A 1,153,433-nucleotide genomic window follows, 5' to 3' on the forward strand; every position below is an offset into this window, starting at 1 on the left:
CTTGTTCTTCTTCATTATCTTTAAACTGTATAGCAGCTTGCATTATCGAGATACCCTTTTCTCTTTTATTCCTCTTCGCTAATTTAATTTCTTTCTGTTTGGCTTCCTTTCGCCATAGGTGGAAAGAGTCAAACATCGCCGGCCGGGCTTTCTTCTTAAAAAGTCTAACCTCTAGGTTATCTAAAACTTCTGTGTCAAAACTGCCATATTGGGGCCATTTGAGGGCACCGTCCTTCCTTGTGTAACGAATCCACACTTCATTATACGTGATGGGGCCCACGCCATGTTTCACATAGAGCTCATAGGTTGGAGTTCCAATCGGAGGAACCGGACACGAGTCCTCCAATCGGGAATCCCTATTACGACCACAACAAAATATTCTTCCACGTCTGCTAAGACCAGGCATCTTCGCTCACTAGTCTAGCTTCAAACTTCAAGGGAGTATCGAATACGATAGTCTCGTGAATACACAAGTCCCTCGGCTTTGGAGCTTGCAAGTTCCAAATCAAAGATCCCAAGGGATACCCAAAAACTAAGGACTGGGAGACGCTCCACTCATACTTAACTGAAGTATCGATGACGTCGCCAGAAGATCCGTCTATCGTTTCGCTCTACAAATCATCAAAGGCTCGAAGACAGGGCGACAGTCAGGGCAGCAGTCCTTTGTAGCCGTCGGAAACTGGGAAACCTCGCAGCAAAGACTTTCGGACCACGATGACATACAGGGGTCAATGAAGTGGCAGGCCTTCCTCCAGAATTTTCATACGAAGCTCCTCACGATCTTCAGGCTTGGACCGGTACCGCTGAAGTCGCCCCACGTTGGGCGCCAAATGAAGAACCGGGTTATTTAAGACCCGGCGGCGTCAGAGGACACGCCCAAAGTCTTGCCGACTTCCCTTACCTACATTGTTCCAACATGCCAAAGGCTGTTCACCTTGGAGACCTGCAGCGGATATGGGCGCGAGATTTACACCATCTCCCCTGGATTTTCAAGGGCCAGCGAGAGCTCACCAGACGCCGCCTGAAATGAAGAACTGGGTTATTTAAGACCCGGCGGCGTCAGGGGACACGCCCAAAGTCTTCGGGTATCACCTGTCTTCAAACACAGAGACACGGAATCTTCTTGGTGACGTCAAAGATCGAATTTATTGGCTGCAGCCAGTAACAGAAGTCCTAGAAGTCAACACGGTATGAGTTCTCAGGAGACTGCTCCATTTTACACAGCAAGTCATCCCTTTTATGGCAAAAATCGCATTCCAGACAAATACCTTACATTTACAAACTGTCCAATCACATACATCCAGATCAGAGGTATCACATGACGGTAAAACCCACTTTTTAGTTGCCCAGCCCATGATCAATTACTGGTCACACCCAACATTCTTCATCAGACAGGTCGATCAAACCCATAATAAAAACGGGCACATCCCCATCGTAAACAGGCCATAAAGAAAGGAGCAGAGACAGGTGTGAGTAAGATAAGACATAGTTGTGTGCAATAAAGGTTTTATGATCCCCGGTGCCTTGATCCTCAATCTCGATCAGCTACTGGGAAAGGAACTGGCCTAACAAGTTTGGCTTCAGGCAAGAGGGTCGTTCGCTCAGGTCATTCAGAAGTCAGTTAAAGTGTACGTGTGCTAAAGACTCGTTCGGCCGTAGTCATCGGCCTATGTGAGGGCAACCACAAAATGGCTGCCATACACAAAATGGAACCCAAAGGTTCAGAACGAGTCCCTAAATACGTAGTGAATACATCGGTGTAACGTGACGAAAACACTCATGCTTGTCGTACTAACTGGTTACGGTTTGCTAATACCAAATTCGTTACGAAACCATGACCTTTATGAAACGGGTTCAGGATTCACGGAACCTCAGAACCGTAACACTTTCCATGTCTCAGGCCCCTCTCTTGGGGTAAACCCATTCCCGTGCGCCCTGCCCTTCACAAAGAAAAGAGAACTCTCCCCGAGGATCCCGCCGGCTTCTCCGGGATCATTTGCGTTACCGCACTGGATGCCGTGAGGGCGCCCGTCTCTGCCACTCCGGGGATCTGAACCCAACTCCCTTTCGATCGCCGAGGGTAACGGAGGCCATTGCCAGTCCCTTCCGAACGGCGCTCGCCCATCTCTTAGGACTGACTGACCCATGTTCAACTGCTGTTCACATGGAACCCTTCTCCACTTCGGCCTTCAAAGTTCTTGTTTGAATATTTGCTACTACCACCAAGATCTGCACCTGCGGTGGCTCCACCCAGGCCCTCACCCCAGGCTTCCATGCGCACTGCAGCGTCCTCCTACTCATCATGGCTTAGCCTCCGCGGCTCTCAGCGCCAGCAACGGCCAGGTATGGGCCCGACACTCCAGTGCCATCCATTTTCAGGGCTAGTTGATTCGGGAGGTGAGTTGTTACACACTCCTTAGCGGATTCCGACTCCCATGGCCACTGTCCTGCTGTCTATATCTACCAACACATTTTCTGGGGTCTGAGGAGTGTCGGCATCAGGCTCCTTAACCCGGCGTTCGGTTCATCAGGCATCGCCAGTTCTGCTTACCAAAAGTGGCCCACTAGGCACTCGCATTCCATGCCCGGCTCCACGCCAGCGAGCCGGGCTTCTTACCCATTTAAAGTTTGAGACTAGGTTGAGATCGTTTCGGCCCCAAGACCTCTGATCATTCACTTTACCAGATAAAACTGGGGGCTCCGAGCGCCAGCTATCCTGAGAGAAATTTCGGAGGGAACCAGCTACTAGATTAGTTTAATTCAGCTGGTTGCCAGCTCTGATCTGAGGTCGTAGTCAGAAGAAAAACATCGAAGTGTGGGGGGGGGCTGCCTGGGGAGACCGGGCCCCTGATGGAGCAGAGGCCTGGCATCCCAGCAGCGAGCACAGGCTCTTTCCCCGGATCGGATCTGGAGGCGGTTCGCCCTCCCGGCAACCCAGCCACAGATGCGGGTGCCCGAGACACATGCGTGCTGGCAGCCAGGTGCCCCGAGACGGGCCCGGGTTGGACCTGTAACCAAGCGCCTTCTCATGGCAAGGGACGCCAGCGGTGTACCTCCGCGGCAGGACAGGGTGAGAGACCCTGTCACGGGCAATCGAGGGGTCTGACCTTCTGGGGGGACAAAGGGAAGCAGAGCTAACCCTGCGACGGCCCCAGGCGCATCCTAGGGAAGCCCTGGGGCGATTGACAATTGAACGACCCTCAGACAGGCATAGCCCCGGGAGGAACCCGGGACCGCAAGATGCGTTCGAAGTGTCGACTATCAATGTGTCCTGCAATTCACACTAATTCTCTCAGCTACCTGCATTCTTTATCGAAAAGCGAGCCAAGTGATCCACTGCCAAGAGTCACAGGCAACTTTTGGAAAATGTTCGCCCACCTGCGGTCACAGGAGAGGCGGGAGGAAGGTGACGCCGTCCATCCACCGCCTGCGCAGCGAGACCGCCCGGGCGCCCCGTTCAAGGCTTCCCCTCTGGGAGTCAGACTGCACCCTTGGGAGAAAAAAAACATTACCAGGCGCTTGGCCTGGGAGTCGCAATTGGGCGAGAAAGGGGCTCCCAGTGCGACAGAAGGAGGCAGGCCCGCAGCTTCCGGTCCCTCCTGGAGTAACCGGCAGGGACCACGCAAGTCTTCAAACTCCTCGGTCGGGCACCGGGTCGAACCGGGTACCTGGCAACGAACGAGGGTCGCTCCATCTGCATGTCAGCCATCTGTCACCGGGTGGCCCTGAGCCATGCCTGCGGGCTGGCTTGTTCAGCCCACCCCACCCTTGCCCGGGTTGGAGGCACTAGAAGGGAAGAGCCAGGGGGCTCCTCATCCCACACGCCTCCCCTCACAGGCCCTCGGCCCCTTCTCTTCCGGGTCACCCTGCTACGAAAGAAGGGCCACTCCTCAGTCACCTGGATCCCGTCAGGCTAGGACATAGGCGCCGGAGGGCCCAGCCAGCAGCAGGGCCTTTTGAGGGGGCAGGTACCAGCCTGATGATGCACTGCCCTTCGGTTTCCTCCCCCACCACGGGTGTCATGCCGGTGGAGCTGGGGTTCTATCTCAGGAGGGCCTACTGCTGTGACCCTCCCAGAGAGGGACAGGGGACGGGGCCCACCCCCATCCCCGGTCCTTTGCGTGTCGGTTGGGTCCTCCCCGGTCAAAGAGGCCCGCCGATGGCCCGGTCCTCACCCGAGCACCACATGCGGCCACAGACTTCTCCACCGGCCGGGGCATGCCAGGGCAGAGCCAGGCCCTGTGCTGTGGTTCTGAAAAATCTGGATTCATATTATAGTATTGGACTCGAGAATAAAAAACTTCGTCGAAATAGGACGAATTTGGTATCAAAAGACCGGAAATGACGAGTACATCAAGTACATGTATTTTCGGTATATTCGAGTGACAATTTCACCTCGAAATCGTCATTTACCTTCTGAACCCTTAGTTGCATGTTGCCCTCTAAATAGGCCTTAATCCAGTCGAATTTGATTCCACAAGGACACATACTCCTTAATCGACTTCTTCCTGACCCCAGTACAAGTTAGAACCATTGCCCCAGGCCGCGCTCGTTAGGTCAGTTCCCTCCCAGTGGCCAAGCAAGATAATATCTAGGCCCAACCGGCCATAAAGCCATTTCAGCACGCACACCTGCCATATCTCGCTCACATCTTTCTTCACTCCTTTTTCTCTCTTATTTTATGGTGGGGAGGTGACCATTTTTATTAGGGGTCCAGCGATATCTGATGAAATGTTGGGCCTTGCCGGATGATTTGTTACGGGCAGCACGACGTGAAATATGTACATGTCATCATGACTCTGCTTTCTTTTTGTAATCAGTAACCATAAATGAAATACCACGCACCCAAGGAATGTTTCGCCAAAGGGTAAATATTGTGTATAAGAAGAGAAGCCTAACTTTGTGAAAGTGTGCAGTCTCCTGAATATACTTGTATCGTACTTCTAGGACCCTGTCACCTTGGTTGCAGCCAATAAACGAATCTTTGACTTCACCTGGAAGACTCTGAAGTTTCTGTGGGTCTGACTCAGGAGAACCCGAGGTCTTTGGTGTGTTGATCCCCTGGCACCGCTGGGTTACCGGTTCGGTACCGGTTCCTAAAAACCCAGTACCTCATTTGGCGCCCAGCGTTGGGGCGATTCCAGTGGTACCAATCAGCCTGAAGATCGTGAGGAGCTTCGTGTGAAAATTCCGGAGGAGGGCCCACCACCTCATCGACCCCTGCATGTCGATGTGGTCCGAAGGTCTTTACTGCGAGGTTCCCCGCTTCTCGACGGCTACAAGGACTGCTGCCCTGGCTATCGCCCTGATGTTGGACCCTTGAAATTTTCGGTAGAGCGAAACGCTGAGACGAGTCTTCTGGTGAAGCCATCGATAATTTTCAGTTAAGTATAAGTGGAGCGTCTCCTAGTCCTTAGTTGGACTTACTTTGTGATATCTTAGAGATACATAAAGGTTTTTATTGGTTCTTGCAAGCACCATAACCGAAGGACTCGTGTTTTCACGAGCAATATCGTAATCGATAACTCCTTTGAAGTTTTGGAACTAGACTAGAGAAGAAGGATGCCTAGTCTTAGACTCGGAAATTTGTTTTGTCTTGGTAGTAATAATAGGGACTCCCGATTGGAGGACTCATGTCCGGTTCCTCCAGTTGGAACTCCGACTTACGAGCTGTACGCTAAACATGGGGTAGGCCCCATCGTTTACAACGAGGTATGGATTAAATACACTAGGAAAGACGGTGTTTTGAAATGGCCCCAATATGGTAGCTTTGATTCTGAAATCTTAGACAACCTTGAAGTTAAACTCTTCAAAAAGAAAGCCCGGCCGGCGATGTTTGACTCTTTCCGCATATGGCGCAAAGAAGCCAAACAAAAAGAAATTAAATTAGCTAAGAAAAATAAGAGAGAAGAGGGACTTTCAGTAATGCAAGCTGCCGTACAGTTTAAAGATAATGAGGAAGAGCAGATAAATGAACAATTGCACAGGCAACGTAAAATGGCAATAGATAAGTGCTATCCAGTTTTGCCGTCTCTTCAGCAAGGGACAGCAAAAGAGCGTGAAAAAGACCAATTAATGTCGCAATTGTTAACTTCACCACCGCCTTATGCGCAGAATGCTACAGCACCCCCGCAACCTTTAGTTGCACAAGCTGCGCCTCTGGCTCTTCCACAGCACCCACCAGCTGTTCTTCAGCTGGCTCCTACTTCTTCGGTGCAGCCTCCTCCAGGCCCACCGACCACTTCTGTTGCCCCTGTGTTTTCTACGATCTTGCCTACTGTACTTTCTACAAATGCCCCTTCTATGATTTTGCCTAGTACCACATCTATTATTCCTCATACCTCTTCTGCCATCTCTGCACCCGCTTTACCTCACCCCGTTCTTTCATCTGTTTGTTCTTCCGTTTCACCTTCCTTTCGGCAGAAAATGGCCAGTACTGTTACTAATCTTCTTTTACCACTTTTCGGGTCGCCTGCTACGACCCCTAACATAGGAAGAAGACAGTTGCGAAGTCAACTGCCTGATTATCAGGAGAGAGATTCCCTGAATAGTTTAGCTCGGAAATGGGTCTTGGACACTGCAAAATATGATTTACAGTCTGTCATGGAAGTTTTCCATCAATGGGAAACAGCGACACAGAGATATGTGTTCGAACAGATGTGTGTTTTTCTTTGCGAGGATTTAGAAGACAATGATCAGGATTGCCTCCCACAAGAGATGTGTCGTATAAGGTTTAAGTTTAGTCTGGGTATGATTGTAGGTCCCGATGTAGAAGAAGCAATTGAAATGCTATTATCACATCGAAGTAAGGGAAGTAGTTCTGGGTCACCATCAGAATCTAGTGCATCTAGTAGGAAAAAGGCACGACAATACCCTATGAGAGAAGTTCCCCCACAATGGAGAGAGGGTGACGCGACAGCTGTCCCACCTGTCCTGCCCCACTTCCACCGAGTATGGGTACATGTTCCATGGAAGCGAGCAGAAGTTTTAGCACTCAAACAAACACTACCAGACCCGCGTAAAAATCCTGCAGGCTACTATAAAGAATTGTCGCAAACTGCTGGATCATGTATTATGAATTTAGCCGATATCGATATGTTATTCGGGAACGTCGTTCCACAGCCTTTATGGGGAAAAATTCGTCATGAAGATCATGACCAGGAATTAGGTGACACGTGGGCTAATATTACTGTTGCAGACGCACGACAAGTTGGTGGTGCCAAGCCTGAGCCCCTGATAGCGGAACTACCTGGTAGGATAGTAGATTACATGAAGACAATAATGCCTGCGATACGTGTAAATTGGGATAAGTTATCTGCATGCAAGCAAAAGAAAGAAGAAACTGTGTCAGATTTCTTCACCAGATTTGAAGAAACATTCATTGACCACAGCGGTCAAGATATGACCACAGAAGGTGGCCAGAGATTGTTTGTCGATAAATTTGTGCACAATCTGCTTCCAGACTTGTGTAGAAAATTGAAAGATTCAGAAAGCTCTTGGGCAGTCTCATCTTCAGCCCAGATATTAGCTACCGCACAGTACTACGAGAATAGAGACAAGGATGAGAAAGATAAAGTAGAGAAGAAAACTAGAGAACTCAAAACGAAGGTTTTGCTACAGCAAGCCTATCCTCCACGTGGTGGTGGTAATAAAAATAATAATGGTCCGAATCACTACCGGAACACTTTTCAGCAGCCTCAGAGAAACTTGCAGAGATTCGATTACAATCAAAACCGCGTAGGTCCCAATCAGTGTTTATACTGCAAACAAGAAGGTCATTACAAATATGACTGTCCTGCCCTGCCACAACGAACAAACGAATTTTCTGGTGTAAGAGGTCGTGGTAGTCAGTAAGCGCCTAGAGGTAGAGGGCGTGGAAACACCCCTCAGGACGCACGTCCCCTTCCACCACAAAACTCTATGAACAGGTTTGACCAGCAAAATAACGTATCTGACAGGACAGCTCAATACTACGTCGATGAGTATTACACAGAAAATGAGCAGTGGGAGAATAACGATTGCTAGGACAGCCTTAGACGAAGAGAGGGAGTTGTTTCAGTTCCAGTAGATCAGAGTGGACCTTACGTTGAGGTGATTACATCGGGTGTGTCAGAACCTTTTCTGTTGGATACTGGTGCTACAAAGAGTTCTATTATGCACTCCAAACTCCCTGGCGCACCTTTGTCTGGCGAAATGAACGTTTCCGTAGGTTTTTCTGGCGCCCCGGTTAGAAATCCGATTTCTGACCCTTTATCTCTTTCTGTTGGTCCTTGTGAATTCGAAGCACCCCTTATTTTGACAACAGGTTGTGGTGAAAATTTGCTAGGATTAGATTTGCTAAAAAGATTGTATGCGACTTTGTACTGTTCTCCCTCAGGAGTACAACTGACTTTGGGAAAGAAAGTGGTTTCTCCCATGTATTTGTCGAGAAATACGCTTCCAACAGAATTGGTACTTCTTCCGGATATTCTTTGGGCTACTGGTCCAAATGATGTAGGTCTTTTAGAAATTCCACCATATGTTGTAACATTGAAGCCGAATGTCAAAATGCCACGAATTCCCCAATACAGAATATCCAATGAGGGCGAAAAAGCTTTGCTAGCGATTGTTTACGAGTTAATTGAGAAAGACGTAATTGAAGAAACACGAGGCAATGTTTGCAATAGTCCTGTTCTGCCTGTTTTAAAACGAACTGACCTTTCTCAGCCACCTGTGTATAGATTTGTGATTGATCTTAGGGAAGTAAATAAGATAGTGGTGCCACAATTCCCAGTTGTCCCCGACATTACAACATTATTGACTATGATTCCAGCATCCGCATCCTGGTTTTCGGTGATTGACCTGAAGAATGCTTTCTTCAGTATCCCGATTGCTGAGGAAAGCAGGGATATTTTTTCCTTTAGTTTAGGTGGTCGCAGTTTCCGCTTTAAACGCGCTCCTCAAGGCTACTGTGAGAGCCCCTCAATATACAGTCAAGCTCTGAAAAGTCAGCTTGACGCAATGGTTCTGCCCAAAGGTGCCACTCTCGTACAGTACGTGGACGATTTGCTCATAGCCGCGGATACTGAGAAAATATGTAAAATGGCCACATTGGCACTACTGCGTCATCTATGTGATCTACATCACAAGGTGTCACTTTCCAAGCTCCAATATTGCCGACAAGAAGTGACCTACTTAGGTCATCTCTTATCGAAGGAGGGAAGGAAACTGACCCCAGAAAGAATTCAGGCAATAGCGAAATTAAATGTGCCAAGAACGCAGAGAGAAGTACGCGCTTTCTTGGGCATTACATCGTACTGTAGACAGTGGATTCCAAATTTTTCGTTATTAGCCAAACCCTTGGTGGCATTAACGTGTACAAATACATCCAATCCCATTCCTTGGTCCGATGAGTGTCAGAAAAGTTTTCTCGAATTACGCACAGCATTATGTTCGGCCCCTGTGTTAGGTAACCCCAACTACAGTAAGCCTTTCACATTATATGTCCACGAGAAGGAGGGCTGTGCATTGTCTGTGCTGACTCAGTTATACGGAGATAGACAACGGCCATGCGCCTATTTTTCGTCAACTTTGGATCCGGTAGCACGAGCATTGCCAAGTTGTCTAAGGGCCACAGCAGCAGCAGCTGTTTCTATTCGACAGTCTGCAGGTCTAGTAATGAATAATACACTAATCGTGATGGTTCCGCATGCAGTAGACACATTGTTAAATAGGACCAAGACACAGCACTTAACTAGTGCTCGACTGTCCAGTTATGAATTGACGCTACTAGCAAGCCATGTGCACATCAAAAGATGCAGTACTCTGAACATAGCCACATTGTTACCAATTGCTGAGGAATCGGATGTTTCAGAACAGCACGATTGTTTCCTCAGAACGGAGGAGGAAACCAAAGGGAGAGTTGATCTATTCGATACTCCTCTCGCTGAATGTGATGGTACATTATGGGTGGATGGGTCATGCTTTAAACTCCCAAATGGTAACGTGACTACAGTATATGCTGTCACAACTCTGCACACAATCGTTGAAACTGCGCGAATACCACATGGTTCGGCTCAAGCCGCCGAACTCGTGGCGTTAACAAGAGCATGTGTGTTATCGAAAGGAATGAAAGTGACTGTCTATACCGACAGTCAGTATGCTTTTGGAGTGGCTCATAGTTTTGGTCGATTATGGAGAGAGCGTGGGTTCCTGACTTCGCATGGAGCTAAAATTCAGCATGGTCAGTTGGTGAATGAGCTTCTTGAATCACTGACGTTGCCCCTGAAAGTAGCAGTTGTAAAATGTAGTGCACACAAGAAAGTGATCGATGATGTTGGTCGTGGAAATGCATTTGCTGATGAAACTGCTAAAGAAACGGCAAAGAATGTGATGAGCCGAATGTATGTTGCGAGCCCAGAAAGATGGACTGGTGATGTTGGAATATGTGAAGACACAATAGAAAGTGTGAAGTCCATCCAAGCTGAGGCCACGGAGAAAGAGTTAAGCATGTGGAAAGAAAGTACAGGGAGAATGGATGCAAATGGTTGTTGGATTGAATCTACAGAACAACAAAGATGGATGTTACCCGATGCATATGTGCCTGCAGTGGTTACAATGGCTCATGGGATGGCCCATATCAGCGCGAAAGGGATTTGCGAGTTGTTGGCCCCAGTGTGGACGAATTCAGGGATTCCCAAGTGTGCAGAGAATGTTGTCAAGAATTGCATGGTATGTCTGAAACACAATCCTGGTAGGGGAACCCCAACTCCAGCTGGTCATTTCGCACCTCCTACGTATCCGTTCGAGGTTTTGCAGCTAGATTTCATACACATGGAGAGGTGCAACAACTTAAAATATGTGCTCGTGGTTGTTTGCGCCTTCTCAAGGTGGGTAGAAGCCTATCCCCTAAGGGACAATACTGCCTTGTCCACAGCGAAAGCCCTTGTGAAAGAGTTCTTCCCCAGATTCGGAATGCCTAGAATGGTCTGGTCGGACAACGGAAGTGAATTTGTGGGTTGTGTGATGAAACGAGTGTGTGAAGGGCTAGGCATTAGTCAGAAGTTCCACGCTGCAAATCACCCCCAATCAGCTGGATTAGTGGAATGTTACAATGGCACGCTTAAACTTAAATTGGCCAAAATCCAAGCGAGCACGGGTCTTAAATGGCCCGACGCTCTACCCTTAGCACTCCTATCCACCAGAATGACTGTGCATTCGCGAATGAAACTCAGCCCCTATGAAATAATCTTTGGTCGGCCAGCCAACATATGGGGAGTGCCTAGGCCCACGAAGTTTAGCGAGCTGCAACACCCCATTTTGCTCGACTATCTGTATGAATTGACGGCTAAATTGCGTGTTTTATATCAACAGGTCCACAACACCTTGCCTCCGGTTTCCGAGACACCGGGTCACTCCATTGACCCTGGCTCCTGGGTTCTGGTCAAGAATTTCCAGAGGACAAGAAACGACCAGCCCAGATGGACCGGACCGCACCTCGTCCTCCTGTCTACAAGGTCGACTGTTAAAGTGGAGGGAAAGGCCAATTGGGTCCACGGGATCCACTGTAAGAGAATACCTTTCCCTCTGCCACATGACCAATGGGTCCGGACAGGAGGCACTGACTCAAAGCGTACAACTGATGAACGTGTCAAAGAAGTTTAACGTGATTGTGACAGTAAGGACATTTTTCAAGAAACTACGCCGCCATCAGAACAATTGAACTCTGTGGAACCTGAGCTACTATTTCCGGACCAGACAGCACCCGGAAAAAGACGCTATAATTTCCGACCGAGAAAAACAGACTAAAGTAAAAGTGATTTATTTTTTTGATCCGAGAGAAAAACCTGTGGACTAATAAAATAATAAGTTTTTCCTTCCAAAATGCTATTTTGAAAATGCAGATTCTCCCATCTAGGTAACTTGCTTATTTTTGTTTTTTCGAACCGCCATCCGGGTTCAGCTGCTAGGGTCGCGGTTGATTAAAGACTTTTGGGTGCAGCTGACAACAATAGGTTGCTGGTTCCAGTTGGTCGAAGGGAGCCACCCTAGACTGACGGAAGCATCCTTTAGCAGAAACAACCTACCGCCGCGGGCAGCACCTTAGAGAGGATGGAGTTTCCTGATGTGGAGAGAGCTGCCAAACAAATGAACTTTAAGCAGAGACTTTTGAAAGCAATGAGAAAGAAAATTTTTATAATAATGTGTATTTTTATGCTATTTAGCGTAATGGTGTTTTTGATAAGCTATGTTTTATTCTCTTCTCATATGACATTCACGCCTACTACATCGCCCATACCTCCCCCTACTGTTTCCTCTCATTCTTTCCACTCTTTGCCTGACCACGAATCAAATAGGAGATTAGAGTTCATTAATAACTCCTTCGTTCAGCTATTACACCAACACCAACTTGTAATGAACACAACCAACTGTTGGGTGTGTGGTCTCATGCCCCACACCACGGACAGAGGTATCCCCTATTTGGTCCTGCCATTTAGTCGCAATGGGTCAGTATGGGCATATAGGACAATGTTCATATATGCACGAGAAATCCAACCCCTACGTTCTGTAAAAGACAACCTCAAGACTAGCGCCCTAGTGAAGGGTATAGTTGACATGATCAAGGAAGTGACTTCTTACGAAGATACCCCAGATGATGAGATACTTGCATATGTAGGTTGGAATGTGACCGGATATGGCGCTACATTGAGTGAGAAACAGCAAGCCAAGAGATCGTCCCCTATCTGGATCGTACCCCATCAAGGTCACCTGTGTCTGCAAGGTATTGGTAGGAATACCAGAGCTCAGCTAGGGAAGAGTGTCTGCACAGAAACGTATGTTTTTGGATCTCAGACTTCCCCTGCCTTCTTAGCCGCAAAGGGTACTTATTTCATCTGCCACGATAGAGCCTATACATGGTTGCTCCCTGACTTCTCGGGCTCATGTTTTGTTTCATTCCTGTTACCCCCCACCTACACAGCAGCGGCGGATTACCATCGGACAAGGGTAGTTAGAGGTGTTTTGAGTAAAGAAGACACTGCGGGTCAAGAATTTGGTGACTTTGCAATGGGTATTCTGCCATTCTGGGGAGCCATGGTTAACAGCAGAAACATAAGGCAATTGACAAGGGTAGTTGAATCCACCGTGATTGAAACTGCCGGTGCCCTTAGTAACCTGACTGCTGAGCTCCAGTCGGATCGACTGATGACCCTTCAGAACCGGGTCGCTTTGGATGTAATACTTGCGGACCGGGGTGGAGTATGCAAATTGATCCAGTCCAGTTGTTTATTTTTATTCCAGATAATGCTCCAACAGTGTACAGGGCCATCTCCAAACTACATAAGATTTCCGAATCTATCCATGTGGACAAAGGAGATTGGTCATTAATGGGATGGTTCTGGGGGCTGATATCTGCCTGGGGATGGAAAATTCTGATGGTCATTGGGATGGTCTTAGCCATTCTTTTCCTGTTCTGTCTATGCATACAGTGTGCTCCTGCAATATGTGGCCTCTGTGTTACATCATGTGTAAGGAAGCCTGTGTCAAGACATGAGCTCAGCACTAGAATGATGTTGCAGCAACATCTCAATGACTTTAGGAATATAGATCTGGACTCAGATTGACATGAGGATAGATTAATTGCCTATGTAAGGGCAAAAGGAGGGTCTGTGGTTCTGAAAAATCTGGATTCATATTATAGTATTGGACTCGAGAATAAAAAACTTCGTCGAAATAGGACGAATTTGGTATCAAAAGACCGGAAATGACGAGTACATCAAGTACATGTATTTTCGGTATATTCGAGTGACAATTTCACCTCGAAATTGTCATTTACCTTCTGAACCCTTAGTTGCATGTTGCCCTCTACATAGGCCTTAATCCAGTCGAATTTGATTCCACAAGGACACACACTCCTTAATCGACTTCTTCCTGACCCCAGTACAAGTTAGAACCATTGCCCCAGGCCGAGCTCGTTAGGTCAGTTCCCTCCCAGTGGCCAAGCAAGATAATATCTAGGCCCAACCGGCCATAAAGCCATTTCAGCACGCACACCTGCCATATCTCGCTCACATCTTTCTTCACTCCTTTTTCTCTCTTATTTTATGGTGGGGAGGTGACCATTTTTATTAGGGGTCCAGCGATATCTGATGAAATGTTGGGCCTTGCCGGATGATTTGTTACGGGCAGCACGACGTGAAATATGTACATGTCATCATGACTCTGCTTTCTTTTTGTAATCAGTAACCATAAATGAAATACCACGCACCCAAGGAATGTTTCGCCAAAGGGTAAATATTGTGTATAAGAAGAGAAACCTAACTTTGTGAAAGTGTGCAGTCTCCTGAATATACTTGTATCGTACTTCTAGGACCCTGTCACCTTGGTTGCAGCCAATAAACGAATCTTTGACTTCACCTGGAAGACTCTGAAGTTTCTGTGGGTCTGACTCAGGAGAACCCGAGGTCTTTGGTGTGTTGATCCCCTGGCACCGCTGGGTTACCGGTTCGGTACCGGTTCCTAAAAACCCAGTACCTCAGTGCCTACAGTGTGTGCTTGCAGGAGACAGCTGAGGGCTTCGGGCTGGTGCCGTCGGTCACTTAGGCTGCTCATGAGCCTTGTGCAGGTCCACCTATAGAAACCTTGTTACAACGTTTACTCTAGATAGTCAAGTTTGATCGTCTTCTCGATGCTCCGCCAGGGCTGTTGCCGACCCCGGCGAGGCCGATCACAGGACCTCACTAAACCATCTAATCGGTAGTAGCGACGGGCGGTGTGTACAAAGGGCAGGGACTTAATCAACGCAAGCTTATGACCCGTACTTACTGGGAATTCCTCGTTCATGGGAAATAATTGTATTCCCCAATCCCTATCACAAACGGGGTTCAGCAGGTTACCCCCACCTGTCGGCGAAGGGTAGACACACTCTGATCCGTTCAGTGTAGCGCGTGCAGCCCCGGACATCTAAGCTCATCACATACCTGTTCTTGCTTGATCTCGTGTGGCTGAATGCCACTTGTCCCTCTAAGTAGCTGGATGGTTAGCATGGAGGAGTCTCATTCGTTATCTGAATTAACCAGACAAATCACTACAACAACTAAGAACGGCCATGCACCACCACCCACAGAATTGAGAAAGAGCTATCAATCTGTCAATCCTTTCCGTTTCCGGGCCGGGTGAGGTTTCCCGTGTTGAGTCAAATTAAGCCGCAGGCTCCATTCCTGGTGGTGCCCTTCCGTCAATTCCTTTAAGTTTCAGCTTTGCAACCATACTCCCCCCGCAACCCAAAAACTTTGGTTTCCCGGAAGCTGCTCGGCGGGCCATGGGAATAACGCCATCGGATCGCTAGTCGGCATCGTTTATGGTCGGAACTACAACGGTATCTGATCGTCTTCGAACCTCCGACTTTCGTTCTTGATTTAATGAAAACATTCTTGGCAAATGCTTTTGCTTTGGTTCGTCTTGCACCGGTCCAAGAATTTCACCTGTAGCGGCACAATATGAATGCCCCCGGCCGTCCCTCTTAATCGTGGCCCCAGTTCCGAAAACCAACAAAATAGAAGTGGAGTCCTATTCCATTATGCCTAGCTGCAGTATTCAGGCAACCGGCCTGCTTGGAACACACTAATTTTTTCAAAGTAAACGCTTTGGGCCCCCAGGACACCCAGTCAAGAGCATCAAGGGGGTGCCGAGAGGCGGAGGCTGCAACAGGCAGTAGCTCGCCTTGCAGCGGACTGCCAGCTCGATCCCAAGATCCAACTACGAGCTTTTTAACTGCAGCATTTTTAATATAGGCTATTGGAGCTGGAATTACAGCGGCTGCTGGCAACAGACTTTCCCTCCAATGGATCCTCGTTAAAGGATTTAAAGTGTACTCATTCCAATTACAGGGCCTCGAAAGAGTTCTGTATTGTTATTTTTTGTCACTACCTCCCCGAGTCGGGAGTGGGTAATTTGCACGCCTGCTGCCTTCCTTGGATGTGGTAGCCGTTTCTCAGGCTTCCTCTCCAGAATCGAACCCTGAATCCCCTTTCCCGTGGTCACCATGGTAGGCACAGAAAGTACCATCGAAAGTTGATAGGGCAGACATCGAATGTATCGTCGCAGTCACGGGGACGTGTGATCGGCCCGAGGTAGTCTAGAGTCACCAAAGTGGCCGGGCGAGCCCGGATTGGTCTTGGTCCAGGAGGTCAGCGCTCGTCGACATGTATTAGCTCTAGAATTACCAGAGTTATCCAAGTCACAGAAGGAGCGATCAAAGGAACCATAACTGATTTAATGAGCCATTCACAGTTTTACTGTACCGGCCGTGTGTACTTACACATGCATGTCTTAAGCATTGAGACAAGCACATGCTACTGGCAGGATCAACCAGGTAGCCGCACCTGCTGACAGGGTGGGTTCAGGGAAGCCAGGTGCCCATCTCCACCACCGGCAAACCTTCGCCCACCCTTCCCTCTCGGGAGCCTGCTGGGACAAGGAGCCCGACCGCCTGGACAGGAGGGCTCGCTGGAGGGTTGTGAAGAGGTGTGGTTGCATGGGCACCGGCGGGCCCAGCCGTCTCCCCCGGGAGGGAGAGGCGGGCCTAGGCGCAGTCTGAGTGAGACGCAGGGGTGCTGGGGCCTGGCGGTGGCACCCCTCGGAACGGTCATTCCGAGCTGCTGTGGAAATGTGCTGGGCAGAGAGGGGTGACAGAGTGGCGCAAGGGACCTATGGACCTGCTGGCGGCAGCATCCGAGGGCCTGGTGCCACCCGACCCCTTCCGCTCGGGTTGGATCGCTGGGGGGCATGAGCTGCCACAGCCGCTCGGCCTTCGCTCTGCTGGGTAGGGTGGAGGGCCTCCCACTAGGCGGCAGGCCCTCGAGTCGGATGGTCTATGCGGGGTGGAAGCTCTTTGCTTGAAACAACAGCTGAGGCTGGCCAAGCAGTCCATCCCTGAATGGACCGGGCCACCCCTGGCAGGCCGCCCTGCGCAGGGGATGCCGACTTCATGTCTCTGCCTGCTTCCGGGGGCAAGCAGGCTTGGAGGAAAGGCCCTTTGGAAAGGGGCTGAGCGGCAGGCACAGACCCAGGCCCCTGGGGCCCCAGCAGATGGGCCCAGGTGCTCCCTTCCCCGATCTTGGAATAGCCAGACCTCGCGGAGGTCTGACTGATCAGGCTCGGAGGAAAAGGACCACCAGGAAGGGGCCGAGAGGCAGGTGCATACCGGGGCCCCTGTGGGCCCCGCAGGCAGGCCCAGGTTCTGCCTTCCCCTATCACGGAATCCCCTGACCTTATGGAGGTCTGACTGACCCTCTCCCTAGTAATCTGGAGGAAAATTACCCCCCTTGCTTGTAATTCGTGCACAGGAGGTGACAGAGGGGACCAAAGGTGCAAATGTGCCCGACCTCCTGGAGCCCTTGCTGGGATCGGGGAGGCAAATGAGCCCTCATTGGGACTTCCATGGAAGCCCGGCCATCTGGTCGCACGTAATGCTTTCCTATAAGGGGATAGGTGCGACCAGATGGCCGAGGGGAAAGGTGCGCCAGATGGCCGGGCTCGAAAGGGAAGCCATCTGGTTGCTCTGTGCCCCAACGAAAAAGTGAGCGGGGGTCGGGCATGGGGGACCGGAGGCCCAGGGTCCCGGCTGGGCCCCAGCCATGGAGGCTATGAGGGAGACCCGATGGATCCTCTGACCCGGGGCCCGTGGACACCTTGACAAGCAGGGGAGGCCTGCACAGGACCAACGGACCCTGTCCTGGTCCCTTGGTAGAGCGGCAGGCCGGGGGACGGAACTCAGGGCTGGAGCACCCGACACGGGGCCCGGCAGAGCCCCTGGACCCAGCCGGGTCTCCCAGGCTCAGAGGCGCAGGGAAAGCCTCTCCGGGCCCACCGGACACCATCCTGGGCACCCTGCCTCGGAGCAGGACCAAGGACAGACCCCGGGTGTGGAGGCCACCCTCCCTGGGGCCCTCAGGGGCCCTGGCCAGAGCTCCTGAGCCCCGCCAAGCAAGGGGAGGCTCCACTGGCATAACGGCCCTTGGCAGAGCAGCAGTCTTGGGGACGGGGCCAGAGCACCCGACCCGGGGCCCCTGGACCCACCTGGGGCTCCCAGGCCCAGAGGCACAGGGGAAGCCTCCCCGGGCATGCCGAACACCATCCCAGGCACCCTGCCAAGCAGCAGGACCGTGGACAGAGCCCGGGGTGGAGAGGCTACCCTGAGGGCCCCGGCCGGAGCTCTTGAACCCAGCCAAGCCAGGGGAGGCTCCCCGGGTACAACAGAACCCCGTCCTGGGCCTTTGGCAGAGCGGCAGGCCGGGGGATGGGGCGCAGGGCCGGAGCACCGCCGGGGCTCCCAAGCACAGAGAGGCAGGAATGCCTCCCCGGGCCCACCGGACACCATCCCGGGCACCCTGCCATGCAGCAGGACCGAGGACAGAGCCTGGGGTGGGGAGGCCACCCTCCCTAAGGCCCTCAGGGGCCCCAGCCGGAACTCCTGAACCCAGCCATGCAAGGGGAGGCTCCCTGGGCACAACGGAACCCCGTCCTGGGCCTTTTGCAGAGCGGCAGGCTGGGAGATGGGGCCCAGGGCCGGTGCACCCGACCTGGGGCCCAGCGGGCCCTTGGACCCAGATGGGGCTCCCAGGCCCAGAGGTGCAGAGGAAGCCTCCCTGGGCCCACCGGACACCATCCCAGGCACCCTGCCATGAGGCAGGACCAAGGACAGAGCCGGGTGGGGAGGTCGCCCTCCCCAGGGCCCCTGAGAGCCTCTGAACCCAGCCAAGCAGGGGGGCTCCCCGTCCACAATGTTAATGTTAATGTGAGTCAGCATTTATTGAGCGCTCGTACGCCCGGAGGCTTCATGGCGCTATAGCAAGGAACCAGGCGCGACAGTCAGTTAGTAGAGCTGGAGCAGCTCAGTAGTGTGCTTGAGAGAAGAGCCAGGTTTTCAAAGAATGTCTAAAGCTGAGGATGCTATCACTCAGCTTTAGGTGAAGGGGAAGAGAGTTCCAGAGGACAGCTGCAAGGTGGTCAAAGCAGCTGCCTCCGAGACGCTTCCTTTTGTACGGAGGTACAGTCAAAAGTGATTTATAGGTGGACCGGAGATGGCGGGAGGGACTGTATCTTTTAAATAAGTCTCTAATGAATAACGGGCCAGTGTCATTTAGAGACCTAAATACGATGCACCCGGCTTTGAAGGCCACGCGTTGCTCAACCGGCAACCAGTGTAGCTGCTTCAGGCCAAGTCTGACTGATTGCCTCCTAGGTATGTTCAGAAGGAGCCTGGCTGCTTGGTTCTGAACCAGCTGGAGGCGTTTGAGCTCTCCAGTTTGGAGCCCAAGATAGAGACTGTTAGAAAAGTCCAGTCTGGACAGAACCAAGGAGATGACAATCTGTGTGAGGGCTGCTGAGGAGAAGAAACGGGCGATTTTTTTTATTTTCTTCAACTGAAAAAAACTGGAGGATACGACTGCTCCAACCTGTTTTTTTAACGAGAGATCCTCACTAATGAAGATACCTAGGCTCTTAACCGAGGGTGACTTAGATGGAGGAGCGCCCATGCTGGAGGGCCAAAAGCTGGGGTTCCAACTAAGTGTACTCTGTCCAGGCAAGACCAATTCGGTCTTGCCTGGGTTGAGTTTCAGATGATTGCAGCTCATCCAACTCAGAATGTGGGACATGGTTCTTTGAAATTCTACCACCGAGTCCTTGGTGTTCAAGGGAAAGATGAGCTGCAAATCATCAGCGTAGTTGAAAATGGTTGCCTTTGCATTCCGAAGGGAGTACAGAAGGGGGCGTAGGTACAAATTAAAAAGTAGGGGAGATAACGAGGAGCCCTGTGGTACCCCGCAGGTAGTGGGTATAGTAGGAGCCGAGAAGGAGCCCAGTCTGACCGATTGTGTTCGGCCAGTGATGAATGAGCGTATCCAGCTCAGTGCAGGGCCCCTAAGACCTGCCTGCTCGACACGGTCGACCAAGATGGTGTGGTCGACCGTGTCGAACGCAGCAGAGAGGTCCAGTAGCACCAGAGCCTGATGGATCCCTGCATCCGTGTTCCGCCTCAGAGTGTTCTGCACCGAAAGAATGACCGCCTCGGTAGAGTGGCAAGGGCGGAAGCCAGCCTGATTAGGTGCCAGATACTCAGACTTTTCCAGAAAGGTGGAAATGCTGTCACAAACATGGGACTCCAAAAGTTTGGCGCAGTATGGCAGCAACGATATAGGTCTATAGTTGAGCGGATCTAGCGGGTTGGCTCCTGCCTTTTTTATGAGGGGGATGAGGAGGGCTTTTTTTAAATTGTTTGGGACTTTGCCCTGTATAAGTGATCCATTCAACATGGAAAGTAAGCACCCGGGGAGGCTGGTGCCCACTTCTTTCAAGATGTGGGGGGGGGGGCAGATGTCATCGGGGGAACCAGATTTGACTTTTGTAAGGAGTTTGAATAGATTAACATTTTCCAGAAGGGGATAGGAGTCCAGGGTGACTAAATTATAAAAAGTGTCTGCAAAAAGAAGAGGGGGCTGAGTGGTAGGGATACTTTGTTTAATGGTACAGATTTTATCGAAGAAAAAGGAATTTAGTGAGTTGCAGAGCTCCTGGGTGGGGACCATCGGGAGAGAGGTTCTATCACTGGTGCTGAGGTTTTCCACAATATTAAACAATTCTCTTGATTTATTTTGAGCCTTGAGAATTTTTTCCGAAAAGTAATCGGTTTTATATTTCAGAATAAGCTTTTGGTAGTCCTTGCGAGCCTTACAGTAGTTGGCTCTGTCTTGTCCTGAGTAGGCTGTTCGCCACTTTCGCTCCATTTGACGAACCTTGAGTTTGAGGGTTTTCAAATGGGATGTAAACCACCTATGAGCGTCGTTGGGGCGAGAGCGTGAGAAGTTGGTACAAGGAGCATGGGCATCAGCTGCCTGAAGTAGCCACTCAGAAAAGGCTTCTTCTGTTTCTTCTATATCCTGATTGAGAGAGGGAGGGGAAGAGGATAAAGATCCAATAAAAGCGGGGATATCAACATTCTTCCACATTCTAGTCTTACCTCCTAGCTGGGACAAGGGCCTTCTACTTTTTTCAATGGTCATGGTGAAATTGATCAAAAAATGATCCGACCAAATACAGGGCGTGATGGACTTGATAGCCAGGGAGATGTTTTGAGACCAAATTTGGTCTAGGCTATGCCCTTTCTCATGAGTAGAAAGGTGAATGTGTTGGATGAGATTCAAATCTAGAAAGGTCTCTTTCAGCATAGCTGCCTGAGAGTCAGACTCGACCGAGTCCAGCCAGAGGTTGAAGTCTCCCAGCAGCACAATTTTATTGTGGGAAATTATCAAGGGGGCGAGTTGTTCTGCTAGGGATGCAGTGAAAGTGGGCATATTTTGAGGGGGGCGATATATGAGGATCAAAAGTAGTGATCCAGTGTTCATATCCATTTTAAGAATCAAGTTGTCTGATCCTATTAAATCAAGAGATGGTAAGAAAGAGACTTTGTGGGTGTTACGAATAATCGCAGCAACCCCTCCGCCCCTTTTACCAGCTGGCCTATCGACGTGCAGTATGTAGTAATTCGAGGGAGCTGCAGCCAGAATGTCAGGTAGGGATCCCTCATTAAGCCGAGTCTCAGATAAACATAAAAGATCTGGTTGTTCGGCCTGGAGCAGGAGAAAGATGTCCAAGTAGTGTTTAACCATGGACCTGGTATTTAAATATAGACATTTGAGGGTAGTCTCAGAGTCATAAGGAGTCGAGGGAGGAAACAGGGATATAGGCTTAGAAGCTTTGTCAAGCAAGAATTCAGGCTTCAAAATACCATAAGTGGCGGCTCGCTTTAGAATGTGGGCGGGTGGGGAGAGACCAGCGCTGTCAGGGGGTCTTAATGACAGCAGCGAAGCAGAGGAGTATTTGTAGTTTAGACCAGGGGTTCTGGCCCCAGGCCCCGGTCTGCCGCGGACGGGCGCAGACGGGCTTGACTTGTGCGCGACTTCGGCGCGCATTCGTCGCGCCCGCTGCGCTCGTCCGCTGCGCTCCTGGATACACATTGTTTATATGGCCTGCCTCCCGGGATAACTAGACCGCTAGGTCCGGTCCAGCTACACCCAAGATGGCGGCACGCCTCACCCTCCACACAAACGGCACCAGCCGCGATGGAACGGGGCGGGCAACAGAAAAATCAACAGTGCAATCGGTAGGTGATAATAACACAATGCTTTTTATGATTTAAAAGAGGATTAAAATTTTCAGTCGCGCTGGCGCTTAAATCGCGCTAGAGCAACAACAGTATCTGCAAAGTGACTGCGCTTTCAAAGAAATGATCAGCAGGGTTCGCGAGGGCCAGGCTGCTGCCACCAGCCAAGCGTTCTCGAGTGGCCCTGAACCAGAAAATGTTTTATGGCCTGCCTCCCGGGATAACTAGACCGCTAGGTCCGGTCCAGCTACACCCAAGATGGCGGCACGCCTCACCCTCCACACAAACGGCACCAGCCGCGATGGAACGGGGCGGGCAACAGAAAAATCAACAGTGCAATCGGTAGGTGATAATAACACAATGCTTTTTATGATTTAAAAGAGGATTAAAATTTTCAGTCGCGCTGGCGCTTAAATCGCGCTAGAGCAACAACAGTATCTGCAAAGTGACTGCGCTTTCAAAGAAATGATCAGCAGGGTTCGCGAGGGCCAGGCTGCTGCCACCAGCCAAGCGTTCTCAATGGAACCCCATCCTGTGCCTTTGGCGGAGCGGCAGCCCGGGGGACGAGGCCCAGGGCTGGAGCACCCGACCAGGGGCACAGCAGGGCCCATGGACCCAGCAAGGCTCCCAGGCCCAGAGGCGCAGGGGAAGCCTCCCCGGGCCAGCGGGACCCCATCCCAGGCACCCTGCCATGCAGCAGGACCGACAACAGAGCCCAGGGTGCAGAGGCCCCTGGGATCGCCGGAACTCAGCCAAGCAAGGGGAGGTTCCCTGTGCCCACAGGACCCAATCCGCAGCAGCATGCCACGCGGCAGGCCCAAGGATGGACTCCAGGCTGGGGCGGCATCCTGGCACATCCAGCTGCCGGCTGAGGACCACTAGGCCAAGAGGGGTACCCTGTCCCTAGTAATCTGGAGGAAGGCTACCCCCCTTTCTGGTAACCGGTGCGCACGGTGAGACTTAGGGGACCCTAGGTGCAGACGCGCCCGAACTTCTGGAGCCCTGGCTGGAATCGGGGAGGCAAATGAGCCCTCATCGGGACTTCCAGGGCAGCCCAGCCATCTGGTCGCCCCAATGAATAGCATTGCGTGCGACCAGATGGCCGAGGGGAAAGGTGCGACCAGATGGCTGGGACCGAAGGACTCCAATCTGCCCGCCCGAGCCGTGCCATAGCGGTAGGGCTCCTGCCTGCCCTTGCAGGGCTTGGGGGCTCCGCTTCCCGGGGGCTCGGGGACACCGGCTGGGCCTCAGGCACGGGGAGGACCACCGGAGCTCTTGGGCCCGGAAGCCCGGGAGAGGACTGCCCAGGACCCATGGGCCCGTCCTGGGCACTTTGCCACACCGTGGGCCAGCGGAGGGAGTCTCTGGATGGAGGGAAGGTGTTGTCCGGGCATAGCCCATCTGGTCACCGGCAAAGAATCGCCTGCCCGGGAGGGGTGTTCCGGCATACCCTGCCCCGAGTAATCCGGAGGAAATCTATCCCTCTTTCTGGGAACCCGTGCGCACCGAGTTATGGACGGGACCCAGGGCGCGGAGGCGCCCAAGCTCCTAGAGCCCTGGCTGGGATCGGGGAGCCAAATGAGCCCCCATCTGGAATTCCAGGGCAGCCCGGCCATCTGGTCGCCCCATTGGAAAGCATTGCGTGCGACCAGATGGCAAGAGGAAAGGTGCGACCAGATGGCCAGGACATAAAAGACTCCCATTTGCCCGCCCGAGGCGTGCCATAGCTGTAGGGCTCCCACATGCCCTTGCAGGGCTCTGGGTATTTGCTTCCTGGGGGCTCGGGACCCCGGCTGGGCCTCAGGCACAGGGAGGACAGCTGGAGCTCTTTGGGTCAGACGCCCCGGGGGGGACTGCTCAGGACCCATGGAGCCCATCCTGGACACTTTGCCACGCCATAGGTCAGAGGAGGGTGCCCCCGGACAGAGGAGAGGTGTTGTCCGGGCATAGCCCAGCTGGTCCCCGGCAGAGAACCGCCAGCCCGGGAGGGGTGTTCCGGCATACCCTGCCCTAGTAATCAGCAGGAAAGCTACCCCTCTTTCTGGGAACCCGTGCGCACTGAGTGACAGACTGGACCCAGGGCGTGGAGGCGTCCAACCTCCTGGAGCCCTGGCTGGGATCGGGAAGCCAAATGAGCCCCCATCTGGAATTCCAGGGCAGCCCGGCCTTTTGGTTGCCCCATTGGAAAGCATGGCGTGCGACCAGATGGCGAGAGGAAAGGTGCGACCAGATGACCGGGACAGAAAAGACTCCCATCTGCCTGCCCGAGTCGAGCCATAGCTGTAGGGCTCCCATCTGCCTTTGCAGGGCTCTGGGTCTCTGCTTCCTGGGGGCTCGGGGACCCCGGCTGGGCCTCAGGCACGGGGAGGACAGCCGGAGCTCTTTGGGTTGGACGCCCCGGGGGGGGACTGCCCAGGACCCATGGAGCCCGTCCCGGACACTTTGCCACGCCGTAGGTCAGAGGAGGGAGCCCCCGGACAGAGGAGAGGTATTGTCCGGGCATAGCCCATCTGGTCCCCGGCAGAGAACTGCCAGCCCATGAGGGTTGTTCCAGCATACCCTGCACCTAGTAATCAGCAGGAAATCTACCGTACTTTCTGGGAACCTGTGGGCACTGAGTGAAGGAGGGGACCCTAGGACCGAACGCGCCCGAGCTCCTGGAGCCCTGGCTGGGACCGGAAAGGCAAATGAGCCTCCATCTGGACTTCCAGGGCAGCCCGGCCATCTGGTCACCTCATTGGAAAGCCGAGGGGGAAAAGGTACGACCAGATGGCCGGGACCGACAGGACACCTGCCTGAGCCTTTATGGTAGGGCTCCCGCCTGCCCTTGCAGGGCTCGGGGCTCCGTTTACTGGGGGATCAGGGACCCTGGCTGGGCCTCAGGCAAGGGGAGGACAGATGGAGCTCTCTGGCTTGGACGCCTGAGGGTTGTCTGCCTAGGACCCAGGGAGCCCGTCCCGGGCACTTTGCTATGCCGTGGGCCAGAGGAGGGAGCCCCCGGCCGGAGGGGAGGTGTTGTTCAGGCATAGCCCATATGGTCACCAGCAAAGAACCGCCAGCCCGGAAGGTGTGTTCCGGCATACCCTGCCCATAGTAATGTCGAGGAAAGCTATCCCGAGCCATAGAGGTAGGGCTCCCGGTTGCCCTCACAGGGCTCGGGGCTCCGCTTCCCTGGGGCTCGGGTACCCCGGCTGGGCCTCGGCATGGAGAGGACAGCCAGAGCTATCTGGGTCGGACGCCTGGGGGGGACTGCCCAGGACCCATAGAGCCCATCCCAGGCACTTTGCCATGCCGTGGGCGGGAGGAAGGAGCCCCCGGCCAGAGGGGAGGTGTTGTCCGGGCATAGCCCATCTGGTCACCAGCAAAGATCCGCCAGCCGGAAGGTGTGTTCTGGCATACCCTGCCCCTGTAATGCGGAGGAAAGCTATCCCTCTTTCTGGGACCCGGGCGCCCCGAATGACGGAGGGGACCCAGGGCGCGGAGGCACCCGACCTCCTGGAGCACTGGCTGGGATTAGGGAGCCAAATAAGCCCCCATCGGGACTTCCTGGACAGCCCGGCCATCGGGTTGCCCCATTGGAAAGCATTGCGTTCAACCAGATGGCCAAGGGGAAAAGGTGCAACCAGATAGCCGGGACCGAAAGGATGCCCATCTGCCTGCCCCGAGCCGAGCCATAGCGGTAGGGCTTCGCCTGCCCTTGCAGGGCTCCATGGCTCTCCACCAAGGACCCTTGTCCCCGGCAGATGGCCCCTTGGCAGACCTCAGGATGCAATGACCGAAACCCAGGCCCCAGGGCTGGTCCTTGCTTCTCAAACCAGCCAGGCCGTGGTGATTGGGGAGCCTGCCCAGGCACGGGGGACCCCTGTCCTGGGCACATGGACCCTCGGCTGGCCACAGGACATCTGCTCGTTTTCCACACATTTTTTCCATCATCCCACATAGTGACCTAACGTCAATTCTGCCCAGCCATAACCAAACTCCTTCCACACAGCAGAAAAGACTTAGCCAGCCACACCCCCACCTGGCCCGGTCCCTGCCTCTGATCCCAGCCAAGTCGGGGGAGCCTCCCGTGGCCCGATGGACCGCGTCACAGGCACCCGGAAACTCACCAGGCCGCAGGACGGGGGCTCCCGCACCAGAGGGCCGTATAGGGGTGGGCAGAGAACTCCGCTCTGCCAGCAGAGCGGATAAAGCCAGCCACCCCCACTCCCCAGCCGAGTCCCTGCTTCTGAAAGCAGCCAGGCCGGGGGTAGCCTCCCCAGCCCCGGGCCCGGTCCCAGCTTCCGAACCCTAGCCAGGCCTAGGAAGCCTCCCTGGGCCCCGGTGGACCCTCATCCCCAGCGCCCAGACCTCGGCTGGCTTGCAGGACGGGGGGCACCCGCACCCAGGGGCCCGCCGGATGGAGCACAAGGCCCGGGCCCGGTCCCATCTTCCGAACTCTAGCCAACCCGGGGAGAGCCTCCCTGGGCCCTGGTGGACCCCTGTCCAAAGCGCTCAGACGCTTGGCTGGCTTGTAAGACGGGGGCTCCGCACCCTGGGACGTATCATGAGCCCCGGGCCCGGTCCTAGCTTCCAAACCCTAGCCATGCCAGGGAGAGCTTCCCAGGGCCTCGGTGGATCCCGTCCCCAGCGCCCGGGTCTTCAGCTGGCTTGTAGGACAGAGAGCTCCTGCACCCCGGGCCTCGCTGGACAGAGCACAAGCCCTGTGCCCGGTCCCAGCTTCCGGACCCTAGCCAGACCAGGGAGAGCCTTCCCGGGCCCCGGTGGAACCCGGTCCCCAGCACCCGGACCCTCGGCTGGCTTGCAGGACATGGTGCTCCCGCAACCCGGGGCCCGCTGGATGGGACACAAGCCCCGGGCCCAGTCCCAGCTTCCGAACCCTAGCCAGGCCAGGGAGAGCCTCCCTGGGCCCTGTTGGACCCCGGTCACCAGCGCCCGGACCCTCGGCTGGCTTGCAGGATGGGGGGCTCCCTCACCCTGGGACCCAGGGACTGAGCACGAGCCCCGGGCCTGGTCCCAGCTCCTGAACCCTAGCCAGGCAAGGGAGCCTCCCTGGGCCCCCGTGGACCCCTGTCCAAAGCGCTCTGACCCTTGGCTGGCTTGCAGGACAGGGGGCTCCGCACCCTGGGACAGAGCACGAGCCCTGTGCCCGGTCCCAGCTTCCGAAACCTAGCCAGACCGGGCAGAGCCTCTGCGGGCCTCTATGGACCCCCGTCCCCAGCGCCCGGCACCTCGGCTGGCTTGCAGGATGGAGGGGTCCCACCTCCCTCACCCTAGGACCGAGCACGCGCCTCGGGCCCGGTCCCAGTCCCAGCTTCCGAACCCTAGCCGGGCCGGGAAGAGCCTCCTCGGGCCCCGGTGGACCCCCGTCACCAGCGCCTAGAGCCTCGGCTGGCTTGCAGGATGGGGGGGCTCCCGGGCCCGGTCCCAGCTTCCGAACACCAGCCAGGCCAGGGAGAGCCTCCCCGGGCCACAGTGGACCCCCGTCACTAGCGCCCCGACCCTTGGCTGGCTTGCAGGGCAGGTGGCTCCCGCACCCTGGGACCATGGGACTGAGAATATGCCCCGGGCCTGGTCCCAGCTTCCAAATCCTAGCCAGGCCGGGGAGAGCCTCCCTGGGCCCTGGTGGACCCCTGTCCAAAATGCTCAGACCCTTTTCTGGCTTGCAGGACGGGGGCTCCGCACCCTGGGATGGATCACGAGCCCCGGGCCCGGTCCTAGCTTCCAAACCCTAGCCATGCCAAGGAGAGCCTCCCCGGGCCCCGGTGGATCGCGTCCCCAGCGCCCGGACTTTCGGCTGACTTGCAGGACGGAGGGCTCCCGCACCCTGAGATGGACCACAAGCCCGTTCCCAGCTTCTGAACTCTAGCCAGGCCGAGGAGAGCCTCCCTGGCCCCTGGTGGACCCCCATTCCCAGCGCTCAGACCCTCAGCTGTGTTGCAGGATGGGGGGCTCCCACACCACGGGGCTCGCCGGCATGTGGTGGAGGCGGCATCCCATGGGCCCACATTACCCCCTCCATGTCCCTCCCGCTGGCCTGGTGGCAGAGGGACCCACCCCTGGGTGTGGTAGAGGAGGGCATCCGCGGGCACCCACGCACGGAGAGACAAAAGCTTGGCTCAAAGGATGACTTTCAATAGATCGCAGGAGCTAGCTGCTCTGCTACTTACGAAACCCTGACCCAGAACCAGGTCGTCTCAGAATGATTTAGCACCGGGTGCCCCACGAACTTGTGGTGCACTAAGGGCGAAGGAAGCAGTCCCCTTCCGTCCGCGCTCCGGTTCCCAAGTGAGCTGCTCTATGCACCGGTCCCCCCAAGAGAGGCCGGCTATCCCAGGCAAACCAAGGCTCCATGGCACTGTGGTATCTTTACGGTTTAGGGGGGATTCTGACTTAGAGGCGTTCAGTCATAATACCACAGATGGTAGCTTCGCCCCATTGGCTCCTCAGCCAAGCACATACACCAAATGTCTGAACCTGCAGTTCCTTCCTTACTGAGCAGGATTACTAATGCAACAACACATCATCAGTAGAGTAAAATTAACCTGTCTCACGACGGTCTAAACCCAGCTCACGTTCCCTATTAGTGGGTGAACAATCCAACACTTGGGGAATTCTGCTTCACAATGATAGGAAGAACCAACATCGAAGAATCAAAAAGTGAGTTCGCTATGAATCCTTGGCCGTCATAAGCCAGTTATCCCTGTGGTAACTTTTCTGACACCTCCTGCTTGAAACCAAAAAATTCAGAAGGATTGTGAGGCCCCGCTTTCACGGTCTGTATTCAAACTGGAAATCGAGATCAAGAAAGCTTTTGCCCTTCTGCTCCGCGTGAGGTTTCTGTCCTCCTTGAGCTCGCCTTAGGACACCTGCGTTATCGTTTGATAGGTGTCCCGCCCCAGTCAAACTCCCCACCTTCCACTGTCCCCGGAGCGGAGCCAGAAGCCAGAGCCCCACAGGGCTCACCCCCCCCGCCTCACCGGGTAACTGAAAAACGATAAGAGTAGTGGTATTTCACCGGCGGGCCGAGGGCCTCCTTCTTATCCTACACCTCTCATGTCTCTTCACAGTGCCACACTAGAGTCAAGCTCAACTGGGACTTCTTTCCCCGTCGATTCTGCCAAGCCCGTTCTCTTGGCTGTGGTTTTACTAGATAGTAGGCTTGGACAGTGGCAATCTTGTTCATCCATTCATGCGCGTCACTAATTAGATGACAAGTCATTTGGTTATTTCTCTTAGGAGAGGCATAGTTACTCCCGCCGTTTACCCGCGCTACATTGAATTTCTTCACTTTGACATTCAGAGCACTGGGCAGAAAATCACATTGTGTCAACTCCAACCTCTGGCCTTCGCGATGCATTGTTTTAATTAAAGAGTCAGATTCCCCTGGTCTGCACCAGTTCTAAGTCAGCTGCTAGGCTCTGGCCGAGGCAGAACACCAGCCCGTGCCCCCGGGGAAGGTGCACGGGGAGAGGTGACCACCACAGCGTTGCGATCCACAGGAAGGGCCCGGCTCACGTCCAGAGTCGTCCAGCCCCAGCGCACGCCCAGCCCCGCTTCGCGCCCCAGCCCGACCACCCCATCCCAACCGCTCCAGCCCTTAGAGCCAATCCTTATCCCGAAGTTACAGATCTGACTTGCCGACTTCCCTTACCTACATTGTTCCAACATGCCAGAGGCTGTTCACCTTGGAGGCCTGCCGCGGATATGGATACTGCCCGGCGCAAGATTTACTCCATCTCCCCTGGATTTTCAGGGACCAGCGAGAGCTCACCGGATACTACCGGAACCGCATTGCTTTCCATGGCTCGGGCCCCTCTCTCGGGGCGAACCCATTCCAGGGCGCCCTGACTTTCACAAAGAAAAGAGAACTCTCCCAGGGGCTCTTGCCGGCTTCTCAGGGATCATTTGCGTTACCGCCCGTCTCCGCCACTCTGGGTCCGGGGATCTGAACCTGACACCCTTTCGATCGGCCGAGGGCAACGTAGGCCTTCGCCCGTCCCTTCCGAATGGCTCTCGCCCATCTCTTAGGACCGACTGACCGATGTTAAACTGCTGTTCACATGGAACCTGTTAGACCTGGCACCATTGGCGTTGGGTCTCCCTTCCATTTTTTGCTGTTGCCTCCTCTGTTTTTGATATGTTTTTGCTGGTTTATATGCTTAGGGCACTGTGATACTGCTATCCAGTGCCACAGTGCAAGTTCTCCCTATGGTATATTGATGTTTGAATTAGTGACTCCATGATTGGCCGATTGGTTTACTTGTCAGACCCTAGTATAGCGCACTACGTGTGCCTAGGGCTTGTAAATCCAATGCTGCTGGTGGACTTGCAGCACTGGTTGTGCCACCCACAGAAGCAGCCTGTAAAATGTGTCTTAGGCCTGCCACTGCAGAGCCTGTGTGCAGTCTGGTACTGCCATGTCGACTTGGCAAGTGCACCCACTTGCCAGTCCCTAAACCTTCCCTTTCCTGCATATTAGTCACCCCTATGGTAGGCCCAAGGGCAGGGTACATTACAGGTATAATGTAGGACATGCCCTAGTGTGTGTGGCATGTCCTAATAGTGAATTATAGCCATTTTTGTTTTTCACTATTGCAAGGCTACCTTTTCCCCATAAGCCAGAATGGGCAGTTTGATTATAACATCTTATAATCCTAATTGACGCCGGGGAACATGGTAGAAAAACTAATTTAGTATGCCTGAACTCAGAATGATAAAATACATCTTTTAGTGAAGTTGGTTTTAACATTCTGTGTTTGGAAATGCCACCTTTAGAAAGTAGGTATTTTCTTGCCTAAACCTTCCAGTGTGCTCTGCTGTTTTGTGTATTAGCTGTCTAGTTTTGGAGTGACAGGAGCAGGGTGAGTCAGCAGTGGGCTGAATAGGAGGGTCTGCACGTGAAGTAGGGGGAGGAGTTTTCCTTTCACTCCCCTGAGCCAGACAGAATATAGAATATGGGGAGGAGTTGCACCTGGGACCTGAATAGGGCTGTGCCTTCCCTCCACAATGCTGGCTCCGGCCCCTGCAGTGTGTCTAATGGAACACCCCACTCACTGACAAAGGAGAGGAGCAACCTTGTCAACAAAGTGCTCCAGGACTGCACAGAACTGGTTTGGACTGGGCACAGGCCCCTCTGCCCTCAGAGGACAAAGGATTTTGGGTATAAGTATTGGGACCCTGATCCCAAGAATTTAGATCACTTCTGGAATTTCAAGACAAACCTCCGTAGCGGAGAGTAACCAAAGAAGCTGAAGAAACTTGACTGCCCTGAGCCAGTGTGCTATTTTATGGAGTGAGCCTGCAGTGGTTACTGATTGCCAAAGAGAGGGGAAAGGAACTTTGTGTGTACTTTCATACCACTTGAAGAAGAATCTCCACAGGCCCGAAGAGAGCTGGCCTCCTGTCATTGGAAACTCAGGGCTACAAAAGTTTCCTTGCAACATCTTTCAAGCTGCTGTGAACCAGGGCCCAGCTGGTGTCTGTCACGGAGGCTGATTTATCTGCACCTAAGCAACCCCACGAATCGCTCCAATGGTTCGGTGTGCGTGTCGGCGCACAGCTGTTGTCTGCTGTGAGGTCTACAGTGCCAGCTGACTGAGATTCACCGCCGCCGGCCTTTGGTCTAGACAGCGCTGCGTGTGTCCCTACTGCAGAGTTTGTGTCGAGAAGTGACGACGCACTCTAATAAATTATTGCCGATCACCGCTCCGGCCCGAGTTCCAAGAAGAAGACCGCGTCACAAAGGAAGCCGTGCCGTTGCTAAGTGACCGAGGACGCCTCAGCGAGGGAGCACCATCAATGTGTAACCCCCCCAGCAGGACGTCGACAACCGGAAGAGGAGCTGCGTGGAAAGCCGGAAAGGCTGTCCCGACCCCTCCGTGAGGCGCAGTTGAGGGAGGAGAAATCCCATCTGCCGATCGCCCCGGCGGGGACCGCAGGACCAGAACAGTTCCCCAGGTAAAGAACTTACACCCGCGTTGCCGCTTCGCATTTCCTAAGCGGGGTGGAAGTTGGCGCGTCTGCAGAGGGGGAGCTCGTATGCGCAGGGATTGTGATGAAAACTTATTTTAACTGCGGTTCAGCCTAGGATCGTGCCAGCATTCCGCTAAAGCAAGCACCACGGCCTGTCCCTCTTGCTGGCATTTGGTTTCTTCCCTACTTTGGGGTCGAATTCACCGTGCACCAATAGCCCGTATCTGAGGGCTTGGGCTTGTGCCTTTGTGTTTACACAGCTGAAACAGTCTTCCCAAGAATAACCTTGACTCACAGAGTACCGTATTCCTGATAAGATCATTTTTGCTTATGTTACTGGCCCCATACATCTGGGACAGTTGTTCATTGTGCACAAGGAATACAGAAGCCTGCAAGTTTGTTTTAATAAGGATTTTACTAAAGAAGAAGATTTGTGTATGTGGAATTTTTGTCGTTGGTCTTGTGATGAGTCTATATAAAAATACTTAGTTTTCATGCAACCTGTGCGGTGTCCATCTGCAGTGTTTTAACTGTGTTACTGTGTATGTTCACAAATGCTTTACACACCTCCTCTGAGATAAGCCTGTCTGCTCATGCTACGTTACCACAGGATGAGCAGGGGTTATCCAGGAGTGTAACTCCCTTGTCCTGACTAGAAGCAAGGGTCCCTATTTGGACAAAGGTGCAAACCATTGCCAACTAGAGATCCCCAGTTTTAATAGAACCCTTCTCCACTTTGACCTTCAAAGTTCTCGTTTGAATATTTGCTACTACCACCAAGATCTGCACCTGCGGCGGCTCCACCCGGGCCTTCACCCTGGGCTTCCGTGTGCAACGCAACGGCCCTCCTACTTGTCGCAGCTTAGCCCCCGCGACTCTCAGTGCCGGCCACGGCCGGGTATGGGCCCGAACCTCCAGTGCCATCCATTTTCAGGGCTAGTTAATTCGGCAGGTAAGTTGTTACACACTCCTTAGCGGATTCCGACTACCATGGCCACCGTCCTGCTGTCTATATCAACCAACACCTTTTCTGGGTTCTGATGAGCATCAGCATTGGGTGCCTTTACCCGGCAATTGGTTCATCCCGCAGCGCCAGTTCTGCTTACCAAAAGGGGCCCACTAGGCACTCACATTCCATGCCCAGCTCCACGCCAGCAAGCCGGGCTTTTTACCCATTTAAAGTTTGAGAATAGGTTGAGATCGTTTCGGCCCCAAGACATCTAATCATTTACTTTACTAGATAAAACTGGGGGCTCCGAGCACCAGCTATCCTGAGGAAACTTCGGAGGGAATCAGCTACTAGATTGTTCGATTGGTCTTTAGCCCCTATACCCAGGTCGGACGACCGATTCGCACGTCAGGACGGCTACGGACCTCCACCAGAGTTTCCTCTGGCTTCGCCCTAATATTAATAATACTGTAATTTATAGAGCGCGAACAGCTACCTCCTAGGAAGTGTCCCGGCGCTATAGCAACAGGTGGCTTGCAGGATGACCTGTGATCAGCAGAGAGTCCAGCAGGTTAGTCCAGATTAAAAAGCCAGGTCTTAATTGATTTCCTAAAAATGGTTTCAGAAATGATTTGTCGCATGGCGTTGGGCAGAGTATTCCAAAGCATGGCAGCCCTAACCGTAAAGGATCTGCCCCCCAGTCGAGCTTTCCTAACTCGGGGTGCATAGCAGGTTCTGGGAGCTAGATCTAAGTAAGCGAGGCTGTTTGTACACTCCAAGCCTCTGCTTCAGTTAGTTGGGGCAGGATCCATGGAATGCCCGAAAGGCTAAGGTTAGGGACTTAAACTTTTTTCTATTGGTGACCGGCAGCCAGTGTAATTCTTTGAGGTGCGGAGAGATATGTTGCTTGAATGGGACATGTTTGAGCAATCTTGCAGCCGCATTCTGGGCCAACTGCAGTTTCTTTATCTGGTACGCTGGAAGGCCTAAATATAGGCCATTCGCGTAATCCAGGCGGGAGGTTACTGTGGCATGAACCACTGAGCCACGGCAGTTTTCTGGGAAGAGGTGTAAGACTTTGCACAGGTTCTTCAAACTACCAACCAAGCGCCTGTCCCCTGTTTAATTTGGTCCGAGAATGATAGACCCGCCTGCCATTTTACACCCAGGTTTTTTGCACAGCATGCAGGGGTGGGGGGACAACCCATTTCCTCCGGCCACCAGAGGTCTGCGGCGGGAGGTTGGCTATTACCGAAGAACAGCACCTCTGGTTTTTTTCGGCATTCAGCTTGAGTTTGTTGTTGTTCATCCATTGTGCTATGTCTTTTAAGCAACTCTTAAAATTCAAAAAAGAGGCACTCAACAGATCTTTGAAAGAAAATACCAGCTGGGTATCGTCGGGATCACCTTCACCCTCCAGTTGGCAATCAATGGAAATATTAGCGCCAAATAGATGTTAAAAAGCAGTGGGATCAAGGCCGACCCTTGAGGGACCCCACACCATAGGAGCTTGCATTTGGACTGATGGGGTTGAAGCGCCACCCTCTGCGTGCGTCCAGAGAGAAAATATTTAAACCACCGCAGGGCTGTGTCCTCAATCCCCAGATCCTGAAGGCGCTGGGCCAGGATGGAGTGGTCCACCGTATCAACTGCTGCAGAGAGATCCAGGAGCACCAGCATAGCTGATGCCCCTGAATCCAACTCCATCCTGACTGAGTCCGCCACCTCCATTACCGCGGTTTCCGTGCTAAATCCTGCGCGGAACCCCGATTGCGTGTCATGCAGAATGCTGTGGCTCTCAATAAAGTAGGACAGCTGTTTCTGCACTATTTTTTCAAGCATTGTGGCTGGTGCAGACAATAGAGAAATCGGTCTGTAGTTATTGAGATCACCTGAATCAACATTGGATTTCTTCTTAAGAGGAGGAGCATTGCATGCTTCCATAAATCCGGAAAAATGCCTGCAGTCAGGGAGGTGTTCCAAATTTCAGTCAGCGCCTGAAAGGAGGAGTTAGCCAGCACCTTTCACAATTTTGGAGGGCATGGGTCCTCCGGTGATCCTGACTTGCAGCTCAAAATGGCCACCAGAGCTTCCTTCTGCGTTATCAGCGTGAAATTAGAGAGGAGAGGTCTAGGATTTTTCCCTATCAATGTGTCAGGTTTAACCGTTTCAACTGTGAGGTTGAAGAAAGGAATTAACAACCTTAAAAATGGCTTTATCAGGTTTATCAGCCTCCTCAATGAGGTTAGCTATATGATCTTTCCTGGCTTTCTTCATAGATTTGTGAATTTCTTTGAATGATTTTTTGTATGCATCTTTAGCTGAGCTATCGTAATTCACTCTCCAGTGTCTCTCCAGCTGCTTACATCTACTTTTCAGGTTTCTCAGCTTCTCTGAAAACCAGGGGGCAGAAGGCGATTTCCTGAAGGATTTCATTATTTTTGCTGGGGCAGTGACCTCCACTGCCTCCGCGATCCACTTATGAAGGGTCACGGAGTCAGCGTTGGGGTCCCTAGAGAATGCATGTTGGCTGGCCAGCAGCACTGGGTCAAAATATTCAGCTGTCAACTTTTTCAATTTCTTTTCACAGAGTAGCGGGAGCTGTCTGGGGGATGGGATTTAGCCAGATTAAAGGAGAAAGGGACGAGGAAGTGGTCGGACCACACCAACTGTCTCGGGGCTTTGCGTTTTAGGGACGGTATATTAGAGAAAACAAGGTCTAGGGTATGCCCTGCTTTGTGTGTTGTTGGACTTGAGCCTTCTGGCAGGTTCACCCCTGAACTTTTTGCCTTGAAGTGTAGTGATTTCTGGTCTTTGCGCACCTTGACACTGTGGCGCAGTGTAAAGTGCGTGCGCTCCCTGAGTGCGTGGAGTGAGACTGGCCTGCCCTCCCATAGGAATGCATGGGGAATGTCTGTGTCCCTGGTAGTTCCTGATGCGTGAGGCGTGCATGCTTAAGTTTGGTATGGGCGAACTCGTGAGAGTGAATGCTGCGCAACGGTATGTGCGGCGTGTATGTGTCTTGTGCGGAAGCGCCACTTCTAGGAGTTGGCATATTAGTGTAAAATATGCCTGCCGTGTGATTGGCTGGAGCTGGCTGGGATGCCAGGCTCCAGGAAGTCTGTGTGGGTCTGCCCCGGTGGTGAGTGGGAGATTAGCATGAGTGATGTGTGGGAGGAGTGTACCTGTGTCCTGGATGGGCTGGGTTTTCCCCACACAATGCTGGCTCCGCCCCCCTGTGGTGTGACTGATGACCCTAGCCCTGCCTGTGAATAGAATGGGTGGTTGGGCCATCAACAGTACTCCCAGACCAGCTGCGACTGGTTCTGCCCCCACCCTGCACCTAAAGACAAAGAGAAAGGTGTATAAAAGAGGGGCTGTGACCCCATGAAAATGTTCTTGTTTGCTGCTTGAATCTGCCAGGGGCGTGCTGCTGCTTGGGCCCAGGGGGAAGGCTTGCCTCCCCTGGGCCCTGCCCAGCCCCTGGACTTCTGAAGAGCTTTGCTGGACTTTGGTCCCTTATAGCGCTTGGGAGCGCTGTTTATTCCCCTCTAGCGCTGTGCTTGGACTTTTGCTGGACTTGTGTTCCCCTGAGGCGCCTGGAGGCCCTTTGTCCTGTCTAGTGGTGCTGGGAGCGCTTGACTGGTGGCTTCTAGCGCCTGGAAGCGCTTGTGTGCTGTCCCTAGCGCATTGGAGCGCTTTGTGTCCTGCTAGCGCTGTGAGCGTTTTATTTTTCATGCCTGGGCAGAGCGCTGTCGTTTTCCCTCTGAGGGAAGCGCTCCTGCCCCTCTGGTGCCCCAGAGTGCTTCGTTGCACTTTCTTCTTAAATACGGGTGCCACCCCGTTTATTTAATTAATTGGCGAGTGCCCACCTCGCTGTGTTGGTTTTTATTAATCTCGAGGGTGCCACCCCTCGCTATGCCCCGAGAAATCACCGCCGCAGCCGCGGGCAAAACCGGAAGTCAGGCGGCATCGCGCCTGACTGTAGGCGGGACTTCCGGGTTGCTGAAGGAAGTCCCGCCCGCCGCCATGCTCTGATTGGCCAGGGCGCCCGGCCGGAGAAGAGGAGCCCGGAGCCTTGAGGGCTCCACTTTCCAAGTCCCGGTCCCGTGATGGGGGACCGGGTGAAGATGCGCCCCTCCCCTCCTGGAGCCGGATGTTGCGTGTTGGGGCTCCCAGGAGTGAGGGGAGCCCCAGAGGCGAAGTCCTGCGCTGCCCCCGGTGAGGGGACACAGAGAGAAGGGACGCCCAGAGCCCGGTAAGGGGGGGGCCTCGGGACTGTCCTGGTTGTTCTTCGAGCGGCCCCACATGATAGCGGGCCGCTCCAACGATATGGCCATACCTGTTTCCAGGGCACCATAGTAGTGTCACCTCCCTGAGCGGCCCCGAATGGCAGCGGGCCGCTCCCACGTTCCCAGAGCCCAGATGGCTCCCGTTCCTTGGGCAAGTGTCCTTCGAGCCTGAGAGGCTCCACCAGTGCGGGGGCATTATTATATTTTAGGAGCCAGAGTGCTCCAATGGGACCAGTTGTTTCTCGAGCCCTGAGAGGCTCCACCTTTTGCATATTTGTTTGCACAGCCTGTGAAGGGCTCCAACGTTTTGGGCGCAGTGTTCCTGAGGGGCTAGAGAGAGCCCCTGGCGATATTTGTTTCCAGCTGCCCAGCAATGGTATTTTGCTTTTAGGGACATGTACTTTGGGTTTTAGGAGTGAGGCGCACTCCTTCATCCCTGGCCTTTCCCCAGCTGCGCAGCACTTAGTGCCAGCTGCAGCGTTTAGGCCCCCTGTCCTGCCCCTCAGCTGCCCAGCAAGTAGTGGGCAGCTGCTACGTTTAGGTCTTGGCGCAGTGGCGCAACCTGGACCCTGGACTTTGATGTAAGTTCATGTTACTGTGATTTCTGCAAAGTGCTCTTTGCTGCACCTCTGAATGTGTTGTGGATACATTATGTGCCCTGTTCCTTACACCGCTGAATGTAGGTTCTGCATCATGTGTTTTGTCCCCAGGTCTATGCCCCTATGTGTATTGTGATACTGAGGTGGTTGTCTTGCTAGTGCAGGTGGTGCTAGTAAGGTCCTGGTTCCCTGCGTGACCTGTTCCTAGGGTGGTTAGGATTGCGTAGGGGGGACTTACCAGTTACCAGTGGGTACTGGTTTTGTGCTTTATGTCCTATTTTGTGTTACAGTGATCTTCTGTTATAAGTGATCCCAAGGGCTTGATACTAAGCTTGCCCCCTGACCAGAGTCCCAGGACCAGTGGACTCTATGGTGCCTTCCCTGCCAAATTGATGGGACTTGTCTGATCTCCCTGGGCCCCTGGGGCCTCGCTGAAGTGTGCCTCGCTCGTTCCCCTCGGCAGCTCGTGCCGGCAGCCCGTCCAAGCCTCGAGCAGCGCCGCTCTCCCCTGAGCCGCGCCGCTTCGCTGGGTCGCCCGCATCCTGCCTCCCCCTCCTCTCCTGAGCCGCACACATTGGTCGCCCCAGAGAAACGCTTGTACCGTGCCGGCAGCCCGTCCAAGCCTCGAGCAGCGCCGCTCTCCCCTGAGCCGCGCCGCTTCGCTGGGTCGCCCGCTCAAGCTTACTAAGGAGGTCACTCGCATTATCCCGTGCAACCAGGACGGAAGGTACTGTCTGATAGGCTATGTTCTAAGTTCTAGGCCTACAAGTATTGTATTGTTACTTCTAAAAGTGCTGATTCCTGACAGTGGTCCAGGTGGCCCTGTCTTGTAAATAATCCCTTGTAAATTCTGCCCGTGCCTCGGGCACATTGTAAAGTATGTGTTTTATCTAATGTGTTTTGGTGTAATACAAAGGCTATTTTTATATAACCTTGTGTGGAGTTTCCTTTGTGGTGGGCCTTTGGGTGTTGTTGCTGGGGTGCGTGCGCAAATACTTAACTTACATCGCCTCCAAGTTTAGCCTTGCTGCTCGCGCCACGTTACCTAGAGGGTGAGTAGGGGTTATCTTGGCGTGTAACTCCCTTGCCCTGACTTGGGTGTGGTGGTCTCTGACTGACTTTGGCGAAAGCCTTGGCCAGCCAGAGATCCCATTTCCAACATTGGCGGCAAGCGGTGGGATAAGGATTTGTGTTTGCGTTGTACCTTAGTAGCAGCTGGCTGCACCACAAAACTCTGCATTTTAGATAAAAACATTTTGGGGATTATTGTATGGAGTTTGCTAAAAATGTCATTTCTGTGGAAATGTGTTTCTTGTGCACTTTGAGTTAGGTGTCCCTAGCTCGGGAGGGTAGATCATCCCCCTAAGTGTAGTGTGTTTTCTGGATTCACCAGAAGGGTGGGATCCAGTGGTGGCAGCATAAGTGTGTCCAGTGCATGTGTCCCCCGTCCCTGCCCTGGAGTAATGGTACCTGTGTCAAGTGTGGTCAGGTTGAGAAGTCAGGGGTGGTAGAAACTGCCTTACCAGTCTGGGGAGGGGTGTGTGTGGATGAATGGTGTGTGGCACTGGACGTGTTTGTGAGTTCTCTGGATGGGGAGCTTGCTGAATGCTAGTTTTGCTCAGATATTTAAGTCCTGTGTGTTGAACTTTTCCCAAGAACGTCTGCGGACAGTGGAGCCTGCTTTTTGATTTCTGTGGTCTGTTGAGAGACAGAATTTTGGAGTTGGTAATGTTCTGGGAGGAGAGAGGCATAGGGGATGGAGTGATTCCAAAAGGAGTGTCTGAGGTGTCTTCCAGCCCAGCGTGGTGGAAGAGGTTCAGTGTAGCCCAGCTAGGTCTCGGTGTAGGGGCTCACGTCCTGTCTCAAGAGGAGAAGGAGTGGGTGGGACTGCATGTCTCCAGGTGCCCGAAACCCAGTGTCAGGGCCTGGAGTGTTTCTGAAGGGAACATCAGGTCGGGGGCCTAGGCTGTACCAATAGGTCATTTGAGGAGGATCTTCCAGAGTGTCTGGAGAACGTGGAACCTCTGTAACCAGGGTTCCAGTAGTTCTGGTGTCTGGCAGTACCGCTCCAGTTGGGAGGGTGCAGAAGTCCAGATGGAGGGGTGCGAGGGGGATAGGTTCCCCAGTGGAAGAACCAGTGGGTCAGGGGCCAACCAGAAGGGTTGTGTCGCCAGGGAGTGACCATGGTGATGCCACTTCTGTCCTGAGTGTCAGGCAGACTTGTACACGACACATTAGTTGTGTCACCCTCAAGGAAGTCCTGGTGCGCCAGGCATCTGACCAAAGGGTACGTCCCTCGGTTGGGGAGCCAGTAGCCGGTGTTTCCGGATCTGGACGTCAGGGCAACTGTATGTAGTGTCCTGAAGTTACAAGAGGGAACTCCTGCCTGATGAGAAGGAACCGGGTAAGCTGTATGGGTGATTGACCTGCAGTGGTTGCCTTGCTGCTGAAGGAGGAGAGAAAGTCTTAGATTTTTGTTTTCAACTTGTGGAAGTCCTGGTGCGCCAGGCATCTAACCAAAGGGTAGCGTCCCTAGGTTAGGGAGCCAGGTTCAGGTGTTGCCTGTCCTGGACGGCAGGGCGACTGTAGCCAGTGTCCTGGCCGGTTTGTCTTCTAGGGGTACCCCTGTGAACACAGGTGGGGCTCATCTTAAGTGAAGAGACCCTGTGTTTCCCAGAAGGGGTGGTACAGGCCTAGCAGGGATCTTTAGGGTTCTTGGCTGAGTGTTGTGGTACTACCCTGAGAGCAGGTGGGGCCTACCTTAAGTGGAGGGACCCTGTTCTACAATGGGAGGGTGCAGAACTCTGGAAGGGGGTCAGAGGGAGTCTGACCCCTGTGCATCCGGTGAATGTGAATCCCAGGTGGTAAACCAGTTAAGGGAGCTGTGACTCTGTCATGACCAGCCTGGTGTCCTGTAGGCCCCGCACTAAGCCGCGTCTGCCTTCGGCCGCGCAGTCTATGCCGCTCGCCGTCCCCGTCTCGACGCGGTCCGCGAGCCGCCGCCTGTGCCGCATCTGGCAACCCGCAAAGTGCAACGCCTTACTACACCGATCTTGTGCTGGTCTGACTGTGGTCACTGCTGCTGAGGAAGTCAGGTCCTAAACTGGTGGGAGAGTTGTGTTCTGGAGGGTGCTTCAGAAGTAGAGGTAGGGTGGGGCATTCTTGCCCGTGACCTCTGGTCAGCCTGAGGGTGCGGACCCTAGGTTGAAGGATCAGTGGTAGTTTGGAACTACACTGAGAAAGGGAGTGGAGAATGGCTAGTGCAGGCCAGGGGTTACTACCCCCCACTCTGTGTATTGGCAAGGACCAGTGGTATCTAGGTGGCCTAGGGCCTGGTCCTAGCCGTGGACAGCTAAGGAGTACCAGTGGGGTAGCCTAGTTGGGCCTGTGTTTTTTTTAAGGATGTGCTTGTCTTATGGATTAACTTGGCGTAGAACCGGAGGGTGTCCCTGCAGTGCGGGCCCGCGTCCGTGTTCTATCGCCCCAAGCAGGGAAGTCCATCACGGTGGTGATTGGTCTCCCCTGCGTTTTGGCTGGAAGGGGGTCGTGTTGGACTTGGGCCTTCTGGCAGGTTCACCCCTGAACTTTTTGCCTTGAAGTGTAGTGATTTCTGGTCTTTGCGCACCTTGACACTGTGGCGCAGTGTAAAGTGCGTGCGCTCCCTGAGTGCGTGGAGTGAGACTGGCCTGCCCTCCCATAGGAATGCATGGGGAATGTCTGTGTCCCTGGTAGTTCCTGATGCGTGAGGCGTGCATGCTTAAGTTTGGTATGGGCGAACTCGTGAGAGTGAATGCTGCGCAACGGTATGTGCGGCGTGTATGTGTCTTGTGCGGAAGCGCCACTTCTAGGAGTTGGCATATTAGTGTAAAATATGCCTGGCGTGTGATTGGCTGGAGCTGGCTGGGATGCCAGGCTCCAGGAAGTCTGTGTGGGTCTGCCCCGGTGGTGAGTGGGAGATTAGCATGAGTGATGTGTGGGAGGAGTGTACCTGTGTCCTGGATGGGCTGGGTTTTCCCCACACAATGCTGGCTCCGCCCCCCTGTGGTGTGACTGATGACCCTAGCCCTGCCTGTGAATAGAATGGGTGGTTGGGCCATCAACAGTACTCCCAGACCAGCTGCGACTGGTTCTGCCCCCACCCTGCACCTAAAGACAAAGAGAAAGGTGTATAAAAGAGGGGCTGTGACCCCATGAAAATGTTCTTGTTTGCTGCTTGAATCTGCCAGGGGCGTGCTGCTGCTTGGGCCCAGGGGGAAGGCTTGCCTCCCCTGGGCCCTGCCCAGCCCCTGGACTTCTGAAGAGCTTTGCTGGACTTTGGTCCCTTATAGCGCTTGGGAGCGCTGTTTATTCCCCTCTAGCGCTGTGCTTGGACTTTTGCTGGACTTGTGTTCCCCTGAGGCGCCTGGAGGCCCTTTGTCCTGTCTAGTGGTGCTGGGAGCGCTTGACTGGTGGCTTCTAGCGCCTGGAAGCGCTTGTGTGCTGTCCCTAGCGCATTGGAGCGCTTTGTGTCCTGCTAGCGCTGTGAGCGTTTTATTTTTCATGCCTGGGCAGAGCGCTGTCGTTTTCCCTCTGAGGGAAGCGCTCCTGCCCCTCTGGTGCCCCAGAGTGCTTCGTTGCACTTTCTTCTTAAATACGGGTGCCACCCCGTTTATTTAATTAATTGGCGAGTGCCCACCTCGCTGTGTTGGTTTTTATTAATCTCGAGGGTGCCACCCCTCGCTATGCCCCGAGAAATCACCGCCGCAGCCGCGGGCAAAACCGGAAGTCAGGCGGCATCGCGCCTGACTGTAGGCGGGACTTCCGGGTTGCTGAAGGAAGTCCCGCCCGCCGCCATGCTCTGATTGGCCAGGGCGCCCGGCCGGAGAAGAGGAGCCCGGAGCCTTGAGGGCTCCACTTTCCAAGTCCCGGTCCCGTGATGGGGGACCGGGTGAAGATGCGCCCCTCCCCTCCTGGAGCCGGATGTTGCGTGTTGGGGCTCCCAGGAGTGAGGGGAGCCCCAGAGGCGAAGTCCTGCGCTGCCCCCGGTGAGGGGACACAGAGAGAAGGGACGCCCAGAGCCCGGTAAGGGGGGGGCCTCGGGACTGTCCTGGTTGTTCTTCGAGCGGCCCCACATGATAGCGGGCCGCTCCAACGATATGGCCATACCTGTTTCCAGGGCACCATAGTAGTGTCACCTCCCTGAGCGGCCCCGAATGGCAGCGGGCCGCTCCCACGTTCCCAGAGCCCAGATGGCTCCCGTTCCTTGGGCAAGTGTCCTTCGAGCCTGAGAGGCTCCACCAGTGCGGGGGCATTATTATATTTTAGGAGCCAGAGTGCTCCAATGGGACCAGTTGTTTCTCGAGCCCTGAGAGGCTCCACCTTTTGCATATTTGTTTGCACAGCCTGTGAAGGGCTCCAACGTTTTGGGCGCAGTGTTCCTGAGGGGCTAGAGAGAGCCCCTGGCGATATTTGTTTCCAGCTGCCCAGCAATGGTATTTTGCTTTTAGGGACATGTACTTTGGGTTTTAGGAGTGAGGCGCACTCCTTCATCCCTGGCCTTTCCCCAGCTGCGCAGCACTTAGTGCCAGCTGCAGCGTTTAGGCCCCCTGTCCTGCCCCTCAGCTGCCCAGCAAGTAGTGGGCAGCTGCTACGTTTAGGTCTTGGCGCAGTGGCGCAACCTGGACCCTGGACTTTGATGTAAGTTCATGTTACTGTGATTTCTGCAAAGTGCTCTTTGCTGCACCTCTGAATGTGTTGTGGATACATTATGTGCCCTGTTCCTTACACCGCTGAATGTAGGTTCTGCATCATGTGTTTTGTCCCCAGGTCTATGCCCCTATGTGTATTGTGATACTGAGGTGGTTGTCTTGCTAGTGCAGGTGGTGCTAGTAAGGTCCTGGTTCCCTGCGTGACCTGTTCCTAGGGTGGTTAGGATTGCGTAGGGGGGACTTACCAGTTACCAGTGGGTACTGGTTTTGTGCTTTATGTCCTATTTTGTGTTACAGTGATCTTCTGTTATAAGTGATCCCAAGGGCTTGATACTAAGCTTGCCCCCTGACCAGAGTCCCAGGACCAGTGGACTCTATGGTGCCTTCCCTGCCAAATTGATGGGACTTGTCTGATCTCCCTGGGCCCCTGGGGCCTCGCTGAAGTGTGCCTCGCTCGTTCCCCTCGGCAGCTCGTGCCGGCAGCCCGTCCAAGCCTCGAGCAGCGCCGCTCTCCCCTGAGCCGCGCCGCTTCGCTGGGTCGCCCGCATCCTGCCTCCCCCTCCTCTCCTGAGCCGCACACATTGGTCGCCCCAGAGAAACGCTTGTACCGTGCCGGCAGCCCGTCCAAGCCTCGAGCAGCGCCGCTCTCCCCTGAGCCGCGCCGCTTCGCTGGGTCGCCCGCTCAAGCTTACTAAGGAGGTCACTCGCATTATCCCGTGCAACCAGGACGGAAGGTACTGTCTGATAGGCTATGTTCTAAGTTCTAGGCCTACAAGTATTGTATTGTTACTTCTAAAAGTGCTGATTCCTGACAGTGGTCCAGGTGGCCCTGTCTTGTAAATAATCCCTTGTAAATTCTGCCCGTGCCTCGGGCACATTGTAAAGTATGTGTTTTATCTAATGTGTTTTGGTGTAATACAAAGGCTATTTTTATATAACCTTGTGTGGAGTTTCCTTTGTGGTGGGCCTTTGGGTGTTGTTGCTGGGGTGCGTGCGCAAATACTTAACTTACATCGCCTCCAAGTTTAGCCTTGCTGCTCGCGCCACGTTACCTAGAGGGTGAGTAGGGGTTATCTTGGCGTGTAACTCCCTTGCCCTGACTTGGGTGTGGTGGTCTCTGACTGACTTTGGCGAAAGCCTTGGCCAGCCAGAGATCCCATTTCCAACATGTGTCAGGAGGTTAGTAGATAAGGAAAGATTGTCCCCTTCAAGGAGGGAAACTACCTGCTTGGCTTGTGTGCAGAAGGGGTCATCTACATGAAGATTGAAATTCCCCAGTGCCATGAAGTTGGAGAATAAAAGAGATTTCTGCGTGATGTATTTGCAGAGTTCTTCGTGAATAGGAGTTAGGCAGTCAGAGAGGTCTGTATATTAACAGGCCTGCAAAGGAAATTGTAGGGTATGTCTTAATACAAAAATTAAGGCCTTCAACCCCACTCATATTCTCTAATGCAGAGCATGCTATCTCCCAGGTGTCTTTCAAGATAATCGCTACTCCGCCTGCTCTTTTTCTCCTTGTCTATTTGCACAGCAAATTTTAAAGCCTGCCGGGATGGCGAGTGCAACGGCTGTGAGGGCATCATCTTTCAACCATGTTTCTGTGAGAAACAAGATCTCATACTCCCCCTCAGCCAGAAGAAGCCAGAGATCCTCTGCGTGTTTAGACAGGGATCTACAGTTTATTAATCCTGCCCTAATGTTATCCCTAGAGTCGCTCTGCGCTCTTGCAGTATTTATTGGATCGCTAAGGGCTCCGGTCTCACCAATCACACCCGGCACCCAATTGCACTCCAGACACGGGTTTATAGGCTGATCAAGGATCAAATTACACTTATGAGCTGTGGTACAAGGTTTAAACTTCAAAGCCATTAGCTTGTGCCTTGACCATGGAATTACCTTTGTTTTGTTAGTCACACGGGCAGCATGGCTGTCGCTGGGTGCAGTCCGGCCGTGGACGGGCGCAGACGGGCTTGCCTTTGGCGCTCCTATGGCATGCCCGCTGCGCAGCCGTACACACATGCTAACTAAGAGCTGCATCCAACCGGAAGTGTTGGTGGTGGGGGGCCCTCCACACAAACAGCACTCAGCTGCGGTGGAACGGTGACCGGCCCAGTGAAAGTGCGGGAGCAGGTAGGACCCACGTTTAAAACAATTATGCCAAAGTAAAAACACAGTTAAAATTGCAAGTGCGGAGTTAAATCATTTTTTAAATAAGCAGGAGCACCTCTGCTGTAGCATCGAGCCTCCTAGGAGAACTCGGGTAACTTTGCCTATCGGCGCGCTGCCACCAGTCGCAGTGCGCCCATGCACACCTACCAACAAAATGCAGCCCCCAACTGGAAGTGTTGGTGTTGGGGGGCCGAGCCTTGTTCCTCCACACAAACAGCACTCAGCTGCGGTGGAACGGGGACCGGCCCGGTGAAAGTGCGGGAGCAGGTAGGACCCACGTTTAAAACAATTATGCCAAAGTAAAAACACAGTTAAAATTGCAAGTGCGGAGTTAAATCACTTTTTAAATAAGCAGGAGCACCTCTGCTGTAGCATCGAGCCTCCTAGGAGAACTCTGGTAACTTTGCCTATCGGCGCGCTGCCACCAGTCGCTATGCGCCTGAGCACACCTACCAACTAAATGAAGCCCTCAACCGGAAGTGTTGGTGTTGGGGGGCGGAGCCTCGCCCCTCCACACAAACAGCACTCAGCTGTGGTGGAACGAGGACCGGCCCGGTGAAAGTGAGCGAGCAGGTAGGACCCACTTTTAAAACAATTATCCCAAAGTAAAAACACAGTTAAAATTGCACGTGCGGAGTGCAATCATTTTAAAAATAAGCAGGAGCACCTCTGCTGTAGCATCGAGCCTCCTAGGAGAACTCGGGTAACTTTGCCTATCGGCGCGCTGCCACCAGTCGCTATGCACCCGAGCACACCTACCAACTAAATGCAGCCCCCAACCGGAAGTGTTGGTGTTGGGGAGCGGAGCCTCGTCCCTCCACACAAACAGCACTCAGCTGCGGTGGAATGGAGACCGGCCCGGTGAAAGTGCGGGAGCAGGTAGGACCCACGTTTAAAACAATTATACCAAAGTAAAAACACAGTTAAAATTGCAAGTGCGGAGTGAAATAATTTTTAAAATAAGCAGGAGCACCTCTGCTGTAGCATCGAGCCTCCTAAGAGAACTCGGGTAACTTTGCCAATCGGCACGCTGCATCCAGTCGCTATGCGCTCGAGCACCGCTACCAACTAAATGCAGCCCCCAACCGGAAGTGTTGGTGTTGGGGGGCGGAGCTTCGTCCCTCCACACAAACAGCACTCCGCTGCGGTGGAACGTGGACCGGCCCGGTTAGAGTGCAGGAACACTCGGCTCGCGTGTCGATGAAGAACGTGCGGGAGCAGGTAGCCCTACCCAGGCATAGTTCACCATCTTTCGGGTCCTATCAGACACACTCATGCTCCACCTCCCCGACAGAGCGGGTGAGACGGGCCAGTGGTGGACCCGCCGCTGGAAGCGCGGTGGGATCCCACCTCAGCCGGCGCACACCAGCCCTCACCTTCATTGCACCACAGGGTGTTGCTCGGCCCTCCGACTCGCGCACGTGTTAGACTCCTTGGTCAATGTTTCAAGACGGGTCGGGTGAGTAACCGACATTGCCGCAGACCCCTGATGCCCGGTGTGGGCCTCCCCGCCCGGCGGCATTACCCGGTCAAGGCGCACTGAGAACATTCACCCCGAAGCCTTCCCAGCCTGTAGTGTAGCTCCTATTTTCCCAATAGGCTCTGCGCATTGGAATAGTACCTACAGCAGTAAAGGCCTAGGCCAGACGTTAACTAGGTCTACTACTGTCGAAACTAGACTTAATTTTTGGGTTTGCCAGCTAAGCTCAGAGTTCGCTAGAAACTTTCTCGAATGTTCAAGGAAGGATGAACTCCCCTGATTAGACAAGAAGGGATTTAGTTTCTGACAACCATAGAACATGACAACTTTGCTCTCATCTAATCAAGAGTCAATCTCGAGAGTCGTGTGAGCACAAGGCAATTATTTTACTCAGTCAGTACGTGCATTCTTAGTCTCATCAGAATGTAGAGAAAAGGAAGAGACGGGCGTGTTCAATAAAAGATGTTATTTATTGATCAGTCTCTTTTCTCGTACAAGAGAAATGGATCGATATTATTGCAATACTTATAGTTAAGTAAAGTGCATACATTAGAAGCAATAGTATAAAATAATACTGTAAAAACATTGATATGGTTTCTGAGCCATATGATGTTTAAAATGATTAAAATATATTTACATACACATATACATTTGACTAAACGTACTCAACTGGTGTTTCTAAATACGCCTACCCCGTGTACCTGACCTAAGTCTAATGCGTGGGCGGGAATAGAAAGTTACAGTTTAAGTTAAGTTTGTTTTTGCCAAGTGAATAACTAAAGAATTCTCTAGGAGGGGTTATTCAGTTCTGTACCTGGAATTTAGGATGAATGAGGAATGGTATCTCTTTCTCTGCTCTCGATATTCCAGGCTGCCTGCGAGGGCTGCCCAGAAGCGCCGGTGCTGGGTCTCTCGGCTTGAGATAGCAGCGCGTCTCTCAGCGCGTCAGGAAGGCGGGGCTGCTGCCGGCGGGGTCTGCTTCTGCTCTCGGCTTCGGCAAGTATGGCTGCTCCGTCTTGTCACCACGCGTGTGTTTGCATAGGGCAAGGTCGGCAATATTTATACCTTAAAGGTGCCGAGATTGACGTAAGGATGGACATAGGTACGTCAATAAAGATGTCATACGACTTGCTCGTTAGCACATTCTTTACTAAAGTTCTCTGTGAAATCAAAACAATGGCCGCACGGATTATCCAGGTTGTCATAGGTTTGATTTGTTATGAGAACGTCGTATGCCTTATCAGGGGCTGGAGGAATATCGCTTGTCTAATTAGATCTCAAGCGTTATGACCTAATCAGATAACACGTTCCTGTGCCGTAGTGTGACTGCGTCAGATAACGGTATCTGCATCATGGGGGATTTCTTGCCTCATGGGCTGACTGTTAGTTAACTAGCTAGTAAGTTTAACCAGAATAGGGTCAGGAATAGGGGGATCGAATCAGAACCTATAGAAATACACGACACCCACTCCACGCTAACTATGGTCATATCTACTAATCTATGCATAGTATAACATAGTACAACATACTATAGAGTATAGTGTATACCTTACCACCCCAAAATACATAAATGCATTTCGAAATTTTCAAATATACTGAAAAATTGCAGTCATATATATTGTATGCACTTAAGCTATGAATTAGATGCAAAAGTGAACACGCATTGTTATGCATTATTGATTGTTGGTATATGAGAAATACACATGAAATGGCTCTTAATATGGCTATACAGAAAAAAAGTCGAAACCATTTCATCACATAAAATCTATTGCGAACATACCAGCGGGCAGCTAAAGTCTATAAAGTCTATAAAGTATCTAAAATAGAAATCTTAGTTCTCTAGGAATAGTCTCTTACTTTAAGCAGAAAATCAGTGTCCCGGGAAAAAATATATAGAAAAATATTTTAGGGGCTTGCTGAAAAAAGTTGCTGTCCGTGAACTGGATTGTAATTGTTCATGTGACTTTATTTTTAAAGTTGAAGGCCGAATTCAGGGAACGCCGTGTGCGAGTTTACTCAAAAGTCTCTATTTCTGTTCCGGAGAGAACATCATATCATTCAGGCTTTCGAAAAAACTGTCAACAGCTTCATGGGAAAGTTCCACTAAGTCGGAAATAGGGGTAACCATGCATTCATGCGCATGATTGTCTCCATTGACATTCTGATTTGCATTGCTGACAGAAGGTCGTACCTGTTCGATGCTGCTTTCATCTTGAACTTCACTACTCTTCAATCGCAGTGGTGAAGATTCCAGGAATGCCGTCATCAGAATTGGCAGCCTTTGAGGGCAGCACAGTGCGTGAACCTTGGTAGGAACCAACAGTGTATCTGCATCCACCGGCGCATCCGATTGTAGCGTCAGACAGGTGTCTAACACGCATTCTTCTCCGCATAGCAGACACCTTAGTACAGGTAAAACACACCTTTGCCACATTGGTCGAAATGATAGAAACCAAGTCATGTTTAGGTCTCTAAGCCGGGATAGTCCCAGGATTTTTGATATCCGGTCCCGGTATCCAATGGCTAGGATCGTATCTTCCATTGTCGCGAGAGTTTGATCTGTGACATGGGTTGCCATAACGAAAAATAAGGACTAGGAATAGGATTCCTGCAATTAGTCCTAGGATCAGGGGAAGTCCGCCAAAAATCGAATGGACGAAGTCTGGAAAAATACCCAGTATGGCTTTGAATGGTGTTAATGCCATCGAAAATACTGTCTTAAATACCTTTGAGACCCCTGTGGTATCAGAAATATTTAAGATTTCGCTCAGGATTTCCGCGAAATGTACGGGGGAATTAGTTGATAATAATGTATGTATCTCTGCAGTCGTCCTTGCGACTTGTAGATCATACGTTTCTTTAGATGACGTGAGCCTTGTAGGCGTCTGAAGAAGCACTGTTTTCATTCTGCTTAAAGTGTCTATTCGAATAGAAGTAATTTTCAAACTGGGCCATGCCCTCGCCTCCCTGTCTGGAAAGGAGCTGGGGAACAGAGAACGTCCACAGCACTTGACCTTCGCCGTCATAGTGACGAGATAAGGAGTCCCGGGCATAAGACTACAGCATCTGCGGTCTACAATAAGAATGTAACTCCCATTATAGAGTCTTTGAAAGAATGGTTCTATTTCAGTTGCAGGTGCGCCTTGCTGGTGACATGAAAGGTTGTATGAATTCCCTTCACAGGCTCCGTGCAAACTAATACCGTTACACAGAAGCGTGCCGCTTAGTGACATAGCACAATTGTTGCCACTAAGAAACACTTTCTGTCCTTTGTTACTGACACATGCATGTGAATAGGGCAGGTTCCATGTTGTTTTAAGGTACCCCTTTCCCAATTTCTCGTACATGCCAGCCTGTATATATTTTTGGCAGTATTGAAACCTGAAGGTTGAGATTGGAATATTTATGATTCCGTGGATTATCCATTCACTGACAGGTCGTTCTGACATTGTCAACGGTAATCTTTCTAGTTTTTCAATGCTCAAGATTGTATAATCAGCACCCTTCTGCGCCATACCGATTTGTCTATCAGTAAGGTTAAAGATTTGAAATAGTGACGTTGTGTTGATTAAACGCCAAGGCACATAGCCTGAACGCAGATTTTGTAACGTCCAGCCAAGCTGTACAATAGAACGCAATTGTGACTGACCATGTTGTAATAACAGTAAGTCTTGCGATAATATATCGATTGCTGAAGACACAATGCTGTCCAATGAAAAAATTCTGGAGGACAGAGTCATTAACCCATTGTCCACTACAGAAAGTGATTTTTCCAAATTAATACGGTCAATTTCCCGTATTCTTTCTGCTGTCTCAATTTGAGTAACCTTCCAGGCCTCATTGTATGCTGCATATACAGAGGCTGCTATGAAACGCTTTTGACGCTGTTTGCGTGGTCCCATTATGAAATCACGCAAGTCAGCACCATCAGTAAGTAAAGTTAGGTGTTGCTTAATTTCAGGCAGTGTGGAAGTTTGTAGCCATTGAAGGCATATTTTGCCCACACTGTAGGTTGTTATTATCCCTGGGTGATGTCTTTGGGGATATCTAGGGTCTGGCCTGTTCATTTTGAAACCCTGTGTTTTATTCAGGAATCTATCTTGACAGTTATTTGTATCTGTGGGCCAGATCAACCATTGTTTCCAATCAGGATGTGTTCTGTTTTGGTTAAGTATATGGTTTATGTCTATTTCTTCATCTGTTTCAGAGTTATTGCTAAACATTGTTGGCTTTGGAATAGACAGGTTATTTAAATCTTTGATTTTGGCTAAGCCAAGACAGGTGGTTTGTTGAACGGTGTCATTTAAAAATATCATTTGTTCTGGGATCATGCAGGCTCTAAACAAAGCTTCTATACCCTGTACTTGCCATTCTTTTGTACCCCAAACACTTTTCAAATCAACATGTTTGTCCCAATAATCAAATCCAAAAGTATTCATTTTTTCAAAGAAAGAATCTGAATATATCAATTTTGTGTTGGTTATCATGGTTTTCATCCCTGTCTTGTTTGACAATTTGTAATAAAATGTTTCAGCATTAGTTATGTTAAAACCTGAAAAATATGAATATTTGCCATACACGGTTCTAGAGCTCCCTTTTGGAGGTGTAGCACAATGTTCCCATTGATTAAAATTTAAAACATTTCTAGGTTGTGCAGATTTATGCAAGAAATGGTTACCATAATGGTTATAGCAGTACATGCTGTCATAATTTGTAGAACCCTGCAAATAATCATGTTTTGTAAATTTAGCAGACATTACTAAGTCAGACATCATATTGTTTATACTTTCAAAGTCCCAATCATCAGCAAATGAGTTTGGTTTTGCAAAGTCACTCAAGGAGATCTTGATTTGGTGTGGATATTTCAGGATCTCGACCGGACCATAAATTTCATAGTCAGTGTTGTCCCAGGCTACCCCACCAGATATTGGAATTGCTGTGAAGTTGGCTGAAGAAAGTTCTGAAGAAAGTTCTCTTTTCTCGACGTGTGAAGATGTGTGTGGTTTGAGGACCAAGTTGATGTTCTGACTTGCTGTGTCCATTTTAGCATATTTTCCCTCAATGAAGCGTCCCAAGGTAAATACCATGATGAGCCAAAGTGTGAGGATAAATGCACCAAAACCCACCCAAAATTCAATCCATGGAGAAACCAGATATGTTTCTTTCAGTTGTTTCAAAAGTTCCTTCGCTTTGTCTTTAAAGGATTTTGATGATGGCTGTGTCTTTTGTTCGCTGAAGCCTTCAGAGGAATCATCGAAGTTGATGAAGTAACCGGATGCAGTTCTGTCAATTGTTCCAATTGGTTCAGGATTTTTGTTTCTCGCATTTTCACTTGGTACTTCTGTATAGATTGGTGTGTCTGCTAAATGTCTTTATTTGGGTTTTCAGAGGTCTAAGTTCTATTGCATTGTTGCATAGTCCTTGTTGTTCTTCTGTAGGCGTTTCGAATGTGATGAGCCTCTTTGATAGGACCTCTGTACTGGTAGCAAACCTTGGTGTTCTGCTACTTATTGGGAGTCCACTTGGCCTACTGTTGGTTATCGGCCAGTTGTTGTATTTTTACCAGGTCGATGGATACAACTCGGTTCTCCTTTTTTCCAGCAAGTGGCGGTAGTACAACTGATCTTGTCCCGTTGACAGACAATACAGGAACTGCTTTTCTGTAAGAAGGCCCAAATTCCTTCTTTACCGCGATCTTCTCCCTGACTAGATCCCCGACTTTTGGAATCCAGACAGGTCTTGCTGGGACAGGTGGTGATTCTTCAGTGGTCGTTGGCTGTTCTTTCAACTGTATGTTGCTCAGGTCTTTTCTTGTTTTGTTTAAGTCCTGCAAAATAGCCAAACGGTCTTTGACATCAAAGCTTTTTTCTGTTACCACTGAAGTCTGACTATCAAGGTCAGAGATCAACATCCTAGTTCCGAATAATAATTCGTACGGACTGAATCCCTTCAGAGAATTTCTTGGCAAGTTATTTAGACTACGTTGGACACTTATTAGATGTTTGACCCACCCAGCTCCCGAACCTAATGTCCTTTCCATTATAGATTGCTTTCTGCCTTGGTTTTTTCTTTACACCATCCCATACCCTCAGGAAGGAAGTGAGAAGATTCCCGCTGGGCTGTGCTCATTTGGCCATTCTTTCCCCCCCCAGGCTGGTTTGCCTGAGTGAAAAAAAAAAATGGTCGAACGTAGCATGCTCTTAGCGTATATGCCTTTTAGACTCGCAAATCTTGTATAACAGTCCGGACGTCAGCCGAGTGCTGTGGATCTACATTATAAGTGGAACTAGCCTGTGTATGTTAATCGCAAGCCATTCTTTTTGTTGGTAATATTATCTGCCTTGATACGACGAGGTATTAAACTGCTTCTCTCCCCACTGCGATCTCTGTTGCAGTTTGGGCAGTTTTTTACAAACATGGTGTAGTGCAGGCTCATGCCTGGCCACCAGTACCGTGATTGTAATTCTTCCAGAGAATCTTTTAATTTAAGGTGTCTGAGACCCTCGCCCATGTGTGCGTCTGCGATTAACAAGTTTCTCCTGTCCATGTTTGGAATCACTCTATCCCCCACTCCAGGGATTCGAGCAAAAGGGACGGAGTTTGCATCGATTATGTATGTATAATTGAGTGGATAGTTGATCGGTAACGCTGAGCAGTCGCCTTTTGATGACGTTTTCACCGCCAGCAATGTTTCGCCGTCAATGTATTTTAATGTACGCTTTTTTCGATCTACGGGAGCCGGTTTACTGGCTGCCGCTGCGGCTGTTTCAGCCAATGAATTCCCTACAACGTGAACGCCATCACGCTGGTGACTCAGTGAGTGTGTCACGTGAGTCTTTGGTAGTTCTTTTTTCAAAAGAGCTACCTGTTCCCAGAGCAGTCTCTGCTTTATTGGTGCATCCGTGTCATCTTTGTAATCGTTCTGAATCCAGGTCTGCAAATCCTTGTTATATGCTTTGACGCAGAAATATGAATCTGACACTATAAGTGTCGGGAATTCGCGATCCGCATTATCTAGCGCCATTTTCAAAGCTAATATTTCAGTTTGTAGTTCTGAATTAGTTTCTACTGAGTGTGATTTTGTTAATAGAGGTCTTAGTTTACCTCCGTGCCACACTTCTTTTGTAATCTCACATGTGGGATTGTATGCATGTTCTCCCCAAACGGAGGGTTGAGCATGTCCGTCTGTATAGATTACACAGGCGTAATGTCGTAGAGGCAGAATGTCGATTGGCAGAGGATACGTTTTTTCATATTTTAGATTTTTTAATTCTTCTAGTTCTGGATCAAAGAAGTAATATACTTTGTCCGTTGTGATTGAATTTACCCATTGTAACCATTCTGGATCCAATGTTGTTGTTGGTAAATTACACGGTGTTGTTAATGCCTCAAAGGCTGATTCTGCTGTTCTGACTGTGATATGTCTACCGTCAGCTATGTCTTTTTCTCTAGCTATTGCGGTTTGAACTGCTTGAACAATTTTTCCTTTGTTGCTGAATCTCTGTTCAGCTTTTGTGTACAAATGTGATTTGAATGCAATTGGTACCTTATCTCCCTCATTAGAGGTTAGGTATGTGAATCCGCATCTCCCTGGGATGACTCGGATCACAAGGTTGCGTGTATTATCACGGGTTTCTAATTTTGTTTTAATTAGCATGTCTGTTTGTAAGGATCTCAAAATTTCTGTGTGTGCTTGAGTCCAACTGGATCTTTTAAAGTCTGGTTTAATTAGATCGTAAAGGGGTTTGACCCTTTCTGCGTAATTTGCAATGTAAGTTCTTCCGAAATTTAGGAAGCCTAGAATTGACTGTAGGTTTTTTAGTGTTTTAGGAGCTTGGATCACGGCACATTTCTCTAGGAAATTGTCTGCCAGGCTTTTGCCTTCACTTGATAACTCATATCCTAAGAATAGGACCGTCAGATGGGCAATTCTGGACTTTTTGAAGTTGAATTTGTAACCCTCTGCAGCGAAACCAAGTATTATGGTGTTCACTCTTTTCAAGTGAGTTTCCAAGTCATCATCTGTTAAGTAAATGTCATCGACATAAGATAATGCTTCATCATCATATAGTTGTAGTAATTCTGTTACTCTCGCTGAGAATACCCCCGGGCTGTTCTTGTACCCCTGGGCTAACCGACAGAATTGTTTTTGAGTGCCATTTACTGAGAAAGCTGTTAAATATCTGCTCTCTGGTGCTATGTTTTGACAAAAGAATCCGTTGGAGATGTCCAAGGTTGTTTTGTATTTTTTGCGCACTATGTTATTCATTAGTGCAGCACTGTGTGAGTTTTGCACTGCAAAAGTTTTGCAACATGTGTTAAGGTGTCGGTAATCCAAAACTAGACGGTACGAATTGTCTGGTTTGGAGACCGGAAACAAAGGATTGTTCATTTGTGAGGTGCAAGTTTCAATCACCCCCTGGTATTCTAGCTGATCTAGTATTTCATTTACTTGTTTTTTTGCTTCTTGCTTAATTGGGTACTGCCTTTGTGCAGTAGGTTGTGATTTTAACTGGACTTTGTGAGGAGGAGAATCCTCATCCCATCCTACGTGATTTTTATATAAAGCAGGTGCTAAGGCCACTGCCCACTTTCTAGCAAGTGTGTATTTTTTATGAATCGGTATTTGATTCGAGAAGGCAGGCATAATTACTTCTTCGCCATGAGGGCACTCCCTGACAAACTCCGGTGGCCAGTCTTTTTCAGCTAGAAGGATGTCATAGCCCTTGGATAGGTTATCCCAAAATAGTCCCCTTATTTTCCTAGTCTTATCTCCCTCTATACGTAATGTTATCTCGTATATTTTGTGGGGCTTGCTAACTCTGGTATCTGCAGTTTCCACTTGAAGGTATTCATTCGTGTCCACTGTCTCCAGATGATTCATAAGGACTTTGCGAGCTATGCTCACCTCTGCTGCGCTGTCTAGCATTGTCTGAGCCCATTCTCCGTTTTTCAGTTGTGTCCTCAGTATTCTCGGCATTGTTAACTACCTTGATACTGGCTACCTTCTTTTTTGGAAATTGTGATTTCTTTTTCAGTTGAGCAGGTTCCTTGTCTTTGGACTTGGCGTGCTCTTCTGATCGTCCTCTTCTTTCCGATTTCTGCGAGGAATTCTGAAAAGATTGAGACGGACGTGTATCAATGTCTTGATATCTATCAGGTTTTTTAATATTATCCCTATTTCTAAGGTTATATCTATTCCCAGAGGGTTCACTCTGAGGTGACCTTTGTCTCGGGTTTGGAGATTTCTCTCTTCGCCTAGGAGACCTTCCTCTGGACTGGAATTTCTTTTCTTTAGGATTGGATTGTTTATTTCCATCCCAGTTCTTTTTTGGTGAATTATTATTAAAAAATATTTTTTCTGGACTTGTAGTCAGTTGCGGTTTTACTGGTATTCCACCTAGACTATCTCTGCCTAGTTCTTCATAGGATTTTTCTATGATTCTGGCAATTTCAGCTGGTTGGTCTGCTATATCTGTCTCTTTTAACCTCTGGCGGATCGCCACGTTTGCTGCTTCACCCTTTATGTTGGCTAGTAATATAGCCGAGACCTGCTTGAAGTCTTTCAGTAATTTCATACCAAGAGTTAAAGCAGGTTCTGGACCGTATTCATCTTGAATTTGTTTTAGCACATCTGGTATTACCGAAATGGATGGAACACCGTGCGTTTTTGTGTAGATTGAAGCAAAGACCGTACCCCAAGTGTCACAGTCCTCAATGTGTGGTGCGATTCCCATTGGGAGACATATAGTCAGAATCCTGTGCTTTTCTAATGGGGTGGTGTCAGGAAACACCGCCTCTATTTGGGTGATTTTCTGTGCCAACCAGAATGGTATCTGTTCCCGTTTAGCTGGAACTTTACCTAGGCAGGATTGGATGTTCTGTGGTGTGATTTTATTTGTGTTCCCCTGGTGAGGGGTCAGCTGTGGAATTTTAATCGCTGGCTGAATTGTTGAAGTCCGCATTACATACTGAACTAATTGTCTGTGAATTTTTAGTAGTTGTTTTAGCTGTATTAATAGCTCTGGTGCAGTCATCTCGTCGATGTCTGGATGTGGTGTGTATCCGGCTAAGACCGGCCACGTTGCTCCTGGTCTTCCTAAAGGACCGAGCCTTGTAATGTGATTGTTATGTTTTAGGGCGCCATCAAATAAGAGCAAATGCTCTTGGAATTTGAGTGGTACTTCCACCTCCTCGAAAGGAGTGTACGTTTCAGGAGGTTCCTCTACTTTGTAATAGTGGAAGTACTTTGTTACAGCATTTGCTGCTGGAAAATGTATCCATGTATAGTATACCTCTGTCTGCCGATATTCGTGTGCCTCAATTACGAATATGACTGTGCCACCTCTAGGTGTCAGTCCATTTTCTATAAGTTTTAAGGTTATAGATCTCCTTTTGATGACCGGAATGAGTATTATATCCGCGTCTGCTGCTTGCATGGTAGCATCAGCATCTGCTATTTCAGTAGCTAATCTAATTGCCTCTCTTTCTCCATCACTGTCTCCCATTTTACTGACAGGATGGTATTATTTTTATTTGCAGATCAGGTTTCTTTATGGAACAAAGATTAGATGCACAATATTTTGGAACGGTGTATCCTTCAACGTTGACTAGACCAAGAACCATACATAGGAGTTCCCTCCTGCGAGGTTTTGGAGGATATTATAACCTTTCACCCACTCCAGACGTCTTTGGAGTATTTGGGAAAAGGGGTCTGAGTGAGAAAGCACGACTGAGTTACTCTAAATGTCTTACGTTAGTTTTATCGCCCTTTCCAAACGCGTTGGGCGCCATGTAGTGTAGCTCCTATTTTCCCAATAGGCTCTGCGCATTGGAATAGTACCTACAGCAGTAAAGGCCTAGGCCAGACGTTAACTAGGTCTACTACTGTCGAAACTAGACTTAATTTTTGGGTTTGCCAGCTAAGCTCAGAGTTCGCTAGAAACTTTCTCGAATGTTCAAGGAAGGATGAACTCCCCTGATTAGACAAGAAGGGATTTAGTTTCTGACAACCATAGAACATGACAACTTTGCTCTCCCCTAATCAAGAGTCAATCTCGAGAGTCGTGTGAGCACAAGGCAATTATTTTACTCAGTCAGTACGTGCATTCTTAGTCTCATCAGAATGTAGAGAAAAGGAAGAGACGGGCGTGTTCAATAAAAGATGTTATTTATTGATCAGTCTCTTTTCTCGTTCAAGAGAAATGGATCGATATTATTGCAATACTTATAGTTAAGTAAAGTGCATACATTAGAAGCAATAGTATAAAATAATACTGTAAAAACATTGATATGGTTTCTGAGCCATATGATGTTTAAAATGATTAAAATATATTTACATACACATATACATTTGACTAAACGTACTCAACTGGTGTTTCTAAATACGCCTACCCCGTGTACCTGACCTAAGTCTAATGCGTGGGCGGGAATAGAAAGTTACAGTTTAAGTTAAGTTTGTTTTTGCCAAGTGAATAACTAAAGAATTCTCTAGGAGGGGTTATTCAGTTCTGTACCTGGAATTTAGGATGAATGAGGAATGGTATCTCTTTCTCTGCTCTCGATATTCCAGGCTGCCTGCGAGGGCTGCCCAGAAGCGCCGGTGCTGGGTCTCTCGGCTTGAGATAGCAGCGCGTCTCTCAGCGCGTCAGGAAGGCGGGGCTGCTGCCTGCGGGGTCTGCTTCTGCTCTCGGCTTCGGCAAGTATGGCTGCTCCGTCTTGTCACCACGCGTGTGTTTGCATAGGGCAAGGTCGGCAATATTTATACCTTAAAGGTGCCGAGATTGACGTAAGGATGGACATAGGTACGTCAATAAAGATGTCATACGACTTGCTCGTTAGCACATTCTTTACTAAAGTTCTCTGTGAAATCAAAACAATGGCCGCACGGATTATCCAGGTTGTCATAGGTTTGATTTGTTATGAGAACGTCGTATGCCTTATCAGGGGCTGGAGGAATATCGCTTGTCTAATTAGATCTCAAGCGTTATGACCTAATCAGATAACACGTTCCTGTGCCGTAGTGTGACTGCGTCAGATAACGGTATCTGCATCATGGGGGATTTCTTGCCTCATGGGCTGACTGTTAGTTAACTAGCTAGTAAGTTTAACCAGAATAGGGTCAGGAATAGGGGGATCGAATCAGAACCTATAGAAATACACGACACCCACTCCACGCTAACTATGGTCATATCTACTAATCTATGCATAGTATAACATAGTACAACATACTATAGAGTATAGTGTATACCTTACCACCCCAAAATACATAAATGCATTTCGAAATTTTCAAATATACTGAAAAATTGCAGTCATATATATTGTATGCACTTAAGCTATGAATTAGATGCAAAAGTGAACACGCATTGTTATGCATTATTGATTGTTGGTATATGAGAAATACACATGAAATGGCTCTTAATATGGCTATACAGAAAAAAAGTCGAAACCATTTCATCACATAAAATCTATTGCGAACATACCAGCGGGCAGCTAAAGTCTATAAAGTCTATAAAGTATCTAAAATAGAAATCTTAGTTCTCTAGGAATAGTCTCTTACTTTAAGCAGAAAATCAGTGTCCCGGGAAAAAATATATAGAAAAATATTTTAGGGGCTTGCTGAAAAAAGTTGCTGTCCGTGAACTGGATTGTAATTGTTCATGTGACTTTATTTTTAAAGTTGAAGGCCGAATTCAGGGAACGCCGTGTGCGAGTTTACTCAAAAGTCTCTATTTCTGTTCCGGAGAGAACATCATATCATTCAGGCTTTCGAAAAAACTGTCAACAGCTTCATGGGAAAGTTCCACTAAGTCGGAAATAGGGGTAACCATGCATTCATGCGCATGATTGTCTCCATTGACATTCTGATTTGCATTGCTGACAGAAGGTCGTACCTGTTCGATGCTGCTTTCATCTTGAACTTCACTACTCTTCAATCGCAGTGGTGAAGATTCCAGGAATGCCGTCATCAGAATTGGCAGCCTTTGAGGGCAGCACAGTGCGTGAACCTTGGTAGGAACCAACAGTGTATCTGCATCCACCGGCGCATCCGATTGTAGCGTCAGACAGGTGTCTAACACGCATTCTTCTCCGCATAGCAGACACCTTAGTACAGGTAAAACACACCTTTGCCACATTGGTCGAAATGATAGAAACCAAGTCATGTTTAGGTCTCTAAGCCGGGATAGTCCCAGGATTTTTGATATCCGGTCCCGGTATCCAATGGCTAGGATCGTATCTTCCATTGTCGCGAGAGTTTGATCTGTGACATGGGTTGCCATAACGAAAAATAAGGACTAGGAATAGGATTCCTGCAATTAGTCCTAGGATCAGGGGAAGTCCGCCAAAAATCGAATGGACGAAGTCTGGAAAAATACCCAGTATGGCTTTGAATGGTGTTAATGCCATCGAAAATACTGTCTTAAATACCTTTGAGACCCCTGTGGTATCAGAAATATTTAAGATTTCGCTCAGGATTTCCGCGAAATGTACGGGGGAATTAGTTGATAATAATGTATGTATCTCTGCAGTCGTCCTTGCGACTTGTAGATCATACGTTTCTTTAGATGACGTGAGCCTTGTAGGCGTCTGAAGAAGCACTGTTTTCATTCTGCTTAAAGTGTCTATTCGAATAGAAGTAATTTTCAAACTGGGCCATGCCCTCGCCTCCCTGTCTGGAAAGGAGCTGGGGAACAGAGAACGTCCACAGCACTTGACCTTCGCCGTCGTAGTGACGAGATAAGGAGTCCCGGGCATAAGACTACAGCATCTGCGGTCTACAATAAGAATGTAACTCCCATTATAGAGTCTTTGAAAGAATGGTTCTATTTCAGTTGCAGGTGCGCCTTGCTGGTGACATGAAAGGTTGTATGAATTCCCTTCACAGGCTCCGTGCAAACTAATACCGTTACACAGAAGCGTGCCGCTTAGTGACATAGCACAATTGTTGCCACTAAGAAACACTTTCTGTCCTTTGTTACTGACACATGCATGTGAATAGGGCAGGTTCCATGTTGTTTTAAGGTACCCCTTTCCCAATTTCTCGTACATGCCAGCCTGTATATATTTTTGGCAGTATTGAAACCTGAAGGTTGAGATTGGAATATTTATGATTCCGTGGATTATCCATTCACTGACAGGTCGTTCTGACATTGTCAACGGTAATCTTTCTAGTTTTTCAATGCTCAAGATTGTATAATCAGCACCCTTCTGCGCCATACCGATTTGTCTATCAGTAAGGTTAAAGATTTGAAATAGTGACGTTGTGTTGATTAAACGCCAAGGCACATAGCCTGAACGCAGATTTTGTAACGTCCAGCCAAGCTGTACAATAGAACGCAATTGTGACTGACCATGTTGTAATAACAGTAAGTCTTGCGATAATATATCGATTGCTGAAGACACAATGCTGTCCAATGAAAAAATTCTGGAGGACAGAGTCATTAACCCATTGTCCACTACAGAAAGTGATTTTTCCAAATTAATACGGTCAATTTCCCGTATTCTTTCTGCTGTCTCAATTTGAGTAACCTTCCAGGCCTCATTGTATGCTGCATATACAGAGGCTGCTATGAAACGCTTTTGACGCTGTTTGCGTGGTCCCATTATGAAATCACGCAAGTCAGCACCATCAGTAAGTAAAGTTAGGTGTTGCTTAATTTCAGGCAGTGTGGAAGTTTGTAGCCATTGAAGGCATAATTTGCCCACACTGTAGGTTGTTATTATCCCTGGGTGATGTCTTTGGGGATATCTAGGGTCTGGCCTGTTCATTTTGAAACCCTGTGTTTTATTCAGGAATCTATCTTGACAGTTATTTGTATCTGTGGGCCAGATCAACCATTGTTTCCAATCAGGATGTGTTCTGTTTTGGTTAAGTATATGGTTTATGTCTATTTCTTCATCTGTTTCAGAGTTATTGCTAAACATTGTTGGCTTTGGAATAGACAGGTTATTTAAATCTTTGATTTTGGCTAAGCCAAGACAGGTGGTTTGTTGAACGGTGTCATTTAAAAATATCATTTGTTCTGGGATCATGCAGGCTCTAAACAAAGCTTCTATACCCTGTACTTGCCATTCTTTTGTACCCCAAACACTTTTCAAATCAACATGTTTGTCCCAATAATCAAATCCAAAAGTATTCATTTTTTCAAAGAAAGAATCTGAATATATCAATTTTGTGTTGGTTATCATGGTTTTCATCCCTGTCTTGTTTGACAATTTGTAATAAAATGTTTCAGCATTAGTTATGTTAAAACCTGAAAAATATGAATATTTGCCATACACGGTTCTAGAGCTCCCTTTTGGAGGTGTAGCACAATGTTCCCATTGATTAAAATTTAAAACATTTCTAGGTTGTGCAGATTTATGCAAGAAATGGTTACCATAATGGTTATAGCAGTACATGCTGTCATAATTTGTAGAACCCTGCAAATAATCATGTTTTGTAAATTTAGCAGACATTACTAAGTCAGACATCATATTGTTTATACTTTCAAAGTCCCAATCATCAGCAAATGAGTTTGGTTTTGCAAAGTCACTCAAGGAGATCTTGATTTGGTGTGGATATTTCAGGATCTCGACCGGACCATAAATTTCATAGTCAGTGTTGTCCCAGGCTACCCCACCAGATATTGGAATTGCTGTGAAGTTGGCTGAAGAAAGTTCTGAAGAAAGTTCTCTTTTCTCGACGTGTGAAGATGTGTGTGGTTTGAGGACCAAGTTGATGTTCTGACTTGCTGTGTCCATTTTAGCATATTTTCCCTCAATGAAGCGTCCCAAGGTAAATACCATGATGAGCCAAAGTGTGAGGATAAATGCACCAAAACCCACCCAAAATTCAATCCATGGAGAAACCAGATATGTTTCTTTCAGTTGTTTCAAAAGTTCCTTCGCTTTGTCTTTAAAGGATTTTGATGATGGCTGTGTCTTTTGTTCGCTGAAGCCTTCAGAGGAATCATCGAAGTTGATGAAGTAACCGGATGCAGTTCTGTCAATTGTTCCAATTGGTTCAGGATTTTTGTTTCTCGCATTTTCACTTGGTACTTCTGTATAGATTGGTGTGTCTCTGCTATATGTCTTTATTTGGGTTTTCAGAGGTCTAAGTTCTATTGCATTGTTGCATAGTCCTTGTTGTTCTTCTGTAGGCGTTTCGAATGTGATGAGCCTCTTTGATAGGACCTCTGTACTGGTAGCAAACCTTGGTGTTCTGCTACTTATTGGGAGTCCACTTGGCCTACTGTTGGTTATCGGCCAGTTGTTGTATTTTTACCAGGTCGATGGATACAACTCGGTTCTCCTTTTTTCCAGCAAGTGGCGGTAGTACAACTGATCTTGTCCCGTTGACAGACAATACAGGAACTGCTTTTCTGTAAGAAGGCCCAAATTCCTTCTTTACCGCGATCTTCTCCCTGACTAGATCCCCGACTTTTGGAATCCAGACAGGTCTTGCTGGGACAGGTGGTGATTCTTCAGTGGTCGTTGGCTGTTCTTTCAACTGTATGTTGCTCAGGTCTTTTCTTGTTTTGTTTAAGTCCTGCAAAATAGCCAAACGGTCTTTGACATCAAAGCTTTTTTCTGTTACCACTGAAGTCTGACTATCAAGGTCAGAGATCAACATCCTAGTTCCGAATAATAATTCGTACGGACTGAATCCCTTCAGAGAATTTCTTGGCAAGTTATTTAGACTACGTTGGACACTTATTAGATGTTTGACCCACCCAGCTCCCGAACCTAATGTCCTTTCCATTATAGATTGCTTTCTGCCTTGGTTTTTTCTTTACACCATCCCATACCCTCAGGAAGGAAGTGAGAAGATTCCCGCTGGGCTGTGCTCATTTGGCCATTCTTTCCCCCCCCAGGCTGGTTTGCCTGAGTGAAAAAAAAAGTGGTCGAACGTAGCATGCTCTTAGCGTATATGCCTTTTAGACTCGCAAATCTTGTATAACAGTCCGGACGTCAGCCGAGTGCTGTGGATCTACATTATAAGTGGAACTAGCCTGTGTATGTTAATCGCAAGCCATTCTTTTTGTTGGTAATATTATCTGCCTTGATACGACGAGGTATTAAACTGCTTCTCTCCCCACTGCGATCTCTGTTGCAGTTTGGGCAGTTTTTTACAAACATGGTGTAGTGCAGGCTCATGCCTGGCCACCAGTACCGTGATTGTAATTCTTCCAGAGAATCTTTTAATTTAAGGTGTCTGAGACCCTCGCCCATGTGTGCGTCTGCGATTAACAAGTTTCTCCTGTCCATGTTTGGAATCACTCTATCCCCCACTCCAGGGATTCGAGCAAAAGGGACGGAGTTTGCATCGATTATGTATGTATAATTGAGTGGATAGTTGATCAGTAACGCTGAGCAGTCGCCTTTTGATGACGTTTTCACCGCCAGCAATGTTTCGCCGTCAATGTATTTTAATGTACGCTTTTTTCGATCTACGGGAGCCGGTTTACTGGCTGCCGCTGCGGCTGTTTCAGCCAATGAATTCCCTACAACGTGAACGCCATCACGCTGGTGACTCAGTGAGTGTGTCACGTGAGTCTTTGGTAGTTCTTTTTTCAAAAGAGCTACCTGTTCCCAGAGCAGTCTCTGCTTTATTGGTGCATCCGTGTCATCTTTGTAATCGTTCTGAATCCAGGTCTGCAAATCCTTGTTATATGCTTTGACGCAGAAATATGAATCTGACACTATAAGTGTCGGGAATTCGCGATCCGCATTATCTAGCGCCATTTTCAAAGCTAATATTTCAGTTTGTAGTTCTGAATTAGTTTCTACTGAGTGTGATTTTGTTAATAGAGGTCTTAGTTTACCTCCGTGCCACACTTCTTTTGTAATCTCACATGTGGGATTGTATGCATGTTCTCCCCAAACGGAGGGTTGAGCATGTCCGTCTGTATAGATTACACAGGCGTAATGTCGTAGAGGCAGAATGTCGATTGGCAGAGGATACGTTTTTTCATATTTTAGATTTTTTAATTCTTCTAGTTCTGGATCAAAGAAGTAATATACTTTGTCCGTTGTGATTGAATTTACCCATTGTAACCATTCTGGATCCAATGTTGTTGTTGGTAAATTACACGGTGTTGTTAATGCCTCAAAGGCTGATTCTGCTGTTCTGACTGTGATATGTCTACCGTCAGCTATGTCTTTTTCTCTAGCTATTGCGGTTTGAACTGCTTGAACAATTTTTCCTTTGTTGCTGAATCTCTGTTCAGCTTTTGTGTACAAATGTGATTTGAATGCAATTGGTACCTTATCTCCCTCATTAGAGGTTAGGTATGTGAATCCGCATCTCCCTGGGATGACTCGGATCACAAGGTTGCGTGTATTATCACGGGTTTCTAATTTTGTTTTAATTAGCATGTCTGTTTGTAAGGATCTCAAAATTTCTGTGTGTGCTTGAGTCCAACTGGATCTTTTAAAGTCTGGTTTAATTAGATCGTAAAGGGGTTTGACCCTTTCTGCGTAATTTGCAATGTAAGTTCTTCCGAAATTTAGGAAGCCTAGAATTGACTGTAGGTTTTTTAGTGTTTTAGGAGCTTGGATCACGGCACATTTCTCTAGGAAATTGTCTGCCAGGCTTTTGCCTTCACTTGATAACTCATATCCTAAGAATAGGACCGTCAGATGGGCAATTCTGGACTTTTTGAAGTTGAATTTGTAACCCTCTGCAGCGAAACCAAGTATTATGGTGTTCACTCTTTTCAAGTGAGTTTCCAAGTCATCATCTGTTAAGTAAATGTCATCGACATAAGATAATGCTTCATCATCATATAGTTGTAGTAATTCTGTTACTCTCGCTGAGAATACCCCCGGGCTGTTCTTGTACCCCTGGGCTAACCGACAGAATTGTTTTTGAGTGCCATTTACTGAGAAAGCTGTTAAATATCTGCTCTCTGGTGCTATGTTTTGACAAAAGAATCCGTTGGAGATGTCCAAGGTTGTTTTGTATTTTTTGCGCACTATGTTATTCATTAGTGCAGCACTGTGTGAGTTTTGCACTGCAAAAGTTTTGCAACATGTGTTAAGGTGTCGGTAATCCAAAACTAGACGGTACGAATTGTCTGGTTTGGAGACCGGAAACAAAGGATTGTTCATTTGTGAGGTGCAAGTTTCAATCACCCCCTGGTATTCTAGCTGATCTAGTATTTCATTTACTTGTTTTTTTGCTTCTTGCTTAATTGGGTACTGCCTTTGTGCAGTAGGTTGTGATTTTAACTGGACTTTGTGAGGAGGAGAATCCTCATCCCATCCTACGTGATTTTTATATAAAGCAGGTGCTAAGGCCACTGCCCACTTTCTAGCAAGTGTGTATTTTTTATGAATCGGTATTTGATTCGAGAAGGCAGGCATAATTACTTCTTCGCCATGAGGGCACTCCCTGACAAACTCCGGTGGCCAGTCTTTTTCAGCTAGAAGGATGTCATAGCCCTTGGATAGGTTATCCCAAAATAGTCCCCTTATTTTCCTAGTCTTATCTCCCTCTATACGTAATGTTATCTCGTATATTTTGTGGGGCTTGCTAACTCTGGTATCTGCAGTTTCCACTTGAAGGTATTCATTCGTGTCCACTGTCTCCAGATGATTCATAAGGACTTTGCGAGCTATGCTCACCTCTGCTGCGCTGTCTAGCATTGTCTGAGCCCATTCTCCGTTTTTCAGTTGTGTCCTCAGTATTCTCGGCATTGTTAACTACCTTGATACTGGCTACCTTCTTTTTTGGAAATTGTGATTTCTTTTTCAGTTGAGCAGGTTCCTTGTCTTTGGACTTGGCGTGCTCTTCTGATCGTCCTCTTCTTTCCGATTTCTGCGAGGAATTCTGAAAAGATTGAGACGGACGTGTATCAATGTCTTGATATCTATCAGGTTTTTTAATATTATCCCTATTTCTAAGGTTATATCTATTCCCAGAGGGTTCACTCTGAGGTGACCTTTGTCTCGGGTTTGGAGATTTCTCTCTTCGCCTAGGAGACCTTCCTCTGGACTGGAATTTCTTTTCTTTAGGATTGGATTGTTTATTTCCATCCCAGTTCTTTTTTGGTGAATTATTATTAAAAAATATTTTTTCTGGACTTGTAGTCAGTTGCGGTTTTACTGGTATTCCACCTAGACTATCTCTGCCTAGTTCTTCATAGGATTTTTCTATGATTCTGGCAATTTCAGCTGGTTGGTCTGCTATATCTGTCTCTTTTAACCTCTGGCGGATCGCCACGTTTGCTGCTTCACCCTTTATGTTGGCTAGTAATATAGCCGAGACCTGCTTGAAGTCTTTCAGTAATTTCATACCAAGAGTTAAAGCAGGTTCTGGACCGTATTCATCTTGAATTTGTTTTAGCACATCTGGTATTACCGAAATGGATGGAACACCGTGCGTTTTTGTGTAGATTGAAGCAAAGACCGTACCCCAAGTGTCACAGTCCTCAATGTGTGGTGCGATTCCCATTGGGAGACATATAGTCAGAATCCTGTGCTTTTCTAATGGGGTGGTGTCAGGAAACACCGCCTCTATTTGGGTGATTTTCTGTGCCAACCAGAATGGTATCTGTTCCCGTTTAGCTGGAACTTTACCTAGGCAGGATTGGATGTTCTGTGGTGTGATTTTATTTGTGTTCCCCTGGTGAGGGGTCAGCTGTGGAATTTTAATCGCTGGCTGAATTGTTGAAGTCCGCATTACATACTGAACTAATTGTCTGTGAATTTTTAGTAGTTGTTTTAGCTGTATTAATAGCTCTGGTGCAGTCATCTCGTCGATGTCTGGATGTGGTGTGTATCCGGCTAAGACCGGCCACGTTGCTCCTGGTCTTCCTAAAGGACCGAGCCTTGTAATGTGATTGTTATGTTTTAGGGCGCCATCAAATAAGAGCAAATGCTCTTGGAATTTGAGTGGTACTTCCACCTCCTCGAAAGGAGTGTACGTTTCAGGAGGTTCCTCTACTTTGTAATAGTGGAAGTACTTTGTTACAGCATTTGCTGCTGGAAAATGTATCCATGTATAGTATACCTCTGTCTGCCGATATTCGTGTGCCTCAATTACGAATATGACTGTGCCACCTCTAGGTGTCAGTCCATTTTCTATAAGTTTTAAGGTTATAGATCTCCTTTTGATGACCGGAATGAGTATTATATCCGCGTCTGCTGCTTGCATGGTAGCATCAGCATCTGCTATTTCAGTAGCTAATCTAATTGCCTCTCTTTCTCCATCACTGTCTCCCATTTTACTGACAGGATGGTATTATTTTTATTTGCAGATCAGGTTTCTTTATGGAACAAAGATTAGATGCACAATATTTTGGAACGGTGTATCCTTCAACGTTGACTAGACCAAGAACCATACATAGGAGTTCCCTCCTGCGAGGTTTTGGAGGATATTATAACCTTTCACCCACTCCAGACGTCTTTGGAGTATTTGGGAAAAGGGGTCTGAGTGAGAAAGCACGACTGAGTTACTCTAAATGTCTTACGTTAGTTTTATCGCCCTTTCCAAACGCGTTGGGCGCCATGTAGTGTAGCTCCTATTTTCCCAATAGGCTCTGCGCATTGGAATAGTACCTACAGCAGTAAAGGCCTAGGCCAGACGTTAACTAGGTCTACTACTGTCGAAACTAGACTTAATTTTTGGGTTTGCCAGCTAAGCTCAGAGTTCGCTAGAAACTTTCTCGAATGTTCAAGGAAGGATGAACTCCCCTGATTAGACAAGAAGGGATTTAGTTTCTGACAACCATAGAACATGACAACTTTGCTCTCCCCTAATCAAGAGTCAATCTCGAGAGTCGTGTGAGCACAAGGCAATTATTTTACTCAGTCAGTACGTGCATTCTTAGTCTCATCAGAATGTAGAGAAAAGGAAGAGACGGGCGTGTTCAATAAAAGATGTTATTTATTGATCAGTCTCTTTTCTCGTACAAGAGAAATGGATCGATATTATTGCAATACTTATAGTTAAGTAAAGTGCATACATTAGAAGCAATAGTATAAAATAATACTGTAAAAACATTGATATGGTTTCTGAGCCATATGATGTTTAAAATGATTAAAATATATTTACATACACATATACATTTGACTAAACGTACTCAACTGGTGTTTCTAAATACGCCTACCCCGTGTACCTGACCTAAGTCTAATGCGTGGGCGGGAATAGAAAGTTACAGTTTAAGTTAAGTTTGTTTTTGCCAAGTGAATAACTAAAGAATTCTCTAGGAGGGGTTATTCAGTTCTGTACCTGGAATTTAGGATGAATGAGGAATGGTATCTCTTTCTCTGCTCTCGATATTCCAGGCTGCCTGCGAGGGCTGCCCAGAAGCGCCGGTGCTGGGTCTCTCGGCTTGAGATAGCAGCGCGTCTCTCAGCGCGTCAGGAAGGCGGGGCTGCTGCCTGCGGGGTCTGCTTCTGCTCTCGGCTTCGGCAAGTATGGCTGCTCCGTCTTGTCACCACGCGTGTGTTTGCATAGGGCAAGGTCGGCAATATTTATACCTTAAAGGTGCCGAGATTGACGTAAGGATGGACATAGGTACGTCAATAAAGATGTCATACGACTTGCTCGTTAGCACATTCTTTACTAAAGTTCTCTGTGAAATCAAAACAATGGCCGCACGGATTATCCAGGTTGTCATAGGTTTGATTTGTTATGAGAACGTCGTATGCCTTATCAGGGGCTGGAGGAATATCGCTTGTCTAATTAGATCTCAAGCGTTATGACCTAATCAGATAACACGTTCCTGTGCCGTAGTGTGACTGCGTCAGATAACGGTATCTGCATCATGGGGGATTTCTTGCCTCATGGGCTGACTGTTAGTTAACTAGCTAGTAAGTTTAACCAGAATAGGGTCAGGAATAGGGGGATCGAATCAGAACCTATAGAAATACACGACAAGCCGACTGGGAGCCAGTAGCGGCGCACTGCTTCAGAGGAAATGCGCCCTGCAGGGGCCGGGTAGGGCCCGGGTAGGGCCCGGGTGCCGGTCCCTCGGAGGGGACCCGGAACTCCCGGGCCACAGACCTTCCCATCATGTTGAATCCTCTGGGCGGACTGCACGGAGCCCACCCGTTTACCTCTCGACGGTTTCACGGCTTCTTGAACTCTCTCTTCAAAGTTCTTTTCTCGCGCCCATATTTAGCCTTAGATGGAGTTTACCACCTGTTTTAGGCTGCATTCCCAAGCATCCCAACTTCGAGAAGACCCGTTCCTCGCGTGCCGGGGGTTGCTATCAGCCTAACACCGTCCGCGTGGTGAGCCTCGATCAGACAGACTTGGGCCCCCTGAGTGACGCCAGGGAGTCGGTTTTCTGTATGCCACATTTCCCGCGCCCGCCGCCGGGCGGGGATTCAGCACTGGGCTCTTCCCTCTTCACTCGCCGTTACTGGGGAAATCCTGGTTAGTTCTTTTCCTTAGCTTAGTAATATGCTTAAATTCAGCAGGTCGCCACGTCTGATCTGAGGTCGTAGTCGGAAGAAAAATGCTGAAAAATCGGGGGAAGCCGCCGGGGGAGGCCGGGCCCCTGCCGAAGCTGGGGCCTGGCATCCCGGCAGGGCGCGTACCATCTTTCCCTGGATCGGATCTGAAGGGGGTTTGCCCTCCCCGAGAAGCTGGCCGCAGAAGTGGGCGCCCGAGGCGCGTGCGGGCAGGCAGCCGGTGGGATACCACAGACAGCCACGCATGGCATGCAGCCAGGCACCCAGGGACGGGCCTGGGCGGACCGGTCGCCAGGCCCCTTCTCAGGGCTCGGTACAGCAGGCCCCGGTGAGGAACCCTGTCACAGCCAATCGGGGGGTCTGACCTTGTGGGGGGACAAAGGGAAGCGGAGCTAACCCTGCGACGGCCCCAACCGCGTCCCAGGGAAGTCCTTGGGCGATTGATAATCGAGCGACCATCAGAAAAGCATATCCCCGGGGCCGCAAGCTGTGTTTGAAGTGTCGATGATCAATGTGTCCTGCAATTCACACTAATTCTCACAGCTAGCTGCGTTCTTCATCGACTCGCGAGCCGAGTGTTCCACCGCCAAGAATCACAGGCAACTTTTCTAAAACTTTCACCCACCTGCGGGCGCAGGAGAGGGGGGAGGAAGTGCGGCGAGACAACCTGCGTGCCTCGTTCAATGCTTCCTCTCTGGGAGTCAGACTGACTGTTGGGGGAAATAAATATTACTAGGCGCTCGGCCTGGGAGTCCCCCCACCCACTCACCTGTGGGAGAGGAAGGGAGCTCCCAGTGCGACAGGAGCAGGCAGCCCCGCAGCCACGTGAGTCTTCAAAACCCTCGGCCAGGCTGCACAGGACCGGGTCAAACTGGGTACCTGGCAACGAGGGAGGATCGCTCCATCTGCACGTCATCCGTCCATCTCTGGGTGGCCCTGAGCTATGCCGGCGGGCCGGCTTGTTCAGCCCACCCCACCCTTGCCCGGGTTGGAGGCGCCGTGATAAGCGTGGCTCAAATCCACCTGAGTGACTTACCACACTCACCTATAGTTACCTAATAATAAGTCAGCCGGACAGTGGAGAAGAATAAACAAGCAATTTTATTAGGCCACAAACTCCCATATGAGAGGGCCCTGTCTGACCTCACTCCCCAAGAGTGTGCCGAGAGGACTGACTCATATCATCACAGTAACACATTATAATACAAAAAGGCAGAGTAAAACACGCCCATACTGGAAAAGTACTGGACCCCGGAGAGGATAAACAATGGCCTCATACAAGAGGCATCTCCACCTGGAATTGCAACATTCTCTCATCTGACTCCAAGGACACGGAGCCAGGCCTTAGCATCTCCAGCACATGAGAACAGAGTGATAAGGGGTTTCGCTAGTAGTTTCAGTCACAGTGAGCCGAGAGACAAAACTGCTGACATGTGGAATATTCCTATTCCTACGGGAGGGGGATGAGCAAGTGCAACTCGCACGCAGAGAGAAATGCTTCAAAAATGGTGGCACACAGGCCAAGCTAAGAAAACTGAAATAATGTCACACGCATAAATGAATAACTAATAGAAGAATATAAACGTAAATACATAAATGAATATATCAGTAGTTAGACACATTCTGCTATATATGTATATATATATATATATCTATATGCAAAGTGATCCTTCAGCCCTCTGGACGCGCTCAGCAGTGTGTGCTCTGCCTAGGGGTCGGATCCTGACCCAAGTAAATTTTTGGAAAACAAAGGAGGCGGCACAATCAGGATGTCTTTGTTAAGCCTTATTTATTTCAAGACTTTGGGGTGAAAGTCTTGAAATAAATAAGGCTTAACAAAGACATCCTGATTGTGCCGCCTCCTTTGTTTTCCAAAAATATATATATATATATATATATATATATATATATATATATATACATACATAAGCATAATGTATGCAGTGGGTGGGGCATGGAGAAATGAAACCTATCAGACCCTCCTTTTAGCAGACTGTGGCTAACTTTATTAACTAAAAGGAGAGCCTTTACATCAAATTCTAAGGGCCAAGACACTATACTGATCAAAAATATCATCATCAAAAAGCATTAACCAGTGAATTTCATGAAGTTCAACAGCATTGGAAACAGGATGTTGTCTTGGTGGCCTTCTGGAAACTCGTATATTGCTGGCACACATGGAGCAACAAGGGGGATGGCAATAAACACAGAGGCAGCAAGTCAGTAATACACCTACATTTCCTACAACCCAGTCGGGAGTCAGGAAATCAGGCTGTTGAAAGAATTTCACCCTACCAATCAAAGTGTACCAGCCCACGCAGCTATTCACAGGTGTCAAGGGAAGTGCCAGTAACCTGTCCTTCTTATATGCAGCGGAAAGGAGTAATCCACAGACCCAGCCATCTGTCACATTACACAGCATGGTCATGGTCACAGAAGTAGTGCAGCATACTATAGGGCAGGAAATACAGAGGCAACAAGTAAAAGAACAACCCCTGCAATACCTACTAAGACAATAATTATTCTCTGGGTGTGAGGCACCCTCCTTTTTGACTAATCTAAATACATCACACTTTAAGTCATGAGCAGGAATTAATGCAAATAAGATCAAACTGTCATCATCAAGGAAAACACCCTATTGAATCCAATACTGAGGGCTCACTTGCATTATCAGCTAGGACCTATATCTAACATCCTTGGAGTAAATATTTTATCAGGCTGAGAAATGTGTTTTACTAAACCACTCAAAGTATACTAACCTTCACAGCTACTTCCATAGGGCAAGAATACAAGCAACAATTTTCCACTCATGTGTGTGTGTATGAAGGCAATGACCCACACACCCAATAATTGTTTTGCTGTTCTATGAATAACATGTGTCAGGTGCAACATTTGAATACTACATCATCCTAATGAACTTCCCAGTGCTCCTCTTTGTGAGGATCTAGAGTACCAATGACATTCTCAGGTGGCGTTGAAATAATACTCATGAAGGTATGTGTCAAGCAACAAGAAACTAATTCTCTAAAGAGAAATATGAAAGCAACAGTTAGCATACAAACAAACTCAATATTAAATTTGTAGACCATGAGAACCAAAATTATCAGGGACATCTGGACAAGGAGCCCCAGGGGCTGCTCCTCCTTGGGAATAGGAACATTCAAAAGCACTCGTTGTCCTAGCTAAAATGTCCAAATTAAAGTAAAGGAAACAATCTGCCACACAGCCAGCCAGAGGGGGGGGGTCTTCTCCCTGTGTCCGTCTGAGCCTCACAGGCAGGCTCGTATTATCCATCAAAAATTCAAAAATCATCTGCGTTGGAGCTGCACTTGCTAGCAACTCAAATGGAGAACAATCTTGGCCAATGATGCAAAGTCTTTCTTGCAGAATTTTAGCAACCACCAATCCAGGTAGTGCCCTCTACAAATTCTGTCCAGTGTCTCGCTCAGTACACCAGATATGAATCTAACAGATACTAAGAGCACTGTATCTGTACCCTAAGACTAAAGTCTCTCCCTACCTCCTACTTTTCTTCTCCTGGTGCACCGCTCTTCTGTCGAGGCCATAGATTGTATAAAGTGTGAGCAGGTACCTTAGCAGACAAAACTGTACATTCCAAAACAGATGGGGAACAGGGAAACCTGAAGCATAACCACTGGAGAACTGGTGGCAGCCTTTTGCACAGACAGAACTGCCCCTCTCAAGTATTTCTGAGAAACCAACCACTGGAGAACTGGCGCAAAAGCGAAGAGTGAGTCCTCCATTTCGGTCAGGCCTGCCCTTTTCTTACCCAGGAATCACACACCTACAGCAGCTTCAGTGGTACCTTGGCTCTAAGCTAAACTTCCATTGATAACGACTTTTCAGTTTCAGTATTGCCAAAAGTATATACCAGCAGGCCTGTATGAAAGGTTGTATAAAGGATACATCAAGTCAACCTGGAATTTACCTTCTACACATAGATGTTATAGTGAAGGGAAAAAAAGAGGTATTTCTTAGTGGTAACAACTGTAAAAATTCACTAAGCTGTACACTTCAGTGTCAAGGTATCAACTTGCATGGAGCCTGCGAAGGTTCATGAAATAACCTTTCATGTCACCTGCACGGCACCCCTGCAACACAGATAGAGCCTTTTTTCAGACAGCTTTCCAATGGCAGCTACGTTATAGTAAGTGACCACAGCTGTTGTGGCATGGTGCCAGGAAAAGCCTATCTCATGAGCGTTACTTCCAGGGTCATTTGCTGTATGCAAGTATTGTATCCAAACAGCAAACCAGACAAGGAGGCAACAATATGGCCTTCTCTGAAAATCTCTTCTATTCGAATTGATACTTTAAGCAGAATGAAGTCTATTCTTTTACAGACAACTGTGCCTTTAACCTCATCCAAAGAGACGTATGATCTGCAAGTTGCAAGGACAGCGGCAGAGATACATACACTATTATCGACAAATTGCCCTGTGCATTTCGTAGAAATGTTAGGTCAAATCTTAAACATGTCTGATACCAGTGGCATCGCACATGTATTTAAGACAATTTTTTTCGGGACTATTAGCACCCTTTAAAGCAGTCCTGAACATCTTCCCGAATTTCGCGCACTCTGTGTTCGGTGGCCTGCTCTTCTCTTGGGACTCGTAGCAGGAATTTTATTTTTGTTCCTTCTGCTCCGATATGGCAGGTCAAGTCACAGACAAAACCCAGGCAACAATGGAAGAAACGATCCTAGCGATGAGATACCGAGAAAGGATTACTAAGGTCCTCGGCTTGGCGAAGCTAAGAGATCTGAATACTACCTGGTTTCTTTCATTCAGACCAATCTGGCAAGATTGCATCTTACCTGTTCTACGATGCCTGCTATGCGGAGAAGAATGCGTGTTGGACGTCTGTCTTACACCACCATCAGCAGTACCAATGGATATCGATACTTTGCTTGGTTCGGTAACGGCTCATGCAAAGTGTTGTCCCCAGCGGCTAACTATTCTGATGACGGCATTCATTGAGACCTCACCATTACGATTAGGTGGCGGTGAGGTACGAGATGGAAGCGGCACACAGGTACAACCTTCTGTGAACATTGCTGATCCAGACATCGATGATGGCAATGAATCTCACATCTGCACTATTTCGACTTTTTCGGACTTGGTCCAACTTTCACCTACTGTTGTAGACGAATTCTTTGCCAGCCTATCTGAACTTATGTTCTCCCCTAACAACGAGAATAACTTTTAAAACAAAACATGAGCACACAGCGTTCCCTGAACTCTGAATTCGGCCTTCAGTTTTGATAAACAACACTTCTGAAAACATTGGAACTATTTTTCTCTCTTCCCCTGAAAGCAAAACTATTTTTCCGTTCCCAAAATATTTACTTTTTTTTTGTTGGCACATGGTACTCTGCTTAAAGTAGAACTATTCTTAGAGAACAAGATTTCTATTTTTGAAGCTCTAAAAACAATATTTTGACTTAGCCTCTAGCACATGTACAATCTTGAATAAATATGTGATGAAATGGTCTCGACCTTCTCTTCTGTATTAAGAGCCATTTCATAAATGTAATTTTCGCAAATTCATTCAGCAAATATTTTAAACTTACTATATGCATTATCTGAATGATACCACTGCTTGAAAAACGTACAGTATAATGCTCATTTTTTGTGTATATACCATTTCAAATGCATTTTATGTATTTTGGGGTGGGTTGGAAAACACATGCATCGTTATATGTTTAGTATTGCTTAGTATTTAGTAATGATGGATATTATACGTGGAGTGGGTGTTGTGAACGTATCTAGGACCCTATTTAAATATTCCCGATTCATGCCCTTATGTGGTTATAACAAATCATATCCTTATAAAGGCATAAGAATCATATCCAAATTTAGTCATAGCCAATGCAGTCCAAATACGGCAAGGCTACTTCCATAGACTCCTAGAAAGTACAACGCGTTCTTTAAACAAACCAACCTACAGCAGCCCGGGAATTCCCCCTGCTTCTGTTTTGATTTGTCCAAGAAATCCTGGAGTCCTGAAAGAACTGCGAGTTCTTAGTGACGTCTTATGTCCAACCTTACGTCAAACTCGGCACCTTCCAGGTATAAATATACCAGCATCTGCCTTAGCAAACACACGGTGGTTTGGAGCAGATCGGCTATCTACTTACCCGACGCCCTGCTGGAAAACGAGTGCCGAAGGAAGCCGACCCTCCCATTGACGCACTGTGAGAGACGCTGTCTTTTCTCCTGCCGAGAAATTCAGCTCCAGTGTTTCCAGTCACCCTTGCGGGTTACTGGGAGATCGAGTCCTGAGAGAGAGATACAAGACCTCCTTCATTCTATAACCAAGGTACGGAGCTGATTAGATCCTTTTTTTTATTGAGAGTACGTGTATTCATATCACAAAAAAATATATATACATTTCATTCAGATGTAAACATACAATAGACCGAAACTAGCAAACATAAACAGATTATGAACATGTATGGATATATAGAGAATCAGGAAATATAAAGGGAGAAGATCTTTCATAGTTAGATTACTTTAACTCTTAGCCATTCTTTTATTCAGTGTCTCTGGTAACAGCATACTAGGGTGAGAGAAATTATAGAGAAAAGAGACTAAAAGGGAGAAACAAAACACCATTAACTCCCGTTCCCCTGGCCCCTCATCCTTATAGTTCTCCATCTAGCCACTGGTGCCCACAGCCGTAGCCCCATCTCTCTTGTTTTTAAGCCCTTAAGTTCATATAGAGCACCCTCGATGTTGTGGATACCCAGCAGCCTACATAGCCACATTTGAAATGTTGGAGCCTCTACATCTTTCCAGGCGGCTGATATTAATAACCGGAGTACTGCTACTGCTATAAAAATTAGAGCTTCCTCCTCAATCCTTAATTTTAGATTGATATCACATCCAATAATCAATAGTGTTGGGGATAGAGTTATTTTAACTTCTAGGAGCCCCTCTAAGAAAGCTGTTATCTCCGTTTTAATTAGTTTCAGTTTCTCGCACCCATGAAACATATGTACAATATCTGCAGGTCCTTTGCCACATCTGGGGCAATCGCTATCAACCCTCATCCCCCAGTCAAACAGTTTGGATGGGGTATAATACAAATTAAATAGAGTTTTAAAATGCTGAGCTCTAAGATTGGAGGAACGCAGAAATCTCTTATCAAAAGTAAGAGCTCTATCCAGATCAGTCTCTGGGTCCCCCAATTTTACGGCCCAGGCTGCCTCGGTCTTAAGCATGTCATCTGGAGAACTTTCCATAAGGATTTTGTAAAGTCCATTAATTTTGCGCCCGCCTCCCTTCAAATAATCCAGGAGATTACTCCTTTTTCCCAAATTAATTCGGGGTCTTACTGATCTGATTGTATTTACCACCTGAAGATATGTATATTCTTGCCCTTCCTGTAGTGAATATCGCAGCCTTAGATCAATCAATGATCTGCATGCATCGTTCACTATTATTTGTCCAAATGTTACAATACCTTGCTGCTCCCAATGTCTCCAGGATCCATCCATACACAAGTTTGGGAAAAGTCCAGAACTCCATAAAGGAGTATGGTGGTTATACCTTGATATTCCCATTACTTTCTGCACAGATGCCCAGACCCCAGCTATACCTTCAAGTATTTTGTACCGTGATTTCTTATAGTACCTCCTTTCCGTTTTTCTCAAGAGTATCCCAAATGCTTCCTCACCCAGTGCCAGTTGAAATATCGATGGAATATCATCAGGGCCCCCTTCCTGTGCCGCCCCCTCCTGGTCAAAGAGTATTGCCATTTCTGTAAGGAGGCAAGACCAGTGGTAATTCCTAATATTAGGCATACCTAACCCTCCCCTCTCCTGAGATAAAGACATATACCTATTTGATCTTCTGATCTTGCCATATTTCCAAAGAAATTTCATAAAGATTGCTTCGATTTCCTTTATCAATTTATCCTCTATTTTAAATGGGATAGATCTTAGTTTATACAAAATCTTGGGGAACATAGTCATTTTGATAACGTTAGCCCTGCCTATTATTGAAAAATGAAGTGTATTCAACCTCTTTAGCTCTTGTTCCATTGATTTCAAAAGGGGTGTAAAATTATCTCCAATTATATTCCCTGGTTGTGAATTAAGTGATATGCCAAGATACACCACAGAATTGACATACCTAGCGTCCTGTTTAATTATATTCTTGGAGCACAAAATTTGGGTCTTAGCTTCGTTCAATCGATATCCTGAGCATTTCCCAAACAAATTTGTCATGCTCACAATTTCCCTCATAGCGGATTCCGGATCTTTCGTGATAACAGCTAGGTCATCCGCATATGCGAGCAATTTTGTTTGAAATCCTTTTATAATTACTGGTTTTATCGCCATGTTAGACAATATCTGTATAATTAATGGGTCTATGTACAGGGCAAATAGGATAGGAGAGCAGGGGCAGCCCTGCCGAGTACCTCTCGTTATACTAATTTTTCCAGAGCTCCCACCCATCAACTGGATCTTGGCTGAGGGAGTAGAGTACATTGCCTGTATGGCCTGTCGGAACCTTGGTCCAAACCCCCTCTCCTCTAACACTCTCCATAGAAAGGACCACCTCACCCGGTCAAATGCCTTTTCCGCATCGAGGAGGACCATCGCGGCCCCCTCCCCCCCGGCAGCGCAGATGTCAAATACGGTAATCGCTCTTTTAATATGATCCGTCGTGCCTCTTCCTGGGATGAACCCATGCTGCCAGGGTGAGACCAGGGTCGCGATGATCCTCCCGAAACGGGTAGCCAATATCTTGGCATACAGCTTATTATCGGCATTGACCAGGGAGATAGGCCTATCGGACCCTGGATTTTCTTTGGGCTTGCCCTTTTTATGGAACACCACGATATTGGTGCTCCTCCATGACTCAGGTATCTTACCAGTAATCATAATCCCGTTAAATAAGTCTAAGAGAAGAGGGGATATTTCCTCCCGCAAGCATTTATATATTTCAAGTGGTAACCCATCCGGGCCCACTGCCTTACCTGCTGCCAGACTTTGCAATCCTCCTATTACCTCCTCGATGGTTATAGCCTGTTCCAAATCCTCCCTCTCCTGTTGACCTAGTTTTTGACCTATACTTTCCCAGCTGTTAATTGGGGCATCTGTCACCACCTCCTCCTGGTATAGATCTTGATAAAACCTTCTGAAGACCTCCAAAATTTCGGCAGGCTCCTCATATACTCTCCCTTGTTCCTCTATTTTTGTAATTATATTTTTTGACGTAACTTGTTTGATACGCAGCGCTAATGCCCTTCCAGCCTGTTCCCCTATCTCATAGAGCCTAGTTCTATTTGTATGGTATTCCGCCGCTCATTTTTTGGCCAGTTGGATCTGTAATCCCGCTTTTATAGTATTAATCCTCTCAAGAGTTTCCAATCCTTGCCGCCCCTGACATATATCCCTTTGATGCTGCATTTCTGCATTACTCAGGCTTTCCAGTAATTGCTCCCTTTCCAACTTGGTTCTTTTCCATTGTCTAGTAGTATAGCTAATGGTCTCCCCTCTTAACCCTGCCTTAAAGCTGTCCCACACTATCCCCCGGGAAGCACTATATCTATTGGCATCAAAGAAGGCCTTTGACCAATTTTTAATATATTCAATATAAACACTGTCAGTTAATAGTTTCCTATCGAAAGTCCATGGTCTTGGTCCTTTTGTAGGTCGATTAACATCCATTATCATTACCAAGGGGTTATGATCAGACATTATCATTGGAAGTTTAGAGATTTTAACCTTATTCATTTCTGAGGCTGATACAAAAAAGTAATCTAATTTACAATATTTATTAAAAGGATGTGAAAAGTAAGTAAACCCAGTACCCAGTGGTTCCTTATTGCCCCAAACATCTCTCAACCCATGTGACAGCAGGAGGGCGGATATGGCTCTATATACCCTGGGTTTACGTCCAGTGTATGGGATATCGTTAGTAAAATCTGCCGAAATATTATAGTCTCCACAGACTATTAATGGAGCTGGCCAATCTATTAATTCTTTCTCAATAAGATCAAAGGTATCAGGATCATCCGAATTAGCTCCATAGATTGAACAGATAGTACATCCGAGGTTCATTTCACATACAGCCCACCTGCCGAGGGCATCTGCCTTACAACGCTTAATTCCACCCAGGCCCGCCTTCCCAATAATGGCCACACCCCTTGTGGTAGACGTTTGAGAGGAGCAAGACAGGATCTCAAACCCTTTTAACTTAAGCCAGTGCTTATTTTTCCATGGCAGATGAGTCTCTTGTATTGCCAAAATATCTATATCTATTATTTTAAGGTATTCCTCAAATCTACACCTCTTCTTCCAGTCGTTCAAACCGTTATTGTTTATGGAGCCAATCTTAAGCTTAGGCATCTTCCTGCACCAAACATTGCCAACTTCTCATACAACAAGGTAACATTTTAGAAATAAAATTACAACATCTCGGAGGAGCTTCGCGCGATACCAAGATGGACGCGTGAGCTAAGGGCTCCCGATACCCCTTCCGCCTCCCGCGACTATCCTGTGCAAGATCCTGATTTTGACGATGGGTGCTCTTTATTGAAGCCCTGCTGATGCCAGCGTTCTTTTCAGAAATCGATTTGGCCGTCGGATACTGGACCTGCTGCGCTTTGAACTTTGAGTCCTATATCGTATGCCAGCCGGGGGCTTGAGTCCCCGAGGTACCCAGGTGGCAATCGAACAACAACGGCGGATAAGCCACGCCCGCTGCCCCTGGTGTACTTTCGGTTTCGTTTCTTCTCTTTGTTGTGAACGCTCACTTCCAGATCCGAGTTCCGATTCTGCTATCGCTGCCAGCCTGCTGCTTATGCTGCGCCCTTATCCACTCGCAGTTCAGAGCCTGCCACAACGGAGTTCGCTTTGCCTTGATTCTACAATTCCCGTTGGAGCTCCTTCCACGACATGACGGGCAGAACAGTCGTTGAGAGGCGCGGCAAAAGAGGCTCGTCCCGAGGGGGGGTCACCCAATCTCAGACCATTGATCGATTTACTCGACCACGGGGCTCCCCGGGCGGATTGAGTGGTGCCCTGGAAGAAGCTGGGGATGGTGCTCCTGATGACGAGGAGCCAACGTTGAAGGACGTTATGGGCGCTATTGCGAGTGTCCAATCCGCCATGGGTCAGCAATATGAAACACTAGCGGCTAAGATTGATACGGTGGCGATTGATGTCACCCTCATCAGAGCGGACCTTGGGAAAACGAATGAGCGTGTCAAATCTCTCGATCTCAAGACTGCTAGTTTGACCACGGATGTCTCGGACCTTCAGACCACGGTCCGCCATCTTAGGACTACTTGTGACCTGTTTGCCAATCGGTTGGAAGATTTCGAGGGCCGGGCCAGGCGCAATAACGTCCGCATTGTGGGTGTCCCGGAGACTTCTGCCGACATGCCTGTTGATATCCTGGTGGAGGACCTCGTGTTGAAGCATCTGGTGCCGAAAGGCCTCAGTAAATTCTTCGCTGTGGAGCGCGCCCACCGTGTTCCGGGTGGCAAGCCAAAGTCGGGAGCCGCTCCGCGGCCCATAATTGCTAGACTTTTCAACTTTCGTGATAGGGACGCTATCCTGCAAGCTTCGCGCACCAATGGGCCCACTAAATTTGAGAACGTTTCAATTAGTTTTTACCCTGACTTTACTCAGGCAGTTCAGAAACAGAGGATGGGCTTTACGGGTGTGAAAAGACGACTCAGGGACCTGGGACTGAAATATGCTATGCTCTTCCCGGCCCGCCTGAGAATCGAACATGCTGATCGTGCATTCTTCTTTGACCGCCCTGAGGTGGTTAGTGACTGGTTAGACACTTTGTCGACGCATCATGAGGGCCCGGAGGACTCGAGAGGAGCTGAGGGAGGCGTGGAGGGCCAGGAGCAGTGAGTCTACATCGGCGAGCCATCATCCGCTGCAGTGGCTTAGAGACTTTGTTTCAAGCATTGTGTGAATGCCCGGGGGTGGGGGGGTTCGGGGATCTTCCTCCTCTGGGGACTTTTTATCTCTTTCTGTAGGTTAGTTCAATGGGGCGACAGGCACACTGCAAGTTGGGGTGGCTATTAGGTCTACCGCAGGGGTGCAGGGAGGGGGGTTTGAATTTGATGGGTTCCTTGGGGGTGGTGGTGGGGTTCTTTTCTCTTTGTTGGTTTCGAGGCTGTGCTTTGCTTTACAATTGCTTTCATGTGTCTGTCTCGGGATGGGAGGGGCGGTCGGTCTTCTTCCGGGATGGGGGGTAGGGGACTCAGGGTGTTGAGCTGGAATGTTAACGGTCTTGGGGACAGGATAAAACGTGGGATTGTGCTACAATATTTGAAGAGACACACCCCAGATGTGGTCTTGCTTCAGGAGACCCATTTGGTGGGCAATACATGTCATGCATTGGACAGAAGAGGCTATCGTTTGGTGGCACATTCCGGCTTTACTTTGGGATCAAGAGGGGTTGGTATCCTGGTCAGGAATTCCCTTCCCCTGGAGATAGATAGCACGGTGCTGGATGACAGGGGCCGCTATGCTGGCATTACGGGGAGATGGGAGGGGAAATTGATTTCCATACTGTCTATTTATGTCCCGCCTGTGCTGCAATCTACCACATTCACCGACTTGGGTGAGGTTGTCCTTGGTTTGCCTGATGGCTTACTGGTGTTGGGTGGGGACTTTAACTCTGTGGCGAATGGAGAGAGTGATCGTAGCCCCCCCAGGCTCCTCCCTGCCTCGCAGTTATGGTTGGGGAAATTCTTGGATGCCTTTGGTTTGGCCGACTGCTGGAGGCAGCTGCACCCTGGCCGGCTTCAGTACACTTTCCACTCGGGGGCTCATGGCAGTCTCTCGAGAATTTACTATTTCCTCGTGCCGGTGGTGCAGTTGCTCTCTGTGCGTGAAATTAAACACTTGGCTAGAGGGATCTCAGACCACTCCCCGATATGGCTCCACTTGGATATCTGTTTGGGGAATGGGGGCCGAATTGCCCCGATAAATCCATGGCATTTTCAGGACCCTAAGATCAGAGCAGAGGTGGTCAAATGCATGAATTTTTATTTTGCTGAAAATGAGGGATCGGTGTCTTCCCCAGTCTCCTTATGGGAGGCCTATAAAACTGTTATCCGTGGTCAGACTTTATCCCTAATTGCTGACAAGAAGCGGCGCACACAAGAAGAGGTGGTGAGATTGGAGTCTGAGATTACTGTGTTGGAGGAGCGGTTGGAAGCTGAGGTTACGCCTGAGACGCTGCATGTTTTGGCTCTTAAGCAATCTGATTACAGAGCCTTGGTTACTACCTCGGCTGAGGCACTGCATCGTATGCAACAGGGGCGTCTGTACGACGTGGGTGACAAAGCGGGGAAGTTGATCGCATGGCTGGATAAGCGAGACAGACTGAATCGTGTGGTGCCTGTGGTTGAGAGAGTTGATGGAGTGCGAGTCGTGGACCCGGTTGAGATAGTTGAGGTGTTTGCCCAGCACTTTCGGGTTGTGTATGCGCCGGTTTCGGGCTTGCCGGAGGAGGACTCGCGCTTGCTACTTCGTGATCTTGAGCTGCCCAGTCTTGCGGAATCAGACGGGGTTTTAATGGAGGCTGATTTCTCCATCGATGAGGTCGCGCTCGCTATTCGCTCTCTTCGTTCAGGAAAGGCTTCGGGCCCTAACGGCATACCGGTCGAGCTGTATAAGCTATGCCCGGATAAAATGGCGCCGTATCTGCTGCGTATGTTTGCGGCGTCGCGTGACCTCGGCTGTCTTCCTAGAGACCAGAGGCTGGCCTCTATTGTGGTCATTCATAAAGACGGCAAACCCCGTGAGTGCTGTTCCTCGTATCGCCCGATTTCGCTTTTGAACGCGGAACCCAAGATATTGGCGAAACTACTGGCAAACCGACTAGCCACGGTGATTAGCAGACTGGTTCACCCTGATCAGTCCGGTTTTATCCCCCAGCGTAATACTGCACTCAATCTTCGTCGACTGCATGGCGTCATAGCGAGGGCGGGATCTCTTGGTGATCCGGCCATCTTGGTTTCTCTTGATGCTTCGATGGCTTTTGATACGGTTGAGTGGCCATATTTGTGGGCTACTCTCGCCAAGTTTGGTTTTGGCCCGAAATTTATTGCATGGGTTAAACTCCTGTATGAGCAACCGTTGGCGCAGGAGGTGGTAAATGGTAGAGCTTCAAGGCCCTTCACTCTTGGGTGAGGCACGAGGCAGGGATGTCCTTTGTCACCGCTGTTGTTCGCCCTCGCGCTCGAGCCGCTGGCCGCCTGGCTCCGGTGGGAACCCTCCTTGAAGGGTATTCGGTGGTCCCCTGATTTTGAAGACCGTGTTTCATTATATGCCGACGACATTTTGTTGTATTTGACGTCCCCCCGTAAGTCATTGGGAGTCCTCTTTGATGTCCTGCGTTCCTTTGGACGTAACTCCGGGTTGGTTATCAATTGGTCCAAATCCTGTATTTTCCCGCTTACCGGTGACCCTCTCTCTTTGCCCCGAGTGTGCCCGATCCCGGTCCGCACCGAGGGTTTTAAGTATTTGGGTATTTATATTTCACTTGACCCTGTGTTGCGCTATGATCGGAATCTGTTGCCTCCACTCGCCCGACTTCGGTCGGACGTCGCGGCTTGGTGTAATCTGCCCTTATCCCCCCTGGGACGGGCGGCCCTGTTTAAAATGATGTCTCTTCCCCGGTTCTTATATGCTGTGCAAAATACACTTGATCTAGTGCCGGCTAGCTATTTCCGCGAAATTGAGGGCCTCCAAAGGAAGCTGGTATGGGCTGGCCGGCCTCGTATTGCGTTGGCTAAGCTCACGTTACCCTGGTACGATGGGGGCATTGCGTTACCTGATATACGACGGTAATATTGGGCATCTCAACTGAGTGCTGTGAATCATGCTATGTATGGTCCAGTTCCGAATCCTGCTTACGAAATGGACCGGTGGCTCTTGCCCGGGGGAAATTATTACAGGGCGTTCTATTCTCGGGGTGCTAGGAAGAACTTGACGGGACCCACTGGAGTGGCGGTGCGGGTATGGGGCAGCGCGACCGCGGCTACCGGATGGACAGATAGGCTGACCAGAGCGACCCCTCTATTTGCCGCGGAGAGGCTGGGTGAGTTGTGGACCTCAAAAGGGTTTGATAGATGGGACCTCATCGGGATCAGTAAGTTGGATGACCTCTGGGTTAAGGACAGGGTTAAGTCCTTTGCTGAATTGCAACAGGAATATGGTTTGACTGATTCAGAGTTTTTCCGGTACCTTCAGGTTCGTCATGCCATTGGGTCGGTTTTTCCGGCTGGGTCTGCCATCCCGGAGAGCTCCCCCCTGGAAGACAGGGTGCTGGACGGACATGTGCCGGACAGCACTATCTCTCTTATATATAAGAAGCTTATTAATACTCGGTCGGATTTGCTTCTTCATCTGCGTACTTCCTGGACTGATGACGGACTGGAGCTGGATGATGAGGATTGGCAGGCCGCGATATCCTCTCCTAAGGAGGTTGCGATTCCGGCGCGTCTGCGACTCGTTCAGCTGAAAATTCTACACCGGGTCTATGTCACGGGTCCCAGACTGATGCATATGGGTTTTTCAGAGGATGGATTGTGTCGGCGGGGCTGTGGTATGCTTGCTACCTTCCTCCATATTATATGGGAGTGTCCGGAGGTTGTATCTTTTTGGAATGGAGTGTATGCGGTGATGAGTGAAGTTACGCATGTTCAGTTGCTGCCTGAAGCCCGGCGTTGTCTCTTGAATGTATGGGAGCCGACTGATTGTAATGTTGCTCAGACTCAATGGGTGACGCTGGGGAACATGGTTGCAAAGAGGGACATTGCACAATTGTGGGGATCTCAGAGGGCTCCATCAGTCTCCGGGTGGGAAGATAGTATGGACTGGTGCATGTTCAAGGAAAAGATTGTGTATGTCTCCCGTGGCAGGCCCAAAAAATGGGGTAGGATATGGGGCCAATGGAACTCGTTCCGTGGGGATGTCTGCGACCCCCCTTTCACTGATCCCCCTGATACTCCTTGTTCCCCTTAGCTGTGTGTTTCGGCTCTTTCCCGTGCTGTATTTTTGTTAGACCACTGGCGCTGGGTCCCCCCTCTCCCCCCCTCCCTTTTTCTTTTATCCTCTGAAGATTCTCCTGTCTTTCCCTATTGTTCTAGGTGTGACTCGCCCCGCATCTTATGAAACGGACGTAACAACTCGGGCATAGCCTTGTCTTTTTCTTCTTTGTTTGTTTAGTTGTTTTAAAAAATGAAACCTCTTTATATCCTGTCGTTTTGTGATTGATCGATGTCATGCACCATGGCTGCCGGACCCCTGGTTGTCGGCTGATGAGCTGTGTACCTTAACGTTGTTTTGAGATGCTGCACCGGCCGGCCCAGAGGGTTGTAGGCACATCTTTGTTTCTATTTGTCTCTTGCAAATAAAGGTTTAAAAAAAAAAAAAAAAAAATTACAACATCTCTTTTTTTGTCCTTTTCGAATTGAATTTATATGTATAATAATAACACGTACTCTCTTTTCTTTTTTGTTTCCTCCCACACACCCCAAACCTCCCCCCTCCCACTCCGCCCATACACCCCCCCCCTCCCTTACTGGCCCCCTGGCCACTCACCCACCTCTGTGGGGTGCTCAGACTAAGTCTGTGCATGTGATCGGAGCAGCGTTGCAGCGAGGACTCAGTGCATACTGCTTAGTGGCCTGGATGGCCTTGACCGCAGAGCTCATATTTACTACATCCAGACACAGATTACCGTGGCATAGAGAGATACCTAGGTTGACAATTCACTTCATTGCCTAGACCTTAAAAAGCATCCTTGCGATACCGCCATCCTTTAGTATGCGTTATCAATAACATCTCCCTTCGTTTCTAGGCATCTGCTAATACATTCTAATAGCTGTCAATCTAACCACCCAGCGCACTACTGCAAAAGGCAATGGATCCGCAGACTGAAATCTATATAGAGTTTAGAAATTCTTTGGCCTTAATTTCTGATGGAAAATATAAAGTCTTTCCTTGATGAATTATTTTGAGTTGAGCTGGGATAATGAGATAGACTTGAACTTTTTTGTCCTGAAAGGGTTTGATCAATTGTCGTAACCTCCAGCGCCTTTCCACCGTCACGTGGCAGAAGTCGGGTCTAACAAAAAATGAAAACCCCTCAAATGTTCTCTTAGCGTCTGGTCTAGCCTTCTCCGCTATAGACTGACGCAAAAGGAAGTTCCCCAGAAAAATCAAGATTGCCCTGGGTTTATCTCCTTCCCTGAAATTTCGATTCATTTTGAACGGGGTTCTATGTGCTCGCTGAATCTCTGACTCCCAAGACCAGCTGCCCAATTCAGGAAATACTTTAGCAAATACTTTCACGATGAAGGCTCTTGCATCCCCCCCCTCCAAACCTTCCGGAATCCCCAAGACCCTAAGATTATTTCTCCTAAGCCTATTTTCAAGGTCCTCGAGCTTTCACTGTATGTCCTGGGCTTGTGCCCCATACGATTCTACCTTGCTGGTGGCAGCAGCAGATTCAGCCTCAGTGGAGACCACTCTTTCTTCAAGATTTGAACTCTGTTGTCCACTGTCGCACATGCCTTTGAAAGTTTCCTCACAACAGTCTTAATCTTCCTCATGGCCGCTTGAGATTTGCGATTATCCTGCCTTGTCTCTTCTCGATGCGCAATTATTTCCTGGTGGATTGCCTCTAACATGGACCGTTGGGTGGATTCAAAATCCTGAGTTTGATTCGGTGACCCCTGGAGCAGAGTAGTCGGTGAGTGGTCCCAAGCTAACCCCTTCTGCTCGTTCTTTTTGAGGGAGACTCCTGGTTTCACTGCAGTTGTAGGGGTATCCTCCTCTGGATCAGTGTCTGAATCTAAGTTACTGCCATCTATATCTGAGCTGTTCCCCCCCTCATCTTCCGACCAATCTGCCTCTTCGACCACCGAATGGAAGCACTCACTAGAAGTCTTCTCACTTTCAGTGTTACTCGTTGCCTCCATCCCCTCAATAGGAATATTGGCAGTAATCGTGGTGCTAACTACAGCTGGAATATCCTCAATTCCATCTTGCATTTTGCTGGCGCTGTTTTCCATGACCTCCTGTTGTTCCATTGCTGTTACCTGCTTTGAGCCACTAATAACCGTAGGAATGACTGCCTGCGTGTTACTTTTATCCGGAGGGAGTTCTGTGAGCAGGTCGGATGGGCCCCCAGCTATAGCCATTATTGCGTCTGTGACAATAGAATCCGTGGCGATATCTGCCTGAGTACTAGCCTTGTCCAAATGGACATCTGGAGACGTCTCAGATGCATCCGCCGCCATAGCCATTGTTACCTTTGTTGTGTTTATGCCAAAGGGACCCATTGCACCTGGCCCATTAATACATTCCTGATCTATTGATCTGACTTCCTTGCCCTCGGGGTCGTCTTGGGCGCCCTGCATTGTATTCCCCCCAGGCACACCCCCTGGTACTCTGGGTACATCAGCTGCAACTGCTGCTGTATCTCTTGGTCTTAGTTCCTTGCCCTCGGGGCTGTCTTGGGTGCCCTGCATTGTCTTGCCCCCAGGTGCTCCCCCCGGTACTCCAGGTACATCATCTGCTGCTGTATCCAAGTTAGCAGACACTTTCCCCCCTTTCTCCTTACCGCCTCGGAGCATCTCTACTATGCTGATGTTTGCGGTAATGGCGGTGTTCTGGCGAGTCCTAGCTGCTGCAGACTTGGTCTCCTTCACCGGGAGTTGAACTCGCCCTGGTGTTGAGCCCTTTGTTGTTGCTGTCGGGTTTTGAGCCCGTCCCGAGCTGCAGTCGATAATTTCCGCGGGTGCACCCGCATTTTCACCCGTATTCTTCTTCCTGGAACCCTTCCCAGCAGTATTCGTTTTAGGGGCCATCTCCCCACGCCGATATGCAGTCCTGAAGCAGAGCGCCTTCACCCGTCTGACTCTTGCGGGTCGACACGGCGTCCCTCTTCCACCGAGGACGACCATGAATGCGCTGGGTTCGCTCCGCCCACTGCCTCCGCGAACTCCGCAGGTAGCTGACTCCAGCTCCGATTCCAGGCAGACTGAAGCACCCGTCGCTGCAAGCTGTCGGAGCACAGCGGGAGTCAGCAACAATCGGTAAACAAGCATTTACCCCCCGTCAGTGCTAAAGATTGTTATGCGGAAGGTCTGGTCTCTGGGGCAGCTCCATTGTCAATCCATGTCCTCGCTCACACTCCGCTGCTGCTCAGCCGCGCTTCGCGGCCGCCATCTTTCCCCCACGGAGCTGATTAGATCCTTAGAGAATTCTTGATTCAGATTCTTGGCAAAAACTATCTTAAATCAAACTATATCTCAATTACTCCTTCCCACGTACTAGGCTTAGGTTAGGTACACCGGGGGAGGCGTATTTTAGAAACACCAGTTGAGTACGTTTAGTCAACTTTTATCATTGTGTGTATTTTATCCGTTTTAAGTATCTTATGGCTTAGAAACCATATAAATGCTTTTACAGTATTATTTCATATTACTCCTTTTACTGTACGCACTTTACTTTATGACATGTATTGCAATTGTGGCAATTCACTTCTCTTGCATGAGAAAGAAGACTGCTCAATAAACAACCACTTTTATTGAAAACGCCTGTCTCTCTATTTCTCTGCACTCCTGGTGAAACCTAGCATGCACGATTGACTGAGTGAAATAGCTGTCTATTGTTTCCGCGACTCGGGAGATATACTCCTTATTCTGGAGGGAGCAAAGTTGTCATGTTTATGCGGTTGTCAGAAACGAATCCCTTCTTGTCTATTCAGGAAAGTTAACACCTTCCTGTTTACTCGAGAAAGTTTCTAGTGACCTCTGAGTTAGCTGGCATTTCATAATTAAGTCTAACATATTCAGTAGAGACCCAGTCGACCTCAGTCCTACGTCTAAACTATCGTTTATGTTATTCCAATGCACAGAGCCTATTGGGAATATAGGAACTACACTACAGAACCGCCAGCCTGGGAGGAGTGTTCCGGCATACCCTGCCCCTAGTAATCCGGAGGAAAGCTACCCCTCTTTCTGGGAACCGGTGCGCACCGGGTGATGGAGAGGACCCAGGGCGCGGACGCGCCCGATCTCCTGGAGCCCTGGCTGGGATTAGGGAGGCAAATAAGCCCCCATCTGGACTTCCAGGGCAGCCCTGCCATCTGCTCGTCCCATTGGAAAGCATTGCGTGCAACCAGATGGCCGAGGGGGGAAAGGTGTGACCAGATGGCCAGGACCGAAAGGACGCCCATCTGCCCACCCCGAGCCTAGCCATAGCGGTAGGGCTCCCGCCTGCCCTTGCAGGGCTCCAGGGTTCTGCACCAGGGGCCCTTGTCCCGGGCAGATGGACCCTTGGCAGGCCGCAGGACGGTGGCTCCCACACCCAGGCCCTGACCGAAATCCAGGTCCCGGGCCAGTCCCTGTTTCTCAACCCAGCCTAGCCGGGAGATCGTGGAGCCTGCCCAGGCACGATGGACCCCTGGCCGCAGGACGTGCGCTTGTTTTCCACGCATTTTTACGATAATTGTGTGTAGTGGCATTTCGCTAATTCTGCCCAGCCCTAATTCCTATAGATATCCTGGCCAGGTTTTTTTCTTTCAATTCTGGGACCTGTAGACCTGCTTTATAACGGAATAAACTAGCTACAAGTCCCAGAATTCAAAGAAAAAGAACCTGGACTGGAGCAGCATATCACACATGACTTGTTCTAGTTTTGGATGCCTGTTTACGATTTTTATTTTATATTATTGCTTAACTTCCTCGGCTTCGTATGTGAAATTCACTTTTTGCCCTGAATTTTTTATCTCGAATTTTTGCTATTTGTCCGGAAATATAATTGTCACTGTGCCCAGATTTGTCTCCAAGTCAGGCGCTCACCCTTTTATCTTGATTAAATGTATAGTTAGTTATGCTTCAGATGGCTGGGAAATCGGGGAAGGAAGGGAAAAAAATAGCGTGCAAAGAAGGGGCTTCCTTCTTTGCATTACAATGTAAACATGCAGATATTTGGGGCTTTTAAAATCAAGAATCTTTATCTCCTAAATTGAGAGCGTGTCATGTATGCTACGGACGCTATGTTGATGCTCATGAAGCAGTGCACTCTCGCAGCTCTTGGCGTCTGCAAATTATGCGAACATCTCCAGTGATCTAACGCATTTTTACGCTGTCAGAGCGCGGGTTAGGTTAGTCTTTTGCAGACACTCCCTTCTTTCACGGAGTTGATATTTGGCAGAGAGTCCCTACTGCAGTGGGTGTGGTTTGCCAGTAATATATTGTAACATAATAACCGGCAGAAGGAAGAAAGAACCCCCGCCCCATCTGGAGAACTCTTTGGTCGAACAAGTGTGAAATCAGCGGGTGCGTGTTCGGAGAGCTTTACCAGGTGAGAATCAGATACACACAGTAGGTTTATTTCGGCTAGAGGAGGAGGTAAAAGGCAGAGATGAGTCTAGGAATGTCTGTGTGTGTGTCATGTATGTATCTATGTGTATTTGACCAGGTACGCAACTATTTCTTTTTGTAGTAGTTTTATATAGCGCGAACTCGACCCGAAGGTGTTGGAGCACTTTACATGAGCACCAAGTACATTACACAAAGACACATTCGTTTGTGGTAGGCAGGGTCTTTAACTGAATTGACCAGAAGCACAGGATGTGGAGCCCACGCGGAGACTCGCCCCTAGCGTATCTGCTCCAAAGTCGGCAGCTCTGGCAGTTATGCCAATGGAATAAGGAAACTTGAGCGACCTCACCCGCCCCCCCCTCACCTCAAACCTCACCTCATCCCTATCTACCCACTACCCCTCCCCTCTCTACCCTCCCCCCCCACTATCTCTAAAGTACATGGAGCAGCTCTCATGTCAGGATAATGTGCTGAGGGGGGCCCAGGGAGACCCCAGTGAACGGTAACTACAGGGTATCCATTTCCGGACTTTCGTTTAAATCGTTTAAATCTCTCTCTCTCTCTCTCTCTCTCTCTCTCTCTTTCTCTTTCTCTTTCTCTTTCTCTTTCTCTTTCTCTTTCTCTTTCTCTTTCTCTTTCTCTTTCTCTTTCTCTCTCTCTTTCTCTTTCTCTTTCTCTTTCTCTTTCTCTTTCTCTCTCTCTCTCTCTCTCTCTCTCTCTCTCTCTCTCTCTTATATTTATTTATATATATATATATATATTCATACTCCCAAGCCCATACAGCAAATGCGTGCCTTAAGCGTCTTATCCCCGCATGTATGGCAGTTTCATGTGTACACCACCCCATTGTCTTTGTTTTCCTTATCCTCCTATATGGATTACTGGTGTACTAGAAGTCCCCATCCTACCCTTGCATCTTGTAACTCTCCGCCTTTATTCTTTGGATTCTCCTTTCCTTTCTCTGTCGTTCCTGGTCTTTCCCCCCCCATCCTTGTTAACATTATCTGCTGACTTGACTGTTTCCACCTCTGCTCTATCTTAGTCTTTTATATATTTTTCTCATGACTCAAACTATGTTTTTTGAAATTCTCCAGCAGATACTTTTATCACCAAAGTTTTCTTGACACTTTTTGTTTCTGGATCTACAAGGAACTTTACAGTGCTTTTAGAACAGTACGGTCAGTCTGGCCTTGGTCCTGAGTGGCTTTGCCAGCGTGTGCTTTCCTTGGAGTTTATAGGTTCTTTCCGTAGACTTGTGGATACTGCGCAGCAACACTAACCACTTTGGATTATATATGCAGCCCTATGTTGTGAGGAAAAAGTAAAACGGGTCCTATCATGAATAATGCAGTGCTGGTTTAAAAAAGAGAAAGACTAGAGCAAGTCATTTCTTAAAGTGGGATCTTTTGACTGTCATGTTGTAAGGTGTTCTATGCTTTCTGTATGAATCCTGGTAGGGTTATCTAGGTTGCGGAGTGCGTTCCTTACGTTTTTTAGTTGGTCTCTGTGGTGGAAGTTGCTACCTATAAGGGACTACGTGCAGCAAGTGTGATGCTAGGCAGGGTTCTGAAGTTTAATGAGCGAGTATCTTATCCAGTGCAGATTTTAGATCTAGCTACAGATGGCTTAGGAGTACAGTAAAACCTTTAATGCCAAATATTTAAAATGTACAGTGTGCTTTGGATCTTCATCCTATTGGTTATTTGGTGTATCATTTCACCTCCCACTGATTGCTTACAATGCAATGTACGAAACATTTTAAATCTAAAAAAGACACTTAATAATCAAACATTGATTTTTCTCTGTCTCATATACATACATGCATACACCCACACACCACAATTACCACCAAGATTATCATTACCATGACGACTAGCATTACCACCACTTTTAACATGAATGATATTACCACCACTATTATGTTTGCTTTCAATAACTAAGCCAATATTGTCAAAGCAAGTTGCTGAGGCTTTACGTTGGGTGCTGTTTGACGACCCACCATTCATGTTTTTTAGCCTTACATAGCTGCTTGCAGGTGTGCATGAGTTATAAGTTGCATAAGGTGTTCGGAGAAGGAATGAGGGATGTCCAAGATCGAAGTGGAAAAGGAGAATAAAATACTAGGACACGAGGAAGGGAAAGAATGAAAAATACCACCTCAATCAATTTTCCACAGTTGGCTTTGTGTAAATACTTTGTGACGCAGTACACTTTTTTGTCGAGATTAAGGGTTCCAGAATACTACTAACCATGAACTGTGTGTTTGTCCTATAGACCACTACTGTGTCACACGCTAAGTGCTGCATTCCATAACACTGCAATCACACCTTGGTGGTCAGAATATGGAAACACTTCCCACTTAGGATAAGAACCAGAACAACTCCCTTCCAGGCACACACCCTACATAGTGTAATATCTACCCATATGGGCAAGTGCTTCGGAGTAGAAGAGGGTAGTAAGCGCTACATTATATAACAGTACAAAATACTCCAGGAAAGAAGGTGGTGCTATAGGTAGCTGCCTTGGTTGTACACATTGGCAAAGCCAATAGATCTCGCCTATGTGAGAGCTCTTGACTTTTCCAATATCTTAGCTGTATTGCAGAGCACCACGACTGCTGTGCTGCATGGGTTTAAGTAAACATTTTTCTTTTTTTTAGCACTGTCCCCGTGATGTAGCCAGCGCTGGCTGCATCATAGCACTTTTTAGGTCTCGACCTCTGCCAATGCGCTTGCGCATTGCAGATGTCGAGATTTATAGTAGGCGAAACAAAGTCTTGAAACCAGCGAGGATTGTCCCCAATGCATGTGAGGTACTCGAGCGCGACGCATCCCCAGCGGGCACTTGGCCTCCCTTCTCAATCACACCCCATATGGTGTTCCCTCCCACTCGCTCGCACATCAAAGGCTGCTGCTCCCCCGCCAATGCGCTCCCGCCCCCCCATAGCAATGCCAGGAGCTTGTTTTTTTTATTGCCGCGCGGCGTCACTTTTACAGTCGCGCGGCGGCTGTAAAAGTTGTTTTTATAGAACTGCATATGTAACTTAGAGCTTTTTTATCTACCACAGTTGTAAATTTGTGCTGTGAAAATAAATTGTTTGGCACAGTATTTGCAAAGGTGTATTAGTGCACTAAAGGGCTTCTAGTAGACCTATTTCCCTGGGCCGCTTTCATCTCCCAGCCCGGCCCCCTCAGCCTGCAGGCTGCAATAGGCTCACACCGGCTGCCCTAGCCCTCTAACTCTTCCCTCGTGTTATACAGAACCCTATGACCATTAGGCCCTACAGTTCTCATACTTTCCTAACTCTGTCTAAAGACCTCTTTCTACCTTCCCCTGAAATCACTCTACCACTTCACCCTGCTCACTTTATACACTCGAAAACGTGTCCCTTAACCCAGCTCTCTATAGACCACTCCAGCTCCTCGGTTACAACTCACTTCCTACCCCCGTACCATCTCCCTTCCACTGCTCACGACTATACCCGCAGACCCCATTTTTCTCAACATACACATGCACAACATACTAGACCCTCAAAAACATCTCTCGTGCCCGGGTGCCCCTCGCCCTGAGAGTTACCCGAGAGACACGCCCCTCACACTAGATTCCCACAGCAACCCTTACCTGCCGCCATCCCGGAAACGTCACTTTTCCGTATCTCACATGGAGGCCCGTCCCTCCGCCCGACAGTTCGCTCTTCATTGGTCAGACTGTGTAAAGCCTTTCCCCTCTCACAGGCTGGAAACATTATGTGCCGAGAATCGCGCACGCGGATTGGCTACAGTTTATCAATTCGGGGAGTTGGGGGCGTGGTCTCGCTTAAAAGTAAGATTGTATTGCGATTGCATTTATCTAGCGCTTACTATCCCGCGTGAGGCTTTGAGACACTTGAAATGTTTAACAAGTGTTAGAAACAACATCCAACGCTCATACAACTTAGTAGAATGCTAGAAGACAGAAGAAAGACTAAGCTTGTGAATCCAGACACAGACTGCTGTCAATACACACACACACGTATGTTAACATAGACATAAAAGGCTAAAAGTCAATATAATCGTAGAAGAAAGACTAGAAGGCTGAGGAAGAAAGACTGTCAACATTGTATAGTTTTTTAGCATTATAGACTTGGAATTGATTTTTAGAATTTCTTTCATACAAAATTAAAGTAGAATATTAGTAAATACATGAACCAAAGATTACATTGTTACTAGGGAAAGAGAACATAGATCATACATGCCAATAGACCTAAGGCAGCAACTCCGAATTTTTAAACCAAAAGATGGCTTTATTTTAGCTATCTCCCGCCTAAAATTGCCTTTGGTTTAATGTTAGTCAATGGAGAAAATAAATTCCCCTAATTTTCCCCACTATCTCCTTCTTTCCTGTTTAGAAATGTTGACATGTATGGCAGATCTGTCACTAACTATAATATCCATACACATGTAGAAAAAAAAACACCCTAGCCATCCAAACATAGCTGACAACTTATGATTAGTGTACCATCTATTTTTGGTGTGGCGATGTGACATTTCAGTGCCATATGCGTTACACTTCATCATAGCTCCCAAGTCTCCCACGTCCATTTGTTATGACTAGCTTCTCAAATCCAGTTTTTCTTTGAATTCTGAGACTTGTAGTCCTGGTTTTATAATAGAGTAGACAACACTACCCAGAATTCAGAGAAAAAACCAGGGACTGGAGAAGCTAGTAACGAAGAAGCATGGGAAATCTTGCACGTTTTCTTCATTGTAAGTAGAACAAAGCAAGTCTGTCCATGTAGTGAGATAAGTATTAGGAAAAGCCCCCTTTGTGTTTTTCGATGGTCTAGGAACTGCTATGTCCAGCCCATCTAAACACCTTTGTGATAAAGACTCTTTAATGAGGACAGGGCTTTATCGAGCATTGTGAATGTTTGGATGAACTTTGACAGGTCATGGACTAATGCGTCACAAATAGGTTGCACATAGCTTCTGTGCATGCTCTAAAGAGGCACGTTCCACAAGTTTTTGGTCACGCTGTAACAAGAATCAGTGTATACCTTCAGTATATAAAGAGCATTGTGCATTTCCCAGGAAGCATGTGGTTCCTGAAAGAATCCCTGGGTCAAACCATTCTTCCTAATTAATAGCCCCAGCCATCTCCATTTCCTTATCTAACAAGCCCATGATGTAGGGATATTACCCTGGTCTCCATTTTAAGTGCTACTGATGAAGCAGTGTTATTCCGGTTAGGATTTTGTTGCTCGACAACTGGACTTGGTCAACATGTAAATCCAATATCAAATAAGATTACAGAATTAAATGTAAAGCACATTAGGCTTCTCAATAAAGACCGACACAAATTAGAATGAATATCATGAAGGTTTATTAAAAGTTTGAAGGCATTACGTAAAGGAAAATCAATGGCAAAGATCTAGTCAGTTAATCCTTTCATAAAAAAGCCTCAAGCTCAGAATAAAGTGCAAATCATGAAATAGCAGAATAAACAGTCTAATAAAGTTCAGTAAACAGGTCATAAATCATAGAGAGTGATGAATGCTAACAATCAGGGGAAAGAGAGCATCACTCTCAGTAAAATATCTCGAATTCACTAGATTAATCATACTTTGTTAATGAATGTATGTATTTTCTCTAAAACAGCTGCACCAATACCTCCTTTATTGATTTTTTAAAAATCATTACAACGCCACTTCATCCTTTACGTTCCTTTTCATGACCGGTTTCTCTGATTTCAGCTTATTGAATTTGGCTTCTTCCAATTCTTTTATCTCATCAAAAAGCTTAGATTGAACTCCATACATTTCAAGGTTGCCCCTTTTCGTTTTAATTCCGCTCATTGCTGACAGCTTATTAGTATTTCCACAGCTCACCCATCCTTTCATCATAAGACTTTTAACACCCTATATGAACATTAAAATGATTATTATATGGGTTTGTATCCATCTTAGTATGTCCTAGCCTGGGTTACCAACCATTCAAAACTTTAGAAAATATTTTTCTAATTCCACCAAACCCCATACCAACTGTTTCCAAGCACCAGTTTCTCCAAGAGCGTTTATCTCAGGCGTGATGTCAATAACATATTTGTTAATCTGATTGTAAGGCACATACATGCAGCACTGGTGAACCTTTAACTTGACCATGTGACAGTCTTCGCCCTATTTTGCTAATAATATATCTAAATCTAACCTGTTTTGTATAACCATAGCTCATACGTACATCCATGAGCTCCTTATCAATGCTTGTTAAAACACCCGCTCAGTTAATAGCCAACCTTTTCATCAATGTAGACAATTTTCTAATATTCAAATCATTTAGTTATTACAAATGAAGGAATAATGTCACCAAATATCGCCTCACTCAGTTGACCAGCACTATCTCTCTCTCCTCAAAATTGTATTATTATTTTCATATATATAATCTGCTTAATAAACCAGAGGAAACACTAAGCCTAAATAGCAGCCACCCACCCAGTCACGGGGAAATTGAAATAGACGGCTCTCCCACAAACATAATAGATCCCCTTAATAATGGGCTCTCGTCCAGGCAGAATCATTTTGTTTGCCACATAATGACTTCCCTTATATTTGCTCCGACCTACTACTTCTGGAGTTTAATTTTGTCTCCTTTCCTGTACCTTATACATTTTCTCTTCTTAGTCTTACAACAGTAAGTTTGGGATGCACCTTCAAGTTTCCATCCTTAGCTTCATCCTTTTCTAACTTAACTCTTTTCTCTTTTTCAACCTTCTCACCAAATCTCACCTTCCGCTCATTGAGCTCTTCTGCAAACTCCATCGCACCTTTTCATAAACAAAATGTATATTTATTCACACCATTGTTGAGTTTGGTAATTTAGGGGCCCGCTGTAGGTGGCTCATTACCGGTCGGTAAACCCGAAATTCGGTAAATTTCAGGCTTACCGACCAGTATTGAGCCATTTCCCCCTCAAAACCCCCTCACCCTCACACCCCCTCACCCTCACACCCCCTCACATCCCCTCACCCTCACATCCCCTCACCCTCACATCCCCTCACCCTCCCATCCCCTCACCCTCACCCTTCCATCCCCTCACCCTCACCCTTCCATCCCCTCACCCTCCCTCACACCCACAACCCCACCCTCGCATCCCCTCACCCTCACACACCTTCACTCACCCTCACACCCCCTCACCCTCACACACCTTCACTCACCCTCACCCCCCTCACCCTCACACACCCTCACCCTCACACCTCCTCACACCTCCTCACCCTCTCACCCCCTCACACCCTCACCCGCACTCACCCTCACCCACCCTCACACACCCTCACACACCTTCACTCACCCTCACTCACCCTCACACCCCCTCACACCCTCACTCACACCCTCACACACCCTCACTCACCCCCCTCACCCCCTCTCACCCCCTCACCCTCACACACCCTCACACTCACACCCTCACATCCCCTCACCTCCCTCTCACTCTCACCCTCACACCCCCTCACCCCCCTCACCCTCACACACACCCTTACACACCCCTCACCCACCCTCTCACCCACCCTTACCCACCCTCTCACCCTCACACACCCTCTCACCCTCATCCTTACACCCCCTCTCACCCACCCTCACTCACCCTCACACCCCCAAACCCCCACACCCTCACACACCCACACCCTCACACACCCCCTCACCCTCACACCCTCACACCATCACATCCCCTCACCATACCCACCATTTCCACCTTCTCACAACCCCTTCGAGTACTGTTGTCTTAACGTTTGTGTTTCTCTCTGTCTTATGTCTGCCCTGCCACCATTTACTTCGGACCCTCACACACCCTCACCCTCACACCTCCTCACCTCACACCCTCACTCACCCTCTCACCCTCACTCACCCTCTCACCCTCACTCACCCTCACACCCCCTCACTCACCCTCACACCCCCTCACTCACCCTTACACCCCTACACTCACACCCTCACACACCCTCACACACCCTCACCCTCACACCCTGCATCTAATCGGAGAGCATCCTGGAAGCATATATGTAGTCTCGTATTGTTAACCCCTTGAATGCTCATGACGAGCTCAGCTCGTCATGAGCAACGGCGCTCCGGTGCTCATGACGAGCTGAGCCCGTCATGACCGCACCCGTTCTGTGGAACGCTCGCATGCTGGGCTGATTCCCCTGCAGTGCTGAGCGTTCCATTGGAACGGGTGTGGCCATGACGAGCTCAGCTCGTCATGAGCACCGGAGCGCTGTAGCTCATGACGAGCTGACCTCGTCATGAGCACCGGGGCGGTGTACGCGCCCCCCGCCCCCCAGCACAGCGGGGGAAACAGCCCCGCACGGAAGGGGTTAAACTTTGCAAATGCATGCACACATTTCTATACTGGAGCCACTGTCAGTAGTGCAGTCTGAACTTACAACAATTCCTTACAGAACTCACCCTAATGATAAAGGTTTTGTATTAATGAACCATAAATAAAAGTTCGAACAGCATTAATCTATGGACACCAATCTTACCTTGACTGCAGACAGTGCCCTTCCCTGATCTATAATGTGGTACTGTAATCTAGCAGCCAAAGGGTTTGGCTGCAGGGGTTGGGCCCGCTTGTCCCAAGGACAACATAAGCATGAAAACTTGTTGTCCTTGACCTCCAAACAATATGTCCTGGGCATCCGTTTATAGGACTTTCACATACCTGAACTCCATGGGTGGGAAATATGTTAAGTCATACAGCAACAAGTCCAAGCCATATGTCAGGATGAGTGGGTAAGTAACGGGCCCTGATGTATTTAAAATATTATAGGATCAAGTGAGCTTCAGTCGTTTCTTTGAAGATTGGTGATTTTGTTACTGAAACCTTTTAGAAGGTTTACTTCTCTTCAGATTTCTTCCCCTTACAGGTATTCAAACCTCCCAGCTATTGATGCATGCAGTTGCTGCTCAAATGTTCATTGTGTTGAAACCTTTTCTATTCCTTAATTTATTTAATGCAAGTGTTGTCTTCACGTGCAATGTTCTAATGTAAATTCTATTGCTCATTATTGGTTCTTAATGTCATTGTTTTGCTGGAATAAGTTTTTATGGGTGTATATATCTTTGTTACTGTATAAAGAGGGAGATGTGTGTCATCCTGTCTACAGTCACTGTGGATTGGCGACAGATAAGTCGTTTCAGAGACAATAAAAATACAGTTTGTTCCCCCAGGAGAATATGTAGCTATAGTCTGGGGAATGGGTGAAGGACATGCTTGACCTTGAGAGACATCTTCACCATGTAGTAGGAATGCTCACTGCTGGTATTTTCCAAATACTAAGTGCTAAAATAGTTTTAGGCTGATTTGTATGTGTCTAGCCCACCCAATACTGTGGGACCATTGGCAAGGAACAACGAAGTAATTGACAGCCTGTGCATGGTCCGTCTGGATTGTAGCCCCTCCATCATTTGTTAACCAATTTGGTAGTTGTTAGCTTCCAAATGCAAGTGTACATCTGGAGACCCCAAGACCATGATGTAAATAAAAGGGAGACTGTTGTGAGGTGGATCTACTATGATATTCCAAAACAGGGGTAAAGCAGGGAGGGCACCTTGAGCTCCCAACCTAGAGGAACAGAGCTGAAAAACGAGAAGGGGCAGTCATTGCTTGAGAGATAGCACGCAAAGATGATTTCTATATGTCCTGGTTACTTCTGAATCCATCACAAGAGCCCTGACAGCTGTGAAAACTAAGTCTGGAGCAAACAATGTAAGGTGCAGTGTGAGAGATCAGCTTCATTAAACAAGGGTAGTTTCAGAAAAGGTGCATGCTCACCGATGATTAGTTGCAGAACAAACAGAACTAGTACATGCGGGTGCCCTGAAACCAGTGAGTCCTCTGTGTAACCACAGCCCCCTGGGCCCACCACAGAAAGTTGTGACACTGTGTACTTCTGTTAGGGTACAATTTAGCCTTTGTATAGCAGCCTGTAACCTTTCATTTTTGCGTTGATATATTGTACTCCTTGATGTGCTCAGAAAGCCCCTAGATTCCATGGATCTTTGTATGGACGAAAAGGAATTTATTTTTTAGAACTGCATTATCTTTAGTAGCTGGTACGTTAAACAAAATTACCTGTGAGTCATTAGAGTTCGAATGGAGAAGTTCTTGAGAAAATGAGAAGCCCGGAAGAGCTGCTTTCTCTTCGTCACTTAATACCTAATGTTTTAACTCTGCAACGTCAGGTGCTACAGTTTCCAAGTGTGCCCGGCACTCCCTCCTCTGGCCTTTCTCACTCCTTTCCCTTGAGATAGCCCTCTGCCCTTATCCCTCTCCCATGCTTGATGAGAGATAGCTGCCTGCCGACTCAGACAGATAATCTGCTTCTCATTCGTTTCATAGATCGATTTGCATCTGCCATGGATTCTGCTTGTCAATGTGGACTCCTGACTGCCTCCAAGACTCCAGGTAGGACCATCGGCCCTGTTTTCTGACACAGGGTCGGGGAGGGGTATTCTCTCCCTCTGTGTCTCCCACTCCCTTCCTCTCTCCCCCTCCCCTCCTCCCCTCCTCTCTCCCCCTCCCCAAAGCTTCAATTACTGTTCTGTGCATAATGTGTATATTTACTTGAATTGGCTCTCCCAGGTGCTGCTTGACAAGGTGTGTTGGAGAAAGAACAGGCTGAACTGCATTCTTGTCTCTTAACTCGCAGGCTGAATTAATATTGCTCCAGGGCTGTTAGATTACTTATGAAGTGTTTGACGTTTGAGTGACTGGAAAGGGGTGGAAGCAGCAAGTAAAACATATATTATTCTAGCAGGATCTCCAATGCTTACACACCCAGTCTCGGTACAGAAATCCTCAAAGTGTTTCTGTAAATCACAGTCTTACAACTTTAACTTTCGTTGATTCAAATTCTCTTGCCAGATAGGGCTCTCCTCTTTTTTTTTATCCCTCTTTCTTGATAGTGTGCACGTTCTATGTATTGAACAGCAGTGGTATTTGTGCAAGGAAAGCTGTCCATAGTAAACCAATGGCACACAAGGTCATGGTGAGCGGAGTGATTACATAAGGGGAGGGGTATACGGAGAATGGCGGAGTTAGACAAGTCGGTTAAGGTATGATTCACAGTTGCGGAGGTGAGCTTGAAAGTGAATTTGAAGGCATGCATGTAGGCAAGGCATAGACCTTTAGATGGAGTGCACAGGCATTCCAGTGATTCAGGCTGTGAAGGTGAAAAAAAGAAATGCCCCGGTTACTAACTGGTAATCTTCATTACTCGGAGTATAGTCTTCCTCGCCACATGACTAACGAAGTGAGCTTCAGCTCCACACCAGAACCCTCCAGAGCAAAAGTTAGCCTCCCATGCTTCCCATCCCTTCCCAATATGGCCGACCCATATACCCGATGACCACTATAAGAAGCGGGCCTGCCCAACCCTTCAGCCTCAAACTACCAAACCCCAAACATGAAACCGATAGCCAGGCAGGGAGGGAGGGACGGGAACTCATGTGGCGAGGAAGACTATACTCTGAGTAATGAAGATTACCGGTACGTAACCGGGGCATTAACTCCTTGTAAGTCTTCCTTGCCACATGACTAACGAAGTGAGCACATGCCCATGCCAAAAGGCTTCATGGTACACAAGAAACCACAACCAAGGCAGAATATGGTAACCAAACACATCTTTAATCCATCGTATAAAGAAATAACAGAATAAAACACAGCCCAGCCAAGGGACCAATCAAGGGACGACAGACCCTGCACTCAAAACAGCCCCCGTAACACCACCATGTAGGAGAGCCACCCAGGACCACCCGGTAGTGCTCCATGAACATGTGAGGAGACGACCAAGTCGCCACCCTGCAGATCTCTTCAGTGGACATACCTTAAAAGGGATCACTGACATAATATAGAATGACAAAATATAGACTTACCAAAATATAGTTGCCAAAATATAGAATGCAAAAATATCGAATTCCTATCTACAAACAGGTAAGTACAAAAATATCGAATCCAAAATATAGTCTGTAAAAAATATAGTCAGTCAAAATATCGATTTATTTTTTTATTTTTTAAATGTCTTAAAAGTAATTTAAAATTATTGAAATAATAAATATAATTAACTAAAACATACTTAAAAATACTCAACCTTAAAATTAAGATATAATTAATTTAAGTTATTAATAAAAAATGTACAATATTTTACCGTAGGATAGCAGGAGGGTAAAATTTAATATTACCACTCCAGGGAGTGCAACAGTAGGGAAAGCGTTGGATAGCGTAGGGGTAAAAAATACTATTCCCACTCCAGTGAGTGCAACAGTAGGGAAAGCGTTGGATAGCGCAGGGGTAAAAAATACTATTCCCACTCCAGAGAGTGCAACAGTAGGGAAAGTGTTGGATAGCGTAGGGGTAAAAATTACTATTCCCACTACAGAGAGTGCAACAGTAGGGAAAGCATTGGATAGCGTAGGGGTAAAAAATACTATTCCCACTCCAGTGAGTGCAACAGTAGGGAAAGCGTTGGATAGCATAAGGGTAAACATTACTATTCCCACTGCAGAGAGTGCAACAGTAGGGAAAGCATTGGATAGCGGGAGGGTAAGAATTACTATTCCAACTCCAATGAGTGCAACAGTAGGGAAAGCTTTGGATAGCGCAGTGGTAACAATTACTATTCCCACTCCAGTGAGTTTAACAGTAGGGAAAGTAATGATTTAATATATTATTAAAAATAAATTAAATATCAATACCAATAAAACATTAATTGAAAGTAATAACCAATTTAATATTATGTAATAATTAATTAGGAATACAAATACATATTAGTTATTAAAAATTAATAAACTATTCATAATTATTTAACAACTAATTATTTTTCAATAACAAAAACTAATTAATAAAAATTAATACCAATTAATAATTAACAGTAAATTAATTATCAATACACAAAAAGTATTTGTATTATGTAATTAATTACAATTACATTACTTCCCACCCTATTCCCCTATAAACTCACATCCCACTACAGAAAATACATTAATGCAATTATCAAATATTTAATTAATACAAAATAATTACCAATTATTAAAACTTAATTGCCAATTAATAGAAATTAATTACCAATTAAAAAATAATTACCAATAAAAATATTTACTTAATTACAATTAAATTACTTCCCACCCTATTCCCCTATAAACCCACAACCCGCTACAGAAAATAAATTTAGAAAATTAACATAATTAACAATTAATCAATTAATAAAAATTAATTGCCAATAAAAATAATTACCAATTAAAAATTAACAATAAAATCAAAATGAATACTAATAAATAAAAATATTTAATTAATTACAATTAAATTACTTCCCACACTATTCCCTTATAAACCCACAACCCGCTACAGAATTAAATTACGTAAAAATTAAATACCATAAAATTAATTACCTAAAATAAATTAAACATACATTACAAAAATGAATATACACTTTTCACACATATACTAACATACAAAAAACTTTAAAAAAATGTATATTATTAAAAATTCTATATATTTAATGCCTATATTGTATACTTCGATATTTTGACTTCTATGTTTTGAAAATCGATATTACTTACCTTCAATTCGATATTTTTAACCACTATATTGTGTCCATTCGATATTTTGTCCATTCTATATTTTTACTTCGATATTATGTCCATTCTATATTTTGGAATCGATATTATGACTGTTTACCCCTTAAAAGAGGCCCATGACACTGAAACGCTCTGGGTGGAACGACCCTGAACATCCCCCGGGAGGTCAAAACCCTGGGACTCGTAGGGCAGCAGGATGGCCTGCTTCAGTCTGCGACTCAAAGTGAACACAGAGGTCTTGTGCCCAGAACGAACTAGCCTAAAGGTCATGAATAAACTGTCACATTGACAAAACGAGGATGTGCGGTCCAGGTAAACCTCCTCCGCATAACGGACATCCAGCAAGGACAGGGAGGCATCCACCTCAGGGGAAAAGGAAGGCAAGGACACCTCACAGGAAAGACAGAGCATCCACCCTCCAAACCGCCGGACACGGATGGAAAGAGCAGAAGCAAGGCAGGAGAGCATTGCCCATCTCAATGAACATGTCCCCTCAGGGAAGGCCAAACAGGTCCACCAGACGCCGAAAGACCGAAGGCTTTAGGGAGAAGGCAGACAACGGAGGGAGCACCCAACTGAGATGGTCCGTCACCACATTCTCCGACCCCGGGAGATAAACTGCCCTGAGAGACAAAACCGTCTCCTCTGCCCAGGACAACAGATCCCGGGACAGCAACCACAGGGAGTGCACCCGGCAACCCCGCTGGTGGTTGATATAACCCCTCACCACCTGGTTGCCTGTCCGAACCAAGACGTGTTGACACTAGAGAGAGGGAGCAAACTCCTGGCAGGCCAGTAGGACCGCCTTCATCTCACTGAAGTTGGAGGAGCAGTGAGACAGAAGAGGACCCCAACGACCCTGAACCGACCAGGACCCCAAGGTTGCCCCCCCAGCCGAGGCGACTGGCATCGGTCGTGACCACCCGGGAAGGGGAGACTAGAAAAGGGAGACCCTCCAAAAGGTGGGAGTCCACCAACCACCAGCCCAGGTCGGACCGAATCTGAAGGGACACCAGGACTGAAACCTCATAGTCCCCGGAGCAGGCATTCCAGAGAGACAGAAGGTGATTCACCAAGGGGTACAGGTGGAGGCGGGCCCAGGGGAGAACATTGATGGTGGCAGACATTAACCCCTGAACTCGCAACCACAGACTCACAGGAGCAGACTCCTGCCCCAGAAGAGCCCCCAGATCCCGCCACAAGAAGTTGCGGCGTTCCAGGGGCAAGAACACCTTCCACAAGAGCATGTCCAAATGGCCCCCTATGAAGACCAAGTCCCAGGTGGGAGACAGGTGGGACTTCCTCAGGTTGATCAGGAAGCCGTAGGTAGAGAGAACCTTGCAGACTCCCGACGTGGAGCGTCCCCTTTGAGAAAGAAGAGGCAGATATTAACCAGTCATCCAACTACGGAAACACCCTGATCCCCTCCCGGTGGAGAATGACCACCAAGGGTGCCAGAATCTTGGTGAACACCCTCTGGGCAGATGATAAACCAAAAGGAAGTACCTGGAACTGGTAGTGGCTGTCCCCCACGCAGAACCAGAGAAAAGGCTGAGTTGGACCGGCACATGGAGGTACGCATCTAACGGGTCCAGCGAAGCAACCACCTCCCTCTGGACCAGCAGCGGCAGAATGTCCCGCAGAGAAAGCATCTTGAACTTAGTGTGAGGAATGAAAGAATTCACCCGCGTCCAAGACAGGCCGAAATTCCGCAGACACTTTCCTTACCATGAACAGGATGGAATAGACACCGCAACCCCTCTGAGACAGTGGAACAGGCCGGATGGCCTACTTGACTAGGAGATTCTGGATGCCGGTGAGCAAGGTAACCCGTTTTACCGAAGAGGAAGGCAACGGGGTAGCGCAGAAGACATCCGGAGGAGGGGAGCTGAAGGTGATGCACAGACCCTCCCTCACGATCCGAAGTGCCCAAAGGTCCGAGACAGAGGATTCCCACACCGGAAGGAAGTGGCGGGGCCGTCCGCCGACCGGGAAACCACCCAGCGGGGTCTGAAGATACTTAAGACCTGGGCGCGGAGGTGGAAGCAGCAGGCTGAGACCGGAACTTGGTGAAGAAAGGGGTGCCCTGCTGCGACCCCTTCTTCGAAAGGGCCCACTGCCCCTAGCTGTGGACGAGGTGGAAAACGCCCTCTTGGGGCCCGGGAAGCGGCCCTTGGAAGACCTGAGGGGAGCCAGCAGCTTCTGGTCCTCAGCCGACTTCTTCACCATGTCCTCTAAAGAGGACCCGCACAGCTTTGTCCCAGAGAAGGGTATCTTCAGCAGCAATGCTTTCTGGGCAGCCTCTGCCTTCCAGTGGCGTAACCAGATCTGCCCCGGGCCTGAATAGCGGCACCACCAGCTGCGGCAGAGGCCCCCAAGGTGTCGAAGGAAATGTCGGACTGGAGCAGAGTCTCCTGCTCCATCAGAGCCAGGGTAGGAACCACATCCGCCCCCTGATCCAGTAGCACCACCAAGGACTGAAAATCCTTTCACAAGGACTGCACGGTGTAAGACAAGTAGGCAGAGGCCCGAATGGAAAAATTGGCCGCCGGGTAGGCTTGCTTGGCCGCGGCCTTCACCCACCTGTCAACCGAGTCAGACGGTGAGGCGTCATCGGAAATAATGGATCCCTGCAAGAACAGCCCCGCCATGAGAGAGTCCACCTTCACAGAGGGAGGGAAATCCTTGGCAAAGTCCTGGATGGTGTAGCGTTTCGCCAGGTACCTCAGGAAGGCTTGTTTATCTATCTCCATCCATTCCCCCTCGATCACCTTCTTAACGGAGGAATGAAGAGGAAGTGACTGCAGCTCCTTGCGTTGGTACTGTAAGAAGAAGTCCTCTGAGAGCTCCTCTGCTGCTGGCACCGGAAAAGCCAAGTTCTGCTTGATGTGTAGGAGCACATCCCGCAACTCCTGACCCTGGACATAGCACCCCCGGAGATCCTCCTTCTCTTCATTAACCAGTCATCCAAGTACGGAAACACCCTGATCCCCTCCCGGTGGAGACCCATTAGCATGGATGTCATATTCTTAGTGTGATTATTCACTCCTATGACATAGCGACTGTGCGTTATGAGGTTTGAAACGAACCGTTGCTATGTTATAAAGGAATTCCAGGATGCTCTGATTGGGCTCTGGGTAAGCCTGTCAGAGCAGCGCTGGCATTTAGTGACCTTCTGAAGGAGAGGGAAGGCACAGAGTGGTGGAGGTGGGTGACTGAGGTCAGTTTATTTATTCATTTCATTTTTAGGTCGAGTCTAGAACAGCTCATGCGCTGCTTGCTCGGCTTTAGTAAGGGGCTTTACAAAGTGCTACCCGCCGGCCACCAGCTTGCAGTTACGTGCACAAGCACAGGCGGCTCGCTCCGCCTCTCCAATCATTGATGCGCGCGCATCCCTCGCGTGCTTAGCACAGAGCGCGTCATCGCGATCACTTACGTTTTCACCGCAATCGGCGTTGTAGTTGTAAATGGTTATTCCATATTATTAGAAGTTTACAGGTAGTCTTGGCTCTGTCACTATTTCTATATTATGACTCATGCTGGTTAGGCATGAGATAGCCTTCCTGTCTCGTGGAATCCATTGCTGTTTACATTCTTACTTTACTGCTTGTTATTGTATATTCCGGAATGCATCCTTCTTTGGCAGTTGGAGCAGCTGTGCTACCGGGACAGGATCTTCAACTGTGGCCTCTCAATACATTAGTACCTTGGCAACAAGGTACTAATGCCTTCTACTTTCATGGACATCAGAATATATTATCAGTGCTTAATGCTGTGATTTCCGGCAGAGATCTGAGGTACACTTGATACACTTGCCTGTTGTACGCAGAAGGTGCCGCATTCTGCAGCAGAGCCTACGCTGGCTGTGCGCTTTTTAGGTCACATGATCAAGTAAGTGTCGTGAAGCCTCGTCTGTCTCTGGAGAGGGCAAATAGTATTCCTTTGTTCTATCATATCAAGACCTTAGTGAAGAAACTGAGTTGTCCCGAAATGTTTGCATCTCCTAATAGGCTCGTTAAGAGGTCAAGAATCATTTTTTGTCAATCATGTCTGTGGCGAGAGAAGCAAGAGAGGCCACTAAACCCACTTTACAGATCTATATATTATCAAAACATGTTCCTCTGTAGAACCCTATCTAGTTGAGACCACAAAACCCTACCATTGCTTCCTTCTAACCAGGTTTAGATGTAATCGCCTACATTGGTTACTTGCCGTTCCACAGGGGGCGGCACAAAGTGGATGAATTGGGTCCCTGTACTTCTGACAGCTTCTCACCCCATGACACAAATAATTTCATGATGTTTTGTGACTATTATCATTCACTGCGACAACACTACATAGTTCTGTTATTGAGAGGGAAAGGCTTTCTGGAAGTGAGACTGGCCCTAATTTATCTCCAGGTGTTACCCAGTCCTCAGGAATGTTTTAGTGTTGAAAGTTTTTTAGCCGCTTCACTTAAAAACAGGAAGTGGCGTGTTGTGTAATTGTGGGTTATTGAATGTTATGCCTGATTTGTTTCTGGGGGAACCGCAGTGATTAGCAGTGACCCAAGCTCGCCCAAATCGTATTGTCTGCCCCTGCCATTTTGTTTGTTTGTGACTCGGAGCAAGCCCCTCCTCTCCGCCCCGCACCCGCCTCCCCAGCTGCTCCTCCCTTCCAAGATTGACCACCACTGCCCCGTAGATCAAAGCGCTGTGACCTCCCTTACACTGTAAGAGGCGGCCGCTCACTCGCGCTCTGCGAGTTCCCTCAGCGCCATCCTGACGAAATCCTGCTGGCTGGTATCGTAGCGCTTTGAGCACTCACAGCACTGCAATTGATTCATTACCTGCAACGCAGCGCTTTTGCTCCGTGTATCCGCCCGCATAGAAGCAGCATTATTTGCATATCTCTGCTCGCACTGCGCTCGCTTTGCTGAACTTGTGCCGTTTTGACTGCTGCTGATTAATCTGTGCCTTCTCCCCTTTATTTCATACTTTTGTGGCCCCAAGCTCGCCCAAATCGTATTGTCTGCCCCTGCCATTTTGTTTGTTTGTGACTCGGAGCAAGCCCCTCCTCTCCGCCCCGCACCCGCCTCCCCAGCTGCTCCTCCCTTCCTCCGCCCCCCTCCACTCTCCATTTATGTCTGATGTACCCACGCGCAGCGTCCACGCGCTTCGGCCACGCCGAAGGTGCGCCAAAGGTAAGCCCGTCCGCGCCTGGACCGCACCCAGCGCCATACCCCCTGCCCCTCGCGCTGCCCAGCCCCACCGCATTACCTACGATGCTGCCACCCTCCTAGCCCTTAACCCCGGTCGCGCCCCCAACTGCGTCCAAGCCGCTCCTGGACGCACCCATGGACCGTTCTCCTGCCTCTCCTGCAAATTCATCGTCACCGCCAACATCTCCGCTACGACCACTCCACAGATTCCCGACCCCAACCACCTAGAATGCATCCTTCTCAACACCCGCTCGGTCCACAGGCACGCCATCGACCTTTGGAACCTACTAGACACCATCTCTCCTGACGTCGCCTTCCTAACGGAAACATGGATGAACGCTTCCTCCGCCCCTGACATCGCAATTGCCATACCTGATGACTATAAGATCACACGCAAGGACCATACAGGAGGTGGAATCGCTATCGTCCATAAGAAATCAATCCGCATCTCAACCAACTCTGACGCCAACCTCGCTAACTCCGAACACCTTCACTTCCAGATCCACATCGACCCCAAGACCACACTCAGAGGCACCCTCCTCTACAGACCACCAGGACCCCGCGCAAAATTCAGTGAAGACATCACGGACTTCATCACCCCACACGCTCTCCCCTCCAAAGACTACATCCTTCTGGGAGACCTCAACTTTCACCTGGAAAAGATCAACGACCGCAACACCGCCACCCTCTTAGACAACCTCGCCAACCTCGGACTTAAACAACTGGTCACTTCCCCCACCCACATCGCAGGTCACACACTCGACCCCATCTTCACCTCCAGCAACCATGTCTCCTTCAACCACACTACGGATCTCCTCTGGACTGACCACAGCTGCGTTCACTTCACCTACAACAAACCGAAACCCATCGTCCACCTCCAACCAACTCTTCAAAGAAACTGGAACAAAATCACCACGGAGCAGATCTCCACATCGCTCCTTCAAACCTCCCCAGCCCTCTCTTCTAACGCCAACGAAGCCGCATCTAACCTCACCCTTTGGTTATCCAACACCGCCGACACCTTAGCACCACTGAAAAAACGCCAACACAAACTCGGCATCAAGAAGGCCTCATGGTTCAACGATGACCTCAAGAAGTCCAAGAAACTGTGCCGCTCCCGTGAAAAGGCCTGGAAAAAAGACCCATCCACCAGTAACAAGGACGCCTTCAAAAGCGCCATCCGTACTCACCACCAACTGATCCGAATAGCCAAGAAAACAGCATTCAAAGATCGACTGGACAACAACGCCCACAACAGCAAGGAACTTTTCAACATCGTCAAGGAATTTTCCAACCCCTCGGCCAACTCCAACGACATCACCCCCTCTCAAACCCTCTGCGACTCCCTAGCCTCTTTTTTCCACAACAAGATTGCTGACATCCACAACAGCTTCGACAACCAACCCGGAAGCCAACCCACCCTACCATCAGCTGACCATCTGCCCCCCGTTCACACCCTTAACGCCTGGAACCCCATCTCCACTGAGGACACCATCCGCCTGATGAATTCCATCCACTCTGGATCCCCCACAGACCCATGCCCTCACCACATCTTCAACAAAGCAGACTCCGTCATAGCTCCTCACCTCCGAGACGTCATCAACTGTTCCTTCAACTCCGCTACCTTCCCAGAAGATTGGAAACACGCTGAACTCACCGCCCTTCTGAAAAAACCAACAGCAGACCCCACCGAACTCAAAAACTACCGCCCCATCTCACTTCTTCCATTCCCGGCCAAAGTCATCGAGAAAGCTGTCAACAACCAGCTCGCCGCCTTCCTCGAAGCCAACAATTCACTCGACCCTTCACAATCTGGCTTCCGAGCCAAACACAGTACTGAGACCGCCCTCATCGCAGCAACAGACGACATTCGAACTCTATTGGACAATGGAGACACAGTCGCCCTCATCCTCCTCGACCTCTCTGCAGCCTTCGACACAGTCTGCCACAGCACCCTTTTACAACGCCTCAGAAACATCGGAATCCAAGGAAAGGCACTGGAATGGATAACCTCGTTCCTCACCGGAAGAACCCAGAGAGTCCGCCTCCCACCATTCAAGTCCGAGGCCTCTGAAATCATCTGCGGCGTACCGCAAGGATCCTCACTCAGTCCCACCCTCTTCAACGTATACATGAGCCCCCTCGCGGCCATCGCCCGCCAACACAACCTCAACATCATCTCTTACGCGGATGACACTCAACTGATCCTATCTCTCACCAAGGACCCCAGCACCGCCAAAACTAACCTTCACGAAGGAATGAAAGAAGTCGCCGAATGGATGAAACAAAGCCGACTGAAACTGAATTCAGACAAAACAGAAGTCCTCATCTTAGGTAAATCCCCCTCTGCTTGGGACAACTCCTGGTGGCCGGAAGCCCTCGGAAATGCACCCATCCCGACGGACCACGCACGGAACCTTGGTGTCATCCTGGATTCCTCACTATCAATGAACAGACAAGTCAACGCAGTATCCTCTTCCTGCTTTAACATTCTTCGCATGCTCAGAAAAACATTTCGCTGGATCCCCACAGAAACAAGGAAAACAGTCACCCACGCTCTGGTCACGAGCCGACTGGACTACGGAAACACCCTCTACGCAGGTACCACCGCTAAACTCCAGAAGAAACTACAACGAATCCAAAACGCCTCAGCCAGGCTCATATTAGACATCCCACGCAACGAACACATCTCTGGTCACCTTAAAGATCTCCACTGGCTACCCGTCAATAAGAGGATTACTTTCCGACTGCTCACCCACGCACACAAATCACTCTACGACATCGGACCAGATTGCCTCAACTCTCGACTGTCCTTCTACTCCCCCTCCCGCCAACTTCGCTCTTCCAGCCAGGCCTTCGCCACTGTACCTCGCATCAACAAGACCACCATGGGAGGCAGATCCTTCTCTTACCTGGCTGCCAAAACATGGAACTCACTCCCCGCTTACCTTCGCCTCACCCTGAATCACCTAGCGTTCAGAAAGCAGCTTAAAACGTGGATATTTGACAAATAATCCTCCTCCCCTCCCTAAGCGCCTTGAAACCCTCTGGGTATGTAGTGCGCTATATAAATCCTATGACTTGACTTGACTAGACATTACTGTCACACTGTAATATTTTATTGTGCTTGTTTTGGGGATGGTTTTTAAATTGGTTTTATACGTAAATTGCTATTATGTGTATCCCGATTTTACTGTGTGCTTTTATGGGTTTCATTAAGTAAATAAAGTATATTCTGATCTGACTAAGCAGGTTTTGACAAACTTCCTTGGGAGGCAGAAAACGTGAATTTTATATTTAACAACCTTCATCACGAGCCCAGCCATATAACACCTTAACAAATTTCTTGATCCAAGTTAAACAATAATAACTGAGGAAAACAAACTTATCTAAAACAAAAAACCAAAATAAAACTCAGAATATGAATTCAAGATGGATCATCTAAATATAGTCTTCAGTATTTTCTGCATTTCAAAGCAGTTTCATAATTGTCCGGTTGTTGACTTTATATTTACAACTAATAGTACATTATAGTGGAGTGGTGTGGCTCACTGGTTAGAGGCGGCAGACCCGAGAGCAGAGAACGGGCTGGGACCAGGGTTCGATTCCCGACATTGCAGGGTCTTGGAACAGGATCAGCTGACTCGATAATTCTCGCCTCTGTGCCTACTCTATCCAGGGACCACACTCGGTAACTCTGGGCATTAAGCTTGCCTCATCTCCACAACGGCCCCTCACAAACGTCAGGGATGCCTGGTTTCACCTTGGAGACTCCCAGGAGGAACTATCTCACAGGGAAAGCCAGGACGGGTTCCCCAGCGGTCTATAGCGCTACGAGGCCTGCGGTGCGGGTAGCAGTGCGCTTTACAAGACACACTTCATTTCATTTCATTATATTTATACTAAGCCCATTGCACCACAATATTTTGAGCCGAATAACCGGATAATTCTATTTTACGATGGCAAAATGCACCTGCTGTTGAAAGCTGCTTAACAAATGATGCCATTGCAAATAATCAATTGAGCGCCAAAACACGTTTGCGCTCAACATAGAGACCACATTCATCAACACTTACCACACAGACTTAACACCCTGAGGTATTTTTGATCAAGATGCTGATGTCTTCAAAAGCATTCCAGAGGACTAAGATTTACAATATCAACAAGCCAATAGGTCTTGCCTTTGGGATCTTGCAAGTGTTTAACCATGCAACAGTTAATGAATGTTGTTGCCCCAAGGGTATTGTGCTGCATAACTAAATACATATAAGGTCCCAAAAGCGAAACCTATTGGCTATGCCAATGCTTGTTTTATTTGGTACAGAAAGGAGAGGCATGTTATGTGTGACTCCCCCATTCCCCCTTTTGCATAGCAATTGGAAGCAGGTGTAGAATATTTGGGGAGCGCACGCCCTACATAATAAAAGATTATACATGTGTAAAAAGCAAAATACGGGGAGGTTTTTCACCTTGGGGGTTCTGAGTGACATTATAGACAACTGAAGCTTCATTCTCGTCTATTTCATCTTTCTCCGAACCCCTCGTGAAAATCAAACTCAGAATTCACTGTTACCCATCTATAATTCTTTGTTCTGTAATGCACTAGTTGAGAGCCACTAGCATGAAAAACTAGATTCAAATGCAGTAACTCACTGCTAGCAGTCCCCCCCCCCCCTCCCCTCCCCCCCCCCCACTCCCCTCCCCCCCACTCCCCTAAGGAGTTTTATATAGCACAAACTTTACCTGTAGGTATCTGAGCGCTTAACATGAGCACCGGTTGCGTTACTAAGGACACTCATTTTTAGGTCGAGCCTATGACATTCCGAAGGAATGTAAATAGGGGAGAATTCAAGTGGCCAAAAAAGTTCTCAAACCATCGGAGAATTTCAGGCGGTTATCCAACAGTTCACGCAAAGACAAGCACACAAGCACGCGCATTTCCCCACAGGCTTCCCCATTGCATCACCACATCAAAGCCAGCCATCTGTTGTTTCCCCAGCGTGGTGCCGCCAGCAGCTTCACTTCAGGCATCCACTCCCCCGCCCCCTACTTCACACTTCTCACGGCCGCCCGTTTTCCCCCTCCCTCCTGTTTATGCTTCCCCCATCCCTTTACTGCTCTGCCATCTGCAGGCAGTTTTCGCCGTCTGATCAGCACTCTCTACTGAGTGCCGGGCCCTGGCATTGCCTTCACTCCGTCGAGGCCTGCGTACCTCACAGACAGCCCTGGCCAGTTTGACAATGTCCTTACACCCCGATCACTTTAATAAGTAGAACCTTATTATGTGCGATGCCCACATATCACCCGATACTGCTGAGCATTTTTTAACCTGGAGTTTTTCGCCACATTAAAACTCCTTACGGCGCTTCATTCTCTGGTATGTTTTGCTTTCCCATCGAAAAGTTAGGGCTCACACAATAACAGACAGCACACCCTATCTGCGTACCTTTTTTAGATTAATTACATACCGCAGGACACTGCTGAGCTTTTTGTGGTGCCGCATATTAGTTCACCGGACACTGCTGAACTATTCGCAGTGCTATGTTCTCCATGATCCCCGTGCTGTGCCCTGGGACTGTGCATCTACCCCTGCAGAGAGCAAAGCTTGAGCTGCCGGTCACAGCTCCACGGGGTGGGGGCTCAGTGGTGCATCCCGGCGTCCAGCACAGGACGTCCTCTGGGCCTCCCCTTCCAGCAGGCAGTGTGTCTAACAACCCCAATAACGCATACATGCACACACAGGCACGCTGCATGCTCGTGTTTTTTGTCTCTGTCAATATTTTAACAGCTGTGACTTTTACACACTTTCCCATGAGGCCCTGATCGCAGTAGGCACAACTGCGCATCATTCTTTGGGTTCGACAAAGAGGCCAAGGACTCGATGAGCCGGTAGTGTGAATGCCTTTATTACAGTGACTGGCAATGTAAGACACTTGACCACTTTTAAGTTCAACTCCAGAGCTCGCTCTCTATGTGCGGGCCCCCATGCACAGTGCGAACTGATGCAGGCGCCCTGCGGCCTCCTCTGACTTGAATTACTTTCAGGATTCCTTGCCGTTTGTTTATTATTGCTTTCCCCCCTCCTGCTTCGCGTTTAGAGCCACCCCCACCCACTGAGCACAAACACAGCGTTTCCCTCCCCGCACCCCCTTCCTTTCTGTGTGCATCAAGTGAGGCAGCAAAAGGCCTGGGTACCTGGTCAGCCACGGATAACTTTAACACTGCTCAGCCGCTCTCTGGGATGACCTTCGTTTGCACCAAGTCACTACACCATTCTGGTGCTCAGGAGGTTGTGCGCCTCTGTGCTGCTGCAGAGCACAGAACTGCTGTAGCAGGGTGGTCAACTGAGGAGTCTGGGAAGCTGGAGTCTGGCTGCATTTTTACATGTGCAGCCAGGAAATCTGCCGGACCAAGCAGCCCGGTGGCAGAGGGCTAGTGCGCGATAGCTGGAGCGCTGCTGCAATCTTTTTTTAACTATTGTCCTGCTGATTAAGAGCAGTGACAGTTACTTTTTCGACCTTTGTCCTGCTGACTACGAGCAGCGACAATAATTTTAAAACACCCTAACTATCGTCCTGCTGACTACTAGCAGTGACACTCACCTTTTTAATTTGGTCTTCACCCTCCTAGAAGCCAAGCCGCCTGCTGTGGGCTGACCGCTTAACGGGCTTCCCAGCGGCCGCGGCCGCCATCTTGGGTTGGGTTGGTTGGCGAGTCAGAGCTTCGCCACACCCCCCTCGTCATCCTCCTATTTAGGAGTAATTCCTTCCCCTCTCAAGTGATCGCAAGCAGCCCGGTGGCAGAGGGCTAGTGCACGATAGCTGGAGCGCTGCTGCAATCTTTTTTTAACTATTGTCCTGCTGATTAAGAGCAGTGACAGTTACTTTTTCGACCTTTGTCCTGCTGACTACGAGCAGCGACAATAATTTTAAAACACCCTAACTATCGTCCTGCTGACTACTAGCAGTGACACTCACCTTTTTAATTTGGTCTTCACCCTCCTAGAAGCCAAGCCGCCTGCTGTGGGCTGACCGCTTAACGGGCTTCCCAGCGGCCGCGGGCGCCATCTTGGGTTGGGTTGGTTGGCGAGTCAGAGCTTCGCCACACCCCCCTCGTCATCCTTCTATTTAAACGCCCACCATGTGTCAGCGCAGCGGACGAGCGCAGCGGGCGCGTCGTTGGCGCGCCGGAGTTGCGCCTGAGTTAAGCCCGTCTGCGCCCGTCCGCGGCCGGCCGGGGCAAGGGGCATGCCACTCTGCCTCTTTCCTCACATATTCCCGCTCCTCCCTTATTATGTGTCACAACCCTGCACTCCCTCCACCTGAGTCATCCCCTAGGCTCGCCTCACTTGGCCTGTTCACGGCCCGAAAATCTTTTTCAGAGATTATTCCCCCCTCACCCACCGCCAGGTCTCCAGCTTTGGGGCCCAGGTCCTGCACCTCTCCACCGGTAAGAGCTTTAAAATCTTCTCTGTCAGTGATCTACCTCAATACCCGGTCCCTGGTCAGCCACCAGTCAGATATCTTTTATCTCCTGGGGTCGGAACAGCCGGACATCCTGTTCCTGACCGAGACCTGGCTTACAGATGATTCCTCCCCTGATATCCTGCCGGCCATCCCCCCTGGATACTATATACTGCAAGTCAACCGCGCCTCTGGCAAAGCTGGAGGGGGGGTTGCTGCCATCATTAAGCAACTGATTTGTTTCTCCCTAGTGCCCACTACCAGTATTCCCATGACCGACTGCCTGGTACTTAGACTGGAACAGCCAGCGCCATCCCTCATATGCGTCTTGGTCTATTGCCCCCCTCAACCTATGCCCAATTTTTCGGCCCAGTTTGGCGATCTTATCTCCCAGCTCACTATCAACAATGCCAATGTTTTGGTTCTGGGAGACTTCAATTACTGGCCGTCGGATGCCCTTGAAACTCCAGGCTCATTGGCTTTCTCAGACCTCATGCTAGGTCTAAACTGCACTCCGCACATTCACTCACCTACGCATGTCAAGGGTCACACTCTACACCAGGTGTGGACATCCTGCCTGGATATCTCCGCTCCCCTTATTCTCCCCTGCTTTTGGTCAGACCATTTTTTAATTACTTTTACCTTAGCTATGCCCTCCCCTGCTACCAAGGTCCGAGAAACTAATTTCCTGGCTCGCAACTGGAACAGGGTAGACTTAAACGATTTTACCTCTCTTCTTAGCTCATCTGTTCCACCCACCACTGGATCATCTGTCTCTATCGATTCCCAGACACAGAGCCTCACTCATTGGCTTACATCTGCTGCTGATGTAGTAGCACCCTTAAAATTAGTTAGAGTGAGACGATGTCATGACGCCCAGAGGTGGTTTACCGAGGACCTGAGAGTCCTAAAACTTGGCCTCCGCCAGGCAGAACGCCGCTGGCGCCGGGGATACTCCCTCGAGACCAAAGAGATATTTTCCTCCCTGCTCAAAAAATATAAATTAGCCATAGCATCTGCCAAATCTCTCTATTTCTCCAACAGAATTTTGGATTCCTCAAATAAATCTAAGGACATATTCTCAATTGTGGAGGAACTGTCTAACCCGGCGAGAGTCACTATTGCGCCCCTCCCCTCCCAATCCCTGTGCGACTCTTTGAACCAATTCTTTGCGGAAAAAATTGCTAAAATTAAATCTAGTATTTCTGTCCAAGCCCCGCTAGCCCCCTCCCCGCTCACTGACCCCACCAGCTATTTCAATTCCCACATCTTAACCCAGATCCCCCCCATCTCGACAGCCAACTTTCTCTCACTCTTGCACAAAGTCTCTTCCGGTTCTCCTCGCGACTGTTGCCCTCCCTCGGCCCTTCGGGAAGCTTTCACTTCCTGCTCTGAACCCCCCCTGGCCCTCTTAAACAACTCTTTGGCCACCGAGGAGGTCCCCTGTTCCTTTAAACAGGCCGAGGTGGTCGCCATCTTGAAAAAACCTTCGGCAGACCCCTCCATCATGAGCAACTATCGCCCCATATCCCTTCTCCCTTTCCTTAGCAAAGTCTTGGAGTCGCATGTAACCCACACCCTCAGCACTTTCGTCGTAGACTCATGCGTCCTGGACTCCCAACAGGCCGGGTTCAGACCTGCGCACTCTACAGAGGCAGTCATCCTCTCCGTGATGGATGAATTGCGCAGAGGGGCCGACGCCAATATCCGTCAGGCCCTGGTCCTCTTGGATTTATCAGCCGCCTTTGACACGGTCGACCATGGTATTTTGGTCGACCGTGTCAGAGAGGCTGGTATCCATGGTACCGCCCTGGACTGGTGAGGTGCCGGGTTTTTAGGAACCCGGTGGTGCCAGGGGATAACACCCGAAGACCTCTGAGTTCTCCCTGTTCCGGACCACAGAAACACAGAGTCTTCCAGTTGAAGTCAGAGATCGAGTTTTATTGGGTGCAGCCAAGTAACCTGTGTCCTAGAAGCACAACAACACGGGTCGTGTATTCTCAGGAGACTGTTCGTTTTTACAGAACCAGCCTTCTCCTTATATACAGAAATAATAGCTGCAGGCAAGAATTCTTGAGTTTATGATATGGCGATACACATATTTCTACAATAATACAAAGAGCGAAGTCATGTAGGCCAACCCATATTTTAGACGTCCAGTTCGTGATAGATTACCCGGCCAGGCCCGGAACTCCCATCGGATATCGATGAAACCCCAATAAAGCAGGGCACCTCCTAGTCATAAAACGGGCCATAAACAAGGAACATGGACAGGTGTGTGTGTGTAGAAAACATGGTCGGTACGTAGTGAATGGTTTGTGGCATGTTATGCATTGATGCTATCTTATTCGGCCACTGGGCGAGGAGCTGCCCAAACAGGTTCGGCTGGAGGCAATGGAGTCAGTTGGGACAGGTCAGGGGGAAGTCAGGGAAGGTGGACGTGTCCTTTTAGATCAAGCTCGACCTTACTCAATTGACTTATATGAGGGCAAGACACAAGATGGATGCTGTTCACAAAATGGAGTCTAAGGGTTCGGAACGGAAACTACGATTTAAGGGTGTTGGCATCCCTCAATCATGACGCAAATGCATAGGGATGATGTCCTAATCATTACCGGTCTGTCGACACCAAATTCGTCATGGTACGTTGATATTTTGTGGCACGGGTATTGGACCTCGATACCGGGATAACAGCAGGGTCCAGAATTTCAGAACCACAGACCCACCTTTTGCCCTCATATTAGGCAATAACTCATGTTAATCTGAGTCCAAATCTGTATAAATGAATTCGTGGAGATGCTGCTGTAGCATCATTCTGTTGCTCAGTTCGTCCCTTGACACAGGCTTCCTTACACATGGAGTAGCACAGAGGCCACATAGTGCAGGAGCGCACTGCATACACAGGCAGAACATAAACAGAAGCGCTAAAATCATCCCAATGAAGATCAGTGTTTTCCATCCCCAGGCAGTGATCAGTTCCCAGAACCACCCTAGCAGGGACCAATCCCCTTTTTCCACGTGAAGGGAACCAGATATTTCGTGTAGTTTGGAGATGGCCTGGTACACTGTTGGTGCATTATCAGGGATGAAAATGCAGCAACTGGATTGGATCACTCTACATACACCACCACGGTCTGCAAGTATGATATCTAGGGCAACCCGGTTCTGAAGGGTCATAAGTCGATCCGACTGAAGCTTAGCTGTTAAGTTGCCAAGGGCTCCGGCCGTTTCGGTCACGGCGGATTCAACTATCCTCGATAACTGGCGAATGTTCCTGCTGTTCACCATAGGCCCCCAAAATGGCAGAAAACCCTTTGCGAAGTCTGCAAATTCCTGACCCGCAGTGTCGTCTTGACTCACGACACCCCTAGCTGTTCTTGTCCGATGGTAATCTGCCCTGGCCGTGTAGGTGGGTGGCAGCAGAAATGAGTTGAAACACGTGCCCGAGAAGTCAGGGGGCAACCATGTATAGGCTTTGTCATAGCAGACGAAGTAGGTGCCTTTAGCTGCCAAGAATAGAGGTGAAGTTCGGGAAGCGAATACATACGTTTCCGTGCATACGCTCTTCCCTATTTGTGCTTTGGGATCCCTGCCGATACCTTGCAGACATAAGTGACCTCGGTGGGGCACTATCCAAACTGGGCGGGAGTTCTTTGCTGTCTGGCCCTTACTCAAGGAAACCCCATATTTAGTTACGTTCCAACGACTGTATGGAGTGAGTTCATCTTTAGGAATCGCCTGATATGTGTCCATATCCCTACTCATATTTCTTATCCCTGCCACTAGTGCCTTGTTGCTGGAATCACTCTCAGTGGAACGGGCGGGTATGGTTCTAGGGCGAACAGGAACATGGTCTGGAAAGCCCACAGAGAACCATAATAATTGAATGGCAGGATGAAGTATGGGATACCCTTATCAGTTGTGTGCGGCATGAGTCCGCATATCCAACAGTTCGATGTGTTCATTATGGACTGGTGTTGGTGTAGGAGTTGGATGAATGAGTTATTTATAAATTCGAGTCTTCTGGCAGACTCGTGTTCAGGTAGAGGGAGAAAGGAGTGCGGAGAGATAGTAGGAGGAGGTGTGGGCCGAGTGTCGTTTGCAAAGGTAACTTGAAATGTGAATAGAGTATAGCCAATCAAGAACATCGTTATGCTACACAACATTAAAATACATATTATCAGAAACCTTTTTCTGGCCAGTACTGTGCATAATTGCCGTTCAAAGTTCGTGAATCTGGCAGGTCTCTCTACCCTCGGAAACTCCATCCTCTAGTTGCTGCCCGCGGTGGGAGATTGATTCTGCCAGGGAGTGCGCTCTGTTCAGTCCGGGGTAACTCCCTTGGACCAACCAGAACCGTTGACCTAAACGTCCCCAGCTGCACTCCCCAGACTTCAACCGCGACCCTAGCAGCAGAACCGGATGGCGGTTCGAAAATCAAAAAATTAGCAAGTTCCCTGGGCGAGAGAGCTGAAAAATCAAAAATAGTTCTTGGGGGAAAGGAAAATCGCATTAATTTGCTTTTTTTTTTTTATTAGTCTCTTTGTCTCGACCTTAGATTATATCGTTGTTTCCCAGGTACTGTTTGGTCTTCAAACAATGTCTCAGGTTCTGTAGTGTCCAACTGTATTGACGGTGGCACAAGTCCTTGTAAAATACGATCACTCTCCTTTTCGGTACCAGTTCCTTTCAAACGTGCATCGCTGAAAAGGACGAAGCGAGATATGGACTCTGTCTCGGAGTCGGCAATTCCTTCCTTGACCCACCGGTCGTATGGAAGGGGCAGAGGGACCCGTTTACAATGGGTCCCGTGGATCCAGTTCTTCTTTCCTTCCACCCGAACGGCTGATCTCGTGGAAAGAAGGACAAGGTATGGTCCGGTCCACCTGGGCTGTCCGTTGTTCGTGCGCTGAAAATTCCGCACCAGCACCCAGGTGCCGGGTTCGATGGAGTGACCTGGATCATCAGAGGCTGGTGGAGAGGAACTGTGAACCTGTTGGTGTAAAACACGCAATTTAGTTGTTAATTCGCACAAATAGTCAAGCAGTACAGGGTGCTCTATTTCGCTGAGTTTCTTTGGCCTTGGCACGCCCCAGACGTTGGCTGGGCGGCCAAACACTATTTCATGGGGGCTAAGTCCTAATCTGGAATGGACAGTCATTCTGGTAGACAGGAGTGCTAGAGGCAAGGCGTCAGGCCATTTAAGACCTGTACTGGCTTGGATCTTGGCTAGTTTGAGTTTTAACGTGCCATTGTAGCATTCCACTAATCCAGCTGATTGGGGGTGATTTGCAGCGTGGAATTTCTGGTGTATGCCTAGACACTCACACACTCTCCTCATCACTCGTCCCACGAACTCACTTCCATTATCACTCCAGACGATTCTAGGCATACCAAACCTAGGGAAGAATTCCTTGACAAGGGCTTTGGCAGTTGACAAGGCGGTGTTGTCCTTAAGGGGATACGCTTCCACCCACCTGGAGAAGGCGCAAACAACAACGAGCACATATTTCATATTGTTGCACCTCTCCATGTGGATGAAATCGAGCTGCAAAACCTCGAACGGATACGTTGGAGGCGCAAAATGACCAGCTGGAGTTGGGGTTCCCCTACCGGGATTGTGCTTCAAACACACCATACAGTTTCTGACCACATTCTCTGCACATTTTGGGATATTACTATTCTGCCATACTGGGGCCAATAGTTTACAGATTCCTTTCGTACTGATGTGCGCAATTCCATGGGTCATTGTTACCACTGCAAGTACATATGCGTTAGGTAATAGCCATCGCTGGTGTTCTGACAATTCGACCCAACAACCATTCGCATCTAATCTACCCTTGCTTTCTCTCCATTCATTCACCTCTTTCTCAGTGGCCTCAGCTTGCATAGTTTTCACGCTTTCAATGGTGTCCTCACACATACCCACATCGGTAATCCATCTAGCGGGACCTACAACATACATCCGACTCATTGTGTTCCTTGCAGTCTCTTTCGCAACCTCGTCTGCAAATGCATTCCCACGGCCAACATCATCTTGAATCTTTCTGTGTGCACTGCATTTCACAATTGCAACTTGTAGTGGCCAGGTCAGTGACTCGAGGAGCTCATTAACTAGCTGACCATGTTGTATCTTTGCACCATGCGATGTCAGGAACCCACGTTCACGCCACAATCTCCCAAAACTGTGAGCCACGCCAAAGGCGTATTGGCTGTCAGTGTACACATTCACTCGCTTTCCTTTTGCCAACACACATGCTCTTGTAAGTGCGATTAGCTCTGCGGCTTGCGCGGAGTTGTGGGAAATGCGCGCGGTCTCTATAATGGTGTGTAATGTCGTTACGGCATATTCTGCAGTCGTATCACCATTCGGCAACTTGAAACATGAACCATCAACCCATAAAGTATCATTGCATTCAGGAAGGGGAGTGTCCTGTAAGTCTACTCTCCCTTTGGTTTCTTCTTCTGTCCTAAAGCAGCAGTCATGTTTTTCAACCTCGTCTGTCTCTGCCGGGATGGGTAGTAGCGTAGCGGGGTTGAGTGTATCACACCTCTTTATGTGAATGTGACTCGCTAACAGTGTTAGTTCGTAACTGGACAGTCGAGCGCTAGTAAGATGTTGTGTCTTCGTCCTGTTTAGCAAAATGTCTACTGCATGCGGGACCATAACGATCAGAGTGTTATTCATGACTAACCCAGCGGACTGCCGAATGCAGACAGCCGCTGCGGCGGTGGCCCTCAGACAACTTGGTAGTGCCTTAGCCACAGGATCTAGAGTCGCTGAAAAATACGCGCATGGGCGCTGTTTGTCCCCAAAGTATTGTGTTAGGACTGATAATGCACAACCTTCCTTCTCATGGACATATAATGTAAAAGGCTTACTGTAGTTGGGGTTTCCCAACACAGGAGCCGAGCACAATGCATCACGCAACTCGTGGAAACTTGTCTGACAATCTTCAGACCAGGGCATAGGATTGGGCGTGTCTTTACAGAGTAGTGCCAGCAAGGGTTTAGCCAGTAGTGAGAAATTCTGTATCCATTGTCTACAGTACGATGTAATGCCCAAGAAGGCCCAAACCTCTCTCTGTGTCCTCGGGGCACTCAGTTCTGCAATTGCCTGTATTCTTTCTGGTGTCAGTCTCCTTCCCTCCTTCGATAAGATGTGACCTAGGTAGGTCACTTCTTGTCGACAGAATTGCAGTTTTGAAAGAGAGACTTTGTGCTTCATGTCACATAAGTGACTCAATAACGACAATGTAGCTCGCTTGCAAATTTCTTCAGTGTCTGCAGCGATCAGCAGATCGTCGACATACTGAATCAGAGTTGAACCATCAGGTAGAACAATCGTGTCTAGTTGTGTTTTCAGGGCCTGACTGAATATTGATGGGCTTTCGCAGTAGCCTTGAGGAGTGCGCTTGAAGCGGAAGCTTCGTCCTCCTAAATTGAAGCCAAAAATATCTCTACTCTCCTCAGCAATCGGGATGCTGAAGAAAGCGTTCTTCAGGTCAATCACCGAAAACCAAGTGGCAGAGGCTGGAACCATTGTCAATAAGGCAGTAATGTCGGGGACAACTGGAAACTGTGGGATAACCACCTTATTCACTTCTCTAAGGTCAATCACAAACCTGTACACAGGGGGCTGTGAAGGATCGGTACGCTTTAAGACAGGCAAAACAGGACTGTTACAAACGTTGCCTGTTGTTTCTTCGATGACATCTTTCTCGATCAGATCATAAATAATCGTCAACAACGCCTTTTCGCATTCGCTAGATATTTTGTATTGGGGAATACGTGGCAACCTAACGTTGGCTTTCAATGTTATGACATACGGTGCTATCTCCAAACGGCCTACATCATTGGAACCATTAGCCCATAGTATATCCGGAAGAGATGACAATTCAGTTGGAATATTTTCCTTTGACAAATACATTGGAGAAATGACTTTCTTACCTAAGGTAAGTTGTACTCCCAAGGGAGAACAGTACAAAGTCGCATATAACCTCTTTAGTAAATCCAAACCTAACAAATTTTCACCGCAACCTGTTGTAAGAATGAGGGGTGCTTCTAATTCGGATGGGCCAACAGAAAGGGACATGGGACTAGAGATCGGGTTTCTAACAGGGGCGCCAGAGAAACCTACTGAAACATTCATTTCGCCAGACAAAGGTGCACCAGGAAGTTTCGAGTGCATAATAGAACTTTTTGTAGCACCAGTATCCAGCAGAAATGGCTCTGACACTCCTGAGGTAATCACCTCGACATAAGGTCCATTCTGATCTACTGGAACTGAAACGACTCCCTCTCTTTGTCCGTGGCTGTCCTAGCAATTATTACCCTCATTCTCGTTTTCGGTGTAATAGTCGTCAGCATAGTACTGAGCTGACCTAGACGATGCATTATTCTGTTGGTCAAAGCTGTTCATGGAATTCTGAGGCAGAAAAGAAGTTGTATTCTGGGGGAAATTTCCACGGCCCCTACCCCTAGGAGCATGTTGAACACCTCTACCCCTTATACCTGAAACACCGTTTAAACGTCGCGCAAGAGCCGGACAATTACCTTTAAAGTGACCCTCTTCCTTGCAATATGCACACTGATTCGGGCCATACGGAAGACGCTGATGGGACAACTCGTTTCCTTGCGCGTTTCTCGAGTACTGCTGTGGTTGTTGATAATTGGGCTGACTAGCCGTGCGAGGCGGATATGCCTGCTGGAGAAGAACTTTAGTTTTTAAGTCTTTCGTCTTTTTGTCTACCTTATCTAGCTCGTCTTTGTGCCTATTTTCATAGTACTGGGCTGTAGCTAAAATCTGCGCTGACGTAGAGACAGCCCAAGCACTTTCTGAATCTTTCAGTTTATTACATAGTTCAGGAAGCATATTATGTATAAATTTGTCTACAAACAATCTTTGACCACCCTCGGTAGCCATTTCCTGGCCGCTATGATCGGTGAAAGTCTCCTCAAATCTCGTGAAAAAGTCACACATTCTCATCTTTCTTCTGCTTGCACGCAGACAGCTTGTCCCAATTTACGCGTAATTCAGGCATTAATGTTTTCATGTACGCGATAATCCTACCGGGAAGTTCGGCTATTAACGGCTCAGGTTTAGAACCACCGACTTGTCTAGCATCTGTAGCGGTAATATTAGCCCATGAGTCACCTAGTTCTTGATCATGATCTGTATGACGAATTTTACTCCATAAAGGATGCGGAACAACATTCCCAAACAACATGTCTACGTCCGCTAAATTCATTATACATGAGCTGGCAGTCTGCGATAACTCCTTATAATACCCAGTCGGATTTTTACGGGGATCAGGTAGTGTCTGCTTGAGTGCTAAAACTTCGGATCTTTTCCAGGGGACATGTACCCATACACGCTGAAAATGTGGCAGAATTGGTGGATTTACATTCGCATCACCTTCCCTCCAAACTGGAGGAACCTCTCTCATGGGGTACTGTCTCGCTTTTTTCCTACCTGATACGTCGTCTTCGTACAATGATCTAGAGACGTTTCCCTTACTCCTATAAGAAAACAATAAATCTATCGCTTTCTTAACATCGGCACCTATAATCATACCTTCATGGAACTTAAAACGCATATGCCATAATTCGTTCATTTTGCGTTTGGGATCATTTGTCTCCAAATCTTCACACAGATATACACACATCTCTTCGAATACGTATCTCTGAGTGGGTGCATCCCATTGACGGAAAACTTCCATAACAGACTAAACATCATATCTAACAGTGTCCGTAATCCATTTGCGTGCTAGCTCATTCAGCACTTCTCTTTCCTCGTAATCAGGCAGCTGACTACGTAACTGTCTACGTTCTGTTTTAGGGGTCGTTCTAGGCGACCCAAAGAAAGGTGAAAACAGACCAGTGACAGTACTTGTCACTCTCTGACTAATAGAAGGAGAAGCTTGCGGAGGGGCAGATGCGTCAGAAAAGACAGGCTGATGCAAAGAAGAAGTCGAAGCAATAGCAGAGGAAGTTGAAGCAGTGGCAGACGTAGTATCATAGGGAGCAGTTGGAGCTGTAGGCAAAGTGGTAGAAGTAGATGGAGTATGTAGCAAAGGCGGCGGCCCTTGAGAAGGCTGCGCCGGAGAAGTAGAAACCAGCTGAAGAGGAGCTGGCATTTGTGCAAGAGCTGTGTTTCGTGCGCCGGGGCGCGGTATAATAAAATGCTTTGGGGTTGCGGTAGCGTCTAACGCATACGGTGGCGGTGAGCTTAATAAGTGGGACATTAATGGATCTTTCTCGGATGTTCCTTTTGGACCTTGTCCCTTATCTGGTAACATTGGGTAGCATTTATCCACTGCTAGTTTCTTGCTCCTAAGCACTTGTTCGCTTTCCTGCTCTTCCTCGTTATCCCTGTATGCAACGGCAGCTTGTACCATCGACATCCCTCTTTTATTCCTTTTTGCTAATTTTATTTCTTTCTGTTTGGCTTCTTTGCGCCATAAGCGAAAAGAGTCAAACATCACCGGCCGGGCTTTTTTCTTGAACAATTTGACCTCGAAGTTATCTAAGATTTCTGAGTCAAAACTACCATGTTGGGGCCATTTTAGAACACCATCCTTGCGGGTGTATTTTATCCACACTTCATTATATGTGATAGGACCTACGCCATGTTTTACGTATAACTCATATGTTGGAGTTCCAATTGGAGGAACCGGACAGGAATCCTCTAATCGGGAGTCCTTACTACAACCAAGACAAAACAAGTTTCCAAGTCTGCTAAAACCAGGCATCTTTGCTCACTAGTCTAGCTTCAAACTTCAAAGGATTTATCGATTACGATATTTCTCGTGAATACACGAGTCCTTCGGCTTTGGGGCTTGCAAGTACCAAATCAAAAGCGTATCTCAAGGATACCAAAAAAGCTAAGGATCAAACTAAGGTCTGGGAGACGCTCCACTTATACTTAACTGAAGTATTTGAAGATAGGTGACATCACTAGAAGACTCGTCTATCGTTTCGCTCTACCAAGGATCACTGGGTCCAAAACAGGGCGATAGTCAGGGCAGCAGTCCTTCGTAGCCGTCGGGACGTAGGGAACCTCGCAGCAAAGACCTTCGGAACCACGTCGACATACAGGGGTCGCTGAAGTGGCTGGCCGTCCTCTGGAATTTTCACACGAAGCTCCTCACGAACATCTGGCTTGGACCGTCGCCGCTTGATACCGCCTTGAGTTGGGCGCCAACTGAGGTGCCGGGTTTTTAGGAACCCGGTGGTGCCAGGGGATAACACCCGAAGACCTCTGAGTTCTCCCTGTTCCGGACCACAGAAACACAGAGTCTTCCAGTTGAAGTCAGAGATCGAGTTTTATTGGGTGCAACCAAGTAACATGTGTCCTAGAAGCACAACAACACGGGTCGTGTATTCTCAGGAGACTGTTCGTTTTTACAGAACCAGCCTTCTCCTTATATACAGAAATAATAGCTGCAGGCAAGAATTCTTGAGTTTATGATATGGCGATACACATATTTCTACAATAATACAAAGAGCGAAGTCGTGTAGGCCAACCCATATTTTAGACGTCCAGTTCATGATAGATTACCCGGCCAGGCCCGGAACTCCCATCAGATATCGATGAAACCCCAATAAAGCAGGGCACCTCCTAGTCATAAAACGGGCCATAAACAAGGAACATGGACAGGTGTGTGTGTGTAGAAAACATGGTCGGTACGTAGTGAATGGTTTGTGGCATGTTATGCATTGATGCTATCTTATTCGGCCACTGGGCGAGGAGCTGCCCAAACAGGTTCGGCTGGAGGCAATGGAGTCAGTTGGGACAGGTCAGGGGGAAGTCAGGGAAGGTGGACGTGTCCTTTTAGATCAAGCTCGACCTTACTCAATTGACTTATATGAGGGCAAGACACAAGATGGATGCTGTTCACAAAATGGAGTCTAAGGGTTCGGAACGGAAACTACGATTTAAGGGTGTTGGCATCCCTCAATCATGACGCAAATGCATAGGGATGATGTCCTAATCATTACCGGTCTGTCGACACCAAATTCGTCATGGTACGTTGATATTTTGTGGCACGGGTATTGGGCCTCGATACCGGGATAACAGCAGGGTCCAGAATTTCAGAACCACACTGGGTTCAGTCTTTCTTGACTGAACGCCGACAAGCCGCCAGGTTGTCCCAGTTCTCGGCTACCCAGGTCGGGCTGACCTGTGGTGTCCCGCAGGGCTCCTCTTTGTCTCCCCTCCGTTTTAATTTGTACCTGGCCCCTCTACTTCGTTCCCTTCGTGGGTTGAGTGTCACCGCGTTTAACTACGCGGATGACATTCAACTGGTCTTTACCATCGATTCCTCTGATGATTCCATCACTACCTTCCAAAATACGCTCTGCTTTATCAGCAGTTGGATGAGCTCAAACCATCTGAAGCTCAACCCCGACAAGACCGAACTGATTCTTGTCTGGGGACCCTCCAATCCTTGGCAGCCTTCCTTTTGGCCTGCAAGTCTGGGTAGCCCTCCTCCCCCAGTTAATTCAGCCAAAAGCCTGGGTGTTGTCATTAGCAACGATCTCTCTATGACACCCCAGATCAGCGCAGTAGTATCCGCCAGCCATTTTCAACTCAGGAAAATCCGAAAAATCTCTCGCCTACTCACCACCGAAGCTCTTACTTTGGCTCTGCTTGCGTTAGTCATTTCGAGGCTTGACTACGCAAATGCACTGTATGTAGGCATCCCTGATTATCAACTGAAGAGACTCCAGTTGATCCAAAATCAAGCTGCTCGCCTGATTTACCACCAACCCAGAGATCAACATGTCCGTCCTCTCCTAAAAAGTCTCCACTGGCTCCCGGTATCTGCTCGCTGTAAGTTTAAGCTAGGCTGCATTATCTCAAAATCCCTTGCAGGCCAAGGTCCTCTTTTTATCTCCTCTCTTCTCCACCCGTATGTTCCTCCTCGTAATGTCCGGTCATCCCAGATGGCCTTGCTATCAGTCCCTAGATTTAAGAGGAAGAAACATGGTGGCCTCAGGTTTTCATTTTTAGCTCCATCTTTCTGGAATTCCCTTCCCCCTTCTCTTAGGTTGTCTTCTTCATACCCCGGGTTCAGATCACTCCTTAAAACCCTCCTCTTCACTGAGTCCTATATTTAGACCCTGTTTCACGTTTTCCTCACCGCTCGCCCAGCATAAGCGCCAAGAAACCTAATGGTGTTAGTCGCGCTCAATAAATTTTTTAACATAACATAACCAAATTGGGCATTCTACCCACATAGGTGTGGTTCTCTTAACTAGAGGGCAGGTGGGGCACTTTGAGAAGCTGACACTCGAGTCAAAAATGAATCTGCATCACCCAAACTGTCCATGGGGCTGGCCGTTGGTAATCTAGATGGGAAGCAAATTCCGCAATGGTGAAAACGTCTTGTACCCGTTGTTGCCGTTGACAGCCACACAGTCAGCAAGCATTGGAGTGTTGAGGGGCCGTTTCGGTGGGCGCAGCAGCAGGAAATACAGTTTGCTGCCAGACAGTGCTAATCAACAATACAGGCCCTGAAAACAATAGAAGGCACCTCGTCCATGAGAGTTAGAGTTTGCAGCCTGCCTGTGTGTTATTTTGTTTTGTGGTGCTCCAATATCCTCGTGGCCTGCTGAGCTGGCCTGGCTTCAGCTTTGTCAATGAATGCCCGTGAAAACAACCGCCACTAGGAGCTGCCCACACCGAGAGCTCATTATTGCATATAGCAGGCCAAGGCTTGGTGGCTACGTGCTCTTGTGAGCCCTAAGGGTCCATCCGGAAGTTTCATCATAATCTTATGCCGCCTGATGGAGATGGGCTCGTGCTGGAACGTAAGACAGCTTCGGGGCCTCTCTTGTCTGCTGCACCATTACTGATACTCTGCCGCTCTTTGCTGTGCTCCAGTGAAAGTAATGCGATCTTCACTTTCACCCTTTTGCTGCTCAACCATGCCTATTGCAGTTCCTTTTCTCTTGCCCAAGCTGCTTTACTCCAGTTTTGCCTTTGGTTAATTGCTCCTTCACACACCTTCCTGTCCTAAATTCTGCCGACTCTTTCTTAATTCCTTCCCTTAGTTAGCATTGCCTTTTTAGCCCCAACGTAGCTCCTTCCGTGGTTTATCCCATGGCAATCCAATGCAGTGCCTCGCGCCAGCCAGCATGGCCCTTATCAGCGTCCATTTAATTGTCAGAGTACTTGCATTGCATGGCGGCTAGTTAGGGATACATCAATAGTCACAATATGGAAGTTCATTCGAATTTGGAATAGCTGCAATGGAAATTGACAAAATACCTCCAAATATTGGGTTTCAATGTATAATGAAATCCTCATGTGCAGAGATCACAAGTTGTCCCTTGTGAAGTGCAATAGGGAATTTAGTTCTGTTAACTTTCTTCCTTCTCATTTTAGGACTTGTTGGGCGAGTGTCCTTTAAGTGTTTGTGTTTTTTTTAAACATTTATTTATTTAAACCATGTTGTACAGCAGCGCAAATGCAGTGCAGCTTGGCTAAAATTACAAGCACTGGCGTTGCCAATAGGTCTCGCAGTAGGAAAGTTGGAGCTATTGGTTTTGTAAATGACAAAGCCCTTTATGTTTTTAAAATGAAAACAAAAATAAAAGGCATTGTTATTTGCAATTGTAATAGCTCCAACTTTCCTACTGCGAGACCTATTGGCAACGCCAGTGCTTGTTTTTTTTGTTAGGCATGGGGAGATAAAATGATTTACCCAGAATCCCGAGGGCCATTGCAGAGACTCGAACCTGGTTCCCCAGATTTGAGGTTGGCCGCCCTAGCCATTAGGCCACATCTTTTGCTACATCATAAAGGATGATGAGATGCGGGGTGTTTGTCAGAACAATGGATATAAAAAACAAAGGTTAAAGGAATGTTATAATTAGGGGAAAATATCAGTTATACTTTACTGTTTCAAACTAACGAAAACCTGGAAATTCACCCCTTGTAGTCTTGTCAAGTAACTGTAACTTGTGCCCTAAAGTAAGTATAACCTTCGCCATGCTATTAAAGTGTTTTAAAGATTTCTATTTTTGTGCATCATTATCAATGTGCAGTATGCATTTTCCAACATAATTTTATGGCAACAGACTGATATAATGGAATTGCCTCTCACAGACATTTTTTGTAATGAAAAGAAGTGTATTTAATTCTGTGAAGGTGCCATCTTGAACAAGATGGAAGTAAACTCTGTCCCTCATTTGTGAGCCCCCTTCTTGTGAACATCCTCTCTCCACAGCATACCGTCAAGCTGAGGTCATATTCGTTTCTTTTAATTGGTGTATTGTTTTGCTTACAATGAACTATCCATGGAGCTGGTAAAATAGTTATTTATAACTATATTTTCTGTTTCTACACTGGACCTGTTCCCTGAAAGAAAGTCTTATTGTCAATGTGTCAAATTTTGTTCGAACATTTCTAGATGACATTAGCATAAAGGGTGCTAAATAATTGTCATTATGGATGTTATCAAGACAGTCATTTAACATGTCATGAGTTATGTAATATGCAAGGTTAGAAGCAGCGCATGGGGAATGCACAAATTATAATTACTTTTGTGCGCAAGTTATAGTTACTTCAGATAGCATAGAGGGCACTGAATAATTATTATTAAAATGCGTTTGTTCTTAGTTGCTAAGGCAATATGCCATTTTTCTCTGTGCTCTGATTTGCTGAAGAAATTATACATTTGCTCAAACTGCAATAAAACTATAAAACTGTTGATTAAATATGCAAGAAATATAAAAGTTATTTGATTTTGGGGGTGAGCTTTCCTATGTTGCTAGGGATGCTTTCCAATTTTCTAATGATTTTGCTACCCCTTGAGACTTGGTATATTTTCTGTCTTTGGTATACTCTGTATAACTTGGCATCTGAGTGCTTTAATAGCATCAACGTTGTACCACATATTTTTGAATTTTTGTAATTAAACCCTTCAACTTTTAATTGACCTAGAAATCAGTTATTGAGTGGGGGTCCATTCAATCTGCTTACTGCATTATTTAATTGTTTTACTCTTCTGATTGGATGTTTGGGGATGCACCTTAACGCAGTAACACATTGCCTCATGAAATTGAGTTCTAACACCACCTCTGTTCCAATAAATGTGGGAGGTTTGATACAGGTACATTTTTGGGGGGTTTGAATTTTGGGGTGCAATTTTTCTCCGACAATGCATAGTTAACAATAATGTAATTGTAGATGTTATTATGGATCTTATCACTGCAATCAGCGAACATGTTATGAGTTATGTAATATTCAAGGGTAGAAGCAGTGCATCGCGAGTAAAAGTGACTTTAGGGAACAAGTTATCTCCCCCCCCCCCCCCCCCCAAAGAAAGCATAGGGGGTCAGGGTAACCATACCTGGCCCACGTATATGTTATTCTGTTTTATTTTTAGGACTCTGGAACCAAGTTCCCGATTCCAAAGATGGCGGCAGCACCTTTTCCTTTAGGTTTCAGCCAGGCCAGTGCTTAAATTGAGCTAGTGGTTTCGGGAGCTCGGCACTGGCACTTAATCATCAACACTGTTGCTTACAGCGTGAACTAGATCCAAAGGTATTGAAGCTCTTTTCATGAGCACCAGTTAAGGACACATACATTTTTTGTAGGCACTGGGAGATTAAGGGATTTTCCCACAATCGTAGGATGTTGAGCCTATGCCGAGACTCAAACTTGGTTCCCCAGCTCCAAAGTCGGCAGCTCTGGCCGTTATGCCACATCCGCTCCCCAAGTGAATGGTTTCATGGTTTGAAGTCAGTTATGTTACAGACTCCGCTAATAGGAGCAATGGGCTGGTGCAAGCTGCCTCCTGATGAAAGCCCCAGCACTTATTTTTTCACAAATTAACCATGGCAGCTTGCCAGTAGCAACACATGGTTGAGCTTGCGGATCCTCTTTGGTGTGAAATATATATAATTTTATGCCTTAATTCCTCAAAACCATTTAACAAATTTACATCAAATCACAAACCAAAACGCTTTATGGATCAATATCCAGCTTTCTGCCAAATTTTGTGTAATGCCGGGCAGCCGTTTATGCTATAGCTGTGTCTAAATATACCTATGGAAAATTGCCTGCAGAAAATGAGATTTGGGAGCCCCTCACCCCTTTTACTCTGTCCCCACTTGATAGAACACCGTGAAACTTTAGAGGAAGAAGTTGAGGTGGATGAGACTTTTGGGGGAATGTTTTGTGAACATTTGTCAAACAGGCACCAAAGGTATTAGCAAACCAAAAAATCTAGTTCCTATGAAAACGTGAGCCTAACTATAACTTGCAAGGGTAATGTGTATTTGCATTTTGGACACTGAATAGAGGTTATGTTATATATGGCTCCCCCATTAGTTCTCTGCTCCTGCATAGTAGTTGAAACAAGGGAAAGATTATTTTGGGCGTCATACTTCACATAAAATTATAGAGGGGTAAGATGTGAATTATGGTAATGTTTTGTACCTCAGGGTTCTGACTGAGATCATAGACCACTCGAGCTTCGTTCTTATCTATTTGATGTCACTCAAAACCCTTTGCTAAAAAACGTTCCTGTAAGTCACTCTTACCCATCTATAATTCTAAATGTTATGCATGGCTTCCACAGTAAGTCTCTGTCATCTACACCAGATTCTTAATCTGGTAACTCACTGCTGTGAAGTATCAATGGCTGATGACAGAGCTCATCACCCACTGTTGCTACATCATAAAGGCTTCACTCTTGTTGTTTATTTAATGTCACTCAAAACCCCTTGGTGAATAAACATCCCCATAATTCACTGTTACCCATCTCTATTTCTGTATGTTTTGAAGCTAAATTACATGCAAGGAACCTCCTTCACCAAACCTCACCAACCAGCCTGGCAGCATCAGTCTCTTCTGTACATTAAAGTGGTTGGAAATGTTGTTCTTTTTTTGTTTGTTTTTCTGGATGCCTAGGTTACCTTCTCCTACCATTCTCTCTCATTACATCCGTGCTTGTATGACCCTCCACCAGCAGCTTCCTGTCCACTAGCTTAATTTCACAATTCCTGGCTTGCTGCAGATTTCCAAGTTCAAGGGATGCTATAGCTAAAGTTGCCTTTTTCTTGACTATACTATGGATTTGAAGTGCTTGTGTGATTTCATTTGTGCATAGACCAATAAAATGTATTTTAGGGCACAAGATGTCTTGTTCTGCTTTAGTAGGTCTGTATCCAACAGTAATGTGGAAACTGCAAGGAGAAAGACCAGTAAACTTGTTTATTTAGGCACTTCAAGGGTTGTGTTCTTCTTTGATGAGCTATCATTGGTGCAATTTGAGGGGACTCTATCTACTGCAGTACCAGGAGCTCTGACAAGATACCTACCGATGGCAGGGTTCTCCACTAATATAACCCCACCGCATAACAAAAATAACCGATCTTGTTCTGAGGTTCTCATGTTGTCTACTCTCACTACTGCACACTCTTGAGGTGCCATATTTACCTAAAGATACAGAATCCTCTTCTGAGATAAGACACTATTGCTGAAAATGCTTCTGAATTGTCAGTATGATCTTATAGTACTATAACATTATTTGGAATATCAAGTGGGCAAATATAAATGCTACTTTCTTGGAATTCATTCACTTACTAGCATGTCTGGAGAGTCATGTGGAAAAGACAGAATAGGTCTAAAGGTGAGCATGGAGGTAGGTGCATGGGTGGTGTCCAGTCCACTTGCAGTGCCAGTGTCGAAGATGGTTAGAAAGGTGTAGGGGAGAGGAAGGTGTACAAGTCAGCAGACACACAATTAAAAAACATTGATACTGGAAATGCAGATGGGTGTCCCATTATTAGTCCAACTTATTGATGACCTACTCCAAAAAGTTAATGGAAGAAGGCCCAATCATTTTCCACCCCCTTCTGTGTCCATAAGACATAATATGTCTGTTGCATCTTGTTCACCATTTGACACTTCAGTGCAACACAGGGATCATTCAGGCTCATTCTCTAGAGACCTCAATCGGTAAATCAATAAATGCTACGGACAAGGTTGCATGCTAGGAGAAGATCAAAGCAGCTGAACCATTCTGCCGTGTTAGAAATGGTGGTCTCTAATTGGTAGTGGCTTGCACCCTGTATACGTAGTGACCCTTATTCTAGTCAGGGTAAAGGAGTTACACGCCCTAGATAACCTCTGCTCACCCCCTGGGGAGCAGTCAAGCTTATCTCAGAGGCAATGTGTAAAGCATTTGTACAAAAACACACAGTAACACTGTGAAAATGCTACAAATGCAAATCACAGCAGTTTAGAACAGTAACCAATCTTTATATAAATAGAACAAGACCAAAATGACAACATACACAAGCAAAGGTATCACTTTTAAAAGTTAAACAGTTCAGTTCATAGAAATCTATGGATGCGTCACTTTTATCACAAAGTACCTGAGATGCATAAAAATCAAAGACTAAAACTAAAGATTGGTGAGGTTCCAGAAAAACAAATGTTGTGTTAGTTCCTCATTTCCAGGGAAGGTGATGGAGTAGGTTCCTTACTGCCAGGGGAGGTGATGTGTCTGTTCCTTACTGTAGCGCAGAGGAGGTGATGTGTCGGTTCCTTCCTGTCAGGGGAGGTGATGAGATGGTTCCTTACTGTGAGGGGAGGTGATGCGTCGAAATCTGGACACGAGTCCTTGGTTCCTTACTGATGGGTAACATCGATGCAGAAGTTGGTGCACAGGTGCGATGCGTAGAAAATCCGGGCATGCTGGGGTCGATGAGGTGACGAAACAGAATATTTTGTATTCTAGTTGCAAGCAGGTGATGGGTCGATTTTTCTTCAGCCGCACAGGAGGACCTGCGTCGAAATAGAAGTGGATGTCTCAGATGTAGGAGACACGGTGCACAGAACTCTGGCTGCAGCGATCTTTTTAGCCACACAGCAGGCGCTGCTTTGATTCTTTGGCCACGGCTTTGCGATGGATTTTCAGCCATATAGCAGTGCTGGGTCAGGAAAAACAGCAGCTGAATGTCGATGCGTGGATTTTCAGGTTTCTTTGCAGCAAAGCCATCTCCTAGGGCCTAGAACTAGGCTTGGCACCACTTAGCAGGTCAGAGTTCACAGTACAGGAGCTCAGGGGCTGCATTTGAAGTCTTTGATGGCCCGACACTTCTTAACATGAGGCAAGCACACACAAGCCCTTGGAGAACTTTGGCAAGCAGGATTCAGAAAGCAAAGTACAGTCCTTTCACTCTCCAAGACAGAAGCAGCAAGCCAGCCAAACACAGAAACAAGCTGAGTGGCAGCTCTCCTGCTACAGCTGCTTCAGCTCTTCTTCTTGGCAGAATCTTCTCATAGTTCAGAAGTGTTGTGAAGTTAAGGTGTCACAGTACTTATGCTAGTTTCTGCCTCTAAAGCAGTGGCTAATTTGAAAAAGAAATAAGAAATAAGGCTCTCATCAGGAGGCAGCTTGCACAAGCCTATTTCTCCTGTTAGCGCTGCCTAAAATAGCACCACTACAGAACCTTAAAAGTGGGGAGAGGATGCTGTGTAATGGCCAGAGATAGTGATTTCGGGCTGGGGAATCAGGTTTCAGTCTCGGTGTCAGCTAAACATCCTTTGATTCTGGGCAAATCACTTAATCTCCACATAAATGAATGTGTCTTTTCCTGGTGCTGGGATGAGGACTAGAACCCCCTGGCTCAAATTAAGCATGCTTCGAAGTAGGCAAACATCAAAGAAAAGTTTTTGTAGTGCACAAGACCCTGCTTTTCCCTGACCTGGCTCCAGGCACACCACAGGGGGTGGAGACGGCTTTGTGTGAGGAAAGGCACAGCCCTATTCAGGTGTTGGAGACAACTCCTTCCACCACTCTAGCTCAAGAAGACCTATCAGCCTGGTGATGGCCCTTCAGGATATGCAGGGCACACCTCAGCCCCCTTTGTGTGGCTGTTTAGAGTGAATGCACAAACAGCACCACTGTCACCCTCCCTCAGACTTGGATTTCACAGGCAGGCAGAGGCACAGAATAGTAAAGCTAGACAAATCCCTCTTTCTAAAAGTTACAATTTCAAACACACAATTTAAAGACTAACTTCACTAAAAGAGGTATTTTAAAATTGTGAGTTCAGGGACCCCAATCTCCACATCTTTATCTCTTCCCAATTGGAAGTTACACTTGTAAAAGGTTACAATGCAGCTCCAGTAATAACCTAGGGGAGAGATAGTCCTTACAATACTAAAAAACGAAATTCGCAGTATTTTGCGATCAGGACAAGTAACACTCACCAGCGCATGTCCTCCTTTTGAAATACATTGCACCCTGCCCATGGGGATACCCTGGGCCTACCTTAGGGGTGCCTTACATGTAATAAAAGATAAGGTTTGGGCCTTGCAAGTGAAGGCACTTGCCAGGTCGACATGGCAGTTTACAATTTGAATTACAGGCCCTTATAGTTCCGGAGATTTATTTACCTTTCACAATAGGAAAGTGCCCACAACCAACCACCTATCGCATGAGCTGGCTACTTTGAGTAAGATGCAGTTGTCTACTTTTTATTGATACATGACCCAATAAAGGACTAATCGCAAGATCTGATTGACCAATAAAATCCCTGTGTTTCTGTTGTCCACAGCCTGTTGGTCTTGTGGTCTCCTCCAAGACAACATCTCCAAAATGCACTACACTACTGACCTCCTCATTACCACTGGGCAAAGATACCACCCAGCTCACCCAAACGATGGGCCGTCATTTATTTTGTCTGCACCACCTTGCACTCAGCGAATTCCAAGACCGTATTCGGACACAGAAGAAGACCTAAATGCGCATGTGATTTAAGGGATAGGAACTCGCAAAGAGCATGGCACCCTATAACCTGTGTGATGATGCATTTATATGGAAGACCTTTTAGTTGGAGCAGTCCTTGTCAACAAGAACACCCGATTGTAGTTCTGTGGCAATCTTGATGTTATTCCCAGGAGCCGTCATAATGTTACCCTTCCTTATTACCTTCAGATTCACAGGATTAGTCTGAGGGCTGTGGTTAATGTGGAACACTGTACAGACTGTCTACACAGGGACAGCAAGTCAGGATGGATGGAGATATGGCCTATTTTTACTAGTCTGTAATACTGAAATCCTACTTTTATCTTGTTTACAAGCTGAAAACTTTTAAATCAGTTGCAAAAACTGCTTGGGGAGCATTACAACTGTGCATCGAAGCTATTTTCAGTGGGTATTGTTCACACCCTCAACGAATGGCCCTGTCAGAATAAGGGACGCGCTGTTTTAGATGGAGTGACAATGGCACTTTTTACCACCTTTTGATTCTAGCAGCCTTTTTCTTGCCAGAAAGGGTGATCCTTAATTCCCCCATGAATTATTGTTGTATCACTCAGTTACTTTAAATTTGTGGTAGTGCAAAATATTTACTGTAATAGCTATACTGTGCTTTTTTTGTTGCCATCGTTGCTCTTTACATGAACCTGAAGAAAGTGGTCATGACACTCCACATGTGTAGAATAATTGATAGTCAAATGCAAGCCTTAAACAAGCATTTGCAATGCAATAGGTCTCGCATTATTAAAGTTTGAGCTATTGGCATTGCTAAATAATGCAACACCAATAGCTCAAACTTTAATAATGCGAGACCTAGTGCATTGCAAATGCTTGTTTGGAAAGTGGGTAATGTGGCCAGGAAATAAAGCTTTTCTTCTGAAGGGGTGAGGAGCGGCGTGTAACAGAGTCATAAGAGGTAACAAAGTACAAAAGAAAGAGAACTACAATTGAATGAAAGTAAAAGAGCAGGGAGGTAACAATATGAGGCGCTTGTACCTACATGTTTGGAGCAGTAGAGTGTTGAACAGGGTGGGTGTATCAGAGTTAAGTTACAGTGGAACAGAGTGATTCTTTAAGGCACATCGCTTAGGAATGAGGTTAGAGAAGCAGCACTCGTTGGAAGGAGCCACATAAAAGAAAGGAACAGATACGGTATAGTCACGTGATATGAGAGAAAGGAGAAACATGAGCTGGGTGTTTAGCGCAGGCCACGCAAAACAATCAATGGATGACTTCATTTCACTTTGCAGGATAAGAACTATCGAAGAAAAGGCCCAAGACAACAGAAGGCTCCACGGCCAAGCTGTCTCGAACCTAGGGGCTTAGAGTCAACTTCGACTGTGGGAAACGCAGAGCGAAATTGTTGTGAAGGCTAGTTATGGTAGTCTATTTTGTCAAACATTTTTCTGGCATACCGGGAAGCATGTTTCCAATACTTTGAAAATGCAACTAAGCCTCATTTGCACCAATGGGCAGTCTGTTATGGAGAGCGGCATAGAGGTTAGTTGAGAAGCACTCACTTATGCACGTGCGTTTGTGACCGTGGAACCAAGATAGATGCTTTCTAATCCCGACTCCCTGCCTCACCTGCCACACAGGTAGCACATAGTAACAGAAACAATGCTGTCACGTAAAACAGGTCCAGATAATAAAATATGATCTAGTTTATCTCAGCCACCGGTAAGGGGCGCATTCCAATCCATAGATTGTTTTAATCCACAACCCAGATCCACACACAGAACGATTCGCCAAACAGTATGAGGTGAGAGGAATACTCCCGTCAATGTGTACTGTTAAAACAATTGGTAATAGGTACCAGACAGCTGTGCTGTCAAGCCAGACCCGAAAAGATCGTCAATCGTCAGTTCGTTGCCAAGAGCCTCGGACCCGGAAATGCCTGTTGCAAGAAATATGGGTATGGTGGTGGATGACAATCAAATCCTCCCCTCACCCTCCTCCCCTGAATGATTTGCCTAATACAATGGAAAATCATTAGCTCCTCTTTTATGGTAGGCCGCTGTGGTAATAAGTACATACTGTAGCTTGCATATTTGATTCCTACGTAGCCTAACGTCTACTTCCCAAATCGCTAAAACCTGTCTGCATAATTATCAATCGAGAAATCTCGTCTTTATAACTTGACCTAAATGTGTTCTAAGGGTTCCTGTGAGGTAGTTTCCAGGGCGGAGCATGTCAACCGCATTCCGTGTTTAGGTTTCTGCGTTTGTTGCTTCCCTGTTCACGACAATAACGCCCCCTAGTGGTAGCTAGAAAATGTGCATTGTATACACAATGTTTTTGAACACATTAAAAAACTGCATTTTGTTAAATAGGCACAATTAGAATTTCCTGGAATGGAAACTTCCCATACGCATTGTACCCATTTGTCAGAGGTCATGCAGGGAATCCATTCACAAGATCCTTTAATCCCTGAACTTCAGAGTCATGGCGACCACGGGGAGGGGCAGAGAGCCGTGCCTGCCTCCACTCCACGCCCCGGGACAAGGCGGTGAGCTATAACGAATGGCCACTAGGGAGCTGCCCTGTCAATGTCCCCCTGCGTGAGACACGGGCAGCAGCATTCCTCCTATGCTTGTGGTGTGTACCCTGCTTATAGCCAGATCACCTGCAACGACTCTTACCCTTAAATATCACTTCACGTCATGCGCAAAATAAAGGGCTAGTGATGTGAAAACAGTTTAGAGGAAGGAAAGGTAGGAGCTGAAGCAAAAATGTAAAAAACAAAAAAACACCCACGAGTGGGGCGCGCGCGCACCACAGCGAGCAATATGTTTTCAATTATCGCGCCGTGTCTGGGCACGATAATTGAAACCACATGGGCTTTGGTGCGCGTAACAGACACCAATAGGCCATGGACGGAGCAATGCGCCCGCCTTTGGCCTATTGCGTGCTCTGTTTAAAAGCAGCCAGAATCCCTCCAAATGCATTGCCTAGTATCTCAGCACAACTGTAAAATGAGTGCCGCTGCCCATTGAAATTAACCACTGAGCATGCTATCTTTTTATTGATGATGACTTTCATTGTTATCCTTTTTGCAAAATAGTTCTATGGTGCTTCTTTGTTCTTGCCACATTTCTTTTAACTGTATCTTATTTGTTGGTGTTCGATTTCCCTGTGCTAATGGTTTCTGGTTATTGGTTGTTTTAAGGAAGCACTCAAGGATAATTGGTTGAAATGGTTGACGATTATTACCATACTTACCAACGCTACCAATTTAGGCAGTAGGCTTCCGCTTTTGAGGCAGTTTTACCTCCATTTGATTTGTAATGTGCACCCTATGTCTTTTCATAAGTCCACAATATCCCGCAGCCCTGCTTCCCATGTAGAAGCAAGCATTGGAAGTGCAAACAGTCTCGCATTTGTTTGAGCTAGAACTTTTGGCATTTTTTTATTTGCATTGTCTTTAACCTCTGTGTGATGGAGTGTATGTATGTGGTGTGTAGTGGAATTATGTGGGTTGGTTTGGATTAGTTGTGTAATTGTGTGCTGTAGATTTATGTATTGGAAATATGTGGCCTGGTGTGCTGTGGAATTATGTGGATAGTAATTATGTGGTATTGAGTGTAGCGGAATTATGTGGAGTGGGATTGTGTGTTATGAGTTTAAATATCTGGAATGGTATTTTGTGTTGTTGAGTGGTATTTAGCGGAGTTTAATTATGTGGTCTGTTTTTTGTTGTTTTTGTGGCACGGTGTGAATGTATGTGGTGTGTTGTGTAATTGTGGTGAGTTGTATTATGTGGTTTGGTGTCAAATTATGTGGTGTGGATTGGAAATGTGTGGAGTTGAATTGTGTGGCTTGGAACTGTGTGGATGGCTTTACCGTTTTGATGATGAAAAAGGACTAATAGGTAGGAGCTAAGCTCCAGATCTATGTGTTTGGGTGTTAAAAAGAAAATGAAAGTTAGAGATATTGGCGCTGTAAATGTCTCTTACCTATGTGTTATGGATTGGAGTGGATGTATGTGGTGTGTGGGAGCACAGAGCATTTAGGAGGGATGGGGAAGAGGACGCTGAAGATGCAGTACGCAGATGGGAGGAGGGAAGGCATCAGATGCAGCAAGCAGAGAGAGGCAGCACGTGGGGGGTGACAGAGGGAATGATATTTCGATGGCTACATGAATTGATATTCCATTTGCTCATAAGTGCCCCATTACTACTCTGCAGACCCTAGTGTTGAGGTGACTTCCACACCAACCAATGGTAACCTATTTGCAGGAATAGCAAATAGAAAAGCAGCCAGGTTTCATGAAATTGTGATTTAATAGATCACTTGGCCAGCTATTTCAAGAAATAATACTTTAAGAAAGCATGCACAGCTCACCCGACTAAAAATACCACTGGTGTTTATGTCACGGTTCTAGTAGAATCTGCCGAAGTACACAGCTGAAAAGAAGGTAGCTGCATTTCTTAACATCAGGGAAATGAAATAACCAACACACTATGCAAAGAGGTCTCGGACTCTTTTCTGGGATATTGCCACCATACGTGTCAAAAGACAGAATACTTTCACGCCCTAGTTTTATTCAGGTAAAATGTAAGTCACATTTAGATTGTGGAGGGCCCTGTTTGTTGTGAAGTTAGCAGGCTAGTGGTTGTGGGTGGAGCCCAGGGGGTGGACAGGAAGAGGAGGGGACGGACGAGGGAGAGGCAGTTAGAGTAGGGACAGGAGAGAGGCTGGTGGCAGTATAATAAAGCTCCAGTAATAATAAGAAATGTGTCTGTAGTTATTTGTAGCAGGATGCTACAACTGGCGACGAGGGTGGGATGACCAAACCCACTGCCTGCAGAACCAGACTGAGACACCCTGTCCCAGGCGACGTAGAAAGAAAAATGCTGCCGAGTATTTGCGAGCTGCTGCTGCCTAAGGAGAAGAAGCCAGCAGCAGGTGACCCTGCCCCCCCCCCCCTAAGGACCGTGAGGGAGCTGAGAGGGGCTGTGAACTCGAGCGCTAAACTGCTCGAACAGAAGGAAACCGATCGCGCTGAAACGTGACTCCGCCAGAAGCGTGTGCTGGGAGTGAGTCCTGGCAGTGCAGAGATCGGGAGCCTACTCCGACCCTGCTGCGCACCCCAGATTGAGGGAGAAGTGCCCCAGCGTCGAGGACGACGTCCACGAAGACCGTCCAGCGAGAGCGACTGAGCGCCGGGAGGTCCGGGCCTGAATCCCCGCCGACGGTGAAGATCTCACGCTTGATGCGTGCGAATTGGCAAGCCGCCGCGGAGAAAGTGCGGGAACGTGAAAAGTAAGGCGGGAGCCCACCCCAACCTCACCTGGTTGCTGTGGTGATCAGGGAAGAGTGAATCCTGAAGCGCGCTGCCCCGAAGTTGCTGGCCGGTGAGTCTGGAGTGACTGAATCAGGAGAGAAAGCCTCGTGTGACTGCAGTGACGGCGGCCATCTTGGAGTAAGGCACTCGTCAGGACAGACCCTTTGGTTTTCATAGAGCGGCCATTTTGAAGTCAGGCACCGGGCAAAGAAATAAGCATTGGCAAAGAAACACGCATTGGTGCCGGAAAATAAACCAGCATTGGCAAAGAAACAAGCATTGGTGCCAGAAAATAAACAAGCATTGGCAAAGAAACAAGCATTGGCAACGGAAAACAAACAAACATTGGCGAGTAAACAAACAAGCATTGGCACCAGAAAATAAACAAGCATTGGTGAGACCAAGTGAGTTTGACAAAGACACAAACAAGCACTGCATAGAGGCAAATAGGAAGCGGGAGACACATACTGCAAAATGGTGTCCGATGATGATAGCAATCCACCGCCACTGGCTGATGTTAAGCCTAAGGTTCCAGGTGGGTCGCACCTGCGAGCACCCGAACCTCTCAAAGTGACCACTGGGGGAAGCATGGGTCCCAGATGGCAAGAATGGCTAGAAGAATTTGAAGATTACATCGAAGGATCAGAAGTGGTCTTGGACAAAAAGAAGTTGATTGCCCTGCGCAACTTGGCGGGGCGGGAGATAGTCAAGATCATCAAGGACCTTCCTGCTGCTGAGGCGGATACCTATGACAAAGTGCGTGATGCCTTAAACAAAAGATTTCTTCACAAAAAGAACGTAGACTACGAACGCCATACCTTCCACTCGGCTCGTCAAGGGAAGGAGGAACCCATGAGTGCTTTCATGATGCGCCTGCGGAGACTAGCTAGGCATTGTGCATTTGATAATTTCTCAACGGATGCTGCAATAAAGTCACAAATAATAGATGGGTGTCACTCCGACCAACTGAGGAGGCGATTGTTGAGAAAAGAACATAGCCTATACGACATAGAGGAAATGACACGAGTGTACGATCAAGCAGAGGAGTATGCAGCGGACATCGAAACAGAGCACAAAGGAAGTCGCGAACAAGTGCGACGTGTGCACGCCAGAAGTGACGATAGGAAGAGTTGGAGGGACAGACATTGGAGGTCACGCCCATCCTCTCGTCGAGAACAGTCAAAATATCAGCGGCGAGAACCATGGAAGAAGGAGAAAAAACCTGAGTGTGAGGAAATGTTTCAGATGTGGATATGATTACCCCCATGTAGACAGCTGCCCTGCCATGGGCCAGAGATGTCGGAAGTGCGGTCGAACTAATCATTTTGAAGTGATGTGTGGGGAATACAACAAGGAGAGACGAGGTGGTGTCACGAGGGCAACCCAGTCTGACACACGAAGAGGTACCCCAAGAATGTCCCGGTCTGACACCCGAAGACACTACGCACGAGCTGTCCAAGACCAAACTGAGCAGTCTTCGGGGTCGTCACACTCTAGCCGACAGTCACGTCGGTTCAGGTGGGAACGGAGGTCACCATCCAAGGAATCTAGGCCGTCATCCAGAGATTCAACATATACCATTGAATACCTGAACCTAGCCGCAGATCCAGACCAACTCAAGACATATCCTCGGCTAGACATCAAAGTTGGCAATCATGATACAAAGTTTGTATTGATTCAGGTGCATCCCTGAACTATATTCCAGTCACCATATATGAAAGAATGAGTCCGCGTCCTCCTCTGACCTTTGCACCAGTCAGAGTCTTCACGTGGATGGCTAAGAAGCCACTTCCCTGCCTTGGGAAGTTTTCGACGACTCTTAAACATGACGACACAACCATATCAGCGGTCATCCATGTTATCAAGGGCCCAGAAGCGGACTGTCTGCTGAGCCTACCGACAGCTGAACGTCTTCACCTAGTGGAAATCCTTTTCAAAGTCAGCGGCAACCAAGATGTGACCCGTCAGTTTCCCAGACTATTTCAAGGACTAGGCAAATTGAAAAACTGTCAAGTGCGATTACATATTAATGAACAAATCAGACCCGTCGCCCAACACCCTAGACGGGTACCGTTCCATCTCCAGACCGCTGTTGAGGAAGAACTCCAGGATCTGCTAGCTGCTGATATCATCGAGCGCACAGATGGTCCAACACCATGGGTGTCCCCAGTGGTTATCGTTCCCAAGAAGGGCACGGCCAACAAAGTCAGACTCTGTGTGGACATGCGCCTGCCCAACACTGCAATCGAAAGAGAACGACATCCGGGACCGCATTTGAGCGACATGATCTCAGCTCTCAATGGGGCGAAGGTATTTTCCAAGTTGGACTTAAATAAAGGATACCACCAGCTTGAACTAGATGTAAGGGCAAGATACATCACCACATTCGCAACCCATCTGGGGTTGTTCAGATATAAGAGACTCAGTTTTGGAGTTTCCTCAGCAGCCGAAATATTTCAAGAAGCAATTCGGCAAGTCATCCAAAACATTCCCAACACGCTCAACTATAGTGATGGCATCCTTGTATATGGTTCTGACTTACGAGAACACGATATCGCACTCAATCGTGTCTGCCATGCACTAGTGGAGGCAAACCTGACTCTGAACAGAGAGAAGTGCGAGTTCCACCAAGACACACTGAAATTCTTTGGTCATATTTTCTCGGGCGCTGGCATGAAACCTGATCCTGACAAGAATGGGACTCTGAACAACACCAAGAGTCCCCAGGATGTCAGTGAGCTCAGATCATTTCTTGGAATGGCCAGTTATTGTGCTCGCTATATCAGGGACTACGCAACACTCAGTCATCCCCTCCGCATCTTGACCAAACAAGGCCCACCGTTTGAGTGGACTCCCCAATGCGAGCAATCATTCAAGGAGATCAAGAGGGCGGTGGAATCTGCGGATCACCTGTCATATTTCAACCCAAAGAGGAAGACTGAGATAACTGTGGATGCCAGCCCATCGGGCTTGGGGCCATCTTGGCACAGTATGACAACGACTCAGATCCACGTCGAATCATTGCATATGCGAGTCGTAGCCTGACTGATCCGGAGCGGGCGTACTCGCAGCCCGAGAAAGAAAGTCTTGCCGTAGTTTGGGCATGTGAACATTTTCATGTTTTCATATATGGCAAACATTTTACTTTAATCACAGACCACGTTGTGCATGGAAATGCACAACATGGCAATTTGGCATTGCCGCGTATTTGGCATACAGCAGCACCCGTCGCAATGTTTAACTGTGGAATGCGACCGCCAGGGTGGGGATCGCATCCTAATTCGTGGTGCTGGACCGCTGTATGTCTGGCAGCCTGTCCTGTGTGTCCTAGGGGCTGCACTGAGTCCGAGTCCTAAAGTAAACTGCACTGGGTAGCTCTAAGCCTCAGCTCGCTGTCACCCGGGCCGTGATGGTGACCCTGGTGCCAGTACACTGTAACTGTGTCACGCAATTGAAACGGGGCATGTGGTGATCGGTTGTTAGGTCAACATCTGAACAGCATTGGGCAAAACTAACCTGTCTGAGAGGCTGCAGGGAACTGAGGAAATGAGCAGGTAAGATTTTAATTAAAATATTTCATATAGCCATCCTGGGCTGCGCCACACTTTCTCAGTTTCCAGCTTGTCTACCAAGTGCCTGCAAGTGACTGTCATGGCAGGCCGTACAGGAAAAAGCATTCATATGTGAGCTTTGTTTATTTAAATACCACAGTGCTGGGATAGTTTTAGCATGGTCCTTGTGTGCACAGCCTGAGTTACGGCTGACATCCTTAAGCTGCTTCAAAACCATGTCTGGTATGCGAATGGGTGGGCAGGGTTTACTATCAACATACTGGACTCAAGACTAGTTGCACCCTGGGGTCTCACCTGTGACTTTTGAAGGTGCCAGCAACTGCCGCTATGACTTCCCATGTGCAGGCAAGGCTGCGGGCAGATGCCACGGTTCAGGATGCGATGACTCGTGCAGGCTGTCTGCTAAACATGAAGTAGCACCACTCCCACGGTTTGGGTCGGGTTGCGGGCGGCCATAGGCCTATTAGGGCCGCGCGGGTCGGCACAACAATGCGCGGTTCCCACTGCCAAATGTAAACTGCAGGGCGTCTATAGCTAGGTGCCTAATTGGTCTCAGTCTATCTTACATTGGGTGCAGGGTAAATCAAGCAGACACTGATTCGCTCGCGTTGTCATGCGATGTCAGTGAAGCTGAATGCTTTGACAGACCACTATGGGTGAAGTTGTTACACTGTAGCCTCTAAAGCCAGCCCAAAGCTAGCTGAGCCAACCACCAATTCTGCGTAAGCAGGGCTGACCACGCTGTGCCAGCTTTCTATAAGTGGTGCTAATTACCAGCTGGTACTGGGCTTGACATTGTAGGAGGATTTATAAATGCGTGACTTTGCATTTCAGTGCGGTGATGCAGACCACCACACTAAAATGCGTTAGACTAAGCCTGATGCGTGGTACTTGGAGGGCTGCAAAAGGCATGCAAGAAATGCAGCAGGAGATAAAACTCATAGAAGGAATGTTCTGTGGTTGGCTAAGGATAGGATACTACAATGCATTTTTACAGATTCCATTGTGGTGCAATCTTGAATACCACAGACACCTCTCAGGAATTTAGCATTCTCATTTGACACTTGATAGTAAGGGACACATTGTTACATTAAAAGACTTTTAATGGAGAATATACTTTTGAATACTGTATCCTTTTTATGTTTGTATGTTGCAAACCTGCCTTAATACCCTTCATGTGGTGCTGTATGTGTAGAAATACACTGTCTTTTCACTTTATTAAGCACATGTTTGAGTGATATTTGCACTGATATTTGTCGCTGCACCCACTCACGCGGTTGGGTTCTTGACGCACATAGCCTTATCTGCAGCACACTGAGACCTTATACTGCTGCACACAAAGAAAAATAATTAGAGGGAACATTGCCGGTGACCCCTCCGAAGCTCGCTTCAGAAGGGTGGAATCATACCTCCCACACCAGTGTGGGAGGTATGATTCCAAGGTGATTGATACCAAACATGATATGTTTCTATGCAGCCGTTTTTAAGATAGCATTTACTGCGAGGTTATAATGCACCCCTACTTATGCGTCCAGCTGAGTCACCGACAACGCAGGATAATGGTCTCCGAAGGCTGCAGAGAGGCTCTGCTCATGCAGGGGCACCCTCTAACATAAAATCCAGCACCCAGCCTGATCCCAGCCAGACTAGTAAAAAAACAGCAAAACACCAGAAAAAAAAAAAGTGGGGGTAATAAGGCAGTCAGATGCTACCTTCATACAGATGGTAACAATCAGTTAGGCATCCTTAAGATGGAGGCGAGCAAGCCAGTCTCTCAGTTGCAAGATGTCTCTCAGAAGGTAAATGCCTTCCATCTTGAAGTGGTGGTATACCAGCCACTCATTGAACTCCTGGAGAGATATCACCTGCCAAATTCCTTGTCCCTTATCCCCACAAGGAAGATGTTGCTGTTGAACCAGTTGGTTTGAAGAGCGGACCTGACTATGGCTCTCTTGGCCAGAAGGTTGGCAACCTCCTGATCTATGGGTTGTGCTTGGGCCTCTGATAAAACGAGCCTACAACAGACGCCATCTTGTACTGAGGATCCGTAGAACTCTATGTAAAAGCTCCTTACTGTTTGCGATAGCCAGGCATCTGAGGTCAGATAAAATCAGTTGTGAAAAAACTGCTGACTCCTGCCTCTTACTTCCACAGATTGTGGGGATGTCGCTCTTACCTGAGTAGGTATTGGCTGCAGCTCTACCCCTTCTGGTGCCTATGTGGAAATGACCTATTTTGGAGCCTCTGGAATCGAAGTACTTAAACCTAGATTTGTCCTGATAGACTCCTTTTCTGGAACACTATCTTTTTTGGGAGGTCTTGTATGAGCTGTCCGCCGAGCGCCTCCTACTCTGCCGTCCCTGGGGAAAACTATGTTGAGGAAAAGCTTTTTCAATAATTGCCTGCACCTTATCTAGGGAGGTGAACGTAGGTACAAACCTCCCCAGCTCCTTGGTGAAGGGGTCCCCGAACAGTCCCACTAGAGCCTCCAGACTCTTCTCTGTGGTGGCAAGATCCATAAATCTATGGTCTACTTTAATTAGATGGGAGTGGCATATATCAGTAAAGCGTGCACAATTGGTAGTCCCTAGGAAGCCTATGGCACTTTGCACCAGCCTGGATTGGGTCTGTGGGGAAATGATGGTGCCTGATTGCTTGGCATCTTTCGCCATATCAAGTATCCTGGTCAAGGGACCCGCTAGATCCAGAAGTTTATGCTGACAAGACCGTAAGGATTGGTAGATGCTCTTCTTGGAATCTTTGACATATTTGCAGCTTTGGCCCCCGCCTTAAAGCTGCAAATATGGGTGTGTTGAAGTCCCCTACCAGAACTATGTTACCCGGCTTGCGAGGCAAAGTCATACCATTTGTTACAAATGACCATAAGCGAGTGACATTACACGCCTCTGGGAAAATAGAAGTGGCATTATATAAATTCGAGTTAGACTGTGGAGCCCTGAGGAAAAGGATAACGCCTGGAGACACAGATTATCCGTGTTCAATGCCACAAAATCTCTTCATAAGCTAAGAGACACATAGACTGCAAGTGCCCCTTTTGAACGTCCCGCCCTCGAGTGAGTTGCATGGATGTTAAAAAGTTTGAAGCCCTCCAAAAAGTAAGTATTGTCAATAGTCTACGTTTCTTGGAGAGAGATAATGACGTATTTTTTGTTGAAGGCCAGCCACCCCGGACCTGCAAACTTGGTTGCCAAACTGGCTATGTTCCAAGAGATGATGTTAAGAGTTGCTACCCCTCTGGTGGCTGCAGTGATTCTCCTGGGTTGGTTGATCCTTTAGGTCCGTTTGTAGGAGCACAGTGGGTTTTCCTTGGACCCGGTCCACCAAGTCAGTCACAGTAACCTGGTTGACCCAGGGGCTCAAATGAGTTGATTAGAGGGACAGGAGGTGGTTGTTGAGACCATCCCGATGGGGTCGGGGTCACTAATTTCCTTGGATGCAGTACCATAGGTGCAGGTGGGTAGAAATAACCCTGGGGCAGTGCTCTTATGTAGGAAGGAAGGCCTGTTCCTTTACAGTGGTTAGCGGCATGGAGAATCCTTTCTGCCAGATGTGGTCTGTTAAAAGTGATGATTATACAGTCACCATCACAACTCTTATTCGAACCTCCTATCTAGGCCACCCTCCTAAGGGTTCAGCATGTTATATCTATGTAATCTGAGTGATTTCTGACTGTGCGCCTGAAAGAGCTGTGCAGCCTGTGAATGTCTTGGAGGTTCAGAGCCTCTAATATCTGTGTGAATTGAGGGATACCTTAGTTGCATAGCACAACACTGTAACTTCTCCCTGATGTGAGTGAGGATATACTTTCTATATGAAGTTTCAGTTTGTATCCAGATTGTAACTACAGGATAGAACCAGGCAGCCTGAGGTACTGTACTGGTATCCACTGTACCAGCCTGTGAAATTCTATGTAATATTCCTTGACAAATAGCTTTCGTCTCTTTTAAGACCAATTGGTTGCTTAGCTGTGTGCAGCTGGAGTATGATGTAGGTCCCATATCAGATGATGTAATTATCGTTGATGTCATCATTAGGTTAAAACGCATCTAACATAATTTCATGTGACTGTCATTATGCTAATCGTGACTTTAAAACCTGACAAAACGACCTCCTTTTCATGCCAGATTGTTAATAGCTGTGTATTATTTTAACATGTCTAGGTTGGTGTTCTTTGTACTTGAGAGGTCGCTCTTGTTTAGATCAGAGGTTTAATGTCTTAGTATTACTCGCCTGCCTGTTTGAAAAAATACAGGAAATGGGTGGTTGCCAACCAGGAAGTGATCCAGGGGGAGGTGCTTATTTACCTGTTTGTGATGAAAACGACAACGGTTTTACCTTTGGAGTGACGGAATATGTTTTTATAATGTTCTCTTTATTATGAGAAGTAAATAATGATCCATAGATTCTTCAGAATCTGTACTGAAGACATCCGAGCTCCATCTGATATAAAAGTGGACAGCTGTTGTGATTGTCCGTACATCCGTATACAGCGCGGGGACACTCCGGTTGGAGTAACCATTGCGCTTTACAAGCTCACTAATAATAATAAGTACAGACATTGAGTAAAAAAAATATAGAAAGTTGCCCAAGGCACATACATGGGAAATCAATACGTGAGTAGAGAGGCAACATGAAAGTTCAATGGAAAATTGTGTCTTGTACATCCTGAAGAATAATTTCTGAATATTTTCCATGTTGCCTCTACACTCTTTTATTGATCTCTGAGATTCAATATTTTGGATTTGTACAAAACATAAAAATTTAATGACTAAAAGTATGTTGCCACTGAGTTTCTGTTCTTTCAACAGGTTCATCTTCCTTTCGAAGTTATGGAAAACCTCCATCTATACCAGTAGTCTCGTAATTGGGAACTTTGTCTTGCGTTCAGTTTATAAAGTAGTCATTCACATCTTTATTCAAAGTGTCTTCTATACTTCTAAATAGGTTGCCATTTGATACTTCAAGGAGAATGAATGTGCAGAAACTGCATGCCGGTGATTGATGCCTCATGGATCAATCAATGCCCATTGTAAAGTGTGACTAGGATACTTTCATGGAAACAATGGAAACTGCACGATTAGCTAAAATCACTGTACTTGATTAATCACTTACCTTGGTCTCCTAAGGAGTACCATGCAGCCCACTTATAAAGCATTTCAGTGCCTCCTCAAGGGTAGTGCTATGTAACTCACTAAACCAAACCACTGCCTTCCTGTAGTTCACTTAATTGTATAGTTGTTCATTTTCTTGTAAACCCCTCTTCTTTTTTATTTTTTAAAGACAATTTACGTATTCCAAACTTATTTTGAACGACCTATTGTAATGGTGTACATGTATTTTGTGTACTGTGACTTTAATATGTTGGAACACTTCTCTCCGTGATTCCAATCTCGTGGAGATTCTGGAATACGCGGGGTTGGAAAAGCAGTTGAGAACTAGATCTGTGGCTGAGGATTTAATTAAAGCTTGCTCTCAGAATACTCTTCTTCTTTCCAGTCTGATTATTTAATTAACAGACACTACATTTATTGGCGACGATCGGGTGATCATCCATCACATCTGGTGAAAATAGAAAATGAAATGATAAACTTTAAATTTGATTCATTGATTGATGAAAATGTATATAAAAAGCATTTTGAGGGTAAAGTAAAACTGATGAGAACAGATTTAAGACCACTTGGATATAGTGACAAACCAATTAAGATGGTTGGTTGTTTTATGGCTGAGATAGAACTTGGGAATAAGATTATAGTTGGTAAGATTTATGTTGCAAAGAAAGGCGATATATTATTGGGTTGGGTACATCAAGGTCAACTTGGAGTAAGTTTAGATCCGAATGCTAATCCCCAAGTCCAAATTCATCAAGTGAATGTAAATGAGAAGAAAGTAGATGAAATAGATTTGGGAGGAGTATTAGCAAGAAAATATCCAAAGGTTTTCAGAGAGAATTTAGGATGTTTGAAGGGATATAAGCATCACATCAGATTGAGAGATAATGCTGTCCCTGTTATAGCGAAAGTAAGGAGAATACCCCTGGGGGAACAAGAGAAAGTAAAGGAAGAGATTGATAGGTTGTTAAAAAACGGTGTGATTGAGCAGGTAGAAGCTACTGAATGGTTGGCTCCAGTAGTCGTTGTAAAAAAACCTACGGGTGAGATTAGACTTTGTGTTGATCTCAGATCATTAAATAAAGAGGTAATAGTGGACAGATTTCCACTACCAAATATTGATGAGATGGTGAGTACACTAGAGGGGGCCAAGTTTTTCACTACTCTTGATCTAGCTTCCCCTTACCATCAGGTGGAGCTGGATGAGTCTTCCCAAGATATGACAGCATTTATCACCCCCATGGGCACTTATAAATATAAAAGGATGCCTTTTGGTCTCGTATCTGCGGCCTCTGTATTTCAAAGGATAATGGCGAGAGTTCTAAGAGGTATGACTGGTGTGAGATGTTATCAAGATGACCTACTGATTTATGGAAATAGTTTAGATGAACACTTTAGTAGAGTATGTGCGGTTCTGAAGCGTATAGAAGATGCAGGAATGACACTTAAGAGAAGTAAATGCAAATTTGGTGTGCAAGAAGTGAATTACTTGGGACATAGGATAACTGGGGAAGGAATTTATCCAAAGAAAGAACTAGTAGACACAATTATTAAAGTGAAAAAACCTGAGAACAAGGAGGAATTGGTTTCTTTTCTTGGTATGGTAGAGTTCTATGGTAAATTTATTTGTAACTTTGCTGATAAAACTCAGTGTATGAGGAGGTTAACTTCTAAGAATGTCATGTTTGAATGGTCGGATGACTGTAAAAAAGAATTTGAATGCATTAAATCTGAATTGAATAGAGCGCCCTCTCTTCAGGCATTTGTTCCGGGTTTACCTACAATTTTGTTTACAGATGCGAGTGAAAAAGGACTTGGCGCTGTCTTAGTTAAAAAAAAGTATGGTAAAGATTATTTAATATGTTGTTCTTCAAGGTGCTTAAGAGGATCTGAATTGAATTATTCTGTTGTAGAAAAGGAATCCCTGGCTATCTACTGGGCTTTGAGAAAACTAAAGAACTTGATTTGGGGCACGAAAGTACTTATATTCTCAGATCATAAACCATTGAAAGAGATTTTTGATAAAAAGGGTTTGGATGCAATCTCGTCAAGGATTAGGAGATGGATAGTTTCTTTGCAAGAGTTTGATTTTGTGGTCGATTACATTCCTGGTGTGTCAAACAAATCAGCAGATTGTTTTTCGAGAATGGTAGGTAAGGAGAATTTTGATGATGAAGAAGATTTTGATGAAGGTGATGAAAGTATAAGTGTATGTGAGATTACGGAGGGGGCAATTGAAGAGAAAGAGTGGAGAGATGAGTTGGAGAAGGATGAGGAAATAAAAAAAAAGTAATGTTGTCTTTAAGTAATAATTCTCGTTTGGAGAAACCTTGGTTATTAATTTCTGATGAGCTTTCAACGAATTGTGGGTTTTTGACTCGTGGAACAAAAATGGTTCCACCTTTAGGAATTAGAAAGAAATTGTTGAGTCATGCACATTCAGGACATCTTGGAATTGTTAAAACTAAGGAGATTTTACGTATGCGATTTTGGTGGCCTGGAATGGATCTAGAGATTGAGAGATTAGTGAGAGATTGTCCTGAGTGCTGTGCAAGTGACAAGATTTTAAAAACAAAGCAAATGCCAAAGGTGAAAAGAGTATTACCAAGACATCCTTGGGATGAGGTAGCAATAGATATAGTTGGTCCGTTATCAGGTGTCTCTGATACGCCTTATCTTTTAGTGTTAATTGACTTATATTCAAGGTGGATAGAGGTCTCTGCTGTTAGGGAGATTACCTCGGAGGAGGTGATTAAATTTCTTGATTCCCTTTTTAGCAAGGAGAGTTTTCCCAACAGTCTTCTTTCAGACAATGGCCCTCAATTTTGTTCGAGGGTTTTTGAGGAGTTTTTGAGTAAGTGTGGTGTGGTACATAAGCGATGTTCGTTGTACCATCCTGAATCAAATGGAGCAGTTGAGAGAGTCAACAAAACTCTGAAGGAGTCAATACAGTTAGCTAGATCATCAGGCTTGAATTGGAAGTCTGTTCTTAAGGAGAGAATTGATGCTTATCGCTTTGCACCACATTCAACAACTGGGAGAGCTCCATTTGAGTTGTTTAAAGGGAGAGCTCCCAACACCTGGTTATGTACTGGGTGGATGAAAATTGATAAGGGCTTGGTGGATAATGGGATTGGTGAATGGCGGTGCAAGGAAGAAAGAAAACTGGATAAAAGGAAACAGTATTTTGATAAAAGAAATTGTGTGAATGTGCAAAAGATCTCAGTGGGAGACCTTGTGAGAATAAAAGCTCCTGTTGGTTGTAGATCTTGGTCGAAGTATACTGATGTAAGGTCTGTGGTGAAAGTTTTCAGAAATGCAATTAAAACGGAAGATGGGAGGATATGGAATAAGAGTAGAGTAGTTGTAGTTAGGTCAAGAATTCCTTCTCAAGAGTTGCATCATTTATCTTCTTCTCATTTTGTTAATGATTCTAATGTTACTTCATCTTCTCTTAGAAGTCAAAGAGTACGTAGACTTCCTGTTTATTTAAGAGATTATATAATGTAAGTCTTTTCTCTATTTTCCTTTGTTTTGTAAAGCTCACTATTTGATGCTTCTGTTTAGTGGGGAGATGTGTAATGGTGTACATGTATTTTGTTTACTGTGACTTTAATATGTTGGAACACTTCTCTCCGTGATTCCAATCTCGTGGAGATTCTGGAATACGCGGGGTTGGAAAAGCAGTTGAGAACTAGATATGTGGCTGAGGATTTAATTAAAGCTTGCTCTCAGAATACTCTCCTTCTTTCCAGTCTGATTATTTAATTAACAGACACTACACCTATGAAGCAGCATTTTACAGAGAACATTTTCATGACAGGTGCATCTTGAACGTGCATTACATGTTTGTATTACAGAGGAGACCACAATACACCAAGGCTGTGGTCATGAGGGGTGGTAGGAATGATTTGCCACTACTCAAGCACACTGTACGTTTGTGTTTTCAAACCTATTCAACAACATGACCCGCTCCGTGATTCACATTGGCCTAAGTGGTCTCTTATTTTTTGTAGGCACATGTTTTCATGGCTCTTGTAAGTATGGACTGCTGTTGTATTTTGTCTTTATCACATACACTGTTGGAGAGCTCAGAGGTTTGTGGATCCGTTCCGAGTTTAGCTAATTTTTTGTCTGCTCCATTTGCACAACAGGCCACCGGTTTCTTTAGGAGTAAGTCTATTATTTGTTCCTATAATCCAGAGAAAAATATATTTTCAGCTGATAGGTCACTCCTATCCTTACCGCTTGCCATTTTGAACCCAAACACGTGAATACAGACCATTAGCAATGTATTATTTTTTTCATGTCTTTCTAGTTTTGTAAAAACACCTTCCTACCTTATTTTGTTATTCTGCATTCCCATACTTCGGACTTGACAACAGTTCCCATTGGTCGTTCTGTGTTTGCCCTCTGCCACTCCTCTGTCTGGAGGGCTATTCAGTCTTCCAATACCCACACTATACTCATGCGGTGCCCGTCGGAGTTTTCCAACATACTTGCTCTAGTACTCTCCTGCCGCAAGATGTCTTCTATTCACAATGGTTAAGTCTATTTGCGTTGATAGTGTTTAGACACTCTTTAAATATGTATCTAAATTATGTCTAGAGGCCATCCTGCATTTACAGAGGAACTTACAATCGACAAACTGGATATCGCTAAACAGGTACAACCAAATAAGTACGGAAACCCCTTTTTTGCATATAGTAAATGCCAATCAATAGGAGGTGAACTAATGCATACTTATCCCAGAATAGAGCAGAAATCACCTTCACCAAAATATGAGGATTAAATCCTTTTGTTGGCTGCAAGAAATGGAAATTGTAGTGATCTGTGGATACTCTCCAAACAAATGAATTTAAAATTAATGACTATGTGAAGAAATTGACTTAACTAACTACAGGACAAAACGTGTGATTTACAGTTTATGTTGCCCTTCATCAGAGGGTTGCTTTCTCTTTTAATTCTGATAGCAGATCTAGGCTAAATTATCTGGTTTGTGAGTCGCTGTTAGGAAGGGGCATGCCAAGGGCATCCTTTCCAAATAGTGAGTCGCATTGGTATGTTGAAAAGTTTTGCGACCATGAATGCGGTCGCTAAACATCCACAGTTTGCCACCAATTTCAAATTTGTGGTTAGCCATCCCCCAAAAGGAAGGAGTCCCCAAAGGACCCCTTCCCCTTTGCGAATGGGGGTGCCAACATTTTTCCAGAGCAGGCAGTGGTTCCACGAGCCACTACCCCTCTAAAAAAAAAATATGAAAATGAATCTTTACATTTTTATTTTTAAAAAGCATCACGTTTTCCTTTAAGGAAAACGAGCTGCATTAAAAAACAAGCATTTACAATGCAACGGTATCGCCTTTGCAAAAGTTAGAGCTATTGGCATTGTAAATGACAAACTTTTTATTTATGTGTTGGTCTTGAAAACAGATAAATAAATGGCATTGTCATTTACAATGCCAATAGAGTGAGTAGTAGTGAGTAGTGCAGTGAGTAGTAGTGAGTAGTAGAGAGTGAGTAGTAGAGAGTGAGTAGTAGAGAGTGAGTAGTAGAGAGTGAGTAGTAGAGAGTAGTAGAGAGTGAGTAATAGAGATTAGTAGAGAGTGAGTAGTGTCTGGGGGCACCTTGAAGTAATTCAATGTACAATCCGCTAAACCAAAATGTCACTTATATATAATTAAAAAGCAAATAATGTTGATTAACTTGTAACAACAATCAATCAAACGGTGGATAGGACACTTGTAACCACGTTACACGGAGGTATGTTAGATAACCCTCATAAGCGCTGTGTATTGGTCGTGCGGTTTATATCTTTTCTCCGCCCCACACTTGCGTTGTGGCATTTGTCATCGGGTTAACTAACGTGCTTCATGCCCGCCTCGACCAGAGGCATTCTCTAGTGTTGCGTGGCAGTATCCAGAGAATCTCTGTGTTTTTTGCCCTCACATGAAAGTTATAGTTAAAAAACGTATTAGTCTCCAAACAACCGGTAGACTTTTTATTTTGTTGGATGGATGACTGGTTAAAAAATATAGTGGGTATGCTAGACAGACCGCGTAACTAGGTCTGTTGCATATCACTTAAACATACATAAAACGTCGACATGTTTCAGCTCCTTATGGCCCAGCCTGGTCTGTGGAGCCTTCGTCAGGACAGAAAAAAGGTTTTAAAATTACTTACACGATTTGTGCAGTATATCTGGGTTTATTGAATTTCTTACCCAATTGTTTTCAAGGGTATTGTTCACCTGGAAAATAGATGATTTTAAGAACATTGTTGTGATTAAGGGGTATAGTGTGGCTAGAAAGAAACATGATTATGTTTATATACACATATTGTTATGTTTACACGGTATTTTATACTCTTGGAGGTGTGTGTGGCGAATTACAGTAGGGAGCAACATAATTGTTTCACATATTTCACATATTGTTATTGGGAGGTCTTCTTCACATTTATCGAAACGAGAGGGTTAAGTATCTAATGTGTCCCATCATTAAGAGACAGGTCGCAGTTTGTTTTTAGCATGTTTTTGGCACCTGACCAAACAATGCGTTTTGTTCGTATCTAGCTAATGACCACAAGTGTATTCATACTTCAAAATGCACGATCTAGGGGACACGAGACGAAAAACATTTAAAGCATATGATGGCAATTGATTCCACATACTGAAGGGTTAGGCTATTTTTGTAGCTCACTTATAATCAATGTATATCGTACTTGGATAAGAAAGAGTGACGATTCCTTTACCTTATATTATGGTGACCTCTCCTGGAAAACGCTGTATTGGGTAAAGAAGAGGGTGGGGGGCACAAAAAGGCAAATAAACTCGGCATAGGCATTTAAAAAATTACCGATTAAATGTTACAAAACCACTTAATTTTCCGAGTCTGGATTTCCTTAATGTCTCAATCAACAGTCGTCATCAGGGGGAAAAGGACTTCTACGTCCCAGGCTACATTTAAAACAAAGATAAGAGGAGGCTTAATCCTTACTTGATACAAACGCCACGGAGATATTATGCACTGGGCGCCATTCTTACCCGCGAGGAAGGCGGATTCCGCGTCTGGTGCTGGCTCTGCCCCCTGGACGCGGAATCGGCAAATCCCGCGGTGTTTTCTAAACATCCGAACTGCGGAAATAGAGAGAGGACTTAAGACTGTTACAACCACAACGTTAGCGCATATCCTACGTTGCTGGTGTGTAGTTATATTCAAATGTAGAACGGGGTGTATTAACAAAAAGATTCCAAAGGTATCTATGTACACAGGCATTTCGGGAATCGTGCCTTATAAAACAGTAATAGGATATTTCTCGAGGATTAGTAAGCCAGTGCATTTGAGGGATGTCATTACTAGTGGTGTTAGGGGTTAATGTTAAACTTGGGATCGTTAGGTCATTTAAGGACTTGGGTTATCGTGAGAAGTGATGCCAAGAAATGTCATCATTCAGACCATGTTGATTTGTTTTTAATCTGTCCACCCAACGTTGTTCTTTTTCATACAGGATTTTTTCTGCATTTGGTGTCCCATCTTGTAGCTTTTCAATGACAGTCCATTTGAGTTCCTCAATGCTGTGGCCTGACTCTATGAAGTGGGAGCATAATTTTGTGGAGCTCTTTTTTTAGTCCGACATTACTCTTGTGCTCTCCAATTCGTAGCTTTACCTTTCTGCAGGTCATCCCTATGTACTGCTTCCCACAGGGACATGTTATCATGTATATGACCTGTGATGAATTACAGTTAGTATGCTGTTTTTGGGTCCAGTTCAAAGTTGGTGTTAATTGTAGGCTTTTAGATGTGGTTGTCGATTTACACACCATACAAGTGCCGCATGGATAATGCCCTGTCACTGGCATCATATTTAGGTCTCTTATCTGTCCTGTCAGAGTTCGGTGTTGTGGACGTGTATGGACCAACATGTCACGGAGGTTTTTTGTGCGTCTGTTTGCAAAACGTGGTTTCGGCCAGTCGAATTTGCCTGTTTTCAGAATATGCCAATTTTTTGTTGATCAATTTGTTGACATTATACGTTGCAGGGCAAAATGTCGTGACGCATGTCATTAGATCTTTGTTAGGTACCTTAGGATGCGTTTCCAGGAGACATTCTCTGGGCTGATTTTTCGCTCTTTTGCGGCATTTCGATATGGTAGATGGTTTATAGTCACGTCTTAAAAGTCTCTCACTGAGTTCTTTTGATTGTTCACAGTAATCACTCCCTTGGCTACAGTTTCGTTTCAGTCTTAAAAATTGACTGTATGGCAGATTGTCTCTTAAGGGTTTTGGATGGTAACTCTTATATGATAATAGACTGTTCTTTGCCGTTGGTTATAACTTGTAACAACAACATTGGCCACATATACTATGTACATAACAAATATACTCCTTGCCTCACTTATGGCGACGTCCACAGGGCATACGTATATTCGTGAATGCTTATAAGTTCATGTTCAGAAATGATTACTTTCAAAAAATGGCACATACTACAGACGTATAATCTAATGCACATAAATGAAAGGTTAAAGAAACTGTTGTAATTTCAAAGAGTCTTCATCATACTTTTAGAGGGAGCGCTCTGGTTTTAAACAAATGGCGCAATCAGAGCTGTCCATTGTGAAGCGCCGCCGCCAGGGACACTTGGCACTTTGTTTACCGCCGTGATACCTGAACCTGCAGCCCGGGAGCAATGGGGAGCCCCGCCCCAGCCCAGCAGGCAGCACACACAGCGCCTCTTTCTCCAGTGACTGGGAGGAGGGGACGACCACAGGTACATTAAAAGGGGGTCCAGACACCTTGGTAGAGGCGGGAAGCGCCCCCTCATACAGTGTGTCAACTCCAAAAAATGAAAGCAGTCGCGTTCGTTAAGTATATCCCGCAAGGGCATGATTCCCCCCTGCAGAGAGACGCTGGCTTGGGAAGTCTCAAGAAACTCCGGAAAGTAGAAAGTTCGCTCTTCACACTTCCCTACAGACACAAACCAAACCAAACAAGCCCCCCCCCTCTTTCCCCGCTCAGTTGTTATGTTAAAAGCGCCTCATGCCCCGAAGCGGCGACTGTAGTGATCATTGAGAACAGAGGCGCCCGGCTTCAGAAAACACGGAATTCCGCCTCCCTTCTGTTCTCCATACGGAGACATTGATTGTCTCGTCATTGCTTGACAAAGGCAACCCCCCTCGGAGCTGCCTTTTCACCCCACTGTGTGTGTGCGTCTACTCTAGTGCTCAGACAGGCATCAGTAATGTGGGGTGTCTTCTTTAAGGAGATGGCGTGTTGAAGGAGGGGGTCAGTAGGCAGCTGTAGGGAGGGAACTGTGTGAGAGGGCTGCGTGTGGGAGTGATCTAGATCGAATGTGTAAAGCTTGGGGACTCCCCGTTAGAGCCATGTCTATGTTCCTGTTGAGTCTCTTAGAGGGGTAGAACACGGTGATACCAGGAGCTGTGTGAGGAGGGGGCCTGAAGACAGGATTTCAGGTATGGGCACTTCTTGTTGTCGAGGTATCTATGTTTATGAGGAAGCCTCTTTCTTAGAGGTGGTATAGGGGAGCTGTGTGTGGAGGTGGTATGGAGGCAAACTATGGTGCCAGCCTAGTTCTCAAGGAACCTATTCTTAGGTTGGTTGGGAGCCTCTTCTAGATGAAGAATAGGGTGGTACCTAGGGCGGTGGAGGTGGGGAGGGAGAGAGGAGGCACTCCTAGTTGGAGAGATGTCTTGCCTGTGTCTATAGTGAGCATCTTACACACGTAGAACGGGGTGGTGGGGGGCGCAATGTGCGACTCTTACCTATGTGAGACATTGACACGGTGGCGTTGCCCGCCTTGGACTCATTGTAAATGACCATGGCGGCTGCGTTCCTGCGGGCGGCGTTGAAAACCTTTTCCTTAAAAGTGCAGCCCCCCCTGGTCCACCAGCTTGATCCATTAGCCGACGACACCCTCCTCTCCTTCGCCGGGTGGATGGGGCCAGGCGGCAGCGGCGTCGGGGGTCGCCTCGGGGGCCAGCGCGGCCCGCGGGACCCCCACCAGGCCCTGCTTGCTCTCCTTGGGTGAGCTGTCCCCGTAGCGGCCGCTCTCCGTGCTCCCCAGCACCGTCTGGTTGCTGAGTGGGTCTCTGTAGGCCGTGTTCACCAGTGCCGTGTACCACTCCAGGGAGCGGCCCAAGCAGGGCGCCGAGCAGCCCTGCACCAGCAGCACGGCGGCCAGGGGGGCCCGCACCACCGCCATGGCCCTCGGTGAAGGGCCGGGGTGAAGAGGAGCTGCGAGGCGGGTACAAGGCAGACGACGGTGGGAGGAAGGCACCGGACCCGGAAGTGTGAGAGGAGAACAGGTCAAAGCGGGAGGAAGGGAGCAGGAGACACAGCCGAGCACTGCAGGAGCCGGGCAACGGCAGCCCAAACTGAAAGCCCGAACAGGAAGCATCCTGCTGTCAGAACAAACACAGCACGCAGGGGGAGGAGACGTGAAGAGGGGAAGGCCTGGGAGCAGGCATGCACGGGCTGAGATGGAGGGGGAGCACGGGGAGGAGGCATGCAAGGGGGGCCTGAACCTTTTCACTGATAACTACAACAAGTTGTGCACTATCTGGCAGATGGGGACATTTAAGGCACACAGAAAATAGACCTAAACAAAACAGGGTCTACAATAATCGAACATTGAAGAAACAATGCCTTAACCAAGTTCATCACACGCATAGCTTGCTTTGCATGTAAATTATACAGGGCACAAGTCCTAAACAAGTGCTCGCCATTTGTCACTAAGCCCTGTCCTTTTCGGATTGGGGGGCGTGTTTTTTAGTTTTTCTCCCCTCTTCTCCATTGGCTGGAATGTAAACAACGGGCGTGTTTTAGACTTGTTGTTTACATTCCAGCCAATGGAAAGAGGAGAGAAAGAAACGAAAAAAACACGCCCCCCAATCCGAAAAGGACGGGGCTTACAGCGAGAGAATGACGGCACTGAGACCTCTTCTCCAATGGCTGGCTGCCGTTTAGGAGGCCAACCAATGGAGAGAGGGGCTGGGTTTACCCTCGCTACTCGGTCATTAAGTCTCGCTGGCGAGACTGCGCATGTGCGCAGCCTACGCCAGTCTCGACCTAAAAACTGCTTTATTTAAAAAGCAGTCAGACATGGTGATCAGCTGACCCCAGCAGGCCACAATCCCTGTGAGAGCTGGCCTTTCCCAATAGGTCGCAAAATTGTGACCTACCATATGAATATTAATGAGGCAGGTGTCTTGGGACCCATTTGGGAATCTCAAACAGTGTCTCAGACACTGTTGTACATCAGGTTTTGTGACTCACAAGCTGCGAGTCACAAAAAAATTGCAATTTGCAATTCACAAACCCTAATAGTTGTACATTTGGCCAGACATGATTTGATGGAAAGACTGCTGTTAAAACAACAGAAATGCATCTCCTAGACACAAGCTTATATTTTCAATCTATTAGAGCAGATCATTGTATACAGTGTAGTGATTGAACGCTCTATACATGGCATGAACCTAAAAATCCCATTCCCTTCCCTCCACTCTGACTCATCCCACACTTTCTCTCTACTATGGACTCCCAGATATGCAATTAATACCGCTGACATCTTACCTTTATTAATCAACTTAATTGATCAACCCCTATTCAAAACACTAGAGTAAATGTATGAGATCTCAAAAGCACAAACTTACCAATCTTAACACAATTCTACTAGGAAAAGGAAGCACATATTACTCCACTATTACCTGTTTACCTCTAACCTTGGAACAAAGAGTGGGGTTCTATTCAACAAAAAGAAGTTCAATGCCTCATATGGGGTAGTAAGCGCTATATGAATTCAAATGACAATATAATGTGTGAGTTCATAAGTATTGAAAAGGTGGGGTTCAAGTTATAGTTAGCTCAGTAAACTAACTGGTGGATTTCAGAGTTTTTCTAAACATTTTCTTATTCTAACTATGATATCAATTACAACACACACACACACACACCTACACACCTACACACACCTACACACACCTACACACCCACCTCTGCAGAGTTTTATCATCAGTAATTTAATTGTGAATGTTGCATGGCCAATCGGAGTGCTCGCTCCCGGGGTAGTGAATTGGCCCAAGGGGATATAAAAACTTACTGGACAAATCCAATCCAAAATCCATTACGAAATTGGATGTTATTCTTGTGAAGAAGGCTTTTATTTCCTCTAGGTACTTAGACAGGGAGGCCGGTGAAATAAGGAAAGGAAGTGTACGCAAACATGTGCTATTAAAAACAACCCTGCTCATGGAACCGTACTTGTCATGGCCAATGACAAGCTATGATCGCTTCCTGCTGACAAGATTTAGGCTGGATTTATTTCATTTATTGCTGGCCGTGCCAAAGGGAGCCCACCGTGGACAAGTGTTGCCGGCTTGCGGCTGCGACGAAAAGTCTCCGCAAGACCTGGCACACTTTTTATTCTTTTGTCCATTTTACATTATACCACGGAGGTTATATTTAAAACCCTGTCTTAAAAAACTGAATTTTTCTCAATTTAGACCAGCACTTTGTTATCTTCAGATGTTAGGCTGGGATTGTACCTTATTTGTGTGTAGTTTTTTAAAATTAGCACTCAAATTTAGGAAAAGTATGGAAGGCTAACTGTGCTTGTAACAGACATATTTTAGAAAAATATTAATTCTCTTATGTCTGCCGAATAACCCTTTTTTAACATTTGAGCGTACATCTTGCCTGTAACTTTTTTGTAATCATTTATAATCAATTTAACCAAGTCATTTTTAACTTTTTTATGTAAATATGAATCAATATACGTTTTGTGTTTAATGCTTTTATGGTTGTTATTTTAAATAACCGAATAAAGTTATTTGACTTGACTTGACTACTGGACAAATCAGAATGCTCTAAAAAATAAATGGGTTTGAGGAAATCTCCTGAGATTCCCTCGGACCCAACTGTCCAGATATACAAATATTTTTAAATCTACAAGTCATAAAATTATATATGTAAATACATATATGCACACCAAATGCCATTTGTTGACTGCTGAACTCCATAAAATAGGTGCCTCCGTACGTGTAAATGGCCCCATGTTGCTCTAATCGAGACAAGGTTTCAAAAAGAAACAGGAGCACTCTGCGGGTTGCTTTATATTCGGCAGTCAAGAAATGGCATTTGGTTTATGTGTTTGATACTGCTAGAACTGCTGCAAAAATGGGACATTACCAAATAGAATGGTGAAGGCTACTATAACCGCATCTTCGGACATTTGATACTAATTGGCAAGTGTGGCATGTTCTAACTAATGCCTTAAGCAAGATCACTCTCTGTTATACATCTAATATGCATACAGCCAGCATTTTGTAACATGGGTACATTGTGCTGTGTAGATCTTTTTGGAGGAAATATGAACAAAAGTTGTTATAATCGGGGGCGTGGCTTGCAGCTGTGGAGAATGGCTGCTGCCTATACGAGCTCCTTTCCTTTTGCTGACATTTCGAGCTATCCTAAGCCATCCAAGTTTGTGTGCTGCAGTGGGATGGTGGGGGTTTGACTCCTGACCGCCCGTGCCGCCTTTTGGAGCCCCAGCCGTAGCGTCTTCCTCTGAGAAAGGATCCGGATTGTGTGGTGCTCCAGCCGGGGAAATGGTGGACCCGAGATGCGACCTGTGCTGAGTGGCGGCCCTGGGGCGTGACGCCGGTCTTGCCCCGAGAGATTTGCTGCCTGCAGTTGGGTGCGGCGATTGACGGCAGCAGCGCGAGACCTGGGCTGGTGAGTCCGCGTCACCCTACTCTGTACGGGAGGAGAGAGGGTGACGATCCGACGGATGCCCTGAAAATGGAGGCCCCGGCTTTGCGACCTATGCGGTGAGAGAGGCTGGGCAGAGGCCGACGGATCAGTGGGGGTGCCCTGCGGGGGTCCGGGGAGTTATACGGAGGTCGCAAGTAGTGGCAGCGGTGGGCCTCGACAGATACACAGGCCCTATTGGTTCTGTGTATGGGCGGAGAGGGCCCGGGAATGCAGGACTTAGTGGCGGCTGAAAGTTGGACTGTTCGGTAGCTGCTACGGCCTTCGGAATGTGGCCCACTGCAGCGTGCATCTGGAGGTGGTGGCGCTTGAACTCCCAAAGGAGGCCCGACACTATACTGGTGGTGGGGGAGCTGCCTGGCTTCAAGTGGTGAACTAGAGGAGCGCTGGCTGTTACCCACTACATGGAAGGGGTGCAGCCCGTTAATGGGACTCTGTGCAGGGCCTAGGCGGAAGAGAAGTGTGGAGAGTGGTGTGTCGACCATTGCCTCAGGAGGCAGGATAGGCGACTGTGTTCAGCGTGCTTGGATCCCGGGGAGTACGTGGGGCTCTGCGGGCTGGAGCCTGATGGGACTGATGTGCAGGCGCTGTCCTGCTTAATATTCCTTAAGGCTGTGGCCTCCCAAGTGGTCCAGCACCTGGGGGCAATATATCAAGAAAGCTGGGAGAAGGGAGTTCTGCCGCCTGACCAGCGTCTAGCCAGTATAGTTCATATCCATAAGGCCGGAAAGCCGGTGGACAACTGTCGCTCATATAGGCCGATTTCACTGATTAACATTGAGGCAAAGGTCTTGGCAAAAGTCCTCGCCACGCGGCTGGGAACGGTGATCTCCGCTCTGGTGCACCCGGACCAGTCCGGCTTCATGCCTCGGAGAAACACTGACCGTAACATCCACGACTCCATAATGTAATGGCGCATCGGGAATATCTGGAGGAAGATGCAGACATATTGTCACTTGATGCATCCATGGCCTTTGATTAGATCAAATGGCTATATCTTTTTGAGGTTCTGGTGAGAGCTGTGTTGGGTCCTAAGTTTATACGGTGGATGAGGTTGCTAAATACGGACATCCAGGGACAGGTCAGAGTCAACAACTATACGTCCCGAAAGTTCACCATGAGGAGAGGCACCAGACAGGGGTGCCCTCTGTCACCACTGTTGTTTTCCCTCATGTTGGAGCCCTTGGCGGCCTGGATCCGCCGAGACGCAATGGTGCGGGGTTTTAGATGGTCAGATGAATGTGAAGATAGAATATCTCTATATGCCGATGACATATTGTTATATCTTGCCTCTCCGTACAAATCAATCCATACTTAACATTTTCACAAACTTCGGGAAGTATTCAGGATACGCAATCAACTGGAATAAGTCCGTGTTGTATGTGCTACATGGGCAGACCCCCCCGTCTCCCTAAGGACTGTGCGGTGATGGTCTCAACAGATGGATTTAAATACCTCGGAGTCTTCATAACACCAGATCCGGCTCTCTTTTACAGCTGTAATTTGGCACCCCCATTGGCCAGGCTGCGCTCGGATGTTAAACATTGGAGGTCGCTGCCTCTGTCGCTGGTGGGCCGCTCTGCTCTTTTTAAAATGCTGGCCCTTCCAAGATTTTTGTACATTCTCCAGAACTGCCCGCACAAGATTTCAGATACATATTTTGTAGCGGTGGAGGGGGAGATTCGCACATTGTTATGGGATGGTAGGGCCCTGAGGATTGCGCTTCAGAAATTGATGAAAGGGTGGTATGATGGGAGCATTGCGCTCCCCGATGTAAGGTTGTATTACTGGGCCTCCCACTTGGTGGTTGTGAATAGATGGCTATACGCCCCACCAGATGACTCGGCATGTGCCCTGGAAAAGTATCAGATGGATAGGTCGGGCTATCTCGGGGCTCTGTATTCCCACACTAAGAAGCAAAGATATATTGGCCTCACTCTGCATACGGTACAGATCTGGCGGTTAGCTAACTTACGTCTGGGCTGGGCAGGGGTGCTCACTACGGCAACGTCATTGTGGGCTTCACAGAGGCTCAGCATGCTTTATCACCCAGGGTTTGACAGATGGGATGTCATTGGTATCTCGACAGTCAAAGACCTGGTTAAAAGAGGAGCGATTCTCAAATTTGAGGCGTTACAAAAGACCTACCAGTTGGCCCGGGGAGAGGTTTTTAGGTATCTGCAAAATAGAAACGCTTTGCAAGCGGCCTTCCCTAGCTGCGAGGATATACCGGAATCGTCACCCCTTGAGGGCCGCCTGTTAGATTGGCTGTTGCAATCCAAGGCGATCTAGTGTATGTAGGTGTTTTAACTGTATTCTAAGTGTCTTTCAGCATTGCACTGGCTCCAGGCCTGGTTAGGCAGAGCCCAGGGTCAGTCAGAGTCAGCTACCACCAGTACCAGTCAACAAAAAATTAGGGGGTGCCCAGGGCACAGTATGACTTTACAACAAGGCCTCTTTCTGCACCTCTGTTGGTTCTTTCTGAATATCTCTTGCTTCTTTCTGCACCTTTCTGCACATGTCCTACCACTGTAGGCATAGTTAGGAATTAGCATTTAAAAAGCCTTAGAAAGTCACATAAACACAGGTTTCAGGAATGGTATAGTTAGAAATTTTCTTTTAAAAAACCTTTGAAATCAACTGGAAAAAAACCATAGGTTTCCGGGCTGTTATAGTTAGAAATTAGCATTGATAAAACCTTAAAAATTCACTGGAAAAAAACAGGTTTTAGAGAAGTTTTAGTTAGTTGGACATTTCACTCGTACAAAACCAGAGAAATGTAGCTGTTATAGTTAGTTGAGCTAACTATGACTCGCGCACCCGCAATGCACTGCTGATGACGTTAAATATTGCATAATTCATGACCTGGTCAGTGACAACACATTTTTCAGTGAATTTATATATTTGTTTAAATGCTACTTTCTAACTTATATATATATATATATATATATATATATATATATATATATATATATATATTACCTACTGGCGGTCGCCAGTAGGTATATATACTTAGGATTTTTTCTCTATGGGATTTTTGAAAATTCTATGTCTAATAACTTTGGCGTTTGTGGACGGAATTGGCTGAAATTTTCAGGAAAATGGAACATTTTGTTTCTGAGCAGCAACTGAAAATTTGGGGGGGTTTGTCAAGCGGGGGCTGAGAAAAAAGGGGGGTCCCAAAACGTGTTTTTCCCATGTTAATTTCCATAGGGCGGTTGGCCTCACTTTTAGCCCGAACGGCTGAATGGATTTCCACGAAACTTGGCAAAATTGTAGATATTGTTTGCCCGATGTGCCTTTGCTAGGTCTCAAGATATGTGCTCCTGTGAATTTTGAGTAAATTAGGTTTAAAAAAAGATATATATCTAGAGCCGCGCCCCGGTGCGCGTACCGGGGAGCGCTCCGGGCGCGCCACGCGACTTGCGCACGGCAAGCTGATTGGTTCTCGGGTGTCTGTAAACATTCGAAACAGTCCGCAGCGGCCGCCATCTTGTGTCTCGGTAGGATTGAGACACAAGAGGTGGCAAAAATCAAAGGGGGAAATGAGCAAAAGGGGGCAGGGTACACCCCCCTGACTCCCTAGTTTTGATGTGGGGGCCATAAAAGGGTCCCGCGGGTAAAAAAAAAAAAAAAAAAAAAAAAATCGATTTTCGCGGGGGGAGCGCCGGGTACGTGCACCGGGGAGCGTTCGGGGGAGCGTACCATGGAGATAAAAAATGACAGACTTTTTTTTTGTAAAAAAAAATAATTTTTTTTTTATAAATTGGAGGTAGTTCTGAAAAGAACTTTTTTTTGTTTTTGTTGTTTTATATTTTTTTAGACTTTTTAAAACGATTTTATTTTTTTTGGGGATTTTTGTCAGGGGAAAAACAAAAACAGGGATTCCAAAACTGCTCAACAGGAGCAAAAAAATGTGAAAATTTAGGGACTGGCAGGGCAGCGGTGTTGCTGTTTCTTTATGGCAATGAGTTCAACACTCTGCTCCCCATAGCAGAGCAGTTCGTCACACTCCGTGCACAGAAATTTGATGCCTGCAAACACCGGCTGAATGTTAGGGACCATTCTTCCACGGGGTGGTCCCGAAGGTGTTGCTCCACCAGTGGAGGTGCTGCCGCCATCTGTGGGTAAATTCCGTGCCAGCTCTCTGACACTCTCCCTGGCAAAGTTGTTAGGGTGTCTTCTTTTCACATGCCTGATTAAATTAGCATTTCCAAAACTATATTTTTTCAGAGGATTGCCTCTGGATAAACTACTACCACATATTTTGCAGGTTACTTTTGGAGCGTTGACTTTTTTTGGTCCTTCAGGGATGTCATAGAATTTCCAGATGAAATGTTTTTTTTTCTTCTGCTGAGGAGGGTCCTCATCTAAAAATCCGTCTGAATCACTGCTGGATGACTCTCTTGCAGCCATTGCTGTAGATCAGAAAAGTAGGAGATGAACACAGTACACAGAACAGCTCTTGCTCTCTCCAAGTACAAAGCAATAGTGAGAGAAATGGGTGGGTTTCACACAATTTGGAAAAAAAAAGTTCTGAACCAATGAAAAGTGTTATTTTAAAGTCACATGGTTTGACGCGCTTACGCTACGCGCCCCATGGCGCGTCCCGGGGCGTGTTTCGTAAGCGCATCAGGGCGTTTACGTTGCGCGATCGTATGCGCTTCCGGGTGCGCTTACGCGGTGCGTCGTAAGACGCATCTCGCGGCTACGCGATACGTGTCTTATGACGCAAGGCGTGGCGGCTACGCAATACGTCACGATGTTGTTTTCGTTCGCGGCAATAGCGCTATCGGGACGCTCATCAGTACGCGCCCCGGGGCGCACCGCAAGATTGCGCTTACCCGTGCGTTCACCGGTCCGCGCCCCGGGAGCGCACCAAAAAGAATTTTTAAAAAAAGACAGAATTATACAATATAAAATTCGATTTAAAATGTATTATTTTTTAAAACTATAAAGATTTGCTATTAAAAACCTATGAAATTCACTGAAAAAACCATAGGTTATAGACCATATATAGTTAGGAATTAGCATTTACAAAACCTTGAAAATTCACTGAAAAAACCATAGGTTATAGACCATATATAGTTAGGAATTAGCATTTACAAAACCTTGAAAATTCACTGAAAAAACCATAGGTTATAGACCATATATAGTTAGGAATTAGCATTTACAAAACCTTATTTTACTCACACAAAACCATTGAAATTCCATATATAGTTAGTTGCACTAACTATATATCGCGCACCCGCAATCCACTGCTGATGATGTCACATATTACATCATTCATGACATGGTCAGTGACATCACTGATGACATCACTGATGACATCTCAAATGACATCACTGATGACATCTCATTTGACATTACTGATCACATCACTGATGACATCATTCATGTGATGATACGATGAACCTCTTCAGACTCTAATATAACCTTAGATACACTCAGTGTAAACAGACACTCACAGACTGTCACTCAACCATGGAGTTACTCACACACCTAGTCAGTCTTGCAAAGAATCAATCACACCTCCATTTCCTCAACTATATAGTTATACACACCTTACTTATTGAAACATATAATAACACATATTTACTCTGTTATACAATCCCTGATACAAGTTCACAATAATCCATACAGCCACTCACACATTCACTGGCTCTTATGCACAGTTATTTATATATGTCAACTCTGATACAAGTTCACAATAATCCATACAGCCACTCACACATTCACTGGCTCTTATGCACAGTTATTTATATATGTCAACTATCACATGTACTGTGTTTTACATATGTACTTACTTTGACATGTAGCACTGAGATATCCATTCACTCACCAATACACTCATGCACACAGTCAACCGCCCATACAGCTGTTTCCACATGCACTTTTGAACCCATACATCTAGTGAATCAACTGCTCACACATCTATGCACAGAGTCATACACCTCCCAGACACCCACACACACACTCAGTCTCCCATACAAATACTTGGGCAACTAATCAATAACCCATATAGTTAGTCATATAGCTAATGATCAACACATGCATCAGATTACAAAACAACAGACCCAATGATGCACAATTTAAAACAGTTTAGTCACTAACCCATGCACTCAGTGAGACACATTTAATCACTCACTTATACAGTCAGTCATGCACCTACTAAATCCTTCATCCAGACACTTATACATCCACTCATTCTTCAATATGTAAGACATATTTTAACTTTACAGAAACATACAGTCACTGGATGTTGTCATCAGTGATGTCATTTGAGATGTCATCAGTGATGTCATCAGTGATGTCACTGACCATGTCATGAATGATGTAATATGTGACATCATCAGCAGTGGATTGCGGGTGCGCGATATATAGTTAGTGCAACTAACTATATATGGAATTTCAATGGTTTTGTGTGAGTAAAATAAGGTTTTTTAAATGCTAATTCCTAACTATATATGGTCTATAACCTATGGTTTTTTCAGTGAATATATATATATATATATATCTCCTCTGGGATTCAGAGCTGTGTGCATAATCTGCAGTACTTTGATTTGAACCCTGGCAGAGATTTATAAAACAAGTCCAATTAAGTTGGGTTGTAATTAACTCTAATTATTAAAAGCTCTGGGACGAATAATTATGTGCTCTGTGCGTGATCAGTAGAATTGCATAGCCCTAGTGTTACACACACAATTAACAATTTGATTTGGGAGAATTATGTGTCCAACCTAAAGAGACTATGAAACTTAAGTAAGACTGCAATGTGATATTTTTATTGGTTTGTACTGAGTCCATAAGGATTCAATGATCTTTGTGAATAAGGGAAATAAGGGGAGGCTAAAGGCAGCTACATGCTCCAGAGGGAGCATTCAGTGGACTTTCTCTGAAGATCTGGGACCATATTGCTTACAGGGTGCACTTTTCCTGTTGCGCAACGGTACACCTTTAAAAAGGTGTACCGTGGTCAAGCAAGGAAAGGGACCGCTATTATGATGGGTGCGCTCAAAATCAAGCTGCACTGGGAGCAGTTCATTCAAGTGAAATATGGAGGTGCTGTTTACAATCTGCTCCGTGTTCCACTGTACAGGTGGCAATCCGCCTGCAGTTTCAAGGGTGGAGAGAGATCCCTTTTGAGGCGGGTGCAGTGAGTGACTGCACCAGCATACTAGGAGATGTCTGGGGGTTTCATGTGGAAACCCCCCCCCCCCCCCACTGAAGACTGCCTTTTAGGGGCGCACTGACAATGTGCCAACATTTTGTGGCACACTCATAGTGCGCGTCTGACAGTTTCTTCGTCTTTGCGGCTGCGCCCATAATATGGTACGAGCGCAGAGGCAGAGAGATGCTCATTTGCATGGGGCCACGCTCCCATACAATTAAAGGCACGCCACATAGGCGCCAGAGCTATCAGTATTGCAGAATGGGCTGCATAAATATCTACGGTTCCTTCTGTAATACCAAAGTGCCCTGGGGTGCACAAAGCAGGTGCACTCTCCTATTTCGCCTATTTCGGTCATAAACCATTCCATATGCTTTGCTTAATCACTTTGGGGGAGTCCTAATTTAAACAATTGATTTTGCATTGTAGTTTTTAAAAGTCCTTATTTTCTTTTCCATTTCTTACATGGCCTCTGTCTTCCAGTGTTTGACTTGCCTTGTCTCAGCTCTTCCTAGTATCTTTTCAGTGAATCCTGACCTCCCCATCTCTATATTTAGTTAAAGTTACAAGGTTTTGTAGCAGATATTCCTATTCAATTTGTATTTGCTGATATGAATTTCTCTTTTTCTCCAGTCCCTCTTAAGAATATCTCAGTAGATGTCCAGGTGAAAGGATTTGTGGCTGATGTTTCCGCTACATTGAAGTACAAGAACGAGGAGCAGAACCCATTGGAGGCTGTCTTCGTTTTCCCCATAGATGAAGATTCTGCTGTCTACAACTTCGAAGCTGTCGTGGATGGAAAGACGATCATAGCAGAGATTCAGGAGAAAAAGCAGGTAAAAGAGATTAGTATCTTAATTGCACTCTTGGGTTTATTTTATTTTTAGATACAGAACATTGATCACTTAAACATAAGCACCATCCATTTTGGGCATAGGGATAGCGATGTACATTTTTTAAACCTTTGTTTCGTCTCCTTTTATCAGCAGTGCACAGGTGTGACAGTTGACTACACACCACCAGTATCTGAGTGCAATTCCCTTCCTTGTGTGTTTTATCTCTTCCCCTGCAAATGTCTTTGTTCCACTCCTATGTTTTTTTAAAATTATTTTCATTTTTTAGGAAATGCGTGCAAGCAGGGCTCAACAATTACCCAGAGAATATAGGAACAACAAGAGGGCTTATACATGTTAATGCTTTATGCAAGCTCAGCTTGTTTCTGCTATACATACATTAAGGTCACAGTGCAGTTCCATAGTCTCTTTTTATTAAAGTCTTGATACTACAAGATAAGACACATCCACAATCGTAAGTGTAATTATACAGCTCATGAGAGGCACAGATTCAGGAGTACGCTACCCCACAGGTTAAGGTCATTCATACATTTGTGGCACTCCAGGACGTCCTTGGGGCCCACCTACCCCTCCTGTTACCTACAGTAAGTCCCACACAGCAGGATTGCTGAAAGGTTATCAGAGGCCATGCACCATTTCTCCACCACTCTGCAAACGCGCCTCCTAGAGCACTACTAGTAGGGGGATGAAGTCTCCTTGGCTACTGAGGGTCCTTGAGGGCCAACTAGCCCTCCTGTTACCTCCGATAAGACTCACAAAGCTGGATTGCTGAGAGGTCGTACGAGGCCGCGCACATCTTTCTCCACCACTGTGCAAATGCACTTCCTGGTGCACTTCTGGTTGGGGAAGAAGTCCACTTAGTCCTGAGGCCAGGAGACGCATTTGCAGAGTGGTGGAGAAAGGGCTCTTCACCTCCAAATCCTCTGTAATCCTGCTATCTGGCAGTTAATGGAGGTAACAGAAGGGGTTCCTGGACCCCGTGGACCATAAACATCATAAGGGTCTTCGTCCCCCAACCACCATTGTGCCTGAAGCACATTTGCTGAGTGAGGGTGAAGGGGACATGACCGCTGGCAAATATATTTTTGAATGGAGCGGGGCTGCATGGCCCCCCTTCAATGGGCCATTTGCACCACTCCCGGGCCACTTGAAAAAATATATATATATTTTTAGCAACAAGGGCAGAGTGTGCCTCCCCCCCCTTAAGGGCCATTTTCAAATCCTCTGGAGCCTGCCCCCTTTTCTATATTTAAAAAGAAAGAAATGGAAGGGAGGGGCCTCGTGGCCCCCCTCCCTTGCTGATGTTGCCCCCTGGAACCCCATCCAACAGGCCTGGCCGGTAGTGTGGGTGCCCAGGGCACCCACATTTTACACTTTTTTAATAATTAACCCTGGGGAGGTGGTGGTCCCCGCGGCACAGGGGTTTGTCGCTTAGGCACCCACTGCAATACTACATAAACTGACCCAGGAGCTGAACCACCAAGAGGGCTTTATTTAACGAAGCAAGGTAGACGAGCTTCACTTTTAAAAATATATTTAGTCGGGAATCGCTGACCCAGCGCAACTCCAGCCAATTTAAAAAAAAATGCTTTTTGCCCCCCCCCCCCCAATAGGCCTAGGGGGTCAGGGTGTTCTTACCTTTCCCCCTTTTCTTTTATTTAAATGTTTTTTCTTGTAACTCTACCGAGTCACAAGCTGGCTGCCAACACTTCCTGGTTTTATTTAAATGTTTAAATTGTGTTAAACTCAGGTGTTTGCTATGGCACGATCTTGATGAGCCATTTTCTCTTCTAGTCCTATTTTTCCTGCCGCTCTACGTTCTGCCCCCTAGTGTAGTCTCAGCTCAGTAAATTGATCTATGGCATTTCCTACCAGGGTGCAGTATTATGTCTTCATCAGCCTCTCTATAATTTATGTAGCCTCTAATGGTCAAATTCTAGTGGAGCCAATAAGAAAGGCTGGTATTTTTCTAGTGCACGTCTTGGTTGTAGGTAATAATAAAACTGTGACTTATGACAAGTTGAATTCCTCCATGTTTAATTGTGTAAAGAATTTGATCTTACCTTGTAGCAAACAATGCTTTATTTGGTGATCCCTTTATTGTATTGTATTGTAATTGCATTTATATTACGCTTACTACACCTGATGAGGCACCTAAGCGCTTTTTCGGCGAGTAGCACCCTACTCTGCAACCTATAAAGGATTAATGTTGAATTAGTATAGTGAAATATGAAAGTAATTTGAGTGGTGGATAGGTTTGTCAGTTATTTGGATTCAGAAGGATAGCGGAGAGATAGAAGAGGAAAAAAGGTTTGCATTTATATAGCGCTTGTTACCCCTGATGGGGCATTGAAGCACTTTCTTGATGAGTAGCAAGGTACTCCGGAACCCATAAGGATTAGTGGTGAATTAGTATAGTGAAATATGAAAGTAATTTGAGTGGTGGACATTAGTCAGTTATTTGGGTTGAGAAGGTTAGCAGATGGATAGAAGAGGAAAAAAGGTTTGCATTTATATTGTGCTTGCTACCCCTGATGAGGTGTTGAAATGCTTTTAGAATTAGTGATGAATTAGTATATTGAAATATGAAATTTGAGAAGTGGACATGTTAGTCTGTTATTTTGATTGAAAAGGATAGTCGAGGGATTGAAGAGTAAATGATGTAGACTTTTTTTGGGGGGGAGGTCATAGCAGCAGTGAGAGCCTTGGGATGAGTAAAAAGGGATGTGGAGGGGAAGAGTCCGAGGGAAGAGTTTAGAAAGGCTTGTTTTGGGGTATCATTCTAGTAAAAAAAGGTGTCAGATGGTGCAAGGAAGGGTAGAGTAGGGGAGAATCTAGAAAGGGCTATCTTGGGGATCATAGTAGTGGTATGGGGTTTGAGATGAATGAGAGAGTTGATGTAGAGGATACGTAAATAGAGATATTGGGTGAGAAATAGAGTAGTGCATTGAATATGCTGAACTAGAAGAAAGTCATTAACATATAGATCCATAAATACAAGGAAAGTTTATAGATGCATAAAGGAAGTAAGTATATGTAGATTAAAGATATTGATAGAGGTATAGGGGGAGAAATAGGATAGTGTATTGAATATGCTTTTTTGGAGAGGAAAGTAATAAATATAAATATATCCAAGTACATGGAAGGTATATAGATGCATAAAGGAAGTAAGTATAAGTAGATTAAAGATGCATTCGATAAACTTTGGTTTTCAAGTGTTGTAGTTGTAGTAAAAAATAAAAACATAATTATTCTACATGTTTATACAAAGCAATACACATATATAGGTACATATCTATAGTTCAAATAAATGCTTATATACAGAGGGATATGATGTATATTTCTTGCGTATGGTGCTTATGTGGGGATGAGCAAATTCTTGAGTAGTTTCCGGACGATAAGGTGGTTGTCGGTGGATCTTATGTTGGGGGGTAGAGTTCCATATTTTGGCTGCTTGAACAGAGAAGAATGTGCCACCCATGGTTTTTTCTTGTAACTTGGGATTTTGAGGCGAGGTGCCCCGCTAGAGCTAAGGTTCCTATGATGAATGTGTTTGCTGATTTTATTCCTGATGAAGAGTGGTCCCATTCCATACATCGCTTCGTGGGTGATACAAAGCAGCTTGAACGTGGATCTTCTGCCAACTGGCAACCAATGCAGGGCTTTCAAGGCAGATGTGGTCTCGATGTTTGATATGCAAGAGTAGTCTGACACCCGAGTTCTGAATATTTTGTAGTCTTTTCATAGTTTGAATTTGAATTTAAAAACATTTATACAGCGCACTTTTACCCAGCGGTTTCATGGCGCTATTTAGGTTGCGATGGACGGCAGCAGTTAGAGGGGGTTTAGACGGGGTAGGCTTGCGCAAATAAGAGGGTTTTGAGTTCCCTCCGAAACTGAGTGTAGGAGGGCGTTGTGCGAAGGTCAACAGGAAGAGAGTTCCAGAATGCTGGAGCCAGGACAGCGAACCTCGCTCCACCTGCCTTCTGTTTTTTAAAGCGGGGGGTGACTAGGAGGGCCGAGTGGGAGGAACGTAATTCTCTGCCTGGAAGGTAGGGCACAATGGCAGAGCAAAGAAATTCAGGGGCGGTGCCTGACCTAGCCTGAAAAGTGAGACAGCCAAGCTTGAAAAGGGCACGCTCTCGCACCGGCAGCCAGTGTAAAGCTTTAAGTAGTGGGCTGGCCCGATGGTATTTAGGGAGGCCATGAATCAGGCGGGCAGCCTGATTCTGCACCAGCTGCAGACGATGGATCGCGTAAGCTGGGGCCCCATTGTATATAACATTGCCATAATGAATACGGGACAGTACCATGGCCATGACAATCATTTTCAAAGCCGGGAGGGAGAAAAAGCGGGAGACTTTCCTAATTGTTCTTAGGGAGAAGAAGCAAGAAGAGACAACCGAACCAATGTGTGAATGGATAGAAAGTTGTGAATCCAAGAAAATCCCTAGGGTTTTCACTTTGGAAACGGGAAGTGGAGTTGTTAAAGGTGATCCAAGGAAGAGGCTATTGGTGTAATCAAGTTTGGACAGAACAAGGGAGATGGTAGCTTGGACCTCGTGTGGAAATCCTAAATGGGGGTAGATTTGTTTAAGAGTTTGTATAGTAACAAAGCGTGATCTTGCTAGTTTGTCCACTTGGGCATTCATCAATAGCTTGGAGTCCATGGTCATTCTGAGGTTTCTTACTTCCTTCAATACTTTAGGCAGTGATCCCAGTTCATCAGACCAGGCGGCAAGCGGGTCATACTGTTTACAATCGCCACACGTGCGTATTACCGTTTTGGAAGCATTCAATTTGAGATGGCTCCAAGTCATCCAGTGATCCACGGCTCTGAGACAACTGAAAATTGGCGTGTTTCCGATGTCTTTGGGGCATTCCATTTGAAGGAGTATTTGTGTGTCCTCTGCATAGTTATAGCATATGAGGTGAAATTGATTGATCAGTATCGGTAATGACTTCATATTGATGTTGAAAAGCATGGACAAGATGATAGAGCCTTGAGGGACCCCAGGTTTTGTGGAGTATATTTTGGACGAGAAAGGTGGGGGTATGGATGATATTAGATCTGTTTTACACGTAGGAACTGATTCAGTCTAAAGAAGTCCCCTCTATGCTGTCTTCGTAGATTCTTTGTATCAGAGTGTCATGGTCAACCGTGTCAAAGGCAGCCAAGAGGTCCTAGAGGAGTAGCGCAGCAAAACGCTTGTGGTCAGATGTGTTCTTCAGGTCATCCCAGATGGCAAGGAGGGCAGATTTTGTGCCTGTTTCTGGACGGAGTCCTGTTTGGAAGTTTGAAAATATGTCATTGTCTTCAATTAATTGTGAAATCATTTTAAACAAAACCACTACACCCAAAAGATTAGTAGGCAGAGTGTTCCTTCCCCAGCAGTCCCATTGCAACCTTTTAACAGGGCACCATGTTGGAATTTCCAAAATAGCATGGGGTTACTTGAGGTGTTTACACTTAAGTATTCATAACTTTGATTGATCATGCAGCTTTGATTGTCAAGCAGTCGCTAAGTCAGCCCTGGATTAAACAACTGTAGATTTGTCCCAGTTGGCCACCAAGCGCAATGCTTCCATATAAATATTTACTACATATACCAGTCTCTGGCATGTCCAACTGGGATAACTTAAACAAGCAGTGGCAAAGCCAATAGGTCTTGCCTATCTATGCAACATCTTTGCCCATGTTTTTTAGCTATTTTACAAACGGTTAATCAACCTGAAAGAAAGCAAGTAACTAGTGTTTCCTTCAGATAACTTTTGGGCTGCCTCCATTTTTTAAGACATTTTGCAACAAACGTAAAATATGAAAAGTCTCTTCAAAATTTTTAAAAATCTATTTTATTCACATGCAAAGCAGTTTCATCTTAGAAGTAGTAGTACATCAGAATAAATCAGTGCAAGTTTTTTTTTAAAGGAATAGTTTTCAAACATGAATTTTAAAACATTCATGCTTTCACCCATCCTGACAATGCCAATAGTGAACTAAAAGGCATGTCAGTTATGTGCATACTTTGGATGGCATGGGTTGCTATTCGACATGGACAACATTTTAGTCAAATTACATTTTGGAAATGTTTCCATACAGCACACATCCTGAAGGTATGTATTTTAAGATCGTATTATATGTAATACTGAACAAGCATTGGCAAAGCCAGTAAGTTTCGCCCATTCGAAATCTATTGTCTTTGTCAGTGTTTTTTGTGCATGTTGAAGATGACTATAATATAGACGTGAAATAACGGAAAGAGCTGCCAACTTGGGGAACTGGGTTCTAGTCTCCGCATCGGCTGAACATCCTCAAATCTTGGCCAAATCCTGTAATTTCCCCAGTGCCATAAAAATGTGTCTTTAGTCAATATAACTGGTGCTCTTATAAAGTGCTGACTTTATACAACTTGTATGTGCTTTTTATAAAAGACACCTATGCTGTGAAAAAAGGTGATCCATTCACTTTTAAGGTCTGCTATTGCCCTAGATGAGGAGAAGATGAAGCCTGAGAGGGAGGAAGCCTGTTAGGAGATAGAGGAAGGGTAAGTAGTGTGCCCACAGAAAGCACTAGGACGGCAGACGGTCGGCAGGGAGCAGGGAGATATCGGCCAGAGCTGGTTCTGAATTAGGAGCAGTAGTAAAATATAGCAATAATTGGTATTCAGTGGGTTTCCTAGACCTTTTGGCCCATGTGCCACTGCACCTGCTGCACCACTCAAATATTGGCCCTAGTGCCTGTAAGTTAATTGCACTTGTGACTGCTTGTTTAGTAGTAAAATGTAGCAATAATCGGTATTCAGCAGGTTTCCTAGACCTTTTGGCCCCGGTGCCTCTGCACAGTTCAAATCCTGACCCTAGTGCTTGCATGGGAATTGGACTGGTGACTGCTTGTTTAGTTGTAAAATGTAGCAATAATCGGTATTTAGTTTGTTTCCTGAAGTTTTTGGCCCATGTGCAACTGCACCTGCTGCACCATTGAAATCGCAAACCTAGTGCGTGCAAGGTAATTGCACTTGCCAGCTTGTATAGTTGTAAAATATAGCTATCATATGTGTTCATTAAGTTTCCTAGATCTCCTGGCCCCTGTGCCACTGCAGCTACTGTACCATTCAATCATGACCCGAGGGCCTGCAAGGTAATTGCACCGGTGACTGCTTGTTTAGCAGTAAAATATAGCAATAATCTGTGTTCAATGGGTTTCCTAGACCTTTTGGCCCCCGTGGCATCACCTGCTGCACCATCCAAATCATGACCCCAGAGCCTGCAAAGAAAAATGAGGAAATCCTCTATATTAAGAAATGTATGTGTTCCAAGAAAGACACAGTTGCAGATGGAATACATAATTATTGTGTAGCTAAACATAAGCACGAAAGCTTTTGTAAAATGTGCCTTTAAACTTCTCCAACTCTTCAAAGCAAGTTGCCACAGATGTCATAAATAAAGCATATGCTTTACACATAAAAGTAAAAAACATGCATTGTTAAATTATGTCACAATGGGGCTGGCTGTTTCCTGTGAGAAGATCTTCTTGTATGTTTGACAGTGAATGGGCCATTAAGAGTGTACATTGCCAAAGATCACCATATGTTAGGCTGACGCGGAGACTGAAATACGGTTTTATGCAGTTTACCAAATTAAATAGACTCGCCAAAGAAGAGGAATTTCGCAAAAATGTGTTCAATAGGAAAAAGTCTCAGCAAAAATGCAAAAAATGTATATTCTCACATTGATTCATTTTATAGTACTAAGACAAGACTAGAAAATCCGGCCCGCAAGCGCTCTCCTGATCTTTGCATGTGGCCTCCTTTTACAACAGGCAAGCATTTATTTACAAGTTAATTGACATCAAAGAAAGCAAGTAACTAGTACATCATACAAAGTCAGTTTTTTTGTAAGTAATAGTTTTCAAACATGAGTTTAGAAACGTTCATGTTTCCACCCAACCTGACAATGCCAATTGTGAAATTCATGCCCCACAAATTAAAGGCAAATGTTTTGTGCAGCTGAAGAACAAGATACCTTTTGAGATGGCGATGTCTAAAATACATTTTAAAAAAGAGGCACAAGCAGGTTTCATGGAGAAAGCTCGCTACATTCCTCTTTCCTCAAAGTGCTCTCACTTTGAATTCACCCAAAAGCAAAATAAACACCAAGCTCCCTCAAAGACACAGCTTAACATTTGACCTTGGTCTTTGAATGCCCAGCAAATGTGATGAGATAAGAACAAGATTTACAGACCTGTTAGTTACAGAAAATTAGTTTGTGGAAGACTACTGTAAACATGGCTTTGGCACAGGGAGGTACAAACTCGAGTGGTACAGCCTAAGTCAAATAAAGCCAGGAAATAGAAAGCCAGAGAACTTGAGTTACAAACCACAAAGCCAATAGCAAACAAAGGGTGGAATGCCTTCCCAGGTCAACTTTCTGAAACTCCCCAAGATGTCTTTTCAATCATTCAAACAGAACATTTGTATGGCGCACTACTCACCTGTGAGGGTCTTAAGGCACTGGGTTGGGGGGTGCTACTACTGCCGAAAAGCCGGGCCTTGAGGAGTCTTCTGAAGGCTAGCAGGTCCTGGGTCTGCCGTAGGAGGATGGGGAGGGTGTTCCAGGTCTTGGCGGCGAGGTGGGAGAACGATCTGCCGCCGGAGGTCGCTCTTCGGATGCGGGGTACGGTGGCGAGGGTGAGGTCGGCGGAGCGGAGCTGGCGGTGTACAAGCTGAGTCGTCTGTTGGGGTATGCTGGTCCGTTGTTGTGGAGTGCCTTGTGTGCGTGGGTGAGGAGCTTGAAGGTGATCCTCTTGTTGACGGGGAGCCACTGCAGGTCTCAGGTGGGGTGTGATGTGGCTGCGGTGAGGGATGTCGAGGAGCAGGCGTTTTGAATGTGTTGAAGTCGTTTCAGGAGTTTGGCTGAGTCTCCTGCATAGAGGGCGTTTCCCTACTCCAGCCTGCTGGTGACGAGGGCCTTGGTGACCGTCCTTCTTGTTTCGGTGGGGATCCACCTGTAGATCTTGCGGAGCATGCGGAGGAGGGTGTGGAAGCAGAAGACGGCGTGGACCTGCTTTGTCATGGAGAGAGTCGAGGATGAACCCCAGGTTGCGTGCATGGTCCGTGGGGTGGAGCCAAGGATGAGGACTTAGGGTCTTGTCTGAGTTTAGCTTCAGTCAGCTGTTCTTCATCCACTCGGTGACGGCTTTCATTCCTACGCTGTCTGGTAGGCTGCGACCTAAAAAGAAAAATTTGGGCCGCTTATAGATAATGCGCCTTCAATGTCATTCTCTCATTCAGAGCCTCGTACAAAGGCATCTCGACATATCAAGACTGCGAGAGACTCAATGTCCAGTGCAAATAGCAAGAGTGAATCCTAGCACCCCCAAATCATTGCCCCTTTGAAGAAGAAAGGGAGTGGCCATGACACTGTCAACCTTAATCAGTTTGTGAGCACCCTGGCAAGTATTTTGATATCATTGTTAATTCAGCAATAATCCAGAGATTGTCCAGAATTCAGCTGAACCAAAATGGTGGCCATCTAGAGAACCTTGGACCAAAAAACCCCTATGCAGTGCTTATGCATAGGCGATCTAGCTCTTTATTATCGTCATCACTGAGTGTTGGAGTCCGCAACTCCCGATTCAGGGGCTGCTTCATGAATGGTCTGCTGACTAAGTGCATAGTGGAATTACTGTTTTTATTCCCCTACGGTATGTAAAGTGACTTAATTTAACTTGCTATTTCTCCGTGTTCGATCATTATTTGAGACCACATAGATCAGAAGTCTAGGCACGCCTGTTCACTGTTTCTAAGCTGTTCTGTCTGAAAATCAAGCTCTAGATCAAATATCGAGTTAAAATAATAATCCACTTTACACACTGCAGGCACATAAATACATGGGCTCAGCTCTGCGCCAGTGGAGCCTATCATAATCCGGAACCTTGTGAGCTTCATCGTCACTGCTTGTCATTGAGCGAGCAGCTTATAGGTACCTGTAGTAATGAGGCAGTCCAGCAGCTATTTTATGTTATCTTGGTACTGACTAATCCATTGGAGCTCACAGTGACAGAGCTACCTTGGTTGCCATGTGTCGGTTAGCAAGCAAGTTTAGTAGTTTGCCAACTTTGTCTCCTGTTTCATAGACCTGTCTCTGCTATGCCATCACTGCTTGTGGAACCATGGCCAGCTGACCGAGGGCTAACATAGTTGATGCCAGTTGTTAAAGTAACGCCTGGCCCTGAGCGGTTTAATGCCAAAATATTTTAATTTTGAGACTTCCTGCAATTTTTGTCTGAGTTAGGAAAGGGCAAACCCCCTTTTGCAATTTGTGCCATAAGCACTCTCATTCAAGCTCATGGGTCGATACATTGCCATGTATCTAATTCCATGGTACCATGCCATAATTTATTATCAAGCTTGTATGCAGTTTATTGTAAATACATTATTTTGAGAAAGAAGCTGGTTTTATGATGAGTCTGGACTGGACCAAAGCCGAGATATATCAAGGTATCCCTCAATGCAGCAAATAAAGCTGGTAGGGAGATATGTAACCAGGAATGAGGCCTAGAAAGCAATTCTCTTAATGTTTACATCTGTTGTGCGGATGTACAGAACCATATCACCAATGTGAACATTGATAGGAAACATAACTTTTTTTCAGCCGATGAGTAAATTATTTTACAGAGCATATTAAGAATTATACAGATAGAGCGAAAATGATGGGAGCATTACAGCAAATAAATCCTTCATGTAGGGGCAAGTCTTCCCTTCCTCTGATGCCAAGCATGACACTACATCACAATACAGTAACAGTACACTTTAGCTCCCAGAATCCAGCTGCATTTGACTGTATACTTCCCTTTGACCCTGTACAGTGCTCCTCCGGCTTGTGACTAGGTTTGTGTTAATCAAATATCACATATATACATACCGGTCACAGAGTATTTCCATCCACAGTTGCATCGGCCTACAGGTTAGGCTGGTAAACAGCCTGGCATCAGAGCACTCCTAAAGAGAGGTTGTCTTTTCGCGAAAGAGGACATTGATGAGGCAGCGGTTATGGTGCCTCCAAACAGTGGCCAGGCCTCCTTAACCCCTCTCCTCCTCCGTTACACACTAAAAGCCCTGTGGCTGTCTCATCACAAGTGCCTGAAACAAATCGGTGATGTTAACTATCCGTTATTGCATCGATTTTCTGTGAAAATCAATAAATCACAAAGAAATCAGTAAACATAAGAAAATACCAGATTTAGTGAGTTACAGGCTCTTCTGAGAAAAGAAAAAAAAGGTTGCCATCGAGGAAGAGTTTTGTGAGGGTAAACAATGAGTCCTCCTTCCTAGGAAAGTGACACCCAAAGACTTACATTAGTGTGCCAGCCACTTAAATGGCGCATTCAAGCTGAGGGTGTCAGCTTTACATTTCCTAATTCTCGTCTGAGTTAACGCTTATTTCACGTACCCGACATCACATGCACTGGAAATACTTTCAATCTTGTGATTTTTGGGACACCATTTTCTATTCTTTGTGCTGAAGTTCTGCATAAGGTATTTACAACGATTTTGTTGGTACTGATATCGCATGTAAGACACACACTCCTACTCTGTTCATGCGCATAAGTGAGTGACTTTGCTGAATATGAATGAACCACTCTTTATGTTGTTCTGCTCTGTCAACTTGCAAAAGATCTGTCCATCGCCTACACAATGAAGAACGTTTCTGGAAGTGGAGATTAACAATCAGAAGCAGTAGCAAACCCAACGACTCGGATTTCCCATCTCAGAACGAGCTTCATCTTAACTATGTGTCACAATGTCTGATGGTCAGAAAGGTGACCAAACCTTTGGAAATCATTGCATCATTTGTTATCACAATGGATGCTTCACATGAGATCCGTGTATGAAGGGTTTGCTAGTCAGTGGTCAGGAAGTACAAGGGACTGGGAGGATGGCGCAGTTGTAACACGAAATAGAAGAGGTGTATATGCTATTCATTGGACAGGTCTTCGCTTGTTGGCGGGCAGACCGTTCATAGATTCTGATTTGATCATAGATTTGGGATCATGTGTAGTAGATCGTTAGATCAAAGGCCAGTTGACCACAGCCATAAGCTTCCTCCACATCAGTGCCCTGGAGTTAACAGCAACCTTAGCCTTGAAGACTTTCAGACTCTCACATACTCGGCAGGGTAGTGTGCGTTTTGATAAGCAACATCAGTACATTGTTTTACGGAACAAGTAGAGAGGGACAAAGACAATTTTTCTGACCCATCATGGCTTTACAGCGTGACATTTGGTTAACCAGAAATAATGTGTTCGAGGCATATGGGCTGCAGATGGTACATTTATGAATAGATCGCCATCTGGTGTTGGGCTCGGATGATTGCACTTGTTTTTCTCTTGGAGAAGTCTTTGTCGTCACGGGATCGATGACTCCTCCTTTGGGTGTTAGTGCGCATGGGCATCGGCTCCATCCTTAGATTGTTTATTTCCGCCATCGGGTTCGGATGAGGATCGAAGCGCTCCAGATCGACTTCGACAAAGAAAGTTATATTCGGCGCGTATTCCCTTCCAATTCGACGGTATTGTTGTCGAACGCGGCTACACTTTCATTTCGACGCGTTTCGACGTCAACAACAACATTTCTAACTGCTACGTCGACGAGACCAAGAGGCCCATCTCGACGTAGTCCATGGAAAGGACTCCATTCAGAAAATGTCCAACGTGTGGTGCTAAGTTTCCACACAAGGACCTACACGAGGTGTGCAACCTCTGCTTGTCCCCTGAACACGAATCCAGGGACTGTGAAGCCTGCGCGGCATTCTCCTCCAAGTCGACGATTAGAAACTGTCGAGCCCGACGACACGAGGTATCGAGAATGCAGTCACAGGCAATCCCGGAGCTGTTCGAGGACCAGCGCCCCGAAGAGGAGGAAGAAGAGGAGGACGAGGCGGTGTCAGAAGCGGACGAGTCCAACGTCGAGGAAATCAACGTCCATCAAACCGTGAGTGACGACGTCCCTTTACCAAAGAACAGACCCCGCACGGTGTCGACCCCGCCTTCGAGCCCGGTCAGACAACCGAAAAAAGTTTCAGACGCCTCGCCTTCGGGCCCGGCAACGAAACCGAAACCGAAACACTCGGTCTCCCACCATGGTGGATCCGAAAAACGGCCCACCTCGACATCGACACCGAAGCTCCATACAAAGGAAAGCTCGAAGTCGAAACAGTCCATATCGAAACCGAAACATGCTTCGACGTCGAAGACAACCTCGACACCGAAGACATCCTCGACACCGAAAACATCGGATTCGAATAAACTTTCGGTGCCGAAAACACAAATGGACAGTCAGAAGAAAAAGCACCTTTCGGAACCAAAAACTTCGGTACCGACACAGGAGCATCAAACCGATCACAAACAAAAGACTTTGTTTATTGATTCACAAACTGGCAAGGTAGTGACAGAACTACTTAAAAAGAGGAAGAATGAACAGTCGGACGACAAAACGCCTCCTCCTAAGAAGAGAACAATGGGGACGAATACAACTTCTCCCCTTTCTCCACAACCTAGAGACACACCCTCTTCTCCTCTTCCTCACACTAGGCCAACTACTCCTTTCACACCACGCCCATCTACACATATAACAGATGTAGAAAGTGACACAGGAGAGGGAGAACATCCTAGGGAGGATGAAGACACGATCCCAGAGGATGCAGACCCATGGGAAGATTATAATGTAGGGTCAGATAATGATAACGACCCTGAACTCTATCCCTCAAAACCTTCACCACCTGATGATAATACAGGTTTTGTACAACTAATTAATAGGGCAGCAAAATACCACAAGGTAGAGCTACATGCAGAACCTCAAATAGAGGATTTCCTGTTAGAAACACTACCTGCTGCACAAAGAACATCAGGAACACTACCAATGCTTAAGGGTCTCCTCAATCACACATCAGAAATATTCAAAGACCCGGTGAGGGCTAGGGTATTAAACCCAAGAATTGATAAAAAATATAAGGCAGCTCCAAAAGACCCAATATTTATCAAGGGACAAATTCCTCTAGACTCACTAGTGGTCACAAATGCTCGTAAGAGAGCAAACTCTTTAACTACAGGAGAAGCTCCGCCTCCTGACAAAGAGTCTACGCTAATAGATGCCTCCGGCAAGAGAGTAGCATCCCAAGCGGCAAACAGCTGGCGCATAGCTAATACGCAAGCGCTACTTGCACGGTATGGCAGAGCTCATTATGATGAATTAGAAAAACTCATCACGCATCTCCCTAAAGAACATCAAAAGAAGGCAGATCAACTCATACAAGAGGGAAAGATAATAACTAATACTTCCATTAAGTGCGCACTAGACGGAGCAGACACTGCAGCAAGATCCATAAACACAAGCATCATGCTAAGAAGACATGCATGGCTCAGAGTTTCAGGGTTCAAACAAGAGGTACAAACATCATTATTGAACCAACCTTTTGATGAGAAAACACTTTTCGGCTCAGGGACAGATGAGGCCTTAGAAAAGATGAAAAAAGATACGGAAACGGCTAAATCAATGGGAGCATTGCAACAGCCAACACAAAGAGGTTCCTTTCGTAGATCCACCTATAGAGGAGGATCCAAAAATACAGGTACAAGCCAGCAACCAACCTCTTTTACACCGACATCACCCAGAGGTAATTCTAGAGGCAGTTACAGAGGTAACAACAACAAGGGTAGAGGTCGAGGAAACAACAACAACCGCAACTCTCCATCCCCAAAGCAGTGACTTCATACAGCTCCCCCCAGACCATATAACACCGGTCGGGGGACGCCTATCACAGTTCCTACCTGTCTGGGGAAAACATCACATCAGACTGGTGGGTGAGACAAATTATCCAACATGGTTGTTGCCTGGAACTCACGGATACCCCACCAAACATCCCCCCCAAACAGCGTCCAATGAGACAAGATCACCTAACACTGTTAAAACAAGAAGTACTATCCCTGCTAGAAAAGAATACCATAGAGAAGGTTCCACAACACCAACAAGGAACAGGAGTATACTCCCTATACTTCCTGATCCCCAAAAAAGACGGGTCTCTAAGGCCAATACTAGACCTCAGACCTCTCAATGCATACATAAATTCGGAACATTTCCACATGGTCACGCTCCAACAAGTACTTCCTTTACTGAAGAAAGAGGACTTTCTTTCTACACTGGATCTAAAAGACGCTTACTTTCATATCCCCATTCACAAAGCCCACAGAAAATACCTCCGGTTTGTGGTAGAAGGACAACATTATCAGTTCAAAGTCCTTCCGTTTGGTGTCACAACGGCACCAAGGGTGTTCACAAAATGCCTAGCAGTGGTTGCAGCTCACCTAAGAAGACAACAAATACATGTCTTCCCTTACTTGGACGACTGGCTAATAAAGGCCAAGTCACAAGAAGAATGTCTTCAGAACACACAAAAGACAATTCAGCTGCTGCACCAGCTAGGGTTTACAGTGAACTACACAAAGTCCCACCTACAACCAAACAAAGTTCAACAATATCTAGGGGCTACTATAGACACAGAAAAAGCCAAAGTATACCCCAATCCAGCCAGGATCCAAACAATGCTCACAGTCATTCAAAAGTTTCAACCTCAACACTCACTAACAGCGCGAGTGTTCATGCAGTTATTAGGGATGATGTCATCCTGCATATTGCTAATACCATATGCCAAACTACAAATGCGTCCGCTACAAGAATGCTTAGCGACACAGTGGAATCAGGCTCAAGGACAGATTACAAATCTGGTGTTGGTAGACGACCGCACACACCGCTCTCTGAAGTGGTGGAACACAACAAACATTGCCAAGGGGCGGTCGTTCCTAGAACCAATTCCACAGGTGATAATAACAGCGGATGCATCGCTCACCGGATGGGGAGCGCAAATGGAGAAATATACAGTACAGGGAAGATGGATTGTACAGGAAAAAAGACTGCACATCAATCATCTAGAACTACTAGTAGTGTTTCTAGCATTGAAAGCCTTTCAGATGCACGTTATCAACAAAGCAGTCCTGATCAGAACAGACAACATGACAGCAATGTATTATATTCAAAAACAGGGGGGGACGCACTCTCTCCAACTATCCAGACTAGCGCAGGAAATTTGGAGATGGGCCATTCCTCAAAACATCTATCTATTAGCCGAACACCTACCAGGAGTTCAAAATCAGATAGCAGACATCTTAAGCAGACAGTCAGAACAAATACACGAATGGGAACTGCACCACCAAATACTGCAGCCATTCTTCCAAAGATGGGGACAACCAGAGATAGATCTCTTTGCCACTCATCAGAACGCAAAATGCCAAAGCTTCGCATCCAGGTACCCACACCACCTGTCACAGGGCAATGCGTTATGGATAAATTGGTCCAACAAATTTGCATACGCTTTTCCCCCTCTCCCACTAATCCCATTAGTGGTCCGAAAGCTGCAACAACACTCAATGACCATGATACTAGTAGCACCCACGTGGGCACGACAGCCGTGGTTCACCACGCTCCTGCAACTCTCACAGGTGCCACACCAAAAGCTAAGAATTTTACCCATGCACCTTACACAGAACCATGGAGAAATAATGCACCCAGATCCCAAACAACTGAACCTAGCGATCTGGCTCCTGAAATCTTAGAATTTGGATACTTAGATCTACCCCCAAACTGTATGGAGATCATTAAGCAGGCGAGACGTCCCACCACCAGAGCATGCTACGCAGCGAAGTGGAAAAGGTTTGCTGTATACTGCACCAGTAATAACATCAACCCTCTGGACGCATCAACAAAAGATATTATTTGCTATTTACTACACTTACAGCAATGTAATCTTGCGTACACATCTATCAGAGTACATCTAGCAGCTATAGCAGTGTACCTACAAAACAGGCAACACCTATCCCTGTTTAGAGTGCCAGCAATAAAAGCCTTCATGGAAGGCCTTAAAAGAGTCATTCCACCAAGATTGCCACCTTCCCCAGTCTGGAACCTCAACATAGTACTCACCAGACTAATGGGACCACCTTTTGAACCTATGCATAGGTGTGAAATACAATTCCTTACATGGACGGTGGCCTTCCTTATAGCCATTACCTCCCTCAGGAGAGTAAGTGAATTACAGGCATTGACAATACAAGAACCATTCCTACAGTTGCACCAGAATAAGGTGGTTCTTAGAACAAACCCAAAGTTCTTGCCTAAAGTAATTTCAGCATTTCACATCAATCAACCTGTGGAACTACCAGTCTTTTTCCCAAAACCACAGACGGTAGCAGAAAGGGCCCTACATACTTTAGATGTCAAAAGGGCAATATTGTACTACATAGAAAGGACACAAGATTTCAGGAAAACTAAACAACTATTTGTAGCGTTTTCCCCAACACATAAGGGCAATCCTATCTCTAAAGCAGGCATTGCCAGATGGATTGTAAGATGTATACAAATATGTTACATAAAAGCAAAGAGAACACTAGCTGTTCCTCCTAGAGCTCATTCTACACGTAAGCTAGGAGCATCTATGGCATTCTTAGGAAACATCCCACTAGATGACATATGCAGAGCAGCAACTTGGTCTACACCACACACCTTCACAAAACACTACTGTGTTGATGTGCAGGCTACACAACAAGCCAGAGTGGGCCAAGCTGTATTAAAAACTCTATTTCAAACGGTTGCGACAGACACGGGTGACCACCGCTAGGGAGGTAACTGCTGTATAATCTATTCATAAATGTACCATCTGCAGCCCATATGCCTCGAACGGAATATGCTACTTACCAGTATGCATCTGTTCTTGGCATAGAGGGCTGCAGAGTGGTACATGCCCTCCCTGCCTCCCCGGAAACCTGTGTCTGTCCCAACATTATCTTATTTAGATACACTTACATGGGCATCTCTTTCTGTATTCTATTACACTACTCCATCTAACCCTACTAAGGCAAAACAATCTAAGGATGGAGCCGATGCCCATGCGCACTAACACCCAAAGGAGGAGTCATCGATCCCGTGACGACAAAGACTTCTCCAAGAGAAAAACAAGTGCAATCATCCGAGCCCAACACCAGATGGCGATCTATTCATAAATGTACCACTCTGCAGCCCTCTATGCCAAGAACAGATGCATACTGGTAAGTAGCATATTCCTTATTCAGTCACTCAACATGTACCAGAAGAGCGCAAAAAAGGATCATAGGGACTCAACGGGGAGCTAGATGACATTCACAATTGTTAGTGGCCATTTCATCCTTTACAAGATGTTTATTGTATAGGACTTTAGAAAACTTTTCTATTGACTGCAAGAGAAACCAAAATAAATCTCCCATTAGCCCTGAAAGAAATACAGTTGGTAAGGCCTTGTAGATCATCCTGTGCTAGATGTTTGACTGCCCTTTCACCCAACACTACAACTTGTCAGTATGGACACCACACTCGCCAACTTCACATGCATTTGGAGAAAAAGAGTTGTGGACAGATAGTTTTAGTATTCCCACATAGTGAACATGCATACAAGAAATTGTCAGTACATCCAAATCTTTGAAGCAATGCACTAAGGTTCCGTTCGTCACAGCACCCTCAAGTGATTTAGCTCTTGAAATCCTACAGTTTAGGTACTTGAATATTTTGCAGAGACGCATATATAGTACAACAGACATTAGGCAAGCAGCTAAGATTAGCTTTTATGCAGCAGAGTGGACGCTGTTTGAAGCATGTTTTTACCAGATAGAAAGGTACCATTTACAGCTTCCACCTATGGCATTTTTCTAATTTTTTTGAAGGAGTACCAGTCTTGCACTTTAACACTACTTTTTATAGGGATTCAGAGTATTCTCCCTGACGTCACTTAGCCGTAGGAAGGTAAGCACTGTACTCCCTCCCCTGATATCACCGCACTTTGAGTCTTTGTATAACTGTTCGCTCAAGCACCTAACTTAGAAAGTGGTTTTGAGATGGTGTACTCCAGTATTGTTCCTTTGAAGCCAAGGCAAAGACAATATAATTTCTAAATCTAGTATTGCGTTCAAGTTTGTTCAAATGCATTAATTTGTGGTATTCATTACTTAATAAGGCGTTACCACAAATACTATCTTTAGCTTTTATTGTTCCACTTAAGGAAATTAGGAGTGCTTGTATGCGGTGTGTCATGCGACTATTTCCATCTCAGAATATTTGGACAGCGCAGGCAGTGAGGGCCCTTTTATCTTGGATGTGTGTTGAACTTTTGCAGTTTGAGTAACAAGTGCATGTACTTCTGCAGCTTTGTGTGGAGCTGCTTATTAGCGCTCACCAAATCCAAGGATTTTAGCTTACCTGCCTCTACAGCTTAGCACATCTGTAACGAGGGGCGCAACTAGACCCGAATTGCGGGGGGGGCTAACACTCCCAGCCAGGGCTGGCCCTACTACTGGTCGCACCACGTGCAACAGTCTTTTTTTGGTGGATGGTTTAGAAGGCTGAGGACAGGTACAGAAGGAACAGGAGACACAGAACGTTTTGATCAAGGGCTCTCAAGGTGTCATCAACAATGTGCATTAGTGCTGTTTCAGTAGTGTGCCCTGATCTGAAACCTGACTGATGGGAATCAAGGAGTTGAAATTTCTCAATGTGGTTGCAGAGCTGCAAATGGACGCATTTTTCAAGCAATTTAGCTAGAGTCATACTGCTGGTTATGGGTCGGAAGTTGTTTTATGCAGTCTGGAATCTTTCCCTGTAAGAGGGATTCATGAATGATCCTGGAACAAAGAGGGAGAATGACTGATTTTAAATCTTTATATAACTTAGCGGGTAAAGGTCACCAAAATGTTTGGAGCGTTTAAGGGATGCCATGATGTGAAGGAGCTCTGTGTGATCTGGGAGGAGAAAAGAGTTTAACGAGGCATTGTTTTGAGCGAACAGCCCAAAGGCGAGGATACTGTTGAGGATTCTGTCAATTCCTCTGATCCTGCGGGAAGTTTCTTTGGTGATAGATTTGGGGTGACTAGTAGTAGCTCCAACTCCATTTTCCTTATTTTTTTCCAAGAAGTGAGCTGTGAAGTCCTCAACACTAGGGAGCAGGGGTATCTAAATAGAGATCTGGTTGGAAGATTGGTTAGATTGTTCCACAATGATTTCAAAGAGTTTTTTGTTCCTATTTTTGGCTCCATCCAATTGAGTTCTGAAGTGGTCTGTTTTAGCCAGGCGGATGTGTTTGTTGTAGGAGCTTCTCACTTTTCTAAGTTGAGTGAGATTTGTGGTGGAGGGCGAGTTTCTCCAGGGTCTCTCAGACAGTCTTGCGTTGTTCATCATTTAGGGAGCCATTAAACCACGGTTTGGGAAATTTGATGGGAATCCTTTTGAGCTGCTTTGGTGCTATAGAATCAAGAATGTAAGACAACGTGTTAGTGTAATGGTCCAAGAGATCGTCAAGGTTGGTCATATTAGGGGGGGCAGTAGACTATTTTTGATGATTGAGGGTAGCATATTGATGTTGAGGTCTCTCATATTGCAAGTCGTTTGTTTCTCTTTAAGGGGTTGGCCCTGTCTACCCAAGCCCCTTTCTAGGATGCAGAAGGGAATTTGAAATGGATCAGACCAGTCGCAGGGTATGATGTCTCCTATTTGTATGATTTTGTCTTTGTCAATGATAAGGTCGAGAGTGGCACCCATATTGTGTGTAGGACCTTTACAAAGCTGTGAGATGTTTAAGGTCAGAGAGGAACATTTTAAATGAACATATAATAGGATCATTTGTGTCATTCCAATGAAGGTTAAAGTCTCCAAGGAATATGTGGCAGATTTGATCCGAGCTTGAACTAATGACTTCCATTATTTGAAGACCAGATTGTCACCAGAGGGTGATAGAGTGCAGCACACATATCTTCTTTCCTTTATTCCAGATTTCAGTGACTAGCTGTTCACAGGAGGATAACACAGCACACAGAGATTGTTTTACTGAGAGGTTAAAGCGATGAATACAAGCAGTGCCCCCACCAGCTTTCAGGGGGGATTAAGATGTCAAGAACTGGGAAAGAGGTATCATTGAGCCACGTTTCAGTGATGATCAGAAGGTCCAAGTTTTGGGTAGTGATAAGTTCTGAAATATCAGCTGCATGTTTCACAGCTGATCTACAATTGAGTAGCATCAAGTTGACGTGCAGATTGGAAGTGACTACTTCTTGAAGAGAGGTGGTTATGTGCAGTAGGTTTTCTTTGTTCACCGTTCTGTGCTTAAGACTCTGTTCCCTGTCAGGGTCTGCAATGATGTAGGGGATGTTAAGAGAAGAATTGGAGGAGGAGACTGTCCTCGCGTCAGTGTAGGAGAAAAGAAGGGCCAGCATTTCCTCTTCAGATAGCTGAGGTAAGGGTCTGTGGGGTCTAGAGTGATGATTAGGTAAAGGCCTAGAGCTCCACTAGAACTAAGAGAGGAGCAGAAAGCAGGATGGTCTGAATAGGACAGATTCTGTGATCTGTAAATATCATTCCTCTGAGCAGTGGGTGAGATCCAGCGCTTCTCCATCTTCAAGGAGAACTGAATTATGCTTTGCACCATCTCTTTGACAACCGCAAGATCATGCTTGAGGTCCGCAATCTTCTCATCAAGACAGGGATTGTTCATGCACTGATTCGCAGAACTAGCAAGCAACGGTGTGCGTGGTTCAGCAGTGAGAGTGGTAATAGAGGGTTGCAAAGGATCATTGGCACAGTTATACAGGGAGATAAGATCATGCTCGAGACAGGACTCGGAGCCTAGAGTGGGAATGGGGAAAGGCAGAGTGGAGTTAGGAGAGGTAGAGGGTGCAATTAAAAACTCTGCAGGGCTTTCGTTTAACCCCGCTTCCATCCCCAGTCCTGAAGGCTGAGCTGCCTATCTCCCTTTACAATCATGCTTACTAGGTTTATTATACCAGACCGATCAGGATTCATACCTGGGAGATCTATACATATCTATATGTCTATACATTGGTACAGTTTTTGCCTTGATCCACCTTTTAGACTCAAAGATGAATGCAGTTGGGCATTTTCAGTGCCACCAGGGCGATCGTTTTGAAAAAAAAACAGAGACCTCTCTTTTCATTAATTGATCGTGTTGCCTTTGGGAGCCATTTGACAACTGGATTAGACTCCTATGGTATGTTGCGGGATTCCTTTCAGGTGGTAATTAATGGCAACCGCACCTCTAAGCAATCAGGGATACTGAAAGATGTCATAGGCACATTTGCAGACTGGAGGGTGAGATACACAATTTGGAAGGGGCACGCTGTAGTTCATGGGAAGGTAAAATGCTTGCCAGTCCCAAAAAATAGAGTTGAGGAGTACGGGTTTGTTGAGGGGAAGGTTACGTTTCTGTCTATGATTTGGCCCTGTCCCATGCAATTGACAAATGAACTGACAGTGGCATCCTTCTGTATGCCTGGAGACCCCAGATTGCTTTTCCTCATACTATTTGTGCTCGCTACAGAACTCATTGCTGCCAGGTTTAGCCAATACCACTCTGATAGAGACACCTCAGCTTCACCACTAGTCGCTGCATTGTGTCATTGCACGCTGACGACATCACGCTATTCGTCAAAGACTGCGTTCCTACGATACCACCTATAATTCTAGAATTTATCAGACTTCTATAAAAGGTATCCCTATCAACTAGCCCAAAATTATACATATTCTTCTCACTCTGTCGACACCTGAGTGCCCTCTTCGAATTCCCTTTGAAATTGTGCAACATGTCAGTCAATTACCTTGGGATCTGCATAAGCAGAGACATTGACACTGTTGTGAGAGAAAACTGTGGTAGATCTGTTGCTAATTTATAGGCAAAATGGTTGTCCTCCTGAGGTTCTTGTTGTTCTGGAATATACCCATTTCTATCACACAGCACTTCTTCACCCTATTGTGCTTTATTGGGCTGGGAAAGAACCACAGGTTAAGTGGGAAACATTTATCCTTCCCTTTGATTTAGGTAGACTATCCGTTCCAGATACGAGCTGCACTATTTGTGTGCTCAGGCTCACTATGTGCATTTCTGGTTATACCCTGTACCCTTCCAGCCAATTGTCACCAAAGGTCCAATGTATTATCTGGCCTTGGGACAGACTCCAGTGTAGAACTCACCCAACCAGCGGTATGCCCCGTGAATCCCACTATCTTTAGAACCCAGATTTCCCCTCACCTGCAAACCCAAGACAATTAAGCAACTCGCGCATGTAGGGCTGCGTACTGTTGGTGATCTTTATCCAACAGATAACTTTATCTCTGTTGCCTACATATGGGAATTATCCATGGCTATACTCCGCTCAAAACGTTCCTATGTTACAGACTCCGAGAAACTCCAATTTCCCTATCCTTCCCCTGCATTTGCACCTCTGGCAATGGTAATAGGTACTCCGTCCCTCAGGCACTTGGGATCCCTACTATACTCCACTATTCCGAGAGACGCTCCTGTGTATTTTCTGAACACTGGAGAGAAATGGTCTGCAGATCTAGAGGCATCACTTAGCAATGAGCAGTGGAGGTTTTGATGCTCCCAGGCTGGTGCCCTCTGACTCAATCACAAGCTGAGACTGAGCCATGTCGATTGTTTGCATAAAATATACTATGCCTTTCCTTCATGCATTACCTCGGCCTTCGAGACGCCACTGTGTGTTTATGATGCTCTGACCAGGATGCAGACTTCCTCCACCCTCTGTGGATATGTCAGGCGGTTGCAGGTTATCGATCTGAGGAGACTCGGTCAGATATGATCAAAATTACTGTGCCAAGAAACCTCCACTCATAGCTTTGATGGGCTGTGCCAAGGACATTCCATTGCATGTCAGGAAGTACACTGCTTTGCTACTTCTGCTGGCTAAAAGGAGAGTGACAATTCATTGGAGGCAAGGACCTCATCTCAAATGTGCAGACTAGTTGAAGGATGTATTCCTCTTTTGGGAATTGATTCCGTCCTAGGCTAGACCTAAGGACATATGGGGGCTCTCAGGGCATACCTCGTTTGGCATTCTGAGCATGATTTGAGAGTACTTTAACACTGCATTTGGACAGACTACAAGCTTTCTGCATGAACTTGTGAGGCTTGCCTTAAATGTTGTCTGTAACAATGACTGTCATTGCTGCATCTTTCATAAATGCAGTACCTCTGGAGGTAAATGTGGAACTTATTAGTGTGTAAAGCATCGAGAAAACACTGAAAGAGCTGTTGGCACAGGCACTCATGCCCGCCCACGGAGATGGGTCCTCAACTTTGTTCCACAGAGACTGTGGCTCTGAACTCAATCACTAAGGGTATCCAGTCTGCTGGCAGAGGTCTCAATCTTGCTAATACAGCTGCTGTGTGTGAGAAGTTGGCCTGGTATATGATGTCCACAGTTCTGTGGGCACCTTGTATCAGTCCAAACAATCCCTTATGGTGGTGGTTGTAAGTCAACCTTAAAGACAAGCTATCCTAGAGGTAGCATGGACTAAGCAGCCTAAAGGCTTAACTCAAGAGGACATGTGAAGCCAGCTGTTTTACCATATGCAATCCTGTAATATCAAATGAAAGGACACCACACAAGTTATATATTATAAAAATATATGTATTTATTCTCAGAATAATGCCCACTACTCTTTATGAGCAATGAAGCACAGGCGTTTAAACAATAGCACAGTATTACATATAAAAGTTGCACAGTTATGGATAGGGCCGGTGGCCACTCAAACCATATATCAATAAAGTGGTATAACAATCACTAATCGATCAGGGGTAAGGCCTAGGGCCTTGTGAATCGCTGGGACTACACTGGACTAACAGCAGTTAGGACGGGAGTAGCCCGCGGGATTCGGGTGCAGTGCAGAAAGCACACGCATGCACCAATGCAAAGTCAATGGTGCGTAAAAGTTATCGAGTTACAGTCTTCCGACTGGACTAGAAGGACAAAACTTTAGACTTAGACACTAGAGGTGTAAACCACTACAGGAGCACCGGCGTTCAAGAGTTACCTCACCCACAGGAAGCGGGTGCACAGGTGCAAAGATGTGTCGGGTTTCGTCACGCAGTTCTATGGTGCCTGAAGATGAAAATGCTGCAGGCGTCCAGAAGAGAAGTGTCTGGTGTGATCCAAGGGTGGATCGAAGATGTAGAGTACCTGAAAGCAGAGGCGACAGAGTCTGGGTCACTAGCCAGTGACCAGGGAGGAACCAGGAAGGAACCAGGCGATGTCAGGCGCAATCAGGTTGGTATCGTGAAGCTTGTCTCCGCTGCCACGTGGACTCTGGGGCACCGAGGATGTCCTGGAGTGGATCACGAACTGTCCCACGAAGGCTCTCGCTGTCGGCGGTGTCGGCTTCCGGATCGGAGTCAACAAGCCTTGGCAAAGGCAACCCACGCAGGATTCGAAGATCGCTTCTTGACCGGACCAGGAAGGTAAGATCGGGTGCTCCTTTTCAGGGGAGCGAGGGCCAGTCTGGAGCAACCAGACTAGCAGAGCAAATTCAAAGGTTCGTCGGTACTGGGGCCACTAGCCAACGGGCAAGCGACCGGACCAACGCGTCGAGCAGGAAAATGCAAAAGGGCCCCACGCAGCTCTCGTTGAGGGTGGAGGGGTGAGCTTCGGTGCAAAAGCTGCTCGGGGCTGGAGCTTCTCAAACTCCAATGCACAGCTTTGAGGGAGCCTCGGATGCTGCACGGTCAGCGCTTCGTAGTTTTTCCAAGATGGCCGGCCCCACGCTTCAGGTCGCCTCCACGGGTCTCAGCTCGGCAGGGACTGTGGATCGGGCTGTTAGAAGGCAGGCATGCTAGGTCTTGTCGATCTCTGTCGCTCGAGTTCCGGCGGGAACTGCAACAAAGCAAACGTCGAGGTGCTGGATGGTGCCTGTTTGCACAGGGTGGTCACTCCTTGACCACAAGGGAGATTCTTCAGTCTTCTACGTCGAGTAGGATGTCGAAGGGTCCAGAGTTTCGTTTCATAAGTTTCAGTCAGGATAATCTGATGTGCATCTGCACAGCTCCTACCTTTATTCCAAATCAAGGGGCTGGATTACCTGCTAGGTCCCTCCTATGGGTGGGACCCAGGAAGGGGGTGGTTACACCCCTTTCCCCTTGTCCAGTTTCACGCCAGAGCTGGGGCTGGAGTGCCCCAGAACCGGTTTGACTGGATTTTGCATGGGACACCTTCTGTGCCCCAGGCAGTGTCTAGTTTCTTTCATAAGGTGATCCAGTACCCAAATGGTGATGTACCTAAAGTACATGGTGTTGAATTTAGAGAGAGAACAGCAGGCTGTGGGTCTGATTAGCAGGCCCACAGCCACATTATGTCGAAAACCAGTGAAGCAAAAAGCAAAAATTGGGGTGACCATAGGAAAACAGACCCTACTCTCCTACATAACCCCCCCCCCCAAACGCAGGGACATTAAACTTAACCTTGACCAGATAAGTCTTCATGTTCTAAGTGGAAGTACCTGAAGAGACCATCTGCATTGCCATGGTCAGTCCCTGGTCTGTGCTCCACTGTAAAGTCCATCCCCTGTAGGGAAATGGACCACCTGAGCAGTTTGGATTCTCACCATTCATTTGATTTAGCCACAAGAGGGGCTTATGGTCGGTCTGAATCTTGAAGTGAGTGCCAAATAAGTATGGTCTCAACTTCTTCAGGGCCCAAACCACAGCAAAGGCCTCCCTCTCAATGGCTGACCAACGTTTCTCTCTAGGGGTCAGCCTTCTGCTAATAAAAGCAATGGGCTGGTATTGACCATCTACATTAAGTTGTGAAAGCACAGCTCCCACCCCCAACTCAGAAGCATCTGTTTGGACAATGAACTCTTTGGAGTAGCCAGGACTCTTTAGGATAGGTGCAGAGCACATGGCCTTCTTCAGGTCATCAAATGCCTTTTGACAGCTAACTGTCCACTGAACCTTTTTAGGCATCTTCTTGGATGTCAGATCATTCAATGGTGTCACAATTGACCCATAGTTCTTTACAAATTTCCTGTAGTACCCAGTCAGGCCCAAGAAGGCTCTTACTTGTGCCTGGGTAGTTGGAGGAGCCCAGTCCAGTATGGCCTGTATCTTGCTCTCCAATGGTTGAACCTGACCCCACCTACTAGGTAGCCCAGGTACACAACCTTGCTCTGCCCTATCTGGCACTTGGTAGCCTTGATAGTCAGGCCTGCCTTTTGCGGGGCCTCCAGAACTTTCTTCAGGTGGATCAGGTGATCCTCCCAGGTGGAGCTGAAGACAGCAATATCATCTAGATATGCTGCACAAAAGTCATCCAACCCAGCAAGGACTTGATTCACCAACCTTTGGAAAGTGGCAGGTGCATTCTTCAAACCAAAGGGCATTACCACAAATTGATAATGTCCACTGGGGGTTGAGAATGCTGTTTTGGCCTTAGACTCCTCAGCTAACCTGATTTGCCAATAGCCAGCTGTCAGATCAAATGTGGTCAGAAATTTGGCAGAAGCCAATTTATCTATGAGCTCATCTGCCCTTGGAATAGGATGAGCATCTGTCCTAGTGACAGCATTGAGACCTCTATAGTCCACACACAATCTCATTTCTCTCTTTCCATCTTTTGGTATGAGGTTTTGGCACAAGGACTACTGGGCTGGCCCAGGGGCTCTCTGATGGCTCAATTACTCCCAAGTTCAAGCATTTTCTGCACCTCAGCCTTTGTACAATCCCTGACATGGTCAGGTTGCCTGTAGAATGTATTACTCACAAGCAGACTGTCACCAGTGTGCACCTCATGGGTGCACCAGTTAGTTTGACTGGGTGTAAGAGAAAACATATGCCTGTGAGTCTGCAGCACTTGTCTACAGTCCTCTTGCTGCTGGTCAGAGAGGCTGCCTGCCAAGGCTACTCCAACCACTGAACCATCATCAGGGTTTTGGGATAACAGGTCTGGGAGAGGGTCACTCTCTTCCTCCTGGTCCCCATCTGTTGCCATGAGCAAGCACATGTCTGCCCTGTCCACATATGCTTTCAATCGGTTTACATGGATCACCCTGTGGGGGCTCCTAGGGGTGCCAAGGTCCCCCAAGTAGGTGACCTCTCCCTTTTTCTCAAGTATAGTGTGGGTTCCAGACCATTTGTCTTGGAGGGCTGATGGGGCCACTGGCTCCAACACCCACACCTTCTGCCCTGGCTGGTACTCCGTCAGAACGGCCTTTTGGTCATGCCAAGCTTTCTGTAATTCTTGGCTGGCCTCCAGGTTTTTGGTTGCCTTCTCCATGTATTCAGCCATCCTGGAGCGGAGACCAAGGACATAGTCCACAACATCAAGTTTAGGCTTTTTGAGAGGTGTCTCCCATCCTTCCTTCACAAGACACAATGGACCCCTGACAGGGTGGCCAAACAAAATTTCAAAAGGGCTGTAGCCAACCCCCTTCTGTGGGACCTCTCTGTAAGCAAAGAGCAGGCAGGGTAAAAGGATGTCCCATCTTCGCCTAAGCTTTTCAGGTAACCCTTTTATCATCCCCCTTAGGGTCTTGTTGAACCTTTCAACGTCTATCCCATCTCTCTCAAAGGGCACCCCCACCACAGGTAGTGGTATCGGGGGGGGCTTTGTGATGCCACCTGTCTTGCCACTGGCTTGACAGGTGTCACAGGAGCAACAAAACTCCTTTGTATTCTCTGACATGTGAGGCCAGTGAAAGTGAGGGACAAGTCTTTCCCAAGTCTTAGTCTGGCCTAAGTGTCCTGCTAGGGGAATTTCATGGGCCAAGGTGATAAGGAAGCCCCTAAATTGCAGAGGAATAACCAACCTCCTAGTAGCACCAGGCTTGGGGTCTCTAGCCTCTGAATAAAGGATCCCATCATCCCAATACACTCTATGGGTACCTTGAGCATTCCCAGCAGCCTCAGCAGCAGCTTGCTGTCTGAGGGGTTCAAGAGAAGGACAAGTTAACTGAGCCTGCCCCAGATCTGCTCTTGAGGGTCCCCCTGTCCCAAAAAACTCAACCTGATCAGGTTCAAGCTCTTCTAGGACAGTCTCCTCTTGGATCACAGAATCATCCTCCTGTGAGGTCTGATCCTCAACCTGGGGCAAGGTGGAAGGCACTGCCTTAACCCTCTTGCTCTTTCTCTTGGATTGTGGTTGGTCTATTGTTTCAAGATCCACCACAGGTTCGGGTAGGCACTTCTTGGCCTGGGACCTGGTTACAGCAAGGACATGTGCTGAAATACCTAACATCTCTGCATGAGTCCTATACTCCACTTCTGACCATAAGGAGTTCTCTAGATCATTGCCCAACAGACAGTCTACTGGGAGGTCTGCACTCACAACAACTTTCTTGAGGCCATTTACCCCTCCCCAGGAGAAGTTAACAACAGCCACACTATGTGTAGTAGTGGCATTGCTAGCATTGGTCACTAGGTAGTTCTCACCTAGTACAATTTGTCCAGGGTCCACAAAGTTAGGTGTCACCATAGTGACACTGGCACATGTGTCCCTGTAGGCCTAAGCCATTTTCTCATTGATTAAAGGCGTCTGCCTATACTTGCCCAAAGTATTGGGACTCACAGTAGGGGACATATCCATGTCCACATCATAGAGCAGAACTGCCTGAGTAGGGACTCTGACTAGGCCAGACTCCATCTCAGTACCCAGGGTTAACCCCACTATAGCCTTGGGTTGTGCACTACCACTGCCAACTGTACTAGGGGGTGCAGGTGCCTTAGGGGCTGCAGTGGTAGGGACTGTTCCTTTCTTGGTGCATTCACTACCCCAGTGTGACACTGATTTACAGTTATTGCACCAAGGTTTCTTTGGGCCTTCAACCTTCTTCTTTTTGTTTCCATTTTGGAACCCACCCTCCTTATGAGTATTTTGGGGGCCTGAAGAAGACTTCTGGTCTTTTTGTTTCTGTTCTCCCCCCTTCTGGTCTGCCTTCTTTTGATCACCTCCATGGTTTGGGGTTTCAGCTTAACCCTGGTTCTGACCCATTTGTCTGCCTTCTTACCCAATTCTTGGGGAGAGGTCAGATCTGAGTCAATCAGGTGTTGATGCAACAACTGGTTCTGGCAATTATTAAGGATCTGTTCTCTCATTATTAGATTGTACAATCCTGTATAGTCTGTAACTTTACTTCCCAGTAACCAACCTTCCAGAGCCTTAGTGGCACAATCAACAAAATCAGTCCAGTCCTGAGTCTGAGCTTTTTGGGTATCTCTGAACAACAACCTGTATTGCTCAGTGGTTAGGCCAAACCCGTCAATAAGAGCACTCTTCAGGGCAGAGTAGTTTTTAGCATCCTCAGGTCTAACAATGAGGAGCTTGTCTCTCCCTTTCTCAGAAAAGGAGTACCATAAGATAGCTGCCCACTGATCTTGAGGAACCTGCTGTACCATGCAGGCTCTCTCCAGAGCAGTCATCCATTTGTGGATGTCATCCCCTTCCTTATAGGTGGGCACAATCTTTGTCAGGTTTCTATTATCATAGGACCTGTCTTTCTCTTTAGGAATATTGCTGCCACCAGTGGGTATTTCCCCACTCAATCTTTGTTCCCTTGCTAAAGCAAGTTTAGCTTGGGCCAGGGCTATCTCTTCCCTCTCTATCTGGAGTCTGACAGCTCTCATCCTGGCCTTATGCTCTTTTCTCTGGGGGGAAGCCATTCCCCTTTGAGAGTTCCTTGAGGCATTAGAAAGGTGAGAGTCCCTGGAAAGGGATCTATTTCTTCTATTGCCTGGGAGTATTCTGCTGTTGAGTCTGCGGAGGTGATTACCCTCTCCATTCTCATGTAGGCTCAAGTTAGCATGGCTAAGCCTCCTAACTTGGACCTGGTCATCCCCCTGATCCTCTGAGCCGGAGTCTGAATCTGAATCTTGACCATTTTCACTCACCACCACCTCTGGGGTAATGGGATCTGTTTCTGGGGGGTTTACCTCATCTCCTGGATTTCCTGTGGGGGCTGCTGCAGCCTTAGCAAGATCATCTGCCTCTAGGGCACTTATCAGGATTGAGATAGTAGGGTTGTGACCCTTTTTCAGCCCCCTTGAGGTGCACAAGCCACTCAAGTCCTTGAAGCTGAGTTTCCCATATCTGGACGGTGCCTTGGTAAGGTCACCTGTCACAGGCAGAGCATTGCTTGCCTCACCTGTGCCAGACCTGATTTCTAGTGAGGTGTAAGTGGTGCACTTACCTACACTATGTGTTTTCCTACTGGAACCTTGCTAGTGAGTTGTAGTCAGGGTGTGCTAAGCCCTTTAGTCTACAACTACTAAGTTCAGTAGAACTTAAGTATGTAAGCTTTGTTTATACGTACCTATAGTACTTAATGTGATCTTTCAAATGATATAAAGATTGCAATGGTAAAACAACAGCAAGCTCAAATCCCAACTGCTGCACACCAATGTGAGAAGTTGGCCTGATGTATGATGTTCACTATTCTAGTGAGCACCTTGTATCAGTCCAAACAATCTTTTATGGTGGTGGTTGTAAGTCAACCTTATAGACAAGCTATCCTAATGGTAGCATGGACTAAGCAGTCTTAGGCTTAACTCAAGAGGGCATGTGAAGCCAGTTGTTTTACCATATGCAATCCTGTAATATCAAATGAAAGGACACCACACAAGTTATATATTATACAAATATATGTATTTATTACTAGAATAATCCTCTGTACTCTTTGAGTTCAGAGGCACAAGCGTTTAAACAAAAGCACAGTTAAACATACACAAGTTGCACAATTATGGATAGGGCCGGTGGCCACTCAAACCATATACTAAATAAGTGGTATAAGTATCACCTTACGAACAGTGGTAAGGCCTAGGGCCTTGGGAATCGCTGGGACTACACTGGACTAACAGCAGTTAGGACGGGAGTAGCCCGTGGGAATCGGGTGCAGAGCTACAAGCACACGCATGCACCAATGCAAAGTCAATGGTGCGTAAAAGTTACATAGTTACTGTTTTAGAAGTCTTCTGACTGGACTAGAACTTAGCCACTTAAAACTAGGACACTAGAGGTGTAAACCACTACAGGAGCACCGGCGTTCAATCGTTACCTCACCCACAGGAAGCAGGTGCATAGGTGCCAAAGTGTGTCGGGTTTCGTCGCGAAGTTCTATGGAGCCTGGAGATGAAGATGCTGCAGGCGGCCAGGAGAGAAGAGTCCAGTTGGATCCAAGGGTGGATCGAAGATGTAGAGTACCTGAAAGCAGAGGGGACAGAGTCTGGGTCACTAGCCAGTGACCAGGATGGAACCAGGCGATGTCGGGCGCAATCAGGTGGTTGACGGGAAGCTTGACTCCGCTGCCACGTGGACTCTGGGGCATCGAGGATCTCCAGGAGTGGATCACGAGCTGTCCCATGAAGACTCTCGCTGTCGGCGGTGTCGGTTTCCGGATCGGAGTCAACAGGCCTTGGCAAAGGCAACCCACGCAGGATTGGAAGATCGCTTCTTACTCGAACCAGCAAGGTCAGAGAGGTTGCTCCTTTTCAGGGGAGCGAGGGCCAGTCTGGAGCAACCAGACTAGCAGAGTAAATTCAAAGGTTCGTTGGTACTGGGGCCACTAGCCAACGGGAAAGCGACCGGACCAACGCATCGAGTAGGAAAATGCAAAAAGACCCCACGCAGCACTCGGTGAGTGTAGAGGGGTGATCTTCAGTGCACGAACTGCCCGGGGCTGGGGCTCCTTCAGACCCCAATGCACAGCTTCGAGGATGCCTCGGGAGCCGCACGGTCAGCACTTCGCAGTCTTTTCAAGATGGCCGGCCCCACGCTTCACGTCGCCTCCATGGGTCTCAGATTCGCTGGGACTGTGGATCGGGCTGTTAGAAGTCAGGGAAGCTGGGTCTTGTCGATCTCTGTCACTCGAGTTCCGGCGGGAACTGCAACAAAGCAAACCGTTGGGCGCTGGATGGTACCTGTTTGCACAGGGTGGTCACTCCTTGACCACAAGGGAGATTCTTCAGTCTTCCACGTCCAGTGGGATGTCGAAGGGTCCAGAGTTCTGTATCAAAGTTTCAGTCAGGATAAATCTAATGCTCATGGGCGCAGCTCCTACCTTTATTCTAAATCAAGAGGCTGGTTTACCTGCTAGGTCCCTCCTATGGGTGGGACCAGGGAAGGGGGTGGTTACACCCCTTTCCCTTTGTCCAGTTTCGCGCCAGAGCTGGGGCTGGAGTGCCCCAGAACCGGTTTGACTGGGTTTTGCCTGGGACACCTTGTGTGCCCCAGGCAGTGTCTAGTTTCATTCAGCACTCCCTGCCCCAATCCACTATCTCCTGTCTGGGGTGGTGTAGCACCTCCCTGTGACAGGAAACCCTTTGTCCAAGCCTCCCCTGCCAGGTTTCGGTCAGCAGCAGGAGGCCAGACTTGTGTTGGTGGTAGCAGCATCCATTTTGTGATGCTGAGGCTCTGGTTAGTTTTAACCGCGTTTACTGTTACCCACATGTCTTAGCCCTCTAGAAGGGTGGAATGCTACCCCTGTCGCCAGAACTGGCGAGGGGGTAGTATTCCAAAGTGTATGACACCTTACACGACATGTTTTGATAAAGCCAAACCAAAGTTAGCAATAACCGCGAGGATTATAATGCACTTAAGAGTATATGGTATGGCAGTATCCTAGAACAGCTATAAGGAAATGGTTCCGAAAGCTGTAGACAGGCTCCGCTCATGCCAGAGCACCATCTCACATAAAACCAAGCACTCTGCCTCCAAGATTGTTAAGGCCTGCCATATGAGTGACTTATAGGTATATATGTGTCCAGATATAGGTTTGGATATAGGTATACTATATCTAAGCAAGGGGTGATTACACCACCTTGCCCCAGCTGAGTGATCAGCCAGTTGTCAGTTTGGATGGCCAGCCAGGGGTGGCAAAAGATATGCTGCAGCCCCTGTTAGGCCTTGGATGCACCTATGCCCTGGGTACCTATAGTACACTGTACAGGGGCTCAGAAGGTGATCCAATACCCAAATGGTGATGTACCTAAAGTACATGGTGTTGAATTTAGAGAGAGAACAGCAGGCTGTGGGTCTGATTAGCAGGCCCACAGCCACATTATGTCAAAAACCAGTGAAGCAAAAAGCAAAAATTGGAGTGACCATAGGAAATCAGACCCTACTCTCCTACAGGGCAGGTCATTCACTGTCTTAGCGCCGAAACGGAATCATCTTTGGCATTGGGGACTTTTGATGAAATCTGTAAAAGGGCCTCGGTGCAATTACTGTCATACAAACAAACACTACCAGGTCAAAAGACACAAAAAATGGTTTGATAAGACATGCCCCCGGGCATTCAGAACCCTTACACAAGGCCTCAGTACCTTTCTTAGGGACCTGGTAGAAACAAGGAAACTTAGAAAGTTCTAAAAAAAGATGCTGTAAACTCAAGAAAGGTAGAGGTGAAGAGAGAGACATGGGAGCAGTTGGCGACTGCTTTTGTAACCAAAAATGCATCGCAGTTCTGGAAGAGAGGTAACACCCCTGGTTTTCTATAATAGCGCCACTAAAAGTATAGATGTGGCTAATCATTAGCAGCTTTGGGTTTAGCACTTCATTAAACTATACGAGTTCAATGAGCAGACACATCCCATGCATTATGCCATAGGCACCGTCAAGCTCAGATGAAGAGGGAGAATCAGTAGTTTCTTTTGGTGATGTAATTTCTGCCATGAAAAGATGCCCCGGTAATAAAGCACTGCGACTGGATTGGGTCCCAGTTGACCTCTCTTTAGATAATCCGCCATTATGGGCTCCAATACTGGTGAATGCACTTCAAAGTGCAGTCTGTGCTGTCCATCCCCCACATCTTGGTCCAGGGCTATTATAGTACCAATTTTTAACAAGCATTTGCAATGCAATAGGTCTCGCATATACACAAGTTTAAGCTATTGACATTGTAAATGAAAATGCCTTTTATTTTTGTTTTAGTTTATAAACCATAAATAAAAGGCATTGTCATTTACAATGCCAATAGCATAAACTCTTGTAAATGCGAGACCTATTGCATTGCAAATGCTTGTTCTTTCTTTGTTTCTTAGGTATTCCACCTTTTCCAAAACGTTAATGAAACGGAGGAGAGATTAAAACAGGACCAAAGCCTCTGCTAGTGTCATGAGGAACAGGAGATGAAAGAATCCCTTCAATTCTTATGACGGGGTGGGTTGTCGGCTGGTGTTCCAATCTCATCCAGGCGCGCAACGCCCATCGGGCTCAAAGGGTTTTCCTGGGTGTTTGTATACAATCCTAATGTGAAAGGCCTAACGTATAGGGCGGTAGACCTTGAATCTGGGAACCGGGTTCGAGTTTCAGCAATGACGCTGAACATCCTGTGATTATGGGCAAATCACTTAATCTCCCGGTGCCTAACCAAAAAATATATATAATTTGTCGTCCTGTAACGCAACTGGTGCTCTGTAAAGCGCTCTGATACATTCGAGTCAAGTTCGCGCTATATAAAACACAGTAAAAAAAAAATCGTGAGAACGTACAACATACATTCGATTGAGGTAAAAATATCAATGTTTTCAATGCATCCAAGTGCAGATGGAGTTTTTGAGTCTTTCAATGAGGAATACTATAGCTCAAAGGCCTCCACATGCAACATGCTTTATTGGTGGGTGGCACCTCCACAGTGAACAAGAAAACAAAATCGATCAGCAGCGATGGTGTGCAACTGTGGAGTGGGTACCATACCTTTGATTCTCGGCAGTGTTGTCTTGGACTTTTATTCTTCCGAAGCAGATAAGTGTAAGTGGGTAAGCAGAGTCGGCTATGTTTATGTGCGGACAATCAAACGTTTGGTGCTATTATTCTCTTTATTGCTTCATGCCTGAGATCCGCAGCCCCTTGAGGGATCCGAGCCGTAGCCCCCCCGTCGCCAGCTGTGAGTGACAGATGTGAATGGAGCACCCCAGCGGCTGCCTGGAATCTTCCGGACACACTGAGCCATGGCAGCTGCTCCGCATGAAAAGCCACTCTATATTAATAACTTCCTGCAGAAGGAAGCAAAAGGCTGAGAGGGTATGGACTCCTAGCAGCCCGGGCGTGTTGGGGCCCGGCTGCACGATGCTGAAGTGCTTTTAGCGTTCATCTGGGCCAGTGTACGGCCAGTGTACAGCCATACGGCTGGCTCCCCTCTTCGGAAGACCTTACTTTAATTTCCGCTCTGGACTGTCGTGGCCGCATAGCCCACCACCTCACTGGATCGGCTTAGTCGCAGTGTACCGTAGAAGGCCTCGATGAATGGCACGTGCTCACGTGCAGATGTGCACAGTCTAAGAGTAATCCTCAGCACACAGAGCCTAGCGTAAACACCTCAAGAGAACAACTTGAGCCCAGACCGCCAGAAATGACACTGCAAGCGAATGCCTACAGTTCCTACTAGGCCGTCAGAAAAGAACACAGAAATAAACACACATTTTCAAACATAAAAACCCGACCTCACACAAAAAACCTCACATTCATACAATACTTTAAAAAGTCTACCATACGTATCCCTAGCTCCGTTGAGTTGCTATCAGACCGCACAAATAAGCATGCTTACGGGCCGCACAAATAAGCATGCTAAAAATTAACAAACATATGCTTAGAAATTAGAAGATGGCTACATATTAGACAAAAGCAAATTTACGTGTTATTTTAACAAAGCTTACCGCTCCGTATGGAGACGGGCCATTAAAAAAACAGATAGAAGAAAAAAATACATCAATACCAAGTTACAAAATAACATCATAGCTATTACAACTATTGAAGCTACCGCTATGTTAAACAACTAGACACAAATGGTTAAAAAAAAAAGTGCTCACCTAGGAATTAAAAGACCCCGTCAAACGCCGCAAGTAAAAGATCTAGTCCGGGGGGCGGGGCCAAAATGAGACAGGGTGGTAACAAGGAGGGGATAAGAAGCCTCCTTTACAATAGAAAGACAGCGTTTAGCATGCACAATGACGCAAACCAATTAAAAGAAGGGGCGGGACTTAATCACCATTTTTTAAATCTCCTCGATTACAAGAGGCCTCTCAGTGCGAGCAACGCATGTGCGCTGCAACGCCAGGTGAGACTTAAAAAGGGCACAATGCTATCGCCTAATACCTTTAATTGACTCTACAGCAAAGGTTTTGGGCAGAGTTTTGTTGGATCACCTCGAAACATGGGCAAATCAGAAGTGTATTTTAACAACTGCTCAGTATAAATTGAGAATAAGCCTAGGCACTGTTGAACAGTGCTTAAACCTGCATTTAATTCTTAACAAATATGTGGCCGTCAAAGAGGGATGGATGTATGTTCCTGCCATTTATGGACCTGACTGCAGCCTTCAACAACGTCATTATGGTGAAGCTTTGGATTGGAACATACAAACTGATAAAGGTGCCAATCCTAAAATTATTCACCTTCTGTCTCAGCTGCACGCAGATGTAGAAGGAAGCATCAGGTACAGTCCTAATGGGGAATGTATCCATACATAAAAGTTAGGAAGGAGTCAGACAAGGTTGTGTACTGGTCCCTTTCGTTTTTAGTCTTTATATTAATGATCTGGATAGTGTCCTGATAGGTGCTGCAGCAGATCCTCCTAGGGTAGGGTCTCGGCAATTACCTGTACTCATGTACGCAGATGACTGCGTGCTTAGGTCAACAATGGGCCAAGGTCTGCTGAAGCCTTTACACACCTATGTAGCTTTTAGGACTGAATTAGGCCTCTCCACAAACAAAACTAAATCTTTTATGGCGGCCCTAGGAGCAGGATAACTTTTTTTCACATCAGTGGTATGGCCCTCAAATGCGTATCCACATTTACCTATTTAGGGTGCCCATTGGACAGTTTGAGCACAAAGAAACATCTGAGAGCCGTGAGAGTTTCCCAATTTGAACAAGCCACAGCTTTCAAACTTTCAGTTTAAGTTTTCCGCAAAGTTCGGCTCTATGCCTTTAGACTCCCATCACCACCATTTACAAAGCCACACCCATACCTTATAGCCACCTATGATGCAAGGGTGTGGGGTTATGCTGACCACTCCCAACTCTAAATTAGTGAAAATAAATGTTTGCACATGTTATCACTCCCGCGTCGTGTTCCTACTCTGGTAGCCCACACGGAATGGGGGCTATGGTATTTTGGAAATGTTGTAAGGTTAGCACCAACTATGGGCCTCATTACGACGTCATTCGGAAAGCATTCCGACCAACTCTGTTTCGGAATGGTTTGGGACCGACTCTGATTTGGGTTGTCCGACCAACTGATTACGATGTCTCTGAACACCGTTTGGTCGACTCCCATTGACTTCAATGGGAGCCTGTGTTCCGACCAACAACACCGGCTCACATTGCAAAACGGGGTGGTTTCGTAAAGCCTTGCACCTTGTGGCGGGCAGCCCATGGTGCCTGCCACACCATGCATGATTGGAAAGAGGGGACCCATGGGTACGTCCATGGGCCACAACCGGAGGACTCTGGGTGAAGGGGTTACTACGGACCCCCAAAGTTGGTTTCTGACAGCTGATCCATGTCCGACAAATTGAGTTGGAAAGGCTGTCCGAATCCGACATCATAATACGTTGGTCGAAAACGCGGTCTGTAGAGCTGTACGAGTCAGCTCCAACTGACTGTTTCTCTGAATGCCGGTCAGAACTGAGTCGAAAGGACCGAACGGTTACCTACTATCGTAATGGTCGATCAGAAATGTTTTCGAGTCAGTCGGAAATGCTGGTTCCAACATGGATTCGAACAAACCGATTGCCGTTCTGAGCTTTTTCGACCTACATTGTAATGAGGCCCTAAGTTGTGGTTATCAGTCTGGTCCAGACTCTAAGCAGTGCTAACACAGTCATTACTGACTGTATAAATCTGTCAGAAGTACATACATTTAATTGGCTATCATGTTAAAAATGAGCTGCAAGTCATCAATAGAATCGATTAGCAGTGAAAGACGAACTCCTATGATATATAGCAGTGAAGAGGAAAGAGGGCGAGCTCAAGAAGAGGTTGGTGGCGTTTCATCTCCCATTATGCACAACACCTGACATTGAGCCATACTTGCTTAGGATGTCACGCCCCCAAAGATTTTATCTTTTAAGATTCAGACTGGGTTCTGGCTTATTTCCTGGTGTTTTACCCCTCCAATGCGTACGCCGATAAAGATATGATGATGTGCTCATGTAACTCAATTGTCCATCCATCACAAATGCATATGGTGTTCTTTTGTGATTTGTATAAAGACCAAAGATCTCGGATATTAAGTCTGTTACTGCAGTATTTAAGTATTAGGAAATCGAAAGAGGCAATGGAATATTTACAGTTATCGCAAACTGGTGACATATGTCTCACAATCTATAAATGTATTTCTTCTGCTGTAAAAGTCAGGAGCATCATTGGGAAGTAGAGGAAGTGCTATGGTCGGCTTTGTCTTTTGTAAAAATTCTCCCTTTTAAAACTAGGATTTAATAAATTGCAGTCTGTAATTTTAAAGATGTTTATACACTCTATTTGCTGATGTTAAATCTGTTTTGTTTGATTTTTGTGTTTTATCAAAACTTTACATGTTTACATTTCTATGATGCGCTTTTATGTTTTGTTTATAAATCGATAAAAGCTCTTATTGAATCAGCATTTGAGTGATTTATTGCTCTGAAGCTACCAATTGCCTTTCTGTTGTAATTGAGACGTTGAGCTTGACCTCCTTGCTTTCTGTATAGGGTAGGTCACCTTTATTAACTTTGGAAACTTTATAATTAAAGCACAAAACAAATGATTTCCAATCTGATAAAATATCATATTGGGTTCATTTTCTGACCTCTTGTCTTGCATTTTGCAAGAACTTCCACATGAACATTGTGAGTGACAAATATAATTATAACTCTTAACCTCTTGTTAGTACATTTTGATTTGGGGTTTGTCTATAACAAAGCCTGTAACATCTAAAAAAAAAAAGTAAACATTTCAAATTCCCAAAATCTCCCCCACCAAACGCAATCCCCACCTGCAAGAAAAGTCTTCTTTGCTTCTGGTGATGTCCTTAGTAAGCCATTGTCCAGGCGCTGTTGTTCAGTTGAGGAACACAGTCCAGCTGGTCCAGGGAACGCTTAAGGGCCTACCCGGTCCCTATGGCTACTGCATACCAGTTCACGCTATGTTTCTGTAGGGTGCCTTTACAGGGGTCTCAGCATGAACTGGATTTCGTGGAGGTTCAGTGGTGGTGGGGTACAACATAGCACTAATCGCCAATCACCAGCAATTAAAACAAGCATTAGCAAAAGCGAATAAGTCTCACCCATGTGAGATCTATTGGCATTGTCAGCATGGCTGTGTTGATTGTGTCATAGTGCTTTTTTATGCAATATTGCACAGAATATGTTACTAAAATAAAAGTGGGAGGGGAGAGGAAGCAATACAAGGTGGGGAGGGGTAGTAAACTGCATAATGGACTGCAGGGAGGATGGTTGTATGAGGAAAACAAAATGAGGGGAAGGGTGTGGGAGGAGCGAGGGAGTACCAGACTGGGGGCAGTGGAAGTGGGAGAGATGGGAAGAAGAAATAGTACCTCAATCACAGTGCAGGCAGCAAATGGGCACTAATTAAGTTGAATCAGAATGTGACTGGTCCATGCTTCACAGAAAGAAATGGAAGTGATTCACGGCCTGTGCTGGCCAGTCAGGCTGCTGTAAAGAAGAGTGTCACTGAAGCCAACAAATGGTAAGCAATGGAAGGGCTCTTAGCCTTTTATTGTATATAGTAGTTCCTTGTAAGTAAGAGCTCGTGTGATGTCGCAGGCTTGACCTAAGAAAGGGGACACTGACTATCTGGCATTCGTTATGGAAGCATAGGGGCTAGAGTAATGATTCACACTGTTCGGGGTGCAGGATGATCTCATCTAACTATCAGAACCGGACACACATGGATGTGTGCATATTGAGTGTCTGTCAGTCTCTTTGGAGGTTGACAAAAGGTAGTAAAAGTGGTCTAAGAGGAGTATGCAGATCAGTTTGATGTCAGTTGATAATCACTGAAACTTGTCTGACACTTTATGGAGCAAGGACTGGATCTCATGTAAAATCTGTAAAAAGTAGTATACAGTAGAATAATTACTATCTGAAGAGGTCCTCACAAGAAGCATGCCTTTAATTCCGGAGTTGGTGCTTCTTAGGGGGACTTTCGGTGCAATCATTTGTTAACCGTAAAGTTGTTGCTACTAGAAGAAACCTTTGCAATTAACCCCTTATGTGTGGGTTGCTATTGGCCAACACTGGTGAGGGTTAGAAAGGCCCCTCTGGCTCTTTGCACCAGAGGGTTTCCCTTTTAATCCCAGAGGCTCGGGCTGCTTGGGAAGAGGTTTCTGAGCGGCCTGAGCCCTTTTTAGGTCTTGCCTGGCGTTGCAGCGTGCAGGCGTTGCTCGCTATGTGAGGGCTTCTTGGAATCAATACGGTTTCAGAAGTCGTGTGTCTGCTCTGGCTGTAATTTGTATTGGTGTGCGTCTTTTGGCGTATAAGTTATGCTTAACGGAGTGTGATGATTGTAATGGAGGCTTTTTAGTCCCTCCTGGTTGCCACCCTGTCCTCTTTTGGCCCCATTTTCATTGTCTCACTCTCAGTGAAAAGTGATTATTGTGTCTTTCTTTGGGTATTTCAGCGTGCTTGTCCCCTTTAATGGCGATTTGATTGTGTGTGATAGAAGTTGTGTTAATTCTCCTTACTCCGTTAGGGAGTATATCATCCTTTCCATTCTTTTGATTCGAAAGTGTTGGCGTGTTTCACTTTATTTGGAGGTTGGTAGGCTGTTTTGCCCTCACGAGAATGTTTCAGTTTCAAAACAATACCATCTGGAATTCAGGATGCCTAGAAACTGCATGAAGCGCTATACAAAAAGCAGACATCAATATTGCGACCTTCTGTGCTAGATAATTACGCCGCTTCATCCTCTCTGATGGCTAATTTTAATACTTTGCTTTCTCATTAAAAGTTTCAAGACTTTACTTCATGTCACCAGCACAGTATTTTCACGCCTTGGATTTCCTGTTACAGATTTTTCCCCCAAGCGAGTTAGTCTAAATGGTTGAAATTAATTAAACTAAGATTACAAGGCACATAATGCACCGATTTGTTAATGGACGCCTGGACTAATTGTCACCTGACTTAAACTCACCTGACAGACCTATCCCTGCTGAATGGTTTGTTGGCTCCTTAGTTACTCACCGACTATTTCTGCGCCTCACCTCCTGTGTTTTAGAATTTCTTTAGCGCTACCTCTACCTCTACCACTAGCTATGGTCTCAAAGCGCTGTAGCAGGGAGGTTCCATTTACGTCTTACTGACTCCATGTCCTGAAGCATCAGTCAGCTACGCTCTGCATTCTGTACTTTTAAGTTTTGCGTTTTCCATGACAAGTTTGAGCATCGAAGGCTCGCCACGGACATTTCTATTGGCTTGAAAGAGAATTGGCTGCACTTGTAGGGGTTATCACATATCCTCCCTGCACTTAGGTAGGACGTCTGTTGTGCAAAGAAGGCTGGTTTCAGATGCCTGCTTTCCGGCAGAGATGCCTGTACCGTTCATGACTTACTTCCCGTTGGTAAGATTCCTTCACCCCCCCTCCTCCTTTGGGTGTAGTGTAACTTGCCCTCACTAGGTTTAATTCAGTGCTTGTGTGTATCCCGCGTGTATCCTTGTTTGTGTGCATGTGTGTGTTGTAAATGCATGTATATGTGTGTGTTCCCCTCTATTCGGTTGTATGGACACGGCTGTGCATGTTGTAGATGTCCGAGTATTCGTATGCATGTCGTGTCTTTATATGAGTGGATGCCAGTTGGGTATTTTAATGATTACAGCACTGTTTTCGTGCCTATGAGTATGTGTGTATCTCTGGGTACCTGTGCCCCAATGCACCAGTCCGCTCGTGCTTCTTAATCTTGGTATTCTTAGTGTGGACATTGACTGTGTCCTCAATTGCGTGTGATGTATGTCAAAATAAACAACCACCATTAGCTAAACAACACCAACGCAGTGCCACCAACAACACAACACTACCAACAAAAGTACCTCCATATGCCTCATACTACTCTCATCCACACTCACAACCATTCTAGCACACACCGCTCTTCTCCTCAACACTCCCCCTCCTTCTGCCTACTACTGCTCCTATTGTCTTCACTCTCAGTCCTTCTGCATCACACTGCTCTTCTCCTCCTCCTACATTCTCCTTAACACTGCTCTTCGACACCGATCTACTTCCTTATTCCTAATACTAAGCAAATACTCTTACCTTCCTGCTCACACTACTCTTCTACTTCTCACACTCCTTTTATATCTCTCCTACTACTCTTCTACGCCTCTCTCCTTCATTATGCCTCATACTGCTCTCCACACTTTCCCTCATTCAAAAATACTCTAATCTACTCCAGGCGTTCTTCCTTCTCCCTCACAGTACTCTCCCCACTCCCCTTTCTTATGCCTCATGCTACTCTCATTCTCACTATACTTCATTACCCTCATGCTTTGGGATCTCCACAGGAGAGCGACCCCCAAACAGGGATCCACCCACCAGGGAGAGGGGGAGCAGACCCTTGGGCAAGGCTTGTACTCCCCCCCCCCCCCTTTGTAGTTTTTTATTTGAGTGTTTCTGACTCCCTAGGGGCAGATGGGGGAAATAAAAATAGGGTTGGGGGATGCCCATCATGGGCATGGCCTTTCCCTCAAACCAAATGAGTGGGCACACAGTCTTTGTACCCACCCCGGGGATACTTAGGAGTAATTACTCCCGATCTGCCTCTTGGTTGGGGGGGACAGAGTGCCCGCTAAACACCAGGGAATTATTTTGAAAAAAGGCGTGGGGGCTGCTCCCTTTGGGCATGAACATGCCTCTCCCCAAATAAATGGGGACACAGTCTTGCTCCTCCCTCTTGGTGGCAAATGGGGGGGTAATTTACCCCGATCTGCCCCCTAAGGAGGCAGAGAACCCACTACATGGCAGTAAAAAAAAAAAGGAGGGTTGGGAGCTGTCCACCATGGGCATGGCCATGTTCAAACCACAAATCAATGGGGATACACACCCATTTGCCACCCCTGGGGGCAGAAAGACTACCCCCAATCTGCCCATCAGGAAAGGCAGAAAGCCCACTGGATGCCACAGAATATATATGTATATATTTATTATTTTTTGAAAGAGGGGTGGGTGCTGCCCATCATAGGCAAGGACATATTCACACCCCAAATAAATGGGGACGGTGTTTCTGACACCCTGGGGGGCAAGTACTGATCTGTCCCCCCTGGGGAAGAAAATCACACAATAATCCAGGGAATTATTTGTTAAAAAAAGAGGGGTGGGGTCTGCCCATCATAGGCAATCCCCCACCCCAAATAAATAGGGGACACCGTCTTTCGGCCAGCTTAGGGACACATGGGGGTTATTTCCCCTCGTCAACACACCCCCAAGGGGCACAAAACCCACTAGACGCCGGGGATATTTTTTATAAAAAATTAGGGGTGGGGGCTGTCCACCATGAACATGGCCTTGCCTCCACCCCAAATAAATGGGGACAGTCTTCCCCCCCGGGGGCAGATAGGGGTATTCACCCCCTGATCTACCCCGCTGGGGTAGAAAGCCCACAAGATGCCAGGGAATTATTTTTTTAATAAAAAGAGGGGAGGGGACTGCCCACCAGCGGTTTCTCCTCTGCTAAGGGGAAGGAGCATCCCCCCACTGCTTCAACTGCAAGCTGAAACAAAAAAGAAAATGATAATAATGTTCAGTTATTATCATTTTGTTTTTTGTATTCAGCTTGCAGTTGAAATCAGGCGGGCGGGACTGGGCACTTCGTGTCACAGGCGTAGGGGTGATGGCAGCACCTTCTGTGAGGTAAAATGTTATGTTTGGGGGTTTGCAAAGAGCTTGGTTTCTCCATATGGAATGTCCCTGAGCTAGGATTTCATCCCTAAGACCTGTTGTCCTGTTTAAGTTGTGTTCATATACTGGGGCCTACAACACTACTTACTTTTGCTTTAACCTCTTCAGCGCGGTGCGAATTCTCGCGCTGTGCTGAAGGTTCTATTGGGCCTATGGACCCATGACGGAACGGTTCCGTCATGAGCACAGGCCAACCGACGCTCATGACGGAACCGTTCCGTCATGAGCACCGAAGGGGCTAATAGCCAGGTCTTTTGATTTTTCCGGAACAAAATTTTGGATGGCTCTACTCTCAGATCTAATTGCATAGAGTTCTAGAGTTTGGCAGCAAGTAATCTGAAAAAGCTGCCCGCAAAGCGCATGTCGGTAATTTTGGGGACCAGTCAGCGCAGCCCCAGAGCACCTGAGATGCGTGTTAAGAATGTAAGCTTTGATCAGAGGACAAAGATATCTTGGGCCTCTCTGGTTGAGTATTCTTTGAACAAAGCAGAGCGCTTTCAAATAGACTCTGTGCTTGAGAGGGAGCCAGTTTAGTTGGGCAAGTCCTGAGCTTATAGAAGAGTGTTTAGGAAATTTTAATAACATACAAGCCGCATAATTTTGCACCCTTTGAAACATTCACAGCCTGCCTTTGGAGACTCCCAAGTAAAGTACATTACAATAATCTAGACCGGATACCAACAGGGCCTGGAGTACCATCTTCTTGGTTGACTTTGGTAGGAGCCCCAAATTCTTTTGGAGCATCTTTAGTGCACCAAACCAGGTGCCGACAGTGGCAGAAATCTGACTAACAAAGGATAGGGAAGAGTCAAACGTGAAAAACAGATTTTTAACTTTAGGTTGGGTAATTGAAGGGGGCCCAGTTCACTAGGCCACCAGGTGGAGGACCATATTGTGGGGCTGTTTCTCAATCACCTAAACTTCTGTTTTGCCTGCATTTAGTCACAGGCAGCTGGAGTCCATCCAAGCCGTGAAGTCCACCAGATGGGTCTTGAAATTAGCTGCGGCATACCATCATGCGCCAGTGTAATGATCAACGGAGTATCCTCACCATAGTACACGATCTTCACACCATGGCATTTGATCATGTCTGCCAAGGGACGCAGATCCAGGTTAAACAGGGTTGGACTCCAAGCCAAACCCTGTGGCACTCCCTGCTTCAATTAGATGATGTACGAGGTGCTGGCGTCTGAATCACCGAAAAGGAGCGATTTTGCAGAAAAACAGTGAACCATTCAAGGGCTCGACACCCAGTACCCTGTTTCCACAGCAATTTGAAAAGAAGGCCGTGGGACACGGTGTCAAAAGCCGTGCTTAAGTCTAGCACCACTAGAGCAGCAGTCTTGTCTTTATCCGCCAAGATGCGTAAAGTCTCTGAGGCAAGCAGGAGGGTGGATTCTATGGTGTAATGCAGTCTGACACCTGACTGGGTCTCATCAAGGAGTTTTTTCTCATCAATAAACTTCATTAATTGTTGATTTACATGTTTTTGGTAACTTTAGCAAAGAATAGTAACATTGAAATTGGTCGAAAGTTCTCTGGCTTAGAGGGGTCCAGTGAGGGCTTCTTAAGGATGGGAACTACCATGGACTGTTTCCATGGCCTGGTATTTGTACAGTGTTCAAGACAGGTTGAGCAGTGTACATAATGTTAGGACTATAGCAGTAAGCACTCATTCCAACATTGCTGGTGAGGCTGGGTCCCGTGGGGATCCCGATTTAATTATAGCAGCGAGGGAGCAAGTTTCCCCTACCGAAATGTTCTCTATACTAAAGGGCATTCCAGTGTGGAATAGGGTGATGTTCCAGGAGGAGGGAAACTGTAGTTCTTGACTTTTTCTGTAAAGGAGGTTTAGAAGAAGGAGATTTTTCCATAGAAAAAATTAGCAATCTGATTACAGTTGTCGATGGCAGGGGTCCTAACCACTGACACACGTTCTAAGAACGTAAGCGATTTGACTCTTCAATCTCAAGAGCTGAGTTTTTCGCCCCCACTATCTTTTGAGCAAAGATTTGAGTCTGAGATAGTCTGATCTGCCTATGGGCACTCTTTGAGCACATGCAAGGAAATGTGTGTATCTGGAATCTGGTAGCTCTTGCGCCATTTACCTTCCAGACTCTTACATGCCTTTTTTCTCAGTAAGAGATTCACCGTAAAAAATTCTGCAGAAGGTCTAGAGCGGGTGATGTTATATGTTTTCAGGGTGGCTATGGAATCTAAGGCCTCATTAATCCATGCGGTATTCTGCTGGTTGTGTTACAGGAAACAAATGATGGATGGAATGCTGACAATACAAACATTCTCCCCCAGTTAGAGATCTGGCTTAGATCCATCGTTCTTTTGCCCACTACGCCACCCCAGTTTGAACCCAGCCATATGCAAATCAGTCTTGACCCTGTGCCCCATGGGAAAAGTCCAGACTGAACTCCCAGGTCAGATCCTCCCTGGACCGGAAATAAGCATCCTGGGGACTGGTATCTAGGCGTAAGGGTCTGCAATTCAGAGCTAGTGGAAAGGTAGCTGGTGTGATCAATAACTGTTTGCGTGCTTTGATTGGGTGTGCTGGTGGCAGTTCAGTCGTGGGGAGCGTGGCAAAGATCTGAAAAGGTATAGAAAAATGGTCTGACCACGCGCTGGGAATCTGAGGGGGGCTACCTTGACATGGGGTGGGTTGTCAAATATGAGATCAAGAATATGACTCTGGATAGGAGTAGAGTCCCACACTAAGTGTTGGAGATGGAGCAACCCTAAATCCTCAATAAGGCTTGTGGCTGTGCGGCAGGTTGATTCGTCAAAGTCAACTAGGATTAGAAAGATGGAAATGCGCATATCGTATGATGGAATGGTGTCTAACAGGGCAGTGGTAAATAAGGAAGCTGGCCCAGGAGGCCGAAATATCAAAAGACCTGTGAGAGAGCAGTGGCTTATCACAGGCAATGAAAAAAACGCTGCCTCAGAGCCATTTATCTGGACTTCTGTGCGACTGTAGCCAAGATGTTATTTATAGACCACACTTGAACAATGTGGACGAGCCCACTGTGTGTGTCTAATTAATTTAATTGAATTAAGTCACAGTTTGTAGCATGTGCTTGGACCCATTAGGTGTTGTTAAAAGACCCCTCACACACCAACCTGGTTGTTGTCATGCTTCATCAGTGGGGTCCCAACCGGGCGGCCGTGTTCCCCCCGGTTGGGCTACGATGCCTGATTACAGCGGAGCTGGTGTTGGTGCGTAAGTGTGATGTGATGTGATATTGTCCAGTTAAAAATACCTCTGAGAAACCTTGCCTTTATTTTTAATGTTGGCGGCTCAGGATATGTTAAAAATATGTGTGGTGCAACTATTTCAGGATGTATTACCTTTAAGTTGGCTTTTGTGTGGAGGTCTACATGTTTCAGCCCCCGTAGTGTGATTAATGGGGCTTTGTACGTGATAAGTGAGTTGCGAAAGGTTAAAGGTGCCACGTGAAAAAACCAGTGCGGTACCTACACACGTGCTAAGGTGTGTGGTTGAAAAAATGTTGGCGTACTCACTGACACTTTAAAATAGAAAAAAATTCCTGTGGGAGAAAAGACGACAAAACACAACATATAGGGTTCGCATCATAAAATGCATTCTTATTGGTTATATTTATAGCTATTTAGTTGTCCTTTAGGAAGGCTACTACAGTGACTGATATGTTTGCTCATGCAGGTCGCGGCATGCGTGGATTCTGTGATGCATGCTACATAGACTTGAAAGTGAGCAACAGGATTCTGTGGATACAGAAATGCAGATTATTTTTGCACAAGTGAAAACACTGGGCGCTGTCTATAAATATGGTAAATGTGGCACTATATCGTGCGTGGGGGCCACTAAGGAGAGTGCCTAGAGGTCCAAGGCGCACAAAGTGCACTACTGTGATAGGATCATGCACTCGAGTTTTATTTATTTATTTATTTTTATGCACTCAAGAGTTTTAGTGCACCCATTTATGGCCCGAGTAGGGGACATCATTACGAGAAATGTACAACAAAGTAAGATATAATGTAATTGTTAAAAACATGCACAAGGTGGTTCTATAGTTACAATGCTAATGAGTTTAAAGCAGAGATCGAGGCTCGAGGGTGGAAGCTCATCCCAGATCCAATCTGAAAGTAAAGGTAAACTCTGAAAGTAAAGGTAAACAGCATTGCGGTAAGCCTTCTCGTATAGATCGGCTTACAGTGGAAGCAGCATTTGGAGCATGCATAGCCTTACTTGGTGAAGACGAGTCATCCGCTGCAAACCTAGTATGGTCCCTCGTAGTCCCGGCTGGTGCAGGGAGAGCCGGAGAGCGCAGCTTAAGTAGTGTGTGACTAGGCTCCAGTACGTCCAAGGGTGCATGTCTGGGTCGGATCATGACTAAGATTTCTGGAATGGTGCGCATGCGCAATGGCGCTAGTTTCGATGTTGATTCTGGTGGCCATATTGGAAAGGGGTGATGCAGGGCAAAGACTATGGGTGCAATGTATTGCCGCAAATAGGTCTGTTGGTGACCATCCAAAGTGTGCCAAAGGCTAAGCATACACACATGTATGTCGAGTAAAGTTCTACTGCAATTAGGATTGGTGATAACCATCCAGAGTATGATAGGAGGGTTCCCAATAGCGTGCTAATGCGCTTTTGCACTAGTCCAAGTCAATACTGGGGCCATTAGTAGCGTAAAAATCATGGGCTTAAATGTAGGGCTTACTGTTAAATTGAGAGTGTGGTTATCGCAACCAGACTGGTCAGGCTGTGGAGCCCTAAGTGGTCATGCAGAGTATGATTGTTGTTCTTTAGTGGTATTAGGGAGTAGCTGTGCAGCCCGAGTGGTAAGGGTGGCTGGTAGTTCAGATTTGCCTAAATTGTGTAGCCTATGTGGCTGCTGTTGGATTCTCATTTTTTAAAGGGATTCAGTGGGTGAGTCATCTTGCAGGTTCCTGGTTCAGGAAGTGAGCTGGGGACATACCGGGTCATGTTGTAGGCGTGATGATAGGGATGCCGATGAATCATGTAGCAGACTAATGTATCAGAAAGATTGCGTGGGACATACTGGATCAGTGTTAGTAATGATGTCAGTCCCATGTGCTCATTGCCTACTGAGACTGTTCCAAGGAATGTTATAATTTAAGCCAAACTTGTGGCTGGAAAGGCGGTAAATCCATCTTTGTTCTTTCAATAGTAGTTGTTGTTGAATATGAAGCATGTTGGGGTTCAGGGCTTCTATGATGACCCAACTCATGTCGTTGGTTGTGTGTCCAGTTTCCAGGAAGTGATTGGTCATCTTAGTTATGTTCTTTTTACATCGTAGGGTACTCCGATGCTCACATATTCGGTCTTCACTTTTCTGTTTGTCATTCCGATGTAGGTTAAGTTGCAGGGACACACAATGCGGTATATCACATGTGCAGTGTTGCAAATTATGTGATTACGCAACTCCCACGTCTTGCCAGGCTCTAGGTGTAACGTTTTGGTAGTAGTAGTCAGATGGCATACGCTGCAATTGCCATAAGCAAAATGGCCAGTGATTTTCGGGAGGCCCCAGGCATTCAAGACATTATAGACCACAGACAGCCCCCCTCCCCTGCCGTTGGGACTATCTAGTCTTAGGATTGCATAGCCAATAGGGGTAGCCTCCAAGATGTGCAGACTGTGCGTTGGGCCAGGTTCCAAGAATAAAAAGCGCAGTGGATTGCTGCGAATACAAAACGTCTACGGTTTCGAGTTTGTGTTTGGGGAGAGAGTGGCAGTTTAGGAGAAAACATTGAGCAGCCTTGGGCTACTGTGATCACTCCCCATCTCGCTTTGCTGAGTACATCCTTGAAAACTAAAAGGGGGACTTTACCACATGCCTTCTGACCTGAGAGCACATTTACAGAGTGACAGCAATTCTCTTTGATTCCTACATCAAGAGATCAAACTTCTGCTGCCGAATAATGTACGGTGTCCGAGGTGAACCTGCCAGGAGGCCTGGCCCCTGGCACAATCCAGGCATGAATGGGCACAGACTGACTTGCCTTAGGTGCACCTTCGGGGTACCAGGGGCATGCCCGTTCCGCGTGTCCACGCAGTTGCCATGTGTTTATAGCCTGCCTCCACAGACGGAGTGGCTAAAATGCTGATGAAAATGGAGGGCAAAAAAACACCAACTGGAGCCCTGACGCTCCGCTCCAACCTAGTAGGCTCCCCTCCGAGATGGATCTACCAGGGACTAAAATACAAATAAAAATAAAAATGTGAGAAAATACTAGTGAAAAAGAAATACATAAACTCAATTAAAAAGCCGGCAGAGCCGAACTAAGATAGCCTCCGGCGGGGACGGGAGCCAGGCACCTCTCAGCACTTAGTGCGCGTACAAGGAAAGTAACAATCTATTAATCCACACCACTCCATGAAGAAGCAGCAGGTAGGCATCACAAGCGTACAGACAGTAAAGCATTCTTGGAATCTGCAGGGAGCCGCACATTTCCTATCACAAAGCATTCCCCCAAGCCTCCCGATAAAAATAGTACCTAACTTATGTGGGTGGACCAAGAGACCTTTACACAAAATGCCCTCAAGTGGTAAGTGGAGATATCAAGCAAACTTCCTGAACCTGCAGGAATCCTCAAAATTCCTACTTTTCAGCATTGCTTCACATGTGCCGATAAAAATGCTGCCCCACTTGTGTGGCTGGGCCTAATGCAATCAACAGGAACTGATCAAACCAAGGTCACCCCACTCAAAGGCTCCTATTGACCTTGGTTGAATCATTCCGGTCTCGGGCCCTAGGCCCAGTCCCACAAGCAGGGCAGCGCTTTTATCAACACGAATAAGGTAATGCTGGGTGGTAGGAATTTTGTGGATTCCTGCAGGTTCTGGAAGTTTTCATCACAGAATTGTACGAAATCTGCCTCTTATCCCCCGAAGTATCAGGTTTGCAAGGGATTATGGGTAAAACAACCTGATGAGAGCCACACTAGTCACTCCATCCTGGATTCCCCATCTGTGTATAGTTTCAAATCTGTACAGGTTCGCTATGTTTCCCTAGGTGCTGGCTGAGCTAGGTCCTAAAATCCATAGCTACCTGCTTTGCAAAAAGGAGGTCAGTTTTGAGTGGAAAAATGTGATGCATTTATTTTGCATTTTGGCCCTTTCCTGTTGTGTGCACTAGGTCTAACCACACAAGTGAGGTACCATTTTCATCTGAAGACTTGGAGTAATGCTGAGTGGTAGGAAGTTTGTGGCTCCCTGCAGATTACAGACCTTTCCATCTCAGAAAGATAAGGAAATTATTTTATTTTTTTGTCTAAGTTTGTAAGGGATTTAAGTAAAACAACCCGTGAGAGCCACGCAAGTCAACCCATCCTGGATTTCCCAAGAAGTCTAGTTTTCAAAAAAATGTACGTTTGCTAGGTTTCCCTAGTTGCCGGCTGAGGTAGGGCCCAAAATCCACACCTATGTACTTTGCACGAAAATCGGATCAGTTTTGAATGGAAAAATGTGAGGTATCCATGTTGCGTTTAGGGTCGTTTCATGTTGCGGGCGCTAGACCTATCCACACAAGTGAGGTAACATTTTTATGAGGGAGCATACAATAGTAGGATATTTGTTAGTACCAATTGGAAGTTGCTGCATTTGTGCCTTCCAAATGTAAGGCAGTGTGAAAGAAATTAGACATTTTGGAAAGTGCCCTCTTAATCATATGGACTATGGGTACCTACAAATTCAAAGATGTAAAAATAAATACTGTGCATGAATTCAATATCTTGTGCCCATTTCAGAAGTATCTTGATACTTATGTTCCACTCTACATATTTCACCATATGAATTAGTCTATACTCAGTACACAATGAAAAACCTTTGAACGGTGCAGGTAAGTTGTTGGATCTGGGTACCTCTGGTTCATGGAGAACCTACAAACCCTATACATCCCCACAACTGAAAGGGTCTAGCGACGTAATGGTCCATTACGTTTGTATATTTGTCATTGTGAGAAAAAGTTTCAGATGAAAACGTCACAAATGGCTGTTTTTCTCCTACTAGTTTTCAAAAAATGTTTTAGTTCAATACTCAGTTTCTTTGGTAAAGCTTTGAGGAATCTACACTTGCTGACTTCAGAAGGTTGTCCTATTTTCCTAAATATTTAGCTTTCCTGGATAACCCTTGGGTTTTACACTGGTTTCCACCACAAATTGCAAGTAGGTTAAAAGCACAAACAGTAGGAAAAATGGGCTACCTCTTTGAAAAATGCCAAAACTGTGGTAAAACAAATTTGATTCAGCTCTGCATGTTCCTGAAAGCCCGGAAGAAGGTCGCTTTAGCACAGCAAGATATTCCTTGATGCCATTTTTATGAAACAATCAGACCCTTTCATTCAGAGCACTTTTCCCCTATTTTTCCCCAAAACTCAAAATGTTGCTATATTTCAACTGCTGTCTCGGTCTCCTCCATTTGAATCTGCAAACCTTGGTACCTTTATAATCTCCAGAAAGTTGGAAAAAAGGGAGACAAATTTGGATTGAATACCTAATGTGGACAAAAAGTTATGGAGGTCTAAGCACCGACTACCCCAAATAGCCTAAAAAGAGCTCCGCACTGGTTGGGGGTGGCGCTGGGTGTTGGAATGGTTGGGTAGGTCCTGCAGTTAAGGGGTTCATACATTATTTGTAAATTACATTTTTGGCCAGGCAGCAGGTGACCAAGGAGGGCTCTGAATTAGCTAAAGCCTCAGTGAGAAGGTATGTTACCATAAGTGTGTCTACACAGCTAAAGCCCTACCTGTCTTTAGGTTCCAATGTACAACATCGCTTGTCATAACAAGATTCCGATTGAACCAGGTGCCTTGGATTTTAGCTTTTCCTAAGGAATATTCAATGCCAGGTACACTAAAGTGAAAAGTTAAAGTTAAATAAAGGGCTCGTAGACCAGACGGTTCCTTGGCGCTGAGGACAGGAGTATGTGGGGGGCAAGGGAGCAGCCTACTCGGCTAAAGCTTGCAAGAAGAGCTGGGTCTTCAGAGCCCTACGGAAGTCCATATAAGAAGCAGTGGTCCTAATGCTAAGGGGTAGGGAATTCCAAAAGGAGGGGGCTAAAAAGGAGAAACTCATGCCGCCATGTTTCTTCCTTCTACAACGGGGAATGCACAGGAGGTATTTAGAAGAAGACCGAAGGTCACGGGTGGGAACGTAAGCCTTAAGTTTGGCGGCTATAAAAGCAGGAGCTGTGCCGGCTAGAGCCTTAAAGGTCAAACAGCCGAGTTTAAAAAAAAGAGCGTTCAAAAAGAGGTAACCGATGTAATGCTTTTAAAAGTGGGGTAACATGGTAGAGTCTGGGAATTTGTAGACCAACCTGGCAGCCTGGTTCTGGATTAGTTGGAGACGGCGAAGCTCGTATGCCAGAAAACCGACGTACAGAGCATTTCCGTAATCCAGACGTGGTATGACCATGGCTAGCAAGATAAGTTTGAGTGCCGCATTAGAAAAGAAACTAGAGATTTTACGTATGATACGTAAATTAAGAAAGCAAGATGAGACCACCGCACTGATTTGGGAGTGCATGGAGAGATCACTACTAACTCTAATACCAAGACTTTTAACAGAAACTAAAGCCGTGCCCTTGTGACAGTTTCTCGGAACAAGATACTTTGCATTTTTTTTGTGTGAATTCTATTCCCCCATTGTAAAAAATGTATACTGCCACTATTGAGAGAGGCCAACTGCAGCTCACAAAAGGCCTGTAATCATACTGCATGGGGTGAGTAGGGGGGCAAAAAGCACCACCCTCCAGCCCAGGTCCCAGAGATAGCACAACCACGAATTGGGTATATAGAGTACACCCACCAGACATGCCTCAACATACCTAAATATAGTATCCCTCAATGTCAAAGGGGTCCACCACCCCATCAAAAGCAGGAAGACCATCTTAGACTACTAAGCGAAAACTAAAGGAGATGTAATCCTATTACAAGAGACCAAACTATCCATGGAGGAAACCAGGCTAGTGAAAGGCAGATGGATCTCATAGATGGCCGCTCACCTGCCGAAAGGAAGAAGCGAGGGGTTATCACTTTGTTATCCAAAAAATCCAACCTAACACTAGAATCGCAGTACCATGATGAAGAGGGTACACTTTTGATAACTCATTTGAGAAGGGGAGAGGAGCTAATCCACATGGCTAACATATACGGACCAAACTCCTTATGTCATTATGCTCCATTGCCTAGCCCATTCCTCGTTCACCCAGGTTTTTAAATGATCTGTTATGTGTGCACTATTTGATTCAATGCCTATTAGATTCCCCATGGTAGACTCCTGTTTTGATTTGTTACCTTCCTTTCCCTCAAATTGTAAAGGTGTCTGATATCCTTCGGGATCAAGTTTGCGCTATGTAAAACTTTGAATAAAATAAAAATGTAAGTACATTTTTTTCCCGCTTTCATCTCAGGCCCAGGAAACCTACGAAGATGCCATCAGTCAAGGTCAGGAGGCCTTCTTACTGGAACAAGACATCAGCTCTGGAGACATCTTCTCCTGTAGTGTAGGAAACCTTCCCCCCGGCCAAGAAGCATCTGTCACATTTTCGTTTGTGCGGGAATTGGCATTGGAAGCTGATGGAGCTGTTCGCTTTGTGTTACCAGCTGTGCTAAATCCACGATACACACCACAAGGTGAGAAGTTTTGAAGAAGAAAGTAAAGTGAGAATAGTTTGGGGACAGTTGGGTACATAAAAGCTCCAGTGTGGTTCTTATTTTCAAATATGTTTAAATTAATACTACTCTTTATTTTAAAATGTATTCACTGTTTCATATACATATGTCATGATATTCATAAAGTAATAACTACATTCATGATATGTGCTAGGAGAAAAGTCAATATGTAACATTTAACTTGACCAGAGCAAATCCTTTCACAGGAAGTAAGGGCAAACTATAAAAAAAAATGATAACCAGTGGAAAAAGCTGAAGTATAAAGGGTTTTTTCTAAGACTCAATGGACCTCAATCCTGGTATAGTGAATACCCCGTAGCACAATCTAAGAAATATATGAAAACATACAGATGACTCATCTTTTTGTAAGGCCAAATCTCTAAATAAAAACAATAAGTAGGTCTCTGACCATTTAGGAATAGTTGTCCTTTACAAATTAAATGAAATCTGGAAGCTAGAGAAAGCTATCTACAGTGCTAATACCAACCTTTACCATAATCTGTATATAGACACGACCATGCAAATTCTACTATAACCTAATACCATAGATTAGTGTTACTGTGTACCCTACTCCCTTTTTACTTGATGTTGGTTAGTATTGCACACTTTGTTTGCCTCTTTATAGGTATCAGCTGTCAATGGTTTGAATACCAGGGAGCTATATCATTTCAGTATTTCCTACACATTGCAACTAAGCGTTTTGTCATTAGTGATGCTAGGTCTACAAACTAACACCTAAGTCAGTCTTTCTTAGGGTGGGTCATCATACCTAATAGATATTCTTCAGGCTTAAATAGGTTCATCTTTCCTTATTACCCTGCTCATCATTGTTTCACTCAACCCCAATATTCTTTCTTTACTAGACAGTCCTATACCATACATAAAGAAAATCATCTTGCTTAACATCTAGTACTGTGTGGAAAGGCATTGATGTAGAATGTCCCTATACTTTTAGAAGTTAGTTGCATTCTATGCAGGTAATTATTTTGTAATCATTTTTGCATTGTTTTTGTGGAGATTTTCTCCCGATAACCTCATACTCTGCACCGTTCTGTGTCTTATAGTTCTCCTGCCCATATTTTCACAAGTTTAATCAGATCACATTTGAACATGTCTAGAAGTGCACAGGACAGTAAGATTATCAATTTCCTTTCTTTCCTGAAAGAAGTTTTAAATGTAAGACCACATGTATTCCTTCTTCATTAGTCTTGCAACTCCCATTTCCTCCTATTCTCATGGCTTTCTTTCCTTGTGTCTGCAGATCTGTGTCCAGTAAAGGAAGTGTCGCATACTTCCTGTTCATAGGATCATGGCTTGTACACTAAATGTTCTACCCAGTGTCTTGGCCACTTTCCTAAATTTTGGCATACATCACAGTCCTAAGTCTGGAACATTAAACTTTGTACTTCTCATTCTCCTTATTCTTCTAGCAAGGCCTGGCTGTACACACAGTACCAGGTCTCTTGACACTGTTCCTTCATCTTACTCCAATAGCAACTGATAAACTCAAATACCAACCTCCCTTTCTGCCCATGTCAAAGATATTACCTCTTCCTTGTTGTCTTCACCATCCACCCAGCTATCCACTGGAGTTGGGCCCTCCAGGCAATAATGTTTCAAAGTTTGGAGAACCCAAAACTACTGTTGAGGCAGCCTTAATTTCCATAGGGACACACTTTTCTCCATCCATCATCCGAAATCAGGATTCCTAACTAGTGAATTCAGCTCCCTGAACAGTGTTGAGGGAAGTAACATTGGGAGTGTGGATGAGTAGTTACGCAGTCAGGGTAACCACACTCATCTTGAACAATGTAACACTTGCCATCAATACTGGGAACACACAACTCTTCCCAATATCAATGGGAGTAGCTTCTTCTAGACTATACCAGTTCTCAGTGCTGTTGTAAATAACCATGTATCAGGGTTAATTATATCTCGGTTTAAGTTTTACATCTAGGTTTCTGAAGGTAACTTTTAGTTCGAGGCATGTGGGCTGCTGAATTCATATCTATAGCATAGATCGCCGCCTAGTGTTGGGTCCGGATGATTGCACATTGTTGTCCTGGAAGAGTCTTCGAAGTATCACGAGATAGGTGGCTCCTCCCCTGGACTACAGTGCGCATGGGCATCGACTCCATCCCCAGATTGTTTTTTTCCCGCCATTGGGTTCGGATGTATATTCGACATCTCCAGTTCGGAATCGATATAGACTTTTCTTAAGGCCCGAAGGCCTTATCCTTTACCGTCGGTATAGTTTGCGTTCGGTCCCAGCTCTGTTCCGGCTCAGTTTCCGAGTCGGACGTCCAGAGGAGTCGCGTTGCTCTTCGGTACTCGGGGCCCAGTCGACGCAGCAAGACTTTCGGCAACATCATGGAACGGAGTCCGTTCAAGAAATGTCCCGTGTGCGGATCTAAGTACCCGCACATCGACGTCCACCCTGTGTGCAACAAGTGCCTGTCGCCGGACCACGATGAAGCCCAACTGTATGGCTTGTTCTAGGTTTCGTTCGAAGAAAACGATTAGACTTCGGCGCGCCAGGGGGCCCGGCAGTCGGCCCCGGCACCGGTGGACATCTTCGACAGAGAAGAAGCAGGCGAGCAAGGAGTTCATCTGCAAGTTTCCCCTCCGGCGGAGGAGGTCGACTACGGATACGACGCGGACGTCGAGGTGGTCGAGGCAGGAGAAGTCGTCGACGAGGTAGGAGACGGCAATGAGGCCTACGGGGCCACGGAAGATAGCTCGTGTGAAGAGCTAAGCCCCGTACGAACAATTACTACGGCTCAGGTCGAGGGATCGCCACACGGCCTTACCCAAGACCTTCCACCCAGATCCACGGCCTCGCCTACGGGCCCGGCTACGGACACTTCTGCGGAGCCGACGTTGGTCAAAACGAAACCGAAACCTTCGGTGTCGACAAAAGCGAAAGTAATTGAGACGCCATCGAAACAGAAGACGTCTGTCCCTCCGGCCGCCTCCTCGTCTTCAGACACGTCGGGGCAGCCGAAACCGAAGAAGGCTGTCGACCCGGGGAAGTCTAACAAGGGCGCCGATCCAAAGTCGGTCAAGGGCGCCGAGTCAAAGTCCGTCAAGGCCGTCGACCCAAAATCGGCAAAGGGCGTCGAACCGAAGACTGGGGCCCCGCACCCTGTAGTCAAGGCCACCGGCACAAAACCGTCGGCGCAGAAGGCCGTCGGCACGGAAGGAGGACACAGCGCGCCGAAAAAGACTGATCCTGTACCGGATAAAAACAAGGCATCGACGCTCGAGTCTTCACTCGCTGGTGGACTGAAGACGTCTGTCGGATCGACGAAACCGTCCGCTTCCTTTACAAAGCAGGTGTCGGATTCTCTTCAACGCATCAGGAACAAGGCTTCCGCGTCTGCACCGAAGGATGCTTCCACCGCGAAGCCAGCTGCCACAACGCCAAAGTCTTCGACGCCACTCCTGTTTACGTTGCCGCCGAAGGTAGCACCAAAGGCCTTCGCACCACGGTCGGTCACCGAAGCGCCCGTACCTGTGTCTACGGCGCCGAAGCCTTCTCAGCCGCTTGGGAGCTTGAAACCTCGACAACCCTCGATGGAGGAGCAGTCGGAACACTATATCGACGCCGACACCGGGAAACTCACCCTCTACAAGAGGAAGATCACGGCAACCCAGCCTTTGGAGTCCTACACGATTCCTTTGAAGCGCAAAAAGCCTGCTACGGAATCCCCAGTTCTGGTGGAGCCTCTTGCTCCGCGGACTCCACGAGTGGCTACACCCTCACCGACTTATTCGGATGTGGAGGGTGGAGATGGTGATGACGAGGAGTATAGCTTTCCTGCCAACACTGATCCTGGGGATCACCACAACTCATGGGCAGATGCAGGTGACCCAGGGGATCAGCAAACTGCCCAGGACCCTCAGGTGTACGCTGTCAAGACCTCTCCTACTGAGGATTCGGCTGCGTTTAATGCTCTAATTGAGAGGGCGGCAAAAAACCACGACGTGGAGCTCCACACTGACCCTATCGAAGTGGACTTCCTTTTTGATACCTTTTCCACAGCAGAAAAGACTGTCAAGACTCTCCCCATGCTGAAAGGGGTTCTCAAACATGCTGCAGACATTTTTAAGGAACCCACACAGGCCAGGGTGGTCAACCCTAGGATTGAGAAAAAATATAGGCCGGCGCCCGGCGACCCCACCTACATCAAAGGCCAGTTGCCATTGGACTCTCTGGTCGTTTCTAATGCCCGGAAGAGGGCGAACTCGCAGACCACTGGTGATGCTCCTCCCCCAAACAAGGAATCTAAAGTGCTGGAGGCATCAGGGAAGAGGGTGGCGGCTCAAGCGGCCAATATCTGGCGTATCTCTAACACTCAGGCGCTCCTGGCCAGATATGACAGGGCCCACTATGACACACTAGAGACCCTGTTACAACATCTTCCAGATCAGTATAAAGAGGCAGCTGAGATGCTTATTCAGGAAGGGAAGCTTATCTCCAACGCTTCGATTAAGTGTGCACTGGACGTGGCGGACACCGCGGCCAGGGCCATTAACACCAGTGTCATGTTGAGACGTCAGGCCTGGCTCAGAATCTCCGGTTTCAAGCCGGAGATACAAACTACCATCCTCAATCAGCTAGTAAACCCAGACAGGTTATTTGGTCCTGAGGTGGATACCAACTTAGAAAAGATAAAAAAGGATACCGAAACTGCAAAATCCATGGGGGCTCTCCAGTCCCAGCAGTTTCGGGGGAGCACTTTTCGTCGCTCAAGCAATAGAGGTGTTTCCAGAGGCCAGATGTCCCAGCAAACGCAATACAATACAGGTGGGGCGCAGTCCTCTTACACCAAGCAGAGTAGAGGCGGCTATCGGGGCAACAGCACCAAGGGCAGAGGTCGTGGAAACAACAACTCCCGCTCCTCCACCACCAGTAAACAGTGACGCCCTGTCACTGCCCCCCGACCATACTACACCTGTCGGGGGGAGACTCCAGCAGTTCCTGCCCATCTGGAAATCCATCACCACAGACAGGTGGGTCAGGAAACTTATCCAGTTCGGTTATTGTCTGGAGTTAACATCCACTCCACCCAACATGCCACCAAAACACCGTCCTATGTCCACAGAGCATTTGCACTTATTGCAGCAGGAGGTACTACTCATGCTGCAAAAAGGGGCAATCGAGCTCGTGCCAGTGGAGGAAGAAGGCACGGGAGAGTACTCCCTGTACTTCTTAATCCCAAAAAAGGACGGACGCCTCAGACCCATACTGGACCTCAGACCCCTGAATCAGTACATTCTATCGGAACACTTTCATATGCTCACACTGCAGCAGGTTCTCCCGTTGCTCAATCAGGGAGACTTCCTCGCAACCTTGGATCTCAAGGATGCCTATTTCCACATTCCACTGCATCCATCACACAGAAAATACCTCAGGTTCACTATTCAGGGTCGGCGTTATCAGTTCAAGGTCTTGCCTTTCGGGGTGACCACAGCGCCCAGGGTGTTCACAAAATGTCTGGCGACAGTAGCTGCGCACCTCAGGAGGCAGAACGTTCACGTTTACCCTTATCTGGACGACTGGCTTGTCCAAGCAAAGTCGGCCCAGCAGTGCGCCGCCAGCATGTCCCACACCATTCACCTCCTTCACGATCTGGGATTCTCACTGAATTATCCCAAGTCGCACCTTCAGCCAGCCCATGTGCGGCAATATCTGGGTGCGACGATCGATACTCTAGCAGCCACAGCTCAGCCGAATTCTGTGAGGGTCGACCGCATTCAGTCACTGATCCAAAAGTTCAGACCGCAACACTCGCTTCCGGCAAGAGTGTTCATGCAGTTGATAGGCATGATGGCCTCCTGCATCTTCATAGTCCCGCACGCGAGGCTACATATGCGTCCGCTCCAAGAATGCTTGGCTCATCAGTGGACTCAGGCTCAAGGACAGTTGAACGACCTAGTGTTGGTGACCGGTCAGGCATACAGCTCTCTGCATTGGTGGAATCCACACAACCTTTGCAACGGCCGACCGTTCCAGGAGCCTGTGCCACAGATTATCCTGACGACAGACGCATCTCTCCAGGGATGGGGAGCTCATGTACTCCACTACACGGCGCAGGGACTATGGACAACGCAGCAGAAGAAGATGCACATCAACTACCTAGAACTGATGGCAATCTTCATAGCATTGAAGGCATTCAAAGTACATCTGTGCAACAAAGTCGTGTTGATCCGGACGGACAACATGACGGCCATGTACTACATTCAAAAGCAGGGAGGTACACACTCTCCGCAGTTGTCTCATCTGGCTCCGAGCATGTGGAAGTGGGCCATTCAGAGGAACATCTTCCTCATGGCGGAACACCTCCCGGGCAAGGACAATCAAATGGCGGATCTGCTCAGCAGGTACAGCCATCAGATGCACGAGTGGGAGATACATCCATCAGTACTCCGCCCGTACTTCCAGCAGTGGGGTCATCCAGAGATAGACCTGTTTGCCACAAGGGAAAACGCAAAATGCCAAAACTTTGCCGCCAGGTTCCCTCACCCACAGTCGCAGGGCAATGCGATATGGATGAACTGGTCAGGCAGATTTGCGTACGCTTTTCCCCCAGCACCTCTCATACCGCTGGTGGCACGAAAGCTAAAGCAACACTCGATGACACTCATCCTGGTTGCTCCAACGTGGGCACGCCAACCATGGTACACCACGTTTCTAGAACTCTCCGTGGTACCGCATCAAAGGCTGCACCTCACACCCAGGCTTTTGACGCAGAGCCGTGGCGATATTCAGCATCCAGACCCGCAACAGCTCAAACTGGCGATATGGCTCCTGAAGTCTTAGAGTTTGGCTACCTTGACTTGCCTCCTGAATGCATGGATATCATACGGGAGGCTAGAAAGCCCACCACCAGGGCCTGCTATGCAGCGAAATGGAAGCGGTTTGTAATTTACTGTACTGAACACAAAATCAACCCGCTAGATGCATCCATTCCCAACATCATCTGTTATTTGTTACATCTTTACAAATGCAATCTAGCATATGCTTCCATTCGGATACACTTATCCGCCATAGCGGCTTATCTCCAAAACAGGCAGCATTTCTCCGTTTTCAGAGTGCCTGCCATTAAAGCCTTCCTAGAAGGACTTAAACGGGTCATCCCTCCCAGGACCCCTCCGGCTCCTGTATGGAACCTCAATGTGGTCCTCACCAGGTTGATGGGCCCACCTTTTGAGCCTCTACATTCCTGTGAGATTCAGTTCTTAACATGGAAAGTGGCGTTTCTCATTGCCATTACGTCTCTGCGACGTGTTAGTGAGCTACAAGCGCTCACTGTACAAGAGCCATTCATACAAATTCACTCCAACAGGGTGGTGCGGCGCACTAACCCTAAATTTCTTCCTAAAGTGGTTACGCAGTTCCATGTCAATCAGACCATTGAGCTGCCCGCGTTCTTTCAAAACCCAGAGACAGTGGCAGAAAGAATGCTCCACACTCTTGATGTCAAACGAGCTTTGATGTACTACATCGATAGGACAAAGGATTTTAGGAAGACACAACAACTCTTTGTTGCCTTTTCAGCCCAGCACAAAGGCAACCCCATTTCCAAAGCAGGTATAGCCAGGTGGATCGTTAAGTGTATTCAGATTTGCTATCACAAGGCTAAGCGCACTTTAACGGCCCCCCCCAGAGCCCACTCCACCCGCAAGTTGGGGTCCTCCATGGCTTTCCTTGGTAATATCCCTTTCGAAGACATTTGTAGAGCAGCCACATGGTCTACCCCACACACATTTACTAAACACTACTGTGTAGATGTGCACTCCAAGCAGCTGTAGGGCAGGCTGTTCTAAAGACACTTTTTCAGACATCTGCAGCTGGCACAGGCGGCCGCCGTTAATGGAGGGACTGCTATTTATTCTATGCTATAGATATGAATTCAGCAGCCACATGCCTCGAACTGAATATGCTACTTACCAGTATGCATCTGTTCTTGGCATGTAGGGCTGCGGACATTCATATCGCCCGCCCTCCTCCCCGGCGCCTGTAGCGGTTGCAGACTTTACACTTATTCTTAGCATGGTCATCGCTCACACTGTTACACTCCATCTTCGCCACAATGGCTAAAAACAATCTGGGGATGGAGTCGATGCCCATGTGCACTGTAGTCCAGGGGAGGAGCCACCTATCTCGTGATACTTCGAAGACTCTTCCAGGACAACAATGTGCAATCATCCGGACCCAACACTAGGCGGCGATCTATGCTATAGATATGAATGTCAGCAGCCCTACATGCCAAGAACAGATGCATACTGGTAAGTAACATATTCAACTTGATGCGTGCAACCTGGTGACCCTACATCTGCAGAAGTTATCTGCACTGCCGGAAACAAACTTGTCTTATTTATTTATTTTGAAAGTTTTATAGAGCGCGAACCAGACACTTGCGGATATCTGAGCACTTTACAATAAATATTATTCTTTTGACATCAATAACAGGCTAGTTAAAACACATATAGAGACAGTTTGTAAAGGCACAGTGGTAAGGTAATTTACAGTAAATACAGTTCTCGTGACATCAATAAAAGGTTAGTTAAAACATTTATACAAACAATTTGTAAAGGCACGGTGGTAAGGTACAGCTAGAAATTATCCCCTTGCATTGGATAAAAGGAATATAAAATGTCTAGATTGCTTAGATGGTCCTTGTCGTCGTGAGGTAATATTGAGGGTACATTAGGTCGCGAAATATCTTTGACCTTAACTCAGGTGAATGAGAATAGATTTTACCTCCTTTTTAAAGGAAGCAGTTGAGGGGTTCAGTCTGGTTTCTGAGGGTAAAGCATTCCAAATTCTGGGTGCCAAACCTGAAAAAGTTTGGTTATATGTTTTCTTCTTCTTGAATCTGTGGTTTCTAAGCATGGGCGGATTTTGCGAATTGGCAATCCGCGAACTTGCGTATTTACGGATTCGCAATCCGCAAAATCCGCAAACTCTCGCGAATTCGTGGATTTTTTTTTTTGTGTTCGCAGGGGTTTCTGCCAGTTCGCGAGGGTTGTGTACCAGTTCGCAATTGCGAACTTACTTGTCGGCTCGCAACGGCCGCGACTATGTTGTTTCTAGGTCTGGTTCATCATCACAGGTTCACAGCACCCTCAGTTTCACCACTGCCACTCTCTGGTACACCCATGCCACCCTCTGGTACATCACTGCCACCCTCTGGTTGGTTTATCACTGTAGATTATGGGGGTGAAAAAAAGCAAACACACCTGCCCTGCTTCAAATTACATGAATTAATTTGGGGTTGATTAATGTGTCACTGAATTTAAACTTCCAGTCTGGCTGGCACCTGCTTCCTTATCTGTAATTTGCTTTCTGTTGCAGTGCAATTTTTATTCACAAGACCTTTGTGGCCTACTTGTAGCTATTCTCTGAGCCTGCTGTGAGGGTCAGAGCAGGGTCATAGAATAGTTGCAAGTAGGCAACTGAACTCTGAAGGGGCCCCTCAGGAAGCATTACAGGGAATGGTTACTAATGATAAGAGTGAACTTTTGCACCTGCTGAGTGCTTTCAGTTTTGTCTGTAATTGCTTTCTGTTGCAGTGTAATTTTTTTAACAGGACCTTTGTTGTATACTTGTAGCTATTCTCTGAGCCTGCTGTGAGGGTCAGAGCAGGGTCATAGAATAGTTGCAAGTAGGCAAATGAACTCTGAAGGGGCCCCTCAGGAAGCACTACAGGGAATGGTTACTAATGATAAGATTGAACTTTTGCACATGCTGAGTGCTTTCAGTTTTGCAAAAATCCAAATATCCAGCAGCATCCACAAAAAGTAATCCTTCCAGGTTAAGATCCAAATCAAAGTGACCAGCACATGAAGAAAGCACTGGGAGGAGCCTGCTGGACAGGAACAGGAAGTTGGAGACTGTGGGGCACTTCCTTCCTCCCACCCCCCCCAAAATGGACTCCTTGCAAAGAAAAAGTGCAGGCAAATGTCAACCTGAGGAGTTATTCTGATAAAAATCATAATTTTCAAGGTTTATGCTGCCTGCTGGTGGATTTCTTGTGCGAAATTGCAAATTTTGCAATCTCGCAATTGCGAGATTGTCGCTGCCCGCCGCATCTACGTGTTCGCAAGTGTTTACTCCCGCGAAATTGTATAGTATTCTAGTTGGCAAGTGCGACCAAGCAAAAAATCCGCTTCGCACGGATTTTACGAATTTTCGACAAGTTCGCTAGAGTTCGCGGATTGCGAATTTGCCGAAAATCCGCAAAATCCGCGAGTGGAACGGATTTTACGCCCATGCTTAGTGGTTTCAGTAATAGGGTTTCCGCACTTCTTGAAGATCTGATCCCACCAGAGATCGTCCGTTTCTGTGCTAGATAGCTGGGAGCTTTAGGATGCAGGGTTTTATGCGTCATACATGCTGTTTTCCAATTAATTCCTGCTTCCAGAGGTAGCCAACATAAAGACTAGACATCTTACTAAAGTCATGAAGTGCTTACATCACTGGACGATCATCAATATGCGTATCTCTTAAATAAAGGAGTGCATTGTCCACATATGATATTGAGTGGCTCCCACCTGCTATTTGTGTACCCCTGTCTCCTGAGCAAACGGGAGTGGGGACGAGGCATCCCTGTCTCTACCCCTCCCACTTTTACAGGATTTGAATACCTCCCTTCCAGTAAAAATGAGGTCCCTTGTATTACCGTATAAAAGGTCAATCCAGGCCATTAGCTCTTCCTCAATCACAGATTTTCTGAGGACTGCAAGTACATTCAATCTAGCGTATCAGACTTCTTTTCTATCTGTTGAAACAACCATGGGGATACCAGTTGATTCTGCAATTTACTCAAGGAGGTCAAACAATCACCATATGTTGATCGACGTGTTCTGAAATGGAAATGGACTGTGGTCACAATGGATCAAATCTGGCAGTAGGGGCATCAGCTGTGTCACTAATATGTTATTTACGATCTTATCAATCTTAAGGATCAACAACTGGTGATATGATTTCATATCTGGCAAGTTCTGTTGCAGTTCAGGAAGGGGCTCTAGCACTGCCTTTCTAGATGTAAGAAGCAGTTCCTGAAACATCTTCGACCTCTATAAATCTTATCTAGTGTCTGGCTGAAAATATTAACATAAGAAGAATAGAATTTGGCCAGGAGACTGTTTGATCTAGGGGCCTTTCCAGCAGCTTGGTCAGACATGGCTCCCCTAATTTCTAGTACAGTTCCATGGATTTCGAGTATCATTCCACGTTCTGGGGAAATCCGCTTCAGAGAGAGGTTGCCACTTAATCTGCTAATGCCGAGGTACCCACCTGACCATGCCCAGCATACAGATCAGAATAGTATTTGGCCAAGATATAGTTCTTATCTTTTTGGTAATGTACTAGAGCAGTGCTTCCTAAACACATTGGAACCAGGACCCACTTTTTAGGTCTCGCTGCTAAAAGCGCGCGAAAGCGCGCTCTCGCAGAGAGAACTATAGCTGTCGTCTCAGCCGACAACGAGTTGGAATGTGTATACACGAACTGGCCGCGCGTGCAGCGTTGTCCCATAGGATAACATTGCGCGTGTAAACTTCTGCTGCTTTCTGGGAATGGGATCGCGTCGCGCGCCTCGTGAGCAGTTCCTTTGGAATGCAGGGGGAGTCTGCAGAGGGGCGCGCGGCGCTGTTCACGAGGCGCGCGGCGCTGATAAGCAGGCTGGTTCTTTGTGTGAGCATTCCACAAGAATGCATGTTCTTGTTAAATATCTTCGTCAGACCAGCACTTTTTAAAAAGCTTATTTGTCTTCGTTTGGGGCTGTGCTGTTAAGAGTATATGCTCCTGTCACGTCTCATCTTTCAATGCGACAGGTGATTTTTTTATTTTATTTTTAGAGCCAGCTGCAGCAACAATCTTGCAAATTGCTTCATTTCGTCACAGCAGCTTCTCGTAGCTATAACTGTTGCTTCCTCACCGGTAGGCAGCCTTTGCATCCGTGATAGTACCCGTGCGTCCGCCGCCAGACTGACAACACCTCTAATCCATCCAATCAGCTTATCCGCTGCTCCCGGAGCGCGATGTCTCGTTGCAGCCACAGAAATAGCGCAGACGTCAGTATTACACAATGGAGTAACACGACCCCCCGCCCGGAGATCCGAGCACCGTGGAAGGAACGGTGAACAAACACACAAACCTGCCAAATGCTTCCCTTCAGAGGCCTGTTCTGACTCTCCACTCCGCCCATGCCGATAAATATGTGTGTCGTAGAAAGGCAAGGAGTCCAAGGGCCAAACAACTGCACCTGAGCCCTCATAGCTCCTCCACAGAAATGGGAGGCATAACCCCCCCCCCGCTCACCCACTTCGAGGCGCGCAGGGTTTCACACACTCACATTCCAAGAAAGCAAGCCGATATCATGTTATTTGGCTGCCGTTGTGTTTATCTATCCTTTGCCCGTTAGTCGCTTTGCGGATTGACGTTGTAACACAGCGGGGTGGGCGTTCCCTTCTAACGTTTACTGTAGTCTGTGACCACGTGAATAGAACACGGACATTAACCTCGTTCACCTACATAATGCTTCTATTCCAGATCTCAGTGTAACTGGAGCTTGCAGTGATGTAGACGCCCACATGTGGTTTAAGACAGAAAAAGACCTTTAAAAAATGCACCGCAATATAGGTTTTAGGTTACCATTATTTTCTGTAAAATAGTTATGCCTCAGACCATGGACTCCATAGCTTGTGAAATCTCTCAGTTGAGCAGTGGGAGTTCTACAGTGACGGATGTCTCCGGGAATGTATGTGTACGGAGGTAATTTAGTGGGAGGAAAAGAGTCTGCATTATGTGGCACATTCTGGTAGTGCATACAGCGAGGGTTTGAACGCTCAAATTAATCAGCCACTGGTACTTACTATGAGCTGCATTACATCCATTCTTCTTAAATTTTGCCTACGGACAGCTTTTAGCTGCCTGTTGACGTAGAACTATTGTGGTCAGGCCGTTGCTTACCATTGCTTGTCTCTCTTGTTCTCACAATCTCTTTCTCCATGCTTCTCGTTCTGTCTCCCTCTCTCATACTCGTACCCATTTCTCTCTTTCTCTTTCCCTCTCACTCAATCTCTTTCTTTCACTCTCTTCCGCGCTATTTTTCTCTTTACTTCTCGCTTTATCTCTCTCTCTTTCACCCTTCTTCTCTCTCTTTCTCATTCTATCTTTCTCCACATTTCTGGCACATTCCAATGGTCGCGGAATATGGAAAGGGATATCCTGCTGCACCGGCCTCTTCCTTCACAATGTTATTTTTTTTTTAACTTCCTTCACAAAGTCACTCCGGCGGCGCTTCCTGTTCTCACACTCGCGCAGAGCAGAGGCACTTGAACTCCTCAAAACCGTGGCCTTCTATTGGCTGTCGTCTCTCGGGGTGTCTGACTTCCGCAGCTCCAGGTTGTCCTAGTCTCTTAGGGTGTCTTACTCTTCCGTAGCTCCAGACTGTCCTCGTCTCTCAGGTGTCTGACTTCTGTAGCTCCAGGCTGTCTCTGTCCTCCCTCTGTAGCTCCAGGCTGTCCTCGTCCCTCGGGATGTCTGACTTTCAAAGCTCATGGCTGTCCTCGTCCCTCGGGGTGTCTGACTTCTGAAGCTCTAGACTATCCTCGTCCCTCCGGGTGTCTGACTTCAATCAATCAATCAATCAATCAAAGACATTTATAGAGCGCACTACTTACCCGTAGGGTCTCAAGGCGCTGGGGGGAGGGGGGTGCCGTTACTGCTCGAACAGCCAGGTCTTCAGCTTCTTCCTGAAGGAGAGGTGGTCTTGGGTCAGGCGCAGGTCGGTCGGGAGGGAGTTCCAGGTCTTGGCGGCCAGGTAGGAGAAGGACCTTCCTCCTGTTGTCGCTCTTCGGATGCGGGGGACGGCGGCGAGGGCGTGGTAAGCTGAACGGAGGTGGCGTTTGGGAGCGTAGAAGTTGATTCGGTTGTTGAGGTAGCTCGGGCCTTGGTCGTGTAGGGCTTTGTGTGCGTGGGTGAGGAGGCGGAAGGTGATTCTTTTATTGACGGGGAGCCAATGCAGGTCTCTCAGATGTCCGGAGATGTGGCTGGTCCGTGGGATGTCGAGGATGAATCTGGCTGAGGCGTTCTGGATCCGCTGGAGTCTCTTCTGGAGCTTGGCGGTGGTGCCGGCGTAGAGGGCGTTGCCGTAGTCCAGTCGGCTGGTGACGAGGGCCTGGGTGACGGTCTTCCTGGTCTCGGTGGGGATCCACCAGAAGATCTTCCGTAGCATGCGTAGGATGTTGAAGCATGCCGAGGAGACGTTGTTGACTTGCCTGGTCATGGAGAGGGAGGAGTCCAGGATGAAGCCCAGGTTGCGTGCGTGGTCTGTCGGTTTGGGTGCGGTGCCCAGGGTGGGAGGCCACCAGGAGTCGTCCCAGGCGGAGGGCGAAGAGCCCAGGATGAGGACCTCCGTCTTGTCTGAGTTCAGTTTCAGGCGGCTGGTCGTCATCCACTCGGCTACCTCTTTCATCCCTTCGTGCAGGTTGGCTCTGGCAGCGGCGGGGTCGTTGGTCAGGGAGAGGATCAGCTGGGTGTCGTCGGCGTAGGAGATTATGTTGAGGTTGTGTTGGCGTGCGATGGCCGCGAGGGGGCTCATGTAGACGTTGAAGAGGGTGGGGCTCAGCGAGGATCCTTGAGGGACGCCGCAGATGACTTCGGTGGCCTCTGACTTGTACGGTGGTATTTATTATTTTTATTTTTACTTATTTTTTGATTTGTAAAGCGCTACAGCTACCCAAAAGGGTTTCCCGGCGCTGGTAGAGAGATTGAGTGCAGAAAAGAAGGAGGGAGATGAATAGCCAGGTCAGGTTTACTGGTTGAACAGCCAAGTTTTCAGAGATCTACGGAAAGTAGCGAGATTAGTTTCAATGCGCAATTCCAGGGGGAGTGAATTCCATAACCTAGGACCTAGGTAGGAAAAGGACCTGCCGCCCATTCTGGAGAGCCGGACTTTAGGCAGGACTCTGGTAGGCGGACTCTCTGTGTTCTTCCGTCGAGGAAGGAGATGATCCATTCCAGAGCCTTCTCCTGGATTCCGATGTTGCTGAGGCGCTGTACTAGGGTGCGGTGGCAGACAGTGTCGAATGCCGCGGAGAGGTCTAGGAGGATGAGGGCCGCTGTTTCTCCGTTGTCCATCAGGGCTCGGATGTCATCGGTGGCGGCGATGAGGGCGGTCTCGGTGCTGTGGTTGGCTCGGAAGCCAGACTGTGAGGGGTCGAGGGATCCGTTCGTCTCAAGGAAGGCGGCCAGCTGCTTGTTGACGGTCTTCTCGATGACTTTGGCTGGAAACGGGAGGAGCGAGATGGGGCGGTAATTCTTGAGTTCGGTGGGGTCCGCTGTGGGTTTCTTGAGTAGAGCGCTGAGTTCGGCGTGCTTCCAGCTCTCAGGGAAGGTGGCGGTGTCGAAGGAGGTGTTGATGATGTCTCGCAGGTGGGGTGCGATGACAGCGTCGGCCTTGTTGAAGACGTGGTGAGGGCAGGGGTCGGTCGAAGATCCGGAGTGGACGGAGTTCATCGTGCGGACGGTGTCTTCGGTGCTGATCGGAGTCCAGGCGCGGAGGGTGGTGGTGGGGGGTGGTGGTTCGGTCGTGGTGTGCGTTGGTTGGTTGTTGAAGCTGTTGTGTATGTCCGCGGTCTTGTTGTGGAAGTATGAGGCGAGGGAGTTGCAGAGGTCTTGCGATGGGGTGATGTTGTTGTTTCCTGCGCTGGGGTTGGATAGCTCTTTCACAATGTTGAAGAGTTCCTTGCAGTTGTGTGCGTTGTTGTCCAGCCGGTTCTTGAATGCAGTTTTCTTGGTGGCGCGGATCAGTTGGTGGTGCTTCCGGGTGGCAAGCTTGAGGGTGGTCATGTTGTCCGGTGTTGGTTCCCTTCTCCAGACTTTCTCGAGGGCTCGGCAGTTCTTCTTGGAGCTCTTGAGTTCGTCGGTGAACCATGGGGCTTTCTTGCTGCCGGGTCTGCTGGGCGGGGTCCTCAGCGGGGCTTGCTGATCCACTTCGTGAGGTTGTCGGCGGCCTGGCTGGGGTTCGCTGAGCTGGCAGGAGGGTGCTGGCTCAGGGAGGTGGCGAGCTGGTCGGCTGTGATCTTGTTCCAGCTTCTGCGGGCAGCCTGTTGCTGGTGGTGGTGGGTCGTCGTTCTTTTGAAGGTGAAGTGGACGCAGCTGTGGTCCGTCCATTGAAGCTCTGTGGTGTGGCTGAAGGTGATGTCTGTGCTGGATGAGAAGACTGCGTCGAGTGTGTGTCCGGCGAGGTGGGTGGGGGTGGACACCAGCTGCTTGAGTCCAAGATTGGCGAGGTTGTCGAGCAGGGTGCTGGTGTTGCGGTCGTTGTTGTTCTCCAGGTGGAAGTTGAGGTCTCCCAGGAGGATGTAGTCGGCGGAGGGGAGGGCATGCGGGCTGACGAAGTCGGCGATGTCCTCGCTGAATTGGGTGCGTGGTCCCGGAGGTCGGTAGATCAGGGTGCCTCTGAGGGTGGTCTTCGGGTCGGTGTGGATCTGGAAGTGCAGGTGTTCGGCGGTGGTGAGGGTGTTGTCGGTGCTGGTCGTGATACGGATGGTGTTCCTGTGGATGATGGCGATGCCTCCTCCCATCTGGTTGGTGGTGCGGTCCCTCCGGGTGATCTTGTAGCCCTCTGGGATGGCGATGGCGATGTCGGGAGCTGAAGAGGCGTTCATCCAGGTCTCCGTGAGGAAGGCAACGTCAGGGGCTGTGGTGTCGAGGAGGTTCCAGAGTTCGATGGCGTGTCTGTGGACGGAGCGGGTGTTGAGCAGGATGCACTTGAGGTGGGTGCTGCTGGTGTTCGACTTGGCGGGTGCTGGTGCGATGCAGGTCCGGATGCAGGTGAACTTGCAGGCGCGGCAGCTGAAGGGTCCGTGGGTGCGTCGTGGTGTGGCGTGGTAGCACCCTGGGAGTCGACCGGAGTTGAGTGCGCTGAGGTTGGCGGCGGTGTACGTCAGGCGGGTCGGCCGGGCTCGTCGGGGGCCAGGGGTCCTGGCGCTGGGCGCGGTCCAGGCGCGGACGGGCGCAGACGGGCTTACCTTTGGCGCGCCTTCGGCGCACAATCGGCGCGCCCGCTGCGCGTTCGCACGGTCGCCATATATGGCGAAGTGCGCGGGGGGGCGGAGCAGCTGGGAGGCGGGAGCGGGGAGGGTACAGAAGGCAAAAGGGGCGGGGTTAGCGGCGGTGGCGGGAAGCGGGGAGGGGGGACGAAGGGGCTAACGCTGCAAGTAGAACAGAAGGCTAAACACGGCAATTTACAGGGAGACAGGCAACAAGAGACAAAATACAGTAAATACAGTCAGAAAACAGCAATAATGACGGGGGCAGGTCGCGGACCACGCCGCTAGAAGGCAGGGGGCGTGGTCACGCGGCGGAGCTCGGCTGGCGAGGCAGAAGGCAGGGAACACGCACGCAGCAGCTGGTGGCCGTGCGGCGCGGGGGTGTCCTAGAGCTAGGTCACACTCACCTGCGTCGCACGGTCGCCATATATGGCCAAGTGCGCGGGGGGGCGGAGCAGCTGGGAGGCGGGAGCGGGGAGGGTACAGAAGGCAAAAGGGGCGGGGTTAGCGGCGGTGGCGGGAAGCGGGGAGCGGGGAGGGGGGACGAAGGGGCTAACGCTGCAAGTAGAACAGAAGGCTAAACACGGCAATTTACAGGGAGACAGGCAACAAGAGACAAAATACAGTAAATACAGTCAGAAAACAGCAATAATGACGGGGGCAGGTCGCGGACCACGCCGCTAGAAGGCAGGGGGCGTGGTCACGCGGCGGAGCTCGGCTGGCGAGGCAGAAGGCAGGGAACACGCACGCAGCAGCTGGTGGCCGTGCGGCGCGGGGGTGTCCTAGAGCTAGGTCACACTCACCTGCGTCGCACGGTCGCCATATATGGCCAAGTGCGCGGGGGGGCGGAGCAGCTGGGAGGCGGGAGCGGGGAGGGTACAGAAGGCAAAAGGGGCGGGGTTAGCGGCGGTGGCGGGGAGGGGGGACGAAGGGGCTAACGCTGCAAGTAGAACAGAAGGCTAAACACGGCAATTTACAGGGAGACAGGCAACAAGAGACAAAATACAGTAAATACAGTCAGAAAACAGCAATAATGACGGGGGCAGGTCGCGGACCACGCCGCTAGAAGGCAGGGGGCGTGGTCACGCGGCGGAGCTCGGCTGGCGAGGCAGAAGGCAGGGAACACGCACGCAGCAGCTGGTGGCCGTGCGGCGCGGGGGTGTCCTAGAGCTAACTCCAGGCTGTCCTTGGTTCTCAGGGTGTCTGACTTCCGTAGCTCCAGGCTGTCCTCATCCCTCGGGGTGTCTGGCTTCTGTAGCTCCTGGCTGTTTTTATCTCTAGAGGTGTTTGACGCTTCCGTAGCTCCAGGCTGTCCTCGTCTCTCGGGGTGTCTAACTTCCGTAGCTCTTCGCCCATTAAAAGTATTGTACGTTCCACTCTTTGTTAGCCACTGAATTTAGAGAAATCACCTGCCCGAAATATCTCCGTCTATTACGGCTTACTACACCTAATGGGAAGGACCCCTGAATGGACCCCACATAGGTGGTCCCTCCTTGATGGGGAAAAGGTGAAAAGGAGTGGGATTAGTCTGAGCACTGAACGGAGGGAGGGGGATGGGAGGGGATGGGAATAGGGGGTTTAGGGGGAGTTTTTTTTTAGAGGGAGTTGTTTTCCTTTTTGCAGCACTGCCTATACCAGCTTCATATTATTGATTGGATTACTCTTGGACTGTCATCAGGAGGGCCTCTGCGCCGTACGCGGGCCTCTGCCCTTTGCAAATCCATTTCATCTATGCAATGTATGTTTTGGTTGTTTGTGCTGCTTCAATAAAAATGATTTAAACCTAAAAGTATTGTACAAATACTGAGAAGTGCTAGTTCTCTCCCATTAAACATATTCCACTAGTATTGAAAAACTTGGGGACTTGCATTGTACCAGTACTTTGAAGTGCTGCCACTCCCATTAAAAGTGTTATTCCAGTACTGGGAACCGCTAGTACACATATTGCACTGGTACTGAGAAGTGCTGATACATGTATTGCACCAGTAACTGGAAGGTTTAGAACCATCCCATTAAAAGTATTGCACTCGTGCTGTTGTACTCTCCCATTAAAAGTGTTGCACCCCCGCTGAGAAGCGCTGGTACTCTCCCATTAAAAATGTTGCACCCCTGCTGAGAAGTGCTGGTACTCTCCCATTAAAAGTATTGCACCCCTGCTGAGAAGCACAGGTACACTCCCATTAAAAGTATTACACCCATGCTGAGAAGCGCTGGTTCTCTCCCATTAAAACGTAAGTATTAATTATTTTTTTTTTAAAAGCCATTGTTATTTGTAATGTCAATACATGTAACTCACGTAAATACAACACATATTGCATTACTAATGCTATAGGTGTCACATTTGCGAAAGTTAGAACTATTGGCATTGTAATTGACAGAGCAATTAATTTTGCTTTTTTCAAAACCAACAAATAAATAAAAAAATTGTCATTTACAATACCAATAGCTCAAACTTTCCTAATGCGAGACCTATTGCACTGCAAATGCTTGTTAGAACAGCAAACGTTTGAGCCCCACCTAGCTTTAAAGGCATGACACAGGAGTGATTCGTTTCTTAATTTACTAAGAGCCATACTTTCAAAATGCGGTGAAATCACCTAAATATCATACTCTTCACAATTTTTTGCGTTCCTCTCCAACAGCAGTTGTTTATTAATGTCACGACCTTGGCCATGCCCTTCGATATGTTTTAATTGGACTGTGGACAAGACATTGATCTCCCCATACACGGAGTGGGATGCTGGTCTGTGGCATCTGTTCAATAAAGCAAAAGACACACAATTGATGGCCGGAATGCAGAACAAATCAAAACATTCACCCTCAGTCAAGAGATCTGGGCTAAATCTATCATTCTTTTGCTCCCCATGCCACCCCAGTTTAGACCTGGCCATATGCAATTCAGTCGTGAGTCGTGAGTCCCGTGCTCTCCATGTCACTGTAATCAAGCTATCCTGTCTGATGAGGGCTTAAAGCCCGAAACTGGTCCTAGGATGCTTGTTTCCAGTCCAGGGAGGACCTGGCTTGGCAGTTAGGGCTGGACTGTTTCCATCGGGCACAGGGTCAAGACTGATTTGCATATGGCTGGGTTCAAACTGGAACGGCACCGTGAGCAAAAAAACGATGGATTTACGCACAGATCTCTGTACTGGGGTGAATGTATGACATTGTTCTGCATTCTGTCCATCAACTGTTGATTTTGCATCTGTTCAATAAAAGCACAAGGCTTCTGAAGAATCTTGGAGTTGATACCAGTGATTCTTGCACATTTGTAAAACCCTGCAGCAGAATATCCATTTTTGTGTTAAAACGAGACCCATGCGAGCATTGTAGACTTCCATATATACATGTATATATGTTGGAATGGTTTACTTGAGCACCAGATTGCACTGCATGAGGTCACATTCATTTTGATTTAATCATGGGAGACTAAGTGATTTGCCCAGAGCCAACACCAGACTCGAACCTGGTTCCTCAAATCCCCAATGTCTGCTGTTCTGCCCATTAGGCCACATCCATATTTCTCAATTATTGTGCGAAATTCATACACAAATAGGATGAGTGTGTATGATCACGTATAGTGGGTGCATTCTCTGTTAAAATGGCTTTGTGAAATAAAACAAATCTTCAAAAAATACTGGAAGGTTCATACAGAAATGGGAATACTTGCAGGGGTTTCTTTTAACCCCGTGTTTGCCGAGTACGGCTTGGTGCCATCCGCACACACGGTGGGCGTGTTCTGAGGATGACTTGGAGTCGTCCTCGCACCCAACTATGGGGGAAGTGCTGGCGCTCCCACATGGGCCACCCCTTTAAAGCCCCCCACCAGGGATGGCAGCGGAAGCCCTTCTGCCTCCACCCCCAACCCCTCCACTCCCTCAGTGATTGCGGCAACGTCATCAGAGCAGGCCGGGGAAATGCTGGCAGCTATTTGCATCCACCTCGTCAAGAAGATTCTTTCTATCGGGAATTTAAAACAAAAAAAAAGACAGACACAGCGGGAAAGGAAAGAGTTTTTTCCTTCCTTCTGTTCCTGGTTGGAGTGGATTCCTGCACCACGATCGCCAGTGGGGCCAGGCTCATGGATCAGGACACCGTCCTCCCTCAGTATATTGCCCGTCTATAGGCTGATCTGCCTTCTGGGGGGGGGGAGGCGGGTGAAATCGGTAATAATTTGCTTTTGGGGAGTGGCCCCTTTGGCAAGGGTCACTCCCCTTTTAGTAGGGTCATATTTTGCCCATTTCTGCCTGCCTTGGGGGCAGATCGGCCATATTTTTAGACCTGTCTGCCTCTAAGAGATTCAGAAACCCACTGGACGCCAGGGATAATTGTTTGCGCATCTTCTGGAGCAGGCCCTTTGGCAAGGGTCACTCTCCTGTTATTTGGGCACATATTTTTGGAAGTTCTGCCCCCAAGGGAGGTCAGAAAGCCACTAGACACCAGGGAAAAATTCATGGGCACACCGGGAAGCAGCCCCATGGGCAAGGGCTGCCCCCTTTATTGGGGCAATATTTTGGTGTTTTTTACTTTTAACCATCAGTGCATACTCTCTCTGTAGTAAACACTTTCTGGGCAACACATCTTTTTGGAAACTGATCAATAAGGGAGTAATATGTGGTATGTTTTTTGCGTGGATCCCCCTATCTTTACTTACCCAGAAGCTCTTGTAAATTTAATTAATGGACGAAAACATATTTTTTTCTCACATTTCTACGTGGGACAGTTGTGGGATAACAAAGTTCATAGCACCCAGCGTGTCCCCAAGTCGCCTGAGGAAAAACTGAGCTTCACTTGTGTGGGTGGGCCAAGTGTCCGTGACAGGAAAGGATCCAAAAATTATCTATCACAAAACACTGTTTATATTAACCATGGGAGACTTGTGGGAACACTGGATGGGAGGAAATTTGTGGCTTTCTGCAGATTCCAGAACATATCCTCACAGAAATGCAAGGAAAATGTGTTTTTTTAGCTAAGGTTTGAGCTCTGTCGGGAAGTCTGGGTAAAAAAACACATGGTGAGAGCCACGCAAGTCACCCCACTCTCGACTCCCCCAAGTGCCTTGTTTTAAAAAATGTGCTAGTTAAGTAGGTTTCCGTAGGTGCCGGCTGAGCTGGGGCCCAAAACCCATAGCTACCCACATTGCAAAAAGCACTTTGTTTTTCAGCAGAAAATTGTGATGTTTCTACCTTGTATTTGGTGCCCTGTCATTTTACGGGCACTTGGCCTACCCACACCAATGATGCACTGTTTGTCTCGGAAGACTTTAGGGAATGCTGGATGGCAGAACATTTGTGGCTGCCTGCAGATTCCAAGACTTTTCCGCACAGAAATGCAAGAAAAATTTGTTTTTTTAGCTAAAGTTTGAGCTCTGCCAGGGAGTCTGGGTAAACAAACTTGGTGAGCCACTCAGGTGATCTCACTCTGGACTTCCCCGAGTGTCTAGTTTAAAAAAATGTGCTGTTTTGGTAGGTTTCCCTAAGTACCCGCTGAGCTGCGGCCCAAAATCCACTGCTAGCCACCTTGTAAAAAAACGTGCATTCTGCTGGGCGAAATATGATGTCTCCTAGTTCTCGTTTTGGAGTGTTTTGTGTTGCAGGTGCAAGGCCCAGCCACATAAGTTGGGTACCATTTTTATCGGGAGACACGTGGGAATGCAGAATAGTAGAACATTTGTTATCACCAATTGAATATATCTACGTTTGTGTCTTTCAAATGTAAGCAAATGTGTAGCACAGAAGACCTCTTACAAAATGCCTTCTGAAACACATGCCAGTATGGGTATCTATAAATTACGAGATGTACAAACTACTGCTCCTAAACTCAGAATCTGGTGTAAATTTCAGAAATACGGAGTTTTCCTTGATACCCTTTTTCCATTCTTTATGACTTACCATATGAATTGCTGTATAGTCTGTACACAATAAAAAACCATTGTAAAGGGCAGCTCGGTTGTTAGTTCTGAGTACCTCTGGTTCTTGGAGAACCTACAAGCCCTATATATCCCCACAACCAGAAAAGTCCAGCAAACGTCACAATATATTGATTTTAGAAAATCTGCTATAGTAAGAAGTTACAGATGAAAACGTAAACACAATGGCTTTTTTTTCCAACTCAATTTCAATATGTTTTTATTTCAACTGTAACTTTTTATAGGGCAATCTTGAAGGATCTAAAAAAGTGACCCTTTACTGAATTCAGATTTTTGGCTATAATGCAGAAATGTATAGCTGTCCAGGATCCACCATGGCTTTCACACCTGTCTCCACCACAAACTGGAAGGAGGTTGAAAGCACAACAAATGGGAAACATGGGCTATTTCCCAGTAAAATGCCAAAACTGTGTTGAAAATTTTAGTTTTATGATTCAAGTCTGCCTGTTGCTGAAAGTTGAGAGATAGTGATTTTAACATTGCAAACCCTTCGTTGATGCCATTTTCTGGAAAAAAAACAGATGCTTTCTTCTGCAGCACTTTCCCCCCATTTTTCCCAATCCCCTCCCCAAATTTAGCTGTTTTTTGGCTAATTTCTTGGTCCCCTCTAGGGGAATCCACAAACCCTGGGTACCTGATACCTTTATGTGGACTAAATGTTATGGAGGCCTAGCGCAAATTACCCCCGGAAAGGGGAGGGGGGGTTGGGAGACCTAGCATTGAAGAGATTAAAACTGAACTTGGGGACATGGTTCAATGCCTTTGCATTATCAGTGTTGGGAAAATTGTCAAAGGGGGGGAGCTGACATCAATGTTACAACACTGAAGTCACAAGGATTGAAAAAAATCCTAGTTTCACACAAAGTGTAGCAATGCACTCAACAGGTGAGTGGTATGTTATGTTATGTTATTCGTGATTTATATAGCGCACGGGCACCCAGAGGTTTCATGGCGCTAGAGAAGAGGAAAGATGGTAAACAGTATCCTAGCCGAGTGCTTGTTTGAATAACCAGGTCTTCAGTACACCCCTGAATTCCATTAGATTAGTGCAACTCCGAAGTGATAAGGGAAACGAATTCCAGATCTTTGGGGCCAAATAAGCAAATCGGCATCCACCGAGGCGTTTCTTTTTGAAAAGGGGCAAGGTAAGGAGGGACTGGTGGGCAGAGCGGAGATTACGAGTAGGTTCGTGTTTATTTATAAGATGGTTTATAAACTTGGGGCTTTTTCCATGAAGCGCCTTGAAGGCCAGGCAGCCTACCTTGAAGTTAACCCGTTGGGCTATAGGTAGCCAATGAAGTGTGGCCAGCAGTGGTTTCGCCGAGCTCCTACCATTGCATTTAAATATTAGTCTGGCCGCTTGATTTTGCACAATCTGCAAACGATTGGAGAGAGCCAGGGGGATGCCCAGATAAATGGAGTTGGAGAAGACTAAGCGGGAGAGGACCAAGGCAATTACCACCTGGATGAGGGCGGAATGCGAGAGCAAATGAGCAAGGTAAGGGTTTAGTATGTAGCTGATGGTGCATTTAGGAGTACAGTGTCACCAATATATTTCTAAAGTATTGTATGGTAGTGCACTGTCATTTATTTACAGACAGCACATTTATTATTGAAATAGCCACTGAATTTGCTCAGATATGCAGTTGTATTAATAAAACTATATAGCACACAAATGCTGCAGCCAGACTGCTTATGAATATTCCTAAGGGCCGCCCTACGTTGGATGCCATTAGGTCCTTACATTGGCTTCCGGTACACCAGCGGGTCGATTTTAAGTCCTTCTGTTTTGTACATAAGTCTCTCCACGGAGGAATCTCCGAGGAGATACAGAAACTGTTTTCTAGGTATTCACCTACTAGAAAATTCAGATCCACTATGCTGGGTCTTGTCTGCGTTCCAAAATCCGGAAGGTAAGGTGGGCGGGCGCTCCCTGTCCTTCTGTGCGGCCAAGCTATGGAACAAGATGCCGTCCACACTTGGACTCCAGCCTAACTCTCTATGTTTAGGAAAGAGCTGAAAACGTGGCTATTTTCTAGGATCTAAAATTCTTTTATGACGTTCTGTTTTGTGTACCACAACCAGCACCAAGACGCCTCGGCATTCGAGCGCTTAACAAAAAATTATTCAAATTCAAACACAAATGATAACGTTTGGAAATCAGGTTACAGTGAATATTTATCATTTGTGCATGACCAAGTAAAGTGTCTTGGTTTGTTTTGAGCCTATTAAAGTAATTATTTCTATCAAGCTTCAGAATTACAAAAAACAGTGCTTTTTTCCTTTCATTACTGCGATTTTATTTTCTCAAATAAGGTTGCAGTTCATTTACAGATTTTGTAGTGTGTTACAAAAAAAATTACATCTTACAGCCTTTCCTTTCACATCCGAAGTATTGTTACGTACTTCACTTAAAAAACTCCTTTCAATTTGCAGCCCTAGTAAGAAAAGTAAACACCATTTCCCATGTTAAAATGAGAAGGAATAAAAAATTTCCTAGCTATCGTAACGGAAAATTTCCAATTCTATTAAGGACTTGGAGGCAAGGATTATGCCTTCTTTCTTAGCTTTATTATTACAGCAGCCTTAGAAACAATAACCAGACTACATTTCCGTTGAACCTTTAGGAAAAAATGTAGTCAACCTAGATATGTCCAATAGGAATAGTCCTTCCTCATCCAATCAGGTCACTCTGCCTCCCACATAGTGTGCTCTCACTGGCCCTTCCTCCTCTTTCTTTGCGCGAAGCGAAGACAGTCAGTGACCAATCTTTAAACGTCCTGTTTACCCACATCTGAACCTAGGAGGACAAGGAGATCATCAGTCCATATAAAAGAACCAATGAGACTAAATACTACATTATGAGGCAATCTATCACAGCATTATGAAGAAACAGAACAGTGTGAGGCTGAGTCTATGAACTCAAGCAAGTAGAACAGCAATATTGGCATTGCAAGGCAAAAGTCATCAATACAAGGAAGCATAAACCAGTTTACTTTCTACAATACAGGTGGGAACTCCTCTTAGCAATCCCTAGGGCGGGATAATCCTCGCCTCTGAGTCCTTAATAGAATTGAAAAGTTCTGTTACTATAGCTAGGAAATGTTGCATTCTATGTCAGGACTGGAGGCGAGGATTATGCTAGTCCAAAGCTTGCTCACCACGAGGTGAGCCATGTCCAGCACTGGCTTGAAATAAAACCTCTTAAAGGTCGAATCCGAAGACCAATCGGCTGCGTTGAGGATATCCTCCAAACGGGCACCTAAGCCAAACGCTTTAGAAGCCATCGCTTCTTGAGCCGAGTGAGCGCTAAAATCCTTGAGGCTGATGCCTGCTTCCTGCATGACCCACCTAACCCAACGGGCTATGGAGAGTAGACCACTTTAAAGGGCTTGCGGAGTGAAAGGAGCAGTTGGCGTTCCCCCGGAGGCCTGAACTCCTCCGTCATCTCCTCAAAGGCTTTCAAGCAATGAACGACACACAACTTCGGAGAATCTGGAAACTTCGGATAAGAGATAACTCTGGTATGGCACTTAATGTGCCTATGTAATGTAAAAGTGACCCCAGACGGGGAAAACATTCTGGAAGTGATGTCCAGAGCCCGGACATCAGACACACAGCAGCAAGAAATGAGACACAATAACATTGCCAGTTTCGTTGACAGCTGCTTACGTGTCAAGAACCGGTTGGATTGCCAGGATAAAAACAAGTTGAAGACATGGTTCACATCCCAGAGTGCTGAATATTGTGGTTCCAGGGGAAAGGAAAGCTGAATGCCTCGGAGGAGTTTGCAGATAAGGGGATGCTCTCCAACTGGCGAATTATCCAGTGGCACATGCCCCGCTGATATGGCTGAACGAAAGGTATTAATAGACCTGTAGGCCAAACCCTTAGAAGCCAAATGGGCCCAGAAATTTAGGATATATACCACACCCGAGTCCACAGGATTGATATGCCGCCACATACACCAACGGGACCATCTGCCCCAAGCGGATCTGTAATGTTTGACTGTACTGTCTGCCCATGCTCGCGACATGAATTCCTCAGCTGTTGCCGAAAGGCCTAGGATTTCCCAGCGTCGCCGGTAATCCTCCACGCTACCAGTCGCAACGAGTTCTGCAGGACTAGAGGATGAGGAACTCCGTTGGGACTTAGGAGAAGATTCAGAAAGAGGGGGAGTAGGATTGGAGGATCCCAAGAAAGTTCCAGAAGAACCGGAAAGCACACTTGAGACCGCCAAAGGGGGGACAGGAGTACTATGTCTGCCCCTTGTCTCCTGACCTGAGTACTCACCCGAGTGAGCATCGCAAAGGGGGGAAATGCATACCCCCTCTCCAGGCTCCAGTCCTGTAGGAAGGCATCCGTCGCCTCCCTCATGGGGTCCGGTCCCCAGCTGAAGAACCAGGAAAGTTGGTAGTCCAGCCTGGAGGCAAAAAGGTCTACTAAAAACTGGCCCCACAACGTGACTAATGTCTGAAAAACCTCCTATCCAGTTTCCACAGGCTGGAGTCCCTGAAATTGCGAGATTGGAAATCTGCAACCAGGTTCTACCTCCCTGGAAGGTACTCTGCTGTCACTGATAACGTGCTGATCCAGGCAGTACTGCCAAAAGCTGGCGGCGAGATCGGAGAGGGCTTTGGACCTTGTTCCTCCCAGGTGGTTGATGTAACGGACTGCTGAGACGTTGTCAAATTTTTTTTTTTTAAGTGTTTATTAAATATAACATTGGCCATTATGACAGTAATTACATATTCACGTTACATTCGAACAAGAAGGATTGGGCAACCAAATATTTCGCATCATAGCATATATATGTGGATATTAAAAACTCAGGCAGTACATCAAACCTCAAGACAGCAGCTACATCATATGATTCATGTCTAGCTAAGCATGTCCTCTGGCGCACTGCATCTCTACATTTCCCCTTCGTCATCATCTGAACTATCTAGCTCTTCCTCTGGCAGCAACTCACATAGGTCCCCTCTGAAAGTGTTCCAAGGTGCCCAAATGTTATTCCATTTACGCGGACTTCCCCTGGTTTCATACACTGTGCGCTCTGTTACCATGATTAAGTCCATATTCCTACACCACAACGCTAACGAGGGGGCGTCTGTCGCGCCCCATCTCTGCACTATGTCTCGCTTTGCAACCATGAAGCCCAGTGTACCCCAGGTTTGACCGTATCGAGTGAGGTCAGTTGGGTCCCATACATTCAGAACACATTTTCTTGGTTCGGGTAGGAGGGAAATCTCTAGCGTCTGTGAAATAGTGCGCAGGACCTGCCGCCAGTATTCTACTATAATCGGGCAGTCTCATAGGGTATGGTAAAGTGTGCCTTCCTCCCCACACCCCCTGAGGCAGAATGGGTGCGCCGCGTGGTTTATTTTGTGTAAGGTGGTTCTGGTGTAGTACACACGATGTATTATTTTTAGTTGCACCAGCCGGAACTTGGCTGATATTCCCACCTCCTTAGGGGACGCCAGGGTCGCCAACCAATCCGAGTCGTCCATGTCTCCCACATCTGCCACCCATTGGTCCCGGAGTTTAAGTGTAGGGTCGGGAATATTGTTAAGGAGCTTTCGATATGTGAGAGACGTTGCGCGCTGTTGCATGAAATCTGTGAGTAGACGGTCTTCCAATGGTGAGGCCTCAGGATGTCAGTGTCTGCGGGGATTGCCGTTAATAAGGCATGCCTAATTTGCACAAAGACGTTGTCAATTTTTAACTGAACTGAGGACTGTATGGATTCTCTCGTCCTACAGCACACTGCGAAGGAGCCTGCCATGAGTTCCAGACAATTGATATGTAATCTGCGCTCGTCTAGAGACCATAACCCTCCTGTCGAACAATTGCCACGCCTGGCTCCCCAACCCAGCGTGCTGGTGTCCGATTCTATGACTAAACCGGGAGCAGAAGCGAAGATAGCCCGACCGTTCCAGGCTTCCATGGTGTTGGAGCCACCATTGAATCTCCTCCCGGGCGTCTTCTGACAGGGTCACTTTGTGTGAATAAGGCCACCCCTTTCGAAGGTGGCAAGCCTTAAGACGTTGCAAAGCACGGCAGTGGAGGGGTCCCGTAAAAATCGCATGGATAGAGGCTGACAGCAGACCCACTATCCGCACCATGTCCCGGAGGGATACCTGGTGCTTGGAAAGCCTCCGCCGAAGTTCGTGGCGGATTTTTGTTATCTTCCTCGGAGGGAGGCTTAAAATGGAGGACCTTGAGTCGATCACGAAGCCTAGAAACGTTATACACTGAGAGGGGGAGATCATCGACTTTGTTTCATTGTTGATGAAACTTATACTCTGAATCAGATCCACTGCCATCTGAAGATAAAGGTGAAGTCGCCGAAGACAGGTATCCATAAAGAGATCGTCGAGGTAGACGATCATCCGAATGCCCCGAGCTCTCAGCCATTCCACCGCAGGCTTAAGGACCTTGGTAAAACACCAAGGGGCCTTTGACAGGCCGAACGGTAGGGAGACAAACTCGTAATTCTGGTCTTACCAAACAAACTGGAGAAAGCGCCGGTGAGGAGGAAAAATGGGGACCACCAGATAAGCGTTCTTGAGGTCTAGACGAGCCATCCAGTCTGCCAGATGTAAAACATCCCTGAGGAGGTGCATACCCTCCATCTTGAAGTGGCGGTAGACGAGCCACTCGTTGAACTCGTTTAGATTGAACACGGGGCATTTGCCCCCATCCGTCTTGTCTACCAGGAACAGATTGCTGACAAAACCGTCTGGGTGGAGGGAGGTAGGGAGGATTGCCCATTTGTGCAGGAGGGCGGCTACTTCCTAGTTCACCCTTGCCGAATCCTTTTGAGAAAACACTATGGGACGGGGCCTGTTCTGCTGATGGGGAACTCTGTGAAAACCCAGAACCGTTTGCAGAACCCACGGGTCCCCCATGACAAGTCCATGCCTGGAAAAAATTCCCCAGCCTCCCGCCTATCTTTAAGTGAGAAGAAGGTAGTATACTCACCAGAGGAAGAGGCTGCTGCTCCTCTGTAACCTCGTCCTCTGCCTCAACGACCCTTGGTGGGGTAGAAATTGCCAAACCAATTTTGGTCCTGGTATTGACCTCTGTTGAAGCCTTGTCCTCGGGATGCTGGTTGGAGCCTCGGCCGGTCGAGAATCCCCTACCTCGACCATGCCTCTGAAAACCCTAGGGAAAACCTTTTTAATGGTTCTCTGCTCCTTATCCAGAGATGTAAAGGTATTTAAAAATGTGCCTAGTTCTTTAACAAACAGGTTGCCAAAAAGACTTCCCTGGGCAACCGCTCTGGCCTCTGAGTCCGCGAAATCCCCAAGCTTGGGGTCGACCTTAATGAGCAAAGAGCGGCGACACTCTGTGGACAAGACTGTGAAACAAGGAAGGAACTGGATCCTACATCTACCCAGCCCGGATCTCAACAATAGGGAAAACAGAGCAAGTTGGCTGGTCAGGATCATTGACAGAACGAATGTGAGCACACGCAGTCAGTATATACTACGTGATCAATGAAAATGTATTTCAAGAAGATTTATTTACATTCAGCATCGCTCAAGAATTAACAATAAAAATCTCACGGCACCCCTGGTTTCCCATTTTCTGCAACAAAAACACTCCTCCCTCGATATCAGATGGACTGTGCTGGCAGTTATAAGAGGGGGCAGTGGAGACCCTGATCTGCGCCTTTCCCAAAAAGAGGCGTACCTCATACTGAAATTCGACACATCCAATACTGGTCTTAATGAAATGTCTGAAATTGCCAGCCTATGAACTACTTTTTTCGTACTATTGAAGTTTATTCTGCCCTTTCTGGTTGAGCTGTGCCCCCCACTGTGCTGCTCCTGTTACTATATCTATATTTCTTTCATTGCCTGGTCTCGTTATCTTAAAACCTGTCACAGGGTTATAATACCGTCTATGGGACTAGTCATCCATGTTGTCGCTTTGTGTGTTCGACATACACCTGAAACATGCTTCAGAATAATTGTCTTATTTATGCCTGTTATAATACCACCCATGGGAATATCTATCCACGTTGTAGTTGTGTTTGTTTGTTATATGCACTAGATACATGCTCCTGACTCTTTGAGTAATTGTTGTACTTATGCCTGTATAACATCACACCTTGACTCTTTTTTGTGCTTTACAAGGCATTTATTACCACCATTATTACTTTCCAACTATGAATTGTCGTTTCGAACAATTGTCATGTCTTGTATTCGAGAGAATGTATGCCATTGTTTCATGTAAGACCACTCGACATTTTTTAAAAAACTATGTTTGTTTTTGATTTGTTACATCTCAGTCACACTGCTTTGCCAAACACCACCCAGTCAGCTTTTTGCTAGGTACTCTCCTTTCTAACGGACTCCATTGAGCTTGTAACTGAGTCACATGCTATCTCAAATACACGGGTCTCTGATAGCGACGCACACACTTAAGCGGGTTTTGCCGCCTGCTCCGGCCCTTGCACACGCCATCCGCCTCTGGGCAGCAATTAGTCCCCAAGAGTATGCCTTCCACGTAAGGATCAGACCTATCAGGTTGTGCGCAGACTACAATTACCAGCATGCTTCAGTCAGGGACGAAGTCCTACCTCGATTTCGATGCCTTCCACCACCCGGACTTGCATTCAATTCAAATACACCGCGGCGATGTCCGCGTCTGCCCCACTGATTCAGGTCCTTTGGAGCGGCTAATTGATTTCGCCTACACGAGTAAGTGCTACGGCGTCGCTGCCTAAACCATGCCCCTTTGTAGCGCGAATTTCGCAAATAAACTCCTTTACTGACATGGTTTTCCCTTGTATGTCAATTTCAGCGGGTCCCTGTTGAATTGTTCCCGCTCGCTGTATTGATTACTGTGGCCAGCGGCACCCCATGTTTCCACTCTCGTCCTAATACAGGTAGGAGCTTGTTGGGACCCTCGTGTTAGGGTAGTGTTGGTCCTCTGCATGACCTGTTTTTTCCAAACACTCACTGGCGTTTTTTCGCCTTTACCCTCCACAGCCCACCATTCTGGCCCCAAATTTGTGAACTGCCCTTCGATCTGGGCGTGCACCGCGGTGCGGGCACTGTGCCCCCAGAGTTCGACGGTATGACGGACAGGTAGGCATTGCCTTCACACAGGCCACTTGTCTCTTTATTCTGCCTGTCACCACGGTGTGTGACCACCCTGTGCAATGTTTCACTTTCTTGTAGACCTCCATTTTTGCTTCTGCGACATACCTACACCACGGCAACCCTCGTGCCTACTGTGCAGGTAACATTTTCTTTTCCATTGCTCAGAGTCAGAGGTGACCCATACAATTGTTGTGGTTAATATCTGACACCAATCCCTAATTTCCTTACAGATAAAATCGTTCCCAGTCCCCGTCCTGAGGAGAACCTTTTACTTCTAAGGTTCGAACGCGTCGACATCCCCAACCTGTGGCAAGATTAAAGGGTGCAGCCAGGGTGAAAATTATTCCATTCCATTGGGCCCTAGCAATGCAATCCTAAAAAACATCCGACCACAGGCTGTGTAAGACAGGCAGGCACCTTTTTCCATCCCTGTTCCGCCTGTCCAGTGGTTGTTAGGTCTAAGGACTGGTTTTTCCTGTGTTAATTTTTTTCACGCACAAACAATGTTTGATCTCTATTAGCACTTGTACTTTGCAATTTGGTTGGAATAGTACTGTTTTTTGGTGTGTCAATATGTTTTTTGCACGACTCCTTCACCTTAGCTGTCTGTAGATTTGTAAAATTGTAGATTTGTAGATATTGTATACATGATTGTATGTCGTTGAACCAACTGTACTGACAGTTTTCCGTTTATGTCTGTTGACGTTGAAATTTATGAATCCTCATTTTGAATGTAAATAAATCTTCTTGAAATACATTTTCATTGATCACGTAGTATATACTGACTGCGTGTGCTCACATTCGTTCTGTCAATGATCCTGACCAGCCAACTTGCTCTGTTTTCCCACTCTGTGGACAAGGCACAGTTTGCATTGCCTAAGAACACTATCGCTCTCTGCGCCCATCCGGAAAGTGAGTCTAAAGATATGAGAGAACCCGAAAGCTTGGCTTCCTCCGGCATGTCCAGGATTTTGGTTAAAGGGCCCAGGACGTCTAGGAGCTTGTCCTGACAAGTCTTCCACGAACGATCTATCCCCTTTTTGGGGTCTCTCATAAACTTCGGAAGAAAGGTCGCCATGCGCGGGTCAATTTCGGGCGTAAGGGCAATTTTACCTTCCAAGAAAGGACGATGACACTCTGCCCGGAGGCAGTTAAGAGCGTCCTTCTCCAAAGGTTTGCGAATGTGCTTGGCCACATATTTCGCCACTTTATCCCCTGGAGCCCAATCCAATGAGCGCGGGTGGACAATCTCGTCGGGATCAAACATGTCTAAGGCTGGCCCTGCTGGAGGAGGAAAAGGGGGTCCGGACGGACCTGGTTCCCCTTCGTCGGTACCTGAAGCGACTTGGGGCAAAGATAGGGAGTCTTCTGGAGGCAGCTGAGGCTGGGTTGCCAAAAAGGCCTGTTTTAGGCGATCAAATGCACTGGTGTCCATCCCAGCATCGCTTTCTCATTTGGTTGGAGGAGGTGAGGCATCTGGGACCGCACTTTGCAGTACAGGGGCCAAAGGAAGGCTTGCTAGGCGTGCCAAGGCTTGATCAATTTTTCGTGTGAGCCTGTCTTCTAATGGGGTCATGGCTTCCCCCACTGCTCTATAAATTAATGCATCTACAGCGCCATAAAACTCGCCGTCCCACTGGAGGTCGGTCAGGGCATTATCACCTCCCTGGGAGGCATCCTCGTAATCATAATCCATAATGAAGGGAAAAAAGAGGATGCAAATGATGAGTATGTACATTTAAAGCCTGGGTGGCAGACAATGCATAGAAAATGATCAGCTTATAATGGGCTGGGTGTCAGCCTAAAAATAGGTGAGGGACTCGCAATATTGAAGGGGGTAAACCCTGGGCACAAATGTCTGGTGCTCAAAAACGATACAAAGCAATTCAAGTAACTGGCCTGGGACCGTGTGCCTGAGCGGGATCGCGCTCAATACAGCCCAGAAAAGCGTGTGGAAAAACAGGTACAGACTCTGCTGAAGTGCCCAACAGAGCGTGGACGCATATCGGCCTGAATACAATACGGCAGCCTGATTGCGCTCATATGACACCAACGAGGCGGATTTCCACAGGCCAGTGGCTCACAAACTACTGCGCGCCGCACAAGCCCTTAATTGTTTGAATGTGTTCGCCACAACAGATGCCCTCACACGCCCCCTGCGGGCGGGAGGCCGTGAGCGCACCAGACGAGTCGCGTAGGAGCGGAAGCACTCCCGCGGCTCCACAAACCACAACTAGGTAACAATGAGCAAAGCACAAAAGCGAAGCAAATGGCAATATAGAACCATAGAAAGACAACCTGAAAAATACAGTGCAATGAGGGAACGCACTTATCCCTGCTGCGCAGCAGCGAAGAAAGTGGAGGAAGGGCTAGTGAGAGCAGACTATGTGGGAGGCCGAGTGATCTGATTGGATGAGGAAGGACTATTCCTATTGGACATTTGTTGACCACATTTTTCCCTAAGGTTCTTGGGAAATGTAGTATGGTTATTGTTTCTAAGTCTGCTGTAATAATAAAGCGAATAGAGAAGGCATAATCCTCGCCTCCAGTCCTGACATAGAATCTGTAGAAGGCATAGACTGAGATTTGACCTGTTATTAAAGCACAGCAAATGTGATAAGAAAATACAAAATATAAAACCATCTTAATTTAGATCTCCTTCATGACCCACAAGAAATCGGCTGGTGAGCCACCAGTGGGTCATGACCCACAATTTGTGAAACTCTGTATTAGAGTATGAAGGTCCCCTTTCAGTATGTTCATTGCTGTGCTTTTTGAAGGGGAGTTAGCACGTCATAGGTGGTCCCTAGACTTGAGCTTCTTTTTGAGGTACATTAGTGTTTCATGGTGCAGGGCTTTGTATGTCATGCATGTTATCTTCAGCTGGATTCTTGCTTCGACTTGTAGACAGTTGAGACTTTAATACCGGGAACTAGACGCTTCAGTCAAATCACACCCGCTCTACTCAAGCCACTGTATTGATGGTCACCTTGAGTGCTGTGGTGCTTGATTTTTGTAAACCCATTAGGGATGCGCATCCATATTCCAGTCTACGAATGACTAGGGAGCCCGAGCTCATCACCTCCATGCCAGCCTTCCTCCCACCAGGACCAGGAGGCCAGGACTTTGCAGCCCCAGGATGCACCGCGCAACCAGCGTCACCAGCAGACCCGGAAGGGGCGAGATAAGAGCCGTCACGGGCTCCTGCAGCACGGGACGTGCGCGGGCGAAGAAAGGGCCAAGGTTTGGCCCGTCCTTGCAGGCAGAGGCTGGACTGGGACACCCCCCTAACATCTCCAGCTTAAGGACCTGGGTTGTGATCTTCAAAGGAACTGTTTGACATCTTGATCCCCATCTATTAATCGCCCCATATTTGTGTTGCTTTTGATCCCGTATTACCCCTACAGATCTGACCTGCTGATCTTTAGCCTCCTCTACTGCCTAGCCGCCATGTGGAAAAGGAAGAGGGTTGAGGCCGGGCTGGGTGGTGCAACTAAAAAGAGATCTAAGAAACAGTCCAAGCCTCCAGGGCATTAAACTGGGAAAGGGGTGTTTGGGGAGAAAGTGTTAGACCGTATTGAGACCATTGTTGCTGATTGCAAGGGGTTGCTCACGTCACCTGCTCTAGCTATAGACACCCGTACCCCTGAAACCACCCCCAAGCCTTCCCCCCCCTACACTCGTCGATTGGGTCTAATAATTATGGGAATGGGAACATTCCCACCTTATTCAGGAAAGTAGCTAATAAAACATTGCCAACACTGATTCCAATGCCAGCTCTAGAAATTCCAACAGATCATAACCTTTTGTGTCCCTCGAGTGAAGTGAGTGAGGTGTGTCCTTCCATGATTGCTACATTGGCCGACCTCCCCCTGAGCAATTTTTGCCCTTCTTGCAGATAATACGGCCACAAGCGATTCACATATTGATAAGGATCTGGACGATACAAGCATATCCGATACGAGGCTAAATATGCATCCATCTCAGGGATCAAAGGAGGCTGCCAATGAATCCACATCTTCCTATTCTAATCTCCAAAGGGAAATAGCTGCCTTAAAAAGTTCCATTGAGACCTTGACTACTCTAGTGTCAAAAATCTTTCTCAAATTAAAAGAATATAACAGACCTCAGCCCCCCCCCACTTGTGCCAACCGCACTCAACCACGCCAAATTGAGGATGGGGTCTGTATTGTCTCTCCCTAAGTAAACTGGCCACAATGCCCCGATTAAAAACACTGCCCCCCAGTTTGGCCTATTCGATTGTAACGACAGGTCCCCTGACAATCCACCATTTGTCAATTGTAGGCCTCAGGAGGACCAGGGTGGGAACTTCGGGGTGCATCTAGGGACCTCTGAGCATTTTTTCCCCCTAGCACACACTTATCATGAGGGCCCCTCTCAAGACATCGTGAACACGTCCTCAAATTTACTGACAGTCCTAGATATTGTCACAGTGCCAGGGTCGAGTGACCATGTGCAGGCTAGTTGTCCAGTCACACCTAGCTATTCTCTAATTAAACCGATTCATCAAAATATCCCACTACCTCCTCAGGTTCACTATTCAACGTCTAATGGTAGGACACTGAAAATAGCAACATGGAATGTTCACGAGATCTGCCTTCTGCAGAAAACATGGAGCCAGACCCCCACATACATTCCTGGGTTTATGACTTTTCATAGACCAGCCATTCCATCCAAACATGGCTGGGCATCAAGTGGGCTGCTCATCCTGCTTAACATCACATTATACCGTGTTGTTAAGGAATTGGACACCAACAGTCCAGATATTCTAGGGATTAGGATCAATAGTCACAAGGGCAAGTACATTGATATCTACAACGTGTATGCTAGAAGCATTAGAGGAGACAGCTCCCCAACTCTTCACGCCCTGGATAACCTTTTGCAAGCCAGGCATGACGGCAATCCCCTAATAGTTGGTGGCGATTTCAATGTCACCTTCGAGCCACTTGATTGGGTTGAGTCTTACGATGTGAGCGAGGAGGATAATGCGTGGATGGTACCACCTCTGGAGCTCCGCCCCTTTAAAAAATGGTTGCAAGCAGCCTTGCTGCTGAATGCTATATCTCTGGAACATAGGCTAAGGGTTGCCAATGGGAGAACCAGCTCCGAAAAAATAGGGGGATGACCTTTTGTGGACCGACAGGGCTAGTAGGATAGACTATTTACTGGTGGACCTGACCTTAAGGCCTCTGGTACGGGATATGATCATCATTCCGTCTTGTGAAAGCAACCATAACCCCCTTAGCCTGACCATCTAACACCCATGGGCGAAAGGGGGAGGGTCACTCTGATCCCACTGAGTACTAAGGAGGTAATCCCTACTAATGACAAACACCAGCTCAAATGGCCTGCTATTATGGCAGATGAACCCAAGACTAAACTAATTAAAAATGATTTAGAAAAGCATCTGGAGAATTTGTCTGCAGCAACTGATGACACGACTACACAGAATAGCTGCAGTATCCGGCATAGTGACTATTTTGACCATGTGGCCCGTTATTTTTATGTTCACGAACACAAGAGCAGGCCAAAACAGGGGAGACCATTAGGTTCAAACTTGTGGTTCAATAGGGAATGCAGGATGCTGAGAGGGAGACTCTCGGCAGCTATTAGAAATAGGGACACACTCCGGATACGAGAAGTTAGAAAGTAATATAAACAGGCTCAATCGAAAGCGAAGAGAGAATAGGATGAAAGGCGATAGGAAGAACTAGGGAAGGCCATCCTGCATCCTGATGGCAGGATGTTCTGGTCCCTTCTATCTAACGGCAACTTTGAAAGATCGCCCCCTTTGACTAATAACATCCCAGCTGTTGAGTGCCACAAGCACTTTAGTGACCTGCATTCTCTTATCAACACTCATGATAGACCCCAGTTGTTCTATGATATAGGTCACCCAGTAGGTAACCTTTCTGTTACCAAAGAGGAAATTTTTCTTCTATGGACGCTATTATACCTGAGAAAGCCCCAGGTCCGGGTGGTATCACTGGCGACCTTTTCCGTGAGGATGGGGACACTTGCAAATTACATTGCTGGCGGGGGGAGGATTCCAGATTCATGGAAAGGGGACGAAGTAATACCTATCTTTAAGAAAGGGGATAGGTCAATGGTCTCCAACTACCGTCCGATCAGCTTAATCGATTGTGCCCAAAAGGTCTTATACCGCTCCCTCCTGGCTAAGATCGAGGACTGGATGGATGAGATTGATTTTATCTCCACTCCAGGCAGGATTTCGGCAGAAGACTGGCACAATCGATCAAGTATTTTGTCTTGTTACGTTATACTGGAATGTAGTTGTGTTGGGCAAGGGTAGCTTGTACCTTGCCTTTATAGATTTAAGAACAGCCCTCGACCTCGTGCCCAGGGATTTACTTTGGCGGGTGCTTAGGGACATGGGAAGGCCCCTGGCAATCCTGGAATTCTTGGGTTGCATGGAGAAAGTTTTGCCCGGGTGAGATGAGGGGAACCAGGGACAGAACACTGAACCTTTTATGATCCAGCAGGGGGTCCATCAGCGATGTGTTTTAGCCCCAACCCTTTTCTCCATGTATGTCAACCAGGTAGCTGACCTCCTGTGCTCCACACCTGCTGATGCCCCATCCTTGGCGAACCACAAAATTCCCACTCTTATTATTCACCGACAATACCCTACTGATCTCCAAATCTCCCATGGGCCTCCAGAAATGACTAAACCAATGTAATGCCTTTTGTGACGAGAGGGGCTTGGTCATTAACACCACTAAAACCAAGCTAATGATGCTGAACTCTCACAAATCCTTCAAGGGTACCTTGTTGTTGGACTACGTTCAGCTTGAGAGGGTCAGTTAATTCGACTATTTGGGTATCAAGCTGTCTGAGGGAATGACTTGGAAGATTCATCTAGGAAAGGCTTTTTGGAAATTCTAACAGCTAACCTTGGCTCTGAGGCGGGAGCATTGCCTATCATATACCAAGCCAGTGGCTCCTGCTCTCAAATTGTACATCTGTAAGGCTGTGAGCATTGCTCTTTATGGGGCAGAGTTGTGGGGCACAGTAACTACAAACGACTTCGCAGTTGTGGAAAATAAGTTCCTCAGGAATGTGGTATTCCTTCCTCAAAGAACTCCTCTCGAGCTTAATCTGGGTATCAAGTCCATCAGTGAACTTGCGAGGCTTCGCCCACTGTTGTTTTGGCACAAACTGGTCACCACACCTGATCTGGCACCTTATGCTGCAGCCCTAAGTGAGGTCTCAAACCTGGATACCACCAAATTGGCTGGATTAAACATGTAGATGTTCTCTTGTCCAGCAATGGTTTGCCAAATCGGGCTATTGGCCACCCACCACCCTATTCCAGGGGTCATTTAAAACTTATGTATTGGGCTTGAGTTGACCAGAAAATCTTCAGAAAAGACAACACGTCAGCCTAACAGATGCATTCATTCATTTGAAAACTAATCGTTACTTGGAGAGCTATCTTGACATCATCAAGGTGCCAGCTGACCGGAAAATGTATACACAGTTTAGGCACGGTAGCATACCAATTAACGCCTTTACTAAATCTTGGCAGATTAACAAATCCCAACCTAAGGGCTGTCCTTCCTGCTCATGTCCAAAGTAATCTATAGGTCAGGTCTTTTTTTGCCTGCACAGCCTATGCAAAACCAAGGAGTAAATGGTTAACTCCTGTTTGCAGGCTATTAGGGACCCGAAGTTCCAAAGACGCCTTACGCATACTAAAGTCAGATGCTAGACCCCTTTTCGCCCTGTGCCACCACGAAATTCTTGGGACATTTTTGGGCGATTAGAAGGAGGGCGCAGCTATCAACGTTGTCTGTCCCTGTTTGAAAATTGGAGACTGTATTGACCAGACAAGTGCATCTTCATCCCCAAAAAGAAATGTTCTATATTGTAAATAGCGGATTTTACTTCTATATTCTATGTATTTTAAATTCTGTCTATTGTCAATTCCGAAAGAGGGCATTATCCAGGTATAAGGGGTAACTAACCCTACTTGTTCAATGTATGGGCTGTAATTCTGGTAATTGACTTGTACAATATTTGCTAATGCACCAGCACTTTAACTTTAGCTTTTTAACTACTGTGGTCTATAGCCCTGGATCGCTTTGTCAGAGTGTTCTTAACTATGTATTATCCGGGAAATTAATTATTCTTGCCTTTCTACGCTGGTTAATATTGTCAATTTGTACTATTTTTCTATTTATTTATGGCCCATTTGTCCCCTGAATGCTCTTTTTAACCCAGTATGTTCTAATTGTGAACTGTGTGGTTGTTTCTTTTATGGTTTTACCAACCGAAATAAAGAATTTGACGATGATGATGATGACTAGGGATTGCTAAACGGTCTTGAAATCTGATGTCAGGATGAAGGGTTTTACCATCTCCAGGAGGTTAATTTGGCGAAAAGAACGGTCTGTGGATGTGCTGGTCTGGTGTGTGCTTGCATGGTCACGTAGTTACCCAGGGTTTTCCCATGGGATTTTGTTGCTTCTGTGCTTACGGGTGTGCTAGTAGCAATTCAGTTTTTGTGGCATTTAGATTCAGGTGGTTTCGCGACAGCCAGGTCTAGGTTTTCATAAGAGTGTTAAGTCAAGAGAAATTGTCCATTGAGGAGTCTTCTACAGCTAATTGTCATCTGTATACACATGGTATGCTAGGATTGATAGCTTTAGGATCTCTGACAGCATTTCCGCATATAGGTTGGAAGTGTTGATGTATTCTTGACTTACTCCCATACGAACCGAGTATGCTTTAGATAGGGATCCACCTAATTTGATTCATTGTTGGCTGTTATGAAGAAAAGATGTGAACCATTTTAGTATGTTTCTAAAATGCCCCATTCTATGTTCAAGTAACTCCAAGTAGTTGTGTTTGACTGTGTTGAACGCTGACTATAGGCTGAGTAAGATATAGAGGGACGAGTCATTCTGGTCCAGTATGTTAAGAGCCTCATCCATGATGTGTAGGACGGCTGATTCAGATTGGAACTTTTCTAATAGCTTCAACTGCTCAATGTGTTTATCTAATTGGTTATGCAAACATTTCTCCAACAGTCTCATTATCAAGGGCAATTTCAACACTAGATGGGAATTGTTTAGATCTGTCTTACGCGCACAAGTACGAGCGCTGTTGCAAGTTTCTTGCAATGCGCGCAGCTCCAATACAACACACGCATGTGCTTACACAGAAACACACACACAAGGGCACACGCACGCACATACATACAGAGACACCCCCCCCACACATACACACACGCACGCACACACACACAAGTGCACCGAGCCGCCCCTCCCACCCGTCACCGTCACCGTCGCACACATACATACACACACGAGCATACACACACACACAAGTGCACCAAGCCCCCCCAGCCCTTTTAAACTTACCGGGCCAGTGTTGGGCGACTCCGCTCTCAGCACGTGGCGCGCAACCTCCTGCTGGCGGGCCCAGGGCTCTCCACTGCTCACAGGAGCCCCGGGCCGCGAGACGCATTGACTCCGCCTGCCTCCTCTTCCGGTCCGGACGAGGCCCCGCCCCCGTCACAGGCGACCTTGCCTGACTTCCGGTGCAGCCGCGGCGGGATTCCGGGGGCATTTTCTGCACAAACCTTGTTCGAACAGTGAGCTTGGAGTCCACCAGTAGTTGATTTAATTGTCCCTCTCATGTGATTGCTCCTTAGTAGTATATTGCTGTCTAGCAGTGACGTTTCCGCCGGAATCGCCCACCCCCGGTAGTATATTGCAGGCGTATGTCTCGGTGTGGGCATAGATCCTCGGAGGCTTATTCGGGAAGAGGGGTAACTGCTGCCACAGTGCAACATCACTGCATTGTGCCTGGTGCCACGGTTCAACATCACTGCCTCGTGCCTTCTGCACCTCAGTTTAACATCACTCCTTCATGCCTCCTGCCATAGTGCTACATCGCTCCCTCGTGCCTACTGCCACAGTTTAACCCCACTCCCTCATGCCTGCTTCCACAGTGCAACCCCACTCCCTCATGCCTGCTTCCACAGTGCAACCCCACTCCCTCATGCCTGCTTCCACAGTGCAACCCCACTCCCTCATGCATGTGTGTCTCCAGAAAGCAGCCCCCCTGCATGCGCGATGCTCACGGCTCAAACAGAAAGGTGAGTGGGTTAAGGCACAATCTTATCATGGAGGTTACGCTACCACTGAACCAGTAGGGCTGATAATAAAGTCATGGCATGAAATATACTATGGAAGGTGAAGTTAGTACTATGAAAGCAGAGGGTAAGTGGCAGCGTTCCACTTCCTGTCCAAGTGAAAGCAAATGTCTCTTCCCCCTGCTCTGTTAGTGAAAGGTTTGCGCGCTGGAGGATCTCCGTCTCTGTCACCACATGTGGGAAACAGACTAACATCAACTTAAGAAACGATGGTCTTGTATTAATATATGAGCGGAGCCAGGTGCACGTGATGTCCCGACGGTCCAAGCCCAGTAATGACAGGATAGTTGGCCCGTGAAAGGACTCCCTATGACGTCACACAGAGAGCGGTGCCATGTCCATGAAGGTCGAGGTGCAAAGGTCAAAAGGTCAAAAGACGGCGTGAACAGGTTGGAATGGGGGCGGGGGGGGCTAGGATAAAGATGGGAAGTAAAGAACAAGGCGCAGCGGGGGGATGGAGGCAGTTGAATCACTAGAGACTCCAGCATGAACAATATTAAGGGGAAACGAGCACTGTCCTTCACTAAAAATAAATATATATTTATTACATCTAACATCACCACCTACTGACTGCGATTCTAGATGCTGAGACTCAAACGTGCAAGGAATAAGCATATTCCGCCTTTACTCAGTCAGATAACTCAGTGGATGTTCTGTATCTTCTGCGGATTCCTTTGACTGATCTTTATTTCACATGTGTGAATCCCAGTGTGCCTAACTCGGCATTTTATCCTTCACAAGCTTACTAAATAGAGTACTTAGTCTATAATGTAATAGTAGTTCTGTTATAAACTCTGCAAAACACCAAGGCACTTTGGAGGGAATCATGCACACTACACACACATGACTATAATTATTATTACTCTCTAAAAATATTATCGTGTGTTTCCTTGTCTAAGTTTGCACAATTCAGTTGCCTTGTTGTGCTCGCTTTACTGACCCCCACCCCCCTATTGCCTCGTTGTGCTCTCTTTTATGCCCCAACCCCTGTTGCCTCGTTGTGCTCGCTTTTCTGCCCCCACCCCCTGTTTCCTCATTGTGCTTGCTTTTCTGCCCCCACCCCCGTTGCCTTGTTGTGCTCGCTTTTCTGACCCCCCACCACCCTGTTCCTCGTTGTGCTCGCTTTTCTACTCCCCCACCCCCCTGTTCCTTGTGCTCGCTTTTCTGCCCCCCCCCACTCCTCTGTTGCCTCGTTGTGCTCGCTTTTCTGCTAGTTGTGTGTGTGTGGCTCTGTGTGAGTGTGTGGGGGCGTTGTATGTGGTGGGCTCTGTGTGTGTGGTGAGCTCTGTGTGTGTGTGGTGAGCTCTGTGTGTGTGTGGGGCTCTGTGTGTGGGTGGCTCTGTGTGTGGGTGGCTCTGTGTGTGTGTTTGGGTGGCTCTGTGTGTGTGGGGGGGCTCTGTGTGTGTGTGTGTGGGGGGGGGCTCTGTGTGTGTGTATGGCTCTGTGTCAGCGAATACTCTCTAATGCTCACCTATTGCCATTGTAAATGACAATACCATTTATTTAGGTTTAAAAAAAAAGGGAAAAAAATGAGCAATGCTAATAGCTCTACTTTTAATAATGCCGAGACCATTGCATTGTAAATGCTTGTTTTTTCAGGGGAAGTGTCACTTGGCCTATCATCAAACAGTCTGATGTGGATCCATGAATTAATTATGAGTTTACTATTTTAGTCCAGAGTGGAGAGACCAATTGAATAAGGGATTTTATTATTGACTAGGGGATTGGATCATTCAAATATGATGTTGGTTTCATAGATGATTAAATCTACCTGATCTCATCTTCATTAAGGGTTCGAACTCGCTCCATGTGGCCTCATTCTTGAATCCAGTTAAATGGAGGTGGGTTCATCTGTGATCGTGGTTTCTCAATGATCATGGAGTATGTTGGTAGTCTGGTCTCGTACCCTTTCATTATCTGTAGTGATTGCTTTTTATATGTTCAGTAAATTCTCCTTGAAGAAGGTCGCAAAGGCTACGCAGTTTACTTGGCAGGTGTTCTTGATCATTATGGGAATGTAGGCCCCTGCTTGTTTCTTGACAATTTCAAAGAGTTTTCCTGGCCTACTTTAGGCTCTGTCTAGTTGGGATGTGATAGAAGATGTTTTTGAATTCCATATGGTCTTTTTATAGGTGTGTCTTAGCCCCTGTAGCTGTTTTAGATCCCATGTGAGGGTTGGTGCCTCCATAATTTCTCTGCATTTTTGAGACTCCTTGTCTTTTCATTTGCTTTGGTTGAACCAAGGGAGCGAGAAATTGTTTTTGTCTCTTTTGAGGTGGAGTGGGGCTACCACTTCGGTGGTATCTGGCATTTTTTGGTTGTAGTGCTCAGTAAGCTCTTGTACACTCCTTAGTTCATTTGGTGGTGGGAGGTTTCTCTGGTATAGGGAAGCCAAGAAATCGCAGTTCATGTTTCTAATGTTTCTTTCACTATTTTGGTTTGAATGGTTGGCCTCTTACTTCCTCTGTGTGTGAGGTTATGTGGAATATGATTTGATGATGTTCTGACCAGTCAGTTATGATGATGGAGTTGATGGTAATGGCACCTCCCTTTGTTACGATTAGATCAAGCGTAGCCACTTTGGTGGGTGTTGCACTTGTGTGTATTAGTACGAGGTTATGATCTGTAGGGAAATTTTTTAAAGTAGCGACCTTTGTCTTTCTTGTCATTCCAGTGGAGGTTGAAGTCTCCTAGAAAGACGGGGTTCAGGTGTAATGGAGAGTGTACTGTAATTGTTTCCAATATTATTTGAAGAACACTATGGTGTCCGCTGGTGGGTGATAGAGAAGATGTCGTTTTGCTGTGGATCGGTCTACTGCATGCATTTCAACTCCCTTGTATTTGCAGAAGGAGGATTTTTTTATGGTATGGCTGTTGTGCAGGGAGGGGAAACATCCTTTACAACGAAACTTTTGCAACGCAGTGCTTTTACAAAGCAGGTTTTACAACGAAAACCATTACACCGCATTGCGCTTGGGGGCGCTCTAGGATAGGGAATAGATTTAATTTACTATCCAACACCTTCCCTAGTGTCCACGGGGACTGGAGTTGGAATAGTAAATTAAACTATTCACTATCCAGCACCCCAAAGCGCTATGCGTTGTAAAGGTTTGCGTTGTAATACTTGCGTTGTAACAGCATGCGTGGTAAAAGCATGCGTTGTAACGTCATACATCCGCATGGAGTTACAGTTAATCACTGCGAAACCCTTCGCAGTGATGAACCCCTTCGCCCTGCCATTGTGGACGATCAAGGCATTTGTTGATGAAATTAGGCGGTGCAAGAATATCCATCAAAGGGGTGCATGACTGATTTAGCCAAGCATTGCGTCTCCGACAATTGTCTTTGAGGCCTCTTGGTAGGGTTGTAATAGGTCTATAATGTCCACCTCGGATAGATGTCGAAGTGCTCTCGTCTCGGTTTATGAGCTAGCAGTATGGCTGACCGTGGTACCATAAGGGTGTGTTGCGGTAGCAGTATGTGGGCTGCATTCGCATTTATATCTCTTGTATGGTTTGTGAGGTCATATTTAAGTTAGTAATGAGGCTAACTGTTGCCTCCTCATATATATTTAACTGCTGTTGTGTATAGTGGTCTGCTCCTTGCGTGTAAGCTTTTGACCAGGTTTTTTCAAACAGTGGGTTGCGAGCTGATTTGTTGGGGGTCATGAAAGAGCAATACATTAAGTTGCCTTTATATTTTGGATTTATCTCGTCACATTTTCCTGCTACAAAGACAGAGGTCAAATGTCAGGTTATGTCCACTAACAAATTGCTCCTCATTCTTATAATGCAAGGAGTGGAGTTTACTGTTCTTTCCCTGACTGCAAAGAGAGATGAGTTTTTTTTTTAAACTTTATTTTTGGTTATACAACATGTATAAGAACATTCCCCCTGCAAATGGCATCAAATAAAAGACTTGCATACAGTTCGATGACCTCATTATGGCACTAAAGGGTACAGTTATCACAGGTCAAGCTGAGTCCATGTGGAATGAGAGAAGCATAATATAAACAGGAGATGAATATGAACATGAGGAAGCAGCCGAACTCTACACAATATCCAATTCTAGCAGTCCCTCTCCCCCTCCCCATCAGTCCCCGACCCCTCCGGCGTGAATAGGTCCTCACTAGTCCCCTCCGAATCACTCAGGGGCAGCTCCGTATTACACATGACCCGCCAGGCAAGTAGGTCGTCTTGCAGCTTCTCGTCCCTACGCGTACGCTGCATATGGGTCTCCTCTGCCAGGGACCACTCCCGGACATCTCTAAGCCATACAGGTATCTCAGGAGCCCTCCGCCCCATCCAGGTAATCGCCACCCTACGTCGCGCCAGGACCAACATTAGCTGCAGTAGTTTATAAGAAAGGTTCATTTTCTTAGGCTTAGGGACCAGCACCAGCAGACAGTGGAGCGGGTTCAGGTCTATCCGAAGGCCGGTAGTGGCGGTTATACGTATCACCACGTCCGACCAGAAGCTCCTAACTAATGCGCAGTCCCAGGCCAGGTGTAAGAACCCCGCCCCCTCCACCCCACATCTGGGGCAGGTGTCCTCCCTATCCCCTGAAATACGCTGCAAGGAAACCGGAGTCAGATAGGTGCGGTGCATAAAGTCAAAGTGTTTGAGCTTGAACCAAGTGAGATGAGTTTTTAAAGTGAACTATGTGACAATATTGCTGGTTCCAGGGAGAGTGAAAGGAAAGTCTTTTTGGTGTCATTTTTTTAACACACAACAAAATGTAATATTTGTAAATGTACTGTGTGTGTATTTCAGAATATTTCATCATTTATGTAAGATATAAGCTCTGATGTGTGATATAAAAAATTGCAATAAGATCAAAATAAATCAAGATACTTTTAATTGGTGATGCGCAAATTTCAAATATTCACTGAAACCAAATCTGCACACATTATTTGTATGCTGTATAGTTTTTTATCAGTAAATCTATGTCTGTGCAAATGTAAAGTCCATTTCAATGGAAATGATGCTGTTTATAAATGACAGTGCGCTACTCTACAATGGTTTAGTAATATATTTGCAACAGTGTGCTTCAAAATGCAACACCAGCTACATACTAGACCCTTACCACTGCCTTGCTGAATACATTAGCTGCACTTAGTGTGAAACTAGGATCTTTTTTTATGATCCCCATGACTTCAGTGATGTAACATTGATGTCAAAACCCCCACTCTGAAAATTGTTGTTGTTGTTGTTGCTGTATACGCTTTATTCGACAGAAAATGTCATAAAAGCTACAAATAAAAACACATTATTTTCTTGAAAATGGAAATAGAAACGTGCAACAATTTCAGTCTGCATAAGCAGGCAGTACAGCAAAGTAGTCAATTAAGCCCTTGCTTGTAATAATACACCTATCATATTCAAATTGTTAAAAAGCAATATAACAGTAACAAATGCACAATTTAGTTAGTCAAATACGAATCTAAGATAAAACAGGATAACAGTCAATATTTCGTCATAATAATGAATCATTAATATACTGAGAGATTATAAGTTTTCCCTGACATAGCAGCAAAGGTTTAGAAAGTAAAGTGCTTGTACATAAAAAATTAATACGAGTTTAATGTTTTGGCGTGTGATTATCACTATCCTATTTGGATTAAAACTACGCCATTCTTGAAAGAGCTTTCACCTCATGAGCAATACTTGTCCCAAAAACTTTGCTATGCACAATCCAAAAAGCAGCTTAGAGTCGGACCTGAGGATACGCAGTGCTGTGTGATGGTCCCGTGTGCCCTGTTGCTGGCAAATCAATTTTAGCCATTTAGTCCGTGATTAAATATATGCCGGGCAAGCAGGTATTACATAGGCAATGCTTTCTGTCGGGGCTTTACAGCAAGGGCAGTCTTTTCCATTGCTTGTGCACCATTTTGGTGTCGCCTCACGAACAGGGAGAGTTCCAAACCTAAAATGTATGTACAACATTCTGTCCCTCTGTACCTGAATTATATCGAGGAAGGGCTCGAGATGCCTAATTTGTTTATGAGAGTAGAATTCTGTTGTTTGCCCACGTTATGTTTGCAATTCTACCGTTGGTCCACCCATTCCCAATATAAGCATATACTTTCTTCTCTCCATGGGGGTTCCTCGCTATCCTAGCAGGCTCGGAGTCCATTGGCTATCAGCGTTTTTTTAATATTGGAAATCCATTCTATTTTGCAGCGAGTGTCTAGGCGTATAATCTCAGTAAGGGCTTCGACGTAGGAAAGAAGCTCAGGAGTCCGCCTAATACGTGCCCAAAAGAGTACTGGGCATAGCCTGGCTACGTTGCCTATTGACCGCCTGCCCATGTCCAACAATAAGGGGGAACATATTTGGGGACCATAACCAGAACTCTTAAAAATTTGTGTTCCGATCTGCAGAGTTCATCAAGCTTATCAAAACCTCAAACTTCTGCTCCGTAGAGAGCAGAGGTAACTGCTTTGGCATTATATACTTGATGGGTGGGAGCTATCGGCCTAGTGTGTGAAAGGCGGTGTTCTTTCCCTATTACTCCAGCCACTCGCTTATGTCCCATCAGCATCTTTGATAAGTGGGGTCTCCAGGACATTTTATCGGAGAGTCTTACGCCTAGGTAATCAAAAGTATCTACCTTTTCGAGGAGTACCCCACCCAGCAAAGGGCCATTCATATATGACCTGTGCCAGTTAAAGGCCATAAATTTGGTATTTGAACTGTTCATGACCAGTCCGCGATTAACGCAGAAGAGTTGGAATCTATCAATAAGGCGTTGCAGCCCCACTAGGGTCATAGATATCGGCAGGGTGTCATCTGCAAACAACAAGGTTGGTATCTTATTGCCCCCCAGAGTGGGCGAGTCTGCGGGCACCTCCTGGAGAAAATCAACTACCTCATTCACATATAGGGAGAACAAAGTTGGGCTAGAACACAGCCCTGTCGGACTCCTCTGTTGACAGGGATGTGCTCTGTTAATTGCCCCTGCTCCCCCCACTTAACCTGGGCAAAGTTTCTCTCATGGAGCCTGATCAATAATTTAAGGATGAAAGAGGGGATGCCCATCCCATCCAAGCGTCATCCACAACTTGGATCTGGGGACCAAGTCAAAGGCAGTCTTCAAATTGATGAATGCGAGATAGAGACTGCCCTTGTCTAGCACCACTACCTTCAAATAGATGAGGAGGAGTCTAAACATTTGATCCATTGTCCCTGTCTTTGGCCTAAATCTGCCCTGATACTGGGAAAGGATGGCTTCATCCTCATTCCATGACTGTATCCTGCGCAGAAGTACCCGACCGAAGACCTTCTATACAGCAACAATCGGGCTGATTGGTCTATAATTGGAAGGGTCATCCCTAGCACCCTTCCACCCTTCGAGCTGGAGAACAATGCGAAGCATTGTCCAGCTCGACAACTATAGTTGCCCGTCTCCTGCGAATCTGAGACAGGGGTCGGGCACGCGCATCGACTTCACCTTGTGGGCGCGCACGCCCAGCCCGGCGCCGTGCACATCCTCTGCCTCAGATTCCCACCTAAACACGCAGGCAGGCAGGCACACACACAGACGCAGGCACATACACACACGCACCCCCCCCACGGGCTCACGCGCACACACACGCACACACACACAGACACATTCGTACACACACCCCCACCACACTCACCGGGCTCATTCCGTGTCGTACGTGTCCCTCTCTCCCTCGGCAGCCATTGGGTCTGTCTCGGCATGGGAGCTCCACAGCGCTGGTCTTCACCAGGCCCCCTCCTGGCAATCGGGACTTCAGCTGCCGGACTTCGTTCTCCATAGCAAAGAGTGCGCATGCGCGGGCAGCCCCCGCCCTCTCACTCTCAGCCCAGGCTGCTTTCGGTTTTGCTGTCTTCCGTGTTCGCTGAGGGTTTACATTCGTGTTTCACTACGAAGGGGCACCAGTGTCTTCAGGGAAGGAAGGCTGCGTCTTTCACTCCATCCTGTCTAGAAGATACGGTAACTTCACAATTCACATAATCTAATGCCATGTTATGCGTTTCGCGTCGCTAGGCAGTATTGCTGTTGTCTGTTTTTACAAATTACGAGGCATGCGTGTAATCTTCTGTCAGTGGTATACGGTGACACCAGTTTGGTATTTTTGAATTTCCCACTTTGAATGTGCTGCCCTGTCCGCCTGGGATCCGTTTCCTCCCAGACTGATGCGTGTGCCAGTTTACAGAGGGAACAAAACAAACTAGCATGAGGGACTGAGGCAGCTGACCTTTGACTGAGATAATGACAGCACTGTTTCTGTACATGGTCTGCTTGCATACCATTGCCCCTCCCCCCAACTGCAGTACTTCAAGCCTAGTCCACTAAAAAGGGTAAACTATGTGAGAAGTTGGCCTGGTATATGATGCTCACTAGTTCTAGTGATCACCTTGTACCATGCCAAGCAACCCTTATGATGATTGGTTGTAAAGTCAACCTTATAGACAAGCTATCCTAGGGGTAGCATGGACTAAGCAGTCTTAGGCTAAACTCTGTAAAGGCATGTGAAGCAAGCTGTTTTACCATACACAATCCCCTTGAATACCAAATGAAAGGACACCACACAGATATATATTGAAAATATATATAGATTTATTTCTACAAATATCCCCTATACTCTTTATGAGCACAGAAGCAAATGCGTTAAAACAAAACACAGTTTAAATATACAAAAGTTGCACAATATGGATGAGCCCTAGGGGCCACCTAAACCATATACTAAAATAGTGGTAAAAGAACCACTATGGGGAAAGGAATGAGGCCTAGGGCCTGGGGAATCGCTGGAGCTGTTCGGGACTAACAGTGATGAAGTCGGGAAAGGCCAGCGGGACTTGGGTGCAGTGCTCAAAGTGTACGCATGCACCAATGTTAAGTCAATGGTGCGTAAAAGTTACAAAGTTAGTGTTTAAGGAACCTTCCGATGGACCTACAAGGATAAAACTTTAGACACAGGCACTAGAGGTGTATACCAGTGTGGGAACACCGGCGTTGCTGAGTTACCTCACCCACAGGAAGCGGGTGCACAGGTGCGAAGTAGTGTCGGGTTTCGTCACGCAGGTCGATGGTGCTTGGAGCTGAAGATGCTGCAGGCGGGTCGCCGAGGAGGGTTCCGGTGGATCCAAGGGTGGATCTGAAGAGGTGAAGACCTGAAAGCAGAGGGGACAATGTTCAAAGTCACTAGCCAGTGACTACCGTGGAACCAGGATGGAACCAGGCAATGTCGGGTGCAAACAGGTGATTAAGTGAAGATTGTCTCTGCAGCCACGTGGACACGAAGAGGTCAAGGACGTCCAGGAGTCGATCACGAGCTGTCCCACGCAGGCTCTCGCTGATGGCGGTGTCGGCAACTTGATTGGAGCAAACAGGCCTTGGCTAAAGCAAGCCACGCAGGAATCGATGCAAGCTTCTCACTCGGACCAGCAAGGTCAGAGCAGGTGCTCCTTTTCAGGGGAGCAAGGGCCAGTCTGGGGCAACCAGACCAGCGGTGTAAGTCGTAGTTTTCGTCACCAAGATGGCCGCTAGCCGCGTGGCAAGTGGCCGGGATGGCGCGTCGAGTGGCAAAGTGCAAAAGGGCCTCATGCAGATCGTGGAGATGCTGGGGGGCTGATCTTCGGTGCAAATGCTGCGCGGTATAGGGGCTTCTCAAACCCCAAAGCACAGCGTTGAGGGTGCCTTGGGTGCTGCGCAGTCAGCTCTTCGGGGGTCTTCCAAGAGGTCCGGTCCCACGTCTCTCGGTGCCTCCACGGGTCTCTTCTTTTCAGGGACTGTGGATCGGGCTCTGAGATGTCTGGGAGTCTGGGTCTTGTCAGGCTCTGGGCTCGGGCTCCGGCAGGAGGCGGCGGCAAAGCAGACGTCGAGTTGCTGGTTGGTGCCTGTATTCACAGGGTGGTCACTCCTTGGCCACAAGGGAGATTCTCTTCAGTCTTCTGTGCAGCAGAATGTCGAAGTCCAGTCTTCTTATTATTTTCAAGTCAAGTTCAGGATGATCTGAAGTCTTAGGACACAGCTCCTACTGTTATTCCAAATCTGGGGGCTGGATCACCTACTAGGTCCCTCCTCTGGGTGGGACCAGGAAGAGGGGTGGTTACACCCCCTTTCCCTTGTCCAGCTTCGCGCCAAGACTGGGGCTGGAAAGCCCCAGCACCGGTTTGAACTGGCATATGCACAGGGACACCTTGTGTGCCCCAGGCATGTCTGATTCTATTCAGCCCTGTCCTACCCAATACACAAAATCCTGTCTGGGGTGGTGCTAGTACCTCCCAAGGCAGGAAACCCTCTGTCCAAGCCGCCCTCGCTGGAAGGACTCCCAGCAGCAGGAGGTCAGACTTGTGTCTGTGGTGGCAGCATCCATTTTGTGATGCTGAGGCTCTGTTTAACTTTAACCGGGGTTCAGGTTATGTACATGTCGTGTCCCTCTAGAAGGGTGGAATGCTACCCCCGTCGCCAGAACTGGCGAGGGGGTAGTATTCCAATTCGTATGACACCTTACTCGACATGTTTTGATAAAGCCAAACCAAAGATAGCATTTAACCGCAAGGATTATAATGCACTTAAGAGTATATGGTATGGCAGTATCATGGAACAGCTAAGGGAATTGGTTCTGAAAGCTGCAGACAGGCTCAGCTCATGCCAGAGCACCATCTCACATATTTCCAAGCACTCTGCCTCCAGGATTGATGAGGCCTTCCATAGGAGTGGCTGATAGGAACATATGTGTCCATTTTGGGTTAGGTATAGGCATACTACACCTAAGTAAGGGGTAATTACACCGACTTACCCCAGCTGAGTGATCAGCCAGTTGTGTCAAATATGGAGGCCAGGCCAGGGGTGGCACAATACGTGCTGCAGCCCCTGGTAGGCCTTGGAAGCACCTACGCCCTGGGTACCTGGGGTACACTGTTACAGGGGCCAATAAGGTGAACCAGTTCCAATTTCGTAATGCACCTAATGTGCATTGGCATTAATTTAGGGAGAGAACAGCAGGCTGTGGGTCTGATTAGCAGCCGGAGTGTCATGAGATGGCAGCAGCCATGTCGAGCTATATGTGTAAAGGGCGGCAGCTACATGCTACAAGTAAGTGACTAAGTAATTAAATAGGAGCATTCCTTTTCAGCATGAATTTAAATGTTTTCCATTGTGGTTGGTACTTTTGTGAGCTCCGTGATAATCTACGATATGGTATGTCTGAGCTGCTTTGTATGTGTTCTGAGGAATGTTAATTTTTAGCTTCTGCAGTGTTAATGTTCACGAGGACTTCTAAGAAACATTGGCATCTCTGCAACTGCATGTCCTAATGTAGCTCCGGAGAGTGTGTATGTTAATTTCTTTATTCGCAGTTTTATGTAGTGTGAACTCGACCCGAAGGTACTGGGGTGCTTTACATGAGGAACAGTTATGGTACACAAGGACACATTCATTTTTGGTAGGCATGTGGGGATTAAGTGATTTTTGTGCCTTTCTGCCCTCTGTTAGACTCATTTTTTGTGTGCCTTTCTGCCCTCTGTTAGACTCGTTTTCCCCTTTTTTTCTGCCCGTATGCCCCTGTTAGACTCGTTTTTTGTGCCTTTCTGCCCTCTGCATCACCACAACATCACTCAGCGCTACCCCAGCATCACTCAGCACCACCACATTATCACTCAGCACCACCACAGCACCACTCTGCACCACCACAGCACCATTCATCACCACCACATTCTCACTCAGTACCACCACATTCTCACTCAGTACCACCACGTTCTCACTCAGCACCAACACAGCACCACTCAGCACCACCACAGCATCACTCAGCACCACCACAGCACCACTCAGCACCACTCAGCACCACCACAGCACCACCACAGCACCACTCAGCGCAACCACAGCATCACTCAGCACAACCACAGCATCACTCAGCACAACCACAGCATCACTCAGCACAACCACAGCATCACTCAGCACAACCACAGCATCACTCAGCACAACCACAGCATCACTCAGCACAACCACAGCATCACTCAGCACAACCACAGCATCACTCAGCACAACCACAGCATCACTCAGCACAACCACAGCATCACTCAGCACAACCACAGCATCACTCAGCACAACCACAGCATCACTCAGCACAACCACAGCATCACTCAGCACAACCACAGCATCACTCGGCACAACCACAGCATCACTCAGCACCACCACAGCACCACTCAGCACCACCACAGCACCACTCAGCACCACCACAGCACCACTCAGCGCAACCACAGCACCACTCAGCGCAACCACAGCATCACTCAGCGCAACCACAGCACCACTCAGCGCAACCACAGCATCACTCAGCGCAACCACAGCATCACTCAGCGCAACCACAGCATCACTCAGCGCAACCACAGCATCACTCAGCGCAACCACAACATCACTAGTTCAAATATGTTTTCGTCACAATAAAATACACTGAACATAATTTTCACCACAGCACCACTCAGAGCAACCACAGCATCACTCAGCACAACCACATCATCACTCAGCGCTACCCCAGCATCACTCAGCACAACCACATTATCACTCAGCACCACCATATTATCACTCAGCACCACTACAGAATCACTCAGCACAACCACAGCATCACTCAGCACCACCACAGCACCACTCTGCACCACCACAGCACCATTCATCACCACCACATTCTCACTCAGCACCACCACATTCTCACTCAGCACCACCACATTATCACTCAGCACCACCACATTATCACTCAGCACAACCACAGCATCACTCAGCACAACCACAGCATCACTCAGCACAACCACAGCATCACTCAGCACAACCACAGCATCACTCAGCACCACCACAGCATCCCTCAGCACCACCACAGCACCACTCAGCACCACCCCATTATCACTCAGCACCACCCCATTATCACTCAGCACCACCACAGCACGACCACAGCACCACCCAGCACCACTCAGCACCACCACAGCACCACTCAACACCACCACAGCACAACTCAACACCACCACAGCACCACCACAGCACCACCACAGCACCACTGAGCACCACCACAGCACCACTCAGCACAACCACAGCACCACTCAGCGCAACCACAGCACCACTCAGCGCAACCACAGCATCACTCAGCGCAACCACAGCATCACTCAGCGCAACCACAGCATCACTCTGCGCAACCACAGCATCACTCTGCGCAACCACAGCATCACTCTGCGCAACCACAGCATCACTCTGCGCAACCACAGCATCACTCTGCGCAACCACAGCATCACTCTGCGCAACCACAGCATCACTCTGCGCAACCACAGCATCACTCTGCGCAACCACAGCATCACTCTGCGCAACCACAGCATCACTCTGCGCAACCACAGCATCACTCTGCGCAACCACAGCATCACTCTGCGCAACCACAGCATCACTCTGCGCAACCACAGCATCACTCTGCGCAACCACAGCATCACTCTGCGCAACCACAGCATCACTCTGCGCAACCACAGCATCACTCTGCGCAACCACAGCATCACTCTGCGCAACCACAGCATCACTCTGCGCGATCCACAGCATCACTCAGCGCGATCCACAGCATCACTCAGCGCAACCACAGCATCACTCAGCGCAACCACAGCATCACTCAGCGCAACCACAGCTTCACTCAGCGCAACCACAGCATCACTGGTTCAAATATGTTCTCTCAATGTTTCAAGCTTTATTACAAATGTCACAAAAAAGTTAATATTACACTTCTGTTCTTGGATTTTCGTCACAATAAAATACACTGAACATAATTTTCACAAAAGTTATTTACAAAAGTTTAAGCTATTGCCATTATAAATTACAATCACTTTTATTTAAGTATTAATTATTTTAAAAAATTAAAAGCCATTGTTATTTGTAATATCAATACATCTAAGTCACGCATGGGTGCTTGTATTCCTGCCTGCACACAGTTAACGGACGCCTTATTTGCCTGAGGGATTCCTGTGACACCGGGACTGCTGCCTACGACGCTGCTCCACCGCTGCCTGTCATCCCCCCGCCGCAGCCTCACTCCAACAGCGCTGCCGCAGTGTGGGGGAGACACAGAGTAAAACCACAACTCCCAGCGGCCTCCGCGACCGGAAGTCGCGTTGAGGCGGAGCGCGCCAGGAGGCGCTATAAAACGGCACTCACCTGCTGAGGAGCCGGTGCTTGTATTCCTGCCTGCACACAGTTAACGGACGCCTTATTTGCCTGAGGGATTCCTGTGACACCGGGACTGCTGCCTACGACGCTGCTCCACCGCTGCCTGTCATCCCCCCGCCGCAGCCTCACTCCAACAGCGCTGCCGCAGTGTGGGGGAGACACAGAGTAAAACCACAACTCCCAGCGGCCTCCACGACCGGAAGTCGCGTTGAGGCGGAGCGCGCCAGGAGGCGCTATAAAACGGCACTTACCTCCCGCGTTGCGGGAGCGCGCGGGACTGCGCCGGGCTAAGCCCGGGCAAAGGGTGGGCCCTCTGTGGCCCTCAGGGGACCGAGGAGGACGGGGCGGGCCACCCCCTTGATACCTTGTGCCGTAAAAACCAACCAAGGTGATCCTTTGTACGTTTCTCATCCCAGTTTTTGTTAAGGGGTAAATTATTATTGTCAGACTTAAAAAATCAAGTCAAGATGTTTAAAACTAGAAAGACCCCTGTGACCACGAGATCTGCAACTAGAATAAAAAATGTCTCTAATACCCCTCTTCCCACAATAACTGCTATCGATCTAATGCTACAGAAAACGATCAATGTAGTGGCAGATGCCATCCATGATTCAGAAAGACGCCTCTCACTAACTCCAGATCTGTGTTTTCCGGACCTCTCTTTACATACTACCGAAAACGTCAACACTATGGACAATACAATGAATTCTCAAGAGTCCATTTTAATGTTGTCATTTACAGGGCTTCCTAGTCCCCAAACCAGAGACAACACACCAATAGCCCTGTCTATACCCTCTATAGGCAATAGTAGGGACAATAGTCTTATGCTGCTTAGCGACAATGGTACCAACACATGTTTGTCGCCCATAGCCCATCTAGAACCAGGGGCCCCACCTGCGGGAGGTTTAACATCTATAACAACAAAACCTGCCCCTGGATTAAGTCATGCGATAAAAAATACAACTAGGTGTCGTGGAACACGAAGTAAAAAAACATCTTTAGTCAAAAAAATGCCTCGGCTTAAGGCCAAACAACACTACTCAGCCAAGGACATCTGGTCTACTTTTAGACTGGCTAATCTTGCCTCTAAAGTAGTGATCCCATGTCCATTTACAACCAGTCCAGATCCAGGTCCGCTTTTGAGTAAAGAGCAGACCGTCCTTACAAACACGTCTATACACCACACAGATCAGACAGATCACACACTGATAAATAATAAATTACTTTTGGGTGAACTAGAAACCCTAGTTAAGTCTCTCTTGTTGCCTATTAGTGAGAGAGTTATCAACATTGAGAAGGCATTAGGGAAATTTGAAAGGGTCCAAAATGATGCATCTTCCACCTTGCTCAAAATATTGAACGCACCTCAATAAACTTCTACTTTTGTACCAGCTAGTAGTTCCCTCGCTTCAACCAGCAATAAAAATGCACGGGCAAAGAAAGCCACACATAATACTGCCAACAAACAAAATTTGCCAACTTGCCAGGAAAAAAACCCTCCTACCAAACCTGTAATAAACTTAGACGGAGGAGTTAATCCACCCCACATAGTGGCCGCAACCTTGAGTAATGCCCAAACTTTACCTGACACTGAAATTGAGGAATGTGAATGGGCCGCCGAGAGCTCCCCGGTCAAACTAGCACCAACCCATATAGAACCATTGAGTCATATTAAAACATCTAACCAGAGTATACCTACAAACCAAACAGGAGATAAATTGTTAAAACCGGTGGTAGCTAAAAGACCACATCATATAAATCTTCCACCTGAATCCAGTCTGTATACCATCGTAATGATTGGTGTACCCAAACTAGCGGGTGAGAGGACAGAATCTCAAGTGGAATTAAAAAATAAGGTGAGCCATTGGTTGACAACCCACAGACCGATTCCCCAACATATAAATGGTCATATTTCACATGTGAGAAGGGTAGACTGGGTGGGAACCAGATTTAAATCGACTGAGGGTGATTGTATCGTGGTAACCTTTGGTGACAGTCGTGCAGCTAGTTTTATTAGCAGTTGGAAAAGCGGTGTGACAAATAGTCTGATCCGCACTATGGACTTGAGCTATTTTTACCCTTCTAATAACCCTAGCCAAAATATAACACAATTACAGCCAACCTATGGTCAGGGGGGGTTGCTTGAGCCAACAGCCCATTATCAACCCAGGGAAACCGCATGGCCTCACGGCCCGACCACCTTAACGGACTTCACTAATTATAGGCAGGAACCCCCACGGCCGAGTAGGCTAAATAGCTATCCCATAAGACAACAAGAGAGAAGGGAGTTTTTATCCCGCCCACAACAGCAGTACTATTCATACCCACATCAACTAAATATGCAATACGGGGTTCCCATTTCAAACAGATTTGACGCTTTCTATGCTCCAGACTATCTGGATGAGATTGATTGACAAATCGTACTTTCGTCCCCTCATTCTACCCCTCCTGAGTCCCCAAATAGGGAAACATTTTCCCACAAAATAGTGAGCACTACTTTAGAGTGTACATATATCTCTATTCAAGAGTCAGGCGAAACATCTAAGGCAGTTCCACCAGTACACCAATCAGAGAGCATGCTGATTCCAAATGGGCGCAGTCTCTCACATTCTTCCACTCAAGTCTATTGCACAGTCCCTAGTGACGCAAACCCTTTACTTACCACCAATGAAACGCAAGCAGACACAATGACTGATCGAGGGGATCAAGTGATATCTCCATCCATAAACAAGGCCCAGGTAGTAGGTCTAGGCCATACATTACCATGCATCATAAAACTCTTATCCTGGAATGTAGCCGGTCTGGCTGCCAAGGTAAATGACCCAATATGGGTGGCATATATAAAAAACTATACCGTTCTGTGTTTCCAAGAAACATGGCTGGAAGATGTAAATGTACATATTGAGGGCTTCCAAAGTTTTTTCCAACCGGCAGCCCTGTCGAACAGCGGAAGATCTAAGGGGGGCTTGGCAATTTACATCAGCCTCGCACTTATCTGCCAGATTTCAAATAGAGCATCTGATAACAGACATATCCAAGCCCTGGTTCTTAGGAGTGGTAAAAGGGCACTCACCCTCATTAATTTCTATAATGCTGTACTTCCAAACAGGGAGTGTAACATCCTCTATCTACACAACTTCTTAAAAGCTAAAGCAGCAAGTCTGCCTCGAAGCACCCTCATTGCTGGAGACTTCAATGCGCATCCATGTGGCAATCCTGTAATGACACCTATTGGCCTCCTAGGATGTAACAAGAGGTCTGGTTTCCATTTTGACCATTCGACGCGTGGCACCCACGTCAACAACTTAACTGATGACAGGAACTTAACTGTTGCAATGTCCATGTCGGAGGATTCTCACATCTTTGATGTCCCCACGTACAAAGGCTTTGGAAACGGTTCTTATATAGATCACATTCTTCTTTCTAGAGATATTGTCGATTTAGTCACCGATTTTGAAATTCAAACAAGTATCTTCAGTGACCATAATCCTCTTTCTATTCAAATTGGAGGAGGCATTTTTGAACACCGGAAGCCACGGAATGATTGTGGCTCTCTAAAACCAATAAACGGAAATCGACGTTTGAAATGGTCAAAGGTTAATAGTAATACTTTGTACAGCTCAATTAATACCAGCTGTGGCAAAGAATTAGGCCTTTGTGTCTCTCCTACCACCTTGCCTGAAGCGACCTTAATCGCCTTTTCCGTTGTGGTTGATAGAGTTGGACAATTGCTAACCATACCAGCGAAGGGTCATTATGAACACCAACCAAGATGGTTTGACCAAGCATGCTCTAAGGCCGGACGAAACCTAAAAAAAGCACTTAAGGCTATCCCAAGAGATCCTGTTCTTATAAAGACATTGAGAACCAAATATAAGACAGCCTTGGCAGCTCGGAAAAAAGAAGTGAAAGCAGGCATTTGGGAATCTTTGTGTGACCCTGCAATCCTGGGTAACAGTTCTAAGTTTTGGAACATCATAAACAAGCCTCTGTTTGATGACCCCAGCAATCCTACGCTTGGGACTAACATACCCGAGGAAGAGTGGATATCACATTATAGTACAATTTTTAAAAGTGACGAGCCACAAGCGGATTTTGTTTTTAAAACTTCTGATGAAGAATTGTTGTGCTTTACAGCGGGGCAGGTAGAAAAGGGGATTCAGGGTTTAACCAGCAACAAAGCACCTGGTCCTGATGGCATTCCTCCCGATTTATTTCAATCAAATATTCATTTATGGGCCCCAGTTCTTACTGCAGTAATAAATGCCGGAATCTCAATTGGCTGCCCAAAGTCCTGGTGGTCTTCGACCATAGTGCCTGTATTCAAGAAGGGCGACCGTAGTAGTGCAACATGTTACAGACCTATATCGCTGATTAATTCAGTTGCCAAAGTGGTGGGGGGTATAATTTTAAATAGGCTGATAGCATGGGCCAACGAAAACAACATATTGTCGCCAATACAATACGGGTTCAGACCAGGTCATTCTACGATAACTCAATGTCTGAACCTGTATTTAATAAACGGCAAATATACCATGGCAAGAAAAGGGACCATTTATATGGCCTTTGTGGATTTATCGTCCGCTTTTGATTGCGTTGACAGAGGCAGGCTTTGGGAGGTCCTGCAAAAAATGGGAGTGGAACAAAACCTCATTTATTTTCTAGCTGATCTCCACTCGGACACAAGAGCAAACGTTCGTTATACCCAAGATATGAAAGTAATCAGGGATTTTAGGATAAATCTGGGTGTTAGGCAGGGGTGCATCTTAGCCCCGTTTCTTTTTAATCTTTACATCAATGAACTGGAGGAGCATTTATTAAAAACTGGTACAGACTATCCATATATAGGAAGGCAGGGCGTGCCCGTCCTGCTATACGCGGACGACGCCGTCCTAATCTCCAGAACGGCGATCGGTCTTCAAACCTTGTTAGACTCATTTTTTGCATTTATGAATTCCCGAGGCCTGAGCATCAATAATTCGAAATCCTTTACAATGATGACAGGTTTAGGTCCAAAAAAATAAACCCCCACTCTGTAAATGGCGAAAAAATACCGACAACTAAGACTTTTTCGTATCTTGGTGTCCTTTTCGACCATAAATTAACATGGGCACCAGCAATACAAAAGAAAAAGGGTGAGGTAGCGCGTGCAAACGCAGCAATAATGGACTTTGCAAAGAAAATGGGTAATAGCCCGGTGGCTGCTGTTTTGAAGCTATACCAAGCCAAAAGCACCGCAGTCGCGTGCTATGGGAGTGAAATATGGGGGTCTGAATCCTTAGATGCCCTTGAGGTCACTGAAAATAACTTTTTAAAGCAAGTTTTAAGGCTACCTAGGGGTACGGCAAACTTCTCTGTTCACGAGGAACTTGGTATGCCCTACCTAAGTGATAGGTTAGCTGTAAATCCCTTGCTGTGCTGGCTGAATAGCTGGTTAAACATAGATATCCCCCTCACTAGAAACATCTTGCAAGAGGCACTAGAGTGGGAAGGGAGGTTTAAGATCCCGTGGATAAAATACGTTAGAAGATGTCTCCTTGAACTAGGTCAGCTGGACCTTTTTCTAGCCCCTGAGAAAATAACTAAAACTGATGTAATATATGTGAAGAACACCTTTATGTCATCCAGGCATTTGGCGAGGGAGGAGAGCGAGTATAAGAAAAACAGTGTGAGATTGCATGCTCTCACAAAAACGTGTTCACATATGGAACCCTACCTAGCTTGGCCTTTGTCGGGATATGATCGCTTCTTGTTGACAAGATTTCGATTCGATATGATTCATCTATTGTTAGCTGTACCAAGTGGGGCACATAGAGGACAAGTGTTGCCAGCTTGCGGCTGCGACAATAAGTCTCCACAAGATCTGGCACACTTTTTATTTCTCTGCCCGTATTACACAGTTCCCCGTAATCTGTTTGTAAAACCTCTACTTAAACAGCTGTATTTTGCACAAATCAGACCAGCACTTTATTACCTCCAAATGTTAAACAGTGAATGTACCATGTTTGTATGTAGCTTTTTAAAACTAGCACTTAAACATAGAAAAAGCATGGAAGGTTAACTAATTTTGCTACTGATAGGAATATCTTTTTAACTCAAATTGTATTTTTATCTCTTTTAACTATAACTTTGTAATCCCGCTTGTGTTCGTGTTCATGTGGTAACACTCTTCTTATAATTTTTATTGTGTGTTTAAATGTCTATGAAATGTACTTTTATGATTGTTCTATGTAAACAATCGAATAAAGATATTTTATTTATTTAAGTCACGCAAATACAAAACATGTTGCATTACAAATGTTATAGGTGTCACATTTGCGAAAGTTATAACTATTGGCATTGTAAATGACAAAGCTATTAATTTAGCTATTTTCAAAAACAACACATAAATAAAATAAAAAATTCATTTACAAGACCAATAGCTCAAACTTTCCTAATGCGAGACCTATTGCATTGCAAATGCTTGTTGTGTAAATGGGGACAAATTCGGCGGCCCTCCATGTCTCAGGAACCGGTGCTTCGCTGGCTATTGCATTTGCTAGTAATAGGATGTAGCATGCCCAATGGGGGGATCAGCCAAGAAAAGATCTCCTGGCAAGCCATCAGGACCCGCTGCTTTAGAAGGAACAATTTTGCCTATTGCAGCCTCTATCTCCAGTATGTCAAAACGCTCCTCTTCCACCGGGGGCCCGTTTGACCATCCAATTCCTCTGCTGCAATCTCCTCTGGCGTTGAATAAAGCCCTTTAAAGTGGTCATGCCAAGCCTGACCAGTGATGTGATTTGGAGGTGAACATGTGCCTGACTTACTTCCCCAGGTGGCCAATTTCCAAAACAGATTGGTGTCTTTAGATGAGCATGCTTCCTTAAGTTGCTGCCAGCGGGATTCATCCCATTCTATCTTTGCCTCCCGCTGGGCTGCTTTATGGGAATTTCTAGCGGTTTTTATGAGCAGCTGGGTTTTCTCTTTAATGGCTGCAGCCAGGATTGATCTTTTTTGCCTGCAGTCTTTGGTGTACTATGAATATGGGTCCTTGATAGTATTACTGGTTTTTTTTGCTCAAGTTTGGAGCTTGAAAGTATATGTTGATTTGGGTGACAGTATGCTTACGGGCCCTGGAAATGTCCACTAATCTTGTTGCACTGTGGGCCGCGACTTGGAGCTCAAATGTGCCTGCGATTAGCTCATGTTTAATACCAGCAATCTTTGCGTCATTCAAAGCTACCTTTTTCCATTTCAGGAACTTTTGCAGTTTGATGGAACTACATCCCTAGTGGCTATCAGGGGTAGGTTGTTCAACTGGTGTAAGGTGCTTCCCATAAGGGATTCAAAGTTAGGCATAAGGGATTGTGGCCACTCTCTGTGGTCGAGCCCGCTATCATGTCGACCAGATTCCCACACAGTTTCACATCAAGGAGGATGTAATCAATGCGGGATCAGCAGCTGGCTCTTTTGTAGGTGTTGATTCAGAAAAGGGGGTGGTGATGAACAGAGTGTCTGAATTAAGCAGACCACTCTTACCCAGTCCAAAGATCAGGGCTTGATCCATCACCGTTATTTAGCTCACTGCCCCATCCCAGCTCAGAACCTGGCTATATGCAAATTAGTCTGTCCCTGGCCCAGTGCATCATGGGAACAGGGCAGACCAAACTACCAAGCCAATTCTTCACCAGAAAGGAGACAAGCTTCCGGGGACCGGTTTCTGCCATTTCAGGCGTCTTCGGCCCGGCTTGCTTGAATCCTGATGGAGCAGTGAGCAAGGGACTCTGTCCATCACCACCCCTTGTTGTAAATTATTTTGTCCACCCTAAGCGTGGAAGGGTATACTCAGATGTGAGTCCCTTGCTCATTGCACCATCAGGATTCAAGCAAGCCGGGCCGAAGACGGCTGAAATGCCAGAAACCGGTCCCCGGAAGCTTGTTTCCTTCCCAGTGTAAGAATTGGCTTTTGTAGTCTGGTCTGCCCTGTTCCCATGATGCACTGGGCCAGGGACAGACTAATTTGCATACAGTCAGGTTCTGAAACTGGGATGGTGCAATGAGCTAAAAAACGGTGTTGGATCTAGCCCTGATCTCTTGACTGGGTGAGAGTACTCTGCTTAATTCAGAGACTCTGTCCATCACCACCCCTTGTTGTAAATTCTTTTGTAGGTGTTAGCTCCTTGCTTATCTGATGGCGACTTGCCATTAACTGCCCTCAGCCCATACTCCATAGTAATAGCATTAAGTTGGAGTACCTGTTGTGTCCATCTTTTTACTAGGGGGAGGTCGAGCTGAGGGACTACCTGTCTATTGCCTTGTTCTTCCATTTCCGTTAGTCCATGGCCAAGGGTTCAAAGGTGCAGTTTGTCTCCTGCGACTACCACTCTTGCATGGGGTGAACAATTAACTAGGCATTCATCCAATGCTGGGATGGTGGGTGAGGGCCTGCCTTCTTTTGACCCTCTTGCGTGACATTTGAAAGTTCGATTATGGGTCCACCCCTTGGCCCCCTGATGCTTAACCGCAGGATATCTGGGCTTGGGGTTGTTTGGAGAGTGATTCAGCAGTCAAGGGCAATGTTTATCCAGACAATCAAGTCCCCGGACGGGCGCCCTCTCCCTATGGAGGTTGCGGGTGAGTGAAAACAAGTGTAACCAGCTTTATATAATGGGACCGGACTCTGCGTCTCCTGAAAAATGCAAACATCAAAGCCCTCCACTAGTTGGTTCTAATGAGGGAGTGGGATTTTACTATTTAAACCCGCCTTATTCCATGACACAATCTTCAGCTGTTGATGGAGTATGGGACCAGAGGCGACACTTTATGTGGGTATTGGTTAGTGAATAAGTTGATGTTTGCAAGGCTGAATATGTGAGGGTGCCAGAGGCTATCTCTTTTTCTACAGGGATGGAGGGTCTGCTTAAGCTAGCCTGGCGCTGGGAACCCTTGATACGGTTTAATATGTTAAGAGGAGTCGGGTGGCAAGGGGTCTAGCTAAGTGGTTGGGGCTGGGTGTTATGATAGGTAAGTCAAAGTGGTGAGGAGCTGGATCCTATAGTCAGTCGTTAACCTTGAGCAAGGAGGTGCCTGCCAGATGTAGTAGTGGCTGTAAAACAGGTTTCCTGCCTTGCTCGTATGTTGAAGTGTGCCTTAGTTGAATGGAAGACCCACCAGGGGGCAAGTGCGAAATCCTAGAGCAAGGAGGTTTTCCGCCATCTCAGTTTCCTTTAAAGTAATCTCAATGTTATCCAGCTGATGGGTTGGAGAGGTACACCTCCGTGCTCTAAGAATATCGTCTCTGATCACTGATCAGAAACCCCTGACATGAAGGATCCAAAGGGTCACTTTGTTGATCAAGGAGTCCTCGCTCTCGTAGGAATTCTTGGTATTGATTTTTGGGACATTGGTCATATAGATTTTTCGGTTTGCTACGAGTTTTTGATGGCTGGAGTAGCTAGAGGAAGCAACTGATCCCGGTTTCCGTGGGTAAGGGGTTGGGCATGCCGTGGCTGTGCAGCCCTTGTTTAGGGGTTTTGTGGGGCTGCTATCCTCTTAAGCTTGTCTTGGATGGTGATGCCGGAACTGTTTACTCTCCCAGCTAAAGAATCAATTGAAGCTTGTCTGCAGATGGGAGTGGAGAGAGTGGCCAGTTGATGTGGAGTGGGGCCGTAAGGAATACAGCCTTTACTAGGAAAGGCTGGCTCTTTTGGCACCAAATCACTGTGTATAGAATGTGAAAACTAACTACAGAGGTATCTTACTGTGTGCAAAATGGATCTGTCTTCAATAATGTTTTGACTAGGGTGGCCTTCTAGCATAGTTTTCATAACACTATCTCTGCTATAAGTGCGTTGATGTTGAGGTAAGTGTCCAGAGGCTCTATTTTGTTTTCTGTGCTGGTCATAGGAGTGGCAGGAAATTGCGGTAAGGACACAATGTCATTGTGTTCATCGTTAAGGTCCTGAAGAGGTAAGAACCTATTTGTGCAATGAATTACCGGTTCGAGCTGAGGAGTGCTAATGCCAGTGCTAACTTTGGAGATAGTAGAGGGTTGGGGTGTATCCTGAGTGGTCAATGCTAACTTTTTTGGTTCTGTGGGTGCCCTCTTGGGGGGTTGTCTTTGGAACTTTATTGGAATGCCAGGGGGCAGTTTGGGCTTGGACTTTGGCTTAAAGGACATCTACCGGCTGGGTCCCCTGGAATTGCGGGCACAGTCTGGTTGTCCACTAGAATGTCCTCACACTCGTTGATCAAGGTGTCTATCCGGTCGAGAACACAGTTACTGCCCGAATGCTTAACTATCGTCCTACCCCTTTTCCCTTTTACTACTCGATTTCCCCCACCTCTTACTGTGCCTTCCATAGTTTTCCTCTTCCCCATGATGCATGCTCAGGAGACCACCAATGCCAAGGATAATCAGTATACTAACAGAAAATAAGCCGATACCCTCTGAAAACAAATACGAACAGTCTAAACAGTCAAAATAAGTAAATAATCCCCGGCGGCCAGAAGAAAAGAGAACCAAGAAAGTCAATGGAGTAGTCCCACTTAATGGTTACATATTGGCAACAGGTGGGGAAAAAATAAAGCAAGACGCACAGTACTTTGCAAAGCAGTCTTCAATAGCCAGCACAATCCTGAAAGCAAATATAAAAGGGGTGACCCTGCCTCTTCCTGGCAAGGACGGGACCGCCCTTGGCCAGGGTGTGGCCCTGGCACGCCTGCGCACATCCCGCTCCGCGGGAGCCCTGGTCGGCTTAAGAGCGCCTCCTGGCCTGATTCTGGATTGATGACGGCATGTGTACCCCAAGGCTACCTGGGAGCTGTAGTTCCTGCTCCCAGGTGGGGGAGGAAAGCTGGCAGTTCCTGGCCCCGCGGTCGACGTGAGTGTGATGGCGGGTTCGAGAGTGCTCTTGCTCCCCGCTGGCAGATAGCAAGAGGTGCTGTGTGCTGATACGGGCTCTGAAAATTGTTCTAGCACTGAGTGCAAAGGTGCTCATCTATGTTTCTAAGTCAAGTTTTAAAATAAACCCTTGCAAGGATTCCAAAGCAGGGCTCTGGGTGAACCTACCAGGAGTTTTTTCTGTTCTTTTTTTGACTTCGCAAAGCCATTTCAGAAAATAATGTGCTCGCTATATGCAATCACACACAATTATTCCACTTGTGTAGAACTTTGAACATAAATTGAAATATATGGATTTGAAATGTATGGATTTGGCCTAACAGCAAGAGCTAGAGACTTTGGATCAGGGCAACCAGGTTCGAGTTCACTTAATCTCCTCGTTAAAACCAAATGAATATAACTTTAAGTAACATAATCTGGTGCTCATGTAAAGCACGCCAATGCCATTTGGCATTGTTCACGCTATAATAAAATTGCAATGTGTATATGGAGTCCAAAATGCTCCACTGAGTCTCGTTTTAACACAAAAATTCATATGATGCCTTGCCCTATACTGCAGAAGGGGTTTTTCAAATTTTATTAAATCACTGGTATCAACACGAAAAATGTTCGAGAAGCCTTGTGATTTTAGTGAACAATTGAGATTAGAAAGAAACGCAGAAAAATGTTGAGTAGAAAGACAACTTTAGACTTTGAGGCGCAAGCTGTTGGTCTTCTCTGTCGCATGAGTGTCAGTCTAGTTAATGTCTGGTGGGCTATGCAGCGAAAATTGTGTGAGTGGTCATTGGACCTCCATGTGCATGAGTCAGGTGTGTTCTAGGAGGAGAGAGTCCATCTGCTGGGAGAGAGTGTGGATGACTTTGCTGTGGCAAGGTGCAGAGTGGGTGTCTGTTCCTTCTTTAACCTTCTGGTAGATCTGAGTTTCTGGGGTAACTGGCTTCTGTGGTGGACGGGGGCTGGTGTACCTCTTCCCTGCTTTAGCTCGAAATGGGAGTGTATGTGGTTGAGTTGGTAGTCTACCTCAGTGGCAAGAAGTAGTTCATGTTGATGAGTGTCTTTAAGTCTTGTAAGGGTTCTCGGTTTAGGGTCTTTGTCAGTCTGTCTTCCAACTGAAACTGACTGTGGCTTCCTGGGGCTGAGGTTTTGAGGCTTCTTGTGTCATGCAGGAGGTCACTTTTCTCACCTGTCTTGGTTGTATTTCTGTTGACTGGGATTGGTGTGATAGGGTTGGGTGATGGTTGTTGATGTGTGGCTTTGGTGCAGCAAAACATGGTTTTGGAAGAATTGTGTGATAGTCGGTGAATCACCGCGAGTGGTTGAGTCTTCAGACGTGGGGTAGGCTTTTAACATGTAGAAGAACTGTTCAAACATATCAAGATTCGGATCAGAGGCTTAAACAAGAATATTACCAGTTCTATAGATTGAAAAATGGGAATTGCAAGATGGTTATTTGAGACCTTGAGGTATTTTAGCTGCCATTGATATTTGAAGGGGTGCATTCAGTGACCCTCTCCATGGGGCTGGGTGATTTGTGAAAAAGATATGCCCAGATTTTAGGGCTCCTTTGTTCATGCAGTAGTATGTGTTGGAAATGGATGTTGCAGCTAGCACTTTCAGCAGTCTGCTTGAAATTATTTGCTGCATTCGTATAGCAGTTAGGTTAGCCTGTTTCTTACAGTCTTTTTCAGGGATGGGATGGTCCTGTTCATTCATTATTAATGTCCTGTATGCTCCATTACTTGTACCCCCGCCCTCCATCTAACTGGACCTTTCACTCTGTTTCTTCCTCTGTAGAAGCAGGGACTGAAAGCGTAACCACAGGTCTTCCTCGTGCACCTGTAGGAAAACTGCTTTACACTCTTGAAATGAATACCACAGTCCAGTCCTCCTATGGTGTCTCTCGCATCGAATCCAACTGTGGCTTGAGCCCCCTGCAGTACTTAGCTGAAGACAAGACTGCTGCCCAGGTAAGGAAACTGTACCATGTTCTACTCTTCATGAACCATTATGGTAATTATTCATTGAATGCAAGCTGAGGTGCTGGATCATTTTTCTAATTTACACTAATGTTCTGGTAATAGCATGAATGGGACTGATAGTCCACTATGATATTGCTCCATTACATGGATGGTGCTGGTGCACTTTGACCCTAATCAACAGATGGTCTTAGTTCCAGTCAATATTGTTTTTCTTGGTTATCTGTAAATACCTCAAAGTCTGAAAGTTGAGTAAGGACGTCACAGTTCACAACACCCTGCTAGGGGACAAAGGTAACATTGCATATTTGATCCATGTATCTGGAGTACTTGTGGGGATACCCAAAATGAAGCAATCAGATTGTCCTCCATTTTCATAAAAGGCTGTGCATCTGTGGGAAAATGGTCCATGGACCAGAGGGTTATTTGGAATTTCTCCAGACACAGAGGCTTGTCTGACATTCATGGCTAGAATGAGCTATTCACCTTGCTGGTTAATTCTCTGTGCCCACTAATCCAAACTCTAACCATGCCTATCACATTTATAGGATTTTTCTTATTTGTTTGGTATTTTTTAAACATTTTATTATTTCCTAAAACAGAAAGCTTAAATGAAAACAGTTAAAATGCATGAGTGATGATACATTATCTACGATTAACATTTCATCTACAAGGTGTAGGAGCTATCTCCAGCAATACAGAACAAACCATTTAGGGCACGAATCATAAAGGCAATCTAAGACAAAAGTCTAACTTTACGACTTTTGGTATTCACAAGGTCATTTATGAGTTCTATCTTTACGTACGCAGTTGGGTTGTACTCTCCTGCTCGGGCCGTACACTTCCCCCTCGGCCCGTATGAAGTGTAATCAATGGACCGGATAGCAATGTTTACAAAAAAGAACATTGGGAACATGAGATAAATGATAGAGGAGGTCATGAAAATCAGTTTGGGCAGGGAGAAGGGTGTGGCTAGACATTGCCTCACATCCCAGAGAAGTTTGCTCCTTTGCATTATGGCATTTATCTCACGTTCCTAATGTTCCTTTTTGTAAAAATTGTGTTCCAGCCCATTGATTATACTTCATCCAGCCCGAGCGCAGATTCCGGCCCGGGTGCGGAAAGTATGACCTGAGCCTGATAGTACTGCCTGAGATGGAGATTCCGGCCCCACTGTGAACATAAAGATACGACTCATAAATGACCACTGTGAAAAACAAAAGTCGTAAAGGTAGACTTTTGTCTCAGATTGCCTTTGTGAATCGGGCCTTTTAGATCTGGGGGTCTCTAGTTGGCAATGGTTATCCCCTTTGTTCAAATAGGGACCCTTACTTCTAAGTCAGGATAAGGGGATTACACTCCTTAATAACCCCTGCTCACCCACTTGGTAGCTTGGCACGAGCAGACAGGCTTATCTCAGAGGCACTGTGTTAAGCATTTGTGAATATACACTGTAATACAGTGAAAACACTACAGATGGACACAACACAGGTTTTATAAAAATAAGTATTCTTTATATAGACTTGAACACAAGACCACAAACGACAAAAATCCACAATACTATGCTTAAGATTACTTAAAAGATGATTAAAGTCTCTTAGATCAAGTTGCTGTTAAATGCGTCACAATTCTCAACAAAGTACCTGGATGCGTAACGCAAAGTGAACAAAAGGCTTGCAAAAGGGGAGATGTGTTGGTTCCGTGATCCGGGGGAACGGTTGCGTCCTGCCTCAATGCTTGCGCAGAGTAGGGGACTCGTCGTGAGCCTTAACGGCGGAGGTGATGTGTAGATTCTCGGCTTGTGGGACCGTTGCCATGCGCAAGATGGCGCCTCGATGCGATGATCCAGTTACGATGTGAGAAGATGGCGCCCTTGATGCGGCGATGCGATGACGACGCGATGATGCCCTGTCGGCCTTGCGACGACTCTGTACTTTGGAGCTGCGTCAGGCCCTGCGACACGCTTCTCCGGTGATGCGATGGTGACTCTCACGATGGCGTCACGCTTCTCCGGTGATGCGACAGCAGACAGCTTCGATGAACACAAGCTTCCAGGGAGATGCGACGAAGGCTCGCTTCTCTGGCGTTGCGAGGATTTCAGCTGTGGCGGTGACGCGCTTCCTCTCGATGCGTCGCGCTTCCAGCTTCCAGCGGCACGCAAGTGACTTGAGTCAGAATTCCCAGCAAGGAAATTCAGGAGGGAGCTGGAGGTGAAGTCTTTTGTCCCTGAGACTTCAGCAGGAGGCAAGCACAGTTCAAGCCCTTGGAGAATATTCTGTAGATGAAAGTCCTTACAACGTTCCTTCTCCTTTCCCTTGGCAATGAAGCAACCACTGCAGGCCAACCCAGCAAACAGCACACTGGCAGAGGGGCAGTCCAAACTCCTGGAGCTTCCTTGGTTCTTCTGGTTGGCAGAAAGGTTTCTTGTTCCAGAAGTGATCTAAAGTCTGTGGGACTGGGTCCCAATATTTATACCCCAAAATCCTTTGGTCTCTGAAGGCCCTCTCTGCCTAGTTCAAACCAGTTCCTGAGCACTTTGTTGACATGACTCTTCTCTTCCTTTCACTGTGCAGGGCAGAGACATCAGATGCCCCACAGGAGGTGGAGCCAGCACTGGGGGGGATAGATCCAGCTCTGGAGCACTCTGTTGACAGGATTCCTCTTCTCCTTTCACTGTGCAGGGCAGAGACATCAGCCAAGCCACAGGGGGTGGAACCAGCATTGTAGAGGGAAGGCTCAGCCCTATTCAGGTCCCAGGTGCACTCCCTTTCCCCCCTCCCCCCACCCCACCCCCTCCCTCCAATCTGGTTGTAAATCTCTCTATTCACAACTGGGCTGTCCCAGAATGTCTCCTGGAATTTCCCTAGCCCTGTCACACACAAACCCAGACAAGGAATACACAAACCAGCAGAGGCAGGCTCAAATGGTTAGGCAAGCAAATACCTGCTTTCTAAAAAGTGGTATTTGCAAACACAGAATATTAAAATAAACTTTACTAAAAGATGTATTTTATTATTCCGAGTTCAGGCATACTAAATTCGAATTTCTACCATGTTCCCTGAGTCAGTTAGGATTATAAGAATGTAATAATCTTCACTGCCCATTCTGGCCTATGAGAACAGATAGCCTTCAATAGTGAAAAACGAAATTGGCTGTAATTCACTATTAGAACATGCTACACACATCAGAGCATGTCCGTCCTACCTTATACTTACAATGCACCCTGCCCTTGGGCCTACTATAGGGGGGTCTAATATGAAGCAAAGGGAAGGTTTAGGGACTGGCAAGTGGGTGCACTTGGCCAAGTTGACATGGCAGTGCTAGACTGCACACAGGCCTTGCAATGGCAGGCCTGAGACACACTTTACAAGCTGCTTCTGTGGGTGGCACAATCAGTGCTGCAAGCCCACCAGCAGCATTTGATTTACAAGCCCTGGGCACACATGGTGCACTATACTAGGGGCTGACAGATACATCAAATAACCCAATCATGGAATCCACTTGAGTATATCAATTTAACATAGGGAGCACTTGCACTGTGGCACTGATTAGCAGTGGCACAGTGCCCAATGCATAAATCCAGCAAAAGCATATCAAAACAGAGGAGGCAATCTGTCAAAAATGGAAGGGAGACTCACGCCAATGATGTCAGGTCTAACAGGGCACTTACTGTCTATCAGTTCTTGGCTTGCTATTTACTTGAAGTACAAGCTTCCTTCCAGTTGGAGGGATCCCACACATCGTTCTCCGTAAGTCCAAGTTCTTTGTATCAGTCCAGACTTTTCATACGTATTTTTTCCACAACAGTCCGTTCACTCATGTGCTTACACCATAGGTTGGGCTCAGGCTCCCTGCCTCCCTGTTTAGACACTGAAATGCAGGTCTTCTTTTTGCTAAGAGCACTGCCAGTGCTTCCAGATTGAAATTAATGGTCCCTTTCTCAGGTTTAGGATGAAACGCCAGAATATTCTGTCTGGGGGTTAGAGCAATCACATTTCCAGCCATTCTCCCACGTTGGACAGGTATTCATTACGAGAACTCTGCAACCACCATATTTTTCCGCCCCATAAGAAGCATGTCTGCATCTTTATCCATAAGGTTTTGTAATGCATTTTCTGGGGGTCTTGGCACAGTGACTAATTACTGTGCTATATCGTGTATGGGGGCTGTGGTTTACCACTGGTCCCCCCGGCACTATTGTACTGGTGTACTCCAATTGTATAGTCAGTTTGCTACGTTGAGGTACTTGTCTACCTAGGGGTTGCAAGGGAAATTAGTCCAGGCTTATCATAAGGAGTGGAGGGGATTAGAAACTCAGACTCAGTATGACACATTAAGTAACACTTAGTCATTTTCATTGCTTTATTTTATAACTGAAAACCAGAAGGGTATGGATTAGATAAAACCTCCTTAGCCTTGTGCACTAGTTTTCTGTTAACATTGACCCTTTGGGTAAGACTATCCTGTAGGACTCGATCTAGCCAATTTCATGCTCTTATGGAGCATTCATGTCTATAATTCTTAACAGAACGTAAACATCTATAAAGGACTTGGGAGGTGGATAACGAATACAGATGTGTAAACTTTGGGCTCAAATGTGTACTCTCTTTACCACTGGAGTGCCAAGGGGTGAACAAAAGGCATTACCCCAAATATAGTCCAATAGCTTAGTAAGATGGATAGTTAGGGTATGGAAGTTATGGTCACAGAATGGTCCTTCACAGAAGAGCACCAGTAGAGAGTCTTCCATTCTTTCCACAGGAAAGCAGCAACCACATTCCTAGTCCGGGTAAAGCAGAAGCAAACCCCAAATGAATCTGTGCTCAATGCTCTGGTACCTTGGCACGGAGCAGTCAGGCAATTTCTTAAGTATTTGTGCAACACTTCAAAAAGTAAAACAGTGCAAACACCACACCAGGTTAGAAAAATAGAGCAGAATCTGATAAGCAAAACAAGACCAAACCAACATGAGTCCAATCAGTAGAACTGGAGTTATGAATTTTTAAAGAATAAACTGCAATATAGCGCCTTAAAGCCATAAAGCGCCAATCTGGTTGAGCTGGACCGGGTCCAAGTCAAAAGTTCAAGCCCACCGCGATCGAACGTTGGTCGGATACAGTCCGAGATTAGTCCGGCTATCGTTTTACCTTCTCAAGTTTTGTGCCAAGAGTCCCTTTTGTGTTGGAGGGGTTCGCAAGGAGATTGTTGCGGGAGGCGATTGTTTTGGCACGAAGAGCATGCCAGATGTCATGGATCGGTGGGGTGATGCTTCATGCTAATGTTCTACCGCACGGGGTTGATGCTGCAGTGTAAAGAGACGGGCTGGCGGCAGATTGCGCTGATATTTAGTGTGAGTAGTGTGGTTCCAATGTGAACGGGCTTGTTTGTAGTTGCGAAGAGCCCACAAGCTTACATTTAAGAGCTCGAGAGCCACACCAAGTGTCCAGGATCTGAGAGACACCTCTTGGGTTCAGGACTTCACTGAAGACGAGCCCAAGAGCCTAAGTGTAGCCTGTCATGTCCCTGAGGCACAGATCAGGAGGCAAGCAGACCAACCCTTTGAGTCACTCAGGGTTCAAGATGGATTGCAGGTCCAGTTCTTCTTCCCCAGGCAAGAGGTCAGCGGGTCAGCACAGTTAGGCAGCAGCTCTTTCAGAGTAATGTCCAGCAGAGTGACAGTCCATTCAACAGCACAGCAGTTCTTCTTCCTGGCAGAATATTCACAGGTCCGGAAGTCTACTGACGTGGCCCTGATTCTGAAACATGGTAGAAGCTTCTAGACACTGTTTTAGAAGTGCATGGAATTCCCTGCCGCCAAGCTGGCTCAATTGACAATGCAGGTTAAGCCCTTTGTGTGGAGACAGCACATTGCCTGCTCATGTGTAAATGAGGTTGGCCCCGGCTCCTCCCTACCATCTAGCTAGTGATGGCCCATCCATTCACACCTACCCTCCCATTGTTTGGGGCTGTCTAGGGGAATACACAAAGCCCTAGTGTCAACTACACCCAGTCATGTGACCAGAGACAGGCTGCTGGCAAAAAACTCTCTAAAAGTGGCATTTTTAGAATTGTAATTAAAAATCAGACTTCACCATAAATTATGATTTTTAGAAACACCAAACATGAACCAGTGATCTCTTCCTATTTGAGAAGTACATTTATAAAATTGTACAAAGGCAACCCCAATGTAAGTCTATGGAAGAGATAGGCCTTGCAGTAGTGAAAAATGAATGTGAGAGTTTTTCACTATCAGTGCATGTAAAAGTACATGTCCTACCTTTTATGTTTACATTTGTTTTTATTGTTGGAACAAGAAGCATGTACAATATGTACGTCATGCCATATCAATACTGGAATACATCTACGTCGAGCCTCATTGGCAACTTTTTCATTTAACAACTCCACATCTTCCAAAACCCTCCCCCCTCCCCCACCCCAGGTGCTCATACAGACTCTTTATTTCTAACAAAAGTAGATCATTGTGGCCGATCCCCCATCTCTTTGATTAGCAAATGCTGGCTTCACTTTCTCTTCATATATTTAACGCTACCCAGGAGCATGGCCCAAGTACTGCCCATGCCCGGTGGCCTTCCACTGCTCGCAGGTTTTTTTCTCTTTTTACTGGCTCCACTACCATCCTCCACCCACCCGTATTGTTGCTTGCCCTGCCCCACCCTCCTCCTACGTCGTCCGATTTGACCCTCCCCTGTTGTTGCTTGCCCCATCTTCCCACCCTCTACACCTTCCCTCTTAGTTGCTTGCCCTTCTCTCTTCGTTGCTTGCCCCCTTTTGTCCTGCCAGAAAAAAGCAACCAAAAGTCGCACTAACCAGTGTCACAATGCTACAAAGATGCAAACTGCACTACACTTCCTGCTCTGCATGGCCTTTTTGGCAGTGTGTGGCCAAAATTGTGACCTCCAGCTCGGACGTAAGATACTTAAACTTTTTTTGTGAAGGCAGAGAATATTCCCTTACCAAGAAAACAGAACAGGACCCCTCGTGGTCAGCGTTGGGGCATCATAGCACTTTGTTTCTAACTTTCAGCCATGTGCTACTGTGTCACATAGCTAAAATAAATTGACCAAGCCAAAAGCTCTCCCATAGACCTGACCTATTGGTTTTGCCATTGCTTGTTCCTATTGTCTGTGCACAATTCTTTGAGAATTGTAAGTAGCTATTCTTACACTGGTCTCCCTTTTTAGGTGAAGCGTGGGCAGCGCATGCGCTGCTACGAGGCATCCAGTAGTGGAGTTTGGCTTTCAAGCCCCGTCCACTCTCCACCCATATATTTAATCGGCTTGTGTTATTGTCCTTCTAAACGCTGGCTTCCCAGTCATTCTTAGTCTTGTTAGTTCCTCCTTGGTACCGCCTTGTCTGCATTTGTTACCTCCCATAACGACTGGACCTTTTACTGCTGTTGTTGCATGGTCTGCTTTATAAGTTGGAGAGCACTTTTTTATTTAATGCTCTTCCCCTATTCCACCTACTACCTCGGAGTATGCAGCCCGCTTTTATTTTCATTTGTACTAATGGCGCTCCACCTTAACAATAGCGGCTGTGTTTATTTATTTATTTTAGCAGTGTGGTCCGCATTTAGCGTTCGCGCTTATTAATTTATTTTGATTAATAATTTCCATGCGACGCTTTCAAATTCATAGAGGCCGCGCCCCTTTCTTTACACAAATCGCGTCTAAAGAAAGGTAATTATAGTGAAAGCGCGGCATGGGTGCTTTTACCCCAAAAAAAACCCATCTGTTTGTCAAAAAAACACATCTATTTGTCAAGATGACAAAGCCCCCATGCCGCGGTTTCATTTTAACATTTTAATGTCGAACACAACCCACTCTTTAGACTTACCTTGTCAAAAGAAAGGGGCGCAGCCTTCTTGAATGTGAAAGCGCCGCATGGGTGCTAGTAAAAAAACAACAAATGTTTGCAATGCAATACGCCTCGCATTTGCGAGAGTTTAAGCTATTGTATTGCCAATAGCTACAAACTCTCGTTGATGGAATACCTATTGCGTTTCAGTTGCAGATGATTGTTAATATTCCCTTTGTCTTCAGCAGTTAATGCCAAGATATCAAGCTTGGTCTTTTCTTCAAATTTTGGGCCTGATTCCGATCTTGGCGGATGGGATACTCCGTCACAAACATTATGTATATTCCTTTCTTCGTATTCCAAGTTCCATAGGCTATAATGGAACTTGTAATACAGCGGACGTCACTTTTGTGATGGAGTATCCCATCAGCCAAGATGTTTAATCAGACCCTTCCTTTGTTTGGGAAACATGCTCTCGAGCAAGTTGCCCAAAATGGTCAAATCCTTAAAGCGACGGGGGTGGTGTACAACTCGTAATTGCTCTTGTCCTGAACACATTCTCTGAGGGCACGCCAACATACCCAAGATTGCACGAGTGGCATTTTTAAGGAAGGGCTACCTGTACCATCCTAGATGCATTCTACAGTTACTATGCTCTAGAAACTGTTTTCTTCACCAACATATTGAGGCATTATCAATGTTTTACATTTTTTTTATGGAATCATCCAGATCTATCACTGAGTGTGGGTATTTTAGTGTTCTCCACCATAGGATAATTATCAGGATCAGGGTTGCCTACCATTATTCCTTCGCGACTGCTCCCTGCCATATTTCTAGGATATGCACTTAATGCATAAATTACTGGCATTCAGTTAATTATATGTCCATGTTCTGATGTGAATATCCTGAACGTTGGGGATGGACCAATCACCCCAAGGACCTGCACTTGAGAAGCCTATCTAAGGTCCTCCTGCGCTATTTTATATGGTTTAGCTCTCACATCCATGTCTGCCCCTAGAGACTCTTCGTTAGCCCGTGCTATTTTGCGGGAAGCATTGATAACTCATCTGCAATGTGGTGTTCCCACATGCCTTTTATGTTGATTTTCATAGTATGTCCAGTGAGTTAAAGATAAAATCTCAATCCATAAAACATAGTAGGGGAGTGGCTGTCCTTACACTGTTACACATTATATGCACTTAAAGTGTTCCATCAGCACTGTGAACATTTTTTAATTGGATTAGTTAAATTTCTGTGGAGGCTGAATTTATTCTGTTTTGCCCTCACTTTCTGCAGCTCACTCCATGTTTGAGATCACTTTACTTTTCTCTGCATTCTTTCTTTTTTCTGGGATTCTTCTACGTGATGCTTCTCTTTCTACACCCTCGTTTATAATGTTATGTACCCCTTTAATATTTAATATGCCTGTTTTACGTTCCACTTTGAGTTCAGTTTAACTTTGTATCAGCCCCTACTTAAGGGCTATCTCTCCTTTCTATTTTTGTCTTCCTCCTATATGTGTCTGTCTCTCCTCCATCTCGGTTTCACATCCCATTTCCTTCATGTTGTTCTTCTCACCCTTATTTTTCCATACACCTTTGTCTGCGAGTCCTATTCCAAGTCTGCTCAGACTGTTTCTATACTTAGTTTGTTCCTCCCACGCTTCATCCTTCTCTTCCCTCATTGACCATCTCACTTTCTGTGTCACATGCTTTTCTCCCCTCTCCAGGTATCTTTGACTGAAGGACACCAGTTTGATCGAGATGTGGAGCTCCTGATTTATTATAATGAGGTGAACAAGCCCAGTGTCACTGTGGAGGCGGGCCTACCAAGCGCCCCACCAGGTTAGCTTATTAAACACCATTCTGTGTTACTCATTGTTTTATGGTTTGGGACTCGACCTCTTCTTCTTTTGCCTTTCATTTCCACAGCCCCATTTATTCATCTGCACAATTCGGGAGGAGTGAGCAAAGACATTGGCTCAAAAGAATGGCAAAGCTAGCACTAATTGTTGTTTTTTGTGGGTTTATGGCTATGTGATAATTAGATTACTTTAAAATGGTGTCCTTTTCCCTAATGTGTTTCTTATCAAGCCTTGTACTTTCACCAACTACTTTATCCCCCATTTTCGAAGTGCATCTCTGTACGCTCATGCTCTCCTCCTGTCTAACCTACTGGTAAGAGAGAATGCTGTCTTTTTTTGTTTTCAAATCTGTCCTTTGCTCTTTATTTACACTTCAATTTATGTAAGTTAAAATACTTAATACACTTTTATCTCCACGATATCCCCACTCAGTTTTCTTTAAATATTAGCACAGAATAGTTTTAATCCCTCCAGACTGGCATTTCTTTTATTCAGTTTCGGTAAGGTTGTATTTTTGGGCGGAGCATTTGATTTATTTGTCACTTATAATTCCTCTCACTCCCTCAGCTTTATTTTTGTTCGTGACTCATTCCTCTCTCCATTGGCATATCATATAACTAGCCACTCCTGGTGCCCAGTATTCCTTACCAAAACAAAGCGAGGTAAGTCTCATCACCCCACTTTAGTTGCTGATTGCACTGTGAGTCTTCTGTCCAAGGAACGTTGACTAAAGATGGAGGTAGCCTACATCTCCTCCATTCTGCGTGTACGCTTTAGGCAGGTTTTTTCATTAGACTCAGTCTTTTTTTCTGTTTCTTAAAGGTTCCTTGATGGCAGAAGTTGCTGTGATGCTGAATTTTTACCCCAATATCCCAGAGAGTGGGGAACAGTCGAGTTGTGGTGAATTCATTTTCATCGTCGATCGTTCTGGAAGCATGGACTGTGGTATGAGCAATGAGATGAACTCTCCTCAACGTATTGACAGTGCAAAGGTGAGATCCTTGATGACCTGCTCTTCAAATGAGTCTCACAGCCTAAATGAAGTACTGTGCTTTTATCGAGGCAAACTTGATGTCATTTTTGCTGGGGGGGGGAGCGTATTATGTTTTTGCTCCCTCATTATTTTACCTCTGCAAGCATCCACCCCATTTGTCAAAAGAGGGTCAGATGTACAGAATTGTGAAGGAGTTTTGCTGGTCTTTTGTGCTCTGTGTCCCCGCCACTGATCTGTGAGGGACCTGGTAGAGATGCTTGTCTGTTTTAATTAGTCACACTGTAATGCGTCCATTACTTAAGGATAATGGCATTACTCCTAGATCTACTCCCTCGGCTTCCTTCTTAACATGTGAGACCCTCCGCCTCCCTTCGAACCCACCCCCAGCCTATAAAAACACAGCCCCCCACCTCCTCCTGTACTTAAACAGAGCCTAGAACTCAGTTGGACCGTACCAGGAAGGCGGAAGGGTCCTAGAAGGAAGGCGAGGGAGTAGGACTAGGAGTAATGCCATTATCCTTAAGTAATGGATACATACCTCCTGACCCTCCCTCGCCTTCCTTCTTAACAAGTGAGGACATAGCAAGCAAAAACAGAGACTGACAACTGAGTTAAAAAGAGCACAAATTTAATAAAGTGCCAAAATCACAGCACAAAAATCCCATCCATCTTCAAAGAGGACAATATCCTGTGGCACAGGACAGTATCCAAACTTTCTAGACCACCAATCCGATAGTGTTGGACAAAAGTGAAAGGGGAAGACCAGGTCGCAGACCTACAGATCTCCACCACTGAAGTACCCTGCAAATAAGCCACCCTAGCCGCCATACTGCGTGTAGAATACCCCTGCACCCCAACAGGAGGATCCACAACTTTCACCCTGAAGCTAAAAGGACCATGGACCGAATCCAACGACTCAAAGTAGCCGTGGACGGCTTCTCACCTGTCTTAGCCAGACTAAAGTCCACCAACAAAGCATCCCCCTTCTGGAAGGACTCTATCATATGCAAATACCACAACAAAGTCCGCCGCATATCCAAACAGTGCAAACGACACTCCTCAGCCGAGGAAGGATCAAGACAAAACTCAGGCAAAATCACCTCCTGACTGAGATGAAAAGCCGAATTAACCTTAGGGACAAAGGACGACACCAGCACCACCTGGTCTGAAAACACCTTGCAGAAGGGATACTTGCAGGGCAAAGCCCCCAACTCACCCAACCCTCTAGGCGAAGTGATGGCAACCAGAAAACAAGCCTTAAAAGTCAAGAGTTTCAACTCGAGCCCCTCGAGGGGTTCAAAAGAAGGGCACAAAAGAAGATCCAAGACGAGCTGTAAATTCCAACATGGAATGGAACGAACAGGCTGGGGGAAAAAGGTTCAAAAGACCCGGAAAAAACCGAGGCATCAGGCACCCGTTATCCTGCAAATTCTGCCAGGAGCCACTAAAAGTCTGAATGGCCACCCACTGCACCCGCAGTGAAGCCACTGATAAACCCACATGGGCACCATCCTGCAGGAACTGCATAACCAAAAAGAGGTCAGTCACAGTAGTATCAACCTCCTTACCAGTACACCACGCTAAAAAGCCCTCTGTCTAGCATAAGAGAGAAGCGTAGAGGACCTACAAGTAGCCTGCAATGTCCTAGCCAGATGGTCAGGGACCCCCAACCCCGCTAAGCCCCGCCGTTTAACCGCCCGGCCATCAAGTGTAACTTCCTTAAGGTGCCGGGGGAGAGCTGGAAAAACCAATGGAGACGGACCACGGGAAGGACCCACTCCAGGTGGCAACTCAACAGGCCGAGGGGAGGTAGTCAATTCGCACAAGGCCACTGGGGTGCAATCAACACCATCTGTGCCAGTTCCTTCCGCACATGTACCAGAAAGGCCTGGACCAGCAGAAATGGAGGGAAAGCATAAAGAAGACCCGGAGGCTATGGGCAAGTCAAGCCCTCGATGCCCAACGCCCTGGCACACCGATCCAGGGAACAAAACAGTGCCACTTTGGCATTTCCCGAGTCCGCAAACAGGTCCACTACTGGGAGGCCCCAACAAACCACCAACTGGCTGAACAAGCTGGAAAGTAGGGAGAAATCCTTGAACGATGGAATGTCCCTGCTCAAACGATCGGCACAAACATTCTCCACCCCCGAATGTAAAGAGCAGACAGTCCCAGAACCCAGACTTGAGCCCATTGAAAAATGTCGTAAGCCACCAAGTTTATGGACGTGGACCTGTATCCCCCCTGTCTGTTGGCATAGGACTTTGCCTCCAGACTGTCTGGGTGAACTACCACCATCTGACCCCGAAGAGAGTCCTAAAAATGGAGCAGAGCGAGCCAAATTGCCCTCAACTCCCTTCAGTTTGATGACATCCGAGATTCCCTTGAGACCAGCACCCCTGAACCTGTTCCAACCCCAGCCCAGCACCCCAACCGGAACGGCTGGCATCCGAAGTCACAACCAGCAGAGCCGGGGATGACAACAAGACCCTGGTCATAAGATGACACCGGCAAAGCCACCAGGAGTGACGCTCCCTGGTCTGGTCCGTCATCAGCAGAGGAGACAACAGACTCTGGGCCCCTGGAGACCACCCCGCCAGAATCAAGTTGGCCTGGCAAAGAAGGTGAAGCCAGGCCCAGGGCACCAGAAACACCACAGAAGCCAAATGTCCCTGAACCCTGAACCACTCCACCGGCGGTGGAGCATCCAGGGACCTCAAGTCCAAAACGTGCGTCTGTAAGGATACCAGCCAATGGTCGGACAAAGTCACAAGGCCCTCCAGAGTCCGAAAATGAGCCCCGAAGAAGAACATGTCCCGAGAGGGGGCCAAAGAAGATTTTCCCCAGTTCACCAAAAACCTGTGACCCTGAAGAACCTCCAAGACCCTCTCGACTTGAGTGAGAAACGGAGATTGCTCTGCTGCATGAAGCAAAAGATCGTCTAAATAGGGATGAACGAACACCCTTTCCGCATGAAGGAGAGCCATGAGGAGCGCAAGGAGAGGACTTGAGGCCGAAGGGGAGAACACAAAACTGAAAATGGGCGTCTCCTATCACAAATCTGAGGAAAAGCTGAGAAGAGGTGGTGACCGGGACGTGAATATAAGCGTCCTCGAGATCCAAGGAGGCAAAAGAATCTCCTGGCCTGACCAGAGGAATGATTTCTTGAATAGTCAACATGCAGAAGTGAACAGCGCGAACCCAGGAGTTGACCCACTGCAGATCCAGCACAGGCCGAAAACATTCTGTGACCTTCTGCAGCAAAAACACAATGGAGTAGGCCCCTGTGCAGACTTATGACACCAGCACCCTGCAAATGGCCTTCTTGGCAAGCAAATCCCTGACTCTTTCCAATAGTGCCACCTTTGCAGACTGGCGATTGGAGTCAGCCACACACCCGTATACAGAAGAACCTGCAAAAAAATCGATCTCGTAATCATGTTCCACAGTGTACAGGACCCAGCGATCCAAAATTTCCAGATTCCAAACTGGAAGGAAATGTCTGAACCGGCCTCCGACTGGTAGGTAACCCTCCCGACTGTTATTGTCAGGGCCCCGTCTTTGCAGAACCTTTAGAAGTAGAAGCAGCGTGATTGCGAGAAAAACGCGCCTGGAAGCGCCTCTTACGGGAAGACTGACTGGACTTGCGCTTCGGGGAAGACCTGGAGGACCTATTCCAAGGTTTACCAGATGACGAAGCACCCTCTTTATAAGGCAAGGCATGCTTCCGCTCCCTGAAAGCCTTAGTAATCATGGCCGGCAACTGATCTCCAAAAAGCGCCTGTCCCTCAAAGGGCAATTTCAGCAAAGTCACTTTCTCCCCAGGATCTGCCTTCCATTGTCCCAGCCACAAGCAACACCTGTCTGCCACCAAGACCCCAGTGGACATAGCCGAAGCCCTAATAATATCAGAAGAAATGTTGGCCAATAGCTTTGTCTGCTGTTCCATGGCGGCCAGGAGCTCAGAACACTCTGAACCATCCTGCACAGCCATGGCCAACTTATCAAAATCCTGCACCAAGGACTGGGTGGAATAAACAAAAGAAAGGCTCTTCTTCAGAGCAAAGTTATCACTAGCAAAAGCTTTTTTAAGGCCAGAGTGCACCTTATCCGTAGCATTGGTCGGGGTACAACCCTCCAGCTGAACAGCAGTTTTAACGATCAGAGTAGCCAGAATCGAGTCCATCCGCACATGGTGGGGCAACAGGTCATCCCCTCCAACAAATACAGTTTCTTGAGGAAATCAGGGACCTGAATCTTGTCCACCTCACGCCGTTTCCTGCATCACCATCTCCCGAACCGGGCCCTGAAAAGGCCTGCCCAGCCGGGAGGGTTTCACATACTGCGGAAAAAGGGACCAAACAGTCTTCACCTAGCTGAAAAGGAGGAAACCCCAAATTGTCCTGCACATGAGCCAAAATGTCCCACATCTCATTCCTGGAAACATACTTTCTGCCAAAGGAGGTTGAAGGCCCCTCCCCATCCGAAGGGGACAACTCAGCAACTGAATCAACCGTCCAAGGCCAGGACGGGCCAACCGACAAAGGACGAGCCTGGAGGGCTTTGGAGACAGCCGCATCAATCATGCTCTGAACTTCCTCCCTGGACATGAGCGGAACGTCACCCTGATCACGGCCCTGCACCCTAGACCTCTCAGGGGAACCGGAGACTCATTAGAAGAGGAAGAGGACACCACGTTGCTCCTCTTAACCCTTTCACTGAGGCGGCTATTCCGCCGCAGTGCTAAGGGGCGGGGGGGGCGCGCGGCGCTCCCGCGCTTGTGACGGAACCGCTCCGTCACGCCCCTCGGGGGAGCTGTGCTTGTGACGGAACGGTTCAGTTACGGCCCGGCCCGCTCAATAGAACGCTCAGCGCAGGCGCGGAATTCGCGGAATTTCTTTCTCACACACACACACACACAGGCACACATGCATGCTCTCTCGCACTCGCACACACGCATACTCACACATGCAGGCTCTCTGCTCTCTTTCTCTCTTCCCCTCTCTCACACACATGCATGCACACATGTACGCTCTCTCACACACACACACACACGCACACATGCACATACTCTCACTCACACACGCACAAACACATGTACTCTCTCTCTCACACACACACAAAGGCACATTCTCTCTCTCACACACACCCACAAACACATGCACTCTCTCTCTCTCTCTCTCTTTCACAGACACCCACGCACGGACAGATGCGCGCTCTTGCTCTCTCACACGCATGCACGCACATGCACACGCTTTCTCTCTCGCCCTCGCGCACACACACAGGCACTCACGCACACATGCATTCTCTCTCTTTCTTTGGTGTGTAGTGCCGAAGCACCATTGATTCCTGCTACGCACGGTAAGTCATTCTTTGGTGTTTTTATTATGATACAAGGACCTCTTGCTTCCTGCCAGGTCTCCAGCACTGGTGGCGTGGTGGGGGTAGTGCGTGGTGTGCAGTGCCGAAGCACCATTGACTCCTGCTGTTTACAGTAAGACCTTCACTGGTGCTTTTAGCTTGACTGTGGTATGATACAAGGACCCCTTTGCTCCCTTTCAGGCCTCCAGCACTGGTGGGGTGGTGGTGGCAGTGTGCAGTGCAGAAGCACTTTTGACTTCTGCTATGCATGGTAAGGCATTCACGAGCGTGGCAGTGCCTAATCTGAACACCTTCACTGCTGTCTCATGGAGTACCGAAACACTGCTGTGAATAGTCACAATATGTTCTTGAGTACAACCACATACACACACACAACCACACACACACACCATCACACACACACAACCGCACACACACACGTAGAACCGCACACACACACGCAGAACCGCACACACACAACCACACACAACCACACGCAACCACACACACACACAACCACAAGCACACACGCAACCACACACAACCACAAACACAACACACACACACACCCACACACAACCACACACAACCACACACACACAACCACACACACACAACCACACACAACCACATACATAACCACACACACAACCACACACACACACAACCACAAACAGACACACACAACCACACAAACACAAACACACACAACCACACAACCACACACCCACAACCACACACAACCACAACCACACACAACCACACACACAATCACACACACCCAGCCACACACACACACACCATCACACACACATAACCACAGCCACACACACAATCACACACAGCCACACCTTCAGTGCACACTTTCACCAGGCACAGACACCATCAGTCGTCAGTGAACGCTTTCACCAGGCACAAACACCACCAGCCGTCAGTGCACACTTTCACTGGGCACAAACACCACCAGCCGTCAGTGCACGCTTTCACCAGGCACACACGCACCACCAGCCATCCGTGCATGCTTTCACCAGACACACACACACCACCAGCCGTCAGTGCACTCTTTCACCAGGCACACACACCACCAGCTGTCAGTGCACGCTTTCACCAGGGAAACACCACCAGCCGTTGGTTCACACTTCTACCAGGCACACACACCACCAGCCGTCAGTGCACGCTTCCACCAGGCACACACACCACCAGCCGGCAGTGCACACTTCCACCAGGCACACACACCACCATCCATCAGTGCATAATTTCTACAGGCACACACACCACACGCCATCAGTGCACACATCAATTGTTAACGCATCCACAATTAACTATTGTAGCAATCGCCGTATGGCGCTCTTTACTTTTAAACAGATTCATCTAAAGCGCAGCATGCCACCATTGCTACAAAAATAATTTCACATTTTTTTGGCCTACAATTTATAGAATTTTATTGCAATTGGTGTTGCAATATTTAGCAATGCCAATAGCTCAAACGTAATTAATGCGAGACCTGTTGCATTGCAAATGCTTGTTTTTAATCCATCCAGCTGCTTTGGTAAGAGGACAGTCACCGCAACTATCTCGGTGTCCGTTGTCCCCCCTTATTTTTGCAGGGAGCCTCTGGCTGCTCGATTAAGTAAGCACCATGTGCACTGCCGCCTAGCATTTTTTCCTAGAGAAGTTCTGGGGTCTCTGTTTGCAGACTATGTGACCCTATGTGTCCAGCAACCGGCTCAAAATCTAGATTCCCTGATCGTGGAAGTCACACGATTTGGCAGTTTATCGGGGTTAGCAATAAACAAGGAGAAATCGGTTATCTTCCCTTTAAACACATTCACGGAACACCCGCTTTGCTGGACGGGAGCCTCAGTGAAATACCTGGGAATTTGGCTCTGATGTATTTTCGAGGAGCTCTGGCAATACAACTACAGGAGACTTATGGACTGGTTTGAAAGCCTTCTGAGCTGTTGGAATGCTCTACCACTGTCCCTGGCGGGACGAATAGCAATAGATAAGATGGAAGTGCTCCCCAAGTTTCTTCATGTATTTGTTAACTTTCCACTCCACCTAAACACAAACTTGAGGCACAGATTACGCTGGAACTTGATATCCCTTGCCTGGGCTGGTAAACAACCCAGGGGCTCCTGGGAGACCTTGACGCTTCCTTACAAACAGGGGGGGCTGGGGGCCCCAGGCATGGAGCTCTACTACAATTGCACGCAAGTCCAGTTTGGGTTTTACTGGATCCTCCCGATTCAATTCATGGTGCATACCGCGCCAGAACGCGACAAAGCAGCCCTGACATTGTTCCACAGGGCCCTTTATAGACTGCAGACTAGGCGCGCTCGCCGGTCAATACATTCAGAGCACGGTTTGGGCATGGCAAGAGCTGAGATGGTGGGTGTGGCTGAAGACGCTGTTTGCCGCCTGGTGCCACTGCTGCAGCACCCAACTTTGCCATTCTCTGAAGACACAGGAGTATGTCAGGAACGTGGCCAGCACCATCTACAAACAATTGTGATGCGTTCCCTGACGGGGTCACTCATACCGCCTGACAGCGCTTGCGGGGGAGAACACAGGCTTACTTGACAGAATGACATATCAGTTCCGCGCCGCATTGCGCGAAGATATTGCTTAGTTTCCGATAGTGCCCTCTGTGTTTCAGGTCTTGGAAGATTTCCTAGGCAACCCGTCACCAAACTCATTACCCGCATATAAACAGGCAGCGCATTGTGCCAATGAGCGTCCCTGAGGCGCAGCCAGGATGGGAGGCGCTGTTAGGATAAATGGGTGTACTGCTGTGCGCAGGCTAGGGAGTTATCCCCGAACTACAGACTGAGGCTGATCCACTTTAAGTTCATACATAGACTATATGGTTTCACAAAGCAGGCTTGATTGAGCATACGAACTGCCTGAGGTGCCGAGCCCAGGATGCAACGTTCTTGCTTCTGGCCTGGACCTGCCAGGGCCTTGAGAGATATTAGGTAAATATATAATATGCTGGAGAAGTGGTTGGCCTACAAGATAGAGCGCTCCCCCCTGACAGCGCTGCTTGGATACGTGCATACAGCGGTGGCAACAGTTAGGAAACTAACCGCTATGCTCTTATTGCTGGCCCATTGGCGAATAGCAATGTGCTGTGGCCGTCGCAGAAGGCCCCGCACCACAGATTGGCTCAAGGACGTGGCATTCTGCCATGGCCAGCTGTCAGAATATTGGGAGTTGATGCCCGTACAGGCTCTCCATAGGGACATTTGGGAACCGCTGCAAAGTTATCTTCACTCCTACCCCCAGGATCAGAATGGGCTCCCGCTGTCAGCCTAGTGGGTTGGTATACTGAGGGCAGGAACCACCTGCGCTCAGGTAATGCGAGAATGTGCAGCCTACAAACACACTCTTTTCGGAGGCCAGGCACTACCTCTTTTATTCCCCCCACCCCACTACCACCTCTGTAGTCCTTACTCTGTTTCCCTTGACCTTCCCCCGGACTCTGTAGCGGGGAGCACAATTTTAAAATTGGACACTAGAGCAAACCTCGTAGATAAACGATTGAAACCTAGCGCTATTGATAATTGGAAGTTTAGGTTACTTTCATGTATCCTAATAACTGTCCCAATGTAAGCGTATTTGCAAGTGTTGCACTGTGTTATTGTTTGTACCTAATAAAAAGAAAATGTAAAAAAAGAATACTTGATGAATCTTGAATTTGTGGCCCAATTTGCCCCTTGTAATTCTTTGTTCAGCAGTCCAAATCTTCATGTGAAAGTAACAGATCTTTGGTCTCATAACTCCAATGGTGCTGGAACTGCTATTACCGTCTCCATCTGAATTAAATGGACCTATATAATTAGAGTCTTTGTGCATTTCATTCGCATCCTCCAACAAGAACACGGGTGCCTTGGGAAAAAAATCAGTATGCACATGCTGGACTAGTGCACACCTAATGTGTTACATTCTCTGTGTTTATAGACGGTTCGGAGTACTCTTCACCAATGCTAAGAGATAATTTATTTAACATTGTCACTCTGATCTCTGTCTATGTGGTCTTATCTTCCTTACTCCAGTGACAGCTCTTTGATCCTGATGTTTTCTTCCTGGTCATGAACCCCTAATACCAGCATGGTCTTTCTGAGCCCACCAACGGTTCTTAAATCATGTAACTCTGTTTCCCTGCTTCTCTCTTAGGAAACACTGCTGCTTCTGCTCAAAAGTTTGCCTCTTGGCTGTTTCTTCAATATTTTCGGATTCGGCTCACATTTTGAATCTTTCTTCCCGTGAGTATCTTGTTTGAGGAAGTAGTGAATCTGCTGAATTATTGCATGCATTTCGGTAAAAGTAGTAGGGTTTTAGAGGGAAAACCATTCATGGAAACTTTTGTCTTCCTATTTTGTTAGAAAAGGACTATAAATACTATTAGCGACGAGAGTATAATTCCCTTCAATGCAAGCGTTCTTGTGAGGGCACACACTAATATTAAATAACTAATTGCTAGCTTTTTATGAGTGGGACTGGGATTATTATAAGGAAATATTGTTGACTCCATGTGTGGGTTGGAGCAGTTTAAAATAAAGTGAGATGAAGGCCTATGAGGGGAAACGGCCATTACAACGCGGCCGTTTCCACGAATACATTAACCACGCATGCATTACAACGCATGCGTGGTTAACACGAAAGCCTTTACCACGCATACTTTTACTACGAGGTGTGTAGTAAAGGCATATGTGGTAAAGGTTCAAAATAATCATGGGGGGCTTGGGGGGGTCTCCCCCCCAAATAAAAACCTCACCTGAAATCGTCGTTGTTTAAGAGGAAACGGAAAGAAACTTCCGTTTCTTCTTAAGGACTACGACGTCGCCACGCATGAATTAGAGGAAAACGTTATGAGTTGATAAACCATTCCGTTGTAACGCATGCGTGGTAAAGGCATGCGTTGCAACGGAATTCGTTTTAAGAACATATAACCCCTATGAGTATTGCTGAGTAAGGAGTACAGAAAACCATACCCGATCTCAAACCATGAGGCAGCGCCATCCTATGTGAGTTGTTGACTGCAGCTGAATCCTTCTCTCATGCCTGCCCCCAGAGGCTCCTACTTCAGATGGTGGTCTGGTGAGGTGTGTGTCCAAGTGGCAGGATGGCCATCGACAAAGGCTCTTTGAGTGTTGTGGCCTTGCACCCCTGATACATGCCTGTGCTATGTGGTATGTCCGTACACCTTTTCCAGCTGCACGGAGAAACGAAAAGTAAGTGTTACTTGTGGAGAAAAGCACTTATGCCGCCTGTCAATGCGCTGTGCACAGACTTAGCAGAGAAGGCAGCATCTACATCTGGCACAGAGAAGGCTGTGAAATGGAAGCTTGCAAGCCTGTTGAACAGAATCGTTAGTGGGGAGGTGGAGTGGAAACAAATGCTGGGCATTCTTTTTGTATGTGTAATGGCTGTAAAAGAAAGTGTGTGAAGCAATGTCGGAGCTACGTTTGTTCAAGAATTCTGCTTTTGAGGGCATCACAATGCCTGACGCAAACATTGAGTGCATTGCCAATCTGAGCACTTTGAGTTCCCTCACTGATCCAAATAGAATTTCTGATAGCGGAGATGAAGACATTCGTGAGAGACATGTTGGCGATTTGAAGGAGGAAGCAGAAAGGCCTGTGAGGATAATGGTGGCCTCCACAGAAGATGACGCAGAGAGGCGGCACAGTAGTGGTCCTCCTGATGTTCGCAGACTGCAGGGATAGACACTTGAAGGCTGCAGTCAAGAGGAAAATTGTGGTGTTCCACTAGCTCCTGCTTTTTCCTTACTTGAGCCGCAAGAATTTCAGTTGATAAACTAGCGTAGATAGAGGCAAAAAAATCTCCAGGTGGGGAAGGGCATTGCTGCAATTGTGAATTTCTCAGTGAGGCTGATGGTTGATTTCTAGGGTAAGTGCTACAGGTTCTTGCAAGTAGATTATGTCTGGTATGTTTTGTGGATAACTCGCTATTGACACTTGGTGGTTGAATGTGGTCTCTACTAGCTTAACTAGCCTCGGGTTGCCCTGGGTTCAAGTGACTTGGAATTATTGAACTAGTGGGCTGGCAGTCCTTCTCCAGAGCAGGAGCAGAGTTACAGAAATAATGGTTTGCTAGTGATTGTATTTTTGCTTTTTTTCTGCTACTGTTCCTTCTTCTTTAAGTCAAAGACACCTATTGAGCCCTATGCTGTGAATTATGTTGTGTGAATACCTATTGTGCAGTTGTTTGTATTCTTATAGATTAAAGGTTCTTTTCAGTGAAAGGTGTGTACATATTAAGACAATATTATTTTTTACTGGGATGGTGAGAGTTGGGATTTGCACAGATTTTATGACGTTACTATATTTTTGCTTTCTTAATCGTGAATAAAAACAATTAAACAGGAGACCCAGTGGTGGCAACGGGATTGTGCTAGATACTTAGTGACACTCTTATGAGAGTGAGTGAGTGAGTGAGTGAGTGATCTTATGTACAAGAATGGCTAGATTTGGCCAACCTTGAAAAAAATAGTGATGTATGCAAATTTGTGAGGAGGAGTAGTAATCAAAGCTGAAATGCTAGTTAGCGAATGCCTGCTAATATGTTGGAGACAGTTGGTTTATATTGATGAAATGTACATGAATGCCTCGGGAATCCTGTGACTCAGCAATTGTGCTAATGTGGGGGAACGGTGTGGTAATGTAGTTTGTGAGATACTGCCAGATTTCTATTATCTGGCTTGCCTGTATTTGATGCAGTGTTTATGCAATGCACAAGATCGTGTAACTGGACAGTGTTGGACTACTCATGGTTGAGTGCACCAAGGTGTAAATGTAAGGTGAAGGGAATACCCAATATGACTGAGCCCTGGGGTATGAAGGGATTCTAGAGTTATAAAGTGGGGGGCGGGGAATCTATCCCTGTGTGAGTGAGGCATGCATGATCTATTACTCTTTCGTAAAACAGGGGCTGTGTCGCTTAATAATCGGAACAGAACTCATAACTAGTGTGAAGGAAGCACAGCAGTGATTTTACACTGCAGGTGTAGGGACGGATGTATATGTATGTAACAAATACAGGTGCCTGTTCATTGGAATGTGTAAGGATTCTTTAGATCTGAATGTTAGTCAGCTGAAGTAGAATGGTGGTAGTTGGAAGGACAAAGACAAGAGCATGAGCGATGGTGAACCATACAATTTGCGGGTTAAGTAAAATACTTTTGTATTAAGCAGACAGCCATAGTACTGGTAAATGGCAAATTGTCCATGTATACTCGTGACTATAATATTGGAAGAAGGGAGCGTGAGTACACTTAGAAATAGTACTACAGGACTGTAATACTGGTGTATACAGGATATCAAAATTTGGCTGAAAGCCTGGTAGTAAAACCTAGGGTGCTGCTGGGACATCAAGGTGCAAGTGAGTCTCTAGGCTTGAAAAAAAACCTTGGATGTTGAGGATGCCACAGTTTGTGGGAGGCAGTGGACTAGTTAACTGCAGAATAGTGGAGTTTCCCCATTTGTGATACGGTTCAGTCAACCATCATCCAGAAGTCAATACAAAGATTATTCTCAGTGAGGCACCTACACTTGCTTATAAAAAAGGATTCTTGGCACTCGACCTGCAGTTACAGACACTGCTTTCAGGAAAAGGTTCGACATACTACTCTTTTTCACTTGGTGACATTTCTGGCACCTCTTTGAGGGTTTTCCTTAACAATATGAAACAAACACACGACTAATTCAACTAAATATAATCATAAATACGAACTGATTTAAACAACAGAAAACAGTTGGTAGTGCTCAAAGATGACTCCAGTATTAGCAATTGATACACAACAATTCCTGTGATATTTTGAGGGATGTTTTCCACTCCATGCAATTAAAAATGTTCTGTCATTTGTTTTTATTTATTTAGTATTTATTTTTATTTTGTATTCAGCAGTTTAATATTTGTTTTCATATTTCACAATTTCTTTTGGAACTTGTGACAGTGTTCTACCGTACCCTGCTTGGGAAACACTGTATTAGTGATTAAGAGACACCAGAGCCAAGAGGCTAGAAGGTGAAAGGCTAATGTGTCTAGGTTAGATCCTAGAAGTTACAAAATGGATATTGGCGGTTAAACCAGTAATGCCTTTTTCACTCCTTTGCACTCTATGTGGTCTATTTTCTTCGTGTATTTCTTTACAGTGAGAGTGTGGAGTACACGCAGGAATCCATGGACTCTGCAGTGGAGAAAGTGAAATCTATGGCAGCTGATTTTGGGGGCACTGAGATTCTAGAGCCTCTGAAGCATATTTACAACCAAGCTGGAAAATCTGGACACCCTCGTCAGGTAAAAGCACTGAAGTGAACTAAAGTATGCAAGCAGGGAGAGCTAAGATGCGGTGTAGTGAGTGTGTAGTTGAGTGATGCTGAGCTGCACTTGGGCAAGAGAGACTCCAGGAAAAAACAAGGGATCTCAAGAGTGAAGTGGGAGCAAGGGGATGCAGAGCCTGGGGAGAGTCTACAACAGTGAATGTAGTGGAGAGTGGGAAATCACAGAAGATCAAAAGAAGGACAGAGTTAAGATAATTTTGCAGAAATTGATAACTGGTCAAAAGAGAGCGGCGAAGGAGTAAGAATAGAGTAAACTCTGTTGCTGGGAGATAAATGCATGACTGTTAAAAATTAGGAAAGACATCCTAGTCAACAAGAACTTGACATGACGTATAAAGGAATAGGAAAGGCATGCATCGGTGAATTAAGCTATAGGTAGGAGAGGGTGAGTGTATTGGTTGAAAAGGTTCATAGGTTCCGAGAAAAAGGCAAAGAGAAGACAAAAAACTGTTGATTAGAATGAGCATAGCATAAAGACAGGAAGAACAAAGAAAGGGAAGTTTAAGAAGGGCTCTTTCCTACAAAATGTAATATTTGATGCTTATGAGCTTTTACAACAAGCAAGATTGCATAAAGCAAATGCAAGAAAAATGTATGCAGTGGGTCAGAGGTTGTAAAGAAGATATATGTTCGAGGCATATGGGCTGCAGATGGTACATTTATGAATAGATCGCCATCTGGTGTTGGGCTCGGATGATTGCACTTGTTTTTCTTCTGGAGAAGTCTTTGTCGTCATAGATGACTCCTCCTCTTGGTGTTAGTGCGCATGGGCATCGGCTCCATCCTTAGATTGTTTTTTTCCGCCATCGGGTTCGGATGAGGATCGAAGCGCTCCAGACCGACTTCGATAAAGAAGGTTATATTCGGCGCGTAACCCTTTCCAATTCGACGGTATTGTTATCGAACGCGACTTCACTTCCATACCGACGCGTTTCGAAGGACGACGACTACGAGAAACTCGAAGTAGTCCAGCCCGGGGTCCATGGAAAGGACTCCATTCAAAAAATGTCCAACGTGTGGTGCTAAGTTCCCACACAAGGACCTACACGAGGTGTGCAACCTCTGCTTGTCCCCTGAACACGAATCCAGGGACTGTGAGGCCTGTGCAGCGTTCTCTTCAAAATCGACGATTAGAAACCGTCGAGCCCGAAGACACGAGGTATCGAGAATGCAGTCACAAGCAATCCCGGAGCTGTTCGAGGACCAGCACCCAGAAGAGGAGGAAGAAGAGGCCGACGAGGCGGGGTCTGAAGTGGACGAGTCCGACGTCGAGGAAATCGACGTCCAACAAACCGTGAGTGACGACGTCCCTTTACCAAAGAACAGACCCCGCACGGTGTCGACCCCGCCCTCGAGCCCGGTCAGACAACCGAAAAAAGTTTCCGACGCCCCGCCTTCGAGCCCGGCAACGAAACCGAAACCGAAACACTCGGTCTCCCATCATGGTGGTTCCGATAAACGGACCACATCGACACCGAAGCTCCAAGTCAAGGAAAGCTCGAAGTCGAAGCAGTCCATGTCGACACCGAAACACGTTTCGACGTCGAAAACACCCTCGACACCGGGGACATCTTAGATACCGAAGACATCGGATCCGAATAAAATCTCGGTGCCGAAAATACAAATGGACAGTCAGAAGAAAAAACACCTTTCGGAACCGAAAACTGCGGTACCGACACAGGAATACAAGACAGATCCTAAACAAAAGACTCTGTTTATTGATCCAAAAACTGGCAAGGTAGTCACAGAACTACCTAAAAAGAGGAAGAATGAACATTCGGACGACAAAACTCATCCGAAGAAGAGAACAATGGGGACAAATACAACTCCTCCCCCTTCTCCAAAACCTAGACACACACCATCTTCTCCTCTTCCTCACAATAGACCAAATATTCCTCCCACACGACCATCTACACCTACAACAGATGTAGAGAGTGACACAGGGGAGGGGGAACATCCTGGGGATGATGAAGACACAATCCCAGAGGAGGCAGACCCATGGGAAGAGTACAATGTAGGGTCAGATAACGATAACGACCCTGAAATGTATCCTTCAAAACCTTCACCTCCTGATGATAATACTGGGTTTGCGCAACTCATTAATAGAGCAGCAACATATCACAAGGTAGAACTACATGCAGAACCTCAAATAGAGGATTTCTTATTAGAAACACTACCTACTGCACAAAGAACATCAGGAACACTACCAATGCTTAAGGGCCTTCTCAGTCATACATCAGAGATATTCAAAGACCCAGTGAGGGCTAGGGTACTGAACCCAAGAATCGATAAGAAATATAGGGCAGCTCCAAAAGACCCAATATACATTAAAGGGCAAATTCCTCTAGACTCACTGGTGGTCACAAACGCTCGTAAGAGAGCAAACTCTTTATCTACAGGAGAAGCTCCACCTCCTGACAAAGAGTCTAAACTAATAGATGACTCTGGCAAGAGAGTAGCATCCCAAGCGGCAAACAGCTGGCGCATAGCTAATACGCAAGCACTACTTGCAAGGTATGACAGAGCGCATTATGATGAATTAGAAAAACTCATCACACATCTCCCTAAAGAACATCAAAAGAGGGCAGATCAACTCATACAAGAAGGGAAGTTAATTACTAACACTTCCATAAAGTGCGCCCTAGACGCAGCAGACACTGCGGCAAGATCTACAAACACAAGCATCATGTTAAGGAGACATGCATGGCTCAGGGTATCAGGGTTCAAACAAGAGGTACAAACATCGTTACTGAACCAACCTTTTGATGGGAAAACACTTTTCGGCACAGGGACAGATGAGGCCTTAGAAAAGATGAAAAAGGATACGGAAACGGCTAAATCAATGGGAGCATTGCAACAGCCGACACAAAGAGGTTCCTTTCGTAGGTCCACCTATAGAGGAGGATCCAAAAATACAGGTACAAGCCAGCAACAAACCTCTTTTACACCTACATCACCCAGAGGTAATTCTAGAGGTAGTTACAGAGGTAACAACAACAAGGGTAGAGGTCATGGAAACAACAACAACCGCAACTCTCCAACCCCAAAGCAGTGACTTCATACAGCTCCCCCCAGACCATATAACACCGGTCGGGGGACGCCTATCACAGTTCCTACCTGTCTGGGAAAACATCACATCAGACAGGTGGGTGAGACAAATTATCCAACATGGTTATTGCCTGGAACTCACATCTACCCCACCAAACATCCCCCCCAAACAGCGTCCAATGAAACAAGATCACCTGACACTGTTAAAGCAGGAAGTACTATCCCTGCTAGGAAAGCATGCCATAGAGAAGGTTTCACAGCACCAACAAGGAACAGGAGTATACTCCCTATACTTCCTAATTCCCAAAAAGGATGGGTCTCTAAGACCGATACTGGACCTAAGACCTCTCAACGCATACATAAATTCGGAACATTTCCACATGGTCACGCTCCAACAGGTACTTCCTTTACTGAAGAAAGGGGACTTTCTTTCTACACTGGATCTAAAAGACGCTTACTTTCATATCCCGATTCACAAAGCCCACAGGAAATACCTCAGGTTTGTGGTAGAAGGACAACATTATCAGTTCAAAGTCCTTCCGTTTGGTGTCACAACGGCACCAAGGGTGTTCACAAAATGCCTGGCAGTGGTGGCAGCTCACCTAAGAAGACAACAAATACATGTCTTCCCATACTTGGACGACTGGCTAATAAAGGCCAAGTCACAAGAGGAATGTCTTCAAAACACACAAAAGACAATTCAGCTACTACACCAGCTAGGGTTCACGGTGAACTACACAAAGTCACACCTACAACCAAGCAAGGTTCAACAATATCTGGGGGCTACTATAGACACAGAAAAAGCCAAAGTATACCCCAATCCAGTCAGGATCCAAACAATGCTTACAATCATTCAAAGATTCCAGCCACAACACTCACTACCAGCAAGAGTGTTCATGCAGCTATTAGGGATGATGTCATCCTGCATACTGCTAATACCATATGCCAAACTACAAATGCGTCCGCTACAAGAATGCTTAGCGACACAGTGGAATCAGGCTCAAGGACAGATTACAGATCTGGTGTTGGTAGACGACCGCACACACCGCTCTCTGAAGTGGTGGAACACAACAAACATTGCCAAGGGGCGGTCGTTCCTAGAACCAATTCCACAGGTGACAATAACAGCGGACGCATCGCTCACAGGATGGGGAGCACATATGGAGAAATACACAGTACAAGGAAGGTGGAGTGTGCGGGGAAAAAAGACTGCACATCAATTACCTAGAACTACTAGCGGTGTTTCTAGCATTGAAAGCCTTCCAAATACAGGTTACCAACAAAGCAGTCCTGATCAGAACAGACAACATGACAGCAATGTATTATATTCAAAAACAGGGGGGGACGCACTCTCTCCAACTATCCAGACTAGCACAGGAAATCTGGAGATGGGCCATTCCTCAAAACATCTATCTGTTAGCCGAACACCTACCAGGAGTCCAAAACCAGATAGCAGACATCTTAAGCAGACAGTCGGAACAAATACACGAATGGGAACTGCACCAACAAATACTGCAGCCATTCTTCCAAAGATGGGGACAGCCAGAGATAGACCTCTTTGCCACTCATCAGAACGCAAAATGCCAAAGCTTCGCGTCCAGGTACCCGCACCACCTGTCGCAGGGCAATGCGTTATGGATAAATTGGTCAAACAAATTTGCATACGCTTTTCCCCCTCTCCCACTAATCCCATTAGTGGTCAGAAAACTACAACAACACTCAATGACCATGATACTAGTAGCACCCACGTGGGCAAGACAACCGTGGTTCACCACGCTCCTGCAACTCTCACAAGTGCCACATCAAAAGCTACGAATTCTACCCATGCACCTTACACAGAACCATGGAGAAATAATGCACCCAGATCCCACACAATTGAACCTAGCGATCTGGCTCCTGAAATCCTAGAATTTGGGTACTTAGATCTACCCCCAAATTGCATGGAGATAATTAAACAAGCGAGACGTCCCACCACCAGAGCATGCTATGCAGCTAAGTGGAAGAGGTTTGCTATACACTGTGCTAATAACAATATCAACCCTCTGGACGTATCAACAAAGGAGATTATTTGCTACTTATTACACTTACAGCAATGTAATCTAGCGTACACATCTATCAGGGTACACCTAGCAGCTATAGCAGCGTACCTACAAAACAGGCAGCACATATCACTGTTCAGAGTACCAGCGGTAAAAGCCTTCATGGAAGGCCTTAAAAGAGTCATTCCACCAAGATTACCACCTTCCCCAGTCTGGAACCTCAACGTAGTACTCACCAGACTAATGGGGCCACCTTTCGAACCTATGCATAGGTGCGAAATACAATTCCTTACATGGAAGGTGGCTTTCCTTATAGCCATTACCTCACTCAGGAGAGTAAGTGAATTACAGGCATTGACAATACAAGAACCATTCCTACAGTTACACCAGAATAAAGTGGTTCTTAGAACAAACCCAAAGTTCTTGCCTAAAGTAATTTCAGCATTTCACATCAACCAGCCAGTGGAACTACCAGTCTTCTTTCCAAAGCCACAGACGGTAGCAGAAAGGGCTCTACATACACTAGATGTCAAAAGAGCCATTTTGTACTACATAGAAAGAACACAAAACTTCAGGAAAACTAAACAACTATTTGTAGCATTTTCCCCAACACATAAGGGCAATCCTATCTCTAAAGCAGGCATCGCTAGATGGATTGTAAGATGTATACAAATATGTTACATTAAAGCAAAGAGAACATTAACTGTTCCTCCTAGAGCTCATTCTACACGAAAACTAGGAGCATCTATGGCATTCTTAGGGAACATTCCCCTAGATGACATATGTAGAGCAGCAACTTGGTCTACACCACATACATTCACAAAGCACTACTGTGTTGATGTACAGGCTGCACAACAAGCCAGAGTGGGCCAAGCTGTATTAAAAACTCTATTTCAAACAGTTGCGACAGACACTGGTGACCACCGCTAGGGAGGTAACTGCTGTACAATCTATTCATAAATGTACCATCTGCAGCCCATATGCCTCGAACGGAATATGCTACTTACCAGTATGCATCTGTTCTTGGCATAGAGGGCTGCAGAGTGGTACATGCCCTCCCTGCCTCCCCGGAAACCTGTGTCTGTCCCAACATTATCTTATTTAGATACACTTACATGGGCATATCTTTATGTATTATACTACACTACTCCATCTAACCCTACTATGGCAAAACAATCTAAGGATGGAGCCGATGCCCATGCGCACTAACACCAAGAGGAGGAGTCATCTATGACGACAAAGACTTCTCCAGAAGAAAAACAAGTGCAATCATCCGAGCCCAACACCAGATGGCGATCTATTCATAAATGTACCACTCTGCAGCCCTCTATGCCAAGAACAGATGCATACTGGTAAGTAGCATATTCCTTGTAAGGGTAATGAAAAATGTACAAAGGAGGCATGTAATTTCTTAAGGAGTATGTAAAAGTGTAAATAAGCTGCATACAAAAGTGTGTGTAAGCATTCAGAGCGCACAGAGAGAACACAGAAAATAGTAACTATGTAGGCTAGTCATTACAGGCGATACTTTGAAAAAATAGAACCTAGAGACACAGAGGGATGCAGTGAAAGAGCCCCCTCTATGGTGAATGAGGGCGAGCATATAGTGTTGTGTGCACAGACCAAGGGTACAGAGTGTTCAAGAGAACCCATGCATATTGGGACGATACTTGGGTAAGAGCTATTGTGAAACATTAAGGTCAATTGGGGCAAAAACTGAGAAAGATACTGTTTGGAAGACCTTTGAGAGAGGACTCAGCAAGGTTAGATAGTAAGAAGTCTAATGGAAATGAGGAGAGATTGTACATGAGGTTATGGAGATGGCACAGGAAGTTAAGAGAGTTCATCATAGCATAAGAGGAATGGATGGGAGTAGGGTCAAATAAAATAAGCTTAGAACATCTTGGGGAGAGAAGCCACAGGTGGGTGGATGGAGCTCTTGGTGGCGAGGAGGTGGTGTTCAGAAGTCGACACTGGTAAGTTGAGTGGAGGAGCCAGTGGTACTAGAGAGAGACAGCCATAGGATCATGGGGTTAGACAGTTGACTGGGAGAAAGAAGCAGGATATGCGGAGTGGGCATGAATGTGCTATGGAGGGAAAGATGAGGCAAGTACAATAACGTTTTGAGATGTATTCCTATAGCATTTTCGAGGGAGCAGATGTAGCAGAACAATAGAAATGTGCATACCCACATACTCAAGTTAGTTCAGGATGGAGATAAAATACTGGAAGGCAGCAGAAGTACTCACGGCACACTGCATGTTGAACAGCTTTTAAAAAAAAAAAATTATTAATCCATGATGGGTCCAAAAAAAACAACTCATTATAGTTTATTAACACAAATTGTTCAATGGACTTAAAAACAAAGAAAGGCAGAGAAACAATAGGACCATGTTACACAGAGAGAAAAAGGAGAGGGAAAAAAAATCGTCCAAGGAATACATGATTTTACATATTTGGTCTTGGTGTATGAAGATTCCCTATAGTGAAGAGTGTAGAGGGTCATAGAACATCCCCACCTAATCAACTCAATCATCCATATAGGAGACCCCTGGTCCCCAAATCTCCAAACCTAGCTTCTTTTTCTGAGTACCTTTCAAAGCATATAAACTATATTCTATATTAAACATAGATAAAAATCTAGCCCTCCATAATTCAAGCGTTGGTGCGTCCTTCTGAAGCCACATTGAGGCAATACATAACCTAGCAATAGCTGTGGCTAGGAAGATCAAATACCGAAATTTATAAAGCAAATGATCAGATCCTTCTTCCCTCAGCATCCCCCAGCAATACATGAGCAGCTGACAGTCTGACTGGTCCCCCCAAGATTTCTGCTAAAAAAAATTCTATATGACCAAGAAAGCTGGTTAAATGCCTACATGTATAAAAGATGTGCACAATGTCGGCATCCTCTGTCCCACAATGAAAGCATTTTCTATCGTTTAACCCCCCCCCCCGCCCCATTTAGACAGTTTGGCTGGGGTATAATAAAGGTTGAACACCGTCTTGTAATGCTGTATCCGAAGATTAGCAGATATTAGCAGCCTCCCCGCCAATTCAATAAAGGTTTCTTCACGGGTGCCAAGGCACCCTAGCATGTTGTCCCATTTGTTATTTAGAATCTCCAAATCACCACCCTTAGTATCTAATAGTAAATTATACAGTGTACCTATACGTGCATTCTTCCTCACAGCTTCAATAACTGGATTTACATCCATATTCCATTGGTGCTTACATAGATAGTCGCGGATTTGCAAGTATTTAAAGAATTCAAACCTGGGAAGGTGATATTTATCGGTTAGCATTTCAAAAGACACCATTACTATCTAAATCCCTGATATATTGTATCCCTTTAAGCTACCACCTTTCTATGATCCTGTCCCAAAATATCGGTGGGAAGAGTGCTGTGGCTGTTAGCGGGGTGTACCGAGATACCTTCTCTAGTCTAAAATACTTTTTCACTGCTTTCCATACTCTATAGGCAGCATTTAGGACCTTAAACCTAGTTTTCTTGTAGTTGCTCATCTCGAGATTGATAAACAGCCGATTTTTGGCATCACTGCCCAACAGCATTTGATATATCGATGGAGCTTCAGCCAAGCTAATTGGTTCTACCCCGGTTAATATTATATTCATATGCTGTAGAATGCATACAAAATAGTATAAGGTGAAATCAGGCACAGCTCAACCACCTTTCTCTCGAGGGAGAGTCATATATTGCATGGCCCTCCGGGATTCACCCTGAGCCCACAAAAATCTAGCTCATCTTAACTGTAACATTGCCAACTGGGGGCAAGGGTTCTCCAGTGGTACAGATCTAAAAAAATATAAAATTTTAGGGAGTATAAGCATTTTAAGGACATTGCATCGTCCTACAAATGAGAGATGTAAACATTCGCACCGGTACAATTGCTTTCGCACATCATTTAAAATATTACACTAATTAACTTCCACCAATGACTTTAAACACAACCTCAACGTGATCCCTAGATATGTTACCTCACTCAAGACCCTCTGATCGTCAAATGGAGTTATATTAGAACATAAAATTTGTGTCTTTGCAACATTGAGTTTATATCCAGAAGCACCGCCAAACTCTAAAGCCAGTTGCTCTATTTCTGGCAAGGCTATAACAGGGTTCGACTTTATCTCTGCCACATCATCTGCGTATGCAAACACATGATAGTGCTCTTGCCTCCACATTACCGACTCTATCCTTGAGCTTTGTTCTAACATTTTTAAAAATGGATCTATATACAGGGAAAATAGCAGGGGAGAGCAGGGACATCCCTGCCTTGTCCCCCATGTAATATGTAGTGGGGTAGATTCTAAGCCCATAATACAAATCCTAGCTGTTGGGTGTCGATATAGGGCTTGTATAGCGGTAATATAGTTCTGTTTAAAACCCAGAGATCGTAGTGTAGCCCATAAAAATTCCCAAGTGACCCGGTCGAAATCCTTTTCAACATCTAACAAAATCAAACTGAGTTCGCTCCCCGTGGTACTGGCTATATCTAACAGAGTTACCACTCTGCTGATATGATTGGTTGTCCCCCTCTCGGTGATGAAGCCATGCTGACGAATTGATACCAACGGGGTTATTACTTCTGCCAACCGGGTCGCAAGGATTTTGGCATACATTTTGCCATCTGCGTTTAAAAGTGATATGGGGCGATATGAGTCGGGTTGCTCAGCGGGTTTGTCCTTTTTTTAAAGACTATAATACTGGCCTCATCCCATGTTAGAGGGGGAGCTCCTGTCTGGGCCTGTTGAAAAGTGGCGAGCATATCAGTTTTTAATATTTCGAAAAAAGTTTTGTAAATTTCAAGTGGAAGTTTATCGGGTCCAGCGGCTTTACCCCGTGCTAAGCTATTAATAGCTCTTTCCAACTCCTCAATAGTAATAGGGGCCTCTAATAGTTCTATATCTTGCATATCCAAATTTCTATCTTTATACTTCTGTAGCAGGGATTCTCCAACTTGCGGGTCATACCCCTCCCCGTATACAGTGCCTCATAGAAATCATGAAATACATTTAAAATCCCGACATCAGTTTCTACGGGATTGCCCCCGGAGTCTACCACTGAGCTAATCCTCTGAGCCGCCGCTTTAGATCTAAGCTTCTGTGCCAGGCACCGTCCGCTCGCCTCCCCGTATTCATAGTTTAACTTCTTAGTGATAGAATACTTTTTAGCTATCTCTTTACTCCAGTGGAGATGTATTCTGGCCTTGCCCCGGGTTACTTCGGTTTGAAGAGCAGTAATCTCCTGACCACAATGTATGCCTTACACAAGTTTTTCTCTGCTACAGTTTAACTAGCATATAATTCCTGCAGCACTGCTCGCATTTGTGTTTGTTTATACAAACCAAAGCTGAGGGTCTCCCCCCTGAAAGCCGCTTTAAAAGTGTCCCATACACACCCAATCCCAGCACTGTTCCGGTCTATAAAAAACTGCTCAACCCATGTCTTCATCGTTGGACAGCTTAGTGTCCTGGACGAAGGGTTGGTCTTGGAAGCAAGTAAGTGGGCAGGAAAGAGAACACATAAGTTGTGAGCAAAAGTATGTATGCTAGGAATGGGCCACAATGAGTTCACTCAAGGTGCCCATGTCTAGATTAAACAACTTAAAATAAATCCTATTTACAGAATGACTTGATTAACTGTGTTTAAGATCTTGTATTTGAAATACTGACCTTTGTAGTGGACTTTATGGACAATATTGATTAATTATGAGGAGATCGATAGATGTTTTATCTTGCAACACTATGGTTATGCATGCATTATCTGATGTATATGGTATGAATATTAGAAGGAATTGTTATGGTATTAATCAACTTTTAACAATACATTTTGTTGACTCATGCCAGTAAGCCCTATTTGTGCCTTCTCCTCACTTGATAAGTTCTCCATTTCTTCTTCAGATTTTTATTTTCACGGATGGTGAAGTTGGAAATACAGCTGAGGTGATAAGTTTAGTTCAACGCAACAACAGCCAACATCGGTTAGTGTTTAAAAATCTTAGTGTTTCCTATTTATAACCAATTTGTTTTGCTCATTCCTTATTTACACATCTTATGTTCATTGTCGGAATACAACAACCAGGAAATATCACACTTTGTATTTGTTGTCTGCACAAAGCTACTGGAGCTATATTTATGTGTTATCAAGAGTCAGGCTCTAATAGCCCATTAGTAACACCAGGTGAATGTGGCATCCTATTCACATATGAAGGGAGTGCAAGTGTTTGAGTTAGCCTCTCTGTCGCGGGCTGCTGTAATTAAGTTGGAGAACGTTTTCAGAGTGATTATAACTGCTAATGTCTCCTAAACCTGTTCAGAATATTAGAAGACCAACACAAAAAACAGTACTTATGTAAGAGTTTCTGTTACATAGCAGTCCTCTTCTCAGCCAACACAAATTCCATACAATATACAATTGCATATACCAATATCAATACAATTGCATATACACATTTCCCTTGGCATTAACTAATTGCAATAGATGTATGTGCAGGGTATTCACTGTCACCTTGTCTGATATAGATGCAAGCTGCAATCTTGGTTCATAACACCAGTCTGGTTTTCAATTTAAAAGAGGTATGTTAAAAATCTACTCTGTTATGCAGGCAACTAGGTAATATTCAGGGGCATTGGGTTCCATTTTATGATGTAGCATCTTGGCTATTTGGGTGAGGATATTTGTGGTGTTACAACTTAAATCAAACATTCATAGGTCTAGTGAAGGGGCAGTTTCTACCCAAGGTTTGGTCATTGTACTCAGTTGCATGTCTGTTTATACCAGGTGCTTTATCAGCCCACAATATCGGTCAGTGGTAGGAGCAATATAGTCTTTCAGGCCCACCAGAATCCAGTAAAATATGGTTTCTTCCTGTAGTACATCTGCTACCATACCTCACCAGTCATGGTAAACCCTCACCAATCTCTCACTAGGTTGAATCTGCCCCATTGAGAGGTCAAAATCTTCTCTGATTTAATGTTTTTTCAACCACAGTGAGAATTGCCTTACTTTGTTCTGATCTCGGAGACCAGCCATATCTCTTAATTTAATCCTGCATGAGTGGGATGGAACCTGCAGCCTTGTTCATATGAACGCTACAAAAGGGAGACCAGGAACTCTCAGCCTCTTAAGGCAGTTGCACTCCTAGGACTGTTCACAGCTCATAGGCCAGTGGCTCAATTGCTAATGCAGAAAGAATATATAAAAAAGGCAAACCAACTTTGTATATTAGTTTAATTTTCAGTTTGATGATGGCATCCACGTATTCTAATTCTGTATGAATGATCAGCATACACTGATTTACTTCAGTGTTAAGTGCTCCCAACTTGGACAGTCAAATCCATATGTGATGTGCTGTGATATGATGTGATCTTTTCAAATAACTGAGGTAATGTCACCTGGGAAGAATCCCAAGTTTTCTTGTGGCACCTTGCTAAAAAGCATACGTTAGTCCTTGAGTTTGAATTGTGATTGGCCTTTGAAGTTTTTCTGTAGTTGATGCTTCTCAAAATAATGAATTCTTGCTACTTAATAAGCCAAACTATATAATGTTAGTTTAGTGTATATAATCTGCAGTATTAATGACTCTCCAGGTCAATCAAGATAACCTTTGAGCATGCCCTTGGAAGTCTATGGTCTGGGGTTTTTCAAGGATTGCCAGGCATTGCCATATAAAACCTCGCGACGAAGCTGTTTTTTTTATTTTATTCTTTTCATGACCACCCTAGTTTGTTCCTCAGTTCATCTTTAATTGAAGTCAGTATCCCTCACGAATGCTTCACTTTCCCTTTTCATGATCAAATTCGATGAGCTCCCTCTTTCCCACCGCCATAAAAAACCTATCTCCTTTTCTGCTCACAAATATCAGGGCAATATTAAACCCTGGCAGCTTCATGCATCTACACAGGGTGTTCTTTGGCTCCTTAAAATAAGCCAGATTTTAGTCTGCTTTTGGGGTGTATGTACACACTCTGACCCTACTTTATTCTATTCACTGTTATCCACAGTGTTAACTAATGAAGCTTGCCAAGCTTAGTGCATCATTTTGCCCAGAGGCATATCATCCGTCCCTAGAAACTCCAGGTTTCAGACATAGGGCCTTATTACGAGCACTGCAGTCCTGGGACTGCCGTACTCGCAGTGGCGTTCCAACCATCACCACAGGTCCACTCGCCATATTATGATGATAGCGGTGGGACCTCCATAAGTAGTGTGGAGTAGTGTGTTGCCGGTGGCAGAGGCAGCCCCCTTCACTTAGCGCTGCTAACTGCTGTTCTGTGTTCTACACTGTGCGCGCTGTTGTAACAGCGAATGTTTTTAAAGTAGCAACTGAGGCTATTGTTTTTTAAAACGTTCTGTGTGGGTGAATCACTGTGCACTTTTCATTGCTGTTTAGTTACTCTCCCACTCCCGCCCCGGTCCGCCGCGTCCAATCATGGACGTTTGATGCGGAGGGCGAGGAGGAGTCTTGCACATCCGGGCTCTGGGAGCAGAGGTCAGCGCTCTAGCGACGCTGAAGGAAACGAGGGTATTTAAATCAGCTGTGTTAACGCGCGCGCTGTGGAGTAGTGTGTTGCCGGTGGCAGAGGCAGCCCCCTTCACTTAGCGCTGCTAACTGCTGTTCTGTGTTCTACACTGTGCGCGCTGTTGTAACAGCGAATGTTTTTAAAGTAGCAACTGAGGCTATTGTTTTTTAAAACGTTCTGTGTGGGTGAATCACTGTGCACTTTTCATTGCTGTTTAGTTACTCTCCCACTCCCGCCCCGGTCCGCCGCGTCCAATCATGGACGTTTGATGCGGAGGGCGAGGAGGAGTCTTGCACATCCGGGCTCTGGGAGCAGAGGTCAGCGCTCTAGCGACCCCTCCCTCCATTATAAATGTGCTTAGGGCAGCGACCGCGCAGCAGACGCGTGCAGCGGGCGCGCCGGAAGCGCGCCGAAGTCGAGCCAAAGTCCAGCCCGTCTGCGCCCGTCCGCGGCCGGACGGGGCGCGGGGCCATAGACCCTGGTAGACTGACTCTAACTTCCATAAGGTATGATAGACATGCTTTACTTGCATTACAACCCGACACGCATGCAACCTGCAAGCACACCATGCTGGCCCAGTCACTCACAAAATGCGGGAGGTGTAGCTTTGATCCCCGCCCCCAAGCCCCAGATACCAGCCCCGAGCCTATCATCAAAGCAGCTTTACTGAATTGTAGATCACTGCGCAAACATGCGCTGGAAATCTACCACTTGATTGACGAGCTGAATCTTAACATCCTTTTCTTAACGGAAACCTGGTTGGATGAATACTCGGATCCGGACATTATTCAGGCTTTACCTAACGGATACTCTATATCCAGGTTAGATAGAAAGGACGGTAGAGGTGGTGGCATCGCCATCATTACTAGAGCACCTCTCGTCTGCTCCCTTGCACTCATACAGGTTGATCATAGTGAAGCTGGCATCTTTACTATCAACACTGGTCCCAATCACTCGATCTCTGGTATCCTGATATATCGACCACCGGGTAGATTATATGACTTCACTTCCACCCTCATGGAGGCGGTCACCCATCTGGCATTAAGGAAATCTAAACTGTTAGTTCTGGGAGATCTTAATGCTCACTTTGAGGATCATCTAGATAAAGATGCAGCTGACATTCGTATGGAACTGCAATCGGTTCAATTTGACCTTAAAAATAAAGAACCCTCACACCAACTAGGACATTTGTTAGACCCCGTCTTTGGTAACTGGCTGGGAGTGCATACTACCGATCCTATACCCATACCCTGGTCGGATCACTATATTATCCCCATTTCAGTCCAAATTGACAAAACGGAGCTTTTTCGTCAGCAATCTCTGCGTTACAAACGCAGCAAATGGAAGAATTATACTTTAGACTCCTTCATTCAAATTGTCCAAGATGAAGGTCCTCCGAAAGGAGCGGACTGTGAGGCTGCCAATGAAAATTTAAACAATATCGTCACTAAGGCTCTGGACATCACAGCCCCTAGCCGCACCATGTCCAATGCTAGGAGGCCTAAGAAAACTGCTCCTTGGTTCGGACAAGAACTACAGACCCTGAAAACGACCTGTAAGAAACTTGAGAGAGCCTGGCGCCATAATTTCTGTGCAGACATAAAAATACAATATAAAACAGCACAGAAAGAATACAACAAAGCTGTTCGCCTGGCAAAAGCTGAGCATTTTCACATTCGTATCACGGAAGCAGCCAACTCCTCTAGGGAACTGTTTCAAAGATATCCATAGTGGAGATGTCCTCCTCCACCCAAAATGACTCAGTGGAATCGTGCAATAACATTGCTCAGTATTTTGCTGGTAAAATTAGTAAAATCTATACCAGTTTCTCTAAACAGGGAGCCCCGGCCGCAGATTTTGCTGAAAATGAGAAAATTGTAAACACGCCGGTCTGTCTCAAAGCTTTTGAAGTTCCCTCCCAGGAGACGCTGTCCAAGATGTGCAACAAGATCAAATCAGGATCGCCCCGAGACCCGGCTCCACCAAAAATTTTAGCTGAAGCTTTTTCAGTACTGGAACCTCACCTGAGGCACCTGCTACTAACTTCTTTCTCAACCTCTTGTCTCCCGGAGGAATGGAAACAGGCAATAGTGCTACCCATTAAGAAAAAGCCCAACATCAGTTTGGACGTAATGGATAATTTACGACCTATATCCCTGCTACCGTATGTGGCTAAGTTGGCGGAGAAAATCGCTAACACCCAACTGATGGAACATCTTGAGACCCATAATGTTCTCCATAAATCCCAGTCGGGTTTTAGATCAGGTTTCTCAACGGAGTCAGCTCTCCTGAGGGCCACAGAAACCCTACGTGAGGGAGCAGATGAGGGAAAGACAATGGCCCTCATCATGCTTGATCTCAGTGCCGCTTTTGACACTGTAGCACACTCCATCTTGCTACAGTGTCTAAACAAAGCGGGAGTCACCAATAAGGCACTGGGATGGCTGAAGGCTTTTTTGCTTAACAGAAGCTTTCAAGTCCAAAGGGGGAGTTTTCTCTCCGATAGGGTGAGGCTTGAGCAGGGGGTTCCTCAGGGCTCTGCCCTGAGTCCCACCCTGTTTAATCTATATATGGCCCCACTGGCAGAGGTAGTGCAGTCGTTCGGCGTGGAGCTTGTCTCCTACGCCGACGACACGCAACTTCTCATATCTCTGACCCAAGCTCCTTCTAAGGAAGCTGATAACTTCAATGCCTGCATGACCAAACTTGCCACATGGATGAACGACCACTGTCTGAAACTTAACGGGACTAAGACAGAGGTCCTCATCATGGGAGGCAATGAGGCTAAATGGACGACTGAGTGGTGGCCCAGTTGCCTTGGTCCTTTGCCCTCCCCCTCTCGAGAGGCGAAGAATTTGGGTGTGTGGGTGGACAATAAATTGTCCTTTGATAGCCACATAAGAAAAACTGTGGGCAAATGCTTTGGGGTGATGAAAACTCTGAACCGCACCCTTGACCTGTTACCCATCAATTCCAGGCGTACCATGACGCAAGCACTGATAACGTCCCGTATTGATTACGGAAACGTGCTGCTCATGGGCACATCTGAGAAAAATATTAAAAAGCTACAGGTGTTACAGAATTCGGCAGCTCGCCTGGTCCTAAGGCTCCCTCGCCGAGCTCCATCACGCCCCTCCCTCGTAGCCCTCCACTGGCTGCCTATCAGGAAGAGGATTGATTTTAAAGCTATGCTTTGGTGCCATAAAATAATTCATCACAGAGCACCGGCTTACATGTCGGACTTGGCCTCTGTCTATGAACCTAGCAGGTCGCTTAGATCTAAAGGTATGAGTCTGCTCAGAACTACATGCCCCAAAAAAGCTAGAATGGGAGGCAGATCTTTCCGGACTTTAGCTGCCAGGAAATGGAACCTTCTTCCTTTGGATATCAGGATGGAGAATAATGAAATCCTGTTTAGGAAGAAATTGAAAACCTGCCTCTTTACTCGGTGATGGGTTTTTTCCTCTACACCTTTTTACACTCTCTCCACAGCGCGGGGACACGCCAGGAGGCGTCACCAGGCGCTTTACAAACTCCTTTAAATTAAATTAAATTAAATAAGACCGCTGCCTCTGCCAGGATCCCACAGCGATGGCAGTGAGTAAAGGGGCCTGATTATGCTGGCGGTGCTGATGCTGGCCCCGCCGAGCCTATTACGACCTGCATATCCACAGCCCTTTTCATGGTCGACCCTGCCATGAAAAGGGTGGCGGACATGCAGGTTAGGTGGCCACACTGTGCAAGAACGCGCTGCAGACACTCTCATGGTGGTGGTATGCTGTTAAGGCTTTCCTATGAGCCTAACACAGCCGTGGCCATGAGACCTCGGCTGCACTGCTCTCCATGGATTAAATTCATAATCTGGCGGGTGGGCTCACCACAGCTTTGACGGTCTTCCTGGGACCGCCGAGGTGGCGGGCCCATTGGAAAACCGCCAAAGTCGTAATAAGGCCCATAGTATTCTTCCTGTATGCTGTGTGGCTTCTGTGCTGTCGATGTAGCCTCTCCTCTTCAGGTGGTCAGTGGGCTACACAAGCAGCAGACATGCTGTCTTTGACTTCTCCACTTCATCACATCTACTGCAACAACTTAGCCGGCAACCCTGTTCAGACCAGTCATACTGTGTAGGCCCTCAAGGTTCCCTACCTACTGAAACTGTCTGGCTGATAGAGAGAGGAACTTTGTTAGGTTAGATGGCTGGTCACTTGTGTTGAGCCCAGACTTTGCAAGTAGTTTTTCTTGAGGAAGTCTTTTACTGTCAACTTTGTGCATAGTTTCTCCTCCTGCTCAAGGTAATGTGCATGTTTAACAGCTCTTTTGTTAGTTAATTTTTTTGCGTCCATCGGGCAGCTGCATCGGGGCTCTGTACAGCTCCGACGCACTTGCTGTCAACAGACGCCTACCGGCTCAAACGAATCCTTACTCAATAACGACAACATACACGTAGCTCCCATCTGAGATTCCAACGAAAGGACTGAGTTCACCTGACTTCAACACTATAGCCTTCCAAAAACCTATTGAGAATGTTCATCTCCGGGTAATGGAGGGTAACAAGTACAGGCTTTTTTGAAAATGCCCTTGTGCGGAGCAAAATACACTCATTCCGACACCCACAAGCATAAAGAACAGGACTGTGCTGTGTGCAACCTATTAAAAAATAAAAAGACCTTAAGAAGCAGACAGGACCGCAGACTGGCCCATACCATGGAGATGGCAGTGGAGGCGGAGTTCTCCCCAGAAGACGCCCACCAGCTCCGAACCATCGAGGGTGAGGTAGATGCCGAAGTGGCAGGTGGTGAGGGCTACAACATTGCCAGCCCTCACTACATCACCTCTGACGAATCCAGTGAGGGATAGAATCAGATGTACAGGTCCAGGACACTACGCCCAAGGCTCCACTGCCAGGGTCGGGGCCCACGTTGAAGACAACACCGCAAGTCGTGAGTACAGTTGAACCACCCACACTAAGAAGACATTATGTAAACCTCCTCCACCACTCCAAGGTGCACCACAGCCCTCTGGAGGTGGCCGAGAGTGTGCCTGGGAGCTGAGACAGGATAAAAACAAATCTCGATTAGACATTAAAGGCATAAGGATAATCATGAAGCCGACACCAGGTTGATATCAATGCCAAAACAACCATCAATCCCTGCACAAACATCGGCGTCAGCAAAACCTCCACACTACGCTTTGGCACTGGGCAAACATTCAGAGCCACACAGGTGACCGGTGTTGAGCCAGACAGAGCCAAAACACTCCCGGACTCCAACGAAGAGGAAAGAGCATGGCCACTCCTCAGTGCAGAAGAAGACCTCACCTCCTATGATGCCAAAAACAAAGGTGACTTCCTCTGCAACAAAAACGGTGACTGAGAAGCACGCGAAAACACCAGCAAACCTATACTTCCCGAAGAAGGCAGTGCCTTTGAAGGCTTTCAAGACTTCATGCTGAAACGCTGTCAGGCAGCAGCAGACAGCAGTCACGAGAAAACCTCCAAACGACAAATCCAAGGCTTAGGTATCCCACAGCCGTTGCCAAAAAAGGGTGGCAACGGAGAATAGAGCCAAAAGCTCCATACCACAAAGGTGCCCAATGTCACCACCCACTAAGCGACCCTCGCCCATTCATGGAGCAGAGGAAGTTATACAGCCCTGACCATGAGAGTTACAACTCAGATTCACAGGGAGAAACTCCACAAAGCCCGGACCTATTGGATGACTATGATGTGGTCCTTCCAGACACGGACATAGAGCTACCTATCCCAGCCAAGGCATCTTCACTCGATGGCACCCCTACGTATTACAGTGTTATACACCGCGCATCAGAGTTAGCATTAATTACCACTGCACAGTACAGGAGAGGAATGTCCTGGTCGAGACGCTCTCCAGGACAGAATGCAGAATGCAATACTTACCAATGATAGGATCAATGAGTACAGTTTCAAAGGAACTTTTCCAAAACCCAGTGAAATCAAGGGTACTCACACCTAGAATTGAGAGAAAATACAGTCCTTCGTCTTCGGGCCCTCTCTACATCAGAGATCACCCAACTGCCGACTCCCTTGTGGTAACTAGGGTGTGCAAAAGAGCAGCATCACAAAGAACTGGGCATGTTTCACCTCCCGGCAAGGAAAGTAAGCTCTTTGACGCAGCTGGCAAAGAGGATGCTACAGATCATGCCATTCATTGGAGGATTTCAGACTCAGTGGGCCTCCTATTGTACAACAGAGCTATATTAGACAAAATGGAAAAACTCTTACAGCATCTCCCTGAGCAATATAAAAAGAAAGGGGAAGATTTAGTTGCAGAGGGCAGACAAATATCCAATGCAACAATCTGCTGTGCTCCAGACAATGCTGGAATCGGGATTAATTGATCAGTGCTCACAGACCAGCATGGCTTTGCATCTCAGAATTTAAACCGGAAGTGCAACAACACATCTTAAACGTGCCATTCGATGGAGAGCACCTCTTTGGTCCTGACGTGGACACACAGAGTCAAGAAGGACACTGAGACCGCAAAACCAATGGAAGCCTTGCAGTCTTCAGTTCAGAAACACCAGCCCATTCATAGGTACCAAGGAAGAGGGGCCTAAAAAGACCAACACCCTAGAGACCCCAAATTATTAGCATCAACAGCAACTGTACCACCAACAATCGGAGAAAGGATACTACAGAAGTGGTTTCAAACCAAGAGGTAAAGGTAGAGGAAAAACTGCAAAGGGAGCCTCTACCTACAGACAGTGACTTACCAACCATTTCCCCCGATCACAGATCACCTATCTGGGGAAGGCTAAAGCAATTCCTTCAGTTGTGGCCAGAAGAAACATCAGATCAGTGGGTGCAAGACCTTATCAGCCAGGGGTATTCCCTATAACTGAAAAGTCAACCACCAATTATCCCACTGCGCAAACATACCCTTAGGCGCTCTTCAAAACGGGGTCATAGACCTGTCCCATTCAAACACCAAAGAAAGGGAGTATACTCCTTATACTTCCTAATACCCAAAAAGGATGGAATGTTCCATTCCATGAGACCTCTGTCCACTAAATTTTCACATCCTGTCCAAACACTTACACATGGTGACACTACAGGATGTAATACCACTACTTCAGGAAGGTGACTTCATGACAGCATTAGATCTGAAGGACGTATATTTTCATATACTTATCCACCCCGCACATCGCTGGTACCGCTGGTGTGTGGTAAGTGGACGTCATTATCAGTTCAAGGTGCTGCCATTTGGGATAAACATCTGCACCACATGCGTTCACCATCTAGCTGTAGTGGCTGCAAGTCTGACAAGGGAAAACATTCATGTCTTCCCCAACCTGGACAATTGGCTGATCAAGAGTTCCAGCCAAAAGAAATGTCTACAGGACACACAGACCACTATTAACCTTTTACACAAATTGGGATTCACAATAAATGCACCAAAATCCCACTTACTGCTGCTCCAAATACAGCCTTTTCTTGTCTTGGAGCCATACTCAGTTCGGCCATGGCAAAGGCTTACCACAATCCGCCAAATGGTTCTCAACCTCCAGATACAGCGGACTCTTTTTCAGCAACATTTTTGCTTGCAAGTCAGGATGGTGATGAGCCTGATAGGAATAATGGTATCTTGCATTGGAATAGTTTCATATGCAAGGCTACATATGCGACCCCTTCAGGAGTCTCTATCATCTCAGTAATCACAGGCGGGGAACAACTTGGAGGATCTAGTGGGTGTTGGTTTCACCCAGGGTCTATCTGGCACTGAAGTGGTGAAATGCACGGACCACACTAAAGGTAGAGCCTTCAGTGCCTCAGTCCCACAAGTGACAGTCAGTACAAATGCATCTCTTATGGGATGGGGTGCTCACATGGAGGACATTATGTTACAGGGTTACTGGTCTGCACATCAGCAGATGTTTCACATCAAGGTTATAGAGCTACTAGCCATACAGCTGGCGCTCAAAGCTTTTCTACCCACCATAACTGTGAAAAATGTCCTTCTATGGGCAGACATTATGACAACAATGCACTACATCCAAAAACAGGGAGAAACCCATTACAGCTGTGTCAACTTGCACAACAACTATGGAGATGGGCCATCAATCACAGAATCCACCTCCTGGTAGAACACCTACCAAGAGTGGCCAACTCAGTAGCAGACCTACTAAGCAGTACGCAAGAAGTCCACAAATGGGAAGTTCACACTCAAGTCCTACATACATACTTTCAACGGTGGGTAACACCAACAACAGATCTCTTCTCCACAGCAGAAAACGCAAAATGCATAAACTTTGCATCCAGGCACCCACATCCACGGTCCAAGGGCAATGCTCTATGGATGGACTGGTCAGGTTTATCTGCATATGGTTTTCCTCCTCTCCCACTCATTCAATATCTGGTCAGGAAACTCAGGCAAATGTCACTCAAAATTATCCTCGTAGCGTCAGCATGATCATGACAGACTTGGTACACAGCGCTGCTAGAGCTGTACCTAGTATATCACAAGAAGGTTCCCAACATTCCAGATCTTCACACTCAGAGCAAGGGCAGAACCAGGCACCCAAACGCACAGCAACTTAACCTTGCAGTCTGGCTCCTGAGGTCGTAGAGTTTGGCTACTTGATCTTACCACCCAAATGAATGAGCATTCTAAAAGAAGCCTGACGACCAACCACAAGAGTGTGTTATGTGGCAAAATGGAAATGCGCAGCACACAACATAGACCCTTGCGCTCCATCAGGACAACATCTAGTATGTTACTTGTTACATCTTCAAAAATCACATCAGGCTAGTATTTCTATAAGACTGCATCTAGCAGCACATGCAGCGTATCTTCAAAACAGAGGACGTCCATCTCTTTTTCGAATACCAGTAAATAAAAGCTTTTATTGAGGTACTAAAAAGAGAAATTTCACCACGTACACCACCTGTACCATCATGGAACCTAAACATAGTGTTAACACCGCTAATGGCCACACCTTTTGAACCTAGGCATGCATACACATTGCCATTTCTTTTAGGGAAAGTGCGTTCCTCGTCGCTATTACATTGCTGAGGAGAGTTGGCTAAATTCATGCCCTAACTATAGATGAGCAATCAATCAATCAATCAATAGATTTGAGGAGCGCGCTACTCACCCGTGAGGGTATCAAGGCGCTGGGCCTTACTTCCAGCTTCTCAACGGCAAAGCTCAACTACGCACAAACCCAAGGTTTCTGCCAAAAGTAATTTCACCTATTCACTTAAATCAGACACTAGATCTACCGGTTTTCTTCCCAAATCCAGAAACAGTGGCAGACGTTGGTAAAGCTGCTGCTTTGGAAAACCCACACCCATTCCCCAAACACCACTGTGTGAATGTGCACGCCAGACAACAATCTCTAGTGGGACAAACAGATCTCGTACATTATTTTAAGCAAATACACCATCTAGTGCCTAAAACCACTGTGAAAGGAGTACTGCTATACAGTCTATACATAGCATGTGCATCTGCAGCCAACACATTCTATGAAAGGCATATGTTGCTTACCCTGTAAGCATCTATTTGTAGCGTGTAGTGCTGGAGATTCACATGCAACCTCCTGCCTCCCTGGCAGATATAAGATGGTGTCAACAATATACAAAATTGAATGTTCAACTGAAAACACTAACCTAACAGACTATATCCTTACTCTCTGCATGGCAGGGAAAAATACAATCTAACAAAGGAGCTTTTGTACCTTGTCTATGTAAGGAAAAAAAACAATAAAAATATATTTAGAACATGCACATTACCTTGAGGAGGAGGAGACATGACGCACAACGTCGGCAGTAAAAGACTTCCTCGAGAAAAACAACTTGCAAAGTCTGGGCCCAACACTAGATGGCAGGAGTGTGCATAGCATGTGACTCTGCAACACTGCATGCTCCGAATAGATGCTTACAGGGTAAGTGATGTACCCCTTTCTTTGCATGAACCAGTCTATCCACTGGATGTTGGCTGCCCAGCACTCACGTGCAATAATGGGTAGCAAGCATATGTGGGACAGCACTGCATCTGTCACGGGCTGATGGGAAGTCAGTACTCAAGAGATTGTCTCTCCTCTCGCTCACTGAGATCAGGCTATATGGGCCTTTTTAGGGCTCGGCCTACGTCACCACGAAGTGGGGCGGAGCTCCGAGCTCCTATTGTTAAAGAAAAAAAAAAAAAGTATCTTTAGGGCTCGGGCCAGAAACATTCCTTAGTGCGCGAACTTTTTTTATGACATCTGCATAGTGATTCGTCTTCGCTGTGCTGTCTTTTTAGTAGCCTTGACGCGATAGGCTATATGTAATTTTCGTCCGCCATTGTTGGCATTTTCTCTGTGGTTACGCGCACGGCAGTCCATTAATTTTAATTAGGAGCTGTCAGGGTGCTCCTCCAAATGCAATCCAGATGGTGGGAGCGCGTTCACCATTCAGCATTTGTAGGAGAGTAGGGTCTGCAATCCTATGATCACCCAGATTTTTGCTTTTTGCTGCACTGGTTTACGACTTTCCCTGGCTGTGGGCCTGCTAATCAGACCCCCAGCCTAGCTGTTCTCTCTATCCAAATTGTACTCAGGTACTGAATTGGCACTGGGCCCTCTCCAAGTCCCTGTACCCAGGGCTGAGGTGTACCCAGAAGTCTCCCAGGGGCTGAAGCATGTATTATGCCACCCCTGGGCTGACTAACTAAACTGACACAACTGGCTGCACGACAGCTGGGGCAAGGTGGTGTACTCACCCTTTGCTTTAGATATAGTATACCTATATCTAACCCTAAAATGGACACACAGATCTCCTATCAGTCACTCCTATGGCAGGCCTTAACAATCCTGAAGGCAGAGTGCTTGGAATCGTGTGAGATGGTGCTCTGGCATGAGCTGAGCCTGTCTGCGGCTTTCGGGATCCATCCCTTAGCCGTTTCCATGATATCGCATACCATATACTCTTAGGTGCATTATAATCCTCGCGGTTATATGCCAACTCTGGTATCGCTTTATCAAAACATGTCGAGTAAGGTGTCATACGAATTGGAATACTAACCCCTCGCCAATTCTGGCGACGGGGTTAGCATTCCACCCTTCTAGAGGGACACGACATGTATGTAACCCCTAACCCCGGTTAAAGTCAAACAGAGCCTCAGCTCCACAAAATGGATGCTGCCACCGAGACACAAGTCTGCCCTCCTGCTGCTGGGAGTCCTCCCAGAGCAGGAGATAAGGACAAAGGGTTTCCTGCCAGGGGCGGTGCCAGCACCGTCCCAGACAGGATTTTGTGTATCCTAGGTAGGCAGGGCTTCAGAGGAAGGTGACTGCAAGTGGCACCCCGGTGCTCACTATGCATAGGCCGGCTTGAACCAGTTCCAGGGACACTCCAGACCCTGAGCTGGGGAAAAGCCCGCCAAGGAAGTGGGTGTAACCACCCCCCTCCTGGTCCCACCCATAGGGCAGGACTTAGTCACGTGCCAGCCCCCTTTTCCCAGATAAAGGTAGGAGCAGGCCCCCTTCCAAATTAGATCATCTTTGGAATCAAGACACGACTTTCTGCGAAAGGACTTCAAGATTTCCTTCTTCAAGATTCTCCCTTGTGACTAAGGAGTAGTCACCCTGCATCCGCAGGCACTAACGCAAGAACACTGCGGTCTGCTGTAAGTCCTTCCTCCGGAATCCGACTGCCCAGCTCGACAAGACCCGGCTTCCCTGGCACCTCCGACCTCTACTCACCTCTACAGCCAAGCTGAGAACCGTGAGTGCGACGAGACCTCAAGGGACCGACTATTGCCAAGACTGCACGACTTCTGCACAGCAAGCCCGCCGAGTAATTTCCTGGTGAGTGCTTTGGGGTCCGAGAAGCCCCAACCCTGAGAAGCTCCAGCACCGAAGAGCAGCCCCCCAGCATCTCCACGATCGGCGTGGGGCCCTTCTGCTTTTTGCTGCTCACCGCGTTGTTTGGCTACTAGCCCGCTGGCTTGTGGCCTTCTGAACGACGCCCGACGACATCACTGCTGCTGGTCTGGTTGCTCCAGACTGGCTCTTGCTCTCTTCCAGAAGAGGAGCACCCCGGACCCTCCTGGTCCACTCAAGACGCCATTTTGAGTCCACCGCGTGGGCTTGAATTAGCCAAGGCTTTGTTGCCCAATCCTGGGTTCTTCGACGCCGACAGCTTCATCCATCGTGGGACAGCTCGCCTCTCCATCCTGGTCGCCGACAACGCCTCCTGGTCCGTGAGATCTGCAGAGCCAGCGTCGCCCACTCACCTAGTCGAGGTGACTACCATCCGGTGACCTCCTGGTGCCCACTGACTACTGGCTAGTAGTCACGAACTTGGTCCCCTCTGCTTTCAGGTGTCATCCATCTTCCAGATCCAGGCTTGGATCAACTCGAACTATCTTCACTGGTCGCCTGCCAGCATCTTTCTTCCAGGCTCCTGGTCCGGCAACGAGGATTCCCGACGTCTTTTGAGACATATGCAGCTGCAGCCCCTGGGCTAGGTAACTTCGGCATTTCGGTGCCCCAGCATAGCCTCACTATCCAAGGGTCAGGATCCACTGTCGTTTTCTCCCTACCAGGTCGGGTTCGCCCGTGAACACTAACTTTAACTTTACTAGCTTCCATAGACTTTGTCCCGCATCCCGCGTGAGAGTGCACACTCTGCACCCGAGTCCCCTGGGTCTCCTAGAAGTAATCTAACGATTCTATAGTCAAGTCCTAGCGATTCCAAAGCCTATTAGTACTGTACTTACCTGCTAGTAATTTCGCATTCCACTTTTAGAGTATATGGTTTTTCGTGCCCCTCGGGCATTTGTATATACTGTGCTAACTTAAGTATTTTCGTAAGAGTTTTGTTGTGTGCCTAGCACCCTGTCCTCATAAAGAGTACAGGGTTGTTGTGATTCTAATAAATACACTGTTTATTTTCATAACACTTGTGTGGTGTCCTTTCACTGGGTGTTCAAGGGGTAATGTGATGGTAAAACAGCTGGCTTAACACGCCCTCTAGAGTCTTAGCCTTAGACTGCTCGTATCCATGCTACTAGGATAGCTGGTCTATAAGGTTGACTTACAACCAATCATCAATAAGGGTTGTTTGGACTGATATATAGTGATCACTAGAATAGTGAACACTGCACATCAGGCCAACTTCTCACATTGGTGGCAGCGGTGGGATTTGAGCTTGCTGTTGTTTTACCACACATGCCCTAAGAATATCTTGTGAAAGATCACATAGGTACTAAAGGTACATATAACTTAGCTTAGAATACTCTGAGTTCTACTGAACCAGCTGTTGTAGCTCCTAGGGCCTAGCACACCCTAAACTACAACTCTAGCAAGGGATCAGTAGGCAAACACATAGTGTAGGTAAGTGCACCACTTACACCTCACTAGAAAAGCATGTCTAACCATGGAGAGTCCACTGAGACTCCCCTGGTAAGTGTTGACCCTCCACAGGTCACTTCCAGATATGCAGCTCTCAGTTTCCAGGAGATGAGACAAGTCTGTACCTCCAGGAAACTGAAGCAGGGGTCTAACTCCACCATTCCCTTTCTGATAGGTCTCTTAGAGACATATGATGCCAGAAAGATTTCTCAGTTACATGAGAACATGCCAGCCTTAGAGGGAACCTCTGGGGATCCAGACCTCCCCAACACTGCTACTGCAGTTGGGGAGGAGGAGGATCAGGAGGAACTCTCTGGGGATGAGGTAGACAAAGGTCTTGAGGTAGTCAGAAGGCTAACCAGGGCCAACTTAGACTTACTTGGGCTAGGATCTGGGGGACCCCCAGTACTCACCCGAAGTGGGCCTAACCTTGGAGTTAGGAGAGATAGATCTCTTTCTAGGGACTCCAATAGATCTCTGCACTCTAATGCCTCTTCCCAGAGGAGGAGGAACTCCCCACAGAGGAGAGTGACTTCCCCTCAGAGAATAGAGCATGAAGCTAGGATGAGACAGGCTGCTCTGAGGATTGAAAGGGAAGAACTTGCCCTGGCCAAAGAAAAGCTTGCCTTTGCTAGAGAGCAGCAGATGAGTGGGCTAGCTCCCACTGGTGGCAGCAATCTCCCAAGAGATAGAGAGAAGGGTTTAGATACTAAACACCTGACTAAAATAGTGCCCCCCTTTAAGCAAGGGGATGATATCCAGAAATGGATGGCTGCTTTGGAGAGGGCCTGCACTGTGCAGTGCATTCCCCGAAGTCAGTGGGCAGCTATACTGTGGCTCTCCTTTGATGGTAAAGGTAGAGATAAGCTCCTCACTACAAGAGTGGAGGATGCTAATGATTACCAGGTCCTGAAAAATGCACTGATTGATGGGTTTGGTTTAACCACTGAACAGTACAGGTTGCTGTTCAGAGACACCCAGAAAACTCAGTCTCAGGACTGGTCTGACTTTGTGGATAGTGCCACTAAGGCTTTGGAGGGCTGGTTGCTGGGTAGCAAGGTTATAGATTACACAGGATTGTATAATCTTATGATGAGAGAACACATTTTAAACAATTGTCAGAACCAGTTGTTGCCACCAGCACCTTGTTGATTCAGATCTGACCTCTCCCCAAGAATTGGGAAAGAAGGCAGACAAATGGGTCAGGACAAGGATCAAGCAGAACCAGAACCAGGGTGGTCAGAAGAAAGCAGACCAGAAGGGTAATGTTAAGAGTGAACAAAATGACCAGAAGTCTTCACCAGGTCCCCAACAAACCAAAGAGGGTGGGGGTCAGGCTTCCCAGAAGAAGAAGACTCAAGAAGGCCAGTCAAAGAGGTGGTGCCAGTACTGCAAAAGTAAGTCTCACTGGTTTAGTGAGTGCACCAAAAGAGGAGGACAAACTCCTGCCACTACAGCCCCTAAGGCAACTGCACCCCCTAGTACAGTCAGTAGTGGTAGTGTACCTCCCAAGGCATTAGTTGGGTTAACCTTGGGTACTGAGGGGTCTGACAACTTAGTTGGCACACTCACTCAGGCTGTCCTTGTCTGTACAGGGGATATGGATATGTCCCCTGATATAAGTCCCAATACTTTGGGCAAATACAGGCAGACACCTTTGATAAATGGCAAAATGGCTCAGGCCTATAGGGACACTTGTGCCAGTGTCACCATGGTGACACCTAACTTTGTGGACCCTGGACAGATCATGCCAGGTACTGATTTCCTGGTGACCAATGCCAGCAATGTCACTACTAGTCATAGTGTGGCAATTGTGGCTTTCTCCTGGGGTGGAGTGAAGGGACAAAAGAAAGTTGTAGTCAGTTCAGACCTCCCAGTTGATTGTTTGTTGGGCAATGATTTGGAGTCATCACAATGGTCAGAAGTGGAGCAGAGGACTCACATGGAAATGTTAGGCTTGCCAGCACATGTGCTTGCTGTGACTAGGTCACAGGCCAGGAGATGCCCCACTGAACAGGTGCTGGATCCTGAAATTATGGACCAGACACCTTCCAAGAAGAAGAGCAGTAAGGGTAAGGCTTTGCCTTCCCCCTTGCCCCAGGTTGAGGATCAAGTCTCTGAGGAGGCTGATCTGAGAGAGCTGAGGGAAACTGAGCCTAAAGAGCTTGAACTTGATCAAGTTGAGTTTCTGGGCTCAGGGGGACCCTCCAGAGGAGACCTGGGGAAGGCACAGTTAGACTGCCCTTCCCTTGAACCCCTCGGACAGCAGGCTGCTGCTGAGGCTGCAGGGAATGCCACAGGTGCCCACAGGGTATACTGGGAAGATGGACTCCTGTACTCTGAGTCAAGAGACCCCAAGCCTGGTGCAACCAGGAGGCTGGTCATCCCCTTGTCTCTGAGAGGTTTTTCTTCTCACCTTGGCCCATGAGATTCCCCTTGCAGGTGATTTAGGTCAGACAAAGACGTGGGACAGGCTTGTCTCACACTTTCACTGGCCCCACATGAATGAGAATACCAAGGAGTTTTGTCGCTCCTGTGTCACTTGCCAAGCCAGTGGTAAGTCAGGTGGCACAACAAAGGCCCCCCTCATACCACTACCTGTGGTGGGGGTTCCCTTTGAAAGAGTGGGGATTGACATTGTTGGTCCAATGGAACCCCAGACAGCATCAGGGCACAAGTTTATACTGGTGGTAGTGGATCATGCCACCAGGTATCCTGAAGCTATTCCACTTAGGACCACTACAGCACCTGTAGTGGCAAGGGCCCTAGTTGGAGTGTTCTCCAGAGTGGGCTTCCCTAAGGAGGTTGTTTCTGACAGAGGTACAAACTTCATGTCAGGATATCTGACTGCAATGTGGAAGGAGTGTGGTGTGAACTACAAGTTCACCACACCCTACCACCCACAATGCAATGGGCTTGTTGAGAGATTCAACAGGACCCTCAAAGGGATGATTCATGGGCTACCTGAAACTCTTAGGAGAAGATGGGATGTCCTGATCCCCTGCCTCTTGTTTGCTTACAGAGAGGTCCCACAGAAGGGGGTTGGCTACAGCCCTTTTGAGCTTCTGTATGGGCATCCTGTAAGAGGACCCCTGTGTTTGGTGAAGGAAGGATGGGAGAGACCTCTCAAAAAGCCTGCAACCAACATAGTGGACTATGTACTTGGTCTCCGCTCCAGGATGGCTGAGTATATGGAAAAGGCATCTAAAAACCTGGAGGCCAGCCAAGAACTTCAAAAAGCTTGGCATGACCAAAAGGCTGTTCTGACTGTGTACCAGCCAGGACAGAAGGTGTGGGTGCTGGAGCCAGTGGCCCCAGCAGCTCTGAAAGACAAATGGTCTGGGCCCCACACCATCATTGAGCAAAAGGGAGAGGTTACCTACTTGGTGGACCTTGGAACTCCCAGGAGCACTCTCAGAGTGCTCCATGTTAACAGGCTCAAGGCATATGTTGACAGGAAGGACATGAGCTTGCTCATGGCCACAGATGAGGGACAGGAGGAAGAGAGTGACCCTCTCCCAGACCTGCTCAATGATGGTGTGGGGCCCAGACCATTTGTCTTTCAGAGCTGCTGGGGCCACTGGCTCCAGCACCCACACCTTCTGTCCTGGCTGGTACACAATCAGAACAGCCTTTTGGTCATGCCAAGCTTTTTGAAGTTCTTGGCTGGCCTCCAGGTTTTTAGATGCCTTTTCCATATACTCAACCATCCTGGAGCGGAGACCAAGTACATAGTCCACTATGTTGGTTGCAGGCTTTTTGAGAGGTCTCTCCCATCCTTCCTTCACCAAACACAGGGGTTCTCTTACAGGATGCCCATACAGAAGCTCAAAAGGGCTGTAGCCAACCCCCTTCTGTGGGACCTCGCTGTAAGCAAACAAGAGGCAGGGGATCAGGACATCCCATCTTCTCCTAAGAGTTTCAGGTAGCCCATGAATCATCCCTTTGAGGGTCCTGTTGAATCTCTCAACAAGCCCATTGCATTGTGGGTGGTAGGGTGTGGTGAACTTGTAGTTCACACCACACTCCTTCCACATTGCAGTCAGATATCCTGACATGAAGTTTGTACCTCTGTCAGAAACAACCTCCTTAGGGAAGCCCACTCTGGAGAACACTCCAACTAGGGCCCTTGCCACTACAGGTGCTGTAGTGGTCCTAAGTGGAATAGCTTCAGGATACCTGGTGGCATGATCCACTACCACCAGTATAAACTTGTGCCCTGATGCTGTCTGGGGTTCCATTGGACCAACAATGTCAATCCCCACTCTTTCAAAGGGAACCCCCACCACAGGTAGTGGTATGAGGGGGGCCTTTGTTGTGCCACCTGACTTACCACTGGCTTGGCAAGTGACACAGGAGCGACAAAACTCCTTGGTATTCTCATTCATGTGGGGCCAGTGAAAGTGTGAGACAAGTTTCACATCAAGGTTATAGAGCTACTAGCCATACAGCTGGCGCTCAAAGCTTTTCTACCCACCATAACTGTGAAAAATGTCCTTCTATGGGCAGACATTATGACAACAATGCACTACATCCAAAAACAGGGAGAAACCCATTACAGCTGTGTCAACTGGCACAACAACTATGGAGATGGGCCATCTATCACAGAATCCACCTCCTGGTAGAACACCTACCAAGAGTGGCCAACTCAGTAGCAGACCTACTAAGCAGTACGCAACAAGTCCACAAATGGGAAGTTCGCACTCAAGTCCTACATACATACTTTCAACGGTGGGTAACACCAACAACAGATCTCTTCTCCACAGCAGAAAACGCAAAATGCATAAACTTTGCATCCAGGCACCCACATCCACGGTCCAAGGGCAATGCTCTATGGATGGACTGGTCAGGTTTATCTGCATATGGTTTTCCTCCTCTCCCACTCATTCAATATCTGGTCAGGAAACTCAGGCAAATGTCACTCAAAATTATCCTCGTAGCGTCAGCATGATCATGACAGACTTGGTACACAGCGCTGCTAGAGCTGTACCTAGTATATCACAAGAAGGTTCCCAACATTCCAGATCTTCACACTCAGAGCAAGGGCAGAACCAGCCACCCAAACGCACAGCAACTTAACCTTGCAGTCTGGCTCCTGAGGTCGTAGAGTTTGGCTACTTGATCTTACCACCCAAATGAATGAGCATTCTAAAAGAAGCCTGACGACCAACCACAAGAGTGTGTTATGTGGCAAAATGGAAATGCGCAGCACACAACATAGACCCTTGCGCTCCATCAGGACAACATCTAGTATGTTACTTGTTACATCTTCAAAAATCACATCAGGCTAGTATTTCTATAAGACTGCATCTAGCAGCACATGCAGCGTATCTTCAAAACAGAGGACGTCCATCTCTTTTTCGAATACCAGTAAATAAAAGCTTTTATTGAGGTACTAAAAAGAGAAATTTCACCACGTACACCACCTGTACCATCATGGAACCTAAACATAGTGTTAACACCGCTAATGGCCACACCTTTTGAACCTAGGCATGCATACACATTGCCATTTCTTTTAGGGAAAGTGCGTTCCTCGTCGCTATTACATTGCTGAGGAGAGTTGGCTAAATTCATGCCCTAACTATAGATGAGCAATCAATCAATCGATCAATAGATTTGAGGAGCGCGCTACTCACCCGTGAGGGTATCAAGGCGCTGGGCCTTACTTCCAGCTTCTCAACGGCAAAGCTCAACTACGCACAAACCCAAGGTTTCTGCCAAAAGTAATTTCACCTATTCACTTAAATCAGACACTAGATCTACCGGTTTTCTTCCCAAATCCAGAAACAGTGGCAGACGTTGGTAAAGCTGCTGCTTTGGAAAACCCACACCCATTCCCCAAACACCACTGTGTGAATGTGCACGCCAGACAACAATCTCTAGTGGGACAAACAGATCTCGTACATTATTTTAAGCAAATACACCATCTAGTGCCTAAAACCACTGTGAAAGGAGTACTGCTATACAGTCTATACATAGCATGTGCATCTGCAGCCAACACATTCTATGAAAGGCATATGTTGCTTACCCTGTAAGCATCTATTTGTAGCGTGTAGTGCTGGAGATTCACATGCAACCTCCTGCCTCCCTGGCAGATATAAGATGGTGTCAACAATATACAAAATTGAATGTTCAACTGAAAACACTAACCTAACAGACTATATCCTTACTCTCTGCATGGCAGGGAAAAATACAATCTAACAAAGGAGCTTTTGTACCTTGTCTATGTAAGGAAAAAAAACAATAAAAATATATTTAGAACATGCACATTACCTTGAGGAGGAGGAGACATGACGCACAACGTCGGCAGTAAAAGACTTCCTCGAGAAAAACAACTTGCAAAGTCTGGGCCCAACACTAGATGGCAGGAGTGTGCATAGCATGTGACTCTGCAACACTGCATGCTCCGAATAGATGCTTACAGGGTAAGTGATGTACCCCTTTCTTTGCATGAACCAGTCTATCCACTGGATGTTGGCTGCCCAGCACTCACGTGCAATAATGGGTAGCAAGCATATGTGGGACAGCACTGCATCTGTCACGGGCTGATGGGAAGTCAGTACTCAAGAGATTGTCTCTCCTCTCGCTCACTGAGATCAGGCTATATGGGCCTTTTTAGGGCTCGGCCTACGTCACCACGAAGTGGGGCGGAGCTCCGAGCTCCTATTGTTAAAGAAAAAAAAAAAAGTATCTTTAGGGCTCGGGCCAGAAACATTCCTTAGTGCGCGAACTTTTTTTATGGCATCTGCATAGTGATTCGTCTTCGCTGTGCTGTCTTTTTAGTAGCCTTGACGCGATAGGCTATATGTAATTTTCGTCCGCCATTGTTGGCATTTTCTCTGTGGTTACGCGCACGGCAGTCCATTAATTTTAATTAGGAGCTGTCAGGGTGCTCCTCCAAATGCAATCCAGATGGTGGGAGCGCGTTCACCATTCAGCATTGCATTGCATGTATCAGGCGCGCGTTCGTCTGATTTAGGAGCTGTCAGAGTGCCCGTGTAATGCAATCCAGATGGTCTGAGCGGTGAGCGCGTTCAATGTAAAATGACGAGAGGAGAGGCAGCAGGCGAGGCTCACAGATGACTCATACGTGCTCGTCTACACTGTAGTTCTTGTGTTTCCTGAATACTCTCACTTCCAAAGGGCGCCATTTCCTTATTTTCCTCGCACGCTGCGCTGCACTATTTTTGTGTGTGGTTTCAAAAACGGGGTTTAAAGCCGTTTTATTATAAAACATTTGGATTCTTGTTCTGTAAGCTTTGTTTTCCGAATTGTAATAAGTGCTGACATGCAGACTACTGGTTGAATAAATGATGAGAGTTAAAAGTGACCTTCGTGACACGTGGGTAGTTTCCAGTTATGTTTATGTCCTTTTTTTTTTGCCAACTGTTGCTAGCGCTAATGGTGGGAAAACCCACATTTTGCAGTGTAAATAATTCTATGGGAAGAGACTGTTCCTTCCTCAGCAGAGTTTGCCTAAAGCACAGCATGACAAACCGCTTTGCTCTGCTGATGTAAAATGCTCGCTTATTTGTTTGTAACTTTACTTTACAAGGACCACCCGTGAAGGCAACATGCTGTCCATTAATGATTTATTAACAGTAAATAACTGTCTCCGTATTGTCACTACTTCCTGCGTCTACAGAGAGCCACTTAAATGTCTAAACATTTTCGAGGACTGTGTGGGGGACTCGTTATGTGTAGAGTGATCTAGGATTTGAGTATGCCTTTTATCTCAGCCAACAGAAATGCTTATTGCCTGCAGAGTCCAGTGAGTAGTGAGCAGAGAGTGCAGAGTAGTGAGTAGTGAAGTGAGTAGTGAAGTGAGTAGTGAGTGCAGAGTAGTGAGTGCAGAGTGAGTGTGCAGAGTAGTGAGTAGTGAGTGTGCAGAGTGAGTGTGCAGAGTAGTGAGTGCAGAGTAGTGAGTGCAGAGTAGTGAGTGCAGAGTAGTGAGTGCAGAGTAGTGAGTGCAGAGTAGTGAGTGCAGAGTAGTGAGTAGTGAGTGCAGAGTAGTGAGTAGTGAGTGCAGAGTAGTGAGTAGTGAGTGCAGAGTAGTGAGTGCAGAGTAGTGAGTGCAGAGTAGTGAGTGCAGAGTAGTGAGTGCAGAGTAGTGAGTAGAGTAGTGAGTGCAAAGTAGTGAGTGCAGAGATGTGAGTAGAGTAGTGAGTGCAGAGATGTGAGTGCAGAGTAGTGAGTAGTGAGTAGAGTAGTGAGTGCAGAGTAGTGAGTAGTGAGTGCAGAGTAGTGAGTAGTGAGTGCAGAGTAGTGAGTAGAGTAGTGAGTAGAGTAGTGAGTAGAGTAGTGAGTAGAGTAGTGAGTAGAGTAGTGAGTAGAGTAGTTAGTAGAGTAGTGAGTGCAAAGTAGTGAGTGCAAAGTAGTGAGTAGTGAGTAGAGTAGTGAGTGCAAAGTAGTGAATAGTGAGTAGAGTAGTGAGTGCAAAGTAGTGAATAGTGAGTGCAGAGTAGTGAGTGCAGAGTAGTGAGTAGAGTAGTGAGTGCAGAGTAGTGAGTAGAGTAGTGAGTAGAGTAGTGAGTAGAGTAGTGAGTAGAGAGTAGAGTAGTGAGTAGAGTAGTGAGTAGTGAGTAGAGTAGTGAGTGCAGAGTAGTGAGTGTAGAGTAGTGAGTAGAGTAGTGAGTAGTGAGTGCAGAGTAGTGAGTGCAAAGTAGTGAGTGCAGAGTAGTGAGTTGTGAGTAGAGTAGTGAGTGCAGAGTAGTGAGTGCAGAGTAGTGAGTAGAGTAGTGAGTAGAGTAGTGAGTAGAGTAGTGAGTAGTGAGTGCAGAGTAGTGAGTAGAGTAGTGAGTAGAGTAGTGAGTAGAGTAGTGAGTAGTGAGTGCAGAGTAGTGAGTAGAGTAGTGAGTAGAGTAGTGAGTAGAGTAGAGTAGTGAGTAGAGTAGTGAGTGTAGAGTAGTGAGTAGAGTAGTGAGTAGTGAGTGCAGAGTAGTGAGTTGTGAGTAGAGTAGTGAGTGCAGAGTAGTGAGTGCAGAGTAGTGAGTAGTGAGTGCAGAGTAGTGAGTAGAGTAGTGAGTAGAGTAGTGAGTAGAGTAGTGAGTAGAGTAGTGAGTAGAGTAGTTAGTAGAGTAGTGAGTGCAAAGTAGTGAGTGCAAAGTAGTGAGTAGTGAGTAGAGTAGTGAGTGCAAAGTAGTGAATAGTGAGTAGAGTAGTGAGTGCAAAGTAGTGAATAGTGAGTGCAGAGTAGTGAGTGCAGAGTAGTGAGTAGAGTAGTGAGTGCAGAGTAGTGAGTAGAGTAGTGAGTAGAGTAGTGAGTAGAGTAGTGAGTAGAGTAGTGAGTAGAGAGTAGAGTAGTGAGTAGAGTAGTGAGTAGTGAGTAGAGTAGTGAGTGCAGAGTAGTGAGTGTAGAGTAGTGAGTAGTGAGTGCAGAGTAGTGAGTGCAAAGTAGTGAGTGCAGAGTAGTGAGTTGTGAGTAGAGTAGTGAGTGCAGAGTAGTGAGTGCAGAGTAGTGAGTAGAGTAGAGTAGTGAGTAGAGTAGTGAGTAGAGTAGTGAGTAGTGAGTGCAGAGTAGTGAGTAGAGTAGTGAGTAGAGTAGTGAGTAGAGTAGAGTAGTGAGTAGAGTAGTGAGTGTAGAGTAGTGAGTAGAGTAGTGAGTAGTGAGTGCAGAGTAGTGAGTGCAGAGTAGTGAGTAGTGAGTAGTGAGTGCACAGTAGTGAGTAGTGAGTGCAGAGTAGTGAGTTGTGAGTAGAGTAGTGAGTGCAGAGTAGTGAGTGCAGAGTAGTGAGTAGTGAGTAGTGAGTGCAGAGTAGTGAGTAGTGAGTGCAGAGTAGTGAGTGCAGAGTAGTGAGTGCAGAGTAGTGAGTGCAGAGTAGTGAGTAGTGAGTAGAGAGTAGTGAGTGCAGAGTAGTGAGTGCAGAGTAGTGAGTGCAAAGTAGTGAGTGCAAAGTAGTGAGTGCAGAGTAGTGAGTGCAGAGTAGTGAGTGCAGAGTAGTGAGTGCAGAGTAGTGAGTGCAGAGTAGTGAGTGCAGAGTAGTGAGTGCAGAGTAGTGAGTGCAGAGTAGTGAGTGCAGAGTAGTGAGTGCAGAGTAGTGAGTGCAGAGTAGTGAGTGCAGAGTAGTGAGTGCAGAGTAGTGAGTGCAGAGTAGTGAGTAGAGTAGTGAGTAGTGAGTAGAGTAGTGAGTGCAGAGTAGTGAGTAGTGAGTAGAGTAGTGAGTGCAGAGTAGTGAGTAGTGAGTGCAGAGTAGTGAATAGAGTAGTGAGTAGTGAGTGCAGAGTAGTGAGTGGTGAGTGCAGAGTAGTGAATAGAGTAGTGAGTAGTGAGTGCAGAGTAGTGAGTGCAAAGTAGTGAGTGCAGAGTAGTGAGTTGTGAGTAGAGTAGTGAGTGCAGAGTAGTGAGTAGAGTAGTGAGTAGAGTAGTGAGTAGAGTAGTGAGTAGAGTAGTGAGTAGAGTAGTGAGTAGAGTAGTGAGTGCAGAGTAGTGAGTAGTGAGTAGAGTAGTGAGTAGAGTAGTGAGTGCAGAGTAGTGAGTAGTGAGTAGAGTAGTGGGTGCAGAGTAGTGAGTAGAGTAGTGAGTAGAGTAGTGAGTAGAGTAGTGAGTAGTGAGTGCAGAGTAGTGAGTGCAGAGTAGTGAGTTGTGAGTAGAGTTGTGAGTAGAGTTGTGAGTAGAGTAGTGAGTGCAGAGTAGTGAGTAGAGTAGTGAGTAGAGTAGTGAGTAGTGAGTAGTGAGTTGAGTAGAGTAGTGAGTGCAGAGTAGTGAGTAGTGAGTGCAGAGTAGTGAGTAGTGAGTGCAGAGTAGTGAGTAGAGTAGTGAGTAGAGTAGTGAGTAGAGTAGTGAGTAGAGTAGTTAGTAGAGTAGTGAGTGCAAAGTAGTGAGTGCAAAGTAGTGAGTAGTGAGTAGAGTAGTGAGTGCAAAGTAGTGAATAGTGAGTAGAGTAGTGAGTGCAGAGTAGTGAGTAGAGTAGTGAGTGCAGAGTAGTGAGTGCTGAGTAGAGTAGTGAGTAGAGTAGTGAGTGCAGAGTAGTGAGTGCAGAGTAGTGAGTAGTGAGTAGTGAGTGCAGAGTAGTGAGTAGAGTAGTGAGTAGAGTAGTGAGTAGAGTAGTGAGTAGAGTAGTGAGTAGAGTAGTTAGTAGAGTAGTGAGTGCAAAGTAGTGAGTGCAAAGTAGTGAGTAGTGAGTAGAGTAGTGAGTGCAAAGTAGTGAATAGTGAGTAGAGTAGTGAGTGCAGAGTAGTGAGTAGAGTAGTGAGTGCAGAGTAGTGAGTGCTGAGTAGAGTAGTGAGTAGAGTAGTGAGTGCAGAGTAGTGAGTGCAGAGTAGTGAGTAGTGAGTAGTGAGTGCAGAGTAGTGAGTGCAGAGTAGTGAGTGCAGAGTAGTGAGTGCAGAGTAGTGAGTAGTGAGTGCAGAGTAGTGAGTGCAAAGTAGTGAGTGCAAAGTAGTGAGTAGTGAGTAGAGTAGTGAGTGCAGAGTAGTGAGTTGTGAGTAGTGAGAGCAGAGTAGTGAGTTGTGAGTAGTGAGTGCAGAGTAGTGAGTTGTGAGTAGAGTAGTGAGTGCAGAGTAGTGAGTGCAGAGTAGTGAGTGCAGAGTAGTGAGTAGTGAGTAGAGTAGTGAGTGCAGAGTAGTGAGTGTAGAGTAGTGAGTAGAGTAGTGAGTAGTGAGTGCAGAGTAGTGAGTGCAAAGTAGTGAGTGCAGAGTAGTGAGTTGTGAGTAGAGTTGTGAGTAGAGTAGTGAGTAGAGTAGTGAGTAGAGTAGTGAGTAGAGTAGTGAGTAGAGTAGTGAGTAGAGTAGTGAGTAGAGTAGTGAGTGTAGAGTAGTGAGTGTAGAGTAGTGAGTAGTGAGTGTAGAGTAGTGAGTAGTGAGTAGTGAGTAGTGAGTGCAGAGTAGTGAGTAGTGAGTGCAGAGTAGTGAGTAGTGAGTGCAGAGTAGTGAGTGCAGAGTAGTGAGTGCAGAGTAGTGAGTGCAGAGTAGTGAGTGCAAAGTAGTGAGTAGAGTAGTGAGTAGTGAGTAGTGAGTAGAGTAGTGAGTAGAGTAGTGAGTAGAGTAGTGAGTAGAGTAGTGAGTAGAGAGTAGTGAGTAGTGAGGTGAGTAGAGTAGTGAGTAGAGAGTAGTGAGTAGTGAGGTGAGTAGTGAGGTGAGTAGAGTAGTGAGTAGAGAGTAGTGAGTAGTGAGGTGAGTAGTGAGTAGTGAGTAGTGAGTGCAAAGTAGTGAGTGCAAAGTAGTGAGTGCAAAGTAGTGAGTAGAGTAGTGAGTGCAGAGTAGTGAGTAGTGAGTAGAGTAGTGAGTAGTGAGTAGAGTAGTGAGTAGTGAGTAGAGTAGTGAGTGCAGAGTAGTGAGTAGTGAGTGCAGAGTAGTGAGTAGTGAGTAGAGTAGTGAGTAGAGTAGTGAGTAGAGTAGTGAGTAGTGAGTAGTGAGTAGAGTAGTGAGTGCAGAGTAGTGAGTGCAGAGTAGTGAGTGCAGAGTAGTGAGTGCAGAGTAGTGAGTGCAGAGTAGTGAGTGCAGAGTAGTGAGTGCAGAGTAGTGAGTGCAGAGTAGTGAGTGCAGAGTAGTGAGTAGTGAGTAGAGTAGTGAGTAGAGTAGTGAGTAGAGTAGTGAGTAGAGTAGTGAGTAGAGTAGTGAGTAGAGTAGTGAGTGCAGAGTAGTGAGTAGAGTAGTGAGTAGAGTAGAGAGTAGAGTAGTGAGTAGAGTAGTGAGTAGAGAGTAGTGAGGTGAGTAGTGAGTAGTGAGTGCAGAGTAGTGAGTGCAAAGTAGTGAGTGCAAAGTAGTGAGTAGTGAGTAGAGTAGTGAGTGCAGAGTAGTGAGTAGAGTAGTGAGTAGTGAGTAGAGTAGTGAGTGCAGAGTAGTGAGTAGTGAGTAGAGTAGTGAGTAGTGAGTAGAGTAGTGAGTGCAGAGTAGTGAGTGCAGAGTAGTGAGTGCAGAGTAGTGAGTGCAGAGTAGTGAGTGCAGAGTAGTGAGTGCAGAGTAGTGAGTGCAGAGTAGTGAGTGCAGAGTAGTGAGTGCAGAGTAGTGAGTGCAGAGTAGTGAGTAGAGTAGAGTAGTGAGTGCAGAGTAGTGAGTAGAGCAGTGAGTAGTGAGTGTAGAGTAGTGAGTAGTGAGTGTAGAGTAGTGAGTAGTGAGTAGAGTAGTGAGTGCAGAGTAGTGAGTAGAGTAGTGAGGTGAGTAGAGTAGAGTAGTGAGTGCAGAGTAGTGAGTAGAGTAGTGAGGTGAGTAGAGTAGAGTAGTGAGTGCAGAGTAGTGAGTAGAGTAGTGAGGTGAGTAGAGTAGTGAGTAAAGTAGTGAGTGCAGAGTAGTGAGTAGTGAGTAGAGTAGTGAGTGCAGAGTAGTGAGTGGTGAGTAGAGTAGTGAGTAGAGTAGTGAGTAGAGTAGTGAGTAGTGAGTAGAGTAGTGAGTAGAGTGGTGAGTAGTGAGTAGAGTAGTGAGTAGAGTAGTGAGTGCAGAGTAGTGAGTAGAGTAGTGAGTAGAGTAGTGAGTGCAGAGTAATAAGTAGTGAGTAGAGTAGTGAGTGCAGAGTAGTGAGTAGTGAGTAGTGAGTAGAGTGGTGAGTAGAGTGGTGAGTAGAGTGGTGAGTAGTGAGTAGAGTAGTGAGTAGAGTAGTGAGTGCAGAGTAGTGAGTAGAGTAGTGAGTGCAGAGTAGTGAGTAGTGAGTAGAGTAGTGAGTAGAGTAGTGAGTGCAGAGTAGTGAGTAGTGAGTAGAGTAGTGAGTGCAGAGTAGTGAGTAGTGAGTTGAGTAGTGAGTAGAGTAGTGAGTGTAGAGTAGTGAGTAGTGAGTGCAGAGTAGTGAGTAGTGAGTAGAGTAGTGAGTAGTGAGGGCAGAGTAGTGAGGGCAGAGTAGTGAGTAGAGTAGTGAGTAGAGTAGAGTAGTGAGTAAAGTAGTGAGTAGAGTAGTGAGTAGAGTAGTGAGTAGTGAGCAGAGTAGTGAGTGCAGAGTAGTGAGTGCAGAGTAGTGAGTGCAGAGTAGTGAGTGCAGAGTAGTGAGTGCAGAGTAGTGAGTGCAGAGTAGTGAGTGCAGAGTAGTGAGTGCAGAGTAGTGAGTGCAGAGTAGTGAGTAGAGTAGAGAGTAGAGTAGTGAGTAGTGAGTAGTGAGTAGATTAGTGAGTAGAGTAGTGAGTAGTGAGTAGTGAGTAGTGAGTAGTGAGTAGAGTAGTGAGTAGAGTAGAGTAGTGAGTAGTGAGTAGAGTAGTGAGTAGTGAGTAGTGAGTAGATTAGTGAGTAGAGTAGTGAGTAGTGAGTAGAGTAGTGAGTAGTGAGGTGAGTAGAGTAGTGAGTAGTGAGTAGTGAGTGCAGAGTAGTGAGTAGTGAGTAGAGTAGTGAGTGCAGAGTAGTGAGTAGTGAGTAGAGTAGAGTAGTGAGTAGAGAGTAGAGTAGTGAGTAGAGAGTAGAGTAGTGAGTAGTGAGTAGTGAGTAGATTAGTGAGTAGAGTAGTGAGTAGAGTAGTGAGTAGTGAGTAGAGTAGTGAGTAGAGTAGTGAGTAGAGTAGTGAGTTGAGTAGAGTAGTGAGTAGTGAGTAGTGAGTAGTGAGTGCAGAGTAGTGAGTAGTGAGTAGAGTAGTGAGTGCAGAGTAGTGAGTAGTGAGTAGAGTAGAGTAGTGAGTAGAGAGTAGAGTAGTGAGTAGAGAGTAGAGTAGTGAGTAGTGAGTAGTGAGTAGAGTAGTGAGTAGAGTAGTGAGTAGAGTAGTGAGTAGTGAGTAGAGTAGTGAGTAGAGTAGTGAGTAGAGTAGTGAGTAGAGTAGAGTAGTGAGTAGTGAGTAGTGAGTAGTGAGTGCAGAGTAGTGAGTAGTGAGTAGTGAGTAGAGTAGTGAGTGCAGAGTAGTGAGTAGTGAGTAGAGAGTAGAGTAGTGAGTAGAGAGTAGAGTAGTGAGTAGAGAGTAGAGTAGTGAGTAGTGAGTAGATTAGTGAGTAGAGTAGTGAGTAGAGTAGTGAGTAGTGAGTAGAGTAGTGAGTAGAGTAGTGAGTAGAGTAGTGAGTAGAGTAGTGAGTAGAGTAGTGAGTAGAGAGTTGAGTAGAGTAGTGAGTCGTGAGTAGAGTAGTGAGTAGTGAGTAGAGTAGTGAGTCGTGAGTAGAGTAGTGAGTAGTGAGTAGAGTAGTGAGTAGTGAGTAGAGTAGTGAGTAGAGTAGTGAGTAGGACATCACAGGCAGCAGCTGTGCAAGCTTCTTACACTCACAAGGAGACCACAGGCAGCTGAGGTGCAAGCTTCTCCCACTCACAAGAAGGACATCACAAACAGCAGTGGTGCAAGCTTCTCACACTCACAAGAAGGACATCACAGGCAGCAGCGCAAACTTCTCACACTCACAGGGACGACATCGCAGGCAGCAGCAGTGCAAGCTTCTTACACTCACAAGGAGACCACAGGCAGCAGAGGTGCAAGCTTCTCACACTGGCAAGAACGACATCACAGGCAGCAGTGGTGCAAGCTTCCCTCACACACTCACAGCAGGTACTGTGCCAAGGCAGCAGCAGCAACAGAGCAAGAGTCCCTTACAAAGAACAGGCACAGCACAGAGATGCACAATGCAATCTTCTCATACTCACAGGCAGCAGCGGTGCAAGCTTCTCACACTCACAAGAAGGACATCACAGGCAGCAGCTGTGCAAGCTTCTTACACTCACAAGGAGACCACAGGCAGCTGAGGTGCAAGCTTCTCCCACTCACAAGAAGGACATCACAAGCAGCAGCGGTGCAAGCTTCTCACACTCACAAGAACGACATCACAGGCAGCAGCAGTGCAAGCTTCTTACACTCACAAGGAGACCACAGGCAGCAGAGGTGCAAGCTTCTCACACTCGCAAGAACGACATCACAAGCAGCAGTGGTGCAAGCTTCCCTCACACACTCACAGCAGGTACTGTGCCAAGGCAGCAGTAGCAACAGAGCAAGAGTCCCTTACAAAGAACAGGAACAGCACAGAGATGCACAATGCAATCTTCTCATACTCACAGGCAGCAGCGGTGCAAGCTTCTCACACTCACAAGAAGGACATCACAGGCAGCAGCTGTGGAAGCTTCTTACACTCACAAGGAGACCACAGGCAGCTGAGGTGCAAGCTTCTCCCACTCACAAGGACATCACAAGCAGCAGCGGTGCAAGCTTCTCACACTCACAATAACGACATCACAGGCAGCAGCAGTGCAAGCTTCTTACACTCACAAGGAGACCACAGGCAGCAGAGGTGCAAGCTTCTCACACTCGCAAGAACGACATCACAAGCAGCAGTGGTGCAAGCTTCCCTTACACGCTCTCAGCAGGTACTGTGCCAAGGCAGCAGCAGCAACAGAGCAAGAGTCCCTTACAAAGAACAGGCACAGCACAGAGATGCACAATGCAATCTTCTCATACTCACAGGCAGCAGCGGTGCAAGCTTCTCACACTCACATGAAGGACATCACAGGCAGCAGCTGTGCAAGCTTCTTACACTCACAAGGAGACCACAGGCAGCTGTGGTGCAAGCTTCTCCCACTCACAAGAAGGACATCACAAGCAGCAGCGGTGCAAGCTTCTCACACTCACAAGAACGACATCACAGGCAGCAGCAGTGCAAGCTTCTTACACTCACAAGGAGACCACAGGCAGCAGAGGTGCAAGCTTCTCACACTCGCAAGAACGACATCACAAGCAGCAGTGGTGCAAGCTTCCCTTACACGCTCTCAGCAGGTACTGTGCCAAGGCAGCAGCAGCAACAGAGCAAGAGTCCCTTACAAAGAACAGGCACAGCACAGAGATGCACAATGCAATCTTCTCATACTCACAGGCAGCAGCGGTGCAAGCTTCTCACACTCACATGAAGGACATCACAGGCAGCAGCTGTGCAAGCTTCTTACACTCACAAGGAGACCACAGGCAGCTGTGGTGCAAGCTTCTCCCACTCACAAGAAGGACATCACAAGCAGCAGCGGTGCAAGCTTCTCACACTCACAAGAACGACATCACAGGCAGCAGCAGTGCAAGCTTCTTACACTCACAAGGAGACCACAGGCAGCAGAGGTGCAAGCTTCTCACACTCACAAGAAGGACATCACAGGCAGTAACGGTGCAATATTCTCACACTCACAGTACACACCACATGAACACACTCCATAACACATAGCAACAATACATTGGCATTTACAATGCCATTAGCTCAAACACAAATAAATCCGAGCCCGATTGCATTTCTAATGCTTGTTATTTCACGCATTTGGCTCCAGCAGCATTAACGCTTAAAGATGAGAAATCACCACAGGAAGAAGACAAAGCCCAGGGAAGACCAAAAGGGAGCAGCTGATAAATAGCTGAAGGACAAAATAGATATTGGGGGGTGGGGTGGCTTAACCATATGCCCATTGTGTCTTTCCTTTTTCTCCAACTTCCTGTACCTCAGTGCCAGGGTTGAGATAAAATTGATTGACGTTGGTAAGTCTCAGGACAGGTGGGTCTTAACTCCATGTTGTTCCACTTTAGTTCTGATTGGTTCATAATTACCTCATCGTTGGGTACATGCCATTCTTTTCCAACCACCTTTCCGAATCTGTGATTGTTAGTCTAAGTGTAGGCCATAATTCACAAAGATAAGTCTTTTATTCTCAGGCTCTGAATAATGGTGCCACAACAAATGTTATTTTGTAAAGTCTCATAGAAAGTTTAAAAGCTTGGTGCAGAATCTTATTTCCATTCCATGGGAAAATAGGCATGTAAAAAAGTTAAGATAAAACATAATGCTGGAAAAGGTTTTACCTTTACCTTTAGTAAGTCTCTGGAGTGTCTGCTGAGTATCAAAGATACCTATCCAAAGCAGATGCCCATGTTTCAGGCCAATTGCATTGCCTTATTAGAAACGCTAAACTTGAGAGAAGCAGTCAACTGTAAGCATGAGAAATTGCCCATTAATTGAATGGATCCCAACATGTGTGCATTGAGTCCCTTATACTGTGAAGAAGTAATAGGCCAATTCAAGTGATCCGATTTAAAGGTAAATCTTCAAGTCAAACTTTGGCAGTTGGCACCATTCATCCTTGTTGATCCAAAATGTTTGCCAAGGCTCCCCAGCTCCTTCTGATCATTAAGCCACCTGCTTATCATGCTGTGACACAATGCAATGTAAAATGACCTCCTAGATGGAGAAATAATGGAGCTTTCTGAAATGCCATCCCAATCTGTTCTAAGCCTGTGGTCTCAGCTGCACAGAGTGTACCTTTCAAGTTCCCTGGCATAAGATGCAATTGATGGCAAGGGGGACCGAGGATGGTCATGGCATCTTGCTAGAAGTAAGGTTGACCGAGGTACAATAGTAGTTGCCCTCATCCATATCCGGGGAGGTGAGAGTTTGAATGCTAGGAATTGTATCCTTATTAGTTCTGTTTACATTATACCATGATAACTCGCAAAGCATTAATCCCGCACTTAATGTAATGCTCATGAACTTGATATTACATATGCAGTTACAAATGTAAACAATCTTACAGATGTGATTACATATCACGGTATAGTAATACACATTGTAAGAGACAACTATGAAAGTAACATTATGTTTGTGGCATGTGTAGTTATAGATACACATGATCTGTATACTCCTGCCATCTAGTTTGGGCTCAGACATGTGCAACTTGTTAATCTTTCGAAGAAGTTCAAATCACAAGGCATAGTGACTCCTTCTATGACTGGTAATGGGAATGGACATCAGCTCCATTGTTAGATTGGGTCAATACTTCATGCTGTTCGTCGCTCTCAGTACATTCACCCTACTTAACAGAAGCAATCGTCCTTCTGCTTCATTTTTGATTGCAGGAACCTCTGTTGGCCTCTACTACCAAGTTCTTCTGTTCCCCATCTCAGGGCACTTGCTCCCTCAGGGGGGCTTTTTGTCCTCGTCTTCCATCAAGAATAGAACCCCCATGGTGGAAACGGCCCCTTTCCGGTACTGTCCACAGAGCCTTTCAAAATACCTCTGGACAGATCCCCATCAGGTCTGTCTTTTTTGTCTTTTACCGGGGCACGACAACCCCTCCTGAAGCCTGCCTTGTGTTAAACAAAAGGTGCAGTACCAACTGGATTGGCATCTTACTCAGCGTACAATGTCCCAACACCATGAAGAAGGGACAATGACCTTTTTGGAAACCAAGATGTCGAGTTGGAACCAGAGACCCTTTACTTCAACCTGGGACAGGACACGCACTCCAGATCTGAGACACCCATCCAACAGAAGATGTTGAGAGTGAGTACAACAACACATCCACCTCCACCATCACCCCAGCATCGATAAGCCGAGCTCTGCCCTTGAGGGTCTTGGGCATTGCCCCACAAAGCCCAGACACAAACTTCCGGATTGACAATCATGTAAGGCCATGGTCGGTACAGAATGAAGGCCTTGGAGCGCAGTATGAGACTAGCACCAGAACTGAAGTAGCTGCTCCAGACCCGCCCACCAGCACCAGCAACACCTTTAAAGCAGACATCAAAACCCAGTTCAACTCCCAAGGTTCCTTTGGTGCTGAAAAGCCATTCAGAGTTGGGGTTTACAATAAATGCCACCAAGGCGCACCTACAGCCCCAACATATTAAACCTTTCCTAGAGTTGATTCTCTATGCCATTGCTGGCAGGGCCCATCCCAACCAACACAGGGGGCAGGCATTTCAGCCTTGTTTTCAGGCAGCTTGTCTTTTTCCAGTGAGAAACATTATGTACCTTTTAGGGTTGAAGGCACCCTGCATTGTCATGGTTCCCCATTTTAGACTCCACATGCAGCCATTACATGCATACCTTTAAGCCCAGTGGTCACAAGCGAAGGTTCATCTATAATATCTAGTGTTGGTAAGTTTCCAGTCTCATCCCTTCTGCAGTGTTTGAAAGGCAACAACCTTGCAGGGCAGGCTCTTCAAGCACCATATCTACACAAGATATCAGCCAAGAAGCAAGAGTACCACATCAACTACCTGGAATTCCATGCCGTTCAGCTAGCCCTAAAGACTTTCTTTGAGAGCGGTCAGGGCAAGTTAGTACTCATAAAGATAGACAATATGACACACATGCATTATCTCCATAAATAAGGCAGCATCCATTTGTAGAATTTGTTGACACTAGTACAGAAGATTTGGCATTGAGCAATTCATCATCAGATACACCTCTTAGCGAAGTATCAACCCAGAGAGAACAAATACTTTGTGAACCTGCTCAGCAGGACGCATCAACAAGTCCACGAGTGAGAACCCCACTCATTAATCTAACTACCCTGCTTCCAATGTTGGGGATGTCTACAGATAGACTTATTCGCTACTCATGAAAACGCATAATGCTATAACTTCGCCTTCAGATTCCCCCACCCACAGCCCATGGGCAGTGCTCTATGGATGAACTGGTGTGAGAAAGTGCCCTCTGTCTGCATGGTTGCCCCCACTTTTTTGCTGAATTGCTGATGTGCTTAGACTGAGTGTGCCCTGGGCTCCTGCTAATCAGGTACCTAAGGCCTATGTTCTTTCCCTAAAACAGCATTGAAGCCTAAACCCAATTGGCATCTCTGGCCACAGGTCAGCACCTGGTAAATGGTACCACGGGTACCCAGGGCACTGTGACCAGAGAAGGCCTCTAAGGGCTGCAGCACTTATTGTGCTACCCTTAGAGGTCCTGTACCCTTACACACACATACACACACTGCCTTTGCAGGCTGCATGTTTTGGTGCAGAACAAAGTGAAGAGTCGACATGGCACACATCTTTGTGTGCCATGCCTACAAACCACTGCCCTGGCATAGATCATTCACCCCTCTAGCTGGGTGCACTATACCAGAGGTGAGGGTACGGGTGCATGAGCCCTGTACCCCTACCGTGTCGAAGTCCATTCTTAGACATTTTAAGTGCAGTGCTGCCATTTAGAGTATATGGTGCTGGGAGTTTGTCATTACGAACTCCACAGCACCATAATGGCTACACTGAAAACTGAGAAGTTTGGTATCAAACTCCTCAGTACATTAAACCCACACTGATGCCAGTGTGGGATTTAATGAAAAAGTGCACACAGAGGGCATTTTAGAGATGCCCCCTGAAAACTAACCTACCACTAGTGTCCAGGCTTAGTGGCTGCTTTCAGCTGCTCCAGCAGACTTGTTTCTGGACCCCTGGGTCGAGAGCCTGCTGCTCTCTGGGGCCTGAAACAATGTACCTCCTGGGACAAGGTGCCAAGCCTCCTCCCCCAGGATGGACAGGGTTCACGAAGGGGAAGCTTCAAAGGCTTGCCGCCTTTGTGACCTTCCCCAAGCCACTTGCTGCTCTCAGCAACTGGTTCTCACTGGTGCTGACCCCCACTTTGGACGGGAGAACCAGTGGGAGAAACAAGTGAGGAAGAGAGGTGTGGCCACCTCTACTCACTCCACCCCTCAGGTGGTGGAGGCGAGGTGAAGCACAACTCTCAGTCCACGCAATCTTGAAGATGGGGGGACTCAGCCAACCAGGGATAGGCTCATGCCCTCCTCCCACTGGAGGGTGGCATAATAGGGGGGTGTACTCACCCCATCGAAGGGGCCCATGGGTCCCTGCCTTTTACCTACTTGTGATGCCCTTAAATCTAGTATTTAGGGGCACACCTGAACTTTGCTTCCTCAGACAAGAACCTTCAACAAGAGAAGAACAAGAAGGACCGAACAGCATGCCGAAGCTAACAAGAAGACGACGCCCACTGACTTGGCCCCCAGCCCTACCCTCCTGTCTCCACCTCGAACCTACCCCATCGAAATCCCAGTGTGTCCTGCAGCAAGCAACCTCGAAAACCCCAGAGGACCTGCCTGCCTTGAAACCACACTGTGAGACTTTGTCTCCTGTGAACACCAGATTTGTTCATCTGCAACCTCTTGCTCCAGCCAGACACAGCCAATCTGCCCCACTCTGCACCCACCATCCACAGCCCAAGCTCGAGTGAGCAAACACCACGAGGAGGTCACCCCGGCGATCCTGACCCGAGATCCGACGACCCATCAATCCTCCAGCCGACACCTGCAGCCTAAATCCAGAAGGCCCCCCTAACCGTGACCAGGAGCTGGTAAGAAGATCCGACCCCAAATGGCACCCCTGCACCCGACGCCCCACGGCTTTGTGTGCCCAAACCAACGGTGCCTAAACAACCCCTAACTTCCCAACTTACCTCTCAAAGTGGTGGTTGCACCCAGAAGACCTTCGTCCCCGAGCCTGAAGTGTCTTTGCAAATCGGAGGTTCCCCATTGAAACCAACAGGGCTCCTGATGTCAAAACAGCACCCTGCACCCGGCCGCCCTAGTGCCACTGAGGTTTGCATATTTGGTGCTACTTTGTTTCCCCATTTGCCCTGAGATAAAGTCCAGGAGCTTTGCTCCCATAACCCAGTGGCCTGCTTGCCAGCAGCCACCAACCAGAGGCCCCCTATCTCCCATTGAATAACATTGGGCATCAGCACTCTGCACCCAGCTGCCCTAGTGCCGCTGAGGGTGTAACGAGAGTGCATCCTTGACCCTGGGGGAACCCTTGTTCTAACTCCAGAAGCTCCAATCCAAAGACCGATTACTTACCTTGTAACCATTAACTTAATTTCTCTCCATAGAAACCTATTGACTGTTTTTCTCTGAAAAATGTTCCAAGTGTGAAGTTGAGTTGATTTGTATGGAAACCTGAAAAATAACAATTGTGCAAAACTGATTTTACTTACCTTTTCTCTAGGAACTGTCCCAATGTGATATCTAGGTATATATCACACTGAGTAGAAAAAGTAATCTTAAAAGTAATCTCAAAAGTAAAGTAAAAGTAACTTACCTGTAATTTCCATTGCAAAGTCGATACAAAGTATATGTACAGCATTTCACAGTATTGCATTACCAGTAATTCAGACTGTACCCATTTCAAAGTACATTTTACAATTGCATTTCAAACTGTATATTTACTGCAAAGTATTTATTAACTTACCTGTGCCAGGCTTGCTTGGTTCTAGAAAATAAAAGAACTAAAATAATATTTTATACAAAAACAATTGGTCTGAAGTTTAGTCTTTCGGTGTGTGAATTCATATGCTGACTGAGTGTGTACAATAAATGCTTAACACTGTCCTCTGATACTGCCTTACTGCTCGACCACACTACCACAAATAGAGAGCGAGGTGTTATCTAACTTTACCTTTGGCTACCTTTGGGGATCCATTGAACTCTGTGCACACTATACCTCACTTTGGTATAGTATATACAGAGCCAGCTTCCTACAACTTGTCACCGATATTTGCGCACAGTTTCCTCCTCTCCCACTCCTTCTATACAGGGGACAAACAACCATGGTTATCAACCCTCCTAGAAATGTCTCTCAGTACTCACAAAAGGCTACCCAATAGGCCAGACCTTCTCATGCAGGAATACTGTAGGATCAGACACACAGACCCCAGAAAACGGAATATAGCAATTTGACACTTAAGGTCTTAGAATTCAGTTACTTGGGACTTCCACAGAAGGTTATTGATCCTCTTAAGGAAGGCCACAGACCCACCGCTAGAACTTATTATGCAGCAAAGTAGAAACTGTTTTTCCACTACTGCATTTATAAAACCATTGACCCCCTTACATTGGATCTTTTCAGGATGGTGTTATTTACTCCACCTACAAACATCAGGATTAGTGTACACTTCCATACGTCTACACCTGGGGCCTATCCCTGCAAGCATGGAAAATAGGTTACATTGATCTCTGCTCAGAATTCCAGTCATCAATGTCTTCATGGAGGCCTCAAAAGGGTTATTCCACCAAGAGTCCCACCTATCCCTCTTGGGATCTCAAAATAATACAAGATTCATTGGTCACCTCCATATGAGCCATTGCAATCCTGTCCCATGCAATTACTTCACTAAGGTGTACAAGTGAGTGACAAGCCCTCACTTTACAAAAACCTTTCATTCAATATCATACAGATAGTGTTGTACTACGGACTGACCATAAATCCCTCCTTGAAAGTTATCGCTCCCTTTCACTTTAATCAAACATTTGAACAAACAGTTTTTTTCCCTCACCCAGACTCAGTTGCAGAAAGGGCACTTCACACACTGGGCTCTAATGTACTACATCAATATAAATAAACCCAAAGTGGATGGGGCATGTTGTCCTTCATCCTGCTCACCATCAGATGCACAGGAGAGGACCCTCTTTTTACAAAATCTGCCATGGTTGCCCCATTTGCCAACAATAACCTCAGTTGGCCAGGGCCAACATCTTGCCATGGGTGCCTCTATATGACACTGGTACCCAAGTATGCCAAAAACTACATATAATATGCCATTCACTGAATTTGACTACTAATGTCATCCATGTACCCTTCTATCAAAATTTACCTCTAGTATGATTGGGTCAGCATTTTATGTTTGTCCACCTATACGCCACACCTGTCCTCCAGGAATCACCTCCAGCATGCTAGCGCTAGGATTTTGACATGGGTGTTCCATAACAAGAATTACCTCAATCATGCCTGCACCAGCTATTTGCTGTGGATGCCCTATATGTCCAGTATTATCTCTAATATGCCAGGTCCCAGTCTGCAAATATTTCCCTCGAACATGCCAACACCAGTATCTTGCCAGGACTAAAAGCAGACTTGTAAGCATAACACCACATGCTCACTCATGCTAATTTACATTCAATAACTCACACTCATTGTCAGCTACTCACTCCTACTCGATCATTTTCACTCACTTGCACTCATATTTACACTCGCACAGTGTTGCTCATTCTTACACTAATTCACTCACACCTAGTCATACTGACTTGCGCTCATTCTTACTTGCGCTCACTCCTACTGTCACTCTATCAGTCCCATTCACCATCACTCACTCGTACTCATTTATTGACTTTCAATCTCATTTTTGCCACTCCCATTTCTGGCTGTCACTTTCAATCATACGCAAATTTTCACATACACACACGTTTACACATAAACACACCCTTTTTGCGCAAAATCTCGATCACCACCATGCACACAAAACACTTTTAAAAACATTGTTTACTTGCCTGATGTTCCAGTTTTTATTGCTCCGAAAGTGAATAATATACAATTATTCGCTATTACTTTAATTAAAAATGAAGTGAATGGATTGTGAGGCCGCTCCTGTCTTCTTGGCCCTGATTTTGTCACCTCTGAGGCCAGGTGTTGCAAAATTGATGCCAGGGGTTGCATGGAGCAGGCCAGGGGTCGCAGCTGCAATCCTTAAATGACATCTATGCACTCTACCTTCCAGATCACTACTTTGTCTAGGTGTCTGCCACTGCATGTAATTTGTGCTTGTCTTACAAGTCTAATTGGATGCCTATTAACTCACTCTACGGACTATCATTCACGGGTGAACTCTTCCCCTGTCTTGTACCTCTGCAGGTGCTTTGCCTTTGGAATTGGAGAAGGGGCTTCCACAGCTCTTATTAAAGGCATCACCCGAGCTGCCAATGGCACTTGTGAGTTTATAACTGGAAAAGAAAGGATGCAGCCCAAGGTGAGAATCTGTCCACCTACAGATAGTGAGATCCATTTTTATCATTGCCTGTCATACTTTAAAAAATAAATATACCTTTATTAGTAGTTTGTTTTCATTGCTTTAACAAGAACACCTTTGTTCACATGTACAGACAGTCACATGGTGTATACAGTGTTACCAATTAGAAATGCATTATATCAATTACATTTTCATTTGGGTCAATTATTCACCATAAAAAGCAATGTGTCTAAAAGACAAATTCACTTATACCTGGAGTATTTACTTAAAGTCCTGCTTGCTCGAAGGAGTTTATCATAACGATCTGCAAAGATATACATTTAATTACATTAAACCTATCACATCCAATACCTACTATTAACCATTTTGGTGGTGTGTCTCCCGGTGTCGTCCCACCATGTGTTTGTCTAATATGTTTGTCAGGGGATATGAGCTGGTCCAGTTTAAAAGTCATATCAAATATATGCGTTATTAGGGTATCGTTAGGGGTGCATGGAGGGCGCATGTGGGGGGAAGCCAGTCCAACGCAGGAGGGTGTCAGCTCAGTTATGGTTCACTCCCTATTCTCACTTCAGTTCTGCTAGTCTTTTGATCCTGTTTACCCAGTATTACTTTCTTGTTAGTCTAATACCTCATCTTCTTCTGCATCAAGTTCATATCTTGTCTCCGCTTGCCTCTCGTACTTAATTAATTTTTCTTAGTCTGTCCCTTGCTACATACTCTATTTTAACCTGCATAGGAGTGTGTGAAATCCATGTACTCCTACTCAAATATGATAATTGCTTCCTATTTCTTTAGTATTTTTTCATCCTCACAACACAGACACAACTTCATATGCATGCCTCTAACCACCCAACATCCTCAAACTACCACATGCACAATGCCACTAATGCTTGTAAATGCAGTTTCTGCAGTACTCCAATCTCTAGCAATGAAATACCTCATCACCTGTCAAACTCTACACTCCTCACGGAAACATGGCTCTGTCCCATATTCTCGTAGAGCTAGGCATTCTTGTTCCCCCAGGCTATAGCATCCAAAAGGTGGATCACAGATATAAAAAGGGAGCATTGTTTCCATCATCCATGGTCCTGCATCTTAGGCAAGCACGACACACTCCACTCCATGGAGCTCCTTGTATGACAAGTTTCACTTTCCTCCGCTCATTCAGCCACTTTCTGCATTATTTACAGGCCTCTTGTTCGTAATAAAGACTTGATTAACTAATTCTCAGATCTCACCACTTAATCTGAGATTCCCAAACTGCCCCAATGGATGACTTCAACCTCCCATACATAAGCATTAAAAATAATTTAAGCATAATAGACATAAGCGTGAAAAGAAACACAAGACAGGCCTTCTCAACTTCACCAATATTCTCTATGTGGCACAGCATGTCACTCAGTCAGTAAACTCAAAGCCACAGCCTCAGCCTTGTCTTCACAACATCACCAACCACTGAATACATATATCACATACACCCAGACAGACAACCTTGCCTTTTCCATATTCCTGCTATGTACCATGCCAACACACTGGGGGCATCCCAAAAGAGCATTACAAGCCTCTAGATCGTTCATAGACTTCTCCACCTACAGCCAAAAGCTTACACGTCTCTTGCACTGCCACCTGAACTTCAGTATCAACACCCTTCTAAATTACTTAAATGGTTTTCTGAAAAATCATGTGAACACCCACCCTCCAATGAAAACATGCAGGAGCAAGCTAGACCTTCACACCCTAGTGCTCCAAGGTCTTCACTGACTACAAATGCTCCATCTGCATACAGGAAACAAAATTGAAGAAAAACAGAACCTCCAGTGACCTTACGGCACTGAATGCACTCCACTCAAAACATAAGGAACTCCTTACATCAATCAAAGCAGAGTACAATGCTGTATCATCAGTGGAGCTGCCATAAAAAGTAGAACATTCTTCAAAACAATCAAGCACTGCATCACCCCTCCACCTTCCTGACACTCCTTCCTATCATCCACCGACACATACACCACAATCAGCCTCTTCTGTGATAAAATACAGAAGATTTGATGTGCATAACAACATCAAGTCTGCTTTTCTTAGACCCAGCACTTTGGTTAACAACATGCAATGGTCATCCTTCAAATCCTTGTCTCCGATCTTGTTCTTATATTCAACTGCCTTCAAAGACACCTCATATGAAGTTGATAATGTACCCTCATTCTTCATCAAAGCCCTCCTTTGAGAAGCTTTCTCACTCTTAGTCACCATTGCAATGTCTACCGTACTCAAAGCACCTTCCCAGTAGCTTTCAAGGCCAGCAGGATTATCCCACTCCTGAAGAAATTCAATCTATACAGCGGTGACCTTGCCAGTTACCGGCCCATCACTCACCTACCCTTCACCGGCAAGTTAATTGAACAAGCAGTCTACGCTCAATTCCCAAGATCACTAATGTCAACCACCTACTGCACAACTATCAACTTGGCTTCGGATTACACTATACCACAGGGACAACTATGTTACAGACTGCAGATGACTGCGACCTGACAAAGATGAAGGGGACCATGGATTGTGATGCTTTTGGACTCTCAGCTGCTCTCGATACCATAAACTATCTTTCTCTCATTCACACCCTGAAATCTTGAATGGAATTCACTGTCAACAACATTGACTGGTTTTCTTTTTACCTATGCAACTGAGACCAGTTTATTCACATGGGCATTGCCATGTCCCAGAAGATCTCCATCATCCACAGAGTCCTTTTTGTTTACACCTTGTCCCTTGTAATCTTCAACCTCTTCTTAGAGCCCCTTGGCGCTGTACCCACCACCATCACAAAAATCTATTTGAAAGTCTCCTATGCTTAGACATCCTATTTGTCAAACTCCCTCTATTCCTCATCCAGACCTACATGTCCACACCTACCTGAGGTTCAACCTCATCAAGGCAGAATTCCTGTTGTATGCCAAGGACAACATGCAACAACTAGTTGAGACCTGGTACAATGGCATGGACCTGGACCAAGTCAAACCCCAATGTTCCCTAATGCAAACTCATTTAGATTCAGCCTGGATACTAACATAAACCTAAAGTAAAACATAGCAAGAAAACATGGGTAGTATGGTACCAATTCTCTCTACCAAAGAAAGTGAAACCGCACCTCCCTAAAGCGACTTCAGGACTACTGTTTGGACTCTTGCATCTGAATGGTAGCATGCTGTGCTCCATGTCCTCCCAGATGCTATACTGACCTCCCTTATAGGCATCCAGCATGTCTCATCCATTCCTGAAGAAATGTGATCACATCATTCCCATCCTGATGGAACTCAACTGGTTTCACTTGCCGAACCTTGCCATATTTAAAACAAGCTGCATGAAATACAAGGCTACCATTCTCCCCTATATTTGGCTGATAAGCTCACCTTCTCAAGTGATTCTCTGCTCCAAGTTAGGAAAGAACTCAAAAGTCACCCCCTTAAAGAACACTACATCATGGTGCAGTAACAATCTACTTCAGCCCCTAAACCCTGCTACCTGTCCATATACTTGTTGATTCTGTTTGGCAGTGTATAGCACTCGGCTGCCATTTGACTACATTTGCCTTCTTTAAGTGCCATATACATAGAGACGTATTCAGGTGTTATCACCTTTATTCCTTCAAGTGTCTTTCACAGAATCTCTTGCACTACACCCATCCTCTATCTCTGCACTTTTCAACATGTCCAGGTGATATCATAGGCTATTCACCCTCATGGACTGAAAGTTTGCTGCTTCCCCAAATCTTTATTTCTTCAGTTCCTCTCCTCTCCTGGTGAATATCACCCCTGCCACATACAGCATTCTTGTTTGTGGCTGACCAATCCAGTCACTAATGAGCCTGCATGATTGATTGTGTACTTTTGCATCCTGGTGAAGGTTGTATGCTGTAGATGAACATCCTCATTTTGCAGCTCTTGGTTCTTCTGTGGTCTTCTATGCATTGCCATCTAGCATTACCCGTGTGGCCTAGATTTAGCAGCACCCCCCTGTACTTTACCGAAGTGCGCTTGTTCAAAAAAGTGACACTTAAAGCCATACCCCTGACTGCTGTACTGGCAACTGCCAAGTTTTATTAAAAAATAAAGTGTGTTTTTATTGATTTTATAATAAAGAAAGATGCATACTTAACTGGCTAAGCATGCTATCATTTGGTTATAGTTTCCCATATAGCTTTCCTCTATAAAAGAGCCCCTTTAATAGGATATCCCCACCCACCCCATGTGCCTGTTCACCAGAGCTACTAACGCCTCAGCCCCTTGTAGATCAAAGCTTTTCACAGAGGGACTAGTTTCACTTCATACAGTTGCTGTCCAAGCCTTCCACCCTTTCTCCACCATTCTAATAATCCTAGCCAATAATGTGAGTAGACTACGCAAACAAATGATGGACGGAATGCTGAATAAATTATACATTCACCCCCAGTCAAGAGATCTGGGTTAAATCCATCGTTCTTTTGCTCGCCATGCCACCCCAGTTTAGAATCGGCCATATGCAAATCAGTTTTGACCCTGTGCCTCTGGAAACAGTCCAGACCGAACTGCCAAGCCAGGTCCTCCCTGGACTGGAAACAAGCGTCCTGAGACCGGTTTCTGGTTATTACCCTTCATCAGCCAGGCTAGCTTGAATCCAGTGGCACAGTGAGCAAGAGACCAACGTCTGGGCATACCCATCCCACTTACGGTGAAAAGTGCTATGCAAACAAATGATGTACGGAATGCTGAATAAATCATATATTCACCCCCAGTCAAGAGATCAGGGTGAAATCCATTGTTCTTTTGCTCACCATGCCACCCCAGTTTAGACCCAGCCATATGCAAAGCAGTCTTGACCCTGTGCCTCATGGGAACAGTTCAGACCAAACGGCCAAGCCAGGTCCTCCCTGGAATGGCATGGTGAGCAGAAAAACGATGGATTTAGGCCCAGACCTCTGTACTGGGGTGAATGTATGACATTGTTCTGCATTCTGTCCATAATTTGTACTTTTTGCATTTGTTACCCCGAGTGGGACGGGTATGCCCAGACGTGGGTCCCATACTCTCAATGCCACTGGAGTCAATCTATCCTGGCTGATGAGGGCTGAAAGCTCGAAACTGGTCCTAGGATGCTTGTTTCCAGTCCAGGGAGGACCTGGCCTGGCAGTTCGGGCCGGACTGTTCCCATCCTCGCACCCGGAAGAAGACGGCAAGAGACCGCTGGGAGCCCGTTCTCGTCAAATCCTCGATTTACCCGGCTGTAGCGTTCGACCTGTTACTCTCTTGAGTCAGCGCCCGTGTGAACGTCTATCGTGCATTAATACCTTATTGAAGACATCTCAGATAAAAATTAGTTGCAATTTTTGATCCAAAGACCCCTTTTACCTCGTTCAAGTCTGTGTGTCCTTTTCGACCTGCCGGCCCTAGGTGCTTATACATGTTTATTCTGTAACTTCGAAGCATCCTGTTTTCAGTTGATGTTTCGATCCTACGTTCTTTCTACCTCAGCTCGCCCTTTTAATTAGTTCTTGGCTCCTTGTAAGAGAAACGCTATGTTTTGCAGTATGTTGCCCAGCAAAAACTGAAATGGAAAAGTAATTAACATCACCTGCGCCCTGATGAAGGAATTCTTAACGCTGGCACTTTTTCCGAAACGCGCGTCGGCGCTTTTCCTTGTCTGTTGGTCTCCAATGTGTTTCTATTCTTCGTTTGGGATGTATATGATGATGGCTGAATGTGTGAGTGCCTGAGAGTATGAGTGTTTTTTGTATTTAATGTTTTATTGTCTTTGTGCTGGGCTTGTATCATATTATGTTGTTAAAGATTATAATATACTCTTTATGCTTATTTGAACAAATTAATGTTTTTTTACTAAGAAATATATAAAAAATAAAATGAGTTGACACCGCACAGCGTTTTTGTGGGCAATCGTAATTATTTTAATGTTCTAGTCTTGGGAACTTCCCGTTCATGTTCTTATTATTGAACTCCCTGGTTGGGCTGTTCCCCTTTATCCTTGTTTAGATTCAGGGTCCCTTTCTTGTTTATTAAACCCATCGGGCGCAGGGTCAAGACTGATTTGCATATGGCTGGGTCCAAACTGGAATGGCATGGTGAGCAAAAAATATGAAGGATTTAGGCCCAGATCTATCTCTGTACTGGGGTAAATGTATGACATTGTTCTGCATTCTGTCCATCATTTGTTCTTTTTGCATAAATGTTGGTGGGCAGGGTAGGGCCACTTAGCTCCCAGGTCATGCATCTAAGGGCGATTTTCACTCAACTTCGAAATTTAAGGGCCCACTTTTTGTAATACTAAATAGCCTCTCAATATCTGATATGTCCTATGATTGCCAGTGCCACTGTGTCATGTAGGGAGATTCCTTTTTTCTTTCAGCTAATGAAACTGACATTTGTTATGGGTTCATGGCGGCTTCTAATGCCACAGCTTGGCTTACAGCAGGCAGGTTGTTGTTACTTCCTCGTGTCAGTTTTATGCTTACTGTTTTGCCATAGCAATAAGTAGCTGCATGTTGATAATCATGAAAGCTACTCCTAGGAGTGGTGTGTCCTGGCACTCCGCACAGGCCAAAAGTGAAAATAGGTCCAGTCGTTTTAATCCTGCACAAAAAGTCAGTTTTTCTGCCTTTTTTTAAACACTGCAGCGTTGCTTACAGCGCAGAGTTTAAGAGGGAGCTCATTCCAAGCTGTAGGTCCAAGATGGACCAGTAATCTACCTGCTGCCCTAGCACGCCGAATTCTAGGAGTCGCTTCTAGTAGTTTGTCAGACCTCACGTTTCTTGATGGAAATCGGAAACTCAACCTTGTTCTGAGGTAGACCGCACCGGTCTGATACTGTGCTCCATGAACAAGCACATGTGCTTTGAACAGGATTCTTTTCCTGATAGAAAGCCAGTGACGAATGCGCAGATGAGGGGACATATGTATTCTAATTGGCAATTTCAAAAGAAAACGAGCGGTCGCATTTTGGACCTGATGCTTCCCCAGGAGGTACTGTGGCAAACCAAAATAGAGGTATTACCATAGTCCAACATCGAGGTTATCAAGCCTGCATAACCATTTTTTTTTTTTGTAGTGAAGGACAAGTAGCGTAAGAACTTTTTCAGGGAATAGAGCACACTAAAGCAAGTGCCAACCACTGACTTACTTTGTGGCGTAAAAGACAGGCTGTAATCAAATTTGACATGTTATATCTGGGGGTCTCTAGTTGGCAATGGTATTCACCTTTGTCCAAATAGGGACCCTCACTTCTAAGTCAGGATAAGGGGATTACACTCCTTGATAACCCCTGCTCACCCCCTTGGTAGCTTGGCACGAGCAGACAGGCTTATCCCAGAGGCAGTGTGTTAAGCATTTGTGAATATACACAGTAATACAGTGATAACACTACAGATGGACACGACACAGGTTTTATAAAAATAAGTGTTCGAGGCATGTGGTCTGCTGAATTCATATCTATTGCATAGATCACCGCCTAGTGTTTGGTCCGGATGATTGCACATTGTTGTCCTGGAAGAGTCTTCGAAGTATCACGAGATAGGTGGCTCCTCCCCTGGACTACAGTGCGCATGGGCATCGACTCCATCCCCAGATTGTTTTTTTCCGCCATTGGGTTCGGATGCATATTTGTTCCCACAAGTTCGGAATATATATAAAACTTTCTTTTTGGCCAAAAGGCCTTTAGTATATCGTCAGTATTGTCTTGCGATCGGTGCCCAGTTCTGTTTCAACTCAGTTCCCGAGTCGAACATCCAGAGGAGTCGCGTGACTTCTCGGCACTGAAGGCCCAGTCGACGCCAGAGGCTTATAGATGACACATCATGGAACGGAGCCCGTTCAAGAGGTGCCCCGTATGTAATTCGAAATATTCTCATATCGACCTCCACCCGGTGAGCAACAAGTGCCTGTCGCCGGATCACGATGAAGCAAGCTGTATGGCTCGTTCTCGTTTCCGATCCAAGAAGACGATTCGACTTCGGCGCGCAGCGCGCCAGGAGGCCCAGCAGACGGCACCTGACCCGGTGAACATTTTCGATACCGAGGACGATGAGGGAGTCGAGCATGAAGTTCAAAGGATCCTGGCGGATCACGCATCGGTGGTCGACTCCAGCTACGATGCTGATGTTGATATGGTCGATACTGAAGACGTCGTTGACGAGGTAGGAGACAACGATGGGGCCTATGGGGCCGTAGAAGATAGCTCAGGCGAGGTGCTAGGCCCAAACGTCGATACGGGGGCCGAAAGACTTAATAAGGCTCAGGTCGAGGGATCGCCACATGGCCTTACCCAAGATCTTACAATGGGTTCCACAGCCTCGCCTCAAGGCCTGGCTTCGGACACTTCTAAGGAGCCACAAGTTGGGAAATCTAAACCGAAAGAGAAAGCATCTGTGCCTACGCAATGGAAAGCACTGGAGGCGGCATCGAAACCGAAAGTGCGTATTGCGTTGGTCGGCTCGAAGTCCTCGGAACTATCGGCGCCGAAGAAGCTTAAAGGTGTCATCGACCCAGTGAGCTCGCTAACGGGTGTCGACCCAAAGACTGTAACACTAAAAAACGAGAAAATCGGTGCCGAAAAGCGTCGACACAGACAAAGGACTCGGACCGCAGAAGGTTCTCGATCCTACACGTCGGACGGACAAGGCCAAAACCGCTACAACCCTCGAGTTCACGCCTGGCGTTGGATCGAAGGAACCTGTCAAGTCGACGCAGCCGTCCGCCTCCTTCTCGAAGCAGGTGTCGGAGTCGTTGAAGCGAATTAAGGAGAAGGCTTCCACTGTCGGTCCGAAGGATACTTCTCCATCGACGACGACCGCTAAACCTCAAAAGTCGCCGGCGCACATCAAGTTCACGCTGCCGCCGAAAGTGGTGCCTAAGGCCTTCGCCCCTAAGACGACCATCGAAGGGTCTAAGCAGGCGTCAGCGGGACAGAAGACCGGGCCTGGGTTACTGGTCGCAAAGAATCGACAACCCCCGCTTCAAGAGCAGCCGGAACAGTTCATTGACGCCACACTGGTAGACTTTCAATTTACAAACGAAAGATCACCCCGGAACAGCCTATGGAGTCCTATAGAATCCCATTAAAAAAGAAGGATTCCACAACTTCACCCGTTCTTGTCGAACCGATATCTCCACGTGGCCAAGACACTGCTCCTATCTCGCCCACTTATTCAGATGTGGAGACAGGGGGAGGTGACGATGAGGAGTACAACTACCCTATAGACACTGATCCTGAGGATCACAATGAACCCTGGGCAGACGCTGCTGACCCAGGAGATCCACACACTGCCACAGACAGTCAGGTGTGTGCTGTAAAAACCTCGCCTACTGAAGACTCGGCGGCATTTAATGCGCTTATTGAACAGGCAGCCAAAAATCATGATGTCCAGCTCCATGCTGACCCGATTGAAGTGGATTTTCTGTTTGACACCTTTTCCACCTCTGAAAAAACTGTCAAGACTCTTCCAATGCTAAAGGGTGTCTTAAAACATGCTGGTGACATCTTCAAGGAGGCCACGAGGGCCAGGGTTTTAAACCCCAGAATTGAGAAGAAGTACAAACCGGTGCCTAGGGACCCTACATACATCAAGGGCCAGTTGCCGTTGGACTCTCTAGTTGTTTCCAATGCCCGGAAGAGGGCAAATTCACAAACAACGGGTGATGCTCCTCCCCCTGACAAAGAATCGAAAGTGCTAGAAGCATCAGGGAAAAGGGTAGCAGCTCAAGCGGCCAATGTCTGGCGCATTTCAAACACTCAGGCGCTCTTAGCCAGATATGACAGGGCCCATTACGACACACTTGAGACCCTGTTACAACACTTGCCAGATGAATATAAGGAGACAGCAGAGATGCTCATACAGGAAGGGATGCTCATTTCCAATGCTTCTATCAAGTGTGCATTGGACGCAGCGGACACCGCTGCCAGAGCCATTAATACAAGTGTGATGTTACGGCGACATGCCTGGCTGAGAATCTCCGGGTTCAAGCCAGAGATACAAACCACCATACTAAATCAGCCTGTAAACCCTGATCACTTATTTGGACCTGAGGTGGACACCACCTTAGAAAAAATCAAAAAAGACACAAACTGCGAAATCTATGGGAGCTCTCCAGTCGCAGCAGTTCAGGGGTGGTTCTTTTCGTCGCTCACACAATAGAGGAGTTTCCAGAGGCCAGCTGTCCCAGCAAACACAGAACAATAAAGGTGGCGCGCAAAGCACATACACCAAACAAAGTCGAGGTGGATATCGTGGGAACAGCGCCAAGGGCAGAGGTCGTGAAAACAACAGCTCCCGATCCTCCGCCGCTACCAAACAGTGACGCCTTGTCACTGCCCCCCGACCATACAACACCGGTCGGGGGGAGACTCCAACACTTCCTGCCGGTCTGGAAGTCCATCACCACAGACAGGTGAGTCACAAAGCTTATCCAGTACGGTTATTGTCTAGAGTTAATATCCACTCCACCCAACATACCCCCAAGACACCGTCCTATGTCCACCGAGCATTTGCACTTATTGCAGCAGGAGGTACTCGTCATGCAGCAAAAAGGGGCAATCGAGCTCGTGCCTATGGAGGAAAGGTGCACAGGAGTGTACTCACTGTACTTTTTGATCCCAAAAAAGGACGGGTCCCTCAGACCCATACTGGACTTAAGACCCCTAAACCAGTACATTCAATCGGAACACTTTCACATGCTAACATTGCAGCAGGTTCTGCCGTTGCTCAGTCAGGGAGATTTCCTCGCAACATTAGATCTGAAGGATGCATACTTTCATATTCCGCTACACCCGTCACACAAAAAATACCTCGGGTTCACCATTCAGGATCAACATTACCAATTCAAAGTCCTCCCTTTCGGAGTGACGACAGCACCCAGGGTGTTTACAAAATGCCTGGCAACAGTGGCTGCACACCTACGGAGACCAAACATTCACGTATACCCTTATCTGGACGACTGGCTTATCCAAGCAAAGTCGGCCCAGCAGTGTGCCGCACACATGTCCCACACCATTCACCTTCTTCACGATCTGGGATTCTCACTGAATTACCCAAAGTCCCACCTTCAGCCCGCCCACATACGGCAGTATCTGGGCGCGACAATAGACACTCTGGCATCCAAAGCACAGCCAAGTTCAGTGAGGATCAACAGCATTCAATTGCTACTAAAAAAATTCAGACCGCAACACTCGCTTCCGGCAAGAGTGTTCATGCAGTTGATAGGCATGATGGCCTCCTGCATCTTCATAGTCCCGCACGCGAGACTACATATGCGTCCGCTTCAGGAGTGCTTAGCACGTCAGTGGAATCAGGCTCACGGACAGTTAAAAGACCTAGTGTTGGTGACCGGTCGTGCATACAACTCTCTGCATTGGTGGAATCCACAAAACCTTTGCAAGGGCCGACCGTTCCAGGAGCCTGTGCCACAGATTATTCTGACAACGGACGCATCTCTCCAGGGATGGGGAGCTCATGTACTCCACTACACAGTGCAGGGACTATGGACGACGCAGCAATAGAAGATGCACATCAACCTCCTAGAACTGATGGCTATCTTCATGGCTATGAAAGCATTCAAAGTACATCTGTGCAACAAGGTCGTGTTGATCCGGACGGACAACATGACGGCCATGTACTACATTCAGAAGCAGGGAGGTACACACTCTCCACAGTTGTCTCATCTAGCTCAGAGCATGTGGAAGTGGGCCATTCAAAGGAACATCTTCCTCATGGCGGAACACCTCCCGGGCAAGGACAATCAGATGGCGGACCTGCTCAGCAGGTACAGCCACCAGATGCACGAGTGGGAGATATATCCATCAGTACTCCACCCGTACTTTCAGCAGTGGGGTCATCCAGAGATAGACCTCTTCGCCGCAAAGGAAAATGCCAAATGCCAAAGCTTTGCCGCCAGGTTTCCACACCCACAATCGCAGGGCAATGCGATATGGATGAACTGGTCAGGCATATTTGCATACGCTTTTCCCCCAGCACCTCTAATACCGCTGGTGGCAGGCAAGCTGAAGCAACACTCGATGACACTCATCCTAGTTGCTCCAACATGGGCACGCCAACCATGGTACACCACGTTTCTAGAACTATCCGTGGTACCGCATCAAAAGCTGCACCTCACACCCAGGCTTTTGACGCAGAGTCATGGCGACATTCAGCATCCAGATCCGCAACAGCTCAACCTGGCGATCTGGCTCCTGAGGTCTTAGAATTTGGCTACCTCAACTTGCCTCCCGAATGTATGAATATCATAAAGGAGGCAAGGAAGCCCACCACCAGAGCATGTTATGCGGCAAAATGGAAGCGGTTTGTCATTTATTGCGCAGACCACAACATCAACCCGCTAGACGCATCTACTCACAACATCATTTGTTATGTTACATCTATACAAATGCAATCTGGCCTATGCTTCCATTCGTATACACTTGTCCGCAATAGCAGCTTATCTACAAAACAGGCAGCATCTCTCACTCTTCAGGGTGCCTGCCATTAATGCTTTTCTGGAGAGACTCAAACGAGTTATTCCTCCCCGGACCCCACCAGCTCCTGAATGGAACCTTAATATGGTCCTCACCAGGCTGATGGGTCCACCTTTTGAGCCTCTGCACTCATGCAAGATTCAGTTCCTAACGTGGAAGGTGGCTTTTCTAATAGCGATGACATCGCTGCGACGCGTTAGTGAACTCCAGGCACTAACTATCCAAGAGCCATTCATACAAATTCACTCCAACAGGGTGGTGTTTCGCACCAACCCTAAGTTTCTTCCTAAAGTGGTTTCACAGTTCCATATCAATCAAACTATAGAACTGCCTGTGTTCTTCCAAAATCCTGAGTCAGTGGCGGAGAGAATGCTCCACACACTAGACGTCAAGAGAGCTCTAATGTACTACATAGATAGGACCAAAGATTTTCGGAAAACAAAACAACTGTTTGTTGCCTTTCGCCACAGCACAAGGGCAACCCCATTTCAAAAGCAGGTATAGCCAGGTAGATCGTTAAGTGCATTCAGATTTGCTATCAAAAAGCCAAGCGCACATTAACGGTTCGTCCAAGGGCCCACTCCACGCGAAAGTTGGGGGCCTCCATGGCTTTCCTTGGAAATATTCCTTTAGAAGACATATGTAGAGCAGCCACATGGTCTATCACACACACATTTACTAAACACCACTGTGTAGATGTGCACTCCAAACAGCAGGCAGCTGTAGGGCAGGCTGTTCTAAAAACACTTTTTCAAACTGCTGCAGCTGGCACAGGCGGTCGCCGATAATGGAGGGACTGTTATGTATTCTATGCAATAGATATGAATTCAGCAGCCCACATGCCTCGAACCGAATATGCTACTTACCAGTATGCATCTGTTCTTGGCATGTAGGGCTGCTGACATTCATATCGCCCACCCTCCTCCCCGGCGCCTGTAGCGGCTGCAGCGCTTGCATTTACTCTTAGCATGGTCATCACTCACAGCGTTACACTCCATCTTTGCCACAATGGCTAAAAACAATCTGGGGATGGAGTCTATGCCCATGCGCACTGTAGTCCAGGGGAGGAGCCTCCTATCTCGTGATACTTCGAAGACTCTTCCAGGACAACAATGTGCAATCATCCGGACCCAACACTAGGCGGCGATCTATGCAATAGATATGAATGTCAGCAGCCCTACATGCCAAGAACAGATGCATACTGGTAAGTAGCATATTCGATGCTTTACATAGACTTAAACACAAGACCACAAACGACAAAAATCCACAATACTACTCTTAAGATTACTTAAAATATGATTAAAGTCTCTTAGATCAAGTTGCTGTTAAATGAGATAAAGTTATCAACAAAGTACCTGGATGCGTAACACAAAGTGAACAAAAGGCTCGCAAAAGGGGAGATGCGTTGGTTCCAAGATCCGGGGGAACGGTTGCGTCCTGCCTCAATGATTGCGCAGAGTAGGGGACTGAGCGTGAGCCTTACCGGCGGAGGTGATGCGTAGATTCTCGGCTTGCGGGCCCGTTGCGATGCGCAAGAGGGCGCCTTGATGCGATGCGATGATCCAGTTGCGATGCGGGAAGATGGCGCCCTTGATGCGGCGATGCCCTGGCAGCCTTGCATCGACTCTGTACTTTGGAGCCGCAACAGGCCCTGCGACACGCTTCTCTGGTGATGCAATGACGACTCTCACGATGGCGGCACGCTTCTCCGGTGATGCGACAGCAGACCGCTTCGATATGAACACGCTTCCAGGGAGATGCGGCGAAGGCTCACTTCTCCGGCGTTGCGATGATTTCAGCTGCAGCGGCGACACGCTTCTTCTCGATGCGTCGCGCTTCCAGCTCCCACCGGCACGCAAGTGTCTGGAGTCAGAATTCCCAGCAAGGAAATTCAGGAGGGAGCTGGAGGTGAAGCTTTTTGTCCCTAAGACTTCAGCAGGAGGCAAGCACAGTTCAAGCCCTTGGAGAATATTCTGTAGATGAAAGTCCTTACAAAGTTCCTTCTCCTTTCCCTTGACAATGAAGCAACCAATGCAGGCCAACCCAGCAAACAGCACACTGGCAGAGGGGCAGTCCAAACTCCTGCAGCTTCCTTGGTTCTTCTCCTTGGCAGAAAGGTTTCCTGTACCAGAAGTGATCTAATTTCTTGGGAGCAGGGTCCCAATATTTATACCCCAAAATCCTTTGTTGTCTGAAGGCAGAGAGGCCTCTGCCTAGTTCAAACCAGTTTCTGAGCACTTTGTTGAAATTACTCTTCTCTTCCTTTCACTGTGCAGGGCAGAGACATCAGCCGCCCCACAGGAGATGGAGCCAACACCGGGGTGCGGGGGGGGGGGGGGGAGAATCAGGTCTGGAGCACTCTGTTGACAGGATTCCTCTTCTCCTTTCACTGTGCAGGGCAGAGACATCAGATAAGCCACAGGGGGTGGAGCCAGCATTGTAGAGGGAAGGCCCAGCCCTATTCAGGTCCCAGGCGCACTCCTCCCTCCCATCTGGATGTAAATCTCTTTATTCACCACTGGGCGGTCCCAGCCTGTCTCCTGGAATTTCCCCAGCCCTGTCACACACAAACCCAGACAAGGAATACACAACCCAGCAGAGGCAGGCTCAAATGGTTAGGCAAGCAAATACCTGCTTTCTAAAAGTGGTATTTGCAAACACAGAATATTAAAATAAACTTTACTAAAAGATGTATTTTATTATTCTGAGTTCAGACATACTAAATTCGAATTTCTACCATGTTCCCTGAGTCAGTTAGGATTATAAGAATGTAAAAATCTAACTGCCAATTCTGGCCTAAGAGAACAGCCTTCAATAGTGAAAAACTAAAATGGCTGTAATTCACGATTAGAACATGCTACACACATCAGAGCATGTCCTACCTTATACTTACAATGCACCCTGCCATCGGGCCTACCATAGGGGTGTCTAATATGAAGCAAAGGGAAGGTTTAGGCACTGGCAAGTGGGTGCACTTGGCCGAGTCGACATGGCAGTGCTAGACTGCACATAGGCCTTGCAATGGCAGGCCTGAGACACACTTTACAAGCTGCTTCTGTGGGTGGCACAACCAGTGCTGCAAGCCCACCAGCAGCATTTGACTTACAAGCCCTGGGCACACATGGTGCACTGTACTAGGGGCTGACAGATTAATCAAATAACCCAATCATGGAATAACCAATTAGTACATTAATTTAACATGGGAAGCACTTGCACTGTGGCACTGATTAGCAGTGGCACAGTGCCCCAAGCATAAATCCAGCAAAAACATATCAAAACAGAGGAGGCAATCCATCAAAAACGGAAGGGTGACTCACGCCAATGATGTCAGGTCTAACATGACCCCTAAGTAAACTTTAATACTTTCTGGTGCTGTATAAGAGGGTTATGCTGTCATCTCTCTAAAGACACGCTGACCTGCTAGCAACTCTCCTGAGATTTAATAGAAGCTATGGTCGCTTGCCTCGTATAGTCTTAATGGAATTTGCTCTTGGAGATGAAGATTTGGCCCACGCTGTTGCAGTTTATGGGTCACTGAACAACAGTTTCTTAACATTGCAATATGCTCTCTGCACTTCTGCATTTGCAGGGATTGCTTCTCAATCACTTGTTTAATGCTGTTCCGGCAGTAGATGGCACCATGTTGTTCATTTCGCCACCATTTTTTCTTGCTTTCTTGAAATATTTCCCTCTTGTCAGCTCATTCTCGTCGTAGTGCTCTTTTCTTTACTTATGAAGGATGAGCCTTTTCCCTACAATCTCTGTCATGCCCTCTAATATCTAACCCTTCTCTCTCTTTTTAAATCAGGTTCTCAGGACACTCAAGTGTTCCCTGCAGCCAGTGGTGAAAAATGTGTCTCTGAATTGGACCCTTCCCTCTGGACTGGAATCAACCTTATTAAGCCAGGTTCCTACTTCTATCTTCCGGGGTCAGAGGACCATAGTCTATGCTCAGATAAAGGGAAAGGTGAGTTTGATGTTTTTTCTTTTTTGGAGCTAAATGGACTGGCTCTCTCTTATCTCCTATTTATACTGTTAAAACGTGCGAAAACGTGATTGAGTACAAGTTCTGAATAGCATACAAAGCTTGCTTTTTGTCTGCCACAAGTTTTGGAAATTATATGTATATGTATATGTATGTATATATATATGTATTCACTGAAAAAACCATAGGTTATAGACCATATATAGTTAGGAATTAGCATTTAAAAAACCTTATTTTACTCACACAAAACCATTGAAATTCCATATATAGTTAGTTGCACTAACTATATATCGCGCACCCGCAATCCACTGCTGATGATGTCACATATTACATCATTCATGACATGGTCAGTGACATCACTGATGACATCACTGATGACATCTCAAATGACATCACTGATGACATCACTGATGACATCTCATTTGATATCAATGACCACATCACTGATGATATCATTCATGTGACAATACAATGCATCTCCTCACATTTTAATATAACCTCTGTTACACTCAGTGTTAAATACAGAGTATAATTTTTGAAACCATTGACACACCAATACTAGTTACTACATACGCACTCACTGATTGCTACGTCTACACACACCTTCACTCATTCACCCATACAATCATTCATACATACAATCACTCATCTTTACAACACTATCATATGCACTCATACACCTATACAGACACTCACAGTCTGCCACTCATCCATGGAGTTACTTACACACCTAGTCAGTCCTGTAAAGAATCAATGAGACTTCCATTTTCTTGTCCATACAGTTAAACATAGAGCACCTTACATTTTCAAACATGTACTAACACATACTTACTTTCTTATACAATCATTGATACAAGTACAGATTGATCTGCACAGAGTCACACACCTCCCAGCTAGCCACACACACATTCAGTCTCCCATACAAATATTTGGGCAATCAATCAATAACCCATATAGTTACTCATATAGCTACTGATCAACACATGCAGCAGTTTACAGAACAACAGACATAATGATGCACAAATTAAGACAGTTTAGTCACTAACCCATGCACTCAGTGAGACACATTTAATCAGTCACTCATACATTCAGTCATGCACCTACTAAATCCTTCGTCCAGACACTTACACATCCACTCATTCTTCAATATGTAAGACATATTTAAACTTTATAGAAACAAAAAATCACTGGATGTTGTTATCAGTGATGTCATCAGTGATGTCATTTGAGATGTCATCAGTGATGTCATCAGTGATGTCACTGACCATGTCATGAATGATGTAATATGTGACATCATCAGCAGTGGATTGCGGGTGCGCGATATATAGTTAGTGCAACTAACTATATATGGAATTTCAATGGTTTTGTGTGAGTAAAATAAGGTTTTTTAAATGCTAATTCCTAACTATATATGGTCTATAACCTATGGTTTTTTCAGTGAATTTTCAAGGTTTTGTAAATGCTAATTCCTAACTATATATGGTCTATAACCTATGGTTTTTTCAGTGAATTTTCAAGGTTTTGTAAATGCTAATTCCTAACTATATATGGTCCATAACCTATGGTTTTTTCTGTGAATTTCATTGGTTTTTTAACAGCTAATATCTGTAGCTGTAAAATGTATTCTTCTTTAAATCCAAAAATATATTTTATATGTTTATGAATAATTTTTTTTTTAAATATTTTTTTTCTTCGTTCCCGCTTCGCAAATCGGGAAGCTTCCCGTTAGCTGACCTTGATGCCGCGAAATAGACCGCGAGCCGGTAAACGTTTCTTTACCGCAAGTGCCGCGTTACAAAACAACATCGTGACGCCTCCCGTCCGCATGACGTTTCACGTTGTCGCGTGATACGTCATATGACGTACTACGTTAGCGAACTGGTACGCGAAGCGAGTCGCAAAGCGCAGGTTTCTGGAAGCAAACCGGGAGGCCCTGCAAAGCGCTTAACGTAAACACAGCAAGTCATGTGACTTGGTAATAACACTTTTCATTGGTTCATTTCACTTTTGGTTTCCTAATGATGTAAGACTAGGTCATATAATCTAAAATGAACACTTTTGATTGGTTGAGAACTCTTGTTTTTCCCAAATGATGAAAATCCCTCCTTCTTTCCTCACTCTGACTTTCATCATTGTGAGAGAAAGACCCTTTGTGATCACTGAGCAATGGCTTCTTTAGTAGCTTCAGCTGGTGCTTCCCCACCACCTCCACCACATCCAAGGAAGAGTGGACCACCTGCTCAAGTTGTAATTCAACAAGAAGAAGAAGAAGAGGAACAGGAGGACGAGCACGAAGAGAGGCAGTTTTTGCCTGAGCAGCCCAGGACGTCTCACCGGAAAGAAAACTTCATTTGGCAATTTTTTAAAATTCCCAAAGGTCAGAAAAAAGTAAATGCAAGATACGTAACTTGCCTTATATGTCAAGATAGACTGTCCAGAGGGACCGACAAAAAATACAGTTTCGGAAACTACACAATGCATCGCCATATGACTAGGTGGCATCCTAACAACTACAGTGCTGCACAGTTTCGGAACGACCTAGATAATCTCCCTATTATGGCCAGAAGATCTGTTGTACCGGAAGTAACGGGACCAGAGGGCAGGGAGATGGTGCCAAATATACAAATGAGATTTGGTGATGTAAAACACATCTGCGCATTTTGCGATGGATTCATTTCCTACGGAGAAAAAAGCATCACTCTGATCAACAGAGCTATTGACTATCATATGCAAGTTTGTCCGAAACGCCCAAAATAATAAATACTTCTTTTTTTTGTTTTGTTGCTCCTGTTGAGCCCTTTACAATGAATCGTTTTCATTGCCCCCTCCAAGAAAAACCCAAAAAAATATAAAACTGTTCCGAAAAATTCAAAAACAGTAAAAAAATGTTCAGAAAAATAAAAAAAAAAGTTCTTTTCAGAACTACCTCCCCGTTATTAAAAAATTGGTACAATATTTGGAACTGTGCCAACCTCTATTTCTCTTAGTTCGCTTCCCAGTTCGCGAACCGGAAGCGAACCAAAAACAGTAAGTATAAGGGAAGGAAACAGACACTTATGTTAAAAGAAAGACAGCTATAAGGGAGTAAACTAGAGATACCATTACCCGTAATCCACTGCTGATGATGTCACATATTACATCATTCATGACATGCTCAGTGACATCATCAGCAGAGGATTGCGGGTTTTTTGGCAACATGCCTTATCCACGGTTTAATAACGCTGCCTTTTGCTTTATATAAGTTTTCAAATTGTATGAAATATATACCAATAGGTCGTTATGAACCTTTAGGTAGTGCTTTTCTTCATGAGGTCTGGTCGCTTCCATACACATACAGATGTTTCAAAGATGATCAAGAAGTTTATCTGAATGGAGAGGAATGCACTGAGACGCCAGATCATTCACTAATGTGTAGGCACATACAGTTACACGGTTCATGCAACAAACACCGACCAAATATGGCTTGCGTGTTGCAAGGCACGCCAGTTCCTGCTATCATCCCCACGTTCAAGTTGTTGGAAAATGGTAGTTATTTGATGCTCAATAATGAAGATTGTTCTGAGTTAATTAAAAGTATTCCTTTTATCGTAACAGTAAGTGAACGGGTTATTTGCTGCAGAAATGTTCTATTTCCTCCCACACATGAACATAGGGAGTTTTCAATCTGGCCACAAATACCAACCTTGGGACACGTTTCAACGGCATGGCAAGAATAAGAGCTCTTTTGTCTCAGAGAGAGGTGGCCTTGAGTTCGGCCCGTGAAACTTTCGTACTTCACATAGCGAACACCCGTACAGAGGTGCACACCCTTTTCAATTAAGATTTGCCTTTCAATTTCAGCAACATGTTTCCGACTATCTTTAACGCATCCTCCACAAAGTCCCTGGCACACTTTTTTAAAGTTGTTACCAGTGGTCTCGTGACTTCATTTGAGAAAATCTTTGGAGTCATCCCTGCTTCCTTTCATTGTATTTTCTGCACTCTGGTTCGTGGATTGGCATTTTTACTTGCATTACCAGCGGACGCTCTTGTGCTTTTTTACATTTTTAAATATGGATGTCCCTCCTATGCAACCTCCGACCCTGCAGCTGCTGACACTGTTCCGCAATCGCATGCTAGAATATTATGGCACAATGCCGTTGGCGATATTAAGCACGGCATATGGATTATCTTTTCGGTTCTCCTACTTCACCTGTGTCCAGCCTGTATTTCACTGCCTGACCTGTGATTTCGATTGGGCCATTGATTTGTGTCTCTGCGGACCGGTTTCTCCTGACGTCGACTTTAATCAGCTGATGACTCCTATCATTACTCACGAGTTGGTTTGTCCTGGCGAAAGGATTATGGCTGTGGCATTGATGCATGGACTACTTGGACTACATGCACTCACCTTACCTTGTTAGCCTTGCCCTTCTCAACTGTAGATCCGCTTGCAAACACTCCCTAGAAATTAAAATCTTAATCCAAGATACCAATCTGGACATACTTTTCCTTACGGAAACCTGGTTTACACCCCATTCAGAAGCTGACATGGTGAATATGTTACCAAATGGTTACCTTATACAACATCTTAATAGACCAAAGGGAAAAGGAGGCGGTATAGCGATTGTTTACCGTAACTCCTTTAATTGCAGGATACAAGAAGGAGGAATCGATGACTGCGAAAGCGCCCTCTTTTCCCTCCAAATTACTCCTAACAAATCCCTCTCGGGTACCCTCGTATACCGTCCACCTGGCAACTTAGGAAATTTTGCTGGGTCACTTCTTGACTTCACGACCTCATCCTGCACCACATCCTCCAATTTTATCTTGCTGGGAGACCTTAATCTCCACTTTGAGGACAGATCAGACAGCACCGTTAAGGACATTATCTCTGAACTAAAATCACTGGACTTACACCTCTTAAATTCGGAGGTAACCCACACCAAGGGCCATCTGCTAGACCCTATCTTCTCCAACCTGTCTAAAATAGAAACACGACCAATCCTCCCATTACCATGGTCGGATCATTTCCTCATCCCTTTTATTTGGCAAATTGACCCTAACACCCCCCTAACGTCATCAGTAAGAGAACACGACAGAATTTGGTCCAAACTCTCACTTGAGCGCTGGACCCAAGAATTGATAAGCTCGGCCCCCTCTGCTCTCCCTGACCCCATAAAAGCAGACGAAAATTTCACCAAATGGCTCACATCTACTCTGGATACAGTTGCTCCCAAAAAAAATATAACTAAAAAAAATACCACCTTCAAATCCCCATGGTACTCCCAAGAATTGAAGAACCTTAGGAAAATATGTAAGATCAAAGAACGAAACTGGAGGAAAAATTGGGACCCCATCATTAAAGATGAATATAAAAAAGCAATGAGAACTTACAAATTAGCACGAAAATCAGCACAATCATCCTTCTTTAATGAAAAAATAAAAAATGCTTCCAACTCATCCAGAGAGACCTATAAAATCTTCAAAGAGCTACTCAAAATCCCTAATCCACCCTCCTCTGAGCAACCCACAATTTCCAGATGCAATCAAATTGCATCCTTTTTTCAGAACAAAATCATCAATATTTTACAAACCCTCCCACCCATAACGAACAATGAACCCTCTGAGGAACAGGTGCCTTTCACAACTGGCCCGACCTTAGATAGCTTTCACCAACTGTCCAACGAAGACTTCCTAAAAACTCTTTCAGGCATGAAAAGTGGCTCACCCATCGATCCTGCCCCTATCCGTATCCTTAAACAAATTGGCCCTGTCATTTCACACCTAGCAACAAATCTTATTAATGCCTCCCTTACTCAAGGAGTAGTCCCCCCAAACTGGAAACATGCGATCGTCAAAGCCCTTCAAAAAAAGCCAGGCCAGGACCCCTTAGACTTCTCGAACCTGCGCCCAATCTCTCTCTTACCAGGTATGAGTAAGATTGCAGAGAAACTAGTTAACCAGCAACTATCTAACTTTCTTGAAAGTAATAATCTCCTACGCCCATCACAAACAGGTTTTCGCCCCGGGCAGGGGACAGAGACCGCCCTGGTAAAGGTAGTCGAGGAAGCCAGATGCATCTTGGATTCAGGGGGATCGGTGTTACTGATCCTCCTGGATCTAAGCGCTGCATTTGACACGGTGGACCATAAGATCTTGATCCAGCGACTGCTCAACCTGGGAGTGAGAGACAAGGCACTCAGCTGGCTTTCATCGTTCCTGAAGGACAGAACCTTCCAGGTCTGTGAAGGGAATATAAGATCAGACCCATTCCACCTCCAGTGTGGGGTTCCACAGGGCTCTTCATTGAGCCCCACACTATTTAACACCTACATGGCCCCCCTGGAGGATGTGGTAATTCCCTTTGGGATAACAGCTGTAACATACGCCGACGACACCCAAATGGTTGTGTCTTTTTCCCTTGAAGGTGAAAAAATAAAAAACCTCCATGATTGCCTTGAGGGAATCTACAAGTGGATGTCTAAATCAAGGCTGAAACTCAATGGCTCCAAGACCGAGCTCATGTTGCTGGGTCACCAATTATCACCTCTCCCGTCCGCCATGTGGCCCTCTTGCCTAGGTCCCCTTCCTCAGCCTAAGACGGAACTCAAGAGCTTAGGCTTCTGGATAGAACAGGATTTATCCATGAAGACACAGGCCAAAAAAACTGCCGGCACTTGTGTCGGCCTACTCCGCTCAGCCAGGAAGATTCTCCCTTTGCTCCCCGCACAATCTCAAAAACTGCTGATACAGGGACTAATACTATCGAGGTTAGATTATAGTAACGCCCTCTTCCTGGCAGCCCCAGAAGCTACCTTTAATGTTCTCCAAAGGACACAGAATGCCGCTGCTCGGATTCTGACAGGAACACCCCGGAGACTCTCTGCCAAACCAGCACTTAAGGCACTCCATTGGCTGCCGATTCGAGAAAGAGTCATATTCAAGGCCCTATGCACCACCCATAGGGCCCTGCAAAACCTAGGGCCACCAATGCTTAAGACCATGATCTACCCCTACAAACCCAATAGGCCCCTCCGCTCCTCTCAAAGGAACCTGGCTACGGTCCACAGAGCAAAGAAAGCCCGCACTGGAGGACGCCGCTTCTCGGTCACAGCCGCTACTCTTTGGAACGCGCTTCCAACACAGCTCCGGGCCGAACCCAACTACATGAAGTTCCGAAAACTACTCAAAACGCACCTCTTCCCACAATAATCTCCTTTCCCTTCTTTTACCCTTGTCCCCCCCCTCTTCCTCCCCTCAGCTGTATATGCAATCTCAGCGCTGGGACGCTCTCGGGCAGCCATGCGCTATACAAATCCTGCTTTCATTTCATTTCATTTCACTTGGTCCCTGGAATTTACTGGCGGCAGCACAGTCTTTCTTGGAACAGAGCTTTCTTGAAAACCCACCGAGCTGTCCTCTGATGGTGATAGAGGATCCGGTGCTGGGAGAGCACGTATGTTCTTTTCCGCTTTTAAATTGGATGGCTGAACTGTTTTCGGATGAAGACGGTGACTTCTTATTGGAGGCTGTTGCAGCTTATTTTGCATACACAGTTATGTCATAGACCTTTTTCATGTTTGATATGCTGAGTACTAGCATTTCATTGACAATTCATTGACTTATTTGTCAAGTTTTTATTATTTACCTTGCCTATTGGCTTAAGACTCGATAAAGTACTTGGCTGTTTTATTTTTCTTTAGCATTAAATTTTCCTAGTTTTTAATGCTTTACCTTGCGGACCGTCCACATATAAACTTGCAATCTACTCTCATGAGATGGCACTTCTATTATCTTATTCAGTTCGTTTCCGGATCATGAGGAGGTGTCATCTAGGTCCTGGATATCTTTACACCGTGTTAAGTTAGCATGGGCTCATTACCGGTTTAAACGCCATTTTTCCTTTTTTGCAACTTCTGCACACGACACTTAGTTGTTGCTTTAGCTTTCCACCTAGTAGTTCTTGGTCTACTATCTGCTTTACTTGTTAAACTATATCTGTACAGCGAGTGCTAAAGTTTCAAGAACAACACGATACAGAATTGTTATGAGGTCTGATCTCCACGACTTCATACTCATAACATAAGTGCAACTTCTGCCAATTCTGGGCATGAGGCGGGTTTTATATTGCTTTGCCGAACACACATACACAACAGTTGATGCGGTTCACATGAAGAGAGAGCTGGTGTATGCTGATGTGATTCCTTCAAATCTAAGACACTAAAGTATAGGCACGCCCTAAACCAACACAAAGAGACCTTCTTAGCAAATAATATAATATGTGTATTAGGGAGGGTGAGATATAAGCAGCCGCGGGCCGTGGAGGGAGTTACGATGGGGCAGGGAGGCGGGGAGGGGGAGAAGCAGGGTGGAGCCCTCTCTACCTTGCCCCTCCCCCTCCCCGCCTCCCTGCCCCACCGTAACTCCCTCCACGGCCCGCGGCTGCTTATAAGTGTTTATAAGTGTTGCTAACTCTTATTCATTTACAGCATGTTAACATACTGTCACCATTCGCTTTTTATGTACTAGTAACTATGCTGGTAATTTTGCTACTGATAATATGTGTACTTGTATTCTCCACCCTGCTTCTCCCCCTCCCCGCCTCCCTGCCTCACCGTAACTCCCTCCACGGCCCGCGGCTGCTTATAAGTGTTGCTAACTCTTATTCATTTACAGCATGTTAACATACTATCACCATTCACTTTTTATGTACTAGTAACTATGCTGGTAATTTTGCTACTGATAATATGTGTACTTTTATTATCTAAGGTACTACGCCTGAGAAGACGGCATTAGTAAATAAACATTTCAAATACACATCTGTTCTTCTTAACTCCATGTTCTGGTTTCTAAGAAATCTATAACGACCGACTGTTCATGAGTTCCACGTATCCTGAGGTACTAGAAGTTCATATTCTGGATTGTCTAAACATTGAGAGTTTGTTATATCCAATGTGACACTGTACCTAGCTTGCTAAGGAGTTTTTGATTACTAACGTGAGTTTTGGGACACCCTAATTCGCCGAGGTTCCAATCCTCTGTCCACAGTTCTGTGTGAGAACAGAAACCCTGCGACAGGGGCACCCCCGACCCTTGCTGGAGCTTCATCACACTTGCGATACAACTCCAGCAATGCATTCGCCGAGGTTCCAATCCTCTGTCCACAGTTCTGTGTGAGAACAGAAACCCTGCGACAGGGGCACCCCCGACCCTTGCTGGAGCTTCATCACACTTGCGATACAACTCCAGCAATGCGCCACCTTTACGGCACAGATACATCACGCATCTGTGCTGTTTTTGCCCCATGATGCGCCGCATTGTAAATGCAGCACACCATAGGTGACGGAACAGCGGCACAGAATGACTAACACATCCCTGGTGATGCGCCAGTCATCATAAATGTATCCCTATGCTTCTTATCTTGTTAGAGATGAACCGCCATATGTATCATCAAAGTTTTTTGCATTTCCTAAATAGCGAACTTTAAGGAATAAATAGCGATTCTTTACCATTCCTAGTTTGCGATGAGCTATTTGCTAATTAGCCGAATGTAGCCCAATGAAGCCCAATGTAGCCCAATGTAGCCCAAAGATGGCCGCCAGACACACAAAAAAACAAATGTAGCCCAAATATCAGCCAGATGTAGCCCAACTATAGCCCAGTGACAGAATGACCAATCAGCTTCGCAAACCTCCGTTACGCGAAGCGGAGCGCTGTTACAGATATATATCTTTTTTTGAACGTTAATTTCTCAAAATCCACTGGAGCACATATATTGAGACCTAGCAAAGGCACATCGGGCTACCAGTCCCTAATATTTTGCCAAGTTTCGTGCAAATCCATTCAGCCGTTTTATTATTATTATTTTTTTTTTTTGCCCCGCGGGGCCCTTTTAAAACCTCCACATCAAACCTAGGGGGTCAGCGAGGATCTACTATGCCCCCTTATAGTTATTTCCCCCTTTGTTTTGACCTCCTCTTGTCTCTCGATCCTACCGAGAGACAAGATGGCGGCCGCTACGGACTGTTTGGAATGTTGACAGACGCCGGAGAACCAATCAGCTTCGCTTCACAAAGCTCCGTTGCGCGAAAAGTCCGCGAACCAGAGCGCTGCCCGGTCCGCTGTTACAGATATATATATTTTTTTAAACGTTAATTTCTCAAAATCCACTGGAGCACATATATTGAGACCTACAAAAGGCACATCGGGCTACCAGTCCCTACAATTTTGCCAAGTTTCGTGCAAATCCATTCAGCCGTTCGGGCTAAAAGTGAGGCCAACCGCCCTATGGAAATTAACATGGGAAAAACGCGTTTTGGGACCCCCCTTTTTTCTCGGCCCCCCCTTGACGAACCCCCCCAAAATTTTCAGGGGCTGCTCAGAAACAAAATGTGCCATTTTCCTGAAAATTTCAGCCAATTCCGTCCACAAACGCCAAAGTTATTAGACATAGAATTTTCAAAAAACCCATAGAGAAAAAATCCTAACTATATATACCTACTGGCGACCGCCAGTAGGTAATATATATATGTATATATATATATATATATATATATATAATAAGTGAATCAAACAGATGGACTTGCTCAGGTACTACAAGATATATATTATTCACAGAAAAAAGCATAGGTTTCAGGGGTGTTATAGTTAGCTGGCCATTTCACTCGAACAAAACCATAGAAATTCCTCTGTTACAGTTGGTTCGGCTAACTATAACTTGCGCGCCCGCAATGCACTGCTGATGATGTCACATATTGCGTCATTCATGACATGGTCAGTGACATCACTGATGACATCATCCACTGTAAAATACAGAGTACCATATTTAAAACCATTGACACACCAATGCCAGTTACTGCATACCCACTCACTGATTCTTAAGTTTACACACACATCCATTCAACAACAGAATAATTTATACATGCAGTCAGTAATTAATAGAACACTATCAAATGCACTTATACACATAGACATGGCCAGCTAACTATAACACCCCTAAAACCATGGTTATTTCTGTGAATTTCTAAGGTTTTTTAAATGCTAATTTCTAACTATAACGTCTCTGAAACCTATGGTTTTTTCAGTGAATTTAAAAAGTTTTATAAATGCTAATTTTTAAGTGTGATAGTAGTTATACTGATTTTCTACAGTTTTTTAACTGTTTATTTATAAATATTTTATTCATTAAACAACATTATATATTTTTCTGAAAATTGCAAAAAAAATTTTAAAAAAATCCAGACTGAAATATTGATTCTTTTTTTTGTTTTCATTTTTATTTTAATATATTCATATTATTTTTCATTTTTTTTTTTAATGCACATTTTTTTCGGAGTTGCGCGCCCAAAACGTACACATCACGGCGGGTGCGTGGATTCTAGCCGCCATTTTAGAAAAGTCGTGAAGGATCCGCGTACGGTGTGCGACAGCTGCGTGTTTTTCAGTTACATCATATAGATTTAATATTACGTGATGTGCGCGATTGGTATGCGGCCAGTCCGCGACTCCTGCGCATTTGCGACACATGCGCATTACAAAAAACAGCAATGCCCTCGCACACAACAAACAAAGTGTATCAACCGTGGTTACGAAATAAACAACGTTCAATGCATAGAGCCATTCATGAAGACAATTGCAATCCTGTTCAGTTTCTTGGGAATGGATATAAGTTTATTGGTTCCACAACCAGCCGACACGTGTTTCGTCGCGTGGGAACAATTCACTGCGACTCCTCAGGGCTGGGAAAAAAGCATAATAATAGTATAGATATAGAACACTTAATCAAATTCAGTGCAAATATATACATTAGTAATTTGTGCATGCACTGTGTACAGTGGTGGGTGAATGGCGTGTTGTAGTAGAGAAGCAAGAAGAAAAAAGGATCCCACAAGCCATGATTATGAAAATCCAACAACCGTGAAGGAAGTGGCGGTATGGAGAACACAGATATTGGTGGTGAACAAAAGCTATTCTCACAAAACATTGAATTCTCCATTAAAAACACAATGGTCAAGAATAGCACTGTGGGATGTTGTCGAGTTGCGTACTCCAACAGATGAAGAAATCCACTACATAAACGAGAAAGGAGCACCACAAAAGGCCTAGTTAGGAGGCGTGACATGCACCATTTGAAATACATTTAAACGTTTCTTTTATAAAGTGAGTGCATGCACGCCCACTGTGCAAAACCCATTTTAAAGGAATAAATAGCACATTAAAAACTCGCATACCTTAAGACACAACCTATAATCCTATAGGTAAGGAGTGATGTGTCTGTACAGTCTTTGATTGCTGTAGTAGAGAAGAAAATTTCAAGAGAGCAGGGATTAATTGGGGTGTTGGCAAAAAGGGAAAAGATAAACTAGGGAAAGCATATGTTATTGTTTGCCCACAGTCATCATATGTCTGTGGAGTCACCGACATCATTCGAGTAAAGACTAGATGTCTAACAAAATTCGTGTAGACATGTGTGTGCCAAATGACCTCTCACCGTGTAAAATCGGTAACCATACCCGTCTCAGCCGGGTCCGTGTGGAGTAGGAAAAGGAGAAGAAGAAATGCTTGAAGCGTCTAGGGAGGTTCCAGGTGTGGTGGTACCCTCCTGTATAAGATAAAAGGGGGGGCATGTATATGTCAGAGAGGACTTCTCTTTTGTATTATTTTTTGAGTGCCACTAATTCGTGCCTGGCATGGTAGTGCCTCAAAGTCGCCACTCACCGTCAATCTGAGTGGTAACCGAAGTAAGATTATTTGAATCTTCACGTGGTGGTCGTCCCACGTAGATCAGAGTTCATGAGCACACGGATTGAGGGTGCTCCGTAGGCCGTGCTAAGGGCGAAAGAATGCACGTGTTTCAAGATTACCGTGTGTCCTGTTGTTTATATTGTTCTGAGAATCAATAGATGGTCAGCAATAACTAGAGTTCAAAAAATTGATTCGGGTACCTTAGTGAGTGTGCACATCAAGCCCAAACCGAGTCCTTTCAAGAGGCAGTGAAAAAAATACTCTTGTGGCACTGCTTCTATGTAGAAGCATCTCCGGACCACACATCCTCGCAATCTTGCTCGGGAGGAAATATGGCGAGCTGCTTTGAACCCCTCACCTGCTGTGGCAAGTACATCTGGAGCGTCCTCAGGAACACCTGCAATGGACATTAGGCCAGAATTCGCCTTTCTCGAGCAACACTGCGTGATGTGTAAGAAACACATGCTTCGGTGAGCAGTTGGTGGATGCAGTTTGTGCTGCGCAATGCAACCATCGTTGTTAATTTTTGTTTTTGGAATGTTAAGTAATTCCAAAAGTTTCCTGTTTTATTCATTCTTTTTGTTCATTTTTAAAAAAAAATGTAAAATTGTTTAAAAAAAAGGAAAATACAAAAGAAAAAAGAAAAAAAGTACTTATCAGAACTACCTTATCTGGTTAAAGAAATAACTATATTTGCAAGGTAATGTGTGAAAGTTTGGTTGAATATATGTATACAGCATGATTGACTGAAAGAGTGCATTAGTAGTTCATTGTAAATTTATAGGTGAAGGTTTATGAGGAAGTACTGCAGCGTGACACTGCAAGCTCTTTAGCTGCACTTCACTGTGGCACTTCCGAAGCACAGAGATGTGACATATGTACATGAATATGTTGCAACTCTGTGCTTCACTCTGCACTGCTGCACAAACTGCAGCCATGTGGTGACACAGGCACCCTTGCACCATGGTGGAAGAATGTCTGTGTCATGCGGAGATTGTTTTTGTGCAGGAAGGGACACCTTCCTGCACAAAAACAATCAGTAAAGGCATTTTCCTCTTTCAATGTATACTGTGGAATGCAGCATGCATTGAAAGAGGAAAAAATGAGGAGAAATTAAAACAATTCTCTTTGTTGCGCCTTGCTACACCAACTCTAGGATGACGCAGCATTCACACACATCTCCAGATTTACGATTGCTTATAAATCTGGAGATGTGTCTTGTTGGGTGTTGCTTGGGAACACCCACAGCAACACCTATGGAACGCCCCTTCAACGCAAAGTTCTGTGTATGAAGGGGTCGTATTTACAAGGAGAGGAAAAACCACGCAGGGTGGCTTTTCCTCTCCTTGTAAATATGAAGGAGTGCCTGGCGCCATCACTACGTTACAAAAAGTGACGTACTGGTGGTGCATGGTGCTTGTAAATCTGCCCCATAAGTGCTTCGGTATTGGCAGGCTGATACAATAAGAACATAGTGCTGGATGGGTGATTGAAGAATTTCATGAGACTGACAGGAGCTATCCTACGCTGCATGGGTGCTAGTTCAGTATTTAATGGAGTGGACCAATGGTATGTATCTGCTTAGAGATTTGTAGGGATTATGCACAGAATATTTTATGTGTACTTGTGTTGGTGCCTAGGTCATTTTATAAGAATACCACAAGTAACTGGAATGAAGACAGTGCTGCAAACTGAGTGAATGCTTAATTTATAAGTGCTTACGTTTTAGTGGAGTGATAGGATAAGTAGATAGTGGTAGATAAATGATTAAAGAAGTGCATGGGACAGACTGGGTGATTCCTACACTGCATGAGTACTAACTAGGTATTTAGAAGAGTGTACCAATAGTATGTAGCTAGTTAGAGGTCTACTTGGATAGTGCACAAAATGTTATAGCTGTACTTGTGTGAGTAGCTAGGCCATTCCATAAGTTCATGACTAGTAACTAGAATAATTACAGTATTACAAACAGAGTGTTTAGTGAATTTATAAGTGCTTAAGTATTGGTGGAGTAATAGGATAAGTAGATAGTTCTGTATGGGTGATTGGAGAAATGCATGGGACAGACAGGAGGATTCCTACACTGCATAGGTACTAATTGGGTATTTAGAAGAGCGTATCAATAGTTTGTAGCTGGTTAGAGGTGTGCATGCATAGTGTACAAAATATTGTACCTGCACTTGTGTTAGTGACTACACCATTCCTTAAGTATACGACTAATAACTGGAGTAATTTCAGTGTTGCAAAGAATGTGTGTGCTGAATTTATAAGTGCTTAGGTATTGGTGGAGTGATAGGATACGTAGATAGTGCTGGATGGGTGAATGGAGAAGTGCATGGGACAGACAGAATGATTCCTAGACTGCATAGGTACTAACTGGGTATTTAGAAGAGCGTATCAATAGTATGTAGCTGGTTAGAGGTCGGCATACATAGTGTACAAAATATTGTACCTGCACTTGTGTTAGTGGCTAGGCCATTCCTTAAGTATATGACTAATAACTGGAGTAATTTCAGTGCTGCAATAGAGTGCATGCTAAATTTATTAGTGCTTAGGTATTGGCAGAGTGATAGGATACGTAGATAGTGCTGGATGGTTGAATGGAGAAGTGCATGGGACAGACCGAAGGATTCCTAGACTGCATAAGTACTAACTGAGTATTTAAAAGACTGTAACAATGCTATGTAGCTCATTAGAGGTCTGCATGCATAGTGCACAGAATATTGTAGCTGTACTAGTTTTACTGGCTTGGTCATTCCATAGGTACATGACTAGTAACTAGAATAATTTCAGTGCTGCAAAGAGAGTGCATGTTGAATTTATATGTGCTTAGGTATTGCGGAGTGATAGGATACATAGATAGTGCTGGATGGGTGATTGCAGAAGTGTATGGGACAGACAGGAGGATTTCTAGGTTGCATGGGTAGTACTTTACTAAGTAGCTGGTTAGAGGTTTATATATATATATAGTGCACAGCTGAATGTAGCTGTGCATTGATAGTGTTTGGATTACTTAATCTTACCTTGACAGTAGTACATATCAAAAAATGCTAAACATTGTTTTTGTTATTATAAGTGCTTAGGTATTGGTGGAATAAAAGGATAAGTAGCTAGTGCTGGATGGGTGATTGGAGAAATGCATTGGACAGACAGGAGGATTCTTACACTGCATAGGTACTTACTGGATATTTAGAATAGCGTATCATTAGTATGTAGATGGTTAAAGGTCGGCATGCATAGTATGCAAAATACTGTACCTGCACTTGTATTAGTGGCTAGGCCATTCTTTAAGTATATGACTAATAAGTGAAGTAATTTCAGTGCTGCAAAGAGAATGCATGCTCAATTTATAAGTGCTTAGGTATTGGCGGAGTGATAGGATACGTACATAGGACAGACAGGAGGATTCCTAGACTGCATAGGTACTAACCGAATATTTAAAAGACTATCAATGCTGTATAACTGATTAGAGGTCTGCTTGCATAGTGCACAGAATACTGTGTTGGTGTGTCTATGGTTTCGAGAATGGTAGTCTGTATTTTAGGGTGTGAGGAGGTGCATCAGATGATCAGGTGGATGATGTCTTCAGTGATGGCATTTGAGATGTCATCAGTGATGTCACTGACCATGTCATGAGTGATGTAATATGTGACGTCATCAGCAGTGCATTGTGGGTACGCAAGTTATAGTTAGCACAACTAACTATAACGGCCGAATTTCTCTTGTTCTGTACGAGTTAAATGTCCAACTAACTATGACACCCATGAAACGTGTTTTTTTCAGTGAATTTCTGAGGTTTATTAAATGGTAATTTCTAACTATATTGTCCCTGAAACTTGTGTTTTTTCAGTGAATTTTATATATATGTATTTCATCTCCTCTCACTCTTACAAGGAAGGAATCAGCACTCAGGTTGTAGTTTGGAAGTATTTAATCAGCAAAGGATGTGATCCACGCGTTTCGGCTCGTCCAAACCTTAATAACGATACAAGACGTCATTGTAGCATCCTTATTTAAATGTACAAATGCCTCCAGTTGCCAACATTAACAAAGGACTACATATTACTTTAATCCAAAAAGCTGGCGGTCATATTGGCCTGGTCACGATATGAAAATTCAGGAATTGATACACTAGAGAAAAGAAAACAAGTGTTAATATGCACACAATGTAATTTCAGCATATCTTGCCCCGTGTCCGCCATACCTGTATGTTCGTCAACGTGACTTATTCATAATAAACATACTTAGGATTGCAAAGATAAATATAGACAATGAACTACACATTACTTTAAAGTGAAAGGCTATCGGCCATATTAATCTTGGCACGTTGCGTATTATAATGGCTCTTACACGAAAGAAAAGAAAAAAAAGGGGGTGTTAATACACACACACTATCCCTAAATAAAGTTCTAGCCATTCACAGCTCATTTGAGATGTCACGAGTGATGTCATGAGTGATGTAACTGACCAGGTCATGAATGATGTAATGTCTGAGGTCATCAGCAGTACATTGCAGGAGCGTAAGTTATAGTTAGCTCAGGTAACTATAACTGCTGAATTTAACTGGTTGTGGATGAGTGAAATCTGAGTCTTACTATACCGTCCCTTTAATCTTTGTTTTTTTCAGCAAATTTCTAGTTTTTTTTTAACGTTAAATAAGATGCATATCACAATGGATGGTGGGGGGTTGGAAGCAGGGCCTGGCATTGTGCTGCTCCCACCCAAGCTTGCTGTTCCTGCCTTCCCTCCTCCTAGCCATCCATTGTCCAAGTCCATGTCCCTGCTCCCTATTCCAGCCCTGTGTGGCCGTTCTGCCACTGGCCTTTCCGCCTTCTCTGAACAGTTAGTATGTATGTATGTATTGCGACTTATATAGCGCACGTATCACCCAAAGGCATCAAGGCGCTTGCCTTGGGAACCCGTCCTGGCTTTTTCCCTGTGAGATAACCCCTACTGGGTATCCCCAGGGTGAAATCCAGGCATCCCGCAGCGGGTGGGCCGCCGTAGTGGAGATTAAGCAACTATTGCCCAGAGTTGCAGCGTGGGACCCCATGATTAGAACAGGCACCGAGGCGAGAATTATCGAGTCCGTGGACATTTTGGGCTCAGGACCCTGCCGTGTCGGGAATTGAACCCTGGTCCCGGGCCAGACCTCTGCTTCAGGGTCTGCCGCTCTAATCAGTGAGCCACACTCCTCCACAGTTAGCTTGCTGCCCCAACCACCTCCTCCCTATCCTTTGTGGTCTGAATCCATGGACTAGCCTCCTCCCTCCTGCCATGCATGGTCTGATGTGCTGCCACTGCCCTCCATTTATCATGATGTAACTGTCCACTCCTCCTGCCCTCCGTTGCTCAATTCTATGCCCCATCATTGTCCTCCTGCTTAGCCTCTGTGCTTAGCTTGCTGCCCCTATTCTCCTTCCCCCTGCCCTCCGATGTCTGTGTGCATGCCCCTGCTCCAACCTTTTTGCCCAACATGTTCCATGGGCCTGCCACTGCTATCTACTCTGAGTGTTCTGTCGAGCTGCCACTCCCCTCCCACCTGCCTAGCATTGTCAGATGACTGTAACCTGTCCCTACCACCTCCACCAAACCTAAATATCGAATTTCAGATTGTGGTCTCCGATGGCTCCATATCAAACTCCGTACACAGAACTGAAGAGAATACCATTCTATATGTATGAGTACCTGTACTGCAATTTATGGTGAAAGACACCTGGTGTGATCCCCACCAAGGTGCGGAGCCTTATTTGTTTGTTACAGTGAGCAGCATAAATGTGAGAATCTAGACCTTTGCTATATTTGGAGTCTAAAACACTAATTTGTACATAGTTGAAAGAAGGTATGTTGGGAATTCTGTTAATCTAGGGGAGATGGGTGACATTGGGTTTTTGGATGGGATTGGTTTCCTTTTCTTTATTTTTAGATATGTCTTTCTGTTCTTTCTATTTCTTACATAAAGCTCTACATTGTAGGTGACTAAACTAATGTGAGGCAACACCTTTCTATCTTAAATGTGGAAATTAACTAAATGCCTCTCCAAGTTTCGTAGTCTTGTAATACATGTAGAGTGCTCACTAAACAAATAAAACAGCAGAATTAATATTGTGAAAAAAAGTTTGTAAATACTAATAATAGAATGGACCGAAGAAGATACAACATCTTGTTAGGGATGCTCATTTTTATGATGTTGACTTAGCCTAAAATACCAATTGGCAAACAATGGCATTCTAAGGAATAATACTTCTAACTGCAAATTCCTCACCTTGAGAATAATCCCTAGATATCAGACTGGATCTGGAAACTTTAAAGCAATAATCCTGCGTGCCAGTTGATGGCATAGAATGGTTTCGCACTGACCTCGATCGGAGCTGATCTGGAGTCTGGTTCCTAGGTATCCCAAATTTTCTGGTCAGTTGGCGACATTTCAGCAAATAGAGGCCTTCAGGGAGGCCGTGCTGTGCATTTTCTGCACCTTACCGGTTTCCTCTGATACTACTACTCTGTTCCCAAGTATCTGCTGGTGCCTCCATTCGAGGTTCCACCGGCAGGTCTGCTGCTAGTGTCACTTGAACCTACATCAGGTTGAGCACTGGCTCTAGTGTCGACTTCAGTCCAGCCGCCACCCCTTCCCTTTGCCCAAGCCGGAGGAGCATTTGCAGCCTATTGTGTTAACTGGCTCTGAGCACAATCCACCTCTACCTAGGTACCGCCCAGCTCCTACTAGAGCTCTCTCAACAGGCAATTCTTCTGATTCTGACACTGTGCCCTTACCGCGGGTTGGGCCCAAACTCTACTTAATCTTTTTGCACTGACTCGAACAATGACAGTTGTGATGAAAGGGATAATTATCTCCCCTAATATGATGAGGAAAACTGTTATGAAGAACTCCATGATGCCAGTTGCCTGGATACATCCCCAGATACTGGCCTTGAGTCTCTTCCTTTTCCTGCTACTGAGGAAAGCCCCTCCTTTACTGTCATTGGAGCAGCAGAAGTATTAGACCTACAACTTCTAACTATTGAGGTGAAGACTTATGTTCCGACAGAGGTCCTCCGGGCTGGTCAAGCTCCCTACAGAACTTCTACTACAATTTAATGTGGCCCTCACAGACATCTTTTTGGGCACTTGGGTGAAACTATGTTTAAGACCACCTGTTATTAGACCGGTCACTCAGTGGCATCGTGCAGCACCATTTGAACCAGCAACATTTGTGATCCACTCTGGCTTGGACAAGACCAACTGCCATGGTCAGGTGATGAGTACGAGTGTGGCATTGCGGCATCACACTCCAATGAGGTCTACTGGCTGCTCCCGGGATGTCCATGCATCCCTAATGTACATGCCAGTTGGTGTTTCTCACCTCTTTGGCGACAAGTAGATTCGGCACTAAAACAGTTTAAGAAAAGCAGGAAATAAAGCAGGGGCACAGCAGGTTCCTTGTGTCTTTCTGCCCCAACAGACCATTCCACCAGCAGTTTTACCCTCTCCATGGTTGTTGTCATGGTTTTCAGCTTCACCAACGTCAAACCCCCTCCACCAGATCAGCAGGCCTTTCAGCAATTTCATGTACAAGATCACGGTTCACAAAGACACTACCCAGGACAGCAGGGATAACATGCAGCTCAGACTCCTGGCCTACCTGCATTTTCAACTGCAAAAGTAGTTGGCCAAAAGGGCTATTGGGAGCTGGGTGTTGCTCCAGTTAATTCCTTGTGCTGAAGAATGACGGAGGTCTTCACCCTCTAAATTCAAGATGCTCATGCTATCCCAGGTTCTGTCTGCCCTAGAGACTTATGGTGCTTTCTACCATCGGGGCACATATGTTCATATTGCTATCCTGGACACAGGTTCTACCTGAGGTTCATGGTGAGCCAGGAGCATTTTCAGTTCGCAGTGCTCTTTTTGGCCACACCAGTGCCCCTCAGGTGTTCACTCAAGTGATGGTGGTGACTGCAGCACATCTTCAGAGATCAGGGTAGCAATCTCCCCCTACCTGGATGACTGGCTGCTAAAGGTGCAAATACAACATTGAAATATCTTAGAACATTAAGACCAAACATATTTTCAAAAGTTATGAATATTAGGGCAATAATATATTAAATGAAGTAGTGTGCCATTAGTGGAAAGACATGACAAGCAGAGAGGTGAGGTGGAAGGATTTATTTTATGGATAAAAATGGGTGTATGAACGACTCTGTTGTATAAGAAAAATAGGGATTGAGTGATACTGGAAGCTTTGGCGGTAGTAAAAATGTTATGCCATAGTTTATCCTATTGCTGAGTCGAGAGGGTCGTCGAGAGATCTTGCTCCTATGCTGTTTCAATTGAAGATTTTAGTCTATCGGAAATAGGAGCGGATAAAAGTTTATATATGAGAGAGGCTTTAGGATTAGAATCAGAAGAGATATTATTCAGGGGAGTCAAGGGGGAAAACATATTAGTATCAGCAGGAAAGTTTCTGACTAATAAAAATGATTGAAGTTCTTATGATAATTGGTAGTATTGGGTTAAGAAAGAAGAAGGTATATCATAGCGTTCTTGTAATGTAATGAAGTATTTTGAGATACTAGTTGGTAAACATATAGGATATCCTTTTCTTTCCAGTGCTTGAAGTAGAATGATTTATGGCGAAACTTAATGAATTTATTGTACCAGACAGAGGAAGCAAGAAAAGCTTGATAGAAGTTAGAGCTGAACGTGAACAATGAATGCAATAGATGTTGGGAATAGTTTAAGGTAGGGTGTTTGGATATAAAAGTACAATTGGTAATAAAGCTAATATGATAAAAAGAAAATTCATTTATTATAGAGCGTCCATCTGGGTATGGGGGAGTCTTGATATTGTCTATAGAAAAAATGTCTGATTAAAAAAGCAGTATGATATAGCTTAAAATTTGGAAAGCCTTCCTCCCCCCTCTTCATTTTTTAGTTTAATTAATTTGAATAGGTCAATACAGGCAGGTTTATTGTTCCAGAGAAATTTGGTTAAAATAATAGTTAGGGATTTTAAAAGGTAACATAGAAAGCAAAAAAAGAATAAGAGGTACAGTCATCATTTTAACAGTATCCAGTCTACCCCACCAGGATAAGTTGAGATGAAAGCGAATTTTGAATATTTATTTTTCGTTCACTAAAATTATGGGCAAGAGTTTGAGGGACGGTAGCTGGAAACCAGACACCTAGTAATTTATTCTTAGATGGACACCACATAAAATTAGTATCAGAGAACAAAAATTGATAACAGAGGGAATTTATCAGTTAAATCTCAATTTTAGAAAAACTCAATTTATAATCAGATATTTTAGAATATAAATCGATCTCCTGTAAAAAGGGTGGTAGGGAGGTTAAGGGATTTGAGAGATATACAAGAATATCATCTGCATAAGCAGATAATTTAGTTTCATAGGAATTATGTTTGAAACATGCTATCAAAGAGTTACGGCAAATGTGTTCAAGAAAATGTTTGAGACGGAGAAGAAATAAAAGAGGAGAGAGGGGACAACATTCTCTAGTACCTCTATACAAGGTAAAATAAGTGGATAAAAATCCATTGACAGAAACACAAGCACGTGGTTTGGAATACAATAGCTTGATCAACTAAATGAATTAGGGGCCAAAACCAAACAAATGAAGTGTTTTGAACATAAATTGCCAATTTATACGGTCAAATGCTTTTTCAGCATCAATAGATAGTGCAGATAGAGGATCAGGATATCTTCCCCCTAATATAAGAATATTGGAGAACATCCTAGCATTTTCTGAGGTGAGCCTCCATTAATGACACCAGATTGGTCGGGTTTAATAAGAAGGGGTATAATGTCATCTAATCTAGAGGCAAGACTTTTTGCAAATATTTTACAGTCATTGTTAATGAATTAGGATGATAGTTCTGACACAAAGTTTGATCTTTACCAGGTTTGGGAATGATTACAATGTGTGCATCTAAAAAAGAGCCTTCGAGCTTAGAACGCGATAGGAAAGACATGAAGAGCTCAAGTAAATGTGGTGCAAAAGTAGAAGAAAAAGAAGAAATATGTCAATGGAAAACCCATCAGGTCCAGGGGTTTTAGCCACTTCAGAAATGTGATAGCATCCAAGATCTCCTGAATAGTTATATATTTTTCAAGGAGAATTATAGCTTCTGGTGAGGAGGGAGGAGAAGGAAGACCATAAAAAATGCCTGGGTATGATGTTCAGAGATATGGGTCTCTTCTGTGTATAGTTGAAATAGGATTGAAAAGCATTAACAATGTCTGAATCAGAATTTAATACGTTATTAGTAAGGTCATTATGAATAGGTCCTATAGTTTTCTTTTCTGATTTGCCTTTTCAATAGTTTTTTTTTTTTAAACCTTTATTGTACAGTTCAATAAAATTACAAGCACGGGCCAACAACCGCAGGGGCCGGCCGCAACACAAGAATAAGACCCACTATATTATCAAATGACACAGCTCTTTAGCCGACAGCCCTGAGGTCCGGCAGCGAATCAGGATAAACACGTTACAGGATAAGACGAAGGTTTCATTTTATGTTTAACCCTCCTCCCCCCAACCTAAAAAGCAAGGAAAAAGAAACAGACATATCTGGTGCCATACATTCAAACACTATGATAAAGTGAGCAGGTACAAAAATAGAATAATCATAGATCAATTTAGAGGGAACGACCGAGACGCCTGTGCTAGCAAGCACAAAACAGGATGCACGACAAAGCAATCTATAACCCAACGCAGTCGCCCGCACACAGACCCCGCCCACCCATTGACGCCAGGATAGAAAAAAAGTACAGTTACCAGATACTGGAATACATACGAAATCAGGATAATACCCCAACGTTATGAAAGGAGAGCGAAAGGAAAGCGTGAGATAAAGAAACCATAAAGACTAAACTAACTAACAAAACTATAGACCCATCCCCCCACCCTGCACCCCTGCATGTGGCTTTCGCCTAACCCCAACTAGCAGCGTGCCTGTCGCCCCGACTAACTAAACTACAAAAAGTAAAAGAAGAATGGAGGAGGAGAATGTCATACAAACTCCCGGTCACCATTCCCCCCCGCCTGAAATGAACAACCCCTGTCCTAAGACCACAGAGTACTCAAAAAATATTATAGACAGAGCCAGACAGGGGAGACGTTGAACACCGCCCAACCTCCCGCAAGCATTACGTTAGCGAATCCCTTGTCCTTTAAAGCCCCAAAATCAGACCCAGACCAACAGTCTCATCCTTGACCCCTCCGATCTTTCATGCGGACTCTGTCCGGTAACACCATCACCGCCCCAGGAGAGTCGAAGTTCGTAGGAAGTTCAGTTAAGATTAATATGAGACCAGTCGAACACATTGAGTCTCTGCAAGCATCCGCCACCGGTAGGATCTCCCTCACCGACATGCAGTCCAGATATCCTTTCCTCCGTAGATGTAAAAAAAACACAAGGCCGGAAGGGACGGTAGTGACTTTCGGTTTTTGCTAGTCGTAGTCTCAAGGAGTGAAGAACCAGGTAGCTCCACAATAATCGGCTGCGATAGTGAATGCAGCGATACCCCCAGAGAAACAATTCCGCAAGTATTCTGCAAACAGGTCAATGGCGTCAAAACTTTATCGCGCACGGGGTCACCATCCTCCTTTACTACGGGCATCGTGGGAGAATCAGTTAGTTGAAAGTCATGCAATAGAACAGAGCCCAGACTCGGTCACCCAGTTTCGATGTCACCAGCGATCATTTTATGGACAATGGTCTCCAGATGTAATTGAAGTCTGAGTGATGCTGGGGTAGCGCTGAGTGATGATGTGGTGATGCAGAGGGCAGAAAGGCACAAAAAGCAGTCTAACAGAGGACAGAAGGGCAGAAAAACAAGGGAAAAACGAGTCTAACAGAGGGCAGAAGGGCACAAAAACAAGGGAATAACAGAGGGCAGAAGGGCACAAAAACGAGTCTAACAGAGGGCAGAAGGGCAGAAAAAAAGGGAAAAATGAGTCTAACAGAGGGCCGAAGAGCACAAAAACAAGGGAAAAACGAGTCTAACAGAGGGCAGAAGGGCACAAAAAACAAGTCTAACAGGGGGCAGAAGGAATCCCGCCCTGCGTGTTTGTCCACGAAGATGCCACCTTTTTGTGCATTACCTCTACTCAACTGAAGTACTTTCTACTGTCTAATCAGTAAGTGCTCCCTCGTTGGCTAAATGTATAGGGGCAGATTTACAATAACTGGCGCATCCCCAGGGATGCGCCAGTTATTGTGCGCCGCAGCTCCGCCACCTATGGTGCGCCGCATTTACAATGCGGCGCACCATGTGGCAAAAACGGCACAGATGCGTGACGCATCTGTGCCGTAAAAGCAGCGCATTGCTGGAACTGCGTCACGCTTGCAACGCAGCTCCAGCAATGCTCTGGGGGTCCCTATCTCCCCAATGCTGCATCAAACCTTGCGCCTGCTTCAAGCAGGCGCAGGGTTTTGACGCAGCATTGGCCTAAAAGTGACTGAGTGAAATCTTGTAGATTTCACTCAGCCACTTTTAGGAGGCGTTCCTGCGCAGAAACGCCCTCCCCTGCACCGGAACGCCTCCTGATGGCGCAAGGCTTTACGTGACGCATCTCTCAGATGTGTCACGTTGTTAATACCCAGCACCATGGGGCATCTTTTGTGCTGCTGCTGTGTCACAAAAGGTCTCGGTAGAGGGTGGCAGTGGTGAACCAGAGGGTGGCAGTGATGAACCAGAGGGTGGCAGTGATGAACCAGAGGGTGGCAGTGGTGAACCAGAGGGTGGCAGTGCTGAACCAGAGGGTGGCAGTGCTGAACCAGAGGGTGGCAGTGCTGAACCAGAGGGTGGCAGTGCTGAACCAGAGGGTGGCAGTGGTGAACCAGTGGGTGGCAGTGGTGAACCACCAGTGGGTGACAGTGGTTAACCAGAGGGTGGCAGTGGTGAACCAGAGGTGCTGTGATGAACCAGAGGGTGGCAGTCGTGAGCCAGAGGGTGGCAGTGGTGAACCAGAGGGTGACAGTGCTGAACCAGAGGGTGGCAGGGGTGAACCAGAGGATGCTGTGATGAACCAAGGGTGGCAGTGGTGAACCAGAGGGGGGCAGGGGTGAACCAGTGGGTGGCAGTGGTGAACCAGAGGGTGGCAGTGCTGAACCAGAGGGTGAAAGTGGTTAACCAGAGGGTAGCAGTGGTGAACCAGAGGTGCTGTGATGAACCAGAGGGTGGCAGTCGTGAACTAGAGGGTGGCAGTGCTGAACCAGAGGGTGGCAGTGCTGAACCAGAGGGTGGCAGTGCTGAACCAGAGGGTGGCAGTGCTGAACCAGAGGGTGGCAGGGGTGAACCAGAGGGTGGCAGTGGTGAACCAGAGGGTGGCAGTCGTGAACCATAGGGTGCTGTGCCCATACACGACCGCATGGTTAACTTCGCCATGCAAGCGGCCCGCGAACACGCAAAATTTTTATTGTTATTTTTGATTTGTAGCGCGCTCAATCACCTACAGGCCTCTAAGCGCTCGGGAATCGATGGTAAACAACAACTTTGACAGTACAGAGGGCATCCACTGGCCTACGTGGCTCACAGGACTCTCCTGAACAACAGCGTTTTCAGCCCCTTTCTGAAACGTAGGAGGTTTCCTTCCTTTCGTAGCGGCTCAGGTAGTGTGTTCCATAAATGCGGAACCAGCACCGAAAAGGCTCTACCGCCCTTGGTGGCAAGTTTGTACCGAGGGCAGACTAATAGCTGAGAGTCTGAGGACCTAAGAGCTCTCTTTGGGCTATACATTACCAGGCGATCTTTGATGTAAGCAGGTGCCATGCCATAGATGGCTTTATGGGCGATGCACAGATTTTTAAATTCCACTCGCTCCTTAATAGGGAGCCAGTGGAGGCTTTGTAGCAGGGGGGATGCTTTAGTGTGTCTTGGCTGTCTGAAGATAAGACGAGCGGCATCATTCATCACCACCTGTAGCCTATTTATCAAGGTTTTTGGTAGGCCAAGGTAGAGGGCATTTCCATAATCTATGCGTGAAATCACAGTAGCTGCGACGATGGAACGTAGCATAGATTGGGAAATGATAGGCACTAATTTCCGTAGCTGTCGGATGATATTAGTACAGCTGCCCACCACTGAAGAGATTTGGCTGACCATAGAGAGGTCACAATCCAGTTTGATCCCCAGGCTCTTCACGTTCAAACTGGGTTTTGGGGCTGGACCTAACTCTGCGGGCCAGTAGAGGTCACACCATGGTGAGGTGGTAGATGAAATAACCAAGACCTCAGTCTTGTCTGGATTGATTTTTAGGAGGTTTCCTGTCATCCACTGGACCGTGTGTCTCAAAATATTCTGAGTGTGGAGTTGGGCGGTGTTTGTATTGTCAACACTCAGCAGCAGCTGCGTGTCGTCTGCATAGTTATATACTGTGCAGCCCATACTCGCCAGGGAGGCAATCAGAGGCTGCAGATATAGGTTAAACAGCAGTGGGGATAGGGCCGAGCCCTGAGGTACCCCACATTCTATTTCTCCCACGGCGGAGATTTCTTCTCCGAGTTGTATTCTTTGTGTCCTTCCTGACAGGAAGGACTGCAACCACTCGAAAGCCCGGCCTTTGATGCCAAAGTCATTCAGCCTTTCCAGTAGCAGCGCATGACTGACGGTATCGAACGCCGCTGAAAGGTCTAATAAAATCAGGGCGCTCGTTTTTTTACCGTCAGCCAAGCCTCTCAATTCATCCAGCACCGAGAGCAAAAAACCCCGCGAACACGAAAAAAACCCTGCGAACACGCAAAAAACCACGCGAACATGCAAAAAACCAAAAATCTGCAAATTTGCACGAATTCGCAGATTTTGCGGATTGCGCATTCGATTTCGCGCGAATTCGCGGAACGCGAATTCGCAAATTTCGCCCATACGACTAAGACTTCATTGCCCAAGAAAACGTGCGCCAGGAGGCACAATTGCAGAGTGGTGCAAAAAGGGTGTGTGGACTCTGATGACCTCTCAGCAATCCAGTAGTGTGGGGCTTACTGAAGGTAACAGGAGGGCTAGTTGGCCCCCAGGGACCCTCAAGAGGCAAGGGGAATTCATCCCCCAACCCAGAATGCACCAGGAAGTGAGTTTGGAGAGTGGTGGAGAAAGGGGGCATGGGATGCTATGAGAACTTAGCAATCCTGCTGTGTGGGACTTACTGAAGATAATAGGAGGGGTAGATGCCCCCCAAGGATTTCCTGGGGGCCAACTACCCCATCAATTACCTCGAGTAAGTCACACACAGTGGGATTATTAAGAGATCTTCGGAGGCCACCTCCTGTTTGTCCACCACTCTGCAAATGCGCTTCTTGGCACACTACTGGTTGGGGATGAAGTCCACTTTACTCCTGAAGGACTTTGGGGGCAAGAAGGAGTCCTGGTACCTCTTGTAAGTCAAATGCAGTAGAAATCCTGAGTGCTGGTCGGCGGCCCAGCTCCCTTTCTCAACCACTCTGCAAATGTGACTACTAGTTAAAGAAGCATTTGCAATACAATAGGTGTCTCATTTGTGAGAGTACAGCTATTGGCGTTGTAAATGTATATGTTTTTACTAATGTTTTTGGAGTGGATTGGATGTACGAATTATGGGTTTTTAAAAATATTTTTTATTGACAGTTCAACTCAAAGTACAATGTGCAAATACAGGGTAAAGTGCAAAGTGCATTGGTGCTCGAAATGGATTCTGATTGGCAGCATGGCAAGAATATATGAATATGTCAATCTAAAAAATACAACAGTTAGAATTCTTAAAAACACAGATTATTCCTACAGAATAATATATTGCACAATTCCTCAGCTAGCAAAAGACACGTGCCAAAATAAGATGCATAGGTTTCTCAGACAACAATCTTTTTACCCAGATCCCAGACTAATTTCCTATAGAGCTCAAATTTCTCAAATTTCCTAAACAATCCTGATTTTTGGGTAGACCCAGACAACATGAGACCAAGTGCCTCCTCCTTCAATAGCACTACAAAAGCACATACCCTCAGTTTGGGGATATATATTATGTAGAAAAGATGGAGTCCTATAAACTAACCATTTTGCATAAAATAGCATACGTCAAAATTAGCACCTCTGATTACTGTGGCGTTACGTTTTTTAATTCTGCTCCAAGTTATTCTTGGGATCTGAAAACCTTATTTTTTCCATTTATCTCGTATTTTTTCGTAAATGGTGACGGCTTTATTATCATAACCTCTTTCTGCACCTCTATTGTTTCTTTCTGCACTTCTATTGCTTCTTTCTACATATCTGTTGCTTTTTGCTGTACTTCTCTTGCCTCTCTCTGTACCCCTCCTGCCTCTTTCTGCACCACTGTTGATTCTTTCTACACTTCTCTTGCTTCTTCTACATATCTGTTGCTTTTTGCTGTACTTCTCTTGCCTCTTTCTGCACCCCTCTTGCCTCTTTCTGCACCACTGTGGATTCTTTCTGCACTTCTCCTGCTTCTTTCAGCACCTTTCTCACTTCTTTCTGCAACCCTCTTTCACCTTTCTACATCCTCTTCCCCCATACTGCACATCTCTTGCCTCTTTCTGCACCTCTCTTGCCTACTTCTGCACCCCAGTTCTCTCTTTCTGTACATCTCTTGCCTGTTTCTGCACCTCTCTTGCCTCTTTCTGCATTTCTCTTGCCTCTTCTACATAACTGTTTCTTCTTGTTGCACTTCTCTTGCCTTTTTCTGCACCACTGTTGATTCTTTCTGCACTTCTCTTACTTCTTTCTACATATCTGTTGCTTCTTGCTACACTTATCCTGCTTCTTTCTGTACCCCTCTTGCCTCTTTCTGCATCACTGTTGATTCTTTCTGCACTTTTCCTGCTTCTTTCAGCACCTCTCTTAATTCTTTCTGCTACCCTCCTGCCCCTTTCTATATCCTCTTTCCTCTTTCTGCACATCGATTGCCTCTTTCTACACCTCTCTAGCCTCTTTTTGCACCCCAGGTACATCTTTCTGCACCTCTCTTGTCTCTTTCTTCAGTTCTCTTGCCTCCTTCTGCACCTCTGTTGCTTTTTTCGGCACCCTGGTTACCTCTTTCTGCACCTCTCTTACCTGTTTCTGTACTTCTCTTGCCTTTTTTGTACATCTATTGTTTCTTTCTGCACTTCTCTTTCTTCTTTTGGCACCTCTCTTACTTCTTTCTTCAACCCTCTAATCCCTTTCTGCATCCTCTTCCCTCTTTCTGCACATCTCTTGCCTTTTTCTGTACCTCTCTTGCCTCCTTCTGTACCCCGTTCCCTCTTTTTAAACATCTCTTGCCTGTTTCTGCACCTCTCTTGCCTCTTTCTGCACTTCCCCTGCCTCTTTCTTCACCTCTATCGCTTCTTTCTGTACTTTTCTTGCTTCTTTCTACATATTTGTTGCTTCTTGCTGCACATCTCTTGCCTCTTTCTGCACCCCGCTTGATTCTTTCTGCACTTCTCCTGCTTCTTTTGGCACCTCGCTTACTTCTTTCTGCAACCCTCTTGCCCCTTTCTACATCCTCTTACCTCTTTCTGCACATCTCTTGCCTCTTTCTGCACCTCTCTTGCCTACTTCTGGACCCCGGTTCTCTCTTTCTTCATATCTCTTGCCTCTTTATGCACCTCTCTTGCCTCTTTCTGCACCTCTATTGTTTTTTTCTGCACGTCTCTTGCTTCTTTCTACATGTTTGTTGCTTTTTGCTGCACTTCGCTTGCCTCTTTCTGTACCCCTCTTGCCTCTTTCTGCACCATTGTTGATTCTTTCTGGACTTCTCATGCTTCTTTCAGCACCTCTCTTACTTCTTTCTGCAGCCCTCTTGCCCCTTTCTACACCCTTTTTCCTCTTTTTGTACATCTCCTGCCTCCTTTGGCACCCTGGTTACCTCTTTCTGCACCCCTCTTACCTGTTTCTGTACCTCTCTTGCCTCTTTCTGCACTTCTCTTGCCTCTTTCTGCACCTTTATTGTTTGTTTCTGCACTTCACTTGCATCTTTCTACATATCTGTTGCTGCTTGCTGCACTTCTCTTGCCTCTTTCTGCACCCTTCTTACCTCATTCTGCACCACTGTTGATTCTTTCTGCATTTCTCCTGTTTCTTACAACACCTCTCTTACTTCTTTCTGCAACTCACTTGTCTCTTTCTACACCCTCTTCCCTCTTTCTGCACATCTCTTGCCTCTGTCTACAGCTCTCGTGCCTCCTTCTGTACCATAGTTCCCTCTTTCTGCACATCCCTTGCCTCTTTCTGCACCTCTATTGTTTCTTTCTGCACTTCTTGTGCTTCTTTCTAAATATCTATTGCTTCTTGCTGCAATTCTCTTACCTCTTTCTGCACCCCTCTTGCGTCTTTCTGTACCACTGTTGATTCTTTCTGCACTTCTCCTGCTTCTTTCAGCACCTCTCTTACTTCTTTCTGTAACCCTCTTGCCCATTTCTAATCCCTCTTCCCTCTTTCTGCACACTTGCCTCTTTTTCTGTGCCTCATGCTGCACCCCGGTTACCTTTTTCTGCACCTCTCTAACCTGTTTCTGCACCTCTCTTTCATCTTCATGTAATCATTTTCCCTCTTTCTGCACCTCTATTGTTTCTTTCTACACTTCTCTTGCTTCTTTCTACATATCTGTTGCTTCTTGCTGCACTTCTCTTGCCTCTTTCTGCACACCTCTTGCTTCTTTCTGCACCACTGTTGATTATTTCTGCACTTCTCCTGCTTCTTTATGCACCTTTCTTATTTCTTTCTGCAACCCTCTTTTTCCTTTCTATACCCTCTTCCTGCACATCTCTTGCTTTTTTCTGTACCTCTCTTGCCTCCATCTGTACCCGGTTCCCTCTTTCTGCACATCTCTTGTCTGTTTCTGCACCTCTTTTGCCTCTTTCTGCACTTCTCCTGCACTTCTCCTGCTTCTTTCTTCACCTCTATCGCTTCTTTCAATAATTTTCTTGCTTCTTTCTACATATCTGTTGCTTCTTGCTGAACTTTTTTGCCTCTTTCTGCACCCCTCTTGCATGTTTCCGCACCACTGTTGATTCTTTCTGCACTTCTCCTGCTTCTCTCAGCACCTCTCTTAATTCTTTCTGGAACCCTCTTGTCCCTTTCTATATCCTTTTCCCTATTTCTGCACATCTCTTGCCTCTTTCTTCACCTCTCTTGCCTCCTTCCTCACCTCTCTTGCCTCCTTCTGTATCCCAGTTTCCTCTTTCTGCATACCTTTTGCCTGTTTCTGTACCTCTCGTGCCTCTTTCTGCACCTCTATTGTTTGTTTCTGCACTTCTCTTGCTTCTTTCTACATATCTGTTGCTTCTTGTTGAACTTATCTTGCCACAACGCAAGAGGGGAGGCGTGACTGGAGGTTCCCTAGGTAACCTTACGGAAGAGTGAAGCCGCGCTGAGAGACCGGAGGAGGCCGGGAACAGCTCCAAAGAGCCCCGGTGAGTGGGGGCTGAGACGTGAGCTGTTGGTCGAGGCCAATTGTCGGTGCCTGGAGCCGTGTTGGTGCTGCTGAGGCACGTGTAGTACCAGTGCATTACTGATCTTCACAGTTCTGGGCAGCTGCAACATTTGGGCAAGTTGATGAAATTTCCTAAACAATCCTGATTTTTGGGTAGACCCAGACAACATGAGACCAAGTGCCTCCTCCTTCATTAGCACTACAAAAGCACATACCCTCAGTTTGGGGGTATATATTATGTAGAAAAGATGGAGTCCTATAAACTAACCATTTTGCATAAAATAGCATACGTCAAAATTAGCACCTCTGATTACTGTGGCGTTACGTTTTTTAATTCTGCTCCAAGTTATTCTTGGGATCTGAAAACCTTATTTTTTCCATTTATCTCGTATTTTTTCGTAAATGGTGACGGCTTTATTATCATAACCTCTTTCTGCACCTCTATTGTTTCTTTCTGCACTTCTATTGCTTCTTTCTACATATCTGTTGCTTTTTGCTGTACTTCTCTTGCCTCTCTCTGTACCCCTCCTGCCTCTTTCTGCACCACTGTTGATTCTTTCTACACTTCTCTTGCTTCTTCTACATATCTGTTGCTTTTTGCTGTACTTCTCTTGCCTCTTTCTGCACCCCTCTTGCCTCTTTCTGCACCACTGTGGATTCTTTCTGCACTTCTCCTGCTTCTTTCAGCACCTTTCTCACTTCTTTCTGCAACCCTCTTTCACCTTTCTACATCCTCTTCCCCCATACTGCACATCTCTTGCCTCTTTCTGCACCTCTCTTGCCTACTTCTGCACCCCAGTTCTCTCTTTCTGTACATCTCTTGCCTGTTTCTGCACCTCTCTTGCCTCTTTCTGCATTTCTCTTGCCTCTTCTACATAACTGTTTCTTCTTGTTGCACTTCTCTTGCCTTTTTCTGCACCACTGTTGATTCTTTCTGCACTTCTCTTACTTCTTTCTACATATCTGTTGCTTCTTGCTACACTTATCCTGCTTCTTTCTGTACCCCTCTTGCCTCTTTCTGCATCACTGTTGATTCTTTCTGCACTTCTCCTGCTTCTCTCAGCACCTCTCTTAATTCTTTCTGGAACCCTCTTGTCCCTTTCTATATCCTTTTCCCTATTTCTGCACATCTCTTGCCTCTTTCTTCACCTCTCTTGCCTCCTTCCTCACCTCTCTTGCCTCCTTCTGTATCCCAGTTTCCTCTTTCTGCATATCTTTTGCCTGTTTCTGTACCTCTCGTGCCTCTTTCTGCACCTCTATTGTTTGTTTCTGCACTTCTCTTGCTTCTTTCTACATATCTGTTGCTTCTTGTTGAACTTATCTTGCCACAACGCAAGAGGGGAGGCGTGACTGGAGGTTCCCTAGGTAACCTTACGGAAGAGTGAAGCCGCGCTGAGAGACCGGAGGAGGCCGGGAACAGCTCCAAAGAGCCCCGGTGAGTGGGGGCTGAGACGTGAGCTGTTGGTCGAGGCACATTGTCGGTGCCTGGAGCCGTGTTGGTGCTGCTGAGGCACGTGTAGTACCAGTGCATTACTGATCTTCACAGTTCTGGGCAGCTGCAACATTTGGGCAAGTTGATGATAAGAGTCCCGCAGTGGGGCTCCAGTGGCACCATTGGTGCCAGTGCTAATTTTTTGCCACAGCTGCAGCTGCAGAGCGGGCAGCTGCAACGACGGGACATATTATTTTTAGTGCCAGGAAGGGGTGAGCCCCCAGCGCATTTGCGCACTGTGATTTTGCTGCAATGGCAGCTACGCCCTGACTTTCTGAACATAGGGCATTGGAGCCCTAGTGAAAGGCCAGTTGGCCTGGGGTCATTTCAGTGTTTAGGCCAAATGTCATACTGTGTTTTAGGCTAAGGTGATTTATGCCCAGCGTGTTCATGCTTCTGGTATTGAGGATAATGTGTTTATGCTGGTGATTTATTGCCTAATGTGGTTTATTCCAAATATGTTTTGTGCCTAAAGTGATGCAGACATAATGCGTTTGTTGCCCATGCTAATGCTGAGTACAGTCTTTTGCCAGTACTTACTGGTTGTGTTTTACATTTGCTACTAGTACTGTCTAAGGGTTCTGACAGTGGCCCGATTGGCCCTGTTCTGTGCACATAGTCACCTGTAAATGTTGCCTTGTGCCAGTTGGCACAGTGTATATTGTGGGATTATAATCTGATGTGTTGTGGATAATACAAAGGCTATTTTTATATAACCTTGTGTGGAGTTTCTTTTGTGGTGTGCCTAGTGTGTTGCTGCTGTGTGAGTGTGTTGCGCAAACGCTTTACACATTGCCTCTGGGATAAGCTTGACTGCTCATGCCAAGCTCCCAAGGGTGTGAGCAGGAGTTCTCTTCAGAGTGTAACTCCCTTGCCCTGACTAGATTGGTGGTTTCTGCCTGGTTTAGGCGCATGCCCTAGCCATCCAGAAGTCCCATTTTTAACATTGACCTTGTGCAGAAATAACCGGATCCATTGTACAAAGCTTGTTTAAGTTTTCTGGATTTTTGGTAACGTTTCCTGTGATAACTTTAGGACTTATTTTGCCAAGTAGGTTGTGCTGTGTTGTCATTTAGTGAACTGGTAAGAGCGTTTAAAACTCATTAAAAAAACAATAAAATATATCCGTTTCTCCTGGTCTTTCTGCTGTGTCTCTCACTTTCTTCCTTGTTACTAAACCAGGTGAATCCGCTCTACCAAATATCTCCTGCCCACATCCTCTTTGATCTTTTCATCCCACTTCACCAATTGTTTTCTGCCCCTTTCTCCCTGTGTAGCTCAATTCTCTTTTTTTCTGTGTAGAGTGACGATGTGACAGATGCTGAGGTGTCCCTTAGTTACACATTTAAGGATGAGATCTTCAAGAACACGCTACAGTTCCCTCTTCAAACAAAGAATGATAGCAGGTGATCCCTCAGTCATCCAAGTAATACCCACTTATTAGTGGCTTTCACTTCTGTGTGATGTTTTGCCTCTTTGGCCAATTAAGTAATTTATTATGTATGTTTCACTCCAGACTCACAATTCACCGACTGGCAGCAAAGAATGTACTAAGGGACATAGATCAACGAGATGAGAGTGCCTCTGAAGAAGTGAAGAAGAAAATCCTAGAGACCAGCCTTCAGTCTGGAGTTGTTTCGTCCCTTACTGCTTTTATTGCTGTCAATAAGGACCTAAAGCAGCCCATGCAGGGTCCCTTGACACAAAGAAACATCCCAGTGCCGTGTAAGGAGGAGTCTGGGGCATGCAGTTATTTTTCAAGCAGGGTGGTTTCTGGATGGAGCATGATTTTCATTATAAATGTGGATGGGTTTGCATGCCATCAAGTGAGTAAGGATGAGAGCGAGCACAGAAGAATGGCATGTTTAGGGTACTGTTCAAGCAGATGTCTGGGTGAGAGTAAGAGTATTGATGGGTTTTTGGTAGAGTAAGGCTTCCATGACATGAGGCACATGGCTGCTGTTCAGTTGCAGACTGGTACATCCATCGGACAGCTGTTTAAGAGGAAAGCATGCATTTAGCACATATTTTCAGCTTTTCACCAGTCCCAGTACCTTCTTGAAATGCTCGTGGTCTCCTTTTCAGCCCATATTCACCGTATCCAGTAGCCACCTGGAACATATTACCCATTCCTTTGTTACATCTCTGCTAGGAATCATCAGTCCTGTTTTTTTACCTATGTCTGACTTCAGTGGAGCATGTGTGCTAAGAGTTTTCAGGGGAAGCTATAGCTATAGCTGTAGCTATAGGGACTTCAAAGGAGGATTATCTATTCTGCTGATTTCTCCCGAAGGTGACCTACCTCGAAAGCCATGCCTGTGAGATTAGATCAAAGCCAGATGGCTCATCTCTTCAACAGGAGGCCATAGGTGATCAGAAACTCCTTATTCACCCTGCTCGTAAACCATAACCATAGTCACCTAAAAGGCATGAAAAAGTAAAAAAGAAAATCTTGTTTTGTGCGAAGCTTTACTTAAGTGTCTTTCTCTTTGCTGTTTTCAGATATCCAGTCAATGATGCCACGTTTTCACATGTCAGGCTTTCCAGTAGCGATGTGCTGTTCTGCGATGCCGTCTATGCCAATGATGCAATACGACACTTGTTGTAGTATAGGTAATGTGAAGGATATTTTGTGTGATGAACACTTCATGCTTTGGAATCTGTTGTTAGATGGCAAAGTTTGGCAACTAGTTTCATCTAGTATGTTTGGTGTCCTGCTTCTGCGGAACTGCATACCGTCTGGGGTTTACCGCTTTTCTGTTACTTTTTCTCTTGATGCTTTGCCAGAACAAAAATTAGAACTAAAAGTCTGCAAGCATAAACGCAGGTGATTTGTGTGTGCCTTACATGTCCCTGACCTTCACTTAAAATCAACTTGAGGTGTAGGAGACAAGTGGCTTTCTGTCTTCATAGTAAACTGCAAGTGATCTTCATTGCTGCATTACTACACATGCCTCTGGATTGTGCTATTACTAGTACACAGTTTGAATAGGCAACCTTTGAAACCATTAATGGCTACACAGTCTGTATGCAGAACTATGGAGTAGTGTCTTTGTAATACTTTAATAAACTAACACTTGTCCTGCCTTTTTTCTTACTAACGCTCCAGTGCTTCTGATGTCTCTCTCTAATAGCACAGGAGAATGTCACATTGGGGCACACCAGGAGGTGAGGGGGGGGGGAAGCACTGACACAGACACCAAAGTTAGTGTGATAAAGGCCGCTTTATTGGACTCGGGTGCACCTAAACAACAACCCACCTGGCCTTTGCCGAACAAAACTACTGCTCACTAAATAACAACTGCCTGACAGCCCCCCACCCCCACCCCTAAAAATAACCCCAACATTGCAACTTGAAATGCAAACATCCGCTCAGCCACCTACCCCCTACCCACCGACTGAATGACCACAGTCACCTCAATGACCTCAACCCCCGCCTACCAATACAGCCCCAGGCCTCCATCAAATATCCCCCTATTCCTTAGGAAAGCGCCAACACATAACAGCACCTGTTCCAGCGACACCACAACTCTGAAAACCTATCTCCAGTGCACCATCGCCCAACAAAACTCCACGCAGCCCCGTAGGAAAAAAACTCTTAAGCAAAAAACCCCGGGACCCCCCTTCCCGGGAACCCCACCCCCCCCTAGGGAAAAAGACAGAGGGAGGGAGGGCGGGACAACAATTTTACAGGGAAGCACACGACTGCTGTGTCACTGCACCACAAACGTGTGCAGTGACACAAAATGGCCGCTTATATGCCCCCCAGCCCAAAAGAAGCCCAACCAGCCCAACCAGCCCAGCTACGGCAACCCCCGTGGCACAAACTTCCTCCCCCCACCCTCTCCTGCTGCCCCAAACATCCCCGTGGGGGCAAGCCTCCCGCTGGTCGGCTGCCCCCCCAAATCCCCATTGGGGCACACCAGGAGGTGAGGGGGGGGGGAAGCACTGACACAGACGCCAAAATTAGTGTGATAAAGGCCGCTTTTCCCCCTATTCCTTAGGAAAGCGCCACTCGGAAGTCGCTTACGACTTTCGAACCCCCCCCCCCCTAGGACTCCAGCCTCCTGGGATACCTGAGCACCCCCAACGCCCCATCCAACGCCTCTTTCAACTGCACTATGTACAATTCCATGCCATACCTAAATAGGTGGACCCCATCCTCCCTGAAAAAGTACACTGCACCGTAGTGCAAGTCCGGGTGCTCCATCCTCCCCACCCCCTCCCTGGCACAAAAGTCTCTCATTTCCCGGTTAATCTTTCTCCGAGCCCTGTCTATAGCTCCTGGGCGCTCAGCTCCCCTCCACACCCTCCTGGGGATAAACTCGGACCAGATCACATAACAGCCTGCCCATTGCCGTTTTATTTCCTTCAGGTCCCTTATCATTTGTTTTACCAAAGCCAGCCCCTTGCACTGCACCAAGTCGTTTTCCCCCAGATGAATCACTACTACATCCGGGCAAACGCCCCCCCTGACCACCGTATTCAACAAAGGCAACAGCTCATGCCAACGTCTACCCCCTTTTCCCCTCCAGTGACAACGATACAGTCCTGCATCCAATCCCAAATTGAGTGAATGATGTCTTTCCCACTCTGCCTGCTCAGCCCGCTTGATAAAAGTGTCCCACAATATATAAATTCAAAACAGCCACCTCCGGCCCCGCCACAGCACCTGCAAAGAGACACATATTAAAAGTCGGAATTCAAATCGACGACACCCCATCCGCCTCCCGCAGCCTCACGTACGTCCGATAGCAATCCGACTTCCACCTTCCCAGCCTCTGTATCTCCTCCTTCCCCCAGCCTCTACGCGCCGCCTCCGTTGCCGCCCCGATCCGGAAGGAATGCGTCCCGAAAGCTAGGGGGTCCTCACCCATGTACCGGAGGGCGTGCCGCAGAACACACAACGACTGAGCCGCCGTCACCCTGTCACCCCCGACCAAACACCTCCCCCTCCTTCTCGCACCGGTTCGTCATCAGCCGCCTTCCCCACGCTGCGGGACACACACACTCCCGACCGCCCGGGCCCAACACCACCCAAGTTCCGACCCCCCGTTGGTCCGTTTTTGAGCGACGCAGCCACACCGCCACCTCCCGAGCTCGCAACTCCACATCGTCCCACACCACCCCCCGCTCCCCCTTCGTGCCCAGCAACTCCGACCATCGAAACGCTCCAAAAAACAGCCAGGCCATCAGGGTGGAGAACCGCACCGTCTCACCCCCGTCCCTGCACACCTCCGGCAGCGCGCCAATGATTCGTGCCCAACAGCGCCACCGTGATGGGGCGTCGCAACCGCACCTTCGCTCCCCTCTCCCTCGCCCACCCTTCCAGCAACCGGGTCCCCAGTTCCCCCGCCGACGGAGAGTAACCCCACCACAACTTCCCCATAAAAGCCACCGCCGACAACTTGTCCGCAATAGTCACCCGCGACACTTCCATGTAGACACCGCCACTGACTTCTTCACCAGCTGAAAGACCCTGGCTCGCCCACCGACCACATCTCTCTCGGCACCGGCGTCCTGACCTCCTCCGCCACCGTGGCTAGCCCATGGAACCTCTCCCACTGTGAATGAGACAAAGCATCCGCAATGTCATTGTCCACACCTGGAACATGGCGCGCCTGAAACAGGATGTCATTCTCCAAACAACGTAACACAAACACCCTCATCAACTTCAGCACCTGCGGGTCCCGGGCCGATTGCCGATTCACCACCTGCACGACCGCCATGTTGTCCACCCGAAACAACACCCGCTTGTGCGCCAGTTCACCCGACCACACTGTGACCGCCACCACCAACGGGAACAACTCCAAAAACGCAATGCTCCGCCCTCCCGCTTCCCATGGCGCTGGCCACTGCTCCGCGCACCATTTCCCATTCCAGTACAGGCCGAAACCGCCGCCGCCCGCCGCATCCGAGTACATGGTGACGTCCCACTCCCAATCCTCCGCCGGCGCCATAGGCACTCCATTTAACGTTTCCAGGAATGCCCGCCACATGCACAGATCCTCCTTCATCCCTGCCGACAAGCGCAAATGGTGATGAGGCAATGACAAATCGGACAACGCCAAACCCAACCGCCGGCAGAACGTTAGACCCGCCCGCACCACGCGACAAGCAAAATTCAAATGCCCCAACAGCACCTGCACGTCCCGCACCATCACTCTCTTTGCCAACATGCCCTCCACCAAAACCAGCATGGCCGACTTCTTGTCATCCGGTAGGCGTGCTTCCATGGCGTCCGAGTCGAGCTCAATACCGAGAAAGGACAACACCGTACTGGGACCGTACGTATTCTCTGGTGCCAGGGGAACACCGAAATCCCCCATCAACCCGGCCAAACCGTCCAGCAGCCGCTGGCAGTCCGCCGTTCCGGGCCGCCCCACCAGGAAAAAGTCATCCAGGTAGTGCGTCACTGACTCCGAGTCTGTGCGCCTGGAAAAAACCCACTGCAGGAAGGAACTGAAACGCTCAAATAGCGAGCATGAAATGGAACACCCCATCGGCAGCGCCTTGTCCACAAAAATGAGTCCCTCAAACTGAATCCCCAGCAACTGGTGATCCGCCGGGTGGACCGGAAGGAGTCGAAATGCCGACTTGACATCGCATTTTGCCATCAGAGCGCCTCTCCCTGCCGCCGTAACGAGCCTCCGCGCGACGTCCACCGAGGAGTAGGTCACCGACGCCAATTCCGCCGAGATGTAGGCATTGACCGACTCCCCCTCCGGCCACGACAGATGTTGTATCAGCCGGAATTGCCCTTCCTCCTTCTTGGGCACCACCCCAATGGGGGAGATAATCAAGCCAGGCAGCGGCGGCTCCATGAACGGGCCCGCCATCCTCCCTTCCTTGACCTCCTTGAACAACTTCTCCCTCACAATACCCTTGTGTGCGTTCACAGACTTCAGATTGTCCGCCCAGTGAGCAATCCGGGGGCCCTCATAGCCCAGCCGAAACCCCTCCCGAAAACCTCGACGCAGCACCTCAGCATCCTCCGCCCGCGGATATGCCGCCAGCCATGGCTCCATCTGCCCCAACCTAACCGGCGTATGAGCCTTTGCCCAGAGCACCGGCTCCCGCCCCCCCCCCCCCCCCCCTCCACCCTCCCTTCCTCCAACCTGTTCCCCCCGGACCGGGGCCCCCCTTGCGCGGTCTGCCGTCCCGGTGGGCCTCCAAGCCCTCAGCAGCGCAGCACTGGGTGCCACCGCCCGCATGTCGAGCACTCGTGCCGGAAACGGCATGCCGCCCTGCCGCACGCTCCTCTATTAAAGTCCCAGCAGGCCCCGACCCCGGGCTGGCTGCCAGATTCCCCCTGCCCCACCCCCCCACGGGTGGAGTGGGCTGCAAAGGGGGGCGGCACCAGCGGAAGCCCGCTGGCCGTGTATATGGTCCGGCCAAACATGGCCCCGCCCATCGTCTGCTGGTACGAATCCGAATCCAGCTCTCCCCATTGCGCCTCCTGGTCCGCGGCCATGCGCGCCCGGAATTCCTCATAATGTGACCACGCGAACCCGCTGTACGTCATCTGCGCTCGCCGCACCACGTCCATGTATTTGAAAAGCGCGACGGACCGGTCCGGGAACTTCTCGCAATAAACGCTCGCGTATATTAGGAAAGCTGCAGACCAGTTATCTAGCGTCAGCGGCACCTTCGGGCGCCTAGCCAACTCGTGCTCTTCCTCCTTCGACCCCTCCTTAGACGTCAACTCCCTGTGGAGAAGCTTCAAGATGTCAATGTACTCCCCCTTCCATATCTTTTCCTTCGTCGCCATCGAAAGGTGCGCCCCCAGCGGCTTAGTCAGCCCCATGTACGGTAACTTACGCACCGGCACCACACAACTCTCCTTCCCTCCACCCGCAGGGTCCGTCCCACTGACCGCCGCCGACCCGCCATGCTCGCCTGGCCCGTCGCCACCCGCCGCCGCGCCGTCAGTGCCACACCCGCGTCCTGCACATACCGTCCCCGCCGCCACCCATCGTCCCCCCCCCACCCCCACCGAAACCTGCACACAGCGCCGCTTGCCACTCCCCGCTCCGATGAAATGCTCTGTTGTACGGTCAGCTTATTTATCTCACAGGTTTTCTCGCTGTAACATAACCCGCATATTTAACATAGGAGTCCTCCTATATAATGTGACTGCAACTGACTCTGAAGCACTTTCAGTAACACACAGGCAGTCCCAAGTATCTTAGGCATTCTCTTCTCTGCTATATTACGTGTATTTCACATTTAAGCATTGTCAGTCTTAGATGGTGTCTGTAATACTCAAAGAGTCTGACGTTCTTGCAGCTGTTCCAAGAGACCGCGAAGAAGAGCATGCCAGAGTCTTGACGTGTTCGGAGGAGGGGGGGCCACTTGCTGAATGACAGACATTGTTGGACAGCTTGCTGAGCTCATGGCTTGGGGTCTCCAGCTTGGATTCTTCTGGCGTGTACAGGGTTGCGGTCACCACAAGAGGTGTCCCAGGGACAATTCGGGGCCCGGGACATAAAGTGTGGTGGTGGCACTGCATAATTCAGTGTGGCGTAAAAAGATGCCATACTTAAATGACGGACTCGTTTGTCAGTCTTTGACATGCTCTCCAAACATATGTCACTAAGGATTTGATTTGGCAGACCTAGGCTTTCGTAACTCAAACTAATGCATTCAGGAAGCTGTAGTTCTGGTTCAGACCATTGAATCCAATGGACTCCTACCCCTGAACAAATGATTGTAAAGACAAATTCCGGAACGAGATAATTCCGTCCTTGGTGACAAGGTGGCATCTGGTAACCTTGAACTCGTAGAATGAAAATGTTGAACTCTAGATCCACCCTGCTCACACAGAGTCAGTGTGGAATGTTTTGTTTATCACAGTTAATGAGTGCAGGGCGAGCAGGGGCCCGTCTGTGTACATTGCAGGGGGGGCCCCTTAAAGATTCGTTACGCCACTGGCAGTGCAGTATGTTAAAAGGGAGAGGTGTGGCGCAGCGGCCAAGCCGGCTGACTCCAGAGCACAGGGCACACAGTTTGATCCCCGGCTCCGGCGGCATCTCAGCCCAGCACCATGTGACTTTGGACAATAGCTCGCTTAATCTCCCCGACGACGCCAGCGCCTTGAGACCCTTAGGGGTAATTAGTAAGCGCTTTACAAATACCGGGCTAGTTAGTTTAGTTAGTTAAAATCACACTGAACATGCCTTGTGACTGTTAGCAGAGTTGACCCTCCGAGTGAAACCAATGCAGCATGCAATCTTTGAGGCAGTAAACAATGTCCTTCCCATGTCATGTCTCATGCACTACTATTGATCACATGCTATCTACACCCCTGTCATTTAGAGTTGTGCTTATACCATTACAAGTAGTGGTGTGTGAAATCCAAAATAATTGGTTTTCACAAAAGTACGCCAATACAAGGAAAATTGCATAAAACGATATGTAATTACATGAAATGCAAACCCAGCTCTTAGTGGTATATTTTAGCTAAAAATGCATTGATGTATCCATTTTGGATTTTAGAATGGATTTTGCGCCAAAAAATAGCGCTACAAATGCTGCAATAACATTCACTCAAGTTCTGGTCATTCGTGTTGTTCCCACTCTACAACTTTCCTACGAGCATGATGTAATTGCACAGCGTGGCGTAATGGCATTGCGGGTGCGCAAAAAACCCAATGAAATCTCATTTCAGTGGCATGCCCAGATGTTGGGAGGATCGGGATGGTGTTACCTGCAAATCATGAGGCAATTTGTCCCAAGAGGCAAGTTCAAACAGCATTTCAAAATGCAGCCACTAAGAAAGGTACTGGCCAAAAAGAGCGAGTTCTACAGCAGAATTTATAAAAATGATGACGTTTTGTTAAATAATTGAAGTGCAATACAGTAATTAGAAAAATGCAAATGCATAAAGTACATAGAAATCATTTGCCATGAAGGCTCTCAGTAATGGAAAATACAAAATAATTGCCAAAATCAGAAATAGACTAAGTTTTAAATCAATGAAAAACCATACAGCATCCTTCGATGCTCAGGAAATGTCTTCTGGCTCCTCCGCAAACAGCCCACAACAACGCTGCGCGGCGAGCGAGGAGCGGGGAGACCACAAGACCCAGGATACCTAGCGGCGGAAGCCGCCTCCGCCCTCACCGCGCCCGGAGGCGCATAAATCACAGCTGAGCCCTGCGTCGCGGGATCACGCGCGGGTCGCGCCGGGTTAAGCCCGGGACAAGGGCGGGGCCGTCGCAGGCCAGAGGAGGCCACCCCCTTAACGTGTATTGAATTGCAGGCGTATCTGTATGTGTAGGACGTAAACATGGTATGTTTGCTTCACTGTTGGTATTCGTCTTGTGTTTATCAAGTAACCTTAGATTTAATAATCATGGCACCTCGCCTTGAGAAGGGGAGGAAGATTGTGCCGAACAACGTAGGGGGTAGCGTTACCAGGACACTAGACAACTTCATAACCAGAGCAGCGGTTGTCTTAGAATGTGAAATAGCCCTTACCAAAAAGCGACTATCACTAGAACTACTTAGCTCAAAGCGGTCATCATTGGGTAACATCAAGAACGCTGTAACTCCAGAGCATTTAGATAGCCAGAGATCTGTAGGATGCGCTCTAGTCTATGAGCGTGAACGCGATGACGCGTCACGCCATAGACAGGAGCGCGAAGGGCGCGCATGCGCAGTAGGCGCCAGTTTGGAGGCGCGAAAGCGGGGATAACGGAGCTGGCGACCGGAGCAGTCGTGTTAGACGCTCGGCGCCCTCTTGCTTGAGATTTACCTATATATATATAATTGAAATAAAGACAAGTAACTCACCACCTGGACTCTGTGCATATGTGGGGAACAGGATAACATTACATTGGCGACGAGGCTGGGACCACGAACACCAGGCACTTCAGGGTCAGGAGCTGACCCCCCAGGACAGCCCCATATTTACAACAGCAGGACACAGCAACAGAAAATCCAGGAATAAATGAGCAGAGGGCGTGGCAGCAGCTGAAACAACCACGGAAATCCACCTGAGCCTGCTCCAACAACCAGGTCAGTGCTGGGCTAGGAAAAGGGAGCATAGCCAGCACCCTGGCAGCCAAGGGCATTGACCCCAAGTCAGAGGAAGGGGCGCAAACGGACGACCCCACACAGACCAGAAGGGATAGCACGCCGGGCAGTCCCAGAGGGCAAGGGAACACGGCAGAGAGTGCGGGAGCATCCGGTGGACTCAGTCAACACAGTGCCCAGGGGGTAGACCCCAGAGGTGAAGCCAGAATGGCAAATCAAGCGTCTGCTCTGATGGCCCCAGTCCCATTCCTGCCTAGACCGGGCGAACCGCAGTTAAAATGGGAGGACTGGAAGGATTATTTTCAAAACTATATAGAGGCACTCGAAGATGAGAATGAAGGGGAATTCACCTCGGAAAGGAAGAAGAGACTACTGCTCCACAACCTGGGCCCGGAAGGGGTGAGAGTGTTCAAGAATCTGGTGCCCAAGGAGAGGGGAGTGAATGAGACAGATGTCTTCAAAAACGCCCTGGATGACCTGGACAGCCACTACCGCCCAGCGGTTTGTGTCTCCATAGACAGGTATAATTTCCAGCAGCGGAAGCAGGAGGCTGGTGAGTCGATTGATGATTACGTGGCGGCGCTCCGACGCCTGGCCATCACGTGCCAGTATGGAGGGCTTCAGGAAGAATATATAAAAGACCAAATTGTTATGCACACCACGTGCAGGTCGGTCCAGGACAAACTGTGGGCGCAGAGCGAGACGTCCCTTAAAGAAGTGGTGGCGATGGTCAAAAAGGCTGAAATGTCACGACGCGGTGCGGAGGCAGCAAAACGGGAGAACGCGCCGAGGCAAATGGTGAACAAGATAGAAGATGCACCCCAGCCTGGGAGAGCCAAGGGAGGATATGGAGATCAGAGGAAGGACTTGAGATGGACAGGGAAGCAGGCAGGCCGCCCTAGTACAGACAACAAGTTTGCGTGTTATAGATGTGGCAGCACGGCACATTCGGCGCAGGATAAACGCTGTCCCGCGTTTCGCGCCAGATACTCATTTTGCGGCCTGGTCGGCCATTTTGAGAAAGTCTGCCGCAAAAAGGGGAAGAAATCCACGGTCAAGTGCGTCGAAGCGGCAGCAGCCGACGTCAGCGAGGAGGACGATTTGGATGACGACGACTTGGTGTTGTGCATCGAGGACCAGGTACTTGAGGTGACGGGGAAGCGAAGAGACAAGCCTCGCACGGACATGCTGATAGGGGGAGTGAAGGTACACGTGGCCGTCGACTCAGGATCTCCTTGGACCATCGTGCAAAGGTCCATATGGGAGGAAGACTTTGTGCCTGTAGTGGGGCCAGACCTATGGCCACCGGACATCAGACCCATCTCGTACACGGAAAATGCCATTCCTTTGGTGGGGTGTCGAGACTTCAACTTCGAATTTAGAGGGAGGTCAGCCACGTGCACCCTGTATATAGCGGAGAGAGGACCTTCAGTGCTGGGGTGGAGAGATGCAGGCGATCTGGGGATCATACTCAACCCGGGAGGTAAGGAACAGATTCTCTTGACAGACGAGTGGCCCCTCACGAGAGAGGAAGATTGGAAGTCGGCATACCCCAAAGTTTTCGACGGATCAGTGGGAAAACTGGACAAGTTTGTTCACAAAATGGTCCTCAAGGAGGGTGCAGTACCGGTGGTGCATAAAGTCAGGAACATTCCCATATCCACCAGCGGAGCAGTACAACAGGAACTCCGGAGGCTAGAAGAGCAAGGTGTCATAGAGCCGGTGGATAGTGCAGAGTGGCTATCCCCCTTGGTCGTGGTCAAGAAGCCAAATGGGCAGGTACGGCTCTGCGTTGACCTCCGCGAGCTCAACAAAAGTCTCATCGTGGAAAAGTTTCCCCTTCCCAGAATCGAGGAGATGCTCGCCAAGACCAAAGGTGTGACGCACTTTTCCACCATCGATCTCACGTCTGCGTACTACCAGATAGAGCTGCATCCCTCGAGCAAGAAGTACACCGCTTTCATCACTCCATTTGGGTGCTACCAGTTCCGGAGGATGCCCTTTGGCCTGGCATCCGCAGCGGCTGTTTTTCAGAAGCTGATGCACCGCTTGTTCAAGGACATTCCTGGAGTACAATACTTTCAGGATGACATCTTGGTGATGGGCTCGTCAAAAGGTGATCACGACAGGAAGTTGCGGAGCGTGCTGGAAGTGTTGCAGAACAGAGGGCTAACGGCGGAATGGAGTAAGTGCAAGATAGGGACCCATTCGGTGACATACTTGGGGCATGAGATCAGCACGAGCGGAATTTCACCCAAGGAACGAAATGTGACGGCCATAAAGGAGGCGAAGGCACCCAGCTCCAAGGAGGAGGTGAGGTCGTTCCTGGGAATGGCCGAGTATTATAGTAAATTCGTGAGACACTTTGCCACCCGGACATACAGAATGCGACAACTCATCAGAGACAAGACCAAGTTTGAGTGGGACGCAGAGGCGCAAGAGGAGTTTGACACCATCAAGACCTGCATTAGTCAAGCTATTCCGTTGCAAGGGTTCGTTCCATCGGGCCAGACCGTGGTAACCACCGATGCCAGTGACAAGGGCTTGGGGGCGGTCTTGGCTCAAGTGAGAGATGATGGGGCCACTGAGACGATCTGCTTCGCGTCCCGTGCGCTGTCTCCGACGGAGCAACGATACAGCGTAATCGAGAAAGAGATGTTGGCAGTCACCTGGGCCTTAGGTAGATTCAGACAGTTCGTTTGGGGTACGAGATTCAAACTGCAAACGGACCATAAACCCCTCATCAAGGTCTTGACTTCCTCGGGGCATGAGACGGCGACCCCGAGAATAGCCAAAATGACTCTGAAGTTACTCGATTATACCTACGATGTCGAATATCTGCCGGGAACACAGAACAGGGTAGCGGATTATCTCAGCAGGGCTGCCGCGATGGAAGTGGCGCCAGAGGAAGCCCTGGATAAGGAAGAGATGGTGGCAAGCATGGAGGACTATGAGAGTTCGATAAGTGCCCAAGAATGGGAGTCCGCCTATGATGAGGACATGGAAAAAGGGGAGATTAAGAGATACTTAACATCGGGCTGGCCTGACAAAAGGAAGCTCACTGATGGAGTACGAAGGTTCTATGAAATTAGGGAAGAACTGTCCCTGAGTGACTCTGGGGTGTTTATCTATCGGGGCGAAAGAGTTGTGCCGCCGGATTCACTGATACCCAGATTACTAACTCTACTACATGAGGGCCACCTAGGTATTGTAAAGACCAAGGCACGCGTCAAGCAGATGTATTGGTGGCCAGGCATGGACGTTCACATTGAAAGGCAAGTGAGGGAGTGTGGCCAATGCCAGGGCGCTGACAAAGTGCTGAGGCCTCTCCGACCGGCCATGGGGAAGTTCGACACGCCACAGGGACCTTGGGAGAATGTGGCAATCGACATATTGGGACCGGTCCTGGACAGCAAAGGTGTGAACAAGTACTTGTGTGTGGTGATGGATAAGTACTCAAAATGGCCTGAGGTGGACATTCAAGAATCCATGGACACTGACACGATTTTGAGATTCCTGACTTCAGTTTTCTTAAGGGAAGGCATTCCCAAAACCATCCTTAGTGACAATGGCCCGCAGTTTGTCTCGGACAAATGGACTAGGTTCATGAGAAGGAATGGTATCGAATCCAGACACACGGCAGTGTATCATCCCGCATGCAATGGCCAGGTGGAGCGGTTCAACCGCGTGCTGATGGGCTCCATACAGGCGGCCATCATGCAGGGAAAGGATTGGGAGGTTGAAGTAATGAGCATGCTGTGGTCTTACAGGATCACCCCCACGGCTGTGGGGTACAGTCCATTTCAAGTGTTGAGAGGACGGCATCCGTTCACACGAGACAATGTTGTGTGGCGGGAAAAGACCATTACCAGTAAATGGTCCCCTGCGGTGGTCCAACACAACTTGGAAAAAGCCCAGAAGATTTATGCTGCGAATTTCGACAAACGTCGGAATGTGAAAGGAACAGAGCTGGAGGAAGGAGAGTGGGTTAGGGTCAAACTCCCTACCCTTCAAAAGAAAGGCGACAGCAAATATAGTCAGCCTCTACAAGTCAAGGAGGTGAGAGGTAGAGCAGCTCTCCTCAGCGATGGCAGAGTGTGGTCCCAAGACCGCATGGCTAGAGTAAACAGGATTGTTGTATGGCCCAAGCTGGAAGAGACAGAGGCACAGAAGGACTTCCACGAGAGCACGCCGCGACTGGAGCAAGCTGATGAAGTGTTGCCCGAGGAAACAGGAGACAACAGTGAGATGGACATTCCCGGCGCAGGGCGCGCAGTCAGAGAGGTCACTCCGGCTGGAGTAACTCAGAGTGGAGATTGGAGAGATGGTGCGAGACCAGGCGGAGACAGAGAGGTGGAAGAGAGCATGCCGGTAAGACACACCCGTAGTGGCCGGGCAGTTACAGTGCCCTCAAGATATAGAGACTATGAAATGGGTGGACATTAATGATAGTTGGCAACCTGGCCGCCAGCCAGAGAACATTGGGACACTTTGTGCTACTTTGTGGTGGTTGAATAGTTAAATGTGTTTACTGTTAAAAAGGGGAGATATGTAGGATGCGCTCTAGTCTATGAGCGTGAACGCGATGACGCGTCACGCCATAGACAGGAGCGCGAAGGGCGCGCATGCGCAGTAGGCGCCAGTTTGGAGGCGCGAAAGCGGGGATAACGGAGCTGGCGACCGGAGCAGTCGTGTTAGACGCTCGGCGCCCTCTTGCTTGAGATTTACCTATATATATATAATTGAAATAAAGACAAGTAACTCACCACCTGGACTCTGTGCATATGTGGGGAACAGGATAACATTACAAGATCCAGTGGGACCAGTTTGCCAGAAGTGAGCAAAGGTACATCTGAGCATAACACTGTTTCCTCTGCGAATATTACATTAAGTAGCAGCTTATCATCTGAAGAAAGTGAGCACACAGAAAAATGTCCAATAAAGGCCCGAATCGACCCTTCATTAAATATTCCATCTACAAGCCCCAAACAACTCGGGAAAAGAAAGGGGGGGACGACAAAAGGGCAGACGTCCAAAGGTATCCAAAACAGCCAATATTGAGGTAAAATTACCCCCTCTGTAAATTTTTCAGCTGCTAATGCCCCCAATGTCCAGCAGAGTGTACTCTCAAAAGCTATCCCCAATGCCACCCTACAGCCACTTAAACGCTCTATACCTGTATCATATACTGACGAAGGACTTGTTAATCAAATGGAGCAGTTATTAAAGTCATTTATGCTCCCACTTGTAGAGAGACTCAAGGTAATAAACGAGATCCTAGGAAAGCTACAATAGGCTACCCTAGATAACACCCATAAACTGGAAAGCCTGTCAACTTGCATGAATATCAGCGGCCCTGTCTCATATCCCAGAAAACTTACAGAGTCTAATAAAAGTCCACCCCCTATGCCCCACACATTTCCAATTAGCGTAGATGAGGAGCAAGGCAACTCAACTAACCGGAAACATAGCACAGGTGTTAAGAGACACAAAACACCGGGAGATATTGGAAAAGATCGTGCTGAGGGGTTCAACAAAAAATACGGGAAAGATAATACTACATCACACACACAGGTTGAGGGAAATCTAAATATAGACAAGACTACTGGCTGGGTGGGAAACCTCCCCGTTATCGACCTACCCCCTCAATCTACCCCATTGGTGATTGTACTGGGAAATGTACCACCCCTTCCTGAGGGAGTCAAAGAGGAATATAGTCAACTCAAAAACAAGGTAACCCATTGGTTGTCTCGTAATACAGTTAAGGGACACATGGCTGCGCACAATGTAATCATGGCTCGTCGAGTCTCATGGTTGGGTAGTTCTAGAAAATCGAGAAATGGAGACTGCATAGTGATAAACATTAACAGTCCTGCGCCAGTAGAAAGGATATTCAGGGAGGTGAAGTTGGGAACAGTATTCAGGGCCCAAGGTATAGAGGTATTACCATTGGGTTTCTTTTATAGGACAGTGACCCGAGGCAACTTGGATAACCGGAATGGGGGTCAGCATGTTAGGCCACTCTACTACAGAGGTCAACCCAGGACGGGTCCCCTATTCCTGAGGCAACATGGGGACCACACAGGGGGTGGATACGGCTACTCTCCGCTTCCAGCGGGCCCAAATAGATATGCTGCTCTCTCTGACCTTAATGACTGCGATTGACTGCGAGGGAAACAAGACATTTTAGCCCCACAAAATTGTAGTAATTTACCCTCTGACTGGCACTTCTCTGAAGAAAGTCCAGTGTCAGAGTTGCCACTTGTGGAGCCAAATTTGGAAACACTTGCTTCCACCTTAAAAGTAGGGCACGGGGAAGATAATTGCACTGAAAATATATTGGCTGTTCCCCCTGGGGAGCATCTAGATGATCCCTTGAGCATAAAGGAGTATACCATGGAGCACAACATACTATCCTGGAATATCGCGGGGTTGGCGGGGAAGGTTCTGGACCCCTTATGGGTGCAGTTTGTCAGCCACTTCTCGATAATAAGTCTCCGGAGACGTGGCTTGTCAACTGCAACATTTCTCTGGTGGGGTATAGAGCTTTCTTTGTCCCAGTGATTCGAGCAAGTAGCGGTAGAGCGTCGGGAGATCTGGATATTTTTACCTCGCTGGCTTTAAGATGCAGCATCAGGGCTATACCTTCCAACAACAGAAATATACAGGCTATCTCTTTGGGGCAAAAAGACAGTAGCCTTTATGTGATAAACTTTTATAACACCACCCATACTAAAGAGGGGTGTGAGATCACCAAGTTGAATCACTTTGTTGATCAGAGCTGTGGCCCTCTTAGGAAGAACCTGATGATTGCAGGAGACTTTAACGTGCATTTGTGCGGCGACCCCAAGTCTAATGCCATAGGGACATTGGGTTGTCCGTTGATATTGGGACTTCACTTTGAGCATACTAAACAGGGAAACGTTCTTAACAACATGCTTAATGAGCATGACCTGTCCTCCGCGATGAGTTATGCTCCCCCGTTAAGTAAACATAAGGATCCAACATTTAAAGGTGGAGGACAGGGATCTTTTATAGATCATATACTGCTCTCCAGAACTACTTTATCCCTTCTCCAGGGTTTCTCAATAGTCCCAAGTATTCACAGTGATCACAACCCAGTCTGTTTGACCCTGGTGGGAGCATTCTGAAGAAAAAGGGTTTAGTGTCAGGTACCAACACGTTGCAGCCAACTGATGGTGGGCGGCGGATAAAATGGAACCAAGTAATCCCGTCCCTTTTTCACGAAGAACTTTCTTGTTGCCTCCATAAAGAATCAACTGCCACTGGAATTCTTAAAGCCTTCGAAGGGATTGCCTACAAAGTAGGACGTTTGTTATCTGCCCAAGGGAGACCTAGGGTGGCTAGTAACCCCAAATGGTTTTGTCATTTATGCTCCAAAGCCACAAGAGATCTTAAGGCAGGCTTGAAAGAAACACCTAGGGACAGATTCAAGATCGGCATACTTTGGAAAAATTACAAAAAAGTCCTGGCCACCCGGAAATCGGAAATGAAAGAAGCGATATGGAGGGAGCTTTTACACCTGCTGACCCTCTCTAGGAGCTCCAGATTCTGAAGCGTTATTAATCGATCACCTTTCCTAACGGGAGAGGCTAAAGAAGTGGGCACCAACATAACAGAGGACGAATGGGTGTCTCACTTTTCTAACATTTTTAAAAGCACATCCACCCTGTCACACCTACCTTGTGGATCTTCAGGCAAGGATGTAGTCGTGTTTTCAGTGAACGAAATGGAGGAGGGCATCAATAATCTAACAAATAAGAAGGCCCAGACGGTATCCCACCGGACCTTTTTAAATCAAGCCCCTCTTTCTGGGCCCGGATCCTGGCTGCGGTGGGTAACACAGCGGCCAAAGATGGATGCCCACTAACTTGGGGAGTCTCAACAATTGTGCCAGTATTTAAAAAGGGAGACCGTAATTGCACTATGAATTACAGGCCAATATCCTTGATTGACTCAGTTGTAAAGGTTATAGGGGGTGTCATATTAAGGAGATTGATTGCATGGGCGGAGGAGAATATGATCATCTCGGATATCCAGTATGGGTTCCGCCCTGGCCACTCGACTATGGCGCAATGCCTAAATCTCTATCTAATCCTAGGAAAGTACACCATTGCTCGCTCACGTACCATCTACATGGCCTTCATGGATCTTTCATCCGCCTTTGACTGCGTCAATCGGGGAAAGTTGTGGCAATCCATGGGGGCCATGGGAGTAGAGCAAATGTTGGTGGACTTTTTGATGGATTTGCATAGAGAAACTAAGGCAAATATCAGATACACAATAGACCTCAAGGTAACTAGGAATTTTAACACTGAAAGGGGGGTCCGACAGGGGTGCATCTTGGCACTGTTCCTTTTTAACCTTTATATAAATGACCTAGAAGGATCACTGTTAGAAACTGGGGCTGACTACCCATACATGGGCCGGCAGGGTCTGCCCGTTCTGCTATATGCAGACGATGCAGTCCTCCTGGCCCGTACCCAAAAGGGGTTACAAAACCTACTTGATACTTTCCATGGGTTTATGGCTAGTCGAGAGCTGTCTGTAAACAATTCTAAATGTTATGTGATGCAGGTCGGGTTGCGCCCACAAAGACAGTATTCCTTCAGGGTGAATGGAGTTAGTGTGCCTACATGCACAACCTTTTCTTATCTGGGTGTCCTATTAGATCACCGGCTCAACTGAGCTGCTCTCTTAAACAAGAAAAAGGGAGAGGCCACCAGTGCCAATGCTGCGCTATTTTGCTTTGCCGCCAAAATGGGTAATCGCCCTGTGGCCGCGATGCTAAAGATCTACCGAGCCAAGAGTATCTCTATAGCCAGTTACGGGAGTGATTTGTGGGGATACTCTGAGGGACTTCAGGTCATAGAAAACAATTTTTCAAAACAGTTATTGAGTGTCCCAAAGGGGACTGCAAACCTACTAGTGCATGAAGAAAGTGGTACGCCTTTTATCTGTGACACTTTGGCTTTGCGTCCCCTAACCTTCTGGCTACAATGTTGGCTTAACAAGCATCTTGGTCTCACACACAGTCTTCTGAAAGAGATCATGAGTTTAGATTATATGACTAACATTCCTTGGTTGAAATATCTTAAAACATGTTTTAGTGAGTTGGGTCGTTTGGACTTGTTCCTAAAACCTGATTGTATCACTAAAAAAGATGTGGCGCTCGTCAAATACTCCTTTACCCAACGTAAAATGTTGGAAAGAGAGGAGAAAGAACTGCTGAAGCCCAGTGTCCGTAAATATATGATGTTTAAAACATCCTTAGACCTGGAAGCATATCTATTATGGCCGTTATCAGCTTACAAGCGATTTTTACTAATCCGGTTCAGAATGGATTTCTTCCATCTTTTATTAGCAGTCCTGTTAAACCTGACACCCTTGGCGTGGCTTTCCCCTATCTTTTTGCCTCTGCCTCCTGTATTTTTGATGCTGTGCTGGATTTCGTTTTTGCTGGTTTAGATGCTTTGGACACTCTGCCACTGCTGATCAGTGCCAGAGTGTAAGTGCTCCCTATGTAAATTATCATATTGATTGGGTATACCTGATTGGCATATTTGTATCACCATGAAGTCCCTAGTAAAGTGCACTGTGCGTGCCAGGGCTGGTGATGACAGATGCTACTAGTGGGCCTGCAGCGCTGATTGCACCATCCACATAAGTAGCCCTAAAATGGTATCTCAGGCCTGCCACCGCAGTGCCTGTGTGCAGTCAGTGAACTGCCATGTCCTCCTGGCCAGTGTCCCAGCTGGCTGGGCCTAACCCTTCCCTTTATGTACACATTGGTCACCCCTATGAAAGGCTCAAGGTACCCCCTGGACAGGGTGCAGTGTATAGGAAAGGTAGAGCATGTACTAGTGCAGGTAACATGCTCTGGTAGTGAGCAGCAGCCATTTTGTGTGCTCACTGCTGCAAGGTTATCTTGCTCCATAGACTAACATGGGGGAGGCTGGTCCCAATGGATACCAGCCTATCTTCTCATAGGAACAAGATGGGACATAAGTGATTGATATCCCTGAACTCAGAATTTAATAACACATCTTTTAGGAAAGGTTGTTTTTAAATTCTGTGTTTGAGAACAGTACTTTTAGAAAGTGGCTGTTCTCTTGTCTAACCCTTCTGTGTGCCTGGGCCTGCTTGTGGATTGATTGTCTGGTTTGAGGGTGACAGGGGCTGGGGAGCCCCCGGGGGGTTGTCTGAGTCAGCCCGTGCTTGAATGACTGCATCTGCAACTAGAGTGGTGGGAGGAGATGGCACCTGGGAGTGACTAGGGCTGTGCCTGCCTGCCACAATGCTGGCTCCACCTCCCACTGGGTGACTGTCACCTCTGCCCCTCACACTGAAAGGAAGAAGGAAGCCAGGAAGCCCCAGTGCTCCAGCAACACCCAGAACTGGTTTAGACCGGGCTCAGGGCCCACTTGCACAAAGACTTCAAAGACTTTTAGGGGTATAAGAGAAGGACCCCTGACAACAAAAAATCAGATTCTACAATCAAGAGGAACCTCTGCCAGAAGAAGGACTGCTGAAGGAAGACTGCCTTGCTGTGTGCTCTAAGGGCTGACCTATCCTGCTATCCAACTGAAGGAGAGAAGAAGGGCTTTGCTGTGTGCTGTGCCCCTACCTGCTTGACCTGCAAAGACTTTGCTGTGTGCTGTGTCTTCTAACTGAATCTCCAAGGGCCTGAGAAGAGCTGGCCTCCTGTCCTGGAACCCAGGGTTAAAAGGTTCCCAAGCATTGCCAAATTGCTGTGAAGATCGCGCCGTGTTTGCCCTCAGCGCGTGTTCCTAACTGCTGGCCGTGGGAGAAGATCGATGTGCTCATCGACACATATTCGAGGGTGATCGGAGGCTCGTGGTGCCTCCCTGCGTCAAGAATCATCCCCAGCGAGCTGGTGGCCTTGTGGGCGGTCTAGTCACGACCTGTGGCCCAAAAATCACTTGCCGCCTTTTCATCGCCGCTGCCCGGGGCCAGAAACATCCCGAGAAGTTCGCCTTCCCTGGCCGGAGCCACGGCGACGGAGATCGAAGCCGCCGCGCTCCCATTGGCTAAAGGAAACGAGCCCCTCAGTGAACGCCGCGCTGGGATAGGCCCAGCGCCGCCGCATCATCGCCGAGGCCGCACACTGATTGGCTGCCGGCTCAGCATCATCTGGGGCTTGTCCCGGGAGCCGCGCTGCCATTGGCTGACTCCCGGGTGTCTGCAGGGGCTCGTCTGTGGAGCCGTGACCTCATTGGTCTGTCCCCCTGAAGCCTCGCGGAACGGAGCCGCGCTTGAGGCGGAAGAGTGACCTGTCCTAACCGAGAGAGCAACGCGAGTATTTAACGCCCCCGGCCTGCCGTCCCAGCATCGAAGTGCCAGGTTAGCTCCCCGCCGCTCGCTGGATTGTCGAGAGCGGGCGGAGAGCTGACTGGACCGGCCGGGGCATTGTAGAAGGCTCCTCCCCCGCCGAGGCTGTCCCTAAACGAAGCAACACGGTGAGGCGCCCTAGTAGGGCTTGTGGAAAGCCAGCGAAGAGCTGACTTTGGGCCTACAACACAGCGTTATTATTTTAGTGATAATTTTAAGAGACTGAGACTGCTTTTTCAAATGCGTGGAACCTTCCTAGAAGTGAGATAAATATCAGAGAGATATTAAGAGAAACCAATAGAACGTGCAATCATACTGTAACTGCCTTATTATTGCTGAAACTAGATAAAGCTATATTGTTTGATATACTTACCTGTGTGGTCTACCTTTGTGGAGTACTGTGTAATTATCGTGGTGATTGAGTGCAAATACTTTAACACATTGCCTTGGGGGTAAGCCTGTCTGCTCGTGCCAAGCTACCTAGGGGGAGAGCAGGGGTTATCTACTGTGTGTATCCTTCTACCCTGACTAGAAGTGAGGGTCCCTACTTGGTCAAAGGTACTTACCTCTGCCAATTAGAGACCCCCAGTTCGAACATTGTTGGACAGCGGTGAGGATTTTGAACTAAGTATTTGCACTTGACCTGCAGTGATTTTGTGTACACCACTAGTCTAGTTCTGCAGCCACAGTTTGCACCTAATTTCTTTTTCTGGTGAGACCTATTTTTGGAAGGCCTAGGAAGCATCATGTCTCAGCAAGCAGCAAGCGAAGGAGTAGAATTGGAATTTGAAATTCAGGAGTTGCTCACATATAAGAAGGAGCAGCTGAAGCAATTCTGCAAACAGCTTGGATGCCCAGTGAAGGGCAGCGCAAACAAGGAAGAGCTACAGAAAGCTCTAAGGGCCTGGTGGGAGGCCAAACATGTTGATTCAGAGGATGTTACTGGAGAGAGGGATGCACAGGTGATGGGTTTTGAATCCCAGGATTTACCAGTGAATAGGCCAGCTTCTAGGGCTGGCAGCAACCATTCCAGTAGGGGTCTTTCTCCAGAGGAGCTGGAGGAAAATCAGAGGGCTAGGGCCCATGAGATTGAGCTTTTTAAACTCAAGACCCAAGCAGAAGAGAGAAAGTTTCGCCTTGACAGTGGGAAGAAGGCGGAGGAGAGAAGAAATGCTCTCGCTTTGGAGGAGAAGAAACTCCAGTTGGCTCATGAGTTGAGTCTGAGGGAGCTGGACCTTAAAGCTAAACAAGGGGAGTCCAGTTCTAATGGTGGCAGCGTACAGCCAGTGCAGGCGGGTAAGGTAGACATACCCAAAGATTTGGTGCAGAATTATCAGAGGGGTGAGGATATCTATGCGTGGTTTAGATCCTATGAGCTTGCCTTAAAGATGAATGAAGTGCCTGAGAAGAGTTGGGGGGCAGGTTTGTGGAAGCATTTTGAGGCCTCTGGGAGGGATGTCTTGGCACCCTTAGAAGCAGCAGGTACCTTAACCTACCCCACTATGAAGGAGGCTTTATGCCTCAGGTATGGGCTTACTCCAGAACAGTACCGCCAGAAGTTTAGGAACTTCAAGAAACTTGATTCTAGTACTTAGGTGGAGTGTGTGAGTATGTACACGCGTGCACTGGAAGGTTGGATAAAGGGCAGCAAAGTAACTGATTATGTGGGGTTGTGTCACTTGATTAGTTGGGAGCACTTGAGTAGTCTATGTGTTCCAGAGCTGCGCCAGCATCTTTTAGACAGTAAGTTAACTGATCCCAGTGAGCTTGCTAAGGAGGCAGACCGCTGGACTAGCACCAGGGTCCACAGGGGGGTGGTAAGTACCACAGCCAAGGGTGGACAGGGTCCCCAGCAGAAGGGTGGGGAAGACAAGGGTAACAGTAAGGAGTCCTCTAAAGGGCCCCAAACTAGTTCCAATGAGGAGTCCCAACCCCCAAGCCTAAAAAGCCTTGGCCCCATAAGGGCAGGCAGGACAACAGAGCTCAGCCTACTTGCTATGCATGTAGAGAGGTGGGGCACATTGCCCCTAAATGTCCCAACAAACCTCCAGCACCCACTGGTGCTCCAACCCCAGGGTTAGCCAGTGTAGTTTTGGGAGGTGATTTGGTTTCCAGTGGGGAGGAGGGGTTAGCAGTGATGACCCTTGTCTCTTTAGGGGACCAAGAGATGGTCCAGGAAACCTTGCTGCCCGCTAACACTAAAAAATACGGGCAGAAGGTGACCATCAATGGAAAAGAGATAGAGGCTCTGAGAGACTCAAGGGCCAGCGTGACAACTGTCAGGTGTCAGTGGATGTCTGAAGAGCAGATCATTCCCAATGTACTCCGTCCTGTGATGGCAGCTGACAGTTCAGTGCGCCTCTGCAAGTTGGCACGTGTTCCCTTTGAATGGGAGGGAGTCTCCGGTCTTTTGGAGGTGGTTGTCAGTGATGCCTTGCCTGTAGACTGTCTATTAGGTAACAACCTGGAGCGCTCTCCATGGAAGGATGTGGAGCACAGAACTCATTTGGAGATGTTGGGCTTGCCTGCGTGGATCTGTGTGACCACACGTGCAATGGCAGCTAGTAGGGGTGATCAGCAGAACTGGAGCCTGGAACAATGGCCCAGGGACCTGCCAAGAGAGGAAGGGGCAGAGGACGCGGGAAACCAACCCCCGCCGTTCCCACGGTCCAGGAGGAAGCAGAACCTGAGGGGGATGCCCTGGAACCTACAGGGGAGCAGGTGGCCGAACTGGGGGAATTGCCTGAGCTGACCCATTGGCAGCAAGAGGGTGGTCCCTCCAGGGCTGAGTTCTGCCAAGCTCAGGAGTGCCCTTCTCTCATTGGTGTGCGGCAGCAGGCTGCGGACCAGGCAGCAGGCCTAGGGTTCAAAGAACATTTGATTTACTGGGAGGATGATTTACTTTATAGTGAGCCTAAGTTCGCTGAGCCCGGTGCAGCCCGTGTGCTGGTGGTACCCGAGCGCTTCAGGAACTTCCTACTGGGTCTGGCTCATGACGTGCCTCTCGCAGGACATCTGGGGCAAGACAAGACCTATCACAGGCTTGTCACCCACTTTTACTGGCCCCAGATGAAGAAGCACGTCGGTGCCTTTTGAAAGACTTGGCAGGCCAGTGGAAAGAGCGGAGGGAAGTGTGTGGCACCCCTCCAACCCTTTCCTGTGGTGAGCACCCCTTTTGAGCGGGTGGGCATCGACATCGTGGGTCCCCTGGACCCCAAGACCGCCTTAGGCAACAGGTTTATCCTAGTCTTGGTGGACCATGCCACCCGGAAGCAATCTCTCTCAGGACAATCACAGCCCCCGTGGTGGGCCGTGCATTGATGGGGATCTTTTCCCGAGTGGGGTTCCCCAGAGAGGTGGTCTCCGACCGGGGGAGAAACTTCATCTCTAGGTACATGATGTCTCTGTGGGAGGAGTGTGGGGTGACATACAAGTTCACCACTCCTTACCACCCTCAAGGAACTGGGTTGGTTGAAAGGTTCAACCGCACCCTAAAATGCATGATTATGGGCCTAGAAGAACCAATGAGACGGAAGTTGGACGTCTTGTTACCATGCCTGTTGTTTGCCTACAGGGAGGCGACTCAGAAATCCTTAGGGTTCAGTCCCTTTGAGTTACTGTATGGCCACCCAGTCAGAGGACCTCTCACTCTGGTGAAAGAGGGGTGGGAGAAATCCCGTGGGAAAACCCCCCAGGATGTGTTCAGCTATGTGCTGGCCATCCGCAACCAGACAAAGCGCTTCAGGAAGCTCGCTCAAGAGAACCTGGAGGCTAGCCAGGAGGAGATGAAAAGATGGTACGACCAGAATACCACTCTGGTTGAGTTCCACCCTGGTCAGAAAGTGTGGGTGATGGCACCGGTGGAGCCTTGTGCGCTCCGTGACAAGTGGACCGGGCCATATGAGGTGGTAGAGCGCAAGAGCGAAGTTACCTACCTGGTTAACATGAAGACTCCCAGGCAGCCCCTGAGAGTGTTGCACGTGAACCGCCTCAAACCCCAATTTGAGAGGTCTGAAGTGACTATGCTCATGGCTACAGATGCTGGAGGGGGAAGAGGATAGTGAGCCTCTCCCTGACCTCCTGGCAGCCAAGGAGCAAGATGGGTCAGTGGATGGTGTGGTCCTCTCTCCCACCCTGACCCCAGAGCAGCAGAGGGACTGTCGCCAGGTCTTGGGTCAGTTCGCCTCCCTGTTCTCCCTGACCCCAGGTGTCACCAACTGGTGCGTTCACGATGTGGACACTGGAGATAGTCTGCCTGTGAAGCAAAAGTGTTACAGGGTGGCTGACAAGGTCAGAGTCAGCATCAAGAAAGACGTTTCCAAGATGTTGGCGCTAGGGGTAATTGAGCCCTCCAGCAGCCCCTGGGATAGCCCAGTGGTCTTAGTGCCTAAGAAAGCTGATACGCCCGGTGGCCCTCCAGAACTCCGTTTCTGCGTGGATTACCGGGGGCTCAATGCGGTCACCAAAACTGACGCACACCCCATCCCCAGAGCTGATGAGCTTGTGGATCGGTTGGGAGCTGCCCGGTACCTCAGCAGCTTTGATTTGACTTCAGGGTACTGGCTGATTGCCTTAACTGAGGGGGCCAAGGAGAGGTCAGCATTTTCAACGCCAGAGGGGCACTTCCAGTTCCACGTCATGCCCTTTGGGTTGAAAAATGCCCCTGCCACATTCCAGAGACTGGTCAACCAGGTACTAGCCGGGCTGGAGCAATTCAGCGCTGCATACCTGGATGACATTGCTGTGTTCAGCTCCACTTGGGAGGAACACCTGCAACACCTCTGTGAAGTGTTGAAGGCCCTGCAGAAGGCAGGCCTCACTATCAAGGCCAGTAAGTGCCAGGTAGCGCAGGGATCTGTAGTGTACTTGGGACACCAGGTGGGGAGCGGCCAGGTGGCGCCCCTACAGGCAAAGATTGATACCATTCTGGCTTGGGAACCCCCCAAGACCCAGACAGAGGTGAGAGCCTTCTTGGGCCTCACCGGGTATTACAGACGGTTCGTCAAAGGATATGGCACCATTGTTGCCCCTTTGACAGAGCTAACCTCTAGAAATCAGCCCAGGAAAATGAATTGGACCGAGGCCTGTCAAACTGCTTTTGATGCCCTAAAAACTGCCATGTGCACAGCACCGGTGCTTAAGGCACCTGACTTTTCCAGTGAGTTTGTTGTGCAGACGGACGCTTCAGAGCAAGGCGTGGGAGCAGTACTCTCACAGATCAATGACGAGGGCGGAGACCAACCTGTAGCTTTCATTAGTAGGAGGCTACTCCCCAGGGAACAGAGATGGAGTGCAATTGAAAGGGAAGCTTTTCCTGTGGTCTGGGCTCTGAAGAAGTTGAGGCCCTACCTGTTTGGAATTCACTTCCGTGTTCAGACCGACCACAGACCCCTCAGATGGTTAATGCAGATGAGGGGTGAGAACCCAAAACTGTTGAGGAGGTCCATCTCCCTACAGGGAATGGACTTTACGGTGGAACACCGCCCTGGCACAGAACACGCCAACGCTGATGGTCTGTCCAGATTCTTCCGCCTTAGTGAAGAGGACTCCCAAGAGGTTGGGTAGTTCTCCCCACTTTCAGCTGGAGGGGACACGTGTTAGACCTGACACCCTTGGCGTGGCTTTCCCCTATCTTTTTGCCTCTGCCTCCTGTATTTTTGATGCTGTGCTGGATTTCGTTTTTGCTGGTTTAGATGCTTTGGACACTCTGCCACTGCTGATCAGTGCCAGAGTGTAAGTGCTCCCTATGTAAATTATCATATTGATAGGGTATACCTGATTGGCATATTTGTATCACCATGAAGTCCCTAGTAAAGTGCACTGTGTGTGCCAGGGCTGGTGATGACAGATGCTACTAGTGGGCCTGCATCGCTGATTGCGCCATCCACATAAGTAGCCCTAAAATGGTGTCTCAGGCCTGCCACCGCAGTGCCTGTGTGCAGTCAGTGAACTGCCATGTCCTCCTGGCCAGTGTCCCAACTGGCTGGGCCTAACCCTTCCCTTTATGTACACATTGGTCACCCCTATGGAAGGCTCAAGGTACCCCTGGACAGGGTGCAGTGTATAGGAAAGGTAGAGCATGTACTAGTGCAGGTAGCATGCTCTGGTAGTGAGCAGCAGCCATTTTGTGTGCTCACTGCTGCAAGGTTATCTTGCTCCATAGACTAACATGGGGGAGGCTGGTCCCAATGGATACCAGCCTATCTTCTCATAGGAACAAGATGGGACATAAGTGATTGATATCCCTTAACTCAGAATTTAATAACACATCTTTTAGGAAAGGTTGTTTTTAAATTCTGTGTTAGAGAACAGTACTTTTAGAAAGTGGCTGTTCTCTTGTCTAACCCTTCTGTGTCCCTGGGCCTGCTTGTGGATTGACTGTCTGGTTTGAGGGTGACCGGGGCTGGGGAGCCCCCGGGGGGTTGTCTGAGTCAGCCCGTGCTTGAATGACTGCATCTGCAACTAGAGTGGTGGGAGGAGATAGCACCTGGGAGTGAATAGGGCTGTGCATGCCTGCCACAATGCTGGCTCCACCTCCCGCTGGGCGACTGTCACCTCTGCCCCTCACGCTGAAAGGAAGAAGGAAGCCAGGAAGCCCCAGTGCTCCAGCAACACCCAGAACTGGTTTAGACCGGGCTCAGGGCCCACTTGCACAAAGACTTCAAAGACTTTTAGGGGTATAAGAGAAGGACCCCATACAACAGAACATCAGATTCTACAATCAAGAGGAACCTCTGCCAGAAGAAGGACTGCTGAAGGAACTGAAGGAAGACTGCCTTGCTGTGTGCTCTAAGGGCTGACCTATCCTGCTATCCAACTGAAGGAGAGAAGAAGAAGGGCTTTGCTGTGTGCTGTGCCCCTACCTGCTTGACCTACAAAGACTTTGCTGTGTCTTCTAACTGAATCTCCAAGGGCCTGAGAAGAGCTGGCCTCCTGTCCTGGAACCCAGGGTAAAAAGGTTCCCAAGCATTGCCAAATTGCTGTGAAGATCGCGCTGTGTTTTGCCCTCGGCACATATTCGAGGGTGATCGGAGGCTCGTGGTGCCTCCCTGCGTCAAGAATCATCCCCAGCGAACTGGTGGCCTTGTGGGCGGTCTAGTCACGACCTGTGGCCCAAAAATCACTTGCCGCCTTTTCATCGCCGCTGCCCGGGGCTAGAAACATCCCGAGAAGTTCGCCGTCCCTGGCCGGAGCCGCGGCGGCGGAGATCGAAGCCGCCGCGCTCCCTTTGGCTAAAGGAAATGAGCCCCCTCAGTAAACGCCGCTCTGGGATTGGCCCAGCGCCGCCGCGTCATCGCCGAGGCCGCGCACTGATTGGCTGCCGGCTCAGCATCATCAGGGGCTTGTCCCGGGAGCCGCGCTGCCATTAGCTGACTCCCGGGTGTCTGCAGGGGCTCGTCTGTGGAGCCGCGACCTCATTGGTCTGTCCCCCTGAAGCCTCGCCGAACGACGTCGGAGCTGCGCTTGAGGCGGAAGAGTGACCTGTCCTCGCCGAGGGAGCAACGCGAGTATTTACCGCCCCCGGCCTGCCGTCCCAGCATCGAAGTGCCAGGATACTCAACGCCGCTCGCTGGATTGTCGAGAGCGGGCGGAGAGCTGACGGGACCGGCCGGGGCATTGTAGAAGGCTCCTCCCCCGCCGAGGCTGTCCCTAAACGAAGCAACACGGTGAGGCGCCCTAGTAGGGCTTGTGGAAAGCCAGCGAAGAGCTGACTTTGGGCCTACAACACAGCGGCATTATTTTAGTGATAATTTTAAGAGACTGAGACTGCTTTTTCAAATGCCTGGAACCTTCCTAGAAGTGAGATAAATATGAGAGAGATATTAAGAGAAACCAATAGAACGTGCAATCATACTGTAACTGCCTTATTATTGCTGAAACTAGATAAAGCTATATTTTTTGATATACTTACCTGTGTGGTCTACCTTTGTGGAGTACTGTGTAATTATTGTGGTGATTGAGTGCAAATACTTTAACACATTGCCTTGGGGGTAAGCCTGTCTGCTCGTGCCAAGCTACCTAGGGGGTGAGCAGGGGTTATCTACTGTGTGTATCCTTCTACCCTGACTAGAAGTGAGGGTCCCTACTTGGTCAAAGGTACTTACCTCTGCCAATTAGAGACCCCCAGTTCTAACAATTCCCAAGGGGATGTCATAAAGGGAAAGTGCTAGCACCCTGTGGCTGCGACAATTTGTCTCCTCAGGATCTGCTGCACTTTGTTTTTTTGCAAATTTTATAAAATACCCAAGACCTTTTATCTAAAACCGATTTAAAAAAAGTTAAATTTTATGCAAGTACGACCCGCTCTCTATTATTTGCTATTGTTATAACCTGAATGTATTCGTTTTGTGGCCGGGTTCCTGAAATGTTCATTGAAGCATAGAAAAAGCCTGGATCTTTAAATGGATTGGATAAAGCACTTTATGGTCCCTCTCTTATAATTCACATCATTTATTGGAAATCCTTTGTTGCCCTCTTTATCTCGTAAATCCTGAAGTTAAACTTTCATTACTGCTTTTAATCCGGGGAAAATGTACATCCTTGTTTGTATCTGTATATCGTATATTTTAAACCTGTGATTTTAACATATTTTTCGTGTTTTGTAACTTTTATGGTTTCATATAAAGTTAACCGAATAAAGCAGTTTGACTTTGAATCGGCCTCTTCTGACCTAATGTCCCCAGAGGTGCCAGACAAACGAACTTAACAGAAAGATGTGTGAATACATACAATACAGTGTGCTAGCAGGAAGATCCATGGAGATAGTTGCAAAGGTTTTCTTCCAGCCAGTTAGCCAGTTCATCGAGTACAATATTGGCATACAAAATAAACTGTGCACTTTTGCTGCATATAGTGCCGGGCGGGAATATAAACAGAGACTGAACATCATAATACAACATTGATCTTAATTGATAAATGGCGTTGGGGCCCAACTGAGGCCTACTTAATTTACTCCAGAAAAAACACACTAAATTACATCATAATGAATTTGTTTTGATTGCAACAACTACATATCAATGCAAATATAAATTAAAATGTTATGCAGCCAGTATTAATGTGCAATTTTGCTCAAATATTCGAAGCTCCGTCCGCATAATGGTTTAGCTTTGGGAATACCGCATAACAAGTATTGTCTGACATTGCTAAAATTCTGTCAATTACACTAGCATAATTAACATTTTGCCTAGGCCTAATTGAAAGCTGTTTTTGTTTGAAAACAACAAAGCCACCCCCCCTGCATTCCGTAGTGCATAAGGACACCGACTTCACCCCAGATGCTTTAAGTGTTTCAGTGTCCGCAGCATCTCAAGACATCTTTCAATGCTGAAGGAATCAGAAACCAGGGACAGTGGCATTGAGCACTCCTTTTCAACCCGATCACTTTGAGATCATCTTTAATAGCCTTGAAGTTTAAGGGCAAAGTATCAAAAATATTCACTTTACATTTTGCCCCACTTGAAATAGCAAGTTTCCGAGATCTGCAACTGCTGCCTCCCGAGGGATCACGATGAAGCACCGGTTCGAGTAGCGCTTTCTACCGCAAAAGAGCGCCAGGCACAACCAGACCGAAGGAGAGCGCACAGTGCAGCCATGCTGTGCCGGGGTTGTACCCCGCCTACATCTGACTTGGAGGTGACCAGTTCAGATGAAATCGGTGCTTTCCCCATTCCAAACAAAAGGAGATCTGAGCCAGCACACCATGGTCCATCCTTTCAGATTCGGATGGTTCCACTGCGACATCTGGCATGACTGCTGGGTGGATCCAAGGAGGATCCGTCACCAGAACCGTGCCCTGTGAAAGGTCCTCCGCGCACACAGTTCTAGTGAGGGGCGAAGCACAGCACACCCCTACGGCATGCGAAGAGGAGGAGTAAGGTGTCATCAAAGAGAAGCTATGACTAAGAGGAGCATCCAGAACTTATCCTGGGTAAAACAATGCCCGAGTTCTCTCCAAGTCCCCTTGTTCACTTGAGGACTGTTGTAAATAGGATGGTGATAGATGACAGGATACTTCTGGTTGATTACATGTAAATTTATTGTAGGACACAGCTGAGTACAAAACCTCGCCAGCTGACCAGACCATCAACTGACACTGATAGAACACTCTGGTACAAGTTAGAACACTCACAGGTATTCTGGTAGACTAAGGAGGTAAGAACACTAAGGAAGGGCTAAAGACTACTGTCAGCCATATTACAAGAAGAATCAATATACAACACATCTTCCTCCTTTACAGAAAAGAAATGAAACAAACATAAAAAATAAAGCTTGATGCATGGGAGACAACAACAATAATATTAAAGACAGATAGGAGGCCTAAGACTACTTGAACTCATTTTAGTTCAAGAAGGCAAAAGAGCATTTTGGGGCAAAGAGTGTAAAAGTGAAGTGTGAGGTGAGACACATTACTCAAAACAACTAATAGGCATCACCACTACCTACTCCCCTTAGATTGACAAACCAAGAAAAGATAGTCCACTCTCTCCAATCCGTCTTTGACCAGCAAAACAGGAAGAGACAGTGAACTCCCTCAAATCTGTTTCCGTCCATCAACACTTTACGCTCTGAGTTGAAGATAGACAGTTCAACATATGCCTTCGTGCTTTACAAATACCACAGTCTTAGATACAATTTGAAGATTCCAAAAATGTACTCTTCAAAATTACTAAGTGCAGTATCACAAGCGATGTAAAGAGATTCATTTTTCTTTTTGCTTGAAGCTTTCACTTCAAAAGATGGATACATAGTCCTAGATGTGACTAGCTTAGACGCAATCTGGACCACTGTCCATCCTCGGTGTTAATCCTGGAACCTTTGTCCCAAATTCAGGCTTTCCGACTTTGCCTCCGTTGTGGACATACTGTCCAAAGTCTGACCTGGGACCTTTGTCCCCGTTGTTGACTTTCTGACCAGACTCTCACCTGGGACCTTTGTCCCCGTTGTGGACTTACTGTCCAGACTCGCACCTGGGACCTTTGTCCCCGTTGTGGACTTACTGTCCACAGTCCCACCTGGGACCTTTGTCCCCGTTGTGGACTTTCCATCCAGACTTCATCCTGGAACCTTCGCCCTGCGTTTTTGACTTTCCGTCAAGACTTGGTCATGGGACATTTGTCCCCGTTGTTGAACTTTCTGTCCATCTTGATACTAGGACGTTCCACTCCTTAATCCAGGCTGACCATGTCTCCTCTTGCATAACCATAGTCCATACTTTGTATTTAGAATGACCTTTGTCCAGTCCTGTTTCTTTTTACCTCTGTCCCCTCTTTTCTTCGGCTCAGTTATGGACTAAATTTTGTCCTGCTCTTTGGCTCTCTGAAGGTTCCGTGCACCGTTAGTTATTGGTATTCTGTCCTTTTGAAGCGCTGTGAAAAAGGAAGAAACCGAGTGGACTATCTTTTCTTGTTTTGTCAATCTAAGGGGAGTAGGTAGTGGTGATGCCTATTAGTTGTTTTGAGTAATGTGTCTCACCTCACACTTCACTTTTACACTCTTTGCCCCAAAATGCTCTTTTGCCTTCTTGAACTAAAATTAGTTCAAGTAGTCTTAGGCCTCCTATCTGTCTTTAATATTATTGTTGTTGTCTCCCATACATCAAGCTTTATTTTTATGCTTGTTTCATTTCTTTTCTGTAAAGGAGGAAGATGTGTTGTATATTGATTCTTCATGTAATATGGCTGACAGTAGTCTGTAGCCCTTCCTTAGTGTTCTTACCTCCTTAGTCTCCCAGAATACCTGTGAGTGTTCTAACTTGTACCAGAGTGTTCTATCAGTGTCAGTTGATGGTCTGGTCAGATGGCGAGGTTTTGTACTCAGCTGTGTCCTACAATAAATTTACATGTAATCAACCAGAAGTATCCTGTCATCTATCACCATCCTATTTACAACAAGGACCGTCCTAACCCCCCATTCACTGTTGGTGCACGTGACAAGGGAAACCGTGCTCATTTCGGCACTGGGGAGGGCACATCCCATGACAAGGAAGGTTAGAAAGTTGATACCGCAAGAAAGTGAATAGTGCTGGGAGTGGGAATGCAGTGGGGTATTGCCTGTTCCTGGGCACAGTTTGCCAGCTATGACAGGCACCACTCGAAAGAGCTGGAAGAACTATTGCAACGTCTCCCTGATTTGCTCTGGAAAAGGGCAGAGGAGAATATAGAGGAGAGCAAAATAATTTCAATGCTAAAAAATATAATAAAGGACACCTGTACAGCCAAAGCCATGGATGTCCTCCAACACCAACAACTAAAGCGGAGTCTAATTGCCCAGTTGTGGGCCTGGCAGCACAATTACTCTCTTCTTTTAGAGATGTTGATTCACTTACACAAAAAGCTACTGCTGCACCCATACTTGTTCAGTTAGCATCGAGGTCGGTTACTACACCCCAAGTTTAGGTCGTTCAACCTGGTGATTTGGCATTGTTTTTTTTGTAGCTCCCTGAAGAATGAATCGAATTCCTGAAATAAGCTAAGCAACCTAGGGGTAGATGTATCAAGATTCCATTTTGCGATTTCTAAATAGCGATTTGTAAGGAATCGCTATTTAAAAATCGCAAAATGGAATGTATGTAGAAGATCGCTATTTTTTAGCGATTTCTTAGTCTTCCTTATTTGCGAATTCGAAATTAAGGAATAATTTCCCATGCATTCCTATGGACCTGGAGGCCCATAGGAATGATTGTGAAATAATTCTCAATTTGCGATTCGCAATTTGCTAATCGCAAATTGAGAATAATTTCAAGGGTGCAGGGGTGTCTCACAGACACCCTGCTGCACCCCTGAAATTTACATGTGTGTGCATATGGCGCACATACATGCCCTATGGGCATGTATGTGAGTCATATGCCACCTTCACAAATGCCAAAAGGGCCTTTTTAAAAGAAATCGCAAATTACCACCAACTACAAGTTGGTGGTAATTTGCGATTTCTTGACCCAAATTCGCAATTTCTAAAACCTACATACATCGCATTTAAGGGATCGCAACATTTGCGATTCCTGAAATTCTTAAGCAAAATAAGGAATCGCAAATTTATCCGATTCCTTATTTTGCGATTTTCTGATACATATCAAAAAATGCAAAAAAGCCTTTTGGGATTCGCAAAGGCCGGAATTAGCAGAATTCCGGCCTTTGCGAATCGCAAAAGGCTTGATACATCTACATCCTAGTGCATACTCATGTTGTGTAGATAAACGGAATATATTTAAGTTACTATACTAATCACAGGCTACAACCCTTAGTACCCACAGCTGAAGACATTGTTTGCTACTGCTACATCTGCAAAAGTTGGTCAGCTTACATTTCATACTGGTGCATCTAGCAGCAATATTTACTACCTGCAGAACAGAGCACACCAATCCCCCTGTCATTAAGCACTTTATAGCTGTCATAAAAGAGTAATCAGTCTTAGAATGTCAAAGTCCCTTAATATTGTCCCCACCAGGCTTACGGGGGCACATTTGGTTCCACTCCATTTGTGTTGCGTGCATTTCCTCTCCTGGATAGTCGTTTTCATTGTGGCTTAACCTCTCTTCTGAGTAAGCGAACATCAGGTTTTGTCAGTCAAAGAACACTTAATGCACTTACCTAAAATTGGAGTGTGACTGGGCAACTACGTATGACAACAAAGGGAGTGGAGGGGTGTCATACCGGACATGATGAGGTACTTTAAAGTGACACCACTGGGAATAAGATAGAGACTTGATGCCTGAGACCTCTAACATGAGATGCTTCTTTATGGTGAAGGCCATAGTGACACACTCCTCACAGGGAGTTGTTTGGATGTGCAAAACGTTCAGACCATGCTCGGTGCCCGTTAACACGATCACTAAATTATGCATACACACTTGGGATGAGGTTATAAATAAGGAGGAGGGCCGTCCCATTTACCCAACACTCTTTTTGCCAGGCCGTATGAATTCATTATTTGGACCGCCAGGCGATGGGATAACTTTCGCCAGCTGGGATAGTGGTGGCTGTGGAATGATAGTGTTCTATCCTGGCTTTGATGTTATTCATGCAATCTCTTGCTCTGCCAGTGAAATGTTCATCCAGTGTTACAGAATGTTGGGAGGCAGAGATGTCAGTTGAGAAGGGCTGAGCAGTATGGTGGCTGCTCCTGGTGGGGTCTTGTATTGAATTTAACTGGATGACTTGTAACTTATTACTAAACATCTAAAGATCCTCTACACGTCTGGACTCAGTTACTACAGAAAGCCTACTTCTTTGAGAAGGTGAATATTATGTCATTTGAGGCATGCAAAAGGGAGTTCAAAGTGACAGAAGCTACCACAATGTAGAATGTTCAAACTATGGCACTGGATCCAACAGCCAGATATTACATAAGGAGTGACAAGGACACTGGCAGAGTTTGAGGAGCGGTATAGGTGCATTACTAGCACCAAGGATTCAATTAAAAAGGATTCAATTGAAAAAAGTTTAGGATGTGGTTCCCATAATCAGTACTCCGATATGGGGAAACATGGTGCGAAGAATAGTGGAGAGAAATCTTGATGAAGGAATGGGAAATGTTGCACCACAGGATATTACTTTTAACTATGGTTTCCTCACCTTGTGAGTACCCTCAGGAGCCAGACTGGATAAGGAGTTTTTTCACAGCATTACTCCTGCATTCCAGCAGGTATTGTCTTGTATCTCTGCATCAACTCCATCCTGACTCTGAAGTGATGCTGATCCCCACAAATGAGCGCCACCCCTGCACAATGATGTCAGTTCCTTTCTTAGTGCGCCTTCATATGTGGATCCAGCTTGCTAGCTCTGCCTTTTCCTCACCGGTTAACAAGTCTTTTATCTTTAAAGTTATTTCTCCAGTATGCAAAGCAAACATCACCTCCAAAAGCTTTAAACCTTGTAGGGATTGTCACAAACAAATGTCTGCAACGGATCCCTAGTAGATGTACCTCTCATGTCTAGGGTTGGGCCACGACTTCAAGTTGTGTGTGGAGTGTTCCCTGATGAATTCGAAAGTGATTTGTGATTGTGAAGCCAAGTTGTATGTGACGAACATCATTGACAGTCATGAAAAAAATCACTCCTATTGGAAGTAAAGGACTCCGACCCGTTTCCTCTCTCGAGGCCAGTTTCGTACCAGATGTTCGATGCACTCCATATCTTTGGGTAAGTCCAAATAGGACAGAAACACAAAAAGTCCATGTGGGCCTTGTCCCAGTTTCGCCACTCTCCTTCAGAAGGATGTCAAGATGCCTTGCTCCATGTCCCCTGCAGAGTGCAGATTCTGTGACTGATTCCAGTGCACCCCGAGTTTCCAGGTCCTTCAGAGACGGGCGGCACAATGAGACGGTTAGCATTGCCATGCTTCACATCTTCAGCCCCTTGCTGGTTCCCTCTGGACGCTTTCGGGCCCCACAGATGCCTCCAGCTGGGTGTCCTGCCAATGGCTCTGCCCTTAGTGTCAGCTATACATTCTGAACCCATTTCGGTTTCACGTCCAACTCCAGAGCTGATCCCACTCCCAGCGCCACGATGCACATCTGTTCCTGCCACGTTGATGTTGGCACTGACACCACTGATGACAGCGGGGGAAGTCATGGCCATAGTTCTGGCTGACTCTGACCTGAATCGGTCCTGACCTCGAACTAAGCCGCGTGTGAGTTCAGTTACCATGTGTCCGGGTCACATTCCATCTTATTCGGACAAGAAAATGCTTTTGCCAAGAGGTCTCCCTCCAGTACGTTCAACAACTCTTTGGGTCAACCACTTCGCAGAACCAACCTGTATTTGATGATAATGGTGATGGTGGGAATTCATTTTCCCCGCAAAACGATGCTGACACTCTCTATATGGACCTACAAGAGGCCAGTGAGTTAGACACGTCCCCTGATCCTGCAGAACAGTCGACAGCCTTCACCCTTAATAGAAGGGCATTCCTGGATCTGCAACTACCTTAAAATTCCTTAAAATAAACACTAGAGGTCCTGCAACTACATCAGAACCTCTGTTAACTTTAATGAGGCTCTTACTGACACTCTTGTGGGCACTTGGGCAAAATCTTGTTCGTGCCTACCAGAGAATAGACCAGTAGAACATGCCATAAGCCAGTTGCAGGTTACCCTGCTTTCCTTGTACAGTACCCCTCTCTGGAGTGCCTGATGGTACAGCTCTCCACCAGCAAAGTCCAAACCAGTTCTTTTCCCTATGGCCCTGCCATATTGGGATTAGAAAAGGTTGGTGACATCAAAAAAGAGGACGTTCTCCTTGGCCAGCCTAGCACTTAGCTCTTTCAGTGGCAGCTGCTCAATGGAATGCTACTCCCATGCATAATCGGACATTGTGCTAGAACTTTTGGTGGCAGTTCTAGAAGAGTTCATGGCCAGTTTGACTCAGATGTTATGTTATGTTATTTCGATTTATATAGCGCCAAATCACCTACAGGTCTCTTAGCGCTTGCTTTGGGAACCCGTCCTGGCTTTCCCTGCGAGATAACCCCTACTGGGCATCCCCAAGGTGAAGACCAGGCATCCCATCACAGTGGGCCCGTAGTGGAGATTAAGCAAGCTATTGCCCAGAGTTGCAGAGTGTGAACCCATGATTCGAGAAGGCACCGAGGCGAGAATTATCGAGTCCGTGGACATTTTGAGCTCAAGACCCTGCCGCGTCGGGAATTGAACCCTGGTCCCGGGTCTGACCTCTGCATCGGAGTCTGCCTCCTCTAACCAGTAAGCCACACTTCTCCATCATTCAGATGACCAGGACGCAGAGAAGTATGACATACGCTCTGGGTGGGACACCACTGACTGCTTGAGCAGAGTAGTCCTTACAAGTGTGGTGCTTCAGTGCCACTCATGGATTAGATGCACTGGCTTCTTGGGTGATGTGAGAAGTTGGCCTGATAGGTGATGTTTCCAATTCTGGAACCACCTTTTATCAGACCAAACAATCCCTTCTGGTGTCTGGTTGTAAGTCAACCTTATTAGACAAGCTATCCTAGGGGTAGCATGGACTAAGCAGCCATAAAGGCTTAACTCAAGAGGTCGTGTTAAGCGAGCTGTTTTACCAATCACAATCCTGTAATATCAAATGAAAGGACACCACACAAGTATATATTATAAAAATATATGTATTTATTACTCACAATAATCCCCAGTACTCTTTATGAATAAAGGGGCACAAGCGTTAAATCAAAAGCACAGTATAACATACAAAGTTGCACAAATATGGATGAGGGCGAGGGGCCACTCAGACCATATACTAAACAAGTGGTATAAGAGATACCAATCGAACAGTGGTTAGGCCTAGGGAATCGCTGGGAGCAGTCGGGACAAGCAATGCTGAAGTCGGGAAAAGCCCGCGGGATTCGGGTGCAGCGCTGAAAGCGCACGCATGCACCAATGTTAGTCAATGGTGCGTAAAAGTTACACCAATAGAGTTCAAGGACACTTCCGCTGAACCTAGAGGGACAAAACTTAAGACACAGACCCTAGAGGTGTGTACCAGTGTGGGAACACTGGCGTTGCAATGTTACCTCACCCACAGGAAGCGGGTGCACAGGGTCGAAGTAGTGTCGGGTTTCGTCATGCTGATTCTTGGTGCTTGAAGCTGAAGAGGCTGCAGGCGCTGTGAAGGAGCAGTGTCCGGTGGGATCCAAGGGTGGATCGAAGTCGAAAAGTACCTGAAAGCAGAGGGGACAGAGTCTGGGTCACTCAGCAGTGACCAGGGTGGAACCAGGACGGAACCAGGCAATGTCGGGCGCAATCAGGTGGTTGTCGAGGAGCTTCTCTCCGCTGTCACATGGGCTCTGGGGCATCTACGAAGTCCAGGAGCAGGTCACGATCTGTCCCACGCAGGCTCTCGCCGTCGGCGCTGTCGGCTTCAAGATTGGAGCAAACAACACTTGGCAAAAGCAATCCACGCGGAACCAGAAGATTGCTTCTCACTCGGACCAGGAGGGTCAGAGTGGGGGCTCCTTTTCAGGGGAGCTGGTGCAAATCTGGAGCAACCAGAATCGCAAGTCGTTTTTCAAGTTTCGTCGGCACAGGGGCCACAAGCCAGCTGGCAAGGGACCGGGCCAACGCGTTAAGCCAAAAAAAGCAGAAGGGCCCCACGCGGCACTCGTCGAGTGTGGAGGGCTGAACTTCGGTGCAAGAGTGGCTCAGGGTTGGGGCTTCTCAAACCTTGGTGTACAGCTTCGAGGGTCACTCGTGGGCTGCACGGTCAGCGTCTCGTGGTCTTTCCAAGATGGCGTGCCCCACGCTTCCGGTCGCCTCCACGGGTCTCAGCTCTGCAGGGACTGTGGATCGGGCTGTTAGAAGGCAGGCAAGCTTGATCTCGTCAATCTCTGTCGCTCGAGTTCCGGCGGGAACTGCAACAAAGCAGACGTCGAGGGCTGGATGGTGCCTGTTTGCACAGGGTGGTCACTCCTTGACCACAAGGGAGATTCTTCAGTCTTCTATGTTGAGTAGGATGTCGAAGGGTCCAGAGTTTCGTTTCTTATGTTTCATCAGGATAATTTGAAGTGCTTTGGCACTGCTCCCAGTCTTATACTAATTTTGGGGGCTGGATTACCTGCTAGGTCCACTCCTATGGGTGGGACCCAGGAAGTGGGTGGATACACCCCCTTCCTTTGATCCAGGCCGCCCTGGCACGAGGGCTGGAGTGCCCCAGAACCGATTTGGCCGGATTATGCAAGGGGCAGCCTTGTGCTCCCCATGCAGTGTCTAGTTTCTTTCAAACCTCCCTGCTACAATCCACTATCTCCTGTCTGGGGGGGTGTAACACCTCCCTGCGACAGGAAACCCTTTGTCCAGGCCCCTTTGGCTGAGTTTCGGTCAGCTTCAGGGGGTCAGACTCGTGTCTGTGGCAGAGGCATCCATTTTGTGGATCCAAGGTCTTTTTAGAGATTAACCGCATTTAAGTAAAGTAACATGTCTTACCCCTCTAGAGGGGTGGAATGCTATCCCCGTCGCCAGAACTGGCGAGGGGATAGTATTCCAAATCGTATGACACCTTACACGACATGTTTTGATGAAGCCAAACCAAAGTTGCTGTATAACCGCGAGGATTATAATGCACTTAATAGTATATGGTATGGCATTATCCTGAAACAGCTTAGGGAGTTGTTCCCGACAGCTGCAGACAGGCTCAGCTCATGCTAGAGCTCCATCTCACATTAAACCACGCACTCTGCCTCCAGGATTGATGAGGCCTTCCATAGGAGTGGCTCACAGGTTTATATGTGTCCAGATATAGGTTTAGATATAGGTATACTATATCTAAGTAAGGGGTGATTACACCACCTTACCCCAGCTGAGTGATCAGCCAGTTGTGTCAATTTAAGAACCAGTCAGGGGTGGCAAAAGATATGCTGCAGCCCCTGGTAGGCCTTGGTGGCACCTATGCCCTGAGCACCTATAGTGCATGGTACAGGGGCTGACAAGGAGTCAATTTCCAATTGTGGTATGTACCTAGGGTACATGGAATCCATTTTACAGAGAGAGCAGACAGCCTGGGGCCCTGATTAGCAGGGAACCAGGCCAACTAAGTCAAAAACCAGCTAAACACAAGGCAAAAAATCTGGGGTAACCATAGTCAGGTAGCCGCCTTCCTACAGGTGATGATTAGGTATCACTAATGGGCAATCTATTTGTTTGCTTCGTCTCTTCAGAGATGAAGCAGAATCTGCCCTGGAGTGCTTCAAGGAAAGCACTGCACCCTCTACCTTTCTGCACCAATGCAGTAGTATCCTCAATAGTTTTACTCCTTCTAAGGCTTTGGAAAAGGCTTAGCTCCCAGATGACACTAAGGCCCACTACACAGGAACAGACCCTCCTAGTCCATTTGAGGCCAGAATCTAGAATCCAACCACCAATATCCAGGCCCTCAAGGGCTGCACACTTCAGCACCCCTCTCCCTACCTCTACCAAACAACTTTAGCTTGCCCTCAGCGAGACATGCCCATCCAGTTGGAGGGACAATAAAGTATTACCTCTGCAGGTGGCAGAGCATTACATCTGACAAGTAGCTGCGCCAGATAGTTTAGCAAGGATATGTCATACCATTTCTCTCTGACCTGCCTTATATTCCACCTATATTTGAGCAACTACCGGAGGACCATTTGGCCATTTTGTGCCTGGAGGTCCAGACTATTTTGAACAAAAGATGGTCCTGGCATCGGGAAAACAGACTGGATGCTACTCCTGTCAGTCAATCAGAATAACATTATTTCGCCAACACAATGTGGGCATAAAAAGTACACTACAATTAAAAAAAAGTTTCACAGAATTACAGAAAGGTTAAGATATATAAAAATTATTGCATTAAAATATAAATTCATATTTATTTACACAGTACAATAAAATCAATTCATTGTTCAGGATATAATTTTAGTCGATTGTACCTCTCTTTTCTAAAGCGGATAACAAAAATGACGCCTGAGAAAAACAGGGGAAAGGGTCAGGTAATAATTACAGGTAATAAAGGGCTACAGTACATTGTTTGAAGTTCATTTTAAGCATAATGGGAATGATAAATCACAATAAAATTTACAGAAGGACAAAAAATGTATATCATTCTGTACAGATCGCTGATCACAGGAACAAAATGGGAGGTCAGAAGCAACATAAACGTTACGGGGAGAACCCAACATAGGAGGAATATAATTTAAACGAAATCTCACCAAGATGTACCTGTGCTGTAAATTAGTGACCAAGGATAAGTATATTGCATTTTTGACCATTTGCGTTACACTCGGAGAAGCCAAGAATGTTTTTACTGTAGACAGATTAATAATTTTAGCCTACCTTCTTAACTGTCTATTAAAAAGCAGTTGCGCTTTTAGGTCATTTTTAGGGATAGAACAACAAGTAGTAGGATCCAAAAAAATGCGATGTAGCCCAACTGTTTTCAATGTGGTTTCAACATAAGTTAACCAGGGGAGCTCTTTGCCCTAGCTGTTTGTGCTGACTCTGCCTCTTTGCTAACAAACTCGGACTGCCTTCCACAACCTCGCGGCTCAGCACTTTGCGACCAGCACAGCCTGGTGGGATTAGCTGTCCCAGGCTGCACCGGCTTGTCACCAGCAGAATTGCTCCCAGCTGCCGCAGGGGGAGGAGTGGTGACCGCGCTATAAAACGCTTCCTCTACCCCCGGGGCGCGGGATACTCCAGGGGAGCCCTTTGCCCTACCTGTTTGTGCTGACTCTGCCTCTTTGCCAACAAACTCGGGCTGCCTTCCACAACCTTCCGGCTCCGCACTTTGCGACCAGCACAGCCTGGTGGGACTCGCTGTCCCAGGCTGCACCGGCTTGTCACCAGCAGAATTGCTCCCAGCTGCCGCAGGGTGAGGAGTGGTGATCGCGCTATAAAGCGCTGCCTCTACCCCGCGGCGCGGGATATTCCAGGGGAGCTCTTTGCCCTACTTCTTGTGCTGACTCTGCCTCTTTGCCAACAAACTCGGGCTGCCTTCCACGACCTCGCGGCGCCGCACTTTGCGACCAGCACAGCCTGGTGGGACTCGCTGTCCCAGGCTGCACCGGCTTGTCACCAACAGAATTGCTCCCAGCTGCCGCAGGGGGGGGCGTGGTAACTGCACTATAAAGCGCTGCCTCTACCCCCTCGGCACGGGATACTCCAGGGGAGCTCTTTGCCCTACCTGTTTGTGCTGACTCTGCCTCTTTGCCAACAAACTCGGGCTACCTTCCACAACCTTGCGGCTCTGCACTTTGTGACCAGCACAGCCTGGTGGGACTCGCTGTCCCAGGCTGCACCGGCTTGTCACCAGCAGAATTGCTCCCAGCTGCCGCAGGGGGAGGCGTGGTGACCGCACTATAAAGCGCTGCCTCTACCCCCGCGGCGCGGGATACCCAGGGGAGCTCTTTGCCCTACCTGTTTGTGCTGACTCTGCCTCTTTGCTAACAAACTAGGGCTGCCTTCCACAACCTTGCGGCTCCGCACTTTGAAACCAGCACAGCCTGGTGGAACTCGCTGTCCCAGGCTGCACCGGCTTGTCACCAGCAGAATTGCTCCCAGCTGCCGCAGGGGGAGGCGTGGTGACTGCACTATAAAGCGCTGCCTCTACCCCCGCGGCGCGGGATAACCCAGGGGAGCTCTTTGCCCTACCTGTTTGTGCTGACTCTGCCTCTTTGCTAACAAACTAGGGCTGCCTTCCACAACCTTGCGGCTCCGCACTTTGCAACCAGCACAGCCTGGTGGGACTCGCTGTCCCAGGCTGCACCGGCTTGTCATCAGCAGAACTGCTCCCAGCTGCCGCAGGGGGGGGGTGGTGATCGCGCTATAAAGCGATGCCTCTACCTCCGCGGTGCAGGACACGCGGGCGAAGCCCGGGCCCGTCCTAGCACGTGAGTGCCAGGAAGAGGCTGAGCTGGGCCACCCCTCTTACTTCTAGACTGTATGGACTCCTGTGCAGGTGTTGAATGATAGCTTAGTGAGCATCTGGCCTGGTAACGTGTCATTCACCAGTTCAAGGAGTGAGTGAGTTCCTGTATACTCTCATTGTGATCTTGTTGAGCTTGGTAGTAGTCTTTTTGTTTTAAAAAATGGGGATATGCTCCTCTACTGTGATTGGATTGAATTTTATAAATGTATATTCTAGAGTTTTTAGGTCATAGTGCACTGTTGAGAACCTAACGAGTTACAGCCCGGGACTTACAAACATTGCCTTGAGGAATATTTTAAAACTGTATATTGAAGTGTTTTATCTAATTTCCTTTTCTTTGATGCATATAGTTTAACGCTGCACCAGTTATTTTAATTATTGATGCTAATTTGCACTGTTTACAGGAGCTGACCTCTTGCTTCCTAATTACCTACAAGTACCCAAAAAATAAAAATAAAAATGAGTAGGCGGACCTTGAAAAACGACGGGGGCTCTTCTGCACTTCTCCCTACCTGCTCCCTGGTGCAGGCAGCATCGCGGTCTTCCGGTGGGCTTGCTGGTGTTCTCTCCCCCCCTTCCGCCGCCGCAGACACAGCTATCGCGGCCGCAGTGCGGAGGTGGGGACTACATACCCCAGGCTGCTCAGCGGCACAGCGGCGGAAACCGCCAACGATACTTCCGCGCACGGAGGCGGATATAATCCGAAGATAACCCCGGCAGAGCGGGCGGACCTTGAAAAACGACGGGGGCTCTTCTGCACTTCTCCCTACCTGCTCCCTGGTGCAGGCAGCATCGCGGTCTTCCGGTGGGCTTGCTGGTGTTCTCTCCTCCCCTCCCGCCGCCGCAGACACAGCTATCGCGGCCGCAGTGCGGAGGTAGGGACTACATACCCCAGGCTGCTCAGCGGCACAGCGGCGGAAACCGCCAACGATACTTCCGCGCACGGAGGCGCATATAATCCGAGGATAACCCCGGCAGAGCGGGCGGACCTTGAAAAACGACGGGGGCTCTTCTGCACTTCTCCCTACCTGCTCCCTGGTGCAGGCAGCGTCGCGGTCTTCCGGTGGGCTTGCTGGTGTTCTCTCCCCCCCCTCCAGCCGCCGCAGACACAGCTATCGCGGCCGCAGTGCGGAGGTGGGGACTACATACCCCAGGCTGCTCAGCGGCACAGCGGCGGAAACCGCCAACGATACTTCCGCGCACGGAGGCGCATATAATCCGAGGATAACCCCGGCAGAGCGGGCGGACCTTGAAAAACGACGGGGGCTCTTCTGCACTTCTCCCTACCTGCTCCCTGGTGCAGGCAGCATCGCGGTCTTCCGGTGGGCTTGCTGGTGTTCTCTCCCCCCCCCCTCCCGCCGCCGCAGACACAGCTATCGCGGCCGCAGTGCGGAGGTGGGGACTACATACCCCAGGCTGCTCAGCGGCACAGCGGCGGAAACCGCCAACGATACTTCCGCGCACGGAGCCGCATATAATCCGAGGATAACCCCGGCAGAGCGGGCGGACCTTGAAAAACGACGGGGCTCTTCTGCACTTCTCCCTACCTGCTCCCTGGTGCAGGCAGCATCGCGGTCTTCCGGTGGGCTTGCTGGTGTTCTCTCCCCCCCCCTCCTGCCGCCGCAGACACAGCTATCGCGGCCGCAGTGCGGAGGTGGGGACTACATACCCCAGGCTGCTCAGCGGCACAGCGGCGGAAACCGCCAACGATACTTCCGCGCACGGAGGCGCATATAATCCGAGGATAACCCCGGCAGAGCGGGCGGACCTTGAAAAACGACGGGGGCTCTTCTGCACTTCTCCCTACCTGCTCCCTGGTGCAGGCAGCATTGCGGTCTTCCGGTGGGCTTGCTGGTGTTCTCTCCCCCCCTCCCGCCGCCGCAGACACAGCTATCGCGGCCGCAGTGCGGAGGTGGGGACTACATACCCCAGGCTGCTCAGCGGCACAGCGGCGGAAACCGCCAACGATACTTCCGCGCACGGAGGCGCATATAATCCGAGGATAACCCCCGCGACGCGGGACCGCGCGCGGGACTAGCCGGGCTAAGCCCGGACAAAGGGCAGGCCCTCTGTGGCCCTCAGAGGACTGAGGAGGACGGGACGGGCCACCCCCCTTTGGCTCAAAAATCGAAGGTAAACCCCTTGTTTGGAAATTCTCCAACCAAGCCATGTCTAAGCCCCAAACAGAGGTTACGTTTAATATAACCCCTGTGTATACAACTAGCCAACTGTTTCCCTTGTTTAGAGATGTGGGTAAAAATGCACCTTGCCATTCTACGATTAGTTCACCCCGTGAAGATCCAATCCAACATCTACCATCTAGTTTCTCATGGTTGGAAGAATTAAATAGCCTGTGTAAGGCAAACTATGCTTCAGCAGAGTCTTCCCCCACGTTAAAAAGCAGTAACCTACCACTTTGTCCAAGGGAGCTGGAACCCTTCCCTGAAACACATAAAGTTAACACCCATAGCGCTACACCTCACAGGGCTACCCCTGTCAAAAGGAAACATGATGGGGATGATCAAAATGGGAGCTTAGCCAAAACTCAAACATTAGATAAACCATCTTTAAGTCCCACACCACTCGTAAACAAGTCTCCTTTTACTCCGGCAATTGTCGAAAATTTGGACGACTTATTACCATCATCCCGGCAGGCCCTACTGCCCATGATCGAACATCTGATCAAATCCCTACTACATCCTTTGATTGACAAAATTACCATGTTGGGGGATAGGCTGACGGGGTTGGAGAATTCAATCAAATCTCACCTGAAATCTTCCACACATGCTGTAATACCTCACTGCCCTCCGATAACTGCTTCCTCAAATCCGCCCAAACGGATTACATCTCATGAAGCGGTGCTTACCCAATTATCAGTCCCCACCTCCATGCCTCCAATCATTCCTAAAGTCCGTCCCAACCCAACGACAGCGCGTCACATTCCTCCCAAACTTGAGCGCACCACTCACATACATTTACCACCAGAGGCAGCCCCTTTTGTAACTGTTCTCTCGGGAGTCCCTGAACTAACACAAGGTAAAGCTGAGAGACAATATGAGCTGATGAATAAGGTCAAGTTCTGGTTAGCTAAAAACAGACCTCTGCCCCATCACTTTGATGGTAGAATAATAAGCGTCCGGAGGGTGGGCTGGCTTGGTCCCCTCAAAAAAGACATCTCGGGCGATCTGATCCTGATACGATTTAGGAGCAGACACATCGTGCCATATTTGCAAACTTGGTTACCTCAAAAAGGTGATGGACTTATTTGCACCTGGAACCTACATGACTTCTACCCAAATACGTCCTACATGCTTTCCCCCAGATCCCAGGCTATGGATTACAACTTAGTGGGTAGAGGAAGTCATGTAATTAACGGCGGTAGTTTTCCTGTGGTTTTTAACCGCCTTAAACCGTCATCCAACAGTTTTATGTACCGTAGCTATTACATTTTTGGTTTTTTTCAGAACACTGTTACCACTAATGATGTCTAAAGTACGTTATTACCAAAGATTGTTATGCTCAAAGGGAGGGCTATAGTCTTTTTAACCTTTTAACTGTGTAATTTAAAATCTATTTGTGGTTCATGTATGCACGTTTCCTTTTATAATGCAATGTATTTTTTCATCTGTATGCTTTTATGATTTTAACTTAAAATCGAATAAAGCTTTCTTGATTTGATTTGATTTGAGTAGGCGAAAATTAAATGCTGGGAAAGGCGTAGTTGGAACTTTAGACGTATTTTTAACGAGGGCTGAATCAGTCCTTAATAACGAAATTTTACTTACGGAGCAAAGGTTATCCTTGGATCCTGGTAGCTCTCTCTTACCCCTTCTTTTCCGGATGTTTTATCTGTCCTAATCAGGAGACGCTGTTAGAGCAGCGGAGTCAATTATCAATCACTGACACAATTCAATCGAATTACCTAGTTTCCCCCATAATCCTGGAGCATGAACCCAGTCCAGTTAATTCAAAACTGAGACCAAGAGTGAAGAAAAAAAAATTAAAACCTACCCAATCTAACAACCTCCCCATTGCAACCAGAAAGAATCGGGGAGCTAGGCAACCAAAGAAACCCGTAATGGGCAGCACAGGGAGGACCGAGGTAGAAGTACCCTCAATGGGTGTTACCAGTGAGGGAATTTAACTACCCTGAACCAGGATAGGACAGGGACTCCATTTGCCGGCTTATTGTAGGGGGACTTTTTGGGGAGACTAGAAACTATGTTGACCACCCTAACAGACCCTATACTTCAAAAAATAAGTTCGGTTGAAGACAGGTTGTCAAATTTAGAAAGGCTGGTGGCGAATACCCCCGGGATAGTGTAACAGCAAGCTCTCACAAGTCCAACACCGATGTTACCATTGAAAGAGGAAGAGTGGGGAGGGACAGAGTTGGGGGAGCCGCCACTGTGGGGTTAACATCTAATAGTAGGACTCCAGTCAAGAGCCGTTCAAGTAGCCGTAAGCCCACAAGTACAGACACACTAGTCCCTGGACAGTGTTCACCCATTAGAACAGGATCCCGAATGTTGCAGAAGGACAAGAGTTCAGAGACTAGGGGTCCTAACTCAATTAGTCTTCCTACTGTTGATCTCCCTCCTGAATCTACCCCCTATGTAGCGATCTTGGGGCACGTTCCTGCCCTATCCCCCAGGGAAGAGTGAAAACTTTAGGCAGTTACAAAATAAAATATACCACTGGTTTACTCAGAATACAACAGTGGGCGCCAATATATCCAGTAACATAATCATGGCACGTAGGGTCAACTGGATTGGGAGCTCCTGCAAACAAGGGACCGGTGTTTGTATCATCATTAACTTTGATAACCCCCACATTGTAGGCTGTATTTTCTCTATGGTCTACAGCCTGTCTCTGCTAGTGGGTTCTGTTATTAAAATACTACCCTTGGGTTTTTTCTACAGGCCGTTTAGCAGCAGAGATATGGCAACAGTTGCCCATAGGGAATACCCCCAGGGGGGTCCACTCATAAGACCACACACTAATAATCACTCTATTTCCCTGGTGCAACCCCAGCCAGCTATGGACAGGTACTTTGGTACCGACCATAGCTTGGCCATAAACAACAGATTTGATACTTTTACTGGTATGGAGGAATGTGACTGACTGCAGGGCCCTGTATTTGCAGGGTCAGAATAGGTCGCACCACCCCAGGATCTTAGGGTTGTTGTGGCAGCGCCCACAAGGCCGAGTTCTAATAATTTTGTATCCTGGAACGTAGCGGGTTAGGCTGCAAAGCTGAAGGATTATAGATGGATAACCTATGTCAAGCAATGTTTGGTAATTAGCTTACAGGAAACCTGGTCGGTAGAATGTGACCTCTTCCTGGAAGGCTATAAGGCTTTCTTTGTCCCAGCCTGACCCTCTCTGAGGGGGAGACCAAAGGGTGGTTTGGTGACCTATGTATCTGTGGCTATTGCCTGCAAAGTGCAGATAATGCCTAATACACACCCAGGAATCTTAGCCTTAACAGTATGAAAGGGGGCTATCAGTTGGGGACTTGTCCATTTTTACAATTCTAATTTTTCTTTGCCTGAGCCCAATAATTTAACTGCCCTGAGTGTAACTATAAATCAATCTCTGGGCCAAAGCCTACACAGTCTTGTGGTCGGCGGTGACTTTAATATAAACCCTTGTTGTGAGCCGCTAACGTCATGTATCTCTGACCTCGGCTGTCCCGCATGCATGGTTTCCATTTTGAACATACTGTCCAGGGGGAGCTGTTAAATGATTTAATTACTGAATTAGACTTGGTGTCTAAAATGGTTCTAATGGACCCAAGCACTAAGTTCTTGGTGCCTACGTTCAAGGGACATGAGAGCGGGTTTTTTATTGATTAGATTTTGATATCATCCTCCTTACAATCCTCAGTGAATTCTTTTAAAATTTCAGAGCGCGAATTTAGCGATCACAACCCCCTAATGCTTCAACTGACAGGATCTCTGTTAGGGAAAATTGGGGCTGCCCCAAAGTCGGGTTTACTGCGACCAACTGATGGAATGCGTAGATTAAAATGGTCGCTAGTAACCCCTGAAATATTTTTTGATGAAATTAAATTAGTCTGTGTCAACGAATTATCTCTCTGTACAATGGAACGGTCCTCGCCAGAAGCAATTTTAGGAGTCTTTAAAACTATCTCAGATCAGGTGGCAGGGCTGTTATCTGCTCCAACAAAAGGGCAAGTTTCAGTAGGCCCCAGGTGGTTTGATTCACATTGCTCCAAAGCGGCTAAGAGGGTGAGGGAAGCCCTGTCAATCAAACCTAGAATACAGGCCGATGTCTCCACCTGTCGCAGGGAATATAAGACTGTCCTTGCTAAACGTAAGGGGGCACTGAAGGGTGAAGCATGGAGGGAGTTGCTTGATCCAAGCACTCTAAAAAACAGTTCGAAGTTTTGGAGTGTGGTTAATAAACCTTTGTTTACTCAGGATGGGGGGGCCTTGATTCCCATATAACTGAGGAGGCGTGGGTGTCATATTTTGAACATATGTTTGACTGCTTGCCCGAGAAAAATGATAGGAAGCCGCAAGAAGATCAGGCAGTAGCAAGAAGATTTGAGAGGGGAGAGATACTGGAAGGTATAATAGGATTAACTTCAGGAAAAACACCTGGCCCTGATGGGATCCCTTCAGATCTCTTTAATTCAGACCTACCCTTTTGTGCACCAATACTGGAGTCCGTTCTTAATGCGGCGGCACAGTATGGCTTTCCTCAGTCATGGGCAACCTCCACTATAGTTCCTGTTTTTAAAAAAGGTGATAGAAGCAGCCCTCACTGCTGTAGGCCCATCTCGCTTATAGATTCAGTTGTAAAAGTAGTGGGCCGGGTTCTCCTTCAGACACTATCATCTTGGGCAGAGGACAACACGATTCTGTCGGAAGTTCAGTATGGATTTCGACAGGGACGGTCTACTGTTGCTCAGTGTCTTAACTTATTTCTGATACTGAGCAAATACACTGTTGCTCGCCTTGGGACCATTCACCTTGCCTTCATGGACTTGTCATTGGCTTTCGAATGTGTTAACAGGAATAAGCTACGGCAGTCCATGAGGGCAATGGGAGAGCAGTATCGTAAATTTTTTAGAAGACCTACATCAGTCCACCAATTCCAACGTGAGGTTTTCCCAGGATTTGCGTGTTACAAGAGATTTTAATATTAAGAAGGTAGTCCGGCATGGTTGTATTCTGGCTCCCTTCCTATTTAATTTTTATATTAACGACTTGGATAGCGAACTAAGGGCAATTGGGGCGGACTGCCCTAGGGTAGGACGGCAAGGGATCCCCGTCCTGTTATATGCGGACGATGCCGTCCTCATATCCAGGACTGAAAAGGGTTTACAATCACTTCTATCCGCCTTCTCTGAATTTATTGCAGATAGGGATCTGACTAACAATAATTCTAAATCTTATGTTATGCAATCTTATGTTATGCAAGTGGGGCACCCTACCAAGAAGAATTTCCAATTTAGAGTGGGAGATTCAATCATACCCCGCACAACCATGTTTTCATATCTAGGGGTCCTCTTTGACAACAAGCTCAATTGGGGTCCCCTATTATTGAAAAAAAAAGGGGACATTTCCAGGGTGAATGCAGCAATTTTTAACTTTGCTTCTAAATTAGGGAAGAAACCCACCGGAGCGAAATATGGGGATACAACGGGGGAGAATCCCTTCAAATAGTGGAAAATGACTTCTTGAAACGCCTATTATGTGTCCCACGTGGCACACCTAATTTAGCTGTTCATGAGAAGTTGGGGGTCCCCTATGTAAATGATGTACTTTCTTTGCGACCACTGATTTGCTGGGTAAATTATTGGATGAACCCAGATCTTCCTCTGACCCATATGATTATAAAAGATTGTATGTCCCTTGATTACTCAGCGCGTATTTCGTGGCTGAGGTACGTTAAGACCAGTCTGGGCAGGTTAGGGCGGGAGGACCTTTTTATTAATCCCAAATGTATTACAAAGAGGGATATGGAGGAAATTAAAATTACCTTTCTGGAGGAAAGGAACATGGATAGAGAGGCTAAGGAGGTACAGAAACCAAGTGTGCGGGCGTACATATTGCTCAAAACAACCCCAAGAGCAGAACCATATCTCATGGGGTCGTTGTCCTCGCATGAGAAATTCCTAACCAGGTTCCGTCTCAACCTCTTCCACCTCCTGCTCGCCAGACCCAAATGTTTTATTAAAAATAAAACTGCAGCTCCCTGCGGCTGCGACGGAAAGTCTCCGCAGGATATGCTGCATTTTATGTTTTTATGTAAACTGTATGAATCGAAATTTGCCTAGCTAACGTAACGGTAAGTTTCAATTCTATTAAGGACACGGAGGCGAGGATTATGCTTTTCTTTCTCCACTATTTATTACAATACCAAAACACAGCAGCCTCAGAAAAGCTTTATAAAGGAAAAAATGCTTATATCACAACATAATAAAGCATTATCCATAACCTAGTCCACAAAACAAAGTCTCTTGAACTACGACTCCCATCATTCCAACGAGGATGATATCAAATGAGTCCTTCCATTATGTCCATGACCAGTAGATAAGGAGTCCCTTCTCGGTGTTCCTCTTCTTTCTTCGCGCGAATTACGCTCTCAGTTCATTGGTCTGTCTTGGAACCATCATTCCCTAGCAGGAAGAAACAACAGCGTAATCTTTGTAACAGAGGACCAATCGTTGTACAAACGCATTACACAACAACATGGATTATGACTCAGTGCCAGGTGAAAACCATGAAAAACCTAGTTACTTACTGACATACGGGCGGGACGAAGCTCGTCGACGTCATGGGTGGGATAATCCTCGCCTCCGTGTCTTTAATAGAATTGAAACTTACCGTTACGTTAGCTAGGCAAATTTCGATTCTATGGCAGGACCGGAGGCTCAGATTATGCTAGTTCAAAGCTTACTTACCACCAAATGAGCAATATCCACCACAGGCTTAAAGTAAAACCTCCTAAAGGTGGAATCCGAGGACCAGTCAGCGGCCCGCATTAAATCCTCCAAACGAGCTCCTGCTGTGAAAGCCTTAGAGGCCATGGCCCCCCTGGCAGAGTGAGCTCCAAAAAGCTTGGTATCAATACCTGCCTCTTGCATGACCCAGCGCACCCACCTGGCTATAGTGGGGGAAGAGACCGCATGGTGTGGTTTTCGCAAGGCAATCAACAATTGTCTTTCGCCCGGAGGGCGAATGTCCCAAGTCACCTCTTCGTAGGCTTTCAGACACTGAACAACACACAACTTGGGAACATCCACGAAAGCCGGATAAGAAATAGACTTTGAGGCCGACTTCGTGCGGCGACCAATCGTAAAGGTGACACCATCCGGTGGAAAAACACGTGCTGAGACGTCCAAGGCTCGCACATCGGACACTCTTCGACAGGACACTAAGTACAAAAGCATCGCTAACTTAGCCGAGAGCTCTTTGAAAGACAGGTACCTGTTAGGTTGCCAAGAGAGAAAAAGGTTCAACACCACTTTGACGTCCCAGAGGACGGAGTACCGCGGTTCCGGAGGCAACGACAACCGGATTCCCCGCAGAAGGCGACACACAAAAGGGTGTACCCCAATTGGCGAGCCGTCAACTGGTTGGTGTGCCGCCGAAATGGCAGAACGCATAGCGTTAATCGTGCGGTACGCAAAACCCTTCGTGGCCAATTCCGCCAGAAAATTCAGTACGGGAACAACTCCCGCGACCAGGGGATCCAAACCCCGTCGAAGACACCAACGTACCCACTTAGTCCAAGCGGACTTATAGCGCTTTGACGTACTGACTGCCCAGGCTTTGGACAAGAGTCCCTCAGCCGATCTCGAAAGGCCTGGTAGTGACCAACGTCCCCGGAAAGTCTCCACACCATTAGACGGAGAGAATCCTGAACGATAAGATGATGCGGCTCCCGATTCGGACTGAGAAGCAGGTGTGGAAACTGGGGGAGTAGGATCGGAAAATCCCAAGAAAGTTCCAGAAGAACCGGAAACCAAACTTGATACCTCCAGAGCGGCGTTATCAGAACCAGCTCCACCACCTGCCGGCGAACCTGAGCCGCCGTCCGCATCACCATTGCAAAAGGAGGAAACGCAAAGGGTTTCTCCTGACTCCAGTCTTGGAGGGAAGCATCCGTGGCTTCCGCCAGCGGATCCGGCCTCAGCTGAAGAACCTTGGAAGTTGATGGTCCAAACGGGACGCAAACAAGTCCACTGAAAAAGGACCCCACAGATCGTGCAACCACCGAAAAACTTGAATGTCCAGCATCCACAGACTGGAATCCCGAAGATAACGGGAGTGCCAATCTGCTATCTGGTTGGCTCGACCTGGCAGATACTCCGCCGTCACGGACACGTGATGGTCCAGACAATAATCCCAGAACTCTTTCGCCAAATTCGCCAGAGCTCGGGACCTCGAACCTCCTAGATGGTTCACGTAGCGGACCGCGGACACATTGTCCATTTTCAACAGAACACACGACCTCGCAGAGTCTCCTGCCCATCAGCGTACTGCAAATGAACCCGCCAGAAGCTCCAGACAGTTGATATGCAACTTCTGTTCTTCTAGCGACCAGGTGCCGCCTGTGGAAAAATCTCCACAGCGCGCCCCCCAACCGACCCTGCTGCATCGGACTCGATAACGAGGTCCGGGGCTGACCCGAAAATTGCTCGGCCATTCCAGGCCTCCATGTGGGACAGCCACCACGACATTTCCGCCTTCACTTCCTCCGATAGGGGAATCAACTGATCGTAAGACATGCCCCTGCGTAGATGGTACACCTTGAGGCGCTGAAGGGCCCGGTAATGAAGCGGGCCCGGGAAGATAGCCTGAATTGAGGACGACAGGAGGCCCACCACCCTGGCGACGTGTCGCAAGGATGTGTGAGACTTGGTCACAGTCTGGCGTAAGACATGTCTGATCTTGGACAACTTCCGCGACGGAAGGCTGAGAGAAGCGTCGACGGAGTCTGACGAACCCCAAGAACTCCACTCTCTGGGAAGGAGTGAGGGCCAACTTGACCCCATTGATGACAAAGCCGAGCTCCTGAAGTAAAGCCACTGTCTGGCGCAGCTGAGAGAGTAATTTGACCGGACACTGCGCCATCAGCAAAATATCGTCCAAATAGACTATCAGGCGAATACCCTGCCCCCGCAGGAACTCCACCACGGGGTGCAGCACTTTCGTGAAACACCACGGGGCCGAGGTGAGGCCGAACGGGAGGGCAGTGAACTCGAACACCTGCCCCTTCCAAAGGAACTGAAGGAAGCGCCGGTGAGGCGGGTAGATCGGAACCACGAGGTAGGCGTCCTTGAGGTCCAACCGTACCAACCAATCTCGCTGGAGGAGGATGTCTCGAAGAAGATGAATCCCCTCCATCTTGAAATGACGGTAGATCAACCAACCGTTGAATTCCTTCAGGTTGATCACCGGTCAGCGCCCACCACCGGGCTTGTCGACCAAAAACAGATTGCTGAGGAAACCCGAAGGGTGCCGGGTTGAGCGACGAATGGCCCCTTTGCGGAGGAGCTCCGAGACCTCTTCGTCTATCAACTGGGCATCGGCCGTCGAAAAGGCTATAGGACGGGGGGTACCCACTTGAGAGGGCTGGTCGTAAAATTCAATATGGAACCCGCAGACGGTTTGTAGCACCCACGCATCCGCAGTAAGTTCCTCCCATGCCCCCAGAAATGCTGCCAAACGGCCACCAATTCGCACCTGCTCCGCAGGAATAACACTCACCTGCTGAGTTATTGGTGCCGGGATTCTTCCTGAAGCCTCGTCCTCCGAAACGCTGACCTCTTGTAGGGTAGAAGGAGTTGAAGTTGGCAGAGGTGTTGTACTGCCCTCGCCCGGAGCCTTGCCCTCGATTGCCGGTGTGATGACCACCGCGGCCGGTCGCGCGGCCCCCACCGCGACCGGCCCCTTGGGAGAAACGCTGCTGGAAAACGCCCTTGATACTCTTCTGGGCTTTATCCAGCGAAGTGAAAGTGGAAACGAACTTGCCCAACTCCTTAATGAACGGCTCTCCAAAGAGCCCGCCCTGGGCAACCGCCCCCGCCTCCGAGGAGGCCAGGTCTCCCAACTTCAGATCCAATTTATTTAAAAACGACCTTCGACGCTCGGTCGAGAGGGCACAGTTGGCGTTACCCAAAAAGATAACCACCCTCTGCGCCCAATTCGACAAGACGTCGGGGGAAATGGCGGTCCCAGTGACCTTAGCTTCCTCCGCCATGTCGAGGATTTTAGTAATAGGCCCCACTGCATCAAGCAACTTGTCCTGGCACGACCGCCAGGAACGATCGATGCCCTTGCGCGGATCCTTCAACGCTCGGTCGAGAGGGCACAGTTGGCGTTACCCAAAAAGATAACCACCCTCTGCGCCCAATTCGACAAGACGTCGGGGGAAATGGCGGTCCCAGGGACCTTAGCTTCCTCCGCCATGTCGAGGATTTTAGTAATAGGCCCCACTGCATCAAGCAACTTGTCCTGGCACGACCGCCAGGAACGATCGATGCCCTTGCGCGGATCCTTCATGAACTTGGCAAGGAACGTCGCCATCTTGGAATCCAGATCCGGCATCATGGCCACCTTGCCTTCTAATGTGGGCCTAGGGCATTCTCCACGGAGGCACCCCCTGGCCTCCTTCTCCAGAGGCTTGCGCAACCGGCTGGCCACGAACTTCGCCACCTTGTCACCCGGGGTCCAGGCCGCGGACCGTGGATGGATGATCTCTTCCGGGTCCAGCATGCCCGAGCTGTCCCGAGGTAACTCGGCCGCCGAGCCCGAGGGTCGCCAAGAACGCACTGAGTCTCCCTCTTCGTCCGAGTCCGGGGAATCTCCCGGGGACGACGGAGCAGTCTCCGAAGCCACCACTGAAGCAGGGACCGAAGGTTGCTCAGGCGCGGAAGCAGTCGCCTTCGCCAAGAAAGCGTCCCTCAGACGCTCAAAGGCTCCCTTATCCACTCCCTGAACACCCTCCGGGAACCCCTCTCTGCAGGGTTTCTTAGGAGCAGGGGGGCCCTCACCTGACGGACCTGGGAGGGGAAATGGCTGTTGTCCTCCCTGCGCTTGGGCGAGCTTAGCGCATTCCTCCACGATGCGCGCTGAGAGTCGTTCTTCCATGGGGGTCACCACCTCAGTCACGCAACGGTAAATGGAGCTATCCACCGCCTGGTAAAACTCCTCGTCCTGCAAGTAGGATTGTGAGTCATCCTCGTAATACTCGCCCTGTTCCATGATGCGAACACCGGAACCTCACACACCACTCAACGTGGGGCGTTTGAAAATTTGGGCAGGCCGAAGGACTGCAATTAGGTTTTTCGCGCCAGGGACTGGCGACAATAGGGCGCACTCAACCCCCACAGCGCACCGACCCACCTCAAGGGACCAGGTCAGCCCACCTCACCACGCGCTACCACACCAGTCAGAAGCATGTGCAGGGCTTGCCTACCGGCGTCAAACGCGGCTCCAACCGCAATACAGACCCCACAGGGCGTTCAAAGGGGAATAAAAGGGGGGCTACAGACCCGAAAATCGGGCGTTCAGTGAGGAGGCTCAAGGGCAAGGCTCCGCGTCCACTGATCTCCAGCGCAGTTCCTCCGCGAGGGGAGGTTCCGCGCCGGGGGCCAACGAGACGCGGCAGTGCCCTCTAGTGGTCAACAGCGCACCGCACCACACGGGAAACAGAGGCAAGTAAGAAGCGAAACGGCGCTTCCGTGACTCGCCTGGGGCTCTGTGAAGAGAAACATGCAGCAGAGACCCAGCAGCCCCACAGGAAAAATATTCATTAACAATCAACCCCAAAGCAGTATTCAACAACTCCGGGAGAGAAGAAAAAACACTTGACGGGCTGCGGAGCAGCGAAGAAAGAGGAGGAACACCGAGAAGGGATTCCTTATCTACTGGTCATGGACATAATGGAAGGACTCATTGGATATCATCCTCGTTGGAATGATGGGAGTCGTACTTCAAGAGACTTTGGGCCAGATGTAGGTCGGTCGGTAACGGCCGAAAATCGGTATTTTCGGCCGTTACCGACCGGTATATGGGTGACAGGTATGTAGGGGGCATTATTTTAACGAATCGGTAAAATTACCGATTCGGTAATTTTACCGATTCGGTAAAATAAAAAATCGGTAAATTTACCGATTCTGAGGCACCGAGATGTAGGTGGGACTCTTCAGAGTCCCGGAGGCCTTACAGAATCGGTATTTTACCATCAAATCCAATTTGATGGTAAAATACCGATTCCGGTGTGCATGCACATGTGTGCATGCACACCTATGCCATGTGACAGGCAGACCTGCCCTTAGGGCATGTATGCCTGCCACATGGCACCCGAGCCTGTTTTGGGGGTGCCAGAGTGTGTCAAAGTGACACCCCCTGCACCCTTGTGCAAATTGGTATTTACCGATTCGGTAAATACCGAATCGGTAATGCCCATTCATTCCTATGGGCTAGGAATGAATGGGCATTACCGATTCGGTATTTATCGAATCGGTAAATACCGAATTCTTCAGAATCGGTATTCCAGCACATCTGGAATACCTACATATCCACCCCTTAGATTTACCGATTTTTAATTACCTAATCGGTAAAATTCGGTAATTAAAAATCGGTAAATCTATTTTACCTACATCTGGGCCTTTGTTTTGTGGACTATGTTATGGATAATGCTTTATTATGTTGTGATATAAGCATTTTTCCTTTATAAAGCTTTTCTGAGGCTGCTGTGTTTTGGTATTGTAATAAATAGCGGAGAAAGAAAAGCATAATCTGAGCCTCCGGTCCTGCCATAGAATTTTCTTGCAAAAGCTTTCTGGTACCTATCTTAAAACACCTTGGCTGCTAAGGCAATTCCCGCTGGGTGCTGTACTTCTGTAAATCCCATTGTTCATGACAAGGTCAGCTCGTCATTAGCACAGCTCCAGTGTACTTCATGACGAGCTGACCTTGTCATGAGCATGGAAGAGGTTAATGACAAGGTCAGCTCGTCATGAAGTACACTGGAGCTGTGCTAATGACGAGCTGACCTTGTCATGAACAATGGGATTTACAGAAGTACAGCACCCAGCGGGAATTGCCTTAGCAGCCAAGGTGTTATGAATTTTAGGAAGGCTTGTCCCGCATTGGTGTACCTTCAACTTTTGAAAGAGGACTGTTTACTTTTTATTGTGGGATTTTTAAAAGCAACTGTTAATTCTAGAACCTATATGGATCTGTAAGGAGTTTTCCTTTGGCTTTAAATTATTTATGTAATTTTTCTTGCTGTTCCAGATATGTCAGCGATGCACTGTCACTTATATTTGTTTTTATGGTGTGTAACTTTTATGGTTTGTACTATAAACGAATAACGTTTTTTATTGATTGATTGATAACCAAGTAATGTTACCTACCCCTTCTAATTTCAGAACATTCTTTATAATATCTCTTGTTAAGGCAAGGGTCTCCTTTCGCCATACTGAGTGCCACATTAGAATCGGCGCCACTGCAATTTTGTCAGTAATGTGGGGTGCTCTCAATTCCATGTGGCAGTTATAGTTGGCACATGACTTTGGTAAAGAAAGGACCCTTTTTAGAAAATTATCTTCAATAGTCTGTAATTTCGAACAATCTCTCATTCCCCAAACAGCTGCTCCATAGGTGGCGAAAAGGACAGTCTTAGCTTGATACACCGTTTTTATTACATCTATTGGTTTTAAGCCAGTTTTTATTTTATAAATTTGGTTAGTGCCCCAATATTCTTTTCCATCTGGGACCCTCTATTAACAATTATCTTTTGCCAATTAGCTTGGGGTTTAAACATAATCCCTAGATAGTTAAAAGAATCAACAACTCCCAATGTTCCCCCTTCAGTAAAAATTAGCGGATGATTTCGCTGCTTAGTACCTGCTACTAGAATTAAAGACTTTGAATAGTTAACTTTCATTTCGAGATTATTCATAAATTGCGTGTATTCCAGGACTAGGTGGTGCAGTGCATTACTAGTACGAGCTAAAAGCACAGTGTTATCCACATATAATAAAATTGGGACCTGTACTGAATTAATATAAGGGACATCCGGAGTGGAACCTATCAGTGCAGATTCTACACCGTTGGTATAGAGTGCAAATAAAAAAGGGGCAAGAACGCAGCCCTGCCTCGCACCTCTTGCAATTTTGAAGGATCTAGTGCACCCACCATCCCTTCCATAGCGAACACAGGCTGAGGCACCTGAATATAGGTCACAAATGATATTGATGATATTCAAGTCAATTCCCATTGCCTCCATGATCTGCCACAGCCTAGGCTGTGCCACACAGTTAAAGGCTGTGGACAGATCCATGAAGGCTAGATGGAGTGGAGCCCAAAGATCTTGATTATCTAAGAAGTCGTCAATTGGAACTCCATCCGGTTCCGGAGCCTTTGCTCGTTTACATCGGTTTAAAGCATGCTTGGTTTCAGCAAGAGTAAAACTAGCAGGAACCTCAACTCTTTCTAGATTTTGGGTAGTGGATTGTGGAGTTGTTGTTTTGCCCGCTTCGACCTTCAAAGTGGGTCAACCATTCCTCCTTGTCAACGTTGGTATCTGTGGTCATAGACAGCTCATCTTTTAAAAACGGAGTGTTGATCAAAGACCAAAATGCTTGTGAGCTTTTTTATATTGCAGCCTTCTGCAAGTTTTCGCACCATTCCTCCTTTAAGGTCTTAAGCCTGGTGATTCTTGCTTTTTTATAAGCGTGACACAAGTTACTGACTAGTATATTTCGAAGTTTAGATTTCAAGGCTATATGTAGACTTTTTAATGTTTTATCACAGTCATCCTCAAACCAACTATATTTTGTTGTGCCGGCCATTACGGATAACACGGGTTAAGTTATTTTTAACATTAGATATAATTAACTCAAAATCCGAAATCATGCTGTCATGTAAAACTGGATCTAAGCAAAGCATTATCTCGCCAAGACGGTTGGACACTAAGTGTCTACTTTTTCCCACTTTAAAACAATCCCATATTCTCTTGCAATTAGGGGGGTTGTAGGGAGTTTAAAGGCACAATCAACTTTCTTTACGGATTGCATATAAAAGGTTATTGCAGCATGCTCACTAAAAGGGAAAAACACACTCTCAAAATGAGAAAAAAAATCTTTTATAGGATCAGAGACCAACACATAGTCAAAGGTAGAAGAAGAGAAATGATTTAAAAAGGTAGGTTCTAACTGACCAGTTAAGTTTTCAAAGGTGTTTAAAAATATAAGGTTATTTATTGTTAATAATCTATTTAGGCTGTTGCCATACTCCGTGTGACAGAAATGAGGGACACTCTCCCCATCATCATCTTGTATTCCACAAGCTACCATATTTATCTTATCACATGGATGAATGTTGCAATCCCCAAGCCAGATTAAGGGCCCGATTAGGATGGCGGACGGACCAGCGTCCGTCCGCCACCCCCGAGGTGGAGGGACCGTCCGCAGGGGCTGCGGCGTTCCCTCCGTCGGAATTAGGATGTGACCGCCACCCTGGCGGTCACATCCCCTATATTTAAGATTGCGGTGGATGCTGCTTCAAGCAGCACCCGCCGCAAGATTAAATGTGCATGTTTTCCTTTGCATGCACGAAGCGGCAGGCACCGCGTGGTGCCTGCCGCTTCGAGCATGCAAAGGCAGGGTGGTACCATAGTGCACCCCCCAACACCCCTGGGGGCCTGCAACGGGCCCCCATACTCAAACTCCACTGCTTTTCTACGGCGGAAAACCCGCCGTGGAAAAGCATGTCTCCGCCGGCATCCTAATATGGCTGGTGGTGTCTGATAGACACCGCCACCGTATTAGAGCTTTCCCGCCGCGGTCGGAAGGCGACAGCGGCGGACGGAAAAATGACCCCCCAGCCATCGTAATCTGGCCCTATGTTTGGTTTGGTGCATTTGTCTTGCAAGTCATTGATATCTTTTTCCAGTGGGGCCAGCACCCCTGCTTGATTACTTCCAAATGTATTATTATAAAAGTTAATAAGAAGCCAACAATAGTCCACACAATAATCAATTAAAATGATATGATAGTAAGGTGACCACCCTTAGCCCGACCCGCAGGTGATGGTACAGCAGGAGTATGATAGGTGCGGTATCCTTTCAAGAATATTGGATCCATTTCCCAATCTCTTGGAGGCACACTATGTCATTCAATGTCAACAAAGACAGCCAGTCCATATTGGACCTCTTTTGATTATAACCTGCAATATTCCAAGACATAGCCGCTATAGATCCCAAGAGGTTCTCTCGGGGTTGAGTACTCTTGAATAAAATTAAGCTGTCTTGGTGGCTTGTTGGTGTCACACTAGAAATTATACGGGGAGAAGTGTGCGAAGGTGACCATTTTTGTGACTCTAAAACACCATCCCCACTAGGTAATATAATTTGAGAATCCAGTCAATCACAAGCGGATAGGCCTTCTAGAGCAGCAAATCTATTCCTTAAAGAAAACGGTGAGACTAGTAGGGGTCGATGTTGACTAAATGGAAAACTGGATGGTCTCTAAGGAACATTTGAACTATCAGTAGGTAACTGTGGTGGAGAATAGGGTTTATAGAAAAAGCCCAAAGGTAGAGCAAAAATATCAGAGTGAAATGATGGCCTATTTGGTAGAACAGATAATAGTTCACCCACTATATAATGGTTATCAAAGTTCACTATGATACAGTCTCCTTCGAATCTTTTGGGTGCTCTTCCTACCCAAGAAGCCCTCCTAGCCATAATAATATTACGGAAGGAATTGACATTTTCGTCTAGACACTTTGACAGCCAATGCTTGGATTTATTCATTAGCTGCTCCCTATTTTCCATCATATTTGGTTTCAGTTTTGGGGTATTAACCAGAACTTTAACATGGACAAGCAACTGGAGGGAGATCTAATCTTGACTTTGGCTTCCCACTTTCAACTTGGTGCTGAGAGGCTCTGGATCCTAAGCACAATAACTGTGAGGTTCCCTCCGGACAAGTTATAGGTACAGATGGGATTGTATATAGGCGAGGAGCTGTCGAACTAATGGGTGTTTGTGATTCACCGTATAGCCTTAAACAGCCAGTATTCTCATGATTACCTAGTGCCTGTGTTTGTGTCTGTGTCCTACAGTTGTTTTGGAGTACATTGTCTCTCATCATTTTGGTAGAATCGCAGACAGAGCCAGGAAAAACTGCAGGAGGCCCTGTTGTTTGTCGTAGGGCATAGGTTCCCGCACTATCAATAATTACATTTGGCCTATGAGGCAACGTAGAGGGGAACATGCCCAATTGGGGATTGGGTCTAGGTACATTAGTTAGCGTAGTAGTGTCGGGAGGGGAGGAGACTTAAGAGATGAGAGGCCTCAAGGGACGATAGTTTTTCCTCAATTTTAGACAATTTATACAATATAGGGTCTAATAATGCAGATAACATAGTGTTATGTTATGTTATGTTATGTTATATAGCTTTTATATAGCGTACGGCTACTCGGTAGGAGTGTCCCGACGCTTTCCACCATCAACTCATAATGAAATAACACAACACAGCTAAAAACAGACATCAGAAAAAAACAAAAAAACAGTAGGCAGTAAAACAGACTAAGAATTAAAAAGCCAAGTCTTCAGGCCCTACCTAAACTGGAGCAAGTTGGCAGTGCTACGGAGAGGAAGTGGAAGCAGATTCCAAAGCTGGGGGGCTCTGCAACTGAAAGACCGCCCTCCCGCGCGGGCCTTCCTCACCCGCGGGACCACAGCTTTAAAGAGGGATTCCGAACGGAGGGAACGAACTGGACGATAGAAAGTCAATCTCCGCTGCAGATATCCAGCTCCTGATCCATGCAGAGCTTTATGCATCAGGGTCAGGGATTTAAACTGGATCCGCTTCCTAATGGGGAGCCAGTGAAGCGTCTGAAGCAACCCAGAAGCTCGAGCTCGTCTCCCTAGGCCAAAGATCGCCCGGGCAGCAGAGTTCTGCACCACCTGAAGGCGCTGGACCAGGTAATCGGGGAGGCCAAGAAAGAGAGCATTGGCATAGTCTAGCCTCGAGCCGACAAGAGCCTGCACAGTAATCCTCCTGTGCTCCTCAGACAACAGAGGCAAAAATTTGCGGAGCATTTTTAGTATTCGATAGCAGGTGCCGGCCAGGCCAAGAATGTGAATTCGTAGCGACAGCTGGTTGTCCAGCTTGACGCCCACATTTTTGGCCACCACGGAGGACTGTGCAGGAGGGCTCATGTCGGACGGCCACCAATGCTGCCACTCCGGATCGGCAACGCAACCAAAAAATAAAATCTCGGACTTGCCCGAGTTGGCCCTCAGACTGTTCCGCTGGAACCAGTCGAAGACCAGCGCAAGGCAGTCCCGGATTCTCTCTCCATCAAACTCTTGATCTTTCCCGCATGTGAAGAGGAGTTGCGTGTCGTCGGCATAAGGGACGATCTGGGCCCCGTACGCCTCCACCAAGGCCGCCAAAGGGGACATAAAGATGTTAAATAACGTGGGGCTCAACACAGAGCCCTGTGGAACCCCAACTCCCAATGGCGGCATCTCGGCGGAGCTCTGGGAAACCCAGACCGTCTGGCGGCGGCCTTCAAGGAAAGAAGTAAACCACCTGAGCACCGTCCCCCTAAGGCCTATGTCATAAAGCCTAGTTAAAAGCGCCTTATGGGGGACGGTGTCGAAAGCCGCCGAAAGATCTAACATGACCAGCATGGCCCTACCGCCGGCATCCAGAGTCTCCCTGATGATCTCAGTCACCTCTATCAGAGCCGTTTCCGTACTAAAGTTAGGACGGAAGCCCGATTGAGATGGATGGAGCAGATTATTAGCTTCCAAAAAGCTCGACAGAACACCGTGGGCATGTTTTTCCGTTAGCTTCGCTAGCGCTGTTAAAAGCGAGATTGGCCTGTAATTCGCCAAGGCCTCGGTGTCGAGCCCCGTTTTTTTTAGGAGGGGGATCACCATCGCTCTTTTCCAAGAACTGGGGACCCTTCCCTCCCTCAGGGAGGCATTGAGGATGGAGTTGACCAAAGGGTTCACCACTGCCGCCATCCCGGCCAAAAATTTGGCAGGGCAGGGGTCAAGTGGCGAGCCAGATTTAAGATTGGCCAGCAGCATCTAAGAGACATCGTTGGAAACAGTAGGGAAATCGGACAGCACCGCCGCAGAGATCTGCGGAAGTCTGCAGTCCACCCTCACACCGCTGCTTCCATCCGGTTCCTCCACGAAGGTGGCCTGAATGGCCTTGATCTTATTTGTGAAGAAACCAGCAAGATCGCATGCCCAAGCATCCGCCGGAGCTGGTGGGGGCGGATGGGAGCTGGGGGTCGTAAACTCCTTCACAATATTAAAGATCTCCTTACAGGAGTTCGCAGATGCCTCTATCCTCCTAGCCAGATAGTCCCTCTTGGCACCAAGGATGTCCCGATGGTAGGCCTTCACCGCCGCCTTATAGGCAAGTTTAGCCTCCCCATCGTACAAAAGGCGCCAAGCCCTCTCGGCCACCTTGCACTGACTGCGAGCCACATGGAGCGCCTCCGTAAACCACGGTGCAGATTGCCGAACCACCGTGGACCGGGGGGCAACCTTGGGGGCAAGATCGTCCAGCCTATCGGTGAGCCATCGCTGCAGAGTCTCCGTGTCGCTGTCCAGATCACCCGAAAGATGACAAGGGTGATCCAGCAGCGCCTGCTCGAGCATGTCGGGTGTCACTCTATGTAGCGCTCTCGAGGCCGGTCTGAGCAAGGTAGGCGCTCTGTAATCCGGGCGCGCACATTCCAACACCGAAAAACTGATCAACCAGTGGTCAGTCCAGAGCATCTGCAGGGTATCAACCTCCATAAGTGGAACAGATGAAAACACCTGATCCAGGGTATGCCCCTTCTCATGTGTTGGCCCTGACACGCATGGTATAAGACCAAGCGGAGATGTAACATCCAGCAATTTGGCCGCATCAGGGTCATCCGCCACATCCAAGTGGAAATTAAAATCACCGGCCACAATGCAGTGCTGGGTGGTCAGCGCCAACTCAGAGACGGCTGTCTGTAGATCCTCCAAAAAGGAACCCACAGGACCTGGTGGTCTGTAGACCAGCAGCCCCTTCAGGGCCTGGCCCGGGGACAGTCTGATCGTAAAGGCAAGCGACTCGGCATTCCCAATAGGGTTCAGGGGAAGCACTGAGCAGGAAACGCTCTTTTTCACCACAACCGCTACTCCCCCTCCCCTGCCCTTCACTCTGTCCTGGCGGAAGATGTTATACACCGGAGGAATGGCAGAGAAGACGTCCGGGTTGGAAGCCTCTCCCAGCCAAGTTTCCGTCAGTAGCAGGCACAAGGGATTTTCCCTGACCAAAAGGTCATGAATGTGCAGGGCATGACGACCTACCGACCTCGTGTTCAGCAACAGGCAAAGATGCTTCGCGCCAGCAGTTGCCGGGCGAGAAACTGTAGCACAAGACCAGGCAGGCATCCAGCCGCAGGACGGGCAGCGACGTTTGCCCCTAAACCGCCCCGGGAAAACGGAGCGGCAGGAGCTAGAATGGCCCCGCATGTCCCGCAGTGCCGCAGAAGAATAACAGATCATCGCAGCCAGAGTAGTGCCGGACCAAGGTCCCCCGCCGCCCCGGCGCCTCCGGAACGCTGACGGGCGCAGACGGGCAGGACTCGGCACGACTCAGGCTAAGCGAGGGCGTCAACCTGCGCGTCACGCTGCGCGTATGGGAGCGACTTTAAGTAGGCTCTCACGTCACCCTGCGCGCGCGAAGTCCGCTCAAAGATGGCGGCCGCCGCCGGATGAAGTCCCCCAACCCAAAATGGCGCCCGAGAAAGATCCCCAGAACCCGGACCCACCAAAGTGGTGGTGCTTGGAGGCACAAAGTGCGCTTTTTTAAATGCAGTGAGGGGGCAGGAGGCGAGCGCTAGAGGCAGCTCGAAGCAGCAATTTTAAAAGCGAGGGTAAGTCCCAAATGAAAATACAAACCCAAATACAAAACGGGGAGGTTTAAAAACACAGCGCTAGTGCAGCGCGAGTTCAACAAGGTGGTAGGTGATCAAGGACACCGCCACACAAAGAACCGCCTTAAGTAGGCTCTCACGTCACCCTGCGCGTGCGAAGTCCGCTCAAAGATGGCGGCCGCCGCCGGATGAAGTCCCCCAACCCAAAATGGCGCCCGAGAAAGATCCCCAGAACCCGGACCCACCAAAGTGGTGGTGCTTGGAGGCACAAAGTGCGCTTTTTTAAATGCAGTGAGGGGGCAGGAGGCGAGCGCTAGAGGCAGCTCGAAGCAGCAATTTTAAAAGCGAGGGTAAGTCCCAAATGAAAATACAAACCCAAATACAAAACGGGGAGGTTTAAAAACACAGCTCTAGTGCAGCGCGAGTTCAACAAGGTGGTAGGTGATCAAGGACACCGCCACACAAAGAACCGCCTTAAGTAGGCTCTCACGTCACCCTGCGCGCGCGAAGTCCGCTCAAAGATGGCGGCCGCCGCCGGATGAAGTCCCCCAACCCAAAATGGCGCCCGAGAAAGATCCCCAGAACCCAGACCCACCAAAGTGGTGGTGCTTGGAGGCACAAAGTGCGCTTTGTTAAATGCAGTGAGGGGGCAGGAGGCGAGCGCTAGAGGCAGCTCGAAGCAGCAATTTTAAAAGCGAGGGTAAGTCCCAAATGAAAATACAAACCCAAATACAAAACGGGGAGGTTTAAAAACACAGCGCTAGTGCAGCGCGAGTTCAACAAGGTGGTAGGTGATCAAGGACACCGCCACACAAAGAACCGCCTTAAGTAGGCTCTCACGTCACCCTGCGCGCGCGCAGTCCGCTCAAAGATGGCGGCCGCCGCCGGATGAAGTCCCCCAACCCAAAATGGCGCCCGAGAAAGATCCCCAGAACCCGGACCCACCAAAGTGGTGGTGCTTGGAGGCACAAAGTGCGCTTTTTTAAATGCAGTGAGGGGGCAGGAGGCGAGCGCTAGAGGCAGCTCGAAGCAGCAATTTTAAAAGCGAGGGTAAGTCCCAAATGAAAATACAAACCCAAATACAAAACGGGGAGGTTTAAAAACACAGCGCTAGTGCAGCGCGAGTTCAACAAGGTGGTAGGTGATCAAGGACACCGCCACACAAAGAACCGCCTTAAGTAGGCTCTCGAGTCACCCTGCGCGCGCGAAGTCCGCTCAAAGATGGCGGCCGCCGCCGGATGAAGTCCCCCAACCCAAAATGGCGCCCGAGAAAGATCCCCAGAACCCGGACCCACCAAAGTGGTGGTGCTTGGAGGCACAAAGTGCGCTTTTTTAAATGCAGTGAGGGGGCAGGAGGCGAGCGCTAGAGGCAGCTCGAAGCAGCAATTTTAAAAGCGAGGGTAAGTCCCAAATGAAAATACAAACCCAAATACAAAACGGGGAGGTTTAAAAACACAGCGCTAGTGCAGCGCGAGTTCAACAAGGTGGTAGGTGATCAAGGACACCGCCACACAAAGAACCGCCTTAAGTAGGCTCTCACGTCACCCTGCGCGCGCGAAGTCCGCTCAAAGATGGCGGCCGCCGCCGGATGAAGTCCCCCAACCCAAAATGGCGCCCGAGAAAGATCCCCAGAACCCGGACCCACCAAAGTGGTTGTGCTTGGAGGCACAAAGTGCGCTTTTTTAAATGCAGTGAGGGGGCAGGAGGCGAGCGCTAGAGGCAGCTCGAAGCAGCAATATTAAAAGCGAGGGTAAGTCCCAAATGAAAATACAAACCCAAATACAAAACGGGGAGGTTTAAAAACACAGCTCTAGTGCAGCGCGAGTTCAACAAGGTGGTAGGTGATCAAGGACACCGCCACACAAAGAACCGCCTTAAGTAGGCTCTCACGTCACCCTGCGCGCGCGAAGTCCGCTCAAAGATGGCGGCCGCCGCCGGATGAAGTCCCCCAACCCAAAATGGCGCCCGAGAAAGATCCCCAGAACCCGGACCCACCAAAGTGGTGGTGCTTGGAGGCACAAAGTGCGCTTTTTTAAATGCAGTGAGGGGGCAGGAGGCGAGCGCTAGAGGCAGCTCGAAGCAGCAATTTTAAAAGCGAGGGTAAGTCCCAAATGAAAATACAAACCCAAATACAAAACGGGGAGGTTTAAAAACACAGCGCTAGTGCAGCGCGAGTTCAACAAGGTGGTAGGTGATCAAGGACACCGCCACACAAAGAACCGCCTTAAGTAGGCTCTCACGTCACCCTGCGCGCGCGCAGTCCGCTCAAAGATGGCGGCCGCCGCCGGATGAAGTCCCCCAACCCAAAATGGCGCCCGAGAAAGATCCCCAGAACCCGGACCCACCAAAGTGGTGGTGCTTGGAGGCACAAAGTGCGCTTTTTTAAATGCAGTGAGGGGGCAGGAGGCGAGCGCTAGAGGCAGCTCGAAGCAGCAATTTTAAAAGCGAGGGTAAGTCCCAAATGAAAATACAAACCCAAATACAAAACGGGGAGGTTTAAAAACACAGCGCTAGTGCAGCGCGAGTTCAACAAGGTGGTAGGTGATCAAGGACACCGCCACACAAAGAACCGCCTTAAGTAGGCTCTCACGTCACCCTGCGCGCGCGAACTCCGAAGTCTCTGATCTTTCCATTATGTCAAAATTATAAGAGTGATCAGTCCCCATAGTTGGTTGATTAATAATTTTGTTCAGTCTAGTAGATCCAGTTCTTTCAAGTGTGATGTTAGTCTTGTGTCCAATCTATCTCTTACACCCGGTATCTTTCTCCTTACAAACCTGCTTTAGTGTTTTTTGTCTTAAGGGGCCACCTCCCTTTCTTTCTTTAGATTTTGCATCAGAATAGTCATTTTCTTTTTTCTTTTTTTTTATTTTTTAGTTAGCAACCTCAAAATGCATGTAGAAATAAAGAGTATTTACAAAAATATTACAATTTTATAACAATCAGGGATATAAATGCAGATATATATAAGGAAAAAGAAGATACATATAAGGAAAAAAGAAAAAGAGAAAGACACATAAATATTCACATATTCACATATTCACAGGGGAGGGTACAATAGCAACTAGTTTTTAAAACCCATCTTTCCAGGTGGATATAGGCTGCCAAAGTTGAATACCCCGTTGTCTAGACTTTTTGCCCTTTGTTGAATAGATTGCGATTTCTTGGTTAAATATCGCTAAGAAGCGGGTTAGCCAAATTTGGAAATTAGGGGGCTCGGAATCTTTCCATCGGGCGGCCAATATAATCCTGTATACTGCCATACCCAAAAACAGGCATCTTTCTTCTTCCTCACTGTGCCCTAAAGTGTTGTCGTATCCCAGAACATAGAGGGTAGGGGACACGGAAACTTTATGTCCAAATAACTCCTCCCAAAATTGAGATATTTTTGTTTTGAACGAAGTTAGCCTAGGGCATTCAGTGAACATATGTAGCAAGTGGGCCGGGCCTGTGCCACACCTGGGACACTTATCATCAGCTCTTTTCCCCCACACAAACAGTTTTGCCGGCGTATAGTATAGATTATATACAGTCTTATAAAGTTGGGCCTTCAGGGCAGCTGTTAGAAATAGCCCAGCACTGAGCGAGAGAACCTTATCGATATCAACATTTGGGTTGACTAATCTAGTTGCCCAGTGTGACTCTGTTCTATCCAAGTCATCCTGTTGTTGATCCATTATTAGCTCCTATACTGTACCTATCCTTGATGTTTTTTTCCTACATGGTCAAACAAAGAGATTTTAAACAATGAAGTATCTGAAAGTTTTGAAGTAAGGATTGTATTTACTTAAATATACTTAAAGAGGTCAGAGGCCGGGATATTAAATTTAATTTGAAGATTAGAGAATCTAACCCGAGGGTCGGGATCCATAAAGTCACCGACCGTTAGTACTCCCAAGCTTTCCCACCTCTTAGCAATGTCATCATTGACTTGCCTAGAGAGCAAAAAAGAATGCCATAGGGGTGTGTGTTTATTAATCCTAGGAATGTTCATATGTTTGGATACTTTTTTCCATACCCTCCAGGCACTATTAATAGTTTTAAACTTGACCTTCTTGTAATAAGAAGGCTCGAGCTGCCTCAGCAGGAGTCCCTTTGCTTTATTTCCCACAGCTAGCTCATATATTGTGGGGATTCCATTACCAATTAAACTGTTATTGATTGGTTTTATATTCAATAGATAAGTGTAGTAGAAAACAACAAAAGAGTGACCGCATCAGTAAAAGTAAAAATAAGTCATGGAGTAATGATAGTTCATACCACCAGGACAAGTACGGAAACCAAAAGAGGGGGGATAAGTGAACATGCAAAGTGAAAAGAAAAGAACCCTCAGGCACCCACAGATGTCGGTAGCCATTGTCTTCATTGGGTTCTTTTTTTAAAGGAATAATATCAAAAGTGTGATAGAATTGTGAGTTAAAAAGAGTATGGATTACTCCTCAAACGAAACACTTTTTAATGAGAGGGTAGTTCTAACTCTGTTAAAACCTGTGAAAAGATAGCGGACTTACAAGTGGTTAGGTTAATTTGAACCTTCAAGTCCTATAGAAATAGTAGTAGCAGCACACTTAAGAAGGGACAACATTCATGTCTTCCCATATCTGGACGACTGGTTAATAAAATCCAAGTCATACAACCAATGTGTACAGCACATGCATCAAACGATCTGCCTGTTACACAAATTGGGATTCACAGTAAATCAAAAGATGTCACATCTCCAACCATCCCTGTCTCAGCAGTATCTAGGTGCCACAATAGATACCTCCAAGGCAATAGCATACCCCAACCCAACAAGAATACAAAGTATGCAGGATCTCATCAAAAGATTCCAGCCACAACACTCACTACCAGCTCGAGTGTTCATGCATTTAGTAGGAATGATGGCATCTTGCATTTTCATAATACCATACGCAAGACTACAAATGCGGCCATACAAGAGTGCTTGGCAAGTCAGTGGAATCAGGATCAGCAACAAATCACTGATCTGGTGGTGGTAGACGACCGGACATATCGCTCTCTGCAATGGTAGAACACCAAAAACCTTTCCAAGGGCCGGCCGTTTATAGAACCTGTTCCACAAGTCATACTAACCACAGACGCATCCCTCACAGGATGGGGAGCGCATTTACAAAGACATACGGTACATGGACACTGCAACAAAAACTACTCCACATAAATCATCTGGAGTTATTAGCGATTTTTCTAGCTCTAAAATCCTTTCAGCATTACCTATCAAACAAAGCTGTACTAGTCCGTACCGACAATAGGACAGCCATGTACTATATTAAAAAACAAGGAGGAACACACTCCCTACAGCTCTCCCGGCTGGCGCAGAGCATATGGAGGTGGGTCATTCCTCAGAAAAATTTTCTATTAGCAGAACATCTACCAGGAGTTCACAATCAAGTTGCAGATCTGTTAAGTCATCAAAGACAACAGATACACAAATGGGAACTTCATCATCAAGTTCTTCAGCCATTTTTTCACAAGTGGGGTCAACCAGAGATAGATCTGTTTGCTACACCCCACAACTCCAAATGCCCAAGCTTCGCCGCCAGATACCCACACCCATTATCCAAAGGCAATGCGGTATGGATGAACTGGTCAAACAAATTTGGGTACGCTTTTCCACCTCTCCCTCTAATTCCATTAGCAGTACGCAAGCTACAGCAACATTCTCTCACATTAATTCTCATAGCACCAACGTGGGCAAGACAACCATGGTACACCACTCTAATAGAGCTCTCAGTAGTACCACATCACAAACTAAAACTCCCCCCACATCTACTGACACAGAACCATGGAGAGATCATGCATCCGGACCCAATGCAGCTCAATCTAGCGATTTGACTCCTGAGGTCTTAGAATTTCGATACCTAAATTTACCGCCTGATTGCATGAATGTCATAAAGGAAGCAACATGCCCCACCACTAGAGCATGTTATGCAGCAAAGTGGAAAAGGTTTGTTTTGTATTGTACAAATAACAACATCAACCCCTTAGATGTTTCCATACAAAACATCATATGCTACCTGCTACATCTGCAAAGATCTAATTTAGCGTACTCCTCAATCAGGTTACATCTTGCGGCTATAGCGGCATATCTTCAGAACAGACCACATTTGTCATTGTTTAGAGTACCTGCAATCAAAGCGTTTATGGAAGGTCTCAAAAGAATAATTCCTCCCAGAATACCACCCTCTCCAGTATGGAATTTAAATATTGTTCTCACCAGACTTATGGGTCCTCCATTTGAACCATTACATAAGTGTGAATTACAGTTCCTTACATGGAAAGTTGCTTTTTTAGTAGCTGTTACCTCACTTAGAACAGTGAGTGAGATCCAGGCATTAACAATTCAAGAACCATTCATCCATCTTCATCACAATAAAGTGGTTCTTAAAACAAATCCAAAGTTTCTGCTAAAGGTCATTTCACGGTTCCACCTCAACCAATCTATTGAGTTTCCAGTATTTTTTCCTCAACCGCAAACAGTTGTGGAAAGAGCTCTACATACATTAGATGTGATGGATGGGGTCCCCAGGGCCCAAAAAATACTATAAGTACCCTTCTTCCCTTTTTTGCATCCCTCTTGCCTCTTTCTGCAGTTCTCTTTTCATTTTCTGCACCTCTCTTGCCTCTTTCTGCACCTCACTTGCCTCTTTCTGCACTTTTCATGCTTCTTTCTACACTGAGGTACTGGGTTTTTCAGAACCGGTGCCGAACCGGTAACCCAGTGGTGTCAGGGTACACACCCAAAGACCTCGAGTACTTTCCTGATTTAGACCACAGGAACTCAGAGTCTTCTAGGTGAAGTCAAGGATCAAATTTATTGGCTGCAACCAAGTAACAGGCGTCCTAGAAGTACAACAACACGGTGTGTATATTCTCAGGAGACTGCTCAATCTTACAAAGTCAGGCTTCTCTTTTTATACGAAATATTGTGCTTTAGGCAAACATTCTTCACATTTTAGTATACCATTCACATGTTTTCACTACAAAGGAAAAGCAGAGTCATGATGACAAGCCCATATTTCAGTTCGTCCAGCCCACAACAAATTATCCGGCAAGGCCCAGCATTTCCATCAGATACCGGTGGACCCCCAATAAAAACGGGCACCTCCTCATCATAAAGCAAGTGAGAGAGAAAAGAACAGGGACAGGTGTGAGCAAGATTAGGCAGGGTGTGTGTGCGATGAAAAGGGTTTATGGCCTGTTGTGCTTTGATGCTATCTCGTTCGGCTACTGGGAGAGGAACTGACCAAACAGGTTTGGCCTTGGGCAATGGTTCCAGCTTGCCCAGGTCGCAGAAAAGTCAATCAAGGTGTACGTGTCCTTTGATATCGAATTTGGCTGTAGTTATCTGTCTATGTGAGGGCAACTCACAAAATGGCTGCCGTGCACAAAATGGAACCCAAGGGTTCCGAACGAAAATGACGATTTCGAGGTGAAATCGTTACTTGAGCAAGACGAAAATACTTGTACATAGTGTACTAGCCATTCTCGGTATTTTGATATCAAATTCGTCATGCTACGACAAAGTTTTATTCACGAGTCCAGAATTTTCAGAACCACAAACCCTCCTTTTGCCATTACATAGGCAATTTAACCTAATCTCATGCTAATCTGAGTCCAGGTCTATATTCCTAAAGTCATTGAGATGTTGCTGTAACATCATTCTAGTACTTAGTTCGTCTCTTGATACAGGTTTCCTTACACATGATGTAGCACAGAGGCCACATATTGCAGGAGCACACTGCACGCACAGACAGAACAGGAAAAGAATGGCTAAGACCATCCCAATGACCATCAGAATTTTCCATCCCCAGCCGGATATCAGTTCCCAGAACCATCCCATCAAAGACCAATCTCCTTTATCCACATGAATAGATTCGGAAATCTTATGCAGTTTGGAGATGGCCTGGTACACTGTTGGAGCGTTATCTGGAATGAAAACACAGCAACTCGATTGGATCAATTTACATACCCCACCTCGGTCTGCAAGGATGACGGCTAACGCGACCCTGTTCTGAAGGGTCATAAGACGATCCGACTGGAGCTCAGCAGTCAAGTTACTAAGGGCACCAGCAGTTTCAATTACGGTGGACTCAACCACCCTTGTCAATTGCCTTATGTTCCTGCTGTTAACCATGGGTCCCCAGAACGGCAGAAAACCCTTTGCGAAGTCCCCAAATTCTTGTCCTGCAGTGTCTTCTTTACTCAAGACACCTCTAACTATCCTTGTCTTGTGGTAATCTGCCGCTGCTGTGTAGGTGGGAGGCAACAGGAACGAAACAAAACATGAGCCCGAAAAGTCAGGGGGCAACCATGTATAGGCTCTATCATGGCAGATGAAATAGGTACCCTTAGCTGCTAAAAATGCAGGGGAAGTCTGAGACCCAAAAACATACGTTTCAGTACAGATACTCTTCCCTAACTGAGCTCTGGGATTCTTGCCAGTACCTTGCAGACACAGGTGACCCTGATGGGGTACAATCCAAATCGGGGACGATCTCTTAGCTTGCTGTTTCTCACTCAGAGTAGCTCCATATCCGGTCACGTTCCATCCTATATATGCAAGTGTCTCATCTTCGGGGGTAGTTTAATACGAAATCTCTTCCTTAATCATGTCGACTATACCCTTAACCAGAGCACTATTCTTAGGATTGTCTTTTACAGAACGTAGGGGGTGGACTTCACGAGCATAGATGAACATCGTTCTGTATGCCCACACAGAACCATTATGGCTGAAAGGCAGGACCAGATAAGGATACCTTTATCCGTGGTGTGAGGCATAAGACCACACACCCAACAGTTAGTCGTGTTTATTACTAGTTGGTGTTGGTGCAAAAGCTGAACAAAGGAGTTATTAATAAACTCTAATCTCCTAGCGGATTCATGTTCAGGAAGAGGTTGAAAAGAATGTGAGGAAACAGTAGGAGGAGGTATGGGCGATGTAGGGGTGCAAATGTTACTCGAAAAGAGAATAAAACATATCCTATTAAAAACATTATCATACTGAATAACATGAAAATGCACAATATCAAAAAGCTTTTCTTAGTCATCATTTTACATATCCTGGCTTTAAAGTTCATTGTTTTGGCAGGTCTCTCCATCTCGAAAAACTCCATCCTCTCTAAAGTGCTGCCCGCGATGGTAGGTTGTTTCTGCTAAGGAATGCTTCTGTCAGTCTAGGGCAACTCCCTTAGACCAACCAGAACTGTCGACCTAATGTCGTCAGCTGCACCCCAAAGACTTTGGGCAATCGCGGCCTTAGCAGCGGAACCCGGATGGCGGTTCGAAAAAAAAAATAAGCAAGTTTCTCAGATGGGAGAGCTGCACTTTCAAAAATAGTACTTGGAGGGAAAAAAAACACTTTTATTAGTTCGTATTTCTCGGCCTCAGATTATACCGTTGTTTTCCTGGTATTGTATGGTCTCGGAACAAGAGTTCAGGTTCTGTAGTGTCCAATCGAACTGACGGTGATACAGCTGGTTGCTAAATATTGTCACTCTTTTTCAGTAAGTGTTCCTTTTACATGTGCATCACTGAAAGGCAGAAAACGTGGCACAGTTTCAGTCTCTGAGTCTGCGACACCCTTCTGGACCCACTGGTCGTACGGCAGAGGTAAAGGTACCCTTTTACAATGGACCCCGTGGATCCAGTGCTTCTTCCCTTCCACTCGAACAGCTGATCTTGTTGAAAGAAGGACGAGGTGTGGTCCGGTCCACCTGGGCTGGTCGTTCTTGGTTCGCTGGAAGTTCTTCACGAGAACCCAGGATCCAGGGTCGATGGGATGACCTGGAGTTTCAGAGACCGGAGGCAGGGTGTCATGGACCTGTTGGTGTAAAACACGCAATTTAGCCGTCAATTCGTACAGATAGTCAAGCAAAACAGGGTGTTCGATTTCACTGAACTTTGTGGGCCTTGGCACTCCCCATATGTTGGCCGGGCGGCCGAAAACAATTTCATATGGACTAAGTCCCACTCGCGAATGCACAGTCATTCTGGTGGATAGGAGTGCTAAGGGTAGAGCATCAGGCCATTTAAGACCAGTGCTCGCTTGAATTTTGGCTAGTTTTAACTTAAGCGTGCCATTATAACATTCTACTAGTCCAGCTGATTGGGGGTGATTTGCAGCGTGAAACTTCTGATGAATGCCTAGCCCTTCACATACTTTCTTCATCACACGACCCACAAATTCACTCCCATTGTCACTCCAGATCATTCTAGGCATTCCGAATCTGGGGAAGAACTCTTTCACAAGGGCTTTCGCTGTGGACAAGGCAGTATTGTCCTTTAGGGGATATGCCTCCACCCATCTTGAGAAGGCACAAACAACAACGAGTACGTATTTTAAATTGTTGCACCTCTCCATGTGGATGAAATCTAGCTGCAAAACCTCGAACGGATACGTAGGAGGCGCAAAATGACCAGCTGGAGTTGGGGTTCCCCTACCAGGATTGTGTTTCAGACACACCATGCAATTCTTGACCACATTCTCTGCACACTTGGGAATTCCTGAATTTTACCATACTGGAGCCAACAACTTGTAAATCCCTTTCACGCTGATATGAGCCATTCCATGAGCCATTGTAACCACTGCAAGCACATACGCATCGGGGAGCAACCATCTCTGATGCTCTGACAATTCAACCCAACAACCATTTGCATCCATTCTACCCGTACTTTCTCTCCACATGTTCAACTCTTTCTCTGTAGCCTCAGCTTGGATCGATTTCACACTCTCTATCGTGTCTTCACACATTCCAACATCACCAACCCATCTTGCAGGGCCTGCAACATACATTCGGCTCATCACATTCCTTGCTGTTTCTTTTGCGATTTCGTCAGCAAATGCATTTCCACGACCAACATCATCAGTCACCTTCTTGTGAGCACTACATTTCACAATCGCAACTTGCAGAGGCAAGGTCAGTGATTCAAGAAGCTCATTCACCAACTGACCATGCTGAATCTTAGCTCCATGCGAAGTCAGGAACCCTCTTTCTTTCCACAATCGTCCAAAACTGTGTGCCACTCCAAATGCATACTGACTATCGGTGTAGATGGTCACTTTTATTCCTTTCGACAACACACATGCTCTTGTAAGTGCAATCAATTCTGCTGCTTGAGCTGAATTATGTGGAATACGTGCAGCTTCAACGATTGTATGCAAAGTCGTGACAGCATATGCTGCAGTCGTGTCACCATTCGGAAGCTTGAAGCATGAACCATCCACCCATAAGGTACCATCACATTCAGTAAGAGGAGTATCTTGGAGATCTACTCTCCCTTTCGTTTCTTCTTCTGTTCTAAGAAAACAATCATGCTGTTCAGAAGCATCTAACTCCTCTACAATCGGCAACAACGTAGCTGGGTTTAACGTGTTACATCTTTTTATGTGCACATGACTTGCTAACAAGGTTAATTCGTAACCTGACAATCGAGCACTAGTTAAGTGCTGTGTCTTGGTTCTGTTTAACTTTTTAAACAACAACAGCGGTCCCAAACATTCAGGAATATCACATGAATAAAATATAGACAGAGTCAATCTATACTTTCAAGAGAGACATGTCCAGCCGGACAGAGGTCTTTCAGAGATTTTACTCAAGAATTATGTATTGAAATCACATAAAGATACCATCCAACAATCAACCAAAGTGGACCACAAGCCTGTGTCCAGTACTAACAGAGCAAGTACAAGAGGTGATGTAGACAGCAGAGAAGGGCTTTGTAAGGCCGAACAACGTTAGTCTATAAACAGTACAATTGTACAGAGTATAACAGTCATGCACTGGACATTTCAGTAGTAATCACAGTTAGGTTCACGTGCATAAAAGGTCGACGGCGTTTCGGACCCCTATAAAATATCAGGGACCATCATCAGGACAGATTCAATGAAAAGCCTTAGGTTAATTAAGCCTCTAAATGCCGGGTCGCCTCGTTAGATAGGGGCTGGCACCTCGGGCACAAGAATATCACGCGATCACCCAGAATCGGGTTGCTACGGCTGCGGAAAAATTAGTCCGTCGGCTTGCCAGGATACCGGGTTAGTCGGCCTGAATCATTTCCTGGCCAGGGTGATCGCGTGATATTCTTGTGCCCGAGGTGCCAGCCCCTATCTAACGAGGCGACCCGGCATTTAGAGGCTTAATTAACCTAAGGCTTTTCATTGAATCTGTCCTGATGATGGTCCCTGATATTTTATAGGGGTCCGAAACGCCGTCGACCTTTTATGCACGTGAACCTAACTGTGATTACTACTGAAATGTCCAGTGCATGACTGTTATACTCTGTACAATTGTACTGTTTATAGAGTAACGTTGTTCCGCCTTACAAAGCCCTTCTCTGCTGTCTACATCACCTCTTGTACTTGCTCTGTTAGTACTGGACACAGGCTTGTGGTCCACTTTGGTTGATTGTTGGATGGTATCTTTATGTGATTTCAATACATAATTCTTGAGTAAAATCTCTGAAAGACCTCTGTCCGGCTGGACATGTCTCTCTTGAAAGTATAGATTGACTCTGTCTATATTTTATTCATGTGATATTCCTGAATGTTTGGGACCGCTGTTGTTGTTTAAAAAGTATGCTCCCCATGGTCCCTGCTGACTAAATTTGGGGTCCCTTGTTGTTATTAAATTCTGTTTAACAACGTGTCCACTACATGTGGAACCATTACAATTAATGTGTTATTCATCACTAAACCAGCAGACTGTCGAATAGAAACAGCTGCTGCCGCTGTTGCTCTTAAGCAACTCGGCAATGCTTTAGCTACCGGATCCAAAGTCGACGAAAAATATGCACATGGACGCTGCTTGTCTCCAAATAACTGTGTCAACACGGACAATGCACAACCTTCTTTCTCGTGGACATATAATGTAAAGGGCTTACTGTAGTTGGGGGTACCCAACACAGGAGCCGAACATAATGCTGTGCGCAATTCAGAAAAACTTTTCTGACACTCTTCAGACCAAGGAACGGGATTGGGTGTATCTTTACACGTTAATGCCACCAAAGGTTTGGCCAGTAAAGAAAAATTTGGAATCCACTGTCTACAGTACGATGTAATGCCCAAGAAAGCACACACTTCTTTCTGTGTTCTTGGCACACTTAATTTTGATATTGCCTGAATTCTTTCTGGGGTCAGTTTCCTTCCCTCCTTCGATAAGAGATGACCTAAGTAGGTCACTTCTTGTCGACAATATTGCAATTTTGAAAGTGACACCTTTTGATGCAGATCACACAAATGACGCAACAATGACAACGTGGCTTCTTTACAGATTTCCTCAGTATCTGCAGCGACCAGCAAATCATCAACGTACTGTACAAGAGTAGCACCATCAGGTAAAACAATCGTATCCAGCTGTGTTTTTAAAGCTTGACTATATCTTGATGGACTTTCACAGTAGCCCTGGGGAGCGCGTTTAAAGCGGAAGCTTCGACCTCCTAAATTGAAGCCGAAAATATCCCTGCTCTCCTCAGCAATCGGGATGCTGAAGAAAGCATTCTTCAAGTCAATCACCGAAAACCAGGTGGCAGAAGCTGGAATCATAGTCAATAGGGCAGTAATGTCAGGAACAACTGGAAATTGTGGCACAACTATTTTATTTACCTCTCTAAGATCAATCACAAATCTGTAAACAGGTGGCTGGGAAGGATCAGTACGTTTCAAAACAGGCAGAACAGGGTTATTGCAAACGTTGCCTCTTGTTTCTTCAATCACATCTTTTTCAATCAAATCATAAATGATCGCTAGTAAAGCTTTTTCACCTTCACTAGAAATGTTATATTGGGGAATGCGTGGCATTCTAACATTGGCTTTCAATGTTACAACATATGGTGGTATTTCCAAAAGACCCACATCATTAGGACCAGTAGCCCAAAGAATATCAGGAAGAAACGACAATTCTGTCGGAAGTTTATCCCTTGACAAATACATTGGAGAAACCACTTTCTTACCCAGTGTAAGTTGTACTCCAGAAGGAGAACAGTACAAAGTCGCATACAATCTTTTTAACAGATCTAATCCTAACAAGTTTTCACCACAACCTGTTGTCAGAATAAGGGGTGCTTCGAATTCACAAGGACCAACAGAAAGAGACAAAGGGTCAGAAATCGGATTTCTAACCGGGGCGCCAGAAAAACCTACTGATACATTCGTTTCGCCAGACAAAGGTGCGCCAGGGAGTTTGGAGTGCATAATAGAACTCTTTGTAGCACCAGTATCCAACAGAAAAGGCTCTGACACACCTGATGTAATCACCTCAACGTATGGTCCACTCTGATCTACTGGAACTGAAACAATTCCCTCTCTTTGTCTATGGCTGTCCTAGCAATCATTACCTTCCATATGCTTATCTTCTGCATAGTAATCATCAGCATAGTACTGAGCTGTCCTACCAGATGCGTTATTCTGTTGATCAAACCTATTCATTGAGTTCTGAGGCGGAAGGGAACGAGCGTTCTGGGGGAAATTTCCACGTCCTCTACCTCTAGGTGCTTGTTGAACACCTCGACCTCTTGAGCCAGAAACACCATTTGCGCGCTGTAACAAGACAGGGCAACTATATTTAAAATGACCCTCTTGCAATATGAACACTGATTGGGACCTACGGGGACACGTGGTTGAGTATACTCGACTCTTTGCGAGTTCCTCTGATACTGTTGAGGCTGCTGATAATTATTCTGATAGTTACTCTGACCACCATTATTCTGGCCACCACCACGTGGCGGATACGCTTGCTGTAACAGAACCTTCGTTTTCAACTCTTTAGTTTTCTTTTCTGCTCTATCTTTCTCGTCTTTGTCTCGATTTTCGTAGTACTGTGCAGTAGCCAATATCTGTGCTGAAGAGGAAACTGCCCAAGAACTCTCTGAATCCTTCAACTTCTTACACAACTCGGGAAGCAGATTGTGCACAAATTTATCGACGAACAATCGCTGACCACCTTCTGTGCTCATATCTTGACCACTGTGGTCGACAAACGTTTCTTCAAACCTGGTGAAGAAATCTGACACCGTTTCATCTTTCTTCTGCTTACATGCAGACAATGTATCCCAATTTACTCGCATCGCGGGCATTAAAGTTTTCATGTAATCAATGATCCTACCAGGGAGATCTGCTACTAAAGGTTCAGGTTTAGCACCACCAATTTGTAGGGCATCTGCAGCAGCAATATTAGCCCATGAGTCACCTAACTGCTGATCATGATCTGCATGGCGAATCTTTCCCCATAAAGGCTGTGGAACAACGTTCCCAAACAACATGTCTATGTCGGCTAAATTAATAATGCATGAACCTGCTGTCTGTGACAATTCCTTGTAATACCCTGCAGGATTCTTACGGGGATCAGGCAATGTCAGTTTAAGGGCCAAAACTTCAGCTCGCTTCCATGGGACATGTACCCACACACGCTGAAAATGTGCTGGTACAGCATCAATATGAAGAGCGCCATCAGCCTGCACGGCTTCCTTCCATACCGGAGGAACTTCTCTCATTGGGTACTGTCTCCCCTTCTTCTTAACAGAAGAATCAGACTCAAACAACGACTTAGAAACACCTTCAGTCCTAAGCGACAACAGCGTCGCAACTGCTTTCTTAACATCTGAACCCACAACTGCGCCTTTTGAAAACTCGAACCGTACATGGCTCAACTCAGGAGGATTAGAGTCCAAATCATTTTCCTCTAAATCTTCACATAGAAAAACACACATTTTCTCAAAAACTTATCTCTGCTTCGATGTTTCCCACTGGTTGAAGACATCCATAACTCATTCTAAATCATATTTTTCCGGGTCAGCAACCCATTTATGTGCCAACCAATTCAACGTTTCCTTCTCCCTAGAATCAGGCAGTTGACTACGCAACTGCTTGCGCTCTGTGTCAGGAATTACACTCGTTGCACCATAGAGAGGATGCAAAAAACTAGCTACAGTACTAGCCACTCTCTGACGAACAGAAGGAGAAGTTGATGAAAAGACAAGAGGGAAAGCAGGGTGAGACGAGGCAGATGCAGAGGCAGTGTCAGGAGAAGTACCAGGAGTGGGAGTCGATATAGTAATCAAAGTTGTAGGAAGTATAGGAAGAGCAGATGTAAAAGCCGGTGGCCCTTGAGGAGGCTGCACCGGAGGAGCGGAGCCAGCTGAAGAGTAGCTGGTGGGTGCTGTGGAGGAGCAGGAGGCAATGCAACCACGGGTTGCGCAGCTAAAGGTTGCGGAGGTGCCGTAGCATTTTGCGCATAGGGGGGTGGCGAACTTAACAAATGCGCCATTAACGGATCTTTTTCAAGCTCTTTTGCTGCCTCTTGCTGAAGAGGCGGTAAAACTGGATAGCATTTATCTATTACCATTTTACGTTGCCTGTGCAACTGCTCACTCATCTGTTCTTCTTCATTATCTTTATACTGCATGGCAGCTTGCATTATCCAAATACCCCTTTCTCTCTTATTTTTCTTTGTTAATTTAATTTCCTTCTATTTGGCCTCCTTACGCCATAGGCAGAAAGAGTCAAACATCGCCGGCCGGGCTTTCTTCTTAAAAAGTTTAACTTCAAGATTATCTAAGATTTCCGTGTCAAAGCTACCGTATTGGGGCCATTTTAAAACACCATCTTTTCCGGTGTATTTGATCCACACTTCATTGTATGTGATGGGGCCTACTCCATGTTTCACATACAGTTCATAAGTTGGAGTTCCAATCGGAGGAACCGGACACGAGTCCTCCAATCGGGAATCCCTATTATTACAACCAAGACAAAACAAATTTCCAAGTCTGCTAAGACCAGGCATCTTCGCTCTCTAGTCTAGCTCCAAACTTCAAAGGATTATCGATTACGATATTTCTCGTGAATACACGAGTCCTTCGGCTTTGGCACTTGCAAGTTCCAAACAAAGTGATCCCGAGGGATACCCAAAACTAAGAACCAACTAAGGACTGGAAGACGCTCCACTTATACTTAACTGAGATATCGATGACGTCACCAGAAGACTCGTCTTATCGTTTCGCTCTACCAAACTTCAAGGGTCCAAATCAGGGCGATAGCCAGGGCAGCAGTCCTTCGTAGCCGTCGGGAAGCGGGGAACCTCGCAGCAAAGACTTTCGGACCACGTCGACATGCAGGGGTCGATGAAGTGGTTGGCCTTCCTCCAGAATTTTCACACTAAGCTCCTCACGAACCTCTGGCTGGACCGGTACCGCTGGTATCGCCCCACGTTGGGCGCCAACTGAGGTACTGGGTTTTTCAGAACCGGTACCGAACCGGTAACCCAGTGGTGTCAGGGTACACACCCAAAGACCTCGAGTACTTTCCTGATTTAGACCACAGAAACTCAGTCTTCTAGGTGAAGTCAAGGATCGAATTTATTGGCTGCAACCAAGTAACAGGCATACTAGAAGTACAACAACACGGTGTGTATATTCTCAGGAGACTGCTCAATCTTACAAAGTCAGGCTTCTCTTTTTATACGAAATATTGTGCTTTAGGCAAACATTCTTCACATTTTAGTATACCATTCACATGTTTTCACTACAAAGGAAAAGCAGAGTCATGATGACAAGCCCATATTTCAGTTTGTCCAGCCCACAACAAATTATCCGGCAAGGCCCAGCATTTCCATCAGATACCGGTGGACCCCCAATAAAAACGGGCACCTCCTCATCATAAAGCAAGTGAGAGAGAAAAGAACAGGGACAGGTGTGAGCAAGATTAGGCAGGGTGTGTGTGCGATGAAAAGGGTTTATGGCCTGTTGTGCCTTGATGCTATCTCGTTCGGCCACTGGGAGAGGAACTGACCAAACAGGTTTGGCCTTGGGCAATGGTTCCAGCTTGCCCAGGTCGCAGAAAAGTCAATCAAGGTGTACGTGTCCTTTGATATCGAATTTGGCTGTAGTTATCTGCCTATGTGAGGGCAACTCACAAAATGGCTGCCGTGCACAAAATGGAACCCAAGGGTTCCGAACGAAAATGACGATTTCGAGGTGAAATCGTTACTTGAGCAAGACGAAAATACTTGTACATAGTGTACTAGCCATTCTCGGTCTTTTGATATCAAATTCGTCATGCTACGACAAAGTTTTATTCACGAGTCCAGAATTTTCAGAACCACAACACCTCTGTTGCTTCTTTCAGCAATCATCTTGCCTCTTTCTGCACTTCTCTTTTTTCTTTCAGCAATTGTCTTGCCTCTTTCTGCACCTCTGTTGCTTCTTTCTGCATCCCTCTTGCCTCTTTCTGTACCTCTGTTGCTTCTTTCTGCACTTCTCTTTCCTCTTTCTGCACCCTTCGCGCCTCTTTCTGCACCTCTGTTGCTTCTTTCTGCACTTATCTTCTTTCTTTCTGCACCCCTCCTGTCTCGTTCTGTAGCCCTCTTGCCTCTTTGCGCACCTCTTTCCTCTTTCTGTACCCTCCTTCTGCACCCCTCTTCCATCTTTCTGGACCTCTCTTGCCTCTTTCTAAAACTCTTTTGCTTCTTTCTGTACTTTTTTTTGCCTCTTTCCGTCCCCCTCTTGCCTCTTTCTGCACCTCTGTTGGTTCTTTCTACACTGCCCTTGCTTCTTTTTGCACCTCTGTTGCCAATTTCTGCATCCCTCTTGCCTCTTTCTGTATCTCTTCTCTCTTTCTGCATTCCCTTTGCCTGTTTCTGTAACTCTCTTGCCTCTTTCTGCAAATCTCTTCTACTTTATGCACCTCTTTTGCCTCTTTCTGCACCGCAATTGCTACTTAGTGCACCCCTCCGTGTCGAGCTCAGGACCTCTGTATCCCATCCCCCACTACCTCTCCTGCCCTGAGTTCTGAAGATCAGGAATGGCTGGGCCAATGTTATCCTAGTGGCACCGGATTGGTTCAGGAGAGTGTGGTACCTGAAACTCCTGGGCACGAGCATCTGTCCTGTGATCAAGCTGCTGCTGCGGGTGCATCTTCTGTCACAGCAACAGGGCAGGGTACTGTTCTTGGCATGTACAATTTGCATTTCCATGCTTGGAGATTGAGCGGCAGCAGTTTACCACCTTCGACCTTCCTCCTGAGGTCATGGATGTGATTGTGGCAGCAAGGGATCATTCCACAAACCCATTACAGACTATAGAAGTTTTTATTGTATTGCTCTAGCCCATCAAGAGCTTGCTTTGGGCACTTTTAAGGGCTGTTTAATGGCTCCTTCGGCTGTTTTGCAGTTGCCGAATCAGTCTTCGGTATTCAGATCACCTGTTTTGATGAGATTTGTAAAGGTTTGCAACATTTGTTAAGACCAAAATCCCCTGTGATTCTTCAGTAGGACTTAATCTTAGTCCTTACTTTCTTGTTGTGCACCTCTTTTGAGCCGCTGCACAGTTGTCCCTTGACTCGTGACCTTGAAGACAGACTTTCTCATTGCCATAATATTGGCTTGAAGTATGAGTGAGCTTTGGGTTCGTTCTATCAATCCATTGTATACCAACTTCTTCTGGGATAAGTTGGTTTTTAGGTCTCAAACTTAATTTCTACCAAAAGTGGTAACTCATTTTCATATCTGGCAGACTGTTAACCTTCTGGCATTCTTTCGTCCACATCATTCCTCTAAGAAAGAAGAGAGACTCTGCTGTTTGGACCATAAAAGAGAATTAAGCTTGTATATAGATCATACCAAGGACCAATGAGTGGACAATCAGCTCTTTATGGGGTTATCCAGAGCAAACAAGGATAAGGCAGTGCAAAAACAGACATCTCCTGATGGATTATTCTTTGCATAATGCGTACTAACAAAGTAGGAGCCCCCAGAAGGCTTGCATGCTCACGCCACTTGGGCCAAACCCACTATCACTATTACTGCATTGGCATGCCTGTACACACACATCCATTAAGCACTACTGCCTCAAAAGTAACGTCTGTCGGGGCATATTGCCCACTCGGTCCTGCTGGACTTTTTGGTCTGAGCCACTTCCTACACGCACTACCTGGGGAGGTACTGCTGTAGTATCTGTGCACAAAGTGAGTAATCAGCTGTTAGTATCATCAGGACAAGTTACTACAGTAACTATCTTTCTGGTGGATACGTTAACCGCAGATTCCTCACCCATCCTACCGTCTCCCTGTTCTGAGGATTGGCCTTTTTTCCTTCATGAAAGGTCACACATTTAGCGATCTGCACATGGGTCACCCAAATTTACTCCGTGCGTAGACAACCTAGAAAGCAACTGACGTCTGCTCACATGGATGGCACTTATAAGCGGCTCTATTAGTCATGTACAGAGCTGACTATGTCAGTGTAGAACAACACAACGCCACCTGTCAGTGGCAGAAAGAGCATTACCCAAGGTAAGCAGCTTTTTTTGTTTTGAATGAAAGCAAAGATTAGCTTTGGTATGGAATTCTTGCTCTCTGGTACCAAATGACATAGTTTTTGATCAGTTGTATTGGATGTTTGATCAGTGGTGCAAATGATGAAATGTTGAACTAGAGGATCATCACAAGTACAAATAAGACCTGGCAAAAACCCTTATTCTCCTTTAAAAAGGGACAAAGTTTGAAAGACTCTCTGGTCCATACACGACCAAAAGAAACGACAATGAGGGGAGAGCGCTCCTTGACAGACACTTGGGGCCTTCCTAAAGTAACGGGACATTTCCCGTGCTCTGATTGCAGCGTTTGCCACTTGACTAATCATACCAAAACCCTAACTTTGGAACCAGGGAAACTGTGGACACAACGGGTCCATACAAACTGTAATTCTTCAAATGTAGTCTACCTTATCATCTGTCCCTGCCAACCAAGGTACATTGGCATGACTACTCGCAAAATCAAGCAGAGAATCTGTGAGCATAGGATCAACATTAGATGCCGCCGCATAACAACTAAGATGAGTGAACACTTCATCCAGATGAACCATACCACGAACGATCTTAAATGGGCCATCATTGAGCAAATATGTATTGGTAAAGACATTCCACGCAGTTTATTTGAAAAAGAACAGAGATGGGTCTACCGGCTGGGGACCCATACACATGTCCTTAATGATGATATTCCTTGGGCTACAGTTTTCAGGCAGAACCCCTAACTGAATTTCCACAGTCTCTTGAAGTACTGACCCATATTGGGTTTGTTCTAAAAAAAACTATTTTTTAACAACAGCGAAAGGTCACCCAATTCAGGGATCTTATATATCTTGTTTCTCCAAACCCTAGTCTTAATTGAACTCCCTCTCCCCTCCCGCCACCCCCATAACGCGATCATCACAGTTTTGTGAGTTGCGTGTGATTGCCCTAATAAGTGGTACCATTGACATACATATACGGGGCTTACACTGCCTGAAGAGGCAGTCCACAAACTTCGCCTGGATATGTCCCATTACCTGCGGTTGTACCCGCTGTGCTATGGACACTTTTCACCTTTAGTCATAATTATTAGACAAATTTAAATCATGAGGGGCTCATAAACGGGGCAGATGCTTGTAAGTGACCGCTGTGCCTCTGTGAGCTCTTAATAAAGTTTTGAACTCAACTACTTGGGCGCTTGAGCGTGGGTGACGGTCTAGTTCTCGACCGCTTCCCACGCCTTTGTCGTCATCACAACGTGCCCAGCGATTGGCCGGAGGGACGCGGAATCACGTTGCCACGCCCTCCACCTATTCGCAGTAGCGTTCTCACTCTGCCTTCATAAACACGGACGCCTGTGACTCCGCCCATCTACAGGGTCCGGTTTCAGAGGGTTTGAAGCAGGTACCGAGCGGGTGCCTGGCGACGAGGGCGTGAGTAGCCCTCCCCTTCTTCTTCTACCAGCTATGTAACTTGCGCAATTTGGCTCGGTTTTACATACTGACGCAATGGCCCTGATTTCCTTTTTCTCCCCTTAGGGTGTGCTGAATTCGCCACCACCCCCCTCCCGTGACCCATGGTGTGATATTTTCTCACCCTATAAGTCAGAATTTTAATATTTTTAATATGCATGAGGTTATAGCTGACATTGACATAGTTCCCAGCTCACTGGCCACCTCGGGCCCAAAGCTCGACAGACCACCATTTAATATACAGCCTAACGATAAAGAAGTATGAAAGCTTTTTTAAGTCACTTACTCTGCACATTATTGATCGCGCATTATGTTTTAATAAGCACGCACTAGCCTGGGTCTAAACACGAAGGCCAGGCAGTATCGCAAGTTTTCTGTAAAAGGAATACAGTTAACAACTGCACAACCTGAGCACTATAAATACTCGAGAGCATGGGATACAGTTAACATGCTCAAGAGAAAGATTGGATACTAATTGTTTGTCTTGTCTTCTCTTTATGTGTGTTATTGTCTTCTTTCTTTACAGGTGCATCTGGTTCCTCGAACCCAAGGTAACCCCAAAAAGGAGTATTGACTCCTTGCACTTTTTTACACTTTATCCTTTTTTCACTCCCACGTCCTCAGGTTAGGGTGGGCCTTAGCATGCTCATACCGCCGAGGATTAGTCCATTTTGGTCCTGACGAATGCCAGGTTAATGTACACCACTATTGGCAGAAACATGTTGACCTGACCCCACCTAGAGGAAGTTGCCAAACAATTTATTTGGCCCACTTCCAACACTCTGTTGTTTTTTTTGTTGTCATAAATATTTTTATTGAGGTATACAGGGTAAACAATGCACGACAATCATAACCAGAGCCAGATATCCCACACAGGGGATTACGCATGTAAGATACTCGCAGGTCAAACAGGAAAGGCATCTATAGAATGAAAGAGGGAGAATTCCCCTGAAAGTCGCGAGGTCCGAAGAGAGTTTGGCTGCTGAGACTGCAAAGGGGTCCAGTTCACACTGAGCCTAAGCTCAAAACTAATAGCATGCCATTTAGAGAAAACCATCAAAGTAGAAGGCCCCCTGGACCCGGTATCAGAGGTGTAGAAGGACTGGCGTCGATGGAATCGCCTCAATAGGAGGCACGCTTTGCACCCTGAAAAAAAAGGAACAGGAAAGGAAAACAACCTCCCACCCACCACTCGAGTAGTACGCGTAATTGGGCCGCTTTGTAGTACATCCCAACATCCGGCAGACCCACCCCTTCCGCGTGGGGACGACGAAGGTGGGAGAGAGAAAGCCGCGCTCGGCCGCCTTGCCAAATAAAGCGCAGAATCATGGTTTTAAGTCTCTGAAACAAATCTGAGTCCAGGCCAATGGGCAGTGCTTGGAATAGATAGAGAAGTTTAGGCAAAACAGTCATTTTGATGGCATGGATATGACCCAGCCAGGAAAGAAAGAGCGTCTTCCATTTCGCCAGGTCTGCATGAATTTGAGCTAGTAAAGGGGGGAAATTAGCATTGAAGAGACCCTGGAGTGTCGGGGTTAAGGAGACCCCTAGATACTGGAGCGATTTGGGGGCCCAGGCGAGCGAGGTCGTAGCACGCAGGTGAACAGCATGTTCAGCTGGAAGGGAATTGTTAAGAATAAATGATTTCCCGGAGTTCACTTTGAAGCCTGACACCAGTTCAAAACGGTTTAGCTCCGTATGTAAGCTTGGCAGGGAGCCTTCCGGGTCCATAAGGGACAGCAAAATGTCATCTGCAAAGAGGGTGATTTTGTGAAACTCGCCAGTGAACGGGATGCCTTTGATATCATGGTTTTGACGCACCGCCATCGCCAGGGGCTCAATGCTTAGGGCGAAGAGTAAGGGGGAGAGGGGACAGCCCTGCTGAGTTCCTCGGGAAAGCTGGAAGGAGTCCGAGCGAGCCCCGTTGACCACCACCCTTGAGGTGGGGGCGCGATAGGTCGTCTCTACCATGGCGATGAATGCAGGCGAAAAGCCAAAGGCGGACATCGCCCGGAACAGGAAAGACCAGTTGACCCTGTCAAAGGCCTTCTCCGCGTGGAGGCCCACCAGAATCGCCGGGATGTGGAGTTTGTTGGCTTTCTCAATGAGGTGTGTAATACGGTGGGTGTTGTCGCTGGTCTGCCTTCCTCTGATGAATCCAGATTGATCGGGGTGAATGAGAAGTGGCATGAGGTCATTGAATCTTTTAGCGATAATTGAGGAATAAAGTTTGGCATCCAAATTGAGCAGGGCTATCGGTCTGTAAGAGGCGCAACTCTGTGGGTCCTTCCCTGGTTTAGGTATAACTGAGATCACTGCCTCTGCCATAGTGCCATTCGTCCTACTTTCAGTGGCCATGACATTGAAGAGGGTGACCAAATGCGGGGAGAGCTCGGGGGAGAATGTTTTATAAAAGAGTGCAGTATAGCCGTCCGGGCCCGGGGCTTTATTGGCCTTTAGGGAGGAGATAGCTGCAGTGACTTCAGAGTGTGTAATAGGTGCAGTGAGCCGGTTATTCCAGTCCACGGAGACCTGCAGGAGTTCAAGGGAGTCAAGGAACGCCTGCTGGGCGTCCCCATTCAGGGGGTCCCCTGTGTAGAGATCCTCATAGAAGGAACCGAACAATGCAGCCTTCTCCTCGTCCCTGTGGGTAAGTGTGCCAGATGGATCGAGGATCCATCCGATATATTCCTTTTCCCGTTTGTCCCTCAATTGCCGCGCTAAGTGTTTGCCTATTTTATTACCCTGTGTGTACGAAAGATGCCGCAGTGTGAGGAGTGTGAGTTCCACCCTGTTGGAGTATATAGCCCTTAATTTACCCCGGAGAGCAGAAAGCTGTAGTTGTTTTTGCCGGGTGGGATCTGTCTTGTGAGAGAGCTCTACCATAGCTAGTTCGGCCTCCAGCACTTCGCGCTCTCGAGCGTGTTGCTTATTTAGAGCGGAGTTAAGGGCGATGCATTTACCCCGAAGCACCGCTTTCAGGGTGTCCCAATTGGTAAATTTGGACGTGTCTTCTGGGGCGTTAGCCTTGAAAAAGCTAGAAATGGCAGCGCGCAGCTTAAGACTGGATTCTTTGTCGCGTAGGAGGGAGCCTGGGAAGTACCATTTAGGGGTAATCGCTACCGGCCCTCACCATTGCAGGCAAACTGAGTAAAAGGCTATGGTCCGAAACTGAGAGCGTAAAGATTTTGGCATCCTGGAGAGCACCCCGCAGAGATTGGCTGATAAAGATGTAATCCAGGCGGGAATATGTTCTGTGTACGTGAGAGTAAAATGTGAAGTCCTGCGTTCGTGGGTAGAGTGCCCGCCACGTGTCTACGAGTCCCATGTCCTGAAAGTGTTGTTGTGTCTCCCCCGTGAAAGTCCCCGCATCGGATCTCTGTGTGTGTATGCTGTCGAGCTCCTTCTGCCAGATAAGATTGTAGGATGAGAGGCCCTTCTACAAAGTCAGCTAGTTTCCCCAATAAGCTAGAGAGAAAGGGTGTCTGGCCAGTGTTGGGAGCATAAAGCATTACAAATGTGCAAACCCGTCCCCTCAAGACTCCTTTCACCATGATCCAATGTCCGTCCTTGTCCCCCTGAACCCCCATCGGCTGGAATTGAAGCGCAGCACGGAAGAGCAGAGCTACCCCTCGATGTTTTGTGGAGGCGGAGGATCGGTATATAAGTGGGAATAATTTATGCTTGAGGCGCGATTCATCCGCCCGAGCTAAGTGGGTCTCCTGTAATGCTACCACATCAAGGTGGTGATCTACGATATACTTCCACACCTTGAGGCGTTTCTGTGGCGAATTAAGGACTTTGACGTTCCACGTGGCAAACTAAATGGGTGTCATGGTCTTAACGGAAAAACGTCATTCTCATCAAAGCTGCAAGGGCCCAACCCGCCACATCCGGCCAAAACCAGGGAACGTGCATCGGAACATCATAGACAAAAATAAATAATTTTAAAAAACGCATAACGCCGCCACCATGAATCGGCCCACCCACCCCCACCCCCCCAACCCCAAACAAACAACACAGCAGCTCTCCCGAGCCCTCCCCTCCATACCCGCCCAACAACCCGGTAGGAGAAGAGCGAGCAAGCGGAGAGCCCACAGACCCTCACCCAACTCCGAAGGGGGCACTGTCCATCCCTGGGGACTAGGAAGATGAATACAATAGTCCCATCCCTCAACAATCCCTCTCGGCACCACCCTGCCACTCAAACCTGGCCACACATATTAGTGTCAAGGAGCTGGATCGCTATCAGTCACTAGCGCCACAGAGGTGTGGTAAATATTTTAGTAATTTACCTTGATCGGAATTTCTATATTATCAATAAGGTCAAGCATAAAGAGCAGAGTCCGTGGTGGTTAGAATTCTGGGTCTTTATTCAGTAACTCGAGTTAAGGGAGAGCTCCGTCACCTAAGGAGGCTCAGGAATAGTCTCTTCTTTAATCACAGAAAACATGGCATTTATACATCAAAAAGAGGAAGGAGCTTCCCTTGGGTAATATTCAGTTAGAAAAAGTGGTAATCATACAGAGATCATGGCAGTAGCGACGTAACTGTGTCATAATCACGAGGAAGTCATGGCAGAGGCAGAGAGTTGAGAAATAACCCTAGGCTGGTTCCTTAGATAGGAAAAGGAGAAATGGTCGTGACAGTATGTCTAGTGTCATGTGTTTAGCAAACAGGAGCTGGTTTCTCGGAATAGGTCATGTGTCTTGGTAAACGGGGGCTTATTTCTCGGAATTGGTCTGACCAGAAGTGGGGGTGGTTACAACGGGGGCTCGTTTCTCGGAATCGGCTTGACCATAGGAATGTGCAGTTGCAGTTTGAGGAAGAGATGTGTTTGCGTGCAACCTTACGTTAATGTGACCGAATTTACTAGTTACCGTCATGATGAGCTCGGGACGTGGAAGAGAGGGTGTATAATGGGACATACATAACGATAATATTCTTTTTTTCCACATTCCCTCCTTGTTCCATAATATACCCTTTTAAGATTGTTTTGTCCTAATCTACCTCTATGTTCATTAGGTTGTCCACTTGTTCCTGTAACATAATTTTTTCCTTCTTTATCTTTCGAGTTTGGGGTCTGGGAATGCAGGTAGTGATACAGAAACTACAGAGTGCTGGACCACACTGAATACAGAGGCAACAGGTGAAGAGAATGGCTAGAGCAAGACCTATAACTGTAAGCGCCTTCCATCCCCATGAGGACAGGAGGCCCCAGAGCCAACTCGTCAGGGACCAGGCATCAGTGTCTGCATCTAGTTTTCTGGAAAGTATATGAAGGCGGGAAATAGCGGAATACGCAGAGGGTGCATTATCTGGAATAAATATACAGCAGCTGGACCCGATCAGTTCACATACGCCACCACGGTCGGCCAAATGATATCTAGAACATGCGGTTCTGCAACGTCATGAGTCTGTCGGCAGCCATCTCAGCGGTGATGTTACTTAATGCACCAGCTGTTTCGTTTTATGGCTCCCTGGACTACACGAGTCAGTTGTCTTATGTGGCGGCTGTTGATCATAGGCCCCCAGATTGGGATGACTCCTTTAAAGAAATCGCCAGCCTCTTGGTCCGCTGTATCTTCAGCATCTATGGCCCCCCTTCGCCGTCTATTAATTACGGTCGGAGGGTCACTTAGATGGTAATCTGCTGGGGCGGTGTAGGTAGGGGGGAGTAGAAATGCAATGTAGCACTTCCTGGACCAGCCTTGAGGTAGCCAAGTGCGTGCGTGAGGTCCACAGATAAAATAGGTGTTGGGGGCAGTGGCCATCGTTGGGAAATTTAGATCAGGTAGGGTGTATGTCTTGTTACACTCACTGTCTCCCATTTTCTGACCCTTGCCCATTCCTCTTACGCAGAATAGGCCCTTATGGGGCACAGCCCATCCTCCCTGTTCTGTCGGTCTCTTCTGGACTGAAAATGTTTCCCTAAAGGAGATGGTATCATTAAAGAGCGAATAACTGGTGTTTTCACTATTGTCTGCTCGTCCCCATGTCGCTGTGAAAGTTACCATCTTTTCGACGGCTCGTACTGTTTTTGTTTTTATCTCTTTCCAGGTACTAGCGTTCTTGGTCTGGGTCTCAGGAATGTTTCTAACAGAAGCGGAGAATATCATAGAGAGTGCATAGGTAGATCCAGCATAGCCAAAAGGGAGAGGGATAAAGGCATTCCTCCGTGTATGGAGTGTGGCATTAAACCACAGACCCAACAGTTGGTTTTGTTAATAACCAATTGATGTTGGTGGAGCATGGAGTGAAAGTGTTATTGAAAAATTCCTTTCTTCTGTTCTCGAGATATGGAGGAAGATCTACGTGTGAATGCATAGCTGTGTTGTTCGAAGGTGTGGGGGAAGACGGTGGGAAAGCTAGATGAAGGAACCAACCTAGGCAAGCCATGATACAAAAGATAGAAATCATAAAGAGTAGGAAGATAGAGACTTTGTTACATAATAATTTCACATTTTAAAATAAATTCTCCATATGTTGTCTGCTAGTCTGAGTCAATTTTGCATACGTGGCCGGACACTTCCCAGCAACCGCTTCACCAAAACTTCGTCCTGGACTTAAATAGCCACCGGTAGGTTGAGGTCAGATGCAATGTCCCTAGCTTGTTTCTGATGGGATCGCAGCCGCGATCTGTACTCTTCTTGGGGGGAAAGTTCAGGAAGGGGTGAAACAAGGTCTGTTGTCTCGATGTCAATGTCCTTGGGGTTAGCAACAAAGTCAGTAGGAGTGGGTCCGAAGAATCTCATGCAGTGGCTGGCGTGGAGCCACCCTTTTCGTCCTTCAACCTTGACGGCAGTCTTCGTTGTGAGTAGCACCAGCTTGGGAGACGTCCACCTTCTTTCAAGGGGGCTGGCGCGATCAAAGTTTCTCACCAGGACCCACGTGCCAGGTTGTATGGCGTGTTCCTCGGGGGTTGTTTTGTCTGGAAAGGCTGCAGCCACCTGTGAACGACAAGAACGTAGAGCAGACATCAAGGAAGCTAGGTAATCTGTCAGTACATTAGAATCAATGTCAGTTAACTTTTTAGGGGATGGGACACCCCAGATATTCGGAGGTCTCCCAAATGTGATTTCATAGGGTGACAGACCCGTCCAGGAATGTGCCACCATTCGCATGTAGAAGAGAGCAACCGGAAGGGCTGTAACCCAGTCTATTTGCTTGTCAGCACAGATTTTAGCCAGTTTGGTTTTCAAGGTTTGATTATGCCGTTCAACTAGACCTGCGGCTTGGGGGTGTCGGACACAGTGGAATTTCCAGGTGTATCCTAACAGTAAGGAAACAGCCTCCATCAGTTTGGAGGAGAATGGTTGTCCATTGTCAGAATATATGACTCTTGGCAACCCATACTGAGGAAAAAATTCCCTCACCAATTGTTTAGCTGTCATCTGGGCACCATAGTCTGGGACGGGGTATGCTTCAGTCCACCGGGTTAAGGTACAGACTACTACGAGGACATACTTATATCCCCGACATCTCTCCATTTGTACGTAGTCCATTTGGAGGACTTCGAAGGGGTGGTTTGGAGGATGGAACCCTCCTTGTTCAACTGAGACACTCTTTCCTGGATTGAACTGACAGCAAATCATACAGGTTCGTACTTTTTGTTTAGCCGCTGAACGTAGGTGCTTGTTATACCATATCAAATTTAGACTGTCTAACATCCCTTTTTCTCCTGAATGTGCAGGACCGTGAGCAGTTTCTATGATTACAGGAACCATTATGTCAGGGAGAAACCATTTGGACCTATCCTTTGTTACCCAACCCTGATCTGTGTGAGAACCTCCTTCTTCTCCCCATTTCCTCTTTTCGGTCTCTGTAGCTTGGTTTTGGATGTCTACTACATCTTTGGTAGGGTCGATAACTGGATAGACAGTCTTGATGGAAATTTCAGTGTTCAGTGTTCCTGTCTGAGCAGCGTATTTAGCTGTGGCATCTGCCAGAGCATTACCTCTAGTGATAGAGTTTATGACCTTTGTGTGAGCTTTGCATTTCAGTATAGCTACTTCTGTGGGTCTGTGTATTGATTCTAGTGGCTAAAGAATAAGATCTCCATGTTGTATCTTAGTTCCATGAGAGGTTAGGAAACCTCTTTCCCTCCATAGGGTACCAAAATTATGGACTACCCCGAACGCGTATTGCGAATCGGTGTAGATATTGACTTGTTTTCCTTTGGACCATTCACATGCTTGTGTAAGAGCAATGAGTTCTGCTGCTTGGGCTGAATGCACGTGTATTCTAGCTGCCAGGAGGACTGTATTTTCTGTAGTGACAGAATAAGCTGCAGAAAGTTCGCCTGATTGGAGGCGCATACAGGAACCGTCTACAAACAGTGTGTGTTCTGGTGCATTTAAAGGTACATCTACAAGATCAGACCGGGGCTTTGTGACTAGTTCGACTACCTCTAGGCAGTCGTGGGTTTAGTTGTCTACTGGAACAGTGGGTAATAGTGTAGCTGGGTTGAGGATATTGCGTCGCTTGATGATAATGTGGGGTTGGAATAATGTAACTTCATAACCTGTGAGGCGAGCTATGGTCAAGTGTTGTCTGTGTCCTATTCAAAAGTAATTCTACTGCATGTGGGACTTGTACTTCAAGAGGATGTCCTAGGACAATGGAATCACTCTGTCGAATTGCCAGAGCCGTAGCTGCAACGGATTTTAAACAGGCAGGCAAGCCTTGTCAACAGGGTCGAGAGTACTGGAAAAATAAGCACAGGGACGATGTTTATTGGCCAGTGTTTGTGTGAGCACAGACAAGGCTGTACCTTCCCGTTCCGTGACAAAGCGGACAAACGGTTTGGCATAATCTGGTGTAGCTAGGACAGGTGCAGAGCATAATGCTTGTTTAAGGGTGTCAAAAGCAAATGTATGATCAGGTGTCCATGGCAATGGAGAGGAGGTTGCAAAATCAGAGGTCGTTAATTGTATCAAGGGTTTGGCCAAATAGGCAAACTGGGGAATCCACTGCCTACAATAGGAAGTGAGGCCGATAAAGGCACGGACTTCTTTCTGTGTCTTAGGGATAGGAATGTTAAAAATGAGTTGAATTCTTTCAGGTGTGAGTGTCCTACCCTCCTTTGACGGTACAAAAGGGGGTGGTGATGGACGAAGCATCTGAATCAATCAAACACTCACACCCAGTCAAAAGATCTGGGTTTAATCCATCACCGTTCTTTAGCCCACTCTGCCACCCCAGTTCAGACATGGCTATATGCAAATCAGTCTGACCCTGTGCCTCATGGGAACAGTCCAGCCCGAACTGCCAAGCCATGTCTTCCCTGGACCGGAAACAAGCTTCCAAGGACCGGTTTCTGGCATTCCAGCCGTCTTCAGCCCGGCTTGCTTGAATCCAGTAGCAAAGTGAGCAAGGGACTCACGTCTGAGCATACCCTGCCACACTTATGGCGGCCAAAAGCGGTACAAAAGGGGGTGGTGATGGACGAAGCATCTGAATCAATCAAACACTCACACCCAGTCAAAAGATCTGGGTTTAATCCATCGCCGTTCTTTAGCCCACTCTGCCACCCCAGTTCAGACATGGCTAAATGCAAATCAGTCTGACCCTGTGCCTCATGGGAACAGTCCAGCCCGAACTGCCAAGCCATGTCTTCCCTGGACCGGAAACAAGGTTCCAAGGACCGGTTTCTGGCATTCCAGCCGTCTTCAGCCCGGCTTGCTTGAATCCAGTGGCAAAGTGAGCAAGGGACTCACGTCTGAGCATACCCTGCCACACTTATGGCGGCCAAAAGCGGTAAAAAAGGTGGTGGTGATGGACGAAGCATCTGAATCAATCAAACACTTACACCCAGTCAAAAGATCTGGGTTTAATCCATCACCGTTCTTTAGCCCACTCTGCCACCCCAGTTCAGACATGGCTATATGCAAATCAGTCTGACCCTGTGCCTCATGGGAACAGTCCAGCCCGAACTGCCAAGCCATGTCTTCCCTGGACCGGAAACAAGCTTCCAAGGACCGGTTTCTGGCATTCCAGCCGTCTTCAGCCCGGCTTGCTTGAATCCAGTGGCAAAGTGAGCAAGGGACTCACATCTGAGCATACCCTGCCACACTTATGGCGGCCAAAAGCGGTACAAAAGGGGGTGGTGATGGACGAAGCATCTGAATCAATCAAACACTCACACCCAGTCAAAAGATCTGGGTTTAATCCATCGCCGTTCTTTAGCCCACTCTGCCACCCCAGTTCAGACATGGCTAAATGCTAATCAGTCTGACCCTGTGCCTCATGGGAACAGTCCAGCCCGAACTGCCAAGCCATGTCTTCCCTGGACCGGAAACAAGGTTCCAAGGACCGGTTTCTGGCATTCCAGCCGTCTTCAGCCCGGCTTGCTTGAATCCAGTGGCAAAGTGAGCAAGGGACTCACGTCTGAGCATACCCTGCCACACTTATGGCGGCCAAAAGCGGTAAAAAAGGTGGTGGTGATGGACGAAGCATCTGAATCAATCAAACACTTACACCCAGTCAAAAGATCTGGGTTTAATCCATCACCGTTCTTTAGCCCACTCTGCCACCCCAGTTCAGACATGGCTATATGCAAATCAGTCTGACCCTGTGCCTCATGGGAACAGTCCAGCCCGAACTGCCAAGCCATGTCTTCCCTGGACCGGAAACAAGCTTCCAAGGACCGGTTTCTGGCATTCCAGCCGTCTTCAGCCCGGCTTGCTTGAATCCAGTGGCAAAGTGAGCAAGGGACTCACGTCTGAGCATACCCTGCCACACTTATGGCGGCCAAAAGCGGTACAAAAGGGGGTGGTGATGGACGAAGCATCTGAATCAATCAAACACTCACACCCAGTCAAAAGGGTTAGACTGATTTGCATATAGCCATGTCTGAACTGGGGTGGCAGAGTGGGCTAAAGAACGGTGATGGATTAAACCCAGATCTTTTGATTCAGATACTCCGTCCATCACCACCCCCTTTTGTACCGCTTTTGCCCGCCATAAGTGTAGCAGGGTATGCTCAGACGTGAGTCCCTTGCTCACTTTGCCACTGGATTCAAGCAAGCCGGGCTGAAGACGGCTGGAATGCCAGAAACCGGTCCTCGGAAGCTTGTTTCCGGTCCAGGGAAGACATGGCTTGGCAGTTCGGGCTGGACTGTTCCCATGAGGCACAGGGTCAGACTGATTTGCATATAGCCATGTCTGAACTGGGGTGGCAGAGTGGGCTAAAGAACGGTGATGGATTAAACCCAGATCTTTTGACTGAGTGTGAGTGTTTGATTGATTCAGATACTCCGTCCATCACCACCCCCTTTTGTACCGCTTTTGGCCGCCATAAGTGTGGCAGGGTATGCTCAGACGTCAGTCCCTTGCTCACTTTGCCACTGGATTCAAGCAAGCCGGGCTGAAGACGGCTGGAATGCCAGAAACCGGTCCTCGGAAGCTTGTTTCCGGTCCAGGGAAGACATGGCTTGACAGTTCGGGCTGGACTGTTCCCATGAGGCACAGGGTCAGACTGATTTGCATATAGCCATGTCTGAACTGGGGTGGCAGAGTGGACTAAAGAACGGTGATGGATTAAACCCAGATCTTTTGACTGGGTGTGAGTGTTTGATTGATTCAGATACTCCGTCCATCACCACCCCCTTTTTTACCACTTTTGGCCGCCATAAGTGTGGCAGGGTATGCTCAGACGTGAGTCCCTTGCTCACTTTGCCACTGGATTCAAGCAAGCCGGGCTGAAGACGGCTGGAATGCCAGAAACTGGTCCTCGGAAGCTTGTTTCCGGTCCAGGGAAGACATGGCTTGGCAGTTCGGGCTGGACTGTTCCCATGAGGCACAGGGTCAGACTGATTTGCATATAGCCATGTCTGAACTGGGGTGGCAGAGTGGACTAAAGAACGGTGATGGATTAAACCCAGATCTTTTGACTGGGTGTGAGTGTTTGATTGATTCAGATACTCCGTCCATCACCACCCCCTTTTTTACCACTTTTGGCCGCCATAAGTGTGGCAGGGTATGCTCAGACGTGAGTCCCTTGCTCACTTTGCCACTGGATTCAAGCAAGCCGGGCTGAAGACGGCTGGAATGCCAGAAACTGGTCCTCGGAAGCTTGTTTCCGGTCCAGGGAAGACATGGCTTGGCAGTTCGGGCTGGACTGTTCCCATGAGGCACAGGGTCAGACTGATTTGCATATAGCCATGTCTGAACTGGGGTGGCAGAGTGGGCTAAAGAACGGTGATGGATTAAACCCAGATCTTTTGACTGGGTGTGAGTGTTTGATTGATTCAGATACTCCGTCCATCACCACCCCCTTTTGTACCGCTACCCTCCTTTGACAGCAGGTGTCCTAAGTATGCCACCTGCTGTAAACACAATTGCAATTTAGAGGGTGACACTTTGTGACCATGTTGTGCAAGGAACATTAGGACAATTCGTGAGGCTTGTTCACATTCTGGTTCGGAACGTGCGGTGATCAGTAAGTAGTCAACATATTGTAACAATGTCGTATTGGAGGGCAGAACAATGTCGTCTAACTGTCTTTTAAGTGCCTGACTGTAGATACTGGGACTTTCTGTATATCCTTGAGGAGCTCTTGTGAAACAGAAACTACGACCTTGTAGGGAGAATCCGAATAGCTACTGACTGTCTGGGTAAATGGGTATACTGAAAAATGCATTTTTAAGGTCAATCACGGTAAAATGTGTGGCATCAGGATCTATAGCTGTTAACAGAGTGCTGATGTCTGAGACCACAGGGTATTGTGGTACCACACATTTATTGAGTTCACGTAAGTCAACCACGAGTCTGTAGACTGGTGGCGCACCATCATCAGTTTTCTTCCGGACTGGCAGAACTGGCGAGTTACATATGTTGGAAGGTACTCCTCTGACCACTCCTTTTTGTATCAAGTCATCGATAATCTGAATAAGGGCTTTCTCCGCATCTGGAGGTAACTTGTATTGTCGGACACGTGGTAGGACAACACCTTCCTTCAATGTCACTAGGTGTGGTGTAATATCCATGAATCCTACGTCTGTTGGATCAGTAGCCCATAATGTAACAGGAATGTCCCTTAATCTGACATCTAATTCTCGTGTGGTGTAGTGACCTTTGAAATCTCGGAGGAATAGTCGGATCCCTTCCGGGGAACAGCATATTACAGCACCCAGTTCTTATAACGTCTGGATGCCAAGGAGATTTTCGGGACAGGATTTTGTAAGTACCAAATCGGTGGAAGTTGTAAGAGGGCCAACCTGAAGTGATACTGGTTCACAAACTTTGTTGATGACGGGTGTACCTGAAAAACCCAAGGAAATACTATTTGAGCCAGAGAGGGGTACCTTTGGAACTTCGTTGTGTTGCACTGTCGTCCTACTAGCCCCGGTGTCGATCAGAAATTTTGTTTCTTTACCTAGGAGTTTAGCATGTACATAGGGACCCTTTTGGTGAACCGGGACCGGAATCAGTGGACGACTATCGTTTTCCTCGCAGCTGTCTCATGAAATCATGGGGGATTCAGGATAGGATGACACTGGATACTGATAGAGTTGTGTCGCTAACTTAGTATCAGTTGGGGTAGCTGATGTTGTAGTAGAGGGACGAGTGTTATAGGTGCGAGGTTGTGTCTTACCAGTAGCAATATTGTGTTGTAAGACTGGACAGTCACGTACAAAGTGACCAGGATTTTTGCAATAATTACAGGTAACTCTTTCTTGTGATACTGGAGTTTGCGTATGGGTCTGAGGAATTGTATTATTCTGTGCTACCAATACCTTCATTTTAGTATCTTTTGTCCTTCTTTCTCCTGTTCTTGTTCGTCCCTTATTCTGTTCTGATGATACTGGAGCATCTGAAGTGCTTGTGAAGGGGAACTAGCTTGCCAAGTGCTTTAAACTTTTAATACCCTATTTTTGATCATAGGTAAAGCATTTTCTACGAATTTTGAGACAAATAATCGACTATAGGCGTCTCCACCTGAAGAGAGGCCGCTATTGATAAGAAAACATTTCTCTAATCTTGTGTAATAGTCCCCTAAATCCTCATCTGGTTTTTGTTTGCATGCGGAGATAGCATCCCAATCTTCTTTCTTAGTGGCCAACAACTGAGAGAGTATTTTTGGGAGAAGGCGAGGGAGTTCCAGAACCAGAGGTCCCAGGCCTTGTCCAGGATCACGAGTAGTGTCTTCTTTTTCTAAATCTGCCCATGCTACCTTTTTCCCTTCAACCTCCCAATCCTTTCCCTTTAGTTTGTCGTATGTTCCTTGAGGTAGCAGGACTTTGAGGAGTATATTGAGGTCCTTATAAGTAAAGGAGCCCATTTGGAGAATATCTTTTAGTTCCCTATGGAATCCTGTAGGATCTTTTTCATGAGAAGGGACCATTTTCTTCACCTTTAATATTTCTAATTTTGTCAAGGGAGTATAGGCAAATGTCTGTCGTAGTTTTCCTGCAGAATCTATGACTGGGTGTACTTCTCGTAGGGGAAATTGACCTTGGCCGAACTGAGGGGGATTTAAGTCATATGTATCAGAAAAGCATTGGACGTAACGTTGTCGCTGATCCAGGAAAATATTGAGGAATTCTTGTCCCCTTGCCACCCACCTCCCTTCTAGACAATCCCGTAAGAGGGGACGTAACATTTTGGGCGGGTAGCCAGTGTCTTCGTACAAGGTAATGAGGTGCTGAACCATATATATGCTGGCTAGTCTTTGAGATGTCATAGGGAGTGATAAAAACATTTGAGCAACTATGTCAGGGTCGTATATAGAGTATTGAGACACCCAATGAGCGCTTGATCGAGCGAGTTCTTTTTCTTGTGTGGTGAGTGGAGGCTCGTCGTCCATCCAATCATCCAAGGCTTCCTGTATCTGTTGGAACAATCTATCTGAAGAAGCTGACAATTTTTTAGTCTTATTCCTGAGTTGTCCGCTACCTAGGGATCGAGGGATACGGGAGTGTACTGCTTCTTGGAAAGCAGTTCCTTCTTCCCTGTCTTAGTCTGTGCCCTCATTCTCGATCTCCTGGGTAGAGCCATTTTTCTGGTGTGAGTCAGAAACCTTACTAGTAAAGAGAGGAAGGAAGAGATCTATTTATTTTATTTTATTATAATTTCCAGCTACCACTGCTTGATCTAGCTGAAGTAGGTCGTCGGGAACCCTTTTTCCCGCACCTGAGATCATGCGGATGAAACAGGTAATCATAAATCGTGAGAGGCATTTTCTATGAGCGATACGTCTATTTTTAATAGCCTCTTGTAGGACTTCTAAATCTTCTCCTGTTCGGAGAGCCTCGTAAATTTTATTTAGGCAATTTGTGATATTTGGTACCTCCCGTATGCTTTCTAGAGCTTCTCGTAAGCGATAGGAGACATCTGCTTGTGGGCCTTTCCCTCGAGTAGGGTCATATTCACATTCTAACATAGGTAGAACACTACCCGAAGTGTCAGGGATGGGTTCTGTCTGGGTAACTACTCGTCTGTTTGCTATTTGATTAGTATAAGCAGGAGGTGGTTCCATTAAATAGGTAGTGATGAAGTCTTCGGGTACAGAAGGAACCTTAGGACGTGGAGGCGCTGTGGGGATGTTAGGGTCTGAACTACCATCGGACCCTGTCGTTTGCGAGAGGACGGGATATATACCCGTCACGGAGGCCGAGACCTCCCTTTTCTTTTGTTCAAAACAAATATCCTCATTCTGATCCTGTAACTTTCTCATCTTACTTTCTTCTGACATTCTATTTGCTTTCTCCACTTTCCCTTGCTCTTTCTGTTCCCTTCAATGTGCATCCTTTAGCCATATTTCAACACTCTCTAACATCGAGGGTCTTGCTTTCTTTTCCCAACATTTCTTTTCAACTTCCATGATACAATTCAAATCCCATGTGCCACTCTTTGGCCATCTAATCGCGATCTCTAAATCTTTAGTGTAACCCTCCCAAAGATCCAAATACAAGATGGCACCAATTCCATATTTCGTATACATGAAGTAACCAGGAGTATCCTTCGGGGGGACTGGTACAGATTGTTCCAGTAACCCTTTCCGGGTACCCAGTTTACACAATTTAGAAAACAAAGGCATTTTCGTCAATAAATAAACAATTTATACTTGGTAACTTGATATACCCTGAGTATCAGAGTACAAACATACCGTTTTCTAGAAACCTAGAACCCGTCTTGACCGTGCTCTGAAAAATCAGAACCCGTCTTGACCGTGCTCTGAAAAAAATCAGAACCCGTCTTGATACACCCCCAGCAGTACTCACCGAGGTGCAGAGAACTTGAAGACCTTGGAAACCAGGTCACTGGACTTGTCGCGCTGCGCTCTTGATCAGGGGCTTGTCGGGGTTCTGAAGACCTCGGACTCAGCAACTTCACAATGTTCGGGCTCTGGGTCGAGACTTCCGCTGTTGTCCTCACTGCCTCGTGTGGATGGCTAGGCCGCTGCTCGGTCCCTCTTCGACACGAAGGAGTTCATGCAGGAACACCCTGCAGTGTGCACTTGGAAGTCCGTCGATGTCTGGAGAGACAGGTTCGGGTCCGCATCACCGGCGTGTGGAGAGAAAGGGAAGTTCCTGTTCGGGCGCCAATTTGCTGTGGTAAATATTTTAGTGATTTACCTTGATCGGAATTTCTATATTATCAATAAGGTCAAGCATGAAGAGCAGAGTCCGTGGTGGTTAGAATTCTGGGTCTTTATTCAGTAACTCGAGTTAAGGGAGAGCTCCGTCACATAAGGAGGCTCGGGAATAGTCTCTACTTTAATCACAGAAAACATGGCATTTATACATCAAAAAGAGGAAGGAGCTTCCCTTGGGTAATATTCAGTTAGAAAAAGTGGCAATCATACAGAGATCATGGCAGTAACGACGTAACTGTGTCATAATCACGAGGAAGTCCTGGCAGAGGCAGAGAGTTGAGAAATAACCCTAGGCTGGTTCCTTAGATAAGAAAAGGAGAAATGGTCGTGACAGGATGTATAGTGTCATGTGTTTAGCAAACAGGAGCTGGTTTCTCGGAATTGGTCGTGTGTCTTGGTAAACGGGGGCTTGTTTCTCGGAATCGGCTTGACCATAGGAATGTGCAGTTGCAGTTTGAGGAAGAGATGCGTTTGCGTGCAACCTTACGTTAATGTGACCGAATTTACTAGTTACCGTCATGATGAGCTCGGGACGTGGAAGAGAGGGTGTATAATGTGACATACATAACGATAATATTAGACAGCCGCCTCTCTCTGTAAATAAAGGGAAACGTATATCACAAACCAGACAGGTGGCAAACAAAACCATTACATATTGGAGTAAAGGAACAACATAAACATGAGTATTGTGTCCTTAATTCAATTTGGGCCACAGAAAAGCGTCAACGGCGTTTCGACCGCTATATTATTGTGCGGTCATCTTCAGGACTGGAAATTTGCTTGAGCAATATTTATCTTGGAATTAAAATTAGATCTGACCAATCTTTATTTATGGTCGTACATACGTGCTTTGGAAAACAAAGATTGTGGAAAAAGATGCTACATCTAGATAACTTCTTAGTGTCAAGGCAGTGGCTCCAAATCTTTAACCAACTGCTCGCCTCATTCATTCGCGACTGTAGAAATTCAAGGAAAAAGGATCATTCCGCGTCCATACCAGCTGGTCAGATCTAATTTTAATTCCAAGATAAATATTGCTCAAGCAAATTTCCATTTGAGCATTTCTGTTTTTTATAATTATTCTTGTATTATATGTAATAAATATGGAACTTTGATATCAGTAATACCGTCTAAAAGGGCTTCTTTAACCACTGTTTATCTCTGTTTCTCTGATTCTTTTTTCTTTTACTGAATATGTGTGATCATATATAGTTTTCACTGATCTCTCCCCCTGAACCTTTTGTTAGATGTACTGTGGTATTGGGTTTCAACAGATCTACATACTCTGCAATAAACTCCCAAACACCGTAGAATAGAAGTTGGCACGGAAACTGGAAATACAAAAGACAAGTTTATTATGACCCCATGGGGTGGTGGTACAATCCTACAGCACCCTTCGGTAATGCAAGAAGTATCACACTGGACATCGGTGCGCGACCTCTTTTATACAGGTTTACAGCAATAAAAAGGGTAGGCGGTATACTTTTGAACAGTTTAGGTACATATAAGGACATTTCTGGAACATAGCCAACGTGTGGGAGGAGTCTAGTACCACTGGTCAGTTTTGGAGAATATTCCTGAGAGATGACCATCACTAATCTAAATGTTCGAGTACGCATGCGTGAGCTTGACCAGTGCTAAAAATAGCCAGTTGCTGGGCAAGTTTAAATGGTCATTGGTACAGAGAAAGGACAAAAGGGCATGCTGACCACAAGGCAGCATGTTCATTGGAAATGGAAGCCAGGAAATACAAAATGGCCTCCGCAAACATGGGCAAGTTAATAATGAAAGTTCGTGTAGCTGAGCTAAATGCTAACCTAATTGCTGCCAAATTACGACAGATGGCCCATTTAGCATTTAGCTGAAGCTACCTCATAATGAAAGTAGTCAGGATACTCATCATCAGTATTAATCAACATTAAATTTGCTATCTCTTTGTTAATCATTTGCTCATTTTTGGCAATAGCTCGCTTGGATGGAATGCAGGCAGTAATACATACAGAACATAAGGTAGGGCCACATTGAATACATAAACAAAGGAAGAAGAGTATTCCAATGATCATACATAGGATTGTTAATAGTTTCCAACCCCAAGTACTAAACAGAGTCCAGAACCAGTCAGAGAATGTCCATGTTCCATTTTCAGGATGAATTTCAGCAGCAATTTTGTGCAATTTAGAAATAGCATCATACACAGAAGGCGAATTATCTGGGACGTACACACAACAACTACTACCGATAATGCGGCATGCACCTCCATGATCAGCTAATACTACATCTAGAACCATTCGGTTCTGGAGCGTTACAATCCTAGTCATTTGAAGTTCTTCAGTCAAGTTCCCTAATGCAGAAGCAGTTTCGTTAGCAACAGCTTCCACAACACGTGTTAGCCGTCTTATTTTCCTGCTATTTAAGGCAGCACCAACAAAAGAAAACAGGCTTACATTGAAATCTACATATTGCTGTAAGGAGGTGTCAGTCTGATCAATATTATCAATCTCTAATGTTCTCTTAACCCTGTTTAATATAAAATCATGGTATTATACAAAATCGTTATGATACATAGGTGGGGCAATAAATACAGGGGGTAGTACAAAAGATATGTAACAAGTTCCTAACCACCCAATGAGAAGACGGTGGTATCCCTTATTTCCACAAATAAAATAAGTATTGCGTGAGGCTACAAAGGCAATACCATTTGGTGTGTCAAATGTGAGAGTAGTATTACATTAGCTTTTCCCTACCGGAATAGTACCTTTATTTCGTACGCACAAGTCAGCTCTGGTATCAATAACTGTAATCACATATAAACTGGACATATTTGCAATTCTTTGATTAGTGAAAATACGAGGTGTAGATACATTGTCCGGTCGATATTCTTCCCATTCAAATTTAGTTCCTTCTGCCTGCGGGTAACCATCTCTATCATTATAACAAACTTTATTGAGTCGGAAAAGTAGTCCACCTTTTGTTGGCCATCTCAAGGTAAAGAGAAGAGTATACCAAGCATTACAAGAACCATTATGAGAGAACGGAAGAGGAATAAGTGGAGTTCCTCCTTTTTTCTGATGTCCAGGCAACATTCCACATACCCAACAGTTCAAAGTGTTCGTCATATTATGGGTATGATGTAGAATTTGAATGAAGCTGTTATTTAAATAAGTCTGTCTATGTCTCTCTTCATGATAAGGCAGAGTGAAATGAAAATGTTCAGATGGGCTTGGAGTGGTAGGCAGTAAATATTCTCGTACAGGAAGCAATCGTTCTACGATCTAAGCTATTACTGCTATTACCACTATGGTCATAACAAAAAGCACAGCACCAAGAATTTTTCTGTTTCTCGTTGTAGCAGGTGCCATGGTTCACAAAACAAAATTTTCAAAACAAAGCTAAGAAATAAAAATGAGTGCTGAGAACTGAGGTTGCCGCTGGTTTCTTCTCCGAGATTCAAGACGGGTGTCGCTACACTGGACAGAACTGATCCCCCCCCTTGATATTCTCGGCTTCCGTTTTCACAAACCTCAGAACGGTAACTCAACCAGTCTCGCAAAAAAAAAAAACTATTTTCTTGGCCGTAGGTTATATTTCGCTCCACCAGAGACAGTGTGGTCCGGGAAGGCTCCCTCTGATTCGTTAGGCGTAGTAGCTGGGCTCTTCTCTACCTCCAAGATGTCTCGATAATCAGACAGCACCGCAGGATTCACCAGATCCGGGGAGACACGACGACAGTGAGTGGAATGCACCCACCGCTTCTTATTCGTGACTCGCACAGCCGTCCGAGTTGCCAGCAACACTTGTTCAGGGCCACGCCACCTCGGCTCCAAACTGCTGGACCTCTCGAACGCTCGGACCATTACATAATCTCCAGGACGAAGATCATGAGCCTCTCCAATAGAATTGTCTGGGAGCGCTTCTCGAACCTGCTGATGAATAGAAAGTAAATCATTTGTTAATCGTGCCAAATAATCGTTCATCATTATACAAGGCACATCATGTATTAAACGAGGCTTAGGGACTCCCCAGATGTTCATAGGCCTTCCAAACACCACTTCATAAGGTGTGAGGCCAGATCGAGAATGTGGCACTGATCTAATGGACAATAATGCCAAGGGCAGGGCATCCGGCCATTTCAAAGACGTGGATGCCACGATCTTTGCTAACTTCAGCTTCAGAGTTGCATTATACCTCTCTACCAGACCTGCTGACTGCGGGTGGAATACAGCGTGGAACTTTTGCTCGATTCCCAATCCTTTTAGGACATACTCCACTATTTTCCCAACAAAATGAGGACCATTATCATTCCACAAAAATTTACAAACACCAAAGCGTGGGAAGTACTCTTTGAGTAACACCTTAGCTGTTGTCAATGCTGTATTATCTTTCGTGGGGTAGGCCTCGATCCATTTACTGAAGGCACACACCACCACTAAGACATACTTTAGATTGTTACAGCGTTCAAGCTGGATATAATCCATTTGCAGTACTTCGAATGGTGCAGTAGATGGAACGGACCCTCCTTTAGGAGTATAAGTCCCTTTTGCAGGATTGTACTGTAAGCATATCAGACCGGTCTGTACCACTCTCTTAGCCGTGCTGGCAATCTCAGGATGCTCCCAAACTCGTGTAAGCAATTTAGTAATTGCAAGAGCTCCAACATGTGCCAGCCCATTTGTCATTTGAACCATTGATTGCAAATAAGCGACAGGCAATTTCCATCTCTCCATATCTTTGCTACGCCAACAACCCTCATCATCCAACACTCCCTCTGTAGCCCAGGTTGCAAGTTCTGCTTCAGATGCTGATTTCTGTATGTCTAATATTTCATCTCTAGCATCATGCCATCGTTCAGCCTGTGATTTCACCACATACATAGGAGAGACATTCTGTAACATTGCAGTCTCTCTCGCTATGCGATCTGCAAAAGCGTTTCCTTGTCCTATTTTATCTGTCACCTTCTTATGTGCACTACATTTGATTATCGCTACTTTCTTTGGACATAATAGTGCATTCAGGAGATCACGTACTAATTCTCCATGCATAATATGCACTCCATGCGAGGTCAGGAACCCTCGTTCCTTCCAGAGTAGGCCGAAATCGTGCACTACTCCAAAATCGTAACGACTATCAGTGTAGATATTCACACATAATCCAGCACTTAACTTACATGCTTTTGTTAAGGCTATCAATTCAGCTGCTTGGGCCGATTTTTGCGGTATTCGTGCTGTTTCTATCACTGTCTTAAGTGTTGTGATCACATAAGCTGCGGAAGTCGTACCATCTGGCAACTTTAAACACGATCCATCAACCCACAGTTCCCCATCTACATCTTGAAGTGGCGTATCCTGTAAGTCGATACGACCCTTTGTTTGTTCTTCAGTCAGAAAAACACAATCATGATGTTCTTCCTTCTGGGTCTCAGCAACAGGATAGGGCAATAAAGTAGCGGGGTTCAAAGTGGCACACCTCTTCAGTGTAATATGCGGCGCCAACAGCGCTAGCTCGTATCCTGTTAAACGAGCGCTAGTTAGATGCTGTGTTTTCGTTTGGTTCAATAAAGCATCTACCGCATGGGGAACTAACACCAACAATTTGTGTGACAAAACTATTCCCTCACTCTGTCGTATAGCCACTGCTGTTGCTGCGACTGCTCGAAAACACCCAGGCAGTCCTCGAGCCACAGGGTCGAGTACCGCTGAGAAATACGCACAAGGTCTCTGTTTATTTCCGTGTGTCTGCACTAAGACTGACAATGCACACCCATCCTTCTCGTGAACATATAATGTAAAGATCTTTGTATAATCCGGCGTACCTAACACTGGTGCAGAACAAAGAGCTTGCCTCAATTGTTCAAAAGCATTCTGACATTCATCTGTCCATTCAATGGGAATGGGTGTCGTTTTGGACAACAATGCTAACAAAGGCTTTATAATGTGTGAAAATCCTAATATCCACTGTCTACAAAAGGACGTCAAACCTATGAAAGCACGAACATCTTTCTGAGTGCAAGGGACTGGTGTATCGAAAATTGCTTGAATTCGGTCTGATGTCAATGCACGTCCCTCCTTAGACAAAAGATGACCGAGGTAGGTCACCTTTGGTCTACAATATTGCAACTTTTTCCTCGAAACCTTGTGATTATTCGTTGCAAGAAAAGAGAGCAAAGAAAGAGTACTCTCCTCACATTGTTCCTGCGTGTCTGCTGCTAATAAAATATCATCAACATATTGAATAAAAGCCACCCCAGACTGTAAGTCGAAAGAATCAAGCTGTCTTTTTAAAGCCTGGCTATAAATGCTAGGGCTTTCTGTGTAGCCTTGAGGAACCCTACAAAATCTATACGATTTGTTATTTAATGTGAAGCCGAACAAATATCGGCTATCAGGATGAATGGGAATCGAGAAGAAAGCATTCTTCAAATCGATTACAGTGAAGGTAGTGGCTGTGGGTGGAATCAAAGTAAGTAAGGTAGTAATATCAGACACCACCGGATACTGGGGCACTACTATCTTATTAATTTCCCTCAAATCAATAATAAACCGATAGATTTTAGTATCTGTGTCTTTCTTGAGGATCGGAAGAATTGGGCTGGCCTGTTACAAACATTATAGGGGACTTCCTCCACCACCCCTGCCATAATCAAGTCATTTACAATGAGTGTCAAGGCAACTTCACCTTCTCTGGAGATCTTATACTGTGGTACGCGAGGCAAAGACACTCCCTCCTTTACAGTAATACGTACGGGAGGGATAATCATCTGTCCCACATCAGTATCAGAAGTAGCCCACAAAGTATTTGGGAGAGAAGCTAACGCATCGGCCTCCTGCATGAGGCACAACCTCTCAACCTCTGGATAGTTCTCATTCAAAATAACCCGTACCCCTTCAGGGGCACAGCGTATAGTTGCTCGAAAATGTTTAAGCATATCAAGTCCCACAATATTATCTGGTGTGTTCGGAGATAACAAAAACGTGCATGGGACAGTAAACTTATCAATATGAAATGTAAGGGTCTGAGACAATGGGCTAAGAGAAGGTGTTCCATTGAACCCTATTGATGTAATCGTTTCGCCAGACAGGGGAGCCCTTGGAACCAAGTGTTTGGACAGAGCGCTACGAGTAGCTCCCGTATCAACCAGAAACTGATCAGTAGAACCCAAAACATGCGCTGATATATATGGACCCCTTTGATCTACTGGTACTTCAACCGATTCCACACCCCATCCTACGCACTTCTATGCATATGTATTATTCTGAGACTCAGTTGACTCGCCCTCAGCTATCTGATACTGATTCCGTCGATCAAAGGTATTATAATCAGCCTGACCACGACCCCTAGCTTCAAACCTACCACGATCATTCGCTCCACCCCTCGACCCTGAATAACTATTCCGAGACCTTCCACTTCCTCGACCACGCTGATTACGCTGTTCTCGAAGCACCGGACAATCTGAAGCCCAATGTCCAAACTGTTTACAGTATGCACACTGATCCTCAGAAATATCGGAACGAGTAAAAGACGTACCATACGATCCACGTCTACCCCTATCATTCCCTCTCGGCTGTGTAGCGTAAACCTGAGCCAACATCACTTTCGTCTTCAAATCCTTTGCTTTCTTATCACTACTTTCCTTAGCCTCTAATTCCTGTCGTTCATAATACGGAGCCATAGTCAATAAAGAAGCAGGGGTTGCTGTGGTCCATGAACTTTCACTAGTCTTTAAACGTTTTGCAATCTCCGGTAGGAGATTAGCCACATACTTATCAACGAACAAATGCCTGCCTGTGTCCTCTGTTAATAATTGACCACTGTAATCGTGAAACGCTTCCTCGAAACGTGAAAAAAAGTCAGAGACCGACTCATCCGGCTTCTGTTTGCAAGAAGCCAACATCGTCCAATCTATTTTCTTAGGGTGAACAAGTGTTTTTAATTTATTCAAAATAGCCTCCGGGAGGTCTAAAATCAATTGGCATGGCTTACACGCGGGTTCCCTATCCAAATCAGCTCGAGCTAATTCCTTCCAATCTGCACCCAAAACCGCTCGATCATCAAACTTACGAATCGCCCGCCACATATCAGGGGGCAATATTAACCCAAAGAAAAGATCAATATCAACTAATGTCATAACACACGAAGAAATAGCGCCTTCCACTCCTTCATAGAAAGCTGCTGGATTTTTACAGGGTCAGGCAAAGCATTCTTAAGCGCCATAACATCTGTTCTGTTCCAAGGCGTATAAACCCAATTATATATAAAATAACCCTTTGCATCCGCAGACAACTTATTATCATCTGTACCTTGCCCTTTAGGAGGAACATACAAAGGCGCAGCTTCTCGCATAGGCATAACATGGACTGTAGCACTCTTATCTGTTTCAAAGATAGGACACTCTTTGGATACTTCCGTCGATCCAGACGCAGGCGAACCCGATGCCTTTTTCAACGCCCGTAGTCGTGATGCTTCATCCCGCAGATGAACCAAACGCTGGAAAAACTCATCCGCATCTGTAAGAACAAAAATACCTTTACATAAATTACCACAACCAACTGATATATCCTTAGGTTCCAACTCAGGGGTGTATTTTCTAAACCGTTCAACTACTTCCTCTCCAAAATGATCCAGAAAATACAATCGTTCTTTTTTCAGACCACGTACGCATAAGACCATCAATCTCTGAAACAGTTATAGAATTAATATTAAGTTTACGAGCCAACTCACGCAATTCCGCAGCTCGATCAACACTTAGCCTGGTGCGATTATCCCTCTGATCATCCTCGCCCGAGTCCTCATTCGGGGCCGTAGGCGGAACGTACGGAGGCGGGCAACGATCTAGTAATGCAAAATCATCTGATTCATTAGTAAGGACAGGATAAAGAAGACGTCGAATAGGAAATTGACCATTAACTTGCAAATTACGTTCTCGAGTCTCCCTCTCTTTCTGTTCCTGCAATTCTTTTTCCTGCAACTGTAAAGCTTTGTCACGAGCAGCCTTTCGCTGCTCCTTATCCGCCAAGACTTGTTCACGCTTCATTCGTTCACGCACCGCTTTCTCCCACATACGCACACAATCAAACATATCCAGTCTAGACCTGCGCTGAAACAAACACTGCTCCACATATTGAACCTTTCGCAAATCAAACGACCCATGTCGTGGCCATTGTAATTCATGGTCAGTTCGTGTATTTGTGCCATAATGTACTATACATTATAGGGGGAAGGCCAAATTTTATGTACATTTCACGATTAGGTGTCCCCTCTGGGGGAGCCGGCTGAGATTCATTTAATCGATAACTGGTACCGTTTCCAAGACAGCACATTCCTCGGAGTGTGCTTAAAACAGGCATGTCAAAATATCACGAAAACGCGATATTACATAAAATGGCACTCAATATGTTTTACACATGGTGTGCCGTTCAAACAAATACAAAGTCAGAGAAATATCTCTACATACCTGCCTATGTGAGGTGCACTCCACATATAACTCAAATCATAGGTCCAAATGTTAGCTAACTCAAACAAATCCAAAAAGCCACAGTAAGTGTCAATAGACTACTTTACCAATCACAAGCTTACCAAATATTCTCAAACGTCCAGGTTCCAACTGCCAAGTTCCTTAATCAAATCAGCCAAACGGGCACTGCACGACAACCCAACCGATCAGGATCTCAGTCGAGGACCGGCGCCTCCTGGAAGGTCAGATCAGAAGGAAAGGAAAAAACACCGTGGGTGCCAAGACTCGGGTCACTCAGTGGCAGCGTACGTGTCCATGGCGAGTTTGCAATTCTTCGTCGCGACCACTCCTTCGGGCATCCGAGTCACCGATGAGTCCCTTCGTGGTCGCCAATTTGTGGTATTGGGTTTCAACAGATCTACATACTCTGCAATAAACTCTCAACCACCGTAGAATAGAAGTTGGCACGAAAACTGGAAATACAAAAGACAAGTTTATTAAGACCCCATGGGGTGGTAGTACAATCCTACAGCACCCTTCGGTAATGCAAGAAGTATCACACCGGACATCGGTGCGCGACCTCTTTTATACAGGTTTACAGCAATAAAAAGGGTAGGCGGTATACTTTTGAACAGTTTAGGTACATATAAGGACATTTTTGGAACATAGCCAACGTGTGGGAGGAGTCTAGTACCGCTGGTCAGTTTTGGAGAACATTCCTGAGAGATGACCATCACTAATCTAAATGTTCGAGTACGCATGCGTGAGCTTGACCAGTGCTAAAAATAGCCAGTTGCTGGGCAAGTTTAAATGGTCATTGGTACAGAGAAAGGAAAAAAGGGCATGCTGACCACGAGGCAGCATGTTCATTGGAAATGGAAGCCAGGAAATACAAAATGGCCTCCGCAAACATGGGCAAGTTAATAATGAAAGTTCGTGTAGCTGAGCTAAATGCTAACCTAATTGCTGCCAAATTACGACAGTACCTATGATGAAGCATGTCGCCAACTAGTGGTGAGTGAGGGCTTTCTATACAAACCTAATTGGTTTTGTACTCCCATTTCTTTCTCATGCTCTTCTAAGTTGTGATTATAGTAATTACACTCTTCTGTTGTTTAAAGTATTGACTGGGGATCAAGAGTGTAGTCATTACATTTTTCCCTCCCTCTCCTTTTGATCATGGGTACCTATTACCCTAACACATTTGCATCGAAAGCAGAAAAAAATGTCTCTCCAGCAAACGTTGCTTAAGGTGAACAGGTGAAGCACTGATATAATACAACAGTCTTCATGTGTAAGTTTGTTTGATGGATATATATGTATACAAAGAATCATCCCTGTTTGTAGCATCTAAAAAAGCGAGTCTGGCTGTCATGCATGCAAAACACTAAGTTCTTGTTTCGTGTATTCAGCCAGACCGATCTTGCCACTCTAGATGACTCCAACGTCAACAAAAGCCACCTCAAGAGAAACAGATGTCCTGTTTAGGCAGATTACTTTGTTCTGCCTTTTCTACCTTTTGTTTGCCTTTCTTCCCATTTTGCTCCATAGTTCTTCTTTAAGTCGCTTATTTTCTTTAATTTGCCTCTATGATTTTGAAGCAGCCAGCTCATTGACCCAGTTAGTCTTTAGCTGAGCAAAACTAACAGTTACTTAGTTATTTAAGTTTGCCAATCTAGAACAATTTTGATTAGGAACACTGTTATCTCATAAATAGATTATGCAAATTCTCTAAATGCAAGAATCCCCGTCCTAAGCCAAAGAATTTTGATCCCTACGCATCATCACTTTTGTAGAAGGGAATAGTATTTTTTCTGGCAAAACATGTCAGAACATTCTGCTAATTATTAACTCTGTTCACCCATTTATCTGTGGATTTGGCAGCAGCGACCTTTGGGTCTAGTACCAGGTCATGTGATCCGCACACTCTAAAATGACTTTTTGGGGTAAAATTGCTGTCTAAAAAACCTTTAGTGCTGTAAACCAATGTCATACCCCCTTGGTGTTAAGGGTGCTATATAAAACAAAAAACAATAAATCAGGTTTACATCCTCGATTGTGCAGATGGTGACTAGAGGGTACAATAGATTTCCCTGCTATTTGTGAAGTTGAACGAATTTTTTGGTGAAATGTCTTTTTTAACAGCAATTTCCATTCTTTTTTGTAGATTCTGCAGAGAATGCAAGATATGATAGCGCAGTGGATTATAGCATGCAAGTGGCCTACATGGACGACGAATCATGTAAGAAGGGTGTGTTTTTAGGGGGGATCAAGAGATGAATGACGTCTGTGAAGAGTGACAAAGGAGTTTTCAAATTCCCTCCTAAATAGGAAGACGGTGTAGTAAAGAGATGAGAGAGAAGAAATGCTAGGTCCCATATGCAAAGGTATTTTTGGTCAAACCAAACCTTTGTTCTGGAGTCCACTCTTCCAGGAGTATGTGGCAGCAATGGAAAAGTATTTAAAATTGTTTGAGGAGAGACAAAAAGGCCTAAATATGTTTATTTGAAATGTAATGCAGAATGAACACGAGCAAAATGTATCTTTTACTTTGTGGATGGGAATGACGATATATTATGTTATGTTGTACCATTGAGTTATTTTGATACAACAAATACTTCTAGTGATTTGAAACTACAAATTTATAGTAGCAGATGCTTTGTAAAATGATATAATTTACATTGTTGCCGTATTATGTCATTTTGAGGATACTCCAGGTGTTGAGTGAAGCCCAGGTAAAGAATAAGCAATAGAAGTTGTGTGAGGACGGCAGAAGAGCTACCTAGATGATCAGATGATTTGTTGTCCAAGCTGAAAAGCATTCTTAATTGCTAAATGGTAGCTAAGACTTGATTTAGCGCTTTGTATGACGTGAGAATTGTGTTAGATGGTGACTGAGGACATGCCATAACAAGGCACCTTTGGCAAAGGATTGGCCTCCTCACCCATATATGCATACTGCAGAGGTGTGACCTCACATCTGTGATAGAGTATTAAAAATGGGATTACTGGTTAGTTGAGCTATGCACCCAGGCCAGGTAGAAACCACCACTCTATTCAGGGTAACCTAGATACACACCAAAAGATAACCTGTGCTCACCCTCTTGTAGCTTGGCACAGAGCATATTGAAAGAGTCAATATGTAAAATATTTGTGCAACAAACACACAGTAACCCAATGAATACACCACAAAAAGACTCCACACAGGTTTAGAAAAATAGAGAATATTCTTCTTAGTAAAACAACACCAAAACAAAAATAATCCAATCAGTATAAGTCGAGATATTATTTTTTAAAGATTAAACGCATAAACAGTGCTTAGAAGCCACCAGCGTTTAAAAGGTTACTTGTGGTCTCGAGGAACCGGTACAAATCCAAAGTTCAGGCTGACCGTGTTGGAGGGCGTCCAGCTACAGGATCCATGCAGCGCCTGCTGAGAAAGTACCTTGGATGGAGCTAAGTGTTGACGCTGAGGGCACGGAACGTGGATCTTTTCAACGAGGTCGGGTTTCTGCGTCGACATCAAGCTTCACTGAAGTGAAGGTAATGCATTATCATCGAGCCACGCAGAGCATTGTCGTTTTGTCGCGCAGGCTGTAGAAACATCTGTCATCGAACAGCCTTTCCCTCGAAGGTCGATGCGTCGGTTCTGATCGGGCGCAAAGGTGACAATGTGTCTGTTTCATAGCAAAACAGCTTCAGAACCCACGTTTGAGGACCACAAGTTGGAAAGGGCACCTCAGGCAAGTGTGGGACTCACAGAAGGCAGAGGATCTATCATTACCATTCCAAAGATATGAAACATGAAAAAGCCACTCCTCTCTGATCAGGAATTATAGCTTAAAAGTCTGTTAAGGAATTCCCAGTGCTGGCCCATGAGACGGGTAGGTCTCACAGTAGTGAAAACTGAATTAGGCTGTTTGTCACTACCAGGACATGTCAAACTTAAAAGTACATGTCCTACATTTTACCTACATGGCACTCTGCCCTTCTGATTACTTAGGGCCTACCTTGGTGGTGGCTTACATGTAATAAAAGGGGAGTGTAAGGCCTGGCAAGTAGTTTTAAACCCCACACCAATGTTACAGTATACTCAACACACAGGTACTACTTTGGCAGGCCTGAGACAGGTTTGAAAGGCTACTTATGTGGATGGCTCATTCATGGCTACAGGCCATTAGTAACATATGAAGTATAGGCTCTGGGTATATGGTATTATGGTATACTACTTTACAAGGGACTTACCAGTACAACAAATATGTCAATCGGGTATACACAAATGTCATCATGTTTAGGGAGAAGCACATGCACGTTTGCACTGGTCAACAGTGGTAAAGTGCTTAGAGTTCTAAGGCCAACTAAAATAATCAGCAAAAATGAGAGGTAAAAAGGCAAACCGTCTGGGGAAAGACCAGGATGACATATCTAATATAGAGGTTGACACTCGGTCTGTAGAGAGTACTGGCTTGCTCCCTTAATAACTATCCCACCTTAAATAATTTGCACTACGCAATGGGGAAACTGTCATCAATGGTCACAACTTGAGTTTGTCAATTTTGTTCAGATTGGTCAAACAGTTCAAATGTTCTGCGGATGGGGCAGTCTTGTTGCTTCCTATTTAACATGAATGCATTATCATGGAGCCACGCAGAGCATTGTCGTTTTGTCGCGCAGGCTGTAGAAACATCTGTCATCGAACAGCCTTTCCCTCAAAGGTCGATGCGTCAGTTCGGATGGGCGCGAAGGTGACGATGTGTCAGTTTCATAGCAAAACAAGTGCGGAACCCCCTTTTGAGGACCACAACTTGGAAAGGGCACCTCAGGCAAGTCTGGGACTCACAGCAGGCAGAGTCCAGCAGCACCTGCAGAAAGCCTTTTTTGGCCCTGAGACTTCAGAAAATAGGATGCGAGCCAGTAAGCTATTGGAGAACACTTGGGGGAAGGCAGAGTCCAGCTCTCTTTCAGCAGAGTCAGGGAGCAGCAGGCAGCAGGGAAACAAGGAGAAAAGCAGCCCTTCCAGAAAATCAGTCCAGTAGAGTCCTTTAAGCAGCACAGAAATCTTTCTGACAGATGTTCAGTTCAAGATCCAGAAGTGTCTAAGTTGTGGGTGCTCGAGACCCAGGATCTATACCCAAAAATTCCTTTGATGTTGGGATGACTCTCTGATGTGCAGAAATATGCCTCTCAACCGAGTCAAGTCTGCGAGGCTAACTGGGGAGGGGGGGGGGATAAATCAGTGTTTTGTGTGTGGACATGACCTGGTCTATTGAAGTGTAAATGTTAGTCCCTCCCATTCCTCCCTACCGAGGAAGACCCATCAGAATGCAGAGTGGTGCTCAGAATGCAGATGGCCCTCACCTTCTTGTGTTTGTGGCTGTCTAGACGGAATGTGCAAAATTTAGCTGTCCCCCACACCAGACCTGTATTGTAGAAAGGCTGTCTGACACATTGAACGGTAATTGGAGGAAAATGTCCACTTTCTAAAAGTGGCATTCCTATAACAGAAATGTTAAATCTAGCTTCACCAGTAAGGAGGATCAATCATTACCATTCCAAAGATATGAAACATGAAAAAGCCACTCCTCTCTGATCAGAAATTATAGCTTAAAAGTCTGTTAAGGAATTCCCAGTGCTGGCCTATGAGACAGGTAGGCCTCACAGTAGTGAAAAAGGAATTAGGCTGTATGCTTCGGTGAGCAGTCGGTGGATGCAGTTTGTGCTGCGCAACGCAACCATCATTGTTACATTTTTGGGGGGGGGAATAAGTAATTTTATATGGACGTGGCTAGTCGGGGTCAGACTTAGCCCATTCTGTCCTCGGACCGCGCAGGGGTCTGACGGTGCATGGCAAGTTTGCTGGTTCCACACCACTGCAGGGAGAGCCCTCCACCTGGCAGAAAAAGCTCCTCGTTCCTTCGTTCCGAGTCACCCGAGGAGGCGGCTCGCCTCACAACACTGCAGCGGCTCCTCCGGGCTGCGAGAGCTCCCTCCTTTGCTCCGATTCGCCTGACGAGGCGGCTCGCCTCACATCACCCACATCACTGCAGTGGCTCCACCAGACATCATATGCCCCTCGTTCCTGCACTGTGATTCACCCGAGAAGGCGGACCGCACCTCACCACTGCAGCGTCTCCCCCGGGAATCTTTCGCCACTCGCTCCTGATCGCCGAGACACCTAAGGAGACGGGGCCCATCCAGGTAACTGCAAGCGAGCGAACCAAATGCAGGCTGCCCTGTAGCGACAACGCTTACATCATTGCTCTGCTACAGAGACACAGGGGTAGATAATTTCGTGATAAACACTGCGGGCTCCAACGTAAACGTTTCTACTAGCCCCGCCCCCACAGCGCAGCACATAACGCTGAAAACGTGGAGATTTCCGATCTCCCGCTCCCCATTCTCTCAACCTGGGGCTTAAGATCTGTCATGCAATACAACATCTGACCACACAATTCAGAGAAGTATCGGTTGGCCCTGACCTGGCTTGCAGCCAGATCTTATCGCCTATAACAGCATCCACTGTGGTAACATGGTGATCACTGCCCCTCTACATGTTTATAACTCCTCTGCTGAGTATTGCTGTGTATACTAGCATTGCTGGCATCGTCACTGGGGCACTGATGGCTAAAATGGCTGTCCTGCACAACAACAAGAGAGAATGACCCTCCCCCTTTTATTGGTCACTCATAGCAAGCCAGGTGGACCTGAATCTAAAAGCATCACAATTGAGAAAGGACTAAAAGCATATCAGACTAAAAACATCTCAAAGGTTGCATGGAAATTGAAATGAGACTACACCAGGAGATCCACAGTCAATGGAAAAAAACATAGGACTATACTGTGGTCTAGGAGGTTCTTACCAAGGCGGGGGCCATCTTGGAACGACTCCGCTACAAGGATCTTACCCGACCACCCTCTTAACTTATCTAAGCTTCAAATTCTGAACCTTTAAAAGAGGATTCAAAGACGCATTCTAAGAACTATCAACTGTCTGTTGGAACGCAAGGCGAATATTGGCGATATAGACTTTTTATGCTTATATGGTTATATTATGTAATACCAAATTAACCTATTTGAGTGGATTTGATCACCATCACCTTATCTAAGTCCCGGACTCACACAACCTATCCCACGACGACCCTAGGCACCCACACTCCTATCTTTTGCTCTACACATAACATGGAACCCCTAGGCACACATACTTTCAATATCATTTACCCTCCACACCTCTCACAAAAAGCCTCTAAACGCTTCAAACATAACTTCCTAAAACTGCATCCTGAAACCCTCTTCGCTGACCCCTACTTTTCCCAGCACAAGGGACACATTACAACCGACATCATTTTCCACACCAAACGCAGAGCCCAATGGCGCAAAGCATTCCTTACACTACTTTCGATCTCCTCCACCAGAAAATCCCCACATGGGTTAGCTATCTCTATCGCACCTTCACAGATCTTCCAAGCTACAGCAACAATTTCTATCTATAATAATGGCACACTCCTCATGCAAGCCACGAATCACAATCTTAATTTACTTGAGAAGATCTTCCCCATCATTAAAGATCATGTATGCAATCCCCCTGACTCAACCCGTCACTCGCCCCCTACCCAATCCACCCCTTCGGCCAACACATATGTCACCTCCTCCACATCCCCATCATCCACCCCCCCGCCCACTTCATCCCCACCCCCTCTTACATCGCACCCACCCTCCCCTACCTCCCAGAATACCCTCCCCCCCACACACCCCACCCCACCACGACATACCAACCCACAGCTCATCCCTCACCTCCCGCCCAACCCCTTACACCCCACCCACCAATACACTCATACACACCCCGACCCCAACACACAGATCGAATAGTGGCACGCACATCCCCATCATCCACCCTCCGCCCACCTCATCCCCACCCGCCCCAGGCATCACACCCATCACCCCTACCTACCAGATTACCCTCTACCCCGACACACCCCAACACATCGTTATCTACCAACCCTCAGATCAACCCCCACTTCCCAGCCAACCCCCTACGCCTCAACCACCAACACACTCAATCCCATCCCAGGTGTACCACACAGACCGAATACTGGCACACACATCGGCTCTCCTCCACTCCGACCCCGAACGCACCCCCCCTTCTATCCTCCGTCCGCTCTCAGCTACACCCACTACTGCTATTTACCAACAACAACCATCCATTTCACCTACTGTACCCACACTAAGTGCCCCTCCACCCATCCATGCAACATCACCCACCACTCTTCTTGGACCTACCTCACACACAACGGAAATTATCAGTCACAATAGGATTTTGTCTGAACTCCTACAAATCAAAGACGAACTCCACACTGTCAAAAAGATGATTGCTAGACAACCAACGCACATCAGATCGACTTACAAGGCTAGATCAAGCTACCCCTCCATGCACATCTCACATATTCCCAAGCACCATCGCCTCCCATGGAACTCCATCCCATCCCCCAACCTCCCTTCCCGCCCTATCCGATGCACTAACCCATTCTCGGAGAAAGATATTTGCTCCCTCTTACTCTCCTATAATCCCCCTCCCTTCTCCCCTAGCGCCACGACACACACGATTAGGGCTATCACCTCCAATCCACACAGACCTGCCACTCACAACAATGGAGGAATCAGTGATAATAACCTTAGAAGAATCACACTCACACCCGATCCCACCCCTTCTCTCACGACACCCCTTCTCAAATGCACCCTCCTGAATTGTAGATCGGCCGCTAGACACGCAGTAGATGTCGCCGACCTCATCATCTCTCATGAGCTGGACTTGATTGTGCTAACAGAGACATGGCTTACTGAATCCTCCTCACCCCTTCTGGACATTTTGGTACCACCTAACTATGACATCATCAGACTTGACAGAAGTGAAAAGGTCGGGGGAGGAATAGCTTGCATACACAGGAGCAACCTATCAGTAATTAGAGCCATATCCCCCACCTTCTTCTCTTGTGAATACATGTGCATCGACATCACCAGTAATGGTACGCCAGTTTGCTCTCTTCACACCATATATCATCCGCCGCGTGATAACCTGACTTTCATTGAACACTTCATGGAAATGATCACAACAACCATCGGACGTCAAAACACCCAAATATTTCTAGGCGACTTCAATCTCCATTGGAATGATAATGATGATCCAACGGTCAACAGCCTCAAAAACTTCATCAACACGCTTGACCTCGCCCAAATCTGCAACAGCCCCACTCACAAAAAAGGCGCAATACTGGACTTAATAATTTCCAAAAACAATTCCATCCAGCTTGACTCAATCCTCCCCTGTGATTGGTCAGACCACTACATCATTACTTTCTTCATCAGGGAAACAGTGAAACTTATTGCAGCCAATCTGCTAAACCAAAAATTTGGAAAAGAGACTTGAAAAAACTCAAGCCCAACACTTTTGCCCATTCACTCACATAAACTACTCCTGCCTTCGGAGGACCTCTCCTCCGTAAATGACCTCACCAATCATTATCTTAACACGATGACTACGGTTATCAATGAAGACGCTCCTCTACAACTAAAGAGAGTGCCTTCTAAAAACTCTAAACCCTGGTTCAATGACCTGCTGAACGATGACAGACGCTCTCTTAGAACCTCAGAACGTCTCTGGAGATCAGTCCCTTCTGCCAAACACCTGAAAACTCCAAGAAGGAAGAGAAAAGACTATTACAGAAAGATCAAACGCACTAAAGCCAAATTTTTCTCTCACCAACTAGATCAGGCAAGAAATAGACCCAAAAAATTGTTTGATTTAATCCAATCACAATCTAGAGACGAACCTAAACAACTACAAGATACCTCAGGCACCCAACCCACCTGTGAAGAATTCTTGGCTTTCTTTAACACCAAAACAGAAAACATCAAGAGGGATCTCCTCAACGACCTCACAGTCCTACAGTCTTACCCTCCTATAACAATACCTCCCTCTTCTCCATCTCCAACTCCGCTTCAACGAACAACCTCAAAACTTCAACTAAAAAATGATGCAGCGTGGTCTTCCTTCGACCCATACACGGAAGAAGCTGTAGGCAAGATTCTGAGCACCCTCAAGCCAGCCAATCATATCACCGATCCCCTCCCTGCTAACGCAGTTAAAGATCTAACCCCTCTGATCCTGCCGCTCTGGACCAAGATCATCAACAGCTCTCTACAGCAAGGGTGCATCCCTGACGTCCTCAAAATAGGGCATGTCACACCCATCCTAAAAAAAAACACAGCTGACCCAATGGATGTTAACAACTATCGACCTATTTCGAACAGCCCTACCCTAGCCAAACTCTTGGAAAAATGCGTCCTCCAACAATTGACAAAACATATTGACCTCTTCAACCTACTTGACAATCACCAATCTGGCTTTAGAGCAGGGCATAGCACCGAAACAGCCATGACTCACATTATCGATGATGCGCTACAAATACTCGACCAGAATGGTTCATGCCTACTCATCCTGCTAGATCTCTCCTCTGCCTTCGATGCGGTCAAACATGAGAACCTGACCGATATACTGAACCTCAGAATGGGTCTATCAGGGTCAGTGCTCAATTGGTTTATCTCCTTTCTTCAAAACCGGACCCAAAAATTCAAGGTCAATAACTCCTTCTCCAAACCAGTTCCAGTAACTCTTGGAGTCCCACAAGGGTCCGCTCTATCTCCCACACTGTTCAATCTATTCATGGAACCTCTTACTGTCCTGTTACAAGCTTCCAACGTCCAATTTCACATGTATGCAGACGATACACAACTCTAGCTGAAGATTCATACTCCTGAAGATGTCATACTACTCAACCAAACACTGTTGAGCGCCCAAACATGGCTAACTGAGAACCACCTCAAACTTAACGCACTCAAAACTGAATTCCTACTCATAGCTCCACCCTCCAAAATCCCCCTCCTCCAGGACTGGTTCAAACACCTCACGGCATTCAACGTGCAACCAACAATCATTGACTCAGCTAAATCTCTGGGTATAACCCTTGATGGCAACCTCAAAATGCATAAACACATTGCCAATGCAACAAAAGGTGCAAATTTCCAGATTAATATTCTAAGGAACTTTAAACCCTTCCTACCAAAAAACAACCTCAAAACGGCATTTCAAGCTCTAGTTATCCCCAGGATCGAATATGGAAGTGTCTCTCTGCGGTCTCCCCAAAGCTACAACAGCACCTCTAAGAGCCACCTTCAACGCTGCAGCCAGGCTCATCACGGGCTCAAAAAAAAGGTCCCACATCTCCCCCGACCTGAGAGTATTGAACTGGCTACCATGGGAAGCCAGAATTCACCTAAAAATAGCATGCTTAACCCACAAAGCCATTCACCATAAAGCACCCAGCTATCTCTCTCGGAAACTGTCTATCTCGGGAGGCAAGAGATCCACAAGAAGTGCAGAAAGCCTATTACTGAAGCCACACAGATTTATTAAGGCGAAAACTTACAAACGCTCCTTCTCAGGGATGGCTCCTAGGATTTGGAACGCATTACCCCCAGAAACCAGACTTACCACATCTACTGCACTGTTCAAAAAGGAAGTAAAGGCGATCCTCATGGAAAAATTCACATGAGACTCTCTGACATTCACGACCTATATAGATGCAAACAGACAATCTACGTTGCACGTTGGCTCTCTCGGCCCGCACCTTTCTCTATATCAGAGACTAGATTTAGGGCATCTTAGGATTCGGCTTTTGATCTACCTCTCTTGGCTGTTTTATTTATTCACACTTTATCCACTTTATCCACACATATCTGTATTTCTGCACTGTGTACTGCGGTATTATGTTTTTATATCTCATACTGGTTGATATATACTGCTATTGTGTACTGTTTTTGTATACATTTTCACTGCTTGTAAAGCGCTCTGATATCCGCAAGGATCTGGTTCGCGCTCTATAAAACTTTCTAAATAAATAAATAAATAAATAGTTTTATTCGTTCTTTTTTTTTTGTTCACTTTTTGAAAAAACAGCAACAAAAATAAAAAAAATTCCAAAAAATAAAAATACAAGAGAAAAAAGAAGAAAAAATAAGTTCTTATCAGAACTACCTTATCTGGTTAAATAAAGAACTATAATTGCAAGGTAATGTGTTAAAGTTTGGTTGAATATATGTATACAGCATGATTGACTGAAACAATGCATTAGTAGTGTATGGTGAATTTATAGGTGAAGATTTATGAGGTAGTACTGCAGCGTGAAACTGCAAGCTCTTTAGCTGCACTGCACTGTGGCACTTCCGAAGCACAGGGATGTGACCTATGTACATGAATATGTTGCAACTCTTTGCTTCCTTCTGCACTGCTGCACAAACTGCAGCCATGCAGTGACACAGGCACCCTTGCACCATGGTGCAAGGATGTCTGTATCGTGCGGAGATTGTTTTTGTGCAGGAAGGGACACCTTCAGTAAAGGCATTTTCTTCTCTCAGTGTGTGCTGTGGAATGCAGCATGCATTAAAAGAGGAAAAAATGAGGAGAAATTAAAACAATTCTCCTCGCTGCGCCTTGCTACACCAACTCTAGGATGGCGCAGCATTCTCCAGATTTACAATTTCTCATAAATCTGGAGATGTGTCTTGTTCTATGGGTGTTGTTGGGAACACCCCGAGCAACACCTATGGAACGACCCTTCAACGCAAAGTTCTGTGTATGAAGGGGTCGTATTTACAAGGAGAGGAAAAACCATGCAGGGTGGCTTTTCCTTTCCTTGTAAATATGAAGTGACGTACTGGTGGCGCAGGGTGCTTGTAAATCTGCCCCATTAGTGCTTAGGTATTGGCAGCCTGAAACAATAAGAACATAGTGCTGGATGGGTGAGTGAAGAATTGCATGAGACTGACAGGAGGTATCCTACGCTGCATGGGTACTACTTCAGTATTTTATGGAGTGGACCAATAGTATGTATCTGCTTAGAGATTTGTAGGGATTATGCACAGAACATTTTATGTGTACTTGTGTTGGTGCCTAGGTTATTTTATAAGAATACCACTAGTAACTGGAATGATGACAGTGCTGCAAACAGAGTGAACACTTAATTTATAAGTGCTTACGTATTGGTGGAGTGATAGGATAAGTAGATAGTGGTAGATAAGTGATTAAAGAAGTGCATGGGACAAACTGGAAGATTCCTACACTGCATGAGTACTAACTGGGTATTTAGAAGAGTGTATCAATAGTATGTAGCTAGTTAGAGGTCTGCTTGGATAGTGCACAAAATATTATAGCTGTACTTGTGTTAGTAGCTAGGCCATTCCATAAGTTCATGACTAGTAACTAGTATAATTACAGTATTACCAACAGAGTGTATAGTATTGTTTGTTAGCGTGTCTGGGCCAGGTGCCTTCCATTTTTTTTATTTTGTTCTCACACTGACCACCTCATCAATTGTTATTTCTGAATTAAGGTCCACTCTCTGTTCTTGTGACAATGTCGGGATTGTTATTTTTGCTAGATAGTAGTCTATATGATCCTCTGAGGCTGTGATGTCCTCTAAATATAGGTTCTGAAAAAACTGCATAAAAGCTCTCTCAATCTCTAGATCGTCTGTACTGAAGCATATCCGGTCGTCTAGTTGTATGGCAGTAATCTTATTACGCTTTTGTTCCATTTTAAGTTTCCAAGCTAGCAATTTGCTGCAACCTTCCCCATATTCGTAATGTGAGAGCTTGCTTGCCTCCCACTTGTTTCTAACTAGAAGCTCCAGGGCATTGGATAGCTCCTCTTTTTTCCTTTCTATCTCTTTCTTTATTTTATCCACTTCTTGAGGATGTTCAGGTTGCTCTAGTGCCCATCCCAGGCGTTGTAGTTCACTCTCTATCTGATTAAGTTATCTCTTCAAGTTTCTAGGTTCAAGAGCTGTTAGGCTAATCGGGTTCCCCCTGAGAACACCTTTGTATGCATCCCATGTGATCTGAATGGGAGTTCCCGTTTTAATATTTAAAAAGTATACTTTTGTCTCTATTTTCAATTTTTCCTTAATCTTTTGATCTAGAAGCAGTTTTATATCCAGTGTCCATCTCGATGGGGGTTGAGACTTGCCTACTAATAATTCCATTCAGACCGTGGAGTGATCCGATAGATGCGCCGGTAGGGGTTCCACTTTCCCGACATTTTTGCATAGGCTTTTGTCTATTAAAAAGAAATCTATTTTGGACAAATGTTCATACTTTTTTCTTTTTAAAGGTGAATTTGTGTTCTTTAACCCCTTTAGTTTTCCACACATCATCCAGGCCAAGGTCTTCCATGTTGCTCTTCAGCCAAATTCTCATTTTAGGCAGGTCAAGTACTTTCCCTTTAGGTAGTCTATCTTCTCTTGGATTCATCATTAGAATAAAGTCTCCATCGAGGATTATTGGGGCCGAGAAGTCTAAGAGATTGCTATATAGAGAGTGCAGAGGGTTAGGGTCATCTGTGTTTGGCCCGTAATATCCTGCCAAAACATATATCTTGCCAAATTGCCTCACTTTTGCAGAGACCCATCTCCCCTTGGTGTTGGATCTCGTTTCTTCCACTGTTACTTCAGCCAATTTTCAGAAAAGTATAGCCACCCCCTTAGCACAACAAGTTTGATTAGTTCAGACTTATATATCAACCCACTTTTGTTTTTTCACTATCTCTGCCAATTCGTCTTCCAGTAGATGTACTTCTTGTTATATTATAATTTTACTACTTGCTGATCTTAGATATGCCAGAATTTTATCTCTTATGCTTCTGACTCTGATGCCATTCACATTCCACTTTAGTATGTTAATTAGCATCTGGTTTGTTGGAGATGTTTTGAGTGAGCCCCTTCCTCTCCCTATTTCTTGATTTTCTCATAATGGACGAATTCCTTATTTTTTTATTTTTTTTCTATTTGCTCCGACGCCCAGTGCAGACATATCTTAAATATCTTAAACTTGCTTTGTGAATTCCCTTCATCTGACGAACCCCCCCCCCCCCCGGAATCACCCCCCCTTTCTTCTTTTGGGCGAAGCTATTTTCGCCCCTTTCGAGATCCCTGTTCTCCAGGCATTTTGTACTTTCTTCTTCTATACTCCCTTCTTCCTCTCACCCTCTTAATTTTGACTTGAGTTGATCGATAAGAGCTCCCACCTCCTTGGGGTCCCTTATGTTAAGCATTTGATTGTTCCACATTAATTTTAGTATGGCTGGAAAGTGCATTTGAACTGATGCCCCCAAGGACCTTAGCTCCTGCATACGCTGTCCTAATTCCCACTGTCGGTCTTGCATGGCTTTTAGATATCTGATCGAATTCTGAAGGTCCACTCACATTTGGTATAGGAACCAGTTTTAGGGCTTCAAATTTTTTCTTTCAAGGCTTAGGATTTGAAGTTAATTAATATTCTTCTTGGGTTTTTCCTCTGTGTTCCTTCCCTGAATATGTCCCGATGGACCCTCTGTATATCTTCTGCCACGAATCTTGGCGCTATCATGGGAAAGAATTCCTTCAGGAGGTCAAGAGCAAAACTCCCGATATTCTCTCCTTCAGCCCCTTCTGGTACATTCAGGATCCTCAGGTTGTTTGATTCTTTCCCTGAGGTCCTTCTCATTGGATTTCTGTATCTCCTCCTGGGTCTCCTCAACCTCCCTACCCAACTCATCTAAGGAGCATTGGACGTTTCCCTAGGAGGATGGAGTGTTGGGGGCTGTTTTTGCAGATGCGGTACAGTTTTCTTACTGGGGCCCGGTATTGAAGCTGTGCTGCAATATTGGCCCCTAAAAACAAAAGCAGCAGTGCTTCACACTTGCACCTGTCCCTCCCCACAGGGGCTTGTTCTACCAAATTGCCAAGGCTACTTTGAGTTCCCAGTCCAACCCTGCTTAAGTGACACCCCAGAGGTTGCTGGGGGGGCTTTGGAACTGTACTCCCATTGTGGATTGGGGCTTAAAGGACTGAAGTCGACAGGTAAAATCTAAGAGTGTGTGAACTCTGCTTTAACTTAAGTATTAACAAGCATTGAAAATGCAATAGGTCTCGCAATAGAAGAGTTTAACTTTTTTCGTTTTGCAAATGGATGAGTGGCGTTGCGTGGATGAGTGGCGTTGCGTGGATGAGTGGCGTGTGAGAGTGGCGTTGCGTGTGAGAGTGGCGTTGCGTGTGAGAGTGGCGTTGCGTGTGAGAGTGGCGTTGCGTGTGTGAGTGACGTTGCGTGGGTGAGTGGGGTTGGAATGCAATAGGTTTCGCATTAGAAAAGTTGTAGTTATTGGTCTTGTAAATGACAATTTATTTATTTTTTCGTTGTTAAAATTGCTAAATTGATGGCTTTGTCATTTACAATGCCAATAGTTATAACTTTTGCGAATGTGACACCTATAGCATTTGGAATGCAACATGTTTTGTATTTATGTGACTTATATGGCAGCTCTGGTCGTAAAAAATTGCTAAATTGATGGCTTTGTCATTTACAATGCCAATAGTTATAACTTTTGCGAATGTGACACCTATAGCATTTGGAATGCAACATGTTTTGTATTTATGTGACTTATATGGCAGCTCTGGTCGTTATGCTACATCTCTAGATAGTTTTATCTTTCGCAAATGTGACACCTATTGTAATACAATATGTGTTGTGAGTGAGGGTGAGGGGTTGAGGGTGAGTGAGGGTGAGGGGTTGAGGGTGAGTGAGGGTGAGGGTGAGTGAGGGTGAGTGAGGGTGAGTGTGGGTGAGGGTTTGAGGGTGAGTGAGGGTGAGTGTTATTAATTGTACATATGGGAACTATTTGGGGGAAAGTGCAGACGCCAACCTGCAGCAACCCAGCTCGGGTCACAAAGAAATATGCCAGGCTAAGAGAACATATTACGGTAAGCAAGCGGATACTTGCGCCCAATATGGAATGGCAGCTGTCAGTGAACGTGTAGTGTTGTTAGTGCCCATTATTAGTGTGTTATCACTGCGGTAGACACAGCTGTGCGGTTACAGTAGCACGCCACTCCTAGTTAGTGCTGTGATGGTACTGTTCACTGTTTATGTATTAATGGCAGCTGTTAGAGTGTTGGCAGTGTCCACTGTTGACCCCTGAGATAGAACGTAGAGCAGATAGGTAGGAGGCAGCAGGGCCAAGTGAGGTAGGTAAAAGTAGCTGCTGGCAGCATTACTTCCCTGGCTGTCCTGCTCTATGAATCGATCTACACTGGATCCCAGACTTGAAGCGCAAACTGGAGAGCTGCGGGGGGGCAGGCACCTCCTGGATTAGCAGTTGGAGCAGGACATTATATTTGGAAACGGGTGTGGAGCGACAGAAAGTGGGGGGGATGGGAGAGAAAACAGCCAGAGGAAAAAATTTGAAAAAGGCCTATGGAAACGCAGTGAAATGAAAGGGGGAAGCCACCTAGGAAGAGCCTGGGTAAGCGGAGTAGGAAAGCCCGTATTTTGCTTTGCGGTTTATTTTCGTATTATGTTTCGCTCTGGATTGTATATCTGTTGACAGCTTAATGTCCTTTTGGGCGTGTAATCAGTGTAATCAGTTATTTCCTGCAGCGCAGCATTTTGTTCTTTATGTAAGGGAGTGAGTTTTTTTTCACAAAATGGGTGTAGTGGCACAATTACGAACAATCTTACTCTTAAATAACAAGCCGTGAGGGGCGGTAGGTGTTTGGGGAAGATATACGGGAGAGTAACTTAACTGCAAGCAGCGCCGTGTGCCAGTGAGTTGCTGTAAAGCCTTGAATACATAAACACCAAGACTAACCTTCCAAACACTTTTAGTTTGCTAAAACTGAATTTATTTTCACATAAAAAAGGAATTTTTGTTCTAAATAGGAACATAAAGCAGGTAATAATTTGCTAAAGCTATATTTTGCATATTTACAATACCATCACACATTTACATGGACGCACGGGAACACACACTTAGGGTGCCTGTTGATTTTAGAAACTATAGCAACTTTTGTTTTGCAGGAATGTGGGATATGCACCTGGGGGAGGGGGAAGGAGCCGAGAAAAGCTAACACTGCTCACTGCATTTGTATTAATGCAGCGCATTATTTCCGGATCGTGGCGCTGAAGCAGATTAACGACGGAATTACTAGGATTTGCCCAAATGCATCCATGTGACACTGCCTTCTAGTCTCAGCAACGCACAAGCATTGTGGGACATGTAGTTTCAGGTTTTACATTAATCAGGACCTACAAGTCAGGCCGGTCTAGAATATAAATTACAGTTTGAAACAAAATATAGTTAAGGCGGGCTGAGGCGGTTATATACGACGCGGGTCATCTGTCTGTGACTGGATGAACTACGATGCTTAAATCCGCCCAGCTTTCTCTCGTTATTCAGTTACCCCCAATAGTGAAGTCGGCTCAATAACTACTAAGTGGAGCCCTGCAACGTGCTATTTTTATTTAGTACTTTTAACTGTGCAATGGCACCATCACCATGCTTTAAGAACAGGAGATTGCCTAGCGAGAGGTATATGGCCTTATTTGTAATGGTAAAACCTGAAACTACTAGTCCCAGACTGCAAAGCGTCCTCTCCTAAAACATTAGAATCATTTTAAAGGTGGAAAACAAAACTGCATGGTCCAGTATGCACATTAGTTCCCCGGACTCATCACAGCTTTCCCCACCATGCATACAAGAAGCTAGGGCAAGATCTTTAATCCCAAAATCTTTTTTATTAAAACAAGCTCAAGTTGAATACATACTTTTCATTGTTAATCATGCATGCAATACAGTTGTCAATTTGTGTAACATTTGTTGGATGTCAAGTACATTCATCGACCCCCAAGAGCGACCCTAGGGTCGGCTACAAGAGTTTATGGCCAGAGCGGCAACTTTAGATGTATATGAAACAGGCAAGATCGATTATACATCCATACATTTAATACACACTTTTAGGCACCTCAACTCCCTCTGTATTTGCGCCACTGAGACCAGACCTTCTCCCACTTCTACTTGACGATTTCTGACTATTTAGGACAGTAAAGATTATGGGTGTGGTGCTGTTAAACAATCAAACAGAAAAAGGACTGGATCAGCTAAACCAATAATTGCTCAAGTTTACCATATTGAGGGCCAATATGTTCTGACTCATCCAAGTGAATGTTGATGAGGAATCATAATACGCCCACAATGCAAAAGTAAATGACAAGCTGCGAACAAAGCATCCGAAAGCAGCCTAAAGGGGAGAAAGGAGGGGTGAGTGTAAGCCGAGGTCACACGGCGGGCAGGGGAGGGGGCGGAGCGGGGAGAGCGAGAGCGGCATGTGGGTGTGAAGAAGCCGGGCCGGGCAGGGGAGGGGGCGGAGCGGGGAGAGCGAGAGCGGCATGTGGGTGTGAAGAAGCCGGGCCGGGCAGGGGAGGGGGCGGAGCGGGGAGAGCGAGAGCGGCATGTGGGTGTGAAGAAGCCGGGCCGGGCAGGGGAGGGGGCGGAGCGGGGAGAGCGAGAGCGGCATGTGGGTGTGAAGAAGCCGGGCCTTTGAAGTGAAGCTAAGCTTCACTTCAAAGGTGTCGGAGGAATGCGGGCGGCTGTGCACGCGCTTTTAAGCTCAATGCACATGCGCATTGAGCTTAAAAGTCACGGGCACTGCAAGGAATCGCCACGATTCCTTGCTTCGTAGTTAAACGTTGTTTGAGCCGCAATAGGCTCGCAAGCTCGATGCGCATGCGCATCGACAGGCGAGACCTAAAAATGACTAAAATGCAAATCCAAAATGTTGTGCTTTATTTTATTGTGAAATGCTTCTTTACATCGGTTTTTGGTGCAAGGAAACACTTCAATAGGAGCCCCATGAAGAACAGCAATTGTTCCTGTGCATTTGCAGTATATTAATATATGAACAGTGAAAAATTATGCAAAATGGTGTAATGACGTAATTTCAGGAAATTTGTGGAACAAGGGTAACATGAAATTATGCCATTATAATTTAAATTTCCACCAGGCCATTTAAAATGTTTGACCAGGAAGAACCTGGCTATTGTATTCGACTATGAATCAAAAAGAGGGGGACTAGGAGCCAGATTAGGGTCCAGTACCCGTGCTCCTCACTATAATTGAGACATCTAATCAGTGTGGGTACTTTTTCGTGTGGAGAAGGCATAGAAAACGTTAAAGAAAAGGTAAGGTTGGGTATATGATTCCAGGGGATCTTCCGTATTTGGAATTGTTGCCCTCACACACCCTTTGGGTGTCATGCTTCATCAATGGGCATTTTGCTCCTCGTGGGGCTGGGTCTGCAATGCCCCACAGGCCCCGCAAGAGGGCTTTTTGTCGGAGATTACTTTGTTTTCAGAGGGTGTGTGTGGACCAAAAGATCGCTTCGATTTTGCGTCCGTTTGAATGCGAACCTGGGGTCTGGAATATCAAGGGTACCTCTTTTAAAGGTCACTGTTTTTTCATGATCTTCTGGAACTTGTTGGATGAAAGTGTAAAAGTTGTCACACAGGTAAGAGGATTGTTCATCGTCTTATTTCTTGTCTCCAGTAGGTCTTCACAATGATTATTTCTGGCCATTTTATACGCCGTTTGACTATTCTCTTCGGATAATCCTGGGTTAGTACAAAGTTCTTTAGCTTGGACATCATACTCCAGAGGGTATCATAGTTGCGTCTTAGACAAAGAAACTGACCGAAAGGGAGATTATCCCTAAGTGCTTTAGGATGATGGCTCCCATAAAGTAGGAGATTGTTGCTATCTTTAGTTTTTGTATAAATTGTGGTTGACTATCCACCATCACTACGGGAAATGAGCAAGTCTAGAAATGGTACTGCTTTCTTGACAAGGTACTGGTAAAGTGTAGATATGGATTGAGACTGTTGATCCAGGTGCATAATGTTTCACATGTCCCTATCTTGCCATGTTACAGGATCAATATATCATCAATGAATCGTTTCCGCATTCTGATGTTGTCACGATAGGGGCTGGTCTCTGGAGAGATGTTTGTTCTCGCAGTCAGCCATATAAAGGCAAGCTTGGCTAGGGGCAAAGGTGCTCCCCATAGACGTGCCCTGTATCTGGTGACATATTTGTTACTTAAATTGAAATACATTTTCTTTCAAAGCTAGGGTCGCACATTCTACAATAAAGTTGACCGGAGTATCTGACTCCCAGTGTGGTTTAGCCAGTAGGCAGTTTTCCATAAACTCAATGGTGGCATCTTGAGGGATATTAGTGTACAATGCTTCTGCAGCTAAGGTCACCAGTAGATCTATCTCCTGTGGGTGCTCCAGATCTTTGAATAGATTTACAACATCTGTAGTGTCTTTGAGGTACCTAATTGTCTCTGAGACCAGAGGTCTGTGGAAGTGGTCGCAAAATCTGCTGAGTGGTTCCAGTATCGAGTTGATACCTTGGACGAATGGGCGTCCTGGTGGCGGTGTGGTCCCTTTATGAAGCTTCAGTTGTATGTAGAAGTATGGTGTTCGGGGCAGGGAATTTATGAGAAATTCAGACTCTTGTTTGATAATCCAGCTTTCTATACTTGCTTCAGTTACCACTTCTGTGATTTTAGTGGTAAGTCTGATGGTCGGATCAGTGGTGAGAGGGCGATAGTATTGCTCATTCGTCTGTCATAAACATTCCTTTTCATAGGCAGGTGTTGACATCCAGACTATTGCTTCTCCCATATCCGCTGATTTTATAGTGATACTGGGATCTTTGTTGAGACTTTGGATGATGTTCCTCTCTCTGCTGGACAGGCAGCTGAACCTGGGAGGATGTTTGATGGTCCCCACTTCCTTAAGTACAGCTTTCTCAAAAGTGATTACTTCACAAGTTACCATTGCTGCTGTTGGTGTGAACCTGGATGGTATTAATAGACGGTCACAGTCACGGCTGATACAAGAAAAGATCTCCAACACAGAGCCCTCTTGCAGGGCTCATGGGGCATTGCAGCATGGCCCCATGAGGAGCAAAACGCCCGATGATAAGGATGATCCCCCTGGAACCATATATTCCAACCACACCTTTTCTTTAGCGTTTTCTATACCCTCTCTACATAGGAAAAAGTACCCACACTGATTAGTAGTGTTTTCGGCCTCCAATGTGGTCATTGTCTAATTGTGCATAGGTCCCGTTCTAACACGAACATTGACTATCCATGGCACTTTGTGCTTTTTGGTGATATTCTGCTTAAAACTTAAAAAGTGCATATATCTGGTTCTCCTTATTGGATGTTTATCACTGTGGTATAATTTTGTTTATCTCTGTTTTTTTAATCCATTTTTGGATTTTTAGTGTTCTGCATTTTGACTTTATTACTGTATTAGTCCTGCATAAATACTTTACATATTGCCTCTATGTTGTCAGTCTGCTCTGTGCCAAATCTACCAGGGAGTTGAGCTCAGATTTATTTCGTGACTTTTGTGGTTCACCCTGACAAGGATTTTGCTTATTAGTTGAGGTATTTTTTTAAATTTTTTTTTGAGGATTGAGTGCCTTTATTGGAATCCAGCGGCTCAAATTAAGCACTAGTTGGGGAGCAGGTAAATCTCAGCAACGGTTTGAAAGCATAGCCTTGCAATAAGGACAAGATTTCCAAACAATGGAGCAGGTATACTGATTACAACTCAGCTCATTGGCCAGTTCACGAAGCAGCGCGGATGAGGCTAGCTAGGATATTTCTTCACAATGATATTTAGTTAACAACCGTAACCTTAATTGAAGAAACAAGTTGAAAACATACTTTATATAGGGAAATGTCTTAGCAGAGGAAGAATGTTTTTTTAACAACACATTTATCAACATTCATACCAGAAAAAAATCATTTTTTAATTTCACACAACACAATCTGAAATTTTAACTAGATAATAAATCTGAGCAGCAAGCACATTTCTAAAGTAAAACTCAATAATAATACACAAAAAAAAAGATTTTGCAACAAAAACAAATGACAGTGAGGAAAGAGGGGACAGCGCTTCATATATGTAATGTAAAGTGTGCTCTCATGTAGTACATAGACAGGACCAAATCCTTCTGTAAAACACTGCAGCCTTTTGTTGCCTTTGCACAGCCTTTTAATGGTCAGTCTATATCTAAGGCAGGTATAGCGAGGTGGGTAGTCAAATGTATTCAGCCATGTTACCTAAAGCTAAAAGAGCCCTACCTGTCCTCCCAAGGCCTCACTCGACCAACAAACAGGGCCACCAATATGGGGTTTCTTGGGAACATATCCATAGCTGACATCTGTAAAGCTGCCTCCTGGTCCACTCCACACACCTTATTATTACTATGCAGACATTCAGACAAGACAACAGGCTAGAGTTGGTCAGACTATCATAAGTACCTTGTTTCTGACCTCTGCACCATCCACTGGCTAGCCATCGGTTAGGGGAGTACTGCTTTACAAACTGTTTCAGAGCATGTTTATCTGCAGCCACATAGGTTATGAATGGATTATATTACTTACCCTGTAAGCATCTGTTTATTGCATGTAGTGCTGTAGATTCGTATGCGCCAGCTGCCAGTGCTTTTTACAGACATCTTCAACCTACATAATTATTTACAAGCCACACATGGTGCTATACTATCATAGTCACTACTCTATACCTATTCTCATTCACTATGCGGAAACCAATCTAAAAGTTGACTTGGTGCTGATCCTTACCATCTTTGGCCTCTAATCAGGCTATACAATAAACTGGCGTAAATCCCACATATATAATCTACAGGACCGACTGCCGAAATTGCCCCAAGACTGTGCAGCGGAAATAGTAACTGAAGGCTTCCGCTATCTTGGGCTTTGTGACCACTGACCCTGAATCATTCTGCATGATATCCAACACTGGAGGTCTCCCCCACTAACGCTTCTGGGCAGAGCTGCACGTTTTACAATTATGTGCCTACCTCGTTTTCTTTGTTTTGCAAAACTCAACATACCCTGTCCATAAATCATTTTTTAAGAAAATCGAGAGCGAGAATGGGGCATTTCTATGGAGTGTAGGCCCTGTGTGGATAGCACCACCCCCACTAGACACTAGGTGATGGTCTGACGGGGAGTGGCACTATCTGACATTAAGAAATATTATTGGGCTGCGCAGCTGACTACAATTAATTGCTGTGTCTTTGGCTTCACAAAGGAACCAGGCTTCCGGATGGAAAGGCTGGTTCAGCAGCTGGGGAGGACATCTTAGGGCCCTTTATGATACCCCTCAACACCATACCCTTTAGGGCCCCAACTACAATGGTGGTAAACCTTTGGTATACAGCCACACTGGCCTTGGGCTGGAAGAGTAGGATCACACCGGCCACATCCCTGTTAGACAAGGTGGCTCTGGGTGCACTGAGACAATTGCTAGGCTATAATAAACGGGGAATGAGTGGGTGACTTGTGGAGCCAAAGGAGATGCTATCCCCCTCCCAGACCTGCAGCATGACTAGTAACTGGTGCCCGCCTAAACATATCGCTACATACAGGTCCTCCATGCCCTGAGGGTGGCACTGCCAAAGGGAAGGGTGCTATCTGAGTCTTTGCATCTAGAAGACAGATTATTAGATGGATACATGCCAGGCAGGGCCATGTCACTGGCGTACCAGACGTTGCTTAACAATACTTCAGATGATCTGACACAATTGAAAGAGCGCTGGGTCACAGAACTGGGAGACCTAGAAGACGACTAATGGGTGCAGGTGCTGGCATCCCCTAGAGAAGTGGCTATACAGTCAGGTTTTTGCCGATTCCAATTGACGTTCTTCCACAGCTCCTATTACGCACAAACCACACTAGTTAAAATGGGTAGGGCGATCACTGAGGCCTGTCGAAGAGGCTGTGGCCATACAGGTACCTTTTATCATATGATTTGAAACTGTCGAGCATTACAGGGCTTCTGGATGTCTGTGATTGCCTGCCTGGGTGAATTTTGTGGGGTTCCCTCTCACCGCCTCTGTGAAATGATGTCTATTAAATGTCAGTCTTACTCCGTATGGAAAGAATATGGATCACCCTGGGGTTGGTGGAGAGGAAAAGGAATGTGCCTACGTTGTGGGGTGCAAAGCAGGTACCGCAATTGGGAGACTGGAAACATGATATAGACTGGTTCAGTCTACCTGAGAGAGTAGTGTATGAAGGCCAATGGTGCCCCCACAAATGGTGGACATTGGAATGAATATAGAGGTGACATATATGAGGGCTCTGCCCTCAACACCCTGGACGCTCAGTCGTCAGACAATTTAATTGGGCCATGCTGTGGGTTGTGTTGAAGGTTGGCTGGAAACAGGGTGGTTTGATGTGACCATGAAAATGATGTTCAGAAATTGCACAGTTATTGTTAGACCTGGCACCATTGCCGTGGGTCTCCCTTCCATTTTAAGCTGTTGTCTCCTCTGTTTTTGCTGGTATTAGATGCTCTGGGCGCTGTGCCACTGCCATTCAGTGCCACAGCGCAAATGCCCCCTGTGTAAATATGACTGTGAATTGGTATATCCCTGATTGGCTTATTTGGTTTACCTGTTAGTCCCTAGTAGTGTGGCCTGCGTGTGCCCAGGGCTGGTAAACCAAATGCTGCTGGTGGGCCTGCAGCGCTGGCTTGCGCCACCCACAGAGCAGCTTGTAAAGTGTTCCTCAGACCTGCCACTGCCGTGTCTGCGTGCGCTCCAGAACTGCCGTCTTGGCTGTGAAGTGCCCACACTTCCCAGCCCCTGAACCTTCCCTTAGCATCATGTCAGTCACCCCTATGGTAGGTTCATTGTGTGTGTAAGGTAGGACATGGCTTGATATGTGTAGAATGTCCTGGTAGTGAATTACCCTCCATTTTGTTTTTCACTGCTGCAAGGCTATGGGCAGACTGGCTATTACATCTTATAGTCCTAACTGTCCCAAGGCACATAGTAGAAATTCAAGTTTAGTATGTCTGAGCTCAGAATAATAAAATACATCTTTTAAGTGAGTTGGTTTTAATATTCTGTTTGAAAATACCACTTTTAGAAAGTAGGTATTTTCTTGCCTAAGCCTTCCCATGTGATCTGCTGTTATGTGTATTGACTGTCTGGGTTTAGAGGGGCAAGGCAGGCTGAGTCAGATCTCGGTTGAACAGAGAGATCTGCATTGAGTACTGGGGAGGGGTAGCTCCTTGACCTGAATAGGGCTGTGCCTGGCAAGGTGAATGCTGGCTCCACCTCCTACTGTCCGTCTGATGGCAGACCCCCTCTATCTGGAAGGATGCAGCCTGGTAAACAAAGTGCTCCATGCCTCAGCAGAACTGGTTTTGTCTGGGTTCAGTGACTAGAGACTTTTGAGAACAAAGACTTTTGTGGTATAAATATCTGGCCTGCAGTAGTTCCCCTTGGACTTGGAAGAAGAGGGAAAAGGACTTTTGAGAGACTTTTATTTTGCTAAGCAATCACCCAAGGGCTAGAAGAGAGCTAGCCTCCTGCTGGAGTCACAGGCACATCTGACTCCCCCACCACCCTCCTCATTCCTCCCAGCGTGGATTTCTCTCTGCAGGTGAGGCCCCTGTGAGTTCCAGGGCCTCTAGATCTACTACAGAGAAGAGAGTACTGAAGTCTTCGCTAACGCCCGTTTGCGAGCTGCGGCTGTTGAAGAGCATAAGAAAAATCATCGCTCGCGCTGCTGCAGCTCACGAACCCGAGATCATCGCATCGAGATCATCGCATCACGACATCGCAGAGCGGGCGCCGTTTTCTCGCATCTCACCCGGATCGTCGCTCCCTCGTGGGGTGCCATTTTCGTTCATCGCAACAAGATCGCACACGCAACAGGATCCGCGCATCATCCTCCCTTGCGGCAAGGATAAAACGCATCGCTGGCCTAGCATGAAGAAGTCTGTCGCTTTGTCACCGCAGACCGGCGCATCATCCTCCCTCGCGGCAAGGATTCAACGCATCGCCGGCCCAGCGTGGGGAAAATCATCGCTACAGCTTCTTTGTGACATTTTGCTTGTTTTGCTACGAAATCCAGGTACTTTGTAAGTAAAAGTGTCACAGAGACCCCTGCTTTGAACTGAACCCCTATTTGAACACTTTGAACTCTTTTTCCAGCTTTTCAAGAGTACACCCCTTTTTCAGTATTGTGGATTTTTACCGTTATTGGTCTTGTGTTAAGTCTATATATAAAGATACTTATTTTTTATAACATTTTTTATAACTACTTGTGTGGTGTCCTTTTGTAGTGTCCTTCACTGTGTTACTGTGTATGATCATAAATGCTTTACACACTGCCTCTAAGATAAGCCTAGCTGTTCGTGCTGTTCCCACAGGGTTGAGCAGGGGTTATCAAAGGGTGTAGCCCCCTTACTCTGCCTTAGGAAGAAGGGTCCCTACTTGGACTGTGGCCAGCCACTGCCAACTAGAGACCCCCCATTTCTAACAGTTATGTTTTTACACATATCTTTATTGCTTATAAAAAGACCTGTAAAAAAAAAACACAGTAGACTCTGCCCATATGTGGACATTACCAGAGGAGGAATCACAGAGGACTTATTACTCAACAGACCTCCTCGACAAAAGACAAGTTGCAACAGTCTGACCCCATAACGAGATGGTAGGAGTATACAGAGTTTGTGAATCTACTCATTCACCACATGCGACAAACAGAAGCTTTCAGGATAAAATAATCATTTTACTGGCAATTCAAGAACTGAAGGAACCCATGCCTGAGTTGTAGAAAACTAGAACTAAAACTGTTTTACATTTCTGCCTTCTCAACATGTAACAAAAATCTCTGTATCATTGTAAAGGAGGAAAAGCATAGCCTTTCAGTCCTTTATAATGCATGATCCCCCGATCCCCTGGATCTAGACTCCGCCTGATGTATCTTTCCAACTGAAATATTAAACGGGAAGGAAACAAATCCACCTCCAATGGTCCCGAGCTATCCTGATTTTCTGAAATATTATATATTTAATGTTTCTCTCTCTGTTCTCCCTGTACACTGACTCAAAACTTCTCCTTTGCTGCTGTACTTGCTGTGTAAAGTCCGGAAAGAAACAGATTAGAGCTTGCTGCTTGATGGATTGCATCCCTGTTTCAGTAACTAAATATTTTTGGCAGTAATTGTGCGGGGAGGGGCCCCTGGCCCAGGTGGAGGGACTAGAGCTCTATTTACTCTCTCAATGGAGAAGAATTTTGAAACTCTTTTGGGTTGGAGCTTGTTCACAATAAAATCCTCCAGGAAGAGATCAACACTGGGGCCCACCGCCCCATCTGGGATCCCCACAACTCAAATGGTATTGCTCCTCACTCTCCTTCTTGGTCTTCTAGTCTTGCTGCCATATGTGGGGCCTGCTGTATCAGTTTGAGTACCTGAGACTCAAGATGTTTATTGTGGCCTGAAGCTGAGCGATGTTGTTTTTGGCCGTGGAGACTTCATCACTAAGCTTGGAAAGGTCCACTCTAATTAGTGTAACGTCCACTGATACGGAATCTATTTTTGTTTCAAGCGCTCCCTTCACATCCCTTATCACTGCCATTATGGTCATTAGGGAGGACTCTTCCGCCACCTCCCCGTCTGGGACATTGTTGAACCTAGCACCTGCTTAATTGTCCATCGTGTTCGCTTGTGGGGGGCCTGCTCCCTTCGGTTTCACCATTTCCCTCTTATCCTTGCCTCTAGTGCTGAACCGATCACTTTGGACTCCACGCAAGCAGAGGGGAGACAACCAACAGACCTATGTTCCTTGACCACACCAAGTCACGAGTCGGCTGGGCGGATTAACCTCCTTTCCCCACAATTGATAGTCACCTTATTCCGGAGTACCCAGCCACTGCCACCCTGACCTTCATGGCATCACCCTCCTTGTGGAAAAAGTTCTGGGATTTACCCCAAACCCCACAGGGTCTGTGGAGGGGGACGAAAATGCTGCCACCCCTGAGAGTGGGGAGGAGTGATATCCACCGTCAAGTACAGCGCCAGGCCCCTGATCTTGGCCTCTGCATGGGCGCTGAGATGGCCTTGCCTCAGGCTTCCTCCCCCCTCTTGATTGTGTCCAGATTTTTCTTCCTGTGGCCTTATCTTCCCAGTGGAAGCTACTGCTCACTCCCTCCAGGACCGGCACTGCTCACCTTCTGTCTACGGCCTTTTGGAGGGTCAGGGGAGGGAATGTGACAGCGTCTCAAGGACTCGCTCCCGGCGTGTCTCTGGAATAATCGCGCTCCCTTGGTTAAATCAGCCCTGGCCGGTCTCCATCCACCTGACTGGCAGCAGCCTGCGTCTTCTTAGTGAGTCAATTGGTGAAGGAGAGCACAGCAAACAGCCCCGTTCTCCAGCGCCACGCCCCTGCCTCAGCCCCAGTACACCGGCCACCTTGAGTCTCGATCTGGTTACTGCCTCGGATAAGGGCCTTCGGCCGCTCCGGTCTTGAGCCACCTCTCGGCTCCTCAAATTGGTCAGGCACGATCCCTCCGCAGACGCGTTGTCTAATCTTCACCGAGGGTGGCTCTGGAAGACCCTCAATCCTCTGGTGCGTGTCTGCCAATATTCCGGACTCGTAGGGCCTCCGTCTTACTTAGCGCCCCACGTGGTCCCTCACAGGAAATGAGGCCCGGGGGAAGGGGAGGACGCTCCTACACCCCAGCACAACTTCTACAGATTAGTGGCATCCTTCAGGGACTCTGATGGGTACTGGATTACAGGGCTCGATCGGGAGCTCCACTAAGACGCTGCTATCCTACTCCGCAGTCAAGCCACGCCCCAATACTTAAAATATTAAGTCCTGATAATATTTCTTATGCTCTTCCTCTTATGGGCACAGCTGATGTGAGAATTACTGTTACCTGAAAATTTTGCCAGCTTAATCACTTGTACACCACTGACTATGAAAACATAATTATTCCATGCAACTTGCTGACGCAGTGCCCTTTTTCAGGATGGCACCGCCGGCTTCACACAGAATCTTACTCTTCCCTTCCAGGGTCCTCCTCAGACCGTGAGCACTGGCAGCAGCCTTCCAAACAGCAGATCTACAAAACTGTAAATCTGAGATCATTTTAATAAACAGCCTTAAATTTTACAGTTTCTTCTCTGCTAAATGTATTTCTTTTTTAAATGTAGTTATCAGGATTTAGGGTTATCCCATCAAAAGTAAATTTGAAACTCTGTACTCTAACACTCTAACGGATCACTGACATAATATCGAGGGACATAATATCGGCGACAAAATATCGACAGACTGAATATCGAGTTTGTATCTACAAACAGGTAAGTACAAAAATATTGAGTACAAAATATCGTTTATAAAAATATTGACTTTATTAAAAACAATGTTAAATTAAATTAATATAAAAAATGAATTACTAAAATATACTTAAAAATACTTAAATTACCTTATAATAATTAAATAATTAATGAAAGTTATAAAAAAATGTTTTACAATCATATTTGTTAAAACATATATATATAGTAACATAATATAATTAAATAATATTCAATATTATTACCATACGATAGCGGAAGTGTAAAAATTACTATTCCCACTCCAATGACTGCAACAGTAGGGAAAGCGTTGGATAGCGTAGCGGTAAAAATTACTATTCAGACTCCAAAGAGTTCAACAGTAGGGAAAGTGTTGGATAGCGTAGGGGTAAAAATTACTATTCCCACTCCAAAAAGTGCAACAGTAGGGAAAGAGTTGGATAGCGTAGGGGTAAAAATTACTATTCCCACTCCAGTGAGTGCAACAGTAGGGAAAGCGTTGGATAGCGTAGGGGTAAAAATTACTATTCCCACTCCAGTGAGTGCAACAGTAGGGAAAGCGTTGGATAGCGTAGGGGTAAAATTTACTATTCCCACTCCAGTGAGTGCAACAGTAGGGAAAGCGTTGGATAGCGTAGGGGTAAAAATTACTATTCTCACTCCAGTGGGTGCAACAGTAGGGAAAGCGTTGGATAGCGTAGGGGTCAAAATTACTATTCCAACTCCAAAGAGTGCAACAGTAGGGAAAGCGTTGGATAGCGTAGGGGTAAAAATTACTATTCCCACTCCAAAGAGTGCAACAGTAGGGAAAGCGTTGGATAGCGTAGGGGTAAAAATTACTATTCCCACTCCAGTGGGTGCAACAGTAGGGAAAGCGTTGGATAGCGTGGGGTTAAAAATTACTATTCCCTTTCCAGTGAGTGCAACAGTAGGGAAAGCGTTGGATAGCGTAGAGGTAAAAATTACTATTCCCACTCCAGTGAGTGCAACAGTAGGGAAAGCGTTGGATAGCGTAGGGGTAAAAATTACTATTCCCACTCCAGTGAGTGCAACAGTAGGGAAAGCGTTGGATAGCGTAGGGGTAAAAATTACTATTCCCACTCCAGAGAGTGCAACAGTATGGAAAGTAAATACTTCATATATTATTTAAAAAAATATAAATTAATATCAATAAAAAGTTAATTAAAAGTAATTAGCAATTTAATATAATATAATAATTAATCAATTAAAATTAAAAATTAAAATTAATTACTACAATTAGTTACCTATTAATTCAAATTAATTACAAATTAACAATTAATTAATGAACAATTTAAAATTAATTAACAATTATTTCAAATTAAATACAATTAAATAAATTGAAATATTTAATTAATTATAAATAAGTTACTTCCCACCCTATTCCCCTATAAACCCACAACCCGCTACAGAAAATGAATTAGTAAAATTAACATAATTAGCAATTAATCGATTACAAATATAATTAATTGGCAATTAAAATTTTATTAATTACCCATAAAAAATTAATTAACAATTAATTCTAAATAAATACCAATAAATAACTTTACTTATTTAATTAATTATAAATAAATTACTTCCCACCCAATTCCCCTATAAACTCACAACCCGCTACAATAAAATAAATTAGTAAAATTAACATAATTAGCAATTAATCAATGAATTAAAATGAATTGCCAATTAAAATGTAATTAATTACCAAATATAAATTAACAATTAATTAAAAATGATTACCAATAAATAAATTTACATATTTAATTTATTATAATTAAATTACTTCCCACCCTATTCCCCTATACACCCACAACCCGCTACGGAATTAAATTACGCAAAAATTAATAAAACAAAATTCATTAATTAAAATAAATATAACATAAATACACACTTTTCACACATATAACATAAAAAACACTATAAAAAATTCGATATTATTAAAAATTCGATAATTTTAATAACCTATATTATATACTTCAATATTTTAACTTTCTATATTTTTAACATTCGATATTACATTACTTACCTTCAAAACGATATTTTTGATGTCTATATTCTGTCCATTCGATATTTTGTCCAGCCTATATTTTGTACTCGATATTATGCCCATTCGATATTTTGTAGTCGATATTATGACTGTTTACCACTCTAACACTTGTACCAAAAGGATTCAGTGTTGTTAAAAAAAACCTCTATTTTCAACTACTTAAAACTCCCACCAATTGACCGAATTACTTAAACTAAACAAAACAGAAAACATATTTTCTAGAAAAAAAACCAGTCTAAACGAAAGTCACACATATCTGTTCAGGACAGCACACAAAAGTGGAAGAAAATGTAGGACAGAGGGCTTATATAGTGCTACAGATTTATATTTACTTTACGTGTTCAATCAAGAGTCTGAATTCTATTCTTTAAGTGCTGCTCAATGTAGTAATTAGAAGTGATAATTGTAGTGTCACGCTCTAGTCATTGCGGCGTGGCGCAACTCCCGGCGCTCTCTGTGCCGGATAGTTAATAAAACCACTTACCTGCAACCCAGCCTTTGCCTCTCATTTGCGGTCACCCTTACTACTACAGATTGGCGACGAGAGTGGCGGAAAACAAGCACTGCTAGTTACGACCACTTGGCAGACGACCCATGGCAACATAGGACCACGAGGCAGCAGCAGTCAGGCGCAGGAAGTGGCAAGTAGGATAGAGAGCGTGGCAGAGGAGAGAGCCTGCATCCACAACCCCGACCGAGGCACGCAGAGACGCCTGCTGCCGGTGTGTGAAGCCCACAGGCGGGGCGGGGGGGGGGGCAGGTCAGCCTGACCACGAGAGGTCGTGGAGGAAAGTAGACCCACCTCCTGGGAGTCGCACCACGCACGGCCCGCCCACAGAAGCGCTGAGCATCTGGACAAGCGCCAACTGTGAGTACAGCAGCCCGGGCGTAGCGGAGAGAGAGGACGCCACCACGTGTTCCTGATCTGGCCCACCAGTTGAGGCCCCTGCACACGGCGAACACATCTCACATTGGCGACAGCAGACCCTTCCCCATGAGGCCCTGGCGGAGCAGGCACAGCACAGTGCAGGCGGTGAGCCTGCGCCTCTTAGGAGCTCCCCACGCCAGCACAGACCCAGTGCGCCAGGAAGTCCCAGAGGGGTGGAAAAGCTCCAAGACCAAAGAGCAGAGATGAGTGCCCAAGCCTCTTCGCTCGCAACGCCAATCCCCTTCCTACCCAGACCTGGGGAACCCTCAATGAAGTGGGAAGATTGGAAAGTATACTTTATGAATTACCTGGAAGCGCTGGAAGATGAAAGCGGTGGTGAGTTTCCCAGCAAAAGAAAGAAGAGGATACTACTCCATAACCTGGGCCCTGAAGGCATCAGGGTCTTCCAAAACCTAGTACCTAAAACACGGCAGGCCGATGATGATGACGTGTTCCAACACGCGATTAAAGACCTAGACAGCCACTACAGACCGGTGGTGTGCACGTCCATAGACGGGTACAACTTCCAACAAAGAAAACAGGAAGCAGGAGAGTCTATGGATGATTATGTGGCGGCACTAAAGAAACTGGCAGTCCCCTGCAAGTTCGGCGCTTTACATGATGAGTTCATTAAATACCAGATTGTCATGCAGACCACAAACTCCTCAATTCAAGACAAGCTTTGGGTCAATGGAGATGCATCCTTGAAAGAAGTCATAGCCATGGTGAAGAAGGCAGAGCTATCGAAAAGATGTGCTGAGGCCACAAAAAGGGATAACCCCGTGAAGCCAATGGTCAACAAAGTTACGGAAGCAGAACCCCCGGACAGGAGCAAACTAGAGGCAGGGAACACAAAGATGCAGACTAGATGTGTTCCCAGACAACTGCCCATGAAGAAATCCACTAGTGGAGACAAGAACACATGCTACAGGTGTGTGAGCCAAGCTCACGCTGCCCAGCGTTCCGGGCCAAGTGTATGTTCTGTGGAATCGTGGGGCACTACGAGAAAGTGTGTCGCCGGAAACGGAGACGACCTGCCGTCAAGTATCCCGCACAAGAAACTGACAAGGAAGGAGAAGAGGATGAAGAAGAGGATAACGTGCTATGTATAGAAGAACACATACTCGGCATCGACAGCACCCGATCGAAAAAACCACAGTGTGAACTGTCTATAGGAGGAGTGCAAATAAAAGTGGTGGCTGACTCAGGGTCCCCGTACACCATAGTACAACGCAAGGTGTGGGACAAACTCTTCAGACAGCCCATAGGACCACACCTGATACCTCCGGATATCCGACCAGTAACATTCACGGGCGAGCCAATCCCCATGGTGGGGTATAGAGTCCTGCAATTTGAGTTTAAGGGCCGGAAGGCAGATGGCAAGCTATAAGTAACAGAGAAAGGGCCCTCTGTCCTAGGATGGGTGGACCAGGGCGAGCTAGGCATACAACTGAACCCGAGAGGCGTCACGCAGCTCCTGATGACCGGCCCAGAGCGACAGCCAGAAGACACCAATTGGAAGGAGGAGTTTCCCACGGTGTTTGGAGGCACGATAGGAACACTGACGAAATTTACACAGAAAATAGACCTTAAAAGCAGACGCCAAGCCCGTGTGCCACAAAGTAAGAAACATCCCGTACGCAATAAGAGAAACAGTACAGTTGGAACTGCAACGGCTGGAGGACAACGGCATCATAGAGGCGCAGAATGGTTGGCACCGTTGGTGGTGGTCAGGAAGCCCAACGGCAAGGTGCGCCTATGCGTGGACTTGAGAGAGCTGAACAAAAACATTGTAGTAGAAAAGTTCCTGCTCCCACGAATCGACGAGATGCTGGCAAAAACTAAAGATGTGAAATGGTTCTCCACCATCGACCTTGCGTCGACGTACCGTGCAGTGGACCAAAGAAGAAGGGTCACAGTCAGAACACTTCAACGACAACCACGCAGAGATCTTCCCTTCGGAGGAAGAGGAAGCATCCTCGGGAGAAGCCCTGAGAGAGACGGTGTCAGCTGAAAAAGGTGATCTGGAATGCACAATGGGACACCAGGAAGGCACCTGTGAAGCGACACCGAAGAGCAGGCCCACGGGTGGAGACAGACCGTGGCCGAGAACTCCCAGAGAAGACCCTGAGAACGCCTCCGGTACCCCGGTGAGATATACCCGAGCTGGCAGAACTGTGGTAGGAATGGCCAGGTACAGAGACTATGAAATGGGTGAGATTAATGTACTGAGAACCAAATAGACCGTGGGACACTTCTGTTCACACTTTGTTTAATTGTTAAAGGGTGGAGATATGTAGTGTCATGTTCTAGTCATTGCGGCGTGATGCAACGACGCAGAGCGCGGCCACCATTTTAGAGAGATGAGCGGAGCACGCGAACAAGGCGGACGCGACTCCCGGCGCTCCCAGTGCCTGATAGTTAATAAAACCACTTACCTGCAACCCAGCCTTTGCCTCTCATTTGCGGTCACCCTTACTTCCTTACTACTACAATAATGCATAATGCTAGCCTCCTGTCTTAACCATAACATCGTAAATCCTCTGATGCCGCACCTCACTTATCCTTTGGTGGACAATCCAGCACACCTCTAAAGTCCTGCAGCAGAATTACTACTCAATCAGTCTCCTCTGCTTCATTGTTTGCTCACCGACTTGTGCAGCTTAAGTCTGTGAGAGGTTTATGAGCTTTCTTTCTGCCTGAGGTGGTAAGATCTGTCTTGCAATGAGATCTAAGAGATTGGTGTAAAAAATGTAATCTCTCACCCTAACCCTTTGAAAGAAATTCACAGCTCCTTCTTGGAATAGGCAAGGAGTAAATATTGGAAGTGTACTATAGAAGTAATGACCGATGCTACACTACTTTTAAAAAATGATAGCCCTGTGAAATCACGTACACAGGTGTTTGAACTGCCTCTGATACCTGTGGCTTTTTACTCAATTTAAGGGCAATTGTACCGAAACATGCAAACGTTTTTTAAATTTGCTAAAGATAAAAGTAAAGTAACAAAAGCTTATAGTGACCATTACCTCGCCAGATCCCAGACGTGGCCCTGGCCATGAAAGTGAACATTTTTTGTGACGTTTATTGGTTTTTTTTTAATTTTATTTTTATTCTTTTGCTTTAATAGCATTATTGTGGGTAATTTTCTGTGTTTTACGTCTTCATTTTAAATTAGGTGTTTTAGTGCAGCGGTGCTGGGCTAGTGACTTGTTATGGTCTGTCTACCTTATATCGTAATGGTTTATTATCGATATAGTAAAAAAACTTTAATTTTGAGTTGGCAGAACCGTAGGAGATCATTGTAATACTTTGTACATATGTTTTTGGATTTGCATAACACAACTCTGGGTATAGGGTGTAACAGTAAAGAGGAGACTAGGAGAATCTGTGCATTAAGTAGAAAATGAAAAGAAACTGAATTGAAAGAAAGCAGGGCACTGTAATGTTGGAGGGGTGGGAAGGGTACCTGAGTGCATGCGTAGATTCCTCGATATTTTCTACTTTGTTATGTTATGTTATGTTATAGGTACTTCTATAGCGCACAACTCACCTGGGGACATCTCAGCGCTTGCATAGAGAAAGAGAAGGCTGAGAAATGAAGCCGGAGTCAAGATAACGGCAGAGTTTAAAACAGGAAGACTTTTAGTTGTTTCCTAAAGATACTGTATGAGCCACATTCACGCAGGGCAATAGGTAGTTGGTTCAGTAACGTGGAGCAAGGTACGAACAAGCTTTGCCCCCTGTGCGACTGAGACGTATTCGGTGAACCTGCAAGAGGGCTAATGTATTAGATCTAAGGTTTCAACAGGATACATATTTAGTAAGTTTCTTTTGCAGGTAATAGGGGCCTTTGCCATTTAAGGCATTATAGGTGAGGCAGCAGATTTTAAAGTGAGATTGCTTCCTCGCAGGTAACCAGCGAAGCTCTCTCAGCAAAGGACCTGAGGGAGAGCCTACTGGGCATTTAAGATCATTCTTTCTGCTGTGTTCTGGATCACCTGCAGTTTAGCAAGCAAGAACTCACCCACTTCAGCCATCAGAGCATTGCCATAGTCAAGTTGATTAATCACCATGGCCTGGACCAGGGTTCTACAATGATTAGTGGGCAGATAGGGAAGAATCTTACGTAGGAGACGTAGGCTATAATAACAGGAGCTAGTTGTTGCTGCAATGTGATCTTTAATAGATAATGCCTGATCGAGTTTTAATCCAAGATTTTTTACACATTCTTAGGGGGTTGGGGCTCCTCCCGCCTGTGTAGGCCACCAATCATCCGGCCAGATGGTAGAGGCTTTCCCCATAACATGACCTCCTTCTTACTAGGGTTCAGCTGAAGGCAGTTCTCCGTCATCCAGTTTGAGATAGCAAGCATACCTGCAGAAAACCGGATTTTCTCAGCTTCTAGATTGGAGCCAATTGTAAACATAAGCTGAGTGTCATCAGCATATGAAATTATCTCGAAACCTAGCTGTTCTACAATTTTTTCCAAAGGGGCCATATAAACATTAAATAATGTCGGGCTCAGGCAGGAGCCCTGGGGTACGCCCTTCTCCAGCCGAGTTTTCTCTGAGAAGTATGGCCCTAGCATAATAGTTTGTAGTCTGTCCGACAAGAAATTCTGCAGCCATTTTAAGACTGTTCCTTGAATACCACAGGAATGTAGTCTCTCCACGAGCTTTGAGTGTAAGATGGTGTAAAATGCTGCAGAGAGATCTAGTAGGATCAGGACTACTGATCCTCCTGCGTCCATAACCTGCCTATGGCAATCAGTTACTGCCAGGATAGCGGTCTAAGTGCTGAAGCCCGGACGGAACCCTGATTGCGAGGGGTCCAGAATTTTGTTTGATTCAAGATATAGGCTTAGCTGCCTATTTATTGTACTTTCCAATTGTTTACCCAACAAGGGTAACAAGGAAATAGGCCGGTAGTTACTAAGTACATGGGGGTCAGCTGTAGTTTTTTTTAGAATTGGTCGTAGGTACGCTTCTTTCCATGTAGTGGGGATAATACCTGATTGAATTGAACAGTTAAAACATTTTTGGATTTCAGGAGCACAGATATTGGCGAGAAGGACATTATTTGAGGGGGCAGGGTTCTCGGGGCGAGCCGGATTTAGCAGAGGATAATAAGTTGGAAACCTCATCCAGCGTGATTATTTCAAACCGATCAAGGGTGCTAGATGTCAGATTTCCCAAATCTACGGATCTAGTGGAGGTTTCAGGGTTCTGGGACTCCACAGTTGGAAAGTTAGCATAAATATTCACAATTTGTTCATGAAAATAAGACGCTAATGAGTTGCAGAGTTCTTGAGATTCCACTGGGGATTGTCTACAAGCTTGTGGGGACACAAAGTCCTTAACTATGTTGAACAGGACTTTAGAGGAGTTACTGACATGGTCTATTTGATTCATAATGAAGGTTCGTCTGGTTGTTTTTATATTCTGATGATAGCTGGACAGAGATTGTTTGTATACTTGTGTTGCTAAGGGATCTTTACTGATTCTCCATTTGGATTTGTCAGTTTTTAGCTCAGAGGTATACCAGGGAGCTGATAGCCGCCGCTGAAAGGAGCTGTAGTTTTTTTGAGGAATTATTGAGTCCAATGCTGTCACTAAGGTGGAATTGAAGCCTTCCAACAACTTAGAGACGTCCGCATCGCTCTCAAATGGATTAGGACGAAATATCTCTTTGAAGGCTTCCTGAGATAGATCGCGCCAGGGTCTACGCATCTCATTTTTCCGCCCTGCGTTCCCTGCTAGACTCTTAATAAATAGTAGTTGAATAGAAAACATGATCATAGAATGATCAGTCCATGTTAGGGGGTTGGGAGGGTTACAGGTCAGGTGATCGATATTAGTAAAAATTAGATTGAGGGAGTGGCCTGCCCAATGTGTAGGGCCTATAACTCTTTGGGAGAGTCCGATTAGGTTTAGGCTGGATAGAAGCTTATTAACTTCTGAATTGGAGTAGTCTTCACCATGGAAGTTAAAATCACCTACTAAAATAAATTTATTGGCTGCCAATACATGCATGGCTATTTGCTCAATCAATTGATTAGTAAAATTAACTCTAGATCCCGGAGGACGATACATCAGCGCTCCATTCCAACTATCGGTTGGTGGCATAATTATTTGAGAGATTCCAAGTTCCATGCTGTCATTACTTAAGGTGGAAATCCATTACACATTAAGATGATTTTTGAAGGCTATGGCAATACCACCCCCAATGTTCTCATCCCTGTCTAGATGTATACATTTATATCTATCTGGAATGGCTAGATTGATCAATGGATAGTTTGTGGGGTTTAGCCAGGTTTCTGTAAAAAAACAGAGTTTTGGGGAGTGCGAGGTGATCAAATCCCATATTTCGATAGGGTGCTCTGCTAGGGATCTTACATTGTACAGAATGCTATTTAGACCGGTTGTAGCTTGGTCCATTTTCTTACTTTGATTCAGTGAACTAGTCATTGTCAGGTCTTTGAAAAAGACAGAACCTGCAAGCTACCAGCACCTCCGGTACAGTTAGAAACTTACTGGGACAGCAAGTATGAGCTAGATATTTAGTTTGTTTGAGGGATCTAATTTTAAGCAAGGATTTGGCAGAGTAGGTTAGTCGATTCAGAATTGGGACGTTTACCTTGTTTTGAGCAGCATTTCCTGCATCTGGGCGCGGACGGGCACAGACGGGCTTGCCTTTGGCACGCCCGCTGCGCGTTCGCGTTATCGCAGGCATTTATGTCATCAGGGGAGAAAGAACTAGCCAGCTACTAATTTGATACCCTCAAGATGGCGTCTGGTTCTGCCAGCAGTCTCCGGGACAGCGAAGTTACCTCCCCGCCCAGCACCTATCTCGGCTGTTGCGGTGAGTAAGTAATATGGCAAGTCACAAATTAAAACAAAATTCAAGCTTTAAAAACAAGGACAATATGTGCAAAGTGCAAAGCGTAAGGTTGGCTGCCGGCTTTTGGCCTCAGGAGTCTCTATATGCACACTGCGAAGTGTGGCTACCTCAGTAGTATGGTCTTGAGCTCTTCTCAAAAGCAAAGATGGATAGGGCGGTGCTAGAAAAATCAGGAGGATAGAAGTTCCATATCCTTGAAGCATAGCAGGATTTGGTCTGGTATCTGGTCTTCTCTATCTTGCTTTTCCAGTATTGTATTTTGATGAGTCTGTCACCGTGGCTCTTGCGTACAACCCTGGAACTGTTGAGCCTATTTGCAGGATATAGAGGTTGAGGTATTCTTACTTGTGAACATCATTATCTCGTAATTTAGTAATTAATGGTCAAATGCTTTTTGAGCAAGTGTGTAATAGCTATATTCTACAATCCAGTTCAAAGAAGAGAAAATACCTAATGGTTCTGTTAGTGATGTTATTAAATTGACTCTGATCCAAGAAATTGTAAACCCAAAGAATAAGAGAAGTTGCTCATTTAAATTTCATTGAATGTTTTCCGAATAATGCAGAGGGGCATTAACCACAGATAAACATCATCTCTCCTCATTTCTTCCTTAGTATCTCACATTCCTTATCTCTCTTTGATGCAGATGATGCAGCCCCTGAGGTGATTGCTACACCAGAGCCAGAAATAATTCCTCCCCCCAAGGAAGATCCCCTCCTGAGACTCATCTCTCTTCAGAAGGCAGATGGGTCCTGGCAACTTGATGCTGCGTTGGCCTCAGCTCTTGGGACAACTCAGGAAGACTTGGTTGCCAAGACCCCTGGCAAGGTAAGCCTAAATGGAGGAACTCCCGATAGTGGTGATGACTGAACATACGTGTCTGATATGTAGTTTGCTTTATATACATTAACTGTAGAAATGAGAGGAGCTGGAAATATCTTCAGTAGTATTTATAAGAACAGATGTAAGAAGTAGGGTTTTATGATTGAAGTGTTATAGAATGATTGTATATGCATAAGCACTTAAGTGGGTCAGTTTGGTTTCATTCATTGGTGATTCAGTGCCTAATTTGAGGCGGTGCATGGTTTCAGGTGGGGCTGATTGACCCTCAGTTTTGGGTCTGGCACTAATTTCCCTCTGCAGGCTTTGATTCAAAGCAAGAGGAAGAAAAACAGAGAAGAAGGAAATAAGGAGAAACAAAGCCACTTATTCATTAACAAATTAAGCACCGTGGTGATGACAGTATGGTTAGGACTAAAGAGAAGAGATTGGGTTTAATACATAACAATACATGTTTGTTGTACAGTTTGTTGTACAGTTGAATATGCGATACAGAATCTTTTGAATATGCTTGGGCTCGCGCTAGAATCCACGTTACAGGTGGTGTCTGACAACCATGCACATGAAGCTGTTGCACACATTACACAGAGACCTGGAAGGCAAGCATTTTTGAACCGCGGCCTCAGGACACAAGCGCTTTTTAGGATTCCAATTGCAGTGGCATTAAGGGTGGTCCCCACAAACTGAAAAGCCGTGAGCGTATTGTTGATAAAACTTGTTTAATGTCCACTTTCCCTACATCTTGAGATAAGATGGCATCCAAGAGTATGCTTTGTACAATGGTGTTATTTATTGCATGTTTTCTCTAGTAAAAGCCAACTAGATCCAATTAGGAATACTTTTACTTATCTGTTCGTTTCAGTTGCAATTTAATTAAATTGACTTTCAAATAATTATAACAATAGCTGCTTAAAATCGTACAGGGTAAACTACTGAACGTTATCCACAATTAGATATACATATTTGTTGCTTAGTGTTTCTAAAAACTGCCAGTTTATTGTACATAACATCGTAATCTCCAGTGCAAAGCATCCATTCATACCAAAGGAAAGCTGAGGCTATTTCAAAATGTTATAACATGCTCTATTTGGCCTTAATGTACATTTTTGCTTTAAGTTCAGTGAGTTTGGTGTTCATTCCCAGCTTTCGTGCTAAGCAATATTCCTCATGACCAACAAATTCCACAGCTTCTTGTGTGTTGTCGTAAGTGCCAAGTGGGCTTGATGTCAAACCATGTTTTTACAACAACACTCTTACATTCAACTCAAAAGCCCTTATTATAAGCGGTCTAGGGCGGCATCCTCATTCCTCAGATGGGATACTGCTACAAGCAAATACCGTACCAGGAGCACTGTGGGGTGTCGTGACAGCTGCTGCCCTGGCCCCCACCCTGGCCCCCACCCGCTTACGCTTACTACGGCATGGGGAGAGCAGCAAATGTTCAAGCCATGTGCAACTTAACCTCCTTTGCCCTCATGTTGTTCCTTCTGCCCTACGGACCTAAAAGGAGTCCCTGCAGACATTCAACACCTGCTCTGAGCAAATGGCAAATGTGTGTGGATTTGTGTCCATTATTTCTTGCGGAGGAATGGGACACACGCAGAATATTGGGCGCAGTATTCCAAGACCAATGTGTTATTTCTCAGTCCAGAAGAAATATCTTTTTTTTTTGATAATCACATTTTATTAGCATTTTATATGAAAAACAGAACAAAAACCAGCGTAAATCAGCATGAATATACAATAGCCATGTCCAACAAACAGCGCAATCCGGCTCTAGGGAGTGATAGGATAGCTCCTTATGGCCATACACAAGGTAACCTGTACTTTTACATTTGGAGGGCAACATTAACATTAAGAAAGCAGCAAATTCAACCACTTGCCCTATATCTTTTGGAACTTACTCGGACATCCCCGGGCCTTGAATAGAGGTTATTCTTGGGTGGCACACCAATCCACCCCTCGTCGCCATTTCCGCAGGGTAGGGGACCTGGTGCTTGCCCACGCCGCTGCTATGTCATGTTTGGCAACTGCGAGGGCTGTCGCCAAAAAGAGCTTGATGGCTCTAGAGCCGTCCAAGCCGTCAAAGCCGCCAAGGAGCAGGTGCATGGGGTCGTGGGGGACCAGCCAGCCTAGGGTCTCTGTAAGCTCAGACTCTATACTGGACCAAAACGAGGTGAGGGCCGGGCAGGTCCGCACCATATGAAAGAAATCTGCAGGGGCCTGACCACAGCGGGTAGTCAGGGGAGGGGCGCAGTCACACCCATGTAGACGCAGCGGTTTGAAGTAGGCTGTGTGGAGGTAGTAAAGTTGGATGAGGCGAAGCTTGGAGGAGGTCGTAAGGGTTTTGGGGGCCATAAGGGCGTCACGCCAATCCGCCTCCTCCAGGGGGCCCAACCATCCCTCCAGCGGGCTCGGAGTGTGTCCAGGTTGGTAGGGGTGTTGTTAACTAGAAATCAATATATCCTCGAGACCCCTCTCAGCCCCAGGTTTCCCATCAGTACCTGCGCTTCTAGTGGGCTGAATTCGGGTATCGAATGTACCTGGGGAGATATGTGCCGTGAGTGCGTGGCGGAGTTGGAGGTATCTATAGAATTGGGAGGTGTGGAGGGAGTGGCGCTTTTGTAGCTCAGCAAAGGTCCGAATGTTGTCACCCACCCAAATATCCCCGAGGAGAGATATCCCAATGTGGTCCCAGGACCGGAAGCCCATGAGGCAGGACGTCTCTCGGAGCCATGTGCCCTGCCATAGGGGTGTGTGTTGAGTATGTTTTCTATTCCAGCGGGTGTGCCGGAGGGCAGAGCGTTAAGCCACCAGGACTGATCTAGTGATCTGGTGGAGTGTGAGTGGTATAGGAGTGCCGTAGAGATAGGCATGCAGCTGTGGGAAGTCCATGTACCTAAGCTCAGTTCGATAAGCCGGGTCAGACCAGCCTCCCCTATACCAATCATGGACTACAAGGACTCTGGTTGCAAGGTAATAAAGGTATACGTTTGTCACTCCCATACTGCCGTCAAAGGGCGGGATCTGGCAGTGAGCCACGGCAATGCGCAATCTCCCATGCCCCCATAGAAATTTGGTAAGGGCTCCGTCGAAGTCTCGAAACCAACTCCCCGGAAGGTGAAGGGTAATGTTTTGGAGAATATAAAGGAAGCGGGGGAGAATCATCATTTTAAAAAGGGCGCTATGGCCAAGGGGATTAAGCGGCAGAGCCTGCCAGCGTTTAAGATCGGTTTTGGCTTTGGTGATCAGGGGGGTGATATTCAGAGCCCATTCCAACTCCGGTAGGAGGGCTATCCAAATCTCCAGATATTTAATACCTTGCCCGTTAGCGGTTTTCCCGCTGTGCGCGGCAGTTTGCGGAAACCCGCGTTACATGACGAGCTCAGCTCGTCATGAGCGTACGAGAGGCGTAACTCATGACGAGCTAAGCTCGACATGAGCGTAGAAGGGGTTAAAGGACTGTCTCCTGCTGGAAATGGTGGATTGCCACTCGGAGCAGGCTCTCGATATGTGGAGGGGGACAAGGGTGGGTTTGGCGGGATTAAGTCGGAATCCGTAAATGCTCTCAAAACTTTGAAGTATCTCTAGGCAGTGGGGGCCTGAATGCTCTGGATCTTGCCATGAAAAGAAGGACATCGTCCGCATAGAGAGCGATTTTATCCACGTGATGGGGATCCCAGGACCAGCCTTGGACCACCACATCAGAGAGGATGAGGCAGGTCAGAGGCTCCATTGCCAATGCGAATAGCAAGGGTTAAGAAATAACTTTTCATCCCAAATTGTGGCTCTGTATTATCCACAAACCTACATTTGGGGAACTCATATTGAGGACCAAATTAGGAGACTGGATTGTAATTTGTAAACTGGCTAAAAAGAGCTGTTTGATCACATTTTTCAGTTGCGGAGGCTTTGTTCTGAATTGTGTATTCAGAATAAGTTACACTCCTCTGCATCAATCCCCACAGTCAACTGAGAGACAATATTTAATCTATTATCTATGAGTTCGTCAGCATTTCATCTATTTTGAACAGTACTTCGGCCGTCCCTTTTTTCTTTTTAAGTCAGGCACACAAACAGGTGTAGCAATTCCCAGGACTAACCTCCTCTACAGAATATAACACATAAAGTGCATGATAATAATTAGAGGGAACTTTGGTCAGCCCTTTTCAACCATTTCTTCCTTAAAGTATCATTCACATTTTACTCAGCACGTAGCAGAGACATTCCTGTTTGGAGTGTCAGGTATCATGAGTGATGCAGATTTGACCTATGCAGTCCTTATCTGGAGGAGATGAATGGGCGAAGCTGGCTTAGTATATTGTGCACACTTATGTAAGTATAACACCCTGCACTAATTTAGACAGCCCTTATGGTGATTTTAGTGGTCTTAGACAACCTTAGAAAGCTCTATAAGTGGTAGCTGTGGAGAGCAGCTTTCAGGCAGTCCAGAAGGAGTGTCAAGCAGCTTGTTTTACCTGAATGTAATCTGTTTAGATTTAGTGAAAAAGAACCCCACAGTGTATTTATAAAAATATGTATTTATTATAAGACACTCACAAACACATACAAATATCTCCTATCTGGAGATATATGAAAGGCACACAATACTTTTCAAAGAAAACAGGTAAGAAGCACTTATTACACCGTGGTCACCAGCGGGGAACCAAACCATATACTAAAATCGAGGGATGCAAACCACAACTTAAGTTAAGACTGTTCCCAAAGGTCGTAGAAATGCTGGGGCCCCACAGAACCACCCGAGGTAAGTGACCAGGAGCCCCACGGAGACCGTATACAGAGTGGGAGCACGACGGCAGGTTCAATTCAAGTCAATAGGTGAGTCGCGGTTGCAGTTTTAAAGAAAAAGGACCCTTCCCAGTGGACCTCTAAGAAATTCCGTGACAGACAGAAGGTTGGGGAGCCACCCCACCCATTGATACCTTAGCTGGGTGCATAGGTGTGAAGTGGCGTCGGAAACCACAGTCAAATTCAGTGGAGGACTTTAGAAAGATGCAGCTAGTGAAGAAGTGGAATCCGAAGATGGATTCAGGATGAGAAGTACCTGCAAGCAGAGGGGACAGAGTCTATGCCACTTGGGAGTGACCAGGGGGTACAGAAGTCAAATGCCCACCGATGTTGTGTGTTGCAGGAGAGTTGACAGTGACCTTGGAGCTGTAGCTGTGTGGACCTGGCGATGCTGTGGAAGACCAGGAGCTGCTCAGGAGCTGTCCCATGTCGGATGTCGAGAGATCAGTGGTCGTCCGTCAGGCGCATCAACAAGCCTTGACAACTGCAGACAATGTGGAAAGCTAAAAAGGTGCAGTTTTGGGACCAGCAAGGTCCAGGTGATTTGCCGGAAGCAGGGGAGTTGGAGCAGGTCTGAGCAATCGGGGGAGCCCGCAGAAATCAAACACCCTCAAATGAACCCACCGGCCGGAGGCACGGAGTTGCGAGAAGACCTCAAGCAGCTCACCAAAGATGCAGGCCCACGGTGCAAGAGATGTGGTGAGGATGGTCATAGGAGAGGCTACTCGGAGCCTGAATATCTCTGAGGAAGAGAACCAACAAGCCTTTGCAGCGGCAAGTCGACGCGGTGCACAGGGGGGATCCAGCACCAATAAGGGATTGATAAATCAATAATAACACAAACATAGGCCCATACTCATACACCCAACTAAACAAATCCTGTTGCGCTTTTTTCAAGTTTGACAAAATCAGTAGTTCATAATACAGACCCGTATCTAACACACTAAATACATAACTGAGCCTGTATATCAACTCCTTTCATCTGGGCGAAGGACCTAAAGTTGAGAAGTTGAGGGCAATAATTAGTACTGCCCTCATCTTGCTACTGCGTAAATAATCTCAAACTCAATATAAGGTTAACATTGTTTATCGCAAAATAATATGAAAGTAAATGCTCATCGTGTACAGGTTTACAAGGCAAACAAAGAATCGATCACAGAGAGAGAACATTATTAATGCAAAACAGTGTCAAACTCTTTTCAAATGAACAAAATGCAGATGAAGCAGTGGATAGGTGAAGAGACAAAAGTTTCGGAGACAAAATACATTTGCAAATGACTATGCAAAGTACGGATCATTTAGCTATACTAACCTAAAAAAACTACCCTTCTGGCCAAAGGGATACGTGCGCGTCCCCTGAGTAAAGATTCAGGGAACAAAGAATAGATCAGGATACAGCATTGAGGTCAGGAAACCGGAGACAGGTAGGTCTCTATCTGCAAACTGACGGACTGCGACGATCTCCTTCTAGCTCTGAGCAACGCCAACCCGCTAAGGCTACCGCCACAGCATTGCATCACACTCGCCTCCCAACACCCCCCAGGACACCTCAATTAAACCCTAAAACTTACATGTTCAACCCACATTTGTTGAAGCATTTCAGTAACTCAGACTCTCATTGTCTAATTTAGAGGGTGTTCTATCACACCACCATAGTCATATTCATAATTTTCACTGCGTTCTTTGTTTTACACATTTTGCATTATGTTAGCCACGTCTCATGAACACACGGTTCCCCCAAAAGTAACATGTAGCAAGTCTCTACACTTCCATTGTTCACCTCTGCAGTTTTCCGCGGAAGAAGTTTGCACATTTGTACTTGATCCCACGGCCATCCTTCCGTTACTTGGCAGACACACAATAATCCTTGAAGGTTATCAGCCTTTGCCGTCTCCACTCCCTCTCAAAGCTCGATTTTTCAGCTTATTTATTCGTATTTATATTTCTTTTACCCCCAACTGACATGCAAAGATGTAGGCCCATGCTTACTTCACTACAATGAATGAAACACAGACATTATTAATTTCAGGAAATATATTTCTCACTGTTTACCACCCACCAGTGCACTATCCCACGTTATATTTCTAGCAAGAGCATTAATGTGCAAAAGCGGCATTATTTTATTTTATTCCAAAAACAGAAAGCAAATGCAGCCTAGTCTTTCATGCATTAGTCCACGCATTTGTGAACGCATGCGCAAAAGCATTTCCCCCTGTTTTTGCACGTTATTTTGACAGCACACTGTTAGCAAATGGCACTGAGGAGTTAATCCGAGCAGGTTTTATTTTCTCAAAACCCTGCTCCATCAGGGGTTCAGTTCCTGCGGCTCCAACAAGGGATAATGGCCTCAAACTCGGTGAGAAAACAGGGCAGGAATCGAGCTATGTGACAACTACAACCTGTGTTGCTGAGCCTTTCGGAGTTTGTGGGAGCTCAGGATTAGCAGACTGGTCAGCTTCATTGCGGTGCCTGCAGATGCAGGAAAGTGACTCCTTCACTCCAAGGGAGATTCCTTCAGGTGTCTTAGATGCCCTCAGGTCTTGGAAGGTTCCTGTATGGAGCACAGGCACAGATGTTGCTGCAGATGAGCAGTGCAACGAGACCAGGAGCAGCAGGAGTCTTTGCAGTTGCAGTCTTAAAACCCAGAGCGAAGTCCAGAGTGCCCAGACGGTCCAAGATGAAGTGGTGTCTTGGTATGAATCTTGTCCCATGACAACTCCAGGGACCCACCCACCGGTAAGCCCTTAAGTACCCTAATAAAAGGGTTGGGACTATTCAGGGTTCCCTCCCAAGGGAGGGGTTTGGACAGTGTGGAGGATACTCACATGTTCTTTGTCCAGTTTCATGCCAGAGCGGGAGCCAACAGCTCCCTGAGCTGGTTTGAACTGGATTATGTAAGCAGGGCACCAAATGTGCCCCTCAAGCAGACATAGTGGCGCTGGCAACACTCCCACCCTGCCCCAATACACTAATCCCTGTCTGGGAGGTGGTCACATCTCCCTGTAACAGGATACCTATTGTCCTTCCTTCCCCTGCTCAAGCTTGGCTCAGCAGCAGCAGGGCAGAATCGTGTCTCTGGTCGGCAGCAGCCATGTTGTGCTGTCCGGGTCTAGAAGACTGGTACCCGGAACACTGAGGGTCCCCCAAAGGAGCTTTACAGTGCATTGAATCATACCTCCCACACCATTTACGACAGGGTTAGTTTCAGCCAATTTAGAGATGGTCATCGCATAATGATGCATGGCCACTCTATATATCATAATGGGTGATGCACTTAGAACCCGGGAGGATGGGCTCTGAAGTTCGTAGGGGTGTTCTGCTCATGCAGAGGCACCCTCCCACCTAAAACAGAGCTCCCTGCCTTTAGGATTGAAAGGCCTGCCTTAGGGGTGACGTATAGGTTTTAAGTGCAGTGACCTCAGTTATAAGAAAACCTATATCTGTTGTAAGTTATGCTAGCATCAGCTTACACAGGCTGCAGTGGCTGGCCTGTAATCATAATTTGAGTGGTTTCTCATGGGTGGCATAATACATGCTGCAGCCATGGAAGACCTCTGGTGTACCTATGCCCTGGGCACCTTAGTACTGTTGTATTTCTATCTAGGACCCTAATTCGATATTCCTGATTTATGCCCTTATATGGTTATAATAAATAATATCCTTATAAAGGCATAAGAATCATATCCATATTTAGTCGTAGCCCATGCAGTCCAAATTAAGCAAGGCTACTTCCCCAGACTCCTAGAAAGTACAACGAGTTCTGTAAACAAACCAAACCTCCAGCAACCTGGGAATTCCCCATGCTCCTGTTTTGATTTGTCCTAGAACTCCTGCGAACACTAAGAGAACGGCCAGTTCTTAGTGACATCTTTTATTGACGTCTTATGTCCAACCTTACGTCAAACGAGGCACCTTTCAGGTATAAATATACCAACGTTGCCTTAAGCAAACACACAGGGGTTTTGGAGCAGAGCGGCTATCTACTTGCCCGAGAGCCCAGCTAATGCGAGAGCCCACGGACGACGCCCCTCCCTCCTGGCGAGAAAATCCAGCTCCGGTGTTCTCAGCCGCCCTTGCGGGTTGCTGGGAAATCGAGTCCTGAGAGAGAGATACCAGACCTCCTGCTTTCTATTACCCAGGTACGGAGCTGGCTAAACCCTTAAAGAGAATTCTCAACTCAGATTCTTGGCAAAAATCAACTTAACTTAAACTGCTACTTACTTACTCCTTCCCACGTATTAGGCTTAGGTCAGGTACACAGGGGTAGGCGTATTTAGAAGCACCAGTTGAGTACGTTAGTCAATGTATTTATGTATGTATATATTTTATCTATTTTAGAGTATCATATGGCTAAGAAACCATATCAATGCTTTTACAGTATTATTTCATAATACTCCTTTTACTGTACGCACTTTACTTTATGATAAGTATTGCAATTGTGGCAATTCATTTCTCTTGCATGAGAAAGAAGACTGCTCAATAAATAACACCTTTTATTGAAAACACCCGTCTCTCTATTCTCTGCACTCTGGTGAAACTAAGTATGCACAACTGACTGAGTGAAATAGCTGTCTATTGTTTTCACACGACTCTAGAGATACACTGAGGGAGCAAAGTTGTCATGTTTTATGGTTGTCAGAAGCTAATCCCTTCTTGTCTATCCAGGGAAGTTAAACTCCTCCTTGTTTATTCGAGAAAGTTTCTAGTGACCTCTGAGCTAGCTGGCAAAACTAATTAAGTCTAATATAGTCAGTAGAGACCTAGATGACCTCAGTCCTACGTCTACACTGCTGTTTATATTATTCCAATGCGCAGAGCCTATTGGGAATATAGGAACTACACTACAGTACCACATACTAGGGACGTATAAGGATACACCAGTAGCCAATCTGGGATGTACCCAAGAACTCACTATAGCCAATTTAAGGGAGAATTCACAGAGACTGGGGTCCTCATTAGCAGATCCCAGTCAGACTAGTCAGAAACAGCATAGCACCAGGCAAAAAGTGGGGTAACCATGCAGAAGGAGCCTGCCTTCCTACAATTAACATAAGGAGGAATGGTAGTCTGTCTCCAGCAACCACCATGAGCACTGAACACCATACCTCCAGTGATCTGGAAATTGTTGTTTGTGGTTTAGGTGGAGAGGCACCCTCATGACTCTAGCAACTGGCATGATATGGTCTCAGTGCCAGAGCTCCATCTCAGATGATCACCGGCATCCCCAGGGCTGTACATGAGTCTCTGCTCCTAAAGGAATTAGCAGCTTAAGCCAGTATAGAATAGAATGTGCCAAGCTGGAATTTTGCAATTAGTTTCAGCTTTGGTAATAAAGTTACATGCCAAATGAACTATTGCGCTAAATGCGTAACTCCGCATAATCAATTAAAATATTCGTATGCGCAGACATTTTGTAGGTTATATGAATTACTATCCCCAGCAACATATCACTGCGGACAGGTATGCAAACACATGTTCTCAAACTGAAACAAAAATAAAGTTTGTTGAATATGTAACAAACATACTACAAGGCCCATAATGCACTAGAAAAGGTGGAAAGGTACCAAGTTATAAATAGAGAAAGTTAAAAGGGACAAATGTTAAAGACTACCGTGAACAGGAACGTTTGGTTCGAAATGCGTAGGAGAGTTTTTGTGATCTGCAATAAATAACATTGATCAACCAAGAGGTGTGCCGCGACTTTAATTCCCTGTGAAAAATGCTCTACGAGACATCATCCTGGTCTCGAAGCGAGCACCGCAGGGGCGTAACAAACGCCCCCGCAGCCCCCGCAGTGCGGGGGGGCCTCACTCTCTACAGTTACTGAAGGGGGCCCCAGGGGGCCCCGGCCCCTTCAGCTCTTCTGGGAGCTGTGAGAGAGGCTTGCGCTGAAGCAAGCCTCTCTCCCTCTGAGTCTGAAGCAGGTGCAGGCTGAGCCCCTCGCCCCCTCCCTCTGACTGACTGAAGAGAAACAAAGTATCAATATACATTGTTTCTCTTCAGTCAGAGCCAGGCAGGCCCGGAAAGAGGGTGGGGGCCCAGAGACAGCAGTCTCCACGGCTCCTGTGAGGCAGCACAGAGCCCGGCCCCCACTCTCTCCTCTCATAAGCAAAGCCCACCCCACAAGAGAAGAGGAGAGACAGGGCCAAGGATGGGGTGGGGGCCCCACCCCACAAGAGAAGAGGAGAGACGGGGCCAAGGATGGGGTGGGGGCCCCAATCCACAAGAGAAGAGGAGAGACGGGGCCAAGGATGGGTTGGGGGCCCCACCCCACAAGAGAAGAGGAGCGACGGGGCCAAGGATGAGGTGGGGGCCCCACCCCACAAGAGAAGAGGAGAGACGGGGCCAAGGATGGGGTGGGGGCCCCACCCCACAAGAGAAGAGGAGAGACAGGGCCAAGGATGGGGTGGGGGCCCCACCCCACAAGAGAAGAGGAGAGACAGGGCCAAGGATGGGGTGGGGGCCCCATCCCACAAGAGAAGAGGAGAGACAGGGCCAAGGATGGGGTGGGGCCCCAGAGAGCAGAAGGCAGCACATAGCAGTGCTCGGGACCCGGACAAGGGTGGGAATGGGGGCCCCCAGAGAGAGCATTCTCCAGGGCAAAGCTCACATGAGAAGGGACGAGGCAGCAAAATGGTGCCCTCAGGTAAGCACTCTTGTTTGAAGCACCATGTGGGCGTTTGCAGGGAGAGGGGAAGAGGGGCCGAGAAGGGTGCAAGGCAGAGGGGAGAAGGGTGCAAGGTAGAGAGGAGAAGGGTGCAAGGTAGAGGGGGAAAGGGTGCAAGGCAGAGGGGAGAAGGGTGCAAGGCTGAGGGGGAGAAGGATGCAAGGCAGATGGGGAGAAGGGTGCAAGGCAGATGGGGAGAAGTGTCCAAGGCAGATATGGAGAAGTGTCCAAGGCAGATATGGAGAAGTGTGCAAGGCAGAGGGGAGAAGGGTGTAAGGTAGAGAGGAGATGGGTGCAAGGCAGAGGGGGAGAAGGGTGCAAGGCAGAGGGGGAGAAGGGTGCAAGGCAGAGGGGGAGAAGGGTGCAAGGCAGAGGGGGAGAAGGGTGCAAGGCAGAGGGGAAGAAGGGTGCAAGGCAGAGGGGAAGAAGGGTGCAAGGCGGAGGGAGAAGGGTGCAAGGCGGAGGGGAGAAGGGTGCAAGGCAGAGGGGGAGAAGGGTGCAAAGTGGAGGGGAGAAGTGTGCAAGGCAGAGGGGAGAAGTGTGCAAGGCAGAGGGGGAGAAGGGTGCATGGCAGAGGGGGAGAAGTGTCCAAGGCAGATATGGAGAAGTGTCCAAGGCAGATATGGAGAAGTGTGCAAGGCAGAGGGGAGAAGGGTGTAAGGTAGAGAGGAGATGGGTGCAAGGCAGAGGGGGAGAAGGGTGCAAGGCAGAGGGGGAGAAGGGTGCAAGGCAGAGGGAAAAAGGGTGCAAGGCAGAGGGAAAAAGGGTGCAAGGCAGAGGGGAAGAAGGGTGCAAGGCGGAGGGGAGAAGGGTGCAAGGCAGAGGGGGAGAAGGGTGCAAAGTGGAGGGGAGAAGTGTGCAAGGCAGAGGGGAGAAGTGTGCAAGGCAGAGGGGGAGAAGGGTGCAAGGCAGAGGGGGGAGAAGGGTGCAAGGCAGAGGGGGAGAAGGGTGCAAGGCAGAGGGGGAGAAGGGTGCAAGGCAGAGGGGAGAAGGGTGCAAGGTGGAGGGGAGAAGTGTGCAAGGCAGAGGGGGAGAAGGGTGCAAGGCAGAGGGGGAGAAGGGTGAAAGGTAAAGGGAGAAGTGGGCAAGGCAGAGAAGAGAACGGCGCAAGGCAAAGTGGAGAAGGGTGCAAGAGAGGAGAAGGGTGAAAGGTAGAGAAGGGTGCAAGGCAGAGGGGGAGAAGGGTGCAAGGCAGAGGGGAGAAGGGTGCAAGGCAGAGGGGAGAAGGGTGCAAGGCAGAGGGGAGAAGGGTGCAAGGTGGAGGGGAGAAGGGTGCAAGGCAGAGGAGGAGAAGGGTGCAAGGCAGAGAGGAGAAGGGTGCAAGGTAGAGGGGAGAAGTGTGCAAGGCAGAGAAGAGAACGGTGCAAGGCAAAGAGGAGAAGGGTGCAAGAGAGGAGAAGGGTGAAAGGTAGAGAAGGGTGCAAGGGGGAGGGGGAGAAGGGTGCAAGGCAGAGGGGGAGAAGGGTGCCAGGCAGAGGGGAGAAGGGTGCAAGGCAGAGAAGAGAAGGGTACAAGGCAGAGAAGAGAAGGGTGCAAGGCGGAGGGGAGAAGGGTGCAAGGTGGTGGGGAGAAGGGTGCAAGGTGGAGGGGAGAAGGGTGCAAGGTGGAGGGGAGAAGGGTGCAAGGCAGAGAGTAGAAGGGTGAAAGGAAGAGAGGAGAAGGGTGCAAGGCAGAGGGGAGAAGGGTGCAAGGCGGAGGGGAGAATGGTGGAAGGTGGTGGGGAGAAGGGTGCAAGGTGGAGGGGAGAAGGGTGCAAGGCGGAGGGGAGAAGGGTGCAAGGCAGAGGGGAGAAGGGTGCAAGGCAGAGGGGAGAAGGGTGCAAGGCAGAGGGGAGAATGGTGCAAGGTAGAAAAGGGTGCAAGGCAGAAAAGGGTGCAAGGCAGAGGTGGACTAGGGTACAAGGGGAAGGAGAGAAGGGTGCAAGGGGAAGGGGGAGAAAGGTGCAAGAGGGAGGGCAAGAAGGGTGCAAGGCAGAGGGGAGAAGGGTGCAAGGCAGAGGGGAGAAGTGTGCAAGGCAGAGGGGAGAAGTGTGCAAGGCAGAGGGGGAGAAGGGTGCATGGCAGAGGGGGAGAAGTGTCCAAGGCAGATATGGAGAAGTGTCCAAGGCAGATATGGAGAAGTGTGCAAGGCAGAGGGGAGAAGGGTGTAAGGTAGAGAGGAGATGGGTGCAAGGCAGAGGGGGAGAAGGGTGCAAGGCAGAGGGGGAGAAGGGTGCAAGGCAGAGGGAAAAAGGGTGCAAGGCAGAGGGGAAGAAGGGTGCAAGGCGGAGGGGAGAAGGGTGCAAGGCAGAGGGGGAGAAGGGTGCAAAGTGGAGGGGAGAAGTGTGCAAGGCAGAGGGGAGAAGTGTGCAAGGCAGAGGGGGAGAAGGGTGCAAGGCAGAGGGGGGAGAAGGGTGCAAGGCAGAGGGGGGAGAAGGGTGCAAGGCAGAGGGGGAGAAGGGTGCAAGGCAGAGGGGGAGAAGGGTGCAAGGCAGAGGGGAGAAGGGTGCAAAGTGGAGGGGAGAAGTGTGCAAGGCAGAGGGGAGAAGTGTGCAAGGCAGAGGGGGAGAAGGGTGCATGGCAGAGGGGGAGAAGTGTCCAAGGCAGATATGGAGAAGTGTCCAAGGCAGATATGGAGAAGTGTGCAAGGCAGAGGGGAGAAGGGTGTAAGGTAGAGAGGAGATGGGTGCAAGGCAGAGGGGGAGAAGGGTGCAAGGCAGAGGGGGAGAAGGGTGCAAGGCAGAGGGAAAAAGGGTGCAAGGCAGAGGGGAAGAAGAGTGCAAGGCGGAGGGGAGAAGGGTGCAAGGCAGAGGGGGAGAAGGGTGCAAAGTGGAGGGGAGAAGTGTGCAAGGCAGAGGGGAGAAGTGTGCAAGGCAGAGGGGGAGAAGGGTGCAAGGCAGAGGGGGGAGAAGGGTGCAAGGCAGAGGGGGAGAAGGGTGCAAGGCAGAGGGGGAGAAGGGTGCAAGGCAGAGGGGAGAAGGGTGCAAGGTGGAGGGGAGAAGTGTGCAAGGCAGAGGGGGAGAAGGGTGCAAGGCAGAGGGGGAGAAGGGTGCAAGGCAGAGGGGAGAAGGGTGAAAGGTAAAGGGAGAAGTGGGCAAGGCAGAGAAGAGAACGGCGCAAGGCAAAGTGGAGAAGGGTGCAAGAGAGGAGAAGGGTGAAAGGTAGAGAAGGGTGCAAGGCAGAGGGGGAGAAGGGTGCAAGGCAGAGGGGAGAAGGGTGCAAGGCAGAGGGGAGAAGGGTGCAAGGCAGAGGGGAGAAGGGTGCAAGGTGGAGGGGAGAAGGGTGCAAGGCAGAGGAGGAGAAGGGTGCAAGGCAGAGAGGAGAAGGGTGCAAGGTAGAGGGGAGAAGTGTGCAAGGCAGAGAAGAGAACGGTGCAAGGCAAAGAGGAGAAGGGTGCAAGAGAGGAGAAGGGTGAAAGGTAGAGAAGGGTGCAAGGGGGAGGGGGAGAAGGGTGCAAGGCAGAGGGGGAGAAGGGTGCCAGGCAGAGGGGAGAAGGGTGCAAGGCAGAGAAGAGAAGGGTACAAGGCAGAGAAGAGAAGGGTGCAAGGCGGAGGGGAGAAGGGTGCAAGGTGGTGGGGAGAAGGGTGCAAGGTGGAGGGGAGAAGGGTGCAAGGTGGAGGGGAGAAGGGTGCAAGGCAGAGAGTAGAAGGGTGAAAGGAAGAGAGGAGAAGGGTGCAAGGCAGAGGGGAGAAGGGTGCAAGGCGGAGGGGAGAATGGTGGAAGGTGGTGGGGAGAAGGGTGCAAGGTGGAGGGGAGAAGGGTGCAAGGCGGAGGGGAGAAGGGTGCAAGGCAGAGGGGAGAAGGGTGCAAGGCAGAGGGGAGAAGGGTGCAAGGCAGAGGGGAGAATGGTGCAAGGTAGAAAAGGGTGCAAGGCAGAAAAGGGTGCAAGGCAGAGGTGGACTAGGGTACAAGGGGAAGGAGAGAAGGGTGCAAGGGGAAGGGGGAGAAAGGTGCAAGAGGGAGGGCAAGAAGGGTGCAAGGCAGAGGGGAGAAGGGTGCAAGGCAGAGGGGAGAAGTGTGCAAGGCAGAGGGGAGAAGTGTGCAAGGCAGAGGGGGAGAAGGGTGCATGGCAGAGGGGGAGAAGTGTCCAAGGCAGATATGGAGAAGTGTCCAAGGCAGATATGGAGAAGTGTGCAAGGCAGAGGGGAGAAGGGTGTAAGGTAGAGAGGAGATGGGTGCAAGGCAGAGGGGGAGAAGGGTGCAAGGCAGAGGGGGAGAAGGGTGCAAGGCAGAGGGAAAAAGGGTGCAAGGCAGAGGGGAAGAAGGGTGCAAGGCGGAGGGGAGAAGGGTGCAAGGCAGAGGGGGAGAAGGGTGCAAAGTGGAGGGGAGAAGTGTGCAAGGCAGAGGGGAGAAGTGTGCAAGGCAGAGGGGGAGAAGGGTGCAAGGCAGAGGGGGGAGAAGGGTGCAAGGCAGAGGGGGAGAAGGGTGCAAGGCAGAGGGGGAGAAGGGTGCAAGGCAGAGGGGAGAAGGGTGCAAGGCAGAGGGGAGAAGGGTGCAAGGTGGAGGGGAGAAGTGTGCAAGGCAGAGGGGGAGAAGGGTGCAAGGCAGAGGGGGAGAAGGGTGCAAGGCAGAGGGGAGAAGGGTGAAAGGTAAAGGGAGAAGTGGGCAAGGCAGAGAAGAGAACGGCGCAAGGCAAAGTGGAGAAGGGTGCAAGAGAGGAGAAGGGTGAAAGGTAGAGAAGGGTGCAAGGCAGAGGGGGAGAAGGGTGCAAGGCAGAGGGGAGAAGGGTGCAAGGCAGAGGGGAGAAGGGTGCAAGGCAGAGGGGAGAAGGGTGCAAGGTGGAGGGGAGAAGGGTGCAAGGCAGAGGAGGAGAAGGGTGCAAGGCAGAGAGGAGAAGGGTGCAAGGTAGAGGGGAGAAGTGTGCAAGGCAGAGAAGAGAACGGTGCAAGGCAAAGAGGAGAAGGGTGCAAGAGAGGAGAAGGGTGAAAGGTAGAGAAGGGTGCAAGGGGGAGGGGGAGAAGGGTGCAAGGCGGAGGGGGAGAAGGGTGCCAGGCAGAGGGGAGAAGGGTGCAAGGCAGAGAAGAGAAGGGTACAAGGCAGAGAAGGGAAGGGTGCAAGGCGGAGGGGAGAAGGGTGCAAGGTGGTGGGGAGAAGGGTGCAAGGTGGAGGGGAGAAGGGTGCAAGGTGGAGGGGAGAAGGGTGCAAGGCAGAGAGTAGAAGGGTGAAAGGAAGAGAGGAGAAGGGTGCAAGGCAGAGGGGAGAAGGGTGCAAGGCGGAGGGGAGAATGGTGGAAGGTGGTGGGGAGAAGGGTGCAAGGTGGAGGGGAGAAGGGTGCAAGGTGGAGGGGAGAAGGGTGCAAGGCAGAGGGGAGAAGGGTGCAAGGCAGAGGGGAGAAGGGTGCAAGGCAGAGGGGAGAATGGTGCAAGGTAGAAAAGGGTGCAAGGCAGAAAAGGGTGCAAGGCAGAGGTGGACTAGGGTACAAGGGGAAGGAGAGAAGGGTGCAAGGGGAAGGGGGAGAAAGGTGCAAGAGGGAGGGCAAGAAGGGTGCAAGGCAGAGGGGAGAAGGGTGCAAGGGGGATAGTGATGAAGTTAAAAATGTGCCCCCCCTGGAAACATTTCTGCGGATGCCCATGGAACGCACACTACTCTGTGAGGGAGAGTGGAGAGAGAGAGAGTGGAGAGAGAGAGAGTGGAGAGAGAGAGTGGAGAGAAACAGTGGAGAGCAACAGTGCAGAGAGAGAGTGGAGAGAGGCAGTGGAGAGAGAGTAGACAGTGGAGAGAGAGTGGAGATAGACAGTGGAGAGAGAGACAGTGGAGAGAGAGTGGAGAGAGCATGGAGAGACACTGGAGAGAGAGACAGTGGAGAGAGAGACAGTGGAGAGAGAGACAGTGGAGAGAGAGCGGAGAGAGAGACAGTGGAGAGAGCATGGAGAGAGAGAGAGAGTGGAGAGAGAGTGGAGAGATTGGAGAGAGATAGTGGCGAGAGAGTAGAGAGAATAGAGAGGGTGGAGGGAGACAGTGGAGAGAGAGTGGAGAGAGAGTGAGTGGGGAGAGAGAGAGTGGAGAGAGAGTTAAGAGAGGGTGGAGAGAGAGAGTAGAGAGAGGGTGGAGAGAGAGTGAGTGGAGAGAGAGAGTGGAGAGAGAGAGTAGAGAGAGGGTGGAGAGAGAGTAGAGAGAGAGTAGAGAGAGAGTGGAGAGAGAGTGGAGAGAGAGTGGAGAGAGAGTGGAGAGTGAGAGTAGAGAGGGAGTGGAGAGAGAGTAGAGAGAGAGAAGGGAGAGACGGTGGAGAGAGGGTGGAGAGAGAGTGATAGTGAGAGAGTGGAGCGAGAGAAGAGATAGGGGGAGAAGGGTGCAAGGCAGAGGGGAGAAGTGTGCAAGGCAGAGAAGAGAAGGGTGCAAGGCAGAGAAGAGAAGGGTGCAAGGCAGAGAAGAGAAGGGTGCAAGGCAGAGGGGAGAAGGGTGCAAGGGGGATGGTGATGAAGTTAAAAATGTGCCCCCCCGGGAAACATTTATGCGGATGCCCATGGAATGCACACTACTCTGTGAGGGAGAGTGGGAGAGAGAGAGTGGAGAGAGAGAGAGTGGAGAGAGAGAGAGTGGAGAGAGAGAGTGGAGAGAGAGAGTGGAGAGAAACAGTGGAGAGAGAGAGAGAGTGGAGAGAGACAGTGGAGAGAGAGTGGAGAGAGCATGGCGAGACACTGGGGATAGAGAGAGTGTGGAGAGAGAGACAGTGGAGAGAGAGCGGAGAGAGAGACCGTTGAGAGAGCGTGGACAGAGAGAGAGTGGAGAGATAGAGTGGAGAGATTGGAGAGAGAGAGTGGCGAGAGAGTAGAGAGAATAGAGAGAGGGTGGAGGGAGACAGTGGAGAGAGAGTGGAGAGAGAGTGAGTGAAGAGAGAGAGAGAGAGAGAGTGGAGAGAGAGGGTGGAGAGAGAGTGGAGAGAGAGAGTAGAGAGGGAGTGGAGAGAGAGTAGAGAGAGAGAAGGGAGAGAGGGTGGAGAGAGAGAGATAGTGAGAGAAAGGAGATAGAGAAAGTGGAGAGAGAGACAGAGGAGAGACAGTGGATAGAGAGACAGTAGAGATAGAGTGGGCAAAGTTGAGAGAGAGAATGGAGAGAGCAAATGGAGAGAGTGGAGAGAGAGTAGAGACTGACTGACTGACTCAGATACTGAATACTGACTGACCGAGAGACTAACTGACTGAGAAACTGACTGAGAGAGAGAGAGACTGGCTGACTGAGAGAGTGACTGACTGACTGACTGACAGAGAGAGAGAGACTGATTGAGAGTGAGACTGACTGACAGAGAGAGAGAGACTGAGACTGACTGAGGTAGAGAGAAACTGACTGAGAGAGAGACAGAGAGAGAGGCAGAGACTGCCTGACCAAGAGATAGACTGATTGACTGTGAGAGAGACTGACAGAGAGAGACTGACTGAAAGAGAGACTGACTGAAAGAGAGACTGACTGAAAGAGAGACTGACTGAAAGAGAGACTGACTGAGAGAGAGACTGACGGAGAGAGAGAGACTGACGGAGAGAGAGAGACTGACGGAGAGAGAGAGACTGGCGGAGAGAGAGAGACTGACTGAGTGAGAGAGTCTGACTGACAGAGACTGACTGACAGAGAGAGAGACTGCCTGACTGAGGTAGAGAGAGAATGACTGACTGAGAGAGACTGACTGACTGACTGGGAGAGAGAGAGAATGACTGGGAGAGAGAGAGTCTGACTGACAGAGAGAGAGAGACTGACTGAGAGAGAGACTGACTGACAGAGAGAGAGACTGACTGCCAGAGACTGAGAGAGAGAAAGAGACTGACAGACTGACAGAGAAAGAGAGACTGACCAACAGAGAGAGAGAGAGACTGACTGACAGAGAGAGACTCACAGAGAGAGAGACTCACAGAGAGAGACTGACAGAGAGAGAGACTGACTGACAGAGAGAGTCACTGACTGACAGAGAGAAGAGAGACTGACTGAGAGAGAATGACTGACTGAGAGAGACTGACAGAGGGAGAGAAAGACTGTCTGGAAGACTGACTGACAGAGAGAGAGACTGAGAGAGAGAGCCTGACAGAGAGACTGACAGTGAGAGGGACTGACAGGGAGAGGGACTGACTGACTAAGAGAGAGACTAACTGACTAAGAGAGAGAGACTGACTGACTGACAGACTGACAGAGAGAGAGAGAGACTGACTGACTGACAGAGAGAGTGACTGACTAAGAGAGGCTGAAAGACCGAGAGACATAGACTGACTGACTGAAAGAGAGATACTGACTGACAGAGAGAGAGAGAGAGAGAGAGACTGTGATGGAATTGGGGTCAAAGTATGAAGCTATGCAATGCCTCTTGCTATTGTCTAATAAAAATGTATTATCAAATTGTGCTCTTTGTGGTTACATCTGCTTTTGAAATACTGCACTGAGGCATTGTCCAATGTTTTAAAATGGAAATGAGAAGGAGCAGTGGATGCACTTTTGTCAAAACTGAACGATGAGTGGGCCCGATGTTTTATATCATGACAGGGGTCTGCATCAGGAAACCCACCTAAAATTGGCCAAACTTCCCCGGCCTACTGATGGCAGGGACCCTGTAATGAATGGACCACCACCTATGATAGCCTTCTGGCAGACTAAGCCCAACCTTTAACTCCACCATCCCGTGTTACTTATAATGGCCGAATTGGTACCAGTGGCGGAACAATCGCCCCGCATCCCCTGCAGTATGGCGGGTCGCTGGCCTGAGAGCTCTAGACTGGCACGGAGAATGGGAGGGGGGCCCCCTCCATGTAGTTGGCAGGGGGGCCCCCTCATGTTTCGTTACGCCACTGGAGCACCGACTGAAAAGTGCTCCCTCTCACTCAGGACTCCTTTGTTGACAAGTATCTAACGGAAGTGAGGAGAGTTCAGCATTCATTCCGGCGATCTTGAGGTCAAAGCTATAAAGATATTGGAAAGACATTGGAAATTGTCTCAAAGCTATCGGAGACGCTTGAAATAAACTTTGACTCGGATTGAACACAGAAGCAGAAATACAGCGAAAACAAACACACCGTGCCGCACACACCCGGTATAGCGCCGCCGTGCGGGGTCGGAGGACGCCGGTACGTTCGGGAGTCTCCTAGGTAAGAGCGTGAAGTTGTGTGCGGTTGCTTGTTGGAAATGCTGCAGTAAGGCGAATTGTGCGTATTATTTGCTACGTTACAGCACACACTCAAGAAGGCAACTTTGTGTCTTCATTAAACCCTCTCTTGGTTGTTTTGCAAAAAGATCGCATTGAGGGTGCAGATGAAAGAAATCACCCTGCTCGAGAAATAGAACCCCCAGTGTCTGAACATTGTCCCGAATTGTCATTAAAATAACAAACTGGAAACTTGAGGAATATTAATAAGAGGAGTTGGGCAATAGAAATTCAACGGCCACAAACATAGAAATAAATTGCAATATCTGAAAAAATTGAGGAAAGCGGTGCAAAAAGACTCTCTAAGGCGGAAAACATGTTCCAAAGGGGAGCATCAACCTCTAAACATACCGATGGAGGTGCAACAACATCAAGGCCTCAAATCACTACTATCAAGCAATTGTTCATACAACTAGAAAAATTAATGCGTAAAGAAATATCGATAGGATGGGAAATCATTACCCTCAAAAAATATGTGGAATGTGGGGTGGTGCCAAGAGGATTATGGATATTCACCCTGCCAAATGATCCTGATACCAAGCCTGAAATGCTTGAAGAATGGGGCAAAAACATGGAATGCTCAAAAAATATGATGCTCATTATCATCAAATACGCTAGAAAGGACGTGGAGGAGCTGCACCAAAAAATAGCGGATGTTGAAACGCAAATTAAAGCATCAAATGAGGACAATAAAGTCATAAAAAAATTAAGAGCAGAGATGGAACGAAATCTGGACAAACAAAAGGATGATGTTCAAGAAAGGAAGCGACGCAAATTTCGTAGGGATGAGGATGACTACGAATACGGCACAATCCTCATATTTGCAAAGAAATTTGAAATCTTCAAAAAGCAGTGGGAAACAAAGAAAGTAAACATTGACCCCCTTACCGGTCAGATAACCAGTGAGTCAGAGTCCGACTTAAGTGAAGGGGAGCAGAGACCGTCCGGAATACGCAAATTCTCTTTTTTTAGAAGAGATGAAGCTGCTCTACCAGGAGCAGCAAACACCAAGAGACAAATCCAGAGGATGAGGCTCTGGAAGAACCAGAGCAAGAGGAAGGGGATTCTTTCGCTCAAAAGACCAAGGCGCAAAACAAGAAGAAGCAAGCGCCAAAGGGGGAAGGTACAACTTGAGAAACCGTACAGTGATGAGGAAATGAAACTGCAAGGTCACAAGACTCCCGACCTGGTAATAAATTGATCTAGATACACCTTATCCAAAGCAGGAAATGATCTCCTGAACAAAGGGCTCTCGTTCTGTCCAGAAATACATCAAGACCCCATTGAAACAAAAATAGATCTCTACAAATATATATATGAAAACTGAAATTGAAAAAATTCTTCTCCAAAAGAACATCGAGAACAAGTGGTCAAGAAATAATGACACATATAGAAAACCCAGAAACCTATAACATTGGAGAAGTGCCGTATCTGAGAACTGCATATGAACTAGCAAATGAAACTGATTTTCAAATAACGGACACCCAATTTTTTTAAGAAATGGGGGTACAAACAAACAAACAAACTAACATCTACTCATTTTAAGAAGAAGTCAACATTTTGCCCTGCTCTCTATCCTGGGAACAGGATTGACACATTCTATGATTTGGTAATGAGGGATCTAGATGCTATGCAAAATGTCACACATCGCAATATCAGAGAAAACCTAACAAAACAGGAACGCATGGCCATGCAAACCTTAAAGAATAACAACGAAATTGAAATCAAACCGGCCGACAAAGGCAGAAATATCGTAGTAATGGAAAAATGCCACTACGTGGAGGAAGCAATGAGACAATTGAGTGAAGAGAAAAATTACAAAGCGTTACAGAAGAATCCCATACAAGAGCTAATGAGAGATCTGAGTAAGAAACTGGATATATGGCAAAACAAATGCTTAATCACAGAGGAAGAGAAAAAAATTCTGATGGTAGAGAATCCAATCATGCCAACTATGTACTTTCTTCTGAAAGTCCATAAAACACTGAACAGGCCGCCTGGACGTCCAATTATTTCCAGCTGTGGGAGCCTGTATGAAAATGTTTCCATCTATGTAGATCATGTCCTGGCCCCAATAGTTCCCACATTAAGCTCCTACATTAAGGGCACCGGGGATTTCCTGTGAATTCTAATGGACACCCAATGGCAGCCAACATATTTGTTGGTGACAATCGATGTGGTATCGTTGTATACCTCAATCGATCATCAAATAGGAATACAAGCAATCCAATACTTCTTAAAACAAAGACCAATCAATGAGCTGGAACACTCTAAGATGATTATCGACATGATAACCATGTATCTTTACAATAACATCTTTCTTTTCAACAAAAAAGTCTGTGTCCAATGCTGCGGTACTGCGATGGGAGTTTCCTTCTCTCCAAGCTATGCGAATCTCATGATGGGGGTGGTGGGAGAGGAACATAGCTTGGAGAGAATGGAACGACCATCATATGGTGAACGTAGCCCGTTGGCTACGTTTCATCGATGACTTATTCATACAATGGAAGGGGACAGAAACTGAATTTCAAACCTTCTTTGATGTACTAAATGAAAATGATGCAGACCTAAAATTCACATACACCATCAGCTCGAGGGAAGTTGAATTTTTAGACACAAAGGTCTACATCAAAGACAACAAGATGCATACCACTATGCACAGGAAGAAGACAGCAACAAATACTCTCCTCCATGGATCAAGTTTTCATCCTCAAACTCTAAAGAAGAGCATTCCATATGGAGAATTATTGCGAATGAAAAGGAATTGCTCGGAAGATCGAGACATGGAAAGGAAATTCTGTGATACAAAAACACGCTTTTTACAACGGGGATACAAACACACAGATACAGAGAGAGAAGTCAAAGCAAGACAAAAAACAAGGGCAGAAACACTTGTAATTAGAAAAGAAAGAGAAGAGAAAGAACAAGAGAAAAATCAACTGAAGGATTGTGTCAAAACAACAACAGTGGAAAGAAGTTTCGTATAGAAGAGCACCAAATCTATTGTACCATTTGGTAAGAAGCCACTTTGAAAGCAAAAGACCGGAAACATGGCTTGAAACAAGATCCAAAGGTTTCACGAAATGCATGACATGCAAAGCCTGCAAAATTGGGAGGAATATCAAAAACTTGAAAGATCCTACAGGCAAAACTTTGGGGCCGCCACGCAAATATGTATATATCCTTAGAGGATTATTATATTGAGGATATATATTGGCGTGGTGGCCCCTGGGGTTTGGTGGCCCTGTGCAGGTGCACAGCTTGCACATGCCTAAGGCCGACCCTGATGATAGTGCCAACGGAGGCCCTCTTTTCCAACTGCTGGGCCTCCGTGGGCAACTAGCTCCTACCATGTAAGCTCTGACTTTTCAGAAGCAAGCAATTGATCCTTAATATGTACCACTCTTCTGCACAGGTTTCAGTTTGTATTTAGAGGTTTTTGTTTTCTTACAAGTCCACTGCAGCCTACGTGGTAAACTCAAACACACTGTCCAACGAATAACAGAACATACCACTGTATACCAGGGTTTTGATTGTGCCTTTATTTTGATCTAAGAACTGCAACATGGTGTTAAATACAATAGCAAATAGTACGAACACTGTATGATAGACTCATGCGATGTATATGTTGTATCTGTTTTAAGTACAAAAGACCACCCCTCTATAGTATTCATTGCACTGGATATGTTGTCAAGGTCATCAATAGAGTATGTTTAAAAAAAAAAAAAAACAATAGCAAATGCCTGCAATATTAATGAGAAGTTATTATTATTATTTTTGTAATGCAATACTGTTAAGACGGAAAGAGCCACACGTAGATGTGCCTGTTGCTTGTACTTGGAGCAAATGTATAAGAAATGCCAATAAAAATAAGTAAAAAAAAAAATATCGAAATATGTCTTTTTACACCGTATAACCATCAAGACAGAGCAACTACCAGGTGTGGAGAATCTATTGGCAGACACTCTGAGCAGACCCAGTCAAACCTGTCACGAGTGGGAGCTCAATCAACTGATCCTCAACTCCATATTCCAACAATGGAACAAACCGAACCTAGATCTCTTCGCCTATCGGGAGAATCGGAAATGCCAGTTCTTCGCCCGCCGGAAACCTCAGAGAGGGTCATGGGGGAATGCGTTTTCAATAAAATGGTCAGGGACCTTTGCTCCCACCTTTCCCCCATGCTCTCTCATTCCAAGGATTCTCATGAAAATGAAGTGAGTGTCCTGCCGGTTGATTCTCATTGCTTCGTGCTGGCCTCCCCAGCAGTGGCTCGCTGAGCTGATTCTGCTATCGGTAGCCCAACCCTTTTGCTTCCCAGTAACAACAAACCTGTTGACCATGAACAGGGGCCAGGTCCTTCATCCACATCCTGTCTCTCTCCAGTTGCATTCATGGCTCATTAATTCATCGATTTAAGGATCTAGACATCCCTCAAGACTTTAGGGAGATATCGAGAGTGAGGACTGAATCCACAAACAAGAACTATAAATTGAAATGGAAACACTCATGTTCATGGTGTTTACGATGCAATGTCCATCCTATTGACTCGTCAACAGAGCAAATTTTACCCTACTTTTCTTTCTTGTTAACCCCTTCCATGCTCATGATGAGCTCAGCTCATCATGCAGTACACTGCTCCTGTGCTGATGACGAGCTGAGCTCGTCATGAACAATAGAGTTAAAGTAAAGTCAGCACAGAGGGGGAATTGTCTTAGCAGTGATGTGGTTAAACAGGGATTGGTGCATGCATCTATCAAAGTTCACCTAGCTGCCATTTCTCGTTACAGACATTCTTCCAATCCTTTTTCACTCTGTTCTGCAAGAATTATGAAATAATTCACGAATGCATTATTCAGAGCTTTCCCCCCAGTTCAATCTCCTCCTCCAGAATGGTGTCTCAACATCTTTCTTTCACAACTTATGAAGCCACCGCATGAGCCTGTTCACAAGGTGGAAATCGCATTTCTTACTTGGAAGGTCGCATTACTGTTAGCACTCACCTTCACTAGGAGAGTTGGCGCAATACACCCCCTGACAATTATAGACCCCTATCTATTCTTCACTGAGGATTATCTTCTTCTCAGGAATAATCCATGATGTATTCCAAATGTTCTGTCTCAACGAACCTCTTATTCTTCATACCTTTTTTCCAAACCCATCTACACCTGCTGAAAAATTTCTACACACTCTGGACATCAAACGATGTCTTAAATTTTATCTGCAACGGACTAAGCAAATTCGAAAGACTGACCAGTTGCTGGTATCTTATGGTCCATATAAGAAAGGTACTTCAGTCCATTCGGCAGCTACTGCATGTTGGATTGCTGCAACAATCCAGTGCTGTCATCTTAAAGCAGGTAAACTACCTCAATGCAAAACTAAAGCACACTCCACAAGAGCAGTTTCCACTCATGCTGCTCTGTTTGAGGGTTTTCCTTTGGATAAGTTCTGTTGTGTGGAAGAACGCTCAATCTTTCACTCAGCACTTCTGCCTGGATTTGGCAAGCTACAGTGACTCAGCTGTAGAAGAAGCAATTTTCCATCATATTTTTCAATAAGGTAAGCCTCTATTCATGGAGGTTCTTTTCTTCTTGCTATATATTGATATGCATATCTTATTTCATACTATGCTGTAATTATCACATCTTGCTTTTATATGCATATAACTGTTACATTATATAAATGCTAATATGCATTAATTTGTTACCCACCATCCTCTAAGGGTAATTATATTTCTGTTTTGTATAACCAAAATACTGCTTGCTATTCTGATTCAAGCATGTGAATCTATGAAAGATCCAATACTGGAGAGAAGAAAACAAGTTACTTACCTGTAAGTACGGTTCTCCAGTATTTGTATCTTTAGCAGATTCACGTGCGACCCACCCTTCTCCCCAACGGGCTTTCTTTACTTAACTAAGAATAACTGTTATTCCACTTGTGCTTGAAATTCTGAAGGAGTCAGCCTCTCTTGAGAGTGTTCTACAGGGTGCTGGCATCGTAGCCTATGGTATAGCATTTACTGCTTTCATAATGATACCATGGGATTCCCACTAACATGACGGTGATGATTCAAGCATGTGAATCTATGAAAGACACCAATTATGGAGAACATAGTTACAATTAAGTAATTTTCTACTCCTCCACTGTATCATACACGTTTACAGGTCATATCACTAGCACTGAGGTCTGGTTATAAGGCCTTGGTGCACTTTGAGTTAAAAAAAACAAGCAGCATCTGCCCAAAAACATGGGGTGACCATACAAAAAGAGGCATTTCCTTACAATGATACATTTATTTATAAAGTACATGCAGCAGAAATTCGATGCTGGCTTTACATCAAAGTAAATACTTATGTTTAGTTTTTGGTGCAGTTCACTGTGCCCAAAGGTAGAATATGGGTATGACAGTTTGTAGAAAGTCAATACAAAACAGTACAATAGCACTTAATGATCATGATGAACCTTGTCCACGTTAAGTTAACTTGGGAGGCAAGAAGGCGTGAGGGCATGTTGGGGCAAGTCTTCCATTTTTGGCAAGTTTTTGACGACTGATAACAAAGCGCATGTCAGAGGAAAGAGGGTTCCAGTGCCAAGCTGCCAAAACAGAGAACTTTTATATTGGAAGGAGGCACTAGAAAATTGCGTGCTGCAAGGTAATGTTTCGTTTCTGAATTAATGAAGTACCACTTTTAGAAAGGGAGTAGATAGGTAAGTAGAGCCAGAGAATACTTGGGTACCATTACACAGCTTGTCTTAGTATTTAGGGTGAGAATCTAGAAGAAAAAAAGGTATGGACATCAAAAACTAGGATATTATTAATTGGGCAGAAGCAGAAGTGTTCCTCGCTAACAGAAGGCGGTTACTTAGGTGCACATTGCTGAAGATTAGAGTGTTAATTGAGGCAACGCTGAAGCGATGTGTGGTAGAAACTGATGTCGTTTTAGACGTGATATGTCATTTGCATTCAGCGAGCCCTCTTCTCGCTTGTACCAGCATTTTCTCACGCATGCGCTGTTTCACCCTAGAACGTAGACCCTGCACTGTGGGCAACAGTACTGGCTGTGATTTGGCTCCACAGCACCAGCGCAGACCAACAGGAAGAGTGGGAGCTCCTAGAGGCCAAAGCACTGAGCTGGGTGAAGGCCAAAGCAGGTAAGATGAAGAAATGCATGTGTGGTTTTTGTTTCCTGTGCTTGTCCTTTTCTACCATGGATCTTGCACTCTCCTTTCATTATTCTCATATCGCTGTCCATCATTTGATGGTCTCATCTTTTTAATGTTTTTTCTTTTAAACATTCCACATCAACACTAACAGATATGTTCTAAAGATGGCGCTATTCATGCCTTGATATTTACAGGCTTGCATTAGAATTTTGCAATAGCAAATAGTCAGGGTTTATTTGTGTGCTGCGCAGGAATGCTATGGCTCCTATAACCTTCAAGGTATGTTTGTGATTTGCCTTAACCATTATGGAAACCATTCTGCATTTAACTGTAAAAAATGGAAAAATTGCAGGACTGTTTCAATAGAAAAGTTCCCATACTTGCAAACAGATTCCAAGAGGGAGATCATTATTAATCCAACCTGCACCTAGTTACAAGCAGAAGGATCCCTAGTCTAAACCTAGGAGAAAGATCTCCTTAGAAAAGCACCAATAATTTTGTCTCTAAGTGGCTTTCGTTCCCAGGCTTCTTTCTCTACAGGTAATTGCACCCTTGCTAGAAGAAAGAACTACCTCAAGGAGTAGAGAGGCTTTTCTATTTTCAGTAGGCAGTTTTCGAAATTTAAAGAACTCTACTAGCAACCAATTGTGGAGACCGCCAACATGGCATACAACTGAGTTTAGGTAACCACATATTCTGTAACTAAGGCAAATCAGATGCTCTTTTAAGGTAGCAGCCAAAAATGTTATAGATGAGTACCAGAGGGTTCAACTTAAGCCCAAAATAAAAAAGAACTGTAGGTCAGCCATCAACCTGATATAATATAGACCTATTCCAGAGTTAAGGGGTGGTCTGAATTTATTGGCCTAGATGATGTAAAGCCCTTTAGGAACCTGTTCTTTTATCTGATTATTTGGGAGCAATCTAATGGTCCCACAATTCTCACTAGTAGAATGCATTTTCAACTAGTTTAGTATGAAAAACAGAAACGATGAATAACTACCAAAGCGACAGTCCAACTTTAGAACGCTGCACAGAAACAGATTAGGGCTAGTTCCCTTTTTACGATCTGGGAATTCTGAGAGCCATAATCAGAAAACGGAATGCCAGAATAGTCAAAGGAAAACATAACGTCCAGCTTTTTAATACCTATCTCGAAAGAGCTTTCCATATATATTTAGGGATAATGTGACAAGACTTTATTGTTGTCGGTCCATGCTTCAAGTCTGGCATATACAATAGGGCAACCTCAGAGACGCTCGAGAGTTGCCCATTAGTCTGTCACTCAGTTTTAAACCTCTTTCGTTATTTTTTTGGCTAGAGTCGGGACTAAGTGGCAACCAATCCCATGTTTCATATTTTCGGTCGGGACACCGGAGCATCCCGTGCGAAAACGCGGCGAGGAAACTCCGGATGTGCAAGACTGTGACCCGTACGCAGGAGGCTGCAGAGTGCGGACCTGTGGTGTGGCGGTGAACTTTTCGCCCTGCGGTTCGGCTCGGCGTCCGATTGGCCCCAGTGAGTCGCGGCGGCTCCTGGCTGATGGCGGAGGAGCTGAATTGTTGAATTGTTGATCGGAGGACCTCCCCTGCTGTGCTTGACGGCGGCTGTACTATCCCCACGGCCGCCGCTGTGATCATCCGGGACTGTGCTGAGGTGAGGTGGGGGACTCCCATTGCCTGGGGTCTTATATGCTGCTGCCGGGGCTTCTGCGTGGAGCTGCGCTAACCTTTGAAGAGGTCCTGAGCCCGCGGCCGGCGATACCGGCGCCTATTGCACTGCACCTCGCAGCCTGAATTTGAGACATATTCTCGTTTGGGGCTGGAGAACTGCCATATGCCGCTGCTTCCACTTACTCGCGCTTTGCTGTGCGCCATTTCTTGTGCCCCTGCGTAGAGAGACCCAGGGTCGGATTGGGTTTGAAAATCGGCCCGGGCACACACACAAAATCGGCCCCCATTTGCATAATGCCTTTCCTCAAATCACTGCTTCAGCGAAATTGCATTAAAAAGAAGGGGGCTTAAAAAAATGCACGCATTAGTTTACACTAGTTAAACACACCTGAAAAAAGTGAGGCCACTTCTACTGAGGCCCCCTGCCCCGCTCAGTATGTGCACACATTAATGGGCTGGCCTGAGAACCAAAGGGAGTGAAACCTCTGCCTGTTGCTAAACCGGGGGTGGGGGACCGGCGGTGTTGGTGGCGGGGGGGGGGGGTGGTAATGAGCACCCATCTGCCTGCAGAAAGGCTACTCAGCCACCCACTGGGCCGCTGGCTCTATTCCGAAAATAAAGACACTTCCCAAATCGGCCCCAGACTGCTCAAAAAAGCAGCCCACAGCAGGAACTCAGACGCCGGCCCCTCGGGCATTGCCCGAATGCCCGCGTTACCAATCCGAGGCTGGAGAGACCTGATCTGTGGGGCTGGGGACGTTGGCGCTGAGTGCACTTGGTGACTTCTGGATTGTTTGCTTCTGTGCTCATCACCGGCACTGTGCCTGAAAATTGCGGAGGGTGAACCTCACTGGATGTCTATATGTTAATACCTCCACAGTGTGCAGGATGCTGCTGCCTGAATAGCTTGACCGACACACCGGGAAACCAGGACTCCAGCACCCAGAGAGCTGCAGGGGCCGCCACGAGACCGCCCGCCCCTCCTCTCTGCACCGGGGCATTACTTATTTCAAATGTTTTTATTGAATCAGTTTTCGCATATACAATGTATACAGTTGTCTGTCTTGGGCTGCTCTTACAATGTATACTTGGCCCAGTGGTACCGAAGAGAGAGAGAAAAGAGAGAAGAAAACGGAGAAGAGAAGAAGAAGGGGGGGGGGTCTTATTGCTTCAGATACTAGTCTAGGGCTTCCCACATGTCCTCTTTGGCTGTGTGGTTTGCTGCCTTATGTTTGGCGGTAATGTTGTCTGCCCCTCGAAGGAAAGTTACCCAGTTAAACCAGCGTTTGAAGGTGGCTTTGCTGGTAGTCTTCCAGTACCCCAGAATGGTTTGTACAGCAGCCGCCAGGAGCACGTCGACTAAGTCCCGTATTTCTTTGGATTGGAGCTGTGGCTCTAGGAATCCGGTGACTATCCCTGCTAGCCCTCGTTGTATCTGGCATCCCGTGATTGTGTCTATTAGGTTGTATACTTTATTCCAGAATGCTTTGACTTTGGGGCATTCGTATATCATGTGGGCTAGGTCCCCCCTTGCTTTATGGCAGTTCCAGCAGACGCTGCTGTCGCTCGCCCCTACTCTTTCTAGTTTCGCAGGTGTCCAGTGTAGTCTGTGTAGTATCCAGTATTTTGTTTGTGCTAATTGTGGTGTAATCTTGTTTTTGGACGCCGATGTCCATAGTCTGGCCTTCTCCTCTTCATTTAGCGGTCTCTGGATGGTCTCTTCCCAGAAGGCTATTGTTTTGTTGTTAAGAGTAGTGGTGCGTGGTGTGATTATTTTGTAGATCTGCGCTGTTTGGTGGCCTGTCTTGTTTAGGTTCTGTGCATACTGTATGATGGTTGGTGTGTGTTTGGAGAGGTTTGCTTTGGTGATGGCTGCTTTGATTCTTAGGAACTCGTAGAATTCCCTGTCTGGTAGGCTGGTTGTACTTTGGAGTGTCTTGTAGGTGAGTGGATTGTTCCCTACCTCTAGTTGAGCCGGCATTGTGATTCCTCTGCTGAGCCATTCTCTGCTATCTAGCGTTTTACTTTTGTACGTGATTTTGGTGTTGTACCATATTGATTCCCATTTGGTGCCTCTGATGCTTACTTCTAGTTCTTTGTCTAATCTCAGTAGTGCTATTTTTGTGTTTCGTAGTATTCCGTTTTTGGCTTCTGGGTGTCTGTTTGCCGTGAGGGCCATGATTGGGTCTGCTCCTCCTAGAATGCCCTTTCCAGGTCCAGCCATACCGGCATGTATTTTGGTATTGGTGCAACCCAGTGTAGCCCCTGCTTGGCTAGGCATGCCGTTTGGAAGGCCTTGTAGTTTGTGAGGTTCAGTCCCCCTTGCTCTTTTTTTAGCCTGAGCTTCGCTAGGCTTATTCTTGGTTTTTTCCCTCCCCGTAGGAACATGTTAATGGCTTTGTCAATTTGTTTATGGAAGTCTGTGGTTAGAGTTAGTGGCAGCATGGACAGCAAGTAATTTAGCATAGGGGTGATCATCATCTTTATTGTCTCTATTCTGCCGCACCAGCTAACAAATTTGGGTCCCCATGTGTCTAGCTTCATCTTGATCTTTTTCAGCATTGCCTCCTCATTGTGCTCTAATGTTGATCTGAGGTCTTTCCCAAAGAGAAGTCCTAGATATTTTAGGGGTTTTGTTTGCCACGCCAGGCCTGACGTGCCTAGGACTGCTCTAGTGGTATGGCAGTTCATTGGTTTGCATTCAGATTTCTCCCTGTTGAGTTTATACCCCGAGACATGTGCATGTTCCTCTATTGTTTGTACAAGTGCCTCTATTGACTCTTGTGGGTTGCTTGTGGTGATCAGGATATCGTCCGCTGTGGCCGCCAGTTTGAAGGCTTGACCTTCTACTTGCACACCCGTGATCTGCGTGTTTGTTCTGATCATGTGGAGAAGAGGCTCTAGTGCCAGCAGGAATAACCCTGGTGACAGGGGGCAGCCTTGTCTCGTCCCCCTACTTAGGGTGAGTGTTTCTGATGTTGCTGAGTTAACCACCACTCGAGCCCGGGGGTTTTTGTACAGGGACATAATCATTCCTCTGTATCTTTCTCCAAATCCGAATTTGCGCATACATTGGTCTAGGAAAGGCCACGAGACTGTCAAAGGCTTTTTCTGCGTCTAGTGCGATCATTACAGCCTTCTCTGTGCTGTTTGCCGTGCGATTTATTAGGTGGCAGAGCAGTCTCGTGTTGTCCTGTGAGAGTCTGTTTTTCAGGTATCCCACTTGTGTTTTGTGTATGAGGGCGGGTAGGTATGTATTTATTCTTGCTGCAATTACTTTCGCGTAGATTTTGCAGTCAACGTTTATTAAGGAGATTGGCCTGTAGTTTTGTGGGAATTGGGGGTCCTTCCCTTCTTTGGGGATGACAATAATGTTTGCCTCCGCCATTGAATCTGTCATTCTCCCCTTCTCTGCACATGTCTGGAAGACTCTAACTAGTATGTCCTTAAGCAGCGGTTGGAACTTTTTGTAAAAGGTCACTGTGAATCCGTCCGGCCCTGGGGCTTTGTTGGGTTTTAGCGCGTCTATGGCCATCACTACCTCTGCTTTTGTTATGTTTTGGTCTAGCGCCTCACGTTGCTCGCTGCTTAGTTTGGGTAGGTCAAGTTTTCCGAGAAGGCTCGCCCCCCCGTCCGCCTCCAGTGCTGTGTCTGCGGTGTATAGGTCTTTGTAGAACCTCCTGAAGGTTTCGAGGATTTGTTTGTTCCCTTTGTGCGTTATGTTGTCCTGTCTTGTATGTTTGTAATGTGGTTGTTTTCTAGTTCCTTTATCTGTTCTTCCAGTTCCCTAATATGTTTGTTCCTCTTTTTGTTCATTCTTGCCTTAATGCTTATGAGTTTCCCCCTTATTGTGGCTTTGAGTGCATCCCACAGTGTCCCTTCCTCTGTGTCGTTTGTGTCATTAAATTGGAGATATTCTTTGATTGCCTCTTCTATTTCGGTTGCGTTGGCGGGGTTTTCTAGTATGTCGCTGTTGAGACGCCATCCCCTGCTTGGTAAGTCATTGTGTTTCCCGCTTATGGAGAGGGAGATGTGGGCGTGGTCTGAGACTGTTATTGGCCCTATCTCCGTTTTGTCAGTCATGTGTGTGTGTGTGTACTTGACATGAGGATATAGTCTATTCTGCTGTTGTGTGGTGTTAAGTAGAATGTGTATTCTCTGGCACTGGGGTGCTGTAGTCTCCATGGGTCTGATAATGCAAGCTTGGTGCATAGGTTTTTGAGTGTGTTCTGTTCTTGTGTGGCGTGGCTAGGCCTGTGCGGGCGCCTATCTGTGGCATTGTCCATCGCCTGGTTCATGTCCCCTGCCGTTATCAGTAGTTCTCCCAGTGGGTTCTTGCTAAGCTCGCTTTCTACCTCCTCCCAGAACTTTTTGTTTGTAGCGTTCGGCCCGTAGATGTTTGCTATGTGCATTGTTTCCTCGCCTCTCTTGATGCTTGTAACTAGCCTCCTGCCTTCCGTATCTGCTACGCTGTCTAAAATCTTGAATTTCCCTTTCTTGCTTATGATGGTGATCACCCCTCCTTTTTTGTTGACTGCTGGAGAGCATGCCATCTCACTTATCCAGTTTGCCTTAAGCTTGTTTGCATCTTCTATGGACACTCTAGTTTCTTGGAGGACGTATACATCTGCTTTGAGCCTGTTCAGGTAGTCTAGTGTCTTTCGTCGCTTGACGGGGTGGTTGAGGCCTTTGACGTTAAGCGATACTATCTTAATATCAGTGGTTATCTGCGCTAGGCCTTGAGTGTTGTGTGTGGTCATGGTGTCTCTGTTAAGTAGCTGCTCTCTGGGTTGGAACCTATGTTTGACCACTGCAGTCTGTGTGAACCTGCCTCTCGCCACCAGTCTTTGGGCCCCCCCCGGGGTCTGGAATGGGATAGGGAAGTATGTGCGAGTAGAAGAAGAAGAAAGAAAGAAAAAAAGAGTTGATAGCCCCACCAAGTTATGATTGTCTGCGCTTCATGGCCTCCCCCCTGCCCTCTCCCCCTCCTCCACCCCCCTCCCCCCTGTCAATGTACTGTAAACGTGCGACAGCAACGGTTCTCCGCCCTCCGCCCCCCACGGGTACATTAGATCTTCCCCCGCACCCTTCCGTGCTGTGCGTTGATAAAAGGATATCTTGCCGCTCCCTGATCCATGGGCCAGCCCAATGTTCTGAGAGTTCTTGTGTTCTTGGCTGGAACTCTTACATTCTTCATATCGTGTTCCCTGAGGTAGATGTCCTTTATCGCAATTCCTTAGTTCTTATATCCATTTATCATGAGGTAGGTGTGTCCTTCCAATTGAGGTAGCAATGTTCATTTGAGGTAGGTATCTGATCGTTCCCATATCTTGACAGTGTCTATCATCGGTGACCTGCTATTCCTTTTTCTCCTGTCTCCGAGCCGTCTGATGAGGCTCTTCTCTTTGCCGTTCCCGGGCTTTTTTGTTCCATCTCTTCTTGGTCTGGCTCCTGAAGGTATCTGCGTAGCTCTGCTGGGTCTTCGAACAATCGTGTGCCTTTCCTGTCTGATATCTTCATTTTTGCCGGTCCAGCAAAGCTGCACGTTATCTTGGCCTTCTTCATCGTTCCTCTTAGTGCCAGGAACGCCTTCCTTGTTTCTACCGTGCTTTTAGAGAAGTCTTGGGTGATGATTATCTTTTTGCCCTTCCAGTTGAGGCAAAAATGGCGTCTGTGTGGTTAGCTCTCAGCGGTTTGCAGATGATGGTTCTCGGGCCTTTCATGTGCAGCTGTCTTGTAGCTGGTACTCTGTACGCTTTGTCAATTTCGAATGGTCTTTTGAAGTTTAGACCAGTCAGCTTGGGTATCAATGTTTCGAGTAACGCTGCGCATGAGCCCGCTTCGTCTTCCTCCTCTTCTGGTACACCTAGGATTCTGATGTTCCCTTTCCTGTTTTTGTCTTCTTGCTCCGCGAGCGTTCTCTGCAGGTCGCTGGAGATCTTGGATATGTAGCGAACATCTTTTTCCATGGTGTCCGATTTGTCTTCTATTTCGCTGATTCTCCTTTCCGTCTCACCTACTCTGCTCACTATTTTGCTCTGGTCTGCACGTATGGCTGTAAGCTCTAGTTGGACGTTGTCCATGGAGATCTTTGTGGCTTTTGCCAGGTCGTTGGCTTCGGTTATTTTTTTTAAGAGCAGGTCCATCGCTGTCTCCTTGTTTTGCAGCGTCTTCAGTTTGATTGGCGACTCTAGATCTTTCCTAATCTTTTTGATATCACTGGTCGTCATCCCGCCCAAGCCTCTTCTTTCTTGATGAGCGGACAGCCTTCCCTTTTTTTGTTGGTCTGTTTGTTGCGCGCTTTGTGACGGGCTGGATTTTGCGTTGGTCGTGGCTTTATCCGCCTTTGCGGCGCTCCCGAACGTGAACCTGTTGGGCCACCTTATTGTCCTTGTTCTAGTTTTCCCTGACGCCAGGGCTGCTGTCGCGTTATTGTTGCCACCCCTTCTGCTTGGCGCTGGTGCTTCACCCCGGCCTCCTACAGCGTCTCTGCCCCCACCCGTTTTCCGTGGTACCTTCTAGTGCTTCTGGTACGCTCTGGTGTGGGCTGTTGGGTATGGCTTCCCTTCCCAGGGCCTTCCTGGTGCTCGCCTCGTTCGTTCCGTTCTGCACCTTTCGCCTTCCCCTCTTGCAGCTGGTGGCGCTCGATCTTTTTCGGATTTTAACTTCGCAGTGCCTGACAGACGCAGGCCTCTTGTTGTTCCCCCCGCTATTGGGAGGGCCGCTGTCAGTCACGCGGTCAGTAGGCTTCTGTGCTTGTCCGCCGGTGAATGCCTCTTCTGTGATGGCTGCTGGCCGTTTCCCCACTCTAAGATGGCCGCCGTTATTTTCCTCGCGCTTGTGCCGCCCCTAGCGTCGTGCCTCCATGTGTGGCTTTTCCGTTCTCGGGTGCAGGCCCCCAATGAATGCTGGCTTTGTCGCACCGCCCTCCTGTTGGTGCGTTTATGGTTATGTTTATGTGGGTTGCCCCTCCTAAGATGGCCGCCGTTGGTTTGTTGTCACCGTTTACGGTGAATTGCCACATTTTGTTATTGTTGGCGGCCCGTGATGGTCAGTGCTTGCAGGGAGACCGGCGCTTCGCTCCACCATGCCTTGTTTGCCCGGCTCAGCTTGGCTCCTCGCACTCCGTTCTAGCACATGCCATAGGTGCCTGGTTTTGCCCGGCTCAGCTTGGTTCCCTGCCCCTCCTAAGATGGCCGCCGTTGTTTTGGTACACCGTTTACGCTGAGAAGCCGCGTTTTGTTATTGCGGGAGGCTTACTTGGTGATATTTGCTCCCTGTGATGGTCGGTGCTGGCAGGAGATCTTGCGCTTCGCACCACCTTGCCTGGTTTGCCCGGCTCAGCTTGGCTCCTCCCACTCTGTTCTAGCGCATGCAATAGGTGCTTGTTTCGCTCTCGTTCCGCTTCACCGCTCCTTCTCCTCAATGTTTGGCGGCTTGTACTTTGCTCGATTGTGATTCTGCCGGCGAGCCACGCTGCACTCCGTGTGCTTCCCTGCTGGCTGCCCTTCTGTTGTTTTGCTTTAGCAGTAAGAGACGCTTAAGATGGCCGCCACTTTATGTCTCGGTTCTTTGTCTTCTCACCCTTTATTCTTTTACGTTTGTCCTGGTCTGGCTTTCGTTCGATTTGTGCTCTCACCCTCGAGTACTGCACCTCGCGTCCAAGCGTTTACTCCAACTCAAACCTGGTGCTGTTTTCCGGAGTCGTGTGGGTGCGTTGTGAGTTTTTATGGCCCCGCCATCTTGGACTGCTTCCTCGTTTCCCCTGTCTCGGGGGATTCTTGGCTTTTCTGCTTTCCCCCTTGGTGTGCCGCTCACACTGGCTGCCTCCCTTGCTGCTCTGCGTGTTCATACACACCTCTTGCTGCTTTGTGTGGGAGTTTGATGCGTTTCGCCGTTTTCTCGCTGCTTTTTACCCCCGGGGTCGCGGAGCTCTCGAACTTGGGCAACCGCCTGCGTTGCCATCCAAGCACCGGGGCATTACTTAAACCTCTTGCATCTCCCGCTTCGCGGGAGACGCTGTGCCTTGGATTTTGCTTGACCGACACACCGGGAAATCAGGGGGCAGATTTATGAGGCCCTTGCGCCTCTTTGCACCGCAATTGCGTCACTTTATTTGACGCAACGGCGGTGCAAACAATGCGCCCTAATTACAACGTGACGCATCTAGGAGATGCGTCACATTGTAAAGCCCTGCGCCATAAGGAGGCGTTCCTGCGCAGGGGGGGCGTTCCTGCGCAGGAACGCCTCCTAAAAGTGGCTGAGTGAAATCTATAAGATTTCACTCAGTCACTTTCAGGCCAATGCTGCGTCAAAACCCTGCGCCTGCTTGAAGCAGGCGTAGGTCTTGACGCAGCATTGTGAAGATGGTGCACCACCGAGCCTTGCTGGAGCTGCGTCGCGCTTGCGATGCAACTCCAGCAATGCGCCACCTTTACGGCACAGATGCGTCACGCATCTGTGCCGTTTTTGCCCCATGGTGCGCCGCATTGTAAATGCGGCGCACCATGGGTGGCGGAGCTGTGGCGCACTGTGGTGCACATTAACTGGCGCATCCCTGGGGATGCGCCAGTTAACACAAATCTGCCCCCAGGACTCCAGCACCCAGAGAGATGCGGGGGCCGCAACGAGACCGCCCCGCCCCTCCTCTCTGCACCGGAAATACTTTGGAAGGCACTTGACTCCGGAGCGCGGACGCGTGCCGGGCGGCCCCCGGGAGGCTGGGCTGGGCCCCCCCTCTAACATCTATTGTACTCTGGACCCTGCTTTAACCCAAGGTAGGAGTAGCTGTATATATTCTGTCCTAGATTGTTGATTAAGATGCCTGCCCAGGAGAAAAGGGGAAGGAAGGTTACTGGCGTAGGATACGTGGCTGGTACATTGGACCAATTTATTACGAGGGCTTCCTCTGTCCTCGAAAAGGAGATCGCTATACTGGACTCTTCCGTAATCAAAATAGTCCAGGATAGCAATGCTACGGCTGGTACACCTAAGGGGACTGATCCTGACACGAGACTTTTCCACATAGATGATTCTAACTGGCAGAGGATTGGTGGGCTTATTACTTCGTCCCTGAAACCACTAATAGATCGATTAACGCACATTGAAAATAAGCTGGAAAAACTTGAAGGACTGATGCTGTCTAGTGTGGACACTATCAAGAGCACCATAGTAAATCTTGATAGACCAAATGCTATTCTGAAGGAGGGATCCGGGGATAGTGGAGGCCCTCCTAGACTCATTCACAACGAGATAGTACAAGTAATCGCCCCAAGTGATGTAAGCGATGTAGGGGTTAATGTGAACGTGAATAATGGTGGTATTCGGGAGCGGGGTCATGAGGGAAGGTCCCTGGGGGATCTAAATACGCAAAGAAAGTCTATGTCTGGCCAGCGAACTAATAACGGGTTGGCCGCAAAGACTAATCAGCCCCCAGATTGTGCGCCATACGTGGTAATATTGACGGGGGTCCCAGAACTGGAACGGGGGAAGCCGGAATCACATGACCAGCTCAAATGTAAAACGATCCACTGGCTAAACGCTAACAGACCCCTTCCGTGTGAAGTTCGTAGCCAGATATTGTGTGTGAGGAGAGTGAGTTGGGTGGGGAACCAACCGAAAAACGAAGTGGGGGATTGCATCGTTGTAAATTTTAGGGACCCGAGAGCAGTGAGTCACGTATGTGCATGGCCGTTGAGACCCACAGGCACAACTATCAGGGCCTACAACCTTAGCCACTTTTACTACCCTCTAAATCAACTCTCTTACTATGACCATCAAGAAGGGAATAGGGTAGGATACAACAGTTTGGAATACATGGTCCCAATCAGTAATAGATTCAGTGGTTTAGATCTGGTGGACTGACTAACCCCCGCGCTCACTAATGGGCATGTAACGCCAATTCTAAAACCAATATCTAGTGGGGTTCAGGGAGGGGGATATTGCCTCGAATTGTGCCAAAAGTAAACGAGGGTCTGGCGTTGGATGACTTAACACTGCGGCCCAATACGGCTGATGTGGGGGAGAATTCCACCAGAACTAATGTCCCCAATTGTGAAGACCCTGTGATTGACCAGGGACCTAGGGGAGACGGGGAAACTGTTATTCAAGGTCTTGCAGAGCCACTTGAGATAAGCCCCCAACGGGAGAAAAGCCTAGATGTAGGTGGTCTTAGAATCTTATCCTGGAATGCTGCAGGTCTGGTGTCCGAAATGGACCAACCGGACTGGGGGGTCTTCATTGATGGACATGAGATCTGCTTATTCCAGGAAACGTGGGCAATTGATTCTCAGTATAGAACAGGATATGTGGCATATTGCGAAGCAGCATCCAAGGGCCCCCTGGGTAGACCATCAGGAGGACTTTGTATATGGGTAGGTACCCACCTGGGTTTTAAAATAAGGCGGGTAGACACGCACTCCCCCGATATTATGTGTATTCTCCTGATACACAGTAACCTCCCTAGACTAGCTGTTGTTAATGTCTATTCGAGACCAGTACAATATGGGGCCACCTCCCCAACTATAGATTCCCTGGCAGACTTCCTCGGCACACTCGAGGGTGGCATCCACCTCATTATTGGGGGGATTTTAATTGCCATTATGAGCCACTCAAAGGGATGACACAGTCCATAAGTTCCGAAGAGGATTTAGTATGGTCAATCCCCCCTTCTAATGGTTATCCACTAGGGGGTGGACACCTCTCGTTTTACAGTTAACAACCCTTACACTGACCTACTCATTAAGAGCATGTAATGGGAGGTTTAATGGAGATAATCCGGGTAATACTGTAGTGTAGCTCCTATTTTCCCAATAGGCTCTGCGCATTGGAATAGTGCCTACAGCAGTAAAGGCCTAGGCCAGACGTTAACTAGGTCTACTACTGTCGATACTAGACTTAATTTTTGGGTTTGCCAGCTAAGCTCAGAGTTCGCTAGAAACTTTCTCGAATGTTCAAGGAAGGATTAACTCCCCTGATTAGACAAGAAGGGATTTAGTTTCTGACAACCATAGAACATGACAACTTTGCTCTCCCCTAATCAAGAGTCAATCTCGAGAGTCGTGTGAGCACAAGGCAATTATTTTACTCAGTCAGTACGTGCATTCTTAGTCTCATCAGAATGTAGAGAAAAGGAAGAGACGGGCGTGTTCAATAAAAGATGTTATTTATTGATCAGTCTCTTTTCTCGTACAAGAGAAATGGATCGATATTATTGCAATACTTATAGTTAAGTAAAGTGCATACATTAGAAGCAATAGTATAAAATAATACTGTAAAAACATTGATATGGTTTCTGAGCCATATGATGTTTAAAATGATTAAAATATATTTACATACACATATACATTTGACTAAACGTACTCAACTGGTGTTTCTAAATACGCCTACCCCGTGTACCTGACCTAAGTCTAATGCGTGGGCGGGAATAGAAAGTTACAGTTTAGTTTAAGTTTGTTTTTGCCAAGTGAATAACTAAAGAATTCTCTAGGAGGGGTTATTCAGTTCTGTACCTGGAATTTAGGATGAATGAGGAATGGTATCTCTTTCTCTGCTCTCGATATTCCAGGCTGCCTGCGAGGGCTGCCCAGAAGCGCCGGTGCTGGGTCTCTCGGCTTGAGATAGCAGCGCGTCTCTCAGCGCGTCAGGAAGGCGGGGCTGCTGCCTGCGGGGTCTGCTTCTGCTCTCGGCTTCGGCAAGTATGGCTGCTCCGTCTTGTCACCACGCGTGTGTTTGCATAGGGCAAGGTCGGCAATATTTATACCTTAAAGGTGCCGAGATTGACGTAAGGATGGACATAGGTACGTCAATAAAGATGTCATACGACTTGCTCGTTAGCACATTCTTTACTAAAGTTCTCTGTGAAATCAAAACAATGGCCGCACGGATTATCCAGGTTGTCATAGGTTTGATTTGTTATGAGAACGTCGTATGCCTTATCAGGGGCTGGAGGAATGTCGCTTGTCTAATTAGATCTCAAGCGTTATGACCTAATCAGATAACACGTTCCTGTGCCGTAGTGTGACTGCGTCAGATAACGGTATCTGCATCATGGGGGATTTCTTGCCTCATGGGCTGACTGTTAGTTAACTAGCTAGTAAGTTTAACCAGAATAGGGTCAGGAATAGGGGGATCGAATCAGAACCTATAGAAATACACGACACCCACTCCACGCTAACTATGGTCATATCTACTAATCTATGCATAGTATAACATAGTACAACATACTATAGAGTATAGTGTATACCTTACCACCCCAAAATACATAAATGCATTTCGAAATTTTCAAATATACTGAAAAATTGCAGTCATATATATTGTATGCACTTAAGCTATGAATTAGATGCAAAAGTGAACACGCATTGTTATGCATTATTGATTGTTGGTATATGAGAAATACACATGAAATGGCTCTTAATATGGCTATACAGAAAAAAAGTCGAAACCATTTCATCACATAAAATCTATTGCGAACATACCAGCGGGCAGCTAAAGTCTATAAAGTCTATAAAGTATCTAAAATAGAAATCTTAGTTCTCTAGGAATAGTCTCTTACTTTAAGCAGAAAATCAGTGTCCCGGGAAAAAATATAGAAAAATATTTTAGGGGCTTGCTGAAAAAAGTTGCTGTCCGTGAACTGGATTGTAATTGTTCATGTGACTTTATTTTAAAGTTGAAGGCCGAATTCAGGGAACGCCGTGTGCGAGTTTACTCAAAAGTCTCTATTTCTGTTCCGGAGAGAACATCATATCATTCAGGCTTTCGAAAAAACTGTCAACAGCTTCATGGGAAAGTTCCTCTAAGTCGGAAATAGGGGTAACCATGCATTCATGCGCATGATTGTCTCCATTGACATTCTGATTTGCATTGCTGACAGAAGGTCGTACCTGTTCGATGCTGCTTTCATCTTGAACTTCACTACTCTTCAATCGCAGTGGTGAAGATTCCAGGAATGCCGTCATCAGAATTGGCAGCCTTTGAGGGCAGCACAGTGCGTGAACCTTGGTAGGAACCAACAGTGTATCTGCATCCACCGGCGCATCCGATTGTAGCGTCAGACAGGTGTCTAACACGCATTCTTCTCCGCATAGCAGACACCTTAGTACAGGTAAAACACACCTTTGCCACATTGGTCGAAATGATAGAAACCAAGTCATGTTTAGGTCTCTAAGCCGGGATAGTCCCAGGATTTTTGATATCCGGTCCCGGTATCCAATGGCTAGGATCGTATCTTCCATTGTCGCGAGAGTTTGATCTGTGACATGGGTTGCCATAACGAAAAATAAGGACTAGGAATAGGATTCCTGCAATTAGTCCTAGGATCAGGGGAAGTCCGCCAAAAATCGAATGGACGAAGTCTGGAAAAATACCCAGTATGGCTTTGAATGGTGTTAATGCCATCGAAAATACTGTCTTAAATACCTTTGAGACCCCTGTGGTATCAGAAATATTTAAGATTTCGCTCAGGATTTCCGCGAAATGTACGGGGGAATTAGTTGATAATAATGTATGTATCTCTGCAGTCGTCCTTGCGACTTGTAGATCATACGTTTCTTTAGATGACGTGAGCCTTGTAGGCGTCTGAAGAAGCACTGTTTTCATTCTGCTTAAAGTGTCTATTCGAATAGAAGTAATTTTCAAACTGGGCCATGCCCTTGCCTCCCTGTCTGGAAAGGAGCTGGGAAACAAAGAACGTCCACAGCACTTGACCTTCGCCGTCGTAGTGACGAGATAAGGAGTCCCGGGCATAAGACTACAGCATCTGCGGTCTACAATAAGAATGTAACTCCCATTATAGAGTCTTTGAAAGAATGGTTCTATTTCAGTTGCAGGTGCGCCTTGCTGGTGACATGAAAGGTTGTATGAATTCCCTTCACAGGCTCCGTGCAAACTAATACCGTTACACAGAAGCGTGCCGCTTAGTGACATAGCACAATTGTTGCCACTAAGAAACACTTTCTGTCCTTTGTTACTGACACATGCATGTGAATAGGGCAGGTTCCATGTTGTTTTAAGGTACCCCTTTCCCAATTTCTCGTACATGCCAGCCTGTATATATTTTTGGCAGTATTGAAACCTGAAGGTTGAGATTGGAATATTTATGATTCCGTGGATTATCCATTCACTGACAGGTCGTTCTGACATTGTCAACGGTAATCTTTCTAGTTTTTCAATGCTCAAGATTGTATAATCAGCACCCTTCTGAGCCATACCGATTTGTCTATCAGTAAGGTTAAAGATTTGGAATAGTGACGTTGTGTTGATTAAACGCCAAGGCACATAGCCTGAACGCAGATTTTGTAACGTCCAGCCAAGCTGTACAATAGAACGCAATTGTGACTGACCATGTTGTAATAACAGTAAGTCTTGCGATAATATATCGATTGCTGAAGACACAATGCTGTCCAATGAAAAAATTCTGGAGGACAGAGTCATTAACCCAGTGATTTTTCCAAATTAATACGGTCAATTTCCCGTATTCTCTCTGCTGTCTCAATTTGAGTAACCTTCCAGGCCTCATTGTATGCTGCATATACAGAGGCTGCTATGAAACGCTTTTGACGCTGTTTGCGTGGTCCCATTATGAAATCACGCAAGTCAGCACCATCAGTAAGTAAAGTTAGGTGTTGCTTAATTTCAAGCAGTGTGGAAGTTTGTAGCCATTGAAGGCATAATTTGCCCACACTGTAGGTTGTTATTATCCCTGGGTGATGTCTTTGGGGATATCTAGGGTCTGGCCTGGTCATTTTGAAACCCTGTGTTTTATTCAGGAATCTATCTTGACAGTTATTTGTATCTGTGGGCCAGATCAACCATTGTTTCCAATCAGGATGTGTTCTGTTTTGGTTAAGTATATGGTTTATGTCTATTTCTTCATCTGTTTCAGAGTTATTGCTAAACATTGTTGGCTTTGGAATAGACAGGTTATTTAAATCTTTGATTTTGGCTAAGCCAAGACAGGTGGTTTGTTGAACGGTGTCATTTAAAAATATCATTTGTTCTGGGATCATGCAGGCTCTAAACAAAGCTTCTAAACCCTGTACTTGCCATTCTTTTGTGCCCCAAACACTTTTCAAATCAACATGTTTGTCCCAATAATCAAATCCAAAAGTATTCATTTTTTCAAAGAAAGAATCTGAATATATCAATTTTGTGTTGGTTATCATGGTTTTCATCCCTGTCTTGTTTGACAATTTGTAATAAAATGTTTCAGCATTAGTTATGTTAAAACCTGAAAAATATGAATATTTGCCATACACGGTTCTAGAGCTCCCTTTTGGAGGTGTAGCACAATGTTCCCATTGATTAAAATTTAAAACATTTCTAGGTTGTGCAGATTTATGCAAGAAATGGTTACCATAATGGTTATAGCAGTACATGCTGTCATAATTTGTAGAACCCTGCAAATAATCATGTTTTGTAAATTTAGCAGACATTACTAAGTCAGACATCATATTGTTTATACTTTCAAAGTCCCAATCATCAGCAAATGAGTTTGGTTTTGCAAAGTCACTCAAGGAGATCTTGATTTGGTGTGGATATTTCAGGATCTCGACCGGACCATAAATTTCATAGTCAGTGTTGTCCCAGGCTACCCCACCAGATATTGGAATTGCTGTGAAGTTGGCTGAAGAAAGTTCTGAAGAAAGTTCTCTTTTCTCGACGTGTGAAGATGTGTGTGGTTTGAGGACCAAGTTGATGTTCTGACTTGCTGTGTCCATTTTAGCATATTTTCCCTCAATGAAGCGTCCCAAGGTAAATACCATGATGAGCCAAAGTATGAGGATAAATGCACCAAAACCCACCCAAAATTCAATCCATGGAGAAACTAGATATGTTTCTTTCAGTTGTTTCAAAAGTTCCTTAGCTTTGTCTTTAAAGGATTTTGATGATGGCTGTGTCTTTTGTTCGCTGAAGCCGTCAGAGGAATCATCGAAGTTGATGAAGTAACCGGATGCAGTTCTGTCAATTGTTCCAATTGGTTCAGGATTTTTGTTTCTCGCATTTTCACTTGGTACTTCTGTATAGATTGGTGTGTCTCTGCTAAATGTCTTTATTTGGGTTTTCAGAGGTCTAAGTTCTATTGCATTGTTGCATAGTCCTTGTTGTTCTTCCGTAGGCATTTCGAATGTGATGAGCCTCTTTGATAGGACCTCTGTACTGGTAGCAAACCTTGGTGTTCTGCTACTTATTGGGAGTCCACTTGGCCTACTGTTTGTTATCGGCCACATGTTGTGGTTTTACCAGGTCGATGGATACAACTCGGTTCTCCTTTTTTCCAGCAAGTGGCGGTAGTACAACTGATCTTGTCCCGTTGACAGACAATACAGGAACTGCTTTTCTGTAAGAAGGCCCAAATTCCTTCTTTACCGCGATCTTCTCCCTGACTAGATCCCCGACTTTTGGAATCCAGACAGGTCTTGCTGGGACAGGTGGTGATTCTTCAGTGGTCGTTGGCTGTTCTTTCAACTGTATGTTGCTCAGGTCTTTTCTTGTTTTGTTTAAGTCCTGCAAAATAGCCAAACGGTCTTTGACATCAAAGCTTTTTTCTGTTACCACTGAAGTCTGACTATCAAGGTCAGAGATCAACATCCTAGTTCCGAATAATAATTCGTACGGACTGAATCCCTTCAGAGAATTTCTTGGCAAGTTATTAAGACTACGTTGGACACTTATTAGATGTTTGACCCACCCAGCTCCCGAACCTAATATCCTTTCTATTATAGATTGCTTTCTGTCTTGGTTTTTTCTTTACACCATCCCATACCCTCAGGAAGGAAGTGAGAAGATTCCCGCTGGGCTGTGCTCATTTGGCCATTCTTTCCCCCCCCAGGCTGGATTGCCTGAGAAAAGGAAAAAAAATTGGTCGAACGTAGCATGCTCTTAGCGTATATGCCATTTAGACTCGCAAATCTTGTATAACAGTCCGGACGTCAGCCGAGTGTTGTGGATCTACATTATAAGTGGGAACTAGCCTGTATATGTTAATCGCAAGCCATTCTTTTTAGTGGTGATGTTATCTGCCTTGATACGACGAGGTATTAAACTGCTTCTCTCCCCACTGCGATCTCTGTTGCAGTTTGGGCAGTTTTTTACAAACATGGTGTAGTGCAGGCTCATGCCTGGCCACCAGTACCGTGATTGTAATTCTTCCAGAGAATCCTTTAATTTAAGGTGTCTGAGACCCTCGCCCATGTGTGCGTCTGCGATTAACAAGTTTCTCCTGTCCATGTTTGGAATCACTCTATCCCCCACTCCAGGGATTCGAGCAAAAGGAATGGAGTTTGCATCTATGATGTATGTGTAATTGAGTGGATAGTTGATCGGTAACGCCGAGCAGTCGCCTTTTGATGACGTTTTTACTGCCAGCAATGTTTCGCCGTCAATGTATTTTAATGTACGCTTTTTTCGATCTACGGGAGCCGGTTTACTGGCTGCCGCTGCGGCTGTTTCAGCCAATGAATTCCCTACAACGTGAACGCCATCACGCTGGTGACTCAGTGAGTGTGTCACGTGAGTCTTTGGTAGTTCTTTTTTCAAAAGAGCTACCTGTTCCCAGAGCAGTCTCTGCTTTATTGGTGCATCCGTGTCATCTTTGTAATCGTTCTGAATCCAGGTCTGCAAATCCTTGTTATATGCTTTGACGCAGAAATATGAATCTGACACTATAAGTGTCGGGAATTCGCGATCCGCATTATCTAGCGCCATTTTCAAAGCTAATATTTCAGTTTGTAGTTCTGAATTAGTTTCTACTGAGTGTGATTTTGTTAATAGAGGTCTTAGTTTACCTCCGTGCCACACTTCTTTTGTAATCTCACATGTGGGATTGTATGCATGTTCTCCCCAAACGGAGGGTTGAGCATGTCCGTCTGTATAGATTACACAGGCGTAATGTCGTAGAGGCAGAATGTCGATTGGCAGAGGATACGTTTTTTCATATTTTAGATTTTTTAATTCTTCTAGTTCTGGATCAAAGAAGTAATATACTTTGTCCGTTGTGATTGAATTTACCCATTGTAACCATTCTGGATCCAATGTTGTTGTTGGTAAATTACACGGTGTTGTTAATGCCTCAAAAGCTGATTCTGCTGTTCTGACTGTGATATGTCTACCGTCAGCTATGTCTTTTTCTCTAGCTATTGCGGTTTGAACTGCTTGAACAATTTTTCCTTTGTTGTTGAATCTCTGTTCAGCTTTTGTGTACAAATGTGATTTGAATGCAATTGGTACCTTATCTCCCTCATTAGAGGTTAGGTATGTGAATCCGTATCTCCCTGGGATGACTCGGATCACAAGGTTGCGTGTATTATCACGGGTTTCTAATTTTGTTTTAATTAGCATGTCTGTTTGTAAGGATCTCAAAATTTCTGTGTGTGCTTGAGTCCAACTGGATCTTTTAAAGTCTGGTTTAATTAGATCGTAAAGGGGTTTGACCCTTTCTGCGTAATTTGCAATGTAAGTTCTTCCGAAATTTAGGAAGCCTAGAATTGACTGTAGGTTTTTTAGTGTTTTAGGAGCTTGGATTACGGCACATTTCTCTAGGAAATTGTCTGCCAGGCTTTTGCCTTCACTTGATAACTCATATCCTAAGAATAGGACCGTCAGATGGGCAATTCTGGACTTTTTGAAGTTGAATTTGTAACCCTCTGCAGCGAAACCAAGTATTATGGTGTTCACTCTTTTCAAGTGAGTTTCCAAGTCATCATCTGTTAAGTAAATGTCATCGACATAAGATAATGCTTCATCATCATATAGTTGTAGTAATTCTGTTACTCTCGCTGAGAATACCCCCGGGCTGTTCTTGTACCCCTGGGCTAACCGACAGAATTGTTTTTGAGTGCCATTTACTGAGAATGCAGTTAAATATCTGCTCTCTGGTGCTATGTTTTGACAAAAGAATCCGTTGGAGATGTCCAAGGTTGTTTTGTATTTTTTGCGCACTATGTTATTCATTAGTGCAGCACTGTGTGAGTTTTGCACTGCAAAAGTTTTGCAACATGTGTTAAGGTGTCGGTAATCCAAAACTAGACGGTACGAATTGTCTGGTTTGGAGACCGGAAATAAAGGATTGTTCATTTGTGAGGTGCAAGTTTCAATCACCCCTTGGTATTCTAGCTGATCTAGTATTTCATTTACTTGTTTTTTAGCTTCTTGCTTAATTGGGTACTGCCTTTGTGCAGTAGGTTGTGATTTTAACTGGACTTTGTGAGGAGGAGAATCCTCATCCCATCCTACATGATTTTTATATAAAGCAGGTGCTAAGGCCACTGCCCACTTTCTAGCAAGTGTATATTTTTTATGAATCGGTATTTGATTCGAGAAGGCAGGCATAATTACTTCTTCGCCATGAGGGCACTCCCTGACAAACTCTGGTGGCCAGTCTTTTTCAGCTAGAAGGATGTCATAGCCCTTGGATAGGTTATCCCAAAATAGTCCCCTTATTTTCCTAGTCTTATCTCCCTCTATACGTAATGTTATCTCGTATATTTTGTGGGGCTTGCTAACTCTGGTATCTGCAGTTTCCACTTGAAGGTATTCATTCGTGTCCACTGTCTCCAGATGATTCATAAGGACTTTGCGAGCTATGCTCACCTCTGCTGCGCTGTCTAGCATTGTCTGAGCCCATTCTCCGTTTTTCAGTTGTGTCCTCAGTATTCTCGGCATTGTTAACTACCTTGATACTGGCTACCTTCTTTTTTGGAAATTGTGATTTCTTTTTCAGTTGAGCAGGTTCCTTGTCTTTGGACTTGGCGTGCTCTTCTGATCGTCCTCTTCTTTCCGATTTCTGCGAGGAATTCTGAAAAGATTGAGAGGGACGTGTATCAATGTCTTGATATCTATCAGGTTTTTTAATATTATCCCTATTTCTAAGGTTATATCTATTCCCAGAGGGTTCACTCTGAGGTGACCTTTGTCTCGGGTTCGGAGATTTCTCTCTTCGCCTAGGAGACCTTCCTCTGGACTGGAATTTCTTTTCTTTAGGATTGGATTGTTTATTTCCATCCCAGTTCTTTTTTGGTGAATTATTATTAAAAAATATTTTTTCTGGACTTGTAGTCAGTTGCGGTTTTACTGGTATTCCACCTAGACTATCTCTGCCTAGTTCTTCATAGGATTTTTCTATGATTCTGGCAATTTCAGCTGGTTGGTCTGCTATATCTGTCTCTTTTAACCTCTGGCGGATCGCCACGTTTGCTGCTTCACCCTTTATGTTGGCTAGTAATATAGCCGAGACCTGCTTGAAGTCTTTCAGTAATTTCATACCGAGAGTTAAAGCAGGTTCTGGACCGTATTCATCTTGAATTTGTTTTAGCACATCTGGTATCACCGAAATGGATGGAACACCGTGCGTTTTTGTATAGATGGAAGCAAAGACTGTACCCCAAGTGTCACAGTCCTCAATGTGTGGTGCGATTCCCATTGGGAGACATATAGTCAGAATCCTGTGTTTTTCTAATGGGGTGGTGTCAGGAAACACCGCCTCTATTTGGGTAATTTTCTGTGCCAACCAGAATGGTATTTGTTCCCGTTTAGCTGGAACTTTACCTAGGCAGGATTGGATGTTCTGTGGTGTGATTTTATTTGTGTTCCCCTGGTGAGGGGTCAGCTGTGGAATTTTAATCGCTGGCTGAATTGTTGAAGTCCGCATTACATACTGAACTAATTGTCTATGAATTTTTAGTAGTTGTTTTAGCTGTATTAATAGCTCTGCTGCAGGCATTCTTTCGATGTCTGGATGTGGTGTGTATCCGGCTAGGACCGGCCACGTTGCTCCTGGTCTTCCTAAAGGACCGAGCCTTGTAATGTGATTGTTATGTATTAGGGCGCCATCAAATAAGAGCAAATGCTCTTGGAATTTGAGTGGTACTTCCACCTCCTCGAAAGGAGTGTACGTTTCAGGAGGTTCCTCTACTTTGTAATAGTGGAAGTACTTTGTTACAGCATTTGCTGCTGGAAAATGTATCCATGTATAGTATACCTCTGTCTGCCGATATTCGTGTGCCTCAATTACGAATATGACTGTGCCACCTCTAGGTGTCAGTCCATTTTCTATAAGTTTTAAGGTTATAGATCTCCTTTTAATGACCGGAATAAGTATTATATCCGCGTCTGCTGCTTGCATGGTAGCATCAGCATCTGCTATTTCAGTAGCTAATCTAATTGCCTCTCTTTCTCCATCGCTGTCTCCCATTTTACTGACAGGATGGTATTATTTTTGTTTGCAGATCAGGTTTCTTTATGGAAACAGAGATTAGATGCACAATATTTTGGAACTGTTTTATCCTTCAACGTTGACTAGACCAAGAACCATACATAGGAGTTCCCTCCTGCGAGGTTTTGGAGGATATAATAACCTTTCACCCACTCCAGACGTCTTTGGAGTATTTGGGAAAAGGGGTCTGAGTGAGAAAGCACGACTGAGTTACTCTAAATGTCTTACGTTAGTTTTATCGCCCTTTCCAAACGCGTTGGGCGCCATGTAGTGTAGCTCCTATTTTCCCAATAGGCTCTGCGCATTGGAATAGTGCCTACAGCAGTAAAGGCCTAGGCCAGACGTTAACTAGGTCTACTACTGTCGATACTAGACTTAATTTTTGGGTTTGCCAGCTAAGCTCAGAGTTCGCTAGAAACTTTCTCGAATGTTCAAGGAAGGATTAACTCCCCTGATTAGACAAGAAGGGATTTAGTTTCTGACAACCATAGAACATGACAACTTTGCTCTCCCCTAATCAAGAGTCAATCTCGAGAGTCGTGTGAGCACAAGGCAATTATTTTACTCAGTCAGTACGTGCATTCTTAGTCTCATCAGAATGTAGAGAAAAGGAAGAGACGGGCGTGTTCAATAAAAGATGTTATTTATTGATCAGTCTCTTTTCTCGTACAAGAGAAATGGATCGATATTATTGCAATACTTATAGTTAAGTAAAGTGCATACATTAGAAGCAATAGTATAAAATAATACTGTAAAAACATTGATATGGTTTCTGAGCCATATGATGTTTAAAATGATTAAAATATATTTACATACACATATACATTTGACTAAACGTACTCAACTGGTGTTTCTAAATACGCCTACCCCGTGTACCTGACCTAAGTCTAATGCGTGGGCGGGAATAGAAAGTTACAGTTTAGTTTAAGTTTGTTTTTGCCAAGTGAATAACTAAAGAATTCTCTAGGAGGGGTTATTCAGTTCTGTACCTGGAATTTAGGATGAATGAGGAATGGTATCTCTTTCTCTGCTCTCGATATTCCAGGCTGCCTGCGAGGGCTGCCCAGAAGCGCCGGTGCTGGGTCTCTCGGCTTGAGATAGCAGCGCGTCTCTCAGCGCGTCAGGAAGGCGGGGCTGCTGCCTGCGGGGTCTGCTTCTGCTCTCGGCTTCGGCAAGTATGGCTGCTCCGTCTTGTCACCACGCGTGTGTTTGCATAGGGCAAGGTCGGCAATATTTATACCTTAAAGGTGCCGAGATTGACGTAAGGATGGACATAGGTACGTCAATAAAGATGTCATACGACTTGCTCGTTAGCACATTCTTTACTAAAGTTCTCTGTGAAATCAAAACAATGGCCGCACGGATTATCCAGGTTGTCATAGGTTTGATTTGTTATGAGAACGTCGTATGCCTTATCAGGGGCTGGAGGAATGTCGCTTGTCTAATTAGATCTCAAGCGTTATGACCTAATCAGATAACACGTTCCTGTGCCGTAGTGTGACTGCGTCAGATAACGGTATCTGCATCATGGGGGATTTCTTGCCTCATGGGCTGACTGTTAGTTAACTAGCTAGTAAGTTTAACCAGAATAGGGTCAGGAATAGGGGGATCGAATCAGAACCTATAGAAATACACGACAATACCACATTCAGGTCAGAAGATGTATCATCTATAATTGACTACTTAATGCTTAGTGTGGAACTTTGGCACCATATGACTGATTTTAGAGTCAATACACGTCCTGAAAGTGACCACAGCCCACTGATTATGAATCTGGATTACCAGTTGGTAGGAGTGTCCACTAGTCAAGAGACTGCGCTATATATTAATCTAGAAGTGGCACATGGAGGTAGGCGTATAGGGGGGGCAAAAATAAACCAATCGCCGGACACTCTGTCTAAGCTTTATACAAGTGTTATTCCTCTATTGGAAAAGGTTAGTGGCCTGACTGAGAATAGATTAAATATGGCCCCTTTAACCAATTTTGGGGAAATACACACGGAAATGGTACAGATTTTAGCTGAGTTTTCCATTTCGAATGTCAGTTCACAAAAACAGAAATCCGGGACAAATAAAGAATCCTGGTATAGTAGGGATTGCAGGGAAGCCAAAAAGGCATTGCTCTGTGCACTCAAGGGGAGTGACAGGGTTTGCATTAGGGATGCCAGGGTTGATTTTAATAGAACTATTAAAAAAGCCAAATTGGACTGGGAGGAAGACAGATGGCAGGCCATTAAGACCGCCTTAGAACTTAAGGACGCCAGGTCATTTTGGAACCTGGTTCATACTGGGAAATCAGAGGGAAGGACAGATATTGATCCTAACATTGACGAACAATCATGGTTTCTATATTTAAAAAAATTGTATTCTGGATCGTCCCTTCTTCCCCCTGATAGTAATTAATCCCATTGTTATTTTAACTTGGAACTAATACAGGAAACACCCCCAGTTACAAGTGGCGAGGTTCTATTAGCTTTAGCAAAATTACTACCTAATAAGGCGCCCGGGCTGGATAGGATCCCAGAGGATCGGTTTAAAAATGAACAGATAGTATGGGCACCGTATCTTTTACTGTTGTTTAATGAGATACTCCATGGTCTTCCATTACCCTCAACATGGGCGGGGGCAGAGATTGTCCCCATTTTTAAAAAAGGGTCGCCGATTGAGCCTGCGAATTACAGACCAATCAGTCTCATCGATGTCACACAGAAAATCTACGGAAGGATATTATTAGGCAGATTACAGGAATGGATTGAGGACCGAGACATATTAACTCCATTACAAGCAGGATTCAGATCGAACATTTCGACTACAGACCAATTATTCAGGCTCCAGTTAATTTACTGGAAGCATGTAGTTTTAGAAGGGGGGAGCTTGTAACTTACATTTGTAGACTTGAAGTCGGCATTCGATATGGTGGACCGTGACCAGTTATGGAAGATCTTACTGGACATGGGGGTTCCGCCATATCTTTGCTTCCAATTTAAACGCCTTCATGAAAACACTTATGCCAGGGTAAGATACGTGAAGAACGGTTCTCTAACAGCGCCCTTCCCAGTGGGAAAGGGTGTCAGACAAGGCTGCGTATTGGCCCCGACACTCTTCTCTTTATTTCTAAATGGTCTGATAGATGACCTGCTTTTTGCATAAGATCTAGATGCCCCGAGAATCGCGTCATCTAAATTTCCTGCCCTAATGTTTGCAGACGACACCCTGCTCCTCTCTAAGTCATCAATGGGGATGCAGAAGGAGTTGAATTCATTTGTCCACTTCTGCAAGAAGCGAAAATTGGTGGTCAATATTAATAAAACAAAATATATGGTCTTCAATGCCACTACCACTAATTGCCCATATCCTCTGATGGATGATAGACCGTTAGAGCAAGTTAAAACATTTGACTATTTGGGTCTGTCACTAAATGACAAGATGGGATGGAGCACCGAAATTGCCAAGGCAAATTTGAAATTAATACAAGCTGTAGGAGGTTTAATGAAAGTCCACAAGTCCTGCACGACAAAGATTATAAGCCCGTTACTCGAGATTTATAAAGTCCAAGCTAGGGCGGCATCCACTTACGGGGCAGAACATTGGGGCCACTGCTCGCCTAAATGCCTCCAACTTACAGAAAATAAGCTTATAAGAAACATTCTAGCTTTACCAACAAGTACCCCCTTGGTCCCGCTACAAATGGACCTGGGAATTCTCCCAATAGAAGATCTTATTTCGGCTAGGCCACTGCTATATTGGCGGCGGCTGTGGAGCACACCTGAACTAAGGCATTATAGGGATGAATTGAAAGTGGTACTTTCATTGCTGGGGGCTGTAGGCTGTATTCCCTGGTTCTCGTTTATTAAGGACTCCTTTCGTGCCATGCACATGGAGGACCTATGGACCTCACCTGAGGAAGCATGTCTAGCTATCTCCAAAAGTCAATTATCTAAGACTGTGAGAGCTTACAAACTCACAAGAGTAATACAGGGAGTAGCTATGACAAGCTTAACACAGGTGTTTCTGGATTTTAAGTCAGTTTATCAATTTGAATTTATTTTAGACCAGATTCAGCCACCGTTAGCAAGGAGGCTATACTTGCAATTCAGATACGGAACCCTCCCGCTTTATGCAGTAACTGATAAGTGGGCTGGACATACAAAGTCTTTATGCCCAGGCTGCATGGTGGAGGAGGAAACTCTGACCCATGTAATGTTCTTTTGCCCTGCGTACAAAACATCTGGGGCAAAGTGGCTCATTCAATTGTGTAAGAACATGGGCATTAGAAAATATTGAGATCTTCTAAGGATTCTGAAATCTGATACTGCATTAGTACATGCTGTGGTCTGCTCAAAATTTCTCTTTGCAATGTGGCTTAAACATATGTTTCTGGTAAAGGAAGCTATATAGCTACTGGTGTTTTTCTTCCTCTGGATACTTTTTTATGTATTATGTTGGGATGTTTTGCTCTCTTTTTAAAATTATATTCCGCAGATTTTTAGATTTTTTCTAACCTTTTAACTTAAATTATGTTTTTATAGCCTCAATCATATGGTTGACTACCTGCACTCCTACTGCGACTTTTTGCACAATGTATGAATTTATATGAACTGAAACTGCAATTGACAATGTTGCTATTGATTATGTTTTAATGCATTGTAAAAATTACCTTTGTGCTTTTCTGGCTGAAATAGCCGCAATAAAGCTTAATGAATGAATAGCGGCAACATGGTTTTTGCATGTTGCTCAGCAAATTTATAAGGGAATGTATGGCTGGATTATATCTACCTCCCTTAGTGTGTTGAGGAATAATTTCATTTCCTCAATCCACAAAGGTGGACAGGAGAGCTATAAAGAATGGTATTACTAGAGGAGCTACGCGCGCATCCGTGATGGCCGCGTGAGCCCAGGGCTTCCGAGACCCTCGCCACCTCCCGCATTTATCCTGAATATTATCCTGCCAACGTCGACGGGCTATTGAAGACGCAACCCAGCTGACATACTAGCTGTTTTCAGAAATTGATTTGGACTCCGGGAACCGTAACTACGACATTTTGAACTTTTGCGGCCTGCCCCACGAACTGCTCCGGGGCTCGAGTGGTTCAAGTACCCAGGCTGTAATTCAACAACAACGGCTTGCGGGGTCTTGGTCACTGCCTCGAGTAGACTTTCGGTTTAGTTTTTGGGTATTCATCCTCTCGCATCTCTATCCTGCCTCGGTTGCCTGAGTTGCGCCCGGACTCTGAGTCTTCACTGTAAGCCTACAACAGCGTGTGTGTGGTTGTCGCCATATAACCGCTGAGATTTGCTTTCGGTGATTTCGGTGGATAACGCACGAACCATTTTCACCAGGTCCAGGGCGCTTCTTGGGGGCTTACCGCCCGACATGGCGAGTAAACAAGACAGCGAGAAACGCAAAACCAAGACCCCTCACCGAGGGGGTGCCATTCAAACAAATGTTATGGACCACTATACCCAACCTAAGGTGTCCCCCAGCGGGGCAAATAGGACTCGGGGTGAAGTGACCGAAGACCCCGCCATGTTGGCTGATCTTACATTGCAAGACGTCATGGGCGCCATTACTGGTATGAAGACTTCTATGGATCAACAGTATGAGGCCCTCGCCCTCAAGCTTGACACAGTGGCCATTGATGTCAACATTATCAGAATGGACATATCAAAGACCAACGAAAAGGTCAAATCCTTGGATTTAAACACTTCCAGCCTCACGACTGATGTCTCTGACCTACAAACGGAGGTTCGTAATCTCCGGTCCTCTAATGACCTCTTTACCCGTCGACTGGAGGATTTTGAGAGCCGGGCGAGACGCAACAATGTGCGCATTATTGGTGTTCCGGAAAATTCCACAGACTCTTCTACGGATCTCCTTGTCGAAGACCTCATCCTCACCCATCTTGCTCCCAAAGGCCTCAGCAAATTCTTTGCGGTGGAACGTGCGCACAGAGTTCCGGGTGAAAAGCCGAAGCCCGGTGTCCCACCGCGCCCGATTATTGCTAGAATCTTCAACTTCAGGGATAGAGACGCTATCCTGCAGGCATCGCGGGCGGGTGGCCCGGTAAAGTTTGAGAATACCACTGTGAGCTTCTACCCGGACTTTACTCAATCTGTTCAGAAACAGAGGATGGAGTTCCAAGGAGTGAAACGGAGACTGAGAGACATGTTTCTGAAGTATGCAATGCTTTTCCCGACCCGACTACGGATTGAATATGAGGACCGGACATTTTTCTTTGATCGACCTGAAAGAGTGAGTGACTGGCTTGATGCCTTGCCCGAGCGACGAGATCGCACAGAACACTCCGGTGGAGCTGAGGGCGGCCAACCTGAGCAAGAATGAGCGGAGGTTCCCGGATCTCGGACACTGTTTACGATATGTTACTGTGGTTTGACGTCTCCTGTGTTTGCAAGATTTATGTGTGTATCTGGAGGTGGCGAAGGGATGGGACTCTTTCCCCCTCTGGGTTTCTTTTTGTAGACTAGTTCTATGTTAGGGCGACAGGCACACTGCAAGTTGGGGTGGCTTTTGAGTCTAACGCAGGGGTGCAGGGTGGGGGGAGTTCGTTCTGGGAGATTGTTGGGGGTGGGTGGGGAGTGTTTGGGGTGTGTTTTGGTTTTTTCTCAAGGCAACGTATTGTTTTACTATTTGATCCGGGTGCTGTGATCTGGGAGGGGAGGGTTCTGCTACCGTTTCGAGTGTGGGGGGTAGGGGGTTGAGACTTTTATGTTGGAATGTTAACGGATTGGGGGATAGGATAAAACGGGGTGTGGTGTTGCAACACTTGATACGCCTCTCCCCTGATGTAGTGTTATTGCAGGAAACTCATCTGATTGGGAACACTTGTCATGCTATGAATAGGCGGGGGTACCACCTTGCTGTCCACGCTGGTTTCACCTCCGGTTCCAGAGGGGTGGGTATTCTTGTTCGGAATTCTCTTCCCCTTGAGGTTGACAATGTAATATGTGACGACAGAGGGCGGTACGCTGCTCTCACTGGTAGGTGGGAGGGGAAGACCATCACGTTGCTTTCGGTGTACGTCCCCCCTGGTTTGCAGTCCTCGACCTTTGCTGATTTGGGAAGGGTGGTTTTGGGACTTCCTGACTGTATGTTGGTGGTGGGTGGAGATTTTAATTCTGTTGTCTCTGGTGTAGAGGATCGCCATCCTCCCCGGGATCTCGCGAGATCCCAGTCATGGTTGAGTGGCTTTCTGGATACGCTGGGATTGATTGACTGTTGGAGTGTGATGCATCCGGGTCGGGCACAGTTTACCTTCCATTCGGGTGCCCACGGTAGCCTTTCCAGGTTGGACTATGTCTTGATGCCGGCAGCACAGGCCTCATTAATTAAGGAGATAAGACACTTGGCTCGGGGAATTTCGGACCAATCTCCCGTATGGCTTCATATGGACGCTTGTTCGGGCGCTGGGGGTCGAGTGGCCCCGATTAACCCCTGGTATCTCCACTACCCTAGACCCGTGCTGAACTTGTCAAGTCTCTAGATCACTACTTTCTTGAGAATGAGGGATCGGTGTCTTCTTCTGTTTCATTGTGGGAGGCGTTTACGACAGTCCTCCATGGACATGCCTTATCCTTGATTGCTGGTGCTAAGAAAATCAGAAATGAGGCAGTGGTCCGACTTGAGGCTGATATTACTGAGTTGGAAAGAGAGTTGGAGTTGGGTGTCACCCGTGACAGACTTCATGTCCTCAGTCTCAAACAGTCTGATTACAGGGCCTTGGTGACCGATGCCGCTAAACTCATGAGTAGGGAGCGTCGGGGGCGGCTGTATGATGTGGGAGATAAGGCTGGGAAATTGATTGCATGGTTGGATAGAAAGGAAAGAGCGAGTCACGTGGTTCCGATGATGGAGAGGCCTGATGGGGTGCGTGTGACTGACCCGGTTGAGATAGTTGAGTGCTTCGCTGATCATTTTCGGGAGGTTTATTCCCCAGTGTCTGATGGACCGGAGGAAAGACTCTCATTAGTTGTTAAAGGATATTTCGCTGCCATGCCTATCGGACTCAGATAGGGAGCTGATAGATGCGCCACTTTCTGTGGATGAGATAGCTCTTGCCATACGCTCTCTTCGATCGGGGAAAGCTATGGGCCCCAATGGTCTTCCTATTGAGCCCTACAAGCTGCGTCCAGATAGAATTGCACCATATCTTCGCGATATGTTCTTGTAATCGAGAGATAATGGCTCCCTTCCTTGCGATCAACGTCTTGCATCGATTGTAGTGATTCACAAAGAGGGGAAGCCACGGGCTTGTTGTGCGTCCTACAGACCCATATCGCTTCTTAATGCAGAGCCGAAGATTCTCGCTAAGGTATTAGCAAACCGTTTGATAAATGTGATCGGTGACTTGATTCATCCGGATCAGTCCGGGTTCATCCCGCGCCGCAATACAGCACTGAATTTGAGACGCTTGCATGGCGCTCTCGCGAGAGCCCCATATCTTCGGGAGTCGGCCATCTTGGTCTCCCTTGACGCCACGATGGCTTTTGACACTGTGGAATGGTCGTATTTGTGGGCCACTCTTGCGAAGTTCGGCTTTGGTCCTGGCTTTATTGGCTGGGTGAAACTTCTATATGAGGAACCGTTGGCGCAAGTGGTGGTCAATGGTCGGGTGTCCAGCCCCTTCATTCTGGGGAGGGGTACTCGACAAGGATGTCCGTTGTCTCCACTTCTCTTTGCTCTAGCCTTGGAGCCTCTGGCTGCATGGTTGCGCTGGGAACCATCGATGAGAGGTATACAATAGACCCCGGAATTTGAGGATCGCATATCGCTTTATGCGGATGATATTTTGTTGTACCTCACTTCGCCTCAAAAGTCACTGAACGTGCTGTTTGATGTGCTGACTTCATTCGGACGAAACTCTGGCCTCGTGATCAACTGGTCTAAGGCCTGTATATAGGTACTTGCGGGTGGCGCCCCTGCATTGCCGCGCGGTTGTCCCATTCAGGTTACGCAGGTTGGTTTCAAATATTTGGGAGTCTTTATCACTTTGGACCCCGTGGTCAGATATGATCGTAATTTACTCCCTCCGCTCCAACAATTGCGATCTGACGTGGTGGGCTGGCGCGGCCTTCCCTTGTCCCCCCTCGGGCGAGCGGCCCTTTTCAAAATGATGTCTTTACCGCGGTTTTTATACGCGCTTCAGAATACGTTTGACGCAATTCCGGCAAAATACTTCCGGGAGGTGGTGAGTCTACAAAGACAGTTGATATGGGATGTGCGTTCCCGTATCGCCCTCCCTAAACTTACGCTTCCCTGGTATGACGGCGGTGTTGCCCTTCCAGATATCAGGCGCTATTATTGGGCCTCTCAACTGAGTGCGATCAATCACGGTATGTATGGTCCAGGCTTAAATCCCGCATTTGAGATGGATAGGTGGCTGTTACCGGGTGGGAATTATAACAGGGCGCTCTATTCTAGATCGACGGTTCGGAAGCTTACTGGACCTACCAAGATAGCGGTGCAGGTGTGGCATTGTGCAAATGCGGCAATGGGGTGGAGCGATAGGCTGACCCAGCGATCCCGTTGTATGATTCTTGCAGATTGGGAAGTTTGTGGAGGACGAAAGGATTTGAGAAATGGGATATGATTGGTATCAGTAGAGTGGGCGATCTTTGGGTTAAGGATAGGATCAAGACTTTTGAGGTCTTGAAGGCGGAATATGAGTTGAATGATCGGGAATTTTTTCGCTACTTACAGATTCGTCATGCGTTGCGTTCTGTTTTCCCCATCGGGGCTGATATCCCGGAATCCTCCCCGTTGGAGGATCAAATACTCGACGGACATGTGCCCGACAGCACTATTTCTTTGATCTACAAGAAATTAATTAACGATCGTTCGGACCTGTTAACGCATCTAAGGGAGATCTGGACCAGAGACGGCTTAATATTAGACGACGAGGACTGGCAATCCACGATATCCTCACCCAAGGAGGTCGCGATACCAGCCCGTCTTCGACTGGTCCAGCTCAAGATTTTGCACCGTGTTTGTGACTGGCCCTCGGCTGATTCGTATGGGTTATTCTGTGGATGGGTTATGTAACCGTAGTTGTGGTCAACTTGCCACTCTCCTTCACATAATTTGGGAGTGTCCAGACTTTGTTGCGTTTTGGAATCGAGTGCATGCGGTTATGAAAGAGGTCACGGGAGTCACGCTGCCACCTGAAGCTAGGCGGTGTTTGTTGAATGTGTGGGAACCGAATGATTATGACGTGGCACAGACGTGACGGGCGACCCTGGCCAACATGATTGCCAAAAGAGACATAGCACAGCTGTGGGGCGCTCATCGCCCGCCTACGGTCTCGGTATGGAAAAAGAACATGGATTGGTGTATGTTTAGAGAGAAGACGGTGTATGTGGCGCGGCGTAGACCCACAAAATGGGGTAAAATTTGGAACCAATGGCACTCCTACAGAGGAGATATATGCACACACCCCCTTCCGGATGTTCCTGGCGTCCCACACTCTCCCTGATCCGACATTCCATGATTTGTTTTAATTTTCATGTTTTAAAATCTTGAGTCTTTTCCCCTGTCTTGGCCCCCCCCTCTGGTTCTCATAAATTGACTTGCATTATGATTTTATTGCTTTTTCCTTCCTGCTCAGGAACGCACATGCATTGTATTGCATGAGGGCCTGGGACCTTGTCCCTTTTGTGCCTATTAATTGCCCCTAATGTTTCTTTTAAGGTAAATTGATCCTTGAGCAGAATCCTACCACATAAGACTCTTCAGTAGGACTTGTCTCCAAGATTGGTGGTAGCATCAAACTACAGAGATGAAAAATGCGCAAACTAGCGGTCCACCTGGATGAACACCTCTGTTTTCTGTGTGTAACCTATGCTGCCACTTGCAATAATTGGACAAGTGATTCCTTCTTTATAATGGCCCTCCGGAGAGCTAACCATTTATGTGTTTCCTATCGACCATCTTCTTACTTATCAACTCTTTATATCTGTTAGCTATTATATTTGTAAAATTAAATAATATTAGCAGATTAATGAAGTACAAATACATAAAAAGCAAACTTTTAAGGTTTAAAATGTTCTGTAAATATGAAGATATTTAAAATGTAGAAGCTAAAAGTTAGATTGGTGTCCTTTATCTCAATTTGTGTAACAAGCGAAAGTACAGCAAATGGAATCTAGTATCTAGTATGGATGATTGACAGCTTAATTGAAGCATGCGGCAACACAAAAAGAGCATGCATTTATAGGAAAAAAGACAGACATATGCAGTCAAGCATATTGAGTCAAGCATATTGCTTTGTCTTTTAGAAATAAAACTACATTTCAAAAAGCTCCAACTTTCCCACTAAAATTGAAATTTCGATTTTTTTTGTTTGTGGATCAAATATAATATTCCATAATGTGTGCAATTGTTTGCAGTATACTTGTTTATGTTTTTTTGTGTATTGTTTTGAGGTTCAATTCATGGAAATTATTTAGGCGTGGTCCCTGGGTTCCAGTAGTGATTTAGTGGAGGGTCCACAGAAGTCAAAAGGTTAAGAACCGATTAACTAGATAGTTTACGGTGTTTGTTTTTTCTCTGTCAGCTGCACAGATAGGTGAAGGACAGTCATGTGGACCGTATTCAGTCCCAGCACCCTCCCCTCTAACTTTAACTTTAGACTTCAGAGTGCAGTTTTGCGTTTGACCACAGATTGGAATGGCCAGGGCTTTACTAATCTACATGGCAGTTTAGGTCTGGCTTGACAGGGCATCTGTTGGATACCCTGTGTGAACAACAAAAAATAACTTTCACGGGGGGCGGAGCTAGCCTGCAACGGAGATGGCCGCTAGAGCCACCGGCTCCTCCGCCGCATTTCACATCCTAATAAAATATCCTGCGTTGCCAGTGCCAATTTCCCTGCAAACACTGGCAAATCGTGCCGGAACATTGGGGGCACACGAGAAACGATCCGCATTCCGAGCCGACCGCGGGAGGCGCTCCTGAGGGCCTGGGCAAGCTCCGGACCGGGACCGACTGCTACGCTACTCCCCGGGCTCTGAAGCCGACGATAGGCCTGCGCTGGTGAGCCCCACGGCGCCGTCGCCTGGGGGTGCTTGAACGTTGGGATACTTGGCCCGGAGCTATAAAGAGAGCAAGCGGTGCCCCTGGTGAGGAGTTTTGGGAAGGGGGGCCGGACTGTGTGTGCCACACGGGCCCGGTGCACCAGACTGAACGCAGCGCCTAATTTAGCCCCCGGCTCCATTTTGGCCTCTGGTCCTCCGACACACGGCAGCGCCGGCGAAAAAGACTCCTGGGAAGCCGCGGCGAAAACACTACGCCTGCATATATGGGCCCTGACTGAACACTCAGGACCAAGTGGGGGGCGAAGTGGATACATCGGCCTAGCGCTGAAGGGAGGAGACGTGAGGCCGGGTGCTACCCCCCGACCTCCGTCCTTAGCTCACAGATCCTGTCGCCTGTCCTGTCTTTCCGCCACACATTATTGTCTGTGAACAGTTCTGCAACCCGATGGAGCGGTCCCGAGAATTTCCCAACATTGTGGAGTGGGGTAATGTCGAGGTTTGATTTTGAAACCTGCCCCTGTTTGGAAGCCGGGATCTAGAGTGCCTGCCCTGCCGGGTCCCGGTCGAACGACGGCGGACTGGCAGGGGCGGCTGGGTCCGGTCCGTTGACCTTTCGGCATCTTTTAGACTGCTTTGTAACCCATTTGCTGCCCGGTTTCGTACTGAAGGTGAGGAGAAGTGTGACGCCCCTGGCGGCTTGGCGGAGGTCCCGGACCCGGAGACCTAGTGTTCGCCTCGCCGGTGCCCTTGGGTTGGGTACTCGTCGCACAACGACTGCACGTTGACGATTTATCCCTCGCAGTTCATCCCTGCTCCGCCTCACCATTCCCCCCGGAGTGAGCGGCTCTCCGTGGGGAATCACTATGCCGGATGTTGTGCGAAACGTGGCGGGGCGGACTGAGTGCGGCCCGACATTGCAAGCTGTGCTGGCAGCCCTCGAGGCACTTTTAGTGACGACGGAGGCCTGGGTCTGTAAATTGATGTCGGTGGCAGACGGCATTCGACAATTGGAACCGGACCCTGATTCATCGCACGGGACTCGATGGCCGACCCTATTTTCGACAGACACCCCAGCGGCGCATTTAGACCCTGTGCACGGAGATGTGTTTACCCCCACAGACGTGCTTGATCATGCTGCGTTCTGTGTATCGACTGTTTGTTTTGCTTTTATTTTTTTCTATGGCCTTTTTCTTTTTCGTTCTCTTCCTTTTTCTTTCTCTTGTTTCCTATTTCTTGGGTCAGTGTTGTGGGTTCATTTTTGTGTTTATTATTGATCCTTCTTTATCTGTGCCAATACTTCTATGGTACTATTTGTATCGTTGGGCGGGCGCTTAACCTGTGCGAACTGTGATTGAATGCTTCCTTATCCTGAATCATATGCCTTAGCGTCATTATTTTAACTGCGATCGTTCTCATTGTGGTTGTTTTTCTACTTGGCACGCCCTTCGTATGACGTTGTATTAATGTATGGCACCTGACCCTTCATTTCTCATATTATAAAACTGAGCCTTTTGAATATTGTACTTTAGTTGGTGCACTCGATGGCATGTTCTTAATCGAATCTATGGTGCTTCCGCTTCACGGGCTGCTGAGTCGTGCTAACTTACTGTGGTGAACTTAATTAGCGGCCGGCCCTGGTGGTTGTAGGCCCATCTTTGTATTTGTTTGACGTGACAATAAACGCTTTACTAAAAAAAAAAAAAAAACTTTCATAGTACTACTGAGAAAGGGGCTTATAGTAGGCAAAGGTTTTAGTGTGGGTTATCCCATGTGATAAACAGTTGATATAGAAGGTCTGCTCTGTGAGATCCTTGTTAGGCCCTGTCAGCATAGATTTTTTTTAGTGTACTATATTTTTGTATAACTTTCTAGGACGTGTGGCCAAAGCTGTAACTTGGCGTACACATATTGAGAGTGCTCCCAGCGGGCGTAGGTAATCAGTTGATTATCTTTCTCTCATCCAGTGCCTTAAAACTATCCGAGGCACCCCTTGAATAGCTGGCTGACTGGCATGGCCACAAATCAGAGAGCAGAAGATTCGCCCCGGCAGACTGTGATGCCTTCGCCCAGGCAGTACTACGCGGCCTCCGAGGTGGCTGGTACTGCACCCAACCCCGGGTGAGACTGGTGCACTGTGACAAGGTCGGGGGCCTCCCCTAGGATGGCAAGGTACCGGGGCCGACTGATGACAACTGCCTCTCCTGCCACCAGTGACATTGGCTGGTATTGGTAGGCCGGTAACAACCAGTCGGGACTGGGCCTTGCCTGCAGCGCTGCCAGTGCAGGTTCTGGCCTGGGCGCCCCCTCTTTTTCCCTCCTTTCACCTCTGTCTGGTGACCCCGGCTAATTCACTTGCCCCAACCACATAGGGGTCGTGAGGGCATGCAGGGTTGAGAAGACCGTCAGGCCCCTAGGGAAATAGCAGAAATAGAATCCAGAGACCTCTGGCGATCTGCGGAGGATGGTGTCGCCATTACATTTTCTTCATGATTGGTATCCAGTTCCCTAATGTCGGGAGGTTGTCTTGGAGTGGCCCGAGGAGCCAGCGGGAGACAGACCACGCCTTGAAATTGTGTAAATGGCTGTGGAGGGCTGGGGCCCTGACTGCAGCCACTGCTTTGGGTGTAAGTAAGATTGGGTTACAGTGGCGGGGTCCAGCTCCTAGTGAGGGGCTAGTGAGTCCAGTCTGGCACCACCTCTGGAGATGGCAAAAGACAAAACTGCCCCCAGCCAGGGGGCGTGGTTATCCCACACCCAAGATGGCTGCAATGGTGTGAAGCTCCAGGCTTCTAGAACTTAACTTCCCCCCACCTCTGTTAAAATATCCGATCAGCTTGTTGAACTTCATGACCTGGGGTACCCACTGAGCCAAGTAGTCACCCGGTCTAAAGATTCCTGCTATCCGCCAGCTCTGCTATACACAATTGGACTTTTGACTCTGGACCAGGGCTGCGAGGACGTGCTGGCCGTGGGGACGTCCGGAGTTGCTTCACTAGACCTCTGCTGCTGCTGTTGGGGCCTGCGGGTGCGGGGCGGCGCTCTGCTTTTGGCGCGGCTGGCATGCGGCAGAGGAGGATGGACTGAGTTCTGTTGGTGTCCCCCGTCTGCTGTTTGTCAGCGGAGCTGCTTGGTGGACGTGGCACTGTGCTGGGTGGGCTCCAGTACATGCATAATTGGCGGTGAGCCGCGGGGGCTGGAGTCCGGTTTTCCGAAGCTGCTGCGAGGGGCATTGTTATAAGCCTCACCCCCCCCCCCCCCCCCGCCCGTCCATCGTATCATTGACTTCAGTGCCACAAGTGAAACTGGGGCTATAAAGAAATGATCAGCGCTGGGGCCGCCATTGTTTTGCAGCACGGTGCCCTTCCCCCATCTGCATCGAGTGCTTCAATATACATCACTTTTGGGGGCGCTTGTGCTTATGTGGTGGCGGCTTCGAGGCTACATGGATTCTGGCTCTTGAATTTTGCTGGAGCCATGTTGTGGCTTCGATTGGACGTGTATTGACCTGTCTGTACTCCAATTTGTTTTAAGTGCACAGGGGCTTTGTGCAGCAGCCATTTTGGGTGGACGTGTTTCCCAATTCATCCACGGCACAGAGCGGTTTCACTGGAGCTTTGTTGAGAGTGCAGTGCAAGTTGAACTCTTACATTTTATTGCAGGCACGAGGCCCCCCAGTATTTGAGTCCCACCACCCCCTTCACTTGGAGTCTGCATTTGGGGCTAGTTCCAAAGCAGTGGCTACTAATAAAGTGGCCAGGCAGTCCAGCTTGGTGAAACTATCCAAATTTGCCCACTCTAAAGTCAAAGCAGTGGAGGAGAAATAAGCGGAGAGTGAAATGAAATAGCCAGCTGCCACAGAGGGTCCGTCTCTCATCGACATCATGGAGGCTATTCAAGGGGCTCGCACGGCGTTGGAGCAAAGGATTGATACGTTATAACGGAAGTCACCCTCATACGCGCTGATCTTCGCAAAATGGGCGATAGAGTCAAGGAAACCGAAGACTCCGTCAAAACATTTCAAACCTCAAAAAAGTCCCTTGAAGCAGCGGTTAAGCGACTACAGGCCTGAGCCTTAGAATTTGAGGCAAAATTGGAGGATTATGAAGGACGCGCACGAAGAAACAATGTTCGTATTTCGAGGGTTCCTGAAAAGTCAGAAGGGTAGGCCGCGGATTTGTTCATCAAGGAGCTACAAAAACATCTACAGCCCCGGTCCCCCTCCAAATATTTTTGGGTGGAACGGGCACATTGAGTGCCAGGGGGCCCCCAAGGTCGGGCACCCCTCCGCAGCCCATACTCACGAGAATATTCAATTTTCATGATAGGGACATCATCCTTCAAGCAGCCAGGGCTGCCTCGCTACTTAAATTTGAGAATTCTACTATTACTTTTTTTCCGGATTTTACCTATAAGGTACAACAGAGATGAAGATCCTTCCTCGAATTAAAGCGGGCACTTCGTGGCCACAACCTTAAATGTGCCATCCCCTTTCCAGCTATACTGAGAGTAATCATGGAAGGGAAACTCCAGAGGAGACCTGGGACTGGCTTGAAGGTTGGCGTTCCTCCAATGCTTGCCGGCGATCATCTCTGAGTCAAGACAAAGACAACCAACACACTGGACCCTCACCAAACACCCCTGACACCCTGAAGCCAGCGATCGACAACTGGACAGCCCTCACCACCGAAGACGATGAAGTCAATCCACTCCGGGTCCCCACGGACCCCTGCCCCCACCACATTTTCAACACAGCCACCTACACCATCGCACCCATGCTCTGCCACACCATCAACCGCTCCCTGGCAACCGCCTCGTTCCCTGATGACTGGAAACACGCTGAGATCAACCCCCTCCTAAAGAAACCCTCGGTGGACCCCACCGACCTTAAAAACTACAGACCCATCTCCCTGCTCCAGTTCCCAGCGGCTTCAGAAAAAAAACACAGTACGGAAACCGCCCTCCTTGCCGCAACAGACGACATCCGTACCTTACTGGACAAAGGAGAAAAAGCAGCCCTCATCCTACTCGACCTCTCAGCGGCGTTCGACAAGTCTCTCACCGCACCCTAATACACAGGCTCCACGACGCAGGGATCCAAGACAAGGCCCTCGACTGGATCCGCTCCTTCCTCTCCGGCAGAACGCAGCAGGTCAGACCCCCCCTTTCCTCTCAGACCCTACACCTACTGAGTGCCCCAGGGGTCCTCCTTCAGCCCTACGCTCTTCAATGTCGACATGGCTCCGCCTGCCCCCATCGTCAGAACCTACGGACTCAACATTGTGTCATACGCAGACGACACCCAACTCATCCTCTCCCTATCCAACGAACCCAACACCGCCAGACACAACTTTCGAGAAGGCATGGAAGCCGTCGCCAAATGGATGAAAAACAGCTGCCTACAACTAAACAAAAACAAAACGGAAGTACTCATCATGGGCCCAAACCCAGACTCCTGGAATGACACCTGGTGGCCCCCCGCCCTCAGAAGTCCGCCCACCCCCGCGGACCACGCCCGCAACCTGGGAATCATCCTGGAGTCAGAGCTCAAAATGGACCGCCAGATCACCTCTGTCTCGTCCTCCTGCTTCAACACTCTCTGCCTCCTACATACGACCTTCAAATGGATCCCCCTCGAACACAGAAAGACCGTCACTCACGCCCTGGTCACCAGCAGGCTCGACTGCAGCAACACACTCTATGCCGGAATAAAGAAAAACCTCACCCGCAAGCTACAGAACATCCAAAACGCTGACGCAAGACTGGTCGTCAACCTGCCAAGCCACTCCCACATCTCCCAGCACCTGCGCACACTCCACTGGCTCCCCATCAAAGCTAGAGTCACCTTCAAGATGCTAACCCATGCTCACAAGGCCCTCCACGACACCGGACCAGCATACCTGAACAGCCGACTCAAATTCCACGCACTCGAAAGGACCCTACGATCAGCCCAGCTCTCCTACGCCGTGGTCCCCCGCACCAGAAAGACCAGACGGCCAGTCCCTGGAACGACCTTCTGCTCCACCTCAGACAGATAACATCGCTCCCCATCTTTGCAAGAAACCTCAAAACCTGGCTCTTCGACAGACCCCCTTCTTGATGGACTGGAACCTGTGAATTCCCTCCACACCCCCAGCGCCTTGAGACCCTTACGGGTGAGTAGTCGCGCTTAACAAACACCTGATTTGATTTGAAAATCAGAGACTGGACAGTCAGCTAGAAAATACCAACAGAAGTGGGAGTAAATGACTGTTGTCCCTGTTCTCATTTAGAGCGGACCCACGTCGCCTGCAAGATATGGGAAGATCTCTGGCCCCGCTGCAGTTACGATGAGTATTGATAATTCTCGCCTCGGTGCCTATTCCAATCATGGAGTCCCACTCTGAAACTCTGGGCAATAGCTTGCTTAATCTCCACAACAGCCCCCACAACGCTAAGGATGCCTGGCCTCCACCTTGGGGGTGCCCAGGAGTGGACACCTCACAGGGAATCCAGGATGGGTTCCACAGCAGTATTCGTACAAGCGCCTTGAGACCCTTGCGGGTGAGTAGTGCTCTATACAAGTATCAATTTACATTTTACATTTACATATTGATTCATCCTATGTGGGTGGGGGTCCATTTGTATGGCGAGAAATGGTATTGGGGTGATGATTCCTTTTATTAGGAGAGGCGTCGTGGACTAACAGACTGGTTTGGTGGTGGGATTGGCGCACTGCGTCATACTATAGTTGGGAGGCAGGGTGGCGGATGGAGCGTAAAGTTAAAGTACGGTTAGGGTTGGCTCCTGATTCTGGCTGTGCTATGTTTAAGAGCTCATATATTCATTTTTCGGGGGATTGGTAATGGAACTTTTTGGGTATTCCAGCGGTGTAACGTTTCCCTGCATAGATTAGACTTGTTTGGGGATTACAGGCGCTCTGCAAAATTGGGGGGTGGGCAGTTTTGAGTCCACGTTGCAGGGAGGCAGGGTGGGGGTGGGTCCCAGGTTTGTTAATGGGTGTTGTTACAGTCTTTGTATGTGTACTCAGTACAATTTTATATGCAAGGTTTTCTTAATGGGAACTGGGTCGTTCCTAATGTTGTTTCCAGGGTACACGTATCAAGTATTTACTATTCCTTGTGCTGCTGCGGATGGAGGGGGGGGTGTTGGCACTACCCCTCAGTTATCCTACACACATCAGGGCATTTACTGGTTGTTTAAATGAGTACTGAGCAAGGTTCAACCCTGCACCTGGGACACTTGAGATACTCTGTTGGACGTGACCGGCCTAGGGGAGCGTATTAAACAGGGAATTGTTCTACAATATTTGAAACGGCAGGCCCCTGATCTGGTTCTACTTCAGGAAACCCATATTCATGGTTCCTTCTACTGCACTCTTAATAGATGGGGATATAAGTTAGTGGCTCATGCGGGTTATGCAAGAGGATCCAGAGGGGTGGGCATTCTGATACGAATGTCCCTTCCTTTTCAAATACAGAAAATTACCTGAGATCCACTGGGCAGGTTTGTGACAGTTTCGGGACAGCGGGAGGGAAGGCCCCTTAATGTAACTTCTCTTTATGTGCCCCCCAAGCTCCATTCCATCACACTGGCTGACTTAGGACCTCATATGTTGAACCTGCCGGACGGTGATGTATTAGTGGGGAGAGATTGTAACGCTGCTCTCAACAGGGAACTGGACCGTCTGCCATCCTAGAAGGGAGAGCCATCTGGTAAATTATTGGCAGAATTTCTTGATGCGCTGGGCTTGATAGACGTATGGAGGACTTGTAATCCCACCTCCTCGCAATACACATTTCATTCTGGGGACCATGGGAGCCTGTCCCGTATCGATTATCTTTTCTGCAAGGCCTCTCAGCTCCCCATGTTTGATGGGACCTCTTTCCTTCCCAGAGGTATTTCTGATCATTCCCCGATTGTTACGTATTATGGAGGTGTTCCTCCCCCTACCCAACTCGAAATGGTTCTTAATCCTTGGTATCTTAAAGTGCCGGAGATCAGTAAACAGTTGATGTAAACTACCCAAAGGTATTTCGCAGAAAATGACGGTTCGGTGTCATCGGACATAACGTTATGGGAGGCCTACAAGGTGGTAATCTGAGGTAGTGCAGTGGCGGCAGTTGCAGGTCATAGAAAAGAGAAGCGTAAACAATTGTGCGGTCTGGAAAAAGAGGTGACCGCATTGGGGGGCGAGTTAGTGGCCTCTCATATTTCCACTACCACACATAAATTATTCATAAAACAAAAGGAATATAGGGATATTGCGGAAGAGGCTGCTAAGACCCAGTACCAGGCCACCCAACACTGTATTTATGATATAGGTGATAAGGCTAGCCAGTTATTAGTGTGGTTGGACAAAAGAGAGCTGGCCAATAGATGGGTGGCTCAGATTGTGGGACCAAGGGGAGATGCAATACAGGACAGGGTTAAGATTGCTTGGGAGTTTGCCAGTTATTTTGAGTGGGTATATACTTCCACGCAGTCGTCTACCCAGGCGGAAGCGACGGAGCTGCTGGCTACTTTGCCGCTACCTGTTTTAGATGCCCAAGACGTCGAGGATTTAGATGCAGCTTTGACAGCGGAAGAGGTGTCTAAGGCAATCAGCTCACTGCAGTCTGGTAAAGCCATGGGCCCAAGTGGCCTTCCAATTAATTTGTATAAGTTGAATGTTGCGACTATTACCCCATTCCTAGTGTGAATGTATGAGGAGAGTGTGAGTCAGGGTACTTTGCCCGCAACGCAAAGATTAGCAAATATAGTGGTAATTCATAAAGCAGGTAAACCCCCCCGAGCAATGCAGCTCATATCGCCCTATTTCCTTACTTGACCTTGAGTTTAAAATCCTAGCTAAGATTCTAGCACATCTCTCCCTGTGTCTCCTCAAATTAGTGCATCTGGACCAATCAGGCTTCATGCCCACCAGGAATACAGCATTGAATCTCAGCCGTCTATGTGGCGTCTTGGGCATGGCCACTACTATACAGGAGGATTCCATTATGATGTCTCTTGATGCCAAAATGGCGTTTGACATGATTAAATGGTAATTTCTTTTTGCCGTGCTTGAAAGATATGTATTCGGTGGTCAGTTACTGTCCTGGGTGCGTCTTCTTTACTCTGACACCCTTGCTAGGATTTCAGTAAATGGTGCTCATTCTGCACCCTTTGCATTGGGTAGGAGTACGAGACAGGGTTGCCCGCTCTCGCCCCTGCTCATTGCCTTGGCACTTGAGCCGCTGGCGATCTGGATAAGGGGAGACCCCATTGTCAGGGGCCTTAAATGGTTGCTGAATTGCACGGACAAGATTTCCCTCTATGCCGATGTCTTGCTGTACCTGGCTCGTCCTCCCTTTTCGATCCGATGAGTACTGCGTATCTTTGAACTATTCCAAAAATATTCCGGATACACTATTAATTGGGATAAATCCCTTACTCCGCCTTTGAGCGGACATAAACCATTGGAAATCACTACCCCTCATGCTTTTGTGTAGAGCAGCACTTTACAAGATGATGGCACTCCCGTGCTTTTTTATGCCCTGCAAAATAACGCCATATTTAGTTTCACAGCGGTATTTTCAATCAATCGACTCAGTGGTCCGTGCAGTCTTTTGGAACCAAGGTTCTCCCCGGATTGCTCTCACAAAATTAACAAAAAGTTGGTACGATGGTGGCATTGCTCTGCCTGATATTAGACCTTATTATTGGGCCTCACAGTTGATCGTTTTAAATCATTGGGCCCATCGACCTGTATCGGACCCTGCCTATAGAATGGACAGACATAACATGTCATCTGGCACTTATCTAAGGGCGCATTTCGGGGGCACGGTACGCGCCCAGATCCACTCCCAACGTCTTCTACGGTAGACATATGGCACAAAGCAACACATGCTCTGGGGTGGGAAGACAAGATCACACAAGTTATCCCATTACTGGAAACTGACTTCCTAGGTATGTTGTTTAAGCAGCCAGGGTTTGATAAATGGAACTTGATCGGTCTCTCGAAAGTTGGAGAAATGTGGGCCAAGGGGAAAGTAATTCCATTTAGCTATTTGCAAAGAGACTACCAGTTGCATGAAAGAGAAACTTTTCGCTACCTCCAGGCCAGAAATGCTTTGTACAAAGCTATTCCAAGGGACTAGGACTTGCCTGTTTCCTCGCCTCTGGAGGATAGATTGTTGGATGAATATTTTCCGGAGAGGGCCATCTCCTTGACCTACCGCAAGATCCTCAATCACATTCCAGATGCTTAAGAGAAAGTACGTGCAAAATGGGCGGACGACATATTGGACTTGGACAATGATGACTGGTGGGAGGCATTGCCCTCTACTCGCAAGGTAGCGATCTGATCCAGATTTAAACTTATACACTTCAAATTGTTGCATCTGACTTATTACACCAACACGGTTCGGGTCTAGATGAGGGTATTGGATTCCCCCGATATCAATGGTGGCATTGCCTGGTCCTCCAGGGGTATTGGGTAAGGGTTCTCACAGGTATGTCCTGCATCTGTAATTAATCTATAGAAGTTTCCCACCGGCTCTGTCTGGTAAACATCTGGGAGGCCACGGACCTGTAACATACTGAGCAGAGGTGGGTTGCATTGGGCTGTATGGTGGTGAAGCGCAATATAGCTAGAACTTGGAGAGGAAGAGTCCAGGTAAAATACACTGGGAGTCTGATATGGACTGGTGCATGCAAGCAGAGAGGGTTGTTTATGAAAGTAGGGGTTGTCCACAAAAATGGACAAAACTCTGGGGCCCATGGAATGAGAGTAGGGGTATGCTTTGCACTCCTGTTTGCCTCACCCCTTCCCTTGTGGTGGACGAGGAAGACATTTAAATGATTTAACTATGGAACAATGCTGTGTGCCTTTTGTACGATAACCCGTTGCCTGAACTTTGATATGTACTGTATGTCGTTATTAATGGAAGTCTAAATTGATACAATGTACTGTACCCTTTTTCGTTGTATTGTGTGTTTTATGTTATTCTTGAATAAAAAAGATGTATGCAAAATAAAAACTGCCCCCAGGAAAAGCGAACTTTACAAGTACTCCAAGCTGCTGTTGCAAAGCGTGGGACCCGCAGAGCCCCACAGGGATGTAGCCACTCGCACCAGGAACCGCCATCAACTACAAAGCCCTCCTGTTGGCCATTCAGAAAACCAGACTCGCCCGAGGCCAAAATCAGTGAAGTGGGAATGGACATTTCACTCTTCCGGCAAGACCTATGAATACTACAGGCCGGGTGGCGAAAGTCACATCTTAGCCCTTGAGGACACTGTAATGAAGCTGCAGTAGGCGGTCCACAAGCTGCAGACGGGCTGGACCAAGATTTCCGCCATCTTACCCATCTTATTATGCAGGTCTTGCTGGAGGAGTGAAATGTCCATTCCCACTTCGCTGATTTTGGCCTCTGGGCGAGTCTGCTTTTCTCAGAACAATGGGTGATAACACCTTATGAGTTCTCAAAGCTTCTCATATTACCAGACTACTTTAGTGTAGTCCAGGCCCAATGGAATTCCTTTGAGCAGGTGAAACAGATATTCCGGGCCATGGACGGAGAATATATGCTCCTTTTCCCAGCCAAACTTAAGGGGCTCTTTCAGGGCAGAGCCATATTCTTTGATCACTCAGGCAGGGTCTAGGAATGGGCCCAGGGGCGCCCCCTCCCCCCCAGGGCTTGGATTCCCTAGCCCACACCCACACGGGGGAGGCCAGGAAGGAGCTGGAGTGGCACCACAGGGCTGGTGCTCCAGAGGAAAGACCCTGACTAAAACTCGTCATGGCATTGGGGGTACATGATGCCTTGAGGAAACAGTCTTGGACGGACACAGGTGGGAGCACAGTGTCCACGCTGGCTCGGCGGACCCTGGACATAGACAATAGCCCTTACCACACACAAGGCTCGCGGTTCGATTCCCAGCACTGGCGGCAGCTCAGCCAAGCACCATGTGACTCTGGGCAATAGCTCGCTTAATCTCCCGACAGCCCCCAGCACCTTCAGACTTTTAGGGGTGATTAGTTCGCGCTTTACAAATACCGGGTTATGTTATGTTTATTACCACCGTACCTGACCCAGCCAACTGCCTGAACTTTGCTCCTCCTACAGAGCTATCTCTCAATTAAATGTAGAAAGCAATCTGCTGGCGAAAAATATAGCGATAAGAATAACATGCATTAATACATTATTGGTGCACAAAGGCTTTATGCCAGGTAGAGGTATATGCGCCACTGCCTATGTTGTCTCCAGGTCGTACCGTTCCAGGTTGACGGAATACAGGGCTTATCAGCGCTGCTTTTAGTAGACTATGGAAAAGCATTTGACACATTTCATTGCCTTTCCTTTTCCACGTCTTACACCAAATGAACTTCGGCCCGAGCAGGGCCCGACTAGCCGCCAGTTTTGGGTCCCTTGGGGGCTGTTTTTGTTACTGGGGGCTGGCAATATCTGCTCCCTGTAACAAAATCGCCTGAAACCGGCCATAGCAAAAAGATCAGCCGCATACATTCAGTTGACTGAATCAGACCCCTCACCGCTGCTGGAGGCCAGACTGCAAGTCACCCAAGGACCATTTCGATAGTTAGGCATTACTATTGCGCATGCCCCACAAATGGCCTGGGACCTGAATATAGCACCCATTCTGAGGTAAGTACCCCAATCCTTAGACTCCTGGACACACTTCCCCTCAATCTCCTGGTCGAGTGGCACTCTGCAAGATGCTAGTGCTCCCCCCTCTTCCTCTACATCTTAAAAAATCATCACTATTTGCTCCCACCAACGTTTATCACGGATGATCAGTCGGTGGTGATGAGGTTCTACTGGGCTGGGAAAACAGTGGCATATGCTAAGTGCATGGCAGCAGTATACAAAAGCGGTCTCAGCGCCCTGGAACTCCGCCTGTTATATTGGGCAGAACAGATGATTTCAGAGGGGTACTGGCTCTTCGGGTAACACCAGGATTCTGCTTGGTACCGGGAGAACTCCTGTCTTGATTACTGGGGCATACGCGGCTTGCTCCATGAAATCTGTCTCCCTGCCTCCCTTCCTCAAGTTTCATTGATCCAATTAATATGCTGGAAGGAGGCCCTTTCTAAATAAAATGGATGGGGAACTCAGCAGCCTAAACCCCGTTGTGAACTGGGTCCTGGTTGAGACATGTGTCTTGATTGACGGGCTTCCGTGGTTTGGATTCAATCAGGATATCAACACTTGGACAATCTGTAGACCATGACCGCTTTGTATCAATCTACCTTCTTATGGTGGATTTCGGACTTCATAAATACCAGTTCTTTAAGTATTTGCAGGTCCGCCATGCCCTGGATACGACAGGGACACATTGAGAGAGGTCCTAGAATACAATCCCCTAAAGTTCGAAATTGGTCCAGTAGGTCAGCAAGGCATCTCTCGCCAGTACAGATCACTGCATCTCACAACCCTGGATCCCCTGCACAAACTCCAGGAGATGTGGGAGGTAGACCTTGGGGGTACTTTGCAACGACTGGAGGGAGTCCAAACTAGCCTTGTGGCTCCTGACCATACAGGCTACCCTCTGACTCATACAGTTCAATAACTTGCACCGCACATTCTTCAGCTCAGATCGGCTGTGAAAAATGTGGTGGGTTGAATCACAGAGGTGCTGGCAATGTGGGGACACCAATGGGTCCCTCTTTCATTTGGTATGGACCTGTTCAGCCATAACAATGTACTAGAATGCAATTCATACACGTATAACACATTTCATACAGATTACGGAGAAACTGGCCCTAGGGGTGGGCCTGCTAGGGATAATGGAGTGCTGGGCTGACGGATTTCAAAGACTGCTAGCTGGAATTGGGTATCTGACTGCTAAAAGAGACATAGCTAGATGCTGGAGATCACCGAAGCCCCCCCCCCCTATCCTCCCTCTGCTTGGACATGAGGATTTGACCACCATTGTAAAGCGGAAATGGAAACTTACAAATGGAAGGGCTGTGCCCATAATCACTTCAAGTTCTGGTGCCAGCGGCTCACAAACTCCACGTTGATGGCGAATACGTTTTTTCTTCCCAACCCTATTCGATGGTTTCAAGGGGGTGGGCATGAGTGATGGAAATGTAAATCTTATCTAATGTTGTTCCAATCGAAGCCTTTTAGTTATGGTTGCTTTTGCCAACTAAAAAGCATTAAAAAGATATATTACAAAAAGTCTACCTTCTAATTTTATAACTGTGTGCCTGATGGTTGGCTTGTGGAAATGCTTACGCTCATAACTGTAGGCCTGAGTTAATTATGGTGACGAGCTATGAGTCTGGTTTGTTGACTGGGAAATGTTATGTCCGATGCCATAGGTCTTGCCTGCTTATGAAAAATCATGACAAAAGCAGTTGCTGTAGCTTATCTATTGTGAAAAAGATTTGTTAAAACCAGTAAGCTTTTTACAGTTGATTGTAACAGCTTGTACCAGCTATAGGCAGATATTTTGTTGTATATAATCTCAGAGTTTACTGTAGTAGGCAAGGGTTTTGCCGTTGGCCAGAAACCTTGAAAAACCTGGGGGTTTTCATTGCAAAGATTCTTTTTAGGCATTTTGAGAGGGGTTGTATTTTGTTTGGCAAGCTGCGTTTTTCTACCTATTTATAATTGTTTAACTTTATGCATGATGGTTGTCAGTTTATGTAGATTTGAATAAACCGGTGGTGGGTAAAATGTAAATCCAAAAGTAAAGCATATAAGCTTTGTCGGTTCATTGGGAAAAGTCATACCTTATTTCAAAGGTTTGATCTGCTCATTATACAACATTATGACAAAAGTCAGTAGGTCTGGCCTACTTATTGTGAAAACCACATATTAAGGAAATAGGCTTTTAATTGTGTTTATAATGTGCATAAATCTGAAGGTAGGTAGTTTCTTACATGGAATCGCACAGATTACCTTGGTAGGCAAGGGATTTGGTTATGAAGATTCACTGGAACACACCATGGGGTTAGAAGATATGCACTAAAGTAATATTTTTTAGGCTCTCTTAGGAGAGAGAATATTTTGCTTTGCCAGCTATATCTTGTATACACATATAATTTAATTTAATTTATGACTGTATGCCTCTTGTTTGCCTTGTGGAAAGCTTACACTCAGTGCAGTAGGCTTGGGCTGATTACAGTGGCAAACCAGTGACAAAGACTATAAGCCTTATTCTTTATTATGAAACGTTTTGCGCAGGACAGTCAGCCTGACTTGTTGATTGAGAAAAGCATATGTTAAAGTCACTAGGCATTTAAGGGTGTATTATTATTACTCAGAATTAAAGCCTACCGTTAGGGATTTGTTGCATTGAATCTCAAAGATTACATTGATAGAAAAGGGTTTTGGTGTTGGTTACACCCTCTGACAAACCATGGGTTTAAAAGATTTGCACTATGAAAATATTTAAGCACTTTTAGGGAACATAGTATTTTTCTTTGTGAACTATAATTCTGCATGTTTGCAATTTTATGACTATGCCTGATGGTTGCTTTGTGGGAACGCTTATGCTCAATACAGTAGACCCGAGCTGGTTATGGTGGCACGCCAGTGATAACGGCTATAGGCTTGATTTGTGAGGAGGCAAATGTTATTCCATATGCCATAGATCTGGTTGGTTTACTATGAAAAGTGATGGCAAAGACAGTAGGCCTGGCTCATTCATTGTGAAAAACATATGTGAAATCCATTAGGCCTCTAACAGTAGATTATCACATGATGTTACAGGCTGTACAAAGATATATGTTATATGTAATATCACAGATTACAATAGTAGGCAATGGTTTTGGTCTTTGTACCTTTTCTGACAAATTGTGGGATTAGATTTTCACTGTGATGATTCTTGAAATGCCCTATGAAGAGAGGCTGTAAACTGTTTTGCGGCTTTAATTGTGTACATATTTGTAATGTTATAAATGTATGCTTGATGGGTGCCAGCTTATGTGAGTTGTATTTACTATCAATCCATTAAAGGCTAGAGGCCTTATTGGTTCACTGCAAAATATTATGTCAGATTCCTCACATGTGATCTGTTTATAATGAATAATTAAGACAAAGCGAGTAGGTTTATTGTTAAAAGCATGCATTAAGGGCAATGGGCTTTTAAAGATGGATTATTTTTACACTGTGCTAAAGCCTTTCGGCAGGTATTTGGTGACATGGAACCTTCTTTATTGCCGCAGTAGGCAAGGGTCTTGGTGTTGACAACCCATCCAATCAAACCACGTGGATAGACCATTTTCACTATGGCAATCCTTATGCTGCTCCATTATTAGGAATTTTATATTCTTTTGGTAACAGTATTTTATACATATTTGTAATTATATTTTTGTATGCCTGATGGTTACCTTGTGGGAAGGCTTATGATCAACACAATAAGTCGCAGTTAGTTATGCTGACAAGCCAATGATAAATAGGTTACAGACTGGATTGTTTGTAATAAAAAGGAACGATAAAGGCAGTAGGCCCACCATAGTGATTGTGAAAAGCATATGTTAAAGTCAACAGGCATAAGAGTACATGGTAATAACTCTGTATTAAATTCTATAGAGATATATTTTGTTACATGACATCTCACTGATTACTATAGTAGGCAAGGATTTTTGTGCTGGTTAGCCCCTATGGACAACCTATTTGCACTGCCAGAATCCTTGCCGGGCCCTCTTAAGAGTGTATTTTGAGATGCTATGTAATTTTAGGAGTGTGTGCTGATTATTGCCTTGTGGGAACATGTAAGCTCCGTACAGGAGGCCTCAGTTGGTTATGGTGACAAGCCAATGATAATAGCTAGGGTGAATACAAATGCCCCGATTTTAGCAGGGATTAAAATCCTGATTTTAATGTTCGCAGACAACACGTTAATAATCTCAAAGACCCCGAGTGGGCTACAACGAGCATTGATTGTATTCGAGGAATTCTGTTAAGCTCGAGGTCTGGAAGTTAACGTGTCGAAAACGAAACTTATGACTTTTAACCAACACAGAGTTTTTAAGGGTGGCATTTTAATGAATAATCGTCCTTTGGAGCAAGTAAGGGAGTTCACTTATCTGGGGGTGAACTTACCGTGTGACCTAAAGTGGAATCACCAAATAAACATGGCAGCATTGAAACATCGCCAATTATCAGGTGCCCTAAGCCTTGAACACAACAGGTCCCTTACGAAACCTATCAGTCCGGTATTACAAGTTTACGAAGCAAAAGTTGTTAGTTCTGCCCTGTACGGAGTTGAACTGTGGGGGCTATAGAATTTACTTAAACTTAGTGTGTCAGAAAATACATTTTTGCGGGGAATTACTCATCTCCCACAAAGCACCCCTTTGTGTCCATTGTTCTATGACATGGGGAGAAAACTGCTGTCTGACATTGCTAAGCTATGTACCGTGCTGTACTGGCGTAGACTGTGGATAACACCAGAACTCCAACCTTATGCTGAGGGCTTTATGGACATCATAAAAACTGACACTTTCCATAAAATCAGTTGGCTACGCAGTGTCAAAGATATCCTAGCCAAAATTGGTATGTCAAGGCTATGGGATGATCCCACTACTGCTTGTTTTCCAACTTAGAAGGACTTAAAAGAAAAGTATTGGGAGGTGATTACTGAACAAACCCTAAGAGCCAGTGATTCATCCTCGATAGTAGGGACCTTTCTAGAATTTAAATCTACCCCGTGTCTAGAACTATATTGGGATACTGTTTCGAAACCACTAGACAGAAAGTTATACTTCCAGTTGAGAGCAGGGACGCTCCACCTAAGGTCTTTTACCTTAAGGTGGAATAAATCATCTAATAATAAGTGTCCATGCTGTCTTGTATGTATTGAATCAGTTGCGCACATGTTATTTGTTTGCCCAGCATATGTCACCACGCGAAGGGTGTGGCTAAGGCCCATTTGTAAATCTTTAGGGACAAGTAGCAGCCTGGCAGCAGAAAGAATTTTGTGTACTGATACCACATCCCCAATCTACATAGCAGTTGCCAACTATTTAGGGTGGATGTTGATTATCAGATCAAAAGTTATTTCTCTACAACAAATTGTTTGCTAGTGTTTACCAATATCTGTCAGATTAAACAGTATCTTGCACTAATGTCCATCTTTCTTAACACTGTTCCCTAACAGTATGATCTCCCTTTTATAGTATCCTATGTCTTTTTTAGTCATAGCATCGTTTTTAGGATATTATGAATTACTTGCCAAGTACTAAACCTGTGTAATTTTCTTGCATTCAAACAAGCCGCTTTTTATGTGTCCTGTGTTTGATATTTGTATTTGTAAATAGTATGTGTTTTTATGTGCTTTTATGACTTTTGGTCGAATAAAGCTTGTTTGATTTTTTTTTTGTTGATAATAGCTATAGGCCTGATTAGTTCAGTAGGAAAAAATATTTCCAATGCAATAGGTCTGATCTGTTTATTTTGAAAAGCTATGATAAATGCAGTAGCCCTAACATATTGATTGTGAAAAGTGTATGTTAAAGTCAATAGGTTTTTTAGGCTGGGTTGTTATTTCTCTGTATTAAGGCCTTCAGTTAGGTATTTTGTTACATGAAATGCCACGGATTATGTTCGCAGGGAAGGATTTGGTGTTAATTAAAGCCTCTGACTAACCCTAGTGGTAGAAGATTTGCACTGTAATAACTATTGCTAGAGCCTCTTCTTAGCCGATATGTATCTGAGTGTGTGTGTAAATCCATATAGAAACAAGCATTTACAATGCAATAGGTCTCCCAGTATTAAAGTTTGAGCTATTGGCATTGTATATTACAATGTGTTACATTAATTTGTTATCAAACTCTGAATTGTTGTATAAAGATGATTTGCAAACTGTCAAATGTTGCTGAATAGTAAGCAACGTTGTGAATAATATTGTTTGCTAGTCATCCTTGGGTACCAGAGTAGTTCACTTGAGGCAGCTCACTACTCTGCACTCACTACTCTGCACCCACCACTCACTACTCTGCACCCACTACTCACTACTCTGCACTCATTACTCACTACTTTGCACTCACTACTCTGCACTCACTACTCTGCACTCACTACTCTGCACTCACTACTCACTACTTTGCACTCACTACTCACTACTCTGCACTCACTACTCTACACTCACTACTTTGCACTCACTACTCACTACTCTGCACTCACTACTCTGCACTCACTACTCACTACTCTGCACTCACTACTCACTACTCTGCACTCACTACTCACTACTCTGCACTCACTACTCACTACTCTGCACTCACTACTCCCTACTCTGCACTCACTACTCTGCACTCACTACTCTGCATTCACTACTCTGCACTCACTACTCTGCACTCACTACTCACTACTCTGCACTCACTACTCTGCACTCACTACTCTGCACTCACTACTCACTACTCTGCACTCACTACTCACTACTCTGCACTCACTACTCTGCACTCACTACTCACTACTCTGCACTCACTACTCTGCACTCACTACTCTGCACTCACTACTCTGCACTCACTACTCACTACTCTGCACTCACTACTCTGCACTCACTACTTTGCACTCACTACTCACTACTCTGCACTCACTACTCACTACTCTGCACTCACTACTCACTACTCTGCACTCACTACTCACTACTCTGCACTCACTACTCACTACTTTGCACTCACTACTCACTACTCTGCACTCACTACTCTGCACTCACTACTCTGCACTCACTACTCTGCACTCACTACTCACTACTCTGCACTCACTACTCTGCACTCACTACTCTGCACTCACTACTCACTACTTTGCACTCACTACTCTGCACTCACTACTCACTACTCTGCACTCACTACTCACTACTCTCACTACTCACTACTCTGCCCTCACTACTCACTACTTTGCACTCACTACTCTGCACTCACTACTCACTACTCTGCACTCACTACTCACTACTCTGCACTCACTACTCACTACTCTGCACTCACTACTCACTACTCTGCACTCACTACTCTGCACTCACTACTCTGCACTCACTACTCTGCACTCACTACTCTGCACTCACTACTTTGCACTCACTACTCTGCACTCACTACTCTGCACTCACTACTCACTACTCTGCACTCACTACTCACTACTTTGCACTCACTACTCTGCACTCACTACTCACTACTCTGCACTCACTACTCACTACTCTGCACTCACTACTCTGCACTCACTACTCTGCACTCACTACTCTGCACTCACTACTCACTACTCTGCACTCACTACTCTGCACTCACTACTCACTACTCTGCACTCACTACTCTGCACTCACTACTCACTACTCTGCACTCACTACTCACTACTCTGCACTCACTAGTCACTACTTTGCACTCACTACTTTGCACTCACTACTCACTACTCTGCACTCACTACTCTGCACTCACTACTCTGCACTCACTACTCACTACTCTGCACTCACTACTCACTACTCTGCACTCACTACTCTGCACTCACTACTCACTACTCTGCACTCACTACTCACTACTTTGCACTCACTACTTTGCACTCACTACTCACTACTTTGCACTCACTACTCACTACTCTGCACTCACTACTCACTACTCTGCACTCACTACTCACTACTTTGCACTCACTACTCTGCACTCACTACTCACTACTCTGCACTCACTACTCACTACTCTGCACTCACTACTCACTACTCTGCACTCACTACTCTGCACTCACTACTCTGCACTCACTACTCACTACTACATAATTAAGCATGGCGCATTTAATTGAAAAATCCGCGCACACCCCCAACCCCCGCAGAAGAAGACCAGGCAGCCCAGGCAAAGCCCTGCGCCGCCGCCAACTAGGTGACCCCCCCACTGGGCCGGCAACACTAATCCGCGGCCGCTGAGCCGGAAGTCTTGCAATCATTGAGGATGAATAGCATCACCTGACCATTTAAGACAGTAAGTTGCCATGATGCCATCAATCTGATTCCTATCTCCAGTCATCAGCACATTATTAACACAACCAGTAGTACGATATGTTAACTTTCTAACACAGTGACAAGCCAGCAGCACTTGTTACGGTCCGTACAGCAACAGCACACGCCCCGGCACAAATTAAGCACTGATTTTAGGAGAGGTGCAACACCTCAATGGCGCAATTAAAAAAAGGTTTGATAGAGACCCCAGATTTTGCACCTCAGGTAACGATACGAGGGGATCTCGGAGCTGTGCGGCATGCATTCAGTGGCGGACAGGTACTGCCTGCCTCTCTTTAGCCTTCAGTTACCCGATCTGCAGTTATTGTATGATCGACTTCAGGAGGATGAAATTCAGGGATGTGAACCTGTGACGCTGGTGTCAACACAGATGACCGCAGCGGATGCGAGAATACACTGAAGTATTTCCGAGTCTGTGGGCGCTGCGAAGCCTGCCAGACAGCTAAATTAGTGCTTTACAAATCCAACCAACCACCAAGCAAGACAAACTGGAGAGCGGGAGAGGCGAAGGTGCGAGACAGAGACCGAGAAAGCGTGAGTTAGCCGCAGGGGCGTTGCCGCCATTGGTGCAGCAGGTGCAGCGGCGCCGGGCCATTGAACCCTGAATACCGCCACATCCAATAAACATTTAACAGGACCACAAACACAGACCCGCGGTTCCGTGGGTGCGCTCTGTGCTCAACGTCACAACATTTGAGCCAGTCAAGGACAGAACGGAGACCTCAGAGAGTCACGCTCATCCAGTCATTTCCCTTTGCATTCTGGGACTCGCATTCATGTATTTATGAAGCCCAAATATAATAACCAGCACAGAAAAGCAAATGAAAACGGAAGGCTGGATAAGCTGCGGTCTGTGTTTCTACATGGCGGTATGTGTTGGGGTGGAGATGTAAGGTGGCCGAGAGAGGCCATTCCACATCAGTGGGAATCAAAAGGGGGACATTCATTGCTCCTTTTCCAAGTTGATGACTATAAGCGCTATACAAATGCAATTACACTTCCCATAAGCTGTAGAGGCAGGTGTGACCTAGGCAGACGGGCTCCGGGCACAAACTCCAGTAACAGCTGCATGAAGGGCCCGAGGCTGCCCAGCAGGCGACTGTGAGACCGAGAGAAGGAGGAGGAGGTGCAAGGGAGGAGGGTCCTGGAAAAGGACGTCCAAAACAGGGAAGGGGGAGAGGAGGATGAGTTGTGGAGGAGGGAAGTGCGGGCCGGGAGAAGGAGGAGGAGCGGAGACCTCCGGGGTCTGAGAGAGGGATCGGAGAGTGTGCGAGCCGAAGGAGGCCGAGGTCAGGGGCAGAGAGCAGAGGGCTGCAGCCGCAGAGAGGAGCCCGGAGCGCGGCGAGAACTCAGGACCAACAGGGGGTCAGGGCGGCCCCAAGGACTCCCAGATCAAGCAGCAGCGAGGAGTGCGGGGCTGCCCAGCGAAGCCGGAGATAGCGGCCACGGACACACACTCTCCGCCAGGGGTCGCTCTGGAGAGCTACGGAGGACGGGGACCCGCAGAGGGGAGACCCGGGCGCGCTGCAGCCGGAGACCCGCGGGAAGCAGAGCAAGACCCGGAGGAGGGACCAGGAGAGGGCGCCGGGCGACCGGGCGACCGGGCATGGATGGGTGCGAGCCGCGTCTGGAAATAGGGTAAACTGCACCGCAAGGGGCATGCGCATCACATTTCAAAGGCATCACGGTGTGGATGTGTGTACATGTGTCGCTGTATGTGTACGTGTGTGTGCGGCGGGGGGAGGGGGGAGTGTCGTGTATGCATGGGAGAGTGTGTGTCTGTATCTATGTATGTATGTGCGTGCGTGCATGGGCCCTCGTGTGTGTGTCTGTGTGAATGCGCATGCGTGTGGGAGCTTCCCAGGAGACAGCAGCTGGCCACAGCGCTCGTTCGCGTGCGCGTGGCCAGCTCAAATCGCCTCCTCGGAGAGAAAATGCGCGCGGCCAGGTGCTGTCTCCTGGGAAGCAGAGTCAGCGACAAAAGATCTCCTGGCGGACACAGCGCTGACGCGCTGTTAAACGCCAGGAGACCTAAAAAGTGCACACGTCAAGGTGAGTGCATCCCTGTGTTGAGGCACACCATAAGGTTCAAAAAAAGACTCCAACAGAGTTCTTGAGAAAATGTTCAAACTTTTTGTTTTATTCCTCTTGTCAGTTGATTGATATTTAAAGCATACCAATCGGTTTAAAGATGCTTCATTTTTAAGCGTATTTATACATTAGCAGATTCATGGGTTCCACTCCAATGCATTTCGGGCGAAATGGCCCTTTGTCAAGGAGTATCTACAAAACGAAGAAGATATAATAGAAATAAGGTTTAGGCAATCGGGTAATAGGGTAGTTCATGCTTGGGTTCAGGGTAGTGTTCGGTCGTAGTGCCGGTGGTGAACACTGACAATAAACCGTAGTGAGAGGTGTGCCCAACTAAATAGTGCTTTTAATCAGAGCGAAAGTGTTCAAATGGACGGTTGGACTATGGGGGCTGGTAGTGAAAAAAAGTGCTAAACGTGTACGATAAGAACAGGCAGAGTATGGTGGGCTTTTAAATCGAAAAAGGAGAGTGCTCGTGAACCGATTATAGGAGGTGGTGCAATACATTAAACGTGCATGCAATAGAGCGTGGATAAAGCGATAAAGACACTCAAAAGCCACAACTTACTACCAAGTAGCAGGGCAACGAGGTTAATCGCGTGCTGCAAAAGTAACGTGAGGACAACAGTTAGAAATTATTACAAACGGAGACTCTCTCCGTACAGCATGTGCGCGTGAAAATATTGGGAGCTTACTTGTTAAGAGTGTAAAGCCGCATCGTGGTAATGGACCGGGTTCGTGAACAATCGGTGCCGCGTTTGGTTCAAGAGACGGTAAATGAGGAATGTGACAGGATAATATAGACGCATGTGATAGGATACAGCTACGAACTAAAAATAAACGACAGACTGTGTCGGGGCCATGTTAGAGTGAGGAGTGTACTGTGTAAATAAAGTTACATAAAGACAGGGAGAGGGCAAGGCCAAAAATGAGAGCACTGAATAAATGCTATAGGTAGATAGATGACGGGACAGATGTGAAAGACAGTCAAGCATGAATTCTACATGAATGGTATACATATAATGGGGGTGCCAAGGAAACAGGGTAAACATCAAGAGCGGCATTCAAGAACAGCAATATAAACAAGAATTTTTAAAAAAAGTCAGAATAGCAAAGTTAAATCGAAAAATAAAACAATCAAGAGCAAATCATAGGTAGCAACTAAATTCAGTACGGTCATTGAGGCAAAAGGCTTCACGGACTGAAGGCGATATATCCAGGACATCTCTCTCTGTAGGAGAAATTTGCAATTATCTCTCCCCTCCTGTTTTGGGATGGTTTCTAGGACCATAAAAATCAATTGGGCCACATTGTGTTTTTGTTCTATAAAGTGCGCAGCGACATTAGATTTTTCATTTCTGGTGCGGATATTAGATTTATGTTCATTGATGCGCACTTTGATTTTCCTCTCGGTTTTACCGATGTAAATTTTCCCGCAGGGACATTTCAATAGATAAATGAGATTGGTAGAATCGCACGTTGCATTAACATTGAGTTTGATGGTGTTGCCTTTCATGGGGTGAGATATGGTGTTACCTTTGATGATACAATGACAGTTGTTACAGTTCATGCAAGGGCGGGTGCCTTTGCTAACAACGATATCCTTGGGTGTTTGAGTGAGGATTTCTTTGAGATTCTTGTTGCGTGTATAGGCAAAAATAGGAGGATCCTTAAATATGTTTCTGAAGTCGGGTTCCAATTGTAGAATGGACCAATGTTTCAATATGATTTTCTATACATCGTACTAGATGTAGAAAATTTAGACACGAGTATCATCCTATTTTCATTAGAACGGACCGTTTTTTTTAGAGCGTCAGCTCGGTTGATTGCCTCCACACGGGTGATGGTATTTGTTGGCAAAGGCACCCGCCCTTGCATGAACTGTAACAACTGTCATTGTATCATCAAAGGTAACACCATATCTCACCCCATGAAAGGCAACACCATCAAACTCAATGTTAATGCAACGTGCGATTCTACCAATCTCATTTATCTATTGAAATGTCCCTGTGGGAAAATTTACATCGGTAAAACAGAGAGGAAAATAAAAGTGCGCATTAATGAACATAAATCTAATATCCGCACCAGAAACGAAAAATCTAATGTCGCTGCGCACTTTATAGAACAAAAACACAATGTGGCCCAATTGATGCTTATGGTCCTAGAAACCATCACCAAACAGGAGGGGAGAGATAATTGCAAATTTCTCCTACAGAGAGAGATGTCCTGGATATATCGCATTCAGTCCATGAAGCCTTTTGGCCTCAACGACCGTACTGAATTTAGTTGCTACCTGTGATTTGCTCTTGATTGGTTTATTTTTCGATTTAACTTTGCTTTTCTGACTTTTTAAAAAAAAATCTTGTTTATTTTTGCTGTTCTTGAATGCCGCTCTTGATGTTTACCCTGTTTCCTTGGCACCGCCATTATATGTATACCATTCATGTAGTATTCATGCTTGACTGTCTTTCACATCTGTCCCGTCATCTATCTACCTATAGCATTTATTCAGTGCTCTCATTTTTGGCCTTACCCTCTCCCTGTCTTTATGTAACTTTATTTACACAGTACACTCCTCACTCTAACATGGCCCCCGACACAGCCCGTCGTTTATTTTTAGTTCGTAGCTGTAGCCTATCACATGCGTCTATATTATCCTGTCACATTCCTCATTTACCGTCTCTTGAACCAAACGCTGCACCGATTGTTCACGAACCCGGTCCATTACCATGATGCGGCTTTACACTCTAACAAGTAATCTCCCAATATTTTCACGCGCACATGCTGTACGGAGAGAGTCTCCGTTTGTAATAATTTCTAACTGTTGTCCTCACGTTACTTTTGCAGCACGCAATTAACCTCGTTGCCCTGCTACTTGGTAGTAAGTTGTGGCTTTTGAGTGTCTTTATCGCTTTATCCACGCTCTATTGCATGCGCGTTTAATGTATTGCACCACCTCCTATAATCGGTTCACAAGCACTCTCCTTTTTCGATTTAAAAGCCCACCGTACTCTGCCTGTTCTTATCGTACACACGTTTAGCACTTTTTTCACTTCCAACCCCCATAGTCCAACCGTCCATTTGAACACTTTCGCTCTGATTAAAAGCACTATTTAGTTGGGCACACCTCTCACTACGGTTTATTGACAGTGTTCACCACCGGCACTACGACCGAACACTACCCTGAACCCAAGCATGAACTACCCTATTGCCCGATTGCCTAAACCTTATTTCTATTATATCTTCTTCGTTTTGTAGATACTCCTTGACAAAGGGCCATTTCGCCCGAAATGCATTGGAGTGGAACCCATGAATCTGCTAATGTATACATACGCTTAAAAATGAAGCATCTTTGAACCGATTGGTATGCTTTAAATATCAATCAACTGACAAGAGGAATAAAACAAAAAGTTTGAACATTTTCTCAAGAACTCTGTGGAGTCTTTTGTTGAACCTTATGGTGTGCCTCAACACAGGAATGCACTCACCTTGACGTGTGCACTTTTTTCTAATATATTCATAGCGTCATTGGACGGAGACGCCACCTGGGAGAGCACCCAACCTTTTTGAAATATCTGCCTTGAACTTGGTTAACCATTTAACCTTCGTTGCTGTGCACCTTCTGTATCCTAGTTGCATAAATCCATATAGATACATAATGGGCTTTTTGGTCTTCTCTGTTCTGCTATTGGTCGGTCTCAGTGTTATTAACACTCTGCTTCCATCTATGATATTGTAATGCATGGGCTAATGATTCCGTCCATATCAGTCATTGACCCTCCTGACTTGTGAATGACTGTTTTTTCTGATCACATTTGTTTATTCACCTGAAAAAAAATGTGCTTCAGTCTCCGGACTGTTTGGCCAGAGGTTTTGCTTTGATTTTTTACCTTTCATAGTTCACCTTTCATTTATTTGTTTCTTGTTAATGTGCCTTAAGAGGATACTATAACTCTAACGGGTCACTTGCTTGATGCTTATTCCATCTGCACTGTGATCTGTGATGCATCCCACATGGCCAGTTCCTTTAAACCAGGAAACCATTGTGGACTGCTGTTGTTCATAGTGGGTTATTGTTTCTCCATTCAAAGATGGCCAACACATCTGTAAATGCCAACATTTTAGAAGAGGAATGAGGGAAATAGAAAAAAGAAAAAAATTGTTGGGAGTACGTATTTCCCAGTTGACTTCTATGGAATCCGAGACAATTTCAAGCAGGAGACAACCAGAATGAAGCCGTTTCTGGCTTCTAAAACCTGGCCTCCCACCTAAATGCACATTATTTCTAGATGAGGCATTCAGGCTGGAACTTTAAAACAACAATAGACTATTCACAATATCCCTGAAATTTCAGACACCTGCTGCTGTATCACGTTTGCTAGCATAAGCCTGCCATGTTTAGACAGCAGCATGTTCTCTTCTTTCTACTTGTTTTCCTTTCATTTATTGTGCATATATTGTTGATTTATAAATATTTTATAGCAGTTGTGTCGGAGGGTGGAAGCAAACATGAGTCATTGGATAGATTAACCGATGAATGAGTGACAAAGAGTATTCGTGTTAACGTATTGAGTTCCATGACCCATCAATGTCACAAAAGGCAGTTTTATTATCAAGCCAAACCTACTGGCATTGCCTAAGCTTGTTCTTCAGTAATTCCATTTCGTAGAAGCCTTGGTATACTCCGTAGTGACCTTTAGTTTGTTTGTACCCCTTCCAGGATGGACTATGATCTATGGCTAAAAAATCCTGCCATTATCTTTATCTGCCCTTGTGCTTCATTGGTCTCCATTTCTTAAAACACCAGTCTGTCTTTTTCTTTTTATACTAATACCTGTCTTTCTATTACTCACCGTACCATTGCTTTGTGTTTGTAATTCATCATTGTGTATATTTACTATTGTATTTCTGTCTCTTTTCTGTCACTCACATATCGACTACTCTTAACCTGGTGATTGTGTCCCTCCTTTGCCGTGCAAGTACGCATTTCATGGATCGCCAAAAAAGTTTCTGGTTTCCAAATCTCTGTGTAACCGCCATAATCTGAAAATATATCAATTCAGCCTACCTTTTCCATTCAGGGAAATAACATGTCAAAGGAGGTTCAACAGTCTGAAAAGTTATTCATGTTACTTCAAACTCGACATTTATATTGCTATGCAACATGCTTTGTACTGATAGTTAAAATAATGATGTTTGTTGTTAAACACAGGCTTTGTTTAGTTCTGTAAACTATACTTCTTTCCCTATCCACCCAACTCCCCATCTCTCCCTATTTTGCTTGATCTATCTCACTGGAATGGTTGTGTGTTAGCAAAGAAAATGTAATAAAGCCATAAATTGCACAAAAGAAGTATAACTCTAATTGATGCATGTTATTTTCTTTCAGGTTCTTCTCTGGCTGACCTTGTGAAGGCTGGAAACTCCCTGTTACAAGCTGTTGTGAATCCCAAAGTATTTGGTCTATGAGAGAACAGGATGACGTTATTAAACAAAGTTCCTCAACAACCACGTTACCTTTCTTCTTTGCTTTCTCGCCCATTTGGGTGATACTCAATGAGTGTGCATGCTTCCATATCAGAAGAAATAATAGTAGCTTTCAGCAGAAGTCACATGCCATAAAAGGCTAAGAGTTTACTAGCTGGAAGGTACCACTGTTAAACAGTTTTTAGGCTACGTTTTTCAAGAAAAACTCATTCTAAAGCAATCGAAAAAAGAAAGAAAAATCACAAACAACTAAAAGGAATTCTGTAACAGATATCTTTATAGAGCAATAAAAATAAAATTCTCCCTCATTGTTTGAAATGTCTGTGTACATTAAATAGTCAATGTATTTCATTCAGTGTCTGTGCCTCGCCTGAATCTCAAAGTTCTAGTCTTTCCTCTACTTCTGTACATATTTTACTGGGATACACCTTAATGTATGGACACAGGTAAGTTTACGAAAGGTAGCTAATGCTTTGTTTTTAAACAGTTTATCCAGTAGATTGCGAAGACTTGGTTTTGGGGTTCTACTTTTCTGCAGTGAACTTCCACGTTCTGTCAGGGCGTCTCAAGATAGTAATACTTTCTGGTAACGTCCTCCTCTGTCTTTAAGCATTCATGAAGAGAGAAAACAAGATAACGGTAGGCTGAATAGTGTGCTTTTTATTCCCTACCTGTGACAGAGCATGTAAGTAGTGTTGGTGTCAACCCTGCTACACTCTGTTGAATTAACTGGTCCCTCGGTTCCTCACTTCATAAAGAAACAAGAAGTCTCACATCATTTTGGCATTTACTATTTGACAAGGCTTTTTTGGGTGGGTAATAGCCAATGGTGCTATTTATACCGCCCTGCTAGTTTCCTTAAAAGTAGGGGTCAATTCTGTAAACTGTTCCAGTCAACAGTAAATAAGAGGTTACTGCCAAAGTCTGAAAAATCCCAGAGAGACGGGCCGTATTTGCTGCAAGAGAGTGTAGGAGGACCGCCATTCCTGATTGCAGGACGTATAGATCCCTTAGGTGTCCTTGTTGGTTTTGAGTGACGGGTGTCCAGATAAGAGATGCAGGAGTGTCTGCTGCAGTAGAGGGAAACTTGAGGTAGCAAGGTGTCCCAGGCCACGAGGGAGTTGTTTGACCATGGCATGTAGGTACCAATGAAGCAGCTTACAGGAGTTGTGGAAGACAAAGTGTCGGTGTCTGAGCCTTTGGTGCAGGAGCATTAATGCAACAAGATTCATAGTGCTTGTGAAAGAAGGCAGGTGAACGCTGAGGGGAGAAGGTGACTTAGAGGAGAACAGTGTGCTTCTCCGATGGAAGAAATGTGCCTTCCCAACAAAGAAACAGTTATTTTCCTTCTTTACTGTGGTTTACTGGGATCATGCTCTTTTATCCCAGAGAGCAGTGGTAAGGAAGTATCGGAGTCTTCCCTCTTGGTTGGGAGCGGATGGAAAGTGACAAAAGGCAAACCACGAAAGATGGAGATTCAGTCCGAGGGCGGAACAGTCTGTGATCTCTAAATCTTTCTCCTTTGAACTCCAGCACATGGGGTTAGAATACTCCTTTCAAAAGTGCAAGAGAAAGAGAGTACACTCTCTCTAAAGAGGCAAATGAGGACAAAAAAAGGAAGTATCTGAATGTGTCTTTGTTGGTGTTCGTGCCAAATGAGTTTTCTATATTATTTACTATATAAGGCCACTATAAATATATGGAATGTCAAACTGAAAATTCGCTCCCATCTTCCAGCAACAAACTTTGAGTAAGAAGCGGGGAACACTTTCTTTCACTTCTCCATCTTTCTCTGCAGAAGCACATCAACATTGTACAGGGGTATGACACTACCTGGCAAGCGCCCTTGCCCTCAGGAACATGATTTCCTTTGCTCCTCCCAAGCATTTCCCACCTCCCCTGAATATTGCCATATTTTTTGCCTTCTGACTAGTTGCCATCTCCTGTAAGCTCTGGTGAATTCAAACAACACAGCAAACCGCAACAGCTTAATTCTAAAGTTGCTCACATCACCAAGAGTGGCTTATTCACACCAGCCTCATCCAGTTCCATTAACCACAGTCACTCAAAATAACCCTAATAACTATTCAGCCTCCCTTCTTGGCCTCCCAAAACACAAACCGTTGCAACCACAATTTGATTAAAAATATTTGAAAGGGGAAAACCCTGCAGCAACACATAGATACAGCAACTACCTTCTTTCAAAAGCAACTAGCATCAGCGTGCATACTTCTCAGCAGAAAGTTAGCTGCATTCATGGAAAAATGTATGATTTTATCACTGTCCACGCTATCGGTTGGGGTTCACCATGTTTGCTAATCTCATTTATTCTGTGTTCCCCATTTTGTACTATTATCAGAGTATGATGTGGTAGAGAACAGCTCCTATGCTGTCTGCATTACCTTCAGAAACAAGCTTTACCCATCTGAAGGCCATGTACGAGGAGAGCCTAGAGGTGGGCCGGCTGCCCGTGGATCAAAGGTTGGCCACTGTAGTGGTGATTCACAAGCCGGGCAGACCGGCGGAAATAAGTGGCTTTTATAGGCCAATTTCGCTGATTAACGTAGAGGCAAAGGTATTAGTGAAAGTCCTCACCAACAGACTGGTGGAGGTTATCACAACATTAGTCCACCCAGATCAGTCTGGGTTTCTGCCTGGAAGAAATACAGCCCTCAATCTAAGGCACCTACATAAAGTGATGGCCCGTAGGAAATACATTGAGGAGGATGCCGCGTTGTTGTCTCTTGATGCCTCTATGGCCTTTGATTCCATTGAATGGCCATACATGTTTGAAGTTTTAGAAAGGGTGGGTCTAGGTCCCAAGTTTATACCCTGGGTTTGGTTGCTATACACAGATATTTTGGGACAAGTGAGGGTAAACGGTCATACGTCCAGGACATTTAGATTAAAGCGTGGTACCAGACAGGGATGCCCTCTGTCCCCGTTAATATTCTCCCTTTTATTGGAACCTCTTTCGGCATGGATACGTCGAGATGTTATGGTACGAAGGATGAGGTGGGCGGAAGAAGTAGAAGATCGAATATCCTTACATGCAGATGATTTACTGCTGTACCTGGCTTCCCCATACAAATCTATATCGGTGGTGCTTGACATCTTCACAGATTTCGGCAAATACTCCGGGTATTCAATTAACTGGCATAAATCCGTATTGTTTATGTTGCGGGGACAGGTTCCCAGGATTCCGGCTGGCTGTTCCATAGTGGTGACGGAGGATGGGTTTCGATACTTGGGGGTCTATGTCACGTCAGATTCAAATCTGTTTTACAGCTCCAACTTGGCCCCTCCGTTGGCTAGATTGCGAGTGGACGTGAAACACTGGAGGTCCCTTCCGCTCTCGCTGCTTGGATGGGCTGCGCTTTTTAAAATGCTGGCCCTTCCTCGCTTCTTGTATATCCTTCATAATTGCCCGTACAAAGTTCCAGACTCATATTTCAAAGCAGTGGAAGGAGATGTCCGTACGTTATTGTGGGATGGGAAGACCCCAAGGGTGGCACTGAAGAAGCTGACTAAAAGTTGGTATGATGGAGGCATTGCGCTTCCCTACCTGCAACTTTATTATTGGGCAGCACAGTTAGTGACCGTCAATCAATTGATATACTGTCCTCCGGAGGACACTGCATACACTCTTGACCGATACCAAACTGACCGATCCGGCTATTTGGGGGCCCTGTATGTTAGTGATAAGAAAAACAAGGGGAGATTCTTTGGGCTCACCATACACATGTTAGAGATCTGCCGTACAGTGCATTCTCGCCTCGGATGGGCTGGCATTCTCACAAAGGTAGCTCCACTTTGGTATACGCAGAAATTGGGTATGTTGTGCTACCAGCCCTGGTTTGACAAGTAGGACCTTATAGGTATTTCGTCAGTAAAAGATCTGGTCAAAAAGGGGGCTATACTCACATTTGAGAAACTCCAGAATCAATATCACCTGGCTCGGGGAGAAACGTATAGATATCTGCAAATTCAACATGCTCTTAAGACAGCCTTCTCGTCTTTTACAGACATAACAGAATCTTCACCACTTGAGGACAGGCTGTTAGACGGGCCCTTGAAATCGAAAGCAATATCTCTCACATATAATAAATGATGTAATAACCTCCCAGGTACTTCTCCGAGACTCAGGGAGAGATGGCAAGATGATTTGGGAATGATTAGCGACGAGGATTGGCAGGAGGCCCTGATGTCCCCTCGGGAGGCAGCCATTACATAAACATTTAGGTTGATCCAACTTAGGATACTGCACCGCTCATATATGACGAGAGAGACCCTAGTAAAAATAGGTTCCAGATCTGATGATCTCTGCCTAAGGGGATGTGGCCAACAGGCCACATTTTACCACACTCTGTGGAGCCGCCCAAAGCTATGTGTCTTATGGGAGGAAGCCTCAGAAAACATGCACAAGGCCTTACATAAGGAGATTGTCCTAACGCCACAACTGGGATTATTGAATATTTGGGAGGCAACTGACCTTATGGAAGTGGAGAAACAGTTCACAACGCTAGGATACACACTAGTTAAACGGGAGATAGCGAGAGAGTGGGGAGAGCAACCACACCACACCCCACGTGGGCAAAAGAGCTTGATAGATGCATGCTGGCGGAAACGGAAGTCTTCGTAGCAAGGGGGTGCCCCCAAAAATGGAACCGGAATTGTTCGAACTGGAATAAATATCGAGGTGATCCTGTGGTGCCCCCAATGGTGGAATTGGAAATGCATAAACGTACAGATAGTGCAGATTGTACGTAATGTATAAATCTTGTTTACTGATTGTACAGCTCTGGAATTTGTGTAAGTTTAAAACTATTGTCCTTCTTATGCACATGATTATGCTATTACCTAATAAAGCATTTAAAAAAAAAAAAAGCTTTACCTTCACCACATCAGAAAAGCAACTGTTGTGTATGCATCTCAGTTCAAAGTTAGCCGCGGTCAAATGCAAAATCCATAAATGTATCAGTGTCGAAGGTACAGATTGTGCGAGTAACATTTTTTGCTAGCCCAAACGTTTTCAGTTATTCAGTCTTGTCTGTTTTGTACTACTCCCATATAATGATACGAAAATGAAAGAACCAGAAAGGTTTCTAAGACCCAAGACTTACATTCCCTACATCGGTAATGTAAGGTGAGGCCCCGTCTACAGTTAACCCCTTCGCTGCTAGGCCTTTCCCCTCCTGTGCTAAGCCTTTTTTTTTTTTTGGCTATTTGGGGTAGTTCAATCAATCAGTCAAGGCATTTATAGAGCGTGCTACTCACCCTAAGGGTCTCAAGGCGGAGGGGGGGGGGGGAATGCTGCTACTGCTCGAACAGCCAGGTCTTGATTAGCTTCCTGAAGGTCAGAAGGTCTTCGGGCTGTCGTAGAAGGATGGGGAAGGCGTTCCAGGACTTGGCGGCACGGTAGGAGAATGATCTGCCACCGGTGGTCGTTCTTCGGATGCGGGAGACGGTGGCGAGGGCGAGGTCGGCGGAGCTTGCGGCTCGGGGTTTAGAAGGTGAGTCGTCTGTTGAGGTATGTTGGTCCGGTGTTGTGGAGTGCCTTGTGTGCATGAGTGAGGAGCTAGAAGGTGATCTTCTCGCTGACGGGAAGCCAGTGCAGGTCTCTCAGGTGGGATGTGATGTGGCTATGGCAAGGGATGTCGAGGACCATGCGTGCGGAGGTGTTCTGTATGTGTTGCAGTCATTTCAGCAGTTTGGCCGGGACTCCCGCGTAGAGGTAGTCCAGCCTGCTGCTGACGAGGGCCTGGGTGACCGTTCTTCTTATTTCGGTGGGGATCTACCTGTAGCTCTTTCAGAGCATGCGCAGGGTGTTGAAACAGGAGGGTGAGATGGCGGTGACTTGCTTGGTCATGGAGAGCGTTGAGTCGAGGATGAATCCCAGGTTGCGTGCATGGTCGATGGGTGTCGGTGCTGCACCCAGAGCAGTCATCCACCAGGAGTCGTCCCAGGCTGAGGGGGTGGAGACGAGAATGAGGACCTCCGTCTTGCCTGAGTTCAGTTTCATACGGCTGCTTTTCATCCATTCGGCGATGGATTTCATTCCTTCGTGGAGGTTGGTTTTGGCGGTGCGAGGGTCTTAGGTGAGGGAGAGGATCAGCTGTGTGTCATCGGCGTAGGAGATGATGTTGAGGTCGTGCAATCTGGCGACGCGAGCGGAGCCATGTAGATGTTGAACAGGGTCGGGCTGAGGGATGATCCTTGGAGTATGCCGCAGATGATCGTGGAGGCTTTGGATCGGAAGGGGGGGAGTGGAAGCTCTGTGTTCTGTCTGAGAGGAAGGAGGAGGTCCAGTCCAGTGCTTTGCCGTGGATCCCTGTATCGTAGAGGCGAGTGCGTAGGGTGCGGTGGCAAACCATGTCCAAAGCGGCTGAGAGGTCCAGGAGGATGAGGGCCGCGGTCTCGCTGTTGTCCAGCAGGGCCCTGATGTCATCGGTGGCGGCGATGAGGGCCGTTTCGGTGCTGTAGTTGCTGCAGAACCCGGACTGGGATGGGTCCAGGATGTTGTTCTCCTCGAGGTAGTGGGTCAGCTGTTTGTTGACGGCCTTCTCGATGACCTTCGCTGGGAACGGGAGCAGGGAGATGTGCCGGAAGTTCTTGAGGTCCCTTGGGTCTGCCTTGGGTTTCTTGAGCAAGGCGCTGATTTCAGCATGCTTCCAGCTCTCCGGGAAGGTCGCGGTCTCAAAGGAGGTGTTGATGGCCTTGCGGAGGTGGGGTGTGATGATGGCGCTGGCTTTGTGGAAGATTTGGTGGGGGCATGGGTCTGACAGGGAGCCGGAGTGGATGGTGCTCTTGATTTTGATGGTGTCATCGTCGTTGATGTTGGTCATATGAGCACGGGGTCGCTGTGGGTGGTGGCCGTGTGGTCCGAGGTGACGTTGGCTGCCTCAGTGTTCTTGTTGTCGAAGCTGTCGTGTCTGTCTGCGATCTTGCAGTGGAAGAAGGAGGCAAGGGAGTCACAGGTCCTGCGATGGTGGGATGTCGTTGGTGTTGGAGCTGGGGTTAGAGAGTTCCTTCACAATGTTGAAGAGCTCTTTGCTGTTGTGTGCGTTGTTGCCCAGGCGGTCCTTGAAGGCATTTTTTTTGGCAGATCTGATGAGGTGATGTTGGCGCATGGCGTTCTTGTGGGCTGTTTTGTTCTCAGGTGTCTGTTCATGGCACCATTTCTTCTCCAATTTTCGGCAGTTTTGTTTGGAGGTCTGGAGGTCCGTGGTGAACCAGCTGGCATTCCTGTTGGTACTTCTGTTGGAGGGATTTTTGACTGGGGCGAGGGTGTTTGTGCAGTAGTTGATCCAGCGTCTGAGGTTGCTGGCGGCGGTGTCTGGGTCGGTGGGGTCGGTGGGTGGGGTCCGGGTGAGGGTGGTGGGAAGCTGGTCTTCGGTGACCTTGCTCCAGCAGTGGCGGGGGATCTGTTGGGTGGGGTGGTGCACGGTGGGTTTCCGGAAGGTGAAGTGGATGCATTGATGGTCGGTCCAGTGGAGTTCGGAGGTGTGGTTCACGGAGACGTGGGAGCTTACGGAGAACATGGGATCCAGCGTGTGGCCGGCGGAATGGGTGGGCGTTGTCACGAGCTGTCTGAGTCCGAGGTTGTCGAACAGTTGGTGGTGGTGTTGTTTTCAAGGTGGAAGTTCAGGTCTCCTAGGAGGATGTAGTCTGTGGAGGCGAGGGTGTGCGTGCTGATGCGCACTTCTGCCCCTGTAACTTTTTGACCACATAAGGTATCCACACCAAATTTGCGTCCTTTTCTTCCAACATCATGGGGATTCTAAAGGTACTCGGGGTTTGTGGATTCCCCTGTAGGGGACCCAGAAATCAGCCAAAATATAGCATTTTAAAAAAAAAAAAATTAAAGTTGGAAAAAAGGGTTACAGATGAAAGTGTTGGGGTTTTTTCCCTGCAAATTGTATTAACAAAGGGGTTGTGGGGCTGAAATGACCATTTTCCCAGCTTTCAGGGACAAGCAGACTTTTGTCAGAAAACCAATTTTTCTTTACAAAGTTTTGGTATTTTTCAGGGACCTAGCCTATTTTTGCTATTTTTTGTGCTTTCAACCTCCTTCCAGTTAGTGGTAGAATTGATCCTGGAAAGCTGTACATTTTAGAAAATTCAGAATTCAGCAAGGGGTCATTTGTGTAGATCCTTCAAGGTTTCTTTATAGAAACAAACAGTTGAATATAGGAAAAATTGAAAATTAGTTGAAAAAAACTATTTGTGTCAACATTTTCACCTCTAATTATGACTGCTGTTTGAAAACAATATACCGTTATATCGCTGGACCTTTCTGGTTGTTGGAATATAGAGGACTTGTAGGTTCACCAAGAACCTCACGAACCCAGAGCCAATAACTGAGCAGTGTCTTGCAATGTTTTTTTATTAAGTACTGGGTATATGGCAATTCATTTGGGAAAATATATACATGGAAAAATCGGTATGAAAGACACCTATGTATTTCTGAAATTGGAACAAAATATAGAGTTTAGAAACAGTAGAAATTTGCACATTTCCAAAATAGTGAGTACCCATACTAGCATGAGAATTATAGTTCATTTTTAAAAATGACTTATTTTTTACACATTGTCTTTCGTTTAGAAGGCAGAAATTAATTGAAAGTCAATAGGTAATAACAGTTGCTCTACAATTCTGTGTTACCCTAAGTCTCACGATAAAAATGGTATCACACTTGTGAGGGTAGGCCTTGTGCCCGTGACAGAAAATGGCCCAAAACGCAACGTGGACACACCACATTTTTACAGTGAAAACTGACCCTTTTTTGGCAAAGTGCCTAACTGTAGATTTTGAACCCTAACTCTGCCAGCACCTAGGGAAACCTAGCAAACCTATACATTTTTGAAAACTAAACAACCAGGAGAATCCAGGATGCGGTGACTTGTCTGGCTCTCACTAGGTTCTGTTACCCAGAATCCCTTGCAAACCAAAATTTGTAACAAAAAACACATTTTCCTCACATTTCTGTGGTAGAAAGTTCTGGAATCTTCGTGGATCCACAAAATTCCACCCACCCCGTGTTCCCCAAAGTCTTCAGAGAAAAATGGTACTTCACTTGTGTGGGTAGGCCTAGTAACCGCGTTAGGAAATGGCTCAAAACGCAACATGGACACCCCACATTTTCACAGTGAAAACTGACCCTTTTTTTTTGCAAAGTGCCGAGCTGTAGAGTTTGAACCCTAGCTCTGCCAGCACATACGGAAACCTAGCAAACCTATAAATTTTTTAAAAGTAGACACCCAGGGGAATCCAGGATGCGGTGAGTTATCTGGCTCTCACCAGTTTCTGTTACACAGAATCCCTTGAAAACTTCAACATTTGTTACAAAACTCACATGTTCCTCACATTTCTGTGGAGGAAAGTTCTGGCATCTGTGTGGATCCACAAAATCCACCCACCCCTATTCCCCAAAGACTTCAGAGAAAAATTGGTACCTCACTTGTGTGGGTGGGGTAAGTACCCGTGGCAGGCAAGGGCCCAAAACCTATTGAGGCAACATCAAAATTACCGATCACAAAACAACTTGGTTTTGCAAGGGGGGTCCCATGAGTTTTTGGCCCCGGGGTCAGCGGCTATCTAGGGAAACCTACCAAAACCACACATTTCTGAAAACTAGACACCTGGTGGAGTCCAGCAAGGTATGGCTTGCATGGGTCCCTAAACATTTTTCTACCCAGAATCCCCTGCAAACCTCAGATTTTGTTGAAAAGTCTGTGCCAAGTGGGCTTTCTGCCACCCTGGGGGGGAATCGGGGCGGGGGTTGCCCCGATATGGCAGAAAGACTGTAGCTATTTTTTGTGGGGGTGGGGGCTTTGGTATGCCCATTATGGGCAGCCTCCAACCCCATGCATAAAAAAAGCCAGCGTAATCGCTGGAGCCTAGTGGACTTTCTGTGCCCCCGGGGGTGGGGCAGATCAGGGGACATTGCCCCCGAGGGGCGGAAAGCCTGAAATTTTACTGGGGGGTATTGTCACCCATTTTGGGCCGCCCCCACCCCCTACATGAATGAAAAAAATCCCTGGTTTCTAGTGGGCTTTCAGCTCTGGGGGGGCAGATTGGGGGTTACTGCCCCCCCCCCCCGGGCAGAAAGACTAGAATTCTTGTGGGTGGGGGCATTGGCATGCCTGTTTGGGCAGCCCCCACCCTAATTAAATTGCCCGAAAAAACATTCCTGGCATTTAGTGGGCTCTCTCCCCCCATAGGGGCAGATTGGGGGCTCCAGCTCCCAAGGGGGGCAGAAAGGCTGTAATTGGGGCAGGTGTATTGGCAGGCCTGTTTTGGTCAGCCCCACCATAATTAAAATTTCCCCCAAAAAAATCCCTGCCGTCAAGTGGGCTTTCTGCCGTCCATGGGGGGCAGATTGGGGGGCACTGACCGTATCTGCCCTCCAGGGGGGGCAGAAAGGCTGTTATTGTGGTGGGGTAGGGGCACTGGAATGCCCGTCTTGGGCAGCCCCCACCCTAAAAAAATATCCCTGGCCTCTAGTGGGCTTTCGGCCCCCAGGGGGCAGATTGGTGGCTACTGCCCCCCCCCCAGGGGGGCAGAAAGACTGCATTTGGCTAATTTTTTTGGGGGGGGGCAAAGGCCCTTGCCCAGGGGGCCGCTCCCCCCTCCCTGGTGTCTAGTGGGTGGATCCCTGCTTGGGGATCTCCCTCCTGGGGGTATCCCCAAGCAGGGATACACTGGGGCTGGGTACCATGGGAAAGGGGAGAGTCTCCCCTTTCCTATGATACCTATCCTGTCTTTCTACATGGTCAGGTGGCTGAGATAGCCCCCTGAGCACGTAGAAAGTGAAACTGAAATGAGCAGGGACCTCGGGAGCTGGGGAAGCTCTTCCCCAGCTCCGGAGGCTTTAGGTCAGAGAAAGAAATCCCTTTGGTGCCTGCACCAGAGGGATTTCCGGTGCCATATGCCAGGATGGCCGGGAGCCGTCCTGCGCACCGTGGCACGGGACGACTTCTGGCCGTCTTGCACATGCAAGGGGTTAAGGCGTTCAGCCCATTGATTTGAACTGGGTGCTGCTAGACTGGCAGGCAATCCATACACATTATAAATAAATGTTAGTCTTAACTCCTTCCGTGCTCATGACGGAGCCGCTCCGTCATGAGCCTCGGTTGAGCTGTGCTCATGACGGAGCGGTTCCGTCATGGCCCGCTCGGCGCGCCTGCACGGCGCGAATTCCGCGCCTGCGCTGGACGTTCCATTGAGCGGGCGGGGCCATGACGGAACCGCTCCGTCATGAGCACAGCGCAACCGCGGCCCGTGACGGAGCCGCTCCGTCACGAGCATGCGAGCGCCGCTCGGGCCCCCTAGCGCTGCGGCGGAATTGCCGCCGCAGCGAAGGGGTTAAACATAGAGGTAGCTGTATAAACATTTACTTCAGATGCATACCAGGATCCAAATATCCACACCACTGTTCATTTTATTTATTTCTCCCAACAGAAAATGGCAGCAAGAATCCAAAAAAGAAGGACCAGGCAGGCAGAGAAATACTTGTCGGATCAGTCATGCCATAGTCAATCTTGTTGTATTCTTTATAACCACACCCAAAAAAACCTGTTTTTAATGTTGGGACAGGTTCCTTGTACAGTAACACTAACCTTAGTGCCACTTTTATAGAAGTTTGTGTTACACCTGAATATCGTACATTTTTCAAAATTATGCTGCAATATGGATGACATTGTTTGATACGGGAACGCCTTATAGATGTGACGCAGAACCGTTGCGCAGGACGCGCCCGGACAAATCCTGGGCCAAGGGCGAGCCCGTCCACGCCAAAGGAGCCCAGAGGAGGCTGGGCTGCGCCCCCCCCCCCCACCCCCCCCCCCGGACACTTGGCTCTGCACAATCATCGTGTAGCTGGTCGGCCGGACACTAGCAATGGGTAAGAGAAAGGCTGCAGCTGATATATCTGGGGAGGGTATTATAAACACTCTGGATGTGTTTCTAACAAGGGCAGCAAATGTACTGGTCCCATGAGATAGAGTTGACTGAATGCAGTCGCTCTTTTGAGGAGGGGAGACATACAACACCTCCTACTTTAGCCCCCCCCGGCGTGGTATCACCCAATAGACTTGAGCAAGGAGATGCTCCAACCGCCAGTCTAGGTAGTCCTTTTGTGAACATACCAGAATCAGTATCACCCTCCACTTCTATTTTAGTTAACCAGTCAGCACCTAAAAGGAAAGAGAACTGGTAGAAATGTCAAGGGTAACACTATGACAACCATAAAACCGGCGAGGCTGCCTGAGCCCACAAATTCAGTGGACACTATCCACATGCAACTATTAGAAGATGAAGCAGTGTGGCAAAAAAGAAAAGTTAAGGTCTCTAGCTTATTCCAGCCAATTGTGTCTCCCTTGATTAAAATAGAAGAACAACGTTCCTCCTGGGAAGAAAATGGTAAAAATGGTGTACACCAGGGGTGTTGCAACCTCAAACTGGGAAAACGGAAGAGGAACTAAATCAACGTCACAGCCATTTAACAGTATCTAAGGCTCAGTTTCCATCCAATCTGGATAAACTGAACAAAGGGGGATTAACATCTGGGATTACCCTGATTCCAAGAGCGCATCCCGTTGATGGTTCTGAGGGGGACCTACCACATTGTATAGAGGGACCTAGGTGGGGGCCTAGGGTGGAGAGGTGCCTGCCAGTAGATTTAAAAGTTCCCCCCACATCTGAAATAGGCCCAATTGCTCAAACCGATCAGCCTGCACATCCATTTTTAGATCTTCCTCCAGAATCCGCACTACTTGTACTTGTCCTGGTAAGGGTCCCTAGATTACGAGAAGGTCGAAAGGAATCTACCCAACAATTTATGGACAAATCGTTACATTGGTTAACTATTCATAGTGGTAGCTATGATAAAATTTTGCATCACCATATTATTATGGCTAGGAGAGTGGGGTGGGTGGGCCCTTCACAGAAAGCATATTCTGGTGATTGTGTAGTAGTACATTTTAATGATGAGGCAGTCACCATGTCTCTCTGTGAACCTTGCCATCATAGTCTCAGATTTTTATTTCGTCATTGGAGTACTTCTATCACCATTCTCTGCCTTAAGCAAACTCTCTAGAGCATTGTCCCCAACAGGAGCACTGCATGTAATCAGGGAGATTATTCTGCTAATAGGACCTACTTGGATCTCTTAGGGCTAACTGTAGGAAACAGGTTTGCCCCGCTTACAGACTAGAAGGTGTGCGATTGACTGCCTAGTGTAGATCCAAAAGCAGGTGATGGTGAAATCAGGGGGTTTTATGGCATCTAAACAACATTGCCCTAAGACACTAAAACGTAGACCAGGGAAGCTTGGTTTGTAGGTGAAATTAGCCTCCTGGATATTATCAGGCATAATCACAAAACAGGTAATGGAGGGTCCAAGGAAATTTTTAAGAACGGCCCAAGCTAACATCCCCTAATAGACATACTAAACAACACTCAAAGCCTGGGGGTCCAGTAGGAGAGTCAAACAAATACTCTCAATTGCTTACAGGTGCTCATTAAGAGACATAAAAAAATCCTATGTCAAAAATACTGCCCAACGCATTTTCTTCCCAGCAAAGGTAGGTAAGACCCAAGGACCAGAGATGGATTCCCATCAATGTCTTGTGAGTGATCTCATAATCTTATCATTTGGTCATCCAAAAGGTTGGGATGGGGTACCTCTAGAACATTGAGATACCTTACACCCCACCTTATAGGCCAGGGAACAAAGCCCACAGTCACTCGATAGACCATGCGTGGGATCACTCAATGGGATTCAGTGCAGTGAAACAAAAAGTGAACAAGTGTACAGTTAAAATTAGAATAGTAGGCATACAGTGCGAAACTTTAATAATTGTATGCTTCCTTCTCATTAAAAACAGGAACAGTGCAAAAGATGCAGTTTAAACAAATAGCTGCATGTGGGCCGACATGTTTCTGCCAAATAAGGGGAAAACAACCTCTTACGGCTTCATCAGGGCCTCTGTTCTAAGGAAATTATTGTCACTGCTGGTGCGTGCTACCAAGTGAAACAGCCATCAATAAAGTGATCAACTAAAACCATAAAGGATATGACTTTTTCTATTCCTCCATGTCAAATGGTGTTATTCTCACCTACAATACAGAATAAAGCAGGAAAAAATAAATAAACACAATGGGCAATATTATTTTTCAAAATGAAATGAAATGTAAAGATATACCGTATTATTAAGCACAGCAAAGTTTCCTTACTCACCCTTCATGACAGGGGATAGTACCTCACCTCGCCTGGACCAAGCTCAGAATAAGGGAGGCCACGCTCTATGGAGGTAAGTGAAAAGAGGGATTGCTCAACTATGAAAAAGGTGCCAAAATGCCCTTATATACAACATCAGAGTCCTCATAACCTCTTATCTCCAGAGCCTCTCCTTATATTCAGCCCGCTTGTAGGCTCACCCACGCATCAACCAATTCAGACATCCCCACTCTCTATATCGAGTAAAAATACCCAACTATGGGTTGCTAGATTGTTCATCAGTCTATTCTATCTTTTACAGACATAGCATATAGCCATTCCCTACCTCTCCGTCGTTGCCTCGAACTGTGGCTGAGATTGGGGGAGGCAACGAGTAGGAGGGCCAGGAAGGATTTATACAATGTCCTTACATTGCTCCGCCTATCGTGCTAGTTTGTTATAAGTGTATTAGTGCACTGGCAAGTAAAAACGCTCCAAGCATTTGGTCTCTTGCGCTTATTTGACAGGCAGAAAAAGACAAGGAATCAGTTTTACTCACAGGTTCGCGTGTTGATAACACCCTCTCCGGTGTCTTCGTTTCCTCTGAGGCACTCATCGCGTGTAGTTCGAAGGTGCGCGATAGAACTACAAAAACTCGTGATTTCGCTGGGATTTGTAGTTCTTAGCATATTGATGAACTCAAAAATTAATGTATTTACGAAAAATTCATTAGGGATTGAAAGTACCACCCTGGGACTTAAAATTCCATTATATTGACACCATAGAAATCGCATTTGGACTAGGTGCATAAGTGCCCCTTTGCGAAATCTCGCGAGAGAACTACAAAGTTATGTAGTATCGTTGGGAGTTGTAGTACGAACATGCAATAGAAGAACGGGGTTCGAAACTCCCCTCACCAGTCGCATTGAATCGTAAAGTCAACCATACTTGTTATTTCAACAGGAGAATAACTTATTAGTGGATTCTTAGTGATAACGTGTGTATCATTATTCTTATAAATCTCAAGATTTGAATCATTCTCCATGCATCGTGCACCAATAAACAAAAGTGAAAACTGACCGATACAGAGGAAAAAGACCTCGTTCGGAGAATAATCGCTCAGTTAAGTGTAGTGACAGAGATCTATGCTCCCCCTATGAGAGGAGCTTGTCACTGCACCGGAAGCCTGCATAGTGATTTAGGAGGCAGGTCGTACTTTTGTTCTGGAAAAAATGGAAGGCTTGATTCTTCCATTCTAGGCAGTCGGCTTGGATGTGACTATAAGTGGATCCAATTGTCAGATGTGTAAATTATGACAAGACTTTGATACGTAATGTCTTGTAACAGTTTAAATAACCATAAATTAAGTATGCAGTCCATTGCGCAAGGTGTCATTTACAGCGTAGTCCACGGAATTTCATCGTTTAAACCGTGCATGTCAGTGGAGAGTCTATAGATCCATTTTTGCTCTATAGTGAACAGATATTTGGAGACGTCCGCAATGTACGACGGTATAAACGGTTTCTCCAGCACGGTCCACATAAAATCTGTTTCTTTGTGGTTATGTTCAATAAAATGTTTTGTCAACTTGGAGATACTTTTCTTGCACCTAAATGAGCTTTTATGCTCCAACATCCTAGTTCGCACCTTTCTGGTGGTCATGCCTACATACTTCTCATGACAGCAACAGGTGAGTAAATAGATCAAATGTGAGCTGTTGCAGTTGGAGAAGGTTTTCAAGATCCACGGACGATCTGTGCCTATGTCAATCTGGCTCAATTTTGTTGTCTGTGGACAGATCGAGCAGTTACCGCACGGATGATGCCCTGTTGCTGCTGTGGCATCCCATAGAGTCCCCAATGGTTTCCTCAGGGTTTCTCTGGGACGAGTGTGTATCAATCGATCTCTTAGACTGCTCGATCGTTTAAAGGCAAACAGGGGTAGAGCAATTTTGTCATTACCACTGTTCAAAACTCTCCAATGATGTTTCACAATACGTTGGAACTGGTTTGATTTAGTATTGAACGTGGTCACGAATGTTAACTGGTCCAGAGGTGGCTTCTCAGTTGGAGCATCAAGTAATGCCTCTCGATGATTATTCGCCGCCCTCTTCCATGACCGTTTGATAAGTTTCTTGGGATAGTGTCTGGCCTGTAGCTGGCTTGACAGACTCTCAGCATGTTTATCAAAAGTCCCTGGAGTAGAGCAATTGCGACGTACTCGCAAAAATTGCCCATAGGGCAAATTTTCCCTTAGAGCTTTGGGATGATGGCTTTCGTACAGTAACAATGAGTTTCTGGCCATGGGTGTCTTAAAGAGCTCACTTTCCAGGCCTGTGGAGGTGACATAGATCAATAGATCTAGAAAGGCCATTTTTTCTTGACTGCTCTCAATAGTAAATCTCAGGAATTAATTCCGAGTATTCTACCACTGATGGAAGGAAATGATAGATTCTGCATCACCTCCCCATGCTACGAGAATATCGTCAATATAGAGCTTCCACCAGTGGATGAGTGGAAAAAAGGGATTGCTGGTGGTGAGAACTTGATCTTGTTCAAAATTATGAACATATAGGTTTGCCAGGCTGGGGGCAAAAATGCTCCCCATGCTGGTCCCGGAGACCTGCAGGTATATGGTGTTCTCAAATTTAAAGAAATTTTCTTTCATGGCAATCCTAGCTAAGGCCATGATGAAGGGAACTGGTGTGATGGAGTCTAAATCCGCCCCCTCTAGGATGGACATGATGGTTTCTAAAGTCTCATCCTGAGGGATGGAGGTATAAAGGGACTCTACATCTAATGAGACCAGATGGTCTGTCTCAATATTAAAAGAGATCTCAGGGATGGCCTTTAGAACATCTTTGGTGTCCTTCAAATACGTAGGCATAGTCTTCACCAGGGGTCTTAGAAAGAAATCCACAAAGGCCGAAAGGGGTTCCAATATGGACCTCTGACCAGATATAATCGGTCTGCCTGGAGGTGGCCTTTGCTCTTTGTGGACTTTTGGCAATGTATAGAAGTAGGGCATGGATGGACTTTTTGCCTGTAAGAATTGAGCTTCCCGAGTAGTGATCCACCCTTCACTCAAGGCTTCTTCGACCAATATCTTGATTTCATGAGTGAGTCTCGGAGTGGGGTCAATATCTAGTGGAATGTATGACCTTGTATCGCCTAACTGACGTAAACATTCGGCTCTATAAGTGATGGTATCTTGTATCACAATAGCACCCCCCTTATCCGCAGGCTTAATGGTGATAAGGGGGTCTCGTGCCAAGGATTGTAGAGCCTGTTCTTCCAGTCTAGAAAGATTCTTGAAAGAGTCTGTAGTTGTATGCCAGAGTTTCTCTACATCATCTTTAACGGCCCTCTCAAAGGTTGCCACTTGCGGTGGCACTGAATGGGCTGGGGGTAAAAAAGATGATTTTGGCCTCAGCCCAGTATTGTCATTAGCAGGTTCCCTATCTTCATTTATTTTTTCTTTGAAAAAATAGTGTAAACGTAGTTCACGGAAAAATTGGGCTAATTCAATCTGGAGTTTAAACGGGTCCCCATTGTCTGTAATGACGAACCCAAGGCCTTTATTCAAAACCACTTCCTCGATAGTAGACAGGATTTTAGTACTGAGATTAACCACCAGACTAGGTTCAGTGTATCCACTAGTTAACGGGGAGCCCCTCTCGTCTGACTGCGTGTCCCTGTGTGGGGTCCTGTTTGGTCCTCCCAATGCACTTGAGTTTGTGTATTGTTTCTCCTTTTGCCCCTGGATCGGCGTGGACCAAACCCTAAAAAAGGAGGGCCATTGAAATTCTGGTAACATGGGAAAGAGCCCATAGGGGGTTGCATGGGATATTGAAATGCACCAGGTGGTCCCCATGGAGTAGGTGGCCACCATGGTTGTGGCTGATGATGTTGTTGCCCTCTGAAGTATTGGGAACGGGTAGACCGTCCCTGTCCTCTGCCCATATTTGAGGGACCTGCTACATCTGAGTCACTCCCTGAGTCAGTGCCTGACCCGGAATAATTGGAGCCATAAGCCTTACCATTCCTTCTGAATTCAGGAGCTTGATAAGTGTCGCTTGTATAGGGGTAAACCCTTTCCATTGAGAACTTGTCAAGATCTTTCTTAAATTTCTCTATTTGAACTCTTTATTATTTTTGTTCGACTCCTCATGTTGTTTCTTGTACAAGAAACAACATGAGGAGTCGAACAAAAATAATAAAGAGTTCAATGATTCCATCTTGAAGACCAAAATAGAGAAATTTAAGAAAGATCTTGACAAGTTCTCAATGGAAAGCGACACTTATCAAGCTCCTGAATTCAGAAGGAATGGTAAGGCTTATGGCTCCAATTATTCCGGGTCAGGCACTGACTCAGGGAGTGACTCAGATGTAGCAGGTCCCTCAAATATGGGCAGAGGACAGGGACGGTCTGCCCGTTCCCAATACTTCAGAGGGCAACAACATCATCAGCCACAACCATGGTGGCCACCTACTCCATGGGGACCACCTGGTGCATTTCAATATCCCATGCAACCCCCTATGGGCTCTTTCCCTGGTTACCAGAATTTCAATGGCCCTCCTTTTTTAGGGTTTGGTCCACGCCGATCCAGGGGCAAAAGGAGAAACAATACACAAACTCAAGTGCATTGGGAGGACCAAACAGGACCCCACACAGGGACACGCAGTCAGACGAGAGGGGCTCCCCGTTAACTAGTGGATACACTGAACCTAGTCAGGTGGTTAATCTCAGTACTAAAATCCTGTCTACTATCGAGGAAGTGGTTTTGAATAAAGGCCTTGGGTTCGTCATTACAGACAATGGGGACCCGTTTAAACTCCAGATTGAATTAGCCCAATTTTCCCGTAAACTACGTTTACACTATTTTTTCAAAGAAAAAATAAATGAAGATAGGGAACCTGCTAATGACAATACTGGGCTGAGGCCAAAATCATCTTTTTACCCCCAGCCCATTCAGTGCCACCGCAAGTGGCAACCTTTGAGAGGGCCGTTAAAGATGATGTAGAGAAACTCTGGCATACAACTACAGGCTCTTTCAAGAATCTTTCTAGACTGGAAGAACAGGCTCTACAATCATTGGCACGAGACCCCCTTATCACCATTAAGCCTGCGGATAAGGGGGGTGCTATCGTGATACAAGATACCATCACTTATAGAGCCGAATGTTTACGTCAGTTAGGCGATACAAGGTCATACATTCCACTAGGTATTGACCCTACTCCGAGACTCACTCATGAAATCAAGATATTGGTCGAAGAAGCCTTGAGTGAAGGGTGGATCACTACTCGGGAAGCTCAATTCTTACAGGCAAAAAGTCCATCCATGCCCTACTTCTATACATTGCCAAAAGTCCACAAAGAGCAAAGGCCACCTCCAGGCAGACCGATTATATCTGGTCAGGGGTCCATATTGGAACCCCTTTCGGCCTTTGTGGATTTCTTTCTAAGACCCCTGGTGAAGACTATGCCTACGTATTTGAAGGACACCAAAGATGTTCTAAAGGCTATCCCTGAGATCTCTTTTAATATTGAGACAGACCATCTGGTCTCATTAGATGTAGAGTCCCTTTATACCTCCATCCCTCAGGATGAGACTTTAGAAACCATCATGTCCATCCTAGAGGGGGCGGATTTAGACTCCATCACACCAGTTCCCTTCATCATGGCCTTAGCTAGGATTGCCATGAAAGAAAATTTCTTTAAATTTGAGAACACCATATACCTGCAGGTCTCCGGGACCAGCATGGGGAGCATTTTTGCCCCCAGCCTGGCAAACCTATATGTTCATAATTTTGAACAAGATCAAGTTCTCACCACTAGCAATCCCTTTTTTCCACACATCCACTGGTGGAAGCGCTATATTGACGATATTCTCGTAGTATGGCGAGGTGATGCAGAATCTATCATTTCCTTCCATCAGTGGTTGAATACTCGGAATGAATTCCTGAGATTTACTATTGAGAGCAGTCAAGAAAAAATGGCCTTTCTAGATCTATCGATCTATGTCACCTCCACAGGCCTGGAAAGTGAACTCTTTAAGAAACCCATGGCCAGAAACTCATTGTTACTGTACAAAAGCCATCATCCCAAAGCTCTAAGGGAAAATTTGCCCTATGGGCAATTTTTGCGAGTACGTCGCAATTGCTCTACTCCAGGGACTTTTGATAAACATGCTGAGAGTCTGTCAAGCCAGCTACAGGCCAGACACTATCCCAAGAAACTTATCAAACGGTCATGGAAGAGGGCGGCGAATAATCATCGAGAGGCATTACTTGATGCTCCAACTGAGAATCTACCTCTGGACCGGTTAACATTCGTGACCACGTTCAATACTAAATCAAACCAGTTCAAACGTATTGTGAAACATCATTGGAGAGTTTTGAACAGTGGTAATGACAAAATTGCTCTACTCCTGTTTGCCTTTAAACGATCGAGCAGTCTAAGAGATCGATTGATACACACTCGTCCCAGAGAAACCCTGAGGAAACCATTGGGGACTCTATGGGATGCCACAGCAGCAACAGGGCATCATCCGTGCGGTAACTGCTCGGTCTGTCCACAGACAACAAAATTGAGCCAGATTGACATAGGCACAGATCGCCCGTGGATCTTGAAAACCTTCTCCAACTGCAACAGCTCACATTTGATCTATTTACTCACCTGTTGCTGTCATGAGAAGTATGTAGGCATGACCACCAGAAAGGTGCGAACTAGGATGTTGGAGCATAAAAGCTCATTTAGGTGCACGAAAAGTATCTCCAAGTTGACAAAACATTTTATTGAACATAACCACAAAGAAACCGATTTTATGTGGACCGTGCTGGAGAAACCGTTTATACCGTCGTACATTGCGGACGTCTCCAAATATCTGTACACTATAGAGCAAAAATGGATCTATAGACTCTCCACTGACATGCACAGTTTAAATGATGAAATTCCGTGGACTACGCTGTAAATGACACCTTGCGCAATGGACTGCATACTTAATTTATGGTTATTTAAACTGTTACAAGACATTGCGTATCAAAGTCTTGTCATAATTTACACATCTGACAATTGGATCCACTTATAGTCACATCCAAGCAGACTGCCTAGAATGGAAGAATCAAGCCTTCCATTTTTTCCAGAACAAAAGTACGACCTGCCTCCTAAATCACTATGTAGGCTTCCGTTGCAGTGACAAGCTCCTCTCATAGGGGGAGCATAGATCTCTGTCACTACACTTAACTGAGCGATTATTCTCCGAACGAGGTCTTTTTCCTCTGTATCGGTCAGTTTTCACTTTTGTTTATTGGTGCACGATGCATGGAGAATGATTCAAATCTTGAGATTTATAAGAATAATGATACACACTAAGAATCCACTAATAAGTTATTCTCCTGTTGAAATAACAAGTATGGTTGACTTTACGATTCAATGCGACTGGTGAGGGGAGTTTCGAACCCCGTTCTTCTATTGCATGTTCGTACTACAACTCCCAACGATACTACATAACTTTGTAGTTCTCTCGCGAGATTTCGCAAAGGGGCACTTATGCACCTAGTCCAAATGCGATTTCTATGGTGTCAATATAATGGAATTTTAAGTCCCAGGGTGGTACTTTCAATCCCTAATGAATTTTTCGTAAATACATTAATTTTTGAGTTCATCAATATGCTAAGAACTACAAATGCCAGCGAAATCACGAGTTTTTGTAGTTCTCTCGCGCACCTTCGAACTACACGCGATGAGTGCCTCAGAGGAAACGAAGACACCGGAGAGGGTGTTATCAACACGCGAACCTGTGAGTAAAACTGATTCCTTGTCTTTTTCTGCCTGTCAAATAAGCGCAAGAGACCAAATGCTTGGAGCGTTTTTACTTGCCAGTGCACTAATACACTTATAACAAACTAGCACGATAGGCGGAGCAATGTAAGGACATTGTATAAATCCTTCCTGGCCCTCCTACTCGTTGCCTCCCCCAATCTCAGCCACAGTTCGAGGCAACGACGGAGAGGTAGGGAATGGCTATATGCTATGTCTGTAAAAGATAGAATAGACTGATGAACAATCTAGCAACCCATAGTTGGGTATTTTTACTCGATATAGAGAGTGGGGATGTCTGAATTGGTTGATGAGTGGGTGAGCCTACAAGCGGGCTGAATATAAGGAGAGGCTCTGGAGATAAGAGGTTATGAGGACTCTGATGTTGTATATAAGGGCATTTTGGCACCTTTTTCATAGTTGAGCAATCCCTCTTTTCACTTACCTCCATAGAGCGTGGCCTCCCTTATTCTGAGCTTGGTCCAGGCGAGGTGAGGTACTATCCCCTGTCATGAAGGGTGAGTAAGGAAACTTTGCTGTGCTTAATAATACGGTATATCTTTACATTTCATTTCATTTTGTAAAATAATATTGCCCATTGTGTTTATTTATTTTTTCCTGCTTTATTCTGTATTGTAGGTGAGAATAACACCATTTGACATGGAGGAATAGAAAAAGTCATATCCTTTATGGTTTTAGTTGATCACTTTATTGATGGCTGTTTCACTTGGTAGCACGCACCAGCAGTGACAATAATTTCCTTAGAACAGAGGCCCTGATGAAGCCGTAACAGGTTGTTTTCCCCTTATTTGGCAGAAACCCTTAGAACAGAGGCCCTGATGAAGCCGTAACAGGTTGTTTTCCCCTTATTTGGCAGAAACATGTCAGCCCACATGCAGCTATTTGTTTAAACTGCATCTTTTGCACTGTTCCTGTTTTTAATGAGAAAGAAGCATACAGTTATTAAAGTTTCTCACTGTATGCCTACTATTCTAATTTTAACTTTACACTTGTTCACTTTTTGTTTCACTGCACTGAATCCCATTGAGTGATCCCACGCATGGCCTATCGAGCGACTGTGGGCTTTGTTCCCTGGCCTATAAGGTGGGGTGTAAGGTATCTCAATGTTCTAGAGGTACCCCATCCCAACCTTTTGGATGACCAAATGATAAGATTATGAGATCACTCACAAGACATTTATGGGAATCCATCTCTGGTCCTTGGGTGTTACCTACCTTTGCTGGGAAGAAAATGCGTTGGGCAGTATTTTTGACATAGGATTTTTTTATGTCTCTTAATGAGCACCTGTAAGCAATTGAGAGTATTTGTTTGACTCTCCTACTAGAACCCCAGGGTTTGAGTGTTGTTTATTATCAGGCATAGCCACCAAATTGGAAAACCTTCTTTGACTGGCACTTTGGCAGAATCAGGATATTTTATGCTTTCCGGAGACGTGGTCTAGGGAAGATATCTATGTAGACGGTTACCGCTCGTACCAAACCAATGCAGTCCCATCTGTAGCAGGAAGAGCTAAAGGAGGTCTTTTAACTCTAATCTCTAATATGATCTCAATTAAGGTAAATAAATTATTACCCCAAGCCCACAATTCCCATTATTTATTGCTTAAGTACAAAATGTATCAGGACTGGCTTCTGATAAATTGTAACAATAATAACTTTAGTAATCCACAATCAGTGATAGGTGCGATAGACTCCAAGTTAAATAAACTCACTCAAATCCAGAGGAAGAAAGTTGTCAACCTAGTGTGGGGAGGAGATTTTAACACACAGCTATGTAAACATAGGCTGAACGACATTTGTGGTATTGATGATAAGCAGGGGTAGCCAATTACCATTTTGAACATCATGATCATGGGAATAGTCTAAATTGGATCCTCTGTATGAGGAATTTGGAAACCTGTAATTGGACGGATCCTTCCACAGGGGATCATGACAAGACCTTTATTCGTAATGACTGTGTGTCGACCATTGATTTTTGGGGATGGGGTGCGCGTCAGTCTTCGAGACCGAATTGAGACCTCTGTAGTCCACACAGAATCTGAATTCAGGGGTGGCACCAGGCGCGGCAGCTTTTGGTACCAAGACCACGGGGCTGGACCATGGGCTGCTAGAGGACTCAATTACTCCTAGGGCAAACATGTTGGAGACCTCCTCCTTAATGTAGGCCCTGACCCGGTCAGTTACTCGGTAAGCCTTGTGCTTGACAGGAGGACTGTCTCCGGTGTCCACATCATGGACGCACCACTCAGTGACACCTAGGCACCAGGGAAAACAAATCAGAAAATTGCCCCAAAAGCTGGTGACAATCTCTCTGCTGCTCAGGGGTCAGTGTGGTGGAGAGGACCACGCCCTCCACTGACCCATCCTTCTCTCCTGCACACAGAAGGTCAGGAAGAGGCTCATTTTCCTCCTCTGTTCCATCATCTGTGGCAAGAAGCATGCCCACTTCAGACCTCGCAAAGTGGGGCTTCAGGCAGTTCACTTGCAGGGCCTGCAAGGGGTTCCTGGGAGACTGAAAGTCCACCAAGTAGGTAACTGGACTTTTGCGCACCACCACCTCAAAGGGACCGGTCCACTTATCTTGTAGTGCACCAGGCTCCACTGGGTCCAGTACCCAAACCTTCTGACCAGATTGAAACTCAACTAGAGAGGTGTTCTGGTCGTGCCAGCGTTTCATTTCTTCCTGGCTGGCTTCCAGATTTGCCTCAGCAATTTTTCTGAAACGCAGAGTCTGGTTCCTGAAGGTCAAGATGTAGTTGAATATGTCTTGGGGAGGTTTCCTGTGAGATTACTCCCAGCCCTCCTTGACCAGACTCAGAGGCCCTCTTACCGGATGGCCATAGAGCAGTTCAAAGGGGCTGAACCCTAAGGACTTCTGTGGCACCTCACGGTAGGCAAACAACAAGCATGGTAGGAGGACGTCCCACTTACGCCTCAGGGGCTCCTCTAGGCCCATAATCATGCCCTTCAAGGTCCGGTTGAAACTTTCAACCAGACCATTTTCTTGGGGGTGGTAAGGAGTGGTGAACTTATAAGTTACCCCACACTCCCTCCACAGATACTTCATGCACTGGGAGATGAAATTGGTCCAGCTGTCAGACACCACCTCTCTGGGGAACCCCACGCGGGAGAAAATCCCCATCAGTGCACGCCCCACCACGGGGGCCGTCACCGTCCTGAGTGGGATGGCTTCAGGGTACCGGGTGGCATGGTCCACCAGGATAAACCTGTTGCCCATGGCTGTCCTGGGATCCAGAGGCCCCACAATGTCAATGCCCACTCGCTCGAATGGGGTACTAACAACTGGAAAGGGCTGGAGTGGGGCCTTGATCTTCCCCCCCACTCTTCCCACTTGCCTGGCAAGTCTCACATGTCCTGCAATGAGTGTCTGAACTCTTGCGCATCTGGGGCCAATAAAAGTGGGTGACCAGCCTTTCAAAGGTCTTAGTCTGCCCCAGATGTCCTACCAATGGAATGTCATGAGCCAACCCCAGTAGGAAGGCTCTGAAGCATGCGGGCACCACAGCACACGGGCTGACCCCAGCTCAGCAGCCTTAGGCTCGCTATACAGGAGACCGTTCTCCCAATAAATCTGATGTGAACCAGACCTGTTGCATGGGCTGCAGCCAATAAATCAGATGTGAACCAGACCTGTTGCATGGGCTGCAGCCTGTTGCCGCATACCCTCAAGAGAAGGGCACACTCTTTGCTGGTTACAAAACTCCTCCCTGGTGGGCCCTCCGTCCTGCTGCCAATGGGTCAGCTCAGGTAGGTCCCCCAGGTTGGCACTCTGTTCCACTGTAGGCTCCAGGGCATCCCCTCGGGGTCTGCTCCCTCCTGTGCCATGAGAACCAAGGGGGCCGGCTTCCCGTGCCCATGGGGAGTTCTCCAAATCATTGCCCAACAGACAGTCTACAGGCATGGCGGGCCTCACAGCCACCTGAAGAGTTCCTGAGACCCCCCCCCCACTCAAAGGGAACCTGAGCCAACTCACATTGGCTCTCTGAGTTGTCTGCTATAACTACAGGGTAGAATGCATGAGGGACAACCTGCTCTTGGAAACCAACCAGGAGCTGACAGCAGTTACACTGGCTCCTGTGTCCCTTAGAGCCTCTACTTTATGGCCATTGATGGTCACCCACTGCCTGTACTTCTTAGTGATTGACGTTCCGGAGGTCCAAGATGGGACGCAGACCCCCTTTGTCCTTCTTGGGGACCAGAAAGTAGTGGGAATAAAAACGACGTCCTACTTCTGGCCCAGGAACGTGCTCAATAGCCCCCTTGGCTAGGAGGGCTGTAACTTCCTGCTGGAGAAGCGCAAAATGATCCTCCGACATGCGGTGGTACTGAGGTGGCATGGCTGGGGGGGGGACTCTGCAGGGGACGGAGTAACCCCTTCAGACAATTTGCAGCACCCACCTGTCCAAAGTGACAGAACACCAGTGGGGGAGGTGATGTTGAATCCTGCCGCCCACCAGCGTGTGGTGCACCCCAAAGCTCGGACTAGGAAGGCTTTGAGGCAGATGCTGCGGGACTGGAGAAGGACTGACCCGCACGCTGGCCCCCTGTGCAGCCACGGCAGCCACCACGCCCACGGCCACCTGGGGTTGAGTCTGCGCAGGCTTCTGGCTGAATGAACGTGGAGGGGCACCCTTTTCGTTGCCGAGAAAGGAACAAAAGGTGGACGGACATGTGGTGGAGAGACCCAAGGACTTGGCTGTAGCCCGAGAGTCTTTGAAAGGCTCCAGCGCACTGTCTGCCTTATCGCCAAACAGGCAAGTACCGTCAAAACGCATTTCCATGAGGGAACTCTGGACATCCTCCGAAAACCCAGTGGACCGGAGCCAGGCATTGAGACGCAGGGCCACTGTTGTGGAGATTGCTCTCCCTTATGAGTCAGCGGTGTAAAGCCCTCACCGAATGCTGGCCTTAGCGGCATCCTTACCCTCGGCAATAGCCTGGGACAGCACAGCTTGGACCTCTTCAGGACACTGAGGCAATACCTGTGCAACCGTATCCCACACCACGTGGGAATAGCGGCCCAAGAGGCATGAGGTTTTCACCGACCGTAGCTCCAAGCTGGTCTAAGAGAAAAATTGCTTGCCAAACTAATTCAGCTTCTTAGAGTCCTTATCTGGTGGAGTCGTGGGAAAGGCACTCGGGAGCGTCGAAGCTTGGATGACCAGACTCTCGGGCGTAGGGTGAGTGGTCAGAAAAGCAGGGTCACCCGGCACTGGGCGATGATGCCTGGCGACGTTCTTATCCACCGGGGCCCCTGTGGCCGGCCGTGACCAAGTGCCCAACAATCAGTGAGGGCGTCATTAAATGGCAGCAGGGGCTCCGACGAAGTGGACGCCGTCTGGAGCACCTCAGTGAGAAGATTAGTTTTGAGGGCCACCGTAGGGAGATCAAGGTTGAGGACCTCAGCTGCGCCCGACGGAGCACCATCATGTAAGAGGCGCCCTCATCCATGGTAGGTGGGGGGGAGGCAACCCCCGGGTCAGAAGAGACGTCGAGGTCGCCGACATCCTCCAAGTAGTCCACCCAGTCCTGCTCAGAGTCACACTGATGAGCAAGAGGGTCCTCAGACCCCTCCCAGTCGTCCTCCACCTCCGCCGCATGTGGTACAGACTGAGCAACTTAAGTAGGTGGCACAATCACTGCTACAGGCCCGCTCGTAGCATTTAATTTACAGGCCCTTGCACAGGTTGTGCACTTTACAAGGGACTTAAGTAACTTAAATATGCCAATTGTGGATAAGCCAATGTTATTATGTTTAAAGCAAAGAGCACATGCGCTGGTTAGCAGTTAACAGAGTCTGGTTAGCAGAGTCCTAAATAAATGTGCAAAACTTCCTAGGCAATCAAAAATACGGGAACTAATGCAAGGGAGGACAAAAAACTAAGTAAATGCACGTACATTCATATATTATTTATTTACCAAACATATTTTTGTATACATATAATAAAAAGCTGTAATTAATACAACACAATAATATACACAATTAGAAGAAAAGTTAAAATGATGATACAATCACCAACATTCAAAGGAAAAGAACAACAATTAATAATTAAAAGCAAAAAATGTGGCAGATTATTATTTTTCGACGCGCGTTTCGGCGTTAAGGACAACGCCTTCTTCAGGAGCCACAAAGATTTCTGCAATATAACAGAAAAATATACAATTATAACAACACCTAGTTAATTATATTTAAAAAAACAATTCGTGCATTTACAATATTCTAAAAAGGAAAATATGTCCTCCATATAATAGCTATTAGACCCTAATGATACAAGCGCAAATTCATATACGAAAAAGACACGGATAGTAGCGACATATGTGAATTTGGAAAAACATGATCGATCCAACACTAGAAATATGAACAGTTTCCATAGCTTATAAAGCATTGTACGCCAATATTATAAAATAGACACTTTAAACAATTCACCATAATTGATGAGGCATTATATTAAAATTTCTATGTCCATTTATGTCAGCCTAAAACATCACATAAATTTCAAAAGACAGTTATACATGACATTCTACTTAAGTTCCTATGTCCATTTATGTCAGCTAGATAGTCCCCAAGGTTAGAAAAAGGAACAGATAAGGAACAGATATATGGTAGATGAAGGAATTGACTTACTAAAAAACAGAAATAGGATATATCTGTAAGCCTTCACTGGATATGGCTACACTTTTTATGGTACACTGCAGGATTCTTGAGAGGACCACGACAGCCCTTACATCAATAATATATGCACCTAATTAATAAAAGGTAGAAGATGTCAATGAGAATGTGATTGGAAAAACTGATTTCCCTTTTGGTCGACACTAGACTAACTAAACGAAAATGTGAATTCTCACCTTTTCATTAAAAGAATAGTTTTCTTATTTCAAGAATCTCACGTTTAAAGCGTCTAACCAATACGGTATGGCACAGGGGGACACAGTCAGTTCGTGTCACAACATGTATTGCATTGGTGCCTCTATATAGGAGAAACAAAAAGAGTCCTAAAACCAGTAAACAAAAATGGGAGGAGGAAGAGAAAGTTTAGGAGTGACCCTGCAGAAAGGCCATTTGCAACAGTACGTTCCTACAAAAGTGTAAGTTCCTACAAAAGTGTAAGTTACTACAAAAGTGCAGTTTGTGAGTACCGAAAAGTAGTAGACTTACTCAAAAGTGTAAGTTATTACAAAGTCCAGTTTGAGAATAGCACATTGTAGTATGTTTTGTAGTACTACAAACTGCAGTTTGTGAATCTGGCCCAAAGTAGGCACCTGGATACCTAGCCTATCATTTACCTGTGCCCGCCAGTTCCTGCTTGTCCCGGACTGATCCAGTGACACCCCTGCTGTCTGGGTTTTCCCGCCTGGGTTTTCCCACTCACTGTTCTTCCTGCCTATAGAAGTCCTGCCCACCCCAGGACCTACTTAATGCAGGTCACAGAGACACTGTGCAGCAGATGCACCGCTGGCACGCCAAAGGCAATCCTGTCTGCGGCTGTCCACGCCTGGACCCTGCCCAGCACCATGACCCCTGGTCCTCCCGCACCCCGAAAATACACCATCACCGAGCTCAACAACCCGGATGCCGTACCAAAAACTGCCACCGCACCGACCCATGCTACACAGTAGGAACTTTCAGCTGCACCCACTGGCACTTCACCTGCCACAGCACACACACCAGCCCAGCGACCAGTCCCACAGACAACACCTGAACAAAAACACCAACTTGCATGCGCCCTTATCAACATACCCTCACTATGCAAGCATTCCACTGAATTATGGGACCTCATCGCTGCCCACGCACCTGACATCGTCTTCCTCACCGAGACCTGGCTCAACCCCACATCCGCTCAAGACAGTGCCACAGTTCTTCCCGAACAGATATAAAATTAATCACCAGGACTGCACCAACAAGTCGGGAGAAGAAACAGCCATCACCATAAGGAGACTATACAGTGCACCACCACCACCACCGACACCACCACCTACCCCAAGGAGCACTTCAAGCTCCACATGCATGACAAGGCAACCATCACCCTCGCATACTGACCCACCTGAGCACCTGCTTCTGCAACACCATCACAGACTTCATTGCACCCCTAGCCTTGGACTTCAAGGACTACATCTTCCTCTGCGACCTAAACTTCCACATCGATTACCCCAACGACAACAATACTGCACACCTCCTCAATAGGATGAGGAGCTTGCAGCCCACCCACTGCTTACTATTTGTTCACTTAATTGTCACTCTACTGTGTTGCCTCTTAATTGGCCACGGTGTCCCGACTTCACTTCCTGCTTCTTCTCAACTTCACTTCTTGCTTCATCATTCCTTCTCCTGGACGCAACACAGAGCCTCCCTGGGTCATAGGGTTGTTTCTCTGACGTGTTGTAATCACAAACTTCCATCCCTTGGTAGCTTTTTATTAAGCGTGCCATTGAATTAATATGTCTGTGTTTCAGTATAGGTTAGAGGACGGTGAAGTTATTATGACGGTGACATGAAGGTGAATTCATTTGTTTATCAGACATTTCTTTTATAGCTATGGCTCTATTACAATGGGCACCAAAAATGTACTCACAGCCACCAGGATGGCGCAGGTAGGAGTGCTTTGATGAAGAGTGCGGCACTTTACTCGATGCAATCCCAACACTGCCACATTTTTTCCTGTTTAATATTTTTAATATATGTTTTCTTTTAGTCACATGGGTCAGCAAACACACTTCGTGGCATTTTATCTGACGCTTGTACCATGAATTCCTAAATGTATTGATTCTGTATGTGCATTTCTGCACTTTCTCTAGACATAACAGAACGAGTACTGCTTTTAAATTTGTGGCTAGTTTTAGGTTTCCATGAGAAGCTATCTGGCTTCCTGGTTTAAAATTAAAAATTTAGATTTTGGGATTTTCGCAATTTATTTGCTTACATTTTATTTCCCACTTGAGCGCTCTGTTCGAGGCATTTCTGGCATTCAGCTATTTTGTTCACACAGAATGTTTCCTTATTGTTCCTTCAACATGCTTTGTTATGTAATTTTCTGTTAATTGTATTTACTATTTACTATTTCAGCTGGATGTTCTCATTAAAAATAAATCCCTTTAGCACTACTCCAATGTAATTTTTGTTGTTTACTGATTCATACTGGATTGGCAAAAAAAGATGTGCCAGTGTCATGTAATACGAGTGTGCATACATCTTTGCATATCTCATCACAATAGAGTGTGTGCTTATGAAAATATGTTTTGGCCATGCCATGATGCGGTTTATTTTTTGTTTTCTTTTGGCCAATGCTGCACAACACTGGTAACAAATGATGTTTGCCTATTCTGTACAACATTGCGTAAAAGCATTGGCAAAAAATGAGTCCTCAAAGGCGAGACCAATTGGCTTTGTCAATGCTTGTTTTTTAGTAGCAGTGGTTGTGATCAAAGCTTGTGCTGCCAATATAGGTGAAAGAAATATGGATTTGGTGCATACTTATAAATAATGCAAAGGACGATGAATTAGTTTGATAAACAGTTTATTTAGAATGTTATTCGTTAAGATTTAAAGGCTCTTTTCACATCCATGGAAATCAGTCCAAAAATGTTAGATCACTCTAATTAGACACTCAGTCCACAGGGATAACACTAGGTTTTCTTTATCAGAGTCTGTATTAAGTTTCAGGTCCTTAACCGACACAACTTCATTGCTCAAAATTTGTTTCAATGCATCCATGTAAGAAACTGGAAATCGGAGTCCATTCATCTGGAAATAAAATAGAAAGAACAAACTTATTTATGTTAAAAGATGGGAAAATAATTGTAAGAGTATCTGTAATTTCCATTAAGTAGCACTAATAAATATAAACATTTGAAAGCAGAATTAAACAATCAGCAATCAATATAGATTTGACTAAAACACCTCAGTAGCGGACATTTAAAAATACTCATTAAAAAAATAGTTAAAATACACACAACAATAACATCAACACTGGGCCAACCGCCTAAGACGGTGGACGCATAAGCGGAGAGATTCCGGGCCAAGACCTTTTATTGTGAATCATCCGCAGGTAGTGGCTATCATCTGCCAGTACAAGAGGGTGTCAGATCTGCTATCCGTCTCTGGGAGTGTTGGGTCGGAATTACCGCCGAGCGGCCGGCGGGATGTGCTTGTGACTGCATGCCCTGGCGACCTGCACAGGTGAAATGTGGGCCCTCGGAGTAGATGCCTAGGTAAAGTACACATCGGCTTTGGGGTTCACTGAACCCTGTCGAATCGACACACTCTGTGTGAAGTGGACCCTACACCATATTTGAGATAAAAGGTGAGGTCACCTACTAGGTTGACCTAGGTACTCCAAGAAGTCCCCACAGGGTACTTCATGTGAACTGCCGGGAACTTTTTGTTGACAGGGCTGAGATGAACTACTGATGAGGGACAGGAGGATGAGAGTGACCCTCTCACTGATCCCCTCTCACACAACCTTGTTGATGGATCAGTTGAAGGAGTAGTCTTGGGAGACAGACTCACTAACAAACTGCAAGCTGATTGCAGACAAGTTCTCAGTCAGTTTCCTGGTCTTTTTTCTTTGATACCCAGTCAGACAACCTGGTGTAGCCATGAAGTGGACACAGGAAACAATTTAAAAAGTAAAATTTACAGACAGCCTTACCATGTCAGAGATTGCATCAGGGCAAACACAATGAGATGTTTGATGGAGCGCTGAAACTTTTCAGACACTCACCCCCAGTTACAGATCTGGGTTGAATCCATCATCGTTCTTTATCTCACTTCGCAACTCCAGCTCAGACACAGCTATATGCATATCAGTCTTGTCCCTGTGCGTCATGGGAAAAGTCCAGCCCGAACTGCCAAGCCATGTCTTTCCTGGACCGGAAACAAGCATCCAGGGGCCGGTTTCGGTCTAACAGTCCTCAGCAGCCAGGCCAGTGACAAAGTGAGCAAGCGACCCATGTCCGGCATACCCTGCCAACTCATGGCGAACAAAGCGAATACAAGGAGATGATGGACGGAGCGCCACTCACCCCCAGTCACAGATCTGGATTGAACCCATCATCATTCTTTAGCTCACCTCGCCACCCCAGTTCAGACACACCTATATGCAAATCAGCTTTGACCCTGTGCCTCATGGGAACAGTCCAGCCCGAACTGCCAAGCAATGTCTTACCTGGACCAGAAACAAGCATCCTGGGACCGGTTTTAGGCTAACAGCCCTCATCAGCCAGGCTAGCTTGAATCCAGTGTCATGGTGAGCTAAAAAAGATGGATTTAGGCCCAGATCTCTGTACTGGGGTTAATGTATGGCATTGTTCTGCATTCAGTCCATCAATTGGTCTTTTTGCATTTGTCACCCCGAGTGGGACGGGTATGCCCAGACGTGGTTCCCGTGCTCTACATGCCACTGGAGTCAAGCTATCCTGGCTGATGAGGGGTGAAACCCTGAAACCGGTCCTAGGATGCTTGTTTCCAGTTCAGGGAGGACCTGGCTTGGCAGAGTTAAGACTGATTTGTATATGGCTGGGTTCAAACTGGAATGGCAAGCAAAACACGATGGATTTAGGCCCAGATCTATCTCTGTACTAGGGTGAATGTATGACATTGTTCTGCATTCTGTCCATCAATTGTTCTTTTTGCATCCGTCACCCCGAGTGGGGCGGGTTTGCCCGAACGTGGGTCCCGTGCTCTCCATGCCACTGGTGTCAAGCCATCCGGGCTGATGAGGGCTGAAACCCCGAAACCGGTCCAAGGATGCTTGTTTCCAGTGCAGGGAGGACCTGGCTTGGCAGTTCGGGCTGGACTGTTCCCATTGGGTGCAGGGTCAAGATGATTTGCAAATGGCTGGGTTCAAACTGGAATGGCATGGTGAGCAAAAAACAATGGATTTAGACCCAGATCTCTGTACTGGGGTAAATGTATGACATTGTTCTGCATTCTGCCCTTCAATTGTTCTTTTTGCAGAAATTACATCCGGACAGAGTTCCAAAAGATGCTGGATTTTGGGGGTGAGGTCATTGAGCCTTCAGATATACATTGGGCTAGTCTTGTAGTCTATGTGTCAAAACCCCACACCCAGGAAGGTAAGAGAGAGATGAGGCTCTGTGTTGACTACCACGGCCTCAATTTAGTCACTAGAACTGATGGCTATCCACTTCTAAGGGTAGATGAATTCATTGATACTTTGATCCGGCAGACAAAGGAAAGGAGACAAGGCAGCTAAACATGGTGGAGGCATCTATCACTACCGTATTCATGGCCGGATTGGGCGTTTAGGCAATCCTGTGAGTCAGGTTTGCCTCGATCCTCCATCAAGCCACTTCTGGCTGGGGGAGAGGACGATGCAGTCCGACAGATTTCCCCTGTTTTGGAGCCACTGCCTGCAGAGACACCACTGCAGGGCCCTCGTGTGTCAAAGTGAGTGCGTGACTAGAGAATGCAGGAAGACTGCAGGACACCCCCGCGCCGCACGGCCACCAGCTGTAGCGTGTGCGTTCCTCCCCGCTGCTGATCTCAGCCTCGCTGAGCCCGCCACGACAACCCCGCCCTCCGCCATAATAACGTGATTGTATTTGTCTCTGTCTGTTTTTTTCTCGTTCTTTGCATCATTCTGTACTGTCCCCCATATTGTTGTTAGAGTGCCTGTTCCCATATTGTCTCCCATACTGTTGCTCTGTGCCGTTTCCCTCTCTCCCCCTGTGCCCCCCGCCCCGCTCCCCGCTGCCTGCGTGCGGCCACGCCCCCTTTTCCTTCTGTACCCTCCCCGCGCCCGCCTCCCAGCTGCTCCTCCCTCCCTCCCACTTGGCCATAAATGGCGACCGTGCGGCGCAGGTGAGTGTGACCTGCCCTCAGGACACCCCCGCGCCGCACGGCCACCAGCTGTAGCGTGTGCGTTCCTCCCCGCTGCTGATCGCAGCCTCGCTGAGCCCGCCCCGACAACCTCGCCCTCCGCCGTAATAACGTGATTGTATTTGTCTCTGTCTGTTTTTTTCTCGTTCTGTGCATCATTCTGTACTGTCCCCCATATTGTTGTTAGAGTGCCTCTTCCCATACTGTCTCCCATACTGTTGCTCTGTGCCGTTTCCCTCTCTCCCCCTGTGCCCCCGCCCCGCTCCCCGCCGCCTGCGTGCGGCCACGCCCCCTTTTCCTTCTGTACCCTCCCCGCGCCCGCCTCCCAGCTGCTCCTCCCTCCCTCCCACTTGGCCATAAATGGCGACCGTGCGGCGCAGGTGAGTGTGACCTGCCCTCAAGACACCCCCGCGCCGCACGGCCACCAGCTGTAGCGTGTGCGTTCCTCCCCGCTGCTGATCTCAGCCTCGCTGAGCCCGCCCCGACAACCCCGCCCTCCGCCGTAATAACGTGATTGTATTTGTCTGTCTGTTTTTTTCTCGTTCTGTGCATCATTCTGTACTGTCCCCCATATTATTGTTAGAGTGCCTGTTCCCATATTGTCTCCCATACTGTTGCTCTGTGCCGTTTCCCTCTCTCCCCCTGTGCCCCCGCCCCGCCCCGCTCCCCGCTTCCCGCCGCCTGCTTGCGGCCACGCCCCCTTTTCCTTCTGTACCCTCCCCGCGCCCGCCTCCCAGTTGCTCCTCCCTCCCTCCCACTTCGCCATAAATGGCGACCGTGCGTACGCACAGCGGGCGCGCCGATTGTGCGCCGAAGGCGCGCCAAAGGTAAGCCCGTCCTCGCCTGGACCGCGCCCAGTGCCAGGACCCCTGGCCCCCACCGACGGAAGACGACCCGACTGACCTACAACGCCACCGAACTCTTCGCACTCAACACCGGCGGGATCCCTGGCTGCTACCAAGCCGCCCCGAGGCGCACCCACGGACCCTTCAGCTGCCACTCCTGCAAGTTCTCCTGCTTCCGGACCTGCACCGCACCCACACCCACCAAGCCGAGAACCAACAGCAACCACCTGAAGTGCATCCTGATCAACACCCGCTCCGTCCACAGACACGCCGTCGAGCTGTGGAACCTCCTCGACACAACATCACCAGACGTCGCCTTCATCACGGAAACCTGGATGAACGCCTCCTCAGCACCCAACATCGCCATCGCCATCCCAGACGGTTACAAGATCATCCGGAGGGACGGCGGCAACCAGACCGGAGGAGGCATCGCCATCATCCACAGGAACACCATCCGCATCACGAGCAACTCCGACGACACCCTCACAGCCGCCGAACACCTGCACTTCCAGATCCACACCAACCCCAAGACCACCCTCAAAGGCACCCTCATCTACAGACCCCCGGGACCACGCACACAATTCAACGAAGACATCGCTGACTTCATCAGCCCGCACGCTCTCCCCTCCGCTGACTACATCCTCCTCGGGGACCTCAACTTCCACCTGGAGAACAACAACGACCGCAACACCACCACCCTGCTGGACAACCTCGCCACCCTCGGTCTCAAGCAGCTGGTGACCACCCCCACCCACTACGCCGGACACACCCTCGACCCCGTCTTCTCCTCCAGCAAAGACATCTCCTTCAGCCACGCCACCGGACTCCACTGGACGGACCACAGCTGCGTCCACTTCAGCTACAAAAAGAACACGATACACCACCACCAGCAACAGGTTGCACGCAGAAGATGGAACAAGATCACAGCCGACCAGCTCGCCGCCTCCCTGAGCCAGGACCCCCCTGCAAGCTCAGCGAACCCCAGCCAGGCCGCCAACAACCTCACAAAGTGGATCAGCAACTGCGCAGACGTCCTCGCCCCACTGAGGACCCCGCCCAGCAGACCCGGCAGCAAGAAAGCACCATAGTTCACCGACGAACTCAAGAGCTCCAAGAGAAACTGCCGTGCCCTCGAGAGAGCCTGGCTCAGAGACCCAACCCCAGACAACATGACCACCCTCAAGCTCGCCACTCGAAAACACCACCAACTGATCCACACCACCAAGAAAACCGCATTCAAGGAACGACTGGACAACAACGCCCACAACAGCAAGGAACTCTTCAACATCGTCAAAGAGCTCTCCAACCCCAGCGCCGGAAACAACGACATCACCCCATCACAAGACCTCTGCAACTCCCTCCCCTCCTACTTCCACAGCAAGATCACGGACATACACAACAGCTTCAGCACAGAGCCGACGCACCCCACGACAGCACCTGCACCCCCCACCACCACCCTCCGCGCCTGAACCCCGATCAACACCGAGGAAACCCTACGCACGATGAACTCCATCCACTCCGGTTCTCCAACCGACCCCTGCCCTCACCACGTCTTCAACAAGGCCGACTCCGTCATCGCAACCCACCTGCGGGACGTCATCAACACCTCCTTCGACACAGCGACCTTCCCGGAGAGCTGGAAGCATGCCGAACTCAGCGCTCTACTGAAAAAACCATCAGCGGACCCCACCGATCTCAAAAACTACCGCCCCATCTCGCTCCTCCCGTTTCCAGCCAAAGTCATCGAGAAGACCGTCAACAAGAAGCTGGCCGCCTTCCTCGAGACAAATGGATCCCTCGACCACTTGCAGTCCGGCTTCCGGGCCAACCACAGCACCGAGACCGCCCTCATCGCAGCCACCGACGACATCCGAGCCCTGCTCGACAACGGGGAAACAGCGGCCCTTATCCTCCTGGACCTTTCCGTGGCTTTCGACACTGTCTGCCACCGCACCCTAGAGCAGCGCCTCAGCAACGTCGGAATCGAAGAGAAGGCACTAGACTGGATCATCTCCTTCCTCACCGGAAGGACTCAGAGAGTCCGCCTCCCCCCCTTCAGATCAGAAGACACCTAAGTCATCTGCGGCGTTCCTCAAGGCTCCTCGCTCAGCCCCACCCTCTTCAATGTCTACATGAGCCCCCTCGCGGCCATCGCACGCCAGCACAACCTCAACATCATCTCTTACGCCGATGACACCCAGCTGATCCTCTCCCTCACCAACGACCTCGCCACCGCCAGAGCCAGCCTACACGAAGGGATGAAAGACGTAGCCGAGTGGATGAAGAACAGCCGCCTGAAACTGAACTCAGACAAGACGGAAGTCCTCATCCTGGGATCTTCGCCCTCCGCCTGGGACGACTCCTGGTGGCCCCCCGCCCTGGGCAGCGCACCCAAACCAACAGACCACGCACGCAACCTGGGCTTCATCCTGGACTCCTCCCTCTCCATGACCAGACAAGTCAACGCCATCTCCTCGTCATGCTTCAACATCCTGCGCATGCTACGTAAGATCTTCCGGTGGATCCCCACCGAGACCAGGAAGACGGTCACCCAGGCCCTCGTCACCAGCTGACTGGACTACGGCAACTCCCTCTACGCCGGAACCACTGCCAGACTCCAGAAGAGACTCCAGCGAATCCAGAATGCCTCTGCAAGACTCATCCTGGACATCCCCCGACACAACCACATCTCCGGACACCTGAGAGACCTGCACTGGCTCCCGGTCAACAAGAGAATCACGTTCCGACTCCTCACCCACGCACACAAAGCCCTACACAACCAAGGACTAAGATACCTCAACAGCCGCCTCAACTTCTACACTCCCACACGCCAGCTTCGATCAACCAACCACGCCCTCGCCGCCGTCCCCCGCATCCGAAGAGCCACCACAGGAGGAAGATCCTTCTCCTACCTCGCCGCCAAGACGTGGAACTCCCTCCCGACTCACCTCCGCCTGACCCAAGACCACCTCGCCTTCAGGAAGCAGCTCAAGACCTGGCAGTTCGAGCAGTAGTGGACCCCCCCTCCCCAAGCGCCTTGAGACCCTCCGGGTGAGTAGCGCGCTATATAAATGCTATGATTGATTGATTGATTGATTGACTCTCAGCACTGACGGTGGGCCTGATTCACAGAACTAACTTAAGACAAAATCCTAAACTTACTACCATTTTGGTATTCACAGAAGGCACTTACTCATTTCGGTATTCACAGAAGTTAGGAGTCCTAACTTTAGGACTCCTAAATGCCTTCGGTGAATACCGAAAGTCTTAAAGTTAGGATCTTTCTCAATTTAGTAGTAGTAAAGTTAGGACTCCTAACTTTAGGACTCATAAATGCCTTCTGTGAATTTCGAAAGTCTTAAAATTAGGATTTTTCTCAGATTAGTAGTAGTAAAGTTAGGAGTCCTAACTTTACTACTACTAAATTGAGAAAAATCCTAATTTTAAGACTTTCGGTATTCACAGAAGGCATTTAGGAGTCCTAAAGTTAGGAGTCCTAACTTTTGTGAATACCGAAATGAGTAAGTGCCTTCTGTGAATACCAAAATGAGTAAGTGCCTTCTGTGAATACCAAAATGGTAGTAAGTTTAGGATTTTGTCTTAAGTTAGTTCTGTGAATCGGGCCCTGAGACTCTTGCAACATGCTGGAAAGATGGCACCATATCCTGAATGTACTTAATTATCTGAGGCTCAGGTAAGGCACAGAGAAGGGTGATGTTCAGTGCGGAACTTGGGAACTGGAGTTGTTGGGAGGAGCAGAGTTGAGGTTTGGGCATGTTGATTGAAAAGCCCCGGTAGAACAGCAGAGATTCTGTCAATGCAACACCTTGTACGATTTGCTGGCTTTGAGGAGCCAGATGTACAGGTATGGGAAAATGGGATGGGCTACAATTACTGCCATCACCTTCATGAAGACTTGAGGTGCTGATGTCAACCCAAAGGGTATAACTGCAAATTGGTAATACATAGAACCCACTAGAAACCGCAAGTACTTCAGAGGAGATCACAGGACATGGATGTGGAAGTACGCATCCTGCAGATCCAGGGACACCATCCAGTCTCCAAGCTCCGAAGCCAGTTGAACTTGAGCTAGGGTCAGCGTCTTGAACTTTTCGTTTTGAGGAATAAGATCCAGAAATTCAGAATAGAATGCAAACTGCCACCCTTCCTGGGCACTAGGTAGTAATGTGTGTACGAACCCTGGCCCTTTTCTGTCTCAGTCACTAACTCCACAGCTCTTTTGAGGAGGAGAGTTGCTATCTCCTGCTATGGAATGACAAAATGGTTGGGCAGCAGAGAGGAATGGGGGTGGGAGGGTTGTAGGGACAGAAACTGAATGAAGGGAAGGGTGTAGCCCTTTTTTACATATTGAAGGACCACTAGTCCGAAGTAATGGCCTTCCAGGCTGGAAAAAAGTGGGAAACAGGCTCTGCATGGTCTTGGCAGAACATTGGCCTGCTTTCTTGGGGAGGAGGAAAAGGAGGAGGGTTGAAAGGTGCCTTTACCTTTAGACGGCCTCTATACTGTTGGATGTGAAGGTTCTACTGCTTCTGAAGTACCGGAGGAGCCTCTACGAAGCTGAGAAATAACAGAAAGTCCTTGGTTGGAGTCAGAAGCTGAAGGCCCAAAGGCATGGCCACGGCTTTACAGGACTTAAAACGATCCAAACAAGCGGACGCCTTTGAAGGTAAATTCACTCAGATTAACATCGGCATTGGGGAAATAATTGGGTGTCCTGAGCCACGTATCGCGTTACAGCATCATAAAAGTACCCAAGACTCTGTCAGCAGAGTCTGCGGTATCCAGCCCTGATTTGATATGTCAGGAGAAAAATGTTATTTCATGAGGGAGGGAACATGTGGGAGAATCATTTGGACCTTGTACCACAAGCTGCGGTTGTAGCGGGAGAGTAGACAGTTGGTATTAAGGGACTTCAAGAACACACTACCTGTAGAATAGGCCTTCTTTCCCCAGACTTTCAAACATTTTGACGGTTTTGGAGGGTGCTGCAGGGAAGGCACCTCCCGAATGGGTAGACTAACAGGACACCTAGATGATTAAACTCTCTGGCAAAGGGTATATGAAGAGGAAGGTGGGATTGCCAAGAGCAGAGCAATAATGGGGGGCAACCAGCCAATTGTCTGCAAGAGCAAAAAACGTCTTCTCCCATGCCACCATGATAGGTTCCAATTAAGCAGCATTGAAGGGGACAAGGGGTTTTGGAGAAGTCAATGAGAGCAGAAGATCCTGAATGAGGACGTTGTTCTTCATCTCCATCGTTTCCAACTATAAGTCCAGCATTTCTGCAGAGACATGACCTCTGGGGAAGTGAAAAGGCCGCTCAGATGAGTTGCCTAAGCCACTAGCCGATGACAGGCCTTGAAATCCCAGGGGGTCCTCCTCTGAGTCACCTCCAGGGAAATACTCCACAGGGTCAGAATATGTGCCAGTCATTTCATGGAGGTATGCTCTACACGCTTCCTCTTCAAGCAACCTCTGGGCCTCTCTACAGAAGTGAATCTGACGCTTGACTTCAGGCTGTGGCACCATGTTTAGAGCCAGAGACAGAGGAGATGGTGATAGTGGTGGTGGTGGTAGTCAAAGCGGGAGCAGCGCTGTCCCCAGCATTGGCTGCGGCAAAGCAGTGTGTCAGATCTGGCGAAGACACTGGTTTTGATGATGCTGCACTAAGGGTGCAATGGATGGTGCTGAGGTCTTGGCAAAGATGGAATACATCACATTCAGGAATGCTGCTGTCTCCGATCCCGGAGCGGGGAACGCAGGAAAGGCCGGGGATGGTATTGAAGGCTTGACAGATGAATATGCAGACGGTGAAGGCTCCAAAAATGGAGGTTTGCCCATAGTTGAATCCATAGGAGGAGCAGGGCTGAGAGGAGGATCCATTGGTGTCATGTTGAGAATCTCTGGTTCTGAGGACGAAGGTCCTTTGGGAGACGATGAGTGACGAAGGGATTTACATCTGGAACAATTCTTCTCCTTTCTTCTCAGGCTTCAAAATCATACAAATATCACTAGACCTGCAGATCTAGTGACTAGAATAATCTACTCAACCTAACTGTGATACAATTGAGCCGTAGGAATGTTTCTCAGTTCATGTTTCAAAACTCACTTTTAATAAATGTATTACTAAAGCCTGATTAGTATTGGTCATTTACAAACAGCCCATTTTCCATTGAAATGGCCACAAACGTTCCCACTTACATGCAATTTTACTGATAAAACCATATATTGTATAAACAATTATCTATGGAAATTGGGTTTCAGCAAATATGTTGATCATTTGCACATGACCAAGTAAAATGTATTTTTTGTCACATAGAATTTTTTTTAAAAGCTTTCAACACTACTAAAATACATTTGGAAATGTCTGTACAGTTCAGTTATAAGCTATTTAAATGCTGTATGTTAGAAAAAAAACACACATCCTTTCATTTCATACTTTTTGTACAGCACGACTATCAAACAGTTCAACTTTACAAAATCCTCTAACTTTGTTGCTTATTTTATCCTGAAGGTTGTGTTTAATTTTCTTTTTCTGCCTTCAAATTGTTAGACATAAGCTGGCATTTAACCTCTGTATCTGAACACAGAGCAAATGTGACAAGATGAAAACAAGATTGGCATCGTTATTGCCCATTCACTTTCTGGGAGAACAGAACACCTGTTTATATCAGCTCACCAGAACTGCCTAGTAGGCCCTAAAAATAGCTTGCCCTGATAAAATCTGAAGTGCCATAGTGAGTAGGTGGGTGAGTAAATCTGATGAGACCTGCTTCTATGCTTCCTCTTTTTCTTGGTCGAAGGCGAAGATGGAGAGCAGGAGCGGTGCCGGGAAAGCTTCCAGGATCAGTATTCGACCTTTGATCGGGCCATGAAGAGTTTGGCATTCCGCTCCTTGAGGGCCTAGGGATGCATGTGAGGCACGAGTTGCAGGTCTTCGAGTCTTGATCTGACCCCAAGCACCAAAGACAGATAGCTTGGGGGTCGTAATGGACATCTGTCCCCTCACAGTCCCTACAGAGTTTAAACCAAGACTTTTTGAGAGAAGACAGGGTACTGTTTAATCTTCAAATTTGGTGAGGAAATCTTCAAAGAGAATAAAGCTCCGGGTGAGCGTAGAAGATGCAGAAAAAAGGGAACTGATGTCGATGCACCTGGATGGGTGCTTTATGGCCTCAGTGGCGTCGCCTGTTGTCGCTTCCAGCACCGACTGAGTCTGGTGGCCTCTACTGATGTCCTTGATGTTTTTGAAGTTTTCTACATCCAGTCTGACTCCTGGAGTTGTTCCACAGGTGAAGAATCTGCAGGTAGAAGTATCCATCAAAGACAAAAAATCCTGGGCAATGGAGACCCGCACGTGTCAGTGGTTGGCCTATGTTCCAGTCAAGAAAATTTACCATAAAATCTATGTTAAAATTTCTTAAAACATATAAAACACTCGCAAATACGACCAGAAGCGGGGCGGCCATACGCTGTCATTTCAAAAGATAAACATGGGAGAAATAATAAAAGTACTATATGTATTAAGATATAAAGAAATGCAGGAGGTAAAATATACTTGAGATTCCATATCTAAGGCCGAGATTCACAAATACCATACCGTTCTCCGAGATGCAGCAGAATCAATCAGTGTCATGAGCAATAGACCATCCTATAGCATTACAAAAATGAGGCGATACAATACATACTTTAATAAGTGCATGATAAAAATGTGCATTATATATAAGGTGAGATTTGTTGTGCTTGGAACTCATTACCATAGTCCCATTCACTAAAAATCCATTTGTTCCCTGGATATAATACAGTCTTAAAGCCTATACATCTATTAGGTTCCGAAAGCTATGTACAAGACTTACTGAACAGTTAAGAGATAACTTTATAGAGATGGCAAATAGTTATTTACCCACCAGCTTCCGTACACTAACAGACAATAAAATGTAGTTATACACAGAGTGGCAAACCATGTTTGTTTGTAATAGCTGTAGATATAATAATGCAGGTCTACATTGCTTGATCTTCAGTGACCTCACCAATGAGACTAACAGATTCTTCCTAATACAATATAGCTCGCAAAAAAAGAAAAGGCTCAGCTGCAATTGAACAGAGACCGAGTCACAGGGACAAATTATAAGGTCCTGATTGCATCTGGCAGATGAGGGATAGGCAACCAATAGATGTGACAGACCAAGGCGTAATCTCACTAGGTAATAACGATGGGAACTAGGGATAGTGAGCAATCATGGCTCCATAAATCTAGTTGTTACTAACATGCCACATGTTTTAACTAAACGTTTGCTGAGCTCCACCTCCTCTCTTTTACTCTTTGTATAACCCATTCATTCTTTCTTGACCAGGGTTTTCGTGGACCTAGTGATACTCGTGGGGTGGTTAAAGCATTCTTCCCTCCCTATCATTGTCAGCTATATTTTAACATATTTCAACCAGTCAATTTTGCCTGCCGTATCTAACTTCAGGCAGTCATTGATTATGGCCTTGGTTAATGCCGCTTCAGGGTGATACCAAATGGATATCTTTAGCATTAATGGAGTTAACAAGATGAGATCTCTAATGTGTTCAAGATCTAGTTCTTCATTAAAATTGGATGCTGGTACCGACCTGGGTAAGCATAAAAGATTGCGTACACATTTATTTTCTGCAACCTGCAGTAGCTCATGTATTCCCCATATCCCTGCTCCATAAGTGGCCACTTGGACACATCTAGCCTTGTTTATGTTAAGCAGCACACCCATTGCGGAGCTTCCTAGTTTATTAGCAAACTTATGAATTGCACCCACATTTTGTTCAAAATCAAATAAACTTGATTTGGTTAAACAGAGGTCAACCATAAAAGTTACAAAACTACATATACGTAGAATCAGACATATTAAAACACAATGTAAAAAACAAACCTGCTCCAGGACATTTATCAGTTTCAGGAAAAAAGATCCATAAAAGTACATAGCTACTAATTCGTAAAATCAGACATCCCATAAAACATCATAATAAAATAGGCCTGCTTTCCACCTGCATCCTTTTGGAAAACTAGGCCATCTTACTGTTACCTACCCAGTGATACATCAACCCCCAAATTATACATCCAAACAAGCCCTTGATTTCATTATATATTTTAAATAGCCCACAATAAAAAATATACAATCCTCGTTCAATAACTGGAGATACAAAAGGGCTGGGCGAACCTGGCTAAAATTCAACTTCTTTAAAATAGGAACCAGGAAATGTCTCCGTTGAATTGATTTTTTTTTTTTTTTTTTACAAAAGAACAAAGTTTAGAAAATCCTGTGGAGACTGACAGTCGCAGCCACAGGATGCTAACACTTGTCCTCTATAAAAACCCTTGGGTCTAACCAAAAGGAGGTGGAAAAGATTCATCCGGAACCTAGCTAGTAGGAACTTCTCATGTGTGGATAGGGACCTCAGGAGGTAGGGCTCCGTAAGTGCTGTTGTTTTAAGCATTAAAAACCTGCGAACACTTCTTGATGGGCAGCAGGTCTATACAAATGCTGCTTTGCTCAGCGCAGTTGCGTGAGGACCTCCCTTCAGCTACACAAGTGGTCTTTAATGTCTGGCGGACAACCCTGCGCAGGATGGGGTGGTGGAATGTTTTGACGCGTGAAACACCTTTGTGGAGTAATGGGCGGCTGCCTCAGCTGGGGGCGCTGCGAGGCTTTCAGGGCTGGGACTCCATAGAGATCTCGTCCCTGGGTGACGTAATGACCGGTCTGACACTTAAATCCTTCCAGGAACTCCGCGATGAATATGAAATGCCGTGGTCCCAATTCCTTCAGTATCTGCAATTCAGGCACGCATTGTCACCCCACTTGGTAGGCCTGGAGTCTCTTCCTGAGCTTAGTCCTATAGAAGCAAAGGTGTTTATGGGTGAGTTGCCGGACCGGAAGATCTCACGCATATACCAGACATTAGTACATCGTTGTTCGACTGATTTGCAGCGTCTGCGGACAGCATGGGTGGGGGATGTGGGAGACCTTGAGGAAGAAGATTGGGCAGAGGCACTGGAAAGTCCACGAGGGGCCGCGATTTCCACACGCCTGAAATTAGTGCAATTTAAATACCTTCATCGGGTATATTTCACCAGGGTGCGACTGTGGAGGGCGGGGATGATAGGCTCCCCTGAATGTCTCCGATGTGGGACGCATGAAGGCACACTCTTACACACAGTCTGGGACTGTCATGTGTTACATAGATTTTGGAGGGGGGTATTCTCCTGTTTGTCGGAGGTGTTGGCCTGGGAGCTCCCGTACTCTCCGAAGCTGGCGCTATTGCATGTATTGGAGGCAACAGGTATAAGCGGCACCTGCTCTTGTTAGGCCTCACGCTGGCGAAGAGAGATATAGCCAAGGCTTGGAAGGCGATAAGGGCTCCGCCACTGGCTGCCTGGCGGTCTGGGATGGACTCCTGCATGGGACTTGAGCTACCAATATTTCTTGCTAGAGGGTGCCCCCGCAAACATTTTAAAATTTGGAAGAGATGGGCGGACTATAGGGGATTGGAACTTGACCCGCCGACAGATGAGGCATCCGAGATACCTGTATGACACGGAATGTTAACAGTGATTGTAGGGTGCGTGCCAATCGGGGATGGGGGGTAGGGGATATTGGTTGATATAAAAGTCTCCAGCTTTATTGTAATTTCACTGATGTGTGCTGCAGTCTCCGGGGTACGGAGCTATGCGGTATATGTGATCTGTGACAAATAAAATCTGTTTTAAAAAAATAAAAATAGCCTGCGAACACTTGGTTTCTTGGGTTCCTGGTCATCCCTATCCAGTTTCTTTAGTGTTAAAAAGGCTTCTCTGACTAGTTCCTCGTCCTTCTTGGTAATGGTTTCAGGCTTATGAAATAACTCAACACAACCTACCACCTCCAGGCTACTTTTAATATATTTAAGCCATGGAATTTGGGATACTTTATCAAGTGACAAGCACTCTCTCAATATCGTATGGGTGAGATTTAGCTCCTGGTTCAGCCAGCATTTTAACCAAAATACAAGAGAGCGCGAGGCCAGAGTGTCACCCCAATTCTTCATGGGCCGCCAAGTTGTAAAGACTCTGTGGGGCACACAACAGGCGCTTCAGAAAATTATTCTCGGCCACCTGTAAAGGATTCACTTTAATATGACCCCAAATTTCACTTCCATAACTGGCGAATGCCAGGCTTTTAGCCTGATACACCTTTAGCATAGCACCAATTGGGTTCCTCTCTATTATGGTGGCAAAATTAAAAATGATCGCGTTTGCCCTGACCAAAGCCCCCTTTTTTTTCGTCATTTGGGGCCCCCATTGTAACTGATCATCCAGGAGAACCCCTAGATAAGAAAAAAATGTTTGTACGGGGGATAATAGAAGAGCCAACCCTGAATTGGAAACTTTTTTTAGATCGGGACCCCACTTGCATAATGTAATATTTTGAGTTGTTAATGGCCAGGTCCCGATCAGACAAAGTTAAAAAGTGCCTCAAGTATGGATTGAAGGCCTAATACCGTCCTCGCTAGAAGGATGGCATAGTCCGCGTAAAGTAGGACGGGAAGTCCACGCCGCCCTATATATGGAAAATATACCTCCGTAGTTCTTAATACTTTGTCCAGATCATTTAAATAAAAATTGAATAAAAAAAGGGCCAGTATACCCCTGTCGTACACCCCTTACTTCCAAGTCCCTGGTAACTCTGAGGTCCTGGGAGAATCTCACATTAGCCTTAGATGACCTGTTCAGATCCTCCAAAAAGTCAACTATACTATTCTCTACCCCCATTGCCCTCATGGCCTGCCACAGCTTAACCCTGTGTACACAATCAAATGCAGAGAACAGGCCCATGAAGGCAAGGTATACAGTACCTGGTCACGCAACTGTATATTTACTCAATATCAGCAATAGATTGAGGCATTGAGCCACAGTAGAACGCCCGGGGCAAAATCAAAACTGAACATCCGATAAAATGTTTTGCTCCTCCGCCCAGCTAGACAATCTATCCAAAAGTACGCGGCCCACAACCTTGACCACTGAATCAAGAAGGGAGATTGGCCTATAGCAATAGGTGCTATTCCTATCCCCCTTCTTGAAGACAGGGACGATGGTAGAGTTAGCCCAGGACTCAGGGCAACCATTGTTTGCGGCTGCAGTAAATGCATCCACTAGTATTAGCGCCCAGAATGAAGGGTCAGACTTAAAATAGGTTCGGGGAATACCATCAGGGCCCAGGGCTTTATTGCTGGTTAATCCTGCAATGCCTTCCACCACCTCACCCAATTCGAAGTTCACTACAGGGGCATTCGTATCACGGCTAACCTGTGGAAGGAGCTCCATTGGGCTTTCAAACATTAATTTAAAATGGAGCACCCATTCCTCCTCCGTAATATGGGAGTCAAGGGCCCTCACGTTATCCTGATCAAAAAGGGAGCCATTCACAATGATCAGAACCTGGAGCTACTCCGGAGGGTACTGGACTCTATCAGGTGCCTCCAGGCCTCTTCCTTCATTTCACCTTTCCCTTTTACCAGGGATTCTTTGTATTCCTTCCGGCAAACTAGCACCTGGGAAGAATTCCTTGGATTTGCTGACAAGGCTTCCCTCAGTTTTTTAGCGGCCTTGGAGCAAGCGGAATCAAACCATCTCGGTCTAAGGGGCACAGTTCTGCCAACCGGGACACAACATTTTTCCAACTTTTTTTACAATGGATTCATATGCATTGATAACCTTGGCTGGGGAAGAGCCTTCATCCGTGCACAACCCTACCTCGTGGGCGCAAGATTCTCTTACCTTCCGATAAAAGTTATGCGGTGAAATCTGTGACCATTTAAGACGACATAGGCCGTCCGTTGGTTTAAGCGTACCCGAGGTTGCTACTCCACTAATCTGTGCTATCAATGGCCCCTGCAGGTAAACATACAGAGGATTGCGATCACTGTATACACTCTCCTCAATATTGAAACCGCTAAATGTTGCTTGTAAAGAGGAAGAAATTAAAATATAATCAATTAATGACCCCCTACCTCTTCCATTAAAGGTGGGAACAGGGAAAGTACGATATGGGTCAGAGATGGTCATGATGCACATCATGTCTAAGGGTCAGATGTAGGTCGGTCGGTAACGGCCGAAAATCGGTATTTTCGGCCGTTACCGACCGGTATATGGGTGACAGGTATGTAGGGGGCATTATTTTAACGAATCGGTAAAATTACCGATTCGGTAATTTTACCGATTCGGTAAAATAAAAATTCGGTAAATTTACCGATTCTGAGGCACCGAGATGTAGGTGGGACTCTTCAGAGTCCCAGAGGCCTTACAGAATCGGTATTTTACCATCAAATCCAATTTGATGGTAAAATACCGATTCCGGTGTGCATGCACATGTGTGCATGCACACCTATGCCATGTGACAGGCAGACCTGCCCTTAGGGCATGTATGCCTGCCACATGGCACCCGAGCCTGTTTTGGGGGTGCCAGAGGGTGTCAAAGTGACACCCCCTGCACCCTTGTGCAAATCGTTATTTACCGATTCGGTAAATACCGAATCGGTAATGCCCATTCATTCCTATGGGCTTCAAAGCCCATAGGAATGAATGGGCATTACCGATTCGGTATTTACCCAATCGGTAAATACCGAATTCTTCAGAATCGGTATTCCAGCAGATCTGGAATAACTACATATCCACCCCTTAGATTTACCGATTTTTAATTACCGAATCGGTAAAATTCGGTAATTAAAAATCGGTAAATCTATTTTACCTACATCTGGGCCTTAATCACTTATTAAATTATTTAATACCTCCTCTTGTGTGGAATGTTCAAAATGAAACCCCTTTAGACACAGATAACCCAACTAGGAGACCCTGGTGAGCATGGGGTTTCCACAAGGGTGAATGTTGAAATCCCCAAAAACTGTTTGATTAATAAAAGTGCCTAAAGTAGCAATATTACTCACACCAGAAGGGCAAGCCACAGAATTATAAAAGTTAATAAATCCCCAGCTATTGTCTCCCCATTTTAATATCAATGCCAATATTACTGGACTAGGGGATGGAATTTCCTAAATCTGGCAGTCGACCGCCAGGGAGATATATGTTACTAGTCCACCCCTGGGTCTACCCCCAGCTGAGGGGATGGCTGGCACAAAAAAGCCCGGTAACCCTTCAGAAATAAGTCACATTCCACCGACCAGGTTTCTTGGCGGTTAATCACAAGGAATTGCTTCACAAATTTTAGCCATAGAGGATCATGAAACTATTTGCTAGCCCTGCAACGTTCCAGGATAAGAAATTTTTGTTTACGGATACACCTATATTCTCCTCCACTATCTCTTGTGGTTGCTGAAAATTTAGGTCAAGTTCAGGACCTTCTATCAAGTCATTCCTTAGTCAATCATAGTCCTCTATTCCTGTTAGTGATGAAAATCTATTATGTAGCTCCATCATGGAGCATGCACCATACTGTCCATCTAATAAGAATGGAGTATGGACGGCAGGGTTAGCTGTTGCGTATACACAGGGGTAGATCTTTGTGACCACTCACCTTGGGAAACTGACATTTTAATGTTGCGGGGTCTTTCCCTAGATGAATCGGGTTATAGAAGTAGCCCAACAGGAATGCCTCGATTACAGATCCTGGCTTGATAGAAGCCTGGTGTGCGTCCCCAAACAGTATCCTACCCATGGTATGAGGGTTATCACAATTAATAATGACACTCACAAATACCTATTTTGCTAAGGCTCCAGATCCAGCTTACCCTACGGACCATGATGATATTTTTGGCCAATCTAGCCCCCAGGACGGTGTTAATTGAGAGCCAGTGGATTGTTTTATTTTTAAGCTGCCCAAAGTCTTCACTACCCCCCGTCCCGCCCCCCACCACCGCCCCCCCGGAGGAGAGGTGGAACATTCTCCAAAACCACTACGTAGGGGGTAGATTCAGGGGGAAGATCTATTACAGGTAGACTCTAGAACCGCACTTCACTGTTCTCATATTTCCCGTCCCTGGAATGATGGCAGGTGCCAGGGACACTGCCGGGGCCGCTACCACTACTATAAACAGGTATATCCCTGCTAAAGCCTACTGCGCAACCTTTCCATCATTCCCCGCAACAGCTACAAGCTGCTTTGGCGGATGAATTAAGGGGGAGGCCACAGAGATCGGTTGAATGGTCGGCTGGTTGATCCCAGACACATGGGCCCTTACATTTTTCTGACCTGGGTCAGCACTTAGATCTCCTAGGGGGGGTTGCTGCGGCCTTACTAATATACAATGCTATGGAATCCTCAATCCGGGTCTGCCTCTCAATAATAGGGCCCAATTTTGCATCCAGTAGGTTAGAGATTGATGCCTGGAGTGCAACTAATGCCCCAGAAAAATCCAGGGTTGGGGGATTAATAGGGGGAACTGCATCAAATACAGAAGATTTCTATTTTTTTGTTTGTACCCCTATAGATTGAATTTTTCTTTTGGTGTGGCCCCCCAACTGCAGAGTCTCTTTCATTACCTGGGCTGCCTTTTCTCTTGGTAAAGCAGGGAGTAGTTTAAGTATGTTACTAAATAGGCTGGCATCAACTCCCGAGGGGTCCCTATCCCCACCAACTATATTACAATGCCAGGTGATAAAGGAGCCACCAATGGGGGCTCATTAAAATGAGTAGGTAACAGGTTAGAAGTCCGGCAACATTTTGGAGGTCCTTACATAAGGCCACGGAAAGCTCAGGGCAATGACCCAGGCTTGCAGGTCCGTCATTCACTTCAGCCTCGGACACACATAGGCGCTGGATATTATTTGGAGACCTCGAGAGGCGCCTATTTACCAACTCGATCTCCTTGTCCAACACAGAAGCAGCCCTTCGCAAAAAAGTATCCTTGGTGGAGACCGTTACGGACGCACCCGTCTTCCCCTTCGCCGAGGTGATGCGAGGGACAGCCCCAACCTTACTCCAGCCCATAATTAATAAACATGAATTAAAAAGCCGTTTTGGAGTGGGAGTTATAAAACAGAATATCAATTAAAAAAGAAACATAACCGCAACGAGTTATTCATATATAAAACAGGAAATGGGCAGCCTAAACCAACAAGGTTGAAAGATGAGTTCAACTTCATAGCCCGAACGGACCTCCACCCCGTACCACGTCCACCGGGCTGAATTGATGAAATCATAGCTGCGAAGGCACCTATAATACACAGGTAGCAGACAACCCCAGGCAACACTGACTTCATCTTGAAGAACAGCCCACAACCATGTATAAGTAACCACAACTAAAAACTAAATACCAGGTTTTGAAAACTCCGATCCCAGACCACAGGTCACAGAGAGGGGGTCTAGCCCAGCTTCGTCCGGACACGGAAGGGCCCGCCCTTGGTCCGGGCACGTCACTGCACGCGCCCCACGCAGTGGTAAGCCTCAGGCAGCTTTATCCGGTGGAAGCGGTGTCAGCTGTGGCAGAATCGAGCAGTGATGCAGGGGAGCCTGGGAGAGTGAGTCCTGGCTCCAACCCTGGTCCGGTAAATCTGTAAGCGCTTCCTGTGCAGCGGTAGCCTCAGGCAGCTTTATCCGGTGGAAGTGGTGTCAGCTGTGGCAGAAACGAGCAAAGATGCAGGGGAGCCTGGGAGAGTGAGTCCTGGCTCCAACCCTGGTCCGGTACATCTGTAAGCGCGTCCCGCGCAGTGGTAAGCCTCAGGCAGCTTTATCCGGTGGAAGTGGTGTTAGCTGTGGCAGAATTGAGCAACGATGCAGGGGAGCCTTGGAGAGCGAGTCCTGGCTCCAACCCTGGTCCGGTAAATCTGGAAGCGCGTCCCGCGCAGCGGTAAGCCTCAGGCAGCTTTTTCCGGTGGAAGTGGTGTTAGCTGTTGCAGAATCGAGCTACGATGCAGGAAAGCCTGGGAGAGCGAGTCCTGGCTCCAATCCTGGTCAGGTTAATCTGTAAGCGCGTCCCGCGCAGCGGTAAGCCTCAGGCAGCTTTATCCGGTGGAAGTGGTGTCAGCAGTGGCAGAATCGAGCAACGATGCAGGAGAACCTGGGAGAGTGAGTCCTGGTTCCAATCCTGGTCCGGTAAATCTGTAAGCGCGTCCCGCACAGCGGTAAGCCTCAGGCAGCTTTATCCGGTGGAAGTGGTGTCAGCTGTGGCAGAATCGAGCAATGATGCAGGGGTGTCTGGGAGTGTGAGTCCTGGCTCCAATCCTGGTCCAGTAAATCTGTAAGCGCGTCCCACTCAGCAGTAAGCCTCAGGCAGCTTTATCCGGTGGAAGTGGTGTCAGCTGTGGCAGAATCGAGCAACGATGCAAGGGAGCCTGGGAGAGTGAGTCCTGGCTCCAACCCTGGTCCGGTAAATCATGTACATTTTGTTCGAAACTAGAGCATCTTACCCAGGTCTTGTGTTTCCAATTACATGCCTTGTCGAAAGGTAACCCAAAATACGTAAATGTACTCACTGTTTCCAATCTAGTGCCCTGAATATAAAATGGTCTCATCTTCCAGTTAGAAGGGCCACAGATCATAGTGAAGGATTTTGTTTTGTTGGTTTGTATCCCTACAGATTCCATATATGCTGCAAATCCCTCTTCCAACCTCTGGATTCCCATAGCTGTTAACATAAGGACACAGTCATCCGCGTACATTAATAAGGGGATGATTGTGGTCCTTGTCCTTGGAGGGCCTGCCATAATTTCTCCTAAATGTTTCTCCAGATCATTGATATATATACTTTTGGGGACCCATCTGTCACATTTTTTAAAAACTGGGACTATGTTGGTACTGCACAAGGACTTAGGGGCCCACACAGGATAGCGCTGTTAAGATGTCGCCTAGAATGGGAGCCCACAGCTCAGTGTTATTTTAAAACAGGTCAATTAGCACCTCACACGGCCTGGGCGCTTTGTAGCTTGGGCATCTTGCGAGAGCTAGGATGACTTTGTCTAATCCAAAGAGCAACTGACAGTTTCCTAACCCCCTATCCATGTTAGAATTGATTGACACTTTGTTATGCCCTGCATAGTACTTTCATGTCTTGCAGTTTACCAGACCACCTGCTGCTCAGCCACTGTGTGTGTTTGGAGTAGAATGTTAGTAATGCTGTGATGCGTGGAATGTTGGGTGTCTGACTGAGTGAGGTATGACAGTTACAGATGGGCCCAGCAGCAGGCAGGCTGCTCCTGGTGGGGTTTGCTGTGGCATATGACCAAGGGCTGACTACTGGGCTAACCTACTTCATCATCACCTGTTACCTGGACTACCTGTCTGATGTACTTACTTACCATCTGGATGTACTTTAACCGACTACAGATTAAAGGTACATGTTTAATCTACATGACTACCAGTGTCTACTTCAACTACAGAGCACAACATATTTTGGCGACAAGCGACAATTGGAGACGTTCCTACATGCCTACTTGTCTCTACAGTTGGTCTAGTAATCACAAGATGACATCTGCACAAGCCCACATGAAAAGAAGAAGCCACAGGTCTAACTTGCCAAGACAGCATAGAAACGACGCAACTTTAAGCACATTAAAAGCGACTTATGAAGAGACTCAAGAGCTTCCAAAGCAACACAAGATGTCACAAGCAACAAAAGAAATTGGCACAGCACTCTTCGCAGCCCCACCAGTGTCCTGTACATCGGACGGCCCTACCAAACAGAGTGCTATACCGTGTGCTTGTGTGTACACCCACAAGTCCTGCACCTGCAAGGAGTCTACTTATTGGAAATGATTTTGTACTTGATTACATGCTACTAGGGCGCAGCACATACCAAGACTTACAAGGACAGTTGTTCTACCCCTTATCTGACCACTGCCAGTTGTGGGCGCTCTTTGGAGGAAATCAAATAAAAAAATAGGGAATGGACACTAGTATCTAATGAACCATTAGTTCAAAATTGACAACCCTCATAGGCAGCCTGATTCATTCGATGCGGTATATCTTTTTTCCGCCCCGTCAGGTGTCATGGCATATTCATAGGGAAGTCAAAAGCGTGTGGTATGCCTGCCTCACCCGAGGCTACCTCTGGTCCAGGTAGAAGTGTCCAGAAATAATAGGGAGGGTGAATTATTATAAAAGCAGTGCATCTCCGAAAGTTATTTAATGAAAAAGGGGATGACACTGTCGATTAAAAAAGTCGATATATATATGTAATCGAGTAACTAGATTACCATATACCTATGTATATATGGGTACGTCAACATGTTTCAGCTCTCTGGGCCCAGCCGGGTCTATAGAGCTTTCTTCAGGACAAAGAACAAACAAAACATAAATGAGGTACTCACACTAATAGTGTAGGTTCCTTTCGCTATTTTTAGCGTTTCTTATTTTGTCACCTGAAATATAGGAGCAGAAACACATACAATCCAAAACATTGTGGTATTGTGGTTATGGTGATTAGGCATATTGCTTTTTTAGAAACACACATACTAGGATTACTAGTGAATTTTTATGCACCTAGTATTTAGTTACATAAACTTTTTGCAAGGGAAAGATGAAGGAGAACAGGTATTTGCATTATATACAAAGAGCATGCTATTATTGCTTGTTAGCGATACTGCGCATCTAGTTGGAGTGGCGTGCAGAAAACATTAACGCGTTCTATTGTGTGATATTAAAGACGCGCAATCAGTGGTGAAAAGCGGTACCTTAATAAGTTCTTTTGAGGACTTCAGCAAGGGTATGAGAGTCGCTAAGCGTGGTCTTTTCTAAGGGAATATAGTCAAAAGTTAGAGGATTCTCAGTTTTAGGTCTTACCCGTATATCAGCATCTTAGGCAGTGATTCTTACCCACGTGGACCGCGTTCTGGGCCCTGTGCTGACTCTGCCCCTGGTTACAGGCGGGGCTCCGTGTCTGGCCCTTTTGTCAGCAGGGTCATGAACACAAAAGTAGGACTCCGATGTGTTCTCTCAAGATGGGCGCCACCTCTGGGTGTGTAACTCAGGATACTGATTAATGAACATTGAGTGTTCATATTTCAGAGTTGTTGTGAAGTTGAAACGATAAAGAATAGTTCGTTTTTTTAAAACATAAAGACACTCAGTATCTGGATCTAGTTACTCGATTACATATATATATCGACTTTTTTTAATCGACAGTGTCATCCCCTTTTTCATTAAATAACTTTTGGAGATGCACTGCTTTTATAATAATGCACCCTCCCTATTATTTCTGGACACTTCTACCTGGACCAGAGGTAGCCTCGGGTGAGGCAGGCATACCACACGCTTTTGACTTCCCTATGAATATGCCATGACACCTGACGGGGCGGAAAAAAGATATACCGCATCGAATGAATCAGGCTGCCTATGAGGGTTGTCAATTTTGAACTAATGGTTCATTAGATACTAGTGTCCATTCCCTATTTTTTGATTACCTCCGGATCTAATCAGGGGAACTGAATGGACCGAAAATCCTCTTCCCTCACTTTTGATAGAAGTATATAAGCAGCGTGCAGCTGCGGGAAACTCACACCCCATCTATATATCTATATAGTTGTTGGGGTTCAAAATAACAAGGAAAGAAAAATGGAGAACAGTGGATTAAGTTTTACAGGAGATGACATTGATGAAATATTAGCAGCACAACCGCTACTACAAAATACTGATTTGATCCAGGTCTTAGCACAAACTGATGATTGGGACTCACTGACCAACAAGAAAAGGGAGCAGATTCGCACCGCCATCCACGGAATCATAATGACCGAGTACCTGAGGTCAAAAACGGCCCCAAAAGGGTTGTGGGTCAGCAATGCCCCCAGAATCTTCCTCCACGACCTTGCGTTCAGATGTGATTGGTCTTCCATTTCGTGGAAATGTACCCTTGATTATTTGGTACTCATAGTGAAGACAGCGAAACGCCTCTCAGATGCCCTTTTGGTAGAAATTAAAGAGTGCGAAAACGAAATGAAGAAAAACATCAATCCATTAATATATAAAAAACGCCTAGAAGAAATAACGAAGGAAATGGATGATACCCATGAGTACTTAATGCAGAATAAACTTCAAAAATTAGGGAAATATGTCAAGAAATTCAGCCAGGAGTGCATGCATCCCTACACGAAAAAAGACTATGTTCCAACAGATAATGGCTCAGACACCGGTTCCACAGGATGGAATTCGTCTGCCGGCTCAGACGGGAGCTCAGATGATGCCACACCGAGAAGGGGCCGGAATAATTTCAGGTCTAACCGCCCACGAAGGGGCAATAGGTGGCAAAGACCTCCTTTCTTTCATGGGCACCAAGTACCATACTTTCAACCGTTCATGCCTCCCTTCACAGGTTGGATGAATCCTTACAATCTGAACATCCATCCTCAGCAACAATTAGAGAACCATCCGCTATCTAATGCCACGAACCAACCACAACAGCCCTTTTTTAGGGAGAGGCCAAAATCAACCACGAGGGAGAAAGAAAAACCTGACATGGCAAGACCAGCCAAATGTTCAGACCCGCAGCATGTCATCAGCCCCAGGTCCAAGCAACAAGACTCATTAGTTGTGAACTTGTCAGACATCAATCTTACTGATGATCAAATGACTGTCCTTAATAAAGGACTAGGCTTTGTGCCGACACCTCCATCGGACAGATTCAAATTGAAATGCGAAATTTCGGAATTCTGTCGAACTTTGAAATTAAAAGCTTTCTTCACTGAATCCAACTGTCAACACAACGAAGGTGACACAAACCTGAGGAGAAAATCGAAGTTCTGCCCTCCATCAACCACAGTGCCGATTGAAATACAAACTTTTGAGCAGGCAATCATGAAAGGGATTGATAAACTAGGACCAAAGAAAAATACATACCAAAATCTGAACAAAAAGGAACGACTTGCATTGATGGACCTGAAGGATAATGACGAAATCGTCATAAAACCAGCAGATAAGGGAGGAGGGATAGTGATTCTGTCAAAAGAAGGATATAACCAGCAATGCCTATCACTTCTTTCTGATGAGAACTTCTACAAGAAGATCGAGGAAGACCCTACCGACAGATTGACTAACATCATCGCCATTATGGTACATGAGGCAGAGGTGAGTGGATGGATTTCGAAAAAAGAGGCAGATTTCTTAACACCAAAGAGTCCGAAAACGCCGTTCTTTTATTCATTACCGAAAACCCACAAGAACAGGTCCCCCCCACCAGGACGCCCCATTGTTTCGGGGATCGGGTCTTTGTTAGAGCCTCTCTCGAAATTCGTAGATGAGTACCTGAAACAGTTGGTCCAAAGAACTCCCACTTATCTCAAAGATACCAGAGATCTATTAACACAAATTGTGGATTTTGAATACAATCCAAATACAATGCTGCTGGTGGGCCTAGATGTCGAGGCATTATATACAAGCTTGCCTCAGGAGGACACCTTACAAATGTTAGAAGACCTCCTGTTCAGCCAAGATTGGCCACACAAAACCCACGTCATTTCATCATGGAGTGTTGCCGCCTAGTTCTAAAGGAAAATTATTTCGAGTACAATGGACAACTCTTTTTACAAAGCCATGGAATCTCCATGGGGAGTGCCTGCGCTCCTTCGGTGGCAGGACTCTATGTAAGTCAACTGGAAGAAAATTGGGTACTCAACACAACCAACCCTTTCGTTTCCAGTATTATATACTGGAAACGATACATCGATGATGTCCTTCTAATTTGGGACATCAAAGAAGACCTGATCAAATTCATCGAATGGCTAAATGCTAGAGACCGGTGGCTCAATTTTACTTTTACCGCTAGTAACCAAAGCATAGCGTTCCTGGATTTAACAATCTTTCATGAGAATGGGAAACTGGAAACAAAAACTTTTACGAAACCCACAGCAAAAAACAGTCTGCTTTCGTACTACAGCTACCACCCACGGCCACTGCGGGATAATCTCCCCTTTAGTCAATATCTACGCCATAAAAGGAACTGCAGCAAGGACAGTGATTACCAAATACAAGCAATGGAACTGAGCTGAAAATTGAAACAAAGGGACTACACACCATCAGTGATCAAAAAATGCATGAAAAGGGCAAAGCATCAGCCACGTGAATGCCTCTTACAAACAAATGTGAAGGAACCAGTAAAGGACTTGGTGACCTGTGTTACCACTTTTTGTCCCGCCACTTATGAGGTACAGAAACTGATCAGGAAAAACTGGCAGATAATCAATTCCGGACAATTTGACTGGCCAAAACCACGTTTTGCAAACAAGAGAACAAAAAACATAAAAGACGTCCTGGTCCACACGAGACCTAGAATAAAACAAACACCTACAGTCATAAGAGATGCCAGGATGCAACCTGTCGTTGGACATTACCCATGTGGCACTTGCGGTGTATGTAAGTTTACAAAACCAACTAAAACTCTACAACTCACAGACACTCTCAAATGGACCCAGAAACATCACACGAACTGTAATTCGTCTCATCTCATCTATATGGTCACATGTCCCTGCAAACGCCAATACATAGGCATGACGTGTAGGAAAGTGAAGCTACGAATTGGGGAACATAGGAGCAATGTGAGAATGAAGAAAAATAACACAAAACTCTGTACACATTTTGTGGAGGCCGGACATACGTGTGATGACCTGAGTTGGACAGTTCTCGAGACTTTGCAAGACAAAAACAACAATGTGGAACAAGTTCTCTTTGAAAAGGAGCAAAGGTGGGTAGACCGTTTGGGCACCCACCTTTCCGGAATGAACGATAATATTCCATGGAGCCAGTTTAATTAACATCACTATCATGTCTAGTACAGTACACAATACATCTGGTTGAACGAATCTAACAACATAATCCACACGTGGATAACAACCCATTCTACATACAGATACTGAGTGTCTTTATGTTTTAAAAAAACGAACTATTCTTTATCGTTTCAACTTCACAACAACTCTGAAATATGAACACTCAATGTTCATTAATCAGTATCCTGAGTTACACACCCAGAGGTGGCGCCCATCTTGAGAGAACACATCGGAGTCCTACTTTTGTGTTCATGACCCTGCTGACAAAAGGGCCAGACACGGAGCCCCGCCTGTAACCAGGGGCAGAGTCAGCACAGGGCCCAGAACACGGTCCACGTGGGTAAGAATCACTGCCTAAGATGCTGATATACGGGTAAGACCTAAAACTGAGAATCCTCTAACTTTTGACTATATTCCCTTAGAAAAGACCACGCTTAGCGACTCTCATACCCTTGCTGAAGTCCTCAAAAGAACTTATTAAGGTACCGCTTTTCACCACTGATTGCGCGTCTTTAATATCACACAATAGAACGCGTTAATGTTTTCTGCACGCCACTCCAACTAGATGCGCAGTATCGCTAACAAGCAATAATAGCATGCTCTTTGTATATAATGCAAATACCTGTTCTCCTTCATCTTTCCCTTGCAAAAAGTTTATGTAACTAAATACTAGGTGCATAAAAATTCACTAGTAATCCTAGTATGTGTGTTTCTAAAAAAGCAATATGCCTAATCACCATAACCACAATACCACAATGTTTTGGATTGTATGTGTTTGTGCTCCTATATTTCAGGTGACAAAATAAGAAACGCTAAAAATAGCGAAAGGAACCTACACTATTAGTGTGAGTACCTCATTTATGTTTTGTTTGTTCTTTGTCCTGACGAAAGCTCTTTAGATCCGGCTGGGCCCAGAGAGCTGAAACATGTTGACGTACCCATATATACATAGGTATATGGTAATCTAGTTACTCGATTACATATATATATCGACTTTTTTAATCGACAGTGTCATCCCCTTTTTCATTAAATAACTTTTGGAGATACACTGCTTTTATAATAATTCACCCTCCCTATTATTTCTGGACACTTCTACCTGGACCAGAGGTAGCCTCGGGTGAGGCAGGCATACCACACGCTTTTGACTTCCCTATGAATATGCCATGACACCTGACGGGGCGGAAAAAAGATATACCGCATCGAATGAATCAGGCTGCCTATGAGGGTTGTCAATTTTTAACTAATGGTTCATTAGATACTAGTGTCCATTCCCTATTTTTTGATTACCTCCGGATCTAATCAGGGGAACTGAATGGACCGAAAATCCTCTTCCCTCACTTTTGATAGAAGCTCTTTGGAGGAGCCTGATGATTCTCTTCATGTACTGTATGTTTTTAAAACTCGTGATCTTCCATAACTATGAGGACTCTCTTCAACATGCAGATAGCCGTGGATGTTTTCTACTTTGAATTTCCAGAGGAGGTGCACAGAAACGGTTGCTTTAATTCATGGAATTAGAGATATGCCATGAACATTTTGGGTAATGTAGTTGACAGCGTGTGGGAGCCGCTTTTGCAGCGATACTGTTCCTGGCTTTCCACTTTACTTTTGGCTTGTTTGGACCTGTCGGGATAAGTTTAATTATAGTTATTTTTGGGCCCCAAGCGTTCCCTCACAATGGCAGTTTAACTGCTTCTGCCACACTTTTAAATAGTAGCTCGAGCTCCCACAGAGCCTGCTCAAGCTCACACACGCTCTTACAGTCATTCCCGCTGCTTCCTGCCTTCATGATCTGTGTCGATTATCCTCAGCGTCACTGCAGCTGCTTGGGAATTCTTGGAGCACCTTTCTCACGTGAGCCACCCTTCCTTACCTCCATTTACGTGCCGCCATTTTGTGCTTCCACCGGTACTCTGCACTGCTTCAACTCTGTCTCCGGTATTTCATCTTTCAGCATTCTTGTGCCAACCATGCCAACTTCGTTTCTGTCAGTTGAAACGTTTTCAATTAAGTTATTTGAAGCTTTAGCCTGTCTGAATGCCGTTGTGGGAGCAAGTTTTACACGTTTTTCGTCTGTTTGCCTGCAGCATGTCACCGGTATTATCGCAAGGTACTTTTCTTCTTTAGACGGTCTGAAGCATTTAATCTACGTTCTCCAGTACAAATACTGATTTGGATGAGTAAAACTTTGTAGGTTGCTCATAACATTGACAGCTCGTTTTTCGAGGCGGCATTCTTTTCACGAGTGCAGTTTAGGATTGTTCTAATTTGTGAATTCTTCTTTTCATGCATTTCTGTATTCACTGCCCAGTGTTAAGCTGCCACCTAGTGCCAAGTTCGATTGTGACTGAAATGTCCTTTTGTTTTCCGTACGAGTGATATTTATCCACACCATCTATCTACCTTTCAGTTCCTGTACTTGCAGTTAACAAGTCTTATGCTGGAAGCTTCGTTTTTTATTGCCTGTGCCAGGCTGGTGAAAGAAAATATATTTTTCCCCAAGGTATCCAGCCTCGTGGATTCGATTTCTGGTAGCGTGGTAGGGAATGTGCTAGGATTTACTTCGAAATGGAGGCTTGATCCACCAAGCTCTCCGAGGTGGGGTGCTGGGTGAGGATACTGGGGTCCACTGGGGCGGGGCGATGGTGGCGGGCAATTTTCCTATTCACGGGAGCCCATGTGCATGGCTTGGACCAGGCCCCTAGTAGGACATCCGGAAGGGCTTCACTAAATGGGAGAAGTGGTTGGATGGGGTCACTCTCTGCTGATGCACTTCTATCAAGATATTCGTCTTGACAGCCACAGAGGACAGCTGAAGGTCAAAGTCCTCTGCCACCCATCTCACCACCATAGCAAATGAGGTCCCTCCCCCGCAGCCACGGTAGGAGGCGAGACCAAGCCAGTGTCCAGAGAGGTATCCAGTCCACTGTCGACCATCAGATCCTCACACAAATGTGTGCTTGTTGACATCTAGGAGTTGGTATTCATCAGGGTTATCTGGCCCCTCCAATTCATCCCCAAGTCCTAGTCCATCGAAATATGTAACAGCTCCAGCCTGGAAGGAATGCCTCATGTTGGCAAGTGACTCTGTGTCGGACGACATCCATTCAGCTTCATGTCGGAGTTGGGGATGAGAGTGGGAATGGTGCTGTGGGTGGGCACTGGCGACATCGACAATGGGACTGGTGCTGGGGAAGCTCGAGGTGGCTCGACAGGTGCCGGTCTGGATCCGTCCATGGAACCTAGGAGCTCCACTGGTGCCGGGGATAAACCAGTCAGTGGAAGACCAGTAGGGGCCCCTCCCGAACCTGGGGGGCCTGAGGGTGCACTAGCAGGGATAGGCCATTTAAATATGAGGAGCATGGACTCATAAAACGACGGGGTTGGGCGGGGGTCGCTCCAGCTCCAGGAAACTTGGAGAGGTGCGGAGACTACCTTGGTGCAGGCTCAACCGTGGAGCCCTGCCTAGAATGCCAACATTTGCTTGTCTTGTCGGTTAACTTTGACAGACGGGGCAAAGTTGAGGACCTCCTCGACTTCTTGGTCTTTTTGTATTTGTGGACTTACCAGAATGTCCGGACGACTTCAAGTGAGATGACGAGTGTTTGGAGTTGCTCCACAAGGGCTTCTCTTCTCTCGACGGGAAATGAGACCATTCCGGTGTCGCACGTCGAGTGGTGAAGAGCCTGCAAGGCTGCTCCCTCAAAGCTTTGGGGCGCATGGCGCTGCAATCAAGGCACATTTTAGTGTCAGGGTCACGATCGAGTCACTAGAGGCAGACGAGGAATGGGTCAATCACCGACAATTGCCGATGACATGGGCCACAGGGCTTGACACTAGCTTTCCTCACGAACATCCCTGCCACATCAGGAGACAATGTAAAAAAAATCTTCGACAAAAGATTGGAATAAGGTCAGTCAAAAAATGACTGGGGATAACTCTTCTGCGGATCTGCATTGACTGGCACAGAAAGAAAAGTACTGACATCAATGTACTAGGGTGGAACCTATATAGGTACCATGCATGACACTTCTGGATGCCATGCAAAGCCGAACAATGCCACCTACCAGTGGGCATAGGTACTGCTCACGAAAAATTCTGCATCCATTCTGACGCCTAGGGGTAATTCGATGGTAAGGCATCTACGGCTAGTAGTCTCTATCACATATGCAGGGTTATCCCAGCAAGTACTGTGTCTAGTAGCTATTTTTTCAGAACCAATTCCACTTTTGGACCTTTTTCCAGTTACCAAGGAGTCTAACATTGTTTCATGTGGAATGCTTTTCCATGTCCTCATTTCTCATCTTCAACGTCCAGACCTCATTCTTTAATACCGACAGCTGAGTTCAGCTCTTTGACACTTGGATGTAGAGCTCTGAGAGTGGACTCAATATCCGCCAATCTGTCCACTAGTTTCCTACGTTCAGCCTGTAGAAGGCCGACATCCAGCGCCACCGCATCAATCTTTAATTTAAGAGTAGTTTTAGAGGCCAGGATCTACTAGAGGATCTGGTAGAATTTTCCAGATTGCTCTTTCAGGTTTGAGCCCCTTGTACCAAGGGGTACGCCATGTCAGAAGGATGGGCTGTGGAGTCAAACTGTCCCTTTGTTACCAATGGCTTGGCGCTTTTACTACTATACAACTGTAAATCACTTGAATTACTCCATTATATATTGTACCCCACTTAATGGCATCCAACATGTAGAAGTCCAATCCTTCTGAATAGTTTATCCCCTGTTATCTCTGGTACTATCATGCCAGTGGCCTTGCCTTCTTTCCTTTTTATGCTACCAGCTGATCTGTCTTTCATTACTGCTTTTATTTTTCCACATGCACAAGATATCTTGCTGGGTTTTAAACACATATTTCCTTCTCCACCTTCTCCAAATCCATTAATAACTGTTGCTCTTACATTTCGAATAACCATTTGCTTTACAAGAGCCTCACCTTTCAAACAGATATTCTGTTTCTTCTTACCATTCAGCTGTTTGTTTGTCTCCACCCGTGGCTAGCCTCTTTATTCTATCTGCCAGCACTCCATCCCATTTACTGTGTCATTATGTGTATGATCTCACTCCAGAGATGGCTTACCATATGCTCAAATATTCACTATATATTCACTATACTTCACATCCTAGGCCACACCATTGGTCAACATCTTGGTGTTCCCTCCCTGTTAATCGCCCTCTTCAAGAATTGTATTTTCTAAAACTCTATTGGTTCTTCAGTTTACTGTACGTCCACTTACAAACTGAAAACTCATTGTTGGTCCTTTGTTTTCTCTGGCCACTTACTTCCTTGACCAGAGCTAGTATTCCATGATATTGCAAATGCATAATTATCGCTTAATAGCTAAAACATGGTCTTCAAATCTATTAAAGATGCTATGGTTAAAATACAAAGCATGGTAATATATATATATATATATATATATATATATACATACATATATATTGTGACAAATTGAGTGTACTACACAGTGATTGTTCTATTAGCAACATGATCTAAAGAACTGCAGCTTAGATGTATCATTTTGCACTGTATTTACATGCACTTAATCATTTGTTTAAAATGTGACGATGTACCATGTATTTATTTTTCTTCTATGTCTATGACAATGTTATGACACTATATCTTTAAATACCATGTATGTACTGTGGAGGCGTGGGTCATGTGACCAAGACTATGCCTGTAGTCGAAACGTGTCATCCCTAGCTGCCAAAATGAAAAACTTTACCTGCTTTATCAATCTGTGGGCTCGTCTGATCTCTGTTCCAGCGGATTTCATTGTCGGGAAAAAAATAAAATAAATATATATATATATATATATATTCACTGAAAAAGACATAGGTTTCACACCAGTTATAGTTAGGTGGAAATTTTACTCGCATAAAACCATTGAAATTCCCACGTTATAGTTAGTTGGACTCACTATAACTTGCGCGTGCAATGCACTGCTGATGACGTCACATATTACATCACTCATGACATGGTCAGTGACATCAGTCATGACATCACTGATGACATCTCAAATGACATCACTGATGACAACATCCTTGTGACAAAGTGGCAGACCTCCTATCAGCATAAAATAACCTTTGACACACACATTCAAAAATAGAAACTAACATTTTCTTAAAAAAGGAGAAACCAATACCAATTACAACAACTTATTAGGTAATTCCAACATCTACATACACATCCACTCATTCACCAACAGTTCTATATAGTCACTCATGCATGTACTTACTCATCATATGTACTCATACACCTATACATCATGTTACACACTAATACTCATCCATATAGTTACTCACACACAAATTCACACATGCAAAAACCATTTACTTGATTATACTGCTATATACACACCACTACACATACTTCTACAGAAACGTAAACATATTTACTCTCTTAAACAATCAATTATAAAAACACATACTCACTAACCCACCCATACACACAATCATCCACCCATACAGTCTTGCACACATGCTGTCTTCAAAATACATACAAATAGTGAGTCACTCATTCATGCATCTGTGCTCTAAGTAATATCCCCCACCGAACCATACAGACACTGATACTGATACTCAAAAAAACAACTAATAACCCATATACACACTCATGTAGCTACTCACCAACCCATGCAGCCACTTATACACAAAGTGAGACACAGATACAGATATTTAAATATTTAAACAGTACTCGCTAATATATGTATTCACTAAGATACATTTAATAAGTCAGTTAACCAATCAATTTTACACAAAAAAACATCCATTTAGACATTTATTTACCCATTTATTCTTCCATCAACCTTTAGATACACATATATAAAAAAATATTTATTTTTCAGAAAGATACACATTTACTGGATGATGTCATCAGTGATGTCATTTGAGATGTCATCAGTGATGTCATGAGTGATGTCACTGACCATGTCATGAGTGATGTAATATGTGACGTCATCAGCAGTGCATTGCACGCGCAAGTTATAGTGAGTCCAACTAACTATAACGTGGGAATTTCAATGGTTTTATGCAAGTAAAATTTCATTTGAGCCTCCCATCGGTGGGTGTGTTATATATAAAATGGGGAAGTGGGTCGGCGGTTGCGCACACCGCTTCCGTTAAAGCCCCTGAAGAGAAGCATATGGAGCTTCGAAACGCGGCGGGCAGATCCCGTACGGAGCGGCGTCTACGAGTGGATCCCTGTCCTCACCTATACATAAACCAAGCTGCTGTTCGCGTGCTACTCAAAGGTGCACACCTTCGAGCATTGATATATATATATATATATATATATATATATATATATAAAACACCTACTATCTCTCTCTCTCTCTCGGAGGGGGTCTGCTGTTTATATTCTATTTTCGTGCATGCCAGAGGCGCGCAAGAGGCTCCGCTCCATCAAGTGGCAGAAGAATGCTGGCATCTGCTGTTTTTCAGCATTTTTCAATTGTTCGAGGTATCGAAAACTTCTGCCCACCTCCAATGTGGATGAAGCTATGGACCACTGCCAGCCGCAGCCCGTGATTACACGAGGAGCTACAATCACTGGATTGTCGACTCATGGCCGAGCAGACGCCACCACACGAGGTTGGAGTAGAAAGGGAACCCAAGGGAGCCTGAGACTTTCATTTTTTCCGGGATGCTCCATTTAAATTTACCGTGCCTTTACCCTGCACATTGACCGCTTTTCCACGCAGCATCCACTTGGGCGCAATGCTTGCTGGGACATGAAGTGCCATTATGGACTACATTTCTGAAATCTACATCAGGTGACTAGGGGTCGTAACTTACCTTCCAATGAGGGCAAGGCAGGACACTCATAAGGCGTGGGTGGAGTTTCATCACGGAAGCAGCAGCATCTGAGGAAGGTTATGAATACCGAAATGCATCATGCTTTGCTGTCTTTATTAAACGGCTCCCGATGGTTTCCCTGTGTGGCCTCTTTCCTTTTCCTATCGGAGGGGTCTGCTGTTTATATTCTATTTTCGTGCATGCCAGAGGCGCGCAAGAGGCTCCGCTCCATCAAGTGGCAGAAGAATGCTGGCATCTGCTGTTTTTCAGCATTTTTCAATTGTTCGAGGTATCGAAAACTTCTGCCCACCTCCAATGTGGATGAAGCTATGGACCACTGCCAGCGGCAGCCCGTGATTACACGAGGAGCTACAATCACTGGATTGTCGACTCATGGCCGAGCAGATGCCACCACACGAGGTTGGAGTAGAAAGGGAACCCAAGGGAGCCTGAGACTTTCATTTTTTCCGGGATGCTCCATTTAAATTTTCCGCGCCTTTACCCTGAACATTGACCCCTTTTCCACGCAGCATCCACTTGAGTGCAATGCTTGCTGGGACATGAAGTGCCATTATGGACTACATTTCTGAAATCTACATCAGGTGACTAGGGGTCGTAACTTACCTTCCAATGAGGGCAAGGCAGGACACTCATAAGGCGTGGGTGGAGTTTCATCACGGAAGCAGCATCATCTGAGGAAGGTTATGAATACCGAAATGCATCATGCTTTGCTGTCTTTATTAAACGGCTCCCGATGGTTTCCTCGTGTGGCCTCTTTCCTTTTCCTATCGGAGGGGTCTGATATATATATATATATATATATATATATATATATATATATATATATATATATATATATATATATATCCTACTGTCGGTCGCCAGTAGGTAGTTATAGTTAGGACCTAGTTTCCATAGGAAATCCGCAACATTCTATTGGGAATAACTTTGGCGCCGGTTGAGGAATTCGAGTGTAATTTTCCAAAATTTAGGCCAGCTCAGCTCCGCTCCTTCCCTGGAAGTTTCGGGGGGATTGGTCATGCGGGAGCCGAGAAAAAAGGGGGGTCCCAAAACGTGTTTTCCCCATGTTAATTTCCATAGGACGTTCAGACATGGCTACAGCCCGTACCGCTGAATGGAATTACACCAAACTTTGCAAAATTGTAGGGACTGGTATGCAGAAGTGCCTTTTCTATATTTGGTGAAAATTGCTCCAGTGGTTTTTACGAAAATGAACTTCAAAAACACATATATATCTATATGCGCGCTTCGAGCGCTTACCGGTACGCGTACGGGTAAGCGCACCCGGCGCGCCACGGAAGTGCGCGAGCGGAAAGCTGATTGGCTCTCGGGTGTCTGTCAACATTCCAAACAGTACGGAGAGTCCGCCATCTTGTGTCTCGGTAGAATCGAGACACAAGAGGTGAAAAAAATGGGGGAAATGATTAAAAGGGGGCAGGGTAGACACCCGCTGACCCCCTAGGTTTTCTGAGGGGGGCCTAGAAGGACCCTGAAGGGCAAAAAAACTAATTTTTTATTTTTTAAATTTTCGCGGGGTAAGCGCTGGGTGCGTTCCCATGTACGCTTCCAGGTACGTGTACACTGAGCGTATCACAGGGAAAAACAGTGAAAGAAAATAGTGTAAAATAAGAATTTGGAGTGCTTAGAGGTAGGGTAGCTCTAAAAAGAGCTGTTGTGTTATGTGGGTGATTTAAGTACCTACAAGTAGGTACCAATGCAGAGTCTAAAATTCAAGAGAAAGACTCTGTTCCCCTCATCTGAGAAATGTACACCGTCTCCTCTGTAGATATCTTGCATGTTGTAACCAAGTTATTGTGGTATATGGAACCCATACCATAGTCTCTCAGGAAAGCAGAAACAGATCCTTTTGGGACCCCCTGAGAAGGCCTAGGGGGTCAAGGGCACTCTACCCTGCCCCCTTTTCACGTTCTCAACTATTACATTTCACTCTCTTCTGAAACTACACAAAATGGCGGCGATAGGGTGCATCAGAGACAGACAGTGAGAGAAAGGAGGCAGGAGATGAAGAAGAGATGTCAAATACACATTGGAGAAAATATAGTGGGAGAAGGGAAGTAACTATGAGTAAACTTACTATGTAACATAAAAATGTTGCACTCTATACTATAAGGCTCACTTTATACTACAATCACTTCGCTACTACCTCATAAATTACAAATAAAAATGAATAATGTCTCAAACAATTTTTAATTTCTAAATATACATTTATTCTTCTGAATTTTCATAATTTAAAAGAACTAGTAACATGTCATCATCAGGAATTTCCTCTTCAATCACATCATCAGGAATCTCCTCATCAAAAGTCTGCAAAGATGATTCCTGGAACTCTATGGTCTCCATACATTCGAGAAATTCGCCGTCAAGAGACTGATCAAAAAAATCCCTCATGTCATCTCCTCCAACAGAAACTTCTTCATTACTGGTGCTGTCAATAACCGGGACATTCAAATCTCAATAAAAGTAGTGGAAAATTCAAAATAAATTTCAACGGTCTCTTCATTGTGATCCATTTTATTTTGAAATTTCTTGCTGTAAATTGCAGAAAAAAATAATCACTTTCATTTATCGTTTTTAGTAATACATAATATAAAACTAGCTTTATCAAGTATTTAGTTCTTTAAAATTAATATGCACACATGTTTTCAAATACTTTATATAACTATATCAGTAGAGTTAGGGCACTGTAGGGGTCAAGTTGACAAAGGTACTTCTGAGTTTTTAACAGTGAAGTTATCTTTGGGCAGTGTATAGTATCAGGCAGGAACTATAAATATAAAGCACTGCACGTGATGAAGCCTAACTCAATCCATAACTATAACAGAAGGACAGTAAATAACAGAAAATATTTTTCCAAGTAACTTAAATTGTACAACATAGTTCCCCTTACAAATTAACAACTCACCTTTTAGAAAGCAGGAGAAGAGTTAGTACTGTGTAAATCTCACACCAGAAATTGAACACCAAAAATTCCTCACAAATGTACCTCAGACAGTACTATCACAAAATGGCCGTGTTTCCCTCTCATTTTTGATATATACATAACCAATCAAACTTCATCACACACAAATTCAAAACCAAAGTAACATTTTAATTGGTTCTAAATTTCAACACTTTCAAATGTGTTTTCCCCATGCAATTTTCCATAGGACATTTAGACACGGCTACAGCCCGAACGGCTGAACGGAATTACACCAAACTTGGCAAAATGGTAGGGACTGGTACGTAGTAGGGCGTTTTCCATATTTGTTTAAAATTGCTCCAGTGGTTTTTATGAAAAGTAACTTCAAAAACACATATATATCTATATGCGCGCTTCGAGCGTACCGGTAAGCGCACCCGGCGCGCCACGGAAGTGCGCGAGCGGAAAGCTGATTGGCTCTCGGGTGTCTGTCAACATTCCAAACAGTCCGGAGAGTCCGCCATCTTGTGTCTCGGTAGAATCGAGACACAAGAGGTGAAAAAAAAAGGGGGGAAATGATTAAAAGGGGGCAGGGTAGACACCCCCTGACCCCCTAGGTTTTCTGAGGGGGGCCTAGAAGGACCCTGAAGGGAAAAAAAACGATTTAAAAAAAAAAATTCACGGGATAAGCGCTGGGTGCGTTCCCATGTACGCTTTCAGGTACGCGTACCCTGAGCGCACCACGGGGAAAAACAGTAAAAAAAATTAGAGTAAAAAAATAATTTAGAGTGCTTAGAGGTAGGGTAGCTCTGAAAAGAGCTGTTGTGTTATGTGGGTGTTTTTTGTACCTACAAGTAGGTACCGATGCAGAGTCTAAAATTCAAGAGGAAGACTCTATTCCCCTCATCTGTAAAATGTACACCATCTCTCCTATAGATGCCTTGCATGTTGTAACGCAAGTTGTTGTGGTATATGGAACCCATACCATAGTCTCTGAGGAAAGCAGAAACAGATTTATTCACGTGTTTCCTTGCTTTCTCAATCTGTGGACACAATTGGTTGGAACAGTTCCATTTTTGCCTTTGGCATATATTAGAATATACCAAGGCAGTTTTTGGAAAAAGTGACATCAATTGCCCAAAGGTGTCCTTTAAAAGCATTTCCAGACCTACCCCAGTCAAAGTGCCCAGGTCATTGCCACCACAGTGCACAATTATGAGGTCAGGGTGTGGTAGATGCATAAAGGATTTTACCAATGGTATCAATTGGTGACATCTCAATCCTCTCTGGCCAATCCACATAATATCCACATTTGGTAAATCAAGGTTGTGAATATCTATGTTTGCTGCATATCTTTCACTCCAGTGAACAAAGCTATGACCCACAATCCAGACGTTAGGCATCTTGAAGGTAGATGTGGTTGTATTCAGATGAGTTGTGGAAATGAAATGGCAGTTTGAAAGTAGGAGTTATGAAAAAAAGTGGTTGAGATTCAGTGCACTTGAAAAAGAAGAAATGATTGGAGGTTTCTGAAAATTCTCCACTGAAAATTAGGGTGCGTGCTTCTGTTTTTTGAAAGAAGTAATTCTAATGGTTGAGAAAAAGTCATTGAAAGAAACATTGCACATGATTAGGTAGTATATTGAGAACTCAAACACCCTTGCTGAGTTCATTTGCAACATAGTATGATGGACTTTTCACCTGTGTGCTGAGTTAGGTGGGAGTTACCATAGTAACAGGCTGAATGAGCACGGGGGGGATGGGTGAATATTATGTGAGTTTGAAAGTGTTGAAATGTAGAACCAATTAAAATGTTAGTTTGTTTTTGAAATAGTGTGGGAAGAATTTTGATTGGTTAAGTCCAGGGATACGAGTGAAGAATTACAGGGAATCAGGGCCGTTTGTGGTTGCAGCGTCTGAGGTGCATTTCAGAGATTCTGCTTAAGAAAATCTGGTGTGTGTGACTGACACTGTTCTAAATCTTCAAAAGTATTTTTAAAGGTGAGTAATGATTCATTTAATATAGATAGTGCTGTATGCACTATGGGGAAGATTAAGAAGCATATTGGGCTTCTTTATTCTTGCATTGTGTGTCATTTTTTTTGTAATGCTGGTAAAACATTTAATGGTGCATATTGGAAATGTATTTTGGAAATTAGTCAAGTTTGTGCACTGTAATGTAGTGGTCCTTTAAATGGGCTGTGCTCTGTGCCTAAAACGATTTACTATGCTTAATGTTTTTTGGTAAAATGTATGGCTTTAACTTTTTTGACAAGGATCACACTGAGTGTCAGTGTGAAATAAGAACTTATATTTTCACATTTTTCACCTGTGTCTGCTCACAGTTTGCATCTCTTATCTTAAAGGGCACTGTTTCTTTTTTGCATTGTGTCTCATGTTAGTGTGTAGTGCTGGCAAAAAATGAATGGTGCATATTGGAAAAGTATTCTGGAAATGAGTCAGATTTCTGCCTTGTAATGTAGTGGTCATTGATATGGGCTGTGCTCTGTGTCTAAAACAATTTAGTATGGTAAATGTTTTATGGTAAAATGTATGGCTTTAACATTTTTGACAAGGATCACACTGAATGTCTGTGTGAAATAAGGAATTATATTTTCACATTTTTCAATAATGTCACCTGTGTCTGCTCACAGTTTGCATCTCTTAGCTTAAAGGGTACTCTGTGCCTGTGTCTCATCTCACTCTGTGCCTGTGTCTCATCTCACTCTGGGCCTGTGTCTCATCTCACTCATTTTCGACAAGGATCACAACCTGACTCATTTCCAAAATACATTTCCAATATGCACCATTAATTTTTTTGCCAGCATTTCATAGAAACATGAAACACAATGCAAAAAGAAAAAGAAATGCAAACTGTGAGCAGACACAGGTGACATTATTGAAAAATGTGAAAATATAATTCCTTCCACAGACACTCAGTGTGATCCTTGTCAAAAATGTTAAAGCCATACATTTTACCATAAAACATTTACCAGAGTGAGATGAGACACGCGCAAAGAGAGAAATGACACACACAAAGAGAGAGATGGGGCAGGTACAGAGTGAGATGAGACACAGGCACAGAGTGAGATGAGACACAGGCACAGAGTGAGATGAGACACGCAAAGAGAGAAATGACGCACATAAAGAGAGAGATGGGGCAGGCACAGAGTGAGATGAGACACAGAGTGAGATGAGACACAGGCACAGAGTGAGATGAGATACAGGCACAGAGTGAGATGAGACACAGGCACAGAGTGAGATGAGACACAGTCACAGAGTACTCTTTAAGCTCAGAGATGCAAACTGTGAGCAGACACAGGTGACATTATTGAAAAATGAGAAAATATAATTCCTCATTTCACAGACAATCAGTGTGATCCTTGTCAGAAATGACTGAGATGAGACACAGGCACAGAGTGAGATGAGACACAGACACAGAGTGAGATGAAACACAGGCACAGAGTGAGATGAGACACAGGCAATGAGTGAGATGAGACACGGGCACAGAGTGAGATGAGACACACAAAGAGAGAAATGACACACACAAAGAGAGAGATGGGGCAGGTACAGAGTGAGATGAGATACAGGCACAGATTGAGATAAGACACAGGCACAGAGTGAGATGAGACACGGGCACTGAGTGAGATGAGACACGGGCACAGAGTGAGATGAGACACAGGCACAGAGTGAGATGAGACACAGGCACAGAGTGAGATGAGACACTGACAGAGAGAAATGACACACACAAAGAGAGAGATGGGGCAGGCACAGATTGAGATGAGACACAGGCACAGAGTGAGATGAGACAAAGGCACTGAGTGAGATGAGACACAGGCACAGAGTGAGATGAGACACAGGAACAGAGTGAGATGAGACACACAAAGAGAGAAATGACACACACAAAGAGAGAGATGGGGCAGGCACAGAGTAAGATGAGACACAGGCACAGAGTGAGATGAGACACAGGCACAGAGTGAGATGAGACACGCAAAGAGAGAAATGACACACAAAGAGAGAGATGGGGCAGGCACAGAGTGAGATGAGACACAGGCACAGAGTGAGATGAGACACGCAAAGAGAGAAATGACACACACAAAGAGAGAGATGGGACAGGCACAGAGTGAGATGAGACACAGGCACAGAGTGAGATGAGACACGAGCACAGAGTGATATGAGACACAGGCACAGAGGGAGATGAGACACAGGCACTGAGTGACATGAGACACAGGCACTGAGTGAGATGAGACACAGGCACTGAGTGAGATGAGACACAGGACCAGAGTGAGATGAGACACACAAAGAGAGAAATGACACACACAAAGAGAGAGATGGGGTAGGCACAGAGTGAGCTGAGACACAGGCACAGAGTGAGATGAGACACAGGCACAGAGGGAGATGAGACACAGGCACTGAGTGACATGAGACACAGGCACTGAGTGAGATGAGACACAGGCACTGAGTGAGATGAGACACAGGACCAGAGTGAGATGAGACACACAAAGAGAGAAATGACACACACAAAGAGAGAGATGGGGCAGGCACAGAGTGAGCTGAGACACAGGCACAGAGTGAGATGAGACACAGGCACAGAGTGAGATGAGACACAGGCACAGAGGGAGATGAGACACAGGCACAGAGGGAGATGAGACACAGGCACTGAGGGAGATGAGACACAGGCACTGAGTGAGATGAGACACAGGAACAGAGTGAGATGAGACACACAAAGAGAGAAATGACACACAAAGAGAGAGATGGGGCAGGCACAGAGTGAGCTGAGACACAGGCACAGAGTGAGATGAGACACAGGCACTGAGTGAGATGAGACACAGGCACAGAGTGAGATGAGACACAGGAACAGAGTGAGATGAGACACGCAAAGAGAGAAATTACACACAAAGAGAGAGATGGGGCAGGCACAGAGTGAGATGAGACACAGGCACAGAGTGAGATGAGACACGCAAAGAGAGAAATGACACACACAAAGAGAGAGATGGGACAGGCACAGAGTGAGATGAGACACAGGCACAGAGTGAGATGAGACACAGGCACAGAGTGATATGAGACACAGGCACAGAGGGAGATGAGACACAGGCACTGAGTGACATGAGACACAGGCACTGAGTGAGATGAGACACAGGCACTGAGTGAGATGAGACACCGGAACAGAGTGAGATGAGACACACAAAGAGAGAAATGACACACACAAAGAGAGAGATGGGGCAGGCACAGAGTGAGATGAGACACAGGCACTGAGTGAGATGAGACACAGGCACAGAGTGAGATGAGACACAGGCACAGAGTGAGAGGAGATACAGGCACAGAGTGAGATGAGACACAGGCACAGAGTGAGATGAGACACAGTCACAGAGTACCCTTTAAGCTAAGAGATGCAAACTGTGAGCAGACACAGGTGACATTATTGAAAAATGTGAAAATATAATTCCTCATTTCACACAGACAATCAGTGTGATCCTTGTCAAAAATGAGTGAGATGAGACACAGGCACAGAGTGAGATGAGACACAGACACAGAGTGAGATGAAACACAGGCACAGAGTGAGATGAGACACACAAAGAGAGAAATGACACACACAAAAAGAGAGATGGGGCAGGTACAGAGTGAGATGAGACGCAGGTACAGAGTGAGATGAGACACAGGCACAGATTGAGATGAGACACAGGCACAGAGTGAGATGAGACACGGGCACTGAGTGAGATGAGACACAGGCACTGAGTGAGATGAGACACAGGACCAGAGTGAGATGAGACACACAAAGAGAGAAATGACACACACAAAGAGAGAGATGGGGCAGGCACAGAGTGAGCTGAGACACAGGCACAGAGTGAGATGAGACACAGGCACAGAGTGAGATGAGACACAGGCACAGAGGGAGATGAGACACAGGCACAGAGGGAGATGAGACACAGGCACTGAGGGAGATGAGACACAGGCACTGAGTGAGATGAGACACAGGAACAGAGTGAGATGAGACACACAAAGAGAGAAATGACACACAAAGAGAGAGATGGGGCAGGCACAGAGTGAGCTGAGACACAGGCACAGAGTGAGATGAGACACAGGCACTGAGTGAGATGAGACACAGGCACAGAGTGAGATGAGACACAGGAACAGAGTGAGATGAGACACGCAAAGAGAGAAATTACACACAAAGAGAGAGATGGGGCAGGCACAGAGTGAGATGAGACACAGGCACAGAGTGAGATGAGACACGCAAAGAGAGAAATGACACACACAAAGAGAGAGATGGGACAGGCACAGAGTGAGATGAGACACAGGCACAGAGTGAGATGAGACACAGGCACAGAGTGATATGAGACACAGGCACAGAGGGAGATGAGACACAGGCACTGAGTGACATGAGACACAGGCACTGAGTGAGATGAGACACAGGCACTGAGTGAGATGAGACACCGGAACAGAGTGAGATGAGACACACAAAGAGAGAAATGACACACACAAAGAGAGAGATGGGGCAGGCACAGAGTGAGATGAGACACAGGCACTGAGTGAGATGAGACACAGGCACAGAGTGAGATGAGACACAGGCACAGAGTGAGAGGAGATACAGGCACAGAGTGAGATGAGACACAGGCACAGAGTGAGATGAGACACAGTCACAGAGTACCCTTTAAGCTAAGAGATGCAAACTGTGAGCAGACACAGGTGACATTATTGAAAAATGTGAAAATATAATTCCTCATTTCACACAGACAATCAGTGTGATCCTTGTCAAAAATGAGTGAGATGAGACACAGGCACAGAGTGAGATGAGACACAGACACAGAGTGAGATGAAACACAGGCACAGAGTGAGATGAGACACACAAAGAGAGAAATGACACACACAAAAAGAGAGATGGGGCAGGTACAGAGTGAGATGAGACGCAGGTACAGAGTGAGATGAGACACAGGCACAGATTGAGATGAGACACAGGCACAGAGTGAGATGAGACACGGGCACTGATTGAGATGAGACACAGGAACAAAGTGAGATGAGACACACAAAGAGAGAAATGACACACACAAAGAGAGAGATGGGGCAGGCACAGAGTGAGATGAGACACAGGCACAGAGTGAGATGAGACACGCAAAGAGAGAAATGATACACAAAGAGAGAGATGGGGCAGGCACAGTGTGAGATGAGACACAGGCACAGAGTGAGATGAGACACGCAAAGAGAGAAATGACACACACAAAGAGAGAGATGGGACAGGCAAAGAGTGAGATGAGACAGGCACAGAGTGAGATGAGACACAGGCACAGAGTGAGATGAGACAGGCACAGAGGGAGATGAGACTCAGACACTGAGTGAGATGAGACACAGGCACAGAGCGAGATGAGACACAGGCACAGAGCGAGATGAGACACTGGCACAGAGCGAGATGAGACACAGGCACAGAGTGAGATGAGACAGGCACAGAGTGAGATGAGACAGGCACAGTGGGAGATGAGACACAGGCACTGAGTGAGATGAGACACAGGCACAGAGTGAGATGAGACGCAGGCACAGAGTGAGATGAGACGCAGGCACAGAGTGAGATGAGACAGGCACAGAGGGAGATGAGACACAGGCACTGAGTGAGATGAGACACAGGCACAGAGTGAGATGAGACACAGGCACTGAGTGAGATGAGACACAGGCACAGAGTGAGATGAGACACGCAAAGAGAGAAATGACATACAAAGAGAGAGATGGGGCAGGCAGAGAGTGAGATGAGACACAGAGTGAGATGAGACACAGAGTGAGATGAGACACGCAAAGAGAGAAATGACACACAAAGAGAGAGATGGGACAGGCACAGAGTGAGCTGAGACACAGGCACAGAGTGAGATGAGACACAGGCACAGAGTGAGATGAGACACAGGAACAGAGTGAGATGAGACACACAAAGAGAGAAATTACACACACAAAGAGAGAGATGGGGCAGGCACAGAGTGAGCTGAGACACAGGCACAGAGTGAGATGAGACACAGGCACAGAGTGAGATGAGACACAGGCACAGAGTGAGATGAGACACAGGCACAGAGTGAGATGGTGCAGGCAGAGAGTGAGATTAATAATGAAACTGTACTGCACTGTTGCTGTGACACAGTTGCTGTGCTATAAACTTTCTTATGTTGTAAACTAGTGTTTATATGGTTCACTTATTGTAATTGCTAGGTAGTATGTTAGTAGTGGTCTATAATATGTTATTTTTTCTTTACCACAGATTGTAATCATCTATAGAAAGATAAAAGAATATGCCGACGAAGGAAAGAAGAAGAAAAAGTTACAAACATGCTTTATTGGCCAAGAAAACACAATTAGAAGATTAATCCAAAACACAATCTTCAGTGAAAAAAAAGAATGCTCCTGGTAAGCAAACAAAGGAGTTTTTTAGGAAATTAACGCAATGTAAAAAACATCTGGATATTGTTTCAAAGAAAAAAAATCATCTGTAAATACAAAGAAAAAGCAGAGCGCCCCAAAAAATGTTAGACCTGTAGAAGGAGATGATATTGTCTATAATAATAGACGGAGAAATCAATTTATTGACATTTGTAGACGAATGTTTTATAACAGAATTGTTTTACATTTATTAAAAAATTTTAAGATTTATAAAAAGAAGACTGCTTTTTACAAGAAAAAGAAAAGAATAGTGAAGATTGTGGATCAGGCTTTTGAAGTGAAAAAAAAAATATTCAGTTTAGTAATCAATAGAATTCGTACACTAGATAAGGTAATCAATGTTTTGAAATCAAAATGTAAGTGGCAAAGAGTAATTAATCGGACTGATTTTGTGATGTTTTTTCTGGAGAATTGAAGCATAGTTCAAGCTGTGAGCCATGTTTTAATGAAGAGAGTTACTCTCAGGATAATGATTTGGTGCATGCAGTTGACACCAGTGGTCGAGCATATGAGGTGAAGGACGGTTGTCCGGTTGAAAAAGAAAAAATTGTGCCTAGAAATGCAGAAGAGGTGTTAGCTGATGAAGTTTTAGGGAGATGTCCTAAGGCTCCAGTGTATACTTGGAATTGTAGTAGTATTTGTAGTGTGCGACAGGATTTAATTGATTTGTTTCTCAATTTCTTACGGACATATACTTAGAAAAGTCTAAAACAAAAGATGAAAATATTGCAAGAGTTAGATCCTTGCAGAGTGAGAGAAAAAACAGGTTTGCATGGGCATTTATTGGCTTGTCTTTCAAGAAAAGTATGTCAGAGTGTTTTTCACCATTTCAGGATGTTAGCAGTGCATCATAATAAAGTGAGGAAATTAGTGAGAAGGTTGTATTATGCAAAAAGTCCAGCACTTAAGCTAAAACAGTTAAACAGAACTCTTTTGCATGGATCTGAATTAGATGTGAAGAACATTTGTGAAGAAATTGAGTTTTGTTATTTTGGTGAAAAAGAGGACAGTGCAGAAACTGATACAGTAATAGAAGGTAATGTGGAAGAGAATGTACAGATTTCAAGTACAGAAAAAATTGACAATGAAATTACAAAGTTTAAGGTCAATTCAAGTGAAAGGTCTAATGTTTCTTGTGTGTGTTGTCAAAGAACTCATTATAAGAATCAGACTAGGTTAGTTGATTTATATGTAAAAAGTGAAATGGAAAATAATAATGAGTGGAAGGATTTTGCAACTTATTTGTTGGTAGAAAATTGTTTTGATTTGGGTTCTGATCAACGTATTTGTAAATATTGTTATAATAAATTAAATGAAAACAGAATGCCTGCTAGAGCTGTTCATAATAATCTGGAGTTGGTAGACATTCCTTCTGAATTGATGGATTTAAATACCTATGAGTCTATTCTGATTCAATGTGTGCATCCTTTTCAGGCTATTGTTCGCATGGAGCCTAAGACAGGGAAATTGCCTCCTTCAGATTTACAGAGAGGATTAAAGGGAAGAGTTGTTTATTTGCCTCTAGATTTTAAGAAAAATATTGATACAATTGGTGTAAAAAAAGTAGAAGAGGAACCTCTGGTTATTCTAGTTAATGGTGTTCCGACAAAGAGTAAGAAAATCTGGCAAGAATTAGTGGATGTTAGGAAAGTCAAAAGGCAACGTTGTATTTGGTAAAAAACAATCACTACTACAAAATGTATATGTAGGAGAAGAGGAAACAACTGTAGAAGAGGACAGTGATTTCTCAGCTGGGCAAATTGAAAAAGTTGATATCTCTAGAAGTGAAGAAATTTATGAACATTATAGTTTTCATCCTTTGCATTCCAAAGAAGTAATGGGGAATGCTATTGACAGGTTTCAAATGAAAGAAGCAAAAGGAAGTCCCATTAGTGTATGGGAAGAAAAATTGGAAGCTCGTTGTTTTCCTCAGTTATTTCCAACAGGTCAAGGTGGACGATATGACAACCGACCTGGTCAAATTCCTGCATCTGAATACCGGACTTTAAGGTTATATGCAGAAGATCCAATGTTTCGTCAATGCATTCCATATTTGTTTCATCTACTGTTTGAGAGTGACTTGTCTGGACTTTCTTATGCAGTGAACCACATACTGAAAAGTGGAGTACATCTGCAAAATGTTTCGGCAAGGGACTTTATGGATAAAGTCAAACTGGAGGACAGTATTTTGGAATCTCACGTAATTAATCTCATGGCATGTCAGCGTGGTACTAACGAGTATTGGTACCGTCGTCATGGGGAATTGAAATGTATGCTAAGAAACTTAGGAACTCCTACATGGTTCCTCACTCTTAGCTGTGCGGAGTATGCTTGGGAAGACTTACTTCAATTTCTACGAGAGGCAAATGCAAACATTGAAAATATTGAATACAAGACACCTGGAGAACTGTGCTCTTTGGATCCAGTTAATGTATGCAGGTATTTCAATCATAGGTTTGAAGCTATGATGTCTTTTATCACAAACAAACAAAAATCCTCCGCTTGGAGAGGTTTTGGATTTCTTTTGGAGAAAGGAGTATCAAGCAAGAGGTGCTCCTCACATACATATGCTGCTATGGATCAAAGATGCACCCAAATTTGGAACAGATTCGGATGACACAGTGATGAGTTTCATTGAACAGTATTCTACATGTGCTGTTCCGAAAAGTACAAAAGAAAACAATTTAAGACATCAAGTTTTACGCTTTCAAACCCATCGTTGTGGAAAATACTGTCGTCGAAAGTTCAAATCCAAGGACAAGTTCTACACAAAATGTTGTTTTGCATTTCCATGTCCAGTAACATAGAAAGGAAGAGTGAACAATTTTATGTCATCTTTACGACATACTGTGACAAGAAAATGACCAAAAAATACATACAACTTAAAAAGAAATGAAGAGTCCAAATACATAAATGACTACAATCCAGTCATTTTGTCCATGTGGAATGCAAACATGGATATTCAATATGTTGCTGACAACTCTATTGCTGTGGCTCGATATGTGACGTCTTACATCACAAAATCAGAAAAGACGGAACTGAAGGAAATGTGGGAGGAAATTTCACATGAAAAGAGTCTAAGTAAGAAATTATACAGTTACAGTCTGAAGAAGTTGTCGCATCGAGAAATTGGAGCATATAAATGTTCTGATCGGTTATCATCAGCAAGTCTATATGCAAAATCTAGAACAATCATTTGGGTGAGTCTAGGTCTTGCTGCAACACGAAACCGAGTTTTGAAATCTGTACAAGAAATTGAGTATTTGGCGGAGAAAGAACCAAACAGTACAGATATTTTGAAGACAAACATGTTGGATACATACTATTCAAATAGAAGTAGTCATCTTGAGAACGTTTGTCTCTATGAAGTTCTGCAAACCTATACTTTTAAGAGGAACATCACAGAAGATATCAATAAAGGAGTATATGCTGTAATTGGATGTGAAGGATGTCTGGTGAAACAAAGAAAAGGCCATTTGATTAATCATCGAAAATTGAGTTGCGAATCTCCTGACAAAAGGGAACTTTACTATTTAGCTCTTTTGCAACACTTTAAGTCATGGCGTACAGAATGGGAACTACTTGGAGATTTTCTCAGTTATGAAGATTCCTTCAATGCAACCAAGGATACCATAGAATGTCCTGTTTTTTTCAAATTATCTGCAAATGTTGAACAAGGAAATACAGCAAGAAGCTACAATTGCAGCAGAGGTTGCTAGAGACAGTTCTCAAGACAGTCAGAGTTCTGCTTCATTGAGTCAGGATCCACTTGGAGGACCAATTATCCAAAATGAAGCTGCCACTCCCATGGATGAAGTGGAAAGAGCCATGGAACAAGCTCAGGAGGATGTAGTTAACTTAGAAGATTTGGAAAAAGAACTAAACGTCACAGAACAGATTGAGCATGGTTTATGTCATGAGAAAAAAGAGTGCTCATGTATGTCATTTATGCCTGTCTGACTGTACATGAGTGGAGAAGCAGGAACTGGAAAAAGTTTTCTGATTAAAGCAATTGCAACTTATCTGCAGAAAAGAACAGTCATCGCTGTCTTGTGTTGTTACCGCTCCAACTGGGTTGGCAGCACATAACATTAAAGGGATTACTTTACATCATTTATTGATGCTGCCAGTAGAGCATGATAATAAATTCCAATACCACAAGCTATCTGGAGAAGCTTGTTGTGAAGTTTCCAGAGTCCTGAAGAAAATGAAACTTCTTATCATTGATGAGGTAAGCATGGTATCAAATGTAATGCTTGCTTTTGTGCATTTAAGAATCCAAGAAATTCTTAAAACAGAGTATGATGTGTTATTTGGAGGCAAACACATCATTGTTTTTGGAGATCTACTGCAGCTAACTCCAGTGAAAGGACAACCAGTGTTTAAAATGCTTACACATGAAGATACAAGGAAGTGCCTCGGAAGCATTGGAAATGTTAACATATGGTTAAATTTCCAATATGCAGAACTGCTTCAAAATATGCGACAGGCAAAGGATGAAGATTATAAAACTATTCTACAAGATTTAAGAATTGGAAAAGTAAGTGAGCATGGCAAAGAAGCTTTACATGCACGATTAATTTCAAATTTGTTTCCAAACGAAAATATTCTCCCATAGAATATTTTTAAGAAAATTCCTGAAAACAAATCTGTGCTATGCTTGATGCCAACTCTGCAAGAATGTTCAATTTTCAACAACAAAATGTTAAAGTTAGAAAATCAAGAGATTGTGAAACTGGAAGCTATTGATAAAATAGAGCATGAAGGAGCAACTATTATTTTGTCAGGAAAGTTGAAATCAAAATTGGATTCTTTAGAGAAGACAATATCTAAAACTGCTGGTTTGGAAAAGACTCTGTATGCATGTTTAAATTGTCGTATAATTTTACGACAGAATTTACATGTGGAAAGAGGTTTAGTAAATGGAGCAATGGGTCCTGTTGTTGATTTTGTGAATTATCGAAATAGAGATGGAATTACATTTTTAAAAATTAAATTTGATGGAATTGAAGAAGTACAACAAATCAGTCGTTGTTCTGCTTGATTTTTGCTTGTGAAAGATTTATATGTCCGCCGAAAACAGTTTCCTGTTTCTTTGGCATATGCGGTGACTATTCATAAATCTCAAGGTTTAAGTGTAGATAGTGCTTTGGTGAATATTGGAAGTTCTGTGTTCAAGGAGGATATGGCATATGTTGTTTTATCTCGAGTCAGAACTTTATCTGGATTGTACTTGATTGATTTTGATGAGACAAAGATTAATGCAGATCTAACTTGTGTAAAAGAATATAATAGGTTAAGAAGAGAGTATGCTCCAAATTTACCTCAATATCCTCTATTTGAAAAGCGTGTGGTAGGCTGAAAAAGAAGAAATTAGAAAAATTGTAGTGAAGTTGTAGCAAAAAGAAAAAAAGTAGATGAACCAATTGTAAGCAGAAAGGGAAATGATTCAGTTAAAGATGTTGTTGGATTTCAGTTTGAAAACAGTTCTGGTGTCAACTGCTATGCTAATGTAGTGGTTAATGTTGTTTTTTTTCTCCAAACTTTACAAGAACAGAATGTTGAAAATCGGGATCAAAGATTTTGTTGTTTGTTGAATTCTGTGTTTGAGAAATGTAGCAGTGATAGAACAAAAATAGAAAGTGTTTCTGAAATTCGAAATGTTTTAGACATATGTTCTGGTCTAAATCAATTTTCACAGAATATTCAGCAAGATTGTCAGGAATTTCTAATGTATATGCTTGTTGTATTGCAAGATGAAGGTATAGATGTAGAAAATCTTTTTGGCCTTTCTTATAAATGGCAGCATAACAGCGACAATTGTTCCTTTTCAAGTACTACTACAATTTACACTGAAAGATTTATATATTTGACTTTACCAGACTGCAAATCAGTGTCTTTTAATAATCTAGTTAGAGAAGCAAATCAAAACATGGTCTGTACTCAATGTAAATCTGCAATGCTATCAACATTATTTATACAAAGATATGGACAGTATGTAATTTTAATGTTCCAACGATGTAGAACTAAATTGACAACTTTAATAAAAAATGTTGTGGCTTCTCAATTATCAATTTCAGGAAGAACCTTTGCAACTGCAGCAATTATTTACCATGATGGTCCTTCAACAACATCAGGACATTACACAGCTTATTTAAAATGTCAAAAAGGCAGGACTAATTGTAATGATACTCAATCGACTTTCAAACAACATTTGCCTTCTGACTTACAAAATTCTTACCTAGTGTTCTTACAACCGAAATTTTAGGAAAGGTAATTGGCCTATGAAGATTGGAGCAGTTAATAAAACTTAGTCTGCTGTTCAAAATTACTTTGTGGGGGGGGCGTGGCCAAGATGGCGGCGGAGTGAGACGTGTCGATCAGTCCCTCCGGCGCCGCTTTTGGTTTAGCCTTATTTTGAGCCCTGCAGAGAGCCTTTCCTGGGGCCTACAGCTGGTGCCCGGCGTCCGGACACTGCCCTGAGGGTCGCGGCGGAGCGATTTACCGGGGCGGAACGGCCCTGGAGACGGGCTGAGGTGTGGCCTTTGAGCGATGCGAGACCGGGGAGTCGCGTCCCCCTGATGTTGGAGCCCGCTGCGCCTCACGCTTCCAGCGAGCAGTGCAGCAAGACCCCGGCGTCGTAGGCCGGAGTCGGCGCGACCCAAACAGACGCACAGCGGAGAGTGCCGCGCGGCTGGAGGTGTCGGCGGGTGGCCGCCTGGTGGACCCGCGGTGCTCGTGAGCCCGACCGGCCCGCTGGAGGTGCAGTGACGCGGAGAGAGCCCGGCGCCGGCCTGGGCGCATTAGGCCTTAACGGGCAAGAGGTGAGAGGCGACGCAGCGGACAGCGATACGAGACGCGAGGATCCCACGCTGGTCACCCACTGCCCCGCGGGAACAGACGGTGAGGCGACGGCCCGAGTGCCCTGACAAAGGGGCCAAGCTGAGTGGAGTGGAGGTGAGCCCAGAGGACCTCGTAGGGGGTGCTGGGGTCCGGCGCAGCGGTTGGCGCCAAGAAGTTGCTGGCGGGACCGACCTTACTGCTAGTGCTACAGAAGACGGCGCCTGGAGCTTTGGGGTGCAGTGGCCCTGAGCGGTGCGGCCGCACCCTCCCGACGCGGGTGATACAGTGGGCATCGGCTATTCGGGTGTCACTGGGGGTGCGATGGTCCGCGCCCGCCTTCTTCAGGCTCGGGCTCGCTGCTGGTCGCCTTGGACTGGCGGTGGGGACCCCGCTGTGCCGGGTCGATAAGCGGGGGCTGCTCCGACGGACAGAGGGCCCACTGCCGCTGAACCTTGCACTCTTTGCGGCCTGGCGGGCAGGGCGGCCCAGCAACGTGACCCGCAAGGACCGAGCAGCGGTCATCGCATCTGAGTGGCTGAGAGGGAGAAGCGCCATGGCATTAACCAGGCCGAAAAAAGACAAACCCCCGAAGGACGGCGCCCTGAAGGGCTCGCCACTGCGGCCCCCGCTGGTGGCCGACAAGTCCCAGTGCCCGGACGACAACGAAGCTCCTGCCACCAAGGCCTTCATGCTTGAGCTCTTTGCAGCGATAAAGGAAGATATTCAGGAACTGCGGACTCAGCTAGCATCGGACTTGAAGGAAGTGCGACAGGACGTGGACACAATAGGGGAGAGGGTAGCGACCCTGGAAGAATATGACCTGGGGACTTCTGAGGATATCCATCAACTCCAGCAAGATGTCCTACGCCTCACAGAGCAGAAATTGGATTTGCAGGCGCATACGGAGGACTTAGAGAACAGATCTCGCCACAATAACATCAGGATTCGGGCGGTCCCATGGAAGGGAGAGGGAGCAGATCTGCGGGAATACGTTGAGGCTCTCTTCCGACACGTCCTGCACGAGGAAGAATTGCGGGAGATCCAGATGGACAGAGTTCATAGGGCCGGCCTACCGCGTGGAGCCAACGCTCCTCCCCCGGACATCCTGGTGTGCGTCCACGATTTTCAGCTTAAAGAAAGGATTCTGAGGAAGGCACGTGAGCACACCCCCCTCGAGTTCCGTGACCATCGCCCGGTGTTATACCAGGATTTGGCGGCCTCTACCCTGGCCAAGCGAAGAGACTTCAGGCCTGTCACTGCCTTTCTGCGGGAGCAAGGGGTTCCCTATTCTTGGGGGCACCCATTCAGACTGGTCTTTAAATGGAGTGGCAAGCTGATCCAGGTGCGGTCTCTGGGGGCGGCTCGTGAAATCCTGGGCCTGAATCGACCTGATACCCCGCCTGGAACTGCGGCCTCCCCTGCCCGCCAGCGACACCGCTCCGCGGAGTGGCAAAAGGTGGGCAAGCCAGTGAAACCAGCGGGCCCTGATCGGTCCATTAGCCCGAGAGAGAGAGGAGCGGCTGTGGCCTCTGTGGCGAAGGTGACGGAGGCCCCGGAGGGCTCTTGATCACTATCTCCGTTTGCTTGACCTCTGCAGGCCCACAGCTGGTGCCGGAGGGGACTGTCGTTTGGAGCCAGATGGGTAACGTTGTGTCATTCCCGCCATGGGGGATGTCCTGTATCAGGACCTGGGTGTTAAGCAGGGTTGCGTCTTGGCCCCCTGCTCTTTGGACTTGTGTGACGGACTATTGTTCCCTCCTTTTGCCTGTTTTTCAGGGGGTACGGTCACATTGTTGGGGATTATGTTATTTTTTATTTTTTTTTGGTGGCAGTGGGGGGGATGGGGTGGGGGGGGTTTGGGGGAGGGGGGACTCCGCATCAGCCTCTAAATGCTTCCAAGATGATGCTACTTGATCTGCTGCAAATGTGCGGTGCGCAAAGCATATATAGGGCCCTCAGTGTTGTGCCAGAAAGATGGGGAAGGAATTGAAAATTGTTAGTCTGAATGTGCGGGCCTCAACAGCCCAGTTAAGCGTGCTGCCATTTTGTCACTGTTGGAGGGTGCGGAAGGCAATGTTTGTTTGCTGCAAGAAACGCACCTCCTCTTCAAGGATACTAAGAGAATGAGAGATAGACGCTTTCCGATACAGGTGTGGTCCTCTTGCGCTGCGAAGAAGCAGGGAGTAGCGATTCTCATTGGTGCCAAAGCTCATTGAAAGATATTGTCTCATGTTGTCGACTTTAAAGGCCGTTTCTTGGCGGTCAGGATTCAATGGGGGGATACTCGCCTTACAGTGGGCTCTATATATGCTCCTAATGTTCAGCAGGAACCCTTCTTGACATCAGCGCTTGCGGACGCCCTGGCGTCTCCAGACCCCTGGGTGCTCGTGGGGGGTGATCTAAATGTGGTCATGGACCCGACCCTAGATAGGTCAGAGGCGCGCTCACACCAAACCGGGGCCATTTCCAAGGGAGGGCTACTGTGGTTACAAGAAGGGGGGCTCCACGATGTATGGCGTACTCAACACCCGTTAGAGCGCGAATACACCTATTACTCAGCAGCTCACAAAACCTACGTGCGCTTAGACCACTTCCTTGCTTCCAACTCGCTCATGCCCCAGCTCTCTGCAGCGGAGATAGCCCCGCGCTCACTGTCCGATCATGCCCTCATCTCCGTGCGCGTTGCTGGTAACGAACACAAGCGACTATCGGGGGCTGGCGTCTGCGGGATTCCCTCCTCAATTCAGATTCGGTAGTTGACCGCATGCGTGACATGATTACACAGTACTTCGCAGCCAACGATGTAGATGACATGCCACTGAGCTCGGTGTGGGTAGCGCTTAAGTTGGCGGTGAGGGGTGACTTCATAGCGGTCTCGGCGTCCCTGGCTAAGCTGCGCAGGGAAAAACGTGAGGAGCTTGAGAGTGAGGTTCAAGGGCTGGAGGCGATCCATAAGCGAACGGGGGCACCGCGTGTCTGGAGGGAACTGGAGACGAAGAGGCGCATGCTTAAACACCTGGATCTCGACCGTGCGGAATATGCACTCTTGCGTTTACGCCACACGTTCTATCTCAGTGGAGATACGGGGGGCAAAATGCTGGCGCACCGCTTGCGGGCGCGCACGCAGCAGGCGGCTGTTCCGGCTATCCGTGATTCTAACGCGGTGGAACGGACAGCGGACGATCACATCGCGACGGCCTTTCAACGCTTCTATCATACGTTGTATACACGGGAGCCGTCCGACCCTGACCGAGTGCAGGCCTACCTAGCAACGTGCGGAATCACGCCTCTCTCCCCGGGTTCGGCGGCAGGCCTTGATGTGGAGATACACATCGAAGAAGTCATTTCCGCGATTTCGCGGCTGAAGCAGGCCAAGTCTCCGGGACCGAATGGCTTCTCGGACGTTTTTTATAAGAAGTTCTGCAGAGAACTGGCGCCCTTCTTAACGCGCCTCTTTAACTCCATCCGGGACACGGGGACAGTGACTTCCTCTATGTCGCAGGCGGTGATCACGGTCATCCCCAAGGCAGGAAAAGACGCTATGGAGTGTAGTTCATATCGCTCCATCTAGCTCCTCAACGTTGACATGAAGTTGTTCGCGGGCATTTTAGCCGCTCGCCTCAGTCCTCACATGAATGGAGTTATCGAGCCTGACCAGGTGGGGTTTATTCCCACGCGACAGGGGGGTGAAAACACAAAGAGGCTCCTACATCTAATGGACTCAGTGCACCGCACCCGTACGCAGGCCCTGTTCCTATCCATAGACGCTGAGAAGGCGTTCGACCGTGTAGACTGGTCATACCTCTTCGCGGTCCTAAAGACCTTTGGGCTAGGAGACACCTTTGTTAACTGGGTGCGCTGCTTCTATGCCTCCCCGAGAGCGGCGGTGCGGGTCAATGGCTGCAGGTCGGAACACTTCCCCATCACACGCGGGACGCGGCAGGGATGCCCCCTGTCGCCGTTGCTCTTCACACTCTATATGGAGCTTTTCGCTCAACGTCTCCGAGATAACGCGGCCATCCACGGGATCCGTTTCGGCGCAGAAGACCACAAGGTGAGTCTGTACGCTGATGACGTGATCCTCTCGCTCACCCACCCTCACCTCTTTGCGGCACCTGTTGCACGAAATCCGTAACTTCGAGGCGATTGGTGGCTTTAAGGTCAACTTCCTTAAAAACCAGGTACTCAACATCTCGGTCCCGGCCGTGGACGTCCTGGACCTTCAGAGGGACTTCGATTTCCAATGGGTCCATACGGACATTCCATACCTTGGAATTCGGTTAGCGCCCACGATAGTGCAGACTGTTTCCCTCAATTACAGGATCCTGATTGAGCAAACAACCAGGTCCCTCTCGGACTGGTCCCGGTTGCAACTTGCCTGATTTGGTCGACTAGCGGCGGTGAAAATGACGATCCTCCCGCGCATTCTCTACCTTTTTCAGATGTTACCTCTACATCCTCCATCGGGCACTCTGAAGAAACTGCAGGGGCTGCTCACCAAATTTCTGTGGAACCACAAACATCCACGACTGGCGTTCTCCTGGGTCACGACTCCGCGGGCCGGGGGCGGTTTGGGCTTCCCCTGCATTGAGGCATACTATCAGGCGTCGTGCCTGCGCTATATCCTTGAGTGGAATAGACCGCTGTCCAGCAAACACTGGCTTTTCATGGACCAGGCAGTTGCGGGCTGCAATATTTGGCGAGAACTGTGGCTCCCGCGTATGCACAGAGCGTGGGGCTTGTATTCATCACCGGTTACTTCCCCGACGCGGAATGCTTGGGAACAACTGGCGCGTCGACAAGGCTGGACCACCTTTCCGTCGCCCATGTCGCCCATTGTAGATAACCCGGATTTCCCGCCAGGCTGCGCGTTGCCAGTATTCCAGCGCTGGAGGGAACAGGGCTGCAAGAGAGTGGGTCATCTCTTTGATCTGGACGGGATGATCCCGTTCTCCTCCTTGCGTCGGGAACATTTTGCCCTCCCAAAGTCCGACGCCTTTCCCTACTCGCAGGTAGCGCATTGGGTCACGCAACCTTCTAATGTGGCTGCCATGTCCCGTCCCATGACGAAGCTGGAGCGTTGGGTAATCTGTAAAAAGGACGACGGTAAACTCATCTATGAACTTTAAGCGCTGATTCTCGCGCGGCCACACGCACAGCGTACCAAGGCACAGGTTCGATGGGAGACAGAGTTAGGCCGCCCGCTGTCTCACAAGGAGTGGGACAAATTGTTTTATCGCGCGCACCACATTGCAGCTAACGTGGCAGGGGCCGAATCGGCCTACAAAATGGTGTCTTACTGGTACCATACCCCGGCTAGGATTCACACATAGGATCCTAAATGTCCAGGTCTTTGCTAGCGGGGCTGTGGCGCGACGGGCACCCTGACACATCTGCTCTGGCACTGCCCCAAACTAGTGCGATATTGGAAGGCGGTCCTAGACGACGTGGACGACGCGTTCAACATCACATTCCCCAGAGCACCGGAGCACGTGCTGCTGGGTCTTCCACACTCTAAAGCGTTCCCCTTGCGCTCCCTGCGGGGTAGACAGATAGCCCTAGCTTTGCTGGCTGCGCGCCTAGTTATACTTGCGCAATGGCGGTATCCTGATGCCCCCGACCCGAGAGATTGGATTCGACGGCTGTGGCTATTACTGGGCATGGAGAGGCTGTCGCTTTGTGTGGATGGAAGGGGTGAGACATATGAAGAGCTGTGGGAACCATTCATACGATTGCTATCCCGCGATTTGCGCGAAGTGACATGCCCCAAGTTTTTACAAATCCTAAAACTTATTCCGTTGGGACCACTGAGTGCAAGCTCCTAGAGAGGTTTGGTCTGCTATGTGCTGGCAGTGCGGAGGGAGTGCGCGGTTACGGAGGCGCGGGTAGGGCGGATGCGATGGTGGGAGGCGGGAGGGGGGGGCGGTGGTGGGAATGGGCAGGGGGGGTGGGTGGTTTTCTGTTTTTATGTCACTGTTTGGTTCTTTTCTATAAAATGCAGTATCAATGGTAGGCCTAGCTGTTCTGCTTGGCCTTTCGTTTGTCCTCGCCGGGTCGCCCCAAGGGGTGTAGGCCCTAAGGCTGTGCTCAAATATTGCTGGACTGTGCTCTGCCGGCCGATGGATGTAGGCAGCCAAGCTGTGTTATGGGATACTGTGCTGCTCAATAAAAAACGTTTGATTCTAAAAATTACTTTGTGAGTGAGAGTGATCAAGATAATAAAAAACTTGTAGTTGTCATAGAGGTAGTGTAAGTGTATCACATAGTGAGTGATATCAGTATTATAGGAAATGTTGATCATGAGTGAGCCAGAGGTGGAAATATAACTATTGTTACATGACGTAAAAGATGTTGGAGCTTTTCTTTCAGAAACTCGGGTAAATTGAAGTTTAAGAGTACTATTGAGTAATTTCCAAAGAAAAGGACTTTCCATATACTATTTGGCCTCGTGAAAAAGTAAGTGGATCAAAAATGAGTTAAGATATATTTTTTCTAAGTTTTAAATTATTTATTGAAACGTTGTATGGGTTTTTTAAACACAATCTTTTTGATTGTGGTTTTTTTTGCCCGCTGTCATATGATGAGTAGTATTGAACTCACTGTTTTAAGTGAAATTCAATATATTCTGAGAACAGCAAAAATAAACCATATAACATGTTGTACAAGTTATTTTGTATTTTGTATTGTGAAATATATATTATACTCCCCTTGTCTCACGCTCACTTACCTTTTTCCACCCTCTATCACCCCTCTTTACTCACCCTCACTGCCCTTCTCTCACTCTCCTTCAGCCCGTTCCCTTACTCCACTTCCCTCACTACCCCTCATTCCCCGTTCCTTCACTCCCCTTTCCCTCTCTCCCTTCCATCACTTTCCAGCTCTCAGTCACTCTACTTCACTCCCCTTCCCCTTCTTTCCTTCCTTTGCTCCCTCACTAATTCCCCTTCCCTCACTCACCTTACTCCACTTCACTCACTCCTTCTCTCCCTCCCTCTGTCCTCTCACATCCTCACTCTCCTTCCCTCACTCTCTCTCTTACCCTCACTCCCCTCACTTTGTCACTCCCCCTTCCCTCACATTCACTCCCTTTAACTCACCAACACTCCCTCATTTACCTTTCTATGCTCCCTCAGGTAGTCTCCTTCTCTCACTCCTTCCTTCACTACCTCTATGTCCTCACTCCCTCACTCCCCTTGTCTTACGCTCACTCGCCTTTATCCACCCTCTATCACTCCTCTTTCCTCAACCTCACTGCCCTTCTCTCACTCTCCCTCACCCCTGTTCCCTTACTCCGGTTTCCTCACTTATCCTCATTCCCCATTCTTAACTCCCCTTCCCCTTTCTCTACTCACCTTTTCCCAGTCCCTCTGCTTCACTCCCCTTCACCTTCTTTCCTTCCTTTGCTCCCTCAGTCATTCCCCTTCCCTCACTCACCTTACTCCACTTTACTCACTCCTTCTCTCACTCCCTCTGTCCTCTTACTTCCTCACTCTTCTTCCCTCATTCCCTCTCTGTTACCCTCACTCCCATTGTCCCCTCACTCTCTTACGCCCCTACACTCACCCTCACTCACCTTCCATCCCTCATTGTTGTGAATCCACCCTCACTCACTCCCCCTTCCCTGTCACTCACTCCCCTTTCCTTACTCCCCTTTCCTCCTTTAGTTTTCCTAACTCACATTCCTTTAATATCTTACTCACCTTCAGTTCATTTCTCTCTCCCTCTCTTCCTCTTTGTCACTGAATCTATCCGCCTCATTATCCTCTTAGTAATTTGCTCTCCCTCTATTTCTTTTTCACTCTCTCTGTCCTTCACCATTCCTTTGTTTCCCTTTCTGTGTCCTTCACTCCTACTTTATCTCTTAGTACCCTTTTATGACTTTTAATCTCCTGCCTTGTCTCTTGTATTTTGAAATAAATATTATAAATTTTATAAGTAATTTTTTTCCCTCTGCCACAGATATTGAATTTATTAAAAATATGTCATTAAGTTTACATTACTTATAAGGTAAGTTTGACAAACAAAATTTACTTTCTCATCACTCTTTTCCTTAACCTCACTACTCTTCTCTCACCCACCCTCACCCCGTTCCCTTACTCTGCTTCCCTCACTTATTCTCATTCCCCATGTTTACTCCCCTTTCCCTCACTCCCCTCTTACACTCACCTTCTTTTAGACCCCCTGCTTTACTTCCCTTCCCCTCTCTTCCCTTCCTTCGCTCCCTCAATCATTCCCCTTCCCTCACTCACCTTACTCCACTTCACTCACCCCTTCTCTCACTCCCACTGTCCTCTCACATCCTCACTCCCCTTCTCTCACTCTCTCTCTCTCTTAGCCTCACTCTCTCCGTCCTCTCACTCTCTCACTCCTCTTCCGTCACGCTCACTCCCTATAACTCACCCACACTCCCTCACTTACCTTTCTTTGCTCCCTCACTCAGTCCCTTTCTGTCACTCCTTCCTTCACTCCCTCACTCCCCTTGTCTTACCCTCACTCACTTTTATCCACCCTCTTTCACCCCTCTTTACTCACGCTCTCTGCCCTTCTCTCACCCTCCTTCACCCTCGTTCCCTTACTCCCGTTCCCTCACTACCCCTCATTCCCCATCCTTCTCTCCCCTTCCCTTTACTTTACTTTCATCCCCCACTCACCATCTCTCAGTACCTATGCTTCAGTCCTCTTCCCCTCTATTCCCTTCCTTTGCTCACTCACTCATTCCCCTTCCCTCACTCACCTTACTCCACTTCACTCACTCCTTCTCTCACTCCCTCTGTCCTGTTACATCCTCCTTCTCCTTCCCTCACTCCCTCTCTCTTAGCCTCACTACCTCCGTCCCATCACTCTCTCAGTCCCCTTCCCTCATGCTCACTCCCTTTAACTCACCTACACTCCCTCACTTACCTTTCTATGCTCCCTCACTCAGTCCCCTTCTCTCACTCTTTCCTTCACTCCCTCTGTCTCCTCACTCCCCTTGTCTCACGCTCACTTGCCTTTATCCACCCTCTATCACCACTCTTTCCTCAACCTCACTGCTCTTCTCTTACCCTTCCTCACCCCCGTTCCCTTGCTCCGCTTTCCTCACTTATCCTCATTCCCCATGTTCACTCCCCTTCCCCTCACTCACCTCCCACACTCACCTTCTTTCAGTCCCCCTGCTTCACTTCCCTTCCCCTCTCTTCCCTTCCTTCGCTCCCTCACTCATTTTCCTTTCCTCTCTCACCGTACTCCACTTCACTCACTCCTTGAGAATATGTAAGGAATATAGCTCTTTTTGGAGAATTGGAGGTAGTTCTAAAAAGAACTGTTTTTTTTTTTAACTTTTTCCGAACGTTTTTACATTTTTTTTGTATTTTTTTCAGAACAAAAACAAAACTAGGGAATGCAAAACTGCTCAACAGGAGCAAAAAAAAAGGGGAAAAATTAGGGTCGAGGGGTGCAGCTGTGTTCTTCCCTGGTTCTAACAATTATTTGAATGCTCTGCTCCCCATAACAGAGCAGCTGGTCACACTGCTTACAACGAATTGTAATATCTCCAAAAAAAGGCTGAATATTTGGGATCATAAGTGCTGGTCTTCCTCTCACCGATGATGTTGAAGCTACGGTGGAAGTGGAGGGGCCATCTTGCGGTAGATTGCGAGCCAGGGCTCTGGTGCTCTCCCGTGCATAATTAATCGGGTGCCTCCTCTCAACATGCCTGATTAAAGTAGCATTCCCGAAACTATACTTCCGGGTGCAGTGGATTGCGGGCGCGCGAGTTATAGTGAGTCCAACTAACTATAACGTGGGATTTTCAATGGTTTTGTATGAGTAAAATGTTCCGCTAACTATAACTGGTGTGAAACCTATGGTTTTTTCAGTGAATATATATATATATATGTATATATAAAACAATTTAAAAAACGATTACCTTTGACCTTCCTATTTCATCACCGTCTTCATCATCTCCCATCATGTGCATTTCTCTGCTGTTCTTCAAAGAGTGACAGACCAAAACCTTCATGCCTTGATGTTCATCCTGAAAAGATGACAAATTTACTGATACATATGGATATATTTTTGTTACATAAAGAACATTAGCATAGCAATAATATGTAATTTAATAATTCCCAACACAGTATCAAATATCAGCTTGCCATTGTCATCAAATACTCAATACAAATGCCCAACAACGCTACAGACCAGATGTCAAGGAAGGCCATCAATGACAAGTGTTGTTGTCATATATCATTGGATGCCAACATTATGCCAAGAACAAATCTATTATCATCATTGTGAACTACCGCCATGACTAGGATGGCAACTACTATTCTCAGGATCCCATAAAAAGCCAAGTATGATCACAGTATGCAAATATGCCAGGAATTCCCACCAGGATACCTGGGATGCCCATCATCATGTCAGAGATAGCCAGCATAATTATACAGATCTTCATAATATGCCAAAAATGACCACAATACGATAATCCTTATTCATCTCTGAGATACACACCATTGTGCCAAGGATAACAGATGCTTTTGCTGGATGGACATCAGTTATGCTAGAGATTGCCACAATATGGTAGGGTCAGCACTACTGTGTCTGAGGACATTTCTATAATAGCAGCAGGGGCTACAGTGTAGCAATGCCACTATTAGTTCAGCACTATGGCTGGAATTGGACATTTGTGGCCCACTAATGCAAGGTTTACACCACCCTACAACAATACAGGCAGACATTATCCACTCAGACACTCACCGAAGTACAAGCAAACACTAAAAGATAGGCTAAAGTCAAATGAAAGCCCAGGGAAAATTATATTTACCCTGGTTAAATTGACGGTTGTGACAGTGAGTTTCTTTCTCAAATCAAGCCTCCCTCACATACACACCGTTTAGGGGTCGAAACTTAAGGCCCCTCTCCCTTGCATGCATGAGATGTGTGCATTCTTCTGCAGCACATGTCCTCTACCTAGGGAAGGATTTCACTTCAAAAGCCTTCAGGGATAAGCTCTGTCCGGTGGCTGTATGACATTGTTAATGAATTAGATATTGGGTGATGGGGTACACATTTTGCAGTTTAAGGGGAATGTTGAGTGCTCACTTCATGTAAAATGAGTACTAGTGTTCAATTTACTCAATATATAGGTGCATGCATTTCAACAATTTTGGGTGCGCTACAGAGAAGGGTCTTCCTCAACTATACCACAATACTTTAATCAATTTCTGAATGAATGATCCAGGCAAAAGGCGTTCGAACATGAAGTGCTGCTACTGCTAACCTCTAGAAAACGTGGAGAGAGTTCAGCAATAATGAGGCATTTTGAAGACTTTTTCTCTAGTAACAATTGGTGTGTACTCAAAGACAGCTAATAACCGGTGCAATTAAGTAAATTCCACGAACAAATGTTTTGCAATCTACTGTTGATCTTTTAATATGAAAATCTATGGTTGCATTTGTCTGGATATAAATTGACCTTGTTGACACTCTTGCTTGGAGAGAGAAAAATGAAGAGCTTATCTAAAGATTCTGTAAAACATAGCGATGTAGTTGGTAATACCAACAGCTTCAGTTACTGAGTGTAGGCACTCAATATCGCATGTTACATGTTACTCATCCTTACAATCTTGCATTCACTAACTTATTCTTGCATTCACCATTCACCGATCAACAATAAAACATGCACACAAACACAAGAAGTGTATGCAAGATAAATTAAAAGAATAAAAGTACAGAAGAAAAATGCTACCATTTAAATGAGTCAGGTATACACTGCTAATAAAAAAATGCAAAAAAATAAATAAGTATAGCTGTGAGTGACAATCTAGGAACGGTGTTAGGCTCTGTATATAAGTGATCAAAGTTCCAACACAGCCACTACCCTTAGAAGGAATATTTTGGCCATCTGAGAATGGTAAAACTATGATAAACAAGCACAATGGCATTTCAAGAGGGCTGCCTAGGAAATATCATACCGAGTGGCTATCTTCAAACTGTATTGTGCATGGTGTGTCATTGTTTTACTGTTTCAGGACGGTCAACATTTTGCATCTAAACAAGGCACCCATCTTAGACCAGTAAAACAATGATACCCTAAGAGAAATACCATTCCAACATGACTGTCCAGTTTAGACGCACTGGCTCCTTGTGATGCAGTGCACTGTGGATTAAATGAGCAACAGGACTGACATACTGGCCCTAAGACTTAAGCACACTTGTTTTCAATTGGATGTGCATGTGGTCAAGTAAAATGCCATCACTGACAGACCAATTGAGCCAATGGTTAAAGTGGGCTCACCCACAGCCCTATTTTATATGCATTCCTAGGCAGAAGTGCAAAGTCACTTTACCAGACCATAGCTGAAGAAGATAACCCAAAGATCTTCGATGTATTTATATGTTTGAACAAGAATGGCTACTGCATAATGTACAGTTGTGTTCCAGTTGTTGTTCCACGGTTCTGGAGATTTGGTCATTTGTAGTGTGTGAAACTTGACAGTTTACTAATTTGGATTGGGTTGGTACAAACTGCCGATGTGTTGAGACCAGCTGTCTGCAGTGACGTTGTTTCCATTTGTCGAGGGGAGACCTTTTCATTGTTTAATCGATTTATAATGATCCAGTAAGCTTTGGAGATTTTTGTTCAACAGGCCAAGAATGAATCTTGTTGCATTGCTTTTTCGTGCCTCTTTTCTGCTTGCCAGAGGGATTGTTTGTATGTCCCACGCAAGTTGTTTATATTTCTTCTAAAAAGACAATATTTGATCCAGCTTGCATCTGCCTGATCTTTTTTTGTAGAGCTGGCTTCTGGATCTGAAGGTCTTTTGTGAACATTGGCTGTGTTGCAATGGATCTTAAAGGGCCGGGGGCCCATCCGGACCGCTGAGTGTGAGTAAGGGTTAGAAGAAGATAGTGTAAAAATGGTTCCTAGACTTCGATTATATGGGCTGTAGAAGGATCAGACTGTGAAGTTAGATTTCCATAGTGGCATGTCCGATGACCATTTCATGTTTCCAGTTTTGATGTGGACTTTTCGAGCCATTCGTCTCTTACATCTTTAAGGTCTTGGTCTGATGGTCTAAGGACAACCACTGGGGCTTATGATCACTTTCACAGCGTGTTAAGTTTGTAAAGTTTTTTATGTGGATTATCAACGTAATTAAGCAAAACATATAATCTATGACCGTCTGGCTATTGTGTGTAAAGTGTGTGTAATGAGCTGGCTGGTCATCCAGGTAGCGTCTATTTAGTACAAGCAAATGCATGCCCTCTAAGACGGCTAGAAAAGTTTGTCCTCAGGAGTGAGTCCTTTAAGGTGGATAGATCTGTGAGTCTATTAGCTACAGTGAGTCAACCAAAGCTGAAGAGGGATTTTATTGCAGATTGTACATTAAGTTTGAATTGAAATGGTTGTCCTGGTCTCTTTGGTAATGTATGATTTGAGCAAGAAGAACCCCGTAGATTCTAGGTGTCCCCTGCACCACTGGCTTTGACCCTCCTAGTGGGGGGTCTCCAAAAAGCCGGTTCTACGATCTGGTGCCTCAACGTGGGGCGTCTTCGGTGGTCGTCATCAAACCTGGTGGTCGTGAGGGGTCCTTGATCGAATTCCAAGGGAGGCGCGCCACTACATTGGCTGAAAATTGTCTCCGATTGCGTGATTCCTCCCTCCAGTGGGCTACCTGACTGCGGCCCCGACTGACGCCCCAGTTCTGGTTCCTAGTCTTTGGAGATCAAGACCTTTGTGACACTTGCCATGTGAAGGAAGATTAATGGTCAGGTAAGAGTGGGAGTGACCCACTTCTTTGGTGAATTGTAATTTTGTTTTGGTATTTGATTTGACTTTTGCAAAAGCCGAAGCCAATGGGTAAGCACAGTTATAGGCTGTAAATATTCGATTGCACCCTTTGACATTTGGATCCAGGATACACATCTAGAGATGCCTGGACTTAGTAAATTCCGGAAATGGTATTGTTGTTGTTGTACACGGCACTCCACATTGGAGGAATCTTGTCAGATTCCTCCTCTGGGGACCCCTAATCATGAAGTCTATGCTAAACATGGTGTTGGCTCGATTATGTTTTCTTCACTTTGGCACACATATACAAAGGGTAATACTGAATTGCAATGGCCAATATATGGTAGTTTTGAGCCTCCTGTATTAGATAATTTAGAGGAGAAATTGTTTCAAAGAAAAGTTAGGCCAGCGATGCTTGATTCCTTTCGGGTTTGGCGCAAGGAGTCCAAACAGAAGGAAAGCAAACTAAAAAAAAAAATGTGAAGCTAAAGCAATGCGTATGAGTGTGATTCAGAAGGCACAGAATTATGATGATCAGAAAATAAAAGAGGGTATAGTGGAGCATGATAGATTGCATCAAATGCAGGTGAACGGATGTTACGTTGCTAAAAAGGTCCCCGAAAAGACTCAGAACAAGGAGGATGACTGTTACAAAATATATATGAATATCCATATAAATTCATGTGTATGTACTTCAAAAGATATCGGCCCACATGCATCATTGTGACATTTTGCACTTCCTAATTTGCGAAAAATAAGGAATCGCAAATTAAGAAGTGCAAAATGCTATGCATCATTATTTTCGGTATTCATTTGTGATTCGGTAAAAATCGCAATTTTGACCGAATCCCAAATGAATCCCGAATTCTTAAGTTAATTTTCGCAATTCCCATTGATTCCTATGGGCCAAAAGGCCCATAGGAGTCAATGGGAAGGCATTAGCAAATTGCGAGTGGCACTTTGAAAATTTCATGGGTGCAGGGGGGGGTCCAAAGGACCCCCCCATGCACCCCTGAAATGTATTTTTCGCATCATGTTTCACACACACATGTCCTAAGGACATGTGTGTGTGAAACATGAATGTTGAAAAAAAAACATTTTCAGCATTTGAAACACTTTTTCCAAATTTACCGAGTGGTTCGACCACTCGGTAAATTTGGCACCCTAATTGCGAATTTACACTTTGAAAAGTAATGATGCATTGCTTTTAAGAAATCGCACATCTGCGACTTCTTAAAAGCACCCGCAATTTTAGAACTCGCAAAAATGTTACGAATTCTAAAATTGCTTCATGCATCCCAAAAAGCACTTTTGCATTCGCAAACGGCCGATTTTAAGGAATCGCACCGTTTGCGACTACAAAAATGCTTGATGCATGTGGGCTATCATTCTTAGATAAGGTCACATTAACATGAGGCCTGGAGCTCAAAAGGGCTTCCTATCTAACCTTGACTGGACAAGCTTCAACAAGCTATTCTGTACCCCCTTACAGGTCACCTTGCTTGTCTTGACTACATGATATTTCTTATTCTGGTTATGCAAGTGTTACACAGTGCAGAGCCTGCCTTTCTGGTCTGCCCATATCTGGCTGTTTTGCATGGTGCAGACATTGCACATCCATGTCAGCCATATTTGGCTTGGTGCCTTATTCTAGTTCCGCTGACAAAGCATTTTCATTCAGTGTATGGTACCTAGAAACTTGTCACTCTGGGAAGAAGCGGTCTGAGTGCCCCTAAGGTGGCAGATCTGACTTCTTCCTTGCTAATTAGCAATGATGCATGCTTTTGGTACCATTAAATAAATTTCACTCTGTTTCTGAGCCCACCTGCTATGTCTGGTGAGTTTCCTGCATGTGCTCTTGGGAGGGTGCCAGTATTTCCCCATTAGAATGGTGTCAGAATGTGGGACATATTGGAGGACTGTGATGTCACCGGAGAGCCTGGATTAGAGAATCATTTATGTGTACCTACACATATAAGAAGTAGTGAAGCAGGTGACTGATAAGTAACTAGGTTACTTTATGTCAATAAATATTGACAAATGGCTAGACCCTTTGGGCTTTTATAAAATCCATTTTTCAGGAGACCCTATGCTAAGAGGTGGTATTGATTTTACCCACAAAAAAAACCACACCCAGAATATAGTGAGTGGAGTTTCTGATTTGCTGGTTGCACCGGAACTCAGGGAAATAATTTTGAAATATGCGTAGTAATGTCATGGATGAATGACTGCATTTGAATAGGTTATTGATCTTCATTACTGAACCTCTATGTTTCATGATTTATATGAAAAAATAATTAGGCGCATTAGTGCATGAGAGAAGGAAATTGACCTAACCCTTTTCCCTTGCAGGAGACGTTTTGAATTTATCTTTCAGGGTGTACGCGCACATTGTAAGTACAAAGCAGACATCACAAGACAGGATCTCAGATGAAAATAATGATAAGCGCACTAGAAAGCTGTTTAAAAAAAAAACATCAGGAGAAAAAAATTCAAATGAAGCTAAGAATATGAAGTATAGAAAATATGTTAAGTACTATGAACAGTGAAGCAAGTACAAAGTAGGGTTGAAATGCCCTTTTGAGTCTGTGCAAACCTAGTAACTTGTGTGTTTAAGAGTTTGCACCAATTCTTCGAAAATATTCTCATAATGAGAGGGGTTGCAAATGTACTCTTGACAGTGGCAGACATAAAACTTCTTCCAGGGTTAGAAAAGAGTGGTTGGAGGAAAAGTGAACTTAGAAAGATTCAGATTTTCACATGCGCAAATGTACACATGCACCTTTTGCGTATATTAAAATTATGCCTGTCACTCTCTCTCTCTCTATCAGCTGGCATCACTGTGAGTGACAGTATTCTGCTGTTTCACAAGGAGCATATTGACACACAAAGTAGTTTTGTACAGTGCACAGAATTCATGTGGCAATATGTAATATTTGAGACCAAAAACGATTTTTCCTTTTGCCATTGCTTGTTATAATGGTGAGGGCCCAGCAGCTCCAACACTGATATGGTTTTACAAAAAAAAAACATGCCTAGAAGAAGGCATGCATTAAAAAAGAAAAATGAAAAGACTGACCTCCAATTTCAGACCTACTGGCTTTGGCAATGCTTATTTATTTTTGTTTTCTATAAATGTATTTAAACTGGTTAAACTGATTTTCCAATATGAATATTTTGGGAAATACTAGCATACATCCTCATGTTACTAGGAGCATTATACATAGCCTCACTGGAACTTCCGTCAGTGGAATGAGAGGCTTTTGGCCGCAGCTATTGGCCCAGGACGTGTCATAGAGTAGGAGGTATCCCTGATGCTAAGGGAAATGCTGGGCGGGTATACATGTTTAAATAGCTTACATACGCTATTTACTTCCTCAGAGTTTGTTTATGCCCAGTTGCTACAAATAGGGGTTGATAGTGTTGACAGAAGTGAAACCTGTTTCAGGTTTCCTACTGTCAAAATGGGGGGGAGGAGGCTAGCTCCTCTACAAATTAAGGGTAAGAAAAAATATGGTTGCTCTCTCTTTTCCTCAATCTCTTTTGAGCCTGTCTAAACCGTCTATGAAATAGCCATGAGACATTTAATTGGCCATTCAATAATACTGTTTTAAAAAGTGTTAACATTAATAAAATGAATATATATATATATATATGCTATGTTACTGCCCATCCTGTCTGATGTTTTAATGAGAGGATGAGTAGTCTGCATAGTTTGGATCATGAAAAGTAGAACGCAGGCAAGATTCCCATGTGTTCCTTAGCAAACATTCTTGAAGAAAATTTACCCACTAGAATGCCTGTAAAATTAGCAGTTTGGGATTTGCCTGCTGCTCCTATAACAAAAGAGCATGGTCCTAAGCGTACAATGTAGATGCTTTTATTAAGAGAAAGAATTGTAGAAGTGTCTGCAGTCCTGTACAAGTAATGTAAAGTCTGTCCACGCAGGGAGTTTTGAGCATTTTTTGCTGAGGTTATCCACTGTGTGTGTGCGCGTGTACAGGGCTGTGTTTGATTTAAGGGGGAACATATTCCTTTTCAGCAGATTTGTTTCTATTTTGGCCTACAGCAAGTAAGTGTTAAGCAAATTCAAACTCCAGTGCAACTTGTCCTATAGGAAAAAACATACATATAATACCTGCTTGTAATGTTGAAGAGTAGTTTAAACAACTTAAATTCCTTTATATTAATTAAATATCCTGATTCTACCGTTGTAGGGTACAACACTAGAGGTAAATGTAAACCTTTGCTCTAATGATGTCTAAATCTATAATGTGCTTAGGGAAATTAGGGTCAAAATTAATTCTCAATTCATGGTAATAATATTAGGGATATCACATTAGCCTTCCTGGAACTATATTGGACACCACAGATCTGTTTAGGATATGACTGTTTTTTTTTTTTTAGAAATAATAACTTTGCAGGAGATATGCAGGGTGGGTTTATTCCACTGAATAACATTAGCAAGGGGTGCTGCGTGGATACCAGAGAGTAGATAAGAGTATGGTATCAGTTTTATTGTTGCACAATTTTTCAGGATGAAGATATCAGACAAGCCCAAGGAGAATCTCATGGTTCCACTAAAGTGGAAGATGTTTCCACTAACGTGTGAGATAAAGGGATACATTTCACAACTTTAATATAAATAAATATAATTTTGCAACAGTATATATATATATATATATATATATATATATATATATATATTTTTTTTTTAATAAATGGAATTTACCCCCAAAATACCTAACGATAGGTTAGAACAGGGCACTTGCTGCTTGCAGCTTCAGTAAGGATTCTCTGTTGTATACAACCTCTGTAGAGCACGTATGGATGTGTTGAGAGATGATGAATGATGCTGTTAGACTGCAGTTTGTTACATATGAAAAGGAAATGGGTGGATGTACACATAACTAACAAGAAGTTTATAGATCTAGGGAACGGGGAGGTTTTGGATACATTTATTTATTTTAAAGTTTTATATAGAGCAAACTTGATACCGAAGGATATATTGTCCTCACCACAAAGTGATATTTAAAATAAATAACATTTTTTTAAAAAGAGAGGCTGGTGAAAACATGCTGTCCCCATAGAGTGATTACCTTGAATTTGTGGTCCCCTTAGAGCCTGTTGTGCCTGACACCAGTACGATATTCTTATTTATACCTGTAGAGGCAGAGTATTTTTCTATCCTCTGTGGGTTTTCGCATTAAAGTCCATCCACTGGGTGAAAACCTCTTTGCCGTCATACTGGGATACCAAGTCCACTTCTTTCACTGTGAGTGCCAATGTCAATACGCAGGCAGTAAAGAGAGACTTCGGCCACCTATGCCTGGAAAGTTGTACATTGTCTTGCAGTAAGCTGATAACCTCCTTGTGACATCTCCATCACTTGAGCCCTGTGAAGGTCTGTGATAAAAGGCACTGTAGCTCTGCTGAACTACCTCCAGGAGAGAAGAGAAGCCTCATTGTCAAAATGCCAGTGCTGCCAAAAAAGAGATGACTTACCTGGGTTTTGTGATATTCCACGGTACCCGCAGCATATCACCTGACAGAATTAAATTGTTTCAGGGCATTCAGCTCCTGCCCACCAAGAAAAGGATGATGTCCTTCCTGGGGATAATGAACTGCTGCCACCAACGCAAAATGAATACAGATGCTATGACTGTTACAAAATGAACTTGCAAACTGCTTCAAGAAATTGAAAGAGACACTGTGTACTGCACCTTCATTGGGACTGCCTGACTACAAACTGCCTTTCCATCTCTGTTTCAGAGCAAAATAACATTGCAAATGAAGTGATGCTGCCAATGATGTGCTGACACAGCTGGAAAAGAAAGGCCTGTGGGACACAACTATGTGACTTTGCTTTCTGCAGTGACTAGGGGTCAGCAGCTGTGATGGTGGAGAGGATGGCTCTCATTGTGTTGGACTATACCTGTATTGTCTAGGTGCCATATTTGGTGCAGTTGTTGCTGTCTGGATCGACACAACATTTTTCTGCTAGCAGGCACACAGGTTATAATGGCACCATGTAAGATGCCCACCTGTTAATTTGTCAAAAGTATTACCTGTAATAGGTCATTCTGATGAGATCCATTCTCTTAGAAAAAGATAAGACCCCAATAAGTTGGTCCTGAGATTGTAGAAAATGGCACCACGCCAAGATTAGACACAATTAAAAAAAAGTTAGTCTATTGGAGTGGTAGACTGATGGTTCCTCCAGCAGACTGATAGACACTGATTACAGAGCAGGGTATGCTATAGCTGAAGTGCAGCTCTGCCACTTGGAACATCTACCCAATAAGATAAGCTGTATGCTGTGACAAAAGCATGAATACTAGTCAAAGGGTAAAACTGTTAACATGTAAACTGACTCACATTATGCTTTGCAGTTCTTATTTTTGGCCAGCTGTGGAAGTACCATGGATGCATAACAGAAGAAGAGCGCCTTATTAAAATTTTTCCTTTAGTAAGGATCTTGTTAAAAGCAATATTATTATACACCAGGATAGCGGTAATAAAATGTGAAGCCTACACAGGAGCTAATACTAAGTTAGCTAAAGATGATGCCATTGCTGACACAACATTAAATGAAAGCATGTTACAGCCAGTGCAGATGGGACTAATGAACAAAGCATTCCAAAAAATACAGCTTATTCAGAGACAATTGTTGTAAGCTAATGTAAAGGAAGCACAATGATCTCCAACAACAGATGAACATAGAGGGAGGATTGACGATGGATGTGAGCTGAATAATGAAGAGAGAATGGGCCTACCAGGATGAGATAGAGGCCTGTGTCCCCACGCAGTATGTTCCTTCCCCTTACAAGACTGGAAAGGGACCCTCTGATATTGCACAAGGGAGGATGAATGCGCAGATGCATGTTGCTTCCCAGTGAATGGATTTAAATATTTGCTGGTGTGGGTGGATATGTTTTCAAAATGAATGGAGGTGTATCCAACAGGGAAGAATAATGCAGCTACTGGGGCGCAGTACTTCAGTAAAGCCATCTCTCCAAGGCCAGGGACCCACCAGGGCATAAATAGCGATAAAAGGAGATAACTTAGTGACTACATTTATGCTGAAGAGGTTGGTTTTGGGAATAAAGTATTACATGCATACCCCATACCACCCTCGAACTTGAGGCCAGGAGGAGTAAATGAACTCCAAAATAAAAATAAAAATAAAAAAATAAATTATTAGTAAAAGCAATTGATGGAACATTCCTGAAAGGGCCTGGTGCTCTGAATTTAGGACTGCCTGCAATGGGGCAAAGACTTCTAAAGTGATTATGGATACATGTTCATTGCGAGAAAAATAAAAGCTGTTTCTTTTAGTTTTAGGTGGACTGGACCACAGACGGTGAACCAACGCTATGAATGGATTTAGAGGAGAAGATGCAAGGCAGCGCCCCAACGCCTGAGAGGACGGTACCAGAAAGTGATGATCATCTGTCACCAGAGGACCTGAGCAACACAGCAGTCAAGAAGAGGACAGACCAGACCATTTCCACGATCCATGAGGGCCCATATTAACGTGTCAGAGGGACACGACATCGACATCTACTGATGCTGTTGAGTGAAGTACACATGATGTTCTGCACCTGCACCTGACACCACCAGAATGCCATGATGATGGTCGAGAAAGAGATCCAGGAGATGATGGACATTGACATGGATGACGACTGATTGTTGCCTCTGCATGGCAAACGGAGGGACTGTTGAACTGTGCTTAAAAATGACCATCAAGACTCCATTCTGTGTTGCCATGCTCTCGGCAACCTGGTAAAGAATTGCTTTCCATGACTCTGTTGAACCTTGCTTAACCCCCTGCTCCTAGCGGTTGAGCCTCCTGAAAATCTGTTTGTGCACCTTGTCTTACGGTTGCACCAGAGGGTCAGCCACTTTCTGTCAGCTGTTGGTAATTCAGCCTCTCATGACCAGCGACTGTGACTTGTGACCACCCTCTGTGTCCTGAAAACAAAGGCTGTGTGTGTTGCGCAAGCAGAAACAGATGCTCTGTGACTACACCATGTGACAGAAGACAGTGGCTGTGTGTGTTGCGCAAGCAGAAACACATGCTCTGTGACTACGCCATGTGAGCACGGAAGTCAGATCCAACGAACATTGCGCCACCTGAGGCACATGCTCCTTGACCACGAGTGCGCCACCCAAGGCTGATGAAGCACGAGGCCTAACTAGAACTGGACAGATGAGAAACCTGCATTGTGTAAGGGGGGTTACCAGTACTATAAATATGTGTAAGCTGTGGAATAAAACAGCAGTCTCCGTAGAATTGTCTTTGTACCATTCTGGGACCTCTGTCCTTAGCTCGAGCTAATAAATAACTTACTTCCCTCCACGGCTGGTTGTCCTGGTCTCTTTGGTAATGTATGATTTGAGCATGAAGAACCCCGTAGATTCTAGGTGTCCCCTGCACCACTGGCTTTGACTCTCCTAGGGGGGGGGGGTCTCCAAAAAGCCGGTTCTACACAGCCCCAATCTTCTAGTTGATTTCCCAGCGATTGTGGAACAAGTTTACAGAGTCTTCCTTCTTGTTGCATTTCTACTGGTGACCTTGCCTGGTATTCTTGGGTGGTGACTACTGGTAAACCTTCTTAGGCTGGCCATATTGTAATGTTAACATGTTGTCACTGTTTCATAGTGATAAAATATGCTGGTAGGTCAGCAGGACTTTCCTTGAGTACCAGTAGCTCTCAGTAGAGAGAAAGTTGGAGATCCCCGGTGTAGACCACTCATGGCTTTCCCAAAGAAAATAAATGATTGAAAAACGTTATTTCGGCCAAATGTCATAAAAGTTTCATAATAATACAAACGATATGAAATGCACCCAGCAATATATATGAAATATTCTCATTAAAATGATCGTCAATCTTTGGATAAAACAATGTAAACCGGCCACTAAGCAATCCATTACAACCACCACTGTGTGTACACTTTTTTAAATTAAATAAAACTTCATATGGTACAATTAAAATTGCTGGATGTTTTGTACTTAATCAGGTACTTTCCCAATTGTGGATGCGTTGTTAATTACAACGTCACCGCTTTAGCCCCAGTTTACTTCTTATTAGTCCTACTACAAACAAATATTACGTGAGGTGCGGTGCTAGCTATTAGCACCCTCAGTGCCTCTTGGTGCTTCTTGAATCCCAGTGTGTCGCACAAAGGTCAAATCCATTTCCTCCTTGCCTGGGCATATGTCAGGCAGAAGAATAGGATATGTGCTGTATTTCCGGTAGACCCTAAAGTGTGTATAGTGCATAAAGTGCAACAATGATCTCCCTTTCTCCCCCAGTTTCCTGTATAGCTCTTGGTCTGTAGGGTATTGTACCTTAGATTCAGATACAGAGTTCTTGCTCAGTACGGTTGTACATTATCAAGATATTCTTCAAAACTTGGAGTCGGTTTAATAGTAAGGAATTGAGTTGCTAGCCTTCCCGATCTTGGATCTCAACGGAGGGCATTCAACATATGTAGCCATTGAGTTCTCTTCAATACATCTTTGCAGCTGGATGTTAAGCTGTATGACTCTGTCCAATATAAACTAAGACCTAACTCTATGAGCCATTTCTTTACGAATCTTAGCAAAGGTAAAACATGTGTCAATGGCTAAGAGTTCTCTTACGCTTTCTCTGTATGCCACTAATTCTGGTATTGCCCACAAGCGTATCCAATAAAGCACTTGTCGCAATATTGCAATTAGCCCTATATGCTTTAGGTTTAGATCATGGAAAGTTGGGATAAGCGGTGTTGATGAGGGCAGCCCCATTAGTCTCCTCGCAACCTTGTTTTCCCCATTTATTAATTGTTTGGTGTCACCAGTGCCCCAGAGCTCTGATCCATACAATACTCCTGCCTGGACCTTGCATTTATATGGCTCAAGGGCTGGTGTCATGGGTTTGCTTGAGGATAAGCTATACTTTTCACGTACTTCAGACACGTGATCAGCAACAGTATAGTTCGGACCATACATGGTATAGCATAGTCTAGGCCTCTGCTGATTGGACAGGTTCACTATGCCTAACTTGTGTTACCTGTATTATGATGATGCTTCCTATGTGGTTTGTGACAATAAAAGCTGTCCAAGGGCGTGACTATGCTGGCTGTCTCCGTGCTGCACGTATTCGCATTATCTATTGATCTCCAATACATTCTGCTATCTTCTGTGCTATCTTCTGTGCTGACAGAGAGTTGTATCTGTGGTATTATTTCTATATTTCTGTTTCAGCTTCTTCATTTGGTGGAGAATGCGGCTACAGGATGAATAACCTCACCGGCCACCAGGCTGCTGGACCACAGCTTTTTTCGGAGCTCGGAGGCTTGAGGTTTGATGACTCTTGATTTTTGGCTCTACTCTCTCCCTCCATACCCTGGGGTGAGGGACTGTGCCTGCCATGAGTTGGGTTGTATCATATCTCTGGCTTCTGGTTTCTCTCTCCCAGCACATTTGTATGGACATTCTTTGATGAGCTTTTTCCCCTCTTTCTCCCTCTATTTTCGCGTATCTCATGACAGTGTACTTGTGTCCCGGAGACATATTTGTCTCTGGCCTTCCAAATTACATTTTATACCAAAAAGACAATGGTTCCAGTGGAGCATTAAATGTAGTCACAATAAATGATACAACCAAGCATAATAGCAATGAGAAATAAAGGAGGGAGGTGGGGTTTTGAATTTTTGAAATGCGGGGATCGTTCTGATGTGAGTGGGGGATGGAGTTCCAGATTTTGGGGGCGTTTCCAGCAAACGATTTTGCCGCGGTTTTTTGCTTGCGAGTTTTCAGCGGGATGAGTAGCAGAGTGTTGGAGCTCCTGAGGTTCCTGGACTGGCCGGCCCTTTTGAGTTTGGCGGCCAGGTATTCCAGTTTGCCTGTGTGCAGGGCTTTGTGGGTGCGGCAGGCTGTTCTGAAGCTGGCTCGCAACTCAATTGGGAGCCATTTAAGTTCGGATTTCTTAGTTCCGTGACCATTGGGGCTGCCGCATTAAAGGTTGTTTTCAGGGGGCGAGGTGGGATTTTGCTGTCCCAGTCAGGGCTGCAATCCCATAATCAATTCTGGAGAGCACCCGTGCTTGGGTGGCTTGTTGAAGGTCCTTGGGCGGGAGGAAGGGTTTTTATTTTGTATAGTAGTTTCAAATTGAGGAAGGCACTTTTAGCGGATCTTGTACTGTGTTTTTTCATGTCCTGTTTCAGGTCTAGGTTGATACCTAGAGATTTTACTGAATCCGCCAGGGTGAGGTTACCATTGAGGGCGTCAATAGCTTTGAGCCATTCTGCAATTTGGGGGCTTTCGTCTTTGTTGGAGACGAGGAGTATTTCCGTTTTCTCTTGCTTGAGTTTCAGGTGATTGCTTGAGAGCCAATGTTGTAACTCTATGAGCGTGGCGTTGGATCTCTGGATGTCGTCAATGGAGGTGGTTTCCAGATATAGCTGTGTGTCATCCGCATATAGGTAGAAAGGGATGTTGGATTTTCCGAATAGAGTGGTAAGTGGTTCAATGAAATGTTGAAAAGCTGAGGGGAGAGCACTGACCCTTGTGGAACACCCCTGTTGACGGGGTAGAGGTCGGACTCGAAATGTTTAATTTTTATTCTTTGTGAGCAGTTGTGGAGAAAGGAAGAGAACCAGTGGAGGACCGTCTCTTCAAGACCAGCCCTTTCTTGTAGAACCTTGATGAGCAGTTTGTGATCTACTGTATCGAATGCAGCCGATAGGTCTAGGAGGATGAGAAGGCAGCATTGGTCCGAGTCAAGTGACTTGTGTAGATCGTCTATGACATTGAGGATTGCGGTTTCAAGTGCTGCAGCCTTTTCTGAAGCCCGATTGATACGGATCTAGAAGATTGATTTTGTCCAAGGGTTGGGTCAGCTGAGGAAGTACACATCTTTCCAGGATTTTGTACAGAAGAGGTAAGTTCGGTACAGGACTAAAGTTATTCAGATCCTATGTGTCTAGACCTGGCTTTTTCAGCAGTGGAGTGACTTAACAAACTTTGAGGCAATCTGGAACGACTCCTGAGCTCAGTGAGCTGTTAATGATCTTGCACCATAGCGGGGCTAGGACGAGCTTCAGGTCCTTGGTCAGTTGATAGGGTAGCTGATCCAGGGCGTGGGATGAGGGTTTAGCGTTGGAGATTAGTTTGACTATCTCTGCTTCCTGAATGGGAATGAAGGAAGACCAGTGTTTTGAGGGGTTCAAGGAAGCGCAATCGTTTGATTCAGACACCTGGATCTCGGAGGAGGGAATGAGATTTGAGCCAAGTGAGTAATCGATCTTGGCGATTTTGTCGTTGAAAAAGATGGCAAAGTTTTCACATCGTTCTTTGGATGCCTGAGTTGAGGATGTCACTGACTTAGAGGTTTGTTTCCTAATGATATTGAAGAGCACTCTGGGTCGTTTGTTTGCGGTGTCTAGTGCAGAGCAGAAGAAAGATGTATTTTTGCTCTTAATGTGCTTTTTGTAATTCCTGCGGGCTGCTTGGAGTTGATCACGATGGAGGGTGGTGGGATTGTTCCTCCAGATTCTTTCTGAGACTCTTGGATGTCTTCTTTCTTCATTGATGTCAGTGGTGAACCATGATCTGATTGGAATGTTCCTGGATTTTTTTAGTTTCAGAGAGGCAAGGTGATCTTGGGTGAGCGTCATATTAGAGTTGTAAAGAGAGGTGAGTTCCATAGTTGAGAGGTGATAAGGGATGTTGGGGAGGAGCAAGCTTATTCTTTCCTCTAGATCAGCTTGAGGGATCTGAGAAGCGTTGAGAGGCTCCGCCAGGCTACCCGCTCAGGTAATGAAAACGCGCTGGAGGTGGCTAGAGCACGGGAGGCCCTGGTTCAGGCTTTGAAGGATCTTGAGTCACCGGAGGGGGAGGATTGAGCGCCCCACATAAATGTGACTAGCACATATAGTAATTGGCTTTGCTAGCCTTCCACACCACAGGTGAGAGATGTTGAGATATTCTGTAGATGCCCACACCACCGCTGTTGTGAGGGGGGGGGGAGGGTGTTGAGGGAAGGGAAACTGGGGGTCGGGGTGGGAAGACACTGACATTGTGTTGTGCCCTGGTGTTGATTGCCACTGATTGTGGGGTGTAGCGCAGGCTAATAAGGGCTCACCTTCCGTGGAGAGAGGGATGGAAACGAATAAACTGGGACAGTGATGCCGAGGAACAGTGATGTGGCTCATGCAATGCCAGTGCCGGGGATTTGTTGCTGTTTGTATGTTGGGGGCAGGGGAGGAAAAGAAAAGCAGAGTCGATTTTGTTTTTAGCTGACTGGATATGGTTATTTTTTTATGTGCCATGCACACGTGCACTAATTTCCTGCATACCGCCGCCCGCCCTCCGGGTTGTGGGCTAAATGGCTGTGTAATGGGTGTGTACTGGGTGCACGACGACTAATGGAGATATTGTTGATGATCGCAATAACTGTGTGGTGCTTTCCTCTGCAATAAAAATATATTTTCGAAAAAAATCAGCTTGATGGATCTGAGCTGTGTTCCTAACCCATTTGGAGGGGTCTTGCTTGGGGTGTTGAGTTAGGAACGCTTGGTTTATACGGAAAAGGATGATGTGATGGTCAGACCAGTCTACGGGAAGGATGTGGTCGATGGTGATTACATTGCTTCCGACAATAATTGCGTCGAGGGTTGCTCCTCTGTGGAGTGTTTCTTCTGAGCAGTGTTGGGTCAGATTATTTTCTTGTAGGAGGTTGTCTAGGGTTTGAATAAGCAGGTTTTTTGTTTCATTCCATCGTAGATTGAGGTAGCCAAGAACTATATTGTTTGAGTTACCGAGTGCGCAATGGACAATCAAGTCAGAAAGGTGTTCCCTGAATTCGGAGGAGTTGCCTGGGCGGTGGTAAAGGAGATGGCAGATTGATGGCCTGTTATTGCACGTCTTGAGACACTCAAAGGAGCTAAACAGGCAGGGTGCAATTTCCGTGATGGAGATGTTATTCTTGTGAATGATTGCTATGCCCCCTCCCCTATACTCCTGTCTGTCTTTGTTTATCATTGTGAATCCAGGCGGCACCAGCATGTCCATGCTGGGGTAAGAGAGATTGTTAACCCAGGTCTCCGTGATGAATGCTTTGTCTATATCATGGGAGAGGATGGCTTCTGCTAGTTCGGGGCATGTCTAGAGGCCGATCTGCATTTTAGGAGCATGCAATTAGTGGGGGGACCCTTTGTTGCTCAGATTCTTAGTAGATGGGGCTCTAGGTAGAGAAGTTAGGTGAGCTGCGGGTCTAGGGTCTCTCGGTGGAAGGTGTTCTCTTCCGACTCCTGTAATTACTTGGATCATAGATTGGCGGGAGGAATTAGAGGGAGAGTCATAGGTTGAGGCTAGGTATGCCACTTCCCGAGAGGGGAGGGGGGTAGGTCCCAATCATGGTGGCTATTGGGGAGAATCTGCCTGGTATGTCTCTGGGAGACATCTGCGACAGACCCAGGACCTGCTGACCTTCAGGAGACTTCTTAAGACCTGGCTATTCGAGCAGTAGCTGCACCCCCCCCCCCCCTCAGTGCCTTGAGACCCTCAAAGGTGATTAGTGTGCTCTACAAATTGTTGATTGATTGATTGAATGGCTTGCGTCTATTTTGATCACTGCGGCCCCATCTAGTCAGATTGGGCTTACAGGTACATATTGGTGGCAGTAGATTCTTGCTCTCAATTCCTGTGGGTATGACCACAGCGGTCGGCTGACACCAAAACTGTTATAAAGGACCTATGAGTCAGTCAGTCAGTCAAACAAAGCTTTATTCGATTAATTAAAATCATAAAAGCAATTACATCACAATATTAATGATTATAAAAACAATTCATATATTAGGAAAAATCAATAAGAAACTAGTTCATCATAAAAGTTCATGAAATAGTTAAAAACAAAACACCATAGGCAGAGGATAAAAACTGTTTAAAATAGAATCACACATCTAAAACATTCATCAGCTGTCTTTTGGCCTTAATGCGCGTAGCAGCGACCAGGAAATTAGCAACCCCATAAATTACCCTGATGCTACCCAGCAGTTGTAAATACAGGAGAGCGGGTCGCACTTGTGTAAATCCCGCTTCTCTCAATAGTGGGACCAAGAACTGTTTTCTGATATCAGTAAAGTGATCACAAAACATGATAAAGTGCATTAATGACTGATCAGAAAAGTTATCACAACTGCAAGGGATGGACTGATCTAATTTACCCCATATGGGGTAGTCACCCAGGGAAAACTGAATGATGTTGACCTATGAGTCTTTATTGGGCTATATGAAACTGCCACATTACACTGCGACCAGGGTCCAACATTTAACACTTGGGCTTAAAAAAAGGCCTTGTGTTACTCCTCACCCTATCATCCTGAGCCCCATTACGTAGTGGAGACGAAAAAACGTGACTTAAAGCAGTCTTTAACAGCCATGGTCCTAGGCTCAGGTCGCTGTTGGGTCTTGAGGGCTTTAAATAACATGCCAAGAATATCCCTGGGTGGTCGGACTCTCTATGAAATCCTGTTTGGGGTAAATATGTGGGTCTCAAACCTTGACAATCCCTACACAGTGGCAGCAGAAATACCATTTGGCACCAATGAATGTTTGGCTGTTTCAAAGAACTGAAGATTTTAGGGATGAGCAAACAAAGTCCAATCAAACCACACCACCAGTGGAGAAATGATGGTAGGGCTGGCAAGACCTGGCTGGGTCCCAAAGGTTGGGGATCTGGTCAGGGAAAGAATTGTGGGCAAAAAAAGAGTTTGGGCTATTCTACAGAGCGCTTGTACCTGTCCTGGCTGTGGAAGGTACCAGAACTGTACTCTACCGCCTCTTGCCGGTCGCTGAGACAAAGGGTTTATATCCATTGATCTGATCAAACCACACTTCTGATGGATACTTCTGCCTGTGGATTCCTCACCTTTTGAATAATTCCTGTGGCAGCATTCCGCGGGAAATTATTTCCTAGCTCTCCCCGCGCCGATGAGGACGTCACAATGGACCAGTTCCGCACGCGGCATCACGTGACGTCACCGGAGCTACAAAAGGACCTCGTCGGCACCTGCAGGTACTTCGGTCCTGCTTACTCTATGCTTCTCGGAGATCCTCAGGTCCCAAAGCATTTTACAAATTGGTGTGTGCGTTTTTTTAAATATATTTGAATGTTTACTTATTTTAACTATTTTAAAATATAATGTGTCTCATGCTTATCTGATTCCTGCCAGGACTTTTGTTTTGGCAGCACACCCCGTTCCACCGCGGTATCTACCGTTTGCTGTGGAGGGTGATTAGTCGGCGCCATTTTTGCTCCTCGGCCGGCTGGTCGATGGGTGGAGACTGGGGGGTTAGCGCTCTAGTGCGCAGATTCTCCTCAAATAGCTCGACTCTCGGCCGCGCAGTTCCTCTGACGCCTGCAGGTACTTCGGTCCTGCTTACTCTATGTTTCTCGGGAATCCTCAGGTCCCAAAGCATTTTACAAATTGCTGTGTGCCGTTTTTTTATTATATTTGAATGTTTACTTATTTTAACTATTTTAAAATATAATGTGTCTCATGATTATCAGATTGCTGCCGGGACTTTTGTTTTGGCTGCACACCCCGTTCCACCGCAGTATGTACCATTTGCTGTGGAGGGTGATTAGGCGGTGCCATTTTTGCTCCTCTGCCGGCTGGTTGAGGGGCGGAGACTGGGGGGTTAGTGCTCTAGTGTGCTGCATCCCTCCAGCTTTCTTAACCAGCATGCTTCCGGACCCGCGCCAAAGGCAAGTCCGTCTGCGCCAAGTCTTTGCCGGGGATGCTGTTTGTGTAATACAATTTGCTGGCGCTATTAGGCGTTACTCAAGGGCGTACTTGTTGGATATCGGTAAGAGAAATCCTCCTCGTTGCCCTCATGTCTGGAAATCCGAAAGGCTGTCAAAAAAAAGGGCCCTTAATTTGTAGAGGGTATCTCCTATTTAGAGGTGAGGTGATACCTAGTATTTCCCCCTCAACTTTCAGTCTTACTCACACCCACAAACAGAGGCCCCTGCAGGGTTTTCTTATAAACTCCAGGTCCCTTATAAAGAACAATATTGCTTTTAAAGACTTTGTTCTTCAACATGCCGAGGATTGGGTTTTCTTAACCGAAACATGGGCAAATGATTCATCTGGTCCCGAGCTCGTGGAGGCTATTCCCCCGGGCTATTGCTTTTCGAGAATGGACAAGGAGAGACACGACGCAGTGGCGGTCTGGGCATCCTGGTCAGGGATACCTTTACCTGCCGGACAAAGCCTCTCACCTCTACTCTTGATGCCTATCAGGCACTTTATTTCTCCATAAACTTCACTCCCACAGAAACTTTCTCTGGGACTGTTTGTTATAGGCAACCAGGGCCAAGGGCATCGTTTCGACAGGACTTATGCAACCTTTTAGAACCTTATCTGGAACGTATTAATCTCACGCTTCTTGGAGATTTTAATTTTAATTTAGAAAACAATACAAATCATGATACCCTTACACTTTTAAAGGTCTTGAATGGCTGCGGCTTACTTCAATTAGTGAAGTCCTCCAACCACATCGCTGGTCATACCCTTTATGGGATCTTTTCAAATGACGACGCATTTTTGTGAATGTGCCTGTTCCCCTTTCTTGGTCAGACCACTATGCCATTCCTTTTGAGTTAAAGGCCACTATGCTAGGCTCTTTTCAAAAGACACAACCCAAAACGGAAGAAAAACGTAATTTTACTTTGATCTCCAATGAAACTGTGTAATTTTCTCTCTAAATCACAGACCCTGGACTTTTCTAACGTGGATATTGCTGCGGTTGACCTCGTCAAAAGAATTTCTTCTATGATGGATACCCTTGCCCCTAAAAAATCTCACTATTCTGCTAGGTCTAAGCCAACCGCACCCTGGTTCTCTGATCGGTTACGTGATATGAGGAAGGAGTGTAGAAGGAAGGAAAGACTCTGGCGGAAGGACCTGGCTCCGTCAGGCAGAGAGTCCCACAAACAATCTTTGAAGTTTTATAAAGCAGCTATACTCGAGGAAAAAGAAAGATACTTTTCCAATATCGTCAGGGGTCTTACCTCACTCAAGGAGCTTTTTAACATCGTCAAAACTCTTGCTGCTCCTTCTAGTTCAGACAAGGTGGAACCTTCACAGGCACTCTGTGATAGCTTAGCCTCCTTTTTTCACTCTAAGATAGCGGATATCTATGTCCAGTTGGAGATTCAAAATACTACCCAGATACCTGACATTACGTCAGATACTCTCCCTAATAGCGGTCCTAACCATAACACTTCAGGGAGTTTTTGTACTTTCCCTAACCTTACGACTGAGGCCGGAGATCTGCAGATTTAAGGAATTAAATCTGGGTCCCCTCTGGATCCTTGTCCCCTTAAAGTCGTGAAAAGAGCAAAAGAAGCTTTCATCCCCCACTTCATGACAGTGTTGAACGTAGCCATATCTTCAGGACTTTACCAGCTGATCTGGAAGGCTGCAGTGGTCAGACCCATACTTAAGAAGCCCTCACTAGATCCTTCCAGTCTTAAAAAATGTTCGTCCTATTTCCCTTCTCCCTCTTCCCGCAAAAATTCTTGAATCTCACCTCAATTCGCATTTGAGCGCTTACCTGAGGGACCATCAGATTTTAGATGACTCCCAACACAGTACGGAGACTGCCCTCACAATGGTGCTGGATAATATTCGAGTTCAGGTGGACGCGGGTCATACCACTCTCCTGATTTTACTCAACCTTACCGCCGCCTTCGATACCCTGTCCCCCCAGAGATTGGTGGACCGCCTCAAGGAGATAGGGGGCGGGGAACGGGCACTTGATCTCCTTGCGTCTTTTCTTAGTGAGCGGTCCCAACTAGTCAGAATGGGGAGTTTCTCCTCAGAGCCCTCCCCCCTTGCCTGCGGAGTGCCCCAGGGCTCCTCTTTGAGCCCTACCCTGTTTAATATCTATGTGGCCCCACTGGCAAGGGTGGTGAAAGCCTTTGGGCTTGAGGTATTATCTTAAATTGAATGGTGAAAAGACGGAAGTCCTGATCTTTGGGGAAGGCCCGGACATCTGGTCAGGTGAAGGCCTGACTCCTTGGGTACCTGTCCCACTCCTGTTCCCCGTGGGAAAAACCTTGGAGTCATTATTGATAATTCCCTTTCCATGACTCTGCAGGTCTCAAGGACTGTGTCCACCTGTTTCGAGCTTATCCGTAATATAAGAAAAATATCCCAGTTTTTGTCTTTTGAAGCCCGAAAAAAAGGTGGTTGTGGCCTTAATTCTGGCCAGACTAGACTATTGTAATGCCCTTTATTTGGGCATCAACAAGGGTTAGATTTACCGCTTGCAGCTGGTCCAAAACACCGCCGCAAGGCTGGTTTTGAATCTCCCTAAGCATCATTCGGTCTCATCTTCTCTCAGTCTGCTGCATTGGCTTCCGGTTTACCGTAGAGATCTGTTTAAGACCCTTTGCCTCACCCACAACGCATACTATGGTCAGGGCCCTTCTGGCCTAAAAGTCAATATTAAAAGGTATACCCCCCATCCTCCAAAGCTAGACTTTGCTTCCTGAGGTCGCAGCACCTCCGATCGAAGCATTACAGCTGGTCTTTTCCGGCTTGGGAGGAATTGAGAGGGACAAATACATTCCTCAGGGACAGCACAGCCTATAGCAACCCAATGGAAGAAACTTCCAGTGATAGTGGGTTACATGCACAAAATGGGATTAACCAGACAAAAAGTGAGAATCAAACAGCAGCCAGTTAAACTGACGGCGATGGCAGCTTGAGTGGGAGCTCAGCCATGAGCCAGGCAGAGCTTCTCCAGGCAAGAGGACAAGAGCTGGACAGGATGCAACAAAACCGGGGAGACAGTGACATAGGGCTGCTGAGATTAAGCTGCCAGTCTGATATTCCTCTCTAGGGGATCCTGCTTACAGGTTAAACGAAAATATCCGGCAGCGCATAATCAGTGAAAGCAAATTCTTTAGAGACAGCACAGCCTAAATGAGTAGCAGAACACCCCCGATGCAGCAGCTCCGATTGGAGAACAATGGCTTGTCTTTTTCGGCTTGGGAGGAGGTGGGAAAGATGAATGTTGCAATAAAATGCAAGCAGCTACGGGCCTGAAGCACACACAGTGTAACACAGACAGGGCAGGAAAAAAAGGCAATAAATAGTCACCCCACGAACAGATAAACACAGCCAAGCGTAATGCTACTGTAGTTAGTCCCTGCTGCCTGGGAGGAACAAAGAGAAAAGGAAGGACAAACAGGTTGACTGACCACTAGCAAGAAAGGATTTTTAAAGGAGATTAAACAAACAAATGAAAAGCTGGGGGATGGCTTTAAACCCACGTAGAAGTATACTAAAGTAATAAAGAGGTTGTACGCTTACACTCGACCTAAGGAGGAAAGAAACTACGATCCACACCTCTGTCCGGAGAGGGCTAATTGCACAGAAGCAGCTGGCATTCCACCTGTGAACGGTTTAAAAAACTGAATTTCATGTTTTCTTTATACAGGGTCTCCATAATGTTTGTACAGTGGTGGTTTGTTAATTTATTAATTACTCAATGCCTGCCACCAGCAGCCGAGCTCACCACTTCCTGCTAACGTGCCTCTGCCTTGCAGCCACTGATTGGTATTTACAGGCTACCTTATTAGCGCTGACCCCAGCAGGCCCCACCAGATGATGCCAACATTTCTATCAGTGATCCGGCCTGCTAATGCACATATTAACACCTCGTGCTCGGCTATTAGGCATTCTAGAATGGACACAGTGCTGCTTTAAATGTCAAGTACTTGCACTTCTTACAGTGTCCCCACCCCCTTAACATGCAACAACTACTACCACCAGCTGCCTTGTGCTTCTACCTTAGTAGTTTTCTTAAACAGACCATAGTGGTGTAGATTAGTAAGAGGGGCGTGTCGAGGTAACCCAGGGAAGGAGTGAGGCTGCGGTGCAGTTTGTCAGTATTTTCCCATTCATAATTTCTAAATACAGACAAAGGAAAAATAGTTTTCCCTCTGAATTAATATATAAAAATCAATTTAAATGGAAAACGGAGAGCCTTATGTATAATCCTGGCAAATTCCATTTAAATCCATTCAGCTGTTTTCAGGCTGTGTCAAATACAGTAGTCTACGGAAAATGCATTCATGGAAAAATGAGTTTTGGCACCTCCCCCCCTTTTATCTTTGCACCCCTTAACGATTCCCCCCCAAAGAATTACATAATCACAAAATGTAGAAAATGCTATAGGTCTGGAAAGTTTTGTGGTGATTTGTCATATTGGTGGCAAGTTATTAGGGAGCAAAAATCCGAAGAATTCCTATCTCTGGAAATCCTAACTATAACTACAGTGGCAATTAGATTTAATGGGATTTTTCTTTTTTTCTATGGTATTTGTATGTATTTGTATTTTGGTTTACATAATCACATGACCTTAAATATGTCTTTTAGTTGTCTGTGTAGAAATTCTGAAACTTTACATATACAATCTAGTTTACTTTCTGGGCTTCCTTGCTATCTTTAGTAGTATTGTGCAACATATGAAGCATAAAGTGAATGAAAGTCATCATTAATTTTATGAAAATTTGAATTCATATTTTTCCTGGTGGAAAATGATTATGTCCTCCATATAGTAGTTTATATAGATCACCGGTTCTTCAGTTTTCCATTCTGTTACACAGGAGTGCATAAGGAATACGGTTTGGCTTGTTGGGCACAGTTTTCTTTTGTGAGGCAGAGAGAATGCAGAGAAGGCTTATGCTGATTAAGATGTATTTTATTTGTTATGCATTTGTTTATTGCTTTTCATTAGCATGTGGCCATAAATGTGTCTTTCCGTTGTTCATGTAGTAAATCTAAAACTTTCCATATGCAGACTAGTTTATTTTTTTGGGCTTCCTTGCTACATTTAGTAACATTGTGCTGGTGGCCAGCTAGTCTGGGCATGCCCCCTTTCCCCAAACAGCGGTAAAGAACTTAGGGGTTTGGTTGGACTCATCTTTAAACTATCGAGTCCACACCAAAAAAACAGCAGGGACCTGCTTCGGACTTTTACGAGGGCTCAGACCACTGTCGGGCTTCTTTGATGCCTCTGCACGTCAGGTCATCATCCAAGCGATGGTTCTGTCCAGACTGGACTATACCTGCTCCCTCTATTTAGGGTCCAATAAAGCCGAGGTTCAGAGGCTGCAAAGGACACAAAATGCAGCAGCCAGACTACTCCTAGGCCTGCGCAAGTCTTGTTCTGTGTCCAGTGCCACGCTCCGTCCATCATCCCCTTTTGTATCGCTTTGTTCGCCCTAAGTGTGGCAGGGTATGCTCAGACGTGAGTCCCTTACTCACTTGGCAACTGGATTCAAGATAGGCTGGCTGATGAGGATTATGAATCCGAAACCGGTCCTAGGATGCTTGGCAGTTCGGGCTGGACTGTTCCCATGAGGCACAGGGTCAGACTGATTTGCATATGGCCATGTCTGAACTGGGGTGGCGGAGTGAGCTAAAGAACGGTGATGGATTAAACCCAGATCAGTTGACTGGGTGTGAGTGTTTGTATTGTCAACGCTCCGTCCATCACCACCTTTGGTTTTTCTTTGTTCGCCCTAAGTTGGCAGGGTATGCTCAGACGTGAGTCCCTTGCTCACTTTGCCACTGGAGTCAAGCAAGCCCGGCTGAAGACGGCTGTAATGCCAGAAACCGGTCCTGGGAAGCTTGATTCCGGTCCAGGGAAGACATGGCTTGGCAGTTCGGGCTGGACTGTTCCCATGAGGCACAGGGTCAGACTGATTTGCATATGGCCATGTCTGAACTGGGGTGGCGGAGTGAGCTAAAGAACGGTGATGGATTAAACCCAGATCAGTTGACTGGGGGTGAGTGTTTGTATTGTCAACGCTCCGTCCATCACCACCTTTGGTTTTTCCTTTTTCGCCCTAAGTTGGCAGGGTATGCTCAGACGTGAGTCCCTTGCTCACTTTGCCACTGGAGTCAAGCAAGCCCGGCTGAAGACGGCTGTAATGCCAGAAACCGGTCCTGGGAAGCTTGATTCCGGTCCAGAGAAGACATGGCTTGGCAGTTCGGGCTGGACTGTTCCCATGAGGCACAGGGTCAGACTGATTTGCATATGGCCATGTCTGAACTGGGGTGGCGGAGTGAGCTAAAGAACGGTGATGGATTAAACCCAGATCAGTTGACTGGGGGTGAGTGTTTGTATTGTCAACGCTCCGTCCATCACCACCTTTGGTTTTTCTTTGTTCGCCCTAAGTTGGCAGGGTATGCTCAGACGTGAGTCCCTTGCTCACTTTGCCACTGGAGTCAAGCAAGCCCGGCTGAAGACGGCTGTAATGCCAGAAACCGGTCCTGGGAAGCTTGATTCCGGTCCAGGGAAGACATGGCTTGGCAGTTCGGGCTGGACTGTTCCCATGAGGCACAGGGTCAGACTGATTTGCATATGGCCATGTCTGAACTGGGGTGGCGGAGTGAGCTAAAGAACGGTGATGGATTAAACCCAGATCAGTTGACTGGGGGTGAGTGTTTGTATTGTCAACGCTCCGTCCATCACCACCTTTGGTTTTTCCTTTTTCGCCCTAAGTTGGCAGGGTATGCTCAGACGTGAGTCCCTTGCTCACTTTGCCACTGGAGTCAAGCAAGCCCGGCTGAAGACGGCTGTAATGCCAGAAACCGGTCCTGGGAAGCTTGATTCCGGTCCAGAGAAGACATGGCTTGGCAGTTCGGGCTGGACTGTTCCCATGAGGCACAGGGTCAGACTGATTTGCATATGGCCATGTCTGAACTGGGGTGGCGGAGTGAGCTAAAGAACGGTGATGGATTAAACCCAGATCAGTTGACTGGGGGTGAGTGTTTGTATTGTCAACGCTCCGTCCATCACCACCTTTGGTTTTTCCTTTTTCGCCCTAAGTTGGCAGGGTATGCTCAGACGTGAGTCCCTTGCTCACTTTGCCACTGGAGTCAAGCAAGCCCGGCTGAAGACGGCTGTAATGCCAGAAACCGGTCCTGGGAAGCTTGATTCCGGTCCAGAGAAGACATGGCTTGGCAGTTCGGGCTGGACTGTTCCCATGAGGCACAGGGTCAGACTGATTTGCATATGGCCATGTCTGAACTGGGGTGGCGGAGTGAGCTAAAGAACGGTGATGGATTAAACCCAGATCAGTTGACTGGGGGTGAGTGTTTGTATTGTCAACGCTCCGTCCATCACCACCTTTGGTTTTTCTTTGTTCGCCCTAAGTTGGCAGGGTATGCTCAGACGTGAGTCCCTTCCTCACTTTGCCACTGGAGTCAAGCAAGCCCGGCTGAAGACGGCTGTAATGCCAGAAACCGGTCCTGGGAAGCTTGATTCCGGTCCAGGGAAGACATGGCTTGGCAGTTGGGGCTGGACTGTTCCCATGAGGCACAGGGTCAGACTGATTTGCATATGGCCATGTCTGAACTGGGGTGGCGGAGTGAGCTAAAGAACGGTGATGGATTAAACCCAGATCAGTTGACTGGGGGCGAGTGTTTGTATTGTCAACACTCCGTCCATCACCACCTTTGGTTTTTCTTTGTTCACCCTAAGTTGGCAGGGTATGCTCAGACGTGAGTCCCTTGCTCACTTTGCCACTGGAGTCAAGCAAGCCCGGCTGAAGACGGCTGTAATGCCAGAAACCGGTCCTGGGAAGCTTGATTCCGGTCCAGGGAAGACATGGCTTGGCAGTTCGGGCTGGACTGTTCCCATGAGGCACAGGGTCAGACTGATTTGCATATGGCCATGTCTGAACTGGGGTGGCGGAGTGAGCTAAAGAACGGTGATGGATTAAACCCAGATCAGTTGACTGGGGGTGAGTGTTTGTATTGTCAACGCTCCGTCCATCACCACCTTTGGTTTTTCTTTGTTCGCCCTAAGTTGGCAGGGTATGCTCAGACGTGAGTCCCTTGCTCACTTTGCCACTGGAGTCAAGCAAGCCCGGCAGAAGACGGATGTCTGAACTGGGGTGGCGGAGTGAGCTAAAGAACGGTGATGGATTAAACCCAGATCAGTTGACTGGGGGTGAGTGTTTGTATTGTCAACGCTCCGTCCATCACCACCTTTGGTTTTTCTTCGTTTTACAAGACACCATACATAACATACAAGGCTGTTGTCAGGCACACCTAAATTTGTCTCCGTTAAAAAATAATTAATTCAGCTACTCTGGCTTCCTGTGAAACAAAGGGTACGTTTTAAGGCCCTTTGCACAGCCTTCAAAGCCCGTAATGGAATAGGCCCTGACCATTTGAGGCAAAGGTTCAAGTGGTATGTTCCTGGTAGGCATCTTCGGTCCACAATGGCAAACAATTTCCAAATCCCTACATTTAAAAAAGTCAGTTGGGGAGGTAAGAGTTTCATCACCTGCACATCCAAGGACTGGAACGACTTGCCGTTCCAGCTGAGGAATGCGGCTGATCTCCTTTCCTTTAGAAAGGGACTGAAGACTTGGCTTTTCACTCATAAACCTTTTTTCTCCGCTAACTGACGGGCAGTGCATAGCGCCAGGGCACCTCAGGGTAACCACTGCGCTCTATAAATCCAATTAACATAACATAACATATGAAACAACAGATATCACTAAGTTTATTTGCCTTATAACGTACCAACCCACTTAACCAATTTGGTTGCCCCATAAAAAAAGATCATTTGCATACTATATTCTTTATTCCGGTCAATTTTTGTGCAAATCCAGACTGCTGTTTTTGTGCTACGTTCCGCAGCAAAACATCTATGTAAAATGCACGGAGGTCAAAATATGTTTTAGAACCCCCTTTTGACTTTGGAACCTCCTTAATAAATCTCTGCAAAACTTTCCATCAACCACCAATGTACAGCACAGAATAGTTCTGGAAAGTTTCATGGAGATTCGTCTAACAGCTGCAAAGCAATCAAGGGCCCAAAATTTAAAAAAAACGATTTCTGCTAACCAAAATTATAACTACACAGTGACTAGCGCCATTCTGTAATCTAGATATATCCAATGAGTGCCCCTTTAAAAATCACTTTTAGTGAAGCTAATGTAAAGCACTAGGATTAGCGATAGATTGACTAACTAAAACTACATGCCACTAAGATGCCCTCGCATTGCCTCCTCCTAGATCCCATGACTGATAAAGTGATATCGCTCACTTACAAGAAACTTGTGAATAATTGCACAGACTGCATGGGCCGTCTACGAGAGGCATGGGGATTGGACGTGGGCCTCCTTGAGGACGATGACTGGGCCGAGGCCTTACAGAGCCCTAGAGAATTGCCATTCGGGCACCCTTTAGGCTTGTCCAGCTTCGTATTCTCTATAGATTGTATGCCTCTTGAATGGTCCACGTACGCATCGGTAACTGTATGACGGATCAGTGTGTTCGAGGATGTGGTGAGTCTGGGTCCTTTTTTCATATTTTATGGTCCTGCCCCAAAATTCAAGGATACTGGGATGGTATTACCAGTGATATCAGAGATAGTGGGAGAGAGTGTCCCACTAGAACCAAGGTGGCATATTCTAGATTCTAGGAGTAACAGGGGAAATGACGGGGCCGCAATGGGCCAAGACTTGGCTGGCCTTAGCTGGGGTGGGCAAGAGAAACATCGCCCGGGCATGGGGGACGGCGACGACCTCCACACTGGAAAAAAGATATGGATTTGTGTGAGGGTGCGGAGCGGGTGATATATCAGAGCCTGGGCTGCCCACATACAACCGAAAAGATATGGGGAGCATGGGCCCAATATCGAGGTCTGTGGACAATGTCACAGGGGGTGCTCCAGTAATTGCCAAGGAGACGAGAGGCTCCTCTATTCATAGATTGTACGGTTAATGTCAGCTATTGGGTGCCAAAGATGTTTGTCATGTTCTGAGATGCCTGTGATGATGTTCCTCCTGTACTGCTACAATGTAATTGATGATGATGATCTGAAGCTTGTTTTTTTCTTTTTTCTTTATGTTTAATAAAAAGATCTTTAAAGATTCCCGCTCATTGTGTCTTTCATAAATACATGGCTTGTTAACAGAGTGTTCCGGTGTTTATACAAATACAATTGTTTCTTCTTGAGAAACAAGTTCTGCTTTGGATTTTATAATGTTATTATTCAGAAATCTACTAGTATCTTCGAAAATGGCTTTCATACTGGGTGCAGTAGGACAAGTCCTTACTTTGGACATCTGGGTGTGTTTTTTATTGCCTCCTCTTCTACATAGTCAAAAGCCAAGGCCCAGACCGTTGGTAGCAAAAAACCATTTTTTTTATTTACTCATAGATTTTTCTATTCATCTTCAATAAATCACACTTTAGGGAATACCAACATGATAGGTAGTGGATATTGCAGTAAGGACCTGGTTCTGAAGAAAGCCATAAACCTTCTGGGGTTTCATATTGATTGAAACATGTCAACTTAAGGAAACAATGGACAATTACAATGTTTTTAACCATTACTCAGAGAAACTTGAAAAAACATTGGGCCAGATGTATCAAAGAGTTTTTTTTTAATTTCACAAACATTTTTCATTGAGAGAGATGAGTAAGCATTACAGACGTGAGCAGAAATCATGCATGGTTCCGGTATCAACAAGAGCAAGTATGCAAGTATAACGGGAACAAAGGAGGGGTAAATTAAATTAACATAAGAAACGAAAAACAATAATCAATATAAACAAAAATAATAATGTAAAGCACAGGCATTGCATCAGTACATTTACAAGGTTACAGTCATAGGTGGAGCAAGGTAGCCATATAAGTCAATGAGGTTAGTCGCCTGGGCAGGTAGGCAGCCCGAACTATGGGCAGGGTGTATATGTGCATAATCATGGTGGTTTAAATAGGTCGAAGTGAGCGTCCAGCGAGGACCATAGGTTCCTATAGGGGGGGCGCCAGGGTGTAGCTGCCAGCGCAATATTGTCGGCTCCTCTGAGGTTCGAGACCCAGTTGAGCCAGTGGGGGAAAGAAGCTTTGCCAGTGTCCTTCCAGTTATTCAGTATGAGTTTGACCGCTGCTGTCAAAAGTAAGTCAAGTAGGGCTTTATCATTTTCATTGAGGTTAACAGCTTTGGTGAAACCCATGACTAAGGTTGCAAATTCCCTCGGGAGCGAGACATGCAGCACTTTGGTGATAAATTCGAAGATTCTATCCCAGTATTCGGATACACAGGGGCATTTGAATATTAGATGTTCAAGGTCCCCACCCTCTGCCATGCAGTTCCAGCAGGAGTCATCTTCCTTGATGTTGTGCAGGAAGAGTCTCCTAGGAGTCCAAAAAGCTTTGTGGAGAAGCCAGAATTTAGATTGGGATAATGTAGGGCTGATTTTGTGTCGTGAGACAGATTCCCATATTCTGGCCCACTCTGCTTCCGAGGTTGGTGTGGAAGAGTATGAGTCCCAGAAGGACTGTGTGGATGTTGTCAGCTTTGTGGACTGTGGGCGGATCAGTTTGTATATTCTGGACACCTGATGACCCAGTCTATTAATCGTGTGTAGGTAGCCAGGAAGGGAGGGGGTGATGTTGGATAAGTCTGTTTTGGAGAGGGCCACTTTGATGTGTAAGAAGTAATAGAAGTCTATGTTCTGGAGTTGAAACTTGTTTTGTAGGTCGTTGAAAGTGAGTGGCAACGGACCATCAAACAGCTGATGAGGGAAGTGTATACCCTTCTCTATCCAAGTAGGATTATTCATTGGTTTCCCTTTGTATAGCAGTCTGGTGTTGTTCCACAGTGATTCCCATCTTGATTTACAAAATTGGTGCGGTAAAAATTTGCTTACGTGAAGAAGGGCAGCCTTCGTGTTTCTGAAGATAGTACCTGAGGATACAGTGGGTTGTGGTTTGGTAGTGAGGAGGGTGGAAGGGGGAAGGCCACGCAGAATGGATTTTTCCACCATCAGCCACACTGGGGTGTAGTCTGGGTGTGGAGTGAGCCAAAAAGCCCCTTGTCTAGCTAGGAACGCGGTTTGATAGAGCTTAAAGTCGGCTAGATTGACGCCTCCTAGGGATTTATCCAGCCTTAGTTTTTTTATGCTAATTCTGGCTTTTTTCCCTTGCCAAAGGAAGGAGGAAATTAATTTATCAAGTTTGGAAAGGAAATCCTTTGAGAATGTGAGGGGCAGCATAGTGCTCAGGTAGTTGATTAGCGGTGATGATATCATTTTTATAGCTTCAATCCTTCCCCACCAAGTGATAAATCGTGGGGACCAGCCGTCAAGGATTCTTTTAACTTTTGTCAATGTCAACGTTTCGTTGTGTGTGATGGTGCTCATTAATTTGTCGGTAAACTCTATTCCTAGATATTTTATAGCTCCTGTCTGCCAAGCTAGACCTGAGGTACCAAGAACTTCTTTGGTGGTGAAGATGTTTAGTGGTTTAACTTCGCACTTGTCTTTGTTTAACTTGTATCCCGATAGGTACGAGTACTTGCTGATTGAGGTCATGAGACCCTCGATCGATTTGGCCGGGTTTTCTGTTGCAATTAATATATCATCAGCATACGCTGCCAATTTTATCTGAGTATCTCCAAAGGAGACTCCCTGAATATCTTCATTCTTTTTGATGTCAGTTAGAAGGGGTTCAAGGGCCAAAAGGAAGAGTGCCGGAGAGAGTGGGCAGCCCTGTCTGGTACCTTGGTAGAGGCGAAATGGGTCAGAGAGGGTGCCATTAATTGCTATCCGAGCCGAGGGGGAGGCGTACAGGGCCATCACCATTGTGATGAACGATTGTCCGAGATTGAATGAGCGCATACAGTATTGAAGAAAAGACCATGAAACCTTATCGAAGGCCTTTTCAGCGTCCAGGGTGATCGCAACCATCGGGGATTGGGAGTTGTTAGCTTTCTCTAAAATGTGGCACAGAAGTCTGGTGTTGTCATTTGACATCCTATGTTTCAGAAAGCCAACTTGCGACGGGCTTATTCATTTGGGAAGAACAGCGTTTAGTCGGTTCGCTAGGATTTTGGCATATATCTTGCAATCAAGATTTATCAAAGAGATGGGGCGGTAGTTTTTGGTGTGGAGCGGGTCTTTTCCCTCTTTAGGGATCACGACTATGTTGGCTTCGCTCATAGAGGGTGAGATACATCCACTGGACGCCGTAGAGTTGAGAACAGTGTGGAGCGTGGGGGTAAGTTGGTTTTCAAAGGCTTTATAAAAAGAAGCAGTGAAGCCATCTGGGCCGGGGGCTTTGTTATTTTTTAGAGATTTGATGGCCTCTGCGATCTCTGTTTTACTGATGGTGGAACCTAATCGTGTTTTGTCAGATTCTGAAAGTTTAGGAAGGTCTAGAGACTCAAGGTATTCGGTGCAAGCTGCTATGTCCAGTGATTTGTCATTCTTGTAAAGCTCTTCGTAGAAGGATTTGAATGTATCAAGGATTTTAGTTTGATTTGTGTGGGTAGTATTTGTGGCGTCTTTTATTGATGAAATGGTTGACAGCTTTTGCTTATGTTTGAGATACGAAGCCAGCAGTTTACCTGCTTTATTTCCTTCACAAAGTTTTAGGGCTTTGAAGCGGTTAATCCAAACGCCCGCTCTTTTACTAGTTATGGCATTGTACTCATACTTCTTTTTAGTGAGAAGGTCGAGGGGATTGAGGTCTTGAGGGTTGGCCTTGTTCCGGTCTTCTAGGATTGTGATATCTCGTTCCAATTGTTCCAGGTCTTTGTTTAATTTTTTATTGGTTTTAGCTCTAATATTTATAATGACTCCACGGATTGTGGCCTTAAGGGCGTCCCATAGAGTGTTAGGTTTGGTATCAGCGGTATCGTTTAGGAGTAAGTATTCCTCGATGGCATCCGCTATCTTGAGTTTGTCCTCTATGTTGGTAAGGATTTCGTCGTTAAAACGCCACCTTCTAGGCGGGCGAATCGAGCGGGAGCCTGCAAGTTTGGTGTGAATACATGCATGATCGGACACCAGTTTGGGGGCAATACCAGTTTCTTCAATCAGGTGTGCGAATGAGGTGGATAATAGGATGAAATCAATACGTGAATAGGAGTTATGTGGGGCAGAGTAGAAGGTGTAGTCTCTCCCATCGGGGTTCTGTAGTCGCCAAGAATCTTTGAGACAGTAGCGCTCACAGAGACGGAGAAGGGCCCCATGTGACCGTGAGGGGTGGAATGAGCACTTGGATTGTCGGTCTAGTAAGGGGTCTAGGGGTAGGTTAAAGTCGCCCCCCACTATTAGTAGTTCATCTTGGGAGATATGTTCAATGGACCGAGAGACTGAATCCCAGAATGTGGGATCGTCGGAATTAGGGCCATATATATTCACTACATGTATGGGATCGTCCTCTCTGCGTAGATGAGTCACTAGTAACCTACCATCTGTATCGTGAGTGTGTGATAGCAGTGTCAGATTGGCATTCTTAGACAACAGTGTGATTACACCACCTTTCTTTTTTAGCGCAGGAGAGGACAGGACGTGGGATGACCAGTGTATGTTAAGGAATCGCAAGTCCTCCTCAGAAAGTTTTGTTTCCTGTAGAAGAACGATATCTCCTTTCGTTTTTGCTAGATAGTCGAACACTTTCCGCCTTTTCACCGGGTGGTTAAGTCCTTTGACATTTAGTGAAATCACTTTAAGATCGTCTTTAATTGAGTTGGAGTTAGCCATCGGTAAAATGTTTCATCGCTCGTTGGGAAGCTGGCGGCGTGGTGTGCGACAAACGGGGTGTTGTGACGAGTTCGGGTGCCGTAATCTGACAAAATCGGATAAATTTCAGTGCAACCTTTTTTGACAATATGCATAAATACAAGTGTTGTGATGCGTACCTGCAGCCTGGGTTGTGGAAACAATAAGGGATAAAGTGGATTTGGTGTGGCGAGTTGTGTGTGGTAACTCTGTGAAACATAAGTATTAGCATAAAAAACAGAATGTGATACAAAATGAGAAGGAACCTACTGAGACTCTGCCAAGTGACTGCTCCTACATCCTCTCTCTTTTCCCCTCCCTCTAAATGATCCCTCCCTCTCCCCCCTCCCTCCCTCCCCCCCAAATACGTACGTAGGGAGTACGACGACAGTACCATGCTACGCAAAACAGGAGTAACAATAACAATAATGAGTGCATATTATCAATCCCAGATGAATGTAGACGGTTAGTATAACCAACAGTATAAACAACAGGAAAGTTTTTCTCGGTGATACCGCGACGCATTGCAGCGATTCCTCACGGGCTGTACTGCTAAACCCATGGAGGACCCTCCGGTATCCTGATCGGGAAGTTCTGACCCTCAGCTGAGAAGAAAACTGGGTTTTTCAACCCGACACGCGCCGACAGCAATGAGCTCTAAAATGGCGCCTTGATGTCCGGACGGAGACGCCTGACGGAAGGCTGTGTCCTCGCGCCCTACCATCGCGGGCTAGGACCGGAGCACCTGTGGGGACATGAGCCGCTCCAAAGACGAACAGATCTCCCCTATTAAGGTGAGGAGTGCCATCTACCTGCCCGCATCACCTAATTGACCGGAACGTTTTGCCTGACCCTAAAATGGCGGCTCTTTAGTAACGTGAGCACCTTCAACGAGCAATTAAGAGGCAAACACCGGCAGGGCAACGCTTGACTCGAGCTAACCAACGCTTCTGCATAGCTAGTTGCAGAGAGAGAGAACACCTCGCTGGCCCTGTTATTCCCCACAAGTCAATAACCTCGTCATCAAGGCAACATGAGGAAAGATCGATGAGGAGTGGCTAGTACTATCACATGGTGACAGAATGCTGGGGAAGGTGCGCTGGATTATCGCTATTGGCATTGCTTCCACACGGGGGTGATCCTCTATAAGTGAGTCCCCTTAACTTTAACTCTTTCTTACTTGATACCGCCCTTGGAGCCGTCTGCCTTTAAGCTCCTGCCCACCACCTCCTACCCACGCATTGGACACTGCCCACAAGAACAGCGAGGTTTAATAGTGCCAACCATCCCTAGCACAATGGCATTCAGAGAAGACAGGAACACCGTAAAAAAAGTGAAACCAGATCCTTTAATTTCCGACTCACCAATCAAAAACAAAGCTGATATGGCGGCCACAATGGAGATGATCTTGAAGAAACTGTCAGACCTTACGGATATCTCCAAATCAACCAAAGCCAACACGGACTCAATGCAACTTGAAATGACCGCAATTAGGGCCAACATGAGCGCTTTAACCTCGGGCCTGGGAGCCGCAGAACAACGGATTAGCGATGTGGAGGATCTATCGCGACAATCAACATCCAGGATCCAACGCCTGGAAGACACGACCGACGCCCTCAGACGCCATAATGCGGAGTTAGAGGACCGCAACAGACGGGGGAACGTTAGAATTTTCGGCATACAGGAAAATGCGGAAAATGATGCTGATTCTTGCGTGGCCTTCCTAGAATCATGGATCCCCATGATTACCAAGACTGAGTTCCCACATGGCCTCGAACTCGACAGGGCGCATAGGATCCCTACCTTCACGAGCAGGAATGCTAAAGGCCCCAGGCCAATGATATGCAAGCCGCTCAGATATCAGCACGCTGATCTGATTCTCCAATATGCGAGGAAAAATCACTCCATTACATGGGAAGGACACAGGATCATCTTCACGCAGGACTTCTCCAAAGACACAGTGGATGTACGTAAGGGCTTCCTGGACCTCCGCCCTAAACTTAGATCCAAGAACATCCCCTTCTCTTTCGCAGGACCAACCAAGTTCAGAATTATGATAAATGGCCACCCGAGATTCTTCACCGACCCGAAAGTCCTGGCGCATCTTCTCGAAGAATGCCCAACGCAAGAAATGGACCAATCGACCGGCTTCTCCAACAAAAGGAAGACCACGTGCCCGACTCAACAAGATGGAGCCAGTTAGTTCCATGTCACTCTTCATTCATCCAGTGGACCGGCATCGGTTGCCTCGACGGAATCCTCCTCCGTAGAACTTTACTCGGCTCGTGACACGGGCTCCTAAACTCTGCATGCCAGGCTCATCGAATCTACAGTACCGTGAGTTTGTAAGCGTGGCAACCTATGGCCAGCATAATGACTTCATATAGCATGTGACTATTTACGATTTGTGAATGCTTATGACTCACGCAAGTTATTGCATTTAGACCAATGGGTACTCTTGTACATTTTGCTCATCTCAAAGTAGCGCCTCCACTCTGGATCTTGACATTCCACATACTTAACACATGATGGGAGTAGCGCATCCCAACGAGTATACCATGGTCGCATCTATTAGATACATAACCTCTAAACTGCCCTTTACCTATTTAGTCCATATTAGGTCAAACTTGTTATGGCCTGTTATTCGTATTTTGCTAACAATCTCCTCTAGGCCACTTTCCTGTTGTTTATGTATCAAAGAGTTTTACCCATTCTGTGTCTATGGAAAAATGTCATCATACATATGACCCATAATTTTATATTAGGTTGTGTTACGTCAAATGTTCCTCAATCCTCTTAACATTTAAAAGACCTAGGACGGATTATTTTGATATACGCTGCTGTTTGGTCACAAGTCACCCATGGGGTCACCAAATAAGAACTCCCATTTGGATGGCTACCCTGACTAAGAATCGTCTAGGCCAGGTTTGGGCGACGGTCCAAGGTCCTAAAAAAGGAAGATACCAGCCAGTACGACCATAGGTTTCCCACTTAAAATACACAAAAGTCGTGCAGGGTAAAATTAATTAGTGTTTCTCCAACAATGGGGCCATTATACTTGCAGTTTCAGTGTATTCAGTAGTGAGGCAGTATTCCTCTCGCTCCTATTTTTTGTAAGCAAGGAATATTTATTCATGCTATCTAGAGCCTATGGCAACAGACCCTGCCTAATCAATGAAGTAAAATGAATTGTTTTGGCACGCACGTTTAGATCGAGGCTATAATGATACAAGATTTATGATAATGAAAAGGTTGCATGAGTGAGTTGTTCCAATCAAGTGGCATAACAGATGACAGGCAAGAAAGCAATATTTCAATTAAAAAGTCTAACTAGATGTCTCCACTGATGCGTGCTGTTGATCAAATATATCGTGTATTATTCCAATTTCTATTTTCTTTCGTGAAAAAAAGGTTTACATTTTACCACAAAATAGTGATATCAGCAAACAAATCATACAACTAAAAAAATAACTAATTGAATAATATTCAATATTCACAGTAATGCACAGCTTTGATGACCGTTCTTTATCGTAGTTCCCAGGCAGAAAAAAGTGTTCAGAAAACAAAGTAAGAACAGACTTACAAAAGAGGAAGCATTACAAAATAGAACTGAATTAATTCATAAAGAAATATTTCTCCAAACATTACTGTACTTACGTCGTTGTTTTCATCTGGTTCCAACGTGATAATAACATGATCTTTAAACGCTAATTGGATGTGACTGTTCAATTTGGGTAGCTTTCCACCTTTAGAGAAAAACAAGTCACAAACATTTCAAAGAGAGCACACACAGTAACATTCTCAAACAATGGAAGTAAAAATTGGAGTAAACTATGCTTTGATTTAGGGTCACATGGATAAACATGTATTTGCCAATTGTTTTCCTGGAACTGAAATACAACAGCCAAAAGGAAAGTCATTTGGTCTGGACCTGTTTTCAAGTAAAATGCTTTTTTATTGGTTGGTCTGTATGTGAGTTGATGGGTGGGCCAATGCAAGAAAGAGTCAATGTTTGGGTGATTAAATGAGTGAGTGCATGGATCGATGGGTGGGTGCTGGAGAGAGTGCACAACCTCCATGTATAGGGAGTGGATGGCCAAATGAGTGGAGTGATTGACAGCAAGGATTGTTGAATTGATGAAGGTGGATGTCAAAAGCAGTAATGGAGTTCACTGATAGAAGATCAAGTTGACCAGTGAGTGAAAAGATGGATTAGGTGCATAGATAGATAGATTAAGGGGTAGATTAGAGGGTCCACTGATGAATGGATGGACGATTGAGTGGAATGCAAGTGTAAAGATGGGTGTCCATGAATGAATGGGTGGATGATTAAGTGGATAGCAAAATACATTGATGATGAATAGATAGAGTAAGAACATCAATGGATGATTGTGTGGATTAGTATGGGAATGCTTCTGAAGGCGATGAGATGTTAAAGGAGTAGGGCTAGAAGATTAAATGCCTATGTACTAACTTTGAAGCAGCATTGCTAAAGTAGCAACGGGACAAGGGTATAGTGATGTAGGTTGTTGGAAAAGTTGCCCTTCCTGCATCATCACCCAGTAATTTTTACTGAACCCTATCTTTATTGGCTGTAGAACCCTGTGCACTTTACCCCTGCTAACAGGGGTAAAGTGCTCATGCTCTCCCTTTTGAAAAATATCAAAATGTATATGCTTCTAATTGGCACAGTTAATGTACTTGTAAGTCCCTAGTATATAGTAAGACCTATGCCCAGTCCTGCAAAGTAGAACTGAAAAACATGCCTCTAAGCCGCCTCTGTAGCCTGGTTATGCAGTTTTAAACTGCCAAATCGTTCTACAAAAATAAACCTTTTGGTAGGCCTAAACCGTACTTTTTAACACTTAGATGTCTCCCCTGAGGTAGGCCTTAAAAGCCCACCCATGGTACATGGTGCACTGTATTTAAAATTAGGATATTTATATTTAATGTTTTCCTTGCCATGGCAGTGAAAAACCTCAAAAGTCATTTTCACTGTAGCAAGACTGGCTCTCCCATAGGTTAACACTAGTTTAGACTATTACATTTAATAAGTGCTAAATTCAGTTTGAGAATAGCTAGAAACATATTTCAAAGACTCATTTTGATAGTAATTTAAAATGCAACTAACTTAATGGTCAAGTCGTATTTTATATAGCTATTGTGGAAGTGACATTTTTTACAAAGTTTCCACTTCCTACCTTAAACCAAAAGGCTTTCCTGCCAGTGTCAAGCTGTCACCGGAAACCAATGTCTACACCTGTGGTAAGATGTGTATTCCTTCCAGGCCATGGACAAAGGGGTGTGGGAGATGGGTTAGCTCCCTTGATAGGATGAGCTGGGAGCTGTGCTGAGCTCCTTACTGGGTTTCAAAGGATGCCTACCATGCCACTACCATACAAAGCTTACACCTACACCTCCCTGCCTTTTTCTCTCTAGTCAGGCTGTCTTCAAATCCTGAGGGTGGAGAGGAACTGACCAGAACTAGTGTGTGTGTGTGTAGGGGGGTGCACAGTCTGGCACTGGGCATAAATGTGGACCCCACAGAACTCGCCTGGACCTGTGACAAATCAGAACAAGCATTTGCAATGCAATAGGTTTCGCATTATTAACGTTTGAGCTATTTGTGTTGCATTCTTTAGCAATGGCAATAGCTGAAACTTTAATAATGCGAGACCTATTGCACCGCAAATGCTTGTTTTTACTTGTAATAAGCAGAACCAGTTGAGATAAATTCTGTGGTTTTGGGCTGTGATTCATATGCCCTGGGTACAGAAAAAAAAAAAAGAATGTAATGAAAATTCCCCCAGACCTACTCCTGGCTCCATCGCCATGGGTCGATGCAATCATTGCTACAGCGGATGTAAACTTCCATCTTTACAAGGTGTGAACAGAAGGCAAGCAAGTTCTCTGAAATGGTCACAAGCCGCATTTACGCTTAACTAAATGGACTCCTTTTAGCGAGTTGCTACATAGGCTTTAGAGAGATCAATGAATATGAAACATCCCGTTGTCTATCACAACAGGCCTGATGTGCACCGGTGGACAGTTTACACAACCCTAGCTGGTGCAGAAGACTTACAGGCCCAGCGCCCACGAGCACCAAGTCCACATCCTAAATTCACTCTGGTTGGGGCTGGCGGGCCAATGCACCAATACATATAATGCAAGGATGTGTGTTCAACTGACCCTATGACCATAGGTTCAAACCTGGTAGGTCCGCTCTGACTTTCAACCTCATAAAGCCAATAAAAGGAGTGCCAGTGAGCGTGATAGAAAATACTAGTTGTATGTTTCCAAGACAGCCCTAGGGGTGAAGGCGTGCTTTACAAATGCACAGGTGGGGCATCTCAGGGCTAGAGACTCTAGATGGACAGAGTTCAAAGTGCATGAACAAAACAAAAAAATCAAGGCATCAAAAGAACCCATAGTATAAACACATCACACGGGCCCGAGGCAGGACCTCCGAGAGGTCAAGAAGGCATGTTTGGGCTCATTAAATTAAATAATATATTAAAATATAATCAGTGACGGGAACAAAACATCATGCAAATCACCAGAACTGGGCACCTGAACAGTAGGAGATAAAGAGTATGTAACCAATTAAAAAGCATAGGACATGAAAATATGCAACCAATTATAAGTAGAAAAAACCATAATTCATGGAAATGTTATTTTTGTAAACTAGCAAGCACACGATTCTAAAACCAGTGGTCATTTAATGTATCTGCGAATTCTTCCAGTTGCCAACTCGAGAAACCAGAAAAAAAAAGAACCTTAAAAGCTTATTCTACCCAGGAGCGCAGCCCGGTCAGTAAGATAGGGGGTGCACGCTTCATATTGTCCAACAATCAAATAGGCTAAATTACATTATATGTGAAGCAGGGTATGAGGAGAGGCTTATGCAGTCGTTGAAAGGGAGAGGAGTGTGGGCGCATGGAACATTCAAGGCACACAAGCAAGCGAGTTTACCAAAGGTGTGGAATACTGTCTGCAACCTTACCAGCTAAAAGACAAAATATGGAGCGTTGGGTATTATAGGAAACACTTTAAAAAAAAAAAACCAGATAGCGATGCTAACTGGCGATCATGGGCCATAGAAATGTAGAAGGCACTGTACAGTTTTGATCCTAAGACAAGCTAGAAGTCAGGGTGTGAGGCGGACCCCGGAGTAACTGAGAACCTTACCGAAGTAACCCCGGAGGGACTATGCCAATGCGGGTCACGCCTCACGACCCTATTACTGGACTACAGCAACCATCACCCTCTGCTGTTTCTCCCCAGGAACGCGATGACGGGATATACCCGGAAGTGGTTCGGACTGACCCCGGATGCGGTAGGGACGAGCCAATGAAAGGCGTCTTCCTGCAAGGGGTGGAGGCGGAGAGAATTGGCGCGCAAGACGCCGGCGAGAGGAGGAAACAGGAAACGGGAGAAGAAGACACGGGACCGGTGAAAGAAGACGCGGGACCCATAGAAGAAGACGCGGCACCCGTGGAAGAAGACGCGAGACCCGTGAAAGAAGACGCGGAACCCGTGGAAGAAGACGCGGGACCCGAGACTCCAGTAAACCCGGACGTGGAAGAAGACAGCTGGTGTGAGGACTGGAGGAGGCTGGAGAGCGGCCGCAACTCGGGAGGAGAGTTGCGGCGGGGCCGGTGAGTGACTCGGCTCGAGGGACTTGGGAAGCGGGGAAGCGGGAGGGAGAGTAGGGTGGGGGCTGGCTTTGCTGAACTGCCCGTTGTTTTCTGGGTTCTACGGTTGTTGGCTTTAGGAAACCACTCGTGCTTTCTTATTTTGCACGTGACCTTGGAGCACACAATTTATCTGTCCTAGGCAGATTAAAAAAATCAACCCCCCCCCCTTTTTGCCTCCACGTTCCTATATCTGAACCACAACGTTTTTTCTAAGTTTGTCACCTGTTCATGGACATGCAACCACCTAAGGTGCGGTGAAGGGTAACTTAGTCCATAATTCGTTTTGGCCACAATTCTCACGGTTCCTTCTGCGATTTCTTCCCTCTCCTATGAGCCTCCGGGGAGACCGCCAGGGTCCTGAGGAAAAGGAGAAGACAACACCACTACCCCCTTCCCCATCCAGCTAATCACCGGAGACATCAGAAAAAGAATCTACCGAGGGACCATCCGCCAAATCCATAACAACTACATTTGTTTTCAATAAACCACCATCTTTTAAACCACTACTCCAGCCTCCACGCCTGTTTATAAAACCCGCCCTCCCTCAGGGCATTTGTGAAGCGGATGAAAGGAAGAGTTTGTAAAGATCACATGACAACTGGACGCATTTACTGCTAGTATCTGGAAACGCGCTGTGTTACGTAGTACGGATGCTCGGAAGTCTCTAGTAAAGTAAACGGGCCTCAGCCTCAAATTATCCAACATCTTAACATAAATCAACACAACAATGGTGGCCGGGATGCAGCGAGAGCGCACGCGCTTATCTACTGCAGTCTGTCGGTGCGTGATCCGTAGGCGGGGTGCTGCTGTGGCATAATAAAATAATCCAAGTAAAACAAGCGGCACTGAAAGTGATCGCGAAAGCGATCGCTATTGTAAAAAAATCCACGTCCGCGAGTGCGCTCCACTGCGAGCCATATGTTTTCAATTATCGTGCCCGTGTCTGGGCATGATAATTGAAAACATATGGGCTTTGGTGCATGTAACAGACACCAATAGGCCATGGGCGGAGCAATGCGCCCGCCTTTGGCCTATTGCGTGCGTTAAAAAAAAAACCACACAAACAAAGCCTAATAGCGGAACCCAAAAGTAAAAGCACACGCACGAACGTGTGTGATTCCAGGGTCCGTTTTCAAACCCCGGACAAAAGGGCTCTCGCCTGCGTGAGCGGTGCTGCGCCCTGCAACGCAGGGAGCAAGCCCTACAAAGGACCACCCTACTGTCTAAAGAACCTGAAGGACGACTGGACTTACTTGACTTGAACCCAGAATCCCAGAAGGCACTCCAAGGGTCAGTTGACTGACCACCTGTTTGAGCTACAGGGACACAGCAAGCATACAGAGGTCTCTTTCCCTGCAACTGCACAGCTGACCAGTTCCAAGTGGACCTGCTCTGGACCCTGATGCTACCCTCTGTTGTAGTGAGTCCTTACCTCAAAGTTGTGCCTCTCCCAGATCAGGACCCTTGGATGGTATAAGAGTGTACTCCTTCTATCCCCACACAACAAGAAGTGGGACTTGCCAACTTTCTGCCTGAAGAACCAACCGAGACCAGGGTCACACGAATCGTCAGTCGGTCTCAACTTGCCGGTTTGCATTGCTAAAGGAGATATGGCCTTCCAGATACATTTCTAAGTCTGAAATTAGAATGCTTCACCAGGACTGATGCCGAATCCATCAGGTCGAGGTCAAACTGAGCATGAATTTCAGATTTTGCCCACTCAGAGATTAATCGCCTTTGCTTTACCGCTATTTTTAATTAAATATTTTAAATTCCTATCTCTGGTTCTACTTATTGGATTTTAGTTTTTTGGGTGCTATTTTATTTGATACAATATTCTCTAATTTTCAAAATTGGTTTGGGGTTTTACTTGTGTGGTGTGTTCACTTTATTGCTGTTTGAGTGCTGCATAAATATTTTACACATTAACTCGAAGTTCCTCACTCTTTTGTGCTTAAGTACCAGAGGGTTAAGTGCCGGTTTATTTAAGGATGTCAGTGCTTCACCCTGACAAGAATTGCGATTATTATGTGAAGTAGGTCCTTACTCCCTTCAACTATAAGGCCGATATCTTACAATGGTTATGTTAGAGCTTGAAATGTGCAACAGAGAAATTGCTGGACCAACACCAGGTCAGATATGGAGTCATAGCACCATAAATACCACTGTGTGCTTCCACACAAACAAGTTAATTACCTTCAGTATTTTTGTTAGTGATTTTGTTTAGCTGCAGATTACTTACCTTTTGAATATTACCCAGGTCTCAGACTGGATCCAGAAACTTTTTCTTAGTACCCCTGCGCAGCAGAAGGTGGCATTGTGGAACTCCACACTTACACAATTCCGCTTCGGAATTGACATGCAGTGCCTATACAGATGCCACTCCCATTTTCTGATGTCAGTTGAATGTCCACACCCCCAGACGTGGAGCCGAAAAAGCTAATTGGTAGACCAGTGTGCAGATTCCTAGACTTGAGGAGTCCAATCACAGAACAAGGAGGATCGGAGAGGAATCTGCAGCTCAATAAGTGAGGGCCAGGTAGAGGTCCCACAGGGGCATCACAAAAAGAGAAGGGGAAAACATATGTTGCAGCCCTTTTAGAGATTGCATTACAACAAGTGACTTAAACAAGCATTTGCAATGCAATAGGTCTCGCAGCATTAAAGTTTGAGTTATTGGCATTGTATATGACAATGTGTTGCATTACATTTTTAACAAAGTCTGTATTGGTGTATAAAGATGATTTGCAAGATGATAGCGATGGAGTGGGGATGGATGGATGGATGGATGGATGGATGGAGTGGGGGATGGATGGATGGAGTGAGGGATGGATGGATGGATGGATGGAGTGGAGGGGATGGATGGATGGATGGAGTGGGGGATGGATGGATGGATGGATGGATGGAGTGGAGTGGAGGGGATGGATGGATGGAGAGGATAGGTCTCATATTTACACTAGTTTATGCTATTGGCATTATAAATGACAATGCTTTTTATTTATGTTTTGGTTTTAAAACATAAAAGGCATTGTCATTTACAATGCCAATGGCTTAAACTTGCGTAAACGCGAGATCTATTGCATTGCAAATGCTTCTTTAATATGAGTGATTTAAAAGTCTGTGGAGGGCGTTGCCTCAGTTTAATGCATGACTCACTTAAACTTCTGTGGAAGGGATGCCTGTCAAGAGTCTGGGGAGGAGCTAGAGCTGAAATTATTGTTAAATGGAAAGAATGCTGTAAAAGGACGGAAATCTTGATATTGATAATTTCAAGAAAAAGAATGAAGTGAAAATGGCATGAATAAAGATTTTTAACGTTAACTTTTGGAGCCCTAATAAGAGATGCTTCTTTCTGGTTGTGCATGGGACTTTTCATCCAACAGTTGCTCGACAGAGTGGACTTTATACTTTGAGAGGCCCCAGCCGCCCTGCACGCACCCCAGCACCAATTGATTTTCGGTGTAGGCTGTTGGGAGGCACATACTACAGGATAGAGAGGTCTGTTTACAAAGGCATTTATGAGGCCAGGAAGTAGTAATGCACGAATGCTCTTTCACATGCTATTGCACTTTTGTGAAACGGCCCCAAACGTCCAATTCCATATTAGTGAAAGTGCACACACAGAGTGCAGAGCTTTTTATGTGCACCAAGTGTGTATCATTATTATTTTTTTTAATCTTTTGGAGACAGTTCACAATGGCATGTAAAAGTAATTACCTGCTTCATATATTCCAATATGCCTTTCTGAATATGTCCCTCTGTGTTCTGCCATCGGACAGTGGCTGACTTTGCCCCTTCTCCACAGGGGCGTAACACAGGCCCCCGCAGTGTGGGGGGGCCCCGGGGGCCTCGCGCTTCAGGGGGCCCCTCACTCAGCAAAGGTAGCAACCAAGCCTCTTCAGTGCGCGCATGCCATGGCCTCTTCATTAATGAAATGGTTGGTGCGCATGCGCACGCCCGGGCCCTGGCGTAACAGATGCCATTTCTAACCCAGGACTGGGGCCCTCCTCGCGCCGCCCAGATCAGACCGGGAATGAATCTCTTGAGGGGCCCCACGCCCCCCACATGCAGTGAGTGTGGCTTAGGGGAGCGGGAGGGAGGCTGCCTAGGAGCAGCAGGAGCGGTGGCACGTGATCCGAAGGACGCAGTTGGAGGAAGGTGTTAAGGTAAGTTTAGTTGAAATTGTATTTACATTACTCTGTCGCTCCCCCCACACTCGCGCCGAGCTCCCTCCCCCCCCCTTTACCCCCTCTTGCCGGCCGCGACGGGACTCCTGGAACGGAAGAACTCCGAGGCCCAGAGAACCGAAGGATGTAAGGAGAGAAAAAGAGAGACCCCATTTATTTCTTATTATTATAGACCCAAACGGACGTGAGAACCGAAATATGTAGCAAGATAAACGAAAGATGCAGGGGGGAGAACCAAAGGTTGCAAGGAGAGCAAGAGAACGGAAGAGTGGATGCGCTGAGAGAGGCGAAGAGAGAGTGAACCGTAGGGTACAGGAGGGCCATAGAACCATAGGGTGCAAGAAGGGACCCAGGGCCGGCGGGAGCAGAGATAGACAGACAGCCATAACAGGTCCCAGGACCGATGGGTGCAGGAGAAGAGAGCTGAAAGGTTCAGAGGCCCAAAGAAGCGCATGGCGCTGGGAGAGAGAGAACCGAAAGCCGCAAGGGCCCCGAGATCCAAAGAGTGCAGGGGCCAAGAGAACTGAAGGGCCCAGTGGTGAGGAAAACCGAAGGGTGGAGGGGCCAGAGAACCGAAGGGTGCAAGGAGCAGAGAACCGAAGGGTGGAGGGGCCAGAGAACCGAAGGGTGCAAGGAGCAGAGAACCGAAGGGTGCAAGGAGCAGAGAACCGAAGGGTGGAGGGGCCAGAGAACCGAAGGGTGCAAGGAGCAGAGAACCGAAGGGTGGAGGGGCCAGAAAACCGAAGGGTGGAGGGGCCAGAGAACCGAAGGGTGCAAGGAGCAGAGAACCGAAGGGTGGAGGGGCCAGAGAACCGAAGGGTGCAAGGAGCAGAGAACCGAAGGGTGGAGGGGCCAGAGAACCGAAGGGTGCAAGGAGCAGAGAACCGAAGGGTGGAGGGGCCAGAGAACCGAAGGGTGCAAGGAGCAGAGAACCGAAGGGTGGAGGGGGCCAGAGAACCGAAGGGTGGAGGGGCCAGAGAACCGAAGGGTGGAGGGGCCAGAGAACCGAAGGGTGCAAGGAGCAGAGAACCGAAGGGTGGAGGGGCCAGAGAACCGAAGGGTGCAAGGAGCAGAGAACCGAAGGGTGGAGGGGCCAGAGAACCGAAGGGTGCAAGGAGCAGAGAACCGAAGGGTGGAGGGGCCCAGAGAACCGAAGGGTGGAGGGGCCCAGAGAACCGAAGGGTGGAGGGGCCAGAGAACCGAAGGGTGCAAGGAGCAGAGAACCGAAGGGAGGAGGGGCCAGAGAACCGAAGGGTGGAGGGGCCAGAGAACCGAAGGGTGCAAGGAGCAGAGAACCGAAGGGTGGAGGTGTTTAGAAAACTTCAAAGAGAGCAAATGGAACCAAAAGTTGTAGGGGTGGGGGGGGCGAAAGCTGCATAGGCCCACTGTACTGAAGGGAGTGGGGCCACAGAGAAAGAAAGGGACTGAAGATCCGAAGGCTCAAGTAAGAGAACTGCAAGATGCAGAGGAACCAGAGGGAGGGGGTGAGAGAACCCAAGGCCAAGGGTGGAGGAGGGGCCTAGCGTACCAGAGGATGCAAGGAAAGAGAGAGAGTGAGACGAATGGGTCGTGGGCACAGAGAAATAGAGAGTACAGGAGGGAGACCGAACTGGAGGCCCCAGGGAGAGAGGCCCAAAGGGTCCCAAGAAGGAAGGCGCAGGGGCTAGGAGAACTGAAGGGCCCAGAGACCCAGAGCATCGCATGGTGCAGGAAGAGGTACAAGGACGCTGAGAATAGAAGGTTACAGAGGTCAGGAGAATCCGAGGGTGTAGAGGGGCACAGAGAACTGAAGCATAAAGGGCGAAGAGAAGCGAATAGCGCAGAGAAAAGCACAGGGAGGAAACAGTACGAAAGAGGGCAGAAGGGTAAGGACAATGGAACAAAGGGTGTGCGGAACAAGAGTTCTGAATGATGAAAGGGCACAGAGACTGGTGGTTTGTTTCCAGTTCAAACATGTCTGACTGCCGTCCACTTTTCCTAGTCATGACAGACTCACATGGATTCAGTTATCAGCCAGGGGGTAATACCGAAAACACGCACGCACTTCTGGCGTGAACAGATGCAGATTGTTCAGCATAGACTAGTGAACTCCGAGCACGCACAAGTGCGCTCCTAACAGCTGCTTGCACACAGGGATCTGAAATGAACCCCTTTTTCTGACACTATACTGAGCGGAATGTATGGAACACAAAATGATGAAAGGCTGAGATAAATCACCTCCATGATATCTTCAGACCCTGAGAATAATTCCAGATTCGAGCTCAGCTAACCGGTTTTATTGCAGAACGGAGGCGAACTGCAACTCCTAACACTTATACACTTTTGCAACTTAAGTAATGTTCTCGCTGCCGTGCTTTGAATGTGCTGTGTAGAGGTTGAGTGCTGTTGTATGGGAACACTGAAAGAAATTCAAATGTACTACAACAAGTTAATCTGCAATTGTTAAGGCTAATCTGCAAGTGTAAAGGGTGGTTGGGAGCTGGGTATTGGGAAATTGGCATTTATTGATCAAATCACTCCAAGGTTTGTGGCAAATATTTATTGTTTTTGAGCATCAGTGCAAAGAGTTGACAACTGAGCTGTAAAGTAAGTGTGTGCTTTTAATTGTAAGTGTATATATATATATATATATATATATATATATATATATATATATATATATATATATATATATATATATATATATATAGCCGTTACTACCCCATACCAGGTATGGAAGGGACAGTTATGTTAAAAAAAATGCATTAATAGTGCACTGTTAGCTCTGAATCTTGCGTACCCCAAACACATGATACATATAACTAATAAGGGAACGATTTTCAGTCTGTGTGGCTGACTTCCTTATTTATTTCTATATTGCTGCACTAAGCACATTACATAGATAGTACAGTGTGCAACTGTCTGTATGTGAGGCTGCACGTCACACACATATTTTACAGCATTTTAGTTTTAGAAACACGGGCACGTATGCTTGGAGCAGTGCGCGGCATGTCTTTGGGTATACTGAATAAGCAGCTACCTATGTTGTTGAGGGATATCTCTTTAATAATTTATTCAACAAAAGGAGGGACTGGGGGGGCGTGTTTAACGACGTCCATGTACAAGCCCCAAAATGACTAGTAAGCAAAGAGAGTAAGAAGTTCCTCTGTGTGTGGTTGGTAGAGGACCAAGAGGGGCCAAAGCATAGTGAGTCCAACTGGACCACTTCGTGTTTGCAGGGACAAGGGAGGGGGGATTCCCTTATCGTAACTAGGGCTCTTACACACCCAAAGCTAGGTGTCATGCTTCATCATATGAGCCTTCCCCTTGTCAGGTCGGCGCTGCAATACCTGATGGGCACCCAAACCTTTGGCTCTTTGTACCATGAGCTGTGGTGCATTGTACAGTAATATGTACTGTAAAGTACTGTATGTTATAGAGTGATGTGTATTATAGAGTGATGTATGCTGTACAGTAGAATGTGCTGTAGAGCGGTGTACGTTGTAGAGTAGTGCTTTGTAGATTGATATGTGCGTAAAATGTTGCACACTGTAGAATGTTTTGCACTGTAGTGTTGCATACTGTAGAGCAGTATGTGCTATTGAATTGTATGTACTGTATAGTAGTATGCACTGCAAAACAATGTGTGCTGTAGAAGGGCATGTTTTGTAAACGGGCATATGCTGTAATTAGGCATGCGCTGTCAAGGGGCATGCGCTGTAAAGGAGCATGCATTGTAGAGGAGCGTGCGCTGTAAAATGACGTGTACTGTAGTACAACATGCATTGTACAATGGTATGCGCTGTAAAAGGCTATATGCTGTAGAAGTTTATGCACTATACAGGGATGTGCACTGTACAGCATTGTGCGCTGTAAAGGGCTATGTGTTGTAGAGGACTGCATGTTGCAGAGCGATATGCGCTGTAAATTAATATGTGCTTTAGATTGGTATGCATTGTAAAGTGATATGTGCTGTAGATTAGTGTGCGTGCTAGAGTGGTGTGCGCTGTAAATAGGTGTGTGTTGTAGAGTAGTGTATGTTGTAGAGTAGTGCTCATTGTACAATTAGGTGCGTCGTAGAACAATGTGCGCTTTAAAGTGTGCATTGTAGAGTGCTGTGCGTTGTCGAGTGCTATGCATTCTACAGGTGCGCATTTTGTAGAGTGGTGTCCATTGTAGAATGCTGTGCATTGTAGAAAATGTGCGATGTACAATACTATGCGTTGTAGAGTGGTGTGCACTGTACAATGGCGTGTGCTTTAGAGCAATGTACACTGTAAAGGGGCGCGCGCAGTATAGAGGCGCATGCAGTATAAAGATGCATGCAGTACCCAAGTGCACCCTGTAGAAGGGTGCATGCTGTAAAGAAATGCGCCCTGTAGAGACGTCTGTGCTATAGAGGGGTGCGCGCTGAAGTGTGTCATGCTGTACAGGAGTATGCATTTTACAGTGGTGGTAGAGGCGTCTGTGCTGTAAAGGGCTGCGCGCTGTACAGTGATGCACGCTATAGTGTTACACGCTGTACAGGAATGTGCATTGTACCGGGATGTGCGCTGTAATGGGATGTATGGTGTAGAGAGATGCGCAATGTAGTAAGGTGCCTGCTGTAGAGGAGTAGGTGTTGCAGGCGTTGTGCACTGTACAGTAGTACACGCTGTAAAACACCATACGCTTCAAAAGGCATGCAGTGTAGAAGGGCATGCGCTGTAGAGTAGTGCATGCTGTAGAAGCGCCTAAGCTGTAGAGAGGTGCACACTGCAAAGGGGTGCGTGCTATAATGTTGCGCACTGTAACAGGATGTACGCTGTAGAGGAATAAGTATTGTAGTAAGGTGCGCATTGTAGAGGGGTGGGCATTGTAGGAAATTTCCACTATAAAGTGGTGCACACTGTCTAGAGGTGCACGCTGTGAGGGCGCATGCTGTAGTAAGATGCGCGCACACTGTAAAGGAATGTGCAATGTAGATTAGTTATAGAACAGTGTATACGTAATAAGTATTAATAACGTGTAAATGAATTGTACTTTTCTAACAATATGGCATATTAATTTGAGCATTAGTTGGTTTGTAAGACTGTTTGTGATTTAAAAACTGCGTGGTCATAGACTGCAATACAGAATAATAATGAGAATGTGAAGTTATTTTGTTTAAGTGAGATTGCAAAAGCACTTAATGAATAGGATGGAATTGCTAATATACCTTTCAGTTGTTTGAGCTTTTATTTTGTGTTTCTTTATGTATTTTGCAGCCGTGAAAGCGTAAACTGCAACACATAAAGAGAATGATATCTTAACATTTTTTGTTCAGAAGAATTGTAGTTATTTTTAAAGGCTATTTAAAACACACCTAATGTTCTAAGTCCTTTTAAAGAAAAATTAATGTCTGAGTTACATGTACGCAGTTTAAAAACGCTTTGTTTGTGCTAAAATGGCTTTTATGTTATAAGAAAGTTTCTACGAATATATAGCATCTAAATGGGCAAATGTTGTCGTTTGAAACAGTTTCGTGTGTCCAAATTGAAGCCAGCTGTCCATGCATGACTGAAAATGAAACTAAATGTGTAAGCACGGCTAAGAACGAAACTAAATGTCTAAGCAAAAACATATTTTGCAACAACAGGGAAGTGCCATCTCGATGTAAATAGCTGTATGCCTTACAATTGTTTAAGCATTTGCCCTTCATTGAAGCTATATGTGCCTTACTTAACAAACGTATTGTTGTTTTAGAAAGCTTTTTTATTGTCTCAAGAATTAGCTTGTAGTGTGGTGTATGCTGTAATAGATGGTATGTGTTGTAGTGGATGTCTGCTGTTGAGTTGTATGTAATAGAGCGATATGTATTGTTAAGGGCAAAGTACATAGTAGTGTAAACTGCAGACTGGTATTGAATGCAAAATGCACATTGTTGTTAAGTGCAGAGTGCCTATTGTTAAGTGCAGAGAGCAGTTTGCTGCTAAGTGCAGGGCACAGATTGTTTCTGAGTGCAAAGTGCAAATTGTTAATGAGTGCAGGGTGCAGATCGCTATTAAGTGTACAATGTTAAATGCACAGTGCATATTGTTGTTAAGCGCAGACAGCAGATTGTTACTGAATGCAAGGTGCAAATTGCCACTGAACACAAAGTGCAGATTGTTGCTGAGTGCAGAGTGCTACAGCGCAACGCTCCACTCTACAGCGCAGTGCTCCACTCTACAGCGCAGCGCTCCACTCTACAGCGCAACACTACACAACGCAGCATTCTGCTCTACAGCGCAGCGCTCCACTCTACAGAGCTGCATTCACTCTACAGTGCAGCATTCACTCTACAGTGCAGCGCTCCACTCTACAGCGCAGCACTCCACTTTACAGCGCAGCGCTCCACTTTACAGCGCAGCGCTCCACTCTACAGTACAGTGCTCCACTCTACAGCACTCCACTTCACAGCGCAGCGCTCCATTCTACAACGCAGCAGTCCACTCTACAGCGCAGAATTTCCCAGTATAGCACTCCACTCTACAGCGCAACGCTCCACTCTACAGAGCAGCGCACCACTCTACAGCGCAGCGCTCCACTCTACAACGCAACACTACACAACGCAGCATTCTGCTGTACAGCGCAGCACTCCACTCTACAGCGCAGCATTCACTCTACAGTGCAGCATTCACTCTACAGCGCAGCGCTCCACTCTACAGCGCAGCATTCACTCTACAGTGCAGCATTCACTCTACAGCGCAACGCTCCACTCTACAGCGCAGCATTACAAAACGCAGAACCCAGTCTACAGTGTAGCACTTCATAGCCCAGCACTCCACTCTACAGCGCAGCACTATACAATGCAGCACTCCACTCTACAGCGCAGAGCTCCACTCTACAGCGCAGCGCACCACTCTATAGCGCAGCGCTCCACTCTACAGCGCAGCGCTCCACTCTACAGCGCAGCGCTCCACGCTACAACGCAGCACTACACAACGCAGCACTCCACTTTACAGCACAGAACTCCCCAGTATAGCACTCCACTCTACAGCGCAGCACTCCACTCTACAGCGCAGCGCTCCACTCTACAGCGCAGCGCTCCACTCTACAGCGCAGCGCTCCACTCTACAGCGCAGCGCTCCACTCTACAGCGCAACACTAGACAACGCAGCATTCTGCTGTACAGCGCAGCGCTCCACTCTACAGTGCAGCATTCACTCTACAGTGCAGCATTCACTCTACAGCGCAGCGCTCCACTCTACAGCACTCCACTCTACAGCGCAGCACTCCACTCTACAGCGCAGCGCTCCACTCTACAGCGCAGCGCTCCACTCTACAGCGCAGCGCTCCACTCCACAGCGCAGCGCTCCACTCTACAGCGCAGCACGCCGCTCTACAGCGCAACACTCCACTTTACAGCGCAACACTCCACTCTACAGCGCAACACTCCACTCTACAGCGCAACACTCCACTCTACAGCGCAACGTTCCAGTCTGCAGCACAGCGCGCCACTCTACAGCGCAGTGCGCCACAGCGCCATGCTCCACTCTACAGCGCAGCACTACACAACACTCCACTTTACAGCGCAGACCTTCCCAATTTAGCCCACCACTGTACAGCGCAGCATTCCACTCTACAGAGCAGCACTCCACTCTACAGCGCAACGCTCCACTCTACAGCGCAGCGCTCCACTCTACAGCGCAGCGCTCCACTCTATAGCGCAGCGCTCCACTCTACAGTGCAGCGCTCCACTCTACAGCGCAGCGCTCCACTCTACAGCGCAGCGCTCCACTCTACAGCGCAGCGCTCCATTCTACAGCGCAACACTACACAACGCAGCATTCTGCTTTACAGCGCAGCGCTCCACTCTACAGCGCAGCATTCACTCTACAGTGCAGCATTCACTCTACAGCGCAGCGCTCCACTCTACAGCGCAGCGCTCCACAACGCAGCACTCCACTCTACAGCACAGAACTCCCCAGTATAGCATTCCACTCTACAGCGCAGCACTCCACTCTACAAAGCAGCGCTCCACTCTATAGCGCAGCGCTCCACTCTACAGTGCAGCGCTCCACTCTACAGCGCAGCGCTCCACTCTACAGCGCAGCGCTCCACTCTACAGCGCAGCGCTCCATTCTACAGCGCAACACTACACAACGCAGCATTCTGCTTTACAGCGCAGCGCTCCACTCTACAGCGCAGCATTCACTCTACAGTGCAGCATTCACTCTACAGCGCAGCGCTCCACTCTACAGCGCAGCGCTCCACAACGCAGCACTCCACTCTACAGCACAGAACTCCCCAGTATAGCATTCCACTCTACAGCGCAGCACTCCACTCTACAAAGCAGCGCTCCACTCTACAGCGCAACGCTCCACTCTACAGCGCAGCGCTCCACTCTACAGCGCAGCGCTCCACTCTACAGCGCAGCGCTCCACTCTACAGTGCAGCACTACACAACGCAGCACTCCACTCTACAGCACAGAACTCCCCAGTATAGCATTCCACTCTACAGCGCAGCACTCCACTCTACAAAGCAGCGCTCCACTCTACAGCGCAACGCTCCACTCTACAGCGCAGCGCTCCACTCTACAGCGCAGCGCTCCACTCTACAGCGCAACACTAGACAACGCAGCATTCTGCTTTACAGCGCAGCGCTCCACTCTACAGCGCAGCGCTCCACTCTACAGCGCAGCATTCACTCTACAGTGCAGCATTCACTCTACAGCGCAGCGCTCCACTCTACAGCGCAGCGCTCCACTCTACAGCGCAGCGCTCCACTCTACAGCGCAGCGCTCCACTCTACAGCGCAGTGCTCCACTCTATAGCGCTCCACTCCACAGCGCAGCGCTCCTCTACAGCGCAGCACGCCGCTCTACAGCGCAACACTCCACTCTACAGCGTAGCACAACACTCCACTCTACAGCGCAACACTCCACTCTACAGCGCAGCGTTCCAGTCTGCAGCACAGCGCGCCACTCTACAGCGCAGCGCGCCACAGCGCAGTGCTCCACTCTACAGCGCAGCACTACACAACACAACACTCCACTTTACAGCGCAGACCTTCCCAATTTAGCACACCACTGTACAGCGCAGCATTCCACTCTACAGAGCAGCACTCACTCTACAGCGCAATGCTCCACTCTACAGCGCAATGCTCCACTCTACAGCGCAACGCTCCACTCTACAGCGCAACGCTCCACTCTACAGCGCAACGCTCCACTCTACAGCGCAGCGCTTCACTCTACAGCGCAGCGCTCCACTCTACAGCGCAGCGCTCCACTCTACAGCACAACACTACACAAAGCAGCATTCTGCTCTACAGCGCAGCGCTCCACTCTACAGCGCAGCATTCACTCTACAGCGCAGCGCTCCACTCTACAGCGCTGCGCTCCACTCTACAGCGCTCTACTCTACAGCACAGCGCTCCACTCTACAGCGCAACACTCCACTCTACAGCGCAACACTCCACTCTACAACGCAGCAGTCCACTCTACAGCACAGAACTTCCCAGTATAACACTCCACTCTACAGCGCAGCGCTCCACTCTACAGCGCAGCGCTCCACTCTACAGCGCAGCGCTCCACTCTACAGCGCAGCGCTCCACTCTACAGCGCAGCACTCCACTCTACAGCGCAGCGCTCCACTCTACAGCGCAGCGCTCCACTCTACAGCGCAGCACTCTATAGCGCAGCGCTCCACTCTACAGTGCAGCACTACACAATGCAGCACTCCACTCTACAGCACAGAACTCCCCAGTATAGCATTCCACTCTACAGCGCAGCACTCCACTCTACAAAGCAGCGCTCCACTCTACAGCGCAACACTCCACTCTACAGCGCAGCGCTCCACTCTACAGCGCAGCGCTCCACTCTACAGCGCAACACTAGACAACGCAGCATTCTGCTGTACAGCGCAGCGCTCCACTCTACAGTGCAGCATTCACTCTACAGTGCAGCATTCACTCTACAGCGCAGCGCTCCACTCTACAGTGCAGGGCTCCACTGTACAGCGCTCCACTCTACAGCACAGCGCTCCACTCTACAGCGCAGCGCTCCACTCTACAGCGCAGCGCTCCACTCTACAGCGCAGCGCTCCACTCTACAGCGCAGCGCTCCACTCTACAGCGCAGCGCTCCACTCTACAGCGCAGCGCTCCACTCTACAGCGCAGCGCTCCACTCTACATCGCAGCGCTCCACTCTACATCGCAGCGCTCCACTCTACAGCGCAGCGCTCCACTCTACAGCGCAGCGCTCCACTTCACAGCGCAGCGCTCCATTCTACAGTGCAGTGCTCCACTCTACAGCGCTCCACTCCACAGCGCAGTGCTCCACTCTACAGCGCAGCACGCCACTCTACAGCGCAGCACGCCACTCTACAGCGCAACACGCCACTCTACAGCGCAACACGCCACTCTACAGCGCAACACTCCACTCTACAGCGCAACACTCCACTCTACAGCGCAACACTCCACTCTACAGCGCAACACTCCACTCTACAGCGCAACACTCCACTCTACAGCGCAGCACAACACAACACTCCACTTTACAGCGCAGACCTTCCCAATTTAGCACACCACTGTACAGCGCAGCATTCCACTCTACAAAGCAGCACTCACTCTACAGCGCAGCGGTCCAGTCTGCAGTGCAGCGCGCCACTCTACAGCGCAGCGCGCCACTCTCCAGCGCAACACTCCCCTCTACAGCGCAACACTCCACTCTACAGCGCAGCACTCCACTCTACAGCGCAACACTACACAACGCAGCATTCTGCTCTACAGCGCAGCGCTCCACTCTACAGCGCGGCATTCACTCTACAGCGCAGCATCCACTCTACAGTGCCGGATTCACTCTACAGCGCAGCGCTCCACTCTACAGCGCTCCACTCTACAGCGCAGCGCTCCACTTCACAGCGCAGCGCTCCATTCTACAGTGCAGTGCTCCACTCTACAGCGCTCCACTCCACAGCGCAGTGCTCCACTCTACAGCGCAGCACGCCACTCTACAGCGCAGCACGCCACTCTACAGCGCAACACGCCACTCTACAGCGCAACACGCCACTCTACAGCGCAACACTCCACTCTACAGCGCAACACTCCACTCTACAGCGCAACACTCCACTCTACAGCGCAACACTCCACTCTACAGCGCAACACTCCACTCTACAGCGCAGCACAACACAACACTCCACTTTACAGCGCAGACCTTCCCAATTTAGCACACCACTGTACAGCGCAGCATTCCACTCTACAAAGCAGCACTCACTCTACAGCGCAGCGGTCCAGTCTGCAGTGCAGCGCGCCACTCTACAGCGCAGCGCGCCACTCTCCAGCGCAACACTCCCCTCTACAGCGCAACACTCCACTCTACAGCGCAGCACTCCACTCTACAGCGCAACACTACACAACGCAGCATTCTGCTCTACAGCGCAGCGCTCCACTCTACAGCGCGGCATTCACTCTACAGCGCAGCATCCACTCTACAGTGCCGGATTCACTCTACAGCGCAGCGCTCCACTCTACAGCGCTCCACTCTACAGCGCAGCGCTCCACTTCACAGCGCAGCGCTCCATTCTACAGTGCAGTGCTCCACTCTACAGCGCTCCACTCCACAGCGCAGTGCTCCACTCTACAGCGCAGCACGCCACTCTACAGCGCAGCACGCCACTCTACAGCGCAACACGCCACTCTACAGCGCAACACGCCACTCTACAGCGCAACACTCCACTCTACAGCGCAACACTCCACTCTACAGCGCAACACTCCACTCTACAGCGCAACACTCCACTCTACAGCGCAACACTCCACTCTACAGCGCAGCACAACACAACACTCCACTTTACAGCGCAGACCTTCCCAATTTAGCACACCACTGTACAGCGCAGCATTCCACTCTACAAAGCAGCACTCACTCTACAGCGCAGCGGTCCAGTCTGCAGTGCAGCGCGCCACTCTACAGCGCAGCGCGCCACTCTCCAGCGCAACACTCCCCTCTACAGCGCAACACTCCACTCTACAGCGCAGCACTCCACTCTACAGCGCAACACTACACAACGCAGCATTCTGCTCTACAGCGCAGCGCTCCACTCTACAGCGCGGCATTCACTCTACAGCGCAGCATCCACTCTACAGTGCCGGATTCACTCTACAGCGCAGCGCTCCACTCTACAGCGCTCCACTCTACAGCGCAGCGCTCCACTCTACAGCGCAGCGCTCTACTCTACAGCGCAGTGCTCCACTCTACAACACACCACCCCACTATACAGCGCTGCACTCTACAACGCAGCACTCCACTGTACAGCACAAACAGTTCCTAACATGCTCATTGTATTGAAAACACACACATTATTATTGTAGTTAAACACAAACACTTTTTTACGGACTAATTATCGAAAACACCCACTTTTCAACACACTTGTATTAAAACACGCACATTATATTAAAAAAACCATTAAAAAAAATTGTATGCAGAAGCTGTTTGCACACAGTCGGCAAGGGGAAACTGAAACTGACATGTTCTTCACAAACCAGCCTGCAACAAAGTAACAAAATGTAGAACTGCTCGTGTAAAACTGAAACTGACATGCTCTTCACAGTTGACGCGCGCGCGACCTAATCCAAGTCGAAGATCTGCGCGTTCACATCTCTTGTCTCTTGTCTGTTCCCCTTGAGCCCTTGAAAACTGAAATGATCACAATAAGTCTCACAGCGACGGATCGCTTTCGCGATCCGGTTCGCAGGTGCGAGACCTAAAAAAGAGGGCTGGTCAGGCAACTGTATGAAGGCGGAAAGGGCTGAAAGATAAACTTAAACAGTGCACAAATCAAGGCCTTGATGGGCAAGAGATACAACAAATAACAGGACATCTGACAGTTTGGTCTGGATGGGATCAATTTGGAGTGTGCCACACTAAACAACAAACTTGTCCCAACTGCAGGCATATGCAGTCTTTGCCGACAATTGTCTGGCTGCCACAATGACATGAACCACCTCTGGAGGAAAGTCGAATCGTTCAGCTGTCGCAACAAAATGTCAATGCATGAAGATGGAGAGTGCAAAGGCGTGGGTGGACACGACCCTGTTGCTGCAACATCAGATTCTCCCGGAGAGGCACCCTGATCAGAGGGCAGGTGCTCAAGCCCAGGAGTTCTGCATACCATACTCTACTTGCCCAATCCAGAGCCACTAAAATGACTTGGGTCCTGTCATTCTTGATCTTCTTGAGAATTTGGGGCAGGAGCGGTATCGGCAGAATGGTATAAAGGAGTCCCTGGTTACACTCAAGGCGGAATATGTCTCGGAGCATGAGAAGCCTTGGAAAACTTCAATTCGCAGAACTGCTCACATTGTATGTTCTTGCTGGTTGCAAACAGTTCGAGTCAAGGTTCTCCCCATTTGTGGAAGAGACCTTGCGCCACCTCCGGGTGTAATTTCCACGAGTGATCCGCTAGGTGGTGCCAGCTGAGTTTCTTCGCCCTGATTCCTTAGTGGTCCAGCTATTTCCAAATGTGCACGGTCTCATGGTACAGGGTCCGTGACCCCCACGCCGTCCTGTTTTATTGCAGTACCACATGGCAGCAGTGTTGTCCATGAGCACCTGTACCAACTCCTCCGTGATGGATGTCAGGAAGGCTTCAGGGTCCTGAGGCAGGCCCTCAGCTGCAGAAGGTTCAACTCTCCCATGTGGCCGCCTCATTCTAGAAATGATGCGTCAGTAACCACTGTCAGCTCTAGGTAGGAGAGGTGTCTGCCATTGACCCAATTGCAACATTAAATATATTTGCAGTCTCTTCTAAATCTGAACCAGGTCAGAGAGATCCCCTGGATGTGGGGCACACTGGGGGGGGGGTGTGGCCAAGCGGGCTACAATGGTGGTCGTGTTTTGCTGAGGCTCCAAGGCGGGCGGACATTTCGACCGCTTTACAGCATCGACCTTGCCTTAAATAAAACCAGTAATTCGGACATTGGACCTCACAGGGCTTCCGCTGGCGTTGAGCCCCGGCTAAAACGGACCAAGAGACCGAGATAGCGAGCAGAACAGAGCCGTTGACGGAAACAGCGCTGGGCGGCAAGATGGCGGGCACCCGCGCTTTCATCCGACATCCAGGGGGCTGGAGGAGCTGAGCGAGACACCTCCCAGGGCGCCACTCTCGGGACCGGGAAGACCGGGCGGTAAAAAATCGGGGCAGCCTGTGAGCCGAATAGCAGCCCTGGATGCACAAGACGCCACAGTAAACCCCTGCACACCGAGCAGGTCATTGAGCCCCTGCCACATACACCGCAGTGGACGGCAGAGAAGATTCACCAGATCGCTGCAGCCAGTGAAGACCGCGAGAAGGCTGCGTGAGGGGTAGATGGGGGCAGCACCGAGCAGATTCACCCTCCTGGGCCGTCGACCACCGGAGCACCACTGAGACCGAGGCTGCCTGACTTCAATATGGCACCCGGCAACCACATCTATGGAGCCTTTGGGGGAGAGAACAGTGATCCGAGCCGTCTGGGTGTGACCAACGCAGCTTCCACGACGGTGTGTGGCGGGGAACCCCCTGGTACCAGTACCCGGTACCGGGGAATGTGGGTGGTACCCTCCCACCACCGAAATCCTCTCTGACAAATGCCTGACGCTAAGATGGAGGACTGATAGGTCGTTTGGAACCCAGAGCAGTGCCTAGACCTCTCCAGCCAACTGCCCACAGAGAGCGCGACACAATTCGTCGGCCCCACAAGACATTAGGGACCCATACCGATCTGGGCCCCTCCGGTTTATACCAGCCGCCTAATAACAGGGGCGGCAGCCAGGGAGGGAAGGAGGATCCAACGTCCACAGCTGCAGTGTCCCACTAAGTGACCCTCATGGCGCGCAGCACGGCAAGCGGTCAAAGGGAAGCACCCCTAGATCGGAGAGACAGAGCTCTCACCTCGCCCAGAGGCGCGAACAGTGGTCAGAGCTCACCCAGAACCAGCATCAGAGGAGGACAGGCCCTGCATAGTGCCTACTGGGCCTAGCACCACGACATCCGAGTCAAGGCAACACAGGAGGCGCGATGGGGAAGCCTAGGGCCACACAAACCACCGCGGTACCAGAGACGGAGCCAGAACATATGCCACAGCCCAAGACGAGGACCAAGATGACAGCGACTCAGCCCAACCTATCCATATTGGACAAATTGGACCAAGTATTGGCAGCCATCAAACTCTCCAGGGCATCTATGGAGGAGAGGTTGGGCACTATAACGACCGACATCAGCCTCATCAAAGACGACCACCGAAAGCTGTCTCACAAGGTCAACGAAGGGGGAAAGATCATGGCGGACTTGCAACCTGCAGTAAAAGACCATCAAAAGACGATCCGTGATGTCCTGACCCGCCTATCCACAATGGAGGAACGAATGGTCGACCTAGAAGGACGCTCTAGGCGCTGTAATATACGGGTGCTTGGACTACTGGAAGGAATTGAAGGGCAAGACCCGGTGGGGCACATGGAAGCATGGGTGAAATCCTTTACCCCAACTGCCGACCGGTCGCCCTTCTTCTCCATCGAACGCGACCATAGAGTCCCGGCGCGAAGACCCCAGCCAGGAGCACCCCCTCGACCGATGCTAGCAAAGTTCCTCCACTTCAGAGACCGGGACGCTGTCCTCAGAGCTGCTAGACGTTCGGGCCCCCTCCGGGTCGAGGACAAACAGGTGATGGTCTTTCCAGATTATGCACGGCCGGTGCAGCAGCAGAGAAAGCTCTTCCTGGAAGTGAAACGGAGGCTGTGGGCAAATGACATTCATTATTCCCTACTAATTCTTGCCAGACTCAGAATTATCTACGACGACTCTACTTTATTTTTTACATGCGCGGAGGAAGCGAGGGACTAGGCGGACCTGCACTGCCCGCAGCTGCACGGATCAGGAACCGGCCGAGGATAGAGACACAGGGCACCACGACCCAGGAAACGTAATCCAAACAAGGGACTAGGCTCCCCGGATCTGGAGCAAATTATGCAGGAACGCCATGGCCCGTGACAGCACTACAAGCCTAGTCGTCATAAGGACGCTAGACGTCTTTAAAAGGGGGTCATGCTGACGCGCAGCGGTTACGGCAGCGGGGACGCCGGATTTCCGCCGGAGTTACGCCTGAGTTCAGCCCGTCTGCGCCCGTCCGCGCTGAGGACGGGCTGGACACAGGGGACTCCCACCCTACCCTACAGGTAACAAGTGTCTACTCCTCTCAGAAGATGTTGGCTCTTAAGCCAGCTTTTTTGGCCTGTCATCATAGTTTTTCTCCGGAGGGCATACTACGCTCCTCCCTTTGCCACACCTGTAAGTTGGTCCCTCTACCCTTCACTTCCTCTAAGAGGAGTCCTCAGACCTTGTCGGCGTCTCCGAGCGCCACTCAACCTAGAAAGGGCTTTCTAGTTAACGCTAGGTCACTTATTAAAAACAATATCGCCTTTCATGAGTTTGTGACCGATAGACAACCCGATTGGGTGTTTGTGACGGAAACGTGGGCCTCGGACTCATCAGGTCATGATTTACTGTTGGCGATTCCTGATGGCTTCGCGTTGTATAGACAGGATAGAGTCAAACGTAGAGGGGGGGGGGACTGGCAATTCTTTGCAAAGCTTCTCTGTCCTGTACTATAAAAGCTCTGTCTGAGGCCTCGGACCCCTTTGAGGCTCTGTACTTTTCTATTCTCTGCTCTCCTTCGGTTTCCTTTACAGGTATCCTTATTTATAGACCGCCGGGTCCTAGAGTCAGTTTCAGCTGTGAGCTCTTCAGAATCTTAGAACCCTATTTTGGTAAACTTCACCTCACCATTCTAGGGGATCTAAATTTTCATTTGGATGATCTGGGGGCTAAAGACACTTCCACGCTGGTTGACTCATTGGAAGCATGTGAGTTTACCCAATTGGTGAACAGCCCAACCCATCGGGCTGGCCACATCCTGGATGGTGTGTTCACCAATGACCCTAGACTCTGAGCCGGTTCCCCCGTGCCCTTGGTCTGGTCAGACCACTTGGCAGTGCCTCTTGAATTAGAATCTTTCCCTGCAGAGACGCCTATGCCGGGTGTTACTAATAGAGGTCCCAAAAGGAGCAACAGGAATATTACTAACGAAGCCCTTGCTCCCTACATAAGACTTAGTGGTTACTCCTCTTCGAGAGAAGCTGGTGAGGTGGCTCAAGAGCTTGCTAATTCCATCACTAACGCGGTTGATGAGCTAGCCCCCGCATCTCTTCGATACTCGGCACGGCGTAAACCTTCAGCTCCCTGGTTCACGGAGCCGTTAAGACTTCTGAGACAGAGCTGCAGGAGACAGGAGAGAAGATGGCGAAAATTCTGGGATCCCACCGAAAGAGAGGCACATAAACGCCTGCTGCGAGAATATAAGGCCAGAGTAATTAAGGAGAAACAGGAGTTCTTCTCTAATCTCACTACATCCCTTACCTCGCCTAGGGAACTCTTTAAAATTGTGGACTCTCTATGTTCCCTTCAAGTGCCGGTTCCAGTTGTGGGCTCACAGGAGTTGTGCAACAAAATCTCAGAGTTTTTCCATAAAAAAATCGAGGACATCTATCTTGCTCTGGAAACTCAGAGAAGCACCTTGGGGGATCATTCCTCCCTAGCCCTTGCCGACTTTGAGTCCTGGTCGAGAGATCCCACCGAGACCCTCACCCACTTCCCGCCGCTCTCCCTGGACGGGCTTGATCCCCTGCTAGACAGGACAAAGTCGGCTTCCCCTCTGGACCCCTGTCCTTTGAAAGTTTTGAAGGTATGTAGGGACACCCTTCTGCCACCTCTTCTCGAAGTGATGAATGGTGCCATGGCTCAGGTTACCTTTCCTTCGGCCTGGAAAAAGGCGATAGTGAAGCCCCTTCTCAAAAAGCCCACCCTGGACCCCGGACAGCTTAAAAACTTTAGACCCATATCTCTGCTACCTGCCCCGGCAAAAATGCTTGAATCACACCTGAATTCTCATCTATCCACTTTCCTGGATTTTTCGGGGTTCTTGGATAGCTCCCAGCATGGATTCAGGAAATCCCATAGTACTGAATCGGCACTTACTATGGTGGTGAATAACATTCGCCTGAAGGTGGATCTGGGCCAAACCACTGTGTTGGTCCTACTTGACCTTACAGCAGCATTTGATACCCTGTCTCCCTTGACTTTAATATCTCGTCTGAGGGAGGCAGGGATAGCGGGGCCAGCCTTGAGCCTTCTGGACTCTTTTTTTACATCTAAGAGAGCAGAATTCCTCTCCCCTGCCAAATCCTTGCAATATGGGGTGCCACAGGGGTCGGCCTTGAGTCCGACCCTATTCAACATCTATGTGGCCCCTCTTGCTAGGTTAGTAAAATCGCAGGGGATGGAGGTGGTGTCATACGCTGATGACACCCAGATCATGGTGTCCCTGGCCCACTCTGTTACTACATCCGCGGTCAACTTTAGGACATGCATGCAGACAGTCGTGGAGTGGATGATCCAAAACTCCCTAAAGTTGAACGGCGATAAAACAGAGGTCCTGGTCTTTGGCAAAGACCAGGATATTTGGTCTAGCGAGTGGTGGCCTCCTTCCTTGGGTACCTGCCCCACTCCCTCCCAATCGGCCAGGAATCTCAGCGTTATATTTGACACCTCGCTGTCCATGACCCTCCAGGTCAACAGAACGGTGGCCACTTGTTGGGTTGTCATCAAGATCCTTAAAAGAATCCTTCACTATCTGTCCCCCAAGGCACGTAAGCAGATTGTGGTGGCATTGGTGGGTTCCAGGTTGGATTACTGTTATGTTATGTTATGTTATGTTATTAAGATATTTGTTAAGTGCGCTGTCACCGATTGTTTTCCTGGCGCTGCGGTCAACAGTAACACAAGCGTGGATGAAGGGTGGCGGATTATAAAAATGCTTGTCTGAAGAGCCAGGTCTTCAAGGCTTTCCGGAAAGAGAGAAGGTCTTGGCAGTTTCGAATCTCCAGAGGAAAGGTGTTCCATAAGCAAGGGGCGAGTGTTGCGAACCTACGGCCACCAGCGCGCTTAAGTTTGAAGGGGGGCGTCAGCAAGAGGCTCTGGTGGAGTGAGCGTAGGTTTAGAGGAGGGATGTATCTGATGATTAATTGGTCAATGAATTTAGGGCTTTTAGAGTGCAGGGATTTAAATATCATACAGCCAGTTTTGAATGCACAGCGCTGGGTGACTGGAAGCCAGTGCAGTTTCCTGAGTAGGGGAGTAGCTGCCTGCCGCCTCGGCTGATTCAGAATTAGCCTCGCGGCGTAGTTCTGCACCATCTGGAGACGTTTAGATAGGCAGTTGGGAAGACCTAGGTAGATGGCGTTCGCGTAGTCCAGATGGGACAGGACAGTAGAGATCACGACCTGGGTAATTGCCTCGGGTGTGAGTAGAGGACGAACCTTCCGAATTTTTTTTAGCTGGAAGAAGCACTTGGAAACCACCTGGCCTACTTGAGCTTTCAGTGAAAGTTCGCAGTCCACGGTGACTCCAAGTGTTTTATCCGATGAGGAGGGTATCGGAACTTGACCTAATTCCAAAGGCCAATAGTGGGGGCCCCAGTGCTTCACGCTGTCCCCGGTAAGAACCAGCTCGGTCTTTCCCGGGTTAAATTTCAACTGGTTTTGATCCATCCAAGATTTAATGAATCTCATGGTAGACTGGAAGTGCAGGATGGAGTTTTCGGTGTTGTCGATGGTGAAAAGTAGTTGTAACTCATCGGCGTAGTTAAAAACCCTCACCTGTCCGTCTCTAAGAGTCTGGATCAGAGGGAGTATGTATAAGTTAAATAAGTGGGGTAACAGGGAAGAGCCCTGTGGCACTCCACATGTGATGGGTTGTTTTGCGCCTGTTAGGTCTCCAAGGCGTACTGCTTGGGTGCGATTTTCCAGGAAGGACCTCGTCCAGCAGGCCGCCGCGTCCCGTATGCCGGCCTGTCCGACACAGTCGAGCAAAATGTTGTGGTCGACCGTGTCAAACGCGGCCGACAAGTCCAGGAGCACCAAGGCCTGTGGAGAGCGTCTATCGGCACAATCTTGCAGCGTGTCCAACACTGTGGTGACTACTGGCTCTGTTGAGTGTGCCGGCCGAAAACCTGCCTGGTGTGGGTCGAAGCAGGAGGACTCCTCAAGGAAGTTAGAAAGGCATTTAGCCACGTGAGCCTCCAGAACTTTTGCCAAGTAGGGCAGTAAGGAAATGGGCCTGTAGTTGGCTTTACAAGCTGGGTCAGCCCTGGGTTTTTTTAGAAGCGGGATAACCGTGGCCTCTTTAAACGCTGAAGGGACTATGCCAGAGGTCAGGGAGTTGTTCAAAAGTGTGAGGGCAGGGGCCGGGTATGTAGAAAAACACTCTTTCATGATGTAAGGGGGGCAGCTGTCAGAAGGGGCACCGGACTTTACTCTTGTCAGTAGTTCCCGAAGTTTGACCTGGGTTATGGGTGGGAAACTGCTGAGGGTGCCACTATTTGGCTTGATTGGCTTGTACTGCAATGTACTTTATGCAGATTCTAACAAGGGCCTCATCCACCGCCTTCAGGTTGTGCAGAACGCGGCTGCGAGATTCGTTCTGGCACTACCTAATGCATCCTCTGCTACAATGGCTAGGAAGAGCCTGCATTGGCTTCCCATACAACAGAGGATCTCATTTAAGCTCTTGTGCCTGGCCTATAGAGCTCTCTCGGCTGGTCCCTTGGATCCCTTGGGTTCCCTTCTAACCCGCCATGTCCCTAGTAGGGCTCTCCGTTCCTCTGAGAGGAATCTGCTTGTAGTTCCCCGCGTGAGGAAGGCCAGATGGGGTAGTAGAGCATTTTCCATTGTTGCCCCTTGGTTATGGAATGCCCTCCCCTTGGAGATTAAGGCCCAACCGTCCCTGGCCCTTTTTAAAAAAGCGCTCAAAACTTGGTGCTTCATCAAGGCCTACCAGTAAGGATTCATATCTGTTCCATCTAGCATTCTTTTTTGGTTAGGCGCCTTGACGCCCATTGGGCTTAGTAGCGCGCTATAAATCGGACTAATAAATAATAAGCCTCACCGCCCTCTGATGAAATGCACAGGGCCCCGTGCCTGTTCTCCTCAGCGGGTGAAGAAGATAGCGACGAAGCATCATCTAAGGGGGACTTAATCACCCTACCACAAGTCACTCCCCAGACCGCATATCTCATAAGTTAGAGACCGCACAAGGTGACACACTGGAGGCTACCATGGAAGCGCTGTCCTCAGACTGTCCTCAGACTCCCGCAAACCACAGATGCAGAGCAGCCTTATAGGTGCAGGTCGAGAGCCCCTCCACAACTACAGTCCTCCCTCGCTACACAAGTCACAAAGTACAGACACTGCCAGGAACCAGATGACGCACACTGATCCTTCACAGACCCGCTCAAGGATCACACTCACATGCATGCATGCACCACCACCCCATAGTTGTTAACTTCTTGTTCACGCTCTCCTTCCTCCAGAGCGCAAGTTAGGACGTATCGCGCCCAGGGATAGGTCCCCAGTATTGGGACTGTTTCTCGAGCCCAGTTCTTCGTTCACCCACCCCGTACCCCATGATCTCTTATTACCTTCCATTTACAGGGCAGGGGCGCACACTGACAACTCTTCACAGCTTCGCACGCGACATCCACCAGCTCGATATGGGAGAGTCCACTCCCCCAGTAGCCCAGAGCGATCAGGGCACAATGACGTCTCCAATATGGCACACACGGACTTCCAGATTTTAACACTCAATGTTCGGGGGATGCACAGAGCCAGGAAACGCTATGCGATTTATGCATATATTAAGAGGCAGCCGACGCAGATCATATCCCTCGAAGAGACACACCTCACTAAGGAGGAATTATGCAAACTCCAGAAAAAATGTCGTGGCACAACGTACTCCGCCTTCACGAGAGGAGCACTGATCTGCATCCGGCCCAGAGTACCCTTTTGCGAGACCGGTAGAGGTGTGGACCCCGAGGGTCGTTACACGCTACTGGAAGGGTTATTGGATGGTCAGCCCACCCTCGTAGGCAGCATCTACGCTCCTAATGTAGATCAGACACCATTTTGGGAGACCATATCGAATACCCTGGCGGGATTCACACGTTGCCCGTGGATACTAGGAGGGGATTACAACTGCTCCCTAGACCTCACATTGGATAGATCCTACCCCCCACCACACACTCCCCAACCCACGCTCACACGGCCACATTCCGCACCTGGACTGCTCACTGGTCCCTAGCGGACGCATGGCGACACATGCACCCGACCACCAAAATATATTCCTTTCACTTGATACCTCACAACTTACGAGTCCGTTTGGATCGCTTCATGTGCACACAGTCTCTTCTTCCACGCATCAGACATTCGGACTACTTGGGCAGGGTAATTTCGGATCACGACGCGCATACCGTGTCGCTCATATGGCGGCCACCCGTACCATTGATCCCTACGTGGCACCTCCCCAAAGACTGCCTTCTAGATCCAGTGTTCCACCACGAGCAGTCGGACACCATTCAACACTACTTTGCTGAAAACACAGGCACTACACCCACTAGGTCCCTAGAATGGGACGCTTCCAAAGTGGTCCTGCGGGGAGCGTGCATGAGGCAAATTGCAAGAGTGAAACAAACGCTAGAGAGGGCGGTCCACAGAGCAGAACAACAAGTAGCGCAGTTATCTAAAATGTCTGATCAACAGGAGACCCCCCACACAGCTAGCGGAGGCCAAAACCACATACGAGGAGGCATGTACTGATCTATGGAGTTATAATTTTCGCACATACACCACTAGAGTCCACAATGAAGGGAACCGCGCCGGCACCCTCTTAGCTTGGCTCAACACAACCGATCACCGGCATTCGCCACACCGTGGGGGAGGTGGTATACGCGCAAGCGGACATTTTATCAGCCTTCCATGACTACTAATCCATGCTTTACAAGGAGCCGACTCAGGACCGGGGGGAACACATTCAGAGCATACCAACCACAGACACCATAGTCCAAATCACAGATGAGGAGCGCACAACATTAGATGATCCTCTCACACCAGTGGAGATTGAATCCGCCATTCTCCTCTTAGCCAAAAACAAGGCCCCGGGACATGACGATTTCCCGATAGAGCTATACTCCGCATTCTCCCAGTAGCTGGTCCCACAGCTGGACACTATCTTTTGGGAGGCGTTAGAAGTGGGACTCTCCCTTAATCAATGCGGGAATCCGTAATGATAACGTTCCCCAAGCCCGATCGGGATCCGCTGCTTCGAACTTCCTATCGTCCTATCACCCTCCTGACGTCGGACTGCAAGATTCTAGGGAGGATCTGGCAGACAGACTCACAGAGATACTACCCAAACTGGTACACACAGACCAGAGTGGGTTTGTCCCCGGGAGAAATACCTCCCAAAATATAAGTCGACTGTTCCAGGTCCAGGACGGGGTGCGGGGCAGATTCCCACGTGCGGCGTGCCTTGTACTGGATCTTGAGAAGGCGTTCGACACCCTAGCATGGCAAAACCTTTTTGAGACGCTTTGGAGTGTGGGAATAGGGCCCCAATTTATAGCGTACACCCGGCTATTATACACCGACATCATCACAAGGGTTCGGATAGGCCGTTATATAACCCCCCTCATCCCGATCATGTGCGGCACACGCCATGGGTGCCCCTTGTCCCCTGTCATATTTGCCATCGCCATGGAGCCGCTGGCAGCATGGCTGCGGGAGGTGGGCGAACAGTGGGGCATCCCATTGGGAGGTTGAACTCATTGTGTCTCCCTCTATGCGGAGGATCTCTTCATCTACATTAGAGACATTACAGCTGACCTCACCACCCTCTGGTCCACGCTCACGGATTTCGAGAGGGCTGCAGGGTTACGTGTGAATTGGGAGAAATCCTCTATCTATCCCCTACACCCGAATACCCCGCACTTGTGGAAAAGTAAAATTCTGCCATGTTCTGTGTCCCTACGCCTCCTCCATCATATATTATGTGTGCATGATTGATATGCATATGTATTCCCTATGTTTGATTAAAGACGCAATTATAGTTGTGTCCACCTCTAGTATGTCAGTTTCCAGTCTTCGTGAATACTACGAATATCAGGCCTATGTAAAGCTACGTTGCCACGTTTCCCAGTGTGCACGTTATTTCATTATAAAGTCCCCGTTTCTAGGCCTCAAAAGGGCCCGGACATCAGATTCAGCTCCTGTCTCCTGAACCCTCGCTGAGGAGCGACACGGCCCCCACCTGTATCCTCGACCCTTCACTTACTTCCTGCCTTGCAGTGCCCGGTTCAGCTTGGCTCTGCCTCTGAGTCTGCCAAGAGTACGTTATAGTTCCAGTTATCAGTTCAGTCCTCCTCCTCTGCATTCCTAAGCTACTGAACTGCATCAATAGATTCCGTCATTGTCTAGCCTTCACGTCTCCATGTAAGAGAAATACTGTATTTAATGGTCATTTCGTATTCTTCATCACGCACTACATGTAGAATAATGCATGCTTCAGTCTTAGAGTCCGTTAGCCTTTCCCCTCCTGACTTCTAGTTTATATCAACATGTTCCCTAAACATCAGATACTAGATACTGCTTGGGTACATGTCGCCCTGACTCTCCAGACTTCAGTCTCTGCTCCTAGCACAGAGTTCATAGCCCCCAGCTTCTCCTAGTAACACGTCATTATCAGTTTGCGCGCACCACCAGGTTAGAGGTCCCGGCTCCTTAGGTAGCCCCCTCCATGGTTTCCGCCCTATTCATGACATATTCTGTTACGTTTGCATCACATGTCCATGTATACGCCCTGTTACACCCAGTTACACCTACTTTCACCCTTATCTTTCGCGACTGCGACGCGTCACGCCTATTGCTCCACCCACTGTTACGCCTATTGCAATGTAATGCTATGTGTTTGCGCTATGTATATATGCTCATGTACTGTTATTAAAAAGCTACGTCTTCCTTGCCTTTTGCCCCGATCCTGACCCCGGCAGCGCTGCCAGCGCTGCCATCCTATTCCTGTGCAGGTTGTCCTGTTCCTGTCCTTATGCTGTATTAAACCTGCAAAACTCCTACTACCTCGAATTTTGACTCTTATTTATTGAGCTATCTGTTATTCATTTATGCATTCAAAAATAGGGTATTATTTATTTATTTACCACATAATGGCGCCCGAACAGGGACCTGCCCTTTCCCCACGCGTCGGTGAAGCCACGCCGACCCCCTGACCCTCTGCAGTCGTGACGGAACTCTTCTGCGCACCGGCAGATATTTCTGCTTCAAGTATCCCTCAGGCCCACGGAGGAGGCGGTCCAGCATCCAAACGAGACGGTGGAGGAACGCGGCGAGTCCCGACCAGAGCCCAAGCCGAGAGTCCAAGGTCCGAGGTATCCGGAGGTCCACCCGTAACTGAAGTCCGAAGTCCGTCGTCGTCGAAGCAGTCCAGTCCAGTCCGAGGCTTTCCGTTCTTGCTGCCCGGTGAGTACCATTACTGGGGTAGTATCTAGACAGGGTCAATCTAATTGACTCTGGTCCGTGGGTTGGTGGTACCCAGACACACAAACGAAGTGTCCATTTCGGTGGATACGGGTCCTGACGTGTCTCTTTATGAGACCGGTAAGTTTCGTACTGTTTCAGCAGTGCATCTAGTTTCTGTTCTAGTCAGTTCAGTTCTCGAGAAAAATTCATGCATTCTGTTTTCCTGTAGTCCGTATTCCAGGTGGTATCCTGTTCGAACTGTTATTTATAATGTTCTTTATGTATCTTGATGTTGTGGTATGAGTGAGAAGTGATTCTCGTGTTTATTGTGTATTGTACTGTGTCCAGATTATAGTTCAGTCATGCCGCTCTTTTCGAAATTACGTCAGTTAAAAACCAGAAAAGGTCTGCTGGAAGCAGCAGTTCCTGTCCCGCCTAGGGACAGTCCAGGTCACTTTATGTATCAGAAGCATGGCATAAGCGCCATATTATATCTAGATTTATGGGTAGAGTATACCAAGGAGCTAGAAGAAAAGTATAGATGGCCTGTATCAGGTACGTGGGATGCCGAGTGCATCATGAGAGTAGAAGAGGCATTATGGAAAAAGAAAGCCAGACAATCACAGAAGGATGCCATCGAGCTATGGCGTAAAGAAGCTCATAAAAGAACCGAAAAAGAAATCAGAAAGTCAGAATTAAGTAGAGAATCTTCAGAACGAGCACAAGAAAAAGAATTAATCGAGATAGGTGAACGAGTTAGAACTGAGCAATCAGACAGACAGAGGAATGCCCTCATTAAGGGTATGTATCCTCTTCTTGCCGAGGGCTTGCCAAAAGCGACCCCGGAGGCATCCAGTAATTTTCCGCCACCATTAGTTCCGACCAAGCTACGTCACAAACCGACCGCAGCTGATATTTTTATTTTGTCCTATTTGGACGACACAGTCCCGGAATATGCAAATCCTGTTCCTGCTCCGCCAGTCCCTGTAAATCAGGTAATTCCTGCTCCTCCAGACACCGGGGTACCCTTTGCAGTCCCCCCGGTTCAGCCCGCCATGCAAGTCCAGCCCGCATTACAATTTCCCACCCTGCCAGGACGAAAAGCATCAGTTGATGATTCTAGTCTAGGGGCCGCAGGAGGAGGTCCTCCTCGAACCCCGCCGCCACATAAGCGTTTAGATGCAGCCGCATTACATATGCAAGCGTCGCAACGTACGCCCAGACTGTCTGTTGCAGAAATAAGAAAATCCCTTGCCGAATGCTGTTATGACCCAGTCCCAGGCGAAGATGATATGGTTTTATATTCATTACGCGTAAGAAATGTGGCCGAGTATCTAGTCACTCTACCAGATATGAAGGAAGATCTAGACAGAATATATCGTTTCATCCGTACAGGGGAAGATCCAGAAAGTATTAGTGACGTCATGTCCCACAGGAAAGCTGAGACCCAGCTCATGATATTAAAGTTCCTGATCAATTGCCTAATAAGAGAACAAGATTACCCGTCCAAAAATCAGGCCGAAATGAAAGCCCTGATGAAGTGGAGTAATAGTATAGCCGAGGGTAAGCATAAGACTATCGGTGCTATGGAGAGTATGTACAAGAAAATCCGTAGAGAAATAATAAAGATACACGAACAACGTAAAGCAGCACAAGTAAGCGAGAAAGAAAGTAATTCTGATACTGAAGAGATAGACGACGAGAATTCCGCCAGAATAGCGTATGTAGGAAAACCTAGATTTCCAGATCGCCATTTACGTCTAGAACCCAAGTCTACTTTCCATCATCCAGTACCAGATCAAGGTTCTCTAGAACAAGTATTTCAAGCTACCGATCACATTCTGAAATCACGAATCGGTTATAGTGAGTTAAGTACTATGCATGAACAGGAACTAGCCCGATCAGCAGTCCGATGGACTACTGATTCTACCACTTTTCCAGACGAAATAGTGGCACAAATGTTTCTGAAATTGCCCCCAGCCGAGCAGCGACTGGTGGGTATGTATATGATTCAGCACCTCATTACTCTGTATGAGGGTCAACATTCTGATCCAGGTCCGTTACATGATATCCTGAACGAGTTACTCCAGTACAAATGGAGAGGTCTCGGTACCGATTTAATTAGTGTCATTCTAGAACAGCGTCACAAATATAGAACATTTCTGAACCCGCATTTTGTTCATGTCTCACCCCCAGAAAGTAAACCATTTTACATAGACAGACAGAATCCGTTACGAGAAGTCCACCCAGTTAGAGGAACGGGTGGCGAAATGCAGCGAGTGTTTGTATACACTCCGATCACAAAGATGGAACTTCTAGAGATGAAGAAATTAATTCCCTGTCATGATAAAGATCCAGCAGGGTTCCATAGAGAATTAAAAGACATGCTCCGTATGGGAGAATACACGTATCCAGATATAATTAAAATGTTAAAAGTTCTGTTGCCCGCAGGGGTGTATGAAAAGCTCAAGGAAAAAGACTGGGAGGTGGGAGAGAAAAAGATCGATTGGGCAGTCCTAGAAGCTGAAGATAAGATACGAGTACCAGGTACCGGTCTCGGAGATAAATGTAAAGAATTACCTGAATTATTGATTCAAGTTTTACCTAGATTATTAACAACGAAAAAGGAAGACTGGGATGCAATCTCAGCCTGTAAACAGAAACACGATGAAGATATTAGTGATTTTTATTCTAGATTTGAAAAATGTTTTAGCATCAACAGTGGTCTCAAGACGAGTAGTGAGTCATACCCTCACCTTTTTGTTACTAAATTAGTCGAGAATTCAAGTCCACCAATTAAAAACCGAGTTCTGAAAGTCGAAAGTACCTGGCAAGCTAATACCCCGTCCCAGATGTTGCAGATGCTCCAATACCACCAGAATAGGATCAGGGAAGAACAAGAACATGAGAGAAAACGTATGAAAGACACGAAAATGAAAGTACTAGTTGCACAATCTGTTCCTCAAGACAGTCAGAAGAGGGGTCCGAATCAAGTCAGTCATCCTGCAGCTCCCGTTAAAGGGAATTGCAATTATTGTAAACAACCAGGTCATTTTATAAACGAGTGTGCAGTTCTGAAACACAACATAGCTACCGGTAAGACTAAAGAAAGACCACGTCCACCTAGACAAGAACAAGTTTCACAGACTCCTCAGCCACAGAATGCACCTCAGACAGTTACAGCACCGCAGCCTATCGCTGCAACCCAGCATGTTACATCGCAGATGTACCAGTATGCACAGGCTGAGTATCCAGAGTATCAGCAGTATTCATGAAACAGCCTAGAGAGGGAGGTAGGCTTGCCTCTCATCGAGATACCTGTAGATCAAGAAGGTCCCTATGTTCACAGTCAAGTATTAGGGAAAGACAGAAAGTTTCTGATTGATACAGGGGCAAGTAGGACCACAATTAGTCACGCCGAAGTTCCAGGGGCTCCGCTCTCAGGCTCAAGAAATGTTTCCCTTGGATTTTCAGGAAAGCCTATCGTAAATGAGATCTCAAAGCCAGTTTCTCTAGAAGTAGGTCCATTGTCCCGAACTACAGATCTGTTACTTACTAAGTCATGTCCAGAAAATCTATTAGGCATTAAAACACTGAAAGAGTTAGGTGCAGTTATATGCTGTTCCCCAGAGGGAATACGATTGTTCCTACGTGACTTTAAGGGTCACTATGTATTACGAGATTTTGATCCAAGATTGTCTAATGTTCCGCAGCATTTATGGGCGCAAGGTCCAACTGATGTAGGTTACATGCAAATCACACCCTATCGTGTGACTCTCAAGCCAGGTGTAGTGTTACCACGAATCAGACAGTACAGATTGCCACCTGAGGCTGTAGCAGCCTTATCCAAAATTATTGACGAGCTCATGGCTCAAGGAGTAGTTGTAGAAACTGACTCCAATGTGTGTAATTCTCCGATCATTCCAGTCATGAAACGTACTGATCCAAATGCACCCCCAGTATATCGATTAGTGATTGACCTACGAGAGCTTAATAAATGTATCATTCCTCAGTATCCAGTTGTCCCAGATATCTCGTCCCTATTAACAGCCATTGACTCCGAAGCCACGTTCTTTACTGTAATCGACCTTAAGAATGCATTTTTTAGTGTTCCCATTCATCCAGACAGCCAGTTTCTTTTCGGATTTTGTTTAAATGGAAGGAGCTATATGTTCACACGAGCTCCTCAAGGTTTCACAGAAAGTCCTAGTATTTACAGTCAGGCACTTAAGAGACAACTAGACAACATTCACATGCCAACTGACACTGCCCTGCTTCAGTATGTCGATGATCTACTGATCACAGCCCGTTCTGAATGTGCTTGCGAGCAAGCATCCCTTACAGTCTTGTATTTCCTAGCCGAGATGGGGCACAAGGTGTCCCCTTCTAAGCTTCAGTTCTGTGTCCAGCAAGTGGTATACTTAGGACACTTACTGTCCAAGAGGGGTAGGCAGTTGACACCTGACCGTATCCAGTTAATAGCGAGTCTTCCTCAGCCCAAGACCCAGAAGGAGGTACGTGCTTTTATTGGCCTTACTTCTTATTGCAGACAATGGATTCCTCAGTACGCATTTCTAGCTAAACCACTGATACAGTTAACGACACAGGAGGCAGCCGTATCGACTGTCCTCCCTTGGACATCTGAACATACACTTAGTTTCAATGAGTTAAAGAAAGCCCTATGCCAAGCTCCAGTTCTAGCTACACCGAACTACAGTAAGCCTTTTACACTTTTCGTTACTGAACGCGAAGGTACAGCATTATCTGTTCTTACACAAGATCAAGCAGGACAATACAAGCCATGTGCTTATTTTTCGAGCACATTAGATCCTGTAGCCCAGGCTCTGCCTGCGTGCCTCAAGTCAGTTGCAGCCACAGCACTAGCTATCAGACAAAGTGATTCCATAGTCTTAGGACACTTCCTGACAGTACAAGTTCCACACTCCGTGGAAGTTCTTTTAAACCGAACACAAACTCAGCACTTGACAATTGCACGTTTAACAGGTTATGAACTGACACTATTCCAGCCACACATAGAAATCAGACGCTGCAACATCCTGAACCCTGCTACACTGTTACCATCAGTTAATTCAAATTCTGCCGCACACGACTGTGTGGAAGTAGTTAACATTACGACTAAACCAAGACAAGATCTGACAGATATTCCATTACCAGATCCCGACCTGACACTTTATGTGGATGGTTCATGCATGAGAACATGTACAGGAGATCTAGTCGCCGCGTATGCAGTGACTACTGACACTGAAGTTATAGAGACACACCGCATTGACACTCTGTCCGCTCAAGCAGCAGAGCTAGTTGCTCTGACACAAGCCTGCGTACACGCCAAGAACCTGAAAGTTAATATTTACACAGATTCACGCTACGCATTTGGAGTCGTCCACGACTTCGGAGTGCTCTGGCAGGAGAGAGGTTTCATGACTTCTCATGGAACCAAGATTCAGCATGGTCTCCTTATTCAAGCTCTGTTAGATGCAATACATTTACCGACATCCATCGCCATCATGAAGTGCAAGGCACATACGAAAGTCACTGACATTATTTCTCAGGGTAACGATCTAGCAGATCGCACAGCCAAGCTTACAGCTCAGACTCCAGACATTCCAGTTAACATGACACACACTCCAGATCCGACTACATGTATGACAGTTAAGGACCCTACACAAGATGTCATAGATATCCAGTTACATGCTACCCCCGAAGAAATCAAGAAGTGGTCCGAACAAGGAGGGGTCCAGACAGATCAAGGATGGTTAACGAAGGGTAGAGCCACATGGTTTCTCCCCGACTCTATGGTTCAAGTCATTATTAATACCGCACATAGTCCTGCACATTTAGGTGAAAAAGCAATGTTAGACAGTATCCAGAACATATGGTTCAACAAGCATTTACGAGCTGCAGCCAAGCAGAAAGTCCGTACCTGTATGATATGTTGTCAGTTTAATCCAGGTAAAAGTGTCCCGGTGGAACAAGGTGGATTCCAGCCCCCTGACCACCCTTTTGAAGTCCTCCAGATGGATTATATTCAGATGGAGCGATGTCGAGGTTTCAAGTATGTCCTTGTAGTTGTATGCGCTTTGTCCAGGTGGACAGAGGCATATCCAGTCCCAGATTACACAGCCGCGACCACTGCCAAGCAGCTGGTTCGTGAGTTCTTTCCTCGTTATGGACTCCCTAGAGTCGTATATTCTGATAACGGCCAGCCATTCTCATCTGAGTTGATGAAGCATGTTTCCCTGTTGTTAGGGTACCAGTGGAAGTTCCATTGTGTACGCCATCCAGAAGCAGCCGGTCTCGTAGAGAGACATAATCAGACTCTGAAAATTCGTATCGCTAAAGTATGTAAAGAAAAAGGTGTGGACTGGCTGGTAGCTCTGCCAGTTGCTTTGTTTTATATGCGCATGGTCGCACATTCCAGATCAGGTCTGTCCCCGTATGAGGTCGTATTCGGCCGCCCCCCAAATATGTGGGGTACTCCTAGACCCCGAAGTATTACCGATGTTTCAAGTAATATGCTGACAGATTACCTAGCTTCCTTGATGTCTGCCCTCAACTCATGTCGTTCACAGGTTGCCGCCGCATTTCCAGACAATACCGAGGTGGCACCGCATGAAATCGTTCCAGGATCCATGGTGATGGTCAGGAATTTTGACAGATCAAGTCCGCTGGAGCCCCGCTGGAAGGAGCCCCGACAAGTCCTCCTCACCACCCGTACAGCCGTGAAGTTGGAAGGTCGCAAAGGCTGGGTGCACCTTTCTCATGTCAAACTGTTTAATGGACTGAAACCCGTCTCAAAGGACATTTCCCAGGATTTGAAGGATTGCCACAATGTTGTTCTCAAGGACTGTCCCGCAAAAGACATTGCTACAACCCCTCCCCTGTTAGAGAAAACTCCGCAACAGGAGTACAAGCTAAAACTCCGGTCTAGTAAAATAAGTCAGTCAGTTTGATTGTCTAAGTCCTCCCCTAGGTGAAACGGTTAGACTGTTTCTGACATGTATAAAATAGACCCCCATAGTGAGAGAGTCAGTCAAAACTCGATCCGATGTATCGTTTTTCTAAGTTTCATATTATTTCTCAGCCTTATGATTTCCTGCACCAGTTATGCATTCTACCTGTATCTTCCAGTTCCTCATGTAAATATGTCTGCTAATGCTACAGTAGAGCACACGTTTAGTGATCTGCCTCCTCATGAACTCTCTTACCGCCTCGCTATGCGAAATAATACTTTTATCCGCATGTTACATTATTCACACCAGACCAGCAATGCCACTAATTGTTGGGTGTGTGGTCGACTCCCCCCTTTTCAGACACCGAAGGGAGTTCTGCCACTCTTTCCTTATCCTTTTTCACATAATGGTTCGTGTGGAGCATGGTCCACGTTGACGTCATCCTCAACAGATATGTCTTTTCTTAACAGTACATGTTTCCCAGACAAGCAAGGTCTCCCTCACCGAACAGGTTTAGATCTAGAAAATGAAGTGTATAATTTAGGTAACTATTCGTCGAATTTCATGGTCCTGAATGTTCAGTCTGATACCACTCCAGACTTACCTGCTATTTCAGTATTACCAGTCAAAGGTGAATTATGTGTCCGAAATTATGGTTCTGTACATGTAGGACATAGTGATTGTACTACTATTGTCAAGTATAGTGACAGTGGGAAATCTATTTTCAAAGCTTCACGTCATTCTTATTTTATTTGTGGTCAAACTGCATATGTTCGTCTGCCCCTCGATTGGGAGGGAACCTGTTACATTGCCTTCCTACTGCCACCTGTTTTTCTAGCCCCATCTGATTATCACAGAAACACACATCTAGTACACATTAGACATAGAAGGGAGTCCCCAATTGTCGATTATACTGAAACTGCTCTAGAACAGTATACAGATTTCAATAGAGGTTTCTTCTTCTTTATAGGACCTATCCAGAATAGTAAACTGATCCGTAGGTTAACAAGAACCCTTGAAGCTGTAGTAAATGAGACTGCCTCTGCTCTAGGTAACTTAACCGAAGAGCAATCTGCTATGAGATTTGTCGTTTTACAGAATCGTCTCGTCCTTGACGTCATACTGGCCGATAGGGGCGGGGCCTGTAGAGTCATCGGATCTAGTTGCTGCATTTTCATTCCAAATAACGCGCCGTCTGTTTATTCAGCTATAACCAGACTTCATAAAATTGCCCATCTGTTACACCAGGATCCAGGCACCTGGACATGGTCCGGTTGGTTCTGGAATATAATTTCCGCCTGGGGATGGAAAGTCTTGTCCTTTCTAGGTATTACAGTAGCGATCATATTCAGCTGCTGCCTCTGTATACAATGTGGCCCTGCGATTTGCGGCATTTGTTCTACCTCTTGTATCCCTAGTCCCAAGCCCCGTTCTAAATCCCGTTCCAAGATAATTCGAGACGAGCAAATGATACTGTATGAAATAATAGATGGTATCATGAATATTGATGTTTCCTGATGGAAACGTAGTGACAAGGAGGGAATGTGGAAAAGTAAAATTCTGCCATGTTCTGTGTCCCTACGCCTCCTCCATCATATGTTATGTGTGCATGATTGATATGCATATGTATTCCCTATGTTTGATTAAAGACGCAATTATAGTTGTGTCCACCTCTAGTATGTCAGTTTCCAGTCTTCGTGAATACTACGAATATCAGGCCTATGTAAAGCTACGTTGCCACGTTTCCCAGTGTGCACGTTATTTCATTATAAAGTCCCCGTTTCTAGGCCTCAAAAGGGCCCGGACATCAGATTCAGCTCCTGTCTCCTGAACCCTCGCTGAGGAGCGACACGGCCCCCACCTGTATCCTCGACCCTTCACTTACTTCCTGCCTTGCAGTGCCCGGTTCAGCTTGGCTCTGCCTCTGAGTCTGCCAAGAGTACGTTATAGTTCCAGTTATCAGTTCAGTCCTCCTCCTCTGCATTCCTAAGCTACTGAACTGCATCAATAGATTCCGTCATTGTCTAGCCTTCACGTCTCCATGTAAGAGAAATACTGTATTTAATGGTCATTTCGTATTCTTCATCACGCACTACATGTAGAATAATGCATGCTTCAGTCTTAGAGTCCGTTAGCCTTTCCCCTCCTGACTTCTAGTTTATATCAACATGTTCCCTAAACATCAGATACTAGATACTGCTTGGGTACATGTCGCCCTGACTCTCCAGACTTCAGTCTCTGCTCCTAGCACAGAGTTCATAGCCCCCAGCTTCTCCTAGTAACACGTCATTATCAGTTTGCGCGTACCACCAGGTTAGAGGTCCCGGCTCCTTAGGTAGCCCCCTCCATGGTTTCCGCCCTATTCATGACATATTCTGTTACGTTTGCATCACATGTCCATGTATACGCCCTGTTACACCCAGTTACACCTACTTTCACCCTTATCTTTCGCGACTGCGACGCGTCACGCCTATTGCTCCACCCACTGTTACGCCTATTGCAATGTAATGCTATGTGTTTGCGCTATGTATATATGCTCATGTACTGTTATTAAAAAGCTACGTCTTCCTTGCCTTTTGCCCCGATCCTGACCCCGGCAGCGCTGCCAGCGCTGCCATCCTATTCAGGTTGTCCTGTTCCTGTCCTTATGCTGTATTAAACCTGCAAAACTCCTACTACCTCGAATTTTGACTCTTATTTATTGAGCTATCTGTTATTCATTTATGCATTCAAAAATAGGGTATTATTTATTTATTTACCACACACTGGGAAATTCGTCTAGGAGATGCCTCACTGGCATGGACGGACGACGCCCCGCGATACTTAGGTATCAGACTCTACCATGAATCCCGGGACCTCCTGGAAGGCAACCATTACAGAGCCCTCCGAGGACTTAAAAGTCAAGTTTGTTTCTGGAGGACCCTACCTCTGGCTCCCATCGGGAGGGTAGCCCTATCCAAAATGATAATGGTGCCCCGGCTTCTTTACTACTTTACCAATATCCCGGTCACCCCGCCGCAGACCTTCTTCCAAGAGCTAAATCCAATACTAATCTCCCTGAGCTGGGGAAGGGGCCACTGCAGAGTGGCCCTGTCGGCCTTACAGCTGCCTCGCGATAGGGGTGGATGGGCGCCCCGTCATTTGAAGCCTATTTCTTAGCGGCGCAGCTCCAGTGGCCCAGGAGGGACAGATAACAGTTCCGGAGCTGATGCCCCTTCCTGGTACCAAACCCAACCCGGCTCATCCATTACTGGTCACCACAGCCAGAACCTGTATCATGCGGATCCACCGTATGTCCAAGGGGACTCCGATATATTCGCCATTGCTGCCGCTGGTAGGGCTCCTTAAAGGACATGAGTTCTACTCGGCCAGAGAGCTCAGGATTTGGTCTGAACACCAGCTCACCGAACTGAAGCCCTGTTCTCCAATGGGCGGCTGATCTCGTTCACAGACTTGACCGAGGGAAGCGGGCTTCCAGCCGGTCAATTCCTGCTACACCGGCAGCTGGTGGCGGGCTGCAGATGGACCTGGGACATGCAAGACGGGGAGCCTAAGACTCACCCGGTGCTGCACACACTACTACATATGGGGGATGGTAGACACCATATCACATGGATCTGCAAATCCATCATGGAACTCAAACACGTCCCACTTACACGCCTACGACTCCACTGGGAGGAGGACTTCGGTCGCAACCTCCATGATAGAGAATGGCTGAGGGCCCTAAAACACCACAAAAAGTGTCCTGCAACCAAATATTCAAAAACGTCCAGTTTAATGTGCTGCACCGTGCTTACCTCACACAGGCACAGCTTAAACGCTTTTACCCGACGTCCAACTTCGAATGCCCGCACTGTCACGTCCCGGACGCCCCTTTATTCACATGTTCTGGATTTGCCTGGTGATACAATCCCTATGGACGACGGTGCACACCACACTATGTCAAAAAAGTTTCCCCTTTGGGTGAACTTACAAGATAGCCAGAGCTTACACCCACATCATTCCATACACAGTTAACTTTAAGCAACAGATAAGGAGCAAAGATTATATAAATAATACATTCATACAAAAATTTACATTTTATTTTGATATATATTAAAAAACACAATATAAAATATAGCACCAATAAAAATTATTATAGATTACAGACAGTGGGAAAAATACAAGGAAAATAATTCCAATTAAAATGAGATGAACACACTAGTCAAAAGGATTTAATCAGACTCCAATTTGTAAATCGATCGTGATTGGAGGAGTTTTTGTCCAGTGACTTAATGTATCAACACTCAAAATAGCATTGACGCGTTTCAGTTTGGCACTTGTTACTTTAAGCCAACACCTTCTTCAGGATTAAAAATAAATTCCCACATATATACAATGTATCTCGTTGTGGGTCACACCTCAAAAACCTTCAACGCGTTGTCCACAGTTTCCTTTAGTGGTCATCTAAGTGTACCGATCTATATCATGTTCATTGATCCCATGTAATTTGAGTAAATGAACGTGCGTGATCCGCAATTCTCTGAAGTCCTTTTCTAGGGTCGCGTAAAAATACGCTGCACACAGTAATTGCCAGATTTAAGTAGCGCCGTCAGTTTCGGGATATTTCATTAATTCGAGTCCCACTACACAGCTAGACCGCCCGCAGTCTGCTGGTTTTTGGTCAGAACGGCAAATCGGGTCCCGGAGCCTCGGAAAAGTGCACACCACACTATGAACAGTCACAGGCCTAACTGATTTCCACACATGGGAGGCATGCGCCCTAGGCATCTTTAAGCACCAGAAATGCAAAAAGTAGAGGCCAAATTTGCTCTGCTGGCCGTCCTACTAGCAAAACGTAGTGTGGCAATGCACGCCATGCAGCAGAGGGCCCGCCAATAGCAGCATGGTGGGGGGAGGTGAAGAAATGGGCCGCAGACGAAGACCTCCTCTGTCAGGAGGAAGCCCGAGGCATACGTAAGCACCCTATCTCATTAGAATGAGCGATGCTCCTACACGACTTTAAGCAGACACACACTGATAGCACAGAACCCCCGCATGACACCAAAGCATCGCCTGGACCAAGCGCACCCTAATCCGCCCGCACATTCTCCCCCTCCAACTACACCAGTTCACCCCCGGGCCACCCACCGGGAAACACGCCATCGGTCAGGATAGGAAGGAATGCATACAGATGAATGCATGACTCGAAGCTCCACTGCATTTGCCCTCACCATATGCGTCCCCACGCCCCTCTTCCTCCCCAACCCCTCACTCCCCTGGTTCTGAATCCCCAAGTTCAGTAGAGAATATGGATTATCATTGGTTGACACCCTATGCAGGGGACTATGGACTAGAGACTGTCATACGGGTCGGAGAATTGCGATAACCCTACCAACGACCGCTTCCTCGATGTCTCCCGGCATCTCCATTGGAGATGATAGGGTATCCGTATTCTCACAAAGTCGACTTGTCTCCAGAGGCACGGTCCAAAATCCAATGGTGGTTGGTTCACATGGAGGCGTGGAACGGGAGAGCAATCTTTGGGTCCGCCCCGGACATGATTATAGAATCGGACGCCAGCAGGCTGGGTTGGGGGCCCCGATGCGGAGACCTCTCTACAGGCGGGTTGTGGTCTCCTGACGAACAGAAGTTACACATAAATTGTTTGGAACTTCTGGCGGGATCGTTCGCAGTGCGTTGCTGGACAAAATATTCAGTGCAATCTTGTGTGGTGCTGAAGATGGACAACATCTCGGCGGTCCATTATGTGAATCATTTGGGGGGTACCAAGTCAAAATCCCGGTCAGATTTGGCTGCAAGTTTTTGGCAATATTGCCTTGACAATCAGGTCTCAGTCACGGCAGAGTATCTTCCAGGTCAGCAGACTTCCAATCGCGCCACTTCCGGGATTCGAGTCTGTGGCATTTGGACCAGTCAGTGTTCAGGAGTCTGAGCGACCTCTGGGGTCCTTTCTCGGTGACCTCTTTGCTTCCAGACTAGATCACCAGGTTCCAAGGTTCTTCAGCTGGAGACTGGATCCGCTCGCGGCTGCGACGGATGCGTGTTTCCAGGACTGGAGTTCGGAGCAGGGTTACGTGTTCCTGCCCTTTGCCATGATCACGAGAGTGACGGCGCAGGTTCGCAGACAAGCGGCGGAGCTGGTGGTGATCACCCCACTGTGGAAGTCACAAGTATGGTTTCCAGTTCTTCTGGAACTTTCTTGGCATTTTCCAATCCTACTTCCCCTGTTTCAGACGCTCCTCCTGATTCCAAACAGGTATCCTCACCCTCTGGTGTCCACGAACTCGCTGAGGCTCATGGCATGGCGGATTTCCGGGGTCGATGGGAAACCCCTGGCCTTTCGCGAGAAGCTGAGTCCTTTATCTCTAAATCGTGGGCGGACAGTACTGTCAAGAGGTACAGGTCCGCATGGCCAGATGGACCCGTTGGTGTCTGCAACGGGGTTTTGATCCCTTGGTCACAGAGGTGGTCCACATAGTGAACTTCTTGGCCCAGTTGGACTCGGAAGGTCTGGCCTATCGGTCTATCAACACCTTTAGGTCAGCTGTCTCTTCTGGCCATGTCCCTGTGGATGCTGCTCCAGTGGGTGAACACCCTTTGGTTTGCCGATTGTTGCGTGGCATCCGCCTTTCTTTACCCCCGGAACCACGTTATTCCACTCTTTGGGACGTTAATCTTGTCCTTAACTTGTTTTTATCCTGGCAGCACAATAGATATCTTTTCAGGAAATATTTGTCAGCGAAATTGGCCATGCTCTTGCGCCTCATTTCTTGCAGGCTAGTGTGAGACGTGTGTGCTTTGGATATCTCTAGCAGAATTCTCACTCTGAAGGGAGTGACGTTCACTTTGCTCAGGGGCACTAAGTGCTATACTAGAACAATTTCCTACACAAACTTCCCGGAATCCCCGAAATTCTGTGTGGTGAGCTGCCTTAAGGCTTATGAGGAGGCAACAGAAGAATTCCGCCCTCCAGACGAGAGACAACTTCCAATTTCATTGAGGAAGCCCTTTAAGGCGGTCTCTTCTCCCACTATTGCCAGGTGGGTTTGTTGGGTGATGCAGGAAGCAGGCATCAACCTTAGTCAGTTTGGGGCACACTCTTCAAGGGGTGCCATGACTTCGAAGGCCTTCAGTCTCGGAGCCTTGAGGATATTCTCAACGCGGCGGACTGGTCTTCCGATTCCACATTCAAGCGGTTTTATTTCAAACCGGTCTTGAATATGGCGCATTTGGTTGTGGGCAAGCTTTGACAAGCATAATCCTTGCCTCCAGTCCTGACATAGAATGAAACATTTCCTAGCTAACGTAACGGAAAGTTTCAATTCTATTAAGGACTCGGAGGCTAGGATTATCCCGCCCTGGCTTCCTGGAGGAGACCCCTCCCCATATGTCAGTAAGTAATGTGATTAATTGAGTAATGTGATTAATTATGTGGTTTAAGTTGGCTTATCCGGCACTGTCTTTGACTTGGATTTCTGTTCCTCAGTGCTTCCTCTGGTAATGTGTTTCCTCTTACCCTCAGGCTCGGATTCCAACAAGCAGGACGCCTGAAGAGCAGAGAGTGGCTGTCTACGCGCTCAGAAAGAGGAGGAGAGGACACTGTTGAGGTACTATTTTAGGGCTTCCTGGGCCCTGATTGGACATTGGTACTGTACCTTTCATTGGTTGTTACCAGGTGTTTCTTGTTTTCTTTGTTGAACTACATACTCCCAGGGTTCCATGGGAAATGTAGTCTTTGTTTGTATTTTCGCTGCTTTAGAATAAAGTGGAGAAAGAAGGCATAATCCTCGCCACCGAGTCCTTAATAGAATTGAAACTTTCTGTTACGTTAGCTAGGAAATTTTTAATTCTTCTCCACCCAGGGGATAAACTCCAACCAAGCCAGTCTCAACATAGCTTCACACACGCACTTGTGTACTCCAACTGCACTACTGTACATACGACCTTCTAGTACTGATGATATTGATTCTTCTGCTATCATGTCTGCTTCAATGCAAAGGTTGCGAAGGCAAGCGTCTTGAAAGCATTTTCCAGAAATGAGCATGACATTGCAAATGGTGTGAAAGGTGCCATTTGAAGAATGATTCTATCGTACACTACTTTATTCTTCCACAAGACCTCAGTTGGATTTGCATAGAGAGCTTGATTCATAACCACTACAATTTTTGCCAAATGCAGTGATTATTCCCTTATCAGCTCGGACTATTTTGAATTTTCTGAAACACTTGTCAACCTAGTTGCAGGGGCATTAATGGTGAGCAAGTAGCCAATGGAATCCTGTGATACACTAACTAGGTCTGTAGTACAGATGTCAAATCCTGTCCAACTTGGTATTATCTTTGCAAGGCTCGCTTCTGGTCTGATAACAGCCCAGATTATATTCTTATTATGTGCAAGTTTCAATTAGGCAACACATTCCGTCATTACTTCGGTACTTGTAATCAATGGCTGAGGCTCAACTCACTCACCAGGAACATAAATGAACAATTCTTCTGTATTTGTGGTGGTCAATGTTCTTTGCTTTTGTTTCTCAATGCTTGGGAGAGGAGCTTTTAAAGGTTATGGTCCAAACAACTTGGGCTGCTATTCTGTTGACTGTGAGTTTTCTCCTTACCAGTAAGAGTCTCTTCCAGCCTATCAATGTTATCCTGTGCCAAGGTAGTGAAGACACGATTCTAAATGTTGGATAGAAGAACAATTTGCTCATTTAAGGTAGCAGCAAGTTTCTGAAGGCACAAGGTGATATCATTTTCTTCTAGTTAAGAGTATGAAATCCTATGACCAAGTCTGTTTAGAGTGCTAATAGTTTCAACAATGCCTGTCAGCGATTTTACGACGTATGGGAGCAACAATTGCTTGAGGGATTTCTGCTGGTCATTTGTCAATGCATATATAATGTCCTGACTATATGATTGCATAAGTAAGGCGGCTCTTTTGGACGGCTTTGTGTTTTCTGGCTCTCCTGTCAGAAGTCCTGATAGGAACTGTAAATGAATCTTTATCAATGTCTGATTGATGATATGGCTATGGTGTTGATGACAAGTTTATTTTAATCATAATTTTTATTATGTGCGGTGATACCTGATCAATGGTCTTCTTCATATCTGTTGCCTTAATCTTTAAAAGTGATAATTCTCTTTTCAAACTCTGGTTATCCTTACAACGTCCTGTAGCATGACACCATCAGATTGGGCCAATAATTTTGCTAGGTTGTCTGGGAATATGTGGAGGCTGTCACCGAACTCGGAGTCCAATTTTCTTCTAATATGCTTCTTGTTTGATTTGTCTATTCCCTTTATTCCTCTGCCTGTCTTGAGGGTTTCAAGCCTTTCAGTGAGAGTCATCACACGTATTACCTCTTTGTTGGGAATAATCACAGTTCTATGTCAGGACACAGAGGCAAGGATTTGGCATTATCAAACATCAGCCAAGTCAAAAGATTTAAACAACCCTAAAGGACTTAGGGCCCGATGTAGGTAAAAGTCATTTACCGATTTTAAAATACCGATTCGTACCGAATCGGTATTATGAAATCGGTAAATGATGTGTAGATAAAAAAATTCGTTAAAATACCGAATCGGTAACAATCGGTATCGTGTTTCTACACTTACCGAATCGGTTACACCCGATTCGGTATTTCCCGAATCGGTAGATACCGTATCGGTAATGGCAATACAACCGTATGGGCCAAAGGCCCATAGGAAAGCATTGTCAAAATCGAATCGGTATTTCCCGAATCGGTAGTTCCCGATTCGGTAAATACCGATTTGGGAAATACCGTATCGGGAAATACCGAATCGGTAAACACGTGATCGGCAAACAAGGAAGTGAAACTAATGAAAGCAGCCATTGAGGTGGAAGCTCCCTCCCCCACCCTAGCAGGGAGTGGCTACCCAGGCAGGTGCAACTGATCAGAACTTTCAGGAAAGGAAGCCAGAGCTGAACAGGGAGAGTGAGCAGCAGAGAGAGTGTTGGGAGTACTGTGTACTGAGTGGAAATGGCAAGCAGCTCTGAGAGCCAGAAGGCTGACAGGAAGAGAAAGGTCAAGTTCAGCACCTTGGAGCTGAAAGTATTGGTGGAGGAGGTGGTGATGGTCCACAGGCAGCTGTATGGGAGGCTGTCCCTCACTGTCCCAGATTCAACAAAGAGGAACCTGTGGAGTGCCATCAGTGAGAGGGTGAATGCAGTTGGTGTGACCCCAGGACCATGGATGACCTCAAGAAGAGGTTCTATGATATCCGGAGCCTCACCAAGAGGAAACTGGCGGCGATCACCAAGCAGGCAGGACTGACCGGTGGCGGCAGGAACCCCGCGCCCCCCCTCACTGAACTGGAGGAACTGGTGTCCACAACAATCGAGAGGGAGAGTGTGGTTGGAGTAGGGGACCTGGACAGCTCAGCCAGAGCCAAAGCTAAAGGTAAGAAGCATGCACAGCATGACACACCCTACCAGACACCTCCCCATTGGCCCCCATGTACAGCCAAACCCCAGTCCAGTACTGCTAGCAATATATATGTGCAATGCATGATGGGAAATGTAGCCAGCTAATGTAGGAACATTTAACAGTGCACATGACACTGCAATGCACCTTAAGAAATAATCAGAGTAATGAAAAGTACATGTGCAATGCATTTATTATAGTGACAGGAAGACATTTCCACTCAGTTGACAAATGCTACTTTATTCCTAGGGCCACCATCAGGTAGTGGAGCAGCAGCTGCACAAGTCTCAGCACCAGCAACAGCAGACAGTGCGGTGGCAGGGCCAAGCAGCATGGCTGAGTCGCAGGAGGTGGAGGACAGCAGCGAGATTGCAATTGAGGATGACTCAGGACATTCCCTCTTGTTTCCCCACTCCCCCCAATTGTCGCAATCCCCAATATTGCAGTTCTCACCAGAGAACTCACCCACACGGTCCCAGCCAGCACCTGCCACAGCTACAGCCAGGAAGATTATTGTGTCCCCATTGTCCATCATGGAGGGAGCTGCGGGTCAGGCACCAGATCCCACACCTGTGACACCTGTGGCACAGCAGCCCATACAGCAGACCAGCACCGAACGCCGCCGTCCACGCACTTCCAGCAGTGGCAGTGCTATTCCATCACGGGAGGGCAGCGTCTTTCAAGGGCTTGAGGGGAGCATGGTCCGAATACAGCGGATGCAGGCCAAATCCATCCTCGCTTGTCACCGGCAATTGCGTCAGCATAACCTGCAGATGGGGGAGTTAACAAAGGGGATTGTTGATTTAGTAGCAGCCAACCGGGAAATTGCCACAGGAATGGGTAGGATGACAACTGCCATGACACAGCTGTGCGCAAAGTTGGACCAACATGAGCACATAAGGCACAGGGATGCCCGAGTACAAAACCAGGCAATAAACCGGCTTGCCGCATCAACAGCCCTGCTTTGCCGCCGAGGGGCAAATATGGAGGAGTGCCTCCCTAATAACACTGCGGAGGTGACCAGGGGCATGGGCCGCATCACCACTGCCATGGAGACACTGATTATTTCTAACACTGTTGTGAATCCTGCCCTGGACGTGGCCGAGGCTGGGGACAGCAGCAGCCGCAGCAGTCGTGCCAGCGCAGTGTCCGAGCCGCGCCGGAGCTCCAGGCGCTCCGCAGAGGCAGCCGGACATGCAGAAGGGGGGGAGCCGCATCCCAGTGGGTCTGCAATGCGCAGCAAGAAATGAGACTGCCAGTGTGGGTGAGGCAACCAGGCCCATTTCCTGACCACATATTGTTGTTTTCTTTTCATTTGTTGCACATCAGTGCTGTCACGTTATACCGAAAATTAAAAATGGCATTTCTTCACATTCACAACGTGTCTGTGCATCTGTACTCACTCAGAAATAGTTGTCTGTTATCTCCTCACGTCTGTACCTCCCATCACTTGGTGTAGACACTCCAGCAGGTTGTGTTAGTGGCACAGCTATGTCATCGTCAGGGTCCTCGTAGTCAGACAACTCTACCTCTGTGCCCTTCTTGACCGCAAGGTTGTGCAACATTGCACATACAGCAATTATCTTGCAGCAGGTGATGGGGGTATATTGTCTTGCACCTCCGCTCTTGTGCAGGCATCTGCACCTGCTTTTCCAGATGCCGAAGGTCCGTTCTACTACATTCCTTGTGCTTTTGTGCGCACGGTTATACTTCCTTTGACTGGGTGTTGAGGTAGGGGGTGAGAATGAATGAGCGGAGGGCATATGCACTGTCGCCTAGAAGAAAAAGAGGTAACATTACTCACATGCATACATGTACTTCACACTGCTATTTAGGTTATGGGGGTCTGACACTGTGTCTTACCTAGGAGGTATCCTTCACCGAAATCCCCTGCTGTCAGCCGTGCATAAATTCCGCTATTTTGAAATATGTAGGAGTCATGGGTACTCCCTGGAAATTTTGCTTCCACGTCAGTGATTACACACTTGGCATTACAAATCACCTGCACATTTATGGTGTGCGTTGACTTCCGATTACAGTATATGTATTCCGTGTCAGCAGGGGGACAAATCGGAATGTGTGTGCCATCTATGCAGCCAATGATGTGGGGGAATCTTGCCATCTGGTAGAAGTCTGCTTTTGTCTGTACCAGTTCTGCATGGGTTGCAGGGAACGAAATGTATTGGTCCATCCTTTGTATCATGGCGTCTAGGAACTTGTGGAAGAACCGGGACAGGCAGCTCTGGCTCACCCCTCCTACCGCAGCTACTGCACTTTGATAGCTGCCAGACGCAAGCAGGTGTAGGCTGCATAGCACCTGCACGTGCACTGGGATTGCGTGTGCCCTTGGGGTGGGGTGCTGCAACAGGGGTTGGAGGTCCCTAATGAGCTCTAAGATGGTCTCTTGGTCCAGCCTGTACCTCTGTAGGATCTCTGCATCTGTCTGCATGAACAGGGTGATACGCTCTCTATACACCTGCTCCTCTCTCTGCCATTCCCTCTCTCCATCCTGCTGTAGCCGTAGCCGTCTTGCTATGACATAAAAAGCTGCCATGGTGCAAGCAGAAATGCATTTTGGGTCCTTTTTTATAGGTTGCACCTGGTTACCACCTGATTCCAATCTATGGTAAATACCGATTCTTAAATACCGAAATTGACGCTAAATCGGTATTGCAGAGCTTTCCTACATCTCAGTCTTCAGTTTTTCACACAGAATCGGTTTTATACCGAATCGGTAATTTTCCCGAATCGATAAATTTATTCGGTATTTTTTTTCCGAATCTGTGTTTTTCCGATTCGGTATTCTACCGAATCGGTGATTTTTCCGATTCCCTATTTTTTACCGATTCGGTTTGTTACCGATTCGGTATATTTGCCGAATCGGGGTAATTTCCGATTCGGTATTCTAACGAATCGGTAACTTTTCCGATTCGGTATATTCAACGATTCGGGCGGTTTTGGGACTGCTACATCCCGAGGGCTCGGTACCGATCGGTAACGGCCGAAAATACCGATTTTCGGCCGTTACCGACCGACCTACATCGGGCCCTTAGTTTCCTAAGATGCCAAGGAAACCATGAAGTAAAAACAAAGAACAGAATTGTCCATTCAGGAGCCGCTAGTCCCCATAAGCGCCATCTTCCATCCTTGAACTCCCTCTTTCTTCTGCTGCTGCAGCCATGTCAAGATAAGTATGGGAAGCGGGTCCCTTCAAGTTTCCTTATTGAAGAGTTTACTTTGTGGGTGTGTATATGCCTCGTCTTCAGTTTTGTCCTTGCGGCTGTGGGAACGCTTCAACGAACCTTCGCGGCCGCACTCTGACACTTGGTTGCCCGTCACCTTTCTTCACCTGGGACCCGAGTGTGCGGCGGTCCACCGACCACTAGAGGGAGCACCTCCCAAGTCATTAGTCTGACGCAAAGATTCTCTACGCAGTACAGTGTGCTTCAGTTTCAGCTAGAGCTTAGCGCCTCCGCCTGCGTTACTATCTGTCTGTGTCGGGCCCCGGCCAACCTGGTGTGAACACCCTTCGGGATAGGATTGTACCCTGCCCTTGGCAGACCTACCCAGGCTGCATTCACTGTCACAGTAAATTGCTGTTTTTTGCTCATGTAAAGTGAGGGTGTTGTGTCTGCCTTAGCCCCTGGCCCAATTTTAGGACTTATAACGCCTGTGCAGGCTTTGGAAGGGGAACCCTCCACCAGGGGTCTTTGCCACATCAATAACCCTTCAAGGACAGGGACAATACATTACATACCTGAGCATAAATACATACCTTAGGGTCTCAAGTTGGCTTCTGGGTACTCCCAGTGTCAATGATCCCTCTTACCTGGTGGGTGGCCACCCTGTCCCATTTCTACCTCCTGTAGCCGAATAGCGCTCTGATATACTTATCTATGGAGGAATTTGGTGACTATTATGAGGAGGAGAACGTGCAGTTCTTCCCAGTCACAGGCTATTTCTGTGATGCAGTGGATGCCTCCATTGTTAGGGTGGTCTCGGAGGCCATGGCTCCTCTGGAGAAGAGGTCAATAGACCTGGAACAACGATGCCTGCAACCCTTCACACCGAGGCAAAAACTCCCTGAGCCCTCGGCCCCAAAATCTCCTGAGCAGGTCAGCGACCCCAACCCCGGGAAACCGCATAAATGTCCCCATCCCAAGGGGGTGGATCTTGATGCCTTTTATAGGCTCAAGAAAGCGTTTCTGGGGGTTTAGGCACGCCCCCAACCAGCTGAGACCCCACCTGGGGCTGACCAAGCTCAGGTAGCTTCTATCCCATTTTCGGATGAATCTCAGGCAGAATTAGATAACGAGTCAGATCATGACCGCTCCTGGCGCCCTTCCCATTCGTCACTTCCTGATTCCGCCTGGCGGAGCACCCAAGGGAGGCACGAGCAACTGGAGGAGCTCCTCAGAGTGGGTCCCTTGAGATATGATGGCTAAGTATGTGGCTGGTAAGCTGCGCAGCCTCTAGAGATCCAGACTCAGAGCGGAATGGCCCGGCCCTCTTTGGAGGGCAAGGGGGCGGTCGTGTCTAACATCTTTTTATTAACAAATTAACAAAACAGAAAAAAGAAATACATCAGGTGAGTGGAGATTCCACATGGGTAAAGTCAAACATTGCTCATACACGAATAAGAACAATATATGATACATTGGATCACGAGGATACATGCGCATCCTCTACTGTTCGTCCTGCCGGTGGCGTGCAGATCTCTCCCGTATGACTGTTCCACGCCCCCAGATTTTCCCCCACTTTTCAGGGCATCCCCTGGCCACATACACAGCCTTCTCTCTGAACATGCACCAGTCCAAATCCTCAGCCCATTTAGAAACCCGGGGCAACTGACTGGTCCCCATATCTGAGCGATATTTTGTTTAGCTATCATACATGCCAGTGTCGCCCATTGCTTATAATACACATTTAAGTCAGTGGGTTCCCATACATTCAATATTCATCTTCGGGCTTCTGGTCGGATATCCTTCCTCAATGCCTCTCTCATCTCCATATGTACCTTTGCCCAGTATTCCTGTACTCCCACGCAATGCCACAGGATATGCATGAAGGTACCTGGTTCACCACATCGTATGTCAATCTTTTTAACTAAATACATAAAAGATCCTAAGAAAGCACTGACCGCCCTTGGCGTTCATGCCAAGATAGGCTGTTAGACATCACATGCCAAGATAAGCTGTTAGACATCACAGGTACATTGGTAAAGATTTTCAACATGGCGGAGGATGCGAAGGCATCAGAGGCCCTCATCCACCTGATGTTCTTTCCAGCTGGGGGCAACAAGCGATCATATTTCATGGCAATGACAACTGTGCCATTTCTACGGAGACACACAGATCACTGCTTATCAAGCTGGAATCCAAATTAGGCGAGTTAGCCACATATGAGACTGGTCAGGTGGCTCAGGGGGGTCTCTTAGGAGATCCATTTATAAAGGAACTCAGTAAACTCGTATCCACCTTCAATTCCCTGGACAAAGCACAATTGACAGTAAAGCGCATATTTAATGCAGGTGTTTTTGCCGGGGTTGGCCGTTGTAGGGAGCGATAGGCTGGCCGTTCCTCTGAACCCGCCTCCGGCAGAGGCCAGTCTTCCCAGAGAGGACAGTGGCAAGACTTCACGTTTTGGAGGATTCTACCCTACCAGGGGTTGACCACACCACAGAGGGCAGTGCGGCGGCTACCGAGGCAGGAGAACTGCCTCTTCCCACGGTGAGCTCTTTAATCATCTCATGCTCTTTCTTGGGGGGGTCCACTGGTGCAGTTCTTAGACAACTGATGGGCACTTACACCCGATGCCTGGGTGCTACAGACAGTGCAGGGGTTTCAGGTAGAGTTCTATGGGTCTCCCATTCAACGCTATTGGCCAAAAGGGCGATCTGTCTATCTACCCCTCATCCCACAGGGTTCTTCAGCAACCTGTTCCTGGTGCAGAAACAGGACGGAGGTCAGAGACCGGTGATAAACTTCTAGGAGTTCAACAAGTGGCTAGTGTACCGCCAATTCAAAATAGAGGAAACTAATCTGCTCCGTGACCTTCTTTGTCCCAACGATTGGATGGTTCGGCTGGACCTCAAGAACGCCTATCTTACGGTCCTAATTTTCCCTTCACATCGCCATTTTTGCCAATCCAATGGCAAAATCAAACTATCGAGTTCACCTCAATCCCTTCCGGCCTGTCATTGGGAACTTGGTGCTTCACCAATATCTACGCCCAGTGATAGAGCGCTTGGGAGCAGAGGGCATGAGAATGATTGTCTAGCTGGACGACATGCTCTTCATGAACCAATGCCCACTGTCCCTTACTCGTCAACTGTATACAGCAGTAGAGCTCCTGCAGTCTCTGGGGTTTGTCTTCAACCCAGCGAAGTCCAGTCAGGTACCATCTCGTTCGATTATCTTTCTGGGTTTCGTGATCAAATCTGTGGAGGCCACCATGAGCTTACTGTCCAGGAAAATGGTTAAGATTTGTCACAAGGTGCTAAGACTGCTAGCGAAACTTCAAACCACATTGCGCAAAGTCTCCAGGGTGGTAGATGTCTGATCCTCCTCGGTCCAGGCCATTTTCCGGGACCGCTCCACTTTCGAGCACTGCAGAGTCAAGGCATCCCACTTGCGTCGTGGACTGTCTTACTCCCAAAGGGAGCCCTTGTCCGACGAAGCCAGAGAGGAGCTAAACTGGTGGCTTTCCCATATGGAGGCATGGAACGTACTTGGCCATTTTTGGCTCGCAACCGACGACGTGATTGAGTCAGATGCCAGTGAATCAAGCTGGGGAGCTCGTTGGGGAGAGTACACCACCAGTGGAAGATGGTCCGCCATGGAGCAGTCGCTCCACATCAGTTGTTTGGAACTGATGGCGGTTTATTTTGCGGTCTGTTGTTGGACCAAAGACCGGCCGCAGTCTTGTGTCCTGCTAAAGATGGACAATGTGGTGGGGGGCATGCGTTCCAAAGCCCTGGCAGATCTGGCCAAGACTTTTTGGGAGTACTGCCTGGAACATCAAGTCTTGGTGACGGTAGAGCACCTGCCAGGTTCATCCAACCAAGTGGTGGATTGGCAGTTCCGGCATCTTTGAGTCAAGTCTGTGGAAGTTGTGTACCACGATATTTCAAACCCTACAGTGCATTTGGGGACCTTTCTCGATTTACCTGTTTGCGGCATGCCTGGATCAAAAGCTTCTCTGACACTTCAGTTGGAGACCGGATCTGGGGGCAGTGACGACTGATGCCTTCCTCCAGGAGTGGGTGACGGAGCGGGGTTACGCCTTTCTCTTGTTCGAGACGTTCGTGAGTTTGATGACTCAAGAACACTGACAGGGGGCAGATCTGGTGGTGATCACCCCGGTATGAAAGTTTCAAGTGTGGTTTCTAGTTCTGATGGAACTTTCCTGGGCTTCTCCAATCCGTCTACACCCATTGCATCATCTCCTGAGCAATCCATTCGGCAATCCTCATCCTCTGGTGATGAAAGACGGCCTTCCGTTTATGGCGTGAAGGATTACAGGTCTCGATGGCAAGTTCCGGGCCTTTCGAGAAGTGCAGCAGACATTCTCTCCCACGCCTGGGCAGACGGTACAGTTAAGAGATACCAATCGGCCTGGTCTTGCTGGATGGGTTGGAGCCTGCGACTGGGTCTGGATCCTAAGGGGGCAGACGCTGTTCACCTGCTCAACTTCCTAGCCTCCCTCGCCTCTGGGGGCATGGATTATCGCTCAGTCAACACCTTTCGCTCGACTATCTCCGCAGTCCATGCAACAGTGGCAGGCCTTTCAGTCGGGGAGCACTGACTGGTCTGGAAATTGCTTAGTGGGATACGACTGTTCCTCCAGTCGGAGCCTAGGTACACCGTACTTTGGGACAGGAATAAGGATCTGAAATTATTGACCAGATGGCCAGGCAACAAGTATCTTTCGTGCTGCTGCGTCTCATCTCATGTAGGAGGGTATCGGACGTCAGGGCCCTGGACGTGACGGGCGGTCCCACACTCCAGACGGGGTTACCTTCTACGTCACTCGGTGTATAAAGAGTCAATCTGGTGATTTCCTACCGGGCATTTCCAGATGTTTCCAAGCTATGCATCGTACGATGCATCAAGGTTTATGAGGCCATGACAGTGGATCTAGTTCCTCATGGGGAGAAACAGCTTCTAATTGGTTTGAGGAAGCCCTTTAAAGCGGTCTCTTCCCAGACCATAGCAAGATGGGTTGGTGGATTATGTTGGAGGCAGGCATTGATACCAAGGTTTTTGGTGCGCATTCAGCATGGGGTTTAATGGCCTCGAAAATGTCTGTGCTAGGAGCCCGCTTGGAGGATATCCTAAACGCAGCAGACTGGTAGTCAGATTCAACCTTTAAGAGGTTCTATTTCACACCAGTCTCCTTCATTGCGGCTCTGGAAGGAGATGAGCTTTGAACTAGCCTTAATTCTCGTCTCCGTGTCCTGACATAGAATGAAAGATTTCCTAGCTTTCATAACGGAAAGTTTAATTTCTATTAAGGGCGCAGAGGCGAGGATTAGCCCTCCTGCTGATGAATCAGGACCCGCCCGGGTTCTTGGATTAAAGCCTGGGAGTATGCAAGCAGTTTTCAGTTTATCTATAATATCTGTTGGCTAATTTCTGTGCTTAGTGATGTGATACTTGGTCCATTAAGTTGCGTTCATTGAGATTCTCTACCTTATACGATGCGGTATTCAAACAATAATACAGTAAAAATACACACAAGAAAAATCCCACACCAATTAAAAAAATGGAGTAAAATGTAATAAATAAATGATATCAGAATGTCAAAACATCCAATATGTAGAACTGAAGATATGCAATTTCAAAGTGTTACATAAAAGTAGCGCCAAACAGGGCAAAGCACTAACAGTGGCTATCTGGTTGTGAAAGGAACAGGAAAAAGTCAAAGGTTCCAGCCAACTGTGATAGAACGGCGGCTGGATACAGGACAGAGTTTGGCCCACTGGGCCATGTAGCTGGTTGTACTTGGACGGAGGTGCAAGGTGCTGCGTCTTGCTGTGTTTAGTTGCATTGGTTCCGATGGGGCTGCCAATCAGGAGCTGTAAGGTGCAGTGTTGAAATGTATTAAGCTGCGTAGGTTCTGATAAGGCCGCTGATCAGGAGCTGCAAGATGCTGCAATGCGAGTTCCTGCAGCAGGCAAATCCTTCCAGCAGCAGCATAGCAGAGCAGTCATCCTACTGAGTCTTCTACAGGTTCAGAAGTGATCTCAAGAGTTGGTCCGAGGGAACAATAGTTATACCTGGTGTCAGCTTTGAAGTGGAAGAAACTCCCCCCCCCCCCCCCCCCCATATCCGATTCTGGAATTTCCTTCCTTCCCCTGCCCTTGTTCCAAGTGGTCTGGGGTGACAAGAGACTAGTGTTAAGCCCTTTGTGAGTGTGTAGATGCAGCCCCTTTGAAGTGCAAGTGTGGTGGGTGACAGCTCTGCCCCTCCCATCAGGTCAGGATGGCCCATTGTGCCAACACCCAGTCCCTTTTGTGATACTATCTGGGAGTAACAAAGGCCAAATATCAATTAAACCTAGTCATGTTACCCAGGATGCTAGCTGCAGCAGGCGCCAAATGGTTAGGACAAGAAAATGTCAACTGTCTAATAGTGCCCACTTTCAGAACTGTGACTTAAAATCCAACTTTACCATAAAATCACAATGCATTTGTGACCAAACTAAACATGAGATTCATACCTACTCCTAATCAAACGTTATCACTTATTACATGTAATAAGGAAACCCAATGTTATCCTATGGAAGCGGTAGGCCTTGCAGTAGTGAAAAACACATTTAAGATGTTTTTTTTATTACCAGGACATGTTAAACTAAATAGTACATGTCCATCTTTTTAAATACATTTCACATAGTCCAAGGAATGTCTAGGGTCTACATTAGGAGTAACTTAAATGTACTAAAAAAAGGGTGAGGCCTGGCAAAAGGGTTATTTTGCCAGGTCGAAATAGCACTTTAAATCTGCACACGGACTGCAACGGCAGACTGGAGACATGTTTGAAAAGGCTACATAACTGGGAGGCACAATGAGTGATGCACGCCCACAGCTACTTGTGTCTTGCCTGAATGTTTTAGTCTAAATGTACATGTTTTGTGATTATGTAGGACGCAGGACTGTGTACCACCATATTGTTGTGTGATGATCTTTTTTGGCTTTGATCGTTCATTAAAATTACTGTCAGACTCGACAGTATCAATATAGCACTGATTCTAGTCTATATTAATTACAGCGTTATCCGATTTCTTTGTAAGGACCACTGTTTACAGAAACTTCAGCGAACACAGAACTGTGCGGCTCGCACGCTACTCCAAATACCACGTAGAGAATCAGCTAAACCAGGGATTAGGTCACTTCACTGGCTCCCGGTGAGGGATAGAATAACATTTAAGACCCTGTGCATTTCGCACCAAGCCTTCCATAGAGCCAGACCTGAGATTAACCACACACTCCTCACTCCCTATTGTCCCGGTAAGTCACTTCGCTCAGAGAACGCATTCCTTGCTACAGTTCCCAGAGTCAAAAGGTCCAGAGCAGGAGGCAGGTCCTTCTCGCTCAACGCTGCTAAATTATGGAATTCCCTTCCCTTCTCACTTAGGTCCAACCCTACCCTCTCATTCTTCCGTAAAGAGCTAAAAACATACCTTTTCAGAAACTAGCTCCCTATCTGGATCCCTCCCCTCTTCCCTCAGAGTTCTGCTACTCTTACTTAGCGCTTGGACGCCCTCGGGCAGCAGCCGCGCTCTACAAAACTCCTTCACTTCACTTCACTTTATTTAAAATACTGACACCCAAGGTCCTTATCCACCTTGTGGGTTCCCTTGTTTGGTTTAAAATATGTTTAGCGCAATCGCTGGATTGTAAGGGATAGACTCCTATTCCCCTTTTTTTAAGTGGGCCATTCCTGTTTTCTGCCTTCTCTCACCTCCCTCTTCTAAACAATCCTGTGTAATCTCTCATTCACGCAACTGCTATGTCAGACCACGCACCATTATATTCAGATGAGTATATTAAAAAAATACTCGAGGGCCCCTCCTCGTTTACAGACTCAGCAGAAACCCCCAGCAGTACCAACATATCTCTCTCTGATCAACTTGAGAAATGTAAAAAGAAACAAGTTTGTCTCCAACTCATAATTCGTATGTTGACCGAATATTTAAAAGCAAATATAATACCAGTCAGTTTACAAGTGAGAAATATACCAGGTATTTTCACAGACAACCCCAAGTACATTAACAACTTTAGGAATTACTTGACTCTAACTGTCCTCCCCACCCGCCACCGAAGACCATCATCCTTACTTCACCAAACCCTGCAGGTAAGCCTCCCGTCACTCCGTTTCTACCCCATCACCTGCAGTTAGCAGTTCCTTAATTCCCCTATCCTCTCTTTCCGGCACTCATCAAGGCAGCCACGGTGCACACTGGCACCTCGTCCCCCTGTACCTAACCCGGTCGGTCGCCTAATCCAGGTAAGCGACCTCCCATCCTTGGCTATAGGCATTCACCCACAGCGCCATGACCTTGCCATGACCTTACCCTATAATTTAATTTCCTTCCCAGGCCCATCCTCGAGCTATCCAAGCTCCTTTCCAGTGACCAATTGGATAAGACCCTGCCTAAGGGCCTTGAAAATTGGTAAGCTTCTACACCTCCTCACACTGCTTCCTTGCACCACCTACAGGTTCGCTAATCAGTCTTGATCACAACAGCCTAGCGTCCACATTCCGGGCACTAAGCTTTGTATTCCACTTTTTTTAGTAAGAGTCTGCCGCTGATCACTTCTCTTTTTAAGTTCTCCTTGTATGACACCATAGGCGCGATTCTTTTTACCACATCCACGTAACTCTACACAGCTGTTTTTTCATCTCACTGTTTTCCCCTTATTATTGAACGGCCAAGTAACCCTCCTTATTATCCCAGTGTGTACTTACCCGCTTGTTCGCCATCACATGAATGAATGAATGAATATAAATTTTGTAAAGCGCGAACTTAGCCTAGGGGCATCAACGCGCTGCAGAGAGGGATCAGAGTCAGAGATATCCATAGTGTTCAGGGGTTACAGGTTAGGACAGGTGAAGAGCCAGGTCTTCAAGGCCTTACGAAATAAGGAGTGAGTTTCCAGCGTGGAAATTGGGGAAGGAAGGGAGTTCCACAGATTAGCTCCGATCAGCGAAAAGGCCCTCCCCCCACCTGGCTTTCCATATCCGAGGAACTGTTACCCAGTTCTTGCTTGCAGATCTCAAATCCTTGCCGGGAGGTATCTTTGAAACATTTTATTTATGCCTTCAGACCCCATATTGTGGACGGCTTTGTGAACCAGGCATAAGGCTTTGAACACAATTCTCCTTCCCAAAGGGAGCGCGTGCAGGCTTCTGATGGTGGCTGAAGCTGAGTGAAATTTAGGGAGGCCCATCACCAGCCTACCAGCCGCATTCTGCACCAGTTGAAGTCGATGTAGAGCCCTTTGTCTATCCCTACATAAAGGGTATTGCAGTAGTCTAATCTAGACACCACAAGGGCCATCACTGCCTGTTTCCGTGAGGGTAAGGAGAGAAAACTGAAGATTTTCCTGAGAATCGTATCATCACAAAACAGGTAGAGACAGTTCTATTTATTTGTAAGCCCAGGAAAAGGGAGGAATCAACAATGATGCCTAGATTTTTGCCACTGAGACAAGGGCAAAGGCGTGATCCAAGCATGTCAGGCCACCAAGCCTCCGACCAAATGTCCTTCTTGTCTCCAAAAATTAGGACCTCCGTTTTATCCTCATTGAGTCTTAGGTAGTTCTCAACCATCCATGAAGTCACTGCCCGCATGCAGTTTTTAAAAGTGTCTGCTGAAGCTGAGACACTCTCAGTAATGGAGATCATGATCTGAGTGTCATCAGCGTAGGATAGCACTTCTAGGCCAAAGGACCTTATCACGCTGGTGGGCGGGGCTACATAAATATTAAAAAGAGCAGGACTCAATGAGGATGCCTGGGGGACTTAACAAAACAATTGATTTGGGGTAGAAAGAAATTGGCCCATCTTGACTCTTTGTGAGCGGTTCAAGAGGAATGATCAAAGCAGATTGAGTGCAGAATCCTCTATCCCTTTTTCCCGGAGCCTCCCAATCAATGTACAGGGAGAAAATTTATCGAAGGCTACCGTTAGGTCCAGAAGGATCAGTAGGGTGGTATGACCAGCATCAACCTGTTGTTGAATATTGTTAAAAACTACGGTTAACGCCGTCCCCGCACTGTTCACTCCTGAGCCCATGCTGCATGCCATCGAGCAGTTAGTATTCCTCCAAATAAAAACTGAGGTGGTGGTTAAGATGTTTTTGCAGGATTTTGGCAGGGACAGGTAACAGGGAAACAGGCAGATAGTTTTTTAATTCTATCGGGTCCAGAGAGACTTCTTTAGAAGCGGTTTAACCTCGCCGTTTTCCATGCAGTGGGAAATTGGCCAGAGGAGATGACGGTATTAAGGATGGCGGTCGAGGTGGTGCAATGGCCTCTTTTCCCAATTTCAAGATCTTAAGAGGACAGGGTTCGTGGGGAGAGCCAGATCTAATTCCACCTAACATCAACTCAGTATCCTCTTGAAGAATAAGAGGAAAGGAGCGCAGGCGGAAGTCCTTCAGAGGTACTATCAGAGGATCCGATAGGGGATTTAACTTAGCTCCCGCAGAATTGGACTTCTCCAAAGAGGAGTATATGTCCTTGATTTTGGCATAGAAGAAACCTGCCATTTTATCACAGAGGTCCTGAGAAACCTCGGTGTTGACATTGGTCGAGGGAGCTAAAAGGGAATTGATCATAGTGAAAGGTTCCCTAGGGGATCTAATAGATTCCGTCATCATGGAATAATAAGAGACCTTTTACCCATTAATAGCCTGCTTATATTCCCTTAACCGGAGTTTATGCAGATCCCTTTCGACTGTAGTAGGGTCCCTGCGCCACTTTCTTTCCTGATGTTGGCAGACCTGTCTGAGCTTTCCCAGCCTCTCAGAGAACAATGGGGCTGAAGGGCGCTTTCTGGCCACACTGTGCTTCTTGAGAGGAGCAAGAGAATCCAAGGCTGCCGCCAACCAGTTGGAGAAATCGTCATAGACGGCATTGACATCTGCATGAGGGAAGCAGCAGTAATTGCTGAGTTTATTAAGAAGATCCTCCTTACTAATCCGTCTGAGGTTTCTCTTCAACACCACCCTGGCAAAATGGTCAGACCAGGAGAGTGGAATGGGATCCATCACCTCTATCCTAGGATCATTGGAGAAAATCTCATCCAAATGTGTCCTGCCGTATGCGTGGGGCTCCTTACTAGCTGAGGGAAACCACAGGAGTCCATAACTTCAAGGAAGGCCTGTGTTTCAGGGCACAGAGTTTTCTCCAGGTGGCAATTAAAGTCACCCAGAAACGTAACCTTGGAGCTAGCTAGATAGGGCTCTATTTGGCTACCGAAATTCTGGGAAAACAAAGCTCTGGGTCCAGGAGGCCGGTAGGTGACCACTCCAATGAAACGTTCGGTGGGTAGAACCTTCAAGGAGAAATAAGGGCCTGATAGGGATCTGAAGGAGAAGTGAGGACCTCGGTGAAGCAGGAATAGATGTCTTTATACATTACTCCTAAACCCCCACCCACCGTCCCTTCCCCATCAAGTCTAGCTAAGACATACCCGAAGGGAATGGCCTCCACTAAATCTGGACCTGAGCAGTCTCTAGCCCAGGTTTCAGTAATGAAAACCCAATCGGGTTTTCGAAGAGACACAAAGTCATTAAATTCCGTGGCATGTTTGATCAGGGATCTAGCACTAAGGAGATATCCCATAAAAGAGTGTTTCAAAGATAAGGGATTGAGCTGGCAGCTATCCTCAAGGTAATTGTGAGCTGCACCCAACGAGAAAGCTGCCTCACAGTTGGCACACTTAAACCTCTGACTACCACCCGGAGCCTCGAGGTTCATAGAACTGCAATGCCCATCCTCCTGTGATTGATGCTCCAGGAGCTGTTCCCTGGAGTAGACCAGGTGCTCACCACATGCTGGCATGTGCATCTGAATGGAATAGCCTAAATTCCTTGTTCCATTTACATCTATTGTTGGATACCACAGGCCGGCATGCACACAAGATTACAATTGGATTGAACCTTTTCTCTCTTCCATGTATATCTAAAAATTCCCTTTCTTTGCCTTTTTCTCCTAAATGTTTTACAGGTACCAATTTTCAGGCTTGTATTAAACCATCCTGATGATTATCCTGGCATTATGTTAAAGGATCGAAACGTCGTCGACTTGTTGAAACAGCTTGCACATCAATCAAAAACTAGTGCAATGGCTGTAGTCTCTAAGCTTGTTTTAACTATCTGCATTCTTTACAAGCTACTTCCCGAGCCCACTGACTCGGGATTTGGTACCGAGATACCGACGGACAGGGCGGGGTCTCCTTAATACCCGAGTCTGCACCAGGTGAGGTGAGGCCCGGACCTCATACAGGGGAGGTGTGGAATTCACCCTTCCTGTATGGAGGTACCGTGTATGTTCACAGTGTGCACATTATCTGTTTTACTATATTTTTACCAATTGCAGTGGCTATAATTGTGAGAAGGTCCTGAAGAAAGCCAAGGCAACTTTGCCTTTTGGTGGCTGAAACTAGTTGACCATAAATCAGCGGTATATTTGTTTACAGCCGCTCCTTCGTCTATTTTTAATAGGTATGGAGGCATACTCCAATAAAGGTTCCTGTATGCCCTCGTATCCTTTTTAAACTTTTCATTTGCCTTTGCACTGCACTATACAAGGCCTGTGTATTTAAGAACATAGGTTTGCCGTCACACGATTGTGACTTTTTAGTCTTCTGGCTCTCTGTTTATTACGCTCATATCGCAGAGTCACCTCCTCATCTAATGGGGCTCTGTGACAGGGGAGTTTGAATTCCAAATTATGACACTGGCCACAAAGGGCAGTTGATGGAAATCCAATAGTCACCTCTTTGGGTTTAGAACTTGTATATCTGTTTAGATAGAACATATCAGACAGTAAGATACATGACCAGTGCCTTTTTCTCTCTCTTTTTAACTCTGTTATTTATCTTTTGACCATCAGATTTCTTTTTGTGATTACAGTTATTATGTGTGGGGGATTGAATCTGTTATAGGTCGGTAAATATGTTCCCATAGGACCCTCTTTCCCTTGTGGAGTTAAGTGTAGCTTTTCAATTAACATAGCAAGGCATTTTGGCAGTTGGAGTCCTGGTACAGTTCAATTCCAAATGTGTCAACAATTACCAAACTCCCCTGTTAGGTCGAGCCTGAGCCAGTGTGCAATTTGCTGCTCTGCGAGACTTGTGGTAGAGTTGCGAATGGAAGCTCCGCCCACTCTCTGCCCATATTTGCCATTGCCTTATGTCATTGTCTGTCCTAAGTGCTGGTTTCTGATTGATCAATAGGCTTGTTAGTCCCTCCTTAGTACCACCTCCTCTTCATGTGTCACTCCCCATGGCGACTGGCCCCTTTACTTCAAGTGTTACACGGTACGTGTTATTAAGACCGTGAGCACTATTTACCTTAATGAGGTTCTTCTACTGCCTTCTCTTCCCTCTCCCCCACCCTCCCGCCTGTTGTCCGTGCCTTCTCCCCCCCTCCCGCTGCCGTGCCTTCTACCCTCCTGCCCTTCCTCCATGCTTCGCATAGAGCCCTCCCCCCACTTGGCACAAACGCAACCTCACCCTTAATAAGGCAACAATGGCTCTTCATTGCTTAATCCTCCCATGAAGCATTTGCTACTCTGCCCGACCTACTCCCTCCACACCCAGAGGTCTCCCAGTCCCCACTCCACCATGAAGGGCTGGAACTCGTAGACACCCTCAGGGCTATAAAAGTCGCGCCGCCTCAACAGGTCCCGCTGGCGCCAAATACTCATGTATTTCCTCAATCCACATTGCCTTCATTTTATATCTCTGTCTGTGTTTTGTAGTCTTTGTTATATACCCATATGGCCAACAGATAAAACACAGTATTTATTTTGCACGCAAAGAGTGTTTATGTGCACCTCATCAGAGCCTTGCTCCAGCAGGCACGATTTGACACCATGAACCCGCCTGAGGTAAGTGCATCTTGCAGTCTTGAGCCAGACTTGACGCCCGAGTTACGTAAACCCCTCACGAAGGGTCATTCTGGCTTATAATAATGTATGTGCCAAACGTAATCAATTCACCCTGTGGAGAGTGTGAAGGGCGCAGCGCGCGGGTGAATAATTAGCGCGGCGGCCGCAATTAGAGCCGGACAATGTTTATTAGTGAACTGCGTGGTGCCGACCGCTGGAGCCGGGCCACGCCTCTTTATTTATACCCAGCGCATGACGACACGCGCCAGCGCTCACGTGTCACCTCTGAGTGCAGGTAGACTGCAACGCTATCCTACCGGAGGACATTACATTCCTTCCAACCTTTATTAAACAATAAACAAAACATCAAACCTATAGATCCGTTACCAGTCACCATCTGCTGCGAGTCCTTGGTTCATCACACTATGAACCCTGCTAGGCGGGAGGAGAGAGCCAGATTGCTCCTAAGGCCATATCTGGAATGCTCTCCCCGTGAGGATGGTAGGGACGGGCAACTTCCTGCGATACCCATCCCTCTGGAGATCTCACTGGGGAACCTGGCAGTTCCGAGCAGCGATGGAATGTCTTGGTCAGATCTGTGCGAATCTTCCATGGGGATCGTCCCTTGGCCACCATCTTCTCTTCTTCCACTGACTGTTGATTTGGCCTTGCATCCATACTGTCCGATATCGGCCGATCAGGAGTTTCGGCATGGACTTTTTTAAAGAAAGATATGATGCGTGTGAGTTCTTCAGTTCCTCTTTGGGCTCTTATCATCGTGTCGGTTTGGCAGATCACTGTCCATGGGGGTCGTTCAAAGGGAAGACGGAATTTGCTCCCTGGGTACCTGTCTTTGGAATAGACCCTGTCCCTTACGTGAATGGTTGATGCTTTTGCTCGCCGGTCGACGCTGGCTTGGTCATTGGTACTGGTCCTGTTGTCTAGGACCTTTGTGGTTTCAATCCGAGACGGGGTCCAGTTTGGGTGATGAGGGATGGGGCGTCAAAAGGTATTTTCTCAGGAAACTGTAGATGGCTCTCTCTAGGGTCGCTCCTTCAGCATGCGCAAAGCGTATCACCTTGTTAAGAGTGCGCATGAATCTCTCTACTTCCCCGTTTGTTTGGGGCCAGCGCGGGGTCACTTTTCGGGGTTGAATGCCCCAGGCCTTGAAATAGTCTGCAAATTCTTGCCCCTGGAAAGGTGGACCGTTATCCGTTCTCACCACCTCAAAATTCCGTGAGTTGCAATGGTATTCTCCATTTTGGTAATCACATCCATGGCTGTTTGACTTCCCACAATTTCAATCTCGGGGTACTTTGTGTAATCATCGATAATCACAAGGGCGTAGCGCCCATCCAGAAGATGCCCAAAGTCAACACTTACGCACTCCCATGGCCGTTGGGGGTTGTCCTCAGTGATGAAGGGATGAGGATGATCCGGTTGGGCTGATACCTGGCACCATGAGCACGTTCTGACTCTCTGCTGGACCATCGTGTCCATCCCCGGGAACCACACCTTTGCTCTTAGCCGACTCTTTCTTTTTACCATGCCTTGGTGTCCTCTGTGTGTGAGGTCCACGGTTTGTTGAGCAAGGCTTGATGGGATCACCAGTCGCGGACCGCTGAGTAGGCAACCACTGCTGTCGACAAAGTTTTTCCTTGATCCGCATGATTGATTCCAGGATGGTCTTCGCTTGGGGCGTCCGTCAGGTCATTGTGGACTGAATGGGGCGCCAGTCGCTTGCTTGAACTGCGACAATGGTGGCTTCCACGATAGCTTCAAGGCTCATCAGGAGTGGTCGGGACCTTTCCGCTATGAATCGGACGTATTCCTCAGTGTCCTCGACATCCTCTTCTTCTGCTTTAGTTGCGGCCCTCGGATGTCTCGATAGGTCAGTCAGTCAGTCAAATGACTTTATTCGATAACTTAATATCATAAAAGGACTTGGTACAATCATTACAACAACAAGACAATTAATTTACATATTAAAAATTCATTTTAAATTTAAAAAATTCATTCTGTACATCTAATACTTGTTTGGGTTTCCTCTGGCACATACATAAAAAGGTCTTAAAAGGAAGACAATTTAAAACTGTGTTAAAAATTATACTGTACATTTAGACTATAAAAGTATATTATTCAATGCTGCATGGGGTTGGTAGCGACATAATGCTCTTGTTCCTGATACGAATAGCAGGAACTAGGAAACATGCGACATGGAACATTATTCGTGGTGAATTAAGTTGTTGTAAGTACAACAAAGCTGGCCTAACCTGTGTGAATCCTGCCTCCCTCAAAATGGGAAGCAGGTACTTTCTCCTGCACTCTTGGTATCGGTCGCAAAACATAAAGAAGTGTAAAGTATCCTGTACTGAGACGTTATCGCATATACAGGGATTTGACCGTTCAGGGGAGCACCATGTTTGAAAAAAGCCCAAAGAAAAGTGTATCTGGTTAAACCGGAATCTGATTAAGCGATGCCGATGGTATGGGTTGTTTACTATAATCAGATAGGGTTCAGGGCCTGGACAACTGACTAGGGCATAATTGGATCTTGCCAATGGTTTCATCATTTCTCGATAGGTAGTTCGCAGGGTTAGATGAGCCTGGCTTGTATTCCACTCGGTAATCATACCCCTGCAGTTGAAGGATCCATTTTTCAATCCTCGGGGGAGGCTTGGATGCCGAACCTTGAAACAGGGGGATGAGGGGCTTGTTATCGGTGGAGACCCTGAATGGATGACCATACACTTAGACATGGAAATGCCGACAGGCCCAATGGATGGCAACTGCTTCTCTCTCTATCTGAGGGTAGCGCTGTTCCGGGTCTGTCAGGGAGCGGCTCGCGTATGCAATCGGAGCCCACTCCCCATTGCCTTGTAGCTGCGTAAGCACTGCCCCTAGCCCGTAGGGACTGGCGTCAACGGCGACATTGGTGGGCTGGGCTGGGTCGAAGTACGACAGCGTGATGTCTGCTGAAAGGGCGGCTTTGGTGTCCTTAAAAGCTTGTTCCTGGTCAGGGCCCCACTGCCATGTGGTGGTGGACTTCCTCAGCTCCCTGAGGGGCTTTGTGAGGTTGGATAAGTCCGGGACGAAACGCCCACAGAAGTTTACCATCCCTAGGAAGCTCCGTACTTCCGAGATGTTTGAGGGTGCTGGGGCTTCCTGGACGTCTTGCACCTTATCAGGGTCAGGGGCTACTCCTTTGTCGGAGAACGTGTATCCAAAGAAACTGATCTTGTTCTTTAAGAACTGGCACTTTTCTTTGTGCAGGATAAGTCTGGACTCTTTGATCCTTTGGAGAACACTGCAAACTCGACGGTGGTGATCCTCCATTGACGATGCATATACCAACATGTCGTCCCTTACGTTCAAAACTCCTGGGAGTCTGCTGAGGACTTCACAGATGGTGTTCTGGAACACCTCCGGGGCCCTCGAGTTCCCGAAATTGAGGCGTCAGTATCTCCAGAGGCAAACGTGTGTAGAGAAAGTAGTGATGTATCGAGAGTCCGGGTGTGGGGGCAGTTGGTGATAGCCAGACAGTAGGTCCATTTTTGAAAAACATACTGCGCCGTTCAGTTCCCCCAGGATGTCGTCGATGGTAGGGGTTAGGTGGCGTTCCCGTTTTACAGATGCATTTGGGAGGCCCATATCGACACAGATGCGGACCTGCCCTGGCTGTTTTGGCTTTCGTGCCACTACGATCGGGGAGACCCACGTAGTGGGTCCACTGACCGTCTCAATAATCCCTTGCTTCTCCAGTGCTTCCAGCTCTTCTTCAACCTTCTTTCACAGGTGGAACACAATGCGCCTGTGCCTCAGGGCTATCGGTTGGACTGACGGGTCAATGTGTAGAGAGACTTCTTTCCCTTTCAGGCATCCAATGCCCTTAAAGACGTTGTCAAATTCTTCCATGATGGCCTCTGGTTCCTCTTCTTGTACCGCCAGGGCAAAGGAGATCAGTTTCAGCTCTTCAGCTGTCTATCCGCTTACCAACGTTCCACTTCCTTCTTTGGTCACATACACTGTGGTGAGGATCTTGAGGTCCTGGTGCCAAAGCTCTGTTTTAAAACATCCTAGGAGTGGGATGGGGGTCTTCTGTCCGTACGCAAATACCTGAATCTTTGCTTTGCCCAAAGGTGGGCATGGGCTTAATTGGTTGTATACATTGGCAGCCATCAGTTCGATCAAGGCCCCTGTGTCTATGATGGCTCTTACGTCCTGGATCTTGAGTCTGCACCTTGGAAGTTGTCGTCTCTGCCGTCGTGGTTGGTCCACCACAAATACATAATGGACAGGGTAGTCTCCGTGTCGTCGTCCATGTCTTCACTATCTTGTGCTTCAGCCACTGTCTGTGCTGCTTCTTTCCGGGACTTCGATGACCTGCATACTGCTGCAAAATGGTTCATCCACCCGCAAGCTGTGCACCGCTTCCCTCTCGCTGGGCAGTCCTGCATGTGGTGGGACATGCCTCCACAGTAGCCACATTCTTTCTTTTTGTCTTGCTGTCGTTTCCCTGGGTTTTGGCGTGAATTGGGTTTTACTACGTTCACCTTCTCCACCACATTGACCTGTTCCGTCTTGATGGGGCGGTGGAGGGCAGCCTCCATATGGGATGCTCTGGCCTGCGATAGTTCTTTTGACCGACCGAGGGTGAGGATTTCAGCCAAGAATTTACCAGACTCCTGAAGGATGATCACTCTGAGCTTGGACGAGTAGCATCCCTGTATTATTTGACCCCGGATCTCCTTTTGTTCGTCTTGCAAGCAGCATGTGCTGGCCAGTTCACTTCCAACGACTCTTCCACTTCCTGCTTGGCGAAAGATGAACCTTGCATAGTCTCTGTTCGCCATCGCCTCAAAGTGCGCATTGAGAGCATTGAGCAGCATCACATAGGTTATGGGTGTGGCCTCCACTAGTGTTTTGTAAATGGGGGTGTATGTCCTTGCCCCCTAGGTGGAAGAGGAGGGCTCTGCGCCTGTCCCGGGCTATACCTGCCACTTCAAAATAGATCTGGAGACCGTCGGTCCAGTCCCTCCATCGCGGGGCAAGGGATGAGGGGGCACCATCCACGACAAAGGGATCAATGGCCGGGATCAATGCCTTCCTGATGCAGGTGCGGTCACACCTCACGGCACAGCCTCCATCCTGGGCGTGGCAGCAATGACGGTGGCGCAGTCGGGCTTCTTCCATGCGTTCTGTAGGTGCTTGGCCTCACGTTCACACCACCTCCTCCAGGGTGCAGGGGCAGTCACGTGCGTGGGCTCAGACAGAGGGGGTCAAGAGAGGGCCCCTAGACCCACACAGGCACAACAGATTTGCACTGAGCAACAGCAGGCCTGCACAGTTCAGCTGGCTCCCCGCGTGGCTGCAAGGCCTGGATTGAAGGCTCATGCCACTCATGGACATCAGCACAACAAAAGCAGCAATTTGGGTTCATTACCGCCTCGTCGCCAGTGTGAAGGGCGCAGCGTGTGGGTGAGTAATTAGTGCGGCGGCCGCAATTAGAGCCGGACACTATTTATTAGTTAACTGCGAGGTCCCGACTACTGGAGCCGGGCCACACCTCTTTATTTATTCCCAGCGCATGACGACAAGCGCCAGGGCTCACGTGTCACCTCCGAGCGCGGGTAGACTACAACGCTACGCCGCCGGAGGACATTACAGAGTGTTCGCCCATTATACACTGAAACCACATATTTCCCTTAACGCTATAAGCCAGCACAAAATAACATACTTTAATAGCGTGTCCCGCTATACATTGATTTATGCCAACAGCAAACCACCACGTATTCTGAAAGCTTGTGTGCTAAGGTGCGGGACTGAGTACTTTTAGTCTTGGACAGTTAAGTATCTTAAAATATAGTTTAAAAGGCTCTAGTAAAACTGGTTAATTAGCCTTGATTTACCCTTGTGAAAGCCATGCCGCTGTACCTAATTAAAATGATTTTTTTCAATAATTATCACTAATAAGTTGTGGAGCCTAGGGAAACCGGTTCTTCCTGTTACACAATAAAACACCTTATCCAGAATACGTGCAAAATGCACCTTCCAAAAAACCACACTACCGGCACTTGAAGCTACCACACTGGCATTGCTCCTGCCTCGATCACTCTTTCTTTGTCTGTTGCTCAGATAAATGTTTTACCCGTTCAAAATTGAAAAAAACGTTGTTCCCTGGAAATAGTTTTCTAAATATATATATTTTTCATCCCAGATTAAAATCGGTGCTTCATTTGCTGCACGATGAATTTAATAAAACACTGCAGAGAAGCTTCAAAATGCAGAATTTTGGAGAGCGCCGTGTTTTACTATGGCAAACTGCATTTTTAAACTCCGCAGCTAGTACCTCAATAAGATTTTGCTTCATAGCACAGCTGGAAAGTTCAATTCAAAGATCGATCTATATTATGCTATAATTAACGTCTACGTAGCCAGCTGCACATGCGACTGACTATGTCCCAGCTCCTAACAAATAATTATTTCAATAGTGTATCTTGTGTTGGAGAACCATTCCAACTAACTCCCCTATTTTAATTGATGGGGTAGGAGATACACCTATGTTGTGCCACATTAAAAATAGCCCATTCCCTTTTGACAGACGTGAAACACACTACACACACCCATGTGTCAGACAGGAGTTAGTTGGAATGGTTCTCCAACACAAGATACACTATTGAACTAATTATTTGTTAGGTGCCGACTTGGTCTAGGTCATATTTGTGGAAAGTATATGTTGAGTGGAGGGCGACCTATGACCTCAATTCCCTCTAAGCTACCTTGTTGTCTGCTATGTCCCAGCTCCACCAGAATTCCAAACAAATCCCTTTGCCTGGAAATCTACCTATTTCACTAGTGCCCAGCCAGCATTGAAATGACATATGTGAAATGCAATGCTCCTTTGCTGCAGCTTTTTGTTGGTAACTGTTCTCACAATATATAAGCAGTCGGGAACCAGATATGTTGTCATCTCTGTGAAGTAGACACTAGGTTAATGAAACCCGTTGCCACCTATTTAAGTTCTTACTCTGTGCTAGTATTAATCTGTGTGCTTATATTTTATATTTAAGGCTCCAGCTTCAACCCCATACAATTCAAAACCACTCAGCATAATTACACTATACATAATACCACTCAGCACAATTTCATCCAACTCCACATAATAACACTCTACTGACTACCATACAAATAAACACCACATAAAACCAATCAATACCACTTAGCAACAATCCGCATGAATATACACCACATCATGCCACCTAATTCCAATCAGCACAGTTCTACGCAACACAAATAAACTCAACACGATTCCATTACACACCATATAATTCAACAAAAAACGTAATACAAATCAACAACTCAAGTACATATCACATACATACATCACACCACAAAATTAAACTCCATTACATAACACTCCACAACACAAAATAACATACTACATAATTACTCTCCGTAACACACAACCCAACTACACACAATTCCTATACACTAAATACCACATAATTACTATCCACATAATTTCACTGCACACCGTGCCACATAATTCCACTACACACCACATACATCCACTCCAATCTAAAACACATAAGTAAAAAACATTTACATTAACAATGCCAATAGCTCGTAACTCTCGTAAATGTGAGACCTATTGCATTGCAAATGCTTGTTTCAACTGAGGGAGGGGATGAGGAAGAAGAAGAGGTACGTCCAAGAGCGTCCACTGGCAGGAACCAGAAGCCCAGGTGCTTCTGAGGAGCAAGACGATGGGATCGAAACACTTGTAATCAACCTTTCTTCACGGCAACTAGATGAGAATGAAGCTGGAGTGATGGAAAAGGGACTTGGATTCGTCCCCACCCACGAGAAGACACTTTGAGCCTCCACCAGGAACGACATCAATTCTTCTGAAAAATCAGACTATGGGCCTATTTCCAAGACAAACCCTGGAAGAAGGCACAGGACTACGGAACACATCATGTTGTATGCCACCAACAGCGACCACCCCATATGAAATACTTACCTTCGAACAAGCTATCCTAAAAGAAATAGCACTAACGAGCGGTTCCCCTACTTTCAATAACATGTCTACCTCAGAGAGGAACCTCCTCAAAGGGATTACAGACGATACGACTATCGTGATGAAACCATAAAGGTGACACTATCGTTCTGCAAAATGTGACCACCAACAATGACGAATGCCGGGGAGAATTGGTTGACACCTGATATTACCTTCCAATTGAGAAGGACCCCTCAGGACGCTTGACCATCAGAATTAAAGGACTCATCACAGAAGCAGAGACGGAGGGATGGATTACAAAACACAAGACTGGTTTCCTTAACAATGAACAACACCGGACACCATACTTCTACACCCTCCCCAAAATTCACAGGGGTTTTCAACCCTCCACCCGGACGTCCTATCGTACCAGGGATTGAGTCTGTTCTGGAACCTCTTAGTAAATTCTGTGACTTTTTCATGCGACCTATCGGTATGAAGACCCCTACATCCTTAAGAGACACCACGGATATTCTGAATTTAATACAAACCTTCTTGTCACCTGAGAAGATAGACTTCCTGGTGACACTGGATGTCGAGGCATTATATCCCAACATCCCCCAGGATGCCACCCTAGGAGCCCTGGAGGACATCCTCCACCGGGAAGACCCTTGGCCATTCAAACCCCCATCACATTAGTTGTCGAATGTACATCCCTCAACCGCAAAGAAAATTTCTTCAAATTCCAAGACCAACTCTATCACCAGATACAAGGCATTTGTATGGGCAGCACTTTCGCCCCAAGTTTAGCCTGCATCTACATGGCGGCTTTCGAAAGTAAATTCATTGAACACAAGAGCAACCCCTTTTGCAACAATATATTACTGTGGCGTCATTATATTGATGACATTCTGTTGTTTTGGAATGGGAATTCAGAGACTTGCGCTTCATTTTGTAATTGGGTCAATACACTGGACCCGTATTTAAAATTCACCAATACCATATCACAAAACTCCATACCATTCCTCGACCTATCCATTTCTATACAAGAGGGTCAACTGTTCACCACGAACTATAAAAAACCGACTAACAGGAACAGCCTGCTACTTTATGAAAGCCACTACCCAAAACCCCTTAGGGACAACCTAGGCCAGTTCCTCCGCTTACGTCGGAAATGTAACACCACTAATGATTACGAGAGGCAGGCTTCCTTCCTGGAATACAACTTAGAGGATCGCCAATATCCATACAAGGTGATACACGAAGCATACAAACGTGCGAAAAACAATCACAGGGAGAGTTTACTAGAAAGTAGAGGGAGAATCCTGAATGACACATTGACGTGATTTACTACTTTTACGCCCTCATCCAACAAAATACAAAAAGTCATTAAGGAACACTGAGGGATACTTAAGACGGGCAACTTTACTCTTGGTAAAACCCCGCTGTTTGCATACAAAGACACATGTAACATAAACGACCTCCTTGTACATACTCGCCTCAGGACACCATGCAATAGGCAACCTACACTATGGGCTCTCCCTCCATTTGAGGAACATTTCCCCTGTGGGTCATGTTCGTTCTGTTCCCTGACCATCACAACAAAAAACATAGACCTGGGGTCGCAGAGACCCTGGCAACAAAAATGACACTAATTGTAACAGTAGGAATTGTATCTACCTGATTACATGCCCCTGCCACCTACGCTATGTGGGGATGATGACAGGACCAGTAAAGAAACGGATCAGCAACCACCTGAGCACGATACGCAGTAAAAAAAACAACACTAAGATGTGCACACATTTTCTTGAAAAAGATCACACACCAGGTAGTTTACGTTGTACCATCATTGGCTCCAACCCCCACTGGCCAACAAGAACTCTCTTCACACAAGAACAATGCTGAGTATTTTGCCTACGATCCAACACTCGGGGACATCATACCCTGGGCTGGATTCATCAACTGATTCCTCTCTAGTCCTTAATTCTCAATATCAACGCTCCAGATGACCTAACTAGGGCACTAGCAACTACACATGATCAGCTAGGGAACCCTTACGATAGTGACATGTGGCCACACTGAACCAGTCTGTTGGGAACATAGCTCTCACTCCAAGCACTCCTGCAAGGTTGACAGATAAGTGACTGTAGTCTTGTATCTACACAACGCTAGTGGTTAATACCACTAGGTATATCCCTCAGCAACACCCCGCCACCTCTGTAGTTCACATGTACGTTAGCACTGTGAGTAACCGGATTGTAATTTGAAAAGCGTCTACTCTTTCCCCCATTCTGTTTGTGTAAACATAATTTACCACTCAACCACAGTTCCCGTATATTGAACTGCGCATATTTGCAACATACCAATGACATCGTTCTTAACCGAACTAAGATACAATTGAACCCATTTACTTTGTAAGTTTCATTTTGATTTACTTTGGGGTGACTCCAAACAACCCCAACAGAAGGCTCTGATTGCGCATAACTGGCCATTCTCTACTGTTCTGGACTTTCAATCACTTTGCATATGATTACAACGACATTGCCATTACTATCTAAGGTCACCACAGCATCTCAACATGGCCGCCAAAGTTGAACCTCTACACCTCCTGCAGCCTCATTAGGTTCTGCTACCCACCACTCTAGTGACTGACGTGTAGTGCAGCTCCACGTAATTGACGTGCAGGCGGGTCCATGCCCTCTAGGTGTCAATCACCTCACATACAAATACTGGTACATGACTACCGCTTAACCACTTACGAAGAGGCAGCAGCAAGCAGGCACTAGGACTGCACACCAGGACTGCACACCAGGCGGTCATTGTGAGCAACAAAACCCTCCCGACTCCCTTTCCCCCCATCCCTACCCCTAGTCCACCCTGATAATCGGCTGGTGTAGCGAAGCTCCAAACAGAGAAACTTTCGCAGTCACCCCTTAGCGCTCGACTCGGTTACCTTAATCTCCACTGTAGGTAACTTTTTGAGCCACGTCTCACCGCCGAAGAGGCAGCCCTGAGTATTGACTGGGGTAGGGGTTTACTGTGTCTATTTACTTTTCAACTGTGATATTTCTATGTGCGTTTTCTGCTGAGAGTGTGCTGACGCCCACGGATCCCCTAACTCCAAAGGGCCCGTTTACGTGTCACATATACTTACCGCTAAGTGCAATTTGAGCTTTACTTAGTCACACAGAGTCTACCACAAGTATGTTTTTTATGTACTAACGGGAAGAGATACTTATGCAGAATCAACGCATTAATTCACCACTCGTGACTCCACGAGTGTATAATCATTATGCCTATTTATTTCTTTTCTTTTAGGTTGGATCTTCTCATTAAGGTAGTCACTAACAAGTGGGTGCAGAGTAGCCAAGACCACAAGATAACTGAATCAGGGTGATTCTACAGGGCGTATTGTGCGTCTCTTTCTCAAACCCATGTTTTATTTCATTTTTTCAGCATTTTAAAAACCCATGGTACTGACGAAACGCCATGGGATCCACTAGGGACGTGAAACATGTTGACCTAAAAACTAGACCAAAAACCCACCACTCACCATCTTTTTTCTCACTAAGAAACATAAAAAGGCACACTCACTCTTCATTGACGACAGGGAGGTGTGTTCTTTTTCACCTGTTTTTAAAGCCACCATACAGGCCCAAGAATAAATACTCTGGAAGGTACGAGCACAGTGTTTTAAAACCCACGATCCCCAGACACCCACACTCACCACTGCGGCGTGCCTCAAAAAATAACTCCGACAAAGAGCGCACTTGCGGGGCCCATGGGGGACTGCAGCGCCACCCCCACGAGGAGCAAAATGCCCTATGATGAAGCATGACACAGGTAGGGGTGTGTGAGGGCAATACTCCAATTAGGAGGAATTACCTTTCTATATCCAACCTTCCACCACTTATGTAGTTAAGTCCCGCTTTACTTATACCTTGAGCCACCGACTAGGCCTGCCTTCTCTATTAGGAACAGTGACCCTCCAGTGATTTACACATATTATCTTGGGAGCACGGTTACTGGACCTTTTTTCATTAGCTCCCCATCCCCCTTTTGTGTGCACAGTTCAAATGAACCAATTGGGTTAAAGTACCTGAAAACAATGACCAGTAAAAAACAAGGCATGGACTAGGATAGGTCCTGCTGAAACTGGTTCACCACAGACAGAGTTTTATTTCAAGGTATTAGTCCAAGAGAGAATGTGATTGGAATGTCTTTATACAAAGATGAATGACTACTTCTACAAGGGTCGTGAAGTCAACAGGCCTAGTAAGAATAGAGAAGGACCTGTGCTGCTAAGTGACGTTCGTATCCAATGAGTAATACTTTGAGTACATACGGTTGACTAATGTCTTCCCTTTTCCCATGACATTTAATTAAGCTTTCTCTTTGGTCCAAAGTGAGATGAACTCTAATACATGTATGTTTACAGGGCTGCTGACTTCCCCTCCTTCTGGTGTGGTCTTGCACTTCCTGCATTGGATCGAACCACACATATTGCAGAACAAGCCAAGGGGTTTACCAATTTAGGAACTGAGTGTGGTGCTGAGCACTCATCGCAGCACACAGTCACCACTAGATATCCCAAAAGCATCCTATAAGAGTATACTCACTACAGTCATCTGCAATCATGTGAGGTCACCTATCTATCAATAACTCTGATTTTAACAAATTGGACACTTCTACAGGCTCCCCTCCACAGACGGAGAACTACATAGCTGAAACCTTGTGCAAGTCTACTGAGTAAATGAAGCAGCCACCGTGGAGATGGATTTTAACATTCATAAAGAACAGCAGCCATACAGTGAGAAACACCACTCGTTACAAAGTCCATGCTGCACTCTAAAATCCCAGTCTGATATGAAGTGTTAAAAGTAATTATTTTTGAGTGCACTGCTAGCCGTTTGAAACCAAGTGGTACAAAAGGGGGTGGTGATGGACGGAGCATCTGAACCAATCAAACACTCACACCCACTCAACAGATCTGGATTTAATCCATCACCATTCTTTAGCCCACTCTGCCACCCCAGTTCAGACATGGCCATATTCAAATCAGTCTGACCCTGTGCCTCATGGGAACAGTCCAGCCAGAACTGCCAAGCCATGCCTTCCCTGGACCGGAAACAAGCTTCCGAGGACCGGTTTCTGGCATTTCAGCCATCTTCAGCCCGGCTTGCTTGAATCCAGTGGCAAAGTGAGCAAGGGAATCATGTCTGAGCATACCCTGCCAACTTATGGAGAACAAAGTGGTACAAAAGGGGGTGGTGATGGACAGAGCATCTGGACCAATCAAACACTCACACCCAGTCAACAGATCTGGGTTTAATCCATCACCGTTCTTTAGCCCACTCTGCCACCCCAGTTCAGACATGGCCATATGCAAATCAGTCTGACCCTGTGCCTCATAGGAACAGTCTATCCCATACTGCCAAGCCATGCCTTCCCTGGACCGAAACAAGCTTCCGAGGACCGGTTTCTGGCATTTCCGCCGTCTTCAGCCCGGCTTGCTTGAATCCAGTGGCAAAGTGAGCAAGGGACTCACGTCTGAGCATACCCTGCCAACTTATGGCAAACAAAGTGGTACAAAAGGGGGTGGTGAAACCAGCGCAGAAATGTATAAATGGTTCTCCACCTCTTCATTTTCCCTTCACTAAGATGGTGGAAACTTAGAAGTACAAGCACCTGCATCGGTTTTCCTTGAAGCATGGGTTGACCCAGGTATGTTGCAAGGTTTACATGTTCTTTAGAATAATGGGTGATAACAATGGGCTTCCACTGAAGTGCAAAGACTCATCATGGTCCATGCAGTGTAATGGACCAACCTAATGCACTAGTACAATGGACACAAGCTGATGAAGAATGAATACTTCTCTGTGCTAATCTAAAATGTGAACTATACTTTCACCAAAAAATGACTGAAGGGATAACCCACAGCAAGCAACCACTCAAAAAGTTGGGATCTATTCACAAACTGCATTTTGTATAATGTGTTTTAGTACCACAAAATTGTATTTTCATCTCTACCTCCCTACACCTATAGGTGTGGAGATCTCCACCCAGAATGCGGAGCCCCGACACAGATAGATATACATTTTAGTAGATGTGGAAGTGACACTGGAGTCGCTGGAAAGAACATGTTACTTGCTTTCTGTAACACATTTTCTGGTGGATACAGAATCTACTAACAGATTCTCCACCTTTTGAATATCCCAGGTGTCAGTTTGGATCCTGGAACTTTTTCCAATAGCTCTCCCACGCTGGTAGGGGGCACCAGCTCCATGTTGGCTCTGCACAAGGCACTGTGTGACATCACTGGAGCCAGAAATTACTCCCGTCAGTATGCCGACGTCAGTTACCACCCATTTTTTATTGCACCTTCTAGGCTAACAGATTATACTAACACAATTAAGAGAGGCGCAGTTCTCACAAATCCCTGCATGGTTATATTATTACCTATCAATGTACAAATATGCAGTCAAAACACAATGATATCAAAAGGACTCTTAGTATAGAAAACCATGCAATGGGGAGGAGGGTGGGTCAGAGAGGAATATGCAGGTAGTTATTATATCCACTTTGCAAATGTGTGAAGCGAGGACCAACTTGCTGCCTTGAAGATTTCCGCTAGAGGGACCCCTGTTGCCAGGGCAGAAGTAGAGGATTTGGTTATGTTAGAACAAGCTTGAATACCTTCAGACGGGTCTTTGAATAAGTTAAATTAGCAAATCTTGATGCCCAAGAGGATCCATATTGACAATCTCCTTTTGTGAACAGCCTTTCCTTTCATTTTCCCAACATACCCCACAAAGAGTTGGTCATCAAATCTGAACTTGCGAGTTCTGTCTATGTATAAGCTGTCCCCTCTTTTCCTCCTTAATAGGGTGAGGAGGATAGAAGGTGGGAAGAGTGGTGGACTGACCCAAGTGACAGGGAGTAACAACCTTTCCCAGGTAGCCAGTCCTGGTTTGTAGCACCAGTTTGTATTGGAAGAAAGTAGTAAAGGATTGCTTTACACTCCAAGCCTGTAGTTTGCAGACACATTGAGCCGACGTATTAGCAACGAGGTAAATTGTCTTTAAAGACAATACCCGCAAAGGACAACTATGTACATGTTCTAATGGAGAATACATCAATTGTATGAGAATCATATTGAGGCAATAAAGTGAGCAAGAGGGTATCTGTTTGTAAGACCCTTTAGGAATCGCAAGACAATTGGGAATTTAAAAAGAAAAGGTTGATCAGGAAAACATAGAAAAGCCATCAAGGACGATAAATAACCTTTTCCTGTTGCAATTGAGCAGCCCTGCAGGGTCAAATGGAGGGCAAAACCAAGGATATCAGACAAGTGAGCTTTGATGGGACCCAGCGACTTGTCTGCACTCCAGTTGATGAATCTGGCACATCTCTCAGAATAGTCTTGGTGGAGGGACGTCTAGAGGATAAAATTATGTCCAGCACTTTAGCTGGTAGAGAAAAGGAACTCAGGTTGGCCAGCTCAATGTCCGGAAATGTAGGTTGGGGGCTCTAAAGGTTGGGGTCTAGAACCTGCCCCTGCGAGTGAAACAGGGTGCCTATCCTGTGAGGGAGATGGAGGGGAGTGCAAAGGGAGAGGTAAAGAAGGCCCGCAAACCACACCCTTTGCCACTCGGGCCCGGTCTAGGTAAATCTTTCTCAACAGTAGAGGAATTAAGGGCCTACTGTAATGAAGCTTTCTAACTGAGGTGAAACGCATCCCTCAGTGCACCCTTTGTGAAAGCAGATTATTTAAAACCCACTGGTGCAGGGGTCACCCTTCGTCCACAGGTTCTTAACAAGTAAGGAGGAATCGACACTGGAGTGAAGCAAAAACCAAGGGTCACTTATTAGCATTCATGAATGAGGGCTCATCCGACAAGCACCATAGAGATACTCTAGGAGGAAAAACCCTGAATGGTGGTTAGACGGGTTTTTATAGCAAAAGATCACAAACAAGGGACGCCCAGAGGTAAATAGAGCTTTGGGAAGAACACACAATTGAGGTAACGGTAAGAATCAACAGCCTTGGTGTCTTGTGCAATTGTCGCGTCCTAAGGCTGCACAACAAGATATGCTATCTGAGTAAATTGTGCTTGAGGCTTTACCATTGTCTGAAAAACCCAGAGCAGACGCCAGCTGTTCTTTTGTGCTGACTCTGCATGTATACACAGGTTACAATGCTCCTATCTAGATTCTTTTACTCATGTTCATACAGATGCGGTGTCAAGGATAGAGCTGGGCTGGAAGTAGGGCAGGGGTGAAAAATGGATGAGGCAAAGCTTAATTAAAAGACAAGATAATTAGATTTTACATTTAACACCTGCATTGGTTTCTAGAGAGCACAGACATTTGGGCAATAAGTATTCTTGAGAGTGGCAAACAGATATACAAGAGGAATCCCCCACAAGTGGAAGATGTCTGTCCTGGACAACCTCAAGGTGAAGGTGCCACTCGTGGTCGGCAAGATCTGATGGTCCTCAGCTAGAACCAGAGCCGTAAAGCTTCTCTACAGAGAAGCAACGCCCCTCTTTTTGGTGCTTGTTCATATACCACATTGCAGTTGTGCTGCATTTCAAGATCTGGACAGACTGACCGTAAAGGAAAAGTAAAAAGGCCTTGAGAGCTAGATGTATCACCCGTAATTCAGATTGATGTGAAACATCTGTTCTTCTGGTAACCAGAGGCCTGTCATCTTCAGTTCCTCTAGATGAGCTTCTTACCCTAGGGTAGAGGCATCTGGGATTACTGTGGACATCAGAGGAAGAGGGTGAAACAGCTTCCCTTAAAAAAATGTTGTTGCTTATACTCCACCACTGCAGTGTCCCTTGAGATGTTGAGGAAGGCTAGTACACCTCCATTGTGTTGGAATCACTGTCTGTAGAGGCACTACTGGAGAGCGCTCATATATCCGCATGTATGTATGAACAACAGAATGCAAGAGACTATCAGACCTAACAGGCTGAAGTCCATCAAATCTAGAATGATTGCTCCATTCTGAAAACATAAGAATCATAGCCTGAATACCTTGCACCCACTGAGGTGGAGGAAAGGCTCAATTCAATGTGGTATCCAATACCGCCCCTATGAAAAGTATGGGCACCAGGTGAGATTTGAGCAAGATGATCGAAAAGCCCAAGTCGTACAACAACTGAGTTGTCTCCTGCAACTTATAAGACACTATCTCTGGAGACCTGGCCTTGAGCAGTCAGTCATCCAGGAAAGGGAATACAGGAATTCTCTTCCTTCTGAGATGGGCGGCTACCACTGCCATCACCTTTGTGATGACTCACTGAGCGGAAGTGAGGCCAAACGCAAGGACTGTAAACTAATAGTGTTTGGACCAGATCATGAAGGGAAGATACTTCCTGTGTGACCACAGGATAGGGATATGGAAACAGGCATCCTGCAGATCAACATACACCATCTGGTCTTCTGTGTTCAGCACAAGCAGAACCTGGCCTGGAAACAGCATTTATAATTTTTCCCTATCAAGGAATCAGTTCAAAATCTTGAGAGCAAGAATCGGACGTAGACTGTAGTCATTTTTGGGGATCAGAAAATACCTGGTATAGCATTCCTGTCCCCTTTCCTCAACTGGAACCAATTCTACTATATGCTTGAGTGGGAGGGATTTGACATCTTATTGAAGGTTTTGTTAATGGCTCAGAGGAAGAGATTCTGGGTGGAGCCGTAAAGGAGGAGGTGGTTTTTGGCATAACCTCTGTCTACCATTTGTAAAACCCAAAGATCGTAAGGGATGGACCTCCACATTTACACAAATGAGGATAACCATCCTCCAACTGGTAGAAAGTGTTCTAGTAGAACATAACTAGGGCTGCTTCCCTGGTGTATCTGGGAAAGAGGAGAAAGAGGAGGGGGAGGAAATAAGAGGTATGTCGCAATGTCTTCCTCAACCGCCCCCTCTGCATTCCATATAGAGTGGGTTAGATTGTTGATGCTGCTGAAGGTTGCCTTGCTGTCTGCCTCTAAGGGAAATTCTATTGTTAAACCTTCAATTAATTTTTTTAAGTGCGCCCATTCCTTTAGCTGTGTTTGAAAACCAGAGGATCTGGCTAATGCCTTGCTGTCCTTGTACCTTTCGAGCAAAGAGTCTTTCTTGGCGCCAAAGAGGCGAAAACAATTCAAGGGGTCGTCCATTAAAGTAGATTATACATCAGGTAAGAAACCAGTTTCTGAGCCAAGCATGGCGTCGAAGGGACGCCGATGTGCCCATAGCTCTGGCCACTGAATCAGCTGTGTCCAGGCCCGACTGAATGACCTGCTTGGTAGCAGCTCGCCCGTTTGCAATCGGCTCTGAAAAATGTCCTCTAAGGTCATCCAAGAAGTTAGGGTCAGCGGCTTGTGCGGAGTCCATGAATATATGGACATATCTTCCTAACAAGCAAGTGGCATTGATATATTCTAACGCTTTGCTGCACACTGAAAATAATGTCTTACCATAGTGCTCCATTTTTTCAGACGCCCTCTCTGAAGGGGTAGACAGGAATTATCCTGGAGTCAGCTTTGAGAAGCATGAGGTCTTAACCACCAAACTTTCAGGTGATGGGTGGGCTGAAAGAAAGGTGGATCTTCTGGCGTTGGTTTATACCTTCTAGCAATAGATCTAGAAACAACTGTGGAGGTGGTTGGTTTCTCCAAAATCGCCAAAATAGGCTCAGTGAGGGTCTTGTTAAATGAGAAAAGGGTCTAACATGCATGGGTACATGGCTGCGCAGCTTGAATGCAGGGCCTCCATCAGAACGTTAGACTTAACCTATGTAGATGGTAGTTGTAAGTTCAGCATATCTGCAACATTTCTGATCACTGTATGGCTAGAGGTTACTTCTGGAGGAGGAATGCCTGTAGGAGATAGGAGATACCACTCGGGAGAAATGTCCAGGCCACTTGCATCTTTCAGACCATCAAATCGTTGATCTAGACTTTGCTGGTCATTATCACCATCTTTGTCATTATCATCTTGATTGTCCTGAGGAACAGTCTTGCCATGGAAAAACGTTTCTTCTTCCAGTATCCTCTGTCCCTCTCTACTTGACCTATGAGGAATCATATGGAAGCCCTCTGACTGAGGCCTTAACGGAAACAGAGAGAAAGGCTGAGGTGAAGGGGACAAAGGTTGTGGGTCTGCCTGCGTCATCAGTTGTGGAGCTGGTGGAGTAACTTGTGGTACCAACAGCATCAATTGCAGCATTGAAGATGTGATAGACTCCAGTGCTAGGAGCGGAGAGGGGAAGCAAAGTCATCCTGGGCGCAAATCTGACAGATGCTAATGTCGGGATTGGATTTGCCCAAGAAACATAGGGCATTGGGTAATATGGGGTGAATGGCATTGGCTGAAACGACTCAGCATTACATCATCAGTGACGGTCAGATGACCCAATGGGCTAAGAGACGCACCAGTGGGTATCATTGACTGATTAAACATACTGAACATGGCGTCAGGCTAGTGTTGGGCCCAATGGAGCCGCAGACGCTGGTAAGTCGGAGCCGGCATTGCCCAATCTTTTTAAGGCAGACGCTCAACATCAGATTCTGGACTGGGTGATGTACAGGTGTTGGAGAGGGTGACTTACTTCTTTAGGCCTATCACCAGGATCCATGCCTCCTCTTTTTCTTGTTTTTCCTCTGGGAGGACTTGGAATATGGAGGAAATGGTGACCTTGATATTGGGCGCACCATCCCCAACATTCGGCTTACACTTTGGCCCTAAACATCTTGGCCTTACTTTCCTTGAGAGTCTTGGGATGCATTCTCTGGCAAAAACGGCATCTTCGTCAAAGTCATGGTCCTAACCTAGGCACCAGAGACAGATTTCACGAGGGTCCATGATGGACATATGATGCTCACAATTTCTGCACAGCTTGAGTGCACTTCAGAAGAGACATCACAACAAGAACTTCAACTATACAACAACAAAGAAAAATCACTGAATAACTATCTCCCTTTTTCTGAAGAGAGTTAGCTCCGGAAAGCATCTATGGCACAGAAAAGAGGAAACTGATGTCAGTACGTTGATAGGAGAGGTTTTTGGCTTCAGTGACATCATGTGGAGCTAACATGGAGCAGGTGCCCCCTAGAGTTGTGGGAGAGCTATCGGAAAAATTTCCTCAACCAGACTTGTGGCTGGGATATTCAAAAAGTGAGGAATCTGCAGGTAGATGTGTCCATCAAAAAGGGGAATGCTTACAATTAGAGGAGAGGAGTTAAAGAAGGAGTAAGGAGACGCTAAGGGACAGTGTGGGAGGAGTTTAAAGAGGGGCATCAACCTACTTGCAAAAAAATAAACCAATAGCTATTCACAAATTGCACTTCTATAGTTACTGCTGCCAAAAAAGGACCTAAAAAAGGAAGTAAAGTACCCCGGCTCAGAGCTGGAGTAAGTCCAACACCACAAATGGCCAATCACTGGTATTGCAACCACCTCCCATAGAAAATAATGAAGGTATGGACTTAAACTAAAATTGCATAGGAAATGATATTAAAATTAAGTAATTAATGTAAAAGAATTAAATATATAAATAAATATAATTTATCAAAATAGTACTTTTTTAATTATAATTATATAACCTTTAATCTAAAAATAAATGTAACAAATATTATTAAAATATAATTAAACTACTTTTTACCAATTTTATACATATTTTTTTTTTAATTATCAATGAAAATATTTATTTTATTTCAGGTGGGAATTCTCCATATACTCAGGCGAAAGATTTCTGCTCCGTAAAGTATAGGGACATTTTTTATTAAACTTGGACAAAAAATATAAAATATACTTTTATTTATATTCTAAATATAAATTACTTCTCTACATGTATTTTAAATATATAAAATTGCTACAGCATAATCGCCTCAATGATGAATTAAATATTAAATTATTGTAAATAGAATAAATACAATTTAAATTATTGTTCTGAAGTTTGAATCAAAAAGATTTATTCCCACCAGTTTTCTTTTTTTAGTAATTTACACTCGCAAGTTAGGCTCCATCCCCTTCTTCGGGGGCTGGGGACATATAAGTCTGCACTTGAATACACTACACTAGAATATTGTGAAAAGTAGTAACGTTACTTAAAAGTGTAAGATTACATTTACCTATGTGTATTCCAGCTGAGTCTAAGCCCTCTGTAACTATATATTGTTTTGCTCATCACATGAGCTTTGACAGTTTATTTAAAGCTTTCTCTAGCCATTCCTAAAATATGGCTGAGCTCACATGCATAAAACTGATAGCTGAAATATTTTCAATATTTATATTCAATTGTATCATAAATGCTCAATTATGCATTTGTTTGCAGGATGATCACCCATTAAAGTCACAAGATGCCCCTAAACTGCACGTGTGAAAGGATTGGGAGACTATAAAAGCTAAAAGCTTACAGAACAAATTTGCAGCTGGCTAAGCCCTACTCTGAAGACCATAGGTCTTTAATGTAGATATGGCGAGTTTGGCACAATACTAGAGAAGGAGAAGAATTTTCAATACAAAGGCTGTGAAACAGTCTATCAGTTACATAGAATCTGACTAGAGCTACAGAAAGGAAGATAGCCTATAGATTGCAGTTCATTCAAATGCATGGGCTAGCGGAAGTTTCATTGGGCCCCCTTTGACTCCTAATTACATCTCACAATGTAGCCCTTGTTGAGCAGAATCTACACAAAAGAAATATTTTTTTAACCACATTGTTTATTGTTTGTAAGATAATGTAACAGCTTGACAAAACAAGATCTGGTATCACTATATTGCATGAAGAGATAAGGTAAGAAAGAGCTGCACAATAATACATACAAATGGAAAGTAGCCACCACCTAGACCCCTGCTGGAGAAAAGGAAATCAGTCCTATGCCCCCTTATTTTCTTGTGTCTTTGGGGATATCTCCTTGATTTACAATGCATATATTCTTCTACCCTGGCACACAAATCCATTTTGTCTGTCCATTCCTGCAGTGGGAGAGCTGTAATTGATAGCCAATGACATGCTTTATCACGTTTGGCGAGTAATAGTCTTAGTGCCACCAGGGTCTTGTAGTCCGTAGGCCCTCCATTTATTATTCAGTTCCAAAAATGCCATTTTGAGTTCAGGTGTAACTTTTCTGCCCATTACCTCTATGAAGAGTGAGTGTGTGTAGGCCCAATACCTTAGTATGGTGGGACATGTCCACACTGTATGGTACAAGGTGCCCAGTTCGACAGTCATTTCATTTTGAAATGCCTAGAAGGGCTGTAGTAGACCCTAGGTAGGTATTTTAGCTGAATGAGTCGTAGTCTTGTAGGGTTCGCTAATATTTTCAGAGTAATTTAGCCTCTGTCCAGTCAGCGTCTCTATAGTGATAACATCCGACACCTACTGTTCCATGCAGTGTCGTGAATCAATCAGGGGAATTGGCGACCGGCATGCTTGCTATAATAGCTTGCGTTTCTTGTGCCTTCAATAGGTTGTTGGCAGGGAGTTTAAGAAGGGTATCCCCATGTGCAGCCCGTACATGCCGCAGTTCAGGTAGCTGTAAAATTTTGAGTGATACATGTTGTAAGTCTCTACTAGAAACAAGAAGGGCCAGATAGGACTCCCTACCCAGATGCCTCCAAATCTGGAGATGCCTATGAGGTCGAAAAAAGCAAAGACAGGGAGATGATGGACGGAGCACTGAAAATTTTCAGACACTCACGCCCAGTCACAGATCTGGGTTGAATCCATCATCGTTCTTTAGCTCACTTCGTCACCCCAGTTCAGACACAGCTACATGCAAATCAGTCTTGACCCTGGGCCTCATGGGAACAGTCCAGCCCGAACTGCCAAGCCATATCTTCCCTGGACCGGAAACAAGCATCCTGGGACCGGTTTCGGACTAACTGCCCTCATCAGCCAGGCTAGCTTGAATCCAGTGGCAAAGTGAGCAAGGGACCCACGTTTGGGCATACCCTGCCAACTTAGGGCGAACAAAGCAAACACAAGGAGATGATGGAAGGAGCGCTGAAACTTTCCAGACTTGCTCACTTTGCCACTGGACTTATTTGCATAGCTGTGTCTGAACCAACCAGATCTCCTTGTGCTTGCTTTGTTCACCCTAAGTTGGCAGCATAGTTCCCCAAACAAAGGCCTGTATACAGGAATCTAAACAACGAAGGTTGGCCAGAGGTACTACAATCGGAAGCATTCCTAGTGCATAAGTAAAGCGAGGTATAGTGACCATTCTTACCACCTGTATTCTTCCCCCCATGTAAAAGCCCAAGAGTGACCATTTGGCAAAGTCTGTTTCCATTTGCACTATAAGAGGCGAGAGGTTATCCGAAACAATCCCCACTAGATCGCGGTTAATCCGAATTCCTAAATATTTTAATTGGGAGGATTTCCAGCAAAAGGGAAATCCATCAATTGAACCTCTCGTAGTACCTAGAGAGAGAGGGAGAGCTTCACTTTTGTCCCAATTTACCTTGTACCCAGAAACGGCTGAGAACTCATTAATAATCTTAAGTAGGGTGGGTAAAGAATGAGAGAGATCTTTATTATTAAATGATAATATTACAGGAGCTTATATAGCGCAGGCAGCTACCTCAAACAGAGGTGTCCCGGCAGGCACTGCGCGCAAGGAAGTTTAGGCGCTGGAACCAAGACTAGTCAAGCCTAAAGAGCCATGTCTTCAGCGCTTTTATGAAACAGGTCTCTGAATCAGCTTGGAGGACGTACCCAGGCAGGGCATTCCACATTTTGGACGTTCTCACTGCAAACGCTCTACCAACCAGACGGGCTTTCGCAAAGCGGGGACTACAAAGAAAATATTGTGAATTTGACCTTAAATATCGATTTTGCTTATAACAACTGAGTCTTTGTTTAAGTTAACTGGGGAATTTCCCCTTGAGAGACCAGTAGGCCAGAGTCATGGCCTTGAATTCGATTATTTTGGCTACTGGGAGCCAATGAAGCTCATGTAAGTGCGGAGAGACTTGATGCTGAAAAGGTACGCGTCTGATCAGTCTTGCAGCCGCATTCTGTACCATATGGAGGTGTCTAATTGAATATTTAGGAAGGCCTAAGAGTAAGAAGAGTATCATCAGCGTATAAGTATAGTTTTGACATTCCTCCCATTATAGGTATACCCTGAATCTGCGATGATTGACAAAAGAAGCAAGGGGTTCCATTGCTAAAAGGAATAAAAAGGGAGATAGGGGGCAGCCTTGGTGAGTACCTCTCTGAATTAGAAAGGGGTGAGAAAGAAAAGCTCCACAATTGACCTGGGTTATGGGATTGTCATATAATAAGTGGACCTTAGAAAGAAACTGGTCACCTAGGCCAAAGCCTTTCATGGTGTCGAAAAGATAGACCCAGGCAATACGGGGAAACGCCTTCCCTGCATCTAAAGAGGGATAACTTCACAGAGTTGTGACGCTAGAATACTTGCCAGATTTATTTCCCTGTTTATTAAGGAAATGGGGTGATCGCTACCAGAAGCGAGTGGATCTCTGCCTGGCTTAGGGATAACTTCAATTAATGCTCTATTTGAAATGGGTCCAAGAGAGGATGTCTGGACAGCTTAATTAAAAGCAGAATGAAGAGTGTCAATCATTTCTTCTCCAGACCATTTGTAATAGTCCGCAGGGAATCCATCCTCACCTGGGGATTTATGATATGGTAATTTGGAGATGGCTGCAGTAACGTCTTCCTTGGTGAGGTCACCATCCAGTAAATGTCTACCCTCCTTTGTAAGATATGGGAAATCAATTACTTCGAAATATGTAGATATTTGATCTTCATTTGCTTGATCTTCAGGAGTGTGGAGATCTTTATAAAAGGATGCGAAAATATTTTCTATATCTTGCGGTTTAGTAAGAATTTAACCTGATTCTGTTCGTATTGCGGATGTAGCCATGGAGGCCTCATGTTGCTTCAGCTGTGCCGCAAGTAAGCTTCCCGCTTTCTCTCCTCATTCATAATGTCTACCATTTAGACATTGAAGAGCATACTCCGCTTTGGAAGTGTATAAGTAATTAAATGCCATTTTAGCTAATTCCAGTGTTTTGCAGTAGGTCATAGTAGGACAATAAGTATATAAACGAGTAAGAGACTTGATTTAAGTTTCAAGTTCAGTACTACGCAAAGATGCTGCCTTATTAGCCGAGGCTGAATCCCTCATTAATTGTCCGTGGATAGTTGCTTTCGCGGCTGCCCAGACAGTTCTACAAGAAGTAACTGATGATTTGTTATTAGTTAAGTATTCATAGAGATGGGAACATAATTGGGTTTTACCCTGAGGTGAACAGTATCTTTGAGTGTTCATAGTCCGCGGTTTTCTACCTGGAGAGGTTTCACCTACTTCCAGAACGAGTAGAACCGGAGAATGATCAGAAATGGCGGCTTCTAAAATACGGGATTCATTAGTAATTGCAACTACTGAATGGGAAATAAGAAAGTAATCCATCCTAGATTGTGTACCATGAACAGAGGAAAGAAAGGTATATTCTTGGTCTGATGAATGACAAAGGTGCTCTGTCATGAATATTGCATTTATCTAAGGGGTCTTTTCTATCTAGAATTGTGTCCCGTGCTAGGTACCAGTCACCACCAATGACGTAACTGGATGCTCCAATCTCCACAAGAAGGCAATTTAAATTGAGAAAGTAAGAGCGTTTGGCACCTGTTGGGGTATATATTGAACCAACGCAAGATCTTTTCACCGATTTCTAACTTGGCAAAGACATATCTACCCTTTGGATCAATCCAAGTTTTGATTGTTGTGATGGTTAGAGATTTGTGTAAAAGGATGGCCACACCACACTTCCGTGGTTGGTTCTTCCCAGACCAGGGTTGTACTGTCAAACCACAATGGATAACGTTTCCCACCCAGTCTCATAATTTAGATGACTCCAGAGCATCTAGATGAGTCTCCTGTAGGAGAGCAATATCAGTCTTTTTTTAAGTGAGAGATTACTTTATTGTGTCTTATAAAGTGTGTAAGACCATTAACATTCTATGAAATTATGCGTAATGGATGGATGAGAGGAAGAGAATGTGTTAATAGCCATTTATGCGTTTGGAATGTAAAAAGATAAGGGAGAAGGTGTGTTAAGATGTGAAGACAGTGTAAATAAAGAAGGGAATAAAATATAGAAAATATAGGACTAGGGACTAAACAAGTATTGGAAGAGTATCACAGGAAAGAGGAAGAAATAGGGGATATGAGAGTATGTTGTGTAAAGGGAAGGAGTTGAAGAAAGGAGGGGGAATGATAAAGAGAGGAATAAGTACCGGGTAGTGAGCGAGGAAAAGGATAAATAGTCTAAGAGAAAAGTAAAAGAAATTAAAGGGTTATGGAGGGATCACGTATATGCTATTTAAAGAAGTAAGTAGGAAGGAAGAGTAGGGAAATTCAGGAAAAATGAATGAATATACAAAGGAAAGAGTGGTAGATGTGCTGTGCGAAGGAAATACAGCACCAGGGGAGGGACTGCTTACTGCGAATCTAAACTTGTGGGCTATTCGTGCCCGAGGAGCCCCATCTGACAACAGAATCAATAGTGATGGGTGCATCTACACAATAATATTAACGGTTTTCAAACAACAGAGTAGAATTTGGAGTTATTGTTGAAGGAATAAAGGAATAGAGAAAAGAGATTTATATCTTGAGGGTATAGTGCAAGAGGGGATGAGGAAGTCAAAAGAGAGAAGGGGAGGAGAGGGAAAAAGTCAATAAGAAGAAAAGGGACAATGCAATATGATATTGATAAACATATGGTACAATCAAATGAGCTATTGTTTGCATAATAATAGTAATTCAATATTAAATAATAGTATGTATAATTATTGTCACATTGAAATATGATCTCACCTGGATAATAACATCAAGTAAAGAAAAACTAATATCATTATTAAATAATTAAATATTAAGGCAGTTAAATATTAAAAATATATAGATAATGTCATATATAGTGGTTAGACAGAGGGGGGAGAGGGAAGATATGTACGAGGAATTGATAAAGGAGGAGCATAGTAATGCTAACAGTTCATAATGAATTCATGTCTACATCATAACAAGAGGCGGTCACTCATGTTTATGATCAATAAGCCTAATATCTATATTATAAAGTTTTAACAATATCTAATGAGAAGGAAGAGTATTAGCAAACAGGCTATTAATATATCATATGTAAGTTATCGTAAAACCGACTTTACATAGAAGAGCAAAAATAGTTAATAATATTAAATGTTTCCTAATGAGCTATTATAACAATCAGATGCTACCATTCCTAAGAACCAACATAGTATAAATATATATATCACCAAAGTTAAATATCAAAACAATTATATATTACATATTAGAACACTGGAATGTTGGGAGCTCCATTGGAGTGCTCCACGCTTCTACGGGCCGGTAAAGGCCCGCAGAGCAACATTCCATTGTTTTACAAAGGCCTCTCGGAGCTCGAGGGGATTTAAATCCCCTCGAGCTTCGAGAGGCCTTTGTTTTAATTGTTGGAACATTCTGCCCTCTTGTGGCAGAATGTTTTAATAGCCTTATAGCGCCTCGAAACAGGGCTATACCAGGTATTAATGTCCCGGTCCCTTCCGAAAGTCCCTCACCTTCGCCTCGGGCCTTTAATAGCCGGTATAGCCCGCTACGGCGGGCTATAAGGCTATATTAAAACAGTTAATTTATTGTCATATGTATAGGATAGCTAAGAAAGGAGAAGGGAAAGATGTATGGATCAAACAAGAAAGAGTACAGTAGTACTTATAATTTATGACAAACTTATAACAAGTTCATAACAGATAAGCAAGAATGTATGTATATAATAAAGTATCTTGAGTCTTTATCATATGAGGTTTAACAATATATAATGAAAAATTCGAAGGACAAAGACATTTTAAATTGTGTATAAATTGAGGAATTGTATGAGGAGCAATAGGGTAAAAGAAGGGAATAATAATTAGGTATTATCATCGGTTCACGTTTAGAGAAGGTGTAGAGGGGAGAATAAGGCTGAACAAATAAACTATTTACAAATAATATATGACAAATATGTATAACAAATAAACAGATGCTCAAGTACTCATCCGGTCATCTTTTACAGCGATCATCAACCAACGGAATGAACTCCCATGTGGCGATTAATGTAGAAAGTCAATCAATCAGTCAGAGTGCAAGATACTCCTTCCTTAAGAGGAGAGCGTGATTTATCCCTCTTTCTTTCGTGCGTAAGGACAGCTACTGCCTGAAGGACCTGTTCTCGATCTCCCAAGGCACGTATGGGTCAATCTAGGTCTCGTCCTCTACTCTGGGAACGGCTTGAATTACATCAAGTTTTACCAGGAGACATCATAGATTTCAATGATAGAAGTTGGGGTTAGACTTCTGGTAAATATCCTGCATATTCCATGTTTTGGGGGGAAGAGATTATCCAGAAAATTACTAAGGTTGCCTGGATCAAAAAAGTCTTTGGAAATCCCACCCTTGGAGATTCGTAAGCGTGCAGACTTGAAAAGACCATATTTGACATCATGCTGATGAAGACGGGGTCGAAGAGAGAGAAAAACTTTGCAACGTTCATTCGTTTCTTTAGAAAAATCTGCAGCCATTCTGATTTCATGACATTGGAATATACAAGGACCTTGAGTATGAGCCACTATTATTAGTTGACAGGCTTGTTCATGACGCAGGAAGCAGGCAATGAGCATTGCGGGGTCGTATGCGTTTGCCCGTAATGGGAGGTCCAAGACGAGGGCCTCTCTGTATCTCTAATGGTGGTTCAAAAGTAAGACCTTTAAGTCTTGGTAGGGTATCCATAAGAAATGATTTGGTGCCCAACCCTTCTTTTTTTTCCAGGAAGGTGACCCTTGACCCTGCTTGCAGGGCCGGTCGCTCCATACACCGCGCGGCTCCCCCCTGTGAGTGCACATGACCCCTGACACCTCTGCTGCTGCCGTGAGCCCTCAGCTGCTGTCTCGCTCCAGAGCGGCGCTGATCGCCCCTGTGCTCGTGTCCCCCGCACTCTCGCCAGCTGAGTGCCTGCCTGACAGTATCTGCTGTTGTTTGCGTTGTGACCAGTAATTTAGTGCCAGTATCCTTGTTTTTGTTGGCCCCTGTAATTTTTGCCGTTCCGTGTTGCCCGTGACTGTTCCCGCCGCATCTCCCCCTCCCTGCTCCCCGCCGCTGCTCCCCTGCAGCCCGCCCCCTTTTTTCTTCTGTACCCCTCCCTCGTCCGCCCATTGGCCACCCCGCTCCCGCCTCCCAGCTGCTCCTCCCTCCCACTTGGCCATTTATGGAGGTCACCCCACGGAAGCGCAGCGGACGTGCGCAGCGGGCGTGCCGATTGTGCGCCGAAGGCGCGCCAAAGGCAAGCCCGTCTGCGCTCGTCCGCGCCTGGACCTCGCCCAGCGCCAGGACCCCTGGCCCCTGACGATGCCAGTGCACCCGACGGACTTACGACGCCGCCACTCGCAACAGGTTCCCCGGAGAAGCTGGTGCAAGATCACCGCCGACCAGCTCACCACTGCCCTCAGCCAGAACCACCTACCAACACGACGGACCCCAACAAAGCAGCCCACAACCTCACACAGTGGCTCACCAACTGCGCCGACGACCTCGCACCACTGAAGAATCCTCCCAGCAGACCCGGCAGCAGGAAAGCTTCGTGGTTCACCAACGACCTCAAAAACTCCAAGAAAACCTGCTGCATCCTCGAGAAAGCCTGGCGCCACGACCAGACAGCAGAAAACATGACAGCCCTCAAGAACGCCACCCGCAAACACCACCAGATGATCCGCACCACCAAGAGGACAACATTCAAAGAACGACTGGACAACAACACCCACAACAGCAAGGAACTCTTCAGTTAAAGATCGTTAAAGAGCTCTCCAACCCCAGCACCTGCAACAACGACATCACACCCTGCGACTCACTCGCCTCGTTCTTTCACCGCAAGATCGCCGACATACACAACAGCTCCGGCGCACAGACCACGCACCCTACCACCGAACCAGCGCCCCCCACCACCACCCTCTGCACATGGACCTCTGTCAGCACCGAAGACACCACCCGCCTGATGAACACCATCCACTCCAGCTCCCCTACCGACCCCTGCCCACACCACATCTTCAAAAAAGCTGACTCCATCATCGCACCCCAACTCCGGGACATCATCAACAGCTCCTTCGCATCCGCCACCTTCCCGGAGAGCTGGAAACATGCCGAGCTGAGCGCCCTCCTGAAGAAACCCACCGCGGACCCCACAGACCTCAAGAACTTCCGCCCCATCTCGCTCCTCCCTTTTCCTGCCAAAGTCATCGAGAAGACCGCCAACAGACAACTCTCCGCCTTTCTCGAGACCAACGGATCCCACGACCCCTCACAGTCTGGCTTTCGAGCAAACCACAGCACCGAGACCGCCCTCATCGCAGCCACCGACAACATCAGGTCCCTGCTTGACAACGGTGAAACTGCTGCCCTCATCCTCCTAGACCTCTCAGCAGCCTTTGACACCGTCTGCCACCGCACCCTGATACAGTGCCTCAGCAACACCAGAATCCAAGGAGCGGCCCTGGAGTGGATCATCTCGTTCCTCGCCGGAAGAACCCAGAGAGTCTGCCTCTCCCCGTTCCGATCCGCGGCTACCGAAGTGTTCTTCGGCGTTCCGCAAGGATCCTCACTCATCCCCACCCTCTTTAACGTCTACATGAGCCCCCTCGCAGCCATCGCACGCCAACACAACCTCAACATCATCTCCTACGCCGACGACACCCAGCTGATCCTCTCCCTCACCAACGACCCCGCCACCGCCAGAGCCAGCCTCCAGGAAGGAATGAAAGACGTTGCGGAATGGATGAAGGTCAGCCATCTGAAACTGAACTCAGACAAGACGGAAGTCCTCATCCTGGGACCATCCCTTTCTGCCTGGGACGACTCCTGGTGGCCCCCTGCCCTGGGCACCGCACCCAAGCCTACGGACCATGCACGCAACCTGGGCTTCATCCTGGACTCCTCCCTCACGATGACCAAGCAAGTCAACGCCGTCTCGTCCTCCTGCTTCAACACCCTGCACATGCTCCGAAAGATCTTCCGATGGATCCCCACCGAAACCAGGAAGACGGTCACCCAGGCCCTCGTCACCAGCCGCCTGGACTCCGGGAACACCCTCTACGCTGGCACCACAGCCAAACTCCAGAAAAGACTCCAGCGCATACAGAACGCTTCTGCACGACTCATCCTGGACATCCCGCGCCACAGCCACATCTCAACCCATCTGAAAGACCTGCACTGGCTCCCTGTCAGCAAGAGGAGGATCACGTTCACACTCCTCACCCAAGCACACAAGGCTCTCCACGACATGGGCCCGAAATACCTCAACAGCCGCCTCACATTCTACACACCCACCCGCCAGCTCGGGTCCACTAGCCTCGCCCTCGCTTCCGTCCCACGAATCCGGAGATCCACGGCTGGAGGAAGATCCGTCTCCTACCTGGCGGCCAAGACATGGAACTCCCTACCCACTCACCTACGGCTGACCCTGGACCATCTCTCCTTCAGGAAACAACTCAAGACCTGGCTGTTCGAGCAGTAGCGACTCCCCCCCTCCCCCCCCCCTCTCAGCGCCTTGAAACCCTTACAGGTGGGTAGCGCGCTTTACAAATTTGCTGATTGATTGATTGAGGAAGTCAAAAAAGCGGACATTATCGCAATGGTTCCTGTCTTCCAAGTCAACTATTTTACTCCTGAGAAAGAGAAGTTCTTGGTCACGGTCTGGTATAGCATAAAGTCAGATCTCCACTGTTTTCATTCATTCAGATAAACCATCCATCCGATTTTGGAATCCAGCAATATTCATGCAAATAGATTTGGTTTCAGTCATAAGAGTAGATATGGAAGTTTCCATACCCTCTAATCATCGACTTACAGCAGAAATTTCGCCGAGAATACATTCCATAGTGGAGTCTGAAGATGATGATGTCGTAGGAGTAGGATGGTTTAATGTCATGGTAGCAGTACTCTTTACATCCGATGTAGAAAGACCTTGGCTTAGAACTTCTGAGAAAAGAGACTGGTTCACATGTTTCCCATTTGTCTTACCAGAAGGCATCTTCAACTTCTTAGTGTCCGTCCTTTGATATAGAACTGTGAGGGACGTTTTTATTTTCGAATATATTTCACTCAGATTAAAGGAGTAGTTCATATGCCAAGGACGATTATTAAATAACAGCAGATAGTAATTTATTTTATGGTTTGGAAAGTAAGCTCAAGTCTATACTTCTATATCAACTTTATATTTAAGGGATTTCTTGTGAGATTGTCTCATTCACCTGATATGTTTGTCACATAGGGTCAATCCAAACCTGAAAGAAGTAGTTGGGCGGGAGGCACACAAGATAAAAAGTAGCTGTTAACTGCTAGTGTATGAATCAGACTGTCCCAGTCAAGAATGCAGAGGAATTCACTTATCAGAAATCCTAGTTGGTAACAAGCTGCAATGTAGAGGATAATTAGTAGGTATTGATCTCGATAAGTATCTTGAACCAGGATCAGTGTAATGTAAATCCAATATTTATCTGCAGTAGAAATAGGGCTAATCTCTGAGGGTCAGGCAGTTCTCCTTCAACGTTTGCGTTTAATAATGTAAAGTCACTACTGCATATGTTTTGTATTGTTACACCATAGTTAAATGAAATATCAATAAAAATCAGTACATAGTTTCTATCTTAGGTAGGTCTTCTCCTGTTTCCCAGCATAGCAAAACAATAGCTGTAGTGTATTGGTAATTTTCAGTAATATAATATTAAGTGTGGGTCCAGCACGTCTTGTCAAGTTAAAATTCAGAACTCGGCACACTATTGTGCTGATAAAGTAGCACCAGCAGCAAAAGTTCAGGCAGAGGCACCGCTTTGGTGTTGTCTGCACTATTTGCAACAGATTAGTCAGTAATGTGCTTAATCTCCTCAGAGTTGACAGGAATAACCTGTCTGGAGTGTAGAATGCAAGTCATGACAGCACAACATCTCGCTGTTGGAAGAGGAAGGAATTCACCTCAGAGTTGCCCAAAAACACCCAGACTGACCGGAGCCACTCAAACTTGTGAAGTACTTCAGGAGCGATGTTCCTGCGCTTTACGGGGCAGCTCTCTTCCTGTCAGACAAGTTCCTTCAGTATGTGGTCAGAACACATGACAGGGGTCATTCTTTACAGGAAACGTCGCATCTCGACCACCAGAATCTCTGCAATGCTAACAGCTGGTTTTCCGATGTTATAGAGCCCGTGAAAAGCACTCACCGCCATCGGGGGCTCCTCATGACACCGAGCTCCCGGCTCAAGCTGCCATCTTGTTGCGCGGCCAGACCACGCCCCTTTGCAGCTCTTTGTGACTACTACTATTTTATGGCTCGCTTTACCTAATGGCACCAGCGTTGCTGTTAAGACTGAATACAGTATCTTCACTGCTTAGTTAATGACAACATCAAACATCAGATTAATGGTTTGTAATTTTTTTGTTGAGGTAATGAGGGGTTGCCTTGTCATGCAATCTGATCCTGAGACAAAGGTCGTCCTGGGCCCCTTTGCTCAAGTTTTTTATATATATGAAACAAACTAGTTTGAGGTATGTGAAATGGATATCTTCAGCTTTGTGGGTTCTCTAAGAAGAATCTCCTAACATTTTAGTTTATGACATAGTGGAGATATCCTAAATTGACTTATAGATGAAGGAGGAAAATATGACCTCTATTACAATAGTGTTGTGATATTCCTTCCCGAAATGTACTTCAGGAACAGTAACCAGTAGTGGGGTCTGCTACTCCAGGGAGATTCTTCTGGGTACTTCTCTTGATGGATGCATAGGAGTGTGCATTTTACTAGGCTTCTTCAGCGTGGTGGTGTTTACTTCCAAGTTGAAGTTATTTTAGGTGCAGCCATTAAAACTGGTTACTGCATAGCTGCCTTCTCTGAGAAATCAGGGAGAGGCATCTTTTTTTAATAGGATGTGGAGAAGACTGTTGAGAGTTTATTGTGTAGGTAATTCATATTTGCACACTGTAGAAATGTGATTTTCTTAAGTTAGCCACTCTAAGCCACAACTAGGTCTCATTTCCATTTTGTTTTTAGAAGTGTCCATATTAAACGTGTGTTCATATTTCTCATTGACTATAGACACATTAAAAATGTGTACACGTTTTGTAATGACATGCTGTTCTTGAAGAACTCCAGGGGATGCCTTTTGATACTTTCGAAGGATCTTACAGGTACATGCATCAAGGTAGGATTTTGCGAGTACGTATTTGCGATTATTAAGGAATCCCAATTAAGGACTCGCAAAAGCCTATGCATGTAGGAATTGCTATAAATATAGTGATCCCTAAACAATCCTTAATTGTGACTCGCAAATTGCGAGTCGCAATTAAGGAATGGCTCCCCATTCATTCCTATGGGCCTACAGGCCCATGGGAATAACATAACGTAACATAACAGGTGTATTTGTAAAGCGCAAGTTTAGCCAAAGGTGTCCTGGCGCTGAATAACAGATGTTTATTGTTACCCAACTCAATGGTACTCATTTTATCGATCTCAAATGGATGAAAGGCTGAGTGGACCCGCCGGGGTTTGAACCTGTGTCCATGAGGTCGAACACAGGCCCTTGCAGTGGCTGCTTTAGTCCACTGAGCCACCAGACCCGGCCTATGAATGGGACTCGGAATGAATGGGAAATTGTGCATACAATTTCAAGGGTGTCAAAAGGACACCCTGTTGCACCCCTGAAATTGTGATGTGCACCCATGTTGCGCACGCACATGCCCCAAGGGCATGACTGTGTGCAGAATGAAACTTAGAAAAATGCACTTTCGTGCATTTTTCAAAGATTTTGTAAACTACCGACCAGTTTAATTGCTTGGTAATTTGCAGCCCCAAATATTGAAATCACGATATAAAAGTCATCTTGCATTGCATTTAAGGAATTGCAAAGTGCGATTCCTTAAATGCAATCGCAATTTATGAAATCGCAAAAAATTGTGATTACCTAAATTGCGCGTCCCCAACATCTTTGATGCATCGCAAAAGGCCATTTTGCGATTGCAAACGGACGATTTTTGCTAATCGCACTGTTTGCGCTCGCAAAAACCTTTGATGCATGCGCCCTTTGATTGTTTAGTTATGAGGTTTGCCTTATTTATGTAACAACTTTGTTGTGACATTTCCTATGACATTTGGTTAGTGTGGTATTCGTTTAGGGGGGCAGTACTATGATGATGGAAATATATTTCAATGCTGTATTGTGATTTGTTGTTGTACTGCTATATTTGCTCATCCCATGCTAACTGTGCAAATTCCATTGCTTTCTATGGTAACAAATATTATAAAAGGCTTTCGATTTTGGGGGTGTAAGAGTTTATGATCTTGTAGATCTTTACTAGGGATGCTGCTTAATTTATATCCATTTTCTGCATATTGTTGCCTGTTTTCCAGACTTTCTTACTGCAGCATTTTTCTGAATGCTAAGAGATTTCATGGCAATTGATTTCTGAGCCTTCTGCTTGATTTATTAAAACGTAATGTTTACCTTCTTTATCGCACTTTAATATTGTATTAAACCTTCATGGTGTTCTAATTTTCTGCTGACTCTCTCGAGCTCTTATTTCTTGAGTCCTAATTCCCTAATGTTTGATTTATTTGTGGTGTTTGATTTTTGGGTGGGCCCTGTTTTATTTCATATAGGTACCCCAGTATACGTCCGGGTAACATCATAACCCTTCACCTACATTCTCTCCTATATTTGTTTTAAATCTGCTTTTCACAAAAAGGACAGATCCTAACTGCAAAATCCCCCTTAGGCTGAGGCAAGACCCAGCACTCACCCAAGGCGGGGTACTTTTTACCACTGCACCCTTAAATAATATCACTTCAACACAAAACAAACGGCACCTTTTGAAAAGGGGTTTTATTTAACAAAATGCAAAGACTCATCACTTTTAACCACAAAACTCAATACATCAAATCACAATGGCAATAGCCAAAAAACTCAATAGATCACCTGATGCATACACTGCCCACTTCTGCCCGGGGATATCTTCACACAGCCGGGGATCAGAGCTCAGCAATCAGGGTTTAATCAGAGATAGACACGTCTGCCCTCGCTCGGAATCCAAATTCCCAATCTCTCAGCCTGCAACCCTCATCTTTAAACACACTAGAAGATTCGCGAAAGACCTCCTCCCACCGCCAGAGGAATTTGACCAGAACTGGCCAAGTTCCAAGGCTAGCATCCCCTGGTAGTAAGGAGCTCTCACGTCTCTTTCTCCATTCTCACTTCTTCCAGCCTCTATCTTGACGGAGCTCTCAGAAGGCCTTCCAGAGTACACTAAACAAAAACAATCACTAGAAAAATAGAAAGACCTTGAATGTGAATAACCCAAACAACTTACAAGCACCTCTGTGCACGCAGTAGCAAGGCAGAGTCAGACAGCAAAAAGATATGAAGCCATTTCAAAGCCAATAGTAAGAACCTATAACTCTCACCAATGCACAATACAATACACATTCCCACACATTCTACTCTTGGCAAGACTGTTCCACTTTGAACAGCTCCCACTGAAAGACAGCAAGATTACAGGACAGAAGAGAAGCAGGCATATGCAGGACCATCCTACATTAAGGCTAGGATAAAATAACACACTAAAGTCAGTTAAAATGGTGGCAGTTGAGGGTCATCATAGGGTGTCATAATCACAAGAGTGACTCTTTTATTACAATATTACCTACATAACGGATTAGAGGGACTGACCTTTCACCTAGTTATAATACTACACACAGCACGTAGGGTTTTTCCCGGAACGATCGTCTCATAAATTATGCATGAGGATTCTTCGTTCCTTGGAATCACAGCAGGACAACCAATTCCTGCATAATAACTGTGTATAAAGTTAATTCCCAACGTCATCTTAAGTCCCACACTGGCACAGCAAGGTAGAACTCCGGGGGGTACCTTAGGGTGTATAAACATCACATTTTGCTGAGATAGTCAGAGGAGATCACAACTTCCATGCCAAGACACTGACGTGAGACGCTGAGTTTCCTGCAAGCAAACATTCCAGCTCGCAGTGGTCTGAACATCGCTTGTGGGGTGTCTAACTCGAGACCAGAACGGGGTCCCGCAGACTCACATCAGGTAATGGGGTTGGTTTTATCCTAGAGGGATTCTTGGCTTTACACCTAGTCACACACTAGGCACACTTAGGTATAGCTAGTTAGGGTTGCATCATAGGAGTACGCATTTGTACTGCTAGGTATTCTATATACTTGCCTGTGGTTATGATTTTAGCAAAATGGTAGAAACCTACCATCTGCTTACTCTCTTAGTGCTGCTACTCATTTATCTATGCTACTGTCTACTGGTGATTTCAGGACAAACATTTTACACTAGAATAACAACTGTTCAATAAATGCTTATTGAAAATGTCCCAACAGTTTATTCTGTGTATCTCTCTGAGATAAAGTGAACATGAGTGACTGAGCGAAAAGTGAGTTACTGTTTCCATGGTCCTGAGGGATCAGGGTTGTCATGTTCGATAGTTGCCAAGAATTATTCTTTCCTTGGTAAGAGGAGGTGATAGTAGCATCGCGAGCTAGCTGGTACACAGACCAAAATACCTGGTGGGGGTGTCTGGGAACCAGTCCCGCAGTGTATGTTGTCTAAACATGCAGATCCTATATAGGTCTTATAGGAACTACACGACATGGCGCCCAACGTTGGTATTGGCACTTATTTAATAGTCAAAACTGAGTAGTTCAGTTGTGCTATTTTCAGAGAACCCTACCCACATTACCCCAGAGACGTCTGGAGTGGGAAGGAACAAAATCTGCCGCAGCTGAGTAGGAAAATTCCTATGTATCGGCTGATGGTTTGATCAAGCTTGAAGGATACAGTGTTCCTATTGTGCATAAACACCTTATCTCAGTGCCCTTGAAAAACTCTGCTTAATAAAAACATTTCGCTACAAGTAGATGAGGTATTGAACTACATTTCTCTGCCGAAAAAGATGCAATATAAATTGCAGAAAATGTTAGAAATTCCGTCACCCTAAAACTAGTAGCATATGGTGTTACAATTAGTTGTGGGCAAGTCACCTTCGTGATTGACGCACATGAATCATATAGAACAGAGGTATTCTATTCATGGATTAGATTGCCACAGGCAAATGCACAAACTAAAACATTTTACTACTATGTAGAAGATGTAATACCAAATCAATATAGTCCATTTGATGACACTGAAATTCCACTCACTTACGATGAACATTTTTACTGGTTCAAAGGTGCCTTCCCCAACACAAGAAAGAAAGTAAGACTCGGTCCGCTCGGAAGAGCCGGAGCAACATGGCCAGTTCTTCAGCATACACACCACATCTTGACATAGACACAATGCCAGGAGGAGACTTACTCATACAGCATAAAGAATTAATAAGACTTTACAGAAATATGACACAGTTTGTGATGAGAACACTCACACTTCAGCCAACACTGGCTACACAACCAGGACCAGTCCAAACTCCTACACCAAAAATTATACCACAGACACTGCACGCAGTCATGGGTAAAATGCCCACTAAACGTGAACAAATGCCCTTCTGGATAGCAAATAAATAACACAGCTGGAGGTGGTGCTTCCACACACAGGTCCTAAGGAAAAGCATAGAATACTTACTACTTGCTTGCCAATGGGGATAGCTCCCTCTATAGAGGATTGTACTTCTTGGGGTACAGTTTTCGCTGCAATATATACCAGAAATCATGGTATCCAATCTTTAGTGGTAATACCAAAAATGTATTAAGACAAATACAGAACGAGTATGGAGCCGAGTCTGCTCTAAACTTAGGGATGAAGATGTTAAACAACTTTGCCCAGGTATCTGCGATAATATTAGCAAATATTAAAGGGAAAGCTGCATCAGTGGCAATACGCCAGTGTCTGAGAGAGTTCACTCCATTACAACAGGATACAGAACTACCTAAAATAATTGAAACTGCTTATCCAGAATTAGGTAGAGACAGTCTGGGAGCTAGACCTGTAAAACCTTAACTAGTGGGGGGTACAGATAAAGAACAGGTAAAGCAAACACCAGTTTCTTCGAAGAAAAAATGGGACAACAATATACAACAAAAGAATAGATCTCACTCCATGGGAAGGTCTTCTCAGTAGGAGCCCCCTGAAATGAGATATAATCTTAGAAATAGAGATAACATTAAAAAACCTGACAGGTATCAGGACACTGTTACACATTCCTCTTGTTTCTTTCAGGGTTCAGCAAAAAACTCAGAGAGGAAAGGACGGTCAGAACAAAAACAAGAAGTGCGTATATAGTCCAGAGACAAGTAATGCACTTCAGACTACGCATCAAAGAAAAACCGAACGCAAAACCTCAATTTAAAAAGATGAAGGTAGCAGGTCTCAAAGTTAGACATGCCCAGAATTCTGAGGACTCAACTACTGAACGGGGACTGGGCTCTGACGATGCTAGACAGAGCAGCAGAAGTAACAATAGCTCGCCAGAACCTGATGGAATTTCTGGTGACCGCAGAGTTGAGTGAATATATCATGGTGGAAACACCTGATACAAGGGTGAGTGTCCCACACAGGTTACATGAAATAACACTCCAGATGGAGGGAGACAAGCCCAGACAAGTGAAAGGTCACTTTTGGGAGAACCTGACTTCTGGCTACGACATCCTACTAGAAGAAAGATTGGCTGCCTACTATTGTTATGGAATGCCCAAAGGGAGAACTCTGATTTTACCAGCTTTTTCCGACCTAGTCCCCACACACCTAAGTCATACATATGCACTGGAGTAGGCGGTAGCCCTTGCTCTAGCATTATACCGCAACCACGTTGGGTGGGATGAAGAGTCACCCCACCATGTAATTCCAATAAAAACAAACCCAACACCACAAAGACAGTATCCTATAAAACAAGAAGCTAAAAGAGGCCAGGGAGATCTTAGATCAGCTTGAATACTAAGGTGTAATTGAACCATGCACCTCATCAATGAATAATCCTTTGTTTCCTGTAATGAAGCCTGACAATTCACATTGTTTAGTTTTTGGTTATAGCCACTTAAAATCATGCACAAAAACATTTGCAGTTCTGAACGCGTACAGTGCCGCACTAATGAATAACATTGTGCGGCAAAAATACAAAACAACACTGGATATCTCAAATTGATTTTTCTGCCAAAACATAGCTCCTGAAAGCAGATATTTGACAGCCTTCTCAGCGCTAGGGTGGCACCGTCAATTTGGTTGACTCCCCCAAGGGTATAAGAATCGCCCAGGGTTATTCTCAAGAAAGGTAACAGAGTTACTGCAGAATTTGGATGAAGAAGCATTATCCTATGTAGATGATATTTGTCTAACGGATGATGACTTAGATGAACACTTGACCAGGGTGAGCACCATAATTTGAGGGTTTGCCTCTGAGGGCTACAAATTTAACTTTAAAACATCAAAGATAGCCCACCTCAATGTCCTATTTCTGGGATATGAGATTTCAAGTGAAGGCAAGAGTCTGGCAGCCACTTTTTAGAAATGTGTGCATTGCTCCAACCTACAAAATCATTAAAACATTTACAGTCCATACTGGCATTTTTGAAAGAACATACATTTGGATTACGCAGAGAGTAAACCCTTTTTACGACCAGACTTTTCAGTTAGGCAATGGACACAGGAACACACACATATAGTACGTTCCCTACAAACTGATATATCATCAAAAAACATACAGACATGCGTAAATGTACGCAACCTGGTGATCACAGGTCTGTCATGGTACACTTACTTAAACCTTCATTGATGCGAAACAGTACCAAATGCATATAAATTGCATTTGTACATGAACGATGAAATGCGTTTTGCACCTACAAAAATTCTGACAGCAGTACAGAATGCTGCAGTGAGAGAAAGAGCACTTGCTCAAGGGAAATGAATAATTGTCGAAACCCCAGTACCGGCCTTAGAGGATGTCACATATGCAAGTTCCCAAATGCGAAAGCATTACATCCAAGATGGATACAATGGGCTAATTCTCTCACTGCAACAGATGTAGAATACAGATATGACCCTAGTCTAAAAAACGCAAGCATTCCTGCAATACGAACAAGAATATCCTCTACCAAATGAAATATTGCCTCTAGATCAGTATGAATACATTATTTACACCGACAGATCTACTCAACCGGCCAGAGGGAGTAAGCAACAATACAGTGCAGCATGCCCTATTGTAAAAGGTAGAATGCAGGAATGGAAGTTCTGTCCAAGCTGTACAAAAAATGCAGTGTCTCGGAGACTGCATGGCTCAGTTAGCAGAGTTAAAAGCACTTTTACTGGCACCGATAAATACAGACCCAGAACTCCCCACACTAATAGTGTGTGATTCCTTTTACTGTGTCCAGTCATACAACGAATATTTCCACTATTGGGGACAAAATGGGTTCAGCGATTCAAAGGGTGACACAATTAAACATAGAAAACTATGGGAACAGGTAGCAGAGTTGAAGAACAAACTACCAAGAGCTCACATGATACACACGCCGAGTCATCAACGTGATGGCAATCACGTTGAAGGCTATTCATTGGCTGATGAAGCTGCAAAGGGGACAGGACACACTGCGTCCGTAGCTGCAATCACCCGTTCAAAAATTAGGGTCGACGGTAGCACAATTGTAGCTGTGATTGCTTCATGCAACAACAGCAAAGCACCACCTACATTTTTTCCACCCAAGTACTCCTACAAGTTAGATGCAAACAGTGTTCCATTTGCTCAGATTCCTGGAGTGGAGGATAGAGTAATACCAAACATGGATCGCAGGTTAGGTTTAATCTTGGCTGCACACAAGAGTCTGGGTTCTGCGCACGCAGGAGTTACAGCGACGGTTTCTTTACTATAACAATGCTATTGGTGGCCAGGATTAACAAAGCAGACAAAAGACTTCATCTTAAAGTGCGAAATCTGTCAATAGTTAAAAGGGTCCACAATAGCACATCCTGCGCACATACCTTTATTAATATCCGACAGACCACTTGTGTGCATTTACCTGGACCACTGAGGCCCCTTACAATTTGATGGGGCTTACAAGTAATATCATAATTGCAGTGGATTCCTGTTCAAGATTCTTATGGTTATGGCCTCAGCGCTCGTCTGACGCTCCAACTGTTATAAAAGATTTGCGAGTCTTCATAGGGACATACGCAGTTGGTACATTACATTCTGACCGTGGCCCCATGTTCAGCTCTAGGGCATACAAGGAAGCCATGAGAAGTTTGGGAGTAGCATTGTGGTACTCCTCTCCGTACCATCCCGGGGGAAATTCGGTTGTGGAGAGGAAAAACCAGGACTAAAAGCAATCCTTAACAGCTAGGGTACTAGGCTCGGTGGTAGTTGGGTCAATCATCTAAATGGGGTCGAGCAGGCCGTTAATAACCAGAATAACCAGTCAAGAATCTCTCTGGAAGGTTTCACTCCATACCAGGTCCTCTTTGGGACAAGAATGTGGGAACCTGATCTCGATTGTGAAGGCACAGTGGCGGATGAAAAATCATTTGACATCAATAAACGTTTGGCTGTTTTACAGGATCTGAATGAATCCAGAGCCTCCTTAAGTAACGTCGATACAAAGAAAACCGCCACTGTGGACAAGGAAGAATTTGGGCCATCCTATCGAAAGCCTGTACCCTCCCTGGCTGTTGAAGGATCAAGAACTGTACTTCTACCGCCTCTTGCTATAAAAGAAAAGAGATTTGTCTCAATCGATCTGATACAACCACACTATGTGGGTGATACTTAATAGTAGGCTTTGTGGCTTCTGAGTAGCCAACGTCCTCCTCTCACTACAATATAAGAAGTTCAAACAGAAAGACTAATAACATTTGAAGGGTCACCTTTACAAAGCAACGGAATCAATAACAATGCGATGGAACTAGTTCCCCTTGACACAAACTTTCCAAATCAGAATGAAAGACAAATTTCAATTCAAGCTAACAACGGATTAAAGACCTTTTTCCCTTTCTTAGAAAGACTTATTTAGTATCACCTTGGCAAGAGCTTTGGATAATCACTGGTATACTATTCTTTTCTGGATTGGATTAGTAATTGGTTTCCATTTACTCAATAATGGAACTTATCTTCAACAGAGTTCTGCAACATCAAAAGTAAACTTAATTTTAAAACCTCATGTTTCATCTCACAGTGAACAAAAAGATTTGTCCTTTGTGAACATTTCACCAGTTCCTATACCGGATAGTATAGTGTGGGACAAAGTAAATTATAATATATTTGGACCGACCGAGCTTTTAAAGATTCCGCATTTGTTTGAAATTTCATCGTACGATATCATTACCTCCATTACAGTTTCTGGTGATTGGGATTTTGAAAATGTTAATTAATTATTGTCTGTTACGAGTATTGACGAGATCTATGGCAATGCCCGCAATTACTGCACTGGTTCGACCCAATGCCAAATGGCTTGATTTGTATGGCGAGTAAATATGGAAGGTATCGCTACATGTCTGTTACTTCGTACTAATGTAACATCTGAAATATGACCGTCACCTTTGGGTTTATAATATGCAACGCTTCTGTATTTTGTATTCTGTATTTTATATTTTGTATTTTGCATTTTGTATTCTACTTATTTTGTGTCATGCTTAAGTTTATGTTATGACTTGATATATGCATCCATCCGTGTGACTTTTTGATCTTTTCGTTGTCGCTTTTAGGTTTTATTTCCACTCAGTACATTTTGTATCCATGATTGTCTGTTTTCCTTTTTGGGCTTTTCAATAAAAATGATTTGAAATAAAAAAATAAATTATTGTCTGATTTAGAACAATTCCCGCATTTTTTAGCACTGAAATGTTAGAAGACACATCAGATTTTGACAAAATGTATTGTTACCAACATTATGGTCATAATTTCTTGCATAAATCTAGCAAACCTAGACATGTTTTCACATACCATCAGTGGGAACATTGCCCTACACCACCGAAAAGTAGTTAAACAAAGTTTGCACAGACGTTCTCATATTTATCAGGGTTTAACACTTCTGACACAACCTCATATTATTATAGGGTTGCACCTATATCTGCACAGAAAAATATGTTGACAAACACCAAACAGATTTATTCTGCTTAATTTATTACACAGCTGTCTGAACAGGATTTCGACTTATGGATGGACACTGTAGATTACATTTTTTTTTGTTCCTTATATAAAATAGGAACCAGTGACATATTCACAGCAAAGAAATTCACAAAAAAACAGAAAAAAGAAAAACACGGGCGTATATAAAAGGAATTTTATCTTTCAAAGTTCATTAAGGGTATTACAAAATTACATAGACAATGCAACAAGATGAAAGCAAATGCAACTATACAGTCCTTCAATGTCACTATTGTAAACACTTTTTCTATCACTTCTGAACAAAATTGCGATCAGGTGTGGCTCTGTAACTTTTATTTAAAGCGAACATCGCCTCCAAATAATTTTGGCCCTTCACAAACAGTGTTTCTTATTTTACTGCCCACAAAACCTTCTCAATCATAGAGATTCAATCTGTTGTATCGTATGCGATAAAGGTTACCAAACGTTCGTCGCAAATCCGACAAACTTTTGGTAACCTTTATCGCACACAACGATACAACAGTTACAGAGCCACAACTGATCGCACTTTTGTTCAGAAGTTGCCAACAAAACGTATATTTGACCCTTTGAAATGCTTGAAGCATTTTTGCAGGGGTCAACTGTTATATACATGATAGTCCTGAAGATGGTCTCATGGACGAATGCGTAGAGACCGAAAAGTCGACTCGAACACTTCTTTCTGGAAAATAATTGATGATAGAAAAAGTGTTTACAATAGTGACATTGAAGGACTGCATAATTGCATTTGCTTTCCTCTTGTTGCATTGTCTATGTAATTGTGTTGTACCCTAATGAACTTTGAAAGATAAAATTCCTGTTATATACACCCGTTTTTTTCTTTTTTCTGTTTTTCTGTAAATTTCTTTGCTGTGATTAGGTCACTGGTTCCTATTTTATATAAGGAACTAAAAAGTTTTCTCTTTTAGAAAGGATTTTATGAAGAAATTCATTAGCAAGTTTATAAGTAACTCTTGCACTTGAATATACGCTAAAAGCAATACAATTGTATATTATAAATAAATCCCTTGCAGGTATAAAAGGGAGCATTTTCTTAATCCACTTATGAATGAAGAAAGAGGCCAAAGTTACAGCATTAACCTGGTCCACATAAGAAAGTTTGTCATTGAGAAGAACTCCCAGATTCTTAACAGACCGGACATGTGAAGGAAGTGAGCCAACTTCAGATGGCCACCATTCCAGGGACCAAAAGGTGGACTGAGCCCTGAACACCAGAATGCAGAATTCCGTTTGAGGCAGTTCAAAGCCATCCACTAGCTCACTGCTCTCATACAGTCACAGAATCTTGCCACCAGCCCCCTGTCCTGTATGGCCAAGCGCACCACAATTTGCCTGTCGCCAGCAAATATGTCAATGTGAAGCCAAAAAATCTTATCAGTTCAGCCCGGGGGGGCTCCACAAAACGGAGAGAGTAGGAAGGCAAGATGAAGTCTACCAGTCGGACCGATTGCTCACTACCAGAGAAAGGAGTTAAGCAACTCCCAAGCTGTTCCAGCTACATCGATCCTACCCAAACACTCCCTCAGCAGCCCATGATTGACAGTATCAAAGACTGCTGATAGATTATTCAGGATCAGTGCGGCTCTTCCGCCCTGATTGAGACAGCCTAACCTCATCAGTGGCCTTTATGAGGGCATTCTCTGGGCTGTGCCCAGCCATGAAATCGAATTATGTGACATCCAGGAGGATATTGGTGTAAATATATTCCCCAGCTGTGTATTCAACACTTTTTCAAAAATGGGCTGTAAGATGCTAGAATCGCTCGAATCAAGCAAAGGTTTTTTTTTAATAAGAGGCAGGACAAGACTTTCTTCCAAACAAAGGGAAATAATCCAGAATGGCCTTGCTGTTTCTCTTTGCAGGAGTGCCACAGGATTAGGGTTTGCGGTCTGATGCGTTGTGTGCAGCTGCATTTTTCTAAACATGTTAACCTTAACAGGACAACATTGTGTTCAATTTCGGGTATCACATATGTCATACCTAGTTCTTGAAAATTCAATACATAAAGGGAGACACTGAAACACTGGGAGACCTACTGGCATTTCCAGTGCATTCACTTGTGGTTGTGTAATTATATTAAATTATTATTTTCCACAACAAATTGATGGTTTTGATGGTAGTAGCATTTTCAAGTGCCTCATTAAAATGAAATCTACTATACATTTTCCTAGTCTTTCAAATATCCGATAATAATATTACTACTACTAACAATATCAAATAATAATGGTCTAAAATATTCTAACCAGGTTCCAAAGGAGCAGAGTGCTTGTCAATAAACGGAGGTAATCTATTCGATATAAAATCCTTCTTCATTTCGGCTGATCTCAGTTGTTGACCGCTTTCAAGTCTGGCTGCAATATTTCTCAAGAGACTACTTAATCTGCCAGCAGAGTCTTCTGAATTTACTTGCTGTAAAGAAGGAAACAATGTCACTTAATACCAAAATGTAATACGGGTAGAACCCAATAAATATGCATTTTGTTGAATTTGCAGGTACAATAGGAAAGATACAAAATCTATGCCTCCATTTTCGACCTGGAAGCTGCCCTGTTGGGGAAACAATTAAGGTTTAAGGTCTAAGCAAATCTAGCTTAACAAGACTAAAACCAGTCTGGGGTTGCTTGTTTCAATGTGGAAGTGGCCTAATCTTAGGTTCCCTATCGGAGGAGAACTTACCTGGCATTTCGGGATGGACAGTTCCCATGAGGAACAGGTCAGTGCTGATCTGCATAAGGTTGGCCTCTATCTAGAGTTGCACAGTATACAAAATAACCCCAAAAACCAATGGGTTGGAATGCTAACCAAGGTGCACCCCTTACCATCCCCACCTCAGGTATTTTCTATCGGTCAGAAAGCAAATGGTGCCTTTTGGAGAGTTTTTTTCAGCTCAATTCTCTCTTCTGAGCGGGGTGCCTCAAGGCTCCTCGTTAAGTCCCACACTTTTCAACATCTATGTCGCTCCTTTAGCCAAACTCATCCAATAATCAATAAAGTGAGATGGCGAGGCTGGAATTTTTTGTACTCTGCAAGCAAACTTTGGAATTCCTTGCCCTTTCATTTAAGCTCTCAATCTAATCTTTCAACTTTCAGGAAAATATTAAAAAATTGTTTGTCACCTCCCTCACTAAATACGTTTTGTGTTGGTTTTTCTATGGCTTTTCTGCTTTATAAGCATTTTATAGTATGAAGAGCAGTGTCAGTGCGGATTTGCATACGGAGGAACAATGTCTAGAGCGGCACAGTGGGTGAAAAAGGCTACCATTAGTGATTGCCAGCGGTTTAGACTATTTACAGGCATTCATCTCATCCCATTTTGTGTCTCTGGTCAAAACTAACCCACAGTCCAGCCTGGCTCCCTGCTTGGGGTGACTAGACATCTGCTGATGTCAAATCTTTGGCTGGTCTGAGTATTAAAGCCACTTAAAGATTGTGTGTTACATGCTCTGTACATCTGAGGGACGGTGCTATGATTTAATTGAAATGTAATGCATCAGTTGTTGATAAAAAACATTTACTAAAAGACAGTTGCCATTGATCATTGTTGGTTGGATTCACAATGGCATTTGTCTACCTAGACAAATGTAAGCGCACAAATAGCTTCACTTAGCTTAAACTCACATTATTCATAAAACATTAATTCACACACAAACAGACTTGCTCCCAATGAAATTACATCACTGTGGGATACTATTAAGTGAGAACAAATCTAATTACAGAGGTGCGTCCTAGGTGTTCCAAGACACAAATGCATATCTATGTAGGGAAATTCCCATAAAACATGTTAATTTTAAATTAGTCACAACGTTTTGGTGGTATTAAAAGATGGGTTTCTACACAGGAAAACATTTTTATGATGAAGAAACACATAATACTGGGGTAACAATTGCAAATTTAAAGTATGTTATATGTACTCACGCACAAATGTACACACTACAGCTTGAACAGCTTTGCAGGAATAATAGTGGGATTCGTAGGTTAATTCCAGAAACAATAAGAAACATACTTTAAATGTGGGTTTCGGTTTAAGAAAGGGAATAGCTTTGTTCATGACAAACAGATTTAACTTTGCTTTAAGAAAAATCCTAACAAAACGGCTGCAACAAGTTCATTCCAAGAAGGCAACTGTGCATGTATGTGCTTGCATACACGGTTTACACAATGGAAACCTTTCTCTTTTGGTTTAAGAATAATCCGTCCAAAATGGCCACTGCCATGCATACATGGGCATACATCGCTGATTCAGTAATAGATGGGCGTCTGCCAATGAAGCTCGAGTGTCTTTTGGAGGTAAGAGAGTAAGTATAGCTGGAAGGTACTGTATTTCTTTTAATTTAATCAAGTGGAGAGGAAGCAGGATGAGCTAAATGGAGATATTGAGGGAGAGTAAATAGACACTCATGAATTGCAGTATCAGTTCTGACATCGGCAGTGAAAGGATACAGGTCGTCCAATAAAAACGTGGTAAGATCGAAAAGGTTCTTGGGCCGGACAAACAGTAGAATAGGGAAGAAAGCCATTTCATGAAAAAGCAGGCAAGTGAGCCAGACGACAAAGCCAAAGAATCAGGAACAAGAGATGGATACAAAGCCCATTCGAAATCTAAATTGAGTAGGTTTATTTGCCAACAGACAGCTGAAGCTGTGTGCAAGTGAGACCTATTGTCCAGATTGTTCCTAATGTTGAATGCTTTTAATATTAGAATATAAGAATTATTGAATAACAATTGTTTTTCATTTACATTAACTTATCATAGAGTACCATTGCCTTGTGCCACTTTTTGTTGCGTGTAAAGATTCAGAATGATGCTCTATGAAGTGAAAGCTTGGCCGTGAAAATAACTGCCCCTATACTTGACCGGCCTACAGTCACCAACAATTGAGGCAGCTATTCCGACTAGATAGACCTATGCTACTCTGCCCTCGATGCCAGCAAGACTACACATTGGACCTGTTAAGTGACAGAGGTTTCAGCCATATGCATCCTCAGTACTACACGAGGTAGCAGAAGTGCTGATGGCTCAGATGCACCTTAAACATGCTCCCACTACTCCGGCCCCAGGAAACAGCCATGTTTAAAAGGACTGTGATTGATTTGAGAAGAGAGGGCCATCTTTGAAGGGAATGGAATGTACTCTAATGAGACAGTCAAATGGGGTTGTGCTCAACTAAGACATAATTACAAATGACTGGTGGGAAATAGTGGATAAGCACAGTGACTTAACATCATACTGATAATTCTAGTTTTTTGTCCTCTTTCTGTGAGTGCATAGGAGGAAGTTTACCAGTTAAAAAACAGACATTTCAAACTTATGCGCCCGGAAATTGCCTTATGCCCCACAATGTGCAGAGGCTTATGTGTGTGACAGCTTAGACTGAATGAGGCAGCTGCTGGGGAGTAGCAGTGCTGAAAGACCCTCTAAGAGACTTTTTGAGACAGGTATTCCGTACAGTGACACAGGAGTAGTTGGGCGGAACACACCGGAGGACGCCGGGCTGCAGCCCATGATTACCAGCCTGAGGAGTGTATCGGAGGTGACTGGGGAGACAGCAGCACAGTAGAAAACGTGGAGGCCCCCCCCCCCTGGAAATCACCCCACACAAGGTGAGCGGCAACAGCATCGTGTGTGGCCTGGAGGCTGGCTACTGGTGCACCGAGGCTGTGCGGCAGGGACTGATATTCTGTCTGAGCCCCTGACTGCCAGGGAATGCTGTAGGCGGGTCTGGGGCCACAGAAGACCCACCGGAACTACCCCAGACTGAGCATGGGCACCGAGTGGTGGGTGTGACGCAATCCACCTCGCGGAGTGTTACTGCCAGACCAGACAGAAGCGGAGACGACCGGCCCTATTCGGAGCCCCGTGCCATGCCTTGACTCCACACGCTGGTGCTATGTGACTCCGGAGCTGGCCGTGCCAGCGGGCGCTGTGTTGCGGGGTATGCCGTATGGCTGAGCGGTACCAGCGGTAAAATTGAGGAGCTACTAACAGGCCGAGAGAAACTGCATCCACCTGTGAACTAGATGGGCCGCCTGAACTGAAGGCTGAGGACAGTGTTCCTGGGGAGCACGTTGGTGTCCAGCTGGGAGGCGGTGAGGAGTAGGGGCGGGGGCCTCTGACAACGGAAGTGGATGCAGACTGAGCTGGGGTCCAGACAGGCCGGAAGGGTGAATCTGTGTCCGAGTGAAACCCCTGGCCAGAAATATAAAATATGGCCTGGGCACGGAAGAGCCAAGACGCACTGTTAAGCGGCACGGACCCCTCCGGACTCGCTAATGTGAGGACCCTCTGCGTGCGCGACAAGGTCTGAACCCAGGCACTGCACGTGCAAGACTTTGGGGAAGTGTACAGTTAGATGGACTTGGTGGTTTCTTGAGCTGTTGCAAAGCAGGGCTGTTTAAAATGCGGCGGTTGAAGGAACAATCCAGCCGCAGTGTGCATCGCTTCAACCTACCGCTGGAGTGTTGTGGGCCTGAGACCCTGGTGACAGCTCCCCAGCCGCCTAGAAAAGGACGTACCAGATTCTTGGCAGGAGATTGCGGCCCCCTGGTGATGGGAAAGCCTAGAGGGAAGCAAGCAGGGCCTCCCCCGGAGCAGGAGGACAGTGCGCCTGACCCGGTGCAAAAGAAGTTAGGAGGTAAACCCTCGGAAGTACCTGTCCATCAGCAGTTGGCTAAAATATTAGAAGCTATTGCCGACACCAAGGTGACACTACACCAGGATATCAGCACTGTCGCAGTGGGACTGGGCTTGCTGAGGACGGAGCATGCTAAGTTAGCAGACATGGTGAAACAGACTGAATGTTCCCTGGCGGTTCTCAACCCGGCGCAACAAGCTCTGATGGGGCAGGTCGAGGAGCTGTCCAGCAGGATTAACATACTGGAACGGCGAGCAGAAGATGCGGAGGGGCGAAATCGGAGGAACAATGTGAGGGTCTTGGGTTCGCCGGAAGAGTGAAGGTCCATGACATGGTCATATATTTGGAGGGTTGGTTTCGTGAGGCGGTGGCGCCAGAAGGCCTATCTCAGTTCTATACTTTGGAGAGAACTCACCGCGTGCCCGCCAGGCCACCAGCCCCGGAGAGGCCTACGTGCCCTGTGGTGGCCAGACTGCTCCACTTCAAAGACAGGGACCTGTTACTACAGAAGGCGTGCTCAGAGGGGCCGTATGAGGTCGAGAACAGTAAGGTATCGCTGTTTCCAGACTACACATTAGAGGTTCAGAGGCACCGCACCTCTTTCCTCAAGGTCAAAAGAGCCTTGTTGGAGGAGGGAATTCAGTATTCATTGATGTTCCCGACTCGGCTCCGGATAATGTTGGACGGAAAGAATCACTTTTGCAAGGATTCTAAGTCTGCCTGGGAGTGGATTGAGGCTTACAAAACCGAGGGTCTGTCCTTGATGCAGAAAGGAGGAGCCCCGAATAGAGACCGGGAACCTGGGAAGAGACTTCGGTGACGTCAAAAGCAGGGGACTGCAAAGAAACCAAGCCTATCACAGACCGAAAAGGAGAGAGTGGAGGCGCTACAGGCAGTAGCAGTTATGATGAAGGGCCAGAACTTGTCGTCGGAGAGGGGCTCGGGATCAAAGGGAGGGATTGACAGTTTGGATTCGGACACATCACGAAGTGGCAGTGTACGGCTGCCTGCTGCGACTCCTCAAACGGCAGATGGGATAGTGTGAGTTGTGGACTGTTACTCTCATTTTCCAATTTACCCTCTCCCTCCCTTGGTCTCCTGTGCTGTGCTCCCCTCTTCCTGTTCTCCCCATCGGGCCTTCCTTTTCTCAGCGGGGGTCCACGGGGAAGGTGGGGAGGGTGGCCAGGTGCGCGCCTGGGCGCAGGCTGGAGTGGCCAGTCAGGGCTGATGCACCAAGAGAGAATATTTGTACCTTGCTGGGCATCTGCTGAGGTAGCCGTCCTCCCCCTTAGGTCCTTGCGCTAGTAGCTTTGGGCCTTAACTTGTTGATGCAGTTTTGATTGCAGTTTGGACGGATGGTCGTTGCTAAACCGCTCTGGGGTTGGGGAGTTGTCCTAATGGGGGTGTTAGTTATTGATTTTTGTTTTGAGCATGCAGATGGGGGCGGAGAAGTGAAGTCTGGAGTATCAGTTGACAGGAGTGTGGTGGGGGACCTCGATTACATCCCATTCAATGCATAATACATTCAAGTTCATTACATGGAAGTGAGTGGATGGGGTCCATGGCCAAAAGATCTAAGATCTATGCATATCTAAAGGGGAGAGATGTGCAGATGGCCCTCTTACAAGAGACCCACCTGACTAGTGGCAAAGTGGATAAACTGCGCAAGAGGTGGGGGGGCGATATACGCTACTACCTACTCTGCTTTTGCTAGGGGGGCATTGATATGGGTGAGATCATGGGTCCCATTCAAATACACCCGCACTTAAGTGGACAGCTAAGGAAGGTATGTCCTGGTGACAGGGAGATTGGCTGAACTGGAGGTGATGTTTGAGAGTCTGTACGTACCTACTGTGGATCAGATGATATTCCTCATCGCCCTCTCAGCGCAGCTGGTTGTTCATATGGGGGAGGGGCTGTCATTGGGGGCGATATCAAATGTGTGGCGGACACTGCGGCGGATAGGTCCAGCCCCCCCCCCCCCCCGTCGGGTTCACTGACACATTGGGTGGCAGCGGGGTTCCGAAATTGGATGAGTCGCTGACTCGCTGGGGCCTGGAAGATATCTGGAGGTTTTTTATTTTTAGAAAAACATGGGGAACCCTACTTAAACAAACGAAGTTGCTATACGTAGGGACGGAATACTAGATATATAAAACAAGAAATAGCAAACTAATATTTATTTCTCACAATCGTTAGACACTTAATTCTAGGTGCAAAAATAATCTAACACATAATATACAAAAATATATTTTTATTCAATTTCCATTTCTTAATATTTATGATTCAGGCTTTAGCTCATTCTTTTTAATTTTCAAATGTATAGATGCATTATATTTACATTTTTGTATTCTCAATTTCTATACATGTATATTCAGTTCAAATTCAAAATATATACAGTGATTCATCAACAATAGATAACAAACGATAAATTGATGCCGGCAAGCGGCAGAATAGAGACTACGCGCGTTCGGCACTGCTAGCTTCATCAGGACACCGTCTATTTGCACAACTATATATATGTGGGGAGCTTTTTTGAACCGATAGAGTCCTTGTCTGGTAGGGCATCTGATAGAGCAAAGGTTATTTACTAGATTTCTCTGTTTTATATATATATATTTTTTTTTTTTTTTTTTTAAACCTTTATTGTGCACAAAAGAGAGAACAAATACGGGCCTACAACCATCAGGCCGGCCACGAAACTTTAAGCACAGGTGCGAGCAACGCGGTCCCACAGCGGCATCAGGCAAGATAGCAGCAATCAGTAGCAGTTGCATTGAATAGAGTCATGTCGCCAAGGAAAAGGAGTATCGAAGGTTAAATTTTTAAAGTTGTGAAGAAATATAAATCAGTGAAGAATAAAATCAAGAAGATCTGAGTCCAGACATTAGTTACACAAACATGAGCAGGCAGCATCAATTTGAACAACATTAGGAAGAACACCCCGTCAACATGGCAGTACCATATAAAACAATAAGAGCTGCAGTCCACAGTTACGTACTACCCTCAGCGCCACCCACTCCCTACTAACCTCTAATGCAGACCCAGAACAGAAACCAGAACAAGAAAGCGCAGAAATTAGAAAAATAAGGCCCATAGAAACTAAAAAGGAAAATTAAATCTACCCCCCCACCCTGCAACAATCCGGAGGCTACGGCCTACCCCCCCCCCCCCGGCAAAGTGCCTGTCGCCCAGTAAAGAAACCCGAAATACAGAGAAAGAATAGAAAAGAAGAAGAAAAGATAAGAAAAGAAAGCTATCACACTTGAAGCATCGGGAGGAAGAAAAGAACAAGCTAGTCTATCACTCCCGAAAAGAAAGGAAACGGGGGAGGAGGAGCCCCAACATTAACAAACTCTCGGTCCCCCAGCCATGTAGAGCCCCCAGCATCGATTGAAGCAATAATATCAAAAAATACACCACCAAATGAAAAATTGAAACAGATGCACCCCGGACCCCGAGCCAGTACTTGAATGATCACCCCGTCCATATGGGCCATAGCAGGATACACCCAGTCACACCCCACGTGCGAAATCACCAGAATGAGCAACAGTAGAAGAACAGATGTGGGGAGCTACGACCACTACATTCGCCAGAGAGGAGGCACAGTACGAAACATAACAGTAGTCCAACAAGAGTGAAGCCCCGGAGACCTCCATCTTTAAACCGGTCGCGAGCGACCACTACACTATGACGCCCAGCAAAAGCCCTCCCCAGTCAGGACAAAGGGACAAGATGGCCGCCGTAATGAGAGTGCAGACAAAGGAGAGCAAGATGGACGCTACCCTATACAAATAACCCCCATGTCACAATAAGCTTCCAGGACCAGCCAACAGGAACCAGAGAAACGTGGCGGAGCCGATATCCAGCAATAAATCAGGGTAGCCAGTGTATGACGCCGACTGTGCCATTGACAAAGGTCGCAACACCCGAAGGATGCCTTGATTGGAAAGCAAAACAACCACTAACTATAATAGAGACAGACGGGGGAAAACAATCTACATCGTAAATATAAGCCAAGCAGCCAGTACGTACCACATTCTAACCCCAATCCCCACCCGGCAAGACAGTGACACAACCAGGAACCCGCCCAACCCTGTACCGATTGTACACGCTCGGATACCGCAGACCCATTAAACATCCTACACCCCAATATCAATTATCAGAGAACTTCATCCGAGATATAATCATTGGGGAGAGACAGCAAAGAATATCCAGTGTCCCACACACATATCAAGTCTGTCTTAGCCTCCACCCGCCAGTATATGAATGCGATCAGGGGATCGTCTAGCCCTGGCCCGATCTAGGAGGCACTTTGGAACCCAACCAACTTGGCAGTTCACTGCAGTCCGCCTCGACGTGAAAACATGGCCGCCTCGAGGATGGGGGAGGCGCACCATCGTTGAGGGAGCTTCGCCTGTCCCCCGTAGATAGTAGTCCAACAACAAAATGTACTTCCAGAGCGTATAGATGACAAAAGTCACTGAACGACGAGACGGAACTAGTCAAGGAAGGAGCAGGGGACAGGGCAGGAGAACAGGCTAGCGATGCACTGCGCAGCCAGGCCGGTACACGAGACAGACAGCCAGTCGAAGAACAAAGGGGAAACACTGTTGCAACAGCAGTGTCGACGAGCGGCAACAAATCTTCAAAGGCTCCAGCATTCGTTCCATCGGTTGACACAATAGTAACAGGAGGTAGCGAGGGGCTGGCAAGCTGCAACAAAGTCAGACCTGGGTCCTGTCTGGAGTGAACCCCTTGCGGTCGGCTCTCAGCAGGGATACATGCCTCAAGTTTCTCAAGCAGCACAGCATAGGTACGCCGCATCTCCGACCGTACCTCATTCAGGATATTCAACACCTCCCTGTAGGTGCAGTCCGGCTGCGATACTCGAGGTTCTCCAGCCTCAGTGGAGGGCTCAAACACGGTCCCCCGTACCAATGCACACGTGCCACCCCAGGAAGAGGTCCCAGCGCCATCTCCACCCCGTTGGTGATCAGGCATCGCCATCTTAGCAGCAGTCCACGGGGTGTTGGGAGGGGGGAGAGACGGGGGTCACAGTCCCCGACAGGGAAGTGGATGTTTGCCCTACAACACTCTACACCCCCTCCCGTGCGCTGCATAAGCAAGGGGCATCCGATGGTGCGGCGGGCAGCCAGGGCAGTTCGAGCTCACCGGCTATCAGCGCAGCTGAGAAGAAAGCAGACCGGCATCATGGCGGCCACAAACAAAGGAATCCGAGCGAGCCCTCACATATGCGTGCCGGAGCTGCTCCGTGCGATCTCGGCAGGACAGTGAGCGCAGGGCACGGGCCAGGCTGCAGACGGGCGAAAACACTTCTTCAGTACAGGCAGCCACCGCAACAGAGTATCTCTTCGAGACTGGCGAGGTCCGGCAGGCTCCAGGGAGCGGGCGGAGGTCCGGGGCAAAGACGATCCTCCCAGAGCTCGAGACTCCGGGCGGGCTGAGAGGTCAGAGGGACACCGTCAGGATCAGCTCCGTGTCCCGCGTATGTCGGGCGAAAGAAACCCCAGGATTACAGGCAGGATGTAGGCGCGGGTCCTCAGGGCCGGTGGAGCCGAGCGACCACACGTCCGTTCAGGTCGCCATCTTGGCTCCTCTCCTCTGTTTTATATATTGATGAAAATGCTTCTGGGCCCCTTTCAAATCGGACCAGATGTCATTACAGGATAGACGAATGTGTTTCCAAATTAAAAAGTATGACTGTACTAGTAATTTCCTCGTTAATTCAAAGTGTGCATCTTCACTATATATATGTCAGGGAATGGGCTGTTGTCAATTTTCAATTATGTTTGGCCTGGTAATCCGCATGATGATAACCTTAATTTCCCGTGTCCAATAGTTACTATAGATGATATTTGTTTATGGGCTATGTTTGCTGTATCCAGTTGATCCTTACTACTTGGATAATCTCATATAGAGCAAAACCGAGACTGATGGAGTCTCACGATATGGTCAGTCGCCCATAGATTTGATCACCGTGGCAGAATCCCGTCCGAAAAAATGCCAGCAATTTCTTGTTTTATATATTTCATATATCTAGATATCTGGCGGGTGCAACATATGACGGATAGGGAATACTCGTACTTCTCCCCAATGCACCAGATACACACCAGACTAGCCGCCTTTTTGAGTGCTTTAGCGCCTCCGTTACCCAAACGGAGTATCTGGGTAGGACCCTTTCGGATCACAGTCCATTGCGGTTGACACTCCAACCGAATGAGAGACGAACCCAGATTCCGCTGTGGTGTATGAACCCACTTCCATTGGAAGATGGGCCTTTCCAGGATTCTCTGAGAGCTCTTATTGAGACTTATTTCCCAATTAATGCCTAGCCTGCGTCCTCTGTCTTGGTTGAATGGGAGGCATTCAAGGTGGTAGTGAGAGGCCACTGCTTGGGGCAATCCATAGGTGCATAGCGGGAAATTCGTCAGGATCTGGAATCCAAGATATGGCAGCTGAACGATGTTCAGGGTTAGGGAACTGACTCTGCTGAGCTTTTACAAAAGGCTCACGCTAGCTACAGCGACACGCTGGAGAAGTTGCGGTGCCACAGTTATAAGGAATGGAATGCCTAGACAGAGTGAAGAAGGAGGGGAGCCGGCCAGCTATTGGCATGGTTGATCAAACCTGAAGGTAGAGGGGCACCGATTATGCAGGTCCAATGAGACTCCGGGGAGTCGGTCCATGACCCTGAGGCCATCAATGACCTGTACCGTACCTTTTATGAGAGGTTATATACTAGCCCTGGGCTGGTCTCTCGTCCGGAAATCTGAGACTTCCTGGAAAATTTGCCATTAAAGGTGCTGGATGAGCAGCTGCAGGATGAACTGGGAGGCCCTGTGACCGTGCATGAGGTTAGAGCTGCTATTTCAGCCATGGCGAAAGGGAAGCCGGGGCCTAACGGCCTCCCAGCGGAATTCTTTGTCACTTATAAGGACTTATTGGCGCCAAGACTAGTGACTCTATATCCTGAATCCCTACAGCTTGGGGTCCTCTCTGAGTCAACCTCGAGCATGTTGGTGATACCCCTTCCTAAGTCTAAAGAAGCGACCGTCCCAGTAACAGAGTACAGACCACTCGCTATGCTCAACCTTAATTTTAAAATCCTCAGTAAAATATTGGCACTACGACTACTCTGGCATATGCAAGACGACATCCATGTGGACCAAAACGAGTTCATCGCCTCTCGCAACACCTTCTATAACCTGCATAGGCTGTATTATGTCCTGGTACACAAAGAGTTACAATGCAGGCCCTCGGCGGCTGCTCTGTCAGTCGACCTAGAAAAGGCCTTCGACACAGTAGGATGGGAGTATCTTTTTGACACTATACTACGATTAGGCCTGGGGGAGGATTGGGTGAAGTGGGTTCGACTGTTGTATACATTGCCAATGGTGCGGGTTTGAACTGGGAAGTCTGTTCTCTCTCAATATCTGATACAACGGGGTACTCGGCAGGGGTGCCCCATCTCACCCCTTTTATTTGCCCTAGCATTTGAACCACTTGCGGAACTGATCCGGCATGGTGGAGCGGGGATAGGACTTGGATTAGACGGGTGGATGCATATGATCTCCTTGTAGGCAAACAACCTCCTGATCTACTTAGAAGAGGCGGTACCTGCACCTAAACGGCACTTGCATTGCTGGAGCGATTTGAGGCACGGTCGAGCTTATGGGGAACAAGAAAAAGACCTACCTATTTCCCCGGTTGGGACCGGAACCTTGGCCGGGGATACTGCTGATCGGCATTAACTGGGCTCCTCACTCCATCAAATATTTGGGAATCCATGTTTCCCATTCTTTGGAAGACTTACGGGGAGGAAATCTGGACAGGGCGCTGCAGTCTCTCTGGGCCTCTGTACACTTCTGGCGCTCACTGCAATTGCAGATCATGGCACAAATCTCCCTCCTTAAGATGGTCATGCTGCAGAGACTACTGTATTTTTTTGTTAATTTACCTACGCTGATGCCACGAGAGTAGTTCAGACCCTTGAATGCTCTGGTGAGGGATCTGATATGGGGGATGATAGACGGAGGGTTTCCCTGCTGACGTTGCAGCGCCCAATGGCGGACGGAGGCTTGGGTGTGCCTGACTTTGAATTGGATATGTTGGCTGGCCAGCTTCAGTAGCTGGCAGAATGGGTGGAGGGACTGAATGAAGCGGGTACATGGCTGATGGAACCTAATGATAAACCAGACGCATTGTTGGCTAAATTACTGAGACCAGTAGTTACTGTCCCAGTATTGCAGAGTACAGCCATATTTACCTGGCAATATTGTGTTCGCAAGTTGGGTGGGACTCCGTGGTACTCCCCTGCGCTGCCGTTGGTTGGGCTCCCACATGGAGATACGGTGACAGTGTTCACGGCGGAACAGATGGGGTCATGGACAGAGGTGAGCTTAGATACGGTGGTTGCTACCAAGACGGCTCCATGGTCTCGTTTGCGGACTTGATTGACAATTATGGCCTTTCTCCCGGTTAGTTCCTGCAGTACAAAGCTTTGGTTTGAACATTTTGACAGCTATGGGTTGGAAGTAGGAAGGAACGACTCACCCAGTGCTGCATGCATTGACCACTTTGGGCAATGCAGGACCCAAGTGAAGTGGCATCATGAGGCCCCGGTCGCCGCGTCCGTTAGCCCTATGGGGGCTCTCCGAGGCAAATGGAAAAAGGGCCATAGGTAGGGAGCTCATTGATGGAGAATTGGGGAAAGTAATGAGGTCCCACAAAAAAATATCGAGGAACACCAGGCTTAAATATACGCAGTTCAACTACCTCCATATGGTTTATATGACGCCTCACAGACTCAATAATACATATGGTGGCGAACTGAAAAAATGCCCGAGGTGTGCTTATGTGGATGCTGGGTTTATACACAAGACCTGGAGCTGTGGAGTAGTGCAGGGGTACTGGGTGGAAATCCTGAATAAGATAAAGAAAGCACTGGGGAGGGAACTGGCGTTAGCTATAGAAGTCGGTTTGTTAGGGGTCTTCCAGCGCCCTCCATACCGAAGGTGAGGAATCAATTTGTTGGCCTAGCCCTGGGCTTAGCTAAGAGATAGATAGCACTGGCGTGGAAAGCTCCAGTTGGGCCACAAGTGGCCAGTTGGAACAGAGAGGTTATTGGTTGGGCAGGAGCAGAGGGCAGATCCCTGAGTTGGGAGGAATCGAGGGGTATCCAGAGATGACCGATAGCAGACCTATGGAACCATGTGCTGGCGAACTGGGAAAACCCAGAGTGGGAACAGACGATAGGGGGGAGGGAGAGTCTGGGAATGACAGTGAGTGATTTACATGCTCCCACACTGACAATATTGGACCCACAAAGCATGGGCAGGCACGGTATATCCGCTACGAGAAGGTGAACCAGTGGTCCTGGAGAGTGAAAAGACAGACAGTACATGAGAGAGTAGGGTCAATGGATGGAGTGACTGCATACTCCCCGACCCCCCCCCCCCCCCGGAGATCCTGCACACTATGCAGAATATATCATGTAATTGACAAGATTAACAAATGCATCATTAGACTTAGATGGTACTCAGGCCCCCTATGCATGCCTAATTTTATTAAGTTTCCTTGAGTTTTATTCCTTTTCTTTCTTTTTCAATGGTTGAATTGTTATTGGTTATGTGTATAAGAGTGACATTGATGTGGACATTCCCTTAATCCTGGGTAGCGGCTCGAACCGCCCACCGAGACAAGGCAGGGAAAACAAGTATAAGAGCAGTAGATGGGGGTCGGTCGCATGAATCATTAATGTAATGAGACTGGGGGGCGGTGGGCACGCAAAGAGTGGTGAACAATAAGCGATTGTGCACGATATGTGACACCATGCAATACCCCAAGAAAGAAACGTATCGATCCCTGTCTAAATGATAAAAGAGAATAAGGCTGAAAAGTGTTGCAAATATTGCTTGTGTAATTGTAACCAAAATACAAAATGTCAATAAAAATATATTTTTAAAAAACAGGTAATTCCAATCCAGGTTATCAAATGCTTTTTACAGACCCAGGACTAGACAAGCTTAGTGGAGCCAAATTCTAGGTGCTAGGTCCATGATCCTAAAAAGCCAACATATATTAAGGGAAGTGTTTTTCTCAGGAGCAAACCATATTGGTCTGGATGAATTAAGTCATGAAGCACATGCAGTATTATTCTCTGTGAGGATTTTACTAAGAATTTATAGTTGATGTTAAGGTATTTCAGTAGTCTGTAACAGGAAAGACTGGAGGCCTCCTGACCTGGCTTGGGTATAGAGCCAATTAAAGTTTCCCTGAGGGAGAGGGGCAACCTTCTCTCCGTCGCTGTAGTTTCATACAGTTCTTCCAGTTTTAAAGCTAGTAACTCAGAGTAGGGCTGGCAGAATTCCAACGCGAATCCATCAGAGCCAGATGTTTTAATCATCATCAGGTCACATACTGCCTCGCTTATTTAAGTGGCATGTATTTCCTGGTGTTTTTCAGGTGGGGGACGAGGGTCAGTGGTATGTCACATAAAAATATTTCCAACGCAAAGTCGGTCCTATGCTTTTTGGTGCAATAGTGCTCCACCACACATGAGAAACTCCACGTGAACTTCAAATTAGGTATATACAGTAGTTTGTGGGGTAACTCAAATACACAAAATCAGGGCGTGTTTAAGTTCCTGCTTAATGAGTCATGCTAATAGTCTTCTAGCCCCATGCGTGTGTGTTTTGGCTATGTACGCATTGTGGGTGCTGCTGTGAAGTAAGTCAAGCCCATACCTATGGGCACGATTGGACATCATCTTGCTTGAGGGGGCAACGACTTTTCTATCACCTGTAAGTCCTTGTCAATAGTTTTATAGACAATTGAGTAACCAGAGACACTAGAAGAAACTGAGGGGTGACCACCTGAGGAGAATTCAGGAAGACATCAAACACATCACAGCTGAGGCCATCACCGAGGGTACCATCACTGAGAAAGAATTTTCTTCCCTGAACTAACCTCATCCTAGGACCCCAGTTATCTACACGGTACCCAAAATCCGCAAAGATATATCCAAACCTCCTGGTCGTCCCAAAGTATCTGGCTGCGGGTCTGCAATGGAACCTCTATGTAAATTTGTTGACCAATACATTAAGGAGAAAGTCTCCAAGATGCAATCATATGTACGGGACCACATGCAACATGGTGGATGAATTAGACTTCACACAGGGCAGAGACATATAGGTGACAATTGACGTTGAATCCCTGTTCCCCAACATCCCTCAAAGATGAGGCGATTGAAGTGATTAAGAAATGTGTAAGACTCACTGACTTTGAAGAGGGTCTTTACAAACTCATCATTGTAAGTTTAGCAAGGGTCACCCTAAAAAACATATATATCTTTTTTTAAGTTGTTTACATCCAGAAGAAAGGAGTAGCCATGGGAGCTTGTTTTGCTCATAATGTGGCAAACTTGTTAGTAAGGGAGTTAGGACAGTATCATATATAATGCCAACCCCTTCCACACACACATCAGTAACTGGAGACATTACATTTATGATGTGTTCTTCATCTGGCTCGGGGATGTAATAGAACTCAATTCTTTTGTGACATGGCTTAAAAACCAAAGCCAGGAGCTACTCTTTACCATACAACAAAGCACAGAGGAGATCAGTTACCTAGATTTGATAGTCAGACAGAGCAATGGCAAACGGTACACCACATTGTACCAACAACCGGCAGACAGCAATTTCCTTTTGCGCTACAATAGTCACCAACCCAGGGCATTGAGGGACAACCTTTCCTATGGGCAATTCTTATGCATATGTAGGAAAAGAACCCGAAAAGGGGTCTATTTCAAAGAGGCGGAGATATTCAAACACAAACTCTTGGATAGGGGTTACCCCAAGAAATATTTCTCAAGGACCATTAAGAGGGCGTGGTTCAGCCCTAGAGAAGGTTTACTTATCCCTAGACAGAAAGGTGAAAAAACAAAACTGCATTGTAATGGTCAGTACATTCTCCCCAGTGAGCAATGAGATCAGTACTATTATCAACATACACTAGCCCCTTTTGAATGAAAGGCCCTTCTATTTGGCTGTAAAACGAATAGAAACATCTGAGATTTTGTGCTAAGAATATATAGAGAAGGCCAGCAGCATGACTGGCTAGGATGTGACTCTCCGGAGCTCCGGCGAGCTGCCTCAACATCCGTCTAAATACCGACCCAAGAACCACCAAAATAACGTAGGAGCTGCCCCAGAGCAATCGGACCCCGTGGAGGCTACTTTACCGAAGTGCCCACGCTTATATACACCACAGCACCGACTTTGAGCCCAGACAGCGGGAACTCCGACGGCAGCAAGATGGTGGCCGCTGAGACGGAGGTCCGGGATTGGCGCTGAAACAGGGCGACCAGGTCCGCAAGAGGTCTGCTGTTGAGCAGCGGCACTGTCTGGCCCGAGTGCAGGAGCCCCTGAGAGGATACGGGCTGACCAGAGGTGCCGGTGAGGTGTTTGGAGGCCCCGTCGGGTCCAGAGCACTTAACCAACATGGCGGCTGGTGCGGCGCTGCGGGGCTGAGACCGTCTTGAAGATAGTTCCACATCGGTCCAGCCGACCGCAGGACGAGACGGTGAGGAGCAGTTGGAGGGCCCTGTGGGGTGAAGAGACTGTGGGGAAGGCCTTCCCTTGTGGAGCCGTTGGGACCCCCTAGACCACCGGGGACTTTACCAATATGGCGGCCGAGGCCGCGAAATAGTGCCGGAGTGCGCCGCGACTCGGCTCCTGGCCCCCCACCCGTGCCTGGGACACGCGACCATCCAGGCACTGTCCTGCCACTGGCTTGGGACTGAATTCGGGCCCCCCGGCCCTGCGTTGCCCCTGACGAAGTTGGGGGTCGCTCGAGGGGATCCTTAAGGCCACATATCCTGCGGGGGAGCCGCCGCCGCCGCTCTTGGGGGGTCCCACGGAGGCATCCGGGGCCGAGAAGACGCGGAGGGAGCCATAACCCGTGACCCGCGGACCTTGAGGGAAGAGTACACCTATGATTGTCGGAGAGGCCAGCCGGGACGCCACGCACTCCTGAACCGCGACGGATATAGTGGGGCCTGAGACTACTGTAGATCCACTCCGGACTCCAAGCCGTGCTTGCGCCCTGCGGCCCACTACGCCCTCCACGGCCTCCTGCCTGGAACAGCAATCTGACGCCCCTGGCCCTGCCCCACCCCTGCCTGCGTGTGGACCTCCTGGTGGTGTTCCTTCGGCCCAGGCTTTGCGAGGGGACCCTCGCCCCCACCCTGAGAGGGCCCATCCAAAAAGTCGGGGAGCAAGGAAGGTAAGGAGGTGCGGCACTCTACGGGACGGAGGAACTAGGTGCTAGCTGAGACAGTCGGCACGATGCAAACCCCGGCATTGAGGAGAATATAGGACCGTTGTCCGAGACCGGCCCATTGCCGAGCACAGGAACTGAGGTCCCCTGGGGGTGGGAGAGCGACGCAATTGTCCCATGGCGACCGCGGTAGGGAGAGACGGAATCGCCCAACCCTGCTGCAGACTGCGAAGGTGGCTGGTCCCTGGCGGCAGCCAGATAGCCCGAAGCGGGGTGCAACTCGAGAAGCCCGGAGGGATACACACAACAGACACGCCAGCCATGGGGAAGAAAGACCCTCTTTCTAAGCCCGCGAAACAGGGGCCTATGGATAACTTTGCAGCGCCTAGACAGTTGACAGACGTCCTCCCACCTGCCTCTGGCGCGCGTTTGGACACTGAGCGGCTGATGGGAGCCATTCAGGCATCACGGGCCGATATCCAGGAATCCAGGGCGGCTCTAGAAACCAAGATAGGCAAGGTGGGGTCGGAGGTGACACTACTAAGGCAGGACTTCCGCAAACTGTCAGATAGAGTGACCACCGCTGAAACGCGGATTGGAGAAGCCAAAGATTCGATCTCCACCTTGAGAAAGGACATGGCGGAACTTAAAGCCTCTCATCGACAACTACTGTGGAAGGTGGATGATGCCGAGAATAGGGCGCGACGCAAGAATTTACGCTTTGTGGGTTTTAGAGAGGGAATCGAAGGGGCGGACATGGCAGCATTTCTCCACACCTGGCTTACAAAAACCTTCCCAGCGGTGCAGTTCTCCACTTGTTTTATCATCGATAGGGCATATAGGGCACTCCTGGCGAAGCCACCAGAGGGGGCGAGACCCAGATCGGTTATTGCACGCTTCCTCAACTTTGCGGACCGAGACTTGATCCTACGTGAAGCGAGAAAACTGGGAGAGATCCGGCTTGAAAATGCGAACATTATGATATTCCCAGACTACAGCCAGGAGGTGCAGAAGTGACGTCGATCCTTCGATGCAGTCAAGGCAAAATTGAGAGACCTACATATCTCCTACATGCTTCTCTTTCCTGCAAAACTTAAGGTCATCTACAAAGATAAGTCAATTTTCTTTACCCATCCGGAGGACGCCTGGCAGTGGCTAGAGGAACGCCCTATACTCAATAGCAGAGAGACAGTTGGCCGCAAGGCAATGGACAGGTCGCCGTCACACAGACCCCTGTGGGAACAGCCGAAAGCACAGAGACTGAAGTCCCGGAGGATGAAGAGACAAACCCCGGCTACACCCTACCAAGGACATGGCTCGGGGGGCACGAGACGGGGACATTCGACCTCGCCGGGAGGAAGCGCCGCGGCAGGTTCAAGGTACAGTTGTCTCCGAAGCCACGTACGTTCGGAGGGAGATGACGAAGACGAGGTGGGAAGCCGTACTTCTGGAGGTGAAGAAGAAGAGGGGGGGTCGCGCTCAGTACACCCGTTGGTAGAGGCGATCCGGACGTTGGAACATGACATGCCGGGGAGCAATAGTGTCCCTGACACTGACACTCAAGACTCCCACTCATGAACGTTGGTGGAACTGGCTACGGTTATTGCAGCTCGCCGCTGAGGAACACGCAAGTTGGCACGCCCCTTTATGTTATGTTTTACACTTCTTGTTTCCACTGGTTCTGTGCCCAGCCACACGACTTCTGGGATTGTTGATAGCAGTGTCAGTTTTGGGAACGTGGCGCTGCATGTTTTGAGAAACAGTGGTTAGAGCAGACTAAAAGGGGGGGGGGTACAAGGGAGGGCGACAGACCTTCTCCTACGACCAGTTCTGTCTTGTAAAGGGATGCGGCTGGAAGGGGAGGGAGGTGGTGTGGGGGGGGAAGGGAAGTTCTGTTTTGCTTTTGCTCATTCAGGTTGGGGAGCAGATGGGGAGAGTTGGGGGGGGGGGGGGGGGGACGGCAGTTGGGAGAATACAGCAAGGCACTTTGAACCTCCACACCACATATGTCAGCCAGAGACCGACCACGTACAGTTACCACATCTTTGAATGGCATGTACCTTAGGCACTCCTCATGGGGGAGATAGGGGAATAAGTATCCTGACGTGGAATGTCAATGGATTAGGCTCTAGAGTCAAGAGAGGTCTAGTGAACGCCTACATCAAAAGGGTGGACCCGGATGTTACCTTCCTACAGGAAACGCACCTCAAGGGTGCACAGTGCACCCTCATCGCTAGGGGCCGACATAGAGTTCTGGCTCATGCGGGCTACACATCAGATTCCAGAGGGGTAGCGGTAATCATTAAAAAGTCCTCACCATTCTGCACCACACGCACATGGATAGATCCACAAGGGACATACGCTGGAGTACAGGGTACCTGGAATAGAAACACATATACGCTAATTTCGGTTTATGCCCCGCCCAAATTACAGACCCGTACGATTACAGCGCCGGCGAACATCCTTCTAGACACGGCAGACACTATAACAAGTGGTGGGAGGTGATTTCAATGACGTTATGAATATAGAACAAGACCGATCCGGGGAAGCAGGGAGGGGAGGTCGCCAGACCACACTGTCCAGTCAGATGTCCACCATAGGACTCACGGATATCTGGAGATGGCTACACCCGACACAGCAGGCCTACTCGTACTACTCTGGGGCCCACAGGGTGTTCTCGCAATTGGATTAGGTTTTCATGTCCCGACATTACTTGAGGGTGGGTGATACTGCAGAATATAAGGCTAGAGGTATATTGGATCACTCGCCACTGTTCGTAAGGGTGGGACACAACCAGGACAGGGGCACTGGCTCCTGGCGCTTAGCGGCCTGGTACCTCCAAAACGCTGACATACGGAGAGGCATTAGAGCAGACATTAAGGTCTATATCGCAGAAAATGAGGGTACGGTAGAATCGAGTGTCACCTTCTGGGAAGCCCTAAAGCCGGTGTTGCAAGACAGGATACAAAGTAGACTGGGAGAGGAACGACGTAAACTCCAGGCTGGGGTTGGGGCCCTGGAACGGGCTATCTTGGGGTGGGAGAGGGAGTACCAGACCCATAAAAATAGCAAGACTCTTAGAAGGCTACTTGACACCCAGCGACAATACAGAGAATTGGTTACTAATGAGGCGAAGACCCAATCCCTCGCCACTCTTCACCGCCTATACGACGTGGGTGACAAGTCAGGCAAACTTTTAGCGTGGCTCAGTAAAAAGGAACGGGCAGCTAGATGGGTAGATAGTATTTCTGCTACAGACGGAACTAGTATTAACACTGACATCGAGATAGCTGAAACCTTTGCTACGCACTATGAACAGTTTTATGCAGCCCGAGAACTTGTAACCTGTGAGGAAGCACTACAGTACATGGAACAGACGGACCTGCCGGTGCTGCCTCCTGAGGCCCTGGTGGACTTAGAGGCGGACATAACGACTGATGACATCACGGAAGCCATTGCCAAGCTGAGACTGGGCAAAACCTCGGGCCCGAATGGTTTCCCGGCCGAGCTCTTCAAGCGCTCGGCGGACCTTCTGACACGCCATCTTAAAGGCCTCTTTATTGGTGTCTACCAGGAGGGGGAGCTCCCTCCAGATCTCGCTTTGGCAACGATTGTACCAATCTACAAGGAGGGCAAGCCACAGGACAATTGTGCCTCCTACCGCCCCATATCATTACTTAATACGGAAGTAAAACTGTTGGCAACCATCTTGGCGGCTCGCTTACGAGCGGTCATTCCAGGCCTTATACATTTAGACCAATCAGGTTTTTTACCAGATAGGGCGACTAAACTGAACCTTAGAAGAACTCACAACTGGCTACAGGAAGTGCATGGGCGGAGCGAACCTCACTGGTTCCTCTCCTTAGACGCTGAGAAAGCGTTTGACGCGGTACACTGGCCATTCCTCTATGCAGTGCTCCACAAGTTTGGCTTCGGACCAAACTTCATAAAATGGGTCCGGCTTCTCTACACCTCCCCGAGAGCCAGGGTGAGGGTGAACGGGACGATGTCGCGTGAGTTCCAGATTCAGAGAGGTACCCGACAGGGTTGTCCCCTGTCTCCCCTCCTCTTTACACTCACTATTGAAGTCCTCGCAGACAGGATCCGACAAAACAAGGACATCTCGAGCTTTACAAGCAATGACACGGACCCGACACAAGAAAAGATCTCGCTCTATGCGGACGATGTCCTGCTGTACATTACTAAACCGGAGACCACCGTTCCGGAGTTATTCCGGGAATTGGAGCAATACGGCGGGCAGGCGGGACACAAAATAAATTGGCACAAGTCTATTCTCTATGACCCTGGGGGACGGGACAGATGGGGGAGGTTGCCAGAGAGACTACTGACGACGACCGAAGGCTTCCAATACCTCGGGATCTATATAACCCTGAGTGAGACCCTCTTGTTCCAAAGAAACCTGGAACGGATCATATTGAACGCGGAGGCGGATATGGATCGCTGGAGACAGCTCCCACTCACGCTCCTAGGCCGAGCGGCCATGTACAAAATGATCACCCTACCCAAATTCCTCTATGCCTTACAAAACGAGTACTATCCATTACCAACTGCGGTCTTCGCTAAGATCCATGCTGACCTGCGATCTTTTCTTTGGCTAGGCAAACATGCTAGGGTGGCTCTGTCAACGCTCCAGAGACACCAGTATAGTGGGGGGATCTCGCTACCTAACCTGGAGGCCTACTACTGGGCGGAACATCTGACACCAATTAATGATTGGTTCCATGCCCCGGCGAATCACCTGACTTATGCCTTGGAGAGAGTTAAAATGTCGTCCAAAAACCTATTGTGTTATCTCTATGGGGGTGCTGGCAGGGCACCGCTCCTACCGGCAACGTCTCTCACACTCAATGCGTGGACTAAGGCCACAAGACGCATGGGTTGGGAAAAGAAGCCTACACGGCACTGCCAGTGGTTGACAGAACTCAACAAGCTGCGAGGTTTACAAAGGTGGGACGATATCGGCATCTCCACTGTAGGAGACGTGATAGTCAAAGGGGAGCTGAAATCTTTTCAAGTGCTTAAAAAGGAGTTCGGCCTACATATTACTCAGCAGTTCAAATACATCCAATTTAGACATGCATGGCGAGCCCAAAATGTCACACTCGCTGATATCCCAGAATACACACCGTTGGAGGGGCGGCTCCTCCAAGAGCAGATAACGGGGAAGGCGGTCTCCTTAACCTATAAAACCTTAACTAATAATATGCTAGGGGACCTAGCAAAACTCAGAGGTACGTGGGAGGCAGAGGTGGGGGAGATGGAAGACCTGGATTGGGAGATAGTGTTGATGCATCCCCGGGAGGTGGCAATCAAATCAAGACTGAGACTCATCCAATTCAACGTGCTCCATAGGACCTATTACGATAGGGTACGGCTCAGTAAAATGGGAAAAGTAGACGACTCACGGTGCCTTAGATGCCACCAATGTGATGGGGACTTCTATCATACTATCTGGGCATGCGACATAATACAAGGATACTGGACACAGGTGTTTAGGAAACCAGAGGAGGTCCTGGGGGTTCCGATCCAACACGAACTCAAGCTGGCACTGTTAGGCATGACCAATGAGGTAGACCTGACTCGCCCACTTCTTACATTCCTAGTTCTTGCACTGGTTGTGGCGAAAAGGGACATCGCAAAATACTGGGGGGCGCCGGAACCTCCAGGAATGGAAGAATGGAGGAGAGGGCTGGATCTCTATATGGCAGCCGAGAGAGTTACTTATAAGGCTAGGGGTTGCCCCAAAACATCCCGGAGAGTTTGGTCCAAGTGGCGCCACTATCACGGGCTAGATGGGGGGATGTGAGGGGTATATATGTTAGGTATAGGTCAACACAGAGAGAACACTTTGCACTGCTAATACGGATGGGATGAGCCAAGATGAACTTGAGGGGTGCCATGGGACACTGGACATTTGAGGCTTCGAACGGTGAAAGACTCTACTGGCATTGAGGGGGGTGGGGGGGGAGGAACTGGAAATGAACCTGCTGCTATTTGCGTGACTGTATTGTTTATGTTAATTACTTTCACGTATTGTTTGGTTGTTTATTGGGGGGAGGGAAGGGGTAAACAAGAAAAAGCAGATAGTCGAAACGTCTATTGGATGCTCACATTTGTTTATGCGTTTGTATTTCCAGCGCCCTAATGATATTTGCCGCCCGACCTTCGGGATGTGGGCTAAATGGCCGTGTGTTGCTCTACCGACTGTGTGGTGTACTATTACTGGTGAAAAGCTGGTATATTGATTGATTACGGGTATCCTTCTGTGTGTCTGCAATAAAAAAAAAAAATTAAAAAATAAAAAAGAATATATAGAGAACATACCAATAAAAGCAACATTAGACCACTATGGAATCTCCCTGACCTAGTAGGTCACTACAGATGTGGTAACTGCTCAGTGGGTAATTTTACAGGGGATACCATCATCATAAAACTTTATTAGATTCGAAAAGAATCATAAAAGTACAGGGGATACAAAATGCCAGACTATGAACTACAGGGTATTCCATCTACGGTGGTTCTCCAGTTGCAATACACGGAATGTAAGGTATGCAACTCAATGCCCTTGCTTGCAATGGTATGTAGGTCAAGCCACACAAATGGTGAAACAACGCATCCCTCAGTACAAATGGAGGATAAGATGTCAAACAGAAGGTGCTCAAATTGTATGCCACTTCATTGAACATGGTGACACAGCTGATGACATCTACTGGCAAGGGGTCGAGATGATCAAGACGCCAAGCAGGGGAGGAGATATCAGGAATCTCCTCAACATCAGGGAATGCAAATGGATAGACTTCTTGAATAACACCAACAAGGGTCTTAATGACATCAACGACACACCAAGACTATCAATTTTAATATTCACTGTGATAGAAGACTGTTGCTAAATACCATTTCGTTTGAGTGCACACAGCCCTTGATCCTTGCATGCTGTGCTGCCAGGATCACCCTTTGCTGTTTTGTTTTGAAGATGTTTTTAGTAATTTAGGGTAGATGTTTGACTTCCATTTGACACAGACAGGCGAGTTGTTTGAATAAACATTACCAACATTGCATACTCATGTGATACTGGACACAGGTGTGACGTGGACAGATTTGTCCTAGAAATGTTTGCCGTAGTGTGGGTTCTCATGGCACATTTTGCACACTCCCAACATGGCAGGCGTCCGCTTAGCGGTCTAGCGGTTGTCTGGACAGGAATGAAGATAAGAAGGGAGCGGCTGGCACATCCTCCTCAAACTACGGCAGACGTACATTAATTGTTGACGCGAGGAGCACTGAGAGCTCCCAGTTTGTAAGTAACGTAATGTACAGTGACTGATTAGTCTTATCTATACAATTGATTGTTGGAACCATTCTTATCCCATACTTGAATTCTTTGTATTACTTAGTTCAGAATAACAGGGCGACTTTGCAGTGCCAGCAAGGCACCAGCCAAGTCTTGTGTGTGTGTTGCTTTGGGTATTCTCATTTTGAGGTAACACAGTGGCTTTATGCACTGATTTTTAACAGGTTAATTTAAGCATTTTACTGTAGCGCTTTGGATAGCCTGCATGCCACGTGCTAGGGTTGATTACTCAATGCATGTTGAGCTCTCTATTACGATTTGGTGTAACACTTTTGGGTGCCATAGAGGCAGGATACAGGATCGTTTAATAGTATTCGTATAATATGTCCTGTGGGACTGACACCTCGTTTGGACTTAGCAGTATCAGGTACACATACGTGTTTTTCAGCCACATGATAAGGCCTTAACCACGTTGCAAAGAGGACATTAGGGGCATAATTGCACCGACTTCAGTGCCCACTTAAAGTTGATTAAGATTTTTGATTATATGGCTGTGGGTTTGGTTAATGGTCGGCCAGCCTTTATTTTATTTTGTGTTAGCATAATTTAGGAAATGATTTCAAAACATCATCAGGTTCGGACTGGCAGTAGCAGGCAGCCAGCATTTCCCCGATAGACCGGAAGGATAGGGGACAGTTTTCGGGCAGTGGGGGATGGTTTTCGGACACCTGTAACAAGTGCGGCAGCAGTGGTGCTAAAGCAGTAGTACTGCTATTCACTAGCAACCCCCCCACACCCCCAACCGAGCAGGGTCCAGATGCATTGCCTGGGCTGGTTTGCGTTTCCAGTCCGGCCCTGCGCATCAAGATTATCATTGGTGAATTGACATATCATAGTTGCCACTGCTCTGGTCGTACATTTAAAGCAATTGTGCTATGACTCTGTTTCTCTGTTTCTATACACATAAGTACGGTAGTCTGATGATGACGTCCTGTGGAGACCCCTCAAAATTTGTTGGGGTCAAAACATCTGCAATAATCCCAATTGTTTCATACCTGGAATTGAACCATAAGGATGGCTCAACTCATTAAGCCTCCTTTCATCTTTTCAAACTGGAATATATATACACAACCATTGGGATTATATAGTGTCTCTGTATAATGATTGTTGTCTGTTAAATCACTTTATGCACACTCCGTCGTCTGCACTATTGATTCACGTTGTCGCACCATTCTACATATGTATGAAAACAATAAATCTATAACAGAAACTTCCATTGTGTAGCACTGTATTTATTGGTTCATCTGTTTGTCATTATGATTGTTCTTCCAACAGTTCATCCTAAGAGCTGTTGACTATTAATTTAAACATCCAATATTATTAATTGGCGTATAGATCCCTCTAATCTTTGTATGAGGCTTCTTGACTCAAATGCGTCCCACGTAATGTTTTGTACTACTTTAATATATATAGTTACCCAGGTCCCATGGACGTATTAGGTTGTCCTTGAGATTAATATAGAAAAAAGCTGAACTTAAACATTAGGAAAAAAAGCTGGTTGCCACCATTCAATTATGACACTATAACACCAACATGGACTAAGCTACCAAATCAGACCATCAGCCTTCATTGTCTGCCTGGAGATTCCCTGCCACCCTACAGTAGTGCCTGCATGAGATATTGGCAGAGGTCAGGAAGGGGAAAGAACAGCAAACACAGCCATCTCATACAGACTATGGGCCTTTTTTAGATCTTGGCTGAGGGGAAGACCCCATCAAAAATGTGACGGATATCCCGTCTGCTGTATTACGATCCCATTATATCCTATGGAGATCATAATATGACGGACAGGATATCCGTCAAGTTTGTAACAAAGTATTCCATCCACCGAGATCGAAATATGGCCCTATGTGTTTAACTTGGAAGAAAGAAGGCCAAAATGTCCGAGGCAAAACATTTTTTTGCATAGTGAATCCAACACTTTGGAAAATATGCCTGGAGTGTGCACTCACTGCTAGTATGTTCCGGTCCAGTCAACTTGGAAAAACCTGGAACGTCCTGTTCTCGGAAGACAGATGTACAGAGAGATATGGAAGGTGAGAGGGCACAGGCGTCTACTACTTTGAAGACGACCTAACCACCAGTCCATCAGACCCTCATTAAATTGAAAATATCCTCAGTTGACTACATCCCTGTCAGGATTTCCAAAAGCGTGTCAGACTGCGCCTTTACTTATGAAGGTCCATATTCAAAGTTTCTGCTGTGGTTGCTGGTACAATAGTGGTTCCTACGGATTCATTTCAGGAAACTTAAAACAGGAACACTAGCCTACACTGCTAATTGTTGTCAATTGAGTCTTACAGTCAACACTCATTACTTTAGTAAAAAACAATTAGTCAGTACCCGATAATTAAAAAAGATGTTGCATCAATTGTTTAATGATAATATGTACAACAAATGTACATAAAATCTTGGTGCTAAAATGCGCGGTGGCACAGAAAAAGTGCCAATCCATGAAGAAAAGTGGTACAGACAGAATGAGCAAGGAGCAAAAAAACGCAAATCCAAATGTCCAGTATGTTTGCAGTCAGAATGGGCCAGAACAGATCAACTGGTCCAAAATCCCAAAATTCTGATACCAGAGGAACTGAAGCGAGCGCGCCAAGAACAATTCAAAGTCTTCGCCAATGCTGAGTTAGTGAAAGATGAAGGCATTGTTTCCCCTTTGGAGTTTAGACGGGAAGGAGAAAAGGGGGTGGAGCAATTTCTGGATGTAACTTTTTAAAATGTTCCATAATTCTTTGTGCTGTAATTGGATGGTAGTATCCCAACTGTGCTCCCTTCAAATACAAGTATTTAAATACTTTAGGAAAATATGGAAATATAATTTAACTTGATGAATTATGTCAATATTACCTGAAATTACACTTGGGGTTAACATTAATAACTTCTCGACGATTTATTAAGTGAGTCAATCTAGTATGGACAACATACTCTAAGGCGATCCCTATCTCAGTGCATTAGAAAAGTGAGCATTCCCAGATAACAGCTCCGTACGAAAGAAGGCAGAAAAGCTTTCCTTCCCTACTAAATTAGGAAGGCAGCTTGGCCTGTCTCCTTGGCACAATGGAATGGGAGAAATAAGCAAAGTGAGGCGCAAGTCACAAGAGTCCTTTGTCAGGAAAGGAAAGATGCCCTATTACAAATAAGAAAATAGTAAAAAGTGATGCAAAGCACAGGGTCAATACAAAAACATAAAAATCCAAATCTCTAAACATTGCGGGGTTCCCATCTAAATATGAACGTCATGAGTTATTGTAACACACATTATGATAAGGTTAACTTTCATGCGCTGACTCCTTAAAGCACACATTTATGCAAAACGCATAGGCATCTAACTATGTCATTGTTTTTATGTTTGTGTTCTCTTTGAGCATCATTTTAACAAGAATTACAATATGATTTACTTCTATTTAGAATTAGGTTAACATTCAACGTTTACAAGGTTAAAAACAGATCTAGCTCTTACCATAAACTGTTGCTTTGGCACACCTCTACGGAATTCCACATCTGCAATTGATGCATCAAACACAAGCCCAGGCATGGAGTCTAACAGCAAATCACCCCAAGAACTGCACAGAATAAAAATAAATCTGTTGGAATTCAACATCATTTCTAAAACATGTTTAAGCAGCTAATGTCTAGGTGAAGAAAAATAACAATTAGAGAGATTTGCACAAGACTCTAGTTTCTCAGTTGACAGCTCGCTTCCACACCAATGATGAGAAAAATTAACCTTTATTTTCTTAATCATCGTACCCTGTCAGAAATAACATAACATAACATGTGTACTTGTAAAGCGCACGTTCACCCATAGGTATCTTGGTGCTGAATAACAGATGTTTATTGTTACCCAACTCAATGGTACTCATTTTATCGACCTCAGATGGATAAAAGGCTGAGTGGTCCCGCCGGGTTTTGAACCTGTGACCATGAGGTCGAACACAGGCCCCTGCAGTGGAAGCATTAGTCCACTGAGCCACCGGACCCGAATGTATGTTTGTTAGGTTTTCCTATATTCGACTTACAGCTAATAAGTTGGGCAGGCCTTCAGTTTCTTCAGATCCGTTGGATTTAAACACAACTGATTCTGGGTGGATAAAAGCAAACTATATAGCCCTAAGGAGGGAAGCTGTGGAACTAGCTAAAGGTTCCAATCTTGAACACCTTATGATTTGCACAACTAAGGGTGTGGGACCATATCTGGACATTGTGATTAACACCTGGGATCGTAACCTAACCAAGTTCAGATTTGGCATCATTCAAAGTTATTTATGCATACCCTTAGGCAGTTTGACAGGTCATCTATTATGATCTGGTCATCTATTATGATTGCCCATCCAATGAGCAATCGACCCAACTTGTTCTACAATTTCACTTTTTCTGAAAATTTTATGTTGCACACACAAAAAGATTTTTAATCCCAAATGCAGTTCTGGCCAATGAGAACTTCAATAACCACTCACAACAACCGGTTCTCTGATTGGTTTTTTATGTAGCGCTAACAGGGACCTGGAAATGGGAAAAAGGATACATTCCCCTCATGAGGACCTTAAATGAAGGAAATATCTGATTTAATAACAACTGTCATAATATGTACAAATCTGTCAAAACCTCAGAATATTGACAAACTCTGAAATACTTATCAAGTCACTTTTATCTAAAGTTTTGAGAATATGAATGTCAGTACAAGAATACACTAGCAGGTATCATACGTTTCTTCATAAACAAATGTTACAGGCAATCACTACTATAAGAAACAATTTATATTAACCCCTTAGGTGAGTCGGACGGCCGGGGGCCGTCCGACGCACCAGTGCTATTGTGCGTAGGACGGCCCCCGGTGTCCGAACACATGGTACTGCGAATCTCTCTGCTGCAGGCACCAGGGGGATTACCTGCCCCCCCAACAGCTTCCCAAGGCTGTTTCTTTGGTTTCCCTGAATTGACGATCAGCGCACGTTGCGCTGACGTCATTTCAGTGAACCCAAAACTGAAATGAGCTTTAAGGCTCATTTCAGTTTCACTTTCTACATGCTCAGGGGCCTATCTCAGCCCCCCGAGCACGTAGAAAGACGGAGAGGTATCAATGGAAAGGGGAGAATCTCCCCTTTCTAATGGAACCCCCCCCCCCTCCCCCAAGCAGGGATCCACCCACTAGGCACCAGGGAAGGGAGAGCAGCCCCTTGGGCGAGGGCCTTTGCTCCCCCTATAATATTTGGGCCAAATTAAGTCTTTCTGTCCCCCTCCCCCCCCGGTGGGCAAGCCCACTAGAACCTGGTAAATTAGGGGTGGGGGCTGCCCAATACGGGCATGCCAATGCCCCAACCCCCCTGCACAATTAGAATCTTTCAGCCCCACCTGGGGTGCAGATGGGCAGTAGCACCCAATCTGCGCCCCCCCCCCCCGGGGGGCAGAAAACCAACTAGATGCCAGGGTTTTTTAACTTTTAATTTAGGAGTGGGGCGGCCCAAGATGGGCATGTCAATGACTCACCCCTCCCTCCACAAAACTCCAGTCTTTCTGCCCCCCCGGGGGGCATATGGGGGCAGTAGCCCCCAATTTGCCCCCCAAGGGAGGCAGAAAGCCCACTAGAAACCAGGGATTTATTTTAATATGTAAATTAGGGGTGGGTGCTGCCCAATATGGGTACGCCAAAGCCCAGTCTTTCTCCCCCCCTGGGTGCAGATGGGGGCATTAGCCTGGGGGGCAGAAAGACTACTAGACACCAGGGTTTTTTTTTACGATTCATTTTGTGGTGGGCTGCCCAAGATAGGCACGCAAATGCCTCCTCCCCCCTCACAAAATATGTCTTTCTGACCCACTGGGGGCAGATGGGGGCAGTAGCCCTGCATCTGCCCCCCGTGGGGGCAGAAAGCACCCTAGATACCAGGAATTATTTTTTTTATAGGCCCGGGGTGGGGGCTGCCCAGAATGGGCATGCAAATGCCCTCACCCTACCCCCCCAAAGAAAACTAAAGACTTGCTGCCCTTCCAGGAGGAAGATGGGAGTAATATCCCTGATCCGCAGTGATTCCTACTAACCAGAATGCCCTGCAAACCTCAAATTCAGCTGCAAAAAAAATCACCTTTTTGCTCACATTTCTGTGTGAAAAAGTTATAGGATGACCGGGCTGACACAAATTTCCTACCATCCAGCGTTCCCCTAGGTCTCCCAATAAAAATGGTACCTCACATGTGTGGGTAGGTAAAGTGGCTGCAACAGGAAATTGCCCAAATCGTACTGTGGAGACTTCAAAATTGCCTATAACAAAACTACCTGGTTTTTGGGGGGGCACCTGGTTTTTTGGCCCCGGGCTCGCAGCAGTCTAGGGAAACCTACACATTTCTAAAAACTAGACACCCTGGGGAGTCCAATGAGGTATGGCTTGCGTGGATGCCCAACGTTTCCCTACCAATAATCCCCTGCAAACCTCAAATGTAGCTGAAAAAAAACACATTTTCCACATATCTTTGGGTGGAATCGCCGTGCCGGCTCAAATGCCCTACCCCACAGCATTCTCTTTAGTGTCCTGAGTAAAATGATACCTCACTTGTGTGGGTGTCCAATGCAGAATTGGCTAAAAACTTGTTTTTTTTTAAAAAATAGCGCTTAGAATTGTCGGTGCTATACCCTAAATCCCTATATTTTGGGCTCTTCCCAGTCACAGGCCCTTGCCCCACCCACACAAGTGAGGTATCATTTTACTCGGGAGACTGAGAGGAATGCTGTGGGGTAGGACATTTGTCCCAGCAAGGTGATTCCATCCAAACTTATGTGGAAAATGTGTTTTTTTAAACTAAATTTGAGGTTTCAAGGGCATTCTGGGTAGGGAAACGTTGGGGGATCCACGCAAGTTATACCTCGCTGGACTCGCCCGGGTGTCTAGTTTTCAGAAATGTGTGTGTTTGGTAGGTTTCCCAAGATGGCTGCCGAGCTCTGGGCCAAAAACCTAGGTGAAACCCCTTGCAAAACCAGGTTGTTTTGTGATAGGTCATTTTGATAACTCCTCAATAAGTTTTGGGCCCTTGCCTGTTGTGGGTACTTCTCCCACCCACGTGAGTGAGGTATCATTTCTATCGGGAGACATGGTGGACCGCTGGGTGTTTTGAAATTTGTGGATCCACGTAGATTCCAGAACTTTGCCACACAGAAATTTGAGAAAAACTTGTTTTTTTCCAGCTAAATCTGAGGTTTGCAGGGGATTCTGGGTAGAAAAACGTTGGGGAACCCACGCAAGCCATACCTTGCTGGCCTCCCCCGGGTGTCTAGTTTTCAGAAATGTGTGGGTTTGGTAGGTTTTCCTAGATGGCTGCTGACCCCAGGGCCAAAAAACTCATGGGATACCAGTTTGTTTGGTGATAGATAATTTTGATGTCACCTCAATAGGTTTTGGGCCCTTGCCTGTCGCGGGTACTTGACCCACCCACACAAATGAGGTACCATTTTTCTCAAAAGAGTTTGGGGAATGCGAGATGGGTGGAATTTTGTGGATCCACACAGATTCCAGAACTTTCCACCAAAGAAATGTGAGGAAAATGTGTTTTTTTAAACACATTTTGAGGTTTGCAAGGGAATCTGGGTAACAGAACCTGGTGAGAGCCAGACAAATCACCCCATCCTGGATTCCCCTGGGTGTCTAGATTTCAAAATGTATAGGTTTGCTAGGTTTCCCTAGGTGCCCGCAGAGCTAAGGCTCAAAATCTACAGCTAGGCACTTTGCAAAAAAAGGGTCAGTTTTTACTATGAAAATGTGGTGTGTCCACGTTGCGTTTTGGGCCATTTCCTGTCATGGGCACTAGGCAAACCCACACAAGTGAGGTACCATCCTTTTTGGAAGACATTGGGGAATGCGGGATGGGTGGAATTTTGAGGATCCACGCAGATTCCAGAACTTTCCACAACAGAAATGTGAGGAAAATGTGTTTTTAAACACATTTTGAGGTTTGCAAGGGAATCTGGGTAACAGATCCTGGTGAGAGCCAGACAACTCATCCCATCATGGATTCCCCTGGGTGTCTAGTCTTCAAAAATGTATAGCTTTGCTAGGGTGGCAGAGCTAGGGTTCAAAATCTACACCTATGCACCTTGCAAAAATAGGGTCCGTTTTCACTGTGAAAATGTGGTGTGTCCACGTTGCAGTTTGTGCCGTTTCCTGTCGCGGGCACTAGGCCTACCCACAGAAGTGAGGTACCATTTTTTTCGGAAGACTTAGGCTAATACATAATTGCAGAGCAATTGTTATTACCTATTGACTTTTGATGCATTTCTGCCTGCCAAATGAAAGACAATGTGTAAAAAGAAGTCATTTTGAAAAATGACCTATAATTCTCATGCTAGTATGGGTACTCACAATTTTGGAAATGTGTAAATTTCTACGGTCCTAAACTCTATATTTTGTTCCAATTACATAAATACATAGGTGTGTTTCATACCTATTTTTCAAAGTAGCTATTTTCCCAAATGAATTGCTATATACCCAGTAAGTAATAAAAAACCATTGCAAGACATTGCTATGGTATTGGCTCTGGGTTCGTCGGGTTCTTGGTGAACCTACAAGTCCTATATATCTCCACAACCAGAAAGGTCCAGCGGATGTAACAGTATATTGCTGTCATAATTAGAAGAAGTTACAAGTGAAAATGTTGACACAAATGGCTGTTTTTTTCAACTAATTTTAAATTTGTCCTATTTTCAACTGTTAGTTTCTATAAAGAAACCTAGAAGGATCTACACAAATGACCCCTTGCTAAATTCAGAATTTTGTTTACCTTTCTAAAATGTAAAGCTTTCCAGGATCCATTATTGCTTTCATACCCATTCCTACCATTAACTGGAAGGAGATTGAAAGCACAAAAAATAGCAAAAATAGGCTATGTCCCAGAAAAATGCCAAAAATGTGGGTTTTCTGACAAAACTCTGCTTGTCCCTGAAATCTGGGAAAATGGTGATTTCAGCACCACAACCTCTTTGTTAATACCATTTGCAGGAAAAAACCCAGACGCTTTCACCTGTAGCCCTTTTTTCCCCATGTTTTCCCCCAAAACTAATTTTAGCTATATTTTGGCTAATTTCTGGGTCCCCTCCAGGGGAATCCACAAACCCTGGGTACCTTTGGAATCCCCATGATGTTGGAAGAAAAGGACGCAGATTTGGTGTGGATACCCTATGTTGTCAAAAAGTTATAGGGGCCTAAGCGCGGATGACCCCAAATAGCCAAAAAAAGGCTTAGCACTGAGGTGGGAAAAGGCCTAGCAGCTAAGGGGTTAAATTCAGCACAATATCAATAACAGGCATTTGAGTGGAGAGAGTGTGAGAAAGAGAGAGATAGAGAGAGAGACAACAGAGAAAACATTTCATTGCAAATATCAATATACAATTTGATTTCATACGAACCTAGAGAATTATTGCACAGCGTGCAATGAGAAAGGAAGCTAACCTCTTGGCCAAAAAAGTATAGTTAAGAGCAACATCACCAGCCGATGTAGTGCAACGTTTTCAGGACAGTCTCATTCAGGTTTAGCAAAGACAGCAGCCTGACAGAGTAGCATAGAGAGAAACAACAGCGCAGCTCTCCTCTCATAGAAACAGCTAATCTACTAATTCTCTTTTTACATAAATATTTATACCCTAAATATTAATGTCCAATCTCCTGAAAGTATCATTCATAGGTTCTTCTCGTTTTCATTGGTTTTCAAAATAAGGTGATCATCTGACCATACTAGTTCGACACAGTTCATTGAAGAAAGTCATTGTTAATTCTAATAAAGTCATCCTTCCGCGGAAGTAGGAAAACATCTTGTAACATTTATTCACATCTTCACGCTGATTTCACTGGTTTGTAACTTTTGTCCGACGAGTTCATTCATAGAAAATAATTAAGAGGAAATTCCTTAAGATTAATTTATGCACAGCTAAAGAAACTAACACAGCAATTTAGAACTAGTGAAGGACCAAAATAAATTTTCTTCCGAGGCCAACCTTTTAAGAAAATAAAATATCATTTAGGAAGGTTTTGAGGCCTTCATAGGATTTTGTAATTCATGTCTCTAAAAAAATAAAACATATTTTAGTTATAATGATAATCTCATAAAAGATCATTATGACAAAAGAATCATTTTTCTATTATATCCACAAATATGATTCTAATTATTCTCATTATTAATGTCTTTTTTATATTATAAGTAAAGAAAAATATGTTTTTATGCGTAACATTTTCATAAGCATTTTGTATTTATCATTTCCATTACTCTCTCTCTTGTAAATGTCTTAATTCATATAAAGAAAGTTTATTTATTCATGCTTTCCACACGTTTAATGCTACTTTCATTTTCTGTGTTACGCTTCATTTTGCACTTTTTCACTAATACTTCTAACGCATGTTTTGTTTTGCACTTATTCACTAAAATTTGTCACGCATGTTGATATTTTTCTACACTATTAGTCATTGTTTTATGGGTAAGACATATATGAGTAGATATAATCAAGCAGGATTTTTATTTTGCAAAAACATGCTTTATTAATCCCCCATTTGATGACGACTCAAGCCAGCATGTAATCTATAGAATCAGATTACGATCTGATTCCTGTTTCAAACAGTAGTTTTCATCTGTTTCAACCTAACACCCTCTACATCTCCCATTACTTCGTAATAAGCTCCTTTCCTTTCTACCATCTCTATTTCTTCTCTTTTCCTTTTTCTTGCTCTATGTTTAGCCTGCTTGCCTATTTTTACAACATTTGTAAATTAAAATGACCATTAGTATGCCAATAATTATAGCAATAATAGGTGTTCGTATTCTCCCTAACAAGCTGTTACTTAGTGATGAAAACGAATTACTTACTGTGGAAAAACCCTTACCAAGTTTTTCCAATGCACCTTCAACCTTCAGTTCAGTTAAATCATTATGTAAATGTGTAATGCTGGTGATATATCCCTCCAAATCCTTACTTTTTGTCAGGAATATATATGCAACATTGTTGAATTTTCAACATACTATAGACTCCGCCCTCTTTTGCCAATAGTACATCAAGAGCAAGTCGATTTTGCAAAACTATGGATTTCATAGCAACCATTTCCGTATTAATCATTCCAACACCAGAGCCCACTCCGCGTCTGAAAAGTGATGGCCCAAAACCGGGTCCCAGTTTCGTCGGAGTGAGTCTAGGCTAATCGTTGTGTGCTGTCTAAGTGTGGCCGAGATGCCTACTCTGACACATGACGTGTAGGTACTGTATGGCGAGATGTGCCTGCACTCGGTTGCCAGGTACCCCACTTACCTGTAAGGGTAGTCACTAGCAAACGGTGTAGAAGGAAATGGCCTGGTGGAAGCCCATCTTCCGCTGGCAATTACATATACGGGATGAGCGTCCCATTGCTATACAGGTCAACAAGGGATTGAATGCCAGCCTCATGCCAATCCCGGAGTTCAGCAGCTGTGAGCACTGATTGGCATCTGGGAGACACTCTAGGGGCAATGCAGGAGCGTAGGGTGTTATATGTCGAGTTATGTAGTGACTTCTACGGAAGCACTTATACGCCACACTAAGCAGCAGGGACTCCAGTTGCTGTACATTCGCCTTGGGGTGAAAGAGCCTGATCAGTTACAGTAATGTGTAGGGTGGTTGCATGGTTGCCGTATCATCTCATTGTCAGTCAGCCATCCACCTTGCTATCCCCTCAACTGAGCAGCCAAGTATTAGTGCTCAAAGCACAGAGCTGTTAAGCCTCCCCAGTCCGTGGGCAGGTATAACTTCTTTATTTCTACTCTGTGCCGGGCACTGCCCCATATAAAATCTCTGATTGTCTTCTCCAGCGTACCAAAAAAGTTAGCAGGGATGTACAACAGTAGATTCGTGAAATAGTATAGGAGCCTCTGGAGGGTCACCATTTTGGTAAGTGCTATTCTGCCTGTTACAGTGAGTGGGAGCGTACTCCAAAACTGCATCTGAGATCTCATAGCCGTTAGTGCCCTGCCCAGGTTACCGTCAACTAGGTCCGCGGGTTGTCTTATGCCCAAATAGCGGAACGTGTCCACTCTCCACTGCACCCACACGCCATTAAGGACAAAGCCCGGGTCGCGATTCCCTTCGCTGAATGAGTATATACAAGATTTATCAGCGTTAACCTTCAACCCCTAGAGATCTGCAAAATCACGCAGGATCTGCGCCGGCTGCCAAGGTATAGTTTCAATGTCTCTAAGATAGACTAAAAGGTCATCTGCATACAGCGACAACCTATGCGTGCCATCCCCCAGGGGAATACCATCACTCAACTGGGTGCATATTGTCATTGCAAGTGGCTCTATTGCAAGCGCAAAGAGGAGAGGAGAGGAGACAGAGGACATCCCTGCCTCTTCCCTCTCTGGATTGGGATTGAGCCTGAAATGTAGGGCCCCGTTTTGACACAAATAACCAGTTCGGTGTATAGCAGGCGGGTCGACTGCAGGAAAGTAGCACCCAGGTAATATGTCTCGAGCACCACGAACAGATAGTCCCATTCCAGGGAATCAAAGGTTTTCTCGAGGTCTAGTATTAGAGAACCTGCCCCCGGCCAGGCATGCGTGGAAGTGCTGCGGGACGGCACAAAGCATTTCTGATCCATCTGTATCAGCATGGGGACCACCTGCGCAAGCCTTTCTGCTAAAACCTTTGCCAGTATTATGTAATCGGTATTAAGGAGGGCGAGAGGCCTATATGAGCCAACTTCCATAGGGTCCTTGTCGGGTTTAAGCAGCGTCACCAAATGAACCTCACGCAGAGATGGAGGGAGTTGTCGCCCTTCCAAAGCTGTGATGTACAGAGCATGCAGATCTGATAGCACCCAATTAGTAAGCCAGTCCGCCAAGGCCTGCGCATTGGAAGCAGCTGTAGTTCTGGCAAGGGGCGGGAATGAGCTATCTAGATCTACATTAATCACTGAGTTGAAATCCCCCTTTAAGCCACGGGATTCCGCTCCACTTGGCCAACACCCCAGTTAGGTTTGCCAAAAAGGAGGGCTGGTCTACGTTTGGGGCATAAATGGAGCCTATTAGCAACACTTGGCCATTCAACCGCCCTCTCACAAATGCATTTCTGCCTTCCGTGTCAATCGCCTCCTCTTCACTCGCAAATGCGACTCCAGCCCTCATCCAGATTAAGGCACCGCGTCCATGGGCCGAGTAGGAAGTACCATACACCTCGCCTTTCCATCTCCTGCGCAAGCACTCCAGTTCAACATGTGTCCTGTGCTTCTCCTGCAGTAGAGCAATGCTAGCAGACTTACGCTGCAGGTCTACGTGCCAGTGTGTGTATGCCACGCACATTCCATGTAACTATATTGGCTTGTGTCATGTCTGAACTGTACTTTGTTAGGCGCCGAAAATATTGTGATTAGAAGATGTGCTCTGAAATAATACAAAAAATAGAACATGGGTTTGAACTAGAACATGCATAACTATTAGGGGCGAACTCAAGAGTGATATTTGTCCAAACTGGGGTGCCCAACTGTGGCAACAACTATGGCAGTGTGCTGTCTGGTATGGATGTGTGTGGTATGCGGCTATCTGGGATCTGGGAATCCCTCGGTGTTGTGACAATGTTATTATTGTTCCCGGCCGGCCCGCAATTACAGATGTATGCAAGTCTTGTGTATTGCTGGTCGTAGCGTTGTATGGATGCTGCATGCGTTAATGCACAGAGTGCCCTTATTGTACAACATATGTGTGAATTATCAAGTGTCTTAGTGGAATGTGTCAGTTTAGCCGCCACATGTTTCTCATCTCATTACGGAGGGCTCAGACTCAGTCATATAATGCCATCTGCCGTCTGTGGCGTGACATCTGGTGGGTGTGGTCCATCAAGGTCGTCAAGCCTGGATGATGTTGATCCAGAAGAACTCAGGTCACGATCCCCATGCTGCACTGTGGTCCCGATCGCGTTCTGCCGCTCCATTCTTCTCTGTTCAGAGTTGGGCGCTGCGGAAACAGAGGTCCCACCTTTGGGGCCTCCCTCTCTGCCGCAACGGCGGTTCCTTCTGCCAGACTTCCCCGGGGCATCTTCTGTGTGTGGCCTTGGCCCGGTCCACAGCCCCTACTCCTCCAACCAGTCCCAGACCTCGGAGTGCGAATCATAAAAGCGGACAGCACCCTTCACGACCACTCTCAATCTACCTGGGAAGAGCAAGGAGAAGCTGATTTCTAGGTTGCGTAATTGACGTCTCACCACGGTATAGGTGCTCCTGCATCGCTGCTCTGGTGCGGTGTAGTCTGGGAACACCATGACCTAATTATAACGGACTTTGATGTCTGCAAGCTTGCGGGTTTCCCGTAACACCACATCTCTGTCTCTATTAATGTCCATCATTATACAACAGAACTATCGGACCAATAGTCACTGGAACTGACAAAACTTCTGGATTCAAATGCATTTGTCTTATCTTTAGTTCTTAAATCTTGTCTATCTGAATTTTGATTTTGACTTGTATTTACAGACTTTTTCTCTCGAGGAGCTTCTATCTGAATGAACGGAGCACTTGGCAAAGAATTTGTACCTGTCCTGTTCTTCATGGTATGGAGGAGGTCTAATCATTAATAAATCATTTTAAAATTCATCATCTGTCATCATTCCCTTCAATCAAATCTATATTATTAGATTTTTGTTCCTCAACATTCTTTCTTTTCTCCTTACATTTTTCTCCTTCTTTAGATTTCACTTCCATTACCGGAAACATTTTTGCTCCCTCTGCTACGTCTCTTCTCCACATTTTCATATGAGCATCCCATTTTGCTTCTGAATATCTACTCACAGTATTTTTGCATTTATTCGGACTCCTCTTTCCTTCTCTTTTGTATGCTTCATGTTCCCATTCTTCAAGAGCTTCATACTGCATAGGCGTTGGTCTCAAATCATTCATCTGACTCCTCAAATTATTTAGAATTCTAGTATTAAAAGTACCATTCTCCGCAAATGCTAAAACACCATCTTGCTCAGTGTATTTCATCCAATTTTCTAAACAAGTACATGTATGATAACCCCTCTGTAACGTCATATAGGAAGCAGATGTTCCTTCTGGGGGTACAGGAATCCCTTCTCTAACAGATACAAGCTCATCTTTTTAAATAATGTCTTCAACAATGTTATTATCTTCATGGTTATTTTATTCTAATTCTAGTCTATATAACTAAATCTTCCAACTATTCTTCTTCCGATTCCGATTCACAAACCAGAATCGACTTTTCTCGTCCAATCCCAGCAGGTTCACAAAAATCAGCTCGCTATTTTCTAGGACAATTTCATATCAACAGTCCAATACTGGTGCAGCACTTCTGTGACGTCAGTGTAACTCCTACATCTGACCCTCCCTTTACAAAATCAGTGTCAACACTTTCAAAGTCTTAGACAAAACAAACTACATTAAAACCAGCTTGGCTGCTCCACTGAAAGAAAATAATTCGATAGTAATCATGTACTCAGAGAATTCCTCTTGATTCCAACAAAATCTCAACCAGCGCGATTCAACCCTCACTCAAGTGAAAATTCTAGGGACTTTCCCAGATGCGCTTTCTGAAGTGATCTAAATAAGCTCCCACTATTTTTCACTCTCTCAAGATTCCCAGTGCAATACCGACAATACGACCATTGCTCAGCTCTGCATCAACAGCAGACAACACAATTCCACTTCGTGTATGCCACACTAATACCAGGTTCTTAGGCCTACAACGGACCCGTTACTTCAGTTTCTTAAGGTCAACAATGGACCAGAACATATAACATAAAGGTACGTAGTCAATTATACCTATAAATGTATTCATTACCCAGTATGATTAGTCTAAACTAACCATCCGATGCAACTACCAAAAATTGATGCAGCCCGTTGCAGTGTCTTTTCGCCAAGGGGGAGTGTAGGAACTACACCTCCCAGCCCGCCATGCGGCTGGGACGCCGCCACCGACCGCTGGGCCACCCCGACACTTACTACAGACTTATCAACGCAAAGTACTGTGCCCCGGGCAGCAAACAATTGTATTGACATTTTCATTCCCGGGACTTCTACCACTTGAGTACTTTGGCCAACACCCAATCAGGGCCCTACTCTCACTTGAAAAAACTTGTGTAGATCTGATTGTGGCAGGGATGGGGAAGCATAAAACCATAGAGGGAGGTCCAAGGGAAATCCCAGTACAAAAGCAAAAAAGAAGCAAAAGCTATCAATTTTAACATCAGGGGGGGGTGTACTAGATCGTATCGACAACCTCCTGGCAGAATGTGAGGTTCTTCTTGATCCCCCCCAGCAGTATTTCTCCCCCCAAATATGTCCACACACAATCCCCAGCAGGACCCCCAACCCTGCGCCATATACCAGCTATATTAAAAAAAGTTCGAGAAAGGAATAAAGCACCGGACATATTGAACCTGCCTCATGTTAGGTCTGACAGCGGAGACCGAAATACATTACCCATCACGGTGGACTTGTCTACCTTTTCCTGCATATTAGCTTCTTGCCTTTGCTTGAGTATGCAGATCTAGAGGACACACCTGATATTCCAGCCAGCGTAGTACAAATAAAGAGGCCACTGACTGGTACATGCCCAACTGTGGACACTATAACACTCGTCAGACTAGCTATGGAATCCCAATAGTACAGCTGCTAGGTGTTTGGATAATCCACCGAGAATTCCATTCACAATGTTAATGAAACCCATATCCAAATTCTCTAGCACACCAAATAAAGGCCATAGTCCAGGAAATTAAAACACAAATTAGCCGTAGGTAATCTCGCAGCCTCCCTGAGCAAGGTTCATGCCGATGTCCAGAGTATCCAAAACCAACTACGGGCACAAGCAGCCGCGCAAAAGCATATCCTAGGGGGCACAAGTAACACAAAGCAGGTGAAGGGGTGCAACACCAGTCACAGCCCAGTATGGCAAAGTAATGAACACATAGAACAGTCCCATGCCACAGATCCGCCCACTAGTTGCGATTCTAGGCATAGCATGAGGCAAGCCAATCCAAGCCAGGTAGGGTGCAACCTAATAATCCAAGTAATAGCGAAAGACCCTTGAGAGGACCTGCACGCAACTCAATAATTCACAAACGACTCCAACCTACCTTACAAAAAAGTACTCACACAAGAAAAATAATCTATCTAGTAAATGTGTCATATTGCCCCCGCTTGGCTAGCTTGAACCCTGTTTTTTACCTTGCGATGAGTCAAGTACTTTTCCTTTCCTTTCCTTCACACTCCTTGTTTTCTCATGAACGTTACATTCGTAATACGTGGCGGACTACACATCCCGTGAGCCTTTGAAAAGTGCAGGCTGCCGTCAGGGAGAGCGTAAAGAGTCATAAGCATATCCGCTTCCCTGCAGCGTAGCCGATTATTCCAGGAATTCTAGGAATCCAGGAAGGAGTTTGGGCGCTTCGTTGAGCCGCTTTTTGAGTATTCTGTGTGGGGGTCTGGTAAGGGTGTTGTGACACCACATTTACTTTCTTTTGGCCAGGATTATCTATTGAACGTGGACATATTCACGCCACCGGAGGAACTTTGTTTGGTGCTATTTCCTCTACATTTCTACATTGCGGTGTCCCTCCCTGTTGGTAAGACACACGTCTGTTGTCTCGTGTAGGTGGTAGGGATACCGGCATTTCTAGGTGCGATATTTACTTTTACATATTTGGCCTTTCAAGTACCAGGACCAAGAGGAGGCATTACTAAGAGAGGTATTACCAAGCATGATTATAGCCTAGGAGCTTTCTGTGAAGGCACTTTTTCCTAAGTCACATGTTCTCTGTTTATTTGTGCGTTGTATTGTCCTTATTGTAATTTGGATATGTGCACTACACCACATGACAAGTTTAAATGTTGAAGGTGTGTATAACGCTTATAATAACCTTCGTAGGTCTCGCTGAAAGGCAAGGGAGATACGAATTGCGTTTATTTATTTATGTGAATTATATGTATGATCATGTACTTTTCTTTATGCCCAGGTCACACACAATAGCAGGGAATGTAAGTAAGTAAGTAAGTAAGTAACTTTATTGTTTAGGTTAATTAAAACCATTACAAAAAATGCATTAAAACAAGTCTCCACAAGAGAAGTAAAAAGAGAAAATGTAAAAGCAAGAAGTTTTAGCTAAAAAAATAACAGTGCTAAAACCAGTCAAAAACTAGGGGGGCATATTGTTCATAGCAGCTGGTCACAGCCCGAGGTTTCCTCTTAGCCAACTACCTGGCATGTTTGTTTCCGTTCTGCTAGCTTCAGGAATTTCACCAGCTTCCCATTTAGCGGCGGAAGACCAGGATCGAAACAAGCAAGGACTGCTTGTCTGCGTGAGCGGATACTTAGTTCGTTAAAGGCTGTTTTTAACAAAGCTGCTCTCTCCTCGTTCAGCCTCGAGCAAGTGCATAGTAGATGTTCTAAATCTTCGACAACTGTTCCGCACAGCCGGCATCTAGTCCCATAGTTCGTTCTCAGCCACGGTGGTAAGTGTGGAATGGCAGGTAGGATCCCTAGCCTATGTTTTAAAAAGGCTTCCTTTATTTTCCAGCCATATCCCAGACCAAAATATGGCTGGAGCCCCGGTGTTTTGTATGTGCACAGAGTCATCCAGGCATGACGCCTGTGAGAAAAGGTGGCTTTGTCCTCCACATGCGAGTGTCTCTTTAAGCTCTTGTTCACTGCATGCTTAAATTGCGCATGCGATAGAGGAATCTCTCATAGCTCTTTCAGACCTGTGATGCTCAGGGACTCCTCTAAGTATTTTCTCGCCGGTGTTCTAGAGGAGCTAATCAGGTAATGCCAGAGCTGTTGATTCAAGGTGTTTTCTGGTGAATTCTTTATTTTGTGCCAGCACTTTATGTATGACCCTCTTCGTGCAAGCGTTTGGCTCGTCAGACCAAATTCTAAACAAATCTGAGCTTGAGAGGTGTAGGATGGCAGATTAAAGAGAAGTCTGTAGGCCTTTGATATGGTTGTATCTAGAAGTTTTGTGTCAGTACCTCTTAGGGCCTCGCTGCCATACGTGATTGATGACTCTATTTTAATTTTGGCCACTCGAAGCAGTGGTAGTAGAGTCTCACCGCTCAAGTTGGACTTTAGCTGTTTCAGTGTCATGGTTATTAACATCCCTTTCCTCTTAATGGCCTCTAATTGGTTTAGGTAGCGGCCGCCTTTATCGACTATGATCCCAAGGTATTTATATTCCGAGCAGTTGGAGATTACTTTTGTGCCAAGGGACCAGGTGTGCAACGTTTTGTTCCTAGGTATGGACAAAACTTTGGTCTTATTGATGTTAACTTCTAATAGGTTGTCATCGGCGTATCCATGGAGCGTGTTAGTCAGATTTTGAAGACCCACTTTCATGTGGCTGACCAGGACCACGTCGTCAGCATAAGATATGCTGGGCAGCGCTTTGCCCCCTAACAGGGGGGTGTGGGAATTGCAAGCCTCTAGTGCGGGTGGCAGGTCAGCTGTAAATAAATTGAAAAGGGTAGGAGCTAGCACACACCCCTGCTTTAGGCCTTTTGTAGTTGGAAAACGCCTATAGAGGTGCGAGCCATTCCCGAGCTTTACCTGGACCCACGTGTTCGTGTGCAATTCAATCAGGAGACTTAGTAAAGACAAGGGGATCCCCCAAGAGGCCAGTTTTTGCCAGAGGATTCCTCTGTTGACATTGTCAAAGGCCGCCTTAAAGTCCACAAAGCAGAGGTGGAGAGCCTGTTTAGTCACTCCTGCCTTGTCGATGAGTAATGAAATGGCCACCAAGTTTGTTGTTGTTCCGGTGTCTCTGCAGAATCCCGTTTGGCTAGATGGTATTAAACTATGAGTTGTTGCCCATTAAAGCAGCTGGGTCAGTAAGAGGCCCGCAAAGTATTTAGCCTCAATGTCTAGGAGTGCAATCAGGCGGTAGTTTTTTGGGAGTGTTCTATCCCCCGCCTTATAAATCGGTGAAATGATTGAACCCCTCCATAAGGCAGGAAGGCGTCCCGAGTTATTGACAGACATATAGAGGGGGATCAACGTATCAGCCCAGTATTCAGGTTCGAGTTTGAAGAGGGCTGGAGGAATTCCATTAGGCCCGGCTGCGCCGTCTTTCCTACCTTTGGAAATTAATTTCCTAATTAGAACCGCAGAAGGTTCAAATTTGGCATCTTCACGTGGTGAGACTGTTTGAAGTGGTCGGCCCTCCAGTAGAACCTGGGGCTCACTTGTTTTTGCGACCTGTTGATTGAAGTGTTCGTCCAGAAAGGAAATGTTAGAAGAGCCATTGTCCCTATCTCTAACTACCCTCTGCCGCAAGGCCTAGGGATCACTGGGTAGGTTCGGATTATTCAAGGAAACATTATTGTGGGATAATAATACATGACTCAATAGGAGATTTGCCTGATCCTAATAGAAGCATATGTTCTTTGTGTTCTCCTACATTATCATTAGTGTGCCCTTACAAGAAGGTTTATGGTTATGGTCTTATGCTAAGTAAATAGGAACAAGATGTTCCTTATGGGCTCATCTGAAATGATCACCTTCTATTTTGTCTTTACAGGTATTTAGTGATTGTGTATTGTTTATCTACATAGTAGGATACTTATAAAACGGTTACTCATAAGATTATTATTAACTGTCGTTTCAGGACTCCTTCCCCGCTGTCCCCTCCCTTTCCTTCCCTTGCTTGATCACTTCGTCTGTGCTATAATAGCATACAAGCTATCAAGAGGTGGACCATTTTTTAGCATTGTTCCGATCCCGTGGAGTTGGTGACACGACGCAATGTCCCGAAGAACCAAGTCATGACACAGAGAGAACGAGTGCTCTCGAATTAATAAATGTACTCACTGGATAGGGAGAGCGAGAGGATGTTGGTCCATTATTAGGGAATACATCAGTGGGGCTAAAAGGCTATCTAGCTGGGGGGGCCTGGGAACGCTCATGACGTGATAGAACTTACCCTGAAGCATCGTGCCTAGGAGCAAAATCTGATAGCCTTCGACTTATGCACCCAACACCTGGTCAATACCAAAATACTTTTTAAGTATAACATTCCAGAATTGCCAGTAGACAACTCAACTATCTTGTGCAAACCTCCAAAATAATGGGCCCTTATTGAATGAGATTGATTGAAGGTTCATCTCGTCCCCTGCAGCCCCAAAGCCCACGGTCAATGTCTCAGCACATGTCATAATACACTCCCAGTCTGTCCTTGTTGAAGACTTCCCGTAGAAGAACCCAGAGTGGGTAATTGGGGGAATGAGATAGATTACTCCCCAAATATCGCTGCCCCTATGGCTGGGCTCTCATCTACTTCCAAATGTTCACCAGGTAGCCTAAGGATAGTATCATGGAACATTGCAGGACTACGGTCCAAGGGAGTGTCCCCTGATTGGAACTCCTTTATTGAGGAATATGATATTTGTATTTTCCAAGAAACATGGGCAGTCGAACCGTACTATCACTTGGGCTACCTAAATTATTATAACCTGCCATTAAAGGAAACAAGGGTCGTACCTCGAGAGGGCTCACAACTTGGGTTTGGTAGGACATCAGCCTTGCCATTCAAGTACTTGAGACGAAGAGCAATTATATTCTTGTGGTCTGCCTGGGGTGCAGGAGATACAGCAATATTGATATTTACACTAGAGGGCGTAGCAGGGGACGAAGGTCAGAAGGTCATTTCTGGCCTAGACGAGTACCTACATAACATGCCATGGTCTTCCTCAGTGGTGCCAGGGGAGACTTTAACACTACATTTGAGCCCTTTGATAATGGAGAATGTCATCTTGCGAGGAAGGAGGACGGGCAGTGGGGTATCCCTAGTTTGGAAATATCCCTAATTAGAAAATGGACATAGGCAGCACTACAGATGAAGGCCGTGAGGCTTGAACATTTCCTAAAGGCAGTTAATTGGAGAATAGTCGGATTGACTATCTGTTAATCAGCCTAAAAATGTGGCATACTCTACAAGATATGGTTGTGATGGATAGAGCAGAGAGTGACCCTAACCCACTTTGCACCATATTCACATGTAAGGATCTACTAGAACAACCACAAAGTCCAAATGTATTCCAGACAGATGAACTGGTATTGACTAATGATATGTGGCATCTTAAATGGCCAGTGGTAATGGAACAACCCAATATATTATCAACGATTCAGTCTGACTTGGAACATTTCATAATTCAGATGTCGTCCTTTCACCATGACACTGTATGAAATAACATCATTACACAACATTTTTTTTGGCAGAATACGCTTACACTTTCAAATTCCCCATCGCCCTAATGCTAAAGGAAGTCATTCACACCCGCACTGGTATAACAATGTGTGTATACAAGCGCATAGAGTTCTGTGGGGGGATATGAAACAGGGAGACCAGCCCAGAGTCCAACACATGAAGCAGTTTTACAAGAAGGCGATTCAGTCAGCAAAAAAGGCCTGGGACGATAAACGATGGCAGGACCTAAAAGAAGCGTGCAATGAGTGGAACTTGCAATGCTTTTGGAGCCTGGTAATATGGGGTGCGGGCGACTCAGGGCAATTCTCTCAAAATCACGTGGACCCTGCAATGTGGGTAATATTTTTCTCAGACTAATATGCTGACAAAGATAATAAGGGTCACGATTCCCCAGGGTTTATTTCAATCCTTCTGTCACAGTTTTTAACCTAGATGATGTAATACTAGCAATTAGCACTATTACCAGCGTAGAGAGCACCAGGCATTGATAAAGTACCTGCAGATAGCTTCCTACAGAACAAGGCCAAATGGAGCCAGTACATAATGTTCCTAGGAAATGCTATTGCTCATGGAGCCCCGAATCCGGATACCTGGCAAGAGGCGGAGATAATCCCGATTTATAAAAAAGGAGATAAATCCTTACCCGGGAACTACAGGCCAATTAGCCTGATAGATTCAATCCAGAAAGTCAAGGCTTGACTTGTCTTAGCTAAAATTCAAACTTGGATTGATGACAATGATATCCTGAGCCCCCTCCAGGCAGGGTTCCGGGCTCACTTGAAGAGGCAGCGTCAGCGGACAGTCCCAGTCCTCTCGCAGTTGGTGAGATCCAAGTCAGTTTCCCATTGGGGCCAACATAGAGGGCTGGGAAGAAAAGGGGAGATAAACAGGGTACCTCACAGACGAGTGTCATCCATCAGCTTAGACCGGGAGCCAGATGGAAGGGGAGTGGCCCAGCAATGCCTCTTCCTGGCGATGAATGGCAAGGACGGGCCCGCCCTTGGCCCAGGCGTGTCCCGTCCAGCAGGAGCTCTCTGCCTAATTTATGCACCTCTGGGCGCGGAAAGAAGTGTCGGCGTTGCAGGAGGGGGGGGGAGCCTGGGAAATGCAGTCCCTGGCGCAGGCTCCAACCCCAGTTTCCGGCGCAATAAATGAGCGTTCCGCGCAGCAGGAGCTCTCTGCCTAATTTATGCGCCTCTGGGACGAAAAGCAGTGTCGGTACTGCGGCGTTGTGGGGGAGCCTGGGAAATGCAGTCCAAGGCACTGGTTCTAACCCCGGTGTCCGGTGCAATATATGAGCGTCCGTGCAGTGGGAGCTCTCTGTCTAAATTATGTGCCTCCGGGCACGGAAAGCAGTGTCGGCTTTACGGGAGAGCCTGGGAAATGCAGTCTCTGGCTTCAACCCTGGTGTCCAGTGCAATGAATGAGTGTCCCGTGCAGCGGGTGCTCTCTGCCTAAGTTATGCGCCTTCGGGTGCAGAAAACAGAGTTGGCGTTGAGGGGGAGCCTGGGAAATGCAGTCCCTGGCGCTGGCTCCAACCCTGGTGTCCGGTGCAATGAATGAGCGTCCCAGCATCGGGAGATCTCTACATAATTTATGCCCTTCCGGGCACGGAAAGTTCAAGAGAAACAGGGGAACCCTACTCACTAAGGAACCAGGGTAATAGTTATATAGGAAAAACAGTGGTTCCTGTGGAATGATATACTATGAGGTTATGATACATTAGCACAATCGCAATATAGAGGGTTAGATAATGGCAGAGCGTGAAGGAACCACTGACACACCGATTCCAGTGTAGTATATTTTATGGATTTTTAAACAATAAAGTTAGGAGTAAACATTATACATCAAAACAACATTTGTGCAGTGTCCCAAGTGACAAAGGGAACCTAAACAACAATGTGAATATTATATACAAGGTTTCCACAGTTTGTACAAGTCGACAATTATTAAAATAACTCCATTTGAACAGCAGCTATATACAATGAAATATGCTGGGAAAATGGTTCGCTTCTTCTGTTTGTCAACGGCGTTTCGACCCTCAAAACAATGTGGGGTCTCTTCAGGACTATTGATAAAGGGACACCTAAATGGGAATGAAATAAAAAGAGCATAAGGCCCATATACCAGCACAAATGCGAAAAAAGGAAAATAAAGGCCGTTGGATAAAAGGTACCTGAATTTATGATTGTGTAACCTTGTGAAAATGATGTGCCACATTTGAAGAATAGAGGGAAAAGGTTTACGCACATGAGGACCCGTCCGGGTACTATGATTGTAAGAAAAGAAGCAAAGAAGAATGTTGCAATTACTGATAATTGGTCAATGCGCTATGTATAATCAAATACAAGTTTCACCGAGGTTCTTATCTCAATGTGAGGACAGGCTGTCAATCCAATGGGGTATGTAGGTAGGCCAAAGGGGCTCAATTAATTTTACGCCACAGCCATAGGGTTATAGAATCCCTTTATGGATTAACAGTGACAATGCACTGAGAGTTTCTCTGGAAATTCAAATAATAATGATATAGGGGTCAGTATGCTAAAATAAGGGCTGTGCGCAAGGGCTAAGCAGCCTGGATGTGCCATTTCTTACCTCGGTAGAAGATTAGAAAAGCGGGACAGGGCTCCGGGTGTAGATTCAGAAAAAGCTGTGTCAGTCAGCTTGATCGGGTACAATGACCGAGATCCTTCTCAAGAGAGGATTGTTATATAGAAGGTTTCTTGCTCTTTTTGCCAAGGGAAACCGGCAGACCTAGCTAGGGAAAACCGCTGCACGAGCAATCCGATGTCCGTTTCCGTCATCGGTAAAGTGTGAAAAAAGACCTCATTGGGAGGTGAAGAACTAGAAGGTGTGGCACAATGGTGGTGTTGCTGCGCTAATGACAGTGGTGAATTCTCTGTTAATAGGTGGAAATTAAGGCACAATACTGGTGATGGGTACTAAATAAGGAAGAACAGGTAAAATTACATATATATTTTATATATTTACAAAAATCCGAATTTCGCCGGTATTTATAATATGCAATCATGCATGCTGAGCACTTCATGGAGTATGAACACTGTGTGCATGCAGACATTTCACAGTTGTAATTCTTAGTTAGTGAACACGTATTTCATGAGAATAGATCTAATATATACAGTTCAAATGTGTCATCAAAAATGAACTAAATAAAGCCGTTGGAGCAAGCATAGTCGGGTGTCAGATGATATACAGGTGTATTCAGGCCACAATTGTTATATCACAGACAGTTGTTTAGCAAAGGACAGTGACATATCCTTCCATTCCTCAGTAGAATTAAGCCCTTCATTTATTGAATTAACCTGGTCTATCCAGCGACATTCATTCCATTGGAGTATCTGAAGGATGTCATCTCCTCTTTCTGGAAGAGTGGTGATCTCAATTACTTGCCACTTTATTTCATCAGCAGTATGACCTTTTACATTGTAATGAGACACAAGGGGTGCGTGGTCAACTGATCTGCGTATACGGCTGCGATGTTGGCCAATGCGAGCCTTGAACGGTTGCTGTGTTTGTCCAATAAAGGGGAGGCCACATGGACACCATCTGCAATAAACAACATTCTTTGTATTGCAGTTAGAGAATGATTGTAAATTGTGTTTTACACTACCATGTTCAAATGTGTTGGTATTGAACGTGAAATTGCAAAAAACACAGTTGCCACATTCGTGGTGTCCTTTCATTTTGTGTAGGTCCCATGCAGTAGTAAGTGTGTTTGTCCTGTTGGTGATTAAGTCTGTTGATGACCTGACCAGATGGTCTTTTAGATTTTTTCCTTGTTTGTAGGCAAACAGAGGTGTGCCCATTGTAGGATCAATACTCTGGATAATGTTCCAATTTTTAGTGATCAGGTTGCGGACTTGATTGGTGTGTGTGCCAAAGGTGGTAACAAATACAATCTTGTTAAGATTGGGTTTCTCTTTTGTCTTGAGAAGTTCTTCCCTGGGGCAATGCCAGGTACGTTTGAGAGACTTTTTTACAAGTCTATTGGGGTAACCTCTTGTGACTAGTTTGGTCCTTAGTATCTCCGCCTCTCGCTTGTAGTCTGTTTTAAGGGTGCAATTGCGGGGTATCCTAAAGAATTGGCCAAACGGCAGCCCATCCCTTAGTGCATGTGGGTGTTGACTTGGTATGAAAGGAGGGTGTTCATTTCAGTGGGTTTCCTATGGAGAGAAGTGTATAGTCTCCCTTTGTCATGATTGATGTTTAAATCAAGGAATGCAATGGTGGATTTATGTACTGTGGATGTTAATGTGAGATGGGTCTGGATGGTATGGAGGTACGTGACAAAATTACCAAAGTCTGTCTCACTTCCTGTCCAAATCAGAAAGATTCATCTATGTACCGCTTCCAACATTTAATGTTGGAGCGGTACACATTGTCAATGTTGAGAGTAAATGTTTGCTCCACATAGTTTATATAGATATTTGCCTGAGTTGGCGCAAAAACTGCTCCCATGCTGGTGCCCCAAGCAGTGCTGGTAGTAGTTTCTACCTGACAGAAAGTAATTACCTGTAGGACAATGTCGGCTTGGGGGGGGGGGGGGGGGGGGCTGGGAAATGCAGTCCCTGGTGCTGACTCCAGCCCCGGTGTCCAATGCAATGAATTAGCGTCCCATGATAAATCTGTGCATTTATGCTGCTGCATTCTGCAATCTCAAAAAGTACCTGACAACTTGTTCCTATAACTGAAATCTTTCCGAAGCCCGCATGTGTTATATTTTCACATTAAAATATTATAGGATTCAAGAATTCACTTCTTTTCACTAATTCATACACATTTGTGCCAGCTAGTAGTGCGGAGATACCCTTGACTTTCGAAAGCTAAATGAGGTTCTCCTTTGACATTTGTCCTGAATCTGTTCTCAAACTCTCACCCCTCATGTTTTTAATTAATTCACTAAAGTTGTTTATCTCACGCTCCTTTCTGGCTCAGTCCCACCAAATGGAAAGTAAGACTTACTACCTCTTTGTTAAATAAAAATAATCTAGAGAGTTCTTTTTACTAAGAATTATTGTTGGCTTAATCTTTTACCTACGCGTGGCAAGGTAACAGTAAGAATAGCGGTCGAACAACTCTGTATTTTTGGAAGATGCAGACAGAATGGACACTTGGCATATGGGCTTTTGCCCTGGCCAAAAAATGGAAACTGGTTTTTAGCTGTTTCCGTAGATGAACTAAGAATACAAATAATTATGGATGAATGCGATATGGCATAATATTATTCGATTTCTCTTCCACAATTAATATGGTAGACCGTGCAATCCTAAAGACCACAGTTTAAGTAATCGGAATCTCAGGTACAGTGGAAGCAAGGTTTTCTTTTTTTTAAAGGACAATCTGAGTCAGTCACATTATTGTCTTATTGATTGATCGATCAATCAATCGAGGATGGAGTCACTCAGGGATTCTCACACCACCAATGCTTTTTGAATTTAATTACGTTTTTATTGGCATTTCTACAGTAGATCAAGTTTTTCAAATCTCCTACCCACCCACTCCGCCTCCTCAAATGGTCCCATCAGTCTACAATTTTGGTATTGAATAAACATTTCTACAGCTTTTGCAGTTCCAGAATTTTTTAATAGCCTCAGCTCACCTTGTTTAACTCTGTTCGGTGTCTATTTCAAAGATACATCATCTTTTCTCATTCTATATTAGTTATCCAGTTTTTTTTGCCCCAGGATGTTCAGAGCTCCTTGTTTTTTCAGACACTGTAGTTCTTTTAAGTTTTTTCTCAACTAGTCTGGTAGTAATACGCCACTGTCTCTGTTACTATTTATTTTTTTCATGAGTCATTTTTACCATTCTTTTCATTCTCAATGTATACCCTTATTTCATCATCAACATAGCCTCAGATGCAGTCAACGGTGTCTCCCTAAGCACTAGTTTGGTTGGTCACTACATTTGTACCATCTGTTTATGACCCTTTACACAACTCACTTGATAACTTGGCTACCCGGCAGCTTTTGTTTCATATGCTGACAACGCTCAACTGATCGTGCACCTAGACCATCAAACAACATCATCAGCAAGTAACTTGATTGACTGTCTGCTAGGAATTCAGCTGCGGACGAGTCAGAGTAACTTAAACCTAAGCAAACATAAAATTGAGCTTTTAGTAGGGTGTAAAGAAAAACACATTCACAATTTAATTTTGCTTTACCCACTGGGTAAACTTCCTTTTTGTTGTTTGGGACGAAGAAGTCTTGCAGAAGGCACAAATTGTTGTGCCCTCCTCTTCTTTTTTCTACATTCTAAAGCTTTGGGAAAAATGTTTACCATACTTGTGTGCTGACCCCCTTGACAAAGTGGTGCTGATCTGTGTAATGTCTGAAAGATAATGTTAACATTATCTATCTGGTTTTCTCTGATGCTCCTGATCCTAAGGAGAGCACCATGGCTGAAGACTTTTGATTATGTATAAGTCTGGGAAAGCTATGCAATGGCTCTCTAAATAACAAAGGATCAACATTAAGGCACTGTGTATGATGCATGTAGTATTCTGTGAGCTTGGGCGTTGCTCTTTTGATAAATCTTTGTACTGTATAGAACATCTACATCCGAAAGTTCAAACTCACTCTAGTTGGCAAAGATCACTAGGACTTTTAGCATAATATTTTTATGTCTATTTTGTATATACTGTTTTGTATTTATGATTTTAAAGAACTGAAATTGAATTCAAAAGAACAAACACTGCAAGGGTAGATCAAACTCGAATGAGAGATTGTTTGCTTAGCTTCCTGGTCCTAAACTATGAAACAACCTCTCTGTTCAATTAAGAGTAATACCACAATTACTGTGATTATAGATAGGCGCAAAATACATTTTTCTTTTGTTGCTAATCTTCTCTCTGCATCAATAGCTTTATAGGTCTGTTTTTATCCAGTGCAGTGTTTAGTTGTTCTTTTAGCACAAAGACGTCCTTCATGATGAATGTAGTGCTCCATAAGAATAAATCAAGTACTGCAGAAATGGACTCGCATCACAATTGCCATCATATTTATCTTGCATTCAAGTCAAGTTAAGTCGGGGACATTTGTATAGCGCACATATCACTACCAAAAGTCTCATGGCGCTTGCAGACGGCTCTGAAATAGGGATGGGCTCAGTTGTCAAATAGCCATGTCTTCAGCTTCTTGCGAAAGCAGCTATGACTGGGGATTGTATGCAAGTATATAGGCATTTTATTAGAGGATGCCAGTGCGAGAAAGGATAAAGATCGGCCCCCTTTCCTAACAGTACGCACTCTCCGAGGAGTAAGCAGTGCATCTTTCCTGGATCTGAGAGTTCTGGGTGGCTGATACCAGCATAGTTTGTGTGACCAATATTTTGGACCATTCCCATACATATGCTTGTGTGCTAGACATAGGGTTTTTAAAAGGATTCGTTTTTCAAACAGGGAGCGGAGGAAGATCTTTGCGGAAGGTCAAGGACTAACCTGGCTGCGGTGATTTGCAGAACCTGAAGCCTGCTTAGTAGATTTTCATTTATTGAGAGCAGTAGTGCATTACTGTAGCCCATTCTATTTATAATGAGCCCCTGTATTAATCGTTTCTGCGCCTCCATAGGTATCCATTTAAAAACCTTCTGCAAACTGCGCATTACACCAAAACAGGTGCCAATGACATGGCTTATTTGGTTTTTCATGGACAGTTTATTGTCCATGTGAAAACCAAGGTTTCTGACCTTTTCCTTGGGAGTTGGACATGGACCTAAGTTGAGTGGCCACCAATCCTGTGACCAGTGTTCCGCAGCCTTACCAAAGAACATAATCTCTGATTCATTCTTTGGTATGTAGAATGTGTTTTCATTTTTACAAGTTAGCTTTCCAATATTCCATATTGCCAATCATTGGAGCATGGAAGCAAATGGCACAACGTATTTGTTGATTCCGCAATACTAGTCTTGAATTTTTCGATTAATATTTGAGTAAGCCATACATTTTTAAACTTGAGGCAATTATGATTATTAATGTTACAATAAAGTGGAGTCAAAGATGCAGTGAATGCATGTTTATGTGAGAGTTGATATTTTATGCCATTTTCTCTTTGCGAGGTTCTTGAACTATAATAAATAGGTTGAGCTCTGAACAAAGTACTCACTAGTACTTCTAATGACTATCTGAATGGCAGACTGTAATCTATGTGACTGGTTCATTTTTTGCAGCAATTTGGTTTTAATGGATAGTTATATCACATACATGTTGCAATACAACTGTGTGCAAAAACTTAAACTGAACTGAAAGAATTTAGGAAAGGTTCTCAAAATATAATAAATAGGTGGAACTCTGAACAAAATTCGCACTATGACGTCTAATGACCACCTTTATGGTCTACAGTAGTCTATTTGATCCTGGTTCATTTTTTGCAGAGATTTGGTTTTAATGGAAAGTTATATCACATACATGTTGTAATACAACTTTTTTTTTTACAAAACCTTAATAAACTTAACTGAAAGAATAGTCTGATGAACGAAATACTCCAGTGGCAAGAAGTAGTTAAGTTAGTGTCAGCACTGGCAAACATCTAAGGAGATAATTAAACAAAACATTTTAATTTTTTTTTAAATCCATGTTCATTTTTTCTTCAGGATCACAATGTTTCCTTAACATTGCACAGGAAGAGCCATGCAAAGTCGAGGTTGGAATCTAAAATATTTTAAGGACTGCATGATCACTTTTGTGTTATGTATGACAATTTTAATATTTTCACAAAACACAATGGAAATAAATATAAAACTACTAATGACCTCTGTTGTCACAAGAGAAATAGAAAAAAAGTAGTCTATTATTTACGCCATGAGATGCCAAGTCAATGTTCCGCTCATGAAGGCAAGTGATACAATTCAAAGCCCAATCAAAATAATAGGACTGTTACAGAAACATATCATGACAAATTAGTACGTAAAGTGGAGTTTCAGTGTAGAGCAAAATATAGATAAATCAACAAAAAGAAGGGAGATGGAAGAAAAAGAAAGAAATTAAACAGACAGAGAGATGTGGTGCATTGGTACCCACATTTCATTTGAAACAGGAGTTAAATCAAGACTATGTGTACAAGTAGTCAGTTAAGTAATGCGGAGTAAGCATTATTCATGAGCAAGTACTATATCTAGGGAGGTGGGTAGATTTTTGTAGATATAAGTCTACCTCACTCAACTATTTGGTATTATTCATATTCCAGAAGAAAGAATTGAAACACAAGCAGTCACATTTCCTAGCAAAACAGAACAATGTCGACCAAGCATTTATTGAGATACCTGCCTTGTTCCAGCAATTGATACAGCTGCAATGAGTAATGAATATGCTACTTACCAGTATGCATCTGTTCTTGGCATGTAGGGCTGCTAACATTCATATCTATTGCATAGATCGCCGCCTAGTGTTGGGTCCGGATGATTGCACATTGTTGTCCTGGAAGAGTCTTCGAAGTATCACGAGATAGGTGGCTCCTCCCCTGGACTACAGTGCGCATGGGCATCGACTCCATCCCCAGATTGTTTTTAGCCATTGTGGCAAAGATGGAGTGCGATAGAGTAAATGATGTCCATGCTAGTGATGAAATGCATGAAGTAATCTGCAGCTGCTACAGGCGCCGGGGAGGAGGGTGGGCGATATGAATGTTAGCAGCCCTACATGCCAAGAACAGATGCATACTGGTAAGTAGCATATTCAGTTCGAGGCATGTGGGCTGCTAAATTCATATCTATTGCATAGAATATATAGCAGTCCCTCCATTAACGGCGGCCGCCCGTGCCAGCTGCAGAAGTCTGAAATAGTGTTTTGAGAACAGCTTGTCCTACATCTGCCTGCTGTTTGGAATGTACGTCTACGCAGTAATGCTTGGTAAACGTGTGTGGTGTGGCCCACGTAGCTGCTCTGCAAATGTCTTCCAAAGGAATGTTTCCCAGGAATGCCATGGAGGCTCCTAACTTGCGCGTGGAGTGTGCTCTGGGTGGGATTGTTAAAGTGCGTTTAGCTTTTTGATAGCAAATCTGAATACATTTAACGATCCACCTGGCTATTCCTGCTTTGGAAATGGGGTTGCCCTTGTGCTGAGCTGAAAAGGCAACGAATAGTTGTTGTGTTTTCCTAAATGGTTGTGTTCTGTCAATATAGTACATCAATGCCCTCTTAACGTCCAAGGTATGGAGCATTCTTTCCGCCACAGTTTCAGGGTTAGGAAAGAATGCGGGCAGTTCAATTGTCTGATTGACGTGAAAATGTGACACCACCTTTGGAAGGAACTTGGGGTTAGTGCGGAGCACCACCCTGTTGGAATGAACTTGAATAAATGGCTCTTGTATTGTGAGCGCCTGTAGCTCACTAACACGCCTGAGAGACGTGATGGCAATGAGGAAAGCCACTTTCCATGTCAAGAATTGAATCTCACACGAATGTAGAGGCTCAAAGGGTGGACCCATCAACCTAGTGAGGACCACATTGAGATTCCATACTGGAGCGGGCGGTGTTCTGGGAGGAATGACCCGCTTCAGTCCTTCTAGAAAAGCTCCAATTGCAGGCACCCTGAAAACAGAGAGGTGCTGCCTGTTCTGAAGATAAGCTGCTATGGCTGACAAGTGTATCCGAATGGAAGCGTACGCTAGATTGCATTTGTAAAGATGTAACAAGTAGCAAATGATGTTTGGAATGGATGCATCTAGCGGATTAATGTTATGCTCTGTACAGTAGATGACAAAACGCTTCCATTTTGCTGCATAGCAAGCTCTGGTAGTGGGCTTTCATGCCTCTCTGATGATGTCCATGCATTCAGGGGGCAGATTAAGGTAGCCAAACTCTAGGACTTCAGGAGCCAGATCGCCAGATTGAGCTGTTGCGGGTCTGGATGCTGAATGTCGCCATGGTTCTGCGTCAAGAGCCTGGGCGAGAGGCGCAGTCTTTGATGCGGTACCACGGAAAGTTCTAGAAACGTGGTGTACCATGGTTGGCGTGCCCACGTTGGAGCAACCAGGATGAGCGTCATCGAGTGTTGCTTTAGCTTTCTTGCCACCAGCGGGATGAGAGGTGCTGTGGGAAAAGCGTACGCAAATTTGCCTGACCAGTTCATCCATATCGCATTGCCTTGCGATTGTGGGTGAGGGAACCTGGCGGCAAAGCTTTGGCATTTTGCGTTTTCCCTTGTGGCAAACAGGTCTATCTCTGGATGACCCCACTGCTGGAAGTACGGGCGGAGTACTGATGGATGTATCTCCCACTCGTGCATTTGATGGCTGTACCTGCTGAGCAGATCTGCCATCTGATTGTCCTTGCCCGGGAGGTGTTCCGCCATGAGGAACATGTTCCTCTGAATGGCCCACTTCCACATGCTCTGAGCCAGATGAGACAGCTGTGGAGAGTGCGTACCCCCCTGCTTCTGGATATAGTACATGGCAGTCATGTTGTCCGTCCGGATCAACACGACTTTGTTGCACAGATGTACCTTGAAGGACTTGAGTGCCATGAAGATTGCCATCAACTCTAGATAGTTGATGTGCATCTTCTTTTGCTGTGTCGTCCATAGTCCCTGCACCGTGTAGTGGAGCACATGAGCTCCCCATCCCTGGAGAGAAGCGTCCGTCGTTATGATGATCAGCGGCACAGGCTCCTGGAACGGTCGGCCCTTGCAAAGGTTGTGTGGATTCCACCAATGCAGAGAGCTGTATGCCCGACCAGTCACCAACACTAGGTCTTTCAATTGTCCTTGAGCCTGTGTCCACTGATGCGCCAAGCATTCTTGGAGCGGACGCATATGCAACCTCGCGTGCGGGACTATGAAGATGCAGGAGGCCATCATGCCTATCAACTGCATAAACACTCTCGCTGGGAGTGATTGTTGCGGTCTGAACCTCTGGATGAGCGACTGGATGTTGTCGATCCTCACCTGGTTCGGCTGAGCCGTAGCAGTCAGAGTATTTATTGTCGCGCCCAGATACTGCTGCACATGGGCTGGCTGAAGGTGCAACTTGGGATAGTTCAGTGAGAACCCCAGACTGTGAAGGAGGTGAATTGTGTGGGACATGTCTGCGGCGCACTGCTGTTCCGACTTTGCTTGAACGAGCCAGTCGTCTAGGTAAGGGTAGACATGTATGTTCTGTCTCCTGAGGTGCGCCGCCACAGTCGCCAGACACTTTGTGAACACCCTGGGGGCAGTGGTCACTCCGAAGGGTAGGACCTTGAACTGGTAATGCTTGTTTTGTATGGTGAACCTGAGGTACTTTCTGTGGGATGGGTGGAGTGGTATGTGAAAGTAAGCATCCTTGAGGTCCAAGGTTGCGAGGAAGTCTCCCTGGCTCAACAATGGAAGAACCTGCTGCAGTGTCAACATGTGGAAGTGTTCTGAGAGTATGTACAGGTTGAGGGGGCGTAGGTCCAGAATGGGTCTGAGCGAGCCGTCCTTCTTCGGGATTAAGAAGTACAGGGAATAAACCCCTGTGCCCTCTTCCTCCACCGGCACGAGCTCTATTGCGCCTTTTTGCAGCATTACAAGAACCTCTTGCTGCAATAAGTGCAAGTGCTCTGCTGACATAGGTTGTTGTCTTGGGGGTATGTTGGGTGGAGTGGACGTTAACTCCAAACAATAACCAAACTGGATAAGTTTCCTCACCCACCTGTCTGTGGTGATGGACGTCCAGACTGGCAGGAACTGTTGGAGTCTCCCCCCGACAGGTGTTGGATGGTCGGGGGGCAGTGACAGGGAGTCACTGTTTGTTAGCAGCAGAGGAACGGGAACTATTGTTGGCTCTGCCTCTGCCCTTGGCGCTGTTTCCTCTGTAGCCACCTCTATTCTGTTTGGGGTAAGAGGCCTGGGCGCCTCCTCTATTGAAACCTGTCTGCTGTGCCAAGTGACCTCTGGTAACACCTCTTGCGCTTGAGCGACGAAAAGTGCTTCCCCTGTATTGCTGAGACTGAAGAGCACCCATGGACTTAGCTGTCTCAGTGTCTTTTTTAATCTTCTCAAGGGTGGTGTCAACCTCTGGGCCAAACAGTCTGTCTGGATTGACGGGTTGGTTGAGGATAGTTGTTTGGATCTCGGGCTTGAAGCCTGAGATGCGGAGCCACGCCTGACGCCTTAGCATAACACTAGTGTTCACCGCTCTTGCCGCAGTATCTGCAACATCAAGCGCACATTTAATCGCAGCATTAGAAATGAGCTTGCCCTCCTGGACCAACATTTCAGCTCCTTCTTTGAACTGGTCTGGAAGGTGCTGCAAAAGTGTTTCCAAGGTGTCATAATGCGCCCTATCATATCTAGCCAGCAGAGCTTGTGTATTGGATATGCGCCATATGTTTGCGGCCTGCGCTGCCACCCTTTTGCCCCCTGCCTCCAGCACTTTTGACTCTTTATTCGGGGGAGGAGCTTCACCCGTTGTCTGTGAATTCGCCCTCTTGCGGGCATTGGAGACGACCAAAGAGTCTAGAGGCAACTGGCCACGAATATAAGCAGGGTCCCCAGGTGCCGGTCTGTATTTTTTTCTATACGTGGGTTGACCACCCTCGCCCGGGTGGGTTCTTTGAAAATGTCAGTGGCATGTTTGAGAACCCCTTTAAGCATTGGCAGTGTTTTAACAGTTTTCTCCGATGCAGAGAACGTATCGAACAAAAAGTCAACCTCCACAGGGTCGGCATGCATCTCCACCTTGTGATTTGCAGCTGCCCGTTCAATCAAGGCATTAAATGCCGCCGAGTCTTCAGTAGGAGAAGTCTTTATCCCATACAGCTGTGGGTCACCAATCACCTGTTGGTCACCCTGGTCACCAGTGTCCACCCAGGAGTCCTGCTGCTCATCAGGGTCATTATTGGCAGGGAAGTTATACTCCTCATTTTGGTCATTTCCATCCCCATCTGAGTAAGTGGGTGAAGGTGTTGGACTCCGCCTAGGCTGTTGAGGAATGGGTTCCACAAGGTCCGGAGTATCAGGTGCAGGCCTCTTCTTCTTTAGAGGGATTACATAGGAGTCCACTGGCTGGGATGTAATTTTCCTTTTGTAGAGCATTAATGTGCCAGTGTCGGCGTCGATAAAATGCTCCGATTCATCCTCCTGCGAAAGTGGTCGAGCAGAGCTTCCACTACGCTGAGTCTGCCGCAGCCCCTCCGAGTCATCGGGCACCGTACGAGGTGCGAAAGCCTTCGGCGCCACCTTCGGCGGCAGAGTATAGAGGATTGGCGTCGAAGTCTTCTTCGGTGGAACAGTCGCCTTCGGGACCGAGGGCGTTAGCGGCTCCGACGCTTTGTCCCGTATCCTCTTCAGGGAGTCCGCGACCTGCTTAGTAAAAGAAGCAGACGGCTTAGTCGATCCGACCTTGGGCTTCGATCCGCCACCAGGGGATGATCCGAGCGTCGACGACTGCTGTGCGTGCGCGGACGCACCCTCGACAGTCTGGGCCTTAGGCGTCGACGCAGCCGGCTTTGGATCGGCAGATTTTTCCCTTTGCGTCGGTGTACCAGACTTTGGCTCGGGGACCTTCTCCGACGGCCTTTCGACCGGCCGCGTGCCCGTTGGCGCAGTAGCCTTGGGTGAAGGGGTCTCGGCAGACTTCTTCGACGGCGACACCACCACCTTACTCGACACAGTGTCGACGACCTTCTTCGAGCTGGCCTCTTTGGCCCCTTTGGGTGCCTTGTCGTGTTCGACAGCCTTTTTCGGTTTCGAAGCCACCGAAGACGACGGTTTCGAAGGTGTCTCTGCCGTCTTCGGTTTCGATGGTGTGTGGGCCATCTTAGATGACGTCGAAGCCGATGGTTTCGGTTTCGTTTTCTGTAACGGAGGCTCCGCTGAAATGTCTGTAGCCGGGCCAGAAGGCGGGGCCGAGGACTTAGGGTGGGGGTCGTGGGTAAGGCTGAGTGGCGATCCCGTGACCTGAGCCTTAGTTAGTGTACGGACGGGGCATAGCTCTTCCTCCGAGCTATCTTCCACGGCCCCATAAACTTCCTCGTCGTCCCCTACCTCCTCGACGTATTCTTGTAGGTCCAGGCCCTCAACGGCTTCTCCGTAGTCGGCCTCGACCTCCGCCGATGGAGGCGAGATCTGAAGCTGCAGCTCTAGCTCATCAGCTTCGGGGTCGTTGAAGATGTCTACAGGTTCCGGTGCCGATCGCTGGGCCTCGAGGCGCGCCACGCGCCGAATCTTGAGCGTCTTCTTCGACCTGAACTTCGAACAGGCCATACAGTTGGCCTCGTTGTGGTCCGGCGACAGGCACTTGTTGCATACAGAATGCACGTCGATGTGTGGGTACTTCGAACCGCACACGGGACACTTTTTGAACGGACTTCGTTCCATTGTAGATTCGTCGGGGTCTTGCTGCGTCGAAGGGCCTCGATGCCGAAGAGTCACGCGACTCCCCAGAAACCGACTCGAAGAGTTGGAGTATACACGAGAACCGAACGCCAACAATACCGACGAGGTTAGAAAGCCTTTTGGCCTTTAGAGAACTGTTTTTACCGATTCCAACAAGAGACGTCGAAATCACATCCGAACCCAATGGCGGAAAAAAACCAATCTGGGGATGGAGTCGATGCCCATGCGCACTGTAGTCCAGGGGAGGAGCCACCTATCTCGTGATACTTCGAAGACTCTTCCAGGACAACAATGTGCAATCATCCGGACCCAACACTAGGCGGCGATCTATGCAATAGATATGAATTTAGCAGCCCACATGCCTCGAACTAACACATCAGCCATCCTCGTAAGAAGAGTGCAGGGTCAATGGAAATACCAATGGGTACCCATCTTGTGGTGATAGCTATCTTGCTCAAACACATTAGATATTTATTTACTTTCCTGCTCTCAGAAGGGTGCAATACATTCACCATATAAAACAAAGTACCTTCTATTTTGTACCAGTGCAAACATTTATCTGATGTTATTAAACCAACCTCATGATTTTGTAGGTGGAAGGCCCGTTTCTTAATGTCCAATGGAACAAATGACAACGCTAAGCCATAACACCCCACAAACAAGAAAAAATTAGAAAGGCAATTTTTTAAAAATAGCTCCCAAAGCACAGAGTGAGTGAGAATAGTGAGGGAGCTCTAATCTCTTCAGGTGCAATTTGGGGTCAAGTGTGAGGCTCAAAACCCAAGAAAAGTTGTGAAAATTGAGACCAACAATTTGCAGAGCAATTTGTTTTATAGAGATCAGGCAAAAGCCACAGGTTTCACAAGCAGTTGAGGAATAACTGCTGAAATAGTCCAACGCTCAACAATAAGGGACCCACAATTTTCCAGAGCCAGCAAATCAAGCATGTGCTTATATAGAAAGTGGTAGTCTTACACAAACATGTTGTTATTGTTTGTTTGGAGACACTTTATTCTCCTCCATCCATTCTTCAATCGTTAAAATGGAATTGTTCTAGAGAAGGACACCACAATATCTTTGATTTCAAAATTGTTTAAACCTAACAGTTACACCTCCTACAGGCCTATACTGTTACCTGATACTGATCATAAAATATTTAGCAAAATAGCCACCCTCCAATAGCAGTGGGTCCTGAACGAAATAATATATCCCGGCAAGGCTGGTATTATTTTGGAAAGACAGGTTAGTGATGATATTCAGAAAGAATTATCTCAGAACAAAGGCAAGCAGAAAATGGTCCAAGTTTCACTGTATATTAAAAAAATAATTTGACTGGGACTTCATGTGTGATATCAGGCAAGTAATTGGCTTGGGAGAGCAGATAATGAGATGGGGGATGGTGGTATATCATAACTCTTGACCGAGAGTGAGAATAATTACACATTATGCAGATGGATGCTGACAGTAAGAAACAAGGCTGGGGTATCCACTAGTCCCACTTCAATTTGCTCTCACCCTAGAAAACCTGGTGCAACACCTTAGAAATAACACTTACATTGAGGGAGTCAAACTAAGAACACAGGAACATTTCTGATTTGCTCTACCGATCCAAAACGTCATTATTGGGCAGAATGGAGAAAGTCAAGGTTTATCAGCAAATATTAGGCTTTTGGATTAATCTAGGCGATGTCGAAGGGTTGGCTTAGTCATTCATTTCCAGGGGATACTGTTCATGAACTGCGACTAAGGCCCCTTAAATGGGCTGACGCCTCTATTAGATATTTGCGAATTGATTTGGCAGAAACGTTACCTAAAACAAAATACATGAATGTGCAGAAACTGGCAAGCTAGAAAAATAATGCATTATCTTGCTTAGACCATATTGTGTATCTAAAGATTACTATATTGCCATTTTATTTTATAGATATTCCAGACACTGACATATAATATTAAAAGATGCACTGTTCATTTAGAAACCACATGCATGAACTTTGACAGGGGAAAAAGGCCATCTTTGGTAAAGAACAATGTATATTGCCCTTCAAGCATGGATGGCTGAGTGTCCCATACTTGCTCAGACACTATTAGGCTCTCATTTGTAAAGCATGCTGCATGGTGGACCACACACCTGGGCGAGGCTATTTCTGGAAACAACCCTAGACACCTATAGCACATCGAAATGCACTACTGCATACTTCTCCTGTCATTAGTGCAACCCTGAAGGTATAGGGCACTGTAGGAGTGAAGCTGAGCTTGACATTGTTTCCCTCACCCTTTACTACACTGTGTGGAAATCAAGAATTCATGCCTGGGGGAGATAGACACCAATCTCAAAACTGGGCAGAAGAGAAGAAAACAAGTTACTTACCTGTAACTTTGGTTGGACGCCACTTTTCTTCTGTCTTGCGAATCAGGAAAAACCTGGAATAGAATCCTTTCCCGCGTTGGGTCTGAGGAACTGATTCTATTGCTCCTTTGATGAGCAGTTGTTGAACCTCGAAATGCAGAAGATTTAGATGTTTCGTTTCCGTGGCGCGAGGAGCTCTGGATGGTGGCAATTTCTGAAACTCCAGTGTGTGGCCGAATTGAATGATGTTGAAGACCCACCGATCCGATGTAATAATTTTCCAGTTGTGGAGGTATTTTGAGATCCTGCCCCCCACTGATGTTACTAGAGGGGGAGGAACAGTAGACAGAGCCATGAAGCCGCTATTGTCTTTTAGAAGTATCTCTTCCCTGACGCCCTTGATGCCCTCTTGATGGTTGGCGAGCAAAGGCGCCGATTGACCTAGGCGCTGCGAGCATTGGGGCTTGTAAGACTGAGAGGACTGTGAGTACGAAGAATAGTGTTGTTGATTGCCACCTCTGTACGATGAAAATCCTCTCCCTTTCGCACCTCTGAAAGGAACTTTGCGGTAATACAATGTCCCCACGGACCTTGCCGTGTCCGTGGTCCTTCTTGATGTCTTGAAGGGCATCATCTACATGCTTTCCAAAAAGCATTTCTCCGTCATAAGGTAAGTCCAAGATCTTATTTTGAACTTCCTGGCGAAACCAGGTTGCCCGCAGCCAGCCCTGACGCCTTAAAACTGCTGAACGCGCTAGAGCTCAGAAAGCGGTAGTTGCTATGTCCATAGCACAATCTATCACCTCTGAAGATGAACGCTCCCCTTCCACTAGTATCTTTCTGGCCTCATCTTTCGCACTAACCGGAAGTTGGTCAACAAACGGGGATAAATCGCACCACATCTGGCGATCATATCTACCCAAGATAGCAAGAGCATTAGCAGCTCTAACCAGAAGGCTAGCCATAGAAGAGAACCTTTTTTTTCGTGGAACGGCATAGTGGCCCGGGTCCGCAACGGGACGCGCAACGCTAGATTTCAGCTGGTGCACTTCTATGTCCTACACAGGGCCTACCTGACCCCTGACAAACTACACACATATTTCCCGGCCCACCCGACGGCCTGTCCGCGCTGCCCGGCGGACTTGGCTGATTTCCGACACATGTTCTGGTCCTGCCCAGCCCTGGGTTCCTTTTGGCGGGAAGTTGTGGACAGCCTGAAGGAGGCTACGGAGAGAGATTTGCACTACACCATGGCGCACTGTATCCTACACTGGTTCCCACACACATCGAGGAACAAGATTACTAGCAAGTTCCTGGACCTTGGGCTACTCCTAGCGAAGCGGGCCATAACGTCCCAATGGAAGGCGAATAAGGGCCCGGCGGTGGAGAAGTGGAAGGCCGAGCTTCTCAAGTGGGCCCGGTGTGAGGGGGAGCTGCGTATGCAAGCTGCACTTAGGACAGACAATGAAGTGGCTCTGGAGGGGGCCAGGGCGTGGGAGGGGCTGATCCTGGAGTTCGCACTTTTAGACGTAGACGAGGCGGACACCCCAGAGCATAGTCCTGCTCCGGTGAACCGGCCGCCTGATGAGATGGGGTCCTAGTCCCCCTCCCTAATTCCCCTATTTCCTAGGTGTTGACTGACTGTTGTTAGTTGATTGCTCCTGATAGTCTGTTTCGGGTCTGGATTGATCGGGATGGGTGTGGATGCGCACTGATGTTCCGCTGGCACGTCTGGGGGGTGGGGGGCAGAGTTAAGGGTGGGAGGGGTAGTTTCAGGGGGGGGGGGGAGAGGGTGAGGTGAGGTTTAGCAGGTTGAACGGGTGGAGATTGTTGGACAGCAATGCAGAAGAATAATTACTGATCCCACTAGGCACTGTGCGTGGGGGGGGAGACAAGGAGAGCTGGAAAGTAGCATTGCCATTTCAAGAACGCCCAGATGCTACGGAGTCATACCATATCTCCTTACACGAGTTTTCATTTCCGGTTGCGCCGCTCGACCACCTGGGTGTGAGCTAAACGGCTGTGTGGAACAAGTACAGGAGACTAATGGGTATACCGGGCAACGAGGGGATTGATGCTAATGCTTTGTTTGTACCACCTAATTTACTGCAATAAAAATATATTTACAAAAAAAAAAAAAGTAGAAGAGAACCTTTTTCCCACATTGTCCAGACATCTCCCTTCCTTGTCTGCCCGTGTCGTAAGGGGCGCCGATGGATTCTTGGACTTACTTTGCGCTGCCTGGGAAATAACTGAGTTTGGCTTCGGTTGACCAGTCATGCAAGCGGGACTGCTTTCTGGAGCTTTATACTTCTTCTCCAGCCGGGGAAGAACAGAGATGACTGTAGCAGGATTCTGCATCACCTTAGTACCTTCCGACCACACATGTTCAATTATCGGTATTGAACGGATGGATTTTCTATAAGGCTCTATTAAGTCGTAAAGAAAACAGTCTGATTGCACTCTCGTAATCGGAAGGCCAAATCTCTTGGACGCCCTCTCCATAAGATTATGGAAACCTCCAATGTCTGCTGGAGGGGAGGTAGCAGTATCCGGCACTGGTGAAGCTGGATCTTGAACAACATCATCGTCCCAACCTCTATCCGGGTCATGAGGTGGGTCTACCTGAAGATCTTCATCAGATGAGACATTATCATCCTGAATAGTCACAACCTACTGATGGCTTTCTCTTGGTTCTGGTTCCGAAACTCGAGAAACCAGAGGCGTCACTGCAACTGCCGGAGCAGATGGAGAAGGAGGATGCTCTTGCTGTTCTGAAGCTTGTGAAGGAAACCTTTTCCTGTAGTCTTGTAGCATCAGCTGTAAGTCCGTTATAAGAGAGGACGGCATTGCCACCATATCCTGACGCGATTTTTGTGGAGGCCTCTCTTGTTGAACAAAATGGCGTTCTTCTGTATAGTATTCTCAGAATCCGAATCCTGATATTTTACTTGGAGTTCGGATGGGCTATAAGCATCCCCATAAGGACCATCTTCATCATCATCAGACTCCACCTCAAGAAGCAAAGTTGGAAGTAAGGGTGTTACACGGCGAGGAGATGTCATCTCTGAAGTGATTTGCTGCCTCTTTATAGAGATGTGGACCCTTTGAATCGTCAGCGACTTCGTCGACGGACTCGTCGTCGACGGAAATGCCGGCAAAATCGTCGTCAACGGAGAGATGGACCTCGTCGGCGGAGGATTGATCGTCGACGGTGTCGTCGATGAGCTCGTCATCAGAATCATCACAGCTGTCGTCGACGACGTCGTCGTCCTCATCTTCGTCGCTGCCGTCGACGCTATCTTCGTCGTCATTATCGTCGACGTCGAAGATGTAAACACCATCGTCGACGAGCAGGGAACAGGTACCTTAAACGTCGATGAAGATACCAATGCAGCCGCCGTCGACGAAGCTGCCGTCGACGGGCCCATCGATGGAGCTGTACCTGAACCCAAGTCCTTTTTGGAAGTTGTCGTCGACGTACCAGATGATTTCGTCATCGACGGACATGGTTTCTTGTCCGATCTTCCTTCCTGAGGGACAGCAGAAGGTTTCTTGAATCCCTTCTCCTTTTCAGATGGCGGAGAAGCAACAGAAAGGCTTTTCTGTACCTTCTTAGATGACTGTGTCTCCTCAGTCTGTCCCAGCCTCTCCTTTACACCTCGGTGAGGAGATTGTTTGAGACTGGGCCTTTCAGACCTATCAGAGGTCTTTTGTAAGGCTTTAACAGGGGGCTCAGTAGAAGTTGAAGGGGAGGACCTACGCCTTTTATTGGATCTTCTGGAGGCCGCAGCTGAGGAAGAATCCTCATTGTCAGATGACAAAACCTCCTTGCCTGACTTTATTTTCTGCAACCAAGTCAACAAGCAACCTTCCCGGTCTCTCAAGGTCTTCGTAGAGAATGTTCTGCAGGTCTTACAATCTGTGGCCTTGTGATCTGGGTACAAGCAGCAGATACAGTCTTTATGCTTGTCCTCAACAAACAGCCTCTTCTTTGAACAGGTAGCACAAGCTCTAAATAACGCCTTCTTCTCAGACATAGTAAAGTTGAAGAAATGGAAAAAAATCTAAACTGAAGAGAAATCTGAGCAGAGCTCAGTGGAGACTCCCTAAGCACAACGTGCGGTAAAAATTTTAAGGCTCTGAGGCTCTCTCAGGAGGGTTCTATGGAGTGAGGCTATTCTGATTGGTTGTTGCAACATTTTTGGTCTCTTTTACAAAAAGAGGCGAATAGGCTACAAAATGAGATGAGGCCTAGGCCTGCCTTTTTTCTTTTGCACTTACTGCTATGGTCTTTTTCTATTACCGAGGCTCCCATTCCGACGACGGGGGAATGATACAAAGCATGGGAATCTATGAAAGTCCAATACTGGGGCAAGTGTAAAACATGATGTGTTTTTTCTGCAGTGGAGAGAAAAACCCCTTTGAATAGATGAGAGGAATTTGGGCGCATGGAACTGGAACGGTATAGGTACATTCAGTTGTGACACTGGGCCTAATAGTAAAGGAGGAAGTAAAAGAGCACATCACTTTTTTGAAAAATACCTTTTAAATTATGATGATGACTGACATGGTATATCACGTTTGACCACCATCCTACTTCAGAAAAAGCAGAAAAGAAATTTTGTATCCTAGAGACTAGGGAACAAGAATTAGGACTGGCACTTAATTGCAAACAGTGGGACAGCATGAAAGCAGGCCCATAACGCAGTCATAAATGAAGGGGGAACAAAAACACTATTCAAAATATGGTTTAGATGATACCACACACCCCAGAAGAACTGGAATGAGTAGGCTATGACGGAGGCTTGATCTATTGGAGGTGATGGTAAATATTGACATGTATTGTGGTCTTGTACAAAATTGTGACGATTCTGGGAAGGGGAAATCAAAACCATGGAAGCAGTGTCAGGTTATTGCCTAGAAGTGATAATGCTTGATCTGAGGAAATATATCCCTTGTTTACTCTGAAAGGTGAAATTATATCCCTCATATTGCCCGCAGCAAAACAATCCATGCTCGGGCTGTGAGAAACACCAATGCCGATAGAACCTACATGGATTGTTAAGTTATAATAGGTGCTAAGCATGGTAATGACCGCACAAACAGCTGAAGGGGAGAAAAACGTTCAATGCAGCATTATGTTGAAATACTTAAGCAATACTTTAACCTCCTCTCATAGTGCAGAGGAAGTGAAAGGGTCGTCCTCTGCACATGAAAAGAAAATGATTCAGTTAAAAACATCAGAATCATTTTCTTTTCATAAATCAACCTCAGGATGTGAAAGAGCAGCGTCCTTAGGGCCCCATTAGGATAAGTCCGCCCGCCACCCTAGCGGTGCTGGGAACGGCCGACAGGGGTGCTGGGAACAGCCGCCAGGGGTGCAGTGGTCCAACACCGCCAATTAGGATGCGACTGTCACCATGGAGGTCCATCCCACATCTTTGACATTGCGCAGATGCTGCTGTAAGCAGCACCTGCCGCAATGCTAAAGAGGCATGTTGTGCATTGCCATGTACAACGTGACAGGCACCGCGCAGTGCCTGCCACCTCCCCATGTGCAGCCTCCCACACCCACACCGGCCACAACAGGCCCCCAAAGCATTTCCCGCCAGTCCTTCCATGGCGGCGAGGCCGCCATTGACAGGCCTGAACCGCCAGGCATCATAATATGGACGGCGGTGCCAACATATTATGCCCGAGTTCCGCCCGGCCGGCAATTGTGATGATTGCCGACCGGCGGAAAAGCGACGGACGGACATTCCGTCCACCGCGGTACCCCCGCCATGGTAATGTGGCAGGGGGTAAATGTGGTTGTGATGGCGGGCGGATCGCCACCGCAGGCCTGGCGATGGCAATCCGCCCGCCATCATAATCAACCCCTTAGGGTCCAGTGTGATTTTTTTAAAGTTAAGCCTAGGCAGCGCAAATGTGCTGACTGAAATACCTGTTGTAATCACTATATGGAGTATAATCCCGCCTGCTGGTTACTATAGGTTCACCCCTGCATCACTCTTCTTTGCTGGCTTCTCATTGGTTGGAGCTCCCGATATTTCACTTCTTTTTTTTGCTCAGGCGTATCGGCCAACTACAGTTTCCTTACGCTGTAGGTGTTTTAATTTTCCTTTGGGGACTACTACTTTTATTTCCTGATTGGTAGACATAGTTGTTGCGAGTCATTGTTATTTTTAAGAGACTGTTGCAGTGTGTATGTTAAGTTTGTATTTTCACATGGAATTAGTCTTGATTGGTGTGCAAGGCACTGAACTGAGGCTGTGAGTGGAAAGCTTTGCCTGTCGTGGAGGTTCTTGGGTGACCTACATCTGCTGCAATTCTGTGATGCTTGTTTAATATAATATGTGTGAGGGCTGCAAGGTTTATTTGAGATGCAGTTCTGCCGTCGTGCAATTTTTTTTTAAAAACGTTCCTAAACCTGAAACATACATTCAACCCATTCCCATTCACCTTTGTGCCTGGTGCTGCCGTCCTCTAAAGCAGGGCCGCTGCAGTCATCATTCAGGGATGGGTGGGTAACAGCTGACTTCGCACCCTGTTTCCTTTTACCTGGACACCGGGCCCATCATCTAGCAGGTATGTGTATTTCACACGTATGGAGCGAGTCCCACACACATTAGCGCCACTTTAAAGAGTTTGCCAGAGAAGCGCTACTTCAATTTTCTAGTCTTTTTTTTAATAACATTGTTTTACCAGAAGTTGGGAAGTGCACCATTCCTGGAGGTACTGCAATACCTGGTTGATGCATGCAGTAGAAAACATTTAATGTGATCCTTATCAGCGGTTTTTCAGCTTGCTCAATTAATGTTACCTGCTGTTCAGCACACAATTAAAGGCCTAAGCACCCTCATGTTGCATACAGGCAGTAATCCCCTCACTTTGAGGGCGTGGCTTGAGGCGTCAAGATGGCGGTCGCACTCTAAGAGTGCTCCGGACGCCCTCCGTCATCCGCCTCGCATCGTCCCGCTTATAGCTGCCATCAGGTCTCTGCATCTACCTGCGGTGACTCCCCATCCAGCCTGCTGTACCCAGATTCCCTTTGGGAGCTGCCTAGTGCCTTCTCTGCCTCCGCTGAGCTCCTCTTCCTCTGAGGCACTGAACGCTCAAAATGGTGGCCCCCTTGCCGTCCCGTCCTGGGCCCTGAGGTCTCTGGCCTGACGATCCGGCGCTCTCCTCGCCCCGCTGCCTGAGACTCACCTGGCGGTGGAGGACTGATTTGGCGACCGGCGGACTCGCCTCGGAGCCCGGGCCTGCTGTGGAGAGCTCACCCCGGGGGCCGGCGGGTCCGGAAAACGGCTGGGGCGGTCCCTGAGGGCGGCGGAGGTGCCCTGGAGCGAGGAGAGCTACGCTTGACCCCCCGAGGTAGTGGTGGCCGCGCGAGGCTGTCGTACCGGCTCCCGGGGCTGTTTGAGGCAATGACACGGTCCCCAGCTGCGCGGCTGCTGCCGGAGAGGCGGTGAGAGACGCCGGATTGGACTGAGTCGGCGAGCTGACCTGCGCCGAGGGAGACCCGCGGGAAAGGTGCGGTGAGTGGGAGCGGAGCCAATGTGGCGCGGTTGGACTGCTCTGGTGCGGGAGTGACCGGCGCCGGCCAGACGTGTGGGCTGAGTGTGGGCCCTGCCTAGTCACGGCTGGCCTGTTGCGTGGGGCCTCCCTGTGGAGTGAGCTGGGAGTTGGGGTCCAGCCCCATGCTGCCTTCCCCATATCCTGCTCCAGACCGCCGAGGTCGCGCACGTGTGCTCCCACGGGGTGGCCGGGAGGATTGAGATCAGTTGCGGTGCCCTGGCGAGCAGGCTGTCCCCTGGGGCTGGGAGGCCATTGTGCGTGAGGCTGCCGGACGTCTGCGCTTTCATCCTGATTTGAGAGGGGCTACAGTTTGTTATTTGTAGCCGCCTACGGGCTGCTGTGTTTAGTTCTCATTGGTAGCTGCATGTTCCTAGATGCTTCCGCAGTCAACAAGCAAATCACTACTTCTTCTAACCTCATCTTTAGGCCCCGGGTCCGGGTGGGTGTTTCCCTTAGATCGAACACGGACCCCCGCTTGCATTCGCCCCCTCCATATATCACCCCTCTAAATGTTTTACACCCTTAACAGACCTCTCCACATCCTCTCCTGGAATGTTAATGGCCTCCTCGACCAAATCAAGCGTACAGCTGTCCTCCGTGCTGCATACCGCCACATGCCTGACATTCTGTTGCTCCAGGAAACGCACCTTTTGGGCTCACAATACAATGTCCTAGTCCGTTACGGGTTTGACAGGGTCTGGCACTCCGGTTTTGGGCGGGGTTCCCGAGGGGTGGCCATTTTGCTCAGAAAGGGGCTTCCCTTTACCCTGGCTAATGCCGAGACTGACGCGCAAGGTTTGTATGTGGCCATGTCGGGGACGATTGAGGGACACCCTATGAACCTCCTGTGCACTTACGCTCCCCTTGATCTCCTGAAGTCCACCCTTCGGCGCCTCACGGTGGTGATTTCCTCCTTTCCACAGGGCCTCACTGTTGTTGGGGGGGGACTTTAATGCCGTCTTGCAGCCCTCACGGGACGCAACGGGTGCCCTGTCGGCGCACCATCTAGCATCTGCCAAGAGCCTCTCTGGCTGGTCATCAGCCGTGGGCCTTTGCGACATATGGAGGGTATGGAATCCCCGCAAAGAACAATACACCCACACATCAGCGGCTCACTGTGAGAAGTTGGCCTGGTATATGCTGCTCACTAGTTCTAGTGATCACCTTGTACCATGCCAAGCAACCCTTATGGTGCAGGTTGTAAAGTCAACCTTATAGACAAGCTATCCTAGGGGTAGCATGGACTAAGCAGTCTTAGGCTAAACTCTGTAAAGGCATGTGAAGCAAGCTGTTTTACCATACACAATCCCCTTGAATACCAAATGAAAGGACACCACACAGATATATATTGAAAATATATATAGATTTATTTCTACAAATATCCCCTATACTCTTTATGAGCACAGAAGCAAATGTGTTAAAACAAAACACAGTTTAAATACACAAAAGTTGTACGAATATGGATGAGCCCTAGGGGCCACCTAAACCATATACAAAAATAGTGGTATAAGAACCACTATGGGGAAAGTGAAGAGGCCTAGGGCCTGGGGAATCGCTGGAGCTGTTCGGGACTAGCAGTGAAGAAGTCGGGAAAGGCCCGCGGGACTCGGGTGCAGTGCGGAAAGCGCACGCAATACCAATGCAATGTCAATGGTGCGTAAAAGTTACAAAGTTAGTTATTAAGGAACCTTCCGAGTGACCTAGAAGGATGAAACTTTAGACACAGACACTAGAGGGGTGTACCAGTGTGGGAACACCGGCGGAGCTGAGTTACCTCACCCACAGGAAGCGGGTGCACAGGGTTGAAGTAGTGTCGGGTTTCGTCACGCAGGTCGATGGTGCTTGGAGCTGAAGATGCTGCAGGCGGCTCGATGAAGAGTTCCGGGGGATCCAAGGGTGGATCTGAAGAGGGGAAGACCTGAAAGCAGAGGGGACAATGTTCAAAGTCACTAGCCAGTGACTACCGTGGAACCAGGACGGAACCAGGCGATGTCGGGTGCAAACAGGTGATGTCGTGAAGATTGTCTCTGCAGCCACGTGGACACGAAGAGGTCAAGGACGTCCAGGCGTTGGTCACGAACTGTCCCACGAAGGCTCTCGCTGATGGCGGTGTCGGCAACTTGATTGGAGCAAACAGGCCTTGGCTAAAGCAAGCCACGCAGGAAGTGATTCAAGCTTCTCACTCGGACCAGCAAGGTCAGAGCGGCTGCTCCTTTTCAGGGGAGCAAGGGCCAGTCTGGAGCAACCAGACCAGCGGTGTAGTTCTTCGGTTTTGTCGCCAAGATGGCCGCTAGCCACGTGGCAAGTGGCCGGGATGGCGCGTCGAGTGGCACTGTGCAAAAGGGCCCCACGCAGATCGTGGAGATGCTGGGGGGCTGATCTTTGGTGCAAGGGCTGCTCGAGGTTGGGGCTTCTCAAACCCCAAAGCACAGCGTCGAGGGTGCCTCGGGTGCTGCGCAGTCAGCTTCTCGGGGTCTTTCAAGAGGTCCGGTCCCACGTCTCTCGGTGCCTCCACGGGTCCCTTCTTTGCAGGGACTGTGGATCGGGCTGTGAGAAGTCTGGGAGTCTGGGTCTTGTCAGGCTCTGGGCTCGGGCTCCGGCGGGAGGCGGCGGCAAAGCAGACGTCGAGTTGCTGGTTGGTGCCTGTGTTCACAGGGTGGTCACTCCTTGGCCACAAGGGAGATTCTCTTCCGTCTTCTGAGCAGCAGAATGTCGAAGTCCAGTCTTCTTCTGTATTTCAAGTTGATTCAGGATGATCTGAAGTCTCAGGACACAGCTCCCACTCTTATTCGAATCTGGGGGGCCGGATCACCTACTAGGTCCCTCCTCTGGGTGGAACCAGGAAGGGGGGTGGTTACACCCCCTTTCCTTTGTCCAGTTTCGCGCCAGGACTGGGGCTGGAAGGCCCCAGCACCGGTTTGAACTGGCCTATGCACAGGGACACCTTGTGTGCCCCAGGCATGTCTGATTCTATTCAGCCCTGTCCTACCCAATACACAAAATCCTGTCTGGGGTGGTGCTAGCACCTCCCAAGGCAGGAAACCCTTTGTCCAAGCTGCCCTCGCTGGAAGGACTCCCAGCAGCAGGAGGTCAGACTTGTGTCTGCGGTGGCAGCATCCATCTTGTGATGCTGAGGCTCTGTTTAACTTTAACCGGGGTTCAGGTTAGGTACATGTCGTGTCCCTCTAGAAGGGTGGAATGCTACCCCCGTCGCCAGAACTGGCGAGGGGGTAGTATTCCAATTCATATGACACCTTACTCGACATGTTTTGATAAAGCCAAACCCAAGATAGCATTTAACCGCGAGGATTATAATGCACTTAAGAGTATATGGTATGGCAGTATCATGAAACAGCTAAAGGACATGGTTCCGAAAGCTGCAGACAGGCTCAGCTCATGCCAGAGCACTATCTCACATATTTCCAAGCACTCTGCCTCCAGGATTGATGAGGCCTTCCATAGGAGTGACTGATAGGAACATATGTGTCCATTTTAGGTTAGGTATAGGCATACTACACCTAAGTAAGGGGTGGTTACACCGACTTACCCCAGCTGAGTGATCAGCCAGTTGTGTCAAATATGGAGGCCAGGCCAGGGGTGGCATAATACATGCTGCAGCCCCTGGTAGGCCTTGGAAGCACCTATGCCCTGGGTACCTGGGTACACTGTTACAGGGGCCAATAAGGTGAACCAGTTCCAATGTCGTTATGCACCTAAAGTACATGGGTAACAATTTAGAGAGAGAACAGCAGGCTATGGGTCTGATCAGCAGGCCCACAGTCACATTAAGTCATAAACCAGTGAAGCAAAAAGCAAAAATTTGGGGTGACCATAGGATAGCAGACCCTACTCTCCTACACACACCATACCCACTCCCGTATAAACCTCATTCTAATGCCCGCCACAGACTGCCAACTATTGTCTGGGGCCGATATATTGTGCAGGGGGATCTCGATTACTCTCCCGTCTCCCTCAGTATTAAAACCTCCGATGTTGGTCCACCGTCGACCTAGCGGCTGAACGCCTGGTTCCTGCAAGACTGCGCTGGTGGAGTCCCTTGGGCAGGAACTGCATCACTACTTCTCCACTAACATGGGCTCGGTCCCCTCACCAGGGACGCTGTGGGAGGCCGGTAAGGCGGTTGTTCGGGGTGTGGCCAGAGGATTGGTCCACGCGAAACGTATGGAGCAGGCCGCCCAGCTCGCGCAGCTGGAGACTCAGGCGGTGCAGTTGGAAAGCATCCAACTGACCAACGGTAACGATGACTCCTCTCGACAACTAGCAATGGTCCGCGATAAAATTTGTCGGATCTCACTGAAGTCTGCTAAAATGCTCTGGCGCTCTTCGGTGGCACGTATTTATGGATGGGGCGATAAAAATGGCAAGCTTCTCCACAACCTAGTGTCCTACCCAAAGTTAACCGTATCATCCCCGAGATTCGGGCGGTCACCCGGATCCACCATGTAACGTCCTCGGCCATTGCGCAAACTTTTGTGGGCTACTACGCAACTTTATACGCCGCTCGCCCTCCTTGCACTTCCCTGGCAGGCTTGCTGGAAGAGATCGGTACTCGGCTACCATGTCTCCCCCAGGAGACCGCTGATACCTTGGACCTCCCTTTCACCCCGGAAGAAATTCACGGGGCAATTTCACTATTGCATCCAGGCAAGACGCCCGGACCAGAGGGCTACCCCCAAGAGTACTACGCGGCCTTCCGAGATGAATTGGTCCCCCACTTAGTGGAGCTATTCAACCATGTGGTGGAGGAGGGGTCCTTCCCGCCTGAAACAGACGTGGCCACTATTGTGGTCATCCCGAAGACGCAACCGCCCTCCCTGGAATGTGTGGACTACCGCCCAATCTCGTTGATTAATACGGAGGTTAAGATTTTTGCCACCGTGATAGCTCAGCGACTCTGTCCCCTCTTACAAGACTTGGTCCACCTGACCAATGTGGGTTCATGCCTGCCAGGGGTACCCATCACTGCATTCGTTGCCTCCACCTAGCTATGGCCCACCGTCATCACCTGACCCCGTATCTGGCGCTGCTTCTCATCGACTTTGAGAAAGCCTTTGATACGGTGGATTGGAGCTACCTTGAGGATGCACTGGAGAGGATGGGATTTCGTCTACCCTTCCGCCGCCTGATCAGGGTCCTTCATACTAACCCCAGGGCCCGTGTCCTCATTGATGGGGAGCTTTCCGAAACATTCACGTTCCGGAGGGGCACCCGTCAGGGATGTCCGCTCTCACTGCCCTTATTTGCGTTGGTGATGGAGCCCCTGGCGGCGCTCATCTGTCAGGACCCTTTCATCCGGGGTTGGGCCTGAGCCAGGTTGATAAGATAGCTCTCTATGCAGACGATGTCCTGCTTTACCTGGCAGATCCGGACCGTTCCGGCCCTAGATGCCTGGAGGTCCTCTCCGCTTTGAGCGGGTCTCTGGGCTTCACCTTAATCCGGCAAAATGAACCCTGGTCCCTCTGCACCCCTCTCGTGCGTGTTTTGATTGGCAGACGGAGATTCCCCTCCGGAGGCAATCATTTAAATACCTGGGCATGTGGGTTACCCTCCTTTCGGAGCTCAAATGGGCCCTGAATGTCACACCCCTGGTCGCTAGGATGAAGGCACACCTCAAGAAATAGCAGACCCTTCCCCTCAACCCACTGGGCAGGAGTGCGCTTTTTAAAATGATGATCCTCCCCCGCTTTCTCTACACTTTGCAAAATATCACCATCTACCTCCCAGGTAGCTGGTTCTGGGAATTGGACAGCGTTCTCACCCGGTTTTTGTGGGGGAGAGGGCGGTCACGAATGTCCCTGGCACACTGTCGTATTCCCCCCTTTGACGGAGGCATGGGGGTGACTAATCTCCACCTCTACTACCTGGCCACGACACTCTTCATGATCCATGACTGGTTTGCGGGCGGCTGGCCGACCTAGCATACCGGGTGGAACTCAGAACAATGGACTTGGCGCAGATACAGACGCTTTTATATGGCTGCCCGGTGCCGCAGGCTCTACCCCCAGTCACTAGGACGGTGCTCACAGCCTGGCGACAGCCCTTCGCCACATGCAATGGGACCGGAAGCTCACCAGACAAACGCCGCTGTGGAATGGTGCTTGGTTGAGGGAAGTCTCGTCCATGCAGGGGTTCCGCCGTTGGGACCTTATTGGGATTTCGCCACTTGGAGATGAGTGGGTGGGAGACCACATTCGATCCCTTGCTGACCTACAACAATGTCACACCCTTCTTCATTCCCAATTCTATAAGTACCTACAACTGAGACATGCCCTTCACACACACATTCCATCCCCCACCTCTCTCCCGGAATTCAGTCCCCTGGAGGCTCAGGTGATGATGGGGAACCTCGGGAGAGGGGGAGTGTTCCGAATATACCGGTCACTAGTGAACAACGGTCCTGCGTCCCTGGACCGGCTCCGGGAGCGCTGGGAGGGGTGCATTGGCCCTCTGGAAGAGGCAGACTGGCGGGACGCCGTTATGGCACCTAAAACCTTGACTGCATCCTCTAAGTTACGCCTGGTCCAACTTTACTACCTCCACGCGGCATATCTCACTGCCGCACGCCTTTTCCGGGACCGTATAAGATCCTCCCCGGCATGTGCTCGTTGCGAGTCTGCTCCAGCGAGTCTGCTCCAGCAGATTTCTATCACATGGTATGGCAATGCCCGGCCCTAGCGCCGTTCTGGAGCGGGGTGGAACTCGAGCTTACGCAGGCCCTGGGTGGGAGGTTCCCCCTGATCCGAGGCGCTTGCTGTTGTGGGTGTTAAGACGGCCTGGATGGCTCCAGGGCAGACAAGCGTTTCCTGGGGACGGCGGTGGCGAAAAGAGATATAGCAGCGCTCTGGTCTCAGGCCGCGGCGCCGACTGTGCGGAAATGGAAGAGAGGGGTGGATTGGTGTGAAGTGCAGGAGGAGTCTCTCTTCGAGGCCCGGGGCTGCCCCGAATTATGCCCGAAAGTGTGGGGTAAATGGTTCAGTTTACTACCAGTGTGAGGGTCCGAGTCTTTTTGTACAGCTGCATTGTTTGGGGAATTCAGGGCTATGCAAGATGACATCACGCTAATATACATTTTTAAATTTATTGTTGGTTGGTGGCCCTGCAAAAAATGGTTATCCTCTCTTATTGAAAATGGCACAAGAGCATGTAATAGAAAAGGGCGTTATATTTAGGAATGATAATTATGTACCCCTGCTGCTGATAAGAGACAAAATGAATGAGATCACAAAGCACATCTTGGTTTCTCTTTAACAAGACACATAGTATAAGATGCGTATTGGTGGTCTTTCTTGGACCACAACATCAACTTTAATTTGAAGAGGTGTGTTGAATGTAGTAATATTACCAAACACAAGAAACCAGAATTCCCCATCGTTTCCAGTAGATGCACATTGGAGACCTCAGTTGACCTAGGCCACTAACTGCTTAGTTTATTTTCAAACTGCCAATAAACTTGTCATAGGTAGTTGTCCTGGGGGTACGACACTATATGAATAGAAGCCAACTTAATAACAGAACGTGACAATTACAGGATTGTCAAATTCCCAGAAGGTGTATTTTCTAGAGAGAGCTTCACCTCTGAAATTGTGTCTGACACTGGGGTCAAATTAACCTCTGTTAAAATTGTTCCAGTTTTTGAAAGAATGTGGAATTAAAAGACATGAGATCTTCATCCATCATTCCTAATCTAGTGGCTTGGTACAGAAGGTAATAAGTTAATTGCTGTATGTCTTCGAAGGATTTTGACATGCAGAGGACACCTTTTATTCTTCTGGTACATCACTCTTCTTCTATGTACTCTCCTTTCGCTGATCTCTCATAACTGAGAGACTGTGGTGCACTGTTGGACCCGTCAGCCTTAGGGTGGTCTTCCCCTACCTTTTTGCCCTTTAGCCTCTCATTTTTACCTTACCTTTTGTGGGACTTAGGACTCTGGGCGCCTCACTACTGCTAAACAGTGCTGAGGTGCAGGTGCTCTCCCTTAAAACCTTGTGAGGCTGGCATATCTGCCACAAGCCACTGCTAACGCAGTAAGGCTTAATCCTCCATAGGCTAACATCGGGAACCTCCCCTTATTGGATAACTTCTGACAGGGACCTAATAAGTCTGTCATGTTTGGTCTTGTTGGACTCGGGGCGGAGAACCCTTTCCAATGATATATGGGGTTTGGGCACTACTACGCTAGGCATCCCACTTTTATAAAGTGGGCCTTTTCCTGCCTACACTTAGATTAGGCTCTGCAGACTCCCCCATCCCCTCTGCATACTGATAGCCTGCCTGGGTTGGGAGGTGGGAGTGGTGATTCACACCTTCTTCCCTGGGATGAGCTGTGATGGGCTGCCCACTGTAGCCTTAACGGCCTGTCTCTTGTCACTGTGACAGCTAGTTCAGGGAAGGCAGGGAACTTACCAGAACTCCCTGGACTCTTCCAGAAGCCCCTGCCCCCAGACCCTTCCAGAGACTTCTACCACTTTCTAGCCCATAGACTGAAAGATATATAAGGGAGGGTCCTGGCCTCACTTTTTTGTTACACTGCTGGACCTGGAAGAATCCCTGCTGGAGTGAGGACTGCTGCACAAGAGGATTGCCACTGGGAAGGAGGCTGACTGCTCCAAGGAACTACTGCCTCACAACCTGCTGAGCTGCCCTACTGTCTGCTGATCCTGCCCTGCATGGGAGACTGCAACATCACCAAAGGAACTACTTTTCTTTGAACCACATTTTAAAGAGTCTTCAACCTTTTAAAGATTGCCTTTTTGGGACTGCACCCTTTTTAAGCAAAGGAAAGTACCTGTCCTTGGACCACAGCGTTTTAAAGACTGCCCTTTGGAACAGCAACAACACTCTCAAGATTTGCCCTGCAACGCTTTGCCTGCCCTCAGCACTGCTTGCCCGTGATCCTACCGAGGGCTCTGTGATTGCCTCTGCTTCTGGCGCAAGCCGACTGAAACTGGCCCTGAGGTCACCGCCACTGGGACCGGAGCTCGCTGTGTAGCGCTGAGAAGCGAAGCGCTGTGTGGCAGGAGGCTCCGTCGTTGCCCCGGACTTGGAGGCACTGTTAAGCGCTGTGGTAAAGGAGCGCTGTGTGGCCGTGACCCCCACCCGTGCAGCGCCTGCTGAGCCTGAGGCCCCAGGGGGAGAGGAGCCTCGCACCTGCAACCACCACCCCAGGTAACGCCTCAGTGCAACCAGGCTGCTGCGAGGGGGCGGGGTGCGGGTTGGCCGGGTACCTGGAGTGTGAGCTTTGTGCTTGGCTGGGAACCGTCCTTCACTGACCGGCCTATGGGGGCATAATTACTTGGTAATTGACACTGGGGAATTTTTTAGCATTACCAGCAGCGCCTGGGCAGCCGCACTTCCTACGCTGGGAGCATCATTCCTATGAGAGGCACACTTATTACGCTACAAGGGAACTTTGGCCTAAGAACCTTCCCCCAGTGAATTTTGACCATAAGAACCTACCTCAAGTGAACTTTTGCCATCCAAAGACACTGTGAGAAAGACATTACCAGCAGGAGCCCTTGGCACACCTGAGCTTTTGGTGATTTGATCAGGCCTGGGAACTGGATTCATTCTTATTGGTTATTGATCTTGCTTGGAAACTGGAATCCTTTTTATTATTGATCAGGCCTGGGAACTGGATTCATTCTTATTGATTATTGATCTTGCTTGGAAACTGGAGTCCTTTTAGGTGTTGCCTGGCGTTACTGCGCAAGCAGTTCGCGCAGGCGAAATCTAATGATTACAATATGGGATATAGGAACGTCCCCCGGCTCCCATTGGCTAGCTCCATAAATGGAGGCTAGCCATTGGAAGCCGGATCTGTCCGTCAAGGCCGGACCAGATTCGGGGGCGTTCCCGCGTTTTCTTCCCTGGGCGTGGTTGTACTTGTCCGTTCGTCTTGGAGGCGGTCGGAGAGTTCTCCCCTTTGGACCTCTCGGAGGGGCAGTGAGGGTCGGCTCCCCTCGGAGTGGAGCTCACTCTGCCGTGTCCTGTGGGAGGACCCGTGCGTGCAGGAGGCTCGGGAGTACAGGAGCCCCGGGGATCTCAGCCGCCGGCAGCGATGTGGTTCTGTCCTGGGCAGCGGCGGCTGCTGGCAATCCCGTGGCCCAGCCTGCATCTCTGGGTGTTGGCGGTGCTGCTCTGCAGCCTCTCCCGGTGCCCGTTCCCGCCTCCCCCCCCTCCCGCTCTCCGTAATACTGTTAATGGGGAAGGTGGTTTTGGACCCTTCCATTGCCGCCCCAGACTCGATGCCCCCACCCCCACTCTCCTTTCTGAGCAACGTGAAGCCGTGATTGCTGCCGCCCGCCCGTGTGACCCACTCCGACCTCGAGCCGTGTTTGCACTGTGTCCCTGGGCCGCTTCTACCCGCTTCACCCCCCTCTTGCCGGACCGCACCGCTCGCCGCCTCCCCGCTGGCTGAGAACTTGCACTGCGCCCGCCCGTACAAGTCTACCGGCCTTGGCGTTGAAAAACCGTTTTTTTATCCTCAATGGTTTAGTAGAAAAGCAACTTTTAAAAACTGTACTTTTTATACTGCTTGAGACTAAATGGCTTAGAACCAGTTTGTCCAGTAGTTATGGATTATACACGAAGGGTGCATAGTTGGTGTGGCCCTGGGGTATGACCCCTGACAGCCCGCAGAGCCCCTCGGAGGCCCCGCTCCAGCGCCGCACGTCTTAAACGCTGCCACGAGCCGTACTCACCTCAGGCGCCCTGCTGAGCCCTGTCCCGGTCCACAGCTGTTCCCCGCATTGTCCGCGGCATCCCCTTTCGCTGTCCGTTCCCTCCCCCCTCCCCTCCCGCTGTCCGTGTTTCCGCTTCATCCCTACCTATGGCACCGATCTCTTCATGTTTTCACGTGCTCTTCTTCTTATGGCTGGATATGGGAACGGCCTGGGTTAGCAATTATCTTGACATTGCGCTTCATTAATGTCTGTAGTGCATGGGTCCTACTACCCCTTAACGAGGTCGCAAAATCAACATGAGTCATGACCAGTTAGAGAATTTGTGCCAGCAGTGTTCCCTCTGGTTTCACTTTACCGGAGACGTTGTTCTTGGATTAAGATTTCTCTGAACCGGAAAGTTGAGTAATTTGTTCTGCTGCAGGTAATCCGGGGTTTATATTTAACTGCTAGCAGGCCTTTCTATTGACCTTGTTAACCTTAAACATGCATCGAAAGTAATTTGCGCAAACAGGATTGTATAAAATATATATCTAATATTAATCGTGGCTGAGTGAAGGCAAGCGCGATAATGGTTTTCTCTCCCTCCCCTGCACTGTTTACCTATTTTTCATGACGTATTTTTTTTAAATCTGTTTTGCTTCCTTACCTCTTGTGTGTATGTAAAGCGCTCTGATACCCACGGGTCAAGCTAGCGCTATATTAAACTTTAAAAAGAAAAAAAGGGCACCTTTTGAAGAGCGATTTAACGCTGCCAGTACATGGCTGCATGTTTCCATGCTTCCGCAAGATATGCTGGTGGCAAAACAAAGGCCCGGGGGGTCCCTGCATGGATGCATGTGCAGACGGGTGTTACTTGCTGTGTTCTCGCTCTGCTGGGGTCTATCGCTGTCACGTGCTTGGCTTAAGGTATTTCAAGGTGTTTTGCATTTTTGTTGATTTGATACCATTCTATATGCACCCGCCATCTGCATTTGAATACTGTATTTATTGGTATTGCTCTGAGGCATTCTCATCTGCGCCCTTTTTTTTGGAGCGAATGAGTGACTTGGCATCTTTATGACAGTACTACAAGGTGGTGCAAGCACTGCTGCTAAAGGCATTACATGTTCAGTATTATCAATGGAGACTCAGCAAGAGATTTTTCTGGCAAAAGGTTTTAATTTGTGGTTGCGGGTGATGGGCACCAGCGTTTTTGAGCACCAAGAATATATAATTTTTATAATCAATCTATGACCTTCAACAGGTGCTTTACTTCAGGTATTGCAATGAGTTTTTTTCCCCCTTATGTGGATTTGTGTGACAACTAGGTGGTATTTGGTGAAGTGCTATTGTAAAGGTATCGCTTGCACTTTTTCGTGTTTTGTGCCATTCTGCCCTCTGTTACAATCATCCCCCCCTCGTTTTTGTGTCCTTCTCCCCTCTGTCTGCCTCGTGATTTGTGCCGTTCTGTTAGAATCATCCCCCCTCGTTTTTGTGTCCTTCTTCCCTCTGTCTGACTAGTTTTTTGTGCCAATCTGCCCTCAGTTATAATTGTTTCCCCTCGTTTTTGTGTCCTTCTTCCCTCTGTCTGCCTAGTTTTTTGTGCCAATCTGCCCTCAGTTATAATTGTTTCCCCTCGTTTTTGTGCCCTTCTGCCCTCTGTCTGCCTGGTGTTTTGTGCCGTTCCTCCACCTGAACTGAGCCCTTTAAAATAAGGCCATGCTCCAAAAAGTACCGCAGCCCCCTGCCCTGAACCATAAAAAACTGCCCCCTACCTCCGTGAAGTACTCTGACTCTGCTCCCTACCCTCCCTTGGCGCCTAAAACTGTCCCCTGCCATGCACCCTACAAAGCCTCGACTTAGTAAACTGTCCCTTCTCTGTGTGCTTCGAGGCCGTAAAATGTAAGCCTAGGCACAAATGTAAGCCTAGGCACAAATGGATGGTTGGATTTGTGGGGTAAAGTTTTATTTAATGTGATTTTATGTAGCGCGAACTTTACCCGAAGGTGTCAGAGCCCTTTACATAAGAACCAGTTGCCAAACCTAAGGACTTTGATTTACATGCGTTAAGTAAAAGATACAAACAGGAAAACAATTGAAATGTACTAGATGTAGTCACACAAAGAAGAGACTGTTGATTCTCGTTATATTTCTATATACATATGGAAGGGATATGAATAGATGTACTGCAAGAGTCACATAGGAATGTTAGAGTAGAAAGGTCTACTGCATATACTAGTGAATACAGTCATCTCTATATACAGAAAAAATGAGTTATATTTAGAGGGGTCGGAGTGGGACGCAGTGGGTGGATGGATGCATGATGGGTGGATGGATGCATGATGGATGGATGTATGCATGATGCATGGATGTATGGGTGGATGCATGGATGGGTTGTTGGTTGGATGGGTTGGTGGATTGCATGAATTGTTGAGGGATTGGCTGTATATATGCATCTATCCATCCACCCATCCATGCATCTATCCATACACCCATCCATACACCCATCCATGCATGCACCCATCCATACACCCATCCATACACCCATCCATGCATGCACCCATCCATGCATCCACCAACTCATCCATGCAAGCATTACAACAACAGCCCGCAGCTCTCCTTCGTCTCTCCTCGCCCCCCCTTCCCTGAGCCCGCAGCTCTCCTTCGTCTCTCCTCGCCCCCCCTTCCCTGAGCCCGCAGCTCTCCTTAGTCTCTCATCGCCCCCCCCTTCCCTGTGCCCTGCTATTGTAAATGACAATGCCATTTATTTATGTTAAAAAAAACATAAATAAAAATAATGTCAAGAGCAATGCCAATAGCTCTAACTTTAACAAAGGCAAAACCATTGCATTGTAAATGCTTGTTATTATTGACCTTGCCTGGAGCTGGATTTACCTGCTTTTGGTTCTTTCCATCCTGGGAACAAATCAGACAATAACAAAGTTTACCTATCATACATTACACATTGAATTTTTAAAATGACAGAGATTGTGTGCACTGTGTTTCAGTTAAAAATCAGGAATACATACATACAATTTTAAAACTGTACCGAGTCTATGTCAGTGCATACAACGAGTACGAATGTGCCACATCGCAGTTAAAAATTTGGCTACCGCAAACACAATTGGAGGCGATACGTCCGTTTTTAGTATTCTGTAGGCAGGCAAGTAGTGCCTGAACCCCAGGTTTTTAAGTAGGGGAACAAGCCAATACTTTCTTGGTTTCTGATATGCCTTACAGAAAAAAATTACATGCAAGTCAGTTTCCTGTTGATACGAGAATGCTGGACATAGCTCTGGGGTGGAGGGATGGGACCAGGTACTACTAAATGCTTTGAGGGGGAGTGTGCCGTACCTCCACTGTAGAAATCGTTTTCTTGTCCGAGCAGGGCTAATTTTGTCAAGTACAAGTTCCCGTTGATAGGAGTCTTTAGATTTAATAAATGAGTGTGTTAGAGACCCCATGCGTGAATTCTGTAGTGATGATTTTATTTTGAATTCGTAATAGTCCTTTGATAAAGATTTGCGGGATAGCCTGCTACAAGCGTTAGCTGGGTCCAGCCACAGTTCCGGCCTTCCCAGACTCTCACATATCTTTTTTATATATTTCAGCCAGGGAATGTTCGTTGAATTTGATAGAGATAAAATCTCTTGCACCTCCCTCCTGTAGCTCATGAGTTCTGGGGTACTCCAAATACGACGCCAGAAAGTTAGAGGTTTTAATCCCAGTTCTTCCTCAATGGTTCTTAAGCCCAGATCTAATCTGAGCGGCAGGAGTGGGGTGCTTGGCGGTAAGGCCACCATCTGCCTAATTAATTTATTCTCCGTGATTGTCAAGTTTTGGGCAGGTATATGCCCCCACAACTCCCCCCGTGTATCACTGCCCCCCGGGCCTGCATTTTGTAGATTTGGAGCACTGGGCCGAGAGGTTTGTGGGTTGATCTATTTACCAGCCTTGAGATACCACCCGTTAACTGAGCTAATTTGATGTTAGCCTTTGTCCAATGTGTGTCCCAAGTCAAGTTTTGATTGATGGTCACCCCTAGGTATTCAAATGTGTTAACCCTCTCTAGTCTCAGTGTACCTATGGTGGGATTGGGGCATGTTGAAAGAGGAGGACTAAGAATCATGTATTTAGTTTTCAGCACGTTGATCTCCAATCCCCGGTCAACACAGAAGGCTTCAAACCCATCCAAAACCCGTTGGATTCCCATCGGGGATTTGGACAGCAGCAGGGTGTCGTCCGCAAGCATGATGGCGGGCACCCTGCTGCCGTTGAGCTTTGGAGCATCAATGTCGGCTATCCTAGTCAGGTGGTCAACTACCTCGTTGACAAAGAGGCAGAACAGGGTGGGTGCAAGCACGCAACCCTGCCTCACCCCCCTGCCAACGGGTAATCTTCCTGAGAGCATCCCGTTTCTACCACACCTGACCCGTGCGTAGTTATCTTGGTGCAGTCTTATCAAGATGTTCAGGATGTCCGAGGGGATACCCATCTCCGCCAGCACTGTCCAAAGTCTAGATCTTATTGATTATTGATCTTGCTTGGAAACTGGAGTCCTTTTTATTATTGACCTTGCCTGGAGCTGGATTTACCCGCTTTTGGTTCTGTATAATTTTTAGATAAAGAAATTCTTATTCTTATACAAAACTGGTGTGGTGTTCCTCTTGTGAGTGTTTTTTTGGAGGCCTCCCCCAACCTTAGGACCCGCCTGAGGCAACGACGGAGAGAGCGTGGCCTCCTTCACCCTGAGCTTGATCCAGGCGAGGTGAGGTGAGGTAATATCTCCTGCCATTATGGGTGAATAATACACCATTAGGCATGAAGGAATAGAAACACATATCCTTTATGGTTTGCTTTAGTCACAGTTTATATGGTTACTTATCTTTGTAGCACGCACCAGCAGTAGCATAAACTTTTATGAGAACAGAGGCCCTGAAGAAAGCCTTGGGAGGTTGTCCCCCGTTTTGGCAGAAACATGTCGGCCCCACAAGCGGTTATTTGTTGACGCTGCTTTTTTGCGCTGTTCTGTGTTTTTAATCAGAAAAAGGCTTACAGCTATTAAAGGTTTTCGCTGTTAGTTCTTTATTCTACTTTTAATTCCTACACTACACTCACTTCTTTTGTTTTGCACTGCACTTGGTCCCATTTGGTGATCACACGCATGGTCTACAGGCAATCATGGGCTTTGATCCCAGCCCTACATGGTGGGTCTAGAAGCAGTCTCAGTGATCAAGAGACACACTAGCCCAACCACTGGATGACCAGATGATAACATTTGATCACTTACAAGACTTTGATGCGAATCCATCTCTGGACCTTGGGTTTCACCTTCTGTTGCGAGTGGTCTGATGCGCTGGTTTGCCTACTTGGTCTAGGACTGTATGGTTGCACCTTGCACACTCCATGTGGCTCCCAGTCTTATTAGCTTAGAGTACTTGGTTGACTCCTGTTTTGGACCCCCAGGTTTCTGTGTGTTTTATAGTGTTTTTACTGTGTCATCGCCGTTGTGTGTTGCACAAATACTTTACACATTGCCTCTGAAGTTACGCCTTTGCTGCTCTGCGCCAAGCTACCAGGTCGGAAACGGTGGTCCCTACTTGGACTAGGGTGCATACCCCTGCCAACTAGAGACCCCGGTTCTAACATTGGTGGCAGCGGTGGGATAGGACTTGTGCTTGTGTAACACCGCGCAGCGACGCAGTGTACACCACAACCCTACACCTGACTCCACTGAATTTGTGTCTACCCTCTCCAATTGGCATTTTTTAATTTTTGTTTAAATTCTCCCTGACTGGCTGCTCTTTTTAAAAGTCCTTTGGCCTAAGTCCCATTTGATTTTCTCTACGAACGTCTGAGGTCCTACCTGGCAAGATGGAATTTGAGCTGGCCAACCTTACACGGTGGCGCAGCTCAAGGAATTCTGCGAGGAGAAAAGGGTGCCTTTCAAGCGAGGCGCTAAGAAGAAAGAGCTTCAGAAAGCCTTGAGGGCATGGGTAACGGCCCACCCAGAAGGAGAAGGGGAAGGGGACGGTCAGGGGGTGGAGCACGGCGCCACAGGAGAACTGGACCTACTGCCCTTGGTGGAAAACGGCAACTTGTTACCAGGTACAAGGGTACCTTCCAGGGCAGGCAGTAGTGTGTCAGTAAGGACCCTGTCCTCAGAGGAATTGGAGGACAGGAGAGAGGAGAGACAGTTTAAATTGGAACTCGCCAAATTGGAAAGGGAGCGTGAGAAAGAAAGGTGGGCCATGGAGGAGAGGAAACTTACCCATGAGCTCAACCTGAAGGAACTGGAAATTCGAGCCATACAAGCAGGGACGAACAGCATCGAGAGTGGTGGCAGCATACCTACGGAAGCTTCACATGAGTCCAGGGTCTTTATGCCTAAAGATGTGATGGCCAGTTTTAAGGTGGGGGATAATATTGACAAGTGGTTAGCTGCCTATGAGGTGTCACTAAGAGCCTATGGGGTCCCAGAGAGTCACTGGGGGGTGGTCTGTACAAGTACATACCTCCAGAAGTTAGGGACACACTCCTTAGCCTAGAAAAGGCAGACCAGACCAACTATTCTGTTATGAAAGAAGCATTGCTTAAGAGGTTCGGTCTTACCCCTGAGAGGTATAGGCAGAGGTTTAGGAATAGCCACAAACTTCCCACACAGAACTGGGTAGATTTCCTGGACTACGCTAGTAAAGCTTTAGAGGGCTGGGTGCGGGGCAGCAATGTGCATGACTATGAAGGATTGTATAACTTGTTTTTAAGAGAGCACCTTCTAGAGAAATGTTTTCCAGAGCTGCGTCAACACCTGGTTGACCGCAAGTTGACCAATCCTAGGAAGCTTGCGGAGGAGGCGGACACCTGGGTCAGTACCAGGGTGTCCAACAAGGGTTCTGAGGGGGACTCCCAAAGGGGTGGTCAGGGTTCCCACCAGAGGAAAGAGGGGGGAGATAAAAAGAAAGATTTCTCAGAAAGGCCCCCAAAACAATTCACAAGGGAAAGGGTCTGTGTCCCAGCCCCAATCTGGCCACCAGAAGCCCACTTATCCTGACAAAGGTCAGCAGCCCAGAATTGTCCGGTGCTATGAGTGTGGTGAACTTGGACACTACAAGGGGGATCCCAAGTGTCGCAAGAGAGCACCACAGGCCACTGGAGGTAAAAACCCCGGGGTGGCTAGTGTAGCGCTTGGGGAGGAGCTGTCCCTAGATGATGGGAGTGAGGGGGCAGGGCTTGTCCTAGTGTCTCTGGGAGACAGTGAAATGGTTCCTAAGGTCCATGTGCCCTCAAATACTACCAAGTATAGGCAGTGGGTCACCCTCAATGGTTGGGGGTGGAGGCCCTGAGGGACACAGGTGCCAGCATGACTATGGTAAGGAGGCAGCTGGTGTCCCCAGAGCAAATAATTCCCGATGCGTTCCACCCAGTTGTGGTGGCTGACAACAGGGGGGTCACTATCCCATAGCACAGGTTCCATTTGATTGGGGAGGGGTTTCAGGCCTTTTAAGAGTTGCTGTGAGCCCTGCCATGCCACTAGACTGTCTGTTAGGGAATGACCTAGAGCATACTGCCTGGGAGGAGGTAGAGCTCAAAGCGCATGTGGAGATGCTGGGGTTACCGGAGTGGATTTGTGCTACCACACGGTCTATGGCTGCCCGAAAAGGGAGTCAACCAGGGCTGGAGCCTGGAAAAATGGCCCAGCCAGCTGCTAAGAAGGGAGGAGCCCGAGGGCATGGGAAGCCCGCCCCGGGGCAGTCACCCCGTGAGATGGATGGGGCACCTGAGGAGGTTGCACCAGAGTCCACGGAGGGGGACGTTGCTCCCTTGGGGGACTTACCTACCCCTGCAGAGTGGCAGGTGGAAGGAGATCCCACCAGGGAGGAGTTTTGCCGGGCACAGAAGGAATGCCCTACCCTTGAGGGCATGAGGCGACAGGCCGAAGCCCAAGCAGCAGGCAATGCCTCCGCGAAGTATCATATTTACTGGGAGGATGGGCTCCTTTACAGTGAGCCCAAGGCTCCTGTGCATGGGTCATCAAGGGCTTTAGTGGTCCCCCAGTGCTACAGGGCCTTTCTTTTGGAATTGGCTCATGAGATCCCATTGGCAGGTGTTGGACTTGGCCCTTCTGGCAGGTTCACCCCTAATCTTTTTGCTTTTAGTATGTGATCTGTGTTAGTGATTTTTGGGTCTCTGCGCACTTTTCGCTGTGTCCCAGAGTAAAGTGCGTGCAAGTAGTGAGGCTGGCCTGCCCTCCCATAGGAATGCATGGGGAATGTGTGTGTCCATGTTAGTTCCTGATGCGTGGGGAGTGCAGGCTCGAGTTTGGTATGTGCGAACTCGTGAGAGTGAATGCTGCGCAATGATATATGCGGCGTGTATGTGTCTAGTGGGGAAGTGCCACTTCTAGACATTGATGTGTGTGTGCAGTGAGGGTGCTGGAGTGTGATTGGCTGGAGCTGGCTGGCAAGCCTGGCTCCAGGAAGTCTGGATGGGTCTGCCCAGTGGTGAGGGGAGAGATTAGCAGGAGTGATGTGAGGGAGGGCTGCACCTGGTTCCTGAATAGGGCTGGGCTTTCCCCACACAATGCTGGCTCCGCCCCCTGTGGTGCATCTAACGACCCTAGCCTCCCTAGTGAATAGAGTGAGGGGCTGAGCACATCGAGGGTGCTCCAAAACCAGCGACTGGTTTCTCCCCCACCCTGCACCCTGAGACAAGGGATTTTACAGTATAAGAAGGGGCTGTGTCCCCTTCCAATTTGTTCTCTTCCATGATCCTATCAGAGGGGGCTGCTGCTGTTGCGGGGGCCAGGAGGACCGCCACTTGGATTACCTCCCTGCCTGGAGGCCCAGTGAGCTGGCTCTGAGCCCAGCCTTGCCCCCCTGCCTGCCTCCAGACCTTGCTGGAGCTTTACTTTTTGCCCTTAGCGCTGTGAGCGCTTTATCCTTGCCCCTAGCGCTTGGGATCGCGTTTCATTGCCCCTGGCGCCTGGGAGCGCTTTGTCTGCTTCCAGCGCTTAAGAGCGCTTTATTTTGGCTTGTAGCGCTTGGGGAGCGCTTTATTCGTAAAAGCCGGTGCCCACCCGGCATTGGACCCGTTTTGCCGATTTTAAAGTCCCCTGGCAGGGAGAGCCCTGGCCGCCGGCAAAAAGAGGGAAGAGTCCGGCGGAGCCCAGCAGCCAGGAGAGAAGACGCCGCCTCCCACCCAGCCGGTGAGTGCAGGCGTCCCCCCGCGGGTCAGTCCTCTGTGCCCCCCCCCTTTCTCCTGAGTCCCCCGAGCGGGACTACAACGGGCGCATTTGGCCGAGAGGCTCCCAGGAGGGGAGCCTAGTTGTTACGAGCCCAGAGAGGCTCAAGGCGCCCCACGTGTTCACGGGTCCTCCGTGAGGGACCCCACCGCCCCCAGCGAGGCTGCATTCTTTATTTAGAGCCTAGATAGGCTCTGGGGGCATTCTTTGTTACAGAGCCTGCGAGGCTCCCACGTTGTGTTCAGCCCACAGTCGTTTTCCGAGCCCGGAGAGGCTCTAGAGTGCCACATTGTTGTTTAGAGCCCAGCAAGGCTCCCAGGGGCCAGTCATTTGTTTAGAGCCCAGCGAGGCTCTTGAGGGACAGTCAGTTGGCCAGAGCCCCGAGGCTCCCACGCTGTGTTTCGCCCCACCATTGTTCTTGAGCCCACAAGGCTCCAACGTTGGCCCATCATTGCTTTACAGCTGCCCAGCACTTAGTGGGCAGTTGCCACGTTTAGGTTTGTTCTTGGCTGCCTGCGCAGCCTGCCCTGACATTGTGGACTAAGGGCATCTCAGCCCTTGCGAGGCCAGTTGGCCTGGGGGACAGTTCTAGTGTTGTGCCATGTGCACCTTGCGCAATTTATGATTTATCTGCTAATGTGGTTTTTGCGCATTTGTTATTACATACACCTCTGAATGTTTTATGCATCATGTGTTTTGCTTCCTTCCCTTTGCTATATGTGTTGATGCTTAGGTGATTGTTTTTCCTTTTATAGGTCCTGCTAAATAAGGTCCTAGTTCCCTGCGTGATTTTCCTACAGTGGTTAGGGTTGCGTAGGAGGTATTTACCCTTTTACCAGTGATTACTGGTTGTGTGTTACATGTACTATTTTGATGCTACAGTTATTATAGGTTCTATGTGATAAGTGTGATACCTACAAGTATTATTACTCCTACAAAGTGCTAATTATAACAATATTCTAGTTCTGAAAGTGCATACCCCTGACAGTGGTCCATGTGGCCCTGTCCTGTAAATAATCCCCTGTAAATTCTGCCCGTGCCTGTTGGCACATTGTAAAGTGTGTTTTGTTATCTACTGTGTTTGTGCTATAATACAAAGGCTATTTTTGATATAACCTTGTGTGGAGTTTCCTTTGTGGTGGGCCTTGGGTGTTGTTGCTGGATGCGCGCGCAAACGCTTTACACATCGCCTCCGAGATTAGCCTTGCTGCTCGCGTCACGTTACCTAGAGGGTGAGCAGGGGTTATCTTGGTGTGTAACTCCCTTGCCCTGACTTGGGAATGGTGATCTCTGACTGACTTTGGCGCGATCCCTGGCCAGCCGGGGATCCCATTTCTAACATTGGTGGCAAGCGGTGCGGATTGGACTTGCGTTTGCGCTGTACCACAGTGGCGACAGGCCACACTACAAAGCTCTGCATTTTAGATAACCACATTTTGGGGATTATTGTTTTTTTGGTGAAGTCCAGTATTTCTTCTCCTGAAAGGTGTCATTTCGTAATTGTGTCCAGTACATTTGTTCCCCGCCCTGCTCCCAGATTGGTACCTCTGTTGCTTATGGTCAGGTTGAGAAATCAGGGGTGGTAGAAACTGCCTTACCGAGGGGGGTGTGTGTGAATGAGTGGTGTGTTATACTGGACAGAGGAGTGCGAGTTCTCTGAGATAGGGAGCTTGCTGATTTTTTTTAATTGTGTACTCCTGTTAAGCTCAGACCCAAAGGTTCCCTGTGTCAAACTCTTCTTGAGAACGTCCGCCAAAATGGAGCCTGCTTTTGATCTCTGTGTGTCAGGCTCTGTCTTCTGTTCTCTTCGGGGCTGTGCTGAATAGCCTGTAACCTCGCCCACACAACTCCCTTAGAGTCTGAAGTGATAAACACAGACTACCAAGACAGTCCCGTGAGGGCGGGAAAGGAAGGGGACAGCGGGGAGGGAGATCTGAAACGACAAGGACAGAGATTTAGAAAACACCTCCCGAAACCCCCCAATGGTATCCCCGACAATCCTTCCTCACTTTTAAACAACATTTATCTAAACCTCTACCTGAAAAGGAAAATACAGCAGACTTTGAATTTGGGAGAATAGATACGGGGCGATACCAGGGATGGCTACCAACTGTAATGACAAACATAAAAGAAAACGATGAACTTCTAGTCCTATGTGAGGGCTATGTTAGTTACCAATAAATCGCATTACATACCACACTAGTATTGTGTTCATTCTAAGGTTGGATTAATCCCTCTGATCAAATACCCCTGAATCGTCTCTCCTGAGTTAGGAAAAAAGTGCAGAGAATCGTTGTGGAAAGAAATCATAGATGAAAACAGCAGGCAAGGTTAAATCACCCTTAAACGGTTCCTGCCGACATGAATAGTTCGTCCAATTCTGAGGGGTTCAACAATCTTGAGACACCTCAAGTGAATGGGCACAATGTAGCAATCTCTAAGAACAATTTGAGCCCAAACCGCTCCGATATCCTTATCCAAGCAAAGGAATAAACAAAGTAAATCTTCTGACCTAAAGTTCTGTTCCGATCGTGTCGGACAGATATCAAGTTTCTCCCTGCAATGAGAAAGTGGAAAGCCTTTCTCGTCCAACAGGGAGAGAGACGCTCGCTTCAAACAGAGAGAACCTTCTTGATACCTCGTTTGTACACGCAGCCGCGTGTAGACCTTTAAAGATCCAACGAGTTCTGCACCCGACCCAGAACGGGGTGCAAAAGACACAAAAGTAGGAAAGTCTCCAAACAAGAGCTTACCGCAACTCCAGAATACCAACCAGTACCGCGGCTTGGCAAGAATTACCGGCACTGCCGGTGAGTTTGGCGAGGTCTTATTTCCGGGGTTTTGCGTAACAGGCGTCGCTACGTGACGTTGCCTCCCGGCATTCTGGGAGGTGTAGTCTGTCGTATGAGGTCACCCCGTGCCACGCAAAATGCGGACAGAGGCTCTCCATGGCTGTAATCCTGACAGTACATCCCCCCTTACAAGGGACGCTGCCCAGCAGCAGGCCTATCAGGAAACAAGCGATGGTACTTAGCCACCAATCGGGGAGCGTGTACTGACCTCGCAGGCTCCCAGGAATCCTCCTCCTGGCCATAGCCCTTCCAGGAAATCAGGTATTGCAGGCGCCCCCTCACCCATCTAGAGTCAAGAATCCTGTGAACCTATCGTTAAAGGAATGGTCCAAGGAGCGTAGGGGTAGCCCGCGGAATCAGCATGGAGAGCAGAACGAGGATAGTCATCTGGATGAACAGGAATAGTGTGTCCGGGACTGCCTAGCTCATCACAACGCACTGTTCACTGGAAGCTGGTTGGTGGGTAAAGTACTTGGACCTTTACAGCAGCCCCCCGGCGGGCCTTGGCCCTTTGATCCGCGGGGAGAGAGGGGGCCTGTGACTGATTCGCGTTGCTACGGAGGGGTGAGATCTTTCCTTTTCTCCTATTTCAGGTTGCGGATATGTTAGTCCCACTGACTGTTTCTGAAGGCGGATTGCAGATACAGCGTAATGCCAGTGATTGTTGCGTTTTTGCCATGCTATGTGCGCCATAACGAACTAAGGGAGTACACAATTGAAACCCCGTGGGGTGGGGAGGTGGGCTCCTGTTGATGAACACTACAGGGGTACTGGCGCTGGGGCGCTTCGGAAGGTTACGATGCTGCAGTTCTGTTACTTGCATTTCCTGGTGACCTGTGCCCTGGCGCTTTTTGCTCCACAGGTCCCTCGAGGGCCTAGTTTGGGGATTGTTCTTGATGGTTTGAACTTCGGATGGCGGGAGGGAGGGATGGTGTACTGTCTGGCCAGGTTGGGGGTGGTCGGCTGTGGGAGGGGGGGGAAGGAGACGATGGGGTTGTTTGGTTTTTTGGGGGAGACTGTTGTTGAGAGATATGCCTTCCGGTCCTGTTAGTCAGGGATCGCACTTGTTGATGAATGCTCGTCGGATTCTGGTGTTCAGGATCCAGCACATGGTGTTTGTCGGCTGTATGTATGTACTCACGGGATGGCTGATCATGGGATGACGACTGCGGACGATGCTCGGGAATCGCTAAGAGTGATGACATGGAATGTGAGAGGACTGAATGACTATCGCAAACTAAGAAAGGTTTTGAGTTACCTGCACAGACACCACATAGATTTAGCACTCCTACAGGAGACTTACCTTCCTCTCGACAGTAGGATGCTCACTGCCAGGGGACTTGGGGGTAACAGTATAGCCGCTGGGTTTACAACACATGCCAGGGGTGTGGTCACATGGGTGAACCCTAACTCTAAACTACAACTGAAGGTGCTTACAGTGGACCCTGCAGGCCGGTACTTAATTACTAGATGTGTGGGAAGAGGGCACGACCTGATAGTGGTTAATATCTATGGTCCTAACTACGACTCCCCAGACTTCTATGGTGCTCTAGCTGCACAAAGTAGAACCTATGATAGCTCCAGAATGGTCTGAGGGGGCGACTTCAACTTAGTATTGGACCCAGGGCTAGACAGATCTGCAGGCCCAGACCGCCGACCGTCGGCTGCGGCCTCACTCATGCACTCAGAGTTAATGAAGCTTGATATGGTTGATGTCTGGAGGAGTAGACACCCCACGCAGGGCGGCTATACACATTACTCAGCATATCACAATATTCACACCCGGATTGATTACTGGCTAGTGTCTCAGGCTCTTGTCTGGCACGTTACGGGATGCATGATACTCCCACGCACCCTCTCGGATCACTCCCCGCTATTGCTGGTCTTAGAGACACCGGTTAAGAGAATTCCCCCCTTTACATGGCGCTTCCCCCCTTACTCCTTATTGGACGATGTGTTCAGAGGAGAGCTGGCAGAGTAAATAGACAACTTCTTTGCAACCAATGTGGGGACCGTAGATAGCTTCCAGACGGTATGGGAAACGTTCAAAGTGTATGTACGAGGTATTGCCATGTCTAAGCACTCTAGTGTGCTGAAATCTATTAGACAGCGGTTGAAGACGTTGGCAACCCAGCTGGCTACCCTCGAGGTGCAGCAGCGAAACTCTCCCGGAACAGACACATCATCCCAGATTAAAGTACTCCTCGCTGAATATAACGAGGAGGCGGACAGGGAAGTGCAGCATATGGGCAAATACGCCACTGCACGCACTTACGGGGAGGGGGAACGTCCCGGCTCTCTGTTGGCTAGAATCATACGCCACGATAGAAGACCGCTGGTAATTGATGAGCTGGTGACCCCGACGGGGGAAGTGATTCAGGGGGAAGTGATTCAAGGGGAAGAAGAGATACTTGAGGAGTTTAGGAACTTTTATTCCAGTCTGTACAAATCCAGGTCCTCTCGAGTAGAAGAGGAAATTGACGATTACCTGAGCTATATCAAGATGCCCTTTCTGTCCAATGCGCAGAGGGAATTTTTGATGTCGCCTATACAAAGGGACGAGATTACAGAGGCGCTAGAGGGGATGCGGTCTGGTAGTGCCCCCCAAGCGGATGGGCTAACTGTGGCCTTTTACAAAGCTTTCAAAGATAAACTCGTACCATACTTATCTGCCCTTTTTGATGACATTTGTGTAGAGGGGAGCATGCCTGACACCATGAGGGAAGCCCTGTTGATCACAATTCTGAAGCCAGGGAAACCGGCTAACCAATGTGGCTCGTATAGGCCATTGTCTCTAATCAACGTGGACACCAAATTGTACGCCAAGGTGTTGGCCACTCGTCTGGCGCTCCTTGCGCCCCAAGCTGGTTGCACCGGAACAAGCTGGTTTTATACCCAACAGAAAACTCACCTATAACATCCGGACGGTGCTAGGGACCATGCAACATGTGCGACAAGAGAACAAAGCGATTGCGATCTTTCTCGACATGGAGAAGGCCTTCGACTCCGTCGAATGGCCCTTCATGATTAGAGTACTACGGAAGCTGGGGTTAGGAGAACCCTTCCTACAAATGATCGGAGCTTTGTACCATAGGCCCACGGCGACTCTGCGGAAGGGTGACCGTGTCACAGCCCCCTTTGAGATAAGTAGAGGTACCAGACAGGGCTGCCCTCTGTCGCCCTTGCTGTATGCGCTGGTTGCGGAACCGTTAGCGTGCGTGCTCAGGGAATACCATAGTTTAGAAGGCATTAACTTCCCAACGTACAAGATTGGCATCTCCACCTATGCGGACGACACATTGCTGTACGTCCGTGATCCGGAAACGAACCTCTCGTCGGTACTAAGAGAGGTAGTGAGATTTCGTGCACTTTCAGGACTTAAGGTGAACTGGAACAAATCGATGGCGTTCCCGTTAACTCCGGTGACGCTGCAGTTCGAGATGGAATACCCACTGCAATGGACGTCGGAGCCGGTCAGGTATTTAGGCATCCAGCTGCACACAGATCCTGACGTTCTCATACGGGAAAATTACGGGGTAGCTTATACGAAATTGGTTGATGACGTGGACGCCTGGTGCAGGCTCCCTCTGTCCTTAATAGGATGGATAGCCCTTATAAAGATGGTTGTTTTGCCCAGATTTCTGTTCCTTTTTAACAATCTACCGGTGGTCCTGTCTAAAGCCTTCTTCAAGACTTTGACGCAAACGCTTATCAGACTCGCCTGGGGCGGCAAACGGCCAAGGGTGCAATGGAAAATTTTTATGCTTCTCTATGAGATGGGCGGGCTGGGTGCACCGGACATGGAACAATATTACAGGGCTGCACAGGCCTCACATCTTCATACATGGATCCATGGGGACCCGGATATTCCTCATGTGACTCTTGAGCGTTTGTTTGCTGACCCAACCCCTTTGCCGGCTACAGTATTCTGGCCGATAGATCGCAGGGTTGGCAGGCTAGATTCTGTAACAGCTACGAACCATGCCTGGCATGCCCTCTCGCGGGCACAGGACTGTGAGCTCCTATACTCTCCTCTTATGCCAATTGGGTGGGCGTTATGGCTAGCGCCGCTGGAGGAGAAAGGCGTCGTGCGAGCTCTGGAAAAGTTAGGCGTTACAAAGATGGAGGACTTATTTGTTGAAGGGGTAGTGAAAACCTGGGAGCAGATTATCGCTGCGGGGGTGGAGGCCACGCTGCTGCAGCGCTTTCAGTTTCACAGGATCCGTAGTGCCCTCTCTGATCTTTTGGGCCCGGACATGGCTGAACCCCCGGAAACCCCGGAGCTTACGTACGTGATTAAAACAGCTTCTCCCCGGAAGCTGGTAACGAATTTGGTGAGGTTAGGGACCCGACAAAAGGTACATCAGCTCTCGAAAGCCAGAATAGCGTGGCAGCATGATCTGCAAATACAGATTGACGATGACATGTGGAAGTATTGCTGCTCCAACACGAGGAAACTGTCCCTAAACGGAAGACACAGACTGATCCACTTCAAATTCCTCCAGCGAGTATACTACACGTCAGAGAGGCTACATAGGTATGGCCTCAGACAAACAGCAGAGTGTGAGCGGTGTCATACGCAGCTGGCAGATTTCATGCATATGGCATGGTCTTGCCCGGGTGTTCACAAATTCTGGCAGGAGGTGTTTTTAGAAATGAGCGAGATACTGGACACAGACCGACCCCCTAACCCTGCGCTAGCTCTGTTGGGATATTCTAGGATGCTACCGGTGTCTTTGAGCCGGCTGACAGATATGGGTCTACTGATTGCTAGACGGGTTGTTGCCTGTTGCTGGATGAGAGGCCCACCTCCGACCAAAGCTCGGTGGGTCAGAGACATGTTATACTGTTGCACACAATCAGAAACGTATAGTGAATTGCTCCCACCCATGAGTAGGCCTAAGAATTTTTGGGGTCTGTACCAGGCATATCTGCACAGTAGAGACAGTGAGCAAGCGGCACTGAGTGAGACGCATGTGAGCCTGGATTGTTTGACGGGGGGCACTGGGCAGGGAGAAGGGGACACTTGAGGCACCTTATCGCATATGCACCTAGGAAGAGGCGAAGAGGAAGCTGGGACGTACATGGAGGGTGGGATTGGGGATCTCGATCGTCTACCCAGGAGGCAGGCACTCTGCAGTGGATGTCGTTCTGTGTGGGTTCTACGGTGCATTAGGGACGAATAGACTATAGCGGGGACTCGGGCTCATCCCGGACCAATCCAAATAACATCTAGTGATAGAGTAATCGCTGAGTGACTGGACGAAGGTGTGAAGTCTATGAGTTGGGGGTTGGGGGACTGTTGGGGGCTGTATCTATTTTTCTGCATCATAGGCTATCTGTCCTGGTTCGCATCAGGGAGGGGTCGTTTTGGTAGTTCGGGGGGGAGTGAGTGCACTGTTTGAATGATGGGTGGGCTGGGGTGGGACAAAAGTATTGTGGTACTTCAGAAGCATCCTTCGTTTATAGTTCTTCTTTATATTACATGTCTTGCCCTACCCACCGCCGCCGGACCTCCGGGTTGTCGGCTCATCGGCTGTGTGAGATCCACAATGGGACATATGGACCTGATAACCCCCCCTTACTGCCGGCCCACCCTGGGTTGTAGGCGAATGGCTGTATGTGATGCCTTGTTTCTTAATAAAAGTTTTTGCAAAAAAAAAAAAGAATCCCCTGAACCTCATATTCAGGGTCGTGCTGCACCCATATCGGTAAATAGCTCTCCGAACTGGACAAAGAGAGGGTTTCAACAGGGACACATGAAAAACAAGGTGATTCTGAAATGTGCTGGTAAGTGCAGCTTAACTGACACGGGGTTCACATGTTTCACCACCCTATACGGTCCTATGAACCTGGGATGAAACACACTGTGTCTCCTGAACCTGATGTGCGTCATAGACAACCACACTAGGTCTCCCTTCCTGTATTCAGGGCAATGCCTACGGTGTTTGTCAGCCTGTGCTTTGTACATGCTCTTGGCTCGAACGAGATTCTTACGCGTAGCCAGAAGTATTCGGCGAATGCGCAACAATCTGGCCCTGACATCTGGCAGCCTTACGTTGTCGCTCGGGAGCAACAAGGGATTGACTCTAGGATGGTGACCATAAGAACAGAAAAAAGGGGAATGAAGCGTGGAGGAATGTTGCGCACTGTTATAAGCCACTTCCGCCACCCACAGCCAATCCACCCACGAGTCGGTGTTGGCCTGAACATAGCAACGCAGATATTGCTTGAGGGTCTGGTTAAGCCTCTCAGTCTGACCATCGGTCTGGGGGTGGAAGCTAGTGGACAATGATGAGGATATATGCAATGCAGAGCACAAGGTTTTCCAGAAGCGGGCAGAGAATTGGGCCCCTCTGTCCGACACGATCACTCTCGGGAGACCATGCAACCTGACTACATTCACTAAAAGGAGGTGCGCCAAGTGACCAGCTGTAGGGACCTGATTGCATGCTATAAAATGCCCCATTTTTGTAAGGTAATCCACCACCACCAGGATAGCTGTTTTCCCTTGGTCTTTAGGGAGTCCGACAATGAAGTCCACCAAGAACCTCTCCCAGGGTGTTTCGGGTGTGGGCAAGGGTTGTAAGTATCCCTGAGGTTGTTGTCGATCAGATTTCATTTGGGCGCACTGTATGCACTCCTTCCCCCATTGACAAAGATCGGATCGTATTGATGGCCACCAGAACTGTCTCAAGGCCTTTTCAAGGGTTTTCACAAACCCCATGTGACCGGCACATGGCGTATCATGACACCAGGCAAATACAGTTTTTTGCAGGGGTTTTGTAGGTACGAGTACTTGAGATCCCCTCATGGGCACTCCATGTCTCATCTTCCATTCCGGATGATGTCAAAGCCATGTTCTCCATACACAGGTTTGTATACCAGATCTTACGCTTTGTAGAAAATCCCCTGTTTGGGTCACACACACAACTTTCGTGGGATCAATGATGGATCTGCTTGGTGTTATGGCGTGCATAGCCGGGTTTTCTTGCCTTGTCAAGGCGTCTGCTTTTTTGTTATCAATGCCTGGTCTGTATGTGACAATGAATCTGTATTCTTCAAAGAATAACATCCAGCGTAGCTGTCTAGGGGTGAGATGACGAGCTGCTCGTATAAACTAAGTTACGATGGTCTGTGTAGGCCGTAACCTGATGAGTAGCTCCTAACAACCAATGCCTCCACTCCAAAAAGGCATCACATATGCCAGCAGTTCCTTTTCCGCTATCGTGTAGTTCGTCTCAGCAGGACTGAGTTTCCTTGACATGAATGCAATGGGGTGTAACATTCCAGTGGATTCATTCCTTTGAGATAACACAGCCCCTAAGGCGACTTCCGAGGCGTCGGCTTCCACCAGGAAGGGTAGGTCAGGATTGGCGTGAGTTAAAACAGGAGCCGTGGAAAAGGCTTCTTTCAACCCATCAAATGCTCCCTGTGCTTCCGTATCCCATAGAAATGGAACGTTCTTCCTCGTGAGTCGGGTCAAGGGTGTCACCAAAGCTGAGAATCCACATATGAACCGCCTGTAAAAATTGGCGAATCCTAGTAGACACTGAATGTCTTTAACATTACACGGACGAGGCCACTCATTTACTGCCTTGACTCTTCTCTCGGCCATGACCTGACTGGACGGTGTGAGCATCACACCTAATAATTCGACTGTGGTCACGTGAAACTCACATTTAGTGATCTTGCAGTACAGATGATGATGTAGTAAGGCCTGTAGCACTTGGCTCACATGTATTGTATGTTCTTCGGATGTGTTTGAATACACCAAAATGTCGTCAATATACACAACGAAATGATAGAGATATTCCCTCAACACCTCATTCAAAAAGAATTGGAAGGCGGCCGGGGCGTTAATTAGCCCGAAGGGCATCACCAAATATTCAAAGAGCCCATACCGCGTCTTGAAGGCCGTCTTCCATTCGTCACCTTGCCGTATACGGACAAGATGATACGCACCTCTTAAATCAAGCTTGGTGTATATTTTGGCTGATCTCACTTGTTCCAACAACACAGGAATCAGTGGCAAAGGATATTGGTTCTTGATTGTGATAGTATTCAGGGCTCTGTAGTCGATACAACATCTCTTGTCTCCATTGGCCTTTGGTATAAAAAACAACGGTGAGCCGCAGGCGATCTTGATGGCCTTATATACCCTATAGCCAGATATTTATCCAAATAAGCACGTAAATACTCATTCTCGGGCACTGTGAGAGCATAGAGTCTTCCGTTTGGAACCACCGATCCTGGGATAAGATCTATTCGGCAATCGTAGGCTCTATGTGGTGGGAGCACCTCTGCCTGTGCGTCGCTGAACACAGCCTCAAATGCTTTATAGCAAGATGGTAGAACTACGTCTTTCTCAGCAGTAGTGGCTATTCTGTGTATCGAGGCCAAAGCCCGGGATGGGCACTCCGATTCAGGCAAACACTGTTCTTTACAATAATCAGATACAAACCGTACAGTCTTGGATGTCCAGTGTATATAGGGTTCATGTTTTTGGAGCCAGGGAAGCCCCAGAATGATGCCGTATTGGGGTGCTTGGATTATGTTGAAGGATAACTTCTCATGATGGTTTCCGTTGTGGGTGAGTTCGTATTCAGGTGTGTGGTATTTAATAGGCCCTGCTATTAATTCACTACCATCCACCGCGTATACCATTTCTGGCTGGTCCTTTGGGATTAGACGTACTCCTAGTTTTTTTGCTTCTGCAAAGTCCATAAAACATCCAGTTGCACCGGAATCCACCATAGCGTTAATGTCTTTCTCTCCCGAATCAACAAATAAAGTCATAGCCAAAAACAAATGAGTCTTTTCTTGGTCACAGCCAGGCGTTATAGAAGGGATGATACTCCTGCTTGATGGTTCCCCTCCATCCACCTTCAAGCATTGGAGTTTTCCGACTTCTTCTCAGAGGTTCCTGCTGCAGTTTGTCCCGCCCTAAACCTTCCAGTTTTAGGCTTCACTGGACAGTCCCGTAAATAATGCCCTTTTTTACCACAATATAGGCAAAGGCCGTGTTTTCTGCGGTGCTCCTTTTTGCTTAGCATTAACGAAGCCCTCACCGCTCCGATATCCATAGGTTCCAGTGTTGTGGTTGATTTCTCCGGTAGAGAGGGTACAGGAGTCCAGCAAAAGGAGTGATTGGGGAATAGTATGTGAGTCTCCAGAAGTCCTGGAGTGCCAGGCAATTATTCCACCGAAGGTTTTAGACCAGAGGTTGGGAGGCCAGGTTCAGGTTCAGCCTGACCTGAAGGGTGGGACTACTGTAATCAGGGTCCTGACCAGTTCTTCTTCCAGAGGTACCGCCCCGGTTGGGAGGGAGCAGGACTCTGGAAGAGGGTGCAGAGGGTGGGAGAGCCCACCTCTGACCCCGGTGCAACCTGAGGGGTTAAACCCTAGGTTGGGATAATGGTGTTCTGAGGGTACCCCTCGCAGGAGGAGGAGGAACCCTAGAAGAAGAGGTAGGGGGAGGAGAGCCTTCCCTGAGACTCCTGGTCCGCCTGAGGTTCTAGACCCTAGGCTGGAGAACCAGTGGCAGTCTAGCCCTGTCTTGCAGACAGGAAGGGTGGAGAATGGCTACTATGTGCCAGGGGTTACTACCCCCCACTCTATGAGTAGGCAGGAACCAGTGGCACCTGGGTGGCCTAGGGCCTGGTCCTGGCCGAGGACAGCCTGAGAGTACCTGTGGGGTAGCCCAGTTAGTCCCTACAGTAGCTTTAGAAGGAACCCCAGGGGTTCACCGTGGCGTAGAACAGGAGGGTGTCCCTGCAGTTGTGGGCCCGCGTCCGTGTTTTATCGCCGCAAGCAGGGAAGCCCATCACGGTGGTGATTGGTCTGCCCTGCGTTTTGGCTGGAAGGGGGTTGTGTTGGGCTTGGCCCTTCTGGCAGGTTCACCCCTAATCTTTTTGCTTTTAGTATGTGATCTGTGTTAGTGATTTTTGGGTCTCTGCGCACTTTTCCCTGTGTCCCAGAGTAAAGTGCGTGCGTGTAGTGAGGCTGGCCTGCCCTCCCATAGGAATGCATGGGGAATGTGTGTGTCCATGTTAGTTCCTGATGCGTGGGGAGTGCAGGCTCGAGTTTGGTATGTGCGAACTCGTGAGAGTGAATGCTGCGCAATGACATATGCGGCGTGTATGTGTCTAGTGGGGAAGTGCCACTTCTAGACATTGATGTGTGTGTGCAGTGAGGGTGCTGGAGTGTGATTGGCTGGAGCTGGCTGGCAAGCCTGGCTCCAGGAAGTCTGGATGGGTCTGCCCAGTGGTGAGTGGGGAGATTAGAGGGAGTGATGTGAGGGAGGGCTGCACCTGGTTCCTGAATAGGGCTGGGCTTTCCCCACACAATGCTGGCTCCGCCCCCTGTGGTGCATCTAACGACCCTAGCCTCCCTAGTGAATAGAGTGAGGGGCTGAGCACATCAAGGGTGCTCCAAAACCAGCTGCGACTGGTTTCTCCCCCACCCTGCACCCTGAGACAAAGGATTTTACAGTATAAGAAGGGGCTGTGTCCCCTTCCAATTTGTTCTCTTCCAGGATCCTATCAGAGGGGGCTGCTGCTGTTGCTGGGGCCAGGAGGACCGCCACTTGGACTGCCACCCTGCCTGGAGGCCCAGTGAGCTGGCTCTGGGCCCAGCCTTGCCCCCCTGCCTGCCTCCAGACCTTGCTGGAGCTTTACTTTTTGCCCTTAGCGCTGTGAGCGCTTTTTCCTTGCCCCTGGGAGCGCTTTGTCTGCTTCCAGCGCTTAAGAGCGCTTTATTTTGGCTTGTAGCGCTTGGGGAGCGCTTTATTCGTAAAAGCCGGTGCCCACCCGGCATTGGACCCGTTTTGCCGATTTTAAAGTCCCCTGGCAGGTGCCCACCCCGCCAGGGACCTTGCCGCTATTTTTGGTGGCCCGATCGAGTGCCTACCTCGATTTATTATTTCAAAGAAGCCGGTGCCCACCCGGCATTTGCCTCCACTTCACAGCCGCAGCCCAGGATTGTACAGAGAGGCCGCCGGGTCACCGCGCTGCCTGCGACGACCCGGAAGCTCTAGGGGCCAGGACCGGAAGTCCCGCCCTCGCAGGTCAGCCCGAGAAGAAGGAAGGAACTGGCTGCATCGGGCCGGCGAGGCTCTCACGAGGGAGAGCCCTGGACGCCGGCAAAAAGAGGGAAGAGTCCGGCCGGAGCCCAGCAGCCAGGAGAGGAGACGCCGCCTCCCACCCAGCCGGTGAGTGCAGGCGTCCCCCCGCGGGTCAGTCCTCTGTGCCCCCCCTTTTCTCCTGAGTTCCCCGAGCGGGACTACAACGTGCGCATTTGGCCGAGAGGCTCCCACGAGGGGAGCCTAGTTGTTACGAGCCCAGAGAGGCTCAAGGCGCCCCACGTGTTCACTGGTCCCCCGTGAGGGACCCCACCGCCCCCCAGCGAGGCTGCATTCTTTTTTTAGAGCCTAGATAGGCTCTGGGGGCATTCTTTGTTACAGAGCCTGCGAGGCTCCCACGTTGTGTTCAGCCCACAGTCGTTTTCCGAGCCCTGAGAGGCTCTAGAGTGCCACATTGTTGTTTAGAGCCCAGCAAGGCTCCCAGGGGCCAGTCATTTGTTTACAGCCCAGCGAGGCTCTTGAGGGACAGTCAGTTGGCCAGAGCCCCGAGGCTCCCATGCTGTGTTTCGCCCCACCATTGTTCTTGAGCCCACAAGGCTCCAACGTTGGCCCATCATTGCTTTACAGCTGCCCAGCACTTAGTGGGCAGTTGCCACGTTTAGGTTTGTTCTTGGCTGCCTGCGCAGCCTGCCCTGACATTGTGGACTAAGGGCATCTCAGCCCTTGCGAGGCCAGTTGGCCTGGGGGACAGTTCTAGTGTTGTGCCATGTGCACCTTGCGCAATTTATGATTTATCTGCTAATGGGGTTTTTGCGCATTTGTTATTACATACACCTCTGAATGTTTTATGCATCATGTGTTTTGCTTCCTTCCCTTTGCTATATGTGTTGATGCTTAGGTGGTTGTTTTTCCTTTTATAGGTCCTGCTAAATAAGGTCCTAGTTCCCTGCGTGATTTTCCTACAGTGGTTAGGGTTGCGTAGGAGGTATTTACCCTTTTACCAGTGATTACTGGTTGTGTGTTACATGTACTATTTTGATGCTACAGTTATTATAGGTTCTATGTGCTAAGTGTGATACCTACAAGTATTATTACTCCTACAAAGTGCTAATTATAATAATATTCTAGTTCTGAAAGTGCATACCCCTGAAAATGGTCCATGTGCCCCTGTCCTGTAAATAATCCCCTGTAAATTCTGCCCGTGCCTGTTGGCACATTGTAAAGTGTGTTTTGTTATCTACTGTGTTTGTGCTATAATACAAAGTCTATTTTTGATATAACCTTGTGTGGAGTTTCCTTTGTGGTGGGCCTTGGGTGTTGTTGTTGGGTGCGCGCGCAAACGCTTTACACATCGCCTCCGAGATTAGCCTTGCTGCTCGCGTCACGTTACGTTACCTAGAGGGTGAGCAGGGGTTATCTTGGTGTGTAACTCCCTTGCCCTGACTTGGGAATGGTGATCTCTGACTGACTTTGGCGCGATCCCTGGCCAGCCGGGGATCACATTTCTAACAGCAGGACACTTGGGCCAAGACAAGACCTTTGCTAGGCCTGTCCCACATTTTTATTGGCCGCAGATGAGGATCTCCTCAGATACATTCTGCAGGACCTGTCTGACCTGCCAAGCCAGTGGGAAAACAGGGGCTAAGCTGAAGGCTCCCCTGGAACCACTACCTGTCATTAGCACCCCCTTTGAGAGGGTGGGCATCGACATTGTTGGGCCTATGGATCCACCGACTTCTTCCGGCCACAGGTTTATCCTGGTTCTGGTGGACCACGCCACCCGGTACCCAGAGGCTATTCCTATGAGAACCATCGCTGCACCTGCAGTGGCACGGGCCCTGATGGGGATTTTTACCAGAGTGGGTTTCCCCAAAGGGTGGTGTCCGACAAGGGCGCCAATTTTATGTCTGCCTACATGCAAGCCATGTGGAAGGAGTGTGGGGTTACTTATAAGTTCTCCACCCCTTACCACCCACAGACTAATGGTCTCGTGGAGAGATTTAACAAGACCCTAAAAGGCATGATCAGGAGTCTGCCTGAGGGCCTGAGGAAAAAGTGGGACGTCCTCTTGCCCTGTTTGCTGTTTTCCTACAGGGAGGTACCGCAGAAGGGGTGGGTTTCAGCCCCTTCGAGCTCTTGTACGGTCATCCTGTTAGGGGACCTCTCAGTTTAGTGAAGGGTGGGTGGGAGAAGACTCCAAGGAGGCTTCCCCAGGATGTAGTGAGCTAGATGCTGGCCTTCTGTAGCCAAATGGCTAAGTTGTGGAAACAATCTTCTGACAACCTAGAGGCCAGCCAGGCGGTGATGAAGGAATGGTACGACCAGAACCCTCACCCTGTGGAGCTAGAGCCTGGACAGAAGGTGTGGGTCATGGAGCCTGGAGAGCTCAGTGCCCTCCAGGACCGCTGGACAGGCCCTTATGAGATATTGGAGAAGAAGGGTAAGGCCACTTACCTAGTGGACCTTAAGACCCCCAGGCAGCCTCACAGGGTGCTACACGCCAACCGCCTCAAACCCCACCATGAGAGGTCTGAGCTCACCTTACTGATGGTGACTGATGGGGCAGAGGAAGAGGAAAGTGAACCTCTCCCGGACCTCTTTGCTTCCAAAGAGAAGGATGGATCGGTGGAGGGAGTGGTCCTCTCCCCATCCTTGACTCCTGAGCAACAGAGGGACTGCCGCCAGGTCCAGGGGCAGTTCTCCTCAGTGTTCTCTCTTATCCCTGGGATTATCCACCTGTGTATCCATGATGTGGACACAGGAGACAGCCCCCTGTCAAGTCCAAGTCTTACAGGCTGTCAGAAAAGGTGAAGGCCAGCATCCAGAGTGAAGTCACTAAGATGCTGGAGTTGGGGGTGATAGAGCCCTCCAACAGCCCTTGGTCCAGTCCGGTGGTTCTGGTACCAAAAGCTGCCCCACCGGGCACCACACCAGAACTTAGGTTCTGTGTGGATTACAGGGGACTGAACTCTGTGACCAAGACTGATGCTCATCCTATCCCTAGGGCGGATGAGCTCGTTGACCGACTAGGGGCTGCCCGATACCCGAGTACTTATGACCTCACGTCAGGGTACTGGCAGATCGCCCTAACAGATGGAGCTAAAGAGAGGTCCGCCTTTTCCACCCCAGAGGGCCACTACCAGTTTAGAGTGATGCCCTTTGGACTGAAAAATGCTCCTGCCACCTTCCAGCGGCTCGTGAACCATGTCCTCTCTGGTTTAGAGGCCTTCTCTGCTGCCTACCTGGACGACATAGCTGTCTTCAGTAGCAGCTGGGAGGACCATCTGGGTCACCTCCAGGAAGTGCTTCAGGCCCTGCAGCAGGCAGGCCTGACTATCAAAGCCAGCAAGTGCCAGATAGGGCAAGGGTCGGTAGTCTACTTAGGACACTTGGTGGGCGTGGGCACGGTGCAGCCCCTACAGGCCAAGATAGAAACCATCCTGGCCTGGGAGCCTCCCAAAACACAGACTGAGCTCAGGGCATTCCTGGGCCTCACAGGTTACTCCCGCAGATTTGTCAAGGGCTATGGCACCATTGTGGCCCCCTTGACTGAGCTAACCTCTAAGAAATACCCTAGAAAAGTCTTTTGGACAGAGGCTTGCCAAAAAGCCTTTGACTCTCTAAAGCAGGCCATGTGCACAGCTCCTGTGCTCAGGGCCCCTGACTTCTCCAAAGAGTTCATTGTCCAAACGGACGCCTCAGAGCATGGCATAGGGGCAGTACTTTCGCAACTCAATGAGGAGGGACGGGACCAACCGGTGGCTTTCATCTCCAGGAGGCTACTCCCCCGAGAACAGCGGTGGAGTGCGATAGAGAGGGAAGCCTTTGCGGTGGTCTGGGCTGTGAAGAAGCTGAGGCCATACTTGTTTGGCTTCCACTTCCTGATTCAGACTGACCACCGGCCCCCCTCAGGTGGCTCCTGCAAATGAGGGGCGAGAATCCCAAATTGTTGAGGTGGTCCATTTCCCTACAGGGGATGGACTTCAGGGTGGAACACAGACTCGGAGTAGACCAGGCCAATACTGACGTCTCTCTAGGTTTTTCCGCCTTAGTGATGAGAACTCCCTAGAGGTTGGGTAGTTCTCCCCACTTTCAGCTGGGGGGGACACGTGTTGGACCTGTCAGCCTTAGGGTGGTCTTCCCCTACCTTTTTGCCCTTTAGCCTCTCATTTTTACCTTACCTTTTGTTGGACTTAGGACTCTGGGCGCCTCACCACTGCTAAACAGTGCTGAGGTGTAGGTGCTCTCCCCTAAAACCTTGTGAGGCTGGCATATCTGCCACAAGCCACTGCTAACGCAGTAAGGCTTAATCCTCCATAGGCTAACATTGGGAACCTCCCCTTATTGGATAACTTCTGACAGGGACCTTATAAGTCTGTCATGTTTGGTCTTGTTGGACTCGGGGCAGGGAACGCTTTCCAATGATATATGGGGTTTGGGCACAACTACGCTAGGCATCCCACTTTTATAAAGTGGGCCTTTTCCTGCCTACACTTAGATTAGGCTCTGCAGACTCCCCCATCCCCTCTGCATACTGATAGCCTGCCTGGGTTGGGAGGTGGGAGTGGTGATTCACACATTCTTCCCTGGGATGAGCTGTGATTGGCTGCCCACTGTAGCCTTAACGGCCTGTCTCTCGTCACTGTGACAGCTAGGTCAGGGAAGGCAGGGAACATACCAGAACTCCCTGGACTCTTCCAGAAGCCCCTGCCCCCAGACCCTTCCAGAGACTTCTACCACTTTCTAGCCCTTAGACTGAAATATATATAAGGGAGGGTCCTGGCCTCACTTTTTTGTTACACTGCTGGACCTGGAAGAATCCCTGCTGGAGTGAGGACTGCTGCGCAAGAGGATTGCCACTGGGAAGGAGGCTGACTGCTCCAAGGAACTGCTGACCCACAACCTGCTGAGCTGCCCTACTGTCTGCTGATCCTGCACTGCATGGGAGACTGCAACATCACCACCAGAGTGTCTCCACAACATCCCAAAGAAACTACTTTTCTTTGAACCACATTTTAAAGAGTCTTCAACCTTTTAAAGATTGCCTTTTTGGGACTGCACCCTTTTTAAGCTAAAGGAAACGACCTGTCCTTGGACCACAGCGTTTTAAAGACTGCCCTTTGGAACAGCAACAACACTCTCAAGATTTGCCCTGCAACGCTGTGCCTGCCCTCAGCACTGCTTGCCCCGTGATCCTCCCGAGGGCTCTGTGATTGCCTCTGCTTCTTGCGCAAGCCGACTGAAACTGGCCCTGAGGTCACCGCCACTGGGACCGGAGCGCGCTGTGTAGCGCTGAGAAGGGAAGCGCTGTGTGGCAGGAGGCTCCGTCGTTGCCCCGGACTTGGAGGCACTGTTAAGCGCTGTGCTAAAGGAGCGCTGTGTGGCCGTGACCCCCACCCGTGCAGCGCCTGCTGAGCCCGAGGCCCCAGGGGGAGAGGAGCCTCGCACCTGCACCCGCAACCACCACCCCAGGTAACGCCTCAGTGCAACCAGGCTGCTGCGAGGGGGCGGGGTGCGGGTTGGCCGGGTACCTGGAGTGTGAGCTTTGTGTTTGCCTGGGAACCGTCCTTCACTGACCGGCCTATGGGGGCATAATTACTTGGTAATTGACACTGGGGCATTTTTTAGCATTACCAGCAGCGCCTGGGCAGCCGCACTTCCTACGCTGGGAGCATAATTCCTATGAGAGGCACACTTATTACGCTACAAGGGAACTTAGGCCTAAGAACCTTCCCCCAGTGAATTTTGACCATAAGAACCTACCTCAAGTGAACTTTTGCCATCCAAAGACACTGTGAGAAAGACATTACCAGCAGGAGCCCTTGGCACACCTGAGCTTTTGGTGATTTGATCAGGCCTGGGAACTGGATTCATTCTTATTGGTTATTGATCTTGCTTGGAAACTGGAATCCTTTTTATTATTGATCAGGCCTGGGAACTGGATTCATTCTTATTGATTATTGATCTTGCTTGGAAACTGGAGTCCTTTTTAGGTCGAGCTGGTAAACTGCATCCAAAGGATGCAGGTGTCCAGCTGGAGACCTAATGTTATCTGTTACGGGGGAAGGAGGACAAGAGGGTGTTACGAGCTTTTTCTCTGGATTTGTGTGCGCGAACGCGCACGTTCTGTCTCGCGCCGTGCACATGCGCGCGCGTACAGACAGACACTCGCTCACACCCCCCCTCCTCCACAGTCACACACACACGCACTCCAACACACATACACACATGCACGCACACACATACATACACAGGCCCCCCCTCCCCCCCCCGCCGCACGCGCGCACACACATGCCCCCCGCCCTCGCAGCTCAGCAACCCACTCACCGGCTTCCTTGGTGCGGCGGCTCTCCTTAGCTGCTCTCCTCAGCTGCAGGGCCTGGCAGCAGGACTCTTCCTCCCTCCTTCGGCACCGGGGCGCAGGGTAGGCTCCTGCCTGCTCCGGTGCTCCAAACAATCACGGCTCTACCCTGGGAGGCGGAGTAGGCTCCCGCCCTCCTACTTCCTGTTTCCGGTTGTCGCGCCGGCCTGCCTGACTTCCTGGTCGCAGGCCGGTGCATCAGGCGTATGGGGACCCGCGCTGCCTGAGGACTGCTTCCCGCTACCGTTTTCAGCCCTGCCCGTTCGGAGCTCTTCTTCCCCCGCACATCGCCGCCGCCCACGGGTGCCCACAGCCCCTGTCACATGCTGCTCCAGCGCCTGCCGTTGCACAGTCCACCGGCCGATGCGATATTTGACACCCTGCTGATGCAATATTTCTCCATTTGTAGAAATGTGGTTTAACGGCTCAAACATGTACTAAGTTCTACATGGAAATATTCATACATGCATCTGTAGGTTTTTTAATATTTTATTTTGAGAGCAGCTAATGGCACCTTTAAGTCGTATCCTGATATGGGGGCAACCGTTTACAGTAATGATCAAAGCCATTAACCTGTCTGGGCAACGGGAGATTTTTTTTTTCCCATTTTGCCCCTCCCGCCTCTTTATATACTCTTTAATAAATGGCATGGTAAAAGCTGCTGATTATCGCTGCCCCACCTTCTTGTCTACCCACCTCACAAACCCTCCTCCTCGGTTCTGGGTCATTAACTATAATTGCCCACCTGACTGTGGTCCCCCTTGTCCCCTCAACCTTTCTCCTCCTTATTTGGTTCTCAAAATACACTTAAAAGTATAAATAAACGTCAAGCAATGTTTTAAAATAAAGTGACCATATTTAAGCTTCTGACAGACTATTGTCTCTTGCTTGTGTTGGCACCTCTCTAACCACTGCCCGATCTTGTGTCCAGTTGCTCTTTTCTTTATTAATTTTTTTTGGGGGGGGGGGGGTTGTCATTGTTTTAGTAAGCGTGAATGTGGGTCTTGGTTCACAAAAGTTCTTTAGAAAAGTTTAAGCTATTGCCATTATAAATTACAATAACTTTTATTTAAGTATTAGTTATTTAAAAAAATTAAACGCCATTATTATTTGTAATAGCGATACATCTAAGTCATGTAAATACAAAACATATTGCATTACAAATGCTATAGGTATCACATTTGCGAAAGTTATAACTATTGGCATTGTAAATGACAAAGCTATTAATTTCGCTATTTTCAAAAACAACACATAAATAAAAACTTTGCCATTTACAATACCAATAGCTCAAACTTTCCTAATGCGAGACCTATTGCATTGCAAATGCTTGTTATTATTGACCTTGCCTGGAGCTGGATTTACCTGCTTTTGGTTCTTGTATAATTTTTAGATAAAGAAATTCTTATTCTTATACAAAACTGGTGTGGTGTTCCTCTTGTGAGTGTTTTTACTGTGTCATCGCCGTTGTGTGTTGCACAAATGCTTTACACATTGCCTCTGAAGTTACGCCTTTGCTGCTCTGCGCCAAGCTACCAGGTCGGAAACGGTGGTCCCTACTTGGACTAGGGTGCATACCCCTGCCAACTAGAGACCCCGGTTCTAACACGCACAGACTTAAATCTTTCATTAAAAGGCCTCAAGAAATATTAAAAACACTCAATCTTCTGCCATACTGCCGTATGACACCAAAAAGTACACAGTGCCTCACAGATTAAAGGTAAGCGATGAGTGACAGTTTAGATTCACATCATGCAGAAAAGGCTTATTGTTGACAAAGCTGTGAACAGTGCTTTCAAAGTAAAGGGAAACAGCGGAATACTACCAAAATAGCTCTAGATCATTCCAGTGTGCCTACTTCTGATTTCTCCACCAAGCCTGCGTCCAAGAGTTCTGGTCCTATCAATCGCAATATCTCAGTAACACCTTTTCAGGAAATAAGAATGAGAGATATATGAGCAAAGCTCCTTTGTGGATAAACGGTTCTGTTTATTAAGTCTGTGTGCTCTCAATAATTCTTCATACTTAGTGACATTCTCCACCATTAGGCATGTTATTGTATGGTAGGTATATATTGCAGGGGAGTGACTCGATTAAGGGGAACAGAGGCTAGAATCAATAACGTGATAATATATAAATAGGGTACCTCTGGCACCATGGATTGAGTACTAATTTGTTTACCACAAAAGTCTCTTTATTTGACTCTGGGGGCCAGATGTAGGTAGCCCTTTACCGGTCGGTAACGGCCAAAAATCGGTATTTTCGGCCATTACCGACCGGTATTGAGCAATCGGGATGTAGGTGACCGAAATTCGCCTAAATCGGTAAATTTACAGAATCGGAAAAGTTACCGAATCGGTAAAATACCGAATCGGAATATATACCGAATCGGTAAATTTACCGAATTGCAACGGTTTGCGAATCGGTAAATGTACCGAATCGGTAAATGTACCGATTCGGTAAATTTACCGAATCGGTGAAATACAGAATCAGTAATTAAGAAGTGGTAAAATTGAAGATTGAGATGTAGGTAAGCTCTTGAATACCGATTTTGCTTCAAATTCGGTATTTAAGAGTCGGTATTTACCATGGATTCAAATCAGGTGGTAACCAGGTGCAGCCTATAAAAATGGACCCAAAATGCAATTCTGTTTGCACAATGGCGGCATTTTATGTCATTGCAAGATGGCTACGGCTACCGGAGGAAGGAGAGAGGGAATGGCAGAGACAGGAGCAGGTCTACAGGCAGAGGGTCACCTTGTTCATGCTCACAGAGGCAGAGATACTGCAGAGGTACAGGTTGGCCCCAGACACTATCTTGGAGCTCATCAGGGACCTCCAACCACACTCAACTATTTCTGAGTAAGTAATGAGACACAGACCGGTTGTGTGGGGGACCAACGTAATTTAATGTAGCCACAACGTTCAAGCACTTAAGTGCAACAAAATTAACATCATGAACGTGGGGACTGTATGTCCCGAGTTACTTCACCCATGACAGGCAATGTCACTTGCGCCCGAGCTTCCCTGAGCCACTGGGATGTTAGTCGCTGCTTTCAGCATGCCCTGCAGCCTCAGCTGGGCGCCTGCTACTCTTACGTGGCTCCACTACAGCGCTTGCCATGCTGCTGCGGCTACTACTGTCTTCTGCCTCTGCCACATCCAGGGCAGGATTCTGTGCAGTGTGTGAAATCAGCATAGCCTCTAGTGCACTTGTGATTCTGGCCATGCCCCTGGTGACCTCGGCCGTGTTCTTTGTCAGGCTCTCCTGCATATTAATACCCCTACGGCATAGCTGGGATGTGGCAGTGGCCAGACGATTGATGGCCGTATTGTGGACACGGGCCTCCCTGCGCCTTGTGTGTTCCAGGCTGTCTAGTTTTGAGCCGAGCTGGGTAATCCCTGCAGCAATGTCCTCATTTGTTTTTGAAACCTCCTTATTGGAATCAACAATGTCACTCATGCCCTTCCCCATGTCTCCTATTTTCTCATTCAGGATTCGGAATTGGCGATGGCAGGCCTGAATGGATTTTCCCTGCATCCGTTGTATGCGCACCATGCTCCCCTCCAGCCCACGGAACACAGTGCCATCTCCACGTCCACCTGCACTGCTGGGTCTGCGTTGCCTTCTGCGCGAGGTGACTGGGTCATTGGTGGACTGCAGTGCAGCAGGACTCACATCTACAGTGACTTGAGCCTCACCCTCTGCTGCCTCCATTGCTGGTAGTGGGGCCACGACACGCCTCCTGGCTGGTGGGGTTGCAGGAGCGGACAGGAACAGTGTTGGGGAGGTTTCTGGTGAGAAAACCAGGGGAGGGGATTGTGAGAGCTGTGGGGAGTGCATCAACTCTGGAGTCTGCACTGTCTCATCTTCATGGGAGATGCCAGTCGTGTCACCTTCCTCCTGCGAGGCTTGTACTTGGCTTGGCCCTGCTTCCTCAATCTCCTCCCTCGCTGGTGCAGTCCCTTCTGTTTCTGTGGGTCTACTGGCTGATTTTACACCTAGGTATAAATAAGCGTATATCAACTGTGTGCTACTGTGTCACAGTCACTACAATAAATGCTTCACACATTTCACTTTCATTTATCTGCATTACTTTCAGTGACTTGCTGATGTCTGCGCAGTTACACATGGTCTTACATTGGCTGACTACACTTCCCATAATGCATTGCTCCTGTATAGTGCTAGCAGTACAGGACTGGGGTTGGCTTGTCCACAAAGGGTAAAGGGAAGCAGGTTGATATGGGGTGCCATGCTGCGCATGCGTCTTACCTTTTTTAGTTGCTCTGGCTGAGCTGTCCATATCTCCGAGTCCCACGACGCTGTCTGCCTCAATGGTTGAGGCCACCAACTCCTCCAGGTCAGTCAGGGGGGGCGCTGGGTTCCTGCCTCCACCGGGGACACCAGCCTGCTTGTGTATTTCAGACATCTTCATCTTGGTGAGGCTCCTGATGTCAAAAATCTTTTTTTCAGATCCTCAATGTTCCTGGGTGTGACTCCCACTGCATTAACTTTTTCTGCAATTGCCAGCCAGATTTTTCTTTTTGCAGACTCAGGAACAGTGAGGGAGTGCCTGCCAAATAGTTTGCTGTGCACTCTCACAACCTCCTCCACAAGTACCCGCAACTCCATGCTGCTGAACTTAAACTTTGTTTTTGTAAAGTTTCAACAAAACTCTCCCTGCTGCTCTGTGTCTCTGCTCTGCTCTGACTGCCTCTCCAGAACCTTCTAATTAGTTGCAGCTGCCTGTGTAGCCACTTCCTGGTAGGAAGGGGGAGGGTGGTAGCACCTGATTGTCTGTTTTCTTAAGTTTCACTTTTGCTTGCTTGCCGATTCGGAATTTACCGATTCGGTATTTACCGATTCGGTAATTACCGATTCAGTATTTCCCATTCATTCCTATGGGCCTTTTGGCCCATAGGAATGAATGGGAAATACCGAATCGGTAATTACCGATTCGGTAAATACGGATTCGGTAATTTCCGAAAGTCGGATACCGATTTTTACCGATTCGGTAAAAAATACCGATTTTTTCCCTACATCTCATTTACCGATTTTTGAATACCGAATCGGTAAAATTCGGTATTTAAGAATCGGTAAATGACATTTACCTACATCTGGCCCTGGGTCTGTAAAAACACACTAGGACTAGTAATTCTTTTGTCCTCAGTGTCACCAAAGCAAGATGGGTCGAAACGCGTCGGCAGATAATTATAGCGGTTCGGAGTACAAATGAAATAGACTTCCCTACAATAGGTTCACCAGTGGAATAGGACTCACGATCCCACTGTGTGCATGAAAGCAAATAATTTCCGACCCTATATAGGACTCCATCTTGCTTTGGTGACACTGAGGACAAAATAATTACTAGTCCTAGTGTGTTTTTAATTGAAAGTAGGACAAACAAGAGACATTGTTGTTATTCCGGAAGTTGCAAATCAATAGAAACTTTATGAGTGTCATTTTAACATGAAGAAGTTTCATTAAGTTTAATCATTCTATACTGCACCAAATGACTAATTGCATGTACATAAGGTGTACAGATTTATACGTGTTGTGTATAGAGATGTTGTATATAATTGAATGTGTTGCATTTATCGAGAAAATGTACAGATAAGAGAGGTGACTTAAAACTTTTCAATGTAGGACTTTCAAGTGTATATATCTAAAAAAGTGAAAGTAATATAAAAAGAACATTTCCAGACCCAGAGTCAAATAAAGAGACTTTTGTGGTAAACAAATTAGTACTCAATCCATGGTGTCAGAGGTACCCTATTTATATATTATCATGTTATTGTATGGTATGCACAATTGCTTTCTTGCATTTCGTTTGGATAAGAATTGTTTTACTGAAATAAAAAGAAATGTTCTTTGTGACACAATGGACAGATAACATCTGGTTAAGGGTTAGAGCATTATTGAGTTTAATGTTTGGTATCCTTCAGTCATTTTCTTACAAGTAACAATGTTGTATGGATTAGCTAATTCTAGCCACACACATACGACGCCATAGATTTCAGTCACTTTTCTGTGAATACTGGTTTCACCTACTCTCCAGCCGTCACCCACATGTACCGCAAGGAAATACTTTTAACTTTGACCATTTATGAAGGCAGCATCCTGCACAGATGCTTGACAGTCTCCCAATGTTATCCTTGCAAGTAATCCATTAACCAGTTCTTTAAAATATACTCAGGAGTCTCCAGTTTAGAAGAGAATTGTATAATTAATCCTCACAATATTCTGTCTCTTTCACAACTCCTATCCCCATCTATATCTATTTCTGCTGGGCTCCAGTACTTCAGGAAGATTTTTTCCATTCTTTTAAGCAGAACCTCTTATTTCACCACTGGATCTCACATGCTTGTTGTAGTGGCCACTAGAAACGTGAATGACAAACATCCCTATGCTAAGTGTTATGGGAATTGGAGATTATTCATTGCCACTCTTAACTTGGCCAGCAGAAAAAGCCAGATAATCACATCATTGCTTCTGTTTAATCCATTCTGGTCAAACCGACCCCGAAAACAGCTTTATGGTGGTGCCAATGGTGGAGCGGGCTTTTTCTTATATTATAATTTAGACTAACCAGTGTGTTAATGTGCAGTTAAACATATATATTGAAGTTGCACTTTTTGTAATGGAGCATAGCCATTAGTTTCACATTGTATGCACAGCTGTGTGCAACTTTGTCTGACAATGGGAAAGAAGGGTGTGACCAACTTCAAAGAGATATTTTGATTGGTCCTTGAGTCTTAGGCACTGGGGGAAAGGAGGTTTTGAGGGAAATTAAATATTTAAGCATGTGTATTTAGAGTAATAGTGAGGCCGATCCTTCCCTGACTTTGCCCAGTGCAGACATCTCTTACATTTGAGACTTTATATTTTATGTTCATGAGTTAGATTCTTCAACACATATGCCTTTTCTTTGTTTTGATTAAACATTTACTTTATTCCGTTTTAGAGCTTTACCGACTAACACCTTCTGTTAGAATTTCCCCATGTTAATTTAGGTATTTTAGATTAGTATTAGGGAAGTTCCTTTAAGAAACTGAAACTGTTTCTGATATGCATTTGTATTATTCAATTTATTCATGTCTGCATTTCTTCATTTATAATCTGTTTCGATTGATTAACTTTACTGAATTTTGAAGATTAGCGGACTAATAATTTATTAAATTAATACTTTTGTAATTTGACTAATATGAAATAAACCTTTATGGTTTGAAAATACTACTGTCTATCGTCTTTGTTAAACCAAAGGGGTTTTACTGCAATTTAAATGATTTGATTTGAAGTTAACTACCAGTTTATACACATCTGCGAAAACCAACAATCTATTAGACTAGTAGCGCAACTGTTATTGGCGAGTCACCTGAGACTTGCAAGGTGTAGAAATGTGCGCTCTATTCCCAAAGGGGCACATCCGTGGTAACCCTCCTGCATTACCAGACAGTCCTGGAAGAGAATGATTATCAAGCATTCCCACACCAAAATTTACAAAATAAATCCTATCCTCAGATTGTCACTGTATGCATTCATTAGAATTGAAGCCAAATATCGACCTCAACTTGATTGTGGTCAGTTACGTTTCACGCAGGACATTTTGTGTATCTGAACCTAGAGCTCCTCGACACCCTAGCCACATTCTCTTTAGAATTGTCCAATTTTGCCTCTTCCACCTGTCTTCCTACATTCCCTTGGTTTCTTAGGTGTCTGATCTTGTAGAGTACAGTTGTTGTGTCAGAAATTGAAGAACCCAAATTGGGATAATAAATCCTTTAGCTTTGTTCAGTGATGTCAGTCATCCATCCTGAAAACACAGTGGTCCCCTCATTTGTTATTCAAAATAAAAATATATCACTTCCTGTGCACGCTCATGCACCGATGACCTTATGCAAGTAACATAAACTTGTGATATAAACAAGAAGGAGTAGTTTCTTACCTGTAACTCTAGTTCTGTAGTGGGGGTATGTCTGTAATAGTCATTTTTCTTTTAGTTTTCTTCCAAAGCTGGATTTGGTTGTTGGGATGGGCTTGCCATTCTATTCACAGATGATGACTATACACAGAGATCCCCTACTACAGAAGGAGTAGTTTCTTACCTGCAACTCCAGTTCTGTAGTCGGGGTATCTCTGTGATAGTCATAAGCGACCCACCCTCCTCCCCGGTGGAAGTAAACGTTTTTCCTGGATGCTACAGGCCTAGCTTTAAGAGACCTTCAAAAAGAACTGAAAGTAACTTGCCTTTCGCTGTGCATCATGGGATACCGAGGGTCTCTGGAGGGTTCCTCAAAGGCACGGTATCCCTTTTCCAGACACATAATGGCAGCCTATGAGGCTTGTCTGTCCAACCCTTCTTCTCTATCATGACAAAGGATTTTGTGAAGGGGAGTTTCTCTATGGGAGGTGAAACTCTGTAAAATGTTTAAATTTAATATTATTATTTGGCTATCCTTTTCACTTAAGGATGATGTGCTGGCCAATGTAGCCTTGTTAATGTCAGGCTGCATTATTTGTCTTTCATTTTCTCTTAAGTGTCTATGCAGGACTGCAGAAGAAGACGACTTAAGAGACTATTTTGATTGCTCTGGGGTCCCTGCACATGGGCGGGACTATTCACAGATTAGGACTATACACAGAGATCCCCTGCTACAGAACAGCAAAACACCTTCATCTGATTTGAACACTTATCCCGCTGTTACCAATAGCCACACTACCTCTCAAGTGCGGGTGTGGGCCACTGCCCAACACTGGGAAGTTATTTAAAGGCCCCTCTGGTGCTCTGCTCTATGATGTTCAGTGCTCGCTGACGTCATTGCAGTAAAAGTCAAAGTAAAACAAGTCAATGGGTTAGTTTTACTTTCACTGAATCAGTGCTCTGGGGCATATCTTAGCCCCCTGAGCACTGATTCTTTTGGGAGGGCTATCCTTGAAAAGGGGAGAATCTCCCCTTTCCAATTGCACCTCTGCCCAGTTGATCCCTGCTTCAGGAATCACCACAGAAGAGCAATCCCCAAGCAGGGTTCTACCCACTAGCCCCCGGATAGCGGCCCTTGGGCAATGGCTTGTGCTCCCCATGGCAAACAAAAGATGTCAATCTTTCTGCTCTACGATTGCGGGGGCAGATGGCGGCAATAATCCCCCATAACCCCATGGGGGGCAGAAAGCCCAGTAGGCACCAGTGAATTTTTTTTAACAAATATAGGGGTGGGGGCTGCCCAGCATGGTTATGGCCCTACCCCAACTAAACGGGGAAACAGTCTCTACCCACTGAGGGGAAGATGGTGGTAATTACCTCTGATCTTCCCACCGGAAGGGCAGAAAGCACACTAGGTACCAGGGACCCTTTTTTAAATGCCGGTTTGGGGGCTGCCCAGCAGGAGCATGGCCACGCCCCCACCCCTAGTAAACAGGGCAGCAGTCTTTTTGCCCACGAGGGGTAGATGGGGGTAATGACCGGGGGTGGGGAGAGAAATCCCACTAGATGCCAGGGAAAGTTTAAAAAAATATAAATAGGGGTGGGGCTGCCCTGGCTATGTCCCTATCCCAACTAAATAGGGCAACAGTCTTTCTGCCTTCCCCTGGGGGACAGAATGGGTAATTACCCCCGATCTGCCCCCCTGGGGGTAGAAAGCTCACTAGACTCCAGGGATTTTGTTTTTATAAAAACATATAGGGGTGAGAACTGCCCAGCATGGGTATTGCCATGCCCCACACCAAGTTAATGTGCAACAGTTTTTCTGCCCCCTCTGGGGAGCAGATGGGGATAATTACCCACGACCTACCCCCAGGAGGGGCAAAAGCCCACTAGACCCCAGGGAAAGTTGAGGAGGTTCCACCTGGCACCATGTATTTTGCTTTTGGGGCAAAAAAAAGTGCTACAGGTGTTGCCTTCTGGCATTGGCCACACCCCACCCCACAAGGGGCAAACCCTGTATTTTCCCCCGAGGGGCAGACAGAAGGTGTGCCCCCAATTTGCTCCTGGGGGGCAGAAAGCCCACTGAGCAGTAGGAATATTTTTTTAAGTAAAATAACGGGGTGGGTCTTGCCCATCCTAATCACAGGCTCCACCCTCACTGCTAAAAACTCAGTCTTTCTGCACCCCTGCGGACTAAAGCGCCCCATCTCAATGGCAAGCGAGAGGATATTTGATTCTTTTGGGTGCTGTTTTAACAAATGGGCCTAAAGAGTGTGGTTAGCTCACAATATAGTCCTACTTGCAATGGTGAAGAGCTGCACTTTTTGGGCTTTGGTGGGCGGCTGCCTGGAAAAACTTACCAGACCCAAAAAGTTCTGAAAACAAGACATCCGGAGGAGTTCAGGGTGGTGTGCTTCCCACACCATTTACTTACCCACAACTTCTGTGAGGAAAACTTCTGAAACCTGTGAGTAGCAAAAAGTTTCCTACCACCCAGAATTCCCCCAAGTCTCCATATAAAAATGGAACCTCCCTTGTGTGGGTGGGCCAAGATACCTTAACAAATGTCCTTTAAGTACTACGTGGAGAGATCAGCAATAGGGGTAGCTGGAAGATTTAGGCCGTGCTCGGCCCCCAACCATAGAAACTTACCAACCACAAACATTTTTGAAAACTAGACAACCAGGGGATTCCAGAGTAATGTTCCTTGCTTGAATCCAACAGGATTTTCTTACCCACAATGCCCGGAACCCTAATATTTTACCAGAAACCACATATTTTCCTTACATTTTTGTGATAGAAACTTCAGGAATTTGCAGGAATACTCAACATTCTATAACCCCCAGCATTTCCCACTAGTGCCGATATAAATTCTGCACCACTTGTCTGGTTGGGCTTAGTGCCCACGACAGGAACTAATCAAAATGAGGTCAATGGCCATTGTGGAATTTTGCCACACATACTTCTTCTCCTCACAGAGCAGTCAGGATCATCATGCTGTGAACCTAACCGCATATCCTGTGCTAAATTGTGTAGTCTGGGAAAAGGTTCTTTAACAGATCATGAGACCTACTGAGCTGTTACAAACCCCTTATGTTTTAAAAATGACTCTTCCTGACATATTAATACCTGGATCCTTTTTGGAACAATGGGACATAAATACTGTTAAAAGACCTACAGGCCTAGACTAACTTAGACAATGAGAATCCTCATTTAAATGCTGCACATTTAAATTGCAGCAGTACGTTTATGAAGAAGCATCTATTCACAATTAGAGAAAATATGGATTTCAATTACTTCCTGTTGGGTCCTCACCCATCTAAAGTTAAGAGCTTATTATATGCAGAAGGTTAAGCAATTTAGAGGCTGCTAAATATTTCGAGAAATTGACATAGAAACTATGCAGACAACAATAAATATTATTGACAGTGGTGTGCAATCTCTCTCTAAATGAGTGTATTCTAAAAGCACTATAATATCACCAGCCTGTGACCAATTAAAAGAAGATTTACATCTTTTACAACATGAGCAGACTCTGTTGTGAGCTGTTACACAGCAAAATTCAGTTTGAAAACAATAAAATGTAATCAAGTGCTGTGGCAAACCATTAACTAGAGTGTCATATTTGAACTATATAATCTGATCTTTACACAGAGGCTCATGGATAAAAAAGAGGCCACCTACATTAGGTACAGAAGTAATTGAAGATGTCCCATTTTCACTCGAGAAGCTCCATCTATCACAGGGATCATACATGGAATAATTTAGTTGCCCATCATTATCTTTCACTTTCATGAGTGCCAGAATTATATGTCCTTGGGTTGATATTAAAATGTGAATAACAGGGGGAGGAGCCGTGCCAGCGACCAAGATGGCCGCTTGAGCATCGGCTCCGCCGGCCGCCACATCCTGACTTGCCATCCGGCACATACTCCTGAGCCCCATCCCTACCATTGTGTGGGGGACCAGCGCCTGAACCACTAGGTGAAATTCTGAACGATTTGGGCTCTCCGGTGACATAATACTGTCGTCCGCAATTTTGTGGCCTTCCGGTGACGACGCCGGGACCCTGCGTGTGGCACTGCCCGCTCTGGAGTTCGACAACATCGGCGAGTGGGACCGGAAGTGCTCGGTCGGAGCCCGGTCTACGGACGCTGTGTCACGTCTGAGGTGCCTTTGGGTCCCCCCCTTTTTCTTGCTCTTACTGCAACCTCCTGCTGGGACGGAACACCCCGCGATCGACTGGTTTTGATTCACGTTGGTGACACATTGGCTGGGCCTTGTTCGATCGGTGGAGGTGGTGTCTGAATCGGAGCAGAGAATGGCGGCGAGAGGGGACCCTGAAAAGCCACCACCGAAAACATCTAGGACTACCAGACTGGTCCAGTCCAACAAACTGGACAAATACAACTTCTCTAAGGGTTCCACGGTAGATGAGAAGCACGCTCAGATGGGAGGTCAGGAGAGTGATTCCACCGGAGAGGACCCGACGATGAAGGACTTAATGGCGGCGATCACCGGGGTCCAGTCTTCCCTGGGTAGGATGGACTCCAAATTGGACACTGTGTCTATCGAGGTGGGTCTCATGAGAGCGGACCTTACTAAAACTACAGAAAAGGTCAAGACGTTAGAGATCAAAACGTCGAGCCTCACTGACGATGTGTCGCAGCTTCAGTGGGAGGTGAGAGGCCTCAAGGCGGCTCGGTCTCAATGCGACCGAAAGTTGGATGAGTATGAGGGACGAGCGAGGCGCAATAACATCCGCATCCTAGGAGTACCGGAGAAGTCGGAGGGCCAGGCCCCGGATCTTTTTGTGGAGGATCTCATCCTTAAACATCTCAAGCCCAAGGGCCTAAGCAACTTTTTCACAGTGGAAAGGGCCCACAGGGTTCCTGGCGGACGCCCAAGCCTGGGGCGCTTCCTCGTCCCATTATAGCACGGATTCTGAATTTCCGCGATCGGGATGCCATCCTGCAGATGGCACGATCCTCCGGACCGCTGGCGTTTGAGAACGATTCCTTACTCTTTTTCCCTGATTTCACCCAGTCGGTCCAGAAACAGCGGCAGGGTTTCATGGCAATCAAACGGCGGCTGCGGGCCTCGGAAATTAAGTACTCTATGTTGTTCCCGGCTCGCCTCCGGATCGAACACGAAGGGAAAACTTGGTTCTTCGACAATCCCGAGGCAGCAGTGGACTGGCTGGACCGTGTCCGGGGACCTCATACAGAGGGAGACACCCGGACGGAGAATGAGGAACAGTGACTTTTATCCGACGCTTGTGCCGACTTGGTTCGATTGGGGCGTTTTTTTATCCCCCATCGATATTTTTGTAATTTTTGAACTCTAATTGAACAATTTTTGGCGGGGGGAACGCGATCGGGTTTGGGATTCTAGAGGCTACCGGCCTGTTGTAAGGTCCTCCTCCGTTTCTCTACGTTTAGATACTTGTAGTTAGTCTTGGGGAGACAGGCACACTGCTAGTTGGGGATGTGCATATGTTGCATGCAGGGGTGCAGGTTGGAGGGTTGGTTTTTTTTTTTTGTTTGTTTGTTGGTTTGTGTGTTGTATGTGGCCTGTGTCTGCTATGGGTGCCGCGGAATGCTTCAGAATGTTTGAGAGATAAGTATGGCTTCCGTTAGGTTGGGCTTGGGTTTATCCGTCCTCAGTTGGAACGTGAATGGCTTGGGGGATAGGATCAAGCTTGCTATGGTGGGGCAACTAATTAGACGACGATCCCCAGATGTGGTTTTGTTACAGGAGACCCACTTTATGGGTAAGCGCTGTATGGCGCTGCATCGTGGGGGTTATAAATTGGTGGCCCATGCAGGTTTTACTTCTGGATCTAGGGGGGTAGGGATACTGGTGAAGAACTGATAGCGTGGTTGGAGAAGGGAGACTGGGGGTCTCGTCTGGTGCCTGAGCTGCAGATTGCGGGCTCGGGTGCCACGACGGATCCACAGACTATAGTGGACAAGTTTGCCCGGTATTATGAGGAGGTTTACACATCGATCGGGGACTATACTGTGGAAGATAACGCGGAGGTCATACGGGATATTCCGATGCCCTTCCTGTCCGTTGAGCATAGGGAGTTTCTGGACTCCGCCCTCACGAATGACGAGGTGGCGGCGGCCATCAGGGGGGTTCATTCCGGGAAGGCCTCGGGCCCGAATGGTATCCCTATTGAATTGCATAAATTGCACGCAGACCGACTGGCTCCATTTTTGAAAGATATGTATGTTGAGAGTAGAGACAGTGGTGTATTGCCCTATGACCAGCGCATCGCCAATATTATTGTAATTTATAAGGAGGGTAAGCCTCGGTTGGAGTGTCCCTCCTATCGACCAATTTCCCTCTTGAATGCGGAACCTAAGGTGCTGGCCAAGTTACTCGCTAACCGGTTGGTGAAAGTTATTGCGACGCTGGTGCATCCGGATCAGTCCGGCTTCATGCCGCGCCGAAATACTGCCCTAAACCTCCGTCGACTCCATGGAGTAGTGGCGGGAGCATCTCGCATTCATGAACCGGCGGTGCTTCTGTCGTTGGACGTCACTATGGCTTTTGATAGGGAGGAATGGTCTTACCTTTTTGCGGTGTTGGAGAAGCTGGGGTTTGGACCCGAATTTATTCGTTGGATTCTTCTTCTTTATTCTACTCCGTTGGCTCGAGTGGTGGTTAATAACCATAAGTCCCGGGATTTCCAGTTGGGGAGGGGCACCCGTCAGGGCTGTCCCCTCTCACCACTTTTGTTTGCCTTGGCCCTTGAGCCACTTGCGGCTTGGGTACGGTGGGACAGATCAATTAAAGGGCTGCGATGGACACCGGAGTGGGAGGATAAAATCTCGCTCTATGCGAATTATATTCTTATGTATTTGACCTCCCCCCCGACATTCCTTGATTGTTTTCCTGGATATCTTAACAATCTATGGAAGATACTCGGGCTTTGCCATTAACTGGGCGAAGTCAGTCCTCTTCGTGTTGAGCGGTGATCCGCCTGGGGTACCGGCGAATTGTCCGGTAAAGGTTGAACTTGTGAGCTTTCGCTACCTCGGAATTCAAATATCGAAGGATCCTAAAGTAAGGTTTAATGCGAACCTGGGACCCCCTTGGCCAGACTGCGTTGCGATGTGGCAAGATGGAGGGAGCTGCCGCTCTCCTTGTTAGGTCGTGCGGTTTTATATAAGATGATGGCTCTCCCCTGGTTTTTGTATGCTTTACAGAATTCCTTCGATCCCGTACCCCCCTAATACTTCAACGAGATTGAATCATTGCAGCGTCAACTTCTCTGGGGAGGGAAACCACGGATTGTACACTAGGGTTTTGTACGCTAGACGTGGTAGGTTCCCTCTGGTGGGTCCGACGTCGGTGGCGACGCGAGTGTGGCATGAGGCTAATCGTGCTCTCAAATGGGAGGGTAGAATAACAATGGCCACGCCTTTGTGGAACTCGGAGGGACTAGGTGGTTTGTGGAAATCTAAGGGTTTCGATCGCTGGGATCGGAGCAGTATTTCGCAGGTTCGGGACTTGTGGGGTAAGGATGGGATTGTAACTTTTGAGGAACTGCAGGTCAGAGCCCAGCTGAATGAGAGCGAACGGTATTGTTACCTACAAATCAAGCATGCACTGGCGGCGGCTATTCCTCGTGATGTGAAGCCGCCGGTGGCCTCTCCGCTAGAGGATCGACTGTTGTATGGGTACCTTCCTACCAAGGCGATTTCCCTGGTGTATAGGAAACTGGTCAACCATGCTGAGGATCCCCTAGTGAAACTTAGGGAACAGTGGGTTGCAGATGGCTTGGTCCTGGATGAAGAAGATTGGGGGGAGGCTGTGTCTTACCCTTGTGTGGTAGCGGTCCCTATGAGACTTCGACTGGTGCAGCTTAGGATTCTTCATCGATCCTACACCACGGGCCCCGGGTTGTATTGGATGGGGCTTGCTACGAATGCAGATTGTCGCAGAGGTTGTGGTATGACTGGAACGTTTATACATATCTTGTGGGAGTGCCCGCAGGTCCGTGACTATTGGATTAAGATCCATGAGAAAATGAGTGAGGTGTGGGGTGTACAGATTGCACTGGAGGCACGCCGTTGCCTACTCAACGTATGGGAACCTTCTGACCTCTCGAGCCATGGTAAACTGTGGGTCACTCTTGCATGCATGATTGCCAAGTGTAACATTGCACAATTATGGGGCGCTAGCCGAGCTCCTCAGCTTGGGAAATGGATGGAAGACCTTGACCGGCGCATGTTCCGGGAGAGGTCTGTATATGTGGCCAGGGGGAGACCCCGTAAATGGGGAAAGATATGGAATGTCTGGAATGCTTACCGTGGGGACATCTGTACTCCAACAGATCTAGATCCTGTCCGTGAGGAATTGGATGTTGCCTGAGCCCACTTCTCGCACTCCTTAATATTTTCTGTAATGTTGGAAGTCTACATTCTCCGCTTATGATTTGCAGATACCCATGGCACAGTGGTCACTTTTCAGTTTGTGTATTGTTGTTTATGTTCAATAAAAAGATTTTTTTTTTTAAATGTGAATAACAATGTTCTCCATCACATGTGGGAGTTACCATTTGAATTCCCCTGTTCCCCTGTGCAACTGGATGCTCTAAACCTTGAGGCCACTAACTCCTCTGTGAAACAATCACTCTACATGGAACTTATGACACTTTAAAGCCAGGATAAAGCTGTAAATTAGTAGCTGCACCTGTGTCATCCATCCCAGTCTACCAAACACTTCTGAACAACATTTCATATTTAATCATCACCAACGTTGCAGAATGGCTCAAGGCCAACTGTATTGGTTAACCACATTGGAAATTATAAAATGCTATCAGATTAACCTTGTATCCATCCTCTTTCTCAAAGTGTGTTTGACAATGTCCCTTAGCCAAGAATAGATATAAATAATATGCCCCATGATAAGTTGAACATACTTGCTGTGATATTAACGCAGAAAGAGGTCCCTTTAACCTCACTGATGGATAACTTTCACTAACACACAGCCCTTTCAGCGTCAGTGATTCAAAAACTATTGCAGGCTCAGCAATCTACTCACTATGCAGATTGTAGGTGTGTGGGAATATATTTTTGTGGTGGGGTTATTTATTTTTGGGATATGGGTGGTTATATTATATGGTTGGGGTTTGTTTCAAATTCTTCTTAAATTATAGTATTTTCTTTTTTAAAGGAACAAGGTGTAGGACTTTCAGAAAGTAAGTGGGGGAACGTTTCAATTCTTGGATATTTATTTAAGGTGTGTAGCTATTTACTGTTGAGGTTTGGCAGTGTATTTTTTAGGATTGATTGCTTTTCTAAATTATTACTGTTATTATTTGAATTTTGGTATATTTCTTTTTAGAAGCTGGATGCAAATGTTGCCGGGGATAAGGGTGGGAAGTGCATTAAGTTGTAAGTAATTTTTTATGGGGTATTGTAATTTATTTTAGGGTGTAGGTGATTTTAAAGCAATATTGTACTTGAAAAAACTATTTTGAAAGTGTATCTTTCACAAACCTTAAAAAGAAATATGTATATGAAAAAAAAAATCAAACTTTATCTGTTTTTCCCAGATAAAACCATAAAAGACATAAAAACATCAATTTATTTTACATATTTATTATTTGTTAAGCTTATAATTCGCGCAGCTATCCCCAACGGGGATGTCCCGGCGCTATGGACAGAGTGCAGTGTGAGTATCTAGCAAAGCTAAGCGTTAGAGAACAGCCAGGTTTTTAAGTTGCGCCTAAACAGGCATTTAGATTCAATCATACGGAGAGATAGTGGCAGGTTATTCCATGATTTAGCAGTAATAACTGCATAAGCTCTGCCCGCATTCTGGAGCAACGAAAACGGGGAAGGCGTAGGAGGCAAAGATGATTTGATCTAAGTCATCGATTGGACTGGTCAAGCTTGAGCCTGGATCTGAGATATGCAGGCCCTTGGCCTTTTATCGCTCGGAAAGTCAGGACCAGGGATTTTAACTGACAGCGGCTAGTCACAGGCAACCAGTGTAGCTTCTTCAGATGAGGGTCGATTGAGTGAAGGTAGGGGATATTACAAATCAACCTTACCGCTGCATTCTGCACAATCTGCAGACGTTTAATCAAATAGGCCGGAGCTCCCACATACAGACTGTTTGCATAGTCCAAGTGTGATGTTATGAGAGCGTGAATGACGGTACTACGTGTGTCCAAAGGCAGGAAAGGGAGAATTTTACAAATCATACGAAGCTTGCTAAAGCACGCAGAGGTGACTTTATTAATTTGAGCCTTGCATGACAATTCGTTGTCGAATTGAAAACCCAGGTTCCTTGCTGAGTTCAATGGTACAGGGGGAGGGTTCAGGTCAGGAGGCCACCAGAGTAGAGGTAGGGGAGGGTCTTTTTGATTTAAAAAACAGTACCTCGGTTTTATCCAAATTGAGCCTGAGAGTGTTGAGTGTCATCCATGATGAGATGTTGCTCAGGCAGCATCTAAAGTTGGAAAAACTAGCGTCAGAGTGATCTCTAAATGAAAACACAAACTGAGTGTTGTCAGCGTAAGAGATCACTTTGACCCCACATGATTCAACCACCCCAGCCAGCGGTGATAGATAGACATTGAAAAACAGTGGGCTCAGGGCGGAGCCCTGAGGGACACCACAGCTAAGTGTTTTTTTCTCAGAGACAAAAGGCTGGAGGAGGACCTGTCGGCCACTTAGAAAGAGTCTAATCCAGGCCAGAGGAGTACCCTGTATCCCGAGATTGAATTGTAAATATCAATAAAACTCATATGTACACAATGACCAAACAATGTGGCGAGTGTGATCTAATTACAGTTTAAAAATAAATCCCACAATCAAAGTTAATCACAGCTTGACCTAAGTCGGATGGCGGTCCTTAAAAAGCTGAGCGTATACAAATATGTATATATCATAACTAAACAAATATTAATATAACAATCAACTTACATTTTATAGAGAAAAATAATCATTATTTAAACAATTTATGTAAATTAAAAAAGGTTTGATCATATATAAAATATCAAATAAATACAATATATTTATATCATATTAAAATGTTTCAAATACATTTAAACATGTCTACACATTTGTTTAAACAATTTCCATGCATTTCCATTCTTTTCTACAGGGACAATTGTCATTTGTTTTACTTTTACAGTGGCTATATCAAATAGTAGCAGTGTATAAGAGATTTAAGGGTTTATTTTCCAAAATGCCAGGAAAAGTGAAAAAAGAAATCTTTGAAGGAGCATGGTTATAACTGCAAATAGTTGAGACCACTGCTACTTCAAAATAAATTATTATTTTCCTAGGACTTTTATTAATTGTTATTTCTTTTGTGCCTGATTCTCATCTCACAAAGGACTAATATGGTAGTGGGCAAGCTAGATGAACAATGAAAAAACTGGTTGACATCATAAGAGTTTGAAAGTATTAATTGTAGGAAAATGCCTCTTTTTACAAGGTTAACTCCATTTTTTGGACTGATGCTGCTGAGTTTTTTTTAGCACTGGAACTCTGCTAATCAGGCCTTAGTGCATGTTCCCTGTGTCCTAAAACATGTTAAAATTGGCTACACTCCTAATTGGCATATTTAACTTACCTGTAAATGCCTAGTATATGGTACACATTATAACCAGGCCTGTAAGTTGAATGTCACTAGTGGTATGTAGCACACATTATGCCACCAATAGAGTGGTAGAGCAAAACATGACTACATGCCTGCCACCACCAACCTGACTGTGCAGGTTAAACTGCAAATTCAACCTGTCAAAATAAACCCTTTTGGCAGGCGTAAATCTTCCTTTTAAACATGAATAAGTCACCCCTAGGAAGGTATTATTGTTCAAAGAGACAGAGTGCATGGTATTTAAAAGTACATAATTTATAAGTTTAATGTTAAACATGTCCTTACAGTAAAAAGGCCAAAAACACTATTTTCACACTAGCAAGGCTTGCTGTTTCATAGAAAAGTAATTGGATACATTATTACATTTAATATTGTTACCACAGCCTAGGAAACAGCAAAAAAGTTAATTCTTGCACTTTTTAAAATATGCATTACAAGTCCAAATCATTGGTAGAGTTGACTTTGTATTACATATTTTACAAAAAGGTAATTTTAAAATGTCATCTTTCACATGCCTAAAGCTTCTAGAAGCCCAGGTGCATAAGCTTCTAAATGTCACTCGAAAGCTGAATAGCTCAGTGATGAGGACTGAACTTGCTCCCAGAGATGAGACAAAGGAAGGCCTTGTATGTGGGGAGGTGTACTGTTACTCTGATATGATGGCAATCTGGACAGTGGCCAATAAGTCATTTAACTTAAGGGGGGGGGGGCTAACTGTGGACGATAGTGGCCACTTCCATTGAGGCTCCCTCTATCCAGAAATCCTCCATAATCCAGTCTACAAGTTATTGTAGAACACAGATCAAAATTTCCCAAGGCCAGTGGAATGCCCTATTGAAACTTGATCGTTGGAGATTGCGGATTGCGGAAGAACACAGAGCGCCCAAGTTAAGTGAGGCGAGTCTGCAGCGGACATCACACCACCCCACCCTGCTGAAGCCTCGCTGTCTGAACAGGCTGCAGATTATCCTGTTGTCCCGGCATGCAGGAGATGCTGCAAGAGTCAAGCTGAAAGAGCCGGGGCTGGGGAGGGGGTGCCTCTGTGCTGACAGCCGTGGCCCGATATGTCTGCTGGAGGTGAGGAAACCTGGCACTGGGACAGCGGTGGCGCAGATTGGCTGTCAGAATTGACGCAATATTTGGGCCTATAGGGTGAGAGGGGTCCGGAAAACATTGGGATTGCAGTAACAAATAGGGTCACGCCAGATTAGACTGGGTGACCGGTGTCAAAGTTCTCCAAGAGGGTTGACACTGAGAAGCCGCTGCACACTAGGCACTACACATGTTGATTCAGCGAACTGGTTCCCAGTGGTCCGAGAGAACTTTATTAATTGCCAACCCCAGATATTCCATATACGTCCCAACTCCACTAATATTAACAGACCCTTGCGATACTGCTGCATAAGTTGCTGTCCCCCCAGGTGGTGAAGAGGAGTAGCGAGCCCAGATTGTCGTTACACCTAAGGCCATATCCTGTGCCGTGGGGTCCTTGGGTAGAGGTGCACCCTGGTTTGCAAGATCGGTGGGGAACCCCGAGCACTCAATAGGTAGGTGGTCATGTGCAACTATTGTGAAGACCAGGCCGGAGAGGCTTGTGCCCTCCCACTTTGCGCGGGTGTTGGGCAGGCTCCACTGGACCCAACTGCTCCTCATGTTGCTGAATAAAGAGCTGACATAAAAAGGAACACACAACTAGGATACCATCATGCTAGAAGAACACTCTAGGCGTGCCATTCACTACTGGGGACACCCAATGCAAGGCACCAATGGTAAATTGACTAGACCTCCTGCCCAGACAGCGAGATCATTGGTTCCATACAACTTTAACAATTTTGCAAGCGATTAGGGACACATGCTCTTGTTTAAAAAATCAAATCTGCAAAGTCAGCATGGGCCTTACTCATCTCCATCAAGATCTCTGTAACATAGTGACAGAGACTGAGGGCCGGATTTCAGAAGCCGAGGACACCATACGGAATCTCAAGAAACAAGCATGTCACATCTTCAATTTAAGCAAAACAGTGTACCTATAGTTTGGATAATGGAAGTGACAGAAGCAATGAACTAAACCGAATTTATGACCACATGGCTTAAATCAAGGGTACCTAGAGAAGACCTGTCTCAATGTTTTGTAATTGAAAGAGCCTATCGTTCACTGACAGTGGGCTATGCTCCATACCCCGTCCTTACACCCCCCCCCTCCATTGGTGCTCCACCTAGACCAATTTCCAAGCTGCCACAACAAAGGGGGTCCAGTCTTTCAGAGCAAAGTCCACCATGATATTTCTAGATTATAGCTTAAAAGTGAAGCAGCAACATCGATCATTCTCAGAAGTTAGGCAAAATCTCAAGCCGTGAACTTGAAAACATGTTGTTATTCTTGGCCCGCATGAAGGTTAAACCCAATGGTAAATCACGTTTTTTCGACAATGCTAAGAGCTAAGACAATGGCTGGAGGTCCATTAGTACATCTACAGACTCCTGCCTATAGAAAGAGTGCCCTTTACAGGGCTCACCATCCAGGAAAGAAAGAAGACGACAGGGAGACAGACAAGTTCCACTGCAGCGGACTTAGAGATTGCTCAAAGAATCTGTCATGGAGAAGGGCCGAAGAAGACCATACAATAATGAATTTTATTTTCTTGTTTCAATTACTTAAAAGTGATACAACAGAGCCACAATAAAACCAAGGACAATTCTTAAAATAAAATATTCAATTAATCAGCGTCCTGCCTACAGATCAATACAAGAGAGTTTCAGGTTTGTTACTTAGGGTCTCATTAGGATGGCGGGAGGACTTCCGTCCGCCCATCACCCTAGCGGTGCTTGGACCAGCCGCCAGTGGTGCGGCGGTCCTGCACCGGCGATTAGAATGCCACTGCCATCATGGTGGCGGCATCCTCCATTCCCAGCATTGTGGCGGACCACAACGCTGGGAATACACTGCGTGCATTGTCATGCACAAGGTGACAGGCACCGGGAGGTGCCTGCCACCATGTCCATGACAATGCAGGGGGATACCATAGGTACCCCCCATATGCACCCCCCACCCCTCCCCAATACCCCGGGGGCCAGCAACGGGCCCCCGAAAGCAGAATGACACCAGACTTCTCAATGTAGCCTCGCAGCTCTTCAGAACTGACACATTGCCCACATAGAGCCGCATCCTCAATGCTGGACTTCGCATTGCAAGCCCCACTGATGGGATTCTCGACTACGACACAGGCCATCTCATTGCAGCCTCATCACATCTCGGAACCAAAGCATGGACTTGGCTGCTAGCCATTTTTTTAAGGTACTTTGTTCAGCAGGCTTAACTGGGTCCCTGTAGCTGGCATGTGCTCCATCGCCCCCGGCCTGAACTTGTGACTCTGTCCTAGTCTGACACAACCAGATATCAACATTTGGCGCTTTATGTTTTTAAGCACTATTTTTATCTAAAACTTTAGAAGTCAATATCTCCGGTTCTGTTAATTGGATTTTTTAAATTTTGGTCTTGCTTTATTTATTAAACTCAGCTTATATGTTTCTTTCTAAAGTCATAGAGTAAAAAGAACCTAAAAGGAATTGTTTTTTTACATATCGACTGTATCAATTGCTAACTACGCTTAAATCGCTAAAAGATAGAAAGAACTTGCAAAAATAATACATTTTGAATTAAATTAGTCCCTTGTGAACAACTGTGCTGAGGCTGATTAATGTGTGATTGACCCTGACCAGGAAAGCTGTAGAATGTGTCCAGGTAATGCAATGGTAGGTACTGCAGCATGTAAGGATTGTGATACAAAAGCAGAGGTGTCCATCGGACCAACTAGAGCAATGGAATGCAGTTCTACATGTCAGACGGAAGGTGCATCAACAGAACTGTGCCTATGCACCACATATATGCATGCAGAGCATTGCTGTGTGACTGGATCATTGTGAGTTAACAGAACAGAAGGACTACTAGTGTAGAAGTCAGTGATGCATGCTAGGATTGAGTTACATCAGCAAAGCTGTGTGTTGAGACCACAGACTGGAGTAGAGAGTACTGCTGTATGCTGGTTTCGAGGTGCGTCAATGATGCTATTTGAGGGGGTGAAGTACAGGAATAGTAGAGGCGAAATAGTAGAGCTGGAGTACATACAGGAATAACATACTATTGATGTACATGTGCAGGGCTGTGTGTTCTCCATTACTGGAATATACACAGTTCAACTTCTCACAATTAAGTAAATTGGTAATGATGCATGGAATTCCACTTCAGCACTGCTGCACAGCAGTAGTGAAGTTTATTGACAGTTACATGTGGGCATGACGTGTTGGAATTACGAGAGGGTCAAAGCTGGATTAAGTTGCATCAGTAGCGCTGGGTGACAGGGCCAGAAACTTAAACACTAGGCAGTGTAGTATTTTAGGATTGACTGCTGCTGCTCTGGAACCTAACAGGAATAAAAACAGAAATGTTTGCAAGGAATGTTTGCTGAACAGCAATTTTAAATCTACAGAGGGGTCTCAAACATACATTGTACTATCCATGCAGAAGTCTTTAAAAACAACAAGAAAAATAAGTACCAGTGCGTGAGCAGCGGTAAAGCCTCTAATAAAACAATTAGTTAGTACTTGATTAATGCTCCATCGAATGGTCAAACAGAGAGAAAGTGAAACCGAATACGCTGAATCTGCTGACCAATGTGAAGAATGGAAATGAGAGTGGCAGTAAAACCAACCATTGGTAAGTAATTGGCGGGTTCTAAGACCCTTAAAGGTAACCATTACAAAACGTCTTTGCAAGCACAACGCCCAGTCATCAGACGCGACAGTGCACATGTGCGCTGTCTCAGGCGTGACCTAAATGAAGGTACAGTATTTATTTTAATATTAAGAATATTAAACTGGAATATAAATTATGGTATAATGCTTGTGTATTTTGTTACTAAACACACTAGATAGTACCTATCAGGTATGTTTACTAAAAAATAAATAAAACAAGCATTTGCAACGCAACAAGTCTCGCCTTTGGGAACTTATATGTATTTAGTTATGCAGCACTTTAGCCTGTGTGCTGAAATATCTACTGTTCTTTAACATGGAGGGAAAGTAAGCACCAAACTGCTTGACATGCCTGGTATTGGAACACATGGAGAGAAATATGGTTTATGGGTGCTTGTGGAAGACAATTTCTATGGACTGGAATCTAGAGAATGCTTAAGTGATTCTGGTATTTTACTGACCTCTGCTGGTCGTTTTCTATCAAGAAAGTTAAATAGAGGCAGTTGCCCGAAAAATTAAACAAAGGAAAGTCCCTCAGCAGAAAGCAATTCTAGTATTTTACTGACCTTTACTGGTTGTTTTCCAGCAAGACAGTTAAATAGAGGCTATTGAACAGAAAAAAGTCCCTAAGCGGAGGCAGACAAGTCCTAGGGCTGATCTCCAGAGCCCGCAACGTACATACACATATAAGTATATACTAATGTATATAAGTATATACTAAAGTATATACAAGAGGTCTTGAATGCTCAATCTGAAAATAAAAAACACATGAATCCCTCTCCTGATAAAACAATGCTTCATGGATTAAAAATAATAATAATACTGTGAAAGATTAGTATTTTAAAAATGTACTACAGAAAAATATGCCTATTGCAGTAGTTATCTTATATGTTAAAAAAGAAAATTAAATACTGAAAATTGAAACTTCTCCTCACTCTGGCCCCTACACAACTAGCATCCTGCTCTGAAAATATATTCAAAGATTTTTCAAATACCAATGTTAATACTCATGTAAATAAGTTTAGAATAGTATTTCTTTAAAAAAGAATACTACAGACAAATAGAGCTCAGAGGATTTATCATTGTTGAAAGAAAAATTACAACACCCACATTTAATGTAATCCTCCCCAAAATATTTATATTTTTAAAATACAAAAATAAATGTGGACTTTTTTTTACAGGGAATAAACACCCCGAATCTCTCTTACCCATCCCTCAAAACTATATCAAATAAAACTTCTATTTTTGCCTTTGGAGGCAGAGGAAAGCGGCGGTTAAACCCTCCCCCACCCCCCTTTTTAATCTCCTTACGCATCACTTAAAACTATATAAATTAAAAAATGTTCTCGCTTGCAGGATCACATGCTAAATAAGGGATAGCTGCTTGTACCATCTGCTATGGGTCTATTTTATTTTTGTGTTTGGTTTATTTATTGTATTTGTGCATTTTCTTTATTAACCTCGAGGCTACTGGTCGAGTAATTCGTTGCTATACAAAAATAAAAAACACTTAATTTAAAAAACAGGACTTCAGTGATTCATTAAAGATTACCAATGACAGTCAAAGCATAAAGGTACTTCAGTATACTTAGCTTTTGCTTTTTCTATACATCATATACTTAAAACTATTGAGGTTACGTTATTACAGGTTTTCTTTTAAACATTTGCAGATTGGTGATGTTCTTGTTAGGGAATCATGTTTTAGCAATGTCTGCATTTTCATCGCTATACAAAAGTAGCGTTATTGACTGTCAGTCCATCAAAATAACAGGTTAGCTGCAAAAAATATTATAAAATCTTGTCACCAATCAGTAAAAGCAGCAGACTTCGATTTTAGGCTTTCATTTCTATGTGAACACTTACTTATTCTGGTAGGTACTTATGGTCACATGAGTAGAATGTGAAATGCCAACAGGAGTGTCTGCTTGGTGGATAGTTCCCCTGGGAAAATATAAGAAATCACCAGGCTGAAAAAGAATAACAAGGATAATCCCAAATTACAGTGATACCATTTAGAATATTCTTTCAATTGTCGTTGAGAAACTGAAAGAGTAAAAGATGTTAGCTATGTCGTACCATTTAAGGTGAAGGCATGAATGCATACGACCAGGGAAAAATTAGAGCTTATTTAATGCGAATAACAAGAAGAGTTTAGTCACCATACTTGCTTCTGTAATGTAAAGATATGAACACTTGTACCTTCATAGTCGAAGGGACATCCTAAACAGGCTAGGAAGTGACAGGAAGACTTTTCTAATCAGTTTACACCGCACAGTTATTGATGTGTATGTACACACACAACCCTCTAACACCACCACTTCCTCCTAATCCCTGCAAATAAGGTTGTTGTTGTCCATGACAAACAACCATACATCTACCCATGAAAACAGTTACAACAAACAGGCAACTACGATCTCCAGATGAGCTAATGTATTAGGGAGATAGGGAACGACGGCTCAGGTATGGGTACAAGAACTGGTATTGGTCCAGAATGATAGAATAATACAAGATGGACCGAGCATGCACATTTTTAACTGCACAGGCATTACGCATTGACAGTGGACGGAATTTCATGGGAGGGAATGAAAACTTACAATTGAAGCAAAATGATTGGAAGGAAGGAGTTTCATAGTGACAAATTATTAAGAATGGTTTGAGAGAAGGCTTTAGTCACTAGAAATGTAATGCCCAGGTGGAAATAAGTGTAAAGATCCATGGAGAATGAATAGGACTTATTTTCGCATCACTATTGGCAGGTTGCGACAGCCACTCTGTAGTTATATTTAGAGTTACCAGAGATATGAACTCCTTGTATTTTTGACCTTTAATACCTTTGCACCTGTTTAACGTATCTCCACAAACCTATCCAGTTCTATTCTTCCTTTGAAATTGGTGGATGATTGAATGTTTTGCAGTGATTGGTCAAGGGAATGCACAAAAAGAAGGGTGCCCCAAAACAGGTTTTAACCTCAATGCATTTTACATAGACTTTTTGTATTGGAGGTAGTGGGAAAATGCCTGAACGGATTGTAATGAAATTTCACAACAATGTACATTAGACTATGTAGATGATCATTTTTGCTATTGCAAGTGATGTTATGAAGTGGTATGGAGTTATAAGAGCCAAAACCTAGTGCTTTCAGTAGCACAATGCTAATAAAAGTCTCAAAGAAGACAAAAAATAAACTTGACTGTATATGCAAAGTTTCAGATTTATTGCATGAATAACTGAAAGAACAATTTATGGTCACGTGCTAATGGAAACCAATAAGCAAATACATAACAACTACAATAGATAAAAAGAAAGAAGTCACATTTAATCTGATTGCCACTCTGTAGTTATAGTTAGGATTCCCAGATATAGGAATTCCTCAGATTGTTGCTCCCTAATAACTTTCCATCTGTTTGACGAATCACACCAAACTTTCCAGTCGTATAGCATTTTCTGCATTTTGTAAAGATGTTCATTTTTATGGTGAATTTTTAAGGGGTTTCAAACATGAAAGGGGGTCCCAAATCGTGTTTCTTCACCAATGCATTTTTTATAGACTATTGTATGCAACGTAGAGCAAAAATGGCTGAACGGGTTTACATGTAATTTGTCAGGATTATACATCAAGGATTATCCTTTTTGGGTATAGTAGGTAAGCAGGGTAAGTATTTTTTAAGTTATAAGGCATTTACACTTAGTAAAATTTGTGACAGAGGTAATTTCACAAAATCTCACCAAACTAGCAAGGTACATGGGAATGGCGAGTCATTATCTAATTGGATAGTGACTGCCTTTGCACAGGTTTATGCGGTCATGTTCAAATAACTTGTTTCGGTTAAAATCCAATAAAAGTACATATAGATATAAAATTCCCAATTCATATTTTGTACTAGTCAATTTAAAAGAGTGCAATAAATGATATACAAAATTTACATTAAAACAATCATCATCCACAATACAGTACTTCGAAAGGAGTTATATGTTGCTCATTCCATTATCACAATTTCAGACCCATCTGACCCTGTGCAAATACTACTGCTATACATATTTGGACAAGGTACGATAACTTTTACGCACCATTGACTTTGCATTGGTGCATGCGTGTGCTTTTTGCACTGCACCCGAATCCCGCGGGCTACTCCCGTCCTAACTGTGGTTAGTCCAGTGTAGTCCCAGCGATTCACAAGGCCCTAGGCCTACCCCCGATCGATTAGTGATTGTTATACCACTTTATTGATATATGGTTTGAGTGGCCACCGGCCTCATCCAAAACGTGCAACTTGTATATGTTATATTGTGCTTTTGTTTAAACGCTTGTGCTTCATTGCTCATAAAGAGTAGTGGAGCTGACTACAACTCACTAGTAAGGTACAGTAGGAAAACACTTAGTGTAGGTAGGTGCATCACTTACACCACACTAAAGTCATGTCTGGCACAGGTGAAGCTACAGGCTCTCTACCTGTGAAGGTTGACCCTCCACAGGCAACCTCCAGCTATGACAAATTCAGCTACAAAGACTTGAGTGCCTTGTGCACTGCAAGGAAGCTGAGAAAGGGTCACAACCCTACCATTCCTATCATGATAGCCATCCTGGAGAAGGATGACCTTGAGAGAGTTATAGTAGTTCCCTCAGGAACAGGAGAAGGAGTGAACCCCCCAGATACTGAGAACACCCCCCCAGATGTAGAAGATGAGGAGGTGAACCCAGATTCAAATGGTGAAGATTCAGATGTGGATCAAAGGGTTAGCCAGGTACCAGTTGGAAGGCTTAGCCAAGCCAACTTGGACCTACATGGAAATGGAGAGGGCCAGCACCTCCCCAGAATACATAACAGGATTCTCCCAGGCAATAGGAGAGAGAGGAGCCCTTCCAGGGATTCTCACATTTCTAGTGCCTCAAGGGAATCACAGAGAGGAATGACTTCCCCTCAAAGAAAAGAGCATAGGGCCAGGATGAGAGCAGTTAATCTCCAAATAGAAAGAGAGGAATTAGCCCTGGCCCAAGCTAGACTAGCTCTTGCAAGAGAGCAAAAGTTAAGTGGGGAGACTCCCACTGGTGGCAGCACTATCCCAAGAGATAAGGACAGGTCCTATGACAATAGAAACCCGAGTAAGATTGTGCCCCCCTACAGAGATGGGGATGACATCCACAAGTGGATAACTGCTCTGGAGAGGGCCTGCATGGTACAGCAGGTTCCTTCAGATCAGTGGGCGGCAATCTTGTGGCTCTCCTTTTCTGAGAAAGGGAGAGATAAGCTCCTCACAGTTAGACCTGAGGATGCTAAAAACTACTCTGTCTTGAAGAGTGCTCTTATTGAAGGGTTTGGCCTAACCACTGAGCAATACAGGTTGTTGTTCAGAGACACCCAAAAAGCACAGACTCAAGACTGGACTGATTTTGTTGATTGTGCCACTAAAGCTCTGGAGGGTTGGTTGCAGGGAAGTAAAGTCTCAGACTATACCAGATTATACAATCTTATAATGAGAGAGCAGATCCTTAATAACTGTCAGAACTAGCTATTGCATCAACACCTTGTAGACTCTGATCTGACCTCTCCCCAAGAATTGGGAAAGAAGGCAGACAAATGGGTCAGAACAAGGGTTAAGCAGAAACCCCAGAACCAAGGAGGTGATCAGAAGAAAGCAGATCAAAAGGGTGGTAATCAGAAAGATAAAGACCAGAAGTCTTCTACAGGCCCCCAAACTAATAGTAAGGAGGGTGGTTCCCAAAATGGAAACAAGAAAAAGAAGAATGATGGCCCAAAGAAACCTTGGTGCAACTTTTGCAAGTCCAATTCTCATTGGGGAAGTGAATGCACTAAGAGAAATCCGGTTGCTACTACTGCAGTCCCTAAGACACCTGCACCCCCTAGTACAGTTAGCAGTAGTAGTACACAACCCAAGGCTATAGTGGGGTTAACCATGGGTACTGAGATGGAGACTGGCCTAGTCAGGATGCCTACTCAGGCAGTTCTGATCTGTGAGGGGGACATAGCTATGTCCTCTGCTGTGAGTCCTAGTAACCTGGGCAAGTACAGGCAGACGCCTTTAATTAATGAGAAACTGGCTCAGGCCTACAGGGACACTTGTGCCAGTGTCACTATGGTGACACCTAACTTTGTGGACCCTGAACAGATGATACTAGGTGAGAATTACCTAGTGACCAATGCTAGCAACACCACTACTAAACATAGTGTGGCTGTTGTTAATTTCTCCTGGGGAGGGGTAACTGGCCTCAAAAGAGTTGTTGTTAGTGCAGACCTCCCAGTTGACTGTTTGTTGGGCAATGATCTGGAGGAATCAGTATGGTCAGAAGTGGAGTACAGGACTCATGCAGAAATGCTAGGGATATCAGCCCATGTCCTTGCTGTAACCAGGTCCCAGGCCAAGAAGTGCCTACCTGAACCTGTGGTGGATCTTGAAACAATAGACCAACCACAACCCAAGAGAAGGAGCAAGAGGTTGAAGGCAGAGCCTTCCCACTTGCCCCAGGTTGAGGATCAGACCTCACAGGAGGGTGATTCTGTGATCCAAGAGGAGACGGTCTCTGAAGAGCTTGAGCCTGATCAGGTTGAGTTTCTGGGGACAGGGGGACCCTCAAGGGCAGACCTGGGGCAGGCTCAGTTGACTTGCCCTTCACTTGAACCCCTCAGACAGCAAGCTGCTGCTGAGGCTGCAGGGAATGCTCAAGGTACCCATTCAGTGTATTGGGATGATGGGCTCCTTTATTCAGAGGCTAGAGACCCCAAGCCTGGTACAACCAGGAGGTTGGTCATACCTTTGCAATTTAGGGGCTTTCTTCTAACCTTGGCCCATGATATTCCCCTTGCAGGACACTCAGGCCAGAACAAGACTTGGGACAGGCTTGTCCCTCACTTTCACTGGCCTCATATGTCAGAGGATACCAAGGAGTTTTGTCGCTCCTGTGTCACATGCCAAGCCAGTGGCAAATCAGGTGGCACAACAAAGGCCCCCCTTATACCACTACCTGTGGTGGGGGTGCCCTTTGAGAAAGTAGGGATTGACATTGTTGGACCAATGGATCCCCAAACAGCATCTGGGCACAGATTTATCCTGGTGGTAGTGGATCATGCCACCAGGTACCCAGAGGCAATCCCCCTGAGGACCACAACAGCTCCTGTTGTGGCAAGGGCCCTACTTGGACTTTTCTCCAGAGTGGGCTTTCCAAAGGAGGTACTTTCAGACAGAGGTACAAACTTAATGTCTGGATACTTAAAGGCAATGTGGAAGGAGTGTGGAGTGAACTACAAGTTCACCACACCCTATCACCCACAGTGCAATGGGCTTGTTGAAAGGTTCAACAAGACCCTAAAGGGAATGATAAAAGGATTACCTGAAAAGCTCAGGCGTAGATGGGACATCCTTTTACCCTGCTTACTCTTTGCTTACAGAGAGGTCCCACAGAAGGGGGTTGGCTACAGCCCTTTTGAACTTTTGTTTGGCCACCCTGTGAGGGGTCCATTGTGTCTTGTAAGGGAAGGAGGGGAGTTACCTCTCAAAAAGCCTAAACTTGACATAGTGGACTATGTACTTGGTCTCCGCTCCAGGATGGCTGAGTACATGGAGAAAGCATCCAAACACCTGGAGGCCAGCCAAGAATTACAGAAAGCTTGGCATTACCAAAAGGCTGTTCTGACTGAGTACCAGGCAGGACAGAAGGTGTGGTTGTTGGAGCCAGTGGCCCCAGAAGCTATCCAGGGCAAATGGTCTGGACCCTACACCATACTGGAAAAGAAGGGGGAAGTCACCTACATGGTGGACTTTGAAACCCCTAGGAACCCCCACAGGGTGATCCATGTGAACAGACTGAAAGCATTTGTTGACAGGGAAAGCATGGGCTTGCTCATGGCTACAGATGGGGAACAGGAGGAAGAGAGTGACCCTCTCCCAGACCTGCTTTCCCAAAACCCTGATGATGGCTCAGTTGATGGAGTAGCCTTGGCAGGCAGCCTCACTGACCAGCAACAGATCGACTGCAGACAAGTTTTGCAAGCCCATAGACACATGTTTTTACTCACACCCAGTCAGACTACCTGGTGCACCCATGTGGTGGACACTGGTGACAGTCTACCTGTAAAGAACAAAATTTACAGACAACCTGACCATGTCAGAGATTGTATCAAGGCTGAGGTGCAGATAATGTTAGAACTTGGAGTGATTGAGCCATCAGAGAGCCCCTGGGCCAGCCCAGTAGTCCTTGTGCCAAAACCTCATACCCAAGATGGAAAGAGAGAAATTAGATTTTGTGTGGACTATAGAGGTCTCAATGCTGTCACTAGGACAGATGCTCATCCCATTCCAAGGGCAGATGAGCTCATTGACAAATTGGCTTCTGCCAAGTTTCTGAGCACATTTGATCTGACAGCTGGCTATTGGCAAATCAGGTTAGCTGAGGAGTCAAAGGCCAAGACAGCCTTCTCTACCCCCAGTGGGCATTATCAGTTTGTGGTGATGCCCTTTGGTTTGAAGAATGCACCTGCCACCTTCCAAAGATTGGTGAATCAAGTCCTTTCTGGGTTGGATGACTTTTGTGCAGCATATCTTGACGATATTGCTGTCTTTAGCTCTACCTGGGAGGATCACCTGATCCACCTGAAGAAGGTTCTGGAGGCCCTGCAAAAGGCAGGCCTGACTATCAAGGCTACCAAGTGTCAGATAGGGCAGAGCAAGGTTGTGTACTTGGGCCACCTAGTAGGTGGGGGTCAAGTTCAACCATTGGAGAGCAAGATCCAGCCCATACAGGACTGCGCTCCTCCAACTACCCAGACACAAGTCAGAGCCTTCTTGGGCCTGACTGGGTATTACAGGAAGTTTGTAAAGAACTATGGGTCCCTTGTGACACCATTAAATGATTTGACATCCAAGAAGATGCCCAAAAAGGTTCAGTGGACAGTTAGCTGTCAAAAGGCATTTGATGACCTGAAGAAGGCCATGTGCTCTGCACCTATCCTGAAGAGTCCTGACTACTCCAAACAGTTCATTGTTCAAACAGATGCTTCTGAGTTGGGGGTGGGAGCTGTGCTTTCACAACTCAATGTAGATGGTCAAGACCAGCCCATTGCTTTTATTAGCCGAAGGCTGACTCCTAGAGAGAAACGTTGGTCAGCTATTGAGAGGGAGGCCTTTGCTGTGGTTTGGGCCCTGAAGAAGTTGAGACCATACTTGTTTGGCACTCACTTCCTAATTCAGACAGACCATAAGCCCCTCTTATGGCTTAATCAGATGAAGGGTGAAAATCCCAAACTGCTCAGGTGGTCCATTTCCCTACAGGGATGGACTTTACAGTGGAGCACAGACCAGGGACTGACCATGGCAATGCAGATGGTCTCTCCAGGTATTTCCACTTAGAACATGAAGACTTATCTGGTCAAGGTTAAGTTTAATGTCCCTGCGTGGGGGGGGGGGGGGTTGTGTAGGAGAGTAGGGTCTGCTATCCTATGGTCACCCCAATTTTTGCTTTTTGCTTCACTGGTTTTCGACTTAATGTGGCTGTGGGCCTGCTAATCAGACCCACAGCCTGCTGTTCTGTCTCTAAATTCACAGACATGTACTACAGGTACATAACCACATTGATACTGGACTCCTGGTCAGCCCCTGTACAGTGCACTATAGGTGCCCAGGGCATAGGGGCATCCAAGGCCTGCCAGGGGCTGAAGCATAGCTTTTGCCACCCCTGGCTGGTTCTTAAATTGACACAACTGGCTGAACACTCAGCTGGGGCAAGGTGGTGTAATCACCCCTTGCTTAGATATAGTATACCTATATCTAAACCTATATCTGGACACATATATACCTATCAGTCACTCCTATGGCAGGCCTTTACAATCCTGGAGGCAGAGTGCTTGGTTTTATGTGAGATGGTGCTCTAGCATGAGCTGATCCTGTCTGCAGCTTTCGGATACATTTCCTTATAGCTGTTCTAGTGATACTGCCATACCATATACTCTTAAGTGCATTATAATCTTCGCGGTTAATGCTAACTTTGGTTTGGCTTTATCAAAACATGTCGTGTTTGGTGTCATACACTTTGGAATAGTACCCCCTCGCCAGTTCTGGCGACGGGGTAGCATTCCACCCTTCTAGAGGGAGAAGACATGTTACTTACTGCAAATGCGGTTAATCCTAACCAGAGCCCCAGCATCACAAAATGGATGCTGCTGCCACAGACACTAGTCTGGCCTCCTGCTGCTGACCGATACTCGACAGAGGAGGCTTGATGAAAGGATCTCCTGTCACAGGGAGGTGTTACACAACCCCAGACAGGACATAGTGGATTGTAGCAGGGAGGGTTGAATGAAACTAGACACTGCCAGGGGCGCACAAGGTGTCCCTGGGCAGATTCCAGTCAAACCGGTTCTGGGGCACTCCAGCCCCAGTCCTGGCGGCAAACTGGACAAAGGAAAGGGGTGTAACCACCCCCTTCCTGGGTCCCACCCATAGGAGGGACCTAGCAGGTAATCCAGCCCCCAGATTTGGAATATAGGTGGGAGCAGTGCCAATGCACATCAGATTATCCTGACTGAAACTTATGAAACGAAACTCTGGACCCTTCGACATCCTACTCGACGTAGAAGACTGAAGAATCTCCCTTGTGGTCAAGGAGTGACCACCCTGTGCAAACAGGCACCATCCAGCACCTCGACGTTTGCTTTGTTGCAGTTCCCGCCGGAACTCGAGCGACAGAGACCGACAAGAGCGAGCTTTCCTGACTTCCAACAGCCCGATCCACAGTCCATGCAGAGCTGGGACCCGTGGAGGCGACCTGAAGCGTGGGAGCGGCCATCTTGAAGTAACTACGAAGCGCTGACCGTGCAGCACCCGAGGCTCCCTCGAAGCTGTGCATTGGAGCGTGAGAAGCTCCAGCCCCGAGCAGCTTTTGCACCGAAGCTCACCCCTCTACACTCGACGAGTGCTGCGTGGGGCCCTTCTGCATTTTTCTGCTCAACGCGTTGGTCCGGTCGCTTGCCCGTTGGCTAGTGGCCCCTGAACCGACGAACCTTTGAATTTAAACAGCTGATCTGGTTGCTCCAGATTGGCCCTCGCTCCCCTGAAAAGGAGCACCCGCTCAGACCTTGCTGGTCCGAGTGAGACGCCATCTTCGAATCCTGCGTGTGTTGCCTTTGCCAAGGCTTGTTGACTCCGATCGTGAAGCGGACACCGCCGACAGCGAGAGCCTTCGTGGGACAGCTCGTGATTCACTCCAGGACATCCTCGGTGCCCCAGAGACCACGTGGCAGCGGAGACAATGCACCCGACAACGACCTGATTGCGCCCGACATTGCCTGGTTCCTTCCTGGTTCCTTCCTGGTCACTGCCCAGTGACCCAGACTCTGTCCCCTCTGCTTTTAGGTACCCTTCACCGGACACTTCTCTTCTGGACGCCTGTAGCATCTTCATCTTCAGGCACCATCGAACTGCGTGACGAAACCCGACACACTTTGGCACCCGTGCACCCGCTTCCTGTGGGTGAGGTAACTTACTAGCGCCGGTGTTCCCACACTGGTACACACCTCTAGTGCCTAACTCTAAAGTTTGGTAGTCCTAGTCCAGTCGGAAGACTCTTTAATCTGTAAAACGATAACTTTTACGCACCATTGACTTTGCATTGGTGCATGCGTGTGCTTTTTGCACTGCACCCGAATCCCGCGGGCTACTCCCGTCCTAACTGTGGTTAGTCCAGTGTAGTCCCAGCGATTCACAAGGCCCTAGGCCTTACCCCCGATCGATTAGTGATTGTTATACCACTTTATTGATATATGGTTTGAGTGGCCACCGGCCTCATCCAAAAACGTGCAACTTGTATATGTTATATTGTGCTTTTGTTTAAATGCTTGTGCTTCATTGCTCATAAAGAGTAGTGGGGATTATTCTGAGAATAAATACATATATTTTTATAATATATAACTTGTGTGGTGTCCTTTCATTTGATATTACAGGATTGCATATGGTAAAACAGCTGGCTTCACATGTCCTCTTGAGTTAAGCCTTTAGGCTGCTTAGTCCATGCTACCTCTAGGATAGCTTGTCTATAAGGTTGACTTACAACCATCACCATAAGGGATTGTTTGGACTGATACAAGGTGCCCACAGAACTGTGGACATCATATACCAGGCAAACTTCTCACAATCAACATATGTAGAAAACCTTACATGTAATGAGTCACAGGCCTACACAATTAGTCTCCCGGGGGGATTATTCAGGGTTTTATTAATTTTCGTTAAAAAAGACTTGATGGGAATCACTAGGTCATTTATTCTCAGGAACTTGTAATTGTCAATGATTAATAGCTCTGTATGCCAATCTTTTAATTGTTGGTTCCAGAATTGTGTCATCTTTTTGATGGGGTCACCTTTTAATTTTTTTAGGATTGACCTCATCATTCCATTGTAGTTTTGCTTCCTTGATTCAATTCACTGTATTCAAGATGACAATACTTCCGCCTTCATCAGCTTTTAGGGGGTTATTTTCATTGCTTTAAAGATTTTGTGTAGTTGTATGTATCTTTTGAGTGAGAATTTCCTTGTGTTTCAATTGAATGCAGTTTTCTAATCTGTCAATATTAAATGGTACCAGTTCATTAAAGAATTCAAATTTCTTACCAGGTGACAGCACTGGGCAGAACTCCGATTTTTCTATACTTATTTAGACTGAGATTGACAGAATTGTAGAATTTTAATCTGTCATTTCTTATACATCTGATTTATTGGCTAATTGATAGAGACTTATCAAGACTGGTGTGTGTCCTATTGTCAGATCTCTGTTGCTGTAGTCTATCACTTTTGTTTCCTTGTTGCTTCTTATTTGTTGGGTTGTGTATAGTTCAGCAAGTTCCAATTTTCTGACAAATTTGAGGGTATCAATGTGTGTTTCCACCAGATCAAAATGTGTTTCAGGACAGAAAGATAATCCTTTATTTAAGACTTGTGGTTCTTCTACAGTAAGCGTGTGTCTAGAGAAATTGACTATTCAATAGCCTTCAACACAAGCATTGTTGTTTTACATTTCTATTGACTTTGAAGGTGATCTTGCTTTTTGCCTACATCCTCTCCTGATTTTCCTTTCCCTCTTGGTTGGCCTTGGTCACAACCTCTTCTCCTTCCCTTGCAATAACAACACAGGAAGGAGAAAGAGAGTGCAAGTAAAAGGAAAAAACATACTTCTGAAAAAGGAAAGCAATGGAAGAACACTTGGCAGGGGAAGCAGTACTTGGGCCATGTTTCAGGGTAGGGACAAACATACGAACAGGAAGTGAAGCCAGCACTCGCTGATCAAAGTGAAACAAGGAAATGAGAGCGACAATGAAGCCAATCAACAGTAAACAATGGGCAAGCTTCAAGCCCCCTGTAAGTAAGCATAATGCCTTGCAAGCAACAGCGCGTTCGCTCTCATGCAAGACCTAAAGTAGAGGATGTAGGATTGGGGATGGGAGAGGGCTAACTGTGAATGAGGCAATGGGGCCTATCAAACATTTTAGAACATAAGCACAGGTGCACCACACGCCAATTTCAAAAACTGAGAAAACAATTGTGTAATCTGTATACAACACAAATATTATTAAAAGTTTTCCTTTTATTCCAATTTCTATTGCTTTTAAAACGTGATCATAAACATCAGTTTTCACAACGATACAGCTGACGGGTTTTGTCCTGCTAAAGGACTTCTTCAGGGCACTGATAAATTGAGAAAGTCAGTCACAGCAAAAAGGAAAGCCAGAAAATAACCGGAGCAGGAGCTTGTGTGTCGTTCCACATCTAAGTCACGGTTATCTGGGATATTCGATATCAAGTGTATATGCAACATTCCTCATAGTCATGAAGATCAAGAAGATACAAGAATCAAGGATGCCGGTTAGGTCCAATGTAGGGGCACCGATGGTTACGCAGAATGATACGTAAAAAAAGGGGAGTACACCTGAACCGGTCAATACTGCGTTTAGGTATAAGTCCATTTGCAGATTCCTTATAAGGCATGGGATATTTTAACCCCTTCGACGCTCATGACGAGCTGAGCTCGTCATGAGGTACACCTCTCGTACGCTCATGACGAGCTGAGCTCGTCATGAACCGCGGGTTTTTAAAATCTTCAGCGCACCGCGGAATTCTGCACCGCGTTGATGCGGTTAAAGAAGGACGTCCTTCTTGCCATGACGTTTGGCCATTGGAGACATGATGACAGCTTAATATCGGTTGCCGGCATTGACTCTGAACATACAGAATGTATTTGAATTGACACAGATTTGGGTCTGCTGCATACATTGTTGGGGCTAATGATATGGTGTGTTATGTGATTCAACAGGGTGATTACAATTAGGCCTGCGAGATTAATGCTCATATGTGCGCCTTTGCCTTGGTGTCCCACCTGTATCTTTCATATATTCCCTGCCTTATAAGGAATCTGCAAATTGACTTATACCTAAATGAAACGCGTCGGCTGTATCATTGTGAAAACTGATGTTTATGATCACATTTTAAAAGCAATAAAAATTGGAATAAAAGGAAAACTTTGAATAATATTTGCGTTTTATAGAGATTATACAATTGCTTTCTCAGTTTTTGAAATTGACGTGTGGTGCACCTGTGCTTATGTTCTAAATTGTTATGATCCCTTGAGGACTTACACTGTGACAGTGGGTGCGTTTCAGTGTGCACACAGACCCCAATAAGTATAGAAAAAGGGCCAGAATATTAGAAGGATAGCAGTTCAGGTGCTGTGGATTTGAGGGTTCCACTGTCAGGCTTGTTTGTTTAGGGGCTTACCAAACATACTGAAGGTCAGAAAACAACTAAAAATTCCCTAAAAACATTTAGGGGTGCTGCTAAGGCAGTAGAGTATTTAAGGAAGGGGCAGGGATATGTTCTGATGAAGGGGTAAGAGCCTTTACCATACAGGACCTTTACCACACAGTCTTTACCACAAAGAAACGTACCATGAAGGTTAAGTATTTGTAAATGTATTATGCAGCACTTTACCACATCATTAGGAATTTCAGTTTTAAATAGCATACATTTTATGTTATTTTTTAAGTGATTTTAGGGTGTAGGGATGGGCAGAGGTAAAGGGAGGTGAGAGTGACTTGAGGGTTAAGGGATGGGTAGAGGTAAAGGGAGGCGAGGGTGATTTGCTGGCTCATGTGTGGGTAGAAGTAAAAGGACATGAGGGTAACTTGAGGGCTAGGGCTGGGAGGAGGAAGGTAAGAGTGGCTTGAGGGCTCGGGGATGAGTAGAGGTAAAGGAAGGCGAGGATGGGTCGAGGCCTCAGGGGTGGGTAGTGGTAAAGGGAGGTGAGGGTGACTTGAGGGTTTAGGGGTGGGTAGAGGTAAAAGAGAGGAGAATAGAGGTAAAAGGAGGCACGGGTGATTTTTGGGGACAGGACTGGGTAAAGATGAAACAAACCTTTTCAAATCATTGTGTGTTTGATGATGAATAAATATCTACTAAATTATAAAAGAACTAACCAACAAATAAGTTAATGTGACACGGAGGTAAACGTTAACACGGAAAAACACACAGTCTTAAACAAAGGGAATATGTTTACAGCTTCATCATTAATAAAAGTAACAGGTGGCCGAAATGTATGATTGCGAAATTGGTCACATGCATCAAAGTCTCGTTATTGTTAATAGTTTGTCTTCAGCTCTTGGAAAAACCGGGATGCACAAGCTTCGAACTCTGATGGTTTCAAGTTATTTTATTTAATTTTTTTAATTTGTATTAAAAACATTCAAAAACAAAGTAACAAACTTCACAAGGCATGAATACAATGAAGCATGATCATGAGTCCGTGCAGGCAGAGCTCCAACTGTACAGTACGTATAATGCATTCAATATTCAAAGGGGGGGGGGGAGGGGGCAGCGAGGAAACAATCAATAATACAGTCACTGATAAAAATCGGAATGTCAGTTAGGGGGACAAAGAGACATCGGAAGATGATTCATGTGGGGGAGTACATACATTTCCACGATATGCGTTCCACTGTGACCAGATCCTGCCCCATTTCTTGGGCCTGCCCCGTGACAAATACACAGTTTTCTCCCGAAACATGCACCAATCCATGTTTTCTTTCCACTGCAGTACAGTAGGCGGCCTATGGGAGCCCCAGAGCTGCGCAATGTCCCTCTTCGCAATCATATTACCAAGGGTCGCCCAATGAACCTGTGACGTGTTGTAATTGTTCGGTTCCCAGACATTCAAAAGACAAGGCCTGGCTTCAGGCAGCAGCGGCACACCAGTGACCCTTTCCATCACCACATGCACTCGGGACCAAAACTCAACCACCTCCGGACATTCCCACAGAATGTGGAGGAAGGTACCAGTCATACCGCAGCCACGCTTACACAACCCGTCTGAAGAATAGCCCATACGAACCAGACTCGGACCAGTAACATACACGCGATGGAGGATCTTGAGTTGGACGAATCTAAGGCGAGCAGGTATGGCAACCTCCTTAGGCGAGGACAGAGCCGATTGCCAGTCCTCGTCGTCTAGTTCTAATCCGTCAGCAGTCCACAAAGCCCTGAGGCGCACAAACAGATCGGCCCTGTTATTGATCAGCTTCTTGTAGATCAATGAAATTGTGCTGTCGGGAACATGGCCATCTAGGATACGGTCCTCAAGAGGGGAGGACTCAGGAATATCGGTACCCACAGCAAAAACTGACAATAGGGCATGGCGGACCTGAGCATATCTAAAGAATTCTGTGTCACCGAGCTCGTATTCCGCCTTTAGCACCTCAAAGGACTTAACGTTACCTTTAGACCAGAGGTCACCCACCTTGCTTATACCAATCATATCCCATTTATCAAAGCCTTTCTTTCTCCACAAATCACCCAAACCTTCGGACTCATACAAAGGGGTTGCGCGGGTAAGTCTATCACACCACCCCAATGCCGCAATCGTGTCATGCCACACCCGTACAGCAATTTTAGTGGGTCCGGCCAGTGTTCTATAGAGCCTCTTGGAATATAGCACCCTGGTGAAATTACCCCCCCGGCAAAAGATAGTTATCCATTGCGAAAGCCGGGGCAGGACCGGGAGCATAAGTCGCGTGGTTGACCGCACTCAGCTGAGAAGCCCAGTAGTAGTGCCTGATGTCTGGGAGGGCAATGCCACCATCATACCACGGAAGCGTGAGTTTGGAAAAAGCAATGCGCGCACGCCCGTCCCAGACTAGTTGTCTCTGTAGGCTCTCCACTTCACGAAAATAATCCGAAGGGACTGGGTCAAAAGAGTTCTGAAGTGCATACAAGAATCTGGGCAGCGACATCATCTTAAAGAGAGCCGCACGACCTAGCGGTGACAGTGACAACTTACGCCATCGTGCAACATCAAGCTTCAGCCGTTGAAGAGGGGGCAACAGAATACGCTCATAGCGCACACTGGGGTTCAAGGACACATAAATCCCTAAGTACTTAAAGCCAGTCTCAGTTACTTGAATTGGAAATCTACGAGGCAATGGACCTCCTGCCAAAACGTAGACACAGGATTTAGTCCAATTGATAACGAGACCCGAGTTCTTTCCGAAGGAGGTCAGAACGTTGAAAAGTACATTCAGGGACTTCCGGGGGGAGGTAAGGTAGAGAAGGATATCGTCTGCGTATAGCGAGACATGATCCTCAAAATCAGGAGTCCACCGAATGCCCCTCATTGAAGGCTCCCAACGGAGCCATTCCGCTAATGGTTCTAGAGCGAGGGCAAAGAGCAGTGGAGACAGCGGGCAACCTTGGCGAGTGCCACGCCCAAGTGTAAAAACACCGGACATCTTCCCGTTAACCACCACCTGGGCCAAGGGCTTCTCGTAAAGGAGTTTCACCCAAGCGATGAACACCGGGCCAAATCCAAACTTCGAGAGGGCCGCCCAAAGGTAAGGCCACTCGATAGTATCGAAAGCCATGGTAGCGTCAAGGGAAGCCAAAATGGCCGATTCAGTGAGCGTCCCAGCCCTCGCGAGAACTCCATGGAGTCTTCGAAGATTAAGGGCGGTGTTTCGGTGTGGGATGAAACCGGACTGGTCCGGATGGATCAAGTCCCCGATCACCTTAATCAAACGATTAGCCAACAATTTAGCCAGAATTTTAGGTTCCGCATTAAGTAAAGAAATGGGCCTGTACGACGCACAGCGATCACGCGGCTTGCCCTCTTTATGGATGACTACGATGGTAGCAAGTCGCTGATCGGCGGGGAGGGAACCAGAATCCAAAGCCTCAAGGAACATCTCCCTTATGTAGGGCGCCATTTTGTCAGGTCGCAGTTTGTACAATTCAATAGGCACACCATTGGGGCCCATTGCCTTGCCAGAACGAAGGCAACGGATAGCAACCGCGACTTCATCCACCGTAAGAGGGGCCTCCATGAGGTCTCTATCAGCGTCAGAAAGACAGGGCAATGCAATGTCCCGTAACAACAGGTGGGAGTCCTCCTCATCTCGATCACAGACCGAGGCATACACTGTTTTGAAGTGGTCCACAAAACACTGAACGATCCCAACAGGGTCAATAACACACTCACCGTCAAGCCTCTCAATCACCGGAACAACGCGGTTCACTCTCTATTTCTTGTCCAAGCACGCAAGCAATTTACCGGCCTTGTCCCCCACATCATACAACCTGCCCTGCTGCTCTCTATTCATCACTTTCGCTGCATCAGTAACGAGAGCTCTGTAATCGGCTTGTTTCAAACTGAGGGAATGCAGCTTCGCGCGAGTCACTCCCGATTCAAGATCATTCTCTAGTACAGTTATTTCGGTTTCCAAGCGTACAAGTTCCACGTTGTTAGCCTTCTTGGCGGCAGCAATTAGCGACAGAGAGTGCCCACGAATAACCGTCTTAAAAGCTTCCCACAATGAAACAGACCCCACATTTTCAGTAAAGTAATGGTCAATAGCTTTCACAAGTTCAGAGCGGGTTTTGGGATTGCGGAAGTACCAAGGATTAATAGGGGCAACTCTACCCTCACTGCCCACCCCAACCTCGAAACAAAGCCACAAAGGGGAATGATCAGAAATACCTCTGGGGAGATGACGAACTTCTCTAATGGAGGAGGATTGGGCCGAAGGCATCAAAAAATAGTCTAGCCTGGAGAGACTGCCATGGGCCCCAGAATGAAAGGTGTATTGTAACTGCGTAGGATGCATCAACCTCCAACTGTCTATCAGCCCAAGGGTTTCGAGCAAGTCACCCAGCCACATATGGGACCTAGCCAAATCCCTAGGGGGACAACGATCAGAAGTGCCAGAAACCACGGAATTAAAGTCCCCGCCGAGGATCAGGAGGCCCTCAGGAAGACCTAATATAACCCTGCCAAGATCGGCATAAGTTGAGGCCTGTAGGCCCGGAGGGATATATACCGAAAGTATGGACAGTGTCTTCCCCTCCCACCTATCAGTGAGCGCAGCATAGCGCCCCCTGTCGTCAAGCGTCACTTCATCGATTTCAAAAGGGAGAGAGGACCTGATGAGAATGCCCACCCCCCTGGAGCCAGAAGTAAACCCAGAGTGAGCCACCAGCCGGTATCCACGTCTATTCATGGCCTGACAAGCATTTCCTATTAGATGCGTTTCCTGCAGAAGGACAATGTCAGGGGAATGGCGTCTAAGGAACTGTAACACAACCCCTCGCTTTATCCTATCTCCCAACCCATTGACATTCCAGGACAGCAGTCTCAACTCGCCACCCCCCCATCCCCAAGAAAAGGGCGCAGCACCCCCCACACAAGACCCAACGACCAGAGCAAATGAAAAAAACAATGCGATGCCTCGTGAAAAGAAAAAGTCACACAAACACCCCCCCACCACCCCCCAACTTAACCCCGTTACAACACCCCCCACCCTGCACCCCTGCGTACGACTCATAAGCCACCCCAACTTGCAGTGTGCCTGTCGCACCGTCATAAAACTAATCTACACAAAGAACCCTGGAGGAGGAAGAGTCTCCATTCGCCCCCCGCCAACCTCGGGCTGATCTAAAATAAGAACAAGAAAACCAATGTCCAGACTCAGCTGAAATAGCTGGAAAGTTCAGACACCAGGATCCACAGTGTCACTCTCACTCCGGCGCACCACCGTCGGCGCCACCGGGGTGTCCGGATAAGTCGTCTCTCTTGGGCAAAGAATCGAGCTAACCTTGTCCGGGCGATCGAAGAAAAAAGTGCGTTCCTCATACTCGATCCGAAGTCTGGTCGGAAACAACATGGCGTATTTGAGGCCCAAATCCCGAGGCCGTCTCTTTACTCCCTGAAACCCCAGCCTCTGCCGCTGAACAAGCGGGGTAAAGTCGGGATAGAAGGTCACGGTGGAATTTTCGAACTTCACAGGGCCTTTGTCCCGAGAGGCTAGAAGGATAGCATCTCTGTCCCGAAAGTGGAATAATCTTGCAATAATGGGTCTCGGGGGGGCACCCAGCTTCGCCTTACTGCCTGGGACTCGATGTGCCCGTTCAACAGGGAGATAGTTCGTGACCAGGTCTCCCACGAGAAGGTCGGTCGCAGAGGTCTCGGGACTTTCAGGGACACCGATAAGGCGCACATTGTTACGACGGGCCCTATTTTCATAATCCTCGAGGCGACGGGCCATCACATCGTGAGAAGAACGCAAGTTACCGATCGCGGTCTGTGCGTCCATGACATCCGTGATCAGACTGGAAGTCTTCAAATCCAGCGCCTTGACCCTCTCGTTATTCTTCGCCAGATCTGCTCTAATCAGCGTGACATCAACTGCCACCGTGTCGATCTTAGAGGCAAGGGCCTCATACTGCTGTCCCATGGAGGCCTTCATACTGGTGATAGCACTCATGACGTCTTGCAGCGATACTTCTGAGGTCGCAGCAGAATCGGCCTTAGGGTCGTCAGGAGTGCGGCCAGCACCGCTGGGGGACCCCTTTAAATGGGAGTAATGGTCCATGATATTCGTCTGGGTCTGTCCCCCACGGAGAGGTGTCTTGGTCTTGCGTCTCTCAGAGTCAGGTCTGGCGGTCATATTAGAGAACGGACCCCGAAGGGGCCCGCGCGACCTGGTGAAAATGACCGGGTGTAGAAAGGCCAAAGAGACAGCAGAACCGGACCAAAATAGCGTAGGTGCCAATAAAGCTGGAGACGAGGCACTCAACAGGGACAGCGCACAGCAGTGTAGTGACACCAGGCCGGCAAAAGGGTCGATCCGAGCGGCGCAGCAAGAGGGCTGAGCCGGGAGTAGAAAACGAAACCGAAAGTTACGCTGAGGTCGGCTGGGAGGGGACCCCTTCGGCTGTTGTTGTTAAACTACTCCTCGGCCTGCCAAGCAACGGAGACCCCAGATCGGCTCGGGGTGGGCCGCAGAAGTTACAGGTGGTGTAGAAGTGGATCCCAACGTCCGATTTCAGTTCTTCAAAGAATATTGAGATCAGCGAGAGTTTGTCAACAAAAGCCCATCTTCAGAATCAGAATGTAGTCAGGATATTTGCGAAGGGCGGCGCGGGTCCGGGGAGCTCTGTGCTCACGTGACCACCTTGGATGCCCGCGAAGCTCCTCCAATGTTTCAAGTTATTTTGCAATGAAAATAGTAAAATAATCAGTTCGTAAGCATCACGGAAAAACACTAAACAAGAAACCAGTCAGTACTTAGTCCATGCCACAAGGAGGAAAACAGACACGTGGGGACAAACTGAAGCCCACATGAAGCTGACACACACTCACCAATAAAAAAGAAAATAAGATTGACAAAGAAGTCAGGCAATGTTGAGTAATGGGTGCTCTAAAATCCCATTTTAGAATAGTTGTTTTCTTCTGAAACAATAGATTGGTGCAAAGGACAGTGCATGCGCTGCCTTAGGCAAAACCTAAAAAATAAGTTGCAAGAGATAGGAAGATACATTTAGGAAAAGAATGCAGTGTTTTAACCTAATACTATTCACCAGAGAAATGCAAATGTGTACCACTGATATAACTACCTTTAACATAAATTCATGGGTTGGGTTTCCAATTCTAGCTTCTGATTCCACATTGTATTCCCGAGCTAAATGGACAGTGGGGTTGTATAGCCGCCAGCGCTTCTGCCCTTCCAACTGGAGAATGAAGACCTGTACAGAAATACGATAGAATGCAAAATGCAGCATAAGACCTTTTGTTTTCAAGTTAATCTTAACAATAAACACACTTTGTTAAGAAATACTTCTGAAGCCAAGTGAAGTTTGAATCTTCTTCTTTAATCTACCTACATGTAATACAACCAGCACAGCTCTATGCCCTTTAGCACACATCACTTATCTGCCTTACTTAGAGTTCGGGTTGTTACCATTGCAGAATCATGGCTTCACATATTATCTCTGTGAGCCATGATTCTTAGATACAGTAGTTTACAACACATCTCTCGTTTTGACGAAATACAACCAGGAGTATGGAATGTACAACCGTGAAACTAGACACAATAAAAGGCTCTACAATCTCACAATGAATGTGTGGGAAATATAATAATGAACTTAAACAGAAACCCAAGCTATAAACGGAAAATAAATAAATGAACATTATTACAATAACAATACTCAAGGATACTACTACTGAAAGTGAAGGAAAAACTATTAATGAAAACATCTCACATAGCTTCAAGATTATAAACACTACGCAATCCATAAAAACATTAACAGTCAGTCATAATCACTTTAATTCACCAATAAAAAACAAAGGCATAAAAGAATACTATGTACATACAGGTTAAGAATACCTATCAGAAAATAGCATACAAATATAAATGTGTGTAAAATAGTGCCACTTAGGATTTCATAATGAGATGCACATATATTTAAAAATCAAATAATGAGACATATGAAAAGTTTAAAATCTTGCTCACATTGACACACAATACAGATACTGCATCCTTTTTAAAGCACACTGTAGAAAAGAGGTCAGGCAATAACAAGTGAAGGGATCAGGTAATACTTTTTATAAATGTAAGGCTGAATGACATTGTCTAAATTTGAGGCTACGCATTAGCAGAGAGATATACATCTTCCTTTCCTCCCTGTACAAACTGCAAAAACATAGGAGGTGTAGGACGCATTGGGAAGAACAAGAGTCACATGGACAAACAGTAAGGGCCCCTATAGTGTATGTATTAGAAGGATAACCCAGCATAGGGGGAATGTAATTCAGCCGGAACCTTGCTAGTAAGTATCTGGGTTTAAAATTGGTCACAAAAGTCAGGTACGTGTGGTCAATTTAATTCAGTCTTCGTGCTAAAAGATATAGTTTAAACCTAGACTTTGTAAAATTTGACTTCCATCTTACTCTCTTCTCCTTCACCAGCAATAATTCTTTCAGTTCAGTCCTTGAGATGGACCTACACGAGGACGGATCATCAAATAGATTAGCGTGACTGATGATATAAAAGCTATTTTTAACAAATTGGAGCCACTTTACTTTGGATAAGCCGTCAAGGTTTAAGGAATCTCTCAGAATTTCTTATGTGAGCTTCAATTCTTCACTTCTCCACACCAAGTGCCACAAAAGGGGTGAAGCAATACGGATCTGGTCCGAGATAAAAGGAACGTCCAGTTTGAGGTGAAATTATAGGAAGAGCAGGCTTTTGGAAGGACTAACAAATGCTTCCAAGAGTAATTCTCAATTTGTTGTATGACAGATACACTGGTGGTTCCCCTAGTAGCAGCCCCATGGGTAGCAACAAATGTTGTTTTTGCTTCATAGATCTTTATTACAGCAATTGGCTTTGACCCAAGCCTTTTTATGAATTTAAATAAAGCCCCTATGATTCTTTCCATTGATACCCCCCTATTATCTCACCATATTTTGACATATGTTTTTAGAATCCAAATGTATCCCTAAGTAACAAAAAGAGTCCACCGCCTCAAATTTCCTCCCTTCTATATTCCATCTTGGGATTTTTTCGGACTCTCTCCTGTCACGAGCACAAAAGTCTTGGTTTCATTTACTTTAAATCTAGGTTATTCATAAACCTAAATAGAAATTGTATAGGGCCACTGAATTTAGGGAACCTCAATATGACTTCTGGGGTGGTTGATTTTTTAGATCGTGATGGGTGTGATGCCCCCACAATTGGCGTAAGAAGAGCACCTGCCCTTCCCCCAATGACACCCTTCTAATTTCCAAATCCCCACAAGGTCTCCAACAACTTCTGAATGATTTCATGCAGTTCTGCGATGAGCGGGCCTGGTATTAAATGAGACTAAAACAAAATACATGATTTTCACAAGAGGAACTGCTACACCATCCCAAAAATGTGTGCTTGTAGGAAGCAGTCATTTGGAGCAAGTAGATGTCTTTGATTATCTGGGTATCCACCTGACCCCAAACATACACTGGGCTCCCTAAATCGAGAAAGTGAAACTGTTACTAACTCAGCAGACCGCTCACATTAGTACAATTCATAGACATACGCTTTCTAGGCAAGTGGCCCCAGTGTTGTAATTTGACAGTGATCGGGGTTAGCATCTAGCTGAACCCATCTTGGATTCGGCAGCCATCTTGTCTGCCATGTGCTACCATGTGCTCTGTCCTTCCTTACTGTTGTTTGCTCTTGTATCCTGCCTGTGAACAAACTATATTTAACTTCTTCTACTCTGCACATGCTCAGTTGAGCTTGCAACTGTCCATGCAGCTGTTCTTAGTCTGTAACTGTCAGGATGTGCTTGCTAGAATTAGCAATTTCTAGCTCCTCCCTCTTGTTGACTGTGCATTTTCTGTATGACCTTATATGTACATAAAACCTTCTTTCTGTACTTGTACCGCCTTCTTCTGAGCTCCTGTGTGGGTATAAAAGGTCCATGTTCGTTCTGCTCAGTGTGCTACTTCATACACTATCGAAGGGTGTTGTGTGAATGTAGTTCCACCTCATGAGGTTTAATAAACTCTTTGTTTTATATTCCAGTTTCTGTGCCATCTTCTATTCTATTGGTCTGAGGACTTGTACAGAGAAGGGCGAACCCCTAGCACTGGTAGGCCTTGCTGAGGCCCACCACGACACCAGCCCAGGAAATCTACAATATTAAGGTCCTAGGGGAGACTCTTTTTTGGAGCAGAACTCTGGAGCACTGGTAACACAAATTGTTTGTCTAGTATAGAAAATCTTTTTTTGAGATCTCTGTTAGACCTACCTTCCAGTACCCCTCTGACTCCTCTCTATTTGGATTTTGCCCATAGACAGCTAGCCCATACGTTAGACTACAAATTACCTATTGTTTGGTATCTCTTATGGACTATTGAAGAGCTCACCTCCTACCGTGAGGTCCTGTCTTGTCTTTTGAAACTCTCCCAGGTAACCTCTATTCTATGGTTTAGCTCATTAAGGGACTTATTGCGGAGGCTTGGGATGGAGGCGTTTTGGTCCATTCCAGAAGTCTGCCTCTTATTCCGAGGGCCAGGATCTAAGGTATGTTCTGTGAAAAAACACAGTTAAGAAGGAGTGGATAAAACCAGAGGGTACTTTGACCCAGGAGTTCCTTAATTTTAATTTTAAATTTGTTCCCCATTATGAGGACACTATTGATGAAATTGTTCTCGCTCTGGCACGCAAACTTTTTTTTTTATAGTTTTGCTACAAGACTTTACCAACCAAATTTTTTTGTATTAAGTGCCGTTGTAATGTTTTTAATGATGATCTCTGTCCCTCGTGCAAAGTTAGCTAAGATTCCACTGTGCATCTACCATTCTTCTGTCCACACTACATATCTTTGAGGAAAAAGTGGATAATTTTGTTATGTAGATTGGATGGTCACGGCTATTACCCAGAGGTGGTGAGAATCTTGTACACAGATACACATAGGGTAATAGTTTTTGGCCTCGTCATATACTGGTATGCACTTTGGATCAAGTGTTCCAAATGTATTGTATGAAGTACTGTATTTTTTACTTGTTTTAACTCACTCTGTTTTTTAACCATTTTATAGTCTATGTCTTTAAAAAAAAATAATAGTAATAATTAAGAAAATGTTTTTATAATGTGTTTTCTTATTCCTCTTGTGCTGTGAACTTTTTAAGATCTCTGTGATCAAAATAAAATTATATATGATGATGAATCTCTTATCGTTTTTTTCAGGTAACCTTGTGTTAGGAATTTTTCTTATATATCCACTGCTCTAGGCAGACCCCCAGGATATTGCGGCAAAGATTTAAAAATGTAGCGGCACAAAAATTGAAATTTAGGGGCACAAAAATGAAAATGTTACTGCATTATTGTGGCACTTTTTTTTTTTTTTTTACTAATAATCATTCCTTTTCATCCTTAAATCAATGGAACCTGTTTTAGCAGAGTATTCCACTTTGAAATAGGCATGCTTAAAGTTTCTGCAGCTCTAAGGAACGACAGCTTCAATCTTACCCTCATGGGAGGGGGCCGTATTTCTCCCTGGATGTTCTAGAGCCCATATATGCAGCCCCATCAGGGCACCATTTTCACCACTCCCTTTCTGGTTTAAGTCACACAACCCCTTTCTCTTTTTGGTTACAGTCATACAGATGTCTTCTCTCCCTGGTTTCAGTCAAAAAGACCCCTTCGCTCCCTGGTTTCAGTCACTCAGCCACCTTTACTCCCTGGTTTTAGTCACACAGCCCCATCGCCTCCTAGACCTTTAGTAGGTGCCAATTATTTATGTAATTTCTCATGAACACAGATAAATCTTGCATTCTAACTGTGCAAGCACGTTTCTCACGAGGGGTTGAACAAAGTCAAAAACCTGGCTCCAAGTGATAGTACTTGTGAAGTGATTCGCTGTGTGCCTTTCTTTCCTTCCATTGCATTAGTATCTAGCTTTTAGGTGGCTCCCAGTCAACATGGTACTTGAACAAAAGAATGGCTGATGGCCCTTTAAATCAGGCCTTTGTTTTGGCTCGGCTGGAAGTGAAAATAAGAACGCACCCTCGCTGCCTGCAGGTTGCTGATCTAAGCGGGTGTTTCTGAATTATGTCCCATTGTCAGAAAATGACACCAGGACAAATTCAGCATGTTTCCCTGGGTCAGCCGGATCCGAGATCGAGGTCAGAAATGGGATCTAGTGGGTTCCACCTACGTTCAAGTTCTGTGTTTATGTAAGGGTGGACCATGCTGGACCACCCCTTCTTTGTGTATCACACTTCATAACATTTCTGGAACATAACCGGTATTTCATAGCAGTTTCTAGACCATTACTTTGCACAAGTGGGGAGGGATGACGAATTAAATATATTTAATTGAATGGGCATGACAGGCTTGTTCATCTCTTAATAAAGTATCAGGTATAAAGCATTGCAATGTCACGTATAAGCAACCTGAATACTTGGCAAGTATAACAATATGAAATCTCACTCCCTGGTATCGTGAGCTATAATCCAGAAGTTCCAGTAAAAACAGAAGAAACATTGATTGACGCTATAAAGAAACAACAAAATACAAATATTACAAATTAACAGGTTCACTACAATCTTCAGGCCGACTATTGCCTTTCAGGGTTCTGCTTTTGAATAAAAGTGTTTGGCACTGTCAAAAATTGCAGCTGAAACTGTTCCCACAGTACCATCTACTGCATTTGCCTATACACTGCCTCTGTAAATGCGTGTTCACTTGAAGAACGGCTTTGAATTACCACCAACACAGTAATTTAGAATCCTTTTTAATTAATCACGTAGTGAACAGCAAATGAGCCAGTTAGAGTAAAGGAATAGAGGTGGAGGGAAAGAAAGCACTAAGCAAGCGGCCGTGAGGTAGACGGTCGCGAACGCAGTTCGGGGGAAGCGTTCGAAAATGTGCTAGGAGAACAGCTGTGAAAATACGTACCAGAGAATGCTGGAGGCGCAGGGCTCTCCATCTGCGGCGGGCGGGTGGACGGTTAAAAGCTGGCAGTTGTGTCCATGGGCGTCCGCAGAAATGTTTCGGGGGGGGGGGGGCAACATTTTAACTTCATCACTCGCCTTCCAGGGGGGGGCAACATTTTAACTTCCTCACTCGCCTTCAAGGCACGTTTAATGCAGACGGCCCATTGTCATTCTTTATGTGATGATCAGCAGCAGAGAGAATGACAATGGGCCTGTCCACAGTCTGCTCGAGGTCGGGGAGGGGCTGCTGAAGCCTCTAGAGTTCAAAGAGAAGTGCGAGAGGCCCCAAGTGAGAGAACATTTAAACTCCTGGGGCTTCTCCCAGGGGAACAGCCTGCTGTTATCTTGAACATTACGGACCAAAAGGAATGGGACCGGCGATCCAGCGGAGGCAAGAGCACCCCATTGCCCTCCCCTGCGGACGCCCATGGTTGTGTCAGTGTAAGGAGGCGGCTGCGGAGCTCCAACGCTGCAGGGTCGCCTGCGCCTGGTCTTGGGGCAGAGTCAGCACAAGTCGAGGCTGCCCGCAGTTCCTCGAGGAAGCTGATGGAGACCGGGCAGTCCCAATGGGAGCTCTGAAGCAGAGAGAGCCGGGTGAGGTACTGTAAGAACGTGAGGTTAGGAGGTTCCTACCTCCTGCATATGGAGAAAGGCATCGTTAAGGAAGGTGAGGTCGGAGAAAAACCCTCCAGGTACACCTTGAGAACGAGGAACATCAGGGGAGGTAAGGCAGGCTTTTTAAATGCTTCTTCGGCGTCAGACCCCATTTCAGGAACAGTGCAGGAAGTAAATAAGGGGAAGCGAGGTCGGCAAGGTGGAGGGGGCTTTCAAAGCAGGAGAGCAGGCAAATTGTAAGAACGATGCAGAAGCGGTATAGTGGGTTCAGAAGATTTATTCATCATACAGCCCCCTACACAACTGTGCGGTGAAGACTCTCGGTTCCTCTGACAGTTGGAACCGTTGGGGTGGCAGGGGACCAGGGGAATGGAATGTAGAACGTGGGGGGAACCAATAGGGTTTGAGGGAAGACAATGGGACTCTCGTGCAGGAGAGCAGTAAGACCCGAGATGTCACACGCCAGTATTGGCTCGTGACATTAACCATAGATACAACACATCTTCCTCTCTAGAACGTTTAACACAAAGTAGTTAGTCACATATAAAATCATATAAACGTTTGGGTTTGTGGATGGTTCTACCAAACCTTCCCCTGGGACCTTGATTTTCAGACACAACTTCCGTATCAGAATGTGGATCGCTGATGGTTCTACCAAACCTACCACTGACACCCCGATTGTCAGACGCAACTTCAGTATCAGAATGTGAGTCACCTCCATTGCTCCGATTGTGCGTGAGAGTGTGTGGACTGATTACGTCATTCTGGTCCGGTGTGCTGCAATCAGTGGCCTCAGCGGTGGGTGAATGACCACTGTCCTGAACATCTTCATTTCTTGTACACATTCTATTGTCAACAAACAGTCTCTTTTCCCACAGAGTGGCATTTGGCCAACCTGTTCATGTGCCACACTTTGCCGTCACTAAGTCTGGCAGCATTGTTATACAGTTTGCTGATGTGAAGGGGAGCGGTGAATCTGCTTTCTCCCTTCTTCACTTTCCTTTATAACCGAACTTTGACAAGATCTCCGATCTTGAAGGTGTGACCTTTGACACCATGTCTTGTCGTACCATTCTTTGAAACACATCTTTGCCTTCTCGATGTTGTTCCTTATGATTTCAGGTGACCACTCTACCTGCTTGGATGTGGACATCCATCCTAAATCTCTGCTTTAGGGTTGTCTACTTCGCATGAGAACAAATGGTGATTTGGAGGTACTGGTACAAGGAGTGATTCGGTAGGCCCAAATGAGTTTGAAAATTTCTTCTTCCCAATTAAGATTGTTGTTCCTGGATAATTGTATGTTTCCTTTTAGGACACGGTTGAAACGCTCAACTAGGCCGTTACCCTCTGGGTGATAAAGCGAGGTGGTGTGATGAGTGATGTAATTTCTTTCCAGGAACAACTTAAAGGCATCCGAGGTGAATTGAGGACCATTATCGGTCAGTACATGCTTGGGTAGTCCTTCACGTAAGAAGAGTTTATCAAGAAACAAAATGACAACAGAGCTTTCTACACTGTGGACAATCTCAATTACTGGCCATTTGGAGAAGTGATCAATGACAACCAGGATGTACTTGATCTCCCCATCATGACCTTCAATGGTACCGGTAATGTCCAGGCCTATCCTCTCCCAAGGCATGCTCGGAGAGGGTAACCGAGATAGAGGAACCCTAGCGGTTTTGAGGCTCTTATCTGAATCATTGCAACTAATGCAGTCTCTAATCATGACCTCAATCTGTTTATCAATCCCGGACCACCAATAGCGGTTTCTGACTCTCTGCTTTGTTTTGGAGATACCAAGATGACCAATATGGCATAAACTTAAAATTTTACTTCTGAGTGTGTTGGGAGGAACAGCCTTGCCTATTCTCTATAGCACACTGTGTTCATTCCTTATCTCCCAATAAATTCTGGTTACTTCATCCAGAAGTCTCTTCTCGGGCCAGCCGTCCTTGTTGTATCCGCAAATCTTTTGTAGACTGGTGTCTCTAAGCATATGTTCTTTCCATTCAGTACTTGTGATACCATCCAAGTCAGAGTTGAACAGTAACGCTACTTTCTCAAAGTCAAGTTGCTCCTCTGTGACCTCTTCGTTGGGTAAGGGAAACCTGCTTAAGAAGTCAACAACTTTGTTTCTAACCCCAGGCCAGTATTCCACTGTGTAATTATAGTCTAGTAACTTGACTGACATTTTGCTGAGTCTGGGGGAGGCATTTTGTAGATGCAAAGCTGAGAGAACTTTAATTAATGGTTTGTGGTCTGTGCGTAAGTGGTTGTTGTAACCCCATATGTACACTCTGAAATAGTTTAGAGCCCACGAACATGCAAGCATTTCACGCTCGATCACTGAATATCTTTCCTCAGCTGGGGTCAGTGAACGCGAAGCAAAGGCTACAACCCATTCATGATTATCTGAATCATTTTGTGCAAGGACAGCACCAAGTCCCTTGTTGCTGGCATCCGTGGTGACATAAATCTGAGCTTTGGGGTCAAAACCTTTCAGAAAGGGCGCATTAGCAATATCCTTTTTGATGCGCTCAAAAGCCTCTTGGCACAACAGGGACCACTCAAATTTGACTTTGCATTTGAGCAATTGTCTTATGCTGTACGTTTTTTCTGAAAAGATGCAAATTAATTTTGAGTAGAATTCTGTTAGACTAAGAAAAGCTCTCACATCATCCTTGTTGGAGGGGAGGGGGGTAGCTTTAAGAATAGTATCAACCAACCCCTGCTTGGGTTAAATGCCCTCCTAAATGATGGTGTGACCCAGATAAAAAACTTTGTTCTGCGAAAATTTACATTTATCTAATTCAACAGTCAAACCATGCATTTTCAAAATTTCAAACACGTGCCTTAAACGTGCGTCATGTTCCATTTGATTTCCACCCATAACAAGGATATCGTCCTGGAAGAACCTTACCCCTACAGTACCATCAAAGAGAGATGTCATTACTCTTTGAAATAGTGCTGCGGAGGAGGGCAAACCAAACGGTACCCTTGTGAAACGATAGCATCCAAATGGTGTTATGAACGTTCTATATTTTCTGCTTTCCACATGCAAAGGTACCTGGTGGTATGCAGATTTCAAATCCAAGCTAGAAAATACATTCATATCTTTAGTAGCATTGAATATTTCGCTTATGCGAGGCAAGGGGTATTGATCCACAATTATATTTTTATTTAGATCTCTGAGATCTATGCAGAGTCTAATTTTTCCATTGGGACGTTTAACCACCACCAAGGGAGAAATCCACTCTGCGGATTCGACCTTTTCGATTATTCCATTAGTGACCAGTCTGTTGAGTTCTGTGCGAACTTCGTCTCTGACGGAGACGGGTAGATGTCTAACCTTATGTACACACGGGGAGGCATTGTCTTTTAACTCAATTTTATGCTGGAAGCTGTTGAGTAAGCCCACATTTCCTGAAAACAATTCAGGGTAGTCTTTGATAAGGGTATTATTGTACACATTGACATCCTCAATAGACATAACAGGGTCATCACTGATGGGATTGAGAATGATCTTCAGGTCAGCTTGATCATTCCATCCCAAGACCGAAGGTCCTTTTTTAGCCACAAAAAGCTTACAGAATGCTTTCCTATTTTTAAATTCAAACTCCAGATCACGAGTCCCTATGAATTCTATGTTATCCCCTGTGTAGCTTTTAGCAATGACTCTGGACTTTTCAAGGGAAGTGCCAATTTTACTTACAAAATGCTGCTTCCAGACATTTTCATTTACAATTGTGAATGGGGAGCCAGAGTCTGCAATTATGTTCATAGGTACCCCACCCATTTTGATTTCACAGATGGGTTTCTTGACCTTGGTGGGAGTAAGTTCCAGAATGTCATATTCAATTGTAAACACGTAGTTAACTACTTCAGAATCCGAATCATCAGACTCTTCTGACCTGGAGTCATAGTGGCTTTGGATGTGTCTAACCAGCTTGCTACGTCTGACAAGTTTCCTGTTGCATGCTTTTGCAAAGTGCCCCGTCAGACCACAAGATGTGCACTTTTGATACCTAGCTGGGCACTTTTTGAAGTCGACTAGATGAGAAGAGGAACCACAGCGATAACATCTACGTTCAGTATTTTCATTGTATTTTTTGGTGAACCCCTTTTCATCATTAAGTTTTTTCTTGTTAAATTCGTTTTTCTTGTCACCTTCACTAGGATTTGGACGAGTACCTTCCTTGGATCTAAATTTTCTTGCGTTAGATGTGTTGACTGCTTTTACAACATTGGGCTCGTCTAAAACAGCTTTGGCACACCTGCCTGTAAGTTCTGCTTTTTTGACCAAGGCAACTACCTCTTTCAATGGTGACTCACCATTAACCCATAGCTTATCCTGGATGTTAGGGTTACTGGCATGCAGTATAATTTGGTCACGTATGAACTCCTCTTGTAATTTCCCAAATCTGCATGTTAGGGCTAAAGTACTTAAAGCGGAAACATACTCGTCAATGCTCTCATTTTTACCCTGTTTTCTTCTTGAAAATTTGTAGCATACAATAGGTGAGAAATGTGCATCTAAGTCATCTAAGGCATGCTGAAAGACATTATTTTTTTTTTTTATGTTTAAAGACCTTTATTGTGCAAGACATCTTTCACATAACTCCTGGCCGACAACCCTCAAGGGCCGGCTGCGGAGGATGGCAACAATAGGAAAAATCGGCAAGATGACACAGCCTTTCAGCAGGCAACCCTGGGGTCTGGCGGCACAGTAAAATAATGACATGTAGACAGGATAGGAAGTTTATGGTTAATGACTTTACCATTGAAAAGGTAGACAACTTTAATTACCTGGGAAATCTCTTTAACCGTAAACTGAGCTGGGCCCCATTAATGAAAGCTCGAGCCCAGAGTACCAGTCGATCCATAGAGGGCCTGTTTCGCTTTTGTGGTAAACTAGGTCAAAAACCGGTCGCACACCTAAAAACTCTTTATAGATCCAAATGCCTATCTGTGGCCACTCATGGGTCGGGGGTATGGGGGATTGAAAGCCCTGCTATAATACAGGTGATGGAAAATAAATTCCTAAAGCGGGTATTATCGATCCCACCGGGTTCATCAAATAGTTTTTGCCACGGTGAAATGGGAATGAGCAGGGTCACGGATATTGTTCGTCTGTCGCCTCTATTACTATGGGGTAAAATATGGTTATCTGATGACCTGCAGCTCTCTAAAGAAATCCTTCAAGATTGTAAGAGCCTTGATAATGCAAAGCGGATCCCTTGGCTGTCATATGTCAGTGATATGCTGCATAGGATAGGATTGGGAAATGTTTATGATAATCCCGAAAATATCCAGGGGAACATTAAAGCCCACATTAAAGCAAGTTATTGGAAATCCCTATACACACCAAGTCTGGGTGGGCCAGCTGATTATGCACGTACATTACAGCATCAGTTCTATTGAACTTTTACAAATCATGTGCAATGGCGGTTTTACCTCACAAGGTTCAGATTAAATATCCTTCACTTTCTCTTTGCCTTTCCTAAACAAGGGGGCTGGTGTGAGAGGCTGCCCCCTTGTCCTTGCAATAACAGAGTAAGCCAGAGTACCATACATGTTGTCCTCTTTTGTTCTTTATATAAGGAACCAAGGATTAGATTCATTAAGCCTATCCTGAAGGGGCGGCAACCATCTAACAATAAAGAAGGTTATGACTACCTGTTATCGCTATCTTCCACTGGAGTATGTTGCGCTATGTTAAATTTCATACGAGTGTCACTCCAGATTAGGAAACGCTATGGATAATCTGGCCGCAGACTTGTACTTGGCCGTGGGAATTTGTATTTTTGCTGTATGATGGCCTCTCAATTTTTAACTATTGTGTGTAATAATATATGCTGACTTAGGGTGATTAATGTGGGTCCTATTATCTGTATGCTTATAACCCGTCAATTGATTTGTAGAATGTTCCAAATATGGTTTTATCTTTTTAAAAAATGTGTAATAATAGATGGTTCTTTTTATATGGACAATTGCGTTTTGTAAATTTTAAATGTACTTTTATGATTCGTTGTATGAATCGAATAAAGTTTTTGAACCAAACCGACATGTAGACATCTTATAATTCACAGCATAATAGACAAGCAGGTCTATGGGTTTATTATTTTTTCCTTTATTTTCGGTGTATCAATGTATCCCTGGCGTCTGTACCATAGGAGTAACAGTCCATGTCCACTGTGGAATGCGGCTAGCAGTTACAGCTGTCAGGTACCGTGTGGACAGGTGGTAGAGGAACTGAAATGCAATCTGTAAAGATGCCACCGTGATGTTCGCAAGTGTGTGGTTGTATAGCTCACTAAGGGAAGAGAGTTGTCTCATTTGGTCGGCGGCGCCAGGCAGTGCCTGTCGCAGTCGGGCCGCTGTGTCTGGTGTCCGGCCGTGCGCGGAACCTGCCAATGATGGTGTTGTGGGTATGGTTGGTAGAGTCGGGGAGTATCGCCCAGGCCCGGCCGTCCCGTTCCAGAAGACACCTGCCCCAGATTTTACCCTCAGACCATGCACTTGGGGGTCGTGTCATGTCATTGCGAAGGAAGTGTGTTGTGTCCACATGGACATAGAACCCATCGACACCGTCATAGTGTGCATGATGTCTTCGTCATCAGTAATAAGAGGTCTGGTCGGGGAACGTGACCAAGAACGAAGCAGAAACTTGAACCAGAACAGGGAGGGGATAGCAGAGGAAGGAAAATTAGAAAGCGAAAGCGCCCGTCTGTGCACAGGGGGGAGGGTTGTCACAGCCGGGGTGAAGGGTCAGTGGTCTGGGTACGGGAGGCAGCGGGACAGTGGCGCGAGTGTGTGGGGGGGGGGCTTGAGCGTGGGCCCATGGGTAAGAACCTCAGGATGCAGCAAGGTCAGCGGCCACGTTCTGGGGTGCATGGCCAGTATGCGGTGTGTGGGATGCGCGGCAGGGCTGGAGGAGGAAGATAGTGCTGTGCCAGCGGCGGAGTGTGCAGCGCGGGCGATCTGGACTGAGAGTGCGGTAGCGAGTGCGGTGCATTTCAAGCATGTGCAGTGCTGTGGATAGGCAGGGGCGCTAGCGTCGGCACGGAGGTAGCAACGAGCAGGTGTGTGGGAGGCAGTGGGTGTAGCAGTTTCTCGCCGCGTCACACGTAGTGAGGGAGCGTTGGTGTTTGTCGCGTCAAGTGATCCCCCGTTCCAGACAGGTTTGTTGAAAGGACTTGAGAAGATCGTCCCAGAGCTGCGCAATGGGGAATTTCCGCAATGGGGAATTTCCGGAGGCCCGCAGTTTCCTCTCGGTGGAGTACCGTGCTTTCCGCCCGCGCCATGCTGAAAGACATTATTACCCTCCCTCACTTTTTTCTCAATCTGGTTGTAAGTCTTTAGACCACCAGGACCAAGGCAATATAATAACACTTTCTTCTTCTTTTCGGCAGTGAAGTCCTCATCTTCCAGTTTCAATGTAATTGCAGAAATAGAAAGGTTGTGGCTGAGAGATTCAACGAGCTCAGTGCACACATTCTCGCACTTTAGTGGTCTGAGTACACAGTGGAAGGTGTGGATAGAACTGAAGAAGGTGTGCTTGAGGAAAAATGCACTGAAGGCTGGTGAAAGATGTGTATCACTGGTGAATAGGGAGCACAAAGAGTGGAAATTTGCGGCACGCAATGAAGAAGATTTTAACAGAACCACTGTGACTCCTTGGATGGTCCAGGTTGGATAAGTGTGCAAATCACTGTACAAAATTTCTTTTAATTTGCACTTGCATGTAACAAAAACACAATCAGGAATGCCACAAAAAAAACAAATAATCTGCACTGGAAAGTGTGCAAATCACTGAAGTGACAACAATACTCAATGCCAGATCGATGTGCTCAAAAGCATGCAAGGAATTAGCTCTCCAAATCGTGTTGACTCTTGAAGAGTGAAGAGCATGAGCACACTCTAGTGGTGAGAAAATGTAGAAGGATTTAACATTGACATGATCAATAATTACAGTGTGTGCGTCACTGAGAGTGGAAACGCACCGAAGAGTTGAGCACAATGATGATCGTGACAAGGGTGCCGCAAAAAGGCCGACACGTGTGCTGCGCTGCTGCTCGACGTGTGCGTTTCAATGACGAAATGCGTAAGCTTCAAGGCGTGATGAAGGCGGGAAATCAATTGACAGGATGCACCGATCAGCTGAACACTGCGTGAGGCAAACAGAGGAAATGACGGGTGCCGTGAAGTGAATGGCAGAGCGAAGGATGACATCCACATGAAAGTGAAGGTCGATAGGGGTGCAGCCAATGACAAACTGTGACTGCCCCTTAGCCTCTAAGACCCCTCAACACACACGCAGACAGCGCCGGTCTCACCCAGTGATAGAAGAAACGCCTCAGCACTGAAGGCAGAAATGGCCCATCGTGGAAAACACGCAGACAGTGTCTCACCCTGTGTCAGAAGAAACACCTCAGCTGGCAGGTTAGTGAAAAGTCTTGACAAATGACGGGTCCCGCAGTGACATATTGAATACAGCTGTGGGGGCTGTTGTAGAAACCGCTCGTCGCCACTTGTAAGAACGATGCAGAAGCGTTACGGTGGGTTCAGAAGATTTATTCATCATACAGTCCCCTACAGAACTGTGTGGTGAAGACTCTCGGTTCCTCTGACAGTTGGAACCGTTGGGGTGGCAGGGGACCAGGGGAATGGAATGTGGAACGTGGGGCGACCAATAGGGTGTGAGGGACGACAATGGGACTCTCGCGCAGGAGAGCAGTAAGACCCGAGATGTCACACGCCAGTATTGGCTCGTGACATTAACCATAGATACTTTTGAACAAAACAAGGGAAAACCCAAAAGGAATAACACTAGGGTCCTTGGGCAATAGTCTATTTTAAAGAACAGGGGACCCTAGAAAGTTTTAGGATCAAGCATAGAATAGACATACACTCAGTGGTACATATGTCCTTTGTCCAGCCGGACAGGAATTTATTTTTTGAATAACATATATTTAATCATATGGTAAACATTTATACACAAAAAGGGTACAACCTGTAACCCACAGGAAACAAGACAAAACAGGAGGGAGCAAATTATGCAAGGGCGTTCAAGGCGGTCTGTACTAGTATTCAGTTTTTTACAGACTTAGATTCATTTTTAGCAAACCATTGTAAAGCATAATGTGACTTTGCGACATATGGTGCTTTTTAGGGTCGACGACGTTTCGATGCAATCTCGGATACATGCATCATCATCAGGACAAAAAATTAATTGAACATTTCATGTTTGTCTTGAGAGCATTTACAGAGCCTCTATGACATTTACATAATGGCTAGAAGAGATAGTTGGGAAAAAAAGACAAAAAACAGTTTGACATTAATTATAAAGTAAGCTAGGCATGATCAAGACTCTCATTCCGTGAATAGATGCACTTAAGGTGAGGTGGTGAAGCAGTAGTGAGAGAAATCTAGTTTTTCCGTTCGTGATTAATAATTCTTGTCCAGTCAATATAGACAATAGTAAGTGAAATGGTGGAACACGTGGGAATATTTAGACGGTTCATTTCAAATGTGCCTCTGCATGCTGGTCGTCGTTTGTGTAGCTATGCTTTTCAACCGGCTTTAAACTAAGGTCAAGTGACAGATCGTGGCGTGGGTAATTGCAAGCTATTCGGCGCAGTGACAATTGTTCGGCGCGGTGATATTAAGTGCTCAGGGCAATTGGAAAAAAATATTATACCTGCGTGACGGAACACGCAGAATTCCGGTCACAAGGGACAAGATAAGGGTTATGTAATTCCTGACTCTACGGAAATAAAATAGGAAGGTTGGGAGATTAGGTATGCAGGAGTCTGCCTTAAATTACATGCACTGGTGCCATATTGAGAAGTCGTGTACATACTCACTAGGAATATACAGGCAGATCGGTTATCACACTGCGGGGATAAAAACGGGGAGTCACATTTAGTTAAAAAATTCGGGATCAAGTAGTGCCGCTAAGTGCCCGTAACTCGAGGTAGACTTACGTAATAGATAGGGGATCCAATTGTTAATGTCACGGTAGCGGAATGCTCCGGAGTTTAGAAGGTTCTAAGGGATAAAGACGGAATATTAGCTAGGGGAATAATTTACACCGTATTGGAGACACACGGGTGCTTCAGGCTGAAAAACAGAGAGCTATTGCAACTTACTTGGTAGCGTCCTGCTCGATGGCACGACGGATGGGGTTCTGGCACTGATGGCTGACTGGAAGCAGGCAGGGCGGGATATTTGAAGATTATAAACATTGAAGTAGGACAATCAACAGGATGGTTGCGGCGGCCATCTTAGAGTCGGGGCAGGGCGGGATTATATGAAGATTATGAACATTGAAGTAGGACATTCAACAGGGTACGGGCGGCGGCCATCTTGGAGTGGGGGAACTCTCTTAAGAGGGACTGGATACCTAAGTGCATCAGCCCTCATATTCAAGACAGGGTTGGCGGTATATCCAACACGTATGTGGCAGTGCCAGCCACGTAGGTGGGCGATGAAGGGGCAAGGGTTAGTGAGTGAGTGCTCAGTGCAAATTAAGAAACCAGTGACTTTTGTGACTTTATATACGGACTTTAAAATTCAGAGTATATTACATTGTGAACTGTATTTACAGGGGGGAATTTTCTGAATAGGCTGATATTGTCTGAGTGCCAAAGCTTATAGTAATGAGGTCCAGTCCTCAACTCTGTTCAAGCCCGTGCGTATACTGTCCGTTCGTAGGATCCAGTGGAGCTCTTCTTTGTTCATGATTTGGGCAATGTCTGCTCCCCGGGGGGGAGCCTTTACTTGTGTGATCACAGTCCATGTGAAGTCGTTCTCAGTGTGGCCTTTATCCATGAAGTGTTCTACCAGCGGTGCATTGGCCGTTTGACAGCGAATCCTGCTTCTATGTTGTCCTATCCGCAGCTTTACCTTCTGGCTGGTTTGACCTATGTATATTTGCATGCATGGACAGAAAATTGCATAGACTACATTTATATGTATCCCCCAGGAGGTGGCAAAGGGAAACAGCCACAACGATGGCCGAATCCACCAGGAGAACGCTCCACACGTCGCCAACATTATCGTTGGTAAACAGTAGTAACACTTTGCCTGGCGATGCCGTTACCATGGAGGCAAACAATACACTCCTCCCCATCTTTAATTTGACTAAACATACGCTGTCAAGCAATGAAGTTTCATTACTCAGTAAGGGACTCTCATTTGTCCCTACTATACGCCCCAACTTTGTTGATACCCAAACTGAACTCCTAAGATTTTTTAGGAAAGTGAGGATACATGGTTTCTTCCTTTTGAACCCCGGCCAACAAAAATATAACAATACTCCTTTTAAACCCCCATCAAAGTTCTCTCCAACAGGTAGCATGGTTCCACCTGAAATTTTAACTTTTGAAAAACTAGTACTCAAAGACTTGACTACTTTGGAGAAAAAGAAATCGTTTATCCCCTATAATATCACCCTCCAAGAGAAAAATGCCCTTTCCACTCTGAAGAACAACCAGACATTAGTAATAAAACCAGCTGATAAGGGTGGCGGTATCGTTATTCAAGATATCGACCAATATAAAAACGAAATCTTGCGACAACTGGGCAACCATGAGCATTGTTGTAAATTGCCGCGTAATCCTACAGTTGAAATACAAAAAATGATTTCCGAAATTACCACAGAGGGGGTAGAGGCAGGCTTTCTACCCCAAAAGGAATATGAGTTTCTAAACACCAAGGCCCCTAGGACCCCGGTTATTTATGGTCTACCCAAGATCCACAAAAATTCAGAACAACCCCCAGGACGACCTATAGTGTCTGGTTGCGGCTCCATACTGGAGCCTCTTGGACACTACATTGATTTCTTCATAAAGCCATTTGTCCCCGCAACTACTTGCTACATCAAGGACACCATGTCAATGATAAATCTCATTGAAGAACACCCGTTTGATCCCACATCCAGCCTTATGTGCACGCTGGATGTGGAATCTCTCTACACTAATATACCCCAATTTGAATCTCTCCGTGTGATAGAGACGATTCTAGACACACGTCCTCGGCCTCATAACGTCCCATCCAACTTCATTCTCCAACTACTGGAAATCTGCTTAACAAAAAAAAAATTCTGTTTGAGGGACAATTCTACGGCCAAGTCCGTGGAACCTCCATGGGGGCCATTTTTGCCCCACACCTGGCAATTCTTTACATGGATTACCTGGAAAACCGAAGCATCTTAGATGCATCAAACCCTTTCCACAGTGGCATCGCCCTGTGGAAAAGGTACATTGATGACATCTTTATGTTGTGGACGGACTCCGAGGCATCACTTACTCAGTTCCTCCATTGGCTGAATAACAATAGTGGAGGCCTGAAATATACCATGTCCACCAGCAAAGAATCTCTACCTTTTCTTGATATAGAAATAAAACACACTGAAGGTCGATTAACAACAAGCCTTCACCGTAAGCCCACAGAGAGGAATACATTGCTAAATGATCGCAGTCATCACCCCCGTGCCCTTAGAGACTCTTTGCCATATTCTCAGTTTTTACGTATCCGTAGAAACTGCTATTTCAAAGAAGATTACTTTGCAGAAGCGAAAACACTGAGCACCAAACTCAGATAAAGAGGCTACCCACGTAAATTGGTACGCAGTTCATTAAAAAGGGCATGGTACTGTCCTAGAGACACGTTGCTTGAACCCCGAATAAAGAATGCCCAAGACAGAATCACTTGCGTGACTACATTCGCCCCCGCATCCAATGCGATCAGAAAAAGTGTCCTTAAACATTGGCCAGTGCTCAACGCTGGGTGCCTAAATCTGGAACGCCCTCAGTTTGCCTTCAAAAGATCCAAAAATATAAAAGACCACCTAGTATGCGCTTCACTTCCACAACCTGATACCAGAACCACCCTCAATGATATGTGGAATTTACCCACCCTCAAGGGGCATGCGAAATGTGGCCAATGTATTTACTGTGACTCAACCATTGAGGGAAAAACATTCACCTTTGGCAACATCAAATATGAAAGACATTTTTTCACTAATTGCAACTCGTCAAATGTAGTCTATGCAATTTTCTGTCCATGCATGCAAATATACATAGGTCAAACCAGCCAGAAGGTAAAGCTGCGGATAGGACAACATAGAAGCAGGATTCGCTGTCAAACGGCCAATGCACCGCTGGTAGAACACTTCATGGATAAAGGCCACACTGAGAACGACTTCACATGGACTGTGATCACACAAGTAAAGGCTCCCCCCCGGGGAGCAGACATTGCCCAAATCATGAACAAAGAAGAGCTCCACTGGATCCTACGAACGGACAGTATACGCACGGGCTTGAACAGAGTTGAGGACTGGACCTCATTACTATAAGCTTTGGCACTCAGACAATATCAGCCTATTCAGAAAATTCCCCCCTGTAAATACAGTTCACAATGTAATATACTCTGAATTTTAAAGTCCGTATATAAAGTCACAAAAGTCACTGGTTTCTTAATTTGCACTGAGCACTCACTCACTAACCCTTGCCCCTTCATCGCCCACCTACGTGGCTGGCACTGCCACATACGTGTTGGATATACCGCCAACCCTGTCTTGAATATGAGGGCTGATGCACTTAGGTATCCAGTCCCTCTTAAGAGAGTTCCCCCACTCCAAGATGGCCGCCGCCCGTACCCTGTTGAATGTCCTACTTCAATGTTCATAATCTTCATATAATCCCGCCCTGCCCCGACTCTAAGATGGCCGCCGCAACCATCCTGTTGATTGTCCTACTTCAACGTTTATAATCTTCAAATATCCCGCCCTGCCTGCTTCCCGTCAGCCATCAGTGCCAGAACCCCATCCGTCGTGCCATCGAGCAGGACGCTACCAAGTAAGTTGCAATAGCTCTCTGTTTTTCAGCCTGAAGCACCCGTGTGTCTCCAATACGGTGTAAATTATTCCCCTAGCTAATATTCCGTCTTTATCCCTTAGAACCTTCTAAACTCCGGAGCATTCCGCTACCGTGACATTAACAATTGGATCCCCTATCTATTACGTAAGTCTACCTCGAGTTACGGGCACTTAGCGGCACTACTTGATCCCGAATTTTTTAACTAAATGTGACTCCCCGTTTTTATCCCCGCAGTGTGATAACCGATCTGCCTGTATATTCCTAGTGAGTATGTACACGACTTCTCAATATGGCACCAGTGCATGTAATTTAAGGCAGACTCCTGCATACCTAATCTCCCAACCTTCCTATTTTATTTCCGTAGAGTCAGGAATTACATAACCCTTATCTTGTCCCTTGTGACCGGAATTCCGCGTGTTCCGTCACGCAGGTATAATAATTTTTTCCAATTGCCCTGAGCACTTAATGTCACCGCGCCGAACAATTGTCACTGCGCCGAATAGCTTGCAATTACCCACGCCATGATCTGTCACTTGACCTTAGTTTAAAGCCGGTTGAAAAGCATAGCTACACAAACGACGACCAGCATGCAGAGGCACATTTGAAATGAACCGTCTAAATATTCCCACGTGTTCCACCATTTCACTTACTATTGTCTATATTGACTGGACAAGAATTATTAATCACGAACGGAAAAACTAGATTTCTCTCACTACTGCTTCACCACCTCACCTTAAGTGCATCTATTCACGGAATGAGAGTCTTGATCATGCCTAGCTTACTTTATAATTAATGTCAAACTGTTTTTTGTCTTTTTTTCCCAACTATCTCTCCTAGCCATTATGTAAATGTCATAGAGGCTCTGTAAATGCTCTCAAGACAAACATGAAATGTTCAATTAATTTTTTGTCCTGATGATGATGCATGTATCCGAGATTGCATCGAAACGTCGTCGACCCTAAAAAGCACCATATGGCGCAAAGTCACATTATGCTTTACAATGGTTTGCTAAAAATGAATCTAAGTCTGTAAAAAACTGAATACTAGTACAGACCGCCTTGAACGCCCTTGCATAATTTGCTCCCTCCTGTTTTGTCTTGTTTCCTGTGGGTTACAGGTTGTACCCTTTTTGTGTATAAATGTTTACCATATGATTAAATATATGTTATTCAAAAAATAAATTCCTGTCCGGCTGGACAAAGGACATATGTACCACTGAGTGTATGTCTATTCTATGCTTGATCCTAAAACTTTCTAGGGTCCCCTGTTCTTTAAAATTAACCATAGATACAACACAAATCTCCATAAAAAACGGTGGGAATAAAAATATAAAGGAAACTAGTATACCCGTAAAAATCACACCCTTGCCTAAATCTTTCTTTCGCGTTTTGCCAAGTATGCTGAAGGGTAGCTCAGGGGGAACAGCTCCTAAGAACTTAGGAGCAGAGGCACTCAGTATGGGCCCTAATGATGATGAAAGTAGCACAAGTAGAGTTCTGCCCTCCATCAGATGCTGGTACGGAGACCTCGAAGGCTTTTTCGTCACTCTTCCTCTATTTTAAAATCAGAGCCACATGTAGGCAAATGGATTCCTCATTCCTGAAATCCCCTGCACAGGTGCCTGCCCTTGAACAATTGATACGCACGGCCAGTTCCCGCAGACTCATAACACGGCTTTATTGTTCTGTACAAACTGCATCACCTTTAGTAGCGTCCAAAGCTCAACAAGATTGGAATACAGAACTAGATGGGCAGGTAACAGATGAGAAGGGGGTCTTCTGCTGCAACCAACTCCAGGTACTCTCACCCAATTATAAATTGCGATTAATACACTTCAAATATTTACATAGATTCTACAGAACCCCTAGTCAGCTTTCCCGCATGAGATTATGACCAGACTCTAAATGCTGGAGGTGTGACTACACTCCTGCCACCTTTTTAGGTCTCGCCTATTATATCCCGCAGGGATAAATCGGCGAGATTTATAGTAAGCGGTTTAAAAACTCAACCAAACTGCGGATCGCGTACAGTTCATGTGAGCTATGCGTGTGCACAGAGCCAGCCACGAGACACACCACCATTCGTCTGTGCCTCGGCATCAGACTTTCCCGCTCCCCGCACCCCGCGTGCACATCGCACACCACCATTTGTCTGAGCCTTGGCATCAGACTTCAAAGGAATGCGCTCCCCCGCCCCCCGCCACAGCAATGCCGAGAGCTTGGGTTTTTTTTCATCCATTTCGCGGGGAAGCCGTGTTTTGTTCGGCGTTCTCTGCACCTTTTCGTTTTTTTTCTTGACGAAAGTGAAAGCCTACCATGCTTGTTTACAATGACCTTGCTTCTCAAATGCTGTTGCTTTGTTGCCATCTCTCTAGGGACACTCCGCTTGAAAACACTCAACTTGCTAGCTGCAATGCTACATCCGCTGTGCTTTGCCTCTAGACACGTTGATCCCTCGCAGACTGTGCTGACTCTGCCCCTCCTGATTCTGAAACTGACCAACGCAGTCACCACGCAGTCTCTTCTCTGTCTTATGATGTCTGCCCTGCCACCAATTACTTAGGACCCTCACCCTCACACCTCCTCGCCCTCGCACACCCTCACCCACCCTCACACACACACCCTCACACCCTCACAACCCCTCCCACCCCCTCACCCTCACATCCCCTCACCCTCCCTCACACCCTCACCCCCTCTCACCCTCACACACCCTTTCACCCTCACACACCCTCTCACCCACCCTCACCCTCACACACCCTCTCACCCACCCTCACCCTCACACACCCTCTCACCCACCCTCACCCTCACCCACCCTCACACCCCCTCACCCTCACACACCCTCACCCCCTTACACCCCATCACACCCCCACACCCCCTCACACCCTCACACACCCTCTCACCCTCACACCCCCTCACCCTCTCACCCTCACACACTCTCTCACCCTCACACCCCCTCACCCTCACACACCCTCACACCCCCTCTCACACTCTCTCACCCTCACACCCCCTCACCCACCCTCACCCCCGTCACCCTCACCCCATCACCCTACCTCACCCTCACACCCACTCACCCTCACTCCCCCTCACCCTCACTCCCCCTCACACCCCCTCACCCTCACACCCCCTCACACCCCCTCACCCCGACAACCCCACATCCCGACAACCCCACACCCTCCCCCTCACACCCCCTACCGCTCACACCCCCTCCCCGTCACACCCCCTCACCCTCACTCCCCCTCACACCCCACACCCTCACACCCCCTCACCCTCACAACCCCTCACACCACCTCACCCTCACACCCCCCTCACCCTCTCTCACCCTCACTCACCCTCACTCACCCTCACCCACCCTCACACCCCCTCACTCACACACCCTCACCCTCACACCCCCCCACACCCTAACACCCCCTCACTCTCACACCCACACCCCCTCACCCTCACCCTCACTCACCCTCACACTCACACACCCTCACCAGCATAGCATAACAAAACATAGCATAGCATAACAAAACAAAGCATAGGATAGCAAAACATAGCATAACAAAACAAAACATAGCATAGCAAAACACAACAAAGCATAGCATAGTAGAACAAAACATAGCATAACAAAACACAACAAAACATAGCAGAACAAAACAGCATACTTAACAAAACATAGCATTGCAAAACATAGCATAGCAGAACAAAACAAAACATAGCATAGCAAAAAAACATAGCATAACAAAACAAAGCTTAGCATAGCATAACAACACAAAGCTTAGCAAGCATAACAAAACATAGCATAACAAAGCATAGCATAACAAAACATAGCATAACAAAACATACCATAGCAAAACAAACCATAGCATAACAAAACACAACAAAACATAGCATAGCATAACAAAACATAACAAAGCATAGCATAGCAAAACACAACAAAACATAGCATAGCATAACAAAACACAACAAAACATAGCATAACAAAACAAAGCATAGGATAGCAAAACTAAACATAGCATAGCATAACAAAACAAGCATAGGATACCAAAACAAAGCATAGCATAGCGTAACAAAACATAGCATAACATAACAAAACACAACATAGCATAACAAAACATAGCAAAACACAACAAAACATAGCATAGCATAACAAAACACAACAAAACAAAGCATACCAAACACAACAAAACATAGCATAGCATAACAAAACATAGCATAGCATAACAAAGCATAGCAAAACATAGCATAGCATAACAAAGAATATCATAGCATAACAAAACACACATAGCATAGCATAACAAATCAAAGCATAGGATAGCAAAACATAGCATAGCATAACAAAACAAAACATAGGGTAGCAAAACAAAACATAGCATAACATACAGCATCACTCCGCACCACCACAGCATCACTCAGGGGCACCACAACATCACTATGCGCTACCACAGCATCACTGAACGCCACAGCATCACTCGTTAGCCATCACAACATCACTCAGCGCCACCTCAGCATCAATCTGTGCAACCATTCAACAACAACTGGTTCAAATATGTTCTCTCAATGTTTCAAGCTTTATTACAAATGTAACAAAAAGATGTTAATATTTCACTTCTGTTCTTGGGTTTTTGTCACAATAAAATACACTGCACATAATCTTCACAAAAGTTATTTACAAAACTTTAAGCTATTGCCATTACAAATGTCAATAACTTTTAAGTATTAATTATTGAAAAAAATTAAAAGCCATTGTTATTTGTAATATCACGTCACGTAAATACAACACATATTGCATTACAAATGCTATAGGTGTCACATTTGCGAAAGTTATAACTATTGGCATTGTAAATGACAAAGCTATTAATTTGTCTATTTTCAAAAACTAAACATAAATAAAAAATGTGTCATTTACAATACCAATAGCTCACACTTTCCTAATGCGATACCTATTGCATTGCAAATGCTTGTTACATATGTCCTGGAACTGTCCCCCCATTGCTGCCTTCTGCACCACCATCTTTAATAAGATTCACGATTTTCAAGGGGCACGCCACGAGCCACATCCGATAATTGGCCTTCTTGGCTATGTTAAGGACACTAAGGCAGAGCACCGCAAATTGCATGCTTTATTACTCCTGATGGCTGAACGCAGGGTATCTATACACTGGGGGGAAAAGAGGGCTCCTACAGTAAACGCTTGGATCACAGACGTCACATTCAGCCACACCCAGCTGTCGACCTTCTGGGAGTTGATGCCTGCGGCCTCCAGGCCCAGAGATATATGGGAGCCATTTCTGGACTGGTTAAAGTCACTGAAGTTGGATGTATCCGCCCCTTCTGACCAGAATGTAGCTACAGATAAAGTGCCACCGAGGTCGCATTCCGTAGATCATTCAGGCTAGTTTGTCTTTAACAGTTTGGCAGGTATGTCTTTACACATGCAGATTTTGTAAGTGGTGGGTGCCGAAGCACAGCCAGTCGCAACTCCTGTTGTTGAATGCTCTGAGAGGGACCTAGCCCGTGGTCCCTTATATATGGTATATTGATGGACGTTGTATAGTAAGCTTAATATCCGTTTATCAATATTGTAGATTGCTGGTTTATTTTTGTGTTTCTTTTTATTTCATGTTTGATTACTCATGTGCTCAGACTTGTGCGATATTCATGCAGTCCTATTTCAATAAAGTGAGCTGTTTGTATTTTTGAAAAATGCTAATGAACAAATAAAAGTAGCATAAGTAGATCAAGTAGACGCCCACAACAAAACAAACTAGATTCAAACTTTGTAATAGCTCAAGCAGAAGCAGTTACAATTTCCACTAGCAACAGGTTTGAAGCGTTGGCAATGACAGATACACCAGGAGAGTTTGAAGAGGTCGAAAATAGCCATAGTCAGAGGAACAAGAACGCCGAAAGAGGAGAAGGGACTCCGGGAAACGCAGAGGATTCATTTGGCAAGTATCCTACTAGGGCTAAAAAACAAGAATCGATTTCGGAAGCTAATGAGGTAGCCTCCTGTTCGGAGCTAACTAGGGGAGCAGTGGGTTACAAAAATGCTTAATATCACTTAGTCAGGAGAGTTTTTACCAGCCAGAGATGATCCAGGAGGTGGGAATTAGAGAGGAAGTATGATGACCAACATTGATATACTCACATGGAATGTGAATGGCCTTAGGTCAAGATCTAGACAAGGTAGTGCTGAAATATCTGGAAGAAATCTAGGCACAAATGATGGTGTTAAAGGAGACACATCTGTTAGCAAGCGAGGGTAGGGAATTATTTAGCAGGTATGGCTGGGTTCAGAATGTTTCTGTCTCCGACCAGGCACAATGCTGCAAGGGTGTTGCAATTTTAATTAGAAGGGGCAAATGGATTGAGCTTAAGTTCTGAAGCACGGATAGATCCGGTAGGTGGGTCTTAGCAGGTATGAGATGGGCAGATTGTGAATTTTTCTGTGTCCGCTTCTATGGCCCCAATGAGGACGATCCACAGCACATTGTAGAGATGGAGCTAAGATTAGTTGACATATCAGCCCCAGTGATAGTGGGGGGATTTTAATACTCTGTTAGATCATGTACTGGATAGATCCACACAGAAGGATAGCCCCCCGGTGCCTAGAACGAGACATGCCGTGAAAAGCAGGATCTAGGGTGAGTGGACGCTTGGAGGCATCTGAGAGGGAAGTCGAGAGGCTATACCTACCACAGCAAAAAAAATTGTCACTATTCTAGATTGGACTATTTCTTATTTGAAAGATGCTTAGCGCCCAATATTAAAAAGATTATACACAATCCAGCTCGCATTTCGGATCACTCAGCAGTTACCATGACATTACAGGCCCCAGGAATACAGCCCTATAGTAACTGCACACTAAAATGTGCTCTTCTCTTAGATGAGGAGGTGGCGCTTGCCTTAAAAAAGGCCACATCAGAATACTTTTCTATCAATAAAGACACCGCCTCCCCTGGAATAGTGTGTGATGCTTTTCAAGCATATACACAGGTTTTTCTTTTTAATCTTGGATGTGCTAAAAGGAGAGAGGAGAGGGTTGAATTAGTGTGTATGGAAAGAGAAGTGGGTAACTTTGAGGCAGCCTTACAATCTGTAAGTGAGGGGGAAGAAAAAAGTAGATGATGGCAAGAAAACTAGAAGAGGCCCAATTGAATTGGATTTAAAGTGTAAGGCAAGGTGGCAGGCAGAGAATATGAGGGAGTTTGAATACGGGGAGAAAGCACGGGTGTTATTGGCTTAGAAGGCCAGTGTTGACAGAACCAGGAATTTGATTAACGAGCTGAGGGGACCTTCGGGGGTGGTATTTGACAATTGGGAAGGAATGCCGAATCATGTAGTCGTACTCTTCTCTCAGCTCTACAGCAAAGATACTATTCCCGAACTCCGACGGCTCAACGACTGGTTGGGGGCAATTGGTCTCCCTGTATTGACTAGCAAAGGGAAGGGAAAGAGAGTATGGAAGCTCAAATTACCCAAGAAGAGGTCAGGGTGGCTATTAAGAGAACTAAGAATGGGAAGGCAGCCGGCTTGGATACCATCCCCGCAGAAGTCTATAAATTATTAATAGAGGAAGTCCTCCCAGTTTGGGAGAACCTGTTCAATCTGGTCTATATGGGGAAGACGCGGGTTCCGGATTCATGGAAAGAAGCTTCCATAGTTTTGATCCTAAAACCAGCCAAAGACCCACAGGAAGGCAGGGTCACATCGTCCGATTTCACTGCTGAATGCGGACTATAAGATTTTTGCCAGCTTTCTGGCGGGGAGGCTGGCTAAACTGGCTCCCCAACTTATACACCCTGATCAAAAAGGATTTGTTCCTGGGAGGCAGATCCATGAACTGACCAAGCAATTAATTATTATTATTATTATTATTAAAGAAAATTTATATGCAGAAAGCGCTACTAAACCCGGAGGCATCAAGGCGCTGAGAGTGGAATCAAGAGAGCTCATAAATCAACCAGGGGGGAATTAGGGATAGGCTTGTTGGAATAGCCAAGTCTTAAGTGCCTTACGGAAATGTATATGTGAAGGGATCCCCTTGAGATCGTTTGGGAGCGTATTCCAGAGTCTGGGCGCAAGGAAGCGAAAGGACCTTCCACCCCATCTGGCTTTGGCGATGCGGGGGACAGTGAGAAGACATTTGCTGGATGAGCGCAGTGTTCTCCCAGGGACATAATGGGCCACAAGAGCACGTAATGCCTCCGGTCCAGATTGATTCAGGGCACGATGAGTAAGGCATAAGGCCTTAAAGTTGATCCTTGCCTGCATAGGGAGCCAGTGCAGGTCTTTTCTGATGGAAGTACCTGAAGAACGTTTGGGGGCGCCTACAACAAACCGGGCCGCCGCATTCTGAACGGTCTGGAGGCGCTGGATAAGACCACTGCTAATGCCGTGATAAAGGGCATTGCAGTAGTCAAGTCTGGAGGCAATGACTGCTATGGCCACCTGTTTGCGTGCCCCAGGGGAAAGATAATGAGTGATCTTTCTAAGAATCCTCAGGGCATTGCAACAGGTGGACACAGTCCTACTAACCTGCTTATCCAAAGAAAGGGAGGTGTCCACAATGATCCCAAGGTTGCGGGCAGAGAACGTCGGCACAGGGCAAGCCCCAAGAACAGACGGCCACCAATCCAGGGACCAGGTCTCACTTTTGCCCCCAAAGACAAGGACCTCCGTTTTCTCGCCATTCAATTTAAGGAAGTTCTTGACCATCCATCCGGCGACCGACTCCATGCAGTTTTTAAAATTATGCGCAGCGGAGCTCACAGTTTGGGAGATGGAAGCCATAATCTGCGTGTCGTCGGCGTAGGAGAGCACTTCCAGCCCAAAGGATCGTATAAGCTTGGCGAGAGGAGCGACATAAATGTTAAAAAGCGTCGGGCTCAGTGAGGATCCCTGAGGGACCCCACACTTCACGGCTTTAACAGATGACATGTACTCGCCTAGCTTGACCCTTTGCTTCCGTTGGTCGAGAAAGGAGGCAAGAAGATTAAGTGCAGAACCCTTTACTCCCAACTCACTGAGTCGGCTAACAAGAATGGAGGGAGACAGGGTGTCGAAAGCCGCCGTAAGGTCAAGTAGCACCAGTAAGGTGGTTTGACCGGTGTCGACCTTAGAGCGAATACTATCGACCACCACTGTGAGTGCCGACTCAGTGCTGTGGGTCCTCCGGAAGCCATGCTGAGAGTGATCAAGAGAGTTGGTACTATCAAGGAACGCACTTAGATGGAGGTTGAGATGAGACTCCAGTAGTTTAGCAGGGGCAGGGAGAAGGGAGATGGGACGGAAGTTCTTTAATGTCCCAGGGTCCAGAGTAGGTTTTTTGAGTAAGGGCTTTACAATGGCCAACTTCCAGGGGAGGGGGTAAATCCCCTCTGAAATGGCCATGTTCATCACATCCATCAAAGGCGGAAGGATAGTGTGTCTGCAGTCTTTAAGGACCTTAAGGGGACATGGGTCCAGAGGAGATCCGGACTTTAACTTGTCCAGCAGAGAGTTCAGATGGGTAAGAGTGATAACGGGGAACTGGGAAAAAGAGTGGGAGGGGGTAGGGACCGAGACAACCGGGGAGGTCAGGGAAGAGGCAGAAAGAGGACTGGAGTTACAAGATTCCAGATCTGTGTAAATATTCATGATCTTATCATGAAAGAAAGTGGAAATCTGATCACATAGAGCCCGTGAGGGTGTTATAGGATCAGGCGTCTGAATGAGGGAGAGATTATCCACAATCTTAAATAGATCACCGGGTGATTTGAGGGAGGACGTAAGTTTGGAGTAATGAGCCTGTTTCTCCCCAAGTACAGCCGCTTTATAGTCTCTAAGGAGAGCTCTATGTTTTTCCCTCTCTATAGGGTCAAGGTGCGTCCTCCAGAGCCTTTCCTGCCTTCTACAGCCTTGTCTAAGATTCCTAAGGGATTCAGAGTACCAGGGGGCAGAGGGCCGTTTTCTAGCAGAGTAGTGAAGGCTAGCCGGGGCGAGTGAGTTGACAGCCTCCGTCAATGAATTGGAAAGGTCAAGAGCCATTGAGTGAACATCACAGGTGAAAAAACGCTTGTGCGTGACCAGGAAAGGGGCAAGGGAGTTATTAGTAATCTCCCCAAAGTTCCTTCTCAAGACCCACTTAGTATGATGGTGCTGGGGGCCATTGAGAAAGGGGGGGGGAAAAATAAAAAGGAACTGCAAAATGGTCTGACCAGGACAGAGGGAAGGGGATACCAATAGAGAGTCGTTACTAAAAATGCCATCTAGGGTGTGGCCAGCTAGATGAGTGGGCCCAGTCCCCAGCAGAGGTATGGCATAAGAGGATAGAGCATCCAACAATTGGGAAGTATCAGGGGAGGTATGTTTTTCCAAATGGAAATTAAAGTCTCCCAAGATGGTAAGGGAGGGCCCGTCGATATAGGGCTCTAGAATATTAAGGAGTTGAGAGCAGAACGCCGACCTAGGGCCAGGGGGTCTATAGACCAATATCCCGGTGAAGGAGATAGTGGGGGAAGGGGTGAGAGTGAAATGCATTGCCTGTAGGTGTTCGGATGGAGAGGACAGATGGACGGTCCTGCATTTTACAGAGCTGAGGTGGAGTATCCCCAGACCGCCTCCCACACGGCCTACTCTGTCCATCCTAGCCAACGAGTAACCCTCAGGAATAGCATTAATCAGATCGGGCTGTGAGGATTCTGAAGCCCAGGTTTCAGTAATGAAGGCCCAGGTGGGCTTTTCCTGTGAAATAAGGTCTCTGAAGGAGATGTTATTTTTGACCAAGGAGCGGGTATTCAGAAGAAGACCCGTGTAGACAGTGGGAGAGGGGGATGGCTTAGCAAGAGGAGGGCGATGGATAGCCTCATCCGGCAGGGTAGACGTAGTTTGTTTGTGCATACAGCCACATATGGGGGTCTCGGCAAGAATTTCAGGAGTGAGGGAGTGATGACAGGGTAGCCTGGAAGGTTTTAGGGCTCGCAGGGCAGAGGAAAGATGGAATGAATCACCTGCAACATAGTGGCTGGCCCCTGGCGCCTCCATGTCGCGGACGGGCGCAGACGGGCTGGACTCTGGCTCGACTCCGGCGCGAATGCGGCGCGACCGCTGTTCGCGTCCGCTGCGCGGAGTCATAACCAGTTGTTTAAATACAGGCGACTAGAGCGCCTCAAGCAGTAGTGCCCAACCAAAGATGGCCGCTGCCAAAATGCGGCGCCCGGGAGCCTCGGCCCGTAAATCGGCCGGTAGCCGCCCTGGGTGCTGGGCAAGAGTATTACAGTAATGCCACAGAAATAAAGTGCATAAATCTGCAGAGTCCCTCACCAAAACACCAAATATTTAAAATATTAAAAAAGCCACGATAAACTCCGTGGACGCTAGGGGAGAATGAGGGAGCGGACACAAAGGGCAGGGATCCAAATGCAGTAGAGGGAGGGCAGGTAAAATAGTTAGAAGCGCTATTTCCCAAAGCCTCCTAGCATCCGCCTAGGAAGTTACACGAGCAGCAATCACACGGACGCTCTCGTAGGCTGCTTAAATACAGGCGACTAGAGCGCCTCAAGCAGTAGTGCCCAACCAAAGATGGTCGCTGCCAAAATGCGGCGCCCGGGAGCCTCGGCCCGTAAATCGGCCGGTAGCCGCCCTGGGTGCTGGGCAAGAGTATTACAGTAATGCCACAGAAATAAAGTGCATAAATCTGCAGAGTCCCTCACCAAAACACCAAATATTTAAAATATTAAAAAAGCCACGATAAACTCCGTGGACGCTAGGGGAGAATGAGGGAGCGGACACAAAGGGCAGGGATCCAAATGCAGTAGAGGGAGGGCAGGTAAAATAGTTAGAAGCGCTATTTCCCAAAGCCTCCTAGCATCCGCCTAGGAAGTTACACGAGCAGCATTGGTCGTATTGATCTGGCTACATCAAGGTCAGTACCCCTTGCGGTAGTTACATTGGATGCCGCCAAGGCATTTGATCGAGTTTGCTGGGTCTATCTATGGGAAGTTCTATGGGAAGTTCTGGCAGCCTTATATGAACGTACAACAGCTAGGATCCTTCTTAATGGCTCTCTTTCTAAAGGTTTCCCGATTTTTAGGGGAACGCGGCAGGGTTGTCCAATTTCACCATTATTGTTCGATATTTAAGGAAGATCAGGTTATTGCTTTCAGTTCAGGCACCTATAAAAAGAAAATTGCATTATATGCGGATGATCTTGTAATTTTTACTCCAGATCCGGTTCTAATTATTCCCAGGGTGGAAGTCCTAGTTAAAGAGTTTTGGGCGCTATCTGGTCATTCGGTAAATAATGTGAAAACCGGGATATTGTGTCCCAGACTGGAAAGGAAATGTTCAGAGTGAGATTAGATATCTTGGAATCAGTATCATCAACTCATTAGAGGGAGATGATACCGAAAGAAATCAACAAATCATTCGCCAGGTGGAAGAATCTCCCCATACCCTGTATGGGAGAGGAATTTGATCAAACTGGTGATATTGCCTAAATTGACAAATCTTTTTAATTGTATTCCTCTGACATTGCCTTAGGTATGATTGATAAGTTACAGGGGAAATTAGTTAGTTTTGTTTGGGCATCTAAGGGAGCTAGGGTCGCCTGGAAGAAACTGAGGCGCAGGCTGGAGAAGGGTGGTTTGGCTCTCCCTGACCTAAGACTATATTTTATGTCCTTCCAGTTCAAAAACTGAAGAATCCTCCTAGGCAAACCGGGGGCCTTGGCATGGGGTGGCCTGTTGGAGGAAATGGTAAAAGAGTGGGGCTCTAAAGGTTTTCTTTATAAGTTCGGAGCAAGGAAATTCTTTTAAAAAGTTAGGTTGAAGGCAGCACTCACTCTTTGGTTGGGGGTAAGGAAGTCCCTTGGAATGGGTTATTGTTCAGATTTTCCACCAATCTGGGATTCACCAGGTACACCAGAGTGCCTTCAGGATCAGTTAAGTGTCCCACTAAGGAGGGCGGGAATTGAAATGGGTGGGATCTCCTGACGATGCAGGGAGTGGTGCCATTGGAAGTACTGGTAGCAAAAACAGGTGATTCCCTCTCAAGATTCAAGTAACAGCAGCTACCATCTTGGGTGGAGGCTAATAGACAGTAGATTGGTGGAGAGTGGGAATTCGAATCAAAATTACAGAATGAGGCTCCAAGAAGAGAGGGTGTTGCTGATTGGTATTGGATTCTGCTGCTCTCTGAGGATAAGAAGCTAAAACCCCCATATGAGATCTGGGAAGGAGCAATTCAGATGACGGATCTTCAGAAAACTTGGCAACTTTCATTAAAATTACTTTACACTGTGGTTACACCAGCTAACCTGAGAAGGAACCACTTCTTCACAATTAATAGGCTGTACTGGACCCCTCAGAAACTTGCAAAGTTTGTATTAGCTCCAACTCCAAGATGTTGTAGATGTGGTATGCTAAGTGCCGACGATTTATATATATTTTTTGAGTGCCCAAAATTACAGGAGTATTGGCATATTGTCGAGAAAGTAGTCAATGATATCTTTCAGGTCAATATAACAATGAGTCTAACGTTGATACTGATGGGGCTGGAGAATCAGCCCACTTTGCCCCACTCAGCGAATAGGAGGGATCTTCTTTTTTATACGATGCTCCTTGACAGGAGAAAGATCTGCAAGAGATGGATGGACCCCACTCCTCCTCTGGGTTTTGACTGGCTCCAGGCGGTTAAAACGATTTGCAAAATGGACACTGGTGTTGAGTGTGGCCCTCGCAGTATGATCTGGGTCGATTATTTGAGTTGGTGGGGATCAGTAAGAAATTAATGCAGACGTCTTAAGATTATACCTGCGTGAAACAGGTAACTGGATGGACTGGATCGCAGGGTTAGATGTTTAATTGCAATTAGTCTGAGGCAGAACAGGTCGGGTACCAGGCTGGTGATATGACAAAAAAAATAATACATTACCACCACCTTTGTCACAATTTTTGATGGTAATATGTGTAGTTTGCTTAAGTTCAGTCATGGCAGTATATTCCTCTCGTTCCATATTGTAAGGTGTTTTGGGTATATGTTTGGTGGCCTGAATGAGCTTTTTGTATACCATTTGTTTGTTCGAAGACCGCAACTTCCGATGGTAATTGGACAGCCGTAGGTGTGAAAGTGGAGGCTAGGGCAAGACCCAATTGGTTAGGTGCAGTAGGTATTTGTTCTTGTTCAGCAAAGAATACTTTATGGTGTATTTTTCTGAAAAATGCCATGAGATCAGTGAACGTCTCAAATTTGTGAATGCCAGTGTGTGAGACAGAAGATAGAACTTTAGATAATAAAGAGTAGGTGGAGGGCAAACATTCAGAGATGCTCAGATTGAATATGGGGATTTGCTTAATTCCCTGCAATACTGGCCATTCCTGTTGACCAGATATTGATTGTGGTCGTTCTACTGGTTGCATCGGTATCTGGGTTGATAATGACTCCTCCAATTGCCCCTCCATGTACTGCACTAGGAAAAAAATAAGGCTGGAGTTTTTGTTGTCCTCTTGATGTATATCTATTGCCTCTTCAAAACAGATTTTTATTGACAGATCACATATGCAGCCGCAGATCTCTGTACCCCAGAGGTATCTGCCAGGTATCAATATATACATGCAATAACGCAATCCGTCATTACTTTTGTAGTCAAAACAATGGTATCAATGCAGTAAACAAGTCCCCCCACCCGTTCCCCCACCCCCCCCAACTAGCCCCACTCCCAACCCACCCTGATCCCTCCCCCCCTGCACAGCATTCGAGCGATCTAGCCACTCGCGCACGCACAGCCTACAGCAGAGCTCACTCATACGTCCAGTTCCGGATCCTGTTCTATCGGGGGCTCTAGCCAGAGACCCCTGTAGTCAGCCCACCTTTTCCAAATCTTATAGTGTTTACTGGGGCAACCGCGGGCCAGAAAAATGGGCCTCTCCATCCCCATACAGAAATCCAGGCCTTTCTTCCAAGCGAGAAGTGACGGGGCCTGCGGGTCCTTCCAGGCCCTAGCTATGTCTCGCTTGGCAATCGTAAATCCCAATAATAACAGATGTCTCTTGTACAGGTTGCCCCCGACTCCCTCTAGCACATGCAACAGGCCTAAGCGCGGCGTGCGCGCCCAGCCCAGCGCCTCATCCAGACCATTCCAGACACCACGCCAGAACCTATCCAGTCGCCCACAAGTCCACACTGTATGGAGGAAAGTACCCTCCTCGCTCCCACACCTAGTGCACTCTGGGGATACAATGAGTCCTGCCCTCCACAGCCTCTGCCGTGTATAGTATACTCTGTGAAGGTATTTAAATTGGATCTGCCGGAGGCGGATCGAGATGGCCACGCCTCTAGGACTCGCCAGTGCCTCGGTCCAATCCTCCTCCTCCTCCAGTGGCCCAACATCCTCCTCCCATTTCTCCTTAAGTGAGCATAAGTCCGAGGAGCAATGTATGATCAGAGATTGATAGATGCAGGAAATTTTCTTAGTATCCAACTCCCCCATAAAGATTCGGGCCTCCGGTGGGCTAAACTCGGGTAGGGACATCAGACCCTCCAGATCCGGAGCCAGGGCATGGCGAAATTGTAAGTAACGGAAGAACTGCGTACGGGGCATGTCATACTCCGCACTCAGCTCTTGGAACGATTTAAGCGTCGTCCCAGCCATAACATCCCCCAACCTAGAGATACTGATGGCGTCCCATCCCGCGAATCCCGCCAGGGTTGCCAGGCCTGGAAGGCGGCCATTGCGCCAGAGGGGGGTCTCCTCGGTCAAGGTTCGCCACCATCCCATCCGCCTCAACGCTCGCCGCCAGACGTCGAAAACAACCTGTGTCACCATCGGCAAGACCCTGCATTCCTTTGGTGTATACAGCAGCGTGTGTAGTGTATGTGGCTCCATCAGTAGTCTCTCCAGTGCATAGGCCGGGTCTCCCCTGTCCCCATACCACCAGTCATTTAAGACTAGGAGATGGGACGCTTGGTAATAGGAAAGAACGTCCGAGGTCGCCAGCCCCCCTCCGTATGTTGAGCGAAAGCACGTGCGCAGCGCTACTCTAATGGAGCCGCCCACCCAGAGGAACTGTCCCAGGATCGTGTTTACTCGCTTAAACCATGAGAGTTGGATCAGGTACTGATGGTTCTGCAATTGATACAACAGCCTTGGCAGGGCCACCATCTTAAATATGGCCGATCTGCCATATATGGTCAGCGGCATACGGGACCACACTTTAATATCTGCCTGGGTCCGTCCCAAACCGGCACCACATTGCGCTCCCAAGCAACAGCTGGGATCTCGGTAAGGAACACCCCTAGATATTTAATTCCTCCCGTGGCCTTCTGAAGCTCTGAAGCCCAGTCTCCAATCGGCGGACCCTTTCCCAACACCCAGAGAGTAGATTTTGCTTGGATTCATGTATAGGCCCGATATCTCACCAAAGATCTGTAGGATGCGCATGAGGCGAGGCCCCGACTTATTGAGATCTGTGAGGAAAAACAGAACGTTGTCCGCATATAGTGCAATGCGGTCCGACAGATCACCAGTCCACTCGAAGCCCTTCATCTGCGCGTCAATTCGGACCCAGGCGGCCAGGGGTTCCATGGCTAAGGCGAATAAGTAAGGCGAGAGGGGACAACCCTGCCTGGTGCCCCTCTGGATAGCAAATGTCGAGGACACCGCCCCCGCCACCCGAACGGAGGCTGTGAGGTCAGTATAGAGCAGTTTCACATACGAGAGGAATACCGGCCCTAAATTCAGCCGCGGCAGTAGCGAAAAAAGGTACGTCCAGCTGAGTGAGTCGAACGCCCTGTCCATGTCCGCCAAAAATAGCGCTGCCTGCACCCCGGAAGACTGAATCTCCGCAACTGCGACGTTGGCCCGCCTAATGGTTTGCCGCGTGCCCGTTTGGGCATAAAGCCGGCCTGGTCCGGATGTATGAGTTCGGTAATATATGGCAATAATCTATTGGCCAGTGCCTTAGCTAAGACTTTGGCCTCCACATTTAATAAGGAGATCGGGCGGTACGATGCGTATTGCTCGGGGGGGCGGCCAGGTTTGAGAAAGACCACCACTTCAGCGTGTCTCCAGTCTTGAGGCATGCAACCCAGTTCCCATGCCTCCTCTACCACCGCTCTGTACTGGGTTCCTAGCTGGAGATGGAATTTCTTAAAGAATTCACTGGGAAAGCCGTTGGGGCCGGGGGCCTTCCCTGTATTTAGTTCCCCAAGAGCGGTTCCCAGCTCGTCCTCAGTCAACGGTTTATCCAGGCTCTCGCGGGCTTCATCTGTGATCGCCCGCGGCGGTAGATCCGCTATAAACTTGTCGATTAAATCCGCGTCAATGCATTCATGCGGGGAGTACAGGTCAGCATAATAAGTCACGAAGCCTTCCGTCAGTGACATGGGGTCGGTTATCAGGGCGCCGGACTCATCAAGAATTCTCGGAGGGGTCTGGGTTAGGAACTGGCCTTGACACAATCTATGCAACATCGTCCCAGATTTGTCCCCCCACTGGTAAACCCTGCTGCGGGTCGCCAGCCACATCTGCCGCGCCTCGTCTAGTAACAATGAAGCATAGGACTGCTGCGCCAGCAGCAGTTGCTCCAGCGCCCGGTCCTCCTCCCTTGAACTACTACGCCGCTCTACGTCCCGTATGTCCGCCTCCACTTGATCGAGAGTCTCCCTACGCCGCCTCTTGGCTGCCGCGCACCACGCTATATCTATGCCCCTCAATGTGGGCTTCATGGCTTCCCAAAACGTCGCCTTATTCGCCACCGTTCCAGTATTCTCAGCCAGATATTGCGCTATGGCTTTCCTCATGTGGGCCTGGTAGTTCCCTAGCTGTAAGTGCCAAACCGAGAGGCGCCAGCGAAACGGCTGCCTCCTCCGGTCTAATCCAACAGTAACCGCCACCGGAGAATGGTAAGACGGCCCCCGTGGCAAAATATCCGCGGCCTCCACCCTACCTTGAGCCGCCAGGGGGACAAACATATAGTCCAGCCTAGAGAGTGATTGATGGACTGCCGAGAGGAAGGTGTATTCTCGCTGTGTGCCATGTATATATCTCCATGTGTCCACCCATCCCAGGTTCCTAGTCATATCATGCAATTTTGTATGTCTGGATGCCACCGTCCCCCCCCCCAGGCCTGTACCTGTCGCGTGCCTGATCCATCACAACATTCCAGTCTCCCCCAATGACAGCCAACACATTCGGGAGATCCGCCCAGACAGTCAACATCTTTTCCACCAGAGACCACTGCAAGGGGGGGGGGGCATACACACAACCAAACACTACCACTTCGTCCCCTAGTGTACCTTGAACAAAAATGTATCGACCTTGTGGGTCGATCCAGTGGGTGGAGTGTACATATGGGACCCTGCGGTGCACCAGTATGGCCACGCCTCTGGACCCCCTGGCGAAGCCCGCGTGGAAAACTTGACTGTAGCCAAAGCGCTGTAGGCATAGTGTCTTAGTCCCCAGGAGATGCGTTTCCTGCAGCATAACAACATCTGCCCCCACTCTTTTAGCCTGTTTCAGGACTGCTCCCCGCTTGATCTTGTCCAGCACCCCTCTCACGTTCTAACTAAGGACACGAGTGTGGCCCCGGGCCCAGCGGCCCCTCTATCCAGGCTTGACATCAAGGACCCTTCGCATCCAATAACCATGACACTCGCCGCCTGTGTGTGCTTCCAGCCACCACCGCCATCGCATCAGACCCGTGCATTTCCCCCCTAAGTCAACACCCACTAACTCCTCGGAACTCCCTACCCCACCCCCACCCCATACCTCAAGAAACGATGAAGTACCTGTCGCGGTGTAGCATGGCTTCCGCCTCCAACATGAGGCCGACAACCCACCCCACCAATGGATCCCCATAACTTCAGTCAACTCACCCAACACCTACTCCCTCCCACCCTCCCCTGGGATGAACCCCCCCGCCCGTGTACCCCCCCCCCCCATCCACAGTCACCCCTCATACGCTCACTTGGTCTCACCTATGGCACAAACACCTCACTCTCTCCCCGCGAGCACTCGTCCCAGATAAGCAGGGAATTAAGGCAATAAGTCCGCAATATGTCTCTGAGCGCCTTCACGTGCCCTTCTTCTGTTTCTCAGCCACCCCTGTCGCCTTCTCCAAAGCAGTACTCGACATGGACCGCTGTCGGGATCGGGATCTCCAATTGTCCTTACGTCGGGAGGATCTCGTCTGTGCATCATCATGTGAGGAGTCGGAGTCTCGCCCCGGGGGAGTGTGCACTTTCACTGGTCTAATTTCGTCTGTCCATAGAAACACGTCCTCCGGGGAATCGAAAAAGTGTGTACGAGATTGAAATATGACTCTCAGGCGAGCTGGATAAAGAAGGGCATATTGTATTTTCAGGTCTCGTAGACGGGCCTTGGCCGCCGTAAAGGACTGGCGCTGCTGTTGTACCAAACGGGTATAGTCTGGAAAGATCAGGATCATGTGGTTTTCATATCGCAAGGGTTCTTTCGCTCTGGCCTGCTTCAGGATCACATCCCTGTCATGGTAGTCGAGGAGCTTCGCAATCACCGGCCGCGGCCTCGCTCCCTCCCTCCGGCGGTTTTTGCATCAGGGCCCGGTGCGCCCTCTCTATAACAAAGCAGCTGGACACGGCTTCAGGTGATATCCAGCTTTCAAGCCACCGCGTCAGGAAGCCCTCCATATCCCCCTTCTCACAGCCTTCGGGCAGTCCTACAAAGCGGAGGTTGTTGCGCCTGGCGCGCCCTTCTGCATCCTCCACTCGAAGCGCCAGGCCCTTTTGTGCGGATTCCAGGGTAGCTACTTTACGTTAGAGAGTCACCACGTCATCTTCCACCCCTGATATCCGAGTCTCGGCTTCTGTGATGCGGGAGACTGCATTCCGCAAGTCCTGGCGAAGGAGCGTAAAATCTGACCCCACCGCTCAAATTTTAGCTTCCAATGCGTCCCGGGGCTGGGTGATGGCTGCCATTAGTGCCGCATTGTCAGGTCCGGTCGCCTGAGATCCACCGGAGGCCCCCGCACTGCCTCCCGGCCCTGTGAACTGCTTGGGGCCTCCCCCACCTCCACCTGTCCCGCGGGTCATGATAGGTGTTCTGCGCCAATGTCCAAGGCCGCTAAGCGGGCACCGTCGGATCACCGCCCACTATGCCACTTAACAGGGGGCCCACCGCGGTCCGAACCGACCGCCGAGTAATCGGGCAAGGCACCCCACCACGGCGTCCACTGTCCCCGACTGCGCCCCTCAAAGTCTAGCTCCGGCAGTCGTGTACATAACCGGGGCCCCCGTAGCCCTCCACCAGATCTCAACCACCACCGACCCTCGTCCGGTGTGGCGCAAGTCCACCTGCCGCAGCCCAGGGGGGCCCCCCGTCATTTACCTCAGTGCAGGGGCCGTCGGGTCTCCTGCTCTCTGCACCCATACAATTTAGATTGCTGTAACCACTCTATCAGCTATTATGGTGACCAAACCTCCACTATGGCGACCAGCTCTAGATTGAACTGCATTTGACTGAGAGGTAAAATACTTTTTAATATGGATCGGCGCAACCTACCATGCTTTCTGAAAATAGAGAATATCGTATTCTGAAACAAAGGCTAGCCAATCATGGGTACACTTTTTCTGGTTATAGCCCGCAATGTTCCAGGAAATTATACTTTGGGGAGCCATATCTATGTTAACTGGTTCATCCTGAGTGGGGAGTGGCCTTAATATACCCTGGAATGTAGGTGGAAATGGCATACAGGGGGAAGCAGGGAGTCATTTGCATGCGTCAAGCCAGCACAATGTGCAGATCTATTGCCAGAACATTGCGAAGATTGGGAGGGGGTATAGGAGCGACACTCACATAGGAGGTACAGCTGGACCTTTGTGGACTATAGAAAAAACCAAGTGACAGTACAAAAATCTGGGTGTTAAACCTTATAGAATCAGACAAGATGCTCAGTAGATATTCAACCAGCAGTTGATTGTTAAAATTAACGACTATACAGTCTCCCTGATCGTTTTTGGGCCACAGGCCATCCAAGTCACTCGTCTAGCCAAGTCACTCGTCTAGCCATGATGATATGATTATAAAGTTTAGGCTAGCCTGTATAGAATTTTGAGAGCCAATACAAAACCTTGTCCATCAGCTACTCCGTGGTTTCCTGCTTAGTCAACTTCAAATCAGGGGTATTACCAAGAACGACGACAAAGGGGCAAGCTGCAGGTGGATGAGCTAATCGTTTGCATGCGCAATGATTGAATTGCTCTGAAGGCTCGTAGGTCTATGGGCTAGAACGGCCACAGTTCCACTAGATTATTTTACGTGGAGGATTCTGCCGTTACTAGCTGTCCACTCAGTGCCCAGCTGACAGTCCGCTCCTGGTAAAACGGGGTTACATTGTAAAGGGTTATTACCACCCACAGCCCCAAGATGACCGCTAGTGTGTGCCGGAGCTTCCAAAGATTCGCCAGAAGATGGCTCAGATGGCTATATAGGAGGGCAAGCATCTGGAGCAAAAACAGAATGATGAGTCGAGCACTCCGTCGGTACTTGAGAATAAAGTAGATTTCCCTCTTGTACACTTCTCGGCCCAGATCGCTCATTCACACGTTTAGTGTTAATGATGAGCTTTAGTTTCTCAATTTTAGACAAGTCTAAGCAGAATGGGCTGCAAAAGGGTGTTTAGCAACTTATGGTACAAGGATTCTGTGAGGCCGTGATTGTGAGGCAGGAACAGGATCTGCATGTGAACCATTAACAGTCACTATGACAAACTTTAAAGGTAATATAACCCGCAACTACAACCTTGTGTTACACAATCTTTCAGATGTAAAGACTTCTTCATGGGTCTGTGACTACAGTGAACTTCACCTGGGACTCAGTCCATTGTCCTCTACTGCACTCTTTTCGTCAACCATATTCCTCTGAATTCCTTCATAATAATGGTTCTCGACTGTGCTCAACGTCACTGGGAATCGGACTATAAGGCAGTAGGGTGTTCAACTGTGTTGTTTTATTTCTCTTCTTATCAGTACGTTTCACACATGCATTAGTATGTTGCTGCTCCACAACCAAGTTCTTGGTGTTAGCGTTCTAGTTCTGCTCATTGTCCTCAAGTATATGAAAAACTGCACCACCATTAGTTGCTGTCTGGGAATGCTACATATTTATTGGCTGTAGGTTAGCAGACCAACAAGAAACCTGCTTACTGATTGGTAGAAGGTTAGCAGAGTAGACAATGTGTTGAAACATGCCTACCCTGCAAGGCGTGTAAAATTCCATCTGAACTGCCTAAGTAGCTGCTACAAAGAATGGTAACAAGCGTTTGCAATGCAATAGGTCTTGCATTAATGAATGTTTGAGCTAATAATAATGCAACATCAATAGCTCCAACTTTCAGTAATGCGAGACCTATTGCTTTGTAAATGCTTGTTCTTTTCTTGTTTTGATGCATAATTTAAACCACCATGCTACTTTAATTTGTCTCTCTCTGCTGCAGGAGGTGTATTAACTCCTACGAGAGGGACATGCTGCTCTAGGTGCAATGGGGTGCAGTGTGTGGGGGTCATTTTAGGGAGTGATGAGAGGTAAAAGCTGCGTAGAGTGCAGCGGGAGGGTGTGTGAAGGCAGTCGAAGGCGGTGGGAGTGTTAGTGGAGCTGTATGGACTGCTGTGAGGGTTCATACAGATGTGTAGTGTTGTGAAAGGTACGTGCTGCAAGAAGTACATGCTGCATGCAGTGCAGTGGGGCTCTGTGTGTGTAGTTCAATGAGATGTGCAAACTGGACCAAATGCTGTTATAATTATATAGAGTGCTGTAAGAGGTCACTGTGTTCTATGCAGTGCTGTGTGGATGGCTGTATGCAGTGCTAATATTGCACAGGTGCTATTTATGGGGGTGGAGATATAAAGTTATGTGAGATGTTACCGCTGCACCGAGTGCTGTTATAAATATGTGGAGTGCAGTGGGAGGTGAGTGTTGTATGCAGTGCTGTGTGGATGGCCTTATACAGTGATGTGGAAGGTACATATGGCACGGTGGCTATGTATGGGGGTGGAGTTATAAAGTTATGTGAGATGTTCCAGCTGCACTAAGTGCTGTTATAAATGTGTGGAGTGCTGTAAGAGGTCACTGTGCTGTATGCAGTGCTGTGTGGATGCCCGTATGCAGTGCTGTGGAAGGCACACATTGCATGGGTGCTAAGTATATGGGGTGGGGTATAAAGTTCTGTGAGAGGTGCTTGCTGCACCAAGTGCTGTTATAAATATGTAGAGTGCTGTAAAAGGTCACTGTGCTGTATGCAGTGCTGTGTGGATGGCCTTATACAGTGCTGTGGATGGTACGTATTGCACTCGGCTGCGCGCTGCACCGGGTGATGTTGACGCGTAAAGTTCTGTCAGGGGTTGCATACAGTACATGGGGAGGAGGTGTGCGTTGTACGTCACACGCTCAAACCTCGCCAGGTATAGAGCTGAGAACAGAAAGGACGGGCCGCACAAAAACATGATGCAAACCGCGGCGGGCCTCCCCCGGGCCTCCTGTGGTGGTTAAACATAGACTGTGCAGTTTCCATTCTGCCATGGGCCCCCCGGGGCTGCTGGGAGGGGCGAGGGATAGGGCCACAGCCAACAGAATGAAAAGCTGATGAACAGCAGAACAAACTGTTTGCGAAAGCCAGACACACCAGGAAACCAGAGACAGCCTCACGGGTAAAACGAAAGGACAGGTATTAAATATGAGCGACAGAAAATTACCTTGAAACAAGCACTGGCAACCGCAATTGGTCTGTCGCCGACTACCACCTCTTTGGCATTTTAAATGCTTGTTTTGTTTAACATGTCTTTTGCACAATTTGAATGCAGGGGAAGCTACTGTGTCCTCGTTAATCTAAACCAGTGGTGTGCACGCACCACAAAGGAGCCAACACTGGAATCGAAACCAGTGAGGCGCGCGCACCACAGAGGAGCGGGGGCCAGGGAGCTTGTGGTCTGTGCTGCGTGCTGATGCGCGTCCTAGACACAGATGGGAATGGGCGGAGCACAGGCGGCACATGCACCCACCTTCGCCCAATCGTGTGCCGCTTTTTAAAAAAAAACATGTGAAAGCCAATGCCAGACGGGGAAAGCAAACACTGCAACGCAAAGCGCGAGACCTAAGACCGTCGGTGCGGCCGTGCCATGAGGATCTACCTGCTATATGGAGTGCTGCGGCCAGCGAAGAATGCACAGAGCACGAGCGTCATCCAGCAACAGGGAGCCTTCATGTGGCCCGCCAGCGTAACTTGAAATTCCTCTCCGAGGTATGCACATAGTTCTGTTATCAAACGAACGGCTGCATGTGGCCTGCTATTTGTCAGGATTGTCCTCCAAGTAATGCCATCAAGAGTGACAAAAAAGGCCTGCACGCAGCCTTCTCCCCTCAAGGAATAGACTTTGTGGCATTTAATTTAAGCGCACGCCCAACAAGAAACCCGGAAAGGCGCAGCCGGACCCAATGGGGGCTAGGGGAAATGCCGCCCGCAGCTGGGAAGCCCTTCCCCCAATAGTGGAAGCCCGCGAAACAGGGGGCGAGTAGGATTGGTCGTCCAGAGTAGCCAACGGCCCCCCCCACCAATTTGGGGGCGAGGTGGTAAACAGCTGGGGGTGTTAAGAAGGGGCGCTGGCCCGGAGTCAGCACTCAAACCCCACCCCCCCACTGCAGGAGGAAAACAGAATATCCATGCGGACTGATGCCTTCGGAACTCCGCACAGAAAGAGGGGAGCGGTGAAGTGCGAACATCCTGAAGAAACGATGCCTATTGCCAGGATCACCGTGCGGAGAGTCGGGGTGGGACTCTGTTTCTTACTGAGGAGCCAGGGACAAAGCAAGTGGCAAGCGACGGAGATTTGCAAAAACAACAAATGATGGACGGAATGTTGCACAATGGCAAAACATTCACCCCCAGTCACAGATCTGGGTTTAATCCATCGTTATTTTGCTCACCACACCACCCCAGTATGGCTGTGGCCCTGCAGGCCCATAGCCTAGCTGTTCTCTCTCTAAATTGATACCATGTACTTTAGGTACATACCAGATTGGTTACTGGGTGACCCTTGTGAGCCCCTGTATAGTGTACCTTAGGTACCCAGTGCATAAATACACCCTAGGCCACCAGGGGCTGCAGCATGTATTGTGCCACCTCTGGTTAGCCTTCGAAACTGACACCACAGGTCGGTTCTTACAGCCTGGTTAAGGTGGTGTAATCACCCCTTACTTAGATATAGTATATCTATATCTACCTTATATATAGACACATGGTAACCTATGAGTCACTCCTATGGCAGGCCTTGACAATCCTGGAGGCAGAGTGCTTAGTTTTGTGTGAGAGGGTGTCCTAGCATGAGCTGAGCCCCTCTGCAGCTTTCGGAACCATCTCCTTATAGCTGTTCTATGATATAGTGATACCATATACTCTTAAGTGCATTATAACTCTCGTGGTTAATGCTAACTTTGGTTTCGCTTTATCGAAACATGTCGGGTAAGGTGTCAAACACTTTGGAATACTACCCCCCGCCAGTCCTGGCGGTGGGGGTAGCATTCCACTGTTCTAGAGGGAGAAGACATGTAGTTACTGGTTTACCCAGTTAAAGTTAAACAGAGCCCCAGCATCACAAAATGGAAGCTGCTGCCACAGACACGAGTCTGCCCTCCTGCTGCTGTACGAAACTCTGGCAGGGGAGGCCTGGACAATAGGTTTCCTGCCCAGGGAGGTGCTAGCACCTCCCCAGACAGGCTTTAGTATATTGGAGCAGGGTGGGTTGCATTCAGTGAATGCTTTTCAGACACTGCCTGGGGCACACAAGGTGCTCCATGCATTTCCCAGTTCAAACCGGTTGCTGGGGCGCTCAGCCCCAGCTCTGGCGCAAAACTGGAAAAAGGGGAAGGGGTGTAACCACCCCCTCCCCAGGTCAACCCATAGGAGGGACCTTAGAGTTAGTCCAACCCCTAAACTTGCTATAAGTATAGAACACCAGTCCCTAAGACTTTAGATTACCCTGGACGAAGCTCTACAACATATATTCTGGACCTTTGACATTCCATTTCGACTGGAAGACGGAAGATATCTCTCTTGTGGTCAATGAGTAACCACCCTGTTCAAACAGGCACCAACAGCAACTTTGCCGGTCTGCATTTTTGAGGCTCCTGCCGGATCCTGAAGAATCTGCGAGACAGGACACGGACTTCCAGACATCTCTGACCCGACCTTCGCTCACAGCAAAGCTGAGACCCGTCGCAGACACGAGAGACGTGGGACCGGAACTCCTGGACATCCTGCATTTTGCACGCTGCACCTACTTCCCGAGGTATCTCGAAGTTGTGCATTGGGGTGCTTGAAGCCCCAGCCCGAGCACTATTTGCACCGAAGCTCAGAGGCCCACACTCTACGAGTGTCCCATGGGCCCGTTTTGTGCATTTCCGCTCGACGCGTCTTCATGGTTCCTAATCCGTTGGCTAGTGAGCCTGCCCGAAGACCAATATTGAATTCCTTTGCTTTCCTGGTTGCTCCAGGCTTGCTCCAACTTCTCCCCAAAAGAGAAGTTCCTCAGACCTTGCTGGTCTGCACCGAAGCCAATCTCAACATCTTGCGTGGATTGCGTTTACCAAGGCTTGTTGGGTCCAATCTGGATACCGACACCGCAGTCAACTAGATCCTTCGTGGGACAGCTCCAATCCAGCTTCTGGTTGTTGTCGACGCCTACTGGACCTCGTGGCTGAAGAGACAAACTTCACGTTTTCACCTGAAATCACCTGACATCTGGTGGCATCTACCTATCGCCGCCCTGGTCACTGGCTAGTGGCCCAGACTCTGTCTCCTCTGCTTTCAGATGCTTCAGATCTTCAATCCACCCTTGGATCCACCTGGACACTTTTCCTCTGGTCGCCTGCAGCACTTCTTCGCAGCTCTCCATTGGAATCGACGACGAAACCCGACAGCAAAAGACACCCATGCACCCGGCTTCCGTGGGTGAGGTAACACGAGTACTCTGGCAGTCTCGAGGCTATTGTCCCTCCAAGTGTCTAAGTCTAAAAGGGTTCCATCGTAGTTATCCTAGAATTGTCCTTAAATTGTAAATTTGTAACTTGTTTGTTTCCCATAGAAAGTCAATGGTAACCAGCGGCTGTGTTTAGACACTGCACGCGTCTCCCTTGGGCCTCCTACTTCCTAACCCTTGGTTGTTCCTAGAAGCCCCAGCGATTCCACATGCCCTAGGCCTGCTTTCTATCTCAGACGCGGTTCTTATACCACTATTTTAGTATATGGTTTGTGAGGCCCCAAGGGCAAAACAATACTGTGCAACTTATCGTATGCTAATTAAGTTCATTGTATTGTACTTTTACCTCTGACCTCATAAAGAATCCAGAGGGGTTGTATTTAGAATAAATACATATATATTTGATATATACCTTGTGTGGTGTGCTTTCATTTGGTACTCAAGGGATTATATTTGGTAAAACAACTTGCTTAATTCACTCTCTGAAGTCTTAGCCTGAAGACTGCTTGCCATTGATACCCCTAGGGCAGCTTTCTATAAGGTTGACTTTACAACCACCATCAATAAGGGTCGATTGGACTGGTGCAAGGTGCCTACTAGAATAGTGGACATCATTTACCAGGCCAACTTCTCACATTGGTGTGCAGCGGATGGGATAAGAGCTTGCATTGTTTTACCAAATAATCTTGAGAATATAATTTGAAAAATCACATCAAGGTACCTGTAGGTACATATAAATCAAGTCTTATAATACATACGTTCTACTGAACTTAGCAGTTGTAGGTGGTAAGGGCTTAGCACACCCGGACTACAACTTCTAGAGAGGTTCTAGTAGGAAACAAGTAGTGTAGGTAGGTGCACACACCACACCTCACTAGTCATAGCTTTAAGGGCAGGAGCTAGTGCTTCTCTGCCAGATGTCAGTCAGAGGCATACATCTAAATATGACACTTTCACTATCCAAGAATTGAGAGGATTGTGTGCCATAAGAAAATTAAAGCAAGGACAGAGTCCCACCACCCAGCATCTAGTAGATATCTTAGTGGCAGATGACTTAGCAAAAGCATCAGATCCAGATACTCAAGGTAATAGGGATCGGGGCCACCCATCATCAGAAGAGGATCCTAGTGGGGTTCCTCACCAGGACTCAAAAGATGAAGACCAGAATGTGGTTCCTGAAACCCATCTGGAGACACAGGACTCCCTGGAGATGGAGATGGCCACAGTGGGCCTTTCTTCATTCCCTCAGGTAGGCCTACTGGTGGACCTAGAAGACAGAGATCTCTCTCAGGAGAATCTCACCATTCTGGTTCATCAATAGGGTCCACTGCCTCATTTCACGGGAGGAGAACATCCCCTGAGAGAAAAGAGCATGAAGCTAGAATGAGAGAAGTCAAGCTTAGGATCAAGAGGCAAGAAATTGCCCTTGAAAAAGAGACCCTAGCACTTGAAAGAGAGAGAAAATTGTGTGGGCTAGAGCCCACTGGTGGCAGCAAAATCCCTAGTGGTAGGTATAGGTCTTATGACCATAAAAACCTAAGCAAGATTGTCGCTCCCTACCAGAGTGGGGATGACATCCACAAATGGATAACTGCTTTGGAGAGGGCCTGCAAAGTACAGCAGGTACCCCAGAGTCAGTGGGCAGAAATCCTGTGGCTCTCCTTTGCAGACAAAAGTAGCGATAAGCTCCTCACTGTTAGAGAGGAGGATGCTGACAATTACAATGTCCTGAAGAGTGCTCTAATAGATGGGTTTGGCCTAACCACTGAGCAGTATAGGTTGCTGTTCAGAGATACCCAGAAGACACAGACTCAGGACTGGACAGACTTTGTAGATTGTGCTACTATGGCTCTGGAAGGCTGGTTACTGGGCAGTAAAGTAAGTGACTATACAGGATTGTATAACCTTATAATGAGAGAATAAATACGTTCTTAATTAATAATTGTCAGAACCAGTTATTGCATCAGCACCTGGTAGACTCTGATCTGACCTCTCCACAATAATTGGGTAAGAGGGCAGACAAATGGGTCAGAACCAGGGTGAAGCAGTAGGTACAGAACCAAGGTGGTGACCAGAAGAAGCAAGACCAAAAGGGTGGGGAGAAATCAAAAGACCAGAAGTCTTCTCAAGTTCCCCAAAAAGCGTCTAATGGTGGGGGTTCCCAAAAGAAAGAAGGTCCAAAGAAACCCTGGTGCAAGATTTGTAAAGTTAATTCTCACTGAACCAGTGATTGCACCAAAAAGGAGACCGCTCCAGCCGCCATTGCCCCTAAGGCAACTGTTCCCCCTAGTTCAGCTCCAAGTGGTGGTTCTCAACAGGAGGGTGTAGTAGGGTTAACCCTGGGAACTGAGATGGACTCTGGCCTAGTCAGGGTGCCAACTCAAGCTGTTTTGATCTGTCATGGAGGCATGGATATGAACTTCTCTGTGAGTCCCAGTAACATTGGCAAGTACATACAAACTCATTTAGTCAATGAGTGAAAGGTTCAGGCCTACAGGGACACAGGTGCCAGTGTCACAATGGTGATACCTGACTTTGTGGACCCTGGACAGATCATACTTGGTGAAACCTACCAAGTGACCAATGCTAGCAATGTCACTACCACACATAGTATGGCAGTTGTTAATTTCTCCTAGGGAGGGGTAACTGGCCTTAACACCATCGCTGCTGATGGTATTCTCCTCCTATGCTGTTATGTTAGTGAAGAACTCCCATTGTTCATGACGAGCTCAGCTTGTTATGAGCACAGCTCCACTGTGCTTCATGACGAGCTGAGCTCGTCATGAGCATCAAAGGGTTAAGAAGGTTGTTGTTAGTTCAGACCTCCCTGTAGAATGTTTGCTTGGCAATGACCTAGAGACTTCAGCCTGGTCTGAAGTGGAGTTCAGGACACATGCAGAAATGTTAGGCATCTCAGCACATGTGCTGGCTGTGACTAGGTCACAGGTCAAAAATTGCAACACTGAATAGGCACTGGATTCTGGAATAATGGACCAGTTGCCTACCAGGAAAAGGAGCAGTAGGGTTAAGGATGTGCCTTTCCCCCTGCCTCAGGATGAGGATCAGCCTTCTGAGGAAGCTGATTGTGGACCTGAAGAAGGAACTGTCCTAGACGAGCTTGAACCTAATCAGGTTGAGTTTCTTGGGACAGGGGGACCTTCAAGGGCAGATCTGAGGCAGGCGCAGTTGGACTGCCCTTCTCTTGAAACCCTCAGACAGCAAGCTGCTGCTGAGGGTGCAGGGAATGCTAGTAGGACCTACAATGTTTACTGGGATGAAGGGCTCCTGTATTCAGAGGCTAGAGACCCCAAGCCTGATGCTTCCAGGAGGTTGGTCATACCTTTGGCATTCAGGGGCTGCCTTTTGACACTAGCCCATGACATTCCCCTTGCAGGACATCTTGGCCAGAATAAGACTTGGGACAGAATTGTCCTTCACTTTTACTGGCCCCCACATGTCAGAAGACACAAAGGAGTTGTGTCGCTCCTGTGTAACCTGCCAAGCCAGTGACAAAGCAGGTGGCACTGCAAAGCCCCCCCCCCCCTTCTACCATTACCTGTGGTGCGGGTTCCCTTTGAAAGAGTGGGGATTGATATTGTTGGACCAATGGATCCTCTTGGCAGTTCGGGCTGGACTGTTCCCATGAGGCACAGGGTCAAGACTGATTTGCATATGGCCATGTCTGAACTGGGGTGGCATGGTGAGCAAAATAACAATGGATTAAACCCAGATCTGTGACTGGGGGTGAATGTTTTGCCAATGTGCAACATTCCGTCCGTTATCTTGTGTGTTTTGCTGTTCATCCTATGTGGGAAAAGTATGCCCAGACGTGGGTCTCGTGCTCTCTACGCCACTGGAGTCAAGCTATCCTGGCTCATGACGGCTGATAGCCAGAAGCCGGTCCTAGGATGCTTGATTCCGGTCCAGGGAAGACATGGCTTGGCAGTTCGGGCTGGACTGTTCCCATGAGGCACAGGGTCAAGACTGATTTGTATGTGACAATGTCTGAACTGGGGTGGCGTGGTGAGCAAAATAATGATGGATTAAACCCAGATCTGTGACTGGGGGTGAATATTTTGCCAATGTGCAACATTCCGTCCATCATCTTGTATGTTTTGATGAGCGACGGAAATTTACCTAGGCACATGTACAATTGGGCCGGTGGCGATGCCCAGACGTCAGCAGTGGCGATGGATGACCTCGCAGGGAAGCCCACCCCTCCCCACAGGGCTCTGCAGGCAGCGGTGGGGAGGGAAGGGGAATAGGTGGGCTTGCAGCCCTGTTATTTTACCTTCAGGGAAGTATGGGGTAACCGCTTGCATCTGAGGCCTCTGAGGTCTCTGTTCCCCAGGGTGGGTCGAAGCACGGGAAGCGCAAGGAGGGTGAAGGGCCAACTTCCTGGTGCGTTAGCTCAATACCCCGCCAGCGCTGACTAGGGGTACCTCAAAGCGCATGCGCCAATCGAGCAAAGTTAGCCTGCCATGTGACGCAACGGCTGGGGCGGTGGACATAGAATATGGGGTGGACATTGAATATGGGGGGCCGGGTTCGTCTCTGCAACGACAATCCACATCCTGTGGTTCTGGGCACGTTGCTTGATACCCCCGGCCTAACAAGAATAAGCATGTCCTTATGTAACACGACAAGGGGAGATGATGTGGCGTAACGTCCAGAGCTGCCGACTTAAGCGCTGAAGAAGCAGGATCGAGTCTCGGCGTCGCTCAACATACTGAGGTTCTGGGTAAATGGCAGAATAATCTGCTATAATAATGCATGTGTCACAACAGTGTTAAACGGCCTACTTGTGTGCGGGCACACATACAGAGCGGCACGGCTTAGGAGAGAAATGCCAAAGCAACCTCATGGTTTGAGCGCCTGACGTGCAGAATGTTAAACATCTGTTTGAAATATTAATAACTGTCAGACGTGAGCTCGTCCAAGCTCAGCTCGGCTTCTTCCTATCTGTTTGTGGAATAAACACAGTTGTGCAAGCAGCACGTCGGTTTGTTAAAGTTTGCTATCCCTTTACCTCAGGGGGTATGTGGGAACATGTTTTACCAGAGAAGGCGTTTGGGTTCACGCAGTTCAAATCTTTTGAACATAAATTGACTCACCCACCTACTGCGGTATCAGTCATCCATAGAGAATTCATGGTAATCTTCCGGGGGCGCTAGCCAACCAGACTACCGCAAGAGAGTATTTACCGACAGAACCACCAACACAGTGCTGAGATTGGCTCAGCCAATGACATAGCTGGGAATAAAGGCATTAATTACTGCTTACATTTAATTTAAACCTTTCCAAGCTGAGGGAAATTAGGATGTAGATTTTCACCACACAGAGACAGAGGGTGTGTTATTTCCATAGCGGGGAGAGGGTGCCTGAGGAGTGGGTGGTAAATGCCATATTGCCCTCATTTTGCCAAGTGTTGCTCACTGGTGTTGCCCTTTCCACACATCATATGGTTTTGAACTATGATAAGCACACCTGAGACATGTGGGGTCAGAGGCACCATGGCTTGAACTGCATTAAGTGGAGTAGCTTGAGACTGGTGCCCTAGGGCCGCAGTACTATTGAACTCCAAACTGATGTGATCAAGTACCTCTCTTTAGAACATAACTCTTAATGGCAATGAGGCACAGCTGTCCAAGGCTTACTCAATAGGGTGATGATTCAGGCTGGACACTTAGGATACACTAAAACACATCAATATCCCTTAATAACTGAATACCCCATCAGCGCCATAGTTTATAAAGTACTAAGTATTTTAATAGGTATAGGATGAAATAATTCATGTGAGATGATGGTTAATAACAAAGACAACCAGCAGTCTCTAGCCAGAACAGACATGTGACCCACATGATGCTAAACACTATTAAGACACTTATGCGCTAAGCGTTAATAAGACCTTCAACATTAGGCTCTATGGAGTATGTCATTCAATTAACTGTTCTCGAAGACACAGTCTGCGGGGCTCAGAGATCAGGCTCAGTCCTCAGAGAAAGGACCAAGGAGAACAATAGCAGCAACATCCCAGTCTGTTAAATATTTGCTACACTTCAATTCAAATGTATTTTTTTGTCAAAGGAATGCCAGGATAGAATAGGGGTACAAAAGTACCGGTCGATGCCGGTCTGGCTCCGTGTTTGGCTCGAGGGGGAGGCCAGAGTCGATGCCGGCCAAGGACCTAACCGTGTCGGAGGCGGTGGAGGTGTCGTCAGTGGAATTGGCGCAGGTGGAGGTGTTGTGAGCTCAACCGGCGCAGATCCTGATCCAGGCCTGGATCCCTGGGGGCCCTGCGGCGTCAGGACAGGAGCCGCCGGCATCAAAGGCCTGGAGCCCCCAGCCTAGGCCACGGGGCCCGAAGGCGCGCAGGGGGAGTCGGGGTGCCTAAAGATGGAGTGGATGACCTCTTAAAAGGCACGAAGCTAGGCAGAGGACGCTCTGCCTCCCAAGAAGGGAGGGAAGCTTGGAGATGTCCCAGCAGGCGAAGCCGAAAGACGACGACCTTCCGCGTCCCGCATCGACCGACGGATGGCAAGAAGGAGAAGAGTGACGGTCCTTCTTCACCTTCTTCTTGTGCTTACCCGAAGACGAAGACTTCGATGAGGAGTGATGGTGGGAACTCCGTGACCGGTCCAGCGACCTCACTCTTGACTGGGACCTCGAGCGGCGTGGGGCTGACTGCCGGGCCTCCAAAAGCTTTCGGGACCGCTCCCGCAAAAACCTCGGGTTCATGGCCTCACAGTCAGGGCACGACTTTGGGTTGTGGTCGCGCTCAAGGCACCAAAGGTACACAAGGTGCGGATCCGTGACTGACTTCAACCCTTCTCAATTATTGAGAACACATTTTTTAGAAGTCTTGTAAAGGCTCCAAAGAGCACCCATTTGGCGCCATTATTGTTGGATTTGAACATCAAAAGAACAGACCATTATACTGTTATTCTTCTTTTTGCCAGTACCAACCCCCAATTGCAGGAATTTCCTGCTAAGTTTTTTGCTTCTTGGCATGGGAAGAAGTCCCAGGATCACCGTTCTAATATTAAATTATATCCTCCATCCTGTGGCATCTTGTAGACTCTCTATTACTTTTCTCCAGTAGGGTGCAAGTTCTGAGCAATCCCACACCATGTGTACAAACTGCGCATCTGCCAGTCTACATCTAGGACAATGGCCTGGGCGATCCAGATATATTTTATGGAGCACTCGTGGGGTCAGGTTTGTTGGGTGCACAATGTTGTACTGTATGAGCTTACCTAGTGTTGGAACTGATCTGCTTGACTCCCTCGTGTATTTGACTGACATCAGCTTGTGACAAGAGTAACAAGGCTTGAAGCCGGTCCGACAACTGGACATCCCTCGTGCACCAGGAGTCGTAAAGACTTCAAAAAAGATGTCGACAAAAGTTGAAAAAGGTTAGCCAAAAAGTGACTAAGGGTACCGCTCTCTCCGGATCTGCGCTGGCTGGTGCGAAAAAAGAAAGAGCGGACTTCAGCGTGCCGGGTGGCGTCTAAGTAGATACCAGGATGCAGTGCAGAGTCACGTACATCTTCCTCAAATGTATAACGGGATGATCCATAGGGGATGGAATCTCCTTGCGGTGAAGTCTGAGAATGCTGTGACTTCACCCACTTACCGTTTGACTTCTCTGGAGAACTAAGCCCTCCAGAATGGCTTCGGCTCCTAAATTGACCCCGTAAATGCTCTTCCCGAGACAATGAAGACTGAGGCCGGGTAGCCTTCGAGGATCGAGACACATGCACCGCCATCAACTTCTAAAGCCGCTTCTATAATAACATCGGCTTTAGTTTCTAGCAGAAGCCACAATCCTCGGCATCATGGTGCTCGCCTATACACATGTGTCGGCTACAACACCCACAAGGTTTGAACCCTGTAGATATTAGATTAAGACACACTGTTCTACCAACATAAAGTTTTGAAGCAGGCCAAAAAACTACCTAAGAAACCGCTTCGCCGAATCCACATTAAAGTGCGGAAAAGAGAAACTGAGACCCGCGTGGACTTATATAGTTCCACTGATGTCTTGACCAGAGTCCGGCTCTCGGCTTGCCTAAACCCTTTACCAAACACACGAAGACGCCGCACGCAGCTCACACAGGAGGAAGCCCTGTTTGCCGGTAAGAGCACATAGAGACCTCAAACCAGCCTCACTAGAATGGGAAAATAAACTAAGAATAGCGGGCATGTAACTCTCCTTTTTTCCCCCGTCTCCACTAATATAGATGCATGGTTACTGCTGGGTGCCATTCGGAATATCCATACGCTGTAGCCAATTCACACAGCGAACTAGGCTGCTACATCCTTTAGGTAAGATCCACCGTAATCCTCAATCAACACGGGAGAATAGGAAAATACACACATTTCTAACGGCCATTCCCCCAATTACAGGCAGCCCTCGCACGCAGTTCACCATAAGGAACCAGTGAAACTACACCTCCCAGAAAACCCTTCGCCTGTAATTTCTCTGCTGGCTGTGTCTCTATCAAACAACACTGCTAAGAAAGCGTCACACCATGACTGCTCCTTAAACACTGATACAAAGGTAACATACATCTCCGTAGTTACAAATTGTGCTCTTATTTCCTATATTAACAATAGTCAATTTATATTTATAATATGGCACATGCTGTTCTGATCTTTAGGCATTGGCTACCCTTTCCATCTGCGCCGTGTGCATTTCTCTGCTACCATAGAACACTATTGCTGCAACTACTATCTATCAGAGGAACTACAAGCCCAATAACTAACATCACATAGAAAGCTCCATATCGCCAGTGCTTCTCACCATCTAAATTAAGGTAACATATACCGGGACTAAGAACCTAGATTAAGAACCTAGATCAATAACGGGCAATCTATACCTGTATCATGACACATGATGTTTATATCTTTAGGCAACGGCTATCTTTCCATCTTGCACATAGTGCGTTCCCCTTTTGAAATAACATCTTCATCGTTGCAACCACTGTTTATCAGGTGAGATATAGAAAAATAAGATGAGTAAAGTGACAATACTGCAGCACGTCTGTGCAACACAAAATGGACACTCACCATTTAACATAAAGTATAACGTGAGGTGGCCTTTTGTGTCTTTTGTGTCTGACCACCCATTGGCAGCAGCCACCCATTGGTAACAGTAAACTTTTGATAACAAACAAACCCACATATAGTCCACTAAACCAACAGAGGATTGAGAGGCAGTTATGTCTTAAGTAACCCACCCCCTTGTTTCCCCAGTACGCGAATAGACAATCATACAGCACAGGATATACTAAGGTCCCCTTTGTTTTAAAACTAATGATTTTTGTCTCTGAGTCTCCACTGTTAGACCAAAATGAATACTACCTACCCACGTGAAATCTTATATAAGAAATGATGATTAAGAAAAGTCTGTTTTTGCAATGACCCATGAGATATCCGTGATATGAGACAAAACCATGTGGTACATATGTATATATGATTAGTGTCTAGTTTTGAGCATAAACAATAGACAATAAGCGGTACATCATAAATGAATGGAAAAACTTACTAGCGTTATCTAAATAAGCAATGAACAGTTAACTAAATACACTGCTTTAATGTGAAAATAATAAATAGTAAAAATGTGTTTATAAATGTCATTTTACAGCCTACTGATGGTACGGTCCTGAAGAAGACACAGCTCACGTGTCGAAACGCGTCGACAGGAAACCATCCACTTGTATATGACATTTTAAAGTGTTAAATCATGTATACCAATGCAACATTGCAATGAAAATTATTAATATTGACAATTTTATCAAATGATTTTTTATGGAAAACTTCAAAGTATTAAAACCAAGTTTGTACTTGAAAGCAGTTGTACTATGTTTTCTGTAGATACAAAGTCAGTATCCAAATACGCTAGTAATTAATGTGCATGCCTGGGCAACTCTGTTCACATACATTTCTAACCCTGACCCAGGATCGCTATTAGCACCAGGGGGTCCTTGTTCTCTCACACATTGACCAGAGTCAACGTCATCACCGAGCTGTATGACGCCATCCCCCGGCGCACAGAGGTACTGCTGGAAAATTATCAGATCAAGACTGGCACCTGGGGAGAATTCAGACATTGAGGAATCTGCGTATAGATGTATGTATGTGTATATATATTTATATATGAAGCTCCAAACTCTTCGTATTAAACAAAAGAATGACCGCACTCAGGGGGGGCGATAAGCAAACTTCTTTAATTGTTGCTGCCAAACAAACACGTTTCGGCGTGCAGCCTTCTTCGGTGTTCGCGACCCCGTGCGTGCGACATGCTAATAAAGTTTTTTACACACATTCATGGTCATAGACAAAGGACAACAAAAACCCCAGTGAACAACATGGGCGCCATATTGGAGTTCCTTAAAGCGTGTTCCTCACTCAATACTAGAGGCGTGGATTGGCACAAGATCTCAATTCGTTGTTACAATAAACAAACGAGACACCGAGGTATAGAGACAATCTCGCCGTGGATCGGCTTATGTCCTATGCTAGACCATAATGAGCACATATTATTAACAAAAAGCAGACAAAATCAAACTCAAAATTAAACTCGAGATCAAAATCCAGATCTAAATAGTCATATGTGTGCTGATATATACAGTGCATCTCTAGTAGCTTCAAAAGTGCATTATCATATAAACACTAGATAGTGAGATGATAATCTATAAATTACAGGAACCACAAATTATACAAATTGCAGAATACATAAAGCAAGTCAGCAATATCTCTAAGATAGGTAAATCAGTAACTATTCTATGAACCCAGGTGGACAGCAAGATCTTCTCCGCTGTTAAGGCCTTTGGGAAACTTGGTAGACAGATCAATAATGTACCTGAATTCAAGACGGCGCAACTTGCGCAGTCTATCACCCCCCTAATTGAGAAAGGGATGAAATCCAGACCAAAGTATTGTAAGTTGCTCCTGTCGCTCTGATGGCTTTCGGCAAAATGCCGCACGACAGGGTAAGCGGGATCTGCCTTGTCGATCGCCCTTAAGTGCTCTAGGATCCTGATCTTAAGCTGATGTATCGTGCTCCCTATGTAGCGTAAGCCACAAGGGCAGACCAGGCAGTACACTGCATACGGTGTACTGCAGGTAATAAACCTGGTAATTGTCTTAGTTAATCCTGCATCTGGTATGTTATACGTAAGTACTCTCTTGATAGCTGCGCAAACCTTGCACTTGCTACAAGGAAAGAATCGCTTCATATCTTTCAGAGTGTTTATTTTAGGTGTGACCTTATCCAAATGGCTTTTCACTAGAATGTCCTGGAGAGACCTGGCCTTTTTAAATGTAACCAAGGGAAACTTTGGTATGTCATCCCTGATTACATTATCTGTCTTCAGGATGTGCCAGTTCTTATGTAACATTTTTTTCAGGTAGTTGGCTTCAGATGAGAAAGGGGTGATCATGCGGAATTTACCTTCCTGTTTTAAGGTCTTTTCCATCGGTTTCTCTTTAAGAAGTTCCTCCCTCTAAATTTTTCTGACCTTTCTGAGTGTATTCACAAGTAAGCTTCTATCGTAACCTCTCAGAGTGAATCTCCCGATGCAGTCCGAGGCAGCCGCCTCGAAATCCTGCTCCCTGGAACTATTTCTCCATAATCTAAGGAGTTCACCATAGGGTATAGACTTTATCAGCTTTGGTGGATGATTGCTACTGGCGTACAGGGTTGAATTGCCGGCAGTGGGTTTACGATAAAGTGCCGTGTGCAATTCACCGTCCTCAATAAACACCCTCAGGTCCAAATAGTTCACTGCCACTGAACTAATAGAGCCGGAGAAGTGCAAGTTATAATTGTTGTCGTTTAAGACATCGATATATCTCTGAGCCGTGTCCACTGTCCCTTGCCACACAATGAACAGGTCATCGATATATTGGTGCCATTGTATAACCCTGCCGCTGTCCTCACCCTCATAGTGTCTGGGCACCTGCTCCTCCCACCAGCCTAGGAACAAGTTTGCATAGCTGGGGGCAAAGCAGGTGCCCATAGCTGTCCCTGACACTTGTCTGAAGAATTGCTCCTCGAACAAAAATATGTTGTTCGTAAGGCAGAACTCTGCAAACTCAAGTATCATCAAGTTATGTTTGGCATAGCGTAATTGACGCTGATCTAAATAGTGTCGGATAGCAAACAGACCATGGTTATGTTTAATACATGTATATAGGCTGGTAATGTCCAACACCATTAGTAGATACGTAGAGTCCCAGGTGATGGTAGTAATCTTGTTAAGGAAATCCTTGGTGTCTTTGGTATACGATTGGAGATGTGTGACGAATGGAAATAAGAAGCTATCAATAAACATAGACAGATGTTCTGTTAGTCCATTGACGGAAGACACAATGGGTCTGCCAGGAGAAGTAATGCAGTCTTTGTGTAGTTTAGGAAGATGGTAGAATTTAGGGACTGTAGGATTTCCGCTATGCAGAAATAGATATTCATCGCTCCCTAGCATAGATTGATCATACCACTTCCTAATCAGTCCGTCATAAAATTCCATACTTTGTTGTATACCTCAATGTCAGTTAGTTCATAATACTGCTCATCCGATAGTTGTCTGATAGCCTCATTACGGTACTCAACGTTAGTCATCAAGACGACATTTCCGCCTTTATCTGAAGGCTTTATTATGATGTTTACATCACTCATCAGACCCTGCAATGATGTTTTTTTCAGATGCAGTGATGTTCCCTGCTTGCACACAGTTCCTGTTGCTCTTTCTAAATTTCAGAAGATCGTTGTTCATCGCTTCCGAAAAGACATCTATGGCGTCCCATGGTAGCTGGGGGTTGAATTCTGAGGTTGGTTTTAAGTGACTCTCCTCCTTTTCTTGTTCAATCCCTTGCTTGGAGGCTCTTGCAGCCATGTCCATATTATCTACTGGGGGTTGATCCTGCTGAGTATCTTGTTCAGATCTCAGGATATATATACTATATATTATTAACCAAAACCATATATTTATATAGTGTTTTTAACATTTAACCAGCTTATTTATATACGGCATATTGAGAATATATATAGATATATTTTTATACGTGTTTTATAATTATCTTATTGTTGTTTTTATTAAACAAACGGTTGATAATAATATGAGGTATGCCCATAGTTGGCAAAAGTTATACTCGTCTATGCAAAATGAGTTTAAGTTGGCTATTGATATAGGTGCATGAACAAAAACTGGGGTATTAGCATGGTTATGTATATGGTGACCCCCTACATGCAGACTAGTCGTTTTTTAGTGTTCAGTAACTGCACCAATGGTTCCTCTATACCAAGAAATGTGCTTTATGTTATGTATTCATACAGTAATTGCAAAGTGAACTATTTTTTAACAACATGAGTACTGAATTGCATTGAATTTATTCTATTTACTTTCTTGTCACAGTGCTGCTAAATGTTTGAATTGTGTTAATATCAGATTGTGCACTCACGCATAAAGTATGTCTTCTATGTCTATTAAGCACTCGTGCACTTTAAAAATGGTGATTTGGCCGTTGTACTGCGTCATGTGATCAAGGCTCCACGAGAGCCGAAACGCGTCGTGGCAAACTGGTGTTGGGCAAAATAAATTTCTAAGAAACACCAAGAATTGGGTCTCGTCTCGTCTTTGACAGAAATTAGCTGTTGGCGTCACATACCGTATGTATATCCAGGTTTGCTTCCCTGGAGCCGACGAGACCCCTCCACGCTTGGGCTAGAGCGGCTTGAAGCTACGACTCCATTGGTTTTTGGAGCACTTTTGCAACTCCGTGTAGGAGACGCCGCCGGAGCCCCAGGAGAGGCGGAGACTGTCCGGTGACGACGACGGGAAGAACGGAAGCGGAATCCAGGTCGGAGGTCGGCGTTGGTCGACTGGGAGCTGGAGCTGCACCGGGAGTACTATCGCTATCGCCGGAGTCCCCCAGCAAGTCCTGTGTGGAGTGGAGCAAGGGGTCGACTGCCCAGCATTGACGGGTAGGATTCAGAGAGCTCTGTACCCCTGTTTGCAACAAATTGACTTTGCCCTGTATTCTATACACCATGTCTGCCGACGCGGTACGAGGCCGTGTGGAGGCTTCTAAGGGAATGTTTACGGACTCCTCGGCTGGGGGGTCCGCTTTAGTGGTTAATACAGTTTCGACACCAGAAGCGGGTCAAACTGTTAAAGATTTGTTCAAGGCATTAGAAAAGTGCTATAAAAACGAACAGGCGAAGTGGTGGGAGCACAGCTCCCTTTCTGGCTATTTGGAGGTAGGACGAGTACCTCGGGGACTGCGACTAATGCTAGCGCCATCATATGAAGATCCGGATCCCCAAATGCTAACGGACTGGGCGCTTTGTAATTTAGATTCTTCCAAACGTTTAATGCAGATTTTGGTGCAATATGCCGAAAGTGACAGGGATAAGCTGATGATTAAAATTGAGAAATTGGAAGCTGAGTTAGCGAAAATCCCAGGCACACCAATAATCACGAAATACCGAGAAGAAATGGAAGCACGTTTAAAACGTGAAGAGGAAATTATCAAACGGCGCAAAGCATACAAATTTCAGCGAGACAGGCTCGACTATGAACACGGGCAGATTTTTACCTTTTCTCGAGCCTTTGATAATTTGAAATTACAACAGCAACCTAATGGCACCGAGAACACCCCGACAGCATCCTCAAGCCAGCCCAATACTAGTAGTATGATGGAGATGTCATCTGTATCTGGTAACAGCTCACAAGTTGATAGCGAATCAGATAATGAAGCTACACGAGTGAGAAGAGTGGGGTTTCGCAAGTTTACCCCTGCGGAGGAAATGGCAGCGGTGCAACAAAATCGCAGGCAAACGCTTCGCTCAGGTACTCGAGCAGCAGGCGCAAACAACTCAATGCAAAACGTGCAGAAAGGAGGAAATGCTCAAAGAGGAAGAGGCAATGGAGGGCGACAGAGGAGGCAGAGATCCAAGTGGCAACAAAATCAATCCACCAACTAAGTGACTCTAGAACTGTGGTCAATTTAAGTAACACCAAACTAACCGACAGTGAAACAGCCATACTATCGCTGGGTTTATCTTTTAGTCCAAGAAGTGATTTTGATTATGCCAGCACGCGGATTGATCTGTTTAAGTATGTTCGCAAGCTGAAGCTTAAAAAGTATTATAGCACTCGCAGAACAAACGCGGGCACCTCTCTAATTATTCAGCAAACTCCGTCTGCCAGTCAACCGCAATTTGGGGTTTCTCTAACACAGGAGTTCCTCGATATCCAACAAGAGGAAGATGATATCTCTCAGCAATCTCTGGGAGGTGAACCCGAAGTGGCGCATTCCTCCTTTCTGACCGCATTTAAACCGAAATCCAAATTTTGCCCTTTATTACTGAAAGACAATCTTGATATTTTTCATGACAGAGTCTCCAGTGAATTGAAAGAATTACGAATAAAAAATACAAAAGTAACAAAAAAGAAAAAGTATAACAATCGTGACATTCAATATCACAGACTGATTAAGAAATTGCGAGGACAAAAACAACTGATTATCAGACAATCTGACAAAGGAGGAAACGTTGTCCTCTGGCCCAGAACAATGTACATGGAAGAGGCTTTAAAACAATTGAACGATAGGGAGTGCTACAGGAGAACTAATGCACAGGAAATACAGGCAGCAAGGAATGACTACTACACTAAATTGATGGCCTGGAGAAGTAAGGGTCTCCTCTCTTGGGATGAATTTAAATTCCTTAAAAATGAACATCCTGTCACACCTGTGATCTATTTCATTCCCAAGATTCACAAGAATCAACAGCAACCCCCAGGGAGGCCGATTATTTCGGCTAAGAGAAGTCTCCTGGAGAATACCAGCAAATACATTGACTTCTTTCTACAAGAGTATGTCAGGGCACTTCCATCTTTCATTCTGGACACAGGGGACCTGATAAACAAACTTTCCAACTTTGTATGGCAACCGAATTACCTCCTGATCTCTTTAGACGTCACATCCCTCTATACTAGTATCCATCATAGGGATGGAATAAGAGCAGTCAAACACTACCTTGCTAAGAGAATGAGTAATTGTACAGAACACTCCAATATGTTGATAGAAATGATTTCATCGTGTTTAGAAAATAATGTATTTTTGTTTTCCAATCAACATTTTTTACAAACTAGAGGTGTGGCAATGGGGGCCTGCTTCTCTCCGAGCTATGCCTGCTTGCATATGGGCTATTGGGAGGAGCAGGTCCTCATGGTGGACTTTTCAGCCACCATGGAACTCAAGGTCAAAGGTTGGTGGCGTTACATTGATGATCTGTTTATGATCTGGGAGGGTTCTGAAGCAGATGCTGAGGCATTTATTGAACAGTTGAATGTAAATAACTTGAATTTGCATTTCACTAGTACAATAAGTTCAAAATTGATTGTATTCCTGGATGTGGAGGTGTACATTGACCATGACAAAATGCACACCAGATTACATAGGAAGCCCACAGCAGGTAATACCTTATTACATGCCCACAGTCACCACCCTCTCCACCTGATAAAGAGCATCCCCTATGGGGAGATGCTCCGCATCAGACGGATATGTAGCAATGAATTTGACTGTCTCAAAGCACAAGATGAGTGCAGATCTAGATTTCTGGCCAGAGGCTATGATCTGCTTACCATCAACTCTGCTCAAAAGAGGGCCAACTCTGTTGAGAGAGAGCTTTTGTTGCCTACAACGGAAGCCAAGGGCAAAATCAGTCACGCTGAGGCTGAGAATGAAACAAGACTGATAATGACTTTCAGTAATCAGCATAAAACCATTCGCAATATAGTAAAAAACAATTGGTTTCTCATTAGAAGTGACCCTGTAATTGGTAATTTGGTGACAGTCAGGCCCAATATTACTTATAGAAAAGCTAGGTCTATGGAGACGAGTTTGGTCTCCAGCAGCCCCGAAGTACCCACTGGCACATGGCTTGCAGGAAGCAAGGGGTTTTTAAAATGTGCAACTTGCAAGGCCTGTAAAAATGGCAGCAGCAGATCTGAGTATACAATACCTTTCTCGCCAGTCCCACTTAAGATCAGAGAGAAGCTCAACTGCAAAACAGAATTTGCTGTCTATGTCTTGCAATGTCCTTGCGGGCTCAGGTATGTGGGCAGCACTAGGCCCCAGGTTCACAAAAGAATATTGCAACATCTGAGGGCCATCATCAATGCTGATCCCACATACCCTGTGGCAAGACATTTCGAACTGGTCCACGATAAGAATCCACAGGGCCTTACTTATTTTGTCATTGATTGGGTGCCACCACAACGCAGGGGAGGCGATAGGGAAGGCCTGCTTCGTAAGCTTGAGACCCGCTACATCATCTTACTGGACAGTAAGATGCCTAATGGGCTCAACAAGAGTGAAGACTGCCACACATACCTCTAACCGTGTCACTTTATGGGGTTCCTGTCTCTAATGCCTATACTGAACAATGCTTACCATCTTTTTTTCCATTAGATTAACCTAATTCCCTTATCTTCCACATTTTCCATCAGGTAGATCATTATGATCACATTTTTAATCACCCTTTTTTTTCTTTAGCACAACTGTTTTTGTTTAACTAATGTTATTTGCACTTCAATGCGTGAAGATGCACATTCAACCAATTTGCACTGAAACCATTAGCTACTTTGCACAGAGGACGGTCTTGCCCACATGGGCATTATTAACCAAAACCATATATTTATATAGTGTTTTTAACATTTAACCAGCTTATTTATATACGGCATATTGAGAATATATATAGATATATTTTTATACGTGTTTTATAATTATCTTATTGTTGTTTTTATTAAACAAACGGTTGATAATAATATGAGGTATGCCCATAGTTGGCAAAAGTTATACTCGTCTATGCAAAATGAGTTTAAGTTGGCTATTGATATAGGTGCATGAACAAAAACTGGGGTATTAGCATGGTTATGTATATGGTGACCCCCTACATGCAGACTAGTCGTTTTTTAGTGTTCAGTAACTGCACCAATGGTTCCTCTATACCAAGAAATGTGCTTTATGTTATGTATTCATACAGTAATTGCAAAGTGAACTATTTTTTAACAACATGAGTACTGAATTGCATTGAATTTATTCTATTTACTTTCTTGTCACAGTGCTGCTAAATGTTTGAATTGTGTTAATATCAGATTGTGCACTCACGCATAAAGTATGTCTTCTATGTCTATTAAGCACTCGTGCACTTTAAAAATGGTGATTTGGCCGTTGTACTGCGTCATGTGATCAAGGCTCCACGAGAGCCGAAACGCGTCGTGGCAAACTGGTGTTGGGCAAAATAAATTTCTAAGAAACACCAAGAATTGGGTCTCGTCTCGTCTTTGACAGAAATTAGCTGTTGGCGTCACATACCGTATATATATATATATATACACAACAAAGGTTTTGCCCAGAACCACGACAACGCCCTGCTGCTTGAAGGCGGACCAGCGGTACCGAAGGTTTGGTGCCGAGAAGGACAGTGAGGTTCCAACATTGCAGGTCGAGGTATTGACAGCTTAACGGAGGTCACCTCATTTCGCTACCCACTGGGGTTAAAGACTCTTTTATTAATTCTCTCTCAAGGTATATGCTGGCACCCTCTGTGGTTTGACTGGGGGAACTACAAGATCCATGATGCAATGGCACGCGCCCTCTGAGGAGGGACTTTCTGATATAAGTTCCCCTAATGCCGTGTACACTTGAGATGCCAGTGCCCAAGGACTCGAGGTTGTCCGAAATGCGTATGGCAGTTGACATGCTGAAATGAGAAGCCCTGTTTTGGTGTTACCTGCAATAAATAGAAGGAATATACCTACCTGTGTGTGGCGTGATCTTCTGGGCAAGGAATTTGTTGGAGATATATATATATATAGTTGGGCGCTTGCAAATAGAGACTCAGCCTGTGAAGAAGTGCTCAGGAGTAGCACGAAACACGTCGGCTTCATTTATTTTAATGGTGAGGAGCCCCGACAAACTTTCTGTAACCTGTGCCATTATACGCGAAGTTTTACCTACCTGTGTGAGGATTCTTTGAGGGGGGACAACTCTCTGTGTTGTGGATGTTAAACGGGCAGTCCTGCCGTGAGGAATCCCCGCCGCACAGCAGCGGCCCGATGCTGACTCCACCGGAGGACAGTAGGAGCGTCGTGCAGGTCATAATGTGCAGCCTAGAACATGCGGGACACTTGCCAACCCACTGGGGTAGTAATTTAGCTCACATTATGCATCGCACCAACTACTCACTTGAGATGGATTATTAAAGCACCACAGACACCAGCAGACAGTGCGCTTGCCACGCCCACTGGGGCGGGCCTCCAGGAGTGATATCAGGTGCTTTCAAGTTGGGCGCTTGCAAATAGAGACTCAGCCTGTGAAGAAGTGTTCAGGAGTAGCACGAAACGCGTTGGCTTCATTTATTTTAATTGTGAGGAGCCCCGACAACCTTGCTGTAGCCTGTGCCATTAAACGCAAAGTTTTACCTACCTGTGTGAGGATTCTTTGAGGAGACAACTCTCTGTGTTGTGGATATATATATATATATATATATATATATCAAAGTTTTTGCCCAGAAGATCACACCACACACAGGTAGGTATATTCCTTCTATTTATTGCAGGTAACAGCAAAACAGGGCTCCTTGTGTGTGGCGTGATCTTCTGGGCAAAAACTTTGTTGGATATATATTTGGATATATATATATATATATATATATATATATATATTCACTTAAAAAACCATAGGTTTCAGGCCTTATATAGTTAGGAATTAGCATTTTAAAAACCTTGCAAATTCACTTAAAAAACCATAGGTTTCAGGCCTTATATAGTTAGGAATTAGCATTTAAAAAAACATTGAAATTGCTCCTATATAGTTAGTTGTACTAACTATATTTCGCGCACCCGCAATCCACTGCTGATATTACATCATTCATGACATGGTCAGTGACATCACTGATGACATCACTGATGACATCTCAAATGACATCACTGATGTCGCGCGTACGCGTACGTTGCGCGTACCCCGCGATTTTTTCGATTTTATTTTTTTTTGCCCTTGGGGGTCCTTTTGGAACCCCCTGAGAAGGGCTAGAGGGTTGGGGGGTCTCTACCCTGCCGCCTTTTCGTGTTTTCCACTCTTGTTTTGGGCTCTCTTGTGCCTCAGTTCTCCTGAAAAACAAGATGGTGGCCAACACTTCCTGGTTTGGACAGTTTAGAATGTTGACAGTCGACTGCCAGGCAATCAGAAACTCGCTCGCGCACGTAAGGGTACGCGCACGTACGCGTACCGTACGCGGACGGTGCACGTACGGTGAGCGCATATAGATAAATAATTTGATCAAATGCAATGTTCTCAACAACTACTGGAGGGATTTTCACCAAATATAGAAAAGGCACTACTGCATACCTGTCCCTACCATTTTGCCAAGTTTGGTGTAATTCCGTTCAGCCGTTCGGGCTGTAGCCGTGTCTAAAGGTCTCATAGAAAATGCCATTTTAAAAATTTCAAATTCAATTTTCTCAAAAACTACTGGAGGTATTTACACCAAACATACAAAAGGCACTGCTGCATACCAGTCCCTACCATTTTGCCAAATCTGGTGTAATTCCGTTCAGCCGTTCGAGCTGTAGCCGTGTCAGAATGTCCCTAAGGAAATAAACATGGGGAAAACACGTTTTGGGACCCCCCTTTTTTCTCGGCCCTCGCTTGACGAATCCCCCCGAAACTTTCAGGGAAGGAGCGGAGCGGAGCGAGGCAAATTTAAGGAAAATTACAAACAGATCCCTCAATCGTCGCCAAAGTTATTCCCAATAGAATGTTCGGAATTTCCTATGGTAACTTGGTCCTAAATATATATACCTATTGGCGACCGCCAGTAGGTAATATATATATATATATATATATATATATATATATATATATTCATATATATATATATATATATATATATATATATATTCAACAAAACGGTTCTTTTCTCCCCAGCTTTCACAGCGCTGCCTGGAAGGTGCGTTGCTTACGCGGTAGAGGCAAACCGCTATCAATCTGCCAAACACGTCTCCAAAGAAACAATTAAGCTGCAACTCCAGCAAAGTTTCTTACGAAAATTAATTTATTCTTAAATCCATTAGTTGACACTCGCACAGGATGACCTGTGCGAGTGCGAGTGTCAACTAATGGATTAAAGAATAAATTAATTTTCATAAGAAACTTTGCTGGAGTTGCGGCTTAATTGTTTCTTTGGAGACGTGTTTGGTATATATATATATATATATATATGTGATCAAGGGCCCGAAACGTGTCATGACGGCAATTGTGTTGTACACGGAATAAATGAACGCAAAGTACCTGACTGGGTCTGTGTCTGTTTTTTACCGACGGAAAACTGGAGGAGTGAAACGGAGTTCTTCTCATATATATATATATATATATATATATATATATATATATTCACATGCAGAAGTAAATATATATTTTTTTTAAATGGGAAGCTTTGTGTGGGGATTACCTCACTAAAACAATATAAGAGCACAAAACTAAAGAATATATATACACATATATATATATATATATATATATACATATTGTAAAACGCTATGAATACACACACTCACTACATACATATATATACACACACACACACACACACACACACACATACATACATACACACACAGGAGTGGGGTTTATTGCAATACATTTAATACTAAATCAAATAACATTTGGTAAAAACGAAAACAAATCCTCAGAAACATTTGTACATGTCCTGACGAGCCCGAATTTATGGGAATCCAAAATAAATTAAATGAAATAATAGAATGGGAAATGATGTCATTCGAAATAGTGATATACAAAGCTAAATCGCCTGGGGAGGGTGCATCAACTCTACAATCACTTGTGAATACATTAAAAAGCGCTGGACACTCAACCTCTAATATCTGAGGTACATATCATTAATGAAAAAGACTAATGGGACAAAGAGGCATGTTACCTACTGAAGGTTGAAAATGAATGCTCGCCTTCACGGACTACATCGACCAGCAAGCCTGGCAGGTGCAATGAAATGAAGCCACACCCACTTAGGGCGGACTAATTCAAATAAAAAGGTTTTGAATTACGAAAGCGAGCTTTACTTGCCTCTTTGTCATCAGTCCATGAGGAGGGGGCGCATTTGCCCCGAAACGCGTCGGACCTGGTAATAACATTGATGAGGGGCTGAGAAGCTGCATGGAGTCAAAGAAAGAACCGGATGGTTGGAGTGCCTGTGGTGAGCCCCTTCAAAAGCACAAGTGCGTTTGCTCGTTTATATATATATAAGTTTAAAATATTTGTCAAGCGCAACGTACACCTGGACGGTTTCTTGGCGCTAATGTAGCAGGCAGCCAGCTGAGCAAGAACAGTCGCTAGGACGTCAACTGGAGAGGCAGACAGAGCTTATGAGAGAAAAGCCTGAGAAAATAAAAAGGTCTTCAGTGCCTTGCGGAAACTGGAGTACTGAGTGAGGGATCTAAGATGGAAGGGGAGAGAATTCCAGAAAATTGGGGCGAGAGTGGAAAATTTAGAGCCACCCTGTTTTTTTTTCCGGTAGCGGGGTACTGCCAGAAGAAGTTGTGCCGAGGAGCGGAGGTCTCTGCCCGGGACATAGGCCTTGATGG

The 1,153,433-nt window shown here is 46.7% G+C and overlaps 2 protein-coding genes, 1 non-coding gene and 3 pseudogenes across 5 annotated transcripts in view; 1 reads left to right on the forward strand and 5 right to left on the reverse strand.

The window, feature by feature from the left end:
* Positions 1–3,194: 3,194 nt before the first annotated feature.
* LOC144774571 (5.8S ribosomal RNA) lies at positions 3,195–3,348 on the reverse strand. The gene has a single exon (XR_013600368.1). It is a non-coding gene; the product is annotated as a 5.8S ribosomal RNA (ribosomal RNA).
* An 11,237-nt stretch (positions 3,349–14,585) lies between these two features.
* On the reverse strand, positions 14,586–16,354 carry LOC144774773 (18S ribosomal RNA; annotated as a pseudogene).
* Positions 16,355–28,249: 11,895 nt separating this feature from the next.
* Positions 28,250–29,808, reverse strand: LOC144774333 (28S ribosomal RNA; annotated as a pseudogene).
* Positions 29,809–71,153: 41,345 nt separating this feature from the next.
* LOC144774580 (5.8S ribosomal RNA) lies at positions 71,154–71,296 on the reverse strand (annotated as a pseudogene).
* A 20,321-nt stretch (positions 71,297–91,617) lies between these two features.
* LOC144773041 (von Willebrand factor A domain-containing protein 5A-like) lies at positions 91,618–675,662 on the forward strand. The gene is made up of 19 exons (XM_078657811.1): positions 91,618–92,091; positions 102,470–102,535; positions 175,735–175,937; positions 231,197–231,419; positions 300,617–300,789; positions 310,346–310,460; positions 311,303–311,472; positions 321,015–321,103; positions 325,016–325,160; positions 336,213–336,292; positions 377,479–377,593; positions 393,906–394,064; positions 429,022–429,125; positions 429,236–429,444; positions 430,222–430,332; positions 545,423–545,497; positions 583,917–584,098; positions 611,714–611,840; positions 675,214–675,662. Exons 2-19 carry the CDS (start codon positions 102,487–102,489, stop codon positions 675,291–675,293), a joined length of 2,409 nt encoding a protein of 802 aa, XP_078513937.1. The 5' UTR covers positions 91,618–92,091; positions 102,470–102,486; the 3' UTR covers positions 675,294–675,662.
* A 31,226-nt stretch (positions 675,663–706,888) lies between these two features.
* Positions 706,889–1,153,433, reverse strand: part of RIOX2 (ribosomal oxygenase 2) — a 905,982-nt gene continuing 459,437 nt past the window's right edge. For all 3 annotated transcript variants that reach the window (XM_078657815.1, XM_078657817.1, XM_078657816.1), the window contains 7 exons: positions 1,083,425–1,083,553; positions 1,063,357–1,063,460; positions 952,984–953,086; positions 924,452–924,617; positions 809,860–809,948; positions 770,729–770,836; positions 706,889–707,132 (listed from right to left, as the gene is read on the reverse strand). In XM_078657815.1, the coding sequence (XP_078513941.1) occupies positions 706,974–707,132; positions 770,729–770,836; positions 809,860–809,948; positions 924,452–924,617; positions 952,984–953,086; positions 1,063,357–1,063,460; positions 1,083,425–1,083,553 (858 nt within the window). In that variant the 3' untranslated portion in view covers positions 706,889–706,973. The remainder of the gene's footprint in view (positions 707,133–770,728; positions 770,837–809,859; positions 809,949–924,451; positions 924,618–952,983; positions 953,087–1,063,356; positions 1,063,461–1,083,424; positions 1,083,554–1,153,433) is intronic.

This window comes from Lissotriton helveticus, chromosome 8 (assembly GCF_964261635.1).
Source record: "Lissotriton helveticus chromosome 8, aLisHel1.1, whole genome shotgun sequence".
NCBI classification, from domain to species: domain Eukaryota; kingdom Metazoa; phylum Chordata; class Amphibia; order Caudata; family Salamandridae; genus Lissotriton; species Lissotriton helveticus.

What these genes read in the sequence shown, in the direction of transcription:
- LOC144773041 (XM_078657811.1), top strand. Translation starts at nt 102,487, where the DNA reads ATGGATTCTGCTTGTCAATGTGGACTCCTGACTGCCTCCAAGACTCCA. An exon ending in TTGCCAAGACCCCTGGCAAG is followed by an intron (nt 584,099 to 611,713) that starts GTAAGCCTAAAT and finishes GTTTCACCCTAG; the next exon opens with AACGTAGACCCTGCACTGTG. An exon ending in CTGGGTGAAGGCCAAAGCAG is followed by an intron (nt 611,841 to 675,213) that starts GTAAGATGAAGA and finishes ATTTTCTTTCAG; the next exon opens with GTTCTTCTCTGGCTGACCTT.